We start from the raw sequence: 1,153,433 nt of genomic DNA on the forward strand, positions 1-1,153,433 counted from the left end.
CATAGAGGGGGAGAAGTTGTGCACTTTGCAGAGCAGGTTTAATTTTTTTGCAGGCGTTGCTTGGCTTGCCAGACTCGTGCCCGCTCGCAGCCTATAGTTAACAGGTTCAGTCTGCTTGCGTCGCTGCGCCCTTTATCATTTCAATGAATCGCCGGCCTCGGCTCTAGCAATGGAGCTACTGACGTCATTGCCTCCTGTTGGACGTGACAGAGGAGCCCGAGCAGCGGTCCTCTCTCTCTCTCTCTCGCACAGGACAACTTGAAACTTCCAGCGATCCAGTGCGGGCGCGCACACACCTTCTTCCCACTGCAAAGTCCCCGGCGGAGAAACGAGAGCGAGGGGAGTGTTACCTATGAATTTGCAAGCTGAGCCAGATTGATAGAAGATAAGTAAGTAACCGGCTGAAAAGATTCGAGAGAGAGAGACACTCTGGCTACCTGGCAAAACTCCTAGGGCTGAAGGCTGGGTTTCATCAGCGCCGCAGGTAGCAAAATGCTGCGTCTTGAGGTGTTCTGATTGAACTTCCACCTCTTGGATCGCCCTATTAGCCTTTCTTTTGGAGGGAAAGTGTGGTCTCTGTAAAGGATCCTGAAGACCAGGACGGCAAAAGATATGATCCTTAACTAGCGTTAAAGGTAAGATGCTAATATGAAGAGTAGTATATAAATATATATATATATGTCTGCAAAACTAAGAAAATACCTGCAGCAGTTTTTAAGAAGTTGACTTTTTTTCTTGGCCGAGGGGGAGGGAGGAGAGGAAGAAGAAGGTGAGAAGACATTATATAGACAAGGAACTGGTACGTTTGATGTTTAGGAGGGGAAGGGTTGCAAAGGCTACAGGTATAGGCACATTCCTTTCAGCTTCCCTGCTGCTACAATAAAATAACCTCTTTGATCTTCCTACAGGTGCTTCCAGCTAAGTGGTATGGCAGCCGATCGTCATTTGGTACCCGAGGCTGCCCGGTCTTGGGACTTGAAGAAGACAGCTGGGCTCAGGGTGGCGCAGGAGACCATGACGATCCCGAGTCCTGGCCAGATGATCGGTTCAGACCGGGGAGGCTGGGAAGGTTGTGGCCTCTCGGGCTCCCCCTGGCGGCCGCGCACGTTACAGCACAGAGCCTTCCAGGAACCTCAGCCCCAGCGAGGCACGTGATCCCGCGTCTCCCAGCCGCATCTGGAGTTTATTTGGTTCTCTTAGCCACCTTCTCCCGCCTTTTTCCTCTTTTGCCTTCTTCCACCTTCACCTACTTTTTTCAGCCTGCATTTTTGTTGCCCACCCCAAGGGGTCCCAAGTGCAACCAATCGAGACATGAAAGTGCCGAGCTGTTGGACACCCTCTAGTCGGATATGTGGTTGCAACTCCGCAGATCCTGGTAGTGAATGAGATCCCCAGACCCCGGAAGAATTGATGCACTTGTGATCTGCCGGATTTTCACCACTTTAGCTCTCCAGCCCGCTGGAAACAAAGTCTCGCCCTGCATTCGGCAGCGCTTGCTCGCCGGCTCTCCCTTGCATCGACGGCACCTTCCCTGGAGCAGGAGTGAAGGGATCTCTTGACAGCCCCCGCTGCAGATGTCGAAGAGGCGCAAGAGCCTGGCTGGCGGATCGGGGATCCCCAATGAAGGATCCCCCCCTGCACGGCTTCAGAGCAACGATCAAGGTAAGTGCTGGGCAAAGACACACGGAAGGAAAGCGAGAGAGGGCATGCGAGGGGAGAAAAGTGCAAAGGGAAGCTTAGCCCTGGGCAGGTGAACGGGGCTCCTTGTGCTGGAATGCATGAGCCAACCTGTTCCCTCTGCTTGTGACAGAGGTGAGTGACTTCAGTGCTAGGCTGACTTCAGCTGATCAGCTCCATGAGGGCAGTTGAAATATTGGGGTGGGGGGAATTGGTGGCACCGATAACTTCCTGAGAGTAGCAAGCCTGAGAGATGGAGGGGGGCTTGGATCCACTGAAGAAGGGGGCGATTGATTTTTGTCCTGCCGGTGGCATTGCTAACTGTGCACGATTTTAAACAAAACTTGTGCGAAACCGGATTCAGTGCTTGAGTAGTGAGTGCATTCATCTCTGGCTGGTCTGATTCTGTAAAATTTGCTGCCCTTTCTCGCCATACGGTTGGCTTGTGTCGTGAAGCTGGTGCACACTCATGTTTACACAATAATTGGGGAGATTTGTTTTTGCAGAGTAAGAGGGGTTAGGTTGGAACATTCTTGAGGTGTCTGGATTGCCTGATGCTCAGATGTCACAGGGCTTGTCGTGTATTCTGCATTGCCTTGAAGAGGCGTTTGGCTGGTTTTTTTTGTGTGTGTTGTGTGTTTGATTTTGGGGATTTAAGTATCTCTATTATTTTCACCAAAGAGTGCTGTAAAAGAAGCTATGTACCTTTCACCTGGCAGCATCAATAAAAACACTGGGTTTGTTTTTGCTGCTGGTGTTTTAATAAACAGGGCACCGGGCCTTATTCAAAAAAGGACCTTTTCCCATTTTGTGTCTATGGAAAACCTCATTACTGAATAAGGCTAATACATGAATGTGTTACTGATGTGACTGAAAGTTAAAACTGGGGTTGACACAGATGAGATTGTACAGCACATGCCAGAGGTTGTCACAATAAAGTCATTTCCTCTCTCCTTGCTCTCAAAGTTATGGCTAATGGTATACATGTAGAGCTGTGGGAGCCAGGTGGTACACGCAGTAGCTTTCAATAAAGCTCATGTGGATAGATTAACCCTTAGCATTTCTTTTCCCTGGCCACATTCAGAGGTACATGCTTTATACCAGGCGTAGTAAGGAATATGGAAGAGCCTTGTATGGAAATGACTCCTCTCCAATATGGAGTCAATGGTTGTCTTTTTAGGTGAAGGAAAGACTCACAGTGTCAGAGAAATCTGAACGTGACATCCACCATGAAAGGACTGCAGCTGCTTTTATCATTTGTAAAAAAACAATTTGGTACTTAGGTCATTGGGTTGTTCATAATAATAATAATACAATAAAATAAAAGCAGAGCATTCTCCAAAGGAGACTGCGTGACATCAGGGCTGCTTTTATTTTATATTGATGATTTAGACGTGTACAGTGGAAATAACAAATCCTACAAGGCCATTATTTATTACTGCTCTTGTATTACAATGAAGTGCAATCAGAAGAAGACTTTTCAGTTATATGAATTATTTCGTGTAGTGCAAAATGGTAAATGAAACACAATTTTTCCCATACACAAAATCTACCACCTCTTCCTGCAATGCACACACATTTTTGATATATGATTGTATTTTATTGATGTACTGAATTGTTATTGCTCTACATTTGATCCCTGAATTATTTTGTTTGATGTAGACTGCTTCAGGTCGTGCTTTTGTTTAACAAAGGTGGTACATAAGCATAACGTGACAAAGTAACACCAAGCCGTACCTCCTGAGGACCCTGGATTTTGTATGGTTGTTTTTAGGTTTTACCAACACAGATCACAGAAATGAGGTTAGACCAAGCTGCAGGTCACTTCTATAGTTTTTCTATTCCACAATATTACTTTCTGCTGGTTGCTTAAGTGGCTGCAAAACACTGTGTTTAAGCACACATTGTCATCAGCATGTAAAGAACTGCAGAGGGAAAGCTGAATAATTAAAATAACACGTATGATGTTCCTGAAAACAAAATTGTGTATTGTAGATGGAACAAGAATGCCGGGCACTATTTTTCCTAAGTTAGCATAGGCATTTCTTAAAACATGAGCAGGTACCTATACACCTGCTATGTGGGTGTAATGATAATCCTTCTAATGCTTAATCTGCTTTTGCATAATCTGCTGCCGCCGTACGAAAGTGTCAGACACAAACTGGAATAAATATTTAACATGCCAGTCTGCACTACTGTGCCCAGTTAGCAGTGGGGAAAACATAGGTTGACACATGCCGTCTAGTAAAATTTGATATTAGTAACAAAGAACAAAGCCTGCATGACAGATGATTGGTCCCCCTAGCCAACATCCATGCAGTAACGAGCTGTTTCTGTTTAGTAACTAATTCATCTCGGGTTAGTTCTTTTGGGAAGAATGCTTGCTGGTGATATTGTCTGTGTGGCTCTATAACTGCAGAAATGAAGAGACCTAGTGGACGCTACACTCCTGTAGCGAGCAGACATTTTTGTAAAAGGTGGATGGACTCTTGAATTATATTCCAACTAGATGTACAGTGAGTTCCTGGATTAATTTTAAGCAAATATATATATATATATATATATATATATATATATATATATATATATATATATATATATATATATATATTTATTTATTTGTTGCATTTGTACCCCACATTTTCCCATCTATTTGCAGGCTCAATGTGGCTTACACAGTACCGTAAAGGCGTTTGCCAAGTCCGGTAAAGAACAGATACAAGGTTATGTTGTGTTTGAATAGGTAGGTGTATTCCTGGCTCCATTACGGTAGACAGAGAGGTTGTATATTGTATATATAATTAAGAGAGAACCTCACACACACATGTAAATAATGAATAGCTCTCTAGGTAGTGACTTCTTGGGTCACTGGGGCTTGATTTTTATATATATGAGTTATCACCGATTTATAAGGATTTTCTATCAGCGGTTAAATATTCTAGAGATGATGAGAAGGAGTAATGTGCTCTCAATCGTATTGCAGGGCGCTATGCCTTATTTTTTTAAAACTGTATTAAGAATATTCTGGTTGTATATTTTCTTCAGAAGGAGTATTTTTCTTGCTGCTTCTCCTTGACTTACTGCTGAGTGTTGCTTTTTGTTTTTCATTGTTTTTTCTTAGTCTCTCAGTAAAGCCAGGACACATTTACTGTAAGTGCGGCTGGAGCAAAATGGGCTCCTGTTCTTGCAAGCTCGTGCCTCAATAAATTGGTTAGTCTGTTAGTTCTCACCAGCCTCATTGCTGTTGATTTTTACTGCTACCCTTCTGAAAGCTTAGGGTTATTTTTCAGCTTTTTCCTGGCTCTTCAGGACTAGCTGCAAAGATAAGATGCCAGCAGATCCCACTTTGGTAGACGTTAACCCCGGGATTCTATATAGCGTGACTTAAGCTGCACGCCCAAATCCATTCGTTTTCTGGATTTGCATGCACAGTTTAATTAGTTAACAAGCCAGTCAGTACCAAAATTGCCATTTAACAAGCAATTATTGCCACTAATGGGCATTAATTAGAAAGTTACACACAGACCTGTCTAAGCACATTCTATAATGTGATACGTGTAAATTCTAAGTCGCATAGTTGAAAAGGGGGTGTGGCCATGGGAGTGGAATAGGTGGGTCATGGGCATTTCTAAAATCTATGGTTATAGAATACACCCTGGTCTGCACATAATTTAAACGTCAGCATTTACACCAAGTTTTACTTGGAATAACTGCCTGTGACTAAATATAGTCACGTGGATGGGCGCTAGGCGTATTCCAAAATTTAGGCTTATTCTATAAAGTGGAACCCAGCCCGTTTCCTCAAAATGGGCCCTAGAAAGGCTCTCTTGTAAGTGATTTTTTTGTCTCTCCCCTGCCCTCCTCTCCATGTCCAGCGATTCTTTCCTTCCCTCCTCTCCATGTCCAGCGATTCACCTCTTCCCTGCCCTCCCATCCGTGTCCCGCGATTCTCTCCTCTACTATCCTCTCATCCCATCCATGTCTATCAGTTCTCCCCTCCCCTTCCCTCTTGACATCAGCTCGCCTCCAGCGTTCCCTTCCCTCTTACTGTTCCGCCCTCTGACATCATTACATTTTGACGCGAGGGCGGGGCAGTGAGGGGGAATGGAACGCTGGAGGCTGGTTGACGTGAATCAGATGTTACGAACCCAGGCAGCCAGACAGCGATAGAACATTGGAGGTGCAAATTATTATATAGGATGGCTAGTTACAGTGGGGGAAATAAGTATTTGATCCCTTGCTGATTTTGTAAGTTTGCCCACTGACAAAGACATGAGCAGCTCATAATTGAAGGGTAGGTTATTGGTAACAGTGAGAGATAGCACATCACAAATTAAATCCGGAAAATCACATTGTGGAAAGTATATGAATTTATTTGCATTCTGCAGAGGGAAATAAGTATTTGATCCCCCACCAACCAGTAAGAGATCTGGCCCCTACAGACCAGGTAGATGCTCCAAATCAACTCGTTACCTGCATGACAGACAGCTGTCGGCAATGGTCACCTGTATGAAAGACACCTGTCCACAGACTCAGTGAATCAGTCAGACTCTAACCTCTACAAAATGGCCAAGAGCAAGGAGCTGTCTAAGGATGTCAGGGACAAGATCATACACCTGCACAAGGCTGGAATGGGCTACAAAACCATCAGTAAGACGCTGGGCGAGAAGGAGACAACTGTTGGTGCCATAGTAAGAAAATGGAAGAAGTACAAAATGACTGTCAATCGACAAAGATCTGGGGCTCCACGCAAAATCTCACCTCGTGGGGTATCCTTGATCATGAGGAAGGTTAGAAATCAGCCTACAACTACAAGGGGGGAACTTGTCAATGATCTCAAGGCAGCTGGGACCACTGTCACCACGAAAACCATTGGTAACACATTACGACATAACGGATTGCAATCCTGCAGTGCCCGCAAGGTCCCCCTGCTCCGGAAGGCACATGTGACGGCCCGTCTGAAGTTTGCCAGTGAACACCTGGATGATGCCGAGAGTGATTGGGAGAAGGTGCTGTGGTCAGATGAGACAAAAATTGAGCTCTTTGGCATGAACTCAACTCGCCGTGTTTGGAGGAAGAGAAATGCTGCCTATGACCCAAAGAACACCGTCCCCACTGTCAAGCATGGAGGTGGAAATGTTATGTTTTGGGGGTGTTTCTCTGCTAAGGGCACAGGACTACTTCACCGCATCAATGGGAGAATGGATGGGGCCATGTACCGTACAATTCTGAGTGACAACCTCCTTCCCTCCGCCAGGGCCTTAAAAATGGGTCGTGGCTGGGTCTTCCAGCACGACAATGACCCAAAACATACAGCCAAGGCAACAAAGGAGTGGCTCAGGAAGAAGCACATTAGGGTCATGGAGTGGCCTAGCCAGTCACCAGACCTTAATCCCATTGAAAACTTATGGAGGGAGCTGAAGCTGCGAGTTGCCAAGCGACAGCCCAGAACTCTTAATGATTTAGAGATGATCTGCAAAGAGGAGTGGACCAAAATTCCTCCTGACATGTGTGCAAACCTCATCATCAACTACAGAAGACGTCTGACCGCTGTGCTTGCCAACAAGGGTTTTGCCACCAAGTATTAGGTCTTGTTTGCCAGAGGGATTAAATACTTATTTCCCTCTGCAGAATGCAAATAAATTCATATACTTTCCACAATGTGATTTTCCGGATTTAATTTGTGATGTGCTATCTCTCACTGTTACCAATAACCTACCCTTCAATTATGGGCTGCTCATGTCTTTGTCAGTGGGCAAACTTACAAAATCAGCAAGGGATCAAATACTTATTTCCCCCACTGTATATTTTGTTTTGACACCGATTGTTTATAGGCCTCGTGTGTAGAATCTAATCCTAACTGCTTAAATAAATGAACTTCTTTTGCATAATTAAAAAATATAACAAATATGAAAAAAAAACAAGAACATATAAAAAGCATTTGAAAACAAATTCAAATTTGTCATGTTAAAAAAAAGAAAAAACAAACAAACATCCATTTCACGTAATGTGTCAGAGGTTAACAAAGAAAAGGACAAGCATGCAGGGTTTCTCAGCCAAGTCCTCAGGGAACCCCAAAACCAGTCTGGTTTTCAAGATATCCACAATGGATATTCATTGTATACAAATATATCTCATACATATTCATAATTCCTACTGTCCCTTTAACGACTCGAAGTCGGAGAGGACGGAAGAATTGAATTTAGTGGTGAACATCTCCTCAAAAAATTTATCAGAGACGGATATATCTGTTTTATCTATGGGGTTGTCGTTTGTCCCCACTGTGTTTTATGATGCCTTTTCAATTAGAATCCATCTACAGAAATTCTTTAGGAAGTTAAAACTTCGTGCATTTTTTGATAATAGAACGGGGTTTGATACAGATCAGACTCTGACAAAGGGAAATTCGGTTACATTTTTTGATAAATATAAGTTAGCTTCTTCATGGTTGCCACCTGGGGTGGTTGATCCGGCTGTGGATACGTTTCAAAAATTGGTCATGCGTGACGTAGAGATGTTAGAAAAGCAACATACTCCTGTTTGTCATAATTTAACTAAATTACAGAAAACTGCATTATATAATTTAAAACAGGATGAATCTATAATTATAACCCGAGCAGATAAAGGGGGTGCAGTTGTTGTACAGGATGTTGTTCAATATACACAAGAAGCGTTATCTCAATTGTTAGATGCCGCCTCGTATAAATTATTAATCTCTGATCCCACTGATGAATATGTGCAACAAGTGACAGCCATGTTAGAAGCAGCTAGAGATCATAAAATCATTACATTGAAAGAGTTTAAATATTTGTTACGCAAAAAACCGAGTGTGCCGAACATCTATTTTTTACCAAAAATTCACAAATCGATTATGAATCCACCGGGGAGACCCATTGTATCATGTGTAGGGTCCCTGTTTGAACCTTTATCTCAATTTCTGGAGTTTCATTTGCATTCACAGATGACGCGTATACAATCTTATGTTAAGGATTCTAGTGATATGCTGGAATTTTTGAAGGGGTTACATTTTTCTCCTACCCAGCAGATTATTTTGCTAACATTAGATGTAACATCTCTTTATACGAGTATTCCACAGAAGGCTTGTTTGCAAGTGATAAAACATGCATTAGAACAGCAAGATCTTGCTCAATCTAAGATTCAGCTTTTATTACAAATGGCGATGTTTGTTATAGAAAAAAATTACTTTCGATTTATGGATCAATTCTATTTACAGGTAAAAGGAGTTGCCATGGGGGCTACTGTTGCCCCGGTGGTTGCCTGTTTATACATGGCCTGGTTTGAATCTTTATATGTAGATACTTATGCACACAATATGCCTCATCTAGTTACATGGAAGAGGTATATTGATGATGTTTTTATTGTATGGTCAGGAAAAGAAAACGAGCTACAGACCTTTGTGGAATATTTAAATGTTTGTGATACCAATATTCGATTTGTTGTACAATCTAAAGGGTTAAAAGTGCAATTTTTGGACATAAATATACAGATTATGGATGGTCGATTCACCACAGGGTTATTTAGAAAAAGTACAGATAAAAATGCTATTCTTCATTTCAATAGTCATCATCCGAGGAAGTTAAAAGAAAGTATCCCGATAGGTCAGTTTTTGAGAATTAAACGACTTTGTTCTAGTCCTGTGGAATTTAATCAACAAGCAATGTCCATGGCAGATAGATTTCACAAACGGGGATACCCGCAGTATGCAATTAAGTCGGCTCATAAAAGAGCAAAATATGCACAAAGATGCTGGTTGAACAGTAAGGCACCCTCTGTGAATGAAATCACCCCCCAGGTTAATTGTATTCTCCCTTATTACAAGCAAACACGAGCTATACAAGACATTATTCTTAAACATTGGTCTGTGTTATCTCTCCATCAAAGTTTACAGATAAAACCTAGGTTTGCCTGTGGTAGAGATAAAAATATAGGTGAAATTCTATCTAAGAAAAAGTTTTACCAAATAAACACTCATCAAGAAGTGGGGGGACATACTAGCTGTAAATCTTGTGTATATTGCAAATTTGCATTATGCACAACTCGTATATGGATACATTCTCTGAATAGGCATTTTGAGTTGCGATCTTGTACAGATTGCAACTCATATAATGTAGTTTATGCCATATGCTGCCCATGTCAGCTATGGTATATAGGAGAAACCACTAGGAAAATTAAATTACGTATTGCTCAACATTTGAGTAATATCCGTTTACAGAAAAGAGATACTCCTTTAGTTAGCCATTGGCTTACATATAATCATTCAGTTGATGATTTGAGATTTGTGGTCATTAATTGTATGCAGGATGGGTATGGTAATGTGGAAAGAGAACTTATCCGTAGGGAACAGCGATATATTTTTAGTTGGAGGACGGTTCACCCACATGGCCTTAATAAGGAAGTTGATTGGGCTTTATTAATGTCTGTATAAGAAGAGGAGCTTCACATAAAGTTAGATCATTCAATCTGACATGACATGGTAGACTATCAGAACGGAAGTTTCTGTTTTTGTGCTTAGCGCTGAAATGTGGCTGGTAAGAAATTTAAGTATACATGATTTATAATATGGTTTGATATTTAAGATAAATGTAGTGATGTTGCATATTTATATGTAGGATCTCCTGAAGAAGTAGTAATGAAACACGGCCTGTGTTGAGATCTGTGGATAATTGTGGATACGTGTGAGAACTTAACACTGTTGTAAGAAGAACTTGATGGAAGATCGGGTTCGGTGGAATCATTGGTTTCAAAGGACATTGACTTATCAAGAGGATATTGAAAATTTTTATTTATCAACGAACATATAACTGACACTTGTGGTTCAATTTGATGTGAGACTATATAAACATCTCTTCAATTTGGAAGGACATAAACAGATAAGTCAATTAACTATGTGTATGTAGTACAAAGTTGTGTTGACATGTGATAAAATCTTTAGAGTGCCGGTGTTGATAATACCTTACTCCAGTGGTTTGTTTAATCTCCACTTATTAAGTAAGAATATATGTTTAAATTGAATAAAGTTATGCTTTGTGGTATAATAGTAATGTTGTAATTAGGATGTGTAATGTAGGTTATAATAGAGAGATACATATTCATTGTGGATATCTTGAAAACCTGACTGGCTTGGGGTTCTCGAAGGACTGGGTTGAGAAACCCTGTCATAAATCATGATTCATTCTGAATGGTCAGAATATCCATGTAGAGTCATTTAAGGATATTCATACACTTTCTGGCCCTTATGCACCTTAACCAGTCTAAACTAGGAATGGGCCATCACTGAAAAGCAGAGGTTCTCAACCCAGTCCTCGGGACACACTAACGAGCTAATTTTCGAAAGAGAAAGACGTCCATCTTTCGACACAAATCACAGAAACGTCCAAATCGGTATAATTGAAAGCCGATTTTGGACGTCCCCAACTGCACTCTGTCGCAGGGATGGCCAAAGTGTCGGAGGCGTAGCGAAGGCAGGACTTGGGTGTGCCTAACACTTGGACATCCTTGACCCATAATCAAAAAAAAGAAGGACGTTCCTAACGAGCACTTGGACGTTTTCACCTGGACTTGTTTTTCTTATGACTAAGGCACAAAAAGGTGCCCAAAATGACCAGATGACCACCGGAGAGAATCGGGGATGACCTCCCCTTACTCCCCCAGTGGTCACTAACCCCCTCCCACCCTCAAAAAACATCTTTCAAAATATTTTGTGCCCGCCTCTATGCCATTCTCAGATGTCATACTCAGGTCCGTGACAGCAGTATGCAGGTGCTTGGAGCAGTTTTAGTGACTGCAGTGTACTTCAGACAGGCGGACCCAGCCCCATCCCCCCCCACCTATTATGTTTGTGGAGGAAACAGCGAGCCCTCCAAAACCCACCACAAACCCACTGTACCCACATCTAGGTGCCCCTCTTCACCCGTAAGGGCTATGGTAGTGGTGTACAGTTGTGGGTAGTGGACTTGGGGGGCTCAGCACACAAGGTAAGGGAGCTATGTACCTGGGAGGAATTTATGAAGACCACTGCAGTGCCCCCTAATGTGCCCGGTTGGTGTTCTGGCATGTCAGGGGGACCAGTACACTACAAATACTGGCTCCTCCCATGACCAAGTGGCTTGCATTTGGTCGTTTCTGAGATGGACGTTCTTAGTTTTGATTATCGCCGAAAATCAGAAACATCCATGTCTAGGGACAACCAAATTTAAGGATTTGGACGTCCCTGATGGTATTTTCGAAACAAAAGATGGACATTCATTTTGTTTCGAAAATACAGGTTTCTCCGCCCCTGGATCAGGACATTTTGCGAGGACGTCCAAATCAAAACTTGGACGTCCCTTTCGAAAATGTCCCTCTAAGCCAGTCTAGTTTTTAAGATACTGTAGAATACGATATAAGTTGCTCGTAGACTCTTTATACTCAAAGCTTTTTGTCGAAAAACAGAGGAAAAGACCTAGGTGCTCAAGTGAACTTTTCACTGATGTACTTTCAGTACTCAATGGGCCATTATGTCACCATTGGCCAAAAAACTCCTAAAATATATTTTGCTCTTTATTGTGCTCAAAAAATAATATTATGCTCATCCATACATATGAACAATGAAGTGGTGCAAACTTATAAGAAAAGACAAAAAATATATAGAGAGAGCGTCATAGCTTCCCATTTAATCCAGCTTCAAAGTTCCCGACGGGGACCCATTTCGCCCTCCGGCTTTTTCAAGGGAGATAATGTTTGGCAAATCTAGGCACCAGGAGGATCAAGTGCTGATTGTTTAAGGAGCGTAATGCTCATGCAGTGAAATAGGGATTGGTAAGATAATTAAGATAAGATGGGGAGCCAACCGTAAAGCCTTAATGGTCAGTAATAAGATTTTACATCATATTCGAAAGGGAATGGGAAGCCAGTGATGATCCTTAAGGAAGGGAAACATTTCCAGATTTTCTGATACGATAGAGGAGACGTCACACATCCCTCAGCAAAACACTCACCCTCACTCATTCTCACACACCTCTCAGTAGAAACCCCCACCCCCAAGCAAACCTTTTCCGGAGACGGGACGGTGGTAGAACTAGAGGACATGAATTGAGGTTGAAGGGGTCAGACTCAGGAGTAATGTCAGGAAGTATTTTTTCACAGAGAGGGTAAGTGGATTGCCCTCCCACGGGAGGTGGTGGAGATGAAAACGGTAATGGAATTCAAACATGCGTGGGATAAACACAAGGGAATCCTGTTTAGAAGGAATGGATCCACGGAATCTTAGTGGAGATTGGATGGTGACGCTGGTAATTGAGAAGCAAAACAGGTGCTGGGTAGACTTCTACGGTCTACACCCTGATCATGACTGAATAGATATAGATGGGCTTGAGTGTAAATTTTAAGGGGCTTCGACGTTAGCTTCAGAACTTTTAGTACAAGAAGTGTGGCAAGAACAAATCAAACTTGGGTATACATATAAAGTATCAAATACCATGTAAAATGAGTTTATCTTGTTGGGCAGACTGGATGGACCATTAAGGTCTTTATCTGCCATCAATTACTGTGTTACTATGTATAGGGGGAGATTCTATATATAGCGTCTAAAAAATAGGGTCTGATATCAGTGCCAACTAAGCTTATTCAATACGCAGTGCCTAGATTTAGGCGCCAATTATAGGATACACTTAGTTGATATTTCAGCGCCTAAATCTACGTTCATTCATTTATACCAACGAAAATGTGGCGTAAATCCCAGCACATAGATTTAGGCACACTGGGCCATATTCTATAACTAGGCGCGTAAATCTTGGAATGCCCATGAAATGCCAGTTTCCCCACCCTAGCCATGTCCCCTTTTGCCTGCACACATTAGAAGTTCAGCACACATTATTACAGAATACGCTTAGTGACTTGTTCGCCTAAATGCTAGTCAGTGCCAGTTAATGCGCATTATTGCTTGTTAAGTGCTGTTTTCAGTGCTCATTAGCTTGTTTAGTTTGTTAAGTTACGCTCATTGTTACAGAATCCTTGCTGATTTCGGCATGGATCTCTAGGCACGCTACATAGAATCTGGGGGATAGCGGTGTTTTGAAGAGTTTAAAATTTCTTCAGAGTAGCTTGAGGACAGCTACAATAGACTATCAGGCTTATTTTTGAAAGTGATCGCCGGCGATCTTCCGACATAAATCAGGAGATGGCCGGCGATCTCGCAAAAGCGGCTTTTTTGACACCATCGCTGCTTTCCTGTCACCGCGCCGGCGAAAGTTCAAGGGGGTGTGTCGGTGGTGTAGCGAAGGCGGGACATGGGCGGGCATGGGCGTGGTTACCAGATGGCCGGCTTTCACGGATAATGGAAAAATTAAAAGTGGCGTTAAGCAGTATTTTGCTGGGTTTACTCGGTCCTTTTATTTTCACGACCAAGCCTCAAAAAAGGTGCCCCAACTGACCAGATGACCACCGGAGGGAAAGGGGAATGACCTCCCCGTAGTCTGCCAGTGGTCACCAACCCCCTCCCACACTAAAAAAATAAAAATGAAAACCTTTTTTTACTAGCCTGTATGCCAGCCTCAAATGTCATACCCAGCTCCCTGACAGCAGTATGCAAGTCCCTGGAGCAGTTTGTAATGGGTGCAGTGCACTTCAGGCAGGCAGACCCAGGTCCATCCCCCCCCCCCACCTGTTACACTTGTGGTGCTAAGTGTTGAGCCCTCCAAAGCCCCCCAAAACCCACTGTACCCACATGTAGGTGCCCCCCTTCACCCATAAGGGCTATGGTAATGGTGTAGAGTTGTGGGGAGTGGGTTTGGGGGGGATTTGGGGGGCTCAGCACCCAAGGTAAGGGAGCAATGCACCTGGAAGCTATTTGTGTATTTTTTAAACATTTTTAGAAGTGCCCCCTAGGGTGCCCGGTTGGTGTCCTGGCATGTCAGGGAGACCAGTGCACTACAAATTCTGGCTCCTCCCATGACTAAATGCCTTGGATTTCGCCGGGTTTGAGATGGCCGGCAGTTTTTTCCATTATTGCTGAAAAACAAAACCGGCGATCTCAACCCCGGCGAACTCTGGCATTTGGCCGGGCTAAACCGTATTATCAAAAAAACGATGGCCGGCCATCTTTTTCGATAATACGGTTCCGGCCAGCTGTTGCGCCACCGCCAAAATAGATCGCCGGCGATGTTCGATTATGCCCCTCTATGTTGCACTAATCCAATTTTGAACTGATCAGCAACCATTCTTACGAGTCCCATGTTTAACACATAGGTCTTCTCCTGTCTCTTGCCACCATGTTACCATGTTTTGTAATAATCCAAACAGCCACTAAAACTAGTGGGGGTGTTGTCTGAAGCATCTGCCTCCTGCTTCCTCCATGCTTGTTGATGTTAGGGTTGTAACCATGTCTTCTTTCCTTCATGTTACCTGGTTGTTCCTGAAAGTCTGATGCAGCTGTTACCCTGGTCACTTTGTACAGGTTATTCCAGCTGCTCTGCATTCACTGACTTATATTCTCCCCTTGGCTCTCTAAAATTCCATAGGACTGAGCAGATGTACAAGGTGTCTCCTTTTATTTTTCTACCTCTTAACCTTCTGCCATTATCTCTGTGGTCTGAGTCTGTTCTTAGCATTTTCTGATTGTGCTGTGTTTGTGGATGTTACTCTCTGTTCTGCTAAGCTGTTCAGCTTCTCAGTAACGTGTTTTCTTGTGTTTGTTTTCACCCTTGAAATTTCATATCACAATTTGTGGTCTTTTCGGATGGAAAATTTAATCTTCCTTTTCTTTCCTGACGTTTGTCACATGTACAAATGAGCAGAAGATAGAGGGTAAGAGGGGTAAAGCAAGACTAATTGTCAACTTTTACAATTAAAAAAAGACTCAATTTACACCTCAAAATGTCATATATTCCAATAACCAACCAAAAATAAAATTTTATTTTTCTGCATAGATTTTTTTAAAAAGTTATTTCTTCTCTGTCTTCATATTCAGCTTCTTTTCCTGGTGCCTATCTCAGCTTTTTTTTTTTTTTTTTTTTTCATCTTTCCTTCTTCTTTTGCTATTAATGCATCCCCTGCATCCCTCACATTTTTCTTTAGTCTAATTTCTTCCTCTTTTCTTCAATAGTCAATGATCAATGGGTGAAACCACCATGTAGCTATTGGAATAAAACTTGGAAACATAGAAAATGACGGTAGATGAAGGCCATGTGGCCTCTCCAATCCTTACCATCTACTCTCTCTTGCTCCCCCATGTGTTGGTGCTTCATTTTCTTGAATTCAGATACAGTTGTCATCTGCACCGCATTTGCCAGGAGGTTGCTACCACCCTTTCTATAAAGGGTGGTGGTAGATGTGTGGAACAACCCTTTTAACTTCATCTTGTTCCCTCTCATTCCAGTGTTTCCTTTCATTTGAAAGAGACTTACCTCCTGTGCATTTTCAAGTTCATTAGTTTTATTAAGGGCCCTGTTTACTAAGGTGCGTTAGTGTTTTTGGGGCGCCTACACTTAGTGCACGCACTAACCATGTAGGCACCTATAGGTATATTGTAGGCACATACATGGTTATTGTGTGTTAAAAACATTAACGTGCCTATAATGCTGCTTAGTAAACAGGGCCCTAAGAATTTTAAAAATAACAATAAAAGCAATACGGAGGAAAAATTAGGAAAGGGAGGTACAAATAATATGCTTCATGCTGGCATTCCATTTGTCAACGAGCAAGTTTCTTTGAAAAAGGTCTTCTTAAAGACCCACCTCATAGATCAACACATTACGTGTTTTTCAACGTCTGCATCAGCTGTTCTCCGGTGACTGAGCTACAGACCCACTATATGGATCACCTCACCGCGTACTTTTAAACGTGTTTATCAGATGATCGCCTATCAACGAGACTCCTGATGCAGGCCTAATGGCCGAAACACAACGGTTGTGTCGAGTCTTTTTTCATCAATAAACAAGTGTTTTTAACATCTATTTATCCAGGATTTGGTTTACCTTGGTCAAACATCCCACTTTCTCCTATACCTGTATTCTCCCGTGGGGCGTTCAAGTTCTCCACCCGTTTGCGGATTTGTTTGAACAAATAACATGTGGACATTATTAATCTATTACCCTACTACTACTACTTATCATTTCTATAGCGCTACCTATTATACAGAAGTAAATTAATCAAAGAAAAGCAAAATATAATGAAATAAAATAGAAAAAATATTAGACAGTATATACTTTTCATTTACAATACAATAGAGGAGATGGGCTCAGAAATAAAATAAACATGATACAGACAAGCTTAATAGACAAGAGCATATCAATAATAATCAGATTGACTGTAAGTAAAAGTCAGTAGGGGACCAGAGCTGACCAATAGCTGTTGTAGAAGAAAGTTTTTCAGAGACTTTAAGGGGTATGTTTACTAAGGTGCGTTAACATTTCTAACACACCTTTAAATTTAAGCTGCTTTAAACGCTAACTCGCCTATACATTTCTATAGGCGCATTAGCGTGTAATATGCGTAATTATGCATGTTAAAAACGCTAACGCACCCATAGCACCTTAGTAAACATAGGCGTACGTTTGTATTGTTTATATAGGCAAACTGAATTCCACCTAAAAGTATGAGTTAAGGAATTAGCATCTTTCTAATTCTTAAGTATATGTTAAATACCAGTTGCTATAAGAATATCAATCAACTTAGGTTTACAAGTAGTAGAATCAAAACAATGATGTAAGGATCTGAGTATCACAACGTCATATGTTACAGTAGCTGTACATTGAGTAATAAGTTTAATTGTTTGCCAAATTTGAGACCAAAACGTATTTATTTATTTATTTGTAGCATTTGTATCCCACATTTTACCACCAATTTGCAGGCTCAATGTGGCTTACATTTGCCGTAGTGGCGATTGCCATTTCCGGTAACAGAATTACATTCTGTATTGCATTAAGGTGCATACATACATGATAAGGAAGAATACATTATGGTGATAGATTGTAATGTAGCATATGTTAGATCATCAGTTATAGAGAAATCGTTTTCGATATAAGGATTAAAGTGGTATTGCATTAAGGTGCGTACATACATGATAAAAAAGAATACATTATGGTATTTCACATAGGTTCCAGAGTGTTTAGCTTGTAACCTTTGTTAGGTCATGAATTATATAAAAATCATTTTTGGCATAAATATTAAAGTGGTATTGCCTGTTCGTTGATAGTAATGAGGTTGGTCAGTCAAGTGATAAGAGTTCGGTTCTGTCTGGTTCACGATCATTCTTATTATTTTAATAGTTAGGATGGTTATGGTATGCCTTCTTGAACAGGTCAGTTTTCAGTAGTCTTCGGAAGATAGTTAGGTCTTGCGTTGTGTTTATGGCCTTCGGTAGTTGCGTGCAAATGTAGGAGAAGCTGGTTGCATATGTGGATTTGTATTTTAGTCCTTTATAGTTGGGGTAGTGTAGATTGAGGAATGTGTATGCGTATAGATTAGTGGGCAGTCAAATAACATATGTCTCGTTGAGCCGGGAATATCCGACAGTTTCAGCAAAGTTTAAGCTTGACTCTACATTTTCCTAAGAGTCCAATAAGCATTATTCATGAAAAAATAAAGAGATTTTGTCATGCTAGCAGATAACAAATGCCTGTTAACTTTTGATCAAAAAAGAGGCCAATTAGGCTAAAGAGAACACCAATTATTATTAGCAAGTATTGGTTTATCAAAGGATGTGTCTGTAAATATTTTGTAGAAGATGGAGACAGTTTTGTCTTCAGTAAGGATTAAATCACACGAAGTGCAAATAGAAACTGTATCTGATAAGGAACATAGAAAGTTAGTATCTGATTAGATATACATAACCATTGGTTTTTATGAGAAGTTAGCAAAGGATATTTAACAATGAATTCTGGAAAGGTAAGCAGTCTACTGTTATCACAAAGCTGATCCAAAGACCATTTATTCTGCTATTGCCAGAATTTCTAAAAAAGGTACCTTTTCATGCATAATTTTGGGATTCTTCCAAACGGACATAACATTTTTCAGAAAATAAGGAAATATCAGAAATTTTGTCCAATAACTGTATTGCAGTTTGGGTGGCTGATAGTAATGATAGCCAAATTTCTTGAGAGAAGGAGGTAATTGCATAATGCTAAGTATATTCAGTGGAAATGGGTAACACATTTCTTCAGCTTCCAACCAGGGTGGAATAGATGAACTAAAACTTGAGTATTGTAACCAGTGTGCTCTATATTTTGCTAATGAAGCTAAATGATATTTGTAAAAATTTGGAATATTCATTCCACCAAAAGGTTTGAAAGTTTTCAGTTTTCAGAGGGCAATTCATAGTTTTTTATTCAATAAAGTTATTAAGTTTACAATCAAGCCATGAATAAAAGGATTGTGGACATAAGGACAGAAGCTTAGAGAGGATGTAAGTAATTTTTGATGCCAAGGTCATTTTGATTGAGGATATTCTTCCTAACCAAGATAATTTAAGGGGTGACCATGAAGAAATAGCCTTATTGACAATTTCTTTAATTTTGGCACAATTTAGAGTAAGAATGTGTTCAGGATCTTTATGAATTAGAATGCCTAAGTATTTAGTAGCTTTGTGTGCCCAAACGAATTGCATATGGTGAAAATCTGAAGGGGAGGACAAATTATTCAGTGGGATAAATTTCAGATTTGTCCCAGTTAACTTTCAGGCTTATTTTCGAAAGTGATCACCGGCCATTTGTCGACATAAATCGGGAGATGGCCGGCGATCTCTCAAAAGCGGCGAAATCGGTATAATGGAAAGCGGCTTTTTTGACAGCATCGCCGCTTTCCTGTCACCTCGCCGGCGAAAGTTCAAGGGGGCATGTCAGCGGTGTAGCGAAGGTGGGACATGGGCAGGCATGGGCGTGGCTACCAGATGGCCAGCTTTCGCAGATAATGGGGAAAAAAGCGGCGTTCATCAGTATTTCGCTGGGTTTACTTGGTCCTTTTATTTTCACGACCAAGCCTAAAAAAGGTGCCCCAACTCACCAGATGACCACTGGAGGGAATGGGGGATGACCTCCCCGTAGTCCCCCAGTGGTTACCAACCCCCTCCCACACTAAAACAATAAAAATAAAAACCTTTTTTGCCAGCCTGTATGCTAGCCTCAAATGTCATACCCAGCTCCCTGACAGCAGTATGCAAGTCCCTGGAGCAGTTTTTAATGGGTGCAGTGCACGTCAGGCAGGCAGACCCAGGCCCATCCCCCCCTACCTGTTACACTTGTGGTGCTAAGTGTTGAGCCCTCCAAAGCCCCCCAAAACCCACTGTACCCACATGTAGATGCCCCCCTTCACCCATAAGGGCTATGGTAATGGTGTAGAGTTGAGGAGAGTGGGTTTGGGGGGATTTGGGGGGGGCTCAGCACACAAGGGAAGGGAGCTATGCACCTGGGAGGTTTTTTTGTATGTTTTAAAATTTTTAGAAGTGCCCCCTAGGGTGCCCGGTTGCTGTCCTGGCATATCAGGGGGACCAGTGCACTACAAATGCTGGCTCCTTCCACGACCAAATGCCTTGGATTTCGCCGGGTTTGAGATGTCCAGCATTTTTTTTTCCATTATTGCTGAAAAACAAAACTGGTGATCTCAATCCCGGCGAACTCTGGCATTTGGCCAGGCTAAACCGTATTATCGAAAGAAAAGATGGCCGGCCATCTTTTTTGACAATACAATTCCGGCCAGCTGTAGAGCCGCTGGCGAACTATTTCGCCGGCGACGTTCGATTATGCCCCTCCACAGGTGCCATTTATTGAATCTAACTCTCTTTGTGCAGGACTGAAGAAGCAGGCAGAACTCCAGAGTCTCAATGCACAGATAAGGCAATGATGCAGGGAAGAGAGCTTTAGATTTATTCAGAAGTAGCAACATGTTAGGGAAATGGAAGTCTAATCTGATAGGTAGATCCTGATCGCTAACGTTAATATTTAAAAGGAGATAAAGCAGCTTTTAAACAGGATCATGGGGGGAAATTGAGAGGGTCACTCAGAAGTGCATTGTACAGACTGGGAGACTGGGCATCCCCAGGGCCGGTCTTAGCAACTGCGGGGCCCTGTGCAGACCAGTTTTCTGGCCCCCCCCCCCCCCAGTTTCCCCAGCCCTGCCCCTTGTTAACAAGATATGTTTTAAACATTTTCTTTTATTTCAAATAAAGACAAATCAAGCAAAACTTGTGTACAAAAACTAATTCAAACATGAAAAATGCTATACTAGGAAACCTCTGGGTTTAAAAAGCAAAACCATGTGCACGTAAGGACTAGATAAATGAATTAAAACGAATCCCCTTAATTTGTAATACTTGGTAGCAATAATGAAACAGTGATTGAATATTCAGATAGCAAGCAGCCTGAACCAACAGATTTATTTTCCACTGAACATAATTAACTTTGTATGAACTTGGCTGCTAATAGTGTGGCACATTTAACCACATCTGTTTATCAGCCATGGCGCATACAGTGGGGGAAATAAGTATTTGATCCCTTGCTGATTTTGTAAGTTTGCCCACTGACAAAGACATGAGCAGCCCATAATTGAAGGGTAGGTTATTGGTAACAGTGAGAGATAGCACATCACAAATTAAATCCGGAAAATCACATTGTGGAAAGTATATGAATTTATTTGCATTCTGCAGAGGGAAATAAGTATTTGATCCCCCACCAACCAGTAAGAGATCTGGCCCCTACAGACCAGGTAGATGCTCCAAATCAACTCGTTACCTGCATGACAGACAGCTGTCGGCAATGGTCACCTGTATGAAAGACACCTGTCCACAGACTCAGTGAATCAGTCAGACTCTAACCTCTACAAAATGGCCAAGAGCAAGGAGCTGTCTAAGGATGTCAGGGACAAGATCATACACCTGCACAAGGCTGGAATGGGCTACAAAACCATCAGTAAGACGCTGGGCGAGAAGGAGACAACTGTTGGTGCCATAGTAAGAAAATGGAAGAAGTACAAAATGACTGTCAATCGACAAAGATCTGGGGCTCCACGCAAAATCTCACCTCGTGGGGTATCCTTGATCATGAGGAAGGTTAGAAATCAGCCTACAACTACAAGGGGGGAACTTGTCAATGATCTCAAGGCAGCTGGGACCACTGTCACCACGAAAACCATTGGTAACACATTACGACATAACGGATTGCAATCCTGCAGTGCCCGCAAGGTCCCCCTGCTCCGGAAGGCACATGTGACGGCCCGTCTGAAGTTTGCCAGTGAACACCTGGATGATGCCGAGAGTGATTGGGAGAAGGTGCTGTGGTCAGATGAGACAAAAATTGAGCTCTTTGGCATGAACTGAACTCGCCGTGTTTGGAGGAAGAGAAATGCTGCCTATGACCCAAAGAACACCGTCCCCACTGTCAAGCATGGAGGTGGAAATGTTATGTTTTGGGGGTGTTTCTCTGCTAAGGGCACAGGACTACTTCACCGCATCAATGGGAGAATGGATGGGGCCATGTACCGTACAATTCTGAGTGACAACCTCCTTCCCTCCGCCAGGGCCTTAAAAATGGGTCGTGGCTGGGTCTTCCAGCACGACAATGACCCAAAACATACAGCCAAGGCAACAAAGGAGTGGCTCAGGAAGAAGCACATTAGGGTCATGGAGTGGCCTAGCCAGTCACCAGACTTTAATCCCATTGAAAACTTATGGAGGGAGCTGAAGCTGCGAGTTGCCAAGCGACAGCCCAGAACTCTTAATGATTTAGAGATGATCTGCAAAGAGGAGTGGACCAAAATTCCTCCTGACATGTGTGCAAACCTCATCATCAACTACAGAAGACGTCTGACCGCTGTGCTTGCCAACAAGGGTTTTGCCACCAAGTATTAGGTCTTGTTTGCCAGAGGGATTAAATACTTATTTCCCTCTGCAGAATGCAAATAAATTCATATACTTTCCACAATGTGATTTTCCGGATTTAATTTGTGATGTGCTATCTCTCACTGTTACCAATAACCTACCCTTCAATTATGGGCTGCTCATGTCTTTGTCAGTGGGCAAACTTACAAAATCAGCAAGGGATCAAATACTTATTTCCCCCACTGTATAAACAGTAATCATTGAAAATATTACACCAGTACAGAAGAAGAAAAATAACTTGGTTTTTTTTCATTATAAATAATTTCTGTAAGCTGTTACAGCTCCAGTATACCCAAAATGACACAAACCAAATTAGCATACAGATTATGCATGCAGCACAATACCAGAAAAACAGAACATTGCTATACATTGCAAAATAAGACAGCAGATGTAAATTCTCAAATTGGACATATTCCAAACACTAAAATGAAAATAAAATGATTTTTTTCTACCTTTGTTGTCTTGTGACGTTGTTTTTCTGATCATGTTGGTCCCAGTCTCTGATTCTGCTGCTCTCTATCTGCTCCCTTAACTCCACTTCCAGGGCTTCCTTTCCATTTATTTCTTTACTTTCCTCCTTTCTTCTTCATTTCTTGCCCTACATCCATAGGTAAAAGCTGGGTCCTCCGCGGACTTGACTGGAGGAGGTATAGAGTGGATCCAGCTTTTGCCTATTTTCTCCAGCCATGTGCAGTTTTTCTCCTCTTTTCCCTTTCCCTCATCTCCGTCAGTATGCATCTTCTTCCTCTCTCTTCTCTCTCCTCCATCCATGTCCAGCATTTCTCCTCTCTCTCCTCCCCTCCATCCATGTTCATCTCACTTCCTCTCCCTTCCCTCCCCTCCATCCATATCCAGCATTTCAACTCTCCTCTCTCCTCCATCTGTATCCAGAATTTCTCCTCTCCCCTCCATCCATGTGCATCTCTTTCCTGTCTTCCCTCACTTCCATCCATGTCCAGCATTTCTCCTGCCCTCCCCTCCATCCATCCATAACAACTCTCCTCTCTCCCCTGCACTCCCTACCCATCCATGTCCAACAATTCTCCTCTGCCCTCTCCTCCCATCTATGTCCAGTGATTCTCCTTTGCCCCATGTCTTCCCCTCTCATTCACGTCCAGTGATTTTCCTCTGTTCCCTGCCCTCTCCTCTCTTCCCTCCCCTCCATCCATGTGCATCTCCTTCCTGTCTTCCCTCACCTCCATCCATGTCCAGCATTTCTCCTGCCCTCTCCGCCATCCATCCATGTCCAGCAACTCTCCTCTCTCCCCTGCCCTCCCCACCCATCCATGCCCAGTGATTCTCCTTTGCCCCCTTTCCTCCCCTCTCATCCACATCCAGTGATTCTCCTCTGTACTCTGCCCTCCCCTCCATGTCCAGTGACTCACCCGCCCCAGCCTCCAACTTAACTTACTCCCCTTTTTAGCCCCCGAGTTTCGGGTCCCAACCCGTTTTACCTCAGCCCCTTCTGTGCCCTCAGTTTTCTTCAGCTGCTTTCCTTCCAGCTGCCCTGTGTTTAAAAAGTTGCGGCAGCGAAAAAGCAGGCTCGCTTCTAGCTTTTAAGCCTTCTCCTTCTTTCTCAGTGTGCACACTATGCCGCCTTTGAGGAAACCAGAAATTGCATCAGTGCAGTGCAGTGGACTGAGTGGAGTAGAATGGGTAGGCGTGAATCTCTTGTTTACTCTTTCCAAAGATACTAGGACTAGGGACACACAATGAAGCTACTAAGTAGTAAATTTAAAACAACCAGATAAAATATTTCTTCACTCAATGTGTAATTAAACTCTGGAATTTGTTGCCAGAGAATGTGATAAGAGCAGTTAGCTTACATAACATAACATAGTAGATGACGGCAGATAAAGACCTGCATGGTCCATCCAGTCTGCCCATGACAAACTCATATGTGTATACCTTACCTTGAATTTGTACCTGTCCTTTTCAGGGCACAGACCATATAAGTCTGCCCAGCAGTATTTCCCGCCTCCCAGCCACCAGTCCCGCCTCCCATCACCGGCTCTGGTACAGACTGTATAAGTCTGCCCACCCCTATCCTCGCCTCCCAACCACCACCCCCTCTTCCCCTCAACTGCTCCGCCACCCAATTTCAGCTAAGCTTCTGAGGATATATTCCCTCTGCACAGGATTCCTCTATGCATATCCCACGCATGTTTGAACTCCGTTACCGTTTTCATCTCCACCACCTCCCGCGGGAGGGCATTCCAAGCGTCCACCACCCTCTCCGTGAAAAAATACTTCCTGACATCTTTCCTGAGTCTGCCCCCCTTCAATCTCATTTCATGTCCTCTCGTTCTACCGCCTTCCCATCTCCGGAAAAGGTGCGTTTGCGGATTAATACCTTTCAAATATTTGAACGTCTGTATCATATCACCCCTGTTCCTCCTTTCCTCCAGGGTGTACATGTTCAGGTCAGCAAGCCTTTCTTTATACGTCTTGGAACGTAAATCCCATACCATCCTCGTAGCTTTTCTTTGCACCGCTTCCATTTTTTTAACATCCTTCGCAAGATACGGCCTCCAAAACTGAACACAATACTCCAGGTGGGGCCTCACCAACGTCTTATACAGGGGCATTAAAACCTCCTTTCTTCTGCTGGTCACTCCTCTCTCTATACAGCCTAGCAATCTTCTAGCTACTGCCACCGCCTTGTCGCACTGTTTCGTCGCCTTCAGGTCCTCAGATACTATCACCCCAAGATCCCTCTCCCCTTCCGTGCCTATCAGACTCTCCCCGCCTAACACATACGTCTCCCTTGGATTTCTCCTCCCCAAGTGCATCACTTTACATTTCTTCGCATTGAATTTAATTGCCAAACCTTAGACCATTCTTCTAGCTTCTTCAGATCTTTTTTCATGTTTTCCACACCCTCCGGGGTGTCCACTCTGTTGGAAATCTTGGTGTCATCCGCAAAAAGGCAAACCTTACCTTGTAACCCCTCGGCAATGTCACTCACAAATATATTGAACAGAATGGGCCCCAGCACCGATCCCTGAGGCACTCCACTACTCACCTTTCCTTCCTCCGAGCGAACTCCATTTACTACCACCCTCTGGCGTCTGTCCGTCAACCAGTTCCTAATCCAGTTCACCACTTCGGGTCCTATCTTCAGGCCGTCTAGTTTATTTAAGAGCCTCCTGTGGGGAACCGTGTCAAAAGCCTTGCTGAAATCTAAGTAGATGACGTCCATAGCACGTCCTTGATTTAATTCTCCCGTCACCCAGTCAAAGAATTCAATGAGATTCGTTTGGCACGATTTCCCTTTGGTGAAACCATGTTGTCTCGGATCCTGCAACTTATTGGTTTCCAGGAAATTCACTATCCTTTCCTTCAGCATGGCTTCCATTACTTTTCCAATAACCGAAGTGAGGCTTACCGGCCTGTAGTTTCCAGCTTCTTCCCTATCCCCACTTTTGTGAAGAGGGACCACCTCCGCCGTTCTCCAATCCCTCGGAACCTCTCCCGTCTCCAAGGATCTATTAAACAAGTCTTTAAGAGGACCCGCCAGAACCTCTCTGAGCTCCCTCAGTACTCTGGGGTGGATCCCGTCCGGCCCCATGGCTTTGTCCACCTTCAGCTTTCCAAGTTGTTGATACACACTCTCTTCCGTGAATGGCGCTCTATCCACCTCCTTCTCAGGTGTACTTTTGCCAGTCCCTCTCGGTCCTTCCCCAGGGTTTTCATCAGTGAAAACAGAACAAAAGTATCTATTTAGCAAATTGGCTTTTTCTTCATCATTTTCTACATAGCGTTTTGATGTTTCTTTTAGTCTCACAATTCCCTTTATAGTCTTTCTCCTTTCACTAATATACCTGAAGAAGTTTTTGTCTCCCCTCCTTACATTTCTAGCCATTTGTTCTTCCGCTTGCGCCTTCGCCAGACGTACCTCTCTCTTGGCTTCTTTCAGTTTCATCCGGTATTCCTCCCCGTGTTCCTCCTCTTGAGATTTTCTATATTTCTGGAACGCTAACTCTTTAATCTTTATTTTCTCAGCCACTTGCTTTGAGAACCATATTGGTTTCCTTTTTCTCTTGCTTTTATTTACTCTCCTTACATAAAGGTCTGTGGCCCTGATTTCAAAGTACCATTTAAACTGCTAGGTAGGTTGTGAATACATTTGACAGACATTTTGAATGTAAATTGTTTGTGTGTGAAATTCTCAGGTGTCTTAAAATAAGATTGGAGACTTAGAGTGCATGAAACTGGTGGAAGGAGGGGTACACTTTGATACCAGAGTATAAAATATATTGAAATGATACCCCCAGATAAAATTGGCGGAGGGGTGGTACTATGTGTTAAGGATGGCATAGAGTCAAAAAGGATAAAAGTCCAGCAGGAAACAAAGTGCTTGTTGGTTTATAAACAAGAAGGGTTGGCTCTAAAATTTAGGATTCTGATGGGTATTTGTGGCCTTTCAGGGTCAGGATGCTGTGGTAGAAGTTCTTATGTGCAAACTACAGGCAGATCCTATAGGAAAGCCTGTTCTAGTCTGCCATAAACATAAGACTTGGGAGAAGAATTACGTTTTTACATAACATTACATCGCTTCTTGTGTTCCACAACAACCCATGGAGTTCAGCGCGGATCACAGCAAGAAATAAACAGGGAACCCCTTCGAGTGTACAACAGACTAGCAGAAAATATAGTCTTATACTTGAATCTGCTAGGTTTGGGATAGTGGAGTAGTAGATAATCATGAAAGAGAATGATCCTATGAATAAAGGAAAAACAACAATGGAGTGGATCAGCAAGAAAAACGTGAATGTCTAAATGGCCCAGTCAAAGCCCAAAGCTGAATCCAATAGAAAATATTTGGGAAGACATGAAGACTGCAGTCAACAGACAGTCCTAAGTCAACTTGAAAGAGCTTGAGCTATTCTGTCAAAAAAAATGGGCAAAAACTGCACCGTCTCGCTGTGCAAAGATGATATTCATCCTGAATGACACATGACCCTTATTGATGCAAAAGGGGCTTCCACAAAGTATTGCATCAAGGTTTGTAAAGACTTATGCAATCCAGACTTTTTGGTTTCTTAATTACCTTTTGAGGTACCTGGTCAAAATAGCCCTGACAAAATGGCCCCGACAAAAAAGATCCAAACAAAAAAAGCTCCCGACATAATAGTCACTGAAGTTATGGGATATATTAATAAATATTTTCTGTTAGATATGGTACAAAAATTTTGAAGAAGTTGAAAAGTGCTTATAACAGACTTGTTTCCCCTCCTTCCATTCATAGACTTTGGCATGTCTATTTGGGGGACACATTGGGGGGGAATTCTATATATGGTGCCTTAAAAATTGGCTCCGAGAAATGACGTGGTTAGTGTGATTCTATAAAACTATGCCTAAAGTTAGGCGTAGTTTATAGAATATGCTCACGTGCCATTCTTTCGACTGAAATTTAGGCGCACCCATTTAGGCCACCTACAACCAGGCCTAAATACCCCGTGCCTAAGTTAGGCGCAGATCGGGTGCATTCTATAATAGTGCGCATATTTTTTTGAAATGCCCACACTCCGTCCATTCCACACCCATGGCCATGCCCTTTCTTTGACTGTATGCATTAGAATTTATTTGTACCGCGTTATAGAATATGCCTAGAAAGTTCTGCATGTTCTAATTAAAGCCAATTAGTGCCGCTGATTAGTTAAGTACCAATTATCCGTGCTGATTGGCTTGTTAATTAAGTTGTGAACGCAGTTGGGCCATGCGGCCTAATTTAGCGCACATAACTTAAGGCGCTATATATCAAATTTGGGGGATTGGGGATAATTCTGTTACAATAGGTACTAGTTAAGGCAGTGCTTCTCAACCCAGTCCTTGAGGCACATCTAGTCCCTTCAGGTTTTTAGGATATCCACACATTGAGATAAATTTACATACTATGGAGGCAGTGCATGCAAACCTATCACATGCATTGTGGATATCTTGAAAACCTGATGAGACTAGGTGTGCCTCAAGGACTGGGTTGAGAAGCTCTGAATAAAGCACCTATTTTAAGCCTGTTTTATAGAGACTACTTTTTTTTACAGAATACTAGTACACATTTATTTCTTTTTTTATTTATTTGGATTTTGCTCACACCTTGGCAGATGAATGTGCACCAGTGGCGTAGGAAGGGTGGTGGGGGTGGTCCACCCCGGGTTCATGCTGCTGGAGGGTGCAGAGAGCAGCCGCCTGCCTGTCGGCTCCGCTGGTTCCCTGCTCCCTCTGCCCCGGAACAGGTTGCTTCCTGTTCTGGGGCAGAGGGAGCAGGGAACCAGTGGAGCCGATAGGTGCGCGGCTGCTCTCTGCACCCTCCAGCAGCCAAGAATGCACCCGGGGAGGGGGGAGTCATTGCGCTGGGTGGGGAGGTGTCGTGCTGCACCCTGGGGGGGACGGACGCCGCTGCACTGGGGGGGGGGGTGCGCAGCGGTGTTCCGCCCCGGGTGGCAGCCGACCTAGGATCACCACTGATGTGCACATCTAGATGTGTTCAAGGGAAATCTGCAAAAAGCGGAGAACTCAAATTTCCCACGAGAGATACACAAGCTGAAGAGGAAAAAAGTGGGAAAAGGACCACAGACTCCAGAAGCAGGAGGGACAACCTTGTGCTTAAAAATGTTTATTGATCAAAGACTCGACGCAACGCTGTGTTTCGGCCCAAAAGGCCTGACTCAGAAGTCTAAAAATTTAGACATGTCCACTTACACCAGCCCTAAATGCATGCATGAACATGCATAAATTATAGTGTTCTATAATTTATGCACGTACATATGCGTTCCATACATATGCTGGGCCCAAACTCCACCCATGTGCCTGCCCACTGGAAAAGCTCACATTATCAAAGCATGGTGTGTATTTTTCTTCCAGTTGGTATTCTATAAGAAGTAATTTACACACATATGTACTCAATTCTCAAGGTGAAGTTGCACCACTGATTGATATGGAGGCATTAAGATATCCATTCCATTTCCTAGTGATACCTGAAGCTTTTTTGACCCAGCAGACATACAGTGAATGGATGGGCAAGGGTGCTGCAAGGGGTATATGGGGGTCTGTATGAGTTATTTGATTTAAATTTATCTATTTCCATGTTTACCTGACTATTCTAATTATGTAGTATGGTAACATGTAGTAATTTTACTGCTGTTAACGTTTAATGTTATTACAATATAAGTTGCCTATGTCAGACTACACTACACCTGTTGTATTTCACCTTGGGTGAATATCTTCATAGAGGAATTAAAAAAATCTTAATAAATCAATACATATGCTGTGCATATTTATTCCTATGGGAATATTCTAGGCATGTATCTGTGGAAAGTTAGGGTGTGTGTGTGAGTGTCAGGGTATTTCTGTGGGGTGTCTCTGCAGGATGTACAGGTGATTCTATCTTGGGCTGTGGATGTCAGGGGTTATGGCTATGGTTTCATAGGGTGTCTCACCCCCTTGCGTTCTCCCCTATTGCCAAAGTCACACCTCCCCAGGAAGCCCCGATATCCAAAGGGTCGCCCCCCTCCAAAGCCCTGGCACCTATTGGGGGTTTTCCTAGTGGTTAGTGGCTGGGCATTAGTGATCCCCAGTCGCCCCTGCCCTGTCAGCTTCTGGCTTCAAAATGGTGCTGCTCAACCTAAACAGTAGTCTTGTGGTACGACTGCTAAGGGTCACGCTGTTAAATAAGGCACACCAATCTGACACATATTTCAGATTTAGAAAAAGACTACTGAAATAGCATGCTAGTGTTTATTTTACTCCTAGAAGGAAAGGACCTCAGAAGCTCAGCCTGTAGAGTTTGTTTTCTGCCTCAGTTGCTGAGCGAACTTCCTCACTGGTCTCGTAACCTTCGTAAAGGTTTTTCAGATATTTTTTCTTTTTTGTTATTTTCCCAATTTTGTCTCCTTAACCTTTCAATAACTTTTATGTTTAAGTTATCAGGAAATTAAATGAGACAGGCACTTAGCTGAATGTATCAATCCTCTTGTTTGGTGAGCTCAACAGAGCACTTCAGTTTCACTATTTCTGCTTCGTCGGGAGCTGCACCTTTTGTGAGGTTATGTACCAATAGTTGTCAACACAACGAATGAAGAGGGAATGCACTCAGACAAAGGATTAAGGTGAGGGAGCAACAAAGCTAGGAATAGCCTCTACATCTGGAGCCCAGGATTGCTAAATCTGCCAAACGTGAATTCCCCCTCCCCCCCACCCACCTTTGATCCTTGTGATTGCAGCTCAACCCATATTGCACCTATCATGAGATGGGCATTATCTCTCTGGGGTGGAAATGCTGTTGTTGGTGCAGGGCTTGGGGGAGGGGTTGTCTCTCTGCTCCAGCTGTAGCACTCAAAGTGCATGTGAGTGCTTTTGGATCCTAGGGCTACAGGGCGGGGGTGATGAATGCAACTTCTATCCACTAATTATCCAACCAATCCACAAGAAATTGATTCTCTCAATTCCAAGCTGACTATAATATCCACTTAGTTGAAGGAGAATAAAATGCAATTACATTTTAAACAAAACCAAATCTTTGATTTTTGATTAAAAAACCAGGTTCACCTGGAATGACCACTTTTAATTTAGTAGATACAGTTATTCCAATCTCTCAAACTATAAATATTCTAGGTGTAATTATAGATTTTGATCTTTCTTTCTGTCCTCAGATCTTTTCTGTTACAGGGAAGTGTTTTTTTCAAATGACGACAAATCTGCTCAGTTCAGCATTTGTTAGAACCAAAGACTATTCATATCCTTACCCACGCCTTGGTCTTCACACATTTGGATTACTGTAATGCACTGTACAAAGGTTTATGTAAAAAGGATATAAAAAGATTCCAACTGATATAGAATGTAGCTGTGAAACTGTTAACTGGGGCAAAAAAATTTGATCATGTCACCCCATTGTTGAAGACTGCACATTGGTTACTCATTGAAACATATATTAATTATAAAATACTTACTCTGGTTCACAACATTCAACATACTGGATTTCCGTGCTTCCTATTTTGTTGTCTGATTCTGCATTCTTCCCTATGTGCACCGTTCATCTCAACAAAATCTGTTGACAATCCCTTCATTCCGCCAGGTCTTTTTAGGCACATATTGCGACTCTGTGTTTAATGTAGAAAGCAGAAACCAAAAGAGTGGAAGTCACCAAAACCACAAGTTCAAAGAACGCACAAATTCCAAGGACATTCAGTTGAAATGTTCCAAAAAGTTTATAAACAAAACCTGACACGGGCCATGTTTCTGCACTCTTGTTTTCTTCAGGGGTCCTCATGAAAGAGCATAAACACAAATTCACATTAATGAATGAACTATATTCCTATGACAAAACATAAAATTAGTAAATAAAAAAATGAGTGCACATGAAATACTATCCTCATTTAGATGCTCTTTAACCTGTGTGACAAATCTGGAGAGTTGTGATAAACATGTATATCTAAAATGTGTGTGACACATAAGTGAATAAATAATAAGTGATATTACTTCAAATAAACAAGAATGTGAAAAGAGGGGACATATAAACAGAAAAATGTGTATGAAAAGAAAATAAAGCAAAAAGTGTAGAATTCCAAAATAAGATTCAAAGACAAAGAAGATCACAAAAAGTAATTGTATGGAGCCAATGAATATACAGCGATGAACTAAATCACTCACCACTGTTTTTTAACAGATGAGACATAGTAAAATATAAAAGGATGGAGAACATGTCCAAGATCTAGGAGACCAAAAAAATGCTACATAAACTACATAGCACAAGAATAAGACTAACTGGAAAAAAAATGCTGTAACACCAGTAACTCACATTACTTACTGTTATGCAAATATCCATCCTTTAATTACTGAAAATGAAAACAAACTATGGGGGTCCTGCTCCATTACATGAATTTGTTTTTTTATTTCAGAGCGGATTCTCATTGTGAAGAGCTACGACGTGATTGACTCCTGAGGCAGGTGTTGTCTCTCACCGAAACACGGCCCGTGTTGGGTCAACAATAAAGTACACTCATTCCATTCTTGAGAGACCTTTGTGCTTCTTTTTGGACTATTTGTACTGTGTACTCTGACCCTCTCTATTGCATGGAGCATTTTAATAAATGTCATGGTTTGGTTTTGCAGGTTTTGCTCTTTTTATTGTGTACTGTTTGTGTAGAATTTAGCCTGTTTTTTTTTTTGCTTTTGATCACTTATCATTCTCTCATCTCCATCAGGTGTGACCATTCTGTTGTAGGAATTTGTGTCATTGGCAGAGACAAACCTTTGCTCTCAACCTTCCACAATTTTTGCTCACAGAGGTAGAACAGAACTGGTCCCTGGACCAATCCCTAAGGCATGCCACTAATCATCTTTCTCTTCTCCGAGTAAAGTTAGTTTACCACTGCCTCTGTTGTCTATCACTTAATTTCTAAACCAGTTCACCACTTTGGGATATACCTCCAGGTTGCACAGCTTACTATGAGCCTACTTTGTGGGATAGTATCAAAAGCAGGGCTGGCTCAACCTATGGACCAGATGAGCACTGGCTCAGGGCGCCTGGTGATAAATGGCGCCAGTATCCCATTGCAGCATTTCTCCTTCCACTGCCTACCTCCTCCACCCACAGTCCAGTATCTCCTCTTCTCTGTCTACCTGCTCCACCCCTCCTCTGGTCTACCTTTCCACTTAGCAGCAGCAGCAGATGCACACAGTATGCCTCAGCCCAGCACAAAGCCTTCCCTTTGTCTCTTCCCGCCCATTCTGATATAACTTCCTGTTTCTGGAAGGGTGAGACACGGCAGATGGGAGGCTCTGTGCTGGGTGCAGGCAGCGTGTGTAAATTGCTTCTGCTGCTGCTGCCGGCACCCTCTAGAAGGTGAAAGTACAGAGGAGGTTGAGAGAGAAGAGGAAGTAGTGGATAATAATTCCTAGCATCCTGTTTGCTTTTTTGGCTGCCACCGTACACTGAGCAGAAGATTTTAGTGTATTATCTACAATGATACCCAGATCTTTTTCTTGACGCAGACCTCTTTCCAAAATAGAAAACTTTTATCTCCTGTATTCTTTACCCTGTGAATTTTAGTTGTTTTGATATTATTTCTTACATAAAGAGTTACTTCTCTCCCTTTTCTCAGTCCTTATCATTTCTGAACACGTAATAACTTTATATAGCCACACCGTATTCAAAGGGCTCAAGAAACAAATGAGTACAACAAAGCTTATTAATTACTAATAATGTGAAATGATTTTAATGTATATGTATTGTTTATGTTATTTTATTTGAGTTTTAGATGTTGCTGCTATTTGGGTTTCTGCCAGGTACTTGTGACCTGGATTGGCCACTGCTGGAAGCAGGATGCTGGGCTAGATAGACCTTTGGTCTGGCCCAGTATGGCTATTCTTATGTTGATTAAAGAGTATGATCTAGCTGCTTTTGTTTTTAGGATATTTGTATTACCTGTTTGTTTTTTCTGTTTGTTACACGTGTGTTCGTTTGGTCACACCTCTTGTTTTTTTTTTTTTTTTGCTTCATGGGGTTCAGTGAACCACACCTCCTAGATCTGAATCGTGCTCAAGTGTATCTCCACCATTAAAGCTTGTAGATTGGGATTTTTTTTTTTTTTTGCGAAACTGAATATTTGTAGTTATAGCTGTTCAGTTGCTTCTCATTGGCTTGCATATACTCTCTATGGGTTAAATTCAGTAAAGAGCACCCAAATATGGCCACCGAAAAAAAAGCACGACCACTATTCTATAAACGGCACTCCGAGTTGGGCACTGTTTATAGAATAGCACGGGTGGGTCACGGGCATTGAGAAAATTTATGTGTAGTGTTATAGAATAACCTGTTCCATGAACATTTGCACCAGCTTTTCATTATTTCATAAATACTGTGTCTATATTTTAGTTGCATGGACGGTATTGTGCATATTATATAAACTGTGCCTCTTTAGGTGCGGTTTATAGAATACACGTATCCGATTTTCTCAGTGCCAAATATAGAATCTAGTCCAAACTGCTTATTTCAACCAGGGATTTAGAGGAGTGATTGAAGGGGCAATTATGTCTAACCCTCTGACATTTAAAATGTCCTTGACGCCTTAATTTGCTGCTCTTATAGATTGAATTTGGTAGAATATGGCACTTATAGATACAGTACTTACTCTGTTACTGAAAATTGGTGTTTACAAGTATAAGTTGTTGAGTATGCTGCTGTATCTTTTTTAAATGTTTGCTCCCTCTGCAAGATTAGGAAAACATATGTATATTTCCTCTTGCCCTATATTACTTACAAAATGCTTCACATTCCATGGGCTTCTTGTAAAATAGGCTGGACATTGTGACTGTGCTGGCTTGGATGTTCCGTTTTCAACCTAAATGCCCTGTGCAAATTTGGGCTTCACATCTGTTACTCTACGAGCTGCCCTGTTCATCTGTCCAAATCAGCTATGTTCTACCAAAGTAGGATTTATTTATTTAGCACATTTGAAATACTGCTGAGGCCTTCACGTAGTCATACAGTGGTTAACAAGTACAATTTTCTATACAGGTACTAGTACTCTCTAATAGGCTCACAGTCGAAGTGGTATTATATTGTAGCTGGGGCAATGGAGGGCTAAGTGACTTGCCCAGGGTCACATAGAGCTGCAGAGGGAATTGAACTCGGTTCTCCAGGATTTCAACCCATTGCCCACCACTTTTTGCTCCTTGACAATAACTGCCTGTGGTGTATGGATATATCAGTTGTTTAAAATGATGGTGAAACCCTGGAAGGTGACTGAGGCTTTGTTCATGAAGACAGCAGAGGCTGTCCTCTAGAAGAGCCATGATGGCACTTCGAGGATAGATGTACAGTGGGGGAAATAAGTATTTGATCCCTTGCTGATTTTGTAAGTTTGCCCACTGACAAAGACATGAGCAGCCCATAATTGAAGGGTAGGTTATTGGTAACAGTGAGAGATAGCACATCACAAATTAAATCCGGAAAATCACATTGTGGAAAGTATATGAATTTATTTGCATTCTGCAGAGGGAAATAAGTATTTGATCCCCCACCAACCAGTAAGAGATCTGGCCCCTACAGACCAGGTAGATGCTCCAAATCAACTCGTTACCTGCATGACAGACAGCTGTCGGCAATGGTCACCTGTATGAAAGACACCTGTCCACAGACTCAGTGAATCAGTCAGACTCTAACCTCTACAAAATGGCCAAGAGCAAGGAGCTGTCTAAGGATGTCAGGGACAAGATCATACACCTGCACAAGGCTGGAATGGGCTACAAAACCATCAGTAAGACGCTGGGCGAGAAGGAGACAACTGTTGGTGCCATAGTAAGAAAATGGAAGAAGTACAAAATGACTGTCAATCGACAAAGATCTGGGGCTCCACGCAAAATCTCACCTCGTGGGGTATCCTTGATCATGAGGAAGGTTAGAAATCAGCCTACAACTACAAGGGGGGAACTTGTCAATGATCTCAAGGCAGCTGGGACCACTGTCACCACGAAAACCATTGGTAACACATTACGACATAACGGATTGCAATCCTGCAGTGCCCGCAAGGTCCCCCTGCTCCGGAAGGCACATGTGACGGCCCGTCTGAAGTTTGCCAGTGAACACCTGGATGATGCCGAGAGTGATTGGGAGAAGGTGCTGTGGTCAGATGAGACAAAAATTGAGCTCTTTGGCATGAACTGAACTCGCCGTGTTTGGAGGAAGAGAAATGCTGCCTATGACCCAAAGAACACCGTCCCCACTGTCAAGCATGGAGGTGGAAATGTTATGTTTTGGGGGTGTTTCTCTGCTAAGGGCACAGGACTACTTCACCGCATCAATGGGAGAATGGATGGGGCCATGTACCGTACAATTCTGAGTGACAACCTCCTTCCCTCCGCCAGGGCCTTAAAAATGGGTCGTGGCTGGGTCTTCCAGCACGACAATGACCCAAAACATACAGCCAAGGCAACAAAGGAGTGGCTCAGGAAGAAGCACATTAGGGTCATGGAGTGGCCTAGCCAGTCACCAGACTTTAATCCCATTGAAAACTTATGGAGGGAGCTGAAGCTGCGAGTTGCCAAGCGACAGCCCAGAACTCTTAATGATTTAGAGATGATCTGCAAAGAGGAGTGGACCAAAATTCCTCCTGACATGTGTGCAAACCTCATCATCAACTACAGAAGACGTCTGACCGCTGTGCTTGCCAACAAGGGTTTTGCCACCAAGTATTAGGTCTTGTTTGCCAGAGGGATTAAATACTTATTTCCCTCTGCAGAATGCAAATAAATTCATATACTTTCCACAATGTGATTTTCCGGATTTAATTTGTGATGTGCTATCTCTCACTGTTACCAATAACCTACCCTTCAATTATGGGCTGCTCATGTCTTTGTCAGTGGGCAAACTTACAAAATCAGCAAGGGATCAAATACTTATTTCCCCCACTGTACCTTCTGGCACTCTCTTCCCTGGCATGTTGCGAGTTCTTTTGGCTCCTTGAGAGCTGAAATGGATAAGAGGAGAGTGAAGATCCATGGGCTACCCCCTGCCCCTTCTTCAATATCCCCAATGAGATAAGCCACATTGGAGTGTTTCGGGCACCACCAGGTCCTACGCTATCTGCCTGTTCGCCCTTGCCTGTGGCAGAAGCTTCAGGGTGGCAGTTTGAGCAGGGTCTGAGTCCCGTAGAATATGTGGCTCCCTCGCAACCCGGAAGCAGCTATGCAGTGGGCAAGCAAATGGCTGGGACACTTTAGAATGGAGAGGTCAGCATTCAAAGGGGGCAACCCACAGCAAGTGTAGCTCTTGCTTTGATTGAGAAACAACTTTATGCGATCAGGATCCTTGAAGAAGGAACTGTGAGTAGTTTGACTCAAGTTGTGAGCCAGGCTGTTCCTGAAGAAAGACGGGTATTGGTGAATCCTGCCGTAGTGACATTGGAGTCACTGTGGGATGTTATAAGCAACATGGAATCCTCTTTGTTGAATGTTACTAGGCAAAATGCTAAAGATATAATAACTATTTCAGATGCTGTATTGGATCAGGCAAGGTTGGAAACAGTCTCTATTAAGGAAGAGAATTTTCTCCAGTGACGTTGAAAACCAGACCAGAAGACTTAATTTGAGATTGTTGCACTTCCCTAGGTCTCCTCTTTACCTGCGGTTAAGGTGTTTGACAAGTATATGGTAGAGTTATTACAAATGCCTCTAGATTCTTTACCACCTATTACCAGGACTCAGTATATTCCGGGCTCTAGGAGTCTCCAGAGCCTGGTTACTCAGCCTATGAGGGAAGGTGAATTGAATTTAACTTCATTTTGGAATCTTCTCTGGAAGTAATCACTCAAAGGACTACGGTGGTGGTGACTTTTGCTCTTGAGGCTGATCTTAATACCGTACTTAAGCTTTCCTTTTGATATCTGAAGGCGATGTTTATGGGTTCAAAAATTATGGTATTTCCTGACTTATCGAGAGTGACACAGGCAAGACGCAAAGCCTTCCTGACCCTTTGGTCCAGGGTTCATGCATTGGGAGCTAACTTTGTGCTACGATTTCCTTGTATATGTTATATAGTATTTGAGAGTAAACAATTTCAGTTTTTTTGAATCTAAATAACTTGTAGATTTTCTGAATTCCAGAGAGGATGTTAATGTTGTAATATATCTCACAAGTTCACTGTTAGGGGTGGCTGAGGTAAATGGTGTAGAAGAGATGGATCTTCTATATGTTTCTTTTTCCTTTTCTTTTTTTCTATTATCTTGGATCTGATTTCCTTATTAGTGGTCGAAGTTTGAAATTTAGTAATTGATATTGATCTGTTTGCTATTGTTTTGTAATATTGGGTATTTCTGTGTCCTGGTATTGTGATACATGCTTGGATATTGTTGTATTGAATGTAAATTAAAAAAAAAAAAAAAATCATAAAAAAGATGGCAGAAGCTGTTGGTAAGGCTCTGAAGGACGAAGTTGGTAAGATTATACAGTAAAATTTATGAGATAAATAAGCTTGCAGAGTTCGGAAGACAAGGAATGTAGATAGACTCAAACGGCTTAATATTTAAAATGAGTTAAGAGCACAGGAGAGGCTCCTGCCTGGTTAAATTGTGGTCGCCAGGGCTAACCCAGATATTCAGTCACACTTACCCAGTTAGTGCTGTTGAATATCCAGGCAGACCAACGTGGCACTATCCGTGCAGTGCTGGAGCGGTCCTGGGGTGCTCTGGGTGGAGCCAGGATTTATCTAGTTATATATTCAGTCTGCTAACCCAGTAGTATCAGGATAAAGTTAGGACAGCAAAATGGCTGGTTACTGGTCTGAATATTGCTGATATCAGATACGTTTCAAAAGCCACATTATATACAGGTATTCGCACTGGTATTTGGGTGTTGCCTTGTGCAGAATATCTAGGTCAAAATGGCTGGCTTTTTATACTCAGATATTCAAAATACTGTAATCTGCATGTGTCCCTGTCACATTTAGGCCCCTACCTAAATATTAGATGTGCCGGTATTGGGTTATGCTAGTATTCTGTAACAGAACATAGATACCTGGCTTCCAGTATAGACTAAATTCCTATCACCCATTCTCAGGGCACCCAAATGGAGGCATCTGGTTTTAGAATGACCCCTTTGTGGCAAGGCTACTGCAGCACTATGTAAGAGGTTACCCAATAAAACTGTAGGGCATTTGTTGTTCGTCCAGAGTGCTGCTACCTAGATGTTATTGGGTTGTAGTCTTAAGGAACATATTTCTCCTAATATAGAGGTTACACTGGCTGCTCATCACAAGCTGAATCCATTTTAAAATGGGTTGCCTTATTTACAAAGCTTAAAATTTGCTAGGCTTGTTCTACTTGAAGGAATAGCTTCATCTTTATTTCCCAATAAGTTCATGAAGGTCTCAAGTTTTTAGCCCTTCTAGAGATACCCTTAGTGAAGCTTTAGGGTCTCTGTGAGCCTTTTCTTGTTAAGCCTCTGAAGTTCACAAATGGACTTCAGAAAGAAATCAGGGTGTTTTCAGCATATCTTCTGTTCTTTTCCAAAGTCATGAAGCCATGGTTTCATAGCGAAGTATTTGCTCTCTGAGAGCTAAGGGAACTTTTATTTTTTTTAATATCCGATGAATTGGATAAAGTCTATAAAATTTTGGGATTTAAGACCAAGTTTTTTTTTTGTAGTTTTGAACAGGAAGCATGTTGTGTTAATTTGCCACATTGTATTTTTTGGCACAGTTTTAATATTGTTTAGTCTTTATTGTTAAGTAGAGAGGTGTGGTAGCCGTGTTAGTCCACTCTTAAAGGTTATCAATAGAAATCAAACAAAATAAAACATGGAAAAGAAAATAAGATGATACCTTTTTTATTGGACATAACTTAATACATTTCTTGATTAGCTTTCGAAGGTTGCCCTTCTTCGTCAGATCAGAAATAAGCAAATGCGGTAGCAGATAGTATATATAAGAGAAACATCAAAGCATTACTTTGACAGTCTGACAGAGTGGGAGGGTGGGGGTATGCATGGGGACATCAAAGCATTTCATTGATATTCTATCAGAATGGGTGTTGGTAGGTGAGAGGAGGGTAATAAACAGAGAAATAAACAGAGAAATACAACTTTATGGTTTATAATGGGTTAGAAAATCCAGATCCTTGTTAAGTCCAGTCGGGTGTTAAAATATTCAGTCATTCTTATTTCAAAGGTCTTACGTTCCTGGATTGTTTTAAAATTACCTTTCAATATTCTTACTATGAAATCACTGGTGCAGTGTTCTGGTCTTGTAAAGTGTTGGCCCACAGGGGTGGGGGCTTGACTGGCATCGGCGATTTTCATGTGATGTCTGTGCAGATTGAATCTTGTCTTAAGCATCTGGCCTGTTTCTCCAATATAGCATCCTTCGTTACATTTTTTACACTGAATGATATATACCACATTGGAAGATGAGCATGTAAAATAGTCTTTTATGTTGAATATTTTTCCCTTGTGAATGACTGTGGGGTCTTGTGAAATGTTTTGGCATAGCTTGCAGCTGTATGTGTTACAGGGAAACGTGCCCTTTTCTTTTTCAGTCTGTGTTGGGAGTTTACTTCTGATCAGCTTGTGTTTTAAGTTTGGTGGCTGTCGGAAGGCCAGCACTGGTGGGGATGGGAATATCTCTTTCAGTAATTCATCCTCCTACTCTGTCAGACTGTCAAAGTAATGCTTTGATGTTTCTCTTATATATACTATCTGCTACCACATTTGCTTATTTCCAATCTGACGAAGAAGGGCAACCTTCGAAAGCTAATCAAGAAATGTATTAAGTTATGTCCAATAAAAAAGGTATCATCTTATTTTCTTTTCCATGTTTTATTTTGTTTGATTTCTATTGATAGTCTTTATTGTTAAATTTGTAATCCAATTGTGAAGGAGTTGATATTCAGTGTGGTTTTATCAGGCAGGAGTGGCCGCCGATATTCACCTGCAATTAACTGGGCAGTGCCACTGAATATCAGCTCTGACCCCCGTGACAGTGTCTCGGCAGTGCCGAGGCAATCTCAAAGTATTGCGGGCACCGGCAGTATTCATTGCCGGTGCCCGCATACCTGACTGGGCAAGAAGGACCATGTAAATAGCACTCCTAACGTTGCCTGCTTAAGTATGCTGATACAGCACTGAGGGGTCCTTTTACTAAGCTGCAAGGTCGCCTACACATGCACAACATTTGTGAAATTGGAATTACCGCCCGGCTACTGTGTGGCCTGAGCGGTAATTTCATTTTTTACGCGTGTGCACTATGTGTGTCTGAAAATACTTTTTATTTTCCAGTGCATGGTGCTAACCAGACGGTAATCAGCATTGCACGTGCGTTGACGATTACCGCCCGGTTAATGCGTGAGACCTTACCGCTAAGTGAATGTGTGGCAGTAAAGGCTGAGACCCAAAATGGATGCGCGCCAATTTTTATTTTTTGCTGCACATCCATTTTCGGTGCCCCAAAAAAGGCCTTTTTTACAGGTGCGCTGAAAAATTGATCTGTGTGCATCCAAAACACGCGCCTACACTTGTGCAGGCCACTGTTCAGCGCACCTTAGTAAAAGGACCCCTGAATTTATATCGGCCTCACCTGCAAAACTTCCAGGTATCGCTGCAGATCCAGATAGTTGATGCTGCTGCCCAGACATGGCCCAGCCTTGAATATCCAGCTGTATTTCAGCTGGCGGTGGTCAGTGTTTAAAAAAACGCTCACTCCCGCTGGCTAAATATTGGGGGGGAGGAGGGGGGGGGGTAATATTTTTGTTATGGCTTGGTAATTTGTTGTTTTGAAATGTAGCCCACTTAAAACATTGGTGTTATAAAGCAAATAATACATTTCCAGAATAAATGAATGCTGTATGAATTGTATTTTTATTTGTTTAAGTCACTTTAATGCAGTCCTTTGGGACTGATAAGAAGGATAATAATGTAATAGAGCATAATAAAATAAAACCAATGATTCATGGGCCTACCCAAGATTCTTACAGAGGCACAGTTAATTAGGTTCTTAGAAATAGGGCTCCCAGAGGATTTGAAGCTGATGGAGGACCAAGGCCAGTTCACAATAGAAAGGGGACATAGACTAAACCTCCAAAAGGCCCAAAGTCCCTGAATGGTAATCACTAAACTGTTTAACTTTACTCATAAGACAGCAACTCTAAAAGCATTTCAGACCTGTAACATGTTGGTTGGAAGATTCTTATCGTCCCAGATTACACCAGCACAGCAGGCAGTTGAAAGGGATACTTGACAGTATATGTGAATATGCTCTCATTAAGTAAAAATCCATTTCACATTCTAATATCCTGTTAAACTGAGAGTAGCATATTAAGGTAAGCTGTGGATTTTTGAGACATATGCAGCTGCAAACGCATTTCTAGCTCAGATCATCTTGAGTAAAGTGGTGCGGTAGCCGTTTTAGTCCACTTTTAAAGGTAATAAATAGAAATAAATCGAAACAGAGAAAAGAAAATAAGATAATACTTTTTTTTATTGGACTAATAATACATTTTTGATTAGCTTTTGAAGGTAATCGAAGATTTCCGATCTGAAGAAGGGTTTCCTTCGAAAGCTAATAAAAAATGTATTAAGTTAGCCAAATAAAAAAGGTATCATCTTGTTTTCTTTTCTATGTTTTGATTTATTTCTAAAAAAAAAAGTTAACAAAATATTGGGATTGATGAAGAGATAAGGTGAAACACCTGCTTCTCAAAGCCGAAGGCTTAAGTGGAAGCTTACCTTTGATGATCCTTTTTTTGTATATCTTTTGTAATGTGTTTGGTTACAACAGCAATTATTATATAGTATAACCCAAGATGTACTGGCATCTACTGAAACACCATCAACTGCTGTTGAGCTTGCACAACATTTCAAACACAAAATAGCAAACAAAAGATCAGACCTTGCAAAATCACAAACTTCCATCATATACTTCTTACAATAATGCGAAACCAACGACATCCACACCACGGCAGACAGAATTTGGTTCTCCTTCAAATCACCCAAACTAAACACAGTAAAGACATTACTGGCAAAATACGTACATGCAAACTGCCTACTAGACAACCGCCCCCCATCTATATGATGAATGACCCACTGGACTGGTTCATCGAATGCTTCACCAAACACATCACATACATGTTTTCAAAAGGGCAATTCCCAACAGACAAAGGCGACAAACTCACCCTAATCCCCCAAAACACAGCTAGCAAAATCAGCGATATCACAAACTACAGACCAGTGGCCTCGATACCACTGTTGACCAGAAAGATGGAGAGTCTTGTAGCACAGCAGCTAATGGAATACTTGACACAATTTTCAATCCTTCATAACTCCCAATCAGGTTTAAGACTACAACACAGCACCAAGATGGTCATAACCACCCTGATAACGAAGTTCAGAAGCTTAATAAGCCAAGGACAAAATATGTTACTTCTACAATTCGATATGTCAAGTGCGTTCCACCTAATGGACCACACAAGTCTAATGGCCCTGCTTGACAACATGGGAATCAGCGGAACAGTGGCAGCATGGTTCAGTGGTTTCCTAAGGACCAGATCCTACATTGTAAAGATGTCTAACTAGATATCAGGCTCTTGGATCTCTGAGTGTGGGGTACCACAGGGTTCTCCAATTTCACCAATGAAATGATGGCACCACTCAGAAAAAAAACTGGAATTAATGGGCCTCAACCCATTCATATATGCAGATGATGTCACCATCTACATATCGTTTAATAACAGTATCACAGAAATACTGGATAAAGTTAAAAAAGGCTTGGACCTCATGGAAAACTGGGCAACAACTTTCAAACTCAAACTAAACAGAGACAATTGGTTCTATTCAGCCCGTATAACCCCACATCTCACCAAAATTTTAAATCAACCATGAAACATTCCAAATCGAAACGCAACTAAAAATGCTGGGAATTATTTTCGATAAACATCTATCACTGGACAGTCAAATATCAGCAGTAACATCAAAATGCTTCAGAACACTGTGGAAACTGAGAAGAATAAGAGACTATTTTCCTAGACAATCATTCTAGATAATGGTACAATCGATGATACTATCACAACTAGACTACTGTAATGCAGCATACATAGGGTGCAAGGAAAACATTCTGAAATCATTGCAGCCATCCATAAGTACATAAGTAATGCCATACTGGGAAAAGACCAAGGGTCCATCGAGCCCAGCATCCTGTCCACGACAGCGGCCAATCCAGGCCAAGGGCACCTGGCAAGCTTCCCAAACGTACAAACATTCTATACATGTTATTCCTGGAATTTTGGATTTTTCCAAATCCGTTTAGTAGCGGTTTATGGACTTGTCCTTTAGGAATCCGTCCAACCCCTTTTTAAACTCTGCTAAGCTAACTGCCTTCACCACTTTCTCCGGCAACAAATTCCAGAGTTTAATTACACGTTGGGTGAAGAAAAATTTTCTCCGATTTGTTTTAAATTTACTATACTGTAGTTTCATCGCATGCCCCCTACTCCTAGTATTTTTGGAAAGCGTGAACAGACGCTTCACATCCACCTGTTCCACTCCACTCATTATTTTATATACCTCTATCATGTCTCCCCTCAGCCGTCTCTTCTCCAAGCTGTATAGCCCTAGCCTCCTTAGTCTTTCTTCATAGGGAAGTCATCCCATCCCCGCTATCATTTTAGTCGCCCTTCGCTGCACCTTTTCCAATTCTACTATATCTTTCTTGAGATGCGGCGACCAGAATTGAACACAATACTCAAGGTGCGGTTGCACCATGGAGCGATACAACGGCATTATAACATCCTCACACCTGTTTTCCATACCTGTTTTCCATACCTGTTTCCAAAACATAGCAGCAAGACTGATATTCAAGACATCGAAATACGAAAGAGCTACCCCACTGCTCAAAACTCTACATTGGCTGCCAATCAAGGCACAACTACTCTTCAAAGCTAGCACCCTCATTTTCAAGATACTATTTGGAATGGCACCTGAATATATGCTAGACATGATAGAACTATCCCCAAGAAATGCAAGCCCAGAAACCAGAGGTTACCTACTTCTTCATCTACCCAGCTGCAGAAACATAACCTACAAAACCATCTACACAGCACAATTTAGCTACCATGGTTCCAAATAGTGGAACTTAATACCAAAACCCACCAGAAGCATCACGAACTATCTTCAGTTCAGAAAAGAACTGAAAACTTACCTCTTCAAAAACAATTCTATAGCTAACTACATAAGCTACCGATGTCCTTGTAATTTCACCAAAATGTAAATTGTAAGCCACTGTGAACCAAAACTTGTTTTTGGATAACAGTGAGATACAAAAAAAAACATTAAATAAATAATGTATAGGCCCCATAAACTAGAATGACATGGAGCTAATTCATTGCAGAAATCTAGTATTTCTTGGAGTGAACCTAGACCACACTTTTCTTTAAGATGCCCTCAGAAAAAGTGACATGTGCCTTCAACTTTCAAAATCACAATAGGCAATGAACTCAGCTATGATCAACACTTCTGTGTTTGGTCAATGCTTAGTCCAATGTTAAGTATGCTTACCTGTTAAGGGAACACTGCCAACAAGGCAAAAATTGTTCTGGTGCTGAATGATGTCTACCAAATGTAACCCTGGTCTCAACTCACACAGTTCACAAGCACCAGCTAAGGTCTTTGGGTCAAGCACCCCGGGACTAGGACATACAAAAACTGAGTTCAAGGGGGCGAGCTGGGTGTAGGCCGAGGCCAGGCTAAATCCCGGTAGGCCGAAGGGAGCTCTTTTCTGGGCACTCTTTATCTCAGTCACAAACAAAAATAGGCAGCAGTTTCTGTATTTCAGCTTCAAATTGCTTTACTAACAGTAACTTTAAAAACAGTTCATAAACTTGCCAACTTGGCAACTTGGATGGTCAGGACAGCATCAAACATAAGCTCCAAATACAGTTTCACAGTCATCTCCACATGATTAACTCAGTTCTCTCTCCCCCATCCCGGAACAGGGATCATTCACATGTGCAACGAATGTCCTTCCGGTAGTGAAGTACTCCCGTTCTCACTCCTTCTACCTGGGTGTCTTTTCCCCAAACACTCCTATTCATTCTCAAGTTGGGAACACTCCACAGTCACCTGCTGGCAGTGGCTTCAATCATCATCCACTGTAAAATCCTCCTGCCTTGGTTCCCAGGACTTCCCACTCAGGGTCTCAGAAGGGGTGGGCTACCAAAGACCAGAATTGTCTCCATGCAGTTCCTTTTATTACCTCTTTGCCCTGCCCCCATGGGTTGGCCCTTTCCAAATTCACCCACCAGGCTGGCAATCCCAGCCCTCCATGGCTTAGTGACTGCCCTGAAAATCCTTCCTCCCACTACTTCAAGCAGGGCATTTTCAAGGGGAGGAGGGGGGTCACAAAACACTGTCAACTTGGCAAAAATTGTTCTGGTGCTGAATGATGTCTACCAAATTATCACAATTAATCAATTGTCTACATATCCTTGCTGGGCGAGGATCAGTAGACAGACATTGAAGAGCTGTGGCCAGAAAACAGAGAATGTTAGATACCCTCGGCAAAGAACACCTGAAGGTTTGCAAAAGCTTCTTCATGACAACAGTGGCAATTAATATCATGCATTAACTGCCTATAAGTAGGTATGGCATACTCATCATGAAGGGCTTGCCACTGAGATTAGCATGAATATCGGAGCAACTAAGCAGCTTCCTGCAGGGGTGGAGGAGGAATGGCCCACCTGGGAGGCTTTTGTATTCAAGTTGGCAAGCCAAAAACTGACTTGGCAAAATGGGGATACTGTATCATACATAACCTTGCAACAGTGTTGAAACAGTGCTGCACCTTTTGGTTTGTCAGTTCTGTGAGAGTGGTTGATGCACAGTGCACTTACATGCACAAACAAGGGTTGCTTCTGTGCATAAATGCACTATGCACTGTTCTATAAGATAGCACATAACTGAGCAGGGAGCATATACATGGGCGGGGCTCCCAGTTACACATGTATCGTACAAAATATTATAAGTTGCATATACCCTTACTGAATTTACATGCTATCAGTTGTGCCAGGTCAAGGGCTGGAGTATATCCTGGTGCGCCAATTGTTAGGTGCGCCAATGATGGGTAATGCTAGTATTCATAATGACATTTTTGTGCCCAGATGCCATTATAGACTTTGCACTCAGCTTGTACTATTGGGACACCTAAAACTTGGCATCCAAGTATAGAATTCCTCCTAAATTTATTTAATTTGAAGCGTGACATATTTTAGTTTATGCATTATATACTATCAGTGCCCAGTCTGAATACTGACATTAGCAATTCCTAAATAGATGGTTTCAAGAAATGTCGCTGGCTTAACAGAAATAAAATGTCTGGTCATGGGTTTGATCACTGAACACCACTATGTATGAGACTTCCCTTTAAGGCAATACTACTTGTAATTTCTCTCCGGAAATGGTGATCGCCATTATGGAATAATGTAAGCCACATTGAGCCTGCAAATTGGTGGGAAAATGTGGGATACAAATGCAACAAACAAACAAATAAATAAATAAAACCTGGCATCAGTTCATTGGAGTGACCCAGGCTGGGGGAACTGTTGAGATGTTCTTCACAGCAGAGGTGTAGTCAGACCTCGATTTTGGGGAGAGACCTGAGCCCAAAGTGTGTGTGTGTGTGGGGAGGGGGCACATTTTGCCCCGCCTTCATGCCGCTCACAACCCCTGCCGTAACCCCACATACCCCAAGCCCCACCAGCAGAATCCTTCTTGCAGCGATATTCGATGCCATGCTGCCTGCCCCACTTTCCTGCTTTGACGCGCATTCTCAGTTTTAGTGAAATTGAGTATGTGTGAAGCTCGCTTATGCTCAGTTTCACTAAAACTGAGCATACACGGGAGGGAAGGGGGAAAGCAGGACAGGCAGAGCGGAGTTGAACATCGCCACAGAAAAGCTTCTGCTGGTGGAGATTTGGGACCACCGCCAGCCAAACTAGCAGACCTTAGAGGCTCGAACCCAAAATTAGGGGGGGGGGGGGGCCCATGGCTAAGTCACTGCTTCACAGGGCCTGGGGAATGGAGTCTTTCTCATTGCAGAGTAGCAACACATGCTTCCCTGGATGGCTGACCTGAAACTTAGTATGGATTTGCTTTTCTGGAACCTTGGACCTAGGATTTATCTGAGATTTGCTACCTTAGTTCTCTTAAAATCACATGGGGGTAATTTCATAACAATAAACTACACCTAAAGTTAGGCGTAGTTTATAGAATATGCTTACATGCCGTTCTTGTGCCTAAAATTTAGGCGCACCCATTTAGGCTACCTAAAACCAGGCCTAACTAGCTGCACCTAAGTTAGATGCAGATCAGGTATATTCTATAATAGTACGCATAGTTTTTTGTCACGCCTATGACCCGTCCATTCTACGCCCATGGCCATGCTCCTTTTTTCACTTATCTTGCTAACTAGCTCGTTTTTCAATTAAATTGCATGTGCAAATTGGGCGCATGCCTAAATTTGCATGCGTAATTTTTGGCAACTTTTATAGAATTAGGGGGATAATGACTAGACTCTGGGTCTTTTTTATTAATAAGTTAATTAATTAGTATATATATATATATTTTAATTTTTATTTATAAGATTTGCCAATTTCTTACAAGCATATCACTTGTTACAGAAAAACAGCATAATACAAATGTTAAAGAAATAAGTAATAAGAAAAATTATAAATGCTTCCTTAGACCTCAAATTGAGGGGGGTGTTACAGTTTAGTGGAGTTTTATACAGGCATAGTAACATAAATATGTAGAAAATGCGGTTTATGTGTGTAATTTGTCACATGTCATTTAACTAATTCTAGATTAAGCTGTTTCATGTCCAGAAAGGATTTTAGCTGTTCTGAGTCATAGAATATATACTTTATCCCACTAAACCTGACCAAGCATTTGCAAGGGTAAACTAACAAAAATGAACCACCCAATTTAAGAACATTCTTGCGTTACTTTAGTAACATCTGGAAATATCCATACTTTTGTTCCATAAAAAGGAACCTTTGAGAATTTAAAGTATAATTTCAATATTGCATTGAGATCTTGTTCAAATACCAACGAAACCAAAAGAGTGGCTCTTTGCGGAACTATTTCAATGGATTGTTCTAGAATTTTAGACAGATTGTTAAAGTCTATAACATCCAAACCTTCTTTCTTTTCTTCTTTTCCACTTAATCTTGTTGGAAGATAATAAATCTTATTTATAGGAGGAATAAGTTCTTGAGGCATTTTCAAATTTTCTTGCAGGTATTTTTTAAATAACTCAATAGGTGTCTTGTCAGGAATTTTAGGAAAATTCAATACTCGAAGGTTCAATCTTTTATTAAAATTCTCAATCTGTTCAATTTTTCTATGCATTGTCAAATTATCTTTTATCACCGTCACTTTAAATTCTTGCAATTGATCCATATCTTTTTTAAAATCTTTTAGTTGTGTAGTCAGGTCTTCTTTAACCGTTCCTAAATTTTTTGCCATGTCCTCAATTCTCAGAGATAAAGTATTTACCTTGTCTGAAGCATTTTGAAGCGTGGAATCCATCTTACTCAACTTCAGCCAGATCCTCTCTAGATTAACCTCCGGAGTTGTTTCGGGTCCTTTAAACCCAAGGACCTGGCTACTTTTCTGTGGCATGGGTCCTCCGTCTGCTGGCTCCTTATTCCCCTTATCGGGTTCTCGGATACCTGCTCCCCTCACCGCTTCTGTAGCCGGGCACGGAGGGCATCTAGAGTCGGGGGGCGGGGATAAAGATGTCTCCAAGCCCATCAGGGGCTCCGCTCCACCGGATGCCCTTGCTGCAGGCAACCCCGTCCCTACATTCTGCGACAGGCGGGTCAGGAAGCGCTCCATTCTACCCTGGAGTGGAGAGGAGGAAGCTGCGGGCGACGGTGGAAGCCTCACGGCTCCTTTTCGTTTTGTATGCGGCATCGGCAAAGAAGAAAAATGCTTCACTTTCGAGCAGCAGGGAGCGATCTCACCGAACATGCTCACACATCCGCCATCTTGGTAACACCCTAATTAGTATATTTTTAATTAGGATTTGTGTAGCAGCTTTTTGAAGAAATTCTCCCAAGGCAGTGTACAGCAAGATCAATCTGGACATAGGCAATAGACAATAGAGTCCTTTTACTAAGGTGCACTAATGGATTTAGGATTAGATTATATCACAGCTAAAAAATCAGCCCCAAAATGAAATATGCCTAGGCATATTCTATAAAGTACATCTAAATTTAGGCGTACTTTATGGAATAAGCTTAAATTTCTACAAGGTTTATAGAATATGCCGAGCTCCCGTCCACGTGTCTAAATTTAGTCACGGGCATTTACGCGAAGTAAAACTAGGTGTAAATTCTGACACCTAAATTATGTGCGGTCCGGGTGTATTCTATAACCACGTGCATAGATTTTAGAAATGCCCAAGACCCTCCCATGGCCAAGCCCCGTTTTCAACTAAGCGACTTAGAATTTATGAGGTATGTAGAGGGAGATCCTGTTCTTCAAGTACTCTGGCCCATTTCCTTTAACGGGTCCAGTAAAAGCACAAAGGGCTCTCAAGAATTGAACCAGAACACTTTATTAATGACCCGATTTCTAGGCATTCTACTCCTCACTAGGATTTGTTTTTAGAACAAATTTTCATTGTGCCGAATCACTGCATTGTGAGCAAGAACTCTAGTATTTAGCGCTGATTGGCTGATTGAGGCAGGTGTTGGTTCATATTGGATCATTAATAAAAGTGTACTGATTCAGTTCTTGAGAGCCCATTGTGCTTTTTTCTGGACTATTTGTGCTGTGTAATTTGCCCTTTTCCATTGCATGTTGCCATTTCCTTTAAGGACCTTGAAGGCCAGACACAGGGCTTTAAATTTATCTCTGCATTGTACTGGTAGCCAGTGACGTGTTTGCAGAAATGGTGTGATCATCACTTACAGCCTTCTATCAGACGCTGCAGCATTCTGAATCAGTTGGAGCTGGTGCAAACTCTTTGTACTCAGACCAATGTAGAGTGCATTACAGTAAGATGCAGTAAGGTTTTACTCTTATTGTACATTAACAGCAAAAATTAACGTGTATTAAGTGCAGGGGGTGTGCTCAGCATCTGTCCTGCATTTACCACATAGGACAGACACTTACTGCAAGGCACCATGTTACATGCAGTGCCAGACAGCATGGGTGCTCGCACTGTCTGCCAGTGCAGGTAACGTGGTGCCTGCTCAAACAGATATAAATAAATAATGTTCTTCAGATTTGCTGCCGCAACGCTCCCCCCCAACCCCCTGACATCCAAATTTTTCCCATCAGTCACAACAAGGGTGACAAAAGAAGGGGCTGCAGACGATGATAACCAAATTATCACCTTTATTAATCATCCAAGACTCGACACGAGTCGTGTTTCAGCCAAAAAGGCCTTCCTCAGGAGTCTAAAAACACATATTTAAAAAATATAAAAAATTAATTTCAAGGGTCACTGTTCTTCTGTTGCAGATCCTTCTTTTGTCACCCTTGTTTTGACTGGTGTGTCTGTTTAACTACAAGGGTCACTGTTCTTCTGATCCAAATTCTTCCAACATCCCCAATTACAAGACCAAACGTCCCTGACACCTCCAATGACAAGACTGAGCCTTTCCAACATCCCTGATGACAGCACTGAACCTCTTTGACCTCCCTGATGACAACATTTAGCTACGCCCCTCCTCACACCCAAGCCCTAGCCACATGTGTCAATAGAAACCCTCCCCACACTCCTGGCCCCTCCAGCACTCCTGGGACTTATCTGGAAGTGATCAGTGATGGTGTTGTGGGCCAGTGATAGGAGCAGTCCCCCTCTGCTCCTGCCCTGTCCAGCTCCAGGAAACAAAATGACTGCCATGACATTTAGCAGTATTTTCACTGGACTACTAGCAACATGGGAGCTATTTTGTTTTCTGGAGCAGCCCATGACACCACCACCGATCACATCTGACCAAGTTCCAGGGATGTTGAAGGACTGGGTAAGGGTTTCTGTTGGCCATTGTGGGTGGGGCTAGAGTTCGGGGAGGTGCATACCAAATGTTGTCATTGGGAATGTAAGGGAGATCCAATCTTTTCATCGGTAGAGTCAGGCAAGTTCAGTGCTGTCTTCAGGGTGTCAAGGAGGTTCAGTCTTGTCATCGGGAGTGAAAGTTAAGGGGGGCTGCGAACCTCCACCACTTGGTCTGTGGCCATAATTAGCACCTCCTCTTGAGGTGACGATAATTTCTGTGCCACTATCAACAGTCAGGACAGATAATATGCAATATTTACCTGTGTGCCAGCTGTTGTAACTGGCCACTCCTCCACCCTCCCAAGTCATGCCCAACTTCCACATTAGGTGGCTAAGTGGGAGGTTTACTGTGCTGGTTACTTGTTTAGTGCAGAAGGCAGCACAGATCTGTGCTAATGTCTACCAAGTAAGAAAAACCACATTAGCTGTATAATGCAACTTAGTAAAAGGGCCCCTGAGACTGCATGCATATCAGATTCCAGAAGGAGCAACAATCTGGCCAAATGCTGTTGCTGTGCTGCCTGGGCTGGAGGGTGTTATAAAATAGGGAAGAACACTGGGTAGTTGCAAAGGAAAGGTCATGTAACCTAGCCCAGTAGAGGTCAGTTCCCATTGAACTGGAGGCCCAAAGAAGCAAGAGGAAAACCTGAAGGGTTATAAAAAAAAAAAAAAAGAGCTCTGATTAGATGTTGCTGTTGTCAGCCTGCAAAAAAATAAATATTCAAATAAAACGCATTGATGTTGCATGTGAACTACATGCTTCATAGACAGCTACAAAATGGAAGAAAATTATTTTCTTTCATAGGTTAATAGCCACCTTTCATGGTAAGATTAAGAAATTAAATAACAGGGTTTCATCTTAATTTATCTGTACAAGAAAAGAGAGCATTATAAAAAATTATGCAATAATGATATGATTGAGGTGAAGCCACTAGGTGAAGGAGAAGAAGGAGGAGTAGAGGAGTGGTTTGTAATAAATGTAATTCTAATGCTAAAATCATTTTTCTAGTTAGCAGGCATCTATCTATATATTTATATTGTAGTGTGACAATGTGCAGGTATAAATCTAATATGTTTCAAGTTTCAAATTTATTTCTGACTTGATATACCACCCATCGACGATGCCATCTGAGTGGTTTACAATCAGTCTTAAAATGAGAAAAGAATTACATCATTATAAAGAAAAAGAATTGTTATAAAAATAGTTTCACAGAAGGTCCTCTGCCGTCCAGCCAAAGTCAAGCTTCGAAATAGGCATCAATCACCCAGTATATGATGTAATAGTTTTTGTGAAGGGTAGTGTGTCATAAAACAAATAAATACCTATCTATCTATAGATAGATATAGAGATATATATTTTAGTCAGTTTTCAGTAGGACATAAATGGAATAATTTGAAACATCTAGTCTAGCCATTTCAAATTATTCTTTTATTCAGCAGCACTATGAACTAGATTCAGTAAATGGCGCCCAAATTTGGTCACTGAAGAAAATCCACATGTAGAGTTGTTCTATAAACAGTGCTCTGAGTTGCAAATATTTATCAAATAGCTCTTAGAGCTGATTTCCGCGCTAAACTTTGAGTGTGAGGATTTACAGCAACTGAGACTTAAGGGGCATTTTCAAAAGAAATGTCCAAGTTGGGATTTGGACGTCTTTGTAAAACGTCCAAATCCAGGGGAGGGAAAAAGTGTATTTTCTAAAAAAGATGGGCGTCCATCTTTCGTTTCAAAAGTACCAAGGATGTCCTTGGATTTGGACGTCCTTAGACGCGGACGTCTTTGACTTTCGGCAATTTTTGAAACCAAAGATGTCCATGCCTAAAACGTTCACATTTAGACCATTTGGATATGAGAGGAACCAACATTAGTAGCGCACTGGTCCCCCTGACATGCCAGGATACCATCCGGGCACCCTAGGGGGCACTGCAGTGGACTTCATAAATTGCTCCCAGGTACATAGCTCCCTTACCTTGTGTGCTGAGCCCCCCAAACCACCCCCAAAACCCACTACCCCCAATTGTACACCACTACCATAGCCCTTATGGGTGAAGGGGGGCACCTAGATGTGGGTACAGTGGGTTTGTGGTGGGTTTTGGAGGGCTCGCTGTTTCCTCCACAAACGTAACAGGTAGGAGGGGTATGGGCCTGGGTCCGCCTGCCTGAAGTGCACTGCACCCACTAAAACTGTTCCAGGGACCTGCATGCGCTGTCATAGAACTGAGTATGACATCTGAGGCTGGCACGAAATATTTTTAAAGATGCTTTTTGAGGGTGGGAGGAGGTTAGTGACCACTGGGGGAGTAAGGGGAGGTCATCTGCGATTCTCTCCGATGGTCATCTGGTCATTTCTGGCACCTTTTTGTAAAATTTATTCGTAAAAAAACACGTCCGGGTGAAAACTTCCAAGTTGTACTTTAGGACGTCCCTGCTTTTTTCGATTATGGCTGAAAGACGTCCAAGTCTTAGGCATGCCCAAGTCCCGCCTTCACCATGCCTCCGATACTCCCCCCTGAGATTTGGACATCCTTGCGACGGACTGCAGTTGGGGACGTCTAAAATTGGGTTTCGATTATACCGATTTGGACGTCCCTGGGAGATGGATGTCCATGTTCCGATTTATATCGAAAGATGGATGTCCATCTCTTTCGAAAATGAGCCTGTTGGTATCACAGGAAATATCTTAAACTGGTTTAGGGGCTTCTTAGAAAGTCATTCATATAGTGTGAGATTTGGTGGAGCTCCATTGGATTTTTGGAAATTTGACTGTGGAGTGCCTGAGGGGTCTCCTTTGTCACCATCTCTGTTTAATGTTTTATTAAGTTCTCTGGGATATAGATTAAATCAGGCTGGTTAGAGGTCATTTATCCATGCAGATGATGTCACAGTAATTCTACCAATATTACCCTCAGTAGATGTGATTTTAAGTCAGCTCACTGATTGTATCAAACTTCATGAAGCTTGGATCTGTTTGCATCATTTAAAATTAAACAAAGAGAAAACAAAAGTTTTGATGATTGGACAAACATCAGATATTTGGAACAACAATATTTTGAAATTGAGCAACCCAGATTTTAAACTTGAATCTAGTCTAACGATCCTAGGAGCTACTCTGTCTAATGCTTTATCTTCAGAGCTACAGATAAATTCATTGGTAAGGAAATCATTTCTAGTATTGAAGAAATTAAGGAGTCTTAGAACCTTTAGCCTTCAGAGTCTGATATTGGGACAACTAAATTACTGCAATATAATTTAGGTTGTACAAAGTTTTCACTAAAAAAAACTACAGGCAATACAAAATATGGCAGCTCAATTGATATTTTCTGTTCATATAGGCTAGAGGGTCTCTCCTTTAATGATAAAGCTGCATCAGCTGTCAGTAGAGGCTCATATCCAGTTCAAGGTTTGTACAGTGATTTTTAATATTTTATGTGGAAAAGGTCCTCCCTATATGTTGGATTTGATAGGTTTTCCTAATATGGGTAGACCAGAGGTATCAGGAAATTCTTTATTATTGCAATATCCAAACTCAAGAAGTATTCGTTTTAAAAAAATATTTTCTACCAGTTTTACATTTTTAGCAGCGCATACGTGGAATTCTTTACCAGTTCAAGTTAGATCTAGTACTAGCTATCTCTTGTTTTGGAAGCTTTTGAAGGCATTTCTTTTTAAGAAAAATAGTTTTATCTTAATTATTATTATTTTAATATGAATTTTTTTGTAATTCTTCAGACTGCCTGGCTCTCTTAATTTTGTGATCCGCATAGAACTTGTTGGTTATTGTGGAATACAAAAATATTTTGTGTTATATTGTATTGTATTGTATAAGGTAGAGATGGATATCACTGGATTAAAGTCTGAGGACTCTCTAATTTGTACAAAAGCCCACTTTAAACTAGTACCCCTGTTTGTGTATGAGAATGGTTACTCATACTTCCAAGGAGCCATAGTGGAGGAGTGGCCTAGTTGTTAGAGCACCGGTCTTGCAATCCAGAGGTGGCTGGTTCAATTCCCACTGCTGCTCCTTGTGATCTTGGGCAAGTCACAAACCCTCAATTGTCTCAGGTTCAAACTTAGATTGTGAGCTCTCCTGGGACAGAGAAATATCCAGTGTACCTGAATGTAATTCACCTTGAGCTACTACTGAAAACGATGTGAACAAAATCTAAATAAATAAATAGGACATGCTTCCTGTGCATGCCCCCCTATACAATGGGTACAAAGAGAGCCCATCACCCAATTCATAATAGGAATGCATGGATGCATATACACATCATCCCTGAAATTCTATAAATGGTGTTTAAAATTGTACATGCAAATTTGGGCATGTACCCAATTTACATGTGCAATTTAACTGAATAGTGAACCAATTAGTGCTAATAAACAATTATCATCATTATTTGGCATTAGTTGATATTTACACATACATTTTTAGTCACGGAGATCAGTGCGGAAATTTTATTCGTGGTTCCAAAAAGGGAACACGTCCATGGGAGGGTTATGGGCAGATTATTTTTATTTATTTATTTGTTACATTTGTACCCGCCTCCTCCCTAAATGTTTAATTTGTGCGCTCAAACATATATATATATAAATGCTATATATCCAAAAAACAAAACCACAGCTACTTAGCTTTATTGTTGCAAACGTAAGGGCCTCCCCAACGGTCCCGTTTCACCAATTGGGGCTTCATCAGGGAGAGAAAGCCCTGCAACATCCAACTGTGGAGAAAACCAGGCAAGCTATCAACGCCGCCGAATAAAATGCGCCACGGCATTGATAGCTTGCCTGGTTTTCTCCACAGTTGGATGTTGCAGGGTTTCTCTCCCTGATGAAGCCCCAGTTGGCGAAACGGGACCGTTGGGGAGGCCCTTAAGTTTGCAACAATAAAGCTAAGTAGCTGTGGTTTTGTTTTTTTGGATATACAGCATTTATATATATGTTGAGCGCACAAATTAAACATTTAGGGAGGAGGCTGGTAGAAGACCAGTGATTACATGGAAGTGACTGTAATGCTGTGATCTTACTGATCAATAAGTGTCACTGGTCTGAGGTCTTCTTTCCCTCCATTATTGATAAGTTTATCTCACAATTCATTATTTTTACCCGCTATGTTTGTTGGCTGTTATTTCACATAATTTAGCGGAGTTGCTCCCAGAGTTTTTTTGTTACATTTGTACCCCACATTTTCCCACATATTTGCAGGCTCAATGTGGCTTACATATTACCGTAATGGCGTTCGCCAAGTCAGTTGATAACAAATATAAGGTTATATCATGGTTGAAAGAGGTAGGTGTGTATCAGGCAGCATGAGGGTCGAAGGGAATGAGGATTGTATATTGTCCAGTACGATCATTGGTTATGCTGTGTTGCTGGGTGTGGGGATTTATGGTGGATTGGTGGAGTAGGCCTTTTTGAAGAGGTTGGTTTTTAGCCATTTCCTGAAGTTTAGATGGTCATGGATTGTTTTCACAGCTTTTGGGAGTCCATTCCATAGTTGTGCGCTTATGTAGGAGAAGCAGGATGCATAGGTTGTTTTGTATTTAAGTCCTTTGCAGTTTGGGTAATGTAGGTTTAGGTATGATCGTGATGATCTGATTCTGTTTCTGGTTGGTAGATCTATGAGGTCTATCATGTATCCTGGGACCTTGCCGTAGATAATTTTGTGGACCAAAGTGCAGATTTTGAAGATGATCCTTTCTTTGATTGGGAGCCAGTGCAGCTTTCCTCGGAGGGGTTTAGCACTTTCGAAACATGTTTTACCAAATATCAGCCTGGCTAGTGTGTTTTGGGCGGTCTGGAGTTTTTTTGTTAGTTGTTCTTTGCATCCTGTGTAGATTCCGTTGCAGTAATCTGCATGGCTTAGGACCATTGATTGTATTAGGTTTCAAAAAATTTCGGGAAGAAAGGTTTTAATCGTTTAAGTTTCCACATTGAATAGAACAATATCTTTGTTACGGAGTTTACTTGGCTCTCAAGGGTAAAGTTGCGGTCGATTGTGACTCCGAGTATTTTAGACTGAGATAGGGAGGGTGTGTCCTGGGGTGTTTATGGTTGTGGGTTTGTACTTGTTATGTTGAGATGAGAGGGTGAGGCAGTGTGTTTTTTCAGTGTGCCGTTTCAGTTGGAATGAATTTGCCCAAGAGTCCATGATGTTCAGGCCGTCATTGATTTCGTTGGTTATTTCTGTTAAGTCATGTCTGAAGGGAATGTAGATTGTAACGTCATCTGCATAGATGAACGGGTTGAGGCCTCGATTGGATAGGGACTTTGCCAGTGGGATCAGCATTATATTGAAGAGTATTAGTGATAATGGTGATCCTTGAGGTACTCCGCAGGCTGCTTTCCATGGTGGTGATATGTATGATTAGGGGTGTTCCTACAATTTATACATGCTGTTATAGAATAAGGAGGTTCTGTGCCTAATTTAGAAGTGAGGATTAACACGAGGGCTTACTTGCTGTAAATCCTCACATCTAAACTTAGATGGTGATCCTAGTGATAAGCATATATTCTATAAATAGTGCCTAACTCTCAGCATTGTTTTTAGAATAGTGCTTAGTGCGTTATCTTTCCAATGCCAATTTTTCAGTACTATTTATAGAATTTGTTCCCATTTGTGAATATCAGTTGCTCTGTGTCCATCACTGCCCAGTAAAAAGACAATAACTGCTTTTCAAATGGTGCATATCGTTCCCTAGAAGGGGGAAATTTTCAGGTCCAAAACCCTAGGGGTACCTGTCGCCCTTATTTTTTTGCATACACTTCAATTAGTATAAACACCGTCAATAGATACACATAATTCCACAGGAAAAGACTCCATGGACCACAAATCCATGGCTGTGTGTATAGCCTTATTAACAGCCTCAAAAGCTTGAGTGTGTTTTTTCTGTCCAATTAAATTCAAACTTTTTCCTAGTTACTGCACATAAGGGACTCAGAATTTGGCTTAAATGAGATATATGAAATCTCCAGCACCCAATAAATCTCTGTGTTTCCTTTTTGGTGGTAGGAATTGAGAAATCTAATATGTTATTTTTTGCTTTTGGAGCAATTTCTTGCACCCCATCATTCCAGTTTATTCCTAAAAAATTCACTTTTGGGCTGGTCCTTGGTATCTTTTCAGAGTTCATTTCCCATCCATGCTTCTTCATTATTTCAATCACTTTTTCTAATTCCCTATGAACTTCCTCCTCATTCTTTCCCTGAATCATATCTATATAATGAGATATTTGCATGTGGGCAGGTAAACACATTTCAACTAAATGTTCTGCTACAATTCAGTGGCAGACTGTAGGAATATGCAAATATCCTTGTGGAAACCTGGTAAAGGTATATTGTCTCCCCCCTCCTCCAGGAAAAAGCACATTGATTGTTATAATAAAAAAGGCATTAGCCAAATCAATTACCGCATACCATTTCCCACCATGAATTTGAATTCGTTCTATCAGTATAGTCACATCTGGTACAGCAGCAGTCAAAGGAGAAGTGTACTTGCTCAGTTCTCTATAATCTACTGTCATGTGCCAGCCCCCATCTGATTTTCTTTTTTTTTTAAATTATATTTATGAGTTTATTACAAATTTTAACAAGTACAATACTTGATTAGGTAATACAGGCAAGGCAAATGACTACTAATAGAGTAAAAAATAAATGCAACAAAAATTACAGAAGAAAATATAAGCCATCTTTAGACCACAATTATGGAAGAAGGAGCTACGTTTTCAGGCGAGAACTTGCGGAATAATAAGTTTTCATTTGTATATAGTTTAGCACACATTAAGCCTGACTATTTAGCTATAAAGTCAATCTAACTTAGATATAATATTAAACTGATTCCAACTTTTTTGGTTAACAAAGGCATTTAGTTGATCTGGTTGAAAGAAGATATATTTAAGGCCTAAGTATTTAATCACACATTTACAAGGATAATTTAGATAAAAAGAAGCTCCTATTGCTAGTTCCTCTTTCCTTAGGGCTAGGAAACCTCTTCTCCTTTCCTGGGTTTGTCTAGTAACATCCTGGTACATCCATATCTTTTTACCATAGAATAAAGATTGTGATTTCCTGAAAAACAAACGTTTTACTGCTTCTAAATCTTGTTCCATCTGATTTTCTCACTGGCCAGACTGGATTATTATTTGGGGAAGTGACGTATCTTCATACCTCAGCTGCCAACAAATTTTAAATAGTATTCTGTATTTCTTCATGTCCCCCAGGTATTCTACATTGTTTCATCTGAATAATTTTGGTTACAGTTGACAACTGAAATGGAGGCATTTGCAACTTACCAACTATTATAGGTCGAGCATATATTTGTAGTGGCCTCCCAATCCTGAATATTGCCTATCCCTTAAATTTAAAACCAACCCTTTAAAAATGTCAATTCCAATTATATATTCTTTAATAGGTACAATTAAAACACAATATTCCCTCATGGACAATTGGCTAGTCTGCATAAGTAGTCTAGTGGAAACTGCTGGTGTTACCTCCCCCCCCACCGCAAAACCACTTAAAGCTACCTTATGCCCTTTAAAGTTCTGTACATTTTCACATATTCAAACCTTTTTCCATATCTTCTACGATATTTGTACTGAACCACTCAAATTGCAGCTCTTTCTGCCATCTACTATGTTTCAGCTTTTTCAAAAAGCAATTTATTCTGACATTGTAATAATATTATTTGGCTATTCAATTCCCATAGGGGCCCTTTTACAGAGCGGCAGTAAGCCCGACATGGAAATCGGGCATCACCGCGCAATGCCCGGTTACTGCCGGGTTTGAGCGGGAGCCCTTATTGCTACCTCAGTAGGTGGCGGTAAAGGCTCCCCATCTCATGGCCACATGGTAAGAGCAAGGGCGTAGCCAGACAACAGATTTTGGGTGGGCCTAAGGAAGAAGTGGGTGGGCACCAAGTGTTCTCCCCCCTCCCCCACTGCAACCAGAAAAATATCTCAGCTGGCGGGAAAATGCTTCTTTCCACCTTGGCAGTCTGCAGCAGGCATGCACTGAAAACTGAGCATGTGCAGGTGCCAGTATCGTAGAGAGTAGCGTTTTCATTACCATCAGGGGGGAGTCTTCTGCTGGCAGAGCTTGGGATCCCTACCAGCTACCTCTAAATATGTGCTACTGTTGGGTGGGCCTGAGCCCTAAGTGGGTGGGCCCTGGCCCACCCAGGCCCACCTGTGGCCATGCCTAAGAGTTCTCTTACCGCATGGCCATGTGTGCCTGGGGTCTTTTTACCCACTGCGATAAAAAGGGCCCTGGCGCATGGGAAAAATGGCCCCCACCCTAGCATGGGCCCTTTTCCCCCGCAGCTTGGTAAAAGAACCCCTTAGAATGTGAGCCCTCTGGGGACAGGGAAATACCCAGTGTACCTGAATGTAACTCACCTTGAACTGCTACTGAAAAAGGTATGAGCAAAATCCAAATAAAAATAACTGTTATATATGTGGAGAACCACATATTCTGTATAGATACTATGTTGTTATTTCTGGGAAGTAAACAAGTTAACACTATAATCAACTTCAAGTGTTTATCAAAATGTAAAAATGGCACCAGAAAAAAAGCAAACAAACCAAAAATGTCATCATTTGTTATCTATGGGGTCCCTTTACTAAGCAGCGATAAGCACTAGCGCGGGCACACACAGCTTAAAAGGGCTTACCATGGGATGTGCTTATCGTTCACTTGTCTATTAGATTGTAAGCTCTTTGAGCAGGGACTGTCTCTCTTTGTTAAATTGTACAGCGCTGCGTAACCCTAGTAGTGCTCTAGAAATGTTAAGTAGTAGTAGTAGTAGTTATTGTGGGATGTGTCCCACAGCAATTTTGTAATCTGTGCAAGCAGTCCACTTGCTAAAAATTCTTTTTTGTTTTGCAGAGGGGGTGTGTCTGGGGGGGCAGAGAGTGGGTGTTTCTGCACCAATAAGCGCATGTGCATTACCATACTCTTAACTAGGTAGCACGTTTTTAGAGCATGAGCCCTTATTGCCTGCAGAATTGGTAGCGGTAAGGGCCCACAGGCTACAAGTTGTTAAAGGCTGCATGATAATGGCAATGTTAGTGCATTGCCATTAATTTGGAAAATTGAAAGATGGCCGTTTTCTAGCTGAGCTAAAAATGACCCCATGTAAGGGACACTAAGGACACTTTTTAGCACAGCTTAGTAAAAGGACACATGTGTCAACAAGCATCTGATATTCTGGGCATCTGGAAATTGATTACCTTTTTTGACAAAGTGTTCTGAAAATATTTTTAGAAACAGAACTGTCAGTTTTCTAATTCTGATTCATACAACTCAATAAATATGTCCTGTTGCTTGATTCATTTAGAATTCTGTGCTTATTTCTAAACTGTCTCCTGTTTCAGGAATGATTCAGCAAGAGACTAGAACTCAACCCTTTCCTGTACTGGGCTCCTTGCCAGTGTTACCTCTAAGGCTGCCTTGTCCTAGAAACACATCTAACTTGTCTGGTTTTCAGGATATCCATAATAAAAATGCATGAGAGATTTGCATGCACTGGGTCTCTAATATATGCAGATCTCTTTTGCTTATTCATTGCTTATTCTTTTCCTTACCCAGAAAACTGACCAGTTAGGCTATCTCCAGGATGGAGTTGGAAATCCTTACTCCAAGGCAGGAATTTCCCGGTTCATTTATAGTAAAGTATTCTAATTAGGACAACAAGAGGAGAGTTTTCATTAGAGTTTTAATTACATTTAATTAGTTCAATAACATTACATATTATATAATCTTAAGGCTCTTTATATTCATCTGATTGAAAACTCTGCAGAAACAAAACACATCTTGGAATCCCTATGGATTGAAATTCTATGTGTAAAGGGTAAGAGGATAGTGATAGGAGTGTACTATCACCCACCTGGCCAGGATGAACAGATGGATGTAGAAATGTTAATTAGGGAGGCTAACAAACTGGGGAACACAATATTAATGGGTGATTTCAATTACCCTGATATTGACTGGGGGTAAATGTAACATCAGGGCATACAGTAGCAAGGAAGAAGAGGAGCCTGCGTTAACATGGGCCACAGAGATTTCCAAGCATTGCAAAGATTTGGAGGGTCCATGGAGTCCAAGTAAATGTTGAGGAAAAAAGAACAGTTATCTCATCTCCTTACCTAGAGTCTTTACCATAACACAAGAAAAACTAACCTGGGGAACATGCCTCCACCAACGAGACAGTACTACTACTAATCATTTCTATAGCACTACGTGATGTATGCAACTCTGTACATATTATATGCAGGTATTTTCTCTGTTCCTAGAGAGCTCACAACCCAGGGGCGTAGCTACGGGTGGGCCTAGGCCCACCCAATCTCGGCTCAGGCCCACCCAGTTTAAGCACTGAAAAGTGCACAGCTGAGCAGTCACTGCCTTTCTGCCTCGCAGCAGCGTCAGCCTGCTCAGCCACCTCCCACCTGCTTTTTAGTTTCTCGAGCGGCACTGGTAGCTGTAGTGAGCGGTGACACTCCATGACGCAAGCCACACGCTGCACGGTTTTTAACTCATCCGCAACTTCCTGTGGGTCTGGGCTAAGATTGTGGAAACGAGGAGCTGGGCGCAGTGGACAAACCAACACATGTCTGGGCAGCACCGGTCGCCGGTTTACCAGTGCGAACGAGAGCTCTGTCTGTCCGCAGGAAAACCACTGAGGGCTTGATGAGGTGTGGCCCAAAGCGGAACAACATGCCGGCTTCAGTCTGCAGATCCGACACGCTGCTCTGAGGTCTCCTGTACCGCTCAGACGCAGTACTTCCCAACTGGCACTTTGAAATCTGTGGCGCGGGGCGGGCCCGCTGCCAAGGACGAAGACTTCCTTGGAAGGCACTACCCTCCACAATCACTCCTGTTTGACTTCAGCGCTCGCTCGAGGGACTCTTTCGATCATCATCATCATCACAGCAGCAGTAGCACTCCCCGTGGCCCACACAACGCAGGTAACATTTAAAAAAAAATGTTTTTAACGTGTCATGTAATTGTACTCAAAATTCTGGCTGGTGGTGGTGGGCTTCTGGGTGGGGTAAGCACTTCACTGCCTACAGGGCAAAAAAGGTATATTTAATGGTTACATATACCCTCTTTTTTGCCCTAGGCAGTGAAGAGCCCACTCACTCCCAGAAGCACACCACCAGGCACCAGCCAGCATTTTGATTACTCTTGTAATCAAAATGATGGCTCTGGTGGTGGGTTTTTGGGTGGGGGGGGGGGGGGGGGGGTGGACTCTTTACTGCCTAGGGGGAAAAAAGGGAAAAAAGTATATTTAATCATTAAATATATATCCCTTATGCCTTAGGCAATGGAAAGCCCATCCCCACCTAGAAATTCACAAACAATAAATTTTAATAGTGCCCACTCATATTTGCTCTGGGCCCACCCAAAATGTCAGGCCTGGCTATGCCACTGTCACAATCTAAGTTTTTGTACCTAGGGCAATGGAGGGTTAAGTGACTTGCCCAAGGTCACAAGAAGCTGCAGTGAGAATCGAACCCAGATTAGGCTACTCCTCCACATGCCTTGATCCACATCTTAGTTAAGCAACAAAAGTCAAATGCGCTACAATGAAATAAGGTCAGAAACAAATAGAGACTAGGAATACAGGTTTAAAAGCCCAGTGTACAATGAAGCTGTGGCATAGGATGCCCCACAAGATTTACCCAGGAATAGGTAGAAGGTAGCAGGGGAGATGGGTGGGCTTAATGGAAGTAAAGGTGGCCTGTGACTCCAGAAGACATCACAGGTCATGTTGGGGGCCATAATCAGGCAGACAATGGATGTCAGAAAAATCACAGCAGACACCCAAAGAAAGCCAAACACTAGAAATAGATAGGAGGTGACCCAAACTTCTGAGGAGCAGGCAACTTGGTGTCAGTGTTCTTATAAGCAGTAGAGGAGGTGACATCAAATTAGGAGGGCAGCAGTAGTGATCAGAGATACTGCCTTATGAGGTGGTACCAATGGCTGTGCATATTGCATCAAATAGTTATAGGTAAGGTGTATCAGCTCTGGGGGGAGAAACTTAAGAAAGGAAATGACTATTCTGCTTTGGAAGGTGTGGGAATAATTAATAGAGGAGCACTGTGGCAAAGAAAAGACATGTGCAGGGTATTAAACAGACATACTGTGTGATTCCATAATTCTCCTCTCGCCTTTTTTCTGTCCTGTTTTTAATTTTTTTTAACGTAAAATTATTGTTTTATGTACACCGTGCTGCTACATTGGTTAGGAAGCGTGGTATATCAAGTTGAATAAACCATTTTTCTTAAGCTGTCACAGAGTTCAATATCCTTCGATATCATATTCTTCAACCACTGGGAGATTAAGGGGGCACCCCTCCCAATCCGTCCAGTGGAGTGCTGCTCACTATGAACGCTTCTGAAACCTAGATGGCCTGGGTACCAGGAGTAAATCCTGTTGGAATGTAAACATGCAATCCCCTTCCCATGTTTATTTTTTTTTTGTCCTCCCTGGTCCCACCCAAAACAAGCCCAGACCAAATACCCGTACTATCTTTCAGTTTAAGACGTGTATATCCTGGCTTTGTAAAATCAGGCTTTAGACTTTTGTACAACGTAAACGTCTAAATGCCAGTTTATGCCTGTCTAAAATGTGAATAGCACTTGTAAAGTAAGCACCACCATGGCAGTATTGAATCTCACTCCTGAGTGGAGTATGTTGGGTATTATTTCAATTTCTCAAATTTACTGCCAGTGCTCACCTATCGTTTCAGGCAAAAAACCCCAACTCAAAACATGGGAAATGTTTCAAACGAATGCATGTCCCTAGTGCCAAGGCGGCTTGTATAGACATTCAGCTAGGTATCTGCATGTAGGGAAGGAGGGGGATCAGTGGCCTTTAAAAAGAAGAAAAGGGTTATGTGGGTCCTGGCCAATATTCAGTCGTGACCCGCATAACTGCCTTATGTGGGCCCTGGCTGAATATCATCTGGTGGCCAACATTGCTCAAATTAGTCCTGGATATTCAGTTCTGGGGCCCAGAAATGGCCCAGCACTGAGTATACAGGGCTAATTTAGCTAGCCATGGTCAGCATTTATAAAAATGGTGACCCCCCACCTGCTGAATATCAGCCAGAAAAAAAGATACTAAAACACACTTCCAGATAGTCAAAAACAGCACCAAGGGGTTTTATTGTTTGCTACACCTCTCGCTAAATACTCATAGGAGAACCCCTCTACTGGAACTTTCTCCTTATTGGTTCCATTGCATCATTCCTGAGTCATTCCTTCAAGTAGGAATCCAACTCGTCTCCTGGCTGTAACTTGAGTACTCCTATTAAGTTTATGAGGGCTCCTTCTCAAGGAATCCTCATTACTTTCAAAACTGAGCTTTTCAAACCACTTTCTATTACTTAAACTCTCACAGTAAATTCCCATCTTTTGAGCCTTCTTCTACTCCAGATGGAATATCTACCTTGAAAAATAAAATAAGTAATTTCCAAAGTAGACAAGGAGTTTGATGCTTATTATCTGCTCACTAGGATCATTTCTGGTTCTTCCCCACACAGGATCCTCATGGACCTCAAGCTTCCTCCCTGTCCTTTCAGGGGCTAGAGACACTACCCTTGAGCCTTAACCACGTTCCCTGGAGCACCTTCTAAACTTCTCTATTGTATTGAAACAACTTCCCCACAAGACACCTTTTGGGGCTAAGCAACACTAATATACTAACTCTCCAACATCATTTGTAAGTGCCTTTGAAGACACATAGGTCTGTAGTTAGGACAAGGGACTATGTAGGACTCCAACTTACATGTAGATATAGTGCATTGTAACACTTTGGGCTTTCTTCAGTAAATATTTTTTCCATAGACATTTAGGTGCCAATTTTTATACTGCCTGCAAAACTGCAAAGTGAGCATGGTTAAACTGGCCCTAGTTGATGTGAACTGGCACCCTAGAGAGGCAGTTCTCCTTCCAAAAAAGGTGCAGAGCAAGGGTCTTGACTCTGTTCCTGCTGCTATAAAAGGGCACCAACTCCATCCAAGCAACTCTATCTTTGGTACAATTATCAGCAGAGCCGCAAAGTTCCATCTGACAAAGGACTGCTTGGATGGAACGGGAGCCCTTGATTCACCCACCATCCACCAAGCAACCAGACATCATCCATCAAGCCAACCACCTAACCCATCCCACCCCTGGACAGCTGTAGCTCTACTCAGTTAATGTCTATTCCCCCACACCATCTGCCATTGCCCAGTCCTCGAGTCATGTCCCCACTGTGAGCGACCACCTCTGACCACACCCCACCTAGTCAGTCAGGACTTTCCTATCTCATCTGATTAACCAGCCAGCCTTCCCCCAGCTGCCCAACCACTCTGCCATCCTCAGTCAGTCAGTCAACCATCCCTATCCTCACCTTCATCATGCTCTGGTATTTGCTGGCTGTTGCTGGAGGGGCTACTTCCAGAATAATTGATGCTTTATGGTGCTACATAGCTGTTGGTGAGTTTGAGCCTTGTGGTGCCCAGACTCCCATTTGGTTGTCACAGTCTAATAAGAATAATGTGAGAATCTGGCATGGTTTTAAACTCATGGAAGGAAGGCATCTGCCATCAAAGACAGTCAGGGCACAGGCCCCATACACCAGTGCCTAGCCTAGCCTAGACCTTGAAATAAACTCTGTTTTGGTTTTGAAGAATTTATTTTTTTGTGGATGAGTTCACAGTCTTGTAGCTTACTTTGTCTGATAGCTGCTTGTATGGTGTGATACACATATATATTTGAAGAAAACACAACATGTTTCTGAAGTTACGTAAGTTCATTGGTGACATCATAAGATCACTGTTACCTAGGCAATGGAGCTGGTTGTCATGGAAACTTCAAGGCTGCATCATTATACAGCTTCATGAATGTTGACAGTTGAAAAAAGGCTTTTTCCAATATTGAAAATCAAAATGATTTTTTATAATATCAGTGAAGATTTATTCTTTTTGAAAACAAAATTATTTGGGAAAATTTTGGTATATATTTTGTGAAATATCTAATCTCTTGCAAAAAAATCTAATCTGTTTAAAAGTGAGGAACTTAACTTGAGAAATCTGAAAAAAAGACAGCTAATCAAGTGTTTAAACTTAATTTTAATCCTCTGTGTGTTGCTGTAGAGTGTGCCTATGATCATTAAGATGTGTTTTTTTTACTACAGTGTTGCTTGATGTGTCTTTCAAGTTTGACTACGTGAGTTTGGGGTGAAAGGAGGTTACAGCAGATAACCTGAGACAGGCCAGGAAAACTGTTCATACTGTCTTGCTTTTTGAGGTTTCTTCCTTCTATTGTTGCCCTTTGCTCTGGGGATGGGATACTGATGCTATTTGAGTCATTAAAAGTATCATGCACTTTGCTCAGCAAACTTTGTCATACTCTAGGTAACTTGCTATCTGCCATGATATTTACATACCAAAGGCTTAGAGTTCTTCATGGCTTCCATTGCTAAGTTATTGAATCAGTTGGAAAATCTCTTTCAAAGAGAATCATAATACCTAATCACTAGGTACCCCTGAGTACAACAGACTGATCACTCACTGAATGCAGCAGACCTGAGCTTAAGCTGGCAAGGTTTCCAGTAGCCGATCTAGACCAGGAGTCCAGAGCATCTGCAAGAATCGAGAAGTGGGTGCAGTGTCCAAGAGGCTTGACAGCAGTTAAGAATCAGGAGTGGAGTGCCAGAAACAGAGAGGAAAAGAGTAGGCAAGGTCCCATAATGCCTTTGTGGCAGTAGCTCTCTCTAGTTTCAGCTTGTCTAATAGACTCCAATTTCAATTTGGATTTGGATTTTAGATTTAATTACCTTTCCAAATCTGAGGTCAATGAGAGTTGCATAGTTGTATACAATTGGAAAGTTCCTACTCAGGAGGACTTCCAATCTAAATTGTACATAAGACAACGGAAGGTGAAATGATTTACCCAAGGCCATATGGCTGTGGCATGATGAACAAAGTAAAATAAGGGACCCAAATGTTCCTTATCAAATGGTCATAGATCCGTAAAGGGTACATATGATAAGAGGAAAAGTAGGCGGGATAAGGCACTGTAGATACAATTCAGTGGGCACTACCTGTGAGGCTGAAGAATAATAACTGTATGAGAACAGAATGTTCTGGGGCTCTGTGAGATTTGATTTAGAGTTTCCAAGAGGAAGCCTTTGGGTGTGTCAAGGAGTACGTTCATGAAGCAGGAGGGGCTAACCCACAATATTGAGTTTGTATTTTCACAAAATAATTCATGGTGCGTTGAGAATAAAATGCCAGTAGATAACAGGGCTATGTATTTAAAAAAAAACAAAAAAAACCCAGAAGTGAGATGTTAGGAGAGAGCTGTAATAGACTATGGAAATCAATTTTAGCATGCCTTTCTGAGCAGTGAGAGAGGAGTAGTTGTATCAGGCACTTAGGAAGGAGCAGTTTTCATCAGATGAGACATCTAAGGCTGCGAGTACCAATACTCCGGAAACAGCTGTGAACCAGATGGTATCAACAGGGGTTAATAACAGCACTCAGTAGGATCCTTAACCTCCTACCAAACTTCATTTCTTGTTATGCAAAGGAGTTTTCTTCCTACAGACTTGTTGAAGTTATAAGCAATATAATGTGCCTTAGTTGATTGTTGCCTATATTTTGACCAAGTAAAAAATCTGGGTGTGGAACCACAACTTCCATGTCCCAAGTACTATTGGAATGAATCAGAACAGTCTGAACCAACCAGGGGCACAGCTACCATTGTGTGAGCAAAGCAAAAAGTTGGGAACTGCCTGCTGGTAGGCTGTCGGCTGCCGAATCACCCCTACTTCCAAATTTCAAAAAAAAGAAAAAAAGATTTGACTGAGGTAATAGTGTTGGGAGGAGGTGAGCATGGACTCTCTATGCTTATGTTCATCAGTTTTGCCGTGCAGCCTCCTGATCTGTTTTTCAGCCCTCTCATTTGGCCAGACAGTAAGCAAATTGCTTAAGCACTTGATTTCCTGTTGCTGCTGGCTGAAGTCTCACAACCAAAACCAAGAGATCTTGACACTCATATGGTGAGACTTGGCTCCGTAGCAACTCAAGATAAAACACTTAAGTGCTTTACCTACTGTCTGGCTGCATGGGACTGCTGAAGAATGGTTCGGGAGGCAGCAAAGCAACACTGCTGAAGATAAATACAATGTGCTCACCTCCTTTGAAAATTCTTTATGTGGCCTGACTACAGTGATCGATTTTGAGGGGAGGAGTGGCATTAGTAGAGATGGGGGAACGAGTGTATTAATTGTTTGGTTTGATTTCTGTTTGATGTGTTATTTCTGCATTGGATTATGGCGATATGGAGATGGTTTATAGTGGGGTATTAACGAAGCATTTTGATGCTTGGTCTGCTGTTTATGTTTTTGATTGTAGTGCAAACGAATAAAAAGTGTTGAAATAAAAAAACATTACATTTATAATTTCTTTATTCAAGCGGCTTGTGGTACAAACTCTGAGAAAACAAATAGTCCTTTATACAACTTCTGCAACAAAACCAAGAAAAACAGGAGAAGGAAGGGGTGGGGAGAGAAGTGTTCTCTAAACCCTGTACTGCATTTCCTACTTCCGCTTGCAGACTCTCCTTAAACTCCCCACTTTCCACTGCACTCCAGATATTTATTTATTTAAAAACTTCTAATCCACCTTCAACTTAGAAGATCACAATAAAACACACACAATAATGTCACAAACAAAAACTTTTTATACATTTAACAAAGCAGCAATCTCAACCCCAGGCTTTCACTTATAGATGTGTCTTTAAAAGCTTGCAAAACTGTGCTATACTACCACACATTCTTAAAATCCCAGGTAATGCGTCCCATACCTGTGGACCTGCAATAGAGAAAGATGAGTTCTGAGTACAAGCATAATGTAAAGAGTGTAAATTCCCAGTAGCTAATAACATCACATTCTCTGATCGCAAAGATCTGGAGGGTCGATACACAGAAATAACCTCTTTAAAATATCATGGAGCTTGATCAGAATGCAACACTTGATGAATCAAACAAACAATCTTGTATAACACTCTAAATTGAATAGACAACCAATGCAGTAAGCAGAGTACAGGCGCAGATGAAACATGCATAAAACGAGATGTTCCACCCAGTAACCATGCCACTGCATTTTGGATAGTCTGCAATGCCTGTATCCTAGATTTTGTAATACCCAAGTACAGAGCATTGCAGAAATCAATCAGAGAAATCACCATACTTTGTACCACAGACTTCAGATCTTGTTGTGACATTGTAATGATATGAGTTTAATTGTCAGAATTAAATGTGTAGCAGGATTATTGATTTGTTGGATCATATGTATGTATGTATATATGATATACAGCTTTAAAGACTTATTGAGACAGAAGCAGATCAACTAGCCTGGCTTTCATCTCCCCCCTTCTTCCCTCTGGAACAAAAGGCTATTCAAAAACAAATACAGGGACTGCTTCAAAAGGTTTTAAACTTCCTCTCCCCCTCCCACCTGAAGGACTGATAACCAAAGCTTGGCTGGGTGGGTACTTGAAGGCTCATTAAGACATTTCCGAAGAACAAGAGATCAAAAACACCAAAAGACAGAAAGGCTGGAGAGGTGTGAATCCAGCTATTGAAGACAATAGGACTCAGAGGAAATCATAAACAAGAGGCCATTTGCTTGCTAAACCATTTGCTGGCTACCTCAGACAACAGACGCCAGCACATCTGCAGAATAAAGACTTATAACATGTGATTATGTTACAACTACATTTCCCAAGACTCAGTGTAAGACTATGATCCTTTGCAATTTACCCAGGAGACAGTGCATCTAGACCACAATGCTTTGCAAATTACCCACTAATCAATGCAACCGGGAAGCAAATGCCCACAGGAAATGCAATCATTTTTCCCTGCAAACTAACAGCATAAAAAGAGGAGCTGCTTCCCTGAAAGACAGACTCTTTTCTCTTCTGCTGCACTTCTCTTCCATCACTGACTGCTGTGAGGATCTGCCTCTGCCACATGGCCCTTCACTCAGCTGGACCACAGCATGCTTTGTAACAATAGGACTTGTAAGTTAACTTTGATTTAGACCTGTTACCTTGTGTTAAAGCACAAATTCTTCTGTTCTAAGATTCTTAAGACTACCTCTTGTTTGTAACATTGATTACATTAACCGTATTATAAATAAACCCCTTTTGAAGCTAAATATATGGTCTTTTCCTGTTCTTTGCACGTGTTCTTAAACCTGGCAATGAAGGTTAATGTAATCCAATAAATATAGCATTTAATTCCTCTTATTCTTGCAATTGTGAATCTTACTACTTTAATAGGTAATTGGTGGAGAATTAATTAAAAATATATATCTTAAAACTTATAAATACCGCGCATGTTCTTAAAATATAAAAATACAGCACATGCTCCGAGCAATTCCCCCTGTTTTTAAATATTTCTTGTAACAACATCGGCTTCAACCTTGTCAATAAATGAATTAGAAAAAAATGCAGAACAAGCAACAGACAACATCTGATCTTGCATAGACAATTGGGAATCCAAAATTACACCCAATACACACATCTTATCTTTCACCATCAACTCAAACGCACCAAGCCTCACAGATTTACATTGCAACAAATGCTCATCCTTCCCGAGAAACATGAATTCAGGTTTGTTCAAATTTAAAACAAGTCCATTAGAACACATCCATCCCACCACAGTATTCATACACTGCAGACCCACTGCAGAGTCCCCACCCTTCACTGCACCTCTGACTCCCTCCACTGTGCAACTGTTCTAGAAGCCCTTCTCAGAACAAGGCCCCCCCCCCACACTCTCCCTGTGCACCTGACACCCCTCAGCTTGCTCTCTTATGTATATACACATGCCCTCTGCCTCACACACCACCACTGCTCCACGCACCCCACCTACAACTAATACTCCTCATGGACACACACTCCCAGACATAACACTGTACTGTGCCCCTGACATACACAACCTTACTCCCACTCACCTCAGACATCTCAACCACATCAGACACTCCTCATGTACCCCTATTTTTGTAAGTGTCCTTCTACACACCCCTCAGGTATCCCCCTTCCTAATATCAAAACCTTGGATCTGCACACATTCATACCCCCAATAGCCACTCACACACAGAGGCTCATCTTCAAAGCACATAGACTTACAAAGTTACATGGGTTGGATTGAGATACCCCTCAATTTCCATAGAACCCTCCTAACCCCCCTCACTCTTTGACTGGAACTCTGGAGATTTGAAGGGAACACATGGGAACTATGGTGTTATGGAGACCATCCTAAAATTTTCACCCAGGACCCATTCAATCCTAGCTATGCAATTGGGCCCATATTCTGTCTGCTCAGGGAGAACCTTGCATGACAGTTCTTGTGTTTTGCATGGTTGTGTGGCCAGGGGTTTACATGTAGCATTCATTGAGCTCTTACATTAGGTGATATGCTGGAGCTAATATTTCAGTTGCAGTTGAAATTTAATAAGCTCTTTCTGGTCCTGTGTTAGGATAGATTTTGGAAATCTGATGCCTGGGTGTGGGAGGGGAGGAGGATTGTACACAAATATATTGCAGTTTATGATGAACCCCCTTCCTTTTCTGAAATTATATTTATTTGACCTGATAATAATTTCCTTTATCCTTTTCATCCAGCTTAATCAGAGCTGGGATCTTGGTGCCCTGAGTCTTTATTCATGACTGCCCTGGGATTTTCCCCCTTTTTCAATAGAGCCACCCTCTACTGTTGCTAGTCTGGCTGTTTTTTCTTTATCCCTGGAGTTTGGAGGGCTCTTTCTGGAATCTGGTACCATGAGCTATAAGTCCAGCCACCAGAACCGCTGTGAAAGCATCCCTGACTCTGGATGGCCCAGGGAGAAGAACACTCAATCTGGGGGACCATGCCATTGAGCCGTCCCCCTTTTCTGAATTAAATTGGATAATATACAAGTGTTCTAAGAGGTATCCTGAAAAAAAAAGATAACAGATGGTTTCAGAATTAATAAAATGTGTCCCCCCTCCACTGACCTCTACTTGGTATGTAGTTTTGTTAAAGAGGCCAGTGACAGTGTTTTATAGTCAAACATTTTGCATGAAAATGTCTGGTTATCATACTCACTCATTTACTATCATCAATGGCATTGAATTAATTTTTGAATTCCTCAGGAACAGCATTACCAAAATAGGCCATGCAAAGAAGAGAGGAAAGCTGCTGACCACTGAACCCGAACAAAGCCACTGTGTCAAAGTTTGTGGTCCGTAAATTTGACATTAAGCCTGACATTATCTTTCCATGATATTTTGAGTAATGAAGGAGATGCTTTAAACAACAAATGACATAGCAATTATATTTTATGTGTGTTGTGCTCTCTCTTCCCTCTTCCTCTCCCTCCCCACAGTTGCTTCCCTTACCTTGGGAATCTGTACAAATGCATGGCTGTTAGATATGGTATTGAGTAGTCAAGGAATGGATGGATTTGGTAGAAAGGTAAAATAAGCTATTCTTAGGTACTATGGACTGTTTTGCGGAGGAACACTCTGAACTGCTGCAGTGTCTCAGTTGACAGTTACGGAACGCAGACTCTTAGCAGGCTGCCGTGCCTTTTATCGGACCAACATAAGAATTATCCATAGTTCTTTAGAGGGCAAGTCTACAAAGGAGCATCTGGATTTAGGTACCTAAAGGGCACCTACGTGGGGCCTAATCTATAATGGAAAGCAGGCATCTATTGTCCTTTATAGAATACTATATAACCGGGTATATATGCCTGTATATGGTTTGGTGCAAGCACTTATGCCAACCATAGAGACGGTGTGAATGCTCGAGCCTTGATTGGGGAGGTATGAACATAACTTACAGTGTTCCTTAAATTACCTGCATATATGTACGTCCCACATATGTTCCACGTAGACTCCATCCATGTAAATGGGGCAGCTCTATCATTAGGCCGGGTCAGGTGATAGCCTCAAGTGTCAGATTTGTGAGAGTGGCTAAAGTGTCCTCAGAATGCTCTTGCAGCAGCTGCTTCACTTCTGCTCCCCTAGCACCAGCAGCATCTCCTTTACTGCTTCTTCCTAACCTACTTCTGCTGGTGCCTCTGCTTCTCCCCACAGCTGCAGCAGAGAAGGAAGAAATGATAAGGTCGGGGCCTTTGAGAGTCTAGTGCATTTTTAGCCCTGCTGGTCCCACCCCCTCTGATGAGACCCTCGGAGCATATTCTTTCCACGTGTGAGGGGGTGGGAATAGCAGCCCAGGCACCCCATATTGATTTTAAAAAGTTGTAGCCTGCACTATCTACAATACTTAGCAGCTGACAATAAAGCATACTTAAATTAAAACAAAGCAACAAATTAACTTATACATTGTAAGAACTTGTCAGCAAGCACCTCTCCGTGCTGTCTGCTCTCGACCTGCACCTCTCCGTGCTGTCTGTCTTCACCCACACAAGAGCTTGTGAGCATGACACAGGAGACCTCGTGGCACTCTGCTGACTTGCCTCTGGAACTCGACCGCTCCCACTATCCCCACTCAGGAGACCTCCTCTGGAGACTGACGCCTTTTCCACTCAGCTTCACTTTGAGTTCTCTAGTCCCCCAGAACCCGCCTGTAGTCAGTGGGCCTTTCTGCACCCTTCCCTGGGGATACAATTATTGCCTGGGTCCCACCAACCCTCTGCTCTTCCCTTGGTTTCAACTTTCAGTCACTGTTATTCAACTGTCAAGGGTAGCAGGGATTCTCTGGTGTCCTGGTCTTCAGGGGGTTATTCAACAACCAGGTCCCATCTGGGATAGTGCCCTTTGTAACCCCCACAGGGGCACTCTCTGGTGTGCAATGGCCCTCTAGGGGCTCCTGCCCGGGCCTCACCAGCCTTTTGCCTCAGGGAACCACCTTGAAACCAGACTTCTCTGTGACTGCATTGACTCAGGCCTCTAGGTTTGGTCCTCCCCTTTCCCTCAGGGTGACCTCTTCCTTAACCTGCAGTCCTGGCCCGGTTTCCCTGCTGTATCACCTGGTACCTGACCCACCTTACCAGTTCTTCTGGTGGGGCCCCCAGGTCACCCTTCTCTGGAAGATAGCACAGCTTCCTCTGCTTGCAAAAATATGCAAATTAGCTGGTTGCATGTAAATTCAGTTTATTAGCTAGGTTACAGTCTTGTGGGAACCTGACTTGCCCACTATTAATCTGTTACTGCGATTCACCCCTGAGACCATTTACTGGGGACATCTGGGTCTCAGGATGTAACAGCCTCCTCCCCTGGATAGGACCTTCTTTATTCACATTAACCTTACGGTCCTATCCTCCACCCCACGGCTGTTTGTTCTTTTAAACACTTCAGTAGCAATTGTTCATACCCCTAGTACCCAGTGCCTGGTCCCCACCAGGTAAGTATCTCATTGGGTTTGGAGGGAACCTTCTGCTAACCTTTCTCTTGAGCTCTACTTCAGCAGGCCTCTTTCCTCAGTCTTCCTGCGAGTAATCCTCAGGCTCTGGGTGTTGCAGGTTCCCCCATCTTCTCTCTCCTCCCTAGGCTTAGAGGAGGCTTTTATAGGGTGCCCAATAATCCATCCCACCTCTCTTTAGGCCTCTCCCCCTGCTTCCAGAAAGGTCTGCACCCAGAACTCTCTCCACCTTTCCAGCTTCCACTCAGAGAGTCCCCCTGGTGGCCTCCCCAGGGAAGTACAGGTCCTATGCCACGAGCACCCCCTTGCTGTTCCTTCTGGTCACTACCATGGACTATACCCTTGGGCTCCCTCTAGTGGCCAGAATGGGCATTTTTAGGATTTCCATGGGAGAGCGCTCTCTGGCGGCCTCCTCATGTAAGGGCAGGCACTGTGTTTATCACAACATATAAACAAAACATAGTAACATAGTAGATGACGGCAGAAAAAGACCTGCACGGTCCATCCAGTCTGCCCAACAAGATAAGTCATATTTGCTGCTTTTTGTGTATACCCTACTTTGATTTGTACCTGTGCTCTTCAGGGCACAGACCGTATAAGTCTGCCCAGCACTATCCCCGCCTCCCACCACCGGCTCTGGCACAGACCGTATAAGTCTGCCCAGCACTATCCTCACCTCCCAACCACCAGCCCTGCCTCCCAACCACCGGCTCTGGCACAGACCATATAAGTCTGCCCAGCACTATCCTCACCTCCCAACCACCAGCCCTGCCTCCCAACCACCGGCTCTGGCACAGACCGTACAAGTCTGTCCAGCACTATCCCCGCCTCCCAACCACCTCAGACTTCTCACTCACAGCAGACGCTGCCCATATACTCCTATTTTTGTAGGTATCCCCCTGCCCTACACCTCAAAATCCATAATCCATAAATACAAACTGTAAACAGAATAAATTCTCTTAATACTGAATCTAGTCCTCGGGTCATCTATATTATTCGCTAGACAATATACCACGATAAACCTTCTTGAATAAATATTTTTTAACAGCTTCTAAAAAAGGCATGATTGGAGGTTAACAGTAAGTCATCTGGCAACAAATTCTACAAAATAGGACCGGCAGTGTAAAAAGTCAAGGAGCGATATTCACCCAGCTGAATATGTTTAAATGAGAGCACTTCCAAAAATTCTTACTTACTGAGCAAAGGAACCCTTTAATTAAAACTTAATTGGCCCTGTTTACTAAGCCGTGCTGTAGGTGCGCAAACTTTTTAACGCACGCTAACGATAGAGACACGCATAGTAATATAATGGGTGTCTCTATCGTTAGCGTGCCCATTGTGTGCTAACAGACATTAGCGCATGCTATATGCTGCATGTCCTATTTTATACCTAGAGGCCACGTGACATTTAGTGCAAACTACTATCAGGGCACACTAAGACTTAGTAAAAGGGCCCCAAAAGAGATTTGGAAGGGCAATAAATACACAGGGGTCCTTTTACTATGGAGCGCTGAAAAATGGCCTGCGGTAGTGTAGGCGCAGGTTTTGGGCACATAGAGATCCATTTTTCAGCAAGCCTGTAAAAAATGCCTTTTTAAAATTTTTGCCAAAAAAATGGACGTGCAGCAAAATAAAAATTGGCGCGTATCCATTTTGGGTCTGAGACCTTACCGCCAGCCATTGACATAGTGGTAAGGTCTCTCACGTTAACCATGCGGTATTAGCCTATGCGAGTCAAGTTGGAGTTACCACCAGATTTTTGCCGCGTAAAAAATGAAATTACTGTATGGGCCACGCGGTAGCCAGGCAGTAACTACAAATTGATGCACGTTGGGCGCTCATAGGCGCCTATGTGGCTTAGTAAAAGGGCCCCACAATGAGGTAGCAATAGGTGGCAGAATATCACTGTTCAATGCCCTATGAACATGGGTCAAAATTTTAAACTAGGTGTGTCAAAAATAGGAAGCTTATATAGCTTGATTAAAACTAGAGAGGTATGATCAAAACATGGAATTCCGGACAACAGATGTTCATAGAAGATGCTGGATGGCAAGGGAGATGGTAGTGGAGGGGGGGGGGGGGGAAGAAAAAATGGCAGGGAAGAGACAGAGATGGAGAGAGATAGAGAGACAGAAAGGGGATGCTAGATGGCAGGGGGAGAGAGAGAATAGTTAACAAAAGACGGGAATAAGAGGAATGGGATGGGTCTGGCTGAGGGAAAGATATGGAAAGCTGTAGGTAGACACAGTGAAAAAAAGAGAGATTGAAGACTAGATAGAATGAATGAAATGTGAATGGATAGAGTGGCAGAAAAATAGATGAAAGCTTAAAGGAAACGATCAGTGTCAGATGCAGTGAAAGAGACAGGGGGAGACAGAAAAAAATGACAAATGGACAGAAAACCCTGGAAAGAGAGTTAAAGGCCCCTTTTACAAAGCGACGGTGCCCATACCTCTGCTTTGCTGTGTGCCAATCCAGCACTACCATGTGCCATTTCCAGCACGTCAGATCTTTTAAAACATTTTTGCACCAGGGGCTTACCTGGTGGTAATTGGGCAATGCCATAGGCTGCCCAGTTACTGCTGGGGTAGCACAGGAGCCCTTACCGCCTCCTAAATAGGCAGCGGTAAGGGCTCCTCGGGAAATGACCATGCAGCAAGTGGTTCACTTACCGCATGGCCATTTCTGTCCCCCACCCGGAATTTTCTTTTTCCAGGCGGTGGTAAAAAGGGGGGCCTCACTGTGCTGATGCTACTGCAGGACCCATTTTACTGCCGCTTGGTAAAAGGGACCCTAAGAGAAGACAGGAAAGCAGTAACCAGAGACTGGAACCTACAGATTAGAAAAATTAAATGGCCAGACAACAAAAGTGGAAAAATAATTTTATTTTTCATTTAGAATAAGGTAATGTGGTAGCCATGGGGTCCTTTTACTAAGGCACATTAACAGATTTACTGTGAGCTGACGATTAGTACATGGTAAATGATAAAATGCTCATATGAATATAATGGGTGTCTTATCATTTAGCGCGTGCTAATCGTTAGGGTGCGCTAAATCTGATACCGCACCTGAGTAAAAGGAGGGCAAAAAAGGACTTTGAGAAGAAATTAGTGTTGGAAGCAAAAATACATAGTAAAAATTTTTTTAGATACATTAAAAGCAGGAAACCGGCCAAAGAGTCGGTTGGGCCGCTGGACGAAAATGGTGTTAAAGGGGCGATCAAGGAGGACAAAGCCGTAGCGGAGAAATTAAATGAATTCTTTGCTTCGGTCTTCACCGAGGAGGATTTGGGGGGGACACCGGTGCCGGAAAGAATATTTGAAGCGGGGGAGTCGGAGAAACTAAACAAATTCTCTGTAACCTTGGAGGATGTAATGGGTCAGTTCAGCAAGCTGAAGAGTAGTAAATCACCGGGACCTGATGGTATTCATCCCAGAGTATTAATAGAACTAAAAAATGAACTTGCGGAGCTACTGTTAGAAATATGCAATCTGTCCCTAAAATCGAGTGTAGTACCGGAAGACTGGAGGGTAGCCAATGTTACTCCGATTTTTAAGAAGGGTTCCAGAGGAGATCCGGGAAATTATAGAACGGTGAGTCTGACGTCGGTGCCGGGCAAGATGGTGGAGGCTATTATTAAGAATAAAATTGCAGAGCATATACAAAAACATGGACTGATGAGACAAAGTCAGCACGGATTTAGTGAAGGGAAGTCTTGCCTCACCAATCTAATGCATTTTTTTGAGGGGGTAAGCAAACATGTGGACAATGGGGAGCCGGTTGATATTGTATATCTGGATTTTCAGAAGGCGTTTGACAAAGTGCCGCACGAAAGACTCCTGAAGAAATTGCAGAGTCATGGAATCGGAGGTAGGGTATTATTATGGATTAAGAACTGGTTGAAAGATAGGAAGCAGAGAGTAGGATTGCGTGGCCAGTATTCTCAGTGGAGGAGGGTAGTTAGTGGGGTCCCGCAGGGGTCTGTGCTGGGTCCGTTGCTTTTTAATGTATTTATAAATGACCTAGAGATGGGAATAACTAGTGAGGTAATTAAATTCGCCGATGACACAAAATTATTCAGGGTCGTCAAGTCGCAGGAGGAATGTGAACGATTACAGGAGGACCTTGCGAGACTGGGAGAATGGGCGTGCAAGTGGCAGATGAAGTTCAATGTTGACAAGTGCAAAGTGATGCATGTGGGTAAGAGGAACCCGAATTATAGCTACGTCTTGCAAGGTTCCGCGTTAGGAGTTACGGATCAAGAAAGGGATCTGGGTGTCGTCGTCGATGATACGCTGAAACCTTCTGCTCAGTGTGCTGCTGCGGCTAGGAAAGCGAATAGAATGTTGGGTGTTATTAGGAAGGGTATGGAGTCCAGGTGTGCGGATGTTATAATGCCGTTGTATCGCTTCATGGTGCGACCGCACCTGGAGTATTGTGTTCAGTACTGGTCTCCGTATCTCAAAAAAGATATAGTAGAATTGGAAAAGGTACAGCGAAGGGCGACGAAAATGATAGTGGGGATGGGACGACTTTCCTACGAAGAGAGGCTGAGAAGGCTAGGGCTTTTCAGCTTGGAGAAGAGACGGCTGAGGGGAGATATGATAGAAGTGTATAAAATAATGAGTGGAATGGATCGGGTGGATGTGAAGCAACTGTTCACGCTATCCAAAAATACTAGGACTAGAGGGCATGAGTTGAAGCTACAGTGTGGTAAATTTAAAACGAATCGGAGAAAATTTTTCTTCACCCAACGTGTAATTAGACTCTGGAATTCGTTGCCGGAGAACGTGGTACGGGCGGTTAGCTTGACGGAGTTTAAAAAGGGGTTAGATAGATTCCTAAAGGACAAGTCCATAGACCGCTATTAAATGGACTTGGAAAAATTCCGCATTTTTAGGTATAACTTGTCTGGAATGTTTTTACGTTTGGGGAGCGTGCCAGGTGCCCTTGACCTGGATTGGCCACTGTCGGTGACAGGATGCTGGGCTAGATGGACCTTTGGTCTTTCCCAGTATGGCACTACTTATGTACTTATGTACTTATGTTAGTCCACTCTAAAGATTAATAAATAAAAATAAAACAAAACATGGAAAATAAGATGATATATTTTTGATTGGACTAAATGCATTTTTTGACTTGCATTCAGAGACCAAAACCTCCTTCCTCATTTCAGAGTGGTATCCTGACTTAAGGAAAGAAGTTTTGACCTCTAAAAGCCAGTCAAAAAATGCTTTAAATTAGTGCAGTAAAAAAATATCACCTCATTTCTTTTGTTTTACTTTTATTTATTAATTGTTAATATAGTGAGTGGAATATGTCAGTTTTTGAAATTTACACGTGCTATCTTTATAGTTTGCACAGTATAGGGAACATGCATCACTGTTTCTATTTCTCTGTTGTTGTATTGGATGCAGAGTGTGGCTTCTGGGTGGGGGGGTTAGTTTCATTTTTATCTACATATTTTTATTTTTAGTTTGTGGTTACTTATTCCATACTCGATGAGGGTCTATCTGTATTATGTGTGAGTGAAAAAGGCCAGGTATTCCGTTAGTATTAGTCCCTGGATTCTATATAGCACGACTTAAGTTGCACATGCAAATCCAGTCATATTCTGGATTTGTGCATGCAACTTAATTAATTAACAAACAAACCAATCAATGCCAATAATTGCCACTTAACAAGCAATTATTGACACTAATTGGTATTAATTAGAATGTACACGCAGGACTGTCTAAGCATATTTTATAATGTGATGCGCGTAAATTCCAAATTGCATAGTTGAAGGGGGGCATGGCCATGGGCGTTGAATGTGCGGGTTGAGGGCATTTCTAAAATCTATGCGTGTTGTTATAGAATGTACCCGGTCTGCATCTAATTTAGGCTTTGGCATTTACACCAAGTTTTATTTGCTGTAACTACCCATGACTATATTTAATCATATGGATGGGTGCTTGGTGTGTGGATATTTAGCTGTATTCTATAAATTTAGGCGTACTTTGTAGACTATGCCTAGGCATATTTCGTTTTGGCATCAGTTATTTTGTCATGATATATAGAATCTAGTCCTTGACGCCTAAGTAGGATTGATCTGCATTAATCCAGCTTGTTTAGTTTTCTCAGTAAGTGTACTGATGTTTTAGTGCTCACTGCGGTGTTTACAGTGCTGCTGCCTTTACCTAGATAGACCTTTGTTGTGTGACTCCTGGAAGTTACTGTTATGGCATGGCAGAATTGCTATATAGGTCCTGATTGACATTTGTAGGGGTTTGTATTAATTCACAGTAGGCCTGGTACTGGATCTTGGATTTGGATTTAGTTCACACAGTGTCATACCAAGGGGGGGGGGGGCAGTGGGGGCGGTCCGCCCCGGGTGCATGCCGCTGAGGGGTGCCGTGGCGTGCGCCTGTTGCCCTGTCTCAGTCTGAGTTTGCAATTCGCATGTGCTCACTGCTCCCTCTGAGTCTGCCCTGGAACAGGTTACTTCCTGTTCCGGGGCAGACTCAGAGGGAGCAGTGAACACATGCGAATTGTGAACTCGGAGACAGGGCAACAGGCGCGCACCGTGGCACCCCCCCCAGCGGCGTGCACCCAGGGGGGTGTCATTTTGCCTGGGGGGGGGGGGGAAGAGGTGTCATTTCACCGGGGGGGGGGGGGGGGGGGGGGTCAGCTAGGGTCGGAACGCCACTGAGTTCGCACCTTTCTCAGGTGAGTTACATTTAGGTACAGTAGGTATTTTCTTATCCCTGGAGGGCTTACAATCTAAATTTGTACCTGAGACTAAATGGCAGTGGGATTTAAATTGTGGTTTCCTGGTTCTCAGCCTACTGCTCTAACCATTAGGTACAGTTAATACAGATAATATACAATCTAAACATGTTTGATAACTCAACAGTAAATTAAAGGCCAGCAGATTTGAAGCCTGGGGGCCATTTGACAACCTACCAAAAAACCGATAGGCAAATCACTTTATGGTTGTCATTAACCACAAGATTTGTGTTATAGTATTACTGAACATCACCGGCTAATAGGAAGTTGCTGGACTGGGGAGCTAAGACTGACTTGGAGCCAAGTGTTAAAGGACCTGCATATATTTCTAGAATACTGCAAATATTGTTCAGTTTAATATGTTGTATTATTTTGATACATGATTTTGATTTTTTTGGCACATAATTCCCTGGAATGTGTTCAGGGTACATAGCACCATCAGGAGAACAGGCACTAGCAGTGAAGGCAGTTGATTCAAGTGCTGTTTTCAAATGTTCCCCATGTCCCTCCATGCCACCAGGGCCGCCAAGAGACAGCTGGGACTGGACCGCCGTGCACGTGTCCCCCCCCCCCCCCCCCGGCTTCTCCTGCACTTTTCTGTCTGTCATTGCTGCGTTGCTGTCTTGCTCTGTCCTCTGCTGCTCCTGTGTGCCGGGAGTCGGGACCTGGATGATTGCATTAATGCAATATCGCAATAATGTAATCATCCGGGTCCTGGGTGGCACGCAGGAGAGGAAAGACACGGAAGCAGGTAGGAAGAAGCTTGCTGGCGCCAGGCCCGAGCCCAGGACCTCCCTTGGAGGCTGGGTCCAGGGGAATTTTGCCCCCTCCGCCCCCCTTTTGGCAGCCCTGCACCCCACCCCAAGGATTTTAACTTGCCCTTTCATGCCCCATCCTGCCCATCCTAGCCCTGCCCCACTTTAGCTTCCCCAAACATCTGAGTCACAATTTGCCTATGATCAGCAGGGCCTTCAAAATGCACTGGAATGTCAAAGGTCCTAAGCTTATTGTTTCTTTCTTTGCTGCCACCATCAGAGACCTGGGGACAGACAGTGCCTGCTGCAGTGGTTGTGGCAACAGTGGGGAATTTAGAGGGAAAATGCTGAAGAGGAATGAAGGCTGGAGGGACAGTGCAGCAGGACTACTTTGCAGAGGATGGAAGAGACAAGAGATGCTGGATGGTAGATTATAGTGGTGGAAAGGAGATATTAGATACAAGAGATCGTAGGGAGATGGGGGAGACACTGGGAGACAGAGGGGAGAGGTTGGACATGGGACAGAACATTGGGTGACGGAAGGGAGATGCTGGATACAAGGAGGAGATAGGGAGAGAGAGAAGGGAGAATGCTGGGCACGGAGAGGGGACAGGGAGAGAAAAAGGGGGAATGCTAGGTATGGGGAGGGGATATGGAGGAAGAATGTGAGTGGGAGGGGGAGACATTGTATAGAAGTAAAGGGGGAGAGGTGCTAGTTATGGGGAAGAGTGAAATGGGAAAGTTACTGAACGAATGGGACCAAGAGGCTGTGAAAAGAGAGAGAGATGGGAAACTGGGGACTGGGGGTGAGGGAAAGAAATGAAAATCTGGATAGTGCTGAGGTGGTCAGAGAAAATATTGTATGGCACTATCCACTTTGTGCCACTGAATATCCCTCTCACTGGCACATATCCGGTTAGCAGTAGTTTATTTAGGCACCTGCGCTTAATATCGGGGTCTTTGTCAGTGCCTGAAAGTTATGTGGGTACAGCCAATAGTCAGTGCTATACCTGCATAGTTAACCAGGCAAAGTTAGAACTGCCTTTTGTACGGTCCAACACATTTAGTTAGCTATGTACCCACATAACTCCTGGCTCCTCCCCGTCTCTGCCACAGTACCACCCTGGCACTAACCAGCGAGTTCTGCAGCAGTCACACTGGATTTTCGGTGGCATTGTGCAGTCAAATGCTGCTGGAAATCTGGGTTTGGCCTGCTCACCTTGATTTCAGTGGGCAGGATTTTCTCTTGACTGGTTAAATCATTCAAAATACTGACCCCATTGTTTTACAAGCCTCAATAAATAATTGTGCTGGAAATTGCGTTTTGGAGTGCTTTGGCTTCCTGCATTCTGGCTATAGAGTAGTAAGGCACAATTCAACTCAAATACTGTACCTCTGCTTTTTAAGCGATCTCTCTTGCCAAAAGGGAACGTATTCTTCCCAAGGTCTTTATTGAAGAACTGTACTTAATATGGGAAGGTCAAAAATAATTCCGATTAGAAGATCAAAGACAGCAGAACTGACAGAAAGCTGTGATGGTGGAGGCGGTTGTGCCCCTTTAAAAGCCAATTGATAATTCAGCTCAGAAACTCTTGAGTTGCTGTAATCATACGTCTGTGTTGCAGTTTGATAAGCAAAGCTCTATAGGAGTCCTGGCCGACTGCTTTGCTAAACAATGGGTCTCATCAGAAAGGTTTCTCAGATAACAGTTGTGGGTTATAGGAGCCAATGTGTTTGGTTGCTTAAAATCTGTCTGTCTGCAATTTATTGTGTAATTGGGGGTTGTACTGGTCCCCACATCTGCATTTCCATTGGCAATAGCAGAATTTTGAACTTGTTCCCCATAGATACAGATGGGAGAAACGTCTTGGCAAATCTGACCCTTAGCGCTGTGCAGACGTGACTGATTTTGCCTTACAGTTTCATAAATACCAAATTACTTAAGAGAAAAAAATTATGAGTGAGAGAAACAGCATTTCACAATCTGAAAGAGCTCAATTGTGAAACCTGTATACATAATGAAGAAGCAATCTCCAGGTATTTTGCCTCATATTGTCCTTCTTATGTAACGCTTTTTTGGGTGTTCTCTAGATATCCATTACTGAAATGTTTTGAGTCTTCTAATTCAGTTCATTCAGAGCCTTGATACAGACAGTTACAGTTTTGGAGCTGGTGATCATTCTATGACCCATTCCTGTATTTAAAACCTCTCAGATTCAGAAAAACAGATGAGCTGAGCGCAAGCCAAACTCAGTATACTAGCCTTTGACCTTGCCTGCAAGAACGTGAACACTGACAAGGTCATGAGCCAAGAAATATTCAGATCAACACTAATAGTCTGGCTTCTGAAACTGTTAAATTCTTATGTGAGGGCATATTGCATATCCTTATTCACATAAGGGCATTCTTATGTGAAGACTGCTGCTCATTATCATGCTCTTAAAACAGGTAGAAACATCTTGGATCTGGAGAGTTTTCTGCAGTTTCCTTAGTTTGCCACTCCTACAAACTTTTTATGAGTGCCTTATTTTGAACTAAATTTCAATGTTCGCATTCACTTTATCTGATATACTGCCTATACAAAAAGGTCTAAGTGGTGTACAATTAAAACATATATATATATCAGGGGGGAAAGGGGGGAATCACACTTTTAAAACAAACCAATTAACATAAAGAGACAACTAAAAAAAATCCATAAGACAATATCAATAGGAGGGAAACCTTATAACAGAAAAAGTTACAATTGTAACATATGGGAAGAAAGGAAGGGAAGGGACAAAAGGAAAGGAATAAGTTAGTAGCCCCTAAAAAAAAAAGGGAAAGATATTAAGGTGCTACTCTGAACAAAGTAGAACTGAAGGATTGTTAGGAAATGCAAGTGAAAAGTAATTTGCCTTAAGGGGGGATTTGAGTATGTCAACTGGGCAAGTTATATAAAAGGCAATTTTAGAACTGGGCATGTGCAGCTACATGTGCCTTGTACACATACAGTGCACCGTATACTATTCTATAAGGGACACATAAGTTCTGTAGCATGTAACTGCAAAGGGGCATACATGTGGTGTGACAAGTTAGTAGCCAGGGCTTGTCACAAGAGTGAGGGAAAAGCCTGCTTCATGTCCCAGAAGGCATTGAGAGCACCAGCTCAAAAAAGTGGTGCCTTAAAGGAAGAGGAGCCTGCCCTTCCAAAGACTTCCTCTAGAGGGCAGTAATCTGGTGGAATGGCCCTTAGGAATAAGACTCCCACCAAGTAGAAAGGTAGAAGGGGGGAAAGATACTCATCTTGGTAGCCAGGGGGTGTCCTAGGGTCCAATGCTAGTTCCCCTAGGGGGAAAACCATATTGGAGGCCTCCTCACTGAAGAGGGTGGGCTGTGGCCATTCCCAGCCAGCTGAAAGGCCCATGCGATCGAACCCATCCCACCAGGGAAGAAGGGCTGGGATTCTATTCCAGGTACTTCCTTGTGCAGAAGAAAACACGGGGGATGCGTCCCATCCTAGACCTAAGGGCCCTGAACAAGTTTCTAGTCCGAGAAAATTTCAGGATGGTTTCCCAGGGCACCCTTCTTTCCATGATTCAGGAAAATGATTGGCTATGCTCTGTGGACTTAAAAGATGCTTACACACATATGTCGATACTTCCAGCTCACAGAAAGTATCTTCGATTTCAGAAGGGCACATTCGGAAGGGCACACAGCACCTTCAGTACCGTGTACTGCCATTTGGACTGGTGTCTGCACCCAGAGTATTCACAAAATGTCTAGCAGTAGTCGCTAAGCAGACTGGGAGTGCATGTGTTCCCTTATCTCAACGATTGGCTAGTGAAGAGCACCTCGGAGGATGGTGCTCGGGAGTCCATGCAGATGACTATTCAGGTGCTGGATCTACTAGGGTTTGTAATAAATTACACCAAGTCCCATCTCACCCCTGTTCAAAAATTGGAGTTCATTGGAGCACTGCTGGACACAAAGACAGATGGGGCTTATTTCCCTGACACGCGGGCAAACAACCTCCTGTCCCTGGTGTCCAGTCCACAGTTTGAGCGTCTCAGCAGGTCACAGCTTGGCAGATGTTGAGACTCTTGGGGCACATGACCTCCACAGTTCATGTAACACCCATGGCACGTCTGCATATGAGATCAGCTCAATGGACCCTAGCTTTCCAGTGGTAGCAAGCTGCGGGAAATCTAGAGGATGTAATCTAACTGTCCACCGACTTTCGGAATTCTCTTCAGTGGTGGACAATCCGATCCAATTTGACCATGGGATGATCATTCCAAATTCCTCAGCTGCAAAAAGTGCTAACGACAGATGCATCCCTCCTGAGGTAGGGAGCTCTTGTAGATGGGCTTCGCACTCAGGGAGCCTGGTCCTTCCAGGAATTGGGTCTTCAGATCAACCTTCTGGAGCTCTGAGCGACCTGGAACGCTCTGATGGCTTTCAGAGATCGGCTGTCCAACCAAATTATCTTGAAAATCAGGTTGCGATGTACTACACCAACAAGCAGGGGGCACCGGATCTCACCCTCTGCGTCAGGGCATGTTTCTCCAAGCCACTTATCTGGCAGGCGTAAACAACAGTCTGAGCATGGTAATGCAACCTCATGAGTGGTCACTGAACTTGGACGTAGTCCGCAAGATCTTCTGAGCGTAGGGCACCCCCTCAGTGGATCTTTTCACCACTCAACTCAACCACAAGGTCCCTCAGTTCTGTTCCAGGCTTCAGGCCCATGACAGACTGTCAGATGCCTTTCTCCTTCATTGGGGAGCAGGTCTCCTGTATGTGTATCCTCCCATACCTCTAGTAGGGAAGACTTTGCTGAAACTCAATCAAGATCGCGGAACCATGATCCTGATTGCACCCTCTGGCTGCGTCAGATTTGGTTCCCTCTTCTTCTGGAGTTGTCCTCCGGAGAACTGTGGAGATTGGAGTGTTTTCCAACCCTCATGACTCAGAATGAAGGGTCACTTCTACATCCCAACTTTCAGTCTCTGGCTGTCACAGCCTGGATGTTGAGAACTTAGAATTCGCCTCCTTGGGTCTTTCAGAGGGTGTCTCCCAGGTCTTGCTTGCTTCCAGGAAAGATTCCAGGAAGAGGTGTTACTCTTTCAAATGGAGGATGTTTGCCATGTGGTGTGACAGCCGGACCCTAGATCCTCTCTCTTGTCCTACACAGACCCTGCTTGAATATTTTCTGCACTTGTCAGAGTCTGGTCTCAAGACCAACTCCATAAGGGTTCACCTCAATGCCTTTAGTGCTTATCATCGTCATGTAGAGGGTAAGCCTATCTCTGGACAGCCTTTAGTTGTTCGCTTCATGAGAGATTTGCTTTTGTCAAAGCCCCCTGTCAAACCTCCTCCAGTGTCATGGGATCTCGACGTCGTTCTCACCCAGCTGATGAAAGCTCCTTTCGAGCCACTGAATTCCTGCCATCTGAAGTACTTGACCTGAAAGGTCATTTTCTTGGTGGGTGTTACTTCAGCTCGTAGAGTCAGTGAGCTTCAGGCTCTAGTAGTGGATTCACCTTATACTAAGGTTCATCACAACAGAGTAGTCCTCCGCACACATCCTAAGTTCCTGCTGAAGGTGGTGTCGGAGTTCAATCTGAACCAGTCGATTGTCTTTTCAACATTTTTTCCCTGTCCTCATGCCCACCCTGGCGAAAGTAGCTTGCACACCTTGGACTGCAAGAGATCATTGGCCTTTTACATGGAGCGGACGAAGCCCTTCAGACAGTCCACCCAGTTGTTTGTTGCTTTTGATCCCAACAGGAGGGGAGTCGCCATCAGAAAACGCACAATCTCCAATTGGCTAGCAGATGTGCATAAGTGAAGGAAATGCAAAGCTGGGCTGACTCTGGAGGGCCATGTCACGGCTCATAATGTCAGATCCATGGCTGCGTTGGTGGCTCACTTAAAGTCAGCCTCCATTGAAGAGATTTGCAAGGCTGCAACGTGGTCTTCAGTCAACACATTCACTTCACATTAATGTCTTGAACAGGATACTCGATGCGACAGTCGGTTTGGGCAGTTGGTGCTGCAGAATGTGTTTGGGGTTTAGAATCCAACTCCACCCACCTAGGCCCATTTTATTCTTTTCCAGGCTGCAATCTCAGCTAGTTTTATATAGTTTCAGGTCAACCTACGTTATGTCCTCGCCGTTGCGAGGCCCAATTGACCAATGCTTATTGTTTTGCATGAGCCTGGATGCTAGGGATACCCCACGTGTGAGAATAATGCAGCCTGCTTGTCCTTGGAGAAAGCAAAGATACTTACCTGTAGCAGGTATTCTCCAAGGATGGCAAGCTGATTATTCTCACAATCCTACCCACCTCCTCTTGGAGTTGTTATATTTTTATTTGTTTATACTTTAGACTTAACTGAGATAAAGTGCTCGTGCGGTGGGTGGGAAGTCAGTCTGCGCATGCGCGGTGTGCGCTGCACGCATGCCAGAAGACTCTAGCAAAATTTTTTTGTTTTGCTATGGCAAATGCCGGTTTCCCGGCCAATGCAGACGTCGACCCACGTGTGAGAATAATCAGCCTGCTGTCCTCCGAGAATACTTGTTACAGGTAAGTATCTTCGATTTATCTTGTTGGGCAGACTTGGATGGACCATACAGGTCTTTATCTGCCATCATTTACTATGTTACTTTCAGGCTTATTTTTGAAAGAGAAGAGCGCCCATCTTTCGACACAAATCGGGAGATGGTCGTCCTTCTTCCAGGGTCGCCCAGATCGGCATAATCGAAAGCCGATTTTGGGCGTCCTCAACTGCTTTCCATCACGGGGACGGCCAAAGTTCACGGGGGCATGTTGGAAGCGTAGCAAAGGCGGGAATGGGGCGTGCCTAACACATGGGCATCCTCGATCGATAATGGAAAAAAGAAGGGCGTCCTTGACGAGCACTTGGACGATTTTACTTGGTCCATTTTTTGTTATGACCAAGCCTCAAAAAGTTGCCCGAACTCACCAGATGACCACCAGAGGGAATCAGGATTGACCTCCCCTTGCTCCCCCAGTGGTCACCAACTCCCTCCCACCCTAAAAAAAAAAATTTTAAATATTTTTTTGCCAGCCTCAAATGTCATACCCAGCTCCATGATAGCAGTATGCAGGTCCCTGGAGCAGTTTTAGTGGGTGCAGTGCATTTCAGGCAGGCGGACCCAGGCCCATCCCCCCCCACCTGTTACATTTGTGGTGAGCCCTCCAAAACACACACCAACCCACTGTACCCACATCTAAGTGCCCCCCTTCACCCATAAGGGCTATGGTAGTGGTGTGTAGTTGTGGGTAGTGGGTTTTGGGGGGCTCAGCACACAAGTTAAGGGAGCTATGTACCTGGGAGCAATTTCTGAAGTCTACTGCAGTGCCCCCTAGGGTGCCTGGTTGGTGTACTGGCATGTGAGGAGGACCAGCGCATTACGAATGCTGGCTCCTTCCAATACCAAATGGCTTGGATTTGGTCGTTTCTGAGATGGGCGTCCTCGGTTTCCATTATCACCGAAAATCGGGAACGACCATCTCTAAGGACGACCATCTCTAAGGTTGACCTAAATTTCGCGATTTGGGCGTCCCTGACCGTATTATCGAAACGAAAGATGGACGCCCATCTTGTTTCAATAATACGGGTTTCCCCGCCCCTTCGCTGGGACATCCTGTGAGGACGTCCTCAGGAAAACTTGGAAGCCCCTTTTGATTATGCCCCTCCACGCCACTTAACGCACGTCCGTACAGAAGAGCATATGATTACACAGTAAGAAGCTGCTTTGCTGCTTCTTTCTGTGTAAGCATATGCTTACCCAAGATGCTGCTGGTATTCTGTGCATCTTCGCACACAAATGGCATGGAAATGAGGGCTCCTAGTTTCAGCCAAGAGAAAAGTTTAGTGCAGAGAAGAGCTCATGAGAGAATATGATGGTTTGACACTTTGGCAGAAAGATGACGCTCTTCTTTTTTTACTTTTACACGTTTTTCTTAAACAGTCAGTGCAAAAACCAAAAGATAACAGATGAGCATTGCACAGCAAAAAGAATATAAATAAAAATATGATCTGAACAAACCTCTGTATTGGGGAGGAAGCGGGGGGGAACAATAGCAGAAACAGAAGATCAGTTTAACCAAAACTTACAGACATGTAGGCCTTTTAATTTATTTAATTATTGGCATATGAATCAATATGTTTCATGTAATCACAATAAATGGACACATTGGGCCTCAATGTTTTGTAGTCCTGGTTTGATAAATGAAATATTTTCTGTAGCATGCCAAACCAATTATCCAAGTCACATTGTTCATTTAAACAATGGAAGCTTTGAATCTAAATGCCTGTTAAAGGGGCAGAGACAGAAATGCTGAAGAAATGACTTATGAGCACCATCTCACAGAAGATATCTCCTGTCCTATAATAGGCCCCAAAGGAAATGTACCATAAATCTCTAACCAGAGTTCAATTCCCCAGCCTGTATGGAGGGACAATCTCATTACTGAGATTTTAAGTACTTCTAGACATCTCGATGCTCTCAGGTGATACAACACCCTTTATCTGCAAGAGGTTTTAAGCAGATCTTTTGTAATATATATATCTAAATTCACTGATTGGGAAATGTCCGTTTTTTTTTAAAGACATTCATGAGGGAGCCAATATTCAGTGGGAAGATATCCAGTTAAGGTTAACCATTTAACTTTAATTGGATATTCAACCAACTAAGGGCCTCTTTTACAAAGCTGCACTACTGATTCTCATTGCGGCAAATGAGAGGAAGCCCATTCAATTCTTGTAGGTTTCCTCTCATTTGCCAAGCAGAAATTGCTAACGCAGCTTTGTAAAAGAAGCCCTTAGCCAGTTAAGTTGGGCTGGTGAATATATTTAGCCCAACGTATTATTTTATTTAGACTTTGTCACACCTTTTTCAGTAGTAGTTCAAGGTGAGTTGCATTCAGGTACACTGGGTATTTTCCTGTCCCTGGAGGACTTACAAATCTAGTTTTGTACCTGTGGCAATGGATGGTTCAGTGAAATGCCCAAGATCACAAGGAGCAGCAGTGGGATTTGAACTGGCCACCTCTGAATGTCAAGACTGGTGCTCTAACCACTAGGCTACTCCTCCACTCCAGTAATTTACGTGTATAAAACTAAGGGTCCCTTTTACAAAGGTGTGCTACATAGTATCTTGTTGGATATAAGGCCCAAATTATGAAAAAACTTCAGACTGCCCGGAACACGGCAGCTAGACTTATTTATGGGAAGCCTAGATTTGAAAGTGCAACACTCCTCCGTATGAAACTTCATTGGCTCCCTAATAGAGAACGAGTCAACTTTAAGGCTATCACACTAATCCACAAGATCATCCATGGAGTATCACCAAGTTACATGGTCAATCTATTAAACCTTCTGACCAGAAACATGTCAACATCTTCACAATCATACCTTAACCTGCACCTTCCAAATTGCAAAGGACTAAAGTACAAAACCTACCATGCATCTAACTTCCCCTACCTGGGATCCCAACTCTGGAATGCTCTGCCCAGATACATTCGGTCAATTAGTGAATATCTTCCCTTTAGGAAACTATTGAAAACCCATCTATTCAAAAAGGTTTACCCGAATGACCTGACATACCATAAGTAATCATAAGCAATCCATGTATTTACCGGTTCAACTAATCATTAACAACAATGACTCAGATAATATCTCCTACCAACCTTCTTACCCTCCATGCTCTTCCCAACTTCTTCTTTATCGCCCCACCTCCTTACCTATCCCTATCCTTTCTCTCACATCTCTTTTATTCCATTTACTCCTTGTTCATTTGTCCTTTCACATACCTCCCTTGTTGATTCTGATACTACAGATTGTATTCTCTTGTTACTATGTAAGCCGCATTGAGCCTGCGATGAGCGGGAAAGCGCGGGGTACAAATGTAATAAATAAATAAATAAATAAGCGTGTTCTAATCACTAGAGATGCCCATATATTCCTATAGGTGTCTCTAGCGTTTACTGCACGCTAATGATTAGCGCATGCTACAAACGCTAGCACGCCTTTGTAAAAGACCCTCTAAATGTCAACACTAACATATGGGGCCCTTTTACAAAGGCGAGTAAAGGCCTATACTCAACCAGTGAGAGCCAAATCAGCATTACCTCCCAGCTACCTCATGCCCCGGACGGTAATTCTGAATTTGGCGTGCGCTGAAAACACGTGGTAGGAAATATTTTCTATTTTCTACTGCATAGCGCTTACCAGCAGTAAACGGCAGTGGAGGCACGCTGCATGCCTACTGCCCAGGTAGCGCATGAGATCTTACCACTAAATCAATGGGTGGCGGTATGGTCTCAGGCCAAAAATGGGCGCATGCTGGTTTTTATTTTGCCACACGTCCATTTTCTGGCCCCGTATAAAAAGGCCCTTTTTCCAGGATGTGGCAAAAACTGGCCCAGTGCGTGCCCAAAAGACGTGCTCGCACTACTGCAGGCCACTTTTTGTCGCAGCTTAGTAAAAGGGCCCCATGGTAACATAATAAGTGATGGCAGATAAAGACCTGAATGGTCCATCCAGTCTGCCTAGCAGTCACATTCATTATCAATTATAGATAGTGTGTAGCACCCAGCTCTGGGTGCCAAATTAATGCCTGCTGAAACCTGGTGTAAATCCTGGTGCCCAAGTGGGGCACAGAGATCCATTATTCTATAACACTGTGTGTATCTTTCTGGAATGCTCACGAACTGCTCATGCCCCTCCCATGGCCACACCCCTTTTTGGGTTACAGGCTATGGGATGTAGGTGCTCAGCGTTATAGAAAATTGCACAGCCAGATGTGCACGCAAATCTTAATTGGTGCCAATTAAGGTATAATTGGTTGTTAGCATCCAATTACTGATGGTTAGCAGCTCGTTAGCCAATTAAGTTGTACAGCCATCTTGGAAGTGCACCCAAAGTTGGGCGTCACATATAGAATCTTGAGGTAAATGTGCAGGGTTAGTGTAAGGGTAGTAGGCTCCTTAGGCAAACCTTTAGACTTGCACGCCCTCAATTAACTTTTAGCCTCTGGGCTCTTTCAGTCCCTTGACGTTTTGATAATTAAACTTAAGTCAGACTAAGACCAAGGGTCCATCTAACCCAGCATCCTGTTTTTAACAATGACCAGTCCTGGTCAGAAGAACCTGGTAGAGGCCCAAAAAGTAGCAAGATTTCATGGTACTGACCCCCAAGAATAAGGAGTGGCTTTGCCCAGATCTGCCTTAATTGCAATTTATGGACTTTTCCTCCAGGAATTTGTCCAAACCTTTTTTAAACCCAACTACATTAGCTGCTTTTTTACCATTTGCTATGGCAAAGAGTTCCAGTCCTTTACTATGTATTGGGTGAAAAAAATATTTTCTCCTGTTTGTTTTAAATGTGCTACCATGTAACTTCATGGTAGAGACTTGCACAGGAATGAGGTTCGTGGGAATCCCGCAGAACCTGCTGGGTTCCCGCAGGGACAGAACAGTTCTGCAGGGTTCCTGTGGGGATGGAAGCTGTTCCTGCGGGGTTCCCGTGGGGACGGAAACAATTCCTGCGGGGTTCCCGTGGAAGTATACGCTGCACTTGCACTGGCCTTTTACTTACTGAGTACCAAGTTCTTCGAGTGCTATCTCCTTCTCCTACTTGCTTTAACAGCACGGATGCGGAAAGTCTCCATTAAGGAGGTAGTAGAGACACAAATGGTGATGGAAATCAAAAAGGCATGGGATGAACACAGAGGATCTCTAATTATTCATTTCATTCATTTGTTACATTTATACCCCACATTTTCCCACCTATTTGCAGGCTCAATGTGGCTTACAAGGTATCGTAAAGGCGTTTGCCATTACGGTTGATAACAAATACAAGATTGTGTTAGAAAATGGAAGTTATAAAAAACCTAAACTTAAATGGTTGCATGTGTGTGGATGTGTTGAGTGACGCTTAGATAGCGACTCCGGTTGTGATGAACTAGGGCCGATACCGGGCAGACTTATATGGTCTGTGTCTTATATATGGTAATCTGGTTTAGGATGGGCTGGAAAGGGCTTAGACAGCAATGGTAGTGGCTGGAATATGAGGACAGTACTGGACAGACTTTTACAGTCTGTTTCCCGCAAATGAGAAGACAAATAGGCTGGAGTGGGCTTTGATGACAACTCCAGCAATTGAAACATAAGGATAGTGCCAGGCAGACCTCTATGGTCTTATGTTCCAGAAACACCAAAGAAAGACTATAATTGAGTATATAATATCACGTTCATTGTTGATTTAATTGTGAATTGATAATGAGCATGACTGTTGGGTAGACTGGACCGGTCGGGTTTTTATTTGCTGTCACTTACTATGCTACTATTAATCCTCTTTGTTCCCGGGCTGATGCACAGACCTCAGCTCTGACACAGGCATAAGCATCAGATGTAACCTGACCTACTGCCACGTGCATGTGGCGACCTCTCAGCACATAGTGCCAGTGAATAGTTTACAGAACAACAGGATGGAGGCTGTTGGTCTGTAATTTGAAATTAAGTCGCTAGGGTTCCTTTTATTAAGGTGCGCTGAAAAATGGTCTGCGGTAGTGTAGACACGTATTTTGGGCGTGCGCAGAATTATTTTTCAGTGCACCTACAAAAAAATGCCTTTTTTTTGCCAAAAATGGACTTGTGGCAAAATCAAAATTGCCACGCGTCCATTTGGGGTCTGACACCTTACCGCCAGCCATTGACCTAGTGATAAAGAATCCAGGCAGTCAGCTTCAAATACCATTTCCGGCACCGGTATCCTACCCAAATCTTCCGCGGTGAAGACCGAAGCAAAGAATTCATTTAATCTCTCCACTACGGCTTTGTCTTCCCTGATCGCCCCTTTTACTCCTCGGTCATCTAGCGGTCCAACCGATTCTTTTGCCGGCTTCCTGCTTTTAGTATATCTAAAAAAGATTTACTATGTGTTTTTGCCTCCAATACAATCTTTTTTCAAAGTCCCTCTTAGCCTTCCTTATCAGTGCTTTGCATTTGACTTGACATTCCTTATGCTGTTTCTTATTATTTTCAGTTGGTTCCTTCTTCCATTTTCTGAAGGATTTTCTTTTAGCTCTAATAGCTTCCTTTACCTCATTTTTTAACCACGGCAGCTGTCGTTTGGTTTTCCGTCCTCCTTTTTTAATACGTGGAATATATTTGGCCTGGGCTTCCAGGATGGTGTTTATGAACAGCATCCACGCCTGATGTAAATTTTTGACCCTCGCAGTTGCTCCTCTGTTTTTTTTTCACCGTTCTTCTCATTTTATCATAGTCTCCTTTTTAAAAGTTAAACGCTAACGTATTTGATTTCCTATGTATACCTACTTCAAAGCTAATATCAAATCTGATCATATTATGATTACTGTTATCAAGCGGCCCCAGCACCATTACCTCCTGCACCAGATCATGCGCTCCACTAAGGACTAAGTCTAGAATTTTTCCTTCTCTCGTCGGCTCCTGTACCAGCTGCTCCATAAAGCTGTCCTTGATTTCATCAAGGAAGTTTACCTCCCTGGCATGCCCCGATGTTACATTTACCCAGTCAATATTGGGGTAATTGAAATCACCCATTATTATTGTGTTGCCCAGTTTGTTTGCGTCCCTAATTTCCTTTAACATTTCTGCATCCGTCTGTTCATCCTGGCCAGGCAGATGGTAGTACACTCCTATCACTATCCTTTTCCCCTTTAAACATGGAATTTCAATCCACAGTGATTCCAAGAAGTGTTTTCTTTCCTGCAGAATTTTCAATCTATTTGATTCAAGGCTCTCGTTAATATACAATGCTACCCCTCCACCAATTCGATCCACCCTATCACTATGATATAATTTGTACCCCGGTATGACAGTGTCCCACTGGTTATCCTCCTTCCACCAGGTCTCAGAGATGCCTATTATATCTAATTTTTCATTTAGTGCAATATATTCTAACTCTCCCGTCTTATTTCTTAGGCTCCTGGCATTCGCATATAGACATTCCAAACTATGTTTGTTGTTCCTAATTACATCATGCTTAGTACTTGACAGTATTAATTTGCAATCTTTTGTCTGATTTTTATTTAAGGACACCTGATCTACTACGGTCTCTTTTGCAACCTCACTATCAGGATACCCTATCTTCCCTGTTTTGGTGATATCTTTGAAAGATACCTTATCCCGAACCATGCGCTTTTGAGCGACTGTTGGCCTTTCGCTGTGAAAGACCACCATTGGTTACCGGTAAATTTCCGTATTCAATTTAAGGTGCTTTTGCTAGCTTTTAAAGCTTTTAAACAGAGTTATATCTTTCTTCGCTAACAATACCGTACTCCTCGATTCGTGTTTTACTCTCTCTTAATGATCACCAAATGGTCCTACCAGGGCCACGCTCTGCTCACTTTAGAAACTACGCTCCACAGCGCATTTTTCTTTGTTGCCCCACATTTTTGGAATTCTGTGCCTTTGACTATTTGCTGTGAATGTAATTGGAAAAAATTTAAAGTACTCTTAAAGACTTGGGGGCCCTTACAAAGGTGCGGTAGGCTCTACGCGCATTCAGCGCATGCCTAAATGAGGCTACTACCAGGGGGCGCGCTAGCCTGGCAGTAATTTCAGATTTGTCATGTGCCCATACCGCCGGGACAAATTATTTTTTTATTTCCTACCGCACGCAGTGTTTCCAGTGTTAATTGGCAGTTGGCGCGTGCCGACTGGCCACCACTCGTGTAGCGCATGAACCTTTACCGCTAGATCAGTGGGTGTGTTAAGGACTCAGGCCGTATATAGTCGCACGCTGGTTTCAGCTTTACAGCAGACCCTTTTCCCAGCCCATTGAAAAAAGGCCTTTTTTCCTACTTTTTGCTGCGGCTTAGTTAAAGGACCTTTTGGTTATTTCAACAGGCATATGCCAGTGAATGAAGTGGCTCTGTCGGGTGCGGCCACTTGGGAGTAGCAGGCAAATCTAAGGTCTAAAGGAAGATATTGTTTTGTAAATTTCTTGTGTACATGTTTTCTTTTCTATTGCATATTGTATTTCCTTTCCTATTCTTTTTGTTTTGACTTTTGTAAACCACTGTGATCTGTTTGTCAGCTACGGCAGTATATTACGTTTCGAATAAATAAATAAGGGGCCCATTTACTAAGCTGCATAAGTGTCTACATGGGCCCAACATGCGCCAAAATGGAGTTACTACCCGACTACTGCATGGCTCTTGCGGTAATTTCATTTTTGGCACGTGCTCGATACATGCATCTGAAAATTCTTTTTAACGGATGCGCGCCAAGTGGCATTTGACGCATATAGGTCAATACCACCCAGATTCTTTATCACTAGGTCAATGGCTGGCGGTAAGGTCTCAGACCCAAAATAGACATGCGACACGACAATTTTTTGCAAAAAAAAAAAAAGGCCTTTTTACAGGTGCACTAAAAATGGATCGACGTGCGCCCAAAACCCACGCCTACACTACCGTGAGTCATTTTTCAGCGCGCTTTGGTAAAAGGACCCCTAAGTAAATAAGTTTTGTGTGAATTTTTGACTATTGTTTTACAAATCAAGCAGAATTAAAAAGTAAATGAAGTAGCACGGCTTTGAAACATGAGAGCTCTAGCACCAGTTGGGAAGGCTTCAGCCATAGCTATTGTCCATTCATACATCTTTTTTTAAATTAAATTTTTAACCCCCTTGTTTACTAAGCCACGCTAGTGGCTGCTGTGTGTGGGCTGTGTCAGCATTGCTGCGCAGCAGCCAAAACATGGGGGTTAAATGTATTAACAATACACCTTAAAGAGAAATGTACAGCTAATATCCAAAACAAATTACAACCACATCAAAATATTCCAGTCCACATCAAGAGAGAATTACCAGGAAAAAATAAAATATTGAGAAATAATTTAATCATTCATACATCTTTTGAGCTCATTCATGATTCAGGACTTTGCATTCATAATTCTGTTATCTTACCAGCTGATATTCAAAACTATTTAACCTTCCAGGAAAGGCTCCTGGCTGGTTAAATAGCCTTAAGCCGGCTAAGCACCAATATTCAGTGCGAGATAGCTGGGCTGAATATTATCATAGTGGCTAGCCCGGTCACCAGCTGTGTTGCATGACGTGGAGGGGCATAATTGAACGAAAACGTCTATCTCCATGGGCGTTTATCTCTGAGAACGGGTCCGTGAAGGGGCGGACCGAACCGTATGTTCAAAAAAAAAATAGACGTCCATGTTTTATTCGACAATTTGTGAGCTGGGCGTTTTTATTTTTCAGTGATAATGGAAAATGAAAGTGCCCAGCTAAAAAATGAATAAATCCAAGGCATTTGTTCGTGGGAGGGGCCATGATTCGTAGTGCACTGGTCCCCCTCACATGCCAGGACACCAACCGGGCACCCTAGGGGGCACTTTTACAAAAACAAAAAAAAAGGTAAAAGAGCTCCCAGGTGCATAGCACCCTTCCCTTGTGTGTTGAGCCCCCCAAATCCCCCTCAAAACCCACTGCCCACAAGTCTACACCATTACTATAGCCCTAAGGGGTGAAGGGGGGGCACCTACATGTGGGTACAGTGGGTTTGGGGGGGTTGGACGACTAAGCATTAAGCAGCACAATTGTAACAGGTAGGGGGGGATGGGCCTGGGTCCACCTGCCTGAAGTCCACTGCACCCCCTAACAACTGCTCCATGGACCTGCATACTGCTGCCAGGGAGGTGGGTATGACATTTGAGGGTGAAAATAAAAAGTTGTGAAACATCATTTTTAGTGGTGGGAGGGGGTTAGTGACCACTGGGGGAGTCAGGGAAGGTCATCCCCGATTCCCTCTGGGGGTAATCTGGTCATTTAGGGCACTTTTTGGGGCCTTATTCGTGGAAAAAACAGGGTCCAGGAAAAGTGCCCTAAATTCTAGCTACAAACGCATACTTTTTTTCCATTATCGGCGAAAGGCGTCCATCTCTCCTCGGCCGATAACCACGCCCCAGTTCCACCTTCACCACGCCTCCGACACGCCCCCGTCAACTTTGTACGCTTCCGCGATGGAGTGCAGTTGAAAACGTCCAAAATCGGCTTTCCATTATACTGATTTATTCGTTTTTGTGAGATAAACGTCTATCTCCCGATTTGGGTTGAAATCTAGGCGTTTTTCTCTTTCAATTATAAGGTGGATAGCCAGTTAGCGCCAATATTCAGTGGCTGACCTTCTAAGTTTAGCGGCCAGATAGATCCGTGTAAATAGCAGGTCTATCTTGGCATTCAATGAAGTTACAAAGTAGTACATTTAAAATGAATCTGAGAATATATTTCTCACTCAACGTGTAATTGAACTCTGGAAATCATTGCCAGAGAATGAAGTAAAAGCAGTTAGCTTAGTGGGTTTAAAAAAAAAAAGGTTTGGCTAGCTTCCTAAAAGAAAGGTCCATAAGCTATTATTAAAATGGACTTGGGGAAAATCTACTGCTTATTTCTAGGATAAGCAGCATAAAATGTATTGTACTGTTTTGGGATCTTGCCAGGTACTTGTGACCTGGATTGGCCACTGTTGGAAACAGGATGCTGGGCTTGATAGACCTTCAGTCCGTCCCAGTATGGCAATACTTATGTTCTTATGTTGTAACTTAGCCAGTCAGCTGATGAATATCAGCTTAACCAGCTATGTTGTTAGCGGCCAAAACCCCCCAGAAATTCAATGCCAGTCTCCAGATACAGCCCCAGCCTTGAATTTCTGGGTTCACCGCTGACCGCGGGCGTTATCCGGACTCCCTCCTGCTGTCTCAATATTGGCCCCTTAAAGTCTATCTCAAATGGAAGTACATACTACCTTCACACACATGCTGTTTGGATCAGAAATGGCCATGCACTTTGCATGCTTTTAAGGAGTTTCCTTAGGAAATGTGAATATCAGTGGAAAAGTTGTAGGGGAATGTGATTTCTGACAAATCAAGTGAAAACTTCAGTGAAACCAAATTCTTTCGATTTTCAAAGAATTACATTTTATAGCTTGTGATTTGGTTTTCAAGAGAAGCTCTGGTAAGTTGTATGGCGAGAAAAGGAGTCAACATTTTTTGAGGATGTGAAATACCTCTAGGTAGAATTAATATTAGCTCATTTCATGGGCTTTAGTAGAGTAACACTGACATCTGGTGGTCAATGGTAATTGTTGCAGTTCTTGAAAACGTTTGCAGTTTCCCTTAGTTGGGTCGATACTTTTTTAAGTGACAGCCATGTTCAAATAAATATACCTTTTTAGCACTGCTGTCCTGATAGTCAGTGGTGTTGAATATATATAGAAAACACTCGCCATCGGTTGCTGTATATGTAGAGATGATATTTAGCTATTCCACTTATAGCTAAGAGGGTTAAGTCAAGGCTGCTTTTTTGCAGGCCTAATTTAAGGTGCTCAGCTGCACTGACAGGACCAGATTCTATATGTGGCACCCAAAAAATTGGCACAGAAAAAAACTATGCTTAGCGTTATTGTATAAGCCTTGCCTAAAGTTAGGCGTGGTTTATAGAATATGCATAGCGCGCATTCCCGTGACTAAAATTTAGGTGCGACCATTTACACCAACTAAAACCTAGCATAAATGACTGCACCTAACAGGCGCGGATCAGGCATATTCTATAACAGTGTGCGTAATTTTTAGGAACACCCATGACCCACCTATGCCCCTCCCTTGGCCACGCCCTCATTTGAGATCCACACATTAGAGTTTACGCGAACCACTTTGCAGAAGACACTTAGAAATTTGCACACATAAATTTTAATTACTGCCGGTAATTGTTTGTTAGTGGCCAATTATTGGCGCTGATTGGCTTCTTTCTTTCTTTCTTTCTTTCTTTCTTTCTTTCTTTCTTTCTTTCTTTCTTTCTTTCTTTCTTTCTTTCTTTCTTTCTTTCTTTCTTTCTTTCTTCTTTCTTTCTTTCACCAGCACTATGGAATTCATTACCTCAATCTATTAGGTTAGAGAGATCGTATCCGCTTTTTCGCACTGCTTTGAAAACACATTTCTATCAATCAACATTTGGTTCCTACTGATTTTTCTTTTCATTAATTTGGGCAGTATTCCTGCATCAAGGAATTAGGGATATTTTATGACAAATTTTGGACTATGTTTGATTTTATTTTGAATGAATGGATTTATCTTTCTTGCTTGAATGGGGTATTTGTCTATTTTTCTAGATTTTATGGAGTTCTTTTAGATAGTGTTTTTATTTTTATATTGTATATTGAAAACTGTTCTGGCTTGCTTTGCAAATAGTAACAGTATAGCAAGAATAATAATGGTAAACGATAGAATCTGGGAGATAGTGGCTGAATATTGCTGCTATACATATAATCAGGTGGAGTACTCTTGCTCTGTCTTGCACTATATAAATAGTACTGGTGCTTTTCGGGGGGAGTTTTACTGGCACTATCTGTATAATGGCATTAAAAATTCCTGGATAGAAAACTTATATGTGTGAAGGACAATTCTGTAACCATGCATTGGGGCATATAAATATAAGAATACTAGCACCTATGGAAAGTGGCTCTGTGTGGCATAAGTGTTGTGGAGAAGCAGTCCTTCTGCCTATTCCATCTAGTGGGAAGTGTGGAAATCTTCTTTTGGGGAGCACCAGTGCTGCTACCATCAGACACTGAGCCGGACACCTGCCTGATGTCATCGAGGAGCCTGAGAATTCGCTCGAGGCTGGCGCCCATGTGGTGTGCAGCCACAGGGTGTGGCTTAAGGTTTAAGGGGCATGCCCTGCCCCTTGAGCACCAAGGAGTGTAGAGATAATAATACCTTGACTCTATTTGTTTGCTTCTATGGCAGTGGCATAGCCAAGGGTGGGCCTGGGTGGGCCCAGGCCCATCCACTTTGGGCTTAGACCCATCTAGTAGCAGCATACCTATAATGTGGTTGGCAGGGATCCCCAAGCCCCACCAGCCGAAAACTCCCAGCAACTGTCCCTCCTGCATACAGTACCTTATAAATAGCATATCTTCGCCTGCAGTGAGCAGCGACTGATACATACTGTTCGCACTGGCTCCACAGCCTTCCTTCTGATGTATTCCCGCCTATGTGGAAACAGGAAGTTGCATCAGAGGGAAGACTGTGGGGCCAACATGAGCAGTGTGTATTAGTTGCTGCTCGCTGCCGGTGAAAATCTGCTATTTAAAAGGTATTCAGGTTAGGGGGATGTTTAAAATATCATATTGCATGCAGGCGAGAGAGGGAGAGACCAAATCACTTGTGGGACAGGGTGGAGTTCTTCTGCCCACCCATCTTGGGCCCAGGCCCACCCAAAATTGTGTGTCTGGCTACGCCCCTGTTCTATGGGGAAACAGAAAGCCAAGACTAAAGTACCTACTCCAACTGCAGTGAGACCAATGGACCTGCATGTGTTGCAGACTGGAACTCCGGGGTCAGCTAATATACAGGTACTTTCCTGATCGGAGCTTCATTGAGTTCTCCAGAACATACTCCCCCTCCCCCTCCTTGTATGATAGAGGGGTCTCAAGTAGGCACCCCATAGTGCCTCGGTTGAATGAATCTGCTCCTCAAGTTGTACCTTTTTCTAAATTTTCTTCAGTTTTGCAATTTACAGAGGGTTGGCTTGCACCCAACATGTTGGAAGACTCACAAGTAGTAACATTAAGGGGCCATTTTACAAACGTGCAGCAAGCCTACCACGGGCTTGCTGTGCACCAATCTGGCACTACTGCTGGCCTACCGCAGGAGCCGGTGGTAGTGCCGCCCCCACCTTGCACCATTTTTTTGGCGCTGGGGGCTTACCCAGTGGTAATCCTGTTGGCGTCAATTCTATTGGGCATTTTGACTTTGATAAGTGACTCTTTGATGGTGATGTTTTAAGTATCATTAGGATTATACACTGGACATTTTTCCTATTATCAGCTCAGATTAGACATTTAGACTCCTGAGGCAGGCACATAGAGCATTGAAACGCAGGACTCGATTCTTTTTATAATTTGTATCTTGAGTTGATTTCAATGAATATCACTGTGTTGGAACTTCTTTGGCTGTTCCCCCTTTTTGTGTGAGGTTTTGTTTTGGTTCTTATTAGTTTTTTTTTTAGGGGGTTGCTTCTGTTTATTTTTTGGTGCGTGCGCTAATGTTAAATTAGGACGCGGCCATTAAAAAGAATTACTGTGAGAGCACTTTACGATACCTATTTTGTAGGCGGTAAGGGATCATGTGGTAATCCTGCTCTAACCAGTTAGCACATAGTAATATGAACACGCTGATTAGAGCAAGAATGCCCACTTCCCGCCTCCCAGACATGCCCATTCTAACAACCAAAAAAGTGCCTGGGTAGTGCAAGCTGATTTGTAACTTTGGTAGGATGCCTGAGCGTGTCCCGTGGTAAGCCATTTTAAGCTGTGGTAAGCATGCTCTAATGCTTACTGCAGCTTAGTAAAAGGACCCATTTTTTAGAACCTAATTATTACCCTTTTAGTTTTTCCTGGATAGTAGTATCACCTGTTTCCATAATGTGGCACTGGTTTTCTTCATATTTATATTCATTGTTTCTTTTTAGTTTCTCCCCCCCCCCCCCCCGGCATCCTGCTCCCCCCAACTCCCTCCTCAGAGCTACAGTCAGGGAGTAAGGTGGTTAGGAGTGATAGAAAATTACAAACTGACAGAAGCCAAGCAATTACATTTATTGCAAAGTCATGAAAATACATTAACCATATATACTTATATATTATATGCACATAAAACCAAAGTGGAGCAGCCTAAGAGAGTCAAACCACACACAAAAGAAAAATGTCTCGTTCATTCCTTCAGGGTGGAGCCATCTGGTGCTGGCAGCTGCCAGGACTTAGCTACACACCTCTAAGGCCTGGGGTAAGGAGCACAAGTACTCACAGAGAATATAGAATATAATTATTCATTCATGGAGCATTTCCAGATCAACCAATAAAAAACTTCCAACAAGTGGTACAGTGCAGAAGTTGAATGTTTCACTTTACAACAACAAACAAACTCTGGTGTCAAATCAGTGATAGCAACACAAACTCCCTCCATTACCAGAGATCTCCCATCAGCCCCCTTTTCCCATCCTCAGCATCAGACTGGTCTCATCAGCTCCCTTCTCCTATCTGCCCAGCATCACTGAATCCACTGCAGAGAAGGGAGCTCCTTTCTTAGCTCAGGCCACTGGCACCATGCAGGATTTGAAAGCAGAGATCAACAACTTCCTGTATTACACATGAAAACGAAAGTAGTTTCTCTCTGATTTTAGCAGCTGTATGGTGCCGACAGCCAGAGCAGCTGGACCGAAGAAAGGAGCTTCCCACTAAAGTTGATTTAGTGGTGCCAGACTAAGCAGGTAGTAGAGGAGTAGCTGGCACAAGTTTTGGTGGAACCAAAAGAGGCTGGTGCACCACAACAATGTGAAAATGACGGCCCATCTCAAAGAGTGACATTCATCACCACAATGACTGTTGAAGGCAATGAGTGAGATTTTCTACTGATGCAACCGGGGTATAAATTTGGAAAGATCTGCATGTTTTGCTTTCTAAATGCTGCAGAGACTCTATGGCAACGATTCTCAACCTTTTTTCAATTAGGACACACCAGATGGACACTGCTTGTATAAGTGACACACTGCATATATGAAAGTTCTTACAAGTTAAATGTAATCATGCTCTGAATCCACAAAAGTCCAACCTGCTCCCCAACAGGTGAAAATCATAACTAAGATATTTCTCCATGGAAGTCATAATTCAATTATTCTGATTCACATTTCATCACAGCAGTAGCAACATAAATCTCTGTACCAGGCACATTGTGAAATGCAAAACTAAAGAAAATCCGCTCAACATACATTTAGCAAACATGTTATGCAAGTGTAGCACTAATGCTATGATTCAAACAGCAAATATTCTACCTATTACTCCTGGGTAAATTTGGCGCAAAATGAAAAATTGTGCACAAAAATGCTAGAAATTCTGTGCTCAATATTTTAAAATTCTGCATCTTCATTTGTAATATTTTATGCAGAATTTCTGCAGTCATAAGGCCTAACCATTGCCTCAGCTTCTTCCTTCACCAGTAATATTGCTCTCTAGGTTCCACCCTGATTTAGCTTGAACCCTTTCCCTTCCCACAGCTTTCTCTGTCCCCTAGTTCTTTCTCTTCCCTTAGTCCCCAACCCCTACCTCTCTGTAATCTGTCTCTCCTTGCCTCCACATTACCGTGTTTTCCTCCAGGATAATGTGGTATAAGGAAGAATTTTAAAAAGCAAACTATATTAACTAGTCTCCCTACCTTTTTCCCCATAGTTTTTAAAATGAAGCTGAACGGGTCGGCCACAAAGGATTGGATTTTAAATCGGTTATGGATGTTGTTTAAAAATACCATTGTGGAAGCCCAGACCAGATGTATTCCATGAATTAACAAAGGTGAAAAGAGAGCAAACGACAGCCAGCATGGTTAAAAGGTGAAGTAAAAGAGGCTATTAAAGCCAAAAGAGCATCCTTCAAAGAATGGTAAAAGGATCTGAATGAATAAAACAAGAAGAAAAATAAGCATTGTCAAGCTAGATGCAAAGCATTGATAAAGAAGGCTTGTAAGAATAATAAATTTCTATTCTACAACAATTACCTATAAGGTAATATGATAAGCATAAGAATATGTAAGAAAAGGGGAATTAAATATTATATTTGTTAAATTACATTAACCTGCACTGCAAGGTTTAAGGACATGTGCTCAGAACATAAAAACCATATATTTAACTTTAAAAAGGTTTATTTACAATACAGGTAATGTAATAATGTTACAAGAGAGAGACAGTTTTTAAGAATCTTATCACAAGTGGAAATGTGCTTTTCAAGATATCAAGTCTGAATTATAAATTATGCTGGATATGGTAACTCACTTTGATAGAGTCTGCTGGTAGCTGGTTGGAGTGATGGAGATCCTTGCTGAAACAGAAGTCTTTCTTGCAGAGTTGTTGGAGCCTGAAGCATGGAGAAAGTCTTGTCAGAGTGTGTTTGAAATCCAGCAGAGAGCCAGGAGGCAGGTCCAAAGAGAGAGAGACCGGTCAGGAATCCGTGAACCAAGTGTCCAGAGGAAGAGACTAGCAGAGATTATTCAAGGCCCTTTTGTAGTAGCTGGTCCCATCCACCTCTAGCAACTGGTTTCACCTATTTGTAGTCATCTATTTTTAGCAACTGGTCACATGTTTAATTACATCATCTGGACATCTGCTGGCCCATTGTCTGAGAATAAGTGGACTTAGATGGGCTTTTCAGTTTGAGTCTTTGTCTGAGAATAGGTGGTGTCTCACTGTCTTTTGTTAGGTATAGTAGATGTACTGATAGGCTTAGGTAACCACCCAGCTAGTTTTTGTTTCCAAGGGGAAGGGGGAAGTGAAGTCTTTGGAGCTGTATATATATTTGTTTATATTTGTATTTGATCCAGCAAAATCAATAACTCTGACAATTAAACTCATATCATGCTACAGGCTAAAAGATAATATGAAGAAAAACTTGCCATGGAGACAAAAACTCATAAAGTAAAACCTTTTTCAGGTACATTAGAAGCAGAAGGCTTGTGAGGGAATCCATGGGACCATTAGATCATGAAGGAGCAAAAAAGGGGAAGGCAAGGCCATGGCAGAGAGATTGAATGAATTCTTTGCTTCGGTCTTTACGGAAGAAGATGTAAGAGATCTACCTGTACCAAAAATGGTTTTCAAGGGTGACGATATGGAGGAACTGAAAGAAATCTCAGTGAACCTGGAAGACGTACTGAGACATGTTAAAGAGTGATAAATCACCTGGACTAGATGGCATAAACCCAGGATAATGAAAAAAGCTCAGACATGAAATTGCTGATCTGATGTAAGTGATCTGTGATCCGTCATTAAAATCATCTGTAGTACCTGAAGATTAGAAGGTGGCCAATGTAACGCTGATTTTCAAAAAGGCTTCCAGGGGTGGTCCAGGAAATTACAGACCGATAAGCCTGACTTCAGTGCTGTGGAAAATAGTAGAAACTGTTGTAAAGAACAAAATTATGGAACACATAGACACACATGGTTTAATGGGACAGAGTCAGCATGGGTTCAGCCAAGGGAAATCTTGCATCACCAATTTGCTTCATTTCTTTGAAAGTGTAAATAAGCTTATGGATAAAGGTGAGCCAGCTGGTGTAGTGTATCTAGATTTTCAGAAAGCTTTTGACAAAGTTCCTGATGAGAGACTTCTGAAAAAATTAAAGTCATGGGATAGGAGGCAATCAGGCTTATTTTCGAAAGAGAAGGACGCCCATCTTTTGACACAAATCGGAAGATGGGCGTCCTTCTCACAGGGTCGTCCAAATCGGTATAATCAAAAACCGATTTTGGACGTCCCCAACTGCTTTCCGTCATAGGAACAGCCAAAGTTCACAGGGGCGTGTCGGAGGTGTGGCGAAGGCGGGACTTGGGTGTGCCTAACACATGGACGTCCTCGACCCATAATGGAAAAAAAGGGCGTCCCTGACGAGCACTTGGACGACTTTACCTGGTCGTGTTTTTCTTACGACCAAGACACAAAAAAGTGCCCAAACTGACCAGATGACCACTGGAGAGAATTCGGGATGACCTCCCCTTACTCCTCCAGTGGTCATTAATCCCCTCCCACCCTCAAAAAAATCTTTAAAAATATTTTGTGCCAGCTTCAAATGTCATACTCAGGTCCATCACAACAGTATGCAGGTCCCTGGAGCAGTTTTAGTGGGTGCAGTGCACTTCAGGCAGGTGGACCCAGGCCCATCCCCCCACCTTTTACATTTGTGGTGGTAAATATGAGCCCTCCAAAACCCACCACAAACCCACTGTACCCACATCTAGGTGCCCTCCTTCACCCATAAGGGCTATGGTAGTGGTGTACAGTTGTGGGTAGTGGGTTTTGGGGGGGTTCAGCACACAAGGAAAGGGAGCTATATACCTGGGAGCAATTTATGAAGTCCACTGCAGTGCCCCCTAGGGCATCTGGTTGGTGTCCTGGCATGTCAGGGGGACCAGTGCACTACGAATGATGGCTCCTCCCATGACCAAAGGGCTTGCATTTGGTCGATTCTGAGATGGGCATCCTTGGTTTCCATTATCGCTGAAAATCAGAAATGACCAAGTCTAGCGATGACCATCTCTAAGGACGACCTAAATTTCAAGATTTGGGCGTCCCCGACCGTATTATCAAAACGAAAGATGGACGTCCATCTTGTTTCGATAATACGGGTTTCCCCGCCCCTCCATTGGGACATTTTGCGAGGTTGTCTTCAGCAAAACGTGGGCGTCCCTTTCGATTGTGCCCCTCAATGTCTTTCTTTGGATTAGGAATTGGTTACTGGGTAGAAAACAAAGGATAGAGTTAACTGACCATTTTTCTCAATGGAGGAGGATGAATAGTGGAGTGCCACAGGAATCTGTACTGGGACTGATGCTATTTAGGTCGCGGCGGCAGTGAAAGGCGAGCAGGCTCGTCTTCAGCCTTCTCTTCTTTTTCTCAGCTCTGGTCCCGCCCTTGCGGAAACAGGAAATGAGGACGGGACCAGAGCTGAGAGAGAAGGGAAGGCTGAAGACGAGCCTGTTCGCCTTTCACTGCTGTCATGACCTGAGGTAAAATGAGTTTTAAATTCTGGGCGGCAGGAAGGCGAGGATAGAGGACTGTTGTGGGAGAAGAGGAAGGGATGGGGTTGGAACTGGAACTTGGGGGGGGGGGGCTGAAAAGAGGCAGGTGGTGTATGGGGCGAGTTACTGGACATGGAGGGCAGAGAGGAGAAATTGCTGGACATGGAGGGGAGGGGAAAGAGGAGAAATCACTGGACATGGAAGAGAGGGCAGAGGAGAGATGAGACTTGTTAGACATGGATGGATGGATGGATGGATGGAGGGGAGGGCAGGGGAGAGAGGAGAAATCGCTGGATATGGATGAGAGGGGAGAGAGGAGAAATCGCTGGACATGGAGGGGAGTGCAGGGGAGAGAGAATTGCTGGATATGGATGGAGGGAAGAGCAGGGGACAGAGGAGACTTGCTGGACATGGATGGATGGAGGGGAGGGCAGGGGAGAGAGGAGAATTCGCTGGACATGGATGAGAGGGGAGGGTAGGGGAGAGGAGAATTGCTGAATATGAATGGAGGAGAGGGCAGGGGAGAGAGGAGTCTTGCTGGACATGGATTGATGGAGGGGAGGGCAGGGAAGAGAGAAGAAATCATTGGACATGGATGGGAGGGGTGGGGTGAGAGAGAGAAGAAATTGCTGGACATGGAGGGGAGGGCAGGGGAGAGAGGAAAATTGCTGGATATAGTGGAGGAGAGGGCAGGAAGAGGAGAGTTGCTGGACATGGATAGAGGGGAGGGCAGGGAATAGAGGGGAGTTGCTGGACATGGATGGAAGGGAGGACAGGAGAAATGCTGGACATGTGAGGAGGAGAGGGAAGACAGGAAGGAGATGCACATGGATGGAGGGAAGGAGATGCACATGGATGGAGGGCAGGGAAGAAAGGAGAAATGCTGGACTGGACATGGAGTGGAGGAAAGACAGAGGAAGGAGATGCACATGAAGGGAAGAGGTGAAATGCTGGACATGGATGGAGGGGAGGGAAAACAGAGGAGGAGATGCACATGGATGGAGGGGAGAGAGGAGAAATGCTGGACATGGAGGGGAGGGAAGAGAGAATAGAAGTGAGATGAACATGGATGGAGGGGCGGAGAGAGAGGAGAAATGCTGGACTAGATGGAGGGGGTAGAGGAAAAGTGCTGGACATGGATGGAGGAGAGGGAAGGAGATGCATATGGATGGAGGGAAGAAAGAGGAAGGAGATGCATACTGACTGAGATGAGGGAAAGGGAAAAGAGTAGAAAAACTACACATGGATGGAGAAAATAGACGCTGGATGGAAAGGGAGAAGAGAGGGGGATGGATGATTGACAGGTGACAGAAGGTGGTGATAAACGGAATTCACTTGGAAGAAAGAAAGATGAGTAATGGAGTACCTCAAGGATCTGTCCTGGGGCCAATTCTGTTCTATATCTTTGTGAACAATATTTAAGGGGATGAGACTTGATATATCACCTGCCTGTGGTTACAATCAAAGTGGTCTACATATTATATATAAGTACTTATTTTGTTGGAGGGTTAAGTGACTTGCCCACAGTCACAAGGAGCTACAGTGGGAATTGAACCCAGATTCATCAGGATCAAGGCTTGCTGCACTAACCACTAAGCTACTCCTCCACTTCGGAGAGAAAGAAAGAAGTGAGACCTGCCATGCTGGAGAAGCAACAGACCTTTCCAAGTTCATCCAAAGGGTGAGAGACAGTGTCATACTTCCTATGGTCTAGTGGGTAAGATAGAAAGCATTGTTCAGTTTCAAGTGTGAGATAGGACCTGTGGCATGTGGTTCTTTAGGTTATTATTACCTTGTCTGTTAGTTCTTTATCAGGAATAAGTATTATTTGCACTGCTATTGCTTCCTCACTATTCAGACAAGTACTGATAAGTTTTGCTAAGTTTGAAGTTGCTTTGCCACAATAATATCTAATATAGATTTTTATATTACCAATAAATTGTAATATATTTCTAAAATGTGGCTTTCTTCTCTCATATTGCCAGCAAAACATTCATGAGAACCTTTTCTTTGTTTTGGGACCACCTTTGGGCAAAATCATATGCCAAACAGACAAGACAAGCCACAAGCTCTAACCAGGGTAGTTATTAGGAAAAGGGAAATGGGACTTGATATACTGCCTTTCTGAGGTTTTTGCAACTACATTCAAAGCAGTTTACATATATTCAGGTACTTATTTTGTACCAGGGGCAATGGAGGGTTAAGTGACTTGCCCAGAGTCACAAGGAGCTGCAGTGGGAATCAAACTCAGTTCCCCAGTATCAAAGTCCACTGCACTAACCACTAGGCTGCTCCTCCACCAAATTAGTTTATCAGCTAATCTCCTAATAAGCACTACAATTTCCAGTGATGGATGGCCAAGAGGTGTGTGTGTATTGAAACGCCTTCAGTCTTTCTATAAAGCTTCTTACATTTCTGTTTCACATAGTTAATTTGCTGAAGGGTTAAAAGGAAAAATATGCCTTTTGGCCAATGACACATAGATTAACAACTGAATAGACTCCCCAGAAGGAGTGGAAAGCATGGGGAAGGATTTACAAAAATTAGAAGCATGGGCTAATGCTTAATATTTAAGCTTTAATGTGAAGAAATGTAGAGTCATACATTTGGGTTGCAGAAATCCGAAGAAACTATATTTTTGATTTAGAGGTGAGAGGCAGATGTGCACAGACCAGAAAAGAGACCTTGGGGTGATAATCTGATAAGTTGGTGGTGAAGGCCAGAAAGGTGCTAGCTACATAGAGAGTGACATAACCAGCAGAAAGAAAGAGGTGATAAAGCCCCTGTACAAGTCATGGGTGAGACTGCACTTGGAGTACTGTGTTCAGATGGGAGGCCATATCTTGCCAGGGACATAAGATGACTGAAAGCTATTGGAGGAGAAGGAACAAAATAGTATGCCAGAAGATGTATGAGAAGAACATAAGAACAGCCACACTGGGTCAGACCAATGGTCCATCTAGCCCAGCATCCCACCTCCAACAGTGGCCATTCCAGGCCAGAAGCACCCAGTAGAAGCCAAATCAGCAGCAGCATTCCATGCCACCAACCCCGGGGCAAGCAGTGGCCTCCCCATGTTCATCCCAACAACGGACCGTGGACTTCTCCGGGAACCTGTCCAAACCCCTTCCAGTCCCAGACATGCCAACTGCTGCCACCGCATCCCCCAGCAGCGAGCCCAACCACTCTTTGAGTGAAAAAACATTTTCCCTCATTTGCTATAAAAGTATTTCCATACAACTCCATTGAGTGTCCCCTGGTCCCTGCACCCCCTGAATGAGTGAAAAATCAACCCACTTTCACCCGCTCTACACCACCCAGGACTATGGCCCCCCACTCACATCCCCCCTCAGCTGGCTCTTTCCAAGCTGAAGAACCCTAACCCCTTCAACCCCTCCCCATATGGGAGGAGCCCTTTCCCATTTATCATTCCGGCCACTGCTCTCTGAACCCCCTCCAATTCCGCCACATCCCCTTAGAGTCACGACGACTAGAACTGAACGCAGCACCCAAGGCGAGGTCACACCATGGAGTGATACAGAGGCATTGCAACATTCCTGGTCTCATTTTGCATTCCCTTCCCAATGAAAGGGACTTGGAGACTTCCCAATAAGAGACTTGGAGACTTTGATATGTATACCCTGAAGAAGAGGAGCGACAGGGGGGGATACGATGCAGACAATTAAAAACTTGAAAGATATTAAAGAACAAACCTTTTTCAAAAATAGAAAAGTTACAGAACTAGAGGATGTCAAATGAAACGGCAAGGAAGGAAACTTAAAAAAACATCAGAAAATACTTTTTCACAGAGAGGATGGTGAATGCCAGTGGAGGTGGTAGGCAGTGACAGAATTCTAAAAGGTGTGGAATAAACACAAAGGATCCCAATTTAGCATGAGGGTGGAATAAAAAGTATAGAACATTTTCATTCAAATGCAAAACTTAAATGACTTTCACATTTCATTAAAAAAAGCACGGTGGGGGGGGGGGGGGGGGAGTTGGGGGTAACCTGCACAGATCACAAGTTAAAAACTTACAGACAAAAGAGGAAGGGGTAACCTATGTGGAACAGCAGGTAGAAACTTGACCATCTTTCTGAGCAGACTGGCTGGGCCATGCTGGTCTTTATCTGCTATCATTACGATGTTAATATGGGGTCCTTGCAAACCATGCGCTAAAAAAATGTTGTTTTTTGTTTTCATTTTTCTGGGAGAGGGGTATATCTGGGGGCGGAGAATGGGTGTTTCTGCACTTATCAGTTACTGCATCTACATTACCACATACTAACTGACAAGGGAGGACTGACAGTGGTCAGGGCCCCTAGGCAGTAAAGGTCACTGTCCACTGCTCCACCGCGCCACTGCTGCCCTCTTCCTGCATACTACACCCCCCCCCCCACCTCCACAGTTGCCAACTCCTCCCTCAGACCCTGAGTCAAAGTGGTCCCTCCCCGGTCCTACCTTGAAAGGCCCTGGTGGACTAGTGGCTTCTTTGGGGGCAGGAAAGAACTCCACTCTTTGCTGCCCACCATTGCCACTGTGCCCAGAGCATAGGATTAGCATCCTGTATTGGAAAGTGCTCAAGCACTAATTTTTGTTATTGGCCGTGCACTAATGGCAGAATTAGTGCATGGCTATTAATTAAAAAACGGGGAAAATTGACCATTTCTGGCTGCGGTAAAAAAGGCCTTGACACACAGGAAAGACTTGCATAAGGGCGTTGATAGGACCACTTTTTACCGCAACTTAGTAAAAGGACCCCTATGTAGCAAAGTTCTGTCTGCCTACAGACATCCTGTGGATTTTTCCCACCAGTCTACCATAGTACAATTTAAATCAGTAGAGGTGAGCAGGGATTTGCATAGTCCTATTATTAGTTAGTAAAAGCTACAAGCCTCCTTGAAGGCTCCCAGCATTGAATATCCGGGTCTCAGCAGTCACCTGGAAGCTAACCAGGCACCAGCCGAAATTCAGACTGGTGGCTGTTTATCTTTTTGCTGTCCTAACTTTATGCGGTTACTTAGCCAGCTAGCGGACTGAAAATTGCCGCTAACTGGTTAAGTAGGTGCTCCGTCCATCCTCCACTCCTGGCCTGCCCCCTAACCTAACTGGTTAGGAGATGGCTGGTTAGCGGTGATATTTAGCAGCACTAACCAGTTAAGGGGTCCTTTTACTAAGCCATGTTAGGGCCTATGCGTCTAACACGTGCCAATTCTGAGTTACCGCCCGGCTACCGCATGTGCCTGGTGGTAATTTCATTTTTGGTGCATGTCCCCTATGCATGTCAGAAAATAATTTTTATTTTCTGGTGTGTGGCAAAAGGGATTTGATGCGCGTAGACACTTACCACACAGTTAATGCGTGAGACCTTACCACTAAGTGAATGGGTGACGGTAAGGTCTCAGAACCAAAATGGACGTGCATCAATTTTCATTTTGCCGCTCGTCCATTGTCGGTCAAAATTAAAAAAAAAAAAAAGGCATTTTTACAGGTGCACTGAAAAATGATTCTGCGCACATCTATAACACGTGCCTACAGTACCGCAGGCCATTTTTCAGCACACCTTAGTAAAAGGACCCCTGTGTGTTTTAGCAGCCGAAGAGCAGCTGGCTGGAATAACCAGCATGGGAATGGAATATTATGCTAAATACTCATTCTACGGCAATGTGTTTTGGAATATGGGACACAGCAACATTCTGGCAGGGGACAAAGGATTTCTTGCTTCTTTGCGCTCCTGTGAGCTGCACCGTTAAGTGACTGCTTTCCAGTGAATGATCAGGAGAGGGCGCTTGGACTCAAGGCAGGACCAGCACATGACTGTGGCCATCTGAATATAATTCCAGTAGGAGAGCATTTCAGGTGCAAGATGTATAAGTGTGGTTACCTGTGCAACAAAACCAGCGGAAAACTTTGTGGTACATTTACTCATTTTGTGAAAAATGGGCAGGGTTATGCAGGTGGCGCTAGCACAAGTGTTTTTAAGGAAAAAAAACAATTCTGTTCTGGCTAATAGACACGCTTTGGCTGGGCAACTTGATATCTGGCAGACTGCAACCACATAAATTTAGAAGAGGCTGGGGCTAAAATTTATCTGTGGCGAACGGGGCCCTGCGGTGGCGTCAGTGCGTGGATTTGTTCATGCTGAGGCCCCTTTTACCGCAGTGGATAAAAGGCTTTTAAAAAAAAAAAGGAAATGGTGTGCAGTAAGTTAAACACTTGCTGCGTGGCCATTTCCTGGGGAGCCCCTTGCGCTAAAAATAGAAAAATATTTTTCAAGCGCAGGAAATGGCATGCAGTGGGGGAAGGAACTACCGCCGGGCTCATGTGGGTAGCCCAACGGTAGTGCTGAATTGGCGAGCGGAAGTCCTGCGGTAGGCTTGCCATGCCTTTGTAAAATGGCCCCTTAATCTTTTTAGGGGTACCAAACACTTATCATTCCTGTCTTTTAATAGATAAGTTATCCATTTAAGCTTAAGATTACATATTCAGCTGTCCTCCCTGCACAAATGTCAGGCATAAAGATAAGCAGATAAATTATTGGTTTATGCAGCAGCCATAACTCTAAATATTGCCTCCAGAATATTTTGCAGGGTAGTTACTAATGTATGTCAAGGGAATAGCACACTACATATTGCCCCCTACTAATATGTTAAATAGCAAAATCTTGCATTATTTTACTGTAATGCAAGTTAATTTACGGTAACATGGGCTACATTTTTGTTTATTTATTTGTTGCATTTGTATTCCACATTTTCCCACCTATTTGCAGGCTCAATGTGGCTTACAATGTTCCGTTATGGCATTCGCCATTCCAGAGTAGAAGATAACAATTGGTGTTGCATAGAGAACATGGATGACATAATAGAATTAAGCAAACAGATATAGGCAGAAAATAGTTCAGAATATAAGGTAAAGTGGTGATGTGTTACATAATAATGAGATACAAAACATACCATTGCAAGCAAATCATTTCATAAAGCATTGCCTCCACTTTGTTCTACTTTGGGTGTAGCTGATGTCTGGAGACTCCAGCACCAAGGGAAGAAAGATTTTACACATCTCTCGTGTGTGTGTGTGGATCGCTTTCACACATAGATTGCATGTTTGTAACACAAATACTATTTCCCAAAATTTTGAGGGCAGAAATTTTAAACCCATGGCTATTTCAGATCATACTCCCATTTGGCTACAGCTTGATAGTTTCTTGCACTCTAGCAGTGCTGTCTTTTGGCGTTTCCCAGCTTACTTCTATAACAATGGTGATTTCCAATAATACCTATTGGATGAATGGGATTCTTATTTTAATTTAATCAAAATCATTTGGATGATCCCATTCTTTTCTGGGAGACTGCCAAGGCAATTCTGAGAGGCGATATTATTGCATATGTTAGTTACAGAGCAGCCAGTATGACCAAGGAAATTATTAGAGTCCGAAAATGAAGGTTAACTATATTTCTTAATCCACCTACAGGCTTATTTTCGAAAGAGAAGGATGCCCATCTTTCGACACAAATCGCAATATGGGCGTCCTTCTCACAAGGTCGCCCAAATCGGTATAATGGAAAGCTAATTTTCGGCGTCCCCAACTGTTTTCTGTCGCGGGGACGACCAAAGTTCCCAGGGTCATGTCGGAGGCGTAGCGAAGGCAGGACTTGGGCATGCCTAACACATGGGCGTCCTCGACCCATAATGGAAAATAAAAGGGCGTCCCTGACGAACACTTGGACGACTTTAACTGGTCCTTTTTTTCTTACAACCAAGCCACAAAAAGGTGCCCGAACTAACCAGATGACCACCGGACGGAATCGGGGATCACCTCCCCTTACTCCCCCAGTGGTCACTAACCCCCTCCCACCCTCAAAAATTTTTAAAAAAATATTTTTTGCCAGCCTCTATGCCAGCCTAAAATGTCATACTCAGCTCCATCACAGCAGTACGCAGGTCGCTGGAGCAGTTTTAGTGGGTGCAGTGCACTTCAGGCAGGTGGACCCAGGCCCATACCCCCTACCTATTATGTTTGTGGAGGAAACAGCGAGCCCTCCAAAACCCACCAGAAACCCACTGCACCCACATCTAGGTGCCCCCCTTCACCCATAAGGGCTATGGTAGTGGTGTACAGTTGTGGGTAGTGGGTTTGTGGGGCTCAGCACACAAGGTAAAGGATCTATGTAGCTGGGAGCTTTTTCTGAAGTCCACTGCAGTGCCCCCTAGGGTGCCCGGTTGGTGTCCTGGTATGACAGGGGGACCAGTACACTATGAATTCTGGCTCCTCCCATGACCAAAGGGCTTGCATTTGGTCGTTTCTGAGATGGGCGTCCTTAGTTTCCATTATCGCCAAAAATCAGAAACGACCAAGTCTAGGGATGACCATCTCTAGGGACAACCTAAATTTCGCAATTTGGGCATCCCCGACTGTATTATCGAAACAAAAGATGGACGCCCATCTTGTTTCAATAATACAGGTTTCCCCGCCCATTCGCCAGGAAGTCCTGTGAGGACGTCCTCAGGAAAACTAGGGCGCCCCTTTCGATTATGCCCCTCCTAGAGTGCTCTGAATATATTACTACATGAATGCACTGCATCGTGAACATAAATATTTCCAATTTGGTAATAAATCTGGAAAATTACTGGCTGAGGGGATGGAAACTTTGTGTCTACCCTACGGGTGCCTATGGGGTGCCTTGTTAATCAGACGGACAACATTTTGGGCATTTTAAAATCCTTTTCTCAAACATTTTCTACTGCTGATCAATCCTGTGCCTCCTACCTCTCACTTGGCAAATTAGTTTAACTCTGTCCTGCTTCCTTGAATGACAGAGGCACAGATGGAATGTTTATCTGTATCAATTATGGCTGTAGAAACACAAGCAGCCATTAAAAATTTGTCTTTACATAAGGCCTCATGTTGTGGAGTTTTATAATTTATTGTATTCTAAAATCAGAGCCCCCTTGCAACCGTACTATGCTAAGATTTTAGAGCAAGATGTTTTCCCTTCTCATGTAAATAAGGCAATTGTAACTCTTATACCAAAGCCAGGGAAGTACGCCTAATTGCCTGAGTCCTATAGGCCGATATCACTTCTCAATTTGGATACTAAGATACAGGCCAAGGTTTTGGCAATTCGCTTAGCTAATTATATTCCATCTCTTCTAAATGAAGACCAAGTGGGCTTTGTTAAGAGTAGACAGTTGGTCCTAAATGTGCATAAATTTCTGTTATCTATTATTCAGAGCCACCAGCCAGACCACCCAGTTCGTTTGGCTTGCCTTGGTTCTGAAAAGGTGTTTGAAAGGGTGGGCTGGCTATATTTGTTTCATGCTCTCAAAACCTATGGTCTGGGCACTTATTTCTTTCAAGCCTTTAAAGTATTATATTACACACCCCAGAGGCTGCAATCTTGTCTGATTATTTCCCCATATCTAGAGGCACTCACCAGGTTTGCCCTTTATCTCCTTTGTTATTCCTATTATTCTTGAAACCCTTTCTCTGCCAGCTCATTTCAGATCCTTTAATCAAAGGTATTCAATTGTCACAGACTACAGTAAAGGATCTAGCTTTTGCTGATGATATGTTACTAATCAACAGAGGTCTCTGCATAATGCTGTGACTGACTATCTCGGGCCTGCAGCTAAACTTTAAAAATTCTGAGGCCCTGCCCACACGTCAGTATGCAACAAAACTGGGTTGGTGATTTTCCTTTGCAATGGGCTCACAATTCTTTTAAATAGGTAGGCTTACATATCCCCCCTGGGGACTTGAAGCAAGGGTATGCTCTGAATATTTGCCCTTTATTTACTCAGACAAGGAAAAAGCTTGCTGCATGATCTCTCTTTCTGCTTACTTTGATGGGTCGAATTTATCTTTACAACATGATGATCGTTACACAACGGTGCTCATTTTCAAAAGTGAAAAACGTCATAAAGGACCTTTTTCTCGCAAAAATGTCTAAGTTGTGATTTTCAAAACTCTGATTTGAGACATTTTTCTCCTCAGTTCATCCAAATTTCAAGGAGGGCATGTTGTGGTGTGGTTTGGATGGGACTTATGCGGTCCCAAAAGTTAGACGTTTTTCTGCCATAATGGAACAAAACCAAAATGTAATTGAGACAGTTTTGTCTAGAACTGTTTCAAACATGACTAAGTTACAAAATGGTGTCCTAACTGACCATTTGACCATTGGAGAGATTAAGGCGTGCCCCCCTTAATCCCCCAGTGGTCATTAACCCCCTCCTACCCCGCCAAAGATGTGACAGTACATACCAGGCTCTTTGACAGCTTCAGATAGGATGGTCATTCCTATTATAGCAGCAAGCTGGTCCAAGGAGTAGGCTACTGGTCAATGCAGTGGATTGTAGAGAGGGGTACCCAGGGCCATATCCCAAACTAACTGATACACTTGTAATGGAAAGTGTGAGTCTTCCAAAAACCACTAAATACCTGCTGTACCTATATATAGGTGATACCTGCAGTCTTGAGGGCTATTGTAGTGGTGTACAGGGAGATACAGTTTTTTTCTCTGTTCCCAGAGGGCTCACAATACAATATAAGGGGGTTATGGTGAAAGTTCTACATGGGACCTTTTGTGTGAAGTGCACTTCAGTGCCCCCTAGGCCGCCCCATTTCTCTTCTGGGATGTCTGTATGGCCAGCCTACTAAAAATGCTGACCCCCAGATATCTGAACAATTAACGACTATCTACCCTTCAGGAAAATGTTGAAGACACATCTTTTCAAGCAAGCTTACACTAACGACCCAACTTAATCCAATCAACCCACCTACACTACTCCTGCTCTGACACTGACTCTAATACCGATTATACCTTTGACCTTGTCTCCTATTCTCCTTATACTCATCCTCCAATCTTTTCTTCTCCATCTTTCTATACCATACCCCTCCCAATCTTCTTTCCTCTTACCTATGCTACCCTTGTTTACCTCACCATATCCAATTTAATTCATATATTCTTAAAACCTTACTATTATTATGTTTATTACAGTTCGTAATATTCTTCTTATAGGACTTTTGTAATATTTTTTTGTTTTTTACTATGTAAGCCGCATTGAACCTGCTGTATGTGGGAAAGCGCGGGGTACAAATGTAATAAATAAATAAATAAATCCCAATGGCTTGTTTTTGTGTATTTTTCCGTAGGACATTTCTTTTTTCAAAAATGGTACCTAAACAAAAATGCACTGAGCACAAAAACGTCTAGAAAATGGTGATTTTTCAAACAAAAAAAGAGATGTTTTTTCTGGTTCAAAAATTGCTGTATTCATCACTCGATTTTTGGATGCTTTTCATAAAACGTTAGACGTCATATTGAAAATGCCCCTCAATAGTTCTCTGTTTTTCAAATGTTGCCTATAATTTGGAATTGGAAGGATAGATGTTTACTATCTCAGATTTTGTGACGCTATTTGTGGCAGGGTAAGTGGGCGAAGATATCCCTGCAGACTTTATATCTTCTTAGGTCTCAGGGTGGTTTGGGTTTGTTTGATTTATACTCGTATAACTTAGCATGTGGGATGTGCCACCTAAGTGACTGGTATCGCAATTCTTTATTCTTCTTTGACTTCAATGGAAACACAATTGTGTTTTCCTCTGCGTATGTCTGGCACTATTCTTCCTCCACACTTGACTGCCCATTTTATTTTTCACTGTATGTGTGGAATATGAAACACTTTTTGTAGGCACCTTCTTGACCAGAATACTATTAAGCCTCTGCTTCCAATTGTGGGAAATCCTGTTTTCTTACCGCTTATGACTCAACGAGAGTTTTCTGTATAGCGTTCATATTGCAGCTCTCACAAAGGTCTTTTTAAAGACCAATTACACTTTTATTGAAGCTATATCTTATTGCTATACTTAATCATTGTTCTGGACACATGAATACCTTATGACCCCTGAGGCAGGCACTTTGTCCTGAAACACGGTGCCGTGTCGGGTGTTGAATGTTATCGCAGAAATAAAGTGTTTTAGCAATTTAAGATCATCTTGCGTACGTGGTTTTTCTCAAGCCATCTCCGCCTTCCCACTGTCATTTGTTTTAGACGGTGAGAGTCTGATATGCACAGACAAGGAGAGGGATCTTGGGGTGATAGTATCTGAGCATCTGAAGGTGATGAAACAGTGTGACAAGGCAGTGACCGTATACTCAAGGGGAGTTTCTTCTTGCTGTGTTTCTTCCTTCTAGTTATCATAAAAATTCATTACATCCTTCTGGAAGAGAATGGACGACCTATTGACTGTGTATTCTTCTGCCTAGCAACTACAGATGTCATGTTAAAGGTTAAAAAAATACACAAAAAGTTCCATGGAATGAAACAGAGTCAAAAAACAAGGAATGGGAACTGGATCAGGCTCTTCATAATCAAACTCAGGACTCCCAATGTAAAATTTAAAAGCTATTTATTTAAGGTTTATTAAAAGTGACTTGACACAGTACCATGTTTCGGCACATACTTGCCTGCCTCAGGAATCTTGATGCGTATATTTACACTAGCTGAGATAATATTTAACCATTTCTCTCACCTCATGTGCAACTTTCTTTAAATTAGTCACCTAGGGGAGGATCACGTGGGAGCATGAGCTGAACGGCAGCACGTTGTTGGGGCTCCGAGATCCATGCTTGATAATTGGATAAAAAAAGCTTCTTAGAGCAATATTTGACCTAGCGAAAGGACCACTATATGGACAGATACTTAAGGAGGGCGGATGGAGTGATGGCGCAACGATCTGCCAAGAAAGAGAAGATAGAAAAAGCAAAGACAACCGGCCCCGGGAAAAACAATATGGCGGAGGGGGAGGTATCGCAACCCGGGAACTTCTCCGAAGCGCAACTCGCGCAAATTACTGTAGCCGTGGCGAAAGCCTGGGACCCAAAATGGGCGGAAATGGAGAGGACACTGGAGAGCCTAACCACAAGGTTGGATGGTGTGGGGACACGTGTAGGAGATTTGGAAACGCGTGTGACGGCATTAGAGGACGATGGCCGAGGATATGGCCCTGACATCGCGATCCTCACACAGCAATTAAAAGAAAGCCATGAGAAGCTGGAGGAGCTAGAAAATCGCTCACGAAGGAATAATATCCGAATAGTAGGGTTACCAGAGACTGTTCCAGAGCGTAATTTGACATGCTGGCTTGAGAATTGGCTTGCAAAAGAACTCGCGCTCTCAGACGCCATAGGGCCACTCGTGATAGAGCGAGCCCACAGAGTAGGCCGTAAAGCAGAACAGCAGTCAAGGCCAAGAATAGTAATGGCCAGAATTTTCAACTTTCGCCACAAAAATGAAATTTTACAAGGTTTCCGATTGCGGAGAGGATCTTTAACACATGATGGAAACAAAATTCTAATTTTTCAAGACTTCTCAGCAGAGGTGCAGCAGCAAAGACGCAAATTTCACCCGATTTGCTCTGCCTTAGCGCAGAAAAATATAAAGTTTACCTTGAAGTTCCCAGCCACCTTGAGAGTACTGATTAAGGACAAATGGGAAGCATTTTCATCAGTTCCGGCAGCTACAAAAGCAATAAAAGAGGCTGGCTTGATGGAAACTACTTGAAAGTGGGCTAATAGTCCAAAGGAGCAGCCGAAAGCACTAATGATGGTAAGCGAAGGGCATGGACTCACGTCCTGGAGTGATCTCCACATCCATCTTTGAGTTAAGAGATGGACACTGGGTGTTTATGGTTAAGGGGAAGGGATGGAGGGGGGGGAAGGCTAGGGGGGGATGGGGGGATAAGTTTTAGAAACTGTACAGCTTGGCATCAGAGATTCAGAAGAAAGAGGGGGATAGACACCACGTGTGGGATGCAGACTACTGTGGACGTTAGATATGATGGTTAGAATTGTGACATGGAACATAGGGGGAGTAAACTCTCCAATTAAGAGGGCGAAAATCCTAACAGCCTTACGAAGACACAGGGCAGACATTGCCTGCATGCAGGAAACGCACCTAAACGATCTGGAGCACAGTAAGCTGCGGAGGATGTGGGTGGGAGAGGTGTTCTCAGTGCCCGCACAGGGGAAGAAAGGAGGAGTGGCCATACTATTCCGAAAGGGGCTGGTATACAAAGCGGTACAGGCAGCGGTTGGTAAAGATGGGCGATATATTATCATTAAGATATGGATGCCGGGGCAAGAGATAAGATTAGTGGTTCTGTATGGACCAAATAACTATGACCCAGCCTTCCTCCGGAATCTAAGAGGGAAATGTGTCACTAAAGGAAAAGAGAAATTGGTAGTAGTGGGAGATTTCAATTTAGTGGCCGACCCCCAATTAGATTGCTCGAGTAACACCTCAGCTCACTACCTTGGGCAAAGAGCAAAAGCGATGACCTCCTTTATGAGGGATCTTGAGTTAATAGATACTTGGAGAGCCGTACACCCCACAGAGCGAGAATACACGCATCGGTCCAGGGCACATGGCACTCAATCTAGATTAGATTACATATTAGTGGAGCAGACACTGTTCACGCATGTGGTGGCAGCAGACATAGGCCCGGAGGAAATCTCGGACCATGCCTTTGTGTGGGTGGACATGGAGCTCCAAAATAATAAAGAAGGATATAGGGGCTGGAGGTTTCCAGCCTATTTGTATTCAGACCCTAAATTTGCAAAATATATAGCGGCTAAGTGGGAGGACTATGCGAGGAACAATGAGCAACATGTACATACCCAGCCTGCCCTGTTCTGGGCAGCTTCCAAAACGGTTCTGAGGGGAGACATAATCGCTTACTGTAGTAAACAAAATAAAAAGAGAGCTGTAGGCATCTTGTTACTAGAAAAAAGACTTAAAAGAGCCCAGAGAATACATGCCCAACGGCCGACAGTAGACACGTTAGATACCCTAAAAGCCATCCAGGCCACTCTAAATTCCCTGCTACATGAGAAGGAAAGTAGATCCACCTTGCATTATAAATATAGATTGCACAAGTTTGGGAATAAAGCGGGCAGGTTACTAGCCAGAGTAATTCGGGCGCAGGGAGGTTCCAGGGTGGTGACCGCATTACGAGACGCAGCAGGGAATTTGAAGTGCGATCATGGGGAAATTGGCAAAATATTCACAGAGTATTACTCTACACTATACAGAGAACAAGCGGCACCCCAAAAGGCAGAAATGACGAAGTACATAGAGGAAGCTCAACTTCCAAGACTAACAGCCCAACAAACGGAACTGCTAAATGCCCCACTGACCATAAAGGAACTGCAGCAGGCAGTGAAAGCACTGAAATTTAGATCAGCCCCAGGCCCGGACGGACTATCTGGCGAATATTACAAATTGCTCCCCCCCAAAGCACTACTTCACTTGTTAAGTTACTATGAAGGAGTGCTTGAAGATGGTTGTTTTCCACCTTACGCTAATACAGCTTTGGTGACGCTAATTCCCAAAGCGGGGAAACCGACGGAACAGCCGGGGTCATACAGGCCGATATCTCTGCTAAATGTAGAAGTAAAGCTCTTAGCAAAAATTTTAGCAGAGCGCCTCGCGGGGTGTTTACCTAGCATTATTGGACCTGAACAGGTGGGCTTTATAAGAAAACGAAGAGCAGTCCATAACGTACGGAAATTGCTCCTGGCGATGGCACTATGTAAAGAAAAAGAGAGGCCGGCGTGGGTGATTAGCCTGGACGCAGAGAAGGCTTTTGATCAGGTGAATTGGGAGTTTTTGTTTCAGGTGCTAACACACATAGGGGTGGGAGGCTGGTTTGCGGGGGCGGTCCAGGTCCTGTACACAGAACCCAAGGCTAGTGTGATGGTCAATGGCAGGAAGGAGAGAGAGTTTCCCATCAATAGAGGTACTAGGCAGGGCTGCCCACTTTCGCCATTGCTCTTCATTCTGACATTAGAACCATTACTAAAACATTTACTAGGGAATGAAGCCATAGGAGGGGTGGAGATGCAGGGCAGACCATTGAAAGTACTCGCATATGCGGATGATCTGTTATTGACATTGACAGACCCCAATACCTCCTTGGAAATGTCACTGAGAGAGATGGAAGAATATGGCAAACATTCTGGGTTCAGATTAAACTATAACAAATCATTTATACTCCCATTGAAAGAGGGGGAAGGGGACAGGTGGAGAGGCCCCACACCCTTGCAATGGACCCAAAATCCAATCACATATCTTGGTATACAGTTGCCTGCAAATTTAGACACTCTATATAAAGAGAATGTCAGGAGGTTACTGGCAGAGACGGAGGAAAAGTTGAGTATGTGGAGATCACTGCCCATTACGCTTATGGGAAGAATTGCCCTTTACAATATGTGCATAATTCCTAAGTGGCTGTACGTGTTCCAGACCATACCAATATACTTGAAAAAGGCAGATGAGAGGAAATTAACTAACAGTACGCAAAGATTTCTCTGGCAGGGGAGGAGAGCGCGCCTTCCTTTGTCCACACTGACGATCCCAGTGGAGTATGGAGGACTTGGACTGCTAAGTGTGAGACAATTGACAGTAGCATGTGGAATGCGGCATATAACTGACTGGTACCGAGGGACAGAGGAATTTTCAAATACCGAATTGGAGACACAATTGGTACCCCAAATGCATTTCTCTAACTATCTGCACGTGGGAGGAGGACCTATACCAGAGGTACTAAGGTATTCAGGGATAATGACATCAGCGAAGGCGACGTGGGCCTGGATATGCCGACTACATAAATTCTCTGCAAGAGTGACTCCGTTCCGGTCCATCTGTGGCAACAGAGACTTTGCTCCTGGAAATTTGTATGCGGTATTCCACAGATGGAGGCAAAAGGGAGTGAAATACCTGCTACAAGCGGTCACCTTGGAGGGAACGATAAAACCGTTTACAGAGCTGCAGAGGGAATATGGTCTGGAAGAAAGAGACAGATTTCATTACTTGCAACTCAAACATTATATTGGAACTCTGCCATGGGAATGGCTAGCAGAGGATGTACAAGAGGAGTTGAGGACGGCGTTTTCGCTAGGGGCACAGCAGGAGGTGCCCTTAACTTATCACCATAGGCATATCAGAGATACTGTGGCAGAGGTGGATTACTTGCGGCTGGCAGTAAAGTGGAAAGAGGACTTATTGAGTGACATCACGGAGACGCAGGTAAAAGCGCATATTTTATCCATCAGACGTTTGACCAAGGCTGTGAGTCAATGGGAAATACAATACAAATTTGTGATGAGATTGTATGTTGCCCCCCGCAGAGCTTTTCATCTGGGAGTGTCTCCGTGGGGCTCGTGCCCCAAATGCGGCGGGGAAGGGGCATCATTAGGACACATGTTCTGGAGATGCAAGACAGTGGAGAAATTTTGGAGAGATTTGCTAACCTATGTCTCCAGGATATGGGGCTCACAGTGGTCACATGACGCCGCCCTGCTGTTCGGGCACCCGAGGCTAAGAGCGCCTACTCCCAAAGGATTTACGACATTCGTGTCGAAGGCCACCATTGTTGCTAAGCAAGTGATTTTGGCGGAATGGATCACAAAGAATCCACCCACCCGGCAAGCATGGAGAGTCAGGATGTTGTACCTAATGCGCCTGGAACGCCAAGAACATTACAATCTGGAATCGACAGCGGGGCAGAAGTTCCAACAGTGCTGGGCGCCCCTATGGCAGACCCTCACGCCGGCGGCCCGGAGTCACCTATTGAACCTCTAGAGAAGTATGGACAATAGAACAATGAGAATCTGATGCTTGGTTGTAATGGGGAAAAGGGGGGGGGGAAAGGGGGGGTGGAGCTAGGAGGGAGGGGGGGGAGGGGGGGGGAAAGGGGGGAGGGCGGGGGGAAGGGCATGAGTAAAGACAATGTACTGGAGACATGATAATTCAGTTGAATGTAATTCACGGTTGGCAAGCTGTACAGAGTTGATATGGCTGGTTGGACTTTGAGTGTTTTATTGTTGGGTTGGTTATAAAATTGAAATATAAGCTATTAAAGAATTCCAACCTGATATGAGAGGGTGGGAAGGGGATAAAAATGTTAAAAAGTTTGATGGCAGACAGTAACAATTGGACTTTACGAACTCTGTTAAATTTTGGACAATGGTATCTTTAACATGGTGAATATGTTGGTTTTTCCGTTTTTCATGTCATCAATAAAAATGTTGAATCATAAATTAGTCACCTTACTTTCTAACTCTTCTTACTCTCTTACTTATCTACTAGTAAAAAAGCCCCGTTTCTGATGCAAATGAAACGGGGGCTAACAATGTTTTCTTCTGTGTGCATGTGGGAGTGTGTGTGTCCCTGCCCTCTGGCCTCTCTCCCCTCCCCCCTCTGAGTCCTTCACTGTTACAGAGCCAGCGATTTGATTTCGTGCTCTGCTGTTTTGCTTCACTGACTGTGTTACAGAGAGGGCGGGGCAGACACTCATAGGGAAACCGGATATCTCGCCCCCTTCACACTTCCGGCTGGAGGCTTCATAGAACATTGGTGTTGCTTTTTATATAGAGAGATATGTTACATCTTTGCTTTACCTTTCACTATCAATTAAAATGTTCTATTACATATTGTGTTGACATTGTAAGTAGTATACTATGCCATACTTTTTATTGTTATTTGAATATTTTTACTGCTGTAATTGCCCATTGCTCATGTTTGATCTATTCTTCTGTACACTGCCTTGAGTGAATTCCTTCAAAAAGGCAGTAAAATCAAGTGAAATCAAGCTCAAACATATCATCACCGTGGAAAGCAGAATGCGGAGAATGGGCGTGCAAGTGGCAGATGAAGTTCAATGTTGACAAGTGCAAAGTGATGCATGTGGGTAAGAGGAACCCGAATTATAGCTACGTCTTGCAAGGTTCCGCGTTAGGAGTTACGGATCAAGAAAGGGATCTGGGTGTCGTCGTCGATGATACGCTGAAACCTTCTGCTCAGTGTGCTGCTGCGGCTAGGAAAGCAAATAGAATGTTGGGTGTTATTAGGAAGGGTATGGAGTCCAGGTGTGCGGATGTTATAATGCCGTTGTATCGCTCCATGGTGCGACCGCACCTGGAGTATTGTGTTCAGTACTGGTCTCCGTATCTCAAAAAAGATATAGTAGAATTGGAAAAGGTACAGCGAAGGGCGACGAAAATGATAGTGGGGATGGGACGACTTTCCTATGAAGAGAGGCTGAGAAGGCTAGGGCTTTTCAGCTTGGAGAAGAGACGGCTGAGGGGAGATATGATAGAAGTGTATAAAATAATGAGTGGAATGGATCGGGTGGATGTGAAGCGACTGTTCACGCTATCCAAAAATACTAGGACTAGAGGGCATGAGTTGAAGCTACAGTGTGGTAAATTTAAAACGAATCGGAGAAAATTTTTCTTCACCCAACGTGTAATTAGACTCTGGAATTCGTTGCCGGAGAACGTGGTACGGGCGGTTAGCTTGACGGAGTTTAAAAAGGGGTTAGATAGATTCCTAAAGGACAAGTCCATAGACCGCTATTAAATGGACTTGGAAAAATTCCGCATTTTTAGGTATAACTTGTCTGGAATGTTTTTACGTTTGGGGAGCGTGCCAGGTGCCCTTGACCTGGATTGGCCACTGTCGGTGACAGGATGCTGGGCTAGATGGACCTTTGGTCTTTCCCAGTATGGCACTACTTATGTACTTATGAGTACCTCAAGGATCACCACTATCACTGATCCTTTTCAACCTAATGATGACCCCACTAGCCAAATCCTTATCCAACTAAGGCTTTAACCCTTTCATCTATGCAATGTCACAATATACATTCCTTACAAACGTAATCTGACAGAAATCACCAACGAAATCAAGCTCAGCTTGAATATCATGGACTCATGGGCAAACGCATTTCAACTAAAACTCAACACAGAAAAAACACACTGTCTCATCCTCTCATCCCAATACAATATGAACAAACCCACAAACATAAACACCCCAGATTATACCCTCCCTATCTCAGACAGCCTGAAATTTCTCGGTGTTACAATTGACCCTAACCTCACACTAGAGAACTAAGTGAAATCCACAACAAAGAAAATGTTCCACTCAATGTGGAAACTCAAATGCGTGAAACCATTCTTCCCGAGGGAAACATTTTGCAACTTGATACAATCAATGGTACTAAGCCATGTAGACTACTGCAACGGAATTTATGCAGGATGCAAAGAACAAATTATAAAGAAACTTCAGACGCTCAAAACATGGCAGCCAGGCTTATATTTGGAAAAACCCAATTCAAAAGCACCAAACTCCTCTGAGAAAAACTGCACGGGCTCCCAATCAAAGAACGTATTGCTTTCAAAATCTGGACCCTGGTTCATAAAATAATCTACGGCGAAGCCCCGGGATACATGACAGACCTCATACACCTACCAACCAGAAACACAACAGGATCAACACGAACATATCTAAATCTCCACTACCCAAGCTGCAAAGGACTCAAATACAAATCAACCTATGCATCCAGCTTTACCTACATAAGCACACAACTATGGAACGCATTACCAAAAGCCATGAAAACATGATCACCTAAACTTCTGGAAATCATTAAAAACTAACCTGTTCAAAAAGGCATATCCTACCGACCCAACTTAAATGCCTGTACCCTGCAACACAACGAAACCAAAGCTCGTAATGGACATATAATAACTCTTCCTCTCTACGATTCCCTAATGTGTCTGTACACATGAACCTTATTCTACCACAACATTATTTGTTCATTCCGGAATTGGCGAACGCCTTTATGGTATTATGTAAGCCACATTGAGCCTGCAAATAGGTGGGAAAATGTGGGATACAAATGTGCTCGCAGTTGAGCTTACGGCAGGACAGGACAATGCCACTTGCCTCCTGAGCATTATTCTACAGCAGGGCGTCTTTCCCCTGACGAAGCCTTGATTGGCGAAATGGACCATTGGGGGTGCCCGAGTTTGATGCTGCCATAAGATAAGTGGCTTTTGCTTCTCATGTCCTGAATGAAAGTATTGATATTTTTTGCATTATAAAATAATAAAAAAACGGACATTGTTGAACATTTAGGGAGGTGGTTGGTTGAAGACCAGTGACTGAAGTATGGTGACTGTGTACAAATGTATTAATTCCATTAATTTGGATGTGTCACCAGTCTGAGGTCTTTCTTCCCCCCCTTCCGTTTTTTTCCACTCTGGTGCAATTTGCCTGATTAGACCCACCATTGTTGTTGTTGTATGGATACAAATGTAACAAACAAATAAATAAATAAATCCCAACAAATAAATAAAATCACAGCTATCCTTGGCAATACATCTTGTAAAATAAAAATGAACTGGTCTTTAGAAAGACCGTTGCTGTAAAAAAGTATGGCATGTAAAATGCCGCCATATTGCTGAAAAATATAATATAAGAAACCACACCCTGAGGCAGCAGTTGCAAAACATGCCACATGTTGGTGATCCAGTGTCCGAGTCCTGTGCATTGATAAGATAAGTGTTGCTTTTGTGGCTTCTAATATTGAAGCAAAGTAGTAGTAGCAATTTAATATATATGAATGTGGGCAAAAAGAAGACTGATGACAAGGCAGGTGAGGTATGGATTTACATGCTCATATGAAAAGAGTCGACACTGAGGTCTGATTTTGCTGACTGAGATCATGTGTCATTGAGAGTAATATCAAGAAGATTAAGAAACTGTTTGCTGGGTCTGGTTGAAAGCCATCTCGAAAAGGCAGAATCTGTATGCTCTTTACATAACAATACAATTTAGACTGACTGTACAACAACATTCTTCTAGCTATCATGTTTCTCCTTCAGCCAAAATCTAATGCACCTTCACCTAGCGTCATTTGTATCTTCTGCAATAAACTTCCTTCTGTCCAGAATGCTACTTTGCTGTCCTAACTTGTCCAGGTAGTTTTCTGGTACCAGTGCTGAATGTTGGTGGTACCTGGATAATTTCTGCCTCTGCCTTGGCTCAATCTCTGGACTATCCCAGCATTATTCTGCTAGTGCCAGGGAGAACATAAGAACATAAGAGTAGCCATACTGTGTCAGACCAATAGTCCATCTAGTTCAGTATCCCGTTTCCAAACAGTGGCCAAGCCAGGTCACAAGTACCTGGCAGAAACCCAATTATTAGTAACATTCCATGCTACCACTTGGCCAAACCTTTTTAAAACCCAGATATGCTAACTGCTGTTACCACATCCTCCGGCAGTCCAGACAGGCAGAGTCAACAAACTAAACAGGTTTTTGCCACACTGGAACAATGAACAAAAGAAAACGTGCAATCAGCAAACAATAACAGGTAACTGAAATATGGATCAAGTATAACATTAACTAGTCATTTGTATACTTCTTAAAAAGTACCTGGGAAGATCAGTACATGAAATTCAACAAACCTCAGCAAAGAGATCTGTCTCTCTCTTCTCCAGTGCTGAAACTGAAGCAACAACCAGCAACAACTGCTGGGTAATTTCAAACTTCAGGCCAATCAGAGCCCAGTCAACAAGTTTTAAAAGTATACTGTTTTCTGCCCAATAACCAATTCCTAATCCACACCAGAACCTTGCCTCCTATCCCATGACTCTTTAATTTTCTAAGGAGTCTCTCATGAGGAACTTTATCAAAACCTTTCTGAAAATCTAGATACACTACATTAACCGGCTCACCTTTATCCACATGCTTATTCACGCCTTCAAAAAAATGAATCAAATTGGTGACTCAAGACTTCCCTTTGCTGAACCCATGCTGACTCTGTCCCATTAAACCATGTTTGTCTACATGTTCTGTAATTTTATTCTTTATAATAGTTTCTACTATTTTGCCCGGCACTGACGTAAGGCTTACCGGTCTGTGATTTCCCAAATCACCACTAGAACCCTTTTTAAAAATGGGCATCACATTGGCCACCCTCCAATCTTCAGGTACTAAGGATGATTTTAATGACAGGTTACATATTACTAACAGCAGATCAGCAATTTCATGCTTGAGTTCTTTGAGTACCCTTGGATACATGCCATCCGGTCCAGGTGATTTACTATTCTTTAATTTGTCAATTTGGCTCAGTATATCTTCCAGGTTCACCGAGATTTCTTTCAGTTCTTCCGCATCATCATCCTTGAAAACCATTTCCGGTACAGGCAGATCTCTTTCATCTTCTTCCGTAAAGGCAGAAGCAAAAAATTCATTCAGTTTCTCCGCTATGGCCTTGTTCTCCCTGGGCGCCCCTTTTGCTTGTTCGTGATCTAACAGTCCCACGGATTTCCTTGCAGGCTTTCTGCTTCTGATGTACCTAAAAAAGTTGTTACGGTGAATTTTAGCCTCTGTGGCAAGTTTCTCATCATAATCTCTTTTAGTCTTTATTAATGCTTTGCAGGGCCGCTGAGAGGGAGGGGCAGGGGGGAAAAATTCCCCTGGCCCGGGCCTCCAGGGGGGGCTCAGCAAGGCAGTCCCACCCGCCGTCCATCATCGACCGTCTGCCACCAGGCCGGGCCCCCTGCATTGAAATCACAGCGCCTCTCACCTCCGTGTGAAAGCACTGCAGGGAGCAGCAGATCGCCTCCCTTTGGGCCTCCTCCTTCCCTCCTTGTGTCCCGCCCTTGTCTGACGTAACTTCCGCGAGGGCGGGGCACAGGGAGAGAAGGAGGCCCGAAGGGAGGCGATCTGCTGCTGCCTGCAGCGCTTTCACATGGAGGTGAGAGGTGCTGTGATTTCAATGCAGGGGGCCTGGCCTGGTGACGGATGGAGGGGGGCAGCGGCGCAGCGGCCTCGGGGGGGGGGGGGGGAGCGGTGGTGGCAGGGCCCCGGGGCGGCTTTGCCCCGGTCTCAGCCCAGTCTCTTTGCAGCCCTGATGCTTTGCATCTCACTTGCCAATGCTTATGTTGCTTTTATTGTCTACATTTGGGTCCTTTTTCCGTTCTTTGAAGGACAATCTTTTGGCTGTAATAGCTTCTTTTACTTCACCTTTTAATAATGTTGGCTGTCATTTTCTCTTAAGAACATAAGTATTGCCATACTGGGACAGACTGAAGGTCCATCAAACCCAGCATCCTGTTTCCAAAAGTGGCCAATCCAGGTGACAAGTACCTAGCAAGATCCCAAACCAGTATAATACAATTTATGCGGCTTATCCTAGAAATAAGCAGTGGATTAAGTCCATTTTAATAATAGCTTATGGACTTTTCTTTTAGGGCTTTTCCCTTAGGAAGCTATCCAAACCTTTTTTAAAACCCCGCTAAGCTAACTGCTTTTACTACATTCTTTGGCGACGAATTTCAGAGTTTAACTACACCATAATTACTGCCATACATTCTAACTCTCAATTGCTGTGGAGAGCTGGGCTCCGTGGTGCATGTTTGATGGCATTACTTGAAAGCCCAGGCATTTTGGAAGGCAGTCCAGGCCTGTATTTTGCTGCTTTGGAATATCATGTTCCTTGGGACCCTGTTGTTTTTTTGTTCAGCAGACTGGTCCCAGAATTTACTATTGGAAAGAACTTTCAAGTCCAACAATGCCTTATTGCTGCTTGGCTGACTTTAGCCCAGTTCTGGAAGAAATCTGGGACTCCTTCACTGCAGGCCTGGATGTTTCGGCTTCGTCCTATCTATGTTATGGGCAATTTGTAAGCTGTGCATTAATCTGGGCCTCCTTCACTGCAGGCCTGGATGTTTTGGTTTTGTCCTATCTGTGTTATGGGTAAATTATGAGCTGTGCGTTTGAAAGCTCTTGGAAAGTGGAAAACGTTTTGGGGCCCCCTTGCTTCCTTGGGCTCTTGATATGTTTGTATTGTTCACAGTCTACCATTTGTATCCTTTCATCTTTGTATGCATTTTGCTTGCTATTGGGAAAGGGAAAGGGGAGGTTTGTCACTCGTTTGAAAATCTTGAAAAAAGTGAGGTTGTGTTTTGTTCTGCAACTTGAATTGGCGGAGTGTATTATTTACCTTGTGCAATTGGGCGTTATTCCTACAGCTGCGATTATTGATTTATAGTTTGTTATTTTGTCGAATTTTTGCTATTTTTGTATTGCTCTGCTTTTTATCATAAAAAGACCTTGTTTAATTTTCTTTAAAAAGCAGCCTAAATCTCCTGCTCACCCCTTCCTTTGCTGTTGATACTCACAAGTACTATAAAATCAACTCCTTGCCAGCACTGTCTAAAATCTTACCTAGGTGACCATCCTTAGAGGCAATTTGGTTTCTATAACCAATTCAACATTAAATAGCAACCTACAGTCGGGTTCAAACTAGATCATGTTCAGACCAATGCTTTAAATCCTACAGTGCCTGTCTTCTAAGTCAAGATACTTGTCCGTTCAAGTTTTGTTTTAAATGGGCAGGATTAAGAAGCCGTAAGGGATAATTTGGATTTTAAGAAAACATGTTTTCAGTTTTTTGTTTGTATTTTTTTTTTGAGTACAAAGATTTTTCTAAAATGCTAAGCACCTACTTTCCTTTCTAAAATACTTGTGTAACAGGGTAGATACTTGCCTATAATTTAGATGTGAAGGCTTACATCAGCCATAGGGTTGGTATTCTACTTGTATAAGTCAGGGGATAGGCAATTCCAGTCCTTGAGAGCCCCAGGAAGCCAGGTTGTCAGAATATCCACAATGAATATACATGAGATAGTTTTGCATGCACTGTTTCCTTAGAATCCAGATCTAGCTCTTGCGTATTCATTGTGGATATTCTGAAAACCTGACCTGCCTGGGGCTCTGAAAGATGTGAATTGCCTACCCCTGGTATAAGTTATGCACTTGTGAGTCATGCCTATACTCTGCTTATATATATTTTCTCCACCATATTCAGCAGGCAGTGCAGTTAGCTGCCTCCACTGGAACTGACCCCAGATTTTCAATGGTGGGCCGTTTCTGGTGACTGGCATTGAATATTGGGGGGGGGGGGGGAGGGATAATATTCAGCGCTGGCCGGTTAAGTTAATAGCAGGGAAAGAAAGGAGTGCTATTTAGGCAGTCCCATTTGACCATTAAATCTAGCCAATCCGTGCCTGAATATTCACAATTTTCTCCGAGGACAAGCAGGCCATTTTCTCACATGCGGGTGACGTCATCCATGTCGCCCAGTGTGGAGCATTAAAAAGTTAATATGTCTTTAAGATCACACGTGCAGCATCCCTGCCATGCATGTATAAGTGCCTTTCCACCCGCTGTGAGAGTACGGGACCGGCAGTTACATTGTGATGAGAGGATGCTCAATTCACGGCTCCTCTCATCATCTGGTGCGTGAGTTTATTTATTTATTTATTATGAGGATTTATTTACCACCTTTTTGAAGGAATTCACTCAAGGCGGTTTACAATAAGAGTTGTTGTCTTTTTTTTTAGCATGTTCTTTCTCTTGTTTTTTCATTTTTGTCCCTTTTTTCCCTTTCCCTTATTATATTAAGTATTTTTCCCCACTTTTTAGATTTTCTTATTTTTTTTGCACTCTTTAGGTCTTCTTAGACCTGAGCTCCAGTTTAGACTTCACTGTATATTTTCTGGTGCTTTGCCCCTTTTTCTAGCACCATTGAGCCCTTTGATTTGGCCACAGATGTTTTCGCTTCCATGTCATCGAAGGTTCCCAGTGGCATTAAGCACTGTACCTGGTGCAATAGGACCATCTCTGGAAATTACAATCATTCTTGGTGTCTTCAGTGTTTGGGGCCTAAACATACCCCTTCCAGCTGGTATTCTTTGCTTTCATATTTAGAAAAGGACTCAGCTGGCCAGAGAGGCTAAGAAAATCGTTTTGGAGCCTGGCCCCAATCCTCGACGTTGGTATTGACATCGATGTCAGCATTGGCATCGACATCAAGAGTTGCATTGGCATTGGATGCATCGGTCCATATGGCTGATAGGCCTGTCTTGGGTACTGGGAGTGAGCGTTCATCAAGTAGGTCTCCACCTGCCTCGATACCAACTGCTGTGCAGGGTCCCTGGAACCGGTCAGCATTGGACCTAACCTCAAGGAGATGTGAGAATTCAATGTTGTCCTCATCGGCATTGAGGAGTGTCGATGACTGACTCTGTGTGAAGGCCAAGAAGCATCGGCATTGATACCCCTTGGCACATGGTGCCAGGAGCTCTTGGACACGTGGAGGAGCATTTCTGAAAGGGATGTCCTTGTTTCGATTTGGACAGCCTTGTAAAACGTCCTGATCCAGGGGCAGGGAAACCCGTATTTTTGAAACAAGATGGACATCCATCTTTCATTTCGATAATATGGTCAGGGACTTCCAAATCCTTAAATTTGGTTGTCACTAGATTTGGTCGTTCCTAGACGTGGTCGTTTCTGATTTTCGGCGATAATCGAAACCAAGGACGTTCATCTCAGAAACGACCAAATGCAAGCCAGATGTTGAGGTTGTTAGGCTACATGGCCTCCATCGTCCATGTCACCCCCATGGCACATCTTCAAATGAGAACTGCCCAGTGGACCCTAGCTTCCCAGTGGTGCCAAGCCTTGGGGAACCTAGCAGATATCATCCAAATGACACCAGAGTTGGTTCATTGTCTGCTTTTGTGGTCAATTCCATCCAATTTGCCTATAGAATTCCTATACAACCCACAGACAACCCAATTACAGCTTACCAAACCAAAAGTATAACAACCAACTAAAAGGAAAAACAAGCACAGCTGGAAAAAACCAACAGAAAGGGAATAAAGGACACAACAGAACCAAAGACCAAGAAAACAGGCAAATAATAAAAATTAACACAACCAAACCCCAAACGGAACCTCACCGACCAATCCAAATGGGATACATAAACGCCAGATCAGCAGTAAATAAAACAGAGATTATAACAGATTGGATCACCACAGACAATCTTGACCTCCTATTCATCACTGAAACCTGGATCCATGACCTTAAAGACCCCATAATATTAGATTTGTGCCCACCAGGATACAAAATTACCCACTGGACAAGAAACGGAAAAAAAGGAGGAGAAATAGCTATAATATACAAATCCGAGTTTACCATTACAACCACAGCCAAATCCATTCTGCCACAACTTGAAATTGCCTCGGTTAGAATTCATCACCCTAACTTGCAGAATCACCTTACTGCAGTCTTGCTCTACAGACCGCCAGGCAACTGGCAAGACTCCCAAACACACCTCATGGACTTTATCCCAAACACTTGTGTCTCTAACTCAAATGTCGTCATAATAGGAGATATCAATCTACAGCTTGAAGATATCAACTCAACAAGTACCCAAGAATGTGTAGAGTTCTTACAACTATGGGATCTTCATAGGACAAACACGCAGCCAACTCATATCAAGGGACACACACTAGATATTATCACACACAAATTTGACCCCGTTTCAAACCTTATACCAATAGACACAAAATGGACACCCGCACCATGGTCTGACCACTATAAAGCACACATCTCCCTCCAATGGCGAACGAAAGGCTCACCAAAAAAGAAAGGAAAACCTACACCACGAGAGGGAAAATAGACCCGGTAATATTTTGGCAACAAATCTACGACAATGAATGGACAATAAAAACAGATACAATCCAATTCCTCTTAGAATGGGACGACAGATGCAGATCCATATTAGACAATATTGCTCCAACCCAAACCAGAACCTCACATTGAAAGAATTCAATACCATGGTTCAATGAAGAGTTGAAAAAACTTTAAACACAAGTCAGAAGGTTAGAACGAGCATGGAATAAAAAGAAAGACGACCCTACACTTAATGCCTGGAAACAACTCCAAAGAAAATACAAATATACCATAAGACAAACTAAAAGACTACATTACAAAACCGTAATCAGACCAAACTACAAGGACACACATAAACTCTTCCAACTTGTGAATAAATTATTAGATATTACACCAGTCACAACCAACAGCATAGACACCCCAGGAGCAGACAATCTCGGGAAATACTTCAACGAAAAAATTGTACAATTACGACTTAAAATACCTGTCAGTACCATCGACTATGCCGAACTCCTTGACTGTCTAGACCCAGACCCTGGCATTTACCCAGCGGACAGAACTTGGACCAATTTCGAGACACTATCAGAGGATATCATTTCCCAAACGCTTAAAAGATTTGCCAAATCTCATTGCAAACTAGACATATGCCCAAACAACCTGATGACATCTGCTCCTCAACAATTCATAACTGACATAACGAAACACTTGAACTATATGCTACAAAATGGACTCTTCCCGAAGGAGAAAGGAAATATTCTACTCACCCCTATACCCAAAGACGCAAAGAAAAGTGCTAATGAACTAACCAACTACAGACCAGTAGCATCCATTCCCTTAATAACCAAATTAACGGAAGGGTTGGTGACCAAACAATTCACAAACTACTTATATAAATTCTCAATACTCCACGACTCCCAGTCAGGATTTCGATCTAACCACAGTACCGAAACAGTGCTAGTCACTCTCATGACTAAGTTCAAACAAACAATTGCAACTGGAAAAAACATACTACTCCTACAATTTGACATGTCAAGCGCTTTTGACATGGTTGATCATGGAATATTACTACATATCCTTGAGTACTTCGGAATTGGAGGTAACGTTCTCAACTGGTTCAAAGGATTCCTAACCACACGATCATACCAGGTGACATCTAACTCGACGACTTCAGCCACATGGATACCTGAATGCGGAGTCCCACAGGGATCCCCCTCTCGCCGACTCTATTCAATTTAATGATGATACCCTTGGCTAAACTACTATCAAATCAAAACCTCAACCCATACATATATGCAGACGACGTAACGATCTACATCCCATTCAAACAAGACCTAAAGGAAATTTCAAATGACGTCAATTAAAGCCTCCATATCATGCATTCTTGGGCGGACGCATTTTGGTTGAAACTTAATGCAGAAAAAACCCAGTGCCTAATTCTCACCTCGCAACATAACAAGAAAGAATTCACCGCCATTAACACACCAAATCTAAACCTTCCAATTTCAGACACCCTAAAAATTCTTGGAGTTACCATCGATTGAAACCTAACACTCGAGAATCACATGAAAAACATAACCAAGAAGATGTTCCACTCAATGTGGAAACTAAAAAGAGTAAGACCTTTCTTCCCAAGAAATGTTTTTCGCAGCCTACTACAATCAATGGTGCTCAGTCATCTAGATCACTGCAACGCACTCTACTCCGGCTGTAAAGAGCAAATAATCAAGAGACTTCAGACAGCCCAGAACACTGCAGCTAGACTCATATTCGGCAAAACAAATTATGAAAGTGCTAAGCCCCTACGAGAGAAACTACACTGGCTCCCACTGAAAGAACGCATCACGTTCAAAATATGCTCACTAGTTCACAAAATCATCCATGGTGATGCACCAGCCTACATGTCAGACCTGATAGACCTACCACCCAGGAATGCCAAAAGATCATCCCGAACATTCCTTGATTTGCATTTCCCGAACTGTAAAAGTCTAAAATACAAACTAATGCATGCGACAAACTTTACCTACCTGAGCACACAGTTATGGAACGCACTACCGTGCAACTTAAAAACGACCTACGAAATAACGAACTTCCGCAAACTACTGAAGACCCATCTCTTTAACAAAGCATACCACAAAGATCAACCAATATGAATATACATAACTCCCCCACATATATTTAGAACTGTATTTTAGTATCTGCTTGTTATCCTATTATTATGTTTTATCATTATCATGTTGTACAAGATCCTTCTGTACCACTAAATGTCTTTTTAATATATTTCCACTACTCATGATGTATTGTAAGCCACATTGAGCCTGCAAAAAGGTGGGAAAATGTGGGATACAAATGCAATAAATAAATAAATTCCAAATTCCTCAGCCCAAGAGGGTGTTGATGACATATACATCCCACTTAGGCTGAGGAGTTCACTTAGACCGGCTTCACACTCAAGGTGCTTGGTCAGCCCAGGATATGGATCTCCACATCAACCTTCTGGAGCTACAGGCAATCTGAAATGCTCTAAAGGCTTTCAGAGATCGGCTGTTCAACCAAATTGTACAATTAAAACAGATAATCAGGATTCAATGTACTAAAGCAGGGGAGTACTGGATTATGCCCACTGTGTCAGGAGGCCGTACAGATGTAGCACTGGGTAGTCCAGGATGGGATACTCCTCAAAGCTACTTACCTGGAGGGCAAATCCAACAGCCTGGTTGACAGACTGAGCAGGGTCATGCAACTGCACAAGTGCAACTGCACAACTCAGCATGGGCATTGCCTGCGAGATCTTCCGTGTGTGGGGTACCCCTCCGTGAATCTATGTGCCACTCACTTCAATCACAAAGTCTCTCAGTACTGCTCTAGACCCAAGGCCCATGACAGACTAGCTTTGGATGCTTTCCTCCTTCATTGGGGGACCATTCTTCTTATGGAGAAGACTTTGCTGAAACTCAAGCAAGATCAAGGAACCATGATCCTGATTGCTCCATACTAGCCCCAACAGATCTGTTTCCCTCTTCTTCTGGAGTTGTACTCCGAAGAACCTTAGAGATTGGAACGTTTTCTGACCCTCATCATGCAGAACGAGGGATCTATTCGCCATCTCAACCTGCAGTCTCTGGCCCTCACAGCCTGGATGTTGAGAGCTTAGAATTTGCTTCCTTGCATCTTACTGAGGGTGTCTCTAACGTCTTGCTGGCTTCCAGGAAAGATTCCACTAAGAGGTGTTAACTATTTCAAATAGAGAAATTTTGCTGTCTGGTCTGAGGACAAGGCCCCAGATCCCCTTTCTTTCCCTACATAGAACCTGCTTGAATACCTTCTACACCTCTCTGAGGCTGGTCTCAAGACCAAATCTGTAAGGATTCACCTTAATGTAATTAGTGCTGTGTGGAGAGTAAGCTCATCTCTGGACAGCCTCTAGTTGTTCATTTCATGATAGATTTGGTTTTTGAGAATGCCCCTGTCAAGCCTCCCCCTGTGTCATGGGACTTCAATGTTGTCCTCTTCCAGCTGATGAAAGCTCCTTTTGAGTCACTTAATTCCTGTCATCTATTTTTGGTGGCTGTTACTTCAGCTTGTAGGGTCAGTGAGCTTCAGGCCCTAGTGGTGAATCCACCTTACACTAAGTTTCATCACAACAGAGTAGTTCTTCGCACGCACCATAAGTTCCTGTCTAAGGTTGTGTCGGAGTTCCATCTGAACCAGTCGATTGTTCTGCCAACATTCTTTCCCAAATCTCATGCCCATCCTGGTGAAAGCATACTGCACTCCTTGGACTGCAACAAGCATTGGCTTTTACTTGCAATGGACTAGGCCTTACAGACAGTCCACCCAGCTTTTTGTTTCTTTTGATCCCAACAGGATGATGGTTGCCATCAGAAAACGCACCAACTCTAATTGGCTGGTGGATTGCATTGCTTTCACTTTTGCCCAGGCTGTTCTGACTCTTGAGATGTGCAGGATGTCAGACTCAGAAACCTGAAAGGAAGGAAGAAGACTTCGACTGGCGGGGGATGGGGGTCGCCGCTAGCCCAGGTAGGCGACGGCGAGCGAGCGGGCAGGGGGGTCGACAGTAGGGGGTCCAGGGCCAAATCTATGGGGGCCCTGGCCCCCGTGGCCCCATAGCAGCGACGCCCCTGTGCTATAGTAATGTACTGTGGTCCCGGGTCCTCACAGCAGGTGGAAAGACACTCATGCATGCACAATGGGTACACTGCGTGTGCTGTTACAGACATATTGGCAGAAGCGTAGTCTGGTTTTGGTGTCAGGGAGAGCAGACCTTTTATAAAACAGTCATCAGTATGAAGCTGAATGACTGATCCGCATAGGCGCCATTTTATTCAAAATCCATTTGGGGGAGCGTCCGCTCCCCTTGCACCCCACCCTAGCTATGCCTCTCTTTTAATGGTCCGCACCAGGTGACTTGAATGACATTACCCAGATGTGAGAATGAATGGCCTGCTATCCTTGGAGAAAACCTTCTACAGGTAGGTATCTTCGCTATATCACATGATACAGTCAGTTAGCCGCTATGCACTAAGCACTAATATTCAGCAGAGATAACCAGCTATCTTGTGCTGAATTTTAGCACTTAGCCAGCTAAGCACTATTTAACTGGTCAGGAGCTGTTCCTGAGCAGTTAAATATCAGCCTCTTTATCTATAAAATGTGTTGCTGTGTAAGATATGCGCATATTTACAGAATAATGCTTAGGCAGAATTTTGGTATTTATGCACATAATCAGCACATAGCTGTTAACACCCACATTATAGAATTACCCCCATTATGAATAATGCTGCAGAAAATCCCTTTTGCCTTGGCTGGGGTGGATTTACAGCTGAGCGTGAGCATTTGAGCACTCTATGACAGCTTTATAGCAGCAATATTCAGCCGCTCTCCCTATAGCGAAGTAGTTTGATTAAAGACAACAAAAAAGATCGTCCTAAATCAAACTGCTTTGCTGTAGAGATAATGGCTGAATATGATTGGTGCAATCTGTGTAGCTACTGGCGGTCAGCAGCATAGATGCATATTCAGCACATAAGGAAGCAGATTTTAGAAAAGTCATGCAGAGGGGAATTGAAATATCTCTTACACTATCAGGCTTATTTTTGAAAAAGAGAAGGGCGCCCATCTTTCAACACAAATCGGGAGATGGGCATCCTTCTCTCAGACTCGCCCAAATCGGCATAATCGAAAGCCGATTTGGGCGTCCCCAACTGCTTCCTGTCGCGGGGACGACCAAAGTTCCCAGGGGCATGTCGGAGGCATAGCAAAGGCGGGACTGGGGCGTGCCTAACAGTTGGGTGTCCTCGAGCGATAATGGAAAAAAGAAGGGTGTCCCTGACGAGCACTTGGCCGACTTTACTTGGTCCATTTTTTCTTATGTCCAAGCCTCAAAAAGGTGCCCGAACTGACCAGATGACCACCGGAGGGAATCGGGGCTGACCTCCCCTGACTCCCCCAGTGGTGACTAACCCCCTCCCACCCTGAAAAAACAACTTTAAAAACGTTTTTTGCCAGCCTTAAATATCATACTCAGGTCCATCGCAGCAGTATGCAGGTCCCTGGAGGGGAGGTGTGTGTGTGTCAGCGGAGGCATAGCAAAGGCGTGGACGTCCTTCTTTCAAACATTTTGGACGGCCTGAACTGCCCCCCCCCCACAGGGACGGCCAAATTTCAAGGGAGAGGAGTGGCCTAGTGGTTAGAGCACTGGTCTTGCAATCCAGAGGTGGCCGGTTTAAATCCCACTGCTGCTACTTGTGATCCAAAATCCAAATAAATAAATAAAGGGGGTGTCAGAGGCATAGCACAGGCATGGACGTCCTTCTCACAGAAACATCCACATTTTGGACGTCCTCAACTGGCATCGCAGGGACGGAGGCATAGCGAACAACATCCTTCACCCATACTCTAAAAAAAAAAAAAAAAGGATGTCCCTGACGAGCACTTGGACGTTTTCACCTGGACTTGTGTTTTTTAAAGGTTGTAGACAGCTATTATACACGCAGATTGTCTGCGTGTATGAAGCCATCTTTGGCATGCACAGAGCAGCCATGCATAATGCTTGGCTGCTCTGCACTGGCTTCCCCTCCTTAGGAAGGAAATCGTGTTCAAATGAGCTAACAGCGGGCAGCTCAATTGCATGCGATTTCCTTCATGCATGCCCGTTCCTTTCTGAATCGTTAAGGGATCGGTAAGGGAAGGGCTTTTTCCGTTCAGTTAGTGCATCAGTTAGTCCACTGCAGTGCCCCCCTAGGGTGCCCGGTTGGTGTCGTGGCTTGTCAGGGGGACCAGCGCACTATGAATGCTGGCTCCTCCCACGCTCAAATGAGTTGGATTTGGTCGTTTTTGAGATGGGCATCCTCGGTTTCCATTATCGCCGAAAACCGGGGACGACCATCTCTAAGGTCGACCATCTCAACATTTATGTCGACCATCTCTAAAGTTGACCTAAATGTTGAGATTTGGGTGTCCCCGACCATATTATCGAAATGAAAGATGGACGCCCATCTTGTTTCGATAATACGGGTTTCCCCACCCCTTTATGGAGCCATCCTGCAAGGACGGCCCCAGGAAAACTTGGGCGCCCCGTTCGATTATGCCCCTCAATGTAGAACATGCAGTAAATACTAGTGTAGAATTTAGGTAACCTAATACTAACAAACAATTACACTAGTGTGTAACATTCAAAAAATAGTTGTTGATACTGCTTTATTATATTGGAGAAAAGCCCTCAGAAACCAAAGGAAAGCAATCCTTGGTTTAACCTGGTTATGTTGATTAATGTGGTAAAGGTGGTTAGCTTAGCAGAGTTTAAAAAAGATTTGGATGGCCTCCTAAAGGAAAAGTCCATAGACCGTTATTAAATGGACAGGGAAAATCCACTATTTCTGGGATAAGCAGTATAAAATGTGTTGTACTTTTTGGGGGATGTTGCCAGGTATTTGTGACCTGGATTGGCCACTGTTGGAAACAGGATGCTGGGCTTGATGGACCTTTGGTCTTTCCCAGTATGGCAATACTTATGTACATATGTAGTTTCTATCATAGGGCAAAAAAACTCCAAATTAGATTTTTCACTTGTGATGCTGTGAATGTTTAACATTAATCATGTGCCAGTGCTCAAAGCAAAGTATAATTTAAATCAAACTTTTCCTAAACAGTTTTATGTGACCACACTGAAAAAATGTTTTTTCAAAAGAACAGCACTTAGCTTTGATTGTTCTACGGGGTCACCGTTTCACCCCCTTTAAGGCTTTGTCAGGAACAAGTACTGTGGGTCTCAGCGCGAAAATGTCTGCTTTGTATCTGCTTTAAAGCAGACATTTTCGCGCTGAGACCCACAGCACTTGTTCCTGACAAAGCCTTAAAGGGGGTGAAACGGTGACCCCGTAGAACAATCAAAGCTAAGTGCTGTTCTTTTGAAAAAAACATTTTTTCAGTGTGGTCACATAAAACTGTTTAGGAAAAGTTTGATTTAAATTATACTTTGCTTTGAGCACTGGCACATGATTAATGTTAAACATTCACAGCATCACAAGTGAAAAATCTAATTTGGAGTTTTTTTGCCCTATGATAGAAACTAAAACGCTGGTTAATCAACATAACCAGGTTAAATCAAGGATTGCTTTCCTTTGGTTTCTGAGGGCTTTTCTCCATTATAATAAAGCAGTATCAACAGCTATTTTTTGAATGTTACACACCAGTGTAATTGTTTGTTAGCATTAGGGAATTGAAACATCCAAGTCAGGATGTGTGGAATTCCCATGCTGTTTTACAAGAGAGTCTGCCAAATGTCAAGGCTCTTGTAAATTAGGAGCAGGGCTGCACGTCTAAGCCCCTTCACGTCCAGAGGAAGCAGCGATTTTAGAAAGCTGGTCATGGAGACAAAAAAAGTACATTCTCCCTCCACATAAATGTAAGAGCAGCTTTCTAAAATGACTACTCCCTGTGCCAAGGACCCTGATCTCAGCATTAGCAGCTTGCCCCCCCCATAGGCAGCCCCCCAATCTCACAGCACAGCCAACCTACTTCAATAGCACCCTTGACCCCCTCCCCAGCACACCCTTGATCCCCAACCACCAGCACAGTAAAATGTGTCTGCCAGATCCCCAGAGCCTGACATGTTGGAGACTCCTCCACACTCCCCTTCCCCCAAGACCCATAAAAAGGCCCATGGGCCTCATGTTCCCTCACCTCTCACTCATGACCCTGTCTTGGGGGTCTCTGGTTTCATAAGCAGGAGTAATTTCCACTCACTCCTGCCTCGTCTCTTCCGGGCTTCAAAATGGCCACCAAGACCCTCTAGCAGTATTACCATGTTGGGCTCAGGCTTCCTTATATGGACATTTTACACATCCCTCAATTTCCCCACAACTGAATGGCCTCCATGTTTTGAAATGGCATTTAGGTTATCAATAGAAATCAAACAAAATAAAACATGGAAAAGAAAAAAAGATGATACCTTTTTTATTGGACATAACTTAATACATTTCTTGATTAGATTTCTATTGATAACCTTTAAGAGTGGACTAACACGGCTACCACACCTCTCTACTTGAAATGGCATTTAGAAATCTGGGCCATGTTAGTTGTGGAGAATGCTTGCAAAATAAGGGCCATAGTGGTGTTGAACATATTTTTTTTTCTAACTCTTGAGGCTGACATTTAAAAAAACAAAACAAAAACAACAACACAACCCATTAGCCATCAGGTTTGAATATGGGGCCATTTTATTTTTAGGTGTTTATCTATCAGGCTAGTATTTAGAAGAAGAATAAAAATAACTTTTGCATTGCAAAAGTAAATATTAGTTGGATTCAGTTTCCTTTTTTGTTTCTTCTATCTATCTCTGTCTATCTCTTTCTCCCTCTTTCACTCTCTCTCTCTCCTTTCCCCTTCATCTCTCTTCTTTTACTCTTTCTTTTCTGTTTTTCCCTCTCTTCTTCATCATTGTTTTTTTCCTTCTCTCTCTCCCGCTTCCAGTCTCTCTTATTTTTCTCTTTCTTCCTCTTGTAGTCTGTTCTTTTTTTCTCTCTCTCTTTTTTATCTCATTTTAGTTTCTCTTTTCTACAGTGGGGGAAATAAGTATTTGATCCCTTGCTGATTTTGTAAGTTTGCCCACTGACAAGACATGAGCAGCCCATAATTGAAGGGTAGGTTATTGGTAACAGTGAGAGATAGCACATCACAAATTAAATCCGGAAAATCACATTGTGGAAAGTATATGAATTTATTTGCATTCTGCAGAGGGAAATAAGTATTTGATCCCTCTGGCAAACAAGACCTAATACTTGGTGGCAAAACCCTTGTTGGCAAGCACAGCGGTCAGACGTCTTCTGTAGTTGATGATGAGGTTTGCACACATGTCAGGAGGAATTTTGGTCCACTCCTCTTTGCAGATCATCTCTAAATCATTAAGAGTTCTGGGCTGTCGCTTGGCAACTCGCAGCTTCAGCTCCCTCCATAAGTTTTCAATGGGATTAAGGTCTGGTGACTGGCTAGGCCACTCCATGACCCTAATGTGCTTCTTCCTGAGCCACTCCTTTGTTGCCTTGGCTGTATGTTTTGGGTCATTGTCGTGCTGGAAGACCCAGCCACGACCCATTTTTAAGGCCCTGGCGGAGGGAAGGAGGTTGTCACTCAGAATTGTACGGTACATGGCCCCATCCATTCTCCCATTGATGCGGTGAAGTAGTCCTGTGCCCTTAGCAGAGAAACACCCCCAAAACATAACATTTCCACCTCCATGCTTGACAGTGGGGACGGTGTTCTTTGGGTCATAGGCAGCATTTCTCTTCCTCCAAACACGGCGAGTTGAGTTCATGTCAAAGAGCTCAATTTTTGTCTCATCTGACCACAGCACCTTCTCCCAATCACTCTCGGCATCATCCAGGTGTTCACTGGCAAACTTCAGACGGGCCGTCACATGTGCCTTCCGGAGCAGGGGGACCTTGCGGGCACTGCAGGATTGCAATCCGTTATGTCGTAATGTGTTACCAATGGTTTTCGTGGTGACAGTGGTCCCAGCTGCCTTGAGATCATTGACAAGTTCCCCCCTTGTAGTTGTAGGCTGATTTCTAACCTTCCTCATGATCAAGGATACCCCACGAGGTGAGATTTTGCGTGGAGCCCCAGATCTTTGTCGATTGACAGTCATTTTGTACTTCTTCCATTTTCTTACTATGGCACCAACAGTTGTCTCCTTCTCGCCCAGCGTCTTACTGATGGTTTTGTAGCCCATTCCAGCCTTGTGCAGGTGTATGATCTTGTCCCTGACATCCTTAGACAGCTCCTTGCTCTTGGCCATTTTGTAGAGGTTAGAGTCTGACTGATTCACTGAGTCTGTGGACAGGTGTCTTTCATACAGGTGACCATTGCCGACAGCTGTCTGTCATGCAGGTAACGAGTTGATTTGGAGCATCTACCTGGTCTGTAGGGGCCAGATCTCTTACTGGTTGGTGGGGGATCAAATACTTATTTCCCTCTGCAGAATGCAAATAAATTCATATACTTTCCACAATGTGATTTTCCGGATTTAATTTGTGATGTGCTATCTCTCACTGTTACCAATAACCTACCCTTCAATTATGGGCTGCTCATGTCTTTGTCAGTGGGCAAACTTACAAAATCAGCAAGGGATCAAATACTTATTTCCCCCACTGTATGTCTCTTGTTCTACGCAGCCTGTCTTCACCACACAAGTAGCAGTCCCAAGCTGTAGTGACTCCATCTTTTCTAGGCCCAGGCAGTAGCAGCTCTCTTCCTCTCCACGTCAGGAGTGGGTGGTTTTTCCTGGCTCACTGGCCAGTGTCTCACTTTCCTCACCCCACTAACTGCCAACTCAGTTTTCAAATTTAAAACCAGCAGCCACAGTGTTTCTCTGCTTGCTGCTTCTTCTCCTGCAGCCTGGTGCATGAGTGCTGAAAGTGCAACCAGCTCTAGGCTGTAGGGAAAATGAAGCATTACAGTTGCTGGTTTTAAATTAGAAAATTGAGATTAGCAACAGGAGGAGAGAAGAAAGGCAAACGATGATGGCTATAAATGCTCCTGCGGCTACCATTCTTCTCCAGTGGCTCTTCTGTGGAGGAGCGTCTTGGCTATGAGCTGGTGCTCCCTGATGACATCACCCTGTCACCATCTTCTGTCTTAATGCATGTGAATGAGCAAATGGATGATGTCATTGGAGTTCCTAGAGGTAGGCATATCCTTAAGGGTTTTCGGTTCTAACAAAAACCCAGCTTTCCCTTTGGAGATTTTCAAGTTTTTCCATTGGAACTGAAAATCAGAAAACCTTAATTATCCATTAACATGAACTTAATTGCTGTTAGTACCAGCTTATTCATTATAAATTTATGCTTTTACTATGGGCGGTGAGTGTTCCAACAGCAGCTAGGTCTAGTACTGCTTAGGGAGCATTTGCAACCCGTAGGACAAGCAAAAACAATGATTATTACTAGCCAAAAAGAACATCTTATTCTTTCTTGGCTAAACACAGCATATCACAAAAATACTTACTTTCTTAATGGAACATAATCTGAGATACAATAAGGGAGGGAAATGAACAATTTTTGCTACACATTTCCTAAAAACTAGGGGATCAATATTAGAAAGCACTTATGTGGTCATACTGGTTGCTGACCTCATGAATGCTTTGCTTTAAATTGTCTGGACCGCTAAACAAGAATTTTCACTTTATAAATCAATATATGGCAACATTTTATCTATTTAACTTGAGTAAGGGCTAGGGACAAGCTTGAGGAGGGGGAGAACCAACATTTATTTATTCCATGGAAGTGGATCACCTACATGGAGGGCCATAATCGAACAGGGCACCCAAGTTTTCCTGAGGGTGTCCCTGCAGGACGGCCCCGTGAAGGGGCGGGGAAACCACTATTATTGAAACAAGATGGGCGTCCATCTTTCGTTTTGATAATACGGTCAGGGACGCCCAAATCTCAACATTTAGGTCGACCTTAGAGATGGTCCACCTAAATGTTGAGATGGTCATCCCCGGTTTTCGGCCATAATGGAAACCGAGGACGCCCATCTCAAAAACTACGAAATCCAAGCCATTTGGTTGTGGGAGGAGCCAGCATTCATAGTGCACTGGTCCCCCTCACATGCCAGGACACCAACCGGGCACCCTAGGGGGCACTGCAGTGGACTTCTGAAATTGCTCCCAAGTGCATAGCTCCCTTGCCTTCGGTGCTGAGCCCCCCCAACCTCCCTCCAAATCCACTCCCCACAACTGTACACCACTACCATAGTCCTAAGGGGTGAAGGGGGGTACCTACATGTGGGTACAGTGGGTTCGGGTGGGTTTTGAAGGGCTCACATTTACCAGCACAAGTGTAACAGGTGGGGGGGGGGGGGGGGATGGGCCTGGGTCCGCCTGCCTGAAGTGCACTGCACCCACTAAAACTGCTCCAGGGACCTGCAGACTGCTGTCATGGAGCAGCTGGGTATGACATTTGAGGCTGGTATAGAGGCTGGCAAATTTTTTTTTTTTGGGTGGAAGGGGGTTGGTGACCACTGGGGGGAGTAAGGGGAGGTCACCCCGATTCCCTCCAGTGGTCATCTGGTCAGTTCAGGCACCTTTTTGAAGTTTGGTTGTGAAAGAAAATGGATCAAGTAAAGTCGACCAATGCTTGTCAGGGACACCCTTCTTTTTTCCATTATCGGTTGAGGACGCCCATCTTGTAAGCACGCCCCAATCCCGCCTTCACTACGCCTCCGACACGCCCCCGTGAACTTTGGTCATCCCTGTGACGGACTGCAGTTGAGGGTGCCCAAAATCGGCTTTCGATTATGCAGATTTGGGCAACCCTGAGAGAAGGAAGTCCATCTCCTGATTTGTGTCAGAAGATGGGCGCCCTTCTCTTTCGAAAATGCCCCTGATAGCGACCCTATCTTTATATAGATAACTTACACAGCTGAACTGGCATTAAATAGGCAGAAAGAGGTATCTGTATAACTACAAAGATCTTTTTATGTTGTGGCTGTCCTGATTACAAGTTTGGGTGTTATTATTGATTCACAATTGTCTATGCAAGCGCAAGTCTCTAAATTGGTACAGACGTATTTTTTCAGTTGAAGGTTCTGAATAAGTTAAAACCGTTATTGCCAAAGTATGATTTTCAAATTGCATTTCAGAGTTTAGTACTTACAAAATTAGGGGCCCTTTTACTAAGCTGCGTAAGCACCTACGCACGTCCTATGTGCGTCAGTTTTGAACTACCGCCCAACTACCGCATGACCTGGGTCGTAATTACTTTTTTTATGTGCGTCCACTACATGGGCCGGAAAATATATTTTATTTTCTGGCGCGTAGCGCTAACCGGGCGGTAATCGGCATTGTTTTTTTTTTTTTTTTAAATTATCTTTATTAGCATCAGTGCAGTACAAATAAACAGTTTTTCTCTCTGATATATGAGAAAGAAGCAATTACACTCTGATCTCCGGTAAACACATTTTCTTCCATCATTCAGTACCACTCTGACATTTTTGATGGTATCCCCCCCCCACCCTAAATCCCCCTCTAACCCTCCCTCCAATTCCCTAAGTTGTATTCCAACCATAAAGAATGAGTTAAACATAATAAACACATAAGAACATAAGGACATTACACATCCTACCCACCCACCCTTCCAGTAGCACCCTATTGACCCCCTACCCCCCCCCCCCCCCCTGCCCGTCTGCATGTTCAGTTAATTTGGAAGGGCAAGAGCTATTTAAGCTATGTCTATAAGTTTCTTCCACAACATTGCATATTGCCTGTTATCTATATTGGAAGCTTGTCTGTACAAGGAGTGTTCGTGTTTTGCCAGTTCTAGTGTTTTAGTCAGCCAGCAGTTGTAGTGCGCGGGCTCCACACTTATCCAAAACTGCAAGATTACCTTTTTTGCTGCCAATGTGGTCATGTATAGAAATCTCCGTTGTGGCTGGGAGAGCCCCTGTTCAATAAGCTCTGCTTGATCTCCCAACAGTAACACCTGATAGGACCACTGTACTGTAGTCTGAAGTACCTTGTTAAGTAGCTGAAAGATCTCATTCCACAGGGTCAGTTTAGGGCACTCTAGAAATGTGTGAATGAAGGTCCCCACTCCTACCTGACATTTGGAGCACCTATCCGAATCCCACAACTTCATTAGTGTCCCTCTCTCTCTAGTTATGTAAGCCCTGTGGAGTAATTTGAACTGAGATTCCTGCCAGTCTGCAGATTTGACCATTTCATTCAGTGTCACAAATAGTGCATTGAATTGGGACTGAGTATACTGCGTTCCCAGTTCCTTATTCCAGCTAGAGACAAATCCCTCCTCTCCCTTCTCTGGTGCGGTCATTTTCACTATCTTATACCAATTAGATAATCTATTACCCTCCGGGGGCAAACTCATCAGCATCTTATCCAGACCACCATATGTCCATGTGGCTCCATACTTCCCCCACATCGTCTGCCAATAATGTCGAGCTTGCATATATTGTAACATATGGTTGTTGGCAATTCCCCATTTCTCCTTCACCTGCTGGAAAGATAGAAAACCACTTCCTTCTGGAGACACCAGATCCCCCCATGTCACCAGGGCCGGTCTTAGCAAGTGCGGGGCCCTATGCAGACCAATTTGATGGGGCCCCACCCTAGCCCTGCCCCCACCTAACTCCGCCCCCACCCTAGCTCCAGGGCCGGCTACTCCTCCCTCTGAGTTCCCGGGCTGCTCCCTCTGAGCTCCAAGGCCCCCAGCTCCAGGGCGTCCCCCCCTAGGGTTCCCAGCTCCAAGGCCCCCCTCCCTCCCGGTCATTTTTTAACACCCTCTCCAAAATCCAGTACTAGGTATGCCGAGAATACAAAACACTCTAGGACCTATTGAGCAATTCTACCATACCATAAGCAGTCATTTCTAAGAATCACACAAAGAAAAGGAAAACATCTTAAAACACTACAGTGAGCACTAGAACATCAATTCACCTATTGTAAAATGAAACCTGACAGAATAGTACAGATCGTCGATCCTGCACAGTCAATGCCAACTGAAAGCCATGTCTTTTTCACAAACACAGATACACCCTAATCCACTATAGAATAAGTAGTAATATTTAAACTTTCTATTTAGACAAAAATTAAACTGAACCCCCAAGATGCCAGACTCTGCATACAATTCAACACCACAGAAACAGAAAATGACCCCTAGTACTGTGCAAAATATAAAGACAGCAGATGTAAATTTGAAAAAACTAACAAATACCAATCACCACTTTACAAATTAACAAATAGAAATAAAACAAATACAGAAAATAAAATAATCGCATTTTATTGGACTAATACATTTGGCTTCCAGAGGCCAAAACATCCTTCCTCAGGTCAATATAGTATAGTACTGTTACAGTATCCTATCCTGACCTGAGGAAGGGGGTTTTCTTCTCTGAAAGTTAAGTCGAAATGTATTAAAATTAGTCCAATAAACATTTATTAACACAGCTACAATACTATATCCTAAAGCAAAAAAATAAAAATATATATTTTATTTACAGTTTGTTGTCTCTGGTTTCTGCTTTCCTCATCTTCTTTTCACTGTCTTCCTTCCATCCAGCATCTGTCATCCAGTGTCTGCCCTCTCTGCTGTCCCCTCCATCCAATGTCTGCCCTCTCTCCCTGCCTCTTCCATCCACATCTGCCCTCTATCTCTGCCCCTTCCATGATCCATCCACCATCTGCCCCTGTCTGCCCTCTCTCTCTCCCCCATCCATTCACTGTCTGCCCTTTCTATCCCTGCCATCCACTGTCTGCCCTTTCTCTCTGCCCCTTCAATCCACAATTGACCTCCCTCTCCCATCCATCCGGGGTTTGCCCTCCCTCTCGCTACCCCATCCAGGATCTGCCCCTCTCTCCACCCCTTTTTCAGTCCCCAGTTCCAGCCCCACTATCCCACCAGTCCCCCATTTCAGCTCCAGCCCTTTTCTGCCACCAGTCCCGAGCTTCAGCCCCCCAGCCACTTCTCCCTATCCCGTTTTCAGCCTCCAGTCCCAGTACTAGCCCCCTTATCCCACCTACCCTCCTTTTCAGCCCCCAGTTCCAGCCCCTTTCATCCACATGCCTTGTATTAGGGCCCCCTTTTCAGAACCATTCTCCCACCTGACCCACGCATGCCCCATTTTCCCACCAGCCCCAGGCATGGCCCCCATTTTCCCATATGGCCACTTCTCAGACCCCAGTGCCTGCCCCCTTCTCCCATCCGAGAAGCCCCTCCCCAGTCCCCTTCTCCCATCCAAGAACCCCAGTCCCCTCCCCACCCGTCCCCTTTAACCATCCAAGAACCCCCTCCCCAGCCCCTTCTCCCATCCGTGAACCCCCTCCCCACCTTGGTCACCTTCTCCCATCCAAGAACCCCAGTCCCCTCCCCACCCGTCCCCTTCTCACATCCGAGAACTCCCTCCTCAGTCCCCTTCTCCCATCCAAGAACCCCAGTCCCCTCCTCACCCGTCCCCTTTAACCATCCAAGAACCCCCTCCCCACCCATGAACCCCCTCCCCACCTCGGTCCCCTTCTCCCATCCAAGAACCCCAGTCCCCTCCCCACCCGTCCCCTTTAACCATCCAAGAACCCCCTCCCCACCCCCTTCTCCCATCCGTGAACCCCCTCCCCACCTCAGCTTTAGAAATGTTAAGTAGTAGTCTCCTTCCCATTTGAGAACCCCCTCCCCACCCTTCCCCCCACCTGAGAACCCCCACCCCACACACCCTTCTCCCATCTGAGTCCTCCCCCCAACCTACCTACTAGCTTTGTTCTCCGGTCCCCACCACCCTCACTGGCTTTAAAAAAAGAATTTGGAAGCGCCAGAGGAACAGGCAGCACCTCGTGTCTGCCCTCCCTGCTACTAAAAATGTCTTCGACGTCGTCATTGGGCCTTCTCACATTGAGTCCCGCCCACCCTCGCGGTAATTGGAAGTTACCTCAGAGAAGGGCGGGACTCAATGTGAGAAGGCCCAATGACGACGTCGAAGACATTTTTAGTAGCAGGGAGGGCAGACACGAGGCGCTGCCTGTCCCTCTGGCGCTTCCACAGTCTTTTTTTAAAGGTAGGACAGGGTGGGAGCAGTGGGTGCAGGGCACCCCCCACCCGCTGACAGCCGGGGCGGACCGCCCCCACCACTCTGCCATCGCGCGCCATCCGAGGGAGGGAGGGAGGACTGGAACTCGGGCGGTCGGGGCGGGGCGACCTTAGGCGCGCCGCGCGGGGCCCCCCTGAGCGCGGGGCCCTATGCGGCCGCCTCGGTCGCCTCGCCTTAAGACCGGCCCTGCATGTCACACATCCGTTCTCTGCCCATCTCGCAAATATTGAGGGTCCCATGCCTGCCGGGAAATCCACCAATCCCACCATCCTCAGAAAAGGCGATGCCCTCGAGCTTCTGGCCTGTCTGCTTCTCCACCATTTCCAAGCGGATCGGAACGGAGTGAGGAAACTATACTGTCTGTTTGCCATAGTACCCAACCCCAGAGGCAAGTGCAATAAATTTATAAATGTATGCGGGGAGCACCAGCCTTCCCACCAATGGGCTGGCAGATATTTTGCCTTTCCCGTAATACCTTCATGGATCAGGCGCATCAATGCCGCCATGTTATACAGCCGGAGATCTGGTAAATTAAGACCCCCCTTTTCCTTATTGCGCATGAGCACATAGTGCCCTATCCTAGCCTGTTTTTTTTGCCATACAAAAGCTCGGATAGTGGAGCGGAATGCCCTTTCGTCTTGTCTCTTAATCCATATTGGCATTGCTTGTAGCGGGTATAATAGTTTGGGCAATAGTACCATCTTGACCAAAGCTATCCTCCCATACAGCGACAGTGGGAGGTCCCTCCACCTCTCACATGTTTGTTTTATCTTGTCTATGTGATCCAATATATTTCTCTTGTACATCACTATGGGGTTAGTGCTCAAGTAGATACCTAAATATCGCATAGCCTGTTGCACTGGTGGTATAGGGAACCCCCCATCCCCGTGGTTGGTCGGGTTATTTGACAAAAGAAGTAATTCAGATTTATCGCAGTTTACTCTCAGGCCCGACAGCCCCCCAAAGTCCTGTACTAAAAGAAGTGCCTGGGCCAGATGTATGGAGGCGTCTTGCATATATAATAAAATATCGTCTGCAAATAGATTAATGCGTATCTCCCTCCCTCCCACCCTTAGACCCCTGATCTTATTGCTCTGTCTTATTTTAATCGCCAATGGTTCGATTGCCAGAAGAAACAAGAGTGGCGACAACGGGCATCCCTGTCTCGTTCCTCTCTGTAATTCAAATCTTTCTGTCAATGAATCATTTACTATTAACCTAGCTTGTGGCCTGGTGTACAAGGCTCTAACCCATCCCAGAAAGCGACCACTTATCCCATACTTTTCCATTACCCAAAATAGATATTGCCACGATATGCTGTCGAAGGCTTTTTCCATATCTAACCCCGCTATGGCTTCGTTCCCCCCTGTTCTTTTATAGGTATGGATTGCTGCTAAAGCCCTAATAAGGTTCATCGATGCATACCGGCCTGGTACAAAACCTGCCTGGTCTTCCTGGATGACCCCAGATAGTGAGAGGTTCATTCTTTTTGCCAAGATAGCCGCCAAAAGCTTTACATCCTGATTTAGTAAGGAGATTGGCCTATAAGATCCCACTTGCCCAGGGTCTTTACCTGGTTTAGGTAACAGTATAATATGCGCTAGGTTATCATTGTGGTACTCATTAGTCCCCTCTCCCCCCTCCCCCGTCAGATTGTTAAACATGTTCGCTAGGGGGTTGGTTATCTCGTCCACTAATATTTTGTAGAATTCTGGTCCATAACCGTCCGGGCCTGGGGCTTTGGCCAATTTCAATGACTTAATTCCTTGTCTTATCTCCTGTGCAGAGATGGGGGCACTCAACCTCTGCCGCTGGTCATCCGTAAAGGTGGGTACAGTGAGATTCTCAAAGAAAGCATCTCTCTGTTTTTGGTCAAGTTCCCGTGCGGCATATAAAGATTTATAATAGTGGACAAACTGATTTTGTATTTGAGCCTCTTGATGGTATGTACGGCCTGCGCTATCGCGTATAGATGTAACTATCTGTTTCTTTCTGTATGGCCTCACTAAATTAGCCATGAGCCGCCCAGCCCTGTTACCCCATTGGAATAGCTTAAATCTCTGAAAATATATGTCGCGCTCAGCCCGCGAGTTTAGCAGGTGGTCAATGCGCTTCCGAATCTCTACCATTTTACCCTTGTGGTCAAGGTCCCCACTACCCATGTGCTGTCTTCGCGCTTGGTGATATTCAGTAGATAGCTGTAGCAGCTCCTCTTCTGTTTTTTTCTTTTTCCCGGCTGTGTAAGCCAAGATATGACCCCTTAGTACTGCCTTAGCTGCATCCCAGTATGTAATTGGGCTCACCTCCGGCGTATCATTGAAACTCTGATATTCTGCCCATTTATCTTTTAGATATGCTCTGAATTCATTATCCCTATACAGTGAAGGGGTAAAACGCCACACCCTCTCCTGTCCCCCTGTTGTATAGGCTATTGATAACGATATAGCCGAATGGTCAGACAGAGTATTGTCTAGAATATGCGTCGCTTTCGCCACTTGAAACAGAGTCTGTGAAATGAGGAAATAATCTAATCTTGAATACGAATTATGAGGGTTAGAAAAGAAAGTAAATTCTGCATCTTGAGGATGCAACACCCTCCAGATATCTACCAACCCTAGCTGGTTGAGCAAGAAATGTATCCCCTTGTGATCCCACCCTTTAAGTTTCGGTTTAGCTGGCTTGCAGTCTATGGTTGGATCTGCTGAGATGTTGAAATCACCTCCCAAGATCAATTGATACTCTGGATAAGAGGCCGCCTGTGTTACTAGGTCTGAAAAAAACTTATGGTTGTACACGTTAGGACCGTATATATTACAAAAACTGAGCTTACGCCCCCAGAGCTCTCCCAGGACTGTAACATACCTTCCCTCTTTGTCTTGTAGGACCTTATGTATATTTAGGGGGAGTTGTTTGTGAATTAGTATAACAACTCCCCGCTTCCTGTTGGTAAATGAGGAGTATACCACCTCTCCTACCCACCCTCTCTTCAGTTTCTCGTGTTCAGAATTGGGAAGGTGCGTCTCCTGTAAGAAGGCGATATCTGCTCCCTCCCTTCTCAACCAAGATAGTATTTTGGTACGTTTTACTGGGGAGTGGATGCCATCCACGTTCAAAGATAAGATCTTTAATTTAACCATCTCCCAGGCAGCTGACAAGATTTCTCAAACAGTCTAACTTTGTAGTCCAGTAGGCCCCCCAGCCGGACCCACCGGAGTCCATATGGCTCTTGCGTCGCTATCCCATGCATTTGTCTTACCCTACCCTTTTCATGCAGACCATCTCCCTCCCCCCGCCCCACTCCTGCCCCCTCGCTAGTCCCCCCATCTATCCCCCTCCTCCTATCTACCCTCCCACCCCTACCAATCCCCCTGACCCCACCAAGCATTAGAATCTCCCTCCTCATCAACCTTCTCCTTCCCTCTGTCATACAGCAAGAAACGAACAGCAAACTCCCCCCTCCCCCTTCGCCTAAACTTCCCCCCTATAACCAAATGTAACTGCACACCCGCAACAGTCTAAACAAAACAATCATCATGTACCAAAGTGTCCTATATGGCTCCTAAGGTCTCAATTGGAGAAATCCCCATGAGTCTGGCACCACTCTCCCCGGTATGGTGGACAGTCCGCTGTTGCCTTAGAGAAGGCACTCCCTTCAGGTTTTCTCCCCTACTCATGGCACAGCTAACAGTCCTCATGCATCATCCTGCTCGATTTCTCCTTACCACCTCAGGATCCCGATCCCCTGTGTCACTCCAGTCAGTGTCTCTCCAGACCAACAGGCCTTTAATGGTTACTTAAAAAGTTCTTTCACCATGGAGATGCGCTCAGCCATGCGCTACTGCTATTTTTGTATTCCAACTGTTCAGGCTTCAATCTATCCATGCCTTTCCAACTAGGCAGGATTTAAAAGATATTAACCAAAAAATAACCTGGAAAACAGGTCCAGTTCCAACCGGTCACTCCTTCCCCTTCAGATAGCAGCACAATCAATTGTTGTTCTCTCTCGGACTCTCTCTGTTCAGGCCCTCCAGGAATGCCTTGGCCTCCGACACATCCGAGAGTACCAAGTTCTTCCCTCCGTGCCATACTCTAAGTTTTGCTGGGTAGAGGAGCGAGAACCGGATGCCCTTGTTATATAGCTGGGTACACGTTGGGGCCATTGCTCGCCGCAACTGCGCCACTGAAGAGGAATAATCATTAAAAAGCAGTAGTTTGTGGCCATCATATTCCAGCTTTGTCTGTCCCGAGCGGCTTTGTTTCAACAAAAGTTCTTTTTCCCGCCACTTGGTGAAATGTGCTATCGCTGTTCGGGGCTTTCCGTCTCCTTCTCTTCGGATCCCTATTCGATGCGCGCGGTCGGATTGCCACGCTCCCGCGCCTCCACCGAGGCCGAGTTGTTTGGGCAGCCAGTCACTGAAGAATTGATACAAATCTGCTTCTTTTACTGCCTCCGGCAAGCCAACTACCCGTAAGTTATTTCGGCGGCTGCGATTTTCTTGCTCTTCAACTTGCTCTTTAAGAGCTGCAGCTTCCTTTTGTAGGGTTACAATTTGGGCTGCCATGCTCTGCGTCGTATCCTCCTGCACCGACACTCTTTGTTCTACCTCCGTGAGCCTACGTGCCTGCGCATCAAATTTTTCATTAATTTCTTCGACTGCAGAGTGGATTTTGTTTAATCTATCTTCTAATGCAGCTGTCACCGACGATGAGATTTCTCTCGCCCAGTCTCCCGCATTTTTCTCTGGCCCTGTCGCCGGTTCCGGGCTCAGCGCCATCTTGCTTGGCTTCCACGCTGCTGTTGCTTTGCTTTTTAGGCTGCCCTGATTTCTGGTTGGCATACCGGTCTTCCCCTCGCTTGAATTAGGAATGATTGCTGGTATTCAGCTCTCAGTTCTTTCTTATTGTTTTATTTGTCCTTCGGGGTACTAACTATAAAAGTAAATTAGCTGATTTTGCGAAGATGTTGGGGGAGCTCTCCCGTCCTGCTGCTGCTCAGGAAGCAGTCATCACGTGACCCCGGTAATCGGCATTGTATATGCATTGACTATTACCGCCTGGTTAATGCATGAGACCATACCACCAAGTCACTGAGTAGCGTTAAGGTCTCAGACCCAAAATGGACGAGCGCCGATTTTTATTTTGCTACTCGTCCATTTTCGGCAAAAACAAACAGGCCAGTTTTCATCACACCTTAATAAAAGGACCCCTTAGACTATTGCAATAGCCTTTTATTGGGCATTACAGGGGCCAGAATTGATGCACTGCAGGTAGTTCAGCATGCTGTTGTACTATACTCTTTGGTTTAGGACATTTTGAGTCTTCACTGGTTGCCAATTGCATGTAGAGTTCGTTTTAAATTGTTATTATTGGTTTTTAAGACTTTGCATGATTCAGTTCATGTATATTTTAGGAAGGTGCTGCCAAGTGTTACAAGCCTACACGAGTATTACGTTCTGAAAATGCACAGTGCTTGATTGTTCTATCATTTAAGTGTTTGCGCTCCTCTGCTACAGCAAAGACAGCATTATCTAATGCTGGCCCCAGTGGGCGGAATGAATTACTGTTGAGACTTCGTTTATTGACACTTTTAAGAAAGAGCTTAAGGCATATCTGTTTGCATAGGCATATTTAGGGCCTTGTTTACTAGGTAGACCTAAGGGCGCGTTAGCGTTTTTAGCGAGTGCTAATGATAAGCACGCGCTAAATGCTAAGTCGCCCATTGGAATATATGGCTGACTAGCGTTTAGCGCACGCTAATTTTAGTGCATGCTAAAAACGCTAGAGTGGCTTAGTAAACAGGGGTTTAAGTTAGTTCTTTGTTTTTTTATGAAGATGAAAAAGTAATATATATGTGTGTGTATATATATATATATATATATATATATATATATATATATGCTGATTATGTCTTTTGTATGTGGTTTTGTTATATTACTGTGTTTTAAATAAATAAATATCACTTGCCTGGAGATTGGGGTAAAAAATGAATCCATATTATTTTTGCTGATCTGCGTGAATCTCAAATCCCAACAGAATAACATAGTTCAAAAGCTGGAAATGACGTGCACTACAGGTCATTCTAGATATGTATTATGTTCTTTTTAATATATTTATAAATGATTTAGAGATGGGAGTAACTAGTGAAGTAATCAAATTTGCTGATGACACAAAGTTATTCAAAGTCGTTAACTCGCGACAGGATTGTGAAATATTACAGAAGGACCTTACGAGACTGGGCGGCTAAATGGCAGATGACGTTTAATGTGAGCAAGAGCAAGTGCAAGGTGATGCATGTGGGAAAAAAGAACCCGAATTATAGCTACGTCATGCAAGGTTCCACATTGGGTGTCGTCGATAATACACTGAAACCTTCTGCTCAGTGTGCTGCTGTGGCTAGGAAAGCGAATAGAATGTTGGGTATTATTAGGAAGGGTATGGAAAACAGGTGTGAGGATGTTATAATGCCATTGTATCGCTCCATGGTGCGACCGCACCTTGAGTATTGTGTTCAATTCTGGTCACCGCATCTCAAGAAAGATATAGTAGAATTGGAAAAGGTGCAGCGAAGGGCGATTAAAATGATAGCGGGGATGGGACGGCTTCCTTATGAAGAAAGACTAAGGAAGCTAGGGCTTTTCAGCTTGGAGAAGAGACGGCTGAGGGGAGACATGATAGAGGTATATAAAATAATGAGTGGAGTGGAACAGGTGGATGTGAAACGTCTGTTCACGCGTTCCAAAAATACTAGGACTAGGGGGCATGCGATGAAACTACAGTGTAGTAAATTTAAAACAAATCGGAGAAAATGTTTCTTCACCCAACGCGTAATTAAACTCTGGAATTCGTTGCCGGAGAATGTGGTGAAGGCGGTTAGCTTAGCAGAGTTTAAAAAGTGGTTAGACGGTTTCCTAAAGGACAAGTCCATAAACCACTACTAAATGGACTTGGGAAAAATCCACAATTCCAGGAATAACATGTATAGAATGTTTGTACGTTTGGGAAGCTGCTAGGTGCCCTTGGCCTGGATTGGCCGCTGTCATGGAAGGATGCTGGGCTCGATGGACCCTTGGTCTTTTCCCAGTGTGGCATTACTTATGTACTAATGTTCCTTTCCTTGAAGTTTAACAGAAGGTGAATAATGTTTAATAAAACAACTTTTTTTTTTTGCTTTAAACAAGCCTTCCTAGGTTTGCTACAAGCAGTGGGAACTTTGACAGGATTTATTAATACCAGGTCCCTCTATTCTCAACATGTTTTGTGTTTATACAGCCAAGAAGGTGCATGGAAATGTAGAAAACTATCCAGCTTATTTTCGAAAGAGAAAGATGCCCATATTTCGACCCAAATCAGGAGATGGGCGTCTTTCTCCCGTGGGTGCCCAAATCGGTATAATCGAAAGCCGATTTTGGGCATCTTCAACTGCGATCTGTCGCGGAAACAGCCAAAGTTGACGGGGGTGTGTCGGAGGTGTGGTGAAGGTGGGACTGGGGCGTGTTTATCAGCCGAGGAGAGATGGGCGTCCTTGGCCGATAATCGAAAAAAGAAAGGCGTTTTTAGCGTGAATTTGGGTCACTTTTTTTGGACCCTTTTTTTTCACGAACAAGTTGCAAAATAGTGCCCTAAATGACCAGATGACCATCGGAGGGAATCGGGGATGACCACCCCTGACTCCCCTAGTGGTCACTAACCCCCTCCCACCTAAAAAAACATCTTTAACAACTTTTTTTTCCAGCCTGTATGCCAGCCTCAAATGTCATACCTAGCTCCATCACAGCAGTATGCAGGTCCCTGGAGCAGTTGTTAGTGGTTGCAGTGGACTTCAGACAGGTGGACCCAAGCCCCCACCCCACCTGTCACACTTGTGGTGGTAAATGGGAGCGCTCCAAACCGCCCCCAAAACCCACTGTACCCACATGTAGGTGCCCCCCTTCAGCCATAAGGGCTATGGTAATGGTGTAGAATTGTGGGCAGTGGGTTTTGGGGGAGGGGATTTGGGGGGCTCAGCACCCAAAGGAAGGGAGCTATGGACTTCAGAGGTAGTTAACTATTTATTTTAAATTGTTACAAGTGTCCCCTAGGGTGCCCGGTTGGTGTCCTGGCAGGTGAGGGGGACCAGTGCACTATGAATCCTGGCCCCTCCCACGAACCAATGCCTTGGATTTGGTCGTTTTTGAGCTGGGCGCCTTCGGTTTCCATTATCGCTTAAAAACGAAACCGCCCAGCTCAAATCCGCACAAATCCGATGCATTTGCCGGGCACAAACCGTATTATCGGAAAAAAATGGACGCCCCTTCACGTACCCGTTCTTGGAGATAGACGCCCATGGAGATGGGCGTTCGCGTTCGATTATGCCCCTCTATATGTACCAGGCTATATATCAAAACACGAGAATGCCTGGTTATTTGTGAACAAGTACAGTGATCGTTCTGAGTTAATTTTTTCCTTTTTTTGATTTTTTTTAAAGTTTACATTGTTTGTCTTAGGCTGGCTGCTTGGTACTCTGAGGCATTTAAATACCCAGAGCAATATCTTGGCAATTCAGTTGTGATTGGGGCATCTATGCTATACCATACTTTCAGTCATTAAATGTCAGTATTGAGTTACTCTATATTTTACCTGATAATTTTAATCAGTTTGGCTCTGGGTTCTAAACAGAGCAGGATTTCATGCGAGCCTGCTACAGTTCACCTTACTCTCACTGGGTTCAATTCACCCAGATTCAGCAGAAAGTTAGTTTTACTGACTTCATCAATGGAAAACTATCACATCCCATCTTTAAAAATATGGGCTCAATATGAGCTTAACAAGTAGATAGCTAGTAGGGTGGCCAGGGCCGTGCCTAGGGTCTCTGGCGCCTCCCTGCGGACTATAAGTTGGCGCCCCCCCTGCAGACTATAAGTTGGCGGCGCCGGCGCCCCCCCCCCCCCCCCCCCGTGAAAATGATCGCTCACCACTTGCCACACTGACAGGAATTGTCAGCAATATTCTTAGAAACAAACTGCTATACATTGCAAAATAAGATAGCAGATGTAAATTCTCAAAGTGGACATATTCCAAACACTAAAATGAAAATAAAATGATTTTTTTCTACCTTTGTTGTCTGGTGACTTTCTTTTTCTGATCATGCTGGCCCAATATCTGATTCTGCTGCTATCTGTCCTCTTAACTCCGTTTCCAGGGCTTCCTTTCCATTTATTTCTTTCCTTTCCTCCTTTCTTCTTCATTTCTGATCCTCAGCTTCTGCCTATTTTCTTCATCCATGTGCAGTTTTTCTCCTCTCTTCCTTTTCCCTCATCTCCTTCATCTCTCTTCCCTCCCCTCTATGTCCAGCAATTTCTCCTCTCTCCCTGAGCCCTGCCCTCCCATCCATGCCCATCCATGCTCCTCTGTCCCCTGCCCCCTCCATTCATCCCTATCCAGCAATTCCCCTCTCTCCCTGAGCCCTGCCATCCATATTCATCCATGCCCATCTGTCCCCTGCCCCCTCCATTCATCCCTATCCAGCAATTCCCCTCTCTCCCTGAGCCCTGCCCTGAAATCCATATCCATCCATGCCCATCTGTCCCCTCCATTCATCCCTATCCAGCAATTCCCCTCTCTCCCTGAGCCCTGCCCTCCCAATCCATGCCCATCCATGCTCCTCTGTCCCCTGCCCCCTCCATTCATCCCCTTTCCAGCAATTCCCCTCTCTCCCTGGCTGAGCCCTGCCCACCCATCCATGCTCCTCTGTGCCCTCCATTCATCCCTAATTCCCTATCCAGCAATTCCCCTCTCTCCCTGAGCCCTGCCCCTCCCATCCATGCTCCTCTGTCACCCTCCATTAATCCCTATCCAGCAATTCCCCTCTCTCCCTTCCATGACCCCCCCACCTCGCATCCATGCTCCTCTCTCCTCTGTCCTCCCGCTCCCATCATGTCCCAGTTGGCCTGGCCCGCCCTCTTCTCCCCTCCCCCTTCGCATCCATGCTCGTCTCTCCCCTGCCCTCCCGCTCCCATTGTTCAACTACTGCCCGCCCTCTTCTTTCCCACCAACATCCCTTTTCTTGTTTTTTCTTTTTAAATTTACCTCCGTGGCGGTCCAGCAGCGCAGCATCAGTGAAGGAGGCAGCGCTCGCCTCCCGACGTCTCTAGCCTTCCCTTCGCTGTGTTCCACCTTCTTCTGACGTCATCCTTGACGTCAGAAGAAGGCGGAACACAGCGAAGGGAAGGCTAGAGACGTCGGGAGCGTCGCCTCCTTCACTGATGCTGCGCTGCTGGACCGCCACAGAGGTAAATTTAAAAAGAAAAAAAAAGAAAAGGGATGTTGGGGGGGAGGAGAAGAGGGCGGGCAGTAGTTGAACAATGGGAGCGGGAGGGCGAGCGAGGTGAGCATGGTGCGGCGGCGCCCCCCAGAGGGTGGCGCCCCCTGCCATGCTTACCTCGCTTACCGTGTTGGCACGGCTCTGAGGGTGGCAAAATAAAGATAGGAGCTTAGCACTGATTTTCAACACTAGGCACCTAAATTAGGCTCATAAATCTAGGTAAATGAAAAACACTACTACTACTATAAATCATTTCTATAGCGCTACCAGTCGTACGCAGCGCTTCACAATTTAACATGAAGAAAAGACAGTCCCTTCTCAAAAGAGCTTACAATCTAAATCAGGACAGACAGACAGACAGACAGGACAAATAAGGGATAAGGGTAGGACAGACAGATAGGACATATGGGAAGGGACTAATGAAGAGAGGAAGACAAGATAAAGGTTATGAGCAGGTGACAAGTTAGGAATTAAAAGCAGCATCAAACAGGTTTGCTACAAACAGACCTAATTTAGGAAATTGAGATAAAAGGCTCAATATAAAAAAAAAACTGCAATCCTAAGTTTATGCATTTAAGTTAGCTTAAATTTCTCTCTTATTTTCAGTGAAACATAGGTTCTCTTTTACTAAACTGCGCTAGCGATTCCTGGTGAGATAAATGCGTCGCAGCCCATGAAGGGCGTCTTTTACTAAGGCGAGCTCATGTTTTTAGTGCGCGCTAAAATTGTGGGTACACTAAACGTTAGAGAGGCCCATAGGGATGCATTGGCATCTCTAACGTTTAGCGCACCCACAGTTTGAGCGTGCGCAATTTAAGCTAACTTGAGTGCATAAATGTAGGATTGCAGTTTTATTTTAATATTTAACCTTTTATCTCTAACTACCTAGTCCACATAAAAAGCTAAGGTAGACCCCTTTATCTTTTTTTTTGGGGGGGGGGGGGAGGGGGGATAATTTCCAAAGCTTGGTGAGCAGATGTGAAGTCCATGAGTATTTTTTAGCCATGTATTGTGGAGGTGCTCCTCAGGGCGGGGTTATGTTAGAGGAGGCAGCAGCTCAAAGATTTTCAGAGCTCCTTGATTACACTCCTATATTTGTTCTCTATTGTCAGGCAAACGTAGGTGCCGAAGGGTCCAATATTCAGAAAATGCTGACTGGACAATATTCAAAGCTATAACTGGCCAGGAACGGCTCCTGGCCAGTTAAATAGTGTTTTAGCGCCTAACCTGGATATTCAGTGGGAGATAACCGGTTCTCTCTGCTGAATACTCATGCTAACCGACTATATCACGTGCCATAGCCTGTTAGGCATGGATGTTCAGCGCCAACCAGCTATGTTTAGCAGTTAAAATAGGCCACATAAATAGCAAGCCTATCTTTAACCACTAAGTACTTAACCAGTTAGTGCTGAATATCAGCTTAACTGGTTAAGTTGCCGCCGTCAAAAGTGAACCTGAATATTCAATGCCGGTCGCCAGATACTGGCCTACATTGCATATTTTGAGTGCTGGTGCCAGGCAGTCACCATGAATCCCATAGGCATAGAAGTGCAGGGAGAGCCATGGTCCCATGCCTCTTCACTCCTCATTTACTAGCACGGACCCTGGCAGAGGTGGAAACAGGAGGAACAGAGCCAAAAAGTACTGCATGATGGTGGGGATTAGGAGAGAGGGGAGGGAAATGCTAGCTTATGGTTGGGGAGGGGAGGAGAGGAGAGAAATAGGATAAGACTGGATGGGAGGGGGGAGAGAGAGAGAAAAACTATGTGTATACCTCTCCACAGTATGGACAGGTAAAACTGTGGAAGAGGTATATCGATGATGTCATAATGTTTTGGCAGGGACCTGAAAGTGCTTTGTATGACTTCATCAAGAGCCTCAATAATGCGGACCCACACATCAAGTTTATGTTTCGAGTGGCTAAATATGAAATTGATTTTCTAGATATTCGAATCATTAAGATGAAGAATGGAGGTTTTAAAACTACAATATTTAGAAAGCCGACTGACAGGAACACCCTGCTTCATTATTCTAGTTTCCATCATGATCAAAGCCCACCGCACTAACCATTAGGCTACTCCTCCATTCAAACTTGTGCCCTATTTTCAGCCAAACTTAGGAGCATAACTATTTAGGAGCCTCTTCTGTCCAGTTAAACTCTTTTGAATATTGACTCTTAATATTTATTTTGGATTGACTCATGCCTTTTTCAGTAGTAGCTCAAGGTGCTTTACATTCAGGTATAGTCCCTATCCCCAGAGGGCTTAGAGTCTAACTCTAACATGCAATGAAGCTACAAAGTAGTAAATTAAAAGCAAACCAGATAAAACAATTCTTCAGTCATTGTGTAATTAAACTCTGGTATTTGTTGTCAGAGAATATGGTGAAAGCAGTTAGCTTAGCAGGGTTTAAAAAAGGTTTGGATAATTTCCTGAAAGAAATGTCCATAAGCCATTATTAAAACGGACTTGGGAAAATCCACTGCTTATTTCTAGGATAAGCAGCATAAAATCTGTTTTACTTTTTTAGGATGTTGCCAGATACTTGTGACCTGGATTGGCTACTGTTGGAAACAGGATATTGTGGCTGATGGACCTTCAGTCTGTCCCAGTATGACAACACTTATGTTCTTATCTCTGTATCTAATATTCTCATGAGCTATTATTTTCCCATATTCTTTGTTCTGTTTCTCTAAGTGGTTCATTTCAATTCCGTTTGCACTGTGAATGTGCTGTTAAGATTAAGCAGACTGTACTTCTCTTTTACGGAAGCTATTACTTGAGAGGGTAATAGACTCTCTCCTTTCCTAACATGTTTGTCAGTATAAAAAAATAAGGGATTTGGTAATCTCTCCCCTTGATCCCACGATCCTCTCCATGCCACTGACTCTGTCACATAAATGCACTTTTTAAATTTTTACAAAGTGCTCCTTATACTAAGGTATACTAATAGATTTAGCGTGCGCTAACAATTAGCATGTGCTAAATGCTAAGAAGCGCATAGAAATAAAATGGGCTTCTTAGCATTTAGCGTGCACTAAATCATTTAGCACACCTTAGTAAAAGGAGCCTTAAAATAATAGATTAGCAGGAAAACTGCTAGGAATTCTCAATGTTTGCATTACCCTGAGGATTTAGAGATCGTAACATAGATTCTGATTTATAACACATGCAAAGGAACAAATCACCTATATCATTTTATACCCTTAGCGAAGAGGCAGGATGCTTTATCAAGGGTCAATGTCCCTCTATTTATTTATTTATTTTAATCACAAAGGAGTGCCAAGTCATAGCAATCTTTCTCAACAGGCAAGTGGCTCTGTCAATAAAAATATAGGCAGTGGCCTGCTGCTGTGACAAGAGGGCTGTGAAGAGGTAAGGCCCTCCTGAATCCATTCCAGTGCTCTGATGGGATTTTTCCACAGAGCCCCTGTGGCTATAGGAGAACAGAAAGGGAGAGAAGAAGAGACAGAGAGAGAGAGAGAGAGAGAGAGAGAGAGAGAGAGATAAATGCTGCAGCAGTGACTGTACAAGTTACTGCTCTGACGCAGGTCCTGCTCGCACACACTCCTCCCCCTTTGCTTCTTTCCAGCGGAGACGTTTGATTCATGAGCTTATTCTCAGCCTGCTATAGACTCTGTAGAGCAGGGTGGCTCAGAAAATGTGCTCAGTGAATGGTTCATTAAGTGAGATTAATGTCACCACATAACATACCTTGCATGCTTTTTACTGCCCCTACCCCCAAATTCAATTCCTTGCAGTGGTTTGACTAGAGAGCCTCAATTAAGAAACAAATTGAGGGTCTTCCTTTTTTTCTGTCCTTTCTAGGGTTGTAGGCAGGCTTCCAGTGATTCAGTTCAGAACCTGTGATATAATTATGTTCATCTGCAGAAAAGCCTGGAGCTGGAGCATCCTTCACTGTGGCACTCACTAACGTCATCACACTTACTAAAAGCTGGGATGGCTTGGTCTTGCTTTAAATTCTATGACAATGTGAACAATAGGATACTTGTGAATAGGAAAAGGAAGAGATAGGGGTTATTGAGGATGGACAGACTGGATGGGCCATTTGGCCCTTATCTGCCGTCATGTTTCTATGTTTCTAATATCATTAAATATTTGGAGTCAAACACAAATTTGGATACTAAAACCAACGTAGGTATGCACACATTGATGTGACTGTGCACAAATCAACTGTAGGCCTTTCATTTGTAGGTTAATGCATGTTAAATTGATTTTGCCTTCATTACATTTTTTTAAGGCACACAGAATGCATTTCAATGAATTTATTTAAAAAATTTCTAGCCCTCACTATTAACTAGGCAGGCTACAACATAATAAAAAGCAACAAATGAACAGTCAAATAGATGAACAAACTGCCGATATTTTCTGTGCTTAAAATTGCCAAAAAAAAAGTGTGCTTTCAATTGCTTTCTAAAACAAAGCAAATCAGAATTAAGACGCAAGGATTCAAGTAATTTGTTCCATAAAAGAGGCCCTGCAACTGAAAATGCTGTGTCCCTGCAGCAGCATAATGCAAATTAAAAAGAGGGGGTACCAGCAATTGCTTCTAACCCTCAGATCTCAACTCATGGGCTGGAACATAAAGATGTAACATGTGAGACATATAAAAAGGATCTATCCATGCCAGTACTTTAAAAATCAAAAATCGAACTGTGAACCTAATTCTAAAAGCCACAGGCAGCCAATGCAATCTCTTCATTCCAGGAGTCACATGCTCAGATCAAGAAATACCTGTCACTAGTCTCACAACCACATTTTGTACAATCTGGATAACTGTGCATTTCACTTAGCAGACCTAAGTACAAGCTGTTGCAGTAATCTAATTTCGTCAACCCCAAGCTTTGAACTACAATCCGAACGTCAGAGCTTGGCAACACGGGCTTCATTACTCAAAGCCTTTAGGGCCAGATTCTATAAGTCACGCTGAAAAATGGGCACCAGAAAAGATCAGTGCTAAGCGCAATTCTATAAAGGACATGCGTCCTTTATGGAATTGCACTTAGTGCTGATTCTAGTGCCCAAACTTTAAGCGCCAGACTTATGCCTGCTGGAAACTGGTGCCTAGGTTGGACAAGCTGAGCCAGTATTCTAGAACTACTCGTGCAACTTTTCGGAATGCCCCACCCATGCCCCTCTCATGGCCACACCCCCTTTTGAGATACATGCTATGGGAGTGCCAATTAACTTCAATAATTGGTTGTTAGCACCCAGTTATTGATGGTTATGAGCGCTATATATGGAATTTGGGGGTTAATTTTATTTATTTATTATTACATTTGTACCCCGCGCTTTCCCACTTAAAGCAGGTTCAATGCGGCTTACATAGTAATTGGGATTACATAGTATTGATAGGGAAAAATAGGTTAAGTATAGCAGAATAATAAGAGGTATAAAAGGTAGACCGAATCACTTTATCAATTTTTGCCTGCATATTAAGTCTAGCATCCAGGACGGACCACCCCCAAAGTAACTGATCTCGTAATGGAATAGACGTCTTCTGAAAAACCACAGGATTGTATTGCATACTTTTCCACATCCCATCCAATTAACATGATCTCAGTTTTTGACAAATTCAATTGCTAAATTATTATCGGACATCCAATCATTAAGGGCTCCTTTTACCAAGCTGTGGTAAAAGGGGCCCTGCGGTAGCATTGGCACGTGGATTTGCTGTGCACCGAGGCCCTTTTTACCACAGTGGGTAAATTGACAAAAAATGGAAATGGCTATGCAGGAAGTAAACATTTGCCATGCAGCCATTTCCGGGGTAGCCCTTACTGCCACCTGTTTAGGTGATGGTAAGGGTTCCGCGCTACCCCGATAGTAACTCCCCGATGATAAAAACAATTCCGGTTGTGCCGGAAATGGCATGCACTGGGGGAGTTACTACCGCCGGCTCCCGCATTAAGCTGGCAGTAGTGCACGATTGGCGCGTGAGAAAGCGGCAGTACCTCTACCACCGCTTTGTAAAAGGGCTGCGGTCATACAGACCTCCAGTTTTTCTCACAAGTACTATGAGCTGCCACGAGAGGTCTTGGCAGCTGCAAGAGGTAAGAGCGTGGGGGCTTTGCTCCTGCCCCCAATGCCCCACTAGGAATGCAGGTTAGCCCTGAGGGGCCTACCTAAACCTCGTTGGAGAGGTTTGTGGGGGGGGGGGTCTCATTCGGGGCGAAGACTTTGAGTCTGCGGAGAGGGTAGAAAGGGGGGGGGACTTTTTTGGGGGGTGGGGTGGAGGGGGATCGGTGGTTCTTACAAGTTATTAACTAGTTATGCGGTTCCTGGCCCATATTCAGTGCCAGCACCCACTTAGCTAAGTGGGCCGAATTAGGACAGCTTCTGAGCTGTCCTAAATTTGCCGGCTTACTGAATATTGCTGGTACTTGCATAGCTGTCAGCTCTTCTCCAGTGCTGTCCCCTGAACCACTCCGACTTGCCCAATTTTTAATGGGTGGTCAGAGACGATATTCAGCAGCACTGCCCAGTTTTAGTGCCACTGAATATCAGGGTTTAACCGGCTTCAGGCAACTTAAGCGGGGAAGAGCCTCTTCTGGCCATTTAAATTGCTTTGAATATCGGCCAGAGTACCTTTTCATCTTACTTGCATGGCTCTCCCAGTCCCCGAAATCTCATATGTTGGAGTGGAGGAGTGGCCTAGTGGTTAGAGCACCAGTCTTGCAATCCAGAGGTGGCCAGTTCAAATCCCACTGCTGCTCCTTGTGATCTTGGGCAAGTCACTTAACCCTCCATTGCCTCAGGTACAAACTTAGATTGTGAGCCTACCTGGGACAGAGAAATATCCAGAGTACCTGAATGTAACTCACCTTGAGCTACTACTGAAAAAGCTGTAAGCAAAATCTAAATAAATAAAATCTACACAGCTATATATTATGATCTACAGTGTCAATTGCTGAAGAAACATCAAGGGACACAAAACAAAAGCCCTCATTTTTATCCATCCCTCTCCTAAGTCAATCAACCATAGAGAGCAACAAGGTCTCAGTACTGTGTAATTTACAAAATCCATATTGATAGTCATCTAAAAAACCACAATGCACATTCCTAAAAGAAAGGCCAGTGCAAAGAATTCAAAATTACAGACAATACTTATTTGATATATCATTATGTCTATAGAATTCTCATGCTGAGAGCTGATAGTTCTTTGTTTATCAGGGGAACAGCTTCTCCAAATGGAACCTTTATTCTGTTTACCAAACAGCTAACCAAGCCCGGTGCCCACATACGCATGAATCTGTAAAAGCCAACCCATATCAGTCCTCATGTTTGTTTTTACATTTGTACCCCATGCTTTCCCACTCATGGTAGACTCAATGCAGCTTACATGGGGCAATGGAGGGTTAAATGACTTGCCCAGAGTCACAAGGAGCTGCCTGTGCCCAAAGTGGGAATTGAACTCAGTTCCTCAGGACCAAAGTCCACCACCCTAACCACTAGGCCACTCCTCCACTCCCTGAGAGGTCCTGAAACAAAAAATGTTAGTAGAGGGAACAATAGCAATCTCATAAATCTTTTCCTTGAGAAATGGGTTAAAGAGCGAAGCTTATTTCTGGGGTATGCAGCATGAAATCTATTTTACTCTTTTGAGATTGTACCAGGCATTGGTTACCTCCAAAGCATTTTTGGAAGCAGGATACTGGACTTGAGAGACCATCAACCTGTCCCAGTAAGGCATTGCTGGCAGAAGAAATTGGAGAAGGGGAGGGGATTCATGGAATAGTTTTAAGACCTATAAGTTCAATTGCATGTAAGAATTTAATCCCGAAAGGGGAAAAGATGAGCCAACAGTGACAAAGTAGCTTTACTGTCATATCAGGCTTCTAGAAAGAGAAGGCAAAGTCAGTCGACATGAAACTGCAACAATGAGAGTGGGCAGGGCCTCCTGGTCTTTATGTGCCCAAATCCCTTTTATTATGATACAGCACTACTGCAGGGATAGCCCAAGGCAAGATGCTGCCTGAGACAGGGCTGAGATGCTTGACCATGGCCCGGTGGGGGGGAAGTAGTATCTCCCTCTTCCTTCCTCCACCCCATTCCCCGAGTTTACCTTCTTTTCCCATTTTCCAAAAGGCAGTGGCGGCAGCAATTTTCATGTTCTGCCCTGCCATCAGCACCAGCCTCTTCTCTACTGTGGCTCGCCTCTTCCTGGAAGTTACATCAGAGAGGCGGGCCACAGTAAAGAGAAGAGGCCAGTGCCAGCAGCAGGGCAGCATATGAGAATCACTGCCATCGCAACTTTTTGGAAAATAGACGAAGAAGGTGACCTTGGGGAATGGGGTTGAGGAAGGAAGGGAAAGATGCCGCTCCAGGAAGAAAGCCACCTGAGGCTTCTGCCTCAGGTGGCCTAATGGTAGGGCCGCCAGTGCACTACTGTATATGGTCTCACTTCTAGTGTACAACATATTACACTCAATTGAAATATACCCTTCCCTTATACCGCATGCACCATACTTCCACTTCAAATACACGCTCAGATTTTTAGCACATGCATAGCTAGAAATACTAGAAGAATATGGTTTATAGAACAGAATCTATAAAGTGATAACTTTCCTTGTGGTTTGAAAAATGTTCGCTTCCTATCAGGAATGAAACATTTAGGGGCCCTTTTATAAAGCTGTGATAAGCACTAATGTGTTCTTACTACAGCAAAAAAAAAAAAAAAAGCTTACCACGGGGCACTCTGAAGCATCCCACGATAATATGGGGATGTGTGCTTGCTACCCTCGTGCTGTAAAATAAAATCTATTTTTTAGCGCTGGGGGCTGAGAGTGGGCATATTCTGTGCTAATTGGTTAGCGCATGGGTATTGCCATATACTTACTGATTAGCGCAGGTTTAGCACGTGAGTTCAGTGATGTAACCAGATCCAGTATTTTGGATGGGCCCAGAACTAACTTAGATGGGCCCTTCCACACAGCACAGCACTCCATGACCCCCCCCCCCCCGAGATATAAAAGAACAATTATAGTTATATTTCACCTACCCCACATCAACATCTCTCCTCCTCCACAGCATCCCGGCATCTGACCGCCCGTCGCTGAACCCCATCCCTCCCCGGTGTACCTTACAGGTGTCCCTGATGCCTGCAATGATTTATTATTGCTGCCTGTGCCGGCTCCGCGGGCTTCCATTGGCCGGGTCCTGCCAGATAGGAAATGATGAAAGCGAGGGTGGGACCCAGCCAATGGAAGCCTGCAGGGCTGGTGCAGGCAGCACTAATAAATCACCACAGACACCAGAGACACCTGTAAGGTACACCAGGGAGGGACAGGGTTCAGCGATGGGCAGGCAGATGCTGGGACACTGTGGAGGAGGAGAGATGTTGATGTGGGGTGCTGCCACTGGCTGGGCCTGTGCTCACCCAGGCCCACCCATAGCTACACCACTGCATGAGTCCCTGCCACCTTCCAAATAGGTGGTGGTAGGGGCTCATGCACTAATGACCATGCGCTAATGAGAAAATTAACACATAGCCATTAATATGAACAATAGGAAAATTGGCCGTTTTACCCCAGGGGTAAAAGTGACCGTTAGTGCATGGGAATGACCTACATAAGGACGTGTAAAGACCAGTTTTTACCGCTGTATGGTTATAGGGCCCTTTAATTTTTCCCCATCTCCACCATATCTTATGCAGCAGAATAATCTAAGAAGTTTGAAGGTGTTTGACTAGCAAGCTTCAATTAAGAGACCATATGTATGTATCTAAAAAAAGATGCAAATGTCCTGAATGAAAATAATAAGCAATGCATAAGAGGGCACTTATGCAGGGAAAGCACATAGGTGCATGCATTGTGTTCATTTTACAAACTGCCGGAATGCTTCAAGTTTCAGGGAAGAGGTATAGAAGTTTCTTAAATAAATGAAACTGTTGTACCTATGATACCAGAACAGTAAAACAGAGTTTATGCTGCTTATCCTAGAAATAAGCAGTGAATTTTCCCAAGCCCATGTTAATAATGGCTTATGGACTTTTCTTTTAGGAAATTATCCAAACATTTTTAAACCCTGCTAAGCTAACTGCTTTTACCACATTCTCTGGCAATGAATTCCAGAGTTTAATTACACCTTGAGTGAAGAAATATTTTCTCCGATTTGTTTTAAATTTACTACATAGTAGCTTCTTTGCCTGCCCCCTAATACTAGTATTTTTGGAAAGGGAATGTTTATACACCGTCTCTCAGGACAGGAGTCAAAGCGTTTTATAATCTCAATATAAAGGTAGAAAAGAATTATAATATAATGATAGGATAGGGATAACAAAAACAATGCACAGAAAGCGATGCCTCTGCCTAACCATCTTGGTCGAATTAGAGGTGTCTGGAAAAGGCTGAAGAGAATAAATGAGCCTTCAAGGAGGCCCAAGATCAGAGATAGGAGAGCTCTTCTGTGAGTTCTACAGACAGAGAATTCCAGAGGGAAGCAGCAGTAAAGAAGAAAGCTGAGTGTCTGGTAGATTCAAAGTGTGAACAGTAAACAGAGGGAATGGCAAATTTGTTACTAGTGGAAGAACGGAGGGTGTGAGCAGATCAGTATGGGACAATGAGAGATGAAAGATAAGGTGGCATTCCAGAGTGTAGAATCTTATGTGTCAGAGTCATCATCTTACGTTGGATCCAGAAAGGGATCTGAAGCCAGTGGTGTTGCTTCAGGAGCTGAGTGACACTGGCGAAACACTGAAAATTCACAAAAATGATAAAGGGGATGGGACGGCATCCCTATGAGGAAAGGCTGAAGCGGCTAGGGCTATTGAGGAGAGATATGATAGAGGTCTATAAAATAATGAGTGGGATGGAACGAGTAGACGTGAATGGTTTGTTTACTCTTCCCAAAAATACTAGGACTAAGGGGCATTCGATGAAGCTACAAAGTAGTAAATTTAAAATGAATCGGAGAAATTTTTCTTCACTCAATGTGTAATTAAACTGTGGAATTTATTGCCAGAGAATGTGGTAAAGGCGGTTAGCTTAGTGGGGTTTTAAAAAGGTTTGGACGGCTTTCTAAAGGAAAAGTCCATAGACCATTATTAAAATGACTTGGGGAAAATCCACTGCTTATTTCTGGGATAAGCAGCATAACATGTATTGAACTTTTTTGGGATCTTGCCAGGTATTTGTGACCTGGATTGGCCACTGTTGGAAACGGGATGCTGGGCTTGATGGACCTTTGCTCTGTCCCAGTGTGGCAATACTTATGTACTTATGTAATGTGCATGAGAGAGGAGGCGAATGGAAGTGTTCTGAACAGATTGGAGTTTCCTTAAAAGAATGCACCCAGGTCACACCCAAACCACACCCCTAACACGCCCCTTGCAATTTTTCCGTATTATGGACTTCGACGAGTAAACTGGGTCCTTTCTGTAGATGTTGTTTCCATGCGCAAATACCAGAATTTCCATGAAGAAACTGTGAATAAGGCTTCTCAGATATCCCCCATACTAAATAAAAATATGCAGGTTTATAAATGCTTTACTGAATTACCCCCAAAGATTTTAATGCATAATGCCAAGTCAGAGCAGGAATCTGCTTCAAAACCAGAATGGAGAGATTGCAGGCTTTTTTTTTTTGTGCAAGATATGTAGGATGTGACTATTTTTATTCACTGGCTTCATCACTTATTTTTTGCCCCCAGATTTTCCTGAGTCCTGAGTTTGGATGAAAAATACCTAATAACCTAAGGTTGCTGTCTCACCATATATGTAAACCGCTATGAATGTAACCAAAGAAAGGCGTTATATTGAGTCCCATCCCCTTTTCCTTTTGGAGTTCCTGTAGGAAAAGGAAGCGCTGTATTATCAGGAAAGTTATACCATTGCACACGCCGAAAACACGCAGTAGAAAATATTTTCTGTTTTCTACCGCGTGGTGCTTACCTGGCGGTAAACGGCAGTGAACACGCACTGCATGCCTAGTGCCCGGGTAGCACGTGAGACCTTACTGCGAAGTCAGTGGGTGGCGGTAAGGTCTCAGACTGAAAATGGACATGTGCTCATTTTTATTTTGATGCACATCCATTTAAACAAAGGACCTTTTTCCAGGACGCGGCTAAAACTGGCCCAGCGTGTGCCCAAAAGACGTGCTCACACTGCCGCAGGCCACTTTTTTGCCGCAGCTTAGTAAAAGGGCCTCTGAGGGCGTTCATGCTGTTCCTCTTCTAGGAACTGCAGCAGGTTCTGTTACACTGCGGCCTCTCAAGATGAATGCCTGATCTCTTCTGGGAGTGCTCCTATTACAAAAAAAATGGTTACAAACATAGGTTGTAGGTTTCTTGCACCTTTATTCTTTGTTCAGTCTCCCATTTTTAACCCACTGATCTACTATTGCTCTAACATTTAAAAAATGGGCTCAAAAGGGTCATGGATTTAATATACTGTGTTGATCCCCAATCTCTTTATATACATTATATGCATGTGCCGGGGGCGTAGCCAGACGTCCAATTTTGGGTGGGCCTGGGCCAAAGATGGGTGGGCAGAACTCCGCCTTGTCCCACAAGTGATATGGTCTCGTCCTCTCTCGCATGCATGCCATATGGTCTCTCAAACATCCCCCCCCCCCCCCATACCTTTAAATAGTAGATTTTCATTGGCAGTGAGCAGCAACTAGTATACACTGCTCATGTTGGTCCCACAGCATGTATCAGTTGCTCATCGCTGCAGGTGAAGATCTGCTATTTACAAGGTATGCAGTTGTTGAGAGTTTTCGGCTGGTGGGGCTTGGGATCTCTGTCACCCACATCATAGGTGTGCTGCTACTGAGTGGGCCTGAGCTCAAAGTGTGCTTTCTGTCCCTAGTGGGCTTACAATCCAAGGGCCATGTTTACTAAGCCACACTACAGGTGCGCTAGCATTTTTAAGTGTGCACTAAAAATTAGCGCAAATTTTTTTTTTTGACACTACATGACAAGTTTTATTTTGTACCTACAAAAGAAAGAGCAGTATAAAAAGGCAACATATAAACTGGAAATTAGCTTGTCAAAAATGAGAAGAGAAACAAAACTAGAAGTTAAAAAAATCAAAGTATCCTAAGAGTGAAATGTATCCTTGAATAGACCAGTATTTGGTTTGCAAACATGGCATAAAGATATTACAATGGGAATGCATTTCAGCAAATTCTCAATGCTTCTGCTGTTTAGCAAAACAGGAAAGGAAATGATCATTTATGGGGAATCCCAGTCTCTGACTCCCTTAGAGCACCTTCTTTTAAAATACACTTGTGCACAATTAGTGACAATACTTACTTTTATGACTTTATGGAATCAACAGCAATTAGTCACTACATTATTTTATTTTTGTTACATTTGTACCCCACACTTTCCCACTCATGGCAGGCTCAATGCAGCTTACATGGGGCAATGGAGGGTTAAGTGACTTGCCCAGAGTCAGAAGGAGCTGCCTGTGCCTGAAGTGGGAATCAAACTCAGTTCCTCAGGACCAAAGTCCACCACCCTAACCACTAGACCACTCCTCCACTTATGTCAGAAAGATACTCCAACTTGAAAAAATTAGTGCTCTACACATTGAAACACATTTCGCTAATCTTTAACAAGCACTAAAGACACTAGCGTGTCTTAGTAAATAGGGCCCCAAGTTTGTTTGTTTGTTTTTGTACTTGGGGCAGTGGAAGGTTAAGGGGCCCTTTTACAAAGTCACGGGAGGGCTAACGCATGGGTGGCATGTGCGGAATCAGCACTACCGCTAGGGTAGCGCAGCACGTGCGCCCAGCGGTAATTCTGAGTTTGGCGTGCACCGAATCCCACAGTAGAAAATATTTTTCTATTTTCTGTCGCGGGGGCATTCCCGGAGGTAATCGGCAGCACGGCCACGTTGGCGCACGCTGCATGGTTACCGCATGGGTAGCGCATGAGCCTTTACTGCTGGAAGTAAGGGCTCAGACTGTAAATAGGCGCATGTTAGTTTTAATTTTTGCACACGCCCATTTCCTGGCCCATAAAAAATGGCCTTTCCCCCCCAAAAGTGGCCTAGTGTGCGCCAAAAAGACGCGCCCACACTACTGCAGGCCACGTTTTACCACAGCTTTCTAAAAGAACCCCTAAGTGACTTGCCCAGAGTCACAAAGAGCCACAGTGGGAACCGAACCCAGTTTACCAGGTTCTCAGCCTACTGTGCTAATCATTAGGCTTCTCTTCTAGTTCACACTGCTTGCCGTAATGCTGGGAAACATTTTAATAAGCTCCATTGCATGCAAATTTATACAAAGCAGCTCCCTAATATTAAAATTGATTAACAAAAATCATCAGTTTCCATTATCCATCTTGATAACACAAAAGCTTAACTATAGCTGGTGAGAGATGTAATGAGGTTTGTCCGCTAGACTCCTGGGACTAATGCAAGCCCTCATGTGAGTTCTGTCCTCTGCCACCCCCTACCCCTGAAAACAAAGATGGCAACAGAGGGTTTTATTCTTCCTGTTCCAAATGTTGAAGCAGCCTCCTTGGCCTCATTCCCTCTTCACAGAGTGCAAAAGGGGCTTCTGTTAGTTTTAACTAAATGTGGGATATCAAGTTTAGTAAGCATAAACATTAGCCCTCCCAATCTTCTTCTGGAGGAGATAAACAGCACCCCTGCATCATATATCGTTCTGTCCAGTTCTGAGAGATCCAGGAAATGAATGTTGAGGGTAGAAGGGAATGATCCCTTTATCTGTTCGGCTGGTGTTGATCCATGAAATGGTGCCTGGTGATCAGATGCTCTCGTTGATCCTGGAGGGAGAAGAAATTTTAAATTGGGGTTAGTAGGGTCTATGGGAGCCAATTCTGTACTTAGGGGTAAGAGAGTGGAGGGTTAAACCCTGGGGGGTGGAACCAGCGCTTCTCTATTTACTGTAACATAGAAACAGAAAAAAACATAGGTAGACAACAGCCACGTTGCCTATCCAGTCTGCCCATCCATACCATCTAGTCTCCCTATCACTCCCTTAGAGATCCTGTGTACTTCTACCAAGCTCTCTTGAATTCAGATGCTGGTTTTATTTCCACCACTTCCATCGGGAGGCCGTTCCACAAACTCATCTCCCTTTCAGTGACAATGTATTCTTCAGGTTACTTCTGAGTCTGTCCCCTTTCACTTGCAGGATGAGGGGTGTGGATCATGACATCCAGTAGGGATGGAATTCCTATAGCCAGTAATGCAGATACGTTGCCAGCAGGGGCAGACTGACCATTTGGGCAACCGGGCAGTGTCCAAGGGCCCAGAGGCTCTGCCTGAATGCCTGGCGCGCTACTGGTGATCTGTTGGCCTCAGCAGGGGGGTGAACATGTTCTTTCTTGCCCAGCCCGCTGGGCTGCCGCTATTTCCTCCCGCCCGCAGCACCGTATTCTAAAAATGGCGGCCAAGACTCCCTGCTGAAGTCTCGTGAGACTGTTGAGACTACCGCAGGAAGTCTCGGCTGCCATTTTGAAAACACGGCTGCACCAGCAGGTGGGGGAATACTTGCAGCACAGCAGGCAGGAAAGAACATACCTCCTCTGCCAGACTACCAGGAACCCTTAGGTAGGATCAGAGCAGCGGGGGCGTTGGCTGTGGTGGCAGGGGGGTGGGTGTTGGCAGCGGCTGGGCAGGGGGCCAGACCACCCTCAGTCCGCCCCTGGTTGCCAGCATCAGGGATACTGATCCACTACCATCAATAACACAAACATTTTACTGACCATGATAAAACTCATTCAGCAATCTATTCCAGGTTTTCTTGAACCTGTCCTCAGGCCCCACAGCCAGCTGGGCTTTCATAAAATCCAAAAGTATTCATGAGATACATTTTCATGCATTGGAGACTTTATCCAGATTTCTCATGCATTTTCATGGGGGAGGAGGGTACCCTGAAACCCAGCTGTATGTGGAGTCCCAGGACAGGTTCGAGAAGACCTGCTCTATTCATTAAAGACTCTCCCCTGGATTTTGTATATGGTGCCTAAAAATCCGTATTCTATAACAATGTGTATAACTTAATTGGTTAACTATCTAATCAGTACTGTTAATTGGATGTTAAGCAATTATCAGCAGTAATTGGCATTAATTGAGATTTACACGCATAACTTGCTAAGTGTATTCAATAACATGGTGCATGTAAATTCTAAGTCGCATAGTTGAAAAGGGGGCTTGACCATAGGCAGGACATGGGTGTTTCTAAAATCTATGTGCATTTTTATAGAATACACCCAATTTGTGCCTAATTTAGGTGTCGGGATTTACACCAAATAAAACGTGGCCTAAATGGATGTGACCAAATTTGGTTGCGTGGCAAGCTGCTCAGCATATTCTATATACCACGTGGAAATTTAAGTCTATTGTATAAAATTTGGGCGTACTTTAAAGAATACGCCTAGGCGTAATTCACATGGATTTTTCAGGCACCATATATAGAATTTAGCCCTCTATATCAGTGATTCCAAAATCTGTCCTGGGGAAACCCCAGCCAGTCAGGTTTTCAGGATAACCAAAATGAGATTGATTTGCATATACTGCCTCCTTGGTATGCAGATCTTTCTCATGCATATTCATTGTGGATATTCTGAAAGCCTGACTGGCTGGGATTCCCTCGGGACTGGTTTGGGAACCCCTACTCTACCTTAATGCACATTTTTACAGACTTTAGTTTGAATTATGAAACTATACTTTATTCTTTTTCTTATTATCTGAAAGGAAACAAGCTTGTAATAATATGTATTGGCAAAAAAAAGAGGATTCTGGAAACAAGGTAGAAATTGGCTAACCTGCCACTGTTTCATGCTGGGAAAGTTTCAAATGTCAATGCACAGTATTCTGAATGTAAGACATCCAGTTTGTTTCAAACTTTAAAGTTCAGCTTTATCTTTGGAATTTAAGCTCAGTGATTTAATTGGTACTGTGCTAAGGATGTGTGGACCCACCTATGTGTGGACCCACCTGTGCAAAATCAAGACTCCCAGCATTAAAGATCTAAAGTTGGATGAAACATTATTCCTACTGTCCAAGGTCAGAGTTAATATCTGGAATTCAGTTTTCCATGACTAGGAAGAGAATTTAGCTCTGATGCCACAGTTTTCTGTTTTTTTTTTTTAATCATTATAGTAAACCGTTGTTCTTACCAGATGTGAAATGTGTCATCTGGACTTGTTTATAAGATGTTGCAGTCCATTGTGGTGTATCCCTCGATTAAAAGGTTAACAAGTGGGGAAAAACATGTGCAGCATGGCTCATAGACTTTTTTACAGCCCTCTGCATGTATATGTATATATGTGTTCTCTAATCTGGAGAGCAGGGGAGGTTTGAATGAAAAGATACCCAAATAACCTGTTGGTTTGGAAAAATTAATAATAAAAAACTAATAAATAACTAATGTGGCAACTTGCCAAAACACACAGATTTGCATATTAAGAGGGTAATTCTATAAATAAGATGCTAATATTTACACGACTTTAAAATCATTGACCACCATGAGCTGAATATCGCCCAGCATATTTGTACGTTCATAGATTAGATACACAGTTTTACACTGTCTTCACTGTGAATTTGTGCATAAGCATCTGTGTGCTGTTAGGCCTAGATCTGGGACCTTACTTTATAAAGGTCTATAACATGCCTATATTGCTTTTATATAACAAGCTTAAAATAGACATTTGGATTTCTCATTGAGGTGTCCTGTTATAAAATGACCCTCTTTGAGTATTTGGTCTGTTCATCCTTTTAAGTATGCCTGAGGACCTATGATAATAACTCTATAATCTATTTCTACTGCCAGTCACTGTTCCCTCTAAGGTGAGCGGGAGTCCTCCACCCACATTCCTGTCAGTAGGGGTGCTGTTTTACTATCACATTTTCAGTAGTGAAGGACAGGCAAGCGCTGCAGGACTCCAGGGAACCTGTCTATCCCTAGAAACTGAAAACACAATATTGAAGCACCACCTCCCTCTGGCAGCAATGCAGTTGGAGGACTCCCACTCAGCTTAGAGGGAACAGTATTGCCAGCTGTTGGACTGTGTAGTCCCAGCATACACTGAAGTGGGTGCCGCCTTGTAGACGCCTTGACGCCATGCAGGAAATGCCTATTCTATAATGGCATCTGGGTGCACAGATTCTATCATAGAATACTAACACAACTCGGCATCAGCACACCTTACATTTAGGCACCCACAGTTGCACAGCCATAGAGCTGGCAAAACTGAGTGTGTCTAGTGTTCTGTAAGTTGCATGCATAACTGGGAGACATGATTCTTGTCCTACCCATGCTCTGCCCACGTGTAAGGGCTCTTTCATGCACTCTATAGCACTTATGCACACCCATATATAATAGCATGTAGGGCACTTATGCACATAAGTGCTACTTGTTGGCATCTGTACAGGTGCAAAGAGATGCCTAACCTCAAGCTCCTAGTTATAGAGTTGCCTTTTTAGTTATTTATGCACATTTCCATGATCAAGCTCTTTTATACTACAGCCTTAAGTTAGAGAGATGTTTTCAGCTGGCCTTAGTTTTCTAACATGGAAGATTGCCTTAGCACATATGTCCAGCCCCAAAAGTCACCCTGATGTTATCAGGGAAACTCTTCACTACTTGCAGTTGTTCTGCCAAATGATTGTCACAGTAGTTAAGCAGCTTCAAATTATCCACAAATGATAGGTGTGATTTTTATCTGAGGCTCATCAGCATTTTAAGGATTAATGCTTAATCTATAGTCTAATCAGTTAATAAGAGTATTCAGAGGATTAGGTGCCAGACAGAATAAGAGTGGTGACAGGGAATCTCTATGGAATGTTTCTCATTGGATCTTGATGTTAGGAATGGAGTGTAGTTTGTTACATTATCACGGAACTATAAATTTGATGAAATCAATTAATCTAGGGTTCTCTCTGTGTATTTTAAGGCAATTTATTATTCAAAAGTGTGGGATGCTATCCAAAGGGTTTTTTTTAGAGTCAGTCCATGCTATACTGAAGTTTCTGTTTTTCTTACAGCAGGTCATAGTAGCTTTATTCAACATCTTTGGTTACACAGGCTCCTCTGTTATAGCCCGTGTGTTCTACTGCCATGATATTATTAGAATCTGTGTGATCATATATTATATCTGCACCTGTTGCAATGAACAACTGATAAAACTGTAGTTATGCAAGTAATGGGGCAGTAGTTTTGGAGGATGTTGAAAAACAAAGCCATAAATACTTGGCAGTTCTCTGAAGAGGGTGGTAGAGGCTGAGGAGGAGTTTGATTATGCTGTTGGGGAATGAGGAACTGAAGAATGTTTTAAATGATTTTTAGAATTTACCTGGTATAATTGTACATGTTATATTTGGAATGGGGAAGAGGGAAGTGGTTGTAGGGAAGGGTGGGTTGTTGTTTTTTGTTGTTTGTACACTGTTTTAATTGTTAATGTGGTATATTAACAAAATATTAAACATGGAGGGGCATAATCGAAAAGGGACGCCCAAGTTTTGGTGAGGACGTCCTCGCAAAACATCCCGATGGAGGCGTGAGGAAACCCGTATTATCGAAACAAGATGGACGTCCATATTTTGTTTCGATAATACAGTCGGGGACACCCAAATCTTGAAATTTAGGTCGTCCTTAGACTTGGTCGTTTCTGATTTTCAGCGATAATGGAAACCAAGGACGCTCATCTCAGAAACGACCAAATGCAAGCTTTTTGGTTGTAGGAAGAGCCAGCATTGGTAGTGCACTGGTGCCCTGACATGCCAGGACACCAGCCGGGCACCCTAGGGGGCACTGCAGTGGACTTCATAAATTGCTCCCAGGTACATAGCTCCCTTACCTTGTGTGCTGAGCCCCCCAAATCCACCCCCAAATCCACTACCCACAACTGTATATCACTACCATAGCCCTTACGGGTGAAGGGAGGCACCTAGATGTGGGTACAGTGGGTTTGTGGTGGGTTTTGGAGGGCTCACATTTACCACCACAAGTGTAACAGGTAGGGGGGGATGGGCCAGGGTCCGCCTGCCTGAAGTGCACTGCATCCACTAAAACTGCTCCAGGGACCTGCATACTGCTGTGATGGACCTGAGTATGACATTTGAGGCTGGCACAAAATATTTTTAAAGATTATTTTTGAGGGTGGGAGGGGTTAGTGACCACTGGGGGAGTAAGGGGAGGTCATTCCTGATTCTCTCCTGTGGTCATCTGGTCATTTCGGGCACCTTTTTTTGTCTTGGTCGTAAGAAAAAGGGACCAGGTAAAGTCGTCCAAGTGCTTGTCAGGGACGCCCTTTTTTTTTCCATTATGGGTCGAGGATGTCCATGTGTTAGACACGACCAAGTCCCGCCTTTGTTACGCCTCTGACACGCCCCTGTGAATTGTGGTCATTCCTGCGATAGAAAGCAGTTGGGGATGCCCAAAATCGGCTTTCGATTATACCGATTTGGGCGACCCTGTGAGATGGATGCCCATCTTCTGATTTGTGTTGAAAGATGGGAGTCCTTCTCTTTCGAAAATGAGCCTGCTATTAACATAGTAAATGACGGCATGTTAGTTAGGTCTCCTTTTGAAAAGAGAATTTGTTTTTCTGATATTAACCATTGTAATGTGTCTTCTGGTTATGTTGAATTTTACAATTTGTTAACATCTTGGTGGAGGGATGTTAAATGTTTGAACTAAACATTGGGTACTTGGGACTCTTCTCAATCTCATTTCCAATTCTTTAGCTATTACTTCAGGCCATTCCATAGTTTTGATGATTGCCTTTTTTAATGTCCTCTGTGCAGGGAGGGTCATTCTGATTGTCTGTTGTGCTCTATAAGACCCTTATATTAGGTTTCAAGAATGTTTCTGTTTTGGTTTTCATTAGCGGTGCATATGAATATTCTTCCCTAGTTCCCTATAGAATTGTCCTGGATGCTACTTAAATAATTTATGTTGGTATCTCTCCTATTTTTTTCATATCCCTGCAGCATTTATGCATAACTAATAGGATATTGCAAGTTACTTGTGTATTTGTGGCATTTAGGCTGGTATGTGATGACACCTGATTTATCAGAAACAAGTACCAACAAAAGACGTTTTACAGGTTTCCAGCAAACAACAAAGAGTAGAACACAGAGCAGACCAGGAGTCCAGAAAATTCTTTACTGAAAGAGACCCGATGTGACCACATTTCGCCAAATGGCTGCATCAGTGGTCGGCAGAAACCCAAAACTGTAGGTCTGCTCCCTGCCACTGCCCCTACTGCAAGCCAGCCTGCCCTCATCTCCTCTGACAGAAGGAGGAGGTCCCCCTGGGCCACCCACCACTCCAACCCTCTTCGCCTCCTCCAACCCCCACCCCCCATAGTAGGCCCTCCCCGGGCCTACCTTGTAAAGGCCCTGGTGGTGTAGTGGTGTCTTCAGGGCAGCAGCATCTTGAATTGCTTCTTGGCCGGGACTTCTCACAGCAGCCTCAAACTGCCGTGGGAAGTCAAAGCTGACATTTTGTTAGTGCAGCACATGGAAGCAGGAGCAACTGGGGAGGCTCCTGTCCCAAACACACTACTAGATCACCAAGGCCTTTACAAGGGAATTGCCACTTAACAATCAATTATTGACACTAATTGGCATTAATTAGAATTTACGCACAGAACTGTCTAATCGTATTCTATACCGTGATGCATTACATAGTCGAAAAGGGGGCGTGGCCATGGACATGGAATGTAAGGGTTGAGGGTGTTTCTAAAATCTATGTGCATGGTTATAGAATACACCCGGTCTTGTACTTGGTGTCTGTGCCTAAATTTAGTCATGTAGGCGGGAGCTTGGTGTATTCTATAAACCAGACAGAAATTTAGCCTTATTCTATAAAGTACGCTAAATTAAGGCATACCTTTACCGCCTACTGCTTCCATACTTTCCATCATGTTCTCTTCGCTCTCAAGATCAAAATCTACTTATCACCAGCCCATGAACAAATCTGCCACGAACACACTCGAATCTCAGCATTTTCAGTCCAACGCCCATATCTCTGGAATCTCTTACCCACTTCGTTTTGATTTCGGACCTCAAAATGTTCCTTTGTAAAGATAATTTCAGTTAATCTTTAATCGTAGAATGCCTGGCTGAATTACCAGGAGCACCCCTATCGTTCTCTCACTCCCCCACTTTCTCTCAATAGATGGCGTTCCTCCCCCTCTCCTCACTTTCATTTGTCTGTTCTTATGCACGCTTTGTTACATAACATATTAAATACATTGTAAGCCACCTAGATGGTACTCCCAACTGGCGGATTAGTAAATCTTAATAAAACCTGAAACTAGAATACGCTTAGGCGTATTTCATTTCGGTGCCAATATTTTGGGCATCATATAGTCCAGTACGTATGTACTTAGGGTAAATTCAAGAAAGGTCAGCTAAAGTTAAGCACCAAACATGTGGGTGCTAAGAATGGACCTGCCTTTATAGAATACTAGTATAAGTCCTCATTTTTCTGCTTAACTTTAGGCACTAACATTTATACCAGCCTTGGAGCTGAAGTGGAGGAGTGGCCTAGTGGTTAGGGTGGTGGACTTTGGTCCTGGGGAACTGAAGAACTGAGTTCAATTCCCGGCACAGGCAGCTCCTTGTGACTCTGGGCAAGTCACTTAATCCTCCATAGCCTGCCATGAGTGGGAAAGCATGGGGTACAAATGTAATATAAAAAAATGTTAGTGATTTTTTCTAAATACTGGCAGTTAGGAATTTAAATGACAGTATTCCATAACATCGCACCTAATTCCTTGACACTCCCCTAACCTGTCCACGCCCCCCCCCCCCCCCCCCCTTGGAGTTGTATGCCATCAAAATTAGTTGCTCAGTTTATAGAATAGGAATGTAAGGCAGTTGCACACATAACTACAAATTATTGACAATTTGTGCTTGTTAAGGCCAATTATTGGTATTTATTGCTAATTAAATGCCTATTTAGCACCACTTAGCTAATTAAGGGCCCCTTTTACAAAGCGGCGGTAAGCCCAATGTGGGCTTACTGCTTGCTAAAAAGGAAGTACTACTGGGCTATCACAGCAACCCAGCAGTAGTTCCCACCCCCAGTGCGTCATCATGTCCGGCAGTAATCTGGCAGTGCCATGCACTGCCTGGTTACTGCCAGGTTAGTGTGGAAGCCCTTATTGCCACCTCAATGGGTGGCGGTAAGTGCTCCCCCCGAAATGGCTGTGTGGCTTCACTTGCTGCAAGGCCATTTCCTCAAAAAAGGAAAGACCTACCTTTTATCTACTGTGGTGAAAGGGGGCCTCGGCGCGCATCAAAATAACATGCTGACGCCAGTGCAGACCCCCTTTTGCTTCAGTTAGGTAAAAGGGGCCCTAAGTTATGGACTTAACCAGCCAAGTGCTGACTCCGCCTCCAGAACACCCACAAACTAGCTGGTTTTCACTTAGGTGTTAACCTGCTAATTATCAGTTGCCATAACCAGGTAAGTACCGTTGAAAATAAGGGTATAGCCCTGAACAAGCAATTTAACCGGTCAGTGGCCTTCTGGCCAGTTAAATCATTTTGAATATCGACCAGTAAGTGTCAAGCCACTGGTTTCATTCTTAGTGCAGGGATGCATTAACCATTAAAGCGGGAATTAGCACATGCTAGTTGCTTAATGCACTTTAGTAAAAGTGGGGCCCAATGTTTCTGAGGTCCTAGAAAAAAGTTCTAGAGCTAAAAGAATGTATTTAAGTTTTCTCAGACAAAATTAATTTTGTCTTATGAAATGTGCAAAAAAACATTTTCTGAAAGTCCTCAAAATTCCATCAGAGTTCCTATATTCCCTAGGGCCGACATTCAGCCGGTGGGAGGCAGCCCGCATAAGTGTCGCGGTCGGCGCTGACCCCGGATATTCAATGCCGGGCCATTTCCAGTGACCAGCATTGAATACCTGGGGTGTTTTTGGCCAGCGCTACCTTAATGAGCTAGGCGAATATTCAGTTCTGGCAAAGACAGGACTGCTGTTTATGTTGTCCGATTTACCTGCTAAACTTAGCTGGTTAGCACTGAATATTTCAGGTTATCGGGCAAGATAGCCGGTTAAAATTTTAGCGCTGACCGCAAATACTCATTGGCGATAACTGGTTATCTTGTGCTGAATATTAGCAATTAAGCACCGAAATGCTATTTAACCAGTCAGCGGCCATTTCTGGCCAGTTTAAATACCTTTGAATATTGGGGGGCTTATACTTAAGCTCCAACGTGGGCAGAAAAGAGCTTTGATATTCTGACTTCTGATGGCTTGGATATCTTAACTCTCAACTTGGATAGGGACTTGATTCAGTGCCTGCTTTTTTTGAAATAGGAATTGTTTTTTCTATGGTCAAAAAATCAAAGTATTTCCAGATATTTCTGAGGATATTCAGAACATTTGTAGAAAGATTCTTGAAATGATATTTATTGGAGGGGATTAACCTCTTTTTCATAGTTGAAAACCAATCCCAGAATAACCCTTCTGGGATTGGTTTTTGGACTATTACAAAGAGAATCACAGATGTTTGGCCCACACCTTCGGATGGGCAACTAAGTGATATGGATACTCAGCCCACAGATTTGTGTGGGCAGTATGACAGTCCAATATGGCGTCTATGATCCCTAGCAATAGTATTGCAGGTACTTAGCAAGTTGACCCAGGTGGCGATACTGCAGAAGTAGGTGGAAACAAAGCTTCAAAAGATCAATCCAGGACGAGAGGTGAGATGCTCCAAAACAAACTTTATTGGGGACCCCAATAAAGTTTGTTTTGGAGCATCTCACCTCTCGTCCTGGATTGATCTTTTGAAGCTTTGTTTCAACCTGTTTCTTTTTTTGTGTTGAACTTTTGTGGAAATTTTGGACCTTTTTTTACGGATACTGCAGAAGTACCACTAGGTGCATGGGTGCCATGTTGAAACTGAATGCTCAACAGGTATATGTAGCCCAAATACGTATTTACCTTAAGCTGTGCTCTGACCTCAAATTGGATGAACTCATGCCGGGATCTTCATAAATCATTTAGAGAACAGTGGGTAGTAGTACTAAGGATTGTGATGCAATATAGAAATGTTCTGACTTGATTGTAAAACACTGGTAACAGTTTTAACAATGTCATGTGGTTGCTTTGTTGACCAGCTCAAATATGTCAGGAAAATGAATTCATGGTGAAGGGAGTTTAATTTTTGAAAGCTAATCACAAGTCTATTAGGTTAGCCCACAAAGAAATTTATCACATTCTACTTCCTTTTAATAAAACAGCTCAAGCTCAATCCAAGTCTATCAGCGACGTAAAGCAAATTGGATGTAATTTTGTTTTTGAATGGCTTAGATGACACAGAGTTTCATCTCTGCTACTCTACAAACACATTGGACTTAACTGTCCTTGGGGAGAGACAGAGAGCTCTGGGTCATCTCAACACTACATAATAAAACTGTAATTTTATTGTCTCTATTAAACCATCTTTCTGAGTAATCCCAGTTTCCTGGGTTAGTTTAGAAACAAAGTGCGATAGTTACACAAAATGACTGCAGTAAGTATTATACATTTGTTTTAAAGACAAATTTGCAAAATTGACCCTTTAGCACGTAGATAGAAATTGCTATATAAGAGGAAAACTAACTCGCTCCTTTTTCATGCGCGTGTGTATTTGTGTTAAGAAATGGAGAGAGCGAAGAAAAATGTGTAAGACAGTATATTTTAAACAATGCAACCAACTTTCATGTAGTCTTCCTTGAGCAACAGTAGTTGAAGATATATTTAATGCAGTAGCGTAGCCATGGTTGGGCCTACTTGGACACAGGACCACTCACTTTGAACTCAGGCCCACCCAGCAGCGGCATAGCTGGGATGCAGCTGGTGGGATTCCCAAGCCCCACCTCTCCTCTCTTCCCCCCCCCTGGCAAATAGGAGTCTTTTAGCTCCACTCCCCCAACCTCCTGGTTCCTTTTAAATCTTTCAGTTCTTCACTAGCAACAAGCAGTGACTTTTGTGGGACAAGGAAGTTGCATCAGAGGGAAGGCTCAGGGCTGGCATGAACAGCAGGTATGAGTCGCTGCCAGTGAAGAACTAAGGGACTTAAAAAGTACCGAGGGATGGGGAACGTAGATAAGAGATCCCCCAGTCACCCGAGGGGGGAGAAAAGGGAGAGATGACAGGTGGAAGTTTTCATCAAACCCATTTTGGGCACAGGCTCACCTAAAAATGGGTGTCTGGCTACGCCTCTGATTTAATGACCCCTTTCTCTGAGATTTCAATAAGCAATACAAACTGCTTCCCCCCTTGCAAGGAATTGCATTGCTTGCTGAAATCTGAGAGAGATAGGTACATTAAATATATCTTCAGCTACTGTTGCTCAAGAATGACTACATGAAAGTTGGTTTCATTGTTTAAAATATACTCCTTCACAATCTTTTCTTCTCCAATTCCTGTCTCCATTTATTTCTCCCATATTTCTCTTTGCCTAGATAAAGATTCAATCTTGCTGTATTTACTACCATATGATTAGCAAATAACAAGCTTATCGTATAAGAGGGGTGTTGCTTCTCTTTTACCTACTATCCCCAACAAGGCAAAGTGATAATACCGCCTATGGGGAGAACAATGAAGAAGGAGAAAGACCTCATGTAGTCTTCTAGGAAGCAAAACAGTGAGGAGATGCAGTCCAAAGCCAAAAAGATTAACCATATGTCCTTAAAAAGTTTATTGATGTCAAAAGGCAAAATAGAGTCCTTCTACTCAACTACAGATATTTGTGACTTGAAAGGTTGGAATCGACATGACCATGTTTTGGAGGTAGTATCTGTGTCAGGAGTCACTCATTCTATTCTTTAGGATTGGATTCTTCTGTGTAATAGTTGGTAATCCAACCTTGAATTTCATTCAGTTTAGTACTGGAGACTATCAACTACCCCTGTTGAAATAACCACATTCATTCCTTCTTCCACATAGTGCAGTCTTCAGCCTCTGATCCAGCTTCCTTCCGTTTGGCCTTCCATGGCCCAAACAGCTTAACAAAGTCTAATCAAACATACTACCCTAAAGTAATAGTACAGTGGCCTCTGAAAAACAAAAATCTATTTTTAACTATAAAGATTCAGTTTGGAGTGGGACATGTTCAGGCATCCTGTGATAAGTTCCAAATGTGCGTGCTACTCACACACAAAAATGTTAAAAAAAAATCTTTTGGATGAGGTAGTGTGTCTGCGGGGTGGAGAGTGGACATGTTTGCATATATTATCATGTGCTGATTAGCACAGGAATACCACATGAGCCTGTACTGCCTACAAAGTGGGAGGTGGTAAACCCTCAAGTGGAAATTGATTTTAATGGTGATACATGGTGTCACGAAACACCTAGCCACCCGCTTGGGGTTACCCTGCGGCTGCTTATCTCCAACACAGCTCAGGTCCGCCTGCACCTGCCACTTGTTCTCTACACTAGCACCCTCCTTCCACCAACTGGATCACAACCGCCTCTTGGCGAGTCTCCCGTTCTCCAGTTATCCCCAGTGATTTCTAGGTTACTGGAGCCACACTCCCAGTGGTCCCACAGTTCCCAAAAAGCACTCACAGACCCAACACATAAACCACCAGGATTCTTTATCAGTCCAGACGCAGAGTCAACAAACTAAGCAGGTTTATTGTCACACTGGAACAATGAACAAAAAAATGTGCAATCAGCAAACAATAACAGGTAACTGAAATATGGATCAATTATAACACTAACTAAACATCTATATACTGTCTAAACAGTACCTGGGAAGGTCAGGACATATATTCACTGAGCCTCAGCAAAGAGATCTGTCTCTCTTTCCTCCTGGACTAAGACTGAAGGAACAGCTAGCATCTGCTGGGTAATTTCAAACTCCAGGCCAATCAGAGCCCAGAACAGTCAAGTTTCAAATAAAAACTGGTTACATCACTACAGGCACTTCCTATTATCTGTGTGCTTACTAAAAGAAAGAGAAATCAGTCCTCTGTAACAGCTTTAAGCATAAACATGCACCATTTGCTAGCCAAACTAGAAAAATACTCTTCAGAATTACAGGCAGGAAAATACCCAATACATTTTACCGGCTTAAAGCACACTGTTTCTTCACACATAGCCATTGAAGCAAAAAAAAAATAGAAAATTGGCTATATTACAGCTGTGGTAAAAATTGCCCTAGCATGTCGGGGAAACCTGCATAAGGGTGCACTAATGCCACTTTTTACCGCAGCTTAGATAAAGGACCCCCGTACAGTGATAAGCTATGAGCAATGGTTTTTTTTAGGGCCTTAGTTTGTAAAAAGGCATGGTGAGAACATGGTTTTCTGGGGCACACATAGACTTTAATTTTACACACATGGCCCGATATGCAAAAGCATTTATCCAGGTAGTAGGACCTGCTATCTGGATAACTATCCAAAGTAGGAGAGAAAATTTGCTGTTCTAGGTGTCCAAATAGTCCTCTGAATAGTGGTGCCAAATATTGCCATTATCTGGATAACTTGGGCAGTCAGCAGCCTCCCCAGATATTCAGCATGGTTATCCGGACAGCGTCTGATGCTTAATATCCAGGTGGTCAATGTTCAAAGCGATTTGACTTGCCATGGCTGCTGGCCAGTTAAATTGCCTGTTCAGGACTATCAGCTAATTTTAAGCAGCACTTAACTGGTTAACTCTGTTGAAAATAACTGGTTAATGCAAACAGAAAACCAGCTATTTTGGGTGTCTTCCAAGGGCAGAGACGGCACTTGGACAGTTAAGTGCTGATCTTCAGCACTTAATCTGCCAGGTTACCTGCATAAATAAAACAGCATAAAAGTCAGTTCTATCTTTATACGGTTAAACCATAGCCGGTTAAATGCTGACTTAACCAGCTATGCGTTAGCTGGCTCCGCAAAAGTGGATATTCAATGCCTGGACATGGCCCAGCATTAAATATCTGGGTTTATGTGCTGGTGGTCTGCAAAATATTAACCCCCAGAAATATTTGAAAACACTGTGACCAGCATTTAATAGAAATGCCAATTATGGAGTTTAAAGATTGACCTGATTGTGTTTGTGTGTAACTGGACAGGGGGTCTCCAATTCATGAAAAAGAAGAAGTAGAGAGTGTGACACAAGCTTCAACACAGGGAGAGTCTATCACAATTCCTTCCTTTCTTCTGTTACTGAAGCAGTGTCATGTTTTTCTGTGTGCATTTTGAATCCGTGTAATCCTAATTTACACAATTGGACCAGCATCTTTCCTATTTGGGAACCATTGATTTCCAGCTGAATCAGCAGCAGGTACTGTAATTTTGACCCCTGAGGTAGGCGGTTCTTACCGCTGAAGCACGGCCCTGTGAAGGGTCTTTGTTTGGTGTAATAAAGGAATTGTGATAGACACTCCCAGTGTTGAAGCTTGTGTCACACTCTCTACTTCTTTATTTTCTTTGGACTTTGTGTAGAGGTGTTTCCCTGTTTTGCTATGTATTCTGTCTCCGATGCATAAGACATAAAAGAGAAGTTGAAATTTTAAGGGGTAATTTTATAAAACAGGAACTAAAAATGATACACCAACTATGCACGTAAATGATTAGAATACTGGAGGCAGGATCATTGTTGAGGGAGGCATCCGGTGGTCAGATTTAGAGTCCTTGAATACAGTGTTCCAGATGGAGACATGCTATATGGCTCATGGCCTCAGGACGATTGCTACAATGACCAGTTTAGAAATGATAGGAGGGCACTTCAATTAAATCAGAGGGGAAAAATCCTTGCGCAGCTGTGTATGAAGACTAATGGTGCCAGGTCCCAGCCTTGAATCAGATCGAGCTGGACAAAAAAAGACTTATTGGCCAAAAAAGTAAAAGTAAACGTTCCAGATGGAGGCGGCAGCAAAGTCCTATCATCAGGAATCAGAGACACCTTCAAACTTGGGTTAAGTGTCATTCGCAAAACTTTCTGCAGCCTTCGCACTGCACCTGTGCTTTGATACTGAATGGTCATGGTGCTCATGCAGTCTTCCTTTGGACTTTTTGATTGAGTCAGAAATTTGCATCTCTTTTTCGCCATATTTGGGAGAGAATTTAAGGAATAAAAATGAAGGAAGAGCCCAGAAGTTTCAGTGAGCTCACTCTGCACACTGTTGCTGGATAAATTTCATCTTGGATCCCTTCCTGTCAACAGATTTAACAGGACATGGCCATGGCCAAGCTGTTTAAATCGTAAAATCAGGAGCCAACTATGCTTTTCATTGTATCTGACTTATCAACACCCTAGCCTCTGCAACCTTTGGAGAAGTCCAGCTACTGATAATCCTGTATGTAAACATGTTAGTGATGTAGAATCTACATAATGCTATCTTCTCAGAATTTGGCAACAGAAGATAGAGAGATAATGCCCCAAAGTCACAGAACAATAATACATGCTACCAGGGTCAGCCCAAGGCAATCTGCCTCCCGAGGCAGTGGTGAGGTGCTGCCACCACCCTGCCCAGTCTGGCATCTCCTCCCTTCCCTCCTCACCCCTCTTCCCCATGTTTACCTTATTTTATTCTTTTCCAAAATGTGACAGCGGCAGCGATTCTCATAGGCTGCCATGTCGCGGTGCCGCTGGCACCGGCCTCTTCGGTCTACTGCGTCCCATCTCTGAAGAAACAAGAAGTTACATCAAGAGGTGGACCACCTTTTGGAAAAGAAAAAAATAAGGTAAACATGGGAAGAGGATTGAGGAGGGAATGGGAGCATGCCGCCTGAGGCCCCTGCCTCAGTTGGCCTAATGGTAGAGCCACCACTGCATGCTACAAATGATATGAAGAAATGCAGGGCAGGACTCCTTTTCATTTGTATATTAACCATCACATCATGTTTGCTGATACAGGGTTTCACTTGTGTATGTTGCATGCAGATTATACTTCATAAAGGCCTTAGATTACATAAGAAGCCGCCAAATTATTATTTATTTATTTAGATTTTGCTCACACCTCTATTAATATTAGATCCTGTTTAGTTACTTTACCAGCTGTCCGTTTTTTTCTGTTTTTAGTGAAAACAGAAAAAAAAGGTCCACATGATAACCTAGTGGCAGTGCTGCCAGGCAGAATTGCTGGTGTCAGTTGTCAAGCCTGGTTTCTTTATCTTGTGTGAACTGGAGAGAGGATGTTGTGGAAACGTGGAGCCGAAACAGCAAAAAGCAGAGATGTCCGGGGGATAATGATGTCACTGGAGCCACACTCTAGTTATTAATTGTTTTGTTGACCCAACATGGCCGTGTTTCAGCAAGTGCCTGTGTCAGAGGTCTTTGTTTATCAATGTGAGTAAACACAATGGGGGGCACGATGGTCAACATTTTTTTAAAACACTGACTGCTGTGGGCAGAATGAGCCTCAGATATTCAGTGCCGGGCCATATCCGGGCCATATCTGGGACTAATTTAAGCGAGGGAGACTGCCGGAGCTTATGCGGGTCCTGGCTGATATGCAGCAGGGGCCCGCATAAGGCAGTTATGTGGACCCAGCTAAATACCTGCCGGAACCCATATAACTATTGAAAAGATTTATAGAACCCAGGGAGCCCCCTCCCAGCGCCTGACATCAACCCCCTGCTTCTCTTCCTCTTCCCCCATCCACTGACAGCCAGAATCCCCTTCCCCCCAGAACGGACCCCAAACCCCCATTGGACCACCAGGGTGCTAAGGTAGGCCTAGAGGGGCCTATCAAGACCAGGGGGTTGGGAGTTGGGAGGGGATTTTCCAGAGCGGAGGGGGTTTCTAATTGTTGGCAACTGGGGGAGGGGGAAGGGAAGCAGGGGGTGCTATTTCTGGGGCTGGGAGAGGTGCTCAAGGCACCTTTTCAGTAGTTATGCGTGTCCTGGCTGATATTCATTGCCGGGGCCCCCATAGCTTAACAGGTGAAATGAGGACAGTCTTTGAGCTGTTCTAATTTCAGCCACTTAGCTATACTGGTCCTTGCACTGAATATTATGGGCACCCCAAAACTGCCAGCTCCTCCCCAATGCTTCCCCCTATACTACCCCTGACCTGACCGCTTTTTTGGTGGGCCGATCAGATCTGATATTCAGTGGCACTGCCCAGTTAAGTGCTGCTGAATATCAGCGGTTGAGTGTCTCTAGGCGATTTCAGCAGGCAGGAGCATCTCCTGCCCACTTAAATCGCTTTGAATATCGGCTAGAATATGTTCACAAACCATATCCTCTCTATAATTGGTTGTTCCAACAAAATCGTGCTACACCATTCAAAATGGCATTGAAACAGAAAGTCTTCACAAACTCACTCGTTCATGATCTACAAAAGTAAAGCCTGATGCTGCCACTTGCCGAAACACGGTCGTGTTGGGTCACTAATAAAATTAATAACCAGAGTGTGGCTCCAGTGACATCATTGTCCCCCTGGCTGTCTCCACTTGTTGCTATTTCTGTTTTCTGCAGAACATTTTGTTCTTCTCATGTTTCTCTTCTGTGGAGATGTGGAGCTCCATCTATCACACAATGGTGATGCGTAGTGGGCCGAGTCGGAAAGAAGTAGAGAGATCGTGGATGCTTTCCAAAGCGGTTTGCTCAGACAAATGGTGACGGAACCCACGAGGGAGGGAGCGATGCTGGATCTGGTGCTCACGAATGGGGATAGCGTGTCAAATATTCGAGTGGGTGCCCACCTGGGCGGCAGTGACCATCAAATGGTTTGGTTTGATATTACAGCTAAAGTGGAGAGCGGCCACTCAAAACTAAAAGTCCTGGATTTCAAGCGTGCTGACTTTAGTAAAATGGGGGAATACCTGAGGAAGGAGATGATGGGCTGGCAGGAAATACGAGAAGTAGAAGGACAGTGGTCCAGGCTGAAGGAAGCTATAAATAGGGCCACAAACCTTTATGTAAGGAAAGTAAATAAAAGCAAGAGAAAAAGGAAACCGATATGGTTCTCCAAGCAAGTGGCTGAGAAAATAAAGGCTAAAGAGTTGGCGTTCCAGAAATACAAAAAAACTCAAGAAAAGGAACACGAGGAGGAATACCGGATGAAAATGAAAGAAGCCATGAGAGAGATACGTCTGGCGAAAGCGCAAGCGGAAGAACAAATGGCTAGAAATGTAAGAAGGGGTGACAAAAATTTCTTCAGGTATATTAGTGAAAGAAGAATGACTAAAAAGGGAATTGTGAGTCTAAAAGATACTGCGAACCGCTATGTGGATAACGATGAAGAAAAAGCAAATTTGCTAAATAGATACTTTTGTTCTGTTTTCACAGAAGAAAATCCTGGGGAAGGACCGCGATGGAGTGCAAAAAGTACAAATGAGATTGAAGTGGATAGAGCACTGTTCACGGAAGAGAGTGTGTATGAACAACTTGAAAATCTAAAGGTAGACAAAGCCATGGGACCGGATGGGATCCACCCCAGGATATTGAGGGAGCTCAGAGAGGTTCTGGCGAGTCCTCTTAAAGATTTATTTAATATATCCTTGCAGATGGGAGAGGTTCCGAGGGATTGGAGAATGGCGGAGGTGGTCCCTCTTCACAAAAGTGGTGATAGGGAAGAAGCTGGAAGCTACAGGCCGGTAAGCCTCACTTCAGTTATTGGAAAAGTAATGGAAGCGATGTTGAAGGAAAGGATAGTGAATTTCCTGGAAGCCAATAAGTTGCTAGATCTGAGACAACATGGTTTTACCAAAGGGAAATCGTGCCAAACGAATCTCATTGAATTCTTTGATTGGGTGACAGGAGAATTGAATCAGGGACCGAGCTATGGACATAGTCTACTTAGATTTCAGCAAAGCTTTTGACACGGTTCCCCACAGGAGGCTCTTAAATAAACTGGATGGGCTGAAGATAGGACCCGAAGTGGTGAACTGGATTAGGAACTGGTTGACAGACAGAAGCCAGAGGGTGGTAGCGAATGGAATTCGCTCGGAGGAGGGAAAGGTGAGTAGTGGTGTGCCTCAAGGATCGGTGCTGGGACCGATTCTGTTCAATATATTTGTGAGTGATATTGCCGAAGGGTTAGAAGGTAAAGTTTGCCTATTTGCGGATGATACTAAGATCTGTAATAGAGTGGACACCCGGGAGGGAGTGGAAAACATGAAAAAGGATCTGAGGAAGCTAGAAGAATGGTCTAAGGTTTGGCAATTAAACTTCAATGCAAAGAAATGCAAAGTGATGCACTTAGGGAATAGAAATCCTCGGGAGACGTATGTGTTAGGCGGGGAGAGTCTGATAGGAACAGACGGGGAGAGGGATCTTGGGGTGATAGTATCTGAGGATCTGAAGGCGATGAAACAGTGTGACAAGGCGGTAGCTGTAGCTAGAAGGTTGTTAGGCTGTATAGAGAGAGGTGTGACAAGCAGAAGAAAGGGAGTGTTGATGCCCCTGTATAAGTCGTTGGTGAGGCCCCACCTGGAGTATTGTGTTCAGTTTTGGAGGCCGTACCTTGTGAAGGATGTAAAAAGAATTAAAGCGGTGCAAAGAAAAGCTAGGAGAATGGAAAGGGATTTGCGTTACAAGACGTATGAGGAGAGACTTGATGACCTCAACATGTATACTCTGGAAGAAAGGAGAAACAGGGGTGATATGATACAGACGTTCAAATATTTGAAAAGTATTAATCCGCAAACAAACCTTTTCCGGAGATGCGAAGGAGGTAGAACGAGAGGACATGAGATGAGATTGAAGGGGGGCAGACTCAAGAAAAATGTCAGGAAGTATTTTTTTCACGGAGAGAGTAGTGGATGCTTGGAATGCCCTCCCGCGGGAGGTGGTGGAAAAGAAAACGGTAACAGAATTCAAGCACGCGTGGGATAAACATAAAGGAATACTGTTCAGAAGGAATAGATCCTAAGGAGCTTAGCCGAGATTGGGTGGCACAACCGGTGGTGGGAGGCGGGGATAGTGCTGGGCAGACTTATACGGTCAGTGCCAGAGCTGGTGGTGGGAGGCGGGGATAGCGATGGGCAGACTTACACAGTCTGTGCCCTGAAAAGGAGAGGTACAAATTAAAGTAAGGTATACACAAAAAGTAGCACATATGAGTTTATCTTGTTGGGCAGACTGGATGGACCATGAAGGTCTTTTTCTGCCGTCATCTACTATGTTACTATGTTACTATGAGTCAGGATATTGCTATGCCAGATTCCAAGGGAGGCATATTTGTGACACCAGATTGAGGACTGGTACTGTGATGCTGGGCTTGATGAGGAGGAGGAGGGCTACAAATGGGGAAAAACCTCAGATAGTAGGGAATGAAGACTTATGCCATTGAAAAGACTGAGGAGAGGGTGGCAGCACCGGTGGTGGGAGGCGGGGGCTAGTGGTTGGGAGGCGGGGCTAGTGCTGGGCAGACTTCTACAGTCTGTGTCCTGACAATGGCAGATACAAATCAAGGTCAGGTATACACATGAAGTAGCACCTATGAGTTTATCTTGTTTGGCAGACTGGATGGACCGTACAGGTCTTTCTCTGCCATCATCTACTATGTTACTATCCAGCTCATTTTCAAAAGAGAAGGCTGGCCATCTTCCGACACAAATCGGGAGATGGCCACCCATCTCCTAAAGCCGGCCAAATCGGTATAATTGAAAGCCGATTTTTTGACACGCTCACCGGCTGTCCGTCGCGGAGGTGGCCAAACTTCAAGGAGGTGTGTCGGCAGTGTACAGAAGGTGGATGTGGGCATGTTTACAAGATGGCCGGCTTCAGCTGATAATGGAAAAAAGAAAACTGGCGATGACGAGCATTTTGCCAGCTTCACTTGGTCCCTTTTTATTCACGACCAAGCCTCAAAAAGCTACCCCAACTGACCAGATGACTACCGCAGGGAATTGGGGATGACCTCCCCTGACTCCCCCAGTGGTCACTAACCCCCTCCCATCCTAGAAAAAAGAACTTTAAAAACTTTTTTGGCCAGCCTCTATGCCAGCCTCAAGTGTCATACTCTGGTCCATCGCAGCAGTATGCAGGTCCCTGAAGCAGTTTTTAGTGGCTGCAGTGGACTTCAGGCAGGCGGACCCAGGCCCATCCCCCTCTACCTGTTACACTTGTGGTGGAAAATGTGAGCCCTTCAAAACCCACTGTATCCACATGTAGGTGCCCCCCTTCACCCCTTAGGGCTATGGTAGTGATGTACAGTTGTGGGCAGTGGGTTTGCGGGGGGGGGGGGGGGTTGGGGGGCTCAGCACCCAAGGGAAAGGAGCTGTATACTTGGGAGCAATTTATGAAGTCCACTGCAGTGTCCCCTAGGGTGCCCGGTTGGTGTCCTGGCATGTGAGGGGGACCAGTGCACTACAAATCCTGGCTCCTCCCATGACCAAATGCCTTGGATTTGGCGGGGTTTGAGATGGCCGGTTTCGATTTCCATTATCACTGAAAATCGGTGCCAGCCATCTCAAACTTGGCCATCTCTGACATTTGGCCAGCCCCAACCGTATTATCAAAACGAAAGATGGCCGCCCATCTCGTTCGATAATACGGTTCGTCCCGCCCCATCGTGGCGCCATTCTCTGAGGTGGCCGCCCTTAGAGAAGGCCGGCTGTGTTCGATTATGCCCCTCTTTGTAAGTTCTGGTTCAGCTGGAAGCCCAAAGGTGCAGGAAGAAGCTTTAGGCCATAAAAAAGAGGGAAAATAGTCCACTGAGCCTGGAATCAAGTTATCACTCACTAACAAAAATACTATTAGGGAAAGTGGATGGGATATGATATACCACCTTTCTCTGTTTGCAATCAAAGCGGTTTACATATTATATACAGGTACTTATTTTGTATCTGGGATAATGGAGGGTTATTTGACTTGCCCAGAATCACAGGGAGCTGTAGTAGGAATTGAACCTGGCTTCCTTGGTTCTCAGGCCACTGAACCAACCATAAGGCTACTCCTCCACTCCTCTATTCCTAATCCCATATTTATCTCTCTTGTGTCATAGGCTGATGGCTAATCCAACTGGTAAATCCAACTGGGAAAATGCAGGTGCAATAAAACTGGAACTGTCACATTTTTCTAATTTCTTTGTTTGGTTCATTTTTCTGTTCATTTGTTTTTACAGGTGTGTAATTTTTGCTTTTTTTTTCTTTAGAATTTATCTCTTTACATTTTAATTCAATTTTTATTATTATTTTTTTTTTTACTTTGATACCATATGTATTGAGCCACATTCCAAACTGGAGAAGAATTGTCAGTGATTTATTTCTATGTCCCACCAAAAGCACATTTTTGCAATCCCTAAAGTCTTTGAAACTCGCCAGTCTTCATTTTGCAGTTGAGTAAAAACAGCTGAAAAATGTTTCTTTTTTTTTCATATTTTATGCACAGGGATGACAATTTTCAAAGCAATATAGCTGTGTTAAAGCAGATTAATGTGCTTAGATTCCCTTGTCTAATAACTGGCCTTCTACGGCAGGCTGAAAGTATACATGGCTTCCACAACGTATATATGTTTTGCCAAATAGTGAGTAGACATTTCCGAGCGTGTATTTTTAGGTTACGGGAGGAAAATAAACCATCTACCTGCATCTTCAAAAGTACATAACCGATTTTACCTTTCTTGGCCATGGGTGATTTTAGCATGCAAAAACTGTGAAATTTAATATAAAATACATAGACTGAAAGCACCACATACTTCACAACTTATGCATTCTATATGAAAACGGGCCTCATTACCTGTTGAAGAGTTCTGATAACCTTTTTGATCCTTTAGAAAAATGATTTCTTTTATAAGTTGTAAAACCAGACAGGGGCCCATTTTCATCTTGTTGATATTACTTAGGGGTCCTTTTACTAAGGTGCTCTGAAAAATGGCCTGCGCAGGTGTAGATTCATTCTGGTGGATCCTCTTCCACTTCTATCCCACTACCAATCGGTGTACCTCAAGGTTCTGTTCTCGGTCCTCTCCTGTTCTCCATCTACACTTCTTCCCCTGGCTCTCTGATATCATCCCATGGCTTTCAATACCATCTCTACGCTGATGACTCCCAGATCTACCTCTCTACCCCCGAAATCTCAACCAGCATCCAGACCAATGTATCAGCCTGCCTATCTGATATCGCTGCCTGGATGTTTCAACTTCATCTGAAACTTAACATGGCCAAAACTGAGCTTCTCATCTTTCCCCCTAAACCCACCTCTCCTCTCCCCCCTTGCTCTATTTCTGTGGATGGCACTCTCATTCTCCCTGTCTCATCAGCTCATAACCTTGGGGGTCATCTTCGACTCCTCTCCTTCTCTGCTCACATTCAGCAGATTGCCAAAACCTGTCGTTTCTTTCTCTATAACATCAGCAAAATCCATCCCTTCCTCTCTGAGCACTCTACTAGAACCCTTTTCCACACTCTTATCACCTCTCGCCTAGATTATTGCAACCTGCTTCTCACCGGCCTCCCACTAAGCCATCTCTCTCCTCTTCAATCAGTCCCAAACTCTGCAGTGCGACTCATTTTCCGCCAGAGTCGCTATGCTCACATTAGCCCTCTCCTCAAGTCACTTCACTGGCTCCCTATCCGTTTCCGCATTCAATTCAAACTTCTCTTACTGACCTGTAAGTGCATTCACTCTACCGCTCCCCAGTACCTCTCCACTCTTGTCTCTCCTTACGCTCCGTCTCGGGTACTCCGTAAATCTCTCTTGTCTGTCCCCTTCTCCTCTACTGCTAATTCCAGACTCCGTTCCTTTTATCTCGCTGCACCTCACGCCTGGAATAAACTTCCCAAGCTTGTACGTCTAGCCCCGTCTTTGGCCGTTTTCATATCCAGGCTATAAGCCCACCTCTTTAATGCTGCTTTTGACTCCTAACCACTACTCACTTGCCCTGTACCCTTTTATCCCCATCTCTTTAATTCTGTTACCTCTTAGTTGTTCTGTCTGTTTGTCTGTCCTATTTAGATATTGAGCTCTTTGAGCAGGGACTGTCTTTTCATGTATGGTGTACAGCGCTGCGTATGCCTTGTAGCGCTACAGAAGTGATAAGTAGTAGTAGTAGTACAGGTCCATTTTTCAGTGCACCTGCAAAAAAGGCCTTTTTTCTTTTTGACGAAAATGGACGTGTTGCAAAATAAAAATCAGCGCATGTCCATTTTGGGCCTCAGTCCTTACTGCCACCCATTGACTTAGCGGTAAGGTCTCACACGTTACCCAGGCAGTAATTTTCAGCGCATGTACTCTGCCGATTACTGGCTGGTTAGTGCCATGCGGTAGAAAATAAAAAATACTTTCTGCCACACATATTGAATGCACGTAAAAAATGGAATTACCGCCCAGGACATGTGGTAGCCAGGAGTAGTTCCAAATTGATGCACGTTGGACGCAGATAGGTGCCTACGCACCTTAGTAAAAGGGCCTCTTAGCCGGCTGTGCTTTAACTGGCTAAATTTCATTACATTTTCTGCCACAACCGAGGTAACAAGAGCCTATTTACCTCAACACAGTAATGGACTAACAAGTATTAGCATACAGTTTTGGTAAATAGACCCCATTAACCTCAGCGGGTCAAACATACTAACAGTACAATTAACAAACAATTAATAACAAACAATGTGCCACTTATAAACACATGTATATGTTTTACAAATGAGAAGAAAATAAAATAAATAACTGATAATGGCATAGGCTTAATTAACTAACTAATTAGTATAACAGAAATAAGTAGATTAGAAGTTAGATTAGAAACAGCATAACGGTCAGGAAAATCTGCAGTTAAAGATTTGCAGACCCAACCCCTCTGCTCAAAATAAGATGAGAAACTGAAGTCTTGCCAATCCCCCCCCCCCCCCTGAGAGCTACAGATGGCCCGAGGCCCTGCCCCTAAGAAGATGTGCGCTATTAAGATAACAGACTCATGCTAGGGCATTTAAAGGACCATGATCAATCACATGTGTCAGTCAGGTGACCAGGTATGTTTTTAAAACATATAACTCAGGGAGAAACATTAGAAGTAGGTTTGATCTGTCAGACTGCTTTTCGTTTGTGGATCCATATCCTAATTAATGAATTAAAGCTTCCCTCATTCTGGTACTTTGAATATTGTTTGTATTATATTGAATTTGTTTATTGCTGTGACTAATAAATTACCAAATTTGATTTTTACTTCATCACAAAACAATCAACACCCAAACCCCAAACCTCCCTACCAAAAGAGTCTGAAGTAGAGAGTTGCATGGTGACAGAAATTTCTTCTATCCCAGCCCGTCCCCAGTGGAATCTAACCTGTACCTGCTAAGATCCATTCCATTCCCACCCATCCCTACAATTACTTATTTATTTATTGGGATTTTTTTTAACAGCCTTTATGAAGAGATTCATCCATGGCGGTATACAGTAATTAATCCCCCCCATCCCCACCTGTAGCTACAGGAGTCAATGCTATTATTTACTTGCTCGCAGCCCTCTGTTTCCTCCCAACCCCATCAGCCTCCCATGGTTTTTTGGATGATATTCATTCTTCAACCAATGAGTGTTCCAAGCCTCAGTCTGGTGTCCTGGCTGCCTCCCTGGGTGTTCCAAGCCTCATTCTGCCACTCCAATTTCCTCTCAACATATGTTCCAAACCTCATTCTGGTATTCCAGTTGCCTCTCTCAGTTCATTCCACTCAGCATGAAAACATCTTGTATGTGGCCATTTTGGGGAAAAAAACAAAGATAGACATTTTGCTGTTTTGAAGATGGCCATATTTCCTATTTGGATTTGGGAGGTTTAGTGCAAAACGTCCAAAGTCTGACTTATATGTCATATTGAAAATGGCCCACCTTATCTTTTTTGAGATGCAATGATCAAAATTGCACATAACAGCGAAGAGGTTTTTTTTAATGCTAAACATGCTCACAGGAGGACAGCCAAAATTATAGTGAAAAAGAAAGAGAAGAAAGGAGAGTAGTTAAAATAGCAAAGACCCTAACAGAGCAGAAAATTGGGATACAAGGAGATACAGCCTTGCTAATTCAATTCCATTTATTTATTTGATGTACTGCTGTTCACTAATTGTGTAAAGAGGTGCGCATTTAAAAGAGATCAATAACAATTAACACAGAACAAATCCCATATACAATCACTACATAAAAATAGAAACTTATTAAAGCAATCTTAAAAATAAAATAGATCTTATGTTAGTAATAATTGGCAACCATATATTAAAAAGATACTTAATGAAATAAACCCTCTTATCTACATTCCAGAATATTGAGTGAATAATCAGGATTTTAAGTGCTTTTGGAACTGTATATATTTCCATAAAGAGGGCCCAAAACAAGAAAACCACTTGAATAAGTGCACTAATTGTAGCAAAGATAGAGATGATAATTGCAGTAGCCCTTTTTTAAATGACCTTAAAGAACAACTGTGGGTACTCTGCCAGATATCATGCTGCACCTTTATACAAAAACTTATGCAGTGGATTTATATTTTAATATATAAAGGTGAGACAAAAATCACATTGGGTGAATAGTTTTGGCAAAACATATATAAAGTTCAAAGAAACTCTTCCAACAGTGGGTACAGAGCAGTACTAGAATGTTTCCTTTCACACACCCTTAACATAGGATATAAGAATTGCCATACTGGGTCATACCAAAGGTCCATGTAGCTCAGTATCCTTGTTGTAACAGTGGACAAGCCAGGTCACAAGTATATGGCAGAATCCCCCAAAGTAGGAAGGTTCCATGATACTGACCCCCAGAGACCTACCCCCGTATCTACCTTAATAACGGTTTATGCATTTCACTTCCAGGAATTTTTCACCCTATAAAAATAATATCAAAATTCTGGTCTCATATCAGTAAGAACAACACAAAATCTCTGTGCCACCAGGCACATTATGAAGTAATTCAAAATCCTGCAAAAATCACACTTGGAACTGCCCCTGTCAAGTTCAGAACTAATTCCCAGGACTTAAACAAAAACAACCCTACGAAAAGGTAGAACTCCAAATATTACACCTGGGCCCACTGTACCTATACTACTACTACTACTAGTAGTAGTAGTAGTAGTAGATGCATATTCCCAAAACCAACATATACCAGTTATTAAACTCAGATCACAGAGCCTTATGCCAAAGCATTCTTCAAAGCTCTTCTGGTCTTGCCCCCTTTTACACACATTTTCTGCTGCTGAAAGTGTTTTGGTGTAGAGTTCTATAGTCCATTCCTCTTCATTTTACTCTGTACACAAGTGGTGCAATCACTGGCATAAAGGAGGATTGGGGAAAGGGGTGTAAGGGGAAGAAAGGGTTTGGAGGTGGCAAGAGTAGAAGATGCTGGACGTGGGCAGAGAGGAGAGGTGGGAGATGCTTGACCACATGGGGGAATGGGGGAGGGAAGCTGTTCAGCACTTTAAAAAAAGGTTTGCAGCCACACAGCTTAGAGGAGGAATTGCCAGGAATGGATCCCCTCACGGGCCTAGTATGCCCAGGCCCAGGGGCCCAAAGATCTGGGGAGGCCCTTTTCATTATTAAGACAGGCTTTGCATAGCAGCCTACCTGTACAGTCTGGTGGTTGTGTTTTTCAGGAACGTGATAAATCTGTTTATAAACTCTGCTGAAACCTTGATGTTTACCATTTATTAACAGTAACTCGATGTTATACAAGTACTTGTATCAATTTAAAAACACTTGCAAAGTTGTATGTATACCTTGTGTGATGGATAGTAAAACTATGTACTTGGAAGTTGTGGCAGGGAAGAGGGAGGGGGGGCCTATCTGCTAGTTGGTCCAGGGGCCCACAAACTTGTGATCTATCCCTGCATATAGCTGGTGTAAATACTTGCCCCTAAATGCCAGAGATATTGGGGCCAATATTCAAAGCGATTTCAGTGGGCAGGAACCTCTCCTGCCTGCTTAAATCACTTCCCACTCCCTAAGTGGGGATATTCAGCAGCACTTAACAAAGTACAGCGAGCTGCTGCGAGAGGTTGCAGCAGCCATTTGAATCAGCACCACCTCTTATGCAAGCCCCGGCTGAATATCAGCCAGGCCTACATAAGTTCTGGTGCCCAGCCCGCCCACAATTATCCCGCTATGTGGGTAGCAGTGCTGAATATACCGATTAAATTAAATGCCAGTGCCAGCTCACGTGTTACGTGTTGTTATGCTGCCTTGGATGAATTTTTCAAAAAGGCAGTATAGAAATCCCAAATAAATAAATAAAATATGTTACTATGGCCCTTATTTTAGAAGCCCTGTTCGTATTTTAGATGTTCATATGAGATGATCGTATAAATTCTAATTGTCCAAAGCCAGAATATGAATGCCTGAAAACTAAGAATATCCATATGGCAAGAGAGCATGGTGTGGGCATGTGTGGGCAGAGTTAGGGCAAGTCCAAAATAGAGGCTGACTGAATTTCAGTTTCAGCACTGAAACTGGCCTGAAATTTGGATTCGGGTTTTGGCCAAAAATGCCAGGGCTGAAACCAAAACTCCCACCCCGTGCTGCCCTCACCACTGTACACAGCCTCTCTTCTCCCTCATGCACCTCTCCTGTTGCTGCCGCTGCTGCCAACAGCCTTCCTTCCCCTCCTGGACCCACCTGCCAACCAGCTCCTCACCCCAGGCCTACCTCAGGCACCCTGATGGTTGGCGGAAATCTTGTAAGACTGCTGCTGAAGCTCATGGCAGCCATTTTGGTGGCGGAGATGGCCAGGGTGAGAGCAACTGTGAATCACTCTTTCCCCACTAAGGTCACTAGAACAATAGGGCATTTGAGGTAGGCCTGAGGGTTTAGCTGGCTGATGGGTGGGTCCAAACTGAGCAGCAAATTTTGATCCCGGATTTGGTTTCAGTAGAGATTCTGAGTTCGATTGGGCTCTAGTTCAAAAATAGAGGTTTATTCTCTGTGTGTCCAATGAGATGGATGTCAGCATGTATACCTGCTACCCGAGCTGCACTCAACTTCAGGGATTAGGGAAGTTCACCTCTTTATTCCTGTAGTGGTTATTCTCCTCTCTGAAAGGGAAACAGGCAAGGGATACTGGACTGTAGGATAGCTTCAGGAATATTGCACATCTGTGTTTCTAAAATGGCTACAATAAACCTTTCTGTTCAGGCACATAGATGTTTATCTTGCTATTTCACAACATAAACGTCTATATAGTTTATAGTTTATTAAAATTTGCTATATTGCTAAGACTAACTCGCAGATCGCAGCGGTGTACAAAATTTTAAAAAGCATAGAAAAGGAAAAGAACTACAATATATTGATAGGAAAGGAATTCACACACACACACACACGCCATACTCAAAGAGTAAAGATAAGGTAGAGTAGAAAGAGGGGAAGGACTGGAGAAAATGGATAATAGCAGTACAGGACAGTGGTGGACAGCTCAGTAGCTACTCCCCGGTAGGAGCAAATGCTTAGTAAAAAGCCAGGCCTTAAGCCCTGCTTTGAAGTTTTTAAATGAAAGCTCTGTGCAGAGGTAAAGGAGGAGGGAGATCCAACACGAGAAAGAATGCATGATGTCTTGTCAATTCTAGTTGGTGAACCTAGGACTAAGCAGGACTAGCCAATGGTCATTTAATTATCGAAGGAGACGGACACACGAGTATTTACTTGCATTTTTTGACCCATTCATAATTTATGCATTTATGTTTATAAAATGGATGTTCATGCCCAATATAACCAGCGCATGGACATCCACGTCGCCATGTACTTCAGAAGAGGTTCTGTGTTAGAAAAACTTGTTCTCAAATAGCAGCCAAACTTCAGACATCCTGACCTGGATGTCCTTTCTAAAACACCACTCCATATGTTGCACATCTACCTAAAACAACATTTGAGCTCTCAGCAGGAAAAGCAATCTCCCATTTTCAGCACAGAGCAAAAAATAGTAAAACCTGCTGGATCTTGATTCAAAACCTGGCAGCTGGCCTGGCCTATGCATTCTGCCTGGGGGAGTAAAAAAAAAAGAAACAAACCTGCCATAGCAGCGGATTTGATTTATTCTGATACCTATCTCCTCAATGATTCCAGCCTGTGTGGGTTTGACATGGACCCTACGTATTTTAAATGATTATACATCAGTGCTGTTTATCTACAGCGCCATTAAAACATAAATTCCAGTGTATGGTTTGTAGCAGTGCACAGAGAAAAGGAAATTGTATTACAGTCCTTACCTAAGCTAGGCAAGATGCTGACCTCAGGGAGCTTCCTGACAGCCACTATTACAACACTGGAGCTCTCATAAAGAGCAGCTATAAACTTGCAGCAAGGAACAAGCAGTGAGGGAAGGGTGTTCTGTGCAATGCTAAATGGATGACGTGAGCTAACTGGCCAAGCACCAGGGCTCCACAACGGGAAGCCTTGACAGCTCGTTAGGAAATTCATTCAGACAGATTTAAAAGCCCATTGTTAAATACTGGGAAAGTACTATGCTGTTCTATGTGCCTTGACGTTGCGATGATCCGATTCCTTTTCCATCGGATGCCAGAAAAGAACTAAAGAATAAAAAAATAAAATGCTGTATTTTACTGCCTGCCAAAAAAAGTGGATTGGAGAAACAAATTGAAGCTGAATGTGGCAAATCTGGTAACTCTATGCAGTCTCTGTCCCCATCCTGAAGTTGTTCTCCCTTAAATCACTCACCAAAGCACCTTGTCCTTCTAAATCATTCATATGAAACCCAGAATGGAAGGATCCTGGGGAGTGGGCAACCGCAAACAGAGATTCCCTCTCACTGCCTGTATCTCTCTGCTGTGCATGCTCCCATCTACTGTGATTCTCTTTTCTTTCTTTCTCTTTAATAAACTGAAGCTGGGATCCTATGGCTAATGCCAAAGATTATAATGTCTCTGCGCAGCACTTTTCTCTTTTATTTTCAGCTTAGTTTCCAATTTGTCAGCTTTGCATTAGTCCAATAAAAGGGAAAGGGAAATAGGACTTGAAATACTGCCTTTCGGAGGTTTTTGCAACTACATTCAAAGCAGTTTACATATATTCAGGTACTTATTTTGTACCAGGGGCAATGGAGGGTTAAGTGACTTGCCCAGAGTCACAAGGAGCTGCAGTGGGAATCAAACTCAGTTCCCCAGGATCAAAGTCCACTGCACTAACCACTAGGCTACTCCTCCACTCATCTTAAAGAAAATAAGGTTTAAAGGTAATAAAGAGGAAAAAAAAAAGAACAAAAAAAGAAAATTTTTGTTCTGTTTTTTTTCCTCTTTATTACCCTTAAACATGGACTGACATGACCACCACACCATTTTATCCAACTTTGCAGAAATTCCAGATGTTTATGGTTATTCCACACTGCCTTTCTGTAAATACAGTCAAAGTGGTTTACATGTACTATTTTTGCAGGTACTTTTCTGTCCCTAATTGACTCACAATCTAAGGTTATTTAGTAACTGGGGCAATGGAGGGTTAAGGGCCCTGTTTACTAAGCAGTGTTATAGGCGCATTAATGTTCTTAATGCGCGTTAACCATGTACATGCCTACAATATCCCTATAGGCGCCTACAAGGTTAGCGCGTGTGCTAAGTGTAGGCGTGTTAAAAACACTAACGCACCTTAGTAAACAGAGCCCTAAGTGACTTGCCCAGAACTAGAGATTTATCTACACCACTTTTCTCATCTGCTGTCCTGTCTTCTATAATTCTTTGGATTTTTCTTGTAATATATGGTGCTCATTTTCAAAACAGATGGATATTTCAAAATGCCTCAAAAAATGTTCATCTGCCCAAAACATCCAAATTGTGATTTTGGAATGGTGGAATTTGGATGTCCTACACTGCAGTGCATCTAAATTGCAAGGGGGTGTATTTTGGGTGGGACTAGGGAGGTCCCCAAATTAGGATGTCCAACAGCGATAATTGAATGGGAAAAAATGTCCAAGGCTAAAAAGGACATTTTTATTTAGACTTGTTTTAATTACATCCAGAATACACAAAGGTGCTCTGATTGAGCAACTGACCACTGGAAGGATTAAGGCATGACCCCTCCCTCACCCCTGAAAGTGAAATTGGAAAAGGAAACTAGGCACCCTGACAGCATCAGGTATTATGGGCATTTTGAATGTAGCAGCAAGTCTGACCGGTAGTCTAGTGGTTAGAGCAGTGGATTTAAACCATCAACTCCTACTTCAACTCTTTTTTTCACCAGTGGCATACCGAGGGTGGGGTGGTGGGGGCAGTCCGCCCCTGGTGAAAAAAAGTGCACGCTGCAGGAGGCAGGAAGGAGCCATGTGGCTGTCGGCTCCGCTTGTTCCCTGCTCCCTCTGCTGTTACTTCCTGTTCCGGGGCAGAGGGAGCAGGGAACCAGCATATCCGACAGCTGCATGACTGCTTCCAGCACCCCAGCAGGTAGGAAGAATGCACCCGGGTGGTGGGCTTGGAGATGATGCGCTGGGAAGGGGGTGTTGTGCTGCACCCGGGGGGGGGGCAGACAACGCTGCTTCCGAGGGGGGGGACAGACGACGCTGCATCCTGGGGGGGGGGGGGGGGGTGTTGTGCAGCAGCATTTCAAGGAACGCCACTGTTTTTCACTTTTAATTTGTGAGCCCTACAGAACCAGAGATATTAAAGACACCTGCAAGCCTGAGGGCTATGGAGGTGGTGTACAGTCAGGTAAAGTAGGAATTTCCTTGTTTCTGGAGGGTTCACCAATTAAAATAACAGAGTTGCAGTGAAATATGAACCTGGGTGCTCTGAATTATCCATTGCACTTACCACTAGGCTGCCCCTCTGCTCTGCAGGGACATCCATGTGGCCATTTTCAAAGAAATGCTACCAGACAGACATCCTTGTCCCTGGTTTTTTGGTGTTCATAATTTGGATGTTTTGTTTTGGAAAATGACTGTTCATTGTGAACATTCTCATGCATTTTCAAACAGGAAACCCCAACATTTTGTCCTGCTCGAAAATAGCTGTGAGATGGAGGGGGTTTTTTTTGATGTTACAAGCGGGATGTCCCAATTCTGACTTGGATGTTCTTTTGAAAATACCGCTCCACATGTTTTAAATGTGGTTGAAGCCCAAAATGACCTATTTTATTAGGTTAATTAGTTCTGCACAAAACACTTCTCCTGAACTACTGAGATTAGTCTCGTAGATTCAGATGGCTGAATGTTCAATCCACACTGAAATATGAAGAGCTGGCATTAAAAACATTTGCCCTAGCTTAGATTGGGCGCATGCTGCAGATTTAATTAAGGCTCCCTTGAGGGTTCTGTTGCTTTTTTTTTTAAATATTTTTATTAACAAGAGAAAGAGACAACTCACATCAAGGTGAATACAGCTCAAACAAAGAAATTGCCATTTGGGCATAATAATACCATAAAATACTAACAAAGAGTACTACCACAAATCACAACCAAGCCAATACAAGTAAGTTTTGGCATACGGAGCCAACAGTGGTGAAAACGCTCAAACACTAACAATTGCTCCCTCTTGATCTTTTTCTTTTTTGAAGAGAAGAAGCCCCAAATAAAACCCATCCCATCCCATCCCGAAAGAAACCCACCCCCCCCAACTGATGCCCCCTCCCCCTCCCCCTGAGGCTAGACTGCAACTAAAATCGTCGCAACCAGGCATCACTTATTAGATAATTGCGACAAAAGCTCTTGACACCTCTGCAAAGTTTGCTTCTTAGATGGGCAGGTCCCCTGCAAGGGGTGAAAACACCACCCCTCTCCCACTCTGCCATCTGCGTCATGCTAGCATACCAATTAACAAGGGGAGGAGGAGTCCTGTCCACCCAATGTTGCAGTATGACTTTTTTTTAGCCAAAACGATAGCTCGGAGAATAAACTTACATTGAAAAGGAGACCATCCCTGTGTTACCAAATCCGAATCTGACCCCAGAAGCAGGATCCCATAAGACCATTCCAGGGAAGCCCCCACAACCTCCTCCAACATGGCAAGCACTCCTCACCAAAATACCTGCAGAGTGGTGCACTCCAAAAAGTTCCCTTGCTCCCTAGACACTTACTACAGAGTCCCACAACCCCATTGCCTTACGCCTACACCTAGTGAGGTACGCATTGTGCAGTATTTTAAGTTGAATTTCATGCAGTTTCACATTAGGAGTTACCTTAAAGGCCAGCACAAAGCAGCGTGACAACTCCTGAACTGTCACTTCTGTCCCCAGCATAATGCTCCATTGTCAGGCCAGCTTAACAAAGGAAGAAGAAGGTTTCCAGCTCCTGCCCACTTTATACCACATAGAGAGCCTATTCTGTTCATGTGGCATCTGTATGAATACCATGTCCAAAGAGTTGAATGATGAGAACCACTTGTCAGTGTGTTTTAGAGAGTAAAGATAGTGCCTAAGCTGTATGTAGGAGAATAAGAAGCTCAGAGGGAGGCTCCATGATTCCTGGCAAAGAGTGAAAGATGGGCACTGGCCCTCCCCTATGGCCACTACCTGACCCACGTATCTGCATCCTCTCCGAGGCCACCTCTGTAAATGGGAATTGCCCAATCCTGCAGGGAAGCTCGGGTTCTGCTGAAGCTCCAAAAACGGAGATGGGCCCTCCACCAAGTCCATGCTAGTTTGAGCGGCCTCAGAAGAGGTGACAGTAGCAACTGTGATCCCCTAGCATGAAAAGCACTAAAAACAGAAGAAGGGGTGGCATCATTTTCCCAGACATGGGGCGGAGCAAAAACAAAGACTCCCATATGTAGCTCATGAAGCCACCTAAGGAGTGCTGCCACATCATAGAGTCTTAGATTAGATCAGGCAGGTTATCTCCACCCTCAGCTCTATCACATATGAGTTTAAGATACCCTATGCATGCTCGACGCCCCCCCCCCCCAAATAAAAGATGACCACCCCCCTGAATCGTCCTTCCTCCTTACTTGTAACCCAAAGTGATATTTGCAGGGGGTATAAGATTTTAGGTAAAAGGACCATTTTGACTAGTGCTACCCGGCCGAGGAATGAAACAGGATAGTGAGGGTTCAATTGCTGATTCCCTAAAACTGGTTGTGGTGCCTTTCTTGGGACCATTAATTTACAATTCATCCATTAACTCTCAGAACTCAGCTGTAGTTGTTGCAAAACACAATGACACTGAAAACAAGATTATAAAGTGGCTGTAAGGCCAGATCTTTTATATTATCAGCTATCTACCACTGCCTGCCTAAGGAATTGGCAGTGCTTACTGGCAAGAAGATAGTGTTCATTTTATTTTATTTTATTCTTAACAACATTACCCTTCCTCCTTATCTAGCTACGTCATACTGGAAGGTTATGGCATGGAGCAACAGTGCTGTGTTGTCCTCAGAATTTTATTTACCATATTGTCCATTTTTAGGGACTTGACGCCTGCTTCCCTTTGTTTAAGCTATATTACTTAGCCATCCATTTCCATGACTTGAGTTTCAGGGGTTTGCTAATAAGTTAAAGGTTTGTACCTATCCCTTGTGTCCCCTACCTCCTGGCATCTAAGTACTCTACCACCAACACCATCACCACTCTCTCTCCTGTTTTTCCAATGAAATGCCACCCAAGACAGGCCAATAAATCCTTACTAGGGCCTGACCCACCCAACCTCTCCTGTAATGTTGTATTGTGCCTATTTGTGGTGCCTTATTTTGTCTTTTATAGGCGAATGCAACGCTTAACTAAAAATGTTCAGTCCAGTCTCCGTTAAGATGAACACCATCATTTCTATAAAGTCCTTTGCACTGTTCTGTCAGGTTCACATGGTTTATTATGGTATATCTCCCCCTATTGCCTATGCAAATTTTTCCCACTGTCCTATTTAGTCTTTTTCTACTTCTCGTCTCTATCCATTTCTTCCTCCTTGGTGCTTTTCATTTCAATCTAGGAATGATGTAGGACTATATTACCAAGTGTGGCCAATGGGCTTTCAGGAAAGCTAAATCTGTTGTAATTTCAACAATAAGGATGATGCCTTTTTGCAATTCCAAGCCATTACCTCTTAAATGAATTAGTAGAACATCTGGTCTAGGCTTCTCTCTAGTATTCAGCCACAATGTGGGTAATAATTGGTCCCATTGTATTGCTCTGTTTCCCAACCACACCAGTTTGGCTGCTTTATGAGATAACCCTAGTGTTTCACTTTCCAATCTTGCTTGAACTCTTTTTATCTGTCCAAAATATAAAGGACTAACCCACAATCCAGATTGTTTCTCCTACACTAACTGGTGCTGATGCTTGAGAAGATAGGAATACAAAGTTATTTTGTCTGTGACCATTTTTTTATGCAATTCTAAACTTCACACATTTCCAACCTCCTTTAACTTGTATCTGTTCATCAAACATTCTCAATTCACTTGTTAGTGCACCTGCCCCAGTCCTAAAAGAATGTATCCTGAGTCTCCATAATCCTCTGAAATTAGAATCAGGATTGTCACAAAACACCTAGCCACCTACCTGGGGTTACCCCGCGGCCACTTCGAGGGTCTATTCCCAGCACAGCTCAGGTCAGCCTGCACCTGCTACTTGTGCTTTACACTAGCACCCTTCTCCCACTGACTGGATCACAACCGCCTCTGGGTGAGTCTCCCGCTCTCAAATTATCTCCAGTGATTTCTAGGTTACTGGGGCCACACTCCCAGTGGTCCCACATTTCCCAGAAAGCATTCACAGACCCAACACACAAACCACCAGGATTATTTATCAGTTCAGACAAGCAGAGTCAACCAACTAAATAGGTTTATTGTCACACTGGAACAATGAACAAATAAAAGTGCAATCAGCAAGCAATACAGGTAGCTGAAATATGGATCAATTATAACATTAACTAGACATTTGTATACTTCCTAAAAAGTACCTGGGAAGATCAGGGCATATAATTCACTGAGTCTCAGCAAAGAGATCTCTCTCTTTTCTCCTGGGCTAAGACTGAAGCAACAGCCAGCAACTGTTGGGTAATTTAAAATCCCAGGCCAATCAGAGCCCAGTCAACACGTTTTAAAAGTATAGTGCTCACAGTACAGTAGATTCACTTCTTCACTAAGTGAAATTAAAAGAGGGTAGACATTTTTCTATAACAACTTTAACATAAACATGCACCACTTGCCGGCCAAACTAGAGAAATGCATTTCAAGAGTTAATAAAGGCAATTTTATAGGTTTAAAACACACTGTTCTGCCACAAGGATAGTGTAGATCCATCGCTATATTTCAAAAAAGGACCTTCGGCCATTTTGACCTATATGTAGCCATCTGCAGCCCATACTAGGCAAAGGTTCTTTGGTGTGTTAGCTAGATTCACTTTCCTCTCTTTTGCATGTTAGTTAGTTAACTTGTTATTCTCATTCACACACACAAGGAGTGACACGGGTTGCACATACTGCAGCAGGATATGTTTATCCACTCCTACCCTAGCAGAGATAATATTTAACCATCTCGCTGACCTCAGGTGCAACTTTCTTTAAATTAGTCACCTTATTTTCTAACTCGTCTTAATCTCTTACCTATGTGTTTCACCTTTGCTTATACCCTACACTGTCAATTAAAATGTTCTATTACTTATTGTGTTGACATTGTAAGTAGTATGCTATGCTATACTTTGTATTGTTATTTGAATATTTCTACTGCTGTAATTGTCTATTGCTCATGTTTGATTTGTTCTTACTCTCCACTGCCTTGAGTGAATTCCTTCAAAAAGGCGGAAAATATATCCTAATAAAAGTGGCGTAGCTGGACGGCCAATTCTGGGTGGGCTTTAGCCCAAGGTGGGTGGGCATGCAATTCTCTCTCTTTCCTAAATACCTGAGCTGGCATACCAGACCTGAGCTGAGCATGCTTGAGAGAGCTGGTATTAGCAGCAAAGCACACCTGCTGAAGAAGTGCTGCTGCAGGCGCGACTCAAGCAGGAAAGTTCTTCGGCTGGTGGGGCTTGATATCCCTGCCAGCCAGGAAAGGAGAGGAGTCCCAAGCCAAAAATGAGGGGGGATCCATGTCCCTAAGGTCCCCCCTTGGCTATGCTACTTCTGCATGCCTGCCTGTTTTGGAAGTACTAAAAGATGTTTGGTGTTAACAATGACTTTTAATGTGGAACCAAGTTAATAATCAAACACGGGCACTAGAGGCCATTAGCACTGGACTAGCATCCAATTATTGAGCGCAGAATGCTCAGAGGCGCTAGAGTGGAACAAAGATTAGCACAAATAGCAGGCAAATGTAGTCAAATGGATGTTAATGAGGACATTTCCTATTCCCTCCCAGTCAGGGGCGTAGCTACGGGTGGGCCTGGATGGGCCCAGGCCCACCCAGTTTTTAGTCAGGCCTACCCAGATGCCACCGTGTCTCCTCACCCTCTCCCACCCCCGCCGTAGCGCTTGTCTTCAACGCTATCGGCGCTGCCTTCTCTACCTCACAGTCTCCGAGTCTGTCTCCCACTCCCATGGCAGCTTGCGATTTGCTACCGGCACTGCCTGACAGCTGACTGACGCGGCGCAACGTCCTGCTCCGGGGGCGGGGCCTTCCCTCTGCCGCGCTGATTCAACTTCCTGTTTACGCAGGGCAGAAGAACGCACGCGGCAGAGGGAAGGTCCTGGAGCAGGTCGTCGGCTCCGCGTCTGTGGTGTCAGGTAGCGCTGGTAGCAAATTGTAAGCACTGCCACGGGGGGGGGGGGGGGGGGGAGAGATGGAGACTGTGAGGTGGAGGAGGCAGCGCCGATATCGTCGAATACAAGCGCTGCGGCGGGGGTGGGAGAGGGTGAGGAAGACAGTGGTCTGCTCACCCTGCAAGGGGTGAGGGCTGAAGGGAAGGGAGAGGTTCTGGACGTGTGTGGGGGAAGGGAGAGGTTCTGGACATGTGTGGGGGTGAGGAAGACAAAGGGGAGCCGGCTGAAGGGAAGGGAGAGGTTCTGGACGTGTGTTTGGGAAGGGAGAGGTTCTGGACATGTGTGGGGGGTGAGGAAGACAAAGGGGAGCCGGCTGAAGGGGAGAGGTTCTGGACGTGTGGGGGGAGGTGAGGAAGACAAAGGGGAGCCAGCTGAAGGGAGAGGTTCTGGACATGTGTGTGGACATTAGGGAAGGAGTGGGGGAAATCCTGGCCACACTGGATCACAGGAGAGGGGGGCAAGACGAAAGAAAGAAGTGACAGGAAGATGCTGGGAGGGGGTGAAGGGTAGGGAGAAGAGAGGGAGCAGATGCTGGGCTAGAAGGGTGGAGGGAGAGAGACACTGGGAAAGGTAGAACCATGTGGGAGAGGCCAAGGGGGTGGCAAGGAAATAAACACGAGGAAGATGGTGATTACAGGGGAAAGAAATATGGTAATGAGGAATAGATTGAAGTTGGAAGGGAATGGATGGCTGGGGAAGTAGAGAGATGGGGAATAGGAGAACTAGTGTGTGGAATGGAAATGGAAATCTGACAGGTATCTGAAAAGTAAAACAAAGGAAAAGGGGTTAGGATAAAATTTGGGTGGACAGAGAAAGAAAGGAAAAAAAAAAAGAGAGGAAAGAGCTAAAATGGAAAGGTCAATATGTCAGAGGCAAGAGAAGTGAGGGAATGGAACAAGAGAGGAGAAAAAGACAAATGGACAGCAGCTGCTTGAAGGAGAAATAGCAGAAAGATTGGAAAGTTCAAAAGAGAAACTGGATCAACATGATGTAAAAAGAAAATGACCAGACAACAAAGGTAGAAAAGGCATTGAGAGCTTGATAGCTTGATAGCTTGAGAAATGTGCATAGCGGATGTCACTTTCCTCATGAGCTAAAGTGTTTCTGTTTCTATTTTGAGTTGGGAGGTGCTGGGGGAGAGGTGGAGAATAGGGGGAGGAAGAGGGGGGGAAGAGAGAAACTTTTGTGCCCACCCACATTGGGCTGAGGCCCACCCAAAATTGGCTGTCTGGCTACGCCACTGCTCCCAGTGCTCAGAGAACAGCACACAAAACAAAGCCACCCTTACTGCTGAAAAAATAACGCCAGCTTAGAGCAGGTGTTAGGTTGTTTGAAGAGAGCATTTCTCTTGATTCTTTCTTTTAAATCTGCCGGTTTTTCTTCAATTTTAAAGCAGAAGGAAGCCCGTGCAAGCCCCTAAGCACCAGTAGTGAGAAACAAGTGTGCCTGAGTCCGAACAAACCTGAACGTGAAAGCACACATTGGCACCTATTCCCTGCATTTAAATATAAGCCTTCCAAGTAAAAAAAAAATATTGAAATGCTTATATTTAAAGGTGCAGAAAACAGATGCCAGTGTGTGCTTCACGTTCTGGTTTGCCTGGCTCATGTGCACAGGAGCTGTGCTTACTACAAAACTTTTCTGCACGTGCGCCAAGCACATACCCTTCCTTGCTTTTGCATATGATTTGCATACCATTTCCTTTGAGCATTGGTGAGCTAATTTTCTGCACTGTTGGCTTACTGCGGGAGTTCTGAGCATCGGGACCTGTGTAAACTATTAGTAAGTGCTTATTGCTGTATCAAAAACCAAACACAGAAATTCCTATTGGGATCCTCATATAGGCGGGGAATGGATAGGGACTATACCTTGCAGTTAATGTGCAGGTCGTTACCATGTGTTAACTGCTAATATTCCAGAGGTATAACCAATGTTTCCTCTAAGGAGTGGCCAGATGTGTGCAAATTTTTTTCACAGGACCCCATGGACATTCACAAAGGAAAAATATTCAACATTAAGGAATCTTTCACGTGCTCATCTTCCAATGTGGTATATATCATTCAGTGTAAAAAATGCAACGAAGGCTGCTACATTGGAGAAACAAGTCAGATGCTAAAGAAGAGATTTAATTTACACAGACACCATATGAAAAATGCTAGTACCAATAAAGATGTTACGCCTGTGGGGCAGCACTTTACAAAACCAGAACACTATACCAGTGATTTAATGGTAAGAATCCTAAAAGGGAACTTTAAAACAATACAGGAACGTAAGACTTTTGAAGTCAGAATGATTAAATATTTTGACACCCACCAGACAGGACTGAACAAAGATCTGGGTTTTCTAGCCCATTATAAACCATACAATTGTACTGCTTTGACACCCTCCTGTCTCCATGCATATCTCCCTGTCTCTCACCTACCCACCCCATCCTGTTAGACTGTCACTGAAATGCTTTGATGTTTCACTTATATATACTGTCATCTACCAACATTTACTTATTTCCGATCTGACGAAGAAGGGCAACCTTTGAAAGCTAATCAAGAAATGTATTATGTTATATCCAATAAAAAAGATATCATCTTATTTTCTTTTCCATGTTTTATTTTGTTTTATTTCTATGGATTGCCTTTTTAAAGAAATTCACACAAGGCAGTGTACAGCAAGATCAGTCCGGTCATTGGCAATGGACAATATCAACAGAAACAAAATATTCAAACAACAGTACATATTATTGCATAGTATGCTGCCTACAATGTTGACACAATACATAATAAAACATCTTAACAGACTGCTTAGGGTGTAAGTGAAGGTGGAGCATATAGACAGATAAGATAGAGGAACGGGAGTTAGATGGAGAAAATGGGGACTAGCTTAAGCTGGATACAAAATCTTAGTGCACCTTTAGTAAACTTGGCAAGGGCACTTTAGTAATAAAATGTACAGTTCAATTGCAATAGTAACACTAGGATTAACAATGACAATGCAAGGGATTGGGGGACGAACATAACTAACAAAACAGCACCTGAACATAGTACAACAAAAGATTTAAATAAAAAAGGGGGTGTGGTTCACCCTACCCGGCTGCAATAAGCCTGGAGAAAGAACTAGGTTTTCATATTAGATTTGAACTGACTTGTTGAAACTTTGGTCCTAGGATCCAGAAGAAGCAGATTCCTTGGAAAAAAAGGCGTTATAAGCAAAAGCACTCCTCATGTTGTCTGAGCCTAATTCTGGAAGGGTGGGGGTGGGGGTGGTTTAAAGACTGCCTCTAGAGGAATACAAGGATTGATGGGTAACAGAAGGTCAAATCGATAAGCGGGGGTCCCAGTCTGTAACATGCAAAGTAAAATAGGCTGCTTAATGCATGACATTCAAACTTTTTTGGGAGTGATCTTTTTCATATTGTCCTACATGCTTGTGTTTTATCAGGGTGGATTATTGCACTGCCTTGTGTTTGGGTTCGCTGGAAACATTACCATAACCTTTGATTTGTTCAAAATACTGCAGCCTGCTTGCGTAAAACAATTCTGCACTTACGCACATATTAGAGAGGCATTTCTGGGGGGGAGAGTGCACTTACATGCATATGCTTGGATTTTCAGAAGCATGCACAAAACTTTTCACGGAAGAAATGCCTGAAGAAATAACAGGTACAGACTTGTGGGCATACTTTTCCCAAGTCATACAAAATCATCTTGATAGTTCAGTGCTTTTCTGTGAAGGTTGACATATTTGAGGTAAAAGGCCCTTCATATCCCATATGGGGTGGAAGAATTGCCACATAGACTTGTGCCAGCACTCCACTCCCATTAGAGTCCATTGCTTTCATACCTCTCAGTGAACCTAATGGCTTGCTTTAGAATTTTCTTCAAATCTCTTATCTGGGTGTTTCAAACCATATGCACTGACCATTTGGATCATAGAAGGCTTTTGTTTGTCCTAGAAGTTCTTTAAATGTTAACCAGCAGACATGCATCTCAAAGATAGGCAATTTCTTTGATCACTTAGGGGTCCTTTTACAAAGGTGCGGCAAGCCTACTGCGGGCTTTACTTAGGTGCCATACTGGCATTGACATGTGTAACATTTATGCATGTAACATGCATGCAAATGAGAGCACCTCGGTTATAGAATTGTCCTTTTTATGGGAAGTGGCTGAATTTTGACTCACTCTGTACACATAACCTATTCCTAACCCTGCCTCCCAGTTGATACATAGGGGCCGATATTCAAAGCGGTTTAACCGGCTAGAAACAGCTCCTGGCTGATTAAATCGCCTGTTTGGGACTAACCAGTTATTTTCAGTGGCACTTAACTGGTTAAGCCTAACTGAAAACCGGTTATTTTGGGGGCGTTCCATAGGTGGAATCAGCACTTAACTGGCCAGGTTAATTGCATAAATAGGACCACATAAAAGTCTGTCCTATCTTTATGCAGCAACCCGTAGCTGGTTAATTGCTCAATATCGCACTTAACCGCTTTGTGTTAGCCAGCTCGAGAAACCTGGAAATTCAATGCCGGTGCCCGGACATGGCCTGGCATAGAATTTTCAGGTTTAACACTGGTGGCAGTTAGCAAAACGCTGATTGCTGCCGGTGGACTATTGGGCCCGTAATTTTTATTCATATAACTGGGGCGAGTTTAAAAAATATATGTACTTAAACATAGTGACAGAGAAAATGAAGGTAGATAAAGACCTGAACGGTCCATCCAGTGTACCTAACAGTCATACTCATTATCAAATCATGGTTAAACCAGCATTGAATGTGATATAAAATACTTGATCCTTGTTTCTCTTTGACAGACTGTAGAAGTCTGCCCGGCCCTGTCCTTAGGTTTCCAACTACTGAAGTTGTCATCGAAGCCCACACCAGCCTATCCAAATTTGTCATGTCATTTGCTGGACACAGACCGTACATGTCTGCCCGGCACTATCTCCATGTTCCAAAGTACTGGAGTTTCCATCACAGCCTTCTGCTGCCCATCCTAAACCGTATTGCCATATACGGGACCCAGACCGTACAGGCTTGTCCAGCACTGGCCTTAGTTCTTCACAGCCAGAGTCGCTATCTAAGGCCATTCGACATGCAAACATACATACAACCATTTAAGTTTTGTTTTATACCATTCATTTTATAATTAGAGATCCTCTGTGTTTATACTTCGCATTGGTATCAACTGCGTACAACTTTTTATACATCAAGCCCTACATTTCTCCAACAGCAAAGTGGAAAACAAAGCAAAACAGAAACTGCACACACACACAAGATTTTCTACACTTGCCAAGTAGCTCAATTTCCACTGACTGGACACAACAGTCTCATTTTTAGTCAACTGCATATATGGACTCGTAGAGGCCACTAGTCAAAAGATTCATCTAGGTAACATGAGAAGTTACGCAGGCATTTTTATTTTATTAAATCTCTTCCTTTCCCCATTGGCCAGACAAAAATGTATCCAGTTAAAAGGTGGAAGCGTTTTGGAGGCACAGCTTCAGTTTAGCCAGACAGTACTAAATATCAGCGCTTATCTGGCTAAAGTTAGCTGTATAGCTAGCTGCTCACTGGCAGGGGCTATCCTAAAATTAACCAGATATCTGGTTTATGTTAGACAAGTATATACAGGGGGAATTCATCAAGTTGCAGTAAAAGTTCACCTTTTACCACACCTTGATTTTCTTCTGGATTCAGCATCCTGCGGGATCCTGGTACCGCAGATTACTGAATCCCATGGTTAAAGAATAATATTACATAAGTACATAAGTATTGCCATACTGGGACAGACCAAAGGTCCATCAAACCCAGCATCCTGTTTCCAACAGTGGCCAATCCAGGATGCAAAAACCTGGCAAGATCTCCCAAAGTACAAAACATTTTATGCTGCTTATCCCAGAAATAAGCATTGGAGTTTTCACAAGTCCATTTTAATAATGGTCTATGGCTTTAGGAAGCCATCCAAACCTTTTTTAAACCCCGTTAAGCTTACCACCTTTACCACATTCTCTGAATTCCAGAGTTTAATTACATGTTGAGTGAAGAAATATTTTCTCCAATGCATTTTGAATGTACTACTTTGTAGCTTCATCGAATGCCCCCTAGTCCTAGTATTTTTGGAAAGAGTAAACAGACACTCTTCACGTCTACCCTTTCCACTCCACTCATTATTTTATAGACCTCTATCATATCTCCCCTCAGCCGTCTTTTCTCCAAGCTGAAGTGCCCTAGCCGCTTTAACCTTTCCTCATAGGGAAGTCATCCCATCCCCTTTATCATTTTCTTCGCCCTTCTCTGCACCTTTTCTAATTCCACTATATCTTTGATGCAGTGACCAGAATTGAACACAATATTCGAGGTGTGGTCGCACCATGGAATGATACAAAGGCATTATAACATCCTCATTTTTGTTTTTCATTCCTTTCCTAATAATACCTAATATTCTATTTGCTTTCTTAGCTGCCGCAGCACACTGAGCAGAAGGTTTCAATGTATCATCAACAACACCTAGATCACTTTCTTGGTCGGTGACTTCTAACGTGGAACCTTGCATTACATAGCTATAATTCGGTTTCCTCTTTCCCACATGCATCACTTTGCAGTTGCTCATATTAAACATGATCTGCCATTTACATGCCCAGTCTTCCAATCTCGTAAGGTCCTCTTTTTCACAATCCTCTCGCGATTTAACAACTTTGAATAACTTTGTGTCGTCAGCAAATTATTTACCTCACTAGTTACTTCCATCTCAAGGTCATTTATAAATATGTTAAAAAGCAGCGGTCCCAGCACAAACCCCTGGGGAACCCCACAAACTACCCATCTCCAGTGAGAATACTGACCATTTAACCCTATTCTCTGTTTTCTATCTTTTAACCAGTTTTTAATCCACAATAGGACAGTACCTCCTATTCCATGACTTTCCAATTTCCTCTGGAGTCTTTCATGAGGTACTTTGTCAAATGCCTTTTGAAAATCCAGATACACAATATCAACCGGCTCACCTTTATCCACATGTTTGTTCACCCCTTCAAAGAAATGTAATAGATTGGTGAGGCAAGATTTTCCTTCACATCTATGTTGTCTTTGTCTCATTAATCCATGCTTTTGAATATGCTCTGTAATTTTGTTCTTTATAATAGTCTCTACCATTTTGCCCAGCACCGACGTCAGGCTCACCGGTCTATAATTTCCCGGATCTCCTCTTGAGCCTTTTAAAAAAATTGGTGTTACATTGGCCACCCTCCAATCTTCCGGTACAATGCTCAATTTTAAAGATAATTTAAATATTACTAAAAATAGTTCCACCAGTTCATTTTTCAATTCTATCAGTACTCTGGAATGGATACCATCCGGTCCAGGAAATTTGCTACTCTTCAATTTGTCAAATTGCCCCCTTACAACCTCCAGGTTTATAGAGATTTCATTCAGTTTTTCCAACTCGTCAGCTTTGAATTCCATTTCTGGCACCGGTATCTCTCCTAAATCTTCCTCGGTGAAGTTTCTTGCAAGCCACCTGATAAGCAGCATTTTTCTATGTGTTTAGGAGCATGAGACAGCAAAGCCGCGTCCCAATGCTCCCAGGGTTCCACCTGGCTTCCAGGCCCCCTCCAGCTTATAGACCCCCATGATTCAAGCCCCACCCACACTGCACAAGTTCAAGCATTGGTGGTCCGGGGATGGGGGTATCTGGGTGTGCTCAGGAAAGAGCAAGTTGCACCTGCCCAGAGACACCTGGAGATTCCCCATGGACCGCCAAAGATGTTAAGGTAGCCCTTTGAGGTGGCAAGAGCTACCTTTGAGGGAGGGGGATTGGGAGGCTTGAACTTGCAGTGGGTGAGTGAGGCTTCAGTTGGTAGGGTGCTTTAAGTCAGGTGGGGGCCCAGAATTCACGGTGAGGGCCTGCTGTGGTGTCTCAGGAGAATCAGGTTGTGGCTTTGTGGCCTGTGGCCTGATGCTCCCAAGTGGTGAAATAACCTCAGCAAAGAGCTGGGGTTATTTTAACATGATTTTTGGGCTAATGCAAATTGTGGTATATCACCTTTAGGGTATTTGCATAGCTATGAGGTGCATACCATATATTTGCATATTTTACATCTCATTACCGCTTAACCTGCATGATTTAAATATCACCATGGTATTTTTTGTCAAGCAGCGTTAAGGTCGTTTAAGTCACATTAAGGGCCAAATAACGTAACTTAATGCTCCAAAGCTGCTTGATGAATTCCCCCTCCCCCCCCCAGTGATACTTTTACCAGACAAGTGCCACTGAATATGCAAGTTAGAATTAATCGGTAAAGATCAACAAATTTACTTACTAGCCGTCTTGCTACCAAATATTGACCACGTAATTCTGATTCATTTCATTTGCAGATGACAAATCCTTTTATAAGATCTGGCAGGGACTCTTGATTCACGAATTCTTCTTTTCTCTTTTCATGCTAGCCATGAAGAGCTAATAATGCTTTGTAAATACATTTCTGTCTGCTGCCAGTGACTTTCTGCTTAATACATACTCTTGTTTAAATTGGGTAATGCAGTTATGATGGTTTGGAGGATAAAGGAGGTTATCTTCCTTCTACGCAGAGAAACTTACTGTTTCACAATGCGATGATTTCTGATATCACTGAGTGTTCCACTGCACGCTGTTAAGACGCATGTACTGAGTCTGTGATGAACTCAAGAGATAAATAGATGGGGAATGGCAGGTGCATGACTGGGAGTGGAAATGGATACCTTTACCGAAATGAATAAGAAAGCAGCAAGGCTGCTCAACTCAATGGACATTGTGAAATATTTCACAAGAGTACAGTTCTCATAGGATCGAATGAGGTGACCTGAGTGGAAAAAATATGCTTGTGCCATTGGCAACTGATTTGAAAGTTACAAGCCTTAAATGACTTTTGCCTTTCTCACACCTTGAAAAGAATGTAACCTACAGTTTTGTATTTCTCTACATAAAACAGACACGTGTGTTTCTTTGTTTGTACGTGTCCAAAATCCTCCGGCCCCCGAAGAGCTACAGCCATCAAACCCGGCATTAAGACTCTACCCACTGTTGCCGAGGTTATCGTGTAGTTTGAAGCAATTTAGTTCACGGGGGGGGGGGGGGGGGGGGGGGGGGGGGAGGGGGGGAACTCAGGGAAGGGGAGCAATACGTCCATCCATTAAATGAATAGGCTGAATGTCAGAAAGTTCTTTCTTGCTGTTGCTAAGTGACAAACTGCTTGGGACAGGGTGAGGGCTCAGAGACTGGTGGGGAGAAACATGGACAGCAGCTGTGCAGTTGTCTCTCTCTCATTCTCTAATACCCTAACAATTTCAGTATGGGGTGGGGGGTGTTCAGAGACTGCTGGGAACAGGATACAGAGAAAGTATTGGGGTCAGGCTGGGAAGCGTGTGTGTGTGCATGAATTCACTACCCCGCCAGGGGAATGCTCCTCGAAAAAGGTGCCCTTGAAAAGAAGGCTGTATTTTGACAGGAAAACGGTGAAAGCCAAATGGCAGGCACTTGCTAGATTGAAAGAAACAACAAATCAAGATAATCAACCTAAACAAATTGATCGGAAAAGAAAAGTTAGTGCTAGGTAGGGATCCAATCTTCACGTTTTCTGATTTAAGGGAGTATTAAACTCAATGTCAGTGTCACCCTTTCTCAAACACCACATAGCAAAACACCTCAGTCACACTCAGCCATTCTCACCCCCCCACTCACACTCACCAATTCTAATATAACACTCAGCAAAACACCCCACTTACACTCACCCATTCTTACACAACCCCAATCACACACCCCAGAATAGCACATTCCCCTCACATTCACCCCTCAGTACCACACCCTCACTGACAGTCACCTGTTCTCACACACCCCAGAGTAACACACCTCAGTGCACACTCACCCCTATGTAGTACACCGCCACTCACACTCATCCGTTCTCACACATCCCTCAGCAAAACACCCCCACTCACACTCATCCGTTCTCACACATCCCTGAGCAAAACACTCACCCTCATTCTCACACACGTCTCAGCAGAAAACCCTCACCCCCAAGCAAACCTTTTCCGGAGACGGGAAGGCGGTAGAACTAGAGGGCATGAATTGAGGTTGAAGGGGGGCTGACTCAGGAGTAATGTCAGGAAGTATTTTTTCACAGAGAGGGCGTGTGGATACGTGGAATGCCCTCCCACAGGAGGTGGTGGAGATGAAAACGGTAATAGAATTCAAACGTGTGGGATAAACACAAAGGAATCTTGTTTAGAAGGAATGGATCCACGGAATCTTAGCGGAGATTGGATGGTGACGCTGGTAATTGAGAAGCAAAACAGGTGCTGGGTAGACTTCTACGGTCTACACTCTGATCGTGACTGAATAGATATGGATGGGCTTGAGTGTAAATTTTAAGGGGCTTTGATGTTAGCTTCAGAACTTTTAGTGCAAGAAGAGTGCTGGGCAGACCTCTATGGTCTGTGCCCTGAGAATGGCAAGGTCAAATCAAACTCTGGTATACGTATAAAGTATCACATACCATGTAAAATGAGTCTATCTTGTTGGGCAGACTGGATGGACCGTACAGGTCTTTATCTGCTGTCATTTACTATGTTACTATCAGGGGCATAATCGAAAAAGAAGGATGCCCATCTTACGACACAAATCGGGAGATGGGCGTCCTTCTCTCAGGGTCGCCCAACTCGGCATAATCAAAAGCCGATTTTGGGCATCCTCAACTGCTTTCCGTCGCGGGGATGACTAAAGTTCACGGGGGCGTGTCGGCATTGTACCGAAGGCAGGATGGGGGCGTACTTAAGAGATGGGCGACCTCGGCCGATAATGGAAAAAAGAAGGGCATCCCTGACGAGCATTTGGTCTACTTGGTCCAATTTTTTTCACAACCAAGCCTCGAAAAGGTGCCCGAACTGACCAGTTGACCACCGGAGGGAATCGGGGATGACCTCCCCTTACTCCCCCAGTGGTCACCAACCCCCTCCCACCCCCCAAAAAATGTTTTTAAACATTTTTTTCCAGCCTCTATGCCAGCCTCAAATGTCATATCCAGCTCCATCACAGCAGTATGCAGGTCCCTGCAGCAGTTTTTAGTGGGTGCAGTGCACTCAGGCAGGCAGATCCAGGCCCATCCCCCCCTACCTGTTACACTTGTGGTGGTAAATGTGAGCCCTTCAAAACCCACCCGAAACCCACTGCATCCACATGCAGGTGCCCCCCTTCACCCCTTAGGGCTATGGTAGTGTTGGAGAGGTGTGGGGGTGGGTTTGGGGGCTCAGCATCCAAGGTAAGGGAGCTATGCACCTGGGAGCAATTTCTGAAGTCCACTGCAGTGCCCCCTAGGGTGCCCTGGCATATGAGGGGACCAGTGCACTACGAATGCTGGCGCCTCCCAAGACCAAATGGCTTGGATTTGGTCGTTTCTGAGATGGGCGTCCTTGGTTTCCATTATCGGTGAAAACCGAGGTCGCCCATCTCTAAGGTCGACCATCTCAACATTTAGGTCGACCATCTCTAAGGTCAGCCTAAATGTTGAGATTTGGGTGTCCCCGACCGTATTATCGAAAGGAAAGATGGACGCCCATCTTGTTTCGATAATACGGGATGCCCCGCCCCTTCGCGGTGACGTCTTCAGAGATGGGCGCCTTTACAGACGGACGTTCCCATTCGAAAATGCCCCTCCACATTACAAAAATGTTAACAATAGTTGCTTTCGTTGTAGTTGTGGTACATTTACTTTTTACTCAAAAAGTATTATATTAGGCAATAACCTTTTTACTTTCACTTCAGTAAATGTTTTAATGTGTTCTTCACTGTACTCTTATTTTTCATAAGTATTAAGGGGATCTTTTACAAAGCAGCGCTAGCGTTTTTAACTCACGCTAAAAATCAGCTGGGCTAAAAGCTAAGACGCCCGTGGTAGACAGTATATACAGTTTATAGGAAGCACGATTTCATTGTGCACCAATACACAACGTGGTATTCACGCTGTAGTGCATTCCTTTGAGAGATATACATGTATATGTTTTTAATCAGTTATCTGTGGATGAGAATTAGTCACCTGGAATACTTTTGCATTTAGCTTACAGACATAAACATTGGTAGTTGTTTTTATTTCCATTTTTACGTACATTTTTATGTACTTGGACGTAATGATGTTCTTAGTCACGTTACAGCTATTTAATTATTAATTTATAAAGTTAAGAGTCAGGTTATCTTTTTTTTATTGCTTTTTTCCATTGCTGTTCTTCATATTAGTTTACTGTTTCCTAATATTCGTATCCAGAGATGTCTTTTGCTTTTCACTATTTATTTGCTATTTTATTTTTTTTTTTTTGCAATCTTTTTTGGCGCGAAATTAGGTGATGTCACTTTAGAACTGCCTTAAGTTCACAACGGCAGCATCTTCTTTTCTGTTACCTTTTGGTAGATGTTTGTTTGACAGCTAGGCTACGAGTTACGATATTCTCAAGCTGCACGCGGTAAATCATTTTATTTTCAAACTCTTAGCTTTTAGTTTCATTTCCAAGCTTCGTTTTTTTATTTATTCTATTTTTTAAAAAGTATGTTGGTATGACTGCAATATCTGTGAACACACAACATTTGATAGTAATTCTACCTGATGGTTCTACATGACAGATATTCATGCTCTGTTCTTTCTATAGACATATCATAAGAAGTCCATTGTGTCATTACAATAGGTCCTTATCTTTTACTTTTTCTACTTTGTTTAATATTTCTTAGTTTTTAATTATTATTTACATTTTTTTGGTTCACTTAGGGAGCTAGTATACCTACTTTTAAAAGGTTTTTCTCAGGTTTACAGACTTCATCAATATACAACATATATACAATATACTTTAGCTTTTTTACCTATAAGTATGGAAGCAACCTATCTTGTAGGAAAAGTATAAAAACATTTTATACATATATTTTTAAAATATTTTTTACACATTTGTTTATATACATTATATATATTATTATCATAAATTTTAATCCTGATCAAGACATGTATCTTTCCATACCATGTATCCGTATTTTTTGTTTTATTTTATTTTTCATTTTTTTATTATTTTTTATCTTCATCTTTACGAAATGTATTAGTTTGTGTGTGTGTGTGTGTATATATATATATATATATATTTTTTTTTTTAGCCTTTTTTGTCATTTGGTGCTCTTGCAAATTATTTTTTGTATTATATACTATATTTTTATATCTGTCACTACATTTACTTTTTTAGAAACTGTGTACATATTTCCCTCCTCATATATGTCCATGTTTATATCCTATGTATAATTTCTTCGGTGTCATAATTTTCTCAGATCGCATCACAATGTACCTCATTATGTTAATGATATATATGTTTTATACTTCAAGTATTTTTCAGATCTTAGAAAATCAACTGAAAAACATTTGGTCTAGCAAAGATTTTTTGTATCAAAAATCACTAGGTATGTTCCTTTATATGTTTGTTTGATTTATATTATATATGTATTGTTCTGTTTATTTTATTTGACATTTATTTTACAAAATGTTGTTTTATTTTAACATGTTTTTATCCAATTTCTATATATGTTGTACTTATTTTGTTATGTTTACTTATAGATCCCTGACGCAGGCCGAAACACGACTCGTGTCGGGTCGTCTCTTATTTGAATAAAGACCTTACTCAAGAACACCATCTGAGAGAGTTTTTTTTGATCCACAGTTTTTTTGCTTGGCTTTCATTTTTCTTGTGGAGTATTCACCTTCTGTAGGTGTTGGCAGGTAGAAAGTGTAGCAGAAAGATATACCTCCAGCAGCTTTTGGGAAAAGATGGACGATCTGATCATTTCCAGTGAAGGTTGCTGAGATGCGTGCGAGATACATGACCCACGCAAGCATAGGGCTATCCTCCTGTGACATTTCTTTAAAGATGTTTGAAATGCTTTCCATTTCTAAACCACAGTCATTTTGGTATTTGAACTCTGAAGTGAAATCACAGCTATTTCAAACTCAAGAGGGAATGCGAACTGCACAATAGGTACATAAGTAATGCCACACTGGGAAAAGGCCAAGGGTCCATCGAGCCCAGCATCCTGTCCACGACAGCGGCCAATCCAGGCCAAGGGCACCTGGCAAGCTTCCCAAACATACAGACATTCTATACATATTATTCCTGGAATTGTGGATTTTTCCCAAGTCCATTTAGTAGCGGTTTATGGACTTCTCCTTTAGGCATTGACCCCTTTGGGGTAGATATTCAAAGGGTTTCAAGTGGAGAGGAGAGGCCCTGCTGATAGTGGGCAAGGACATTCAGTGACACTTAAACGGGCAGTGCTGCTAAATATCCCATCTAGCATTTCTGCCAGGTACTTGTGACCTGGATTGGCCACTTTTGAAAACAGGATACTGGGCTAGATGGACCATTGGCCTGACCCAGTACAGCTATTCTTATGTTATGTACAATTAGTGAATCCTCTTAATTTATAAAGACTGCCAACCACAAGAGTAGTAAATTGTTTCACTTGCAAAGTAACCTTGTAAACTTGACATGTTCCATATTTGAAGTGTCCTACCACCCTATTGGGGGCCAGAGGGGTAGAAGATGTCTGGTCCATTTTCAACATTAAATCAGGACTCAAAAGTTCCTTAAGATCTTTCCCCATAAAAAAAGCCACCGTCAGTTCTTTATCATGAAAATATGGGTGCGTCTTAATGACGTCCCAGTGTTGCCTCACTATATCAATCGCTGGTGCCAATTGGCAAAATGCCTCAATACACATGTGAGAATATTCTCATTCATATTGTTTCTGGTCTTACATCTAATATCCAACAATAGCTCTCTATTATTATATTTGGCTCACTTGTATGTTTTCTTTAATATCGACTCAGTATAACCTCTCTGCTTCAGCTCCTTTCTAAAGATATTGCTCTGTGTTTTACAATCATCTTCAGTACTACAAATTCTCGAATCTTAAAAACTGTAAGGTAAACTGTCCTTTAATCTTTTTTGATGATAGCTGTCATAGTGTAAAAATGTATTAGTTTTAGTAGTTTTTATAAACAATGTGGTATTAAACCTTCCATTCTGTTGTATTATGTTAACATCCAAGAAATGTATTTGTCTATTGCAACTATTGCGAGTGAACTGTTTATTGGTATTACAAGAACTGAACTATTTCACAAACGCTTCAGGTTCAGCTGTACTGCCTATCTGTCATGTCCCCTACCTCAACGCAAGCGGTGTCCTCGGGCTGCGCGGGGTCCCGTCGACACGCACACTTGACTTCACTGCCCTGAGCCATATGTATGTAGTTCTTCTCTGGGTTTGTTCAGAGACCAGTGGTTGCAGGCTCCTTAATTGCTTTGCTTCCACCCACCTGTGTCTGCTCTCCCTCTACCTGGCTTCCCTTGCTTCTCTCATATTGGTATTTTGGTTCCTCCTTCCCCTGATCTTGTCCAATGTCTATGCTCCTTCTCCCTGCTGGTTCCTGCGATGTCAGACACCAGCACTTTATCAGCTGAGCGCTTCCTGGACTCCATGCATCGGCTTCTAGTTTGGAAGGTGTTACTTGCTCAGTAGTTTGCTTCTTATCTACTTGTCGCTCGTTGCTGACTTTACCTGTACCTGGATTACTCTCTTGCCTTGTGTAGTATCTTGGTTTTTTACTTTTGGTCCATGTTTTTCTTTTGTAACCGCAGAGAAGGATTCTTCTAACGAGTAGATTTGTGTTTGGTTCTTCTTTTTTTGCAGTTGGAAGTGTACTAGTGTTCTAGAATATTTGCAGTACTGACTTTTTAATAGGTAGGGTTAATGCAATTTGAGTGTCTAGTTTGCATTTGGATTTAGCTCACATCATTCTCAATTGTAGCTCAGTGTGAGTTATATTCAGATACAGTAGGTATTTTCCTGTCCCTGGAAGGCTTACAAACTTTGTACCTAAGGCAGTGGAGAGTTAAGGACTAGATTCTATATGTCACGCCTAAAACTTTGGCTGTGAAATGAAGTTTGCCTAAGCGCTTTCTATAAAGTATGCCTTAATTTAGGCATAATTTATAGAATAAGCCTAAATTTCCACGCGGTTTATCGAATATGCTGAGTGCCGGTCTGCATGATAAAATTTAGTCGTGGGCAGTTATGCCAAGTAAAACCTGGTGTAAATGCCGATGCCTAAATTAGGTGCAGACCGGGTGTATTCTATAACAATGTGCATAGATTGTAGAAACGCCCACAACCCGCCCATTCCACGTCCATGGCCATTCCCGTTTTCAACTATGCAACTTAGAATTTATTCATAGTACGTTATAAAATACACTTAGACAGTTCTGCGAGTAAATTCTAATTAATGCCAATTAGTGTCAATAATTGCTTATTAATCGGCAATTATCTGCTCTGATTGGGTTGTTAACCAATTAGGTTATGTGCATTGTTATGGAATATGCTTCAATTCCCTTGCGGAAATCTCAGCACAATATATAGAATCCTGGGGTAAGTGACTTGTCCAAGATCTGAAGGAGCAACAGTTGGATTTGAACACTGACTTCCCTGGTTCTCAGTCTGCTGCTCTAACCATTAGATACAGCTATTACAGATAACACAGATTGCAAACGTGTAATGCAATAATAAACTAAGGGGCAGTACATCTGAAGCTTGGTGGTCATTTGGAGGGGAATAATCGAACGGCACCGGTGAAATAGATTGCTGGCGATCAATTTTGGCGGTGCTGCAAACAGCTGGCCAAACCGTATTATTGAAAAAGATGGCCGGCCATCTTTTCTTTCAGTAATGTGGTTTGCCTCGGCCAAATGCCAGAGTTCGCCAGGTTTGAGATGGCCAGTTTTGTTTTTCAGCGATAATGGAAAAAAATGCCGGCGATCTCAAACCCGGCGAAATCCAGCATTTGTAGTGCACTGGTCCCCCTGACATGCCAGGACACCAACCAGGCACCCTAGGGGGCACTTCTAAAAATTAAAAAAAATATATATACAAATACCTCCCAGGTGCATAGCTCCCTTACCTTGGGTGCTGAGTCCCCCAAATCCCCCCCCAAAACCCACTCCCCACAACTCTACACCACTACCATAGCCCTTATGGGTGAAGGGGGGCATCTACATGTGGGTACAGTGGGGTTTGGGGGGGGGTTGGAGGGCTCAACACTTACCACCACAAGTGTAACAGGTAGGGGGGGATGGGCCTGGGTCCACCTGCCTGAAGTCCACTGCAACCAAGAAAAACTGTTCCAGGGACCTGCATACTGCTGTCAGGGAGCTGGGTATGACATTTGAGGCTGGCATACAGGCTGGCAAAAAAGGTTTTTATTTTTTTAGTGTGGGAGGGGGTTGGTGACCACTGGGGGAGTACAGGGAGGTCATCCTCCATTCCCTTCAGTGGTCATCTGGTCAGTTGGGGCACCTTTTTGAGGCTTGGTCGTGAAAATAAAAGGACCAAGTAAAACCGGCGAAATACTGATTAACGCTGCTTTTTTTTCCATTATCCGTGAAAGCCGGCCATCTGGTAGCTACGCCCATGCCCACCCATGTTCTGCCTTTGCTACGCCGCCGACATGCCCCCTTGAACTTTCACCGGCTTGGCGACGGGAAAGCGGCGATGGTGTCAAAAAAGCAGCTTTCGATTATACCGATTTCGCCGCTTTTGAGAGATCGCCGGCATCTCCAGATTTGTGGCGGAAGATCGCCGGCGATCTCTTTCGAAAATAAGCCCGTTGGTAACCAACCAAAAACATTGATAGGGAAATCATGTTATTGTTGCTATTAAACACTTGGTTTCTGTTACAGGGGTTTTTTGTTTTTGTTTTTTCGTCACATAATTCCATAGAACATGCTCAGTGTGCATATTACCATTGGTAACAGAGGTATGAGGGGTGGGGAGACAAATGGTGCAGTTGCACCCGAGGACATAGTGAAGGGTTCCTTCCCTTCTGTGTTCAAAACTGCCCTCCTTCCCTTATTGCTGACATAGATGTCACCATCCTAAGGATTTAAACCATCCCACCCTGCCCTAGCCCCACCCCAGCTCTACCCCACCATAACCTCCTCAAAAATCTTAGCCACTGACCACCTATGCCTATGTGGAGTCTAAACCTCCCCTCTCTCCTGGCCCATTGTCAACCTTGCGCCAGTGCCTGTTTTACAAAAGTCTGCTCCCCCTGATATCAAAATCTGGCTATGCCACTTGTACTAATGTGTGCCTAACACAGCAAAAATGGCCTAACGAGGGGCGTACTAATACACTCCACCTTAGTTGTGCCATCTGCATGTGTTAAGGACCTGGTACTTATTTTTTTTTTAAATTGGGGGAGAGGGCGTGTCAGGGTAGGAGACTGGGCATGGATGCTTTAACTAGCTAACATGCTGATGTCAGCACCATGCATAACGTGGGAGCCCTTAGCGCCTCCTAAATAAGAAGTGGTAAGTGTTCCTGTGGTTATTTTTTTAAATGGACTTGCGCTAATGCTAACGAAAGCTCATGGCCAGAAAGCACTAAGGGGCCCTTTTAGAAAGGCACACCAAAAAGTGGCCTGCGGTAGTGTGTATTGGCGGTGGTGTGTATAGCATGTTTTGGATACGCTTTGAACCATTTCTCCACCGCGTCAGGGTTTTTTGGGGGGGCCGGGAAATGGTCGTGCGGCACAAATGAAAACCAGCACGCGTCTATTTATGGCCAGAGCCCTTAACGCCACCCATCGACTTAGTAAGGGCTCACGTGTTACCCACACTGTATCCATCCAGCGTGTGCCAACTGCTGATTACCGCCGGGAACGCCCTGCAGTAGAAAATAGAAGATTGCAAGGTGAGGGGAAGGGAGGGAGATGGACTGTGGTGGGGAGAAGGGGAAGAGATGTCTGAACTGCATAGTAGCAGTGCAGGTGGGGAAATCAGGAAAAGAGGGATTGGGGACCCCTCCTTAATTTCTGCCGTGGGCTCCACCATGTTTAAAACCGGCGCTGGCCATCTCTACCTTTCTCTGTCTCCCCTTCTAGTCCAGCTATGTTCACCTGTCTCTCTCCTCCCCTCCCCCTTCCCCTCCACGGTCCCTCAAACCTCCCTTTACAGCTCCATGCTCCTTCCCTCCAGTGCACCATTAGTAAGTACAGTTTTGTGATGCGGTGGCTCTCCTCAACCACACTGTGCGTCTGTGCCAGGTACCACCCCCTCTGACATACACTTCCTATTGCACTGGGGGCAGGACCCGGCAGAGACTCCCAGCAAGGTTGAGAAAAGCTGCTGCATTGCTGCACTCTACTTCCTAATGCTGACACTGGAGGTAGGGAGCCAGGAATGCAAAGGGAGGTTTGAGAAGAGGGACTGCCACTGGCAGCTGGTGGTGGCAAGAGAGGGAAATGCAAGATCACCTGAAGGGAGGCAGGTGGGGGCTAGGCAAAATTAAGTGACAGCACCTCTGTTCTCATTACTAAAAATGGGGATAGATAGTTGCCAACCAAGGGAGGACCAGGGACAGGGGTATGGAATCAGGACCCCCCCCCCAAAAAAAAAAAAAATCGGGGATGTCTGGTATCCCTAACTAAAAGTCAGCATGCCATTGAGCCCCTGCTCAAGTCCTACCACATCCTTCCCCCTTCAGATGCAGCCTTCCTGTCTCAAAGGGTGGGGGTCAGGAAAGCCTTGCGCATGGACATCTTTGCAAAGGCTCCACCTGACTTGGTGCCACTGCCAGATGCAGGAACCCACCCCACTCAGCAATGTTACCATGTCCTCCAACTGGCCAACTGGAAGCAAAGCGAGACAGCCACCAGGGGGCGTTCTGCAGGCATTTGGTACCATCCCCCAAAATGTGTTACCTGAGGTGGACTCTGTAATTAATGATAGAAGCAACCCTGCAGTGCTTTACCTTAATGATGAACCTAGCTGTTATTCACTGATAGAGATAGAAAGGAGTGCATAGGTAACAACTGGTGTTTCATTCTGGGGGCAGAGTAAGGGAGGAGTGGGAGTTATGTGGGTGACAGCAATATTCAATGCTGATGTCAGCATTGCTAAATGGGCATGTAAGACTGCATAAAGAGTGCTCTTTTCTGCCAAGGCTTAACGCAGGAGATTGTGGAAATCAATGTCCTTAACATAGAAAGTAAATGAAAAAGACTATACCGCATGGAAAAGAATCCTGTGATACTGTAGGGTAAGGATGATTCTACAGTGGCAGGACTACGTCCTTGTTTCCCAGCCAAGAAATTAGTCATCTGAGCTGGTTCATAAAATATATTTTTGTAAGACTGGAATTTAATAATGTGCTTAGAGGGAAATTTAAGAAAAATTGGAGAATTGGTCAACACATATCGTTTGATCTGAAAGGCCTTTGCCACATCTGGAAACATTCTACTCTTATAACTAAGAACAGGAGCATCCAGTTGTTTAAAAACATAAGGAGCAGCCTACCCCAGTTAAAATATGGAGCCAAACAAACCATTAAAGTGGCAAGGGTCATAGGAGCCGGCTTTGTGGGCACTTGAGCTTCCCCAATATTAAACACACTCATAAGAACATAAGAATAGCCATACTGGGTCAGACTAGTGTTCCATCTAGCCCAGTATCCTGCTTCCAACAGTGGCCAAGTCAGGTCACAAGTACCTGGCAGAAACCCAAATAGTAGCAACATTCCATGCTACCAATCCCAGGGTAAGCAGTGGCTTCCCCATGTCTGTCTCAATAGCAGACTATAGACTTTTCCTCTAGGATCTTGTCCAAACCTTTATAAACCCAGATACGCTAACCACTGTTACCACATCCTCCAGCAATGAGTTCCAGAGCTTAACTATTCTTTGAATGAAAAAATATTTCCTCCAATTTGTTTTAAAAGTATTTCCATGTAACTTCATTGAGTGTCCACTGGTCTTTGTTCTTTTTGAAAGAATGAAAAATCAATTCATTTTTACCCGTTCTACACCACTCAGGATTTTGTAGACTGCAATTATATCCTCCCTCAGCCATCTCTTTTTTAAGCTGAAGAGCCCTAACCTCTTTAGCCTTTCCTTATATGAGAGGAGTTCCATCCCTTTTATCATTTTGGTTGCTCTTCTTTGAACCTTTTCTAATTCTGCTATATCTTTTTTGAGATACGGCAACCAGAATTGAATGTAATACTCAAGGTAAGGTCATTTCCTCACTCCTTGAGTGTGTCCGAGAAGAGTTCATTTCCATTGGGTTTAGCACCCCCAATAATTTTGAAAAGTTGGCTCCCATGGCAGGGGCAACTATCTCAGTGGCAAATTTTTCAAACATAGCAGTTAGGTTGAACAAATCTATATCTTGGAAATCTTTGGATCAATATTCAAAGTGATTTAACCAGCCAGAAGCAGCTCCTTGCCAATTAAGTCACCTGTTTGAGTCTAACCAGTCATTTTCATTGGCATTTAAGTAGCATTGCGAAACGGCCATTTTGGAGGCATTCCAGGGGTGGAGTCAGCACTTGGCTGGTTATGTGCTAATATGCAGCACTTAACCTGTCAGGTTAATTGCATTAATGGGACCCCATAAAAGGCTGTTCTGTATTTTTGCAATGCTAAATATCAGACTTAACCAGCTATGTGTTAGCCGGCTCCACAAAAATTCAATGCTGAAGACCAGCATTGAATATGTGGGAATAACGCTGGCAACAATCAGCAAAACTCTGAGCATTGATGGCTGAATATTGACCTCCTTGTTTCTGTAAAAAAGCATTTCCTTATGCTTATGATCTCTCATTCAAGAGTTTTCTTTCAATTGAAAAAGACTCACTTCCTGTGCATTTATGCCATGGAGATATCATCCCATCTTTCTTCCAAAGTATACATATTGAGGTCTATATGACTATCCCCACTTTATGATAGAGACCAATGACCATTTTAGTAGCTGCCCTCTGTTTCAACTCCATCCTGTTTATATCTTTTTGAAGGTGTGGTCTCCAGTATTGTACACAGTAATCTAAATAGGATCTCACCAGAGACGTATACAGAAGCTTTATCACCTTATACTTCTTGCTGTCCATTCCTCTCCCTGTGTATCCAAGCATCCTTACGGATGGGCAGACTGAATAGGCCATATGGCCTTCATCTGCCATTATGTTTCTGTTTTTCTCAGTTTGTATGTTGACTTTATTCCAGCTCTTTCTTCTGAAATAAAAATGCTTATAATAGTTGAAATTGCATTAGAGGAAACTTGCATGACATCATGAGGTATCTTCTAAACATCTCAAGTGGGTAGATAGCAGGTAAATGTGATTAAAAAAAAGGTTGCTCTGAGCAAGGGAATGAGACTTGATATACTGCCTTTCTGTGGTTTTTGCAGCTACATGGTATATATGGGTGTTTACTTTTACCTGGGGCAATGGAGGGTTAAGTGACTTGCCCAGAGTGACAAGGAGCTGCAGTAGGAATTGAACTCAGGTCCCCAGGATGAAAGTGTGCTGCACTAGCCACTAGGCTACTCCTCCACTCATTTTCTCAAGAAACTCATCACTTAAAAATAACATTCTCTTTAGTAAGAGTCCCCAGGCCTTGTACTGTGGGCCAAATTCTATAAATGATGCCTTAAATTTGGCGCCAAAGAACCATGCGCTTAGCGCGATTCTATAAACTACGCCTAAAGTTAGGTGTAGTTTATAGAATATGCTCATGCACCGTTCTTGCAACTAAAAGTTAGGCGCACCCATTTAGGTCACCTAAAACCAGGCCTAAATAACTGTACCTAACTTAGGCGCAGATCGGGTGTATTCCATAATAGCGTGCATAGTTTTTTGAAATGCCCACAATCCGCCAATGGCCACACCCCATTTTCAGCTCTGCACATTAGAATTTATGTGCACCACGTTATAGAATATGCCTAGAAAGTTGTATGCGTAATTTCTAATTAAAACCAATTAGTGCTGCTAATTGGTGAAGTACCAATTATCAGTACTGATTGGCTTGTTAATCAATTAAGTTGTGCATGCAATTTGGCCACGTGGCACAACTTAAAGCGTCATTTATAGAATTTGGTGGTTTGTCTACAACTGTATCACAATTGTCTACTTTCATCTGAAGCTTTCAGTTCTCTTCAACATGATTCCAAACTTAAGCCTCAAGTTTATATATGTTTTATTATGGTGTCCTGCATTTGAGTAGATAAGAAGTTGCATACTTTTGTATTTGCTTTTACGTGGTCTGAAGGGAAAATACTTTAAGTCTTTCCAAATTAAATGCAAAGAAGGAAACAGATCTTAGCAACACTCCATAGGACTGTACTCCTAGGATATCAACAGTCGTCAAATGTCCTGCTTCCTCTTCTGAAATGCTAGTAACTGACAAGATCAGGGCTGGTGCTGCCATTTTCCTCCACTCGTTATAGACACTGTAATGTTCACCCCCACAAAGACTCAGGCAAAGAATGCTGAAATGGCGCCTGCCTGTTGTGCCTATTTCCATCTTAAGGATTCAGGGAGAAGAGCTGCTGACCGAATCAATCTTTTAATGCTGCAGAAGTTCCCACCAATCTGTGCTCAGTTCTGTTTCAGGTCCAGAAGGCTGCTCCAGCCTTTATACCCCAGCACGGTCTCCAGTGACCATGACACCTGAGTTAACCTGTGGCCCAAAATGCTCAACAAAAGCCAGAGGGGCCCAAGCTGACAGCAGGCCCCAATTTAGTTCAGTAACTTCTAGACTTCTCCACATTCTGTTATCTAAAAATGCATTCAGAATGCATTAAAGAAGGAGTTTGACATGCACAAATTTTCTGAGTTATTGCATGAGGTACCTGTGCACATTTTCAAAAGTCCATCGCCTGGAATGCCTCTGCTCAGTTCAGGTAAAGTTACACAAATATAGGCTGTATGTGCATACCTTTACACACATACCATATGCACAATGTTATAAATGCTTATTTCTGTTTCATGTAAAAATAGCTTTAAAAAATTAGCCTGTGTGTAATTAACCAAATAAATTCTTACAGAGGTGCAACCTTTTGAATCAATGGAGGAATTTTTGCTGAAAAAGGGTAAGGGTATATATCTGGAACATTCTGGTGAATCAAGCAGTTTTCTACCCTAAAGGTAGCATAAGAAATACCTTGGCTATTTGAATTGATAGCATTAGAAAAGAGAGAGAGCAGAAATTGAGTTTTAGTTCTTTGGCCCATCATAAGCATGAGCTATGAACACCCAAGCTTACAATCCTATATAGGGCAGCTACTGCTACCTTACCTATCCCACCTCCCCTCTTTGTGCCTTCATTCTATCTTCTTGTCCACAGGGCCACCAAGAGACAAAGCTGGGTCCAGGGGAAAATAATTTTCAGGGCCATGCTGCTGCTTCCCCTCCTGCCACTGCTCCCCCCATCACTGCTCCCCTCCCACTGCATCGAATGAGATTGAGTGCTCTGCCAGTTATAGGTCCTTCTTCCTGCCACGTCTTGCCTTCTGTGAAGTAACTTCCTGTTTCTGCATAGGCAGGATGCGGCAGGAAGAAGGACCTGTGGCCGGCAGAGCAGGCTCTTTTGAGAATCTTGCCCCCACCCCTTCTCGGCAGCCCTGCCTGTCCCTATTTCTTTTTCTTTGGTTCTGTAGGCCCTGCTGTTTCCTCAAAATGTGAGAGTCTTTGACATGCATGTTACGTTCATTCCTATTGACATATTTATTTATTAGGATTTATTTACTGCCTTTTTGAAGGAATTCTCTCAAGGCGATGTATAGCAAGAATAAGTCAAACATAAGCAATAGAGAATTACAGCAGTAAAAATATTCAGACAACAATACAAAGTATGGCATAATGTGCTGCATTACAATGTCGACACAATAAAAATTAATATACAGCATGGGGTGTAAGCAAAGATGGAACATATAGATAGATAAGATAGAGAACAGGAGTAAGAAAATAAGGGACTAATTAAAGAGAGTTGCAAATGAGGTCAGAAAGGTGCTTGAACATTATCCTGGCTAGGGTAGGAGTGGATAAACATGTCCTGATATAGTATATGCAGCCGTTGTCATTTACTTCCTCCGTTAAAGGCCAGGTTGAAGAGCCAAGCTTTCACTTGCTTCCTGAAGTAGAGATAGTCTTGTGTTAAGCGAAGCCTTTCAGGGAGTGCATTCCAAAGTGTGGGGGCTACTCCGGAGAAGGCTTGTTTGCGGATATCACATCAAGTAATGTCTTTTAGAGAGGGTGCGGTTAGGGAAACTCCTTAGGAGGACCTTAGTGACCTTGAAGGTTGTAGAGAGTGATCCTGTTTTTCAAGTACTCTGGGTCATTTCCTTTAAGGGCCTTGAAGGTCAAACATATATGCTATTTTCCTGCTTTCTGATTTTAGTTTAAAGTTATAAACTGCCTAGATCTGGCAGTTAGCTGAGGTGGTATATCAAGTTTTAATAAACTAAACAACTTGCAAATTCATATTGTTCGATAAAGACATTCATACAATCAAGGTATCCTTTAAAAATGCAGAGCAAATTGTATTCCTACCTTGCTGAATATGACATGTCAAGCTGTCCCTATGTACTCCAGGTCTCAACTGGCTCTCCAGCTTCACAACTCAGTACTTGTAAAACACAGCAATAGCTATTTTTTTATAGGCAGTATTCCTTGTGTCATAATTGTGGCTTTCTTAGGTGGGTCTGCTCTTCTTTTTTGCTGTTCTGGATTTTGCAGACTATTTGCATGTGTACATTTTAAAACAAATAAATGCAGGGCCAGTGCAGGGGTTTAGGTGGTACAGGCAAATCCTCGGCCTTGCCCCCCCCCCCCCGGCTTAGTTATCTTTCGGGCCCTTTTACCAAGCTGCGGCAAAAGGGGTATGTCTTTTTCATGCACGCTGAGGCCCCCTTTCACTGCAGCAGGTAAAAGGGAAGTCTCGCTTTCCAACAGGACGTGGATGACACGCTAGGGGTGGGAAGTACCGCCGGGCTGCTGCGGTAGCCCGGCAGTACTTCCTGTATAGTGAACGGTAAGCCCGCATTGGGCTTACCGCCGCTTAGTAAAAGGATCCCCTAGTGCCCTTACAGAAACATGACCCCCTAGCGGTAGTACCACAAGCCTACCACTAGGGGTCACTGTCATCATTTTGAAATAAGGTTCTGGCAAGAGCAAGCGTAACTGGAAATCACAGCTTGATAAACTACCGCCTTCAGTAGTCTTTTTGAGTGAGAAGATAAGCAGTGGGAATGACCTGAGTGGAATGAATAATTTTCTCATATAAACAATTGTAATCTTTCTTAAAGTAACGATTTGTTGTTTGGTTCATTTTAAGAACATTATGAGCGCTGTGAAGTTAAGTAGAGGGAATGAATTGTATATTCTGACTGTGAAAGAAGAAAACGAAGGCAGGTATATCTATGTTCACATCAAATGCTAAAAAGGCAAAAAAGTGAGGATATGATTTTCAGTGGCAGCAGTCAGCCTTTTAATTTAAATGTTGATCGTGGGTATATAAATCAATATGTATGTTTAGTGCCACTATACCTGTAGAAAGGATGTGCAGTTTGGCATTGAGATGTCTGGGTTGGGATGTTTCAGGATCTGCCCATATTCTTGGTGAAATGAACATTTATACACCAGTTACATGTGGCAGGAGCGTCCATTTCAGAAACATAAATATCTTAAATGTAACCCCGGACACACCTCTGGCTCAGCTCCTCAGTCCAGTATCACACACCTCACGTGGGACTGGGGTCCCACAAATGAGTCACTTCTGCACACACACTGCTCCCACTGGATGGGTCACTCGAGCTGGGCATAGGTCGGGGCAGGGAATACTCCGGTAGGCCGAGGGTACTCTTTTTCTGGGGCACTCTTTCGTTCTCTGTCACTCCAAAGATTAGTCAGCAGTCTCAGTTGCAAAAACTTCAACTTACTTTACTAACAGTAACTTGAAAAAACAGTTCATAAACTTGTCAGCTTGGTCTATACAATTCAGGAATTTCAGATGGTCAGCACAGCACAAAACAAAGTCTCCAATGATATCAGGGTATTCAAAGATGACAGTTCAATTCTAGCTCAAATCTCCACTATTTGGAAAACCAGAAACAGTACTTGGTGATTCTCCTCATGATTAATAAACCCTCAGTCCACAATTGTCTTCAGTTGCTCTCTGTCCCATTCCAGAACAAGATTCATTCAGACGTGCAATGAAAGTCATGCCAGAAGTGAAGCATGCCCACTCCCACTTCTTCCTTCCTGGGGTATCTTTACCCCAAGCACTCCTACTTCTTTCCCAAGTTGGGAACACTACTGCAGGACCCACTGCCTTGTGCAGGGGCTTCCAAACACCACACTTGCAAACTTCTCCTGCCTTGGTACCCAGGACTTTGACCTTCGTGCTACAGGTCTTAGCGGGGGTGGTAACCAAAGACCAGAATTTTCTCCATGCAATGTCTTTTATTACCTCTTGGCCCTGCCCCCCATGGGCTGTCCCTTCATCAAAAACCACCCACCAGGCTGGCAAACCCAACCCTCCTGGCTTTAGTGACCACCCTGAAAATCCTTCCTCCCACTCTCTAACCAGGGGCATTTTATTAGATGAGGAGGGAGGTCACATAAATATCAGAGCTAAATTTAAAATTCTGTCGCTGGTCTAAGAGGCTCTTAAAAAAATGGACTAGAGTACTTGAAGAAGAAGATCTCCCTGTACACATCTCCAAGGTCCATTAACCTCCTCCTAAGGAATATCCCTAACCACACTCTCTCCAAAGGAAATCATGTGATGTGACATTCACCAGTGAGCCTTCTCCGGAGTAGCTCCCACACATTCTGGAACACACTACCAGAAAGGCTTTGCCTAATGCAAGACTATCTGCCTTATTTTCGAAAGAGAAAGATGCCCATATTTCGACCCAAATCGGGAGATGGGCGTCTTTCTCCCATGGGCGCCCAAATCAGTATAATCGAAAGCCGATTTTGGGCGTCTTCAACTGCAATCTGTCACGGAAATGGGCAAAGTTGACGGGGGCGTGTCGGAGGTGTGGTGAAGGCGGGACTGGGGCGTGTTTATCGGCCGAGGAGAGATGGGCATCCTTGCCCGATAATCGAAAAAAGAAAGGCGTTTTTAGCGCAAATGTGGGTCACTTTTTATGGACCCTTTTTTTTCATGAAGTCCCAAAAAAGTGCCCTAAATGACCAGATGACCACCGGAGGGAATCGGGGATGACCACCCCTGACTCCCCCAGTGGTCACTAACCCCCTCCCACCAAAAAAACCCAAAACTTTAACAACTTTGTTTTCCAGCCTGTATGCCAGCCTCAAGTGCCATACCCAGCTCCATCACAGCAGTAAGCAGGTCCCTGGAGCAGTTGTTAGTGGGTGCAGTGGACTTCAGGCAGGTGGACCCAGGCCCATCCCCTCCCTACCTTTTACACTTGTGGTGGTAAATGGGAGCCCTCCAAACCGCCCCCAATACCCACTATACCCACATCTAGGTGCCCCCTTTCAGCCTTAAGTGCTATGGTAATGGTGTAGAGTTGTGGGGAGTGGGTTTTGGGGGGGATTTGGGGGGGGGCTCAGCACCCAAGGGAAGGGAGCTATGGATTTCAGAGGTATTTTACTTTTTTTTTTTAACTTGTTACAAGTGCCATCTAGGGTGCCCGGTTGGTGTCCTGGCTTGTGAGGGGGACCAGTGCACTACAAATCCTGGCCCCTCCCACGACCCAGTGCCTTGGATTTGTTCGTTTTTGAGCTGGGCGCCTTTGGTTTCCATTATCGCTGAAAAACAATACCGCCCAGCTCAAATCTGCACAAATCTGATGCATTTGCCCGGCACAAACCGTATTATCGGAAAAAACATGGACACCCATTTTTTTTCGAAAATACGACACACACACACACACACACTAACATCAGCTGCACATACTGCTCTCTGACTGAGATTAGTTGCATGAACCTTTTTTTTTTACTGCATATGTAAGTTTTCCTGAAGTTAGGAATTGAGGAAAATGATAAAAGTGATTGTTACTGTTGTATCTCTGTATTTGTTCTACTTCCACTTATCAAGATGTTTTAATGTGTATCGTGTTGACATTGGAAGTAACGTACTAAGCTATAATGTAAAGGATAAAGTGTCATGGATTTGATATACTACTTTTCTGTGGTACTCACCAAAGTAGTTTATATTTATTATATGCAGGTACGTTCTCTGTCCGTAGTAGACTCACAGTCTAAGGTTTTGTACCTGCGCAATGGAGGGTTAAGTGACTTGCCCAGGGTCACAAGGAGCTGCAGTGGGAACTGAACTCAGTTCTCCAGGTTCTCAGCCCACTGGGATACTACTACTACTACTATTTAGCATTTCTATAGCGCTACAAGGCATACGCAGCGCTGTACAAACATAGAAGAAAGACAGTCCCTGCTCAAAGGCTACTCCACTACTGCTATTTTAATACTGTGTGTATTGTTACTGTTGTCATTCTTTATTGCCTATGTTAAGGTTGTACTTGTTATGCACCACCTAGGGTGAATTTCTTCAAAAAGGCATTAAATAAATCCTAATAAATAAATAAATAAATATCCATACATATATACATAAAAAAGCCATTCTGAGTCAGACCATGGTCCATCAAGACCAACATCCTCTTTCCAACATTGGCCAGTCTGGGTTATAAGTACCTGGCAGATTCCAAAAAGTAGATCAAGTCTCTCATTAGAGGCCAACCATATGGTTGGTGCCAAAACTGACTCAAAATCCTTTCTCTGCTCGGTTTTGGCCAGAAGGTTACAGCCATGGTTTTGGTTTGGTCTGAAACTGAAAATTTGTGCTTTGTCCTGTTTGTCTCTCTCCCTCTCCCTCCTCTCCAAACAGGAGTTGCCTTTCCCCATGCCCACCTATAAATTCCCCTCTTGGGCCTATCGTACAACCCCTGGCAGTCTAGGGGTGTAGTAAGGGCAGAAGTGGCCCCCAGTTGCTCCTGCTCATGCTGTCTCTGGCTTAAAATGGCTGCCATGATCTCCAGTAGCAATCTCGTGAGACTGCCACAAGAGGTCACAGCAGCCATTTTGAGAGTTGAGCTGACATGGGCAAGAGCGACATGAGAATCACTCCTGCCCTAACTACAGCACTAGACTACAAGGGATTGTAAGTAGTCAGGGAGGGGAGCTACTTTGTATTTATTTTGTGTGTGTGTAATGCAATTACAAGTAATGCAGTTTTGATCTTGCAATAGTAGTTTATATAGTAAAGAGAGTGTTTAAATAGATGCTTTTCATACAGAAGTTTAGCAGGAATTTAAGTCTGTAAGGGTTCCTTTTACAAAGCTGCGCTACCGATTAGCGGTGTGCTGAATGCGAAGAAGCCCAGGGGAATAGAATGGGCTTCTTCACATTCAGAGCACAGCTAATCGGAAGTACAGCTTTGTAAAAGGAGTCCTAAATTTGGGATGATAAGCTGCTTAGGAATTCCCCTCTCTATGGAGATTTCACATCAGCTGTCACTCCAAGTGTGGCGCAAAGTCAGCAATTGTAAAAGCACTGTGGCTTTTAGTTTCAGTTTTCATTAGCTGAGGTCCATGTATTCGGAAGCTGTTTTGCTTGGAGGTAAAATATGGTCTCTCATTATTTAAATTATTATATATATTCTGTCTAGGATACTATTTGGGTGATTATAAAGAATTTTCAGGCTCTGCTGGGTATGATGGAGATGCAGCATTTTAATCAAACTTGTGGCACGCAGAAGTTAGATTTTATGAGAAAGGAACCTGCAGCGATTGTTTTCTAGCACAAGTACTGGTCAGCTTATAGTGTTAGTAGGGACATAATATTGCAATGAAATAAAGTTTATATACTAGAGAAGGTAACTTGAGAAATATATTGTTCTTGATTGTAATTTTTCAGAGCATATAGTCCTCACATTCAGTAACATTAATGTGCTTTTTTTTATTCTGGATTGTGCATCAGGCTGGTATAGTATCTGCAGTGTAGACCAGTGTCTGTAGGGCCGGTTTTAGGCAGGGGCAACAGGGGCAGTCGCACAGGGCCTTGCGCTCCAAGTGGCCCCGCATCTCTGTCCTCCTGTCTCAGAACACCTCCCTGCATCCACATTTCAGTAAAGAGCATCAGGCAGCGATTTTCATATCCTGTCAGCTGCCGAGCCCAGAGCCTCCTCGCTGCTGCATCCGATTCCTGCCCCCTTTTGATGTCACTTCTGCAAGGGTGGGATGCAGCAGTGAGGAGGCTCTGGGCTCGGCAGCTGACAGGATATGAAAATTGCTGCCGCTGTCTGCTGCTCTCTGTTGAAACGTGGTGGATACATATCAAGGTATGGGGTGAGGTGGGGTTCTAAACCTCCTTTTAAACTGATAAAGTATGGCTTATGGTGGCAGGCAACCAAATGCTGATTTATGTCATTTTTTGGACATCCATCTCTTTCGAAAATGAGCCTGATAGTAACCTATGGAACCTTGTAAGTCTAAGTGCTTTGAAAATTAGCCCCAACATCACATTCTTTTCTGTAGTATTATACTGAATTCCTGAAAAATTCTTCAGCAAGATAGAAATTAATGTTTCCGACATCCTTTCTGCAGAATCAGTGTATACTGCTGATTGCTTTGTGCTCCTAGGGAAACTGAATACTTTTGTAGGCTAGAATATCTCTGTATTGAGCCGACAAAAGAATTTGTCAAAGATGTTGCTCTACATCAAGCCCTTCTTCAATTATAATCACAGGGAGGGCTACAGGTAATAAAACTTTATGAGAGAAATTGTAATGCCTTCTTATGTTTGTTATTTTATGCGCTTCTAAATATATCATAACATGACCCTTCATTGTTCAGTCAATTTTATACAAGAGTGAAAGCTAGTGAGTCTCAGACTATCATAAAGCACCATGGGGCCCTGCAAATGCAATAGCTCAGTAATAAACCTTGCAGCTCTGAGATTTATTTCCCAGGCCCCCAGTTCAGAAACATTTTCTTAAGCAGTCAGTTACACCAACCAGAACCTAAGTGCTCCTGACTCCTTAGTAAGTCATAGAAGACATTCTTCCCCCATTTATGGAGGCTACCTGACATGGCAATTTTATATACACTTCTTACTCAGGTTAATACACACATTTATTTATTTATTTATTTAGATTTTGCTCCCACCTTTTCAATAGTAGCTCAAGGTGAGTTACATTCAGGTACACTGGTTATTCCTTTGTCCCTGGAGGCTCACAATCTAAGTTTGTACCTGAGGCAATGGAGGGTTAAGTGACTTTCCCAAAATCACAAGGAGCAAAAGTGGGATTTGAACTGACCACCTCTGGATGTCAACAGCAGTGCTCTAACCAATAGGCCATGCCTCCATCTCCCATCTCTGTGTCCCTATTCTTGTCCTGTCCAACATAACTCTTCTGTACCCTACTCCCCCCCCCCCCCAAGTGCCAGCATCTCTCTCTCTCTTCCTTCCCTCTTGTCTCTCTCTCCCAGCCAGCACCTCTTCCTCTCTCTTTCCTTCCTTTGCCCCCCCCCCCCCCCAGGGGTCTAGCAAGTGTTCCTCTCTCTTCCCTCGCTCCTGCTCTGTCTCCCCTTTGCAGGACCAGCACCTCTCCTTCTTCCTTCTTTCCCCATAGGTCCTGGAAACTCTCTTCTTTCTTGTCCCCCCCCCCCCCCAATTCTTCCAACTCTTGCCCTCTCCGTGCCCCCTCGTTATCCCTCTCTGTTCCTTACCTGACCTCCCTGCCCCCACCCCTGATGCAGAACCTGTGTAGCTGCTTCTGTGTTTGTAGTACTAATACACACTTTTTACTGAAGTTAACCCACACATTTAGTTGCTTGTGTTTTTGTAGTACTGAAATTTTTGACACACATCAGCCACTGTTGTAGTACCACTTTGTATTCTAGGCTGTGCCTGCCTAAATGTCATTTCTACATTAATCTTGACAAGATAGCCAACTGGTTAAACCATCCTAAACTGAAACTGAATCCTGATAGATCTGGAATTATATTCTTCTCACGTAGAGACTCTCCTACCTCTCTTGTTCCTGTTCGTTTTGCAGGCTGCAGAATCCTGATCTCAATATCCATAAAAATCTTGGAAGTTCTACTAGATCATTCCTTAAACTTCTGACAACTGATTTCTAGGATTCTTCAAGGTTGTTTCTGTGAATTATGGATGGTTTGTTCGGTGAGGAATCTATTTACTAAGAATGCCCTAAGAATTATAATCCATTCACTTATCATTGGCTGCCTAGACTACTGTAACTCTCTTTCAAATGGACATAGACTCTCAGATATTTGGAGACTACAAATTATCCAAAACATGACTTTGAAGCTTCCAACAGGCTCAAAAAATTTTGATCATGTTATTCCCCTCTTGCGAGAACATTGGTTATCTGTGCAGTATAGAATTACGTTCAAGATACTTCTACTTGTACTTAAGGTACACTTTTTGAAAGAGTATCCATGTGCTAACCAGTGTGTTCTGAATACATGAATCAGCACAAGGTCTATCTATTTGTGCATGGTGCAAAGTTCAGATTTCAGTTATGTTGCTGCTTATTTCTGTTTCAAATATTGTGCAACACTCATTTTTTTCAGCTTCCGAGGATCTATTCTATGTGGTATTTATTTACAAGGGCTGCCTTGCATGTTTTAGTGTCCACTTTCATGAGCAAGTCACTTGGATTATTGTAATTCTCTTCTTAATGGTGTTAGAACCTCTGCAATAAGGAGACTGCAATTAGTGCGAATCATGGCCATCAAGCATATAACAAATTCTAAAAAATTTGACCACATAACACCATTACTATATCAAGAGGGTTGCTTGCCCGTTAGTCATAGAATTATATACAAAATGGGGTCCTTTTACCAAGCTACAGTAAAAAGGACCCTGCGGTAGCGACGAGGGTCCTTTTTGCCACACGTCAAGGCCATTTTTTACTGCAGTGGGTAAAAAGCCCCGAAAAAATACATGGCCATGCGGTAAGATTATTCTTACCTTGTGGCCATGTGTGTAGGGGGGTAAGGGTTCCCGTGGTAACCCAGTGGTAACCGGGCAGCACCGATTACCGCCAGGTTAGCGCCATGCTAGAAATTACGGAATTATTTTCAACAGCGCCGGAAATGGCATGCACTTGAGGCAGAACTATCCCCAACGACCGCATTGGGCCGGATGTAGTTCCGGGTTGCCAGGCGGCAACCCTTTGGCCCCTATGCTGGTTCGCAAGGTCCGTCATTCAGACTTTCCACAATATTTGTCCAGACTGATGATTCCTTATGTTCCCTCTAGATTATTGCGCTCATTACAATAACTTCAATTAATGGTTCCATCTTTCTGTGTCACCTGTTGGAAACAATTAGGTCTCAAATATTTAGTGTGATAGGTCCAACGCTTTGGAATGCTCTCTCTGTAGATCTTAGGTTGGAACATTCTTTGGAGGCATTTAAACTGAAAACGTTTTTATTTTAGGATGTGCTCGGCCCAAGTTGATTATTTTAGTCTTTTTTTTTTTCTCCTGCATTCGTTTCCCGGAGTGGGATGGGTAGGCAGTCACGGTTTGTTCTGTTACTGTTACACTAGGTATCCTTGCAGTATGGGTTGGGCATGTGAGCTGCAGTTTCTGTTTTCATTATATATTGTAGCTGTATAATGTCCTAGGATGTCATTTCACATGCCCATTCAGAGTATGCAGCAGAGCAAATCTGAGAGCACTTGCTCCTGCTGCATTGTGTCATCTCTGTCACCATGAGTCCACCACACAGGTGACACCTGGAAGTAGACAAACCAAGATGAGAATCCCCAGAGAAGAACACTCATACCACAGGTAAAGACCATTGGGGGGAGGAGGGAAGGGAAAATGCACCCTCTTCACCCTTCAAATTCCACTCTGAAGCTATAGGTCTGTTGAGATACATTTCCATAAGTTTTGTATACCTAGATTTCTCAGTTGTAGGTGGTTGGCTGTGTCTCGCTTGGGTTGTAGCCACCCCACAGGCCTGCTTTGTCTATTCTTAAGTCAGATCATGTACGCGATCACCGGTCTAGAACAGTCTCCTTAGCAGTCTTGTCTCTTCACAGGCTTTATGAAACAACAGCCAAGCTTTTCAAGTAACAAACAGTTATTTTAGCAATTCTTCACCTTATTGTTTTATCTTTTGGGCTGTTGGCTCCTCTGCTTAGCTTCAGTTAGGCTTCCAATGGACTGAAAGAAACTCTTCCCACCCAGCTGTTTTACATTAGAATCTTGGCTCCCCCCTTGTTTCCATGCTCCTTGACGCTGAATCCCCACCCCTAGGTTTTCTGGGATTTGTAATTCCTCTCCATGTTAACAATCTTTTCTCTGACATTCATATGACTGCAGGCCACATCAATCTTTTAGCCTGTGGTGTCATGATTTATACTCAACAAAGTGTATAAATCTCTTCTGAAATTGTAACTTCATATTCACCAAATAGCTTTGCAGTGTTTCGAAATCATGTGTGCTAATTGGATTTAAAAAAATATATTTTTTTAAATAAAAATTCCATATGGGTCATATGTTGGACATCCCTGCCATACATTTTACACTTCTTGGTAATTGTCCTGAGTGTGATTTAAGGAATATTCAAGGAGCCTGTAGCTGTTTCATTTCCATTCCATGATCTGTGCCTTTTCACAGCTTTCTTCCAGAGTTCTTTGGCTAACTCATTGAGGGGTCCTTTTACCAAGCTGTGGTAAAAAAAGGCCCTGTGGTTGTGGTGGGGGCCATTTTTCCCACACACCAGGGCCATTTTTACCACAGGGGGTAAAAAGCGCCTAAAAATAAAATGGTTACTGCCAGATTAGCACGGGAGCCCGAGGTAAGTACCCCCCCCCCCCAAAATGGCCGCACGGTAAGTGGTTCACTTAATGCATGGCCATTTCTTTTCCTCCACTTTGCAAAAGACCCCCTTAATGAGACAGAATCAACCAGTGGCATAGCCATGGGTGGGCCAGGTCCCACCCTATTTGGACTCGGGCCCACCCAAAATTGGCTGTCTGGCTACGCCCCTGGAATCAACATGGATTCAGCCAAAGGAAATCTTGTCTCTACAATTGGCTTAATTTCTTTGAAGGAGTAAATAAACATGTGGATAAAGGAGAGCTGGTTGATGTAGTGTATCTAGATTTTCAGAAAGCCTTTGACAATGTCCCTCAAGAGAAACTCCTGAGAAAATTAAAAAAGCCGTAGTATAGGAGGCAGTGTTCTGTTGTGGATTGGGAACTGGTTAGAAAGATAGGGGTGGGTTAAATAGCCATTTCCTTCAAAGGAGGGAGCTAAATAGCAGAATGCCCCAGGGATCTGTACTGGGACCAGAACTGTTTAACATTTGTATAAATGATTTGGAAATGGGAACAGCCAGTGAGATGACTGAGGGCCTCTTGTATCAAGCCATGCTAGTGGCTCACAGTTTGGTAATGCCAACAAAGCCCATTCACTCTTAGCTCCTCCTCATCCCTCTCAACACTTCATTTTCTTCCCAAATCCTCTGCTCCCCTTTCATCCTCCTCTGCTGCCAGGGCTTTGAATCTCATAAGAATAGCTATACTGGGTCAGATCAATGGTCCTTCAAGCCCAGGTCACAGCTGCACAGCTTGATAAAGGAGGTCCTAAAATTTGCAGATGACACAAAACTATTCAAAGTTGTTAAATTGCATGCAGACTCTGAGAAATTGCAAGAGGATTTTAGGAAATTGGAAGACTAGGCATTCAAATGGCAGATGAGCATTACTTTGCATTTGTCCACATTACATTTCCTCGGGAAGAATAATCCTTAGGAGTCAGCCCTCAAGAAAAAGATCTAGTTGTCATCATGGACAATATATGTTGAAATTTTCTGCTCAGTGTGTGACAGCGACCAAAAAAGTAAACAGAAAGCTAGGAATTATTAGGAAAGGGATAGCATATAAAACCTACTACTACTACTACTACTACTATTTAGCATTTCTATAGCGCTACAAGGCATACGCAGCGCTGCACAAACATAGAAGAAAGACAGTCCCTGCTCAAAGAGCTTACAATCTAATAGACAAAAAATAAATAAAGTAAGCAAATCAAATCAATTAATGTGAATGGGAAGGAAGAGAGGAGGGTAGGTGGAGGCGAGTGGTTACAAATGGTTACGAGTCAAAAGCAATGTTAAAGAGGTGGGCTTTCAGTCTAGATTTAAAGGTGGCCAAGGATGGGGCAAGACGTAGGGGCTCAGGAAGTTTATTCCAGGCGTAGGGTGCAACGAGACAGAAGGCGCGAAGTCTGGAGTTGGCAATAGTGGAGAAGGGAACAGATAAGAAGGATTTATCCATGGAGCGGAGTGCACGGGAAGGGGTGTAGGGAAGGACGAGTGTGAAGAGATACTGGGGAGCAGCAGAGTGAGTACATTTATAGGTTAGTAGAAGAAGTTTGAACAGGATGCGAAAACGGATAGGGAGCCAGTGAAGGGTCTTGAGGAGAGGGGTAGTATGAGTAAAGCGACCCTGGCGGAAGATGAGACGGGCAGCAGAGTTTTGAACCGACTGGAGAGGGGAGAGGTGACTAAGTGGGAGGCCAGCAAAAAGCAGATTGCAGTAGTCTAAACGAGAGGTGACAAGGGTGTGGATGAGGGTTTTGGTAGAGTGCTCGGAAAGAAAGGGGCAGATTTTATGGATGTTGTAAAGAAAGAAACGACAGGTCTTGGCAATCTGCTGGATATGAGCAGAGAAGGAGAGAGAAGAGTCAAAGATGACCCCAAGGTTTCGAGCTGAGGAGACAGGGAGAATGAGAGCCATCAACAGAAATAGAAAATGGGGGGAGCGGGGAGGTGGGTTTGGGGGGGAAAATGAGAAGCTCGGTTTTGGTCATATTTAATTTCAGGTGGCGTTGAGACATCCAGACAGCAATGTCAGACAAGCACGCTGAAACTTTGGTTTGGATGCAAGGTGAGATATCAGGGGTAGAAAGGTAGATTTGGGAGTCATCAGCATAGAGATGGTAGGAAAAGCCATGGGATGAGATTAATGAACCAAGGGAAGAAGTGTAGATAGAAAAGAGGAGGGGACCAAGAACAGAACCCTGAGGTACGCCGACAGGCAGAGGGATAGAAGTAGAAGAGGATCCACCAGAGTGAACACTAAAGGTGTGGAGGGAGAGGTAGGAAGAGAACCAGGAAAGGACAGAGCCCTGGAATCCAAGTGAGGACAGGGTATCGAAAAGTATGCTGTGATTGACAGTGTCAAAAGCAGCGGAAAGATCAAGAAGAATGAGGATGGAATATTGACCTCTGGATTTAGCCAGTAATAGGTCATTGGAGACTTTAGTAAGCACAGTTTCGGTTGAGTGGAGAGGCGAAAACCAGATTGTAGTGGGTCAAGAATAGCATGTGAGGAGAGAAAATCAAGGCAGCGGCGGTGAACAGCACGCTCAAGTAATTTGGAGAGAAAAGGAAGGAGGGAAATGGGTCGGTATTTAGAGGGACAAGTAGGGTCAAGTGAAGAATAATACTATAATGCCGCTGTATTGCTCCATGATGTGACCTCACCTTGAGTATTGTGTGCAGTACTGGTAGCTGTATCTCAAAAAAGATAGAAGAAAATTAGAAATAATTCAAAGGGCGACTAAAGTGGTTAAAAGGGTGGAACACTTTTCACATGAGGAAAGGCCACCCAAATGAACCATCCCAACTCTTGTACCCAACTCCACAACACTAGTATTACCCAAACACCAATCCTTTCCCCACATCTGTTACTATTGTCCTACTCTATGTAACAATGTCATCTATGATGTTTGTCTCTTACATTGTATTAACTCTGTGTTACTTTGTACCATACCATGTAAGCCGCACTGAACCTGCTATCGAGCGGGAAAGAGCGGGGTATAAATGCTACAAATAAATAAATAAATAAATAAATAAATAAATATTCAGCTTGGAGAAGAGTCAGCTGATGGGGGATATGATAGAGATTCTACAGAATCCTGAGTAGAGTAAAACGGGTAAATGTGAATCGATTGTTTACTCTTTCAAAAACTAGAGGACACTCCATGAAAGTCACATGGTAATATTTTCTCCTATTCGTTTTAAAAGTATTTTTTCACTCATTGAATAGTTAAGCTCTGGTACTTGTTGCCAGAGGATGTGGTAAAAAAGGTTTGGACAGGTTCCTGGAAGACAAGTCCATAATCTGCTATTAAGGTAGACATGGGAACAGCCAGTACTTATCCCTGGGTTTGGTAGCATGGAAATTTGCAACTCTGGGGAATTCTGCCAACTACTTGTGACCTGGGCTTGAAGGACCATTGATCTGACCCAGTATAGCTATTCTTGTGAGATTCAAAGCCCTAGCAGCAGAGGAGGATGAAAGGGGAGCAGAGGATTTGGGAAGAAAATAAAATGTTGAGAGAGATGAGGAGGAGCTAAGAGGGAATCCATTTGGAAGGAAGAGGGGTGATGAAGGTATGAGAGGACATATACTTAGGGTTTAAGAGAGGGTTTGGGATACAATTGAGAAGACCTGGGAAATGCACAAGGGGGAACTGTCTAGGTAGAAGGGGAGCAAGATGGGCTCAGCTGAGGAGGGATGGGGTTGGAAAGGGGGAATTGACTGGAAATGTAGTCAGGTGTGATAGTGAAAAGAGTTCAGGCCCAGATGTGAGGAGAGGGGACCATGGATGGAGGGAGGAGGAGAGAGCAGGAGCCCTAGGCAAAGAAGGTGAGAAAGGAAAGAGGAGTAGAAAGAAAGCGGGGATGTAAGAGGAACAGGAACAGTTCTGGGAGGAACATCTGCCTTCCTTCAATCCTGTTGCTTTTCTTTTTTAATTATTATTTTTTTATTTATAAATTGCCCGATATTCAAATGGGTTTAGCCAGGCAGGAGAGGCTCCTGCCCAATTAAACCGCACAGAGTGACCTGGCACACATTATTCAACAACATTTAACTGGTTATGCAGCTGAATATCGTCACTAACCAGACATCTCCTAACCGGTTAGGTTAGAGGCAGGCCGAGAACGGAGTGTGAGCTGAGTGTCTACTTATCCAGTTAGCAATGACTTTCAGTCCACTAACTGACCAAGCAACCGCATAAAGTTAACTGGGCACCGGTCTGAATATCTACAGGTGCCTGGTTAACTTCCGGGTGACCACTGAGACCTGGATATTCAATGTCAAGTGCTGCACAAGCCCCAGCATTGAATATTTGGGGTCAGGTCAACCTGTGAACTGCTCAGGCATCTCTTTCAGCCATGGGCTGAATATCAGGCGGAAATTTTTTTTTCCCCAATGTATCCAAGACAACTCATATACAGAAAATCTGACAAAGGTTAATGATACAAGAAAAGGGAAAAAATCCTAACAAGAAGAAATAAGCACAATACATTTCAGCTCAAGTCCACTAATTAGAAAAATGGAGATTAAGAAATTACCAAGGAAATGTTTTCAAGGCAGAACTATGAGGATTAGGATTTGCATAATCTGCAACACTGAATACGTCTCATGATAAACACCAGCCATAGGGGTTGAAGTAGCCATCGTGGGCCTTTTGGAATCGAAGAAACTAGCTAGATGAGCCAGATTATATATGTAAGAAAAATTAATATTCCCAATTATATATATATATATATACAGAGAGAGAGAGAGAGATAAAATGAACAGACTGATATTTAATTACTAATTTACAAGGAAATGTAGAAAAATGAATGCTCCCAATTGTTTAACTCTGGGCTTCTAAGGAGAGTGTCCTTCTTCTTTGAGTATCTCTAAAGACATCTAGAAACATATTAATTCTCAACGTCTAAAATATTTTATTTCAATGTTTGACAAATATCTTCAGAAACTATCCCTTGTCTGAAATCAATACAAATGGTTATGATTTATTACTTGTAGTCCACATTTATCCAAGGTGGATTACAAAATAACATTCATAATAAAAAAAACAAACAACCAGCACAAATCCAGTCATCACAAGGACAAAAATATTCTGGTCCATTAACCCCAAGATTCTATATATTGTGCCGAGATTTCTGCACAGAAGCGTATTCCATAATAATTAGTTAAGCTAATCAGCACTGATAATTGGATGTTAACAACTAATTAGCAGCAATTGGCATTAATTAGAATTTGCGTGCACTACTTGCTAAGCGTATTATGTAATGTGACGCGTGTAAATATAGGGCACATAGTTGAAAAGTGGGCGTGGCTATAGTCATGGAATGGGCAACTCGGCATTTCTGAAACGTATGCGAGTTATAAAATACACCCGCTCTGTGCCTTATTTAGGCATCAGGATTTACACCAGGTTTTACTTGGCTTAATTGACCATGACTAAACTTAGTTGCATGGACCAGCACTCAGCTTATTCTATGAAGTACGCCTAAATTAAGGCGCATTTTATAGAATATGCTTTGATTTCCATGCGGAAATGGCGTGATGTACGGAATCTAGGGCTGTGATCCTTAAGGAAGGAAGACGTGTCCAGATTTTCTGATACGATAGAGGAGGAGACATACATCCCTCAGCAAAACACTCACCCTCACTCATTCTCACACACCGCTCAGCAGAAAACCCCCACCCCCAAGCAAACCTTTTCCGGAGACGGGAAGGCGGTAGAACTAGAGGACATGAATTGAGGTTGAAGGAGGGCTGACTCAGGAGTAATGTCAGGAAGTATTTTTTCACAGAGAGGGTGGTGGATACGTGGAATGCCCTCCCACGGGAGGTGGTGGAGATGAAAACGATAATGGAATTCAAACATGCGTGGGATAAACACAAGGGAATCCTGTTTAGAAGGAATGGATCCACGGAATCTTAGCGGAGATTGGATGATGACGCTGGTAATTGAGAAGCAAAACAGGTGCTGGGTAGACTTCTACGATCTACACCCTGATCGTGACTGAATTGATATGGATGGGCTTGAGTGTAAATTTAATGGGGCTTCGACGTTAGCTTCAGAACGTTTAGTACAAGAAGAGTGCTGGGCAGACCTCAGTGGGCTGTGCCCTGAGAGTGGCAAGGACAAATCAAACTCAGGTATACGTATAAAGTATCGCATACCATGTAAAATGAGTTTATCTTGTTGGGCAGACCGGATGGACCGTACAGGTCTTTATCTGCCGTCATTTACTATGTTACTATGTAATAGTCTCCAGTTGGTGCGTCTGCTGTGCACAACAGATGATGCCTCAGATGTGGTAGCTGCAGTTAGTGTATCTGAGTTTTAAAAAGGTTTGGACAAATTCCTGAAGGAAAAGTCCACAGTCTGCTATTGAGACAGACATGGGAAGCAAATGCTTGACCTGGGATTTGTAGTATGGAGTGTTGCCACAATTTGGGTTTCTGCCAGGTACTTGTGACCTGGCTTGGCCACTGTTTGGAAAACAGGATACTGGGCTAGGTAGACCATTAGTCTGACCCAGTATATGCCTACTCTTATATTCTTATGAGACTGTACCCATTGCTGCTTCATTGTCAAAGGCACTTGGTTCCATTCACAGGGGCCAGCTACAGAAGAGGCACTTTTCCTTGTCTGTTCAAGTCACAAATGTAATTAACACAGTAGACGGAGCCAAAGGTTCAGAACTGTAATGCTCCAAGATAACAAACATCAAGGGCATCCATTTCAACAGGTATTTTGCTCTAATTCTGTTGTCTTTGATTTCTTCCCATAGGCAGCGGTTAGTGAAAATGGGTTTAGAAAAGGTTTGGACAAGTTCCTGGAGGAAATGTCCATAGTCTGTTATTGAGATGGAGATGGGGGAAGCCACTGTTTGCCCTGGGATTGTTAGCATGGAATGTTGCTATTATTTGGGTTTCTGCCTGGTACTTGTGATCTGAATTGGCCACTACAGGAAGCAGGATACTGGTCTAGATGAGTGGAGGAGTGGCCTAGTGGTTAGAGCACCAGTCTTGCAATCCAGAGGTGGCTGGTTCAAATCCCACTGCTGCTCCTTGTGATCGTGGGCAAGTCACTTAACCCTCCATTGCCTCAAGTACAAACTTAGATTGTGAGCCTACCTGGGACAGAGAACTATCCAGTGTACCTAAATATAACTCACCTCAAGCTACTACTGAAAAAGTGTGAACAAAATCTTAATAAATAGATGGACCATTGGTCTGACCCAAAATTGCTATTCTTATGTTCATAGGCACTGCATCCAGAGAGGTTTGCAAAATTTCCACTGCATATCTTCTAAACATTTCAAGAGATAAAACACGGAGCAACTTTGGGAAGCTCAAATATCTCAAATCACATTGAGATTTATTTTCCAACAACTTTCATTCTTAAATTAACTCCATCTTTTATCAATATAGTTTACACCAGATTTATTTACTCTATATCTTTTTCAACTTTTTCAACCCTTGGAGCAAGTTGTGCCAGCTCCGAGGCAGGCTTATGTACTTTGGCTTCCACATGTTGCATTTCGTGAGCCAAACTATTCATCTGAGAAATCAGATCTTAATTCTCACAGAACCTAACAGAGGAATGCTGATAAAGGAATTGAGGAAGAAGCAAACCTGTAATTCCAGAACAGTTCAGCACCAGTATTCCAGTTGTCTCTGAGTCTGTGGTTACCACCATCATTCTTCCCACTGGTGAAATCAACTCTGTTTTCAAATCACCCAAGCTGCTCTGAACTGCTTTGCACAGTAACCTGGCCTGCTGTTATCACAACAACACCTCCCCATGACTGAGTCTTCATAGCTTTGGTAGCAGACCCATCACCTGAGGCAGTGAGAAAGCTATCAAACTGCAACTGTGGCAGAGAAAATTTCATCCTGAGACAAGTGTCCTGCTCAGGAAAAGCTACCTTAGCCCCTGCTTTCAATAGTCCCTCTAGCAGGCTCCCATCAGATTTGTAATCCTTAGCCCACAGCACAAAAGCATCAATCCATCTCAACAGAGGAGTCACCGGGTCTTGCCTATGCAGTGAAACCAATGAAACGCTGCAAAGGCATCTCACAGTGCTGCTGCTATCTTGACTCTACCCCTAATCCTTTTCATCTGCTCTCAAATTCTCTTCCCACCCCCAGTGCAAGAACCCCTCTCCAGTCTCAGAATATGCTTCTCCATCTCTCCCCAATCCTTCCTTCCTTCTCCCCCTCCTATCCCCAGTTTACCTTTCACTGCCCCCCTTGCCATGATCCTTTTTACATCTTCTCTTTCCATCCCCAAGATCTCCTTCCTGGGCTGTTAAGTAACATCCTTTTTTATCGTTTATTCATTTACTATACCGTTACAAATTGTATGCACAAAACAGAACGGTTTACAATATCAGTATAAAAAAATCAATGTAAAAACAAAAAAAAACATAAAAGAATTCCATGAAATTGATAGGAAAGCACGGCAAACTTAAAACAGATGTTCTACAAGATGATCAATACCACTACACACTAAACAGCCATTCAGGATAAATACATTAAGCTAGAATATTTCTTCACTACATAATTACTTCTGTCTAAATACTGCCTTTCATCACAGATTATTTTTGAACGTGTTTTGAAACAAATATGTTTTCAAAAATTTACGAAATTGAATGTAAGACTGCTCCAGTCTAAGATTTTTGGGAAGGCAGTTCCAAAGAGAAGGGGCTATAAAAAAGAAAGCTGAGCTTCTGGTAGATTCCCATCTAGCCTTCTGTAATGATGGGATAACTAATCTATTGTCTGCAAGTGATCGAAGCGTTCGCCTGGGTGACTATAACAGGATAAGGTTAGCTAAATATGACGGAGTTAATGAATATAACGCTTTATGTGTCAGGGTAGAAATTTTGAATTTTATTCTAGCTTCAACTGGAAGCCAGTGAAGCTGATATAGAAGTGGTGTAATTCTGTCATGTTTTAAAGCCCTGCAAATGATACGAGCTGCTATGTTCTGTATCAACTGTAGCCGTTTTATATTCATCTTGGTAAGTCCTGCATAAATAATATTGCAATAATCCAGATGTGTAGTGATGTATGCATGTGTCAGAGTAGTGGAAAAACCAAACACATTAGACAGACACAAGATTGGAAGGCTATTTTATTTTTCATAATGTAAAAATAAAAATTGCAGAATATGCAAATTTATACAAATATACTGCAGTGTTGCTGACTTTTTTTTAAACTCTTCTGCGAATTCTACCCCTGGGCTGCAGTGGGAACTGGGCTGTGCATCAGGAAATCTATTTCTGCTTTAAATTTCTGCACTTGCTAATGTAAATTTAGCTCTACCTTTATTTCACAATATACTTTTTTTTTCCTAGATTTTACTAACAAGTTGGAGAAGTTTTCACTTAGAGCAGTCAGGTTTTCAGGATACCCACAAGGAAAATGCATGAGCTCAGTGTGGGTGCACTGCTTCCTTGCTATGTAAATCTGTCTCATGCATATTCCTTGTGGGTATCCTGGAAACCTGTCTGGCTTGGTGTATCCTGAGGACTGGGTTGTAGGGTTCTGCTCCATCCAGATTACAGGTGGCCCCTCTCTCTCTCAGGGGGATGGGTTTCATTTCCAGCAAGATACTCCACTGCTGAAGCAATGCACAGGCCCCAATGCATGTGTGTTTGTGGACCCAGACAGAGACAGCAGTAGGCACTTTGCATTGATGAGCAGTTCTTTAAAAAAGGGAGCCAGTACTGGCTGTTTTTGTTCTAATCTGTTTTTTTAATAGGGTGAGAAAATATATATAAATAGATTAGTTAATTAAACCAGTACTGCCAGCTAGACACAGTTAAAAAAAAAACAAGGTGTCTTGCCTTCTCTGTTTATTTGCTCAGAATTTTCATTTTTGAGAGATTTTATTTTTCGTCAGGCTAGAGCTGCTCTGCTTCTCTCTCTCTCTCTCTGAATAACATTTACTAAAGTGTGGTACCACTTTAGGGCTTATAATCATGCAGTTGTCTGAGGCAAGTCTGGCTCTCCAGCCACTAGAAACCTGTAGTTTATTATACAGAAGCAGAGTTATACCTCCCAACAGAGGAAGCCCGAGATGGGCGGAGTCAACTATCTTTAAACTAAATTCTTAGATTATTCTCAAAGGCACATTTTCTTCCAATTCTGGAAATCACGTGTATGAAGAAAAAAAATCTGGAATACTGTTTATTTTAGCCCTAATTTTAATGGATAGGAAATATCCAGATTGTTTCTTGCAGTCAGCATATTGGACCACCTCATCTGACACTCGGAAGGACAAAAGCAACCTCCCAATACATAATGTGAAACTGAATGTTTTTGTTGCAAGGGTTAACTGACTTATTTACATGCGTTTCTTGAAGTGCTGCTCTAACCTTGGTTTTAGTGCACGAAAAGAAGACCTGATTGACCGCTCGCTTATAAAAGCAGCGTTGTTTAACCCACAGCCAATAAAAACTCTGAATTATGTGCGCTGTCATCTGCTTTTATATTTAATACACAACTGCAAAAGAGCAGGTGTAAAGAAATATGCCACTGGGATTCCTAATGAAAGTGCTTTTTCCAAGGAGATCTCTGCCTCCAGGTCTGGACGCTTTCTCCACATTTCCTGGGACTCGTTGGGTTTTGCACATTACTCGCAGTGTGACAACATCGACCGCTTGCGAGTGAATCAAAAGGCGCTTAAGTTCAGACCCTATTCACTGAAAATCGCTTCGGTGAGACAAGATGCAAAGTCTTACTTGTACCTCTACAAGATTTAAAATATAAGTGAGAAACGTCTTTAACCAAAGTTGAAAAACTAAGCAGAAATGTTAAAGGGTAGCTATTCTGTAACGCCTGCTAAATGGTCAGATTGCTGCCTCCTGAGACTTGAATTTAAACAAATTTCCACCGATGGGAAAATGGCATTTTACCAGCTGAATTTCTGTCTTTCTCTGATACAGGCACAGCTCCATTAGACGTCTGACTTGTCAGTGTGAAAACGTCCCGAACGTAGCACCGGCCAGCCTCGCTGTTTTTGTGGGCCCAGTACACTGAATACAACAAGTTACCTGCCCTCAACACTATTACCGTGGATGTCTTTCTGGCTTAATTTGCGAGATTGATCTTTAGTGGGTTTGCAATTCTCGTATAAAACGAACGTGTGGTTAGAAATCGTAAGGTGAAATTCTGAAACGAAAAAAAAAAAGGCTTTACTGTAGGTGTTGGGGCTGAGAACTAGTGAAAAATGATATGGTGTGTACTCTGATTAACTCGAAATCAGGGCCTCTAAACCATGCTTCTAATACTCACTATGCCTTAAAGAAAAGGCTTCGTATTAAATTGTTTCTTTGTTTTTGTGCATTGTCATTGTTTGACTCTTCTGTCTCCTGGAAGTGTTTTTGTAAAATATCCAGCTCAGGAAGTGGTGGAACGATTTTCCATTTAGCCCTCTGTGCCATTATACACCATCCTTCCTTGTCATTATTTTCCTGTCACAAGTCACGCAAAACCTGTGTAATCTAATAAACTATAATGTTTGTATTTTAAACTTAACTGCAAACAATTTTACTTCCAGCCAGAATCCCTATTAGTGGAAGTTCCTCCAGAAAAGCCACCCCGGCTTAAGTAACTGTTGGAGCGGGTGCTCAGAATTCCTGCTTCTGTGTAAGTTCTTATTGCGTGAAGCACGATTTTCAAACCAGTTTAATTTAGGCAGTCTGAAAATCGCTCTATGCTGACTGCCTGCGCGTATGCACTCAGGCTTTCCCAATACGTATTCTTTTTAAGATACTGGAGGAATAGAGGCCTGTTCCCCCGAGTATGTTTAGGAGGCTTGCGTGTCATTTTCCAAACTACCCTCACTATTTATTGCTCCGCCGGCTCCCGCGCTGCATAACAGGAAGTACGTGATTATAGCAGGTGTGCTTTGCGCTCATTACTTGTCAAAGAGAACCTACCTAGGTATTTTTGAAACACACACAACTAACATTACTTTGAAACTAGAAAGGCTGTTGGGAAAACTGCTTTAATCAGGGGCAAGGTGACTTCCTGTATCGTAACTTATACACGTTTTCAGAGTTAGCAGTCTTACACTTATTGTCAAAATTAATAAAATTTGTTATCGCTGGGGGGGGGGGGGGGTCTCATTCCCTGCAATGAGCACATGGTATTGTATTTATTACTAATTCCTAGATGCTCAGAAACAGATATACTACAGGAAAACCCATCGAATCTGAAGTAATTCAGACAGGATTTTTTTTTAAAGGCTATTACTTCAAAGAAGCATAGGCACCAACGTTTCAAAATCAGTGGACCTTGACAGCTATCCTTTACAAGTCCCTTTAATCTAACCAAAGTCAGGGCGGCCCGTAATTGAGACCCCTCCCCAAACATCATTGCTATTAATGCAAATCATAAATACCAAAATACTGTTATAACATACACACATCTTAAAGATATGAGGTAAACATTTACAATTCCTTAATGGATATTTAATTATGCAGTTTTAGCAGCATCAGTTTCCAATCAAATTTACTCGAATCCAGTTTCAGAGGATATATAGGTCTTGCAAAAGAAAAAAAAATCCCAGAGCAAGTAAGGAGCAATCTGGCAGTGATCCAGTTAATCAGATTAATTATATCCATCTGTATGGCTTTTGGCTTTCCCGGTGCTTCCAGTTCACAGAAAGGCGCTATCAGAATGCAGAAACCAGCCCTAGATATGTGGGGAAGGAAAGATGGCAAAGGGAGAAGCTGAACTTGAAAAAAGATATAAAGCAGCGTATGAAAAAAAATCTGCAAGAGTGTTTTATTGCTGTACTTAAAAAATATCTATATATATATATATCCGTTGCAATTGTTGACTGAATTGTATTTATAGAAACACTACATTTAAATAAATGCAGTTTAAAGATCATTTTAACGTGTATTTAAAAAAATATGTGGCGTTTTTGCACTTATTTGATTCTCATTTAAGACACCAAAACAAATTCACTATAGTGCTCCAGATTATTTGCAAATGCTCAAGAAGATGCCTGGATTTATTTAAAGAACGGATTTCGTGGAAAGCGGCAGGTGATGAAGATAAGCTGATAAAAGCAATGTTTTTTTTTTAAATTAATTTCGAAATTAAGACTTGCTAAGAAATGTCAAGTGCATAACTTGAGTATGGGAATCGAAACCTTACAATTTAACAGCAAATGTGTGTGTGCGTGTATATATAGATGCACACAAGAACGTGGTAATGATCTTCTTCAGAGCAGCAGTTTTAAAAGGGAACCGAGGCTTAATTCGTTTCCAGGATCGAAGGTGAAGTGAGATCGGTTTTAATGTAGCTTGCAGCATTCGTTTTGCTCTCTTCCTTTTTATTGTTCCTTATCTTTCACCTCTCTCGCATGCTTTTTTTTTTCTTTTAGATTTCGATATATAAACTAATTTATCTGCATTTAGATCTCCAGAGAGGAAGAAAAAAAAAGGGATCTGGCGTAAGAAATTGGAATCCGAAAAACAATCTTAGATGAGAAGACGATTTTCTGCATTCCTCCTAACAGCCATCGCAACTTTTCCTCCTCTTTCGAAGTAAAATTAAGATAAAAATGGGGAAAATACAGAAAAAGCGAAAGCAAGCTGCAGGTGACATTTTCCGGTGCAATGATAACCCGTGATAAAAAAAACAAAACAAAAATTAGCACATCTCCCCTCCCCTCCTGAGCGTATCCTCCAGTCTTTTCCCTACAATTTCTGGTTTGCTTAGGGTGTTATAAATCTTTATACAACAAACATCTTTCCGTGCACAGAAGCAACTTTACTCAGTGCTAAAATAAGCTGCAGTTGTCTTGCAGGTAATCATTACAAAGGCAAATCTTAAAAAGAGTTGATTTGTAATCATAGATCAAAGTGATGCGGTGGCGCTGTTCATATACATGTAGGGAAATAAAGGAGCATTGAAACTCCAATTCTCGATCACCTTTGTCCAAAAAGCTGTGGAAATAGGTGCCGGAGGAGCAGTTAGCTGTGTACAGAGTGGGGGAATGGGACTTAACTATAGCGCCTTTCTGTGGTTTTTGCAACTACTTCAAAGCGGTTTACGTAGTATATACAGACACTTGTTGTTGCTTTTTAAAAATCTTTTTATTGAAAAATTTGTCTTCATAATGTTTATAGCATGTAAATTAACCATAAAACAGAACAAAAAAAGAAAAAAAATAAAGCATCCCATATAGTTGGTGTAAAATTACACTTACTGCTTGTTTAAAGTCCATAAGATCTAAAAGATAATAATAGAAAAATTAATAATGATGATCATTGTATTTAAGTTTTAGTAGCCTGAGTCCAGGTGCTGATATTAGCACAATATGAGTCCAATGGGGCCCAAAATTTTAATGACACTTGCAACATAGGCTGTTTGAGGGCTAGAACAGTTTCATATTTTCTTATTACACACAGAAGGCTCTATCATTCCATAAAGTTTAGTTGCAAATTATCCTTCCAGTTGCATATGATATGATGGAGAGCAACTGCTATCATAATGCTGAACAGTTTTTGTTGATCATCTGGTATTGTAATGTCTGGGTTGGAGGCCCCTCGAATTATGGTTTTGTATGAAATATCCAGATCTCTGGGTAGGTCAAATATTACAACCATTCTGTTCCATATATAATTCCAATAAGCGTTAACATTTTTGTAGAAATATATCATATGGGCTAAAGAACCAGTTTCCTCTGAACAAGACCAGCATAGATCCAGTTTAGGTAAATTTCTAATTGAACTTGACTGGCTTAAATTCTGGTCTAAAACTCTAAGACCCACAAAATCAGAGGCAATATATCAATCATCTTACTTTACTTTTCATAAAGCATACAGGTACTTATTTGTACCTGGGGCAATGGAGGGTTAAGTGACTTGCCCAAGGTCACAAGGAACTGCAGTGGGAATCCAACCCAGTTCCCCAGGATTAAAGTCAGCTGCACTAACTATTATGCTGCTCCTCCACTCCAGAGAGGAAGCACAGCTCTCAGTTTCTTGCAGGGAATTGGGGTTTATTCTGCTGTACTGATGTAACATAGTAACATAACATAGTAGATGACGGCAGAAAAAAGACCTTCATGGTCCATCCAGTCTGCCCAACAAGATAAACTCATATGTGCTACTTTTTGTATATACCTTACCTTGATTTGTACCTGTCCTTTTCAGGGCGCAGACCATGTAAGTCTGCCCAGCACCAGCCCCGCTTCCCACCACCGGTTCTGGCACAGACCGTATAAGTCTGCCCAGCACTATCCCCGCCTCCTGTCACCGGCTGTGCCACCCAATCTCGGCTAAGCTCCTTAGGATCCATTCCTTCTGAACAAGATTCCTTTATGTTTATCCCACGCGTGCTTGAATTCTGTTCACATTTGCATGTATTTAAAGTATTGCCTTTGTAGGGGATGGGACGACTTCCCTATGAGGAAAGGCTTAAGTGGCTAGGGCTTTTCAGCTTCTATAAGAGACGACCAAGCAGAGAAATGATGGAGGTCTATAAAATACTGAGTGGAGTGGAACTGCTTGTTTACCCTTTCCAAAAATACTAGGACTAGGTGGCAGGCATTGAAGCTGCTAAGTAGTAAATTTAAAACAAACATGTAATTAAACTCTGGAATTCCTTGCCAGAGAATGTGGTAAAAGCAGTTAGCTTAGCAGGGTTTAAAAAGGTTTGGATACTTTCCTAAAAGAAAAGTCCATAAGCCATTATTAAGATGGACTTGGGGAAATCCACTAGCTTATTTCTAGGATAAGCAGCATAAAATCTGTTTTACTCTTTTGGAACCTTGCCAGGAACTTGTGACCTGGATTGGCTACTGTTAGAAATAGGATACTGGGCTTGATGGACTTTCAGTCTATCCCAGTATGGCAATGTTTATGTTTTAACCAAATATTTTATTTTAGGAAAGTGAATTGGTAGCAAATTTCTGATACTGATATGGAAAAAGAAGAGATCTTAAAGGTGGGAGAGGGAGTGAGGATCAAGAATAGGGAGAAAGAAGGACAATGGGGTGGGGGAGAAGGATTAAAATAGGAAATGAGGGAAGAGGAGAGAAGACTATGATAAGGATAGAGGTTAGATAATAGAGAGAGGATAGGAGAGGGGGGTTAACCTAACCCACACCTTCTGGGATCTTGAGGAAGGGGAGGGTTCGGATCTAGATAGAGAGGAGAAGGTATCCCTCCCCTGGAACTAGCCCTATGTTCCTTCAGGCCTCTACCCACTCCCCTGTCTTCCTTTTTACTCTCTCTCTGTATCCCCTTCTTACTCCATTCCTCTTTCCACCCATCTTAGGCACATATACATATATCTCCAACTATCCACCTCATCCCCTCATTTTACACAACTCTCCCAGCCCTTCCATAGAATCCCTATCCTTTCTTTCATAGAAGATACTGGTTCCCAAACCTATCCTACAGGACCACCAGCAAAGCAGTGTGAGAGTCCTTCAGTACCATTGCTGCAAGTACGGTGAGGGGGGGGGGGGGGTGATACTTTAACATTCTGTTTTCAATGGCTAGGGACAAATAGGCCCCCTGGACTCCTGCAGAACTAGTCTTTCCCTCGCTATTGAAAATTTGATAGTGGTAGGCATGCTTTACATGAAATATCTCTATTTATTAACTATATAAACAAAAAAGAAAGCGATCAGATCCCACAACCTGCATAACAAACAAATACATATAAAAACATTCAATGTGGACCAGGGAGTACTCACATCGTGGGCGACTGCATAGGAATCTTAGACAGTGTTGCTGAAAATTTGATATATTTCTCCCTGAAGAAGCGTCTTTGGGAAATACAGCTGGTGTCAGAGATATGGAGAGATCAACTTTGGGAGAAACAATGGAGTTCAACCTGCCACCATAAATAGTTCATCAAGTTTTCTACGTAAAACTTTGGATGATTTCAGTTTGTCATAATTTAAGTTCCATTTAAGACTTTTTATCATCTGGCCTTGTTTAGTTTTGCTCAGCATCAAATACAAATCAACTTGATAAGTTTGTTGGACATTTTTTTTTATGTTGTAGGAATAGTAGATTGACTTTATAGGGCTTCTTATGTGTGACGATGGGATGGTGGGTTGCTCTATGTTGAGGGTACCTGGTTCTGAGCACATATCACTTATAAATACATTTTTAAAAATGTTTTTAAATATCTATTTGTTACACAGGTTGTGGGATCCAATCTCTTATGGCTCTGTTTACTAAGGTGCGTTAGCGTTTTTAGCGTGTGCTAACCGTGTAGACACGCACAGGAATATTATGGTCATCTACTTGGTTAGCACGTGCTAAAAACACTAGTGTGGCTTAGTAAACACTCAAAGCAGGTTCAACGCGGCTTACATAGTAAAAGGAATACAGAACATTGTTAGAGAGGGTAAAAGTTAATTATACCAGAATAAATAGACGAGATGAGTAGGTAGAAAAAGGCAATGGAGAGGGGAGTAAGGTGGGAGATGAAGTATAGTTATATACTTTAGACCGGTATGTAAGGATTTTTCCCCATTTTCATATAGGTATTTATTAGGGATTTGAGACTCACTGATAAGGCTCATTTCTTACTACCGTCCCTGATGTCTTAGCCCTTTTAACCTAATAGCCGCTTCACCATCCAAGCCTCTCCATTAGAAAATACCGTCTCAGCGCACTGATTTTTCACACTGGCCCATGTCCTTCTCCTCCTTTGCCATCTGAGGTTGGCTAAACCATGTGACTGTAGTGGGCAGGGTGTTTCAAAGCAGCAGTTGGCAGGACAGCTCTGCTCAGACCCAACCTGGCTCGATCCTTGGCATGTTGTGGCAATTCTACAGGGACCAGCAGATTCTTATGTGATTCTTCCCATAACCAGGGAGACAAGGGCCCTGCTCTAGGCTTTAACCCTAGAGAATTGGAGATGTCAGTAAATACCTGGGATTGGAAGGAGAGGCTAGATGGGAAAGCACAGTGGCTGTTCTTTGCTTTTCACTTCCCACTTCAAGGTGGAGTTGCTGAAGTAGAGAGCACAGTGAATATTCTCTTTCTTTGATTTGTTGCAGGCTTAGCCTCTGCTCCCCCCCCCCCCCCCCCATTCTATTTTCTGCCTCCTGCCCAGGAAGGAAGAGGCTGAGGCAGGAAAGAGGGCTGTTCTCTGTTGCGGTGTCCATATCTTGCAAGAGGAAAATGGGTGGAAGGCAAGCATACCGGGATCAGTTCTGGAGAAAGGGGAAGAGGGTAGGATCAGGCTTGGGGACAGAGAGGGAAGGCTGCGAAAATGAAGAATGATTGATCATACCATACCATGCTACAGTCGTGCCCGTCGCTGCCCCTTACCTGGCCCCACCCACTTCACCAGTACCACTGTGAGGAGATGGTGGGCGGGAGCAATTGTGGCACTCCTCCGTATTTGCAACCTGTGTGGCTGCACCCCCTTGCTCTGGTGCTGGAGAGTGTTGATTCTTTCTTTCCCCTGCTGGTCCGTACTGAACCTCAGGGTGAACAGGACTCAAGACGTTCGCAGGGATGATAATGTATTGTGGACAAGCCTCACTGTTCACCTTTCTGTGCCTGCTAACAGGTGAGATCACTTACGGAGAGAGAGGAGTGAGAGATTCTCATTGTGAAAGAATGCAGTTTTTCCAGCTGTAATTAAAGCACTAGGGCCAACAAATAATACTTTTAGTTAGTTTCATTGGCATCTAAAACAACCCGATTTAAGATCCTTTTTTAAAATAGTGACATGTTTAATTCCTAGGGAGATGGTGTATAGTTCATGGCTTTTCAAACTGGTCCTGGGGACCCACAGCCAGTCAGGTTTCCAGAATACACAAAATTAATATTCATGGAATCAATTTGCATGCACTAGATCTCAGTGTATGCAAACTGCTCTTGTGCATATTCACTGAAAACCTGCCTTGCTGTGGGGTCCGCAGGACAGGTTTGGGAAGCCGTGGCTGCTGAACCCCATGGGTCTCACTGATGGTTGGGAATTTTGTTATTCTATCTACCAATGCTTAAAGTTTATTGCAGTTTTTTTATATATACAGTAATACCTCGGTTTTCGTTGACTTCGGTTATCGTTGGTTTCGGTTTTCGTAGATTTTTTTCCGTGAGAAATTTGTCTCGGATTTCGTTGGCGTGCCCACGTGACCTTGCTGCTAATTTTGCAAAAACGCATTCTCCTGCTCAGTGTGGCGTTGTTTCTCGTTGTGTGAGCATCACCCCGCGCGTCTAGCCAAACAATTCCATTGCTTTCCAGTGTTTTTGTGCTTTTTTTTATTCACATGGAAATAATTGCCTAGGTTTTCGCCGATTGTTTTCGGACAGATTATCGACGTAAACTGGGGGTATCACTGTATAATGAAGTTATTGACTGCCTTGAATGCTCTGCAGATTGGAATATCAGAAGACAAAGAGCAGACCTATAGAAACAATTCTTGGTTTCCAAGATCAGGGTTTCCTCAAGTCCTGGAGTACCCCCTTGCCAGTCAGGGTTTCAGGATATCCACATTGAATATACATAATATTAATTTGCATACAGTATTATATGCAAATCTCTTTCATGCATATTCATTGTGGATAGGGTTACCATTCGTCCGGATTTCCCCGGACATGTCCTCTTTTTGAGGGCATGTCCGGGGCGTCCGGCGGATTTTGCCTGCACCCACGTTTGTCCGGATTTCTGGACAAACGTGGGCGCGGGTGCGGGCAGGCGCGTGCGTGTGGGCGGGCGATCGGCGCCGTGGTAACCCTACTCCCGTCCCCTCCCCTTCCTTACCATGTTCCCTGGTGGTCTAGTGACGTCTTCGAGGCAGGAAAGAGCCCCCTCTTTCCTGCCTGGAGCGCTGCCTCCCCTGTCTATCATCCTCCTCAGTCTGGCTGGGGATTCAAAATGGCCGCCGAGAGTTGAACTCTCGCGAGGCCACTTCAACTCTCGGTGGCCATTTTGAATCTCCAGCCAGACCGAGGAGGATGCAGCAGGCAAGGACAGGCAGCGCTCCGGGCAGGAAAGAGGGGGCTCTTTCCTGCCCCGAAGAGAAGACCCTACTAGACCACCAGGGCTAGATAGTAAGTGAGGGGGGGAATATGTGAGGGGGGGGGGAACCATGTGACGGGGGGCGGGGAATAGAGGGGCGGAACGAGGACCCGAAGGGGCGTGGCGGGGGCGGGGTATGAGGCGTGGCGGGGGCGGGGTAGGGGGCGTGACATGTGTCCTCTTTTTCAGAGGACACAAAATGGTAACCCTAATTGTGGACATCCTGAAAACCTGACTGACAACGGGGTACTGTAGGACTGACCGGACCACTATCCTAGATAAGTAAATAAAGAAGGAGGGGAAAGAAGGGGTGTGGGTTTCAGGGGAGGTTAGGAAAGAATGTTTCCTTGGGAAAAAGAACTAGAGCATAGCCTTGGTCTTCACAACTGGTCCTCCAATGGGTGAAGTTTTCAGGCTAACTTTAATGAATATGCATGAAGGTGATTCAGATGCCTACTATCTCTATCATGCCTTAAATCTGTCTCGCACATATTAAGGATAGCCTGAAACCTGACCCGTTAGCAGCCCTCTGGCGACTGGAGTGAACACCAAGGGCATACAACATGAAAGAACTGAGAGGGAAGGGAGGGAGGGAGGAAAAAGCAGTGAACCTTGTAGGGCAAACTTACAAAATGATAATGAAATATAAAAAGGCACAGAGAAATAATCCAGAGCGAGAAGGTGAGAAAGCCTAGAGCTACTGCTACTTATTTCTACAGTGCTACTAGAGGTACACAGCACTGTACACTACACATGTAACAGTCCCTGCTGGACAGAGCTTGCAATCTATTCAAGGGATAGAAGGGATTAGGCAAGTACTTATTGTGGGAATGATTAAAGCAGACATGGGTACTAAACAAGTGAATAGGAGTTAGGAATTAAAAGCAGCCTAAAAAAGATGGACTTTTAGACTAGACTTAAATACGACTTAAATACATCCAGAGACGAGCATGACATACTGACTGGGGAAGTCTATTCCAGGCATACTGTGCAGCAAGATAAAAGGAACAGAGTCTGGAGTTGGCACTGGAGGAAAAAGGTGCAGGTAAGAGACTTTCCAGATGAAGGAGTTCCTGGGGAGGGGTGTAGGTAGAGATAAGAGTTGAGAAATATAGAGGAGAGAATTCTCTGTAAGAGAACTATATTCAGAAAGGGATAAGGAGCCAATGAAGTGACCTGAGGAGAGGGCTAATGTGAGCACAGCGACACTGGCACTATATAAGTCATGCAGCAGAATTTTGAACAGATTGAAGGTGAGAGATATATGGCTTTAGTGGGAGACCTGTGAGAAGCAAGATCCAGTAATCTAAATTAAGTGGATAAGAGCTTGAATAGAATGTTCAGAAAGGAACGAGACAGCCCTCATTTGAAGGAATTAAATTTAAAGTATATGTCACCTTTTCCAGTCTCTGGAGCTTTCAAGGCAACCTATAACTTCATTAAAAAAAACCCCAACCATAAACCATACAATTCCCAACCATCAGAAACAAAGCAATCAATCTTTTCCCTGCCTTCTTCTGAAACCCACCAAAGCAGCTTACTCCCCAAATCCCGCCTTATTCAGTTATCTAGAAAACCAAAGAACTCTTGTTTCTCTGGACATCTACCCCCTTACATTTTATTGTTCCATTCATCCATCATGCAAGTACGATTCAGTAGGAAAACCGAAACGCCACGCAAGGAGTTCTGTTTGATCCATCAATGGTTTTCAATAGCCGTCTCGCTTTTGAATGAAACACACTCTGCACGTTTGGAAGCGGTTTTGCTGGAGTTCAAAATAATTTCATTTATTTTGTTGCGATGTGCCCAGTTGCCTGGTTTAAATGTATTCGGCAGTTTGGGATTCCTTTCTAGTAAGGTTATTTTTCTTTTTCTGGTCGAACTTGGCAAACAAGGCTGCACAGGTTGAAAGGTAATAGGTTTGTTTAGAGCCAAAATCAAGGCGTCATTCATTCTCGTCTGCAATATTATTATAAAAAGACATCGGGTAGGCTGACAGAGAGGTCACGGTTCAGCGCTACAAAACAAATCACAACATTAAAGGAATTTGGATGCCATTTGCCTTAATTGAACCCTGCAAGCGCTGCCTTCGCCCCATTAACACGGTTAGAACACGGGAAGGTGCTTTTGTATTGCTGAGTCTTATTAAAAGAAAAAGAAACCCACTCACTCCCTGGTATGATGGGTCTCCTTAGCAGGAGCCTTTGACACAATCTGGGGACTAGGGAAAGGGAAAAAAAAAAAAAAGAAAGGTGTAAGTTAGGAATAATTGTTCCGCCAGTGGGCGTTTTCTGACTCTGCTTGACTCGGGGAAGCAATGAAACGATTTTCTTTGTTTGCCAGGGAACAATAAATAAATAAAAAAATGCTTTGCAATACAGAAAGGATTAAAGGGAAGCAAATAACTAAATAACAGGAAAAAAAACCCACACCAAAATTCCAGAAAAGATGAATCCCTTTATCTGAAACATCAACCTTTCTCCCCAGATCATTTATAATCAAGAAAGGGAGAAAAAATGCTGACAATCGTGTTGCCTCGAGAGCTCTCGGGGGACTAAGACAGGCAGATCGCATCCTTCCTCACACCCACAGCTCTCGCTGTCTTGGCTGCCTCCTCCTCCCCTCCCCCCCTCTTTCTCCTGCCTATGCAATACGTCCTGCCCCAAACTCCCGCGAAAGGAGGAGGAGAGGAAGAGGATGTCCAACCCTGAGAAAGTGCTCTCAGCACAGCCCCAGACCCCCCTGATCGCTGCAGGAAAAAATCGCAGGTTTGGTCCTCAGCGATCGCACTTGCTCGGCGTTGGCAGCAGAGACGGCGGGAGCGGCTGCCGGGCCGCCCGGGGCTCCCTTCTCCTGCTCTCGGCGGGCAAAGACAGCACCTCGGCGGCGGAGCCGTCCTCCCTCTCCAGCGCCCGGCCCAGCCCGGTTCTCCGAGGGAGGCGACGGGGCGCGAGCGAAAGAGCAGCAGCGGAGGCGCTCAATCTGAACCCCGAGCCCTGCAGGAGCAGCGCGGATCTCGGCTTCGCTTCCTCCGCCGCCGCCGCTCTGCAGGGTTTGCTGCTGTTTCCCGGCGGCGGGCCCCCGGTTCCTCTCTGTCGCCAGCTGTGGTCCTACAATATCCTGCGAGGTTGCTGGGACGGTCGTAACAACTGTACGAAAAATAAGACGAACGATCCGAAGAATTACTCCATCCTCAGCTTCGGCACTCCGGCTGCCCTACCCTCCTCCTCCTCCTGCTCTGCCCTGCTTTTGGGGACAGACATGGAAGATGGACCTTCTTCTGCAAGCTGCTTTCGAAGGTTCACGGACTGTTTCCTAAGCACAAGTAGGTGTTGGTTTGCGCGATTATGATGATTATTTTTAAAAGTTATTTTTTCTCTCTTTTTTTTTTTTTTTTTTTTTTTTTTTTGCTGGGATCTGTTCCATTCCATGGCTGGGGGGACAGAAGGGAGAATGTCTCTAAAACGTATATATTTTTGTCGCCTTATATCAAAAGTTTGCCTTCGGAAACCTCATAAGCCTGCACGCTTGCGAATTTGGGATGTCTGGGCTAATAGTCGCCATCCCTCTCCACCTGGCGGCGCGCAAATCTGCGCGCGCTACGCCTGCAACTGGTCTGCTCGAAAGCCACCGAAATACCAAATGGGATAAGGAGGAGAATCAGATTAGAGAAACGTTTAACAAACCTCCCCCTCACCTAGAAGCGACCAAGTACTATTTAATGGGTTCATTTCCCCAGTGTTTGTTTCCAAGTGTAACTTGCTGAAGACGATGTACCAGTTTGGGGGGGGGGGGGGGGAATCGCTCAAGTACTGCAGTTCTCCGAGGTAGAAATTGCTGTGCTAGACGAAAGGGAGCTGAAATAGCGAATACAGGGCTGATAAGGGCGTTATCTAGCGCATGTACTTTCCCCCTATGAAATGTATTGAAGTGGGCGATTTAAAGCCCGGGGGGGGGGGGGGGGGAGGGGAGTCTTGGGAGTACTAGAAGGCAGATCATTTCTCATTTGCAATCGGAGCATGTTCACAATCGTTAACAGACACACACCAAAACCCACCAGCAACAAAAGACAAAAACCTCTGCAATCTCCAGTTACCTGGATCTAAAATAGTTAAGAGGGGGGAGGGGGAGAGAGAGACGGTCCGTTTCTGTTAAAAAAAAAAGTAGCTCTGCCGCTGCTTTGCTGAATAAGAATCGGTTTTGGAAAGCCAAGGTGCTGTTAGAATCGTAATAATTATGATCATTTGTAAACATTGCTTCTCTTTCCATTTCCCCTATTGAAGCTAATCTATTGATAGGCATCTCAGTCTTACAGTATGTTCTTCTGTTTCTCGCGTTTAAGCTTCAACTGAATCGTTCACAATCATTCAAATATTGGGTGGGGGGTTTTTTTTATCAGTTTTTATGGAGGTTTTTTGTTAATGAGTTTTTCTCCATCCTAATTACTGTGTGGTTGCAATCAATACATCATTTTACAAACAAACCCTAAGAGGACCTGATAAAATCGTCTAAGGTGGTTCTTTCTGGGTTTCACGTTCTAGCGTTTGAAAAGCAAGTGGTTAGTGGAGGCACCCCAGCCAGTCAGGTTTTCAGGATATCCACTATGAATATTCATGAGAGATTTGCATGCAGTGGAGGTAGTGCATGCAAATCTGTCTCATGAATATTCATAATGGATATCCTGAAAACCTGACTGGCTCCGGTGCCTCCAGGACCAGGTTTGGGAACTACTGAAGACTCTTTTCCTCCTTGGTTGCCTACAGGTCTGTCTTGTTTTGGATGGGGCTGTAGTTTGTCCTGTCTAGAATGGAGGTGACAGGACAGATCCAGCTAGTGCTAGTGACATGCAGATAGGCAGTGCCTATGTGTGCCAGACGGGGGGGGGGGGGGGGGGGGGGGGGGGGGGGGGAGGAAGAGGAGAGGAATAGTAGCTTACCATACAGCTTGTCTTGGTGTTTTTTGAGAAGTGCTTTCTTGCAACATGGATCTTGAGTGAACTCTATTTGCAGTTAGGGGCTTCGGGTTAATTGCTGCTCCTGCTGACTCATTCACAAAAGTCTCAATGGATTCTTTTAATCATACATGACTTTTAACAGCTTTAGGGTTAGTTTTTTTTAAAATCAAGAATGCTAAATGCCTTTTTATAAGAGAGTAGAAAATGGTTTACCTCCAGGAAGGAATGGGGGGGGGGGGGGGGGGATACATTTTGCAGTATTGTTTTTTTGAGGATGTCCTGTGCTAAGACCCAGGAAAATTCCATACACGTCCCAAACAGGTCTCCTTTTTTCAAATGGGGAAATATTTACGAGTCGCCTTTCACAGGGGCAACGAATGCCACCTTTCTGAGTTTATATGCAGAGCAGATCAAGGGAGCCCCAGGATTTGGTGATTTACTTCCAGTCAACATTATGGGTGGTTTAAGCAGGGTCAGGGACTTGACTGAGGGCAACCAATAGAGGCTTTCACATTGTTCTCATACTGGCACGATGTAAAAAGTCCAAACATACGTTCACTGTGACAGGAGCTTACTTAGTGAAGATTATTATACAGTAGCAGCAACAATGGTAGACACCAATCAATGCATCCCAATAGGCCTCATTTGGCTGTACTAGGACTAGGCAGTACGAGGAACTGCAGTGAATAAATCCTTGCTCTTTAGCACGGGTTGTCGATTTGTGGCATTCCAGTACCTGTTAAAGTGACCCGTGACTGGTATGAGTCGGATGGTACAATTGACAAATAATACCTGAGTCAACAAAAAAACTGAGCACAAGTACCTTTGCAGATTTGGACATCATTGTAGGCGAGGATTTCTCGCTGGCTGTAGCGGGCCAGGGTCCCGCCTTTGATTGAACTTTTGGACAATTATGAGACCTGCTTGGTATAGCTAACAACTGAATATATTGTGTGGAATGACTGTGAGCCATCCTCACTGAGTTGATATAACAAGGGTTGAATGATGGGTACAGGAGAACCCAGCAAAATCCGTGTGATGTATTAATGTATGTGGATGTTTATGTGTTGGCATATTAAAAAGTTTGTATATTTATAATTGGAGTGCATTTGGGGTATAGTGTACTAGGACTAGGACAGAAAGCAGTTGATCATGGAAAAACTCAGCAGTATTGCCTGAGGTCTGTATTAGAGAATTCCAAACGCGCCAACACACACAGAATGTGTTCTCTCCACAGAAGAACAACGAAGCAAAGGAAACAGTGGATACAAAAAAATCCTCTCTCAAGTGGTGTCTTCTTAAACAAGTTCTTTATTGCAAAACAATTAAAACAACGACCCGACACGAATCGTGTTTCGGCCGTTTAGGCCTGCGTCAGGGGTCTCGCCAGCACAGGCTTTCCCGCAGCTTGTTGCGGCCTCCAAACGATTAAGTGAGAGCGGGAGGGGAAGACAAAAGCATTAAACTAATGAATGGGAACAAAATAAGATTAATTACTTTCCACTTAACCGTTTGGAGGCCGCAACAAGCTGCGGGAAAGCCTGTGCTGGCGAGACCCCTGACGCAGGCCTATACGGCCGAAACACGATTCGTGTCGGGTCGTTGTTTTAATTGTTTTGCAATAAAGAACTTGTTTAAGAAGACACCACTTGAGAGAGGATTTTTTTGTATCCACTGTTTCCTTTGCTTCGTTTTTCTGTATTAGAGAATGACATGGAGACAGAGTTTGCCCCCTGTCCCTGTGAATTCTGTCTCCATCTGTACCCCATCCCGCAGGCCCTGTCTCCGTCCCCACAGTTTCTGTCCCCGTCCCTGCCCCATCCCCTTGGGCTCTGTCCTCAACTGCAGAAGCCTCAAACACTTATGATTTTATATTTAAATTTTTATTTATTTATTTGTTGCATTTGTATTCCACATTTCCCACCTCTTTGCAGGCTCAATGTGGCTTACAGTACATCATGAATAATGGAGATATATGGTATATAAGAAAATATACATTTTGTATTACAGAGGATCTTGGGTAACATGATAGTGATAGTACCTGAAAGTAGTTTAACAAGCAAGTATTGTAAGACAGTACTGGGTATATGTATAGGAATTTACGTTTGTTGATCTTTGCGGTATGCCTTGTTAAAGAGCTGGGTCTTCAGTAGTTTGCGGAAGTTGGCTAGTTCATAAATCGTTTTTAAGTTGCACGGCAACGCATGCTGTTCAACTGTTGTTTATAAATCACAAATAGAAAACAATAATAACAACAAGCAACTGTGATAACCCCCCCCATCTACCCTTCCAACCCCAACAATAGCTGACTTCTACTACCCCAAGGAATCCTAACCCACCCTGTTAAAATGTCCAGGGGTACAAAATACAGCCCGTTCTGTATGCCCTAGTAGGGGAGAAATATGCCCTATGAAGCACTATTATGATTTTTTAAATCTGTGGATGAATATGTCATTAATAATCTCAGGATTCAGTCTAGCTCTTCTGTCTTCCACAGTCCTTCCTGCAATAGAAGTTGTCTTCTTAGCAGATGTGCTGGTAGCAGGAATGTACATGATCCCCCATGCAACTTTTCCTAGTTGTGGCCAGCATGTTTGTTTGCTTTTCAAAAAAAAAAAAAAAATCAAAATGTCATCATTTGCATCACTCAAACAAATATATAAATAACAGTCCAGTTCATTAACAAGTTTCAAAGTAGAAAATGACAGACTCTGTCCCCATCCCTGCCCCGTCCTCGCTGGATCTGTCCTCGTCCCTGTCCCGTCCCTTCAGGCTTTGTCCCTGTGGGCTCTGTCCCTGTCGCCACGGTTACCACGGTTCCCCCATCCCTGTGTCATTCTGTAGTCTATCTCCATCCTGCTATTCCTCTTAACACTTGGAGCTGGGACTTGCCACCCTTCTGCTCAGCCTTCCCCACCCCCACGCCCAACCTCCCTTTGCCGTCTCCCAATCAATCCCGTATCAATAAACAGCACCACATACAAGAAACATATGGCAGAAACCGGCCACAGCTTTGCATATTAATAAGTACATAAATATTGCCGTACTGGGACAGACCAAAGGTCCATCAGGGCCAGCATCCTGTTTCCAACAGTGGCCAATCCAGGTCACAAGTACCTGGCAAGATCCCAAAAAAGTACAATACATTTTATGCTGCTTATCCTAGAAATAAGCAGTGGATTTTCCCCAAGTCCATTTTAATAATGGTCTATGGACTTTTCCTTTAGGAACATAATAACTTGGTAACATAGTAGATGACGGCAGATAAATACCTGTACGGTCCATCCAATCTGCCCAGCAAGATAATCTCATTGTATGTGATAAATTATATGTATACATGTCCTTGATTTGTCCTTCAAGCAGCAAAGAAGAGAGGGTCCAATAGTACACAAAATCCAGCAACAAAATGAAGCACAAAAGGGCCTCCAGAACTGGAGCAATTGTACAATCATTAAAGATTGTGCCATTGTTCCAGTTCTGGAGCCCCTTTTGTGCTTATTTTTGTTGCTTGATTTGTCCTTAGAAGTCTGCCCAGCACTGGTTTTGCTTTCCAATTACCAGTGTTGCCACCTTTTCCCGCTAAGCTTCTGTGGATCTATTCCTTCTAAACAGGATTCTTTTGTGTTTATCCCGTGCTTTTTTGAAATACATTACCGTTTTCATCTCCACCACCTCCGGCGGAAGGGCATTCCAAGTATCTACCACCCTCTCCATGAAAAAATACTTCCTGACATTGGAAGCCATCTAAACCTTTTTTAAACCCTGCTAAGCTAACTGCTTTTAATACATTCTCTGGCAACGAATTCCAGAGTTTAATTACACATTGAGTGAAGAAACATTTTCTCCGATTTGTTTTAAATTTACAACTTTGTAGCTTCATTGTGTGGCCCCTAGTCCCAGTATTTTTGGAAAGAGTAAACAAGTGATCCACGCCTACTTATTCCACTCCACTCATTATTTTATAGACCTCTATCATATCTCCCCTCAGCCGTCTTTTCTCCAAACTGAAGAGCCCTAGCTGGTTTAGGCGTTCCTCATAGGGAAGTCATCCCATCCCTATAATTTTTGTCACCCTTCTCTGTACCTTTTCTAATTGTACGATATCTTTTTTAAGCTACAGTGCCCAGAATTGAACACAATATTCAAGGTGCGGTTGCACCATGGAGCGATACAAAGGCATTATAATGTCTTCATTTTTGTTTTCCATTCCTTTCCTAATAATACCTAATATTCTATTTGCTTTCTTAGCTGCCGCACACTGAGCAGAGGGTTTCAGTGTATCATCAACGCTGCCGCCTAGATCCCTTTCCTGGTCAGTGACTCCTAACATTGAACCTTGCATTACGTAGCTGTAATTCAGGTTCCTCTGGAGTCTTTCATGAGATACTTTGCCAAACGCCTTTTGAAAATCCATATACACAATATTGACCGGCTCACCTTTATCCACATGTTTGTTCACCTCTTCAATGAAATGTAATAGATTGGTAAGGCAAGATTTTCCTTCACTAAATCCAAGTTGGCCTTGTCTCATTAATCCATGCTTTTGAATGTGCTCTGTAATTTTGTTCTTTATATTAGTCTCTACCATATCAAGTACATAACAAAGAGTAAACAGCACTGACAACCCGAGCTATCACAGAATTATTTGACCTCTATTAAATCGTGCCCCTTTGCCTCGCTGTGACAACTAGGGCAAAGGCAGGACATGACCCTCAATGCCCGATCTATTGTGGGTCACCCAACCCTCCTACTCTTAGCTCTTTAAGTTAGACACTTATCAGATGATGAGCTGAAGCCCCTAGCTCAGGTGTCCCCCTCTGTCATGACATATTAAACACCCTTCCCCCAAACCCCGGGTGAATCCACTTAGCCCTAATCAGGGAGGTCTGGCTGGAAAAGCTGCCTCTGAGGAACAGGGTGAAGACCTAGTGACCCAGAGACAGCTGCTCCCTTAAGTACCCCTTCTCCTAGCCTGCCCCCTTTGGTCCTACTCCAATCCCAGCACGAAAAACCAGAGAGAACTTTATTTTAAAACTAAACTTCCTATGTGCCACTGGTTAACCCTTCTATTCGCTCCCCTCTTGACCTCCCCTCCCCACCTGCCCTGCCAGTGGCCTGTCACTCATTCCATAAACCTCCCTGTTATCTCCTCTGAACAAGGGTTATCAAAGTAGTCCAGCAGAGGGGTTAGCTTGGCCCAAGGTTAGCCTCGCCTGTGAGACTAGCTCTTGGGCTCACTCTTGCTGAGAATTTTCATGACGTGTTTTTATCTTGGGGATCCTGCTTCCTCTTTAGGACGAGGGGAGACTATAGTTATACCGTTTTTAAATATTAAACCCAGAAACAGCTGCTGGAAAACTAGAGATTTTGCAAGGGGTGCTGCATTAGAAATCTTCCCGGACCCAGACTAGGAGACTGGATGATATTCTTTATACAGGGTGAGGACCGTAACAGAAGATGTTGATGCCTTGAATTGCGCAGAATGCTATGCTATTTTTACACTAGGAATATCTCTCCCAACGCACACGATTTGAAGACACGTGTTCATTTGCCTATCTGGAATGCTCTGGAGCACCTATTTTCATGAGAGGCCCCACAAATACTTGTATTCTACTGCTAGGATTCAAAACATAGGGGTTCACTGTAGGGCATAGGAAGTGTCACAGGACTCGTATATCTTCTTACTCCTTTTAACCCTTTGTGTTCTCACAAAACATACTTCAAACATTTTGGGGGTCATTTGTTAACAGTATGTGCTAATGTCATTATTACATGTTAGTTGCCACAGGGCCTGTTATATAATTAACAGCATTTGCACAGGCTATTAGTAAATGATCCCCAATATGTAATACATACACATTTGATATACAAAACTAGAGGAGGAAGTAAAATGCCACTTTTGTAGATGTACGCGATCCATAATGGGCTGTATGCCTGTCACATCCATTAGCATACAAAGAACCGCAGATTCCATTCCTATAAAGATTAGATATGACGCTACTTGATAAAGGGAAAGGGAAATGGGACTTGATATACCGCCTTTCTGAGGTTTTTGCAACTACATTCAAAGCGGTTTACATATATTCAGGTACTTATTTTGTACCAGGGGCAATGGAGGTGTTAAGTGACTTGCCCAGAGTCACAGGGAGCTGCAGTGGGAATCAAACTCAGTTCCCCAGGATCAAAGTCCACTGCACTAACCACTAGGCTACTCCGATCATATAGAAATGCTTTATGTTGCAGGTATTAGAGAAAAATCTCTATATTGTTTCTGATCCTCTATAACCAGAGCATATTAAACATTACTCCGATAAATTCTTTAAAAAAGAGGCAGCGGGGTAGAAATATATAACGAATCTTAAAGATATTCTTTTCCTGAGGGAGCAATATGGCTTCCATTCTGTAGAAAGACCAGTTATGTAGATTTACATTCCCATCCACTCATGTACTGCTGACTGATATGGTCAGGACACAAATTCCACAGGCATGCCTCTCCCAGTCACAGTCCCAAGATGGAAATAATTTCTGCATGTACATAAGTGCTGCCCTCAACACATTGATTTACCAGTCGGGTCCTCTTACGCACAGGCCGCAAGGTTTACACACCTGAAGTACCTCAGGCTGTACATTAGTCTTTAAGTAGAAAGGTAGAAAAGGATACTTCACTTAAGAGACAAAAAGATGAAGAATATTAATTTTATCTCACATTGGATGCTAAACTGGCACATTTATCAGTTGCCAGCTCTGCCTTGGAAAATAAGGGAAACTTATTGAACGGTATATACATATGAATCCTTCAGTATAGATCTGTATACATACAGCACTCCATTATAATGTGTTCCTCTAATACACCCCGTTTACAGTCATGAAATGCAATTTTTGTATTGGGCCTCTCCCATCGGACAAGGACTGGTAAACATATCTGCTTTTCTGTTTTTTTCCCCAAAAGGAACACATAACGGGCCAGATTCTATATATATGGGCCTAAAAAATCCGCGTGGTAAACATTTCCGCCTAAGCGCTTAGTTGATATCTCAGCGTTAAAAACTGCGTGCGTCCATTTACACCAACGAAAACATGGTGTAAATCCCAGTGCTTAGATTTATTTGCACTGAGCCATATTCTATATCAACGCGTGTAAAATTTGAAATGCCCATTTCCCCGCCCATAGTCATGCCCTTTTTGACCTGCACGCTTTAGAATGTAGGCACTGTGCATTACAGAATCTGCTTGGTGAGTTATGCACGTAAATTCAAATTATTGCCAGTTAGTTCTCGTTATTGCTTGTTAAATGTTGTTAAATATGCTGATTGGCTTGTTTTTTTTCGTTTTGTTACATTTGTACCCCGCGCTTTCCCACTCATGGCAGGCTCAATGCAGCAGGCAATGGAGGGTTAAGTGACTTGCCCAGAGTCACAAGGAGCTGCCTGTGCCAGGAATCAAACTCAGTTCCTCAGGACCAAAGTCCACTACCCTAACCACTAGGCCACTCCTCCACTGCGCGTGGTTATAGAATACGCCTTGATTTTGGGTGTGGTATATAGAGTCCGGCAGAATGGGACTAATTCTCAAAAGGTTTCCTAAAGTTAGACTCCTACCTCCAGCTTCTATAAACGGTGACTAAAGCTGCGCATGCAAATCAGTGCATGCAGCCAATTTGCGCGCGCAATGCAATTGCTTAAGCCAATCAGTTCCAATAACTGGCTGCTAACAACCAATTATTGCTGTTAATTGTCCTCAATTAGGAATTACTACTACTACTACTAATAGCATTTATATAGCGCTACCAGACGCACGCAGTGCTGTACATTTGAATTACACGTGGATCACATTCTGTAACGATCCATGCATAAATCCTAGCTCATGTAAATTTGGGGGGTGTGGCTCGGGGGCATTCCAAACTTTTATGAGCATAAATATAGAATTCAGCCAAACTGTGCCTAATTTAGGCGCTGGCATTTACACCTATTTTTTAAGCAGGCGTTTTATGCCCTAAGCACTATTCTATAAAGCAGCGTTTCCCAAGTCCGGTCCTGGAGTACCCCCCTTGCCAGCCAGGTTTTCAGGATATCCACAATGAATATGCATGAAGTTGATTTGCATACACTGCCTCCATTATATGCAAATTTCTCATGCCTATTCATTGTGGAAATCCTGAAAACCTGACTAGCAAAGGGGTACTCCAGGACCGGACTTGGGAAACTTCTATAAAGGATGTGTACCTGTTTTAGAATAGCGCTTGGAGCCAGATTCTATATAAGGTGCCTAAAAATTCCCCACAGTAAACATTTCCACCTAAGTGTATTCTATAAGTGGCGCCTAGATTTAGGCACGGTATATAGAATATGTTTAGTTGATATCCCAGCACAAATTTTGGAACTGCCATGAAATGCCCATTTCCCCGCCTATAGCCATGCTTTTAGTGAACTGCGTGCATTAGAATTTAGGTGCAGTTCATTACAGAATAAGCTTAGCAAGTTGTGTGCGTAAATTCGAATTATTGCCAATTAGTGCTCATTATTGCTTGTTAAGTGCTTGTCAACGCTGATTAGCTTGTTAAGCTAATTAAGTTACACGTGCTGTTAATAGAACATGCCTGGATTTTGGCGTGGATCTCTACAGAACATTGCCCCTCTCCCTTAAGAAAAGTCCCTCCGATAGACTGGGCCACCTTAAAAATAGTCCCTCCAACAATCTGAACTACCTTAAGAACATGAGACCCACCCCAGGAGGAGGTGAGCTGTGAGGGGTGGAGCCCATACCTGGGAGTATAAGAGACAGATCCAGGCTGAGGATAATGAGGCCCAGGGAGCTGAATCCCCAGCAGATGACGCTGAAGCTACCGTTCCTTAATCGTGCCTGGCTGAGGTAAGCCATTTGGCGGGAGCCCTTTTACTAAGCCGTGTAAGCATCTACGCATGCCCAACGCGTGCCAAAATGGAGTTACCACCGGACTACCGCATGGCTCTTGCAGTAATTTCATTTTTGGTGCACGCCCGATACACGGGTCTTAAAAATATTTTTATTTTCAGGTGCGCATAATGAACGTGTGCCAAGTGGCATTTGACGCACATAGGTCATTACCGCCCGGATTCTTTACCGCTAGGCCAATGCCTGGCGGTAAGGTCTCAGACCAAAAATGCATGCATGGCAATTTTGATTTTGCCGCATGTCCATTTTTGGCAAAAAAGGGCCTTTTTTACAGGCGTGCTAAAAAACGGATCGGCGTGTGCCCAAAATCCCTACCTACACTACTGCAAGTCATTTCTCAGCGCACCTTAGTAAAAGAATCCCTTGATTTACCAGACTGAACTTTATACATTTTTGCTTTGCAGTCTGGCTGGAGCCAGACTCAGTGGCGTAGCTAGGGTAGTTGAGACCCGGGGCCGGTCATTTTTTAACACCCCTCCCCCCAAATCCAGTGCCTGTACCGAGAATACAAAACACTTAGGACCTATAGAGCAATTCTACCATACCATAAGCAGTAATTTGTACGAGTCACACAAGGAAAAGGAAAGCATCTTAAACACTACAGTGAGCACTAGAATATCAATTCACCTATTGTAAAACGAAAACAGACAGATTAGTACAGATCATCGATCCTGCACAGTCAATGCCAACCGAAAGCCATGTCTTTTTCACAAACACAGATACATCCTAATCCACTATAGAATAAGTAATCATAAACTTTCTATTTAGACAAAAATTAAACTGAACCCCCGATGCCAGACTCTGCATACAATGCAACACCACAGAAACAGAAAATGTCCCCTAGTACTGTGCAAAATATAAAGACAGCAGATGTAAATTTGAAAAAACTAACAAGTACCAATCACCACTTTACAAATTAACAAATAGAAATAGAACAAATACAGAAAATAAAATAATACCATTTTATTGGACTAATACATTTAGCTTCCAGAGGCCAAAATCTCCTTCCTCAGGTCAATACAGTATAGTGCTGTTACAGTATCCTATCCTGACCTGAGGAAGGGGGTTTTGTTCTCTGAAAGTTGTCAAAATGTATTAAAATTAGGCCAATAAAAAGATTACCTTATTTACATGTTCTATTTATAAACATTTATTAACACAGCTACAATACTATATCCTAAAGCAAAAAAATAAAAATATATATTTTATTTACAGTTTGTTGTCTCTGGTTTCTGCTTTCCTCATCTTCTTTTCACTGACTTCCTTCCATCCAGCATCTGTCTTCGCTCTCTCTTTGCCATCCAGTGTCTGCCCTCTCTAATGTCCCTTCCATCCACTGTCTGCCCTCTCTCTCCCTTCCATCCACATCTGCCCTCTATTTCTGCCCCTTCCATCCACCATTTGCCCCAGTCTGCCATATCTCTCTCCTCCTTCCATCCACATCTGCCCTCTATCTCTGCCCCTTCCATCCACCATTTGCCCCAGTCTGCCCTCTTTCTCTCTCCCCCTTCCATCCACCATCTGCCCTCTATCTCTGCCCCTTCCATCCACCATTTGCCCCAGTCTGCCCTCTTTCTCTCTCCCCCTTCCACCCACCATCTGCCCTTTCTCTCTGCCCCTTCAATCCGTCTACCCTCCCTCTCCCATCCATCCAGGGTCTGCCCTCCCTCACGCTCCCCCCTTCCATTCAGGGTCTGTCTCCTCTCTCTCTGCCCCCTCTTTTCAGCTTCCAGTTCCAGCCCCCTTATTCCACCTGCCCCTAGTTCCAGCCCCAGCCCACATCTCCCACCTGCCCCCCTTTTCAGCCCCACTATCCCACCAGTCCCCAGCCCTTTTCTCCTATCAGTCCCGAGCTTCAGCCCCCAGACACTTCTCCCTGTCCCCTTTTCAGCCCCTAGTTTCAACCCCAGCCCTTTTCTCTCACCAGTCCCGAGCTTCAGCCCCAGCCAGTTCTCCCTGTCCCCTTTAAAGCCCCTAGTCCCCACAGTTTCAGCCCATGCCCTTTTTCAGCCCCAGTGCTAGCCCCCTTATCCCAACTACCCTCCTTTTCAGCCCCCAGTTCCAGCCCCCTCATCCACCACATGCCTTGCATCCCCCCTTTTCAGCCCCAGACCCATTCTCCCACCTGCCCCAGGCATGGACCCATTTTTTCTTCTGCCCCCTTGTCAGACCCCAGTTCCAGCTTCAGACCCCTTCTCCCCTCTGAGCACCCCCACCCCTCCCCAATCCCCTTCTCCCCTCTGAGCACCCCTCTGAGCTCCCCCACCCCTCCCCAATCCCCTTCTCCCCTCTGAGCTCCCCCACCCTTCTTCAATCCCCTTCTCCCCTCTGAGCTCCCCCTCTCCCATCTGAGCCCCCCCACCCAGTCCCGTCCCCCCTCTGTTGAGGGCCGACAGAGCCCTCTTCTGCCACCACCCAAAGTGCCTTTTTAAAAACAATCCATGCAGCGACGCAGGCAGTGCCTTGCGTCTGCCCTGCGTGTGCAGTGAAAGCAGAAAATCGCCTTGTTGGCGTCGGGCCTTCCCTCGCTATGTCCCGCCCTCGAGGAAATAAGAAGTTACCTCAGAAGAGGGCAGGACATAGCGAGGGAAGGCCCGACGCCAGCGAGGTGATTTTCTGCTTTCACAGCACACGCAGGGCAGACACGAGGCGCTGCCTGCGTCGCTGCATGGATTTTTTTAAAAACAGGCAGGGTGGTGGCAGGAGACGAGAGCGGTCTGCTCTCGACGGAGCACCCCCCACCCGGTGACACCCGGGGCGGACCACCCCCACCGCCCAGCCCTTGCTACGCCACTGGCCAGACCTGAACCTTGGTGGAGAACAAGAGACTTACTGGCTGTGTGTGGGGCATGGCAACCCTGCCAGTCACAGACTGTGCTTGGCCTATTGCTAGATGCCACCAAGACTGAACATTGAACTGCAGAAGTTCCCTACCCTGTATCTCGGCCCGGTGAAAGGAACAGGCCTGAGATTTCTCCTTGTATAAATACATATTTTGGCTTCACCCTTTGTCTGGCTGTATTATTTTACCAGCCCACTCCCCAACCCTTGCTTGGGGTCTCACAGATAGCCTACTCAAGAGTTGCTCTGAGACAGGGGTAGCTTTGCACATGTATGTACCAGCAGGAATTGACACAACTGCTGATCCTGTCTCCTCTCTGTCCATTCTCTGACCTCTGGAATGGTATGTGCGTGTCGCACAAAAAATAGGTACTATGTTTTCTGAGTGTTTGCTTTGGTAGTCTGTATGCAGGGGCCATGTAAGCACTTGAGCATATACAATGCTGTTCTATATGCTCCAGGGGCTTATAATTTCATTTAATAAATAATCTCTAGAGTTTAAACTCTAAGAGATTATTTATTAAGTGAAAATGTTGGGAAGCTGATATAGAGTTCAAGGTTACTCTAATTAAGGGATCGATGGAGATCTTGGTGGATTCAATTTAGCGGTCTGACTTTGAGTTGTTAAGTTCCACCACAGAGGCCCCTATAAATATGAATGAAGATATTTATTATTAAAGAACATTATATACCAGCCATTGTTTGAGAAATTGCTGATATAGAGGCTGGCACTGAATATTTGAACTCTTGTGGATACTGTTGATTCAAATTGGTGCATTTTTAATCAGCTTTAAGAACATAAGAATAGCCACACTGGATCAGACTATCTAGCCCAGTATCCTGTTTCCAACAGTGGCCAATCCAGGTCACAAGTACCTGGCAGAAACCCAAAAAGAAGCTACATTCCATGCTACCCATCCCTGGGCAAGCAGTGGCTTCCTCATGTTCTCAATAGTAGACTATGGACGTTTCCTCCAGGAACTTGTCCAAACCTTTATTAAACCTCGTTACACTAATCGCTGTTACCACATCCTCCAGTAATGTGTTCCAGAGCTTTAACTATTCATTGAGTGAAAAAAATATTTCCTCCTATTTGTTTTACAAGTATTACCATATAATTTCATTGAGTGTCCCCTAGTCTTTGGACTTTTTGAAAGAGTAAAAAATCGATTCACTTCTACTTGTTCTACACCACTTGGGATTTTATAGACCTCAGTCATTTCTCTCCTCAGCTGTCTTTTTCCAAGCTAAATAGTCCTAACCTCTTTAGCCTTTCCTCATATGAACGGAGTTCCATCCCCTTTATCATTTTGCTCACTCTTTGAACCTTTTCTAATTCTGCTATATCTTTTTTCAGATATGGTGACCAGAACTGAATGCAATACTCAAGGTGAGGTTGCATCATAGAGTGATACATAATAATAATTCCTAGCATCCTGTTTGCTTTTTTGGCCGCTGCTGCACACTGGACAGAAGATTTCAGTTTATTGTCTACGACACCTAGATCTGCAAATTTAATTACCTCACTTGTTGTTTTGATTTCCAGATCATTTATAAATATGTTAAATAGCACAGGTCCCAGTACAGATCCCTGTGGCACTCCACTATTCATCCTCCTCCAATGAGAAAAACGGCCATTTAACTGTACTCTCTGTTTACTGTCCAATAACCAATTCCTAATCCACAAAAGAACATTGCCTCCTATCCCATGACTTTTTAATTTTCTCAGGTGTCTCTCATGAGGAACTTTGTCAAAAGCTTTCTGAAAATCTAGATACAGTACATGAAACTGGCTCACCTTTATCCGCATGTTTATTCACTCCTTCAAAGAAATGAAGCCAAATTGATGAGGCACGACTTTCCTTGGCTGAACCCATGATGTCTCTGTCCCATTAAACCATGTTTATATGTTCTATAACTTTATTCTTTATAATAGCTTCCACTATTTTTCCCGGCACTGAAATCAAGGTTTACCAATCTGTAATTTCCCAGATCACCCATGGAACCCTTTTAAAAATTGGTGTTACGTTGACCACCCTCCAATCTTAGGTACTACTGACAATTTTAATGACAGATTACAGATTATTATGAACAGATCATCAGTTTCATGTTTGAGTTCTTTCAGTGCCCTTGGATGCATGCCATCCGGTCCAGGTGATTTACTACTCTTTAATTTGTCTGTTTAGTTCAGTACATCTTCCAGGTTCACTGAAATTTTGTTCAGTTCCGCCACATCATCATCTTTTAATGAATAGTTGTCAATATGGGCTATTATTATGTGCTATTTTACCACAGGACCCATTTTATGCAGTGGGATCTAGTTACTAATAACTGGGGTTAACAGTAAAATATCTTAATAGTAGTCCATATTGATAAATTCCTCTCTTTATCTCAAACATAAAAGCAATTGTTTCATACTAGTATGATGACTAACAACTGCACTGTGACCTATTAAACTAAGTTTTATTTAGTTTGTTCTGATGATGACTCAGTCCTGAGTACAGTTATCTGTCTCTGTTTTAATCTGACATCATTTCAGATATATGTTTTAAATTTCTGGTTGCATAGCTCTCCAATTAAAAATGTGCTCTTGATATATAAACAAAAGTGTACCACCAGCCCTGGAATAAAAAATGACATGGAAATCCACAGTCAATGGGATATTTTTCTCAAGGGTCTCATAATAATCTGCTCTGATTCTGGCCACTAGGTGTTTCTATTACTTGAAGATTGGAGTTGCCTCTAGTGCATACCAAGCCTCAGTTAACTTGGAAATTGAACTCTGTGACAGCTACAGCATTGCCACTGGACTTGTCCCATGTATTTTCTATATAGGTTACTTGTGAGATCCTCACCCTGAATAATGTATACAGTTCTGGAGGGGCATAACTTTGTGGGGAGGGTGGGGGCTTGTGACACCCTGAGCAAGGGTTGAGGGTGGGCCTGTAAAATAACACAGCCGGACAAAGGTATATAAACAAAAAAAAAGTATTTTATTAACTGAATCCTGAGGCCTGAGGTGACACGCCTCTGTAGTTCAGTAAATACAGTCTCAAGCCGGCCTATGGCTGGCAGGCCCAAAATACAGTCTGTGGTTAGTGGGGCTGCCACGCCCCAGACTTAGCCTGTAAGTTCTTCTCAGTTCTTCTGAGTTCCAGGTCTGGCTCTAGCCAGCCTTCAGATCCAAGCTGTCAAGTCTCAAATCATGAATCAAAAGTTAGGTCATGATAATTAATCATAAGCTGTAGCAGCAAATGCTGGGAGTTCAGTACTTCCTTCCCTGGGCCTCCTTAACCCCAGTGTGGCCCCACCTTTAAATTTCCTGGTGTCTGCCCCCTCGGCTCCACCCCTCCCATCTCACTTCCTCCCTGGACTGGACTAGGGGTTTTAAGATGGCTCAGGCTGTCTGAGGGACTATCCTTAAGGGTGAAGGACAGTGTTCTGTATACCCCCTCACAGGGTCATTCAGACGAAGGATATTAAAATGAGTTAAGGCCTGTGATACAAATGCTGCTGTTAAAGGCTTCAGGCATTCAGAAGAAGAGATAAGTGTATATGATAGAAAATCCCCATTCCAAACCAAATACCAACTCATCCTCATTTCTCCCCTCTGAACCCTGCTCCTACAACTGTTGTAAGGGCTTCCCTTTTTCATTCATCTATCTGTTGCCATTCTACCAGCCCTTAACCATTGTGTCTGTCTTAAGCAGTTTTAAATACAATCACAGCATTATCAGTCTGTCCATGGTAAGCCATTTCAGCCATCCACTACAATCAGGTTTCTGCTATAATTTCATTCCCACAACATCACAACTTTCCTTGTCCTTATGTGTCTTTTTATGTGGAAGATTGCATCTTCCCATAGATTCCTAATGCTAGTCAGGTATCTGTAGGTTGTGCACTGGTCCAAATCTGAAGTGGTAAAGATACCTTTCAGTCTGGACAGGTTGCATGGGCCTGCTGGTCTTCAATTGCTGTTATTTCAAGTTTTACTGTATATTTATTTCTTTATTGGAATTTATAAACCACCTTTTTAAAGAGATTCACCCAAGGCAGTGTATGGCAGGTATAGTTTAACATAAAGCTTACAGTTTTGTTAGCAGCATGACAATAGTAAAAATGACCAAATATAAACATAAATACGATAAATGAGAGCAGCAATTAAAACCTAATAATAGGACAACCGTGAAATAGTATCAAAAGTATGCACATTTAACAGCACTGAAATTCAAATAACAGAAATATAATACATCAGCATCAGGGGCATAGCTAGGTGGGGCCACGGGGGCATGGGCAGGACGTGCAGGACGTCAGGACTCACAGAAACAGAATCCAGATCAGCGAACGTGCCGGACTCGGAGACCGGCGCTGAAGGGGACTTTGGCTGGCGGGGGATGGGGACCCCCACCAGCAAAGGTACTTGGCGGTGGTGGGGGAGGGTTGGCGGCTGCGGGAGGGGGGGGGGGTTGAAAGGGACGGGAAGGGCGGCGCCATGGGGGGGTCAAAAGTAGTGGGGAGGGGCTAAAATGTGACCCCTCACATTGGGCTCTGGACCCCCCTCCTGCCAAAGTCTGGCTACGCCCCTGGTCAGCATAATACCAATGAAACATTTAATAAGAACACATTAGGACATAGGTATAATGCTAATGATTTTCTACAATACAGCTTACCATATAGCCGAGGGGGCCAAATGCAGGTATATAGATGGGGACAAGATGGGTGGTACAGGCTAGTCAGTTGGGATAAATAGATGGGTGGCTAAACTCAAGGCAAGTTCTTTGTACAGTTAAACAAGATGTAAGGAACTTGATCTAAGTTACAGTGTGTGAAGCAAACTAGTCCGGGTGCAGAGTGGTGTATAGTCAGTCACCCTATGTATTAAAGGCTTCTTGGGATTATTTCAGCTGGCTGGAAATATTTCCATTTTCCACAGATAATTCCATTTTCCATTGTAGATAACCTGTTTGCTGTATTGCTGTGCTTACGGTGCCTGGTGATTCTCTTTAAAGGGATTCTAGTAATAGTTTAGATTACATTCTACTTCCCCGTGTTGGTACAGTCTATCTCTTAATTACCCTATGGTTTCAATCAGATCTGAGTGAAATGTACATCTTTAACATCAGTTTAGGTAATACTAAAAAGAATTACAGGAGACACTTCAACTTGACGCAACTTTTTACCTTAAATATCCTTGCAAATGTTTAATCTCCTATCAAGCCGTGAAATATGTTTATTTTGATCCTGACCAATTGTCATCTTTTTTAACATCTAAGAGAGCTCCTAGTTAAGTAAAGTTGAATAGAAACTCGTCTGTATCTCAAAATTTGATTTATAAAGTTTATTACCTGTTTTCTCCTATTTAGGAATCTTGGACTCCTGTTGTGGACTTTAAATGAAGCTATAATATTTAATTTGTGTTATGAATAATATCTTTAGATTTAATTGTAATAGTGGATTTTTCTTTACAAGTTTGTACTTGTTTACTATGTATAAAAATGATAAATAAAATATTTTAAAAAAATACTAAAAAGAATTGTGGATATCTTTGTTAAAAAAAATGTGACATCCCTTTTTGTGGCATTAAAAAAGAAAGACCTGCATGTTTTTGCAGCCCTTCCAAGCTTCTCTATGTTGTTGTATCTTGTACACAGTGAGACACATGGTAGACTCAAATGGAGCAGTTGCCTTTGTTTTTTATAGTTCAGTCTTGCACCCATAACTGTGGAGAGGCTAAAATGTAATCATGTTCTTTTGACGCATACCTCACAAATCCTTCTTTTGATCAGAGCCTTGTGTTGCATGTCTGCATACTTCAAAGGCAGGAAGTCTCTGTCCTGAACTCTGTTTTGCCTACGGTTGATTATAGTTCACAGAAAGGCGGTTAAACTGGGAAGATTTGAAGAGAGCTATGTAGTGCTTGCAGAACTGTTTTAACTAGCTATAGTATAAGTGAAGAAAGCAGAGCGATAAAAAGGGGCCTGGTAGACTTTTTTGTTACAGTAATTTCATATTGACAAAGGGGGAGGATTATTAGATATACTTCTGCTCTGCCCCTCAATCTGGGAGAATAAAGATTGATAAAAATGTTACCATATTTTAGGTTTATTAGGGCTGCACATGTTAACGTGTTAATAATGCGATTAACATGTTAAAAAGTTTTAAATCGTGTTAATTTTTTAAACGTGATTAACGTCCCCAACCTTCCATTTCCTGCTAGGCCTACTGTCTCTCTGGGTTTGCATCATTTTTTTTGTTTGGCTATCCTGCCTCCCCAACCCCAACCATCCAGCATTGCCTGTCTTCCCCCCCCCCCCCCCCCCCTTCAACAACTATTCAACATTGCCGATCTCTGAATGTTGTGTTCTCCACAAATGAACCTTTTCCAGAGATGCAAAGGCGGTAGAATGAGAGGACATGAAATGAGTGCTGGGCAGACTTACGGTCTGTGCCAGAACCGGTGGTGGGAGGCGGGTCTGGTGGTTTGGGGGGCGGGGATAGTGCTGGGCAGACTTATAAGGTCTGTGCCCTGAAAAAGACAGGTACAAATCAAGGTAAGGTATGCACAAAAAGTGGCACATACTGTATGAGTTTATATTGTTGGGCAGACTGGATGGACTGTGCAGGTCTTTTTCTGCCGTCATCTACTATATGTTACTCTCCCTTTCTTCTCCCTTTCTTGCACTCACTTTATCTTGGCTCCTCCTTCTCCACTCCTGCTTCTACCGGTCTGCATGCAGGCAGCAACATCAACAACAGATAGGCAGGCATGTAGAGTACTGCCCTATGCTTCCCACTGCTGGCTCTGACAGTTTCATGTCTCTATAACAGGAATTTACATAGGAGGGTGTGGGACCAGAAGACCTGCAGGAATGCGTAAGGCAGTATCACATGTACCTGCCTTCTATTTTCTGTTGTTGTCATTGCTGTCACTAGCACTGGTGATGTAGTAAGGGGGGCAAAGTGCCCTGGAAAGATGGCAGCGTAAGGCAGTATCACATGTACCTGCCTTCTATTTTCTGTTGTTGTCATTGCTGTCACTAGCACTGGTGATGTAGTAAGGGGGGCAAAGTGCCCTGGAAAGATGGCAGCATCACCCAGATGAAGCATAGTAGCCTGGCATCTCTCCTCCCCGCCTCCCATGGGGAGGACTCTTAATTGCATTCCACCCCCCTCATACCTCTTAAATGCTTCTGTTCTTCGGCAACGAGGAAAGACTTCTACCCGCTGCTCACGCCAGCCCCAAGCTCTCTGATGTAACTTCTTGTTTGCGGGACCAGGGAGTTACATCAGAGGGGAAGGCTTGAGCTGGCATGAACAGTGGGTAGAAGTCCCTGCTCACTTCTGGTGAAGAACAGAAACATTTAAAAGGTATGGGCAGAGTGCAGTTAAGAGACTCACCTCCCCCCCAATAATTGGGGTGGGGTAATTTCCGGACACCAGATTCCCTTGCTACATCACTGGCTGGCATGCAGACTCAAGAAGCAGCAGTCCAGGTGAAGCAGGATTGAGTGATTTCAGAGGAAAGGGAGAGAGACCGGCCACACTGGATGGTGATGGAATGGGGATAGGGGAGAGGGGATAGAGACAAGCAATGGTGGATGGTGATAGAAGAGGGCAGAGTGGTAGAGACTGGCATTGTTGCCTGGGAGTTCCAGCTTTACAGCAGGGGAAGGCATCATTAGAGGAAAACCAATCAACAGGCTGGGCTATAGCCTAGGACTTCTGGACAAGCTCAGGGAAGGAGAAATGAGAAGTGTGTTGAGGTCTGGGAAAAGGGAACAGAGAAAGATGGAGTAATACTTGAATGTGGGGAAGAGAGAGGGAGGCAATGTAGGATGGGCGAAGGGAGGAAGAGAGGGGCAATGTAGTATGGAAGGAGAGAGAGGGGGCAATGTAGGATGGGAGAAGAAAGAGAGGGGGCAATGTAGGATGGGAGAAGAGAGAGAGAGACAGAAAAAGAGAGGTTGCTGGATGGAAATAGGGGATGAAAAGAGAAGGAAGATGGTGGATGTGAACAGAGGGAGGGGAAGGGAAATGCCCATGGATGGTGGGGATGGGAAGAGAGAGGGAGGAAATACTGGCTCATGGATGGAATGGAAGGGAGGAAGATGCTGCCAATCGATGGAGGGAAGAGAAGTGGGAAAGGAGGAAGATGCCCACAGATCGAGGGGGAAGGGAAGAGATGGAAACTAGATATATTTGAGAAGGCTGAAAGAAAACTGGAAGAAAGATGAACATGAAAGATGGATATAGGGCAGGAAGTGAAGAAGAAAAGAGGAAGATGCCCACAGATGGAGGGAGAAGGGAAGAGATGGAAACTAGATATATTTGAGGAGGCTGAAAGAAAACTGGAAGTAAGATGAACATGAAAGATGGATATAGGGCAGGAAGTGAAGAAGAAAAGAGGAGATAAATAGTGAATGAACAGGAAGCCATTAGAAAAATAAAATCAGCAAAAATAAGAAAAATGATTTTTTTTTCAGTGTAGCAACTGAAATATGTCATTTTTGAGAATTTACATTTGCTGTCTATATTTTGCACTGTACAGGAAGAAATGTTAAATCGCGACAGGATTGTGAAAAATTACAAGAGGACCTTACGAGACTGGGAGACTGGGTGGCTAAATAGCAGATGATGTTTAATGTGAGCAAGTGCAAGGTGATGCATGTGGGAAAAAAGAACCCGAATTATAGCTACGTCATGCAAGGTTCCACGTTAGGAGTTACGAACCAAGAAAGGGATCTGGGTGTCGTCGTCGTCGATAATACACTGAAACCTTCTGCTCAGTGTGCTGCTGCGGCTAGGAAAGCGAATAGAATGTTGGGTATTATTAGGAAAGGTATGGAAAACAGGTGTGAGGATGTTATAATGCCGTTGTATCGCTCCATGGTGCGACCGCACCTTGAGTATTGTGCTCAATTCTGGTTGCCACATCTCAAGAAAGATATAGTAGAATTGGAAAAGGTGCACAGAAGGGCGACTAAAATGATAGCGGGTATGGGACGACTTCCCTATGAAGAAAGATTAAGGAGGCTAGGGCTATTCAGCTTGGAGAAGAGACGGCTGAGGGGAGACATGATAGAGGTATATAAAATAATGAGTGGAGTGGAACAGGTGGATGTGAAGCGTCTGTTCACGCTTTCCAAAAATACTAGGACTAGGGGGCATGCGATGAAACTACAGTGTAGTAAATTTAAAACAAATCGGAGAAAATGTTTCTTCACCCAACGTATAATTAAACTCTGGAATTCGTTGCCGGAGAAAGTGGTGAAGGCGGTTAGCTTAGCAGAGTTTAAAAAGGGGTTGGACGGTTTCCTAAAGGACAAGTCCATAAACCGCTACTAAATGGACTGTCGAGCAGGGACTGTCTCTTCATGTTCAAGTGTACAGCACTGCGTACATCTAGTAGCACTTTAGAAATGATAAGTAGTAGTAGTAGCAGTAGGAAGCAAAATTGGTATTCCAGAGAGGTTTTGTACAACGATATCCTATTTATCTACACACGTTTGTGTGTGTTTTTAATTGTATCTATCTATCTATCTATCTATCTATCTATCTATCTATCTATCTATCTATCTAACCAACTTTATATATACACTTATTTACAAAGTTAACATTTTTTGAATGCGAATGCTCAGCATGACTGGAAAGAGCAAAGTATCACTTTATTTCCATAACAAAATACTTGCTGGAGAAGTTGACTTGATGGCACTATTTTTAGTTACTAAAGAGGAAGTAAAAGTAAAAAAAAAATGGATGAAGTGGAACAGGAATTAAAAATAAAAAATCTATGCCTCAAAACACAAATGAGATTCATTGTTCTATCATGGTAGAATGACACCACTTCATTTAGATTTTTTAATGAGTCAAAACATTCCAATAAGTGCAAACTTTCACTTTTCTGCCCAACATAAAGTGATCATCAGCAGGGCTGGTGATAGACATTCAGGGGCCAAGGGCAGAAACCAGGGAGGGGGCCCGAAAGCTGGCCTTCAACTTATGCTCCCTTCAGCCTGAGGCAGGCTTTGGGTCCCTTATAATATGGGGACCTAGGACAACTTGTTTGCCACCCCCTAACGCAGGCCCTGGTCATCAGATGTCAGTTGCACAGCAGATGACTCCCTTAGATGAAGGTCCTATGACCATTTTGATGCCCTGTACATTTGACAATACTGGTTTGTTTCCCTGTGCAGTTGAGACTGCAGATCTCCCCCCCCTCCCCCCCCCCCCGCCGCCTTAAATAAAAAAAGTCCACATTCACCTGGATTATGCTGGGTTTAAAAGGGTGTTTCTCTGGCTTCCTGCTTCTGGCTTTTGGTATGCTCCATTGGCTGGTACTCTTAGAGACCAGTGGCTTGGTTTCAGTATCCAAGTTTTTTGCATAATTTGTCAGCCGAGCACATTAGACATTGTATCGTTTATCATTTATTGAGTTTACTATACCACTTCTCATTGCATGCAAACCAAAGTGGTTTACAGTAAATAAACTTAAAAACAAACCTAACTAAATAATAGGAATGCCATAAAATAGATATCAAAGTACAACCACTCAAAACCAATTGAGCAACACGCAAACATCCAACTTAAAGTCTAAAACAATTATGTAAAATAATTATTTATATACTTACTTCTCCCTCCCCTCCCCCCCTCTATTGCAGAAATCCAACCGGTAGGGATATCATAGTGCAAAAGCTTGGTTGGTTGAAGGAAATGGGTTTTCATGGATGCACTGAAAGATGCATAGGAATCATGTAACCTTAGATACTGAGAGTTCCAGAGGGAAGGTGCCACCAGAAAAAAACAAAAACCTGACGATCAGGTAGACTCCCATCGTGCCTTAGAACGGTGAGGTATAACAAGCCTATTATCCATGTGAATGGAGAGTACGGGAAGGGGTGTAAGGTATAATCTAAGAGGGCGCCCATCTTCCGACACAAATCGGGAGATAGGCGTCCTTCTCTCAGAGTCGCCCAAATCGGCATAATCGAAAGCTGATTTTGGACGTCCTCAACTGCAGTCCATCGCGGGGACGACCAAAGTTCACGGGGGCGTGTTGGAGGCATAGCGAAGGCGGGACTGGGGCGTGCTTAAGAGATGGGCGTCCTCGGCCGATAATGGAAAAAAGAAGAGCGTCCCTGACAATCATTTCGTCGACTTTACTTGGTCCAATTGTTTTACAACCAAGCCTCAAAAAGGTGCTCAAACTGACTAGATGACCACAGGATGGAATCGGGGATGACCTCTCCTTACTCCCCCAGTGGTCACCAACCTCCTCCCATCCTAAAAAAAAATTGATATTTTTGCCAGTCTCTATGCCAGCCTCAGATGTCATACCCAGCTCTATGACAGCAGTATGCAGGTCCCTGCAGCAGTTTTAGTGGGTGCAGTGCACTTCAGGGAGGCGGACCCAGGCCCATCCCCCCTACCTGTTACACTTGTGCTGTTAAATGTGAGCCCTTCAAAACCCATCCGAAACCCACTGTACCCACATGTAGGTACCCCCTTCACCCCTTAGGGATATGGTAGTGGTGTACAGTTGTGGGGAGTGGGGTTTGGGGGGCTCAGCACCGAAGGTAAGGGGCTATGTACCTGGGAGCAATTTGTGAAGTCCACTGCAGTGCCCCCTAGGGTGCCTGGTTGGTGTCCTGGCATGTCAGTGGGACCAGTGCACTACGAATGCTGGCTCCTCCCACGACCAAATGGCTTGGATTTGGTCATTTTTGAAATGGGCGTCCTCGGTTTCCATTATCGCCGAAAACCGGGGACGACCATATTAAGGTCGGCCATCTCAACATTTAGGTCGACCATCTCTAAGGCCGACCTAAATGTTGAGATTTGGGCGTCCCCAACAGTATTATTGAAACAAAAGATGGATGCCTATCTTGTTTTGATAATAGCGGTTTCTCCCCCCCTTCGCCGGGACGTCCTTAGAGATGGTCATCCCCGTTCAATTATGCCCCTCTATGTGTAATTGTAAGACTCTTGAATTTTATACGGAACTCTATAGGTTATCAGTGAAGGATATAACAATGGGGACACATGATCATAGCAGCTTATACGAGCTGCAGTATTCACAGGGATGGGTTCACGCCAGGATTGTCTTTGTACATTTTGGGCAAAATTCTGTAAATGGGGCCCAAAGATAAGTGCAAAATGATGCATTCTAAGCTAGTATCTAGTAAATGGTGCTCTGCATGGAACAACCTTTACAGAATACTAGCTGAGTGTGCATTTCTTGTCTAACTGTGAGCACGAGCATTTATGCCTGTGCCAAACTAATGGCAATTAGGTGCGCAAATGCAGGCATTCCATAACATCGCACCTAATTTCTAGGACCGCTGCAGATCCACCCATGCTCTTCCTTAGCTACTCCCACTTTGGAGTTGCATGTTGTGAAATTTAGGCACATATATTATAGAATAGGCCGAAGGGCAGTTCCTCGCAAAACCCTTGAATTGTATATAGGTTGCCTAAAGTTGGGTGCGCTAATTAGGTGATAATTATTGACATTAACAAGCAGTTAATTGGCAGTAATGAGTTATGTTATAGCAGACTTGTCCCCTGCCAACTCCCTCAATTTGAGATTCTAGGTGAGATGCAAATAAAGAAACTGATCAGGAAATTACAAAAGAAATTCATAAAAAGAATAAAATAATAATCTAAAACAAAAACTGCTTTACTATATTAGATTTTAAGTACTGTAGTTTTTGTTTTAGATATTTTATGTTCTAATTGTGTGCTTATCAGATGTTTCTTTAGTATTATTCTGACATCATATTATATCTATGCTATTTGAATTTCAGTGTTGTTAAATGTGTATATTTTTGATACTGTTTCAAGGTAGTTCAATTATTAGTTTTTAATTTGCCATTTTTAAATTTACCTTATTTATTGTCTTTATGTTTGGTCATTTTTACTATTGTTATGCTGTTAAAATTGTAAGTTTTATGTTAAACTGTATCTGCTATACACCGCCTTGAGTGAATCTCTTCATAAAGGTGGTTAATAAATCCCAATAAATAAATACATTCACAAATTACATGAAACAAAAGGAACCTGGGTGGAAGTACAATATTAATAGGAAAGAGGGGGGGAGAAGGGGAAAAACGGGAAGGATGGGATGGGGGGGAACTGTTACCAGGTAAAGTGACTGTATCTGGAAAGAAGAAAATTATGAATATACATTTCTGATTCCCCAAAATAACTACTACCACTTAACATTTCTAAAGCGCTGCCAGGGTTACGCAGCGCTGTACAATTTAACAAAGAAGGACAGTCCCTGCTCAAAGGAGCTTACAATCTAAAGGACAAAAAGTGCAGTCAAACAAATTGGGGCAGTCAAGATTTCCTGAATGGAGGTTAGGTGCCGAAGGCGACATTGAAGAGGTGGGCTTTGAGCAGGGATTTGAAGATGGGCAGGGAGGGGGCTTGGCGTATGGGCTCAGGGAGTTTATTCCAAGCATAGGGTGAGGTGAGGCAGAAAGGTTGGAGCCTGGAGTTGGCGGTGGTGGAGAAGGGTACTGAGAGGAGGGATTTGTCCTGTGAGCGGAGGTTACGGGTAGGAGTGTAAGGGGAGATGAGGGTAGAAAGGTATTGAGGGGCTGCAGATCGAGTGCATTTGTAGGTTAGTAGGAGAAGCTTGTACTGTATGCGGTTCCTGATCGGGAGCCAGTGAAGTGACTTGAGGAGAGGGGTGATATGAGCATATCGGTCAAGGCGGAAGATAAGACGCGCAGCAGAGTTCTGGATGGATTGAAGGGGAGATAGATGGTTAAGTGGGAGGCCAGTGAGGAGTAGGTTGCAGTAGTCAAGGCGAGAGGTAATGAGAGAGTGGATGAGAGTATGGGTGGTGTGCTCGGAGAGGAAGGGGTGAATTTTGCTGATGTTATAGAGAAAGAAGCGACAGGTCTTAGATGTCTGCTGGATTTGCGCAGAGAAGGAGAGGGAGGAGTCGAAGATGACTCCGAGGTTGCGGGCAGATGAGATGGGGAGGATGAGGGTGTTGTCGACTGAATTAGAGAGTGGAGGGAGAGGAGAAGTGGGTTTGGGTGGAAAGACAATGAGCTCAGTCTTGGCCATGTTCAGTTTCAGGTGGCGGTTGGACATCCAGGCAGCAATGTCGGATAAGCAGGCCGATACTTTGGCCTGGGTTTCCGTAGTGATGTCTGGTGTGGAGAGATAAAGCTGGGTGTCGTCAGCATAGAGATGATATTGGAAACCATGAGATGAGATCAACGAGCCCAGGGAAGAGGTGTAGATTGAGAAAAGAAGGGGTCCGAGGACAGATCCCTGAGGGACTCCAACAGAGAGCGGGATGGGGGAAGAGGAAGATCCATGGGAATGTACTCTGAAGGTACGATGGGAGAGATAAGAGGAGAACCAGGAGAGGACAGAGCCTTGGAATCCAAATGAGGATAGTGTGGTAAGGAGTAAATTGTGATTGACAGTGTCAAAAGCGGTGGATAGGTCGAGGAGGATGAGGATGGAGTAGTGACCTTTGGATTTGGCAAGGAACAGGTCATTACAGACTTTAGTGAGTGCCGTTTCTGTTGAGTGTAGAGGGCGAAAACCAGATTGAAGCGGATCGAGGATGGCATGAGAGGAGAGAAAATCAAGGCAGCGGCTGTGAACAGCGCGTTCAAGTATCATGTTTGGTCCAACTCTGAAATTGGCTTCCATAGTCCTAAATACAACACCACAGTAATTCAAAACCACTGTCTTAGCTTCTATTTAATTTCCTAAGTTCTGGCTCCCTGCTGTAGCATAAATCTATTATGCAAATGAATGTGCAGTGGACAGCAAGGTTCCTCTCTGTCCCCAAAGCTTCACACCCTTCATGCGGTTCAAAGAGAGTTTAGTACTCGCTACTATTGAGGGCAGCTGAGTATGCGATGATTCCAATCCCATCCTGAAGTCTCTGTATCTGGCATCTTGGGCTTTCCTTTCCTCCTCTTAGACTTGGCAGCAGAGATGAACAGGGGGATTAAGTTGCTCCAGGCTCTCTGCTCAGCAGGTCAACATCCCACAGGATTAGGGGCACTCTGTTCTATCCCCTAGCGCTCTTCCCCCTCCACTGTCACCTTGGAAACTGAAAGCAAATATATAGGTTTGCTCCTCTGTTCCCCTCTCTACTCCAAGAAGAAAGGAAAAGACCCTTAAGTCAGCCAGTTCACTCTTTCTACTGATGCCACAAAATTATGGGAACTAGACTAATCTGTGGTAGGTGGGCCACAGTTTCTGGCAGTGGTGGCGGCCTCTGTATTGGGTGCTGGGAGAGCCTTTCTCTCAATGTGGATTGGAGACATCCATTTTTAAATTGTAATGATAATGATTATAGGATTGTTGCTTCATTACCTGTACAAGGCCTGTTCTCCAAGGGATGGAAGGCGGGGCAGGTTGTAGGGAGGAGAGTGTATCTTGCTGGTCCAATAGAAATCTCTGGAAGTATATTTTGCATACAGGGTTTAGTGGTGGGTGAGGGTGTATGGTTTGCTAGTGTTGCTGGTTTTGATCGGGACGTAATGATGGGATGTTTCCGCCCTCTTCACTCTACTGAAACTGCACTTACCAAAGTCTCTAATGACCTGCTGCTGGCTAAATCCAGAGGTCTCTATTCTATCCTTATCCTTCTTGACCTATCTGCTGCTTTCAACACTGTTGACCACACCATACTCCTAGATACGCTATCCTCGATTGGATTCCAGGGCTCTGTTCTTTCCTGGTTCTCCTCCTACCTCTCACTTCGCACTTTCAGTGTTCACTCTGACGGTTCCTCTTCTACTTCCATCCCGCTTTCAGTTGGTGTCCCCCAGGGTTCTGTCCTTGGTCCCCTCCTTTTCTCCATCTATACCTCTTCTCTTGGTACCCTAATTTCATCCCATGGCTTTCAATACCATCTTTATGCAGATGACTCTCAGATCTACATCTCCACCCCTGAAATCTCAACCGTAATCCAGGACAAAATTTCATCCTGCTTGTCTGACATTGCTGCTTGGATGTCTCAACGCCATCTGACACTAAACATGACTAAAACTGAACTTCTCATTTTTCCCCCTAAACCCACCTCCCCTCTTCCCCCATTCTCTGTCTCTGTTAATGGCTCTCACATCCTCCCTGTCTCCTCGGCTCGTAACCTTGGAGTCATCTTTGATTCCTCTCTCTTCTTCTCTGCGCATATTCAACAGATTGCCAAAACCTGTCGTTTCTTTATCTTCAACATTAGCAAAATTTGCCCCTTCCTTTCTGAATATGCTACCAGAACCCTTATCCAAACCCTTGTCACCTCTCGCTTGGATTATTGCAATTTGCTTCTCACTGGTCTTCCACTCAGCCATCTCTCTCCTCTCCAGTCTGTCCAAAATTCTGCAGCACGACTTATTTTCCGCCAAAATTGTTATACCCACACTGGCCCACTCCTCAAGTCACTTCACTGGCTCCCTGTCCGCTTCTGCATACAGTTCAAACTTCTCTTACTGACCTTTAAATGCATCCATTCTGCAGCCCTCCATTACCTCTCCACTCTCATCTCTCCCTACATTCCTCCCCGGGAACTCCGCTCACTGGACAAATCTCTCTTGTCGTCCCCCTTCTCCTCCACTGCTATCTCCAGACTTCGTTCCTTTTCCCTCGCGGCACCTTATGCCTGGAATAGACTTCCTGAGCTTGTATGTCTAGCTCCATCTCTACCTGTTTTCAAATCTATGCTGAAAACCCACCTTTTCACCACTGCTTTTGGCTCCTAGCCACTACTCAATTGCCCTCCCCTTGTTCCTTCTCACCCAGTACTTCCCTCGCCCTTAATTGTCTTGTCTGTCTGTATTTTTTAGATTGTAAGCTCTATTAAGCAGGGACTGTCTCTCTGTGTCAGGAGTTCAGTGGTACGTGCGTCTGGTAGCGCTATACAAATGCTAATAATAATGTTATGATATAGTGTTTGTTCTGGAGCAATACACATTTTACTAGCAATGCCAGTTAGTTCTTGAACTGTTACTAGTAATTAGGTGACCAGCTAGAAATTACTCTCGATTTGAGAGGGCAAAAAGACACCTATGTGTAGTCTGTGTTATAAACTACAAGGAACAACCCTGGAATAACAATGTCATAACAAAACTATGTAAGCCACATTGAGCCTGCAAATAGGTGGGAAAATATGGGATACAAATGCAAATAAATAAATGACACGAGGTGGCATATTTTCAAAGCACTTAGACTTATATGGGGCTCATTTTCAAAAGAGAAAAATGACTAAAAATTGGCATAAGGCAGCAATTGGATGTTTTTCTCACAAAAATGTTCAAATTAGTATTTTCAAAACCTATTTTTCAGATGTTTTTCCATGCTGTTTGTGTGCAGTGCATCCAAATCTCAAAGGGTCATGTTGGGGCATGCTAAAGGTGTTCCTAAGATTTGGATGTTTTTCAGTCATAATGGAACAAAACAAAACCTTTCAGGACTAAAACTTAATGACATATATGAAACAAGAAAAGTTGAGCACTTAACTGGCACCGACAGCGGCCAGATCCGTTTCACTCAAACAGCTTCTTCAGGGGTTGTGCCTCAACATTAAGACATGAAAGGATGGTTTCATTCATTCAAATGATAACAAACCATCTTGCTGCTGGCATATCTGACAACATCCTTTCATGTCTTAATGTTGAGGCACAACCCCTGAAGAAGCCATTTGAGTGAAATGGGTCTGGCCGCCTTCGGGTGTCAGTTAAATGCTCGACTTTTATTGTTTCATACATATAACTACAAGGAACAAGAATCTATATAAATAATTCTCACCTCCAATGTTCTGAATCTCACTGTGTGGCAGGGAAACACTGAAGCCCTGTAGTCTTCTAGGCTGTCATCACCACTCACTCTCACTCTCACTCATAGACCCGCCCTCAGCCACGCCCCATCCATAATTCACTCTCATGGATCTTCCTCCACCCCATCCCCTTATCTGTTGGTATTCCCCAGGGATCTGTCCTTGGACCCCTTCTCTTCTCAATCTGGGCTCCCTGATCTCATCTCATGGTTTCCAGTATCATCTCTATGCTGATGACACCCAACTGTATCTCTCCACACCAGACATCACCGCGGAGACCCAGGCAAAGGTATCGGCCTGCTTATCCGACATTGCTGCCTGGATGTCCAACCGCCACCTGAAACTGAACATGTCCAAGACCGAGCTTATCATCTTTCCACCAAAACCCACTTCTCCTCTTCCTCCACGAAGCCCTGTAGTCTTCTAGGCTGTCATCACCACTCACTCTCACTTATAGACCCGCCCTCAGCCACGCCCCATCCATAATTCACTCTCATGGATCTTCCTCCACCCCCATCCCCTTATCTGTTGGTGTTCCCCAGGGATCTGTCCTTGGACCCCTTCTCTTCTCAATCTACACCTCTTCCCTGGGCTCCCTGATCTCATCTCATGGTTTCCAGTATCATCTCTATGCTGATGACACCCAACTGTATCTCTCCACACCAGACATCACCGCGGAGACCCAGGCAAAGGTATCGGCCTGCTTATCCGACATTGCTGCCTGGATGTCCAACCGCCACCTGAAACTGAACATGTCCAAGACCGAGCTTATCGTCTTTCCACCAAAACCCACTTCTCCTCTTCCTCCACTTTCTATCTCAGTTGATAACACCCTCATCATCCCCGTCTCATCTGCCCGCAACCTCGGAGTCATCTTTGACTCCTCTCTCTGTGCATATCCAGCAGATAGCCAAGACCTGTCGCTTCTTCCTCTTTAACATCAGCAAAATTCGCCCTTTCCTCTCTGAACACACCACCCGAACTCTCGTCCATGCTCTCATTACCTCTCGCCTGGACTACTGCAACTTACTCCTCACCGGCCTCCCACTTAGCCATCTATCCCCCCTTCAATCCGTTCAGAACTCTGCTGCACGTCTCATATTCCGCCAGAACCAATATACTCATATCACCCCTCTCCTCAGGTCACTTCACTGGCTTCCGATCAGATACCGCATTCAATTCAAGCTTCTCCTTCTTACCTACAAATGCACTCAGTCTGCTGCCCCTCACTATCTTTCTACCCTCATCTCCCCTTACGTTCCTGCCCATAACCTCCGTTCACAGGATAAATCCCTCCTCTCAGTACCCTTCTCCACCACCCGCCAACTCCAGGCTCCGCTCATTCTGCCTCGCCTCACCCTATGCTTGGAACAACCTTCCTGAGCCCTTACGCCAAGCCCCCCTCCCTGCCCGTCTTCAAGTCTTTGCTTAAAGCCCACCTCTTCAATGCTGCGTTCGGCACCTAACCCTTACCGTTCAGTGAATCCAGACTGCCCCAATTTGACTGCCCCTATCGGACCAACCGTTCACTTGTCTATTAGATTGTAAGCTCTTTGAGCAGGGACTGTCTCTCTTTGTTAAATTGTACAGCGCTGCGTAACCCTAGTAGTGCTCTAGAAATGTTAAGTAGTAGTAGTAGTAATTCACAACCCCAACATTCTAAATGTAAATTTGTAGTTGCAAGATCCCATGAGTGTCTGCCCCACCCTCACGTCACAATGTGATGACGTGGAGGGCGGGGCTATGACACTCAGCCAATCGGCAGTTCCACCGCCCTCCGACGCTCCCCCCCCCAATGCACAGCCAGAAACACCGACCTACGCAGGGCCTTCCCCCCTGACGCACAGCGACAAACACTGGTACGCAGGGGGAGGAGTGCCGTCCGAACACCTGAACCGCCGGGATCCCGAAGCTGCCACCCTCCACAAAAAAACTACCTACCTGCACCCTCCCGACGCTGCTGTCCTGCGTCCTCCTGATGCTGCCCTCCAAACACCTCATGACACTGCCGCAGGAAAACCTTGCTAGCGCCCATTTCATTGCTCACAGAAACGGGCCTTTTTTTACTAGTAAGTACATAAGTTATGCCACACTGGGAAAAGACCAAAGGTCCATCAAGCCCAGCATCCTGTCCACGACAATGGCCAATCCAGGCCAAGGGCTGAATTATTGTTCACCTTTGAACAATTTACAAAAATTTACAAAAATTAAAAAAAAAAAAAAGCTATAAAAGGAATAAATGGAAGTAAAATATCACAAGGTTTTTTTTTTTTAGACCAATGATGAATGTTACAACCCCTGCGAAAGATCCCCAAATTATAGTAAGCATTTGGGTGTGTTGAGGTCTTTCCCCCCGTGTTTTATTGTACAACAGTGACCATACATATTTATGTATCATTACTGGACTCTTCATTTCATTGTTAGTTATCTTAGGATCTTTAGCGTTTCAGTTTGTTTTCTCTTGATTTTTTACAGAAAATGATGTAGCAAATCTAATTCCTCCGAGTGCTGTAGGAGTCAAGTCAACGCTCTAGTACAGTAGGGCAGTCCTACAGGTGCTGTGGCAGCCATGGCATTGCAGGAGATAAAAACTGTGGTTTGAGCTATTCATATGCTACTCTTTGAGCATAATGATCTTTTTAAAAGAAGTATTTGGTATGCCTGCGTGCTGTAAAACATAACTGAAGTCCACCTATCTTTCAGGTCTACTTAAGTCAAATTCTTATTTGTTTTATAAAGCAAAGTCTGTTCTCCCACAGGAACAGATACAGAATTTGGCTCTTCCCATGAAACTGCTCAGATCTCATGGGATCACCGTGGGAAATGGGGACTGAATTGACTCGAGGAGGCAGAGAGTTTTTGTTTTTTTTTGCAGCATGTTGTAATTTTCTCCTTCACTGGTGTGCTGATCAGTTGGCAGGTAGATTGAGGTAGTGGTACTTCTGACTGCCTTTTCCCCCTTTGTCCTCTGGGTCTGACTGAACAACACCGCTCTCTCCCCTCTTTGCTGTAAGTCAGACACACACTGACAGCACAGCTTCATACACAAGACGTGCACATGGAGGGTTTGGAAATACAGTTGCAGTTAGGCCACTTACAGTGGGTTGCAAAAAGACACTAGGGGCCCTGTTTACTAAGCAGCATTATAGGTGCGTTAAGATTTTTAACGCGCGTTAACCATTTACGCTCGTTACCATGTATTTGCCTACAATATCCCTACAGGCACGTAAATAGTTAGCATGCATGTTAAAAAACACTAACGCACCTTAGTAAACAGGCCTTAGGACAGAATGAGGGGCATAATAGAATGGGGGGCACCTAGATGTGGGTACAGTGGGTTTCGGGTGGGTTTTGGAGGGCTTCCATTTACCACCACAAGTGTAACAGGTGGGGGGGGGGGGGGGGTGCCTGGGTCCACCTGCCTGAAGTGCACTGCAGTACCCACTAAAAACTGCTCCAGGGACCAGCATAGTGCTGTGATGGAGCTGGGTATGACATTAGAGGCTTGCAAAAAAATGTTTTTTAATTTTTTTTTTGGGTGGGAGGAGGTTGGTGACCACTGGAGGAGTAAGGGGAGGTCATCCCCCATTCCCTCCGGTGGTCATCTGGTCAGTTCGGACACCTTTTTGAGGCTTGGTCCTGAAAATAAATGGACCAAGTGAAGTCGGCCAAATGCTCATCAGGGTCGCCCTTCTTTTTTCCGTCATCGACCGAGGGTGCCCATGTGTTAACCATGTCCATTCCTACCTTCGCTGCGCTCCCGACATGCCCCCTTAAACTTTCGCCACTCCTGCGACGGACTGCAGTTGAGGGCGGCCAAAATCGGCTTTCGATTATGCTGATTTGGCCGCACCTGAGAGAAAGGCGCCCATCTCCCGATTTGTGTCGTAAGATGGGCGCCCTTCTCTTTCGAAAATAAGCAGGAATTCGCCTAGGATGTCACAATATAGAAACAGTTATAAATTAAGTAATTAAAAAAAGCATATTCTAAATATATATGATTATTTATTACTCACAAATCTGTTAAAGAATAAAGTCTTTAGACTCTTTTTAAGCAATCCATAACTAGGTAAAAATCTTAAATTAGGTAGTAAAAATTCTATGAGCATGCTTTCTCCACTTGTTTTTTTGTAATGAACTTGATATATACTGGATTTTGCAACCAGCTTTATGCTAGACAGAATTGCAGGATATAAATAATTGTAGGTTGGTGGAGTTATTTAGCTTTGAACTGGAAACCTTGGCTTGCGTACTGCATAACTGGTTTACCGCAGCTGAGGTTATGTGGTGAAAAGTGGTTGTGTTTTTCTACTCATGTATCACTTATGTGACGACTTTACTTTTTAGCTTAATGTGGTAAAGTATCTGATTTTATTCGGACACTTCAATAATCCACTAGGCATTTATCATGTACTACTAATCTCTTTATGGAATACCACAGCTGCCACAAAGGTTATTGTTATTTAATTTAAATAAAACTTTGCCACAAGATTTTAAAGCCGAACTTTGTAACTCTGAAATAGTTAGATTGAAAGCCATCTGGCCTATGCAGAAAGGATGCTGTTTCTTAGGGAGACCCATTTCTTGATTTGATACATGCTGTTGTCAGTTGATAAACTACTTTGTGATACAGATATTAATATTATTTTGGGTGATGGGTTCTTTAGCCAGAGTTGTATTATTCACCCATAGATTAGAATTAATATGGGATGCAGTTTTAATGGGGTTGACATGGTGGCTACGTTCTAATCGTGTTCTTCAATGCAAGGCCTAAATGCCAGTGATGGCCACCATGGACCTCTCTAGGGTGTCCCCCATTGTCTTTCTGTTTGTTTTCCCTGCTACTCTGCCTCTCTACCCAGGCTCAGGACATAAAGGAGAAAGTGGATGGGGGAAGAGCCACATCCTTGAAGGACAAGGCATTTCTCAATCAAGTATCCTCATAACCTTGAGGATACTTCCCAATGAATTTGAAGGTGAGCTGGTAGGGATAGATGTCACTGACACACACTGGTCAGCAGTGTTGTGGACCAACGTGGGAAGATATTTAGTAGCTGTTCTTCAGCTCATTAGAACGTTATGATTAGGGATACTGTATTATTTGAGGGATGGTTAAGGTGTATTATTCATGCAGAACCTCATTTAAAGTTTCTAAGGTTTGCAATGTTTTATTGTGAAATTGGGCTTGGTTATTTGATACTGTGGTGAGTCGGGTTATTTTTTGACTATGGTAGTTTTATTGTAGAGATTAACTTATTACACATACTTGCTACTTATGAATTTTATGTTATATTTTTATAACGTGTGTGTTTGTATTTGTATATTATTTTTACTTAAGAATCTTATTGTGTATGTTATTTTGGAAGCTGCCTAGATATAGGTTATAAATTTTTAAAATAAATAAATAAATAAATATATATATATTGTGATAGAGTCACATTCAGGATAGTTGGGTTAAGGCAGTTTCAGTCTGAAATACAAGTCCCATAAGGCATTGCAGGCAAGGAGCGGGGGGGGGGGGGGGGGGGGGGAATGAAGAACCTGGACTGGACTCCTAGCTGCAATAGGGGAAGACATGGGTGTAAGCTGGCAGGATGTGTAGATTGGTTGCCACTAGGGGGAAAGAGAGATAGGAAACCCTGTGTGCAGGAGCTCATCATTAGTCTAATGCTCAACTCAGCTGGTATGGGTGTGGGGGAAGCTAATGGAAGGAGAATGATTGGTTGTGAGAGCAGAAGCCAGGGATTGATTAAGCAGGTGGGAAGGAGTCCCAGGAGAGAAGGAAAAGCAGAAGGAGAGAAGCAGTTGCAGGGTGAAAACCCTTGGGTAAGAGAGGTCCCTAAAGTACTGAAGCAGGCTGAAATCCCTTGGGTGTGAGGAAGTCCCAAAAGTATTTGCAGGCTGAAAATCCTTGGGTAAGGGAGGTCCCTAAAGTATTGAATTTACCAGTGAAGCTGATGCAGGGTGAAATCCCTTGGGTATGAGGAGTCCTTAAAGTATTGAACTCTCCTGAAGGTAAAGAGAGTAGAAGGTAGAAACTGCTGCTTTGTGACTGAACTGTGATGATGAACTGAACTATTTGGAATTGAACTACTGTTTATTGTGCACTGGATAAAGAGCCCAGACTGGAGCTGATTGTGAGCCTGTGTTGAATCCTGATATGTGCTGATAGCCTACTGCTAAAGGGGACTATTTGCCACACACTTTCAGGTGGCTTACATGTGCTTAAGATTGAAGGTGAAGCTGCTGTTGGAACTGTGTATCAGGTTACTAGAAACCTGCATGGAATAAAGTCCGTAAGATTGAAGGTTGCTGGTGGACATTTATTTCTTGATTGTACCGGAAGCCTGTGGCTGGAGGAGATTGTTCTATCCTTGGCTGCACCTAGAGGTACCTGGTTACAATATTTTTATTACATACTAAAAGGGCATTTCTATAACTGTGTACCTTACTCATGCATACATGCTATGCACTAATCCATAAGAAGTGCTATAGTTCACTGGCTCTCAAACCTGCCCTGGGGGACCACCAGCCAGTTGTGTTTTCAGTCTATCCCTAATGAATATGCATGAGATAAATTTGCATGCCTGTAGGGGTGTCTATGCCAACTTAATCTTGGTGTCAATGTACAGGTTCTGGTAGGAGGGCAACACCTATTCGGTGGGGAGGGAGGGAGGCAAATTTTTAGCTTCCGCCAATAATACATGGTCATTTTCATCTGAAACAGAAAACATGGCTGAAAATTAAAATAGGTGAGCACCACAAAAGCGGAGGACCAGCAGAAGAAAAGAGGTGTTGATGCACCTGTGCATGTCATTGGTGAGGCCCCACTTGGAGAATTGTGGTCAGTTTTGGAGGCCTTATCTTGCTAAGGATGTAAAAAGACTTGAAGTGGTTCAGAGAAAAGCAACGGAAATGGTAGGGAGTTTATGCAGCAAGGAGAGACTTGCTGACCTAAACATGTATACCCTGGAGTAAAGGAGAAACAGGGGTGATATGATACAGACATTCAAATATTTGAAAGGTATTAATCCGCATATAAACCTTTTCCAAGACGGGAATGTGATAGAACTAAAAGGCATGAGTTGAAGTTAAAAGGGGGCTGACAGGAATATCAGGAAGTATTCTTTTCACTGAGAAGGTGGTAGATACCTGGAGTGCCCTCCCATGGGAGGTGGTAGAGATGAAAACTGTAACGGAATTTAAAAATGTGCAGGGCAAACACAAAGGAATCCTGTTCAGAAGGATCAGATCCAAAGAAGCTTAGGGGAGATTAGGTAGGAAAGCTAGTGCTGGGCAGACTTCTACGGTCTGTGTCCTGATCGAGGCTGAATAGACTTGGATGGGCTGGAGTGGAGCTTTTCAGGGGCTATGACAACAACTTAAGAAAATTTAGATCAAGGACAGTGCCAGGCAGACTTGGTATATGCCCTAAAAAAGGCAAGGATAAATCAAGATCAGGTATACATATGATTTATCACTTCATACCATATGTAATGAGTTTATCTTGGCTCACAAGGTGCTCTTTAAATTTACTTGGAACCATAAGCTTTTATTAACCAATTAAAATTGGAGAAAGACACTGCTTATCCCTGGTGATGGGGGGCGGGGGTAGTAAGTACATGGAAGTTTGCTACTTTTAGGATCTTGCTAGGTGTTTGTGACCTGGATTTGACTCTGTTGGAAACCTGATGCTGGGCTTGATGGACCTTTGGTAGTTCTTATGGTTTTTTTTCTCCTTCTCCCCATCCATGAAAAATAACATTACATATAGCTGCTGTGCCACAATTTGAAGCTCTTGAGATAATTCGACTTCTTTCTGTTTGAATTAAATTCTTTAGCACATTGTAATTGAGAGGGAGAGAGAGAGAGAGAGGGGTATCATTCTATCCAACACAAAGCAATTTGTAAAGAATTATATCAAAAGGGTCAAGGGGCAAGATAATGCTCCAAAATTTTAAACGAATGGGATGAAATATGCAAAAACAACTTTTCATACTGGAAAACTAAAACAAACTGAAACCAGCTCTTGCGATACATACTCATAGCAGACACTGATTCATATAAATTGCTTTGTGGGGATGGAAGAACTGCACTTGTCTTTACATCCTGGTTTTCAATGTCTTTGAGGCCAGTCTGTAATTCCCAAGTAGTATGAAAGCACAGGGATTGTAAACTAATTGGTAGCTTGCATTTTTTTCCCAGTATCACTATGCCTTGGGTTCCAGTATGGGAGGATGACTTCAGCTCTAAAGATATCTTGATGTCATTTGAGAAGCTCTTTACTACTCAGTTGTTCATCAAATAATCACAGTAGCTTCAAATCATCCATAAATAGTGGATGAGAAATTATCTTGAGAATCATCAGTGCCTTTGGGGCTAAGACTACAGCCATAACCTCGTGAGTTAGTGTGGTCTGCAGGTTTAATGCCAGGCAGAAAATGAGTGGTGTCTGGAATCTCCATGAAACATTCCTATTATTCAAGAGTGAGGCTATTGAAAGCTTCCTTTTATAGTCATACCCTGATATACTAAGCTTATCTAAGTGTATCTTCATATCTGGTTATAATTTTATTCAGCAGCTACTGGGCTCTGTCCTTATCTGCACAAGCCTTGAACCTTATGATTTTATATTTAAATCTTTTTATTAAAGTATAAAGAGAAACAATATGCTGTACAACTGTTGGGTAGAAACTAACAAATAGAAAACATATAACAGCGAGCAGCTATAATAACCTTCCTCACCACCACCCTCTACCCTTCCAGCTCCAACAACAGCTAATTTCTACTACCACATGGAACCATATCCACTCTGTAAAATGTCTAGGGCAGGGATGTCCATCTTCGGTACTCGCTAGATCAGGTTTTCCTCAATGAATATGCATGAGATCTATTTGCATACAATGGAGGCTGTGTAAAATAGATCTCTTATGCTATTCATTGGAGAAATCCTGAAAACCTGACTGGATTTGCGGCACTCAAGAACCGAGGTTGGACAACCCTGGTGTAGGGGAACAAAATAGTATAACCTGTCTATATGCCTTAATTAGGGAAAAATATGCCCTATGAAGCACTGTTATGATTTTTTAATCTTGGATGAATAATAATGTCATCAACATTCTCAGGATTCAGTCTAGCATTCCTGTCTTTCACCGTCCTTCCCGCACTAGAAATGTCCTCTGAGAAAGACTTACTGGTAGCGGAAATGCACAGGATCCCCGTGCAAGTTTTGCCAGTTTTGACCACCACTTTTGCTTGTTTTTCCAAAAAAATCAAATCATCATTTGCATCACCTGAACAAATCATTTAAAATAGCCCTCAAAAGTCACTCATAAAACTGCTAACATCCATTTTAATTCTTTTGGAGAATACTCTTCTTTCACATGTGGTGCTTTTCTGGGAAGTGGATTGTGAGGATCCTGAGCTGTTGATGGACTACCCTTCCATTTTGGTTATAACCTTCTCAAAGGTTTGGTTGCCTATGTTTTTACATCATCTTGGATTGATCCTTGACGCCAGCAACAATGGATGAATCTATTGCCAGTAATAGTAAAGATGCTTGAGCAACTGGGCACATGATGGAAGGATGTTGCAGATGGTAGGAGTCTGATCAGTCTGGCAAGACTCTTGTTGCACATCAAAGGCAGACAAGACACAGATAATGTCATTAAACAGTGCTTCGTTTAAATCCAAAAGCAGGTTCTGCAGTTTCTAATCATTGAATTCATTTGCCAGTTGTCTAAGATGTGTTAAGTTTTTACATATTGATACTAGTATAGTCTGCATCTATTGCAGTGAATACCTTGTGAATGGAATAAACTAGTAATATAGGGTACTAGTTTTTGGATATGTTAGTTTGAAAGGTGAGGTGTTTTGCCCATCACTAACCATGTGGTGGTAATTCTAGCTGTCTGAACACCTTTTGGTGGAGGATGTTAAATGTTTGGGACAAAAATTGAATACTCATCAGGGCTCAGGCTCTTCTAGCTGAAAGATGAAGATGAGGTGTTTTACCTGTCACTAACCCATTGGGGGTAGTAATTTGGCTGTCTGAACAATTGATTTTTGCAGTCTGTCATCTCTTGGTGGTGGATGTTAAATGTTTGAAACCAAAAATTGGAAACTTAATTAGGGCCTGGGCTCTTCTGGTTTGGAGTTCTGGTCAATTTAGTTTCTTGGTTATTATTTCAGGGCCATTTCAACAGTTCTGATATTTGTTGTTTGCCTGGCCAGCCACAGAGACATGCACTCTTGGGCGGACTCATTCAAGCTAAAACTCAACGCAGAAAAAACTCAGTGTCTAGTTCTCACCTCCCAATACAATACAAACAAATACCCCACAATAACACACACCCTACTGCACACTTCCTATCTCAGAAAAATCGGAAAATCCGTGGAATCACTATGATCGAAACCTCACTCTCGACACCCACAGCGAAGAACAAAGGAAAAAAATGTTCCAATCGATGTGGAAACTCAAAAGAATAAAACTTTTTTCCCAAGAAACATCTTCCGCACCCTAGTACAGTCATTGGTATTAAGCCACTTGACTACTGTAACGCTCTATATGCAGCTGCAAGAACAGACCATCAAAAAACTCCAAACAGCCCAAACACCGCAGCCAGACTAATTTTTGGAACACCTAAATACGAAAGTGCGAAACCCCTCAGAGAGAAACTGCACTGGCTCCGCTCAAGGAGACGAATTGAGTTCAAGATCTGCACGATGTACACAAAATCATTCATGCAGATGCCCTACTCTATATGTTAAACTTAGTGGACTTACCGCCCAGGAATGCCAAAGATCGCCGGCAAATGTCCTCAATAAACTGAACTTTCTCAGCTGTAAAGGAATAGAAATACAAACAGGCTTATGCTATTACCTTTGCATACAAAAGGTACACAATTTTGGGACGCACTACCCATGGCCCTAAAAACCATGGACCAATCTAAACCAGCTTTCGCAAAGCTTTGAAAACACATCTCTTCAATAGAGCCTACAAAAGTCACCCTCAATGAAACAAATCATTCCTTAGATCACCCAAGTACACCCAAACACCTCTTACACGACCTTACCTAACACCTTCTACCTAAATTCCTCTTTCACCCAGCTTATGATCGGACTTGTTTTCTTATATCATGTAATGACGTTCTCAATTTCCATACTCTGTAAGACACATTGAGGCCTGCAAAAAGGTGGGAAAATGTGGGGTACAAATACAATAAATAATAACTGCTTCTCCAAACCTCAGTTTCAGCTTTAGTTCATCTTTAAACTGTACACAATGTTCCTCAAATTCCTTATGGAATTGCTTTTTGTTCTGCCTGAATAAACTTAGGGGTAGTTTACTAAGGGCGTTAGCGTTTTTAGCGCACACCTAAAATTAGAACGTGCTAACTGTGTAGGGCCACCATTAGGAATAGTATGGACACCTACATGGTTAGGGTGTGCTAATGGTTAGCGTACGCTAAAAACGCTAGCGTGTCCTTAGCACTGCTTAGTAAACAGGGGCGCTAGTTTGGCATCTGTTCTTTATTGTGAAACTTTTCTGCTTCTGCTGTTAACTTTCAATTTGTTATTAGAGGATATGAATTTATTTATTTATTTCTGCATTTGTACCCCACATTCTCCCACCTAATGGTAGGTTCAAAGTGGCTTACAGTCATCTAAAAGTGAATGGGTTACAAGTATGTATAGGTTCAATGTGGTTTATAGTTCACTTAAAGTAAGCAGATTGCAGTGTGGTTTACAGTTACGTTGAGGTGGATAATGTTACGTGTCATAGAGCCATTTGAAGAGATGCAAGCCTAGTTCAGTTCTGTCCATTGTCATGGATATGTAGTGTTTTCCCGGTGATCCACTTGCTATGTGGGGTCATTGGAAAGGTATTGTCTGAATAAATGGGCTTTCAGGTGTTTCTGAAAGTATAGATAATTGTCTATGAATTTTAGGTCGTTCGGTAATGTGTTCCAGAGTTTGGTGTACACATAAGAGAAGCTGGATGTGTATGTAGATTTGTATTTTAGGCCTTGACATCTAGAGAAGTGGAGGGTAAGGTAGGATCTCATGCTGTTGGTTGCTTTCCAAATCGGTAGGTCTATTAGGTTGATCATGTAGCCAGGTGATATGCCGAAGATTATTCTGTAGGTCAGAGAGCAGATCTTGAAGGATATGCATGTTTTGATAGGTAACCAGTGTAGTTTGTGGAGTAATTGGTCTAGTGCTTTCAGATCATTTTTTTTTTCTGAATAAGTCTAGCTGACGCATTTTCTGCTATTTCTAGTTTCTTTAAGATTTGTTCCTTGTATTCTGTGTAGATTCAATTTCAGTAGTCAGCATGAGCAAGGACCATGGATTGTACAAGGATGCGGAAAACATATCTTGGAAAGTAGTGTTTTATATATTTAAATTTCCACATTGTGTGGAACACTTTCTTTGTAGTGTCCACTGCTTGGTTGTTGAGGGATAAGTTGCCATCATAGTGATTCGTAGGATTTTCAGTTTGTCTACTGTTGGAAGAGGGTGATCTTATGGCATTGATGGTTGTGAAGCGTTCGGTATTGTGTGTAGATGAAAGTATCAGCAGTGTGATCAATGACCAATTGGGGAAGGAACTAATAGCTTTACTCCTTCAGGTAGCTCCCTTCTTTCTTCTAATACCTTTTACACTGACAGGCTCAGCACTGCCACTTTTAATTGCAACATGATAGAACTTGCAACCAACCCAACATTGTCAACCATAACAAAGTTTCTATAGTTATCCACATTGACTGTATTAGGTGGAAGGGCGAGAGAATGCACATCTGTCCACAGCAAAGGGGCAGCAAGATTTCCAGACATACATAACAACTCTTGATCCCCTTCTTGCCTGATGTGTGCTGCCTCCACTCACCAGCACAGACTAGCTGCAGTGTTCAAACAGTGAATTATGACTTCCTTTCTTTTATTCCCCATGTGCTGATGTCACTTCCCACTTTCCAAAGCTCCCTCCCTCCCCCTCAGCTGCTTAGCAACCTGGGCTCTCAGGGTCATGTTAAGCCCTGGTGGCCTGGACCAGCTGTGCTGCATCTAACTTTCTCTGCTTGTTCTTGGTCTTCTTTTAAGTTTCCTTCCTGCACCCACATTCCTTCTTTTATAAGAGTTCTTTTTCAGTCTTCTCACTGCTTTATAATTCATCTTTCTTCCATGTGTGTGTCTTTCCACAGCTCATCTGCTCTCACCTTCTGGTCTCACTCCTGCCGTTTTCTTCTCTCTTGCCACTTTCTTTTCCTTTCTCACCTTCATGTGTCTTCTCTCTACCATGACCCTCTTTAATCCACAAAACTTTCTCTTAGCTCCCTCCTTCGCAATTCTTTTCATCTCCCCTCTGTCGACCCATCTTTCTATCTCCTATATCTTTGTCCCTTCCCCCATCACAGCCCTGAACGCTCCCCCCAACAGCTCCTCTCATCCTCACAGCCAGTATCTACCCCTCTCCCACAGTTTCACTCCAACCGCTGTCTGCATCATGAAGCCTCCCTTCTCTTTCTTCACGATAACATTCTCTCTCCCAGGTAGTCACCGCTTTTAATCTCCCTTTTCATAGCCCCACAGTCCTCTTCCAGTAGCACATCTCTGTCCCTTTTCCAATTCCTGGTCTCTGTCTGCTGTCTGCTTTAGGCTTCTGCAGAAGCTCCCTCCTCTCCAATAGGCTGCAAGTGGAGGGTGGGACTCTGCAGTGGCGTTCCTAGCCTGGATGGCACCCGGGGCGGATCGCCAATGCGCCCTCCCCCCCTGGGTGCAGCTCGCCCCCCGCCTGCAAAATGACACCTCCCCCTGGCACCCCCCCGGGTGCATGCCGCTGGGGGTTGCCACGGCGCGTGCCTGTGGGCTCCGACTTCGCTGACTTCGCTCGTTCGCTGCAGCTCCCTCTGCCCCGGAACAGGAAGTAACCTGTTCCGGGGCAGAGGGAGCTGCAGCGAACGAGCGAAGTTAGCAAAGTCTGAGCCCACAGGCGCACGCTGCGGCACCCCCAGCGGCGTGCACCCGGGGCGGACCGCCCTCACCCGCCCCCCCTTGGTATGCCACTGGGTGGGAACAGTAGCCCAAGAGGTAGAAGCAACTCCTTCCTGTCTTCTATTGCAGCTCTCAATCTATCAATCTAGAAAAGCATGAGAGAGAATGTTGGGTGTACTCAAGCTGGTGCCTGTGGTTTGAAGGAGCCAGGCATTAGTGCAAGTGGATGAGGACTGCTGAAGGAAGAGAGGAAACCGGTACCCATATACAGAACAGATCTGATTCACCTAGAGGAAGCATGATCTCCAGGTTTTTCAGGAGAGATTAGAGACCAGAGCTTCAGAAAAGTGAGCTAAAAGGTCTTAAATATTTTTATACAACTACAACATTCCCAGCGGCAATCGGCAGTTGGCGCACGGGTAACATATGAGCCCTTACGCTAAGTCAGTGGGTGGCGTTAAAGGCTCAGGCCGTAAATAGACATGCGCTAGTTTTCATTTGCCATACGTCCATTTCCCGGCCAACCCCCCTTTTTTTTCTAGACCGTGCTGGAAAAAATGGTCCAGCGCGCTTCCAATGCACGTACCCACACTACCACAGGCCACTTTTTGGCGCGCCTTTGTAAAATGGCCCCCTTAGTGATGTATTTGTGAATTTCTTTCCTGTCAACTTATTGTAGTTCTTTTCCTTCTCTATGCTTTTTGATTTTGTACACCGCTGTGATCTGCAGGTTAGTCATAAGTGGTATTTCAAGTCTCAATAAATTATAAGCTGTCTGATTAAACCCAGCTGAGCAACGTGGCACACAATATTCAACGGTTCTTAAATGTTTAGTGCTGCTGAATATTGTCACTAAACAGTTAGGTTAGGGGTAGGCTGGGGGCGGAGCATAAGCAAAGCACCTACTTACCCCAGTTAATTGCAATTTTCAGTCTGAAACCAGCTAAGTAACTGCATAAATGGGCCTTTTTACAAAGGCGAGCCAAACACTGGCCTGCGGCAGTGTGGGTGTGTGTTTTTGGCACGTTCCATATCCTTAGTGTAATACATCTGGGGAAAAAAGGGATTATTTTAATGGTCCAGAAAATGGAGGTGTGGCAAAATGAAACCAGCACGCACCCATTTTCGGCATGAGACCTTACACTTAGGTGCAGCCCTTCACTACCTCTCCACCCTCATCTCTCCCTACACTCCTTCCCAGGAACTCCATTCACTAGGCAAATCTCTCCTAGTTGCACCCTTCATTTCCATCGCTAACTCCAGACTCTGTTCCTTTTGTCTCGCCGCACCTTATGCCTGGATTGGGCTTCCTGAGCCGTTACGACTAGCTCCATCCCTGGCCGCCTTCAAATCCGGGCTAAAGGCCTACCTGTTTGATGCTGCTTTTGACTCCTAACTTGTCACTTGCTCGTAACCTTTATCTTATCTTCCTCTCTTCAGTAGCCCCTTTCCCTATGTGTCCTTCTGTCTGTCTTACCCTTATCCTTATTGGTCCTGTCTGTCTATCCTGATTTAGATTGTAAGCTCTTTTGAGCAGGGACTGTCTTTTCTTCATGTTCGATTGTGAAGTGCTGTGTACGACTGGTAGCGCTATAGAAATGATTTATAGTAGTAGAAATAGTAGTAGTGGTAAGGTCTCACGTGCTACCAGGTGGTAAGCATGGAGTACGCACCAAACTGCCATTTACCGCCATGTAGGTGTCCCATGGCATGTGCCAAACTCAGAATTATTGCTCAGGGCACATGATAACCGGGTGGTAATGCCGATTTGGCTGGATGCGCATAGGCTGTTCTAATTTTATGCCCTAAATTTAACCGCCACGGGCTGAATGTTGGGTAGGCAGACATTTTTGCAGAAATAGATGCTGAAGCACAGTGCACAGATATTTATTCTCAAGGCAGCAGATTTGTTACAAGTTGTTACTAGGCTGATACTATTTCTTTGTCACCAATTGATTCAAAGCAGAACTAAACAATGTGAGATTTTAGCAGTCATTTTCAAGCCTTGTACTTTAAGACCCAGCTCTGGTGTCATGGGAGATACTCTTTATACCATTCCAGGAAAGATGCATTTTGGAAGGCCCCCAGTATGCTGGAGCTGTAGTCGGTGGGAAATCTGACTAGAAATAAAACATACGCCTTATGTTGGTTACACGCATGATTAAGGTTCTATCGACCTTTTTTTTTTAATCTCAGTGCATTTTCATTAATTGGAATTAAGTAATTGTTGTTTTGGAAGTGAATTAGTGGTCGGTAGTTGCTTGGTGGAATCTTGAGGATGCTACTTGTATATGATGGTGATACTTTATGATGTTGCATTATCCATTCAGTACTTTTGCTTCACAATTTCTGATCTGGTGAAATGCATTTTTTGTCACAGCAGGAAAAGTTAATCCATATATTCTGACTGGTAGTGAATTTATACAACAAATGTTTATTTATAAGACAATTCTGTAAAATTGCATGTGTAAAGAATTATTGTTCATCAAAAGATAGATGACATAAATGCAGTGTAATATGTTAATGACAAAACTACAGTTGTAGCTCTTATAACATTTTAGATTTTCTTACGGGAAAGGCAGAGGAGATGGGACTTGATATCACACCTTTCTGTGGTTACAATCAAAGTGGTTTGCTTAATATATACAGATGTCACCGTTAGAGCTTTGATTAATTCATACTGATGTACGTGGTGGCGTTTTTGTTGCTCTGCTTACAATAGAGGAAAGTTTGCTGTTCTGCATATGATACAGAGAGGTTTGATCGTCATTTTAAGTTATTTTTGCACTCTTTAGCTTGACTTGGCAGTTAATAATCTGCCATGTCCCTAGTTCTGTGGAACTGTGGCCAGCAGAATATGACCCAACAGTCTATCTGACTTTATGGATTTTAATTTTGAGTAGTGATTTGTTCTTTAAATTGATTTTTTGAATGAGATTGAAGTCTGTCTTTTGGACATTGAAGGTAATGTTTTTTTTTAGTTTTCTAGAAGAAAACTTATATGGTCGGTGATTTACAGACTGGTTGGTATTTGGTAGCGTCCGGAGGGGGCTCTGGTGCTATATAAAGTTACAGTTAGTTCATTTATAGCCTGCTAATACCATTTACATAGTTCATAGTGGATTACAACTAAGATACTAGATAACAATAAGTCTAGGATGTAATAATATTAATCCAAGGTTGCCATAAGTATTAATATCACAGTCATCAATATACTTCACACAAACAACGTATTTACTAAAATAACTGCAGTATATTACTTCCTAATCACATGTTCAGAAAACAATAATGTCATCGATCCCTTCTTAAAAGTATCATAACTAAAATATGCTTTAGTTTAAATGACAGTGAGTTCCATAAACCAGCAGCCTGATATGCAAATAAACAAGTAAACAATTTCCTCGAGGTAATTCCCCGAAGGGTAGGAAAGGAAAATGAGAGCGAAGTTTGAGTATTATAATATTGTCCTACATTTGAATACCGCACAAGAGAAATCAAATACCGAGGAATTGAGCCACATACAATCTTGAATAGTAAACATCCTAACTTAAATAGTATCCTAGCTTCAATAGGAAGCCAGTCCAGTGTAATAAAATACGGTGTAATTCTATCTGATTTCTTAAGAGAAAAAAATCAGGCACACAGCCACTTGAAAGACCGGCATCTACTAAGTGAGTACAGGAGTGTGTCTGCTTGGTCCATTGTATGTATACACATATGTATTGAATTGCTTCAACTACTTTGTATCAACACTTATAACTGAGAAAGACCTTTAAAACAGTTTATTGAACAGCTGATAATATAGGCATGACCAAAATTTTATGTTGGTAGCATTATTATTATTATCTATCATTTTTATATGATTGTTAATTTCAGTTTGTATATATTTTTTATAGTATGTATATATTTTTTTTATAGTATCTTCATTTGTTGATGTTGTGTGAGGATTTTTACCAGAAGACATATTGTTCTGTAATTCTATCTGGTATCTATGTGTTTTGGATGTATACAGCATTCTATGATTTAATACCCATACATATTTTTTAATAAACCCTTTTTTAATCTGTTAGTTCATGTGTTTTTAATTGTTGTATGTTTGTGTATGCAGACCCCTGACACAGCCATTTGCCAAAACATGCTATGTTGGGTTTTTGAATAAAATTGCTCCCTCTGAATTCTGAATCTGCCTCGTTGTTCCATCTGTGGCCCTGTATACTATTGTTGCTTCACCTGATCTTTCATAATCTGTCTTTTGACAACAGTTGATAACAATCTGTTTCCGGAGGATTGTGGTCAAGGTGACTAACATAATGGATTCAAAAGAGGCTTGGACCAGTTCCTGGAGTCCTTAAGAAATTATTAGCCAGGTAGACTTAAGAGCTGTTTTTCATCAGACTCCTGGCTTCTCATCTTTTCTACCTTGCTCCCATGCTTCCTCAGTCTGAATTGTTGCCTATAGGTGTTTTGGGATTACTAGTTCTCTGTTGTGAACATGTTTTTTCCTTTGCTTAATTTTTTTTTTCTAATGTCTGTCTTTCTTTCTCAAACAACCCTTCTCTTTTGTCTGTAATAATATGTATATTCTCTCACTATATATACATAATTCCCCTCATTCTATAACAAGGCGCTTAAATTAAAGCTTCATACCAATGTATGCTTAAGTAATAGAATATGAGCACATTTTATGTATGTTTTACTACAACCCACTTTGGATCAAAGTGGGATATAAATAAATTATGCATGTAAGTGTTAGAGCGCTCAGAACTATTTTATAATTTAATCATACCATTCACTTCCCCTGGATTCTCTAGATGGTGCCCAGTTTCGTGTGCCCAAATTTTTGCAAATTGAGTAACGAGCCCTTAACTGGCGATAAATGGGTTCTGACAACCAGTTTCTGAAGATAATTGGCACTCATTAAATTATGCGTGCACATCTGTTTGCATGCTGCTCTATAAGGCATAGCACCTAACTATTGGCTTATAACTCGAAAGGGGGTGTGGCCATGGTGTGACAGGGGCATTCTGAAAAAGTTCTGCACGTAGTTAAAAACTACTGCCTTGGTGCGCCTAGCTTGGGTTCCTGCATTTACATCAGGTTTCAGCAGGCGTAAGTCTTGCGCCTAAAGTTAGGACTGGGACTGGCGCTAAGCACTCTTTTGTAAAGGGCTCGCAGCCTTTATAGAATATCACTTAGTGCCAGTCTTTTCCGGTGCCCATTTTTGAGTGCCATTTAGAGAATTTCCCCCTTACATAGAATGTCTAGAGATCCGTGCCAAAATCCAGGCATACGATATAACAACGCACGTAACTTAATTGACTTAACAAGCTAATTAGCATTGATAATGGCACTTTAGAAATAATAAGCACTAATTGACAATAATTAGAATTTACATGCATAACTCGCTAAGCATACTCTAACACAGTGCCCCTAACTTCTAAAACACGCAGGCTAAAAGGAACGTGGTTATGGGCGGGGAAATGGGCATTCTGAAATGTACATGTGTAGTTATAGAACATGGCCCTCTGCTCCTAAGTCTACGCACAGAGATTTGTGCCACATTTTCATTGGTATAAACGGAGGTGCGCAGTTTTAGGCGCTGGGATAGCAACTAAACATATTCTATATACTGTGACTAAATCTAGATGCTGCTTATAGAATACACTTAGATGGAAATATTTTCAGTGCAGATTTTTTTAGGCATGTGGAGGAGTGGCCTAGTGGTTAGGGTGGTGGACATTGGTCCTGAGGAACTGAGTTCGATTCCCACTTCAGGCACAGGCAGCTCCTTGTGACTCTGGGCAAGTCACTTAACCCTCCATTGCCCCATGTAAGCCAAATTGAGCCTGCCATGAGTGGGAAAGCGCAGGGTACAAATGTAACTAAAAAAATTATATATATATATATATATATATATATATATATATATATATTTATTTATTTGCATCCCACATTTCCCACCTATTTGCAGCTCAATGTGGCTTACATTGTTCCGTCTTGGCGATCGCCATTCCAGAGTGATACAAGTGGTATTACATAAAGATCATAAGTGACATAGTAGATTAATCAAACAAGTATAAAGAGATCACAAACTCGGGATAAGAGAAAGTAGTATTGCATTAAAGTTCATATGATGGGTCATTGCGGTATGCCTTGTTGAAGAGGCAGGTCTTCAGTGATTTCCAAAAGTTGGTTAAGTCGCGCATTTGTTTCATGTCAAGTGGTTGTGCATTCCATAGCTGCGTGCTTATGTAGGAAAAGCTGGATGCATGTGTTAATTTGTATTTTAGTCCTTTGCAGCTGGGGAAATGGAGATTCTGGCCCTTAATGTGTAAATGCAAGGGGGATTTACAAATGGGCAGAGCATGGGTGGGGCATAGGCAGGGTTCCCACTTGTGCACCATCCTGCTATAAGAGGGCACAGCTAAATGCGGGTGCATTGATGCTAGCTTACACTAACATTCTATAATAGCATCTTGGTGTAAGATGCCATCGTAGAATTGGTGTGTGGCACTGATGCACCTAAATTCTAGTACCCAATTATAGAATTGCCCCACAGTGAGGCCAATTTCCCAAAGCTGTGTACTTGAAATTGTTCACACCTTCTTGCAGGTAAAATACATGGTCATGGTTTTTGTTTGTGCAGTTGTTGAGATCTATTCTTCGCTTTGACTTTGGTTGCTTTTTGCGACCTTCTAGAAGGTGTTGCCCAAGGCAACTGCCTAGTAAGAAGTTGAAAAAGTGGGCATCCATATGGCAGATGAAATTTAATGTGGACAAAGGGAAAGTGATGTACATTAGGAAAAATAATCCAAATCATAGTTACCTGATGCTAGGTTCCACTTTAGGAGTCTGCTCCCGTGAAAAAGTTCTAGGTGTCATCGTGGACAATACATTGAAATCTTCTGCTCGATATGCAGCAGTGGCTGCCAAAAAAGCAAACAGAATGCTAGGAATTATTAGGAAAGGGATTGAAAATAAACCAAAGAGTATTATAATGCCTCTATGTCGCTGCATTTTGTGATCTCACCTTAACTATTGTGTGTAATTCTGGTCACTGTATCTCAAAAAAGATATAGCGGAATTAGGAAAGATCAAAGAAGGGCGACAAAAATGATAAAGGGGATGGAACTCCTCGCATATGAAGAAGATATAAGAAGTTAGGGCTCTTTTATCCTTCTCTTTTCCAAGCCAAAGAGCCCTAACCTCTTAGCTGTTCTTCATATGCGAGGAGTTCCATCCCCTTTATCATTTTTGTCGTCCTTCTTTGATCTTTCTTCTTTCCATCTGCCATATGGATGCCCACTTTTTCAATTTCTTACTAGGTAGTTGCCTTGGGCAACACCTTCCAGAAGGCCGCAAAAAGCAACCAAGGTCAAAGGTGTTCTACTCCTAGGTGGAGTAGAACAGGTAAACATGAATTGATTTTTCCCTTTTTTAAAAAGTACAAGGACTAGGGAACAGTCCATGAAGTTACATGGTAATAATTTAAAACAAATAGGGGAAAATATTTTTTTTTTCGCTTGTTGGATAGCTAAGCTCTTGGAACTCAGTCCTGAAGGATGTAGTAACAGTAGTTAGTGTATTTGGGTTTAAAAAACAGTTTGGACAAGTTCCCAGAGGAAAAGTTCATAATCTGCTATTAAGATAGACCTGCTTATCCCATGGAGTGTTGCTACTATCTGGGATTCTGCCAGGTATTTGTGAGCTGGATTGGCCACTGTTGGAAGCAGGATAGTTGGCTAGATGGATCCAGGGGTGTAGCTACGTGGGGCCACGGGGCATTGGCCCCCACTATTTAGCCCTGGCCCCCTCTACTTTCGACTTCCCCCGCCGCCAGGTACCTTTGCTGGTGAGGGGCTCCAACCCCCGCCAGCTGAAGTCTTTTTCTGCGCCAGTCTCTGGCACGTTCACTGATCTGTTTCTGTGAGTCTTGACTCCTGACATCCTGCGTGCATGGAAGAATATCTCAGTGGGAGTGGGTATAAAAACTGTACAGGAATTCAAATAATCACTGAACAGTTGGAGGATACTTGGCAGTTGGAAAGCAATATAAAGATAGAAAGGAAACTAGGGGGTCCTTTTACTAAGGTGTGCTGAAAAATGGTTTGTGGTAGTGTAGGCCTGGGTTTTGGGCAAGCGCTGATTCATTTTTCAGCGTGCCTGCAAAAGCATTTTTAAACTTTTTGCCGAAAATGGAAGTGTGGCAAAATCAAAATTGCCGCGCGTCCATTTTGGGTCTGCGACCTTACTGCCAGCCATTGACCAAGTGGTAAAGTCTCATGCGGTAACTGGGCAGTAATGACCTACGTACATCAAATGCCATTTGGCATGCGTCTGATAAGCACGTCCGAAAATAAAAATGATTTTTTTGGCCGCATGCCAAAAATGAAATTACTGCAAGAGCCATGCGGTAACTGGGCGGTAACTCCATTTTGGCGCTTGTTGGGCATGTGTAGACGCTTTTTCGGCTTAGTAAAAGGGCCCCTAGGTCTGTAGCCTTATAGTAGGTAGGCAAAATTGGGTCGCCTGTGTTTCTAAGTTAATGTAGGAAGGCACACTAGGAGCCCTTCCTTGGACAGAAGCATCCGTTGACCCTATCTGGTTGAAAATCTAAACTTCTGACTGAACAAAAGAATAATTTGGAGTGGAGGAGTGGTCTAGTGGTTAGGGTGGTGGACTTTAGTCCTGAGGAACTGAGTTTGATTCCTGGCACAGGCAGCTCCTTGTGACTCTGGGCAAGTCACTTAACCTGCCATTGCCTGCTGCATTGAGCCTGCCATGAGTGGGAAAGCGCAGGGTACAAATGTAACAAAAATAAAATAATTTAACTAGAAAGGGGTTTTCTGGTCTGGAAACTTCTCATCTACTATCAATGTATAGGTGAGCACATGTGGCGTAAGGTTCAGGGAACTTTTAATGGCATGAGGCTCCTACAGGAGGAAGTCTTTCTTAAGCAGGGTAAGTGATGTGATGCATAGATCTACAAAATATCCCACATTAGGATTTTATATTTCAATTTTTGAGTATTAGAATGTAAAGTCCTTACCCCTTGTGATTTAAAGTGGTTTTTGAGAACAATTTGGACTGTTATCTTGAAGTTCAAGGAAAGTTCACTCAGTTCCCGTAGGTACTGGTGGAGATAAAACTGAGTTTGTCGTATTACTGGACCATGGCTGGATTTCCTATTGAGAATTTTTTTCTTTCTTGATAGCTATAGTTTAGCAAGAATAGTGAGGAAACCGTCAGTGGTTTCAGCACTATGCAGGGGCCTATTATAGTTTTATTTTAGAGATTTGTCTTCTGCCTTTAACTCAAAAGTTTTTCCTATCTTTTCTGCCTGAATGTTAACAATTTAAAGGAAGAGAAGCTACATACTTAAGATGTTAGAAAACATGCAGGCACAAGCATGCAGCAGCAAAATTGTGTTTCTCAGGTTAGCAAGGAAAGTCTCCGTAACATCACAAGGCTCTATTGATAGATAAATAAAATGTTGCATTTAGGAAGCAAAACCAGAAACCTGCTTCTCCTGAAGCAGTGCAAGTTAGTTCTCCTAAAGCCTTACTCATGTCCTGTACTAAACCGTGTTTTGGATTCCTGCGCAGTTGTTTGGCTTTTGCCACATTCTTCTACAGATAAGATGTGTAAATCACTTTTGACATTTCTTTTGGAGTGAGTGTGTGACAGGCAGTAGTGAAGTCAGCTCCTCCCATGTGTTCAAGCACTGCTGGTAAGCTCTAATCACCTAGAATAATATATGAAGACTAGCTGGAAAGTGGAGACAAACAAAGCAGATCAATCAGTGATATGGTTCAAAACTTTATTTTCAGAGATTCGCCCGACACAGACTGTGTTTCGCCCACAAGGGCTGCGTCAGGGGCTAATAGTTCAAGCAGGACATGAAATTGAAACGTAAAAAACCAGCAGGGTGCTTTTCTCAATCAAGGTGAGGACATCAGCTCAATACACAGGGTAAATCCGGTCGCATCTTTTCCAGCAGCTGAGAGATACGACCGGATTTACCCTGTGTATTGAGCTGATGTCCTCACCTTTATTGAGGAAAGCACCCTGCTGGTTTTTTACGTTTCAATTTCATGTCCTGCTTGGACTATTAGCCCCTGATGCAGCCCTTGTGGGCGAAACAGTCTGTGTCGGGCGAATCTCTGAAAATAAAGTTTTGAACCATATCACTGATTGATCTGCTTTGTTTGTCTCCACGTTGGATTTTGCAGATCGCTTGCCATCTTGTTTCTTAGGACTAGCTGGAAAGAACATTTACTATCTAATTTAGGTACTTTTTGTATATTACTCTGGACCTTCCATCTAATACAGGATTTTTGGGTACACTTTCAAGCTTGGTTGATCTTCATAGCGCATTGCATCAAAATTTGCTAAGTTGTCATATTTGCTGGTCATTGGCCACTGGTCAGGTGACTGTGACTTTAAACTACACTGAACAGTACTAAAAGAAACCTGAAACATAACTAGACAGGTAGAGATTTAGGAGAAAAGTATGAAGACAATTCAAGATCTAATGCCAAATGCTCCTTTGGATGCCTGTGTCTGGTCAGCGAACAGAAGTAAAGAAGAAACCAAGGTAGTAGGAATGGGCCAACCAATGAAGCAGATATCTAGAGGTTGATTGCAGCAAGTTTATTAAATATCAAAACACATGCAGACTTGACATGGAACAGAAGCGAAACAGATTACTTTTCTCCACATGGATAGAAAGTGTATTTAAAATAACATACAAATTATTTCAAATGTAAGAATTAAACTGGTGAACTTTTGCCATTCTCAAATTGTGTTCTATTTCTCTAAAAGTGTAACTTATAGCAATGGATGCAGTGCTGAACTAGGGCATTTCCCCATATAATTCAGCATACAAAAAATGTGTAATTTTTTTGTGTCATCTTACTAATAACAACATAACCCATCATCAGTAGCAGGCATATTATGAATTAATACAATATCTACAAAAGTCACTCGGCATTTAAAACAAATTTACCATTACAGATCAGCACCGGCAAGGACCTTCCTAAGAAAAGGCAGCATCATAAATACTGCGGTGAGCACAGAACATCAATGCACCTATTGGGAAAATTAATCATGCTGTATAACTATAGATTCTTATGGACACTAAATGTTTGGCCTCGGTCATACACTCAGAACACAGATAGACTCTCTCTCCAAATACAGGCTCCTCCTTATCCTGCTAGACCAGCCCAGAAATATGAGTTATATCGCCATAGAGCCAGAGAACATTTGAAGTTCTGATGACATCTATATAAGGAGAGGTGCAGCCAGGAACCTTCCAGTATTTCTCTGCCTCCAGCAGACAGTGCAGTTGGACTGGTGCATCAAGGTCCTTCTTTTTTCTTTCTTCAGGGCTAGTCTCCTTGGGCCCTGAGCTATGGCTCTAGGGCCTGTAGTTGACCTTTAGCAGGGGAACTCCTCCCGGACCTGGGCTATGACTGGACTCTTGGTTGAGGTAGTGGAGATTTTATTTTTCTCCTGGACAACCTGGAACCTCAGCCTGTGGGTCCCGGTTCCCCTGGAAGCAGTGGTAAGTCCCCCCCCCCCCACCTTTGCTGTCCTACCTTTAGGGGGAAAGAATTAAGTCTGGATTTGGGGAATCTGAATTCTCCTCTATCTCAATGATTGGCTCATTTGGGCAGACTTAAAGCTGGAGTCCAGGCAGGAGTACTGCAGAGATCGGTCCTTGGACCAGCTCTTTTTAACATATTTGTGAGTGATATTGTGGAAGGACTGTCTGATAAGGTTTGTCTCTTTGCAGATGACAGCAAACTCTGTAATAGGGTAGACACCCCAGAGGGTGTGGATAGCATGAGGGAGGGATCTAGCGAAGCTTGAAGAATGGTCCAGCAATTGGCAACTCAGATTTAATGCTAAAAAAATGCAGGGTAATGCACTTGGGTTGCAAAAATCCAAGGGAATGGTATAATATAGGGGGTGAAGTACTTCTATGTATTAAGGAAGAGCAGGACTTGAGGGTTATCATAGTTGATGACCTTAAGGTGGCCAAACAAGTAGAAAAGGCAGTGGTCAGAGCAAGGGTAATTTGTCTGGCCTGACAGCATTTCCTTCCCCTTTTTCAGGGTCAGGCAGTATGTTCTATCTGACAATGCCACAGCCATAGTGAATGTTGTCAAAGAACAGGGGACTAAGAGTGTGACCTTCTGTGTGAATGAGCAGAGGCAAATTTTCTGTGACCCATGTAGCAAGAGTAGACAATGTGAAGGTGGACTTTCTCAGTCACCAGACTTGTCTCCAGGGAATAGAAACTCAGTCCAGCAGCCTTCTGCCTCTTGGTGTAGTATATGGGGGGGGGGGGGGGGGGGGGGGGGGGGGGGGGGGGTGCTATGGGCGCCAACTTCATGGTGAGTTGGCAGAACTCCAAGTGCCCCTGGTTCTTCAGTAGGAGAAGGGAGCCCAGGTGTCTTGGGAAGGTTCAGCCATGGCCCAATCTCTACCCTCTAACCTTTGGTGATTCATGGCATTGTGAAGCACCCATTCCTAGTCATCCTGATCATGCTAGATTGGCTTCACTGATTGTAGGCTCTCCAGTTCTCTTGTTGTAAGACCTGAGGCTGATCCTCCAGGGTTCTATTACCATGGAGGACCCAAATTTTACTTCCAGAATACTGCTTTGGCCTTGAAAGGAGGTGTCTGAGAAGTTAAGGGATTTTTTTCCCTTCTGTTGTTGCTACTTTGTTGAAGGCACAGAAGTTATCCACAACCTTATTTGTCTTTCTCTTTGGAGAGGAGGAACAGGGGAGATATGATAAAGATTTTTAAATACTTGAAAGGTATTATTATAGAAACAGATATTTTCCTGGGAAGGGAAAACGGTAAAACTAAAGTACATGAATTGAGGTTGTGGGGTGGTAGACTTAGGAGTGATGTCTGAAAATTCTTTTTCATAGAGAGGGTGGTTGACGCCTGGAATGCCTTCCCAAGGGAGGTGGTAGAGAAAAAAAACTGTGGTGGAATTCAAAAAGGCGTGGGATGAGCACAGAGGATCTCTAATTAGAAAATGAATGGTATGAAAAAACAAAAAGGGTTGCATATGTGTTTGTATATCAAGCTGTGCTTAGATGACAACTTTGGCTGTGTCAACTAAGGCTGTATGGTCTGAGTGCTGCATATAGCAATCTGGTTTAGGATGGGCTGAAGAGAGTTTCGATGGAAACTCCAGTAATTTGGAAAGTGAGGACAGACATTTACAGTCTGTGTCCCACAGATGACAACATGGATTTGGATAGGCTTTGACAGCAACTTCAGTAGTTGGAACATAAGGACAGAGTTGAGTGAACTTCTACTGCCTAAATCCCAGAAACAACAAAGAAAGATCATGATCAAGTATTGTTTATTTAATCTAGAATTGAGAATGAACGTGACTGTTGGGCAACTGGATGGACCATTCAGGTCTTTATCTGCCTTCACTTACTATGTTACTATGATTCAGTTTCCCTGTGAATGGTTCCTCCTTTCCTTCCTAAGGTGGTTTTGTCTTTACATATGAATTAGGCAGTTGTTCTGTCTTCCTTTTGGGAGAAATCATTTTATGGTTGATCTTAGATTCTTTGGAAGCTGGACATCCCGCAGAGTACTTCTTCATTAACTGGAAGTCACTAATTCCTTTCTTCTGTTGAATCAAATTGTTGTCCTCTTCCAGGGTCCTTGCAAGGGGCACCCTGCTTTTAAATCTTCTACTACATGCTGGATTAAGTCTGCTATGAAATCAGCCTACATTCTTCAGGGAAGTCAGTTCCTCAGGGCCTATTCTACCAGATCTGAGTGAAAGCAAGATATTTGTAGGTCAGCTGTGTGGTCTTTGCATTCTTTCCTCTGTCCTCTTTGCTTGCTGTCCAGGGCCTCCAGTCTACTACTTTTTCCTTCTCCTGTCTTCTTCACTTCCTTATCTCCAGCATTGATTGTTCATGTGCAGCTTTCTTCCTTATATTTATCTGCCTCTCAATACCCTCAGATTTCATCCTTCTGTTCTCATCATCCAGTCTTCAGGCTCCCTCCTTTAATTGCTTCTTTCTGTAGCAAACTTTCTCTAGCCAGGTCCAGCATCTTCCACGAATCCCTTCTTCTACCTTCCTCATGTCCAGTATCTCCACTCACCTCCTTTTATGCACTGCTGCCCTCATGTTTGACTGCATCAGAAACAGAAATTGACAGTGCAGGGCCTCTGAGCCTGAGCACCTGCTCAGTGTTTTGCAGTCCCACCACTCTGATGCAACTTCTTAGGTCGGAGGGGATGGGAGTGGTAAATGCTGAGGTTGTGTATAGGCTCCAAGGCCTAGCGCTACTTTTTTCTTCTACGACCTCTGTCCAATTGGAGGGTTCTTTGGCATAAGTTTTGCGACACGCCACTCAGTTTTTTGTGGCACACTGATTGAGAAGCAGTGATATAATGTTCCATAATTGACTTTTTGCTTGAGGGAAAAGGTTGTTTCATGCCAGCTAAAAGAGAATGTGGTGGTAGAATTAAAAGCGTCATTCAGAATTCCTGAGGAATTTGGTTTTCCATCTGCTGGTGAAACGATTATAACCAAGATATGATTCACAAAACCAGTGTTTAAAAGTCAATTAATTTTCCTTCCTGACTAGAAAGGAACCCAAGTCTGCATCTGAATCTTTCAGCACGCTCCTCTGTCTGCACACAGAATAGCTGCTTACTCATTCTGCTCTGGAAACCACCTGCATGGTGTTTCCCAACCCTGCTGTTTTTTTTTTTTTAAATAGCCAGTATTTCTAGGGCTGTGCTAGTACAGTTAAGAACCCTTGCAATCTGGAAAAGGCGGTCCCAGTTCAGAAGGTAAATCCCCCAAGTATATGTCTACTAGGCCTCAGATTATCTCAGAGAACAACACAGGCCTAATAAGAGTATTTTGCCTGGATGGATCTAGGGTTTCACTAAGGATCGGGTTAAGTGACTCTGTATAAAATATAGGGACCTTTTTACTAAAATGTGCTAAGCAGTTAGCCCGTGAATTAACGCATGCTGTCAGCAAATGAAAATGATAGGATTGGCGTATAGCTGTGACGCTAGCTGCATCACCATGTATAGAGTAGGAGGTGGGCAAAGAAGGGCTTGGAGAGTGCATTGCAGTTCACACATAGTATTGTACTGCGTACTAACGCTTATTGTTGCAGTCAGTGTTAATGCACTTAATATACAGCAAACTACTCTTCTGAGTGGTAACTGTGTGGGATGATGTTGGGAATGCCCCCACCAGACATGCTTTGTACTTGCTGTGGTGTAAATGCAAAACTTGACTGCACTTTAGTAAAATGGCTCCATAGGTTTTCTACCAATTGGAACTAGCCTGCATGTTTTGATCAAATCCTTGTAGAATTAACAAGCTATAGAACTGTTCTGAATCATAAAACCTAAAGAAAATTTGCCTTCTGTTTATATATTGTCAGGCATTCTACCGAGTAGGATTTAGGTTCAACTTTATTTAGTATACCGCAAATCACAAAATCTAAGCGTCTTACAGCCGATAATATAAAAATTTAAGTGAGTAATGGAATGACACATTGGAAAACTAAGGGCTCCTTTTACTAAACCATGCTAGGGATTCCTTTGCGGCAAATGCAATGAAGCCCAATGCGAATTGCCGTGCAAGGAATCATTAGCCCGGTTTAGTAAAATGGGCCACAAGTTACAAATGTTATAATTATAAGGAAGGAGGACAAGGAATAGGAAATAACCCCATTGAAAAGAACAGGAGGGAAGAGAATGGAGAGAAAATGGACAGACAAACTAAAAGACTATTCCAGGGCTTGCAAAGAATCAACAACTGAAAGCTTTTCTGAAAAGGTACATTTTCAAAGGTGCCCTAGAATTTATAAAGAGAGCTCAATATGAAGATCCAGGGGTATGAGGGGCAACTATGGAAGAACAAGTTGATCTGGCATGGTGAGAATGAATCTGCAGATGAGTAGGAATGACGAGGAGGTAGAGTTGCCAACTAGATCCAGATGTGCTCAACAGGGTTGACCCAGTCCTGGGCTACCCTATTGAATTCTGGGACTTGTGGTTCTGATTTCCCATTGGATTCCCTAAGTAAAGCAAGGCTGGGATTCCCTGCATGCATTGGATCAACCCTGTTAGGCGAATCTGGATCTAGCTAGCTACCCTACAAGGGAGATGATGGTTAGAACACAGAAGGTGAAGTTGCATCTTGGGAAGAAGTGATCTGAACAGAACCTGTGGTATTCCGGAATGAAAGATTTGATGCATTAAAACTAGTACCTCAGATGATTGATATCGAGATTGTTTTTCCCAGAGTTCTGGGTATGACTCCTAAAGTTTTCCTCAGAAATATTTCCTCAAATTATTACTTTAAAAGGAGTGAAGCCTGTGAAGACTGGAATTACTTTAATCAGTGGGATTTGAATTAGAGACTTAAGTATATGTATTGTTAAATAATTTCTGGTTTTTAAAAGAGAAAGATCGGATGTATTATTTCTGACTAATATTGGACAATAAGTATGTTTTCAATGAAATGATTTGACTATACACTGTATTGGCCTTGGGGAGGCCAATCAGATGATCAATGTGGAATAATGAATTAGACGAGTAATATCTGGGGATAATCAGGTTAATGGAGAAAAAAATATCCGCCAGAAGGCGGAGAACTCTAGACGCCCCACGGACAACAACAAGAAATGAAATAAAAGTGGGAGGGCGACCAAGGATTCCAAAGACTGAAAGAATATATAATAATAAAGATGTTTATTGAGGTATAAAGACTTTATACCTCAATAAATATCTTTATTATTAGATAATCAGGTTAATACCACGTTTTTTTTTTTCTGTTTACTGTTTAATGGATCTTCTTGACTTGTTTCACTCTCCCTATTTAGTGGTCTAAGGAAGAGAATAGAATTACCTGACTGAAATAATTCCTACATATTACTTTCTCTGTATTTCCAGCAAGTTGTTTTATCGCTTGTAAAAATTTAAATGGTTATAAAAAAAAAAAACTAGTACCTCAGAAGAGGGGTAACACTATCATATTTTCCAGCTCCATGAATGAGCTTGACTGCAGTATTTTGAATTAATTGTAAATGACATAACTGATAAAGTGGAAGACTGACTTATGCCCCCTTAACTATTCTACCTTTTCATAGTGGTATATTTACTTTGATACTGGGGTGTATTTTATGATCTTTAAATCCTCCATAATTAGATTTCATTGGTGGGTGGTAGCCATAAAAATTGGAATATCCTACAGCTGCCATACCTTAAAGGCTTCTTGATTTAAAGCTTATAGCGTTATAAGTCCAGAGAACTGGAATAAACTGCCCCTTGGAGTAAAGAATAATACGTAGGGTCCCTTTAACTAAGCCGCGTAAGCGTCTACGCATGCCAAAATGGAGTTACCGCCCGGCTACCACATGGCTCTTGTGGTAGTTTCATTTTTGGCACGCATCCGATACGCGTGTCTGAAAAATAATGCTTTTCGGCCACGCGCAGCTCATTACCACCCTGCTGCCGCATGATATTTTACCGCCAGGTTAATGGTTGGCGGTAAGGTCTCAGACCCAAAGTGGATGCGTGGCAATTTTGATTTTGCCACACATCCATTTTCGGCAAATATAAGTAGAGGAGTGTGGTAGCCGTGTTAGTCCACTCTTAAGGTTATCAATAGAAATCAAACAAAATAAAACATGGAAAAGAAAATAAGATGATACCTTTTTTATTGGACATAACTTAATACATTTCTTGATTAGCTTTCGAAGGTTGCCCTTCTTCCTCAGATCGGAAATAAGCAAATGTGCTAGCTGACAGTGTATATAAGTGAAAACATTCAAGCATTACTATGACAGTCTGACAGGGTGGGAGGAGGGGGGTGGGTAGGAAGTATGCATGGGGACATCAAAGCATATCATTGATATTCTAACAGGGTGGGTGTGGATAGGTGAGGGGAGGGTGATCAACAGGGACATACAGCTTTATGGTTTATAATGGGCTAGGAACCCCAGATCCTTGTTAAGTCCTTTCTGTTGGGTGTTAAAATATTCAATCATTCTGACTTCAAAGGTCTTACGTTCTTGTATGGTTTTAAAGTTACCTTTGAGGATTCTCACTGTGAAATCACTGGTACAGTGTCCTGGTCCTGTAAAATGTTGACCAACAGGCGTGGGAACCCTGCTGGCACCAGTATTGTTCATATGATGTCTATGTAAATTGAATCTTGTCTTGCCAATCATATCAGGTATTGGCACACTCACGGAAGAAATATCTGGATTCATAGAGGGAATTCTGAAACCTCTCATACACAAAACTAACAGCTTCATACAAGACACCACAGACTTTCTGAATAAATTGAAAAATATCAAGCAACTACCACCTAACACCCTTCTGGTCACGATGGATGTAGAATCACTATACAGCAACATTCCACATGCGGATGGCATAGCTGCATGTGGAAGACTCCTAAAAAAATCCACACTGGACCATCAATACTCACCAGAAACTATTACAAAATTAATCAAATTCATCTTAACTCACAACTACTTCCACTTTAACAATGATATCTATCTGCAAATAATGGGCACTGCGATGGGCACCAGGACAGCACCCCAATATGCCAACCTTTTTATGGCTGAGCTGGAAGAGACATTTCTGCATACACACCAGACCAAACCTCTAAAATACTACCGGTACATCGATGACATTTTTATGATTTGGACGGAGGGTGAAGAAACTCTGAAACAATTTTATTCTGCATTCAATACATACCATCCTACAATCAGATTCAAAATTGACTACTCCCCAGAAAAAGTCAATTTTTTGGACACCACGGTCTCAATCAGTGATGGCTTTATACAAACATCTATATACAAGAAACCCACAGACAGATGTAGCTACCTCCACAACTCCAGCTTCCATCCTTCACATACAAAAAGATCCATCATTTACAGCCAAGCCACAAGATACCACCGTATCTGCTCTGACCCAGGGGACAGAGACAGACACCTTAAAACCCTGACTGAATCCTTCAAACAGAAGGGCTACAACCCCAAAATAATCTCCAAGAATATTGCCTCCTCCCTCAAAACACCCAGGGAGAATCTGCTACAGTACAAAAAGAAAAAATCCACAGACAGAATCCCGCTTGTAGTGACATACAATCCAGAGCTGGAAAACTGAGGAAAATCATAAGAGATCTACAACCTATACTCCAGGAGGATGAATTACTGAAAGAGATATTCCCATCCCCACCAGTACTGGCCTTCCGACAGCCACCCAATTTAAAACACAAGCTAATCAGAAGTAAACTTCCTTCACAGACTGAAAAGGAACAGAAGGGCACACTTCCCTGTAATTTATCCAGTTGCAAACTATGCCAAAATATTTCACAGGACCCCAAAGTCATCCACAAAGGAAAGATATATTCAACATAAAGGGATCTTTCACTTGCTCATCTTCCAATGTGGTATATATCATTCAGTGTAAAAAATGTAACGAAGGATGCTATATTGGAGAAACAGGCCAGATGCTTAAGACAAGATTCAATTTACATAGACATCATATGAACAATACTGGTGCCAGCAGGGTTCCCACGCCTGTTGGTCAACATTTTACAGGACCAGGACACTGTACCAGTGATTTCACAGTGAGAATCCTCAAAGGTAACTTTAAAACCATACAAGAACGTAAGACCTTTGAAGTCAGAATGATTGAATATTTTAACACCCAACAGAAAGGACTTAACAAGGATCTGGGGTTCCTAGCCCATTATAAACCATAAAGCTGTATGTCTCTGTTGATCACCCTCCCCTCACCTATCCACACCCAGCCTGTTAGAATATCAATGATATGCTTTGATGTCCCCATGCATACTTCCTACCCACCCCCCTCCTCCCACCCTGTCAGACTGTCATAGTAATGCTTGAATGTTTTCACTTATATACACTGTCAGCTAGCACATTTGCTTATTTCTGATCTGAGGAAGAAGGGCAACCTTCGAAAGCTAATCAAGAAATGTATTAAGTTATGTCCAATAAAAAAGGTATCATCTTATTTTCTTTTCCATGTTTTATTTTGTTTGATTTCTATTGATAACGGCAAATATAAAAAAGTCCTTTTTTACAGGTGCGCTGAAAAATAGATCGGCGTGTGCCCAAAACCCGAGCCTACACTACCACGAGCCATTTTTCAGGGCGCCTTTGTAAAAGGACCCCATAATTTGTTAGTATTTAGAAAGGTGTTGAAAAGTCATTTCTCTTCTCCCCCCCACCATTTGATGTGGGCCTGAGCATACAATATGCTATGATATGCTATATTTTATTTATTAAGGGATGGGAAGTCTGTAGTGATGGTCAATATTACAATTAATATAGGAATTTTGGATTTAAATGCTATTTCTTGTCTTTTAAAAAAACAAAACTGACATAATTTACTCTATCCTTTGTTTTTCTTAAGTTTAAACCATTTTGAATGGATTTATTCTACAAAAATTGTATAAATGATAAATGTAAGAAACTACCAGCAACATTGAACATACGAATAGCCATACTGGGTCAGACCAATAGGTATCCTGCTTCCAACAGTGGCCAAGCCAGGTCACAAGTACCTGATAGAATTGTGAGTATATCAGAAATGTCCCTGCAAGACAGCACATGTAAAGAAATCTGGTTATGTGAGAGAATGAGCTGTAATGGCCTAGATGAGAGGGATGTGTACTGGTAAAAGACATTCGGTTCATTCTTGTTTTTTTATTTTTTCTGAAATGTTCTTGATTTTGGGATATTTCTTTTGGCTTTGGTTTCACACATTCAGTTGAATAGAAATTAATGCATGCTATGGTGTGTTAACTTGCACTAACCAACTTAAGACATGTTAACTTGTAGGTTAGTTTGCATTAAAACAATTTAATGTTCACTACATTTTTAAGGTGCACTCACAAACCGAATGTGCATTAGTGAGGCTCGGGGAATGAAACAAAAGGTATTGATGCTAGAAACTGTTGTTGGTCCATTAACCACTGGAGACCCAAGGCCATGCTTCCCTCAGGGCCTCTTTTACTAAGGCGTGTTAGCGTTTTTAGCTCGTGCTGGACATCTCTAACATTTAGCGAACCCTAATATTAGCATGCGCTAAAAACTGTATGCACCTTAGTAAGAGACCACCCTCTGTTTCTAGGACATATTCAGTTCTGTTGAACATAGGATGTGTTTCTATGCAGTTCTTCTACTTACTTATGAACAACCTCTATATGAGTTTGCTGACAATCAGATGAATGAGAGATTGGAAGTGATAAGGTTTTAAAATGTTGTCTGACAGAAGAGGGCTTGAAAAGCAAATAGAATGAACCTGGTACAGAGGGAGAACTCAATCTCTTTACAGTGGATTACACCTCACCAGATTTGCCCCATGTGAACATCGAAAAGAACTTACGCAAATGTAGTAGTAAATACAGAAATGTGTTTACTAGGGCTGCACATTTAACGCATTAAAATTTTTTAACGCAGTTAACGCATTACTGTCGCCCCCATCTCCTGTATCCAGCTTTGCCCTATCTTGTCTCCCTGTCCTCTTCCTTCTCCCACTGGCTTACTCATTTTAGATGGTGTGGAGCTCCTGCTCCTATCCCCTGCTTCTCTGTTCACTATGGCTGTTGCAGGCAACTGCAAGCAAAAGGCAGGCCCAAAGACGTGTCCCTCTGTGTGCTGCCACAGGTTCTGCTGGATCGAGAAACAGGAAGTTACATCACGTGTAACTTCCTGTTTCTGGGTCTGGCAGAGCCAGTGGCAGCACGTAGAGAGGAATGTCCCTGCGCCTGCCTCTGGCATGTTGCCGCTACAACCTCAGTGAAGAGAGAAGAAGAGAGAAGCAGGGGATCTGTGCAGGAGCTCCAGACCATCTAAAATGAATCAGCCAGCGGGAGAGGGAAAAGGACAGGGAGAGAAGATGGGGCAATGCAGGATATGGGGGGAAACATAGACTATGGGGAGGGGGTAAGAAGAGACAGAGCAGTGCAGACTATGGGAAAAGATGGGACAATGCAGGGCATAGGGGGAGACAAGGCAATAATAGATGGTTGTGGCCAGTGAAGGGAGAGAAGGGTGGGGGGTGGGACCGAGAATGGTGATAGTGTGTGAGAGGGAAGAGATGGGTGATATTGGATGGTGGAGGGAGAGACAGGTGATGCTGGATGGTGAGGGGAAAGAGAGAGAGATGGGTCAATGTTGGATGATGGAGAGAGAGGAGCAATGCTGGATGGATGGGGAAAGAGGGAGAGAAAGAGGTGATGCTGGATGGCAGTGGAAGAGAGGGATAGATGTGGAAATGGGGGATGGAAGAGAGAAAAAAGGGAGATGGACATGAACAGAGGGTAGGAGAAGGGAAGAGAGGGAAAATGCACATAGATGGCAGGGAACCGATGAGAAGAGAGGAGATGCCGCCCATGGATGGAGGGAAATGGAAGAGTTGGAAACTAGATAGATTTGAGAAAGGGGCAGAAAAATGGAAGAAAGTTGTACATGAAAGATGGATATAGGGCAGGGAGTGAAGGAGAAAGAAGGAGAGAAAAGAAATAGTGAATGGACAGGAGGCCCCGGAAACAGAGTTCAGAGCACAGAGAGAGGGAACAAGATGATTAGAAAAATAAAACTTACCAGACAACAAAGGTAAGAAAAATGATTTTTATTTTCAGGTTAGTAATTGAAACATGTCAGTTCTCCTGTCTATATTTTGCACTGTACAGGAGGAAATGTGAGGGAGAGATGCGTCATGCGATCAATTGTGCGATTATAAATTTTAATCGATGTGCGGCCCTAATGTTTACTCATTTTAATATTTATCACCTTTTAGAATGACTGACATATATGGTTCCAAAAGAGTTTTCTCACACTTGTTTGACAGGTCTGGGCTGTCAAACACAGGGGCTGGAGGTCCATGGGACCACCAGACCCCAACTACCTCTGCTCCGAGCAAGTTGAAATGGGGGATGGAGGTCCGGAGGATATCCGGCCCCCCCAACCCCCATGACACAGGTTCAGGGAGGGCTGGAGATCCGGTGGGTCTCCAGCCCCCCTACCCCCCCCCCCCCAGCATTCGTAAGAAGTCCCTGGTGGCCCAGTGGGCAACTGACGACCCCCCCCCAGCGACAGACCCCCGACCCCCCCCCTTATATGTTGTGAAGCCCCGCCCTGCGCATCCCAAGGCAGGGCCATTTTGCAGGTGGCGCTGCAGGAAGAGAAGGGAGTGCCACCTCCCTCCTCCAACTTAAGGTAGGGGGGTGGGGGGATTGATCGCGGTCCACTGGGCCACCAGGGACTTCTTACAAATGCTGGGGGGGGGGGGGGGGGGGTTAGGGGAGCTGCAGACCCACTGGCTCTCCCGCCCCCTTTGAACCTGTGTCGGGGAGTGGGTCGGGGGGACCGGAGGTCCTACGGACCACCAGCCCCCTGTTGCTGGGGAAAGGGGTCATTGATTCCTGCAGAGGGGTCATCGGTTCCTGCGGGGGGGGGGGGGGGGGGTTGCTGCATTGGAGGGAATGGGGGCCTACTAGCATGCAAATGCATGCTGGACAGGGCTCACCATTCCTCCCCAATGATCTGCAAACCATAATGCCCGCTCCAAGCTGGCATAAGGTTTTCCGCAGCCAGCGTGCCAGTCTTTGGCGCACTGGTCACTGATCATTGGGGATGAATAGGTTTAGCATTCATTTGCATGCTACTTGCTCTAAGAGCTCTGCTTTGCATGCATTGGCATGCTAGTTGCATTCAGAGCCTGCAAACACGTTGTTTCACGTGCTCAGGGACTCTGATCATGGGGCGGTAGCAAACGCAGGTGCTAGTATGGCGCTAACAGCCTCTAGCGCCTACGTTTGCTTCTGATCATTGGCTCAGTAATGATTTATGTTTAGAGAGGACTATTTAATATTTTTGTAAAGTGCTTAGACTCCTTGGGCCTGATATTCAGACCACGGGACATAGCCGGGCTGCCTCCCGCAGTCAGCACTGAGCCCAGAAATTCAAAGCCAGGCTACGTTCCTTTCAGGCAAAGATAGACCAACTATTGATGTGCAAAACTTAGGCGGCGATGCACTGAAAAATCAGCAGATAACTGGTTATATTGCACAATATAACTGACTATCCGCTAAGCGCTAACTAGCAAATATTGTTGCATAGCCGGTTAAGTACTATTTAACCAGCCAGGTGCCTTTCCTGAATATCGGTCGGCTTGTTGATAGAAGTGGGATATAAATACTGGAAGTAGAAATAGCCACCTTTGGAAATAATACACTATGAGGTGTATTTTCAAACCACTTAGACATATGAAGTTACGTGGAGGGGCATAATCGAAAGGAACACCCAAGTTTTGCTGAGGACGTCCTCGCAAAATGCCCCAATGGAGGGGTGGGGAAACCAGTGTTATCGAAACAAGATGGACGTCCATCTTTCATTTTGATAATACAGTCGGGGACGCCCAAATCTTGAAATTTTGGTCATCCTTAGAGATGGTTGTCCCTAGACTTGATCGTTTCTGATTTTTGGCGATAATGGAAACCAAGGATTCCCATCTCAGAAAGGACCAAATCCAAGCCCTTTGGTCATGGGAGGAGCCAGCATTCCTAGTGCACTGGTCCCCCTGACATGCCAGGACACCAACCGGGCACCCTAGTGGGCACTGCAGTGGACTTCATAAATTGCTCCCAGGTATATAGCTCCCTTACCTTGTGTGCTGATCCCCCCAACCCCCCCTCCCAAAACCCACTACCCACAACTGTACACCACTACCATAGCCCTTAATGGGTGAAGGGGAGCACCTAGATGTGGGTACAGTGGTTTTGTGGTGGGTTTGGAGGGCTCAACATTTACCACCACAAGTGTAACAGGTAGGGGGGATGGGCCTGGGTCCGCCTGCCTGAAGTGCACTGCACCCACTAAAAACTGCTCCAGGGACCTGCATGCTGCTGTGATGGAGCTGGGTATGACATTTGAGGCTGGCATAGAAACTGGCAAAAAAAATTTTTGGGTGGGAGGGTGTTGGTGACCACTGGGGGAGTAAGGGGAGGTCATCCCCGATTCCCTCCGGTGGTCATCTGGTCAGTTTGGGTGCCTTTTCGAGGCTTGGTCGTGAAAAAAAATGGACCAAGTCGTCCAAATGCTCGTCAGGGACGCCCTTCTTTTTTCCATTATCGGCCGAGGACGCCCATCTCTAAATCACACCCCAGTCCTGCCTTTGGTATGGTGCCAACATGCCCCCGTGAATTTTGGTTGTCCCCGCGACGGAAAGCAGTTGAGGACGCCCAAAATCGGCTTTCCATTATACCGATTTCGGCGGCCCTGAGAGAAGGACGCCCATCTCCCGATTTGTGTCGGAAGATGGGCGTCCTTCTCTTTCGAAAATTCACCTGAATGGTTGCCTCACTAAAATTTAATGAATCACTAATAGCCAGCGATGCACAAAGGGGATCGCATACAAATAACCTGCACGGATCCTCCTTTGTGCATCCTTGCTGTTTGCGAGTTCGAGCTGTCAAATAGATTTAACACTGCTGACCTTCCTGACCCCACACATTAAAAAAAAATTTACCCTGGTAGTCCAGTGGACCCTGACCACCCCAATCTTTTATTCAGGGGACCACGACCTGCCCCCCCCCCCCCCCGTGACCCCACAAACCTTTTTTTTTAAAATTTCCATGGTGGTCCAGTGGACTGCGACCCCCCCCCCCCCCCCCCAACGACTCCCGAACCTTAAAAAAAATTTTCCCTGGTGGTCCAGTGGATTGTGTGCACACACACCCCCTTCTGTACCTGACCCCCACCCTGCCCCTTCCTGTACCTTTACAACAAGGTGGAGGCAGGAGGGCAGGAGCAATGGCTCCTTCCTCCTGCCTCGGGCCCGCCTGGAACAAAATGGCGATGCCCAGGTCCTGCCCATTGCATTCTGGGATGCACTGGGTGGGTCTAAACACCATATAATGAGTTTTTTTCCTTGAGAACTGTAGCTAATGAAGATGAGGAAAAGCAGGAAGCACTTATTGCAAACTCTGCTTCTGTAGCCTCCTGCACCAATGTGTATGCACTGGAAATTCTTCCTTCCTGCCCCATGGCTTCCTGAGCCAGTAGATAGCTGAGGAATCATCCAGCAGTTCTGAATTGCTGGTTGCCACTGGTGAGCTGGAAACTTCACATCTTCTCTGAATTTTAAAGGAGAATTTAGTGAAAACTCAGTGCACTTTGTTTACTTTCTGATATATTGCAAATAAGTAGTACTTTATAACTCTGTCAAGTAAAAATGATAGTAAATGTTAAACAGTGTGTGTTTCAATTGAACTGCTCCCTTGCAAGTTCCCAGTAGTTCTGAGAGCAGTCATACTTTTATTTATTTATTTATTGCATTTGTATCCCACATTCCCCCACCTATTTGCAGGCTCAATGTGGCTTACATAGATTTGATAACATTAAGTATTATCACAAAACACCCCACATAAATTGGACCTGATTGATTCACAAGTGTGTTATGCCTTTTGTGACATCCCAGCTATTATAGACCAATCAGAAACAATGAGTATAAGGCAATTGTGACTCTTCTAACCAAGCTTCAGTGGTTCATGGAGCTGGCTTGAGAGCTGTTCAAAGAATTTCAAAAGAATGGCATAAGTAGCATTTTTAAGTGATGCAGGGTGAGTAAATATTACTTGGTTTATGTACTTTTGGAATCTTGCACAATTCACAGAGGTTCCAGCTGTCTTTGAGGGTACACCATGGACCCGATGTAATTCTTAGAAGATGGATTGCTAGTGTTGCTGTCAGGTTTTGAATGTGATAAAATTGATGGCACTTGCGGTTCATGTGCCTTTTTAATGACCCTTCTAGACACCATTAAATACTGCACCTTTTTTTCTCTCTGCTGTCGTGACATTTGATCTACAAAATTTAGGTATGTGACCGTTAAGACCTTGAACTTTACACTGAGAAAGATGGTTTGTTTGTTGTCGATCTAACATTAATAAAAGCAGGTGAAGGCCAAAAAGGGAGAAGAGCAATTAGGAGAGATTTGAGAGAAAGGGAAGGGCAGTAGGACACAGAGGACAGGAAGGAGTGGACAACAGATGATTAAATAGAGACAATATTGTTTTGGCAGAATTGCTTGAAGGACAGACATTATAGAGCTATTTTGGAAAGTAAAGTTGAAGACTATAATTTTGTAAGGATCTATTCATTTGTGTTCAGGACCAAAAAAAAAAAAAAGAAGCCCTTTTTTAAAGGTGTCTTGGAGCTTCACATAGAAAAGATGACTTGCTAGCCAAAACTTTTCTATTTGGTCTTGTAATGCTAAGTGTGAATGTCAAATACTGAAGGCGTTTATGTGTTTGAACCCAGTTTTGCTCCCTGATTTTATTGACGCTTTTGCCTACTGGTAGAGCTGTCAATTTTGGAAGTGCTGCCCCCACGTTAAAATGTGTTTACCACAGGTGCCATTATTTCTAATGAGGCCTTGCTGTGTTCTGCAGTAAGAATCCCCAATCTGTGGCATGAGGACAACAGGCTGGTGAGGCCCTGTTGAATAATTATATATTAACAATTCTGGTCACTTACCCCTCCCTCCCCCCTTAAAAAAGAAAAAAAATTGTATGAATAATTTTTGGGAGCCACCTTTTAACGTACCTAGAGTTGGTTCCAGCAATTTTGATTATGAGGTAATTTATGAAATTAGAAGAGTGTTTTACTGAAGTGTGTTAAGCAGTTAATGTGGGTTTTGCATTTATTAACTGTTAGTGCATGGCTTGACACTTAGGGAGGAATTCTATAAATAAGGGCCGAAAAAAAATTGGTGCCAAGTCCTATTCTAACTCAGTCCTCAGGACACACTTAGCCAATCAGGTTTTCCGAATACCCACAATGAATATGCATGAGAGAGATTTGCATGCTCTACCTCCATGATATGCAAATTTTTCTCATGCATATTCATTGTGGGTGTCCTGAAAACCTGACTGACCAGGTGTGTCTCGAGGACTGGGTTGAATACGCCTATTCTATAAAGGGTATGTGACCTTTATAATATAGTTCTCAGTGCCAATTCCTACCGCCCTAACGTTAGATTCCAGACTTGCGCCTGTCGAAATCTGGTGTAAATGCTGGTGTCAAAGTTAGACGCACTGAGTTGGTATTCTATAACTATGTGCGCAATGTTTTGGAGCACCCCTGATACACTCATGCCCCTCCCATGGCCACGCCTTATAGAGTAGCACACAGTCAGATATGTCTGCAAATTTTAATGGGTGCCAATTAACATCAATAATTAGTTCTTGAACTCATTCAGTTAAATTGTTTGTGCAAATCTGGGTGTCATATATACAATCCATGGATTAGCATGTGTGTTAATTTCCACTTTAACAACATGGCATGAAATGGGGTGTGGAATGGGCGTGGATTGTGCCTTGCAGTGAATGCACGGTAGCTTACCGCGTGGCATCTGTTAATGCAGCAGATAATATAGAGCAGTTAATACCTCCTGAGGTGGCATTAAGTTCTGCATTGCCTTGTAATACGGTTAACAGGTGGCAGGTGTAAGTCTGTGTTATAACTGGGTGCCACAAGTTAGCCGCTTAGATGCTGAGCGTGAATTCTATAACAGCCTCTGAGTGCAAGATTCCATTGTGGAGGAGTGGCCTAATGGTTAGTGCAGCGGACTTTGAGCCCAGCATTCTGGGTTTGATTCCTACTGCAGCTCCCTATGACTCTGGCTGGGCAAGTCACTTAGGGGCCCTTTTACTAAGGTATGCTGAAAAATGGTCCGTGGTAGTGTGGGCGCATGCAGATCCATTTTTCAGTGTGCTTGCAAAAAATGCCTTTTTAAAATTTTTGCCAAAAACGGACGTGAAGTAAAATCAAAATTGGCACGCGTCCATTTTGGGTCTGAGACCTTACCACCAGCCATTGACTTAGTGGTAAGGTCTCACGCGTTAACTGTGCGGTAATCATCTATGCGCGTAGAATGACGATTACTGCCTGGTTTCTGCCATGTGCCAGAAAATAAAAACTATTTTCCGGTGCGCGTAGTGGACACGCATCAAAAATGAAATTACAGCAAGGGCCATGCGGTAGCTGGGCGGTAACTCCAATTACCGGCGTTGCCACCCAATCTCCGCTAAGATTCCATGGATCCATTCCTTTGTATTTATCCCACACATGTTTGAATTCCATTACCGTTTTCATCTCCACCACTTCCCACGGGAGGGCATTCCACGTATCTACCATCCTTTCTATGAAAAAATACTTCCTGACATTACTCCTGAGTCTGCCCCCCTTCAACCTCAATTCATTAGTGGAGGAGGATGTCTCCCTAAAACCCTGTTTTTCTGTTTCCTCCCTCTTTCACCAATTAACTGTGCTAAGGAAATGAGGCGTTCACTTATTCACACACTGATTGTGGATTGGTTTTATTGTTCCTGCTTTTTGTCTCAAGAAACAAGGAATTGTTTAATTTATACCCTTTCTTTATTGCAAAGAAGACACTGATTTCAATAAAACGTATTATATAATAGAAAAAAACTTCTATTCTGCAAGTGCCTTCTAGGTTCTATGTGAATTACAAAAGATTAACTAGTCATTACTAGGATGTCACAGTCAAAAGTATAACAACCACCTACAGTATTCAAAATGACTAAGGACATCAGTGAGTAAGTGCAGATATTCAGAAATGTCTTTAAAGTAAAAGAACTTTTTATTTCACATTACTTGCGGTTTGCAAAAGTTTTCTCAGCTACATATGAAGTACTAGACCCAAGGTCATAAGTGATACAGCCATTGAGAGATATGTTGAGTGTTTGGTTCAGGCAAAGCCACATTGAGCCTACAAAGAGGTGGGAAAATGTGGGATACAAATGCAACAAATAAATAAAAATAAATAAATAAAGAAAGGAAATATTAATTGGGGTCTTAAGTGTCCTGCTTTTAAATTTGTTGCTGATTTACTATAAAAGTCACCAAAACTTGTACAAGCAAATTTGGGTGTGCACCCAATTTGTGCATACAATTTAATTAATGATCTAATTAGTGCCAATGATTGGCTTTTTTAAAGCCAATTATTGGCACTAGTTAGTTTTAATAGAATATACATGTGAGTTTTAATAGAATATATGTGTGAGTTGAAAAAAGGGGTTCAGAAATGGGAGGGTCATGTGCAGAGCAGGGGCGTTCCTTATGTTTATGCATGTTATAGAATGATGGGGGATACGTACCTAATTTAGGGCCGCTTTTACAGAGTGGCGATAAGCCCAATATGGTCTTAATGCTTACTAAAAAGGAAGTATCGCTGGGCTACTGCAGCAGCCCGGCAGTAGTAACCACTCCCTGCGCCATCATATCCGGCCCTACAAAAATATATATATATTTTTGTAGCACCGGCGTGTACCCAGCGGTAATCACTGCCCGGTTACAGCCTGGTTAGCGCGGGAACCCTTACTGCCAACTCAGTGGGTGGCGGTAAGGGCTTCCCCCTGAAATGGCTGTGCGGCAAAAAAAAAGAAAGACCTACCTTTTACCCACTGCGGTAAAAGAGGGCCTCAGCGTGCGTCAAAAACATGCACCGATGCCAGTGTATTCCCCCCCCTTTTGCCGCAACTTGGTAAAAGGGGCCCTTGGGTGTTTCAGTTGGTGCAAATGGCCACGCCTAAAGTTAGGCACGATTCCTGTGCGTAAGCCTTATTTTTATAAACCGTACCTAACTTTAAGCACGGCTTATAGAATAGTGCTTTTTTTGGTGCCAATTTTTTCCAGTTCCATATATATAATTCACCCTAGCGTGTCTTCCTGCTAATATCCAATCCAACTGTGATCTTGCAGTACAGTAACTCATGTGATCCTATTTGATGTTGATATCTTCACAGTCCAGCATATTCCTTTTGTTTTAGTTTTTTGAGAGGTATGCTATTTTCCAGTATTTGCATCCACAGAACAATGCTGTTCACTTTTGATTTATTCATTACAGTAGTGGCCTTGGTAATAGGTGGCATGATTACGTGTTTTAGAAAAAGCTCAATGTAAACTACCTGTGGGTGCCTCCTTCTGTGTTCAAACTGTACTTTTTTTTTGTTTTTGTTGTTGTTACTTTATTTTTCTTTTCTCTTTTGGTTTCATTCCTGCTACTTTGGAAGCTCCAGACCATTATAATGTTGATAAGATAAGAACCAAATGATATATAGCCATAAACTAGGGAATCCTGCTGAGCCTAGTGACGCACATAGTTCTCTTCTTATGTCAAACAACTGATAAGTAGCACCTTGGATTCCAGCCTAAATTTCTGTGTCGGGATGGGGAGGGAATGTTCTTTGTCTGGAAAAGGCAACTCTGGTTATAGTTTTTTTTTTCTCTTCCTCCAGCATCTTGTTGCTTTTCTTGACTAACAGCCAGAGCCCTTTCTGTTTAAACTATTGAGTGTGATTCTAACTTATTTGGCATGAAGAAATGGCCCCCTAGGGGACAAAAGCGTTTAATTCATCATGTGGTTGTACATGTCAAGTGTGTTACAATATGCCTTGCGACATCAAATGAGGAATGTTGTTTTTTTTTTTCCTCAGATTGTAGGCACAAATGCATCTTCTTAGTGTTGAGGTCTTTTGGAAACCTTGAACAGGCAATATACTTTGCACGATCACAGGTTCCGGTAGAAAGGAAGGAAGTACTGCTTTAAAAAGCAAAAGCAGTTGTTTGAACAGAATAACAATTTATATAGTGTCTCTCGGTGAATTTTAAATTGTCAAATTGTTCCTTCTTCCTCTTATTTTGCTTTAATAATGAACAAAAGGAAACACTGAGAGGGCGATAAATCTGTGTGCAACAAGTTAAAAAAAAGATAAAACAGGCTAATTCTGGTTCTTCAAGAAGGTATATATGTATGTGTGTTTATTGGGATTTTTTAACCACCTTTATGAAGAGATTCACTCAAGGTGGTGTACAAGCAGGTATAATTTAATAAAAAAACTCAGTTTTATTTATTTATTTAACATTTTATATACTGCACAATCCCAGTTCTCTCTGTGGTTTACAATCGAAACATACATAAAATCAATAAAATCAACCACAAAACAATCTGAACCCTAACAAGCAGGCTTCCCATACAGTAAAATCCCCAATATCAATCAGCTAAAACTATCATCTGTGCCATATACTAGACTAAAAAGATGCATTTTCAATAAACTTTACAATCTTCAAATCCTTACTCAAAGCCCACCTCTTCAATGTCGCGTTCGGCACCTAACCACTATACCTCTATTCAGGAAATCTAGACTGCCCCAACTTGACATTTCGTCCTTTAGATTGTAAGCTCCTTTGAGCAGGGCCTGTCCTTCTTTGTTAAACTGTACAGCGCTGCGTAACCCTAGTAGCGCTCTAGAAATGTTTAGTAGTAGTAGTAGTAACCTCTTGAATCTTTCTAAGCCTCAAAGGTAGATCATTCCACAACCCTGGACCAACTACATAAAAAATAGTTTTTCTGTAGTCATTTACGTTTATCACCTTGAATGATGGTACTTCCAAATATTCCTGTTGGGCTGATCTCAGGTTTCTTGCCGGTTTATTTATTAATTTTGCTCACACCTTTTTCAGTAGTAGCTCAAGGTGAGTTACATTCAGGTACTCTGGATATTTCTCTGTCCCAGGAGGGCTCACAATCTAAGTTTGTACCTGAGGCAATAGAGGGTTAAGTGATTTGCCCAAGATCACAAGGAGCAGCAGTGGGATTTGAACTGGCTACCTCTGGATTGCAAGACCTAGTGCTCTAACCACTAGGCCACTCCTCCACTCCTCGGTTGGTATACTTGCAGTTTCGTTACCAACATATTTGAGACCTCTCCCCGCAAAGCTTTAAACACCAGCAGTAGGATTTTAAACTTAATCCTAGCCTCTGTGGGTAGCCAATGTAATGATTTCAAGACCGGCGTAATGTATTCATACCTCCCAATACTACTACTACTACAAATTGCAGTAATCAAAGCATGGAGTTATAAAACTTTGCACAACTGTTCTGAGGTGTAAGTACTTTCTTCAAATGTCTAACAAGATGCAACTTAAAAAAATACATCCCACATAACAATAGTAAAATGATCAAATATAAACAAAACACAATAAATGAGATAAACTTGGAAATGGCAAATTGAAACCTAATGATAGGACTAACGTGAAACAGTGTCAGAAATATATACACATTTAAGAGTACTGTAGAACAATTATATAACAGTACAATACAAAGAGAATCTTCTTACATTAGTAAAGTTTATAATTACACAAAATTAGGAAAAATAAGAAGTTAGTTTCTGTAGCAAAATAAAGCAGAGGTGGGTAAATACAATCAGGGAAAATAGCCAGCACTCCGAGAGGCATATCTGGTCACTGGCATCCCAGTAACCTGAGATGTTCTGCTTGCCTTTGTTCAGATCTTATATAACTGAGTGGCTTAGATTTCACTTGGTAAAATCATAAAAGAGGTCTTAGAGGAGTGGTGCCCATCGAATTCATAGTCATGGATGTAAGGAATAGGCCCTCCAAGATGATTCTGCAGTTGGAAAAGAATGATTTTTTCAAGAATTTTAGCATCATATCTATGTTAGTTGAATGTTCTAATGCTTATTAAGTGTATCATTAGTATTATGCTAACATTGTATGTTATATCTCTGGTATTTGAATTCTAGTGGTGTTAAATGTGTATATTTTTGATACTTTTGTACAGTAGATCTATTATTAGCTTTCAATTTACTGTTTTCAAGTTTGCCTCATTTATTGTATTTATTTTTATTCTTAGTTATTTTACTATTGTTATGCTGTTAACAAAATTGTAAGCTTGATGTTAAACTGTACCTGCTGTACACCAGCTTGGGTGAATCTCTTCATAAAGGCGGTTAATAAATCCCAATAAATAAATAAACAATACCATAATAGACAGCATGGAAGAACATTCAAGCAATATAGATATAATATCAAAGAAACATCTAATAAACACACATTAGAACATTCAAATAACATAGATATGATGCTGATGTTTTTCCACAGTACATGTGCATATATGTGGATATGTGTATTTATATAAAACACAGGTGGAGGAGGAAATTTGCATTTATGAACTAAAACAAGAGAAGTCAGTAGGTAACTGCAAAGAGTCTAAATGGGAGAGAAAATTGCTGAACTGGCAAGTGTTGGACCGCAGGAGGTGGAGGGAGCTAAGAATTGACCAAGGAGGTTAGATTGAGAACAGGAGACGGCATGACTTCAAAAAGATGAATCCAGTTAGGCTGGTTTCCCTTTCCCTCTCCTCCATGCAGCTGTTCACCCAAAGCAAAGCAAGCAAACCTATGAGCAGCTATATCCACGTTGTCGTTCTTTATTGTTGGTAGCATTTTTATTTGACCTCAACTTATATTTTCAAACATGCTGGCTTGTGCAGCATACGGATGTACAAAGAGGAAGCATTGGAATAGTAATTAGTTCTAAATTGTAAATCATTGTGTCATTTGGAGGGGCTGGTTATAGGGACTAGTAAAGGGCCACCAAAACAAACATTGTGTTTTGAGAATCAGGTGCTTAATGATCAGACTTACTATTTATAAATACAGTTAAAAAAATTAATTAGGTTGAAACTTGGGAGCATTTAACATCTTTTTTTGTTCTCGTGCCTACATCAAAAGAAAGAAATGGCATGTGGGATTGCTGCTATTGTTTTGTAGAATTAAGTGGTATATTCTAAAAATACACTTACCTTTTTTTTATTACTACTATTTTACAGAGAGGTATTGAATAATGAGGGAAGGGCTTCCTTAATGCAGAAGTTCTGTCCAGAGTCAGTCTAAATGTGACAACATTGTCCAGTTCAGCACACTATTAGCCGCCAAGTTCATACAAAGTTAGTTATGTTCAGTGGAAAATAAGGGTCCTATTTACTAACCCACGCTGTAGGCGCACAAACTTTTTGGCGCATGCTGGAGACACTCATAGGAATATAATGGGTGTCTCTATTATTAGTGCGCACTAATTTTTAGCGGGCATTAAAAAGTTAGCATGTACAGTGTGGCTTAGTAAACAGGGCCTTAAATCTGTTGGCTCAGTCTACTTGCTCTGTGAATATTCCATCATTGTTTCATTATTGCTATCAAGTATATATTAAGGGCATTGGCTTTAAACTTTGTTTTGATTCGTTTATCCAGTCTTTATATTCACATGGTTTTGCTTTTTAAACCCAAAGTGAATCTTAAGGATGGTTAAACAGTTAGGTATAAACTGTGTTGTTTCTGACTTTATTTGTTTTGGACTGCTTTGGGTCTTGCTGATCTTTACATCTGCTGTCTAGAATTTTGGAAGATGGAAATGAGAAAAGTTTTGGATGTACTCTGTAGAAGTTGTTGTTTACTTTTGCATTGTGTGTATGGATGTCTGTTCTGGAGTGTGCACGTGATAATGTTTGAATAACTGTCTATACGTATGGCTGTGATTTCTGAACATGCAGCATCATTCAAAGACAGACTTTGAAATGCTTACTTGGGTATATATGCTAATCTCAACTGAGTTGGGTTAATGTGGGATATAAATGTTAAAAAAAAAATCCTTTTATCCTCCACCTTTTAAGACACTGCCTATCCAACTGGAACAGCTTTGGTCTTTTTACAGATGGACCACGCATAGGCAGTCCGTTATTGCTAATAATCTGTTGCTATTGTTTTCGATGAGCGGAAATGGTGGCAGTCTCTGCCTACTTCAGGTCCGCCTGCTGGCTTCAGCTCATATAATGGGATAGATATGCTCATACTGTCTCCATTTCTCAGTGTAACCTCCTTTGGAGGGACACAGCAGAGGGAGAGCTTCGGGATGGCCAGAGGAAGGCTGGTAACTGCAGAGTTTGAAGAATTGTGACGGAAGAGGAAGAGGCCCAAGGGTGGGAGGAGGAAGGTAGGAAAAGACTAGACCTGCGGAAGAGGGAAAACAGACTCCACATATAGGGAAGGGAAAAGAAAAAGGGAGACAGGCTGCATATAAAGAGAAGGGAAGAGAGAAGGGACAGGCTGCACATAAAGGGAAGGGAAGAGGGGAGACAGGCTGCACATATATGGAAGAGAAGAGAAATGGGGACACAGGCTGCACTTAAAGGGAAGGGAAGAGGGGGAGACAGGCTACATATGAAGAGAAGAGAGAGGGAAAACAAGATACATTTGAGAAGGAGGCAGGGAAATCAAACAAAGCTGAACATGAAAGATCCGTACCAGACATAGGGCAGGAGGTGAGAAATTGCAAATGGAAAGGAGGCCCTGGAAATAGAGTTAAGAGCACAGACAGAGGAAAGCAGAGCCAAAGATTGGGAACAAGATGATTGGAATAATAAAATCACCAGACTACAAAGATAGGAAATATGATTTTATTTTCAATTTACTGATCTAATTTACATTTCAGCTTTATTTTGCACTGTACTGAAGAACATGTATTTTTTTTCTGTTTCTCTGGTGTCGCATGATATGCAGAATCCTGCATCTCTGCTTTTAGTTTTTGTCTGTATGTTTTTTTGTGGTTCCCTATTTTGTATCAGGTGAGAGTCATGCTCTCTATCTGCATCTGAGGTAAAGAATTCTGCTGGCATGTGCTGGTATGGTATTATATTGAGTGCCCATTTGGAGGGTTTTGTATTACTTCACAAAGTGCCAGGCAGGTGGGAAGGGAAGAGTGGACTGGGGGAGGGGAAAGGAGGACGAGCATAGGTAGAAGAATGGGGTGAGTCACAGGAGCCATGTCCCTACCAATTTTTTTTGTCCTATACAGCATCAACACCAGGGGGAGGGCAAGGGGGTATGGACAGAACTTGGCTTGTTTGGCTCTTCCAAGTAAAAAGGTGTCCCGTTGCCCCAGAAGAAGAGTTCCAGGATGGTGAATGAAAAGAGAAAGGGAGCAAGAAGGGGAAAGGTGAGGGAGTGTATTGGGAGGAAGAAGGGAAAGAAGAGAGAGCAGGGTGTACAGGGGAGTGGGAAGGTGAGAGATGGAAGAGATATAGGGGGGATGATGTGAGGAGTGAGAAGGAAAGAGATAAAGAAGGGAGATAAAATGGAGGGAAGAGATGGAAAAAAGTAAGATGAAAGGCAGGGTGAGGAAGGGGGAAGGAGAGAGATGAAAGAGAAGGAAGAATTGCTGAGAAGGGTGGGTAGGAAAGATGTAGGAAGGGCCGAAAGAAGGAAAGAGGAAGAGGGCAGTGTAGAGGAGAGAAGCAAGAGGGAGGGTGGAGAAAGAGATGAGGGAAGGAGGTAAATGGAATTATGGAGCAGTGGGGAGGAAGAAAGTGTGTGGAAAAGTGAGGAGGGAGGAGGCGGAGAGACAAATGGTATAGGGGAATAAAGGGAAACATAAGGAAAAGGTGAAAATAAAGGAATGGAGAGGAGAGTAAGCTAATCAGTACCTATTTGAGGGGAGGGGAAATTTTTTTTTCTTCTGCCACCAATCTGAACTCTTTATCCCTTGCCCCCCACCAAATGAAGTAGTCAAACTACACCAATGCCTTTAGGCCAGATCTTCTCTTAGTTTCTTTTGTGCATCTTTGTACCTTGGGCCTACGTTTTTCCATCCAGCCTGCAGGTGTTTGAGCAGATATGTAAGACATTGTATGTGGATGCACGCTACCCAGTATGCCACTCATATGAAGCAGCTGCAGTGGAAAGAAACAGTCTACCACTGCCACCATTCTTTCAGGTGCCATGCCAATGAAGCCATTTCAGAAAGACCTCAAAAAGAAATCCTGACATCATTGAAAGGGGAACCTTACAGGTTCCATCTGAAAATCAAAACAGAGGAGGAGAACAGGGCCCATGAGAGCCTTTCCGCTCCATCCTAAGTTCAGTGCTGATTTGGGACGTTTCTGAAGTTAGGTTAAGTTTACTGAGTTTTAGTGGACTGGATAAAAGGGGAAGAGTAGTGCTTTTCTAGCAGAGCGATCTCCTTTCCTACCTCTCTCCTACTCCCCTCCAAAAAGAATATGCCAAAGCTAGTGTGGGTACGTTTTGGTTGTAAATATTTAAAGGCATAGCACAGTTTTTTTTGACTGGAGCCATGAAGTGCAGCACAATAACATTAAACTGCATGTACAATAAATGATTCCGGTCTTTCAAAAAACTCAATTCCAATAATTAAAAACATAGTATTTTTCTCTTTGTTGCCTGAGATTTTTATTTATACTATTTTACTGTCTTTTGTAATGCTTTCCCGAATTTCATGTTTGTATTCTCTAACTCAGCCTCTCCCTTCGTATTTCCAACCGTATTGTCAATGTCTACAGTTCTCATTTTATCTCCTCTGTCTTCTGCCTTCACTTGAGGGCCGGATTTTATCATTGGGAAAACTGAGGTAGTTGCCTCAAGCAGCGCATTTTTGGGGAGGGCAACATCAGGGACTGAAATGACAGCAGAAGCAGAAACAGCTGCCACTGCATGGTTGAAGAAAGAGCCAGTGGCTATCTCAATGTAGCTGGAAGATGGTGGTTTGGGAGGAGATGGTGGAAGAGAGGGGACCTCTGCTCTTAACATTATGAAAGGAACTGATTGTGGTGGAGAGGGCAGATCCTCGACCTGAACAGTGAATCCAGCAGCTGTGATGGTAGCATTCAGGGAGGAAGTAAGAGTAGCAGATGTGATGATTTTCTTCATCAGGGTTGACCAACTACCTCACAACTGTTCTCTTCAATCATTCCAGTTGCACGGGTAGCAGGAGAAGTGCTAAAGCACACATCTGCTGCCATGGGGCCAGTTTCGAAATAAGAACTGCTGCACTTCAACACATGCAGTCTCCGCTCCCCATCCCAGACAACCCCCACACATAGTATCCTAACTGGAACTCTGAGGGACAGCAGATTGTCTTGAACTGTCCCACATCTAGTGCCCGTCTCCATTTTCAGCTAATCTATCCAAGCCTATCTCTTCTATCCCAATACCCAGCCCTGCGGTCTTTCTCTTAATGCCAGCATCTGTCATCTCCTTTTGCCCACCTCGCTCACTGGTCTCATCCTAGCTTATCTCCATTGTCCTAATGTTTTACATTTTGTCTACTGGTTACCCTCTCTCTTTCAAGTCTCTTCCTTTTCCACTCTTTTTCTTCCTCCATGCACCACCTCATGCTGGTGACTTTGGCCATCCCACAATGTAGTGAAAGTGAGAGAGCAGCAGATGTTCCTACAGTTGCTGCTGCTGCTTCCTTCCCCTTCTGGCAATGTGCACTTTCTGCTTCAAACAGAAGACCATAATGGGGCAGAAAACAGGGCAGCATGTGCATTTTTGAATGATCCTTGATTGTGCTTGCTGTCTGCCAAAGGTGCCAACATTTTAAAATGATTGGGGATGCCAACCACAATGAAAATTACCCCTTCCTGGACACAACGAAAGGGGCTTGCTCAATATTGGAGGTTCTCAGCACCAGTGCTGTCTACCCTTTGTGCTGCTGCTGATTTTTCTCTCTCCTCTCTCGCCTAGAGTTGGTGCTGCTGCTGGTACCACCTAGAAAAAAGAGAACTTAAGCTTAATTCACAATCATGTTTTGTGAGTGTAGAATGCTGTATTTAAGCATGAAATTTCCAATCCAACTGTGCTAGACAAAAAGAAAAAAGGTATGCATTCCATGCACTACCTCCATTGTATGCAAATCTAGCTTATGCATATTCATTGTGGGTATCCTGAAAACCTGACTGGCTAGGTGTGTCCCGAGGACTGGGTTGAGAACCCCTGCTTTAGGGCCGTTGTGTCTTTTTTGCAGCTAGGTACCACCAAGAAGGAATTAGGCCACCCAATTTCTTGACATCTACCCGAACGTAAGACGGTAGCCGGCATTATCAAGTTCCCTCGTTATGGAATATATTACCATTACAGCTTTGGATCTTGACTAATTATTAAGCTTTTACACAGGCTCTTAAGACAGTTTTATTTACATAATTAATTTGAAACGAACAGTTATTTTGTTGTTATGCATTAAATTGTGATGTGATTTGTATTAGCCTTTTGTAAATTTTTTTTTTTTGTAGTCCGCAGTGAACCATCTGTGATATTTATGGAATATAAGTAGTGCATAACATAACATAACATAACATACTTGTCCCAGAAAATTGCTGACCCAATACCATTTCCTTGACCTACTCTTTGCCTTCTTTTTTCATTACTACATTTGCTTCCCACCGGCATTTCCCCTTCATTTCATATCTTCTTCCTTTCCCTCTTACCTACTGATGGTCTTTATGCCCCCTTTTCTTCCCACACTCTTTGCTCATTGTCTCTCCCCTCTCTCTCACACACACATTGTCCCTGCCTTCTTTCCCTCCAGCACATTCCCTCTCCTGTTAGCTTTCCTCTTTCTCCGTTGTCATTGAACCTCTTAGCTTTGCTTTGTCCTTCCTATCTAGACCCCAGAGATGCCAAATATCCTTCATTAGGAGAGTGCCAAACTCATTTGAAGGCACTCTCTCTCTCTTACTCATTAGAACTTTAGTAGTGCACTTACCCTGCTTAGTATTTTCATGAGAGGCAAGCTTAAATGAAGAAAAGCCCAGTGGCTCCATCAGTAGGAAAAATTATGAGCGCACCTTCCTGCACACTGCCTCCCCTTGCCACATCCTTGTTCCCTGTTCTCTGAAACCTATGCACGTACTTTTAACCACTGATGAGTGCAGAGCAAATTTCAGCCCAGATAATTTACCCATATCACTTCCCCCATCTGTATCCTTTCAGAGGCTCCAAAGAAAAGCAAATCGTTTGCATCTTTTGTTCCTTTGCAAAGCAGTACTACACTTCAGTCTTTCTAGATTTACACCCTCTAAACTCTCAATTTTTGGATTAGTTGATATCGCTGTGATGGAGGTTCTCAACCCAGTCCTCAGGACACGCATAGCCAGTCAGGTTTTCAGGATACTCACAATAAATATGCATGAAATACATTTGCATATGTTACCTTTATTCCATGCAAATTTGTCTCGTGCATCTTCGTTGTGGGTATCCTGAAAACCTGACGGGGTTGAGAACCTTTGCTCCACGGGATGGTTTGCCTAGCATCTTTGAATCTTCTCATTCTCCCCCCTTCGTGAATGGGCTGTTGGACCTGAGAGATAGCATGTGTTTCTCTCAAGTGCTGCTGCCCCACTGCCTCTGGTCATTTGCCTTCACACCATTGGCCATCTAGAATAACGATGCCTTCCCCATGGAATTCTGCAGCCCAACCCATTCACAGTGGAACACAGGTGCAGCACCAAGGACGAGCTGGTGACCACCCTTCATGCTTTGTCTATATTATAGTGCTTTTCTCCTGGGAAAGGGGTCATGTCCTTTGACTTTTGCAATAGAATAATTAAAGTACCTCTTTAGAAATAACTATGCCATCTCTGTTTGTAAATGAGCTACCAAAAGCAGCACATATTAGCATAATGTAGTAGATGATGGCAGGTAAAGACCTGAACGATCTATCCAGTCTGCCCAACTTACGCCATGTCAAAGGTCGGCATAAGTTGACATGCATAGACGTGCTATTGATGCGTGTAGTAGAATTCTGTAAAGTACATGTGTACCTTGGAGACACACCCATGGCCCGCTCATGCTCCACCCACATGTATGTCCACTTTGCAGTTAGGTGCTATGGTACTTAGGCGCTACTTTATCGAATAGCATCTAGTGTGCCTAGGTGCCTAACTGCCAGTTTATGGTGCCTTTGACACACCTAAATAGAACCTGCTTCTAGGCATCACTTTTATACAATTGCCCAATATTCAGATTGAAAAGGTGGCATGTTATCAGAAATGTGCAAGTCTGTGCAGCGTGTAAGCCAACATCCTCTACTTCATGTGAATCCTACCTGGGCTGATCCTAGCTTTTTTGTTTGTTTGTTTTGTTGATACAGAAGTGGCTTCATTTGATGTATTTATTTATTTTATTTATTTATTACATTTGTATCCCACATTTTCCCGCACAGCAGTAGGCTCAATGTGGTTTACAGGTTCCGGAGAGGAGAGTACCAACTCCGGGAATATATACAGAGTGGAAAATAGAGTAGCAATAGGTGCAAGGAGCTGGTAAGGTTCCGGAAAAGAGAATACAGCTCTGGGACAAATATATAGTAGCATAAAGAGAGAAGTAATCCCAATGAGGCTGATAAGTCTCCAGGGATGGGACTACAGCTTCTAGTGAGCAATACAGAGTAGGATAAAGGTAGAAGTACACTTAAATATAACTGGAGTGGTAAGATTCGTGCAGTTTGAAGTAATAGAATTATGTGGAAAGGAGTGAGTATCGTTAATTTCTTAGTTTAATAAATGTGATGCATTGTTCATGAATTAGTTCGGGTCTGCTGGTTATTAGATATGGGCATATTAGATATGGTAGAGAGAGGGAGAGGGGTTCTTTTAGATTTGGGGGAACTGGATGAAACAGAGGATTTTTACAAAATATTGGCACATGCATTTTTATCAGAATAGCATATCCATAGAATAACGATCTGTAAAATGTCACCTAGGGTGCTAAACTGGTACAGCCTGCAGAACGAGTAGAGACAGAATTTCAGTGCATCTGTGTGTCTCTGCATTGACGTCATGCCTGCAATTCAATGCTTCATGCCATTGTTGCTGTGGTAAACCTTACAGATGTAACTTTTTCCCCCCCTTTTAAATCACTGTGGCTTATCCCAAGTGAGTTCTCAGATTTTGTTTGTTGGTATCAGGTAACCAGAGAAGCTCTAGTTCTCTCCCTCTCACTTCTTAATTGTGTTATGGCCTACAAGGTTTTCTGAAAAAGGGAACCTCGCCCTTGAATGCTTTAAAACAACATTAACAGATCATTTTACTGAATAGTGCACTGATGAGACAAGGCAGAGACAGAAAGCGAGCTGCCTAATATTTTTGTAAATCTGTGGATTTTCTAAATGTTCCATCATACTCACAAGACCCAGAATACAGTTTAAGTTTACTCTTGCCAGAATTCTGCACCCAAAAATTCAAAATTCTGCAAGTTTCTTTGCCATGATTTAAATAATATTTTTGCGTTTAAAGTCATTCACCTTTGTTCCCAGCCTCCCTCCCTGCACCTACCCTCACCCTGCACTTCATCTACCTTACAAGCCCCCCCTTTACAGCTACCATCATATTTATTTTTTCCAGCCTCCCTGTACACAGATTCCATTCACTTTTTCTAGCCCCCCACACTCCATCCATCTTTTTCCAGCCCTCTGAACCCCTGCACTCACCAGCCCAGCGTGGGAGGAGCTGCAGAGGAGCACATTGGGATTACCTCGGGGGGCAAGAAAGAAGCCCACTCTTTCTTGCCCACCACTGCTGCTCTGGCTGGTGTCCGCTTCTTCAAAATAGCTGCTGAGACTTCCTGCAGCAGCCTCACGAGATTGCCGCTTGAAGTCTCGGCAGTCATTTTGAAGAAGCGGTGGTAGTGGCAAGAATGGCGGCAGTGGGCAGGAAAGAGTAGGGGTTTTTCTTGCCCCCGAAGAGGTCACTAGGGCCTGTTAAGATAGGCTCAGGGAGGACGCACCGAGGCTCGAGGAGGGGGGAAGAAGGGGTGGGCGCAGGGGCATAGCCAGACAGCAGATTTTGGGTGGGCCTAGGCAAGAAGTGGGTGGGCACAAAATGTTCTCTCCCCCACTCCCACATTAAAAAAATATCTCAGCTGGTGGGAAAATGCTTCTCTCCAGTCTCCACCTTGGTAGTCTGCAGCAGGCATGTGCTGAAAACTGAGCATGCGAAGCTGGCAGTATTGTGCAGAGCAGCATTTTCATTACCATGTGCTACTTTTGGATGGGCCTGAGCCCTAAGTCGGTGGGCCCCGGCCCACCCAGGTCCACCTGTGGCTACGCCACTGGGTGGGCGGCCTGCCAGCCTTTTCCATGGTCCCCATTCTTGGCAGTGGTTGTAAGCCTGACACACAATAGGCAGAAAGGTCCCACAATCTAACATATAGGTCCACTTAATATAGCAGAAAATTCACTTGCAAGGCTCTGCTTTATATCTGATATGTTGATTCACGTAAAAGTGTAGCAGATTCATTTTTCTTATACATATTTGTGTCTTGTTTTACCTTTCCAGCAGAAGTACCAGTAATTGATAGTTTTAATTGGCGGTTACTGTAGTAATTCACATAAGTACGTAGATCTAAAGGTCAGCAAAGAAGTTGTAAGGTAACTAATTTTTACTGGACTAGCATTTCTGACTACCTTTTATGAATGTGGCCCAGTTATGCTGAATGTCTTTCCCATGTGGGTAATTCTGTTCCTGTGATTATGTGCTGCCAGTGCCACAGTCGATTGTGTGGTATCTTGCGAGGGTTTTGCTTTTTTATTCTTCTCAACCCAGTCAAATGTTGGAAAGAAATTATACATTAGGAGTTACGAACATCTATCTTTCTGGGAGCAAAATAACTGAACATTTAATGGAATTGGACCAAACTTGGTGTGGATTGGTGGGGTGGGGGGAGTGAGAGAGAGTGCAGGGAGAAAACCAGAGCAAGGCACATTGAATTTGAAAACGAACCAGTTTGGACTAGTAGTTCCACAGAAATGGAAAAATGGCCCAATGCATTTCTCTGGGAATGGCAGTTCCAGGAGCTGCAGCATAGAAATATTGATATGTAGTGGATAGGGATTACTCCTTTCAAACTGCCTCTCTTCTGTTTTCTTTTATCCTCAACACAGAGACACACCCACACTCACACATTCACATGGGTTGTAAACAAGGCACCCCTGATTGCTATGCCGCTATCCCGAGAGCCTAGCTGCTAATGATTAAGATGTGTATTTCATTTTTGTTGTTGTTGTAGGTTTTACTGTAACAGCTAGGGACTGAACCTTATAACTTTCTTAATGGTTGCTAGGTACAGTGACATCCAGTGACTGAATGTGTAGTTTGCTACTGGTTGCTATGTGTGTCATCTCCTAATGGTGGAGAAGCATGGTGTAATACCTGTAGCCTTGGGACAGAGCGTCCTGAGGTTAAAGTGTAAAATCCATCCTTTGAAATCTGACAGTGAAGTCTAATGGTTAGCTGTTCTGTGGTTTGGAAATCCAACTGTGATGTTATGTTTGAGCACTGCACCATTTAACCTGCCTCTACCTCCCTGATCAAAGACAGACAGGCAGGTGGAAGGATTTGAAAGAATTCCATAAAACATTCTCTGCCTTTTTCTCCCCATTTGTTTTCCCTTTGAGTGTTTGAAGCTTCTTTCCCAACAGCTTTGCTTCAGGGTATATGACTTCTGCAAACAGAGAGCGTTCATTGCAGTCCATCCTTGATAATAGTGGATTTTTCTTAGTTTTCCTAGCAAAAAGTACTGTGTTAATATAAAGAGGTATCGGCACCACAGTTTTCCTCTTTTCGGATTGCTGGAAGTCCTTCCTGAATATGGTATGTGAAAGACCTACTTTTCCTGAAGATAATTTTATAGTGGTAGGGTTTTTCTTTCAGTGGTCTAGTTGGTGTGTTTTGTTTTAAATGCAGAACATGCAGTAGTACTTGGTATTGTTTGCAACAATTTCATCAGCATAGTTTTATGTATGACAGCTCTATTTATGCTGTCATACTGTAATTAGAAGCCTACTGACCATTCTCTGTGGCACTCATTCATTGAAATTAAGGTGCATCAACATTACAACATGGATAAAAAATGTATTTCTCACAAAACGTCCAAATCAGTATTTTTGAAACCTATTTTTAGACGTTTTTCTATGAAGTCTGTCAGAAGTACGTCCAAATCTCCAGGAGGAATTTCAGGGGCATGTTCAGGGTGGGACTTGGGTGTTCCTAAGACTTAGACGTTTTTCAGCCATAATGGAACAAAACAAAAACGTCCAGGACTAAAACATTTTGAGCTAGATCTATTTTTTTTATTACGAATAAGGCACAAAAAGGTGCCCTAAATGACCAGATGACCACTGGAGGGAATCAGGAATGACCTCCCCTTATTCCCCCAGTGGTCACTAACTCCTTCCCACCCCCCAAAAATGTGATGAAAAACATTACTTGCCAGCCTCTGTGCCACCCTCAGTTGTTATACTCAGGTCCATCAGAATAGCATGTAGGTCCCTGGAGTAGTCTAGTGTTGGGTGCAGTGCATTGCAGACAGGTGGACCCAGTCTCCTACCTCTCTCCCTACCTGTTAAAATTGTGGAGGAAACTGTGAGATCTTCAAAACTCACCAGAAACCCACTGTACCTACATACAGTGCTTTTTTTTGTGCTGGTACGCACCAATACAGCGTACCGGCACCTTTTTCCTGAGGTTCGGCTCACCTGCTCACTCCTTTCCGTTCGTGCACCCGTGCTCCTTGAGTTGAAATCTTTTGTTTACACGAAGTAGCGTCGAACTGGCAGTGAAAGCAGCAGGCAGGCTCGGCATCCTCGTCGCTTCCCTTCCCTCTCAGCGCGTCCTGCCTTCCTCTGATGCAATTTCCTTTCCGCGAGGACAGGACACCCTGAGAGGGAAGGGACGTGATGAGGATGCAGAACCTGCCTGCCTGCTGCTTTCACTACTGGTTTTCCGCGACTTTGGGTAAACAAAAGATTTCAACTCGGGGAGCATGGGTGCACAAACGGAAAGGAGTGGGAAGGCAGGGAAGAGAGAAATTGCTGGACATGGATAGGAGGAGAGGGCAGGGCAGGGGAGAGAGGAGAATTGCTGAACATGGATGAGAGGGAAGGGCAGGGAAGAGAGAATTGCTGCACATGGATGGGAGGGGAGAGCAGGGGAGAGAGGAGAATCGCTGGACATGGATGGGAGGTGAGGGCAGGGGAGAGAGGAGAATTGCTGGACATGGAGGGGAGGGCTAGGGCGAGAGAGGAGAATCACTGGACATGGATAAGAGGGTAGGGCAGGGGGCAGAGGAGACATACTGGACATGGATGGGAGGGGAGGTCAGCAAAGAGAGATTCGCTGGACATGGATGGAAGGGGAGGGCAGGGGAGAGAGGAGAATCGTTGGATATGGATGGCAGGAGAGGACAGGGGATAGAGGAGAATTGCTGGACATGGGAGGGGAGGGCAGGGGAGAGAGGAGACATGCTGGACATGGATGGAGGGGCGGGAAGACAGGAAGGAGATGCACATGAATGGGAGGGGAGGGCAGGGGAGAGAGGAGAAATGCTGGAAATGGATGGAGAGGAGAGCAGGAGATAAAGGAGAATTGCTGGACATGGATGGATGGTTGGAGGGGTTGGCAGGGAGAGAGGAGAAATGCTGGACTTGGATGGAAGAGAGGGGAGAGAGAATTATTGCTTTATATAGATACAGGGGAGGGAAGAGAGAGGAGAAATACTAGACATGGATGGAGGGAAGGAGAGAGGAGAAGTGCTGGACATGGATGGAGGGGAGGAAAGAAAAAAGAAGAAGATGCACATGAATGGAGATGAGGGAAAGGGAAGAGGAGAAAAACTGCACATGGATGGAGAAAATAGGCAAACGCTGGATCCACGTTACACCTCCTCCAGTCAATTCCACGGAGGAGGACCCAGCCTTTACTTATGGATGTAGGGCAAGAAATGAAGAAGAAAGGAGGAATGTAAAGAAATAAATGGAAAGGAAGCCCTGGAAATGGAGTTAAGAGGACAGATAGCAGCAGCAGAATCAGATACTCGGCCAGGATGATCAGAAAAACAAAGTCACTAGATAACAAAGGTAGGAAAAAAATAATTTTATTTTCATTTTAGTGTTTGGAATATGTCCAATTTGAGAATTTACATCTGCTGTCTTATTTTGCACTGGGTATACTGGAGCTGTAACAGCTTACAGAAATTATTTATAATGAAAAAAAATCACGTTATTTTTTTTCTCCTATACTAGTATAATATTTTCAATGATGTCTGTTTATATGCGCCATGGCTGGTATAAGGGGTGTGGCTATCATAGGGTGGAGCCATATGTAGTGACCCCACCCATAATTAGTACCGGCACCTTTTTTCTACAAAAAAAGCACTGCCTACATAAAGGTGCCTTCATCACCCATAAGGGCTATGGTAGTGGTGTACAGTTGGGGGGGGGGGGGTAGTGGGTTTTGGGGGGCTCAGCAGACAAAGTAAGGGAGCAATGGTCAGATTTGTACCTGGGAGCATTTTATGAAATCCACTTAAGTGCCCCCTAGGGTGCCCTATTGCTGTGCTGAGATGTCGGGGGGGACCAGTCTAATAAAAATGCTGGCTCCTCCTACATCCCAGTAGCTTGATTTTGTACATTTTGCAGTTGGACGTTTTTTTTCCAAAATGGACCAAAAAAAAAAAAAAAACATCCAAATCACAAAACGTCCAAAATACAAAATATCCATAGTATTTTCGAAAAAAAGACATTTCTCTTTTTCGAAAATGACCTTCTTTCCTGTTCAGAATTTGAACACTTTGTGTAAAATGTCCAAATTCATCAGGAGCGCTATAAGAATTTAGAATCAGCAACTGATTCTATTCCGCTGGCATTTGGTTTTAAGATGTTTTTAAGACCCCTGATACAGGCGTATGCTTATGCCGAAACACAGCTGTGTCAGCTGTAACTGATGCTGATAATAAAGAATCATCTGGTTCCCATTATTTATTGTGTAATCCACTTTTTGTTTCATTATGTGGTTCATTGCTTCTTCTGCAGGATTTTTTTCCTTCTCTTCTGTTGCTCTTTGTATGTGAATGTCATTTTGAAACTTCTATGGCAGCGGTCAGCGTGAGCAACTGACATATTTGTTGTAAGATACATTCTTTTTTCTGCGATCATACTTGTTTTGTGCCTGTGAACTGTTAATTTTTGTTATTTACCAGTATATCTGATGCTGCTGTTATTGTATTGGAGGGAAAGCAGGTCATTATTATTTTATTTGAATGTTTATTTTGTGTGCAGTGTCATTGGCTCAGGCTGGTTTTATGCCTTTGACCTGCCTGTTAATTTGCCTTCAGAATGAATGTGTGTGTGTGTGTGTGTGCGTGCGTGCGTGCGTGCGTGAGGAGTGTCTGTTTTGAGGAAATTGTATGAATGGATAAGACAAAATAATTTTGATTACTTGGAAAGTTTAAAGTTCCATGTGTCTCACTTTTTCAAAGAACTATTTAAAGGTTTGAAAGATAGACACGAACATTGGGATTACTCTTCAGATCTTTTTATGTAAGCAAAGACAAACTATATCGATTTAATTGGACTTGTGCTGTTCCAGAGTAAGGATTTCTACAGTTGTGAGGCTTTCTGCCCAGCAGCTGGTTTCTAGATGCTGGGAAGTATAGTTAAAAACTGTAGCATTTTTTAAACTTTTGGGTTTTTTTCCTTGATAGTTTTGAGTTAATTGGGTTTGAGTTAAAATCAATATGCACACAATCACCAAAAATATTCTTAGAGGACCATCACACTTGAAATGTGTGGGCCAACTATTTACGACTACTAGTTCCCATTTATATAATAATAATTATTATTAACATTTGTATAGCGCTACCAGATGCACGCAGCGCTGAACACCTGACATAGACAGTCCCTGCTTAATCAGTCCAGTTCATTACTGCCCCTCCTCCCCAGAGTTGTTAAAATACATTTTAACAACATAAGAAAAGCCATACTGAGTCAGACCAAGGACTATGGAGTTCGCCAGCCTGGGTCACCAGAACTCAGCAGATCCCCAAAGTAGATCTGTTTAACATAGCTCATTTCCAGGGATCTGCAATGGCTTTCCCAAGTGCAAATAAAAACTCCTATATACTTAACTTTGATAGGCATGCTGTTAACTGTCGCCATCGTGAATCCAACACAGTGTGATGTTTTGATGTAATCTGCTTCAGGGTCAAACTTCTCTTGTTGGGAATAACAGTAACGCGTAATGAATTGGACCAATTATATGAATCAGAAGTGGTAAATATTAACCTCTCCACAAGTTCCATGTATGATGGTCCCCTGGGTGCTTGAGGAATGGTTAATTTGAGATGGATTTAGCACCCCCAGTCTTTCTGAAAAATTGGCTCCTGCGCCCCTAAGTATAATTCTAGGAGCACTATCAGTAATTTCAGTTGAGGGGGATGTGATTTTGTGTACACTGATTTTGAATGTCAACATGATTTACACATTAATAACTAGAGTCTATATATCACACCTAAAAAATTAGCACTGAAATGAAATACGCCTAAGTGTATTCTGTAATATACACCTTAATTTAGGCGTACTTTATAGAATGTCTAAATTTTGGCACGGTTTATAGAATGTGCCAAGCGCCTGTCTCTGCTTCTAAATGTAGTCACGGGCAGTTACACTAAGTAAAACATGGTGCAAATGCTGATGCCTAAATGAGGCACAGACCGGGTGTATTCTATTACCATGTGCATAGATTCTAGAAACATCCACGACCCACCCATGGCCATGCACCCTTTTCAATTATGTGACTTAGAATTCACGCACATCACATTACAGAATGTGCTTGGGCAGTTCTGTGCATAAATTCTAATTAATGCCAATTAGTGTCAGTAATTGCTTGTTAATTGGCAAGTTACATGCACAAATTCAGAATACGACTGGATTTGCATGCGCAACGTATGTCACGCTATGTAGAATCCAGGGGTAACCCCCTAATTCTATAAAGTTGCACACCCAACTTTGTGAGTCTGGTGCGCAAAGTTGCTTGCACAGTTTATAGAGTAGGGTCAGTTATGTGTGTAACAATAAGCCAATGAGCTGCTAATTGGCATTAGTGATTAATTGACTATAATTGGTGTTAATTGTGAATAATTAACAGTTCCATGTGTAACTGGCCTTAGTTGATATTCAACAAATTGCGAGCACAAATTCCAGAGCGCTAAACTACATGGGCCTGGGAGGGGCAAGTCTGGCAGTTGTGTGGAGGTTATAGAATTCTTGCATTTACGTACCTGTTTATTGTTAAGCAACAGCTTTTACACCAGCCATTTGGCTAGCATAAGTGCTTGCACCTCAATTTAAGTTTGTAAATGTGGACTTATGCTAGTGTTCTGTAGACGAATTAGAAAAATTTTGACATAAGAACACTTTAGATTGATTGATTGTACAGGCCTTGATTTTATCTAAATTAGATTACTGCAACATTATGTATAGAGAATGTACAAATGCCTTGTTACAAAAAACTGCAACCGTGCAGAATGCTGCAGTAAGAATGATTTACTCAAGTAGGAAATCTGATAGAGTAACCCCTTTGTATGTTCATTTTCATTGGTTGCATATAGAGGTCAGAGTGTTACTTTAATTATACTGTATGATTTTCAAGATTAGACAACCACTAGACTACCAGGGCTCCTATGTTAAGCACGAGAAGGGTCTAGGGATGGTGGGAGGGCATCAGTGGTTTTGGTTGGGGGTGAGGCAGAGAGTGGGCAGTGATCTTAGTTGGGCAGGAGGGGGAGTTTTGGGTCAGCCAAAACCGAAACATGTCTGAATTGGAATTTCAGGCTGGTTTTGGTACTGAAGCTGAAACCAAAACTGAAATTTGGTCAGCTTCTAGAGGGTATCACTGAGACGGGATTCTCTTGTAGATGATGTTCTCTGACTCTAGAGTGACCTTTTCATACTTGCCAGAGTTTGACACCTGTGTCAGGGATTGCTGATTCTGGTTTTGATTGTAGAGTTGTACAATTTATCTATTTATTTATTTTTGTGTTGTTACAATCTTACATTAAAAATGATTACAGAGTTGGAGTTGGACTCTGGTATTAGGTCTCATAGGTCTAAGTAGCAGTCTTCAATACCAACCCCTAAAAAGTGTGCTCTGCATTACCATAAATAGAATAGAATTTGCATTTACTTAAAAGCCTGGAGTTAAAGGAAGAAAGTTGAAGACATATTAATTTCTCATTTAGGAAGTTTGAGCCTTCATTTCTTTGACAGTTTGATGGAGTTAATGCATAACTTTCAGAGCTTAATTTGTGTGATGGTGGGAGTCTCATTTTATTATATACAAAAGAAGGTGACAGCTATTTTTATGTATATCATTTTAGACTCCTTGGTAATTTGAAGAGTGCAATGCAGTTCCTCTGCAACACTACTGAGGCAAGGTATTAAACTGCATTTTTGAACTGTTCTATATTTTGGTGCTACATAAAGGCAATCTCTAACTTTTCTGGTATTGTATGCAGTTTTAAAAAGTAAATGCACAAGTATTCCTAGTTAGTCCAAAGGACATGGTCGGTGGTTTTCATCATAAAGCATATTGGGAAAAACGTAAAGATATAAATGTATGCTAAACACATTTAAATACCTCCAAAGTACAAACACAGGGAATGAGGGGCCATAGGTGGAAGGGAGCAGACAAGCCTGTGAAGTTCGGCTGTATGTTCTGGGTACTTGCATCTTCAACTGGCTATCCTTACCATGTAATGATATACTCGGGAAAAGATTCTTCCAAACCTTTGGGTGACTTATTAGGAAGCCAAGTTGTTGAATAGCTACTGAGTGCCATTGAAAATCCAAACAGTCACTCGGTGACCTTTGACAATTTTATTTATTTATTTTATTTTATTTATTAGGATTTATTTACTGCCTTTTTAAAGGAATTCACTCAAGGCGGTGTACAGTAAGAATAAATCAACCATGAGTAATAGACAATTACAGCAGTAAAAATATTCAAATAACAATACAAAGTATGACAATATACTACTTACAATGTCAACACAATACGTAATAGAACATTTTAATTGACAGTGTAGGGTATAAGCAAAGATGGAACATATAGAGAGTAAGAGGAGAAAATAAGGTGGCTAATTTAAAGAAAGGTGCAATTGAGGTCAGAGACATGGTTAAATATTATCCCAGCTAGAGTAGGAGTGGATAAAGATGTCCTGCTGCAGTATGTGCATCACTCAATTTACTGGAGACACTGAGGAGACGAGGTTTCCAAGCAACTGGTACAATTCATGAAAACTGACTCCATGATTGTCCTCTGAGAAATGCATCACTACAGAAAGAACCTTGAGGAACATATAGATATTGAGGTAATGGCAATGTAGTCATAACCCTAGGAAGGACAACAAAATTGTCTTACGTTGCTTCAAACTATTTGGTTGTCACATATGGTTGGGCATTTTCGATATGATGTCTAAGTCCGACTTTGGACGTTTAGCACAAAATGTCCAAAAATCAAAATAGGAAAGAAGGTTATTTTCAAAAAAGAAAAACGACTTATCTTTTTTTTTTTCAAAAATACTGTTTTGAGCAAGGTTTTGTGCTTTGGATGTTTTGTATTTTGGTCCATTTTTGGACCCCCCCCCCCCCCCCCCCCCCCGAATAAGTGCAAAATGATTCATGCCATTGCGATGTAGGAGGAGCCAGCATTTTTAGTAGTCTGGTCCCCAGACATCCCAGGAGAGCAATAGGGCACCCTAGAGGGCACTTTTGTGCACTTTCTTAAAAATGCTGCCAGGTGCACATCTTACCTTTGCTCCCTTATCTTTTCCCCTGAGCCTCCATATCCCATCCAAAACATTACTACTGGAAACTAGTACTACTACTACATATAGCTCTGTAAGATGTAAATAGATACGCATAAGAGAAAGTTCATGTCTCTTGGAGCCTACAGTCTACTCAAGACAGAGAAGTACTAAGTGGGAACCAGGGCTTAGGATTGAAAATTTCATTGGTGTTTAAAATATTGTAAATAGAGAAGCAGTATTTGGGGTTTCAATTTGGTCCAAAATTGGTTTGTTGCCTGTCTTATGTTCTGATAATGTTGCTGAAATCATAAGAAATGGATTTTGTTTCCTTTTGCTTGTTATTTGAATACTTTGTACTGATTCTTTATCCTTAATTCACATTGTGGAGGAGTGGCCTAGTGGTTAGAGCACTGGTCTTGCAATCCAGAGGTGGCTGTTTCAAATCCCACTGCTGCTCCTTGTGATCTTGGGCAAGTCACTTAACCTTCCATTGCCTCAGGTGCAAACTTAGATTGTGAGCCCTCCTGGGACAGAGAAATATCCAGTGTACCTGAATGTAACTCACCTTGAGCTACTTCTGAAAAGGTGTGAACAAAATCCCCCCCCCCCCAAAAAAATATTGTTGGATGCATCTTAGGCCCTGGAGGAGTAGCCTAGTGGTTAATGCAGCGGATTTTGATCCTGGGTAACTGGGTTCAGTTCCCACCGCAGCTCTTTGTGACTCTGGGCAAATCACTTAACCCACGAATTGCCCCAGGTACAAATAAGTACCTGTATATACTATGTAAACCGCTTTGAATGTAGGTACAAAAACCATAGTAAGGTAGTATATTAAGAGATATCCATAGGAATATATGGTTTGCTCTAGCATTAGTGCCCGCTAAAAATACTAGCGCACCTTAATAAACAGTGCCCTTAAATTCATTAAAAAAAAAAGAAATGGATTGTACATTTTTGAGTGAAAGAATGAAGCATCTGTAGATTGATACCTTTCTAAAGGCCCAAAAAGATAAATGTTTTTAGTGGAGGAGTGGCCTAGTGGTTAGGGTGGTGGACTCTGGTCCTGGGGAACTGAGGAACTGAGTTCAATTCCCACTTCAGGCACAGGCAGCTCCTTGTGACTCTGGGCAAGTCACTTAACTCTCCATTGCCCCATGTAAGCCGCATTGAGCCTGCCACTCATGAGTGGGAAAGCGCGGGGTACAAATGTAACTAAAAAAAAAAATGATTGGACCTGTGTGGTCTAGAAGGCTAATGTACTGCAGTGTCCCTTTTCCTGGTCCTTAAAAAAGGTGTCACTGTCACAACTTGCAAAGAATCCACTTTTTCTTCCGGACTAATCTGGTTATAGAAATTGCAAGTGAGAGAATAAAATTGTATTTATTATTTATTTAGTAGGATTTATTTACCGCCTTTTTGAAGGAATTCACACAAGGCGGTGTACAGTAAGACTAGATTAAACATGAGCAATAGGCCATTACAGCAGTAAAAATATTCAAATAAGAATAAAAAGTATGGCATAGTATACTACTTACAATGTCAACACATTACGTAATAGAGCATTTTAATTGACAGTGTAGGGTAAAGCAAAGATGGAACATATAGATGAGTTAGAGAGTAAGAAGAGTTAGAAAGTAAGGTGATTAATTTAATGAAAGTTGCATATGAGGTCAGAGATGGTTTAATATTATCTCAGCTAGGGTAGGAGTGGATAAATATGGCCTGCTGCAGTATGGGCAGCCCGTGTCACACCTTGTTTGTGTCAGTGAGACTAACAAGTTAGTTATTTCTTCCATTAAAGGCCTGGTTGAAGTGCTAAGCTTTCACCTGTATTATTGTATTAAAGTGTAATTTAGTTAAGGAAGTGAGGGGAGGAAAGCCCAAAGGATACTGCTGAATTGTCATTGGGAGATTGGCGAGGTGGTTGTGTTTGTTTTAAACAGCTTGCTGACATTGTTTGCACAGTACACTGCGTAACAGCGTAGAGTCAAATCAGTGATGTATATCCTGAAAGACATGCTTCCTGCTTGCTGAAATTTTGGAATTTGTAATGAAGACCAAGTTAAACAAGGAGAAGGAATTTTTTTTGTCTTAATATTTCTATAGATTTTGTAATAAAGAGAGAACATTAATAACAACAATTGTACTACAATATGATATTTAAATTGAGTTAAAAGAAAAGAAAAAAAAAGACACCTTAAAGTATGTAAGCAGTATAAGTTCATGCACGTGACACAGATGGTAATAATATTCATGGGATATGCATAAAGGAATCCTATGCAGTAGGAATGGATCCTCAGAAACGTAGCTGAAATTGGGTGGCAGAGCAGGTGGGGGAAGAGGGGTTGGTGGTTGGGAGGCGAGGATAGTGGAGGGCAGACTTATACGGTCTGTGCCAGAGCCAGTGATGGGAGGCGGGAAATACTGCTGGGCAGACTTGTACGGTCTGTGCCCTGAAAAAGGCAGGTACAAATCAAGGTAAGGTATACACATATGAGTTTATCTTGTTGGGCAGACTGGATGGACCATGCAGGTCTTTTTCTGCCATCATCTACTATGTTACTATGAAGAAAAAATAAAAAGTACAATATACACATCTTCAAAATAGGATATCAACGGAGCCCATTTTTCTTTATACAAAGCATATCGAGATGTGTTTTTTTTTTAGCAAAATATGTTTCATATTTATAGGTTTGAAACAATAAATTCCACCATTCTTGATAAGTAGCTTGTTGTAAAGCTTTCCAGTGTGTAAAGACTACTTTCAAAGCTAGATTCAACATGGTATTAACAAGCAAACATTCATTAGCCTTTAAAATGGGTCTAAAACATTGATCTTGAAGTATCACATATTTATATACTATTGGACCAGAAAGATGGAAAATATCTATTAGATTGGACCATACATCCTTCCAAAACTTTTGAATACATATACAATTGAATGTAATATGCTTAAGAGTACCTTGTTGGGATTGACAAGACCAACATAAGTTGGAAATAGAAGAGTTAATCATATGTGACTTGAGAGGTGTCCATAAGGATCTATGAGTGAAGAAATAGAGGAATTGTGTTATTGAGGAGGATCTGGAGCCTTTAAATAAAGAACTCCATACCTGCTCCCAAGATTTGTCAGTGATAGATTGCTGAATATCCTCTTCCCAGCATTTGCGTAAGCCCACACATTTAGTAGGAAAGTTGTTTAAGATGAATTTGTATATATGGGATACAACATGTCCAGAGAATTGAAATTGCTTGGAAATATTAATAATCTCAGGAGTATGGGACAACTTTTGTATTTGTAATTTACTCTTCCTCAACATTGTATTAAGCTGTAACCATTGATAAAAGTGAGTATCTAACAAAGAGAATTCAGCTTTCATAACTGAGAATGATTTCCAAGTGTGATTATTTACATCAATTAAATCATTGAGATCCCATATACCTATGCGTTGCCATTGTGAACAAGAGATTTACTTTTTATTAATTACAAATTTGGGATTATTACATATAGGTATACATGTGGTGCTGTCCCAGGATACAATCATCTGCTTATCAAAAGAGGATATTAATTTATGAGTAGTGTTAATAATGGGATTCAAGGCAATGCTTTTGGGAAGGTGCATGCCAATTAAACGAGAGTGTACCGGCGGATCTATAATAAATTGTTCAAAAATTAACCACCTAGGTAAAGAGGTAGTAGTGGAAGGAGAGATCCACTCAAAGCCCTGACGCATAATGAAGGCTTTATGATATGTTAAGAGATCAGGAAACCTTACCCCACCCTGCAATTTAGGAAGCTTTAGCTGACCTAAGGAGATTCTGGGTGTCCTAAGATCCCATAAGAAATTAGAGAGCAGTTTTTCTAGCTTTTTATAAAAAGAGCTAGGAAAAATGAGAGGAATCATGCTTAAAATATCTATAATTTTAGGTACTATCATCATCTTAATAGTGTCAAGCCTACCCCACCATGATAAATTGAGCGGAGACGAAGATGAGAGAGAACTTTCATCTTTAGCTATAATCTTATCAGAGTTGAGTTTAATAGTGGTAGGGAGGTCTCTATCAAAAAGAATGCCTAGATATTTGATAGAGGAGACTACCCACTTAAAGGGGTAACCAGAAATGCTAAAAGGAGTAGAGGCATCATTTAGAGGCATTAGCTCAGTTTTATCCCAGTTCATTTTATATCCTGGCAGCCTTGAAAATTGGGAGATTAGCTGAATAAGTGCCTTCATAGATGCCTGCGGTTTAGTGAGGTATAACATTATATCAGCAAATGCTGAAAGCTTAACTTCATCCTGACCCATATGGACTCCATATCATTTGAGCTTCGAATAGCAGCAAAAAGAGGTTCTAAAGCCAGATTAAACAGTATAGGAGATATAGGGCAACCTTGTCTGGTTCCTCTATGCAATAAGAATGGAGCGGAGAGTTCACCATTAGCTGCAATTCGAGCAGATGGTAGTGAATGCAGCATATGTATGAAATAGGCAGGAAAACCAAAATGTCTAAGTACATTAAACAAATACTTCCACGCCACCCTGTCAAAGGCTTTTTCAGCATCTAAGGAGACAGATAATATAGAACAATCTTTAGACCGAGCGAAGTGGATGAGATGACAAAATAATCTAGTGTTATCAGCACCATATCTGTGCTTTACAAAACCAGCTTGATCTCTGTGTATAAGTGATTGAATAATGTTTTCTATTCTACAACATAGTAACTTTGTATAGATTTTATAATCAGTATTTAGTAATGAGAATGGTCTCTAATTTTGTACAAGAGTACTGTCTCTATTAGGTTTTGGCAGTACTACAATATTTGCATCCAAAAAATGATCTGGAGATGAGGAGCCCAATAAAGTTTGATAATAGGTCAGCAAGTGAGTTGAAATTGAAGTAGAGAATAAAATTCCACTGGAAGACCATCCAGACCTGGTGCTTTTGCAGAAGATAGCTTTTTGATTGCAGAGACGATCTCATCCTGGGAAATGGTTTGATTAAGCTGACATAGTTGGTGTTCAGAGAGGCGAGGAAAGTTAGATATTTCAGTATCATGAGCGATGCATTCCGAAGAGTACAGTGATGTATAAAATGCTTCAAAAGCTTCAAGTATTTGAGGTGAAGAAGTCAAAGAAGCTCCTGATGGTGATTTTATAACAGTTATACCTTGCTTTATTCTTTTACCTTTGAGGTAAGACGCGAGTAGTTTACCAGCTTTGTTAGATTCCGTGTAATATGTAGCACTTTGCTTAAAAGTGATAACATTGGAGATGCTTGATAAAAGTGAATTATATTGCATTCTGAGAGATCTGAGATTCTGAAATGTAGATTTAGATGATGATGTGTATAAAGTCATATCAAGCAGGCCTATTTCTTTCTCAAGTTTAACAAGTTTAGCATTATTAGCTTTGCGAAGATGAGATACATAACTAATTATTTTACCTCTCAACCAAGACTTGAATGCTTCCCATACTGTTATGTATGATGACACAGGAGTCTTTGTTGTTAGCAAAAAATTCAGTAGATTTCTGGGAGATATGCTGCAAGAATGTTGAGTCTGAAAGCAGAGAGGTATTAAGTCTCCAAGTAGAAGATTTTGTTGTATTAGAGGACCAAATAAAATCATAGGAAATTGCTGCGTGATCAGAAACTGATATTTCATGTATCTGTGCAGCAGACAACATAAGAATGAGGTCATTAGTGCCCAAAAAATAGTCAATTCTTGAATAAGTTTGATGAGGAGCAGAAAAAAAAAGAGTAATCTCTGGCTGTAGGATAAAGGAACCTCCACAAATCAGACCACCCATTGGACTGCATAAGGACATTTAGTGAGTTACGAGCTATGAGTTTGGCAGGCCTGTAATTTGAAGAACGATCTAAATAAGGTTCAATGGTGAAGTTAAAGTCTCCTCCAATTATAGTGTGATGATTGAGAGCAGTTGACCCGGATATGTTGATTTTATGAAAGAAATTAGTAAAAGAGGCCCGTTTCCAACAGAAAGGAAACGGGCGCTAGCAAGGTTCCAGGGTCCCCTCCCTCCCTCCCTCCCTCCATCCTCCAAGTTCCATGCCTCCTACCTGCCTCCCTCCCTTCGAGTTCCACGCCCCCCTACCTGCCTCCCTCCCTCTCATCCGAGTTCCAGGCACCCCTCCCCTTCGAGTTCCAGGACCCGCACCTCCTCCTCCCCCTCCCTCTCCTCCTCCTCCTCCCCTCTCCCTCTCCTCCTCCTCCTCCTCCCCTTACTATATTTCAAGAAGGTTACTTGCAAGTATCCATACAGCCCATAACAATTATATACTTGATATCCAGAAAAAAGGGGACTCCCCAACATTTTTCTAAATTAACCAAAAAACCCAGATGTACTATTAGTAAAAAAAATTAGTACTATTACTGATAGGTGTTACTGCGAGATACTGTATAAAACAGAACAAAACTGGGATGATCCTTGTTTTCAAAATGATTATCATTAAGATCCATTTTTAGCAACATGGCATTTAGCAAGAAGATAAAGTTGGGATTACATTTTTGCAATAAAATAAGGCATATAACACAAAGCATTTGCTAAGGGAGTTTCCTAATGAAGGTTGGACTAATGTGTTTTCAAAGGTTATACTAAATGTTTAAACTATTGCAAAGTATTTTGAAACTATGTAAAGGGTCCTGTTTTTTTTTCCGGACACCATGAATAAATATTAGTATGACATCTTTGTGTTCAAGCTTTCACCTTAGAATAATAGAGGTTGGTATAATGATATGACAGCTGCTGCAGCAGTAGACAGTAACATACTTAGTAACATAGTAGGTGACAGCAGAAAAAGACCTGTATGGTCCATCCAGTCTGCCCAACAAGATAAAAGCTGGCTCACAAGCAGCATTATTCTTTTAAAATGAGATTCAGTAACCTGTGGTACTGAGATTCCACAAGTTGCTGAATCCAGTGGTGAATCAAGGGGCAGTAAGTGTGGGCCTGGGTGGGCTAGGGCCCACCTAAAATTTGAACTTTCTTAGTGTGGCTGGTGGGGATCCGCAAGACGCCGACCTAACTGAACGGATTCATAAAACTTGTGCTGGCAGCAGTAGTGTTCTCATGCTGCCGCTGATGCTTCCCCCCACACGTGCTCAGTCTCCGCACGTACGCAAAACTGAACGTGTGCGGAGGCCGCTACGGAAGTGGCAGTGCAGGGATGCTACTTCTGGCAGCCCGAGTTGTAAGAGTCCATTCTGTGAGAAGGAGGTCTTTGGCTGTCAGGGCATGTGGATCCCTGCCAGCTCAGGCATTTCTTTAAGCTGGGTGGGGAGTGCCAGGGAGGAGGTGGCAGTGAAGAAAGTTTGGACCCACCCAGTTTGCTTTCAGGCCCATCTGGCTTTGCCACTGGCAGTAGACCTGTACTATGTATATAAAAGTTACACACACGTGCTCTAATGTCTATGGTGAAAGCATTTATGTAACAGGATTACATTGTTTATATTCTGACTTAATGACAGGGCCACATATTCCTATAACAGAGCAGTACATATGTCTGTGCATAATGACTTCTTTGTATGAGAGAACTCTCATGGTTGACCTATTCCCTGTCTCTCAAACATACAATTAGAGTTTGTGTACAGGGTGAGTGCTGGAAGGGACTAGCAATAGAAGAAACAGTCAAATGAAATGCCACCTGCGACATAAGGAAACTGCAACTTCCAGCAGCTTTTGCAAATCCATTTCAAATATGTTTATTGTGAATATGTGGAATAAAGATATACGTTTAAATGTAGTGTTTACCAGTGTTGAAAATATTTCTCAGCAACAACAGAATATCTTCCTTAATATAAACTTGAAACAATATACACATTTGAAATGGAGTTGCAAAAGCTGCAGGAAGTTGCAGTTTCCTTATGTCGCATGTGCAGTAAGTTAATACAAGTGGAATGCATTTCACAGCTTAACATTGTCTCTAGAATGCCTTTTTTCAAGTCCGGTTTTGGAAAATTGTTCACATTTATTCATCTGCACACAGTGGAAGAAAGACAGTTTACACATGAGACTGAACTAGCATTCCGAGAAACAGCTGACCTGCCGACCACTAGCCGTATGATATGATTTTAGATAGCTTGTCTTTTATAATGTAACCTGGTTAAAAACAATATCTTTATTTTGAAGCTGGGGCTTTGATAAACCTACCAAAGTGCTATTTTTCTCTCACTCTCATTCTCGCTCGCCCTTTCTTTCTCTAGATAGATAAATAGCCGATTACATATCTATCTAAAAAATTTAACCATATGTGCAAACATTTGGCCACACTGCACACATTAAGCAGCCAGAAAACACAGCTTTTCCAACCTGGTGTCTACACAGTTTCCGGCAATTCACATCTCCCTACATGGACAAACAGTGCAGTATTAATTGAGTCCTTGGTGTTTTTGTACAGTTTCCTGTATTGTACTCTGTGCAGACCTCTCCTTGACTACTTTCGCTTTTCTGGCAATGAGTAAAGCCAAAGGAGAGGCCTCAGCTGCTTCTTGGACTTGGTGCTGGTAGGAAGGAAGCATGTTTCTCTAGTTAGGGTGTATCATATGACCACTTGCTCAGAGGTAGTTCTCATGGTTTTGTAGTCTAGGAATATAACCAGTGTCTTGTATGTATCTTGTTAAGGTAATACAATTTTTTGTTTCTTTTGTCAAAACTTTTCGGTTCTAATGTTTTTTTTATGGGCCGAACTTTTATAAATCTTTTAAAATGTGTACCTATAGCTCAGGCATTAACTGACAGGGGTACATGTGCAGAAACTCTGACACAATTTCAGTTGTTCCATTGTAAAGATGAAGCACACAGACAAAATATAGTAAGTGCCCTTGTCTTATCTGTAAATCTACTTTGACGTTAAATCCACAGGAAGTATGGACAGTTTTAGGGAAGTTATTTTTCATCGCCGGAGGTTGTGGTTTGTGCTGCTGACTTCTCTGTAACCCCACGTTGTACATATGCAGGGAATGGTTTGGATAACATGGGGCATCACGTGTTGCCCCAAAGAAGAATAATAATGACCCTGTAGAGCAGTGTTTCAGAGCTCAGTTCTTGAGACTTGCCCAGTGAGTCTGATTTCAGGATAACCAGACTTTCGGGGGGAGAGAGAGAGAGGTGTCACGAGGACTGGGCTCAGAACCACTGCTTTGGAGGACATATTCTTCTGTAAATTGAGAGAGCGCTATAAAAACAGCACTGCTAAACCACATAAAAGCATTTAAACATTTTTTTAAAATTTCTGTTGCTAATTGCTGTCCTCAGGTACTGCTTTAAAAATGCTGGCGATAGAAACCCTATAGAATCAGTTTTATTTATTCCAGTTCCCATTTTATGCTAAAACGATATTTCTAGTGCTCCAGTGGTGTGCTGGAGCTGCCTTGCACTGGCTTGCAAGAGTTGTTTGTTAAGTTTTTAAGAATTTTGAGAACTGGTTGTTAAATTAGGCCCCCTGTGGCTACTTTAACAACTGGCTCCCAAAGTTTGGGCTCAGGCCCCCTCCTGAACTCCATTTTACTTTGCTGGCAGGGATGCTGAGCCCTGACAGACAAATAGACTAGAGACTTGCACGGGAACGGGGTTCCCATGGGACGGAAGCAGTTCCTGCAGGGTTCCTGTGGGGACAGGAACAATTCCTGCAGGGTTCCTGTGGGGACAGGAACAATTCCTGCAGGGTTCCTGTGGAAGTGTATACTGCACTTGCGCCAGCCTCTCACCTACCGAGTACCAAGTTCTTTGAGTTCTGTCTCCTCCGCCTCGCTTTAACAGCACAGATGCAGAAAGTCTCCATTAAGGAGGTGGTAGAGACCCAAATGGTGATGGAATTCAAAAAGGCATGGGATGAACTAGGGCCAATGCCGGGCAGACTTGTACGGTCTGTGTCTCATATATGGCAATCTGTTTAGGATGGGCTGGAAAGGGCTTAGACAGCAACTTTAGTGGCTGGAACATAAGGACAATGCTGGACAGACTTTTATGATCTGTGTCCCGCAAATGAGAAGACAAATAGGCTGGAGTGGGCTTCGAAGGCAACTCCAGCAGTTGGAACATAAGGATAGGACTGGGTGGACTTCTATGGTCTATATCCCAGAAATGCCATAGAAAGACCATAATCAAGTATATAATATCACATTCATTGTTGATTTAATTATGAATTGATAATGAATGTGATTATTGGGTAGACTGGATGGACCCTTCAGGTTCTTATCTGCCGTCACTTACTATGTTACTGCTAATCCTTTCTGCTCCCGGACTGATGTGCAGACCTCAGCTCTGACACAGGCACAATGTTATAGAATATGGGAATTTCGTGCCCAACATATGCACCAAGATGTTGCCTGACCTACTAGTGTGTGCATGTGTCGACTTCTCAGCACACAGTGCCAGTGAATCAGAGACAAGTCTTTCATGTGCGCACCAGAGTGTTCTAAGTTCCATTCCTTCCTTGCCTGCAGTGCTAAGGCTCAAACCCAGAGAGAGACTGAGAGCTGACTGGAATTTTTTTAAATGTACCATTAAATTCTTGTGGGACTGAGTGGGGACAGGTTAAATTCTTGCAGTGACGAGTGGGGATGGGTTAAATTCTTGCAGAGATGTGTGGGGATGGGTAAGATTCCAGCAGGGACGGGTGGAGACGGGTAAGATTTCTGTCCCCGTGCAACTCTCTAAAATAGACTGCCGCCGCTCCCTGCTTATTGTTTCTGGCTTTGAGCAGCATCCCGGGACCTTCTTGAATGAGAAGGTCCTGGCATGCTGCTCAGAGCCAGAAACAAGCAGTGGGGCTCAGCAACCCTGCCAGCAAATGTATGCCTAGCACACCCATACAGGGAATGGGGAGAGAAGAATACATTGCCCACCCCACCCCACCCCACCCCAAATAAATTGCAGGGCTGGCTACATCCAGAAAGAGGCCCATTGTAAAAAATCACAAACACCTCACTCCAGTTCTCCCCTCTACCACTATTTCCTGTGCTTGGTACTAAATTTCTTCAATTTATCAGGTACAATAGAGCTAATATTTCTACTCAGTTGGAAGAGTAACAGAGAGCCTAATGCTTACAGACCAGAGAGGGGCTTGATTTAACAGCTGGTCTAAAAAAGATATTAACATTAAAATACACTGGTAAGGACAGTATTTTGACTTAGCCTGCTCTATATAAATCCTCCCCTTCCTCATGAGTTTATGTAGCACTTCAGTTCTCTCAGCTAAGCTTGGTATGGAGGAGGTTAAAAAAAGAAAACAGTTACCAAAGCTTTTAAAAAGAGAGCAATTGTGGGAAGTTGATGGCTTTTTCTTGAAGGAAATAGCGTCTTCTCTTACGAGGGTAGTTCAGAGTGTTTTGCTTGACACATGAAATCTGTAAAAACAGAAACAAAGCATAAATACATAGTTTTCAATGTGGAATCTAGGAAATGATATTACATTTCAGGAATTGTGGTTCTTAAAATCGGTGGTCTCAGCCCTCCCACTTCCATTTTTTGAGGAAATCCTGTTTTAATATGGGATTGGGGTTATCACAGCTTTCTTTGATTCATATGGATGTATATCTTGTTTTTGGATACAGTTGGGGAACCTTTTTGAAGGGCTTATATTGGGGGAGGGGGGGTTGACAAGAATCTTAGTTCCCTTTTTTCTTTTCTTTTGATTTGACAAACTACCATATCTAATGAAACATCCTCAAATGTCTCAAAAATGTGTACATACTGTAAATATGACTACAATTTGTCTGACAGAAATAGGCAACCCTGGTCCTCAAGTGCCACAAGCCAGTTCTTGGGGGGTATCCTCAAATGTGTACCCCCTTGATGGGAGGTCCCATTGTGTACAAGGGGCTTACAAGTACAGGTTCCAAACCCTCCTTACCATAGGGGGAAAAATACCTGACGTGGGCTGTCTGATTGGGGAAGGGGGAAAGAGACCACCTTTCCCAAAGTTTTAGACATAGATATATTTTAGCTGGAAAACTCTTCAAAATCTTGAATATTATTGTAGGTTTTCTTTATCCACAGTTAACCAATTCATTAAATAGTCCCTTTTTCTCCAGTGCCAAAACTGTTTAGTATTACTCTCATTAATGTCTATTTTGTCTTAAATACAGTATAGAATATTCTTTCACCTCTCTGCCCATATACACTCTCTGGCATTTATTCCAGGTAGTGTATCTGGACCCACCGGACTCTTCAGTAGTGGTACCCCTTCCCCTTCTGTTCTCTCTTTTGGGAGATCTTCCTCATCCAGGGTCAGTCTTCTCAAACCTCCATGGCTGTTCACTTCAAGTCCTCCAGATTCACCTCCAAGGAAGTTACAGCTTCTTGATGAGTAGTTACAGTAGGTTTCCTCTTTGTCCTCCATGTACCCCAATGCTTCTACTGCTGCTTTGGGCACTTTACAACCAGGTAACAAGGATCTTCCTCTAGTCCTTTCTGGGTGGGAGCAGGAAAATGCTGCTCTTTCGTATATTTTTGTAATAAACTCCTGATGCAGGCCTTGTCAGCTGAAACACAGCTGTGTCGAGTCTCGTTTGTCGTACAATAAACTGTTTCACCATCTGAAGTATTGTCCACTTATTCCGGAGTCATCTTCGCTGTTCTGCTCTTTTGCATCCACCATCCACTCCTTTCCACAGCAGGCTTGTTATTTTCACTGATTCAATCCTTATGTCTCAAATCTCCTTGTGTTTCCCCTTTCAGAAAAGAAATATATCACCTGATCCCCTTTGGTGTGGAGCACTAAAGACACAATCTTAGATCTTCCTATACTATCCCTAACAATGAGATGCACCAGTGTCCTCAGTTAAGAGATGTGCCCTATTAGTTAGAAGGAGCAAGTGATTTTCGTACATAAGCCTGAGATGCATTTGTTTATATGGAGACCCTAGGGTCCTGGTGTGTTGGGATGGCACAGTAGTATCTACAAGAATACTGAAAGTTGACAATATTTCTACCTTGAATTTTCCAGAAAGGAAGAGATTTACCCTGCCCATCATTACCATCAGGGGAGGGAATATGTTTTAGAAGGAACTTGCCAGGGGTATAAAACCCTGAGCACAATTCAGATTCTTGTCTTTGGCTCCTGGCCTCCTGGCTATTGACCTGCATGTGAGAGGAGAGCCCATCTAGCCCCAAGCCATCTACACCTAAACAAACATAGGAGATAGAGATTCTTGGCTAGCTGGCTGCCCTAGCCAGGACAATCTATAAGGAGACACTTCAGAACCTTTAGTAGCTCTGTGTTGTCACTGGGACAGTGGGCGCATGGAACCCGTTGTACCCACTCCTGGAGTAAAGGAGAAAAAGAAAAGCTGGGCATAGCTGTGTATTTCCAACAGATTGCCCTGGACTACCTATCATCTGAAAGGAGCCTTGAAGAGCTCCAAAGACCGAAGAAATAAGAACCAGTCACAGCTGTCTCCTGAGGACCAATACACATATGACCAGGACCAAGTCACTTGAATTTCAGCTTTGAACCCTTAATATCTTTGAGCCTCCCATCACCAGTAACAAAGACTGTACATGATAATCTTCTTGAACACTGCTTATACTACTTGCTATACCCTTAGTCGGAATGTCTATGGAGAGAACAAAGGCATATACTAACAAGGAGAAAAGTTTAACAGGAGAAAAAGAGACTTTAATACTGTCTCTGCTATGGTATTTGCCTATAGTGACAAAGTCAATTTGTGGATTTAGAACACCAGACCTGAGGACAGCTTCCCCTGTGACTAAAATGATTGTGCAGAGTGTGTGGTAAAACTGTCTATGGCCTCCTGATTTCTGCTGGTCCTGGCTCCTGTCCCAAACCAGTAAATCCTTGTTATGTAGCCTGTCTCCCCCCCCCCCCCCCCCCCACCAAGTATCTGGAAATACAACAGGACCCCCTTAAACACACAATAATAGCAATGCATACAAATACATATTCGGTGTGGTAATCTTGAAACCTTGACCAGCTTTTGCGCTTGAGGATTGGCGTTGCCTACCTCTAGTTTAAAACATGCCAGCTTCTAGAGTTGTAATTTATCATCAAAGATTATTCTCCTTTAAGGACTGTTCCTCTGTTTGATTATTTACAATTGAAGTCCTTTTTGTTTATTGGAGTAAAGACAGCCATGTTTCTTTCAAGGAAGAAAGTAAAATGTTGATACAACTGGATTTTCTGTAGGATGTTTCATTGACACTCTGAGGGGACTGTTGTGTATAAGGTTGTGACAGTGTTTAAGTTTCATGTCTTGCTGAAATCCTAGCATGGAAGTTATGAGTTTTGTGTTTATAATTGGGAGAGTGTCCAGGCATTTATTACATCACTGTGTCTGTTCTCCTCTGTTTGGTTTTCTCTTTTTCTTTTTTCTTGCCAGTGAGTTTGTATTGAAGTGGGTTTTTTTTTGTAGACTTAATTTAATGGCATATCTTGTACAGATTTTAAGGTAGTGATGGGAAACATGCATTTTTTTAAGCTTAGGCTACTATACCATGATGTATCAGATGTCTAAATTATCTTCAAGTTTATTGCCATCAGTCATACTTCAATAACTTTAGTGTCAATTCTGCTTCCTAGCAGGGCAGCTGCAAGTGTATTAGATGCCCTAGATAAGGCCTGTCCAAGTTCCATCCTTGAGGGTCACAAGCAGGCCAGATTTTCAGGTTATCCTTAATGAATATGTATGAGAGAGGTTTGCACGCATACCACCTCCTCCATTGAGTGCAAATCTGGGTTAAGCATATTCAGTAGGGATAGCCACAAAATGTGGCCTTTTTGTGGCCCATAAGGACTGAACTTGGACAGGCCTGCCCTAGATGATCCTTAAGCCTTCCACCCCCCCCTTCAGTTAATTTTCAGGCCTTTAAGCCTGCTGCTTCCCCCTAGGATTTTGATAATTCAACTCAGTTATCATTACCCCATCGCCATCCCTCCCAGAACATTGCTGTAAAAATCCTTAAGTGGACAATATATTATATTAAACACTAAGATATATATATATATATATATATATAGTATTTGAGAATTGTTCACCATCCTCCCCCCCACCCCCACCAGCTCTTATTCAAAGCTGTCCATGTTTGTCCAATATATCAGACAAAAACAATTTTCCTCTGCTCACCCTTATTTCTGCCCAGGATTAAATTTGTGGCTCTGACCCCTCATGGTATTCTTGCAGTACCACAGCTAGGGGTCAATCTGCCATATAGGGATAAATTACCATTTGGCAGATTGACCCCCAGTAGTAGAACCGAAAGAGTACTACTGTGGGTCAGAGCCACCATTTTGAACTTGGCAACAATGGATGGGAGCGAAAGAAGATTGCTCCTGTCTCATACATTAGACTACCAGAGATAACTTTGGGTAAGTGATGGAGGAGGGGGATCACAGATGTGGGGAGGGCTGGTGTTGAGCTGTGGAGGAGTTGTGATCAGTGAGAGGGGGCAATGATTGGGGATTGGATCGGGAGGTGGGGAGAGTGTTCGGAGTGTTGGGAATTGTATTGGGTAGAAAGCTGTCATTGTTTTACAAACAGAATGAATAAAATGAGGGACATGTGTGAGATTGTATTTTAAATTTTACAATTTTTGTATTGAATTTTATGATTCTTTATGCTGATTTATTTTATTGTATCTTGCCTTGAGAAATTTTGATTGTGTGTAATGAAATGTAATTACTTAAATGTACAAACTTTAGAGAATAATCACATGACAAATCCATTAAAAAAAAATAATTGTCCTAAATGTATGTATACAGCTTCATAAGTAAAGTGTCAGGAAGCTTATATAAAATATCTGAATACAGTGCAATCTAAATTATTGCAAGAAGATATTATGAGTAGTGTGTACTTGAGATATACATTTGTTTTGAAATGATAAGGGAACAAACAGAATTTCGAGGAGTTTTTCTTGTGTCATCTGTAATGCATGCTATATCTCAGTATCTCACATGGTTAAGTAATAATACATGCTACTGATGAAACTTAAACCCAAAACAAACATCAAAACCTAGTCTTTCAAGCTAGTGACATTTGCTCCAAATGCTCCCAAAATACAGAGCACAGATCTCTGTGATGGAAACTTTACTTCAGTTGAGCAAATAATATTCAAGCAGCACAAACTGTATTGCATTGTTGAGTTTCTATGCAGCTGCCATGGGAATTGTAAATATGTCAATGGATTCTGTTGTGGCAGTTTAACCTCTCAGAGACAGAAGAAATTTAAACTTGTAATGACCACAGCTTTCTTTGCTATTTATTTCCCAGTTCACTCACAAAGCAAAATGTATAATTTGGAGATCCAATCAAATAGTGGGCATTGTAGAAAGTCTACCACTAGAACTACAAATACAGGGGTAAATCCAAATATTAATACCAGAACCATAAACTATAACTCAAAAATTGTTGTTACTGGTAATACAGTTATAAAATATGCAAAACCTTTATTCATACTGCTAAAAACAATTGCATTTAAAATCCACTCTCTCCAAGGCTGGGGTCTCTACTTTGTCCCGGGTGAACTCTGTTCCTCCTGAGGAAGCCAGGTGGCGAAACATGAATTTATATTGAGGATAGATTTTAACAGAAGAATTTATTTTTGCTGATAACAGAAGATTTGGTGAATCTTGTAATCTTTGAAGCTTTAAAGAGGAGGGGTTGGTATCCCTCATGGGTTTTTCATATAGCCCAGATCAAGGAGGTTTGCTTTTGGACATCTCTTTACAAAGGATAATATTTTGACTTCTTTCAAGCTACTTCTAGATATTGAGGGCCCTGTTTACTAAGCCACGCTATAGGCGCGTGAGCATTTTTATCATGCGCTAAACATTAGAGACACCCATAGGAATATATGGGTGTCTCTAGCATTTGGCATGTGCTAATAATGCTAGCACACCTTAGTAAACAGGGCCCTGAATTTGGAAGCAGTTTGATCTTCACAGATTTGGGAACATTTTTGTGCTGGTCTAGACTGTGGTTAGATCTTAAGAGATCGATTTATGAGATTATCTTTAGTGCATCAGATTCCCTCGTTTCATCTCCTTAGTTTGATAGTGGATTTTAAATGCAATTGTTTATAGCAGTATGAGTAAAGGGTTTGCATATTTTATAAATGTATTACCAGCAACAATTTTTGAATTGTAGAAAGACCACACACGATAAACTAATAAAGTGATAGGACTAGCACAGAGATTATCTTCAAAGAATATAACAATCAGTGACATTAAAAGCTGCAAAGTAAACAAAGTGGAATTAATATAAGGGTCAAATTCATTACAAAAAAACCCCTATACTGACAGACAGTAGAACACTAGACAATTCTATTAAGCTAATGGGGGAATCTGTAGCTATATGGTGGTAGGACAGGGGGTGTCAACAGCATGTAGATAGGTGGGGTGGCGTGGAGAGATGTGAATAAATTCTGGAGGGGCTTGGAAAGGGGTGAAAGGGAAATAGCAGCTCTCTGAAAAGAGTTTGAAAAGTTGGAAATGGAGTAACTAGGGAAGAATTAAAAAGGGAGTGATAAGCTGGGGGGGGGGGGGGGGGGGGTGGAGGAGATTGAAGAATGGGCAGGAGTCCAGGAGGGGAAAGTTGCTGGGACTAGTGAAGAGCCAGGAGGCAGGGGGGTAGGGATGAGTATAGAGGATTGAAATGAGGGATTAGAGGCAGGGAAGGAATGAGAGATAGGGCAAATGAGTGAATTCTACAGAGTGGGAGATGGAAAACCGATAAATATTGTAGGTGAAATATGGAGAGGAGGAGACTGAGGTTGGGTTACAGAGGAGAGGAAGATAAGCAAAATCTAACTATGATAGAGAGGAAGAAAATAGATGAAAGGGGTATGGACAGATGTAAAGAAGGAAGGAAGAAGGTAGGAGGGAGAAGAAAACCCAGCAAAAGGACTTAAAAGAAGACAAAAAAAAAGGAAAGTTGAAAAAAGATTAGGCATTCCTCAATTAAAAAATAAAACACTCAATAGAAGAGACCACATTTATTTTCAGTTTTTAGAGATTACAATATGTCAAATTTGGGAATGTGCATTTTTGCCTAGTATAGGTGGAAATAGATTTAATTTCTATAGTGTCACATTGCTCACATTGTGTCTGGCTTCTCAGGGTTTTCATTTGTTTGTGTTTCTAGTTTATGGGTCTTTATTCTGTGTTATATAAAGGCAGGTATTTGTTTTATGATTGAAGTGTGGTATTCTTCTGGCCTATGTACAGTTTTCAGGGATTGACCTAAGTCTGGCTTGTTCTGTTTCTCCAAAAGGAGGAATATATTGTGTTCTGCATTTCATAGGGTACCTATTTTCATAGGTAGAATTGTTATGGTTTCAGTTCATGGGATTTAGTGCTACTATATGACACATTTGCTACACAGGTTCTAAGTGTTGTTTTGAAGGATTTTGTGTTAATTCATTTGACCTTTGTGAAGTTATTTCCTTCATAAATGTGTAAAATGCTTAGTTGTGTGTTTGTAGATGGGTGCTTATAAATTAGATTGTACTTAACAGTCTGCATTGTAGGATAGGCACGTTTAGGGGGCCGTGTTTGGGCGGAGTTACAATTTATACATGTATTTTATATAACATACACATGTGTATTGTATGTGTAAATGGCCTCTCATTGGTCAGAACTGAGGGTCACCTCTGAGGCTGGTACATACTTTTATTTATTTATTAGGATTTATTTACCGCTTTTTGAAGGAATTCACTCAAGGCGGTGTACAGCAAGAATAAGTCAAACATAAGCAATAGATAATTACAGCAGTAAAAATATTCAAACAATACAAAGTATGGCATAGTATACTACTTACAATACTAACGCAATATACAATAAAACATTTTAATAGACAGCATAGGGTGTAAGCAAAGATGGAACATATAGATAGATAAGAGTAACAGAAGTAAGAAAATAAGGGACTAGTTAGAGAGTTGCAAATGAGGTCAGAAAGGTGTTTGAACATTATCTTGGCTAGGGTAGGAGTGGATAAACATTTCCTGCTATAATATGTGCAGCCGGTATCATTTACGTCTTCCGTTAAAGGCCTGGTTGAAGAGCCAAGCTTTCACCTGCATCCTGAAGTAGAGATAGTCTTGTGTTAAGCGAAGCTTTTCAAGGAGTGCATTCCAGCGCGTGGGGGCTACTCCGGAGAAGGCTTGCTTGCGGGTATCACATCATGTGATGTCTTTTGGAGAGAGTGTGGTTAGGGAAATTCCTCGGGAGGACCTTAGTGACCTTGAAGGTGTATATAGGGAGATCCTGTTCTTCAAGTACTCTGGGCCATTTCCTTTAAGAACCTTGAAGGTCAAACAAAGCGTTTAAAATTTGTCTCTGTATTGTATTGGTAGCCAGTGAAGTTTATGCAAAAATGTTGTGATGTGGTCACATTGCTTACAACCTTCTGATAGTCTTGCTGTAGTATTCTGAATCAATTGGAGCTGGTTCAAATCCTTTGTAGTCAGACCAGTGTACAGTTCATTACAATAATCCAGCCTTGATGTTATGGCATGCTCAACTGAGACCAGGGCTTGCCTTCTCAATGTAAGGAGACAGGCAGCATAGTTGTCGCAAGTAATAGAAGCTGCTCTTGAACGTTGCTTGGATTTGAGGGATCAGAGTAAGTGTTGAATCAAACTGTATTCCAAGGTTCCTGACTTGTGATTTGAGGGTGAGTTCATGTTTCCTAAAAGAGATTTTGATGTCAGGTATGTCCCCACTTTTGTTAGGGACCCACAGAAGCTCAGTTTTACTTGTGCTCAGACAAAGTTTGTTGTTTTTTTGCCCATTCTTGAATTGATGTTAGACAAGTAGTCAGTTTATTCGAGGCTGTGGGTAGTCAAGTTCAGTGGGTATGAGTAGCTGCACGCCACCTGCATAGATGTAGAACTGAGTGTCCATTGACTGAATCAGCTTGGCTAGTGGCTTAAGGTAGATATTGAATAGAATGGGTGACAGTATCAATCCTTGTGGTAACCCACAGGTCAGTGCCCATGGTGGTGATGAGGTGCTGCTGTACACTATGGACTATTGCCTGTCTGATAGGATCTGAACCAGGCAAGTACTGTTCCACTGATACCTGTTTCTGCCAGTCATGCTAGCATAATATCGTGATCCAGTGGCATAGCTACGTGGGGCCATGGGGGCCTGGGCCCCCATAGATTTGGCCCTGGACCCCCCTGCTGACAACCCTCTCAACTCTCCTCCCGCCGCCGCTGCCCTGCCGCCGCCGTTGTCGCCATGGGCTACCTTTGCTGGCAGGGGACCGCAATCCCCACCAGCCGAGGTCTTCTTCTTTCTGCGAAGGCTTCATTCTGTTTCTGACGTCCTGCACGTTGTACGTACAGGACGTCAGACTCACAGAAACAGAACAAAGCCATCTTGCAAGGCTTCGTTTTGTTTCTGTGAGTCTGACGTCAGAAACAGAACAAGGCCTTCGCGGGAAGAAGAGGACCTCGGCTGGTGGGGATTGAGGTCCCCCGCCAGCAAAGATAGCCCACGGTGATGACAGGGGGGGTCGAGAGGGTCGTCGGTGGGAGGAGGGATCGAGAGGGTCATCGGCAGGGGTTATCAAAGTTGGTGGTGGCGGGGGCGGAGGGTCGGTGTCGGCAGGGGTCGGCAATGGCATGGGGGCGAGCTAAAATGTGCCCCCTCACCTCAGGCTCTGGAACCCCCCTCCCGCCGAACTCTGGCTACGCCCCTGTCGTGATCTACAGTGTCAAAAGCTGCTGAGTAATCTAGCAGTACTAACTGATACAAATCCCCTGTCTCGATTTCTGTGAAGATCATCTAGTAGGGATACAAGGACTGTTTGTGTTCTATAACCAGGTCTGAATCCAGAATGACATGGATCTAGACAGTTTCTCTCTTCTAGGCAGTCATTGAGATGATCACAGAATGTTTGTTCTATAAGTTTCCCTAAAAATGGGATGTTGAATACTGGCCGATAATTTTCAAGTTTGTCCTGGTCAAGGATAAACCTTGTGTGAGTGAATTATTCCCTGACACTTATGGTGTTTGGCATTCACTACATAGTAACATAGTAGATGACGGCAGAAAAAGACTTGTACGGTCCATCCAGTCTGTGCAACAAGATAAACTCATATGTGCTACTTTTTGTGTATACCCTACCTTGATTTGTACCTGTCCTCTTCAGGGCACAGACCGTATAAGTCTGCCCAGCACTATTCAGTTTCTTCCCATTCCCCGATTGGGACTTTCAGTTGTCAGCAGCTTCAAACTATCCTTTCTAACTAAGGTTTAGGATCCAGTCTCCTTGTGACCAGAACTTCTGCTGTTGGGTGATCTGTGCCTTCAAGGGACAGCTGTAGATCAGACTGACATTCTCTGAACAGTTCAGTGCAGGTGAGAAACACTTAACTCTGTTTTTTATGGTTCTAGGGGACATTTGATTAACAGGATGGCAGCCCCTGTGTGGTTATATCTCCTTACTAGTCCCTTGAGCAGGGAATTAAGGCGCTGGTGGTCCCCTTAGTGGGATTCCCCACCTACCGCTCCTGTACATCCTTTTTAGCTGGAAACCCTCTGAGGAAGGAAAATCACCTAGCTGGCCCTCTCCAGAAAGGAAAGACGAAGTTCCTCCCTTGACAGACCTTTATACTTCCCTCCCAAAACTCATAGACAAAATCTTATTGGACCAGACTCTCTGACTAGACCTCCTACCCTTAAACTTGGATTGGCACCTTTATATGGAGCTAGAGCCCAGAATATTCTTTCTGCAACTGCAGTAGCAGTGTATTTTGGCAGCCTGCTACGTATACATGCACTTTTACACTGGTTCTCAAGCAGGTATGATGTCGGGATTTGTACTAGTAAAGACAAATGGGTACCTGTGTGCAATTATAAAATAGGCATCTTCTTGCCCTATTAACTCGTTATGAAACTACCCTCAAAAACGGTTGGGTACATTGGGCTATCTATCTATCTAAACTCTGCACTGTATAAACTCCAGAAAATTTCAAAACTATTTAAACATTGCCAGTGAGATATGTGTGTGTGTGTTTGTCCATGGTTCAACTCTGTATTGATAAACTGTGTGTAGCATAGTGGAGTGGGGTGGCCTAGGAGCCTAGTTCAAATCCCACTGGTGCGCCTTGTAATCTTGGGCAATTCACTTAGGGAACCTTTTACTAAGCCACAGTAAAAAGTGGCTTTTGATAGTACGAGTGCATCTTTTGGGCACGCACCAGACCATTTTTTACTGTGTCTAGGAAAAAAGGCCTTTTTTTAAGGGGCTGGAAAATGGACGTACGCTAAAATTGAAACCAGCTTGTGTCCATTTTTGGCCTCTGACATTACTGCCACCCATTGATCTAGCAGCGGTAAGGTCTCACATGCTACCCAGGCAGTAAACATTCAGTGCGCGTTGTAAGCCCACAGGGGTGCTCTCAGGTGTGCAGTGGCCCTCTAATGGCTCCTGCCTGTACCTGGCCAGTCCTTTGATTCAGGGAACCACCTTGAAACCAGACTTCTCTGTGTATTCGTTAACTCGGGCCTCTATGTTTGGTCCTCCCTTTTCCCTCAGGGTGACCTCTGCATTAACCTTCAGTCCTGGCCCGGCCTCCCCGCTGTATCTCCTGGTAACCAACCCACCTTTACCAGTTCTTCTGGTGGGCCCCCTGGTCCCTCTCCTCTGGAAGATAGCGCGGATACCTTTGCTCACAGAAATATGCAAATTAAGCTGATCATATGTAAATTCAGTTTATTAGAGCTAGGTTACAGTCTTTTGGGAACCTGGCTTTCCAACTCTTCTTTGACTGCGATTCACCCCCCTGAGACCATTTACTGGGGGACATCTGGGTCTCAGGGTATAACAGCCACCTCCCCTGGATAGGACACACTTTATTCACCTTAACCTTACGGTCCTATCCTCCATCCCACGGCTGTTTGTTCTTTTTAAACCCTTCACAGTTCCAATATCAGTACTGGGGACCCACAGTCCTTCCCCTTGAACACCCAGTTCTTTCCCAGTACTGAGGACACACAGTCCCACCCCAATACTTCAGGGACTTCTTACCCCAGGATTTCCAGCCTGCTTTCCCTCTTGGATACACAGTCACTCCTCCTCCACCCCGGGACACACAGTTCCGGATTCCGGCCTCCAGGCTCCCATCTCCTCTCCCTTGGGCAAACTCCTCTCTTTCGGGCAAACCTCCCTCCTCTGCTAAGAGGAAGCTATTTATGAGGTGTCCAATAAACCTCCTCACCTCTTGAAACCTCGCCCCTTTGGTTCTAGAAAGATCTGGGTCCAGAAGCCTCTTCTCACTCTCCCCAGCTATCTCTCTGGAGCTCCCTCTACTGGCCAGAATGGGCATTTCCCCGGTTTTCGGTAGGCGAGCGCCATCTGGCGGTCTCCTCATGTAAGGGCAGACACTGTGTTTATCACAGCGTCTAATAATCCTAGATGGCGAACAAATAGACATTTGAAATAGGCACAGTACATAGTAAAACTACAATAAAAAATGTCAGCTTAAACAAACATAAAATGACAGCAAATAATGTGAAAAAATATTTACTAACTTTATTGTCGATAACAGCCTACATTAAACAAAAGCTGTTAAGAATATTTTCCTTGCATCAATTTGAAGAATAAAAAAAAATATTTAGGATTTTGTTTTGGTTCACAGTGGATTGTAATATATTATGTCAAGTATGTGAATACCATCTGCCAGGTACGTCTTGGCAGAAAAAATATGAGAACCACTCAGCTAATTTAACATTAATGTAGTATAGCACAGCATAACAAAAAAAAAAAAAAAATGTATCAGAAAAGGGACATAAAAATAGGAGCCCATCAATATGAATTAAGGCCGTGAGAAAAAAAATAGCACTGAGGGTAAACGTCCATTTTAGATCAGTAAGGAAGCCTTAATCAACATCCCACCAAACAGCACGAATGTCTTCTATGATAAACCGCTTCAAAGTCACATAATTCTAGCTAATCATGCTGTCTGCTCTCCCCCCTTCACATGCTAGTACTATAGGCCAGATTCTATAAATGACGCCTTAAAAATTGGTGCCGAAAAACCACACGGTTAGCTTGATTCTATAAACTACGCCTAAAGTTAGGCATAGTTTATAGAATATGCCTACGCGTTGTTCTTGAGACTAATATTTAGGTGCACCCATTTAGGTCACCTAAAACCAGGCCTAAATACCTGCACCTAAGCTAGGTGCAGATTAGGTGTATTCCATAATAGTGCGTATAGGTTTTTGAAACACAACCCACCCATTCCACGCCTATGGCCACACCCCCTTGTCCAATGTGCGCATTAGAATTTACGTGCACCGCGTTATAGAAGACACCTAGAGAGTTGTGCGTGTAAATTCTAATTAAAGCCAATTAGTGCTGCTAATTGGTTGCTAAGTACCAAGTATTGGTGCTGATTGGCTTGTTAACAGTCTTCAACTCCACCACCTCCACCGGGAGGCCATTCCACGCCTCCAGAAAGGGTGGTGGAGGCGTGGAATGGCCTCCCGGTGGAGGTGGTGGAGTCGAAGACTGTTCCAGAATTTAAAAAGGCATGGGATAAGCATGTGGGATCGCTTAGGATCCCACATGTTTATCCTGGAGGAAAAGTCCATAGTTTGCTATTGAGATAGACATAAGGGAAACCACTACTTGCCCTGGGATTGGTAGCATGGAATGTTGCTACTATTTGGGTTTCTGCCAGGTGCCTGTGACTTGGATTGGTCACTGTTGGAAGCAGGATACTGGGCTAGATGAACCATTGGTCTGACCCGGTACAGCTATTCTTATGTTCTAACTATGTCCAGTGGGTAGCATTGACATGTTAAATCACTGTTCAGTTGTGATCCTGTTGTTGTATAAACCTGTTTAGAATTGTTTTTCTCTCAGTATCTGTGTCATCTCTCTTGGTAAAGCAGTAATTTCTTATGTTATGTTTACAGTACCTCTAAATGTGTTTATGTACTAAAGTACTGAGGAGGAACAAGGACTGTGGAGTTGTACGTACTGCTTCTGTCCCCAGCAGAACTAATTAACACACCTGCATTATCAAACTTTTCTGTTTATGAAAACATACTAGCTGCTCCCTGGAGCCTCCCCAGCACTTTGCTTCTCTTTCCTCCTTCCCTCAAAAAGCTTATTGCTTCTTTTCACTTATGAATCCCTAAAGAACCACATTTAAAAGGAGGGTTAGTAATTAACCAAAGTTTGAAATTTTGTGAATCGAACTGTTACAGGGCTAAAAGAACTATCAGAAAATTTTGAACACTTGTTTGCCTATATGCATTCTAGAGAGAGAGAGAGAGAGAAGAGAGAGAGAGTTTTCTGAGTGAAACTTGTATACTTAAAATATGCCAGAGGCATTTAATGTTTTGCCTTCTGTGATCATAATACAGAGGTGGCAGTATATGTGAAGGTGTTTCCAGCAGTGATGACTATGTTATTTACATGGGGTTTACCCATGTTTAATATTGTTATATTTTAATATTGAATAAATTATAAGCTCTGTTAAGCAGGGACTTCCTTGTACGTGTTTATTGAGCTGCACTTCATTCGTCTAATAGCGCTATAGAAACATGTAGTAGTAGTATTAGTTAATATTCAAGCACATTAAGGTAATGCTACAGAGTATATATTCTTAAAATGTCAAGTGGCATTTGACATACATAGGTCATTACCGCCCAGTTACCATGTGAGTCTTTACCGCTAGGTCAATGGCTGGCGGTAAGATCTCACACCTAAAATTGCCGCACGTCCATTTTCAGCAAAAATTAAAAAAAGTCTTTTTTACAGGTGCGCTGAAAAGTGATTCTGCGTGCGCCCAAAACCCGCACTTACACTACTGCAGGCCATTTTTCAGCACACCTTAGTAAAAGGACCCCTAATGGAAACCGAAGGCGCCCAGCTCAAAAACGAACAAATCCAAGGCATTTGGTCATGGGAGGGGCCAGGATTCATAGTGCACTGGTCCCCCTCACATGCCAGGACACCAACCGGGCACCCTAGGGGGCACCCTAGGGGGCACTTGTAAAAATTACACCTTGTGTGTTGAGCCCCCCAAATCCCCCCCCCCCCAAACCCACTGCCCACAACTCTACACCATTACCATAGCACTTATGGCTGAATTGGGGTACCTAGATGTGGGTACAGTGGGTTTTGGGGGTGGTTTGGAGCGCTCCCATTTACCACCACAAGTGTAACAGGTAGGGGGGATGGGCCTGGGTCCACCTGGCTGAAGTCCACTGCACCCACTAACAACTGCACAGGGACCTGCATACTGCTGTCATGGAGCTGGGTATGACATTTGAGGCTGGCATACAGGCTGGAAAAAAGGCTTTTTAAAGTTTTTTTTTTTGGGTGGGAGGGGGTTAGTGACCACTGGGGAGTCAGGGGAGATCATCCCCAATTCCCTCCGGTGGTAATCTGGGCAGTTGGGGCGCTTTTTGGGGACTTCGTGAAAAAAAAAGGGTCCAGAAAAAGTGACCCAAATTTTCGCTTCTGGCGCCCTTCTTTTTTCCATTATCGGCCGAGCGCGCCCATCTCTCCTCGGCCGATAAACACGCCCCAGTCCCGCCTTCACCACGCCTCTGACACCCCCCGTCAACTTTGTCTATTCCCGCGACAGATTGCAGTTGGAGACGCCCAAAATTGGCTTTCGATTATACCGATTTGGGCGCCCACGGGAGAAAGGCGCCCATCTCCCGATTTGGGTCGAAATATAGGCGTCTTTCTCTTTCGAAAATAAGCTGGATAGTCTGACCTAGGACAGCAAATTTTTTTGTTTCACCTAAAATTAAACTACACTCAAATTAAAATATGTAAAATAATATAAAAACTTAGGGGTCTTTTAGAAATGCGCTGTAGCTTTTTTAACGCATGCTAAACACTAGAGGCACCCATAGGAATATATAGACGTCTGTAGTGTTTAGCGCATGCTTATTTTTAGCACATGCTAAAAACGCTAGCGCACCATTGTTAAAGGGGCCCTTAGTTAATGCATTCAAGAATGACTAAAATCTTTAAGGGAATGCAGTACTTTAATCTGATCAGTCTCTGGTTATCAGCTGTGGCTTTTCGTTTACTGTCACCTGAACCACAAAAGTTCATTGTGTGTCAAATGCCACTGGGCATGCATAGCTGACACGTGCCAGAAAATAAAAATATTTTTCGGAAGCGCGCCTAAAATGAAATTATCGTAAGGGCCACGAGGTAGCCAGGTGGTAACTCAGTATTGGTGCGCGTAGGCGCTTATGCGGCTTAGTGATAGGGCACCTTAGTATCCTGACTCCAACAGTGATAAGCAGAAGATGTTTAGAAGTGCGCAAGAAATGACGTACTGTATGTGAAGAGTTTTGCATCCGCGCTCATATCCTTTATTTGCAGCAGGCATGGTTTACGCATATGTTCATATCTTCCCTGCCTATAAAGACTTGAAAACATAGACTGTTAACACATATCAGCCATAGACTTGTCAAATTCTTTTTTGCATACAGAGAATTTTTTATGCACCTCAGCATACTTTACATTCTTCTCAGAAATGTTTGATTCAATTACCATTACCATTACTACCATTACCTCTCTACTCTCCTCTCCCCGTATGTTCCCACCCGTAACCTCCGCTCTCAGGACAAATCACTCCTATCTGTACCCTTCTCCACCATCGCTAACTCCAGACTCCGCCCCTTCTGCCTCGCATCACCTTATGCCTGGAACAGACTTCCCGAGCCCATACGCCATGCGCCCTCCCTGCCCATTTTCAAGTCCTTACTCAAAGCCCATCTCTTCTCCCTTGTTTTTGGCACCTAACCACCTTCCCCATTCATGATACCTACACTGACTACATAGTTTGTTACCTTTTAGATTGTAAGCTCTCTTGAGCAGGGACTGTCCTTCCCCATGTTTAAACTTGTACAGCGCTGCTTAACCCTGGCAGCGCTATAGAAATGCTAAGTAGTAGTAGTAGTAGTATTTTGAGTATTGTTAAACTGACCACTGCTAGAAATAGGGTATTTTGTGATGCTGGATCATCTTAATGGAATTCACTATCAGCTGAGTTGCATGATATTCCCAGGTACTTGTCTTTTTCGAAAAGCTTTGAAGACTTGGCTATTGAAGCAGAGTTATGGATTGGATTTATGCTGAGTATTAAGTATTGTATGGTTGACATTGTTTATTGTAAACCACTTTAGAATCTTGGCTGTGTTAAGCAGCATAGAAAGTGAATAAATCGAATCTAATAAACAGCTTACAAACTGATTCTGATTCTTACATTTTGGAGGGTTGCTTGTAGCTCTAATGTTGCTGTATCCTGCTTGACTTACATTTTTATTTAATTATCAAATTAAAACTACCTATACCTAGAGAAGTATTTTAATGTGCATGAGTCATTTAGTCAATCAAATTGCTGAATTGACTGGTTTAGCCCAGGGTGCTGCTTTTTCAAGTTTTGTGTTTCCTATGAACAGTGACACAGTTGGACTCCTTCTTCTATATTTGACTGTGAAGTCTTTTCTAACTCCTTGCTTACTCTTGAACAGAGAAACCTTGCTTATTATAAAACACTTGCAAATGTAGTACTAATCATTTCTATAGCACTACTAGATGTACTCATTATACACAGGTAGTTTCTCTGATTCTAGAGGGCTCACAATCTGTTTTCTAACCTGAGGCAATGGAGGATTAAGTGACTTGCCCAAGGTTACAAGGAACTGCAGTGAGATTCGAACCCAGGTCGCCAGGATCAAAGCCTGCTGCACTAACCATTAGGCTATGCAAGTTACGATGCCTACTGTGTGCATTCTGTGGCATACTGCTCACTTCTATTTACTTATATTATGATCCTCTAACCAAATGCTCTCATAGCATGCACCATTCTATTTTGAGTTGCCTTAATTCCCTAACATGACTCTACTAAAAACTGTTTCTGATGTGCTGCATTGAGGACAGCAGATAGCTTAGAAGAGTTTAAAAAAGGATGACTTCCTAAAGAAAAAGTCCATAGACCATTATTAAATGGACTTGGGGAAAATCCACTTTTTCTGGGATAAGCAGTATAGAATATTTTGTACTTTTTGGGGATCTTACCAGGTATTTGTGGCCTGGATTGGCCACTGTTGGAAACAGGATGCTGGGCTTGACGGACCTTTGGTCTTTCCCAGTATGGCAATACTTATGTACTTATAACTTATTGCATTTTATAAACTTTTTAGCTTCCAAGTCTGACCAATCAAACTTTGTTCTTGTTTGCTGTTTTTTGCAGGTCTGACAGATGAAAAAGTGAAGGCCTATCTTTCTATTCATCCCCAGGTGCTGGATGAATTTGTATCAGAAAGTGTCAGTACAGAAACTGTAGAAAAATGGATGAGGAAGAAGAACAGTAGACGTGAAGGTGAGATGTCAAATATTTTGCATTGGGTTTTCAGGGCTGTGCCCGAGGGAATTGGGTGTGCTCGTATCTGATGATCTTATAGTGGCCAAACAGGTAGAAAAGGCAATGGCAAAGCCAGAAGGATGGTTGTGTTACAAGAAATGATTTATTTTGGGGAAAATAGCTCTAGAGCAACTCGCTTCTCTTTATAATTTAAGAGCAGGTGCTGTATTTATAAGTTTTAGGATATTAATTTCTCCACCAATCACCAAAGGTGATAATTGCAATAAATTAAATAAATTAAGTATATATAGCTTCAATATACTCAGAACACAAAGAGACCGTATTTTTAGCTTCAAAAAGGTTGATTTAATATACAATTGCACACGAGAGGTAGGTTTTAAGAAATCCTTACAGGTAATCTGTGCTTAAAATAGAACAAAGTAGCAGGTAGGTTAACTTACAAGTCCTTGTTACAAGCATGCTGTGGTCCAGCTGATTGATGAGCACATGTTTCAGGAGCAAGGCATCAGCAGACCCCAAAGAGAGCAGCAGGTCCCAAGAGGAGGCAGGTTCCAAGAGAGCGAGCTGGGCTGTTTCCAGGCCTTTTATAATGTTAGCAGAGAAGCATGGTGTGTGCATGTCTTGGATATTTTGCAAGGCATTATGGTTAATGTAGTCTGTTCACATGACCACATTATAAGTCCTTCCTTTCTGCACATGTCTGAAAGCTGATGGGAGGGGCAGGTATACCTTTGACAAGCAAATGTCCTGTTTATGGTTTCCTCTCTGAAGTCTTTGTCTTCAATGGGCTCTCCAGACTTTCGGTCTCTTGGGTCTTTGGTTTTCAGAGATGTCCTGATGAGCGTCCAGGTACCCACCTTTTGTTCAGTCTTTTTAGGTGGGAGGGCAGAGAGAGTTATATATCTCTCTTTTGTCTTTGTTAAGTGTTTGTAATTAACTATCCCTGCTATCAGAAGTTCCCAGAAAAAGGGATGGAGAGAGAGGGGCTTGAAATGAAACTATTCTCTCTGCTGCAGTGTCAAATATATAAAAGCTGCACAAATATATTGGTGTATATATAATCCAGCAAAATATAATAAACTGATACCATTACAGTTGCAGGAAAAAAGAGGAGATAGTTCATCTGTATGTGTCTCTAGTGAGACCCCATTTAGAGTACTGTGTACCATTCTGGAGACCACACCTTCGAAAAGATATACAGTTGGTTCAGGGAGCGGCTAACAAAATGGTCAGTGGTCTTTGTCATAAAGCGTATGGGGACAGACGGCGATCTCAATATGTGTACTTTGGAAGAAGTGCAGGAAAGGGGAGATATGATGGAGAGATCTCCATGGCATAAATATACAGGAGATGAGTCTCATTTAATTGAATGGAAGCTCTGAAATGAGGAGGCATAGGTTGAACAAGAAAGGGGTAAACTCAGGAGTAATCTAAGGAAATTCTACTTTATGGAAATGGTGGTGGATACATGGAATGGTGTCCCCGTGGACGTTGTAGAGACAAAGACTGTATCTGTATTCAAGAAAGCTTGGGACAAATACATAAGATATCTAAGGGAGAGGAAGGGATAGTAGATGATATGGATGGACAGACTGGATAAGCCATGTGGTCTTTATCTGCCATTACTTTCTATATTCCTGTGTAAGGGAGACGGGGATGCCAAAATTGCTCCCTTGTCCACACCAGGGGGCATATCGCACAGGGTTTGATTCCATCTCGGTACGCTGCCAGGGTTTCTTTACTTGTTGTTGATGGATGTTTCTACAGTCTGTTTATTACTTGGTTTACTGCAGGTACACATAAGAATTCGTTTATATATTTACAGAAACTTGATATGTTGCTTCATATATGCGTCAATGCAATTCATAATAAAAACAATCAAAATACACAACCCCACCTGCCACCCTATTCAGCACCTCTTCATCCATCCTGTCCATTGTCACCTTCTCTGTTGCTTTGTTCCCACACAATGGGAAAACTAAGATTTTAGGAACTCACTAAAATATCTCATCTCCCCCCTTTCTATTTTGTAAGTTTCTCTCCTCTCTTTCCTTCTGGGTTCTTCTCATCTTCAGGTAGTGGCAGTGAAAGCAATAAAATCTTACCTGGTGCTCAAGAATGTTACTGCTGCTTCCCACCCAGTGTACACGTCCCTTCTAAACAGGAAGTAGATGGAGGGGGATGTAGGGACCATGAACACATGCTTGACATGTCTCTGTGCTGCTGGTCTGCTGTTGCTGCGTTTATAGATAGGAATGGTAGTGGTTGAAAAGTGGTCTTTAGCAAATTAGAATGAGATGTTTTACTCTGGGTAGGGCCCATTGCTCAGGCACTACACAAGACTTGAGATTAGACTTCTTCCAATTGGGCTTGCTGTTGGTAAGCACTCTGCCGAAGTGCCAATTTTATTCTAGAGCTTGTACACTATTGAAGGTTGGAGTGAGGTCGTCTTCATATCTAGGCTAAAAGCCCACCTTTTTGAGGCTGCTTTTAACTCCTAACCCCTCTACTACTACTACTACTACTACTATTTAGCATTTCTATAGCGCTACAAGGCATACGCAGCGCTGTACAAACATAGAAGAAAGACAGTCCCTGCTCAAAGAGCTTACAATCTAATAGACAAAAAATAAATAAAGTAAGCAAATCAAATCAAATTAATGTGAACGGGAAGGAAGAGAGGAGGGTAGGTGGAGGCGAGTGGTTACAAGTGGTTACGAGTCAAAAGCAATGTTAAAGAGGTGGGTTTTCAGTCTAGATTTAAAGGTGGCCAAGGATGGGGCAAGACGTAGGGGCTCAGGAAGTTTATTCCAGGCGTAGGGTGCAGCGAGATAGAAGGCGCGAAGTCTGGAGTTGGCAGTAGTGGAGAAGGGAACAGATAAGAAGGATTTATCCATGGAGCGGAGTGCACGGGAAGGGGTGTAGGGAAGGACGAGTGTGGAGAGATACTGGGGAGCAGCAGAGTGAATACATTTATAGGTTAGTAGAAGAAGTTTGAACAGGATGCGAAAACGGATAGGGAGCCAGTGAAGGGTCTTGAGGAGAGGGGTAGTATGAGTAAAGCGACCCTGGCGGAAGATGAGACGGGCAGCAGAGTTTTGAACCGACTGGAGAGGGGAGAGGTGACTAAGTGGGAGGCCAGCAAGAAGCAGATTGCAGTAGTCTAAACGAGAGGTGACAAGGGTGTGGATGAGGGTTTTGGTAGAGTGCTCGGAAAGAAAGGGGCGGATTTTACGGATGTTGTAAAGAAAGAAACGACAGGTCTTGGCGGTCTGCTGGATATGAGCAGAGAAGGAGAGAGAAGAGTCAAAGATGACCCCAAGGTTTCGAGCTGAGGAGACAGGGAGAATGAGAGAGCCATCAACAGAAATAGAAAACGGGGGGAGGGGGGAGGTGGGTTGGGGGGGGAAAATGAGAAGCTCGGTTTTGGTCATATTTAATTTCAGGTGGCGTTGAGACATCCAGGCAGCAATGTCAGACAAGCACGCTGAAACTTTGGTTTGGATGCAAGGTGAGATATCAGGGGTAGAAAGGTAGATTTGGGAGTCATCAGCATAGAGGTGGTAGGAAAAGCCATGGGATGAGATTAATGAACCAAGGGAAGAAGTGTAGATAGAAAAGAGGAGGGGACCAAGAACAGAACCCTGAGGTACACTGACAGGCAGAGGGATAGAAGTAGAAGAGGATCCACCAGAGTGAACACTAAAGGTGCGGAGGGAGAGGTAGGAAGAGAACCAGGAAAGGACAGAGCCCTGGAATCCAAGTGAGGACAGGGTATCGAGAAGTATGCTGTGATCGACAGTGTCAAAAGCAGCGGAAAGATCAAGAAGAATGAGGATGGAATATTGACCTCTGGATTTAGCCAGTAATAGGTCATTGGAGACTTTAGTAAGCGCAGTTTCAGTTGAGTGGAGAGGGCGAAAACCAGATTGTAGTGGGTCAAGAATAGCATGTGAGGAGAGAAAATCAAGGCAGCGGCGGTGAACAGCACGCTCAAGTAATTTGGAGAGAAAAGGAAGGAGGGAGATGGGTCGGTAATTAGAGGGACAAGTAGGGTCAAGTGAAGGCTTCTTAAGGAGAGGTGTGACCACAGCATGTTTAAAGGAAGCAGGGACAGTCGCAGTGGAAAGTGAGAGGTTGAGAATGTGACAGATAAAAGGAATAAGATTAGATTTTAAACTCTGTCGAGCAGGGACTGTCTCTTACATGTTTATTTATTTTTTATTTATTTATTGCATTTGTATTCCACATTTTCCCACCTCTTTGCAGGCTCAATGTGGCTTACAATACATAATGATGATCAGTGGAAAAATAATAGAGAATAGACATTTAGTGTTATAGAAGGATCTTGGGCAATATGATAAACGGAGAAAAAAAAACACGTAATCGTAGTGTATCAAGAAGGATTTTGGGTAACATGATAATGATGAAACATGATATTAGTATAACAAGTAGATATTATAAGACCGTTCTGTATGTGTGTGGAGGAGCTGTGTATAGTCATATTGTTTGATCTATGTGGTATGCCTTGTTGAAAAGATGGGTCTTCAGTAGTTGCGGAAGTTCGTTAATTCGTAGATCGTTTTTAAGTTGCGCGGCATTGCGTTCCAAAATTGTGTGCTCAAGTAAGTAAAGTTTGACGCGTGTATTAATTTGTATTTTAGACCTTTGCAGTTAGGGAAGTGCAGATCCAGGAATTTGGGGGATGATCTTTTGGCATTTCTGGGTGGCAGGTCTATCAGGTCTGACATGTAGGCTGGTGCATCTCCGTGAATGATTTTGTGAACTAGGGAGCAGATTTTGAACGTGATGTGTTCTTTTAGTGGGAGCCAGTGTAGTTTTTCTCTTAGGGGCTTAGCACTTTCATATTTTGTTTTGCCGAATATGAGTCTAGCTGCTGTGTTTTGGGCTGTCTGAAGTTTTTTGATTATCTGCTCTTTACATCCGGCGTAAAGTGCGTTGCAGTAATCCAGATGACTGAGCACCATTGACTGTACCAGTTCTTGGGAAGAAAGGTCTTACTCTTTTTAATTTCCACATTGAGTGGAACATCTTCTTGGTTGTGTTTTTCACATGGCTCTCGAGTGTTAGGTTTCGATCGATGGTAACTCCAAGAATTTTCAGGGTGTCCGAAATTGGAAGGTTCAGATTTGGTGTGCTAATGGCTGTGAATTTGTTCTTGTTATGTTGGGAGGTAAGTATTAGGCATTGGGTTTTTTCTGCATTAAGTTTCAGCCGAATTGCATCCGCCCATGCATGCATGATGTGGAGACTTTGGTTAATGTCATTGGAAATTTCCTTTAGATCTTGTTTAAATGGGATGTAAATTGTTATGTTGTCTGCGTATATGTATGGGTTGAGATTTTGGTTTGATAATAGTTTGGGCAAGGGTATCATCAAGTGCACAGCGCTGCATACATCTAGTAGTGCTATAGAAATGATAAGTAGTAGTAGCAGAGGCTCAAAGAGAGAGTGACATGCTTAAAAATACAGAAACTACTAGATTGTAGCCCATCAAATTTCTGCATCCTGATGAAATTTAGGGGTCGATATTCAAAGAAGAAGCTCCTGCCTGGTTAAATTGCTTATGTGGGGCTACCGCTGATATTCAGCAGCACTTAACTGGTTAGTGCCGCTGAATATCAACACTAATATAACCACTAAAGCCTTAGCCTGCGATTTTGTGGGCAGTCCGGAGGCAGAGTTGGCAGTTCTGTGGTTAAGTACTTAGGGGTCCTTTTTACGCTCTGCAGCAAAAGGGGGCCTGCACTGGTGCCGGCGCTTGTTTTTGTTTTGCGCCGAGGCCCCCTTTTACTTCAACGGGTAAAAGGCAGGTCTTTGTTTTTTTGTTTTTTATTTTCAAGAAATGGCCATGCGACAAGTGAAGCACTTGCCGTGCGGCCATTTTGGAGGGGAGCTCTTACCGCCACCCATTGAGGTGTGGTAAGGGATCCCGCGCTAACCCATCGGTAACAGTGCAGCGTGAGGCACTGCCTGATTACTGCTGGGTACACACCAGTGCTACAAAAATTGTGTGCTGGAGGAGGGAACTACCACCGGGCTGCTATGAAAGCCCGACATTACTTCCGTTTTAACGAGCAGCAAGCCTGCTTCCTAAAAGGGCCCTTTAATCACTTAAGTTAACTAGACAAATTGGACCGCTTAAAACACAATGCTTTCTTTTGTCCGGTTTCACATAGGCAATTAAGTGATAGCAGGCCGCACATAACTGGATAATCAATGTCGGTGTCTGGACATAGTGTGCCATTGTATATCCAGGAATAACATTTACTCCTTAGTTACCTGCATGATGGAGCGGTGAGGGTAGCCACAGAGAGGTATGCAAAAATAATAGAAAAAACAAAGGGTTCTGGCAGATGGAGAAAGGCAAAATACTCAAAGGCCTTCACTGAAATTGCACCCAAAGTTCCAAAGCAAAAAAAACAGAATTGATGACTGTAACTCTTTATACTTGGGGATGTCACTGCAAGACTCCAGCCTCTGCAGGTTGACCAAAATAAGTAGTAGTAGCAGAGGCTCAAGGAGATAGTGGCATGCATAAAAATACAGAAGTACTAGATCTTAGCCCATCAAATTACAGTTCTCTGAAAAACATCTGATTGTGGGAGCTCAAACATCTGCTCACATCACTCCAGTTTTGAAAGAGCTTCACTGGTTGCCAGTGAAATATACAGTTATTTTTTAAGGTTTTATTATTGATTCATCAGCAGATATGATTGAATTCTACAAAATCCTGAGTGATGTAGAACAGGTAAAAATGAATTGATTTTTCACTCTTCCAAAAAGTGGAAAGACCAGGGGACACTCAATGAAATGATATGGCAATACTTCTAAAACAAATAGGAGGACATGTTTTTTCACTCAAAGCTCTGGAACTCATTGCCGGAGGATGTGGTAACAGCGGTTAACGTATCTGGGTTTAAAAAAGGTTTGCACAAGTTCCTGGAGGAAAAGTCCATAATCTGTTATTGAGATGGATATGTGGGAAGCCACTGCTTGCTCTGGGATTGGTAGCATGGAATGTTGTTACAATTTGGGTTTTTGCCAGGTACTTGTGTCCTGGATTGGGCACTGCTGGAAGCAGGATACTGGGCTAGACGGACCATTGGTCTGACTCAGTATGGCTATTCTTATGTTCGTATGGGTTTATGCTGCTGTACCTGTACATTTTTCAAATATTTTGACTATGTACGAACCAAGGCTACCTTTACGATCTGAAATGGCAAAATAATTATGCATTCCGATTATTACAACATATCGTTTTGGAAGAACTCGTGCACAAGCATTTTCAATCACTGGGCCTATTATGTGAAATAAACTTCCAGGGCATTTGAGACTTTATGTGAATAGACAGCAGTTTAAGAAATATTTAAAAACTCATTGTTTTGTGAAGGCTTTCTTGGAAGGATAGCTTCAGGCTGGACTCCAGTAGTTGTTCTGAGAGATGAAGTTAGATTGGTTTTAAAAATTGTTGGGGAGGGAAATTGATATGATTTGATGTGTTTTGCTTATGTATTTTAAATTATCTATGTTTGACTGTAACCCACTTTGCTTTAAAGTAGGATATACGTTTGGAAAAATAAATAAATAAAAATAAAGTATGTACAAAATAAGACCAAAGCAAAAGGATAAGCGTAATGAGCAAAGCCCCAGTAATCCCCTCTCTCAAGCCCTTGGATCGTAAGCAGGTTCCTTCTCTTAGTCATTTTTGGAATCCTCTTCTGAGGCTCTGGCTGGATTTCCCCTCTTCTCTGTTCAGGGTCCCAGGCTGGGTACTTCAAACTCCTCAAGATGATCCTATAAAACATACTTACAGAAAATAGTCTTTCAATGCATCCAAGTTCAGCACTTTTAAGTACTAAAAGTGTCAGTGCTCTGGACTTTCTATATGAAATTTTTTTTTAAATCACTTCACAAGAAACACCACCTCTGGGGAGATACAAAACAGCGAGGAATTGCTCTGCTTCATATGAAAAACAAGATCAGGAATTCTAACAAATTGATGAAATTACTCTTCTCCAAGTGCTTGAGATCCACTAGGGAGGCCAATCATTTAGAAACAGAATGAGCTTTCCCCAGGGTTGAGATGGGATGCACCTAGTAGGTTTCACTCACTTCCTGTTTAAGTTTGCAAACTGCCTCTCTAGGTTAGTCCTGTCAGGCTTAGCCAGCCTTCACAGAGGAAGCATTCCTCACTGCTCCTCTTTGCTTGCTGTGCTCGATCCAGCGCACCCCCTGCACCCCACTCTAACCTTCAAAAAGTATTTGAAGACACACTTATTTTTACAGGCTTTTCCTTAAATTTAGATAGTTAATATCGATGTGAGTTGAGGCAGTACACCGCTCCCTCGTTATAACGTGGACCATTATAACATGAATTTGGTTATAACTGTTGGATTATTTGTAGTAAATAATTAGCAGATTTTAGTACACACAGCTTCAGCTTTAGAAATGTTAATTTCTTTCTTCATCTCTCTCTCATACACCCCTGAATAATTCACTGCTGAGTCACTTTAAAGTTGAAGTAACAAAACATCTGTTTACTCACAGTTTGTAGTTAGATTATAATCAGACAGGCTTATATATACATATTACTATACATTTGTATTATCAGCTCCTTCCATGTGCTTAGATGGTAATGGATGCTCACACCACCATAGATCCTCTCAGGTTAGGAGAGATCATGAGCTCCATGTGCTCCATGTGCTGCATCTGCTGTGTCTAACCCCCACAGGAAGTTGCATAGCTGTGTGACCTCTCTAAGTAATTCACATCAGAGGTCACAGAGTAATCACAGAGAAATAATAGGTGACAGGCAATGCATGCAAAATACAATTACATTCCAACAAACCCCTTCTCATGCATAACTGTCATGCAATTATTTATTCATACAAAGTCCAAGCTTTATACGCAGATTCACAAAATGTTCTCTGGGTAACGGTTTGGTCATGATGTCAGCTGTCATCTCACTGGTGTGACAATAGTGTAGACTGATGACCCCTTCTTTCACCAACTCTCGCACGTTGTGGTATTTCGTTGCGATGTGCTTGGTGCGTGACTGAACCTTGTCATTCTGTGACAGTCGGATGCAGCTCTGATTATCTTCCATTATCTGGATTGGTCTCTTTTCAGCTATTCCAAAATCCAGCATAAGTTTTTCAATCCACATCAGTTCTCTGCACGCTTCCGATACGGCCACGTATTCAGCTTCTGTAGAAGACAAACTCACAATACTTTGTTTATGACTGGCCCATGAAATGCGTACATTTCCATACATAAACACATATCCACTTGTGGATTTATAATCAGAATGATCCCCTGCCCAATCTGAATCACAGTAACATATTAGTTTTGGATTACTATTGGCTGAAATCTTTAATTTACAATCAATGGTACCCTTTAAATACCTTACCATCCTTTTAACTGCAGTCCAATCTGATTTGGTAGGTGAGCTGACCCTTCTGCTCAAAATTCCTACTGCATTTGCTATATCAGCCCTGTATGTGGTAGCTAGATATAAAAGCTTACCTATGGCTGATCTATATTGGATGTTATCTGGTAAAGGTTCTCTTACTGTTTCATCCTTCAGAAAATCAGTGATCATGGGAGTGCTTACAACTTGGGCATCTTGCATACCTAAACTTTCAATAAGCTCATTTATTTTCTGCTTCTGGCTTAGAAGATAAGAACCATCATTTTGTTTCTCAATTTCTATACCAAGATAGTATGACACATTACCAAGTTCTTTTATCTCAACATTGAGGTTTAAACACTTTACAATGTCCTTGTACTCTTGCTCACTTTTGCTTGCAATGAGCAGATCATCAACAAAAGCTAAAATGAATGCATATTGTCCATTTGTGCACCTAGTGTACAAGCATTTATCTGCTTCACCTTGCTTAAATCCTAAATTTGTCAATATTTCATGCAATTTATCATTCCAACATTTTGCACTTTGCTTTAATCCATAAAGACCTTTGTTTAATTTACACACTAGCTGTCTTTGTTTTGTATTTATGAAACCTGTTGGCTGTTCCATGTACAAGTCTTCAGTTATATCTCCGTGAAGAAACGCTGTTTTCACATCAATGTGGTTGACTTGCATGCCTTTTGAGACTGCAATGCTCAGAAGTGTTCTTATTGTCGTGTGTTTCACTACAGGTGCAAACACTTCATCAAAATCTTCTCCATATTTTGAAGATATCCCTTTGCCACTAATCTGGCTTTATACCTTTCCACTTTTCCTTGTGCATTCCTTTTTAACTTGAATACCCATTTGCATCCTATAGCTTTCTTGCCAGGAGGTAATTTTGTAAGAATCCAAGTATTATTTTTATCCAATGCATCAATTTCTTCTTGTGCAGCTTTATGCCATTCAGCAGCTTCTTCTGCTGGCATTTTCTCAATCTCATCCCATGTTAAGGGCTCTTGAGCTTCTGCTGACTTTGTTAAGTAAGACAGTCTTGGGGGTGGAACACCTTTGTTTTCCCTGGATGAGCGTCTGACTGCAGGTTGGTCCGACCTTTCTGCATCCTCTAAATCTGAGAGTCCTTCTCCAATTGATTCCCCTTCTCCAACTGTACTGTCTTCTTCAATGATCCTTTCTGTGTCTGCTTCCTCTGCCTGTTCCTCGTTAGATACAGATGAGTTGCTTTCAGACATCTGCCTTGGTATGGCATTTATATACACTGGCATGTCTATTATGGTTCTAGTTTCATATTCTGGATGATAAGGCTCATCTGGGATAATCCAGCCTTTATCAACCCTTTTGTTTTCATCAAAATATGTAACATGTCTTATGCCAACAATGCCAGTTTTCAGATTCAAAATTCTATATCCTTTGTGTCCTGGAGCATAGCCAACTAAAATGCCCCTTTCTGTTGTGGAATCCAGCTTATGCCTTCTTTGCTTTGGTACATGAGCATATGCTGTACTTCCAAATGTTCTTATGTGTGACAGGTTTGGCTTCCTACCATGCCATGTCTCATGTGGTGTGCGCTCAGCGCCTTTAGTTGGCATTCTGTTTTGTAGGTACACTGCTGTGAGAATGGCTTCCCCCCATAGTCTTTTAGGGAGATTGCTATCTGACAGCATACATCTGGTCATTTCCACAAGTGACCTAAATTTTCTCTCTGCAACAGAATTTTGCTCTGGTGTGTAAGCTACTGTTGTGATATGTTGAATGCCTTCTTGTTCTAGAAATGTGCGCATGCTTTGTGAAGTGAACTCACCACCATTGTCGGTCTGAAGAACCTTTGGTTTTCTTTCAAATTTATTTCTCACCATGGCTACGTATTTCTTCAGCATGTCTGTGACTTGACTTTTCTCTTTCAGCAAATAGGCCACACAATATCTAGAGAAATCATCCAAGAATATTAGCACAAATCTGTTATTTCCCAATGATGGGATATTAAACGGTCCACATAAGTCACTGTGTATTAAGTCCAGTACTTTATTACTCCTATTTCCTGTGTATGCAGGAAATGAGGGTCTCGCACCCTTTTGAGTAACACAGTCTATGCATTTCTCCATTTTACCAGCATCTGCACTTATCTGAATGCCAGTGGCTAGTAGCTTACTGTAAAGATCCTGGATCACCTTAAAATCACGATGTCCCAGGCGGCGGTGCCAGATTTCCAGACTACATTTACCATCATTCTTCCTTACTTGCGCCATATGTGAGGCTTCACCTGAAATGTTCAGCTTATAAACATCATTATGCATAAAAGCTTCAGCATACACTTCATCATTTTTAGAGATTGTGCACTTACTGTTTTCAAAATGAATCACAAATCCCTTCTTATCTAATGTAGATACACTAAGCATATTGCAAACTGCTTGGGGAATATACAAGACATCACTTACAGGAATTTCTTTAACTTCATTAGACACTTTGCATTTTAAGAATCCAATCCCTTTTGCTTGGATCTTAGCAGTCCCTGCGTTTGCAGTTTTAAGAATACCTTCCTCTGGACACATTTCCTGAAAGAAATCCTTACAATTGGTTAAATGGCATGTGCTCCCCGAATCCAAAATCCAAGTACTTTCATTTGAATTATTATTTACCATAGTCAAAGATTTTTCTGCCATTAGAAAGCCCTTGTGTTTATCTTTGTCCTTCATACATTTCCTGGTTTGAAAATTCTTTAGTTCCATTGGCTTAGGTGAGCTAGAGGGAGTGTTTTGTGTTTCCTTACACCATTTAGATACATGTCCCTCCTTTCCACATGAGTAGCAAATCAGCTTGCCCTTGGGTGGAGTTTTCCCATAGCTCCGCCTTCCTCTGTTCTTTGCCAAGAAATTTGTTTCATTTCTCTCTGACTTGCTTTGAGAACACATCTCCTCAGAATCATTTATTATGCATTCCTGCCTTAGTTTTGATGTTGCCTGTTCAAAAGATTGCCCTTCAATGGCCTCATTTACAGACCTAAAAACATCAAACTTCTTTGATAGTGAGGTAAAAAGAAATGCTCTTTTCAATGCATCACACATGGGAATTCCTGAAAGTTCTAACTTTTGAAATGAAGACATAAGATGCATAATGTGATCATTACATTTACTTTTATCCCTTAATTTGGTTTCATTCAACTCTGCCAACCAAATTGGTTGCTGCTTTGCATATGTAGTTGCATACATAGTTCTCAGTTTATATAAAATGTCCTTTGGTGTATCTTTTCCCTCCACTAATATGGCTTGTTTTTCAGAGAGAGCTTCCAAAAGCATGCACTTCACATAATAGTTTGCATTGTCCCATTCAGCCATATTTTCAGCTGTTCTGTCTTGGTCTAAGCATATATCTAATCTTTTTGCTCGAAGGAGACATATGAATCTTAATTCCCACTGCCGATAATTAAACTCAGTTAATTTAGGCACCTTGAGAGAATAGAAAAATGGTGAATTTCTTCCCTCAGCCATTTTCTTAGCCTTCTGTCTGCTGTGTGGGGGGAGAGAGAGACAGACTGAATTTTTCCTTTAAAACTTAAGAGAAAAATGTGGCCTTTTTTTCTGCCTGGTAATATTTCTCTTCTTTTTCAATTCCTGGACCCTGGGCCCATAACCCTTTTGTTGGATTATTTGTAGTAAATAATTAGCAGATTTTAGTACACACAGCTTCAGCTTTAGAAATGTTAATTTCTTTCTTCATCTCTCTCTCATACACCCCTGAATAATTCACTGCTGAGTCACTTTAAAGTTGAAGTAACAAAACATCTGTTTACTCACAGTTTGTAGTTAGATTATAATCAGACAGGCTTATATATACATATTACTATACATTTGTATTATCAGCTCCTTCCATGTGCTTAGATGGTAATGGATGCTCACACCACCATAGATCCTCTCAGGTTAGGAGAGATCATGAGCTCCATGTGCTCCATGTGCTGCATCTGCTGTGTCTAACCCCCACAGGAAGTTGCATAGCTGTGTGACCTCTCTAAGTAATTCACATCAGAGGTCACAGAGTAATCACAGAGAAATAATAGGTGACAGGCAATGCATGCAAAATACAATTACATTCCAACAATAACTTGGTAGCGAATATGGCTTCCAGAAATTTTGTAACTTTTGGCTTGATTATACTGTATATACCTTGTATGACTCCCTGAACTTATGTACCTTTTCTGTGATTATACTGTACAAGCCTAGTGTGAAAAAGCCACATGGATGATGTGGTCCCAGCACACATGGTTGAAGCGTGATTCTTGCTCGTAGCTCTTTAATATGACAAGTGCTTTTTTGACACGCAAATCACACGGTTGATGCATACCGTTTTAGCTCACATGGTTGATGCATGGTCCTGGCTCACATGGTTGAAGCACACTTCCTTCACACATGGGTAATGCACTCTGCTGGTTGAAGCATTGCTTCAGAAAATGGCAAGTGATTCGTTGAAGTGCAAATCGTATACATTTGAAGAAAAACTAACAGCAATACAGTGCATTGATAATGGTGAATCACAAGCAAATATCTCCAGGTTTCTGAATCAGCTCTGAGCGGCTGGTTGAAAAGTCAACCAAAGACCACAGATTGCCTGCACAAAATTAACAAAGAATGCGGTCTCAAATGAAAACGGAGTTAGCACAAGATGTGGACTTGGATTTAGCACTGTTCACTTGGTTCATGCAGCAACAGCAAAAGGGCATTCCAACTCAGGGCACATGATATGTATGCAGGCAGAGAATTTTGACCAAGAACTTAATGGCGAATCCAGTCAATTCAAAGCAAGTGATGGTTGGCTATGGAGATGGCAGTGAAGGCATGGGATATCTAAAATAGCGATTGCAGGCAAAAAAAGATCTTCAGATGAGCAGTCAGCTTATTCCTACCCACAAAAACTGAAAGAAATTATCGAGGCTGGAAGTTACACAGAAGAACAGGTCTACAATGCTGATACTGGAATATTCTATAAAATGTTGCCAGATAAAACACTAGCATTGTAGAAGGATGACTGCAAAAAAAGACAGATTTAAACAAGCCAAAGACAGTCATCTTGTTCTGCGTCAATGAAACCGGCAGCCACAAACTTACAGCTCGATGCATTGGGAAGTACCAAAAGTCTTGTTGTTTCCATCATGTTAACATGAAATCATTACCTTTTTTGTATAACAATTCTAGAAATTCGTGGATGACAGCTGACATTTTCCAGGACTGGTTCCATAATGACTTTGTTCCTTCTGTTTGAAAACATTTGCGGGCTAGACATCTTAAAGAAAATGCAATATTGCTCCTGGATAATTGTCCTGCCCACCTCCCACCTGAAAATCCGATATCCCAGGATGGAAAAGTTAGGGTTGAATATCTGCCCAAAAATACAACCTCCAGGATCCAACCATTGGACCAAGTTGTCATTTCCATATTTAAGCAGCACTATAGAGAGTTGGTGACCCAAATGTTAGAAAGCAACCTATCTGTGCTCGATTTTCTGAAAGGTTTATCTATAAAGGACTTCTTATACATTGGTGCTGAGATGTGGAATCTAATAAGTGCTGAAACAATAAAACAGTGCTGGATGGCAGGACATTCAGATGCATTTGGCAGAGCAGCACTTGATCTACCCAACTTGGATGATGGCAGCGATTTTAAAGGGTTTCCAGAGGAGGAGTTGGGAAAGCCTGATGAGGAAGGGATCTGAGAAATTTCAAATAATTTAGCATGGCTTGGAGTATATGTTGCATCTGCTAATGCAGAATCCTGGATATCAGGTTGGTAAATTCATGCCAGCTCATGGACAACGCTTCCGATGAAGATGATACACTCAAGTTACCTGAAGACGTGGATGATTTTGTTCCGACTTCATCTGAGACAGTACATGTGCTAGAAACTGCTCTAAAATGGATTGAAACTCAGGATCTAGAACCTGTCAAAGTTATGCAGCTGAGAAGCATTCTACAATTTGCTAAGTGACAATCATATGCCTTGAAGACCAAGTCGCGAATTACATACGTTTTCATTAAGGGCACATTTAATTTGCATTCATAAAAAGGTTTGTAAGTTTGATTTGCCATTGTAAATTCAATTTGCATTCATTAAAATGATTTAAATAATTGAATTGAGTCTTTATTTGATCGGGTATTGCCTTTCTTTATAACGCAACCTTCGTTATAAAGTGGTACTGGTTATGGTTCCCAAGTACCGCATTATACCGAGGGAGAGGTGTATTTCTTTTGTTTTTATGTTTGTTGTAGCGATTTGTTGTGTTTTTTTATTGTTCAGTATTATGATTGTTTTACTGTTATCTGCCTAGTTTTAGGCAGAATAGAAATGTAAAACGAAAATAATGGTATGTTTTCACTATCTCTCCATTAACGAACTTCCCTCAAGCAACTAGATACAAATCCTTTTATATCTCACTCCAGAATTCAGGAGGTTTCCCCACTGCCCAGTCATGGCCAAGCAAGGCCCATCCTCCACACATTACACAACACAACACACAGAAGCAGGAAATCCAGAGAACTCCTCATTGTACCATTGAGATGGAGGGGGGAGGTGCAACACCTGATTTATTAAAATTGTGTTGAACAGATACTTAATATTAGCCAATGGGCATAGCCTATCTTAAAACTACTGTAGTATCCAAATTGTGACTGCTTACGACTATCTTAACAACAGACTTCGGTTACTCTTAAGAATACTGTTGTTGCATCTGTTCAGTATGATTCTGCCGGCTCTTCTTGTCAGTGTGCTGTATTTAAGGTAAGGGTTTTACAGCTCAGGCTTGAGTTAGTTTAATTTTGTTGATTGTAGGAGTACAGGGTAAAGGTATTTGGGAAATGGCACAGTGAGCTCATTATGTCCTCTCTATGCTACTTTACTAATGGTTCTCAGCATAGGAGCCGACTCTGTGGGTGCTGTGGGTGCTTGAGCACCCCCAATATTGAGAGAATTCCTTGTATGTGTCCAGGGAGGAGTTATTTCCATTGGTCTTAGCACCCCCAATAATTTTGAAAAGTTGGCTCCTATGGTTCTCAGCCAGTCCTCAGGACAAATCTAGCCATTCAGGTTTTCAGGATATCCACAATGCATATGCATGAGATAAGAGTTGCATACAATGGAGGTAGTGTATGCAGATTTATTGTGGTTATCCTAAAAACCTGACTGGCTGGGTGTGTCCCGAGGACTGGGCTGAGAACCCCTGCATAATGCAGTTTGCCAGCATTTACATATTTGTTTATGGCCTGGCAATTTTCTCTTCCTCCTCTTTGGGTTTCTGGCTCAATCAGAAACCACCTCATTGAAATATGGAAACATGAACCTTCATATAGAGTTACCTGTGGCTTATTCTCCCACTTTTGTTTCTTTAATATTCCCAGTAGTCCACGATTTTCTACGGGCACCATTCAAGACCTGATAGACATGTATGCCTTAGATGTCGCTGTTGGTGATTACTAAAATTATACGCCTTGCTGTCCTGATGGGCAGAAACTATGCAAAGGAATTGTATCTGGATCTGCAGTATGTCAATGTGCTGCATTATCTATGAGCTGTCAATCTAGCTATGCCTTGAAATGGATTTTGTTTGCCAGAATAGGTGAGATTCTTAAAAAAAAAAGTGTTGGAGAAGAAATCTATGTGCCATATGACCAGCAGTTAATAATTTTGTAAAAGGTTTTTACCAGAAGAAAATAAACCATGTTTTTCAAAGGAAAATGTTGATATGATGCAATTAGATTATAGGGAAAAATGTCAATGCAAGCGATTGTTCTAATTTGCTATTTTTGGAGTTGGTATTGATTTGTTTTTCTGTCTGATATAGGACTTTCGGTAGATGAATGGCTTGGTTTTTGGGGAATTTTTTTTTCTTTAATACAAAAAAAAAATCTTCCTCCATTTGCAACTTAAATGTCAGGCAATGAGGAGACAAATGGACCTGATAGTCTTTAAGTTTAGCAGATTATTACCTGTTAGTTAAATCATAAGTGATGGGTTTGAGTTTTTTTAAAAAGCAAGAAGTAGATCTAAGATTTTACTCTGGAGGGTAATTTGAAGAAACCTGGCTTGTAAATTATAGGGATACACTTTAGGAATATCAGATTTGGGTGTTGGTACAGTTGATGTCAAAAAAGCACCCCAGTTTTAGTCAACCCAAAACAAAGAATGCTTTTTAACTTGATTGCAAATGGGAATGTAATTGATGATCCAACATCAGTCACATTTTTTTTATTTCACTTATAAAGCTTTCATGACTGGGGGAGTGGTTTTTCTTTCCCTAATGTGTAAGCACTTTAATATTGGACACCCACCTTCTACTTTCAGTCATTCTTTAACTCAAGTCTCTTTATGTCTTAGGATACTGGAATGCACAAAAAATGAAGTGAAGTTTCAGAGGGTCTGATTCATTTCTTGTAGAGGCCTGGCATTTTACCCGTATTAGTGATTTAATGAGGGGTTTGAGGACTCTTTTGGATATGCATGCTACTTTTCAAGAACAAGGATAGCTTGGGTATCACTGAGCTTGGTGGTGTCCCCTATTCTGGACATGCTGGGTGTTGCAGGGATGTATGTGCTCTGGAATCTGCATGAGACTATTGGGTTCATTTTCAAAACAGAAAAACATCTAAAAAGTAGCATAAAGCAGCATTTGGACGTTTTTCTCACAAAAACGTCCAAATCAGTATTTTTGAAACCTATTTTTAGACGTTTTTCTATGAAGTCCGTCAGAAGTGTGTCCAAATCTCAAGGAGGCGTGTCAGGGGCGTTCCTAAGATGTTTTTCATCCATAATGGTACAAAACAAAAATGTCCAGGACTAAAACTAAGACATTTTGAGCTAGACCTGTTTTTACAACAAATAAGGCACAAAAAGGTGTCCTAAATAACCGGATGACCACTGGAGGGAATCAGGGGTGACCTCCCCTTATTCCCCCAGTGGTCACTAACCCCTCCCACCTCCCAAAAATGTGATGAAAAACATTACTTGCCAGCCTTTATGCCAACCTCAGATTTCATACTCAGATCCATTAGAATAGCATGCAGGTCCCTGGTGTAGTCTAGTAGTGGTGAAATGCACTGCAGACAGGTGGACCCAGGCTCCTACCTCCCCCTACCTGTTACACTTGTGGAGGAAACTGTGAATTCTCCAAAACTCACCAGAAACCCACTGTACCCACCAGGGGCGTAGCCAGACTTGCGTGGGAGGGGGGTCCACAGCTCGAGGGGAGGGGGCACATTTTAGCCCCCCCCTGCCACCGCCCCCCTCCCACCGCCATTGTCGCCCCCCCGTCTCTGCCGACCCCCCTCCTGCCGCGAACCCTCCCCTGCCGCTGCCTACCTTCCGTTTTGCTGGCAGGGGACTCTACTCCCCGCCAGCCAACGTCCTCTCCCGTAGAACGCAGCGGCACTGTCTGGCAGAGAAAGTCTTCTTCCAAGTTCCTTGCATGCTGACGTCCTGCACGTTGTACGTGCAGGATGTCAGACACAGAGAACAGAGCTGTTCTCTGAGGACGTCAGCATGCAAGGAAGAAGACTTTTCTCTGCCAGTGCCGCTGCGTTCTACGGGAGAGGACGTCGGCTGGCGGGGAGTGGGGTCCCTCGCCAGCAAAACGGAAGGTAGGCGGCGGCGGGGGCGGGTTCGCTGGGAGGGGGTCCCCACTGAAATCTACGGGGGCCCAGGTCCCCTCAGGCCCCACGTAGCTACGCCACTGGTACCCACATGTAGGTGCCCCCTTCACCCGTAAGGGCTATGGTAGTGGTGTACAGTTGGGGGTAGTAGGTGGGTTTTAGGGGGCTCAGCAAACAAGGTAAGGGAGCAATGGTGAGATGTGTACCTGGGAGCTTTTTATGAAGTCCACTGCATTGCCCCCTAGGGTGCTCTATTGCTGTCTTGGGATGTCAGGGGGATCAGTCTACTAAAAATGCTGGCTCCTCCTACATCCCAATGGCTTGATTTTGTGCATTTTACACTTGGACTTTTTTTTTTTGAAAATAGACCAAAAAACAAAACATCCAAATCCCAAAACAGTATTAAAAAAAAAAAAGATAGACGTTTTTCTTTTTCGAAAATGACCTTCTTTCCTATTTAGATTTTGGACATTTTGTCAGACTTAGAAGTCATATTGAAAATGCCCCTCCACATCTGGTAATTTTCCATGAAATCTACTAAGCCCAACCCCAAGGAAGGGACTAGGTCGATTGTATGGTGAGGTTACCACCATAATTTTGAAGGAAACAATATCTTTTTCCTGAACCTGAGAGCCAGAAGGGAGTAGCTTGCCCTTGAAACTTTAGCCAACCGCCTGGTCTCACTTTATTTGGGTATAGGGGAAAGGAAGTACTTCTATTAGTTCATCTTGACACTCTAACTTGTCTCTCACACCCAGCTCAGTATTACCCCCGGTACAGTATGGAAGCTGCCACGTGGAAGGGTTCCTTTTCCTACCAGGCTGGACTAGTTCAAACCACATGAAGATGGAGACAAAAAAAAAAAGAAAAGAAAAAAGACTGAAGGGGGATCCTGGAGATCCCTGTGTAGCTGAATAAAGGAAGGAGTTGTAGAGCCACAGGTGGACTCAGGACACCAGGACAGATTCCTGCCTCCCCTAAAGGGAAGAGAATCCAGTAAATACTAAATCAGCAAGGGTCCCAGTAAGCTACCTGTCTGCTGTAGAAAGGAGTGAGTGGGAGGAATGCAAGGCAGAGCCTATGTTCATACTAGTAGAAGGAGGAGAATAGTACTATTGTGTAAATAGTAGCCAACAGGCTGGCTTCTCTGCCCTACATCGTTTCTGATCTCTCCGTAATGTTCTTGATTTTCCTGCCCTTTACACACTAATACATGCTTTTTTGATGTCCAACATTGATTATTGCAATACAGTTTATGCAGGTCCACCCAAAAGTCAACTCAAACGCTTACAGTCTGTAGAAAATACTGTGGCCCGCTTTCTGTGTGGTGCAAAATGGTCTGTTCATGTATCTCCTCCATTATTTCATTTGCACTGGCTTCCTGTACACATTCGGGTGCAATTTAGCCTCACCCACAAGGCTTACTATCTGGGAATTCCTTCTTATCTATCTTTATAAGTAATTCCCTGCACCCCCGCACGCGCACTATGCTCTTTAGATAGTCACCGTCTGGTCCTTCCTTCTCCTCGGTTTGCTCACTTGGAATCCATCAGAAACTCAGCCCTTTTCTTTCTGGCACCCTAATTATGGAATGACCTCCCACCAACATTATGCCCAGAACGATCTTTTTCCAAATTCAAAACTCTATTGAAAACTTAACTTCTTTGAAGAAACTTTTAGGCATATGCTCTGAGGTGCTCCTGTGTGCATATTGCTCTCTAGGAACACTACCCCCCCCCAAGTCTCAATCCTTGTATTTCTCAGCTTTTATGATTGTATAACCATTCCTTTCCTTGATACCGCACTCCTTTCCTTATTCTAATTCTTTTTATGACCTATGTAAACTGCATTGACCTGATAGTTAGATAATGCAATATATCAAGTAACCATAATAAACATAAACAATTTCTCTAAATGATTGGGGGTGCTAAATGCTACAGAAATTGCCCATTCTTGGACACAATGAACTGGGATTTCAACACTTACTGTACCTACAGAACTTGCTCCTATGTTTTAAACAAAACACAAAGAAAAAAAGGATTCCTACAAAAAGCCAAAGCTATAGGGTGAAGATGAAAACCACTGGCAAAAGGTTTGCCCCACCCACAGTATATGGTGATGGGGGAAGACTAAAGGAGACTAAGCCCACTCTACTGGGAAATGTCAGAGGGGCCCAGTGAAAGAGTGCCTAGGATCCCACAAAGCTTCCCTGATGACATCGAGATGACTGTTGGTCTGAACAAGTGTGCTAAGGCGACCTTCTTGAAGGGAAAGTTGAGCAAAACTGGAAACATCCCTATGACTGAGGTAAAGAAACTTGAACAGGAAGGTGTACATAAATATCTAGGATTGTAGGAAGGAGCAACAATCTAAGCAGAGATCACTGAGAGAAAGAAATGCACAGTGTAGCTGAATGTAACTCACCTTGAGCTACTACTGAAAAAGGTATGAGCACAATCCAAATAAATAAAGAATCAGTAAAGAACATTATAGGAGACTAAAACTGATAATGAAGAGTGCATTAACATCAAGGAATAAGATACAGGCCATTAATCAGCTGGCTATTGCTGCACTCTCATACAGCTTTGGCATTGTAGACTGGCCTCCTTAAAGACCTTGAAAAACTGGATGTGCGAATAAGAAAACTCCTCCATGCCCACGAGGTCATTTATGAGAATCCGTGTATTCCAAGACAGTATATCCCCAGAGCAGAAGGAAGAATGGGATAAACGTCCAAATGCAGACTTATGTCACTTTTTGGACATCTATCTCTTTTGAAAATGAGTCTGAATGTGTCAGAATTTTGCCGTCACTGTGAATGTTCAAAGTGTCCACCCCCAGCTTTAACACAAGCCTTCAGTCACTTTGGGAAAACAGCCTTGTCGATTGGTCCCTGTGGCAGGCTGTCTCATATCATTGGCAATGCTTCCTTGAGTTTGATGATTGTGGCTTTAGATGGAGCTTGTGACTGGCCTCCAACATTGCTCCCCATACATGGTAGTCCAAAAGCTTTACGTCTGGCAAATTTGAAGGCCACTGGTCCTTTGTACAAAAGTTTACATCACCGTGACATCATTAACAGTAAGTGGGTATGGCAGTGTTTTTGTTTTTTTTTCAAATAATGATAGTTTTAGAGTACAAACATTTTTGAATAAACAAAAATTGCTGGGTGGTCACACTAAAAAGTCTATAACTTCACCTTGTGCAAAGATAATCTCATTCCACTTGGCATGCACATAAATGTAGATTGTAACAACAAATACAGTTGTAAAACTTCATGCTGAAATTCCAAGCGTTTGCTGAAAAAATAGCAAAAAAAAAAAAAAATAGGGGATTACTTTTTTTTCCCTTACCCTGTCTACCTATCGAACTACTATCATAGACCTCCAGGTGTATTTAATAGCTTCATTGCACAAAAATGTTGAGTGCTCTCAAGAGCAGAAGAAATGGGTGAGAATCCAGTGGCACCAAAAGGAAAGGAAGAACCAGAATTTACAAAGGAAGAGAGAAAACGTTTCAAGGAATTAGACCAGCAGGGAAAGCACAACAAGTGGCAAATACATAAGTACAGTGGGAAATACAAAGAGGGGCATTTTCGATACAACGCCTAAATCTGATTTTGAACTTTTTCCGCAAAACATCCAAAAATCCAGTAGTGAACACTGCCATTTTCAAACCAGAAAAACGTCAAACTTTTTGTTTCAAATATGGCTGTTTGCTAGATGTTTTTATGCTCAGTGCATCTATTTTTTTGAATCATTTTCGGAACAAAAAATATCCAAGGGAAAAACGTACAAAAACAAGCCACTGGGATGCATGGGGGGGAGGGGGAGGGGGACAGCATTCTTAATAGACTGACCACACAGACATCCCAGCAGAGCAGTGGGGTACCCTAGGGGGCACTACAGTGGACTTCACATAAAAGGTCCCAGCATGGGTGTAGTTTGACTGTTTCATTTGGGGGGGCAAAGGACGGGGCGGAGCATATTAGCATATTCATTTGCACATATATATATGCAAATGATATGCTAATATGGAGGAAGGAAGGAAGGGAAAAAGAGCTGGCTTTTTTGGGGAATAACCATAATGAATATGTATGAGATATCAAGCCAGCTCTTTCTCCCTCCCTCCCTCCCTCCCTTCCTTTCCTCCTTACCCAGCACTCCCAGCACAATTTTGTTAATAAAATTTTTCTTGAAGCACTAGCAGCTCTTCTATTGTGGTATTAAATAGTTCTGCACAGACCAAGCTTATTGATTTTCCACCCAAACCCACTTCTCCTCTCCCTCCACTCTCTCTCAGTTGATAACACCCTCATCCTCCCTGTCTCATCTGCCCGCAACCTCGGAGTTATCTTCGACTCCTCCCTCTCCTTCTCTGCACATATCCAGCAGATAGTCAAGACCTGTCGCTTCTTTCTCTATAACATCAGCAAAATTCGCCCTTTCCTCTCTGAGCACACCACCCGAACACTCGTCCACGCTCTCATTACCTCTCGCCTTGACTACTGCAACCTTCTCCTCACTGGCCTCCCACTTAGCCATCTATCCCCCCTTCAATCCGTTCAGAACTCTGCTGCACGTCTTATCTTCCATCAGAACCGATATGCCCATATCACCCCTCTCCTCAAGTCACTTCACTGGCTTCCGATCAGGTACCGCATACAGTTCAAGCTTCTCCTACTTACCTACAAATGCACTTGATCTGCAGCCCCTCATTACCTCTCTACCCTCATCTGCCCTTACGTTCCTACCTGAAACCTTCACTCACAGGTCAAATCCCTCCTCTCAGTACCCTTCTCCACCACCGCCAACTCCAGGCTCCGCCCTTTCTGCCTCGCCTCACCCTATGCTTGGAATAAACTCCCTGAGCCCATAAGCCAAGCTCCCTCCCTGCCCATCTTCAAATCCTTATTCAAAGCCCACCTCTTCAATGTCGCCTTCGGCACATAACCATTATACCTCCATTCAGGAAATCTAGACTGCCCCAACTTGACATTTCATCCTTTAGATTGTAAGCTCCTTTGAGAAGGGACTGTCCTTCTTTGTTAAACTGTACAGCGCTGCGTAACCCTATTAGCGCTTTAGAAATGTTAAGTAGTAGTAGTAGTACGTAGTAGGAGGAGGGTTGCTTAGGGGGAACTGGGGGAAGGAGCTGTAGTAGAACAGGGCAATATTAAGCTACTTAACTAGGTACACAGGATCCGAAGCCCTCTGCCTCCCACAGGGGCCCAGGAGCAGCCACTAGAGCAACCCCCAGGGTTGACAGCGTATTTGAAATAACTTTGTGGTTAAACTTCTGTTAACTTTCTGCATCAGCCCCTTTGTATCCCTAATTGATTTTTAATTTACACCTACAGGTTCAGAGGTAGGGCACTTTGCTCTAGCTAGCTACAATAATTTTTGAAGTTGTTTTAGTAATATTCAATTATTTATTTTCTCCTCCACCATGTAAGGCACTGCTTACCCAACAAAAACAGTGTTAGAAACTTGATAAACATGGACCAACAATAAAGAACGACAACACTCTTTCAAAGCAGACTCCACAGGACTTTTGTTTAAATTCCTGGCAATGCTCTAATGACAAGGAGCGGGTCACGGGTGGTATTTCTCTTCCTCTGTTTCTTAGGGATTCTGGGCACAGGTATTGACTGCCTAACCTTGGACAGACAAACGGAAAGCAAGCATTTCTCTCTCTCCCTGGGATCCCGTCATCTTTCCTTTGCCGAAAAAGCAGTGTCGTCGTGTCCCCCCCCCCCCCCACCGATCCTTTCTGGGAAAGGATACCCCAGCTCGTGTAACAAACGTGGATTCTGGTTTGCTTGCTGTGTTTGAGTGAACGGCGACGGCTGCGCGGGGGAGTGGAAAAAACAGAGATTTTTACGGTATGGCTTCCTTCCTTACAGTGGACTAGATAGGCTGGCTCTGGCTCACTTGACTTCCACTAGTACCGATTCCGAAGTAGTTGCAGCGGCGAACTGGCGTGAGTAGTAAAAGCAGCAAGCAGGTCAGACTCGACTCCGTGCTTCGTTTCCCTGCCCTCTCTGCGTCCCACCTTCCTCTGGCGTCATTTCCTTTCGGGCGGGACGCTGAGAGGGCAGGGAAACGAAGCACGGAGTCGAGCCTGCCCGGCTTGCTGCTTTTACTACTCACGCCAGTTCGCCGCTGCGACGAAGATGTCTTAAGTCGTTTGTGGGGGCAATGCCCCCTCGCCCCCCCAGTCTACGCCCATGGGTCCCAGGTACACATTTCACCATTACCACCTTATGTTATATGGGGAGCCCTCCAGAACTCACCAAAAACCTACTGTACCCAACTGTACACTACTACAATAGCCCTTATGTCTGTAGGTGTCACCGATATGTGGTACAGTAGGTTTTCAGAGGGTTTTGAAGGGCTTGCACTTTCCACCACAAGTGTAACAGTTAGAGTGGGATATGGGCCTTTGTTCCCTTCTCTACAGTCCATTGCACCACCCACTAGGCTACTCCAGGGACCTGCTTTCTGCTGTAATAGGATTGGCTATAACATCTGAAGCTGTCTTAGAGGCTGGTATGTACTGTTTCTTTCACATCTTTGGGGTGGGGGTGGGGGGGGGGTCAGTGACCTCGGGGTGGGGGGGGGGGTTAAGGAGGGGGTAATGCCTTAATCCCTCCAGTGGTCATCTGGTCATTTAGGGCACCTTTTTGTGACTTAGTCGTGATTGAAACAGGTCTAGACAAGATGTCTAATTTTTAGCCCCGGACTTTTTTGCTGTGTTCCATTATGGTAGAAAAATGTCCAAGTTTTGGGAACGCCCAAATCCTGCCCCAGTACTCTCCCAACACGACCCCTTGTGATTTGGGCACACTGCATATGAACTACATAGAAAACTATCTTAAAAATTGGTTTAGAAAATAGTGTTTTGCAAGTTTTTCTGTTTTGAAAATGAGCCCCAAAGTGTTACTCCAGTAACCATTCGTTGATCAAAATCATACATATGAATGGTTTAGGAGAGATGAATTGAACCCTAAGGATGAGCGATTGATAGTTGCAGCCCAGGACAACAGATTACAGACAAAATGGTTTACTGCAAGCATAGAAAAGACTGGTGCAGCAGACAAATGTAGATTCTTTAAGAAGGAGCTGGAAACAGTTACTCAACTTGTAGCTGGCTGTGAAGTTCTGATGGCAGAAAATCTCTGTACAGAAAGGCACAACAAGGTGGCACATCTCATTCATTAGAAATGTTGCAAATAATATAACATCACTGTACTGGAAAAGCACTGGGATCATCACCCTGAGAGAATCAATGAGAATGAAAAGGTTGTGATCACCTGGGGCATCCCCATTCCAACAGATAATAAATTGAGTGCTGGGATACTAGACATACTGGTGAAAGAGAAAAACACCAGAATGCCCTTGATTATAGAGGTGTTAGTCCCAAGTGATTACTCAGTGAATCGCGTAGAGAGAGAAAAGATCTATAAGTATCAAGAAATGCAGTCTGAGACCAGGAAAATGTGGCAGAAAGGATACAGAGCACAAAATCAAAAAATGAGGACCCCCCCCCCCCCAGGTTAAGGTTAGTAGCCAAACACCAAAAGCAAAGGAGTAGAGGTCCACCCCTACTCGTTTGCTTTTGTAGAAGGATACAGAGCTAAGGCCACCGAGAGACATTTGGAGACATTGCCCCTAGAGAGCTCCAATACCAAGCCAATGTCAACTAATGCTACCACTCTTATCATCCATAAGGGATTAATTGGATCAGCACCTGTGGTTTCATTCAAGGTGGAAGGGCACCCAGTGAAAGCATTGTTGGACAGTGGGTCCCAAATCACTGTTGTCTTTGATTACTAGTAGGAAGTATACCTATAGAGGGCTTGGCAGTAAATGCAGTTATCCATATTGCGGCTATATGGTAGTGGAAACTGAGTTTCCAGAGAAGGTCATTGGGATTCAGGAGACTGTTAAGTAATGGCATTGCTATGCCTTGAGGTAAAAGGGAGACAACACCCCAATCATCTCATGGCACATAGGGACCAGTGTCACCGTATTTGGGCAGTTGATCCAGAAGTGCCAGGAGTTGGTGGCATCCAACTATGGCTGTATCTTAGTCATCAATCCCCTGTGTACGGACCTTAAAAGAAAGTGGGACTGCGCCACTCCCAGACCCCAGAAGATGACTTAGGTTTAGTGTGGTATGCCTTCCCAAAACTATTGAAGGTGTTGCCTGAAACAGTAACCTTAATTTCCTGACACATAGAGCTTACTCTGGTGGATTATTAATGCAATAAAGACTTCTACCAGTCTTCAGCCTGAGAAACAACACAGTGCAAGTTTGGATCAGAAATAGATCCAAGAAGATCACAGAACCCAAAAGGTCAAATATTGCGCATATGTACTGTGTGGAATTAGTTACTGCAGGATATTGAGAGCAGGAGAAGCAAGCTGGGAGCTTTGATCCATCATTGTTCAATCTGGAGACCATTTGCATCTCTAGACAGAAATATTTGGGGTAGAAACAGGAAGGGCAAGCTAATTGTGGAGGGAGTCAGCCCAAAACAACATTTCCGCATATCATTTCCACTACCACAGCTTACTTCCCTCCCCTCTCCCCTCCAGTCCTACTTTTAAATTAGCAAATTATGACACCAGGGCCTTCTATTCTTAAAGAAACCCTTTCCTTCCAGCTACAGGTAAAATTATCTTTATAACTGATAGCATCAGTTTGTGTGGTGTGACTCTACGGGATGTGGAGACCAATAGTCTTGAACATTTTTAACTTTGGCTGACAAGGGCCGTCTTTAGCGACCCTTGCCCCATAGAGTGCTTTCAAATAGGGTAGACACTTTGCAAAATAACATAAAACTCTGCAAAAAGACTCAATAACTATACAAGAAACTTGTCACACTATGTTAACCTTAACTTATATATGAAAAGGCAGTTCTATAAATATTACACTGAGCCCTAGAAAACTAGTCTACCTAATACTGGGAAACTAGAACAAGCTGTATTGGTGCAGACCTACACAGACACTAACTACATGCTAGCAGAATCCTTCATCTTTGTCACACAGGCAGAACATGGACAGACCCTTGCCTGATACAAAATGGGGAATCACAAAAAACATGCAGAGACAAATAGAAATGAAGACACCCCCCCCTCCATCCCAAGAAAGCCAGACTCTTTAAGTCAGGAAAGGGAAAGGGGGTAGGATTTTGATATACCTCCTTTCTGTGGTTACAGTCACTTATTTTGTACCTGAGTCAATGGAGGATTAAGTGACTTGCTCAGTCACAAGGAGCTGCATTGGGAATTGAGCCCAGTTCCCCTGGTTCTCAAGCCACTGCCCTAACCATTTAGAAAACCTATAGATAGAAATACCCTTCTCCATTATACCAGTTTCCACCCGACTCCTTTAAAAAACGGTATACCTGTAGGACAGTTTCTTCGTATCCTTAGGATCTGTTCGGAGAAACAAGACTTTATAGCACAAGCAGTACAGATGAAACAAAGATTTAAAGAGAGGGGATACCTGGGTAAAGTTGTGCATAAAGCATTTAAGAGGGCATTTAACGTGCAAAGACGATGGTTGTTCAATAAAGGCACAGAGAACTAAGACAAATGCCTTACATGCATTCTACCCTATGTTGTACAGTCCCATCAGATAACGCAAATTATAAGAAAACATTGGGGAATACTAGGGAGCCATAAGGTTTTTTAAGAATACCCCCGGTTTTCATTCAAATGAGGTCAAAATTTGGGAGAAAAATTGAAACAATACAGATGTACAGATATGATTGAACGACTTGGTCATCATAAATGTAAGGGATTGCCCTATTGCCCGTATGCCATGGAGATCTGTAGTGTGGAAATTCCCAATCAGAAGAGTTTCAAACAATATCAGTTATGGTCATTCACAGTTTGTGATTCAGCCTATGTAATTTATGCTATTGTTTGTCCTTGCAATTTATTCTACATAGGGCAAACAGTTAAAAAAGTAAAATACAGAATAGCTCAGCACTTGAGTAATATTAGATTACTGAAAGTAGACACTCCATTAGTAAAACATTGGCAGGATAAACAACATAAGCTGGAAGATTTAAGATTTGTGGTTTTACAACAAATAGATTTAAGTAAAGGGAATGTTTTACGTAGAATGATGGAGGCTGAACAACGATTGATACATGATTGGAGAACAGGGACACCTACAGGATTGAATAGAGGAGTGGGGGAATCTATAAAAGGTAGCAAGAGCGTGGGAGGTTTCAACTTCATTTTCTGTGTAAGCGGAGCTGTAAGGCTGATTTCATTTCCGGCATTCCATGGAGGTGGCCATCTTGGCAAATGCCTGTAGTTAGGAGAACCTACAACAGTTGAGGTGAGATACAAAATATACTTTAACATTGGGTGTATATTTGTAAGGGAGTGGATGGTAATGATATTCCTGTCTTATTACTGTGTATAGAATTGGAGCCCCTGAGGACGCCTAGTGCGAAACGCGTCAGGCTTGGACCTTTCACGTTTGTGAGGGTTTGGACTAACAACGCTTTTCTACAAGATGGTTTGGAGGGTTTGAACTTACTACGTTAGTAAAACCATGGAGGTGGTACACAGCTGAGGAGCTTTTAGAATGCACTGCTCACGATATCATTATGGGAATATGCAATTGCTGAGTTTTGCTTAGAAGAGAGACTTTGAGACTTTGATAATTTGAAGATCTACTACAGAGAAGGCTTTTTGCCTTAAAAACTTTGATATGAGCAATAGAAGAGATACAATGAGCAATTTGTTACGTTCAGAATCGTATCTGTATTGATGTGAGACACCTGTAATCAGGAGTGGTGACAATAAGCTCTATTAATTTTGGCATGAATGATGGTATGAATGGTTGTATTATTTGGTTAGACTATAGAATGTAGTTCATATATTGCAGTATAAGCAGGAAGTATATACACATCAGAAGTGACCATTTGTTTTCACTTCTGATGTGATTTTTAAAAATAAACTATTCAAACTGTTCACACTTCTGATGAGCTTATTGTCACCACTCCTGATTACAGGTGTCTCACATCAATACACATACGATTCTGAACGTAACAAATTGCTCACTGTGTCTCTTCTATTGCAAATTATGGCCGCAGAATCAGTTTCATCCAAACCGAAAGTCCCAGTTTTGGTTGCCCTCTAGGTCCCTTCCCTTCCATGGTATAGCAGCTCTCTTTCTCTCTCTCCTGCTCTCCACCCCTGGTCCACTCTCTTGCACTTTTCCCTCTGCTCACCCCCCCCCCCCTCCCCAATCCCCTGTGCTGGAAAGTTGGAGAACTGCTGCTTGGGGAAGAGAGGGAGAGAGAGATGTTGCACCTGTTTTGGGGGGGGGGGGGCAGAGTGAAGGGCACAATGCCAGATCACAGGCTGGAGAAGGGAGGAGGAGGGAATGAGAAAGATGCCAGATAGTGTGTGTCTGTGTGTGTGTGTGGGGGGGGGGGGGGGGGGGTCACCAAAATGAAGGTTCTGTTCCCCTTGAGCTTTTAAAGAACTGAAAAGTAACTTTACCTGTTTGGAGTAAAACCAGAAAAAGAGGCAATGCTGCTTGCTGCAGATCCCGCAGGCATCTAATGGCAAAGTCTGGAGTGGATCAATTTATAAGCAAACAAAAGCAGATCAATCAAGGTATGGAATGCAACTTTATTCTAAAAAAACGCCCGACACAGGCTGTGTTTCGCCCAATAATCGATGTGGTCACATGATGTCCGTTCACCGGGTGCATGGATTGAGTTAGCTTTGGAGGAACGCAGTTTGCTGGGGGTTTTTTTTGCTTTGTTGTGAACCTGCTTTTGTTTTCAAGCCCCTGACGCAGCCCTATTGGGCGAAACACAGCCTGTCTCGGGCGTTTTTTTTAGAAGAAAGTTGTATACCATACCTTGATGGATCCGCTTTTGTTTGCTTCCACATTGGATTTTGCGAATCGTCTGCCTTCTTGTTTTCGTGGATCAATTTAGACCAGGGGTAGGCAACCTACAGCCCGCAAGCTTTATGCAGTCTGACTGCAAATTTTATGCAGCCCACAAACAGATCCCCCCTCCCTTCCGCTCTTGTGGGACTGAAAAATAGTAGGTGTCCCAGCTTGACGTCAAGGCCCTGTTGGTTCTGCCCCCACTGACACATATTCAACACGTATGGAACACATTAGAGAGGTGCAGGACAAGCAGGACCTTCATGCATTTTTTTTTTTTTAATTACATTTGTACCCCGCGCTTTCCCACTCATGGCAGGCTCAATGCGGCTTACATATTATATACAGGCACTTATTTGTACCTGGGGCAATGGAGGGTTAAGTGACTTGCCCAGAGTCACAAGGAGCTGCCTGTGCTTGCAGTGGGAATCAAACCCAGTTCCCCCGGACCAAAGTCCACCACCCTAACCACTAGGCCACTCCTCCACCAAGGCCTCTGCATGCTGGTTTAGTTGCCAGTACTGAGTGAGCTGGGCTAGGTAGTTTTCTTCAGTACCTCGGGACCAGAAGGGAGAGGGGAGATCTGCTTGCAGTGAGTGAGGGAGAGACAAGGGGTGATGCTGGGATCCTGGAAGGAGGGGAGATAGAGAGGGGAACCATGGCACATAGATTGTGGGGCAGTTAATGGAGAAGGGAACCACAGCACATGGATTGTGGGGTGGATGGATGAAGGGGAGGGGGTAGGAAGGAGAGAGATTCAGGAGACCATTGGGAGGGAAGGAAGGGGGGGATTCTGGCAACCATGGATTTGGGGAGGGGAGATGGGGAAGAAGAGACATGAAGGAGACCATATATGGGCAAAATATTTTTAAGTGGGAGGGATTTTATGTTGAAGCAGATAATTTTATGTTGTGGGGGTAGGAAATTGTATGGGTGCGGCCTCCTAGGGATGATGCTGACATGCATACAGCCCTCCATGTAAAAAGGCTGCCCACCCCTGATTTAGACCTTGCTAGTAGAACTTTCAGGAAGTTGCTGGACTCACTCTACCCCTGCCAGTAGTGACAGTGTGAACACTCATGTGCTGTTAGAAATGAGGGATTTCTCTGATGCTGCTAGAGAGAGAGAGAGCTCTGACAAAGACCAGAGGTGATACAGAGAGCTGAGCCTTAGTAACTACAACAAGAGACCCTGAATTCCTGGAACTAAAGCAAGCAGGAGGGTTAAAAAAAATGGTGTTAGATTGCCACAGAGCTTCATTAGAAGAGAAAAAAAAGGTATTTGCCTGACAAAGGCTTCTCCAGGGACTGAGAGCAGGGGAATATCCAATGGGGGAAAAAAAACAACCACTAACCAGAGGTAACTTGCATAGATTTCATTCTGTGACTGGGAGAAGTGGGTGAAGGGAATGTGGAGACCAGAGTAGTTCTGGGACCAGTAAGCCCCAGAAGGATTTCAGGCTAAGTAGGACTATGAAAGTGTTATTTCCAGCAAAGAGCACATAAAAGCAGTGTGGTTGGGAAGTTTTTCCGCCTCAAAGTAAAACTATATCCATCATTAGAGCACTCTAGGAACTGCATAGGGAGATAGAAAATCTCACTGTGGCTACCAGCTGGACTGTAGGCACACCCTGCAGAGTCATTGTTTGGTATTTTTGAACAGTTTAGCCCTTTTGGCTACCATTTCTTTTGTTTGGGTAATTCTTTCCAACCGAATGGAAGCTGGAAATAATTAATACAAAAGGTTTTGAATGTCCCTCTGTCTGTATATCTGGGGGCAAAATTAACGCTCTGAGAATCTAACAGAATGGGATGAAACTTGGCATGAGGTAAAAACCCGTTAAAGATACGAGTTTGAAAATGGGCCATATTGGATGGGAGGTTCCAGAGAAATAAGACCCCCCCCCCCCCCCGAAAAATGGCCTACTGCATTTATATGACAGAAGGTGTTCCAGCATCTATAATATAGAAACTTAGAGGGAAATGCAGCAGTTAGATAACAGGCAGTTTAAAAGGTAGAATTCCCAACTTTTCAAAACCCCAAAACTACCCCACGCAACTTGCCCTGCTACCCTGTAATCTGCATCATCCCCAAAACCTACCCTCTCAGAACTGCCACTTCATCTTACAAACTGCCCTATCCCCAAAGACTACCCCCTGCAGACTGCCTCCAGGGCTGCCAAGAGGGGGGGGGGCAGGGGGGACAAAATTCCCCGGGCCTGGGCCTCCAAGGGGGGCACGGTGCCGCAGTCCCACCCGCCCGCCCTCGGCTCCTTCGACTGTCCGCCACTGGGCCGGGCCCCCTCCATTCAAATCACAGTGCCTCACCACCTCGCTCCATATGAAAGTGCAGCAGCGGCAGTCTGTAGATTGCCTCCCTTCAGGCCTTCCCTCTCTGTGTCCCGCCCTTGTCTGACGTAACTTACGCGAGGGTGGGACACAGGGAGGGAAGGTCCGAAGGGAGGTGATCTGCAGACTGCCGCTGCTGCACTTCTTTCACACAGAGTGAGGTTGAGGTGAGGCACTATGATTTGAATTCAGGGGGCCCTGCCCGGTGGTGGACAGAGGGGGGCGGGGCCCCGGGGGCGGCCTTGTCCCGGGCCCTGCCTCACACCAAAAATCAACTCCCCCAACTGCTCTATTATCCCATAAACAACCCTACCTTCAAATGACACTCCCCTACAAACTACCCCTACCCCTCTGCTACTGCCCTATCACCCCACAAATTGCCCCACTCCCAAAACTAGTCCTCCTACAACTACCCCTGTAAGCCATGGGCAGAGCTAGATTAATTCAGTGGTAAACTGTGGACATACTGAATACTGGCTGGCATATTTGGTGCTAATTATTGGGCTTTACTAATGCAATTAGATGGTAAATAAGTTCTTATCCTGTTTGCTCTCTGATGTGTACAATCAAGGGTTTGTGTAGAAAATGCTATATAGCCGTGAAAACATGTATACGGGGGGCCCTGTGGGATATTCTCACGACCCAGGAGGTTAGAATGGTCAACTCCGGCTTTTTCAGAAGTCAACAGAATATTTCATTAGTGTACCTCCCTCCATCCCATGTGAGTGAGCCTGCTCTGTCTGCTATAGAACGGAACTTTGTGCATGCAATGGAGGTGGTAGAGAAATGAACTAGTTAAAAAAAAATGTAGCAATACATTTATATGAGACTAGTAAAAAAAAGCCCGTTTCTCATTGAAATAAAACGGGCGCTAGCAAGGTAATCACCTTCTGCCATTCATGTTTTTAAGGGAAGTGTTAGGAGACATGTGCTCTGATGGTAATCAATAATTTTCACTGGTGTATCAAATGAAACAGACAGTATGAAAGTGTGTGTGTGTGTGTGTATGAGTGAGAGACAGATCCAGAGAATCAGAGTGTTTCACAGACTGAGTGTGTGTCAGAGAGTGGAAGACAGAGATACATATTCTGTGTGTGTGTATGAGTGAGAGACAGCTCCAAGGGGGTGTAGTATGTGTGACACAGAGAGAGAGAGAGAATCAGAGTGTTTGCCAGACTGAGTTTGTGTCAGAGAGTGGAAGACAGAGATACACAGTGTGTGTGTGTGTGTGTGTGTGTGTGTGTGTGTGTGTGTGTGTGTGAGTGAGTGAGAGACAGACAGACCCAATGGGGGGGGGGGGGGGGGGGTCACAGAGAGAAACAGAGAGTGATTAAAGATTCTTCTCCCCTTCCATTCTCTCCACTTTCCTCCTCCTTTGATGTCTGTACCTTGGAGTTCCTTTTCAGAGAGTGGAAGAGAGAGATACACATTGTGTGTGTGTGTGTGTGTGTGTGTGTGTGTGTGTGTGTGTGTGTGTGTGTGTGTATGAGTGACACACAGATCCAATGGGGAGGGAGGGGGTGTACTATGTGAGAAAGAGAGAGAGAGAGAATCAGAGTGTTGAGTATGTGTCAGAAAGTGTAAGACAGAGATACACAGAGGGGCATAATCGAACGGCGCCGGCCATGCCGTAAACCAGTGCCATGACCGTATTATCGAAAAAAGATAGTCGGCTATCTTTCGTTTCAATAATACAGTTGGAGCTGGCCAAATCTCAGCATTTGGGCCGGCTTTAGAGATGGCCGGCATTAGTTTCCGGCGATAATGGAAACTAATGCTGGCGATCTCAAACCTGGCCAAATCCAAGGTATTTAGTCATGGGAGGAGCCAGCATTTGTAGTGCACTGGTCCCCCTGACATGCCAGGACACCAATCGGGCACCCTAGGGGGCACTGCAGTGGACTTCAAAAATTGGTCCCAGGTGCATAGACCTGCATACAATTGGGTATGACATTTCAGGGTGGCATAGAGGCTGGCAAAAAAATGTTTTTTACTTTTTTTTTGGGTGGGAGGGGGTTGGTGACCACTGGGGGATTAAGGGGAGGTCATCCCCGATTCCATCCGGTGGTCCTCTGGTAAATTGGGGCACTTTTTTGAGGCTTGGTTGTAAAAATAAATGGACCAAGTGAAGCTGGCCAAATGCTCGTCAGAGTCGGCCTTCTTTTTTCCATTATTGGCCGAAGCTGGCCATCTCATAACCGTCCTGTCTTCCATACCCTTCCGAAACGCCCCCTTTAACTTTGGCCGGCTCTGCGATGGAAAGCAGTTGGAGCCGGCCAAAATCGGCTTTCCATTATACCGATTTGGCTGGGTTCAGGAGATGGCCGGCCATCCCCGATTTGTGTCGAAAGATTTGGCCAGCGATCTCCTTCGAAAATAAGCAGGACAGTGTCTGTGTGTGTATCAGTGAGAGGCAAATCCAATTGGGGTGGGGGCGGTGTGTGTGTATGTGTGTGTGTGTCTGTCTGTCAGAGAGAGAAAGAGAGAGTGATTAAACATTGTTCTCCCCTCCCATTCTGTCCACTTGCCTCCTCCTTTAATGTCTGTACCTTGGAGTTCAGTGTGTTTTTCGTAGAGCATTTTTCTCCCCTTCCGGAGTTCAACTTTCTTGAAAGTGAGAGTCCTGTCAGGCAGTTTGTGTGCTTCCCGCCACCCTGGTCCTCTGTTCTCTGGTCGCTGCGTTACTATGCAGCCTTCCCTTCCCTCCGAGGGCGGGGCACTGAGAGTGAGTGTGATTGCCTGTGGTTGGTCCCTTCTCCTTCTGACGTCACGTTACCATGCAGCCTTCCCTGCCCTCGGAGAGTGGGGCACTGAGAGCGATTGCCTGTGGTTGGTCCCTTCTCCTTCTGACGTTGCGTTTCTTTCCCTGGCAACTATACAGAGTTCCCTCGAGGGCGGGGCAGTGATCGGGAATGCGATTACGAACCCTATGAACACTACACGGCTTCACTGCCACACTGCCACGGAGTCAGCTTCAGAACGTTGGAGGTGCGAATTACATAAGTACATAAGTAATGCCACACTGGGAAAAGACCAAGGGTCCATCGAGCCCAGCATCCTGTCCACGACAGCGGCCAATCCAGGCCAAGGACACCTGGCAAGCTTCCCAAACGTACAAACATTCTATACATGTTATTCCAGGAATTGTGGATTTTTTTCCCAAGTCCATTTAGTAGCAGTTTATGGGCTTGTCCTTTAGGAAACCGTCTAACCCCCTTTTAAACTCTGCCAAGCTAACCATCTTCACCATGTTCTCCGGCAACGAATTCCAGAGTTTAATTACGCATTGGGGGGTGAAAATTTTTCTCCGATTTGTTTTAAATTTATCACACTGTAGTTTCATCGCATGCCCCCTAATCCTAGTATTTTTGGAAAGCGTGAACAGACGCTTCACATCCACCTGTTCCACTCCACTCATTATTTTATATACCTCTATCATGTCTCCCCTCAGCCGTCTCTTCTCCAAGCTGAAAAGCCCTAGCCTCCTTAGTCTTTCTTCATAGGGAAGTTGTCCCATCCCCACTATCATTTTAGTCGCCCTTCGTTGTACCTTTTCCAATTCCATTATATCTTTCTTGAGATGTGGCGACCAGAATTGAACACAATACTCAAGGTGCGGTCGCACCATGGAGCGATATAATGGCATTATAACATCCTCACACCTGTTTTCCATACCTTTCCTAATAATACCCAACATTCTATTCGCTTTCCGAGCTGCAGCAGCACACTGAGCAGAAGGTTTCAGTGTATTATCGACGATGACACCCAGATCCCTTTCTTGGTCCGTAACTCCTAACGTGGAACCTTGCATGACGTAGCTATAATTCGGGTTCTTTTTTCCCACATGCATCACCTTGCACTTGCTCACATTAAACGTCATCTGCCATTTAGCCGCCCAGTCTCCCAGTCTCGTAAGGTCCTCTTGTAATTTTTCACAATCCTGTTGCGAGTTAACGACTTTGAATAACTTTGTGTCATCAGCAAATTTAATTACCTCGCTAGTTACTCCCATCTCTAAATCATTTATAAATATATTAAAAAGCAGCGGTCCTAGCACAGACCCCTGAGGAACCCCACTAACTACCCTTCTCCATTGTGAATACTGCCCATTTAACCCCACTCTCTGTTTCCTATCCTTCAACCAGTTTTTAATCCACAATAGGACTTTTCCTCCTATCCCATGACCCTCCAATTTCCTCTGTAGCCTTTCATGAGGTACCTTGTCAAACGCCTTTTGAAAATCCAGATACACAATATCAACTGGCTCCCCTTTGTCCACATGTTTGTTTACTCCTTCAAAGAATTGAAGTAAATTGGTCAGGCAAGATTTCCCCACACAAAAGCCGTGCTGACTCGGTCTCAGTAATCCATGTCCTCGGATGTGCTCTGTAATTTTGTTTTTAATAAGAGCCTCTACCATTTTCCCTGGCACCGATTTCAGACTCACCAGTCTATAATTTCCCAGATCTCCCCTGGAACCTTTTAAAAAATGGGCATTACATTGGCCACCCTCCAATCTTCCGGTACCACGCTTGATTTTAAGGATAAATTGCATATCACTAGCAGTAGCTCCACAAGCTAATTTTTCAGTTCTATCAGTACTCTAGGATGAATGCCATCCGGTCCAGGAGATTTGCTACTCTTCAGTTTGCTGAACTGTCCCATTACGTTCTCCAGGTTTACTGTGAAGTCAGTAAGTTTCTCTGACTCGTCGCTTGAAATATCATTTCCGACACCGGTATCCCACCCAAATCTTCCTCGGTGAAGACCGAAGCAAAGAATTTATTCAATCTTTCTGCTACGTCTTTATCTTCCTTGATTGCCCCTTTTACCCCTCGGTCATCCAGCGGCCCAACCGATTCTTTTGCCGGCTTCCGGCTTTTAATATACCGAAAAAATTTTTTACTATGCTTTTTTGCATCTAATGCTATCTTTTTTCGTAATCCCTCTTGGCCTTCTTTATCTGCGCCTTGTATTTGCTTAGACTAGTAAAAAAGGCCTGTTTCTGACACAAATGAAACGGGCGCTAGCAAGGTTTTCCTCGGAGTGTGTATGTTTGAGAGTGTGTGTGTGAGAGTGACTGTGTGAGAGAGAGTGAATGTGCGAGTGTGTGTGTGTGACAGAGAGAGAGTGAGACTGGGTGCGAGTGTGTCTGTGAGAGAGAGAGTGTGTGTGTGTGAGCATGAGAGTGTGTGCCAGGGCCCCCCTCCCAGTTCCAGGGTCCCCCCTCCCACCCGCCATCCGAGTTTCAGGGTTGTTGTCCCCCTCCCTCCCTCCGAGTTCCAGGGTCAATCCCCTCCCTGCCTCCCTCCGAGTTTCAGGGTCCCCTCCCTCCCCTGCATTATGCTCTCTCCCCTGCATTCATCCATATGCAGGCAACGTCCTCTGTGCCCTGCCCCCTCCATCCATCCATGTGCAGCATCTCTCCCCTGCCCCCTCCACCTCCCTCTGAGTTCCAGGCCCCCCTCCCTCCCAGTTCCAGGGTCCCAGTTCGGAAGGAGGGGGGACGGAGAACGTTGGAGGAATGACGTCAGCAGGTGGTTACAATCTCAGTGACACACATTGGAATGTTGGAGGAGAACGTTGGAGGAGTGATGTCAGCAGGTGGTTACGGTCCCAGTGAGACACATTGGAATGTTGGAGGAGCAAATTATTATATTAGATAAGCAGTTCAACTGCTGTTGCAGTATAAGTACTCTGATCCACTGAAACATAGCGATTAAGGAACTGCATTTTTCAAATTGCCTTCAAACCCCACCAACTTCCCAATCTTCCAACATATACATATACACACACACCAACCTCCCAACACACAGTAACACACACTCCAACCTCACAACCCTCCAACACACACATATACACAAACACACACACCTGCCTCCCAACCCTCTAACACACATATACGCACAGCCCCCAGCCTCCCAACCCTCCAACACGCATATATATACACACATACATACATAAGCACACACACCCCAGCCTCCCAGTCCTCCAACACATATGTATACACACACACACACACACACACACACACACACACACACACCACAGCCTCCAACCCTACAACACACACATATACACCCCCCCCCCCAGCCTTCCAACTCTCCAGCACACATGTATACACACACATACCCCAAACACCCATCACACATGTGTACACCCCCCAGTCTCTCAACCCTCCAGCATACACGCATACAGATACACACCAGAGGCATAGCCACACCTCGATTTGTGAGGGAGCATGAGCCTAAAGTGGGGGGACACACATTGTGCCGCGCCTTACTGCTGCTCTCGACCCCCACCGTAACCTCACATACCTGGGCTTGTGTGGATCCCCAATCCCCATCAGCAGAAGCTTTCCTGTGGCGATATTTGCCACTGTGCTGCCCACCTTGCTTTCCTGACTTCCCATAGTCTGTGCAGCCATTTTGTAAACACAGCGGTGCAACCAGGGAGAATAGCAGCAGCAGCCACTAGACTATCAGGGCCCCATGGGGGCTGTAGTGTGCAGTAGCAGGGAACCGGGCAGAGCCTCTGGGCCTCCTAGAGCCTGTGGGCCCTCGGGCACTGCCCGGTTGCCTGAATGGTCAGTCTGCCTCTGATTGCTGCTCTAACCACTAGGTTGCTTTTCCACTCTGACAAATATACACCGTCTATGGTAAAATATGTGTTCTTTTATTGTACTTCCGAATTACAGAATAAATTACCATGCAAATGCAAACAATATGCCTAAGAAAGGGAAAACAGCAGACATTCTGTTTTGAGATATCTTGAAAGTTCACACAGTGTCTAGACCTCTTGCATGGATGACGTCAAAAAACTGTTAACCTTTGTGCAGAAATTTCATCCTGTCCAGTTTCTGGGCAGCTGTGTTTGCTCGTCAGCTAGAAAACAGGACTGTTGGCACAGAGTCAGAATAGTTTATCTGAATTTAATTAGTGCATGTATAAACATGAATGTATGAATGGGACTTAAATGTCTTTTAAAACTGTGCATCTCATCAGATGCCTTAAGGATGTAGGAGAAGGGGCTGTGCATCATGGAATACATTTTAAGGAGTCATACTCCAAAGGGATCAGAATATGTATACTCAGCTATATTATCATATTCTCATACTACCTCAAAAGCCTGGAATGTTGTATAGTACAGTTAAAGTCATTTTAATGGGAACATTTTTGAGATTTAGTACAGGCATGAGAAATTTAAGTTTACAATCATAAAAACCAGCAAGGGAAGTATATAGCGACAGTATAGGTAGAACAACATTTATTTTTTGGGGGGGGGGGGGAGGAGGAGAGGGAGCCTACGGTGACCATGGGTAGGCTCTAGGCACCCTACCACTCTGCCACCACTTTCGTCTTCCCTCCTGCCCTCCCCCAAAGTAAAATTACCTTAGCTGGCAAGAATATCCAAGCCCTGCCAGTTGTAGAAATTCAGAACCCACCTAGATCACCTAAAGCACGCTGTCAGTGACCCAAAGTGCTGCCATTACACCAGCCCCAGGAGAATGCTCACTTTTGCTGAGGAACTGATTTACTGACAGCTGCATTTTAGGTGATCTGGATGGATGCTAGCATTTTGTAGCTGGTAGAGCTTGGGAATCTCCACCAGCTCTTGAAAGATGCATCTGACTGCTATAGGGGCTTGAGGAAAAGTGGATAGGCCCCGGCCCACCTCTGACAGTGTCCCTTGAGTACACTTGTCAAGTGTAGTATTCACTGAAATTGAGGAGCAGCCTGAAATATGAATCTGTGTGCTATTTTGGTAGAACTGATGCAGTTTGAAAGCTTTTTGAAAAGATTCCCATTCAGTTAATCGATTTATGGAGTATTACGAGTCCACTAAGACACAGGCATCATCATTTAGAGCTGTGAAAGAACGTTTCCGTTATTTTTTTGAATTTATCCTTTATGATTGTCAGATTTTGAGCCTCTGCTGTTGTAAACCATATTCTCTTTTAGGATTCCAACCTTTGCAACAGTAAGTCCTTCTTTTAGTGTTGGTAGGTTCTCTGTTTTACTTATAAATTTGACCCATTGGGGATAATGCTAAGCTCAGGAATATACTGTATATACTCAAATATAAATCATTCCACCCCTCTTTCCCTCCCCCTTGGTGTTCAGCATTACTTTCCTCCCTCCATTGCTCCCCTGTGGTATCCCTCCTCCCAAACATTGACATCCCCCCCCCCATCCCAGACCCACATGTAGGCTCCCCCATCTCAGGCCTTACCGTATTGCCCTAATGGTTTAGTGGAGAGTCAGGGCTGGAGCAATCCGCACATGCTCCTGCCCATGCCGTCTTCCTCATTCAAAATGGCTGTCATGGCTTTCAGTAGCAATCTCACAGAGGGACATCATGGGGCGGGGAGGAAGTGAAGGAATGCTGGACAACGAGGGAAGGATTGCCGGACACCATGGAGGATGGGGGGAGAAGAATGCTTGAATATAAATCCTCTGTTTATATTTGCGTTAATTCCCCCCCTCCTTTTTTTAAAGAGAAAAATGTTATCTCTGTTTATATTTATAGACTCACATGTGGTCAGATGTTTCAAATGTATAACAGTCTCAGTAGGGGGTGCCATAAAAACACCGCCCTCAATTGTGATGTCACAGATGAAACATTTCCCACACTTCTGGTGTTTACCGGACTCCATAGCTTGTCCAGACCAAACACCCGATTTACTAAGTCTGTCTCTCAAATTCCAATTCTTTGTATATGATATCATTAGTCAGTTTTCCTGGAATATATCATGAGTCTGCAAAATTCTCCAATGTTTTTTAAGTATTTCTGCAATTCTATAAGACATCCTAGTGTACTTCAAAACACAAGGAATAATATTGGAGTTACTTTTCACCATCTTATTCAATAACAAATCTCGTTTATTGTATAAAGCCTTCTTAAACACGGATTTGATAATCTTAGAGTGATAGTCTTGTTCTGCAAACTTTGATTGCATGTAAATTTTATACAGACAACTTTTACATTATTTCTGGATGGAGTTAACATGGTAAGTGAGGATATTTTAGTGTGTATTTAAAATTCACGAGGCTGGCAGTCACAAGGGTGCAGGTGCGAATGGGCTTTGCTTCTGTCCCTGCTGACCCCACTTGGATCACCAGGAATATCAGGTAGGCCCAGGGTGGGGAGGGAAGAAGGGGGATTTGGGGGAGAGGCAGGAGGGGGATCGGGGAACTTATGCAGGTCCCGGCTGATATTCATCTGGGACCTGCATAAGCCCCCGGCAACAAGCATTGGGCAAATTAGCTCCGGATATTTAGGGCCGGGGCCTGGACATGACCCGGCACTAAATATTCAGGCCTAATTTAGCTGGCCACAATCAACGTTTAAAAAATGCTAATGTCTGCCGGCTGAATATTGGCCAGCTGGTTTTTAATAACACTTTGGGCAGTCTAAGAATATGAGGGAAGTAATGCATCACTGTTTAATTAGGAAAGCTAGACAGTGGAAAGCAAACGCAAAACCCTTTGATATTTTAATGAAGGAACATTTTAGATATCTTTGTTTGCACACTTCACTGTTTGGGTTTTGTGTCTGCTTTCCTGGACTGTTGTGTGGAATTGTCATCTTCCTTCTTTTATTTGGGTCACTGTTTAAGTATACTCATCATTTATTAAGTTGCTATTTTGTCATTTTTTTAAAACAATTTTTATTGATGACGCAAAAGAATTCAACATATCAACGTACATGTTATAAATCTTGTGTTAAACATCACACAATATGTATCATCGATTTTCATTCCCCTCCCCCACTTCCCCCCCTATCCTCCCCCCCCCTCTCTCTAATCCCCTCCACCCTCCCCTACTGGTCCTGTTAGCAGTTCAAAATCCTGCTTCTCGCAACAGGCGTTAGTGTCCCAGAATGGTGACCAGGTTTTATAGAATTGGTCTCCCCTCTTTGAGGCCAGGTCTCCCACTCTCTTTTTTTCCACCATGCAACATTGCATCATAGCTCCTCTCCATTGCGGCACTCCAGGTGGCTCTTGTTGTAGCCACAACTGCATAATTGTTCTTTTACCCATCAAAATTGCTCTTTTCAGGAAAGCTCTCAGCCCCTCTGGTGGTTTGCCAGCTGACCTGGTGTTGGGTACCATTGTACTTTCCACATTTGTGATATTTGGTGCCCCAATTTTATCCAAAAGGGAAGTACCACTGCGCAGAACCAAAACATATGGCCCAGGGAGGCTCCCACATGTCCACATTTAGGACAGTCATCTGTAGTCCTCAAGGTCGCTCTGAAAGCCCCATGTGGCAAAATGTATAGTTGTAGAATGAATTTGTATTGCATTTCCTGCCATGCCACATTCTCTGTCACCTGAAACACGCTCGTCAAGCACAATTTTATCTGTTCAGGGTTAGGTTTCCACCTCAGTTCTTGATGCCACTGTTGCGACACATGACTGTAGTCTAGAGTCCCCTGTAAATCTCTTAGGTGGTGATGAAAATAACGAAGTGGCACTTTCAGTTGGACCTCCAGGGCCAAATGGTCGTTCATGTAGTCCCATGTTTGTTGCGCAAGACCTGTTGCAGGTAATGTTCTAACATAGTGGCTAAGCTGTATGTATTGAAAATAGTCTTTCTGCCCCAATCCAAACTCTTCACACAAAGCCCGGAAGGGTTTAATAATCCCTGTCTCAGACACCACCTGAAACAAATATTTAATACCACAATTTTTCCATTTCTTAAACAGAGCAGACCTCCCCCCCTCTGGGAACGCTAGGTTACCTTTTATGGGTAACAGTGGGGTTACTGTGTTATTCCATTTCTATGTCTTACCCAACCATTTCCATGCTTTGCGCAGTGGGTTTAAAATGAACCCATATGGTCCCAGTGCTGGTAATTCCTCAGATGGGGTGTGAAGCCAATAGGCAAACTCCATTGGTGCCATCAAAGAGGTTTCCACTCCCGTACAGGAGAAGAACTCTGCTGAACAGAACCAATCAGATAAGTGCCGCAGGCAGCATGCTATCGCTATAAGTTTTAAATCAAGCAGCCCCAGTCCCCCTCCCGAATAGGGCCTCATGAGGTTCTTCAAACCTATACGTGCTCGTTTGCCCTGCCAAAGATAAATTGTAAGGGTTTTGTGTAGCCACCTCTCCTCTCTGTATCGCAGTATGGACGGGATCATCTGAAAAACGTACGTCCATTTGGGGAAAATGAACATATTATACATAACGATTCTCCCCTTTAAGGATAGGGGCAAATCCTGCTAACCCTGCAGAACTTCCTTAGTTCGATTCTTCAGGGGGTCCATATTCTCTTTATATAGATTCACTAAATTTCTTGGAATGTAGATCCCTAGGTATTTAAGTGTCCCTGTAGCCCACTGAAACGGGAATGGGCCTCCCCACTCCGCCTGTACCTCCTCCTGTATTGGGAGAGCCAGTGACTTGTGCAGGTTTAATTGCAATCCCGAAAAGAATCCAAATTCATCTATAACTTCTAACAAGTGCGGGACTGAAGTTTTCGGTTGAGTGAGTGTAAGAAACATATCGTCCGCAAAAGCCAGCACTTTTATCAGCTGTCCATGGATTGGGACTCCCTGTATGTCTGGGTCTAGCAGAATCGTTCGTAGGAGGGGCTCCAAATAGAGGAGAAACAGTATATGAGATAGTGGGCAGCCCTGTCTTGTGCCCCGCTCTACTCGAAAGACGTAGATCTAGTACCATTAATCAGTATTTGTGCAGTAGTATTATTGTACAGCGTCTGAATGGCTTTTAAAAACCAACCATTCAGCCCAATATATTTGAGAACTTGGAACAGGTAGTCCCCATTGACTTTATCGAAGGCTTTGGCTGCATCTAAGCTGACTAATAATAAAGGGTCTCCCTAGCTTGTCCATACGCCACTGGTAGAAGGGCTTTCCGTACTTGCCTTACCGCCTGCCGACCCTTAACAAACCCCATTTGGTGTTCCCCCATCAAGTCTGGGATATAGGCTGTCAATCTATTTGCCAGCACTTGGGATAAGATCTTAATATCCACGTTAATAAGGGAGATGGGCCTGTAGGATTCTACTTGATCCTTGGGTTTACCTGGTTTGGGGATAAATGTTATCAATGCCTCATTCTCCCTTGGTGAGAAAAACCCCCTAGTCACTACTGCCTCAAAATAATCTGTCAAGGGTTCACACAACTATTGACATCCCAGCCGGTGTTACTGAAGAGGAGTTTAATCACTACGTAGCTGTTGATTATGATCTACAAACAGCTGACGACAGCACTGATGTCCAGATATGCGCCTACACGCAGGCAACGGCTGATGATGAAACAGATTATGAAATGAGCAGCGAGGCACATGCTGACGAAATTCAACAACCTCCTGCCACTTGTGCAAGAGCGCTGGAGAGTCTCAACAGCGTACGGGCCTATCTGGAGGCCACTGGATGTCAGTGGTATGACAGTTTTTACCGTCTGGCAGACATGTGTCTATGAAACTCACAGACACAAGAGTGTACAGAGGACCAGTGGCGTAGCTATGTGGGGCCTGAGGGGGCCCGGGCCCCCATAGATTTGGCCCTGGCCTCCTGCCCCACGATCCCCTTCAACCCCCCTCCCGCCACCAACTCTCCCCCGCCATCGCCGCCTGCCCCGTCGCCGCAAATGATACCTTTCTTGAAGAGAGAGTTCCTTCCGCGCTCGAGTAGCGCCTTTCTTCAATGAAGTTCCAGCGATCAGCTGTTTCGACGCCAGCGACGCTGCCGGCGTCGAAACAGCTGATCGCTGGAACTTCGTTGAAGAAAGGCGCTACTCGAGCGCGGAATGAACTCTCTCTTCAAGAAAGGTATCATTTGTGGCGACGGGGTGGGTGGCGACGGCGGGGGAGAGTTGGTGGCGGGAGGGGGTTTGAAGGGGATCGTGGGCAGGCTGGCAGGGGGGGGTCCGATGTGGTGGTGGCGGCGGCGGCTCGGGGGGGGGGCGGCTAAACAGTGCCCCCCCACCTCGGGCTCTGGCCCCCCCTCCTGGCGAGGTCTGGCTACGCCCCTGCAGAGGACTATGACTGATTACTTAAAGTAAGCCTAACGTCAGTTAATGGAGACTGTATACTGTACGTATAGTAAACAGTAGTGTACATATGTTTATCAGATGTCAAGCTTCTTTGTGTCACAACGGTGTGTGTGTGTGTATATATATATATATATATATAATTAACCTTCCTTTCCTCTGACTTGGAGATCAACTGGCTTCTAGAAGTTTTATATTTCAGTCCTCTGTAACTGTACTTTTCAATTGTGTTTTATTTTATGCTGAATTAATTGCCTAATAAGGGTACCATACTTCCAAATCTGTTGCATTTTAGTTGTTAAATCTCCTTACTGTAGAGGTGATTGAAACTTAATTGGGATCCATTGTACTTGGTAGTCATTCAGTGATAGGTCCGGCCAAGGATGCAGGACATGCAGGCCTATCCTCCATTACATGACAGCACTCAGAGGTCACATTTAGGAGCAGGCACTCCAAACATTTTCTCATTTCAAATACAGAGAAAATGTTTTGGGATCCTGTTATGCAGGCTTGAAAAAACTGAAGCTGTTTCATCTACCTCTGTTAGAAGAATATGAAGATGCAGTATGAAGTAATAGCTCACTTATTTATTTGGGGGTCTGTTTACGAAGCGGCGATAGCGGCTCTCCATGTGCTAGTGCCGACTCGGCCCATTCACAGTGAATGTGCCATGTTGGCACTAGCGCATGGACAACCTCTAGCGCTGCTTAGTAAACCAGATCATTAGAGAGTCATTTTATAAGAAGTTGCCTGGGCTGAAAGGGTAATCAGGCACTTATGTTTAGCCTATATGTATTTATCTAATGGTAGAGGTGAACTGGCAGAAATCGTGGCTTGGTCGAAGCTGCAGACATTTCCGCCTGTTCAAGAGCAGGCATAAATGTTAGCATGCAAAGTATGCTCATGTTTTATAGAATAATGTTTCCTGTTTGGTCATTTGCCATACTCCTGTTGTCTTTGGAAGCATCGTGTTAGCCACACTACTCCTGTTACTGGTGTTGTACCTGTAATGGTCCACTTTCCTCCACATTTGTGGATTCCTCTTCATATTTTATAAAGAACACACGTAAACTGTGACGCCAACCACCCCAAACGCCATTCCAGAATACAGCTAAACTTAGATGTTTTGAGTCCTCTAGGGTTCTTACAGATGTTTACATCTAAAAATGTTATATTATTTGCATCATACGTCATATCAAATTGTATTGCCTCAATGCAAGAATTCAACTATGTTTTTTTTTTTGTTTTGTTACATTTGTACCCTGCGCTTTCCCACTCATGGCAGGCTCAATGTGGCTTACATGGGGCAATGGAGGGTTAGGTGACTTGCCCAGAGTCACAAGGAGCTGCCTGTGCCTGAAGTGGGAATCGAACTCAGTTCCTCAGGACCAAAGTCCACCACCCTAACCACTAGGCCACTCCTGTACTGAAATAGGAACAAAAATGGATATCCACATTATGCACCCTAGACTAGGAGGGATGGAATGATTAAGTGGATTGGAAGATATTTTTCACTTGTTATCAATGGTGCTGTAAAGAAGTTCTGAATGGAACAGAATGATGGACAACAAAGCTAACAGAATATTAGAAATCATTAGGAAAGGAATGAAGAATAAAACAGAATATTATGATAGCTTTGTATTGCTGCATATTGTAACTGCACCTGAAATATTGTGTGCAATTCTAGTCACGGCATCTAAAAAAATATGTTATGGAATTAGAAAATGTATAGAGAAGGACAACTAAAATGGTAAATGGGATGGAATGACTCCCTTATGAGGAAAAGCTAATGAGGTTTGGTCTTTTCAGTATGGAGATGAGATGGCTGAGGGGAAATATGATAGAGGTGTCTGAATGGAATGGAGCAAGTAGACATGAATCACTTATTTACTCTTTCCAAAACTACAAGGACTAGGGGGCACGAATTTATTAAATAGTACATTTATAACAAATTGGAGGAAATTTCTTCATTCAGCATATAATTAAGCTCCTGGAATTCATTGCCAGAGAATGTGGTAAAAGTAGTTAGTGTAGCAGGGTTTTAAAAAAAGGTTTGGATGATTTCTTGTGGAAGAAAAGTCCATAAACCGCTATTAAGGTGGATGTGGGGGGAAAACCCCCCACTGCTTATTCTTGTGATAAGCATTATGAAAATCTATTTTACTCTTTTGCCTTGTACTTGTGACCTGGATTGGCCACTGTTGGAAACAGGTTACTAAGCTTTGATGGACCGTCAGACTGTCCCAGTATAACATAACATGTACTGATCTCTGTTAGGAGATTGACCAGTTCAAAATGGAGCTGGAAGCTTATTTGTTAGTTGATATCAAGTAGGAGATTGGTCTGCAAATGATTCTAGCAGTGATGCTATTGGTCAATCAAAACTGATGCACTTTCTGTTAATGTAACTGACAGAACACAGACTTTAAACCTTAAGCTGCTTATACAGCAAAATGCATTGTGATCAAATAAACTACTCATACTTTTGGCAGTTTTTTTTTTGCTCTTTATGCATTTATTTTGTATTTTATTTTAGTTTGCTCAATGATGGGTAATAGTCCTATTGGTAGTGTTGACCATAGAAGGTAATTGTTTTCTATTGAGGTTCCTTTATCCCCCTTTTTCACTTTCCGTTATTTAGCAGAAATCACCATAATGTATTTATGAACCATTGTGCTGAAAAAAATTGTAAGAATATCGCTCATATTTTTGAATGTTTATAAAGACTAATTTGGGAGATCTAGGTGGGTTGTTTATTTGAGTTATTCAATTAGTTGTATTGAGGCTTCTCTTTTCCTCTTAAGCATGAGGTTTTTGCCTTTCCAAAGGAAGTTTTATCAACTTTTGATCAGTTTTGCAGGAAGAGAGATGGTTCTAGACTGCTAATGTATTTTATTATGTATTATGTTTTAAGGATTTGTTCTTTGATGTAATGTTTTTTTTTTTTTTTTTTTGTTACATTTGTACCCTGCGCTTTCCCACTCATGGCAGGCTCAATGCAGCTTACATGGGGCAATGGAGGGTTAAGTGACATGCCCAGAGTCACAAGGAGCTGCCTGTGCCTGAAGTGGGAATTGAACTCAGTCCCTCAGGACCAAAGTCCACCACCCTAACCACTAGGCCACTCCTGTTGTATTGGTTATTGTTGGACTGGATTATTGTTTGATATAAACTGCATTAGGTTTTGGTATATGATTAGGGAAGGCATTTTATAAGTGTAATATCAAACAAAATGTATAACAGAAGATAATTTTGTTTGGATACATTCTCATCCATTCTAGTCTCATTTTTGGGTGACGTGGTAGCAAGGTAATTTTCAGACTGTGTGAGTTGCATCAGCTTGTTCATAAGATTTGTATAACACAAGGTCATTTTGTTCGGATACACAGGGTCGCCTTGCTGAGAGACTGAACTGGGCCCGGTCAGGGCCGCTGCTGCTGCCACCGCCCCCCCCCCCCCATCACTACTGCTGCTGCTTCCCCCGATTGCTGCCTCTGCTGTTCCCCCCCCCCCGATCGCTGCCGCTCTCCTCCCGAACACTGCTGCTGACGCTCCCCCCCTCTTTTCAGAACCGAGCATGTGCACCTGAGAGGAACAGCAGCCACTCAGCAATGAGCAGAAGAGCAGCGCTGGAGGAAGCTCTGGGTCCTCCCCAGCCACCAAAGGGGGCCCAGCACCGGAGTTTTTTCTCTCTCCTGCTCCTGTCGGGACACAATCACTCGGGTCCCATCAGGAGCAGGAGAGAGAGAGACCCCACTGCCGTCCCCCCTTGGAGGCCCGGGCCTGGAGAATTTTGCCCCCCCCCCCCCCCCTCTCGGCGCCCCTGTGGATACGTTCTCATCCATTATAGTTTGATTTTGGGTGACTTAGTAGTAAGGCAATTTTCAGACTGTGTGAATTGCATCAACTTGTACGTACGATCCGGGCTCCCTAAAGTCTACTCAATCGTGTATTTAGCCTTTTAGAATATTTCAGCATCACACCAGTTTATTTCAATTCTATTCAAATCTCTAATGAACACAGATAAATAAAAGGCAAGTTCTTTTGCTGGGCCACCTTACCTGTTTGGGCACATGGTTTGCCTTCAACTCCACTTGTGTTCACTAGTCTACAGACCACTAGCTAGAAGTGCAGAGTCTCTCCTGTGATAAATTCGGCCATATGCTTTTGAAGAATGGCAAAAAGTCTTGGGCAGCAGTAGTGATATGGAAATGTAATTTTAGGGGTTACATGTGTAAACACATATACGTGCATCAGTCAAGGCATGAACACAATCTGTATTATGGAATGTGAAGAAATTATCCATCCTCACTACTAAGGGTTCAGAATCAAGAGAAGGGGGAGGGCCCTTTGGACTAGATTCAGTAAATGACATCCAAATTTGGGCGCCGAAAAAAATGACGGCTGAGCGCTGTTCTATAAACCGTGCTCTAAGTTGGGCGCTGTTTGTAGCTGACTAAGAGGCATATTTTCAAAGCACTTAGCCTTCCAAAGTTCCATAGGTTTCTATCCGCCTTATTTTCAAAAGAGAAAGACGCTCATATGACCCAAATCGGGAGATGGGCGTCTTTCTCCCATGGGTGCCCAAATTGGTATAATCGAAAGCCGATTTTGGGCGTCTTCAACTGCAATCTGTCACGGAAACGGGCAAAGTTGACAGGGGCGTGTTGGAGGTGTGGTGAAGGCGGGACTGGGGCGTGTTTATCGGCCAAGGAGAGATGGGTGCCCTAGGCCGATAATCGAAAAAAGAAAGGCGTTTTTAGCGCGAATTTGGGTCACTTTTTTGGATCCTTTTTTTCACAAACAAGTCCCAAAAAAGTGCCCTAAATGACCAGATGACCACCGGCGGGAATCGGGGATGACCACCCCTGATTCCCCCAGTGGTCACTAACCCCCTCCTCTCATCAAAAAAAGAAACAACTTTAACAACTTTTTTTCCAGCCTGTATGCCAGCCTCAAATGCCATACCCAGCTCCATCACAGCAGTATGCAGGTCCCTGGAGCAGTTGTTAGTGGGTGCAGTGGACGTCAGCCAGGTGGACCCAGGCGCCCCCAAAACCCACTGTACCCACATCTAGGTGCCCCCCTTAAGCCATAAGTGCTATGGTGATGGTGTAGAGCTGTGGGCAGTGGGTTTTGGGGGGATTTGGGGGGGCTCAGCACCCAAGGGAAGGGAGCTATGGACTTCAGAGGTATTTTCATTTTTTTTAATTGTTACAAGTGCCCCCTAGGGTGCCCGGTTGGTGTCATGGCATGTTAGGGGGACCAGTGCACTACGAATCCTGGCCCCTCCCATGACCCAATGCCTTGGATTTGTTCGTTTTTGAGCTGGGCGCCTTCGGTTTCCATTATCGCTGGAAAATGAAACCGCCCAGCTCAAAACCGCACAAATCCGATGCATTTGCCTGGCACAAACCGTATTATATAAAAAAAAAGATGGACACCCATTTTTTTCCAAAATACGGTCTGTCCCGCCCCTTCACGTACCCGTTCTCGGACATAGACGATGGAGATGGGCGTTCGCGTTCGATTATGCCCCTCCACGGAACTTTGGAAGGCTAAGTGCTTTGAAAATATGCCTCTAAGCGTATTCTATAAGTGGCGCCTAGATTTAGGCACAGTATATAGAATACACTTAGTTGATATTTCGGCGCATAGAACTATGCGCCTCCACTTACACCAATGAAAGCATGGCATAAATCCCAGTGCTTAGATTTAGGTGCACTGGGCCATATTCTATAACTACGTGCGTGAATTTTGGAATGCTGTCAATGCCCATAACCACGCCCCTTTTTGCCTGCACGCATTAGAAGTTAGGCATACTGCATTATAGAATGCGCTTAGTGAGTTGTGCACCTAAATTCTAATTATTGCCAATTAGTGCTCATTATTGCTTGTTAAGAGCTGTTATCAACACTGATTAGCTTGTTACATCAATCAAGTTTCATAGAACACGCTTCAGTTTGGGCGCAGATCTGTAGGCGTGCTGTATAGAATCCGGGGAATAGCACTGGGATCTGCACCCAACTTTGGGCGCAAAGATTTACAGTAACCGAAATCTGGTGTAAGTCCTTGCATGCAAATTACACGCGGATGCTCTGAATTCTATAACAGTGCGCATATCTTAAGAGAATGCCCCCGTCCCGCCCATGCCCCTCCCATAACCTCATCCTCTTTTCAGTTGCATACCAAGGGCCCCTTTTACCAAGCTGCGGCAAAAGTGGGCTGGCACTGGCGTCGGCATTGTTTTACACATGCACCAAGGCCCCCTTTTACCGCAGCTGGTAAAAGGGAAGTCTCGCCTTCCTGCAGGAAGTGGCCGCACAGCAAGTAAAACACTTGTCATGTGGCCATTTCGGAGGGGGGGGGAAGCCCTTAATGCCACCCATTGAGGTGACGGTAAGGGCTTCAGCGTTAACCTGACGGTAAGCGATTAAGGCCGGGTACACTCCAGCACTAGGAAATGACGGTGCGCTAGGTGTGGGAAATATCTCTGGGCTGCTGTGGTAGCCCGGTGGTACTTCCTGTAGAGCGAGCGGTAAGCCTGTGTTGGGCTTACCACCGCTTAGTAAAAGGAGTCCTAAAAGATTTACATGCACATCTTTATAGAATAGCACCTAGCAAGTTGCACGCAAAAATCCAAACTTTTGCCAAGTAGCGCCAATAATTATTAGCACCCAATTATTGGCACTTATTGGCTTGTTAATTAAATTGCGTGTGCAAATCAAGTGCCATATATAGAATCCCGGGGGGGGGGGGGGGGTTATGTCTTTAAATAAGTCAGTTTATGCCTTTTGATGCTCGATGTGTCACCTCTGTGGCTTTCTGAGTCATAGCTAAAAGGAAAAAGTCCTATTGGAGCCAACAAAATAATTGCTAGTTTCACTTCCTAAGCTGTTGGGGCATAGATAGAATGCATAATGGCGCATCTCTTAGAACTCAGTACCACGTCAGCATTTCCTCATCAGAGATGCAGTTAACATCTGCAGAACTGAAAAAGAAACTGCTGGCTTGGCAGTAACCCAGATCACACACACACACACACACACAAAATCCAAAACAAAAGAAAATTCAACATGCGTGCAACTTGAATCTGCTCCATAGGCCTTATTTTTGTTTGTAGTATATTTGGTTTTGTCAAAATTTGCACACAAATTGTGGCTTTTGAAAATGTTTTTTTAAACTCAGATTTACAATTGCTCTTTATTTTCTCCATACTAAGACACATTTCTAGCAATGAAACACTTCTTCCTTCTTGTTAAAAATGGTGTCATCTTAAGGAGAAGCCCTGTTGCTCTACAATAAATAAGCAACATAACATTTATTGCAATCCTTTCCCAGTTTAATGACCCACATTATAGTAACAAAGCTATGGTTTTCCTTCTGTTGAAATGTGCTGCATTAGGTAGATTGTGGGAATGACGATAAGAAGGTAGGTGCCGAGAACAAGTCATGTAGCACAATGGTACATCACTGTGCACTCTTGACTGTTCCAGTACCATCTGCCTGAATTTATCAGATCTACAGAAGCTGTCTGACGTTCCACAAACACCACCTTACAGATCAGAAATTAGCTAGTGGTCTGTTCTAGACTAGTGAACACAAGTGGAGTTGAAGGCAAACCATGTGCCAAACAGGTAAGGTAGCCCAACAAAAGACCTTGCCTTTTATTTATCTGTGTTCATTAGAGTTTGAATAGAATTGAAATAAACTGGTGGATATTGCAACTATGAAGGAAGCTGAAAACTGTAACTTACAATTATATGTAAAAAGGCACAGTAAGATTCTGCAAACGTAACTGCAGCTTTTTTGCCCTCATTTCACCTGTACATTTGTTTAGATTATATTTTATATATAGTTCATCTTTCTAACCCACCTTGTTCAGAATTGAATCCAGCTGATGCACAATTTGCAAGTAATAAAATGCGATAGTATATCCATAGAAATGAACAATAAAATTATAATGTTGAATGCAAAAGTCTCCTTTCTCTGTCTTAAGATTTTCTTATACCACTAAATGCTTTTATTATTTATTTATTAAGATTTATTACCGCCTTTTTGAAGGAATTCGCTCATGGAGGTGTACAGTAAGAATAGATCAAACAAAGAATTAGAAAGTAAGGTGACTAATTTAAAGAAAGTTGAACATGAGGTCAGAGAGATGGTTATCAAAGGTATGCACCTTTGATTTTGATCACATACCTATGCTGTTTTTTCTCAGTGGCTGAGTTTACTCTAGCTGTTTTTCTTGTATGTATTTCATTTTCTTAACATCATTTTTGATTGCTTTTTACCTAATCAGTTGGGGGATGCTACAGATGACAGGAAGAAGGGTTTCCTATGATCAGAAGGTCGGGAGGTGGGTGGCAGAGGGATGGCGGCAACTGGTTGTCTAGAATGCAGAGTGGATGGTTCCGACTTTGCATAAATTAGCACCATCTCATCAGTGAAGGCAAGTATATGCAGATGAATTACCCATATACAAAATAAAAATGACACGGATAGTGCCCTTTTCCCCAGCTGCTAAAATAATTGAAAATCCACTTTGCAGATAGAGGTGATCATAACATGCAAACTCGTGTTTTACCCAGGTAAACCACAACAAAAGGTTTTTGAAAAGCCAGCCCTACGGTAATCAGGTTGACAGTTGAATGGAATTCTCTACTAGCAGCTTTAAGTGACCGAGGAAGCAACACTTGCAGGAAAAAAACAATTAAAAAATCCCCAAAACTAAACAACTAAATAAAAATAAGCACCAAACAAGAGATCTTAATGATTTTGTCTGATATTAAAACACAAATTTAAATTGGAAATCAGTTACCTACAAACGAATAAGCGTGTGCATGGAAATCATTTTTCCATGTTTTTTTTTCTCATTTCAGTTACATGGGCTATTGACTTTAAATTTCCTCCCCATCAGCAGAGAATCAATTATTCTTTCCTTGGGATTGTCTAATATAAGAAGCTATGATCTTGGAAATTAGCTTTTTCAGTCTGTGTGCCCATTAAAGTGAATCAGTAGTTTAATTCCAATCCGAAATAAACTTCTGTAAATTCCTTCAGTATGCAGTGGATGTAAAGGGTGAATTTCTAACCCTCCTAGGAGCTTAAATTTGGTGTAAGAAATGGACCCAAGATGGTGGAATTGCAGATGTTGTAATTGTGTGAGCTCTAGCCAGACATCAACTTCTGCTGTCTTTTTTTAAAAATATGTTTTTCCTACGGCTAAAAGAAAACAAAAAACAGTACCTTTTTATAAGTAGCCAGCTTCTCGTCTTGGTAAGCATTGCCACTGATTACTTTGTTAGCACTGTGGCCGTTATGGAGAACAGTCCTGAAATGCTATTTTTGAGTTCCTGGGTGGAGACGAGTGGACCTGCTTTCCACCACAGTCCTTGAGATAATTTTAAGCCTGGGGCTCTGGTCCACTTCACCAGCCCCTAGTGTGACTATCACTGTCAGGGAAAAATGGAGGTGTTGACCACTACCGATGATGGTGTGAATGGAAGCACTCATATAGCCAAGTGCACAGAGCAGTTTAACAGCTGTGGAGACAATAGAGGTAACTTAAATCTGGCCTATTGCAGGCCTGTTACCTGTATTTCAGGTCACTCTCTTGGTGTCTTCTGTTCCCTTCAACCTGAAGAAGAAACTGAACAGTTGAACAACTGGGAATGACTCTACTTTTATAGTCCAGGAGATTGAAGCTATAGGAAAGAGATCAACTCTTAATGAGACTTTTAGATCTAGTCTCATTAAACCCCAATTAATTTTTAGCCAAATATTCAGCACCTTCAATAAATAAAAAAACAGAATAAGGCTAATATTGAGTTTCCTGCAGGTCATTCCATTGACAGCTGCAAAATTCTAGACCATTCTTCAAGCTTCATTAGGTCCCTTCTCAATTTATCCATACCTTTCAGGGTGTCTAACCTGATACAGATTTTCCTCAACAGCTATTCCACAATATTGCTTACAAAAATGTAAAAAGAATTGGACAAAACTGATCCTTGCACACTACTGGTAATGTCTCTTTCTTCAGAGTGAATGCCATGTATCACTACCCTTTGCCAACTTCTACTCAATCAGTTTCTAACCCAGTCAGTCACTTTAGGGCCCCTGCCAAAGGCACTCAGTTTATTTATAAGTTGCCTATAGGGAACTGTTTCAAAGTGTTTGTCAAAATTTAAGTATTTATTAATTTATTAAACTTCCTATACCCTTTTCTTGGTAAAGCCATTCAAGGTGGTTTACAAAACAAACACCATATCTAGTGTTTTCCTATGAACCAATTTTCTGGTCACCCAGTCAAATTAATCAGATTTGTCTTACAAGACCTACCCCTAGTAAAACCATGTTGCCTTGGCTCCTGCAATCAATTTGATTCCAGATACCTCACTATTCTCTGTTTCAGAAGCTTCACCTGTCTACAAGCATTCTTGTAGGAATTTTTGAAAGGAGTAGATAGCGATCTTTTGAATAAAGAACTGGACAGTTTCCCTACTGCTTTTGATTTATTTCCCATTGAGGAGCAAGCGGACTATTGAGGTAATACAGAGATGCCAAGTTACCCAGTTCCAGGTGGGAGATTTGGGGACAATCCTGGTGTTCAGCTTACAACCTAAATCAGTGTGGGATTTGTAATGCCTGATCTTGCCTATTGAAATCAGTGCTTCCAGTCCCATAATGCACCAGGATGGGGTGGTCATAAATCCAGGCCTCTCCAAAATCTCCAGCCTGGAACTAGGTAACTTGGCATGTCTGATAGTATCTTATCTCATGCTTTAGATGTGGTGGCCCCTGTACAACAAGTTACATGCAAATTTGACTCACACAACCTTAGTCAATCCACATCTGTCTCTCTTGGGTGAGGCAGCAAAGAGGAAATGGTGGAAGACTAAGTCACCGCGTGATTTGTAGGTTCTATCAGGCTCAATATTTGTATAAAATGGAAATATGCAAAGCAAAATAGGTTTATTTTTCTTTATTAATTCACTCTAATATTAAATTGTGTACAATTATTCAGAATCATCTTGAAATTTTATAGTAATTCACAGTATAGGGAAATAGTTTGATCACATTCAGCTAATCTGTAGGGTTTTTTTTTTCCATACTAAAGTGATGTTGGTTCATGAGCATCTTCCTTCTACTACTTCCTCTGATATCACATTCAGGACCTCCTTCACTCCATCACTTGGGAGCTGTTTGGCATTCCTTTAATATTCCATCAGGAATAGCACTGGCCAAAATAATGTATTCATTGAAGTCGTCTTCTTCTTTGGACTGTTTGTCAGCAAGATTTATTAAGGACCCAAAGTTAGGTCTTCTTCCTTTTATTCAATCACTAGTTATTAGGCCCTGGATCCAACAATTCTGGCAAATTAAGAATAAAGAACATAAGAATAGCTATACATGGTCAGACCAATGGTCCATTTAGCCCAGTTATCCTGCTTCCAACAGTGTCCAATCCAGGTCACAAGTACCTGGCAGAAACCCAAATAGTAGCAAGATTCCATGCTATCAATCCTGGGGCAAGCAGTGGCTTCCCCCATGTCCATCTCAATAATAGACTATGGATTTTTCCTCCAGGAATTGCCCAAAACCTTTTTTTTTAACCCAGATACACTAATTGCTGTTGCCACGTCCTCTGGCAATAAGTTCCAGAGTTTAACTATTCTTTAAGTGAAAAAAATATTTCCTCCTATTTGTTTTACAAGTATTTCATGTAATATCATTGAGTGTCCCCTGGTCTTTGTACTTGAAAGAGTGAAAAATTGATTCACTTTTACCTGTGCTACACCACTCAGAATTTTGTAGACTTCAATCATATCCCCCCTCAGTCATCTCTTTTCCAAGCTGAAGAGCCCTAACTTCATATGAGAGGAGTTCTATCCCCTTTATCATTATTGTCCTGTTCTAATACACATCATTAGTATGTGGAAAATCTTTCCTTTTGTCTATTTGTGCCACTTCTTTGTCTTTATTCCTTTTACCCCTTTTCTCATTTTTCACCCCCTTCTGTCTTGTGCTTCTCTCTTCCTTGTTTCCTTTCCACTGCTTCACTCATATTTCTCCTTTTTGCTCCCTGTTCCTTAACTGCGGTGTAGGGTCACACTGCCTCTCTCCTTCTCAGATCAAATATTCCCAATGTGTTTGACTCCACATAAAATAATTGGAAACTAAAATGCTTATCATCATAGGTGCCCGGTATCGAAGGCTTGGGGAGGCTAAGCCTCCCCAGCCGCAGTGAGCCGGCTCCTCCCCCTCTGGATCCGGTCCCGGTCCCTCACGTTACCAACCTGACTCTTCATCTTCGGAGCTGTCAGCGCTAACTCTCCCCCGCTGCGCTGGCGCTGCCGGCGTTCACGCTTTAAAAATGGCTGCCGAGACATCCAGAGGCGGCCTCGCGAGACTTCTGCTGAAGTCTTGGAGGCCGCCCTGTAAGTCTCGGTGGCCATTTTGAAGCGCGAACGCCGGCAGCGCCAGCGCAGCGGGGTAGAGTTAGCGCTGACAGCTCAGAAGAGTCAGGTCGGTGACGTGAGTAGACCGGATCTGGAAGGAGGGGGAGGAATTCGCCGAACAACTCGAAAGGGGGTGGCAAATTCCACATTGAATAGAACATTTTCTATGTTACACAGTTTACTTGGCTCTCGAGAGTAAGGTTGTGGTCAAGTGTGACGCCGAGTATTTTCAAACTGTCTGAGGTAGGGAGGGTATGTCCTGGAGTATTTATGGTTGTGGGTTTGTACTTATTATGTTGAGAGGAGAAGATGATGCAATGTGTTTTTTCAGTGTTCAGTTTCAGTTGGAATGAGTTTGCCCAGGAGTCCATGTTGTTCAGGCCATCGTTGATTTTATTGGTTATTTCTGTCAGATCATATCTGAAGGGGATGTAGATTGTAACATCATCTACGTAGATGAATGGGTTAAGGCCTCGATTGGATAAGGACTATGCCAGTGGAATCATCATCATGTTGAAGAGTATTGGTGATAATGGTGATCCCTGGAGTACGCCGCAAACTGCTTTCCACGGTGGTGATATATTTGAATTTGATTTTACTTGATAAGTTCTGGTGGTTAGAAAACCTTTGATCCAGTTAAGTAAATTTCCTTCAATCCCGAAGTGGCCTAGTAGTCTTAGTAATATGTTGTGGTTTACCATGTCGAATGCGCTCGACATGTCGAACTGGAGGAGGAGTATGCTTTTGCCTATGGCTATCTCCTGCTTGAATTTGGTCAGGAGGGTGACTAGGACAGTTTTGATGCTATGGTGGGATCAGAATCCTGATTGTGAATTGAAAACTTGTCCAGGTATTCTGTAAGCTGTTTAGTCACCAAGCTCTCCATCAGTTTTACTACTAATGGGATAGACGCAACTGGGCGGTAGTTGGTGAGATCGTTTGTGCTTTTCTTGGTGTCTTTTGGTATTGGGGTGAGTAGGATGTTGCCATGTTCTTCAGGGAAGAGACCTTGTTGTAACATGAAGTTTAGGTGGTATGTGAGGTCTGCTTTGAAGCGGTCAGGGGCGGATTTGAGTAGATGACTGGGACATGTATCCAGTTTGCAGTGGGTCTTGGTGAACCTGTGAGTCGCTTGCGTAACTGATTCGGTGTTGAGGAGATTAAATGTTGTCCAAATCCGGTCAGCTGGGTATCCATCGGAGGTTGGGTCCAGATCGTTGAAGAAGATTTCAATGTCTATGTTGTGGTGAGGAAGTGTGCTGCGTAGTTTTATTATTTTTTCGTTAAAGTAGTTAGCGAGTTTGTCTGCGGGTGGGATGTCTGTGTTGGTTGTAGTGATAGGGGTGGTGTCTAGTAACTTGTTTACGAGTTGGAATAGTTTCTTCATATCTTTGTAATCTGTTCCTAATTTGGTTTTGTAGTAGGACCTTTTGGTTTATTTTATTGCATACTAGTAAAAAAAGGCCCCTTTCTGACACAAATGAAACGGGCGCTAGCAAGGTTTTCCTCGGAGTGTGTATGTTTGAGAGAGTGTATGTGAGAGTGACTGTGTGTGAGAGAGAGAGTGAATGTGCAAGTGTGTGTGTGTGAGAGAGAGAGAGTGAGTCTGGGTGCAAGTGTGTCTGTGAGAGAGAGAGAGAGTGTGTGTGTGTGAGAATGAGAGTGTGTGTGTGAGAATGAGAGTGTGTGCAAGTGCATATGTGAGAGACAGTGTGAGGGAGAGAGTGTGTGTGAGACACAGATTCTCTTTGAGACTGAGTGTATGAGATCAAGAGAGTGTGTGAGTGACTGTGTGACACATAGAGAGTGAATGTGATACAGTGTGAGACATACAGTGTGTGAGAGTGAGAGAGAGAAAGATGTTGACTGTGAGAAAGAGAGAGTGAGAGAGTGTGCGTGTGACAGAGATACCTCCCCCCCCCTCTCTGGTGTCAGCCCCCCCCCTCCCTCTCTCTGGTGTCTGAGCATTACTGTGCAGGATGCTGAGCTCTGGCTGTGCTTCAAGGAACTGACCAATCCTCTTTAATAGAATGCACCTCCAACATTCTGAAGCCGAGAAACCTCATGTGGTTGGTCACTTCTGCTAGTGACGAACCCGGAAGTACGTGATGTCAATTCAAGAGATGGATACAGAGAGCAGGAATGCCTCAGCCATGCAGTCAGCTTCAGAATGTTGGAGGTGCGTTTTATTATATAGGATTTATATTTTTTGTGTATTTGTTTCCATGCGTTGAGTGTGTGTTCATCTTTTATCTTCATGCTCGTTCAAGTTTTCTGGATTGTGTTTTGAGTTTTTTAAATTTGTCATTGAACCATGGTATGGTATAGTATAGTATAGTAATATAAAATAGTAGTATAGTAATATAATATAATAATATTATTATTTGTTGAGATAGTGTAAATCCCTGGTTACTTACTGCACATGTATTAATTTGCTTCTTGAAGTTATTTTAATTTGTGTTATATTCTGTACATTATTATGTTTTATTCACTCTATTATTTGCTTGTAAGCCACATTGAACTTGAGTCTATTTTGGGATAATGTGGGGTATAAATGTCATGAATAAATAAATATGTCTCTGTATTGCACTAAAATAATTTACAAAAGTACCTAATGAAAGACTCCAGAGGAAATTGGAGAGTCATGGGATAGGAGGTAGTGTACTATTGTGGATTAAAAACTGGTTAAAAGATAGAAAACAGAGAAGTAGGGTTAAATGGTCAGTATTCTCAAGGAGAAGGGTAGATAGTGGGGTTTCCCCAGGGGTTTGTGCTGGGACCTCTGCTTTTTCACATATTTTTAAATGATCTAGAGATCATAACTACTGAGGTAATTAAATTTGCTGATGAAACAAAGTTATTCAAAATTGTTAAATCACAAGAAGATTGTGAAAAATTACAAGAGGACATTATGAGACTGGGAGACCGGGTATCCCAATGGCAGATGATGTTTAATGTGAGCAAGAACAAAGTGATTCATGTGGGAAAGAGGAACCCAAACTATAGTTGCATGATGCAAGGTTCCACATTAGGAGTCACCGAGCAGGAAAGGAATGTAGATGTCGTTGAAACCTGCTCAGTGTGCGGCGGCGGCTAAGAAAGCAAATAGATTCTTAGGTATTATTAGGAAAGGAATGGAAAACAAAAATGAGGATGTTATAATGCCTTTGTGTCGCTCCATAGTGCGACTGCACCTCGAATACTGTGTGCAATTCTGGACTCCGCATCTCAAAAAATATATAGTGGAATTAGAAAAGTTACAGAGAAGGGCGACGAAAATGATAAAGGGGATGGGACGACTTCCCTATGATGAAAGACTAAGGCAGCTAGGGCTCTTCAGTTTGGAGAAAAGATGGCTGAGGGGAGATATGGCAGAGGTCTATAAAATAATGAGTGGAGTGGAACCGGTAGACTTGAATTGCTTGTTTACTCTTTCCAAAAATACTAAGACTAGGGGGCACTCAATGAAGCTACAAAGTAGTAAATTTAAAACAAATTAGAGAAAGCATTTCTTCACTCAATGTGTGATTAAATTTTGGTATTCTTTGTTAGAGAATGCTTTAAAAGCAGTTAGCTTAGCGGGGTTTAAAAAAGGTTTGGATCTCTTCCTAAAATAAAAGTCCATAAGCCATTTTTAAGATGGACTTGGGGAAAATCCACTGCTTATTTCTAGGATAAGCAGCATGAAATGTTTTGTACTGTTTTAGGCTCTTGCCAGGTACTTGTAACCTGGATTGGCCACTGTTGGAAACAGGATAGTGGTGAGTCCTAGTATGGTAATTCTTATGTTCTTTTATTCTTACATTAAAAATAAAACAAAACACAGACTCATAACACACTCAAGAATTCAAGCATGACAGTGCTGGCTGATGTCCCTATCAGAGGGGATTTACACAGTGGAAAAAGCCTAATTGTCAATCCCGTTTGGCTGACTGAGCTTTTCCCGGTCATTAATCCTGGGTTGCTAGGGCTTTCTGTGTACGCCTGTGCTACAAGAATTGCATAATGTTTATATCTAAGTGTATTCATGCCTGTAGTATTTTTAATTCTCTTGCTAGAAACAGCAAAAGTGTTCAGATTTTAACGGTGTACAAAGTTTGTATGTAGTGTCACAAAAACTGTCACCCATCTCTTGAATCCTCATTTTGTGTGTGCATTTGCAGCAGGGTATTTGATCTTTCAGCTGGTCTGACTGAACATTGGTAGTAATCACAGAAGGAATTAAAAAAAAGGTATATGTTCCTGTGTTTAGTGATAGGTGAATTGAACATAGGGAGAGAAAGGTGTTATACGTAGGTCACTTCTTATGGGTTGGAAGGTAGAAAAGATGTCAGATAATTATGGAGCGGGGGTTCAGATTTTCCTATTGCTGGAAGACACGGTTGTAAGTTATTGATGTACTCTTTGTTCAGTTGAGCTAGATTTGTTCAATCATTCCAAGCTAATAAAGATTAAAAATATGAATATTTTTGTATATAAAGAGAAGATGAGGATGGGATTTCCAAGCCAGAAGGTCAAGTTGTGTCATGTTCCTTACCTCTGGCATGATACCTTTCTATTGCAATCACCAGCTACAATAAGATATTTCCTTAAGCTTGTGAAATGACAATTTATGGATGACATGTGGCTTAGGTCTGAGTGTCTTGTCTAGGATTGCCAAAAGTCAGGTGTGCTGAGGGTGTAGCAGGCGGATTACTGGGGTGGGAGTCGGGGCTGTGGAGTAGGAGTCAGAAACAATTTTGGGTGGAGTTGGTAAAAATGTACCAACTCTGACTCCAGCTTCAAAATAGAAACTAACAATATTATAGTATTTGGAAAATTAATCATTCTGTACTTAACATATTTGCCTGGATCTAAAATATTGGTAACTGTAAGTTATATCCTGAAGTTGTTAGAGATGGTGCTCTGGGGTTACTGCTTTGCCACTGACCCAATTTAGATTTACTATACGTAGTGGAGTGGAGGAGTGGCCTAGAGGGGCATAATTGAACGGGGCACCCAGGTTTTCTTGAGGGCGTCCTCGCAGGACATCCCGGCGAAGGGGCGGGGAAACCCATATTATCAAAACAAGATGGGCGTCCATCTTTCATTTCGATAATACGGTCGGGGACGCCCAAATCTCAATATTTAGGTTGACCTTAGAGATGGTCATCTCCGGTTTTCAGCGATAATGGAAACCGAGGATGCCCATCTCAGAAACGACCAAATCCAAGCCATTTGGTGATGGGAGGAGACAGCATTTGTATTGTACTGGTCCGCCTGACATGCCAGGAGACCAACCAGGCACCCTAGGGGGCACTGCAGTGGACTTCACAAATTGCTTCCAGGTGCATAGCTCCCTTACTTTCGGTGCTGAGCCCCCCCAAAACCCACTCCCCACAACTGTACAACACTACCATAGCCCTAAGGGGTGAAGGGGTACAGTGGGTTTCTGGTGGGTTTTGAAGGGCTTACATTTATTACCACAAGTGTAACAGGTAGAGGGGATGGGCCTGGGTCCACCTGCCTGAAGTGCACTGCACCCACTAAAACTGCTCCCATATACTGCTGTCAGGGAGCTGGGTATGACATTTGAGGCTGGCAAAAAATATTTTAAAAGTTTTTTTGAGGGTGGGAGGGGTTTAGTGACCACTGGGGGAGTAAGGGGTGGTCATCTGGTCAGTTTGGGCACCTTTTTGAGGCTTGGTCACAAGAGAAAATGGACCAAGTAAAGTCGGCCATGTGCTCGTCAGGGCCGCCCTTCTTTTTTCCATTATTGGCCATGGATGCCCATGTGTTAAGCACGCCCCAGTCCCGCCTTCACTATGCTTCCGACACAACCCCCTCCCCCCGCCGTGAACTTTGGTCATCTCCGCAACGGAAAGCAGTTGAGGACACCCAAAATCGGCTTTCGATTATGCCGATTTGGGCGACCCTGGAAGAAGGACGCCCATCTTGCAATTTGTGTCGAAAGATGGGCGTCCTTCTCTTTCAAAAATAAGCCTACTAGTGATTAGAACACCAGTCTTGACATCCAGAGGTGCCTGGTTCAAATGCCACTGCTGCTCCTTGTGATCTTGGGAAAGTCCCTTAACCCTCCATTGCCTGAGGTACAGGCTTAGATTATGAGCACTCAAGGGACAGGGAAACACCTAGTGTACCTGAAAGTAACTCACCTTCAGCTACTACTGAAAAAGGTGTGAACAAAATCCAAATAAATAAATAAAATAAAATATTAGGAGTTGGAGTCAGACAGTAGAAAAATAAGAGTTGAAGTTGAAGGTTTGATGTACCAACTCTGCAGCCCTGGTGGAAGGGAATGTGGGTGCTACTACTGCAGTGGCTGTCACATGCTGAAAGAGTGGCTCCAAGGAAAAGTCTAGAAAGAAGGGCATAGCTAGGTGGGGCCACGGGGGCATGGGCCCCTGCAGATTTAGACCTGATCCCCCTACTTTCACCCCCCCCCCCCACTGCCAACCCTCCCCCGCCGCCGCTGTCAGGTACCTTTGCTGGTGGGGGTCCCCAATCCCCGCCAGCCGAAGTCCTTTTCAGTGCTGGTCTCCGAGTCCGGCGCGTTGCTGATCTGGATTCTGTAGGAAAGTTTAGGATGTCAGGACTCACAGAAACAGAATCCAGATCTTGGAGACCGGTGCTGAAGTGGACTTCGGCTGGCAGGGGTTGGGGATTCCCGCCAGCAAAGGTACCTGGCGGTGGTGGGTTAGGGTTGGCGGCTGCGGGGGGGGGGGGGGGGGGTCGAAAGGGGCAGGGAGGGGCGGCTGTGGTGCCGGGGGGTCGAAAGTGATGGGGTGAGGTTGGCGGTGCCGGGGGGGGGGGGGGGGATAAAATGTGCCCCTCACCTTAGGCTCTGGATTCCCCTCCCGCTGAAGTCTGGCTACACCCCTGCTAGAAAGATGCTTGCCTCTCAGCTGAAGAAGACATATGTAGGCCAGGCGTGCTTCTGGGATGTGAGAAGCTGCAAAGTAAAAGATGTCAAGATGAGTTCTTGGAGTACATGTATATAATATGTAATCACTTTAGTTGTACCACAGAAAGGCAGTATGTCAAGTGCATGACCCATGACCTAATTCATCTTATTACTAATGATGCAAGATGAGATACCAAACAGAAAACAGACACTACGTAAAGAAAAAAGCTCCAAGGCAATAATGTACAGCAATCTGTAAATAAGAAGAAAATATAAAGCATCTGAAGAATCATTAACCAAAATGCGAGCCAAGGTCTCTACAGCTCAGATTGCAATAATAAAATCAGTGACCCCAATGAAAAATCCAGAAGCATCTGGTCAAATATTCTGGAGCTTTAGATTCTGAAAAATAAGCACAGTAGACCTGATTACAGAGGATTTCTAAAAATGAACCAAGAATACAAAGACCGTATATTCATAGGTACACTATTAACTTATAAAGTGTAGAGTTCATGTGGTTCTTCTCTAGCTGAAGACCATCAATAGAAATCAAACAAAATAAAACATGGAAAAGAAAATAAGATGATACCTTTTTTATTGGACATAACTTAATACATTTCTTGATTAGCTTTTGAAGGTTGCCCTTCTTCTAGCTGAAGACCAAAAGCTTGCCTTAATAGCCAGGTGTTCAGTAGCCCTAGCCTCCTTAGTCTTTCTTCATAGGGAAGTCGTCCCATCGAAGAAAGACTAAGGAGGCTAGGGCTTTTCAGCTTGGAGAAGAGATGGCTGAGGGGAGACGTGATAGAGGTATATAAAATAATGAGTGGAGTGGAACAGGTGGATGTGAAGTGTCTGTTCACGCTTTCCAAAAATACTAGGACTAGGGGGCATGCGATGAAACTACAGTGTAGTAAATTTAAAACAAATCGGAGAAAATCTTTCTTCATCCAACACGTAATTAAACTCTGGAATTCGTTGCCAGAGAACGCGGTGAAGGCGGTCAGCTTAACAGAGTTTAAAAAGGGGTTAGACAGTTTCCTAAAGGAGAAGTCCATAATCCACTACTAAATGGATTTGGGAAAAAGCCACAATTCCAGGAATAACATGTATAGAATGTTTGTACGTTTGGGAAGCTCGCCAGGTGCCCTTGGCCTGGATTGGCCGCTGTCGTGGACAGGATGCAGGGCTCGATGGACCCTTGGTCTTTTCCCAGTGTGACATTACTTATGTACTTATGTAGCTTAGAGTGAAGGTGTTCTTTATTCTCGCTTATTTTCTTGGGCAACCCCTTCCGAATAATGGTTGGCGAAGAGCATGAAAAAGCTTTGGAACAAGCAGGTACAGTCCTCACTATCTTTACTGAGGAGACCACAAATAATGTATCCTGAGACCTACCAGAGGGGCCCTTTTACTAAGCCACGTAGGTGCTTATGTGCGCCCAATGCACGCCAGTTCGGAACTACTGCCCGGCTACAGCGTGGCCCGGGCGGTAATTTCATTTTTTTACGCGCGTCCACTACGTGTGCCGGAAAATATATTTTATTTTCCACTGTGCGGCACTAACCCGGGCGGTAATCTGCATTTAAGTGCACATATGATTACCGCCTGGTTAACGTGTGAGACCTTACCGCTAAGTGAATGGTGGCGGTAGGTCTCAGGCCCAAAATGGACGTGCGCCAGGTTTCATTTTGGTTGCACGTACATTTTCGACCCCCCCAAAAAAGGCCTTTTTTTTAAGTGCGCTGAAAAATGGACCTGCACGCGTCCAATACACATGTCTACACCAGCGAAGGCCGCTTTTCGGCACACCTTAGTAAAAGGACCCCAGAATGAGTTGACGAATAGCAAACTGGTAATGGAAGGCCAAAGCAGCTCCCATGGGGAATTGGAGGAGGGCAAGTGTTTTGAACTCACTCCCATTTAAGGGTGCTTGATAGTTTCCTATGTGATTTGGAAATGCATGTATTCCAGCCAGTTAGAAAGTGAACATTCTACTAGACTTAAGATTTTAATATACATTTTTATTTAAAGTGCTATAATGTCTTTAGCACCAAACGACAAGCTAATTATCACCACTTGCCTGATATTTGGATCCTCTGAAATCAGTGCTCCTACTTCATAATGAAGAAAAAAGGTGGTCTAAAGAAAAAAGAAACCCAGGTTTGAATGCCGACACTCTACCTTTCTCTTAGTAGCTGAACAGCTCTTCTGTCTGTGAACGTGTAACAGTGGTGGCTTACAATGTAAACTCACATTATAGAAGATACAGCGGCCAATCTTTCTAATGCTGGGCTGGTCTGACAGCCTAGATGCATAAACAAGAACTTGAAAAATAGAGACACTGTGAAATAATGTCCTGGCTATCCAAAACAACCATGACTCAGTGTGCGTTTGGAAGACAGTAGCTGATAGAGAGGGAAAAAAAAATGAAGGCCATGATAGCAGATCCACTCATTTAACATCCTCCTTAGTTAGGTCAGTGCTTCTCAAGCCTTTTCTGAATCACACCTTGCCAGTCGGGTTTTCAGAATCACCACAATGAATATGTATGAAAGAGATGTGTATTTAGTAAGTCTCTGATATATGGAAATTCATCTCATGCATATTCATTGTGATAATCCTGAAAACCTGATTGGCTGGGTGTGCCTTTCACACCTACCTGAAAACTCGCAGTTGAAGTATGGTTTGCAGACCCTTTCCCATCCTGAGCTGGCTCCTCTGGGTTTCTCGTGTCTGCTTCTATGAGCTTGAAGTCTAGATAGAAAAAGATGGTTGATGAACAGAATATGTAGGATGCAACCAAGACCCGTTTCGCTTCAGCAAGAGTTGGGAGGGAGAAGAACCCAAGTGTGCTCTATCACTTCTCTGGTGATGTGAACAGCATGGTTATAACTGGTAATTAGGGCTTGTAGTCTTAGGTGTTTAAAAATAGCAAATTTAGGGGTTCTTTTACTAAGCCGTGGTAAAAAGTGGCCTGCGGTAATGTAGGTGGGTGTTTTTGGCATGTGCTGGGCCATTTTTTTTAACTGCATCTGGGGAAAGAGGCTTTTTTAAAATGGCCTTCCGCTAAAATTAAAAGTAGCTTTCAGTTATTTACTGCCTGAGCCGTTACCGCCACCCATTCACCTAGCAGGAAGGGTTCACGTGCTACACGCATGGTACTCATGCAGCGCACGCCAATGTGGCCGTGCTGACGATTACTACTGGGAACGCCTCCCACAGTAGAAAATAGAAAGAAAATTTCTGCTGTTGGGCAGACTGGATGGACCGTTCAGGTCTGCCGTCATTTACTATGTTAGTATTATGTTACTGCTGGAAACGGTGCGCACCAACTTTGAAATTACTGCCAGGCAGTAGTGTCAACTTGGTGCACACTACACACGCAGTAGCCCTACTGCTGCTTTGTAAAATGGCTCCTCAGGTATTTATTTTTCCAGGGGATAAGGGGTTATTTATAGGTCACAAAATATCAGTGGTTATCAGTATTTTTGCACCTCAGGTACTATTGCTGGGTACCTTTTCCACTTTTCCAATGAAATGAGATATGAATGTTTGTGTCATTTAGGGGCCCTTTTACTAAGGTACAGGGCCGCCGAGAGGGGGGGGCAGGGGGGACAAAATTCCCTAGGCCCGGGCCTCCAAGGGGGGCCCGGCGCCAGGGTCAGGCCGCCGGCGCTACAGTCCCCGGTCTCACCTGCCTGCCTCCTTGGCTCCGGGCCCCCTGCATTCAAAGTGGCAGTCGCAGATCTCCTCTCTTCTGGCCTTCCCTCCCTGTGTCCCACCCTTGCAGAAACTGGAAGTTACATCAGACAAGGGTGGGACACAGGGAGGGAAGGCTAGAAGAGAGGAGATCTGCGACTGCAGCTTCGAATGCAGAGGGCCCGGAGCCAAGGAGGCAGGCAGGTGAGACTGGGGACTGCAGCGATGGGGAGAGCGACAGAGGGTGGCAGCGGTGGGGGGAGCGACAGGGGGTGGCAGCGGTGGGGGGAGCGACAGGAGGTGGCAGCGGCGAGGGGGCGGAGGCGGGGCGCCCTTGCCCCAGGCCCGGCCTAGTCTCTCAGCGGCCCTGCTAAGGTATGCTGAAAAATGGCCTACACTGGTGTAGACGCGTGTATTGGATGCACGCAGGTCCATTTTTCAGCGTGCCTGCAAAAAAGGCCTTTTTTTTTGCCAAAAATAGACATGTGGCAAAATAAAAATCAGCACATGTCCATTTTGGGCCTGAGACCTTACCTCCACCTATTGACTTAGCAGTAAGGTCTCACGTGTTAACTGGGCGGTAATCGTCAGTGCACGTACACTGCTGATTACCGCCCGGTTAGCACCATGCAGTAGAAAATAGATTCTGCCGCGCATTTTGGACGCAAGTAGAAATTAGAATTACTGCCAGGGACATGCGGTACCCGGGCAGTAGTTCTAATTTGACACATATTGGATGCACATAGGCGCCTACGCGTCTTAGTAAAAGGGCCCCTTAGTCATCAGCACAGAAAAGGCACAAAAAAAAACTGAATGGTGGGAACAAAGCAAGCTGGAGAGGGGTGAAAGAAGCAAGGAAAATAATGTTTTTCCAGTGTTGATCCAATAAACACCTATTTTATTTATTTTTGTTTGCTTGCATTGTGGATGTTTATTGATTGGTATTTATTGATTGCATTGGTATTTATTGATTAAAATGTAAAATCAGAAGCCCTACTTATAATATCTTCATGGAACTGAGGAGTGATAAAGGAATGGAATTAGTTGGCAGGGCAATGGGGTATCTGCATTATCAGCTTCAGTAGCAGAACAGGTCTGGCAATCCTTTAAATGCTGGATTTACATTACATTACAAGGTACTTCTATACCACTGATACCTTCTGGTTCTTAGTGGTTTACAATAATTAAAAAACCAAGACAGCCTCTTGGGAAGCAAAAACAAAGATTCAAGAACTAATTTTAACAAACTTCTTAAAAAGAATACATCTCTGATTCCTTGAGTTTTCCCTTAATGTTTTATTTATATCCTGCATCCATTGGTTTCTCCTCTTACTCAGCCAAACTCTGCCACATCCACCCCAATCACACATATAATCATACAGGGAGCTTTGGCCTAGGTATTGCCATCCTGTCAGGACCCAGAGAGCTTTGCTTCCATATCCATCACCAACAATTAATGGGTATAATACACTGGAACCTACGGAGTATTTTATGGTTTTCAGCTCCAATAGCTGGTTTCCTGGAAACTTGACCAAAAACTAAAATCAAATGTAGCAATCTTATTTTATACAGCTTGTGTTATTCACAGGGATGCAAAAATTCTAGGTGCTGGCTTATTTTTTTTTCCTGGAAGGTGGAGTGGGAGAGAGCAAAGAAAGACAAAGAGAGTAAAAACAAAGTAAAGTAAAAGAAGCAAAAACCTGGAATAACAGAACAAAACAAAGAGCAAAAAAAAAAATTCTTCCAAAAAACGATTTCTTTTTCTAATAAAATATTGTTCCTTCTCTCCTAACTTTCTAACTATTTTTACAGTCCTGGGCTCCTGAAATTGCACAGTTTAGCAATCTTTGGGGTGGGTAAGTTGGCTAACAACTGGTAATATCAGAGCTGACTGAAATTTCTCTCTCCGTTAGACTCTATTTTGGATTTCATTGGAATTGTTTCTAATTTTGAAGTTTACAGTTTTTATGGCTATAAGTTTGAAAAGAAAACATTTTTTTCATTTTTTTTCTGAAAAGGAACAAGACATATAAGGGTGGGGCCGCTGAGAAACTGGGCCGGGCCCGATGCAAGGCTGCCCCCGCCCCTGCTGCCCCCCCCCCCCGAGGTCGTCGTTGTTGCCGCCGCCCCCTCCACCCGTCCACCGCCAGGGCCCCATAAATTCAAATCATAGCGCCTCACCTCGACCTCGCTCTGTGTGAAAGAAGCGCAGCAGCGGCAGTCTGCAGATCACCTCCCTTTGGGCCTTCCCTCCCTGTGTCCCGCCCTCGCACAAGTTATGTCAGACGAGGGCAGGACACAGGGAGGGAAGGCCTGAAGGGAGGCGATCTGCAGACTGCCACTGCTGCGCTTCTTTCACACAGAGCGAGGTCAAGGTGAGGTGCTATGATTTGAATTCAGGTGGGCCCGGCCCGGTGGTGGACGGAGGGGGGCAGGTGAAGGGGACTGCTGTGCTGGGCCCCCCTTGGAGGCCCGGGACTGGGGAATTTTGTCCCCCCTGCCCCCCTCTCAGCGGCCCTGGTGTAATGTACATGGGTACTGTCAAGACAGGTTATTTTACCACTAACTTGTGCTATTTTAGCACAGGTACTATTTTCTGCAATGAGATCTAGGGGCCCTTTTACAGAGCTGTAATAAAAAGTGACCTGTGTTATTTTTAGCGCTTCGGTTTCCCATGCACTGAGGACACTTGTAGCATGGCTGTAAAATGGCTGCAATTTCTTTATTCCCCATTAATGGCCATGAACTAATTTCCCAATTAGCAAGTGGCCAATAGTGTGTGCGTCCTTACCGCCACTTATTTACTAGGCGTTAAGGGCTCCTTCACTAATCCCCGTGCTAATTGGGCAGTGCACGGCGACTTACCTGTGCTACCTCTAAACATGCCCCCCGCACTAAAAAATAAAGCCTAGTTTTTAACGTGTATGGGTAGCCTACGTCAATTCCCAGACTTGCGCGTTAGTGAACATAACATAAGAACATAAGAGTAGCCATACTGGGTCAGACCAATGGTCCATCTAGCCCAGTATCCTGTTTCCAACAGTGGCCAAGCCAGGTCATAAGTAACTGACAGAAACCCAAATTGTGGCAACAATCCATACTACAAATCCCAGGACAAGCAGTTGCTTTCCCATGTCTGTCTCAATAGCAGACTATGGACTTTTCCTCCAGGAACTTGTCCAAACCTAGATACGCTAACCGCTGTTACTGCATCCTTTGGCAAAGAGTTCCAGATCTTAACTATTCATTGAGTGAAAAAATATTTCCTCCTGTTTGTTTTAAAAGTATTTCAATGTAATATCCTTGAGTGTCCCCTGGTCTTTGTATTTTTGGAAAAAATCGATTTTACTTCTTCTCGTTTTACACCACTCAGGATTTTGTAGACCTCAATCATATTCCCCTCATCCATCTCTTTTCCAAGCCGAAGAGCTAACCTCTTTAGCTTTTCCTCATATGGGAGGAATTCCATCCCCTTTATCATTTTAGCACTGTTCTTTGAACCTTTTCTAATTCTGCTTTATCTTTTTTGAGATACGGAGACCAGAACTGCATACTGCAGCTTTGTAAAAGGGCCCCCTACTTACTAATAACTAAGGTAACAGTAAATAACACATCTAATGGTAGTCCAGGTTGATAACTTATACCCTTAATGATTATTCTTAGGTTAAATACTCATGGTGCCTTGTTAGAAAGATCCTTCATTTTTGATTTAATATGGCTCCATTGTAGCTTATATTGTTGATTTATTATGTTAAATGCTATTTTATTATCTCACTCATCATAGCATTTTGTCATTTATTTAATTTAAATATTATTCTATTGTTTTATTCATTTCTTATATATATATATATATATATATATATAGAGAGAGAGAGAGAGAGAGAGAGAGAGATAGTAGACGGCAGAAAAAGACCTTCATGGTCCATCCAGTCTGCCCAACAAGATAAACTCATATGTGCTACTTTTTGTGTATACCTTACCTTCATTTGTACCTGTCCTCTTCAGGGCACAGACCGCATAAGTCTGCCCAGCACTAGCCCCGCCTCCCACCACCGGCTCTGGCACAGACCTTATAAGTCTGCCCAGCACTATCCCCGCCTCCCAACCACCAGTCCCGCCTCCCACCTCCGGCTCTGGCACAGACCGTATAAGTCTGCCCAGCACTATCCCTGCCTCCCAACCACCAGCCCCGCCTCCCACCACCGGCTCTGCCACCCAATCTTGGCTAAGCTACTGAGGATCCATTCCTTCTGAACAGGATTCCTTTATGTTGTTTTTTTTTTTGTTACATTTGTACCCCGCACTTTCCCACTCATGGCAGGCTCAATGCGGCTTACATGGGGAAATGGAGGGTTAAGTGACTTGCCCAGAGTCACAAGGAGCTGCCTGTGCCTGAAGTGGGAATCAAACTCAGTTCCTCAGTTCCCCAGGACCAAAGTCCACCACCCTAACCACTAGGGCACTCCTTATCCCACGCATGTTTGAATTCCGTTACCGTTTTCATTTCCACCACCTCCCGCGGGAGGGCATTCCAAGCATCCACTACTCTCTCCGTGAAGAAATACTTCCTGACATTTTTCTTGGAGTCTGCCCCACTTCAATCTCATTTCATGTCCTCTCGTTCTACCACCTTCCCCTCTCCGGAAAAGGTTCGTTTGCGGATTAATACCTTTCAAATATTTGAACGTCTGTATCATATCACCCCTGTTTCTCCTTTCCTCCAGGGTATACATGTTCAGGTCAACAAGTCTCTCCTCATACGTCTTGTAACGCAAATCCCATATCATTCTCGTAGCTTTTCTTTGCACCACTTCAATTCTTTTTACATCCTTAGCAAGATACAGCCTCCAAAACTGAACACAATACTCCAGGTGGGGCCTCACCAACAACTTATACAGGGGCATCAACACCCCCTTTCTTCTGCTTGTCACACCTCTCTCTATACAGCCAAACAACCTTCTAGCTACGGCCATCGCCTTGTCACACTGTCTCGTCGCCTTCAAATCCTCAGATACTATCACCCCAAGATCCCTCTCCCCGTCCGTACCTATCAGATTCTCCCCGCCAAAACATACGTCTCCCTTGGATTTCTACTCCCTAAATGCATCACTTTTGCATTTCTTCGCATTTAATTTTAATTGCCAAACATTAGACCATTCTTCTAGCTTCCGCAGATCTTTTTCCATGTTTTCCACTCCCTCCCATGTGTCCACTGTGTTGCAAATCTTGGTGTCATCTGCAAAAAGGCAAACTTTACCTTGTAACCCTTTGGCAATTTATGTCACTCACAAATATATTGAATAGAATTGGCCCCAGCACCGATCCCTGAGGCACTCCACTACTCACCTTTCCCTCCTCTGAGCGAACTCCATTTACCACCACCCTTTTTGCTGTAAGGTTGTAAAATGCCTCCTGCAGTTTAGAGGGGTATTTAGTAAACTATATTGAAATGACACATTACATGACTGATAGTTAACACAGTGATATTTAGCAAGGAAGTCACTAACCTTCAGTACCCTAGGTTAGAGACTCCCAGGAAGGCAGGTGGTAGACCCTGTTGGGCGTGCTATATTTTTAAGTGTCTGGTGGCTTATTACTGTGCCTGACCACCCCACCCTTGATCAGATACCCTGTTATTTTCGGCTCCCCCACATAACCTCCCATCAGCCGGTATATCCTCTTTGCTGAAACCTACCTATTGCTGCTGATTAAGAGGTGGCATATGATACTAGGAGCCAAAAAGGCAAGAGAAACTGGGGATTGCTCCTGTCTTCACCTTGCTAGACACAAGGGAGAGATGCCCAGTAGGTGCTGGCGGAGACAATGAGGAGGGTGAAAGGGTTCTGATTTAGAAGGGTTGCTTGGATCTGGGGTAAAGGGAAGTTGGACAGAGTGAGTGACTGATGGGGGGGGGGGCATTCAGAAGACAGGGAGGGGTATGTTGGAGGTATTTGGGAGGGGAATGTTGGAGGGGAGCATTAACACTTGGGAGGACTCCCTGAGAGTAACTGAATGCTCCTGGCAGAAAAGTTAAACCAGGAATAATGCAGCTTGCAAAGTTAAACACAAGCTGTGTTATTTGAGTTACATAATGAGGTGCTTTGCACCTCATTGCTATTTTGTGTATATTGTGCTGATAAATGTGCATTAAGGGCAAACAACAAGTGCTTTTGCAATTTAGCTTCTGTTAAATGTAAAAAATCCTCCGGCTTTAGTAACTATCTATCTTATTTCTTACACATGGAACCTAAATATAATAATAGATCAAATAAGGAACAGAAGGCCTATCTAATCACCCTAATTTAATTCCTGTTGCAATACCATTGACCTCTGGATTTTCCTTCAGTTATTTGTAGCTAAGAATACCCCGAGGAAGTAGTGCAATTATGTGTCTGTGTAATTTTGTACATAATGGAAGTAATTTTTATAAAGGGGCGTCTAGTTAAAGTGCTCTTTATGATGCCTATGTGAAAACTATTCCATAAAGACAAGTAGATGCCTCCTTGTCTTTATACATGGCAGGTGTAGATACTTACAACAGCCCTGGAGCTGATGTAAATGTCTGCACCAATATTTGTCAACTATGGGCCAAATTCTCGATATGGCACCTATTTTAAAGTGCATAAATTAACTGATTAACAAACCAATTGGCACTGATAATTGGCTGAGGGTCACCAATTCTCAGCACTAATTGGCAATAATTAGGATTTACACGCATATCATATTCTTTAACGATGGATGTGTAAATCCTAATGTGTGTACATATTTGGGGAGGGGGCATAGATAGGGGTGTTTCTGGGGGGTGTTCCCAAATGTTATATGCATTGATATAGAATATGGCCGAACTGTGTTGTATTGTAGGCGCCTGCATTTAAGCCTGCTCGTAACAGGCGTAACTGCAGGTGCCTACAGTTAGGCACAGTATACGCCTAAGTGTCAGTCTATAAAGGACACATACTCTTTATAGAATTACATTAATGATGATCAGCGCCCTAAAAATAGCGCTGGAACAGTGTGGGGAATTAGCTCCCCAATGATAAACACTAATACCATGCTAATTTAGGCGTGTTATTAACATTGATCATCGGGTGAAAAGTGCGGGAGGATTGTGCCTGGGCATGCGCTCAGGCTCCATCCTTCCACACTTGTTTGACAGGCTTGGGTTTTTTTTGTTTTTTGTTACATTTGTACTCAGTGCTTTCCCACTCATGGCAGGCTCAATGCGGCTTACATGGGGCAATGGGTTAAGTGACTTGCCCAGAGTCACAAGGAGCTGCCTGTGCCTGAAGTGGGAATCGAACTCAGTTCCTCAGTTCCCCAGGACCAAAGTCCACCACCCTAACCACTAGGCCACTCCTCCACTGTCAAAGCCCGGACTTGTCAAACACAGGAGATGGAGGTCTGTGGGACCCCCCCCCCAGGCCCCTCCATAAGGAAGGCCCTGGTGGCCCATTGCCCCTCCCATGCCCCCATATTCCCCCAAGACAGTGACCCCCGGCAACCTCCAGCACCCCCGACACAAAGGCACGGGGACTAGAGATCCAGTGGATCTCGAGCCTCCTAACCCCTCCGACACCAAAACAGATCCCTGGTGGCCCAGTGGACTACATACCCCACCCCCACTCACCCTGGTGGTCTTGCGGCCCCCTCCCTCCGTACCTCATTTTGTAATAGAGGAGGGAGATGCATTCCCTCCTTTTCCAGTACTGCCTCCAAATTGGCTGCTCCCTGCCCTTCCATGCCCAGTGGTAGGGAAGCCCCACCCAGGGCATCCCAGGTTTCAGTCTGTGCTGACAGTGACAGCCCACGCTGGCTAGCATGGACAGGTGGGAGGAAGAGCCTTAACCCTAATGCTATCTTTGAGCTGGTGTAGGATTAAGGCGCAATTTGGCCTGTACTACCAGAGCTCAGTGCTCTGATAATACAGGCGGAATATCAGAGAGCTCATTTAAATATAATTTAAATGAGCTCTGTGGTATTCCATATACGCTCGCCCCTGACACTCTCTGATCATGGGCGCTGTGTAAATGCGGGGGCTAGTGGCCTCTAGCACCCACATTTACTTTTGATCATCAGGTCCTAAGTGCATTAAATTTTTGACACTGATTTTTAGGTGCTACTTATATAATATACCCTTACAGACTAGATTCTATTTATGGCGCCTGAAAAATCGGCATAAAAAATATTTCCGCCTAGGCATATTCTGTAAGTACCTAGATTTAGGCATAGTTTATAGAATACGCCTAGCGACCATGCCTGTACTTAAATCTCGGTGCGTCCATTTGCGACAAGTAAAACGTGGTGTAAATACCGGTGCCTAAGCTAGACGCGGAGCAGGTGTATTCTCTAACTGTGCGTGTAGATTTTTGGAACGCCTACAGTCTACCCATTCCACACCCATGGTCATGCCCCCCTCTTTTACAATGTGCATTAGAATTACAAGCACCACTTTACAGAATACGCCTAGCAAGTTGTGCACGCAAATTCTAATTCATGCCAAATAGAATCAATAATTGCTTGTTAATTATCGACGCTGATTGGCTCATTAAGTAATTAAATTGCATGCAGAAATCCAGAATATGACCGGATTTGCGCACGCAATTTTGGTCACGCTATAGAATCTGGGGGTCTGTGTGTAAATTTTAGTGATTTATAATCTATGAGCATACTTGCATACTTTACCAAAACTCTGGCTCTGTACACCCCCCACTGGCAACTTATTGCCATCATTTCAAAGTGTATACTTTAGCTCCAGTGAGTATTGTAGAAGAAGTCAGTCATATGCATATGTGGCCATATTTTAAAGTATGGATCTATTTATAAAATTATTCTCAGTAAAGGCAATTTTATAACGGGTTACCTGGGTGGCGGGGCCAAGTGGGTGCCTATTTTGAGCCTGTGGCACTCATTTCCAAAGCACATGGATGTCTCAAAATGGCTAAAAAAAAAACAGTCTGTCTACCAAAAACATCCAAATCGCAATTTTAGAAAGGCAGAATTTGGATGTGCTACACTGCAGTGTGTCCAAATAGCAAGGGGGGGGGGGGGGGTGTTGTGGGTATGTTTAGGTTGGGACCAAGTCAAAAGAGGACGTTTTTATTTAGATCTGTTTCAGTTACGCCCAGGTTATAAAAAGCTGCCCTGATTGAGCAGCTGGCTACTGGAAGAATGACGCAATGACCCCTCCTTAATCCCCAGTAGTTGCTGTCCCCATCCCCTCACCCCTAAAAGTGACACTAGAAGGGGAAAATAGGATCTCTGACAACATCAGGTATTACGGATGTTCTGAACACAGCAGCAAGCAGATCTGAAGGGTAGCCTGGTGGTCAGTGTAATGGACTGTAAATCAAGGGACCCAGATTCAAATCCCACTTTAACTCTCCTTTTTTTAAACCTTTAAATTGTGAGCCCTACAGAACTAGAAAGATACCTACTGCACCTAAATATTAAGGACACCTGCAAGTGCTGCCAGACAGATGTCCTTGTTCTTATGTTTTCTTTGATTTTTGGCATCCATAATTTGGATGGTTTATTTTGGAAAATGGTTGTTCAGTTTGGATGTTGTCGTGTATTTTTGAACAGGAAAGTCCGAGGTTTTTCCTGTTCGAAAATGACTGTGAGATGAACATTTTTTTTTTATGTAACATCCCAATTCTGACTTGGATGTCCTTTTCATGCAACATCTCTGCATTGGCTTGTCATTTGGTCAACCTCTACTCTCTCCTGGTTTGGTTTGTATTTCTGTAGAGATTTTCTTCCTGTTTTCCTGTACCCTAAGTTGGTTATACACATGTGCTGTATATTAAATAGGAGACAAAGCACAACTGTGGAACTCCACCTTTGTTTTTCAGTAAACTAAATTTGCAACAAGTTAGGCAAGAACATCATGCTCAAATAGTTTTCTTTCATTGACGGTAAGGACTTGTTGATATTTCTCTTAACAATGTGTTTTAATCTTTTTACCATGAAGGTTATATTATCAGTCAGTTCTTGACCTTTTCAACAGTTGGTTGTATAAAAGATAGATAAATACAAACTGCAGTTCATGTGGGGGAGGGACAATGCCCCCCGCACCCCCCAAACCAGGTTTCAACCTAATTCAGCCCCTCAAAATGACACAGTGATTATGATTTATAAAAAAATTGCCAGGACTTATGGAACCCAACAGAAGAAAGAAGTTACGGTTAATCAAAAAAAGAAAGGCTAGGGAGGGTGGGAAATGACTGAGGGGGAAATTTCTGTGGTGGGAATTGTCACGGGGGAATTGTCCTAGCCGGGAATTGTCTCGGAGGGAATTGGTGGATGGGAACTGACCGATGGGAACTGTCTGGGTGAGAACTCGCCTGATACCATATGATATGTTTTATTTCTTATTGCGTTCAGGGACTCCTTCTTTGTATGTTCTTTAGACATTGTGTTCAGTGAAACAACTGTAGTAGCCTTTTAGCTAGGATGTTTAAATCAGAACTGAGATGTCTAGGTCAGGAAATCTCTTCTGCCAGTGTTTAAAGACCAGGATCTGCCGAGGTGTAGAACCTGTCCTAAAATACATTGAGTAATGGATGTTTATGTGCTGGGTATGTGTGGCAGGAGCATCTATTTTAAAACCACGAGTGAGGTGATATTTATAAATGATCTGGAAATTGGAATGACGAGTGAGGTGATTAAATTTGCAGATGACGCGAATCTATTCAAAGTTGTCAAAACGCATATGGACCGTTTAAAAATTGCAGGAAGACCAAAGCAAACAGGATGTATTGAACTTTTTCGGGATTTTGCCAGGTATTTATGACCTGGATTGGCTACTGTTGGAAACAGGATGCTGGGCTTGATGGACCGTCTGTCCCAGTGTGTCATTACTTATGTGCTTATGTACTTATGCTAGGAATTATTAGGAAAGGGATGCAAAATAAGACCAAGAATATTATAATGCCTCTGTATCGCTCCTTGGTAATAGGTGTAACTGGTGATGTCACATTATCTGCCATTCAGCTAACATGAGCTAGAGAACTTTCTCTGTATTAACTGACCAGGAAGTTGTTGGGAATGTCCTTAATAGAAAGTTGTCATATTAACTATTTATTGTATGTTAATTTTGGCAAGTACCATATGGCAAGTGCAAAACCTTACTGCACTTAAGGCCCCCTGTTTCTGATGGTCTTAGAAGTTTTATCCTTAATCAGAGAAGAGAAACCAATGTAGTTGGGTAGCTACTTAATCGAAATTTAGGAGACCCCCATATACCATTGCACCTCTCTCTCCTTGGCAGAATAAGCTTTACAAGACCAGACAGTCTTGTTGTGGCCTAATATAGATATCTACAACATAATTTCCCATGCATTCAAATGTGTTTTTATCCCACCCCCCCCCTGCAAGATCCTTTTCTTGAGCTTGTCTGTGTATATGTAACACTGTACAGGCTTGGCAAAATCAAGATATGGATGTAAACATGCATGCCTCACATTGGTTAAATTCTGTGTCCTTGAGTTTTCTTTGTTATATCTAGGTTTTCCATGTTTTTGCATTTTCTAGGGCTGGAAAGAAGTCTCAAATACAAATATGCGCATGTCTTAGTAACTGCTGAGTCCCTTTTAAGGGAATGACAAGATTCCCTTGGTGTAACAGAGCACCACACTGGATTACCACACTTTCCCTTGAGCTTGTGCTATCAGCTCAGCTACTAATGACTGCCCTTGCTGCTGACGTTAGTGGAGTATTCCCACGGGGCAGTTATCTCTCTGTCCCTTTCTCTCCGTGTCCTTGTTAGTTCATTTAAGAAGTGCTTTTGATTTTCACCTTTTTTTCCCCTTCAGATGTTAAAATTCCACTGCTAGATGTTTAATGTGAATGTGGTCAGATACTGCAGTATTGAAAAAACATAGCAGAGGGACCATAGGAGACCCTTGTATATAATTGCAAAAGTCTGTCTAGACAAGACTGGCGCAAGGGTATTAGATACCATAAGCAAACCTTCTGCATTGTGCTCCCTCACACACACATACACTCACTCTTGTATGCAGTGTGTTTTTTCTAGCAAAAAAGGTGCCGGTACTCAAATGCCAGGCCACCCTTCAGGGGTGAGGTGATCACTGAGGGACCCACCCCACAATAGCCAGGCCCCCTGCAACTAGTCACAGAATCTATGACAAGGCAGAATTAGTGTGTAGAGCCTGAGCTCTTTCATGAAAACTTGGGGTTCATGGGTCAATTTTAGCAGACAGTGGAAAAGGTGCCGGTACTCAGTACCCCCAAGTACCCCCTCAAAAAAAGCCCTACTTGTTAGAGAACATTTAGGCATCCTGGTTAGTGTTTCAGTGAATTCCTAGATCAGGGGTTCTCAGCCCAGTTCCAAGGACACAACCTAGCCAGTCAGGGTTTCAAGATATCCACAATGAATATGCATGAGATGAAAACTGCATGCACTTCCTCCACTGTATGCAACTATCTCATACGTCTTCATTTTGGGAATTCTGAAAACCTGACTGGCTAGATGTATCCTGAGGACTGGATTGAGAACCTCCCAACTCCCCCCCCGCCCTAGATAAACAAAAGCTGACAGCCTCTGCATGGTTCAAAGTTAAACATGACATCTTTCTGCAATTGTTTTAGTGCTAATTTGTTGATTACAACAGATAGAAAAAAAATGGTGATATGGCATAGGTACAAGTTTGGGCACCTTTCCAGTTGATTCATTACTACCTCAAAGAAAATAGCTAACGTTCAAAAAGTTGATTGGCTGATTAGGTCTTGAATGAAATGAAGACATTTGCCAAGTAAAACAAATCTCTGACCCTTCTAACCTCTGTTTATGATTGTTCTTATCTACTTTCAACAAATATGTACCACAATAGCTGTATGAGAATTTGAAAGTGAAGATAATTCACTCTCTTACAAAGCAGAGGAAGACTGTAAAAATATCTAAATGCTTCCAGCAAGCAACTTCACCTATCAGAACCATTGCCAAGAAATGAAAGTTTAAATGGAAGCACTGAAGTCCAGGGCCGTGCCTAGGGTCTCTGGTGCCCCCCTGCAGACTATCAGTTGGCGCCCCCCGCCCCTGTGTGGCACAAGATGCAAAGGAAATAGGAGCTGAAAGATAGAGTGCATCTTTGTGGGATTGCTGAATGAATAGAGGGTTTACAACCAGTGGCATACCAAGGGGGGGCGGTGGGGGCGGTCCGCCCCGGGTGCACGCTGCTGGGGGGGTGCCGTGTGCCTTTCGGCTCTTCGTTTTCATGCTCCCTTTGCCCCAGAACAGGTTACTTCCTATTCCGGGGCAGAGGGAGCATGAAAACGAAGAGCCGGCAGGAGCGCGGCACCCCCCCCCCCCAGCGGCTTGCACCCGGGGGTGGGGGTTCTTTCACCGGGGGGGGGGGCGTCACGCTGTTCTGGGGGGGGCGCTGCACCCAGGTGGTGGGGCGCATCGGCGATCTGCCCCGGGTGTCAGCCCCCCTAGGAATGTCACTGTTTACAACCACTTAGCTTTTCGTGCTTTCATGTTCACGAAATTAGTAATTAAACCTTTGATATCTAACTTGGGCACATTACTACTACTACTACTACTATTTAGCATTTCTATAGCGCTACAAGGCATACGCAGCGCTGATATCATTCTCAATAGCAATCATGGCCAGGCTTACAAGCCTTTCTTGTGAAATACTTGATCGTAAATAATTTTTTATGATTTTTAACCGTGAAAATGATCACTCACCACATGACAGACCTAATAGATCTACCAACTAGAAACAGACTCAGATCAGCACGATCATGCCTAAACCTACATTACCCAAACTGCAAGGGCTAAAATACAAAATAAACGTATGCATCTAGCTTCTCCTACATAAGCGCAAAACTATGGAATGGACTCCCGTATGCTGTGAAAACAATACATGACCATCTAAATTTCAGGAAGTCATTAAAAACCCACCTCTTCAAAAAAGCTTATCCCAACGATCCAACATAAATCCCCACACACTGCAACACAACATAATCAAAGATCGTACTGGCCAATTTACTATCCTCTTTCCCCTCAACCCATGACGCCTGATTCACCTCTATCTCATTTGACCACAACACAATCTTGTATTCGTTATCAACCAAAATGGCAAACGCCTTTACGGTACTTTGTAAGCCACATTGAGCCTGCAAATAGGTGGGAAAATGTGGGGTATAAATGTAACAAATAAATAAAAATTCTATAAAATTGTGTGCATCTTTAGTGAACATCCTATGGCCACACCCCCCCCTTTCAGTTGTGTGCTAAAAAAAGATTTATGCGTCCATCTTTATAGAATAGTACTTAACCAGATGCATGCCAATTGCCAATTAATGCTAATAATTAACACCCAATTAATGGGCGTGTTACTCAATTAAATTGTACACGCAAATTAGGCACGTGTCCAAGTTAGCATGCACGATTTTGAGCATCATATATAGAACCCCAGGGGTAGGGTACTTAATTGGGGTATTATACATTTTTACACACGGGTGTGACCATTGGTAGTAACCCAATCTGCTGCTTGCTACAGGCATTCAATTTACTTACAAGTGTGACTATTGATGAGACTCTACTTGCTGTAAAATCTACATTTTCTTTACTGAATCCTATCCCCACATGGCTCTTAAAAGAACAGAATTAAACAATTTTTCGGGGGGGGTGTCCTTTTCTTCATTCCATGTTATAGTCTTACATACGGAGAAGTGCCAGCTCATTAGAAACAGGCAAATATTCATCGTCCTTGAAATTTTCAAAAGCTCACCCCTCTGTCAGCACAAATTATCAGCCCATTTCTAATCTGCCCTTTGGCTGAGTGGCTACTGTGTTGCAGATAAGATAGTAGCCACTCAGCTTTAACTTGCTAGTGCTTGTGCTCTGTAGAGTTTGCTTTCTGTTTTCTGAAAGACAGTTATGAAAGAAGTTTGGCAGGATTGCATTGTTCGGAAATGAAACCCAGGTCTGTCGAATGCTACCACTGAACCGCAAATTTCTGTTTAAAAGATAACAGAAAATGCAAACAAAATACATGTTTCCAATGGAAACGTAGCTCACTGTGACTGGCTTTTTTTCTGCCAGCCCGGTAACTTCTCTCGAACACGGTACTTTAGAAGCGAGGCTCCAAGGCGCATGGGTAGAGCTGAGCGGGCGGTGCCAAAGACTAAGAGCCAAGCGCTGCGCACGGGAAGGCAGCAGAAGTGCATGCGCTTAGGCGCCGACGCGGTAATTAAAAAAAATTGTTTTTTTAATACAACTGGACGGCAGTGCCGCGGCCGGCACTGCACCCTTGAAGGCAGGTGCCCCCCTGTGGTGCTTACCCCGCTTACTGGGTTGGTACGGCCCTACTGAAGTCAAGGCAAAATCTACAAAACCGAGAAAATTTCTAATAGAACTACTCAAAAACCTGGTCTATAGATTTCATTCACATCATGGCCTGCACGATGACAATCTGCACGGGAGAGCTGTCAGAGGGAAATCTTTTCTGTGACCTCATCCAAAAGGTTATCATCTAAAGTGTGCAAAAGAAAGCCTGAAGAAGCTTGAAACTAAGTGCCGTGGACAGATTAACTATAATAGAGATGAAATCAAGTACTCCTTCCTAATTGTTTTTAGTATGAGGGAAAATTTACTATAAAAAAGCAACACTAGGCCTTCAAGACTGAGACAACAGGAGTATTTTATTGACAAGTGACCCAACACGGGCTGTGTTTCGGCGTAAAACAACGCCTGCCTCAGGGGTCAGGGTATAGATGTAATTAGTATAAAAAGTATATTTCCAATATCTACACAGTTTTCTTTTATTGTCAGGGTTAATGAGATAGGTATACTGATGTAAAAAAAATGTACAGAGGTCTTCTAAACTGTAATTAAAAAACAGCCAAATAATCAAAAAAGTGATGACGTGCAATCCATCAGATACACTAGCAATTCAGCCGTCATATCCATCCATATTTTCGTTTAAAAAAAAAAAAAAACAGCTTAAAGCTGACCTGTTCACTGAGATCTTTGGCCTCACCAGCAATTAAATTCTTTCTTTCCCTCTTCTCCCTTTTCTCCTGTTTATTTACTGTTTAATATTTTTTTATCTGTAAACCGCTTAGAATCCTTGGCAAGGCCAATTGCGTTATATCAAGTGCAATTAATTAATTCAATTTGCAGATCACACAAAACTATCCAAAGTTGTTAAAAAGCACATGCAGACTGAAAAATTGCAGGAAGACCTTATGAAACTGGAAGACTTGACATCCAAATGGCAGATGATATTTAGGGTGTTGTTTACTAAAGCTTAGTTCGAGATAGCTGCAGCAGGGCCCATAGAAATAAAATGGACTCTACTGCAGATAACTCGCGCTAAACTTTAGTAAACAAGGGGGTTAATGTGGACAAATGCAAAGTGATGCACATTGGGAAGAATAATCCAAATCATAGCTACCTGATGCTGGGGTCCACCTTAGGAGTCAGCACTCAAGAAAAAGATCTAAGTGTCATTTTTATTCATTTATTTATGACATTTATGTCCCACATTATCCCAAAAAGAAGCTTGAATTCAATGTGGCTTACAGTTTAGATGAAAAATACAGCATTTGAATTTCAGCAATAGTGAAGTAGTATGTTGAAGTGGCTGAGGGTAACAGATTAGCAAATAAACTACAAATAGCATACATACTGATACAGAATACAGAAAAAAGACAAGATTATTAACCGGTTATTGTTATATTAACTAATGTAATGAATTCTGGAATGAACTGGTTAAGAACTGTTTTTTTTTTGTAATTTTTGGAATTGTAACAATATGCTGAAATCTTGTTCCCAGTGTGCGGCATCAGCCAAAAAAGCAAACTAGATGTTTGGAATTATTAGGAAAGGGATGGTAAATAAGGCAAAGAATATTATAATGCCTGTATCGCTCCATGGTTCAACCTCACCTTGAGTATTGTGTGCGATTATGGTCACAGTATCTCAAAATAGGTATAGTGAAATTAGAAAAGGTTCAAAGAAGGGTGACCAAAATGATAAAGGGGAGAGAATTCCTCTCATATGAAGTAGAGAGGTGTGGTAGCCATGTTAGTCCACTCTTAAAGGTTATCAATAGAAATCAAACAAAATAAAACATGGAAAAGAAAATAAAAAAGGTATCATCTTATTTTTTTTCCATGTTTTATTTTGTTTGATTTCTATTGATAACCTCTCATATGAAGAAAGGCTGAAAAGGTTAGGGCTCTTCAGCTTGTAAGAGAGATGGCTGAGCGGGGATATGATTGAGATCTACAAAATCCTGAGTGGTGTAAATGTGAATCTTTTTTTTTTTTTACTCTTTCTAAAAGTACAAAGACTATGGGACACTCAATGAAGTTACATTGTAAAACTTGTCCAAAACTTGTCCAGTAACTTGTCTAAAACTTTTTTAAACCCAGATATGCCAACCACGGTAACCACATTCTCCAGCAAAGAGTTCCAGAGATTAACTATTTGTTGAGTGAAAAAATATTCCCTCCTATTTATTTTAATTTTTTTCACTCAACAAACAGTTAATCTCGGGAACTCTTTGCTGGAGAATGTGGTTACCGTGGTTGTCATATCTGGGTTTAAAAAAGTTTTGGACAAGTTACTGGAGAAAAAGTCCATAGTCTGATATTGAGATAGACATGGAGTAAGCCACTGCTTGCTCGGATTGGTAGCCTGGAGTCTTGCTACTATTTGGGATTCTGAACAGAACACAGAAGAGCAAATCTTTGCACCAAGCAAAATGGATGGAACAACACAGCAAAGATGACAAAAAAAAAACATACACCAGGATGGTTGTGAGCTGGTAATAATGTTTAACAGAACAATGCTTGACTTGACACATGACGGTGTTTCGGATGTTAGGCCTGCATCAGGAGTCAAACAGATTGAATATCACTCTGGAGGTATATAACCACAGTCGCAGGGAAAGTGATATCCAGCACAGCAGTTGCTCAGGATAAGTGAATGCCAATCTCACTTTCAAAAAGAAATCTTCCTAACGACATCCAGCAGTCCATCCATCCACTTTTTAGGATTCTGTCCGATACTTGTGACCTGGAATGGCCACCGTTGGAAACAGGATACTGGGCTAGATGGACCATTAGTCTGACCCAATATGGCTATTCTTATGTTCTTATTTTTTATTAGCCTGACCTAAGAAAGGAGGTTTTGGCCTCTGAAAGCTAGTTTAAAAATGTAATTAGTCCAATAAAAAAGGTATCACCTTTTTTTTTTAATTTAACTTTTCAAGTACACTAACATGGCTATAAAAATGTCTGGCCATGTTCTAATCATGTAGGTTCCTTGTTATTGCTGTTGGGTTTTCTGTCCATTTGTTATTTTCTCTCTCCTGTTTTCTTCCTCCTCCTCCACTACATCTGTCTCTGACCGCAATCTGTTCCTTTTATGAGCTTTCTTCCATTTACTCAGGTTTCCATTTTCTGCCTATCTACTTAGATTTCATTCAAACTCCCGGACTGGATCAATGTGTCCTCCTTTTTCTGGAGTCATATGCTAACCCTACTCATTAGCAGTGTGTAGTTCATAATCTTCTCCTTATGGCAAAGAAGAAAATTTAAGCTGTATAATCTCATTTATTCATTGTGTCTTGAGCTGATTATGGTAATTTATTTTGCTGCAATTAGTTTAAGGTTGTTGGCTAGAGTGAGCTGTGGTTGTATACCCTTAATTTTGAAATTTTTTCCAAGAGTCCAATTCATTTGGTAAGATTAAAGGACCATGAATATTGGATTACTACTTGTGCATATTGTTTTTGGTTCACTGGATTCTCACTGAATCTTTTTTTAAACGCACCACGTGCACTTACGTATCTCAAACAATATGTAATATTTATACTCAGAATCTGTTGCATGACCTGCTGCTTATCACATTATAATCTCCAGTCTTATGGCACTATAGGGGCTCATTTTCAAAGCACTTAGACTTACAAAGTTCCATTGGTTACTATTGGGCTCATTTTCAAAAGAGAAAAATGTCCAAAAAGTGGCATAAGTCTGCATTTGAATGTTTTTCTCACAAAAATGTCCAAATTAGTATTTTTGAAACCTATTTTTAGACATTTTTCTCTGGTCCGCCAGAAGTGCCTCCAAATCTCAAGGGGGAGTGCCAGGGGCGTGTTGAGGGCGGAACTTGGGCGTTCCTAAGACTTAGACGTTTTTCAGCCGTAATGGAAAAAAACAAAACTGCCCAGGACTAAAACTTAGATGTTTTGAGCCAGACCTGTTTTTAATTATGAATAAGGCACAAAAGGTACCCTAAATAACCAGATGACCACAGGAGGGAATCAGGAATGACCTCCCCTTATTCCCCCAGTGGTCACTAACCCCCTCCCACCCCCCAAAAATGTGATGAAAAATATTACTTACCAACCTGTATTCCAGCTACAGATGTTATACTCATGTCCATTAAAGCAGCATGCAGGTCCCTGGAGTAGTTTAGTGTTGGGTGCAGTGCACTGCAGACAGGTGGACCCAGGCTCTTACCTCCCCCTACCTGTTACACTTGAGGAGGAAACTGTGAGCCCTCCAAAACTCACCAGAAACCCATTGTGCCCACATATAGGTGCACACTTCACCTGTAAGGGCTATGGTAGTGGTGTATAGTTAGGGGTAGTGGGTTTAGGGGGGTTCAGCACACAAGGTATGGGAGCAATGGTGAGATGTGTACCTGGGAGCAGTTTATGAAGTCCACTGCAGTGTCCCCTGGGGTGCCCTATTGCTGTCCTGGGATGTCAGGGGGACCAGTCTACTAAAAATGCTGACTCCTCCTACATCCCAATGGCTTGATTTTGTGCATTTTGCACTTGGACTTTTGTTTTTTGTTTTTTTTTTTCAAAAATGGACCAAAAAAAAACAAAACATCCAAATCCCAAAGTGTTGTTCAGAACAGTATTTTCAAAAACAAAAGATAGAAGTTTTTCTTTTTTTGAAAATGACCTTCTTACGTCTTCGGATTCTGGACGTTTTTCGCAAAACGTCCAAAGTTGGACTTAGACGTCATGTCGAAAATGCCCCTCTATGTAACTTCGTAAGTCTTAGTGCTTTGAAAATATGCCTCAATTTGTCACTAAAGATTTGTGTTTTTTGCGTTTGTTCCTTCCATTTGATTCTGTGTGTACATTAGCCTATTATGCATGTGCATTTAGTCTGTATCTCAAATGTACTATTATAGTCCAGTCTGTTTTGGTTTCTGTATTCATATTTATATGTTTTTTTATCAGACCCCTGACGCACGCATATCTATGCCAAAATATGGCCTGTGTCAGGTCTATTAATAAAGGATTTTTGATTGTCTCATACTTGACGGCCCTTGATGCTTTTCTTCTTCATTTGATCCCATGCTGATGAGTCAGAGAAACTGAAAAATATCTCTGTAAACCTGGAAGATGTAATGGAGCAATTTGACAAATTGAAGAGTAGCAAATCACATGGACTGGATGGTATGCATAGATAGAATTAAAAAATGAACGTGCAGAGCTATTGTTATTAATATGGAGGGTGGCCAGTGTAACACCAGTTTTTAATAAGGGTTACAGAGGTGATCTGGGAAATTATAGACCGATGAGCCTGGCATCTGTGCCAGGCAGAATGGTAGAGACTATTATAAAGAACAAAATTACAGAATATATACATAGGTACAGCAAAAGAGAGGGAGCAAAGTACACGCAAAAGTCCAAACAAAAAAACAGCACCAGGGGCATTAAAAGAGGGACACGATTCTTTAATTATAAACTTTGTAGAACAGTCTTTGAAAAAGATGTGTCAGGGGTCAGAAGAGCGTTAGCTTTTTCACTGTATGAGTGCCATTTTTCTACATGTGCGGAAGAATACATATCACTGCTAGACGTAACATGTAATATCTTTGCTGAGTTACTCTACACAATTTTTCCTGCTACCATTGTGACCCCTGACACAGGCGCGGAGCACCGAAACACGGCCCATGTCAGGTCTTTTTCAAAGACTGTTTTACAAAGGTTTACAATTAAAGAATCATGTCCCTCTATTTAAGGCCCCTGGTGCTGTTTTTTTGTTGAGAATATATACATAAGCATGGATTTAAGAGACAAATCCAACATGTGTTTAGTCAAAGGAAATCTTGCCTCTCCAATCTGCTACATTTTTTGGAAAGGATGAATAAATGTGTGGATAAAGGTGAGCTGGTCGATTATTGAGTATCTGGATTTTCAAAAGGCATTTGTTTAAGAAGGCTCCTGAGAAAGTTAGAAAGTCATGGGGTAGGAGGTAATGTCCTGTTGTGGATTAAAAGCTGGTTACTGAAGACCCATCTCTTTAATAACCAATGTGAATATGCACAACTCGCCTATCTATGTTTAGAACTGTATCTGCTTGTATACTATAACTTTGTTTACTTATCATCATGCTGACCAATACTCTGTAATACTAAATGTTTATTTACTAACATTCCTCCACTACTCATGATGTATTGTAAGCCACTTTGAGCCTGCAAAGAGGTGGGATAAGGTGGGATACAAATGCAACAAATAATAATTAAAATATACAAAACAGAGTAGGGTTAAATGATCAGTATTCTCAATAGAGAAGAGTAGATAGTGGGGTTCCCCAGGAGTCTGTGCTGCGACCGCTGCTTTTTAAGATATTTATAATTGAACTAGAGATGGGAATAATTAGTGAGGTAATTAAATTTGCTGATGACACAAAGTTATTCAAAGTTGTTAAATCACAAAATGATTGTGAAAAATTGCAAGAGGACCTTACGAGACTGGGAGACTGGGCATCCAAATGGCAGACCACATTTAATACGAGCAAATGCAAAGTGATGCATGTGGGAAAGAGGACCCCAAACTATAGTTATATGATGCAAGGTTGCACATTAGGAGTCACTGACCAGGAAAGAGATCTAGGTGTCATCACTGATGATACGTTGAAACCCTCTGCTCAGTGTACGGTGGCGGCTAAGAAAGCAAATTGAATGTTAGGTATTATTAGAAAAGGAATAGAAAACAAAAAATGAGGATGCAATAATGCCTTTGTACTGCTCCATGGTGTGACCGCACCTCGAATACTGTGTGCAATTCTGGTCACCGCATCTCAAAAAAGAGTGGAGTGAGAGTGGAGGAGTGGCCTAGTGGTTAGAGCGGTGGACTTTGGTCCTGAGGAACTGAGTTTGATTCCCACTTCAGGCACAGGCAGCTCCTTGTGACTCTGGGCAAGTCACTTAACCCTCCATTGCCCCAGGTACAAATAAGTACCTGTATACAATATGTAAGCCGCATTGAGCCTGCCATGAGTGGGAAAGTGCGGGGTACAAATTTAAATAAAAAAAAAGATATGGTGGAATTAGAGAAGGTACAGAAAAGGGTGATGAAATACAATCGTGATTGGAGTGGAACAGGTAGACATGAATCGCTTGTTTACTTTTTCCAAAAGTACTAGGACTATGGAGCACACAATGAATGTGGTAAAAGTAGCCTAGCAAGGTTTAAAAAAGGTTTGGATACTACTACTACTACTATTTAGCATTTCTATAGCGCTAAAAGGCATACGCAGCGCTGCACAAACATAGAATAATTTCCTAAAAGAAAAATCTATAAGATGGACTTGTGAAAATCCACTGCTTATTTCTAGGATAAGCAGCATAACATTTGTTTTGTTGTTCTGGGATCTTGCCAGGTACTTGTGATGTGGATTGGCCAATGTTGGAAACAGGATATTGGGCTTGATGGACCTTTGGTCTGTCCCGGTATTGCAACGCTTATGTTCTTGTGTTTTTATCTTTCCCTATTGGAATCCTTTTTACAAAATAGGGAAGGGAATAAAAGGGAAAGGGAAATGGGACTTGATATACCGCCTTTCTGAGGTTTTTGCAACTACATTCAAAGCGGTTTACATATATTCAGGTACTTATTTTTGAAGACAGTAATAATATATAAAATTACTGTCACCTGGCTTTTAGAAAGTGATGTTTAAGGATTACTTAATGGGGGGGGGGGGGGGGGGGGAGTCTAAAATGATCTCTGATCTAGTTTCCTTGTTTTAGTATTCATTTTCTTCTAATTCTCTCATGATGTGGACTGAATTACATAGAGGGGCATTTTCGATATGTCATCTTAAGTCAGACTTTGGAAATTTTGCATTAAACATCCCAAATCTGAATGGGAAATATTGCCATTTTTGAAACACCAAAACATCTTGTTTTTTTTCCTTTCAAAATGGCCACATGGAAGATGTTTTTGTGCTCTATACATTTATCTGTTTGGTCTATTTTTGAAAAAAACCAAAAAAATAAAACGTCCAAGAGAAAATCAAGCCATTGGGATGCAGGAGGAGTCAGCATTTGTAGTCAACTGGCCACACAAACATCCTCGGAGAGCAATGGAGCACCCTAGGGGGTACTGCAGTGGACTTCATATAAAAGCTCCCAGGTATACATCTCATTCTTGCTCCCTTATCTTGTCTGCTGAGCCCTCGAAAACCCACCGCCCCCCCCCCCCCCCAACTGTACACCACTACAATAAGCCCTCAGAGGTGAAGGCTCTAATATACTCCTCCTACAATTTAATATGTCAAGTGCCTTTGACATGGTTGACCATGGAATTCTATTACACATTCTTGAATATTTCGGCATCGGAGGCAATGTCCTAAATTGGTTCAAGGGGTTCTTAACCTCACGCTCATACCAAGTCACATCAAATTCAACCACATCTGCTGCATGGACACCTGAATGTGGAGTACCGCAAGGATCTCCCCTTTCACCAACAATTTTCAACCTACTGATGACCCCACTAGCAAAACTTCTATCAAACCATAACCTTAACCCTTACATATATGCCGATGATGTAACGATATATATTCCTTTTAAACAAAACATCAACGAAATCTCCAACGAAATCAACCAAAGTCTACACATCATGAACACCTGGGCAGATGCATTCCGACTGAAATTGAATGCAGAAAAAACTCAATGCCTCATACTAACCTCCCAATACAACACAACAAAATTTACCGCCATCAACACACCTAAACTAAACTTGCCAATTTCTGAAAATTTAAAAATCCTTGGAGTCACAATCGACCGCCACCTTACACTTGAGACTCACGCGAACAACACAACAAAAAAGATGTTCTTCTCCATGTGGAAGCTGAAAAGAATAAAACCATTCTTTCCAAGATCTGTCTTCCGCAACCTGGTACAATCACTCGTATTAAGCCATCTGGATTACTGCAACTCATTATACGCAGGCTGCAAAGAACAAATAATGAGAAAACTTCAGACAGCTCAGAATACAGCAGCCAGACTCATCTTCAGAAAACCAAAATACGAAAGCGCAGCACCATTACGTGAGAAACTACACTGGCTCCCACTCAGGGAACGTGTCACCTTTAAAGTATGCACATTAGTGCACAAAATCATTCACGGTGAAGCCCCTGCATACATGTCTGACTTGGTAGACTTGCCACCCAGAAATGCCAAAAAATCATCCTCAACCTCCACTTCCCAAAGTGCAAAGGCATAAAGTACTACATGCATCAACCTTCACCTACAAGAGCACGCAACTCTGGAACGCACTGCCACGCGGCCTGAGAGCAGTCTATGAGTTGACAGACTTCCGCAAACGATTAAAGACCTATCTCTTTGAAAAAACATACCGCAAGGATTAAAACATATAAATCCCATATACACCATAATAATGCCTCAAGACATTACCTCACGTACTCCACTTCCACGTACTCTCTCCCACTCAACAATCTACCCACTGATAAAAACTGTCTACCCATCACTCTCTTGCTATTATTCGATCACCGTAGTAATTCCCCAACGTCATATCCTATAGTTTCTACGCCCCAAAGGTGACCGATATAACTCTGTCTTCCTTAACTATTCACAATGTAACCATAATCGTAATGTAACAAACTGTATTTCTATTATTTACAATGTATTGTAAGCCACACTGAGCCCGCAAATAGGTGGGAAAATGTGGGATACAAATGCAACTAAATAAATAAATAAATAAATAAGGGGTCACTATATTTGGGTACAGTAGGTTTTGGGGGAGTGTGGGAAGACTCACACTTTCCACAAGTGTAATCCCACAAGTATAACAGGTAGAGAGGGATATGGGTCTGGGTCTCCCTCTGTACAGCGCACTGCACTGACCACACTACTCCAGGGAGCTGCATGCTGCTGTAATAGAACTGGCTATAACATCTGAAACTGTCATAGAGGCTGGTAAGTGATATTATTCACATCTTTGGGGGGTGGGAGGGGTCAGTGACCACTGGGGGAATAAGGGGTGATCCCTCCAGTGTTCTTCAGTTCATTTAGGGCACTTTTTTTGTGCCTTATTCGTTCTAAAAACAGGTCTAGATCAAACCATTGAAGTTTTAGCTCTAGACATTTTCCTTTTGTTCCATTATGGCTATAAAATGTCTGAGGGGTCCTTTTACTAAGGTGTGCTGAAAAATGGCATGCGGTAGTCTAGGAATACACTACCAGAACCCTTATCCACACTCTTATCACCTCTCGCTTAGACTATTGCAACTTACTTCTCACAGGTCTTCCACTTAGCCATCTCTCTCCTCTTCAATCTGTTTAAACTTTTGCTGCACGACTAATATTCCGCCAGTGTCGCTATGCTCATATTAGACCTCTCCTCAAGTCACTTCATTGGCTCCTTATCTGTTTCCGCATACAGTTCAAACGCCTCTTATTGACTTATAATTGCATTCACTGTGCAGCTCCTCAGTACCTCTCCACTCTCATCTCTCCCTACACTCCTCCCTGGGAACTCCGTTCACTGGGTAAATCTCTCTTATCTGCACCCTTCTCCTCCACCGTTAACTCCAGACTCTGTTCCTTTTATCTTGCTGCACCATATGCCTGGAATAGACTTCCTGATCCGGTACGTGAAGCTCTATCTCTGGCTGTCTTCAAATCTAGGCTAAAGCCCACCTTTTTGATGCTGCTTGTAACTCCTAACCCTTACTCACTTGTTCAGTATCCTTATTTTATCATCCCCACCTTAGTAATTCCCTTATCTCTTATTTGTCCTCTTTGTCTGTCCTAATTAGATTGTAAGCTTTGTCGAGCAGAGACTGTCTCTTCATGTTCAAGTGTACAATGCTGCATATGTCTAGTAGCATTATAGAAATGACAAGTAGTAGTAGTAGGTGTGGGTTTTGGGCGCGCGCCAATCCATTTATCAGCGCGCCTGTAAAAGCCTTTTTTTGCTGAAAATGGACGTGCGGCAAAATCAAAATTGCCGCATGCCCATTTTGGGTCTGCGACCTTACCACCAGCCATTAACCTAGCGGTAAAGTCTGATGCAGCAACCGGGCGGTAATGACCTACGTGCGTCAAATGTCTGATACGCGCATCCAAAAATAACATTTTTCTGCTGCGTGTATCAGATGCGTGCAAAAATGAAATTACCACAAGAGCCACGCGGTAGCCGGGCGGTAACTCCATTTTGGCGCACGTTGGGCGCATGTAGAGACACGGCATAGTGAAAGGGCCCCCAAGTGTTAGGAACACCCTAATCTTGCCCCTGACACACCCCCTTGGTTTGGACACACTGCGGACGAATTGCATAGATAAATCTCTGCAAATTAGGTTTCGAAAATACAGATTTGGACGTTTTGAGAAGAAATTCGTCCAAATGCTGCTTCATGATACTTTTTGAACATCTCTTCTGAAAATGAGCCCTATAGTAACATAGTAGATGATGGCAGATAAAGACCTACATGACCCATTCAGTCTGGCCAGCAAATTAAACTCCTAGTATGTGATAACATTATGTATACTTGATCTTGAGCTGTCCTTGCCATTTTCAGGGCACAGACCATAAGAGTTGCATTATATCAGGATATTATATTTGTTTCATCTAATTTATTGGACATCTAGCATTCTTTGATCATTTTTTAATTGCATTTTTAATAAACAAAACAAAAATCTTGTTTGCAGCAGCAGTGGTGAAAGCATATAGCCAATTAGTGACTTTGATGAGTAATATAGAGGGGCATAATTGAACGAAAACGCCTATCTCCATGGGCGTTTATCTCCGAGAACGGGTCAGTGAAGGGGCGGACCGAACCGTATTTTCGAAAAAAATAGACGCCCATGTTTTATTCAACAATGTGTGAGCTGGGCGTTTTTGTTTTTCAGCGATAATAGAAAATGAAAGCGCCCAGCTCAAAAACGAATAAATCCAAGACATTTATTCGTGGGAGGGGCCAGGATTCGTAGTGCACTGGTCCCCCTCACATGCCAGGACATCAACCGGGCACCCTAGGGGGCACTTTTACAAAAACAAAAAAAAAGGTCAAAGAGCTCCCAGGTGCATAGCACCCTTCCCTTGTGTGTTGAGCCCCCCAAATCCCCCTCAAAACCCACTGCCCACAAGTCTACACCATTACTATAGCCCTAAGGGGTGAGGGGGGGCACCTACATGTGGGTACAGTGGGTTTGGGGGGGTTGGACGACTAATAAGCATTAAGCAGTACAATTGTAACAGGTAGGGGGGGATGGGCCTGGGTCCACCTGCCTGAAGTCCACTGCACCCCTAACAACTCCTCCAGTGACCTGCATACTGCTGCCAGGGAGCTGGGTATGACATTTGAGGGTGAAAATAAAAATGTGTGAAACATCATTTTATTGTGGTGGGAGGGGGTTAGGTACCACTGGGGGAGTCAGGGGAGGTCATCCCCGATTCCCTCCAGTGGTCATCTGGTCATTTAGGGCACTTTTTGGGGCCTTATTCGTGAAAAAACAGGGTCCAGGAAAAGTGTCCTAAATTCTAGCTAAAAACGCATACTTTCTTCCCATTATCGCTGAAATGCGCCCATCTTTGTTCGGCAGATAACCACGCCCCAGTTCCGCCTTCGCCACACCTCTGACACGCCCCCATCAACTTTGTCCACATCCGCGACGGAGTACAGTTGAAAACGCCCAAAAATCGGCTTTCGATTATACCGCTTTATTCGTTTTTGTGAGATAAACGTCCATCTCCCGATTTAGGTCGGAACTTGGGCGTTTTTCTCGTTCGATTATAAGCTGGATAGTCTTCTGTTCATAATTGTGATATGTAAAATAGATCAACATCTCAACATTTTGCTAGTCTATACCAGTATCATGTAATGCCTAGTGAATGCAAACCATTAAAAAAAAAATCATCTGAAGTCTCTTCTGGACCAAAGTCAAGCCACATTAGAGCATCATTTATCTAAAGATCCATTAACCAGAAAATCTCCTTATTTGGGGACAAAATCAGTCCTTGTTCTATTAACCTTAAATAATTGTCATTGTCCAAAAATTATTTGGCTTCATGTGATCCATCATCTAGAAACAAATGTTGTCTGCTAGCCAGAAAAAGTCTCATTATTTGAAATTTCTGTATGAGAAAATTCCCTTTTATACAGATGTTCCATTTTTTTGGAATAGTCTTAGTCTCGTATATTTCAGAGACAGGTTGTTTTACTGTAATGGGTTAGAGATGCAGTGCCAGAGCTGTGGTTGACGTCAATAGCATTGATTACAGGATGCCACAGATTGCCCTTAGCTTTGCTGGCGTCTGTATAAAAGAGTTAGCCATGCACATTGAGTTTCATAGGTTAGATGACTATCCTGGGCATAATTTTTTTGGGGAAAAGAAAATGCAGCCTCAATTTAAAGTGTTTAGTAAGTGTGAATAACACACAACTTTTGTAATGGAAGCATTGGTGTGCTTTTCAGCAGGGGAAGCCAGTGGGCCATGGCATCCATGGCCCCCACCAATATTTTTCCAGGAACTTGAGTGTTTGGGGCAGGGCCAAATATTGGTTTGTTTGATCTCTCTAACCAAAAAGGTAATCTGCTGCCTCGGCTGTAGCTTCCTGAGACATTGCTGGTATGTATTGGTCAGTATGATGCAGTGACTCAAGTCTATTATGAAAATTTTCCTCTGTGGTTTTAATTGTACTCCACATACCTAGTTTAATTTCATGTTTTGTTGTCAAATTTTATTCCCCATTGCTGAAAAGACTTTATTTTATTCCAATTGTCACACTGTACTGTGGTTTCAAATTGTAAGAGTAATTAGCAGCTACAGGTGTAGGCTGAAGATGGTGAATGTTTCAGGGTGTTGCAAATTCCATCATGCAAGCTGATTTGCTCATGTATTGTGACATAGTTTGTGACATCTTAGGCAGTGTGAGCCACTGGGATCCAGTTTTTATAATAGAATTTGTGGTACTATCCCAAGATGGTTCTGTCTGTTTATTGCAGAGAAGCTTTTTAAAGAGTTTCAGAATAACCTTAGAACACTTCTGTTTTGTATAGAAATTAATAATGCCTAGCATTAAGACACAGCTCCTGGGGGGAGGAGGGGGTGGCAGTGGAGGTTGTGCTTTATCTTCTTGTGATACCATGGCTCAGGCACCGAGTTGCTAAATGTTGCTGTTGGGGAACAAGCTTCCTTTTCTGACCAGTACAGATACTATTTTTCTACTGTCTCAATTCTAAACAAAATATTTCTTTTTCTCACTCATTTTCATGGGAGATTAGTACATTTGTTTTCTTTTCCTTCCAAATCTCCCTTGTGAGAGTTCAAATACTGACCTGTGTGTAGGGGCAGTTCACAGCAGAAGGCCACGGATTGGATGACCCTAGCACATTATTGCTATTAATGGTATAATTCTTCTCACCTTGCAATCAGCATTTCATCACACTGAGGTTTCTATTAATCAGCATTCAGGTCCAGGTTAACATTAGTTCATTTGTGTTTCTCTGACATATTGCAGGATAGGGTGTTTGAAGAAAAACTCTGCCGTCCCCAGGGGGTAGCTACATTTTATCCCATTCAAACTGAAATTTGTTCCTGCTGAAGATGTAGGAACTTTTGGTGTGTGCTTGTGATACAGCACCCTCTTGTGGACTGAGAAAACAATTTTTTCCCTTATTTTCTGAATCTAGAGTAGGCAAAGTTTGGATTATGTATATCAGGTGGTGGTGAAATCTAATTTGAATATGTCACAGATGCATTTCACAAGTGCATTTTTGAGGACTCGTACTGAAAGAGGCAAATCTATTGGAAATATCCATGTAAAGCTGTTTCCATGTATTTGATGTGGGGGCAAATATGATTACGGAGCTGTACTCTTGTTTAGCTCAAGTCCGTAGTGAGCTATGTCCACAGGGTGGAGCTGCACAGGGTGGAAGAAAGGCAGGGATGCAAAACTTTGCCGGACAAAATAGTGGAAACTTATTATAAAGAAAAAAATTATGGAACATATAAATAAACATGGTTTAATGGGACAGAATCAGCAGGGGTTCAGTCAAGGGAAGTCTTGACTCACCAATTTGCTTCAATTCCTTGAAGGCCTGAATAAACATTTGGATAAAGGCGAGTCAGTTGATGTAGTGTATCTAGATTTTCAGAAAGCTTTTGATAAGTTCCTCATGAGAGACTCTTGAGAAAATTAGAGAGTCGTGGGAATGGAGGCAATGTTCTGGTGTGGATTAGGAATTGGTTATTGGACAGAAAACAGAAGGTAGGGTTAAATGGTCATTTCTCTCAATGGAGGAGGGTGAACAGTGGAGTGCCGCAGGAATCTGTACTGGGACCGGTGCTATTTAACAAATTTATAAATGATATGGAAATCTGAACCACGAGTGAGGTGATTAAATTTGCAGATGACATGTGTAGACTGTGAAATATTGCAGGAAGACCTTAGAGAATTGGAAGACTGGGCATCCAGATGGAAGATGAAATTTAATGTGGACAAATGCAAGGTGATGCACATTGGAAAGAATAATCCGAATCATAGTTACCTGATGCTAGGGTCCATCTTGGGGGTCAGCAACCAAGAAAAAGATCTAGGTTGTCAATGTAGATAATAGCTGAAATCTTCTGCTCAGTGTGTGGCGGTGGCCAAAAAAGCAGGATGCTAGGAATTATTAGAAAAGGGATAGTAAATAAGACCAGAAATACTATAATGTCTCTGTATCGCTCCATGGTGCAACCTCACCTTGAGTACTGTGGTTAGGTTAGGTTTCTTCAGCTTAGAAAAGTGATGGATGAGAGGAGATATGACTGAGGTGTACAAATAGAAGTAAATTGATTTTTTTATTCATTCCAAAAAGTGCTAAGTCTAGGGAACACTCAAGTAAGTTGCATGGAAATACTTTAAAAACAAATAGGAGGAAATATTTTTTCACTCAATGAATAGTTAAGCTCTGGAGTTCTTTGCCGGAAGTAACAGCGGTTAGCGTATCTGGGTTTAAAAAAGGTTTGGACAAGTTCCTGGAGGAAAAGTCCATAGTCTGCTATTGAGACAGACATGGACAAGCAACTGCTTGCCCTGGGATTGGTAGCATGGAATGTTGCCATGATTTGGGTTTCTGCCAGGTACTTGTGACCTGGCTTGGTCACTGTTTGGAAACAGGATACTGGGTTAGGTGGGCCATTGGTCTGACCCAGTATGACTATTCTTATGTTTCTATGTATGTTCTAACATTGATCACTGAATTGTGCACCCGACTTTGGGTGCCAAGACTTAACAACAACTGAAACCTGGCGTGCAAGTTGGGGGCACATCCACGGTGTTCTATAACACTGTGTGCAGTTTTCCGGAATGCCCCTCTTTGCAGTTGCCTGCGGACACACTTAGGCACTATCCTACAGCTGGGAACGTGAGTGTCTTTCCATGCCGATCTGCCGTTTCAGTACCTTGCATCCGTTAAAACGCATTTCTGTTGTGAACGTTAGATGCAGAATTACTACCTAACTTTAAGCACCATTGATAAAAATTTACCCTGATTGTGTAGAGGGAATAGCTGAGAGCTATGTTCATTTTGAGATTAGAGGTGGGAGGAAAGGAGATGGATGAGGGTAAGCCACTATTCAATTTTCCTAGTACACTTTGGGGCTCATTTTCAAAGCACTTAGAGTTACAAAGTTCCATAAGTCACAGTCAGGCTCATTTTGAAAAGAGAAAATGTCCAAAAAAGAGACATAAATCTGCATTTGGATGTTTATCTGACAAAAATGTCCAAATCAGTATTTTCAAAAGCTCTTTTTAGATGTTTTTCTGTGAAGTCCGTCAGAAGAACATCTAAATCTCAAGGGGGCGAGCCAGGGGCGTGTTCAAGGCGGGACTTGGGCATTCTTAAGATTTGGACGTCTTTCAGCCATAATGGAACAAAACAAAAACGTCCAAGACTAAAACTTAGATGTTTTGAGCTAGACCTGCTTTTATAACAAATAGCTGCAGTAGGAATTGAACCCACTTCCCCAGGATCAAAGCCTGCTGCACTGGCCACTAGGCTACTCCTCCACTCCACACAAGAGGCACCCCAAATGAACAGATGACCACTGGAGGGAATCAGGCATCACCTCCCTACTCCCCCAGTGGTCACTATTCCCCTCCCAACCCCCCAAAAATGTGATGAAAAATAGTACTTGCCAGCCTCAGATGTTATACTTAGGTCAATTAAAATAGCATGCAGGTCCCTGGAGTAGTCTAGTAGTGGTGCAGTGCACTGCAGACAGGTGGACCCAGGCTTCTACCTCCCCCTACTTGTTACACCTGTGGAGGAAACTGTGAGCCCTCCCAAACCCACCAGAAACCCACCGTACCCACATATTAGTACTCCCTTCACCTGTAAGGGCTATAGTAGTGGTGTACAGTTGGGGTAGTGGGGTTTTTTTTTTGGGGGGGGGGGGCTCAGCAGACAAGGTAAGGGAGCAATGGTGAGATGTGTACCTGGGAGCATTTTATAAAGTCCACTGCAGTGCCCCCAAGGATGACATATTGCTTTCCTGGGATGTCACTTTTCCACTATTCTACCTGATGCCAAGCTTTCTATAACATCTGAGCCTTGTGTATATTGTTTATCATTAGATTTGGGCTTTGAATTCAGATCTATAGATGAAAAGGAGGTCTCATTACATATATCTAAATACCAGATTGCTATTTTTCCATACTTCATAGCAAGAGTGTACATTCCATAATTTCCTGTCCCAATGCAACTGAAGCTTTTACCTCTTCAGTGCATGTAAATGGTTTCATCCCTGTGTGGATTCTCTGATGCCGTGTGAGGCTTTCTTTCCAACCAAAGCTTTTACCACACTCAGGGCATATAAATGGTTTCACTCCTGTGTGTATTCTCTGGTGCATTGTGAGGTTTTACCAGACTCTATACATGCAAATGGTTTCTCTCCCGTGTGGACTTTCTGATGCACTTTGGGATTACATTACAACCAAAGCTTTTACCACACTTAGAACTTGTGAATGGTTTCACTCTATTGTGGAGTTTTCTTTTGTATTTTGTACATTTTGCATTTGGATGTTTTTTACTTGAAAATGGACCAAACAATAAAACATCCAAATCACAAAATGTTTTTCCAAACAGCATGTTCAAAAGGAAAATATAGACTTTTTTTTGTAGAAAATGACCTTCCTGTTCTGATTTTGGACGTTTTACAAAAAACGTCCAAATTCAGAATTAGAAGTTGTATCCAAAAATGCCCCTTGTGCATTTGACTTGCCCATAGTCACATGGGGCTGTAGTGGGAATTGAACCCATGTTGCCAGGATCAAAGCCCGCTGCACTAATCATTAAGCCACTCCTCTATTTTGGACGGTTTGCATTTGGACATTTTTTGTTTGAAAATGGACCAAAAAATAAAACGTCCATATCGTAAAACATAAAAAAAAACCCATCCATAGTTTTTTCAAAAACAAAAGATAGACATCTATCTTTTTCGAAAATGACCACCTTTCCTGTTCAGAATTTGGACGTTTTATGTAAAACGTCCAAATTCTGATGTAGACGTTCTATCGAAAATGCCCCACCATGTAACTTTGTCAGTCTAAGTGCTTTGACAATACACCTCTTTATAGTACCAGAAATCACAAGCAGGCATTCGAGTGCTTTTTATATCACTGTCATGTGTATGAAAAACAGTAAGAGGGGTAGGCACTAACGTGTGTTAAAGGAGATAATGCAGGATTTTTCATCATTTTAATCATGTTAAATCCCACATTATTTGCTCTTAATGTACATTAGTTTACTGCAATGTGAGCTACACAATAGTGAAATTCAAAGCATAGAAATGCATGAAAAACACCTCATTATTCTGCAAATCAAATGATTTAGCTTTTGTTTCACTTCACAGGATGTGTTGTTCCTAGAAAAATAATACCAGCTTTAAATTGGTGATTTTTCCTCCTTGGGAGAATTGGGCTGCTAATGCATGGCCCAAATCTCTCAGAAGCTTTTTTGTTTGTTTAAAGGTGTCAGAGCGCTTTCTATGATCCCATCCACCCCTATCCTTTCTATGGGATCTAATAGGAGTGCCCCTGGTGTCTAGTGGGATGGGGAGCGCAGAAGCAATCCCTACTTGCTTATGCCTCCTAGGCTGCAGGCATCAAAATGGCATCAGTCGACCCCTTGCAGGTAGCCTGGAGACAGGAGTGACTGGAAATCAATCCTCTGTGTCTCTCCCCACCCCCTCACTCAACTCCAGCTAGAAACTCTTTCCCACCCCCAATATACACACTCCCCCCCCCCCCCCCCCCCCCCCATCATCTGAATCTCACCCCATTTACCAGTAGTCACTTCCGTCAACTGGATTTAAAAATGTTTCATTAATTTCCTAAAAGTAAAGTCCATAAGTCATTATTAAGATGTACTTGAGAGAAAATTGCATATTCTAGGATATGCAGCACAAAATCTGTTTTACTGTTCTGGGATCTTGCCAGGTATTTGTGACCTGGATTGGCCACTGTTGGAAAGAGGATACTGGGCTTCATGGACCTTCAGTCTGTCTCAGTATGACAATGGAGGTTTGTTGCTGCTAGTGCCACCTCTGTAGCAGCTGTTGTCTTCTGGCCTTTGACAGCTCTCAGTGAGTGAGACCATTGAAGAGTTTGTATGTCTATTCTGTTCTCACATTCTCACAAGACTAGCAAGGGAGTTTAGCTTTCAGTGCATGTGGGGTGTGTGGAGTCCAGGCAGTGTATGTAGAAAACAGAATAGCTGTTTCAGAAACAACACCATTAAAGTGTGTCATTTTTATTTATCGCCTCCTGCTTTAGAGTACTACAATCTTGCCCCTCCAGGGTCTCTTGCCTTTCTCCACAAAACTCCATCCAAAATTTTGCTGCATGGCTTATTTTTCAACATTCGCTATAACTATGTAACCCCTCTCTTCAAGTCATTACATTGGCGTCCCATTCACTTCTGCATATCATTTAAGGGTGCTGTTTACTAAGGTGCGCTAGCTTTTTTAGTGCCCGCTAATGCTAGAGACACCCATAGGAATATTTGGGTGTCTCTTAGTGTTCCTACAGCACGGCTTAGTAAACAGGGCCCTTAGTTTTTCTTATTTACCTACAAAATGCATTCACTCTGCATCTCCTTGTTACTTCTCTTAATTTCTCTATTTGGAATTTGTTTGGCATTTACTTATAAGTTTTTGTATCAGATTCATGGAAGGTTAGAATTGGTATGTGATCTGTTATAAATTCTCCTTATGTTATTCTAGTTCTCCATTTTGTGTAGCATATAGTTACTACAAGCAGTACATGTTCCATGGTTTTCCTTTCCTTGCATTATAGTAGGCTTTCCCTAGGTGTGTTGAGTGAAGATTAAAGTTCCTTGGAGATGGTTTTGGTGTGATAGCCCTTTTAAAGGATTCTGTTAAATCTTTACCACAACAACCTTTCAGATATTATTGGTACATAGATGATATAATTTGGACTGAAGGAAAAGAGAATCTTACACATTTCTACAACTCCTTCACTGCAACCCATTCCACGCTCTAACTCGAAATGGACTGCTCCATGGAAAGTATCAACGTTTTAGACACTAGAGTCACAATCTGCAGTGGTCATTTACAATTTTCAGATGCATCTACCTTCATAGCGCCAGCATCCACCTTCCAAGCTACAATCTACCAATGTATTTGTTCTGACCTACAAGACAAGAATAAACACTTGAAAGCTTAACAAAATCTTCTAAACAAAAGGGCTATTGCCCCAAAATCATCTCCAAGGAAATTGCATCCTCACTCAAAACAACTAGGGAAAGCCTACTATAATACTGGGAAAGGAGAACCATGGAACATGTACTACTTGTAGTAACATGTAATCTAGAACTAGAAAGCGTTAGGAAAATGTTTAACAATTCTAAAACCTTTGTTTCTGGAAATGAGTTACTAAAAGAAATATTTCCTAATTTCACCCCCCCCCCCCCTCCATTCTAACCTTCTGCCAACCACCTAACCTGAAACAAAAACATATAAGTGAACTCCGTATAGAACAAAATGGCACAAAATCTTGCAAGGCATTGATGATGCATTTGTTCTGACCTACAAGACAAGAATAAACACTTGAAAGCTTAACAGTGGAGGAGTAACCTAATGGTTAGTGCAGCAGGCTTTGAGCCTGGCAGTCTGGGTTCAGTTCTCACTGCAGCTCCTTGTAACCTTGAGCAAGTCACTTAACCCTCCATTGCCTCAGGTACAAAACATAGATTGCGAGCCCTCTAAGGACAGAGATAGTACCTACATATAAAGTGTACAGTGCTGAGTACATTCTAGTAGTGCTATAGAAATGATTAATAGTAGTAGTGATGCAAGTTCTGCAGGAGCATATCACAGGATCCTGCTGGCTTAGGACCGAGGTTCAAAACAAAAGTCTCACATTCCTCTTTGAATGTAGCGTATATGATCCAATGCAAAAAAATACAAAGAGGAATGCTTCATTAGAGACATAACAAAATATAACAGATAAGAATCGGAATGACAACTTAGAAGATGGAACTTTTGAAAACAGAATGATCAAACACCTTGAGACTAATGCAAAAGAACTCAAAAGAGACATTGGTGTTCTCACCCATTATGAGAGAAACCTATTATGAACTGTTATTATCTCATATCTGCTGTCTAATCCCTCAACCCCTTTCACTGAGCTGTAATCACTGATGCAGACAGCGTTAAGGTGAGTTTGTACTATTTAATCCCAGCATAATTGCATTAATTCTCCACTGACCTGATGAAGAGAGGATAACTCTTGAAAGCTTGTCAAAGATACATTGTTAGTCTAATAAAACAGTATCACCTCCAGCTTGGTTGTTGACTTTTATATCCACAATGATAAGTTACAAATTCTTAATGGTAGGCCTGCCGCTTCATTGTTGAGTTCCTTCTGCACTCCGGGGTGTATATACGATTCGGTTCAAGTAAATTGTTGCTCTTTAGTTTGCTAATATGTCTTATTGCTAGAATAGAGGTTCTCTACCCCTCCTTGACAAAGGGAACTATTTTTGCTCAATCTAACGGAAATCACATTCCCTCTCTACGTGGAATCCTGCTGTTAACACTAGGCATGCATCTTCAGCAGTCTAACTGACCAGTGGGATTGCCAGATATGAAAAACAAAAATTTGAGAAAAAATGTCTTGGAATTTCTTCTATAATGGTGACTATTAAGTAACTTCTTCTATAATGGTGACTATTAATGTAACTATTTGTTTATACTTTCAATATCTTTATTTATGTCTATTACATAAGAAAATCCACTTTTACCTTAATTCTTTATGGTTCTTATGCACTCCATTCATTCATTACTCTCATACCTGATCCTCACTCTAATTACATTCAGCCTCTCTTTTTTTCTCTATGACATCCACTTTACTCTAGGGGATAGACCGATACAAAACTTCAAATTTTCTTGTCTGTTGTACAGAGTTTCTTGTGCTGTCCTTCAAAATCAGTGTTCTATAGCAGAACTCTCCAGATTGATGTGCTACAATACCCTCAAACGTCATGTACTTCACTTCAGACTTGTTGCACAAATTCTCTGAGCATAATGTTCCTCCAGATCATAGATATTGCCAGATAACTCCTCCAGTCACTGTATCATACTTCTCCCTCGGTGTTCTCAGTGGAATTCAGTGTAATTCTTACATTTTGTCTATTAGATTGTAAGCTCTTTGAGCAGGGACTGTCTTTCTTCTATGTTTGTGCAGCGCTGCGTACGCCTTGTAGCGCTATAGAAATGCTAAATAGTAGTAGTAGTAGTAATACTCCAATTCCAATCTCCAGCTTGGTTTTCACTTAATGTGAACAAGTAAACAGCACCACCCGATGTCAAACCCTACACCATTGATGCGTTTCACACTGTTGCATCTTCAGGGGTTCAACTACAACTGAACACACAAGAACCATAGATATTTCCTATTCTTTTCAATTCTTATTTCCATCTATTAAAAATAAACTGTTACAAATGTACCTTTTTTAACTGGTCAGGCTGCATCTACAGGATTGACCTCCTACCGGAGTCCTGGGACTATGGCGCCACTGCTGGAGAACATCAGTGCATGCGCACTCCTTAAATTGGGTGGGTTAATTAACACAGCTGAGCAGAATACTGAACTCATATCCCCATCCACTCCACTTCTTTGTTGAGACCAGTGGGGAGCACTATGCACCACTCGTATATCAAGCGTTGTTCCTTAAGCATCATTCTTTGCAATATATTGCCCCCCCCCCCCTAGTTACCTCAAACTGTACTAAGACCACATAACGGAGATCAGTTATTGCATGATTCTGAGCCACCCAATGTTCCACTAGTGGCTTGTCAATCTTAGATAAACAGATGTTGCTAAGGTGTTGAGCAAGATGGAGTTTCACTTTTTTGATCTGCCCTATGTACCAAAGGCCACATGGGCATGTAATGGCATATATTACCATATTAGAGTTGCAATCTGGTTTATGTTTCAGAAAATTGTTTTTATTATTAGTCTGATTTGGAATATATACCCAATTTGTTTCCCATGCATACTGGCAATACACGCAACCCCTACATTTGGTGTGCCCTCCTTCCTGACTTTGACTGCTATCTCTGCTTACCAGTCGCTCTCCAATGTTTTGTCCCCTAGTGTATGTGTACCTAGGTTTCATCTCAAACTCCTCCAAGATACCCAGACTCGGCCAATGTTTATTGATAATATCCCTTACCCCAAATGTGCCCAGTCCATTTGGAAGGATGCAGGTAAATCGATTTTCTTCCTCCCTTTTACGGTTACCAGGGGCCAGCAACCAAGTGTGCTGTGCATTGTAAGCCCTCTTAAATGCCTTGTGAACCACTTTTCTGGGATACCCCCTTTGCAGGAATCGACCTCTCATTTCTTCTGCTTGTGTCAAGAAGTTTTGTTTGTCTGAACATAATCTATGAATTCTAAGGAATTGCCCTACCGGTATGCTGTTTTTCAATGTACGTGGATGATAGCTCTCATAATGGAGCAATGTATTACGATCCGTGGGCTTCCTATAGGCATTGGTTTTGAATCTGCCTTTTCCATACTTAATATTTATATCAAAAAAACAAGCCTCTTGACTCCCTATCTCGAAAAAGATATGTTATGGTCCACTTGGTTAAAGTAACTTATAAATTCCTGTAATAACATTTGATCACCTTTCCAAATCAATAAGACATCGTCTATATATCTACACCAGGAGACTATAGACGAGCTGTACACACTGTGGGTCACAAATTGCTCTTCAAATGAGGCCATATAGAGGCACACCACTGTGGGGCTACTGTTGCCCCCATGGCGACCCCCCTTAATTTGCAGAAAATATCTTTGTTGATATGTAAAGTAATTTTTGAAAATAATAAATTTGGCCATTTGATTTAACAGCTCCACTTGTGCCGCAGATAATTCCATGGCATTTAACTTCATATCAATCATGTGTACTGCCTCTTCCTGAGGGATATTGATATATGACGCATTCACATCTAAGGTGACATGAGTCACGGGATGATCATCCGGTACTTGGAGGTCCTTGAGCTGTCTAAGCATGTATGTAGAGTCTTTAACAAATGAAGGAATTTTCTCTACCTCAGCACCTAGATAAAAATCCAGATACTGAGGTAACGGTTCCCACAGGGAACCCTTACCATTCACTATGAGATTTTGTCCTTTAAAATGATTCTGATGTACCGCATCTTTTTTTTCCCCTTCCATCTAATGATGTGGTATTGCAACCATTTTTGTAGCCCACAAAAATGAGGCAAAGATGTGCTTAATGCAAATAAACAGACTCTAATACAGCAGTTCCCAAACTGTGTGCTTCGGCACCCTGGTGCACCACAGCGAACTCTCAGAGGTGCCGTGACAAATCCCGACCTCCCTTCTGCTACTACCCAAACCGCTACTGCAGACAGCAATGACGGTAAAACAACAACAACAAAAAAAACAAGCGCAGGGCTACAGCAGCCTTCAAGCATGTGCTGTCAGTTCTGCCGGTCCTCTGCCCTCGGAACTGAAAGTTGATGTCAGCGGGGGCAGAGGACCAGCAGAGCCGACAGTGAATGCCTGAAGGCTGCTGCGACCCTCTGCTTGCTTTTATTTTTTTTGTCGTGGCCACTGGTGACATGGAGCAGCCAGTCTTTGGGACTCGCTTTTGCTGCCAAGGAGGTTGGATGAAAACAGAAGACGGAATGAAGGAGTGGCCTAGTGGTTAGAGTGGTGGACTTTGGTCCTGGGGAACTGGGTTCGATTCCCACTGCAGGCACAGGCAGCTCCTTGTGACTCTGGGCAAGTCACTTAACCCTCCATTGCCCCAGGTACAAATAAGTACCTAAGCCGCACTGAGCCTGCCATGAGTGGGAAATCACGGGGTACAAATAAAAAAAATTCAAAAAGTGGAGGAATGGCCTAGTGGTTAGGGTGGTGGACTTTGGTCCTGGGGAACTGAGGAACTGAGTTCAATTTCCACTTCAGGCTTTGGCAGCTCCTTGTGACTCTGGGCAATTCACTTAACCCTCCATTGCCCCATATAAGCCACATTGAGCCTGCCATGAATGGGAAAGCGCGGGGTACAAATGTAACAAAAAAAATTTCAAAACAAAGCAAGCAACCCTAGCAAACCAACCTATGAGCTGCAGCATCCATATTGTTCTTTATTGCTGGTAGCATTTTTATTTAATCTCGCCTGTATTTTCAAACATGCTGGCTTGTGCAGCATATGGATGTACACAGAGAAAGTATAATAATGGAAAAATTTTTCATAGGTAGAGTAATAATTTGTTACAAATCGTAATCAGTGTGTCGTTTGGAAGGGCTGGTTATAGGGACACCTTAGCACTGTTATATTGTGCAGAGAAAAAGTTGGAGACCTGTGCGGCCATGGGGGTCAGAGACCTGTGTGGTCTGGATGGGGCGGAGATAAGTGTGGCTGAGGAGGTGCCACAAAAAATTGCTTGGATACGAAGGGTGCCATGAAACGAAAAAGTTTGGAAACCACTTCTCTAATACATTGCAAGATGCCTTGTTGGAAATAGCGGGCAAGCGGTTTTGTCACTTGTTAGGAACCCATTTGGACCTCACTCACACCTTTGACTTGAAGTCACCTGCTTCATGCCTGACCTATATTGGTTTTGTTATTGTTACACAGAACATATGGGGAGAGGGAGGGATGTTGTGTTTTGAGTTAGTTTGTTTTGCTGTAGTCATAAGAATTGCTGATGTTTTATTAGTGCTTGCTTTGTACTCAATAAACATGATTTAATAATAAAAAGATGTTCAAGACAAATGTAGCTTTCATTCAACATACTTTTAATTTCAAGGCAAATTCTTGTCACATTAAATTTTTGGAAAGTTTTCCAAAATAATATTTCATTTTAGATATGCAGAGGTAAGATAGACCCACAGGCCAAAAATAGTATTTAATGATGAGGATTCAGAGGAACTGAAACAAATCTCCGTGAATCTGGAAGATGCAATAATTAAGGTGGCTCAGCTCCACCAACACTTATGAACCCGAGAAACTGCACCGAAGAGCCTGGGTATGTGGAAATGGAAGATGACTGTACAGAATCCACATTGCCAAGCTTGTCTTGATGACTCTTAAAACTGGCTAGAAGCCTGCCACAACAAAGGATCAAAGACACTGATTCTCATATTTAAGGCTCATTGAATGGGTGTTCCATGCTATTTGGCCAACCTGACTGTCCCTTACATGCTGATGTGAATTCTCTTCTTTGGTTAGTTCTTCCCAGACCTGTGATAGCTCAGCTAGAATGTACCAGATATCTTGTGTTTCTGTGGCTCCAGCAACTTAGAATAGTCTTCCACTTAATTTTCTCAGTAAACTGTTCTTCAAGAGGTTTAAACTGCAGTCAAGACCTGGGGCCCTGTTTACTAAGCCACGCTGTAGGCATGCTAATGTTTTTAGCGTGCGCTAACACTACAGACACCCATAGGAATATATGAGAGTTTCTAATGTTAGCGTGAGCTAAAAACACTAGCGCGCCTTAGTAAACATGACCCCTGGTTTTTCCAGCAGGCCTGTGGAGCCACTGCTGGTTGATATGGCCCTGAGCACACATGAGTGTACTGTAGCATAGTTTTGTTTCTTGCTTTTCTGTTCTTCTTTTATTCTCCTTTAGAGGATGATTGCAACGTTTGCATGGGTCTTTTCTATTTTGTGTTTGGAGTTATGTTAATGCCTGATCCGTTAATTACACGGATCTTATATTCCACAAGTACCATTCTCTGGTTCACTGCAGATAACAATGAGAACGAAACTGGAAACAACCGACCAGGAAATTGCAAATAGGCTATACTTAGCTAAACATTTCCATAAAATTGAAACTAAAACTATTGATAATAGGGTGAATTAATTGTTAAATGTCAAATATTTAAAGAAGAAAAAAGTTTTCAAAAATGTGCGAAAAACCCAATAATTAGCAAGTGACCGAATCTCTGGTGGTAGAAAATTTCATATTGTTACAGTTTGATATTGAAGAGAAGAATCAAATAGACTTCTCCTTTTTTTTTTTTTAAAGATCTTTTTATTGATTTTCAGTTAGGAAAAACATATGCAGAACTTTGAAAAAACAGGTACAGTTATAAAATGTAAACAATATTTTAAAAAAACCATACAAAGTAGCAAACCTATTACAAAACTGATTGGATAATAAGCTAATTATCATTGAGATCCAACTTATTACAATAGTTATCTAGTGGTGACCAAACTTTCTTAGTGAAAGATTAATTTGGTTCACCGAGGAGTAACGTAACAGCAACTGGTTATGAGTCTTTCCCACTGCAACATTATATAAAAAAGTAACCAAATTTCCCAAATATGGTGGTACTGCCCCAGACATGATCTTAAAAATAAAAGTACACAACTGAAATTGTGCCCTCACCATGATAGGCAGCCAATTCAATTCCCTGATTAAAATGTTGGCAGATTCAAACCTACCAGCCGAGTATATAAACCTTGCAGTGGTATTTTGAATCAGCTGTACTCGTTTAATCAAGAACTTAGAACAACCAAGGTTATAATAGTCAATTCTCGACAGAATTAGTGACTGAACCAGTAGTCTAAATTTAGCAGGCTCAAAATAGCAGTGTACTGTCCTCAATACTTGCAATATATAAAAAGTTCCTTTTCTTTCTCTAATAGCTAGTACACTGCCTTGACTTACATAAGTACATAAGTAGTGCCATACTGGGAAAGACCAAAGGTCCATCTAGCCCAGCATCCTGTCACCGACAGTGGCCAATCCAGGTCAAGGGCACCTGGCACGCTCCCCAAACGTAAAAACATTCCAGACAAGTTATACCTAAAAATGCGGAATTTTTCCAAGTCCATTTAATAGCGGTCTATGGACTTGTCCTTTAGGAATCTATCTAACCCCTTTTTAAACTCCGTCAAGCTAACCGCCCGTACCACGTTCTCCGGCAACGAATTCCAGAGTCTAATTACACGTTGGGTGAAGAAAAATTTTCTCCGATTCGTTTTAAATTTACCACACTGTAGCTTCAACTCATGCCCTCTAGTCCTAGTATTTTTGGATAGCGTGAACAGTCGCTTCACATCCACCCGATCCATTCCACTCATTATTTTATACACTTCTATCATATCTCCCCTCAGCCGTCTCTTCTCCAAGCTGAAAAGCCCTAGCCTTCTCAGCCTCTCTTCATAGGAAAGTCGTCCCATCCCCACTATCATTTTCGTCGCCCTTCGCTGTACCTTTTCCAATTCTACTATATCTTTTTTGAGATACGGAGACCAGTACTGAACACAATACTCCAGGTGCGGTCGCACCATGGAGCGATACAACGGCATTATAACATCCGCACACCTGGACTCCATACCCTTCCTAATAACACCCAACATTCTATTCGCTTTCCTAGCCGCAGCAGCACACTGAGCAGAAGATTTCAGCGTATCATCGACGACGACACCCAGATCCCTTTCTTGATCCGTAACTCCTAACGCGGAACCTTGCAAGACGTAGCTATAATTCAGGTTCCTCTTACCCACATGCATCACTTTGCACTTGTCAACATTGAACTTCATCTGCCACTTGCACGCCCATTCTCCCAGTCTCGCAAGGTCCTCCTGTAATCGTTCACATTCCTCCTGCGACTTGATGACCCTGAATAATTTTGTGTCATCAGCGAATTTAATTACCTCACTAGTTATTCCCATCTCTAGGTCATTTATAAATACATTAAAAAGCAACGGACCCAGCACAGACCCCTGCGGGACCCCACTAACTACCCTCCTCCACTGAGAATACTGGCCACGCAATCCTACTCTCTGCTTCCTATCTTTCAACCAGTTCTTAATCCATAATAATACCCTACCTCCGATTCCATGACTCTGCAATTTCTTCAGGAGTCTTTCGTGCGGCACTTTGTCAAACGCCTTCTGAAAATCCAGATATACAATATCAACCGGCTCCCCATTGTCCACATGTTTGCTTACCCCCTCAAAAAAATGCATTAGATTGGTGAGGCAAGACTTCCCTTCACTAAATCCGTGCTGACTTTGTCTCATCAGTCCATGTTTTTGTATATGCTCTGCAATTTTATTCTTAATAATAGCCTCCACCATCTTGCCCGGCACCGACGTCAGACTCACCGGTCTATAATTTCCCGGATCTCCTCTGGAACCCTTCTTAAAAATCGGAGTAACATTGGCTACCCTCCAGTCTTCCGGTACTACACTCGATTTTAGGGACAGATTGCATATTTCTAACAGTAGCTCCGCAAGTTCATTTTTTAGTTCTATTAATACTCTGGGATGAATACCATCAGGTCCCGGTGATTTACTACTCTTCAGCTTGCTGAACTGACCCATTACATCCTCCAAGGTTACAGAGAATTTGTTTAGTTTCTCCGACTCCCCCGCTTCAAATATTCTTTCCGGCACCGGTGTCCCCCCCAAATCCTCCTCGGTGAAGACCGAAGCAAAGAATTCATTTAATTTCTCCTCTACGGCTTTGTCCTCCTTGATCGCCCCTTTAACACCATTTTCGTCCAGCGGCCCAACCGACTCTTTGGCCGGTTTCCTGCTTTTAATGTATCTAAAAAAATTTTTACTATGTATTTTTGCTTCCAACGCTAATTTCTTCTCAAAGTCCTTTTTTGCCCTCCTTATCTCCGCTTTGCATTTGGCTTGGCATTCCTTATGATCTATCCTGTTACTTGCTTGTCAGATCAGGCATTATGGGGTCTTTTTGCAAAGGTGTGCTAGCTTTTTTAGCGCATGCTAAAAATAATTGCGCGCTAAACGCTAGAAACACATATATTCCTAAGGGCATCTCTAGTGTTTATTGTAGTGAGTGGTAGTGAGATTTAGGGTCCCTTTTAAAAAAGGTGCTCAAGGGTCTACTCGCATCTAGCACACACCAAATCAGCCTTACACTCCGGGTACCATGTGTCCTGGGTGGTACTTCCGAATTTGGCGCGTCAAAAGCATGCAGTAGAAAATATATTCTAGCTCGGGGCACCTACCCAGCGGTAAATGGCAGTTGGCACACTCTGCATGCTTACCACCCGGGTGGCACGTGAGACCTTACTGCTAAGTCAATGGGTGGTGGTAAGGTCTCAGGCCGAAAATGGACATGCACTGGTTTTCATTTTGCCACACATCCATTTTTCGGTCCATTTTGTCTAGATGCTGTGGAAAAATGGTCCAGCGTGTATCCAAAACATGTGTCTACACTTCCGCAAGCCACTTTTTGACACGCCTTTGTAAAAGGGCCTCATAAAGAGGTAGTCTCAATATTTTGACTCTTAGCTGATAAAGGTTGATGTCCTAACAATAGTGGATACATTTTCTTTGTCTTTTCCAAGTAAAATCATAGAAGGTTGTTTGTGGCACTGCTTATTTTTGGAAGGCTTTCTACTGTTTTGATCTATTCTGTTCTATTTTATGGTACTGAAACAAAGCTGTTGGTTCAAAACTGGCAATTGGATCCAGGAAATATTTATCTAGTTGGATTGTGTATTCTTTTGTAGAAGGGTTTGTACTTGTTCTCATATTTATATTTATAGAAAGGTTCTGTCAGTCATCTAACTTTTCCAAGCTGAACATATCAGCCAGTCAGTCTGTGCAGGTTGTCATAATATCTCTAATGAGAAGAGCGACGAAAATGATAAAGGGGGTGGGACAACTTCCCTATGAGGAAAGGCTAAAGCGACTAGGGCTCTTCAGCATGGAGAAAAGGCGGCTGAGGGGAGATATGATAGAGGTCTATAAAATAATGAGTGGAGTTGAATGGGTAGAAGTGAAGCGTCTGTTCACGCTTTCCAAAAATACTAGGACTAGGGGGCATGCGATGAAGCTACAATGTAGTAAATTTAAAACGAATTGGAGAAAATATTTCTTCACTCAACGTGTAATTAAACTCTGGAATTCGTTGCAGAGAATGTGGTAAAGGTGGTTAGCTTAACGGAGTTTTTAAAAGGTTTGTGTCTTCCTAAAGGAAAAGTCCATAGACCGTTATTAAATGGACTTGGGGAAAATCCACTATTTCTGGAATAAGCAGTATAAAATGTTTTGTACTTTTTGGGATCTTGCCAGGTATTTGTGATCTGGATTGGCCACTGTTGGAAACAGAATGCTGGGCTTGATGGACCTTTGGTCTTTCCCAGTATGGCAATACTTACGTACTTATGAATATGCATATGAGAGATTTGCATACACACTTCCTCATTGTGTGCAAATCTCTCTAGCATGTTCTTAGGGTTCTCCTGAAAATGTGGCCTGTTTGTGGCCCTCGAGGCCTGAACTTAGACAAGTCTGGTCTAGACATTCTTTGTTGTTTTCTGAATGATGATTTATCCAATGTGACCACCTTCTGCTGGTGTGTTACTTTTTACGCCTGAGGATATATTCCAAACATCCATCTGGAAAAGCTTTACAAAATATTACTTGGGACATGTGGACAAAATGACTCATTTCTTGAAAGCAGTAGTACTCTACTGAGTACTAACTTGCCTCCTCTGTACTGTCTCAAAGCATTTGGATTTACCAGTGTGAGAACATCTGGTTTCTTCTATTTTACAGTATTCTGTGGGCCTGTTTTGGATGATCATCTGGCCTTTCAGTAAAGATATATATATATACACACACACCTTAATTCTATATATATTTGGGTGCATGCTGCTGATTGGCAACAATTTAGATTTATACATGCGTCTTGCTAGGCACTGTTCTATAAAGATGCATGCACAAAGCTTTTGGCCTGCAGTTGAAAAGGGGGCGTGGCTATGGGAGGGGCATGGGCAGGTCAGGAACATTCACTAAAGATGTGCACACTGTTATAAAATTTGGGGGATCCATGTGAGGATTTACACCAGGTTTCACTGGGTAAATCCTTGCACCCAAAGTTGAGTGCGGATCCCAGCTGTATGTTCTATTCTGTAAACAGCGCCCAACTCGGAGCACCGTTTATACAATAGTGCTCGTTTTTCTGCACCCAAATTTGGGTGGCATTTACTGAATGGACCGGTGGAGTAGCCTAATGGTTAGTACAGTGGGCTTTGATCCTGGCAGTATCCAGCAAGTTCTCATCTGGACCATTCCCACCAGACAGTTCCCACCCACTAATTCCCCCACTCCCCCAAACAGTTCCCATCTAAGGCAATTTACCCCTGGACAATTCCCACTTTAGGGGGACAATTCCTAACCAGGACCTTCTCCCCCCCCCCCCCCCCCCCCCCCCCCGGACAGTTCCCACCCACTGGTGACCTCTCACTTTTTGTTTGTTTGTTTGTTTTTACCGTTGAATTTTTCCACAATGTTGAATTTTTCCTTCAATGAAGTCCTGGTGTTGTGGATGCTCTGATGCTCTGGCGGTGTGTCTTGATGGTGCGTCCTGTGCATCTTCATGGTGTGTGCTGGATAAGTGTCTCTCCCTCTCTCCCCACCACGCACAAGCTGAGCAAAGCAAGCAAGTAGCGGCTCCAGCAGCTCCTGCAGGTCTTTCGGTGCTGGCATTGCTTTACCTTCCTTTGTGTCTTGTTTTCTCCCTCTTTCTTGCGCACCTCACCTCACTGTCTCCCTACTGCCACAAGCAAGCTGAGCAATGAGAGCAACAGCAGCTCCCACTGGTCTTCCCTTTCATGGCTTGGTAAATGCCCTGTGACTCAACTACTACTACTTATCATTTCTATAGTGCTACTAGAGGTACACAACGCACATTCAAGTAAGTTTATTCAGTTTTGAGAGGTTGGTTATTTAGGGATACCTTGCACGTGTTGTGGGCAAAATTCAGAGTTTCTATCTATCTATTCACTTACTTATTTAGGAGCATTTAAAATCTTTTTTTTTTTTTAGTTTACTTGTAGGCAGGGTGCAATTAGGGGGTCTGTGGGGAGGCACTGCCCCTCCCCCCCCCAATGAACTGCATGTCTAGAAGGGGAAAGGGATGTGTAAAAGGGAGTTGGGGGAGATTAATTGTCCTAGTGTGTTTTGTATTTGTTTGGGTTTTTTAAGTTATGGGTGGGAATTTGCTCAATGAGAATTGTCTAGGTGGGAACTGTCCAGTTGGGAACTGACCTAGAACCGATCCTGGCAACCTGGGTTCAATTGGAAGCAGACAGGGAATGGGAAATGGACCATGCGATCCAGAGATGTGCGAAGAAACTCTGGATATTTTAAACAACGTTTATTAATAGAAGACGCAACACAGTACTGTGTTTCAGCCACAGGCCTGCCTCAAGAGTCTAAGGAAAACATGCATAAGACAATGTAAATAATAAAATCATACATAATTAAAAAGTAGCAAATACAAATAAAACCTTGACAACAGTTGTGGAAATGGACCAATCAAGCTATGCATAATGGTAATTGCATAAAAATGTAAACTTATACAGTAATGGATTTGGTTTACAGCTGAAACTTAATACAGAGATTTAAAAAAAAATAAAGCAAAAGTAGACATAAAAGTATGAACTGACCTCTCTGTAAATGACCCTTCATATAACAATATCCAAAAACATGCACTTATTGTCAGAAATTGGAAATGCAAAATGGTCTACAATAAAAGGGGGAACATAAATGCTTACATACAAACTCAAACGCTTGTGTGAACAATAAATAATTTGTAACACATTCTAATAAAAACAGATAGACAGATGCAACATATAAAGACTGTGAGAAGTGCAGTGTATAAAAATGCTTTAAGTCTAAGGACATCAAACATTATGCAAATGAATTAAAAACAAATTGTACATTGCATTTAAACCATATCCATGCTCTGTAGAATCAAATAAAAAAGTAAAAGAGTTACTTGTTACCCAAAATAACATTGCGATTCATGCATAAAGAAGCTGATATTAAAAAAACTGCACAATGTGCTCTATACATTCAAAGGATTATTGGAGTCACATTCGACCAAAATCTCATACTAGAAAGCCATGCGAAAAATACTACAAAGAAATGTTCCATTCAATACGGAAACAAAAGAGTAAAGCCTTTCTTCCCAAGGGAAATATTCCGCAGCCTGGTACAATCAATGGTATTAAGCCACCTAGATTATTGCATTGCAATCTATGCCGGATGCAAAGAAGAAATCATCAAGAAACTCCAAACTGCTCAAAACAGAGCGGCCAGACTCATATTTGGAAAAACGAAATACGAAAGTGCCAAACCCCTAAGGGAAAAACTACACTGGCTCCCACTTAAAGAACGTATTGCGTTCAAAATTTGCACCTTGGTTCATAAAATTATTCACAGCGAGGCCCCAGACTACATGTCAGATATCATAGACCTACCAACCAGGAACACAAAAAGATCAGCTTGCACATTCTTGAATCTCCACTACCCCAGCTGCAAAGGACTAAAATATAAATCAACATATGCATCCAACTTCAATGAAGTTCAATGTTGACAACTTATCATACATATAGGCATATTTTCAAAGCACTTAGCCTTCCAAAGTTCCACAGAAACCTATGGAACTTTGGAAGGCTAAGTGCTTTGAAAATGAGCCTCATAAGCACCCAACTATGGAATACACTTCCAAACCCAATAAAAACAATACATGACCTAACAAACTTCCGAAAATCACTAAAAAACAACCTGTTCAAAAAGGCATACCACAATGACCCTACCTAAATACCAGACAACGAAACTACACCGGAACTGGACTAAACTGAACTCTCTACACTTCACTGCTTCACTTACTCTGACACCAAGGAACCTTAACGCAATTCCACTTTATTTCTTATTCTCGAATTGAACTCTTTATACATGATACAGACGTTCAAATATTTGAAAGGTATTAATCCGCAAATGAATCTTTTCCGGAGATGGGAAGGCGGTAAAATGAGAGGACATGAAATAAGATTGAAGGGGGCAGACTCAGGAAAGATGTCAGGAAGTATTTTTTCACAGAGAGGGTGGTAGATGCTTGGAATGCCCTCCCGCGGGAGGTGGTGGAGATGAAAACGATAACGGAATTCAAACATGCGTGGGATATGCATATAGGAATCCTGTGCAGAAGGAATGGATCCTCAGAACCTTAGCTAAAATTGGGTGGCAGAGCAGGTGGGGGGAAGAGGGGTTGGTGGTTGGGAGGTGTGGATAGTGGAGGGCAGACTTATACTGTCTGTGCCAGAGCCGGTGATGGGAGACGGGACTGGTGGTTGGGAGGCGGGGAATACTGCTGGGCAGACTTATACGGTCTGTGCCCTGAAAAAGACAGGTACAAATCAAGGTAAGGTATACACATATGAGTTTATCTTGGGCAGACTGGATGGACCGTGTAGGTCTTTTTCTGCCGTCATCTACTATGTTACTATGAATGCTTATTCTACTCTGTCACTTATGAACTCTACAGTGGTGTACCAAGGGGGGGGGGGGTCTGCCCCGGGTGCAGGGGGGTGCCGTGTGCCTGTCGGCTCCGCTGGTTCCCTGCTTTCTCTGCCCTGGAACAGGTTACTTCCTGTTCCGGGGCAAAGGGAGCAGGGAGCCAGCGGAGCTGACAGGTGTGCGGCTGCTCCCAGCAGCCAAGAAGGCACCCCGGGGGGGGGGGGGGTGTTGATGCGCCGGGGGTGTTGATGCGCTGGGGGGTGTTGATGCACCGGGGGGGGGAGGTGTCATGCTGCACCCTGGGGGGATGGACGCTGCTGCACCCGGGGGGGGGGGGGGGGTGCGCAGCGGTGATCCGCCCCGGTTGGCAGCCGTCCTAGGATCGCCACTGGAACTCTATACAATATCATGTTGCATTTTTCATCCCGGACATGGCAATCGCCACTACGGCATAATGTAAGCCACATTGAGCCTGCAAACAGGTGAGAAAATGTGGGATACAAATGCAACAAATAAAAAGTAATATGCCTACATTTTGAACTGCTCATCCTATGTGTCAAACAAAGAAATACGTTTGTATAATGTTTATATTATGTAAATCAGATAAGTTGTGCACTATGCCAAGTAAGTTGTGTCCAGGAACGCCATTGCAAGTGTTAGCATGAAACCATAAAAAAGGGGGTTATAAAGAATGTCTTTAAAAAAGTGTAAAAAAAAAAAAAGTATGCTACCGGATAGAAGCATGACAACTACTTGTACACTTAATATAATATGAAACAGCATTATCTGTAAAGATAAATGCTATAGAATGTACTGAGGATGTGTTGTAAAAAAAGGATAATGACTTCACACTTATGTTTGATATCCATAAAATACAGTACGTTTTACTGTGATGAAAAAAATAATATGGAAAAACAATGATTAGGCTATTTTCTCGTAAACCCAATCTATATTGAACGGTAAACACTAAAATGATATAATGAAAGAATACTTATTTTTTTTTAATGTACAGTCAGATTGTTTTGTCAATGTAGAGAAGTGGGCAAGGGCACTGGATGATATAGAGGGGCATAATCGAATGGCACCGGCCATCTCCGTGGCCGGCCATCTCCGGGGCTGGCTCCGTAAATGGGCGGAACAAACCGTATTTTTGAAAAAGATGGCTGGCCATCTTTTCCTTCGATAGTACGGTTGGTGCCGACTAAATCTTAACATTTAGGTCGAATGTTGAGATGGCCGGGTTCAGTTTTTGGCCATAATGGAAACCGGTCTCGGCCATCTCAAACCCGGCGAAATGCAAGCCTTTTGGTCATGGGAGGAGCCAGCATTTGTAGTGCACTGGCCCCCCTGACATGCCAGGACACCAACCGGGCACCCTATGGGGCACTGCAGTGGACTTCAAAAATTGCTCCCAGATGCATACCTCCCTTTCCTTGTGTGCTGAGCCCCCAAATCCCCCCAACCCCCTCCCCACAACTCTACACCATTACTATAGCCCTAAGGGGTGAAGGAGGCACCTACATGTAGGTACAGTGGGTTTTGGGGGGTGTTGGAGGTCTCAACATATACCACCACAAGTGTAACTGGTAGGGGGGGGTGGGCCTGGGTCCACCTGCCTGAAGTGCAATGCACCCACTAAAAGTGCTCCAGGGACCTGCATACTGCTATCAGGGAGCTGGGTATGACATTTCAGGCTGGCAACAAATTTTTTAAAAAGTTTTTTTGGGTGGGAGGGGGTTGGTGACCACTGGGGGAGTAAGGGGAGGTCATCCCCGATTCCCTCCGGTGGTCATCTGGTCAATTGGGGCACTTTTTTGCCACTTGGTCCTAAAAATAAATGGACCAAGTACAGCCGGCAAAATGCGCGTTCGAGCCGGCCATCTTTTTTCCATTATCGGACGAAGCCGGCTATCTCGTAGCCCCGCCCATGTCCTGCCCCGCCCCATCCCACCCCTGTCCTGCCTTCTGTACCCTGCCTTGAAGTTTCGCCAGCTCCGCAACGGAAAGCAGTTGGCGCCGGCCAAAATTGGCTTTCGATTATACCGATTTTGCCGGGTGCAGGAGATCGCCGGCCATCTCCCAATTTATGTCAGAAGATATCTTTTTGTATAGATAAAGTTGGATCATTTGTCAAGGGTGTATAGTACTCATTTAACTTCATTGACATAGTCGTCATGATTTATAATGGCAATGCCATCGCTCTTCTCTGCAAGCTTGATCATGATATGCTGATTGCTGATTTTTACAGGCATCTTGTTCAGTTCTAGTCATAGTGGTGTAGATTCCTTCTCTTTTCCATTTTTTTAGGTCGCTCTCAATGTATTATTATTTATTATTTATTGCATTTGTATCCCACCTTTTCCCACCTATTTGCAGGCTCAAAGTGGCTTACAGAGTGTGGTTATGACATAATCATTTCGTGTTAACAGGTACATTTCTTATAGTTTGAATGTTGTTAAGAGAAGATAAGCATATACGTTTCTTGATGCCGAGTACAATTATTGCTGTTTAAAGATTGGGTAATTGAGGATAGACAGGGAAGAGTTAGGTCAGTTAGAGGTGAGGTGTGGTCATTGTGTGAGCTGTTGAAGTGGTTTGTAGGCTATGTATTTTCCTTGTATGCCTTTTGGAAGAGATGAGTTTTCAGAGATTTGCGGATGTAGGAGTTGAAGGCCTGTATTAATGGATTAACAGGATCAGGCAGAATCAGTGAGGAGGGGTCTTGACTACTGATGCATCTGTATATGATTTATTGGTTTGTGAGAAAGAGAATATAATTTGTAGTTTCCAACTAAACTTGAACAAATCTGTCTTGGTTCAATTCCACTGCAGCTCCTTGTGACCTTGGGCAGTCACTTAACCCTCCATTGCCTCAGGTACAGAAACTTAGATTGTGAGCCCTCTAGGGACAGAGAAAGTACCTGCATATAATGTGTACTGCACTGTATACATCTAGCAGTGCTATAAGAACATGAGTAGCCATACTGGGTCAGACCAATGGTCCATCTAGCCCAGTATCCTGTTTCCAACAGTGGCCAAGCCAGGTCACAAGTACCCGGCAGAAACCCAAATCGTGGCAACATTCCATGCTACCAATTCCAGGGCAAGCAGTTGCTTCCCCATGTCTGTCTCAATAGCAGACCGTGGACTTTTTCTCCAGGAACTTGTCTAAACCTTTTTTAAACCCAGATACGCTAACCGTTGTTACCACATCCTCCAACAAAGAGTTCCAGAGCTTAACTATTCGTTAAGTGAAAAAATAGTTCCTCCTGTTTGTTTTAAAAGTATTTCCATTAACTTCTTGAGCGTCCCTTAGTTTTTGTAGTTTTGGAATGAGTGAAAAATCAATTTACTTCTACTCGTTCTACATCACTCAAGATTTTGTAAACCTCAATCTTGTCTCCCCTCATCCATCTCTTTTCCAAGCTGAAGAGCCTTAACATCTTTAGCCTTTCCTCACACGAGAGGAGTTCCATCCCCTTTATCATTTCGGTTGCTCTTCTTTGAACCTTTTCTAATTCTGCCATATCTTTTTTGAAAAATTATTATTAGTAGTAGTTAGAATCTAGTTCCTAATATCTGTTGGATCACTGCTATTGGCTATATTCATGAGAGAGATTGTTCACAATTATAGTGTGGGAATTCAAAGTAATTCTGCTAGGAAGTTCTTTGTTTAATTTAGTGTCTAGCCAGTTTTCCCCATCTGGATGTTAGAGGTGCTAGTTCCTAGAACACTAGAGAGTATTGAGATTCTTGATGTTTAATTCTAAGTGGACAAGTCCTGTAGATGGGCATCATTTACTCTGATTGATGAACCTCTTGTGAACAAGGGAGCCATTGAAATCAGGCATGTCAGCACAAATAGTTACATGGTGTTAAAAGACTTTGGTCAGTCATGTACAGCAGCAAGTTTGCATGAGGGAGACTCCTTTCTACAAGTGCTTCAGGCTAAAGGAAATGGCACACCAAAATGAATGAAAAGCAGAAGCTTTTGAAAGCATTAGCATGTGTTTGACTAGAAGGCCAAGACCAATAGAATTGTTGACTTATAAATTATACATGCATTAAACTAATTGCCCTGGAGGGAGAAGAATAATTTAAGCATGTCTATTGATGTAGTACTGTTCACAGATTGAAAGGTAGTATTTTTGCAAACAGACAATCTGTAAGCCACAGAATTTGAAAAAAAATGAAATGTGTTTATTCTTGCCAACCCAATGGATGTTGGAAAGAAATTATAGAAGAGGTTGACAGTGTCTGTCTGTGGGCAAAATAACTTCCTAAAATTCAACAGAATGGGTCCAAATTTGGTGTGTAAATGGTGGGGTGGGGGAGGTAGAAACTAGAGAAAATACACAAGTTGAGAATGGTCCAGATTGGACCAAGGGTTCCAGAGAAATAAGCTCTGTGGGGAAAGCAGTTCCAGTTTCTGCAGCATAGAAACTTTGACAAACGGAAACACAGCAGTTAGGGAATTATTCTTTTCAAACTGCCTCTGTTCTCTTTACTCTTCCAGTCACAGACAAGCAGAGAACCAGCGCATACCCAGATGTGCACACACATTCCATGAACAAAGTGCAGCACTTAAACCAATGCTTGGGCACTATTCAAAATGTACATTATCATCAGAAAAAGGATGAGAGGCCTTCAGTATTGTGATATAATTAAAGCAGTATCCAAAGCTGCTTAATTACTGCTGCACTGGATTGCTAGAACACCAGTGAACTGTGTTTGTGTGCCAAGGCCAAAGTCAGGAGTTGACTCGGCTTCAAAGACTGGCTGTGCAGAGATTACCACCAAGAATGGTTTGGTAGCTGATTTACGGCTTCCCTAAGACTGAACATCCGGTTGCCTTTCAGGGCAGGGGCACAAACTGAACCCTGATAATAGAGGCTCACTAGAATAGCTGAGCTCTGAAGAGGATCCACGTGATCACCATCTACAGAGGACACTACAGACTACTGCAGATGAGACAAACTGTTATTCCTCTATTGCTCATGGTTAGTGAATGGTCTTTGCTTGTGAAGGACTTGTTGTCTCAGGATCTGTAGTCATTAGCCTAACTTTGTTGCTAAGTTGGTAATTTCTTCTCTGGATAATGTGGTAGTGTTGTAATCCTATATCTATATCTATCTATCTATCTATCTATCTATCTATCTATCTATCTATCTATCTATCTATCTATCTATATAGAGTGGAATCTTTAGTATTTGTTGCATAATATATTTTTGTATTTACTTGCCATAATTGCTATTATATAATAACTAATACATATTTCCAACCACATTATTCCTTCATTGGTGACTGCCTAGCTAGGACCCCCAGGGGCAACATTTAGGTACTCTCATACCTCTAACCGAAACGAGTCCATCTGAGTGGTTACTTGTCATACTAGTACTGCCTACAGGCCATGCTATGTGGACTTGATTCGTTGTCTGGAAAGCAAACGGTTCATCTTCCTCTGAGTTACAAACTCCTCTGTCAGGGTCACATTCGGATGGAAGATCTCTCCTGCTTTGGTCTTACAGTCTTGTTCTTGAGTAGAGAGGTGTGGTAGCTGTGTTAGTCCACTTTTAAAGGTAATCAATAGAAATAAAACAAAATAAAACATGAAAAAGAAAATAAGATGATACCTTTTTTATTGGACATAACTTAGTACATTTCTTGATTAGCTTTCGAAGGTTGCCCTTCTTCGTCAGATCAGAAATAAGCAAATGTTGGTAGATGACAGTATATATAAGTGAATGGAAAGGAACAGTCAAAAATCAACTGACAATTTAACTGACCGTATTTCAATTTATGAGTACAAGAGGTGACGCCTCACGAAGCCCCCGGCTACACAATTTGAAAGCTCACAGGGGCTGGGCTGCTTCATCATCGGCAACCACCTCTACAAATTTTTACAAATTTTTCTCTTATTACTTTTCCTTTTACTTAGAAAATTCACTGTACATAGCACTTAGCTTTAATTCCAACTGGATTCCCAAGACGCTGTATATGACCAAGACCAACGGTGGCCAGCGTTTCGTTGCCTGCCTCAGGGTCACATGGTCTGCGTCAATTCTAAGGAACCTCAGCTTCAGCTGGCCCGCTGAAGCTGAGGTTCCTTAGAATTGATGCAGACCATGTGACCCTGAGGCAGGCAACGAAACGCTGGCCACCGTTGGTCTTGGTCATATACAGCGTCTTGGGAATCCAGTTGGAATTAAAGCTAAGTGCTATGTACAGTGAATTTTCTAAGTAAAAGGAAAAGTAATAAGAGAAAAATTTGTAAAAATTTGTAGAGGTGGTTGCCGATGATGAAGCAGCCCAGCCCCTGTGAGCTTTCAATTGTGTAGCCGGGGGCTTCGTGAGGCGTCACCTCTTGTACTCATAATGTAAATACGGTCAGTTAAATTGTCAGTTGATTTTTGACTGTTCCTTTCCATTAATTTATATTGTTGTTTGAACAGAAGTATTTGGAGGGATTATACCTTCATATTTTGTTTTAGTATATATAAGTGAGACATCAAAAGCATTTCAGTGACAATCTAACAGAGGTGGGGATGGAGGTGGATGGGTCTTGCTCTTCAGAGGCTGAAATGGAGAAGAAAGGATATGTTGATGATATCATTGCAACTTTACTTCTGCAAGAAAATGCTCAACTTTAGGCCGTTTATGCTCATGTCTAGTGAGTTTTAAAACGTGGTACTCCAAACGGGTGTGGTCTCTGATTCAGGCCTCTTTGCCACACATATTAGCCTTCTTGAGGATGGTGTTGTAACTTCTCATCCAGATGTGGTTCATTTCTTGAAGAGGCTGGTCATCTTAGGTCTCCTCTTTGTTGTCCTCTTCCCAAGTGGAACCTTAGCTAGGTTCATGGGCTTTAAAATAAAAGGCCCCCTTTGACCCTATAAAGCAGGCTACTCTGAAAGATTTTCCTGTCAAATCTGTCCTTCTAGTAAGCTGTTGCCTAGGCTCAGGGAGTTTGTTACAGGTGTTGATGGGCAGAGATCCGTTCCTTCCTTTCTTGATTCATTAGTGACTATTCGTACCTTTCCTTCTTGTCTTCCCGGAGTGGTTTCAGCTTTTCATCTTAGCCAGCCTCTTTTCCGCCCCTTTTAAAGAAGGGGAATGCAAGACAGATTTTCACTTGCTTAGTTGTCTTGATGTTCGTCGAGTGTTTCTTCTCGGTATCTTCAAGCTACCAGTGTTCTCAGGTGGTCCGGTCATTTTTTGTTCTATCTTTGGGCCTGAATCGGGGTCCTGCAGCATTTAAGGTGACTGTTTCTTGCTGGATTAAGGAGGATATTGCCTCTGCATACCTGTTCTTCCAGCAAGCAGCTACCGGCTTCTCTTTGAGCACATTCTGCTGTGGCCCAAGTGACTTCTTGGGCTGAATCGTTAGGGTTTTTTTTTTTTCCCCTCAAGGCATATGTAAAAGCAGCTACTTGATCCTCATTGCATACTTTTCCAAGCATTATTAGCTGGATGTTGTGCTCAGCAGGTTCTTCTTTCAGCTGTTCGGTCTCTCCGAGGGAGTTTCAGATTCCCAACCTACACGAGGACTGCTTTGCTACATCCCATAAATCTCTGGATTCATCTGCTGCAGGTGTTAAGAAAGGAGAAATGATGACTTACCTGATAATTTTCTTTCCTTTAACCACAGCGGATGAATCCAGAACTCCACCCTTCTTCAGTGCTATTTTCTCATTGTTTATTTATTTCACTGTTTAGGATAATGACTCATTTTGGTGTTCAGTTTTTCTACTATCCATGCTTCTCCTCTGTGAGAAAGGGGATATATTATACCTCTTTATGCCTTCTGCTTTATGAGAAATACTGACTAACCAAGGAGCATACCATCCTATAAGACAGAGATCAGTGCTGTCTATCTCCACCTGCTGGTAGATGGTCATAACCCACAAGTCTGTGGATTATTTCGCTGCAGTTAAAGGAAAGAACATTATCAGGTAAGTAATAATTTCTCCATCCTGAAACCTGACTTGTTGAGTACATCCTGAGGACTGGGTTTAGTACACCTGGGTTAGTTCAATAAATATAATCACTTTTATTTCTCTGTATCTGTCACGCTAGTGAGGAAAAGTGAGCCCTTGGGCCACTGCCAAGGAGCGGCAGCGGCTGGCAAATCACGACCAAACAGGAGGCAAGGCAGACCACATACAGACGGGCACAGGGCCGGACTGGAGCAGCTGGACTGGAACAGAAGCATTAAGCAGAAGCAGGAGAATAGTCCATGAAATCAAACGGAGTCTTATCGGCAGGCAGCAAAGCAGAAGGGAAACCAGGAACCAAACAGAGTCTATAGGCTGGCAACCATCAGTAGTAAACCAGGAATCCAGCAGGGACTTGGGCAGTCAGCAGTCCATAGAATAAACCAGGAAACTGCAGAGTCGTGGGCAGCCGCAAGACAGTAGAATCCACCAGGAAACAAGCAGCGTCTTGGCAGGCCGCAGACAGTAGATAAACCAGAAACCAGCAGGGTCAAAGCAGGTGGCGTACCTAGGGTAGTTGACACCCGGGGCCGGTCATTTTTAACACCCCCCCCCCCAATCCAGTACTAGGCATGCCGAGAATACAAAACACTCAGGACCTATAGAGCAATTCTACCATACCATAAGCAGTCATTTCTACGAGTCACACAAGGAAAAGGAAAGCATCTTAAACACTACAGAGAGCACTAGAACATCAATTCACCTATTGTAAAACGAAACCAGACAGAATAGTACAGATCGTAGATCCTGCACAGTCAGTGCCAACTGAAAGCCATGTCTTTTTCACAAACACAGATACACCCTAATCCACTATAGAATAAGTAATCATAAACTTTCTATTTAGACAAAAATTAAACTGAACCCCCAATGCCAGACTCTGCATACAATGCAACACCACAGAAACAGAAACTGTCCCCTAGTACTGTGCAAAATATAAGACAGCAGATGTAAATTTGAAAAAAAACTAACAAGTACCAATCACCACTTTACAAATTAACAAATAGAAATAAAACAAATATAGAAAGTAAAATAATACCATTTTATTGGACTAATACATTTAGCTTTCAGAGGCCAAAACCTCCGTCCTCGGGTCAGTACAGTATAGTGCTGTTACAGTATCCTATCCTGATCTGAGGAAGGGGGTTTTGTTCTCCGAAAGTTAGTCAAAATGTATTAAAATTAGTCCAATAAAAAGATGACCTTATTTACATGTTCTATTATAAACATTTAACACATCTACAATACTTTATCCTAAAGCAAAAAAAAACAAAAAAAATATATTTTATTTACAGTTTGTTGTCTCTGGTTTCTGCTTTCCTCATCTTCTTTTCACCCGTCTTCCTTCCATCCAGCATCTGTCTTCACTCTCTCTCTCTCTGCCAGCCAGTGTCCTGCCCTCTCTGCCGTCCCTTCCAGTCCACTGCCTGCCCTTTCTCTCTGCCCCTTCAATCCCCACTTGCCCTCCCTCTCCCATCCATCCAGGGTCTGCCCTCCCTCTCGCTCCCCCTTCCATCTAGGATCTGTCCCTCTCTCTCTCTGCCCCTTTTTTCAGCCCCCGTTCCAGCCCACTTCTCCCCTCTGAACAACCCCCACCCCAGTCCCCTTCTCCCCTCCCCTTCCTCCTGTCTGAGACCCCACCACAGTCCCCTTCTCTCCTCTGAACACCCCCCCCCATCCCCTTCTCCCCTCCCCTTCCTCTCCCCTCTGAGATCCCCACCCCAGTCCCCTTCTCCCCTCCCCTTTTCCCCCTGAACACCCCCACCCCAGTCCCTTCTCCCCTCACCCCTCCCCTGTCTGAGATCCCACCCAGTCGCCTTCTCCCCATCTGAACACCCCCACCCCAGTCCCCTTCTCCCCTCCCTTCCCATCTGAGACCCCCACCCCAGTCCCCTTCGCCCCACCCCAGTCCCCTTCGTCCCCTCCCCTTTCCCTCTGAGATCCCCACCCCAGTCCCTTCTTCTCCCTCCCCTGTCGAGACCCCCACCCCAGTCCCTTCTCCCTCCCCTTCTCCCCTCTGAGATCCCCACCCCATCCCCTTCTCCCTCCCCTGTGTGAGACCCCCACCCCAGTCCCCTTCTCCCCTCTGAACACCCCCACCCCAGTCCCTTTCGCCCCTCTCCTTCCCACCTCAGTCCGTTAAACCGGCAGAAGCAGCGTCGCAGGCAGCGCCTCGTGCCCTGCTTGTAAAAAAAAAAATCAAATCGCCTTCCTTCTCCTCGTCTTGACGTCTTGATGTCGACTCGGGCCTTCCAATCAAATTGATTGGAAGGCCCGAGTCGACGTCAAGACGTCAAGACGAGGAGGAGAAGGAAGGAAGGAGATTTGATTTTTTTTTTTTTACAAGCAGGGCGCGAGGCGCTGCCTGCGACGCTGCTTCGCCGGTTTTTTTAATGTGCGGCGCCACGGGAACGGCCACGGGAGGCGGCGGGAGCAGAGCACCCCCCACCCACTGGCACCCGGGGCGGACCGCCCCCACCGCCCCCCCCCCTTGGTACGCCACTGGGTCAAAGACAGGCAAAGCAAGCTTTCAGGGTAGGAACCGCAACAGACCAACAAGGACAAGAACACAACTGAAGACCCCTGTTGCCAAGGCAAAGTAGAAAGTTTCCAGGTGGTTAATAAAGGCAACATACAAGGGAGTTCACCAGGTAAGGGTACTGCTTAGTTCCAAAAATCCCAAGCCAGTCTGGAAGGCTGGAAAATCCGGACCGGACCGGCATGACGTCTGGAACATGGGAAACAGCAAACAGACAGTCCATCGCAGCCACTAGGTCTAAACACCAGGTGGCGAGATGCATGAGAGCCTGAAACATGGGCACAATCGTGACAGTACCTCCCCCTCAAGGCTCCTCCGGTCTCCACGGGTGAATCAGGTCTTCATTGGTAAGAATGATGAAACCTACGGAGGAGTTTCAAAACACGACCAGGGGTAGATGGGTGGAACTTGAACAGGAATCAGGACTGGAACCCAGAGTGAACTTAGCATCTTGACTGGACTCGGAACTCGACCTGGACTCAGCATCTTGGCTGATACTAACTGTATCTGATATCCTGAAATGACAATGTTAACAAATCTATGTAAGCCACATTGAGCCTGCAAATAGGTAGGGGAATGTGGGATACAAATGCAATAAATAATAACTGGAACTCGGCAGGCTCAGCATCTAGGCTGGAGCTGGAACTCGGCCTGGACTCAGCATCTGGAACTCGGCCTGGACTCAACATCTTGGCTAGAACTGGAACTTGGAGAAGACTCAGCATCTTGGCTGGAGCTGGAACTCGGCGTGGACTCAGCAGCTTGGCTGGAGCTGGAACTCGGCTGGGATTCAGCATCTTGGCTAGAACTGGAGAAGACTCAGCATCTTGGCTGGAACTGGAACTCGGCCTGGACTCAGCAGCTTGGCTGGAACTGGAACTCGGCTTGGCCTCAGCAGCTTGGCTGGAGCTGGAACTCGGCTTGCACAGCATCTTGGCTGGAATTGGGATGAAGAGTGGACTCAGCAAGAAGTGCCACTTGGACAGAACTCTGAGGCTTGGCTGGAAGCACCACTTGGACTGGACTCGGAAGCTCGGTTAGAAACGCCACTCGGACCGGACTCAGAGGCTTGGTTGGAAGCGCCACTCGGACCGGACTCAGAGGCTTGGCTGGAGGTGCCACTCGGACGCTAGAATCAGAAGCAATTCAGCGGGAAGCACCCCGCAGGCCTGACTCAGCAGTTAGGCTAAAAGTGCCCCTCAGGCTGGACTGCAGGTAAGCCTGGAGCTTGGGATTCTCAAGACGCTTTCTTTCAATGGCAGCCTCCAGAGTATCCCGCAGGGCTGAATAGGAGACAAGTAGGCGGCAGTATTCACAGAGCGGGGTCAAAGGGTCAATGGCAGAAACTGGGTTTTCAGCAATCATAAGCTCCCGGACACGCTTTCTCTCTGCTGCTGCTTCAGGAAGCTTCTTCAAGGCTCGATCAGACAAAAGTGTTCCACGATACTTATTAAGAGTCATGAAAGGATCAAAAACCATAATTAAACTGGAACCGAACTTCACCTGAGAAACAGGAGCTACACCCGGACGGTGACCCGGATTGCCAACAGGTGAAAAAATCCTAGGCTGGAAGGGTGATCTTGCCGAGCTCATGGCCTTGGCAATCTGTCACGCTAGTGAGGAAAAGTGAGCCCTTGGGCCACTGCCGAGAAGCAGCAGCGGCAGGCAAATCACCCAAACAGGAGGCAAGGCAGATGGGCACAGGCCGGACTGGAGCAGCTGGACTGGAACAGAAGCACTAAGCAGAAGCAGGAGAATAGTCCATGAATCAAACAGAGTCTTACCGGCAGGCAGCAAAGCAGAAGGGAAACCAGGAACCCAACAGAGTCTATAGGCTGGCGACCATCAGTAGTAAACCAGGAATCCAGCAGGGACTTGGGCAGGCAGCAGTCAGTAGAATAAACCAGGAAACAAGCAGCGTCTTGGACAGGCAGCAGACAGTAGAATAAACCAGGAAACTAGCAGGGTCAAAGACAGGCAAAGCAAGCTTTCAGGGTAGGAACCGCAACAGACCAACAAGGACAAGAACACAACTGAAGACCTCTGTTGCCAAGGCAAAGTAGAAAGTTTCCAGGTGGTTAATAAAGGAAACATACAAGGGAGTTCACCAGGTAAGGGTGCTGCTGAGCTCCAAAAATGCCAAGCCAGTCTGGAAGGCTGGAAAATCCGGACCGGACCGGTATGACTTCTAGAACATGGGAAACAGCATACAGACAGTCTATCGCAGCCACCAGGTCTAAACACCAGGTGGCGAGATGCATGAGAGCCTGAAACATGGGCACAATCGTGACAGTATCCAAGTGGGCTAATATGAAGATCCTATTAGTTATTTCATCAATATCTAGAAACCTATTACTGCTTGAATCTGACTTGGCTTTCAGAACTGCTTTGGCTATCCCCAGAAAATAGAGTACACAGAGCCAGGGGTGCATGATGATGTTATGACATTATACTAGCAATACTGCAAACTCCTTGTGCACAATGACCTCATCAAACTGAGTAAATGACCAATAATAGCCTGGGCGATAGTATAATATATACAGAAAATAGAGCTCAGCATGACTCAGATGAAGATCAGAGCAGATCTGAATTGCAAAATGAGATTGTGCCTTGGAAAAGATCCAGTTTAAACAGACTTTACCAAGGCATGAGTGAAATAGCTGCATATCTGTGAAACAAATGACTGACTGACCAGTTCCTTAACTGGTATTCTACATATGGTGGAGGAGTGGCCTAGTGGTTAGAGTGGTGGACTTTGGTCCTGGGGAACTGGGTTTGATTCCCACTGCAGGCACAGGCAGCTCCTTGTGACTCTGGGCAAGTCACTTAACCCTCCATTGCCCCAGGTACAAATAAGTACCTGTATATAATATGTAAGCCACATTGAACCTGCTATGAGTGGGAAAGTGCGGGGTACAAATGTAAGAAAAATTAAAATTTAATTAAAATAGAATGACCACCATATTGTGTCATACCATCACATTCCTTAATTTCTAGAAATTCTAAAGGGTGATTCTACAAGCTCATGAAGGATCAGCCATTAGTACATCTGGACCATTATTAACGCCTAGGATTATTTTTACTTCAGTTTAGAGCAGGGGTAGGCAACTCCAGTCCTCGAGAGCTGCAGGCAGGTCAGGTTTTCAGGATATTCACAATGAATATGCAGGAGATAGATTTGCAAGCACTGCCTCCGTGGTATGCAAATCTATCTCCTGCATATTCATTGTGGATATCCTGAAAACCTGACCTGCCTGCAGCTCTCGAGGACCGGAGTTGCCTACCCCTGGTTTAGAGTTATAAAAGCTGTTTAATTGTATGGTTCTCAGGGTATAAATAAATATGTGGAATATTTTGGTTAAAACTGTACAAAGACAGATGGATTATTTGTCAGCTTATTGAAAGGATGTAGCCTATCAGTTTTCATTCTAGAAGTTTCTGACCATGGCTAATTGTTTGTTTTTGTTTCCTCACAGATGATTCGACTCCTAAGGAAGTCAGCAGGGTAAGCATGCAAACAGTTCTCTTCCCCATCAGAAAAAGCTGGAGGTCTCTGTGGATAGAGCAATACACTTGAGATACTTAACCGTCTCCAGTCTATGTAACAGTTCATTCCCCTGAATGAAACAGACCTCCAGAGAAATTGTTACCGGATCTAATTGCCAAATTTCAGGGCAATTAAAGAAGAATTTTTTTTGTGTGTGTATTTGATTGTAATCTGTTGATGCTGTGCTTTTAACCAGTAAGATCATGGAGTTAATCCAAGGACTCTGATAGCTGGGAAAAAAAAAACACAAGCTCAGTTTTGAGTATAAGTGATGGTTGGCACCAGGGGAAGATACAGAAGGGAGATGAGAAAAGATTTCATTTGAAAACATGATGCAGTGCTGCTTCTGCATTTGTAGTGGTAATGGCAGAGATGCTCAGGACTCTTCCGAGGCAAGAACAGGTTTAAGTGATGAACCTGGAAACACAAAATGTAATAATTCAGACATATAGAAATAAAGGTTAGCTGGCAATTTAGTCATTTGTTAAAAACCCATATTGAGTGAAACTGGTGAAAACCGTTTGATGACAAATTGACTATATGTCACCATATTGTTTTGGCCCAACTTAAGTTTGTGACTTGCTTTCAAGAGTTAGGGTGTCAGTGCATTAGTACAGATGGAACTGTTGTCTTTGAGGTGATGGCAGGAGACTGGAGAGCCTTTTTTAAAAGAACGTCTTAGGATGTCAGTGCATTGGGTTGCTAGAGACAGTTCTTTTGACATTTTGTTTTGAACGATGGCAGCAGAGTTCCTAGTGTATGCAGAGATGTCTGAATTTGCTCATAGGGGGAATGGTGATGCTCTTAGAAAGTATGTTCTATCCTGTAGAATGTGAGCAATTGGTTCATTGCAAAGGTCCTCTCTTATTTTCCATTCAACAGGTTGGTCCACAGAAAAGCACTGTTCTAATTTGCTTAAAAAACAGGCTACATCAGTATTTCTCAACCCTCTCCTGGCGGCACACCTAACTGGTCTGATAATCCTAAAACACAGCTGGTTAAGTATTCCACCAGGAGAGAGTGGGAAACACTGGGCTACATACACAGACACATTCTCAGTGATAGTTAATGGTGATGGATAGACCAGATGGTCTTTTTCTAGTCTGCTGAGTTCTTTCCACACTGCTAAGGATACATACCAGCTGCCAGCCGCAGAGTGACCATCTGCAAGATTTCTTCTCATCCAGGACAGTTTTTCTTTGTTCTTTCTTTTGTGTTCCACCACGTTAGGTAGAGGTATTTTATTTATTTATTTCAATACATTTGTTATTCCGCCCTTTGAGCACTACATCAGAGTGGTTTACATATTAAATGTAATAATGGATTTAACAAAAACATAACAAAACAATTTACAAAAATAAAAACAAGAGGAGGGAATTCATAGAACAACAATAATAGTATGATAAAACATTGATTAGGGCATTTCATTTATTATGCCTTCTCTCATCTACCTTGATGCTCCTGTTCCCCATATGCAGACCGCCAGATTGTTAGTCTGGAATCTACAATGACTCCTGCCTTTTCAGGCTCAGATATCACAAGTTGTACAGCGTTCCTTTTACAAACTTCGACTAATTAGCTCTATTCAGTCCTTGATATACCCTCCTGCTCTGAATATATTGATACATTCTCTAGTAATTAGGTAGAGTGTAATTCTGCCTAGGCAAAGGAACACTGGGATCCCACGGTAAACAGGCAAGCAGTGAAAGGGAATGGGAAAATGACCAAGCTAGGAACAAACGAGGAGACTTCTAAAGATGAAACGTTTATTGGTGAAGACTCAACACAGCACTGTGTTTCAGCGGTTAGCCTGCTTCAGGAGTCTTCATATAGTGTATGTTAAATCACCAAAGGGTAAATAATCATGGATAAAAGTTGATTAAAAAAAATCTGCCCATTATTTTATTTCAGTACTGCCACCAGGTATCTGGTCCGAGGTAAAGCTGGAATTGATGGGCTGCGTGGTCCATGACATTAACATTGGGGCAAACCTAGCATGCTGGTCTCCCAGTCCAGCTCTGTGCTGGAGGCTGGAATTAAATTCCCATCATAGGTGTCCCTTGCCAAAGATCTGATCCTAGGTAGACATTTGCACTGCTGGTCCCAGGTAGGGGGGCCACATGTACTGATGTTGGCCACAATTTCCCTACTCTAAGCATTTCCCTGTCTGTTCCTGATAGCTTGCAGCAGGAGACCAGCCCCATAACCCCCCTTCACCCTGCAGCTCCACACACCCTTTTGGCAGACTACATAGAGCTCCTCAAAGTAAAGGTGTGTTGTCTCATACTAGCCATTTGGCTAGTACCAACCAGCAGGTGTGCATGGGTAGTGGCTAGTCCATTCTTTACTCTCAGTTCTGTATGCTTCCTTGTTCACAACGAATAAGGCTTAGGGCTTTGGAAGATGTGTAAACAGCTGCTTCCTATCTATATATTGACATATTTACAGCAAAGGTGGATATTGGAGGGGAGGGAAGGGAAACAAACCACCCTACTCTAAGCATTTCCCTGTCTGTTCCTGATAGCTTGCAGCAGGAGACCAGCCCCATAACCCCCCTTCACCCTGCAGCTCCACACCCTTTTGGCAGACTACATAGAGCTCCTCAAAGTAAAGGTGTGTTGTCTCGTACTAGCTATCCGGTTAGTAGCAACCAGCAGGTGTGCATGGGCAGTGGCTAGTCCATTCTTTACTCTCAGTTCTGCATGTTTCCTTGTCCACAACTAATAGGGCTGAGAGCTTTGGAAGATGTGCAAACAGCTGCTTCCTATCTATATATTGACATATTTATAGCAAAGGTGGATATTGGAGGGGAGGGAAGGGAAACAAACTACATACAGCTATGAGGAATATATACACGAGGAGGGAAAGGAACTGTTATATACATGTTTGTTCTCTCACAGTAGCAACCAGTCAGGTACTAACCAGCAGGTGTGCTTGGCCAGAGCAGAGACTAGAGTTTACTCCATGATCTGCAGGCCAAAGGGCAGAGGAATAGTGTAGGCATGAGTCAGGAGCCGCCTGTAGGGGAGGAAGAGCAGGAACAGTTACTGGAGGAAACCACACACCCCCTGTGGATTTTGCATATGGCCCTGTAGAGGGTGAGGAGCCTCACCTCAGAGCCTACCGAACATGAGGGGCAGGACAGGGATAAAGTTAAAAGAAGCTGGAATTCTGATGCTAGTGGGAGTGAGTTAATTTTTTAGGGAATTACAATACGTACATAAAATGGTCCACCTCAGCACTGGAAATGGATGAGCACATGGGCAAAGTTGAATGGGGTTTACCACACAAGTGGAGATGTGGAGGACTGGCACTAAACAATAGGAAATAAGAATACTTAGGTATTAATCAAATAAACCATCTATGTATAAAACAATCAATATAACAATGTTAAATAATGTGTAAATTTTTAAATTGTGCTCAGTCCATATCCATTACACCCATAGCGTCCCTAAGGAAAGCATGTGGTAGTGTTGTAGATGGAACCATCATAGCACACAGGGGGAACACAGATTGTGCTATGATGGTTCCATCTACAACACTACCACATGCTTTCCTTAGGGACGCTATGGGTGTAATGGATATGGACTTAGCACAATTTAAAAATGTACACATTATTTAACATTGTTATATTGATTGTTTTATACATAGAGGGTTTATTTGATTTATACCTAAGTATTCTTATTTTGTGTTAGAAATATAGGACTTAGGGAGTTTACTTGTAGTTTTCTTCCATTTGATTAGAGAGTTTACTAAACAATAGGAGCCAGTTCAAAAGAGATGTGAAGTGCAACACTAGAGAGAAGCCACCAAACTCTCCCTGTGAGAGTTTAGTGAGGGAAAAGGTTGAGATACAGAGGAAGGGATAGGCGTTTCTGTGGGAGCTAGCAGGTATGGCAAGGGCTTAAGGTGAGACACAGAGGAGGCAAGTCAGGAAATGTAAGTGTAAAAAAGGATGAGACTCTGGGGCAAACACACAAAGGTAACAAAGCATTCAGCAACTCTCCACTATTTCTCACACATTACCACTTCCACCTCTCCACTCTCCAAATCAGCAAAATCACAAATGGGTGTAAAAGCAGGTTTAACCTTACTCTAGATGCTTTTAAAGCAGGTCTAATTCTGGGCATTTTTCTTTTTGCCCCCAGGAAGTTATTTTGCTATCCATTATCAACCGTAAACTTTCATCACATAATACCTCCCGTGTCACACTCATGAAACGCCTCCTCTGGGAACATCTTTTTTTCGGCAGCAAGCATACTTGTGGATTCTTTTTGTGTTGGTTTGATTATATACTTTAGACGTTATGCTGCAAGAAATACATTTATCTGTCTGTTATGCCATTTTTTGAATGTTTTTCTGTTTCAAAAATGAGTCCCTAAACATTTTTCCCCAGCGTAAGACTTTGTTAGCAGTAGAGCAGATAGTTGATGTCAGTCTTTTTTTGACATTTCATAGGCCGCAGGGATCTGTCCTTGGGCCCCTTCTTTTCTCAATCTACACCTCTTCCCTGGGCTCACTGATCTCATCTCATGGTTTCCAGTATCATCTTTACGCTGATGACACCCAGCTGTATCTCTCCAGACCAGACATCACCGCGGAAACCCAGGCCAAGGTATCGGCCTGCTTATCCGACATAGCTGCATGGATGTCCAACCGCCACCTGAAACTGAACATGGCCAAGACCGAGCTTATCATCTTTCCACCTAAACCCACTTCTCCTCTTCCTCCGCTCTCGATCTCAGTTGATAACACCCTCATCCTCCCCGTCTCATCCGCCCGCAACCTCGGAGTCATCTTCGACTCCTCCCTCTCCTTCTATGCGCATATCCAGCAGACAGCCAAGACCTGTCGCTTCTTCCTCTTCAACATCAGCAAAATTCGCCCTTTCCTCTCTGAGCACACCACCCGAACTCTCATCCACGCTCTCATTACCTCTCGCCTTGACAACTACAACCTACTCCTCACTGGCCTCCCACTTAACCATCTATCCCCCCTTCAATCCATTCAGAACTCTGCTGCACGTCTTATATTTCGCCTGAACCATTATACTCATATCACCCCTCTCCTCAGGTCACTTCACTTGTTACAAGAAATGATTTATCTTGGGGGAAAGAGCTCTAGAGCACTCGCTACTGTTTATAATTTAAGAGCAGGTGCCGTATTTATAAGTTTAGGATATTAATTTCTCCACCAATCACCAAAGGTGATAATTGCAATAAATTAAATAAATTAAGTATATATAAAAGATACCATATACTCAGAACACAAAGAGACCATATTTTTAGCTTCAAAAAGGTTGATTTAATATACAATTGCACAAGAGAGGTAGGTTTTAAGAGATCTTTACAGATAATCTGTGCTTAAGTAAGGCAAGGTAGCAGGTCTAGATCAAAAGTTATGTTACTTACAAGTCCTTGTTACACAGTATGAACAGCATTAGGTAAGCACATGTTTGCAGGACAGGAGGGCTTCTGCAGTGAGTGGATTCCTGAGTTGCTTGCAGTTGAAGAGAATCTGACTCTCTTGGGAAACAGCTTTTGCTTTTATATCTTGCAAGCTGCAGGAGGATATGTCATGTGGATCTTTGTCCTGGTTTCCTGGTTTCCACATGACCCTTGGGCATTTGCAAAGCATTGTGGTATCTTGGTCTCATGTCTTATGACATCACAAGACTTGCTGTCTGGATCTTGCTGACAAATGGTCTTTTGATGTGAAAAGGCTTCCTGTTCAGTCTCTGGAGCAGATACACATTACAAGTCCTTCCTTTCTGCACATGTCTGAAAGCTGATGGGAGGGGCAGGTATACCTTTGACAAGCAAATGTCCTGTTTATGGTTTCCCCTCTGAAGTCTTTGTCTTTAATGGGTTCTCCAGACTTTCGGTCTCTTGGGTCTTTGGTTTTCAGAGATGTCCTGATGAGCGTCCAGGTACTCACCTTAGTCATGCTTTTGTTCAGTCCTTTTAGGTGGGAGGGCAGAGAGAGTTTTATTTCTCTTTGAAGCACAGTACCCTTTGTCTCTTAAATGTCCCCCAAAGGGAGAGGGAAGAGGGCTTTTGGAATGAAACTATTTTCTCTGCTGCAGTGTCAAATATATAAAAGCTGCACAAATATATTGGTGTATATATAATCCAGCAAAATATCATGCTACACATTTAATTCTGATGATTGGCTTATACCATAACACACTGGCTTCCGATCAGATACCGCATACAGTTCAAGCTTCTCCTTCTTACCTACAAATGCACTCAGTCTGCAGCCCCTCATTACCTCTCTACCCTCATCTCTCCTTACATTCCCGCCCAAAACCTCCGCTCACAGGACAAATCCCTCCTCTCAGTACCCTTCTCCACCACCGCCAACTCCAGGCTCCGCCCATTCTGCCTCGCCTCACCCTATGCTTGGAATAAACTTCCTGAGCCCTTACGCCAAGCCCCCTCCCTACCCATCTTCAAATCCTTACTCAAAGCCCACCTCTTCAATGTTGCTTTTGGCACCTAACCTTTATACCTTTCAGGAAATCCTGACTGCCCCAATCTGACGACCCCTACTTGACTGTTTGTACATTTGTCCATTAGATTGTAAGCTCTTTGAGCAGGGACTGTCCTTCTATGTTAAATTGTACAGCGCTTCGTAACCCTAGTAGCGCTTTAGAAATGTCAAATAGTAGTAGTAGTAGTAGTAATCGAGTCCATACTCAGATGCATGATGATGATCAGGGCATTTTAATGTGGGTAGATGGGTGTATGAGTGTGTAGTGGGGAGAGTGTTTTGGAGGCTGAGAGTGGATATGTCTGAGGATGTTTACATAGAGGGGCATAATCGAAAGGCGCCGGCCATCTCTATGGGCGGCCATCTCCGGCGCCACAAGTGGGCGGAGCCAACTGTATTTTCAAAAAAGATGGCCGGCCATCTTTTTCTTTGCTAATACGGTTGGGCCCGGCCAAATGTCAGAGTTTGCCGGGTTTGAGATGGCCGGCATCGGTTTTCGGCCATAATGGAAAAAAATGCCGGCGATCTCAAACCCGGCGAAATGCAAGGCATTTGGTCGTGGGAGGAGCCAGCATTTGTAATGCAGTGGCCCCCCTGACATGCCAGGACACCAACCGGGCACCCTAGGGGGCACTTCTAAAAATTAAAAAATAAAAATAGCTCCCAGGTGCATAGCTCCCTTCCCTTGGTTGTTTAGCCCCCCAAAACCCACTCCCCACAACTCTACACCATTACCATAGCCCTAAGGGGTGAAGGGGAGCATCTAGATGTGGGTACAGTGAGTTTGGTTTTTTTTTGGAGGGCTCAACATTTACCGCCACAAGTGTAACAGGTGGGGGGGGGGGGTGGACCTGGGTCCACTTGTCTGAAGTGCACTGCACCCACTAAAAACTGCTCCAGGGAGTTGCAAACTGTTATCAGGGAGCTGGGTATGACATTTGAGGCTGGCATAGAGGCTGGCAAAAAAATTTTTTTTTTGTTTTTTGTTTTGGGTGGGAAGGGGTTGGTGACCATTGGGGGAGTAAGGGGAGGTGATCCCCGATTCCCTCCGGTGGTCATCTGGTCAGATGGCGCACTTTTTTGAAGCTTGGTCATGACAAAGAAGGGGCCAAGTAAAGCTGGCAAAATGCTCGTCAAGCCTGGCTTTTTTTTTCCATTATAGGGTGAAGCCGGCCATCTCGTGAGTAAGCCCCCGTCCCACCCCTGTCCTGCCTTCACTACCCTACCGACACGCCCCCTTGATGTTTCTCTGGCTCCGCGACGGAAAGCAGTTGAACCCGGGCAAAATCGGCTTTCGATAATACCGATTTGGCAGGGTTCAGGAGATCGCCGGCCATCTCCCGATTGGTGTTGGAAGATGGCCGGTGATCACTTTTGAAAATGAGCTGGATAGTAACATAGTAAATGACGGCAGATAAAGAACGTGACTGTACATCCGGTCTAACCATCAAGACGTGCAAAGCCTTCCACTCTGTGCAGCTCACACTCCTTCATAATTAAACACTAGCATCAGAAACAGGGTAGTTGGCAGTTTGCCACAATGTTTGCCACAGAAAGACAGTTATATATGATGCAGTCTTGGAGGGTGGCTTTGTGTTTTGTACGCAGTATAGTCACATTCATTGTCAATTCATGATTAAAACAACAATCCAACGGTGGTGTTATCAACATTTTATATGCTAATTTAAACCTTAAGATGTGCCATCCCCTCCTCCCTGAGATACACACCTGCACATGTACCCCCGGATTCTATGTAGTATGCTTAAATTTAGGTACTGAAATTAATGCAGATTCTATAACACCACATATAACCTAATTGGCTTAACAAGCTAAAGAGCACTGATAACAAGCATTAATGAGCACTAATTGGCACTGATTAGAATTTAGACACAACTTGCTAAGCGTATTCTGTAACGATGTGCGCTGAACTAACACGCGGAGGCAAAAAGGGGCATGGTTATGGGTGGGGAAATGGGTGTTTCATGGGCATTCCAAAATTTATGCGGCTAGTTACAGAATATGGCCCAGTGCGCCGAAATCTACACACTGATATATGGATCACCTTAAAAAGAGATGATAGAACCTTTGTCCACATGGGTGTTATTTACAGACCTCCAACACAATCAGAGGAACTAGATAAAGATCTGATTACAGATATCCAAAAGTTGTGAAAGAAAAGAGAGGTGCTGTTGCTGGGAGATTTCAGTCTGCCAGAGGTAGAGTGGAAAGTTCTATCTGTAGAATCAGAAAGAAGTAGAGAGATTGAGAATGCTTTTCAGTGTGCTCTGCTTAGACAGATGGTGACGGAACCCACGAAGGAGGGAGCAACACTGGATCTGGTGCTCACAAATGGGGATAGTGTGTCAAATGTCCGAGTGGGTGCCCACCTGGTCAGCAGTGACCATCAAACAGTTTGGCTTGATATGACAGCTGAAGTGGAGGGCGGCCACTCAAAACTCAAAGTCCTGGATTTCAAGCATGCTGACTTTAGTAAAATGGGGAATACCTGAGGAAGGAGCTGATGGGCTGGGAGGACATACGAGGAACAGTGGTCCAGGCTAAAAGAAGCTATAAATATGGCCACAAACCTTTATGTAAGGAGAGTAAATAAAAGCAAGAGAAAAAGGAAACCGATATGGTTCTCCAAGCAAGTGGCTGAGAAAATAAAGGCTAAAGAGTTGGCGTTCATGAAATACAGAAAAGCTCAAGAAGAGGAACACAGAGAGGAATACTGGATGAAAGAAGCCAAGAGAGAGACACGTCTGGTGAAAGCGCAAGTGGAAGAACAAATGGCTAGAAATGTAAGGAGGGGTGACAAAAATTTCTTCAGGTATTTTAGTGAAAGGAGGAAGACTAAAAATGGAATTGTGAGACTGAAAGATGATGCGAACCACTATGTGGATAATGATGAAGAAAAAGCAAATGTGCTGAACAAAATACTTCTGTTTTCACTGAAGAAAATCCTGGAGAAGGACCATGATCGACTGGCAAAAGTACATATGAGAACAGAGTGGATATAGCACCTTTCACGGAAGAGAGTGTTTATGAACAACTTGAAAATCTAAAGGTGGACAAAGCCATGGGACCAGACGGTATCTGTCCCAGAATATTGAAGGAGCTCAGACAGGTTCTGGCAGGTTCTCTTAAAGATTTGTTTAATAAATCCTTGGAGACGGGAGAGGTTCCGTGGGATAGGAGAAGAGCGGATGTGGTCCCTCTTCACAAAAGTGGTGATAGGGAAGAAGCTGGAAACTACAGGCCGGTAAGCCTCACTTCAGTTATTGGAAAAGTAATGGAAGTGATGCTGAAGGAAAGGATAGTAAATTTCCTGGAAGCCAATACGTTGAAAGATCTGAGACAACATGGTTTACCAAAGGTAAATCATGCCAAATGAATATCATTGAATTTCTTGACTGGATGACCAGAGAATTGAATCAAGGATGTGCTATAGATGTAATCTACTTAGATTTCAGCAAACCTTTTGACACAGTTCCCCACAGAAGGCTCTTGAATAAACTTGACAGGCTGAAGATAGGACCCAACATGGTGAACTGGATTAGCCAGTGCTCTTCTCATAGTAAAGGAGTCACCGATCCAAGTTTTGGCATTCTGAAGAAGCTCCAACCTGATGCTTTGGATATGTTGCAAATGCTGTTCTTGTAATGTGGTTAGACCACATTATAAGGAGTTACAGTAGTCCAATCTTGACAACACTAAGGAATAGAGAAGGAGGTAAAGGCTGAAAGGATTAAGCAAGGGGTATATCACCCGCAAATTGTCATAATGCAAAGAATGACTTTTCTGCAAGTGAAGAAATCTGGGATAAGTGAAAGGATAAAGACTTATCTAAAATGACCCCAGGAATTTTAACAGAATCCTTTAATAGAATGGAAGGCCCCTGAATAACTAGTACAAGAGAAGAGGAGCAGGGGGTATTTCATGACAGGAAAATGGGACAGTGTCTGTCATAGCTGAATTAATCTTTAATCCATTATTTGATAACCATTCAGCAATAGTGGCTATCTTAGAAGAGAGAGATGAGATAACATGATTCAAATATATCAAGAGGAATAAGCAGCTGGATGTTATCAGCATATGTGTAAAATGTAAATCCTAAAGTTTGGATCAGGAAAATAAGTGGGACCATAAAGATGTTAAAACAGGGCCCAATATAAAGCATCGAGGCATACCATAAGAGACCATGTAGAAGGAAGAAGTAACTCCAGACCAGTGAACCTTAAAATACGTGGAGGGGAATAATTGAACGAGCAAAAGCAGTCTCGAACCATATTATCGAAAAAGATGGCCGGCCGTCTTTCCTTTCAATAATACGGTTGAGGCCAGCTAAATGTCAGAGATGGCCGGGTTTTTGATGGCTGGCGTCGGTTTTCATCGATAATGGAAACTAATGCTGGCAATCTCAAACCCGGCCAAATCCAAGGCATTTGGTCATGGGAGGAGCCAGCATTTGTAGTGCACTGTTCCCCCTGACATGCCAGGACACCAACTGGGCACTCTAGGGGGCACTTCTAAAAATTACCTTGTATGCTGAGCCCCCCAAATCCCCCCCAAAACCCACTCTCCACAACTCTACACCATTACCATAGCCCTTATGGGTGAAGGGGGCACCTACATGTGGGTACAGTGGGTTTTGGGGGGAGGGTTGGAGGGCTCCCATTTACCACCGCAAGTGTAACAGGTAGTGGGGGGGGGGGGGATGGGCCTAGGTCCACCTGCCTGAAGTGCACTGCACCCACTAAAAGCTGCTCCAGGGACCTGGATACTGCTGTCAGGGAGCTGGGTATGACATTTCAGGCTGGCAAAAAAAAATTTTAAGTTTGTTTTTGAAGGTGGTGACCATTGGGGGGAGTAAGGGGAGATCATCCCCAATACCCTCTGGTGGTCATTTGTCAGTTTGGGCACCTTATTTTAAAGTTTTTGGGGGGGGGGTTGGGTGGGAGGGGGTTGGTGACCACTGGAGGAGTAAGGGGAGGTGATCCCCGATTCATTCCGGTGGTCATCTGTTCAATTAGGGCACTTTTTTGAGACTTGGCCCTAAAAAACAATGGGCCAAGTGAAGCCGGCGAAATTCTCCTCAGAACCAGCCTTCTTTTTTCCATTATCTGCTGAAGCTGGCCATGTCTTAACAATGCCCCCATCCCGCCTCCGATACCCTTCTGAAACGCCCCCTTTAACTTTGGCCGGCTCTGCGATGGAAAGCAGTTGGAGCCGGCCAAAATCGGCTTTCCATTATACCGATTTTGCCAGCTTCAGGAGATGGCCGGCCATCTCCCGATTTGTGTCGGCAGATGGCTGGTGATCTCTTTCGAAAATAAGCTGGATAGAGGACTTCAATGATTGAGCTAGTCTGGAGATCTCAACAATACCTTGGAGAGAAAATTTATGAGAACTACTCTGTTTAGGAGGAAGCCAACAGAAACGTCAGAGTGAGAAGTAGATATACTTAAGTTGTAGATGATATATGAATATGAACCTCTGAAGCACTTAAAGCTCAAGCAGTAGATGATGAAGTGATTAAGGGAGCAGATGAAATATCCTATGTTTTACATATAAATGCATTTGGTAATTGATCTGCTGACAGAGCAGGGATAGAAAAAGCTTGAACAGAAGGGGTGTTCAGTTGCCTGACTAGTTTATAAAATCTAGCATGAGTAGTGTCTCTTTCAAATAATTTACAGAAATATCATCTTTTTTGCAGCAACAATAGCTATCTTATAGATATGAGCCTTCCCTCCTATACATTGCCAAACTAGATGGTGTGCAGAGCTTATGCCATCTCTGCCTATGGTGATGCAGCTGCCTTCGCAGAAGGTGGACACCATTAAGGTACCATGGAAAAGAGGGTCTAGAATGCACTATATAGATCTGAAGTGGAGCAACATTCTCATAAATAGCTTTCAAAGTATCATCCCATAAAGTATCCAGTTCAGGCAAGGAAAGAGAAGTGAAATTATCAGGAAATTGTATTCAACTAAATACTTTGCCTAAATGTTCTTTGAATGGTAATAGCAGTATTAAGGGCTGTGGAATGATAAGTGTTCGGGGGGGGGGGGGGGGGGGGGGGGGGGGGAAGTTCTGAATGAATGAAAGAAATGAAAATTTATGACAGGAACACAATCTGAATGTCGGCCATTTGGACACAGGGTAGATAGGACAATTTTTTAAAAAATGAAGGACGTGAAAGTCTTACATCTGGGGGGAGGGGTGAAGAGGAAAGCGGTGGGGTATCCGGATACTGGGCGTTAGGGCCACGGGGGTACATAGACTTTTGAAAGCCTTAAGGAACCCAAAGTGTGGGAAGGAGGAGGAAAAGGAGGGGAGGGAAAGGGGTGAGAGCATTAGGAACAGGGGAGGGGGCCCTGCCACACACTCTCATTCTCACACACACACTGTCACACAGACAGTCTCACTCTGTCACACACCCGCACATGCACTCTGGCTCTCTCTCTCAAACATACACACTCCCAGGAAAACCTTGCTAGTGCCCGTTTCATTCATTCCAGAAACAGGCCTTTTTTACTAGTGATAAGATAAAACAAAGGAAAGTAAAATAGTGATTTGATCATAGGACAGGAATAATATGAATATCATACAGAAGATGTTAAAGTATGAGATGCAATAAGTAGATCAAGGGCTTCCTGTGCAGAATGAGTAGGATCTGTCAAAAGCTGATGCAAGTTAGAATCATTTAGGAAGGTGACAAAATCCCACACCAAAATGTGAGGAATATTTGATATAGTAGTGTCCCTAAGAGCAATAGGATGAGCAGTCTCAAGAAGGTAAGGAAAGAGGAAATCAATCATAAAGAAACTGTTTGCATGCATAACCAGATCCCTTCACATTCAGTATAAGGTGATTATCATATAGTGCTGTTCAGCTAATCCATACATGCAAAATCTCATTATTTTTTGTTCACTATTCCAACCACCTCATCTTACTCTTTACTCATTCCTTATCTTGCATATATGGCTTGATTTTCTAACAGGGCACTCATAAAAAGTCCAAAAAAGTGCCTATTTTATAAAGACATCATAGCCAGTGGTTTTACCTTTATTAAAGAGGATCCCAGATCCAGCCCCAGTAGCACATAAATACTCATGCACAAATAGAAATTATATTTAAATTTATTTATTTTTTAATCAGCAGAGGAGTGTGGTAGCCGTGTTAGTCCACTCTTAAGGTTATCAATAGAAATCAAACAAAATAAAACATGGAAAAGAAAATAAGATGATACCTTTTTTATTGGACATAACTTAATACATTTCTTGATTAGCTTTCGAAGGTTGCCCTTCTTCCTCAGATCGGAAATAAGCATTTCCGATCTGAGGAAGAAGGGCAACCTTCGAAAGCTAATCAAGAAATGTATTAAGTTATGTCCAATAAAAAAGGTATCATCTTATTTTCTTTTCCATGTTTTATTTTGTTTGATTTCTATTGATAACCTTTTTTAATCAGAAAATTGCATTGATGATGAAACCATATTGAAAGGCAATTGCATATGATATGATCCTTTTGGTCTGAAGTACACCCTTCTGAAAAAAAAAACATTTTTACTTTAATCAGAACTTGTCATATTATTGCAAGCAGAAAGTGTAGTGTCTAATACCGCTTGTATATGTTGGATTTTGGTTTACTGATACTGAATAAGTGAAAAAAAAAAGAACTTGTCATATTATATTGATTATACATCTCGTAGTGTTGTTGGATATCTTGGGGTTTTTTCCCTCTCAGATAATTTTGGTCAACTTGATGTTGCCCATTGTTGGGGAAGTATGATATCCGGGGGGAGGGGGGGGGGGGGCTCTTCGTTGTCTTTTCAATCTCACTTACAAAATGTTATTCAGAAGGTTTTCTATCAATTAAAATTAGTGAGGGAGCTTTGGCGTTTCCTGACTGATAATTTTAGAACAGTGATTCAATCACTTATTAACCTTACTTTGACTACTACAATGCTCTGTATTTGGGTGTCCCCTTTTGTGCTCTGAGGGCATTGCATATAGCTCAGAATGCAGTGGCGTGCGTTTTGTCTGGTCTGGCCCAATCTACTCATATCTCTCCAGTTTTGAAAAGTTTACCCTGGTTGCCTGTGAAATGTAGAATTCAGTTTAGGATCTTGACGCTTAGCTTCAAAGCACTGCATGATGATGCTCCCAACATTTTTAGCCTCTTCCCTTCGTGCTTATCAGTCTTCACACATTTTGAGATCCGCAGAGAAATTGTTAACTGTTCTGCCGCTCCATTAGGTTAGGCAGAATAATTTTTTTAAATTTTGTTATTTTATTATTAGGATTTATTTACTGCCCTTTTGAAGGAATTCTCTCAAGGTGGCATACTATAGATCTTCAGTTCTCTCTCTTGCTAGTCCAATTTTGTGAAATACTTTACCTCACATAATATGACTTTTTTTTGCATTTTTGGAACTGTTTGAAAGCATATCTATTACTGAAATGTTTGCTGTTCTTTTAAGACAGGCCTTGACAAATTTCCTTGGGATTTAGGAGCCAGTGGCTGAGACCTTTCTCAATCCCTTTCTCCTGTCACCATTTTCACCATTGACATACAGAGTGGGACAGAGGGGGAGAGAACTATTCTAAGGTCTATATGAGCTCCTTCAGGGCCTGATTTACTAACAGGCTTATTTTCAAAAGAGAAGGGCGCCCATATTTCGACACAAATCGGAAGATGGGCGTCTTTCTCACAGGGTCGCTCAAATCGGCATAATCGAAAGCCGATTTTGGGCGTCCCCAACTGCTTTCTGAGGCGGGGATGACCAAAGTTCACGGGGGCATGTTGGAGGTGTAGTTAAGGTGGGACTTGGGCGTGCCTAACACATGGGCATTCTTGACCCATAATGGAAAACAAAAGGGCATCCCTGAGGAGCACTTGGACGACTTTACCTGGTCCTGTTTTTCTTACAACCAAGCCACAAAAAGGTGCCTAAATGACCAGATGACCACTGGAAGGAATCAGGGATGACCTCCCTTTACTCCCCCAGTGGCCACTAACCCCCTCCCACCCTCAAAATTTTTTAAAATATTTTTTCCAGCCTCAAATATCATACCCAGCTCCATGACAGCAATATGCAGGTCCCTGGAGCAGTTTTAGTGGGTGCAGTGCACTTTAGGCAGGCGGACCCAGGCCCACCCACCCCTACCTGTTACACTTGTGGTGGTAAATGCGAGCCCTTCAAAACCCACCACAAACCCACTGTACCCACATCTAAGTGCCCCCCTTCACCATAATGGCTATGGTAGTAGTGTACAATTGTGGGGAGTGGGTTTTGGGCGGCTCAGCACACAAGGTAAGGGAGCTATGCACCTGGGAGCAATTTTTGAAGTCCACTGCAGTGCCCCCTAGGGTGCCCGGTTGGTGTCTTGGCAGGTCAGGGGGACCAGTGCAATACGAATGTTGGCTTCTCCCACGACCAAAGGGCTTGTATTTGGTCGTTTCTAAGATGGGCGTCCATTATCGCCAAAAATCGGGGATGACCATCTCTAAGGACGACCATCTCTGAGGTCGACCTAAATTTCGCGATTTGGGCGTCCCCGACCGTATTATCGAAACGAAAGATAGACGCCCATCTTGTTTCAGGAAAACCTGAGTGCCCTTTCGATTATGCCCCTCTAAGTCTGTTTTTCATCATTCTTGTTCAATGGAAAAAGTAATCTTAGTAAATCAGGCTGAATGCCACTGGCAGTAATACATAACAACCTCCCTCCCTACCCGGCCATCACCCAGCCCAGCTCACCCTCTTGACCCCACCCCACAAATCGTCACCTGGTCTCACTCTTTCTTTCCCTCTCCTGGTCCTATCCTCACTGTCCATGCCCTGTGGTCACCCAGTCTGTTTTAGCCCAGTCTACCTTGCTTGTCTCCTTTCTCCCTCATGTCAGCCACCCCAAACCCTATCCATCATCCCAGGGTCAGCAGAGCACCTTTTTGTTTGGGGGGTTCCCAAGCTCCACCCCTTGCTCCACCACCAATCCTTCTCTCCTTCCCACCCAATACTCCCCCATAGTGTCCAGCATCTCTGTCCTTCCCGCTCTCTAATCACCCCCACCCCTGATCTCCAACATTTCTATCCTTCCCTCCTCCTCCTCTCTTCTTTTTTTACCCCCCTGCCATAGTGTTCAGCATTCCCTCCCCCCTTCAGCATATCTCTCCTTCTCTACCACCCTGCCACCACTAGGCATTTATTCTCTTACCTCACTCCCCTGGAGCAGCGACTCTTACCAGCTGCATAAGTGGCATTGCACAGCCGACTGGCAAATGGGACCTTGAGCATCTGTACATGCTCAAGGCCTGATGGCTCTTACATCCTCCAGCCTACCAACCTTGAACATGCGTAGATGCTTAAGGCCTCACATTGGCTGGCCACATGATGCCACTTTTACAACTGAAAGTTGCCGCCCTGGGGTGGTGAGGTAAGGGAGTAAACACCTTACAGTGAGAGAAGCAGCGAAGAAACCTTTTTTTTGGGGGGGGGGAGGGGTGCCAAGGCATTTGTGGCTCCCTCTGTTCTGAAGCCTTTGTCTCTTACCCCATCTAGCCCTCACCACCCAGGAGGACAATCAGCTGCCCCCCCCCCCAGCTTGTACTCCATCAATCAGGTAGCCAGCCTCTTCCACACATCCCCAGACAGCCACCCATCCCCCTCCCCAGTTTGCCCTCCCCCCTAACCCTTTCCTTAGCAAGGCTGTCCACTTCTGTCCTTCTCTCCCACTAGCCCTTGGAGCTGCCTATTACCCCATTGTCGGTAACAAAAACTTTTCCCGTGTATAATGTGGCTCTTACTGCAGGAACTCTTACACTGGCTTCGCGAGACTTGAGATCAGAGTGAGAGTTCCTTCATAGCGCGGCTCAGACTTATACAAAGCTGCGCAGAGAAGAGGAATTTCCTGCTTCAGCAGCAACAGCATAAGCCGAAAACACTTTTAAACTGGCAAAAAAATCCCAGGCACCAGGGACAAATTTCTAGTCGCCATGCTGACCTGGTGCCTGGGATTTATCAAGCCTTGATATAAGTATTTTGAAGTTTATTTTGGCTTATTTTTTATGCTCATATTTCATTTTATTGTCTGTTGTCCTGCACCTGATTGTGTATGTTAGTTTGTAAGCTGCCTAAATTGCTTAGACAGCCTGGGATATAAACAGTTAAAATAAAATAAATATTGGATTTTTTCAATATTGTAGAACTGAGACACCAGTTCTTAGATTCTTTGTGTGCACTGATTCTAAATTCTATCTGTTTAGCTGACTCTAGAACCTGTTTTCCAGTTGACTCTTTGCAGTTCTATTTCAAGGAAAGCAAATGTATTTCCCCTCTCATTTGTCAGATTTTCAATCATATGTAAGCAATCTAGAAATACCTGCTTGTGCAGCAGAACACATCTTACTGTGCGCACGGTAGCCACGTCCTCCCTAGTCAAAACAAAAACTGACGTCAGACACATACGTAGGGCATTCGTTTCCCTCAGGCTGTGAATGGCTGTTTATATTACTCACCACAGAAAAGAATGTCCTTCATGGCTGCTCCCTGTTCAGGGTGTTCACGCTTCATAGAAACTTCTCAGAACCCAGACCAAGGTTTGGGGATGCTTTCTGGTTTTTAGTGTAGAGTCCAGCCTGTAGACTGGATAAAGGTGATGACATGTTTGTAATTTTCTTTTTGGCCGAGTGCAATAGTGATATGTGGGGAATTTTGTGAAAGAGTCACTTGAAAATCTTTTACTTCAGGGTTATTTTATTTTTCTCCTCCAGGCTGGATAATACCTAACACAAATTTTACATCCACAGCTGCTTTCTGAGTGAACCTTTTGAATGTTGAAAGGAAAACTAGTAAAGTAGGATTAAATATGTATTTGATTCTGAAACTACATTCAGTATTTCTTTAAGTTATTTGTAAGCTAACATTTGGAACTAGAATTATTCACTGTCCAGGTTATAGCGTGGCTTTACAGGGGAGGTAGTACATGCAGATTTATCTCATGAATATTTATTAGTAACCACTAACAGGGTTAAACGTTCCTTTAATTAGTCACTTATGTATCAATCTACTATCTCATAGGACTAATGATTTCAATATTGTCTTATTAATATTATACACACAACAATATCACCAGTACCTATTGTTATTACATTTATTAGCTATCAAATCTTGCCATACAGAGGGAGTCACCATTGAAACTTTTTTTACTTAAATCAACTGAGCAAAATTGTGACAATGTCCAATACTCTGTGTTGTCCTCAATAATTTTAGAAATCTGAACCCGGTGGTTTAAACCACCTCCATATGTCCATAGATGTCCAAACAATGGCAACATTCCAGCATGTTCAACTTGTATAATCACATAGTCACTCTAATGTATGCATTTGACAATCAGGTGATACTCCAAACAAGACTTTTCTCAGCTGCATTATAAATCCAATTGACACTCTAATGTATCTGATTGAAAATCAGTTGATACTCCAATCATAAGCTCATTCCACAGCGTTCTCAATCTTGTATAACTGCTGAAATCAGTTCTTCTCTCAACGTTTCTTTTAGCAAGACTCCATCTGGATTATATTCACATGTTTCAATCCCATTCAAACATATATCAGACTGTTTACCTGAAGACAAATTTTAACCCGCCCCCTTAATGCTAACAGTAGAACTCACACAAACAAAAAATGAAGCCATCATTGCAGGGCTGTCTTATTCTTTTCTACTCCTGCTTCAAATTTGACAGTTTTTTTTTGTTCAAAATTTTTTTATTGCCTTTTATGAAAGTGCAAAGAACTTATGCGTATAAAACTGGCACAGAATAAAAGGAAAAAAGAAAAGAAAACTAAAACCATCAAACAATGACCAAAATAGTTTAGGAACTACAGCTATTGTTCCATGTGAGAATCATCATTGAAATATACCTGGCAAAAATACATTCACATGTATTTGTTTACTAAGGTGCGCTGAAAAATGGCTTGCGGTAGTGTAGGCATGGAGTTTGGGCTTGCGCCAATGCATTTTTCAGTGCGCCTGTGAAAAAGGCCTCTTTTTGCCAAAAATGGACGTGTGGCAATTAATCAAAATTGCCGCGCATCATTTTGGGTCTAAGACCTTACCGCCAGCCATTGACCTAGTGGGTAAAGAATTCGGGTGGTAATGACCTTCGTGCGTCAAATGCAACTTGGCGTGCGTCAGTTATGCGCGTCCAAAAATAAAAAATATTTTTCAGATGCACGCTAAAAATGAAATACCACAAGAGCCACACAGTAGTCGGGCAGTAACTCCATTTTGGCGTGCGTTGGTGCGTGCGTAGACACTTAAGCGGCTTAGTAAAGGGCACCATAGGCAGTTAAAGGTAACACGTTTTAAACAGTATGATATAAGTATTTGTATGAATATAATCCTTAGGGCCCTATTTCTAAGCTGCGCTGTAGGCACATAAAACTTTTTAGAATGCGCTAAAAATTAGGGTGCGCTAACCATAGAGACCATCCTTTATATTCCTATGGGTGTCTTGCTAATCTAACTACTTTTACCACAATTCAGTGTCCAGGTAGCTGGCAAGATCCCAAAACAGATTTTATGCTCCTTATGCCAGAAAGTAGTGCATTTTCCCAAGTCCATCTTAATAATGGCTTGTGGACTTTTCTTTTAGAAACTGTCCAAACCTTGCTAAGCTAACTGCTTTTACCACTATTTTCTAGCAACTAATTCAATTACACATTGAGTAAAGAATATTTTCACCGATGTGTTTTACATTTACTAGCTTCATTGCATGCCCCCTAGTCCTTGTACGTATTTTTGGCAAGAGTACACAAGCAATTTATATCTACTCGTTCCACTCCACTCAGTGTTTTATGGACCGCTATCATATCTCCTCTACTAAAATGTAGCAAATCACTTGTATGTTTTCCTCTCCTTCCCCTCATCCCATATTCTACCTTCCCCAATCCTAGTGCTTTTTGTTATCCTGTCTCTGATGTACACTGACGCCCTGGCATCTGATCTTCCCTTCATCCTGCACTCATAGTCATAGAAAAGGCATTTAGCGCAGCATCAGCTTCCTTTGCTGTGTGAGGCTGATCTTGCATTATAATTCTGTAATCTAGGGGGGATCGGCAAGGCTCATGGTGCAAGACTCAGCCTTATGTGGCAGAGGAAGCTATGTTATACATCCTTCTAATGATTGGGGGAAGGAAGATTAGTCGGGAAGGGGAGGTCTGGCTAGCACTGCATTAGAAATGGGGGAGCAGAGCACTGTATCAGGGATCAGGAAATGAGAGAACGTCCATGATACTACATTGATTTAAGGTCAGTGTTGGATGTTGAGCATAGGAGCCAACTTTTCAAAATGATTGAGGGTACTAAACCAATGGTAATCACTCATCCCTGTGCACAGTTAAAGAATTTGCTCAATATTGGGTGTGCTGAAGCACCACAGAGCTGGCTACTGTGATGGTGAGTGCATGGTCAGTGTGGACAATGTTCTGATCAAAGGTGTTAAGTCTCAATGAATTAGATGTAAGCTTCAATGCAATTTTTTTAAAATTTATAGCAGCAAGAGATCTATTGGCAGTATTAGTCATGAAGGCCAACAGAACTGATAACTTACAACAGGGGCATGGGCATTACATGGCCACCAGAGCTATTAAACATGTAAATTGATGGACCTTCTGCCCTCTCTGGAACTTTTTCTTTGTCTCCCCCCCCCCCCCCCCCCACTTTCCCCAACACACTTGCAATTCCAATACCACTTCCTTTTCTCTTCATTCCATTGTAGCCCAAACCCTGTTCTGACTGCTATGGTGGCAGCATTGGATTGTAAAGGAATACTTGCCAGGGAGTGAGCTAACTTGCATAGGATGCAGGGTCTAGGAATGTGTGTGAACTGCTTCACAATGCTTTGCTGCTCAGGGCCAGGACTTGATCCACGTCCTGTGGGAAAGAAAGTGTATGAGGGTGAGAAGGAGAAAGTGGATTATCAGGGGTCTGAGTTGGTGACCCAGTTTAAGAAGAAAAAATAAAGCATCCCATGGACTTTGTCTTTCATACCACTGGCTTATGCTTTTAAAATGATATCACACTGGAGAAACAGCATTAACAGACATGTCAACGAAAACATTACAGTTCTGCATGTTTATGCTTATGATTTATCTTAGAAGAACACATTTTTTAAAAATTTCAGGCAACAGGTGCAAAAGTTTCTGATTCAGGAAACAAAAGTCACTTTAATACAATGCATTTGTTATCAAAATCCCAGTTTAACCATTCTTCATCAACTGTGAATCCTTGCAGGTTTATGTAGCTTGCTCTTCATGACTTGCCTTCATAGACTTCATCTGTTGTGTGGTGTTGCAGCTCTCTGAGGGTCCCTTTTACTAAACTGCGTAGGCATGTACGCACATCAGTTTTGAACTATTGCCTGGCTACCACGTGGCCTGTGTGGTAATTTCATTTTCTACACGCGCCTACTACGCGCCCTGGAAACTTTCTGGTGCGCGGAGCTAAACATGCGGTAATCGACATTGTACGGACGCTGACAGTTGCCACCCAGTTAACCCATTAGACCTTACCACTAAGTCAATGGGTGGTGGTAAGGTTTCAGGCTCAAAATGGACGCGCACCAATTTTCATTTTGCTGTACGTCCATTTTCAGCCCCAAAAAGAGACCTATTTGTGCTCTGAAAATGGACCTGCGTGCTTCCAATACACATGTCTACACCAGTGCAGGCCATTTTTCGGCACACCTTAGTAAAAGGACCCCTGAGACTATAAAAGTGATTGTGATGTCACAATCACTAAACCCTAATTAGGGTTATCCACTCACACCAGGTTGACCGAACCAGCTTGAATTTTCACCTATGGATACATGGGCTTGAACTATGAATAGTTCCCCTATTCAGCATCATAAATCAAGCAGTCAGAAACCTAGGAATCTATCGGCCTGTTTGATCGACCTGGGGGGGAGTTGACATCCCTGATGTGTGAAGTATGTAGGCATAGGAAACAACTGAGTCTAAGAAACTGAATTTTATGCAGAGTTTCTACATATCTACAGCCTGCATTTGTAATCTAGTGTTAAACTTTTTCTTCTCTTTTTGCTCAGCAGTATCAGGATACAAAATAGCAAGGTGTGGTATATGAGCTAAACAGTTACATGGAACAACGCCTGGATGCAGGAGGAGATAAACAAATTGTACTGTATGAATTGAGCTGACATCATTAAACAGGTGAGAGAAGAAACTTGCAGTAAGCTGATCTTATAACCTTGGTCTTCGCCCCAGTTCTGAAGGCCACCAGCAGGTCAGTTTTTCAGCTCCCAATCCCAAGTATAAGGAAACAAGTAGGCAGGCGTATACTCACAAGATCCAGCACGGAGAAAAAAAAAAGAAGCAAATCACCAAAAGCTTTCATAAAAGTTGAATTTATTCACCACAATATCTTAATGTATTAACCTAGGTACGGGCTCATGAACTCCTTGATAACTGTAATCAGTTCAGAACAATATCTGCTTTACTAGTCTTCTATTTTTAAACTGCTACTGCTGTATATCTCCATATTATGTACTTGTTTTTTTATATATCTACTCAGCATAATGTGTTTTCTGGTTTTCAAGCTGTTTTACGTCCAGTAGGTAGAATGTTTAGACTGCACCACTGGGTAATATTAATTGTTTTAAAATTAATTTTCTTATTATTCTATAGATGTTTTATAGGATGGTTATTATTTTATATGTTTACATATGTGGTCTATATATTATTTATATAGCCTTTTGATTTTATGATTTACACATGTATTATGTGTCTTTTAGAGTTGGTATATCAAGCCCCTTTATGCAGCCCTTTAGGAGGGTGAAATACGGCTGTGTCGGGTTCATATATTTAAGATTTTGGGTGAATAAATTCTGTTTTTATGAAAGTTTTTTGGCGATTTGCTTCTTTTTTTTACTCCTCCATTGTTTGTGTGTGTGTGTGTATATATATATACCCAATGCCTAATACTCACCTCACAACACAACAAGAAAGAATTCACCGCCATTAACACACCAACTCTAACCTCCCTATTTCAGAACCCTAAAAATTCTTGAGTCACCATTGATCGACACGTAACACTAGAGAACCACGCGAAAAACATAACCAAGAAGATGTTCCACTCTATGTGGAAATTAAAAAGAATAAGACCTTTCTTCCCAAGGAGTGTTTTCCGTAACCTAGTACAATCAATGGTGCTCAGTCATTTAGACTATTGCAACGCACTATATGCTGGCTGCAAAGAACAAATAATCAAGAAACTCCAGACAGCCCAGAATACAGCAGCTAGACTCATATTCGGCAAACCAAAATTTGAAAGTGCCAAGCCCCTACGAGAAAAACTACACTGGCTTCCACTCAAAGAACGCATAACATTCAAAATATGCTCACTAGTCCACAAAATTATCCACGGAGACGCACCAGCATACATGTCAGACCTAATAGACCTGCCACCTAGGAACGCCAAATTATCATCTTGCACATTCCTTGATCTGCACTTCCCCAGCTGCAAAGGAATGAAATACAAAATAATGCATGCATCAAACTTTACCTTCCTGAGCACACAGTTCTGGAATGCACTACCACGCAGTTTAAAATCGACATTCGAAAGAACGAACTTCCGCATCCTACTGAAGACACATCTCTTCAATAAAGTGTACCACTAAGATCAACAAATGAGAAAAGGCACAACTCGCATATACACTTCAGAACTTGATTCTTAATATCTGCTTGTACACTGTGAAATCGTTTATTCTGTATGTTATACCTTCATCAAAATGACCAAAATCCTGTAATATCAAATGTTTACTTATTAACATTCTTCCACTAATCATGATGTATTGTAAGCCACTTTGAGCCTGCAAAGAGGTGGGATAAGGTGGGATACAAATGCAACAAATATATATATATTCATTATAGGTGTCCTCTATTGTTATGGGGCGGTGTAGGTAATGCATTCTTTGTCACTTGTGCTAGTATTTTTAAGGAAAAGTAGGCACTTCACTGAATAGGTGCAATTATGTATTTATTATTAGGATTTATTTACCACCTTTTTGAAGGCATTCACTCAAGGTGTGCAATTAGCACCTGTAGTAGGCAACTCCATTATAGAATTGCCCTCTTGGTGAAAAAGGAGTACTGTTTTCTCTTTACACTTTACTTTTGGTAGCCTAACAAAATAGGTCATTAGAAGTAGAAACATGAAATATAACTATATATGAACTCTAAGGCCCATGTAATCTGTCCTATTTACTTTCGGGGACAATGCAATAGACCTTAGTTGATCTGAATTTCTGGACCCTTTCTGCTTATCCTGAACTTTCTTGAATCCTATTATGTATGCCTTTGTCTCCTTCTGTTTCCTTTCAACCTTTCAATAATGACATATTTTTGATTTTACTCATGTATCATCCTTCTTTGATCCTCATATCATGCCTGTTTTACAGCTTCCTTCTGCAGTAAAAGGTTTGCTGCTTCTGCGTGATTATCATTTTAAAGAAATTTGAATACCTCTATTGTATTCCTATTGTGCGGTCTCTTCTGTAGGCTATACACATCTACTATAATAAAATGCAACCTCAACGTTCTGAGGACACTGACGTCACTGAAGTCAGTCAGACTCCCAGAACGGTTCATGGATTCATGGTGGTGAAGCCACTCCACTGACCTGTGCCCCGCCCTCGCGTCAAACGTCATGACGTCGAGGGCAGGAAAATAATACTCAACTAAACAAACGGTTCGCACCCACGTAGGGGGAGGAGCAGTAGGGAAACATGCGGAGCATGTTTCCCTACTCCTCCCCATGCCAACCCACCCACAGAAAGGGGACGCACCTCCAAAGCTCCGGAGTGCAAATGACTCCGGAGACCACTGTTCCCACATCCAAGACCCCCCCCCCCCCCCCGCGCACCAAACCTCAAAACATTCAAGCTGTTCCCTCATCAAACACCACCCCCCTCCCCGCGCACCAAACTTCAAAAAATACAAGCCCCGCCCAACAGATTAGTACACCCCCCCCCCCAAAGCTGCAGCTGAAAACAAGGACCTCCAACACTCCCCCGCAACAACCCCCTCCTGAGACACCCACCTTCGCGTTGCTTTGCCGGTGGGGGACCCGAAACCCCGCCAGCACAAGCCCTGTCTGCTCACTACGACGTCATCTTCGGCGTTCCTAGCCTGTGGAGGCAGGGCTTCTGTGCGTCTGACGTCCTGCACGTGCATGACGTCAGACGCACAGAACTCCGCCCTGCACAGCTACCAACGCCAAAGATGACGCCATAGTCAGCACACTGGTGGCGGGGTTCCGGGTCCCCTGCCGCCAAACCAACACGAAGGTGGGTGCGATGGGCACGGTGGGTCGGATGGCTGCGGCCGGCTGCATCGCCGTGGTGGGATGGCGCCGGGAGGGGGGCATCGCACCTCACAGGCAACAGCAAAATGAGGAAAACCTTGCTAGTGCCGTTTCATTTGTGTCAGAAATGGGCCGTTTTTACTAGTTTAGGAATAATATGGGCATATTAGAAGGCAGTGCATGCTATTTAGGAAACATGGTCCTTAGGAGGAGCATAATCAAAAGGGACGCCCAAGTTTTGCTGAGGACGTCCTTGCAAATCGTCCCGGCGAAGAGGCGGGGAAACCCGTATTATTGAAACAAGATAGACGTCCATCTTTCTTTTCGATAATATGGCAAGGTTGCCCAAATCCTGAAATTTAGGTCGTCCTTAGAGATGGTCGTCCCTAGACTTGGTCGTTTCTGATTTTCGGCGATAATGGAAACCAAGGACGCCCATCTCAGAAACGACCAAATGCAAGCCTTTTGGTCATGGGAGGAGCCAGCATGACATTTGAGGCTGGCATAGAGGCTGGCACAAAAGATTTTTAAAGATGTTTTTTGAGGGTGGGAGGGGGCTAGTGACCACTGGGGGAGTAAGGAGAGGTCATCCCCGATTCCCTCTGGTGGTCATCTGGTCAGTTCGGGCACCTTTTTGTGGCTTGGTCGTATGAAAAACAAGACCAGGTAAAATTGTCCAAGTGTTCGTCAGGGATGCCCTTCTTTTTTCGATTATGGGTTCGAGGACGCCCATGTGATAGGCACGCCCAAATCTCACCTTCGCTACGGCTCTGACATGCCCCCATGAACTTTGGTCATCTCCGCAATGGAAAGCAGTTGGGGATGCCCAAAATTGGCTTTCGATTATGCCAATTTGGGTGACCCTGTGAGAAGGACACCCATCTTCCGATTTCTGTCGAAAGATGGGCGTCCTTCTCTTTCAAAAATAAGCCTGTAGGTCATGAAGCCTTATTGCATAGGGCTTTTTGCTATAGGCCCGTGCACCATTGTTTGTACCCTTTTCTTCACTGCCTCTAATGTCTCTTAGGAATAGGCTGTTTGCAGTGACATAGGAAATATAAATGGCATAGTCTATGTTGTTACAAAATGAAAACGAGCAGAATAAACATGGCATTTCATGTTCTGTCATTTGCTGATAATAGTGCACTCTTTGGAAAAAGTGCACACAATATGGAATGAGGGCATACTATTTTAGAAAGAGTGTGCACTCTTTCCCAATAGTGAAACAACTACATAGGTGTGAACCATTGTGTATGTGCAAACTCTTATCTTCCAACTCCAAATCTCTTCAGTAGTTAAGTGTACGATCTCTTCGGTCCCTATTGCACTAATTGGTTCTACACATATTGACTCATTAGACTCATTACTCATTATTTAGAAATGCTTGATATACAACATATGCCAGTAATTGGCCTTTAAGTAGTTTACAAAATAAAACAAAGAGGCTGCCAGAGGGGGAAAAAAAACAGGCAGAATTTAAGAGAGTGTAGATGAGAGTAAAGAGATGTTTTTTTATGGCTGTCTTGAATTTGGTATAAGAGGGCTCGGACCGAATGTGTACAGGTAAGGAATTCCAAAGTTTTGGACCAGCATAGCTTATGGCAGTGGCACGGGTCACTGAAGGTGGGGGAACTTGAAGAAGGCCAGTTGCTGCTGAATGAAAGGGATGTAAGGAATAAGAAGATGGGGCAAGTAATCTGGAGAAGAGGGGATTTTTAAACTAGCATGAATAGCTTAAATTGAATAGGGATTGGTGGAAGTGTACTTAGCTGGATCAAGGGTTTCCTAACCAATAGAACATATCAAGTGAAATCAAATTTGAACATATCACCACCATGGAAAGCAGACTGTGGAGTACCTCAAGGATCACCACTATCACCACTCCTTTTCAACCTAATGATGACCCCACTAGCCAAGTCCTCATCCATTCAAGGCCTCAACCCTTTCATATACGCATACGATGTCACAGTTTACATCCCATACAAACATGACTTTACAGAAATCACCAAAGAAATCTTTCTCAGCCTAAACATCATGAAGTCATGGGCAAATGCATTTCAACTAAGACTTAACGCAGAAAAAACACACAATCTCATCCTCTCATCCCAATATAACACGAACAAACCCACCAACTTAACCACCTCAGACTACACCCTCCCCATCTCAGACAGCCTGAAATTTCTCTGAGTCACAATCAACCGAAACCTCATGCTAGAGAGCCAAGTGAAAACTACAATGAAGAAAATGTTCCACTCAATGTGAAAGCTCAAACGAGTGAAACCTTTTTTCTCGAGAGAAATATTTCGCAACTTGGTACAATCTATGGTACTAAGCCACCTAGACTACTGCAATGGTATCTATGTGGGATGCAAAGAACAAATCATAAAGAAACTCCAAACTGCTCAAAACACAGCAGCCAGACTTATATTTGGAAAAACAAAATTCAAAAGCGCCAAACCCCTACGAGAAACACTGCACTGGCTCCCAATCAAAGAACACATCACATTCAAAATCTGCACCCTGGTTCACAAAATAATTTACGGAGAAGCCCCAGGATACATGACAGACCTCATAGACCTACCAACCAGAAACACATCAAGATCAACACGAACATACCTAAATCTCCATCACCCAAGCTGCAAAGGACTCAAATACAAATCAACCTATGCATTCAGCTTCTCCTATATAAGCACACAACTATGGAACGCATTACCAAAAGCCATGAAAACAACATATAACCACCTGAAATTCCAGAAATTACTAAAAACTAACTTGTTCAAAAAGGCATACCCTAACGATCCAACTTAAATGCCTTAACCCAGCAACACAACAAAACCAAAGCTCATACTGGACATATTGGACTTTACCTAACTCTTCTTGTTACGATTCCCCAATGTGTCTGTCACACATGAACTTTACTTTACCACAACCTCACTTTGTATTTGTTATAACCGGTATTGGCGATTGCCTCTACAGTACTATGTCAGCCACATTGAGCCTGCAAATAGGGGGGGAAATGTGGGATACAAATGTAACAAATAAATAAATAAATTAGCGCTCATTATTGCTTGTTAGGTGCTGTTATCAATGGTGATTAGCTTGTGAATCCAATTAAGTTACGCATTGTTATGGAATACGCTTAGATTTCAGCATGGAATACCAGGTGCGCTATATAGAATCCAGCAGGTAAGGGTGAACTATATATGCCACCAGAAAAAGCTATCTTGGAATCATCTTTGACTCCAAACTGACTTTCGGCCCTCAGATTGTGCACGTGTTAAAAGTTGGAACTCTTAGACAACTAAGATCTATTCGGAGTTATATTGATTTTCTCCGCCCTATATACATTGCTGTATATACTTATGTACTTATGTACTTATGTTTTCTTGGTATCCCCCATAGATTATTGTAACATCGTCTATTATGGCATTCCTAAGTTCCAACTGCATAGTTTACAGACACTCCAAAATTCAATGGCCCGACTTTTATGCAAAACTCGCAAATTTGATCATGCTTCCTCTTACTTGTAAGTCTTCATTGGCTTCCCATCCACTACTGACCAATTTTCAAAACTCTCTGTCTTGCTCATAAAGCTCTTCACCTCAATACACTGTCCTAACTTTCCTCCTTAATTGTTCCCTACACTCCCAATCATCATATTAGATCTTTAGATGCAAACCGTCTCTTCCATCACCTCAAATTGCACATTACGAAACCACATTTTCTTCAGCTTTTTTTCTTTACAGCCCCAAAACTCTGGAATGACCTCTCACCCCCAATCAAAACCACGGCTTCCTTCCTCAAATTTAAGCAACTCTTGAAAACTCATTTCTTCCATCTGGCCTTTGGGCACCCAGCTCCCCTCGCCCGAAGGGGCCCAGACCTGTGGTCACTGGACCAAGCACCTTGGTCTCCTTACTGTTGTTTCCTTACCCCTTCCTTGAGCGAATGACTCTATCTTATCAAAACTGGTGTTCTTTTCCTTTTCTTTTCTTTTATTGTAATTTGTATTTTGTTAACTGCTTTCACCAACTCCATTGCTTTAGCGGTATATCAAGTTCCTAAATAAACTATAACTATACACTATTCAATGGTCCGCACTTAACGTTAGGCGTGGTTTATAGAATAACGGTTACACTCCGAAATCATGCCTAACTTTAGGAGCACCCATTTGTTCCAACTGAAACATGGTGCAAATGTGTGTGCATAAATCGGGTGCATACCCCCGTATTCAATAACGTGTAAATGCTAGGAATGCCCCATTCTGCCCATGAACTTCCCATTTCCATGCCCATTTTTTTTACTTGCACATAATATTTAGGCACGTAAGTTCCAAATCTAATTAGTGCCAATAATTGCTTGTTAAAAAGCTAATTATTGGCACAAATTAGCTGTTCAATTAAATTGCATACATAAATTTGTGCACACATTTTTTGGCGTTTTTTAATAAAATTAAGGGGTTATTCTGTTCTATTCTTGTGACTTATACTCTGCACTAATCTCAACCACAGATTCTAGGCAAACAACAAACAATAGACATCTAACCAGATACAGACATTTACAATTGTAGATTAAAATGTAGGCAGTTGCATCATAATAGCAAAATAATACGTTTATAAAACTTTTTGAAAAAGAAAATAAGATGAAATTCATCTTAAATCCACCAAAAGATTATTCTACTGCTTACTTCCCTGATAACCAAAACTATTATCATTTAACAAATTTGAACAAACAGATTATACTGAAAGAAAATCAAGTTTTGAATATAGTACATATCACATTGCAGGCTGCTGTTTGACTGTAGTGAAGACCTGCTTAGTAGGGGTGGGGGGAGGGAGTGCAGCCAAAATTTCATATTTTTGTCTTTTTCTTGTTGTTGAAAAAGGGAAAGGAAATGGGATTTGATTTACTGCCTTTCTGTGGTTACATTGAGTAGAGAGGTGTGGTAGCCGTGTTAGTCCACTTTTAAAGGTAATCAATAGAAATAAAACAAAATAAAACATGGAAAAGAAAATAAGATGAGCAAATGTTGGTAGATGACAGTATATATGAGCGAAACATCAAAGCATTTGATGTCTATATGCATGGAGACAGGAGATGAGTGAAAACATCAAAGCATTTCAGTGACAGTCTAACAGGATGGGGGTGGATAGGTGAGAGTCAGGGAGACAGGAGAGCACTGCAATTTACAAAGCAATACAATTTTATGCTTTGTAATGGGCTAGAAAACCCAGATCTTTGTTAAGTCCTGTCTGGTGGGTGTCAAAATATTTAATCATTTTGACTTCAAAGGTCTTACGTTCCTGTATTTAAAGTTCCCTTTCAGGATCCTTACCATGACATCACTGGTACAGTGTTCTGGTTTTGTAAAGTGCTGTCCCACAGGCGTGACATTATGGTTTGTACTGGCATTTTTCATATGATGTCTATGTAAATTAAATCTCTTCTTTAGCATCTGACTTGTTTCTCCAATGTAGCAGCCTTCGTTGCATTTTTTACACTGAATGATATGTACCACATTGGAAGATGAGCATGTGAAAGATTCTTTAATGTTGAATATTTTTCCTTTGTGAATGATTGTGGGGTCCTGTGAGATATGTTTAAACTGTTTTATTGACGATATGTATAATACAAATCAACTTGGATTATTCATACAACATGGATCAGAATACAAAATCGACATTCCAACAACATACCCAACATCGTCAATCACTGTTTTTCGTTTTCTCCCCCCCTGCCCCCTTCCCCTCCTTACAACTTTTTATGTGTGAACATTTTTATTTGTCACAATTTTAATTGATGGAATCAAGTATAGAACAATACAAACTTTCGATGTATTAGCCTCTTGGTCTAGATCAATAAGTAAAAGAGAGAAGGAATACCAACTGAGCAATAACTTGGCTTGCCTGTTTCCATTACTTATTTTTGTTTAATCTTTAACTCCCTTTACTCCCTTATACCCTAACAGATATTCCAATAGGACAAATACAATCTGTCACAAGATTACTCCTTAAAGTTCAGTATCAAGGTTCCTCCCTCCCCCTCCCCCCACCCCACCTCCTCCCAAACCCCCTCCCTTGCTAAATTTCTCCATTTCCTAGTCTGCATGCTTGCCTAGACCATACTATTCCACACCTCCTTTAATAGCCCATGGCAACCTGTTCAAGATTTGGCTGCGAGCTCTTGGGGATATTTTATTAAGATATCGCTTCCAAGTGGCCAGGAACCTCTCCTGTCTTTTTGGCGATACTCGGGCTTCCCTAGATTCCCATAGCAGGAGTTGGTGAAGTTTATTCCTCCAGTACCAGAACGAGGAGGGGGGGAGGGGGGGTATCTGATACCCAATGATTAAGAATGCATTTCTTCCCAACTATACAGGACTTACTGAGCAACATTCTTTCTCCCCTTGTACCTCCTTCCCACTTTCCTGTGATACTAAACATCACTCTTTCAAAGGTAAAAATGACCGGGAACCCCAGTACCATACTTAAAAATTGCCTCACTCTCTGCCAAAACGCATTAATGTACCTGCACTGCCACATGCAATGTATAAAGGATGCTCCCCCCTGCTTGCACTTTTGGCATTGATCCGTATCTATAACCCCTGCATAAAAGGCCCTTTGTGGTGAGAAATACGCTCTATGCACTACCCGGAATTGGCATTCCTGCAGTTCTGCACTGTGGATAACCCTTGGTATCTCCTCCAGAGATCTTCTGATAATTGTCTCTGTTATGGGTGTTTGTCTGCCCTGACTCCACCTCCCTGCTACTTCAGTTACCTTCCTTACTGGTTGCCCCCTTCCCTATGCTGATGACTCCCAAATCTACCTTTCTACCCCTGATATCTCACCTTGCATCCAAACCAAAGTTTCAGCGTGATTGTCTGACATTGCTGTCTGGATGTCTCAACGCCACCTGAAATTAAATATGACCAAAACCGAGCTTCTCATTTTCCCCCCCAAACCCACCTCCCCGCTCCCCCCATTTTCTATTTCTGTTGATGGCTCTCTCATTCTCCCTGTCTCCTCAGCTCGAAACCTTGGGGTCATCTTTGACTCTTCTCTCTCCTTCTCTGCTCATATCCAGCAGATTGCCAAGACCTGTCGTTTCTTTCTTTACAACATCCGTAAAATCCGCCCCTTTCTTTCCGAGCACTCTACCAAAACCCTCATCCACACCCTTGTTACCTCTCGTTTAGACTACTGCAATCTGCTTCTTGCTGGCCTCCCACTTAGTCACCTCTCCCCTCTCCAGTCGGTTCAAAACTCTGCTGCCCGTCTCGTCCTCCGAGACCTTCAGTATGTCTTCCTCGGTCTGCCCTACTCTTTGTTGGACAGCCTGCAGCTCCGTTATTAGTTTAGCGTGTCTCTCCTCAAAGCCCTCCAATTTCTCCAGGATCAGCTGGAGCTTCGATCCCACCGTTTGCTCAACCGCCGCCCTCACCTCGTCGGTGATCTCCGCCGTCCAAGTTGAGCTGGGCGAGGGCGACGGCGGCGTGTTCTTATCCGCCATTATGTTTTCGCTGGTGCAACTTTTTTCTTTCAGTTCTTTTCTAGCCAGTTTCGTCGCCATCTGACCCGCAGCTGTTTCCCCCGTCTTCCAGAACGTAAGGCAGGTATCGGCAGACTGCCGGTCGTTGTCTCCCGAGGAGATGCGGGATAGAACTTGTGCAGGTTAGTTGAGGTGCCCCGGAGCAGCTCTGCCTCGCGTCTTTACTGCTCCATGCCTTCACCGGAAGTCCCTGCAGCTAGATATATTGCAAGGATGTGTGCCATTCTTTTCTTTTTGAGTCTGTGTTGGGAGCTTACTTCTAATTAGCTTGTGTTTTAAGTTGGGTGGATGTCGGAAAGCCAGCACTGGTGGAGGTGGGAATATCTCTTTCAGTAATTCATCCTCCTGGAGTAGAGGCTGCAGATCTCTTATGATTTTTCTTAAATTTTCCAGCTCTGAGTTGTATGTCACTATAAGGGGGATTCTGTCTGTGATTTTTTTTTCTTTGTACTGTAGCAGATTTTCCCTGGGTGTTTTGAGGGAGGAGGCAATATTCTTGGAGATTATTTTGGGGTTGTAGCCTTTTTGTTTGAAGGATGCAGTCAGGGTTTCGAGGTGTCTGTCTCTGTCCCCTGGGTCAGAGCAGATACGGTGGTATCTTGTGGCTTGGCTGTAAATAATGGATCTTTTTGTATGTGAAGGGTGGAAGCTGGAGTTGTGAAGGTAGCTGCATTTGTCTGTGGGTTTCTTGTATATGGATGTTTGTATATAGCCATCGCTGATTGAGACTGTGGTGTCCAAAAAATTGACTTTTTCTGGTGAGTAGTCAATTTTGAATCTGATTGTAGGATGGTATGTATTGAAGGAATTGTAAAATTGTTTCAGAGTTTCTTCCCCCCCCCCCCCCCCCCCCCCCCCACCAGTCCAAATCATAAAAATGTAATTGATGTACTGGTAGTATTTTAGCGGTTTGGTCTGGTATGTATTCAGTAATGTGGTTACATTCAAAGCGGTTTACATATTATATACAGGTACTTATTTTGTATCTGAGGGAATGGTGGGTTATGTGAGTTGCCCAGCGTTACGAAGAGTTGTAGTGGGAATTGAACCCAGTTCCCCAGGTTCTCAGGCTGCTGCACTAACCATTAGGCTGCTTCTTCATACATAAGTATATAAGCGTCACCTTACTGGGACAGACCACAGGTCCGTCAGGCCCAATATCCTGTTTCCAACAGTGGGCAGTCCAGGTCACAAGTACCTGACAGGATCCTAAAAGAGTAAAAAAGATTTCACGCAGCTTATCCTACGGGTCCTTTTACTAAGATGCACTTTAATACAGCCTGCAGTAGTGTAGGCGCGGGTTTTGGGTGCGCGCAGATCCATTTTTCAGCGTGCCTGTAAAAAAGGCCTTTTTAAATTTTTGCTGAAAATGGATGTGTGGCAAAATCAAAATTGGCACGTGTCCATTTTGGGTCTGAGACCTTACCGGCAGCCATTGACCTAGTGGTAAAATCTCACACGGTAACTGTGCGGTAATGACCTACATGCATCAAATGCCACTTGATACACATCCGAAAATAAAAATTATTTTTTGGACGCGTGTATCGGACGTGCGCCACAATTGAAATTACCGCAAGAGCCACACAGGAGCCGGGCTCTAACTCCATTTTGGTGCGTGTTGGGCATGCGTAGATGCTTATGCGGCTTAGCAAAAGGGCCCCCTAGGAAGTAGCATTGGATTTTCCTAAGTTCACCTTAATGGTGTATGGACGTCCAAATCTTTTTTAAAATTCTAATATGCTAACTGGTGTTTACTACATTCTCTGAATATTCTAAAATCCCAATGGGTGACCCCCTTTCACTGTCCAGCTGCATTCCCATCAGGATTTTGGATTATTTTCAACATCTATATTACTGATATTTGGAAACAAATATTTCTATTTACTCCTTTTAACAATCTTTGTTGTATAGCAGGTACTAGAAACTACGTTCACTATGATTTTCATAAGCTTTTCTTTGATGAAGAAGTGTTTTCTGGCCTATCCTCTGCTTTTTATTACAGCAGAGGTATGAACAGTATTGTACTGAGGCATTTTTATCTTTCTTTTTTGATTATATGTTGTTGGTATACCTGGAATCTCTCACCATAGTTTGTTTTTTACTTGGCAGTTTGTGTGTATGTTAAAATTACACTCCCAAATACCAGATGCATATTAGTGTACATATTTTACTTGAGTCAGTTATCAATACATAAGAACATAGGCGTAGCCATACTGGGTCAGACCAATGGTCCATCTAGCCCAGGATCCTGTTTTCCAAACAGTGGCCAAGCCAGGTAACAAGTAACTGGCAGAAACCCAAATCATGGCAACACTCCATACTACAAATCCCAGGGCAAGCAGTTGCTTTCCATGTCTTTCTCAATAGCAGACTGTGGACTTTTCCTCCAGGAATTTGTCCAAACTTTTTTTAAACCCAGATAAGCTAACCACTGTTACTACCTCCTCCGGCAAAGAGTTTCAAAGCTTAACTATTCATTGAGTGAAAAACATATTTCCTCCTATTTGTTTTAAAAGTATTTCCATGTAACTTCGAGTGTCCCCTAGTCTTTGTATTTTTGGAACGAGTAAAAAAATAGAAGCAATAATCTTTAGAAAATCTATTTAAAGTTTGCAGGTAAAAGTACCTGCGGACCAAGTGTGAAAATTATCCCTATGTGATTCGACTTGATTTGGGACCAGATGTGCTAAGTGTTATTCCTATGAGTGTAAAATGAAAAAAGGCCCTTCGGTATACCTCATCCTTGGTCTCCAATTCAGTGTGAATTACTCCTGAAAACCTGAGGTTACTCAGCCTACAGGCCCATGACTATCTCTCATTGATAGCTGCAGTGAAACAAGTCAGAACTTGAATTCTGAATCACCTTCTGAAAACAATGATTTCTTTTTTTTTCTTTGGCAGCGACAAAAGCTGATGGATTTGCACTATATTTCTTGGGAGAATGCAATAATGTAAGTATTTCCTAAAACAATACAAAATATGATATTACGAATATATTTCACAGTCTTTCCAGATTTCCTGTAACAATATTTCTGCAATATTGGTATGCTAGATGGAGGTGGGAATGTATAGATATAGACTGAATTTAATCAAAAATAGAAGCAAAAAAATCCACGTTGTCATGCAACATATTGCAAAACTAGCAGTTTCCATATTTTGTTCTTAAATCATTCATGTAGTTCTAAACATCTCAGTCTTCTAAACAATAAGAGGGAATAATAGCATAGTACTGGCTCATGGGGTCTTTTACAAAGGCACGCTAGTGCTTTTATTGCACACTAATGATTAGCATGTGCTAAATGCTTAGAGCTATATGGGCGTCTCTATTGTTTAGAGTGTACTTATTTTTAGCGTGCGCAGCCATGGAAGGATCATGGGCGGATCAGGAGCGTTACTTTAATTTATGTTAATTATTATATTATAAAGGGGGATCCGTGCCTAATTTAGGCACAGGGATTTACACCAAGGTGTTGTTGGTGTGAATGGTCATGCATAAATGCAGTCATGGTTCCTGGCGTGAAGAGCTATTCTGTAAACAGCACCTAACTTTAAGCTCCATTTATAAAATAACACTAAGCGCTATTTTTTTTTTTGCGCTGATTTTATAGGCACCATTTATAGAATTTAGTCCTAAATCCATAGACTTGAATTCTCAGAACCTTATGGTTCCATAAATATTCATGGTGTACACGGAGGGGCATTTTGTTTTTTATTTGTATTTGGAAAAAATCAACAAAACAAACGACTCTATCTTCTGACTGTGGACTGTCTGCTTTTTTTTGCTTCTCTTTGATAGAACTTGCAGTCAGGACTGTTGCTGAGTTAAATTCGGTGGGGCAGAGAAGACTTTAGCCCTAGTATACAGTGGACTGGTGGGAAGGTCCATTATTCATCCCCTAGTGCAGCTACACCAGCTTTCTTCCATAAAATGTCCTTGCTTTCCCCCTACCCTCAAATCCAGGAGTGGGCAACCTACAGGTCACATGTGGCCTGCGACTAACTTTTATGCGGTCCATGAGGTGTTGGAAGTGAGGGGGGTGGGGGCTTATTGTCGAAAGAGAAAGACGCCCATCTTTTGACACATCGCAAGATGGGCGTCCTTCTCACAGGGTCACCCAAATCGGCATAATCGAAAGCCAATTTTGGGCGTCCCCAACTGCTTTCCATCGCAGTGACGACCAAAGTTCCCGGGGGCATGTCGGAGGTGTAGCAAAGGCGGGACTTGGGCGTGCCTAACACATGGGCGTCCTCGACCCATAATGGAAAAAAAAAGGGCATCCCTGACAAACACTTGGATGACTTTACCTGGTCCTTTTTTTTCTTATGACCAAGCCACAAAAAGGTGCCTGAACTGACCAGATGACCACCGGAGGGAATCGGGGATGACCTCCACTAACCCCCTCCCACCCTCAAAAATATTTTTTGCCAGCCTCAAATATCATACCCAGCTCCATGACAGCAGTATGCAGGTCCCTGGAGCAGTTTTAGTGGGTGCAGTGCACTTCAGATAGGCAGACCCAGGCCCCCCCTCTACCTGTTAGACTTCTGGTGGAAAATGTGAGCCCTTCAAAGCCCACCAGAAACCCACTATACCCACATGTAGGTGCCTCCCTTCACCCCTTAGGGCTATGGTAGTGGTATACAGCTATGAGTACTGGGTTTTGGGGGGCTCAGCACACAAGGTAAGGGAGCTATATACCTGGGAGCTTTTTCTGAAGTCCACTGCAGTGCCCCCTAGGGTGCCCGGTTGGTGTCCTGGCATGTCAGGAGGACCAGTGCACTACGAATGCTGGCTCCTCCCATGACCAAAAGGCTTGCATTTGGTCATTTCTGAGATGGGCGTCCTTAGTTTCCATTATCGCCGAAAATCAGAAACGACCAAGTCTAAGGACGACCATCTCTATGGATGACCTAAATGTCAAGATTTGGGCGTCCCCGACCGTATTATCGAAATGAAAGGGATGCCCATCTTGCTTCAATAATACGGGTTTCCCCGCCCCTTTGCTGGGACGTCCTGCGAGGACGTCCTCAGGAAAACTTGGGCGCCCCTTTCGATTATACCCCTCCATATGTGCCAAGGCATCTCCCAGATTTTCCTTCCCTGCTTACCTCACATTGGAAGGGTTTTGAATATGAGGAAGTTCAGAGGGGGCAGGAGCTGACAAATGCCCAAGGCTTCATGCTGGCCGAGAGGGAGGGAACGAATTAATACAGCTTGGGGGGGGGGGGGAGGGTGGAAAGAAAGACAGAGATTCTGGAGACCATGGAGGTAAGGGAGGAGGTAAGGAAGGAAAGAAATGCTGGATACTAGGAGGTGGGAGAGGGAAGGAGAGAGATGTGGCATTCTCTGTATAAAGGTTGTCCACTCCTGCTGTAATTCCTATGCACCTCAGCTGCATACCTCTTCCCTTCCAGCAGTTGGAACCAAACAGTGAAATATATTTATGGAATACCTCATGGTTCATTCAACTAATCTATTAATCATGTGGGCCACAAGGAAAAGCTGGTTGGCAAAGAGACAGTTCTTTTCTCTGGCTGCCCTGCTTCCTACCTCTCGCAATGGTTCTGCCAGCCATTATAAAATAAGTTTGATTTTTTAAAAACTTGTATTTTTTTGTTTTGCTTTTTTGAATAGTACTTTATAAATACATTTAAATTTACTGGTAGAATATTGTTGCTAAGTGTTCTTTTCTCTTCCTAACAGAGCCTGTGTTTGTTCACGCCATTGGGAACAAAGGAAGGACATTTGCGGCTCACTCCAACGGGGCCCATTTCATATGGCACCACGATATCAGCACATGTAGCCAAATCCAGGAACACGCTGTTAGTAGAAGATATTCTGGGGGTAAATTGCATTGTGCTTTTAAAGGATGATGGACAGCTGATATGGTTGAGGTTTTAGGGAAAGAGGGTGAGATGAGAGGTGCTCAAAAAGCAGTGGCGTTTCTTGATCGACTGCCAGCCGGGGCGGAGGACCGCTGCGCACCCTCCCTCGGGTGCAGCATCGTCCTTCTCTCCTGGGTGCAGCATGATCCTCCCCCCGGCATACCACCTCCAACCCCCCCCCCCCCCCCCCCCCCGGTGCATTCTTCCTACCTGCTGGGAACAGCCACGTGGCTGTCGGCTCCGCTGGTTCCTTGCTCCCTCTGGCCAGGAACCAGAAGTAACAGCAGAGGGAGCAGGGAACCAGCAGAGCCAACAGCCATGCGGCTGCTCCCTGCACCCGGGGCAGACCGCACCCACCGCCCTGCCCTCGGTACGCCACTGTCAAAAAAGAGAAAAGAGTCATTTTCAAAGCTATAGATTATATTACCAAATTTTTTGAAGAGGAAAATGTTAGTTTTCTGGTCTGTAGTGTGATGCTGTTAGCCCAGGAAATACTCAGTATATATTTTAATTGATAGTTTTGTTTTCTTCCTATAACTAATGCAAATATTTCCATCAGAGTTAAACAGCTTAATTTTGGCTCATGCCTAGTCAGTTAAAGAGCACTTACAGATTGTCCACATTAACACATTTCTTGAGTGCATAAGTGTACAGAATACTGTAAGTTATGCATTCCCTTACCACATTTGGGCACATGCAGTTACATTAGAAGTATGGTTGATGTAACTCCATGTGCCTAAGAATATAAGTGTTGCCATACTGGGATAGACCAAAGGTCCATGAAGCCCAGAATCCTGCTTCCAACAGTGGCCAATCCAGGTCACAAGTACCTGGCAAGATCCCAGAACAGTAAAACAGATTTTATGCTGCTTATCCTAGAAATAAGCAGTGGATTTTCCCAAGCCCATCTTAATAATGGTTTATGGACTTTTAGAAAATTATCCAAACTTTTTTTTTCATTTCAAAATATTTTTTATTAAAGCTTAATCATACAAAATACATATAGCAATGTCATAATCATCAAAAAGATTACTAAACATCAGATAACAATCAATAAGTGTAACCCCCCTCCCACCTGAACAATCCCCTCCCCCAGTTAACCAACTACAAAATGGATAGAGAAGAGTCAGGACAGGCAGTCCACTGCACATAAGGGTCCCAGATATGAGAGTAAGCCAGTACGCTACGCAGAGCCGTTAGTTTAGACATCAAATGAATATGGGCTAGTTTCCGCAAAATAGCCCTAAGTCCTGGTAAGGTAGGTTTCTTCCAGGCCGCAGCTAGTATGAACTTACTTGCTACAAACACGTGAGAGTAGCTTATGGACAGCCACCTTCACACCCCGCAGTCTGAAATGCAGGAGACAGTGTTCTAACTTCAGGGAGTATGAAGTTTTGGTGAAAGAGAAAACAAATTTCAAAACATTAGTTCAGAATTCTTGTGCTTGAGGACAGGACCACCATATGTGGCCCATGCATAGGCGGTCGGTGGCCCAACTGTTTTGGGAGGCTAAAGGGGGCGGGGTTAGGGGGTGGGGCTTAAATCCATAATTGTCTGATAACACACAGAAAAAAATAAATAGATAAAAATAAAAGTCACAATACCTTTTATTAAATTTAGATATTAGATATGTATCATATGTCAAAGAATAAAGTGGTTGCTCAAAGCATATTCTAAGCACAATCGCTCAAATGCAAAACACTATGCACAACTTTGTGCAAAAACACACTCAGAACCTTACTGTACCATAACACTGGGCAGACCCTAATACACCAATATACCACCCATACGGAAAATGCAGACCGTTAACAATATGAAACAAGGGATCATATCATCACAATTTTCATGTAGAGCCACAAAACACCCTAATTCATGTTTAATGTGGGATAAAATGCCATAAATAAGTAAATAAATATAATCTTTTAATGTTGAGCACCTGATTCTCAAAGTGGACATATTCCAAACACTATAATGAAAATAAAATGATCTTTTCTACCTTTGTTGTCTGGTTGTCCGATTCTGCTGCTATCTGTTCTCAGTGCAGGTCAGGAAGTCATCCTAGTTAAATATCTCCCTGGCAACCCAGCCAACCCCCCCCCCCCTCCCCCTGCTCTCCCAGCAGTATGGTAAACAAACCATAAACCAATTTATACAACTGGTTACACAAGGCTAGAGGGCTTTCACTGCAGCTCCTGCTGTGAGGATGGAGGTAAATCAACAATTTAAACCTCTCAGAGCACAGCAGGGGAGACTTGGCCTGTCCAAGCCTCTTAAACCGGGCGTCTATGGGCCCATGTCTCCCACCATGCCGCACTGACGCCAGCACATTGGAGACCCTGTTTGAAATATAGCCACTAAATGCTTAGGCGTGCAATACCAACTATACAAAATTTTGTACTCATTTTCCATCAGAGCACTAGATACAGATACCTTAAGAAGCGATTTAAACACTTGTTCTCACTGAGAGTATTCATATGAAACTCCTAGAACAGACTCCCATTTAAGGAGATAGTGCATAACAGGTTTAGCATAAGAAAGAAGGGTTCTATAAAGTCGGGAAATCCCTCCCCTACCTCCCCCACCCACCATTGCCTGCTCCAGTTGGGATTCTGCCAACCCCAACTCACTTTGTGCTCTTCTGATAATTAAGTCTCACATTTGATGATACTGGAAAATATTAGAGGCCAGGAGCCCATATTCCTCTCGTATATCAGGGAGAAGAAGCAGTTCCCCCTCCTCCCAGATCTGCCCTAACTCACACAAACCTAGTCTCTCCCATGCCCGAAAAGAAGGATCCAGAGTGCCCGGGACAAACTGCGGAGCATAGCGAATACTTGTATGCAGAAAATACACCCTACCAGGAAAAGATTTCCCCCTAACTGTCCTCCAGGTTAATAAGGGCCCATGAATAAGCTGCGGAACCTCCCGAATCAATTCATGTAACAGAGGGTTGGGGAGCCACGGGACGGCCTTCAACGGGTATAAAGGAAGCCAGTTCTGCTCCAATGATTTCCATATCTTATCACCCCCCTGTACCCACTCTGCTAAAATGCGAAGATGGGCAACTCGATAATGCTTGAAAAAGAAAGAGACCCCCATTGCCCCTTGAGCTCTCATTTGATACATCACTGCTCTCTGCACACGAGGCGGACTCTTTTCCCAGATAAAGGAAAAGATTCTACTCTGTAAACCTCGGAAAAACCTATTTGGTAGGGTGATAGGGAGTGCCATAAATAGATAAAGTAACTCAGGCAGCAAAATCATCTTAACTGCATTGATACGCCCCAACCAAGAGATTGTCAGTCCCTCCCAACGATCGAGCTCCAAAAATAACTAGCAAATTTTACCTGGAAAATTAGCCTCATATAGATTTTGCAACCGACAGGTCAAATTGACACCTAAATACCGGATATGCCCCGGAGTCCACCGAAAGGGGAACCGCACCTCTAGAAAGAGTTTCTGATTAACCGGAATGGAAATATTAAGCGCTTCTGATTTGTTCATGTTAATTTTAAATCCCAAGATTTGGCTATATTCATGCAGCAGGGAAGTCACTACTGAAAAGGAAGTGATAGGGTTTGAAAGGGAGAGTAATATGTCTTCAGCAAACAAAAGAATCTTAGACTCAATTGTCCCCCTTCACAAGTCCTGGATATCCAGGTGTGCCTGGACTAGAATACCCAAAGGCTCTATAGCCAATGCAAACAGAAGGAGAGACGAGGCACTTCCCTGTCGTGTACCTCGAAACAACCGGAAAGCAGAGGAGCGCTGACCATTAACCCGAACTGAAGCACATGGGTCTTTCGTAAATAAGCCGAAGCCAATGCATAAAACTACTCGAAACCCCTACTCTATCTAAAATTCCAAACAGAAAGGGCCAGTGTACCCTATCAAATGCTTTTTCAGCATCTAGCAACAGTAAACAAAGTGAAACCCCCTCCATCTCAGCCCCATGAACAATATGAAGTGCTCTACGAATATTATCATGCATCTAATGCAACTGGACAAAACCAGCCTGATCTTCATGAATCAACAGAGGAAGATGCACCTGCTAACGTGAAGCTAGTATTTTGGTAAAAAGTTTATAATCAACCCCCAGTAGGGAAATAGGATGGTAAGAACTGCATAATTGAGAATCTTTACCAGGCTTCAGTATTAATGCAATAGTCGCCAACTTCCAAGACTCAGGGAGCCGATGGCCATCAATAAAAGAGTTAAACACTTTCAGCAGCAGGGGAGCCAAGAGTTTGCCAAAAACTTTATAAAATTTGTTTGTGAAGCCATTGGGACCCGGGGCTTTACCAGGAGCCAGCTCGCGAATTGCATGTAAAATTTCCTCTACCGCAATGGGCCTAGAGAGCCGCTGCTGCGCAGTGGTGGGTAAACTTGGTAGAGCCACTCAATCTAAATAGGCAGAGGTGACAGACTCTGATGGGTCAATATCCGAAGTATAAAGCTGTGTATAATATTCCCGAAACTGTTGCTGCAAATAGGCCGGGTCAGACCACACCTTACCGGCGGCGTCTCTAAGACTGGGAACATAAGTTCGACCTCGCCGCTGTTTAAACTGGTGAGCCAAATGCTTACTAGCTTTATTGCCAAACTCAAAGTGAGACTGACACACGCGTTGAAGTTGCTCAGTGACCTCAGCTACTTGTAGCTCAAATAACTCTTGCTGAATGTGATGCGCCCGATCTATCAAATGTGGAGCAGGCCCAGAAGCCTGCTGACCTATCAAGTGTTCCACCACCACTAGTCACTTGCGAAGCAAATCCTCCACTTGATGCCTTTCCCTCTGCACATGCGCTCACAACGCAATAAAATGACCCCACATTACTGCCTTAAAACCATCCCATAAAACATCCGGTTTAACCTCTCCAGTATCATTGAATTGGATATATTCTTTAATCAAGTTCTCTAACTGGAGAAGATAGGTCACATCCATCAGCAATGAGTCATCTAGACACCAATCAAAATGAGCTCTAGGCATCACTAATAAAGCTGCAACAACACAGGATTATGGTCAGATCATGTACGGGGTAGAATCTGATGATTCTGCACCACCCTAGGCAAGGAGTGGTCCCCAAGCCAAAAATCAATACGGGAAAAGGATTTATAAACAGAAGAGAAATAAGTATAAGTTTTACCTGAAGGATTAGCCAAATGCCAGAGGTCCAGCAACTGCCACTTTGCCAGAAAAGCACTTAACAGTAATCAATTCTGCTGTGCGTATTGGGCTGCCCCTGATGAATTATCCAGACGAGGATCCATAGTCAAGTTAAAATCACCCCCTATCAGCAAGGATCCCATCCTATGCTTTAGCAAGTGTTGATCCAGTTGGTGGAAAAAATTGCCATGGTCTACATTGGGCCCATAAATATTTACTAGGGTGCCTTTGGAAGTCCCCAAAGAAAAAACTACTAATACAAATCGGCCTCCCGGATCTCGAATTACTTTCTCAATTTGCCAAGGACAGGAATTATTAAAGGCGATCATGACCCCTTTAGTCTTAGACCCCCCCCCCCCCCCCCCCCCCCCGATTCGAGGCAAAATATGCCAAGGGAAATTTGGGATGGTGACAAAGGTATTCGTGTACTGGCCTCAAATGTGTGCCCTGAATCAGGGCGACATCAACCCTCAATCAAATCAACTCCTTGAGTAAGAGCTGGTGTTTCATAGGAGTGTTCAGCCCCCTTACATTCAGGAGCACTAATGATACATCAGACATCTAAGAGTATAAGACACTGAAGAGGAAAAACACTCGAGGTCTGACAATCAGCCCTCCTGCCCAATCCACAAACCACCCCTCCTCTCCCACTCTAGTCTTATCCTAAGCACAACTTCCCCTCTCCCCCCTCCCTCCCACCCACCCACCTCTTAACATTCCAAGATCCTCCCCCACCAGAGAAGAGGCATCTGATAGAGAAAGTGAAACCCAACTCCCATTCTTTCACCCCAACCAAAGATATAAAAAACTTATATTTGGAGCTTCCCCAAACATCATTCATAACCACATATAGTAACATAGAAGATAGGCTCCTCTACCCAGCCCATGCCATAGCAAAACAAGGTCAACAAGCAAAATATAACAAAGAATATTTCTTGAAATAATCAAATACATCATGGAAGTTTGCTCGCAGACTGCTGGTGTTGTAAGCGCTTGTGGCCTTTCTCCACCAGCTGCCACTTCAGGTGAGCCGAAATGGCCAGGTTGGATTTCTGTTTATTAGGAGTTCAAACAAAAAAAACAGCACCACGGGCCTTTAAAAATGGAACACAGTTCTTTAATGAATGAGCCTTGACAAAAAGACCCGACACGGGCCGTGTTTCGGTGACTAGCACCTGCGTCAGGGGTCACAGTGATGACGTGGAAAACTTGGGGAATAACTCGAATATATTCCTCTACAATATATTATTCCTTACCCCACGTCTCATATAGTAAAAGCTACAAAGCACCAAGGCACTTTCACTTTCTGTATCCAAATGGATGAAAAAGTTTTTTTTGTTTGGACTTTAGTTTGTACTTCGTTCCCTCTCTTTTGTTATATCCTGTTTATTAGGAGTTGCCATACGTGCAATCGGATCTCCCTCCGATAGGATCTCTCGGGCCTCTGCCACTGATTTAATCTGGTGCATGTGCCCATCTTTATAGAACACCAGAGCAAATGGATGGCACCAACGGTACCAAATGTCCATTTCTCGTAATTTCGCAGTAATTTGCTTTAACTCCGCACGGCAGAGTACAGAGTACGTATCCCAACGAAAATTAGGGATCTTCCTGGCCGCCTGCAACACTCGCTCTTTAAGTTTGTAATCCTGGAAACATGCGATGATATCCTTTTGATAGATTATTTCTCCCAGGGCCCAAAGCTCTATGTGTCCAGTCCAGGAGAACCACAGCAGGATCTACGGGCATGCTAGCCTCCGTAAGGAGCGAGCTCACCAAGCGCTGCACCACCACCTCACAGTCCAGGTATGCAGGTACCTCAGGCAAACCACGAAAACGTAGATTATGTCGATGGCCTCGATACTCAAGGTCTTCTAGTTTATCTGCCAATTGCTGGTGCCCTGAGCGGAGATCAGTGACCTGCTAGTCTAAAGAACCCATCGCCTCCACATGCTCCTAAAAACGTCCCTCCATCTCTTCAAGGCTGTTGCCTAGGTCGCATATCTCCCCCCTCCGATTGGCACCCAGTGAGGCCAAGTCTGAACGAACCCCCTTCAGATCCATCCGAATCTCCTTTAGCCAATCGCGCAGCTCGGGGAGCTGTAGCGCTTCTCCTTTATCAGAATTATCCCCGGATAGAAACATGTCTCGGGGGGAGAGATCCAAAGCTTGTTGCGGGGAGCGCGGATCCTCCGCCATCGGGCCTGCCACACAGTTCACGGCCGCACTGTTTGTATATGCAAACTGGGAAAGGCTTGCCTGTATGCTTACCCCGATCCACAGAGAAGCCTCACTACAGCAGAAATCCCTTTTCAAAACTTGCCAGTTGTTGCTAATGCTGGGGATTCGCAACAAATTTGGTCAAGGTGAGTGGGAGCTTTCTCCTTAAGCAGCCATGCTGCCTGGTGACATCACTTCCAAACCTTTTTTAAACCCTGCTAAGCTAAATGCTTTCACCACATTCTCTGGCAACAGATTCCAGAGTTTAATTACACGTTGATTGAATAAATATTTTCTCCGGTTTGTTTTAAATTTACTTCTTGGGGCCTGATGCTCAAAGCTTACCGTGCTAGCAACATCTGATTTAGACTGGTTCTAGCCTGTCTAGCAATTACGTCATTCAGCATCTAATGCATAGAGGAGTTCTACACAGTTTTTACCATTTGGGACAGCAGCTAACAATAATCCTATCCAAATGTATTACAAAGAGCTCATTAGTATTAAAATGAGCATTCCGAGCACTGCACAGATATTTCCGAGCGATGCACTGAAAAGAGAGTCTACCTTTAATGTGCAAAATTTTCCAGCAGGTCTGGAGCTGTTGTTGCATGAGGGTGACTTCTCTGAGGAGCAGTCTACTTGCACAACTTCTCGGTGGAGCAGTCTGCTTGCATATTTTAATAGTTTCTGCACGTGTGTGTGAAATGTGAAGGAGCTCTTGCCTGCATTTTCATTTTTGCTAAGGAAGAGCAAAACGGCTGATCAGCCAGTGGGAGGTCAGGGAACAACTCAGATACAAGCAGCCCCATGACAACAGTGAAATCCATCCTACAAGGGTGGAGAAACAAAAGCAGATAGCCAATTGGCTGGGGAAATCCCTTATGATGTCTGCTGTGTCATGAGTGACATCATTGAGTAGACATAGTTTAGTCCCGAAGTGGCAGAAAAAACAAGAGGAGAGTTTCAGGAGCTGCAGGAGGAAGGTGGAGCCAGCATCAGAGCACTGCAGAGGAATGGAGACAATGCAGCAGCAGGACAATGGAGCTGGCAACATAATTAAAATTATGTTCCTTTTTCCCTGGGCATGTGCAGAATAAGGACGTTAACCGAGAGACTGTTTTGTGCATGTGCAAAGTGCTTTCCCTACCGAGTTGCTTGCAGAATTTCCGTGCATCTAATTTGCATGCGATTTCCTTTGAGCATCAATTGCTGTTTAGAAATCGTTAAGTTCAACCACGGCTATAAACACACACGGTATTTAACATTGACTTTTGAGCATCTGTTCGTTAGTAACTTTATTGCATGCCCCCTAATCCTAGTATTTTTGAAAAGAGTAAACAAGCAATTCACTCCACTCAGCATTTTATAGACCTCTATCATTTCTCCCCTCAGCTGTCTCTTCTCCAAGCTGAAGAGCCCTAGTCATTTTAGCCTTTCCTCAGAGAGAAATTGTCGCAGCCACTTTATCATTTTTGTCTCCCTTCTCTGTACCTTTTCTGATTCCGCTGATACGGGGCTATACTAGTATTCTATAGGAACCTGAGCACCCAGGTGCTGATATTGAACAGCTGTCATCGTTCTGCATCGAAGCACCTACAAGGAGAGGTCCGTGTACAAAATTACCCCCTTACTGGATTTTTCCCTTAAATCTTCTTTTTATTATGCTACTCTAATTTGGTGAAGGACTGATGAGGAAATCATTAAGAAAACATATACATTCAATATAACCGTTAAGAGTTTGACTCCGTGCTAAGGACTAGATTCTATATATGTCGTCTGAAAAATCCATGCAGAAAAAGATATGCCTAGGAGTGTTCTCTAAAGTGCACCTAAATTTAGGCATACTTTATAGAATAGGCCTAAATTTCCCTGCGTTTTAATTAGACGCGGACCAGTGTATTCTAAATTAGACGTGGACCGGGGTGTATTCTATAACAATGTGAAATGTTTGTGACCCATCCATGGCCACGCCCCCTTTTCAACTGTGCAACTTAGAATTTACACGCATCGTGTTGCAGAATACGCTTAGTTCTGCGCATAAATTCTAATTAATGCCAATTAGTGTCAGTTGCTTTTTAAGTGGCAATTATCGGCGCTGATTGACTTGTTAACTAAGTTGTGCACGCAAATCCAAAATGTGACCGATGTGCATGCGCAATGTAAATCACGCTATGTAGAATCTAGGGGTAAATGTATAACTGCGCTTTTTATTAATTAGGGTGAAATCTATGCATATCTTTGGCATATTTTTAAAGAAGTTGTACCATTCTTTATGCTGCTTAATATAACTCATTTGATCACAATACAACCTTGTATCTTATCAACCGACTAGGCAAACGCTTTGACGGTACTATGTAAGCCACATTGAGCCTGCAAATAGGTACGAAAATGTGGGGTAGAAATGCAATAAATAAATAAATAAATAAATAAAATAAAACATAATTTAACTGGCCAGAAATGGCTCCTGGCCAGTTAAATCGCCTGTTGGAGGCTAACCACTAATTTTGAGCAGCACTTAACTGTTTAGTGCCGCTGAAAATAACCGGATTATGCCAAAATGAAAACTGGCTAATTTTGGGGGTGTTCGGGGTGGAGTCAGCACTTGGCCTGTTATGTGCTGATATTCAGAACGTAACCAGACAGATTGATTGCATAAATAGGACCGTGTAAAAGTCAGTCCTATATTTATGCGGTAACCCATAGATGGTTAAGTGCTGAATATCACACTTAACTGGGTATGTGTTAGCTGGCTCCATAATGCCAAAAATTCATTGCTGAAGCCCAGATATGGCCAGGTGTTGAATTTCCTGCTTTAATGCCAGCGGTGGTCAGCAATACTCTAATTACCAGTTTCTGAATATTGATCCCCTGGTGGATAGCGAAAGATGGTAGATGAAGACCATAATACCTCATCTAGGGGCCATTTTACTAAGCCGCGTGGGCGCTTATGCATGCCCAACATGCGCCAATTCGGAACTACTGCCTGGCTACCGCTTGGCCTGGGCGGTAATTTCATTTTGTATGTGTGTCCACTAAGTGCACTGCAAAATATATTTTATTTTCCTGCTCACAATGCTAGTGGAGGAGTGGCCTAGTGGTTAGAGCACCGGTCTTGTAATCCAGAGGTGTCCGGTTCAAATCCTGCTGCTGCTCCTTGTGATCTTGGGCAAGTCACTTAACCCTTCATTGCCTCAGGTACAAGCTTAGATTGTGAGCCCTCCTGGGACAGAGAAATATCCAGTATACCTGAATGTAACTCACCTTGAGCTACTACTGAAAAAGGTGTGAGCAAAATCTAAATAAATAACTAGGCTGTAATCATCAATGTACATGTGCTGATGATTACCACCTGGTTAACACATGAGACCTTACCGCTAAGTGAATGGGTGACGTGAGGTCTCAGGGCCAAAATGGACACACTCCAATTTTCATTTTGCCACAAGTCCATTTTCAGCCAAAAAAAAAGGCTTTTTTTTGCAGGTGCGCTGAAAAATGGACCTGCATGCGTCCAATACACGCGTCTACAACAGCACAAGCCATTTTTCAGCACACCTTAGTAGAAGGACCCCCTAGTCTTCTACTATCAATCTGTTCACTTCAAGTAGATGCACGTTGTATTTCCGTGTGAAACCACACATTCTCTCCTCCTGCTCCCATGTCCCTCACCCAACCTCTAAAAGTTGTATCACTGAAATGTATGTGTGTGTATGTTAGCTTGCCAGTGCTTTTTTTTTTATTGAACTCTTTACTGATGTATTTTTCTTTTCTGTTCCATATAGGATGAGCGATTTCCCAAAGGTACAGGACTGGACTCAGGGACTCGTATCCAGTCTGTTCTCTGTTTGCCGATTGTCACTGCAATTGGTGATCTGATTGGTATCCTAGAACTTCACCGACACTGGGGTAAAGAAGCCTTCCATCTCAGTCACCAGCAGGTGAGAGTATGTAATTCACTTCTGCAGTTAATGACTTCTAACACATTTCATCCAATTAAAAAGGCAGTTCATTGAGGAGATGGTCAGCATGGGAAGCTGTTCTTTCATGGCAGGCAGTATTTATTTACTTACTTTATTTATATTTAGCTCAGACCTTTTCAATATTAGTTCAAAGTGCGTTAAATTTGAGTACAGTAGATTTTCCAAGTCTATATGCAAGACAATGGAGGATTAAGTGACCATTCAGTGGGATTGGATTCTAGGATTTTCTATTCTCAGCCCCTTACTCTAACCGGTAAGTGGCTACTCCCATATCTGTAATCAGAGCATCTATTCTGCAAAAATCAGAGGTGTGCAAAAAATTAATGGGGGAGGGGACAGACCAAACTTGGTATCACCTGACTAGGGGAGAAAATTGGAAAAATTGAGACCATATTTGGATCACCTAAGCAGACCTAAATAGCTGCTGAAGGAAGGATACTTTGAGGGGCATAATCGAACGGGGATGACCATCTCTAAGGGCGCCCATCTCTAAGGACGTCGGCAGGGAAACCCGTATTATCAAAACAAGATGGGCGTCCATCTTTCATTTCGATAATACAGTCGGGGACACCCAAATCTCAACATTTAGGTGGACCTTAGAAATGGTCAACCTAAATGTTGAGATGGTCGATCTTAGAGATGGTCGTCCCCGGTTTTCGGCGATAATGGAAACTGAGGACGCCCATCTCAAAAACGACAAAATCCAAGGCATTTGGTCGTGGGAGGAGCCAGCATTCATAGTGCACTGGTCCCCTTCACATGCCAGGACACCAACCGGGCACCCTAGGGGGCACTGCAGTGGACTTCACAAATTGCTCCCAGGTGTATAGCTCCCTTACCTTCGGTGCTGAGCCCCCCAACCCCCCATACCCACTCCGCACAACTGTACACCACTACCATAGCCCTAAGGGGTGAAGGGGGGCACCTGGATGTGGGTACAGTGGGTTTCAGGTGGGTTTTGAAGGGCTCACATTTACCACCACAAGTGTAACAGGTGGGGGGGTGGGCCTGGGTCCGCCTGCCGGAAGTGCACTGCACCCACTAAAACTGCTCCAGGGACTTGCATACTGCTGTCATGAAGCTGGGTATGACATTTGAGGCTGGCAGAGAGGCGTGGAAAAAATTCATTTTTTTTAGGGTGGGAGGGGATTGGTGACCACTGGGGGAGTAAGGGGAGGTCATCGCTGATTCCCTCCGGTGGTCATCTGGTCAGTTTGTGCATCTTTTTGAGGCTTGGTTGTGAAAAAAAATGGACCAAGTAAAGTGGACCAAATGCTCGTCATTGATGCCCTTCTTTTTTCCATTATCGGCCAAGGACGCCCATCTCTTAAACACGCCCCAGTCCTACCTCCGACATGCCCCCTTGAACTTGGTCGTCCCCGCAACGGACTGCAGTTGAGGACGCCCAAAATCGGCTTTCAATTATGCCGATTTGGGCGACCCTGAGAGAAGGACACCAATCTCCCGATTTGTGTCGGAAGATGGGTGCTCTTCTTTTTCGAAAATGCCCGTTTATCTACCAGCTTGAGTGAGGGATCCTTTTACTAAGCCGTGTAGATGCCTATGCTCACCCAACGCACATCAATTTTGAGTTACCACCCAGCTAACGAGTGGCCGTTGTGGTAATTTCATTTGCAGGGCCGGATACTACCCAGTGGTAATCACCACTGAGTCAGCGCAGGAGCCCTTACTGCCACCTCAATGGGTGGCGGTAAGGGCCCCACCTCGAAATGGCCACGTGGCAAGTGCTTTACTTGCCACTAAGCCATTTCCTGAAGGAAAGCGAGACCGACCCTTTTACCAGCTGAGGTAAAAGGGGGCCTCGGCACGTGTGTAAAACATGCGCCGATGCCAATGCAGGCCCCCTTTTGCCACAGCTTGGTAAAAGGGGGCCTAAATAAAAAATGATCCAATATAGTAGTGAACAATGGCAAAGTATGAAATGAAAATCTAAAACAGTTCAATACACATAACCAAGAGAACATCCAAGATTACGCTATACAATTGAAGCATGTATCTAATGAGGACTTTCATAGATAGAGGCATAGCGACAGGCAGTTATAATCACCAGAACTGGCTTCACTATTAGTATAAACAGCGACAAGAAGTACCAGGAGCCTTCAAAATCGGGACAAAATTTCTTTAATCATGTAACTTGCACATCAATTCTTTCCTAAATGACCCACCATTACTATAATCATTGATCCAATTCAACAACCTCCTCCTGTCACTTTTGCAAGAGTGCTGGAGAGTCTCAACACCATGCGGGCCTATATGGAGGCCAATGGATGTCAGTGCTATGACAGTTTTTACTGTCTGGCAGACGTAGTCTATGGAACTCACAGACACAAGAGTGTACAGATGACTATAACTGATTACTTCAAACCAGCCTAATGTCAGTTAACTGAGACTGTATACTGTATGTATAATAATAAACAGTACTGTACATATGTTTATCAGATGTCAAGCGTCTTTGGGTCACAACGGTTAAGTGCACGCTCCGGTTAACTGCATGCATTTCTTTGGTCCCAGACCCTTGCACTTAAGCGGATTGCACTGTATATATCAAAATAGTGACAAAACTTTATCTTATTCTCCATACAAGCCCCCAATCTTTCTTATTTGTCTTCTGTTATCCCTTTGTAACACCAATTGTATTTCTTTCCTTGTTATGGTATCACCATAACAAATCTTTGTAAGCCACATTGAGCCTGCAAATAGGTGGGAAAATGTGGGATACAAGTGTAATAAATAAATACCTATAATTAACCTATTCCTCTCATACTCCCTGGGAATAGTGGTGCCCTAGAAGACATGATACCCCCTGTGCTTTGCTTTTCTGTTTATATTATATTTCATCCCCTCCTCTCCTTTGTTCTGCTGACCTTTGCTTTTTCCTCTCTGTCCTCTCTTCCCCTCTTGCATTGGAAGCTGCTCAGACTTTTCTTGACAGGCAGGGTATAAGCCTGTAATAAACTTGAACTGTTCAGCAGTTACAGATGAATGTCTTTAAGTACTCTTAAGTGGGAGTCTCAAATTTATAGGCACAGCAAACAGAAAGAACCTCTATGAAGGAACAGCAGGAGCAGGAGAAAGTAGAGGCTGGCCAAAGGACGATCCAACACAGGAAATGGTGCTTAAATTTATTTATTTATTTATTACATTTGTATCCCACATTATCCCACCTCTTTGCAGGCTCAATGTGGCTTACAATTCGTCATGGATACTGGAAATAGAAGAGAATATACATTTGGTTTTACAGAGGGGTATGGGTTACATGGTGGTAAAATACATGAGAGTGTTAAAGCAAAAGGCATTAAACGACATTTCTGGATATATTAAGGATAGTACAGTTACACGTGTTGATCTTTATGATATATCTTGTCGAAGAGATAAGTTTTCAATAGTTTAAGGAAATTGGTCCATTCATAAACCGTTTTCAGGTCACGTGGCGCTTTATTCACAGCATAAGTAGAAGGACCCAACACGGTCCGTGTTTCGGGGGCACAATCCTGCCTGCCTCAGGGATCACAATCGAACTCTGTGGGTGGCAAGCTGCAGCCAGAAACAGAGCAATGCAGTTGCAGCTGAACGAGGACCTGACTTGGTAGAGGAGCATACACACACACACACACACGTGTGTTGGGTCTTTCTACTTATTCTATGAATAAAGTATATTTCCTGTGTTGGATCATCCTTTGGCCTGTCCCAAATTTATGCCAGCATCCTCAGTCGCTAAAAATAACTGTCTCGGTACAGTTCTTAGTTTGTGAGGTAGTGGTGTTATTGCGAGGTGGTAGTTTTTGGGGCTGGGGCAGTTTTCAGGGTGGTGTGTGCAGTTGCAGAGAGGTAGTTTTTGGGTGTGTGGGCAGTATGTGGGGTTGTGTAGCAGTTACAAAAGGTAATTTTTGGGTGTGGAACAATTGACAAGGTAATTTGCGGGGTGGTGGAAATGTTGCAGGGGATAATCTTTGGGGATAGGACCATTTGCAGGATGGTTTGACAGGTGTGGGACACTAGCAGCTGGGCAATTGTTGTGCTCTGAGGTAGTTTAGGGAGGGTAGTTTTAGAGAGAGGTTGGGGGGTTCTCTAACTGCTACATTTCAGTCTATCTATGCTACAGATAGGGAACATCTTTTCCAATGGAAATGCATATGGATTTTTTTTGGGAGGGGGAGGGGGTAGAGGGGTGGTTATTTCTCTGCAACTCCCAGTCCGATTTGGCCCATTTTCAAACCCATTTCATCTTTTTAACGGTTCTTCCCTCATGCCACGTTTCATCCCAATTTTTTAATAGTTATTTTGCCCAGGGACAGACAGATAGACAGACATTCACGACCCCTTTAGTATAATTTTTTACAACTTTCATTGGGTTGAAATGAATATAAAAGACCTTACACAGTGGAACGCTTGTTTTCTTCTCTCTGTAACAGAAGGATATAATTAAACTTTATTACTTTCCTGCAAAAGCTTTATTTTGATTACTGATTGGACATCAGTGTAAATCAGTGAAAAGTGATAATGCATGCCTGTAGTCTTCCATTGGATTGGTGAGTGGTCCTTCATCACTTGTTAATTGTGTCCATTATTAAGGTTTAATGTTATGAAAATTTGGTTGAATTGGCCATTCACAATCTAGTGTAACCTGAACAAGACACTTTAAAATTCATTATCTGACATGGGAGCACCTTTTACTGTACTCTGCCCTTCATTATTATCTCTGATTAAATTATGTGATACACTCATTGAAAACACCTCCTTTTGTACAGCAGTGATAGAAGGGAGAAAGAATGTCTTGAAATGTTTTTGCTGAATTAATTTATGATCAAAAATTCTCTTAAGGTTATTTTTACTCAATGTGGGGCTCTGAAATCACTTAATAGTTGTTATGGAGGCCCAGTGTGACTGTCTTATACTTCAGTATGTGAAGAGGGCAGAGATCATTGTTTTCATAGTAGAGAATATAATGTAATTTTTTATGACATTTGGATTTGTTTGTAAATCCATTTATGAGGCTTATAAGTGACTACGGTTGGGCACCATCATTCTAAGTTTTTACCAGTGTGGTATACTCTTCAGTAGTTACTGGAAACACTGTCATTAATTGCAGGCTTTCGATGCTTCTAGTCCATTCCCATCTCTTAATGGTGTGTCTGTTTATTGTGTAAATCTATGTTCTAATTTGCTAATTATCAACATTAGCTTATGAGTGCTTGAAACGTTCCAAAGGGAGTAAGTGGTTGTAAGGCAACTAATGAATGAGGGGAGAACACAATGCTATCTACAGGGAGCACAGCCAATAACAGTCCTGGTTCAGAACATGGAAAGGCTTTCATTCAGCTTGCAAAGTTCAGTTTTTCTACTTCCTTAGAATACCTCTGTTTTGTAAAATCTCTTAGAGGAGCACTTCAGGTTTTTCTATGATGCGGATGAACTCCATAATACTTAACATAAAAGATGGTGAACTGAAAAGCAGTGTCTCTTATATTTATGTTTATCCACTCCTACCCTAGCTGAGATAATATTTAACCATCTCTCTGACCTCATGTACACCTTTCGTTAAATTAGTCCCCTTCCTTTCTAACTCTTCTTACTCTTTTCCCTATCTATATGTTCCATCTTTGCTTATACCTTTCACTGTCAATTAAAATGTTCTATTACGTTTTGTGTTGACATTTTAAGTAGTATACCATCCTGCTTATAATCGAACGAGAAAAACGCCCAAGTTCCGACCTAAATCGGGAGATGGACGTTTATCTCACAAAACCGAATAAAGCGGTATAATCGAAAGCTGATTTTTGGACGTTTTCAACTGCACTCCATCGTGGATGCGGACAAAGTTGATGGGGGCGTGTCAGAGGTGTGGCGAAGGCGGAACTGGGGCGTGGTTATCTACCGAACAAAGATGGGCGCATTTCACCGATAATGGGAAAAAAGTATGCGTTTTTAGCTAGAATTTAGGACACTTTTCCTGGACCCTGTTTTTTCACGAATAAGGCCCCAAAAAGTGCCCTAAATGACCAGATGACCACTGGAGGGAATCGGGGATGACCTCCCCTGACTCCCCCAGTGGTCACTAACCCCCTCCCACCACAAAAAAATGATGTTTCACAAATTTTTATTTTCACCCTCAAATGTCATACCCAGCTCCCTGGCAGCAGTATGCAGGTCACTGGAGGAGTTGTTAGGGGGTGCAGTGGACTTCAGGAAGGTAGACCCAGGCCCATCCCCCCTACCTGTTACAATTGTGCTGCTTAATGCTTATTAGTCATCCAACCCCTCCAAACCCACTGTACCCACATGTAGGTGCCCCCCTTCACCCCTTAGGGCTATAGTAATGGTGTAGACTTGTGGGCAGTGGGTTTTGAGGGGGATTTGGGGGGCTCAACACACAAGGGAAGGGTGCTATGCCCCTGGGAGCTCTTTTACCTGTTTTGTTGGTTTTGTAAAAGTGCCCCCTAGGGTGCCCGGTTGATGTCCTGGCATGTGAGGGGGACCAGTACACTACGAATTCTGGCCCCTCCCACGAATAAATGTCTTGGATTTATTCGTTTTTGAGCTGGGCGCTTTCATTTTCCATTATCGCTGAAAAACAAAAACGCCCAGCTCACACATTGTTGAATAAAACATGGGCGTCTATTTTTTTCGAAAATATGGTTCGGTCCGCCCCTTCACGGACCCGTTCTCGGAGATAAACGCCCATGGAGATAGGCGTTTTCTTTCAATTATGCCCCTCCATGCCATACTTTGTATTTTATTTGAATATTTTTACTGCTGTAATTGCCTGTTGCTCATGTTTGATTTATTCTTACTGTACTCTGCCTTGAGTGAATTCCTTCAAAAAGGTGGTAAATAAATCCTAATCAAATAAATTAAAAAATGTGATGCAGTTTTATTTAATTAATGTATTTTTTAATGCAGCATATCATTGTGACTTCTGAAGTTGACTGCATTCATTGCACTTTCCTGTCGTGATATTATTCCTGCACTGTCCTAAGAAGCCCGGTTACAACTATCGCAATGATACAGGAATCTAGGACAGGTGCCACTTTAAAGAACAGGAACCTGAAGGACTGATTTATTTTTTCCCACAGATGCAGATTCCTATGCTAGTTGCAGGGCTCATTTATGAAAATAGTCTTAAAAAACAAAATTATGAGTTGTTCCCCTTGAAGATCCATTAGGGGCCTTTTTACTAAGCCAAGCACATGCCAAATTGGAGTTGCCGCCCAGTTACTGCATGGCCCTTGTGGTAATTTCAATTTTGGCGCATGTCAGCAAAAAAATTTTTTTTAATTTTCTGGCGCACGGCAGCTACGCGCGTCAAGTGGTATTTGACGCGTGTACACCATTACCACCCAGTTACCACGTGAGACTTTACCACTGTATCAATGGGTCGCGATAAGGTCTCAGACCCAAAATGGACATGTGGCAATTTTCATTTTGCCGCATGACCGTTTTCGGCAAAAAAAAGGCATGTTTTTGTAGGTGCACTGAAAAATTATTCTTTGTGCGCCCAAAACACGCGTCTACACTACCACAAGCCATTTTTCTGCACACCTTAGTAAAAGGACCCCTTAGCTAACAATATTAACATCTATGATAATTCATAACAACATACTTTTCTCAAAAATTTCAGTACATGTTATAGCGAAATTGTGAAATGTCTACATCTATGTGAAGTGAAAAATCTCAGCTGCTTAGTCACAGGTTTCAAACCTTGAGAAGTGCTTTGGCTGGAGATATAACTTACCTCAGCAGATAAACATACTGTACTTGAATGGTGTCTTTGCAGAGAAAAGGCATGAGTTTACAGAAGAAGTGGAGCATTGCTTGGTTCTATAAGAGCTAGAAGAAAATTGACCCTGGGCCCAACATGGGTGGGCAGAAGAACTCCGCCCTGTCCCACTAGTGATTTGGTCTCTCCCTCTCTTGCCTGCATGCCATATAGTCTCTCAAACCTCCCTCCTCCCCTGCATACCTTTTAAGTAGCAGATTTTCACCAGCAGCGAGCACTAACTAATACAGACTGCTCATGTTGGCCCCACAGCCTTCCCTCTGATGCAACTTCCTGTTTCTGCATAGGTGGGAACATATCAGAGGAAAGACTGTAGGACCGGTGTGAACAGCATGTATCAGTCGCTGCTTGCTGCAGGTGAAGATCTGCTATTTACAAGGTATGCAGGAGGGACAGCTGTTGGGAATTTTTGGCTGGTAGGGCTTCTGCCAGCCACTTCATAGGTGTACTGCTATTGGGTGGGCCTGAGCCCAAAATGGGTGGGCCTAGGCCCACCCTTGGCTATGCCACTGCTATGCGGTGTATTTTCAAAGCACTTAAACTTACAAATTACATAGTAGCCAATGGAACTTGGTAAGTCTAAGTGTTTTGAAAATGAGCCCTCATGCGACTGAGTCCACATGTGATTTTTAGAGCTATTGTAACTTTTCTGTGTTGCATGTGCTACATGCATTAACTTTCTGTATGTAAAACAAACTTAATTTCATGTTCCAGGTGGCAACAGCAAATCTTGCTTGGGCCTCGGTAGCAATACATCAAGTTCAGGTGAGTTTTATGAATTTTGTTTCCTGATGTGCTTATTTACTGAGTAAAAAGAGAATGGAAGGGCTATGGAGAACTGCTAGAAAAGAAAAATCTTGTGCCTGATAGGATGTGAAAAAAAGAATTTCATTAAACTGGATACTAAGGTGTATCGTTTCTTTAAAATAATTTAGAATAAAAATTAAAAATGTCAAAAGTAGAGCAATATTCAAAAGCCTCAAAGTACCCTTACTCTCATCATGTTAAACAATCATTCCATTCCCTAAAATACACCGGCATAGCTCCTTCACCCCCATAGGCTTTGACAAATAGCCACACTTTACACTATTTTACCACATTCCAGAGATAATTTCATATTGAATAAAGAAAATGCTCTAGATATCAATACTGGGAAACTCCAAAAACCCGTATACTTAAAGTACTATAATTAACTAATGGTTTGGAAAACTAAATATAGAGATAGGTGTGTCACCGCTCTTAACTTAAGGATCCACAATCAAGATCTAGATTATATTTTAACAAAGGAACCTCAAACCACCTCATGGACACCCATTGCTACTCAAGCTTGGTTTGCCATTCAAATGAGGAGTAAATTACTATCACTGGTTCAGGTGGGGAGACTTGGAGAAAAAAAGCCACCCGAAAAAACTCAAATATAATTGAGAAAACCGGATGGTCTAAAAACTCCTCGCCTCTCAACCATTAACAAAAGTTAAGATAGGTGCACCTCCCCCATCATATATACCCCCCACTTATTCTCCTATACAACCGCCTGAACATATAACTCTCTGCCTGCTAATGTATTACTAACCTGGAGCGGTCTCTTGCAACTAAATAGTCAAATCTCGTAGCATAGAACTCGTTCTCTATTGTTCTTTTTATAAATAAACAAATCTTTCTTGTTAGTTCATACTATTCAACAGTCACTTATCTGATTGTTGTTGACGCAGGACTCCTTAGGAATACTATTTTCAGGCTGGAGGTAGTCGAAAGTGGAGCTGGTGCTGGTGCTCTATTGTTCAGTTACATGAAACACCTTCCGTGTCTCTTTAACAATTGCTTTTCCAGTTATAAGAAACACCCTCCGTGTCTCTCTTACAATCACTCTTCCGACAAGTGCGCCTTGTTTCGCCAAAATCTGGCTGCTTCAGGAAAATTTTATAACTGGGATCCTGCTCCGGACCTCGAGAAAACCGAACTTGTTCACAATTTCAATTCACAGAATGGCGCAAAGAAACAGATCGCTACCCGGAAATATAAACCCTGCCGCATCAGAGCTACAGAATTGGAACGCCCCGCCTCCATACAGGTTGCTCCAATCAATTTCTTCAAGGAATTCCTTACTAGAAAGAGTTTGTAAATATACGGATTGTTTCCTAAGATCATTAGTACAAAATATACCAGCCTATATCAGAGATACTTCCCATTTTTTGCAAATACTAACAAGGTTAAGTATCAATGAAGAGACACTGTTAGTCACTCTGGATGTACATTCTCTCTATACTGCAATTCGTCAAAAAGAAGCCGTACGGGCAGTTGAAAATGCACTAGAGGGTCGCCCTCGTCCACACACAGTACCTACTGAGTTTATAGTACAATTAGTTGAAATTGCTTTATTCAATAATCATTTTATTTTTAATAATGATCTGTATTTGCAGATCTCAGGCATAGCTATGGGAGCCTCATTTGCTCCTTCAATAGCAAATATTTTCATGGGTCAATACGAAAAACAATTTGTATATACGGCACAAGGATATGCGAAAGTTAAATACTGGGGTAGATATATTGACGATGTTTTCCTTCTCTGGCAAGGTTCACAAAGGGAACTGGAGGAGTTTGTTACGGGCTTGAATGAATGTCATGCAACGATCAAATTTGAAAGTAATAGTCATCCAAAGTCGATCAATTTTTTGGATGTACTCATCAAAAAAGACTTTGGGTCTCTAAGAACAGATGTTTTTGTCAAAAGTACAGACAGAAATTCATTGTTGAGATATGACAGCATGCATCCTTACCATCTTAAACAAAGCCTACCATTTTCCCAGTTCCTCCGTTATCGAAGGATTTGCGATACGGCAGAGCAATATCAGGAATCCTCTAAGAAATTGCAGATGAAATTTAAAGAAAGAGGTTATCCTGATAAATTGATTAAACATTCTTTCAAACGTGCTCTATACAATCATAGAGAATCTTTATTATCTCCAGAAACACAAAATCATGTAGATACACGGCAACAAGGGGATTCACAAGTTACGACTTGTGTTTTGAAATTTACTAATCGCTCTCCTCAAATTGCGGCTATTCTAAGGAAACATTGGAACATTATGTCTACACAACCAGCATTTCTTGATCATCATTTAATGATGTCTTTTTCACGCAATAGGAATCTTCAAGATCAATTTAGCTATGCCGATGTGTGGACACAAAAACATCATATAGTAGGACGCCATCGAAAATGTGGACACTGCTCGATTTGTTCAATAACTAAGGAAGGTTCTGTTTTCACTTCTACAACTGGTAGAGAGTTTCAGCTGAGACATAATACCACATGTGAGTCTGCCAATGTGGTTTATGTGTTCTGGTGCCCGTGTGGCTTAATGTATGTGGGACATACCACACGCCAGTTTAAAACTAGAGTCATCGAACATAGACATTGTGTAACTAAACTTAAGCTGGAGGCACCAATGACTCGACATTGTGTGCATTTCCAACACCAATTTGATCAATTAACCTGCATGGTCATTGACCAAGTGATATTGGGTAAGAGAGGGGGGGATATTAAAACCATTCTATGGAGAAAAGAACAGTTTTGGATCTATCTTTTGCAAACAGTGGAACCGCAAGGTTTGAACCGCAATATAGAATGGAACGCCTACTATTAAAGCTCATAGGCCATCTTTCAGTCATGGAATAAATTGATTGGAGCAACCTGTATGGAGGCGGGGCGTTCCAATTCTGTAGCTCTGATGCGGCAGGGTTTATATTTCCGGGTAGCGATCTGTTTCTTTGCGCCATTCTGTGAATTGAAATTGTGAACAAGTTCGGTTTTCTCGAGGTCCGGAGCAGGATCCCAGTTATAAAATTTTCCTGAAGCAGCCAGATTTTGGCGAAACAAGGCGCACTTGTCGGAAGAGTGATTGTAAGAGAGACACGGAGGGTGTTTCTTATAACTGGAAAAGCAATTGTTAAAGAGACACGGAAGGTGTTTCATGTAACTGAACAATAGAGCACCAGCACCAGCTCCACTTTCGACTACCTCCAGCCTGAAAATAGTATTCCTAAGGAGTCCTGCGTCAACAACAATCAGATAAGTGACTGTTGAATAGTATGAACTAACAAGAAAGATTTGTTTATTTATAAAAAGAACAATAGAGAACGAGTTCTATGCTACGAGATTTGACTATTTAGTTGCAAGAGACCGCTCCAGGTTAGTAATACATTAGCAGGCAGAGAGTTATATGTTCAGGCGGTTGTATAGGAGAATAAGTGGGGGGTATATATGATGGGGGAGGTGCACCTATCTTAACTTTTGTTAATGGTTGAGAGGCGAGGAGTTTTTAGACCATCCGGTTTTCTCAATTATATTTGAGTTTTTTCGGGTGGCTTTTTTTCTCCAAGTCTCCCCACCTGAACCAGTGATAGTAATTTACTCCTCATTTGAATGGCAAACCAAGCTTGAGTAGCAATGGGTGTCCATGAGGTGGTTTGAGGTTCCTTTGTTAAAATATAATCTAGATCTTGATTGTGGATCCTTAAGTTAAGAGCGGTGACACACCTATCTCTATATTTAGTTTTCCAAACCATTAGTTAATTATAGTATATTGAATAAAGAAACATTTTCTCTGGAGTGGAGGAGTGGCCTAGTGGTTAGAGCAGAGTTGGCCAGTTCAAATCTCACCACTGCTCCTTGTGATCTTGGGCAAGTCACTTAACCCTCCATTACTTCAGGTACAAGCTTAGATTGTGAGCCCTCCTGGGACAGAGAAATACCCCCAGTGTACCTGAATGTAACTCACCTTGAGCTACTCCTGAAAAATGTGTGAGCACAAAAAAAAAAAATCTAAATTTATTACTTAGTAGCTTCATTGTGTGCCCCCTAGTCCAAGTATTTTTGGAAAGAGTAAATAAGCAATTCACATCTACCTGTTCCACTCCACTTGATATTTGAAAGACTTCTCTCATATCTCCCCTCAGCTGTCTCTTCTCAAAGCTGAAGAGCCCTAGCCGCTTTAGCCTTTCCTCATAGTGGAGCCGTCCCATCCCATTTATCTTTTTGTCTCCCTTCTCTGTACCTTTTCTAATTCCACTATATCTTTTTTGAGATGCGGTGACCAGAATTTCACATAGTATTTGAGGTGCAGTCGCACCATGCAGCAATACAAAACCATTATAATATTCTCATTTTTGTTTTCCATCCCTTTGCTAATAATTTTTAAAATTTTATTTGCTTTCTTAGCCACCACTGCATACTGAGCAGAGGGTTTCAACTTATTATCAACAATGACACCTAGATCCTTTTCCTAGGTGGTGATTCCTAATGTGGAACCTTGCATCATGTAGCTATAGTTTGGGTTCTTCTTTCCCACATGTGTCACTTTGCACTTGCTCACATTCAACATCATCTGCCATTTGTATGCCCAGTCTCATAATGTCCTCTTGCGATTTAACAACTTTGAATAACTTTGTGTCATCTGTAAATGTAATTACCTCACTAGTTATTCCCATCTCTAGATCATTTATAAATAGGTTCCAGCACAGATCCATGGGGAACCCCACTATCTACTCTTTTCCATTGAGAATACTGACCATTTAACCTTAGTCTGTTTTCTGTCATTTAACCAGTTTTTAATCCACAATAGAACACTACTTCCTATCCCATGAGGAGTACTTTGTCAAATGCCTTTTGAAAATACAGGTACTCAATATCGACTGGCTTATGTTGTTTATTCACATGTTTATTCACCCCGTCAAAGAGTCCAAATAAAATTAAGTCCTCCTTCCAATAGGTATTTAAGATGCCTATTATGTCTACTTCTTCATGGGCATCTACACTGCTAGAATGTGCTAATTTTTAGCACTATTTCTCTATATCACTATTGATAATACTGCCTGAAAGAAACAAAATGAAAAATTCTATAAGTAACGGAATTAAATAAATTAAAAAAATTAAAAAAATTACTTTCTTATGCATTATTCTTTGTTATGTATCCTATACTGTTTATTGTAAGACACATTGAACTCAAACTTGTTTGGGATAATGTGAGATATAAATATCACAATTAAGGTGTCCTTTTATAAAGACACACTGAAAAAATGGCTTGCAGAAGTGTAGGCGTGGGTTTTGGGCGTGCACCAATCCATTTTTCAGCATGTCTGTGAAAAAGGCCTTTTTGGGGGGGGGGGGGGCGAAAATGGATGTGCGGCAAAATCAAAATTGCCACGGGTCCATTTGTGTCTGAGACCTTACCGCTAGCCATTGACCTAGCAGTAAAGAATCTGGGTGGTAATGACCTATGCGTGTCAAATGCCACTTGGCACGCGTCTGAAAATAAAAAATATTTTTCAGACACGCATATCAGACGCGTGCCAAAAATGAAATTACCGCAAGAGCTAAGCAGTAGTCAGGCAGTAACTCCATTTTGGCGTGCTTTGGGCGCATATAGACGCTTATATGGCTTAGTAAAAGGACCCCTAAATAAAATACATATTTGCCCTGCACACCCCTATCTTGTATCTAAATGCACTTGGGATATTCAGCTTTTCCATCTGATAAATCTTTGCAGGTTTTTTCACAGTATTCTGTGGCAGATATAGAATGGACCATTTTCTGGAAATAAAATATGTTTTTTTAATGTTGGAGAGCTATTTTGAATAGTATTTTTGGGGCTATAACAGTTGAAAACATCAACATAACATTTTATAATCAGTTGATAAGGGTAACACTAATATGTGCTATAACCTTTTTTTTTAGGTATTTTTGTTTTTGATTTTAAATTTGGATTCTTGATGACTGAATAGTATGTGCAGTTTCTGGTATAAAGGAAAGATTTTTTTCTCTAAATAAACTTATTCTCTGCCTCTCTTCTTAACTGCATCAGCCTTTACTATAACCTGTCAATGGGGATATTCTAACTTCATTATACTGTCAGTACCTTTTGTTGAAGATACCTTGTGTTCTGAGGGATCCTTTTACCAAGCTGCAGTAAAAGGGACCCTGCAGTAGCAGTGGCGACCGTTTATGCTGTGCACCGATACTCTTTGTACCGCAGCAGGTAAAAAGACCTAAAAAAGAAATGGCCATGTGGTAAGATTGCACTTACCATGTGGCCATGTGGGGGGGGGGGGGGGAGCACTTACCACCACCCACTGAAGTGGCGGTAAGGGTTCCCATGCTCACCCGGCAGTACCTGGATAGTGCACAGTGTTGCCCGATTACCACCAGGTAACCCCCAGCAAAATTATTTTTCAAATATTTCCGCTAGCTCTGGAAATGACGCATGCTGGGGGTGGAACTGACAGCCGTGCCCACATTGGGCCAGCGGTAGCTCCAGATTGGTGCGCGGTAAACCCACAGTAGGCTTACCTCCACTTTCAAAAAGGGCCTCCTGAATGACTGTGTTCCCCAAGTTTAACAGCAACTCTAACTCCTTTTCAAACATTTAGGCATCCTTTTTCAAAGCTGCGATTGAAAGTGGCCTTAGTGCGCTCTTATATGAGTCTTTCTGTGTGCTGATTAACACGATATTAGCTCGTGACCCCTTTCCACCTACAAAATTGATGGTGGTAAGGACTCCTGCGTTAATTTCTGGTAATGGCCACATGCTAATGGCATTAATTCATAAAATGGAAAAACAGGCTATTTTTCAAGCCACTTTCTACGCTGCTGGAAAGGGCTCACACGCTAATCCTGTGTTAATCAGTTAGCAAATGGCAATGTAGATGCATTGATTAGTGCCCACTCTGCCCGCCAGACATGTCCTCTCCCAGAAAAATTAAAAAAATATTTTTAGTATGTGGTTTGCGTGCACATATTCTGAACTGACCATGGGACAGCTCACAATAAGACCTTAAGATGTGGTAATCACGTGCTACTGCAGTTTAGTAAAAGGAACCCTTAATACCTGCAGCTTAGATCCACCGTGCTTAAAGAGAAGTTCATCTTTCAGAAAAGGCCCATCTTTCCCCGAAAACAATTCCTAAAAATTCTAAATGCCTGTTCACTGAACCATTGCCTCATCCATGGACTGAGACTTTAGAGCTCTGGAGCCGTGTTAGTTTAGGATAAATAATGTACATCGTTTGGCTTTCGCACATCACTAGGGTTGGTTGGCTCAACTGGAATCATGTACTGTATTTAAAATGCCCCTGTTTCTGATTGTATTCTAGGTGTGCAGAGGACTTGCCAAACAGACTGAGCTGAATGACTTCCTGCTTGATGTATCCAAGTAAGTTAAGTGTATTGTACAAAGCGACAAACACACATGCAGCTGCATATGACAGAAATTCTTACTTTCTGTTTGGGCACTTCAAAGTATTTTGTTATGCTAATCCTTTTGTAACCAGTCTTCAATTCTAAATATTTCATTTTCTTTTGAGATAAACTCTTTTAAATTTATTATGTTAACCCCCCCCGTAGACTGACTCTGGCAGACGCTTATACCATTATCAGGTTTGTGTGGTGCACTTGTTTGAAGATGTGACTATGCTGAATGAAGCATATGGTGGCCTTGAAAATTTCAGAAGGGAAGTGGAGACAGGGATGAGGGTTTCTTTAGCTATGGCAGGAGCAGTCAGAAATAACAGTCAGAATTAAACCCTTTTGAGCTGGTCAAGTGACTAGGTTGCCAACTGCTGTGTACAGTCTTGTTCTATCTCTGAGTTAAATCTTCCACCCTGCAAGCCAGCTATTGCTTAAAGGTGACACCTGCTGCTGGTTTGGTTCAGGCTAGAGAAAACAAAAGAAGAGAAATGACTCCACAGCAAATAGGCACCCAAAACAGGAATGAAGGGAAGGATTAAAGACTATCTGTATCTGCAAGACTGCCTGCAACAGAAGTTAGAAATTATATAAATAATACACAGTATTCAATAAATACAAATGACATATTAGTTAAATTCAAACATAAGCAATAGTGTTAATATTCAATAGCGATATACTGCATATGTACAGTTAGTCATACTTAGGGGCCCTTTTACTAAGCCCTGTAGGCACCTATGCATACCTAACGTGTATCAATTTGGAATTACCGCCCAGCTTCCACATGGCCTAGGCAAATTTCATTTTTTACACATATCCACTACGTGCGCCAGAAATTTGTTTTTATTTTCCGGTGAGCGGTTAGTAATTGGCTTTGTACGCGCGTAGACCATTACCACCTGGTTAACACATGAGACCTTACTGCTAAGTCAATGGGTGGCGGTAAGGTCTCAGACCCAAAATGGACGCACGCCAATTTTCATTTTGCCGCATGTCCATTATCGGCCAAAAAAAAAGCATTTTTTACAGGTATGCTGAAAAATGGATCTGCTTGTGTCTGAAACACCCGCCTACACTAGCACAGCCCATTTTTCAGCGCAACTTAGTAAAAGGACCCCTTAATTTGGAAACTAGGAAAAAGCCAAAACCCTCCCCCCCCAAAAGAAAAAGGGGGTGAGAAGGAAAAAAACAAAGAGAAAATGAGGACAAATAAGCATGTTTTTACAATAAATCAGTACCTAATGAAGGTAATTTTATAACAGGGCCCTTGGTTTCAGAGCAAACCAAGCCCTTTATGTAGGCACTATTTTATAAAGACATATTGACGCTTCTGTGTCTTCATAAAATATTAGCGTAAGTAGCAGAAATTATGATGGGCATGGATACTTAATATCTACTCTTGAGCAGGTGTAAGTGTCCCACTTGGACTGTACAAGCATGGGCATAGAGTAGATCAGTGATTCCCAAACCTGTCCTGGGGGAACCCCAGCCAGTCAGGTTTCTAGGATATCCACAATGCATTATTCATGAGATTGACTTGCATACACTGCCTCCTTGGTGTGCAGTGCTATCTCATGCATATTCATTGTGGATGTCCTGAAAACCTGACTGGCTACGCTTCACTGAGGACAGGTTTGGGAACCCCTGGAGTAGATTATTTTATAATCAGTGTGCATACTTGCAAACACTGTCCAAGCTCCTCCCAAACTCCACCCCTTGTTCCGCCCAAACTCCACCTCCTGTAACATAATGCACATTGTGTCATGGTGCGTAGTTAACGCCAGTTGAAATTTTTTTTTATATGAGTCCTTTTATGAGTGAGAGCCCACAGTGAACACTGTTAAGGTCTACACGCAACTAAATCATGTATTCTAGGCTTAGTACATTTGTTGTTTTTATGTGCTCTCCTAGTCACTACATTTGCTGTTGTAAATTTCATCTTGGTTATAGCCAAGGGTAAGCAATATGAGCTATTTATTTTTAATAGGCATGGATTTTCCTTTTGATTTATAGCTATACAATTGTACAGTTTTCTTATTTCATTGTCTGCTTTTTATTTTCAAGACAAGATACAAAGATGCAACAGTTAGTTGTGAATAGCCCCCTTGCAGTGAACAAGGAATCAAAAGTGGTTCACAGAGAAGCTACCTTTTTTAATGAATGGACCAGTGATTTTGTGTTGAAAGGCTGTCGGTCAATTCTGGCACACGACAGCGAAAGGCATTTTACATTTGGTGAGCTTCTCTTCTGTGATGTACAGAAACTAATATGGGTGTATTTGACTCCTAAAAAAGCACTTTGTAGCTTTTATTTTGATGACATCACAGTGGTTTTCCTTTTGGGATACTGGGCGATAAATATTTTAAAACATTTTTAGGAAGTTACTCATTTAGCTGGCAAAAAAATATTTTGGTTCTGTTGGTGATACATTTCCTCTCTGAAGGTGGGAAGGTACATATCATCCTGCCTGTCATTCAAGGTGTTTAGTTGTAATGAATGCAGAGTACCCCACATAGGGTTTGCTGTGATTTACATATGCTCTCCTTAAAAATAAATTAAAAAATACATTAAAAAAAATCTGAGAGTCATAATTTTAAATGCCTCTATCTTGAAACAATTTTTAAACTATATCCCTATGTTTGTGTTCAATATTTTTATTTTCTTAAGGTCATATTAAATTTTTTTTTAATTTTTTGCATCATTGTATCTTGTTTTCTCCTAGAAGTTACTTGGGGCAGAGGTCCCATAGGGTGTACAGTGTGATAGAGACCCCTAGGATTCAAGAGCATGCACCTAGATTACAGTGTTTAGGTGAGTGTAGACCTTAAATTAATAATGAAGTATTGATGTATATTGTTAAAATATGCTTATTTGTCTTCCTTTTTACCCCTTTCTCTTTTTTTCTCACTTTTAAAAATAATTTTATTACTTTGGTGGGTTTCTGACTTTTGTTTTGACATAAATATAAGCAAAAATATACGTCTGCTTTACATTCTTGTAGAATATTAGGAGGGACTTTTACTAAAGTGCGATAAGCAATCAGCGCAGGTTTTAGCATCTGCTAACACCAACCAGCTTTGTAAAAATCCCACACCAAGTAGTTGGGAAATTCTATAAATGGCACTCAAAAATCTGTGCTAGTCCCCAAATTGTATATTTCTGCCTGGAAATTGAAGAGTATTCTGTAACAATGCACATAACTTAATTGTTTTACTAGCTGATCAGCACCATTAATTGGATATTAAGCAATTATCAGCACTAATTGGTATAATTATGATTTACACACATTTACACTCGCTCAGCGTATTCTGTAACATGGTGCACACAAATTCTGATTCACGCAGATGAAAAGGAGGGTGGTTATGGTCATGGAATGGGTGTTTCTAAAATCTATGTGCATTATTATAGAATACACCCGCTCTCCCCTGGATTTTATATAGCATGCCTAGAGTTACGCATGATTCCACGCATAAATCTAGGCATATTTTATAACTACATGCGTAGATTAATTGTTTTAACAAGGTGTTAAGCATTGTTAACAGCTCTTAACAAGCAATAACGAGCACTAAATAATCATTCTTAAATAATTTATTTCTGAGGTTTTATATTTTATTTATTTATTTATTGCATTTGTATCCCACATTTCCCCACCTCTTTGCAGGCTCAATGTAGTGTTCTGTGTCGCTTTTATATTAATTTATGACATATTAAATTTGTATTTTTTTCTAATAAACCCTTACTTATGTTTGTGAAAATTAGTGATGAGGTCCAGTAGCCTTTGTCCTTCTGTTTGCTTGTCTGTTGACTGAAATAAGGCTCCCCATTTTGCTAGAGCTCTGGAAGGAGCATGGCACATGGCCTTTGTTTGAGATTTCTCACAGTGATGACCAGATTAAGTATACGGAGGGTGGGATGTAAATGGTGGATATATGTGCAGGTAGCTGCAAAGGAAGGCTCTTATGCATAAGTGGGAGCCCCGACCATGCTCCGCCTATGTACACACCCCTCGTATTATGCATAATGCCACTTAGGCAAGCCAATACAGATTAGCGCTTAATCATCCCACCAGCACTTTCAGAGGTAAGCGTCCATTTTGTCCTAGTATTCCATAAGGAAATAAAAGGGAAAGGGGATGGGATTTGATATACTACCTTTACTACTACTACTTATCATTTCTATAGTGCTACTAGACGTATGCAGCGCTGTACACTTGAACGTGAAGAGACAGTCCCTGCTTGAAAGTGCTTACAATCTAATTACGACAAACAAACAGGATAAATAAGGGATAAAGGAATTAATAAGGTACGAAAGATAAAACATGCATGGGTACTGTCAAGTGAATAGGGGTTAGGAGTTAAAAGCAGCATCAAAAAGGTGGGCTTCTAGCCTAGATTTAAAGATGGCCAGAGATGGAGCTTGATGTACTGGCTCAGGAAGGGAAGTCTATTCCAGGCATATGGTGCAGCAAGATAGAAGGAACGGAGTCTGGAGTTGGCAGTGGAGGAGAAAGGGTACAGATAAGATAGATTTACTTAATGAACGGAGTTCCCGGGGAAGACTGTAGGGAGATGTAAGAGTGGAGAGGTACTGAGGAGCTCCGGAGTGAATACACTTATAAGTCAATAAGAGGAGTTTGAACTGTATGTGGAAACGGATAGGGAGCCAATGAAGTGACTTGAGGAGAGGTCTAATATGAGCATACAACACTGGCAGAATATAAGTCGTGCCGCAGAATTTTGAACAGATTGAAGGAGAGAAAGATGGCTTAGTGGGAGACCTGTGAGAAGCAAGTTGCAATAGTCTAGGCTAGAGGTAATAAGAGTGTGGATAAGGGTTTTGGTAGTGTGTTTAGAAAGGAAAGGACAAATTTTGGTGATATTATAGAGAAAGAAATGACAGGTTTTAGCAGTCTGTTGAATATGTACAGAGAAAAAGAGAGAGGATTCAAAGATAACCCCAAGGTTATGAGCTGATGAGATAGGGAGAATGAGAGTGTTATCCACAGAGACAGAGAATGGGGGAAGAGGAGAGGTGGGTTTAGGGGGAATGACAAGAAGCTCAGTCTTGATCATGTTTAGTTTCAGATGGCGGTGAGCCATCCAGGCAGCAATGTCAGATGGGCAGGCTGATACTTGGGCCTAGATTCCTGCTAAGATTTCTGCTGTGGAGAGGTAGATCTGGGGGTCATCATCATAAAGGTGATACTGAAAACCATGGGATGAGATCAGAGCACCAAGGGAAGAAGTGTAGATGGAAAAAAGAAGAGGATCCACCAGAGTATACACTAAAAGTGTGATGAGAGAGAGAGAAGAAAAAACCCAGGAAAGAAGAGCCCTGAAATCCAAGTGAGGACAGCGTATCGAGGATCAGGCGGTGATCAACAGTGTCAAAAGCTGCAAATAGATCAAGAAGGATGAGGATAGAATAGAGACCTTTGGATCTGGCCAGGAACAAGTCATTGGAGACTTCAGCAAGGGCTGTTTCAGTTGAGTGAAGAGGGCGAAAGCCAGATTGAAGTGGATCAAGAATAGCTTGAGATGAAAGAAAGTCAACACAGCGGCGGTGAACAGCACATTCCAGTATCTTGGATAGGAAAGGGAGGAGGGAGATGGGTGATAATTAGAAGGACAGGTTGGGTCCAATGAAGGTTTTTTGAGGAGTGGTATAACTATGGCATGTTTGAAGGCAACAGGAACAGTGATTTCAGAAAAGGGAGAAAAGGAGGCAGGGGTTGAAGGGGGGTTGAGAGAATGGACTGAGGGAAGGAGAGGTGGAAGTGACTTGGTTGAGAATTCAAGTTTAATCTTGTGACCCTTATCATGAAAGTACTCAGCCAGAGTCTAGGGAGAAAGTGAAGGGGGAGTTGGAGGTGAAGGCACTTTGAGGAGAGAGTTCAGTGTGGCAAAGAGATGCCAAGGGTTTGAGCCAAGAGAGTTTGTCAACTGGATGTAGTTGTAGCAGTCCTGTTTGGCAAGTGAAAGAGCAGACTGGAAGGAGATCAGCAAAAATTTGAAATGTATGAACTCAGCATGGGCACGGGATTTCAGCCAAAGGCATTCAGCAGATCGGGCACAGGAACGTAGGTAGCGGATTCTAGAGGTCATACAAGGCTGGGGTTTGGTACGCCTTACAGAACGGGGAATTGGAGGAGTGAGAGTATCCAGAGCAGAGGAGGGAATACTGTTATAGGAAGAGACGGCCTCATTGACCGACTTGGATAACATAGTGGTTGACAAGAGGTTTGAAACACTGGAGGACAGAGTAGAAGACTCAATAGCCTGAAGATTCCTAAATGCATTGGTGGAGATTGGATGGGACTGGGGGGGGGGGGGTGTTTAAGTGTGAAAGTTATCAGATGATGGTCAGAGACGGGAAGAGCTGAGGTGCAGAAACTGGAGAGTGAGCAGTTAGAGAAGAAGATGAGATCAAAACAGTGGCCTTTCTTATGAGTAGGGTTAGTGGAGCACAGAAGATGATTAAAAAAGGATGTTAAAGCAAGAAACTGAGAGGCATAAGAGTCAGAGGGATCATTAGCATGAAAGTTAAAATCCCCAAGAATGAGGGAAGGAGATGAAGGTTCAAGAAAGAAGGAAAGCCAGGAGTCAGTCAGTGAGAAAGAAAGGAAAAAAGGGACTTATCAGGGGGTGGATAAATGACACCTACTCGGAGAGGTAGAGGAGTGAATAGATGGATTGAGTGGAATTTGAAGGAAGAAAAGCAGTGAAACTGAGGTGGAAGAAGAGGCTGAAAGCTACAAGAGGGTGAGAGTAGTAGCCTGACACCACCTCCACGGCCAACTGGGCGAGGAGTATGGGAGAAAAGGTAACCTCCATGACACAGGGCCACGGCTGAAGCAGAGTCTTCAGGGCAAAGCCAAGTCTCAGGGCAAGCAGATGGAGAGTATGAGAGATAAAGAGGTCGTGGATCTAGGAAAGTTTGTTACAGACAGAGCAGGCATTCCGCAGAGCACATGAGAAAGGGAGAGAAGAAGGGGAGAGGAGAGGAACAGAAATTAGATTGGAGACATCACTGTGTGACCTGCAGAAATAGAACGAGAGCTGATGTGAAGGACCAGGATTGGGATTGATATCCCCAGCAAAGAGCAGGAGAAGAAGCAAGAGAGTACGGAGAAGACTAGGAGAGGCATGACGATAGTGACGAAGATGAGATGTACTCAGACAGAAAGGAGATGGTTGAATGAAAGGAAGGAAACATTGAAGATTGAGAGCTAAGAAGAAGGGAGTAGACATTTACAGTGGTCAGGGCTGAATAGTCAGATTCAGCGCTGATCACTCTCTAGCCAAATTACAGCAATATTCAGTCATATCCAGATAGCAAAGTGGATAATGTTAGAATAGGTGTTTTGCTGTCTTAACTTTATCCAAATAGTTACCTGGATAGCAGGCTTAATATTGCCACTATCCAGATAACTGACGGGCCTGCCGTGGTTCCAAACACAGACCATCCTGGTACTGTCTGGATAGCACCAGTATAATGTATAGTGATTTTCAGTGGCATTATCATGGATGGCTCCAATCAGCACTCTGTATCTGGTTAGCAGCAGTTGCCACCCAGTTGAATAGCCTTAAATATCAGCCAGATTATAAATTTCTGTATCCAAGTTTTATCTTTATATACTACTCCGCCCTTTGGGAGCCTTCAGGGTGGTTTACAATCTAAAATAACATAAATAGAAAAACATAGAATAGACCTTTCCAAAAACAATGACAGGACTAAACCATAAAGGGAAGAGGGGGAGGCTTATACAATCTGGAACTTCCTGGAAAAGGAACAAAAACCACGCGGAGGGGCACAATCGAATGGGGCGCCCAAGTTTTCATGAGGGCGTCCTCACAGGATGGCCCTGCGAAGGAGTGGGGAAACCCATATTATTGAAACAAGATGGGCGTCCATCTTTCGTTTCGATAATACGGTCAGGGACACCCAAATCTCAACATTTAGGTCAATCTTAGAGATGGTCAACCTTAGAGATGGTTGTCCCCGGTTTTCAGCCATAATGGAAACCGAGGATGCCTATCTCAAAAATGACCAAATCCAAGCCCTTTGGTTGTGGGAAGAGCCAGAATTCATAGTGCACTGGTCCCCATGACATGCCAGGACACCAACCGGGCACCCTAGGGATCACTGCAGTGGACTTCACAAATTGCTCCCAGGTGCATAGCCCCCCAACCCCCCCCAAAAAAAAAAGCCCACTCCCCACAACCGTACACCACTACCATAGCCCCATTATTGGCCGAGGACGCCCATCTCTTAATTATGCCCTAGTCCCGCCTTCGCTGTGGTGCCGACACGCCCCTGTGAACTTTGGTCGTCCCCGTGATGGGAAGCAGTTGAGGACACCCAAAATCGGCTTTCAATTATGCCAATTTGGGCGACCCTGAGAGAAGGACGCCCATCTCCCAATTTGTGTCGGAACATAGGCGCTCTTGTCTTTCGAAAATTCCCCTGTATGTCATTAAAGTTTGCCTGATTGTCCTTGTGATTTTTGAAAAAAAGAAACTAACCTGCAGATAACTATAAGGCCCTTTTGCTAAGCTGTGATGGGCTCTAACACGCACCTAATGCAGCTTAAATCTGCAAACCACGGGATGCATTCTGGCATCCTGTGGTAACTGCCAAATTAGAGCATCTAATCTGGGTGCTAAAAAAATTTGTATATTTTTTTTGGGGGGTAGGAGTGTGAAGGGGAAGAGAGTGGGCTTACCTTCGCTAAACAATTGTAATGGGCTAATTGGTTAGTATAGAGTTACCATGTAAGCCCTTATCACCTACAAAAGGGGTGGCGGTAAGAGCTTACTCAGTAATTTTTTTTTCTTGATGGCCGCATGCAAATGGTAACATTAGCACATGGCCATTAATAGAAACAATAGAAAATCGGCCATTTTACAGCTGCAGTAATGGCCTTAACACACGAGAATAACCCGCAGAAGGGTGCACTAAGGCCACCTTGTGCCACAGGTTAGTAAAAGGATCCCATGTGCTGTGACAGTTTTCAGATATTACTTAACATACAGTGCATGCAGAAAACAATGCAACCAACTTAAATTGATAAATCCTTTCTCACGCAGGATACCTACTCTTAACATCACTCTGAGAGCCATCTTGTAAGGATAAATTGATGTTTGATGAAAACATAAATTTTCTTTTGGAAAAGTAGGGGTGTCCATGGAAAAGGTTTTCTTTGTTTCATTCTGTCTGTGTGTGTAAAAGCAGTTTTTACAGTTTTGGGTGATTTATGCATGCAAATTTATGCATGTGGAAAAAAATAAAAGTGAAGCAAATTGTTGAAAAGCAGCAGCAAGTAAATGTGTTAATCTTCTAGAATTTCACTCGCACTCCATTAGTCATTGTTGACTTCTCCAAAAACCTCCATAGCCTTGAGCACTGAAAGGATGCTAAACCTGGCCCCACAATTATTTTTTTTAACAGACTCCACTTACAAAATTTTATTACCGTGACTCAGCTTCTGGTCTTGCATTTTCCCAGCAGCAATATAATTATTTTCTACTGAGCCACTGAAGACCTAATGGTTCACCCAAGAACGTGTTTTTTTGGCAGCAAAGTTGAGCTGTGAAGGCAATTAAGATTAGTTTTCTGAAGAGAAGGCTGAAGATATGCAAGAAGTATCAACACAATTTTCTTACTGATTTTTTTTTTTTAGAGTGTATCAGTTCCTGCACTAAAGAACCACCTTTAACGCTACTGTGCTACATCCATTATTTGTCACAGACTAACATCATTCCTTATGTGTGATATTTTGTTATGCCTTTCTCCTTGGGCTTGTAAGAATTAGGGGTCCTTTTACTAAGGTGCACAGAAAAATGGACTCTGTTAGTGTAGGCACGTGGTTTGATCTTTCGCAGATCCATTTTTCAACGCACTTCTAAAAAGGGCCTTTTTTAACATTTTTGCCAAAAATGGACGTGCAGCCAAATAAAAATTGACGCGCGTCCATTTTGGGTCTGAGACTTTGCCGCCAGCCATTGACTTAGCAGTAAGATCTCACACAGTAACCGTGTGGTAATCGTCTATGCACGTAAAATGGCATTAATTGCCCGGTTTCCGCGTACACAAAAAAATAAAAATTATTTTACGGTGCACATAGCGGACACGCGTAAAAAAATGAAATTACCGCCCGGGCCACATGAAGTTGAAATTACTGCCAAACTGACATGTGTACGTGCCTTTGCGGCTTAGTAAAAGGGCCCCTTAGTTTGGCTTTGTTGTGGTACTCTATACTGTAATCCTTGGATTCTACAATGTCACCCAAAATTGCGTACCACTTCCGAGATGCTCACACAAATAAATTGGATAATGTGCTCTGAAACATCAATAATTGGATGCTAACAATTAATTATTGGTACTAATTGGCACTCGTCTTGTTGGGCAGACTGGATGCACCATTCAGGCCTTTATCTGCCGTCATCTACTATGTTACATTGAGGGGCATAATCGAACAGGGACGCCCATCTCTAAGGATGTTATGGCGAAAGGGCGGGGAAACTCATATTATCGAAATAAGATGGGACGCCCAAATCTCAACATTTAGGTCAACCTTAGAGATGGTTGACTTAAATGTTGAGATGGTCGACCTCAGAGATGGTTGTCCCCGGTTTTGGGCCATAATGAAAACCGAGGATGCTCATCTCAAAAACGACCAAATCCAAGCCCTTTGGTCGTGGGAGGAGCCAGCATTCGTATTGCACTGATCCCCCTGACATGCCAGGACACCAACCGGGCACCCTAGGGGGCACTGCAGTTGACTTCACAAATTGCTCCCAGGTACATAGCTCCCTGACCTTGGGTGCTGAGCCCCCCAACCCCCCCCCAAAACCCACTCCCCACAACTGTACACCACTACCATAGCCCTAAGGGGTGAAGGGGGGCACCTAGATGTGGGTACAGTGGGTTTCGTGTGGGTTTTGAAGGGCTCACTTTTACCACCACAAGTGTAACAGGTAGGGGGTGGGCCTGGGTCTGCCTGCCTGAAGTGCACTGCACCCATTAAAAACTGCTCCAGGTACCTGCATACTGCTGTGATGGAGGGGGAACCCTGAACCTCAGAGGGAGGGAGGGGATGACCCTGAAACTCAGAGGGAGGGAGGGAGGGGATTACCCTGGCACTCGAAGAGAGGGAGGGAGGGAGGTGGACGATGACCCTGGAACTGGGAGGGAGGGAGGGAGGGAGGGGGGCCCCTGGCACACACTCTCATTCTCACACACACTCTCTCTCACACACACACTTGCACCCAGTCTCACTCTCTCTCTGTCACACACACACACACTCACACATTCACTCTCTCTCTCTCACAGAGTCACTCTCACACACACTCTCTCAAACATACACACTCCGAGGAAAACCTTGCTAGCGCCTGTTTCATTTGTGTCAGAAACGGACCTTTTTTACTAGTTTCTTATGTCGCTGTTATTCCCATAAGAGTTCAATGTGACTTACAATAAGATGTCAAGCAAATATGACAGATAAAAAGAAACTTCAAAGATAAAATACAAAATAGTGGAACTATGAATAAGCATCTACCATTTAAACCTCACCTAAGACGTATATTTTCTGAACAAATAAGATTTCAGAATTTTCCGAAACGCAGCATAAGATGATATAGACCTAATTTCAATTAGTAAGTCATTCAAATATTTTGCTGATGAATATGCTAAAGTCATATCATGTAATGTCTTAAATCTGATGCCTTTAGGTGAAGGAAAGTCCAAAACCAAATAATTTCTTCTCATTCTTCTACTCATCAGTTTAGGCAATAAAATCCATTGGTTTATATAATCAGGCATGTTTCCATTCATAAACAAATAAACTATTGTACAAATTAAAAACCACTCTTTCCTCCACAGGAAGCCAATGCAGAGTAATATACAGAGGAGTGAGTTACTCAGTACAGGCTTGAGGACAGACAGTTTTTTTGAGAGAAATGAGGCATTGTTAATGTTATACCTAAGCCAAGTAAAGAATCTTTAACCATTATTGTTTATAGCTTATAGGATTCTGACAAACTTCCAGCGGACCGAGTAACAGAGATGCTGCTTGACATAGTACATGACTCCCATGTGCAAGGGATTTGTGCAAGGGAGACATTTGGTTTTAAATTTGAGACAGATACTGGCCTCGGACACCTACTATAGCAATGAAATTACTCCATGATTAGTTTTGTCACAGAAAAGGCATTTGACTAGTTCAGCTGGCAATATAAGGGTAAATTCTATAATGGGGCACCCACATTTATGTGCCACTTCAGCGTGTAAATGTACAGAATACTGTCACTTCAGTATAAGTTTACATTTACCCATGGAAGTGACAGCAGGGTGATTAAATACTATTCAGTAACAATATGTGTAAGTGGCATAGCTCATAAATGCAAGGGGGTGTATATATGGGCAGAGCTCCCCCCTTACGCATTTAGGAGTATGTTTACTAAGGTGCATTAGCGTTTCTAATGCGCCTTTAAAGCAGTGGCGTAGATACTTGGGGCCATGGGGGCCTGAGCCCCTGTAGATTTGGCCCTGGACCCCCCTGCCGATGACCCTCTCAACCTCCTCCCACCGCCAACTCTCCCCTGCCGTCGCCTACCTTTGCTGGCGGGGGACCCCAACCCCCGCCAGCCGAGGTCCTCTTCTTCCAGCGCAAGGCTTCGTTCTGTTTCTGAGTCTGACGTGCAGACGTCAGACTCAGAAACAGAACGAAGCCTTGCGCTGGAAGAAGAGGACCTCGGCTGGCGGGGGTTGGAGTCCCCCACCAGCAAAGGTAGGCGACGGCGGGGGAGGGTTGGCGGCAGGAGGGGGTCGAGAGGGTCGTCGGCAGGGGGGGTCAAAGGTGGTGGCGGCAGCAGCGGTGGTGGGGGGGGGGGTCGGTAGCGCCGTGGGAGGCTAAAATGTGCCCCCTCACCTCTGGCTCTGGACCCCCTCCCACCGAAGTTTGGCTACTCCCCTGCTTTAAAGTTAAGGCACATTAAACGCTATCGTGCCTATACATTTCTATGGATGTGTTAGCGTTTGATGCGCGTAAACCATTTATGCACGTTAAAAATGCTAATGTGCCTATAGCGCACCTTAGTAAACATAGGCATTAGCTTATGGAATACTTTCAATTGCACGCATTCCTGCCAAATTATTTATTTATTTTTTTTAAAACAAAAAAAGCCCTTTCCCCTGAATTGTCATATAGAGAGAGCTGTTAATCTTTTGAGTCCAATCTTTGGTTTTCTATCAGAGGTCCATTTATTTCCATTTATTTCCACTTGATATGCTGCCATATGACCTGCATTAGGTTCCAAAGCGGTTTAAAATGCAATTAAAACTCTTGAGCATGAAATGATGCCAGTTACGCTGCAAGACCACTTAACTTTTGAGTTTTCCTTTACTAAAACTTTGATAACAGAACTGCACAACAGTTTGTGCTAATACCATCTAAGAAACATCACTTACAAGTGTCTTTTTTTTTCCCCAGAACCTACTTTGATAACATAGTTGCAATAGATTCTCTACTTGAACATATAATGGTAGGTTGTCTTTATTCTAACTTGCTCACCATTTGTGATATATTTTCCAGATTATATATAATGTATCATCTAACCGTAGCTGGCTTCTAATTTATGTGGCAGCCTGATAGCATATTTTGTTGCAAAGTTTATGGAATTTTGTAGCTGAAATGTAAACTTTCTACAGCTTAAGTATGTAGTCCTACAGTGTCCGGTTTCTTATGCTGAATGGTGTGTAAACATGATTAATATATTAGTGCAGAGGTCTGGATGCATAGGTGGAGTGTAGTTATCCAGAAGTAAACTTCTGAAAGAAAATGTGAAGATGAGCTATGTAAGACAGGGAGAGCCATGTATGATTAGTGAGCTTTGGCATGTCAGGAACAATGTTCAAAACCATTTTATTTTGTTACAAGTATGGGTTATGGTGTGCAGTGGTGAGTGTGGCACTGTTGTTGTTGTTTGGTTTTTTTTAAATAGTAAGACAAAGACTTTTTTGCAGACTTATGCCTGATTCCTTTTAATTTTGTCTTGTAAATGGTATGTGGAGTGGCAGAGTGGCCTAGCGGTTAGAGCACCAGTCTTGACATCCAGAGGTGCCCTGTTCAATTCTCACTGCTGCTCCTCCTTGTGATCTTAGGCGAGCCACTCCATTGCCTCAGGTACAAACTTAGATTGTGAGTCCTCCAGGGACAGGGAAATATCCACTATACCTGAATATAACTCACCTTGAACTATTAGTGAAAAAGGTGTGAGCAAAATCCCACCAAAATATATGTATGTGCATGAAAAAGATAGAAGGAAAGCTACATGCTCCAGTGCCCATGATATTTAATAGGAAGAAAACAATAAATGGCTCAGTTCCTCATAAGAATTGAATGGGCTTTCTCTCATTTGCCGCACCAAGAATCAGTAGTGTAGCTTTATAAAAGAAGCCCATAAACCCTTAAACAATGCATGAGTGAATAACCTCTTTGAGGTAAAGTAGAGGATTGTAATGGAGTATCTACTGATGATCTCTATTCATGAGCCTACAATCTTCCCTTTTTTACAACACTTAGGAAAAAAAATCCAAACATGCAGGGAATGCTCAACCTCTAAATCTTATATTTGTGTATTCTGTCTATAATAGAGGGCAGTACAATTTGTTCCGACATGTCCATTTTCTGTTTTATCAGGACTAGAATAAACTGCTTGAATAGGTCCTAGTTGAGATCCATTGTGAACTGACATCATTTATTGCCTGAACTTAAGAATTATTCAAAGATGATCACATAGAGTGCATGAGCTTGTCAACCGCATAGACCCCTTTTCAAAGACTGGGGTAGCACCAAAAGTTCACATAAAATATCTTTGGATAGTGCTTGCATTGGGCCAATTAAGAAGCACCATGCTTAGCAAGGTAACCAGTTTCTTTGGACCAATGCGTGTACTAGAACTCTTTATAGTAGAATTGAGCTTCAGTGTTTTTAATTTTGCAAATAACACATACCTTAGAAATAGGTATTGTTGGCTACCATACTGAAACTGGGTTATTACTAATTTTGGGCTCCTTTTACAAAGCCGCTGTACTGATTCCCCGGCAAATGCGACGAAGCCCATAGGAATTGAATGGGCTTTGTCAAATTTGCCATGCTGGGAATCAGTACCACAGCTTTGGAAAAGGAACCCTTAATGCTTACATTGTATTCTTCAGGCTTTGAAACCCTCTGCTCAGTGTGTGGTGGTGGCGGCTGAGAAAGCAAATAGAATGTTAGGTATTATTAGGAAAGGAATGGAAAGCAAAAATTAGGACGTTATAATGCCTTTGTATTGATCCATGGTGCGACCGCACCTCGAATATTGTGTGCAGTTCTGGTCACCGCATCTCAAAAAAGATATAGTGGAATTAGAAAAGGTACAGAGAAGGGCAATGAAAATGATAAAGAGGATGGGACCACTTCCCTATGAGGAAAGGCTAAAGCGGCTAGGGCTCTTCAGCTTGGAGAAGAAATGGCTGAGGGGAGATATGATAGAGATCTATAAAATCATGACTAGAGTGGAACAGGTAGACTTGAATCAATTGTTTACTCTTTCCAAAGATATTAGGACTGGGGGGCATGCAATGAAGCTACAAAGTAATAAATTTCAAACGAATCAGAGAAAATATTTCTTCACTTAACGTGTATTTAAACTCTGGAATTCGTTGCCAGAGAATGTAGTAAAAGGAGTTAGATTAGCGTGGTTTAACAAGGTTTGGATAGCTTCCCCCAAAAAGGTCCATAAGCTATTATTAAAATGAACTTGGGAAAAATTCACTGCTTATTTCTAGGATAAGCAGCATAAAATGTACTGTTTTGGGATCTTGCCTGTACTTCAATCTGGATTGGCCACTGTTGGAAACAGGATGCTGGGCTTGATGGAACTTCGGTCTATCCCAGTATGGCAATACTTACGTACTTATAAATTTAGTGCTTCTTTTACAAAGCCACGCTAGGGATTCCCATGCAGCAAATGAGAGGAAGCCCATAGGAAATGAATGGGCTTCCCCTCATTTGCCGCACTGGGAATCAGTAGTGTGGCTTTCTAAAAGAGGCTCTTATTTTCTTCAACCATAACATTTTTTTTTCTGAGTAAGAATCATTCTAACTATAGGTTAACAAAGATGACCAACTCCCAGCCCATTTTTCGTCCCATTTTTGTCTCATTTCCAGCTTTAGTAAAGGGATATCCTCCCTCAGGCCCTCCTGATTCCTATATTGACTGAGGCAAGATAATCTTTTCCCCCCCAATTAACTCCTGAAAAACTTTTTGCATGTCTTCAGGGAATTCCTCAACATGTGGCATTTTCCTTGCCTTCCATGTGTAGTGCACAGTACCTGCTAGTTATTTTTGTTTACAAAAAGCACTTGCTGGTACACTCAGTGCTGGTTTTAACTGTTGGCCATCCTGAGGATCAGAAGCTGGGATGAGGTATCATTTTCAGATCTCCTTCGTGGCAATGGACAGCTGTATCAGGGAGCCTTCAGGCTGACTTCATGTTGTACTTACGACTTGTATGTAGACCTGTTGTCAAAATATACCTACCTGTGTACTGGGAGCTACATAATCCTGCTTTTTCCCCCCTTCCCAACTACAGATATATGCAAAAAATCTGGTGAATGCAGATCGCTGTGCACTCTTCCAGGTGGACCACAAGAACAAGGAGCTGTATTCAGACCTTTTTGATATTGGGGAAGAGGATGATGGGAAACCCATCTTTAAAAAGACCAAAGAGATAAGGTGGGAGCGTACATATAACACACAGTCTTGAGATATTTCACATGTGCCATGTCCAGGAATTGACTTGATGCTTTCCCTTGTATCTTTCTTACAAGAAGACAGTAATACAGAATTTACCATGTTAGAATGTGGTATCTTAAATTTGTGAAAACTTGGAATTATGAGTGTTAAATCATAAGTTACCTGGAATGTGCTATTTATTTAAAAATCATTTTGAAAAACATTTCTATACATAGTATAAATGTGTAGGCATTGCGTGGTTTCAGTTCTAAAGAACATAGTAACATAGTAGAAGACAGCAGATGAAGACCTACATGGTCTATCCAGTCCGACAAGATGATGTCATATGGATACTTGATCTCGATCTATCCTTACCATTTTCGGGACACAGACCATAGAAGTCTGCCCGGCACTGATCTTACTCCTCAACTTCTGGAGTTACTGTCGAAGCCCACCCCACACTCATCCAGATCTGTCTAGCCATAATTGGGGGCATAGACCTGCCCAATTACTGGAGTTTTGTTTTGATTTCATTCTCTTTCCATATAGGAATCCTTTGTGCTTATCTGATCCATTTTGTAATCCTGTTACTGTTTTTGTCTACACCTTCCCAGGTATCTGCCACCCTCCATAAAAAAGTACTTCCTGGCATTACTCTTAACCCTCCCCCCCCCCCCACAACCTCAATTCATGTTCTTGCAACCTCATCATACTTTTCTGTTTAAATATTTCTCACAAACTGAGATTAATCGAAACCATATACTTTTAATAAAAAAAAAAAAAGGCACCCTAAAACATGAGAGTCTGAAGACTGGAAAACCCTTTATACATTGAGAGCTTGTTTTTATGCGTGGGTAGAAAAATGATGGCATCTGAGGATGGTGGCATTCTAGATTCTATAAATGGCACTGAAAAAAAAAAAGAAAATGCTGAGCTCTGTTTTGTAAGCCTCGCCTAAAGTTAGGCACAGTTTATGGAATGGCGCTTAAGTCCTGGGGGTTGCACTTAAATTTAGGCAAGTCCATTTGCACCAAAAATATGTTGAAAATGCCCGTGCCACCCCTTATTCTATAATTACATGCCTAACCAAAAAATACTCCCACATTCTGCCCCAAACTGCACATGACCCTCCCATCCACTTTTTTGGGCCGTTTAAAATTTAGGCACAGATCACTTGCCTAAATTTACTTGCACGCATCTTGATTCCATTTAGTACCAATAATAGCTTCTTACAAAAACAATTATTGGTACTAATTATTCAATTAAGATGCATACGTCCAAATTTGTGAGCGCATCTCAAAGCGGCCTTTATAGAATTAAGGGGACAATTCCGGGAACAACATGTATAGAATGTTTGTACGTTTGGGAAGCTTGCCAGGTGCCCTTGGCCTGGATTGGCCGCTGTCATGGACAGGATGCTGGGCTCGATGGACCTTTGGTCTTTTCCCAGTGTGGCATTACTTATGTAAGGGGTAAGCCTGCAAGTTATTTTACTGTAAGTTCTATAATTAGGTTTGTTCTGTTCACAGCAACTAGAAGGTCGAACAGAAATACTAATAAGAGCTGTACTTGATGACCAAAAATATTATTCATAAACTAAAATTCTAGGGGAAATTTCAATTGTCAGCCATGGATTTATATGTATTACATTTAATGCTCCTTTTGACAGATGCTATTTATTCAGCTACAGCAGAGAGGGTATAAAGTGGGTAATTTTATAAAGTTACATGCTAATATATTTGCATACAATGCCTGTTATAAAGTCACCCCATGTGTAAAAGTACATTCATTTGGTATAGGTGTGTTCTGATGTGGCAGTTGTAGATATATGAGAATGCATAATACCTGTGATTTCTGCAAGATTTGTGCTAGTATTTTATAAAGACACACAGGCTGTGCATATAGCTACCTTTCACCCTCCAAATCTAGGTGATTTATTTTAAAATTATGCTTAAAATATGGACACATTTGTCTGTACAGAAATTAACGTTTAAACTAATGATTGCATATCTATTCAGGTGAAGTGGATTAAAATATTTATATAAATTACAGCTTTAGAACATTCAAAACATACATGTATATGTGCTATTCTGTAAAGTCAGTCATCAAATACCACTTGGATCATCGGTGATATAACGGACCAGCATATCAAAGCGGCCCCCATAGTTCACTCACACTGAGGACGTAGTGTAATCATAGGTTCAAGTTAAATAACTACTGGATCACTTCAAGTGCAACAACTTTTTCAAGTGATTTTGAGTACAAAAACTCTTTCATGTGTAAAAAGAAATAATGAATAATAGGAAAATCGACATATGGATTCTCAATTTATTCAAAAGAGATCTCATCATGTAATCTCAATAGCACTGACACGATCATGTTTCAAGTGTCGGAATACTCTGCCTCAGGGTTAATTGTTGGGGAGAAAAAGTATATACATTAGAATAATCTAGAATAAACAACTAAAAAAAAAGCATGTATCAATAAAAAATCAGCTCACTTTATGTACAGTCCACAATTTAAATAGTCAATATACTTCAAAATGGTGATCGGAATTAAATACAAACTTCCACTCAAAACAGTTGGCCACTTAGTGGCTGTGATAAATACCTGCAGTCAGAGAAGTTGTCAATCAATAGAGCAAGTGAATTGTCAATCATTGAAGTAACCAATCACAAGAGAGGCAGCTATTTCAGCTGGGGTGTAATGTATTTAATGTACAAATCCAGTATTGTTCCTGATATGCTAACTGATATTCTAGATTTCCTCTTAACATTGATGGTGGAGTTGAATCAGTAACTTGCCACTGAAAATCAGCAGAAGTACATGACATTTCTTGCCAATGAGCCACCAGTAGTCTTTCAATGATCTTGTGTTGAGTTGTGAACAGTGTTTATTCAGTCTCAACCATACTGCTGACTTCATACATCCTATGTATTTTCTAACACGAACTTAAGATCATATATATTACAAATGAAGAATCACAAGTGACCATAGACCACTGATAACTTGAAGCCTGTTAGAGTGGTTTCCCAATTTTTTTACTTCTATGGTTATATTACACCAAGTACAATGCCCACATTTAAAATGACCTGAAGTCATTGTAGGGTCAGTTGATTTCAAGTACAACCCATTCTCAAATGACTTGTCCCTTCTGATACACAATAATTGGAAATTCAGTCAGACCTTCATGACTTAATACAGTTGACCAATGATGGCATAAAATATTAACCACTTTTTGGATACCCATCATATAAGTTAATGCATAGACCGTGTGATCCATAGCCTCTTTTTGTCATGAAAGTAGTAGCCAATCTCTGTGAGTGTATTTAGCTCTCTTGTATGCATTCCTCAATACCCAACAATCAAATCCTCTCTCAAGGTATCTAGTAATCAACTAAGCTGCATGGATTTTATACTCTGGCATTGTCATACAAATATGTCATAACCTCAAATATTGCCTAACTGGCAAGTTAAACTGAAGTTTGAATGGATGAAAACTTGAAAATGTAAAAAATCAATATAAGGTGGCCTCCAGTCTTCCTTGTAAATATTTGGAAATCTAAAAAATTAATAGTCCATTATGTGAATTGTAAATTTCGTGTAACTGAATTCATCCAATGAGTGAATCTATGGAGCTCTTCTCATGAGCTTGTCCTTGTCCACAAAAAAATATTTTACAGTATCATCAAGAAAGTGTCTCCAACATTGAATGGAAGTAAATACTGATGCTTTATATATAAAACATTCTTCAAAACTAGACATACATAGCGTAGCCACAGAAGAAGCAAAGGGTGCTCTCATAGCCACTTTGCATTTTTGATGATAAAATTGACCTTGAAAATAGAAATAATTCTGAAAAAGGCCAGTTCAGTGAGACATAATAAGAATTCTCTTTTCTTGACTAAAAGAAACATCTGTTAACAACAAAACATTGTAAATTACTTTGGGTCCTTTTACTATAGTGCGCTAATGATCAGCACATGCTAAATACTACGCAGCCTCTTGTATACCTATGGGTTGCATGGCACTTGACACACACTAATTTGTTAGCATGCACTAAATCCATTAGTGCACTAAGGACTCCTTCGTATGCTTCATTTTGAGGTTATACATTTATATAATGAAGTCACATGAGATGTTACCTTTACTTTCTACACTAAATAAATTTGAATAGTCAACATGATGAGAAGTGTCCTTAAGAAAAGATTTTACCTGTGTTGCTTTTGGTTTAAGAAAACACTCTAAATAGTTGAAAAAAGGTTCCAAGATAGATTTTATAGTGCAAACAATAGGGTGTCCTGGTGATCCGTGTGGTATTTGATGATTGTTTGATATTACACTTGGAAATTTGATTGTTTTTTATTTGTATTCTGCAAAGTCATGCATATCTGCAATGCCAAGTATTTTACAGGTGGATGTGCTCATAGGCAGACTCTGGGTGGAGCACAGGCAGGGCACACATATATACATGTAACTTATGGAATATAAGTTATGTGTGTATTATCGGCACTTAGGTGCATACATGCATATATGCCTGGCTATATTAGTATTCTATATAGAAAAGTAGGCACCTATTTTTCTTTATAGAATATATACCTATCAGGCATCTTCTGGATGCCTATATATAGGCACAATATTATACAGCTGGTATTCTGGTTTTGATTAGACTAATCCAACCAGAACAAAGGTACATGTGGGCAAAGGGCCTTATCCTATAAATGTTATGCTCCTAAATTATGAGCGTACACTATGCTCCAAAATAGATTATGCTCATAATTTAACCCTTTAGTATCCAATGTTCCCATCAATCTGTTCCCATATGGCTTATTATGGGAACATTGGACACTAAAGCGTTAAGAGCATAAATTTTAGGAGCGTAAATTTAGGATCATAACATTTATAGATTAAGGCCCTAAATATGTAACTTGACATCTGCCTATTGTAAACTGACCAATAAAAGGTGTAGGCTGGTTAAAGATATAACATTTCTAGAAATGTTCCCAACATATTGCACACAATGTTTTGTTTTGTTTTTCCCCTGAAAGGTAAATGAGTTATTGAATAGCTTTATGTCTTAACATTAGGTGGAAAGTAATAAGATTATAAGAAATGTTCTAACTCTCTCCATCCATACCCTGTCAAACTAATCACATTGGAAGTAGCTCTCATTCTAGATAATTTAAGGTGTAAATAGGGGAAAGGGAAGTGAAAGGAATTTGGGTTATTGGGTTTTTATGTCTTTTCATTAGTAGTTCAAGGCAAGTTACATTCAGGTACAGTAGGTATTTTCCTCTTCCTTGAGGACTTACCATCTAAATTTGTACATGAAACAGTGACTTGCCCAAGTTTATAAGGAGCATCTATGGAATTTGAATGCCGGCTTCCCTGGTTCTCAATCTGTTGCTCTAAACATTAGGCCACTCCTTTAATCCAAATAGTGATTCTGCCATTCACAGTGGAACTAGATTACATAGGTCCTTGGTCTTCACACCCAGTTGCTGAGGACCGCAAACTGGTCCATTTCCAGGATATTTATTTATTTATTGCATTTGTATCCCACATCATCCCACCTTTTTGTGGGCTCAATGTGGCTTACAATTCATCGTGGATATGGGAAATAGAGGGGAACATACATTTATTATAACAGAGAGTTTTGGATTAAATGATAGTAATAAAGCAAAAGACAGTATAATTTCTGGATGTCAGAGGTTATATAGTTACATGTGTTGCTCTTTGTTGTATATCTTGTCGAAGAGATAGGATATCCCTAATGAATATGCTTAGAGAAATTTGCTTAAAAGGAGGAAGTAGGCATCCACATTTTTCTCATACATACAGTATGTATTAGAGATATCCCGAAAATATGATCTGTTCGCAGCCATTGAGAATTGGGCATGAAGACCAAGAGCATAGATACTTACTGTAAACACTTCCCATGCCGCTTGGCTGTGCTTTGACTTTCCTGGACCTGGGCCCAACTCCACACCAGGTTTACTAGGTAACTCTGGATACTTGGCAGTTGAAACAATATCAAACCAGTCAGAAATTTCCTGTATTTAATTAGGAATAGTCTCTTCCCTGGGGCTACAACCCTCCCTGGGCTCAGTACATAGCTCCAGCACTCTTAATAGCTTCAACTCAGCAACAAAAAGGAAAACAAAAAAACAAGCTGTTTTCCAACAGGCATTAACCCAGCCCTGAGTCCCACAGTCCAAACCCCTCCCTCCCCGAGTTCATCAGGTCCACTAATCCTTGGACAAAAGTTCCAGCACTTTCCCCAGCAAAAAGGTTCCCAAAGTCCATTCAGCAAAAAGCCCCAAAGTTCTTTCACCCAAAAGTTCCCCAAAGTTCATTCAGCCAAAAAGGTTCTGTGCGCTTCACACTTATCCTAGCAAACCCTCACCTTAGAGCAACCTGAGGAAAGGGAACCCCCTCTCATTCATACCAGCTATTAACTCCTGGTATCCTCCCTAAAGGTCATGCTTGAGCCCAGGGCCAGGTGGAAGCTACTTCCCCAGGGAACCCGCTCAGATATTTCTCTGGGCTTTTCTCTCAATGAATTGAATTAACCGATTCATCAAGGTTGCTAACAGACCCTGAGATTGCCCCTTTTCCACCTGGGCTAAGGCAGAAATATTCATGGGCTCTACCTGCATTCCTTCACCAACCTCTTTGGCCTCTGTAATCACCTCCTCAGTCATCCATTCCATAGGTTCTATCTGTCTTTCCCCTCTTCCCAGCTGCTCCCAATCTTTATCATGAGCCTGCTCAAAAGCCTCCTCCTCCTCCCCCCTGGGAACCTGGGAGTTGTAGTCTGGTTCACCTTCTCTAAGGAAGTCTAGTGCTAGTGGCCTCCTCTGGGAGTCAGGGGCATTGCAGCGCTGGTTAGCCTTTCTAGAGGGTTCAAGTGATCCTTCCCGATGATGCTGGGATTGGTAGTCCTTCCATTGTTCCCACCCCCGCCTGCCTCTCCAGTGCCCCGGTCCAGAGTTCCGGTTCCTGGATCTGCCTACCCCCTCACAAGTGTCACATTACATACAAGTAAATCACTACTAATATACTTTTTCCCTCATGCAGATTTTCTATTGAAAAAGGTATTGCTGGTCAAGTAGCGAGAACAGGTGAAGTCCTTAATATTCCTGATGCCTATGCAGATCCACGCTTTAATAGGTAAGAAAACTGCATTTTATTTCTCTCTTTTTAAATATTTTTTTATCAATTTCACAGAAAAATAAACAGGTAATCATAAGCTTGTCAAGTAAATGATGGCCTCATACAGAAATTAAATAATATGAAAACATAAATTGGAGATTTATCATCCTAATGTGTGCATGTGTTGGGGAGGGGTGTGAGCAGTGTATGCCCAGATAATCGCTGGAATCCTTACATAAACAGTATTTATTGGTTGAGATCAGGGCTGGGACTAGAACTCTCCAGGAATGCTGTAAGCAGCTTCCACACTGTCTCCACACTTCTTACTCTCACAATATCCAGTCTATTCCAAAGCTGGCATTCTGAACCAGCTGTTTACTGACACCAAGTCTTAGTGCAACAAAATACAAAGTGGCAGAGGCAAGCAGGATGCAAAGGCAACAAGTAGCAATTAAGCTATTTCCAAAGTCAATCAATTGGAGCTGGTGCAGGCCCTTTGTAATCAGACCATTGTATAGTGCATTGCAGTAATCCAAGATGGTTGCTGTAGTCAATTTACTTTGATCTCAGTACCTGGAAATAACCTTATGTAATGTATTAGTGTATAGGTCAGCCATAATGAAGGATTGGTGAGAGGGACAGCCACCCAGGGCGCAAAACATTTAGAGGCGGAAAAGTAGCTGAAATGTAGTGGATGGCAAGTTGTTTCTCTGCAAAGTACAAAATCAACTCACACTTTTTGTGCAGTCCTTTGCCCTTCCAGAGCCCAGTATTGGTAAAACCCCACCAATGCTTTACCATACCAGTGGTGACATCACCAGGCTAAGCGCTCCTTTATGCTAGTTACGCTCGCTGCAACAAAGCATTTTTGTGATTCCTCCTCACACTAACGTGAGACTGAATCTAACTAGGTATTAACTTTTGGAGCATTGGCTCTTAGCTTTGGAATGATCTGCCTTAAAATGTGTGACTGGAAACTTCTAAAGAATTTAAGGATGGATTGAAAAATCATTATTCCATATAGGAATATGAGAGGTAAATCTTAAATGCTTAGTCTGTTGGAAGTGGCATACTATTTTTTATTTTTGTTACATTTGTACCCTGTGCTTTCCCACTCATGGCAGACTCAATGTGGCTTACATGGGGCAATGGAGGGTTAAGTGACTTGCCCAGAGTCACAAGGAACTGCCTGTGCCTGAAGTGGGAATCAAACTCAGTTCCTCAGTTCCCCAGGACCAAAGTCCACCACCCTAACCACTAGGCCACTCCTAGGCATGGATCAGCAGTTTCTTTCTTTGGTTCCTGTTCATGAGCATTTCTTTGTCTGAATGGTTGCTTTTCCTGGCTCTGCAGTAAATGCCACAAGACTGACTTTCTGGAAAAGAGAATTTGGACTGTACCAGTGGAATTTACTGTCAAAACCTGCCTTGTACATTATATTTCATTGTGTGTTGTGTATTTATTGTGTTTCTTTTGCTCATGTACATTTGTGTCCCTGGTATATTTTGTGTTAAACAAAACTTGTCAGTTGTTTGGGAAGGGGTTATTTTTAAATCTTATTTTGTGAAGATGTACTTATTTGACTGATACGAGGTATATCAAATAAATCGGAAACTTGCAAGCCAGAAAGTATGCACTGGAACCAGTGATAGTACTCTACTCCTTTAGAAAATAGTGGATGGTGCAATTTTTGCAGTATGTTCCCTATTAGGAGTTTTGAGGTTCCTTGTTGATTTATTAGAAAAGATGCCGGTTGTGTAATCTTGGAATTACAAGGTGAGACACCCACAAAACTGTAATTTCAACCTTTTTTGTTATTTAGAAGCCAGAAAGTATGCCATTGTCATTCTATCTAATCAGGGGAGAGGAGAGGCAGAGAAATATGACTGGGGATCAGAGTGGAACGGAATGCAAGGGAGAGGAGCAGGGAAGAGGGTAGGGGTAAGGAACCAAATATATTTGACTGTGAGGCACTAACTTTCCTAGTCAGACCCTGTTTGTGAATTTCTCTATTTTACTATCAAATATTCCTATCCTCTAGTTTTAACTATTTATATAATCTGCATTTTACTACCTTCCATTGTTGTGGTCAAGAGATAAACTGTATTACTGATGTAAGTTTTAAGGGGTGGTGAAACTAGTACTCCTCCAAATGAACAAAAACCTTGAATAACTCTTCCCGTCCCACAATGACTATACCCAAAGACTGCAAGTCTCCCTTTCACCCCTAGATGCAGAGGCCTGCCAGTAGCAAGATCAAAACTACTGTTGTACTAGAAGCTACAGAATAATGTCCATGTATAGCTGGGCCTGAATGACTGCTGATCAACTCATATAGCAGCCCTGGTTGCATCTGGGAAACATTACATCCTCCTGTGGGCTCACTCTATGATCAGACGTTTCGTGGTAGAAAGGGGCCAAACTATTTGTTAGATTCTCTCCTCCCGCCCTGGCAATAACCAGTCGTCACATGGTTGCTGACCTGGCACAGATTCACCCCTATATATCAGCCCTCGCTGGCCAGCATTATGGATAAGATCCCAGAGAATCTTACACTAATGTTGAAATGTTCCGCCACCTCTGCAGCCTCAGATTTCCAGCTTTTTCCCTAACCCTGTGAGTTTCATTGCTCTTGCTGAGGTTTAAATTATAGCCTGAGCCAGTACAGGGAAATGAATACTGGCAAGATGGGGAAGTGCCAGGAGCATATCGCCACATTATGGTACGACTCTGTGTATTTTGGTAGGGTCGCTTATTTGGTTTTCATTTTTCATAGCACAATTAAGAAATGCTTGAATGTGTTTGAAATAATCACTGCTTTCTTTAAAAGAAGAATTTCAACATAGACTTTTCTGTGTTCAAAGGCATCTTTGATTTGGATTAGTTAATTCTAAAAAAAAAAATCATCTGTTTTCTGGTGGCCTTCCAAGCCCCTGTTTGAGATTTCTAAAACTTCTTATTCCCTTGAATTCTCTTAGGGGTATGTTTACTAAGTTGCGTTAGCATTTGTAACGCGTCTGCAAATTTAAGGCACATTAAATGCTAACGTGCCTATGCATTTCTTTGGGTGCGTTAGCATTTAACGCGTGTACACCATTTACGCGCGTTAAAAATGCTAACATGCCCCTAGCGCCGCTTAGTAAACATAGGTATTAGTTACCAAGAATAGAACACAACCAGCAGCAAACAGAACCAGAATAAAGATGAAGTGTAATGGAATTAGCTACTTTATAAACCATAATACTTTTTAGAAAGGGGATTAATGCTATAGTGTAATTAGAGATGTGCAAACTTTTTAAACAGGTTAATTAACAAATCTAATGCACAAATCTTTTTAATTGGGCAGTTTCGTGGAAAAAAATACTGTAGATCTGTGGAAAAACCATGAAATTGGGAAAATTCATTGCAGATATCCTCAAATTTTGCAAAGACTGGCTTGAAAATAATAATTCTGACTGCATTTTACTGTAGATCTCTGGAAAATCAGATTTTTGCAGAACTGAAGCCGACCATGATCTGTGTAGTTTGATTCCAATGCAAAAAGAATCTGCACATCCCTAACAATATGTTGCACTAATGTATGGAAGCAAATTTAAATGACAAGTTCTCTGTCAAAATAAGACCATTTGTAAACATTTACTTTTGTCCTACCATTTGGAAGTACCTCGCTGGACTAGAAGTTTTGGATCCAGCCATTTCTGCAGCAGTCATCATCATATATAATAAAGCCAACTTTGTGTCTCACACTGTCTCCCACAAAAGATGTCAATGTCGTAAAGTGTCTCAGACCAATCAGCTTTTGAACCAGTTGCCAAGCACCCATTCTACCACACTGCCAGCCAGCAGCTTAAAGGCCCCGTTTTGTTTCTCTTTGAGTGCAGAACCAAGTTTCCACACATCCACTTAAGGGCCATTTTACTAAGCTGCATAAGCGGCTACGTGCGCCCAACGTGCCAGTTCCGAGTTACCGCCCAGCTACCATGTGACCCTTGCGGTAATTTCATTTTTGGTGCTTTTCTGGTATGCGCGTCCGAAAAATATTTTTTATTTTCTGGCGCGCGTCGGCTACACGGGCCAAGTGGCATTTAGTGTGTGTAGGTCATTACCGCCCGGTTACCACGTGAGACTTTATTGCTAGGTCAGTGGCTGGCAGTAAGGTCTCAGACCCTAAATGGGCGCGCAACAATTTTCATTTTGTTTCGGCAAAAAATTTTAAAAGGCCTGTTTTGCAGGTGCGCTGAAAAATGATTCTGCCCGCACCCAAAACCTGTGCCTACACTACTGCAAGCCATTTTCAGCACACCTTAGTAAAAAGACCCCTTAATGATTTAGGAGGGCTGTCAACTCTTTTTTCATTAAACAAGAAAATAAGCTGCTATAGGGGGTGTTTGAGACTAAATTGAGATTAAGGATAGTGACTGAGGAAAAGGGATATTGTTGGAGAAGTGAGACACTAATGGATTGAGTTTGATGTGTGAGAAAAGACTGAGGATTGAGCCTTAGGAAAGAGATGGAAAAGACTGGAGGACTTTGCAGACCCATACAGCATTGATTAGATCCAAATGTTCTTTTTCTAAATTTAAGCTGCTTCTGAAGACCCATTTTTTTCAGTTGGCCTTTGCACCCAAGTCCACGTATCCCTAATTTCTGCTCTCTCTGGCTTGCTCTCTCAAGTCTCAACCACAGGCTCATCAGCCCCCCACCTTCTCTCCACATGATTCGCTCTCCTGTCTAGAAATGATGCTCTCTTCTGTTTTTTTAGCTATCAATATTTTTTATTGTTAACCACTGTGACCAAGCGATTTGTAATGGCGGTTTGTGGGGTCAGGACTGGGACCGACTTGGAGCTGGGAGGCCGGTTGGCACAATAATTCACTCACCTAGTATTTTAATTTTATTCAGTAAGTCATCCCAGGTCAGGTATTGCAATTATGAAGCAAAAGGTTTACTCAAACCTGGATGATGTAGAAACACACATGGGACAAGTCCTCGGTATTAACTATATGCACTCAGTAGGAAAATAAAGTAGTTCAAACTCTTAACGGTCTAGTAGCTTTCCTTACGAACCTCCTGAATTGATAGAGAGTCTAAGTAAAAGTCCTTTATAGCTTTTCTCTATCTGGGTCCCTCTTCCACAGGAGAGCTGCTCATGTAAATCTCTCTCTAGATGGTAGGGTTCTCTGAGCCTTCAGATACAAAGTCCTCGTAGGAGGTCCCTTCCCCAATGGCAACTTGCTACTGGGATTCCGTGTCCTTTGATTTCTCTTGCTGGGATTCTCCTCTGGGTCCTTTCCTAGCTCTTCAGGCTTGATCTTGGTGCTCTTTTTCCTGTGCAAATAGGGTGTCGAGCTGTTTCCCCATTGTAGCTCTCACTTGGTGCAAATGGAGCAGCTGTGTAAGCTCTGTTTGATGCATTTCCCTTCCACTCTCTCCAGGTGCAGTGGCTTTGGTAGCCAGAGACCCTCGTCCTCTAGTAGTATTTGAGAGGCAAGAACCAAGCCTCTCCTCTTGCAGTTGTGGTTCAGTGGCAGAGGAGGAGGAGGAGGAGCCAAAGACAAGGCCACTCCAATGGGCTTGGTATTTATGTGGTATTTTGGTATTGATGAACTGACACTTTCTTTCCGAAAGGGTCTCTTCCTACCAATGTCAATCACAGGCAGGATAGCCACCCTCTGTTCTAAAAGCTGTCAGAGTATTCTAAGTCACAAGGTCATATACCAATTTCTGGTAGAGTCACTAGAGATCTCTGCTGAGCATTTTATAGAAGCAAATGTACATCTACTACACTGCGAAATTTTTAAAAAATCGTATTTATGACAGGCATTTTTATGGTATTCTGAATATTAAATTTCTACTGCTGTTGGAAGAATGCATTTCGTATCAGTCGTGACGGCTTCTTTACTTACAACTCAGGTAGTTGTGAAACACTTACATAGACAGACACTCTGCTGCTCCCGAAGAAATGCGTGTTCTAATAGCAACAGATATCTAATACACGTCAAAATAGGATTGCTAGAGAACCCCTTGGCATTAAACCTATTGTTGGCCAACTACTTTTATCTAGCAGGAGAATGTCTCATCTGTTTACAACTAAAGATGTTCTTCACCTATAGGCACTGGCAATTAAAAAAGGTAAAACAATCCAAGAGAGAAGAAATGAGTATTAACTGTGTTTTCTTTTCTTCTGTTTTCTCTACAGGGAAGTAGACCTATACACAGGCTACACTACCAGGAACATTCTGTGCATGCCTATTGTGAGTCGAGGAAGTGTAATAGGTGTTGTGCAGATGGTGAACAAATTAAGTGGAAGTGCCTTCTCTAAAACTGATGAGAACAACTTTAAAATGTTTGCGGTCTTTTGTGCTTTGGCCTTACACTGTGCTAATGTAAGTAACAGCACATTTTGCTTGTCTTCAATATGAATTCTCAGATGATGGCACAACTTGAACAATATACAAGGTGTTAAAGCACGCCAAAAATCGTACATTTCTGCATATGTAACATTTGGAGGGCCAAAACATGCACTGTCGTATTTTGCCGCATGTTTCGTCAAATAGTGGCAAAATACAATGGTGCATTGTCCCCTTCCCAGCCTTCACTTGGTCCTCTCTCTCTCTCTCATTTACCCCCCCCCCCCCCAAGTCTTCACCCAGTCTCTTTACCCTCACCTGGCTTCACCTGTAGAAGAAACAGTGGGATTCCTACTTCCTCACTGCAATACAGCTCTCTGCAAACTTGAGCCATGTGGTGCCGGAAGTTCGGGTTGTTCTCGCAAGACTTGAAACCACAAGACCAATCCAAATTTCCGCCACCACATGGCTCAACCTTACAGAGACTGGAATAGACTTCCCGAGCCTGTACGTCTAGCCCCCTCTTTGGCTGTTTTCAAGTCCAAACTTAAAGCCCACCCCTTTACCACTGCTTTTGACTCCTAACCCTCACTTGCCCTGTTCTTTTATCCTCACCTCCTTATTCCCTTACCCTTAATTGTTCTGTCTGTCTGCCTGTCTTATCTAGATTGTAAGCTCTTTGAGTAGGGACTGTCTTTTTGTATATGGTGTACAGCGCTGCGTATGCCTTGTAGCGCTATAGAAATGATAAGTAGTAGTAGTAGATATGATAGAGGTCTAGAGTGGAACTGATAGATGTGATCGCTTGTTTACACTTTCCAAAAATGCTAGGACTAGGGAGCATGAAATGTAGCTACTAAGTAGTAAATTTAAACCAAACCGGAGAAAATATTTCTTCACTCTACGTGTAATTAAACTATGAAATTTGTTGCCAGACAATGTGGTAAAAGCAGTTAGTCTTGCAGGGTTTAAAAAGTTTGGATAATTTCCTAAATGAAATTTAGGACAAGTCCATAAACCGCTACTAAACGGACTTGGAAAAATCCCAAATTCCAGGAATAACATGTATAGAATGTTTGTACATTTGGGAAGCTTGCCAGGTGCCCTTGGCCTGGATTGGCCGCTGTCGTGGACAAGATGCTGGGCTCGATGGACCCTTGGTCTTTTCCCAGTATGGCATTACTTATGTACTTATGAAATGTCTATAAGCCATTATTAAGGTGGGCTTGGGAAAATCTGTTTTACTGTTTTTGGATCTTGCCAGGCACTTGTGACCTCGTGACCTAGATTGGCCACTGTTGGAAATAGCATACTGGGCTTGATGGACCTTTGGTCTGTCCCAGTATGGCAACACTTACGTTCTTATATTCTTATGTTGTTAAGATATAAGCAGTGGCTACCTTGGTGGTGATCCATTTAGATTTAGGTCTGCAGGCCTAAATCAAAGTGGAAATGGAAATGGGCTTGATATACTGCCTTTCTGAGGTTTTTGCAACTACATTCAAAGCGGTTTACATATATTCAGGTACTTATTTTGTACCAGGGGCAATGGAGGGTTTGAACATTGCTGCTAAATGTAGAAGTGCTGACTCCACCTTCACCCCTCATCAGTGCCAGTCTTTTATTATGCTTTTACTATGTAATTAAATTAGGCAATTTAGCAAATTAAACTACCAGACTGTCCGTATAAGGGGGGAAGTAGACATATGCCCCCTGCCCCACATAACTCACATTGAATATCAGGCCCTCATTAATTCAGAATCTCATACCTTCTTCCAGACCCTGGGATTCTTCTTTTTGGCTTTTATTTTTGCCGCATGGAAATGTTGGAAATCTAAGCATGATTTGTCTGTTTACCTATTACATAACATTGTTCTTTCAGATGTATCACCGAATTCGCCATTCTGAGTGTATTTACCGTGTAACTATGGAGAAACTTTCTTATCACAGCATTTGCACATCTGAAGAGTGGCAGAGCCTCGTGCATTGCACACTTCCACCACCTGTCTACAAAGAGATTGAATTGTGAGTATTTGATCATTAGAGAAGTGATAATATCTATTAGACTTTTAAGTACAATAGAGCCTCAACTACCGACAGGTTGTTGGATAATTGAAAAGTCAGATAATACAGAATAGATATAACATCAGCAAAATTCACCCTTTCCTCTCTGAGCACACCACCCGAACTCTCATCCACTCTCTCATTACCTCTCGCCTTGACTACTGCAACCTACTCCTCAATGGCCTCCCACTTAGCCATCTGTCCCCCCTTCAATCCGTTCAGAACTCTGCTGCACGTCTCACCTTCCGTCTGGACCGATATGCCCATATCACCCCTCTCCTCAAGTCACTTCACTGGCTTCCAATCAGGTACCACATACAATTCAAGCTTCTCCTACTTACCTACAAATGCACTCGATCTGCAGCCCCTCATTACCTCTGTACTCTCATCTCCCCTTACGTTCCTACCCGAAACCTCCGCTCACAGGTCAAATCCTTCCTCTCAGTATCCTTCTCCACCACCGCCAACTCCAGGCTCTGCCCTTTCTGCCTCGCCTCACCCTATGCATGGAATAAACTCCCTGAGCCCATACGCCAAGCCCCCTCTCTGCCCATCTTCAAATCCTTACTCAAAGCCCACCTCTTCAATGTCGCCTTTGGCACATAACCATTATACCTCTATTCAGGAAATCTAGACTGCCCCAACTTGACATTTCGTCCATTAGATTGTAAGCTCCTTTGAGCAGGGAATGTCCTTCTTTGTTAAATTGTACAGCGCTGCGTAACCCTAGTAGCGCTTTAGAAATGTTAAGTAGTAGTAGTAGATAGATAAGGGATGTATATTGAATGCATGCTTCAAAAGAGGAAGCAGTAAAAAAAAGAGTTTAAAACTTACCCCAGGATTCTATACTGTATATGGCACCTTAATTTCTGTGCGGAAATCAAAGGGTATTCCATAACAATGCACCTAAATTAATTGGTTAACTAGCTAATCAGCAATGTCAATTGGATGTTAAACAATTATCAGCACTAATTGGAATTAATCAAGATATATGCGCACAACTCGATAAGCGTATTCTGTAATGAAATATGCTTAAATTCTAAGTTGAAAAGGGGGTGTGGCCATTGGCAGGGCATGGGCATTTCTAAAATCTGTGCGTGTTATAGCATATACCTGTTCTGCGCCCAATTTAGGTGTCGGTATTTACGCAAAGTAAAACGACATAAATGGCCATGACTAAACTTGCTCACATGGAGAGGCACTCAGTGTATTCTATATACTGCACAGAAATTTAAACTTAATCTATAAAATATAGGTGTACTTCAGAGAATATACCTAGGTGTACATTTTTTTCTGCGTGGAATTTTCAGGTGCCATATATAGACTCTAGCCCTCAATGTGCCCAAGAATCTTACCTAGCACTGCTGCCTTTTAACTAAACTTGATGCCAAGAAAGTGAAAGAGAAACCCGCATGCCAGCACTCTTACTCACATACAGTGGGACCAACACTGGGAGGCTGACAGGAAGCTTCTGAACAAAACCCAACATCACAAGGGTCACTCGGAGATTTGACTTGCACAGCACCCAATCCATAAGAGGTTAAGCAGAAGACAAACTGGAGACCCCCAGAAAGGGGAAGGCTCAGCACCACTTTTCTTATAGACAATTCTCAAATTACCCACACTGCTGCAAAGTGTATGGCTTTTGTGCCAATTTTCAAAGTGAAAGTATACAATGCATATTCTCTTCAAAAACTGCCTAAGAAAAAAAAGTACTGAAAGGGAAGGGAAAAAAAGGAGTGATCATGAAAGTAAATTGAAAAGCAAAGCAAGTAAAACTAAGGCACTTTAACTAACTTTACTGTTTTGTTTTCCTATTGAGATGCAAATCATACTTACTGTTTCTTATGGTTAGGTAGACTATGCATCACAAAATAAAACAGACTGTTTGCTGTGGAGGTCCAAATGTTGCCCCTTAGTAATATGTTGAAACTTAGAGCCCTGTTTACTGCTATAGGTGCGCTAGTGTTTTTAGTATGTGCTAATTATTAGTGCTCACTAACACTAGAGACACCCATAGGAATATATGGATGTCTCTAGCGAGCGCTAATTTTTAGTGTGTGCTAAAAACGCTAGTGCACCTTAGTAAACAGGATCCTTCGGAGTTCTTTTACTAAGCTGCGGGAAAAAGAGCCTTGCGATAGTGGCAGGGGCCATTTTCCCACTCGCCAGGGCCTTTTTTACCGCAGTCAGTAAAATGCTCTCCCCCCCCCCCAAAAAAAAATGGCCACGCGGTAAGATAAGTTACCGTGTGGCCATGCGATGGGGAGCACTTACTGCCACCCATTGAGGTGGCGGTAAGGGCTCCCATGGTAACCCGGCGGTAACTGTGCAGTGTGTGGCGATGCCCGATTACCACCAGGCTACCGCCACACTAGAAAAAAAAATTCTGTCACGCTTGAAATGGCGCACACTCGACCCAGAACTACCACCGGCGGCTGCGTTGGGCTGGCAGTTGTTCAGATTTAGTGTGCAGTAAGCCCATATTGGGCTTACCACCACGTTGTAAAAGACCCCCTTAGTAAACTATAGATTATTACAACAATTTCAAATATGAGTTTTGTTGTTGTTTAAACTTGTGATTGTGATTTCCTTGATTATTCTTTGATTTTTCACTGTGTCTCCACTTCAAGTGGGTCTTGTGGTTTGTAATGAGATATGTTGTAGTATCTAACCCCCCCCCCCCCTGCCGTTTACTAAGTCGCACGGCAATGCAGACACAGCCCATTCAGAGTGAATGGGCTGTGTCAGACAGCAGCCGCTAGAATGGCTTAGTAAACGGGGGGGGGGGGGGGGGGGTAAATCTTTTGTTCTTCATCTTTATCTTTCATACAGTTTGTTTGTTATATTTTGAAAGCATAAAAATGTTAAAAAATGTTTACTTTCCTTACTGTTGAATTGTAGTATTAAAAATCTTTTATTTAAAAAAAAAAAAAAAAAGAAAATGATACATATATCACACCACAGAGGGGAAAAATTGACTAGTTGTATTGTGTTACAAGTGGTTAATTTTTATATGCTTAAAAAACAGAGACTTTTAAGTGAACTGGTTATCTATAAGTTCGCTGTTGAATGAATAACTTTAAAAAAAATTTAAAAATCACTTTATAAATATTGTGCCTTGTTACTAAGCCACGCTGTAGGCACACTAGCATTGTTAGTGCAACCTAACTCTAGAGACACCCAAATATTCCTATGTCTCTAGCATTAGCATGTGCTAATTTTTAGTGTGCACTAAAAACACTAGTGCACCTTAGTAAACAGGGCCCATTTTTTGTTAACTCTGTAAAGGGGTCCGCTTCCTCCGTTCTGGGTTGGGGCTGGCAGCCCGGTTAGGCTCATAGGTTTCCAGCAAAGATCCAGACTGCCATATGGATTAGGACTAAAGTGTTTTATTCTCAATTCAGTTCCACTCTCAAAATTGAAATGCAGTTCACAAACAGGGTTCAGGCCGGGTTCAAAACTCCAGCCAAAATTCAGTTCCTTAACAGTTCAGGCCCACTGCACTACTTCCCCTCTCCCTCAGAAGGGCTCAGTCAAAGTTCAGCCTGCTGTTCTATACCAGGGGCGTATCTGGACTCTGGCAGTAGGGGGGGCCAGGGCCAGAGGGAGGGGGCACATTTAGCCCCCCCCCCCCGGCACCACCGACCCCCCCCCCGCCATTGCCAGAGCCCCCCTGCCACCAACGACTCCCCCCCGCCATTGCCAGAGCCCCCCCCTGCCACCAACGACTCTCTCCACCTCCTCTCCCGCCGCCAACCCTCCCCCGCTGACGTTGTTTACCTTTGCTGGCGGGGACCCCAACCCCCGCCAGCCAAGGTCCGCTTCCGCCTGCTTTTAAAAATAATTCTTCAGCTGGCGGGAGACCCCAACCCCCGCCAGCCGCCGAGGTCTTCAAAGTTCTTGTTCGTCGTCCTCCTCCGTGGCCATGCTGTACGCTGCTGATTCGGAGTCTGCCTGACGTCGCACCACGTTGTACGCGTGTACAACGTGGTGCGACATCAGACAGACTCCGAATCAACAGGGTACAGCATGGCCACGGAGGAGGACGACGAACAAGAACTTTGAAGACCTCGGCGGCTGGTGGGGGTTGGGGTCCCCCGCCAGCTGAAGAATTATTTTTAAAAGCAGGCGGAAGCGGACCTCGGCTGGCGGGGGTTGGGGTCCCCCGCCAGCAAAGGTAAACAACATTAGCGGGGGAGGGTTGGCGGCGGGAGGGGGGCCAGGGCGAAATCTGTGGGGGCCCAGGCCCCTGTGGCCCCACGCAGATACGCCCCTGTTCTATACATCCCAATAATTCAACCCTTTCACAAACAGTCTCTTCAAATGTGACGAAGACTGTTTCAATTCCTATGGGCTTCATCACATTTGCTGTGCCGGAATTACTAGCATGGCATAAAAAGAGCCCTAATGAATCTAAAACAGCATGCAGAATAGCTATAAACAGCCTTAGGACCCTGTTTACTAAGGTATGCTAGCATGTTTAGCTCGTTCTATCTCTAAAGGCACCCATAGGAATATATGGGTGTCTCTAGCGTTAGCACATGTTAATTTGCTAGATTGCCTATAGTTCGGCTTAGTAAACAGGGCCCTTAGTTTCACAGCCTACTTCAGAAAAGCAAACCTTATATATATACTAGTAAAAAAGCCCCGTTTCTGACACAAATGAAATGGGCGCTAGCAAGGTTTTTCTCGGAGTGTGTATGTTTGAGAGAGTGTATGTGAGAGTGACTGTGTGTGAGAGAGAGAGTGAATGTGCGAGTGTGTGTGTGTGTGTGAGAGAGAGAGAGAGAGAGAGAGAGAGTGAGTCTGGGTGCGAGTGTGTCTGTGAGAGAGAGAAGTGTATGTGTGAGAATGAGAGTGTGTGCAAGTGCGTATGTGAGACAGTGTGTGAGAGAGAGAATGTGTTTCACACAGATACAGTGTGTGCGAGAGAGAGAGTGTGTGTGAGACACAGACTCTTGTGAGACTGAGTGTATGAGACCAAGAGAGTGTGTGAGTGACTGTATGACACATAGAGAGTGAATGTGATAGTGTGAGACATAGAGTGTGTGAGAGACAGTGTGTGAGAGTGAGAGAGAGAAAGACATTGACTGTGAGAGAGAGAGAGAGAGAGAGAGTGTGTGTGAGAGAGAGTGTGTGTGTGTGTGACAGAGATACCTGCCCCCCCTCTCTGGTGTCAGGCCCCCCCTCCCTCCCTTTCTCTGGTGTCAGGCCCCCCCCCCCTCTCTCTCTGGTGTCTGAGCGTTACTGTGCAGGATGCTGAGCTCTGGCTGTGCTTCAAGGAACTGACCAATCCTATTTAATAGAATGCACCACCAACATTCTGAAGCCGAGAAACCTCTTGTGGTTGGTCACTTCTGCTTGTGACAAACCCAGAAGTACGTGATGTCAATTCAGGAGATGGATACAGAGAGCAGGAATGCCTCAGCCATGCAGTCAGCTTCAGAATGTTGGAGGTGCGTTTTATTATATAGGATATATATATATATATATACACACACACACACACACACACATAGACTATGGATTATCTTACTGTATGTCAAAATAAATAGAAATGTAGTAACATAGTAGATGACAGCAGAAAAAGACCTGCACGGTCCATCCAGTCTGCCCAACAAGATAAACTCATATGTGCTACTTTTTGTGTATACCTTACCTTGATTTGTACCTGTCCTTTTCAGGGCACAGACCGTATAAGTCTGCCTAGCACTATCCCCGCCTCCCAACCACCAGCCCCGCCTCCCACCACCGGCTCTGGCACAGACCGTATAAGTCTGCCCAGCACCATCCCCGCCTCCCGCCACCGGCTCTGCCACCCAATCTTGGCTAAGCTAGTACAAAGTACCTGCATTGGTCACAGTGGCCTAGATTCTGTAAATGCCACCCAAAGACAGACATCAAGCTAGTATTCTGTAAAAGATGCTCTGCACAGAGCGGGACCCTTTGAATAACACAGGTTCCGTTATGTCTGGCATAAAGCAAATAAAGCATTTCACAACAGACATAGTGTGATGATTTGGAGATGCTTTTCTGCCTCAGGACTTGAAAAACTTGCCATTATTGAGGAAACCATGAATTCTGCACCGTACCAGAAAATTCTTCCAGAGTCAGTACATCAAGCTCCATCTGTACACATATACACCAAAATGGAAATCCAGAACTACTTTCTACATGTGTTGGGTACTAATAGTAAAAGGGTCATAAGAACATAAGTATTGCCGTATTGGGACAGACCGACGGTCCATCAAGCCCAGTATCCTGTTTATAACAGTTGCCAATCCAGGTTACTAGTACTTGGCAAGATCCCAAAACAGTACAATACATTTTATGCTGCTTATCCTAGAAATAAGCAGTGGATTTTCAAAACAATTTAACCAGGCAGGAGAGACTTCTACCTGGTTAAATTTTACTGGGTGGCCCAGGAGCTGGTAATCAGCAGCACTTAACCGGACAGTGCTGCTGAATACAGACCCTGACTGCCACCATTCTTGCTAGTTAGTGCCGGGGTGGTCCGGGGGTGGAGTCAGGAAACAGCCAGGAGTTATGCAGGCACTGATGATATTCAGTCTAGTGCCCACGTATCTAACTATGTAAGACTTCACAAAAAACAGTCTTAACTTTGCCAAGTTTGCTGTGACAGCATTTAAAGAAACACTGACCACTGTCTGCTGAATATTGATCCAAAAATGCTTACAACATTGCTTATCTCCTAGTAGAACCTGTTGCCTCAGGCTAACTCTGACTTGTCTTTATATTCTAGATACCATTTTGATATCCAACCCTTTGAGGAGTTCTGGGCAGCTATTTTTGTCTATATGATCCATCAGTCCGTTGGGAAAAACTGGTATGACTTACACTTCCTTTTCTTTTGGCTTTTAGTTACCTCTTGTTCCTTTACACTGCATGTTCAGTTGGAGCCAGGCTGATATCCAGTACCACGAACTTTCATTCTTAGCTATCTGGATTCTCTTGCCTCTGTTTTAATATGCACTCCCAACTCTGCCTAGGTATCTCAGCAGAAGCTGTTATTATAAGCCACAAGCTGCAGCTTCCTCTGAAATCTAGCTAGGGTGCACCCTAAGTTTGGCCATTGGATGTTGCCATAGAACAGACCCAAGGAACAGAAGAATTGATTCAGGAATCAAACCCAGCAGTTGCCACTGAGCCATTACACTTTCATATTCATATATTTGATATCATATGCAATTCATAATCGTAAACTGTTTAGGCTGGCAGGGGAAGTCCAAGAGGTGAGCTGGTCAGTCCTTCTACCTATAGATAGGATCTACTGCACTGAAACTGGTAGGATCCTATCTATAGGATCAACCAGTGGTTTGTCTGAACTGTTTTTAAATTTCTCTGGTTATGAGCATTCTATCACTTCCCTAAGAACTTATTCCAGTACAAAAGTACCTTTCACTTATTGCAAGGATTAGCAGGGTTGTTTTTTTTTAAAGGCCACATTAGTTATTCTTGTCTGCATCAAGGGTGGTCCACTTCAGAATTGAGTCAGTGTCCCCCTGGAAGCTCAGAAATGAAGTCCCATACTTGTTCAGAGCTCTGAGGATGGCATCCTCCATTTTGCTCTTTAAAAATAAAATACTTTTAAACAGTGCAGAATTTTTCTTTCCTCACTCCAGGTACTATTTCTACTTACTCTATCTTTCGTTGGGGGTTGTGCCTCTTTTGAAAGGCCTGTTCTAGGGCATGCAGAAAGACAGCTGTTCCTTCCCCCTGGACAAAGGTCAACTGTGTGGTGTGAAGGAAGAAAGAAGCAGGAGCCATGATACCAGCAGTGACTATTTTTCTCTTCCTTTGTAATCAGCTATTTGTGTGGAGTAACAGGGAGCATATAGTAACATAGTAAGTGACGGTAGATAAAGACCTGAATGGGCCATCCAGTCTGCCCAACTGTCATACTTACTATCGTTTCATGATTAAATCAGCAGTGAATATGATGTAAAATACTTCCTCATGGTCTTTTTTTTGGCATTTCTGGGACATGGACCATAGAAATCCACCCGGCCCTGTCCTTACATTCCAGCTACTGGAGTTGCTGTCGAAGCCCACTCCATCCTATTTGTCTTGTCTTTTGTGGGACACGAACCATAAAAGTCTGCCCAGCACTGTCCTCAGGTTCCAGACATTGAAGTTGCTGTTAAAGCCCTTTCCAGCCCATCCTAAACCATATTGCCATATATGGGACTCAGACGGTACAAGTCTGCTGGCCCTAGTTCATCACAGCCGGAGTTGCCATCTAAGCATCACTTGACATATCCACACACATGCAGACATTTAATTTTAGGTTTTTTTAATATCATTTATTTTCTAATTAGAGATCTCTGTGTTTATCCCATGCCCTTTTAAATTCTGTCACCATTTTTGTCTCTACTACCTCCCTTGGGAGGGCATTCCAGACTCAACCTCAATTCATGTCCTCTAGTTTTACTGTTTCCACTTCATTGTAAAAGTTTTATTTCTATATTAATACTTTCAGTTACTTAAATGTCTGTATCATATCTCCCCTGTTCCTTCTTTCTTCTAGGGTATACTATTCAGGTCTTCCAGTCTGTTCTCAAACGTCTTTTGGCACAAACCCCATACCATTTTTGTCGCCTTCCTCTGGACTGCTTCTAGTCTTTTTACATCCTTAGCAAGGTACAGCCTCCAAAACAGAACACAATACTCCAGGTGGGGCCTCACCAATGACTTGTACAGGGGCATCAACACCTCCTTTCTTCTACTGGTTACACCTCGCTCAGTACAGCCTTGCATCCTTCTGGCTACAGCCACCGCCTTGTCACACTGTTTTTGTTACTTTAAGATCCTCAGATACCATCACCCCAAGGTTTCTCTCCCTGTCTGGGCATATCAGCCTCTCACCGCCTAGGTCATACAGCACCCTTGGATTTCTACTCCCCAAATGCATCACTCTGCACTTATTTGAATTAAATTTATCTGCCAAACATTGGCCATTCTTCTAACTTTTGCAGATCCTTTTCTATGTTTTCCACTCCCTCCGGGTTTCCATTCTTTTACAAATCTTGGTATCATCCAGAAAAAGGCAAACCTTACCTTTTAACCCTTCGGCAAAGTCACTGACAAATATACTGAACAGAATCGGCCCCAACACCAATCCTTGAGGCACTCTGCTACTCACCTTTCCTTCCTCCAAGTGAAATCCATTGTCTACCAATCTTTGGCATCTGTCTGTCAACCAGTTTCTAATTCGATTCACCATTTTGGGTCCTAAATTCAGCCTGTCAAGTTTATTCAAGAGCCTCCTATGAGGAGCCTTGTCAAAGGCTTTGCTGAAATCCAAATAGATTACATCTAGCGCACGTCCTCAATCCAGTTCTCTGGTTGCACAAGAATTCAATCAAACTTGTTTGGCACGATTTACCTTTGGTAAAACCATATTACCTTGGATCTTGTAATCCACTGGATTCTAGGAAATTCACTATCCTTTTCTTCAGCAATACTTCAAGAGCAGAAGAAGCTTGAAGGTGTAGGTGGAAACATGGGAGATTGCTCCCACTGGAATAGGTGCCTTCAATAAGAAACTGTAGAGCCACACTATCGAGGACAGGGGTTCCAGTCCACCAGAGTTGGACATCGAACCTGGAAATAAATTGGGCCTGGGTAGAGATAGCTGAATGTAGAGAACTGCTCAAGGAATAACTTTAGATAGGGGGAGTCTTCAAGGCAGCTATGTAGGGCAGTGGCTTGGATATTATGCAAAACAATATGTTGCACATTTTTGATTGCTGCTAGGAGTAATGAGGAGCTGCATGAAATAGAATTTGATAGGGTACACCATGAGGCCCTGTGACAGCAGTAGGCCCAGGGATGATACTGCTTTCTCCGATATTGAAATAAAGAGAAAGTTCTACAGGTAGGCAAGATTGGTATATTGTTTGGGAAGGCTACAATGTGAAAATATTCACAGACATCTCATTCACCTCCGTATGCAAGCAAAGAGAATGTAAAGAAGCGACAAGCTGCTTAAGGGGTGAAAATGTGCATTTCAGATGGCTATTCCCCTTTGGACTGACCTTTACCAAGAAGAGTAAGATGTACAGAATCCGTATGGTGAAGAAGGCTGAAAAGGCCTGTAGAAAGACTGGCTTGATAGAACTGGAGGAATCCTTTGGGGCAGTCATGTGGTAAGCAGGACTGTCAAAGACAGAACTCCAAAATGGCAGAGAGTAGGCAAAGGAGGGATGAGACTGAGAAGGTGATATGAGAGTCCAAACAAGACATAGTAGACCCAGAATTAAACCTACATAATCTGAGAATAGATTTTAGATCAAGTGAGGGATAACAATGATCTTGCAGAGAGGAATAAGTGCCTGCTTGTTTGACCAGATTTTGTGAATAAAATTCTGAAGCACTACTTAAGATTACAGATGTCGTCCCTCTTCCCTTTCACAGTCACACCAGTCCTCTCTCACATTCACCCTTCTATTTCATCTATAAACCCCCTTTACATACAAAATGTCTCAACAAGCACTAGTTTCAGCTTATTCCACTCCGTGGAATCAAACAATAGTCCTCTTTTAGTATCAGTCCAACATGTGGTTATATATTATCAGCAACAAACCACGCTGAAACCTGTGCATGAACTGAAAAATCCCAAACGGCTTATGCCAGTGTATAAGCCATGTAATAAGTATACATAGGGTTGTGAGCAGTTCAGTGCGTTGTTGTTTCAGTCATTAAACGTGCTGGGCTCTGTGTCTTGGTCACAGGAGACAATCTATATATCTCCACATCTTGTGCCAACTCCTGGGCCTTACTCAATCTGTTCCTCAATGCGTGACCGCATTTCGGTGAACCTTCATTAGGAGGAACTCATCCCCGAATCCTACAACAATAACAAATTACTCCTCAGCTCCCATAACTCCTACAAAGATCTATATTTTCTCACTCGTAACCAATTATATTTTATATTCTGCTGTGGCTGCTTACCTTCAGGAGAAACTTCCAAGCGGGGTGACCCTTGCACCGCCCTCAAACATGATTACATCTTCACGCAAATACGCAAGTTAAATATCCTGCTGACTCCTCCCATCATAGCGGGACCACTCCTACACCCATTCCACCTCAAAGTTAAGGCCCCCCGGGGCCACCGTACCCCATGCAAAAATGAACCGTTGTTCCATATTAAACAGCTGCGTGCTGACATCACCTCCTCTACAGGGAAAGGCAACCTGTCTTAATACTACACACTAGATCATTCAGGGTATGTCCCTGCTCGCTCCAATGGGCTACCTGGGGTGCCTCCATTTTACCAAGTCTTAAATTACTGGTGTGTTCTGCAAGTCTGTTTTTTAATTGTCTTTTAGTATGTCCTATGTAGTAAGCCGGCGTCTCAGTCAACAGTATATCGCTGAACAAAAAGTTTCAGTTGGAGTTTAACCCGAGTCCCTGAGGAAAGTTTTGAAACCCGCGTTGTCGGGCGTTATCAGGGGAAACCTTGTGGACTGTCTTTTAAGACTGGGAATTGTTGTGAATCACTAGATTACAGCAGAAGAAAAGAGAAAAGAAACAAACAAACAAAACATGGATTTCTTAGGAAATGTTTTAAGATAAGTTTCTGTTTAATTTTGGGCACTTGCAATTTTTTGAGCACTTTATTATATTGCATTGCGACAATAGCACGTATTTATAAAAAAGAGACACCCTATGAAAGATGTGCTATGCCACCAGGCAAAAAATAATGATATTGCCTTAAAAGTGGTGTGGTTTCTGTGGGCTCTCTTTCAATGAAATAATATGACTAGCAGAGGGTGGACATTTAATTGCTTTATATATCAACAGTATGAAAGGATATGTTCACTGATACGATGCTATTAGTCTGCAGAATTAGCACTAAATCTTTGGCTGAGTAATTTTGGGCTATGTAATAAAGGTGGCATGGACAAAATATGCAGTACACCACCCGTTCACTTTTGCACGTGGTATGTTGTTTAAAATAAAATGTTTGTGTAGAGCCTGGAAAGCAATCCATTTATTTATTTATTTATTTTATTGCATTTGTATCCCATATTTTCCCACCTCTTTGCGGGCTCAGTGTGGCTTACAATATAAGATGAATGGTGGAAATACAATTCGTTACAATTTGGTTATGGATTACATTGTGAAGAGTTATGCGAGACAATCAAAGTGTCATTAAGGAATATAGCAATGGAACAAAACTTTGAAACATAGGAAGGAGACAAAGGGAAGCTAACAGGGCAGTATTAAAATACGAAGACATATGGTAGAAATAGTTCTGTGAGTCAAGGAATGAGTGAGGTGAGGTTACGGGGGATGAGAGTTCGGGAGTGGATGTATTGATGCATTAATGGACATTGGGTGTGGATTTTATGTGTTTTGGTTCTTTCCGTAGGTTTTAGACTTAACTGAATACTTGCAATAACTGCAATTACCGCATGGGGCATGGCTTCCATCATATTCAATAGCCCTCGGTCTTTTAAGTAACTCTCCCAAGTTGGCATTGCGGCGATACGCTATCTTGGGGTGTTCCTTGAACAAGATAGCGGATCGCCGCAATGCCAACTTGGGGGAGTTACTTAATATAATATATAACCACATGTTGGACTGATACTAAAAGAGGACTATTGTTTGATTCCACGGAGTGGAATAAGCTGAAACTACTGCTTGTTGAGACATTTTGTATGTAAAGGGGGTTTATAGATGAAATAGAAGGGTGAATGTGAGAGAGGACTGGTGTGACTGTGAAAGGGAAGAGGGAAGACGTCTGTAGTCTTATGTGTTTGTATTGTATGTGTATTGATATATGTTTGTGTATGAATAAATCATAAGTACATAAGTAATGCCATACTGGGAAAAGACCAAGGGTCCATCAAGCCCAGCATCCTGTCCATGACAGCGGCCAATCCAGGCCAAGGGCACCTGGCAAGCTTCCCAAACGTACAAACATTCTATACATGTTATTCCTGGAAATTTGGATTTTTCCAAGTCCGTTTAGTAGCGGTTTATGGACTTGTCCTTTAGGAATCCGTCCAACCCCTTTTTAAACTCTGCTAAGCTAACCGCCTTCACCACTTTCTCCGGCAACGAATTCCAAAGTTTAATTACACGTTGGGTGAAGAAAACTTTTCTCCGATTTGTTTTAAATTTACTACACTGTAGTTTAATCGCATGCCCCCTAGTCCTAGTATTTTTGGAAAGCGTGAACAGACGCTTCACATCCACCTGTTCCACTCCACTCATTATTTTATATACCTCTATCATGTCTCCCCTCAGCCGTCTCTTCTCCAAGCTGTATAGCCCTAGCCTCCTTAGTCTATCTTTATAGGGAAGTCGTCCCATCCCCGCTATCATTTTAGTCGCCCTTCGCTGCACCTTTTCCAATTCTACTATATCTTTCTTGAGATGCGGCGACCAGAATTGAACACAGTACTCAAGGTGCGGTCGCACCATGGAGCGATACACGGCATTATAACATCCTCACACCTGTTTTCCATACCTTTCCTAATAATACCCAACATTCTATTCGCTTTCTTAGCCGCAGCAGCACACTGAGCAGAAGGTTTCAGTGTGTTATCGACGACGACACCCAGATCCCTTTCTTGGTCCGTAACTCCTAACGTGGAACCTTGCATGACGTAGCTATAATTCGGGTTCTTTTTTCCCACATGCATCACCTTGCACTTGCTCACATTAAACGTCATCTGCCATTTAGCCACCCAGTCTCCCAGTCTCGTAAGGTCCTCTTGTAATTTTTCACAATCCTGTCGCGATTTAATGACTTTGAATAACTTTGTGTCATCAGCAAATTTAATTACCTCGCTAGTTACTCCCATCTCTAAATCATTTATAAATATATTAAAAAGCAGCGGTCCTAGCACGGACCCCTGAGGAACCCCACTAACTACCCTTCTCCATTGTGAATACTGCCCATTTAACCCCACTCTCTGTTTCCTATCCTTCAACCAGTTTTTAATCCACAATAGGACATTTCCTCCTATCCCATGACCCTCCAATTTCCTCTGTAGCCTTTCATGAGGTACCTTGTCAAACGCCTTTTGAAAATCCAGATACACAATATCAACCGACTCCCCTTTGTCCACATGTTTGTTCACTCCTTCAAAGAATTGAAGTAAATTGGTCAGGCAAGATTTCCCCACACAAAAGCCATGCTGACTTGGTCTCAGTAATCTATGTCCTCGGATGTGCTCTGTAATTTTGTTTTTAATAATAGCCTCTACCATTTTCCCCGGCACCGATGTCAGACTCACCGGTCTATAATTTCCCGGATCTCCCTTGGAGCCTTTTTTAAAAATTTTGTAAATTTTCAGAGTGCAAATTTATGTGGTAGATAAAGTCAATGCCATAAAAATGCTACTGCTGCTGCCCAGGTTTATTTATCTGTTTATAGCTGCAAACGTAACTAAAGTAACTAAAGCAACTTTATTTAGACCAAGATGGAGGGAGGGATGGCAGTTTGTAATTTGAAAAGCTATTAGGCTGCACTGCTGAGAAAAAAGTTAGAGTGGAATGCACCTAAATAGAACCATTGGGAGGTTCTAGAACATGAGTCAACAGGGTTAGTCCCCCTTTAGATGTTTCCTTGGATCTCAAGTGGAAGGAGTAGAGTGTAAGGATAGCTAATCCTATGATGAGGAATACAGTTAAGGATGAAAGAGAAACTGTTACTCATTTAAATTAGCTCCCTAGTTACCTAATGATTTTCGTAAGATGAAATAAGCCATAAATTTGAATGTTGTTGGAGTAAATCACAACTTGAATCAGACTGAAGTGTGACTTTTCAGAAGATAAAATTCTTTTAATTCTGGAATTATCAAAACACTCATCGCACTCTCAAAAACCATCAATCCACAAGCTCCTATATCCCAACTTTTTGCCTGCGATACAAGTCACAGATGGTAGATACAAATTTTCTTTAAGGTCATCTTGCTATCCTTGGTCAGGTATGTCTAAAAGTGAGTTTCAGTAGTATCACAGAGCTATTACTACTGTGAAAAAAATATTTTTCCTATAGTGTGTTTCATCAATTATATTCATTGAGGGAACAAAATCTAGTTTCAAGCCTCTTTCTGATCTACAGTGCCTTGTAAAAGTCTTCAAACCCCTGTACAGTTTTCATGTTCTACTGTTTAAAATTCAAAATGTATTTATACAGGAGTTTTTCACTGATCTACACAGCATACACTACACTTTCCATGACTTATGGCTTTTGCTGCTTCAGAAAGGATTTCAATCAGGAACTGAGTCAAGGGGGTGCAGGTGCAAAGAGATGCAACTGAGAATTTTTGAATTCTTATACTTAATTTGAATATTTCCATAATTGTTGTTTCACGTTGAAAGTGTAGGGTAGTTTAATAATTTAAAAGGTGATTTTAGGGTGATGATTGTCAAGTTTAATTATCAAAATCTCAGGGGTGGGAGAAGAGGAATTCTAGGTCTCTGAAATTTTAATTGAGGAGGGTGCAAGGCTTGATGTTTAACCCAGTGGCGTACCAAGGTGGGGGCGGTCCCCCCCGGGTGCCAGTGGGTGGGGGGTGCTCCGCTTCCGCCGCCTCCCGTGGCCGTTCCCGCAGCGCCGCACATTTAAAAAACCGGCGAAGCAGCGTCGCAGGCAGTAGCGCCTCGTGCTCTGCTTGTAAAAAAAAAAAAAATCAAATCTCCTTCCTCCTTCTCCTCCTCATCTTGACGTCGACTCGGGCCTTCCAATCAATTTGATTGGAAGGCCCAAGTCGACGTCAAGACGAGGAGAAGGAAGGAGATTTGATTTTTTTTTTTTACAAGCAGGGCACGTGGCGCTGCCTGCGACGCTGCTTCGCCGGTTTTAACAGGACTGAGGTGGGGAAGGAGAGGGGTGAAAGGGACTCGGGTGGGGGTGTTTAGAGGGGAGAAGGGGACTGGGGTGGGGGTCTCAGACAGGGGAGGGGAGAAGGGGACTGGGCTGGGGATCTCAGAGGGGAGAAGGGGAGGGGAGAAGGGGACTGGGGTGGGGGTGTTCAGAGGGGAGAAGGGGACTGGGGTAGGGGTCTCAGAGGGGAGAAGGGGAGGGGAGAAGGGGACTGGGGTGGGGGTGTTCAGAGGGGAGAAGGGGACTGGGGTGGGGGTCTCAGAGGGGAAAAGGGGAGGGGAGAAGGGGGACTGGGGTGGGGATCTCAGACAGGGGAGGGGAGAAGGGGACTGGGGGTGGGGATCTCAGAGGGGAGAAGGGGACTGGGGTGGGGGTCTCAGAGGGGAAAAGGGGAGGGGAGAAGGGGACTGGGGTGGGGATCTCAGACAGGGGAGGGGAGAAGGGGACTGGGGTGGGGACTGGGATGGGGTGTTCAGAGGAGAGAAGGGGACTGGGTGGGGGTCTCAGACAGGGGAGGGGAGAAGGGGACTGTGGTGGGGGTCTCAGACAGGAGAAGGGGAGGGGAGAAGGGGACTGGGGTGGGGGTGTTCAGAGGGGAGAAGGGGGCTGGAACTGGGGGCTGAAAAAAGAGGCAGAGAGAGGGGACAGATCCTAGATGGAAGGGAGAGCGAGAGGGAGGGCAGACCCTGGATGGATGGGAGAGGGAGGGCAAATGGTGGATTGAAGGGGCAGAGAGAAAGGGCAGGCAGTGGATGGAAGGGACGGCAGAGAGGGCAGACACTGGATGGCAGAGAGAGAGAGTGAAGACAGATGCTGGATGGAAGGAAGACGGTGAAAAGAAGATGAGGAAAGCAGAAACCAGAGACAACAAACTGTAAATAAAATATATTTTTTTATTTTTTTTGCTTTAGGATAAAGTATTGTAGATGTGTTAAATGTTTATAATAGAACATGTAAATAAGGTAATCTTTTTATTGGACTAATTTTAATACATTTTGACTAACTTTCGGAGAACAAAACCCCCTTCCTCAGGTCAGGATAGGATACTGTAACAGCACTATACTGTACTGACCCGAGGACGGAGGTTTTGGCCTCTGAAAGCTAAATGTATTAGTCCAATAAAATGGTATTATTTTACTTTCTATATTTGTTTATTTCTATTTGTTAATTTGTAAAGTGGTGATTGGTACTTGTTAGTTTTTTTCAAATTTACATCTGCTGTCTTTATATTTTGCACAGTACTAGGGGACAGTTTCTGTTTCTGTGGTGTTGCATTGTATGCAGAGTCTGGCATTGGGGGTTCAGTTTAATTTTTGTCTAAATAGAAAGTTTATGATTACTTATTCTATAGTGGATTAGGGTGTATCTGTGTTTGTGAAAAAGACATGGCTTTCAGTTGGCATTGACTGTGCAGGATCTATGATCTGTACTATTCTGTCTGGTTTCGTTTTACAATAGGTGAATTGATGTTCTAGTGCTCACTGTAGTGTTTAAGATGCTTTCCTTTTCCTTGTGTGACTCGTAGAAATGACTGCTTATGGTATGGTAGAATTGCTCTATAGGTCCTGAGTGTTTTGTATTCTCGACATGCCTAGTACTGGATTTGGGGGGGGGGGGGGGTGTTAAAAAATGACCGGCCCTGGGTGTCAACTACCCTAGGTACGCCACTGGTTTAACCCTATCCCTAAGTCATTCCTTCCATGTCAGAGTTCTGGGATCTATGAGGAAAGAGAAGTCCAATCATAGTGGACCCCAGGCCTCCCGGCCTAAGGACCACATTCCCCGGAGACTCTAAACACCACTTCTGAGTCCCGACCGCTCCAAAGGATATGGAAAGAGGAGCACAATTCTCTTCTTCACAAAAGGTTTTATACTCATGTGTTACACCACAGATCCCTTCCTCTTAATGCAGGAAGATTTAGATACATACACCTGCTACTGCTTATTGCTAAGCAACTGGTAGTGAGGAGAATTTATTGATAGGACCTGTTTAGCTGCTTTAGTCCATACTTTTATAAAATCAAGGTTTGACTATTGCAACATGCTTTATATTGAAGTTTCTAAGAAATCTGTTAAAATTTTCGAGTTATTTGTAATGTAGCTGTTCAGATCTTAACTGGTAGCCACCCTGTCGTGTTATCAGGAAGGGCGGTATATCAAGTTTAATAAACCATAAATCCTTTGTGACCATAATATCCTAAGTTTAAACCCAGCTCCTAGTTCATTTCTGATTTCAATTTAATTAAAATGTTAGCCATTGTTTTTAAGGCTCCTTATTGGATGGGATCAAGTAATTTAGAGAATCTTATAACTCCTTCAGTCTCATCAAGAACATTATGAGTTAATAGAACTTTTAGCAATTCCCCTTCTGTCAAAATTCACTTAAGGAAGACAAGAAAATGCACTTCTCTCTTACATGACAGCATATGTACAGAGCTCCCTACTTGAAGAAGCAAAGTTGGCCACTTTATATCTGACTTTTAGATGAATAGTAGAATGAATATGCAGATGAGAAATTTGCATATGCTGGGTTCGAATATATGCAGATTTCCTCATGCTTGTTTGTTGTGGCTATCCTGAAAACCTGACTGGCTATGGGGTCCACAGGACAGGTTTGGGAAGCCCTGCTCTAAGGATTGTTTGGAGAGACCACAACTTTAATTTTAGATGGGAGTGAGAACACTGGTACATTTTTCAGCAAGCTCATTAGGGTCTAGAAGTGTTTTAATAACATGTTCTAACCAGAGATTCCTTTATTGGTATCTAATTGACTGGTTCTTATTATGTTTTCCCATTAAGCTTTGAACTTGATATGTTGTGTCGTTTTACAATGTCTGTCAAGAAGAACTATCGCCGTGTACCCTACCACAACTGGAAGCATGCAGTCACGGTGGCACATTGTATGTACGTCATACTTCACAACAACAAAGGGCTATTTACGGACCTGGAGGTAAGGTAGTTCCTAACTGACATGTCATGTTGTCATCAAAAATTATGTTTCAAGTAGGCTATGTGTGGTTGTGATGGTTGACTCTGTGGCCTGTATTCAAAGACTAGCCTCCTTAATTGTGTTCTCTCTGTTGAATGATTGAACTGTTTTTATTGAAATAAATGGTTTTCTTTCCTATCTAATTTTATGGCGTCCTTTTTCTGCTCTTTTATTAGTCTGTAAAATGCCTTGGCCTACTACATAAGTACATAAGTACATAAGTACATAAGCGCTGCCACGCTGGGAAAAGACCAAAGGTCCATCAAGCCCAGCACTCTGTCTCCGACAGCGGCCAATCCAGGCCCCAAGAACCTGGCAAAAACCCAAAATTTAATAACGATCAATGGACTTTTCCTTCAAGAATCTATCCAGACCCCCTTTAAACTCAGCAAGGCCAGCTGCCGTCACTACCTTCTCCGGCAATGAGTTCCAGAGTCTAACCACACGCTGAGTAAAGAGTAAAGAAAACTTTCTCCAATTTGTTTTAAACCTATCACATTTTAATTTCATCTTGTGTCCCCTAGTTCTATTATTGTTAGAAAGCGCAAACAAACGCTCACATCTGTCCGCTCTACCCCACTCATTATTTTGTAGACCTCTATCATATCACCTCTCAGCCGCCTTTTCTCCAGGCTAAAGAGTCCTAGCCGTCTTAACCTCTCCTCATAAGGTAGTCGTCCCATCCCTTTTATCATTTTCGTCGCCCTTCTCTGCACCTTCTCCAATTCCTTTATATCTTTTTTGAGATGAGGCGACCAGAACTGAACACAATACTCCAGGTGCGGTCGCACCATGGAGCGATATAACGGCATTATAACATCCTCATGCTTGTTTTCCATCCCTTTTCTAATAATACACAACATTCTGTTCGCCTTCTTAGCCGCCGCAGCACATTGAGTGGAAGATTTCAACGTTCTATCCACGATGACCCCCAGATCCCTTTCTCGGTCCATAACTCCTAAAGCGGAACCTTGCATGACATAGCCGTAATTCGGGTTCCTCCTTCCCACGTGCATCACTTTGCACTTGTCAAAGTTGAACTTCATCTGCCATTTGGACGCCCAATCCCCCAGTCTCACGAGGTCCTCTTTCACACTCCTCCCGCGACGAGACGACCCTGGATAACTTTGTGTCATCTGTGAATTTAATTACCTCACTAGTTACTCCCATCTCAAGGTCATTTATAAATGTTAAAAAGCAGCGGTCCCAGCACAGACCCCTGAGGGACCCCACTAACTACCCTTCTCCATCAAGAATACTGACCATTCAACTCTACTCTCTGCTTCCTGTCTTTTAACCAGCTCTTAATCCATAATAATACACTGCCTCTGATCCCATGACTCTCCAGTTTCCTTTGGAGTCTTTCATGAGGCACTTTGTCAAACGCCTTCTGAAAATCTAGATATACAATATCCACCGGCTCCCCTTTGTCCACATGCTTGTTCACCCACTCGAAAAAATGCAGTAGATTTGTGAGGCAAGACTTCCCTTCACTAAATCCGTGCTGACTTTGTCTCAGCAGCCCATGCTTTTGTACGTGCTCCGTAATTTTATTCTTAATAATAGCCTCCACCATTTTTCCCGGCACCGACATCAGACTCACCGGTCTATAATTTCCCGGATCTCCTCTGGAACCCTTTTAAAAAATCGGCGTTACATTCGCCACCCCTCCAATCTTCCGGTACCACACCTGATTTTAGGGATAAATTGCATATTACTAACAGCAGCTCCACAAGTTCATTTTTCAGCTCTATTAATACTCTAGGATGAATACCATCCGGACCCGGCGATTTACTACTTTTTAGTTTACAGAACTGCCCCATTACATCCTCCAAGTTTACAGAGAAATCATTTAGTCTTTCCGACTCGTCTGCTTCAAATACCTTTTCCGGCACCGGTATCCCTCCCAAATCCTCCTCGGTGAAGACCGAAGCAAAGAATTCATTTAATTTCTCCGCTACAGCTTTGTCTTCCCTGATTGCCCCTTTAACACCACCGTCGTCCAGCGGCCCTACCGATTCTTTAGCCGGCTTTCTGCTTTTAATATACCTAAAAATATTTTTGCTATGTGTTTTTGCTTCTATCGCTAACTTTTTTTCAAAGTCCTCCTTAGCCCTCCTTATCTCCTTTTTGCATTTGGCTTGACATTCCTTATGCTTTATCTTATTGTCTTCCGTTGGTTCCCTTCTCCATTTTCTGAAGGATTGTTTTTTGGCTCTAATAGCTTCCATTACCTTACCGTTACTGGTCTGGTAAAGTGCTGTACAGTGTGTTCTCACAATTCACGCAGATATGGTTCCCAAAATTTTGGGCAAACTTCAAAAGGTAATGCATTGTTCCTATGGGAAGTAGAAGGTTAGGTTCTTGCCAATCTTTGGTTCCGCAAAAACACGAAAAGTGAAGTGTTGTTCCTACGAGAAATACAGGGTTAGGTTCCAGCTTGCATTTTTGTCAGGAAATTAAAAACCAAGAAACTACATACTGAACCAAATACTGTATGCTGAATACAAATTATTTATTTGCAGTAACATTAAAGCAGTTACAGTATTAAAATGAACGTGCACAGAAAGTGCAGAAAAATAAAACAGCATTATACATCAACAGCTGCATGAGACCTCTTGCACAGTATAGTTTATAGCTTATTAAAATTTACTATACCATTTCAAACTGGTTAAATCACTTTAAATATCAACCCCATATTTTCCAAGTTTGAGTTGTAGAACAGAGAGAAAAGGGAAAGTTAGGTGAATTCACTTAAGTACAGGATGTTTTGTGGCAGTACAGAATAAAAGAAAACAAAAAAAAGCACACAAGGGCCTTCAAGACTGGGACAATAAAAAGTTTATTCAAAGAAGACCTGACACAGGCCATATTTTGGTGAAAATTCACAGTCGTCAGAGGATCCAGAGCTCCTTAATGAATGTTGCAGAAAAATCCTTAAAAAGCAAAACATATAAGCATCTCATCAAGTAAATAGCGCGTATGCGGACATCAATAGCGACTGCCTCAGCTGTGTCAATTATATAAGAAACACCGTCGCTCACTAAAAAAATGCCATACCAAAAGCGACAGCATATCTTACACAATCGGCACAGCTGGGGCAGTCGCTATTGATGTCCGCATACACGCTGATATGTACTTGAAGAGATACTTCTGTGTATTGCTTTTTAAGGATTTGTCTGCAACATTCATTAGAGAGCTCTGGAAGTTCTTTTGACCCTTGACGCAGGCGGATTTTCGCTGAAACACAGCCTGTGTCAGGTCTTTGAATAAAGACTTTTGATTGTCCCAGTCTTGAAGGCTCTTCGGTGCTTTTTGTTTTGTTTTGTTTTGCTTTGCTTTGGTTGGTGTACCCTTGATCCCTCTCTTTAATACAGGACAAGAAAGCAGGAACGCTGTGTCAAATATATCTCTTAAAGCATTTTTTATGTGAACAGAGAAATGGACGTTTTGGGGAGAAATTAGCAGTATGCAGGGCACCATTTTTGTTTTGTTCATTTCTTAATTTTTATTTATATTTTAGTTATGAGGCGATGTCAGTAGCGCACCCTTTTGAAAAACACTGGTGTGCTCTGTTGCAAAGCACTACACACTATTGACAACACTATTACTACTACTTATCATTTCTATAGCGCTACAAGGCATACGCAGTGCCGTACACCATACACAAAAAGACAGTCCCTGCTCAAAGAGCTTACAATCTAGATAAGACAGCAGGTAACAGAGAGAACAATTAAGGGTAAGGGAATAAAGAGGTGAGAATAAAAGGACAGGGCAAGTGAGTAGTGGTTAGGAGTCAAAAGCAGTGGTAAAGAGGTGAGCTTTAAGTTTGGACTTGAAAACGGCCAAAGACTGTGCTAGATGTACAGGCTCGGGAAGTCTATTCCAGGCGTGAGGTGCAGCAAGATAAAAGGAACGGATTCTGGAATTAGCAGTAGAGGAGAAGGGGACAGATAAGAGAGATTTATCTACAGAACGGAGTACCCGAGGGGGGGGCGTAGGGAGAGACAAGACTGGAGAGGTAACACGAGGAAACACAAAATTTGGAGGTTTTACCCCTATTGTTTTAGGTTTCAAACGAATACATGTCCCTAGGAGAAATCCTCATTCTTGCATTTCATGTTTAGGGCACTCTTTACTAAGCCACACTGTAAGCGCGCTAACAATAGACACCCATTATATTCCTATGGGTGTCTCTAGTATTAGCGCGTGCTAAAAGGTTTGCATGCCTACAGCGCAACTTAGTAAACGGGGCCCTTAGTTACTTTCTATCTACCTCTAGAAACGTCCATGTTCCACTTTTATGTTCTTATAATGTCATATTTGCTCATACTGATCTCATCTTCTCCTCCAACTGTTCACCCTCTAGTTTCCTTGCCTCTGATCTTCCCTCCTCTGATCACCATCTTATAACTTTCACACTTAAATCTCCTCCCTCCGAGTCCCATCCTATCTTATCCAATTTATCTAGGAATCGCCACTATATTGACCCTTCATCTCTATCCTCCCATGTTTCAAACCTCCTCTCTACTGTGGCACCATCCACGTCTGTCAACGAGGCTGTTTCTTCTTACAACAATACTCTATCCTCTGCCTTAGACACTCTTGCACCTTTGATGACCTGCCCTGTAAGGGGTACAAAACCCCAACCTTGGCTGACTTCTAATATCCGCTACCTACGTTCCTGTACCCGCTCCGCTGAACGCCTCTGGCGGAAATCTCGGGCCCTTGCTGATTTCTTACACTTTAAGTTCATGCTGACCTCCTTCCAATCTGCTCTTTTACGTGCCAAACAGGATTATTATATCCATATCCAACTGACCAACTCTCTTGGCTCTAATCCTCGACTTCTCTTCACCACATTGAACTCTCTCCTCAAGGTGCCCCCTCCCCCAACTCCCCCTTCATTATCTCCTCAGACCCTTTAGTGAATTCTTTCACAACAAGGTTCAAAAGATAAACCTTGCTTTCTCTACCTCACCACCTCTCCCTCCACTAGTCCGTTCCCCTCTCTCTCCTTCCCCTCATTCCCTTTCCTCCTTTCCTGAAGTTACTATTGAGGAAACTACACTTCTCCTTTCTTCCTCAAAATGTACCACCTGTTCCTCTGATCCCATTCCCACCCACCTTCTTAATGCCATCTCTCCTGCTCTTATTCCTTTTATCTGTCACATTCTCAACCTCTCACTTTCCACTGCGACTGTCCCTGCTGCCTTTAAACATGCTGTGGTCACACCTCTCCTTAAGAAGCCTTCACTCGACCCTACTTGTCCCTCTAATTACCGACCCATCTCCCTCCTTCCTTTTCTCTCCAAATCACTTGAGCGTGCTGTTCACCGCCACTGCCTTGATTTTCTCTCCTCACATGCTATTCTTGACCCACTACAATCTGGTATTCGCCCTCTCCACTCAACCGAAACTGCGCTTACTAAAGTCTCCAATGACCTATTACTGGCTAAATCCAGAGGTCAATATTCCATCCTCATTCTTCTTGATCTTTCCGCTGCTTTTGACACTGTCGATGACAGCATACTTCTCGATACCCTGTCCTCACTTGGATTCCAGGGCTCTGTCCTTTCCTGGTTCTCTTCTTACCTCTCCCTCCACACCTTTAGTGTTCATTCTGATGGATCCTCTTCTACTTCCATCCCTCTGCCTGTCGGCGTACCTCAGGGTTCTGTTCTTGGTCCCCTCCTCTTTTCTATCTACACTTCTTCCCTTGGTTCATTAATCTCATCCCATGGCTTTTCCTACCATCTCTATGCTGATGACTCCCAAATCTACCTTTCTACCCTTGATATCTCACCTTGCATCCAAACCAAAGTTTCAGCGTGCTTGTCTGACATTGCTGTCTGGATGTCTCAACGCCACCTGAAATTAAATATGACCAAAACCGAGCTTCTCATTTTCCCCCCCAAACCCACCTCCCCGCTCCCCCCGTTTTCTATTTCTGTTGATGGCTCTCTCATTCTCCCTGTCTCCTCAGCTCGAAACCTTGGGGTCATCTTTGACTCTTCTCTCTCCTTCTCTGCTCATATCCAGCAGATTGCCAAGACCTGTCGTTTCTTTCTTTACAACATCCGTAAAATCTGCCCCTTTCTTTCCGAGCACTCTACCAAAACCCTCATCCACACGCTTGTCACCTCTCGTTTAGACTACTGCAATCTGCTTCTTGCTGGCCTCCCACTTAGTCACCTCTCCCCTCTCCAGTCGGATCAAAACTCTGCTGCCCATCTCGTCTTCCGCCAGGGTCGCTTTACTCATACTACCCTTCTCCTCAAGACCCTTCACTGGCTCCCTATCCGTTTTCGCATCCTGTTCAAACTTCTTCTACTAACCTATAAATGTACTCACTCTGCTGCTCCCCAGTATCTCTCCACACTTGTCCTTCCCTACACCCCTTCCCGTGCACTCCGCTCCATGGATAAATCCTTCTTATCTGTTCCCTTCTCCACTACTGCCAACTCCAGACTTTGCGCCTTCTGTCTCGCTGCACCCTACGCCTGGAATAAACTTCCTGAGCCCCTACGTCTTGCCCCATCCTTGGCCACCTTTAAATCTAGACTGAAAGCCCACCTCTTTACCATTGCTTTTGACTCGTAACCACTTGTAACCACTCGCCTCCACCTACCCTCCTCTCTTCCTTCCCGTTCACATTAATTGATTTGATTTGCTTACTTTATTTATTTTTTGTCTATTATATTGTAAGCTCTTTGAGCAGGGACTGTCTTTCTTCTATGTTTGTGCAGCGCTGCATATGCCTTGTAGCGCTATAGAAATGCTAAATAGTAGTAGTAGTAGTAGAAGGTGATTCTGGCCTTCAAAAGCAAATCCAAAAATGTATTTAATCCATTAAAAAAAGTATTAACATTTTTTCCTGTTTATTTTTTTTTTGTGGTGGTGGTTTTCTTTCTTTCTTTCTTTCTTTCTTTCTTTCTTTCTTTCTTTCTTTCTTTCTTTCTTTCTTTCTTTCTTTCTTTCTTTCTTTCTTTCTTTTTACCTAAACGGGTTAGTAATAGCACTGTCTCCCAACTATCTCTCACTGATATACCTTACACATAGGACTTCTATTCTTAGATGTTTATAAGTTGTAAATTTAGCTGTTTTATTTTGCAGGTAATTAGGTGTTCTTTGAGGGTACAACAGGGCCCTTTTCTAAAGTGCATTAAGATTTGAAGTTTCACTGCTTAACTCGGGATTTTGCTATTCATTAGCTGCAAATCTAATGCAACTATTATTGGAGGCATTTATAGTGATTTTTATTCAAGTCCTCTGATAACGATGCTGCCATTAGCATATGGTACCTGCTCACAGTTAATGTGACTTATATTCCATTTTTATCTCAGCAATTTAATGCAGATTACAAAACATAACACATTCTTAGCTGAAAGGAATTACAGCAGAAAAAAGAAACAAATATAATTCAAATTCCTTAAAACATATAGTAACATAGTAGATGACGGCAGAAAAAGACCTGCACGGTCCATCCAGTCTGCCCAACAAGATAGACTCATATGTGCTACTTTTTGTGTATACCTTACCTTGATTTGTACCTGTCCTCTTCAGGGCACAGACTGTATAAGTCTGCCCAGCACTATCCTCGCCTCCCACCACCGGCTCTGGCACAGACCGTATAAGTCTGCCCAGCACTATCCCCGCCTCCCAACCACCAGCCCCGCCTCCCACCACCGGCTCTGCCACCCAATCTTGGCTAAGTTCCTGAGGATCCATTCCTTCTGAACAGGATTCCTTTATGTTTATCCCACACATGTTTGAATTCTGTTACCATTTTCATTTCCACCACCTCCCGCGGGAAGGCATTCCAAGCATCCACTACTCTCTCCGTGAAGAAATACTTCCTGACATTTTTCTTGAGTCTGCCCCCCTTCAATACATACCAAGTATTATTTATAAGGTTGATGTCCATCAAAATTCTTGTCACGATACAACAAACATTGAGTGGAACAGTAAATCTCTCAAAGTCCATGAACGAATATAAGCAACACTAGGTACTGCTGAAATTCTTTGCCAAGACATTCCTTTCTTAAAACGTTAGCACTGGGTTGGATTATGATTGATGCACTTCAATTATGGTGATTCCTTTGAACATAAAAATAACTTTACTGAATCAGACTGGTAGTCCTTCCAGCCCAGTATCCTGCTTATATAAACTTATTTATACAATGAAAATAAATACGTTTTAAGAGCTTTCCTAAACAAAAAATAAGGCATAATTAGACAAATCTCTACTGGTAAAGTATTCCACATTCTTGCATCCTGAAAGGAAAAGAATGCTCCCACAATGATTTTTGGGTAATCCCTCTAACTGTGGGAAGATCAAGCAACAATGTCTTTGAGCTTATCAAGCCAGGTCTATTTTTAAAAAATAGAAGTAGACCTCCAGTCATACCTGAGTTTAATCCATAAAAACATTTATATATCAAACAGGCAATTTTAAAATAAACATGAATCTGTGACCGAACTTGATTGCTCAGTTTGGGCCAAAAATTAAACTGGCTCCACCCCCCCCCCCCCCAACCAAAAAGTGGCCCCATTCTGACTCACCTACCAAAGGCAGTCCCTCTCCCGGCAGTCCCCATCACGACCCCCCCCCCCCCCCACACTGACAGCCCATTTCCCCATTAGCTCCTGCACCCACTATCTACAAATGATGCGGTAGGCCCAGGAGAGTGCTGCCACTGGGTGTGTGGGTTTGCAAGAGGACTGCCACCATTGGGTCGATCTGGGAGAGGGGGGCTCTTTTTGGTCAGCGAGAAGGGAGTGAGGGGAGACTGCACACAATTTTGGTTACAGTCAAAAATGCACAGGCATTTTCAGCTAAAACCAAAACAAGGCCGAATACGGATTTCAGACTGGTTTCAGTGCCGAAACTGAAATTCGGTCAGCCTCTAGCCTTAGTGGTAGCCCACATTGATAACTACCCTCCTTTGTCTGTAAGAAAAATACTTCAAATCTGACCCAGAATAAGTTCTCTCAGAACCTTTCTCTCTGTTCTTGAAATATGGTTATGAATTAAACAAAACAATCATTTGAAAAGCTTAGAGAAAGACGTTAGCAAGAAGTTAGCCCTTTGTTGAAGTTGTCTTAACATCAATTTGTCTCTTCTCATCATCTTTTGAAGCGTAAAGGTCTTCTGATTGCATGCCTGTGCCATGACTTGGATCACAGGGGCTACACCAACAGCTACTTACAGAAATTCGATCATCCGCTCGCAGCTCTCTACTCCACCTCCACCATGGAACAGCACCATTTCTCCCAGACGGTATCCATCCTACAGGTAAGGCTACGAAAGGTGATGTCTACAAAGCATGTGCATGCGTTTTTGAAGTTACCCATGGTGGATGGGTGCACTATTAATACTGCCATCTATAGAATAGTTGTGGGGTGTTTTGGTTTTTGTTTTCTGCGCTTACTGCTCTAGCCTAGAGAGGTAGGATTAGTAGTTTTGCCTGGGTTGTGCAAGGGCCACCGGCTTTCTGATTTAGTGTTTTTCTGCGTAAAAGTTGCAAATCCTGTCTGCGTCTCTACTTAGTTGACTTTTTTTAATGTAATGATTGGAGTAAAAGGATCTATTTTGTTACCTTTTCTGAGTAACAGGAGACAGGGATGGCTAGGAATCAGGATAACAGCGGCATTTTCATTGCATGCCTGGATCAGTGGTGTGATTCTGAGCAGGCATTTGATTTCCCTTTGTGTCATTTTGGCCATCTATAATTGGTATTAGTAGGATTAATTGAAATTTCTGATCCTATTCTATTCCCGCTAATTTCCCTCAGAGAATCAATGCGGGTTACAGCAGATGACCAGTGCACTACAATAACTTCATACTTCTAAATTATTCTTAAATGAGAAAGTTTTCAAAGACTTCCTAAACAAATAGTAATCTAAAATCCCTCAAAGTTGTGTAGGAATAGAGTTTCATAGTTTAACTGCAAAATAGCTAAAGGAGCTGTCAAAGAAACATTTATATTGAATTTTGCTTACTGAAGAAAAAGCAAGGTTTAAATAAGTGTTCACGAGTAGGTCGGTTTAATGATGAATAATGAATCAGAGCAATATGGTCCGATGGACTGGAACCATAAAAAGTCTTATAAACTAAACAGACCATCAAATTTGGCATGTTTTAAGTAGGGCTGTGGATTAATCATATTAACTCATACAGTTAATGTGTTAATCTTATGTGCAATTAAAATTTTTAATTGCACTACTGCCAGCGCAACCTGGTAAGCATCTCACACTATACCTCCAACCTCTCCCCGTCCTCTAAGTGGTCTTGCATCTCTCCCTCACTTCCCTCCACCTCCTCCTCCTCCTCCGGCTATTTCCTAAAGTTACCTTGGTCTCAGACAGCTTCTTCTGCATGCCCCGAGAGCCTTACTGTTGCACCTCCCGTCTGCTCTGATGCAACTTCCTGTTTCTGCGAGGGTGGGATGTGGCTACAGGAAGGCTCTCGGGACTGGCGGAGGAAACCTGCTTGCATTGCAGACACTGCCATAACCCAGGGCACTTAACTCAAGATTAATTTGTTGTTGTTTTTTTTAATTGTGAGATTAGTTGTATTAACATTTTTAATTGGACAACAGCCCTAATTTTGAAAGGGAGTGAGATTAGTAAAGTGGAAGATGAGGATGAGGGCAGTTTTGCACTTTATTATCCTGTTTACTACCACGACTAACATTCTAGGGTATGCAATCCCCAGTAAGAGTTAGACTGTACACCTATCAAGCCAAATGCATTTTCAACAATGTTCTTTAATTACATTTGTTTTGTGATTATTGAACCTTGGTTTTCGGTGGCAGATTAGTAAATGTGGATGATGTGTGGGGTACATTTCCTCCTGGTGATCTCGAAAGACTCAACTTTGCTTTGCTATTTTGGACCGCCAGTGTTTTCCCAAAGTACTGACTGTTTAAGTCCCACAGTGAATTTAGTGACCCTTTTACTAAGCCGCGTAGGTGCCTATGCGCGCCAAATTGGAGCTACCGCCCGATTGCTGCATGGCCTTTGTGGTAATTTCAATTTTGGTGCACATCCAAAAAATATTTTTTATTTTCTGATGCATGGCATCTATGCGCGTAGACCATTACTACCCGGTTACCACGTGAGACCTTACCGCTAAGTCAATTTGCTGCACGTCCATTTTCGGTAAAAATTTGAAAAAGGCATTTTTGTAGGTGCACTGAAAAATAATTCTGTGCACGTGCAAAACACACGTCTACACTACTGCAGGCCATTTTTCAGCGCACCTTAGTAAAAGGACCCCCTAGTGATAATAAAAAGGTGCTGAACTTGACCACACTGGGAATTGTAGATACTCCATTTCTACAGAACAGGTACAGGTTGTACATTAGTAGTGTAGACTCCCATGTGTAACCCCCTAGGAAATCCCATTGCTGCAGGACTGAACTCTGGGAATTTCCTGGGGGTCACTAGTAGTTATAGTATATGGGATTAGTGTGGCCTAATGCGGGACTTTCCCACAAGCTAAGCCCATTTCTTGCACAGCCGTAAAATAGGCATTTTTCTATTTCTGGCCATGCACTAATGTTAACAACGTGCGGCCTTTTAAAGAAACTAACACAGGAGCACTTACCGCCTCTTATTTAGAAGATGCTAAGGGCTCCCCCATTATAGACATGCTAATCGGTCAGTGCACCAGTAATGTTGGTGTACTAGCTGAATGCCCATTCTCTGCCCTAGACACACTCCTCCCCCCCCCCCCCCAATTAAAACCACGCGATTAGTGCATTCAAATGGCAGAAGTAATTCAGAATGCTTTAGCATGTACCATGTTAGGCCATTTTACCTGCATTAAGATTGCATTAACTCTTAATGCAGCTTATTAAAAGGGCCCCTTAGAAGATAAAAGTCCATCTCTTTTGCTGCTCAGTACTTGATATTTGCTGACTCTACCAGTGGTGGAACCAATCAGGATGGCAGTCTCTTGCTTTTTAGGATGCTTTCTGTGTCCTGTTATTTTTATATATCCCGTTTTATTGTCTTTAATTTTTAACACTTTGTAAGCTGCTTACATGTCCTTTGACTATTGGCAGTATGAACCATGAATATCTGTCCAAATGCCACAGCACTTCATACAAGCACCAACATTTAACATATATTCCAATTCTTAGTCTTCTCATTTTGACACAATCACAATATTCACTAGAAGTATTTTAAAATAATTTAAATCTGACGATAAGGAAACCCTGCAGAGGATGTCTTCAAATGTTCTCAGATGCAAGTTTTGTAAATATAGACAACCAGGAGAGGCCGAGATCCACAAGGGCCAAGGAGTTTGACTTTTAATTCACTCTCAAGTGTTGTAGTTTGTGATGAACATTTGAAAGTTTTTCTCTATTCTTAGGTTTGAAGCATCGATCTGCTGTGGTTTACAGCCACAGGCACTATCCCCCATTCCCAATGCACAGTATGAATCTGATGGTGTTTGATTATCATGTGTTCCAAATGCAAAAGCACAAAGGGCCTTCAAAGTTAGGGCATCTGCATAGAGTTTCTCTGCATTTCCAGAGCAGAGTGTGTATCGCGAGAGAGTTCATTTTCATTTTGGCGTTTTAGTGACCCAAGAATTGGCATTCTCCTTTAAAGGGTTGCTATAATTGAACCAGTTCACATTTCTAAGACCCCTGACGCAGGCGGTTTCGCCGAAACAAGGTTGCTAGGATGTATAGACAGAGGTGTGACCAGCAGAAAAAAAGAGGTGTTGATGCCCCTGTACAAGTCGTTGGTGAGGCCACACCTGAAGTATTGTGTTCAGTTTTGGAGGCCGTACCTTGCTAAGGATGTAAAAAGAAGTGAAGCGGTGCAAAGAAAAGCTACGAAAATGATATGGGATTTGTGTTACAAGACGTATGAGGAGAAACCTGAACATGTACACCCTGGAGGAGAGGAGAAACAGGGGTGATATGGTACAGACGTTCAAATATTTGAAAGGTATAAATCCGCAAATGAACCTTTTTCGGAGATGGGAAGGCGGTAAAACGATAGGACATGAAATGAGATTGAAGGGGGGCAGACTCAAGAAAAATGTCAGGAAGTATTTTTTCATGAAGAGAGTGGTGGATGCTTGGAATGCCCTCCCGCAGGAGGTGGTGGAGATGAAAATGGTAACGGAATTCAAAAATGCATGGGATAAACATAAAGGAATTCTGTTCGGAAGGAATGGATCCTCAGAAGCTTAACCGAGATTGGGTGGCAGAGCCGGTGGAGGGAGGCGGGGCTGGTAGTTGGGAGGTGGGCCTTGTTCTGGGCAGACTTCTAAGGTCTGTGCCCTGAAAATGGCAGAAACAAATCAAGGTCAGGTATACACATAAAGTAGCACATATGAGTTTAAATTGTTGGGCAGACTATATGGACCGTGCAGGTCTTTTTCTGCCGTCATCTAGTATGTGTCGGGTCTGATGAATGAACTTCTGAGTTGACGCCCTAATCTTGAAGGCCCTTTGTACTTTTGTGTTTGGTGCTCTTTGGTGTGGTTTGGATTCCCTCTATCACAGTTTCTTTTAATATCATGTGTTGTCATCCTGTAGGTTTGAAATGTACCCTACAGTATAAAGCCAAACTATTATTAAAGTATAATTGCTCTAGCAAATTTCAGACTAAAGACAAAAATGTGACAGTATGTTTGACCTTCAGTACGTGTCTGATAATGCTTAATTGTTATCTTTATGGGTTTCTTCTGTAACATTGCAGGGCCTTAATCATAAAATATCATTATTTAGAAATTTCACTAAGCAAGGACTTTGAAAGCTGTTAAGATAAATTATAAGAACACTGTCCTTCCTATAATTATAGAGAAAACCCAAACAAGGAATGATTACTAAGCTAGTAATAAAGATAATTTAGCAACTGTGATATCCATTTAAAAATAGTGAACAATCCCGTTGAAGAGTGGGATTGTGAATCTGTGGTGGGGGTAGGGACTAAAAATGATCATGTCCCAATGAGTACAGTTCATTAAGCATGCTGCTAATGTGTTAAGTTTGTTATATCTTCCTTTGTCCATGTAGCCCCAGAGCTACCTTTACTGGAATGCACAATCTGCAGAACAATGAAAGAGATTAGATGAAAAGGGAGAAATAGAAGGGGGGGGGGGGGGAACCCAGTGTCTTCAGGAGAAAATTCTGAAGCTACCTCAAGTAATTTTAACCTAATCATACACCAAAATAATCTTCAGAAAAACAAATAAAGATACTAAATTATGAGCATACAATTTCCCCCCCACTTCTATTTTAAACATTTTTAACACATTAAATTGTAAAATAGATTATTATATGTATTATTACATATATAGGTTATTTTATTAGGGCTTTTTCTTCTGGTCATCTTGCTGGAAACATCTGCGTATTTCCTGCTTTTTGACAGGCTAGGACTAGGGGCTGGTACAAATCCCCTCCCCTCTGCTGAGCCAGAGAACACCAGAGGGAAAGTACAGGGTAGGCCTAGCAGTGGGCAACATAGAAGAGTCAAAGGATGTGGGCAGGCTGGAGCCCTGCTGAAGAATGCAGGGTTCTTCCTAGGCAAACCTTCTTCCTTGTGTCTCCCCACCCTGTTGATTGTTAGGCTCCTAACCCCACCTCATATTTTGATAATGAAACTCAATATTGATTGCTCCCTTATGCTTCCCTTCCAAAACAATTGTGCAAACAATGAATAAATGAGCATCATATGTTATACAGCGAGAGAGAGAGAGAAACAAGACCTAATACTTGGTGGCAAAACCCTTGTTGGCAAGCACAGCGGTCAGACGTCTTCTGTAGTTGATGATGAGGTTTGCACACATGTCAGGAGGAATTTTGGTCCACTCCTCTTTGCAGATCATCTCTAAATCATTAAGAGTTCTGGGCTGTCGCTTGGCAACTCGCAGCTTCAGCTCCCTCCATAAGTTTTCAATGGGATTAAGGTCTGGTGACTGGCTAGGCCACTCCATGACCCTAATGTGCTTCTTCCTGAGCCACTCCTTTGTTGCCTTGGCTGTATGTTTTGGGTCATTGTCGTGCTGGAAGACCCAGCCACGACCCATTTTTAAGGCCCTGGCGGAGGGAAGGAGGTTGTCACTCAGAATTGTACGGTACATGGCCCCATCCATTCTCCCATTGATGCGGTGAAGTAGTCCTGTGCCCTTAGCAGAGAAACACCCCCAAAACATAACATTTCCACCTCCATGCTTGCCAGTGGGGACGGTGTTCTTTGGGTCATAGGCAGCATTTCTCTTCCTCCAAACACGGCGAGTTGAGTTCATGCCAAAGAGCTCAATTTTTGTCTCATCTGACCACAGCACCTTCTCCCAATCACTCTCGGCATCATCCAGGTGTTCACTGGCAAATTTCAGACGGGCCGTCACATGTGCCTTCCGGAGCAGGGGGACCTTGCGGGCACTGCAGGATTGCAATCCGTTATGTCGTAATGTGTTACCAATGGTTTTCGTGGTGACAGTGGTCCCAGCTGCCTTGAGATCATTGACAAGTTCCCCCCTTGTAGTTGTAGGCTGATTTCTAACCTTCCTCATGATCAAGGATACCCCACGAGGTGAGATTTTGCGTGGAGCCCCAGATCTTTGTCGATTGACAGTCATTTTGTACTTCTTCCATTTTCTTACTATGGCACCAACAGTTGTCTCCTTCTCGCCCAGCGTCTTACTGATGGTTTTGTAGCCCATTCCAGCCTTGTGCAGGTGTATGATCTTGTCCCTGACATCCTTAGACAGCTCCTTGCTCTTGGCCATTTTGTAGAGGTTAGAGTCTGACTGATTCACTGAGTCTGTGGACAGGTGTCTTTCATACAGGTGACCATTGCCGACAGCTGTCTGTCATGCAGGTAACGAGTTGATTTGGAGCATCTACCTGGTCTGTAGGGGCCAGATCTCTTACTGGTTGGTGGGGGATCAAATACTTATTTCCCTCTGCAGAATGCAAATAAATTCATATACTTTCCACAATGTGATTTTCCGGATTTAATTTGTGATGTGCTATCTCTCACTGTTACCAATAACCTACCCTTCAATTATGGGCTGCTCATGTCTTTGTCAGTGGGCAAACTTACAAAATCAGCAAGGGATCAAATACTTATTTCCACCACTGTATATATATACACATACACATTGAGGGAAATGGCTGTTTAAAATTGCCACCACTTAGAAGCTGTCACCCTATGCGACTGCCTAGGTTTGTATGATGGTTTAAAGACAGTCGTAGAAGAATGCAAGCTGAAGCTGCCAAGCTCCTTAGAGCCAAGATAAAATTATAGTGTGTAGGGTTTCAGCACGTCCATATCCAGAAAAGGAAGACAAGTAAAGAAAAGTGCATGGGGAGCATAATGAAGCAATGCAGGGTGAGGAAAAGCAACTTAGGATTAGATCTTCAACTAATGGACAAGACAAGAGATTTTTGGAAGCTGATTAGAGGAGAGAGCATGGTAGAGATAAGATAGGGATAGACTGTGGCTGGCTAACACTGACTGGACATACAGGCACCAAGTTATCATTCATTTTTATCATATTATTAATTTGATATACCATCTCTTTCAAGCACAAGTCAAGGCGGTTTACATACAATTATATAGGTACTTGCACTGTCCCTAATGGAATCACAATCTAAGTAGTATATTGTACCTGGGGCAATGAAGAGCTAAGTGATTTGCCCAGGGTCACACAGATATAGATAGCAAAGCCAAAGCGTGTGTATTTATTTATTTACTAGTAAAAAAGGCCCGTTTCTGACACAAATGAAACGGGCGCTAGCAAGGTTTTCCTCGGCTCCCCTGCAGCCACCCATGTCCAGCGACCCTCCTCTCCCCTGCGCCCACTGCAGCCACCCATGTCCAGCGACCCTCCTCTCTCCCCTACCCCCCCCTCCAGCCACCCATGTCCAGCGACCCTCCTCTGGACATGGATCAGCTTTGAGGCATGGTTTTTTTCCCCCCGGGTTCTGAAGTTGACATCATAATGGCTACAGTGATGTCAGCCTGATCTATGGAGCCTAGCAGACCAACTCAGAATGAGCCACGGTCCCAGGCAGCAAGTCAGAACGTTGGAGGTGAGAATTATTATATAGGATTATATTTATATCCCACATCCCAAATCATTTCGGGTTCTATGCAGCTAACAGCAAAGATTGACTGAAATGTCAAGTATATATAGTAAGACATGAAAAACACAAGTCAATTCTAAGAAGTACAGAGGAATACAAAGTGCAATTACTTTCAGTTGTTGAGAGGGTAGAATTAACAGTAGGAACTTATACAGTAGATTAACATTGGAAAGCAGGTAAAATAAGGGAAAAAACAGGTAAGAGAATACAATCCAACATAGTTAGACTTATATTTTACCATTTATATATTGGGATTTATTGACCTCCTTTATGAAGAGATTCATCCAGGGTGATGTACAGTAGGTACAGTTTAACATAAAACTTATAATTTTGTTAACAGCATAACAATATTAAAATAACAAAGAATAAACACATATACAGTAAATGAGGTAAACTTGAAAACAATAGAACTACCATGAAACAGTATCAAAAATACACACATTAACAGTACTGGAATTCAAATGCCAGAAATATAATACAATGTTGGCATAATATTAATGAAACACCTAATAAGCATGCATAGAACATTCAGCTAACATAGATATGATGCTAAAGATTTTCTATAATACAGCTTACCATATAGCTGAGGGACCAGGAGCAGATATTTGATGGGAACAAGATGTGTGGTACAGAGTCAGTTGGGATAATTTGATGGTTGGTTAAACTCAAGGCAAGCTCGTTGTATAGTTAAGCAAGAGATAAGGAACTGATCTAAGTTACAGTGTGTGTAGCAAGCTAGTCCAGGTGCAGAATAAGTGTATAGTCAGTCACCCTATATATTAAAGGCTTAGAAGAAAAACCAGGTTTTCACTTGTTTCCTGAAGTAGAGGTGGTCTTGAGTTATATGTAGCCCCTCTGGGAGTAAATTCCAGAGCGTGGAGGCTACTTCTGAGAAGGCTCGCTGGCGGATATCACATCATACAATTTCTTTTGCCTAAGGTACAGATAATGATGATCCTTGAGAGGATCTTAGAGATCTTAAAGGTGTGTAAAGGGCTAACTTATTTTTTAAGTACTCTGGCCCATTTTGTCTGAGGACCTTGAAAATCAGACATAGAGTTTTAAATTTAACCCTGTAAGGTACTGGTAGCTAGTGTAGCTTTTGCAGGAAGGGTGTGATGTGGTCATGCCACTACAGCCTTCTATCAGTCTTGCTGCAGCATTCTGAATTAGTTGGATTTGATACAAACTCTTTTTGGTTTGGCCAGTGTACAGGGCATTACAGTAGTCTAGTCATGATGATAGAGACATAGATTATAGAGTCAGTTTTTGAAGGTTGTTTGAATTTGTGGGATCAGAGTGAGTGATGAGTCTAGCAGTATCCCAAGATTCCTGACCTGTGATTTTAGGGGGAGTTCATACTTCCAAAAAGGTATTTTGAAGTTGGGTATTTGTCACTTGTGTTTGGTACCCAAAGAATCACTGTTTTATTTGGGTTCAGGCAAAGTTTGTTGTTGTTTGCCCATTCCTGAGTTGCAATTAGGCAGGCAGACAGCTTACTCAGAGCTGTGGGTAAATCTCGTTCAATGGGTATTAGTAGTTGCACATCATCGGCATACATGTAGAATTTTTTGTCCATTGACCGAAGCAGCTCAGCCAGAGGCTTGAGGTAGATATTAAGTAAAATGGGAGAGTATGGATCCCTGTGGCACCCCACAGTCCAGTGTCCAGGGTGATGACGTGCTGTTGCTGAACAGAACTGATTGTTGTCTATCTGACAGATAGGATTTGAGCCAAGTAAGTACTGTGCCACTGATACCTGTTTCTGCCAGTCTTGTAAGCATGATATTATGATCCACAGTGTCGAAAGCTACTAAGCAATCGAGCAACACTAGTATCGAGGCACATCTCCTGGCACGGTTTCTGTGCAGATCATCAAGAAGGGACACAAGAACTGTCTATGTTCCATACCCAGGTCTGAAGCCAGATTGACATAGGTCTAGCCAATTACTTTCAATTAGCCAGTCGTTGAGTTGACTGCAGACTGTCCGTTCTGTAAGTTTTGCCAGGAAAGGAATATTAGAGACTGGTGGGTAGTTTTTGAGCTTGTCCTGGTTCAGTGAGCTCTTTTTCAGTAGAGGGCACACCACAGCTCTTTTTAGTGTTGTTGGCATCTCCCATTCCATAAAGAGAGAAGTTAACAATTTTAGTGGCCCCTTCAATGAGGTCTTTGCTCATTTTACAATCTTTGTTGGGCAGGGATCAAGAGGGCAGGTTGTAGTCCGTAGACCTTTCAGGATATTTTCAAGAGCTTCCTCTGTGACCTGGTTGAATGAGCCCCAGATGGCTGTGCATGGTGGAGAAGAGGTAGTGTTCTCTTCATTAGCTGGTAGGAACTTTGATGGGACTGTCTGTAGGTCCCAATGGATACCTTTAATTTTGTTGGCAAAATAAGTAGCAAAATCATTGCTGTTTAGTTGTGACTGGGAAGGCTGGTTCTGTTGTGGGTTTTGCAGTAGGCTGTTTACTATTTTAAATAGCTGCTTGGTTGAATTTGCAGCTTGTTCTATGTGTTGAGAAAAATATTGTTTTTTGGCTGTTGTTATGGCCTGGTGGTACATTGTTATGTGTTCCTTACAGTTGAGCCTGTCTTCATGTAGATGAGATTTTCTCCATTTTCTTTCAAGTTGACATCCTTGACGCTTAAGGATCCGCAGTTCTGGGGAGAACCATGAGCAACGTTTGTTTGTGGAGCATAGGACCTTCTTTAGAGGGGTCACTTTTTTCTAATGCTATTGCTAAGCATGCATTCTAGATATCAACCTGTTCTGACACTGTCATCATCTTTACATCCACATGGGGGTATAGTCCTTAATAGAAAATTTGATTAGCAAATGATCAGTTCATGAGAGGGGTGTTATCTCTCTGCCACCAGCCTTGTGTTCCAAGATGTTGACCCCTTTGCAGAACACCAAGTCTAGCATATGACCTTTTTCATGGGTTGGAGAATTGATCACCTGAATGAAGCCAAGAACTGCCATCGTATCAAGGAAGGCAGCAGTACTGGTGTCTGGAATTTCAATGTGTAGGTTAAAGTCTCCCATGATCAGTAACCTAGGGTAGCTCAGGGTTACCTCAGTCAGCAGAGTCAGTAGTTCTTGCTTGGATGATGCTCTGTAGACTATTAGCAGCCACATTGGTTCCTTGTCTTCCGGCTGATTGGCAGGCATTCTGACTCAGACAGGTGGGGGATGGAGACTCTGTGCAGTTTGATTGTCTCGCAGATCAGGACTTCTACCCCTCCACCCCGCTTCCCTAGTAATAATTATTCATAGATAGGAACTTTTTGAAGAGGAATGTTTTTTTTTTTAATTTTACAAACCTTCATATAGTTCTGTTGATATCTGATTGGTTTGGGTAGAGAATTCCAACACTTGATGCCTAGATAAGTAAAATTTTGCTAAATGAACTTATTTATATATTATTTTCTTGCAGGTTGGAAAATGCAGTCTTAGGTAGTCTCTTGCTCCATGAGTAGCATTAAGTAAAGGGAGCTCAGTAAGAGGTTGCATGTAATCTGGTGCTAAACCATGTAAGATTTTATATAAAAGCACAAAGTTTAAAGATAATCCTACCTTTAATAGGGAGCCAATGTAATTTAAAGAGGAGTGGTGAAGTTCTATCAAAATGAGAAACTGGGAAGATAAATCTAGCCGCAATGTTTTGGACAGTTTGTAGGTTTTTTTTAGAACACTTTCCTGGCAACCAGCATAGATAGCATTACAATAATCAAATTGAGTTGGGACTAAGGATTGTACAAGGAGTTTAAAGATCTCAGATGAGAAATTGAATCTAATCTGCTTTAATCTCCAAAGGATTTTGATGGATTTGGTAATTACTGAGGATATTTGAAATTCAAAAGTTATATGTTGGTCTAAAGTCGTCACCCCTAGTATTTTTAGATTGGATAAGAAGTGTGATCTATTGTGAAACTCATATATGGCTTATGGTCCAAAAGGATTAGATAATACTAAGAATTTAGTTTTCTCTCTATTGAGTTTTAATCTAAATTCTGAAGCCCATATTTCTATCAGGTTAAGGCCCAATATAATCTTATTAAGAATTTTGTGAAGATCATTTTTTAAAGGAATATAAATCATGAGATCATCAAAGTAAATAAAAGATTGGAACCCTGCAGACTCTAGTATACCATCCAATGGTGCCATCATAATATTGAATAAGATAGGGGACAGAGAGGAGCCTTGTGGAACACCATAGTCGGGGGACCATGGCAGTGAGAGATGTAACCTATCATCATTACTTGGTAAGATCTTGTTTTCAGAAAACCCTGAAACCACAAGGACTTCTCCACACAGTCCAAATCGATTGAGTAAGTTCAGTAGTAGATCATAGTATACAACATCAAACATGCTAGACTTGTCAAATTGCATTATAATGATCTTTCTTTCCCAGGCCAATTTCTTTTCTGAAGTTTGACACTAGGGTAGTTAAAACCGTTTCAGTACTATATCAAGATCTGAAACCTGATCAGGATTTATACAGAAGGGAAAGAGAAGAAAGATAGTCCATAGGTTGGGCTGCAACTATTCCTTCTATCACCTTGATTAATAATGGGATAGAAGCTACTGGTCTGTAGTTAGAAACATTACTTAGTGATCCCGATGTGTTCTTTGGTATAGGAATTAGAATGATGGAACCCTTCTTCTCAGAGATAAGGCCGTGGGAGATGTGTGTTTGAAGGAGCTCAATAAATGTGCTGGGTGCATTCTTCAATAAGTAGCTATGGCAAATATCTAGGGTACATTGTGAGGAGGAATATTTTGAGAGAGAGGATTTGACTATGTCATGAGATGGTAATTGGAAGGATGATCAAAGTATCACAGAAATTCCATCATTGGAATTGGTACGCATGACAAACATTTCATTGGATTTGTTCTTGACCACCATAATTTTATATTTTCTGTTCAAAGAATATGGCTAATTGTTTAACAGTTGGGGGTAGTCTCATTGGTAATTGTTAATTCTTTAATGGCAATGAGTTTATCAACTTATTAAGCTTGTTAGTTTTCAGATTAATACCACCAACTTGTTCATTATAATATAGAGTTTTAGCTTCTTTAATTTTATTTTCATATTCTTTGATGGCCTTTTTCCATGATAATTTATCGTCATCTGATTTAGCTTTTGGCCATTTCCTTTCTAATTTCCTACATTGTCTCTTCAGAAGAAGACTATTTTGGTTGAACCAAGGCGATGTTCTGTGGGAAGGTTTTGTCTTAGTTTTGAGAGGTGCTAGATCATCAAGAACGATCTTATGTAGTTCATCCCAGTTGTGCATAAAATCCTTCGTATCAGCTAAAGGAAGTTGACTGTTGTAGATTCCAGTCCAGAAATTAACACTATAGATTTCTCTCTGGTTTCCAATGGTAGGAAATTATCCTGAGTTGTAGAGGTTTTGGCCTTTTCTTTGCAATTGAGGATAAATTCAAATTTCTTATGATCGGATCAGTGTACAGGGAACCAATTTGGGTAGCTTAGGTATAAATTAACAGGGTTTGAAATTCTATAAGCTAGTAAATCTAGCAAGTGAACCTTAAAGTGTGAGAAGAATGTAGCTGATTGGGTGAATTGCCAGAAATTATGGAGATTGAGCAAACCTTTGGCGTTAGTGTCACTATGGTTGTCCAGGTGTAAATTGATGTCATCTACTAATAAAACATTGGTGAACTTTACACAGATACTAGAAATGAACTCTAAGAAATTACCTTCAGAAGCTTGCCAACTACCTGGTGGGTGATAGAAAATAAGGTATAAGGGTTCGGACAGTTTGTCATCACTTATTTTACATACTATGATTTCAAGATTGGGAGAATTTAGATGAGATATTCTACTCTGAAGAAAGATTTGTATACAATGGCAATGCCACCACCTCTTTTTCTATTTCTAGTTTGGTGTAGAACCTTGTAACCAGTAGGACATAAATCAATATTTATATGCATGCCATTACTAAATTCCCACAGAAAAGCTGCCACAAGGAAAATGCCTGTGTACTTTGCCACTGTACAGCTTTGTGAAAATTTCCCCTGTTAGCTTCAGAAAAGGCTTTCTTTAAACACATCGCCATCATACACACACTCACTGGCTTGTTATTGAGCTCCCACTTCTCCTAATTTGTGAAAGCATTATGGAAGCTAACCCTGTTTCAGGAGAGGAAGTCCCATTAGTTAGTACAATTCTATTTCTATAAGAGCACTATAATCAAATTGCATTATTATACGATACTCAGCCTGTATTGTATTTATAAATGATCTAGGTTATCTTATTAACAATGCATCCCTTAAAATTCACAGCAGATTTTTGGTAATCCAGAAGGCTTCTCCTCCTCTTCTTTAGAACACTCTTAGGGGCTCATTTTCAAAACTAAAAAAAAGGTCCAAAAATATCATGGGACGACAGATGATAAGGCTATTTACAAACTATTATGGCTTATATTTGTCTACACAATCACTCAAAATGTGCATCAAACCAAGTAGACTGTAACAATACTCTGTTCCTGCCTGCTATGTTATGTATAAACATCTATTGGTTCCAAAAGAAAAACACACTGAGTATAAAATGACTAGAAAAAGGCAGTTTTCGAATCAAAAAGATAGATGTTTTCAGGTTCAAAAATGACTACGTTTGCCACTTGATTTTTGGACAATTTTGATGAAACATCCAAAATCGGACTTAGATGTTTTATTGAAAATGCCCGTTCTAGTAAGACAGATTTATGTTGAGTGACCTGAAAAAGAAAATGCACTGTGCAGTGTTTTTCACTAGCAGCGGACGAACAGACTAGTGGTTAGAGCAGTGAGCTGAGATCAGGGCAAACTAGGGTTAATGAGGAGCGAATGGGCAGAATCTTTCCAATAACACTCTAAATAGAAGACCAGAAATGTTGAACATTGGGCAAGAATAGATCATGAACATTAGATCACCAAGATGAGAATTACAATGCCAACATAAGGCAGTAGAGCTGAATTTGACCTGATAAAGTCTACTAGGAGTCCAACCAGCTTATAATCGAAAGTAATCGCCGGCTATTTCCCGACATAAATCAGGATATGGCCGGCGATTTCGCAAAAGCGGCGAAAAGCATATATTCGAAAGCTACATTTGTGATAGCTTTGCCGCTTTCCCTTTGCCTCGCCGGCGAAAGTTCAAAGGGGCGTGTTGGCGGTGAAGCGAAGGCGGGACATGGGCAGGCTTGGGCGTGGCTACCAGATGGCTGGCTTTCGCGGATAATGGAAAAATAAAACCCGGCGATAAGCAGTATTTCGCCGGGTTTACTTGGTCCTTTTATTTTCACGACCAAGCCTCAAAATGGTGCCCCAACTGACCAGATGACCACGGAGGGAATGGGGGATGACCTCCCCTTACTCCCCCAGTGGTCGCCAACCCCCTCCCACACTAAAATTATTAAAATACAAACCTTTTTTGCCAGCCTGTATGCCAGCCTCAAATGTCATACCCAGCACCCAGACAGCAGTATGCAGGTCCCTGGAACAGTTGTTGTTGGTTGCAGTGGACTGCAGAAAGGCAGAGCCAGGCCCATCCCCCCCCCCCTACCTGTTCCACTTGTGGTGGGTAATGTTGAGCCCTCCCAAACCCCCCAAAACTCACTGTACCCACATGTAGGTGCCCCCCTTCAGCCCTTAGGGCTAGGGTAATGGTGCACACTTGTGGGCAGTGGGTTTTGGGGGGGATTTGGGGGACTCAGCACACAAGGGAAGGGTGCTATGCACCTGGAAGCTAATTTGGTTGTTTATAAACGATGTTTGAAGTGCCCCCTAGGGTGCCCGGTTGGTGTCCTGGCATGTGAGGGGGACCATTGCACTACAAATGCTGGCTCCTCCCACGGCCAAATGCCTTGGATTTCGCCGGGTTTGAGATCACCGGCAGTTTTTTCCATTATTGCGGAAAAACAAAAGTGGCGATCTCAAACCCGGCGAAATCCAAGGCATTTTGCCGGCCCACACCGTATTATCGAAAAAAAAGATGGCCGGCCATCTTTTTTGAAAATACGGTTCCGGCCAGCTGTTGCGCCGCCGCCAAAATAGATCACGGGCGACCTATTTCGCTGGCGACGTTCGATTATTCCCCTCCAAAATGCTTTGTGACTTAAAAAATACAATGATTGGGACAGGCTTGAGAAAGCAGTAGGATGGATGGTATAACTGAAAAAAGGTTTTCTAGTCTTCATCAGTGCCTGACCACAATAAAACTGATGACCTTAAGGTTTTGGTGTAAGAGGAGAGAGGGTAAGATTTGGATCTTAAATTTTATAGAACAAAGAAGTAGTATGACCTCATTGAATCAGTACTAAGTTTCAAATTTTGGAAAAATCAGACATCACAATAGTATAAGGGCTCTGTTTACTAAGGCACACTAGGTTTTTATTGTCGCTAAAATTTAGTGCATGCTAATGCTAGAGAAACCCATATATTCCTATGGGTGTGTCTAGCATTAGCTCGCGCTAAAAACGATAGCACACCTACAGTGCGGCTTAAAAAACAGGGCCCTAAGTGTTGGTTTTCTAAAGGAATTGTAGAGAATGATGTAGTTGATATCAATGAAAAAATTCTAAGGGAGGTAAGGAGAATTTCTCAGAAAGCTGAGAAAAGGACAATAAGATACTTGCCTGAAAAACATGAGACAAACAAGTGATGCTTCTGCAGAATCAAGATGGCCAAAAAATGGGTTGATTGTCTTTTAAAATGTTTGAATTAAACCAAAGCAGGGTATTTGCAAAGAAAGTGCCTGTTTTTGAGAGTAAAGAAACAAGGAAGCTTAGAGAATCGATGGTGGAGTGAATGAATTCTGATTGATGAGAAAGTTTATTTTTAGGAGTATAAGGAGTACAAGTTAAGAGGAATGGGACATAAATGTCCATTTTAAGCCATGTAGGAGGTTCCTGAGAAGTAGAAAGCATGGACATCCAATGGGTACCATATCTTAATAATACAGCCACATGATAGAGATAAAAATCTGGAAAATCAATACCTCCGTCAACTTTAGAAGCTTTAAAACAATACAGGAACGTAAGACCTTTGAAGTCAGAATGATTGAATATTTTGACACCCAACAGACAGGACTTTACAAGGATCTGGGTTTTCTAGCCCATTATAAACCATAAAGTTGTATTTCTCTGTTTATCACCCTCCTCTCACCTACCCACACCCATCCTGTTAGACTATCAATGAAATGCTTTGATGTCCCCATGCATACCTCCTACCCACCCCCACCCTGCTAGACTGTCATTGAAATGCTTGGATGTTTCACTTATATATACTATCAGCTCCCACATTTGCTTATTTCCGATCTGACGAAGAAGGGCAACCTTCGAAAGCTAATCAAGAAATGCATTAAGTTATGTCCAATAAAAAGGTATCATCTTATTTTCTTTTCCATGTTTTATTTTGTTTGATTTCTATTGATAACCATAAAGATTCTGAAAGCTTCTAAAGTTGACAGAGGTATTGATTTTCCAGAGTTTTAGCTCTATCATGTGGCTGTATTATTAAGATATGGTACCCATTGGATGTCCATGCTTTCTACTTCTCAGGAACCTCCTAATTGGCTTAAAATGGACATTTATGTCCCATTCCTCTTAACTTGTACTCCTTATACTCCTAAAAATAAACTTTCTCATCAATCAGAATTCATTCACTCCACCATCGATTCTCTAAGCTTTCTTGTTTCTTTACTCTCAAGAACAGGCACTTTCTTTGCAAATACCCTGCTTTGGTTTAATTCAAACATTTTAAAAGACAATCAGCTTAAGGAGCATACTTAAGTAATTATTAACAGTAGGCATTATGGTCATTTTTATAGCCGCCACATGACCCCACCATGAAATAGCAAGAGGGGACCAATGATTAAGCAATTTATCAAGTTTGATTTTAATAAGATCCATGTTAAGTGTCATAAGTTGATCACTGTCTTTATGGAACAAAATTCCCAAATATTTTAGGAGACCATGTAAAATTAAATGACCCAATATCAGACAGTAGTAGTATTATCGTTTAAAGGCATTACTTCAGATTTGTTCCAATTAATGCGATAACCAACTGAGGCAGAAAATTGTGAATCCAATTTCAACAGAGCAGGAATTGAAATAAGAAGGTGAGTGAGAAAAATAAGTAGGTCATCAGCATAAACCTGGGGGAGGAGAATGAGAACTGAGGCTGTATGCCACAGAGTTAGGGAAAGAGAATTGCAGAGAGAGAGAGAGAGAGAAAGCTAGGGTAGGAAGAGATTGTGTCTTGCAGGGTGAGTAGGGAGAGGGAGAACAGAAGATCAGAAAAAGGTTGGGACAGAGGGAGAAAGAACTAAGGGACAAAGAAAGCTGGGAGTTGAACCTGTCAGGGAGGGGGAATCAAGCTTAGGAAGGGGTTCAAGCTAAGTTGAGGGGAGGGAGCTGGGTGCTTTAAAATGGAATTCTGTACAACATGTACAAATAAAGTATGCCAAAGTTTATAGAATTTTAAAATAAAATATTGTGGATGAAGTTTTAAACCTTTGTGTGGAATTCCTCCTCAGTCTCCCATAGGCCATATGGACTATCAGTACCAGTAGTGGGAACCATCCTTTTTGCCCAAGGTCATTGCCATTCCTGAGCCATATGTACTACTACTACTTAGCATTTCTATTGCATGTTGGATGTCCAGTCTTGTCCAATCCACTTCCAGCTATCATCCATCTTTTTTTTTAAGTCATCGTTTCCTCACTCCAACTCTTCCAAACATCACTGTTTTCATCAGCCTCTCATCTTCCATTATACAGATGTGTCCAAACATCACCAGTTTCCTTGCATTGATCACGTCCACAACCATTACTTTCTTGTTTAAATCCTCTATTGCTCACCCTATCCCTCCAATGTATTCTTCTTATTTTCCTGTAGCACTTTATTTCAAACATGTTCAACTTCACAGTGTCCATCTTTTTTTTTTTAAGTCCAAGACGTGTGTATAGCAATAGACTTCCAGTACTCACAGTTTGGTTATTGTGGTAATGTTCTTACTCTTCTATATCATGGTCAGGCTCATGAAAGTATTATTTTCTATTCTGATCCTCCTTCATATTTCCTTGCTACAGTTGTCATCTTTGGTATCATGCTTCTCAGATATACAAATTGGTCTATAAATTCCAACATCTCACCTTCTATGATTACCTGCCCCTAATCATCATTACTCAGCACCATCATTTTAGTCTTATTCCTGTTGATTATAAGTTCTGAGTGTTTGCTAGCCTGTCATATTTCTTTCCATTGCATTTACAAATGGGCCACCCCTTCTACCAAAGATCTATATTGTCTGCAGATCACAGTCCTTAATGTGCCGTTCCTGTATCACCTCACCTCCATGCTCTTACAGTTCCATTTTTTTTCCATAACCTTCTCATAACTGTCACAAATAACAGTGGGGACATTAGATCTCCTTATCTACTGCCTATTGTTGCTCTTATCTATGTACTCAATCCTTGCTTTGACTTTACAACCATCTCTGACATTTTGTACAAATTTCTTGTTGCCATGACAAGTTTCTCCAGTGTTTCCGTAGGGGTCATTGAGCCCCACAGTGTATGTCATACCAAATCAGATGCCTTCTTGATGTCAGTAAAGCAATAGTAGAGGTTTTTGTGGCTTGTTAAGCATTTCTTTATCAGACAAAGTGACAATATCTGCTGAATAGTACTTAAAATTAGTATGGCTTGAAAATATGATTGCAAAACCTCACAAAAATTCCTTGGTGATAGAGATGGCAAAATACATTGGTAATAAAGGGGTTTATAGGAGGAGAGGGTCTTAAAAATATGGCCAATAAAATTACATTTTACCAATTCAATCTACAAATTTCCATTCAAGTTATGGCCAAAGGGAAATCACAAAAATGAGAACACCTTGTGAACTATTGGGGATGGAGTCGTGAGAGTAAACTATTCCTTAGCTCAGAACAGGTCAACAACTGGATAGGATTTGGTGTGGTATTCCTACTCCATATATCTTTTTGGTTTGACGCCCTGTTTTAAACGTTTTTGTGCTCAGTGCATCCTTCTTGTAGGGCCATTTTCAAAAAAAAAAAAAAAGGTTCATCACAAAAACAAGCCATTGTGATGTCTGAAGGCCAGCAGTCTTACTAGACGGACCACACAGACATCCCAGCAGAACAGTAGGATAGCTTAGGAGGCACTGCTGTGAACTTCACATAAAAGGTCCCAGATACACATCACATCATAACCCCCTTATGTTGTACGATGAGTCTTCCAGGAATAGCAAACAATGTAGTGTACTCAACTGTACACCACTACAATAGCCCTTATGCCTGTAAGTGTCACCTATATGTGGGTTCAGTAGGTATTTTGTGGGTTTTGGGGTGCTCATACTTTCCACCAAAAGTGTATTAGTTAGAATGGGATATGGGCCTGAGTCCCCTTACTACAGTCCATTGCACCAACCACTAGGCTACTCCAGAGACCTGCTTGCTGCTCTAAGAGGAATGGCCATTATATCTGCAGCTGTCATAGAGCCTGGTATATACTGTCACTTTCACCTCTTAGGGGAGTGGGTGGGGTCAGTGTCCACCAGGGGTTTAAGAGGAGTCATGCTTCTATTCATCCAGTGGTTATCTGGTCAGTTTGGACACCTTTTTGGCAATTAGGATATTTTTGGGTAGACCTATTTTAATAATGACTATCTTTTGCCCTGGATGTTTTTACAATGTTCCATTATCACAAAAAAACATCCAGATCTGAAGCCCGCCCTAGTCCCATCCAAAACATACCTGCAACAACCCCCTTGAGATTTACATAAACTGCATAGTTTCGAAAACAGCGATTTGGACGTTTATGCAAAAAAATGTCCATTTGCCACTTTGTGCCATTTTTTGGACATTTTTCTGTTATGAAAATGTGCCCTGTAGTCTTTCTGTGGCATTGAAATATGTCAGTTATCTCATTGCATAATTCTGGTAATGTATGCAGATTAGAGCTTGTGCTTTTTATCTGTTTTCTTGTTTTCTCATAGCTGGAAGGGCACAATATCTTCTCCAGTTTTAGTTCTACTGAATATGAGCAGGTGCTGGAAATCATACGCAAAGCCATTATCGCCACAGACCTCGCCCTGTACTTTGGAAACAGAAAGCACTTAGAGGAGCTACATCAGTCAGGAGGTCTGAATGTTAACAACCAAGCACACAGGTATGGAAAGTAGGATATCTAAAGCTGGAACCAGCAATACGTTTGAACAGAAAAATAAGCAAGCCCTGCCCTGGTTACTTGAAAGATGTTGGCTTGCTGTATCAACAAAACAGAAGTGAATGGACAGAAGTGAGTGGAGGCAATTGATAGAGATGAACAAAGGTTAAAACATTAAAAGAATGTGTATTTTATTCAAAATAATGCCTTGACTATTTGCATGCTTAGCTGCAAGCTGGTGGAATAAATTACCACAAAATATAAGTACTGAAATTAGCTATTTTAATTTTCGTAAAATGTTAAAAACTTGGTTGTTCTGTAAATTGACAAGCTATTAATTTTAGTACTGAATATTTATCAACTTTTGAAAATATGTTGATCTAAATGTAAACCGCTTTTGTTGTACCACAGGAAGGCGGTATATCAAATCCATGACCCTTACCCTTACCCTTTATTGTATGCCCCTCTGATCTAACTTTTTTTTTACCTGAGTGGCCTATAAATGGTGTCTGTAATATAATATATAATAGTGGGCATTTATTACATTGTGATATCATTTTGTAAGGTATTCTGTTCAGTAATTTAGGATTTTGGTTTTAGGGACAAATGACTGGGACAAACAAAAAATGTAGCGTTTTCATAGCACAATCTAATATTGATGGTAAATAGGGAATGCATGTGGAACATAGCTCACTGAGGGGCCCTTTTCCAAAGGCATGTTGGCACCTTCTCGCATCCAACGTACGTCAAATTGGCATTACCATCCAGCTACCACGTGCCCTGGGCGGTAATTCCATTTTTGGTGCACACACAAAATACGCAGTAGAAAATATTTTCTATTTTCTACCGCGGGGCCCTTACCTGGCGGTAATTGGCAGTTGGCACGCACTGCATGCCTACTGCCTGGTTAGCACGTGAGACCTTACCGCTAAGTCAGTGGGTGGCGTTAAAAGTCTCAGGCCAAAAATGGACGCGCGCTGGCTTTTCATTTTGCTGCACGTCCGTTTTTCGACACATTAAAAAATCCCCTTTTTTTCCCAGGCACACTCAGGAAATAGACCAGCATGTGTCCAAAAAACACACCTAAACCAGCGCAGGCTACTTTTGAGTGCGCCATAATAAAAGAGCCCCTGCATTATTTCTAATCCTTCCTTGTGTATATAACTGCATTGTCTCTGTGCATATATTTAGTTTAGAGGAGAGGGGTGGCAGTTTTGGAGGAAGTGAGGTAAGTCCGGTAGTCTTGGGGGTGTGCGGGTAGTTAATTTGAGGGGCTGGGGTAGTTGGGGGTGATGTGGTAATTGCAGTAATTAGGAGGGGAGGATAGTTGTGGAGGGGAGGGGGAGTGGTAATCGGCATTTTGAAAGGAGCAATTCCCTCCCTGCATTTGTTGCCGAAAGGGACTAGGATTTTATTCAAATTTGCATGTATTTTATTTAAAATTTTAACTGGAGACTTTTTGAGTTATCTAATAGCGCAAGAGAAATTTAGATGACATAGATCATATTATTCTTCCCCTTTTGCAGTTCTGCTTCCCAAAAGAATAAATAGATTTGGTTTATTTCAGCAATTGATGATGTTTCAGGCTCCAAAGATTTGGAATTCTTTGGCTTTAAAATAAGAAGATCTGAATAGTGTTAGTTTTCCGAAGTCTTTGAAGGCTATTCTTTTTGGAAAATATGTCAGTTAATTTTTCTTTTTCTTGTTTGAGATGGTATAATTGTAATTCCCGAGGTTTGTCTCAGTTTTTAGTTCTTATCTTGTTGTAAACTGCCTAGAACTTATGGGTCAGGTGGTCTGGAAATGTAATGTAGTGTTTCATTGTATCTCAGTTTCTACGCTGCAGAAGCTGCCATTGTTTCTTCCGTAGTAGTGAATTATACTATTTATTTTTATGGGGTGCTCATTTGTCTGGAACCCCCGGTCTGATCTCAGTGTGTTTTTCACTGGTTTTTCCCACATGCCAAATTTGATCTCGGTCTGTTAACTTTTTTCAGTGTTATTTTGCCCCCAGACAAACATTATTGACTCCTTATGTATTAATTCTTTCCATTGGATTGGAAAGAATAAAAAGTGAAATTGGGTCACCTAGATGTTCCTTTCTTATATCTCAGGGTTATAAATAACACGGGAATATCTCTATCCCTGTAATGCTTGCCCTCTTTCCTTTTATTTGTGGGCGTCCTTTTTCTCCTTTTTTTAAGTTTGTGAACTACTTTGACCTCACTAATGTAAAGGTGGTATATCAAGTAGAGAAATAAACATAAATTAACCACATTTCACATACCATCTTGGAATATGGATAGTAACAGGGGCGTAGCTACGTGGGACCATGGGGGCATGGGCCCCCCAGATTTGGCCCTGGCCCCCCTTTCCACCACTGCCACCTGTGCTGGCGAGGGTCCCCAAACCCCGCCAGCCAAAGTCCTCTTCAGTGCCGCTCTCCGGGCCAGCACGTTGCTGCAGCTGATCTAGATGGAAGGATTCTGTTTCTGTGTGAGTCGTCCTGACGTCCCTATGTGCACGTAGGAACGTGCAGGACATCAATCCTTCCATCCAGATCAGCTGCAGCAACGCGCCGGCCCGGAGACCGGCGCTGAAGAGGACTTCGCTGGCGGGGGTTGGGGAACCCCCAACACAGGTACCTGGCGGTGGGGGAGGGTTGGTGGCGGTGGGAAGGGGGGGGTCAAAAGGGGAGAGGCACCGGGGGATGGTCAAAAGTGGTGGGGGGGTTGGTGGTGCTGGGGGGGGGGTTAAAATGTGCCCCCTCACCTCGGGCTCTGGACCCCCCTCCCACCGAAGTCTGGCTACGTCCCTGAATAGTAATAGTTGAGGTGGTCCCAGTGAAGCACGTTGGATTAGATGCATTATTGTGCACCCCAGCTGAAGTGCTGGGGTGCATAGTTCATTTACAGGGTGTCTGGAAACCACACAGGAGAAGTGTTTTACTTCCAAATAAGATGCAAAGCATTGCCTCACATGGCTTTTCATCTGTAAAGCTGGTCATATGAAATCCGTGGAGCAATTCCTGAACTTCTTGAAGCAAGTATTCAACTTATTTATCAACCAACTGGATTTCATCTTATGCAAGAGTACATAGCTATATGTACTAAGAGAAATGGTTTTACATGCAAGATAATGATATGTGCATGCTTGTTGTATGTGTATCTATTGTGATATAATGAAAGGCATTTTGGAAAGGACACCTAACTCAGAATATAGGTCAGTAGGTGATTGGTAGTGCTACTATTTTAGAATCTCCCATGTATTTCTCCTATGTAGTCTGCTCTAAAATACATGAGAAATGAATATCCATGTGCTGGTTATGTGCGGCATGAACATCCATTTTACAAACAGAAATGTCCAAACTCTGAACAAGGCAAAACAAGGGATATGGACATCATTGTGGCAGTATAGGATGGTCCAGGTTATAAAGAGGGGCATAATCGAACGGGGCGCCCAAGTTTTCCTGAGGACATCCTCGCAGGACATCCTGGCGAAGGGGCGGGGAAACCCGTATTATCGAAAGGGGCGGCCATCTTTCGTTTCGATAATACAGTCGGGGATGCCCAAATCTCAACATTTAGGTTGGGCACACTAGGGGGCACTGCAGTGGACTTCATAAATTGCTTCCAGGTGCATAGCTCCCTTACCTTGTGTGCTGAGCCCCCCCCCCCCCCCAAAACCCACTACCCACAACTGTACAACACTACCAAAGCCCTAAGGGGTGAAGGGAGGCACCTATATGTGGGTACAGTGGGTTTCTGGTGGGTTTTGAAGGGCTCACATTTACCACCACAAGTGTAACAGGTAGAGGGGGGATAGGCCTGGATCCGCCTGCCTGAAGTGCACTGTACCCACTAAAACTGCTCCAGGGACCTGCATACTGCTGTCAGGGAGCTGGGTATGACATTTGAGGCTGGCAAAAAATATTTTTAAAGTTTTTTTTTTTTTTGGTGGGAGGGGGTTAGTGACCACTGGGGGAGTAAGGGGAGGCCATCCCAGATTCCCTCTGGTGGTCATCTGGTCAGTTCGGGCACCTTTTTGAGGCTTGGTCGCAAGAAAAAATGGACCATGTTAAGCACGCCCCAGTCCCACCTTCGCTATGCTTCCAACACACCCCTGGGAACTTTGGTCGTCCTCGCAACGGAAAGCAGTTGAGGGCACCCAAAATCGGCTTTTGATTTTGCCGATTTGGGCGACCCTGGGAGAAAGACGCCCATCTCCTGATTTGTGTCGAAAGATGGGCACCCTTCTCTTTCGAAAATGAGCCCAAGAGTGACCACATAGATGTCCACGTAGAGGAGAAGCCTAATGGTTAGAGCAGCAGGCTGAGAACCAGATCCCATTGCAGCCCCTTGTGATCTCTTAACCCTCCATTGCCTCAAGTACAAACTTAGATTATGAGCTCTCCAGGGACAGAAAAATACTAACTGTAACTCAATGTACATTGCATTGATACCTTGCAGATGGTATATAAAGGATTACAATAAAAAGCTTTAGTACCATAAACATTCATAGTTCCCAAAGCTGTTGCAGAATCCAATATCCCTTGCCATTTTCACATTCAGGGTGGACAGCAACCACTGGGGGGTAAAGGAGGTGTCTTTGGACATAGACATCCCTTCCCCTCTGAAATCATAGTTGGATGACCATAATTTTGCCCCTCCCTAGTCCTGCTCAAAACATGCCCTGAACATGCCCCCTTGCCATAAGGACATACTTCAGTTTTAGACATCTGTATCCTGATTTTATACAATCAGGATTTGGACGTCCATGTAATATGGATGTCTAAATGCCAGTTTTCAGACATCTAAAACACAAATAGAGCTTCTAAAATAAGGGACATGAGCACATGCATGCTTGTTTAATATGTATTTGGTTTGACATAATGGTACTTGCAAGCACACGTGGTGTAAGATAATGGTATGGGCATGTTTGTTTAATGCGCACTTAGTGTGAGATAATTCTAATTAATGAATTGGGTTCACAATCTAAATAGAAGTGGTAATATTTTAAGTCCCTTTCAATTAAGAACTACTTTATTTAACATAATATTCACAATGTATTATATTTTATTGATACAACAAATCCCCTATAAAGTTACTAACAACTAATGCTGAATGCTAAGCTTACTAAAAGTACACCATAGATTTTCCACATCTCTGATAATTACACCAGAACATTACCAATTATATTCATATTCGGCCAGTCAGGAAAAATGTCCACTGTGAGCTTACATTTCAACAGTTCACTATAACCATGCCTACTGCTGAAGCTCATTGGAAAAGAGATGGATGAGGGGAGATATGATTGAGGTCTACAAAATCATGAGTGGTGTAGAGCAAATAGATTTTTTACTCGTTCCAAAAGTACAAAGACTAGGAGACACTCGAGGAAGTTACATGGAAATACTTTTAAAAGGGAAATGGGACTTGATATACTGCCTTTCTGAGGTTCTTGCAACTACATTCAAAGCAGTTTACATATATTCAGGTACTTATTTTGTACCAGGGGCAATGGAGGGTTAAGTGACTTGCCCAGAGTCACAAGGAGCTGCAGTGGGAATTGAGCTCAGTTCCCAGGATCAAAGTCCACTGCACTAACCACTAGGCCACTCCTTCACAATAAGAAGAAATATTTTTTCACTCAGCGAATAGTTAAAACTCTGGAACTCTTTGCTGGAAGATGTGGTAACAGCGGTTAGTGTATCTGGCTTTAAAAAAAGGTTTGGACAAATTCCTGGAGGAAAAGTCCATAGTCTGCTATTGAGACAGACATGTGAAGCAACTGTTTGCACTGGGATTTGTAGTATGGAGTGTTTGCCATTATTTGGGTTTCTGCCAGGTACTTGTGACCTGACTTGGCAACTGTTTGGAAAACAGGATACTGGGCTAGATGGACCATTGGTACTGTTATTTTCTTATGTATTATTACAAACTAGTAAAAAAAGGCCCGTTTCTGACACAAATGAAACGGGCGCTAGCAAGGTTTTCCTCGGAGTGTGTATGTTTGGGAGAGTGTATGTGAGAATGACTGTGTGAGAGTCAGAGTGAAAGTGTGAGTGTGTGTGTGTGAGAGAGAGAGTGAGTCTGGGTGTGAGTGTGTTTGTGAGAGTGTGTGTGTGAGAATGAGAGTGTGTGCAAGTGTGTATGTGAGACACAGTGTGAGAGTGTGTGTGTGTGTGCGAGAGAGAGAGTGTGTGTGAGACACAGATTCTCTGTGAGAGTGAGTGTATGAGACCAAGCGAGTGTGTGAGTGACTTTGTGGCACATAGAGAGTGAATGTGATACATTGTGAGACAGAGTGTGTGAGGGTGAGAGTCAGAAAGACATTGTATATGAGAGAGAGAGTGTGAGCCTTGCCCTCCCAATCCATGCCCATCTGTCCCCTGCCCCCTCCATTCATCCTTTTCCAGCAATTCCCCTCTCTCCCTGAGCCCTGCCATCTCAATCCATGCCCATCCATGCTTCTCTGTCCCCTGCCCCTCCATTCATCCTTTTCCAGCAATTCCCCTCTCTCCCTGAGCCCTGCCATCTCAATCCATGCCCATCCATGCTTCTCTGTCCCCTGCCCCCTCCATTCATCCTTTTTACAGCAATTCCCCTCTCACCCTGAGCCCTGCCATCTCAATCCATGCCCATCCATGCTTCTCTGTCCCCTGCCCCCTCCATTCATCCTTTTCCATCAATTCCCCTCTCACCCTGAGCCCTGCCATCTCAATCCATGCCCATCCATGCTTCTCTGTCCCCTGCCCCCTCCATTCATCCTTTTCCAGCAATTCCCCTCTCTCCCTTCCATGACCCCCCCTCGCATCCATGCTCTTCTGTCTCCCATGTCCCAGCATGTCCCGCCCCCTTCTTCCCCCCCCCCTTCGCATCCTTGCTGTCGTTTCTCCTCTGCCCTCCCGCTCCCATTGTTCAACTGCCCACCCTCTTCTCTTCCCCCTACATCCCTTTTCTTTTTTTTTTTTAATTTACCTCCGTGGCGGCGGTTCCGGCAGCGCAGCGTCAGGGAAGGAGGCGGCGCTCCCGACGTCTAGCCTTCCCTTCGTTGTGTTCCGCCTTCTTCTGACGTCATCCTTGACGTCAGAAGAAGGCGGAACACAGCGAAGGGAAGGCTAGAGACGTCGGGAGCGCCGCCTCCTTCCCTGACGCTGCGTTTTTTTTTTTTGCGCCGTCGACGTCATGATGTTTGCCCTGGACGTCATGACGTTTGACGCGAGGGCGGGGCAGAGACGGCTGGCAGCCTGGCTGGCTTCACACCACGAATCCACGAACCCTAAGAAATGTTTGAGTGACTTCAGAACGTTGTCCTCATTAGAACGTTCACGGTGCGTTTTAATATATTAGATAAGCACAAGTAGGGGAGGTGATATAGCTCGATACCTATTGTGTAAAGAACAGAGGCTGATCTATAGTTGGAACACTGTAGAGCCAATGGGTTTAAACAAGGAAGTGGATTAGGCAGCTTTGGGGTGCAGATAGACAGGTGCATTCGCATATAAACATCGTCATTTCCAGGGGCAACTCAAACATCCAGTGTGTATTGATCCCGCTGGGATGAGTGAAAGACCACAGAGTGGTCCAATTAGTTTGAATATAGTTTGTTTGGAACCAACAGATATGAAATGATTTAATATGTTTTGAGTAATGTAGTAGCCATGATATGAACAGAATGCCAAGCTTTGTTATTAACTGTGTAGTGTGGGGTTTTTAATTTTAGTCTCCAGCTCCTAAAGACGCTGATCATAGCGAAACATGGCACTGTGTAGAGCTCAGACATACAAACCTGCTTATAATCGAACGAGAATAACGCCCAAGTTCCGACCTAAATCGGGAGATGGGCGTTCCTCTCACAAAAACAAATAAAGCGGCATAATCGAAAGCCGAACTTTGGACGCTTTCAACTGCACTCCGTCGTGGATGCGGACAAAGTTGACGGGGGAGTGTCGGAGGCGTGGTGAAGGCGGAACTGGGGCGTGGTTATCACCCGAACAGAGATGGGCGCCCTTCGCCGATAATGGATGCGTTTGTAGCTAGAATTTAGGGCACTTTTCCTGGACCCTGTTTTTTGACGAATAAGGCCCCAAAAAGTGCCCTAAATGACCAGATGACCCCCAGAGGGAGTCGGGGATGACCTCCCCTGACTCCCCCAGTGGTCACTAACCCCTCCCACCACAACAAATGATGTTTCACAACTTTTTACTTTCACCCTCAAATGTCATACCCTCCTCCCAAGCAGCAGTATGCAGGTCCCTGGAACAGTTGTTAGGGGGTGCAGTGGACGTCAGGCAGGTGGACCCAGGCCCATCCCCCCCTACCTGTTACAATTGTGCTGCTTAATGCTACTAGTCGTCCAACCCCCCCCAAACCCCCTGTACCCACATGTAGGTGCCCCCCTTCACCGCTTAGGGCTATAGTACTGGTGTAGACTTGTGGGCAGTGGGTTTTGAGGGGGATTTGGGGGGCTCAACACCCAAGGGAAGGGTGCTATGCACCTGGGAGCTCTTTTACCTTTTTTTTTGTTTTTGTAAAAGTGCCCCCTAGGGTGCCCGGTTGGTGTCCTGGCATGTGAGGGGGACCAGTGCACTATGAATCCTGGCCCCTCCCACGAACAAATGCCTTGCATTTATTCGTTTTTGAGCTGGGCGATTTCATTTTCCATTATCGGTGAAAAGCAAAAACGCCCAGCTCACACCTTGGCGAATAAAGCATGGGCGTCTATTTTTTTTAAAAAATACGGTTCACTCCGCCCCTTCACGGACCCGTTCTCGGAGATTAACGCCCATGGAGATAGGCGTTTCTGGTCGATTATGCCCCTCCAAGGGTCCATCGAGCCCAGCACCCTGTCGCCAACAGCGGCCAAAAGAACAAGCAATTTCTCCCATCCATCCTAGAAGTACTGTATTCTCTCGTCCATTCAATAACATTCTATGGCTTTTTCCTCCAGGAAGCCGTCCAACCCTTTTTTGAAGTCCGCTAAGTTAACCGCCTTAACCACTTTTTCTGGCAGTGAATTCCAGAGTTTAACTACGTGTTGAATGAAGAAACATTTCCACCAATTCGTTTTAAATTTACCACACTGCAGCTTCATCGCATGACCCTTGACCTAGTATTTTTGGAAAGCGTGAACAGACGCTCCACATCGACCCATTCCATTCCACTCATTATCTTATATACCTCTATCATATCTCCCCTCAGCCGCCTTTCCTCCAAGCTGAAGAGCCCCAGCCTCTTCAGCCTATCCTGATAGGGAAGCCGTCCCATCCCCTGTATCATCTCTGTCACCCTTCTCTGCACCTTTTCCAATTCCATTATGTCTATTTTGAGGTGTGGCGACTAGAATTGAACACAATACTTGAGGTGCAGTTGCACCATGGAGCGATACAACAGCAGAATAATATCCTTATTTTTGTTTTCCATTCCTTTCCTAATGATACCCAACATTCTATTTGCTTTCCTAGCCGCAGCAGCACATTGAGCAGACGTTTTCAACGTATCATCAACGACGACACCTAGATCCCTTTCTCGGTCCATGACTGCCAATGCTGAACCTTGCATGACGTAGTTATAGTTTGGGTTCCTCTTTCCCACATGCATCACTTTGCACTTGTTCACATTAAACGTCATCTGCCATTTAGACGCCCAGTCTCCCAGTCTCATAAGGTCCTCTTGTAGCTTTTCACAATCTTTCGGCGATTTGACTACTTTGAATAACTTTGTGTCATCGGCAAATTTGATTACCTCACTAGTTACCCCCATCTCTAGGTCATTTATGAATATGTTAAAAAGCAGAGGTCCCAGCACCGATCCCTAAGGGACCCCACTAACTACCTTCTCCATTGTGAATATAGACCTTTTAGTCCTACTCTCTGTTTCCTATCTTTCAACCAGTTTTTAATCCACAGTAAGACACTACTTCCGATCCCACGTCCCTCTAATTTCCTCTGTAGTCTTTCATGAGGGACCTTATCAAACGCCTTCTGAAAATCTAGATACACAATATCAACCGGCTCACCTTTGTCCACATGTTTGTTTACCCCTTCAAAGAAATGCAGCAGATTGGTGAGGCAAGACTTCCCTTCACTAAATCCATGTTGACTTTGTCCCATTAGTCCATGCTTTTGAATGTGCTCTGTAATTTTGTTCTTGATTATAGTCTCTACCATTTTGCCCGGCACTGACGTCAGACTCACCGGTCTATAATTTCCCGGGTCTCCTCTGGATCCTTCTTTAAATATCGGCGTTATATTGGCCACCCTCCAATCTTCCGGTACCACGCTCGATTTTAAGGATAAATTACAAATCACTAACAGTAGCTCTGCCAGCTCATTTTTTAGTTCTATCAGTACCCTAGGGTGAATGTCATCCGGTCCAGGAGATTTGCTACTCTTCAGTTTGCAGAACTGCTCCATTACGTCTTCCAGATTTACAGATATTTCAATAAGTTTTTCCGACTCGTCAGCTACGAATACTCTGTCCGGCACCGGTATCCGACACAAATCTTCCTCGGTGAAGACCGAAGCAAAGAACTCATTTAGTTTTTCTGCTAGTTCTTTGTCTTCCTTGATTGCCCCTTTTACACTCCTGTCATCCAGCGTGCCAACTGATTCTTTTGCCGGTTTCCTGCTTTTAATGTATCTAAAAAAAATTTACTATCAGTTTTCGCCTCTAACACTATCTTTCTTTCAAAATCCCTCTTTGCCTTTCTTATCAGTGCTTTACATCTGACTTGACATTCCTTATTTTGCTTCTTACTTTCCTCATTCGGTTCCTTCTTCCATTTTCTGAAGGATTCCTTTTTAGCTCCAATAGCCTCCTTTACTTAACTTTTTAACCACGCCGGCTGTCGTTCGGTTTTCCGTCCTCCTTTTCTGATACGTGGAATATGCTTGGCCTGGGCCTCCAGGACGGTGTTTTTGAACAGCATCCACGCCTGTTGTAGGTTTCTTACCCTCTCAGTCACTCCTCTAAGTTTTTTTTACCCGTTGTTTTCATTTTATCATAGCTTCCATTTTTAAAGTTAAACGCTAACATATTTGACTTCCTATGTTTACCTTTTTGAAAGCAAATTTCAAAGGCGATCACGTTATGATCACTGTTGTCAAGCGGCCTCCCGGACTGCTACCTCCTGTACCAGATCATGCGCTCCACAAATGACTACGTCTAGAATTTTTCCTTCTCTCGTCGGCTCCTGTACAGCAAGTTCTGGGCTGCTGCAACTAAAGCCTCACACTTCCGATTACTACTTGTAAGGAACTTCTTCAGTTGCTAAATGATTCCACTTTGTTTCTCATATTTTGCTCTACTCTCTGTTAACTTATCAGCTTGTCTCTGATCAGGAAGGGTGTGCGTTTGTGTGCATAGACTTCTCTGATTTGTTTTCTACTTGTTCTTTTCAAATGGACTATATTTGGGTGTCTGCAGTCCTGAAGTATCTTTGCATGGCAGGTTACTTCTTCCTAGATCACTTGGCTTTCTTGGTAAAGGTAAAGCTCTGGCTGACTTTCACAAATCTTGGTGTGTGCTGAGAGGTTTGGTTTTTGGTTATTTACTGCTGAAGGCACTACAGTCACTCTGGGTGCTACATATTGTGGATACACTCGGAGTTCTGTGAAGGATTGGCTGTTTCAGTGATGCTTTTCTCATTAATAATCTTGTCCAAGCTGCAGGGGCTGCTTTAATAGTAGGCCTTCCTTTGGGTGAACTGTGGTCTGTCCCTGAATTATGTAATTGAGTTTGTCTTTGCAGTGTGTTTCCCTCTGTTCTTTTCGCCGCAAAGTTCGCTACCGTGGTGTTCTCCCTTCTGTCTTACCATCATCGCTCCTTGATTGATTTGTTGCCGCTCCTATCTCTACTTCTAACCCTGCCACGTTGGTTTCTCCAGTTTCCCCCGTTCGCTTGTGTGGTTGGCACAGTCTCCGCTGCTCTTTACTTGGTTTGCTTGGTCGCCACAGTTCTCTTTCACACTGTATATTCTGCTTCCCTCGTCATCACACTCGAGGTTGGCATGGGTAGTCAACATTGTTACCTTTGATAGGTGCCCTGGGCAGCATCTCTGCCAGTCAGGAGCACCCCGTCCACCTGTACTAGTGTGGGTTTGATGTACAGGTAGGTCTCCATGCGCCTGTGACTTTGGTGAGTTGGGTTATGTGATGGACCTGTCTGGGAAATGCTATTCTCTCGAGTTACTGGGGGAGATCTGTGTTGAGGGAGCTGCGGCGGAAACCGTCTGAACTCACCAGGTGTGGTGAGGGCCTGTTGTGAGGGTCGTGCTACCCTCCATTCTTCAGGCGGATTCGAGATGGGGCTTTGTTATTTAAATTATTTCTACCTTAGGTGTGGGCAGAATTGGGTGATGTTCTTGATGTCCCTGGGTGTCCCTGAATCCGTCAATGTCCTTAGGATTAGGTTGTATCCTGGAGCTCATCTAGATGTGGTCATCCTAGTCAGCAGCCATCTTGCGTATGAACATAATTGGTAATGTTTTGGTGTAATGATCAGGGATGGGGAAAATCTATGATGTATTTTTAGTAAGCATAGCATTCAGCATTAGTTATTAGTAATTTTATAGGGGTTTGTTATATCAATAAAAGGTAATACTTTGTGAATATTCAGGCTTGCCAGTTTCATCAATATTTAAGTACAATAGGTATATGTCTGTTTTTGGAGGTTTCACAATTTAAAGGAAAAAGAACTAAATTAGGAATTGAATCTGGCTCCCCTGATTTACAGTCCACTGCACTCACCACTAGGCTGCTCCTCAAACCTGCTGTCTGCTTTGTTCAGAATGTCCATAATATCTCATACTTTCATAGAGTCTTGTATTCTTTTCCGTTTTCACTTTCAGGGAAGAGTGAAGGGGACAGCAGTCACTGGGGGATTCATGAGGGGTGATACCTTAATCCCTCCAGTGGTCTTTTGTACCCTGGATATTACTGAAACAGATCTAAATAAAAATGTCTTTCATTTTAGACTTGGATGTTTCTTCCTGTTCGATTATCGTTGTTGGACATCCTAATTTTGGGCCCTTCCTAGTCCCATCTAAAACAACACCCCCTTGCTATTTGGATTAGCTGTAGTAGAGGACGTCCAGATTCTGCCATTCCAAAATCGCAGTTTGGATGGTTTTAGCAGCTGGACTTTTAAATTTTTATAAATATTTGTATTTTTTTTATTTTGTTTACTGTGTGCTTTTGAAATGAGTTCCTTAGTGTAAGATAATGGAATGGGCACGCTCGAGATTGGATGCACAGGCATTAACCATCTGGGAGGTGGTGCAGTAAAGGAGGAAGTGGCTCCAAGACGCAGAGGTGATGGTGCTCTGATAGTACAACTTGTAAAATTCCCTTAAAACTGTCAACTTGTAGCCTTCAGATAACTATGCTGTTAGAAATAAATTGTTCAATTATTCATTAGAACACAAGTCCTAACTGGAAAAGAACTAATTTAAAAATAAGATTACTAAAATTAGCAAGCTTAGAAGAGTACTAATGTGTTTAGAATTAGTGTTCACTTCTTATCTCGTGTAGAATGTGTTTAAATGTATAATGTAAAAGTGAATATATTTGAGGGGGGGGGGGGTCTTTTTGACTTGCATTATCTGTAGTAGAAATGTAAGGCTTCTGCCTCTCTTCCCTATCTCTGGCAATACTTTTAACTGTACTGACACTTTTCAGATGTCCATCTTAAAGATCATAGCCATGAGGTGGACATTATTTATGTAATCCCACGCTGCAAAGGTATCCATGGCAAAATATTGGTCATGGCACATTGGTAAGAAGGTTCCTTGGTCTAGCTATCAGGATAAATGTGGAGTGGAGTAGAGAGCCACCAGTGCTTTCCCATCTTTGAGGGGAGAGAGGGCAGTTGTAAAGGTTAAGGGGTCCTTTTACTAAGGTGCGCTGAATAATGGCCTGCAGTAGCATAGGCGCAGGTTTTGAGCGTGCGCAGATCCATTTTTCAGCGCACCTGCAAAAAATGCCTTTAAAAAATTTTTGCTAAAAATGGACATGCGGCAAAATAAAAATTGCCGCATGTCCATTTTTTGTCTGAGACCTTATCGCAACCAATTGGCTTAGTGGTAAGGTCTCTCGCATTAACTGTAATTCTGTTACCCGGAAATGGCAACCACCATTATGGCAAATGTAAGCCACATTGAGCCTGCAAATTCATGGGAAAATGTGGGATACAAATGCTACAAATAAATACATAATTGCCTACGCGTGTCAAGTCTGAGTTACCACCCGATTTTTGCCGCGCACCAGTAAATAAAAAATATATTTTCTGGCACATAAAAAAATGAAATTACCGCACGGACCTCGTGGTAGCCGGGCAGTAACTCCAAATTGGCGTGCGTTGGGCTCACATAGACGCCTACGCAGCTTAGTAAAAGGGCCCCTCAGAGAGGTTTGTGATGGACCTGCATCTCCTCTTCAGCTGTGTTCCATTAACCAGATTTACTTTTCAGGAGCTAAAGGCTATGTAGAAAAGAGGGTAGATGTGTTGAGCATGAACACGTTGACTCCCCTCCCCCCGCCCTACCCCCACACACGTTTTCTAAATACAGGCTATATCCATATTCTGTATTTATTCAGCCAGAGGTGGTCAGCATTTTTTTAAACCCTCAAAACTGAATATTCAATGTCAACACCTATCTGGCTCCTAGTACTGAGTATCCAGGCTCTGTCCACCTCCCCTAAATTAACCAGGTAATGGCAGTATTCAGGCTATTATCCAATTAGCTAACCAGGTAGTAAGCAGAATATTGGCTTTTTTTTCTGATCCTCCTCCCAAACTCCCCTCCTAAGCTCCCCCCCCCTCAAGGGTATCCACCAACTTCCCGACCTCCTGAAGACCCACTACACCTCTCTGTAGAACCCCAGCGTTAACAAGGGCCCCTGGTGATCTAATGTAGGGAGAGGGGTAGGAACAATGCCTACTCGATCCTGCTCATTTTGGCTCTGGGTTCAAAATGACTTCCATGACCTCTAGAGGGCCAGAGTCCAAGGTGAAGTGGGCACATTTTGGTCTGCCCCCCGCCACCTTGCTGCCCTGCTGCTCCCGCTCCCCACCCACTGCCGCTGCTGTACATTTTGGCTGGCGAGGGTCCACAACCCCTGCCAGCTGAAGCCTTCTTCCAGTGCTGATCTCCGGTACCACGCTGCCGCCACATTGCCTGCCCTGATCTCTCTTCCCCTCACATCCAGCACGCTCTTTTTAGTGAAACTGAGCAATTACACTAAAAGAAGCATGCTGGATGTGAAAGGGAAGAGAGAGCAGGGCAGGCAATGCGGCGGTGCCAGTGACCAGCACTGGATGAAGGCTTCAGCTGGCAGGGGTTGGGGACCCCCACCAGCCAAACCTGGGGCCCAGAGCAAATTTGGGGAGGCCCAGGCCCCTATGGCCCCACGTAGCTACACCACTGACTACCACATTTATTATGTCCTAACTTTTCTTGGTTAGCTAACTCGGTGGTGGATTGAATATCACACATTTGGATTAGCTACCGGCTCTGCTCCAGCACAGCTGCCTCGGTAGTAATTAGATAGTGCCACAGTGGTCGCAAGCAATATTCAGTGGCAGTACCTGCTTAAGGGGGTACTTTACTAAGCAGCGGTAGCGTTTTTAGCTCACGGTAGAAATCAGCTGGCAGGAAACGCCGAGATGCCCATAGGAATGTTTACCGCTAGCTGATTTCTACTGTGAGCTAAAAACGCTACCGCAGTTTAGTAAAAGACCTCTAAAAGTACTGCAAAATATTGGTGGATGGCTAGCTCAGTGGGGTTTAACCAGGCAAGAGCCTCTCCTGCCCAGTTAAACTCTTTTGAATGTCAGGCCCATAGCATTTTCACTTGACAACGATGAAATTATTTTAGTAATAAAACAATTAAAAGCTTTTATTTCCTGTGTTTTGAACTGATTGCAGCAGGTCCTTGCTTTCTAGGATTTGTACACAGCAGATGCAGTGCATCTAGGGAAAGTTAAACTCATTTGTGATTGAATCTAGGCTAGTCACATAACAATAGATAGATAGATAGATAGATCTATATACATATAAAGATGTAGATTTGTTGTTTTTTTTTGTATTGCTTAGTATTTCCTGGGTAAAAGCATGATTTAATAAGTGTATGAGAGAGGCTAAATTCATAAGCAAACTATGCTGTAATTTCAAAACTACAAGCAGTCCCATTGTCAGTGTTCCTTGTGCTTGATTGCATCTTATCAGATCCAATTTTCATTTTATGTAGTACTGTACAGTTGTGTTTCTCTCTGGGTGTGCATGGATTAAAGATATAGATAAGGATATACATATTCTTTTACACTATAAACTCTTCCAAGCATACTCATAGTTTCCTAGTGAAACAGAATGAAACACTTCTGTCTGTCTGACTCATGGGGCATTTTTTGGCCTACGTGTTTGTTAAATAATTCTACAAATGCTCTTTACAAAATTTGTTATGAATGTTGTACAAATATGGCAGTGATGAAATGCATCCAAAGTGATTGTATTATCTTGTTGCAGGGACCGACTGATTGGTCTGATGATGACAGCTTGTGATCTCTGTTCGGTGACGAAGTTGTGGCCAGTTACCCGATTGATAGCAGATGATATTTATGCAGAATTCTGGTCAGAGGTGTGCATGTGTTCCATTTTTCATTGGACCCTAGGAAAATAGTAGTCTCAAAATAACACTGCATGTATTTCTTTTTTTTTGGGGGGGGGGGGGGGGAGGGTTAGGGGCTGTTGGTAGAGTGTGCTATTCAGTTTTAAAACCAAATACACACTCAAATACCACTAAGAGAATGGGCAAAGCGGAAACAGTTCAACATTTCCCAGGGATGATCTGGCAAATTTACAGACAGGTAAGCCTGATATCAGTGCCAGGCAAAATGGTAGAGATTATTATGTTTAAATTTGTTTATTGATTTGCACGGAAAATTCCATATCATATTCAGCAAAGGCTCTGAACAATTTTCATGTCTAACATAAACAGGTTATTTATAACTTCAACTATCTCTCAATTTTACTAACATCAACTTCTAATCTATCATGACCTAAAACCTTTTCCAAATGTCCTTATTGATATTCCTGTAATATTTCCCGTAGGCACCTTGTTTCCTATCTCCCCCCCTCCCCCCCTTCCCTCCCACGTCCACCCTCCCTTATGCTCTTATGTCCTTAGCCGATCCGTTTGTACTGGATTGTCCAAGCAGTTCTGCTACAAATTCAGGATCCGGCCTCTTCCCCCTAAGGGGATAGTTTGCCAGAAGGCAGTCCAAATCCGATGGAAGTCCTTTTCTGTAAATCTTCTTTCACTTTTATAGTCTGCCAATTTCTTTTCAAACTTCATGTAGTCTATCATCAAACCACGCCACTGCTGCAAGGTTGGAGTTTTATTTGTAATCCATTCAGTAAGTATAACTTTTTTTGCAATCATTATGGCTCTATGAGTAAATCCCTTAAACCCTGTCGGAATCGGGTGCACCATCATGGGTTTTCCAAATAACATCTGTGGTCCCTTCTTACAGGTAGCACCCCACATCTGTGAGATCGACTGGGTAAGTATTGTCCAAAATTTTTGGATGCTGGGGCATGACCAAAACATGTGTCCAAGTGTCGCCCCGTGCGCCCCACACTTAGGGCATGCACCATCCGGGGATATTCCCATGTGGAAGGCTCTCCTTGGAGGGATATATGCCCTCATTACAAATTTGTATTCCATTTCGCTGTATTGAACCATTTTGGAAGCTTTTTGGACCTTGTTGATATACTCCTGTATTATATTTGGTGGCAAGATCGTGCCTAGGTCCGTGTTCCACTGTTCAGTCAGCAACTGGTAGTCCGGTTCTTCTGTCCTGTCTTTTAAATGACGATGATTCATGGACAATGACACTCTGCCCTGGGACTGCAGGGAGTATGCCGATGAAAGTTCCTCCTGCACATCCTCTGTGAGGCACTCCCAGGGCAAACTTTTTACATAATGAGTCAACTGCCAGTAGTGAAAACGATCCCTTGGTTTGAGGGTAAATTGTGTCTGTAGTTCTTCAAAAGTTCTCATTTGCCCCTCTTCTGTTACCACTTGATGAATATATGCCAGACCGCTTCGCCTCCATATACGGAACCCATCATGCATGATTCCGGGCTGGAACTGCGGGTTTTCACAAATAGATAGATATGGGGTCACTCTCCACGAGAAGTTGTGCTTTTTACATACCCATCTCCATACTGATCTGGCTGTTGGAAGTAGGTATGATTGTTGGAGGAGCCTAGGCTGTTGGCCCATTCCCATATGTAGCCAGCAGCTAAAATGGACTCCTTGAGTTAGTGAAGTTTCTAAGGGTGTGTCTGAAAATTCTGTGGTATTCCTATACCAATCTGTGATATGTCGCATGCCACTGGCAATGGTGAGATAACGCATATTCAATAGGCCCAAGCCTCCATATTCTCGCGGGGTGTGCAATAATTGTATCGGCAGTCTTGCTTTTCGTCCTCTCCATAGAAATCTCTGAATGAGCTTATTTAACTGTTTTTCATCTTCTGTTTTCAGAAACAGAGGGAGAGTCTGGAAAACATATATCCACTTGGGCGCGATCATCATATTATAGACAGTGATGCGCCCCAACAGCGACAGAGGATATGGTTCCCACATTCTTAGTTTTAGACGTGTGGTCTCCAGCAGGGGCTCAACATTCTCTTGGTATAGTCTGCCCAGATCTTGTGTTATGTTGGTGCCCAGATATCTAATTTTCCCTTTTACTTTGGTCAGAGGGCAGTCCTCCCGGTCCGGGCCTCCTTTGTCTGGATATGCCTCCATGGCCAGTGATTTTTTTTTGTTCAAAGTAAACCCTGAGATTCGGCCATATTCCTCAGTTTTCTGTATAATCTGGTCTAGCGAGGCTGAAGGATGAGTTGTCCCAATCATCAAGTCATCTGCAAACGCTAAGGTTTTGATAATTTTATTCCCCACCTGCACTCCTGAGACTTCTTCTGATTTCTTCAAAGCTCTCAGCAGGGGCTCTAATGACAGGATAAACAATGCTGGGGACAGTGGGCAGCCCTGTCTTGTACCCCTCGCTATCTCGAAAGGCTTGTCTCTAATCCCATTTACTATTACTGCAGCTGACGGGTCTGTATATAGTGCTACGATTGCATTGTAGAACCATCCCCCAATGCCCATGTACCGCAGGACGGCGAACAGATATGTCCAGTTCACTTTATCAAATGCTTTTTCGGCATCTAGTGAGTATAAAGCAGTTGGTGTCTCTGTCAGCTGTCCCGCTGCCATTGCCAGTAAGAGCCTACGTACATTCTTAGTTGCCTGTCTGGTTTTGACGAATCCCACCTGCTCCTCTCCCACCACCCTGGGTAGTATCCCTGATAACCGGTTGGCAAGAATCTTGGCTAGGATTTTTAAGTCCACATTGATAAGTGATATGGGTCTATAGGAGTCGGCCAGGTCATCTGACTTCCCGGGTTTCAAAATTAAAGATATTAAAGCTAAGTTTGCGTGTTGTGGGAAGTGGCCTGCTTCTATTACTTGCTCATAAAATGCATGTATTACTGGGTAGAAGGAGCTGGGCAATAGCCTGTAAAACTCCCCAGAATATCCATCTGGACCTGGAGCCGACCCTGTAGGCATTGACTTGATGACTTCCTGAATCTCTTTTGCCTCCAGGGGTGCCTCCATTTCGAGTTTTTCTTTTTCTGATAATTTAGGTAGCCCAGCCTTATCTAAAAACTGGTTTATCTGCCCTACTTCTGGTTCGACAGGTGAGCTGTACAGGTTGGCAAAAAATTTTGAGAGAAGCTCAGCTATTTTGTCACTTTTATTATATACCTTCCCTGTCGAATCTCTGAGTGTCACTATTGGCTTGCGGGGTCCCCATGCATTGACTAGGTGTGATAGTAGTGTTCCTGGCCTATTCCCAAATCTTTGAAATTTACATCGCTGAGTCGCTAAAAATCTCTGTCCCCTCTCCTGTAATAAAGCATTCAGTGTTACTTGAATTGCTCGCAATTGTTCTTTAGTCTCTTCGGTCGGGCGTTTAATAAATTGGGACTTAGCTTTCCGTAGACTCTGCTCTAATCGTGTTATTGCTATGGATTGCTTCTTATTTTTGGCATGAACAAAGGCAATGATCTCGCCTCGAAGGACAGCCTTAGCTGCACTCCAGAGTAGTTCTGGTTGATCTATGTGGCCACTATTGTTATAAAGGTAATCTGACCATTTTTTTTAAAGAAAGTCTTGGAATTCACTGTTCTTTGCTAGGTAATTTGGGAAACGCCAGTTACGTGTCTGCTGGTAAAATAATGGCACTTCAATGTCAACCCACACTAGGGAGTGGTCCGAGACCTCTTCTGGGCCTATCTCCGATGCTAGCACCCAGGAAAACGCCGGTTGGGAGATAAATATGTAGTCTAGTCTGGAATAAGTCCCGTGTGCTCTTGATAAGTGGGTGTAATCATGCTCCTCAGGGTGTAAGCAGCGCCATGTGTCTATTAGGCCTAGAGACCTTTGAAAAAATGAGAGCGCATGGGCCCTAGGTCCCCCCCTGGAAGCCGCCCTGGGGTTCGAACAATCTGCTTTAGGATCCACCACTAAGTTGAAATCTCCCATCACCAGCAGCTGTGTGGATTTATATGGGAGACAAAGTTGCACAAGGTTGGTATAAAACTTTGCATCATATACATTGGGGCCATACACCTCTAGAATCAGGAGCTCCCTCTGATGTATCCAAAGGCGAACCAAGACATAGCGTCCGTTTGGGTCTGCTCTTATTAGTTCTGATCTTGAGGCAATCCCTTTACGGATCACTACTGCTACCCCCCCTTTACGATCCCCCGAGGATGCTGCATGGACCTCGCCCACCCATTGTCTCTTTAATTTATTGTGTTCCTCCATGGTGAGTTTTGTCTCCTGCAGGCATCCTATATCTACTTTGTGTCTCTTTAAGCACATAAGTATTTTTGCCCGCTTTACTGGTGTAGAGATCCCCCCCACGTTCCATGAGGCAAATCTTGTGGTCTTAATGTGGGGTTATTCTATATGTGTTCATTTGCTGTTTCTGTCTACCTATAACCGTCCCCGGGTGCCCAGCCCCACCCAGGGTTGCAAATACACCTTGTTCTGTAATGTATGACTTCCTATAAAGCTTACTCAATTTGGACTTTGTTTGTGGTCTACCCTCCTGGTTGATTTGCTTGGTTCTCCAGTATCTATCTCTTGCCTTTATACCCTCCCTTACCCACCCCCCTTGTCTCTTCCCATTCCCTTTCCCTTGCATCACTATTTACCCTTCCTCCTATCTAATGTGAAAAATATGGGGATCAATAATGTGAGGCTTTCCCTCCCCCCCCCCCTTACTTTGAATGTTCCAGTCTTGCCCAGTACCTCCTTATTTTCAGGATCGCTTTCTTGTTTTACAGTTGCATTCTCCAGATCTGCCTGGCGCCATGTTTCATGTAAAGGAAATCTTACTTTCTTTGACATTGAGATTCGCTGCCAGCCAGTCCTGCGCATCTTTCGGGGTTAAGAATGTTCGCCATGTACCTTGGAAATTGATTCGCAGTGTGGCAGGGTATATTAACATAAATTTTTGATTAGCATCCACCAGTGTTTGGCAAACAGGTCCATAAGCTCGCCGTCGCTCTTGCAACGCAGGAGAGTAATCTTGAAAGATTTTAATTGGCGACCCCTCAAAAGCCAGTATATTGCGTTTCTCTCGTGCTCCTCTAAGGATTTCTGCTTTGTGGATAAAGTTATGTATTTTTATCATTACCATTCTAGGTCTCTGGTTACTGTCTATCTTGCGGCCCACGCGGTGTGCTCGTTCAAGGCAAAGCGCGCCAATACTATCAGACAGGGCAAATTCCGTTTGGAGCCATTTTTCTAATACGGAGGGCAGGGAACGATCTGAAACTGTTTCTGGTATTCCTATAATTCGAAGGTTTCCCCTTCTCGATCTATTTTCTAGATCATCAAGTTGTTGCGATTGTTTTTTCACCGTTTGTCTTAGATCTTCAAGCTCCGTTGTCATGCCCGCCTGTTCATCCTCAGCAGATGATACTCTCTGTTCTAATTCTCCGGTTCGTCGGGTCGTGTCAGCCAGCAAGCTTTCCACCGCTTTCATTTGCCCAGAGAGCTGTTGTAATTGCGGTTCCAGGGCTTGCTTAACTGCGTCGGTAATTTGTTGCAGCTGTGGCGGAGAGAACATCGAGGTTGGCGCCTCAGGCTGCGGGCTCATCGCCATTTTGGAGTCTGCGGCGCGGGGCCTCTCCGCTTCTTTTTTTGTCGATTTCGGAGGCATTTTTGATTCCAATCGCGTAATAAAAGGGTCCATTCACTTGCGCGACCCCTACCTCAGCGAATGTTGGCTCGAAGGAGTGCTGGGCTGCTATTTTGTCGGCGGGATGGGGGATTCGGCCTAAGAGGTGAGCTTTCCTGCCTCCGCTCTCCTCAGCACATCACGTGATCTCTATGGTAGAGATTATTATAAAGAACAATTTTATTGAACACATAGACAAACATGGTTTAATGGGACAGAATCAACGTGGATAGAGCCCAGACAAGTTTTGTCTCACCAATCTGCTGCATTTGTTTTGAAGATGTGAATAAACACATAGATAAAGGGAAGTCAGTTGATGAAGTGTATCAAAAAGCTTTTGACAAAGTCCCTCATGAGAAACTCCTGAGAAAATTTGAAAAGCTATGGGATAGGAGGCAGTGTTCTATTGTGGATTGGGAATTGGTTAAAAGATAGAAAACAGACAGTAGTGTTAAATTAATGGGGTTTTTTTTTTAGGTGGGGTGAATAGTGGAGTGCCACAGGGTTCTGTCCTGAGACCAGTGCCATTCAACAGATTTAAAAGTGATCTGGAAAAGGGAATGATGAGTAAAGTGATCAAATTTGCAGGTGATAACATTATTCAAAGTTATTAAATTGCTTGCAGACTGTGAAAAATCTCAGGAGGACCTTACGAGTCTGGAAGACTGGGCAGATGAAATGTAATGTAGACAAGTGCAACGTGATGCATATTGCGAAGAGTAACCCAAATTGTAGCTCCATGATCCTACATTCCATATTATCAGTTAACCACCCAGGAAAAAGATCTAAGTGTCACTGTGGAGAGTACCTTGAAATCTTCTGCTCAGTGTATGGTGTTGGCCAAAAAGCAAACAGAATATTAGGAAATTAATAAAGAATAAAACGAAGAATATCCTAATGCTTCTGTATTGCTCCATGGTGTGACTACACCTTGAATATTGGGCTGGATTTAGTAAATGGCACCAAAACTTAGGTGCCAGGAAAAATTCGAGCTCAGCATTATCCTGTAAAGGACAATCCGGGCTGAGCACTCTTTATAGCAGTGTTTCCCAAATCCAGTCCTGGAGTACCCCTTGCCAGTTAGGTTTTCAAGATATCCACAATGAATATGCATGAGCGTGATTTATATACTTCCTCCATTATATGCAAATCTCTTTCATGCATATTCATTGTGGATAATAATGTACAGAATATAATACAAATTACAATAAGTTCAAGAAGCAAATTAATACATGTGCAGTAAGAAACCAGGGATTTAGACTATCTCAAGGACAAACAAATAATTAAGGGTAGATAGGTGAAAGCATAATTAGGCAGGACTAGATGGGAAATGAGATTAAGAAAAGGGTGTGGGCAAAATTCAAATAGAGTTCTTTGTATTCAGAAAGGCCAGATTGAAGTTTTTAGAAGACTTCTAAAAGTTAGGTAATCATCGGTAAACTTGATTGATTTAGGAAGAGAATTCCAAATGTTGTTGCCTTGATAGGAGAAATTCGAGTGAATTGTTTTATATATCACATTCTTACAGCTAGGGAAATGCAAGAGAAAATTACGAGGGGGGTAATTCAATAAGATTATTCATATATGATGGGGCTTGACCAAACAGAATTTAGTGAATGAAAACGCATAATTTGAAAGATATCCTTGAGATACTGTTGAGACCAAACTTCAGGCATTTTAAGTGGGGAGGGGCTTGTACTACTTTTAGGATTTTAAAGGAGTTGAACCATCTGTCATTAGACTCTGGGGCCTTTTTACTAAAGTTTAACATGCACAAAATGCTACGAAGTCCATTTTATACCATCTTAGCTGTGCTAAGCTTTAGTAAAAGGCCCATCAGATAAAGACACAGAAGTAGATTTTCTTGATTCTTCTGGGCATTTCCCCACTCAGATTCTATCCCCCCCACCCGAATATTCAGCCGGCGTCAGACTGCGTGGTGACTGCGCAATGCTGGCGGTCAGACTGGATATTAAATGCCAAGCCATATCCAACGGCTGGCATTGAATATCCAGTTTCATCTTTGATCATGGCAACTTAACCGGTTAAGCCAATATTCAGCGCAAAAGATGGATGTCTCAAAATGCCGCAAAAGATGGATGTCTCAAAATGCTAAACAAAATGTCCATCTGCTAAAAACATCTAAATCCTGATTTGTGGAAAATCAGAATTTGGACGTTTTACACTGCTGGCCATGTTGTAGGCATGGTTTGGGCAGGCCTAGGGAGAGCCCAAAATTGGGACATCCAGCAGCGATTCCTGAACAGAAAGAAACGTCCGAGTCTAAAAAAGGACATCCTAAGTTAGACCTATTTCGGTCACATCCAGGGTACAAAATGGTGCTCTGAGCAGATGACCACTGGAGGGATTAAGGCATGACACCTCCTTAATCCCCCAATGGTTGCTGTCCCCCTCCCTCTCCCCTGAAAGGAAAACCAGACTCTGTGTCAGCTGCAGGTATTATGTTCATTCTGAACAAAACAGTAAGCAGTTCAGAGGAGTGGTAAGTACAGTGGACTGTAAACCAAGGGACAGAGGTTGAAATCCTACTGTAACTCTATTAATTTTTGTTTCTGGGTCTCCCTCCAGGAACAGAAATATACTTACTGTACATAATGATATAAGACATCTGGAAGCGTGCAGGCTAATTTAAGTGGTGTACATTGAGATACAGTAGGCATTTTTCACGTCCCAGAGAGATCACAGTTATGAACAAAATAAGTTACAATGGGATTTGAACCCTTTTCCCTTGGTTTACAGTCCACTGCACCAACCACTGGGCTACTCCTCTATTCTGCAAGGATGTCTGTGTCACAACCCTGTGCCTTGTTTACCCCTGTTTATAATTTAAATGTTTCAGTTTGAAAAACATTTGTTCAGGATGGATGACCCAGCATAAGGACGTCCTTCTCACATATTTTCGAAAAGGAAATCTGGACGTCTTTCCTGTTCAAGAATAACTGTGAGACGGCCGTTTATTTGGACATTATGGGCGGGATGTCCCAATTCTGACTTACACATTGTTTGAAAGTTCCCTTCCATGATTGTTGCAATTTATTATATTCAAAGAAAATTTTTGTGAAAGCTTAAGTTAGTTCAAAATTTGACTGCATGATTGTTGACGGTAGATGGAGAGCTCATGTCTCTTCTGTTCTGGCCATTTACATTGACTTTTTTTTTTTTTGTACCCCGTGCTTTCCCACTCATGGCAGGCTCAATGCGGCTTAGGTACTTATTTGTACCTGGGGCAATGGAGGGTTAAGTGACTTGCCCAGAGTCACAAGGAGCTGCCTGTGCCTGCAGTGGGAATCGAACCCAGTTCCCCAGGACCAAAGTCCACCACTTTAACCACTAGGCCACTCCTCCAGAATTTATTTAAGGCTCTTAACAATATTCATTTATTTATTAGGATTTGTTTACCTCCTTTTTGAAGGAATTCACTCAGGCCCAGATGCATTAAAGACTTTGGTAATTCCCGTTCCCTACCGATTCCATAGCGAATCGGTAGGGAACGGGAATGCATCAACGATAGGGAATGCAAATGAGCTACTCGTTGTAGCTCACTTGCATTCTCTAGTCCTTCGGTACCTGAGTCGGAGAATCGGGACGTCCCTTTAGATTAGGCTCCTCTTCCTGGTCTCTTCAGCCAATCAAAGCGGACTTAGCTGGCTGTTGTCAGCGAAACGCGCTCTGATTGGCCGAAGAGACCAGAGGAGCCTAATCTAAAGGGACGTCCCGATTCTCCGGCAACCAGGAAAACATAAAAGTTTTGCTGTGGAGGGGCGGCGAAGACAAAATAGAAGGGGGGAAAAACACCAGCGCCGGCAGAGCAAAAAAAAAGACGTCTCTCAGAAGCGCAGGGAGAGTACGTCCTTAAAGGACGCCCCTCACATGCGCTCCCTGCTTTTTTTTTTTTACCTTTTTTGGGGGCCCTTTTCTTTTCCGATTCCCTCACAGGAGCCCTAACAAGAGGTCAGACATCTCGTTAGGGTTCCTACGGTAAGGGAATCGGAAAAACGGTGGTGCATCTCATTATAATGGGCTGCAACGGTAGTGCAGCTCATTATAATAGCTTTTCAATCATTTGCATTCTGTTTTTGTTGCCTGCTACCGTGGCAGGGAAAATGCCCTTAGTGTATGCCCGGGGTGAACTACTTGCGTTTTAAACTGGCTGGAATCAGTTTAAAACACAAGTTGTGGGCTCGTTAGGTTTTGTGCATCTGGGCCTCAAAGCGGTGTACAGCAAGAAAAAGTCAAACATAAGCAATAGACAATTACAGCAGTAAAAAAAAACAGCCATATACTACATTACAATGTCAACACAATGTACAACAGAACATTTTATTGGACAGCATAGGGTATAAGCAAAGATTGAACATATACGTAGATAGATAAGATAGAGTAACAGGAGTAAGAAAATAAGGTACTAATTTTAAAAAAGTTGCAAATGAGGTCAGAAAGGTGCTTGAATGTTATCTTAGCTATGGTAGGAGTGGATAAATATATAACAGTACCTAAGTGGCTAAGGCCATATGATCTTTAGATGCCTCTGTGATCACAAGATGCAAATTTATGAGAATTGCGTTCCTCAAAATATGTGTTAGGTATAACTTTTTCTCATCACCAGTTTTCATGAGTCATCCCTGGTCTTTGGAATAAGCTTCCTTAGGAGATCGGGGCTTTCACAAACCTGATGTATTTTTATCAGGCTCTCAAAGCATGATTATTTGATTTACAGTGGTAATGGGATTTTGACTAATGGGCCTGATTTATCATTGGTGAGATCTGTATAACCCTGTTGTGATTTTTTTTATATATTTAACTGTTATTATATAATTTCATGAGCATTTTGATACAAAAAAGTGACATACATTTTAATAAAATAAATATTTAATACACATTAGGGGACATACTGTATGGGAGGAAAGAATTTTCAAGGCCCTACCTCTATGAAAGCCGCCTTCCTGATGCTCCATATCATAAAAGCATAACATAAAAGCAGATTATCTACAAAAACCATGACAGATCCTCTGGTTCCACATTGTGAACAATTTAAACATACATTTGCAGATCTACGGTGGTTTATTATTGACCATATTCCTGCTTGGATAAATAATATGGACCGGACTACGGCATTGATTAGACGGGAACAGTGGTGGATCTTCACTTTAAAAACAATCAACCCTTTGGGACTTAATGACAATGTTGAATGGAACACCATAATTTGATCTGCAAAGCTCTTCTACATCTGTTGGTATTTCGTCTGTTTGCTAGCTTTGTAACTGTTTGCATAAAGCTAGTTGAAAAAAGAAAAAAAGAAAAAAGTGACGTGATCTCCGATTTCACATGGACGCAGATGCTTTATAAGCCACAAGGTAAAAGCAGGTTTTGCCTTGTTTTGTGGATTGCTTGAGACAGAATAAAGAAGAAGAAGCGATTTATGTAGCCTTAACCCTTTGTCCCTGAGGAAATTGTTTTGAAACCCCGCGGAGTCGGGCGGATCCAGGGGAAGGCAATTGCTAATTGTTTCAGCAAGGCAACACAGTTCTGCCAGAGAGGCAAGAACTTACGAGATAAGTGTACAGTTTTTTTCACCTAGTATATGTAATCTTTTAAACAAATGTATAAGTGATTTTATAGCACTGTGGTGATTGGGATGCAAAAAAATATGAGCAGAGGTTGCTCTTTACCCAAAAAAATATAGTAAGAGTTACCCAATGAAAGAAGTGCTATGCCACGTTGTAGCAGCATTATTGACTGCAGTCACGGTGGTTTATATCTGAGGGTACTCTACACATAAAAATTATTGATCACATACGGGTGAAATAACTGTTTATTATTACACTTACTCGCAGTAGGTGGCTTTTGAGTCCTGGTTTGTGTTTATTAGCAGTTGAATGTTACCAGAGACATTGATATTGTGAACTCGTTTTCTGTTGGAGGACTTTATATATCATTATACTATTATGGCATCTAACTGGCAAGCCATGTTTGGATATTCAGATGAACACGTCACATCAGTTTTACAGAGAACATCATTATTAGGACAACATACTCCCAGTTGTGGGGATACAAACTTTTTAGCTTTAAAAAATGCTTATATACAGAACAGACGAAATATGATCAGATTGGAGTTGCATGAACAACAGCTCATTGAATATGTCAAACAACACATAATACCTAGAGGACTACGAATACAAAAAGAACCAAAAATTTTTCGAGATAAAACACCTTTTTTAGAACGGTGGGCGGCCATTTTAAACCGTTGCTCAAGGGACCTGATGTTACTAGTGATTGAAACAGCGCAGGAAACAATTAAGGAACTTCAGGTCAATACAGAAGGAATTATTACCCAATTACAAATGTCATCTCAAACACCAGAAATTATATTCAAACCAGAGGAACAGCTTAGTTTTGAATTGTCAGCATTAGATCAATATTATGGCACCCTAAAACAAAATAAGATTAAAAAACTTCAAAGGGACCAGTCAGATTATGCTGCTGGCCCTATATACAATTGGCTTGGAGACAAAAATAATCATGATCAATATCAGGAATCAGGTGGGGTACCAGAAGCCTTTTCAAGTTCGGAAGAAAGTTCTGATAGCGGGAGACAATCCCGCGATCGCAAACGAGGTAGAGGCGGCAGAGGAAGACGCTCACGCCAACGAGGTTACCGACGCCCGGGGTTTCAAAATCAAAATCCACAACAATATTATGTATCACAACCTATGTTCCAATCACATTATCAATGACCTATACCTGTTACTTCTTACCCAGGGGTTATGACATCGAATACAGGTTACCAGCATCAACAATATCAAGATGTTGGGGCCCATAATCACGTCAACATTCCTCAGGGCCCCTCACAAATAATACAATCCAATATGAATCCACCGACGATATCGCCTGTTCCAGCTTTTTTAGGAACGCAGGGCCCTGTAACACGATCCAGCCATTTAAGGAATCAAACGTAATTAACATTTCTCAAAGACCCCTCACTCCTACACAAATGCAGGTGTTGGAGAGAGGGCTCTCGTTTGTGCCTACCATATCACATAACGCTTTTTCAACCAGGATTGACCTAGCTAGAATTTTTAGAAATTTACAGGTTAAACTATTTTTTTCTCAGCAGAATTCATTATATAACGATGAGTCTTTATTCCGACCTAAATCCCGCTGGATTCCCCCGGGCCCGATGGATACCCACATTGCGATGTTTAAAGCTTTAGTTCTCAGAGATGTGGAAAAATTAGAAACAACTGAACGCATGTATGGACAACATAGAAGATGGTATGACAATCTGACAAAAGTAGAATGACAGGAATTGGAGGTCTTATCCAAGGATTCTAAAATTGTCATCCGTCCTGCAGATAAGGGCGGGTCAGTGGTGATCCAGGACAAGAATACGTACATGGAGGAGGTTTTTCGACAACTTCTTGATGTTAGATATTATCAACGGTTACCACAAGATCCAGGTCCAGAGTTATTTATGAGAATTGTTGATATTGTAGACCAAGCTACACGAAATGGCTTTCTCACAAAGGCAGAATCACGCTTTTTGAAAGTCATTAACCCTAGGAACCCAGTATTTTATACGGTTCCCAAGATTCATAAAGATCTAAACAAACCCCCGGGACGCCCTATCGTGTCCTTATGCGGTACTGTACTGGAACCCTTGTCAAAGTTTTTGGATCATTTTTTACAGCCCTACGTTATTTTGGCTAGGTCTTATATTCGCGATACAGCCCACTTTTTGCGTCAATTATCTGAGATAAAGGACATTTCTGAGGACACATTTTTAGTTACTCTAGACATCGAATCGTTGTATTCAAATATCCCCCAGGATTTGGCTCTTAACATTGTAAGAAATACGTTGGCCAGGCGCTCCACTACTGAACGCATACCATCTTCTTTCCTGCACTCTTTGGCGACTCTTGTCTTGAAATATAACTATTTTGAATTTGAGTCAACATTTTTTCTACAAATCACTGGAGTAGCTATGGGTACGGCAGCAGCCCCTAGCATTGCTAATTTGTATGTCAGTGACTTTGAGGAAATGAATTTATATGCCTCACAGTGGACTACCTATATCTTATACTGGGGTAGATTCATAGATGATATCTTTTTTATTTGGACATCTTCTGAGAGTCATCTAAATCAGTTTTTTGACTGGTTGAATAGCAAAGATGTCCATTTGAAATTTACTATGAATAAACATAGACAACATGCTAGATTTCTGGACACAGAAATTATTAAGGCAAATGGCACTTTACAGACCACAGTTTATCACAAGCCCACGGATAGAAACACTCTATTGCAGTTCAATAGTCATCATCCTCATAGGTTAAAATGGTCTTTACCAATAGGCCAGTTTTTACGTTTACGGAAAATATGTACCACTGATATATCCTTTAAACATCAAGCTGCCTTATTAATGGATAAATTACGGTGTCGAGGATACCCTGAGAATTGTATCAGACAAGCATATAAACGAGCGTGGTTCGCTCAGAGATCATTATTGCTTATTGATAAACCTAAGGAACCTTTAAACAGGATGGTATGCGTGTTGGGTTTTTCTACTATGGCTCCTCAAATCGCCCAAATTATTAACAAACATTGGCAGGTGTTAACTTTCCATAATATTTTTTTGGAACAGCCATGCATTGCTTATACTCGAGGAAAAAATCTTAGGGACCGATTAGTACATACCTCTATTACACATAATAACTTGTGCATAGAGGGAGGTATTCACCAACCTTGCGGCTCTTGCCAATTTTGTAGTCAAACTCATTCTATGACACAGTGGACTCATCCTCAAACGTTAAGGACATTTCTACTAAGACACAGCACGACCTGCACTACATCTTTTGTAGTTTACATTATTGAGTGCCCCTGCCATTTGTTCTATGTGGGGCGCACTATTAGACATATGAGGGTAAGACTGATAGAACATAAAAGCAGATTATCTACAAAAACCATGACAGCTCCTCTGGTTCCACATTGTGAACAATTTAAACATACATTTGCAGATCTACGGTGGTTTATTATTGACCATATTCCTGCTTGGATAAATAATATGGACCGGACTACGGCATTGATTAGACGGGAACAGTGGTGGATCTTCACTTTAAAAACAATCAACCCTTTGGGACTTAATGACAATGTTGAATGGAACACCATAATTTGATCTGCAAAGCTCTTCTACATCTGTTGGTATTTCGTCTGTTTGCTAGCTTTGTAACTGTTTGCATAAAGCTAGTTGAAAAAAGAAAAAAAGAAAAAAGTGACGTGATCTCCGATTTCACATGGACGCAGATGCTTTATAAGCCACAAGGTAAAAGCAGGTTTTGCCTTGTTTTGTGGATTGCTTGAGACAGAATAAAGAAGAAGAAGCGATTTGTGTAGCCTTAACCCTTTGTCCCTGAGGAAATTGTTTTGAAACCCCGCGGAGTCGGGCGGATCCAGGGGAAGGCAATTGCTAATTGTTTCAGCAAGGCAACACAGTTCTGCCAGAGAGGCAAGAACTTACGAGATAAGTGTACAGTTTTTTTCACCTAGTATATGTAATCTTTTAAACAAATGTATAAGTGATTTTATAGCACTGTGGTGATTGGGATGCAAAAAAATATGAGCAGAGGTTGCTCTTTACCCAAAAAAATATAGTAAGAGTTACCCAATGAAAGAAGTGCTATGCCACGTTGTAGCAGCATTATTGACTGCAGTCACGGTGGTTTATATCTGAGGGTACTCTACACATAAAAATTATTGATCACATACGGGTGAAATAACTGTTTATTATTACACTTACTCGCAGTAGGTGGCTTTTGAGTCCTGGTTTGTGTTTATTAGCAGTTGAATGTTACCAGAGACATTGATATTGTGAACTCGTTTTCCATATCACTAAAGCACACAATGAAGCCTGAAATATCAATTGTCCAGCACAAATTGCTGTTTAAAATGAAAGAAAAATTTTAACTGAGCTGTTTCTTCCAAGCCAATACAAAAAACATATAAATCCTTCACAAGATTTGTCTCAATCAGGTTATATACACAGGAAAACAATAAGCCAGTCCTCAAACTGTTCATTGCAAATATATCTTGTCGCTTCACTCTCTGGCGGGAGCAGGACATTTAGGCACTGTGATCTTAAGTGCCCAGACATTTAGGCCTGATTCTATTACTCTGTTTCCTATCCTGTTTTTTTTTTTTCCTTCTGGCGCCCCAGCTACGCTCCCTCCCCGCTTCTCCCAAACGGCAGCCTCTCCAGTTCCTTCTCAGCTGCCCAGGATCTCGCTTTCTACTACCCAAAGGGAGACTGCAGTTCCCATTCCCAAACCCACAACTCATGGGATACCACAGGTGTCAGCACCCTGAACATGTCATAGGCATCAACTTCGCATAATGATTAGCAGTGCTAAACACAACACCTAAACACAGTGAAGGCACTCGCTCAGCACTGTGGGTGCTTGTCTCCCACAGAGCTAGCCCCCATGCCAAAATCACAGGTAAGCAGTTTTACCTAACCAGACTCCTGCATTCTTGATGGATACACAGCTAAGATACCCTTCCTTTCAATACCGAGGCTGTCCTTCACCTACTATGATCTTCAGACCTCAGATCCCAGGTTCTTTCAAATCCTAAACTAACTAGTCTCCTTACGAGGTTGTCACCTTCTCTGCTCTGACTCATCACTCCGACTCCTGCACCACCTTGCGCGTAGTATTTCTATCACAAAAGTCAAGACTATTGCCACATTAGGCATTACAAGCCAGGAACATGCAGGCCAATATGGAGGCTAGGACAGCGCTTCCCAATCCCTTTTACTGCTGTGACCCCCATCATTGCAGCCAAAATAAAAAAATAAAACAATTGTGTGATCCCCCCCTGGAGTTGCAGAATAATTATGCACCTATGGAGAGGTCTGGGTCATGCCTCCATTTGGGGGGGGGGGGGGGTCCCAGATCAGACTTAGGGAAGCTGTTGGCCAGGATATCTCTGGTCAAGCTAGAGATTTCAAGACTGTAGCAAGAAGACTTCAAGTGCAGCACCAATCAGCATTCTAAAACATATCTGTCACATTGAAATAACCAAAACTGACCATGCTATCTAACATTCATGAGAGAGCATCCTTCTCCAGTGCCCTGACATCTGCCAACTGTCCACAGCCCATGCTCTGACAAGAATTACCCATATCTATAAGGCACCTGAAAATTCCTTGCGGGAAAAAAATACTCCTAGGCATATTCTCTAAAGCACACCTATATTTTATAGAATAGGCTTAAATTTCCACACGGTATATAGAATACACTGAGCGCCTCTTTACTTGGTATAAATCCTGACACCTAAATTAGGCGCAGATAGGGTGTATTCTATAATAATATGCATAAAAATGCCCATGTGCTGCCCATGGCTATGCTCCCTTTTCAACTTGTAGCTTGGAATTTAGATGCACCACATTATAGAATACACTTACCCACCTCCGTTTTACAAAGCCACGCAGCAATGTGTCAGCATTACTGCACTGGCAGCCACTAACGGAGCTCTGTAAAAGAAAAGGGGGGGGGGAGGTTTAGTAAGTTGTGCACGTAAATCTGAATTAATGCCAATTAGTGCTGATATTTGCTTGTTATCATCCAGTTAACAGCACTGATTAGCTAGTTAACTAAGTTATGCACATTGTTATGGAATATGTTTCGGTTTCCATGCAGATTTTTTAGGCATCATATATAGAATCCAGGAGCTAGTGTCTAAGTATGAATACAGTCCTAAAAAGCTGACCTTCCAACTTACAGGGTCTACGTTTAGGCTATTATTAACAAGACAGGTCATCTGCCTATCCCCTTGCTACAGAAATGTAGCCTTTAGGGCTCCTCTTAATACACAAGAACAGGCGAGCTGCTACCACACCTCAGTGCCAACTACCTTCGGTCCCTGAGGTGCTGAGTGATGTACAGTTTAATGGATGCTGAAGGACCTGTCATCCAGAAAAATACATGCTGCACCCTGACAACAGACCTGTAAGGTTGGGGAGAAGCAGAAAGGGAGTGCAGCCAGGGCGTTGGAAAGAAGGGAACTCAAGCTAGGAGATAAGAGTAAGAGAATTGGGCCTAAATGTACTAGAGCCCAAGATCACGGTGCCTAAATGGTGGGGCCTAACTGTCATGTACCCTTCTCCGGCTGCCTTTTCTAGGCCAATGGCTAAACTCAAGGGATGTGCACAGCGTCAGACTGTTTGCTTCATTTTTATTTTGTTCGCTGCTCTATTAGGAATGGCCATATTACCTGAAGCTGTCATAGAGCCTGGTATCCTCTGTCACTTTGATGACTTAGGATAGTGAGGAAGGGGGGAGCGGGAGTAACTAACCACTGGGAGATGAAGGAAGGGTCACGCCTTCATCCCTGCAGTATTTAGCTGCTCTATCAGGGCACTTTTTTGTACCTTGGAGGTGATTGAAACAGGTCTAGATAAAAATGTCCTCCTTTTTTGCCGTGAACATTTCTTCCCATTTCATTATCTCTGAAAGAAGTCCTAATTTTGGGCATGTCCTAGTCCTGCCCAAAACATGCCTCCAACACGTCCCCTTGCTATTCAGATGAACTGGCATGTAAAATGTCCAAATTCTGCCTTTCAAAAATTGTGATTTGGACATTTGTAGCAGCTGGACGTTTTTGGACACTTTGAGATGTCCATCCACTTCAGAAAAACGCGCCGTAGTGAACTGAAATGTTCATGTGATGAAAATAGTTTTATGACTATCTGATCACAGTTGCAATGTATAGCATTATATTGTTTGAATGTTGGTTACTATTTGTTTGTTTTTTTTAGTTCTTAAATTGTAACAGTATTTTATGGTGCTAATTTCTTTAGTTAGCCTTATGAAATGTGTGTCTAGAAAAATATTTTAGTAGTTTTTTAAGTCCTGTCATATGCTAATAAGGTGTTCTCATCTCTCACTAAAGGGTGATGAAATGAAAAGGCTAGGCATATCACCTATTCCTATGATGGACAGAGACAAGAAGGATGAAATCCCACAGGGTCAGGTAAGGAAAGGAATTACATACTGTTTCTTGCAGTGTTTATAGCCTGCTACAATCTCTGTGGACTACTCTGGAATATTTTTACAGTTGCCTTACAACTTCAAGAATATGCTTTTCAACCAAGGACTGTATATGAGTTAGGAGTAGGTCTTATAATTCTTTTAATGTTTACTACACCTGACTACACATTGTAATGTGTTTAGTATTAAATATGGCATAGACCTCCATTGATTTAAACTTTAGAAACATAATGTAAGCAGTCCAGTGCCTTCATCTATACTCCCCTGCCAAAACAGATCAGGTTTTCAGGATACCCCTAATGAATTTACATAAGATAGATTTGCATACAGTGGAGGCAGTAGGCATGTCTCATGCATATACAGTAGCTTAGACCCAATTCATAAGAACGCAATAATAGCCATACTGGGTCAGACCAGTGGTCCATCTAGCCCAGTATCCTGTGTCCAACAGTGACCAATTCAGTCACAAGTATCTGGCAGAATTCCAAGTAGTAGCAAGATTCATGCTACTGATCCCAGGGACAAGCAGTGGCCTTCCTGTCTCAATAGCAGACTATGGACATATCCTCCAGGAACTTGTCCAAACCTTTTTTTAAACCCAGATACACTAACCACTCATACCACATCCTCTGGCCATGAGTTCCAGAGCTTTACTATTCATTGAGGGAAACAATATTTCCTCTAGTTCCTTTTAAAAGTAACACAGAGGGGCATTTTTGATATGACGTCTATGTCCAACTTTGGAAGTTTTGCTCAAAATGTCGAAAATTCAAGTGGGGAATATAGCCATTTTTGAAACAGCAAAACATCTCTTTTTTCCCCCCAAAATGACCATTTGCTAAATATTTTGTGCTCTGTTTATCATTTTGGTCCATTTTCAGAAAAAAAAACTGTCAAGGAGGAGCCGGCATTCTGTGTAGGCTGGCCACACATACACCCCAGCAGAGCAGTGGGGCACCCTAAGGGGGCACTGCAGTGCACTTCACATAAAAGGTTCCAGGTACACATCTTACTCTTACCCCCTTATATTGTATGGGAACCTTCCAAAACCCATTAAAATCTTACCTTACCCAACTATACACCACTACAATAACCTTTATCCCCCGGATTCTATATAGTGTGCCTAGAAATCTGCGCCAAAATCCAAGCATATTCTATAACAATGCACGTAATGTAATTGGCTTAACAAGCTAATCAGCATTGATAACAGCTCTTAACAAGCAGTAATGAGCACTAATTGGTAATAATCAGAATTTACACGCACAGCTCACTAAGCGCATTCTGTAATGCAGTGTACCCAACCTTTAATGTGCGCAGGCAAAAAGTACATAAGTACATAAGTATTGCCATACTGGGAAAGACCAAAGGTCCATCGAGCCCAGCATCCTGTTTCCAACAGTGGCCAATCCAGGTCACAAATACCCAGCAAGATCCCAAAAATGTACAAAACATTTTATACTGCTTATCCCAGAAATAGTGGATTTTCCCCATACCCATTTAATAACGGTCTATGGACTTTTCCTTTAGGAAGCCGTCCAAACCCTTTTTAAACTCCGCTAAGCTAACCGCCTTTACCACATTCTCTGGCAACGAATTCCAGAGTTTAATTACACGTTGAGTGAAGAAATATTTTCTCTGATTCGTTTTAAATTTACTACATTGTAGCTTCATCGCATGCCCCCTAGTCCTAGTATTTTTGGAAAGCGTGAACAGACGCTTCACATCTACCCGTTCAACTCCACTCAGTATTTTATAGACCTCTATCATATCTCCCCTTAGCCGCCTTTTCTCCAAGCTGAAGAGCCCTAGCCACTTTAGCCTTTCCTCATAGGGAAGTCGTCCCATCCCCTTTATCATTTTCGTCGCCCTTTTCTGCACCTTTTCTAATTCCACTATATCTTTTTGAGATGCGGCGACCACAATTGAACACAATATTCGAGGATACAAAGGCATTATAACATCCTCATTTTGTTTTCCATTCCTTTCCTAATAATACCTAACATTCTATTTGCTTTCTTAGCCGCAGCAGCACACTGAGCAGAAGGTTTCAACGTATCATCGACGACAACACCTAGATTTCTTTCTTGATCTGTGACTCCTAACGTGGAACCTTGCATGACATAGCTATAATTCAGGTTCCTCTTTCCCATATGCATCGCATTGCACTTGCTCACATTAAACGTCATCTGCCATTTAGATGCCCAGTCTCCCAGTCTCGTAATGTTCGCTAGTAATTTTTCACAGTCCCACAAAAGGGGCATGGTTATGGGTGGGCAAACGAGCGTTTCGTGGGTGTTATGAAATTTACGTGTTTACTTATAGAATATGGCCCTGTCTGCCTAAATCTACGTGCCGGGATTTACACCATATTTTCATTGGTGTAAATGAATGTGCATACTTTTAGGTGCTGGGATATCAACTAAGCATATTCTAGGAACCGCTCATAGAATACACTTGGCATTGATTTCTGTGCTGATATTTTAGGCACCATATATAGAATCTCCCACTATGTCTGCAAGTGTCACCTATATGTGGGTACAGTGGGATTTTGGTGCGTTTTGAGGAGCTGACACATTCCACCACAAGTATAACAGAGTGGGATATGGGCCTGGGTTCCCTTCTCTACAATGCAGTGTACCAACCAGTAGGTGAATCCAGGGACCTGCTTGTTGCTGTACTGGGACTGGCCATAACATCTGAGGCTGGTATGTACTGTGAGTGGGACTCAGTGACCACTGGGGGGGGGTAAGGGTAAGTCATTCCTTTATTCCTCCAGTGGTCATCTGGCGGTGCAGCAAACAGCAGGCCGAACCGTATTATCAAAAAAGATGGCCGGCCATCTTTTCTTTCAATAACACGGTTTGACCCGGCCAAATGCCAGAGTTCGCCAGGTTTGAGATGGCCGGTTTTGTTTTTCAGCGATAATGGGAAAAAATGCTGGTGATCTCAAACCCAGCGAAATCCAAGGCATTTGGTCGTGGGAGGAGTCAGCATTTGTAGTGCACTGGTACCCCTGACATGCCAGGACACCAACCGGGCACTCAAGGGGGCACTTCTAAAAATTAAAAAATATATATATACAAATACCTCCCAGGTGCATAGCTCCCTTACCTTGGGTGCTGAGCCCCCCAAATCCCCCTCAAACCCACTCCCCACAACTCTACACCACTACCATAGTCCTTATGGGTGAAGGGGGGCACCTACATGTGGGTACAGTGGGTTTTTGTTTTTGGGGGGGGGGGTTGGAGGGCTCAACATTTACCACCACAAGTGTAACAGGTGGGGGGGAGGAATGGGCCTTGGGCCGCCTGCCTGAAGTCCACTGCAACCAACAAAAACTGTTCCAGGGACCTGCATACTGCTGTCAGGGAGCTGGGTATGACATTTGAGGCTGGCATACAGGCTGGCAAAAAAGATTTGTTTTTTTTTTTTTTTTTTTAGTGTGGGAGGGGGTTGGTGATCACTGGGGGAGTACAGGGAGGTCATCCCTCATTCCCTCCGGTGGTCATCTGGACAGTTGGGACACCTTTTTGAGGCTTGGTCGTGAAAATAAAAGGACCAAGTAAAACCGGCGAAATACTGATTATGGCCCTTTTTTTTCCATTATCTGCGAAAGCCGGCCATCTGGTAGCCACGCCCATGCCCGCCCATGTCTTGCCTTCGCTACGCTGCCGACACGCCCACTTGAACTTTCGCCGGCTCGGCGACAGGAAAGCGGCGATGGTGTCAAAAAAGCAGCTTTCGATTATACTGATTTCACCGCTTTTGAGAGATCGCCGGCCATCTCCCGATTTATGTCGGAAGATGGCCGGCGATCACTTTCGAAAATAAGCCCGCTGGTCATTTAGGCCACTCTTTTGTGGTTTAGTCGTTATTGAAACAGGTCTAGATCAAAACATTTTAGTTTTATTCCTGGATGTTTTTGTTTTGTTCCATTATGGCTGAAAAACATCCAGGTCTTAAGAACACCCAAGCCCCCGACACACCCCCTTGTGATTTGGACGCACTGCCAACGGACTGCATAAAAAAGTCTAAAAATGGGTTTCGAAAATAGTGATTTAGACGTTTTGAGAATAAAAACATCCAAATGGCACTTTATGCCATTATTTAGATGTTTTTCTGTTTTGAAAATGAGCCCCATAGTAACATAGTAGATCACGGCCGATAAAGACTTGTATAGTCCATCCAGTATGCCCCAAAAGACAAACTCATAGCATAAGGTATGATGTGATACTACATAAGTATACTAGATCTTGATTTGTCCTTGCCATTTTCAGGGAACAGACCCTAGAAATCTGCCCTGCCCGGCACTTGCTATGCTAAGCTTGTTTGGTTCCATGCCTTCTATACAGGATTCCTTTGTGTTTATCCCTCGCATTTTGAATTCCATTACCTTTTTCATCTCCACCATCTCCAGTGGGAGGGCATTCCAGGTATCTATTACCCTCTTCATGAAAAAATACTTCCTAACATTATTACTGAGTCCCCCCCCCCCCCCCCCCCCCCGCAACCTCAATTTATGTCCTCTCGTTCTACCACCGTCCTATCTCTGGAAAAGATTTGTTTGTAAATTGATGCCTTTCACATATTCGAATGTCTATACCATCCCATTTCTTCTTTCTTCCATGTTCAGGTTCTCACGTCTCTCATACATCTTGCGATGCAAACCCCATACCATTTTGGTCACTTTTCTCTGAACCACTTAAAGTGTTTTTACATCCTCCAAAACTGAACGCAATTCTCCAAGTGGAGCCTCACCAATGACTTGTGCAGGGGCATCAACACCACCTTTCTTCTGGTTATACCCCACTCTATTCAGCTGAGCATCCTTTCAGTCATGGTCACCGCCTTGTTGCATTGTTTCATCATCTTGTGATCCTTGGACACCATCACTCCAAGGTCCCTCTCCTGAGCCATGCTTAACAAACTCTCTTCTCATATCTGGTATATCTCCTTTGGATTTCTGCACTCCAAGTGCATCACTCTGCACTTCTTTACATTAAATTTTAACTGCCAGACCTTTGACCATTCTTCTAATTTCTGGAGATCTCTTCTCATGGTTTCCACTCCTTCTGAGATATCCACTCTATTGCTGTCTTCATGTAATCAGCAAAAATGCAAATTTTTCCTTCTTAACCCTTCAGCAATGTCTTTCACAAATATATTAAACAGAATCAGCCCCAGTCCTGGCCCCAGAGGCACTCCACTACTCACTTTCCTTTCCTCTAAGCAGATTCCATTTACTACCACCCTCTACTGCCTGTCTGTCAACTAGTTTCCAATCCAGTTCACCACTTTGTGTCCTGAGTTCAGCCGTCTCAGCTTATTCAAGTGTCTTCTGTGAGGAGCCTTATCAAATCCAAATAGATGACATCTAGCTCACGTCCTTCATCCAGTTCTTTGGTCACCCAGTCAAAGAAAATCAGATTCATTTGGCAGAATTTTCCTTTGGTAAAGCCATGTTGCCTCAAATCCTGCAACCTGTTGGATTCTAGAAAGTTAACTATCTTTTCCTTCAGCATTATCTTTCCTACCACTGATGTAAGGCTTACCGGCCTGTAGTTTCCCACTTCTTCCCTGTCCCAACCTTTGTAAAGAGGGACCACATCTGATCATTGCCAATCCTGCGGAACCTCTCCTGTCTTTAACGATAGTACCATCTAACTTCCTTGAGCGTTCCCTAGTCTCTGTGCTTTTTCAAAGAGTGAGAAATTGATTTACATTTATCCAGTAGGATTAAAATTTGGAGTAGCCTAATGGTTAGAGCACCAGGCTGACAACCAGCAAAGCCAGGTTCAAATCCTGCTGTTCTGATCTTGGGTAAGTTACTTAACCCTCCATTGCCTCAGGTACAAAATTAGATTGTGAGCCCTCTGGAGACCTGGACATGCCTGGAGTACCTGAATGTAACTCACTTTGAGCCATAGGTATTCTGTGGCCGAGCTAAAGTAGGCGGGGTCAGGGGGTGGGGCCAGGGGCAGGCACTACATCCATAATTGTCTGACAACACACAGAAAAAAGAGTAAGTAAAAGAGGGAAGGGATATGCTGGACCAGAGTGCGGAGATACTAAGGGTGGTCCATCCCAAACAGTGAAGAGTACCACCCTAATTAGTGATATTGAAGGCTAATGAATGCATCGGCGCGTGTTTTTGACGCAAACTGAGGCCTCCCTTTTACTGCAGCTGGGTAAAAGGTAGGTCTTTCTTTTCTGCAGGAAATGGCTGTGTGGCAAGTAAAGCACTTTCCATGCAGCCATTTGGGATGGGCCCTTACCGCCACCCATTGAGGTGGCGGTAAGGGCTCCCGCACTAACCCGGTGTAACCAGGCATTGCGTGGCACTGCCCGATTACCGCCAGGTACACAGCGATGCTACAAAAATAAATATGTAGCGCCGGATATGACGGCACACTGGGGGTGGGAACTACTGTTGGGCTGCTTTGTAAAAGGGGCTCTCTATTGTTATATAAATTACATTGGTTGTCTGTAAATGCAAGAATTAGATTTAAAATCTTGATAATGACATTTCAGATGCTGTGGTTAAGGATACTTGCATATCTCAATTTCTTGTTAGTCCCATATACCCCGAGACATTTATTCCGTTCAGTGTGGAGTAACCTATTGACAATTTCTTCACATAAAAAGTGGTGGCTTGTGTGGTAGCTCCAACTTTTTGGAATTCCCCACCATTAGAACTAAGGCTAGAGTCCTGTTAAAAGAAATTTAAGGTAGGACAAACATGGTTATTTTGGGATTTTTTTTTCTGACATATCTTAAGATTCAGAGAAAGGGGACTTGGTTATTTGTACTTGTTACCCACATATTTTCAATAGTTAAATTATGTATAAGGTAAAATTTTATTCATGTATAATTCACCTCCTCCTTTATGTTCTGACAGATTGATTGACTTGATCTTTTTTAAATTTTTATTAAAAAAACGATGAGATTGTGTTTTATGCACTGCCCCGATATCTGTTGAAAGGCAGCATAACACATTTTTTTTTTATTTGTTACATTTGTATCCCACATTTTCCCACCTATTTGTAGGCTCAATGTGGCTTACATGGTACCGGAAAGGCATTTGCAGACTCCGGTGTGAACAAATACAAAGTGATGTTGTGGTAAGATAAAGTTCATGTGGCACAGCCACATTAGGGAATCATGCAACGGAAGAGTTGTGTTTCGTCCATTACGTACTTTAGTTTTGTTGTGTTGCAAAGATCAGGCATTTAAGTTGGATCGGTAGGGTATGCCTTTTTAAGCAGGTTAGTTTTTAGTGTTTTCCGGAAGTTTAGGTGGTCGTGCGTTGTTTTCAGTGGTTTTGGTAATGCGTTCCACAGATGTGTGCTTAAGTAAGAAAAACTGGATGTGTAAGTTGATTTGTATTTAAGTCCTTTGCAGCTTGGGTAGTGCAGATTTAGATATGTTCGTGCTGATTTGGATGTGTTTCTAGTTGGTACGTCGATTAGGTCTGTCATGTATCCCGGGGCTTCACCGTAGATAATTTTGTGAACCAGGGTGCAGATTTTGAAAGCAATGCATTCTTTGATTGGGAGCCAGTGTAGTTTTTCGCGGAGGGGTTTTGCGCTTTCAAATCCCGTTTTACCAAATATAAGCCTAGCTGCCGTGTTTTGAGTGGTCTGAAGTTTCTTTAATTTTACTAAATAAATATTCTTGCATTTACTTTATAGAATAGTTGCAGGTACGTGCCCAGCTGTCACATTTAGGCACCATCATTTACGCCAGCCATAGACATATGGCATAAGTGGTCACGCCTAAAGTTTGGCAAGTAGCCGCAGACTTACGCTAGTATTCTGTAACAGATTTGACACGCAAGTCTGCCATTATAGAACACTAAGCTTAGCACCCAGCTTTTTGACCTCTAACTTTTAAAGTCCTATATAGAACTTTCCCCACAGTCATTCTTCTTTTTCTTCCTCCATACTTTCTCCTCTTTCCATCTAACAAGCAGCATTTCTGTCTTGGATGACACTCATCCGGGGTTGCACCTAGTTGTAGTACCCTGCCGGGGCCCCAGTTGTATGTCTTCATCTCCCAAGTAGGTGACAGGAAACAAATGTATACTGCTGGGGTTTATTCCGCCCTTGATAAAACAAAAATATGCTAGAACATTCCAAATTTAGTTTCACCAACACAAGGAGAGTGGCATGTCAAATCAAAGTGTGTAAAAGCTTGAACATTTTCTATAACTGGTCATGTCCAATATGAGGATAATTTGCTCCTCTCAGTGCTTCCTTGGAAAGAAAACTCATTAAAAAATATGATAACTTTTTATTGGACTACATTAACACATGTTTTTCCTGGCCTTTGGAAAGCTCTATTTCCTCACCAGATCAAAACAGAAGTAGCAGATAAAGGCAGATTTTGCCTGAATATACAAATGATGACCAGTGTACTTTACAATGGTGAAAGAATAGAAAGCATAAAGCTAAAAGAAAAAAATAGGATGGTGGTATGAGGGGGGGGAGGGAAGAAGGAGATGTGTGAGACTATCAATGAGATGGAATAATATCTATTAATGGGTGAGGACAAACTTGAACATCCACGCTTCTTTGTCAATTCTTTATGTAACGGATGTATCTCTCTCTTTTTTTTTTCTAGATTGGATTTTATAATGCTGTAGCCATCCCATGCTACACTACACTGATGCAGATCTTGCCTCCAACTCGACCACTTCTCCAAATGTGCATGTAAGCAGTAGCACCATTTGCATTTGTAATATATTTTTGCTTTTCCTTCTGTGTTGACAAGCAGTGTGCCATTTTGTAAAGATGGTCATTTAGGGGGTAATTTTATAAGAAGGCATCTAGGTGAAAAGCTCAAAAAGATTCCTATTTTAAAAATGCATAGATCGGACCTTAAGAAAGTGTCACTCGTGAATTATATTGCTTTCACTGAGATTCACACACCACAGTCATCATGAGTCCAATTGAAAATGCAGACCAATATTTTTAATTTTTTTACTTTTTACTTTTTAAATGTATAATTCTTTTAAATTCACTAGTATTTATTTTAAAGTAATTTTTATACTCATCTTTTATTTCAGCATCAACTCAGGGATTAGTATCCAGCATGAACTCATGTTTCACATCATGCTGTGTCAAGAAATGTCTCCTGCAATCAACATTATTTCATTAAAAATATTCCAAAATGCTTTCTAATATTAAAAACATTTTTTAACTTAAATGCAACCAATAACTACTTTTAAACATTAGATTTACCTTCAGTGTGCTAGTCCCCACATTATGACAATGCCAGCATTTTTCTACCTATTTTATATCACATCCTGTGATAGAACTAACCAAATTTAAAAAGTAAAAAATTAAAAAATATTGGAGAGCATTTTCAATTGAACTCATGACGATTGTGGTGTGTGAATCTCAAGGAAAGCAATATAATTCATGAGTGACACTTCTGAAGGACCAATATATGCATTTATTATCTAATGAGGAAAGTTACATATTTATGATTTGAATCCTCCTAGATTTTAGGGGTCCTTTTACTAAGGTGCACTGAAAAATGGCTTGCGGTAGTGAAGGCACAGATTTTGGGCGCACACCGATCCATTTTTCAGTGCATCTGTAAAAAAAGGCCATTTAAAATTTTTGCCGAAAATGAACAAGCGGCAAAATCAAAATTGCCACATGTCCATTTTGGGTCTGCGACCTTACCGCCAGCCATTGACCTAGCGGTAATGTCTCATGCGGTAACCGGGCAGTAATGACCTAAGTGTGTCAAATACCACTTGGCACGCGTCCGATAATAAAATTTATCTTTCGGCTGTGCATATTGGATGCACGCCAAAAATGAAGCTACCATAAGAAACATGCAGTAGCTGGGCAGTAACTCCATTTTGGCGCACATTGGGCACACATAGACATGCGGCTTAGTAAAAGGGCACTTTAATAATTTGTATCTTTGGGACTTAATATTTTAAAATGGCAACATAGGTACGTATATACTTTTAGGGATGCAGAACCAGCTCCAAACCGCACAAATTCACACAAAAATCTGTACCTACTTCTAGGTTGATGTAAATTTGTATGTGTATTCTATGCATGTACCTACATATTTTATAAACTACATGCATATATTACATCTCTGCTCTGCTCAAACTATGCTGCCAGAATGCCTACATGGGGTTTGCTTCAAAGTTCATGCAGTCTTTCAACATGTGTACTATTTGTGCACATATACCCCACACAGTTTTATGAGAACCCTTTCCTATGTGTGAAACTGCCACCCCTTAACTGAGGAAAATTGTAACGTAACTTGTAATTTCCAGGTATATACAGAAAAACTCATGCATTACTGATTCTGCATTTTTTAATAAGGATGTGTTTTTTGTAAATGAAAACAAGTGGGGAAAGCATGCAGAGCATGGCTCGTGGAATACTTGTCATCCCCTCTGCATATAAATCCACGCGTCTGTTGGGGTAGGGGGGGTTGTTTGTGTGTGACTGTGTTGGTATGTGTGTGTGCATGCTTTGTATGCGGGGAATGGTGTGTTTGTGTGTGTGTGTGTGTTTATGTTTTAGTACGTATGCTTCCTGTGCATCTGCATTCAAGAGAAAAGATGAGAAGGAAAGAGTTTGAAAATTGCAATTCCTTAATCACAGTGTTAAATAAATCAGTGTAAGCAAGCCAACAAAGAGGAGGAAAAGAACCTCATGAAGCCGTGAGAAACAAAACAAACCAGTGAGGTAAGTCTAAGGAGGTTAAAAAAAGATGCTTTATTGAGAAAACGTAAAAATGATCTGACACGGCCGTGTTTCGGCCCGAAGGCCTGCCTCAGGGGTCTTGATTAATCTCTGATGTTTTAAAGTAAGACTTGATAACAGGATAAATTGTTGTGAGGATCTAGTAGTAAAGTTCTTCAGTAATCTTCTGTCTTGCGGATACGCTGCAAAAAATGGCTGTGTAGTTGGCCATTGTGAATAATCAAGACCCCTGAGGCAGGCCTTTGGGCCGAAATACGGCTGTGTCGGGTCGTTTTATGTTTCTCAATAAAATCAGTGTATCCATACTACAGCTGCTGGAGTTGCTTCTCTCATAGCACTATATAGAGGTATTTCTGGAGGAGGCTCATATATCTTCTGTTTCCCACCAGATACAGGAATTTCACTTCTCTTCTACGGCATAGAAGCCTCCTCCAAATCATCTCCCTTCTTATAACTAGAGCTGCTTTCCAGTCCTCCGCCACTACTGCCTTCCCATTGGCTGGATCCCACGTATAGTCTCTCAGCAGTCCATGCACCCTTCTTTGATGCCACACTAACATAAATGGAGTCATTTATGTACAATGCCCATATGGACTCATCTTTTAACAATCTAGGCATGAGCATTTACACTAGCACTATGGTGGATGTAAAAGATCAAACCTAAAAATATAGGTATATTTTTTACTTAATTCATTAGCTCTCTATAGAAAAGTGTTGCGGCGGTGCCCCATGTCCCGACTTACCTCCCACCATTGGCAGATGTCGGGGTTGGGGTCTGTGGCTCTCCCTGGGACAGTTGGCTGCCTTCTAGGCATGGTGGGCTTCCGGCACTGCTGCCTCCAGCCAATGTCGGCTCCCCTAGGGGTGCACGCTCACACACTGGGCCTTAATTTAAGGAGGCTAGTGACGAGATGCCCAATGATGATGTCATGAGCTGGGGCTTTCAAATTGATGGTCCAGGCCTTAATCCTGAGTCAACTAGACTACTGTAACATTCTGTTAGCTGGATGTTCACAATTTTGAAGAAGGTGCAAACGCTGCAGAATGTGGCGATTTGTCTGGTTTGCTCCACTAAGAAATTTGACAGGGTTTACCCCACTGTTAAGTAAAACACATTGGTGCCTACCCAATCAAGGGTACATAAGTACATAAGTACATAAGTAGTGCCATACTGGGAAAGACCAAAGGTCCATCTAGCCCAGCATCCTGTCACCGACAGTGGCCAATCCAGGTCAAGGGCACCTGGCACGCTCCCCAAACGTAAAAACATTCCAGACAAGTTATACCTAAAAATGCGGAATTTTTCCAAGTCCATTTAATAGCGGTCTATGGACTTGTCCTTTAGGAATCTATCTAACCCCTTTTTAAACTCCGTCAAGCTAACCGCCCGTACCATGTTCTCCGGCAACGAATTCCAGAGTCTAATTACACGTTGGGTGAAGAAAAATTTTCTCCGATTCGTTTTAAATTTACCACACTGTAGCTTCAACTCATGCCCTCTAGTCCTAGTATTTTTGGATAGCGTGAACAGTCGCTTCACATCCACCCGATCCATTCCACTCATTATTTTATACACTTCTATCATATCTCCCCTCAGCCGTCTCTTCTCCAAGCTGAAAAGCCCTAGCCTTCTCAGCCTCTCTTCATAGGAAAGTCGTCCCATCCCCACTATCATTTTCGTCGCCCTTCGCTGTACCTTTTCCAATTCTACTATATCTTTTTTGAGATACGGAGACCAGTACTGAACACAATACTCCAGGTGCGGTCGCACCATGGAGCGATACAACGGCATTATAACATCCGCACACCTGGACTCCATACCCTTCCTAATAACACCCAACATTCTATTCGCTTTCCTAGCCGCAGCAGCACACTGAGCAGAAGGTTTCAGCGTATCATCGACGACGACACCCAGATCCCTTTCTTGATCCGTAACTCCTAACGTGGAACCTTGCAAGACCTAGCTATAATTCGGGTTCCTCTTACCCACATGCATCACTTTGCACTTGTCAACATTGAACTTCATCTGCCACTTGCACGCCCATTCTCCCAGTCTCGCAAGGTCCTCCTGTAATCGTTCACATTCCTCCTGCGACTTGACGACCCTGAATAATTTTGTGTCATCGGCGAATTTAATTACCTCACTAGTTATTCCCATCTCTAGGTCATTTATAAATACATTAAAAAGCAACGGACCCAGCACAGACCCCTGCGGGACCCCACTAACTACCCTCCTCCACTGAGAATACTGGCCACGCAATCCTACTCTCTGCTTCCTATCCTTCAACCAGTTCTTAATCCATAATAATACCCTACCTCCGATTCCATGACTCTGCAATTTCTTCAGGAGTCTTTCGTGCGGCACTTTGTCAAACGCCTTCTGAAAATCCAGATATACAATATCAACCGGCTCCCCATTGTCCACATGTTTGCTTACCCCCTCAAAAAAATGCATTAGATTGGTGAGGCAAGACTTCCCTTCACTAAATCCGTGCTGACTTTGTCTCATCAGTCCATGTTTTTGTATATTTCAAAGTCTGCTCTGTCATATTTAAAATACTGTATGGCTCTACTCGTGAGTATATGTTACCCCTGCTCACTATTCCCCATCGGGTTACTAATATGCAACTACGGAATTTTTTGCTTCTTCATTTTCCATCTCCAAGATTGGTGAGGTATAAAAGAATTTTTCAGTCCTCTTTCTCTTTTATTGGGACTAAATTCTGGAATGATCTTCCTGTTATTCTTAGACTATCTGATAGTCTTTTGCATTTTAGAAAGGTATTGAAGACCTGGCTATTGGAGTAATTTTTGCATTGTTAACATGGATCTCTATTTTTGATAATCTTGAATGTTATTTTATGTAACTAGGACAGTTTTCTATACCTGGTAATAAGTTTTGCATATTCTGCTATAGTTTTGCACTGTTATTTAGAGTTCTTAATTTTGGAGAATTTATTCTACTGTATCACCTCCAAGTATGTCTGATTTACTTTTTATGTAAACTGCATAGAACTGATATGTTTATTGCAGTATAAAGGAATAGATTAGATTAGATACAAGGGATCTTGGGAATCTTTTGTACTACCTTTGCAACAGGTCTCCTGGGTTTTGCCTGGTGTGAGTTGCTACGTTTGGTTCCTGTTCCTATCCTTGCCTTGGTTCCGGTTCCATTCCTGCCTTTGCCCTTGTTCCAGTCCATATCTCTGGCCAGCCAGCCCTTGTCCCTGTTCCCTTCCTCAAATTGACTTCTTGGCTTTGACTCCAGCTTGTCTCCTTCATTCTTCTGGATCACCACTTGCTCTGATTCCTGCTTGCCTGACCGTGCCTTGATTGCAGCCAGTCCTGACCTCTGGTATTGCCTTTCTATTCTTGGACCTCTCTAGTACCATTGTTAGTATCCGGTCCAGCTCGCCTGCTGTTGGACCCATTACAGTACTTTGTATTACCTGTGCTGGTCAACATACATTGTGGGAGGCTCAGCCATCTGCAACCCAACTCATCCCTGGACCTTATTCACCGAAGCTTGCACCACTTTTCGGCTGCTCCTAGTCATCCTTACGTTCTTCAGGTCCTGCCTACTCTTGGCTAGCCCTGATTCTAGCCTGGGTGTGACTTGCCTGCCGCCAGTTGGGGACTACCTAGCCTCTGGGTTAGTTAGGCAGCGTAAACTCAGCTGCGGCCCAAGGGCTTACCTTCCCTAGTTCGTGACAAAAAGTAAGCACTGATATTTCTTTATAGAATAAGCTCAAAATAGGTGCATACGTGGTATCTAAAATAGGCTCCCTGTGTAGAACTACTCTCATAATCTGTACATATAAGTAGTGATATTTGTCCAATACATGTATAGATTATACATTTAACTGTGCTACTTAAACCGCAGGTGTAACTAGAACATCTACGTTGGCTGTTTCATGTACATCTGTTTATTCAACATATAGCATTATTGAATATACCTATAATTTGAAATGTCTACATTAGGCATTTCCAATTATACTTTGCCTGGCCTGCTTAATATTGGGCTCATGTGTCTATAGATTAAGAAGCCATTATGTAGACATAGTAAGCATTTTCCCCATAAACACAACATTGGGAAAATCTCTTCAGTATACCTAGGAGAGGTAGAGCAATGTAGAGTATTTTCTTAAGCCCTTTAGCTACTTTAATAGAAGATTTGGATATTAGCGTCCCATTACAGTGGAAATGACATTCTATTAGTCTGTTATACTACTCTTACCAATTTGGATTTGAGCCTATTATATCATTGTTTTGATTCTGTTTCTTCTTGGATGCATTCTCAACACTCGGTGTTAAACCCTAGCAAATCCATTGCCCACTGGCTGTCTGGTCATTTAGGGCTGGATTCTATAAATGGCACTCACAAATGGACCCCAGAAAAGATCAGCATTAAGCGTGAATCTATAAAGGGTGCATACACTTTATAGAATCATGCTTGATGCCAATTCCTGCATCCTAGCATTGAGTGCCAGACTTGTGCCTGCTGAAACCTTGGTGCAAATGCTGACACCCAAGTTGAATGTACTGACCCATTGTTAAGTAACAACGTGTGCAACTTTTCGAAATGCCTCTGACACGCCCATGCCCACTTATGAGTTGCACCCAGTGTTATAGAATAATACATAGCCAGATGCGAGCACAAATCCCAATTAGTGGCATTTAATTTCAGTAATTGGTTGTTGGCATCCAGTTATTGCTCGTTAATGGCTCATTAGCCAAATAAGAGTTGTGCCCAAATCTGAGCCCCATATGTAGAATCTGGGATTTAGAGCACCCTTTTCTCACTCCTGTTTTATTTCGAGTTTCAAACCAATACCAATACTCATTGACTCCCCCACAAGTCTCCATAATGCTTCAAAAGGGCTTTTTTTTTTAAATCTTACAACAACTTAGCTCTATGTGTAATTATCTGAACAATTCAAATATGCATAGCTTACTTCATGCTGTTTTCATTTCTCTGGATTATTTATGTGAGAATAACCAGGTCCAATTTGAAAAGATTGCAGCACCTACAGAATAGCGCTGTATGGTTTCTCTGTAGAGCTAAGAGATTTGAACATGTGGTTTCTCTCTCAACTCAAAAACATTGGTTACTGATTTTATGTCAGATTCAATTTAAGATTTCAATCCTTACCTTTTAAAGGTAATAAATAGAAATAAATCAAAACATAGAAAAGAAAATAAGATGACACCTTTTTATTTGACTAACTTAATACTTAATACAATTTTTGATTAGCTTTCGAAGGTAACCCTTCTTCTTCAGATCAGAAATTAGCAAATGTTGACAAATATCTGAATATATAAGTGAAACACAAAAGCATTCCAATGACAGTCTCACAGGAAGAAGAAGGGCTGGGTTAGGTGAGAAACAGGGAGAGATGGATGGTAGATAAGAGAATGACAAAACAGTATAATTTTATGGTTTATAGTAGGATAGAAAGCTCAGATCTTTGTTAAGTCCTGTCTGGTGGATGTCGAAATATTTAATCATTTTGACTTCAAAGATATTACATTCCTAGATTATCTTAAAATTTCCTTTTAGTATTCTTACCATAAGATCATTGATGCAGCGTTCTCGTTTTGTAAAGTGCTGTCCCACAGAAATGGCATCACAGTTGACATTAGAATGTTTAACATTGTGTCTATGTAAATTGAGCTTCACCTTTAGCATCTGGCTTGTTTCTCCAATATAGCATCCTTCTTTACACTTTTCATTCAATGCAAAATTGCACACTATCTTGAGATGCACTCAACTAAATTGCCTATTGAGCCAATTAGCACCAATAATTAGGTGCTAACAATTATTGGTGTTAATGCCTTAACATGTATTATACTTACAATAATTGACCTAAGTCTTCTGATATCATAACTTTTTTAGTTATCAGTATACTCATCTTGTGCTAGACATTTTAGAATATGTCGGCAATAAAGGCACGGTGCTTTGACATGGCACGTGTTTCGCAACAAGCTTTTTCAAGGAGATCCCCTACTAATCGGATTATCATAGCCAGCCGATTTCATGTTAAGGCAGGTTGAGGTGGTTGAGCCAATGACGAGGCGAGCGCATAAGACTCTGCTATAAGCTTCTAAGCAGTGTGGCGTGACTGAGGCTTACCGTCTTTTACTCTAAAAATTTAAAGAGAATGCACAGTTGTTTGATTGGAGCTGAGTGCGCTTGTAATTCAGATAAAGTTCTTTTGGATTTCGATGTATGCTTTTATATGATAAGCATCTTTTTGAACCTTTCATTTAGGTGTCCTGTTATAAAATTAATCCCCGTGTATATAACATAAAACTCTTCTCTTATTATGACGTCTCATTAAGCTGGATGGAATTCTAGTTCTGAATTAATTTTAGCTGTGGTCCCTTATTAAACTCAGTTACCCCTGTGCCGTACTTTAAGCACATTTTGGTTGAGAAAGGATCAGGGTTGGAAATAGTTAAATTATTCTGGCATATTAGACAGTTTTGTACTACATCACATGAAAGAAGTGTGCAGTTGTTGATATGCATTTAGCTCATTAGTGTACCTTAATGTGCTTTAATCCAGTGTGCGCAAAAATGAACATGCATTAAGTTGATTAGTGCATGTTCATAAGATTCCATGTATATTACAAAAAAATTTTATTAGCACAAATGTGTGAAGTGAACCAAAATAAACATCTGAAAGTACGGAAGAAGGCCAAATGAACCATTTTTGCCTTGTACACATCCCTTTCTGACAATATAAACAGAATCATGTATGTATTGCTAACAAAAAATTCATTGGTCTAAAAGCACCATTTTGTATTGTCATTTATCCAGGGATAATCTTCAGCAGTGGGAGAAAGTGTCACGAGGCGAGGATGTATCACTGTGGTATCCATCAGAGTCCCTGGCAAAGGAGTCGGCAGATTCACTTCCAGTGAAGATTGACGATTGATGATCAAGGGCAAGTCGCTTATTCCCAAGGCCACCTCTTTTATGGAACAAAATTAATAAACTTTGGTTTGGGGTTGGGGAAGAAGGAAGAAAAACAAGCAGCCATTGCTAAGCAGAAAGCAAGCCTTCCCCAAGGAAGCTACTGTCATGGAATTCTCTTTTTTTTTTGGGTGACTGTCTACTTATTGTATTATGGCACTCTAGGGAACCATGAAAATGAGATGATTGGCTGTGGATCTGAGGCCATCCCACTGAACTTGCACATCACGTTGACATGAGACTAGCCTTTTAACCTAGGCTATGTTGCTGAAGCCTTAATTTAAAGCTAACAAAATTTCTTCAGAGGTACTTGTAAATGATTTCTTATAAGGGTAGAAGTGGAGATGGTACTTTGAGTATACCTGGGCTGGCTTTCCGCTAATGACGTCTAGGAGATTTTTGACTATAAATAGGGAATCTGATGTTTTTTGTTGGAATATATTTGAAGGGTATCAGAAAACCTATGGGGCTGCAACTATTCTTTCAAATACAGTACTTGAATTATAAGCATCTTATTTGCTGCAGATGACAAAAATCAACTTCCAGGTTCAAGTCTGAGAAATAGTATATTTAAGCAACACTGAGTGGTGTATTATATATATATATATATATATATATATATATATATATATATATATATATATATATATATATATATGAGTGTGTGTGTTTTGCCCTTTTGCCCGAGTTTAATTCTGGTTTGGTCAGAGTTCAAACAGTTTTGTGGCTCTATTGGGGTCAGGTGGCAAAGAGATGACAACCCCATATTCTGTATATTCTGAGTCTTGGCCAAGAAGAGGCCACCCTCAGCTCATGGCTCAGATTTTGGCATTTGATTGTAGACAAAAAGACTGAAAAGTGATTCCATGTATTCCACATGCAGAAGTCACCATGTCATTCTTCATGGAGATCCATCAAGCTGGAGAGAATTCCAGTCATACCCTGGAAGTGTTCCATGTTGATATCCATCAAGGAGTGAGAGTGACATCTTTTCCTTTTCAGGCTGGCCTTTTTTTTGTGTGTGTGAATATTGTCAAACTGTAGTACTTGTCTGGGCTGTGAGGAAGTAGTCTTTAGTTATCACTGTGAATGCCGCTTTTTAGCTTGGCATTTGAAGCCACAGTTGCTGAATGTGGACTACAATGCAAGAGCTGAATGTGTTTAACCCAACTGGCCACTAAACGTTTGTAGGGTTACACAAGCAATTTCCTAGTATATACAGGCACCCACCACATGCAACTTGATTGCTTTTCATGGCGCTCTTCACCAATTCTCACCGGCATCTACAACTTTTTAGTGGCTTACTATAAGCACTAGAGTGGGCTCTCCAAAAAAAAATGATTGATTTATATCAACATTGCCTATCTTCTGAATTTATACAACATTTTTTGCTTTAAGAACCAAAAAACAAATAGAAAATGTAGTGCTTTGTGCCGATGTTTCCAACATTCTGTTTTCTTTAAAGAAGGGTGAGCGGATGGGCTGGCTTAGTGAGAGTGCTGTGACATGAGTCTTGAGCTGCATTCCTCAGCCTGCTTTGTTTTTCAGGCTGTCCAGGGTTGAGATGCTTTGAATGCATCATCCACGTTTCCTGGTGGTAGAGTTGACACCTAGGGGGCAGTTCTATAAATTTGGTTGCTAAAATGCAGGCGCTGAGCACAAATTCTATAACAGCATCTGGGGGCCCAGATTTCATTATAGAATAGAGTGTAATTGGGCATTTGTACACCCAACATTTATCCACTATCACTTATGCCATGTAAATGTTGCACTTTGTCATGCATCATACAGCATTCTCTAAGTTATGTGCATAAGTGTGGAATCCACCCATGTTCCACCCACGTGTACATCCCCCTTCTAGTACATGCTGTGTGGATTGCACACTAAGGAAAGCATTCTAGAAATGGTACCGTGTTTTCGGCACCAGAAAAGCTCGGCGCAGAGTACTATTCTGTAAATGTTGCTCCAGGTTGAGCGACGTTTATAGAACAGCACTTAGGGCTCATTTCTGTGCCAAAAGTGGGGTGCTGGTATTCATGCCAGCTGATGCCTGGCACAAAAAAGGGACTATTCTATAGCCCCGCGTGCAACTTTAAGAAATGCCCATGTCACTTCCCTGGCTGTGCTCCCCTTTGAGTTGCACACTGGGGGATTTAGGCACGTGGCGTTATGGAATAGGGCGTGGGGAGATGCGCATGCAAATTTCAGTTATTGCCAATTAAATGCAATAATTGATTAGCATCAATTAATTGACTCGTGAGCTCATTAATTTGCACGTGGACTGGTGCCGAAATCTGGCGCCATATATGGAATCCAGGGATAAATTTGTAGAATACCACTTGGCAGCCAACTGGCATTTATGTGTTTGAATGTTACATTCATGCTTATAAGTGCTAGTATTCTATCATCTGAGTGCAAAAATGGTGCTTCATTTGCATGCTAAGATTCTAGAATGAAGGAGCTAGTGGCCAGACTCGGAAGGAGCTTTAGTCTGTGGCCAAGGATGTCTGCTGCTATGGCTGTGCCAGATCTGGAGGAGGGGGGTAGAACTTATAAAATGGGTGAAATCCCTGGGTGACTGTGACCCAAGAGTGCTGGTCCTATAGTCCAACTCCAGTTGTGCAGGAAGCTAAAAGCTGTGGAAAAATCCAGCCAAGCAAAGGTCAGAGAATCATGGTTTTACTGACTTATGGCCTAATATACAAAAACCTTTTTTCCCCAAGCTGTTAATGGTGGTGGTGGGGTAGTTTAGGAGCCTTGATGTTAAGCTGCCTTAGCTGTTTAACAAAGAAATTACAGCATACTACTATAGAAAGCATCTTATCAGTTCATGGTAATTCCTGCTTTGAACAGCTAACACAGAAGTGATATGGAATGGGCAGGGACTGTGACTTACAGTTAATGCAGAGGATGTTACCATGTGTTAATGCAACAGACAGTGCAGAGCAGTTAACACTACAGATGGGCAGCCCAAAAATTTCCATGTCATTTTTTTTAATGATCCGGAATGAATGTCATCAAGAGTGCACATAGTGAAAAGAAAGTGCACTTTTATCAGCGAATGGCATTTCATAGTTAACACCACATCTTGAAGTGTGCCTAACTGCATCATGTTATCTGCCGTGCAGTTGACTCGTAGTAAAACAACTTTCTTCTGCATTAATTGCATGGAAAAATGCTGCAAACCCTTAGCTCAGTGGTTCCAAAGCCAGGTCCTGGAGGCACCCCAGCCAGTCAGGTTTGCAGAATACCCAAAATGAATATTCATGAGAGAGATTTACATGCACTGCCTCCACTGAATGCAAATCTATCTCATGAATATTCATTGTGGATATAATGAAAACCTGACTGGCTGGGGTGCCTCCAGGACCAGGTTTGGGAAGCACTGCCTTAGCCCAACTCAGTAAATGAAGTTCTTATTAAATTAGATCTATAGAGGTTGATATTCAGGGAAGCAGCACCACATAAGTGGATTGCTTATCTGCTTACTGTACCTTTTTGTCAGACGTTCATCCATGCTTTCCATTAATTCTGGGCCACTGGATATGTGGTCCTAAACTTAAATGGATAAATTACCAGTATCCAAGGAAAGCTATTCATACTGCCCTTCTTAAATGGATAAAGCGTTCTGGGTAGCATTGAATATTGGCCCCACCCCGGAAACTCCTCCCAGCCACCCTACTCCTAAAAGCATAACTTTGGATGGGACGTGGAGATATGCCATCAAAAGTTCTATGGTAGCTGGCCCTGAATTTTCAGCATGAAAGATTTGTGCAGTTAACATGTGATATGCTGTTTCATAAATTGATTTGATTAACGAATTCTTAGAGCTGAATTTACTGAGTCCCTTATAAAGTGTGCTCTGGGACTATGGAAACTCTTCTGCAGTTGGACCTATAACACATGCTAAGAGCATCCACACACTTCAGTAAATCTAGTTTCTAGGCTTTGGGGTGTTTTTGTTTTGGGGGGATGGGAAGTAGTTAACTCCCATTGCAGAGAATTCAGGGCCTTATTATCCTGTGTTTTCAAAAGTAAACTACTAAAAAAATATATATATATATATAATAGGCTAGCCACAAATATCCTATGGAGAACTTCTTATCAGAACATTTTGCTTCATAGCATATAAGAAATTAAATTAAATAGCAAAAAGAAAATCTTTACTTAAAATGACATCTTCCAATCTGATGTTCCTTCAAAACCCTGTCCTCCAAAAGCTGCCTGCGAAAAGGCATAATAACGCTGAACTTCAAGGTTATATCCCATAGTATGAATGTTCAGTATAAAAATGCAGATGGTGCAACTTGTCAATTTTTCAGACTAATGTATTCAGGTAAGTAAACTGTGTGTTTCTCGCATGACATATAATATCATAAGTTGTGAATATGTGCTGAGCACATTGAACCTTATCTGAGTACCAGTCAGACTGTGTGTATCTTGCCACCGCTGTCTGATTATTTGGAGGTTCACTGAAATGATGCATTTTAAAATCTCTGTAACAAAAATCAGAATGGTAGTTGTATTTAGAGTTGGTCAGAGGTTGCATATATCCTTACAACTAGGAGGCAACAAACTGATTTCTTCAAACTCTTCCAATACAATGTGCACATAAGGTTTGGAATCTAATTTATCTAAACAGTGTGGTTTTCTTATGCTTCAATCAAGCTTCAGTACATAATATATTTTTGATGGCATGTGAATGTGAGAGAATGGCTTGCCCCTTTATAAGACAATAGCATGTTTGCCATTTTGATCTAAATGTGTCATAGCAAAACAGCACCATTTCACTTTGTTTTAAATCCCTGAACTGGCAAATCTGCAGTGTATCCCAGCAAAACTACCAGTGTTAGTAGTGACGGTTTCATGGAGGTTCTCCAGCAAACATAGGAACCCTTTCACAAAGCTCCGGTAGGGCTACCGCGGCAATGGCGTGCGGCAAATCGCCCCTACCACTGGGGTACTATAGGAGCCCAGCAGTAGTTCTGATGTATGCCACTCGCCATTTCCCATGCTCGAAAAGTAATTTTTAGCGCCAGGGGTTACCCAGCTTTAATCGGGCACATTGGATTACACCAGGTTTAGTTGGTGTAAATCCTTGCGCCCAAATTTGGGCGTGGATCCCGGCGCTAGGCACCATTCTATAAACAGTGCCCAACTTGGAGCACCATTTATAGAGTAATGCTCAGCACTCATTTTTTCGGTGCCGGAATTTGGATTCCATTTACTAAATCTTAGCCCATTGTGAGTTTGTAGTTTACATGCACAAATGGCTTGGGGTGAATTCTATATATGGCGCTGAAAAAAAATCATCACTGAAAAAGCGCCATTCTATAAGCTGCACTTAAAGTTAGGCGTGGTTTATAGAATAGCGCTTATGCCCAGGAATCACGCCTAAATTTAGGCGTGGCCATTTGCAGCAACTGTAACGTGGTGTAAATGTACGTGCCTAAATTAGGTATGTATCCTTCCTTATTCTATAACAGCATGCGAAAATGCTAGAAATGCCCCTGTTCCACCCATGACACTCCCATTTCCTTGTCCCCCTTTTTTTTACTTGTGTGTAAAATGTAAGCATGGACATTCCAATTAAATCTAATTAGAATCAAGAATTGCTTATTAAAAAGCCAATTATTGGCACTAATTAACTCATTTAATTAAATTGCACCCACAAATAAGGCACATACCTAAATTTTTGAACATAATTTTTGGCGACTTTTATAGATTTAGGGAATTAGCATGTAAAAATGCAAGGATGCATTCACAGGGGAGGGGCGTGGTCAGGGCTTAGGTATAATCTGCAAACATAAATATTGCCTTTAGGTGCTCGGATTTTCACAAGCTATAGACATTTTCTAAATGCATGTGCCTAAATATAGGCATTCCAATTCCAGCTTAGGCCTGTAAATGTTCGTATAGCATAGACACGCTGTCCACTGAAAGTAGCCACCTAAATTATGGCACCCTGTTAAAGAATTGCCTCCAAAAGGTACATTTTCCATGCTTTGAGGAGTTCACAGACTTAATCCAGCTTTGCACATGTAGAGGCTAATTTTATCCAAAAACATTTAGAGAGGCAAAGCCAAGCTGGGCAAAAGTCCAGAAATCCAACAAACACAGACAGAAGAATCAACTAATGGCTGATAAGAAAAGACTTGATTTGAAAAGCAATCTTTAAAGACGAGGTGTGTTATATATTGTCCTGCCGCATAGGAGTTTTAGTCATAGCCCAATGTGTTTCGGCAGCTGGACTGCCTGCATCAGGGGCACATTCAGTCTCTGTAATTGGATCAAATGACACCTTGACACAGGAATTTCAATAAGCGGAGATTACCTACACTGGACACCTCGAGGCTGGTATGCACTGCTTCATAAGTGAAGTAAAAAAACCTTTATTTTCGTAAATTTAGAACAGCGCTATAGAAATGATAAATAGTAGTAGTAGTAGTAGTAGGTCACCTAGGCAGGAAAGGCCCAGAGGCTCATATGTTGTGCCTGTTCTACTAAGAATAGTAAGGTCACAGAATGAGTCTTCCAACACTAAACACTCATGAAACTGATGAATTCTCAAGAATGTTGTTTATTGAAGAATGGCTAAGACCCAACACGAGACCATGTTTCGGCTTGAAAAAGCCTGCCTCGGGGTTCTTCTGTAGATAAAATCTGAAAAGTATTCACCCACAGGGTTAAAACAAAAGAACATAGTATCCATGAGTCTGCTTCTCAGCGAGCACCTCTTCGCACAACTAAATTTGGTCACATCTATTTCGGCCACGTTTTACTTGGCCTAAATCCCGACGCCTATATTAGGCACACATGGGGAGATTCTATATATAATGCCAAACAAATTGGCGCTGAAATCAGTGCCAACTAAGCGTATATTTAGGCACCGAATACACTTAGTTGATATTTCAGCACCTAAATCTATGCACATCCATTTATACCAGTGAAAGCATGGTATAAGTCCTGGTGCATAGATTTAGGTGCGTAAATTTCAGAATGCCCACAAAATGCCCCTTTCCCTGCCCATAACCATGCCCCTTTTTGTCTGTACATGTTAGAAAATTGGTGCACATTGTTACAGAATATGCTTAGTTGTGTGCCTAAATTCTAATCAGTGTCAATTAGTGCTCATTATTGCTTGTTAAGTGCTGTTATCAGTGCTCATCAACTCGTTAATCCTTGCCGATTTCAGCACAGATCTCTAGGTGTGCTTTATAGAATCTGGGTGAGAGCAGGTTTATTCTATAATAATGCGCATAGATTTTGAAAATGCCCACGACCCACCCATTCCACACCCTTAACCATGCCCCCTTTTCAAGTATGCGACTTGGAATTTACACGCATCACGTTACAGAATACACTTAGCGAGTTGTTCATGTAGACCTTAATGCCAATTAGTGCTGATAATTGCTTGTTGACGTCTAGTTAACAGCTCTGATTAGCTAGTTAACCAATTAAAGTTATATGCATCGTTGTAGAATACGCTTCACTTTCCATTTGGAAATTAAGGCGCAATATATAGAATTTGCGGGAGCATGCATACATTGTGATTCTGCCTGTGTGCTGCCCCTAACACGCCTACTACAAACTACTACAAATCATTTCTATAGCGCTACCAGTCGTATGCAGCGCTTCACAGTTGAACATGAAGAAAAGACAGTCCCTGCTCAAAAGAGCTTACAATCTAAATCAGGACAGACAGACAGGACAAATAAGGGATGAGGGTAGGACAGACAGATAGGACACATAGGGAAAAGGGACTATTGAAGAGAGGAAGACAAAATAAGGTTACAAGCAGGTGACAAGTTAGGAATTAAAAGCAGCATCAAACAGGTAGGCCTTTAGCCTGCCTAGGGGGTCTTTTACTAAGGTGTGCTCATGTTTTTAGCATGTGCTAAAAATAGGCGCACGCTAAATGTTAGATGCCAATGTATTCCTATGGGCATCTCTAACATTTAGCACATGCCTATTTTTAGTGCACGCTAATAACGTGAGCGCGCCTTAGTAAATGACCCCCCTAATCCCATCTCCCATTAAAGTACTGGCATTTTTGTCAACACGCATAACTTCTACACATGGGATAACCTTGTAAAAGGCATTTTCTCTCAATTCTATATATGGTGCCCAAAGTTCCTTGCCCAACTTTGGACACATTTTCGAGATGCGCACACAAATAAATTGGATAATGAGCTCTGAACCATCAATAATTAGGTGCTAACAACCAACTATTGATGTTACTTGGCACTCATTAAAATCTGCAACACGCATCAGGATGCGCAATATTCTGTAAGGCAGTGCGCCTAACATAGCGGGTATTTCGAAAGGGGATGTGGCTATGGGCATGTCAGGGACATTCCAGAAAGTTGCACATGGAATTGCAGAATACTGCCTAACTTGGTTGCTAGCATTTATACCAGGTTTCAGCAGATGTAAGTTCAACGCCCAAAAGTTAAGCTTGGGATCTGCACTAAATGCTATTCTATATAAGGTGTGTACTCTTTATAAAATAGCACTTAGGTGCCGAAAAAACGGCATTATTTATTGAATTCCTTCCTTTATGCAAGAGCCCACCTGAGCATCTAAAACACTGTTGTACACACTCATCTCCCTTATGAAATTTCTTCCCAAGTGCCCCCTTATTTTGTGAAGGAAGGCAATGTTCTTCAACCCTTTAACATTTTGCATTTAGAGCTTTGTCCCAATAATGTAGAGCTATCAGCTCTCATATTAGTCAGTACGTTTAATTTTATGTATCTATATTCTTTTTTAAGATATCATTTATTTCCAATCTCTCCTCATGCTGGTTGAGCCGTATACAGTACATACGTAATTACGTTTTGCCTCTGCCCTGCAGTTCTCTAGCCACCAGTGATGTCTAAATTATCATTACCCTATATGTTGAAAACACTACAAGGCAGAAAAAATTAAGTATTTGGCTGCTTTAGTGGGCTAATACAGAGCATGAGTTTGCTGAACCATGGGGACTGATTTTGCTGCCTGAGAGAGTAACCTCTGATGACCGGTTGCATTATGATGTTCAAAAGAAAATTGGAATTGAGGTCTGAAACAGATGCAGTAGGTCTCTATATTGGAATTGCCAAGAAATTTGCTAATATTTAGGGAGCCTTGAACCTGTCGAGAACTAATTCCTTCTGATGTAGTTTTTGAGTTTGCTCATCTTATTAGGGTTTGCCGAGTGTCCATGTCAAAACTCATGCTGGGGTTGTGTCTCTGGTCTCCTACCAAGCATTTTGCTTGAAAACTGTAGAGAGGTGTGGTAGCCATGTTAGTCCACTTGTAAAGGTAATCAACAGAAATAAAACAAAATAAAACATGGAAAAGAAAATAAGATGATACCTTTTTATTGGACATAACTTAATATATTTCTTGATTAGCTTTCGAAGGTTGCCCTTCTTCGTCAGATCGGAAATAAGCAAATGTGGTAGATGACAGTATATATAAGTGAAACATCAAAGCATTTCAGTGACTGTTAGACTGGATATATTGCAAGGCACACATCCTTGCAATATATCCAGCTGCAAGCTATGCCAAAACATTTCACAGGACCCCATAGTCATTCACAAAGGAAAAATATTCAACATAAAGGAATCTTTTACATGCTCATCTTCCAAGGTGGTATACATCATTCAGTGTAAAAAATGTGACGAAGGATGCTATATTGGAGAAACAAGCCAGATGCTAAAGACAAGATTTAATTTACATAAACATCACATGAAGAATGCCAGTGCCAGCCAGTATTCCACCCCTGTGGGGCAGCACTTTACAAAACCAGAACACTGTACCAGTGATTTCATAGTAAGAATCCTGAAATGTATCTTTAAAACAATACAGGAACGTAAGACCTTTGAAGTCAGAATGATTGAATATTTTGACACCCAACAGACAGGACTTAACAAGGATCTGGGTTTTCTAGCCCATTATAAACCATAAAGTTGTATTGCTCTGTTTGTCACCCTCCTCTCACCTACCCACCCCCATCCTGTTAGACTATCACTGAAATGCTTTGATGTTCCCATACATATCTCCTACCCACCCCCACCCTGTTAGACAGTCTTAACAGTCACTGAAATGCTTTGATGTTTCACTTATATATACTGTCATCTACCACATTTGCTTATTTCCGATCTGACGAAGAAGGGCAACCTTTGAAAGCTAATCAAGAAATGTATTAAGTTATGTCCAATAAAAAAAGGTATCATCTTATTTTCTTTTCCATGTTTTATTTTGTTTTATTTCTATTGATTACCTTGAACACTGTAAATGAGATGGTATATTCTGTTACTCATCATTAGAAGTGCACGACAGCAATAAGGGGGTAATTTTATAAAGTGAGCGCTAATATTTATGCATCAATTACACATGTTATTAATTAGAATAATGGCCTATATACACGGTCATATGCACATACACGCATAAATGACAAAATTCTGCCCACGCCAGTGGTTCCCAAACTTGGTCCTGGAGGTACCCCAGCCAGTCAGGTTTTCAGAATAACCACAATGAATATTCATGAGAGAGATCTACATGCAGTGGAGGCAGTAAATTCTAAGTTGCATAGTTGAAAAGGCCATGGGCGGGACATGGGCATTTCTAAAATCTGTGCGCGTTATAGAATACACCCATTCTGCACCTAATTTAGGCATTGGGATTTATACCAAGTAAAACATGGCTTAATGGTCATGACTAAATTTGGTCATGTGGAGAGGCACTCAGCACTATTCTATATACCGTGTGAAAATTTAAGCCTATTCTATAAAATTTAGGTGTACTATACAGAATGCGCCTAGGTGTATTTTTTCCCACGTGGAATATTCAAGCGCCATATATAGAATCTAGCCCATAAAGTTTTAGAGGCTTATTATGCTCCGTTGTTGATACAGATTCATGAAGTTGCATCTTAGACCAATGTGAAGTTGATGAATGTAGTAATATTAATGCAAGGAATTATTGATGGTGACACTTCTTTGTAACCTGTATGAACTACTAATGAGGTAATGAAAGTCACAGATACGGTGACCAACACGCAATGTTTGGAAAACATTTAGTTAAATCCAGCATTGTTTTGGTTTTAAAATCCCGTAACACAGTAAAAACTAACATTTTTCTCTTTTAACCCATTTGGAGGTGGGTGATGGCAATGAGCATCTCCAGCTGCTGGGGCTTGAAAAAAAATATTGCCCATTAAATAGATGTTGTATGTCCAAAACTGGGGTATACAGGTACTCTTTCTGTGAAATACAAGCGTTTTCTACTATGGCAGTTCTATTTTATTATGAAATAGACATTCTTCACTGTAAAATCACGAAGATATACATGTATAGATATATTGATCTAGATATATAATTAGCATTACACGCAGTGTGTTCATTTTGTTTCAAAGCAGTAAGGAGAAAAATTTGCCTTTGAAGTGTTTCTCTGCTCCAAATTAGTCCTGCTTTACTGGGGGGGGGGGGGGGGGGGGAGCAGCAAAAGAAAAGCACAGGGCGATATATACACCAGGAGCTTTCATTTCTTTCATTCATGCTTTCTTTTAACTCTAGAAAGACTGGCTAAACTGCCTTGCTTTTCTTTGTATTTTGTTTACAAATTGCTGGTCGTATATTGGCACAGGAAAAGTGGATCCCTGTGTAATACAAAGGAACTCCCTGAGGAAGCTTTACAGAAACACTCTCCCTGTAGTAATTCTGTGCATCGTTACTCCTGCATCGGTTTAGACTCGAACAAAAGCAAAGGACTATGCCTGAAGATAAGCCTGAGTTGTGCCCCCATCTTTTCTTCTGGTGTTGATGTGCATAGAGACCAGGTTTAGAGCAGAAGTTAAATCAAAAGCACCTGCAGACTTGTCACACATATGACATATCCAGCTCTGCTTGCATGGAATAGTTTTCAACATGGCAGGTATATGTTTCATCTTTGCTGTTTGGCCCAAATCATAAATATTAGTTTTTCTGTTATTGCCTTCTTTTTCTCTAACATTAGTAGGTAAGTATATGTACTACTCTGTGTATATGAATCGGTACCAATTCTCCTCTCTACATAGTTGCAACAGAGGGAGCTTGCAGCTCTTGGTTCAGGAGAATGAAATCAATTTATTTTTAAGTGTCATTGAGCAGGTAGACGAGCAGATAAAGGCATCCACGTATTTGTTGTAGATTTTCAAATCTGAGGAAAGGCTGGTAGTTATAGGGGTTCCTGTCCTAGGCATGACGATCATAAAAATTTCTCTCGTTCTTGATTAACTATGAAGTCCAACTATGGTTGGAATGCTGAATTGAATGGTCACGGTTGCAGGTTCCATGTCCCTACCTATCGAAGGCACGAAGAAGCTAAGTTAGCGATATCTGTGTATATTTTTATTTTGTTTGCTTGCTGACCAAAAACTGTGCTCAATTGTAATACGGGTGTACAATCTGACAAAGAAACGATGTGAAGACAAGGGAATTGCTCTGTAATTTAAGACTGATCTGGATCCAAAGTGAAAAATGAGCTGTTCACTGAAGGAGATAAGCAGTAAATGTTCTCCTTCACGACACAAGCAGATGAAGTGTGTACATCTATATCTATATATATAAATATATATATATAAATTCTTTGTATAGAAATTTGCAAGTGCAATAATTTTAAAAAGTCTTAACTTTGCATTTATAAATTATAAATATTGTACATGATGTGTGATTTTTTTTCATTTGCAGGCCCTGTATTTAAGAACAATTTCAACTTATGTTTGTATAATAGACACACTCTCATTTATTATACACAGTAGTTAAGTTGTAAATAAATTCACAGGTCAAGCTGCCAGTGTATATCTGTACTGTATATGGCAACCCAATTCAGAAACCTGTTTTTCAAATGTTTGCATAGAGCAAATAACATTTTTTGTGGATATGTAATTATAATTATAAAATATTTTATGTATCATACACATATATCTATAAAATATTAAAAGGTTTATAGTTTAACTTGATATCTACTATGGTGTTCATATGATTGAATATGGATCTAAGCCACAAGGGTGGGGATGTGTCTTGTTACCTACTGTAATCCTGGTCCCACTCAAACAGTTCTGTATGCTGGCTAAGAGGCAGATGCACTAAAGCTAAATGAGCCTTTAATGACTCTCCAACGAGGAAAATTTGATCCGTTGCATGCATCAAAGGGCTTTTACCGAGGAAGCCAGCAGCTAACGAAAACGGAATGGAGATGAGCAATTAGTGTGAAAACCCCATTGAAACGACATGCACTAACCTTTTCCGATTGCCTTTACGCAGGAAAACGGCAGGAAATCTAACGAGAGGTCTGGACCTCTCGTTAGGACAGCTCTGTGCCAGGAAAAATCATTAAGTGAAAAAATAAACAAACTTTGAGCCAATCCCAGCGCATTAGCAGAGCTAAAAGCGCTGTGATTGGTCCAAAGGACGTCAGAAAACACATAAAAAAATAAAAATAAAAAAAGGATCGGGAGGGGGCAAGGGCGCTCATCAGGAGCGTCCTGTACGGGCGGCCTTGCCCCCCCCCCCCCGCTGCTCCCCACTTTCCGCCGCTCCCCCCACCCCGAAAAAGCAAAATTCTAGCAGCCCCTGCCCCCCTCCCTTCCTCGCTACTCTGTCTCACCTCAGCTCCGCCTCCTGACATCCTCCGCCCTGTGCCCCGCCCCCTCGGGGTCGTCGCCGCCATTCCCCTCCTCCATCGGGCCCCCCTCCCTCTTACCGGGCCCGTGCAGCGCCTCTCTCCTCTGTCCGAAGGCGCTGCATGGGCAAGAAGAAAGCTGATGCCTGCCTTTGGCCAGCTTCTGTCGCGCGTCTCTCTCCTCCTGGGCCCGCCCCTGTCTGACGTCGGTAACCTACATAGGTTACTGACGTCAGACAGGGGCGGGCGCAGCAGGAGAGAGACGCGCGACCGAAGCTGGGCGAAGGCAGGCATCAGCTTTCTTCTTGCCCGTGCAGCGCCTTCGGACAGAGGAGAGAGGCGCTGCACGGGCCCGGTAAGAGGGAGGGGGGCCCAATGGAGGAGGGGAATGGCGGCGACGACCCCAAGAGGGGGCGGGGCACAGGGCGGAGGATGTCAGGAGGCGGAGCTAAGGTGAGACAGAGTAGCGAGGAAGGGAGGGGGGCAGGGGCTGCTAGAATTTTGCTTTTTCGGGTGGGGGGGAGCGGCGGAAAGTGGGGAGCAGCGGGGGGGGGGGGGCAAGGCCGCCCGTACAGGACGCTCCTGATGAGCGCCCTTGCCCCCTCCCGACCCTTTTTTTTTTATTTTTGTTTTGATTTGGGAGCCATGTGCTTGTGATTTGACTGTGTTTTGACTGTTTGTGGCATGCGCAGAGCAGCTAACATAACGCTTGGCTGCTCTGCGCATGATTTGGGGGCCGATTAACGATGTGTATTGTGATTCTTTGATACATTGTACGTTTCAATACCGATCTCAGCATGTGTGACTTTTTTTTTTGGTGCATTTTTCGTTATTTTAAAATCGTTAGGGACTTTAACGATTTAGATTTTTTTACGTTTGGTTGCTGCATCTGCCTCTAAGTTCTTTGGGGTAGGCACCCAGACCAGGATTCACAAAAGGTCGTAGGCTTGTCAAGCTGGGTGTAAGCTGGGGCCGGGTTAAATCCTGGTAGGCTGCCGGGTGCGGGGGGGGGGGGGGGGGGGGGGGGGGGGGGGGGGGGTCGCCATCACCGCTTAGTTGTTCAGTCAGTCCACTTCCAAGAATTTCACTCACGTACCGAGTTTTATAAAACCAGTCCAACTTTACTAACAGGAATAAACAATTCAATAGTTCTCATACGCAGTAACATGGAAAAAGATCCAATACAGCAACGTAATTCTTTATTACTCCTCCTCTACCCAAATGTTTTTCTCGTACCTAGTGGGATCTGTCCCATCCAGACTGACAGAATAACCCAGGGCTGCTTTCTTCTTTATCACACAAAATGGATGTCCCACTGGGCTTTCCTCCAGTTGTAGGACTCATTCATGGACCGGACCTCCATTTTCCACTTGCCTATCAAGGTGTAGTTCTCTTCACCCACCTCCACTCCAGCAAGTCACTCCCCTGCTTCACTCCTGGGAAGGGTGGGGGGTTCCAATCCTTCCCTCAGTCTCTTTATGCTTCGGCCTCTGTTACTGATCATTTCCTGGTTAGCCCCTGTTTCTTATGCCAGGTTGGGACACCCCCTTGTCTTCTCAGGTCCTGGTGGGGTTTGGGCTACCAAAGGCCTCGCCCTCAGTCCTGCAGGTGGTTTTATCCCATCCAGCCCCACCCCCAGGCATATCCAGATGTCAAACGTACATTACAATTACTATAACATTTGTATTATCCCTTCAACACACCCCACCCAGTAAAGGAGGTAATTTTCCCATCTGCTGGACCCATTCCCCCCCCCCCCCCCCAGCAAACTGACATTCACTCCACACTCTACCCCTACCTATCTGTCCTCTGCAGTATTTATATTTATCAATCAGTGCATTTATACACATATGCTGGTATATGCGGCACTGTACAAAGGATCACCCTTTGTGAAAGAAATTGGAACAATCGCCCTGAGCCTGCAGTTCTGGAGGCATCATGCTGCCCTGATAGCCCCTCCTCTGATATCTAACATTAATGAGGATATCTCAGGGGATAAAGGATAGGAGCAGCCGTGACCCACCCACATGGCATTGGGACATAGGGTGCAATTTTCATACTCCTGGTATATCCCCTCCCTTGTGTCTCAATATCTTGGAAGGAAGCCCTGCACTTAAAACTTTGGAAAGAGGTAGGAACAGGCCCACTCTGCTCTGCAGAGCTTACCATCTGGCCATGACACACTAACTTTGACCATTATAGAATTAGTTGAAATACATTGAAATGATTGAGAAGAGGAAGATAAGAGAAGTTATAGTACACGTCAAGAGCTCTCCTGACCTAGAGCTGAAAGAAATCTAGCTCAGTTAATGTCTTCAGGTGACGGGATATAACAAGAATCAGTCAGCTCAAGGTACACGAGCCAACTTGTCCACCCAAACTCTACAGCAGGCCAGCCCCTCACCCTATGTGAATTTCCTGCTAGTAAAGAAAATATGTGATAGGTGGGGCTGCTACAAGACCTGTCAGTGTACACTGACTGGTGGTCCCCATGCTGATTTTTCTCATTCTTGCTGTTACCTGATACCTCTACTGCACCAAGGACCAGCCAAATGAGAGAAAGGGGGAGAGGACCTAGGAAGGGGTTACAGGGAAACAAGAAGATAGGAAGGTGAAAGCCTGGGAAGATGGCTGGATAGGAGGTGGGAGCTGGGTAAAAAAGACTTGGGATTAGGACCCCAAGCTTGAGTTTCTGCCCTTGGCTCTACCATGCATTTTGATCCCTGTACGCATCAATTAAGCCACAAACCACACCCCAGATACTATCTTCCCTCCAAATCCTCTTCTTTTCCCCCACTCTGTTCCCCTGAACCCCCATTCTGATCCTCCCATTCCAATCTCCTACCCATAACCTCCCCCCCAGTTCCAATCCCCCCATATTCTCCTTATCTTTTTCTACCACCAGGACTTACCTGGAAGTAGTCCATGGTGGACTAGTAGGATCAGGCAGGAGCAATGCCCTTCCACTCCTAGACTCTGGGTTCAAAATGGCGCTGACCCCTAGCAGTAGTCTCCCAGTACTAGCACTAGATGTTAGCATTCCATATAAGGGCAGAGTTGCTAGAGGTGGTCTAGTCAGACAAATCTGATTACTTTTTTGACTCGGTGACCAGAGAGTTGGAGTGGGGAGAGAGCACGTAGCCTTTCACATGTTTCTGCATAGGTAACATAAATAAACTAAGTACCTTCATTATGGGCCCTGAAGTGAATGACTGGGTTAGAAATAGGGATGAGCCACCAGAAAAGTTTTGTTTCATGTTGTTTACCATGCCATGTATGGGAATTTTTTCATTTTATTCAGGTTTTTCTGACCATTTTGTCAGTGTATGATATTTGGGAAAGGGTACACTATTTCAGAAAGAGGACTGTTTTCTCATTTGTACGTGCGCCCCAGTTTACACTTGTACAGTGATTTGCACATGCGTGATGGTCCCACTATCAAGAACAGAAAAAACACAAACATGGAACGAACACCAATATCCCATGGGGAGCCCAAGAGAAAACAGAGAGTGGGAGAAGAATCAGGCTCTTTAAAAACAGACCAAAGATGCTGAATACGAATCATAAATTTAATAAAAGATGACTCAACACGGTACCATGTTTCGGCACTAAAAGTGTCTTCTTCGGGGGTTTATATAAATGTGAATGAAAACATATGTAAAACATATTGAGTGTGTATAAAAAAAAAGAATAAAAGCATAGATAATGAAAACAAAACTCCTAAAATACAAATTAAAATAGTAATATGCAGAAACAACAAAACACATCAAATAAAATATTGTTGCAAAGGTGGATAAGCAAAAATATAACATTGTCAAAGTAAAATCTATACAAAGTTGCATCATTTTTAAATGAAGTGTGAGACAAGTGGTATTGAACAAAAATCTAATTATTATTAAGACATACACGTATAAGATTAAAGGTGCTTTTACAGAAGGGAACAAAAAAATGTGTATGTGTGTGTATGTCAAAACCACTAGTATATATGTATATAAGAACTGACCTTGGGTAAACGTGTCTGCCAATCTTTGTCTTCAAAATTGAATCTATTAAAAGTAGAATGTCGTCTGAAAAGAAAATGCTAAAACTGAAATATGGATGCAATGTGGCATGAATGGCATGGGCAAAAGTGTATCATGAAAGAAAAACTGCAAAGGGACTAGAGTGAATGTATACAAAAAACCCAGAATGAATGAATACAAAAAACTACAATTGTATGGGCTCGTAATCTGTGGGAGCAGGAGAGGTAGCACTGAAAAAAGGTTATAAGTGAGAGTTGAAACATGCCTAATAGTGAATGCTTATGCTAAAAGAAATGTACTGAAAAAAACACACAAAGACTGATTATAAAATGCAACAATATGCTGAAAATCTGAATATAGTGGCCTAGTGGTTAGGATGGTGGACTCGGGAACTGGGGAACTGAGTTCAATTCCCACTTCAGGCACGGGCAGCTCCTTGTGACTCTGGGCAAGTCACTTAACCCTCCATTGCCCCAGGTATAAATAAGTACCTTTACATGTAAGCCGCATTGAGCCTGCCATGAGTGAGAAAGCGCGAGGTACAAATGTAACAAAAAAACAACATGTTTATGAACTGGTGCTATATTAACATCGTATGGCATAGGGATGTGTTATGAATGGCATAATGAATGTACCTCGTCTACTTCAGGTAATAAAAACAAGAACAGCTGATTCAAATAAATATTTTTTTTTAAAGAAAAACTTGAAGTCGATATGGTGCCGATCGGCAATCAACTTTACCAATTGTAAATGAACTGGAAATCAGTGATGGCAATCGGATAAAATGATATGTTGTGGATTAAAAGCAAAAATGCCTTCATCAAGAACCATTGTGAGATATTGCCAGTGATATCGCTTCAGGATGTCAGTTTATTGGAAGTGTTAAAGGACTGCAAAAAGGCACCAAACTGATGTGATGTGAAAAACATGAACAAAAATGTTTCTTGAAAGAAAATCTGCAAAAGGACCAAAGTGAATACATGAGCTCCTTGTAAAAAATGAAAAAAAAAATACAGTGAAATTGCAAGTAGATTGGAAATCAGTAATCAGTAATCAGATAAAATAATGTTGTTATTAATATAGAACAAAGTAAGTACCTTTGTAAAGACCATTATGAGGTGTTGCGAGAGATATCACTAGACGCCACTGTAAAGTTTGAAAAAAGCAGACATTTAATGCCCCCTTTTTAAACTTAATTGATACATACTGCACTCGTTTCAACCATACACATTCAGTTTTATTATTTTCTCTGCAATACATTTTGTCATGTGTTCTTTTGAGCATATTTTAAAGCTACCTAACTCTTCACATTGTTAGCAATACACATCACCTCTGTGCCGTTTACCGATATTTCACCTACACGCATGCTTCCGCCCTCCCCTTTGTTTTGGCGCCCTTTTGAAGTCCTTTTAAACTCATCCAACATACAGTCTGCTTTTTTGGAAGTTATAAAATCGCCACTTTCTCGTGTAAGAGCCAACAACTCCACACATAGCTACCCAGGTCCATGCTGTTCATTTTTTCAATCTCTCGATTTGTAAAATGTCTGCTTCTGCAGCACTTGCTGACAAATAGAAAGGCTATCCTGCTTATAATCGAAAGAGAAAAACGCCTATATTGTGACCCAAATCGGGAGATAGACGTTTATCTCACAAAAACGAATAAAGCGGTATAATTGAAAGCTGAATTTGGCAGTTTTCAACTGCACTCCGTCGCGGATGCGGACAAAGTTGATGGGGGCGTGTCGAAGGCGTGGTGAAGGCAGAACTGGGGTGTGGTTATCGGCCGATCAGAGATGGGCGCCTTTCGCCGATAATGGAAAAAAATATGCGTTTTTAGCGAGAATTTAGGGCACTTTTCCTGGACCCTGTTTTTCCACGAATAAGGCCCCAAAAAGTGCCCTAAATGACCAGATGACCACTGGAGGGAATCAGGGATGACCTCCCCTGACTCCCCCAGTGGTCACAAACCCCCTCCCACCACAAAATATGCCGTTTCACAACTTTTTATTTTCACCCTCAAATGTCATACCCACCTCCCTGGCAGCAGTATGCAGGTCACTGGAGCAGTTATTAGGGGGTGCAGTGGACTTCAGGCAGGTGGACCCAGGCCCATCCCCCCCCCCCACCTGTTACACTTGTGCTGGTAAATGGGAGCCCTCCAAACCGCCCCCCAAACCCACTGTACCCACATGTAGGTGCCCCCCTTCACCCCTTAGGGCTATAGTAATGGTGTAGACTTGTGGGCAGTGGGTTTTGAGGGGGATTTGGAGGGCTCAACACCCAAGGGAAGGGTGCTATGCACCTGGGAGCTGTTTTACCTTTTGTTTTTTTTTTTGTAAAAGTGCCCCCTAGGGTGCCCAGTTGGTGTCCTGGCATGTGATGGGGACCAGTGCAGTACGAATCCTGGCACCTCCCATGAATAAATGTCTTGGAGTTATTCGTTTTTGAGCTGGGCGCTTTCGGTTTCCATTATCGCTGAAAAACAAAAACACCCAGCTCAAAAAGAGATAAACGTCCATGTTTTTCGAAAATACGGTTCGGTCCGCCCCTTCACGGACCCGTTCTCGGAGATAAATGCCCATGGAGATAGGCGTTTCCGTTTGATTATGCCCCTCCACGTATCGGAAGAACCTTTTCTAAAATACCACTAGAATTAAGCACACTCTGACCAAGAGATCTTGGGTTCTGATCATTATGTTTTGTGTAAAATGGAGCTCAAAATTACGAGAAAATTTCTCTCCTCAATGGAGAAAGTGAAGAGCTCCTTAAATCAGTTTTCTCTCAAACCTCCTCTTGAGTTTCAAAGATACACCAGGGGGGGTTTAGTTTCCATGCTTAGCCTAGATCTTTTTGCATCCCTCGATTGGTAGGCACCTGCAGGGACTAAGATGAACTGCACTATCTTTGTCCCAATTATCCCCCTCCTAAGGGATGCCCAAAAGTAAAAAAGATGACCTCCGCAGGCACTTGACTGTTAGGGGCCTGCGTTTGCTCATTGAGCCTAAGACCCTCCCTATGCCTTTTCCACTTTAGATCCTCTTCTTTGGCTAGACAAACCAGCCTAGATCAGCTCTCCTCCCTGCACAAAACCCAACTGGTCACGAAGAGATGTCAACTTCCTGCTACCTCCTGGCAACCTGAGCCCCTTGGGACTCCCCCAGTGCTGGTCTTGCTTCAGACTAATAATAGAGGGTTTCAAATAGTTCCTTCCAAATTTTAGAAGGATACACCCACTATCCAGTGATGGACAAACAGAGTTATCCCCCACTACATCTTCCACTCCCAGGTCACATTTGGAGCAGGGACTCCAGAACCCCCCATTCCAAGCATCGGGGGGGGGGGGGATTTGGAAATGTTAATGTTCCTATTTTCCAAATCATGCTCAGGTGTGCAGTAGAAGAGTTACCATTTGGATTTCAGCAAAGCCTTTTACACTATTCTGCATAGATGACTAATGCATTGAATAGCCTTGATATAGGCTCTAAAGTGATTGGGTTAGGAACTAGTAGAGTGGAAAGGGACAAATGGTAGTGGTAAATGGAATTCACTCTGTGCAAAGGCATTGATCCTTGGTCCAACTCTTTTCCACATTTTATTTTAAACCAAATTGTAGAAAGTCTCTCAGGAAAGGATTGCTTCTTTGTAGATGAGAAGAAAATCTGCAACATCCTAGAAGATGTGGGTAAGATGAAGAAGATCTAGTGAAGAAACAGAGAAACAGAGAAAATGATGGCAGATAAAGACCATATGGCCCATCCTCTGTTTGTTCATACCATCCACTAACCCATCCTTTCCCTTTGAGATCTTATGTGCTTGTCCCACTCTTTCTTGAATTCTTGTAGGCTTTGTTTCCACCACCTTCAAGATGCCATTCCAGGATCCATTACCCTTTCTATAAAGAACTTCAGGTGTGCTCTACAATATGAGATTTAATGCCAAAAAGAAATGGGTCATGTTTTTGGGCTGCAAAAAGCTTTGGGAGCAGTACAATGTAGAGGTTGAACTATTTCTGTGCATGAAGAAAAGAACATGATCACGGAATAATTGCATATGATGACCTTAGGTAGAAAAAGCAAAGGCAAAATCCAGAAAGATGTATAGGTGCAAAGGAGGAAGAATTGCCAGCAAGAATATTTCTGTAAGTTTCTGGTGAGGCCTAATTTAGAGGACGGGGGAGATTGCACCTTCAAAAAGCTATAAACTGGATGAAGTAGGTCTAGAGGTCAATGGTCATTGATCTTTATCATAAAACATATGGGGCAGACTTGATTGAAACATTTAAATACCTTATAGTTATAAAGGTAGAGAAGATGGGCCTTTTATTTAAAAGGAAACTCTGGAACAAGGGGTCATAGAGTGAACTTACAAATGGGTAGACTCAGAAGTGATTTAAGTAATATTTCTCTGCATAAAGGGTGGTGGCAGAGACAAAAACTACATCCATAGGTACTGGTGCTGTGGGCTCCTGGACCTCCCCCCAATGTTTTATAATGTACAGTAGAGTCTTGATTATCCGACATAAATGGAACTGACCCATTGCTGGATAAGTGAAAAGTCGAATAATCCAAGACTCTATTGTGCACTCTCTCCCTCCTGCTGCACCTCACAACCCCCTCCAAGGGGCCACATACCCTATCCACCCTCCCAAACAGATACAGCTCATCTGCTCCCAGACCCCCGCTTAAGTTCCTCCCCACTCACTAGCTCAACTGCAGCCTGGACCCCCTTAGTGTGACATTGGCCTGTGCTGCTGTAGCCTAGCAGCTACCAATGAGGAGAAGAGCAATAGGTAGACACTGAGGAAAAAAATACTTGAGACACATAACTTTATTAGCGTGACAATTTTACATGCGCTGCCAAAGTAATACAATTAGAATTTAAGGTTAAAAAATAAAAAGACAGAGAAGTACTGGGAGAGGAATAGAGGAGCTGGGAAGAAATGAAGGAGTTTGAAAGGGGTTGCTGACTGGGAAAGTGAAAAGGTGAATGCTGCTGTGAAGAGGTAGAGGTGGAATAAAGCAGCTGTAAGAGGAAAATAGTCTGGGTGATGGGGCCATGCAATGAGAGTGGAACTGTGGAGAGAGGAATAGAGAGGCCCTGAACAAATTTCTAGTCAAGGAAAACTTCAGGATGACTGGCTATACTCTCTGAACTTAAAGAATACCTGTATCCACATTTCTGCATCTCAACCTCCAATCTCTGGCCCTCATGGCTTGGATGTTGAGAGCGTAGAATTCAAGTTCCTCAGATTGCCTGAGGGATCTGCTGTATCTTGCTGGCTTCCAGGAAATATTCCACTAAGAGGTATTACTCTTTTAAATGGAGGCGATTTGCCATCTGGCGTAAGGGTAAGGCCTTAGATCTCTTTTCTTGTCCTACGCAAAAACTGCTTGAGTACCTCCTGCACCTTTCTGAGTCTGGTTTAAAAAACAACTCTGTAAGGGTTCATTTCAGTGCAGTTGGCGCTTATCATCACTGCGTGGGAGGTGAGTCTATCTCTGTGCAGCCTTTAGTGGTTTGCTTCATGAGAGGTTTGTTGTTAATGAAGCCCTCTACCAAACCTCCCGTTGTGTCATGGAATCTCAACATAGTTCTCACCCAGCTGATGAAAGCTCCTTTTGAGCCTCTGGATACCTGTCATCTGAAGTTTTTGACCCAGAAAGTTGTGTTTCTGGTGGCAGTCACTTCAACTCACCCTGGTAGCTCATCCACCGTATATTAAATTTCATCACGACCGAGTAGTCCTCTCTGCATGCACCCTAAGTTCCTTCCTATGATAGTGTCGGAGTTCCATCTTTACCAGTCATTTGTTCTTCTAACATTTTTCCCAAGGTTTCATGCCCATCCTGGCAAAAGTGTACTGCATACCTTAGACTGCAAGCGAGCCTTAGCCTTCTATCTGGAGCAGACTCAAGTCCATAGACAGTCCACCCAGCTTTTCATTTCTTTTGACCGCAACAGATTGTGGGTGGTCATCGGCAAATGCACACTGTCTAGAAACCAACTCCATCCTCCAAGGCCCTGTTTTATTCTGCTCAAGGCTGCACCTACAGAGCTAGTATGTATATAGTTACAGGATGATTGAAGTTTTATTCTTGACGTTTCGAGATTCAATTATCATAGCTTTCTTGTTTTCGGTGAGCCTGGTATCTAGGGATTCCCAGATGTGAGAATAAGAAGGCCTGCTTGTCCTTGGAGGAAGCAAAGATACTTATCTGTAGCTGATGTTCTTTAAGGACAGCAGGCTGGTTATTACATAAGTAATGCCATACTGGGAAAAGACCAAGGGTCCATCGAGCCCAGCATCCTGTCCACGACAGCGGCCAATCCAGGCCAAGGGCAACTGGCAAGCTTCCCAAACGTACAACCATTCTATACATGTTATTCCTGGAATTGTGGATTTTTCCCAAGTCCATTTAGTAGTGGTTTATGGACTTATCCTTACTCTCCCACCTCCTCTATGAGTTGTATTTAGTTATAGGCTTTTTGCTTTTTCAGCTGACTGGAGGATCCGTGCTTGATCGTTAGGCAGGAAGGCACCACCACATGCGCGGTGGGATGCTGCTGGAACTTTCTACCTTACTAGCTAGTCAGCATCTGTACCGAGCTCCCTTGGATGATATCACCCAGATTTGAGAATAATCAGCCTACTGTCCTTGGAGAACACAAGCTACAGATAAGTATCTTTGCTTTATGAATCAGGGGGAAGGGGCAGAGGGGACAAGGGACATAGATATCTGTATGGCAGCGATCTTACAAAATGCCCATACAGAGCAGAGTAGCAACCTAGTGTTTAGTGCAGTGGACTGTAAACCAAGGGACCCAGGTTCAAATTCCACTTTAACTTTTTTTTTTTTGTAATTGTGAGCTCTCCAAGAACAGAAAAATATGCATTGTACCTAAATGTACACAACTTCAATAGCTTTCAGGCTTGCAGATGACTTATATATTTAGGTACAGTAGATTTTTTCTATTTGTGGAGGGCACACAATTAAAAAACATTTTTTTTAAGAGTTAAAGTGGGATTTGAACCCCAGTCCCTTTGTTTATAGTCCACTGAACTAACCACTAGGCTATTCCTTAGATTGGTATATAGGTAGCTGAAGCTTTCACAGAGCTTGGTTTTCCTTTCCAGTTTCAGGGGGAAGGGCAGAGGAGGGGAACAGCAACCACTGGGGGGTTCAGGAGGTGTCGTGTCTTAATCCCTCCAATGGCCATCTGAGCAACTTTTTGTACCCTAGATGTGATTGAAACAGGACTAAGAATGTTCTGAAAGTAGGCATGAATGGCAGCGCCTAAAGTAGGCATGGATAAACGTATTCTATAAGAATGCGTGTAACTCATAGGAAAACTTTTAAACATGCCCCTCAAAAACATGCTTCCTAGGAAATACGTGCATATCTTTATAGAATAAGTCCATACATGAATCCCAATTAAGGCCAATTAATGTCAATAAAAATGATTGGAACTGATTGGCTCATTACTCAATTAAGTTGGGTGTGCAGATCAGCAATGCACGCCAATTTGCACACATAACTCTAGTTGCCATATAGAATCCAGGGGGGATAAAGTGCAATCACTAACACCAGCCCTATGGCTGATATAACTGCTCACACCTAGATATTAGCCAAAACCTGCGTAAATTATAGAATACTATAATTTATGTGCATATTTGCGCTCCGCCCATTCTCTGCTTAATCTCCACCTATGCGAACATCTACTGGGAAAGCCCACACCATCAAAACATGGTGCATTGCTTTTTTTGCTAGTTCTGTAAGAGGTGATTTATATGCGTTCCTGTTGTCTAAAACTAGGTGGTTCCTTCTTGAATGTGTGCTGAGTTGAGCACCCTCAATCATTTTGAAAGATTACATTTAACAGAGCATGGGACAAGCACAAAAGACCTCTACGGGACAGGAAAGGATTGTAAAGATCAATAGCTATTTTTGGGCAGACTGGATAAGCTATTATTTTTAATCTTTATATGATTCTATGTTCTTCTCTTCACCTTTCTCTTGTTCTCGCTGTCTTTCTATCATTAATCACCTTTCTCCATGCAATTTTTATCGATTTTTCTGTCTCTCTTCTCTTGCACTAAGTTATTACCCATTCTTTCATTCTCTTTGTACATTTTTTCTCTGCCCCCTTTACATCCTTTTTGCTCTACTTCTCCTTGTTTCATCACTAGTCATCTTAGTCTTCTGACATTGCATCTGTCTTTATCTCCCACCTCCCAGTTTTGTCTGCACTCTCACACATCTCTCCCAGATCCCCAGTCTAGATTTTACACTCCTCCCAGTCCTCTGCGTCCTCACACTTTCTCGTTATTCTTAGCTCTTCACCTCTTTCATTGTATCTGTCTCTCCAAATTTTAAATCTAAATGAACAATTTACAGACTATTTTCCAGAACAATAATAAGTACATAAGTACATAAGTAATGCCATACTGGGAAAAGACCAAGGGTCCATCGAGCCCAGCATCCTGTCCACGACAGCGGCCAATCCAGGCCAAGGGCACCTGGCAAGCTTCCCAAACGTACAAACATTCTATACATGTTATTCCTGGAATTTTGGAGTTTTCCAAGTCCGTTTAGTAGCGGTTTATGGACTTGTCCTTTAGGAAACCGTCCAACCCCTTTTTAAACTCTGCTAAGCTAACCGCCTTCACCACTTTCTCCGGCAACAAATTCCAGAGTTTAATTACACGTTGGGTGAAGAAACATTTTCTCTGATTTGTTTTAAATTTACTACACTGTAGTTTCATCGCATGCCCCCTAGTCCTAGTATTTTTGGAAAGCGTGAACAGACGCTTCACATCCCCCTGTTCCACTCCAATCATTATTTTATATACCTCTATCATGTCTCCCCTCAGCCGTCTCTTCTCCAAGCTGTATAGCCCTAGCCTCCTTAGTCTTTCTTCATAGGGAAGTCGTCCCATCCCCGCTATCATTTTAGTCGCCCTTCGCTGCACCTTTTCCAATTCTACTCTATCTTTCTTGAGATGCGGCGACCAGAATTGAACACAATACTCAAGGTGCGGTCGCACCATGGAGCGATACAACGGCATTATAACATCCTCACACCTGTTTTCCATACCTTTCCTGATAATACCCAACATTCTATTCGCTTTCTTAGCCGCAGCAGCACACTGAGCAGAAGGTTTCAGTGTGTTATCGACGACGACACCCAGATCCCTTTCTTGGTCTGTAACTCCTAACGTGGAACCTTGCATGACGTAGCTATAATTCGGGTTCTTTTTTCCCACATGCATCACCTTGCACTTGCTCACATTAAACATCATCTGCCATTTAGCCGCCCAGTCTCCCAGTCTCGTAAGGTCCTCTTGTAATTTTTCACAATCCTGTCGCGATTTAACGACTTTGAATAACTTTGTGTCATCAGCAAATTTAATTACCTCGCTAGTTACTCCCATCTCTAAATCATTTATAAATATATTAAAAAGCAGCGGTCCTAGCACGGACCCCTGAGGAACCCCACTAACTACCCTTCTCCATTGTGAATACTGCCCATTTAACCCCACTCTCTGTTTCCTATCCTTCAACCAGTTTTTAATCCACAATAGGACATTTCCTCCTATCCCATGACCCTCCAATTTCCTCTGTAGCCTTTCATGAGGTACCTTGTCAAACGCCTTTTGAAAATCCAGATACACAATATCAACAGTAAGATTCATTAAAAATGAACAAAGTAAAAAAAAATCAATTCTTCTTTACACCAACTTATCACAAAACAATAAATATTCTGAATAAAGTTATTGGAACCTTCTAACCTTCCATTCCTTCCAGTTTCTTACCCCTTTAGTCATTCGCCTTTCTCTCTCTTTCTGTCCTTTTCCCATTCTTCCTTCATCCATCTCTCCTTCCAGCACTTTATTTCATACTTTCTTATTCTTTTCTATTTGTTCTTTTCTTGTCAACATTCTTCTTTTTGAAACCCAAACGTTCAGCCACCCCCTTTAATTTTCCATTTCTCTATCTCTTTGATTCAGCTATTTCTCTCTACCTCTATACTCAGCCTTCTATCACTCCCTTCCTTCTTATTAGTCTCCTACTCCTTCACCTCAGAGCTTGTTTCCTAGACTTCCATCTACTTTTATTTCTTCTCCCCAACACTTTCTTTCTGACTTGCCCCATCATCTATGATCTATTTAAAAGGTCAGACTCCAAAAGTTAAACGAGTGGGAGCCACAGTAAACAGGTTTGCTCAAACGCTCAGCACTCATCAGAAGTGACCTCAGTGATGACTCGTTTCACATGAGCACACGGCCCATGACTCGCCTTGCTCCTCATCGGTCACAAAAACTTAAAACCATAATTGCACTTATTCTTGCATATGCTAACTCTGCTGTCATTTAATGCTTTAATACTTTGTAAAAGGATGTGTATAACTTAGCTTTTGAAAGCATCCTTATCTAGGTCCGCTGCCTACACGGACCACCTCCTTTTCTTCCTTTCCTGAAATTACTGAAGAGGAAACTGCACATTTTTTTCCTCCTTGAAACCAACTACCTATTCCTTTGACCCTATTCTCACCCATCTACTTAGCAGTATTATCTCTTCTACTGTCATCCCTTCTATCAAATCCTCAATTTTTCACTTTCCACTGTTTCTGATGCTTTCCGACATGCCTTAGTTACATCACTCCTCAAAAGAACCTTAATTGGACCCTACTTGTCATTCCAACTGTTGTCCTGTCTCCCTCCTCCCCTTCCTATCCAAGATACTTGAACGTGCTGTTCACCACCATTGTCTTGACTTTCTTTTATCTCAAGCTATTCTTGATCTACTTTAGTCTGGCTTTTGCCATCTTCATTGAACTGAAATAGTGCTTGCTAAAGTCTCCAATGACCTGTTTCTGGTTAGATCCAAAGGTCTCTATTCTATCCTCATCCTTCTTGATCTATCTGCTGATTTTTACACTGTTGATCACCGCCTACTTCTTGATACGTTGTCCTTACTTGGATTTCAGGAATCTGTTCTTTCCTGGTTTTCTTCTTATATCTCCCATTGCACTTTTGGTGTATATTCTGGTGGATTCTCCTCCACTTCTATCCCACTATCAGTTGGTGTACCTCAGGGCTCTGTCTTGGGATCTCTTCTTTTCTCCATCTATACTTCTTCCTTTGGTGTTCTGATCTCATCCCATGGTTTTCACTATCATCTTTATGCTGATGACTCCCAGATCTACATTTCCACACCAGAAATCTCAGCAGGAATCCAGGCCAAGTATCAGCCTGCCTGTCTGACATTGCTGCCTGAATGTCTCACCGCCACCTAAAACTAAACATATCCAAGACTGAGCTTTTTATCTTTCCCCCTAAACCAATCTCTCCTCTTCCCCCATTCTCTATCTCTGTGGATAACACTCTCATCTTTCCTGTCTCATTAGCTTGTAACCTTGGGGTCATCTTTGACTCCTCTCTCTTTCTCTGAATATATTCAACAGACTGCTAAAACCTGTCATTTGTTTTCTATAATATCACCAAAATTTGTCCTTTCCTTTCTGAACACACTACCAAAACCCTCATCCACACTCTTATCACCTCTTGCTTCGACTATTGCAACTTGCTTCTCACAGGTCTCCCACTAAGACATATCTCTCCCCTTCAATCTGTAAAAATTCTGCTGCATGACTTATATTCCAACCAAAGAAAAAACACACAAAGTGTGGAGGTGCACTTGATCCCCACAAGTAGGAGAGAACAGAGAAGGGGTGGGGAAGATAGGCTCTATCCAAACAATGGGGGAGATGTATAATTTAATTACACAATGATATTTATTGCAAATGGTTGACTTATATTCCACCAGTGTCACTATGCTCTCCTCTCCTCAAGTCACTTCATTGGCTCCCTATCCGTTTTCGTATACAGTTCAAACTCCTCTTATTTTACAAGTGGATTCACTCTGCAGCTCCTCAGTACCTCTCCACTCTTATCTCTCCCTAAACTCCTCCCCGGGAACTCAGTTCATTAGGTAAATCTCTCTTATCTGTACCCTTCTCCTCCACTGCTAACTCCACTCCGTTCCTTTTATCTTGCTGCACCATATGCCTGGAATAGACTTCCTGAGCCAGTACATCAAGCTCCATCTCTGGACATCTTCAAATCTAGGCTAAAAGCCCACCTTTTTTATGCTGTTTTTAACTCCTAACCCCTATTCACTTGTACAGTACCCATGTATGTTTTATCATTCCCACCTTAGTAATTGCCTTATCCTTATTTGTTATTATTATTATTTATTGCATTTGTATCCCACATTATCCCACCTCTTTGCAGGCTCAATGTGGCTTACAATATATAGTGGAAAGTGGAAATGAGAGGAGAGTTAATATTAGTGTAACAGAAGTATATAGGGTAATGGAAAGTATGATGAAGATATGATATGGGGCATGTTAACAATGCTTACTAGATATAAGTGGGTTTTTCATATGCTTTAGTCATTGTGGTATGTCTTGTCGAAAAGATGTGTCTTCAGCAGTTTTCGGAAGATGGTCAGTTCATAGGTCACTTTTAGGTTACGTGGCAATGCGTTCCAGAATTGCGTACTCATATAGGGAAAGGTTGATGCGTGCATTAGTTTATATTTTAGGCCTTTGCAATTTGGGAAGTGAAGATTGAGGAATGTGCGAGATGATCTTTTGGTGTTCTGATGATGTTCTGTTTGTCTGTCCTGATTAGATTGTAAGCTCTGTCGAGCAGGGACTGTCTCTTCATGTTCAAGTGTACAGCGCTGCATATGTCTAGTAGCACTATAGAAATGATAAGTAATAGTAGTAGTAGTACGTATTTTATATGTCAGCCATTGGCTGGTTCTTTTTAGTGCTTTTTTCATTTCTGGATTGATGCTGTGGATTTTTTGTGCCTCTTATTTTGTCTTGAAGTGTCTTGGGGATAGCATGGGTTTATCTTTAAACTTTTGAATTTTGCTAACTTTGAGATTAGCCAGTAGGAAACGGTATATTCTGGGTGTCATCATCTCATTAGAGATCTCACCTTGCAAAAAGATCGAGGAATGCACACTTCAGAGACTACACGACTCATTCCACAGCTGGTTCCTCAAATGGGACCAGCTGATGCTCAGGTATTCTATGTGTTGTCACACTCCACCAGGAGGTGGGGGTGGGGGGAAGGAACCACAACTCCTTGTTAAGAATGCTAGCGGAAGTGGGAGTCATGGAGAAGTTTAATTATTGTATAGATGTCGCATGGCTTGTAAAACATTATCCAGAGGAGTCTTTGTAATTTTGTTTTTCTTCAAATAATTGCACCATTTTTATTCACCAAACTTTTTTTTTTTATAGAGACTAACTTTGTATTTAGGAGTGGTTTTAGGATTTCATTCATTACACAGTAACATAATGGCAGGTAAAGGCTGTAAGGCTCATCTAGTCTGTTCACTTTCTTCCTATTGCAGTGCCATGTTACCCACATGGTCTCTGATTCCCCCCCCCCCCCCCCCCCCCTTTCACATCTTTGCATATAAGCAATGGTGTACCAAGAGTCAGTAGTGTCTGGGATCATGTTTACATATATGCATCTACATCAACAAAACACCTCTGGCCCCTCTGCCTCCCCCAAGCAGTCCATTTCCAGCTGGCAGTGCAGCAGCCCTAGTGATTCTCTAATTTGCTGCTCCTGTCACCCATGCCTCTCCAGCCCATGTGCTCTCCTGCCTATGTGGTTCACAACTTAGATCAGCTGTTTGATATTCCTAGTACTCTGCAACTTTTTACTGCAATCCGGAAGAGATGCTGGCAAAAGGAAGAAAGGGTTAGAGAAGCACCTGACCTGCCATGCCATCAACTGCACACTCTTGCTGTCAGCTGATAAACACTATCCCAACAAATTCCTTAATAAAGTGATGAGGTCTCTCATATATCACCGTCAATACAGCCAATAATGTCTTAGTTGTTAAAGAGGCTCTTATGAAGTATAATCATTGAAACCTCATTTGCCATAACACCTTCAGTGAAAACCATGCATTTAGTGCATGTAAATAATAAACATAGTCCCATATTCTTTCTAAATATCCAGTTTAAATGAGACCACTTATCTGGGACAGTTACACCAGTATTGGAGTTTAACTTTTCTGACCGACTGACCCTAACACAGCTCAACAAAACGTTGACCATCATTGGTCACGGTCTGATTTTTGGTTTAGCTGGAAGACAGAGACTCTACAGCTAAGTATTTAAAGCTGTTATTTTTGACAAATTTTGCTCAATCTGCTAAATTTTCTAATTTGTGATTAAAGTTATTGGGAGTTTTTTTTTGCCAATGATGATGAAGGCCTGTTCTTCCAACTGTTAGTTGGGAACTTCTTCAGGCTTTTTCCTCCCTACTCACCATTTTCATTGCTTATTGATAAGAATAAAAAGAATCTTTATTTATTTACTCGTGTTGTTAGGCATTTTTGATTCTTTCCCCCAATATTTTTTGTAGTCATGTGCTAATGTTGCCATTAGCGTGCAGCAATTAGCAAAAATTAGCATGTAAGTCCTTACCAGCACTTATTTTATAGGTGGTAAGAGCTCATGCACTAATCCTACGCTAATCAATGTGTGGTAATGTAGTTGCATTAACTAATTAGTGCAAGAACACTCACTGTCTGTCCCGGACACGCCCTCTTGGATAGAAAATAAACATTTTTTAGCATGTGGGCAGCGCATGCACATTTGCAACTTACAACGAGACGCCTCAGCGTACCCTACGCTATGCCAATTTAAGCTGCGGTAATCATGCTTTAGTGCTTACTGCAGTTTGGAAAAAGGGTCCCTTTGACAGGAAACTTTGGGCTTCTCCGTGCTTTCCCCAAGAGTTCTTTGTATTCTTTACCCTTGCCACCCCAAAAGAAATTGGTCTCTTTTTGTCTTCAAAGATAAAAGCCATAAATACCTCTGAGTAAGACACAAGTCTTAGGATCAGACTTCTATCCCATGGGCTTCTGGATTCTTGCCCTCCTAGAACTCATTTATTTGGAGTCTCCTCCTGATTCCTCACCAACTCTTCAGCAGACTAGAAGAGTTCATTTTTTCTCCTTCCTCTGAGGCTTCCTCATGCTTCTGACTCCTTCAACTTAGTCACTGTGGTGTGCTGGCTTATCCAACCAAAGACAAGATTCTGTCTTTGACTTCCCTCTATATATGATAACAATATATTCCTTTTTTCTGGGGGTGCCTCCTATTCTTACTTCAATCTTCTGGAACATCCCAAGCTGGGATAGTTCCCTATTTTACATATATAAGGGTCCCTAGAAGGGGTTTGGAATGAATTTGCTGATTATTTTCTGGTGCTAATTATGGTATTAGAAATCTCTGTGTGGGTGCCAATAATGCATCTTTAAACTAGGTAACAAGGAGGAAATGGAAAAAGACCCATCTTGTTGATAGTATCTGTCTGCATCATGTAGACTAGAAAATGCTAAGGAGCACCTTGATTCCCTTCTTATCTAGATATTTCCTCTGTCTTATTCCCCTACCACCACATCTCCCTTCTTGTCTCTGTCCTCTCCTCCTCCCTATTTCTTCAGATTCTCTTATTTCTCTCAGGTCTGCTGCTTCTCCTCCTCCTCCTCCTCCTCCTCCACCATCTTCTGCATAAACCCCTGACTTTCTAGTGCTGTTGAAAACTGTCTTTTCTCTATTCAGCAATTCTAGCAGCCTTTTCTCTCCAGCCTGTTCAAGTGGCGTAGCCAAGGGTGGGCTTTGGGCTCAGGCCCATCCAGTATCAGCACACCTATGAAGTGGCTGGCAGGGGTCCCCAAGCCCTACCAGCCAAAAACTCCCAACAACTGTCCCTCCTGCATACCTTGTAAATAGCAGATGTTCGCCTGCAGCGAGCAGCGACTGATACATGCTGTTCGCACAGGTCCTACAGACTTCCCTCTGATATATTCCCGCCTATGCAGAAACAGGAAGTTGTGTCAGAGGGAAGGCTGTGGGGCCAACATGAGCAGTGTGTATTACTTGCTGCTCGCTAATTGTGCTTTGAAAAGCACAAGATTCATTTTCCTTCAGCTTTATCTTGTCAGTTTTCTTTCATTTCTTAGGTTACAGAGACATCTTGTGGGAGATTATTTGTAAACAATGGCTTTTCTCTCGAGTGCTTTCAGAATACATTTTCATTCATGTTTGGTGTACCAATTGGCATGTTATAGCACACATTTATCTGTTACAGAGGGTCATGGATTTAATATACCTTATATTCAGAGATAGCATGAGCAGGAGTGGACAAACACGGCAATTGCCCTGGGTCCCAAGATAAAGGGAGCCTCAATGCGTGGATGAGACAATGGTGCAGGGAGGATGGTTTTAGATTTCTTAGGAAGTGGGCAACATTCTGGGGAAGGGGGAGACTACTCCAAAAGGATGGGCTCCACCTTAACCAGGGTGGGACCAGGCTGCTGGCATCAGCATTTAAAAAGGAGATAGAGCAGCTTTTAAACTAGAAAATGGGGGAAGGCCGACATAAGTACATAAGTAATGCCACACTGGGAAAAGACCAAGGGTCCACACCTGTTTTCCATACCTTTCCTAATAATACCCAACATTCTATTTGCTTTCCTAGTCGCAGCAGCACACTGAGCAGAAGGTTTCAGTGTATTTTCGATGACGACACCCAGATCCTTTTCTTGGTCCGTAACTCCTAACGTGGAACCTTGTATGACATAGCTATACTTCGGGTTCTTTTTTCCCACATGCATCACCTTGCACTTGCTCACATTAAACGTCATCTGCCATTTAGCCGCCCAGTCTCCCAGTCTCGTAAGGTCCTTCTGTAATTTTTCACAATCCTGTCGTGAGTTAACGACTTTGAATAACTTTGTGTCATCAGCAAATTTAATTACCTCGCTAGTTACTCCCATCTCTAAATCATTTATAAATATATTAAAAAGCAGCGGTCCTAGCACAGACCCCTTAGGAACCCCACTAACTACCCTTCTCCATTGTGAATACTGCCCATTTAACCCCACTCTCTGTTTCCTATCCTTCAACCAGTTTTTAATCCACAATAGGACTTTTCCTCCTATCCCATGACCCTCCAATTTCCTCTGTAGTCTTTCGTGAGATACCTTGTCAAACTCCTTTTGAAAATCCAGATACACAATATCAACCGGCTCCCCTTTGTCGACATGTTTGTTTACTCCTTCAAAGAATTGAAGTAAATTGGTCAGGCAAGATTTCCTCACAAAAAGCCGTGCTGACTCGGTCTCAGTAATCCATGTCCTCGGATGTGCTCTGTAATTTTGTTTTTAATAATAGCCTCTACCATTTTCCCCGGCACCAATGTCAGACTCACCAGTCTATAATTTCCCGGATCTCCCCTGGAACCTTTTTTAAAAATGGGCGTTACATTGGCCATCCTCCAATCTTCCGGTACCACGCTCGATTTTAAGGATAAATTACATATCACTAGCAGTAGCTCCGCAAGCTCATTTTTCAGTTCTATCAGTACTCTAGGATGAATACCATCCGGTCCAGGAGATTTGCTACTTTTCAGTTTGCTGAACTGCCACATTACGTCTTCCAGGTTTACCGTGAAGTCAGTAAGTTTCTCCGACTCATCTGCTTGAAATATCATTTCCGACACCGGTATCCCACCCAAATCTTACTTGGTGAAGACAGAAGCAAAGAATTCATTCAATCTCTCCGCTATGTCTTTGTCTTCCTTGATCGTCCCTTTTACCCCTCGGTCATCCAGCAGCCCAACCGATTCTTTTGCTGGCTTCCTGCTTTTAATATACCAAAAAAATTTTTTACTATGCTTTTTTGCTTCTAATGCTATCTTTTTTTCGGATGGTTTGAAATAAGGTATCTTTCAAAGATATCACCAAAATAGGGAAGATAGGGTATCCTGATAGTGAGGTTGCAAAAGAGACCATAGTAGATCAGGTGTCCTTAAATAAAAATAAAAATCAGACAAAAGATTGCAAATTAATACTATCAAGTACTAAGCATGATGTAAATAGGAACAGCAAACATAGTATGAAATGTCTATATGCGAATGCCAGAAGCCTAAGAAATATTTATTTATTTATTACATTTGTATCCAGCACTTTCCCACTCAAAGCAGGTTCAATGCGGCTTACACAGTAATAGGGAATACATTGTAGAGAGAGTATAGATTAAGTATAGCCCAGTAGTAGAATAGACAAGTTAGTAGAGATAGGTAGTGGAGAATGGATTAAGGTGGGAGGTGTAGATTGGGTCAATATCATTGTCTCTTGGTATTTGTTAAGTAGATGGGTTCATTAGTTTGGGTCATTTGGATAGGCTTGCTTGAATAAATGGGTTTTTAGTGCTTTCCGGAAGGGTAGATGGTCATGGATTGATCGAATGGGTCTGGGGAGGGCATTCCAGAGTTGGCTGCTTAGAAAGGAGAAATTGGATCCATAATATGTTTTGTACTTGAGTCCTTTACAGTTGGGGTAGTGCAGACTGAGGTAGTTTCGCTAAGATTCAGCCATGTTTCTTGTTGGGAGGTCAATCAGATTTAGCATACAGTCCGGGGATTCACCGTGGATAATCTTGTGGATTAATGTGTGGATCTTGAAATTGATTTGCTCTTTGACAGGGAGCCAGTGAAGTTTTGCACGGAGAGGAGTTGCGCTCTCAAAACTTGATTTGCCAAAGATGAGTCTCGCTGCTGTATTTTGGGCAATCTGAAGCTTTTTCAGGATATAGGCCTTGCAGCCTAAGAAAATACTGTTGCATAGTCGACATGCATAAGTACCATGGATTGCACCAAGTTCTGGAATGTTTTCAGGGGTAGATAGGGTTTTACGCGTTTCAGTATCCACATCTGTCAGGTTCTCAGGTTCAGAGCCCGCGGGGCTGGGCTCTGGAGCAAACGTGAGCCCTTGGGCTGCTGACGAGGAGCGACAGCAGCAGGCAAAACCCACCAACCAACACTGGGTAAGCACACTGGCAGGGACTGCAGGCACTGCCCAGCGAACCGGAACACATGGACTGGAATCCCCCAGACTGGGGAACACAGGACTGGAACACTGGACTGCAATCCCCCGGACTGGAACACACACCGGACCGGAACACACTGGACTGGAGCACACTGGACTGGTCCCCCGGACTGGAGGACACAGGACTGGAACACGGGACTGGAGCACACTGGACTGGTCCACACAGCTTCACCTACACTTAGCTACTAAGCCCCCCAAGAGTTGAGCTCATGGGTTCGAGTAGCCGGCAGGACTTACTGGACGACACAGGGATCAGGACTAGAACAAGCTGTAACTGAAGTGCACCTAACTCCTAAAGTGACCAGAAAAGCTCCTAAGCCCTCCACTAACAGCAGTGCTCCCAACAGAAACTAACAGGGGTGCCCCTACGCCCTACACTAACAGAAGTGCAGGGAAACCACAAGGGAAAAGGAAGGGAAGACAAATGCCAGACCTTAACACTGGTACTTCCTAAGCACCAAGCTACAGCAGCTAACCACAGGTCATGAGGAAAAGTGGGGCAAGCACAAGGAAACAAGCAGGAAAGCCAAATACCCCAACAACAAAAGGTGCTTCCTAAACACTTACTCACAAGGGAGCTCCCAGCACTAGGGTTACCATATGGCTCCAGAAAAAGGAGGACGGATTGAGCCAGCCGGGTTTTACTTCCATTGCTTTCCAAGCAATGGAAGTAAAACCCGGCTGGCTCAATTACTTCCATTGAAAGCAATGAAAGTAAAACCCGGCTGACTCAATCCGTCCTCCTTTTTCTGGAGCCATATGGTAACCCTACCCAGCACCAAACTCCAGCACTGCACTAACAGCAGTGCTACACACCGTAACAAAAGGGAAAAACAGGGAAGACAAACACACAAGTCACAAGTGCACACTGCACTAAACTAACCTGGACCTAAAGCAAGTAGCCAGAAGCAAACGTTGCGAAGGCCCTGAAGGAAAGAACCCACTTCCTTATCAAGGCCCTCCCAGATGATGTCACTCTCCCTAGAGCCAGGCAGAACACATTCAAACCCCGAGAGGCCCAACCCACATCAATGCAACACCGTGAAACACTTGAAGCCAGTACACCCAAAGAGAGTTAGAGCAACTCAGACTACACCCACAGCTGCAGTGAAGAGACAATTAGCCCCATGCTGCTGGAAGCTGCCAGCACAGAGAGACAGAGCCAGCTCAGAAAGGAAAGAGAAAAGAAACAGAAGCCAGCTAAGAAGCTGACCCCCAGGAAAGAGGTAAGTTTGAGAGGGGTTCTGACCCCAATCATAACAACATCATATTGAACATTTTCTTTGTAGTGGATGTAGCGTGATTCTCGAGCGAAAGGTGGTTGTCTAGTGTCACTCCAAGGATTTTCAGGTTGTCAGAAATGGGGATTGTGATGTCAGAGGTGTTAGGATTGGATGGGAGGAGCTTGGAGTGTTGAGATGAGAGGATTAGGCATCTTTGTTCAGTTTCATCATAAAGGCGTTGGCCCAAGAGGTTAGGATGTTCATGCCCATGGATATTTTGTCGGAGCTAACATATTGGATTTCCTGTGTATACTTACTCAAAAGCTAATATCAAATCTGATCATATTATGATCACTGTTATCAAGCGGCCCCAGCACCATTACCTCCCACACCAGATCATGCGCTTCACTAGGTCTAGAATTTTTCCTTCTCTTGTCGGCTCCTGTACCAGCTGCTCCATAAAGGAGTCCTTGATTTCGTCAAGGAATTTTACCTCCCTAGCATGCCCTGATGTTACATTTACCCAGTCACTATCAGGGTAATTGAAATCACCCATTATTATTGTGTTGCCCAGTTTGTTAGCCCTCCTAATTTCCGATAACATTTCTACATCCGTTTGTTCATCCTGGCCAGGTGGATGGTAGTACACTTCTCACTATCCTTTCCCCCTTTATACATGGCATTTCAATCCATAGGGATTCCAAGATGTGTTTTGTTTCCTGCAGAATTTTCAATCTATTTGATTCAAGGCCCTCCTTAACATACAATGCTACCCCTCCACCAATTTGATCCACCCTATCACTACGATATAATTTGTACCCCAGTATGACAGTGTCCCACTGGTTATCCTCCTTCCACCAGGTCTCAGAGATGCCTATTATATCTAATTTTTCATTTAGTGCAATATATTCTAACTCTCCCATTTAAAAAAAACAATATCAGTTCATAAAGAGTCTTCTTAATACCAACCCAGTCACAACATCATTCTCAAACTGCTCATCTGCTAACCAGCTGGCCAAATACTTCAACGACAAAATTACCAACCTTTGCAGTATGATTCCCCAGGACAGTACAATATCGATTCCTTTCTTGATGAACTGGACCCCTGTAGAGACGAAATTCCAGCCTCCTCACCACTAAAGAAGTTTCTGTGGCGATCACCAAACTCTCCAAATCTCACTGCCATCTAGACCCATGCCCCAACTACCTAATGAAAGATGCCCCAGAACGCTTTATCATAGATCTTACCTCCCACCTAAACTTCCTGCTACAGCAAGGTTCATTCCCTACTGAACATGGCAACATACTACTCACACCAATACCTAAAAATCCCAAGAAACCAGCGAGTGATGTCACCAACTACTGCCCTGTCGCCTCCATTCCACTACTAATTAAATTGTTGGAAAACAGGGTGACCTCTCAAATCAACGACTATATACAAAAATTCTCCATCCTACATGAGTCGCAGTCGGGTTTCCGTCCAGCCCACAGTACAGAAACCTTCCTACTCACCCTAATATCCAAATTCAAACAAGAGCTCGCATTCGGAAACAACATCCTCCTTCTACAATTCAATTTATCCAGTGCATTTGACATGGTAGGTCATAAAATTCTAACCAAACTACTGGACAAACTTGGAATTGGTGGAAATATCATCAATTGGATAAAAGGTTTCATCACCTCAAGGTCAACACATGAACACACACCTTAATTCTGACGTTCTCTTGATTGCATTTGCATTGTGTTTTACACAGTGGATTTTTCTTTGTGGTTAGAGCACACTATTTTTTGCCTGGATCCCTCACATTTTTATGCATTTTGTAATATAATTTTTATATATCTTGTATGTTTATATTTTAGTTCATAACCCTGAGGCAGCCCTGAGTGGGCCAAATGTGGACCACGTCGGTAATTATTTTTAATAAAAAATGATCTTTGGAGGACTTCATTTGAGATCTGCTTTCTTTCTCGTCGCCCACTTTTCGGTGCCATTTGCTAAATCCGGCCCTATGTGTGTACCTGTGTATTTCATCGTACGAGCATTTATCACACCCATTTCTGTTCTCTCCAATCTATACCCTTGGAAACACATTTATTTATTTACTAGGATTTATTTACCGCCTTTTTGAAAGAATTCACTCAAGGCGGTGTAAGAATAAATCAAACTTAAGCAATAGACAATTACAGAAAAATATTCAAATAACAATACAAAGTATGGCATAGTATACTACTTACAACGTCAACACAGTATATAATAGAACATTGTAATAGAAAATGTAGAGTATAAGCAAAGATGGAACATATAGATAAGTAAGAGAGTAAGAGGATTTAGAAAATAAGGTGACTAATTTAAAGAAAGTTGCACATGAGGTCAGAGAGATGATTAAATGTTATCTCAGGGTAGGAATGGATAAACATATCCTGCTGAAGTATGTGCAACCTCTGTCACTACTTGTGGGTGTGAGACTAAGAAGTTAGTTACTTCTTCCATTAAAGGCCTGGTTGAAGAGCCAAGCATTCACCTGCTTCCTGAAGTAGAAATAGTCTTTTGTGAGTATCACATCATGTAATTTCTTTTGGAAAGGGTGTGATTAGGGATATCCCTTGGGAGCACCTTAGTGTCCTTCGAGAGGGTCATCCTGTTCTTCAAGTACTTGGGGCCAGGGGCGTATCTGGACTCTGGCGGTAAGGGGGGCCAGAGCCAGAGGAAGGGGGCACATTTTAGCCCCCCCCCCCCCCGGCGCCACCGATCCCCCCCCCGCCACTGCCAGACCCCCCCTCACCACCAATGACACTCTCCACCCCCTCCCGCCACCGCCAACCCTCCCCCGCTGCTGTCACTTACCTTTGCTGGCGGGGGACCCCAACCCCCCACCAGCCGAGGTCCTCTCTTCCATGCAGGCTGCAAGTTGCAATGCTTCCTGTTCTTCTGAGTCTGACGTCCTGCACGTACAACGCGCAGGACGTCAGACTGAGTTCCAAATTCTGAGTCTGACGTCCTGCACGTTGTACGTGCAGGACGTCAGACTCAGAAGAACAGGAAGCATTGCAACTTGCATCCTGCATGGAAGAGAGGACTTCGGCTGGCGGGGGCTTGGGGTCCCCTGCCAGCAAAGATCGGCGACGGGTTGGTGGCGATGGTCGGTGGTAGGGGGGTCCAGGGCGAAATCTGCGGGGGCCCAGGCCCCTGTGGCCCCACGCAGATACGCCCCTGCTTGGGGCCATTTCCTTTAAGGGCCTTGAAAATCAGACATAGAGTTTTAAATTTAGCCCTGTATTAGTGTGAAAAGTAGGCACACATTTTCTGCGTACATAATTTACATGTGTGTTAAACAGGCTTTACTGTGAAAAAGCTTTCTAAACTTTCTCTATAGGAAGCTGAATTTTAAAAGCATTTATCCAGGGAGAAAAGCCTGATTGAACATCACCCTTCTCCAATGCAGCTAAAAGTACATGAGTACTGGTACCAGAGAAATAGAGCCAGTCCTGCTGGCATTTAAGAGGTCAGGGTAGGATAATAGCAGTTGTGTTATTTTGCCTCGGCTTAGTCACTTTCACAAATATCAGGTGCAAAGTATGCTCACACTTTTTGGTGCATGTGCTTTATACTTGCCAGTTTTTCAAACAGAAACAGCATAGGTAGTCTTTTTTTGAAAAATTCCAAAAAGTATGCATATTAAAAGCACCTGTGCATTTTGCATCCTGCAGGTTATTTAAAAATTGCCCTGGCCTCATGTTCTTATATTTTTTCCAGAGTTCTCTTTTCTCTCTCTCATCTCTGTTCTTAAGTCTCCATGTCAGTTTCATCATTTGACTTCTTCATTCAGGTTCGTCTCTGTACTCATTCCCTCCCAGCACCCACAGAGCTGCTCCGGCAGACCCTCTCCACATGATGAGGAAAAGGGCCTGAACATGCTTGGTAAATGACACTGTCAAACTGAAATGCCAGCTCATTTCTTTGTTATTTCAATGTGAACTGGAGTCAGGATCATACAATCCATTCTTTTGACTTACTCACTGAGGGCTGGATTTAGTACATGGTGTTAAAAAATAGGTGCTGTGAAAAACCAGTGCTCAGCGCTATTATTCTCTAAAAGGCGCTACAGATGATTGCCCTTATACAATAATGCCTAGTGGGGATTCCCATGCCCGTTTTTAGGCTCAGGTACTTACACCAACTGAAACCAAGTGTAAATCCTGGTGCCCAAGATGGTATGTATCCCTGGAATTCTGTAACACTGTGCGCTTCTTTTGTGAACACCCCTGAACCGCCCCTGACCATCCCATGTTTAATCCCCTTTTTGGGTTGTGCATAAGAGTACTTGGGCATAGGTCTTTATAGAATCCTGTAGCTAGATTCTCATGTAAATCTAAACTTATACCCTAGTAGTGCTTTAGAAATGTTAAGTAGTAGTAGTAGTAATTGCTTGTTAACAGTCAATTATTGATTTGTTAATAACTCGTTACCTAAGTTATTTGTGTACGAATTTCAGGATCATGTGCAAACTTGAGCATCATATATAGAATCTGGGGGTGAATGCTCAGCACACTGAAAATGTCGGGCTCTTGAGTACCCGACACCCACTTCTCCAAGATAGTTCTTTTCAAATGATTATTTTTGCACCCCGTTTACAACAAATAAAGTTAGTTATGTCTCTTTAAAATGCACTTCAATTTGCTCAGTTCCAATTACAGCCCTTGCACTGTTTTTTCACTGGTAGTTCTGAGCTGTTCAAGCTAGGTTATTTGAAGGAAAGTGCTATTAAGTTATCATCGGGCCCATGGCAAGTCAGTTTCTCTGCAGACAGCAGCGTTAAATCTATTTGAGACCCTCATCCTTATCCCAGCAGGGTGAAGCTAATGTCTAAGCTCCAGATAGTGTAGCAGGCAGTGGTGGGAGGAGAGTGGGCGGAGCCTGTGTGTTGGCTTGGTATCCTTGGTAACCGGCACTGGAATCTGGTCACAACACAGTGCAGAGAGTGAAGACGTAAAGGCCATGAACCTGCAGTTAAGTAAGTGTGATCTGCAGCATTGCACAGACTCTGGTGTGTGATATTGTGAACTGTTTAATGATGCTTATTAGGTATTCAGACAGTGATAACTTAATGCACTGGCAGGGTAAATAAAGACTGCTGTGCCTCCTACTATTATTGCCAGACGCATCGCACTGAAAGTAAATTACATAAGCTTTCTATACTTATTTGCTGAAGGCTTATAGTCTTGCAGGCAATAGAGGGGAACGTTTGTTCCAGAATAGAATTTTTGAACACTTTTAATGTTTATAGAAAACTAAGCTAATGTTTAGGCCTTTTAATAAATCTTCCTTAAAGCTGTAAAAGGTTTGCAGTCAAATAATCATTATTTTACTTTTGAAGCTCCTTCCACCTGCTCTTCTGCTTTTTTCCATTTGCCGGCACCCTTCTCCCCTTTCACTCTTCTCCTGTCTTCTCCTCTCCCATCTCCTCATTCCCTTCATTGCTTCCCTTTTGCCCTCCGCCTTTACTATTGCATTCCTCATCTCTTCCCCTTTCCTTTCCTCCTGGTCTTCTTGTCCATTACCACAAGGGAAAAAGTGGTTCCTTTGCTACCTCAGCCTGGGGTTGCCTGCCCATGCTGCATTTTCATCCTCCTGTCTTGAAATCACACAAACCCTGAGTACTACCATTTGCTTCTGATGACATCTTTTTTTTTTTTTTAATTTTTACTTACAATTTTACAAGAAAACTCGATCTGAAAAGAAACTATATCACATCAGAGAGACTTTTACATTCATTAAAGAAACAAAAACAGGAATAAAAATCATAATCCTCTCCACATTAAATACATAGAAATGAGGAAATCATTAAAGTGATAATCTTATCTGAAGTCCACAAAAGGCAGGGGAGGGGAACAAGGCACAAGTCAAAGAAAGAAACAAAAGGGGGGAAAAAGCAGGAAGACAATACCAAGCTAAGCACTTCTACATTGGTCCTGGCACCAGTGAAGTGGAGCAGAAACCAGCAGAGTCCAAGAAAGTCACTAAGTGAGATGGTTCAAACAAAATATATTTAACTGACTGCAACTTTATCACACACTTACAGGAGAAATTAAGGCAAAATATACCCCTAACTGCAAAACACGTGAACACTGCTTCAGGAAAGATTGACGCCATTGTTGAGTTTGTCTGGAAATTCCAGGAAACATTCTAAACATATGATTCAAAAAATCTTCTTGTCTATGATGAAAAAACAACCTCAAAACCCAATGTTGATCTGGTTGTAAAAAAAAAAAAAGTCCACGATTAAAAGAGCTGTATACATTCCAATAGTTTCATATTCTATAGTCTATGTCAAATTCAGATTATCACATGGTGCCTCTGACCCCTCCGCTATTGGCTGTTTCAGAAGATTTCTTAGCATAAGGTAACAAGTAATATATTCTGAACACCAGGGGGTAAGATTGTTCTGTTATCTCAGCAAGATACCTTTTAAAAGTAATAAGGGAGGCAATAGCTGGTAAATTAGGAAAATTAATAAAATACACTATTGTCAATCTGTGATGATTTTTCACATTTTCAATTTTCCTGTGTAACAGCAAATTTTCTTTAATTAGGGTAGACTGCCCCTCTTTAAATCTCTAAATGTCAGATTGGGTTTGAATCATTAGCAGGTTTATTTTCGAAAGAGAAGGGCGCCCATCTTTTGACACAAATCTGGAGATGGGCGTCCTTACTTAGGGATAAGGAGTAAATTGCTAGGAGCAGTTTGGCGGTGTTCATTCTGGTGTCAATTCAATTGTTTTTAAAAGAAGGCTATTGCTGTATTGTTTTTATAAAAGAGTATTGCTGTAATTGAACATTGAGGAATATTCTCCCAGAACTTCTTATTTGCGTAGCAATCTTGTCCTCCTTAAAAGTTGCGAGGCCTCTGTCGTGCGATGGTAGCTTTATGTCACAGGTGCGTGACTTAGCGGGATCTGGCATTCTTGGGATAATAAAAGTTTAGTGACGAATCTTGCGCTTACTTATATGACGGCCAGTGCTGCTTACAGTATGCAGTGATCTCTAATCATAACCCAGCACTGTGGTTCTCTATTCTCCTATTTACTGGTGAATCTTAAGGAGGTTTAGTAGTCTGGAGTGGAAGTGAGCCTATCTAGTCCACTGTAAACAAGGAAGTCATTTGGTTATCTCTGGTTCCACTGTCTCGCGCAGCTGTCTTTGACGTTCTTTCAAAGCACAGCACGTAAACCTATAAGTTGGCGAATCTTGTAGTAGGTTTAATAGACTGGAGTGGAGGTGAGCCTATCTAGTCCGCTGTAAGCAAAGAAGCCATTTGGTTAATCTATGTTTCCATTGCCCTGCGCAGCCGTCATTGGTGTACACTCATAGCACAGCAAGCAAACCTATAAACTGGAGTGGAAGTGAGCCTGTTTAGTTACTTTTGGTTGATTTCTGCTTTCACTGCCCCGCGCAGCCGTCAATGCCATACACTTAAATCATTATCAGGAAGGTTTAATGGACTGGGGTGGGAGTGAGCCTGTTTAGTCCACTCTAGAGTTTTAGGTTTATTTCTATTTCTACTCCCCCACTCAGCCGTCATTGCCATACACTCAAATCAAGCAACAAACCTGTGTGTTGCTTGATCCATGTTGTCGTTCGCCATTGTTGGTTCATTTGTAACAAGCCTGAGCTGTTTTAGCCGACCAGGCATGCCCACATGCCAACGGCGTTAGTGGTGTGGTATCGTTTGGACCAGCCTCCTGATCGCTGACCTCTCTGCCTCCGGCTTCTCTCACACGAGGTCCCATGAAGGAAAGGAAGGACAAAGATAAAGGTGAGACGGTTGATATTGTGTATCTTGATTTTCAAAAGGCGTTTGACAAAGTACCTCATGAAAGACTCTAGAAGAAATTGGAGAGTAATGGGATAAGAGGTAGTGTACTATTGCGGATTATGAGCTGGTTAAAGGATAGAAAACAGAGAATAGGGTTAAATTGTCAGTATTCTCAATGGAGAAGGGTAGATAGTGGGGTTCCCCAGGGGTCTGTGCTGGGACTGCTGCTTTTTAACATATTTATAAATCTAGAGATGGGAGTAATTAGTGAGGTAATTAAATTTGCTGGTGACACAAAGTTATTCAAAGTTGTTAAATCGCAAGAAGATTGTGAAAAATTGCAAGACGACCTCACGAGACTGGGAGACTGGGCATCCAAATGGCAGATGACGTTTACTGTGAGCAAATGCAAAGTGATGCATGTGGGAAAGAGGAACCCGAACTATAGCTATGTCATGCAAGGTTCCATGTTAGGAGTCATGGACCAAAAAAAGGATCTAGGTGTCATTGTTGATGATAAGTTGAAACATTCTGCTCAGTGTGCTGCTGCGGCTAACAAAGCAAATAGAATGTTAGGTATTATTAGGAAAGGAATGGAAAACAAAAATGATAATGTTATAATGCCTTTGTATCGCTCCATGGTGCGACCGCACCTGGAATATTGTGTTCAATTCTGGTCGCTGCATCTCAAAAAAGATATAGTGGAATTAGAAAAGGTGCAGAGAAGAGCGACGAAAATGATAAAGGGGATGGGATGACTTCCCTATGAGGAAAGGCTAAAGCGGCTAGGGCTCTTCAGCTTGGAGAAAAGGCAGCTGAGGGGAGATATGATAGAGGTCTATAAAATAAGGAGTGGAGTTGAACGGGTAGATGTGAAGCGTTTGTTTACGCTTTCCAAAAATACTAGGACTAGGGGGCATGCAATGAAGCTACAATATAGTAAATTTAAAATGAATCAGAGCAAATATTTCTTCACTCAACGTGTAATTAAACTCTGGAATTCGTTGCCAGAGAATGTGGTAAAGGTGGTTAGCTTAGCGGAGTTTTAAAAATGTTTGGACGGCTTCCTAAAGGAAAAGTCCATAGACCGTTATTAAATGGACTTGGGAAAAATCCCCTATTTCTGGGATAAGCAGTATAAAATGTTTTGTACTTTTTGGGGATCTTGCCAGGTATTTGTGACCTGGATTGGCCACTGTTGGAAACAGGATGCTGGGCTCGATGGACCTTTGGTCTTTCCCAGTATGGCAATACTTATGTACTTATGACATTTGCTAATGAGAAGTATTTGTGATAATCAATTTAAGTTTTGTGATTGAATGGTGCTCAATAAGCAAACTACTAAACCACTTTTAAACAGTGCTCTTGAACCCTGTTATCTCCTTGCTATGTAAAAGGTTTAATCCTTTGATTAAGTTTTGTTTTATTGGAGTGGTAGTATTAGCTATGTCAGTTCCCCCCCCCCCCCCCCCCCCAATCTCACCCTCCTACTGGAACACTCTGGACTGGTGGCAGGCTGGACAGCTCTGAGTGCTGATTTCACTCCCAGAAGCCTCTCTTCCTTCTCTGAGCATGTTCCCAAGGGCTGCTGAGCCTCTTCTTCATCCTGGTGGGCCAGTCTGCTGTCTTCTGGAAGCACCTTAAGGGGTCCCTTCCCTGCCAGGTTTACAGCTCTTTCGCTCTCTGATTCCAGCCTTTCAGAACCTGTGACCTGCAGTACCAGATTTTCCCCAATAGAAGGAAATCTGCCTTTCAGCCTAAAGGCCACAAGCCAGAGACTCTAAATAAGATTTCTGTATACTAGTGGTCCCCAATATTCATTGTGGATATCTTGAAAACCTGACTGGCTGGAGTGCCTCCAGGACCAGGTTTGGGAACCACTGCTGTATACCGATAAACTTGAAACTGAATCTGAAGTCCAGGGGAAGGTCACAGTTAGTTTACCCCACTTATAATTTGGAGAAGAGTTTCCTTGATCCTATAATCAGTTTGATACCTTTACTTAGTGTGTATTCATTATTAACCTCAACTTTATTTATCACCTTGAATGGATAATCATCCTGGGGGGGGGGGGGGGGGGGGGGGGGGGTGTGAATGTGGACTATTTGTCTGCATTGTCTTCTAGTAAACTGCTGCTAAATGGAGAAGAAGCTTTGACCAGTAGGTGATATTCTTTGACTACACCTCTGGGACTTTTTAACAGCCTTTGACAAAGCCCTTGGCAGGGCGAAACATGGCTTGTCGGGCTTTTTAACTATTTATTATTTTATATGTGGTGAATAAATTTTGAATAGTTTTGTTTTTTACTTCTATGATCTGCTGTTTTGTCGTTTATTCTGGATCTTGTAGATTGTCTACCTGTTTGTTATCTGGACTTTTCGCCCAGTAAACAATTCACATATTGTACTGTTTACCTCCCCTCTTAGCTCAGTGATGTAACAATATTCAAATGGGTACATTTCACTCACAAGGTTGCTTACTGCCCGAACAGAATGTTAGTTAGAATGCTTACTTTCTTTCCCAAACAATTTACCTCATCCACAGAGAATAATCTACTTTCCAAAATCACTCTTTAACCAAAGATTTCTTCTTTCCCGTCTGTTTCTGAATAAAACCCCTTCCATTAAGGGGGGTGTCTTATGAGGGCCTTACTTTTTCTTTGCTCTGATCATGGATAGTTCTTCAAGACCCACCCTGCAGGCATGAGGCTTCTTGCCTTCTGGTCCAGCCTACTTGATAGGAAAGCAGAAAATAGGCAAAAGACCATTTCTTTCCAAAACTGGGCCTTACGTAAGGAAGTCACCTAACTCCTCCCATGGGGATCCAGCTAGAGCAATCCTAGGCTTTTATGCTGCTTCCAGGACAGTCTCATCCTTTAAAAGGCATGAAAGAGAAATTTCACCTTCAGTTGTAAGGGCTTCTGTGACACTAGGGTCACATTCAGAAAAAAGTACCCTAGCTTCCAAATCTATAAAAAAGAGTGCTTTATTTAAATTTTATTGACAATTTTGTAGAAATTCTGTGTTTTCCCTTCTCCATTTATGCTGACATATGGATGTGTTCTTTGTGCTGGACATCTTGCTATATAGATGATGATCTGTTCTTTGTTCACTAAAATATTTGTATCACATCTAAATCCATGAGCTGTATAGCAGATTTCATAGAGGTAGCACAAGCTTCTGTTTGGATGGGATTACAACTAAAGTTTCATTCTAATCATTTGCCCTCCTGGATTCTGGTGCAGTCAGTTTTTACTACAGGAAAGTAAGGAGTGGAAGACACCAACCAGTATGTGTCAGGACACTTTTGAGAGTGCCAGAACTAACCGTTTTGAATAACGATTAGTTCTGGCATGCTCAAAAGTGTCCTGACACACACTGTACTTTGGCGGCTGACTATTTTCATGCTGTGTGTTCCACAGCTGTTTTTCACAGCTGGTGGCTGAGTTTTGTTTATTTTTGATTTATTATTCTCCAATCTCCTTACGCTACTCAAAGTATAGACCCCTGAGGAAGGCTTGTTGGGCCAAGATTGTCCATGCATTTTGTGTACTCTGGAGAATAAAAGTTTTACTTTTTGGAAGTATTGGATTTCTGTACTTGACATTGGTTGTCTTTCTGGAACAACACTAGTTGGTGTCTTCCACTCCTTCCCTTCCTGTTTTGATTATTATGGAAGTTTTTTCCCCAGTTCTTCATCAGTATTTACTAACCTTGGGACCAGCGCAGTAAAGTGCAGGTTTTGGAGACAGGTTGTTCTGGTTTTTGTACACAATTTAGAAACACATTTTTGCATGAGCTAACTACATGCAAAGCCTCAGGCAGATAGCACATTTAAATCCATGATAATGAAGCTTGTTCTGCCCCCATATTCATGGTAGCAGAGTACATTGTTATGTATATTTAGTTTGAGTATTAGTTATATTCAATTGCATTGTCTGTGTATAGATAGCGCTGTGTACTGTGGCTGGTATCCCCCTTTAGTTGCAGTTTCCTGTGATTGACTCCTTGTAAGCTTTTCCTATTAGTTCCGGGCCATGGCCAGCCCTCTCTCTCTCCTCCTGGGGGCTGTGTGAGAGAGCCCAGTCTTCCTAGCATGCTTTTGTGATCATCAGCTGTTCTAGAAGATGATCCCTCCTTAATCTACTGTGATTCCATCAAAATTCTTCACCAATTGATTCCCATTATTCCCACACTTTCCCTTTTGAGTACTGAAGCTTTTCCTCTCAGCTGGGCTGAGGTTTTGGCCATCTCCTTGCCTCTGAGTTGGCTAGATAGAGACTCTGTTTGAAGAAGGCAACAATTCTTTCCAAGCAATTGAACTATAAGTTGATTTTCTCTGTTTGCTATATGGTAGGGAAGCCCCTGCCCAATGCACCCCAGGATGCACTGGGCAGGGCAGGGCGCTGCCATTTTGGAGGTGGTGCTGGAAGGAGGAGGGTGTGCTACTCCCTCCTTGCCATTTGAAGATATGGGGGGGGGGGGGGTTCGGGGCCACTAGACTACTAGGTTGGGGCAGCCATTTCTTCTGTTGGGGGGGGGGTCGAATCAGAGTAAGGGGGGTGCTAGACCACCAGTGGAGGTTTCTTCTGTTGGGAGGTGGGGGGTCAGGTCTGGCCAGGCCAGGGGGGCTCTTCTGTTGGGAGGGGGTGTGTCTGTTTGTCCTTTGTACTGATGAACAGTTTTCAAAGGGAATGTCCTTATTTACTTTCCCTTTGGAAATTAGGTACAGAGTTCATGCTTAAAAGTACTAGTGGACTTTGTTTCTAGACAGGCTGTTTGAAAATTGTCCTGAAAAAGCATACAGAGAATTATAGACTATTTAGGACAGTGTCTACCAAACCTGATCCTGGGTAATCCTCAGTTGAGTTTTCAGGATAACCACAAAGAATATTTATGAGGTAGGTTTGCATGCACGGCCTCCATTGTATGCAGACTTATCTCGTGCATATTCATTGTGGATACCCAGAAAATCCAACTGGTTTGTAGTCTTCTAGGATAGATTAAAGAACCACTTATTTATAAAGTATGCATTGTACTGGGATCATTACTTGAAATGCTATATATTTATCTTAGAGCTTGTTTTTTTATATTGTATTTTTTTTGTTTTAGATGAGATTCTAATGTGAAACAGAATAATGCTTATTACTTCTTCTTCTAAACCAGTGCCTTTGATGAAAATCTGAGCTATAATCAACTCAATCAGTATGCATGAAAGCAAGAATCGGAAGCCCGTACCTCTCAAAGTGCTTTTAGATGGCATAGAAAAGGCCAACCAAGATGATATTCATGCTTACACCTTAGGCCACTTAAACTGTAATAATCTTTATAAACCTCAGGTATTGATTCCGACGAATTTCTGGGGCAGTAAGCAGGAGTTAATACGCGGAAGTCGAAGAAAGAGCCGCTTTCCAATGCCCCCCAAATTGGAGGAGAAAGTCAAGTTGATGAAAAATTCATGGGCAGACTTTGCTATCAAAAGCAGCTTAATTTCCAGTTCTAAGGAAGCCACGCCCCGTGCCCTTGGCAGAGGAGAATCTAAAATGAAAAAACTCAAACATGTTAGTCCATTAAAATCACAGTTTCCTGGATTTTTTCAGGAGACTGGCTCAGAAGACAGTGAACAGCACGTAAAAGAAAAAAGAAAAGAACCAGTTTTGAAAGATGAGCTTGAGCTGCCTGACTTACAGTTATTAAAATTCAAGCCTGTTGGAGGTAGAAGAATTGGCATCAAGGATAGTATTGCAGAATATCATTTCCAACCATCATATCTAGCTGGCTTGACAAAGACAGACCAGTTTAACATAATGAAAAGTTTCAACAAAGACTATCTTAAAAAGGAAGACCTGATAGAAAAAGAGATCACAAGAAATAAAATAGCAGAGGACCATGAAAAGAAACTGATGAAGGTAAGGAAACAAGTAATAGGAATTTGTGAATCAATATGAAAGTAAATTCTATGATAGTTTATAGTTTATGATAAATGATGGTCCTCATTTTATAAGCCCTATTCACTTTTGAAACGTACATAAACTGGTACTTAAACATTTATCGTGCATAAACGTCTAAGAGGGGCATAATCGAATGTCGCCGGGATCTATTTTGGTGGCGGCACAACAGCTGGCCGGAACCGTATTTTCGAAAAAGATGGCCGGCCATCTTTTTTTTTGATAATACAGTTTAGCCCAGCCAAATGCCAGAGTTCGCCGGGTTTCAGATGGCCGTTTTTGTTTTTCAGCGATAATGGAACAAAATGCTGGCCATCTTAAACCCGGTGAAATCCAAGGCATTTGGTCATGGGAGGAGCCAGCATTTGTAGTGCACTGATCCCCCTGACATGCCAGGACAGCAACCGGGCACTCTAAGGGGCACTTCCAAAAATGTTTAAAAAAATATACAAATACCACCCTTACCTTGGGTGCTGAGCCCCCCAAATCCCCCCCAAACCCACTCCCCACAACTCTACACCATTACCATAGCCCTTATGGGTGAAGGGGGGCACCTACATGTGGGTACAGTGGGGTTTGGGGGGGGGGTTGGAGGGCTCAACATTTAGCACCACAAGTGTAACAGGTAGGGGGGGATGGACCTGGGTCTGCCTGGCTGAAGTGCACTGCACCCATTAAAAACTGCTCTAGGGCTTGCATACTGCTGTCAGGGAGCTGGGTATGACATTTGAGGCTGGCATACAGGCTGGTAAAAAAAGATTTTTATTTTTTTAGTGTGGGAGGGGGTTGGTGACTACTGGGGGACTACAGGGAGGTCATCCCCCATTCCCTTCAGTGGTCATCTGGTTTTCCATTATCCGCGAAAGCCGGCCATTTGGTAGCCACGCCCATGCCCGCCCATGTCCCACCTTCGCTACACCGCCGACACGCCCCCTTGAACTTTCGCTGGCGCGGCAACGGGGAAAGCGGCGATGCTGTCAAAAAAGCCGCTTTCAATTATACCGATTTCGCCGCTTTTGAGAGATCGCTGGCCATCTCCCGATTTATGTCGGAAGATCGCCAGCGATCACTTTCGAAAATAAGCATGTAAGTTCCCATTTTACAAAGCTGGGATATATATTTCTGAAAGTGTGTGCAAATGGCAAGAATTTTGGGCATGTTTTGGGTGGGAATAGGGTAAATAATGTACTAAATAATTGATGTTGGGAGTTAACTTGCTCCCAAGCACATAGGATTTGGTAAACATTTGCTACTGAGCAGCACTCCACTGGAGGAATTAGGGGAAGTTGCCATTTTAATTGTGTAACATACCCGATTAGGTGCTGGCTTTGAAATATTTCTGCTTTCTACGTTTATTTTGCTAAAATTAATGTTTGTACTGCACAGACTTAGTGCATAAATGTCCATTTCTCCTGTATTTTAAAAGAGATTCTACGGTGGCAGATTCTAGATTCTGTTCTAAACTACTCATAAAACTTGAGATGTACTAACCTGCACATCTTTGGGATTGGGGACAGGACCTGATATACCACCTTTCTGTAGTTACAGTCAAAGCAGTTTACATATTATATATAGGTACTTATTTTGTATCTGGCGGAATGGAGAGTTAAATGACTTGCCCAGAGTCACAAGGAGCTACAGTGGGAATCAGACCCAGTTCATCAGGATCAAAGCCCACTGCACTAACCACTAGGCTACTCCTCATCTCAATTCTGACTTCTACGACCTGTCTGAAAAGGGAATGAAAGTGGAAAAACAAGTTGTATAACTTTATAATTGGTTTGTTTTATATATCCATGATGCTTTTTAAACTTCAAGGGTCAGATTTACATTCCAGGCAATGTTAGGTCTTTGATACAAATTTCTGTGTGCAATGTGAGAACAGTAAATGTTGCTTACAATTTTGTCATGAAGAAGGCAAGCAGAGTGAGCCTCTAACTGTAGCGTGCGAGAGTTATGCACATGTCCAAGGAAGAAGGGAAGAAAGCAGCCACTACAATGACTATGGTACTTGGAGTGGCCCTAAGAGGAGGCATTCCTTCAGCAACAGGGTCAGCAAAAGTTGGCAATGCAACTTATTCAGCTTACCTGGGGAGTAAGGACATTATCATGTTACCCAAGATCCTTATGCAATACTAAATTTCTATTTTCTAATATATTTCCACTAATCATGTAAGCCACATTGAGCCTGCAAAGAGGTGGGAAAATGTGGGATACAAATGCAATAAATAAATAAGAATTGCCAAACTAGATCAGACTAAAGGTCCATCATTTCTACTATCCTGTTTCCAACAGTGACCAATCTAGGGAGATGCTGGGCTATATATGGGGCAGGGGCAAATGGCTGATGGTTTGCCTAGAGCAACACATATCCTTGGGCTGGCCCTGACTGTTTGAAGCGTATTTTATAAAAGCAAGTCGGTGCTGTTGTGTTTTTTGGCTTTTGTTGTGCTTCGCTCCCTCTCTCTGTTATATTATTCTAATCATCTACACATGTATTTGGCACACAAATTTTAGTGCCCATTTTATAGAATTATCTCCCCTACATATAAGACCCTTGGAAATTAAAAAATAAACAGTTATAGGTTTGATATTGCACTAACTGCTTTTTGATTATTGAGGATGAGTTGGTCATTTTCATTCTATTTTATTAAAATTTATGATAGTGTATGGTAGGAGAGAGTGTATATTATCCTAAAACAGAATATCATGAATTCCTACCTCAGTAAGGAGTCCTTTTACTAAGGTGAGCTAACAGATTTAGCATGTGCTAACAATCAATTGTAGAACAGCGCATAGCACCAAGATCCACGCCAAACTTTGGGTGCAAGGATTTACATCAGCTGAAACTTATTGTAAATCCTTGCACATACATTAGACACAGATTCCCCAAATTCTATTCTGCATTCATCTTTAGTGAACATCCCTGACCCGTCCATACCCATCCCATGGCCATGCCCCCTTTTCAGCTGCGCACTAAAAGATTTACATGTACATCTTAATAGAATAGCACTTAGCACGATGTGCTTGCAAATCCTAATTGGAGCCAATTAACTGCAGTAATTGATAGTACCCAATTATGTGTTGGCTAACAGCTCATTACTCAATTAAATTGCATGTGCAAATTGGGCACACACCCAAATTTGTTTGGGCGCCACATAAAGAATCCGGGGGACTTTTCATAGATGACCTGAAGGTCTACAATTCCAGTGACCAGCAATTAGAGGAACAACTTCAAGTGGCGAAAAGCTTCTCAGATGACATCAAGATGACTTTTGGTCTGGACAAATGTGCTAAGGCAACTTTCCTAAAGAGAAAGTTGAGGAACACTGAAAACATCTCTCTGATTAACTATGAAAGCTTAGGAAAGGGTTTCATAGGAGAGCAACTGGAAGGGAGGAGGCTCCAACGTATGTAGTCAAAGGACAATTAAAAATATGGATCTTCAATAACGCCTTAAATTTAGAAAAGGAATCTTCAGAATTAAATTCATGAGGAAGGCCACACCACAAGCACGGTGCGAGAAAGAAGAAGGCGGACTGTCTTGTGGATTCCCAGTGAGCAAAAGGAGAAGATGGAAGGACCATCCAAAGGGAACGTAGTGGTCTGCTCGGAATATAAGAGATCATGCATGATGACAGATAGGTGCTCCTAGGTAGTATGCTTTATGGGTTAGACAAAGAACCTTAGATTTGATCCTCTCAGTGACTGGGAGCCAGTGCAATTGAAAAAGTAAGGAAGTAATATAATTTGACATAGCAAATGAGGTGTGCTGCAGTGTTTTGTAAAGTTTGAATCCATTTGAGTTGCATCTCAGGAAGGCCAGCATAAATTATGTTACAATAATCAATCCAATATTCAAATACACACAGAGCTCTGAAAAAATTGGTGCACATTTATGTTTACTAAGGAGGAAAAAACCTCGAGCAAACTCCTATATAACTTCAACATATAGTTAGATAGGAGTTGAACTTCCTTATCATCGGCAAAAAAACGTCCTAGGTGGGACTCTCAATAATATTTTACTATTTATCGAACTTCTAAGCTGTTGATTTATATAGCTTTTAGACTTAACTTTGTGGTCTTGGTCTCAATGTCTTTCTCCAGACTATGACTGTGATCAACGGTGGACAGCGTTTCAAATGACTGCTTCTGCTTCAGGATCACAGGCCGATTCTGCTGAAAATCAAGAGAAATAAAAAGTTAAGAGTCTAAAGGCTTTTACCTTTTTTATCTGTTCGAATGTGCCTTCCTCCGCTCAGTTTTGCCGGTGGTCGCTAATGAGACGCCGTCCCTAGAAAATGGTGGGTTATTTAAAGAATTTATGACGTCTTACGTCATTTTTTCTTCCTGACTACGTTACCATATGTCTTTGTTAATTTCTGCCATCAAAATTGGATAATTAGATTAAAGAGAATAGAATTATAGAAAATGGATCCATTCGATCTTAGAATTCAACCCATCTGGGACAAAGGATTGTAATTTAAAAATCCACTTCTGTGCGAAGTAGGGTCCGACGTTTTACTGGGCCATTCTGTCCAGTGATCTGTTGCAATACTAGGCACTGCAGCGTATTAAACCGGTGTCTGTATTCTTCACAGTGGAGTGCTAGAGGGGAAGTGCTTTTGATTGTTTTGATCGTGCTTTTATGTTCCACTAATCTAACGAAGAGTGTTTTCATCGTCTGGCCAACATAAATTTTCTTACAAGGGCAAATGATGCAATAAATGACAAATTCCGATTTACATGTTGTATTAATTTTCAATTTGTACATTACATTTGTTAACGGATGTGTGAAACTTGCAGACTCAATCATCAAATCACACATAATACAGTTGTTGCATTTTTTTTATGTCCCTCAGAAATCATAGGAGTAGACCATACATCTGAAAATCTAGAGGGGCACAATAACTCTTTTAAAATAACACATCACAAAAAAATGTAATAAACTACAACTGAAAGCTTCACTGATAAAGACTCCTACCAGCATTCAATTGCATAAAGCATATATAAATAAAATTCTATAGCTACAAACTAGTATTCATGATCTGTTCTGCTTTTTAAAGAAACTATTCTTCCATCAACATGCTAATTAAAAAACAAACAAACAAACAAAGAAAAAAACCCAATATTGTCATCATTTTCATAGTCTTACCAACCTTATCCTGATTGGCAAGGTAAGATTATTAGGAAAAAAAATGCAGTCCCATATTCTGGGCAGCCTGATTGGGCCCTTTTGTCAGGGGGCTAACTTGTCAAGGGTTATATTGTGGGTAGGCCGTTTTGACAGTGGCTGTTATGTCAGGGAATGTGGTAAAAACAGTTAGCTTAGCAGAGTTTAAAAAAAGTTTGGATAGCTTCCTAAAAGAAAAAGCTATAAGCCATTATTAAGATGGACTTGGGGAAAATCCACTGCTTATTGTACTGTTTTGGGATCTTGCCAGGTATTTGTAACCTGGATTGGCCAATGTTGGAAACAGGATTCTGGGCTTGGTGGACCTTCGGTCTGTCCCAGTATGGCAACACTTATGTTCTTATGTTCTTAAAATTTTGAAAGCCATGGCAAGAATTTGAAAGCAAATTCTCAATGCCACTGTCAACCAGGGTAAGATATTAAATAATGGGGTAGTTCTTTCCCATGGTTTAATGCTGCTTATGATGTTTGCTATTGTATTTTGTACCAGTTGAAATCTAGCAATCAAGTATGCAGATTTGAGCTGGCAAAGGAAGATTTTGGGTTGGACATTTTCATATGTTGTGTTCTTAAGATTATTTTAATACTTGTTTATATTATATTTGCTATTATGTATTACTCCTCCTATTAAAATCTGAGCACTGACTCCCTATTAACCATAGGATTCCTTTTAAGATCCTATGCTTAATTCATAAAGTGTATCATACAGGTATTCTGCATTATCTATCTAGACTATTAACCCCTACATGATCATGTAGATCAATTTCACAAAATCTGCTGGAGTCCCATCATTTTGGGTTATTAGTCTTGAAACTGTGCATACAAGGATACTTTGCATGGCTGGGCCGTTCCTTTGGAATGCAACGGCCTTGTATTTACGCCTAAATCTTTTCTGTTTCAAGACACTTTTGGCACAGGTTTTTCTGCCTACTCCATGGCTTCTCATTGGCCCATTGGTGGGGGCCAGATTGACTACCACTGGATACATGTGTAAATTTGTCTATTTATATGCTTATACGTTTTTGTTTTTAGTTCTGGATATGATGCCGAGCCCATTTCTGAATGTCGAGCTTTCCTCCTTCTTTGGCTGTAGAACCTGCCGCCATTCTTAGTTGTAGCGTTTTGTCAATTTTTGGTTGTCAGGACTCATTCTGTGCCTGGATAGTATCCCTCGCTCCATTTTTGGAGATTGAGCCTGGCTCCATCTCTGTATATTGACCCTTGCTCCATCTCTGTATGTTGAGCCTTGCACCATCTCTGTATGTCGAGCCTTGCTCCATCCTTGGATGTCTAGTTTTCTTCCATCTCTGGATGTTGGACCTTGCTTCATTCTGTTACTTGATTCTTGCTCCTTCTTTTCATGTCAAACCTGGCTACGTCGCTGGATATCAAGCCATGCTCTATCTCTGGATATCGCGCCATACTCCATTTCTGGATGTCTAGCCTTGCTCCATCTCCTGCTGTCCTCCATCTCAGGATGGCGAGACCTATTCCCTCTTGGGATACGTAGCCTTGCTCCATCTCTGCATGTCAAGCCTTTACCCATCTCTGGATGTTGAGCCTTCCTCCATCTCCGGACATTGAGCCTTGCTCCCTCTCCAGATGTTGAACCTTGCTCCTTCTCTGGATGTCAAGCCTTGCTCCGTCTCTGGCTGTCGAGACTTGCTTTGTCTCTTTCTTTTGAGCCTTCCTCCGTTGCTAGCTGTTGAGCCTTTGCTCCGTTTCTGGATGTCAAGCCATGCTTCATCACTGAATGTTGAGTTTTACTCCTTCTCTGCTGGTCGAGCTGAGCTCCTTCTTGGGACGGTCGCTACTTGGCCCGTCTCACTCTTTGGCAGGTGAGGCTGACATTTTCTAGTTTAGACATTTTCTGGTTCCGTCTCTGGAGATTGAGCCTAGGTCCTCTCGCTTTGTCATGCTGGGCTCCATCCCTGTGAGCCATGCATGGCTCTTTTGCTGTGGGTTGTTTGTGGCCGCTTTGGGATTTTCCTGGGGAGCCCTAATGGGTCTCCATTCCTGGATGTGTGGCATCCCTTTCCTTTTGGTTCTTCTTGGGGAATGGTTTTTCTCTTCTGCAGATGGAGCATATCTTCATTCCTAGATGTGGGTGTGTTGCTCTCTCTTTCTCTCTCTAATCATAGGGCATGGTTCTTTCTCTGTTTATAGGACATTATTTCATTTCAGGCTGGGGGGATGGGCTTGGCTGATGGCTAGGCAGCGGGGCTCGGGCTCTGGATTTTAAGTGTAGCTGTATTCCTGTTCCTCTGCCTCAGAGGGGCTTTTCGCCCCCTTGTTTGACTGAGGGTTCAGAGTGTATATGCTGCGGGGTTGCAGCTTGGTTCACTTTCTTTGGGGGATATTTGGCTCGACTTGCGCCTTCTTCTGTCCTTGTTGGTGGGAAGTAGCTCTCTTGGTTCACTAGTTGTGGTCAGGACCTTTTTCAGTTCTGTCTTCCCATGCCATGTCTGCTTCTACAGCGTGGATTTGACAAGGAGTTGGCTCAGAGAGTGGTGCATTGTTTCCTTTCTCTCTCTGGCAGTCTCTGGCTGCTGTGTTCTTTGCAGTTGGAAATGGGGCTCCATGGTTTCTTTTCCTTGGGTTGGAGTTCTGCATTTTTTATTCTGAACCTTCTGTGACTCCCTGGGGCCTTTGCTTTTCTCTAATTTTGGAAGCTCGGATTTCTTGTCTCTGTATGGATCTCTGCTCATCTCCACGTAGCGTGGTTCCTCTCTGGGATGATGCTCAGTGTTTTTGTGGACGTCTCTGTTTTCCTATTGGAGAATTGATTTTGATTATCCCACCCTTCTCCTGTGACTGCTTTGCTACGTCCCCTTAGTCTGGACTGGTCTGGTATTAATGACAAGGAAGGAAAAATTATGTTCTTACCTGATAATTTTCCTTCCTTTAATCATACCAGACCAGTTTTCTTTTTGGTAGCAGTTGAGAGCATCATTGCTTGCCTATTCAAAATACTGAGCACTTCATGCTGCACAATACCCTTAAGGGGCAAAGTACTTGGAACTATTTTCTCTGTCCCCATCTGCTGGTGGATGGACATAACCCATTAGTCTGGACTGGATGATTAATGGAAAGAAAATTATCAGGTAAGAACAATGTTTCCATTTTGTCTATATGATGTTCATGGTGTATAGTCCCTTCTGTCAGTGCCTTAAAGGTTACATTTTATCACAGCCTGTTCTTCTTTTCTTATTTTCTGCAGGAGCTTCTGAAACTCGGCAATGTCAGCCCTCTGCATTTCAAGCGATTACAGATCTTCAGTGATTGTTTTGAAGATGTCTGCAATAACTCTGTGATCTTTGGTGATATTTTGAGCCAGATTAAGGTAACACATTCTTTAAAAGTTCATGATACAGTTTTCTAGCTTTTTCTAATTCCTTAATCAGCAGGGTGGAATTAACTTGGAGCATCTCTTGACAAAAGCTCAGTACACAGAAACAGTGAGTGCAACTATACATTACAAAAACATATTAATCCAGTGCCAAAAACCTTGCAGGTCAGCTAGCTTCCAAGATTTTCATTACTGCTGCTGTTGCCCATTTCATTTCAACCACATTTCTTGAACTGAAAATATTCTACAGATTGATAGGAATATTGCTTAGACCCCAATTCTTAAAAATGACAAATGAGATCTTGCTCTTCCAGGAAGTTTTAGACCAATTTCAAGCATTTTCATTTTACATAGTAACATAACATAGTAACATAGTAGATGACGGCAGAAAAGGACCTGCATGGTCCATCCAGTCTGCCCAACAAGATAAACTCATATGTGTATACCTTACCTTGATTTGTACCTGCCTTTTTCAGGGCACAGACCGTACAAGTCTACCCAGCAGTATTTCCCGCCTCTCAACCACCAGTCCCGCCTCCCATCACCGGCTCTGGCACAGACCGTATAAGTCTGCCCTCCACTATCCTCGCCTCCCAACCACCAACCTCTCTTCCCCCACCTGCTCCGCCACCCAATTTCGGCTAAGCTTCTGAGGATCCATTCCTTCTGCACAGGATTCCTTTATGTATATCCCACGCATGTTTGAATTCCGTTACCGTTTTCATCTCCACCACCTCCCGCGGGAGGGCATTCCAAGCATTCACCACCCTCTCCGTGAAAAAATACTTCCTGACATCTTTTTTGAGTCTGCCCCCCTTCAATCTCATTTCATGTCCTCTCATTCTACCGCCTTCCCATCTCCGGAAAAGATTCGTTTGCGGATTAATACCTTTCAAGTATTTGAACGTCTGTATCATATCACCCCTGTTCCTCCTTTCCTCCAGGGTATACATGTTCAGGTCAGCAAGTCTTTGCTCATATGTCTTGAAACGCAAATATTGTGGCAGAGTAATTTTATCTGTCTGGATAAATTTAATCTGCGTAATTCTACTGAGTTGGGTTTCAGACAACTACAGTACTGCTACCTCATTAATTACAGTAGTCAACAAAGTTAAATTATTATTAAGTAAACATAAATATGGAGTTTTAATGCAATTTGACCTTTCATTGGTGTTCAGCGCAGTTGATCACGATATTTTATGAAGTGAAATGGGTCTGGTAGATAAGGTTCTAAATTGATTGTAAAGTTTCCTGGGCTACAGAACTTATAGGGCCCTAAGGTGTGACGAAGATCCAAGATGGTGTTTGAAACAGATGTGCGCTACAGCGTCTCCTGATCGCTAGTTGGATTCCCTGACCGTGGATTTCCCCCTAAACTGGTTATGGGGAAAAGGAAAGCAAAAGTCAACGTGCTCACCTCCACGAGCCGTTCCGAGTCCTCTACCATGAGGCAGGCAACCCTAGACGAGATGGTGACCCGAGCGCCGGGGGCCTCAACAAATGCTTCAGAAAACCTTGCAGAACAACGGAAACATAGTATCGAGGGACTTACTGTACATTAAGTCTTCCCTCGATTACAGCCCCCCCGAGACCCAGAGATGTGATAGCTGCCCTGGAGGAGCCGCAGTTTGGTGTATCCGATAGTAGAGGACCCCCAGCTGCGGCAGGAGGAGGCCCCGTAGCAACTTCTTCTCCTATGAGAACATCGCGAGGACAGGATGTACATTCCCTTTCCTCTCAGTCACAGGAGAACCTCTCTGGAGCCTTCGGCGGACAAAGACCAGCTGTAGTAACCCTAGATACTCTATGGGATGCAATACAGGGTCTGAAAGCTACTCTTCAGCAGATTTCAAATGCTACTCGTGGAGATGTGGCTGAAATTAAGCAAACTCAGGAAATTTTGTCAGCCCAGCTTGAGACTCACGCCACTAAAATAGAGGTACTTGAAACTGATATACAAACTTTAAAAAATTTCTCTTCCAGTGTGTCCAAAGAAAAAAACTCTCAAATGGGGAAGATTGAATATCTTGAAAATCAGATAAGGAGGAACAATTTAAGACTTTTAAATTTCCCTAAATCCCCATTAATATCTGCGTTGGAAATGTTTAAAAGATATCTCATGGACATTTTGCATATCCCTCCTGAGAATATCCGCTTATCACTAGGATCCAGTATATTTCTGGAATACGATATGTAGAAAATCCTGTTTTACCAAATTTAAATCTAACTGAATTTCTTGAGTCATCACTGGAGGTTATAACAGAAAGGACCACTATGATAGTGTCATTTGCCCTCGAATTGGATCGTAATAATATACTCAAATTGTTTTTCAGCCACATCAAAGATAATTTTCTAGGAGCAAGAATTCAAATGTTTCCAGACCTATCGAGGGATACGCAAAAGAGAAGGAAGGAATTTTTACAATTGAAATCAAGATTGCTTAGTATAGGTGGAACTTTTCTTCTCATGTATCCCTGTAGGTGTGTAGTTTCATTAGATTCCTCCAATTATATATTCCTTGAGCCTAGCAAATTATTAGAACTTATCTCGACTAGGGAGTAGAATAAGACTTTCTGTTTGATATACTATGTATCGGCTGCACTTTTTGGGGAAACCCTTCTGTTTTTTTCTTTTTATTTTACTTGAAGTTAATTTACTTAGTTCTTGGATCTATTTGTGGACAAATAATTAATATAGTTTTTTTTTATGATAGATTAAGTAATGATATTTCTGGAATTTTGTATGTTTATGTTATTACATGAATGTAAAATTTAAAATTCATAAATAAAATTTTTTAAAAAACTGGATAAAGGATAGAAGACAGAGAGTATTACTACTACTAATAACATTTGTATAGCGCTACCAGGCGTACGCAGCGCTGAACATGAGACACACAGAGACAGTCCCTGCTCAAAGAGCTTAGGGTTAAATGGTCAGTATTATCAATGGAGAAGGGTAGATTGTGGGGTTCCCTAGGGGTCTATGCTGGGACCGCTGCTTTTTAACATATTTATAAATGATCTAGATATGGAAATAGCTAGTGAGGTAATTAAATTTGCAGACGACATAAAGTTGTTCAAAGTTGTTAAATTGCAAGAGGATTATGAAAAATTGCAAGACAACCTTACAAGACTGGGAGACTGGGCATCCAAATGGCAGATGATGTTTAATGTGAGCAAGCGCAAAGTGATGCAAATGGGAACGAGGAACCTGAACTATAGCTAAGTGATGCAAGGTTCCAAGTTAGGAGTCACCAGCCAGGTAAAGGATCTAGGAGTCATTGTTGATGATACTTTGAAACCCTCTGCTCAGTGTGCTGTGGCAGCAAAGAAAGCAAATAGAATGTTAGGCATTGTTAGGAAAGGATGTTATAATGCCTTTGTATCGCTCCAACCTTGAATACTGTGTGCAATTCTGGTCACCGCATCTCAAAAAGATATAGTGGAATTAGAAAAGGTACAGAGAGGGGCAACAAAAATGATAAAAGGGATGGGACCACTTCATTATGAGGAAAGGCTAAAGCGGCTAGGGTTCTTCAGCTTGGAGAAAAGACGTCTGAGGAGAAATATGATAGAGTCTATAAAATAATGAGTAGAGTGGAACGAGTAGACGTGAATCGCTTGTTTACTCTTTCCAAAAATATTAGGACTAGGGGGCACGCAATGAATCTACAAAGTAGTAAATTTAAAACAAATCGGAGAAAATATTTCTTCACTCAACATGTAATTAAACTCTGGAATTCGTTGCCAGAGAATGTGGTAAAAACAGTGGGATTTAAAAAAGGTTTGGATAGCTTTCTAAAAGAAAAGTCTATAAGCCTTTATTAAGGTGGACTTGGGAGACATCCACTGCTTATTTCTAGGATACACTGGTAGAGATACAAACTTGATCACTGTTTGATGTACTATTCTCATACAGTCACTAAGGCAAATGGCTTACCAATCTGAAATGCCTATTACATGTGACAATTTTAATCATCGACAACCCCCTACCGTCCGTACTTTTTAAATATTTTTTTACTTCTGCTGGTGACTAAAACTTCTAGTGCAGTTTAGTGACCAAAAATGCATACAGTGAAAGCTTTCTTGCTTGTTGTAGTCATAATCAAAAACACTCATCTGTGTATAAATCTTTGTCTGTGTGCATTATCAAAAATATTTAAAAAGTACGGACGGTAGGGGGTTGTCGATGATTAAAATTGTCACATGTAATAGGCATTTCAGATTGGTAAGCCATTTGCCTTAGTGACTGGATGAGACTTCCCCATAGTACATCAAACAGTGATCAAGTTTGTATCTCTACCAGTGTGTTCTGGTTGCGTTTGTATATGTGTTGAAGGTAGCGTGCCACCAAGATTTTGACAGTATTTCTAGGATAAGCAGCATAAAATGTATTGTACTGTTTTGGGATCTTGCCAGGTACTTGTAACCTGGATTGGCCACTGTTGGAAACAGGATACTGGGTTTGATGGCACTTCGGTCTGTCCCAGTATGGCAATACTTCAAGTGTACAGCGCTGCGCACGTCTTGTAGCACTATATACATGATAAGTAGTAGTACTTATGTAGGCTTATAGAATAATGCACAGCCAGATATGGCACAACCCCTAATTGGTGCCAATTAACATCAATAATTGATAATATCCCATTTTTGATGTTAATTGGATCGCTAATCAATTAGGTTGCATGAGTATCTCTGGATCTTGCTCAATTTTGGGTGCCCTTTATTGAATTTGGGGGAAACATTTCACCTGAGAACATTGGAACACATCTTTCAAATACATTTTCATGAGTTCCAGAGGGGCTACATACAAATATTCCTAGTCTTAGAGAGATTACCCATACCTTTTAACTGTGGAAGCAATAAAATACTGTTTTTAACACTTGTGGCAGCTGCAGCTTGTAAAATAGCAGCTGAAGAATCAGTCTTATGAACTCAGTCCTTTAATCTTAGGCAGCCTCTTGTCATACACCGTCAATTTAGTTACAGAATCCTGAGAGAACTGGTATAGCATTTGGAATGTTCTTGCATTGAAAGTTCAGTTCATGTCACTACTTGCCATATGTCTTGTAAAGTCACCATTTTATCATAAGAAACAGCTTGAGTCTCAAATGAAGTTCCAGACTCCATCTGGACTGCTTGTAATATAGAAGCACCAAGGCTACAATCTCCACAGCAGATGTTGTTGCACCCATATCAAATTTAGATCCAGAGGGAGAGACTTTATCATCTTGGGTCAAAAGTTTCCTCCTTCTGGATGAATATTCAGAGGCTGAGGAGGAGGTATCCATTCTCCTGAGGTTAACGATACAGCAGCAGATGTACTAATACTGGCTTTGTCAGCTGCCTCCAGAAATGTAACGGGCTCCAAATGTTGATCTGTGAGCCTTTTTTGCGGCAAATTCCACTTTAGCTTTCCTCTTCCCCATCCGGGCAAACAAAAGGAATACCCTTCCCCTGGTTCTAGTGGGGCTCCAAAGGGGCATGATGTGCCCCTTTGGTTATGCCCCCTTCAATCACATGCCCATGGGCATGCACCAATGGGCTGCGTTCTGCAGATGAAATTTATAGCGCCTTCAAGGACCACACCCAATGATGCTGCCTATGGCAGCAGTGACCACAGCAATGAATCCACATTATGTTTAATAGTTTATTGCCTTCTTTTGGTAGGAGATTAAGAGAGTTGGGGGTTTCCTATTTTACTTATGTGAATGACATACTCTTACTTGTCGCTGTACCAAATTATCAGCATAGACTTTAGGAAGTTCTAAATAGCAGTTTTTCATTGGTAAAGAATCAGGCCAATATGCATAAATTGATTCTAAATAGAGCCAAAATAAGAATTCTTTGGCTTAGTTCCAATTGGTATTATTGGGATGTCTGATTTCTATGGAATCTTCTGTGTAGATATTGGGGATTATTTTAGATTGGTCTTTGATTATGGTTCTTCAAGTAAGCAATTTGGGGCCAGATTCTATATATGGCACCTCAAAAATCTGTGCAGAAGTGATTTCCACCTAAGTGTATTCTATAAGCAGCGCCTAGATTTAGGCGAGATATGTAGAATACACTTGGTTGATATCCTAGAGCTTAAAACTATGCATGTCCATTTACACCAATGAAAACATGGTGTAAATGCCAGTGCATAGATTTTGGAGCAGAGGGCTATAGTCTATAACAATGGGCATAAATTTTGGAATGTCCACGAAACGCCCATTTCCCCACCCATAACCAGGCCCCTTTTTGCCTGCATGCATTAAAATTTAGATGAAGTACAATACAGAATACACTGAATAATTAGTTAATGGGCTCCAATGATTTAATTATTGGAGCTAACAAGTACTTGGCACTAATTATGATTTGGGTGCCGATTTGGCAACACGGCTATTGTGTAACACTGAGCACCTAAGTTGGATCAGGCGTAGCTCGAAAGTGGCCGTGACCATGGGAGGGGCATGGGTGGATCAGGGATGTTCACAAAAGATGTGTGCAGTGTTACAGAATAGTGGGGTTCATCTGGCATACGTCCTCACAACCTCAGTTGAGTGCTGAATTCAGTGCCCATAGTTGAACTCTGAAATTGGCATTCATTGCTATTCCTTTTTGCAGGTTAGGTTTTTAGTATTTAACTGGATGTTTTGTTTTCTTAACTTTCTTGTTCTTCCTATTTCTTATCTGTCCTATACTGTTTGTCTTCTGTCTTATTTTGATACTGGCGTTCTTTTCTTGTTTTTATGATTTTAATTGTTGTACACTGCTGTGATTAACTTTGAAAGGTGATATATCAAGTTTTTTCAATAAACATAAACATAAATGTTTCCTTTATAGAATAGCATTGAGCACTTAATTTTATCGGCACTGAATTTTTGGCTCCATTTATAGAATCTGGCTCTTAGTGTACAAAGTTGCACGTGCAATATCTATAATATGGTCAGTTATGTGTCAAGCTTAATTGTTTAATTAGATTCTAATATAATTTTATTCATATATTTATTTATTTATGACATTTGTGTCTTGCATTATCCCAAACAGGTTTGGGTTCAATGTGGCTTATATTCGAGAAACATTTATAAAGAGTAGTTTACAACTGAAATACACTTTTAAAGATTCATGAGAATAATATAATATAGTAAACAGAAGTGTGTTTTTGAGCAATAGAGGTAAGGCGGTATAGTAACAAAACAATTATCAATTGTTTACTTTAGTAAAAGATGTACTTAATAGGAATAATAATTCTATCTATCTATCTATCTATCTATCTATCTATCTATCTATCTATCTATCTATCTATCTATCTATCTATCTATCTATCTATATTTGTAATATTTGTACCCCGCACTATCCCACTCAATAGCAGGCTCAATGTGGCTTACATAGTAAAACGGGTTAACAAAATGATATAAATAACCTGATATCCTCATATTCAGCCAGTAATGATCAGCATTTACACCTGGAAATTCAATGCCGGGCCATCTTCAAGCACCAACATTGAATTTCTGTGTTTCCAGAGCCGGCTATTCCATAGCTGGTTAAATGTTATACTGAGCCCTTATCTGGATATAGGTTACAGTATAAAGATAGGACTGACTTTGTGGTTAACCTGGCTGGCTAAGTGCCAACTTTGCCTCCAAAATGCTCCCAAAATAGCTAGTTTTCAGTTCGTGGCTAACCAGTTATTTTCAGCGACACTAACAAGTTATGTGCCACTGAAAATTAGAGCTTAGCCCCTAATAGGCAATTTAACTGACCAGGAGTTGTTTCTGGCCAGTTAAATTGCTCTGAATATTGACCTCATAATGCTTATCTGGTTAGCAGGTGCAGATGCTGTCCAAACTTTTTCTGGTTAGCTATCCAGTTAGTGGTCTGAGGGCTCCTTTTACTAAGCGGGGGTAAGCCCAATGTGGGCTTACCGCTTGCTATACAGGAACTACCGTCGGGCAACTCAGCAGCCCTGCGGTACTTCCCACCCTTAGCGCATTGTCATTTCCAGCACTATAAAATCGGATTTATTTTTGTAGTGCTGGAGTGTACCCAGTGGTTACCGTTGGGTTAGCGCAGGAACCCTTACCGCCACCTGAATGGGTGGCGATAAGGGTTCCCCCATGAAATGGCTGTGCGACAAGTGCTTTACTTGCCACACAGCCATTTCCTGCAGGAACACAAGACTTCCCTTTTACCAGTTGTGGTAAAAGGGGGCCTCAACGTGCGTGTAAAACACGCACCGACGCCAGCGCTGGCCCTCTTTTGCAGCAGCTTGGTTGTTAACTAGACTATTCAAGGGACCCGACACTGGTGACATTTTCTTGCTGGTATGCTGTGTGATTTTTCTCTCCTTCATGTCTGTATGTGGAGAAAACTTGATTTGAATTGCACAGAGTGGACCTTTGATAGCAATTCTATTTAGCGTGTGTACTCTGTGAATTTCAATTGTGACCCCTGAGGCAGACGCCTTGGTGCGTCGAAACACAGACCGTGTCGGGTCCCTTGAATAACCAATAAAGAGTTTTCTCAACACCATCTCCCAAGTTGGTTTAGTCTGTGGTTAACCTTTACTCCTCTTGTGCTATGTGGATTCGTCGTAGAGGCTCCTCCTGTTTTGGTGCTCCTGTTAACTAGACAGCACATCCAGGTACTGGCACTGAATATTTGGCTTCATTTTAAGCATGGCAACAGACATTTTGCCTAATTGTTGACTGCTGTGCTTAAAAATTGGGTAGTCTGTTATTCATTGTAATCTACAATCTCACCCACTGCTGTACAGTGACATGTTGAGACACCTCTAATTGTATTTTTAGAGAGTAAGCTAAACCTGAAATGTAGATGTATTTTATTATTTACCATCCAAGCAGAGATGGCAAAGAAAATCTAATAAAGATATTTTGATTCTGAACATTGTTGGCAATTCTAATCTTGATGTTTACTCCAGCAATGTGTTTTATCATACCACTGAAATCATTCTTATTTTTCTTTAGAATGCATATGAATTGTATCTCGATATGCTTCTGGATTCTCAGCCAGATACACAGTGTAAGGTAATTTCATGCTTTCGTGTTGAGTTTAGCAATTGAAATAGGTTATCTACAGTTGTTTACTGTGTCTGTATATTTATTTTTGGTTTACTACTGAGAGAGCTGGTAACAGGATCTTCTCTTCTTAGTGATATGCTTTCCTAAAGCATCTTTAGGGGCCCTTTTACTAAGCTGCAGTAAGTACTAATACATGCTTACCACAGCAAAAATGGGTTCACTGTGGGGTGTGTTCAGGTGTCCCATGATAATTTTTCCATGTGCACGAGCCACCCACATATTAAAAAATAGATTTTATTTTTTAGTGCTGGAGCGGGTCTGGGGGCAGAGAGTAGGCATGTTCTGCACTAATCCATTGTCTACTCTGCTCCTAGCTGAATGTAAACTTAAGCATATAATAATCTGACCAAACGACAGGAGACCATGAACTATACAATAACTGTACAGATGAAGTTGATGTAGTAATTTGAGTATAAGTTAATAAGTCCAAGTGATGTCCCCTATTATGTGTTGGTTGTGAATGAGAGAATTAAATAATTCAATGATGACAAGAAAAAAAATCTAAATCAATAACCTCAGGATCAGTCATATTCTCCAGGTGTACTTTAATATCCCCAAGCAAACTGTTAAATGGAGAATGGATAGAATTCTTAAGAACAAATTCATAAAATGTTAGCATTAGCATGCATCCATTGAAAAAAAATGAATGTGTGAGAACTTACTGCCTCCTATTTAGGAGCTGAGGGCTCTCGTGTTGTGAATGTGGCAACCACTTAGTGTAGCGTTAATGACCGTGCACTAGCTGAAAAGCATTTCCACATCCATTCTCTGCCCCTGACATGCCCTCTCCCCCCAAAATTAAAAATATATACCATGTGCGTAAATGACAAAACTAACCCAGAATACTTTAATGTATCGTGCATTAGTCCATTTTTTCCATTGTTAAGTTCACATTAGCGCTAATATTCCAATGAAACATGGCCCATAATGGGTAGTATATATAGAAGTGTGCTTTTGATTTCTACTACCAGTTGGTAGTTTGAGGCTTTACTACATTCCGTTGATGGATGTTAAAGTTCAGTATATGGTTGTTCATGAAGCTCTCTATAAATGTATAAGTGGTGGAAATCTGATTGGAATGGCTTCTTATTTTCAGATATATAGCAGAACCTACATTTAAATAATTTGATCAGAGTGGTGCTGATTTGGATTGGATTACTTTGGATGTATGAGCTGGGCTGATAGTTTTGTAAGGCTTTTTCTTCTTTGTTTGGATATTTTGATGTTATTATCTCTGTGACTTGTCTGTGCGTTGAGATGACTCTAGTATTGTTTTGTCTTAAAAGACTTCTTAGATATGCTTAAGCTAATTCGAATGTCTTCATACAGCCAATTCCTGTCTTATCTGCAACATTAACATTAACATTTGCTGAGTGGAAGAGTAGCCTAATGGCAAAAGCAACAGGTGGCGACCCAAGGAAGCCAGGGTTCAATACCCACTGACGCTTCTTGTGATCTTGGGCAAGTCACTTAATCCTCTATTGCATTAATTTAGACTGCAAGCCCTCTGGAGACAAAGAAATACTGTAACTGATTGCTAACACACTTTGAACAACTACTAAAAGAGGTTAAATCCAAAGCTTACTATAAATTGTGATTGTTATAATTTACCATTAATTCTGATGCATTATTTAATGTATTTACTTATAGCATTTTTTGACACACTGGGCCAGCTTTACTGAAGGTTTTTTTTTCCCATAAACATAAAACATAATAAAACATTTTACAATAGATCTATTTGGAAAGGTTGAGGCTAAGACCATTGCAGATGAATTTTTTTCTGGTTAACATAAATTTTGATATGAACTCACTCTTGCCCTCCAAATTGACTTTCCTGATCCTGACTGTCCTACCCCTCCCTCAACTATGACCCAATCTGATTTGTATCTTTTCTGCTCTTTCTGGGACCAGCCTATCTTGTTCCTGTGTGGTTCAGAATAACTCTGCAGATGATGGCAAGTTTGCTTAATTAAGGGGAGAAGTTATCAAAATCTGGTATAATTCAGACCTTTACTGCACCTCATTTTCCCAGCCTATCTTGTTCCTGTGTGGTTCAGAATAACTCTGCAGATGATGGCAAGTTTGCTTAATTAAGGGGAGAAGTTATCAAAATCTGGTATAATTCAGACCTTTACTGCACCTCATTTTCCCAAGGGAGTTACAAACTGGTAGTACGACAGGTTACTGACTCCTGTAGTATATGAATAACACTGTTTTTGAGCATCCGTATAGGCAGTGGTGTTCCACCAACCCGGGAGCATCTTAAAGAGGCTGGGAAAAGTCATCTGCCCCTGAGGCCCCTAACCCCTGCCTCCAAATCACAACCCCTCACCAGAATATCCACATGTCTAAAGCCCCCTCTGGATGCCTTCCCCTCAAAATAAGCCCCCTAACTAGCAAACTGTCCCAAATGGAAGACTTCCACCCTAAGTCCAGATCCCTCATCAGGAAGATTCTACCCAAACCAGAAAAACAAGTACGGGTCTTCCCACCTGCAAGGCCCCTCCACCCTCCTGTAGGGCTTCCCTGGGCTTAACTTTTGAATCTCTGATGTCTAGTAGGGTCAGGCAGAAGTGATCCTCAGTTGCTGCTGCCCTTTCTGGCTCTGGGTTCAAAATGGTGCTGGTGACTGCTAACAGTATTCTCACGGTACTACCACTAGGGCTCAAGTTACTATATAAGGCACAGTTAGGCAAATGAATGGCAGGCCTAAATTTCTTATACAACTGTTAAGCTCCTAAATTAAGATGAATTTTCATTTGAAAACTTAGACTCCTGTGCCTATATAATATCAGACACTGTATGCAAAGCATTGTTCTCTTTTTTTTTTTTTGATTGAATAGACTTTTCTGGTTCAAATACATGATGTAAAGAATAGAGCTGTCAAGACCTGTGAAGTCAATGAGGCCATACAAAATGTCAAAGAGCTGGAACAGAAAGCCAAAGTTGCCTTAGATAATAATAACGAGTAAGTAAAATGTACTACAATAACTTTTACTAAGCTGCTGTAAAAGGGGCCCTGAGCTAGCAGCAGCAAGTGTTTCCAAAAACTCATCTACAAAACAAGACATAACGCTGGAAGGAAAACCAGTGTTTGCACAGTTCATTAGAAGATTCTGGAAAAATATAGTTTAATTCTCTCTACTTGTGTTTTCTAGGCTTCGAATTAAATTACAGGCTGAGATGTTAAAAAGTAAATCTGATGTCACAGAAGAAGGCAAGTGTTTTATTGCAAAGGTAGAGCCATGATATCGGGACATTAATGGGATAATTTTATAACAGGGTATTTATGTGGAAAGTCCAGAAAGGCATCTATTTTAAAGAGATGGCACCCGGATGCACCTCCAGTATTGCACAAATACACATACACAAATTTACACCTGATCTACAATAGGTGTAAATTTGTGTGTGGACTGCGTAGGTATAATTCTATGACATTGTGCCTATATTATGAAGAAACCTATGTGGTGTTTATTCTATAAAGGAAAGTAGACGCTTACTTTTCTATATAGAATACTAGCATAGCAGGTGAAATATGTGGCTATAATTTAAATTGATGTAAGAGTTTCACCTAAATGGCAGAGATACACATGTAACTTATAAAATTATATAAGTTACACCAGTGTGAGTCCTGCCTATGTGTATACTTACCCTGTGCATGATATGCACATATTTACAGTAAAGCACCTAAGTGGAATTTTTGGTATTTTCATTATTATGTGCGCATAACTGGGGTATAAATGTTAGCACCCACTTTATAAAATTATTCCCCTGTGGGGGGTAATGTAATACATTTTTTCTCACATATAGAGCTTGTTTTACATGTACAAAAAGCCTTTTATAAAATTGCGTGGGTGCTGCGTATAGGCATTCTGTGGGTGGAGCAGATGTTGAGCTGTGGTGTTTGTCTTATTTTGTAAATCACACAGGTACATACATAAAGTATACATACATATTAAACCAGCTGTCTGTGCTACTGGTGCTGGAGTTCTTGATACCTATTTTATAATAGAAACATAGAAAGCAGTGGCAGATGTGAAAGACTATCAGGGGCATTTTCGAAAGAGAAGGGCGCCCATTTTCCAACACAAATCGGGAGATGGGCGTCCTTCTCTCAGGGTCGCCCTAATTGGCATAATCGAAAGCCGATTATGGGCGCCCTCAACTGCAGTCCATTGCGGGAACGACCAAGGGGTGTGTAGGAGGCATAGCAAAGGCGGGACTGGAGCGTGCTTAAGAGATGGGCGTCCTCGGCCGATAATGGAAAAAAGAAGGGCGTCCCTGACGAGCATTTCGTTGACTTTACTTGGTCCATTTTTTTTCATGATCAAGCCTCAAAAAGGTGCCCAAACTGACCAGATGACCACCAGAGGGAATCGGGGATGACCTCCCCTTACTCCCCCAGTGGTCACCAACCCCCTCCCACCCTAAAAAAAATACAAATTTTTTTGCCAGCCTCAAATTTCATACCCAGCTGCATGACAGCAGTATGCAGGTCCCTGGAGCAGTTTTAGTGGGTGCAGTACACTTCAGCCAGGCGGACCCAGGCCCATCCCCCCCTACCTGTTACACTTGTGCTGGTAAATGTGAGCACTTCAAAACCCACTGAAACCCACTGTACCCAAATGTAGGTGTCCCCCTTCACCCCTTAGGGATCTGGTAGTGGTGTACAGTTGTGGGGAGTGGGGTTTTGGGGGCTCAGCACACAAGGTAAGGAAGCTATGCACCTGGGAGCAATTTATGAAGTCCACTGCAGTGCCCTAGGGTGCCCGGTTGGTGTCCTAGCATGTGAGGGGGACCAGTGCACTACGACTGCTGGCTCCTCCCATGACCAAATGGCTTGGATTTGGTTGTTTTTGAGATGGGCGTCCTCGGTTTCCATGATCGCCGAAAACTGGGGACGACTATCTCTAAGGTCAACCTAAATGTTGAGATTTGAGCGTCCCTGACTGTATTATCGAAATGATAATACGGGTTTCCCCGCCCCTTCGCCGGGACGTCCTTAGACATGGGTGCCCTTAGAGATGGTCGTTCCCATTCGATTATGCCCCTCCACGTGGGCTATCCAGTCTGCCCATCCATTCCATCTGTTCTCCCTAACTCTTCCTTAGAGATCCTAAGTACTTTTCCCAAGCTCTCTTGATTTCAGATACTGTTTTCATCTCCACCACTTCCACCGGGAGGCCATTCCACAAGTTCACTACCCTTTTTGTGAAGAAGTATTTCCTCAGGTTACTTCTTAGTCTATCCTCTATGCTTCTTCATTCCAGAACTTCTTTTCATTTGAAAGAGACTTGCCTTCTGTTCATTTATGCTGCTGTGAGAAACAGTGTGTGTTTATGCCTGTAAAATGTATTGGATATTTCCAGAATTAATTATGTCCTGAAGTGTATTTCCCCTATTTGACCAGCAGGTGCTGTTTCTTTGCTGTAAAGCTGTTATAGAGAAATAAATGTTCTTTTCTTTAGTTTTAGCACACAGACAGGAAGCAAGAAGCAGTATATTTTTGAAATTTTCTTGTTCTGGACTCTGATTGGCCCAGGAGCTCATTTTCATTTGGAGAATACTGGCTTTTGCTCCAGTCTTAGCCAGGAAGATCTCTTTGCTAAGGCTCTGTAAACAGTTACATTTGATAACTTGTGAGCAGCTATATGTCCTGATCTTCCCAGGTACTTTTTAGAAAGTAAACATATGTTTAGCTAGTGTTATAATTGATCCATATTTCAGTTACCTATTATTGTTTGCTGATTGCACATTTTATGTTACACTGTTCAATTTTTATGACAATAAACAATTTAGGCTATTACCTCTTTGTCTGGACTGATAAAGAATCCTGGTGGTTTGCGTGTTGGGTCTGTGAGTGCATTCTGGGAACTGAGGGACCACTGGGAATGTGGCTCCAGTAACCTAGAAATCACTGGAGATAATTTGAGAGCAGGAGAGCTGGTGGATTCTGCTAGTGTGTTTGGAATGATGTCTGCTGGGGTGTGAAACCATTGCAGTTTGGTTTTGGTTCTGTTCAGCTTCAGTTTATTTTTGATGGCCCAGTTTTGGATGCGTTCCATGCTGTTGGATATCCAGGAGGTAATTTTTGATAGATTGTCACTCACTGGTGTCAGCAGAAAAATGCCATCTGCATATGAATGCAGGAGTTCATCATACCTTATCTTGATGAGGGAAGAAATGAATACATTGAACAGGAGTGGTGAGAGTGGTGAGTCTTGGGGTACCCCGCAGGGTGGTATCCAGAATTGTGACATCTCTTTGTTTTTGAAGACACGATAGCTCCTATTGACCAGGAATTCACGGAACCAATTGAGCACTGGTTCTGACAGCCCAATGTCACTTAGTTTTCTTAATAACAGGTCGTAGTCAATTGCATCAAAGGCTGCGGAGATGTTGAATTGTAAGAGAATGGTTTGTTTTCCTAGTGATAATTGAGATCGGATAAATGATGTCAGGACTAGCAGAAGGGTTTCCATGCTGTTGGCTGCTCTGAAACCAAATTGAGTAGGGTGGAGGCAGGGGTGGTTGTCTAGATATTTTGAGAATTGTTTGCTGACATAAGATTCTATTAGTTTGGTGAAGATTGGTATGCTTGCGCCGGTGCTGTTGGGTCTAGGCTAGTTGCTTTCGAGATAGGTGTCAGCGCTATTTGGCCCATCTCTGCAGGCAAGATGTCCTTGCTCAATAGTCCATTTAATTTATCTAGCTGATTAGGGAAGAAGGGATTGAGGAAAATAGGTGGGAGGGACATGTGTCCAATGTGCAATGGGAGTGCACAAGCTTTAATTAATAGGGAGATGACTTCTTCTCTAGAGATGGATGATAAAGTGTTCCAGTATCAATCCACTGTGGTGCTGTGATTAGTGTGAGAAGTTGTTTGTTTTGGGGGTTGAGACTGGAGGTTTTTGGTGTGAGTATTGAGTTCTTTGGTCTGGTTGTTGAGCTCCAATGGTATCTGGGTGATTTTATTTGCAAAGAAGTCAGCAAGATCCTATGGTGGGGTTTGGTTTTAGGGTTGTAAGGTCCAGTGTTGGAGAGGATGTTAGACCCTTGACTATGTTAAATAGTGTCAGTGTTCAGGCCACTGTTATCTATGAAATTTGAGTAGTGAAGTCACTTGGCCTCTGCAATTTTTTTGTACATTTCGAATTGGGACTGCCATGCTTGTTTGTCAGTGGGTTTCTTACTTCTTCTCCATCCTTTTTTCAGCCACCTACATGTAGATTTTAGTGCTAACAGCTCAGGGGAAAACCATGTAACCGATTTTCTTTTGATGGTATTTCTCATTTTTTGAGGTGCTATCTTGTCTAGTGCTGAAGTAGCCAGTGAGTCCCTTTGGGGTGTATTTTGGCGTGTTGGTCTGGATAAACACATATGTAGTATTGTCTCCAATAAGTAGTGATCAGACCATGGCACTGCATTCCAGACAGGATCTTTCACTGTGTGTGAGGTAAATGCTCCCAGGAAGTTGATTGTGCGGTCTTTTTCATGTGTGGGTCCTATGATCAAGAGGTATATTTCCCAGGTTGATAGAAAAGCTTTGAAATTTGCTACATTGGAGTCCATGCTGTTATCCATATGTAATGATAACCCAAGAAAATTGGCAGAAGGCTTGGTAGATAATCTCCAATAGTATAGGTTCAGCTTTGGACCAGGAGCCAGGTGGTCGATATATAAAAAGTAGACCTATAGAATTAGAATGGATTGTTTCATTCTGGAGATTGCATAGCATTATTTTGATCTCTGGAGAGACCATAGATTTAGTCAGGGTGAGATGTAAAAACCTTTTGTATATTATGGCAAGTCCTCTAACTGGTTTTTCTAGGTGGGAGGGGGGGAGGTTTAGAATCTTGTTTCCCTGTGGGCAGAGATGTGAAATCAGGGGACTGTCAATTTCTTTTAGCCAGGTTTCGGCTAGGAACTTAATTCCTAGGTCGTGGGAGATAATTAGATCATTTATTATTTACAGTTTGTTGCCCACTGATTTGGCATTGATGTAGTTAAAAGGCACTGGAGTGTTGTCATCAATAATTGGTTTAGTGGGATTTCTCTTGATCGGTATTAGGTGTCATGATTTTTTGTGAGGAGAATGTACTTGTCCTGGTCCGTTTCCTAGATTTGTTGTAGATTGAGTCTGGTGTATGTCAGATTGGTCATTGGGGTATCTATTCAGTCAAAGGCTCCTTCTCCTGTGTTTAGGATTACATGTTCAAGTTTATTGGGTCTTTGTCAGAGGTCGTAGTCATGCTGAAGAAACCCAGGAGGGCTAGCCATAGTAACCAAGTCCAGCGCATTTTTATTTTTTATTTTTGTTTTATTATTAATATTATTTTTATAATGGATATATATGCATTGTTTTTCTTTTTTTTCCCTTCCTTGGGGTGATGTGTTATGTGCACGGAGAGGGAAGGAAGGGGGGGGAAGGGTCGCCATATTAGCTGGGGCGAATGGGGAGAGATTCTCAAGCTAGGTGAGCGGATAAGGAATCTTCAATACTGCGGAGGAAACCCCAGGAGCTTGGGAGGGGGTCCAAGAAACCAGGTGAGATTCTGGGCATGTGAAGCATACTACCAGAGAGCTGCAAAAGGCATGCAGACCAAAAGGTTTTAAATCCTTCCAGACACACTTTGTTTGGAGTCGGTGAAGGTTGAGCATCATCAGAGCTATCTCAGCTGCCCTGGGCAGCTCTGCAGAGGGGCCATGTTGCTCGGTGTGTACCTTCCCCGTTGTGGGATAGTTGTCTTGGCAGTTCCAGGCAGATCTGCAGGAGCGTCTCTTTGTGTGGTGGGGGCATTTACCTGCTATGGGTAAGCTGTCGCTCATCCTCAGGATCCAAGGTCTGGTTCACATTGCATCCAGGGGTGCTGGCAGGGTGCTCTCCACGAGGATTTGGTCTTGGTCAGTGGCCCACTTGTTGAAACTGAAGCCAGTTGTCATGCTCAATGTCTCTGGAAGCTACAGGGGCCTGACCAGCTGGTGGTGTAGATTCTCCCGGTCGTTCCTTGGAACCAGAGCATGCTGTCCAGCAGGGCGACCACATTTGGCGGTGGTCACAGGCTGACCAGCCCTCTTGACCTCCAGGATTGACCACAGCACCCTCTGGATCTCTTTATGGGTAGCACAGTAATTCTGTCTGTGGATTTAAGGGTACGGTGCCCTCTGAGGTCACAGCGCAGCTAGAGGTCATGGGGGCAAAGGAGATCCAATGGTAGAGGGGTGTCCCTTACAAACCGGTGTCTCCTGATTTGGAAGGATCTTCAAATCTCCATCCAGTGAGGACATGGGTCTGAGGCCTTGGTTGAGGTCCAAGCCTGAACCAGAACAAGTAAGGGTCTGAGGAGCTTGGTGCGATGCTGCTACCTAGCTAGCCACCCTCTTAGAGGTCTAAGATGAACCTTCATATTGTAAATTTTCTTTGCAAATGTTTGGTTAGATATGCTGGAACAAAGTATATCCTCTTTGCACTGAAACAACTTAAGGTTTCTTGGACTTAAAGAACATTTCATCCAGGCATAATTAAAGACTAAGGAGTCCTTTTACTAAGCTGTGGGAAAAGGGCCCTGCGGTAGTGGCAGGGGCCATTCTTCCCATGCGCCATGGCCCTTTTTCCGCAGCAGATAAAATGTCCCCCCCAAAAAATGACCACACGGTAAGAAAACCATCACCATGTAGCCATGTGGTGGGGAGCACTTACCGCTGGATTAGCACCATGCTACAGAAAAAAAAAATCTGGAGCACCGGAAATGGCATGTATTCCAGCCAGAGCTACTGTTGGCGGCCACGTTAGGCTGGCGATAGAATTATGGATGGGGTATTTAATTTTGATATGCGTATCTTATGTGCTGCTTACCCACCTGATTTGTGGTCTAAGAAGGATTTTGATTTTCTTGGAAAATAAAACTTACTTTACAATCCGTTACCTCCATTTTGCCTTAACAAGTATTTACTTGTGGTGCAAATTCTGAAGCTAACAATTAAAATCATTAATCACTTGCTGTTCCTCCATTCCTGTGTTTTGAATAGGAAACATAGAGGGGCATAATCGAAAGGGACGTCCTCGTTTCAATTTGGACGTCCTCACAGAACGTCCCTATACAGGGGCGGGGAAGCGCGTATTTTCGAAACAAGATGGACGTCCATCTTTTGTTTCGATAATATGGTCAGGGACACCCAAATCCTTAAATTTGGTCGTCCCTAGCTTTGGTCATCTCTAGACTTGGTTGTTTCTGATTTTCGGCGATAATTGAAACCAAGGACGTCCTTCTCAGAAACGACCAAATGTAAGCCATTTGGTCATGGGAGGAGCTAGCATTTGTAGTGCACTGGTCCCCCTGACATGCCAGGACACCAACTGGGCACCCTAGGGGGGCACTGCAGTGGATTTCAGAAATTGCTCCCAGGTACATAGCTCCCTTACCATGTGTGCTGAGCCCCTCAACCTCCCCCCCCAAACCCACTACCCACAATTGTACACCACTACCATAGCCCTTATGGGTGAAGGGGGGCACCTAGATGTGGGTGCACTGGGTTTGTGGTGGGTTTGGAGGGCTCACTGTTTCCTCCACAAATGTAACCATTGTATTGCTCCATGGTGCGACCCACCTCGAGTATTGTGTTCAATTCTGGTCGCCGCACCTCAAAAAAACACATAGTGGAATTGGAAAAGGTGCAGAGAAGGGCGACAAAGATGATACAGGGGATGGGACGACTTCCCTATCAGGATAGGCTGAAGAGGCTGGGGCTCTTCAGCTTGGAGAAAAGGCGGCTGAGGGGGAGATATGATAGAGGTCTATAAGATAATGAGTGGAATGGAACGGGTCAATATGGAGCATCTGTTTACGCTTTCCAAAAATACTAGGACAAGGGGGCATGCGATGAAGCTGCAGTGTGGTAAATTTAAAACGAATCAGAGGAAATGTTTCTTCACTCAACATGTAGTTAAAGTCTGGAATTCGCTGCTGGAAAAGGTGGTTAAGGCGGTTAACTTAGCGGACTTCAAAAAAGGGTTGGATGGCTTCCTGGAGGAAAAAGCCATAGAATGTTATTGAACGGACGAGGGAATAATACAGTATTTCTAGGATGGGCGGGACAAATTGCTTGTTCTTTTGGCCGCTGTCTGTGACAGGGTGCTGGGCTCGATGGACCCTTAGTCTGTCCCAGCATGGCGATGCTTATGTACTTATGTAACAGGTGGGGGTGGGGTGAGGCTGGGTCCGCCTGCCTGAACTGCATTGCACCCACTAAAACTGTTCCAGGGATCTGCATACTGCTGTGATGGGCCTGAGTATGACATCTGAGGCTGGCAATCAATATTTTGAAAGATGTTTTTTGAGGGTGGGAGGGGGTTAGCGACCACTGGGGGAGTAAGGGGAGGTCATCCCAGATTCTCTCTGGTGGTCATCTGGTCAGTTTGGGCACCTTTTCATGCCTTGGTCATAAGAAAAACAGGACCAGGTAAAGTCGTCCAAGTGGTCGTCAGGGACGTCCTTGTTTCTTTCGATTATGGGTAGAGGACGTCCTAGTGTTAGGCACGCTGAAGTCCCGCCTTCACTATGCCTCCGATACGCCCCCTTGAACTTTGGCTGTCCCTGCGACGGAAAGCAGTTAGGAACGTCCAAAATCGGCTTTCAATTATACCGATTTGGATGACCCTGTGTGAAGGACGTCCATCTTCCGATTTATGTCGAAAGATGGGCATCCTTCTCTTTCGAAAATGAGCCCAATAGCCTTACCATTATCTGTGAAAGACATTAATGTTCCTCTACTGATCTTAAGATCCTAAGCAATACAGTAGAATGTTAGTGTATGCTTGCCTATGTACAGTAGCTGCTAGCGCTCTAATTCTGTCTCTCTTTTACTGCTAACAGATCACAGAGAAGAAAATAATGAAGAAAGATAGCTTTTTATAGTTTAGGGCATTTTCCCTACAGTCTCATTCTGTTTACAATGCTACAATGCGTGTTCTTTAGTGCATTTTACACATTGCTGCTGCTGTGTGTATTTTTTATCTTGATGCTGCATACTGGAACACTACAGCAGTGCATTACAGGTTGAAACAAAATCACTAGATTTCCTCTGACTGTGACACTCCTCATGCAGACATATTGCTGGTACTACCCATCAGAGTAAATTTATTCTAGTTCTCTGACTGTAACCACACAATCCGTGTCAGCAGCACTGCTTTATGTGCAATAAATTGATGAGGTTCCCAACAGAAAATTCATACTAGGAGATTTGGAGGAGGATGAGTGGTATCATTAACAGCACAATTGCTTACCTGAATCAGCCTGAGGAACATCTTATATTTTGATAACAAGAATAAGAAAAATCAGTAGAGGCACTACCAAGAGATATAGCATCAGTATTATTGCTGTTTCTACACAGACACAACTTTAAGTGCTATCACCCTGTTGCTGCATTAAATCAGAAGCTATATAATGTGAGAAGGATTTTGTTTTTCCAGAATGAGAGATCAGTTCACAGTGAGAGATCCCCAAGGCTTTCCCCTCTCTTTTTATTTCTGCCTCACTGATATATGGATTTATTGAGTATATATGGATAAATGATGTTGTACTGTATTATTGAGGGACTTCTGTAATGATCCCTTTTCTTTTATACTATGTATATGTATGTGTGTGTTGTAACAACCAAAAGGGGAATCTACTGAAACAGCATTTAATTATTGAAAGAGCAACTATGATAAAATAAGGAAAATGGTTATAAAGAAGCTAAAACGATCAACTGCAAAGGTTAAGACTTTAAATCAGGCATGGACGTTGTTTTTATTCATGTGGACAAAGGGGAGCCGGTTGATATTGTGTATCTGGATTTTCAAAAGGCGTTTGACAAGGTACCTCATGAAAGGCTACAGAGGAAATTGGAGGGTCACAGGCTAGGAGGAAATGTCCTATTGTGGATTAAAAACTGGTTGAAGGATAGGAAACAGAGAGTGGGGTTAAATGGGCAGTATTCACAATGGAGAAGGGTAATTAGTGGGGTTCCTCAGAGGTCTGTGCTAGGACCGCTGCTTTTTAATATATTTATAAATTATTTAGAGATGGGAGTAACTAGCGAGGTAATTAAATTTGCTGATGACACAAAGTTATTCAAAGTCGTTAACTCGCGACATGATTGTGAAAAATTACAGAAGGACCTTACAAGACTGGGATACTGGGCGGCTAAATGGCAGATGATGTTTAATGTGAGCAAGTGCAAGGTGATGCATGTGGGAAAAAAGAACCCGAATTATAGCTACGTCATGCAAGGTTCCACGTTAGGAGTTACGGACCAAGAAAGGGATCTGGGTGTCGTCGTCGATAATACACTGAAACCTTCTGCTCAGTGTGCTGCTGCGGCTAGGGAAGCGAATAGAATGTTGGGTATTATCAGGAAAGGTATGGAAAACAGGTGTGAGGATGTTATAATGCCGTTGTATCGCTCCATGGTACGACCGCACCTTGAGTATTGTGTTCAGTTCTGGTCGCCGCATCTCAAGAAAGATATAGTACAATTGGAAAAGGTGCAGCGAAGGGCGACTAAAATGATAGCGGGGATGGGACGACTTCCCTATGAAGAAAGACTAAGGAGGCTAGGGCTATTCAGCTTGGAGAAGAGACGGCTGAGGGGAGACATGATAGAGGTATATAAAATAATGAGTGGAGTGGAACAGGTGGATGTGAAGCATCTGTTCATGCTTTCCAAAAATACTAGGACTAGGGGGCATGCGATTAAACTACAGTGTAGTAAATTTAAAACAAATCGGAGAAAGTTTTTCTTCACCCAACGTGTAATTAAACTCTGGAATTCATTGCCGGAAAATGTGGTGAAGGCGGTTAGCTTAGCAGAGTTTAAAAAGGGGTTGGACGGTTTCCTAAAGGACAAGTCCATAAACCGCTACTAAACGGACTTGGAAAAATCCAAAATTCCCAGGAATAACATGTATAGAATGTTTGTACGTTTGGGAGGCTCGCCAGGTGCCCTTGGCCTGGATTGGCCGCTGTCGTGGACAGGATGCTGGGCTCGATGGACCCTTGGTCTTTTCCCAGTGTGGCATTACTTATGTACTTATGTTTAAACCGCTATGGTGTAATCCTAGAAATTGTGGTATGTCAAGTATTCAATAAACATAAAAACATCATCTTGGAAGCCCAGACCAGATGTATTCCACGTTATTTACAAAGATGAAAACAGGAACAAATGACAGCAAGCATGGTTAAAAGGTGAAGCATAACAGGCTATTAGAGCCAAAAGTACATCCTTAAAAGAATGGAAAAAGGACCCAAATGAAGAAAATAAGAAGCAACATAAGTACTGGCAAATTAGATGCAAAGCATTGATAAAGAAGGCTAAAGGAGAATATGAAGAGAAACTTGCCACAGAGGCAAAAGATCACAGTAAAAACTTTTTCAGGTACATCAGAAACAGAACGCCTGGGAGGAGCAAAAGGGACACACGGAGAGCAAGGCCATAGCAAAGAGACTGAATGAATTCTTTGCTTCGATCTTTAAAGAAAAAGCTGTAAGAGATCTACCTGTACCAGAAATGTTTTTCAAGGGCAATGATGCAGAGGAACTGAAAAAAATCTCTGTGAACCTGGATGACATACTAAGCCAAATCGAAAAATTAAAGAGTAGTAAATCATGTGGACCAGATGACATGCACCTTAGGGTACCGAAAGAACTCAAACATGAAATTGCTTATCATCTGTTAGTGATCTGTAACCTGATGTTAAAATTGTCAGTAGTACCTGAAGACAGGACAGTGGCCAGTGTAATGCCAATTATAAAAAACAGTTTCAGGGGTGATGCGGGAAATTACAGACCAGTAAGCCTGACCAGTACTGGGCAAAATTGTGGAAACTATTATAAAGAATAAAATTATAGAAGACATGGAGGGGCATAATCGAAAGGGGCGCCAAGTTTTCCTGAGGACGTCCTCTCAGGACGTCCTGGTGAAGGGGCGAGGAAACCCGTATTATTGAAACAAGATGGGCAACCATCTTTCATTTCGATAATACAGTTGGGGATGCCCGAATCGCGAAATTTAGGTCGACCTTAGAGATGGTCGTCCCCAATTATCGGCGATAATTGAAACTGAGGACGCCCATCTCAGAAACTACCAAATCCAAGCCATTTGGTTGTGGGAGGAGACAGCAGTCATAGTGCACTTGTCCCCCTGACATGCCAAGACACCAACCGGGCACCCTAGGGGGCACTGCAGTGGACTTCATAAATTGCTCCCAGGTGCATAGCTCCCTTACCTTGTGTGCTGCGCCCATGGAGCTGGGTATGACATTTGAGGCTGGCAAAAAATATTTTTAAAAGTTTTTTTTGAGGGTGGGAGGGGGTTAGCGACCACTGGGGGAGTAAGGGGAGGTCATCCCCAATTCCCTCCGGTGGTCATATGATCAGTTCAGGCACCTTTTTGAGGCTTGGTCGTAACAAAAAAAGGACCAAGTAAAGTCGCCCAAGTGCTCGTCATGGACGCTCTTCATTTTTCCATTATGGGTCGAGGACGCCCATGTGTTAGGCACGTCCCAGTCCCGCCTTCGCTGCGCTTCCGGCACTTCCCTGTGAACTTTGGTTGTCCCCGCGACGGAAAGCAGTTGAGCACACTCAAAATCGTTTTTTGATTATGCCGATTTGGGCGACCCTGGGAGAAGGACGCCCATCTCCCGATTTGTGTCAAAAGATGGGCACCCTTCTCTTTCGAAAATAAGCCTGATAGTCAAACATGCTTTAATTGGATAGAGTCAACATGGATTCAGCCAAGGGAAATCCTGCCTCACCAATTTGCTTCACTTTTATGAAGGCGTGAATAAACATGCCAATAAAGGAGCCAGTTGATGTAGTGTATCTAGATTTTTAGAAAGTTTTTGATGAAGTTCCTCATGAGAGACTCTTGAGAAAATTAAAGAGTCATGGGATAGGAGATATTGTTCTGTTGTGGATTAGGTATCAGTTATTAGACAGAAAACAGAAGGTAGGGTTAAAAGTCATTTTTCTTAATGGAGATGTTTGAATAGTGGAGTACCACAGGGATTTGTACCAGTGCTATTAAACATATTTATAAATGATCTGAAAATCGAAATGACAAGTGAGGTGATTAAATTTGCAGATGTTGCAAAACTATTCAAAGTTGTTAAAACACATGTAGACCATGAAAAATTGGAGGAAGATGGAAAACTGGGCATCCAAATGGCAGATGAAATTTAACGTGAACAAATGCAAAATGATGCACATTGGGAAGAATCATCCAAGTCAAAGTTACCTGATGCTGGGGTCCAACTTGGGAGTCAGCACCCAAGAAAAAGATCTAGGTGTAATCGTAGCCACTATGCTGAAATCTTCTGCCCAGTGTGCAGTGGCAACAAAAAAAGCAAACAGGATGCTAGGAATTATTAGGAAAGGGATGGTAAATAAGACCAAGAATACTATAATGCCTCTGTATTGCTCCATGGTTCGACCTCACCTTGAGTATTACTTTCAAAAAAGATATAACAGAATTAGAAAAGGTTCAAAGAAGAGCAACCAAAATAATTAAGGGGATGGAACTCTTGAGGAAAGGCTAAAGAGGTTAGGGCTATTAAGCTTAGAAAAGAGACGACTGAGAGAAGATATGACAGACCAGCAAAATATTGAGTGGTGTAGAACAGGTTAAAGTGAATTCATTGTGTACTCTTTTAAAAAGTATGACTAGGGGACACTCAGTGAAGTTACATGGAAATACTTTTGAAACAAATGAGAGGAAATATTTTTTCACTCAATGAGTAGTTAAGCTCTGGAACTCATTGCTGGAGCATGTGGTAACAGTGGTCAGCGTATTTGGGTTTAAAAAAGGTTTGTATAAGTTCCTGAAGGAAACATTCATAGTCTGCTATTGAGACAGTCTTAGGGAAGCCACTGATTTCCCTGGGATTGGTGGCATGGAATGTTGCTACAATTTGGGTTGCTGCTAGGTACTTGTGACCTGGATTGGCCACTGTTAGAAACAGGATACTGGGCTAGATGGACCATTGGTCTGACCCAGTATGACTATTTTTATGTTCTTATGAGTAAGCTGAGATCATTCCTGCTTCTACTGGATACCATGAACCCTAGTAAGACCTGGGATAGTAAATGAAGGGTGGGGGTCTACTAGGGGGCTTAAGGGGGATTCATTACTACCGTGGGGGTGGGGGAGTGTCAGGTGGAGAGTCTTTTTTTTCTAGGGGTAGCGATACCTTTGGAAGATGATTGGGGTCAGAAACTGGTGGTGTAGGATGAAGACAACATAGAGAATGGTAGCAATGATTTCAAAATGTTTCTCCCATGCATTATGTATATGTGTCCGTGTGTATGTATGTGTTTGTAGGGGGGGAGGAGAGTTACATGTTCACTATGTGAAGCTTTTTGAAATTGCTGCTCCCACTGGACATGAAGAGCCATCAGTGTGCAGCCCTGTGCTTATTTTACAAACCAGCTTATAATCGAACGAGAATAACGCCCAAGTTCCGACCTAAATCGGGAGATGGGCGTTCTTCTCACAAAAACAAATAAAGCGGTATAATCGAAAGCCGAACTTTGGACGCTTTCAACTGCACTCCGTCGCGGGTGCGGACAAAGTTGACGGGGGCGTGTCGGAGGCGTGGTGAAGGCGGAACTGGGGCGTGGTTATCGGGCGAACAGAGATGGGCGCCCTTCGCCGATAATGAAACAGTTTTGAGCTAGAATTTAGGACACTTTTCCTGGACCCTGTTTTTTCACGAATAAGGCCCCCAAAAGTGCCCTAAATGACCAGATGACCCCCAGAGGGAGTCGGGGATGACCTCCCCTGACTCCCCCAGTGGTCACTAACCCCCTCCCACCACAACAAATGATGTTTCACAACTTTTTACTTTCACCCTCAAATGTCATACCCTCCTCCCAAGCAGCAGTATGCAGGTCCCTGGAGCAGTTGTTAGGGGGTGCAGTGGACGTCAGGCAGGTGGACCCAGGCCCATCCCCCCCCTACCTGTTACAATTGTGCTGCTTAATGCTACTAGTCGTCCAACCCCCCCAAACCCACTGTACCCACATGTAGGTGCCCCCCTTCACCTCTTAGGGCTATAGTAATGGTGTAGACTTGTGGGCAGTGGGTTTTGAGGGGGATTTGGGGGGCTCAACACCCAAGGGAAGGGTGCTATGCACCTGGGAGCTCTTTTACCTGTTTTTTTGGTTTTGTAAAAGTGCCCCCTAGGGTGCCCGGTTGGTGTCCTGGCATGTGAGGGGGACCAGTGCACTATGAATCCTGGCCCCTCCCACGAATAAATGTCTTGGATTTATTCGTTTTTGAGCTGGGCGATTTCATTTTCCATTATCGCTGAAAAGCAAAAACGTCCAGCTCACACCTTGACGAATAAAACATGGGCGTCTTTTTCTTTTAAAAAATACGATCCGCCCCGCCCCTTCACGGACCCGTTCTCGGAGATAAACGCCCATGGAGATAGGCGTTTCTGTTCGATTATGCCCCTCAAAGAGTCCTAAATTTGTCTGAGCCTCTTGTAAAATCCCCCAAACCCACTGTACCCACATGTAGGTGCCCCCTTCACCCCTTAGGGCTATAATAATGGTGTAGACCTGTGGGCAGTGGGTTTTGAGGGGGGATTTGGGGGGCTCAACACACAAGGGAAGGGTGTTATGCACCTGGGAGCTCTTTTACCTTTTTTTTTGTTTTTGTAAAAGTGCCCCCTAGGGTGCCTGGTTGGTGTCCTGGCATGTGAGGGGGACCAGTGCACTACGAATCCTGGCACCTCCCACGAACAAATGCCTTGGATTTATTCGTTTTTGAGCTGGGCGCTTTCATTTTCTATTATCGCTGAAAAACAAAAATGCCCAGCTCACAAATTGTCGAATAAAACATGGACGTCTATTTTTTGCGAAAATACGGTTTGGTCCGCCCCTTCACGGATCCGTTCTTGGAGATAAACGCCCATGGAGATAGACGTTTTCGTTCGATTATGCCTCTCCACAGAACTTTGTAAGTCTAAGTGCTTTGAAAATATGCCTCCACGTTTGCCACCATTCCTAAGCTTCAACTGAAGTAGCTTCAGACTCTGTGAATAACTCACAGGGTGTGCCTTCATATTGATCCCAACTGTTTCCTATACTACTAATTGTGTTTTTAGGTCTATTGATTCCAACCGACTGGTGCTTCTCTCCTCTCCCCCCCCCCCCCCCCCCCCCCCCCCCCCCCCCCCCCCCAGTAAAAAAGGACACTATGAGTCAACTAGAAATGCTGCCTTGTACTATTTGGTACAATACTTCTGGAATAACTTATCACCCTTTCTCCATACTGAGTTGTCATTCACTAAAACAAAAATCAGATCTAAAAACCCATTTCTTTGACCTTGCATACTGCTGCCAGGGAGGTGGGTATGACATTTGATGGTGAAAATAAAAAGTTGTGAAACATCATTTTTTTTGTGGTGGGAGGGGGTTAGTGACCACTGGGGTAGTCAGGGGAGGTCATCCCCGATTCCCTCCGATGGTCATCTGGTCATTTACAGCACTTTTTTGGGACCTGTTCGTGTGAAAAAAGGGTCCAATAAAAGTGTCCTAAATGTTCGCCAAAAACGCCTTAATTTTTTCGATTATCGCCCTAACGCGTATATCTCTCCTCGGCCGATAACCACGCCCCAGTTCCACCTTCGCCACACCTCTGACACGCCCCCATCAACATTGTCCGCATCCGCGACGGAGTGCAGTTGAAAACGTCCAAAATCGGCTTTCGATTATACCGATTTATTCGTTTTTGTGAGATAAATGTCTATCTCCCGATTTGGGTCGAAATCTAGGCGTTTTTCTCTTTCGATTATAAGGTGGATAGTAATCTGTGGAACTTTGAAATCTCAGGGGCCCTTTTACTAAGCCATGTAGGTGCATACGCATGTCCTACGCACGTCAATTTTGAACTACCACCCGGCTACTGCATGGCACGGGTGGTAATTTCATTATCTACATGCTCCAGAAAATTTCTGACACGCAGAGCTAACCGGGCAGTAATCAGCTTTGTTCTCAAAGTGATGCACTTAGGGAATAGAAATCCTCGGGAGACGTATGTGTTAGGCGGGGAGAATCTGATAGGTACGGACGGGGAGAGGGATCTTGGGGTGATAGTATCTGAGGATCTGAAGGCGACGAAACAGTGTGACAAGGCCATAGCTAGAAGGTTGTTAAGCTGTATAGAGAGAGGTGTGACCAGCAGAAGAAAGGAGATGTTGATGCCCCTGTATAAGTCGTTGGTGAGGCCCCACCTAGAGTATTGTGTTCAGTTTTGGAGGCTGTACCTTGCGAAGGATGTAAAAAGAATTGAAGCGGTGCAAAGAAAAGCTATGAGAATGGTAAGGGATTTGCGTTACAAGACGTATGAGCAGAGACTTGATGACCTGAACATGTATACTCTGGAAGAAAGGAGAAACAGGGGTGATATGATACAGACGTTCAAATATTTGAAAAGTATTAATCCGCAAACGAACCTTTTCCGGAGGTGCAAAGGCGGTAGAACGAGAGGACATGAAATGAGATTGAAGGGGGGCAGACTCAAGAAAAATGTCAGGAAGTATTTTTTCACGGAGAGAGTAGTGGATGCTTGGAATGCCCTCCCGCGGGAGGTGGTGGAAATGAAAACGGTAACGGAATTCAAACACGCGTGGGATAAGCATAAAGGAATCCTGTTCAGAAGGAATGGATCCTAAGGAGCTTAGCCGAGATTGGGTGGCAGAGCCGGTGGCGGGAGGCGGGGATAGTGCTGGGCAGACTTATATGGTCTGTGCCCTGAAAAGGACAGGTACAAATCAAGGTAAGGTATACACAAAAAGTAGCACATATGAGTTTATCTTGTAGGGCAGACTGGATGGACCATGCAGGTCTTTTTCTGCCGTCATTTACTATGTTACTATGTTCTCGCGCTGACAATTACTGCCCGGTTAACATGTGATACTTTACCACTAGATCAATGGGTGGAAGTAAGGTCTCAGGCCCAAAATGGATGTGTGCCAATTTTATTTTGCTGCACATCCATTTTCGGCTAAAACAAAATGGTCTTTTTTGCATGTGCGCTGAAAAATGGACCTGTGCATGTCCAATACAAACATCTACACCAGCACAGGCCACTTTTCGGAGCACCTTAGCCAACGTACCCCTAAGTGCTTTCAAAATGAGCCCCATAGTGTTGTAGTAATTAAGTTTTGAAATCAAGAATACACATATGAGTTTATGTAAAGTAGAAAAATCATTTTTTCCACGTTAAGAGTGGAACCTATGTAGAAAAAAAACCCCGATTGAATACTATGTGAAATTTGTGCATGAAATAATAAATGGAAATCAAGAATCACATCTAAATATTGAAATGATTCCACTGGACAAATGTTCATATCATAAAAATGAAGGGCTAAGTAGGGCTGTGGATGGTGGCCTGAAATCCAACAGGAAACTGTTTTTTCATGATTCAAGATCAATTTATGATCATGAAGCCATTTAGCCAGTGAAAGGAAACATGTTTGTAGTAATCTAAAGTCAGGACAGAGTGGAGAGGTAGGAAAAGCTAGTAAAATACCATCCATGTAATAAAATGCCCTAATGATGAAGTTTTGAAACTACTGTTGCCAGTGGACTCATAAAAATGTTGAAGAGAAGCACTGAAAACACAGACCTCTGTAGAACACCACAAGAAAGTGATCTGGGAGATGAAAAGGGCCCGGGTGTAGAGACAGTAAAGGAGCAGTTAGAAAGGAAGGAGGCAAACCAATCAAGTACTTTACCTGCTAAGTCAATTTCACGAAGATGGGCCAGAAGAGGAGAGTGGTCGACCAGATCAAATGCTGCAGAGAGATCAAAAGAAACCACCAGAACTAAGTCTTCATTGTCAAGAGTTGAAAAGCAAGGCTGTAATGTACTATTGTGTTGTTGAAAACCTGACTTTTAGGATGAAGAATTGGACAGTGTTCTATTTGAGAAGGAATTGATTAAAAACAATTTTTCAATGAGTTTGAACAGAAAACAGAGATTAGAAGCAGGTCAATAGCTATCTGGGAGAGAGGGAGTCTAAGAAGGTTTTTTTTCAAGATAAGGCGATATATAGCCTGCTTCCAATTTAAAAGAAAAATACCTGCCAAGAGACTTTGAGTAATCATCAAAAGAATCAAAGGAAGTAGGCCATGAGATGATTTTTTAACCAGGTAGAAGGAAAGGGTATTAAGAGTGCACATGGTTGGGTGCATAGAATTCAAGACAGTGGAAAATGTAGTTAAAGAAAGAATTGAAAAAAGTTGACCAGGAAAATGACAAGGACACAGAGCGAAGATCCTATGAGGGAGAAATGGGTCTGATGGGATTAATAAGGGGCTCAGAGAATGAATCAAGGGCAGGAACATCAAAAGATGATTGAAGCTTTTCAATTTTAGTTGAAAAATACTGAGCCACATTTTCAGCTGCTGGTAAGGAAACTAAAGTGTGTTTAGAGCTTTTATTCATAAGATGGCCCACAATATTAGAGTTTCCTAACTGAATTTTCTGGATGTATTAATGATCCTTGAATAGTACATTCTTTTTGCAAGTTTTATATGATAATTGTAAGCTCCTGTACAGGATTTACATTTTTTACATTGGTGTGACAGAAGCGTGGATTCCAATTATGCATGTAACTTAAAGAATACTTTAAGTTATGCATGCTCCTGCTACATTTAGGCATGCACACTTACAGCAGCTCTATGGCTGGCATAAATACGAGTACCTACATTTTAGGCACGTGTATACCAGATTCAGTGGCGTTCCTGGGGGGGGGGGCGGTGGGTGCGGTCCACCCCGGGTGCACGCCGCTGGGGGGGGATGCTGCGCATGCCTGTCCTCCGTTCGTTCCATGCTTCTTCTCTGCCCCAGAACAGGTTGCATTGGGAGAAGCAGCAGCGGCGGTAAGAAAAAACGATTACATCTCAGTGGGAGAGTTTCCGCTTTGGTGGGAGGGTGGGAGATGGCCCGCCAAAGCGGGAGTCTCCTGCTGAATGCGGGAAACTTGGCAGGTCGTGTGGGGAGGGGTGAGGGAGTGGAGGAAGAGAACCAGATCATTGGCTCAGGGTGCACAGTCCTTTGAACCGGCTCCGTAGTTCCTACCACATGCTCTCCAGGCTTCTAATTTGAGGGGACCAGTTAAAGAATTGCCCCCTATTATAGTATTGACGTGCACACAGCACCATCAGTGCAGAAAGTTTGACAGTTTTATGAAGCAATGTAACTATTTATTATTATTATTAATTTTGAAATAACATGAAGAACACACTTTGTTTACAGAAAAGTAGGAATTAGAAATTTACAAATAACTCTAAATAGTTCAAAGATAAAGAATGTACTATATTAGTCAACAATAAGCAGGGCTTAAGGAGACAAACACCAAGAGAAAAACAAAATGAAGAAATGGAAAAAGGACAACAGTTTTTCAGTAAGGCCTTCCTTCATGTCACTGGAGAAGATGCCTACCTCACTGATTTCGTAGAATCAAGAAAAAATTTTAATTGGGAGAGTTCATAAAAAATGTATTTCACTCCAGCATATCTCAACAAACATTTACAAAGAAAATAGAAAACATAAATTCTCTTGAAATCTAAAGCCTCTGAGCGCATGATCAGAAATTTCTTTCTTTGGTGGTCCTGGGTAGCTCTACAAGGGTCTGGAAATATCCAGATCCTGCCTCCTAGAAATAAAGGACCTGATATTCAGAAAATGCTGGACTCCTAAAATTATGGTCCTAAGTGAGCCTCTTAAATTTGTGCCCTATTTTCAGCCAAATTTTGGAGCATAATTTTACAGCTGAAAATTAAGCTTAATTTATGAGCTTATTAGCCTAATTTTTGAGCCTAGGCTGAAAATTTTCTCCAGCCTAAATCCACTCTTGTTGCCATCTACTTTTTAATGCTCCTCAATTTAAAAGTTTAATGAAATTTTGAGTAAAAAGTTATGCACTTAGCTCTAATAAAATTTCAAAGAGACCAATTTATGAACATAATTTTCAATGGGGTCCCTTTACTAAGCTGCATTAAAAATTGGCTGGTGCTGCTATTAGCACATGGATTTACCGCATGTTGTGGCCACTTTTAGCGGGGCAGTAAGATGGCCACATTTGCTATATCCCCCATTAATGGCCAAATGCTAATTTCCCAATATCGTATTCTGTGGTATTGCTTTTTAGTGCATGGTGGCCAAACAGTAGTGCTTCTGTGGCTTAGTAAAAGGGCCCCAATGTTAGGATCATAAATCTTTTGAATATTGGGCCCAAGTATATTTGTATCTAAAAGCTCCAATATCTTGAGGGAACACAAAGTTCACCAGCAAGGTTGTCCTCACAAACCCTACTACTATTAAACTTATCAAAAAAGGTGCCAGTTCCAGATTATTCACAGTTTGATTGCCCCTTGCATCTTCCAATTCTCTCATTTCTCATCCTACTCAATCCTTGATGCGCCCTTTTGCCAAGCGGTGGTAAGCCCACTGCGGGCTTACCGCACGCCAAACAGGAACTACAGGCAGGCTACTGCAGCAGCACAGCAATAGTTCCCACCCCTAGTGTGCACCATTTCCTGCTCTACAAAACTAATTTCTATTTTTGCAGCGCCGGTGTAAACCTGGTGAAAAGTGGGCAGTGCTGGATTGGCGCAGGAGCTCATACCGCCACCTCAATGGGTGGTGGTAGGTGCTCCCTCCAGAAATGGCTATATGGTGGGTGAGTGGTTCACTTACCACACAGCCATTTCTGTTTAAAAAACAAAAAAGACAGCCTTTTACCTGTTGTGGTAAAAGGAGGACTCAGCGTGCGTGAAAAACACATGCTGACACTAGCACAGGCCCCCTTTTACTGCAGCTTAGTAAAAGGATCCCCAAATATCATATTAATAAAAGGGAAGGAAGACTCAGGATTTTAAAGAACTTCCTTTAAATACTTCAGGAAGATAGCCAAGGGTGTCATAAGATGAGTTTTGGAAAGTTCAAAATTCAAAGATTTTAAAGCATTTTTCCATGTTCTCATGCCTTTCACTCTCAGTTTCTTCCTGCAGAGCTTTAACCAATTGGGATAGCTCTTGCTGTTCACCCTTTCTTGACTGAAGTCTAGAATATATTTCTGTGGCAATTGTAGCAACTGAGGAAATTAATTTGTCCATGGATACCATAGCCTGCATAACACTATCTATTGTAACATTAGATGGCTTAATCAATGCTTTTGATTTTACTTCTGTACTCTGCTTTGATGGTCTGACCCTAAGTAGGTTATCAAATAAACCCAACCTTGAAACCTTGAATGGTGGTTTACTCATGATCAATGACATGACACTTCTCAGGAGGCAAAGCAGCCCTGCCAACTACAGCTACCACTCTAGCTCCTGCAACTCCAAATGCAGTAGAGAGACCTTCTGTTGGCAAGCAATTTGAGCTGCAGTTACAAATATCAAAACTTGCTAAATCTCAAACCCCCTGAAGTATTCTGCCATCAGGACTCTGTCACACAAGTTATTGGGTCCGCCTGAAAAGCCAGAGCTTTAACAGGGGCTACTGTTCACTGCAGATCAAGGAAGAACCACTTGCTGGGACTCAAGGTAATGTCAGGGCCAGTGGAAGAGAGGTCCTTTGCCCCCTTGACTGATGCAGTCATTCTCTCTCTCTAGCAGACTGAAACTCGCAAGTGCTCTGAAATTGTAGTCTGCCACAAAGAGATAGCTACTGAAGCAGGCAGCGGTAAAGCTTGCATACTCCTTTTCCTCTTTTCCACTGGAAAATAACAGATGGTAAGTAGGAAATGATTCAGAAGCAGAATCATGGAGTTCCATTCGACATATACTTTCTAAGACACCATCTCGCAAATGTAACTACTTCAGTGGAAACTAGTAAAGGCCATGTTGAGACAGCAGCGCCACACCTTCTTTTACAACATTGTTTTTCTCGCACAGAGCTTGTGCAGACTTCTTTTTCTTCCTGACTATATACCATAGGACTTTAGGTTGTCATTTCCTAAGCAACACACCTCAGACTTTCAAACTTCAAATACAAAGCCAGTAGAATTGCCCCCTGTTTTAAATATGGTGGCAGATGAACCTTTCCCATCAATGTCCTCAACCTCTACTGGAACAACCCTATTCATTCTTTTAGAATATGATCAAAACTGGGTCAAAGGCAACTGCAAGAATCTACCAGGTTTAAAATATCAAGTTCAGGCCACACCACAGGCCTCTCAATCTACAGGAGGTATCCCTATGCAGAGAGACACCCAATTTATAGAATTTTCCTTTAAATATTTTGGGGGTCCTTTTATTAAAGAGTTGCCATGCGGCAACTTGGAACTACGGCAGGTCCAACGTGGGTTCTGGTGGTAGTTCCACTCCCAGTGTGTGCCATTTCTGGCACTAGCAGAAATATTTCAGCAGGGGGTTACCGCAGGGTTAGTGCGGAAGACCCTACTACCACCTCAGTGGGTGGCTGTAAGTGCTCCCCTCTGAAATGGCCTCATGACAAGTGCAAACTTACCACATGGTCATTTTGTTTTTGGCTTTTTTACCCACTGTGGTAAAAGGGGCCCTGGAGTGCGGCAAAAATGGCCACCGCCGCTAGCGCAGGGCCCCATTTACCACAGGTACAACATTTTAAGTTCAAACTTTTGTGGCCAGACCTCTTTGTCTTATTGGTCTCTTACTAAAATATAGCAGTATATGATGGATCGGCAAGTCAAACTGAAACTAATTCATTTCATAAATGGGCAAGGAAAGCCATATTTGACTTTTTTCTGATATGACTCTGGATCAACTCTTTCAATTCAACTCAAATTCCTGTTTATGTCTCAGCTTATAGAATATGTCTACTTTATTGTAAACTGATGAAAAACCATTAATTGAGGTAGGATAGCTGAGAACACTTTTCTTGCTCCTAAATGGTGGACCAAGCAAACTCAAGCTCATCACTTGCATTGAAATCAACATCAAATAGGGATGTGCTCACTTTGTCCAAAGTTTCTATTGATAACCTGCTAAACTAATTTGCTTATTTCTAGGAACATACCCCCCCACTGAGGTGAAAGAGACTACTGAGAAACATGTCACCCCTACTCTGGAAGAGCAGTTCTTGTTTAAGAAATATCAGATTCTTGCCTTGTGGGATGAAGTTCAAGAACTGAAACATGAGATTGCAGACAATTTGGCTTTTACCAGAGAAGCGCAAAATGCAGAGGAAAACCTCAGAAACGCAGAGGTATAACAGAGGAATGCCACAATTTGTTTTTCAAAATATAGGTTTCTAAAATGATAAAGCTGATAATTATTTGCTGCATAATTAATTTTTGTAGATAGGAGCGAGAGGAGGGGCAGGAGGAAGGGAATTATCAAAGAGTAAAAATTGCTCTATTATGTTTAAAACGTATCTGGTCGATTATTCAAAATGATTTAACCGGTCAGAAATGGCAGCTGACCAGTTAAATGGCTTGTTCGGGGCTATCCGCTAATTTTCAGCAGCTCTTAAGTGATTATTGCTGCCGAAAATTTGCAGTTAGCTTCTAAGTGAAAATCGGCTATTTTGGGGGTGTTCCAGAGGCAGAATTGCACTAGGCTGGTTAAGTGCCTATATTCAGCACTTAACCAACCAGAGTAACTGCATAAATAGGACTATATAAAAGTCACTCTTATCTTTATGCAGCAATTCATGGCACTTAAGTTCTGAATATTGACTTAAGCTGCCATGTGTTAGCCGGCGCCACATAAACCAGATATTCAATGCCGAAGCCCGGACATGGCTGGAACAATGCCAGTGGTCAGCATAATGCTCACAAACGCCAGCTGACTATTACTCCTATGTTCTTAATTGTTCAAGAGGAATGGTATCCTTATTTTGAGTTAAGGATATGGCAGCTTTCAAGGCTGAATTGCTTTTAAGAGTTGCAAAAATCAGATTATTCTAACTCTTGTAGTAACCCATGTGGTTTTCCACAGGGGTCTCCACTGTCACCAACATTGTTTTATATCTTTTTACATACCTTAGGTTCACTTTTAGAATCTCAGCAATTCCTATGTTATGTCTATTCTGACGACATTACTGTCATGATCCCTGTTTATCAGACGGTAAGTCAGGCTATGCTAGTGGTTCCCAAACTTTTTCGGTTGCAGCACCCCTAGTGTCCTTGCAATTTTTCATGTCCCCCCACCACACATTTCTCTCCCTGCCCTTTTTCTGCCTCCCCCCCCCCCCCCCCGGCCACACATTTTTTCTCACCACATATTTCTCCTCTCCCCTCCCAAGAAAAAGGTATTCTGGGGAAAAAGGATTTCAAAAATGGGTTAATATTAACATTCTTTTTGATTGTATCTAAATATATGTATTTTTATACAGTTTGGTAACACTGCATAAAAATGGAACAGAGCGTCTACCTATATGCAAGATATATATTTTTTGTTTTTGTTTTGTTTTAGGGAGTTGTTTATGTTTACATTTATTTATTAGTTTCATTAAATACAAAGATACCATCTTTGATAGGATACACCAATGTCACAGTATTTTACAAAAGAAAATCATATTCGAACATTATTCCAACATTATCTTAGTTTTATAGTCCACTAAAAGATTTTTTGGGGTTTCAAAATGGTTTGAAAAACCAATGGAAGTTGGAAATTAAACATCTGTATGCCTTGAAAAAAAATTGGCAGGAGGTTACCTTTTAATTATACAAACCTTTTCTTTATATGGGCTTAACCTTTTTCACCTTGTGCATTAAGGAAAGTGCGTAATTGTTCAGGCTCAAAGTCAACAAACATTTACAGGGAAAACACAATTGAAATTTTGCCTTAATAGCCAAAGATTCTTGTTTAATCTCAAGAAATTTTGTTCTCCTCTGTTGAGACCAACGAGAAATATCTGGAAATATTGAAACTTTACTACCCTTAAATTCCGGGTGTATATTTTTAAAGTATAGTCTCAACAGAGCTTCTTTGTCTTGTAAAAATATAAATGAAACAATTAAAGTAGCTCTGAACTCAATATTTTCTTTCGATTGTTCCAGAATATCTGTTAAATCAAGGGATTCAAAGGTCTTATCTCCTGGAACATTCTGTTGTGATTTTGGCAAAGTTTTCAGATAATATATTCTTTGCAAAGGTGGAAGGGATTGATCTGAATACTTGTACACCTCTTTCAAAAATTTTACAAACATATCTCTAGGAGTGGTAAATTGATCTTTTGGAAAATTTAAGACATGTAAATTTAAGTTTCTTGAAAAGTTTTCTAAATTTTCTATCTTTCGATGTAATACCATTCTGTCTCCAGAGATTTGTGCTTGTTGTTCCTGTATCTTAGCAGTTTCAGTTTCAAGTTTAATCTGTTTCAGCGATAAACCTTCCATCTTCTCTTTTAAATTTTTTATCTGAGAGGAATTGTTTAAAGGTACGGAAATAAAGGCATTACAGACCTTATGCATAGATTCCAATTAGGGAGTTGTTTAATTTGCTTCTTTGATCTCTGCCACCCTCAGGGATCGGGCTGTCTCCTGCTGTTACCTACTCTGACAGTCTCTCTCTGTCTCTCTTTTTCACTCACACACACACACACACACAACACACAGGCAAATAGATGCCCTCCCTCCTGGGCTCTATTTCTGCAAGTAATAGGGGAGAGTCTTGTCCCACTGACTACACGATACCTACCACGCCACTTGTCAGACAACATACACAAAGCTCATGAAAAAGACACTTAGAACTGCTAGCGCCAACTCCTAACTTCTAACACTGCCTGTAGCGCAACCAACCTTTCACATGGCCACTGTGCCCACCCCTCTCCCACAATCAAAATCATAGCCACCAATGTGTATGCGGTAGTACCAAACCCATTGCAGGGATTGGATGGGAGTCTGAGCAGTATAAATAAAATTTGTGCATTAAAGAAAGGATTGACATGGCCGGCCGAAGAGCAGAGTTAACATGTTAACATGCGATAACCCGGGTCCTGGCAACAGGAGAAGGAGACCAATCAGCATGTGCATGCATCTCCCTCATTGGCATCCCTGTGAGTTTGTCGTGGTGTACAGTTTGGGAAATGCTGGGCTACTAATAGTTGAGAATTGTTTAGATCTTATCTTATCTTGGATGCCGCATTACAAACTTAAGTTAAATCCAGAGAAGACTAAATTCTTGTTATTATCCAATAACCCTGATCCTTTATTTAGACCATATTCAGGTCAAGCAAACTAAATACACTTTTTCCTCAGTAATCAAAATTTTAGGGGTCTATGTAGATAGTACTCTCTCTCTCTTCACTCTCATATCAATGCTGTAGTTAAAGGCTTGTTTTTCTTATTAAGGAAACTGAGGGATCCTTTTACCAAGCTGTGGGAAAAAGGATCCTGCGCTAGTGACGGGGGTCGTTTTTCCCACACACCAGGGCCGCAGCGGGTAAAAAGCCCCCAGACAAACATGGCCATGCAGTAAGAGAACTCTTACTGTGTGACCATGCGGCAGGAAGCCCATACTGACACCCACTGAGGTGGCGATAAGGGCCCCCACAGTAACCCAGCTGTAACCGGGCAGCATGCGGCAATGCCCGTTTACTGCCAGGTTACTGCCGCACAAGCCATTTCTGGGAGTTTTCTTTTTCCCCTGGAAATGGCACACGCTTGGGGCAGAACTACCGTCGGCGGCTGCGTTGGGCTTACCGATGCTTTGCAAAAGACCCCCTGAGACAGGTGAGATGCTTTTTTGGAAACTGACAAATTCAGACTTCTAGTCCAATCGTTGATATTGTCGAAGACAGATGATTGTAATTTGATTTTTCTGGGAGTGCAAAGTATAAATTAAGAAAGCTTCAGACAATACAGAACACAGTGGTGCATTTAATTTTTTCTTTAAAAAATCAGACAAGATCTCGTGCGTATTTTATAAAATTACACTGATTGCTGATAGAGGCCAGGGTTTTGTTCAATTTGCTTGTCTTTTATTTAAGGTTTTAGATGGAGCTATTCCAGCTTAGATCCCGAAGAACCATAAACAATTCTCCTTTTAACTTTCCTTCAGCCAAAGGTTGTAGGAGATTGGAAATTCGTGAACTATTGTTGGCTTATCAAGCCCCTAAAGTTTGGCAAGAATTCTCACTGTGTTTTAATCCTATGTTTTATTTAGGAGGAATCTTAAAACTTATCTTTTCAAGAAATTTGTCTTGTCTCATAATTAGCATTATTTGTTTTTTTTAATGATTTGAGTGTTATAATTTCTAGGAGATTGTCCTGGTTTCCTAGCGGATATTGTGAACTGCTTAGAACTTTGTGGTTATAGCAGTATACAAATACCACTGTTGTTATGTTATGTTATGTTATGTGGAGGATGCCTTTATAATGATATATAAATCATGTGAAGGGCAATTATATAGCTGGGCACATGTAGTTATGTGCACCTTGCGTGCATGAATGGCAACTTAATTGGCAGTAATGAATGCAAGAGCACTAAGAGCTATTCTATAAGGGAACACATAAATTCCATGGTACATAACCGTAAAGGGTGTACATATGGGTGGGACATGAGCATGTCTCCTACTTGCAAGCACAACGTATAGAATCCTATAAGTTGCATGCCCTGTATGGCTCTTTTAGGTGTGCCATGTTACAACAGCCACAGTCCTGACATAAGTGGGCATACCTAAATGTAGGCACATCGATGCTGACTTATACTAGTATTCTATAATGGAATCTTAGCATCAAGATGCTGTTATAGAATTGGCATTCAGTTCGTGGCATCAAGGTACCTATCTTGAGGTGCCAAGTGATAGAATTGCCCCCACAATGTGCCATTCTGTGGATAGACTATATACAATTAAGAAAAAATTATGAGGAGGAAAGGCCTTAGAACGTTTTCAGCCTACTTGACTAATGGCTTATAGGATAAAACATTAGTTACTTGATATAAAAACTTCTAAATAAAACATTAAACAGCAGATTTGCTTATTGATTTTACTTATCTTTATTATATTCAATTATCTTTATAGAAACCTGATAAAGGTCCCCATTTTGCCTACTACTGCCTCAGAGAAATAGAATTTTTTAAAAAGCTGATATTCAGTCTATCAATCTGGCTATCACATGATGCTAACACACTACCTTGGTGTCCAAAAGAGAAGAGCCATTCATGCTTCCTTCCATTGCTGAACAATTGACTCCTTACTCAGGGAGAACTGTCTCTAACCAATCAACTATCCACAACTGATTCCCAAAGAATTCTGTCTGTACAGTCCTTGAATCAAGCAGACATATTGGAATCGCACGTTGTTAATGAAAAACAGTCAAACTCATGCTCCCATAAATATCCATCTCTTTTCCAAATGCAACTGAGCTTTTACCTTATTGCCATCACAAATACTCTCTGACATCTGATCCACCACACTACAGCATAAATCAGAAAATTAATGACCCATCTCTACACAGTGAGACCATTGGAGCTTCATGCTTACTTTATTAAGATAATATTTATGGCCGTCAACCTGACTTTTAATTTGCAGGTTGTCTTCCTACATACAGTTTTTTTTACAGGGTCATTAAATAATGTACACTACTACATACGATGAAACACTATTAGTAACTTGCTTTAATTTATAAATCTTATTATATAATGCAGAAGTGGGAAACCAAAGTCCTTGGGGGCCACAACATAGTTGGGTTTTCAAGATTTCCACAATGAATATGTGTCAAACTGGGCAGGTGGCAGGTGGCACTTCAGCACTCTCCTTTCATTCCAAACCATACACAGTATATATTCACACTTGACCAGTTATCCGACAAAGAGTGGAATTTATTGTGGCCGCAACATTCTACAGTTTATATCTATGAATACATTCACAGTAGCAAGCAATTTCCAATCAAGTATACATTTTAAAGTAATAAACAATCAATTTTATGACTCCATTTCTATCTAGAGCATTTGAGGCAAAGTGGCCTAGCCTTCTGAGTCACACAGTTCTCTCTCTTTCTGCCATAATCACGCTGCAGTTTTTTGCTCTGCCTGGTGCATATACCGCGCTGACATGCCCAGGTGCTAACATCACATCTTTGCTCAAGAGATTGCCGTAAAAGCATCTTCCCTCTCGTAACCGTTGACTCTCTTTCTTGAAGCCTTCAGCCTCCCCATTCCGTCCAAGTCTGAGGTAGGCTCCGCTGATCATCTGTTAATCTGGCACTGGCCCCTTCTGTACAAGAGGGGAACTGCCCTTGGTCTTAAACATCATCCATGCTACTGCTAGCATAGGACAACAAACACATGACCTTTTACCTTGCTTTTGTTTGAAACATAGTGCTGTGTGCTCTTTCAGGCTAGGACCCACCGCCCTGCCTGTGGAGTGCTGAAACAAGACACTACACCTCCTTGATATAGGGCGGGTGGGGTGGGAGAGCCGTGGGAGCAGCAGGCTAAAATGGTGAGTGCACATTGCGGGCACCACCCTTCTTGCTCCCAGAGGTCACTTCTTTCCCACCTCACCTGTAAGACTTCCTGTCTTACCTGCCTTCCTATAGGTCCTCCCTTCTTTCGTGCCTCCCCTTCCTTATCCCTTACCTAACTTGCCTATGCTTGCAATCACCTCTAAACTTTCCATCACCCTCCCCCCATCTATTTGTCCGGCGCCGTTCGATTATGCCCCTCAATGTGGAGCAACTGAAGTACATCACTATGGGCTTCTTTTACAAAGCCGCAATAGCAATTCCTGTGCGGCAAATGAAAGGAAGCCCATAGGAACTGAATGAGCTTCCTCTTATTTGCCGCACCGAGAAGTGATAGTGTGGCTTTGTAAAAGAGGCCCTAGAAGACTAGAAGATGTAACAGATCAAACTGACAAATTCAAGAGTAACAAATCTCCATGACTGGGGGGGGGGGGGGGGGTCATCCCCAAAGTTTTGAAGGAGATCAAACATGAAGTTGCTAACTTGTTACTAGTAATCTATAACTTATCATTCAAATGGCCATCTACCTGAGGACTGGAATGGCAATTTTTAAAAGGCTTCTGAGCTGATCTGAGGAACTATAGACTGGTGAGTTTGATGTCAGTGGCAGGGGAAATGGTTGAAGTTGTACTAATAAAAAATATTGACCATATAGATAGATACAGCTTAATAAAAATGAATCAGCACTGGTTCAGTAAAGGCAAGTCTCTTGCCTCACCAATTTTAGATTTTTTAAAGGTGTAAATAAGCAAGAAGATAATGGTGAACTGGTTGCTATAGAGGGGCATAATCGAACGACGCCGGCCATCTACATGGGCGGCCAGCTATATGGCCGGCGCCGCAAACAGCGGTCCCGAACCGTATTACCGTAAAAGATGGCCGGCCATCTTTCATTTCGATAATCCGGTTAGGGCCAGCCAAATGTCAGAGATGGCCGGGTTTGAGATGGTCGGCATCGGTTTTCGACGATATTGCAAACTAATGCTGGCGATCTCAAACCCGGCCAAATCCAAGGCATTTGGTCGTGGGAGGAGCCAGCATTTGTAGTGCACTGGTCCCCCTCACGTGCCAGGACACCAACCGGGTACCCTAGGGGGCACTGCAGTGGACTTCAAAAATAGCTCCCAGGTGCATAGCTCCCTTACCTTGGGTGCTGAGCCCCCCAAATCCCCCCCAAAACCCACTACCCACAACTGTACACCACTACCATAGCCCTTAGGGATGAATGGGGGCACCTACATTGAGTTTTGGGGGGATTTGGAGGGCTTAACATTTACCACTACAAGTGTAACAGGTAGGGGGGGATGGGCCTGGGTCCACCTGCCTGAAGTGCACTGCACCCACTAAAATTTGCTCCAAGGACCTGCATACTGCTGTCATGGAGCTGGGTAATGCATTTCAGGCTGGCATAGAGGCTGTCAAAAAATGATTTTTAATTTTTTTTTTGGTGGGCGTGGGGTTGGTGACCACTGGGGGAGTAAGGGGAGGTCATCCTTGATTCCCTCCGGTGGTCATCTGCTCAGTTGGGGCACTTTTTTGAGACTTGGTCCTGAAAATGGACCAAGTAAAGTCGGCCAAATGCTCATCAGGGCCGGCTTTCTTTTTTCCATTATCGGCTGAGGGTGGCCATGTGTTAAAAATGCCCCCTTCCCGCCTTCGGTACACCTTCAACACGCCCCCTTGAAGTTTGGCTGGCTCCGTGACGGACTGCAGTTGAGGCCGACCAAAATCGGCTTTCAATTATGCCGATTTCGCTGGACTTGAGAGATGGCCGGCCATCTCCCGATTTGTGTCGAAAGATGGCCGGCCTTCTCTTTCGAAAATAAGCTGGTATAGTTTATTTGGATTTTCATAAGGCGTTTGACAAAGTCCCTCATGAGCGACTCCTTAGGAAAGTAAAGAATCATGAGATAGGACACAATGCCCTTTTGTGGCAGTACGATTGAATGGTCAATTATCCACGTGGAAAAGAGTCAGAAGCATTAATGGAGTGACCCAAGGGTCTGTACTGAGACCTATGATCTATACATCATAGGTCTCAGTACAGACCCTTGGGTCACTCCATTAATGCTTCTGACTCTTTTCCACGTGGATAATTGACCATTCAATCGTACTGCCACAAAAGGGCATTGTGTCCTATCTCATGATTCTTAGCATGAGATGTATAGCATATTCATAACCGATCTGGTGAGAGTGAGTGAGGTGAACATATTTGCAGATGACACCAAATTATTCAAAGTTGTTTCAATGGCAGAAGAGAGTGAGTATTTGCAGAAGGATTTTGTGAGACTAGGAGACAGGGCATGTAAATGGCAGATGAAATTTAATGTGAACAAGTACAGAATGATGCACATAGTTAAAAAAAAAGAAAAGAAAAACAAATTCCAACTGCAAGTACAAATTTCTGCGTTCTGAGTTAGGAGTCTTCACCCAAGAAAACAGTCCACGGGAGACGTATGTGTTAGGCGGGGAGAGTCTGATAGGTATGGGCGGAGAGAGGGATCTTGGGGTGATAGTATCTGAGGATTTGAAGGCGACGAAACAGTGTGACAAGGCGGTGGCCATAGCTAGAAGGTTGTTAGGCTGTATAGAGAGAGGTGTGACCAGCAGAAGAAAGGGGGTGTTGATGCCCCTGTATAAGTCATTGGTGAGGCCCCACCTGGAGTATTGTGTTCAGTTTTGGAGGCCGTATCTTGTTAAGGATGTAAAAAGAATTGAAGTGGTGCAAAGAAAAGCTGCGAGAATGGTATGGGATTTGCGTTACAAGATGTATGAGGAGAGACTTGGTGAACTAAACATGTATACTCTGGAGGAAAGGAGAAACAGGGGTGATATGATACAGACGTTCAAATATTTGAAAGGTATTAATCCGCAAACGAACCTTTTCCGGAGATGGGAAGATGGTAGAACGAGAGGACATGAAATGAGATTGAAGGGGGGCAGACTCAAGAAAATGTCAGGAAGTATTTTTTCACGGAGAGAGTAGTGGATGCTTGGAATGCCCTCCCGCGGGAGGTGGTGGAAATGAAAACGGTAACGGAATTCAAACATGCATGGGATAAGCATAAAGGAATCCTGTGCCAAAGGAATGGATCCTCAGGAGCTTAGTCAAGATCAGGAGGTGGGGCTGGTGGTTGGGAGGCAGGGATAGTGCTGGGCAGACTTATACGGTCTGTGCCAGAGCCGGTGGTGGGAAGCGGGACTGGTGGTTGGGAGGCGGGGATAGTGCTGGGCAGACTTATACGGTCTGTGCCAGAGCCAGTGGTTGGGAGGCGGGGATAGTGCTGGGCAGACTTATACGGTCTGTGCCCTGAAGAGCACAGGTACAAATCAAAGTAGGGTATACACAAAAAGTAGCAAATATGATTTATCTTGTTGGGCAGACTGGATGGACCGTGCAGATCTTTTTCTGCCGTCATCTACTATGTTACTATGTTACTATGTCTTGTAGTTGCTGTGGATGATATAGAGGCATATTTTCAAAGCACTTAGACTTACAAAGTTCCATAGTAAAAGATAAGTGCTGCTTCTTACTATTCACGTTTTGGAAAAATGTTTGACACTGAAGATGTTTAAAATTGACATAATAAAAAAATACCTTGGGTGATCCTATGACGATTTGCACCCCAAAAACATTTTTTTCTTTTTAGAATAAGGAACACTGAGTTCCTATGGTGTGAGCTGCATTAGTATCTGAAGATCCCCATAGTAAGTTGGATATGGTCGAGAATATTACACATGTATAAGAATAGCCTGATGACACTTTTGGCTATAATCATAACAAAATAAAGTTCTGTTATACATATATGAAGAAAAGTATCTTTATGTAAAGCATTATTGTTTGGGACATTGTGTGAGCTCTATTGGAATTTAAGTCCCCACATATACAATATACGGTCCGATAGCATGTGATAAAGGCATTATTAATTATTATTAATAAATAAATAACCAGTATAAAATCAGCTTTGCATGAGATAACATGCGCTAATATTGATATTGAAACTTATAGAGACATCAAAACAGGAAAAAAAATCTTTGTATCTCATGCCCAAATCTCAAATTTACAAAACATTAGCAATAATTACTGTATGTCAGAATAGAACTTCATTTGTTGTAATGAACAGCCTTGAACATCTCATTATTCAGGATTATATTGTTTACAAAATATCACAGAACTATCCATTGTACAAGACTATTTGCCATCCTTCTTTCCTCTTTGTCCATACTTCTTTTAATTGTGTCACCATCAGTCTGGTATTCTACAAAAAGCACATGATGGTTGGGCACCTATATGATGAGTCAGAAAAGCAGAGGAAGAGGATGAAAGACCACTTTGTGAATCACAGTATTCAATGTAAACAAGAATTTTGCAGCTGTGCTACAGTACAGGACTGATGCCTAAAATTTTGGTGTTTAAAAAATGCAAGTATATGAAACGTCTGTAGCACTAAAAAGTAAGAGCCCTGCTTACTATGTTGTGCTAGGTTTTTAGCGTGCGCTAAATGCTAGAGTCACCCATATGTTCCTGTGGGTGACATGGTTTAGCACGCACTAATTATTAGCGAGCACTAAAAACGCTAGTGCGGCTAAGTAAACAGGGCACTGTCTGTTTATTACTTCTGCAGGCTAAAGCTGTGAGATTACAATCTTCAAACAGATTGCTTCAGAGAACGTGCAAGGTAAGAGAACGGCTGCAAATAGATTAATTAGGGGGCAGCTCTCAAAACACGATGCAAAGTTCTTGGGTACTTTCATGAAGGGGTAGTGTGCCTGTTCCCAAAGGGAAAATACGAGCATTCTTTTCCTTAGAATATGCCTGGGGAAAAAGTACTTGGAAAAGTTTGCAACTGCTTTTTGTGTCAATACTTTCCCTCTGAAAAAAAGCATGTGTAGGTTTGAAAATGCAAAACTGTGAGGGCCCCTTTTACCAAGCTGCGGCAAAAGGGGGCCTGTGCTGGCATCGGCGCGTATTTTTGATGCACACTGAGGCCCCCTTTTATTGCAGTGGATAAAAGGTAGGATTTTCTTTTCTTCAGGAAATGGCCGTGTGGCAAGTGAAGCACTTGCTGTGCGGTAATTTCTGGAGTAGCCCTTACTACCAACCATTGAGGTGGCCATAAGGGCTCCCACACTAGTTACCACTGGGTAGATGTGATGGCATGCTGAGGGTGGGAATTACCATGGGGCTACTGCAGTGGCCCAGCGGTACTTCCTTTTTATCGAGCGGTAAGCCCATGTTGAGTTTGCCGCCACTTTGTAAAAGGGCCCCTTTTTGGTCTCCCCTGACGTAGCCCTTCTTTTCTTGCAGTTAAAAGTATTCATGGGAGGTCACGTGGTGCCATGAGCTAAGCAGCAGCAGCTTGCAAGAGCTCTGGAGCCCCCACACCGCCACTTTGCAAATTCCTAGATTTTCAAAGATAAATTTTCGCTAGCCTAGAATGGCAAGATATATGGACAAATACCTGAGAAGTAACTCTGGCGGGAATGGCGCAAAGATCCGCCAAAAAAGAAAAAGCAAAACTGAGCGGAGGGGATCCCAAGATGGCGGACGAAACGGCATGGCGCCAACAGAGTTTACTGACACGCAACTTGATCAGTTGACCGCAGCCATAGTGAAAGCATGGGAACCTAAATGGGCGGCTTTGGATCGCAAGCTCGAGGGCTTTCACGATGGGTTACAAAGGCGAGTATCAGATGCAGAGGTCCGGATAGTAGCGTTGGAAAATGACTCCCGGGGCTATGGTCCCGATATTGCTACCATGAAACAACAACTCAGAGAACAGGCAAGTAAGCTAGATGATATAGAAAATCGCGCACCTAGGAGCAACATCCGCATAGTGGGATTAGTGGAATCCCTTCCAGAACGGAACCTGGAGGTATGGCTGGAAAACTGGCTATCTAAAGAACTGGCATTAACAGATTCGATGGGCTCGTTGGTGATTGAAAGGGCCCACCGCGTGGGCCAGAAAACAGAGACCCAAAACAAGCCACGTGTTGTTGTGGCAAAGATACTGAATTACAGACACAAGATAGAAATATTACAAGGATTCTGTACCAAACGAGATTCGCTGAAATACAATGGAAAAAATATATTGATCTTTCAGGATTTCTTCACAGATGTACAAGAGCGGCGGAGACAGTACCATCCATTGTGCGCGGCCTTGGTTGCAAAAAAGATACGCTTTGCGATGCAATACCCAGCAAGGCTGAGAGTACTGGTACAAGACACGTGGCAGACCTTCAGCAAGATGGCAGATACCAAGCAATACCTATTAGAACATAAGATACTGGACTCGCTGTAACTTTTTGGTTTAGAGACCAGTGAACAAAGAAGACATTTAAAGGTTTGGTGTTTAAAGTTGTAAATCTCTGTATTGTTGATGATTATTCTACTGTCTCAAGGTGGGGGGGGGGGGGGGCACCAGGTGCCATACGTGGTTTCACTTCTTCCCCTAAGCTTTAAGGGGATGGAGTGGGTTAGTTGGGGGGTAGGGGTAAGTTTGGGGGGGAGGGCATTCCCGAAAATTTGTAATTTACCATAGGTTAAAGGAGATTTTAAAGTACACAATAGAGGGTGACTCGGGGTGGGAGTTTGGGGTCCAGGGTGCCCGGGGAGATAAACACAAGTTAATAGCGAACCATTTGACACAGCCCGCTCTGGATGGTCTTGGTGGATGTAGTGTGACCGCAATATGCCAGCCCGGATAATATCATGGAACGTGGGGGGTATTAGCACTCCCATAAAAGGGCAAAAATATTGCAAGCTCTAAAAAGACATAAAGTAGATATTGCCTGTTTGCAGGAAACAAGACTGAATGATACAGAACATGCTAAATTATGTAGGAGTTGGGTAGGAGAATGCCACTCCAGAGCAGCACAGGGGCATAGGGGTGGCTTAGCAATCTTGGTTAGGAAGGGACTCCCATGCAAACTTAAAGTGATTGCGCAAGGAAAGTAGGGAAGATATATAATTGTAAAGGTATGGCTACAAGGATTTGAATTCATATTAGCAAATTTGTATGGCCTGAACGAACATATCCCTGGCTTTCTTAGCGGGTTGGCCAACATTTGCCTGCAACACAAGACCGCAGAATTAATAGTAGTAGGGGATTTTAACATGGTTTCAGACCCGCGCCAAGATACAACAAGTTCGACCTCTCCATACTATGCTGGGCAAAGGTGCAAAGAGTTCGCTATGTTTCAGAGATTGCTAGGCCTAGTGTACGCGTGGAGAGTGTTGCATCCAAGCGAGCGTGACTATACCCACAGATCCAGAGCCCACGGAACGCTCGCAAGGTTAGACTATACACTGGTAGAGAGGTCCTTATTTGCAATGGTTATTTATTTATTTATTTATTTATTGCATTTGTATCCCACATTTTCCCACCTATTTGCGGGCTCAGTGTGGCTTACAATAATACTTGAATAATAGAAATACATTTGTTACAACTAAGTTATGGATTACATTGAACAGAGTTGTGCGAGGCATTCGAATATCGTTGGTAGTATAACAATGGGACAAAACACAGAGAAATTAGAAAGAGACAATGGGAAAAAAGGGCATTATTAGGCGCCTAGACATATAGTGTACATAGTTCCGTGGACGAATGTATGGTTGACTGGATAAAGGGATAATGGATCAGATGTGGATGTGTATTGCATTGTGGACAGTGAGTGGTCTCTATGTGTATTGGCTCTTTCCATAAGTTTGTTCGAACAGGTGTGTCTTCAGTAGTTTACGGAAGGAGGCTTGTTCGTTGATCATTCTTAGGGCATTCTTAGGTTAGGGCAGCAGAGGTGGGACCTGAAGAGATCTCAGACCATGCCATAATTTGGCTAGATCTGGAGATGCCGGCAGATAAGCAGGGAGGAGGAGACTGGAGATTTCCAGCATACCTATACAAAGACCCACATTTTCAAGAGTACATACGTAGTAAGTAGAAAGATTATATGGAGAATAATAGTGAACACGCCCGAGACCAACCTAGTTTATTCTGGGCCGCCTCTAAGGCGGTGTAAGGGGAGATATTATTTCATATTGCAGCATGAGGAAAAAGCGTAAAATGGCTAGTATTTTACAATTGGAAAGGCAGCTTCAAAAAGCAAAGAGGAGATACATACATAAACCCAACCAGATAACTCTGGATGAATTAAAAGTGGTACAGACAACATTAAACACCTTATTGCAGGAGCAAGAGACCCGTTCCTCCCTTTACTAAAAATATAGGTTGCAGAGATACGGGAATAAGACAGGTACCCTTTTGGCAAAAGTTATTAGAAACTGGGGAGGGTCTCGGGCGATACTTGTATTGAGGGACAAGCAAGGGAAACCTGTTAACTCCAGAGAACATTTAGGACAGATGTTTACTGAATATTTCTCTGAACTGTACTCAACTCAACCACAAACAACCAAACAGCAAATGCAAGAATACTTAGAGAGATCAGGTATAGTCAAGTTAACAGAAGTAGAGGTGGAAAGTTTAAATGCCCCCCTGACAGTGTTAGCTGCAATGGGCCATTAAATCCCAGAAATTTAGATCGGCTCCTGACCCAGATGGGTTTACCGGGGAGTACTACAAATTGCTACCACCGGACGCGCTTTTGGCCATGCTAGACTATTATGAGGCCATGATTACCCTGGGCAATTCCCCAAATATGCTAACGCGGCTTTGATCACCTTGATTCCCAAACCCGGGAAACCATTGGACCGAGTAGAATCCTATCGGCCAATATCGTTGCTAAACATAGACATCAAACTGCTTGCTAAAATATTGGCTGGTAGATTGGCGGATATATTGCCCAACCTTATAGGTCAAGAGCAGGTAGGGTTTGTGAGACATAGACAAGCAACTCAAAATGTGTGGAGACTGCTACTGGCCATGGCAGCCTGCTCAGAGAGAGTACACCCCGCCCTTGTCGTCGCCTTAGATGTGGAAAAGGCGTTTGACCAGGTGCGGTGGGATTACCTATTCTGTACATTGGAACACCTAGGATTCACAGGATGGTATTTGCAAGCACTCAAAACGCTGTACTGTCATCCCACAGCAAGTGTATTGGTCAATGGACTTCAGGGAGCAGAATTTGGAATAGAGAGGGGCACTAGGCAGGGTTGCCCTCTCTCCCCCCTGCTTTTTGTAATATTTCTAGAGCCTTTATTGTATACGTTAAAGAAAGACGATACAATTAGTGGGGTCCCTGTTGGGCCTAAATGTATTAAGGTGCTGGCATACGCGGATGACCTGTTATTGACTTTGACCAATCCAGAGCGATCAATAAAAATATTATTAAATAGAATTGGACACTTTGGGCAACTTTCAGGTTTCAAACTAAATTTGTCCAAGTCTATTGCGTTGGACATTGGCCCTGGTAAGGGGAGCAGTGGGGGGGAAAGATTACCTTTTCAGTGCGTAAAAGATCACATACGATACCTGGGAGTAGAGATTCTGGCAGATCTTAATAATCTGTACGATCTTAATATCCAACGGTTTTTGAGGGAGACCAAAGTAGTTTAAAAGCGTGGGCCGGGCTCCCTCTCTCCCTGCTGGGCCCTATTGCCTTATTTAACATGATTATAGCTCCTAGATGGCTGTATGTTTTGCAATTGTTGCCTTTATACATGAAAAGTAAGGATGAACGAAGGTTGAAAGCTATGACACAAGAGTTCCTTTGGCAGGGCAGGAGGGCCCGTCCTGCGGTAACAACGCTCTGTGTTCTGGTGGAGTATGGAGGATTGGGACTGTTGAGCATACAATACCTAAATATTGCTAGCGGTATGAGAACCATTAATGACTGGTTTCGAGGTACACAAGACTTTACTGATACTCCACTGGAACTTGAACTCTCTGAAGGGGTTCACTTCAGTAACTTTTTACACTCCTCCGGGACTCCTATACCCCATATTCTGAAATATTCAAGGATTATGCCGTACGCAGAGGCAGTCTGGAGATGGGTTTGCCGCTTACATCATTTTTCTCCAAAGGTGACTCCTTACCTCCCGATCTGTGACAATACCGCTTTTGCCCCTGGACAGATTTATACAGTGTTTTGCAGATGGAAGAAGCGGGGGATAGAGTACTTGCTGCAGGTGGTTAATAGGGAAGGACACATAAAGCCTTTTGCGATCTACAAGCAGAATATGGGATACCTCAAAAAGATTGATTTTTCTATGAACAATTGAAACACTATGTGATCTCATTATCTTGGGAGGCACTAGCGGAGGATGTGTAGGAAGAACTCTCATCGGCATTCTCCCTGGCGTCCCAGCAAAAGGTGCCCCTGTCCTTTCACCACCGCCATATAAAGGACACGGCGGAGGAGCTGGATTATGCACGTCTGTCACAACAATGGACAGTAGATCTCAAGACTGAAATCAATATAGCCCAGATTAGGTCCCATGTAATATCAATTAGGCGAATATCCTACCAGACCGTACATTGGGAATTACAATACAAATTTGCATTGCGCCTACATGTGCCCCCTAGGCGTGCATTTTACATGGGCCTTTCCTCTTGGGGAGAGTGCTCAAAGTGTGGAGCAGAGGGAGCGGATTTGGGGCACATTTTCTGGCAGTGCAAAGAGGTGGAGAAATTTTGGAAAGATGTGATAGAATATGTCAACTTAATCTGGCGGCAATGTTGGGCATATCAAGCAGCCCTTCTGTTTGGTCAAATAACAGTAAACCGTCCCATGGCCAAAGGATTTACATCATTTACTCAACGTGCTATATTTGTGGGCAAACAAACTATATTGACAGAGTGGTTATCAAGGAGAGGCCTGACCTTGCAGCAGTGGAGAGCACGGATGTTGATGATGTTGCGTATTGAAAGGATGGGAATAACAGATATCAATTCGCAAATTGGAGAACAATTTCAATCGAGGTGGGCACCCTTTTGGGACATGCTGGCCCCGTCTGCCCGGTTACATTCTGAACTTGTAATGGACATAATAAAAGTTGGGAAGATCAATGAGTATAGGGAAAGAGGAGGGGAGTTGGGGAGAATGGGAAAGAATGGGGGGAGAGAAGGGTTCTCTTGTTGGGGGGTAAATTGAAAATTGTGATGATTAGTTGCTTAAATTGTCATGTGTTTATGTTTGAGGTGTTTGTATCATCAATAAAAATGATTTAAACATAAAAGTATTCACACTGCTGATGCCAATGAATGCTTTTATCCACTAGCATGTAGGGCAATTTTCAAACAGCTTATTTCTGTAAATCTCAATCATATCCTCCCTCAGTCTTAAGGTGAAAACCTGGCTCTTTTCCCAAGCCTTTGGTGGAAGAGGCAAGTAACTAGCTAGTCAGACATGCAAGGACTAACATCAGCTCTGTATACTGCTGCAGGACTTCCCTACTACACATTCATTAGCTGAAATCATTGTATGCACCCTTTCTGACTGCATGTGCATTTTCCTCAAGTTAATCACCCTTATCTGTCTAAACTCCTCTTACTTTATCTTATCTGCCTCAGCTTGACCCCTATGGATAATATATTCTCACATGTGGGTGATGTCATCCATGTTTAATCAGTATTTGATATATTGCTCATTCTGTAGATATTCTGAGTGGTGTACAGAGTTACATAATATCTAGGAAAGAAAAAAAAAGAAAATGAAATACGTTATTGACAGGACAGCAGAAAAGACAGAGCAATAGCATGCCGCTCCCGTCCACCCCAAGAGGTGCCAGGAGGCACATCAGGATCACTGGCATTCGCTACAGTCACGTACCATAAGCATCCCCGAATAAGAATTTCTTCAGTCATTCCTTGAATATTTATAATGATTGTTCTAGTCTGAGATGCGTTCCAGAGAGTAGAGCCCATAACACTGAAAATCCAGGTACATATAGTATCAAGGCAGATTTTATTTATTTAGAATTTGCTATACCATCTTAACTGACCTGCAGGGTCTCTCTACTGACTGTATGACTGACTGCATCATTAACGCATGGTTATTGTAAAGGGGAGGGGGGGGTCTAAATTTTTATGGCAGACTCCTTTCTTGTTCGTTATGGAGTTCTGACTTACCATGTAGTAGTTTCAACACCTGAAACTCCTGTGGAGAGGCAATCATGATCGAAGAATCAGCAGCCTAGGTTCTGAATGATTTGGCTGGAGGAGATATTTCTGTGCTGATCTTATGCAGTAAACTGTAAGGATGTGCATTCATTTAAAACCATGTGGAAAATATTAACAAATGTGCACTCTGTGACAAATGTTCACTGTTCGCAATGAGCGTGCTGTCTTTGCAGTGAGGACATACTCTTTCTTGAAGGGCGTGCACTATTTATGAAATTGCTTTGAAATGGAAAAAAATCAAAACAAAGAAAAATTCAAATAAAATCCTTCCCATAAATGACACAGGGAAATTAATCAAAGTGTAAATTTTTGGGCCGCAGACCCCTAGTAAACTCTAGCTGTTCTGTTATGTTTTTTAAACCATAATCATCCCCATTTTAGACAGGCCATAGAAGAAAGATTTAAGATGTGCAGGTCAGTGCATCTCAAGTTTCACCAGTATTTTAGAACAGAATCTGCTGGCATAGAGCCTGTTCTAAAATACAAGAGAAATGCATATTTATGCAAAAGTTGCATGCAGCAAAACCATCCATTATAGAAACATAAATGTATTAAAAAATCAATGGTTTCAAAGCCAGTACACAACCGGTTGTGACCTTGGAAACATAACTGGCTATTATCCTGATGCTGTCACAGTAACTGGTTTCTTTTGCCGGCTTGGCATTTGACAAAAACCACTGGGGGATTAAGGGGGCAACCCCCCTTAATCCCTTCAGTGGAGTGCTGCTCAATAGCAGCTGTTTCCCAAATCCTAAATGACTTTGGTGGCAAGTATAATAACTCTCAATGTCAATCTTTTAGGACACCGGCATTTAGTCACCTTCTGAAATGGGGAATAGATGTCTATGAACTGGTCATGCCCTTGTCCCACCCAAGACATACCCAAACCACACTTCCTTGCCATTTGCATGCACTTGGGTTTGAGACTTGCATATCCTGACTTTATAAAATGGGGATGTAAATGTTTTTATGTAAGTTACCTTTCTACATGTAACTTTCAACTCACACAGGAGCAATCTTTGTCACCTGTCTTTGATTATCCCCAGGTCTCAATTCTTGCCCCTACTCTCGTTAATATCTTATTGGTCCTTTTGCTTACTATCATCCAGGAACTAGCCTGCACTCCTTTCTGCTACAGAGATGACATTCAAATTTTGTGTTACATGTCTGATCCCTCTTCCTCACTCAACTCCCTCAAGTCTCATCTCTCCATTGTCTCCAGTTGGCTCAAAATGAATCTCCTCTTTCTCAATAGCTCCAAATGTGAGGCCATCTTCTTCCTGAATCCCTACATCACCTCCTCTACTGCTCCTTGCATTGGTGGTCGCCCACTACCTTTCAAGGACTCAATAACAATCTTGGTTGTTGCATTCGACTCCAAGGTCTCTTTTAACCCTTCCATTATCACTGTTGTTCATTCCTCTGTGTGCTCCATTCTTTTATCTTCTCTCATACATTCTCTACTCCTCAACCTTGTCATTCCTCATATCGTTTACTGTAATTCTCTTTATGCTGGTCTTCCCCTCTACTCACTCAAGTGTCTTCAAGTAGTCCAATCTACCACAGTGAAGCTTCTCCATCATGTCCAAAGTTTTGATCATGTCTGTCCACTTCTTTATTCTTTCCTGTGTATCAAGTTCAAAGTTCTTCTGCTAGTTTTCAAAAGGCATCTTCCTACTGCTTCTGCTTACATCAGCGAACTCCACATTCCTTATCTCCCCTCCTGTGTACTCTATTCAGCTCAGCATAATCTTCTTTCCCTCCCCTTCCCTCCCCTCTTCACTCCATCTGAACATTTCTAGAGAAACCACCTTCAGTTACCTAGGGCCTAAACTGTGGAACTCCCTCTCTCCACATCCTTAGACTGCAACCTTCTCTTCCCAAATTCAAATCTCTGTTCAAACCTCACCTTTTTCAAGATGCCTTTGGAGGTTTTCTATCTCACCCCTGAAGCAGTCTCTCTCTCTCTCCCCCTTCCCCATATTTAAACTTGTAACTGTCATTTTCACTATATTAACCACAGAGATGTCTGCATAGATGCTGTTTTGGTATATTAAATATTTGTGAATAAATAAAAATAAAAATTAGATGTTTAACTGTCAGTATATAAAAGTATCAAATGTGAATAGGCTTGTAAAATGAGGGTCAATACCAACAGATAGTGACCACAAAGTAGAAGAAACAAATGGGGTGAGCAGGAAGAGAAGAAAATAAAACAAGTTTCTCCAAGAAAGAGTGACTTCTGCCAGAATGGATTTATAAACCAATAGATATGTTTGGTATTAACTTCTTTCACTTTTTTCCCTCTAGGATCTTGATTTTGAAATACAAAAGGCCCTAAATAAACACAGGATTAAACGGGAAATTCAACAGTAAGTGAAGATTGGTGTTTAAGCAATAAAACAGAATAGGCTGAGGAATAGAATGGTACTGTGATATGACTTACTTTTGAACTAATAACATGTGACTATGAAAAAAATCAAAACTCCATATGTCTATGTATATGCATGAGTTTCCAACATATGTAGTAGTACATGTAACGTCCCTTTGCCTGGATGCTTCTGGCTCTGGGGTCCCAGTGGACTGGAGCCCCTGAGAAGGGCAGACTCCGTCGGACCCTCACTCACTCTCTTGGCACGCAGTGCTTCCATCTGGGAAAAGAAGTGTTAGTGGGTGGGATTACCTTCTTCTCCCCCAGGAACCCAAAAGTTATGGTCCAAATCTCTGTGGGAAGTAAGGCTAGCAGTTAAAATAGCCTGTCTTGAGGGGACAGCGATACAGTATCTAGTCCAAATTGACCACTCTGCAGTCAGCAGCTTAAAGCTCAAACAGTTTATTCTTCAACTTCAAACCACAGGAAAATCCAACTACATGAACTCTTCATCAAATAGTACAATCCTTAAATAAATCTTCCTCTGGATTCCCTCAGTGGAATTCCTGCATTTTTCTCCTAATGGGGTATAAGTTACAAGGCATTCTTAAACAAGGTTATTTACACTTTGTACAACTCCAGTTCATGCCTTTTCCCAAAGACAGTGTTCCAAAGGCTGTGCTCCTCTATATGCTTCAGGTTCAGACCCTCCTGGTCTAACCTCCACCCAAGGTGACCTTTGCGTTGTCTCACCTTGGCTATGGGAGGGGCATACCCTGGCTCCTATCCCAGGCTTCTGGGCTAGGTATCACCACTGCCCACCCAGAGCTCTCCTTCACAGTTACTGTTTTCCTAAAAGCAACTCTCCTTTATCTTGAGCCAATGGATTCACTTATTTTTAATGGGATCCCCCTTCTCCTTCTTTGGGTCACTTGACAGGGGCTTACAGGCAATCAGAGACCCACAACAACAAACAGAAAACCAAAAACCCAAGGCCCACGTTATGCAATAGACTCTGAAATAATGCTTGACCCCTAGCAGTAGTACTGTGAGACTACTGCTACGGTTAGTGCCACCTTTTTGAACCTGGAGCCAGACAGAGCAGAAGAAGAGGACCACTCTGGCCCTGTCCTACTAGACTATCAGGAATCACCTCCAGTTAAGTCCCGGGGGTGCTAAGGGGTCTGGGGGCATTGGAGGGGGAGGGATGAGGGGATTGGAATCATGGGAGGGAGGTAAAGGAGGATTGCATGGGTGGTATGTGTGGGGGAACTGGAATCAAGGAAGGGGATCTGCAACAGTGACCTCGGCAAGCTGTGGAGGCCGTGCAGCAGAGCCCCATGCAACTCAGCAAAAAAGCTGAGAAGGATCGGCTGCTTGGCAAAGTGACTACCGCGATATCGGGAACAATGTACCCCACCTCAAACTGAGCTACGAGTGGACTCCAGGATTCTGAGAGCCCATCCTGCGGAGGCCATGCCATATTGCCCCTTGCGACTCAGCGCCAGAGCTGGGAAGATTGGCGGTTTCACAGAGGGGTGGCTGAGTTACCATACCCTACTGCAAGCTGAGCCATGATCGAGCTTCAGGAGCCTATCCTGCACACCCAAATTGCCACAGACGGCCTCAGCGAGAGAGGCCCACACCATTCAACCACAGACCCATAAGGGATGCAAGTGACACTCGGAGTGATTCACCTGCAGCGGATCGGATGGTCCTCAGTGATAATAAGAGTCACAGCAAACAACCTTCAGTCTATGCAGGAAATCAGCTCTGCACCAACTAGATTGGAGGCACACCTGGACCGAACTCGAGTCAGCAAAATGATGTGGACAAGAACAGACTGCCCTACAATGCTGCAGGGCCTCTAAGCAACCCCTGAAAAGCCCAGCTCAGTCACCATCATTCGCCTCGGATCCAAGCACCGAGCACAAGTAGACCTGTCTGCTCCAAACCGATAACCACATTAGCCGAATTCAACCAATGGGGGTGAGTACCATTCAGTTGCATGAGCAGGACCTCCAAAGCCTGCAACCGAGTCACCGGGTCTGAATCTGACCCACTCCATTTCCACTAGTTGTGAGAAACCTAGTAACTACCCACAATATACCCTGAATGACTGTTTCAAACCTTCATTACATGCTCTACACTTACAATCATAGATTTTAAAGTGTGAGTTAAAGATCACATTTGTGCTAATATCTCACTGCATCACTCACTCAACTGCTGAAATTGCACGTGGTATATAGCCTGCTAATTAATACCGCAGGGCACTTCTTAACTCCCACCTCTCTTTCTTTGCTACTTGTACAATACTGCACCACAAGCTAGCTCAAATGCTACTAACACTATCCAAGTTACACATCATGCGAGTCCTAACTTACTCTTGGCCACCTATAATCTTGAAAGAGGTATATGTTTTGCACATATAACACCCTATGAGTATTGATAATGCAGTACCTTAAGCAAGACCACCATGACAAGGCTGCTAATGTCATCTTTTATCAAATTTGTGATTCATATTCAGCATATTGGTGTTCGTTCCACTTTTGTGGTTTTTCTGCAACAATTTTGAATTTAGATGCCACTTATTGAGATCATGGCTCTGATAGGGCCATTCAAGGATGTTTACCTTTTGGTTCCTTAGCCACTCTATTGTAGCTTTGATTGTGTGCTTCGGGTCATTGGTACGCTGAAAGGTAAATGTTCATCCCAGTTTCAGCTTTTATGCAGACAGCAGCAGCTTTTCCTCAAGGTCTTTTCTATGATTTTCTCCATTCATTATATACTGCCATGTAACTGAAAGCAGTGGCAGTATATGTGCTTTATAAATAAATTTAAAATAAAATAAATCCTGACAAGCGTCCCAATCCTACCAGTGAGAAACAGTTTTATACCACTCACCACTACACTTCCCAGTAGGGATGTTGTTCTCTGGGTAATATGCATTGTGCAACAAGAAAAACCTACCCTAAACTCTGAAATATCATGAGAATCATGTGTAATTAATTGAGTAGGAGGGACTATTCAGTATATCAACTGCTGACACAGATTTAGGAGCTCAGCTTTGGAACTGACCATCATCAATGGCTTTCTGTAAATGCTCTTATACATCATTAATTCCCTCCTTAGTGGAATAGTGAACACTGTGAAATTAAATGTCCTTTCTATTATATCCGCCAAAGTGTAAATCTTATTCTTCCGTCTTTAATCTTGTCTCTCAAGCAACAACAACAGCAACAACAACAACATAAAGCCACTTGAATAATACCAATAAAAGCTTGATAAGTGTTACATAAACATTTAACTTGTAAAAGATAGTTATCTGGAAGTAATAGGCTACAATAATCGTCTGACAGAGCACTACGTTTTGGAGAATCCTTCCTCAAGGACCAAGCAATTTTGCTAGCTCCATCAAGAATAAAGTGCCTAAAGTTCTGAAAATTCTCCATTCTGTGGCTACATCCATGGCATTGGCAGTTGATATACTGAATATGCCCTCCTACTCAATAAATTACATGTGTCTCTCATGACATTTAAGAGTTTAGGGATTGTTTTTTCTTGTTGCTGATTGAAGATTGCTTCTCCATCTTGGGGTTAGGCCACTTGGGGTTAGTTTGAGTGAAGTATTTCAGGTTAGCATTGTGCCACGAATGCTTTACATTCAGAAATGTATCCACACATCCTACACCCACAACAGTCCATAAAACATTTTGCAACAGTATATAAATGTTCCTTTGCATAGTTGAAACAGGATTCAGGGTGGGTTTTCTTGAGTAATTTCCTTCTTCTTGGTAGCCTATCTCACAGGCCTGAACTATGAAGTGCTTGGGATACTGTTGTCACATTCACATTTTGACGAGTGAAAAAGAAAAGAGGCAGTGTCCAACTGCAGCACAGTACACAAACAAGCAAAGCAGTGGGAAAACCAGTTGACTCAAACAGATTTTATTGCAAATAAAGATATAAAAAATGCTTGAACAATATGTTCAGACTGTTAACAATTGTCTATCATCCCAAACGTATTTTGGTGTATAGTCACCTGTATCCATAGGCGGTCAGTGGCCCAATTGTTTGGGGAGGCTAAAGGGGGCGGGGTTAGGGGTGGGACCAGGGGAGGAACTTACCTCCATAATTGTCTGAGCACACAGAAAAAAAATAAGTAAAAATAAAATAGTCACAATTAATACCTTTTATTACATTTAGATATTAGCATTTACTAACCACAATCGCTCAACTGCAAAACACTATGCACAACTTTGTGCAAAAACACACTCAGAACCTTACTGTACCATAAATATTACACTGGGCAGACCCTAATACACCAATATACCACCCATACGGAAAATGCAGACCGTCAACAATATGAAACAAGGGATCATAATATCATAATTCTCATGTAGAGCCACAAAACACCCTTTTAGGGTGGATAGTGTTCACAATGAGCTCCTTTTAACGACCATATGTAGATCCTTCAAGAGGTAGTGTGTCATGATTTAGGCTCTACACCCTTTCTGATGTTTTGGTGCCACTTCAGTAAGGCCAACACACAATCTCTCCACTGCAAAACACTTTACACAAACTTGTGCAAAAATACACTCATAACCTTACCAAACCATAACAGCACTAATTCCAAGGACAGGACGTGCTACAACCTAATGCGTGGAAAGGCAGCACTATAATTACACTGGGCTCTAAAACACCAGTACACAACCTAGTGAAACAAAAAGCAAAACAAAAAGGGCTGCAAATACTACACACTAGCAGAATACTGCATCTTGATCACACATGACACAACAGATATGAAGGCAAAATACTGAACTGGAAAGTTACCTCAAGAAGTCAGACTCAGCATGCAGCAATACTAGAAAAATTGAAACTTACCTGCAAAATATCACAGATACACATTTCCAAAAGCTGACATATTCCAATTAATAAATTCTGAATAAAATACTTTTTTCTACCTTTGTTGTCTGAGCATTTATTCTATTTGCTTTGGTCCCAGCGTCTTCTGTTTTATGCAGTGTTTTCTTTCTATTTGATATTTTTTCTCTCACCATGTCCACCATCCTCTTGTCTCCTTATGCGTCCTGTCTACCACTTGTAGCCCTGTCCCTATCCTTCCTCCAGTTTCAGCATCTGCCCTTAATCTACTGCAGTCCCAACTGCTCAGGTAAGAGTTAAATCTCACAGTTCCGTGGGAGTTCAGATCAGCAGGAAGAGAAAGCTTGATATAATACCCCAGCAGGGAACTAGAAGCAAAGGAAGACAAGTTTATCCAGACGTGTTAGTTATCTCAGGCGACAACGAATGCACAAAAAAACCCAACCTCATTAATCAGATCTCGTTGCTTGATAAATCCCATCCCCTTCTCTATAAATTTTAATCAACAGGAACATCAATCTGAGTGAAGCTGGGAAACGTTTCGGAAGCGGGGGAATGAGGAACTCACTGTAAAGCATGAAGTGCACTGAACTTTCCTATACCCTGTCAGAAGTGAAAAACACACGGCTTTTTCCCAGGATGAAATCGATCATGAGCATGTTCGGATACCTCCACCACCCACTTATTGCACCAATTTGGTAGTTTCTCAACCAGAATCTGCCCAGAGCTGAAGCTTCCTTTCTACAGCAGAATTCCCTACAGCCCGCAAGATTTTCCATCAGTAATCTTCCGATCCCCCCGCAAGCCCCAGAAGCACTTGACGGGATGTGTGGAAAAGGTCACAGCTTGGCTCTCCCCAAGCCTCTTATACGGGGCACCTATGCCTGTATCAGGGGAAATTATAATGTTCTTTTTATTTTTTTTTATTTTTCTTAAGGTTTAGGTTTTACTACAGCTCTGACTGTTCCTCTTCCTTCATCTTTCATTAAAAAATTAATGTCCACCTTTGTCCCTTTTCTTCATTCAATGATTGACGTAACTCTTGTATCAAGCCAGGTTGCACCCAAACTGAAACTAGCCTCTGTATGCCCAAAGATCAAGGACCAAACAATTTCACCCTCCAATCCCATTAATTACAGACCAATTGCAAATCTCCCTTTTTTGGCCAAAATTATTGAGCTCATTGTTCACTCACAACTTTACAACCAATGTTTTACACTCGAATCAGACAGGATTTCAATGCCATCATAGCACAGAGACATCATTGCTAGGGATCACTACTCACATTCGTACACACCTGGAGAGGTGTGGTAGCCATGTTAGTCCACTCTTAAAGGTTATCAATAGAAATCAAACAAAATAAAACATGGAAAAGAAAATAAGATGATACCTTTTTTATTGGACATAACTTAATTCATTTCTTGATTAGCTTTCAAAGGTTGCCCTTCTTCCTCAGGTACACACCTGGACAAATCAAAGCCAGTACTTCTAATATCCTTAGACCTATCCGCCGCATTTGATCTTATAGACCACCCAATTCTGAACTGGTTACATGACCTAGGTGTAACAGGAACATCATTTGACTGGTTTGTGTTATACTTAAACAATAGACACTAGATAGTTCATTCTAATAGCACTGTCTCTGATCCATTCACAATTGCTTCCAGAGTCCATACCCCCCCCCCCCCCCCCCACAAGGTTCAGTACTGTCCACAACACTTTTCAATATTTTCCTTGCTCCCTTCCTTTCACTGTCACAGAATCTTGGTCTTAATATGTTCGTATATGCAGATGGAATCCAAATTCTTTGTCCGGTTAGCTCTATCAAACTACATGAAATCTCTAGTATCAAACTCCAGGCTATCACCTCTTGGTTTCATATTGATAAGCTTGTTCTGAACCCCCTTAAGTCCAAGACGCTTCTGTTCTCTGATCAGATCCAATCAATTTTGTCCTCTCCCATTCTTCTAGATAACACTCCCATTCCTCAAGTGCACCCGACTTGTAGATGTAATTCTTGATTCTAGACTTTCCTTTCAACCTCAGATTTCACAAGTTGTACAATGTTCTTTCTTCAAACTCTGATTGATTAGATCCATTCAAGCCCTGATATATCCCTCTGCTTTGTATATATTTATGCATGCCCTTTTAATCAGCCAATTAGTTTATTGCTATTCACTTTATATTTGTCTCCGAGTCAAAGATCGTCAAGGACTTCCGATTGTCCAGAAGACAGCTATTAAAATGATCAATGGTCTATAAAGATTTGATCATGTTACTCCTTGTCTTAAAAAATTTCCATTGGCTACCTATCACACACCGCATTACATCCACTGTTTATTTGTAGGATAATCAGCATAAAATGTATTGTACTGTTTTGGGATCTTGCCAGGTACTTGTGACCTCAGGGCCGGTCTTAAGGCGAGGCGACCGAGGCGGCCGCATAGGGCCCCACGCCCAGGGGGGCCCCGCGCGGCGCGCCTAAGGTCGCCCCGCCCCGACCGCCCGAGTTCCAGTCCTCCCTCCCTCCCTCCCTCCCTCGGATGGCGCGCGACGGTGGAGTGGTGGGGGCGGTCCGCCCCGGATGTCAGCGGTTGGGGGGTGCCCTGCACCCGCTGCTCCCACCCTGTCCTACCTTTAAAAAAAGAATTTGGAAGCACCAGAGGGACAGGCAGCGCCTCGTGTCTGCCCTCCCTGCTACTAAAAATGTCTTTGACGTCGTCATTGGGCCTTCTCACATTGAGTCCCGCCCTTCTCTGAGGTAACTTCCAATTACCGCGAGGGTGGGCGGGACTCAATGTGAGAAGGCCCAATGACGACGTCGAAGACATTTTTAGTAGCAGGGAGGGCAGACACGAGGCGCTGCCTGTCCCTCTGGCGCTTCCAAATTCTTTTTTTAAAGCCAGTGAGGGTGATGGGCGGCAGGAGAACAAAGCTAGTAGGTAGGTTGGGGTGGAGGACTCAGATGGGAGAAGGGTGTGTGGGGTGGGGGTTCTCAGGTGGGGGAAGGGTGGGGAGGGGGTTCTCAAATGGGAAGGAGACTACTACTTAACATTTCTAAAGCTGAGGTGGGGAGGGGGTTCACGGATGGGAGAAGGGGGTGGGGAGGGGGTTCTTGGATGGGAGAAGGGGATGGGTGGGGAGGGGGCTGGGGTTCTTGGATGGGAGAAGGGGACCGAGGTGGGGAGGGGGTTCACGGATGGGAGAAGGGGGTGGGTTCTTGGATGGTTAAAGGGGACGGGTGGGGAGGGGACTGGGGTTCTTGGATGGGAGAAGGGGTGGGGAGGGGGTTCTTGGATGGTTAAAGGGGACGGGTGGGGAGGGGACTGGGGTTCTTGGAGAAGGGGACTGAGGAGGGAGTTCTCGGATGTGAGAAGGGGACGGGTGGGGAGGGGACTGGGGTTCTTGGATGGGAGAAGGGGACCGAGGTGGGGAGGGGGTTCACGGATGGGAGAAGGGGGTGGGGAGGGGGTTCTTGGATGGTTAAAGGGGACGGGTGGGGAGGGGACTGGGGTTCTTGGATGGGAGAAGGGGACTGAGGAGGGAGTTCTCGGATGTGAGAAGGGGACGGGTGGGGAGGGGACTGGTGTTCTTGAATTGGAGAAGGGGACTGGGGAGGGGGTTCTCGGATGGGAGAAGGGGGTAGGTACTGGGGTCTGAGAAGGGGCCATATGGGAAAATGGGGGCCATGCCTGGGGCTGGTGGGAAAATGGGGCATGCGTGGGTCAGGTGGGAGAATGGTTCTGAAAAGGGGGCCCTAATACAAGGCATGTGGATGAAGGGGGCTGGAACTGGGGGCTGAAAAGGAGGGTAGGTGGGATAAGGGGGCTAGTACTGGGACTGGAGGCTGAAAACGGGATAGGGAGAAGTGGCTGGGGGGCTGAAGCTCGGGACTGGTGGGAGAAAAGGGCTGGGGCTGAAATGGGGGACTGGTGGGATAGTGGGGCTGGAACTGGGGACTGAAAAAGGGGCGGAGAGAGGGGCAGAGCCTGGATGGGGTAGCGAGAGGGAGGGCAAACCCTGGATGGATGGGAGAAGGAGGTCAAATTGTGGATTGAAGGGGCAAAGAGAAAGGGCAGACAGTGGATGGCAGGGATAGAAAGGGCAGACAGTGAATGGATGGGGGAGAGAGAGAGGGCAGATAGGGGCAGATGGTGGATGGATCATGGAAGGAGCAGAGATAGAGGGCAGATGTGGATGGAAGGAGCAGGGAGAGAGGGCAGACATTGGATGGAGGGAACAGCAGAGAGGGCAGACACTGGATGACAGATGCTGGATGGAAGGAAGACAGTGAAAAGAAGATGAGGAAAGCAGAAACCAGAGACAACAAACTGTAAATAAAATATATATTTTTATTTTTTTGCTTTAGGATATAGTATTGTAGCTGTGTTAATAAATGTTTATAAATAGAACATGTAAATAAGGTAATCTTTTTATTGGACTAATTTTAATACATTTTGATTTAACTTTCAGAGAAGAAAACCCCCTTCCTCAGGTCAGGATAGGATACTGTAACAGTACTATACTGTATTGACCTGAGGAAGGAGATTTTGGCCTCTGGAAGCCAAATGTATTAGTCCAATAAAATGGTATTATTTTATTTTCTGTATTTGTTTTATTTCTATTTGTTAATTTGTAAAGTGGTGATTGGTATTTGTTAGTTTTTTCAAATTTACATCTGCTGTCTTTATATTTTGCACAGTACTAGGGGTCATTTTCTGTTTCTGTGGTGTTGAATTGTATGCAGAGTCTGGCATCTTGGGGTTCAGTTTAATTTTTGTCTAAATAGAAAGTTTAAATATTACTACTTATTCTATAGTGGATTAGGGTGTATCTGTGTTTGTGAAAAAGACATGGCTTTCAGTTGGCATTGACTGTGCAGGATCGACGATCTGTACTATTCTGTCTGGTTTTATTTTACAATAGGTGAATTGATGTTCTAGTGCTCATTGTAGTGTTTAAGATGCTTTCCTTTTCCTTGTGTGACTAGTAGAAATGACTGCTTATGGTATGGTAGAATTGCTCAATAGGTCCTGAGTGTTTTGTATTCTCGGCATACCTAGTACTGGATTTTGGAGGGGGTGTTAAAAAATGACCGGGAGGGAGGGGGGCCTTGGAGCTGGGAGCCCTAGGGGGGGAAGCCCTGGAGCTGGGGGCCTTGGAGCTCAGAGGGAGCAGCCCGGGAGCTCGGAGGGAGGGGTAGCCGGCCCTGGATCTAGGGTGGGGGTGGAGCTAAGTGGGGGCGGAGTTAGGTGGGGGCAGGGCTAGGGTGGGGCCCCATCAAATTGGTCTGCATAGGGCCCCGCACTTGCTGAGACCGGCCCTGTGTGACCTGGATTGGCCACTTTTGGAAACAGGATGCTGGGCTTGATGGACCTACGGTCTGTCCCAGTATGGCAATACTTATGTACTTATTACTGTTACCATTTATGATTCGTACTAAATACGAACCCCTGTATTTAGTGCATTATCTAGTTCCCTATTCCCCTCCCCCGTGCCCTCAGGTCCGCTCATCTTCAATGCCTCTATATGCCTACTTATAGAGAAATACATCATGAACATAAAAACATTCTGTACCCACTCATTTGTGCCAAAGCACTTCCTTTGATGCATTCATATCCAATCTCAAAACATTCATGTTTCGAGATGCATTTTCCAGTACTCCATGATCATCTCATCTTGTTAGCACTTCTCTTGGAGAATTGATGGAATCCTTGAGATTGGCCACTGTTGTGGACAGGATGCTGGGCTTGATGGACCCTTGGTCTTTTCCCAGTGTGGCATTACTTATGTACTTATGTAGTGTTCTACCCCCCACTCTTATTGTTAATTAGAGTTCTTCCCTATATCCTTATTGTATGTTGTTTAGTATATTTGTCCTACCCAATACATTTTTTAGACTGTATGCTGCCTAAATGCTATCTTCTGTTAGGAGGGATAGTAAATTTTTAATAAAACTAGAAACATAAACTATAATGCAACAAAAAACAAATATTTTGGAAAGGGATGGAGACTTTCTATTGCCATTGTATGTTTGCTGTAAAACAGTGCCTATACTTAAAAGCCTGTGAAAGGAAGGGAATTTCAACTCAGAAAAGTTACCTGGTAACTCTGGAGCTGATAGCCTGATAGTTTATAAGTTGTTGATAGTTATGGGCAGAATTAAGCTTGAATATTCAATGTTGGGTCATGTCTGTGCACTGGAATTGAACCATGTGGTCACTCAGAAGTTAACTAGGTGCCGGCCGATAATCATTTAGCTTGGTGCATAAAGTTAGGATAGCCTTTTTGCTGTCCTAACTTTATGTGCTTACTTAACCAGTTAGCAGACTGAGTATTACTGCTAATCAGTTAAGTGATAGCTATACCCAAGCTCCACCCACAGAACTGTCCTGGCATTAACCAGACAGGGCTGCAGTGATCAGAGCTGGTATTCAGCAATGCTACCTAGTAAGAGCCACTGAATGTCAGCAGCTGGTCCACTCAGCATGGTTTAAGCGGGCAGGAGCCTCTCTTGCCTGGTTAAACCACACTGAATATTGACCCCTCTTCAATTACCCAGGTAAATTTGTTTGAAAATTGACTCAGTGTTCAATAGAATGAGACATATTTAAAAATAACTAATAATATGTTATTTATTTTAGGGAAGTCAAACAGTTCCTGAAAAGTTTCCTGTCATCTGGTGATGATAAATGAAGCAGAGAAGAAATAAAACCATATGTATAATGCTTTTTCTTGTACTGCTGTTTACAGACACTTGAGTACAAAATAAAAGCTCATGGCTTGGTAAGATGGTTGTATAGGTTCTCAAATTGCTGGAATGTATTTTGTCTAATATAGTAAAAGTTGTGTGAGTGCTCATATGTTTAATATATGAGGAATTGTTTGTCCATGTCATTTATTTTTATCTGTTTCCCATGATGATACTGTAACCCCTTGGCCTCCTATGGCAGTTTTTGCTTACAGAAGACAGGCTGGGGAACACCTTCAGGTATAAGGAGTTTGAGTACAAATTGAGTAATTCCTCCCTTATTCAGAAAATTAGGGTTCTGGGATGCTGATCCATCGTAGCAAAGCAGATTGGTATAAGAGAATATCCTGAACACTCCTCTATCAGTCTCACAACAAAAACAGCCAGAGAGGCAGGTATATAATCCACAGCAAATAAGTTTACTAGAGGGTACTGGGTTTAACTCAAAAGAACAGAAACAACAGTTATTTTATTTTTTGTCTATTAGATTGTAAGCTCTTTGAGCAGGGACTGTCTTTCTTCTATGTTTGTGCAGCGCTGCGTACGCCTTGTAGCGCTATAGAAATGCTAAATAGTAGTAGTAGTAGTTATACAAAGGAAAGAAAGCAAATATAAAATAAATAGTTCTTCTTATAAACAGCAAAAGTTACTTCAAAACCCTGAAATTTTCAGTTATTTGCCGGCCTGCAAGGTTTGACAAAAATAGTATTAACAAAGATAAAATTCTGTTCAGTGGTTTTATAAAAATATGTTGGGGCCCAGTTGCAGCTCTTAATGCTTCAAGAAAAGTTCCCAACAGATATAATAAAACTCTCACCCCCCCCCCAAGAAACTATGGGCCCTGTTTACTAAGGTGCGCTAGCATTTTTAGCGCATGGTAATGCTAGAGACACGCATATATTCCTATGGGTGTCTCTAGCATTAGCACGATCTAAAATTGTTAGTGCACTTATAGTGCAGCTTAGTAAACAGGGCTCTATGCAACTGGCCAGGAATGGCTCCTTATTGGTTAAATAGCATTTAAGTGTCTAACAACGGATATTCAGCGGGAGATAACTGGTTATCTCCCGCTGAATATCCCAGTTAGCAGCTATCCACCAACCGGCTATATTTTCAACGTAGCCAGTTAGGCTCAGAGATTCAGTGCCAAACCAGCTATGCTGAGCAGTCAAAATAGGCTGCTTCAAAAGCAGGCCTATCTTTGACCACTAAAAATGTAACTGGTTAGTGCTGAATATTGGCTTAGCTGGTTAACTTTTTAGTGACCAAAATAAATCTGAATATTCAATGCCAGTCACTGGAAATGGCCTGGCATTGAATATCCGAGGTCAGCGCCGATTGCAGCACATATGCAGATTGCTTTCTGTGGGCTGAATGTTGGCCCCTCAGTGGTTTAATGGAATCGGAACAGTTTGTCCCTTCTGTGTTTAATAAGGGATAAGAGCTAAGACAGTTTGTTTATCTTGCAGATCCCCTCTGGGATGTATTCCTGTGTTGCTGGCTGTTCCCCAAATATTAGACGGAAAGAATACATTTTCTGCTTAAAGTAATAAACTTCTGTGTTTCTCCCAGATACTGGCTGTGCTACCATGACAGTCTCTGCTTTCTTTCTCTGCCAGTAGAGAGGTGTGGTAGCCCTGTTAGTCCACTCTTAAAGGTTATCAATAGAAATCAAACAAAATAAAATATGGAAAAGAAAATAAGATGATACCTTTTTTATTGGACATAACTTAATACATTTCTTGATTAGCTTTCGAAGGTTGCCCTTCTTCGTCAGATCGGAAATAAGCAAATGTGGTAGCAGATAGCATATATAAGTATATATAAGAGATATATATATAAGAGAAACATCACTGCACCAGTGATTTCACAGTAAGAATCCTGAAAGATAACTTTAAAACAATACAGGAATGTAAGACCTTTGAAGTCAGAATGATTGCATATTTTGACACCCAACAGACAGGACTTAATAAGGATCTGGGTTTTCTTGCCCATTATAAACCATAAAGTTGTATTTCTCTGTTTATTTCTCTGTTTATCACCCTCCTCTCACCTTCTCACACCATCCTGTTAGAATATCAATGAAATGCTTTGATGTCCCCATGCATACCCCCACCCTCCCACTCTGTCAGACTGTCAAAATAATGCTTTGATGTTTCCCTTATATATACTATCTGCTACCACATTTGCTTATTTCCGATCTGATGAAGAAGGGCAACCTTCGAAAGCTAATCAAGAAATGTATTAAGTTATGTCCAATAAAAAAGGTATCATCTTATTTTCTTTTCCATGTTTTATTTTGTTTGATTTCTATTGATAACCTTTCTCTGCCAGTGAAGGACACTGCAGCTGACGATCAGGTGGATGTGTGTTTCCTGTAGGAATGATTGGGAATCCCTAGTATTATTTTTTTTTTTTTTTGGGGGGGGGAGGGGGCCATTAAGTAGTCCAGATAGTTTCCTGTCTCTTTTAGGTCCTGTGTTAAATCCTGAAGCAGTCCTTCTCTGTCACTCTGACTCTTTCAGGCTTGTACAGCTTCCAACCACTCTGACTCACCAGCTACTGACCATTTGTCTGAGCTGAAAACCCTAGATGTCTCTAAACTGACCAGTAGCAGCAGCTCTGCTCTTGCAGTGGGAGAAGTCCTGGCACTGCACATTCGGTTTCACCCTGTTATGCAGGCTGAGGTTTGCATACTGCTTCTTACAAGAAACAAAAGGGACTTCCAACTACTAGTGAATCCATAGTCCAGTTCCTTTTTATTTCCTTTGTCAGCTCACAATCAAAAAAGGCACTTCTGTATGGAGACCTTCCTCACAATGGACTAGATTCAGTAAATGGTGCCCAAATTGCTATCCTATAAATGGTGCTCCAAGTTGGGCACAGTTTATAGAATAACGTAGAGCGCTGGGATCTGTGCCCAACTTTGGCTGTGAAGATGTACACGTACTGAAACCTGGACTAAATCCTCGTGTGTAAATTAGGCTCAGATTCACCGAATTCTACAATACTGCATACATCATTAGTGAACACCCCTGACCCATCCATGCGCTTCCCATGGCCAGTGGATGGATTTTGCCGCCATATTGTGTGATCCCAGCATTCAAAGACGCTATTGAGGTTTATGACTGCCTATTTGTGTGTGTTTTTTTATTTGACAGCTTTTTTCAATTTATTTGAAAGCTTTCCATATAAGATTTTTATTGTTTTTACTTTGGGGGAGAGGGGTTGCAGTCCAGTGTGGGTGCTCCAGAGTGGCAGACTTTTTTTTGGAGCCATGGGACTTTCCACAACTCAGCCCCAAGACTCAGGCATAGCTGTTGCCTTTCTTAAACCTGCCCCCTATAAAAATCGAGCCTCCCGTGGCTCCAAAAATGAGTTTGCCACTCCAGAGTACCCACACCCATGGCAGGACCACAGCTCACCCCAGAGGTAAAAAAAAAATCTTGGGTTACATATGGGAAGCTTTCAAATAAATAAAAAAGCTGTCAAATAAAAAACCTCCACACATAGGCAGTCATAAATCTCACATTTGCTATTGTTTATTTATTTTATTTATTTGTTACATTTGTATCCCACATTTTCTCACCTATTTGTAGGCTCAATGTGGCTTACATAGTACCGGAGAGGCCTTTTCAATAGTGTCTACGAATGTTTGGGGGTCACACAATATGGTGGCTGTGCCGGGGAGAAGGCTTCAACTTTTTGACATCATGCTGTCTCCTGTCATAAAACCTCCATGAGTCCAAGGACTCATAGGTGCATAGAGGGTTGCAGTTGAGCATGTTTGTCTACCCTAGAAAAAAAGAATGCCCAATGATCCAGACCATCTTTTAATGTAGATGCAAATAGACAAAGAAAACAGCACATTTTAATTTATTGTGCATCAATGTCAATTCTCAGTTCTGTGAATCATTTATTTATATATTGGGATTTATTAATCACCTTCACGAAGAGATTCACCCAAAGTTTTAAAATTTTCCCAGGTGTGATTTAATTTTGATTTAATTTAGTAACATAATACTGTGCTTAGCACAATATGTATTAAAGCAGTTTACAGAAAAATTATAATATACAAGTAATCTTTCATTAATATTGTCATAAAAAAATCTTCTTTAAAATATTCAGCAATTCAAGCAGCACCAATATGGAATGAGTGAATCCCAAAATGAGTGCTGTCCATCCCTAAATTCCCTAAATATTTTTGTAATACCACACATTAATATCAAGTAAGGTAGAACACATTGTAGTGTACTAAGAAGTGTCCATTGCCAACTGGTTTAACCCTCAGCTATACCCTAGTGTTCTTAATTGGATATGTTACAGCACTATTTTCCCAGGCTAATAAATCATAGATCTACGAAATCTTATTATTATTTTATACCCTTGGAGATGAATATGCGCTGCTAGTATCCCACTTGGATGTTGTCCCTTTGGATGCTGAACATGAGAGGCTTCAAAGAATGCTAAAAAGGTGGCCAAGTGAAATAGATTAATTTTGAAAACTAACTTAAATATAGCTGGTAAGGCGTGCCAAAAATGCACAACCTATATCTTACTGTGTGCTTCCCATTGTGTACTGACCCAACCCCTTTGTTCATTCTGTCATGAGTTTCTATGATATAAAGCAGGCTTGTCAAACCTTTTTCTGTCGAGGGCCACATTTTATATTTTGTAACATCAGGAGGGCCAAAGCAAGTATGCACTCATGCTGTCTTTCTGAGAATCACACACTCATGCTGTCTCTGAAAAACATAGGGCATCTTTTACTAGGGCGTGCTCACATTTTTGGGCATGCTAAATGTTAGAGACGCCCAAAGGAATGCATTGGCGTCTCTAACGTTTAGTGCTTCCACAATTTTAGTGCACGCTAAAAACATGAGCGCACCTTAGTAAAAGACGCCCTCCCCTCTCTCTCTCTCTCTTTCATATTCCCCCTCAGCCTTTACCTAGTCTCTCTCTCATTTACCCTCCCCAGCCTTTAACCAGTCTCTCCCTCTCTCTCATGTACGCCCCAGCCTTCACTCATTTTCTGTCTCTCTCTCTCCCCCATCCTTCACCCAGTCTTTCTCTCACATAACTGATTCAGCTGCATAAAAACCACACAGCTTTGGCTTCCCCATTGTGACTCTAGCTCTCTGCAAGCTTGAGCCATGTGGTTCAGAAAGATCAAGTTGATTCTGTGGTTTCAACTTTTGCAAGACTTGAAACTGTGAAATCTCACAATCTTCCTGAACTGTGAAAGTCAAGCTTGAAGAGAGCCAGAGTCGTTGCAGGCAGGGGCGTAGCCACGGGTGGGCCTGGACGGGCCCAGGCCCACCCATTTTCCCTCCAGGCCCGCCCATCTTTCGCACGCTGTCGCTGCCCTTTTGTCCTGCGGAGGCAGCGTTTCCTTCCTGCCCTGTCTTCTCCCCAGGCTCCGCTGTATCGTCCCTGCAAGTGGAATCCTTCTCCTTTTCGGCCGTCGCGCTGCGCTGCCATACACACAGGCAGCTTCGCTCCTCCCCCGCCGCATCCATTCTGGCCCTCTCTGATGCACTTCCTGTTAGGGCCGGATGAACGCGGTGGGGGAGGAGCGAAGCTGCCTGTGTGTATGGCAGCGCAGCGCGATGGCCGAAAAGGAAAACGATTCCTCTTGCAGGGACGATGCTGCGGAGCCTGGGGAGAAGACAGGGCAGCAGGAAGGAAATGCTGAACGCTGCCTCCATGGGACAAAAGGGCTGCGACAGCGTGGGAAGGATGTGGATTTGCGGGCCTGGGGGGAAAGTGGCTGAGCTGCTGGGACATAGGAGGGAGAGGAGGAAGGGACTTGAGGGAAGGAAGACAGAGCTACTGGGACATGGGAGGGAGAGGAAGAAGGGACTGGAGGGAAGGGAGAAGCTGCTGGGACATGGGAGGGAGAGGAAGAAGGGACTGGAGGGAAGGGAGAAGCTGCTGGGACATGGGAGGGACTGGCGGGAAGGGAGAGAGCTACTGGACATGGGAGGGAGAGGAGGAAGGGACTGGAGAGCTGCTGGACAAGGGAGGAAGAGGAAGAAGGGACTAGAGGGAAGGGAGAGAGCTGCTGGACATGGGATGGAGAGGAGGAGGGGATTGGATGGAAGGGAGAGAGCTGCTGGGCATGAGAGGGAGAGGAGGAAGGGGCTGGAGAGCTGCTGGACAAGGAAGGAAGAGGAAGAAGGGACTAGAGGGAAGAGAGCTGCTGGACATGGGAGGATAGGGAGAGAAAGAGGGGAGATGGATGAAAGGATGCAGAGAGAAAGGGGAGAAACTAGAAGGATGTGGAGAGAGGGAGGAGACTGAACAGAAAAGGGTAGAGAGATAGACACTGGATAGAAGGAGAGGGGAGATAGAGACATTAGATGGAAGGATCAGGAGAGAGGGTAGATGAGTGGAAGGATAAGGAGAGAAAGAGGGAAGACACTGGATGGAAGGGTAGGGAGAAAAAGGAGACGCCGGATGCAAAAGAAAGAGGGGAGACACTGGAAGGATGGGGAGAGAAAGAGGGGAGCTGCTGGATGGAAAGAGGGAGAGGACAGAGTAGGGAAAGACTGGAGAATAAGAGGAAGGGGCATGTGGCGAACAAGGGTGAGGAAAAGATGAAAAGCCATAGGTGATGAATGGACAGGAAACCCTGGCAAGAGAAAGACGAAGGAAAGCAGAATCTAGAGACTGGGAGCAACACAATGAGAAAAAGTAAATGGCCATACAACAAAGGTAAAGAAAAAATTTTTATTTTTAATTTAGGATAAAGTAATATGGTACCTGTGTTAATAAAGTTTCAGAGACCAATACTTCCTTTCTTAGGTCAGGAGAGGATACCATAACAGCATTATACTGACCTGAGGCAGGAGGTCTTGGCCTCTGAAAGCTCACTGAAAAGTGTGACTAAATTTTGCTGGGGGAGGGGGTAGAGAGAAAATTTTGTGCCCACCCACTTTGGGTTCAGGCCCACCCAAAATTGGCAGTCTGGCTATGCCACTGGTTGCAGGGAAGCCAGAGTTGAGTGGTTTTGATGTAGCTTAAGCCAGCTAAGTGTGAGCCGGATAGCAGCATTTGGCAGACCAGCTTTTGGCCCATGGGCCATAGGTTGGACAAGCCTGCTATAAAGGTTTCACTGGAATCCCTCCAATCTTATATTTCTAAGATCCAGGTAAGCCTGGCTAGGTGTGTGGCCACTGAGCATTTGGCAAAGTCATTACTTCTTAGCCAGAATAATGTATTTTTGATATCAAATTGTCAAGTACCAAACTGCCTTCCATCCCTCTCTTAGTTGGAAACATTCCTCCTGATATTCAGTCAGTGACGGTCAGCATTTTTTAAATGCATACCGTGGCAGGATGAATTAGCTCCTCCTTATCTGCCCACTTTTTGGTTAAGTGCTACTGAATATCCCCACTTAGGCTGCAGGAAGTGATTTAAGCAGGCAGGAGAGGCTCCAGCCCACTTAAATCACTTTGAATATTGGCCCAATTATATTTACTTATAGATCTGCTTGTAGGTTTATCAAAGCACTGGTGCACTGAGCACCACAGGAGCTCCTAGCCACCTGGACTGTGAACCATCATGGATGGTCCAGGGTTTTTCCCAGTTCTTCTTCTCTAGGTGATAACTACAGCATGAGAAACTTGTTTGAATGAGAATCAGCAATACTGTTCTGTAAAACTAGTATATGTGTAGCCTTTGCTATCATATTTAGCTGCATTCATTTAAAGAATACATTTTCCAAAGAGATCTGTTATCTTGTAAAACTTTGACAACTATTTCTTAAGGTCCTGACTACTACGATGTTCTCACACAAAAATATAATTGTTTTGAATTTGAAATTCTAGCCCAAATGTTGAGCTGGTATGATGGATAATACGATCTTCATAATCTATTCTCTTCTTGTCCTATATGAATTATAGTTTGATGGCTCTATCTTTGTTTCTTTGCTGTATGTAAGAAAAATTGATGTTTACATTGTAAACTGCTGTGATGGATTATATCAATAAAGCTAAAGCTTGAAACCTTAAGTGGCTTAACAGTAGTAAAACTTTCATGATCCCTTTATCTAGCCATGCTTTAGGCCATGTAGTTTCATACCATATCACCAGGTAATATACTGTGAAGCTTGGCAAGGTGTGGCTTGCTATAGGGAAACCTTGATCAAAAGTGTTCCGTATTGCCAAGTCATCTCATAGAGTCTTTTACTAAAGTGCACTAAACAGTTAGAGCCTTATTCTATAAAGGTTATGCTCCTAAATGTATGCTCCTAATTTATGAGCATAATCTATTTTGGAGCATAGAGTACACTCGTAATTTAGGAGCATAGAATTAGGAGCATAAATTATGCTCATAAATTTAGGAGCATAACCTTTATAGACTAAGGCCTTTACCCCCAAATTCTATATAGTGCACCTAGAGATCAGCGCCAAAATTGGCGTGGATTCTCTAGCAATGCGCGCAATTTCGCAAGCTTAACAAGCTAATGAGCATTGATAACAGCACTTAACATGCAATAATGAGCACTTCACACTGATTAGAATTTAGGTGCACAACTCGCTAAGCATATTCTGTAACGATGTCTGCCAAACTTCTAACGTGTGCAGGCAAAAAGGGAAGTGGGTATAGAGGAAATGGGCATTTTGTGGGTGTTCCAAAATTTAGGCACCTAGTTATAGAATATGGCCCAGTGCGCCTAAATCTACGTGCGGAGATTTACACCATGTTTTCATTGGTGTAAATGGATGCACATAGATTTGGGTGCTGAAATATCAACTGAGCGTATTCTATAATTGGCACCGATTATAGAATATGCTGAAGCATGATGGTTTGCTCCTGCTAATTTGCATGTTAACTGCAGGTTAGGTTAGGGGGTAGGAACTACAGTGGTGGAAATAAGTATTTGATCCCTTGCTGATTTTGTAAGTTTGCCCACTGACAAAGACATGAGCAGCCCATAATTGAAGGGTAGGTTATTAGTAACAGTGAGAGATAGCACATCACAAATTAAATCCGGAAAATCACATTGTGGAAAGTATATGAATTTATTTGCATTCTGCAGAGGGAAATAAGTATTTAATCCCTCTGGCAAACAAGACCTAATACTTGGTGGCAAAACCCTTGTTGGCAAGCACAGCGGTCAGACGTCTTCTGTAGTTGATGATGAGGTTTGCACACATGTCAGGAGGAATTTTGGTCCACTCCTCTTTGCAGATCATCTCTAAATCATTAAGAGTTCTGGGCTGTCGCTTGGCAACTCGCAGCTTCAGCTCCCTCCATAAGTTTTCAATGGGATTAAGGTCTGGTGACTGGCTAGGCCACTCCATGACCCTAATGTGCTTCTTCCTGAGCCACTCCTTTGTTGCCTTGGCTGTATGTTTTGGGTCATTGTCGTGCTGGAAGACCCAGCCACGACCCATTTTTAAGGCCCTGGCGGAGGGAAGGAGGTTGTCACTCAGAATTGTACGGTACATGGCCCCATCCATTCTCCCATTGATGCGGTGAAGTAGTCCTGTGCCCTTAGCAGAGAAACACCCCCAAAACATAACATTTCCACCTCCATGCTTGACAGTGGGGACGGTGTTCTTTGGGTCATAGGCAGCATTTCTCTTCCTCCAAACACGGCGAGTTGAGTTCATGCCAAAGAGCTCAATTTTTGTCTCATCTGACCACAGCACCTTCTCCCAATCACTCTCGGCATCATCCAGGTGTTCACTGGCAAACTTCAGACGGGCCGTCACATGTGCCTTCCGGAGCAGGGGGACCTTGCGGGCACTGCAGGATTGCAATCCGTTATGTCGTAATGTGTTACCAATGGTTTTCGTGGTGACAGTGGTCCCAGCTGCCTTGAGATCATTGACAAGTTCCCCCCTTGTAGTTGTAGGCTGATTTCTAACCTTCCTCATGATCAAGGATACCCCACGAGGTGAGATTTTGCGTGGAGCCCCAGATCTTTGTCGATTGACAGTCATTTTGTACTTCTTCCATTTTCTTACTATGGCACCAACAGTTGTCTCCTTCTCGCCCAGCGTCTTACTGATGGTTTTGTAGCCCATTCCAGCCTTGTGCAGGTGTATGATCTTGTCCCTGACATCCTTAGACAGCTCCTTGCTCTTGGCCATTTTGTAGAGGTTAGAGTCTGACTGATTCACTGAGTCTGTGGACAGGTGTCTTTCATACAGGTGACCATTGCCGACAGCTGTCTGTCATGCAGGTAACGAGTTGATTTGGAGCATCTACCTGGTCTGTAGGGGCCAGATCTCTTACTGGTTGGTGGGGGATCAAATACTTATTTCCCTCTGCAGAATGCAAATAAATTCATATACTTTCCACAATGTGATTTTCCGGATTTAATTTGTGATGTGCTATCTCTCACTGTTACCAATAACCTACCCTTCAATTATGGGCTGCTCATGTCTTTGTCAGTGGGCAAACTTACAAAATCAGCAAGGGATCAAATACTTATTTCCACCACTGTAGGTGGTTCTTGAGCCATCAATGGGTGTAGACTGCATACTACAGGTGCTAAATGCTTATGTACTATGAGATGCAAAATGTGCAAATCCATGTTTTGCATCTCATTACTATGCATGGACCCTAATGTGACTTGCGGTCAGGGCCACTTTTACCAATAGACAAAGGGGGCAGCTGCCCCAGGCCCCATGCTTATAGGGGCTCAGCTGCCTTGTTGCACATTGGTAAATTTGTCCTTGAGTTCGAGTATGTCTCTCTTCCTTCTCTGCTACATACGAGTCCTGCATCTCTCTCTCTTCTTACCACCAGTTCTCTCCTGTCCTGCGGTTGTCATACTTCTTCAGCACCGATGATTAAGAAAGTCAACGTTCTACCGACATCGAGGCCTCTTCTCAGATGCATCCTGCCTAATCTGCTACAACTTCCTGTTTTCCACGTAGACAGGACGAGTCTGAGAAGAGGACTGGAGACCAGTAGAAAATTGACTTTCTTAGTCGCTGGTGCAGGAGAAGTATGACGACCACAGGACAGGAGTGAGTGGGTGGAAGGAAGAGAAAGATGCAGAACTGGCAGAGGGGAGTGGGGGGGAGAGAGAAACTGAACATGGGGCAAATAAGGCCATAAAAATTAAATGCTGGGCAAGGAGAGACAGGGATGCAGAGGGTCAATGGTGGGCAGGGAGAGCAAGGGGGTTTGATTAATCAAATCTCTTTGAGGGAGAGGGTAGGGATAGTGGAACACAGTGCTGGAAAGGAGGAATTATGAACACTACTGGAAAAGGGGGAGAAGGGGAAACTACAGAAAAGGAGGGGAGATGGGGAGATAGGAGCACTACAGGAAAGGGGGAAATGGGGAGATAGGGACACTACTGGAAAGGAAGGGGAGATGGGGACACTACTGGAAAGGAAGGAGGAGATAGGGACACTACTGGAAAGGGGGAAATGGGGAAATAAGGGACACTACTGGAAAGGATGGGAAGATGGGGAGATAGGGGCACTACTGGAAAGGATGGGAAGATGGGGAGAGAGGGGCACTACTGGAAAGGAGGGGGAGATGGGGAGATAGGGACACTACTGGAAAGGGAGAGATGGGGAGACGGGCATTTCTGGAAAGGATGAGGAGATAGGGGCACTGCTGGAAAGGAGGGAGAGATGAGGAGATAGGGACAATACTGGAAAGAGAGAGATGGGGAGACAGGGGCACTACTGGAAAGGAGGGGGAGATAGGAGCACTATTGGAAAGGAGGGGGAGATGGGGAGATAGGGACACTACTGGAAAGGGGGATGGGAGACAATGCTGGAAGAGAGGTGAAATAGGGACATAGAGGGACAATGCCAAAAAGGCGGGGAGATAGTGGACAATGGAATGCTGGAAAATGGGGGATATGGTGACACTGGGAGGGTAGATGCCAGAAAAGGGGGGAAATGGGGACACTGGGAGGGCAGATGCTGGAAAATGGGGGGGGGGGAGGATGAGGAGACTGGGAGAGCAGATGCCAGAAAAGGGGGGAGATGGAGACACTGGGAGGGCAGATGCCAGAAAAGGAAGATGTCAGAAAAGGGGGAGATGGGGACACTGGAAGGGCAGATGCTGAACTCGAGGGTAGGATAAGGACAGGGACACAGATGCTAGAAAGGAGTGGAGGAGTGGCCTAGTGGTTAGGGTGGTGGACTCTGGTCCTGGGGAACTGGGGAACTGCATTCGATTCCCACTTCAGGCACAGGCAGCTCCTTGTGACTCTGGGCAAGTCACTTAACCCTCTATTGCCCCAGGTACAAATAAGTACCTGTATATGTAAGCTGCATTGAGCCTGCCATGAGTGGGAAAGCATGGGGTACAAATGTAACAAAAATAAAAATAAGAGTGCAAACAGAAGGATGGTGGACATAGAGAAGAAATGTCAGGTGGCAAGGATGGCACAAAAACAGATGAAACAGAGACAAACATGAAAGAGACACTGGGACCAAAGGAAATTGAATAATAAATTGTTCAAACAACAAAGGTTAAAAAAAAAGTATTGTATTTTGAATTTCATAGTAATTGGAATATGACAGGTTTTGGAAATGCATATCTCTGACATTTTGCCTCAGGAGTCCCTGTAGTGTGTTAGATTTCTGAGTGCTCTACAAAGTCTGGAGGCAATGCACCTAATAGCTGATATGAGGAAACCAGAGCATTCACAGCCAACGTTTCCACAAATATAAAGCACTACAGGGAATCCCGAGGCAGGCTTCTGTGAATTGTAGTGCTTGGTAGATGAGCCCCTACTACGGGGCAGCAGGTGCCTGAAGTTTGGTTTCCCAGAGAGGGGAGCCTTAAGGGAAGGAGTACCTGGGGGAAAGACACCCCAGGTAGGAGAGAAGTGGGGGCAGAGGAGCCTCACATCTGGCGTTACATTGTTTTACTGGTGCTCAGATGATCCCTGTTTGGGATGGGACAGAGATGATAAGAGAATAAATGATTGAAACTGATTCACACTTTTGCAAGCCTTGAACTGGATTGGAGGAGATAATGTCTGAAGCTGACCTGTGATCATAATATGCCTTGAAACTATACATACTGAAGTATTTATGAACTGTTTTGATGTTCAGTAAAGAAGCTAGAGTTAAACTCGGTGTTGTTTGGATCATTCTGTGTGGCAGTGGATTGTAGTGTGCCCCAAGGAAAGATTTCTCTTCGACCTACTGGGTTTTAGCCTGGCCCCGGCCTATGCCCAGCACACCTGAAATATAAAACTGTTGTGTGACCCTGGTCTTGGGTACCTGACCCTGGGAGCTTACTGAAAGGGTGAGCCAGGGTTACACTTGTATAACTGTGCCATGAGGGTGGAAGCCAATCAGTCTGTGGCTATTGGCTTGACCATCCTGTATAGTATGTGTTGGTACCATAGCAATTGCTAGCAAAGTTTGTGGGGCTGAAACTTACTGCCTGATGATGTCATGATGCATGAGATCAGCAGGCATTTAGTTTTAGCTCTGCAATCTGCTCGTAGTTTCTGCATTACTGGTACAGGTGATACAGGTGATCAGATCAGCAGCTGTTAGATAATTGGCTTACATAGGTTCCCAGGACCCAGCAAGAGAAGTAATCTTGAGTGCCTCCCATTTTTATGTGAGAAAGCCAGAGTTGGGCTTCTGAAGTGGAAGATTTCTGTCCAATGCAGAATACTTGGCACTGTAGATGGATTATGTTGGTATGCTATACTGACTTACTGTACCAGTTGCATGACTTTGCAAAGAAGATCTTGACTACTGTATATCTATTCTAACAGCACTATCTGTCCTTGGTAGTCCTTGGTACTGACCTAAATGCAAGGATTAATTAAAATGTTTCAGTTCTTAGCCACAATCATTTATCATCTTGATGAGAACTTTTATATAAAAAGGAATCAGGGGAGTAAACGTAAAGCCTGAGGATGATGATTATATTTGCTGGAAATGAATAATAAAATTAAGGAAAGTCTAATTTGCAGAACATTAATGATATTTAATTTAGTCTATTCAATACTTATGATAACGTAGTCTATTAATTGGCAATGCTCTACTGCTTTTCCAGAAGGGAGTGCTCATAGGCCTTTGTGAATCATGCAGTTCTTTATGGTCAATAAAGACTGAGAAAGCTGAGAGCAGTAAAAGCAGGTGAGGTGAGGTAATTAAGAGCAGTTCTTAAATATAAGCTGCTTGAGCTTGTTCAGAAGGGTCTAGGAAGGGAGAGTGAAGCAAAAATGTATGCCTTCCTTGGCTGTAGTCCTAAAGGGCTCTTTGAAGAGGGAAGGGACCAAAGTAATAAAAAAATCTTTCATGCGGCTCGGATTCCATGGACACAATACAAAAGGATTTATTATATTCAAAGTGGCATTTAGAAATACATTTATCTAAAGAGCAAATTGAAATGTAGTGAAGGAGTAGCCTGATGGAAGTAATAGTAGGAATCCCCAACTGCAGGTGTTGTGCCCTTATATTGCCTATTAAAAAATGTTGTTACAAATTTTACAACGAAATCCACTGCATATTTCACTGCAACCTAGCCACTGCCAAAGGGGATGCAAAGAAGTGAGAAAAAAGGGGCCCTTTTACTAAGCTGCGTAGGTGCCAACACGCGCAAAATTTCAGTTACCACCCGACTACCGCGTGCCCTTTGCAGTAGTTTCATTTTTGACGCATGTCCAAAATTTTTTTTTTTATTTTCTGATGCGTGTAGTGGACGCGCGTCAAGTGGCATTCTATGCATGTAGGTCATTACTACCCGGTTAACGCATGAGACCTTACAGCTAGGTCAATGGCTGGTGGTAAGGTCTCAGACCCAAAATGGATTTGCGGCAAATTTTATTTTGCTGCACGTCCATTTTCGGCAAAAATGTAAAAAAGGCATTTTTTACAGGCATGCTGAAAAATGATTCTGTGCGTGCCCAAAACACGCGTCTACACTACATTTTTTAGCACGCCTTTGTAAAAGGGTCTCTATGTTAGCAAACATCTTGACTGGACTATCTGTAGGAGCCTTGTGTTTACATGCAGCTCAGCTCAACTAGGACAAGCAAATATTCCTGCCTGCAGCCTCTTCTTGGAACTAGAGACAACCCCTGATTGTTCTCTCCTTTAAATCTTAGAGGGCAAAGATCCATGATCCACTAAAGCAGGTCTCTTAAGTAGTACCTTAGAGGGGCACTTTTGATTTCATATTCAAATCCAATTGAACACATTTTGCTGAAAACATCTAACATTCTCACCCTGAACATTTATTCATTTAAACTATTTATAACCTGCATGATCCCAATGAGCTCGGCAGCTTACAACAGAGCAGTCATAATAAACTACATAATTAAAACAGACAACACGAAATACAGAGATATTTATACATCTCTCATTCAGCTATTTTAGTAGCAGAAAAACTTCTATTTTTTATTTCGAAAATTGCTGTTTTTCAGATGTTTTTGTGCTCAGCACATATTTCTTTAGGTACCATTAAAAAAAAGAGAAAATTCCTATGTAATAATTCTCACCTCCAACGTTCTGACGCTGCCTGGGACTGTGGCTCCCTCGGATGTGGTCTGCTACCTGCTGTAGATAACACTAACGTCATACTGACGTCCGAGTATGCTGCTTTCCCTTCTCTTCGCTCTGACTCTGGTCCCGCCCTTGCGCAAACAGGAAATGAGGGCGGGACCAAAGTCAGAGCTCAGAGCGAAGAGAAGGAAAGGCAGTACACTTGCTGAGTCTGTTCGCTCTTCAATGCTGCCGACAGAACCCCGGTAAGAGAGGGGGAGAGGGGGTTGGCGATTTTAGAGGGGGGGACTGGCACTCGGAGGGAGGACAGAGCGAAGGAGAATGACAGAGAGAGGGAGGGAGGGGGGCCTGCAACTCGGAGGGCAACAGAGTGAAGGAGAGAAACGGAGGGAGGAAGCCATGGAAAACGGAGGGGAGGAAAGGAGGCCGTGGGACTTGGGGGGGGGCAGAGGGAGAGAGCGAGGGAGGGGGGGAAGAAAACCTTGCTAGCGCCTGTTTCCTTTCATACTGAAACGGGCCTTTTTTACTAGTGTACAATAACAATCCATAGGGATGGCTGTGCGGCACCATTCCTAATAAACTGGCTACACAGACATTCCAACAGAGAGGGGAATTAAGGTGTCTCTGTCATTAGCATGTGCTAAAAAGTGTGTGTTCCTACAGTGCGGCTTTCTAAACAGGGCCCTAATTTTGTGTTTTCAGCCCTCCAGGAACACCTAAAAACTGTTTATAGAATAGCGCTTAGCGCTGGGATCCGTGACTACTTTTAGGTGTGAACATTTACACCAACTGAACCCTGGTGTAAATTCTTGTGCCTAAATTAGGTTCAGATCTCCCTTATTCTCTATAACAGCTGGTATAAATTGAGAGAGCAACCCTGATCCACTCCTGACCCTCCCATGACCAAACCCCCTTTTTGGAACCATACGTACAATTTCCTTGCGGATCCGGGCATGTAAATATGTGCATGTAAATTTTAATTAATGCCAATTAGAACCAATAATTGATTGTTAGGGCCCAATTATCAGTGCTAATTGGCTCATTCTTTAATTGTGTGTGCAATTTTTAGCATCACTTTTAGAATTTGGAGGTAAATGTCATCTGCCATTTGGATGCCCAGTCTCCCAGTCTCATGAAGTTCTCTTGCAATTTTTCACAACCCTCTTGTGATTTAACAACTTTGAATAACTTTCTGTCATCAGCAAATTTAATTATCTCACTAGTTATTCCCATTTCTAGATCATTTATAAATATGTTAAAAAGGCTCTAGGTCAGTTTCCAACTGGACAATTCCCACCTAGGATAATTCCCACTGAACCAATTCCCACCACACCAGGGAGGACAATTCCCACCCATAACCCCAAAAATACAAAACACACAGGGCAAGTAATCTACCTCCTTTTTCTCTTCCAGATTTTTATTTTGGGGGGGCAGTACCCTCCTCACCCCCCACAACATTATCTTTTACACATCCCTTTCCCATTCCAGACATGTAGTTCATATGTGTGTATGTGTGTGTGGGGGGGAATACCCCTACACCCCCCCCCCCCAAACTAGGTTTTAACCTAATTCGTGTTTAATCCTGGAGCGAAATGTCATAAATACATAAATAGATAAATACAAACTGCAGTTCATGTGGGGGAGGGGCAATGTCCCCCATACATCCCCTAGCTAGGTTTGAACCCAATTCAATCCCTCAAAATGATGCACTGATTACAATTTATAACAAATTACTACTCTACCTATGCCCCCCACACACCCCCACACTAGGTTTCAACCTAATTCAGCCCCTCAAAATAACACACTGATTACGATTTATAACAAATTACTACTCCACCTATGAAATGTATTCTGTTATTATACATCCTCTGTGTACATCCGTATGCTGCTCTAACCTCCTTGTTCCAGACGCCATTAAGAAAAAAGCACCACCAGGACTTATGGGACCTGATACAAGAAAGAAGCTACAGTTGGTTAAAAAAAAAAAAAGGTTAGGGAGGATGGGAAATGATGGGGGGGGGGGGGGACTCCTTGGTGGGAATTGTCCCCCTTAAGTGGGAATTGTTCTGGAAGGAATTGTCTCGAGGGAATTGGTGGGTGGGGACTGTATGGGTGGGAACTGACAGTTACAAATCAAGGTAAGATATACACAAAAACTACCGTAGCACATATGAGTTTGTCTTGTTGGGCAGACTGGATGGACCGTGCAGGTCTTTTTCTGCCGTCATCTACTATGTTACTATCCTGCTTATAATCGAACGAGAAAAACGCCCAAGTTCCGACCTAAATCGGGAGATGGACGTTTATCTCACAAAAACGAATAAAGCGGTATAATCGAAAGCCGAACTTGGACGTTTTCAACTGCACTCCGTCGCGGATGCGGACAAAGTTGACGGGGGCGTGTCGGAGGCTTGGTGAAGGCGGAACTGGGGCGTGGTTATCACCCGAACAGAGATGGGCGCCTTTCGCCGATAATGGAAAATAAGTATGCGTTTGTAGGTAGAATTTAGGGCACTTTTCCTGGACCCTGTTTTTTTCACGAATAAGGCCCCAAAAGTGCCCTAAATGACCAGATTACCACCAGAGGGAGTCGGGGATGACCTCCCCTGACTCCCCCAGTGGTCACTAACCCCCTCCCACCACAAAAAAATTATGTTTCACAACTTTTTATTTTCACCATCAAATGTCATACCCTCCTCCCAGGCAGCAGTATGCAGGTCCCTGGAGCAGTTGTTAGGGGGTGCAGTGGACGTCAGGCAGGTGGACCCAGGCCCATCCCCCCCTACCTGTTACAATTGTGCTGCTTAATGCTTAGTCGTCCAACCCCCCCAAACCCACTGTACCCACATGTAGGTGCCCCCTTCACCCCTTAGGGCTATAGTAATGGTGTAGGCTTGTGGGCAGTGGGTTTTGAGGGGGATTTGGGGGGCTCAACACACAAGGGAAGGGTGCTATGCACCTGGGAGCTCTTTTACCTTTTTTTTTGTTTTTGTAAAAGTGCCCCCTAGGGTGCCCGGTTGGTGTCCTGGCATGTGAGGGGGACCAGTGCACTACGAATCCTGGCCCCTCCCACGAACAAATGCCTTGGATTTATTCATTTTTGAGCTGGGCGCTTTCATTTTCCATTATCGCTGAAAAGCAAAAACGCCCAGCTCACAAATTGTCGAATAAAACATGGACGTCTATTTTTTTCGAAAATACGGTTCGGTCCGCCCCTTCACGGACCCGTTCTCGGAGATAAACGCCCATGGAGATAGACGTTTTCGTTCAATTATGCCCCTCTATGTAATACCATTAAAAAGAAGCAGTCCCAGCACAGATCCCTGGGCAACCCCACTATTTATCCTTCTCCATTGAGAATATTGACCATTTAACCCTACTCTCTGTTTCATATCTTTTAAAAATATTTATTGACATTTTGAAATAATTACAGGTATCCACTTTTTACAGAAAATTTTGAGAAAGGAGACAACCAAAAATAAGCATATAGGAAAAAAAATTAACATAAAAATAATAAAATAACTAGTCCCCCCACCACATTAAACTACAACAAATAGGGGGCAGAAACTTGAACACTGGAGTTATTCAACATAGAAAAAAATAATAAAAGGAATTAAGTACTGGCATAATACAGATTGCGTCCCTATTACTATATTACAGAATCCAAAGTCGATACCAGTGTAGCAGATGATATAGACACTTTTTTTTTAATCAAGGAAAGACCATAATTGGTCTGGGAGAAAGAAAAGACAAGTATCTTTTGCAGGTATCCTAGGGGTTAAGTAGGTAATAAATTATACATTTGCATGGATACCTGAGGGGCCCTTTTACTAAGGCACAGGAGGGCTAATGCATGGGTAGTGCATCCCAAGGCACTACCGTCAGGCTAGTGCATGCGTCGAGTGGTAATTCTGAGTTTGGCGTGTGCCAAATCCCACGGTAGAAAATAATTTTATATTTTCTACCATGGGGGGGGGGGGGGGGGGTAATCAGTAGTTGGTGTGTGCTGCATGGTTACCACATGGGTAGCACATGAGCCCTTACTGCTAGGTGGTAAGGACTCAGGCCGTAAATAGGCACATTCTAGTTTTAATTTCAGCTCACTCCCATTTTCCAGCCCATTAAAAAAAGTCCTTTTTCCAAGCCGCAGTAAAAAATGGCCCAGCGCGCACCCAAAACACCCATCCACACTACTTTTTGCAGCTTAGTAAAAGGACCCCTAAGAAAAATATTGGCTTCTAAGGCCAAAGTCTCTTGTCTCATTGAAAGAAATAATTTTGTTGTTCTTGTGTCATCTGGGAAACATCAGGGTAAATCCATATTCTCTGCCCATTAAAGTCTTGCTCAAACACACAAAAGACTAATAATGTTAATCTCTCTTGGATCTTTCTGTACATCTTGTTGTGTCATCTATGATGGTAAATTTGCTGGACATAAAAATTCCTTCAGGTCCTCTGAGAGAGCCTTGAATCAAATAGATTGAAAATTCTGCAAGAAACAAAACACTTCTTGGAATCACTGTGGATTGAAGTTCCATGTGTAAAGGGGAAAAGGATAATGATAGGAGTGTACTACCGTCTGCCTGGCCAGGATGAACAGATGGATGCAGAAATGTTAAAGGAAATTAGGGACACAAACAAACTGGGCAACACAATAATAATGGGTGATTTCATTTACCCCGATATAGACTGGGTAAATGTAACATTGGGGCACGTTAGGGAGGTAAAATTCCTTGATGAAATCAAGGACAGCTTTATGGAGCAGCTGGTACAGGAACTGACGAGAGAAGGAAAAATTCTAGACCTAGTCCTTAGTGGAGCGTATGATCTGGTGTGGGAGGTAATGGTGCTGGGGCCGCTTGATAACAGTGATCATAATATGATTGGATTTGATATTAGCTTTGAAGTAAGTATACATAGGAAATCAAATACATTAGCGTTTAACTTTAAAAAAGGAGACTATGATAATATGAGAAGAATTGTGAAAATAAAACTTAGAGGAGCGACTGTGAGGGTCAAAAATTTACATCAGGCGTGGATGCTGTTCAAAAACACCATCCTGGAAGCCCAGGCCAAATATATTCTGCATATTAAAAAAGGAGGATGGAAGACCAAATGACAACCGGCGTGGTTAAAAAGTGAGGTGAAGGAAGCTATTAGAGCTAAAAGAAAATCCTTCAGAAAATGGAAAAAGGAACCGACTGAAAATAATAAGAAACAGCATAAGGAATGTCAAGTCAAATGCAAAGCGCTGATAAGGAAGGCTAAGAGGGACTTTGAAAAAATAGATTGCGTTGGAGGCAAAAAACATAGTAAAATTTTTTTTTAGGTATATTAAAAGCAGGAAGCCGGCAAAAGAATCAGTTGGACCGCTAGATGACCGAGGAGTAAAAGGGGCGATCAGGGAAGACAAAGCTGTAGCGTAGAGATTAAATGAATTCTTTGCTTCGGTCTTCACCGAGGAAGATTTGGGTGGGATACCGGTGCCGGAAATGGTATTCGAAGCTGATGAGTCGGAGAAACTTAATGAATTCTCTGTAAACCTGGAGGATGTAATGGTGCAGTTCTACAAACTGAAGAGTAACAAATTTCCTGGACCGGTTGGTATTCATCCCAGAATTCTGATAGAGCTTAAAACTGAGCTTTCAGAGCTATTGTTAGAAAATCGAGCGTGGTACCGGAAGATTGGAGAGTAGCCAATCTAACGCCGATTTTTAAAAAAGGTTCCAGAGGCGATCCGGAAAATTATAGACTAGGGAGTCTGATGTCGGTGCCAGGCAAATTGGTAGATACTATTATTAAGAACAAAATTACAGAACATATTCAAAAGCATGGATTAATGAGACAATGCCAACATGGATTTAGTGAAGGGAAATCTTGCCTCACCAATCTACTACATTTCTTTGAAAGGGTGAATAAACATGTGGATAAATGGGAGCCGGTTGATATTGTGTATCTGGATTTTCAGAAGGCTTTTGACAAAGTACCTCATGAAAGACTCCAGAGGAAATTGGAGAGTCATGGGATAGGAGGTAGTGTTCTATTGTGGATTAGAAACTGGTTAAAAGAAAGAAAACAGAGAGTAGGGTTAAATGGTCAGTATTCTCAATGGAGAAGGGTAGTTAGTGGGGTTCCCCAGGGGTCTGTGCTGGGACCGCTGCCTTTTAACATATTTATAAATGACCTAGAGATGGGAGTAACTAGTGAGGTAATTAAATTTGCTGATGACACAAAGTTATTCAAAGTCGTTAAATCACGGGAGGATTGTGAAAAATTAGAAGAGGACCTTACGAGACTGGGAGACTGGGCGGCTAAATGGCAGATGATGTTTAATGTGAGCAAGTGCAAAGTAATGCATGTGGGAAAGAGGAACCTGAATTATAGGTACGTCATGCAAGGTTCCAACTTAGGAGTCACAGACCAAGGAAAAAAAAACTCTGAAAGCCATGTTGAGATGACAACAAAACAGTATTACTTGAAATGAAAATATTCAGTTGAAAGGACACCATAAATTCAATCAGTTTAGTGATGAAAGGTATTCCTGCCACTGGTCTAAAACTTGCTGTTAAAGACAAATCCAAATGAGAACCTTTCAGTGTTGTAGTAAGTACTATCTCACCAAAAGATGAAGACCTCTACTCCAAAAATTACACTAGCTACCTATCAAAGCACGCATAGCCTTCAAGATCTGTTCTCTGGCCTACAGAATAATCTTCGGCCTCTCGCCGGGCTACATGACCAGTCTAATAGACCTACCAATTTGCAACATAACCAGGGGCATGAGATCCTACCTAACCCTCCACTTCCCTAGATGTCAAATCTACATGCGCTACATGCGCTACCAGCTTCTCATATGTCTGCACCAAACTTTGGAACACACTACCGAGAGACCTAAAATTCATGAACAATTACCTAGTATTCTGAAAACACTTGAAAGCCCACTTATTCAGAAAATTCCTTTCCGATGACCGCACGTAGCAAAACAGATTACAGGAAAACACTTCACAATCATGACTATGGACAAAACTGAACTAAGCTTCCGTCACCTCAAACGGCACTATTACATCTAACCAGTCTGCCTAAAGATAAATGTAAGCCATACTGTAACCTGTTTAAGAGAACTGTATACCTCATTGAACCTTTATAACCGTAACCTATCTACTTTTAGATAACTGTAAGCCACTTTGAACTTACCATTAGGTTGGAAAATATGAGGTACAAATGCAGAAATAAATAAAATAAAATAATAATAAAGTGATGTAGATTAATATACACAAGGATCAAAAGAAAAACATCATCCATATAAGAAAGATTCATTCTCCTGGTCATAGGCGCCAACTCCATGGGTGCTGTGGGTGCTCGAGCACCCCCAATATTTTGACCTGCTGGAAGTTCCTTCTCAGCCAGCCCGACCTGCCCGGTGCCCGCCCTCTTCTCCCTCAATAGTCCTCCACCCTCGCTTTCCTGCATGCCGCCCAGAATTTAAAACTCATCTTACCTCGATGTCCCGGCGGCAGCAGTGAAAGGCGAGCAGAGCTGAGAGAGAAGAGAAGGCTGAAGCGCCGAGCCTGCTTGCCTTTCAATGCTGCCGCCGGGACCCCGAGGTAAGATGAGTTTTAAATTCTGGGTGTCACGCAGGAATTCGAGGGTGGAGGACTGTTGTGGGAGAAGAGGTCGGGCTGGGGTTGGGACTGGCACTCAGAGGAGAGGGGGGTCCTGGAACTCACCAAAAGATGAAGAAAACCAACCTTGAGATAAAATAACATTCACCAAACACACCAACCACTCAATTATAATAGGAAGAGCATTTGCCAACAAAGCAGCAGGTTAAACATCTAATGGGCACTGAGCAGTTGCAAGTCTCTTAACAAGACCTTGAATCACAGAGCTTGTAACTGTCTGAAAAGATGACCAGCATCAATCAGCAGGTATACCCTCAGCATCAAACTTCTCTAAGTTATCTTCTCTATAATAGTGTACCAACTCCCCTGAGACTTGGCTAGGGGAATGGTCATTAGGATCAAAGTTCTGACACCGCAACAACTTCTGGTCGCATTGGGATAACTCAGCTAGGCACCACTCTCGGTGCATTGCAGAAACCAAAAGCAATTGATTATGATACTATATGGGAAATCATCAAGATGCTGAATCTATCCCTTCAGCAGACTGTGAAGGCATTTCTGGAAAAAAATTTGTGGATATCCAGGCTAAAGTTAAAATGCAGGGTATTAAATCAAATAAACAAAAAGAGCAGTTTGGACATGTATTAGAACAACTTGGGGGAACTTAAAAGAATGGAATTGAGTACAATTAAAGATGGAGAAATATGATATGCAAAACTGAACATTTAAACAATCAGAGAAGGAGGAAGAACTTAAGACTTATTAACTTTCCTAAATCTCCACTTATATCACCTTTGGAGATGTTTAAGCAATATCTGAATGACATATTCCAATTCCCAAATGAGAATGTATCACCTATGATACAAGCCCAGCATCTATCTTTTGGGAAAGGAATTGGGAGTTCTACTCCAGTGAATCAAGAAGGAATAGGTGAGAGTTTGGATGTCACTACCTTTTTAGAAAGTTCTTTGGAAGCGATCACCGCTAGATCCACTTTGTTGGTAACCTTTGCCCTGAAACCAGACAGAAATTTGGAGTTATGTAATTATGTTTTTAGGTCCTTATGTTGTATTTTTCCTGACCTCTTTCCAGTGACTCAAAGGCGCCAAAAGGACTTTTTGGGATTGTGTCTAAGGATCTTGTCAATAGACACATCTTATTTGTTAAAATGTTCTGCTAGTTGTGTAAAGGAGTGGCCTAATGGTTAGTGCAGTAGCCTGAGAACCTGGGGAACTGGGTTCATTTCCCACTTCAGCTCCTTGTGACTTTGGGCAAGTCACTTCACCCTCCATTGCCCTAGATACAAAATAAATACCTGTTTATAATATGTAAACCACTTCCTCCTGCCCCCCACACCCCCAATTTTACAATGCCAGAGTAGCAGATACCAGTGCAGTAATGCCGACACAGCCCATTCTAAGTGAATGTTCTGTGTTGGCATTACCGCACGGCCTTGTAAAAGAGGGGGGGGGGGGTTGATTGTAACCACAGAAAGGCAGTATATCAAGTCCCAGCCCCTTTCCCCTAAAACATAATAGTGAGTATTTTTTATTTTTTGAAAATAACAATTGTTGGAATTTTTGGTGGCTCAGGAGAGAGGACCGACTGCGATGGTTACCCCAATTGGTTGGCATGTAATCTGACTGTCACTGTATATGTTGTGAACTAACGGATGATTTTTTCTTTTTAACCTGCATTAAGGGATTATCCTCTTTCCTATGCTTGTTTCTGATTTCTATTTCAAGTTCATGTTTGAATGTTAATTTTGAAATTCTACAATAAAAAAAAAAAGAATACAAAAAAAAGAATTGCCTACTAAACTCCAAAATTTAGGAGCCTAAAAAGTAGGTAGCAACAGGGGAGGATTTAGGTCAGGAAAAAAAAGAATGGAGTTTCGTACTGATTTTTAGCACTAGGCTAATAGATTAGATTCATAAATTAAGGTAAATGAATGGCAGTTCTAATTTATAAGCATAACTTATATGGCAGAAAGCTATCAATATGGACTACCATTAAGACAAGTCATTGAATTGTTAACCCTAACTAGGTCTCATTACACAAAATTGGACCTATGTGCAAATAGCACGAGTTAGTGGTACAATAACGTGTTTTAACAGTAGCCTACATTGATCACTTCTCCCCTGAATCTGGCTGTGAATAGGCCATAATCTTAGGGAGCTCAGTTTGTTCCGATTATCAGGCCCACTATATTTATCTTTCTTTATCATTGTTTTCTCCAATTTGCTAACAAAGTGCCATCTTGTTTTTTTAGCAATATATAGCAATGTGATTTAATTCAGAAATGCTTAATTATATATTGTATAACAAAATAACTATGGCAAACTAATTACTGTTAGTATTAATTGCTAGAAATATAAATTAATATTTCACACTGATGCATCTAATTAGAGCTGTTTATTAATGCACTACTACATGCTAATTAACTGCTAAATATAATTTTCAGTTTAAACCAGGGAGCGGTACAATGTTAATGTTTTAATAAGGACATAATTACATACACATTGCTTAAACTATACTCTGATTTAATTATATGAGAATTGAAGGTTTAGGTTCCAACATCAAGATTTGCTACTTCATTTATTAATAACTCACTCATTTATTAAATGGTTGTTTTACAGTGTAAGGAGGCAATCAGATTTATCTTCTGTCAGTTATACTGGGGCCACCAAGAATGCAGTGGAGATGGACTTTGCATACAGAATAGAGTACACATAAACAGCACCAGGGACATATTGGTTTGCATTTACTTTTCACTAAGAATAAAAGCTAAAGAAAAAGACTTGGATTTACAGTTGGAGAGTTTGCATAGAAAGGTATCTGCACCATGTCAAATAACGTTCCACGGTATGCAGGCAGGGGCGGACTGACAGTGATCTGGGTCCCCTGGCAAAAGGGTCATGGGCCTCCAACCACCTATCAAAAGTGATTAAATTAGATAGAAGTTAGGGCACAGTGGGCCCTCAGGCACTGCCCTATTGTCCCAATGGTCAGCTGATAAGAGAAAAGTCACAAAATTGCATGAAATCAAATTTATCAAGTCCATATACTCGCTATATTTGAAATTAACTTAGATTCTCCTATTCTGTCTCATTATGAGAATGATTTTCTTATAGCCCAAACAGATTCCACCCCTTTTGCAGGCCCATTGGGAGGCTACTCGAGATTTTTACTTTACACCCAGAGCAGTTTCCACATCTGTAATGTCCTTTCGGTAAGTTCCTCTCTTGTCTACATACTGGCAAAGTGGACGGCACTAACGAATCTTTGAGATTCTTCTCCCTCTTGAATGCAATCATCAGTCCTTTCTGTGAGAAAGGAGCCAAACTCTGAACAATATGCCAGTTGTCCTTTAAAATCTTCACAATGCAACTGGACATATGATTGAAAGGAAGAGTACATACAATTTTATCATTTTTCTTTCTATCACTTAGTTTCAGCAGGGATTCTCTATCATATTCTAATGCTTTTGAGAAACATTCATGAATACATGAATCAGGATAACATCTTTCTTTGAATCACTTTTTCATGTCATAAGATTTCTGTCTGAAAGTAGCAGTATTAGAGTGCATGTCTTTTCAATAATGTACTGTGGCATCCATCATAGCTGAGATATTTATTAACGTCAGTAGGTTTATGGTATATATCTGTCTCAAATCTATCGTCTTTGATGTTAACCTTAAGATCAAGGAAAGGCACACTGGATTTATCGTATCTGAAATGTAAGATTCTCATCTAATTCATTCAACCATTCATAAAATGCTTTAAGGTTATCCTCTGTGCCTTTCCAAATCATAAAAACATCATTAATATATCTCCTCCATAGGATTATATTGTCTTTGTAGGGATGATCTGAAAGAAATGTTTTTTTCAAAATGACCCATATAAAGATTTGCTATTGATGGGGCCATGGTGGTTCCCATCGTGGTACCCTTTACTTGCTGGTAAAATTGGCCATTAAAACAAAAAGCGATTATTGCTACATTGATTTATGCTATATTAGTGCTTTTTCACAGTGTATTCATTCAAGTTTGTTTGCTCTTCCACACTGCTTTTTGTGAAGAGAATGTTTTAAGGACTTTGTTTTGCAGTGTGAAGGACCTTATGAATGAAAAAACTTGTCCACCCACTTTAGCTACCAGATTTCTGGTAAGCTGCATAGGTGAGTTACATTTCTCAGGGTCTAAAGTGTTTTAATTTCAATTTTAAATGATTACACTGTGTATGCATATTATTGTATAAGTTATGTGATTGACTTTGATTCCCTTGGTTTGTGGATATTATGTGTATTGGATACCAGAGGGGTTTTGGGATTTGTGATTTGGTTTTTGAGATGCGATGTACAACATATCATCTAGTATTAATTCATGACACCAAGCTTGCGTGGCTGTACCATTGTTGTGAATGAGAATCTGCAGTGGTGGAAGACACACTTATGTGCTCACTGTAATGCCTGTGCACTAGAGCAAAGCCAGTTATTCTGTGTCTTAGTAAATAACGTGCCATGAGTTCTGAGTCGGTACCGAACAAATAAAAATTTCTCTTTTGAAACAACTTGTAGTCTGATGTGTCCATAATTCTAGAGGTCAGATAAGTATTCTCAGTGGTAATAAGGCAGCTACATAATTTACATGGCTTGTACAATGGGCAATCTTGGTAATCAGGGGCTGTAGTGAGTGCTGGAATGGCAGTGATCTAAAGGTTAGACTAAACATGAGCTGTGTGGAGTGGAAACTCATGCCCAGATGTACAAAAACTAATGAACCAGCAATGTGGTTTTTATACCAGTTCTAGCTGGTTTAGCGAGCAAGGAGTAAAACGAGACATGCACAAAATGGTTCTCCAAGCTCTTTTCTTATCACGGTAGCAGCTAACGAAAATGGAATGCAAAGCTATTATAATGAGCTAATTACTATACAAATGTGCATGCAAACTTAACGACAGCTCCAGACCTCCTGTTAAATTTGAGTGAGCTTCATACAACAAAATATCAGGGCAGAGAGTGCTGCAGTCAAATGTACTGTAACAGCAGGGACTGCTTTTAACAAGAACACAAAAAGTGTGACAAAAATCCAACCTGAAAGGCTGTAGGTTGCTTGTGAGTCCCTGAGATGGGAGGAAAGGATCCTGCTTCAGCTGTCCGGGGCCAGGCAGATAGAACGCTCAAGCCAGAACGCTGGAGAAACCATCAGAAATTCCAATGAGATGAGGGAGAGAAGCAGGAGTTCTTGTGCTGCTGCTACCCTGTCCTGCCCCCTGGCAAGGAAGCAGGGGCGGCAGAGAAGAGAGCTGCATGGGAATGGGGTTTGCGGGAATCCTGCGGAACCCGCAGGATTCCCACAGGGATGTAAGCAGTTCTGTGGGGTTCCCGTGGGGACGAAAGCAGTTCTGCAGGGCTCCCGCGGGGACGGAAGCAGTTCTGCGGGGTTCCTGTGGAAGTGTAAGCTGCGCTGCATCAGCCTCTCATCTACCGAGTACCTTGAGTGCTGTCTCCTCCTCCTCCTCTTCCTCCTTGCTTTAACAGCATAAATGTGGAAAGTCTTCCATTAAGGAGGTGGAAGAGACACAAATGATGATGGAATTCAAAAAGACTTGGGATGAACACAGAGGATCTCTAATTAGAAAATGGAAGTTATAAAAATCCTAACCTTAAATGGCGTGTAATTAGACTCTGGAATTCGTTGCCGGAGAACGTGGTACGGGCGGTTAGCTTGACGGAGTTTAAAAAGGGGTTAGATAGATTCCTAAAGGACAAGTCCATAGACCGCTATTAAATGGACTTGGAAAAATTCCGCATTTTTAGGTATAACTTGTCTGGAATGTTTTTACGTTTGGGGAGCGTGCCAGGTGCCCTTGACCTGGATTGGCCACTGTCGGTGACAGGATGCTGGGCTAGATGGACCTTTGGTCTTTCCCAGTATGGCACTACTTATGTACTTATGTACTTATGATGTGTCAAGTGACGCTTAGATGGCGACTGGCTGTGATTAACTAGGGCCGATACCGGGCAGACTTGTATGGTCTGTGTCTAATATATGGCAGTCTGGTTTAGGATGGGCTAGAAAGGGCTTAAACAGCAACTTCAGTGGCTGGAACATAAGGACAGTGCTGGTCAGATTTTTACGGTCTGTATCCCACAAATGAGAAGATGAATAGACTGGAGTGGGCTTCAAGGAGAACTCCAGTAGTTGGAACATAAGTATAGAGTCAGATAGACTTCTATGGTCTATGTTCCAGAAACACGAAAGAAAGTATATAATATCACACTCGTTGATTGAATCATGAATTGATAATGAGTGTGACTATTTGGCAGACTGGATGGACCATTCAGGTCTTTATTTGCTGTCACTTACTATGTTACAATTAATCCTCTTTGCTCCCAGGCTGATGTGCAGATCTCAGGTCTGACACCTGACCTACTGGTGCGTGCATGTGGTGACCTCTCAGCACACAGTGCCAGAAATCAGAGACAAATCTTACATGTGTACAACACAGTGTTCTAAGTTTCAGCTTCCATTCCTTCCTTGCCTATAGTGATGTGGCTCAAATCCAGAGAGAGACTTAGGGAGCTGACCAGAATTTTCTTTTATGTTCCATTAAATTCTTGTGGGGACGGGTTGTGATGGGTTAACTTTTTGCGGGGATGGGTGGGGATGGGTAAGATTCCAGTGGGGACAGGTGGGGATGTGTGAGATTCTAGCAGGGATGGGTGGGGATGGGTAAGATTTCTGTCCCCGTGCAACTCTCTAGAAGAGAACCTCAGAGCCCACGAGCGAGAACTCGGGGGGGGGGGGGGGGGCTGCTCTTCCTGAGGACTGCAGGTGTTTCATCTGTCTCCCTCCTCACACCTTTTGCACTGAAGAGAGCGGCAGATTGCTAACTCTAGGCTCCCGGCATCAGCGGACCGCCTCCCTCCCCCCGGCAGGAGAGCGCAGGCTCCCGGCTTGTTTTTGAAAAAAAAAAAAGCTATGCCGGCTCTCATACATTCAGCTTGTCTGCATGTATGCGATCCATCTTTAGCATGCGCAGATCAACCATGCTTAGCGATGGGCTACTCTGCGCATGCTCAGCTGGCCAACTGGCTTCCCCCATATTGCATGCAAATGGGCTGAGTTGGAAAAGGAACAAGCAGTTCATTTGCATGTGATTCTCTTTGGGAATCTATCTGTATTTCTAAATTGGTAATTTTTACCGATTTGAAAATATGAATGCATTCTTAACAGGGATCTTAGTACATCTGGGCCTTAGTACAGCCATTGCAACTGAATTTCCCCATGATAGATTAAATGGCTGCTGCCATGAAAGATTACACCATCCAGCAACTTTACTATGTGACTACTATATTTCTTTAGATTATAAGCTCCTTTGAGCAGGGACTGTCCTTCTTTGTTAATTGTACAGCGCTACGCAACTCTGGTAGCGCTTTAGAAATTAAATAGTAGTAATAGTAGTAGTACTCATGGGGTCATGCACCACATGATATATCAGTCTCAGAATCAGGTGATGGGTATTTGCTGTGCACTAGTTGCATTGGGGAGGGAACAGAGGTTTATTGCCTACTCATTCTCTGAATGAACTGGTACATGTGACTCTCGGCAGGGGAAGACTGGATAAAAGATTGACATGTCTGTCAATGCAACCTCATTGGAGAGGGCAGACCTACAGCATATTAAGGTTGCCTTAAGTCCTATGGGTCTATTACCATCTGTAATGCTTTGGGGTAGGGACAGTGTGCCTATATGAGTACATTTGGGCAGGAAAGAGGGCGTGAGGAACCATTTGTATCAATTAAATACACGACAACCCTGATAATGTCAAATTGATAAACTGTTTTATTTTCTTATTAAAAAGCAACTTTTTGTAGAAGGGTGATGGTTCACATAGAGGGGCATAATCGAACGGTGGACGACCATCTCTAAGGGCCGCCCATCTCTAAGGACGTCCCGGCGAAGGGGCGGGGAAACCGCTATTATCGAAACAAGATGGACGCATTTTGATAATATGGTCAGGGATGCCCAAATCTCAACATTTAGGTTGACCTTAGAGATGGTCGTCCTTAGGTCATCCTTAGAGATGGTCGTCCCCAGTTTTTCGGCGATAATGGGAAACCGAAGACGCCCATCTCAAAAACGATCAAATCCAAGCCATTTGGTCATGGGAGGAGCCAGCATTCGTAGTGCACTGATCACCCTCACATGCCAAGGCACCAACCGGGCACCATAGGGGACACTGCAGTGGACTTCACAAATTGCTCCCAGCTGCATAGCTCCCTTACCTTCGATGCTGAGCCCCCCAACCCCTCCAAACCCACTCCCTACAACTGTACACCACTACCATAGCCCTAAGGGGTGAAAGGGAGGCAACCTATATGTGGTACAGTGGGTTTTCGGTGGGTTTGAAGCGCTCACATTATCAGCACAAGTGTAACAGGTAGGGGGGATGGGCCTGGGTCCAACTGCCTGAAGTGCACTGCAGTACCCACTAAACTGCTCCAGGGACCTGCATACTGCTGCATGAGCTGGGTATGACATTGAAGCTGGCATAGAGGCTGGCAAAAACAGTTTAAACATTTTTTTTAGGGGTTCATGAGGGGTGTGGTGTACCACTGGGGGAGTAAGGGGAGGTCATCCCTGATTCCCTCCGGTGGTCATCTGGTGCAGTTTTGGGCACCTTTTTGAGCCTTGGTCGTGAAAAAAAATGGACAAGTAAAGTTGACCAATCGATCCTCTGGGACGCCCCTTCTTTTTTCATTATCTGCTGAGGACGCCATCTCCTTAAGCACGCCCCATTCCCACCTTCGCTATGCTTCCAACACGCCCCCGGGAACTTTGGTCATCCCCACGATGGACTGCAGTTGAGCACGCCCAAAATCGGCTTTCAATTATACCGATTTGGGTGACCCTGAGAGAAGGACACCCATCTCCCGATTTGTGTCTGAAGATGGGTGCCCTTCTTTTTCGAAAATGCCCCTGATAGGGAGGGAGGGGGCCTTCATAGGTGGAGAATTTGGACAGATATCTCTAGATGGGTGGGCTAAGAGTCATAAGAAGAGGGCAACTGGATGATACTAGCATACTCTAGAACAGATGCCAGGTCCCAAGAGTATAGTGCATGCACCCTAGAATATGTTCCACCTTCTCAAAATACTCCTCTATGATCCTTATTCTCTGGTCCAAAGCTTCTTATTGTCAGGTCATCTCCTGTGCCAATGCAGTTAGTATCCCACTTTCTGTAGCATCAGAGACCACTTGGTAAGAGATATTCCTGGAGAGGCCTTAAAGTTTTGGGGGTAGGGATAGGGGGTGTGTGGAACAGTTGTACAATGCTAACAGCTGCTGCAGTCTACTACAAAGACATGGTGAGCTGCTTGAATAAGCAAAAGGCCTTTCCACAATATTTTGTTGGGTGGTGGTGCTGATGGTTTGAAAATGAGGGCCTGACATGGAATGGTGTTGGGTACAGGGACCATGGCTCTCTCAGGATATTGGCAAACACACCTTCAGAGACAATATGGCATTGGGGTGAGGCATATCATAGGATATGTGGCCCTTCCAAAACATCAGAAGTTTCCCTGCCCCTAAGAATGATGATGGAAACTGTTTTGAGGGAAACCTAGAGAGAGAGAGAGAGAGCTGTGAAGTGAAGTGGCAGTATAGAGTGACATGTTGTATGTATTTGCTTTCAACCAGTATACACTGGATGTGGGCTTTCACTGTGGTAAGTCACTGGCCAATATAACTGTAACAGAAGGCGCAAAGTTTGTAACAGATGAAGCATAGTCTGGGTCTGTTGTGATAACAGCAGTCATATATGGATGCCCTCAATATGCCAGTGTATGAGTGCTTAGTTCTTACCTGCTTCCTTCTGCACCTGGGCATAGACCCTTTGGAAATAATCTGGCCTTGTGTGGTGCAGGTACTTGGCCGGCCCTCTTGTTTATCACCTCGATCTGTATGGAAGGAAGAGAAGAGGAGACAGAGGTTGTCAGTATCGTCTCACAGAGTTTTCTTTCTGATACACTGCTGAGCTCATTGGAAACTCTATGGAATGCCAGGGAGGGCTTCCTATCAAAGGATGTGTATAGGTTATGCCTCCTAGTGCTGACCTCTAGGTGTTGATTTGTGCATATGTGGCACAGGACTGGCACTGCTACATTCCTTCTACTTGCACCTCCTAGTCAATGTTCCTTTGTGTGTTGTGGTCTTATAAGCTCTATTTATGCTGCTTAAATGATGGTGGGGGGCAGAGGGTATTGAGTTATGAGTTGGGGGGTGAGGTTGAACCCATGCCCTACATGGAATATGTGGTGGGCAGCCCTGCTTACATGTGTTTTTACAATGAGTATATGTGCTCCTCCTGCATCTCTAGGATTGACACTTTTCCCTCATTCCAACTTTATCAACCTCTCTGTCACTCCTGTGTGGCACCTGGACTTGTACGGTTATTTTCTAATATTGTTCATTTGGATGGATACTGTGGGCATAGTGCATGGCTACGTGTATCAGGCAGATGGCTGACATGTGTGTGGCGCCTTTCTAGGTCCTTGCTCATGCCCCTTCATATAGTACTAAACTTGCTGTTATACCGCAGCACATCTGTACAATGACTGCATGTGCGGACTTGTGGTTTTTGGGCACCTGACGGTGGGATCTGCCTCTTGTGTAGTGCTGCTTGGTCTATATACCCTGTTCACATGTGATGTCCTCTCTCTATCCCTTTTGCAATCCCCATCCAATCCTGCTGTGAGTAAGCATCTGCCCAGTCCCAATCCACGTGTTTTCTATGGTACCACTTTGAGATGGTTTCAGACATATCCAGTGTACCTGAATGTAAACTCACCCTTGAGCTACTACTGAAAAAGGTGTGAGCAAAATCTAAATAAATAAATAAAATAAATAAATAAATATTTATTTCCCTTGCATATACCAATCTTAGTTTAGTTTAGTTTATTGAGAATTGATATACCGTCCTTCAGCAAACAATCAGAGTGATGTATAATACATTTTAAAAATAGGGAATAGAAAAGAACTACATCCAAATCAGAAAAGGGATTGCACAGACAGAAATCAGGTTAGATATGTCTGACCCCAGGGCAGGCAGCCAAGCGCGATCAGCCAGGAATAAGGAAGGGAATGCCTGGAAAAATAAATCGGTCTTAAGGAGGGCTTGGAAATGGAGGGGTGGGTCTTGATAGAGGTCCTCAGGGAAGGCATTCCAAAGGGAGGGAGAAGCACAAAACAAAGCTGAGTACTTTTTTCCCCCAGCTCTGCCCTTCTGTTGGCACTTTTCTCTCTAGGGAAGGCAGCATTCCTGTTAAAATGCCTTGCAGTCTCTCCCAAGCTCTCCTCATTTTTATGTGGCCCCTCCCCCCTGCCATGCAGAGGCCTTCTCAGTAGTTTCTTCTTTTTCTTTCACTTGCAGCCAATGCCTTCATACTATCAATGCCATGGGCTCATCCAGGGATTATTGCCCAACCAAGGATGGTATGTTTCATGGTGAGGATTTTTTTTGCATTCTGTCTCAGTTCTGTTCTGTCAAACATCTAATACTAAGAATGATAAGGGTTTCCGAACTACATGGAGAATCCAGCCATGTCATCTCACTTTTACATAGCTTTCAAGATCCCTTTTAAGGTCACCCAAGTTGGTTCTTTGTGAAACTCTAGATCAATGGCCCAGAGGTAAAAATCATCCTCATACTTTTCTATTGTTTGTTGTCCTTTATGAGATGCTTCATGCTATACTCTCTGCTAACTGGACATGGTCCAGTTCCCGGAAGGCACTGGAGAAGATGTTTCTAAATTGATCCATGTGGTTCAAGATTGAACTATCCCATTCTGACAATGAGGTGACACACGCCAGAATCTGCTTTAAAGTAGGAAGGTTATTTTAAGACAAATGGGTTGTCATAATACTGGATGTAGTTGGAAGTTGACTTGTCAATACTAAAACAGTGGTCCCAAGCCTGTTCCTGGAGGCACCTCCAGCCAATCAGGTTTTCAGGACACCCACAATGAATATTCATGAGAGATTTGCATGCACTGCCTCCACTGCATACAAATCTATCTCATGAATATTCATTGTGGGATCCAGAAAACCTGACTGGCTGGGGTGCCTCCAGGACTAGGCTTGGGAACCACTGACTTAAAGCAATTTAAGTCCACAGGAAAGGCTTCTGTCCACTTAAATTGCACTATGTGGACTGGCTGCTGCTATTCAGCTGGTACTTAAATGGGCAATGCCACTGAATATCGGCCCCTAACCAGCCATTTTAAAAGTAGGCAGAAGAGAAGCATTCGAGATGCAGAGTTAGGGAGAGTCGGGAGTTACACGGGTGCTGGCAATAATCAGTGATGGTGTCCATATAACTAAGCGACCAAATAGAACTGCACAAAAGGTTGTCCTAACTTTGGTTGCTTAGCTATGAGGGTTCTGGTGCGGAATATTTTCTGGCATCTGCATAGCTTTCTGGGTGGTGGCCAGTAGTGTGTCAAGGTCGCCCTCTCCCTCCCCAAACTGCTCCCATGTGATCTGATCTGCTCCCCAGACCTCTTATCAATTGGAATTCCCCCCACCCCACACCACACACATGACATGTCTCCTTTCCCACGTCAAAAGTGCCCCCTCCTGATTCTGTTCTGTCTCCTCAGAAGCAAAGTCTGTTCCATGATTTGCTTCCCCTCCCTTCTTCTTCTTAAGTTGAAAGGCTCAACCAAATCTGATACCCTTCCCTTAGGCCAAAGGCCCACATCCTAATTTCACCCCCCTCTCTCTCCTCCAAAGGCTTTTAACTCACAAACATGGCCCTCCTCCCCCACACTCTGTAGGCCCTCCCTGGGGATACCTTAACATCTATGGTGATCTAGGGGTTGCTAGGGCAACCCCAATGGAGCCATGATGAGCAGGAGTGAAGAGGGATTTTTTCTGCCCCATTAACCCATAGGCCATCATAGATGTCCAGAGGTAGGCCCAGGAGGGGCCTACAGGTTATGTGTGGTGACCCATGTTGGGGTTTCAAAAATTAGTGGATGGGGAAGGAAGGGGATTGGATCAAGAGGTGGGCCCTTTGGTTCTAGGGGAGGAGGGATTGGATTCAGGGGGACCTTTGTCCTTAGGGAGGGGAATTGGATTGGAGGGGGGACTTTGATTTTGAGGAAAGGAAATGAAAAACTTGAGGGAATCAGATTCGGGGGAACCTGATCAGAAACACTTATGCAGGTTCCGGGCCAATATTTCAGCTGGGACTTGTATAAGTATGTTATGCTGATCCTGGCTGAATGTCTGCTGGGACCCACATAAGTTCTAGCAACTAGCTTCAATCCAGTCAGGCCAGAACATTCAATGCTGGTGCCTGCACATGGGCAGCATTGAATATCCAGGGCTATTTTAGCCAGCGATGGTCAGCATTTAAAACAACACTGACCACCGCTGGCTGAACATTGACCAGTGAATTTGCTATGGGTGGAGGAATCTATGCAGTTCACTTCTTGCACCATTCATTTTTTTTTACGGAAGCATCATTGGAAGATTTGCAGGAGGATGGATGAAGGGAGGACAGTCATTGATTTTGGCTCTAGTTAGATTCCCACAATGAGTCTGGGGCTGATGTGCACACAGGGCAGCTTGGCTTTTGTTTATACTTCCGTGCGTGTCCTATATGAATGCGTACTTTACACACAAGCTACTTGTGCAGAAAGCTGGGGTAGACGTTTTCACATGCAGATGCAGAGAAGTGCGCAGAACACTAGAAAGTTTGGGGTTTCTAACACTGGGATTTCAAACAACATATGACGAGGAATAAAAAGATGATCTGTTTTTTCTGCAGTCAGCCTAAGTGAGGATTTTATGCTTAGTTCAGGCATACAGGATCTGCAAATTTCTTTGGCTTCTTTGAGGAAGTAGAGCCAAGTAGGAAGGTATGCTGGTACAAAGAAATGCTGGACTGTGGTATTAGAACAACAAGAAGAAAGCACAATGGACTCCAAGAACTGGTGTGAAGGAACAGTCTTTTCCCTTTAGATCCAACACAGGCTTTGTTTCAGGAATGTGCCTGCTTCAGGGGTCTATAATACAAACATATAGACACTTATCTGAACACATATATGACGAGTGTGTAATAAGTATATAAATAAAACTTATATGTTAAAAAAAATTGAAACAACAATATGCTATACATGCAAATGAAGAAACATAGTAAATGAATACATTTTAAAAAATAATAAAAATGTCATTTAAAATTACAGATTGTAACATATTAGATGAATATAGATCCATGATTACATTGAAAAGCAGTGTATATAGAGCAATTGGAATGCATGTGTCAAATATAGTGCAGTAGAAGTGTCATGAACAAAGATTTAATCAAGAGCTGAGCTATGTGTTCTAACAACTTCTGTACCATTCTATTCTAGGAAACTGGAGACACCACTGATACAACAACCAATTCATATGCATCTATATTATTCTCATTCAATATTGCTTTGTCTGCTATAGATAACAGACAAAGCCTTTTAAGTTTATGCTGTTAATATAATATTTTATTCTTATTTTTATTGGTTTTTATACTTTTACAATTTTAAGTATGTTGGTCTCTCGTTGATTGCTTCTAGCTTCAAAATTATCTTGGAGTTCCTGAGGAAGTTTTACACGAAACCCTGCAGTGTTGGACTCTTGATGATAGACACTATACTATTGGCGGAAGCAATGGCATTGAGCCTGAGATTGTATATTTGAAGAGACAACGGTCTAGACATAAGAAAAAAAAATATGCAATAACCATGGAGTAGACTTTCGCCATTACATCTATTTCAGCTTGAAGGAGAGTTGATACGACAGAGACATAGAACGATAAGTGCCTTCTTTCATTTATTCTCAAGTTTAAAGACCTGGATTTGGTCAATTTTTCAGCCTTTTCTTGAGGACTGTTAGAACTATGAGGTGTCAGTTTGATATTAGCTTTAAAATATACATTTTGATTAAAAGCTTTAGAAATTTTTTTTTTATTATTTTGAAAATACTCACTTGGTAGTGATTAGATCACTTTATATAAAAAAATCACAGAGGGATTCAGTGATTGAGAAGCTCAACCACCCTAAGAGATTTCAAAATTGATTTATTGGGTCTCATTCTGGATGAGTTAATACTCTGAGAATCCCCCTAAAAACTAATAGTTTCATTGTAGTTATTATGGAGTCTGTCCTGGTGATTTAAGGGCAGAGTAGTTGTGATATCAAGCTGCCACCTTATTATATGTAACCATATTTTTTGATTCTGGTTTTTGTAGGTTTATACCCAAAGTTAGGCACAAACCTCCGGATTCTATATAGCACGACCAAATCGCCGATGAGCAAATCCGGTCCATATTCTGGATTGTCCGTGCGCAATTTAATCACTTAACAAGCCATTATTGATACTAATTGGCATTAATAAGAATTTACATGCACAACTGTTAGGTGTATTCTGTTAAGTGGTGCGTGGTAAATTCTATGTGTGCTGCCAAAAAGAGGGAGTGGAATGGGCACACCTTGGGCATTCCAAAAATCTATGAAGGAATTAGAGAAGGGCGACGAAAATGATAAAAGGGATGGAACGACTTCCCTATGAGGAAAGGCTGAGAAGGTTAGGGCTCTTCAGCTTGGAGAAAAGGCGGCTGAGGGGTGATATGATAGAAGTCTACAAGATAATGAGCGGATTAGAGCGGACAGATGTGAAGTGTTTGTTTACACTTTCAAACAACAACAAAACCAGGGGACACAAGATGAAGCTAGAATATGGTAGATTTAAAACAGGAGAAAGTTTTTCTTTACTCAGCGTGTAGTTGGACTCTGGATCTCGTTGCCAGAGAATGTAGTGACAGCATCTGACTTTACGGAGTTTAAAGGGGGTTTGGACAGATTCCTGAGGGAAAAGTCCATTGAACATTATTTAAATATTTTTTTTTGGGGGGGGGGGGGGGGGTGCAGGGTTCTTGGAAGCCTGGATTGGCCCACTGTTGGAGACAGGATGCTGGGCTTGATGGACCATTGGTCTTTCCCAGTAGGGCAGTGCTTATGTTCTTATGTACACACATGGTTATAGAATACACCTACTCTGTGACTAACTTGGGTGCTGGTATTTACACCAAGTTTACTAAGCTTATTCTATAAACTGGCTAGGCATATTCTATAAACCACGCCTAAATTTAGGTTGCGGTTTACAGAACATGCCTAGACAGAAGTATTTCTGTGCCAATTTTTTAGGCACCATATATAGACTACTAGCTTAGCGTGAATCATCCCATACTGTTTAATGTCTTTCTGCAGTCTTACATTATTAGATACAGTGGCCGTACCAAGGGGGGGGTGGCGGTGGGGGCGGTCCGCCCCGGGTGTCAGCGGGTGGGGGGTGCTCCACGAGAGCCGACAGTTTTTTTTAAAATCCATGCGCGATCGCCGATGCAGGGCAGCGCCTCGCGTCTGCCCTGCATGAACTGAAAAGAGGGAAATCGCTTTGCTGGACGTCGGGCCTTCCCTCGCTTGTTGTCCCGCCCTCGAGGAAATAGGAAGTTACCTCAAAAGAGGGCGGGACAACAAGCGAGGGAAGGCCCGACGTCAGCAAAGCGATTTCCTCTTTTCAGTTTCATGCAGGGCAGACGCGAGGCGCTGCCTGCATCGCTGCACGGGTTAAAAAAAAAAAGCAGGGTGGTGGCTTTAGGTGGAAGAGGGCTCAGGCCTCTCGAAGGAGGGGGGGCTCAGATGGGAGAGGGGGGGCTCAGAGGGGAGAAGGGATTGGTGAGGGTGCTCAGAGGGAAGAAGGGGATTGGGGAGGGTGGGGCGTGCTCATAGGGGAGAAGGGGATTGGGGAGGGTGCTCAGAGGGGAGAAGGGGATTGGTAGAGGGGTGGGGAGTGCTCCATACCATAGGGGGAGAAGGGGGATGTTGGGGAGGGTGGGTCATAGGGTAGAAGGGGATGGGGGAGGGTGGGGTGGTCATAGGGGAGAAGGGGATTGGGAGGGGAGTGCTCAGCGATGGTGAGAAGGGGTCTGGGGGTCTGACCAAGGGGGCAGGAGGGTAAAATGAGGTCCAATGCCTGGGGCAGGTGGGAGAATGGGTCCTGGGGGGCTGATAAAGGGGGGAGGAGCAAGGCATGTGGTGGATGAAGGGGGCTGGCACGCTGGGGGCTGAAAAGTGAGGGTATTTGGGATAAGTGGGGAGCTAGTAGCTTGGAACTGGGGAGCTGGAACGGGGGCAGGGGCTGAAACGGGGGCTTTAAAGGGGACAGGGAGGGAACTGGCTGGGGCTGAAGCTCGGACTGAGGGGAGAAAGTAGGGCTGGGGATCTGGGGGATGTGGGGCTGAAAAATGGGGGGCAGGATGGGAGAGTTGGGCTGGGGCTGGAACTAGGGGCAGGTGGAAATAAGGGGCTGAAAAGAGGAGGCAGAGAGAGAGGGGACAGACCCTGGATGGAAGTGGGGAGCGTAAGGGAGGGCAGACCTTGGATGGATGGGAGAGGGAGGGCAGACAGATTGAAGGGGCAGAGAGAAAGGGCAGATGGTGGGTGGAAGGGGGAGAGAGAAACAGGGCAGACTGGGGTAAATGGTGGATGGAAGGGCAGAGATAGAGGGCACATGTGGATGGAAGGGAGAGAGATGGCAGACTGGGGCAGATGTTGGATGGAAGGGGCAGAAATAGAGGGCAGATGTGGATGGAAGGAAGAGAGAGGGCAGACAGTGGATGGAAGGGGCAGAGAGAGAGGGCAGACACTGGATGGAAGGGACATTAGAGAGGGCAGACACTGGATGGCAGAGAGTGAGCGAAGACATGCTGGATGGAAGGAAGACAGTGAAAAGAAGATGAGGAAAGCAGAAACCAGAGACAACAAACTGTAAATATATATTTTAATTATTTGCTTTAGGATATAGTATTGTAGCTGTGTTAATAAATGTTTATAAGTAGAACATGTAAATAAGGTCATCTTTTATTGGACTAAATTTTAATACATTTTGACTTAATTTTCAGAGAACAAAACCCCTTCCTCAGGTCAGGATAGGATAATGTAACAGCACTATACTGTATTGACCTGAGGAAGGAGATTTTGGTCTCTGAAAGCTAAATGTATTAGTCCAATAAAATGATATTATTTGTTTTATTTCTATTTGTTAATTTGTAAAGTGGTGATTGGTATTTGTTAGTTTTTTTTCAAATTTACAATCTTGCTGTCTTTATATTTTGCACAGTACTAGGGGACGTTTTCTGTTTCTGTGGTGTTGCATTGTATGCAGAGTCTGGCATCTTGGGGGTTCAGTTTAATTTTTGTCTAAATAGAAATTTTAAATATTACTACTTATTCTATAGTGGATTAGGGTGTATCTGTGTTTGTGAAAAAGACATGGCTTTCAGTTGGCATTGACTGTGCAGGATCGACGATCTGTATTATTCTGTCTGGTTTCGTTTTACAATAGGTGAATTGATGTTCTAGTGCTCACTGTAGTGTTAAGGTGCTTTCCTTTTCCTTGTATGACTCGTAGAAATGACTGCTTATGGTATGGTAGAATCGCTCTATAGGTCCTGATGTTTTGTATCTCGGTATGCCTAGTACTGGATTTGGGGGGGGGGGGGGTGTTAAAAAATGACCGGCCCCGGGTGTCAACTACCCTAGGTACGCCACTGATTAGATATAAATGATTTACATCTCTGTATTAAAATCCCTTTTCATTCCATTTTTGACATAAACATTGCAAGACTTCAGAGCTGTATGGAACTATTAGAAGGGTAGATGCATCTTCACAAGTTAAAACTTAACACAGAAAACATTTTTTGTATGTTTTTATTCTAGACCAGAACACATTCCTCAGTCGCTCACTATCAGTAATGTTGATTTCCAGACTTCCTCAATTATATAAATTTTGGGGGTTCCAAATGACAATTCAGTTTTCACTGGAGCCACAGGTAATTCTGTAGTTAAAAAGTGTCTTTTTTTTTCTGATGAAGAAGCTTTGCACAATTAGGAATTTTTTTGAACTCAGCCAATATGAACGATTAGTACATTCTTTATTGTTATCATTTCTTGACTATTGTAATTGATTTACTTGGGTGTTCTAAGGATTTGTTAAGAAGGTTTGCAGAATGCTGCTGTTAGATTGATTTTTGGTTTATCCAAGTTTGATAAGTGTGCTTCTTTTTTCACTTTAAACTTCATTGGCTGCTGATTGCAGCCAATTTCATTTAAACTGGCTTGTTTTCTCTTTAAAGTGTTGCAAAGGCAAATTTCTAATTACATGCTTGCTCACTTTTGTTTGCACCCCTAAATAGAGCTCAGAGGCATAGTGTTGATAATTTGTTACATTTCCAAACATCTAAGGAAAGAAAAAGTGTTATTTTCTAGTCTTTTTACCACCACCCCAAATTATTATGTACCAGCCACCCACAATTTGGAGTGTTGATGGGTTACTAGCAGTTCAGAGAATACATTTATGGAAAGATGTTGCAGGATTGTTTTTTTTCTGTCACAGGTCTATCTGTCATTTAGGAAGCTTTTAAAAACCATTTATTTAGAAAATGTTGTATCTAAAAGAATTCTTTTCTCTTTATTGCTTCCCAGAAGTTTGTTCTGGTCTCTTTGACTGGAATCCACTTAGAACTTAAAGTTGCTAGCGGGCTACAAGCCTGGATGTAATGCAATGTAATGTAATGGCACCTAACATTTATTGAATTTCTCTTAGTGTATCTAAATGCATTTGCAAGCTTTCACACTGTGCACAATTTTGCTGCCTTGAGGGAAGGTATTCCTTCATTGTGGAGAAGGTGCACTAGAGGAATTATCTACAAAGATGATCTAGGGATGGGAAGTCATAAGCAATGCCATAGGAAATATTGGCATGTCCTATATCATTGCATATTGTCACCAAATGAAAATGAGCAGAAAAAACCAATAACATTTCATATTTTGTTGTTAACCAATAACAGTGCACATTCTTTGGAAATAGTGGGGTCCTTTTACAAAGCCACAGGAAAAAATGGCCTGCGGTAGTGTGGATGAATCTTTTTGGACGCACGTTGGGCGACTTTTTACCGGGCTTGGGAAAAGGCCATTTTTTAATGTGCTGGAAAATGGGCATACGCAAAAATTAAAACTAGCAAGCGCCTATTTACGGCCTGAGACCTTATCACCAGCCACTGACTTAGTGGTAAGGGCTCATGCACTACCTGTGCGGTAACCATGCAGCGCGTGTCAATGTGGCCACGTTGCCGATTACTGCCAGGAACACGCCTGCGGTAGAAAATACTACTACTACTACTACTTGACATTTCTATAGTGCTACTAGGGTTATGCAGCGCTGTACAATTTAATAAAAGAGGGCAGTCCCTGCTCAAAGGAGCTTACAATCTAAAGGACAAAATGACAAGTGGGGTAGTCTAGGTTTTCTTGAATAGTGGTTAGGTGCCAAAGGCAACACTGCAAGAGATGGGCTTTGAGCAAGGATTTGAAGATGGGCAGGAAGGGGCCTGGCGTATGGGCTCAGGGAGTTATTTCCAAGCATGGGGTGAGGCGAGGCAGAAAGGGCGGAACCTGGAGTTGGCGGTGGTGGAGAAGGGTACTGAAAGGAGGGATTTGTCTTGAGAGCAGAGGTTACGGGTAGGAAGTATGGGGAGAGAGGGTAGAGGGAGGTAGGGAGGGGCTGCAGAACGAGTGCATTTGTAGGTTAGGAGGAGAAGCTTGAACTGTATGCGGTACCTGATCGGAAGCCAGTGAAGTGATTTGAGGAGAGGCGTGATGTGAGTATATCGGTCTAGGCGGAAGATAAGACGTGCAGCAGAGTTCTTGAACGGACTGAAGGGGGGATAGGTGGCAAAGTGGGAGGCCAGTGAGAAGTAGGTTGCAGTAGTCAAGGCGAGAGGTAATGAGAGAGTGGATGAGAGTTCGGGTGGTGTGCTCAGAGAGGAAAGGGCGAATTTTGCTAATGTTGTAGAGGAAGAAGCGACAGGTCTTGGCTATCTGCTGGATATGCGCAGAGAAGGAGAGGGAGGAATCGAAGATGACTCCAAGGTTGCGGGCAGATGAGACGGGGACGATAGAGGTGTCGTCAACTGAGATAGAGAGTGGAGGGAGAGGAGAAGTGGGTTTAGGTGGGAAGACAATAAGCTCGGTCTTGGCCATGTTCAGCTTCAAGTGGCAGTTGGACATCCAGGCAGCAATGTCGGACAAGCAGGCCAATACTTTGGCCTGGGTTTCCGCAGTGATGTCAGGTGTGGAGAGGTAAAGCTGAATGTCATCAGCATAAAGATGGTACTGGAAACCATGAGATGAGATCAGCGAGCCCAGGGAAGAGGTGTAGATTGAAAAAAAAGGGGTCCAAGGACAGATCCTTGAGGAACTCCAACAGAGAGCGGGATAGGGGTGGAGGAAGAGCCATGAGAGTGTACTCTGAAGGTGCGGTGGGAGAGATAAGAGGAGAACCAAGAGAGGACAGAGCCCTGGAACCCAAAAGGGGACAGTGTGGCAAGAAGTAAATTGTGATTAACAGTGTCAAAAGCGGCAGATAGGTCAAGGAGGATGAGGATGGAGTAGTGACCTTTGGATTTGGCAAGGAACAGGTCATTGCAGACTTTAGATAGTGCCGTTTCTGTCGAGTGTAGGGGGCGAAAGCCGGATTGAAGCGGATCGAGGATAGCATGAGAGGAGAGAAAATCAAGGCAACGGCTGTGAACGGTGCGTTCAAGTATCTTGGAGAGGAAGGGTAGGAGGGAAATGGGGCGATAGTTGGAGGGACAGGTAGGGTCAAGTGATGGTTTTTTGAGCAGAGGTGTGACTACAGCATGCTTGAAGGTGTCAGGGACAGTTGCAGTGGAGAGAGAGAGGTTGAGGATATGACAGATGGGGTGGGGGGTGACAGTAGGAGAGATGGTGTTGAGTAAGTTGGTGGGATGGGATCCGAGGAACAGGTGGTGCATTTCGAGGAGGAAAGAAGATGGGCGGTTTCCTCTTCGGTGATCTCAGGAAAGGAGGAGAAGGAGGCATGGGTTGGTTGGTTGAGGGAGTGGGCTATAGGGTGAAGAGTGGGTTGGTTGAGGGATCGCCTTTCTACTATGGGATTTGGCGCATGCCAAATTCAAAATTACCACCGGGCACACGCACTAACCTGGTGGTAGAGCCTATTTGGCGTGCGCTACCTGCGTTTTAGCCTTCTCATGGCTTTGTAAAAGGGCCTCTCTGTGCAGTATGCTGAAAGAACAAGGCAACCACTATAGGTGGGGCAGGCCACAAATGGGCTGAAAGCCAATGAAAGGATAAAGATTGGGAAGGCAAGAAGAAGGAGAGGTAAGGGTTAAAAAGAAAGCATGGAGAAAAGAGGAAAGGAGGAGCAAGGGGAGAGGAAAAAGGTTAAGGAATAGAGGAAGTAGGAAAATTAAAATTAGGAAGGACAAGGCAGGGCAGCGCTTCCCTATCCACCCACCCTGTTCAACTTTAGTCGCAGCGAGGGGTGGTACGTGATGCGCTGTCAACCTGGCTCCACTTATGGTCGGGTACACAGCACCTTGACAGTTAATAGTTGAAAGAGAAGTGTTAAACTATGCTGGTTATGTTGAAATTCATGAAGGAGAAGGTATGGCCTAACGTTAGCAGATACCTGAGAGAAAAGAATATTTGGAAATGTTGTGTCTTCCGGCTTGGACAGTTGGGGGACCTATAACATCGGTTGCAGCAAGAAACGGTGTAGGCTTATCCTTAAACGGGCTATGCCGAAGGGACAACAAGTCAGAGTGACAGAGCAAAACAGAGACAGGGTGCTTAGACGGCAACACCTGTGATGCAATGGGAGATTGCAGATAATGAAGGCTGTGTACTCTAGGCAGGAGTTTTGATAGCAGAAAAGTTGTAAGTTATTGAATGTTACATTGTTTAAATAAAATATTGTGTTTATGTTCCTGGCTGCTGCCTTAATAAAATTCCAATTTCGATAGAAACTAACTCCTGTGTATTCATAGAAGTATAAGGCTTGAGCTGAGTGTGTGCCGAATACTGATTTGAGAGGTCGCACTCTTTCCTGATCCAACATGCATGCATGACCTATTGAGCAGATGCAAACTTGCGTGTGTGTGCGTGCTTGGGCTCACTATTGTGAACAGCATGCAACATCTTTCTAAAATAGTGTGTTCTTTTTTCACATAGTGCACAATATTTCCGAAGAGTGTGCATTGTTATTGGTAACTGACAAAATGGCAAAATAGAGAGAGAAAACAAAGGAGAACATCTCCGCAAAGGCAACCAAAGGTCCAACGGATAGCGGTGGTGGTCCAGGAAAGGAAGAGAAAACCCAAGGGTGCAAGCAAACTTTTGTTGAAGAATGACTCTACTCGGCCTAGTTTTGGCAACAGCCTTCATCAGGATCACCACAGTCTTCAATGTGACCACAATGGGACAGAAGTCCATAACACTCTCCTTTGAGACCAGAGCCAGTCTTCCAAGCAACTGCCACATGCAATCTTTACGCAAAAGCAAAAACGACAAAATGGCCCAAGAAAAATGAATAAAACAAAAATTCCTATAAATGACAGAGAAAATGACACAAAATAAACTTTTCTGGTTCTCCATCCCTATTCAAATCCACCTTACTTGTTCTGAAGTTGTTTTGTGCATGTAGGAATTATGTTACGGTATAATTATGTACTGCATGTAAACGAGTGCTACTTATGTACATTAGATCTCGTTGAAATACACACGTTCCGGTGGAATTCTGCAGCTAATTTAAAACTCTGCAGGATGATTCCTTTGCAAATTGCCTCTGACTTTTTGTCCATCATGGGGGTAACTTTATAAAGGATTTTCCATGTGTAATGCCAGAAAAGGCTTTTATAAAAATACACAGCTGGTTATTCACACCGACAAGGTCTCACTTATACCCATGCATATATAGGTGTTTCCGGGAGCATAGTTTGCATAGAATGAAGACTGAGTTGCAATGTATGCCCCTGTTTCATAAAATACTCATCAATATGTATGGAATAAGCCAATACTTATAAATACTTTCATATTAGGAGAAAAGTACCTCGTAGACTTCAACAGCTAAACATCTTCCAACAAGTCAACTTTTAGGCTCCGTGGTATCATTGATCCTGAAAAACTCCTATTGTATGCACAACCAACATTTCAAACAATTATAATATGTGCTAAATCACTTCATTAAATTGTTTATAGGCAATCATATAACATTCAAATACTCTCTTAATCAATCTATATAAATGAATACACTTTACAATGGACTAAAAATCAAATTGTCCAATCAAAATAAGCAGTTAAATCATCATAGAACTCCCAGCACTTATCTTGAATCCCAACAGGGATCTTCATTTCTCTGAAGGCTTCCTCAGGGATATACAACTTAAGGCTGCATTTCACTGAGCGGTCCTTTTACTAAGCCACGGTAAAAAGTGGCCTTCGGTAGTGTGGGCGCATGTTTTTGGTGTGTGCTAGGCCATTTTCTTTTACTGCGGTTGGGAAAAGGGACATTTTTCAATGGGCTGGAAAATGGCCCGCGCTAAAATAAGTAGCGCACGCTTATTTACGGCCTGTGCGCTTACTGACAGCCATTGACCTGGTGGTAAAGGCTCATGTACTACTTGCACGGTAATCATGAAGCATGTGCCAATATGGGCATGCTGCCGATTAACACCGGGAACACCCCCTGCAGGAACCAGCACGCAAGCACGCACCAATGTTAGAACTACCACCGGGTGCCCACCCTACCCCAGCAATAATGCTGATTTGGTGCATGCTACCTGCACGTTAACCCTATCACTGCTTTGTAAAAGGGCCCCTGAACTCGCTCTTTGGTGTGTCCTACATACAATTTAATTAAGTGATTTAGCACATATTATAATTGTTTGAAATGTTGGTTGTGCATACAATAGGAGTTTTTCAGGATCAATGATACCACGGAGCCTAAAAGTTGACTTGTTGGAAGCTGTTTGGCTGTAGAAGTCTATGCACCTGTCCATATGAGGTCCTTTTTTCCTATTTTATAAAATACAGGGGTAAATGTGTAGAGTACATGCATGCATATACACCAGCTCTAGAGCAGATGTAAATTTACGCATGAGCAACTTCTCGCTACTGGGGCTAATTCTGGGAGCCCATTTTATAAAGGCACATAGGCATCAATATTGCCTATATCAACTAGGCTTAAACTTAGGCACCTTTCTCACATTTAAGTACATAAATACATAACTATTGCCATACTGGGACAGACCGAAGGTCCATCAAGCCCAGTATCCTGTTTCCAACAGTGGCCAATCCAGGTCACAAGTACCTGACAAGATCCCAAAACAGTACAATACAATTTATGCTGCTTATCCTAGAAATAAGCAATAGAGTTTCCCCAGGTCCATTTTAAAAGTGGCTTATGGACTTTTCTTTTAGGAAGCTATCCTAACCTTTTTTAAACCCCACTAAGCTAACTGCTTTTACCACATTCTCTGGCAATGAATTCCAGAGTTTAATTACACATGGAGTGAAGAAATATTTTTTCCAATTCGTTTTAAATTTACTACTTTGTAGCTTCATTGCGTGCCCCCTAGTCCTAGTATTTTTGGAAAGAGTAAAGAAGCAATTCACGTCTACTCATTCCACTCCACTCAGTATTTTATATACCTCTATCATATCTCCCCTCAGCTGTCTTTTCTCCAAGCTGCAGAGCGCAATCCATTTCAGCCTTTCCTCATAGGGAATTCATCCCACCCACTTTATCATTTTCGTCGCCCATCTCTGTACCATTCGGATATAAACATTCTAAATAAAACTGCTCCCAATTTGCATAGATACAAAGTGGCTTCAAAACAATGCAGGTGAAATTCCCCCAAATTCCATATATGGCGCCTTAAGTTGTGGCCAAATTGCGTGCACAACTTAATTGATTAACAAGCTGATCAGCGCCGATAATTGGTACTTATCAACCAATTTGCAGCACTAATTGTGTTTTCTTTGCTTTTATTTACTTATTAGGATTTATTTACCGCCTTTTTGAAGGAATTTGCTCAAGGCGGTGTACAGTATTAATCAGAATATACACACACAACGTTCTAGGTGTATTCTATAACAAGGTACATGTAAATTCTAATGTGCACATAAAGGAGGTGTGGAATGGGCATTTCAAAAAACTACATACACTATTATGGAATACACCCGATCTGTGCCTTACTTAGGCACAGGTATTTAGGCCTGGTTTTAGGTAGACTAAATGGGTGCACCTAAATTTTAGGCACAAGAATGGCACTTGAGGATATTCTATAAAGTATACTTAACTTTAGGTGTAGTTTATAGAATTATACTAACCATGTGGATTTATGGCGCCAATTGTTAAGGCACCATATATAGAATTTCCCTCTTTGTAAATAAAGTCTGTGTAGGTATCCTAGGCAGCGGAATGGGGTGGGTCACAGGAGCCAGGACCCCACCAACATTTTGCTCAGCACAGCATCTGCAGCTACAGAGCTTGGGGGCTAGTCTGGGTATTGGTTTGTTTGGCCCCTCTAACCAAAATGTATTCTGCTGTCCTTCTTTGCATTGAAGGAATGTCCCTCCTCAAGGCAGCTAAAAATATGCATGTTGAAAAAGGCCATAAAACCATTTAGACTCATTGAGGGGCAGTGTATTCAAGAAAGAACCTGTTTATTCCCCATTGTTTTGAAATGAACCCTCTTATGTATTTACTGTCATGAAGGACATCTATGTATGCACTAGAGATCTTGTTCAGATTATGTATCTGGAGTTTTTACAGTGATAAAACATAATGTTGAATTTATATATAGTAACTGCATATTGTGGTGGGGTAGAATCTCTCCCTAATAAACCTACATTGCATTATTATTATAGCTACGTCATGCAAGGTTCCACGTTAGAGGAGTTACGGACCAAGAAAGGGATCTGGGTGTCGTCGTCGATAACACACTGAAACCTTCTGCTCAGTGTGCTGCTGCGGCTAAGAAAGCGAATAGAATGTTGGGTATTATTAGGAAAGGTATGGAAAACAGGTGTGAGGATGTTATAATGCCGTTGTATCGCTCCATGGTGTGACCGCACCTTGAGTATTGTGTTCAATTCTGGTCGCCGCATCTCAAGAAAGATATAGTAGAATTGGAAAAGGTGCAGCGAAAGGCGACTAAAATGATAGCGGGGATGGGACGACTTCCCTATGAAGAAAGACTAAGGAGGCTAGGGCTATACAGCTTGGAGAAGAGACGGCTGAGGGGAGACATGATAGAGGTATATAAAATAATGAGTGGAGTGGAACAGGTGAATGTGAAGCTTCTGTTCACGCTTTCCAAAATACTAGGACTAGGGGGCATGCGATGAAACTACAGTGTAGTAAATTTAAAACAAATCGGAGAAAATTTTTCTTCACCCAACGTGTAATTAAACTCTGGAATTCGTTGCCGGAGAAAGTGGTGAAGGCGGTTAGCTTAGCAGAGTTTAAAAAGGGGTTGGACGGTTTCCTAAAGGACAAGTCCATAAACCGCTACTAAACGGACTTGGAAAAATCCAAAATTCCAGGAATAACATGTATAGAATGTTTGTACGTTTGGGAAGCTTGCCAGGTGCCCTTGGCCTGGATTGGCCGCTGTCGTGGACAGGATGCTGGGCTCGATGGACCCTTGGTCTTTTCCCAGTATGGCATTACTTATGTACTTATGCATCTCTATGTGCCTTATCATCAAATGAATCTTTTACATAGAACCAGTAGAAATCCACAGATGTGGAGAACTCTGAGATCCCATGAGATGCGACATTGGTTTATGCGACCAAAGTTGACCAATGTTTATTAGCATATCACGGTCTTTTTCAAGACCTCTACTTAACTTTTTTTTTTTTTTGCTATAAGATACCTACATTGAAGAGGTTCCATCAACAGACTTCTGAGGCAGGCCATAGGCCGAAACATGGCGCCATGTCAAGTCTTTTTATCAATGAAATTTCTAAAAAGTATTCAGACTGTCTGTCTTATGTCTGGAGTCCACGATCATTTTTCCACTTTTTCTACTTCTTTTACATAGAAAACATACAGTAGAAAATTATGGCAAAGTAAGACAACGTGGCTTTTCCAATCTGCCCATCTATAACAATTACTAAGCTTTACAGTCCCTTCTTTTGCCAGTGGAATAACAGTATGCCCTGAACTCTATTGCTATAGAGGGATAAAACAATAAGGAGCCCTTTTACAATGCAGTAGTAATCCCAACGTGGGTTTACCACGTACCAATTTGGAGCTACTGCTGGCCCAACGTGGGCGCCAGCGGTAGTTCCAGCCCCAGCACATGCAATTTTCTGCACTGAGGAGAATAGGGTTTGCTTTTTTTGCACTGCAGTTACCTGGCGGTAATTGGGTAGTGCCGTGTTACTGCCCGGTTACTGCCAGGTTAGCGTGGCGCCCTTACCGCCACCTCAGTGGGTGGTGGTAAGTACTTCCCCCCTGCATGGCCATGCAGTAAGTGAAATCTTTCCGCATGGCTATATATTTTTACAGCCTTTTCACCTGCTGTGGTAAAAAGGGCCTCAGCATGCAGCAAAAACGGCCACTGCCGCTACCGTAGGGCCCTTTTGACCACAGATTGGTAAAAGGGCCTCTTAGATATATAGAGCTAAAGCAGATACCAGTGTGAATGATGTGGAGGAGAATTGGCAAGGAGTGGAGAAGTGGCCTAGTGGTTAGAGCACCAGCCCTGAGGTGGCTGGTTCAAATCACACTGCTGCTCCTTGTGATCTTGGGCAAGTCACTTAACCTTCTATTGCCTCAGGTACAAACTTAGATCATGAGCCGGACTAGAAATATCCAGTGTACCTGAGTGCAACTCACCTTGCACTACTACTGAAAAGGTGTGAACAAAATCCAAATAAATAAATATGCTGAGCCATGGTGCTGATTTTTTTTAGAATGCTGCCTATGAATATCCAGAGAGAACTGTTAGTAGGGGATATATGAAACACTAGACCAGGGTTGGACTGGATTTGAGGGGAAATGGATGTGTGGGAACAGCTTTCCAGAGGAGGCAGTAGAGATGAATTCAAAAGGCATGGGACAACCACAGAGGATCTCTGAGGGAGAGAAAGAGATTATATATATATGAAATCTGTTTTCATTGACTGCATCCATTGCATGCAACTAGATCACATACATAAAAACATGTTCATTGTGGAAATCCTTAAAACTTCAAAGACTGGATTTGTGGACCCCTGCTGGAAAGAATGTTTCATTAGCTTACTCCTGGGTCTATCCCCTTTTACCCTCATCCTGTGCTCCCTTGTTCCAGCGCTTCCTTTCAATTGAGAGGCCCATCTTACATAAGTATTGCCATACTGGGAAAGACCAAAGGTCCATCAAGCCCAGCATCCTGTTTCCAACAGTGGCCAATCCAGATCACAAACCTGGCAAGATCCCCAAAAAGTACAAAACATTTTATACTGCTTATCCCAGAAATAGCGGATTTTCCCCATGTCCATTTAATAACGGTCTATGGACTTTTCCTTTAGGAAGCCGTCCAAACCTTTTTAAAACTCCGCTAAGCTAACTACCTTTACCACATTCTCTGGCAATGAATTCCAGAGTTTAATTACATGTTGAGTGAAGAAACATTTTCTCCAATTCGTTTTAAATTTACTACATTGTAGCTTCATCGCATGCCCCCTAGTCCTAGCATTTTTGGAAAGCGTGAACAGACGCTTCATATCTACCCGTTCATCTTCTGTGCCTTTATCCAACAGACACATTTAAACGTCTCCTGCCTTTCCTCAATGATATACATGGGAAGGACAATTCTATAAATTAGTAACTCATTCTAGGTGCCACAATGCCATGTGGTTAGCACCAACTCTGTTTGGCATATTGGAGAAAAAATTCCTTTATAGACAACAAGCATAAGGTTAGCATTCACACTTCCATGTATAGGTACCATGTCAATGGCAGGTGTAAGCTGGCATGCCTAGGTGTGCCAAGTGACACACATACTTTATAGTATTCAATAAACTATGCATGTATCTGGGAGATACACCTAGGCTCCTCCCATGTATACCCCCCCCCCCTTGCAGGTGGCACTACAATTTAGAGCACTGCCTCGTGCAAGCAGGTGCCTATTTGCCAATTTCACAGCATTTTTGATGTATTTATTTATTTACATTTTGCTCACACCTTTTTCAGTAGTAGCTCAAGGTGAGTTACATTCAGATACTCTGGATATTTCTCTGTCCCAGGAGGGCTCACAATCTAAGTTTGTTCCTGAGGCAATGGAGGGTTAAGTGACTTGCCCAAGCTCACAATGAGCAGCAGCAGGATTTGAACCGGCCACCTCAGGATTGCAAGACCGGTGCTCTAACCACTAGGCCACTCCTCCATATATAAGCGATGCCTATATCTAGGCACAGATTTATAGAATTTCCCTCACTGATATCTTTAAGTCTGTACCCATAAGCCTTATGGCACAGGCATAATTAAACTCTAGAATTCGTTGCCGGAGAACGTGGTGAAGGCGGTTAGCTTAGCAGAGTTTAAAAAGGGGTTAGATGTTTTCCTAAAGAACAAGCCCATAAACCACTACTAAATGGACTTGGGAAAAATCCACAATTCCAGGAATAACATATATAGAATGTTTGTACTTTTGGGAAGCTTACCAGGTGCCCTTGGCCTGGATTTGCCGCTGTCGTGGACAGGATGCTGGGCTCGATGGACCCTTGGTCTTTTCCCAGTGTGGCATTACTTATGTACTTATGTAAAGACCATTGATCATTTTAGTAGACATCTTCCCGACCAATCTATTCTTGTTTATATCTTTTTGAAGGTGCGAGTGTCCAGAACTGCACACACTACACCAAATGTGTTAGGAACATGTATTCAGGCAGACAAATCAATTAGAGTGCCACACCATTGCTCAATATAAACTACTGGAGCCCGTTCCAAAAATACAGATGGTCTTTTATTGTTTATACTATACTGTTTTAGTGTTTCTATTATACTGGGAATGTTTATTTGATACTGCTGTTTACTTTTGCACAATGTTTACTATTTACAAGGTCTTTTTGTAATCTGCTTTGAGGTTTTTGATTAAAAGCAGGCAATCAAATGTAACAAATTAAGACAATAGGACATTGATGGTTGCCATAAAATTATGTTTCTTTTCTTGCATAATTTTATGCCTGGAAATCAAATTGGGCATTCTTCAAACTATCCACAAGATGGCAATGTCCTACAAATAATGATGAAAAAAAAATCTCTTGCGTTCTCTGGGCAAAGGGGAATACATTTTGTAACAACTGAAATACTGGCAGGAAACAAACATGAGGGAGAGAGATGATTGTGCTCTAAAATGTTAGCAGTTATGCTCTACTTTCAACCTTGAGTCACTTAATATGCAAATTGATATGGTTCATACAACTCTCATGAAGAGTCAAGGCCTGATATTCAAAGGATTTATGCTCCTAGCACTGAGAGTTATGCTCACGAATTGGCTTCTGAAAATTTACTAGGGCTGAGTGCATAATTGTGTACTCAAAAGGGTCGATATTCGAGTTAAGTGGTTAAAAGACAGGCTCTTATCCAGTTTACTTATGCTGACCGGGCCTTGAGGGAATATTCAGCAGCTCTGACCCAGATAGTGCTGCTGAATATCCCCTATAACCACTATAGCCAAAACCAGCTGTTTCGTGGGCAGTCTAGGAGCAAGGTTGGGGTGGACTCAACACTGAGGGGGTCTTTTACTAAAGATTAGCCTGAGTTATCTGCAGCAGGGCCCATTTTATTCCTATGGGCCTTGCTGCAGATAACTTGAGCTAATCTTTAGTAAAAGATCCCCTTAACCAGATAAGTGGCCATACTTAACCCTTAATCAAATAAGTTACCCCGCCAAATAGGACTGCACAAATAGTGGTGCAGTCTTTATCTTGTTTAACTTATCCAATTAAAGGCTGAATATCAGCACTAATTCAGCTAACTGCCGGTCATCCGCACACACCTGGAGATTAAATGCCAGCACCTGGAATGACTCATTATTAAATATCAGGGCATAATTTTTGCTGGCAGCAGTCAGAGTTTAAAAAAAAAAAACACTGGCTGGCACTGGCTGATATTAACCCCAAAACCTCATTGAGGGGTCCTTTTACTAAGCTGTGGGAAAAAGGTCCCTGCGCTAGCGGTGGGGGCCATTTTTTCCACGCGCCAGGGTCCTTTTTACCGCAATGGGTAAAAAGTCACCAGACAAATGGCCATGTGGTAAGAGAAATCTTACGGCATGATCATGTGGCGTGGAGCACTTACTGCCACTCACTGAGGTAGCGAGAAGGGCTTTCACAGTAACCCAGCAGTATCTGATCAAATTTTTCTGTAAATGATAAACTAAAGCAGATGAACTGCTCCAGGAGATGAGGCAAGAAAAATGTGGCCAATTAAAAAAATTCAACCAGCTCTAGACTACCCAATTAGTAGCATGGAATCGATTTTTCACTCTTTCAAAAAAGTACAACGACCAGGGGACACTCAATGAAATTACATGAAAGTACTTTTAAAGCAAATATGAGGAAATATTTTTCCACTCAGAGTAGTTAAGCTCTGGAACTCGTTGCCGGAGGATGTGGTAACAGTGGTTAGCGTATCTGTGTATAAAACAGGTTTGAACAAGTTCCTGGAGGAAAACTCCATTGTCTGCTATTGATATGGACATGGGGGAAGTCACTGCTTGCCCTGGGACTGGTAGCATGGAATGTTGCCACGATTTGGGTTTCTGCCAGGTACTTGAGACCTGGCTTGGCCATTGTTGGAAACAGAATACTGGGCTGGATGGACCATTGGTCTGACCCAGTATGGCTTTTCTTATGTTCTTATCTCCATGTAGATGAAAAGAAGACTACAGTATCAAAGCATGTAGGTGCCCTTTTGCGAATCTGCGGTAAAAGGGGCCCTTCACTAGCACCGGCGGCTGTTTTTGCTGTACGCCAGAGCCCCTTTTCCCACAGCAGGTAAAAAGGCCAGAAATGAAATTGCCTTGCGGCAAGTTTGCACTTGCTGTGCGGCCATTTCGGGGGGAGCTAAGACTCTAAAGTAAATTACAATGTGAAAAAATGCTTACCTTTGTTATCTCCAGATAAAGACATCTAAGCGTCAAGGGTAGAAACTATAAAACAGATTACGTAAATGTTGACAATGATGTGAGTCTTTGATCCATATGCCTGGAGGTCCGTGGCTTTTTGTTTTCGGCTTTGCTGATTAATATTCATGCTATAAGTGCTTTATGCTGTCCATATACTCTGTGACTCTTAATTAGCTGCACAACCACTTGTGGTTTTCTGTGATTCCATTAACATAGCTAGTCTTTACTTTTAACATCAGCAAATATTTTTTCATGGAGAGGGTGGTGGATACATGGAACGCCCTCCCGTGGGAGGTGATGGAGATGAAAACAGTAATGGAATTCAAACATGCATGGGATAAACACAAAGGGATCCTGTTTAGAAGGAATGGAGCTACGGAATGTTAGCGGAGATTGGGTGGCACCACCAGTGCTGGGCAGACTTCTATGGTCTGTGCCCTGATCGTGGCTGAATAGTTATGGATGGGCTAGAGTGTAAATTTTAAGGGGCTTCTACGTTAGCTTTAGAAGTAAGTATACATAGGAAATCAAATAAGTTAGAGTTTAACTTTAAAAACACTATCCTGGAAGCCCAGACCAAATATATTCCGCGTATTAAAGGAGCATGGAAGACTAAACAACAGCTGGCGTGGTTAAAAAGTGAGGTGAAGGAAGCTATTAGAGCTAAAAGAAAATCCTTCAGAAAATGGAAGAAGGAACCGACTGAAAATAATAAGAAACAGCATAAGGAATGTCAAGTCAAATGCAAAGCGCTGATAAGGAAGGCTAAGAGGGACTGCGAAAAAAAGATTGTGTCGGAGGCAAAAACACATAGAGGCAGATGCACTAAAGCTAAATGAGCCTTTAATGACCCTCCAAAGAGGAAAATTTGATCCGTTGCATGCATCAAAGGGCTTTTACCGAGGAAGCCAGCAGCTAACGAAAACGGAATGAAGATGAGCAATTAATGTGAAAACCCCATTGAAACGACATGCACTAACCTTTTCCGATTGCCTTTACGCAGGAAAAAGGCAGGAAATCTAACCAGAGGTCTGGACCTCTCGTTAGGACAGCTCTGTGCCAGGAAAAATCTTTAAGTGAAAAAATAAACAAACTTTGAGCCAATCCCAGCGCATTAGCAGAGCTAAAAGCGCTGTGATTGGTCCAAAGGACGTCAGAAAACACATCAAATAAAAAAAATTAAAAAAGGATCAGGAGGGGGCAAGGGCGCTCATCAGGAGCGTCCTGTATGGACGGCCTTGCCCCCCCCCCCCCCGCTGCTCCCCACTTTCCCCCGCCCCCCCCCCCCCCCCGAAAAAGCAAAATTCTAGCAGCCCCGGCCCCCCTCCCTTCCTCACTACTCTGTCTCCCCTCAGCTCCGCCTCCCAACATCCTCCGCCCTGTGCCCCGTCCCCTCTTGGGGTCGTCACCGCCATTCCCCTCCTCCATCGGGCCCCCCTTCCTCTTACCGGGCCCGTGCAGCGCCTCTCTCCTCTGTCTGAAGGCGCTGCACGGGCAAGAAGAAAGCTGATGCCTGCCTTCGCCCAGCTTCTGTCACGCGTCTCTCTCCTCCTGCGCCCGCCCCTGTCTGAGGTCAGTAACCTACGTAGGTTACCGACGTCAGACAGGGGCGGGCCCAGGAGGAGAGAGACGCGCGACAGAAGCTGGGTGAAGGCAGGCATCAGCTTTCTTCTTGCCCGTGCAGCGCCTTCAGACAGAGGAGAGAGGCACTGCACGGGCCCGGTAAGAGGGAGGGGGGCCCGATGGAGGAGGGGAATGGCGGTGATGACCCCAAGAGGGGACGGGGCACAGGGTGGAGGATGTCGGGAGGCGGAGCTGAGGGGAGACAGAGTAGTGAGGAAGGGAGGGGGGCCGGGGCTGCTAAAGGTACGTTTGCTTTTCTTCTTGCTTAATTTAGAATGCAGGGGGAAGTGGGGCGGGGGGAACGGCGACCACGGGTGGGGGGGGGCAAGGACGGCCATACAGGACGCTCCTGACCACCGCCTTTGCCCCCTCCCGACCCTTTTTTTAAATTTTTGTTTTGATTTGGGAGCCATGTGCTTGTGATTTGACTGTGTTTTGACTGTTTGTGGCATGCGCAGAGCAGCTAACATAACGCTTGGCTGCTCTGCGCATGATTTGGGGGGCCGATTAACGATGTGTATTGTGATTCTTTGATACATTGTACGTTTCAATACCGATCTCAGCATGTGTGACTTTTTTTTTGGTGCATTTTTCGTTATTTTAAAATCGTTAGGGACTTTAACGATTTAGCTTTTTTTACGTTTGGTTGCTGCATCTGCCTGATAGTAAAAATTGTTTTTAGGTATATTAAAAGCAGGAAACTGGCAAAAGAATCGGTTGAACCGCTAGATGACCAAGAAGTAAAAGGGGCGATCAGGGAAGACAAAGCTGTAGCAGAGAGATTGTTCCCTGCTCTGATGACTCCGTCGCCGTGGATGTCTGTCTCCAGCTTCATTTGTAACACCTGGGCCCTGCAGCAGTCCGTACTGGGGATTGTTTTGCTGGCCTTTCGTCAGTCATCTCTGTCTCCCTTTCTTTTCTCCCTTTCTTTTCCCTTCCTTCCCTGTTTTCCCACTCTAATTTGCTAAAATGTAACTGTAATGTATTTGTTTTTATTTATTTTCAATTGGTTCAGTGTAAGCCGTTTTGGGGCCGCAATACTGTGGCAAAAAGCGGGGTAAAAATGCACTGAAATAAATAAATAAATAAATAAATTCTTTGCTTTGGTCTTCACCGACGAAGATTTGGGTGGAATACCGGTGCCAGAAATGGTATTCGAAGCTGACGAGTCGGAGAAACGTAATGAATTCTCTATGAACCTGGAAGACGTAATGGGGCAGTTCTACAAACTGAAGAGTAGCAAATCTCCTGGACCAGATGGTATTCATCACAGAGTACTGATAGAACTGAAAAATGAGCTTGCGGAGCTATTGTTAGTAATATGTAATTGATCCTTAAAATTGAGCATGGTACCAGAAGATTGGAGGGTGGCAAATGTAACGCCAATTTTTTAAAACGGTTCCAGAGGAGATCCGGGAAATTATAAACCGGTGAGTCTGACGTCGATGCCAGGCAAAATGGTAGAGACTATTATTAAGAACAAAATTACAGAGCATATTCAAAAGCAAGGATTAATGAGACAAAGTCAACGTGGATTTAGTGAAGGGAAATCTTGCCTTACCAATCTACTACATTTCTTTGAAAGGGTGAACAAACATGTGGATAAAGGTGAGCCGGTTGATATTGTGTATCTGGATTTTCAGAAGGCGTTTGACAAAGTACCTCATAAAAGACTCCAGAGGAAATTGGAGAGTCATGGGATAGGAGGTAGTGTTCTATTGTGGATTTAAAAACTGGTTTAAAGATAGACAACAGAGAGTAGGGTTAAATGGTCAGTATTCTCAATGGAGAAGGGTAGTTAGTGGGGTTCCGCAAGGGCCTGTGCTGGGACCGCTGCTTTTTAACATATTTATAAATGACCTAGAGATAGGAGTAACTAGTGAAGTAATTAAATTTGCTGATGACACAAAGTTATTCAAAGTCGTTAAATCGCGAGAGGATTGTGAAAAATTACAAGAGGACCTTACGAGACTGGGAGACTGGGCATCTAAATGGCAGATGACGTTTAATGTGAGCAAGTGCAAAGTGATGCATATGGGAAAGAGGAACCCGAATTATATCTACGTCATGCAAGGTTCCACGTTAGGAGTCACGGACCAAGAAAGGGATCTAGGTGTCATCGTTGATAATACGTTGAAACCTGCTGCTCAGTGTGCTGCTGTGGCTAAGAAAGCAAATAGAATATTAGGTATTATTAGGAAAGGAATGGAAAACAAAAATGAGGTTGTTATAATGCCTTTGTATCGCTTCATGGTGCAACTGCACCTCGAATATTATGTTCAATTCTGGTCGCTGCATCTCAAAAAAGATATAGTGGAATTAGAAAAGGTGCAGAGAAGGGTGACGAAAATGATAAAAAGGATGGGACGACTTCCCTATGAGGAAAGACTAAAGCGGCTAGGGCTCGTCAGCTTGGAGAAAAGGCAGCTGAGGGGAGATTTGATAGAGGTCTATAAAATAATCAGTGGAGTTGAACAGGTAGCTGTGCAGCATCTGTTTACGCTTTATAAAAATATTAGGACTAGGGGGCATGTGATGAAGCTACAATGTAGTAAATTTAAAACAAATCGGAGAAAAACTTTCATCACTCAACATGTAATTAAACTCCAGAATTCGTTGCCAGAGAATGTGGTAAAGGCGGTTAGTCGCTCCACGTCATTTTATTTGCTATGTTTTGGCTCTATAATGGGATAACTCTGCATAATGTGAAGTGTTTTATAATATTTTTCTAGAAGATGCATAGTGTGTCTGTAGTCTTTGCTCCTTGAATCATGCCATGTTCTCTTTATCTGCATATTTTGTAGCCGTTTTTGCAGTTATGAATTTTCTTGCAACCACTTTGACTACTATTTTATAGCCAATATATTCTTTTTGCCCAGCATGGTTCAACTCATCTGATGTATTTTTTGGTTTTTAGTTGTTTTTTTTAATAACTACGCTTTTTGTTTTTATTTTTACATTCTTATTCACTATCTTAGAACCAATTATACATTTTTTAATTTCTTAAAGGTCTCAGCAGTTTAGCTAACATGTTCTCCATGATATCCAGTTGCTGTGATATTTACTGCTTTCTCTCAAGTTCTTTTTTTAACATGCACTGATAGAGAAAGATATAGGGGTCTTTTACAAAGCGGCGGGCTTACTGCTCACTAATCCAGAACTACCACTGGCCCAATGCGGCTTATGGCGGTAGTTCCGACTGGAGCATGTGCCATTTCTGGCACTCTGGAATAATTTTCTGTAGCATGGCGCTAACCCGACGGTAATTGGGCATTGCCGCACATTGCCCGCTTACCACCAGGTAACCGCGGGAGCCCTTACCACCACCTCAATGGGTGGCAATAAGTGCTCCACACCGCATGGCCATGAGGTGAGGGTTATCTTGCCGCATGGCCATTTTGGGGGGGCATTTTACCCGCTGCGGTAAAAAGGGCCCTGGTGTGTGGGGAAAAATGGGCCCCGCTATTACCGCAGGGCCCTTTTTCCTGCAGCTTAGTAAAAGCACCCTTTAATAAGCTTAGCTCTCACTCAATGCAATTTGATTTATAGTATTGTGTGTTTAATTTATTTGTTTACATTCATTAAGTAAGAAACTTAGGGGGTCTTTTACTAGGTGCATTAGAGTTTTTAGCTAATGCTATATATTACCTGGCGCTACATGCTGAGATGCCCATAGGAATATAATGGGCGTCTCAGCAATTAGCACCAGCTGATTTTTTAGCGTGAGCTACAAACCTAGTGCACCTTAGAAAAGACCCCCTTAGTCACATGTAAGTAACAATTTTGCTTATATTATGATTTTGTTGGATAGATCGAAATCATTCTCAGTATATGTAATTATACAATTATACATGTGCATTATTACTAAGGGGTCCTTTTAAAAAGGCACGTGTTGCGGAAACGGGCAAAGTTGACGGGGCCATGTCAGAGGCGTGGTGAAGGCGGGACTGGGGTGTGTTTATCAGCCGAGGAAAGATGGGCGCCCTCGGCCAATAATCGAAAAAAGAAAGGCGAATTTTAGCGCAAATTTCGGTCACCTTTTTTGGACCCTTTTTTTTCACAAACAAGTCCCAAAAAACTGCCCTAAATAACCAGATGACCACTGAAGGGAATCGGGGATGACCACCCCTGACTCCCCCAGTGGACATTAACCCCCTCCTACCAAAAAAAAACAATTTTAAAAACTTTTTTTTGCAGCCTGTATGCCAGCCTCAAATGCCATACCCAGCTCCATCACAGCAGTATGCAGGTCCCTGGAGCAGTTGTTAGTGGGTGCAGTGGACATCAGCCAGATGGACCCAGGCCCATCCCCCCCTACCTGTTACACTTGTGGTGGTAAATGGGAGCACTCCAAACCGCCCCCAAAACCCACTGTACCCACATCTAGGTGCCCCCCTTCAGCTATAAGTGCTATGGTACTGGTGTAGAGTTGTGGGGAGTGGGTTTGGGGGGGATTTGGGGGGCTCAGCATCCAAGGGAAGGGAGCTATGGACTTGGGAGGTATTTTACTTTTTTTTTTTAATTGTTACAAGTGCCCCCTAGGGTGCCCGGTTGGTGTCCTGGCATGTGAGGGGGACCAATGCACTACGAATCCTGGCCCCTCCCATGACCAAATGCCTTGGATTTGTTCGTTTTTGAGCTGGGTGCCTTCGGTTTCCATTATCGCTGAAAAACTAAACCACCCAGCTCAAATCCGCACAAATCCGATGCAATTGCCCGGCACAAACCGTATTATCGAAAAAAAAAGATGGACACCCATTTTTTTCGAAAATACGGTATGTCCTGCCCCTTCACATACCCATTCTCGGAGATAGACGCCCAAGGAGATGGGCGTTCGCATTCAATTATGCCCCTCCATATATTCCAATTTTGGCATTTTAATTTTAATTCTGATTGTCAGTTGTCAAAGGTCTCCTCTAGCCAACTGCCAAAGTCAACATCAATATTTGACTTTGTTCCTCAGGCCACCAACAGGTGAGAAAGGAGGAGTGGTGGCACTCTCTATCAGCATGTGTTCAACAGTTGGTTCCACCTCCCAGACTCCACCTTCAGTCATCCCCTCACCTCATGGCTAATTATGGGCCCAATAGTGATCTGTAAGCATTGTCAGCATTACCAGTGTAGCACCTATGATTCAATACACATGCAAGCAATATGGCAACCCCACCCCTGCCTCCTACATTAGCTTCCTCTTACCTTAGACACCTATGTAAGGGGTAGGGGAACTGCAGGGCTGTGATTATGCACTAGTTCACTGGTGACGCATTGGTTTTCTGTTTATACCACTGCTGCTACCATGTAAGCCAATCACAATCCTAGATGAAGACATGTTGACCCCATTTAAAGTCACAGCCCAAAGCTGGAGACTACTATCTGCCTAGAACTGCCTCCTCTCAAAGATAACAGTTGGTAGCCCACTTTGACATGGATGCTTTCCTATTAAAGTCTCACTAAATGTGGCTTGAGGTAGCACATTTTCCTTTAATTCCATCCCAGTCCCCTCCACTCCTGAAGGGCAGTACAGGTCTTCCTGTATGAGGATAAATTTGATCAGCAGAATGTTCTTATCCTCAGAAAAGTTCATATCTCTGCCGCAGGCAATCATTTTGCTGAATATTAAGTGGCTGCTGAAAGAGGATTTTCTAACTTGTAGGGGATGAATAGTAGGTTAGTAGGTTAAGTGTGCTTGGGATATCTTAAACATAACCAGTTATGTACATCCGATTAAACTCTGGTTTAATGAGCACAAATCGTGGATAGTTACTAATAGGAAAGAAGCCCTGCTAGTATATCACTGGCAAGAGAAACAGCATTCTGTTTCAGATTTATATTGTGGAGTTATGGATCAAGTTAACTGAGGGTGGGAGGGAGGGGATTATGAAATAATTTTGAATTATAAGGAGCAAAAATGGATTTATGAATTAAAAACTGTATCACTGGGTGGGCTTAATGACAACACTTGATTGAATGTCTTTAGTCTGAACTGATTGGCTGGATGCGTCAGCTGATCAGGATAAAGTATGAGGAAAGAATGCCATTGCCGCCATCTTGAAAATGGTCTGTGTGAGATGTTACACTGAGTACTTAAGATATTTATAGTGCCATATTATTTTTAAATGGTTTCTAAGGACTGATATACTTTTGGGATATATATTGAGCCTGCAAAGAAGTGGGAAAATGTGGGATACAAATGCAATAAATAAATAAATAAATAATTGATTTCTAATCTGTTTCTTTCAGGTACCATTACCCTGATACAGCTTTAAGCATAACATGATCATGTCTAGTGGTCCTACTGTCAAAATAGAGATAAGTGCATAGTATACCTTGACGATATTAAAAAAATATAAGAAGAACCTATGAAAAATTATGGGAGATGCCTATAAATATAAATGCTGATTGGAGCAAGGCTTCTGAAGGTCCTCAAAAATGTTTTTAAATGTTAAAAGTATTCTATTTAGAAACAGTAAGTGTGTCTACTATCCCTTTAAGATATTATTATGCAGGGGGAAAGGTGAATTAAATGGCATTTAGATGCATGCGCTTACATCAGCTCTAATGCTGGTGTAAGTGCTCAGGCCTAGATTATACCTGCATATCTGACTGGTGTCTACTTTTCTTCATAGAATAGACACCTAAATATAGGTGCACTATTATGGAATTGCCCTCATGGAGGCCATATTGAAAAGTGACTGAATATACAAAGGGGCCCTTTCACTAAGCAGTGGTAAGCCCACCGTGGCCTTGCAACATGGCAATCTGGAACTACTGTTGGCCCAACGTGGGCGCCAGCAGTAGTTCCACCCTCAGTGCATGGTGTTTCCTGGCACTAGTGGAAATGGTTGAAGAATATTTCCGCATGGGGTTACCCGACGGTAATCCGGTCACCGTCAGGTTAGCGCAGGAGCCCTTTCCGCCACCTCAATGGGTGGTGGCAAGTGCTCCCCCCCCCCCCCAAAATGGCCGCACAACAAATGTGAACGGCCATTTCATTTTTGGTCATTTTTACCTGCTGAGGTAAAAGGGGCCCTAGCACGTGGCAAAAATGGCCACCGCATCTAGCGCAGGGCCCCTTTTACTGCAGCTTAGTAAAAGGGCCCCATAGTTAGGCAGATGAGTTATCATATTCAAAGTTAACATGTTAAATTGATACTGAATTAATGGGCTAATATATGCGAACCAAATAAATTACTACACATTCATGCAAATATTTAGACATAGCCAACTATGAATTCACTCATTTTGGCCTTTCAGATTTAACCTTTATATTGCTGCTCAGCAGTTAATTGAATATTTATCTCAGATAAGATTAAATCTGAATTCCTAGGTCCTTTATTTATTTGGACTTAGTTCACACCATTTTCAGCAGTTGTTTGAGGTAAGTTACCTTCACATACACTAAGTATTTTCCTGTCCCCCAAAATACTAACAATCTAAGGGTCCAAGAAAGCAACAGGACAGGCGATCTGCAAACTCCAAGACGTCAGTCAGAGCAGAAACAGACCAAACACAGAAAAGAGTCTTCAAAACCTTTATTTAAAAAAAACTAAAGCCAGCAAGCCCAACACTGGCTGTGTTTTGCCCACGCAGGGGCTTTGTCAGGGGCTACAAAATACCAAGTGGTGTTCAAAGGATACTTCACCACCTTGGTTAAACAGTTTAATCAAAAGGATGACAGCCTCTCATCCAGTGGTGTGCTGGAAAAGTCTTAACATCAGGCTGTCTCTCTGGGCATAGCCGGCTGTGCAATTTGGGGGTGGGGTGGGAGGGCCAGGGTGGACTGGGGGGAGGGCAACACATTCCTGACTCTCCCCTCCCTCTTCCCATGTGGGCGCGCTAGGTATATCTTTGCTGGCAGGGATGCCAACCATCTTATCTTTTGATCTAGGCACAGGGGAAAAAAAGATTCTAAATGCTCCCAGGTTTCAACTTAATTCATGTCATAAATTATCAAATAAATAGAAACTCTGAATGTTGAGCACCTGATTCTCATAACATGATGTCTGTTTTAGTGGCCCTTTACCAGGAGAAACAAATCTCTGCATGAATATAACACATGCTAGAGTGTCCCTTGATTATTTTGGAAGAATAAACTTTTCATTTTATCCATCCTGGTATCTAGTCTTCTTCCACTTCTACTTTCTCCAGAGTGTCCCAATAACCAGACCCTCCAAATGACACTAATTACGATTTGTAACAAATTACTACTGTACCTATGAAAAGTTATTCCATTATTATACTTCCTCTGTGTACATCTGCATGCTGCACAAGCTGGAATGTTTGAACATATAAGTGAGATTAAATAAAAATGCTACCAACATTAAAGAATGACAATGTGGATGCAGCAGCTCAAAGGACTGTTTGCTATGTTTTGAATGTACAGGGATGACAACTGTGTAGGGGAGGGGAAAGGGAGACACTTCCTTGGATTCAACTTTTATGACCACGCAACTCCTGTTCTCAATCTAACCTCCTTGCGCTACAGCTCTGCATGCGCTGCTGCCGGCTTCCTTCCTCCTCCCGGGCTGGTACTGCGGCAGCCTGAAGGAACTACGAGCTGCGCTCACTCACTCTCCTTTGTAACCCTCATGCTCACAGTGGGCAAAACAAAAAACAGCATGAAAACTCATGCGCAGGGCCACAGCCATGTGCGCACCACTTCCGGCTTCCTTCTTCCTCCCTCCCCTCAGGATGTAACTTCCTGTTTTGGAGAGGGAGGAGGAAGGGAGCCGACAGCAGCGCAGTGGTGTTCCTAGGGGGGCGGTGGGTACGGTCCGCCCTGGGTGCACGCCGCTGGGGGGGTTGCCGCGCGTGCCTGTCCTTCGTTCGTTCCATGCTCCCTGTGCCCCGGAACAGGTTACTTCCTGTTCCGGGGCAGAGGAGCATGGAACGAACGGACAGGTACGCACGGCACCCCCCCCCCCCAGCGGTGTGCACCCTGGGGGGTTCTTTCACGGAGGGGGTGTCCTTTCGCTGGGGGGGGGTCGCGCTGCATCCGGGGAGGGGCGCTGCACCCGGGGGGCGGGGCGCATTGGCGATCCGCCCCGGGTGTCAGCCCCCCTAGGAATGCCACTGCAGCAGCGTGCACAGGGCTATGGCCCTGCACACAGTTTTTGCCACTGCGAGGGTCGGAGATGAGGAGAGCAAGTGAGTTGCCCAAGCCACAGGATAGCTGGACACCGCCACCGCCAGGAGGGGACCTGAGTCACCCCAGCCCAAATTTTAGGAGCCGGTTGTTAAAGTTTATCAACTGGCTCCCAAAATTCTTTTTAAAATTCTTTAAAAAATGTAAAAGCTGGCTCCAGCACACCACTGCTCTTATCACACACTGCAACCACACACAGTAACAACAAAGATGTTCGTGGCAGGCTGCTCAAGCCAGAAGGTGGCAGCCTCACATAACAAATTGCAGCTGTTACACTGTTTAGTTGAAACTTGTTGTGATTACACTCTAAGGGGTCCTTTTAATAAGCTGCAGCAAAAAGTGACTTTAGGGCACCCTTGTGCCGGTTTCTCCCACGTGCTAAGGCTATTTTTACTGCAGATGTAAAATGGCCGATATTCTATTGCTGTATTAATGGCCATGTGCTAATATTCCAACAGACGTAGAAGGGATTCTCTAGTTGAGTAGTAAGCAATCTAGAGGAGATTAGATTACAAAAGGAGGAAAAAGCCTCGAGAAGCTCCCTGTTGTATGTTATATATTACAGGAGCTGGACTTCTTCATCATTGGCAAAAAAAAACTCCTTTTACTTAAATTACATGCAGCCATATTCATCAAAATATTTAAACAATTGAAACAAAAAAACTTAGCTCTGGCTGCAGTCTCATTATCTTCTTCCACACCAACACCGCATTACTGACCGCGATCAACGTTGGCCATCGTTTTGCAAGGCTGCATCAGGATCACAGGCCAGGAAAATCTGTTGGGAAAGAAACTTTCATCAGTAAAGGTACTTCATCCCTCGCCTTCATCTCCAACTTTTCTATCCTTACTTCAAAGCCGTTCAAAAAACCGCCAACGGTGGCTGCAGAGACAACTTCCTGAAAATGGCGGCGCTTTAAATAAGTTTAACTGATGTCACACGTTCTCACCTCAGGCAACCAAATGGGGCAAACCTAAACATTTTTCTTCACAGGTGGCTACATCAGATCATAAATTTTGTTGTCACATTCTTCAATAATATATATATGGTTAATGTGTGCAGATTGGAAACTACTACAGGATTCCTGAGTGCATCCCATGGTAAACAATTTGAAGCTGTGTTAGGTACATGTTAGCACCTAATGCAGCTTAGTAAAAAGGCCCCTAATTCTGTCCCTGAGGCAATGGAGGGTTACGTAACTTGCCCACTTCATGGATGTGGAATGGGTGGGTTGAGGGCAATTCAAACAACTATCTGCACTATTATAGAGTACACCCAATCTCCCCCGGATTCTTTATAGCATGCCTAGATTTATATGTGATTTCGCACATAAATCTAGACGTATTTTATAACTACGTGCGTAGATTAATTGTTCTAACAAGCTGTTAACAGCTCTTAAGCAATAATGAGAATTAATTGACAAAAATTAGAATTTACGTGTGCATTCATTGCTAATATACTGTGCCTAAATTCTACTGCGCACAGCCACAAGGCATGCTGTGGGCGTTCCAAAATCTACATATATGGGCCAGTGCACGTAAATCTACATGCAGGGATTTACACCAGCTTTTCATTGGCATAAATGGACGCATGTAGATTCAGTCACAATTACTATGTCTAAGCATATTCTAAATACCGTGTATTGTTTTACACGCAGTACTTAGAATATGCTTAGGCGTAATTGCTTAGTGTGCGTTAATTTTAGGCCTGGTTTTAGGTGGCCTAAATGGGGGCACCTAAATTTTAGTCACAAGAACAGCATGTGAGCATGTTCTATAAACTACAGGTAACTTTTGGTGTAATTTATAGAATCACACTAACCGCATGGATTTATGATTTTTAAGATGCCATATATAAAATTCCCCCCTAAGTGTGTGTATCTTCTTTTGATCTCCATCTGTGTCTGTAAAAAGAAAAAGAAGAAAAAGTAGGGCTGAAAGTATAACAGGACCTTCCTTAACAGGATGTAGATTAGGTAACCATGAACCATGTGCCCACTGAACATATATACAATAAAAAAGAAAATAAAATTATCAAGACTCCTTAACTTATAGTCATGATGGTGAGAAAGGAAAAACATGAATAAAAAGAAAAAGCAGGTTTGAAAAGCACTTTTATTAATTCACTTTTATGCCTGGTTTCAAGAAGTAAAGATTCCAGTCTTAAGTTATGACTTTAGATTTTTGTCTAAATAAATAAATCACTGATTTCTGGGTTAAACTCACAACTCACTGTTTTTGTAATCATTCTAAGGCACCAGGCAGGGCTCCTTGAAGCCTCAGGGCTAAAGACTCTCTACATGTGTTTGATTCAGTCTTAGATACAACTCAAAAAACAAAAAAGTTTCCAACCTATTTTGTTTCTCCAGGGAAACAGATCACAGCATAAATCTCTACTGGTACAAGTCCTTAGAACACCAAGGTCGACATTCAGCAATACTTACATGGATAGCAACAGGTGCTGATCACATACATGCTTTATTAAAAAAATATTCCAGGCTTTGGATGATGCCCGCATGCCGAGAGTGAGCAGCAGGCCCTGTCCATTTTGTTGGAATTATTCCTTTTTTTCCTTTGCAAAATGTCTCATACGAAAATGAAAGGCATTGTGAAGACCTTACTGCAGTCAGCCAGAGCTTCCTCTCTTGTCCAACAAACTTTGGACCACTACTCCACTCGATGACTACTCGCAGATGTCGGTGAGAGCACTGGTGGGAGGCAAGATGGAACTGTTGTCCCCTTGGAGCATGACACAACATTGCCACCACCGGCAACTAGCGTTCCGCCCTGCCCTGCTGTCTCTCAGGAGGAGAGGTCAGACACCAGCATCATGGAATGCGTTGAGCTTAAGCTCGACAGTAACGGTGTTCTTGTTGGGGGGGGGGGGGGAGAGTAAGGATGGAAAAGTATCATCTGAGGACACTATCTGGCAGGCAAAAGAGAGACTGAGGGGCTCTTTTACTACGGTGCACCGAAAAATGGCCTGCACTGGTATAGGTGCATGTATTGGGCGCACGCAGGTCCATTTTTCAGCGCGCCTGCAAAAAAGGCCTTTTTTGGGGGCTGAAAATGGACATGCGGCAAAATAAAAATTGGCACGCATCCATTTTGGGCCTGAGACCTTACTGCCACCCACTGACTTAGTGGTAAGGTCTCATGCGTTAACCGGGCGGTAATCGTCAGCGCGTGTACACTGCTGATTACCGCCTGGCTAGCGCCACGTGGTAGAAAATAGAAATTATTTTCTGCCATGTGTTCTGGATCTGTGTAAAAATTAGAATTATTGCCCTGGGTAGCCAGGCAGTAGTTCTAATTTGATGCACATTATACACTCGTAGGCACCTACACGCCTTAGTAAAAGGACCCCTGAAAGCCCAGTGGTAAGGTCGACTCTCGAAACTGCAAACTTGCCATCTAAAGTGCATCAACTTTCTCAAGCGGTGGACAAAATAAAGCAAGATTCTGCTGAGCTAACGCGTGGTATCCAACTAGAATTAAAGTCTGTTAAAGACACTTTTGCCACATTAGGGTTTTTTTTTAATTTTTTTATTTATTTTTGTATTTTCACAAATTAATCAAGAATACTCTTGATAAAGAAAAGATACAAAGAAAAAAGAATAAGAATGTTAACACCACATTACTCAATTATACAGGAAATAAATAATCTTTCCGATCTCTAGTCCACAAATAAGAGGGAGAACAAGGTACAATTTAGGAAATAAGTTTCACTTAAATAAGTAAAGGAAATAGAAGATAAACTTAGACCATTCATATAATACTACGGAGTGGATGAAGATATTATTACTGGTTGTGCGGCTGGACACACCACAACCCTTGAATCTAAAAAAGAGGCTAAATGTGTTGGATCATAAAATACATATTTAACCAAATTTACTGTCTGAACACATTTACAGGAAAAATTCAACCAAAACAGACCACCCATTTGTAAAACCCTAGGGCTTTTGGGTTGTTCTAGCAACATTTGGGAAAACTCTGATCTTGTAATTCAAAAAAGTTCTTCCCTATGTCGGAAAAATTGCTTTAATACCCAATCTCTGTCCGGTTGTAACACAAATGTTACTACTAAAGTGTGAGATTTAAAGCGTGAAAGGAAGTTGTTTTTTTCGGGGTGGGAGGTGGTTAGTCACCACTGGGGAGTCAGGGGGGGTCATCCCCGATTCCCTCTGGTGGTCATCTGGTCAGTTCGGGCACCTTTTTGAAGCTTGGTCGTAAGAAAAATGGACCAAGAAAAGTCGCCCAAGTGCTCGTCAGGGACACCCCTCTTTTTTCCATTATCGCTCAAGGACGCCCATCTGTTAGGCACACCCCAGTCCCGCCTTCGCTAGACCTCCGACACGCCCCTGGGAACTTTGGTCGTCCCCGTGATGGAAAGCAGTTGGGGACGCCCAAAATCAGCTTTCGATTATGCCAATTTGGGCGACCCTGAGAGAAGGACGCCCATCTCCTGATTTGTGTCGAAAGATGGGCGCCCTTCTCTGTCGAAAATAAGCCTGTTAGTGTACAGGAAATGCCTGTGTAAGGGCACACTAAGGTCCTGCAATCCAGAGATGGCCCGTTCAAATCCCACTGCTGCTACTTGTGAGCCAAAACCCAAGTAAACAAAGGGGGTGTCAGAGGCACAGCAAAGGCATGGACATCCTTCTCACAGAAACATCCACATTTTGGAAGTCCTCAACTGCTGTCACAGGGATGGAGGCATAGTGAAGGACGTCCTTCACCCAAAGAGGTCCCTGACGAGCACTTGGACGTTTTCACCTGGACTTGTTTTTTTCTAAGGTTTAGATGGCAATTTATTTAAGGTTGTATACGGCTATTATACACGCAGCTTGTCTGCATGTATGAAGCCGTCTTTGGCATGCGCAGAGCAGCCACGCATAATGCTTGGCTGCTCTGCACTGGCTTCCCCTCCTTAGGAAGGAAATCATGTGCGAATGAGCTAACAGTGAGCAGCTCATTTACATGTAATTTCCTTCATAGATGCCTGTTCCTTTCCGAATCACTAAGGGATCGGTAAGGGAAGGGCTTTTTCTGTTCAGTTAGTGCATCAGTTCGTCCACTGCAGTGCCCCCTAGGGTGCCCGGTTGGTGTCCTGGCATGTCAGGGGGACCAGTGCACTACGAATGTTGGGTCCTCTCATGATCAAAGGGTTGCATTTCGTCGTTTCTGAGATGGGCGTCCTTAGTTTCCATTATTGCCGAAAATCAGAAACAACCAAGTCTAAGGACGACCATCACTAGGGACAACCTAAATTTCAAGATTTGGGCGTCCCTGACCGTATTATCGAAATGAAAGATGGATGCCCATCTTGTTTTGATAATACAGGTTTCGCAGGGATGCCTGAATATAGTCAATCCATGTCCTAAAACTAGATTTAGAAGCAGCTACAGAGTTTAAAAATCCAAGAATTAAACTCCTCAAGTATCTTCTTCCACCAAAATTAATGGCCCTTGTACAAAGCGTTGGTAAGCGCAATTCGGGATTACTGCCCGCTAACCTGGAACTTCCGCCGGCCCAATGAGACCACCGGAGGTAGTTCCGCCTCAATTGTGCACCATTTCAGAAAAAATATATATTTTATAGTTCAGCGCTAACCCCAGTGGTAATTGGGCATCATCGTGTGCGGCCTTGTTATTGCTGGGTTACCGCAGGAGCCCTTACTGCCACCTCAATGGGTGGCAGTAAGTGCTCCCCCCTGCATGGCCACTCGATAAGAGTAATCTTACCTTATAGCCATTTTTTTAGGGGATTTTTACCTGCTGCGGTAAAAAAGGCCCTGGTGTTTGGGAAAAATGGTCCCTGCCACTAATGCAGGGCCCTTTTACTGCAGCTTACCAAAAGGACCTTTAAGTGAAAGCACAACAGTGACGCGGCTCTTTCCAAAGAATGTGCACTATTTGTAAAGAGTATGATCTCTTTCAGAAGAGTATGTACTCTCTCAATAGTACATGCATGTGCAAACCACCATACATATGTGCAGCGTGCACACATACATGCTGTTTTAGGAAAGGCAGCACACTTTTCTGAAAGAGCCCACTCATTTCATCACTTTCCAAAGAGCACACACTTTTAACAACATTGATTTTGTGACAACATAAGGAAAAATCCCCCAAACTGAATATTCCAGAAACAACACGGGAAACAACATGAAATGGAAATTTTCTGGCTATATAGCCCTAGTACTTATCACACTAGCATATCCGTTAGCCAGCCATCCAACCACACCACATGATTTTAACTAAATACAAGTTTTCTTACAAAACAAAGGGATACATGGAAAGGAAATACTTATGTGGTGACCATGGATGATCCACTAAAACTGTCCTCTTAGACTTCTGAATGCAAAACCTTCCTCTTGTAAACCAGAAGAGGGGGTGGGGGGAGAGAGAGAGAGAGAGATTTTCATATCCTATATAATAATTCTCACCTCCAACGTTCTATGCTTAGGACCGTGGCTCCCTTGCTGCAAGTGGTCTGCGAGGCAGATACGCAAGGACGTCACTGACGTCAACACAGCTGATTCCAAGGCAAGGGGAGGAGTAGCCCTCCTACTGCCTCGGAATCAGCTGTCACCCCCCCCGCGCTACGCCCCCCTCGAAACCCACCCCCTCTCGCGAACCTGTCAATCCCCCCCCCGGAACGCCAAAAACCGCACCCCCCCTCCCGCCGCTGTTGTGCACTACCTTCGGGTGGGTTCCTCAATCATCTTCTCAGAAAGTTTAACTCCGTGCGTCTGACGTCAGACGCACGCAGAGGAACTTCCAGACAAGATGATTGAAGAACCTACGGGAAGGGAAGAACAACACAGCGGCGGTGGCGGCAGTTTTCGCTCGCACGGGGGGGGGGGGGGGAAACGACAGGTTCACGGAAGGGGGGTTCGAGGGGGCCGTAGCACGTGGGGGGGGGGGGGAATTTCCTGCCTAAGGCCCGTTTCCTTGCCTACAGAAACGGGCCATTTTTACTAGAACTTCATAAAAGGTCACTGTCTATCATTGTCGACTCCAACAGCTTTTATACATGGTGATGGGGAGAAAAAAGGGAACCCCTAGATTTTATCATCTAACTTTGTGCTTTAACAGTGAAATTTAAGCAAATTTGTGTAATTTCTACCAAAATAAAGGTCAAGCAACACTTTGCATAATTGACTGCCAGAACTTGCTGCTTACTTACCTTTTCCACTGCGCAAAAGTGACATCAGTGTGATGTCATTGTTTACACTAACTGTGAAAATGGTGTTTACTGAAGAAAATAGTTATCATATAAACGTAATAAACTCAACATTAGGTTCAAAACGATTTATTGCTGAATTTCTGACAAAGAATTGGATATTGGGGGGGCTTAAATAAATTTCTGATAAAGATGGATGAAAATGGTACAACAGAATGCCAGAAGGGTAGTGACTGCTTGGGAAAAACGTGTTCAATCTGTGATCGATGCTGCAATAAAACAGCAGTATACACATCTTCATAGTTGTGTTTTTCCTCCAGGAGAAATTGTGAACTCTGTGATTGAAATTAACATTGTCATTTACTTTGCAGGAGTAACTCTGTATTTATTAGTAATAAAAAAAAGTTCACATAGGTTTTTGCTAAATGTATGCTGGACAACTGTTTCATTCAATTTTTGAGTGTTGCCTTTTACAAGGTATGTCACAGCAGGATTAGGGCATAGTAACATGTATTGTTATCGCCTTGTTTTGAATACATTTCTGCTAATTTACAGAAAACTTGACTTAAACAGGTGCACAGTAACTTATGCTATGAAGTGAATGAAGGAAATTCAGTAAATTGTGCTCAAAATTCCACGTCCCAAAAAATTGGTGGTAAACACAATTCTGTAAAAGGCGTGTGCATTTTCTAGAATGTGCTTACACCTAACCATTGGGTGCAGGACTTATGCCTGCGCTTCTCCGGGGTCGTCCTCCAGGGGCAGTGATGTGAGAGGCAAGAGGAGCGGCTGCAGAGCCGACTGCCAATGCCTGATGGCTGCCTGCGGTGCCGCGCTTGCTTTTTAAAAACACTTTTGGTAGCACTTTTTGTTTTTGTAGCAGCTGCTGCTGCTCAACAGGAGAAGCAGCAGTGGCCGGAAATGGGAGCTGGCGCCGTGTGTTTTGCAGGAGACTTGGCAGGTCAGTGTTGGGTGGGCGGGCCTGGAGGGAAAGTGGCTAGGCCTGGGCCTGTCCAGGCCCACCCGTGGCTACGCCCCTATAGGGAAATTGTTCCATGTTTTTTATTGCAGCAGTTACCCAGTGGTAATCAGGCAGTGCCGTGCGCTGCCCAGTTACCACCGGGTTAGCACAGGAGACCTTACTGCCACCTCAATGGGTGGTGGTAACAGCTTCCCTGAAATTGCTGTGCAGCAAGTGCGAACTTACCCCATGGCCATTTCTTTTTTCCACCTTTTTATCCACTGCGGCAAAAGGGGACTCTGCGTGCAGCAAAAACCACAGCTTAGTAAAAGGGCCCCTAACAGGTGCAGATCAACCTAATTCTATAATTCCACGAGCAACTTTGGGAATGCCACTGACATGCCCCTGGCCATGCCCCTATTTCAGATACACATTATAAAAGATGTACACAGCTTTTTATAGAATAATGTGTAGCAGGATGGGTGCGCAACTGCCAATCAAAGCCAATTAATGCAATAATTGGCCAGTTGATGTGAGCGCTCAAAATTCGGCATGATATATAGAATCTGAAGGGGGAAATGTGCATGTTTCTTTTTTCCCCCAATCAATATGTATATAGCCTGATATCACTTATCTGGGAAGCAATGTTTTTTCTTTTTTACATGGATATCACTACTTCACAGACATAGACAAAAGCAAAATGATAAAAAAAATATGATGCAGGGTTTTTTCTTCTTTCTTTTCTTCAGTGTAGCATGATATGATGCCTTTTGTAACTCTGTTACCCGGAAATGGCAATTGCCATTACGGCAAATGTAAGCCACATTGAGCCTGCAAATTGGTGGGCAAATGTGGGATACAAATGCTACAAATAAATAAAATGAATGAATTACAGAGTTATATTGATTTTGCTGAAATCATATATATATATAAATATTGACAAAGATGTTTGAATGTTACTTGTTCAGAAAACAGACCTTATGTCAGTAATCAATCATTGCAGAAGAGCTTCTCTCAGTCCATCTAAGATTAAACATATCCACAAGAGGAGCTGAGGAAGCAGTACCATATGATTGAGAATCAGTCGGTTCTTTAAAAAACTTTTTCTTGTTGCACAAATCTGTGAAACTGTGATATAAAAGGAGACTTTTGGGATTTATGTGCAACAGAGGTTAAATGCATGCATAGTGACCAAGGAAGACCTTTTGACACCAACGGGCACTTGAGTTTAAATAACAACAGGAGTTGATACAAATGTGTGTACAGCGACATAGGAGATCATTTGATGCCAATGGACATTTTAGTTTGAGTAACAACAGATGTTGATGTAGTGGTTAGACTGCAATGTAAGCATTCGTTCATAAAGATTATGTAAGCAGGATTGAGCCTTGCCCAGCCATAAAGGGGTGTGTGTTTGTTTGTTTGTTTTATGTTTTGTTACAATAAATAGAATTTTGATATATACTGTTGTTCTGGAGCACATTAAGTAAGTGAATTAAATTTTAACTGCCAGACACTTGACTATTCTTCTAATGTTTGGAGATCCCTTCTCATTGTTTCTACTCCCTCCAGGGTATCCAGTCTATTGGCTCTCTTTGTGTCATCCACAAAAAGGCAAACCTTTCCTTCCAACCCTTCAGCAATATCTCTCACAAATATATTAAACAGAATAGGCCCCAGCAGCAACCCCTGAGGAATTCCATTGCTCACCTTCATTTCCTCCTTGTGGATTCCGTATACCACCACCCTCTGCCACCTGTATGCAACCAGTTTTCTATCACCATTTTTGGTCCTAAGTTTAGCCCTCTCTGCGTCTTCTGTGGGGGACCATATCAAAGGCTTTGCTGAAATCCAAGTACAATACTTCTAGCACATTGTTACGTCTGTGCTTTCCTCGTCCTCTGGTGGTCAGTACAGGTGGTTGCTATGGACCATCACCCGTTCCAGATTTTAGCTGAGTCCGGTCCGGATCTTCCAGGCTGCCAGGCTTGCTTGCTTGGATTGAGCCTGCACAGCCACCATAGCTTCCTGGTGATTGCTGCAGCTGAGTCTTTCCTGTCTGGGCTTATTAGCCATTTTGAAACTCTCTGGCTTTGCCTTTGCATCACGTCTAAGGCCCTGGTATGTTGGGGTGCTGGTGCACTTCTGCTGAGTCCAGTTCTAGTTTGGTTTTCTGCCTTGATTCTTGTCTGTTCTGGCTAGTCTGTGGATAGTTAGATTAGATTGTTGTTTGTTTGCTTGTCTTATCTCTGGGTTATAGTTTTGTGTGTAGTCCTTGTTTGTTTGTATCTTAGTGGCTGCTCTGCAGCTTTTAGTTTTGTGTCTTGTTAGTCAGTGTTTTGCTCCCTGTTTTAGCGGCTGTTTACAGCTTTCAGTCTGTCCTTTATTTTACCCTTTCCTTGTCCTGCTGTCCCTGTATGTTCCTTTCCCCTCTGACCCTCAGTCACTGTTCAGTCTAGTTGGGATCCTGTTCCTGCCCTGTCCTACAAGTCCTGCCGGCCACCTGAAGCCAAGGGCTCAACCCTTGGTGAAAAGTGGCCAGGTGCAGGTGAAGCCTAACTGTTCATTAAGCTCTGCCTTGTCTCCAGTGTGGGGGTGGTTTTGCCTGCCACTGCCGCTCCTCGGCAGTGGCCCAAGGGCTCACAAACCAGTTTCCAGCTTTGAAAACGTGACACACATGCCCATCATCCAGTTCTTTGGTCTCCCAGTCAAAGAAGTCAATAAGATTCATTTGGCAGGATTTTTGTTTGGTAAAGCCATGTTGCCTCAGATCCTGTAACCCATTGGCTTCTAGAAAGTTAACTATTTTCTTTCAGCAACCACTCCATTATTTTTCCTACCACCGACATGAGACTTACTGGTCTGTAGTTTCCCACTTCTTCCTTATCTCCACTTTTGTGAAGAGGGACCATATCCGCTCGTCTCTAATCCCACGGAACCTCTCCCATCTCTAAAGATCTATTAAATCTTTAAGAGGTCCTGCCAGGACCTCTCTGAGCTCCCTCAGTATCCTGGGATCCCATCTGGCCCTATAGCTTTGTGCACCTTCAAATTCTCAAGCTGTTTATAAACTCTTTCTTCCATAAATGGCGCAATATCTACTCCATTACCAGATATTTCCTCGGCAGTCAACCGCGATCCTTATAAAAAACTGAAACACCCTGCCTTAGCCTGCCATCTTCTTTCTTTTCCTTTATCTCTCTTGACCTGCACTCTTCCCTGGACCCTGCCTGCTGGATGATCTGCACCTCTCTGGACATTCACTGGAATCCCTGTGAGGTAAGCCAGGCTCCAGCAGCAACTCTGCAACTAGAAAACTTCTTTTCCAGCAAGGATCACCATCAAACCTCCTTTACCAATCCAGCCAGCAGCAGAAAGAAGTGTGTTACTTTTAATCCAGCCTAATTAATAAATCAGACATTCTAACAATATTTATCTTGTGACACATTCCCCTTGTGTTAAATCCCTAAAAACTGCCTTCTAACATTGTATTACCTGTATTGTAAATAAACATTACTAGTAAAAATCTGGTCCTTATGTTCTGAGCACATGACCTTAAATGTTTTGCAGCGCAGGTTAATGCAATTCCCCAAATATATCTTTTTTCATCTTTTCATCAATACTCTTTTTGCTCTTTTCTTCAAACTCACTGAACCTTTGTCAGGGCATCTTGGCTTTCCTTCAGCATTCTTCAACAACTATTTGAACTAGAGGAATATTTTCAAAGGACTTAGACTTACAATGTTACATGGAGGGGCTTTTTCAATATGATGTTTAAGTCCAACTTTGGACGTTTTGCTAAAAATGTCCAAAATTCAAGTGGGGAATATAGCCATTTTTGAAAGTGAAAAAAAGTTCCATTTTTTTTCTTAAAAAATGGCTAGTTGCTAGATGTTTTTGTGCACTGTGTGTTTATCTTTTTGCTCCATTAAAAAAAAATAAAACGTGCAAGTTTAAAACACACAAAATCAAGCTATTGAGATGTTGGAGGAGCCAGCATTATTAGTAGACTGGTCACAGAGACATCCCAGGACAGCAATGGGGCACCCTAGGGGGCACTGCAGTGGACTTCAAATAAATACTCCCAGGGACACATCTTACCGTTGCTCCCTTATATTGTCTGCTGAGCCCCTCAAAGACCCCTAAAACCCATTATCCCCAATTATCCACCACTACAGTAACCCTTATGGGTGAAGAGGTCACCTATATGTGAGTACAGTGGGTTTGTGGTGAGTTTTAGAGGGCTCACAGTTTCCACCATAAGTGTAATAGGTAGAGGAGTTATGGACCTAGGTCAACCTGTCTGCAGTGCACTGTACCCACCACTAGACTACTCCTATGACCTGCTTGCTGCTCTAATGGACCTGAGTATAACATCTGAGGCTGGCATAGAGGCTGGTAAATCACATTTTTGGGGTGGGAGGGGGCTGTGTCCACTGGGGGAGTAAGGGGAGGTCATCTCTGATTCCCTCCAGTGGTCATTTAGGGCATATGTTTGTGCTTTATTCATTATGAAAACAGGTCTAGTTCAAAACATCTTAGTTTTAGTCCTGGATGGTTTTGTTTTGTTCCGTTATGTCTGAAAAATGCCCAGGGCTTAGGAACACCCAAATCCCACCCTTAACACGACCCCTTGAGATATGGATGCACTGCAGGCGAACAGCATGAAAAATATCTTTAAAAAAAGATTTTGAAAATACAGATCTGGATGTTTTTATGAGAAAAATATCCAAATGCTGCTTTATACCACTTTTTAGACGGCTTTCTCTTTTGAAAAGGAGCTCCATAGTAACCTATGGGACATTGTAAGTCTAAGTGCTGTGAAAATGAACCCCTGGAATCCCACAAAGACACTTCTGAGTGCCTCTCTCATTTTCCTATTCTTCAATAGGTTTCCTGAACCCAGGGGAATTTCAATTTGCTAATCTCCCCAAAACACACTACTCTTGATTACTGTCAAAACTCCTTTGGTATGTGAAAAACACTTTGTGGGATGTCCTTTTCCCCAGTTACTTCATCACTGTTCATAGGCTTCCAGCTAACAACTCACTTGCTATATATTTCCTCATTCTGTGCCAGTCTGCCTTGTCAAAGGCTGCCAGCAAATTTCCAGTCAGTGAGTTCTACTCCTCAGTTCATGATTCACTCTATTCATAGACCTTCCATTTAACCCTTTTCTTGCAGATGGAAGGAGACAAAACCTAAACACTCCTTGCTTTTCTTTGTCAAGTGCCTTGTTTAGCACTTCACTAACTCCAAAGTACCAAGCTTTCTCTTGTCAGCATGGCAGAAAGGTGACAAAGACAATTTTACCTGCAAAATACTTGTGACTTCATCAACTTCTCTATTTTATATTTCCATTGGGAAGAGTCAACTAGAATAATATATTACGCACACATACAGATAAAAGCAATTACACTGGAAGGCCATCAGGATTGGAATATACAGATACCCATATTGAAATGACTAGATACTTTGTGATAGATGTCATATCACAATAGAAAAATAGTCATAGGTCATATCCTAGTGTGATAAAGTCCATATCCCTGCAGTCTGCCTTTCTACTCCCTTCTCCCAGATCATGGCTGTAGGGTATGGAGTGGACCCATTCCCAAGCTGAGTTATGAGGTCAGATATTGCCCTGCCAGGTCCTGGGGCCAAGCTGGCTCCTCAGTTGGTGAGGAGATGGCCAAGACAAATATCTGAGAGATATGTGTAGGGCGTGTGACTAGTGCATGCACATGTCTCTCAGACATATTCCTGGGCCAGCATCTCACCAACTGAGGGGCCGCCCTGCTCTCAGGACCTGGTAGGGCAACATCTGGCCTCTTGACTTAGCTCGGGAAGGTCCCCATTTCCAGATACCCTACAGCTATGCGTTCAACCTCCCTTAATCTTTGGAATCTACAATCTTTCCTGACTGTATGAGGGTGTTTTATAAACCCCCGATATTTAAATACCACAGTTAACACTGAATTGAAATGCTGAAAACTATGTTTAAATCTATATCCAGATATTTAGCAGAGGCCAATACCCAAATAGATGGAATGTCGTTTTATTATATTTTTATTGTATGATGCTTTGACTAGGAATGTATTATTAGTGGGCTCATTTTCAAAAGAGAAGGACGTCCAAAAAGTGACACAAAAGGCACATGGACGTCCCTGTGAAAGAAGGTCGTCCAAATCCAATAATCGAAACAGGGCCGAAAAGACGTCCTCAGCACATCTATGGATGTCCCCCACAGGGGGCATGTTAGAGGCGTGTTCTGGGCAGTGTTATGAGATGGGCGCCTCCAACATATAACGGATAGCAAAATGGTTTTGCATTGGCGGGAATATGGGCGTCCTTAGTTAGACCTGAAATAAAAGAGTCCAGGGTAAGGGGGAAGTCGTCTTTAGACCCATTAGCGATTTTGTGGAGTTGGAGAGTGGCGAGATCATTGTTGGGAGAGAAAGTTGAGAGTTGTTCATTGCCCTATTACCTTTGTCTGTGTGCCTGGTTTGCTGCTCTATATGCCCTTCAGTATGCTGGGGCTGGTGGCCACTAAGACCAGCTTCTGGGTCTGACTGGTGTCATCACCTGCATAAAAAAAGGGGAGGAAGTGTGTTGGTTAAAATAACCCAATTTTGTTTTGCAGCATTCATATACATAGGCCCACATGTGAAGACCCAGGAAACAGATGGTGAAGAATGGCATTATCAGGCAATCACAGATCTTGTTGTAGATGGTGCAGAGCTGGAGACGAGGAGTACAGTGCACTTTAGAGACTGATGTGCAAGAGAGCCACACAGGCAGGTGGGAAGATATAGAACTGTGGAAGGAGTGCAGAGGACACAGTGAAATTACCTTTGCAGATGGGTGCCTGTTTTGGTGTCATTCTGCCATTCTGGAATGTCTGTTTACGCTTTCCAAAAATACTAGGACCAACAAGGCGGCATGCGATGAAGCTACAGTCTGGTAAATTTAAAACGAATCGAAGGAAATGTTTCTTCATTCAACGCGTAGTTAAACTCTGGAATTCGCTGCCGGAAAAGGTGGTTAAGGCGGTTAACTTAGCGGATTTCAAAAAAGGGTTGGATGGCTTCCTGGAGGAAAAAGCCATAGAATGTTATTGAATGGACGAGGGAATAATACAGTATTTCCAGGATGGGCGGGATAAATTGCTTGTTCTTTTGGTCGCTGTCAGTGACAGGGTGCTGGGTTCGATGGACCCTTGGTCTGTCCCAGCATGGTGATGCTTATGTACTTATGACAATGGGATGCAAAATTTCGAAAATACTAAGAGCGAGATGGGTGTCCCCAAGATGGACGTCCTAATTTTGATTATGGGCAAAATCCCTAAACGTCCCCAGCTGCTCTGCCGATTTGGGCGTCCTCATTTCGCTTATGGGTGGGAACTATGGACGTCTCCAGCTGCTCTGTGTTTTGGACGCCCTAATTTCGATTATGGGTGGAAATGATAAACATCCCCAGCTGCTCTTCCGGTTTGGAAGTTTGCATTCTCTTTATTGGTGCCTCTTTAAAACATCTTTCTCTGTGCTTGCACTTTGGAGGTTTTTCTTTAGATTATGGGGTGGTATTTCTAAGCGTTTTAGCTTCAGTTATAGTAAACCTTGTTTTTGCCACTGTATGCTTTTGTACACCTGTTTGTTTTTGGGGGTTTATTTTTTTTTGGAGGGGGGACATCTTTTGGCCAATTCTTCAAAGATAACTGGTGTGTGGGCTGTGTACCTTTCCTTTCAAAAACTTTCTGACTGGGTATTAGCTAGCAGTTTAGCATATTATCTGCATTTTATGCATCTGACCAACCCTCCAGGAGCTGCTTGCTGTGTTTGATGCGGTCCCTCACTGACCCCCATTCTCTCTCCTTAGTTGAAGCAGCCAGCCTCTGGCCCCTTGGAGCAAACAGATTGGTGTTCCTTTTGGCAATTTCTGGCACCACAAGTTCAAGGTAAGCTCATACCGCTCAGCCACCTCTTCTCCTTCTACTAGGTAGGTGCTAAACAAACACTTCTTGCATCTTGCACTTCAGCTGGTCAACAGGATTGCAAGGGACAGCAGTGGACTCTAATACACTGGACTCTGATAGTGATGATTGTTTCTACCCAATTCATTGTACAGATGTCTTGTTCTCTATTAGACACACTCAGTTGTGGCTGCCTGTGGGGGACGAGGCCCTGAGAATGGATGTGTGCATCCCTCGTGGTCAAATCTTACCTCTATTTTCACCAGGTTCACGGGTATCCACATCTGGTAGTTTTGCTCCCGCTTTGCACCTCATGTGTCTCCACAGTAGGTTCCATCCTTCTTTATGTGATGAACCCCTTTTATGAAGTGCCCACCCATTCTCAAGTTTGCTGGGGGTGGGGAGGGGGGAAGCATATATGCACTGAATGTCTTTTCCACATTATTGAACACAGTCCTATAATCCTCCATAGATATGAAACAACAACATTTCTAAATTCTATCCTGCAAACCATTATCTAGGTGGCCACAGGTGCATGCCTACCATGGCCTTGAGCCCTTAAGTCATGGTGAGGGAGAGGGGTTCTCGTTACAGTTCCTATTCTAAATTAACTGCAGGTGGCTACAGCCCAGTGCCTATATAATTCCCCTAGCCTGTGCCCTTCTGTACCTGATGTATTATATTGCAATTGTGATGAAGTAAATATCCATCTAATGCTTTTACTATTGTTTTCCCTTTTCTCCTCAGCAGTATATACCATTGCTGATACATTCAATGTGAAAAAGATGACCCAGTTGTTTGTAGCTCCTTCCTGGCCCTCACCAATGTGGTTTGTTTGTGGGTAAGGGTGTGTGCTGATCAGAAAGCAAATATAGTCTAGGCACTACCTATGGTTATCTGCAAGTTTGTACTTCGCACATCACTAGTGCTAGACAACATACCTATTATTTACACAACTCTGTGCTGTGGGGCTCTATGGTAAGGGGAGAGAGGCTGGATGGGCATTTGTGTTCCACAACAGAAATGCCCACCCAGCCTCCCCCCCCTTACCATACAGCCATGCAGTTTAGAAGGAACAAGTGGCCTTCTGTATGACCACACACATATGTACCAAAGTTTCTGTGTCACAGTTCACCTGTCATGCAACTCAGATTGCTGCCTCCTCTCACTTCAACCCCAGCATTTGATAGTATGTAGTGCACAAAGTAGAGACACACACCCTGTTATCTCAAAAATATCAAACGTGTATTTAACCAAACAGAACTATATAAAAATATATAAATTTTGTAAACATTTTCTCAATGAGGCCTTTCTCTTTCTCCCTCCATGGCTCTTTGCAGCAGGCTAATGAGCAGCACCAGGAGCTGCCTCTGTGCCCCAAAGTGCTGCTCATTAGCCTGCCGCTTTGCTGCCACCTCCCGGAGCAACTGGTTTTGGGTATGCACCAGTTGCTGCAGGAGGTGCAGTACAGCAGCATTGTGCTCTGCTGGTGCTGGTGCTGGTGTGGAGAGGGCTGGTGGTGTTGAGGCCTCATCCTCATGCCCCTCAGGGGTCTGGTACAGGGGGAACCTCCCATTCCCCTTGGTCCACCACCATAGGCGGTCGGTGGCCCAACTGTTTGGGGAGGCTAAAGGGGGTGTGGTTAGGGGTGGGGCCAAGGGTGGAGCTTAAATCCATAATTGTCTGATAACACGCAGAAAAAATAAATAAAAATAAAAGTCACAATTAATACCTTTTATTAAATTTAGATATTAGATATGTATCATATGTCAAAGAATAAAGTGGTTGCTCAAAGCATATTCTAACCACAATCGCTCAACTGCAAAATACTATGCACAACTTTGTCCAAAAACACACTCAGAACCTTACTGTATCATAAATATTACACTGGGCAGACCTAATACACCAATATACCACCCATATGGAAAATGCAGACCGTCAACAATATGAAACAAGGGATCATATCATCACAATTCTCATGTAGAGCCACAAAACACCCTAATTCATGTTTAATGAGGGATAAAATGCCATAAATAAGTAAATAAATATAAACTTTTAATGTTGAGCACCTGATTCTCAAAGTGGACATATTCCAAACACTATAATGAAAATAAAATGATCTTTTCTACCTTTGTTGTCTGATGACTTTTTCTGATCATGCTGGCTCAGTATCCGTTCTGCTGCTATCTGTCCTCAGTGCAGGTCAGGAAGTCATCCTCCTTTTTTAAATTCTTTATTTATCATTTTCATTAAATTTACAAGACTATATCTTGAACAAGTAAAGCAGTTTAACAAATTACAGGTAATTTTCTTTAAAGAGAAAATGAAATAAGGAAATTATAAATTGTCAACTTGTATTAGACCCCAAATTATAGGGGCTGGGCCTTAGTACTACTCAGGAGATTAGTTTCAAGGACCTTACAAAAATATAGGTAAAGGCTTAACAGTATATACCGCGCATTTAACTTTTCCATTAGTCTCTTTTTCCAAGGCTAATCAGACTTACTAAACTCCAACATAAATTTATAAAACCTTTTTCTGTAAAATAAACTGTTTCAAATGCTCAGGAAGAAAAAATACATATTTGACCCCTAAATATTTCACATTGCATTTACACGGATAATTGAGATTAAAAGAGGCTCCCAAGGCTAATGTTGCAGATCTTAATGCTAAAAACTCTTTCCTTCTAGCCTGAGTCTGTTTAGTGACATCTGGAAAGACTAATACTTTTTTCCCATAAAAAGGGATTTGTAAATGCTTTAATGCAGTTTTTCTAACCAGTTCCAGGTCCTGTTGAAAAATAAAGGATACTAAAAGAGTTTGTCTTTCAGTTTTTTCAGTCAAGGATGATTCTAATAATTCTGAAACATTTAAATCAGGTTCTGTTTGCAATAGTTCCTGGGGGCCATCTTTCAATTTTCTTGCTGGCAGATAATATACTTTGTTAAGTGGAGGTATTTTATCTTCTGTAAATTTCAAATTTTCCATCAAATATCGTTTGAAAATATCCAAAGGGGAATAAACTAGAGTTCTTGGAAAATTCAACAAACGCAAATTGAGCCTCCTGTTGTAGTTTTCAAAATACTCCAATCTGGTATGAATCAATGTGTTATCTTGTATAAGCTTTGCTGAAACTTCTTTCATTTTTACATTTTCATCAGATAAATGTTTCATTCTTTCTGAGACTTCACTTTTCATTGCAGTAAGGTCTTTAGACAAAGTCTGAACGTTACTCACAAGAGAGTCGATCTTGCTAGTTGAGGTTAAGACCGTCTGAAGTGTCTCCCATATAGCCTCGAGTGATACCGGCACTTTCTGAGCCTTAGATGAAACACAGGCTTCGACTGGGGAAATCGCCATGGAGCCCATTTGACTCACCGCTACGCCATCATCGCGGTTTTGCGGGTCGCCTCCATAATCGGCCCCAGTCGGTTGTGGCGGTTGAGACCGCGTTGGAGGGGACAACGAGATATCCTGTCCCAAGAGGTCAGCCTCTCCTGGCGCTGTAAACTCAGCGGGACCTCCAAACGCCGTCGTCGCGGTTCTCGCGAGAAAACTGTCGAGCGTCTGCTGGGTAGGTGTAGAAGTTAGAGCTGCTTGGGCCGCAGCTCTAACAAACGCCTTTCTCTTTGTATGCGGCATATTTCTTTAGAGGTAAAAACAAAATTTTTTAGGTAATAGAGAAAGGGTTTGTGCTCCTGCTAACTACCCGATGTTACTCGCGAGGAGATGTTACTGCCGCCATCTTGCTCCGCCCCTAAGTCATCCTCCTTAAATATCTCCCTGGCAACCCAGGACACCTCCAGCCAACCCCCCCTGCTTTCCCAGCAGTAAAGTAAACAAACCATAAACCAATTTCTACAACTGCTAGAGGGCTTTCACTGCAGCTCCTGCTGTGAGGATGGAGGTAAATCAACAATTTAATCCCCTCAGAGCAGCTGGACTCCACAGCTGATCCATTCTGCTGCAGCAGGGGGAGGCTTAGCCTCTCCAAGCCTCTTATACTGGGCGCCTATGTCCACCACCACCACACACTGTGGCCCTTCTGCCGCTGCTACCACCTCCTTCTCCTCCTCCGGTGATGTCACCACTTCCTCCTCCTCCTCCACCATCGGTGCGGCCACTACTGCCTCCTCCTCCTGCTCCTGCTGCTGCTGACGCCACCCTGTGTATGTAAAAGGATTGTCCTTGAGATCAGCACATTCAACATAGCTTGCATAGTGCAGGAGCTGGCTGGCTGGCATGAGGCAGGGATGGGGAAAGGTGGGGTCAGTGGTGAGCCCTGGGCTATACACATGGGGTGTGAAATGCATGAGATGACATGACAGGGAACCCTGGAAGCTGGTCTGACACAGAATTCACAGCATGTGTTGGTAGGGCACACTCATTCCTCAGCAGCATGTTTGCATTTTGAGTTTTGACTATGGTTGGATGACCAGTTTGTTTGGGGGGTGGAGGGGGGAAAGCACTATTTGTTTACATTACTTTACTATGATGCTATGACATCCACTAAGAGCATGACCTCAGGCAGAAATACCATGAAACAGTATCCATCCCAGAAAGGGGGCTAGAGAAATGAGGCATGTCAACTCATTCATCTCAGAGGAGGTTAGTTGGAAGTTGCAGCCACACTCATGGGAGGGTAGCTGCAACCTCAGGCCTTGATCTGGGACAGAGGTGTTATGACTTACTATTTGACTATTAGCCACATGGAAACTGATATTGTACATGAAATGTGCATTATTAATAAATACATTTACAAAGGACTACAGGTGCCCTGTTTATAATACTTACGTCGAACCCTGAGGTGCCGTCGCATGCTGTGAATGATGTTGGGGTTGTCCTGCTGTATGCGGAGGAACCTTTGCAATAGGGACTCGAGGTCCCGACGTATGCCAAAACATCTGCAAGATACAAGTTTGTACACCAGGAGTAAGGGGACGGCCCTTCTTGCCATCACAACACAAATTCATTTGGCAGCCAAATTGTAGAGACACACAACACTAATGGGGGGGAGGGAACATTACATTGGTACAGGTGATGTCACTGAGGTGGACATGAGGACAGAGAGTACCGTTTGTGTGCAGTATTGTAGGGATGTGGGAATGGTTTTCCTTTCTAGTACATTGATTCTATTAATGAATGTGTATGTGCACATATCACTGATTAACCTTGAATGCAGACTAGAGTTAGTGCTTACATTGCTGAGGGAGCTCTTATATGTGTAGCTACAGGAGGGGGACCTGATAGCCCAGGACCAGTGGGGGTGGGGGGAACAAACAGTTACCTTTCCAACCTCTCTCTTATGCTCTAATACACACAGTCCTGGGGGGTGCAGATGATGGTGGTGCATAAAAAGACAGCGATGGTGCCTCAGGCATAGCTGCAGCAGAACCAGACTTTCAGCGACACTGAAGTTGGGTTCTGGTCAAAGAGCCATGTTTCTCAGTGAATAACCGTTGGAAAATGTGCATCACTTTATATGGATGTCCATGCGTGATGGACGTCCTTACATGCACAGTTCCCTATTTGGATGACCATCCCATATATGGATGGGTCAGCATGTGGACGTCCTGGCCCATAAATGATGGGTCTGCACGTGGATGACCATCACGCATGGACTTCCATTACATCATCACACATGCGGGGCCTTATATGGATGAGTATGTGTTCATATGTGTGGAACCTTCCGTATATGGATCATTATCAAGTGTGCGAACCTCTTCATATATACAATAAAATATGAATGTTCCTTTTATTTCTAGTACCTGGATGTTCTGCAAGTACAGTGAATGTTGTTGCGGAACATCCAGGTACGGGAAATATAAATAATATTCATAGTGGAAAGTACAGTAACAAGGATGTGTTTCTTGCAGAACTGCCGAAGGATGGCGGTTCTGTAAGATGGACATCCTTCTACAGTTTTGCGAGAAACACGTCCTTTTTACTACACTTTGGACATCCCTGATTTAGACATTTCGCACTGTGATTTTGGAATGTCTAAGGACATTCATACTATTTTTCGATTATACCTAATTATTTTGGACGTCTTCGTGAGGACGTCCAAATTCAGACTTGGACGACCTTTCGAAAATGCCCCTCCACGTAAACCTCTTTGAACAAGTATTTGGAATAAGCAATACAGAAATGTTTAATCAAAGATAAAGATAAATGTAGCTGCTGTGTCTCACAGGGCCCTGCGAGCTCTACCATTACCAGTGGCCAAATAGCTCAAGTTCACAATTCATCCCTGAGCTCAGAGACAATTAAACTAACCTCATCTCCAAAGTTCTAATCTATGGTGAGGAATGGAAACTAAAAGGATTTTGAGACCAAGTAACCAGTCAGATGACATAGATAAGTTACTATTTTAATTTTAAAACCCAATTTGGGGTATAGAAAATATGGTGTTCAAGTTAACAAAATTGGTTCTTTTCTTGCATAAACATATATTCAAACAATTCTTCATATAGAACAATTTAACTAATAACTCACATTTCTTTAACAGGTACAGTAATACTACCCTGGAACAACAGTGAAACAAAAATGGACAGTCATTTTCCAAAATAAAAACGTCCATGTTATGAAAGCCAAAAGAAAAAGAGGGTCAAGGATGTCTGTCTGGCAGCGTTTGTACAAAAATGGCCACGCAGATGTCCCTGCAGAACATGGGGGCAGCCTGGATATCAGCACAGCGGTATTTAATCCAGGGCAGCCAGGTTCATATTCCGCTGGAACTCTGTTACTTTACATGATGAGCACTCCAGGAACAGGAAAATACCTACTGTACCTAACCATACACCACCTCACTAGCTTTCAGGCTTCATAAATATTTAGGTACGTGTCTGTTTCTAGACTGTGCACAATTTAAAGGGAAATGGGACTTGATATACTGCCTTTCTGCAACTACATTCAAAGTGGTTTACATATTATATTCAGGTATGATTTGTACTAGGAGCAATGGAGGGTTGAGTCACAAGGAGCTGCAGTGGGAATTGAACTCAGTCCCCCAGGATCAAATTCCACTGCACTAACCACTAGGCTACTCCAGTGCCCTGTTTTCTGCTTTGTTTAGAATGCCTATAATACCTAATGCTGACATACAGCCTGATATTCCTTTCCAATGGAGTGCACGCTTCACAGGCTTCTTCCTCAGGAGTGCATCCATGGCCTGGGAAGCCAGAATAAGGATACCTCAGCACGGGCTGGGGAGTCAGGTATGTTTGGACAAACCCAGTGGCGTCGCGAGGGCAGCTGACACCCGGGGAGGGTCGCCGTTGCGCACCCCCCCCAGGTGCAGCATGACGCACCCTCCCCCCTCCGTAGCGCAACCCCCCCCCCCCGCGAGAACATACCTGGAAGGCGGTGAGGGGCGGGCGGGAGGGCCAATCCGCCGAGTGCACGCCGCGGGGGGTGTCGGCACCTCGCTGGTTCCTTGCTCTCTCTGCCCCGGAACAGGAAGTAACCTGTTCCGGGGCAGAGAGAGCAAGGAACCAGCGAGGCGCCGACACCCCCCAGCGGCGTGCACCCGGGGCGGACCGCCCCACCGCCCCCCCTTCCTACGCCACTGGACAAACCAATCTAAGCTAAGTGGTGCAGAATGGGTAAACATGAAATAAATTTTCACTCTTTCAAAAAGTACAAAGCCCAGGGGACACTCAAAGAAATTACATGGAAATTCTTTCAAAACAAATAGGAGGAAATATTTTTTCACTCAAAGAATAGTTAAGCTCTGGAACTCGTTGCCAGATGATGTGGTAACAGCGCTTAGCGTACCTGGGTTTTAAAAAAAAAGTTTGAACAAGTTCCTGGAGGAAAAGTCCATAGTCTGTTATCGAGATAAACATGGGGGAAGCCACTGCTTGCCCTGGGATTGGTAGCATGGAATATTGCTACTATTTGGGTTTCTGCCAAGTACTTGTGACCTGGATTGGCCACTTTTGGAAGCAGGATACTGAGCTAAATGGACCATTGGTCTGACCCTGTATAGCTATTCTTATGTTCTTATGCCTATGTGCAGTTAGGTGTGTAATAACAAATTAGTACCAATTAACATCACTTAAGTGGTATTATTAGTACTTACGGTTAATTGGTGCCAAATTTAACAATTAAGTTAAGTGCACAACTGGCGCTATTCTAAAACTTGCATGTCACTCAGAAAAGGGTGCAGAACTTTATAGAATTTAAGAGTTAATGCATAAAAGTGGCATCCAGTGTGTTAATGTTGACTGTGGTTTTTCACCACACACTGCACTTAATATATTTTTATCTGTGTACACACAGTCAGAAACCTACTGTACGTATTGATTGTGAAATAGTGACTTATCTAGCTTTGGATCAGTCCACGAGGTTTACTTTCAGATGCAAAGCACCAGTTCTTGCATGAATCCCTCTTTACACTGTTTCTGATTGTATAGGATTTAGAAAGCAATGCAAAATGCATGCCTCTCCTGTCAGTCTGGCTACCACAGTTTTTTTTTCCTTCCTCACCTGACACCATGCTCAAGATTGTTTTTGTCTAAATGAAATAATCTTACTTCCTTTCATTTTGGTATAGATAATGCCATTCTTCTGTACAAAGCGCCAGAGTTCAGGCTTTGATAACATTTCATTTATAGTCGAAGCAGGCACTTCAGTTCAGTAAAGTAGCTCTTTTCCTTTCTCCCTTAACTGCATTAATATTTTGAAGTCTAAAAGTACAGCTTTATATATATATATATGCATTTGGATTCAATCATGATAGTGATTGAAGAAAAGGAACGGGACATGCGCCAGAAGAAAAATGGTGACGGTTTTGACAAACCTTTTTCTTTATTTTCCTGAGCTAATTGTGCCATCTGACAGGATAGCATCAGGGTATGTGAAATTCTTGACAAGCTAATTTGAGATTGTGATTTCAGGGAAACTCGCATCCAGTGCTCAGGATATTTAGAGTCATTTTCCGCTTAAATGCAACTGCTTGGCTTGTTTGTTCAGCCACCTGGCTGTAAGTATAACTTTTTGACTGAGGTGAACCAAAGGATTAGGTAAGAAATAGACTGTGAATATGACTTTGCACAAGACAGAGAGGTAGTATAAGGAGAGGGAGAGAAAATGTGTTTACTTGGATTTTGATCGCATCTTTTTCAGTAGTAGCTCAAGGTGAGTTACATTCAGGTACACTGGATATTTCTCTGTCCCAGGAGGGCTCACAATCTAAATTTGTACCTGAGACAATGGAGGGTTAAGTGACTTGCCCAAGATCACAAGGACCAGCAGTGGGATTTGAACACATCACCTCTGGATGTCAAGACTGGTGCTCTAGGCACAACACAAACATCGAAATCTCTGGCCTACAGTGGCAGTAATCACCACAGGCTGCCTCCTGTCACTCTAGAGCCTTCCCTCTGCTATGCTTCCCCAATTCCCCAATTAGGGGGTCTAATGAATATTGATTCTCTTTCTATGGAAACTACCTAGACTCCTACTCCCAGGCACTCATCAGCCTTGCTGTAAATTTCAGAGGCTGGCTGGTCTTCCTGACACTTAGCCAAGATCCACTCAGGTAAGGGAAAGTTAGCCTTAAAGGCAGGAGAAATACATCTGTAGTTTCTCTTTGCAACATTTTTAGATTTTTGGCTCAGTTAATTCAAGGTTGTTCTAAATGCACATACCTTGTACTGAAAATCACACATGCTCCATTGGTGTCTTGTAATGAGAAAGATCAACTTAGGCTGACAGACAGCCCGGATGGTATAGAACTACCCTACCCACAAGGCCTTAGAAGTAAAGGGAAGGACAGTCCACTTAAAACCCAGATATGAAGTTTACCTAAGAGAAGGGAGGGAAGGGTTTGGGTGGGGAAGAAGCAATACCCAAGAATGGCCAGTAGAGGGAGTGACAATGTTAAAACTTTGTTTTCATGCAACTTTCGATCCGTTCCAGTACTCTCTCTCTTCTCTCAGTTCTATCCAGCATCTTCATTCTATCATCCTCGGTGTCCACCATCTCCCCTTCATCCCCCTGAAAAAACATATTCCCTTTCTTTCTATCCTTCACTGATTCAGAATCTTCTCTCTCTCTCTCTCTCTCTCTCTTTCTCTCTTTCCTCCTCCCAACTTTTGTCCAGCATCACCCCTTTCTCTAACCCTCCATCCAGCATCTTCCTTTGTCTCTCTACCAGTGGCGTAGCCAGACAGCCAATTTTGGGTGGGCCTGAGCACAAAGTGGGTGGGCACAAAATTTTCTCTCTTCCCCAGCACTTCCCAATTCAAAATATAAATCCTTTAGCAGATGAGGATCCCCAATCTCTGTCAGCTGAAGGCCTCCAGTAAAGATGGCCAGAACTCCTCTCCACCAAGCCCAGTAGGCAGCAGCAACTCCTCAAGCCACTGATGCCAGCACCCCATACATTCTTAGTTGTCAGTGGCTCCAGGATGCTGCTCCCATCTGCCAAGCTCAGTAGAAGGCATCTCTGGCTAGCTTCAGAAGAGACCCCAGCTAGTAGGGCTTGGGAATCCCCACTAGCTACAGCAAGGGTCAGGGCTGCCGTTAGCCATGCTGGTGACCAGGGCAGAAAATAAAGCCCCTCCCTCAATTCCCTCTCCTCTCCAATCTCTTCATCTGCCGCTAAAGTCACACTGACAGACACTCAAATTAGAAATAAAAATATATAGACAAAATTGAACTGGGAACCTCAGCATGTACTGCAACACTGGAGAAAAAAAACCCAAATCAAAACAAAAGCGCATTTCCTTTTCTACTTAACACAATAAAAAGACATCCGCTATGCACATTTCCCAAAGTTAACATATTCCATTTAAAATATTCAAAGTAAAATGATTTTCCTACTTTATTGTCTGGACATTTTATTTTTCCATCATGTTGGTTCCAATTTCTGTCTGTATTCTGCTAATTCTTCAAGCGGTTGTCCATTTGTCATTTTTCTCCTGTCGTTTCATTTCCTCACTACACCTACCTCTAAAATTTTGATCCTTCCATTTTAGCTCTTTCCTTCCTTTTTTTCTTTTCTGCCTCTGTACACTCAAATTTCATCCGCTTCCTAAATCTTTTCCTTCTTTTTACTTTTCAGATATCTATCACATTTCCATCTCCTTTCACCCACTAGCTCTCCCATTCCCCCATCTCTCTCCTTCTCAGCCTTCCATTCCCTTCTATCTTCGATCTACGCGCCATTACCATATTTCTATCCCCTGTGATCACTATTCTCTCATTTTTTCCTTGCCATCTCTCCACTCCCTGGGCCTCTCCCCCATGCTTTCCACCATTCCCAGTGTCTCCCTCCCTCCACTCTTCCAGCCCAGCATCTGTTCCCTCCTCACCCTCATAGCCTGATATTTCCCTATCCCTTTTACCTCCCACCACCAGCATCTTCCTGTCCCATCTCTCTCCCCTCCCCCATTGTCCAGCATTTTCCCTTTCTCTTCCCTACCATCCATTGTCTATCTTCTCTCCCTGGATCCATCTTCTCTCTTTCTCCCCTCCCCTGCTTGTACATCTCTCCTTTCCTCTCCTCTTCTCCACCTTCATGTCCAACTTTTCTCCCTCTCCCTGCCTTGAGCCCCTGGTTTGACATCTCTCTGTGCCCCCCACCACCACCATCATCATCTCTCCATCCTTCCTTTCCCTCACTACCATGTTCAACATTTCCCCTCTCACCTCTCCCTTCCACTTCCATGTCCAAAATGTTTTTTTCTCTCATGCCCTTTCTCTCCCTCTACCCATCCCACCCATATCCAACAATTCTCCCTCTCTTTCCCCTTGCAGCATCTCTCCGTCCCTCCCCAGCTCTACCCTGTCTCACTCCCTCATCCCAACAGTGCTCCTGTCTCTCCCCGACTCCCCACCCACACACCACCACCACACACACACGTTTTTCCCTCCCTTTCCCCAGCGACAGTCTGGCACCTGGCTACAGGCCTTCTTTCCCCTCCCCTTCGGGCAGCGCCGCAATCTATCCCTACAGCTGAGCAAAGCTGCACGGCACCGGGTCCGTCTCCGTCCTGCCGCTACTTCTGCCCTCCGGCTCCATTGTGATCTTTGTTTGCACTTCTGCAGCGGTTCCGGATCCGCGCGCTCCCAGGCCTGTCTGTATGCTGCCTGCGACTGCTTCCTCTGCGCTGGACCCGCCTACTCTTCTGAAGAGGCGGGGCCCAGCGCAGAGGAAGCAGTCGCAGGCAGCATACACAGACAGCCCTGGGAGCGCACAGATCCGGAACCGCTGCAGAAGATAAGCTGCAAAAGAGCAAACAAAGATCACGGAGCCAGAGGGCAGAAGTAGCGGCAGGACGGAGACGAACCTGGTGCGGTGCAGCTTTGCTCAGCTGTAGCGATAGACTGTGGCGCTGCCCGAAGGGGAGGGAGCGAGGGGAAAGAAGGCCTACGTGCCGGCGGGGGATCAATTCTTTTGTCGTCGCTCGCTCTGCATCGTCGCTGGGTGGGCCTGAGCCCAAAGTGGGTGGGCCCTGGCCTACCCAGGCCCACCCGTGGCTACGCCCCTGCTCTCTACTCCCTGCTTCCCATGTTCTGCATCTTCACTAATGTTTACCTACCTTCCCTCCCAATCTCTCCCCTCTGTCTTTCTCCTCATGTCTAGCATCTCTCCTTTCTTTCTTGTTCTCACAAAGTCTAGCATCCCTCTCCATGTCCTTATCTATAACCCCCCTCCCACAGTGTCCACAGTTTCCTCCCTCATCCTCACCACCACCCTAACATCTTCTTTCTCTTTCTCCCTCCCCTAAGCCAACATCTTCCTTCCCCATCCTAAAACATCATCTACCTTCTGTCACAATACTACCTGGCCCAGACCCAGCATCCCACTACCTGCCTCCCCAGCAAATATATCTGCTTTCTTTACCCCCTCCCCCAATCCAGCATTTCTACTTTCCTTCCCTGGACCTGATCAAGCATAACATATTTCTTTTCCCCACTGCCTTTTCCACCAGGGCTGCCTCCTGCGATGTGTAGCAGTGGCAATAAAACAGAGTGAAGCCACAGAGCCTTCCATCTCACATGCATTGCTAAAGGCTCTGCATGTCCCTTTCCCACCCCCATCTGAACTCACGTCTTCTTTTGGAGAGGTGGTACCAGGACTAGCAAAGCCTTTAACAGTGGGAGGTCCCCGTGGCTTCACTCTGCCTTATTACCCCAACTACACATAAAGCAGCAGAGGAGCATATCCACTACAACTGGGTTGGCAAAGTGGTGGCAAACCATTTTTTTGGGATGGCACTTGCCACCTCATAGTGACGCCTATGTTGAAATTACAGTGTAGGCATATACTTTTTCTCCTCTGACCTAGACTTGCTGTTGGAAGAGCCTGCTATAATTTGCAGACTTTTAGACATATTGAGGGAGGGCAGTTTTCAGACAGCTGATTAATGTTGATAAAATGCTCTATACCCACAGAAGTCACTTTGAAACTTTCCCTTTAATGGGATAATTTATAACTGCCTGCCCAGGTAAAAAGTACATGTGCAATTTTTGCTGTGCAGACTTTGCAGGATTTTCAATATAAAAGTAAACACACATGCTTTCACTTCTGTAGTCCTATCCTATTTAAAGGCAGCGGACTAAACCTGTCTATAAGCAATGTTCAATATGTACATATAACAACAAGGAAAACTGCCTCCATGAACATGGGGGCAGAACAGTGGGGATAAAGTAACAGCAGTCCCTGTTCCTGAGGCACTACTGTGTAATGCCTTAACCATTACCACAGTAGTGACCCATAAGTTTAAAAATAAATCCCCATTACCATGGTAATTACCGCTGTAACCATGGTATTACCATGGTAATGATTACCATGTCACTCTCTAGTCCAAATGGTCTTAGAAGAGAGAGATACCTCATTACCTTAATTAGGGCAGTCTGTACAGAGAAGTCTAGGAGAACGGAGTGGATATCGCACAGTTCATGGAAGAATGTGTTTATGAACAACTTGAAAAATTGAAGGAGGACAAAGCCATGGGATCCATTCCAGGATATTGAGGGAGCTTAGAGAGGTTCTGGCAGGTCCTCTTAAAGATTTATTTAATAAATCCTTGGAGATGGGAGAGGTTCCGTGGGATTGGAGAAGAGTGAATGTGGTCCCTCTTCACAAAAGTGGTGACAGAGAAGAAGTGGGAATCTACAGGCTGGTAAACCTCATGCCAGTTATTGGAAAAGTGGTGGAAGCATTGCTGAAGAAAAGGATAATACATTTCCTGGAATCCAATAAGTTACAAGATCCAAGGCAACATGGTTTTACCCAGTGTTTGTTTTGTAGAAAAAAAGGTGCCGTACTCATTATGGGTGGGATCCACATATGGCTCCACCCCTATGATAGCCACACCCACATTAGTCACACCCCGTATACCAACCATGGCGCATATAAACAGACATCATTGAAAATATTATACTAGCATAGGAGAAAAAATAGCGTGATTTTTTTTTGCATTATAAATAATTTCTGTAAGCTGTTACAGCTCCAGTATACCCAGTGCAAAATAAGACAGCAGATGTAAATTCTCAAATTGGACATATTTCAAACACTAAAATGAAAATAAAATGATTTTTTCTACCTTTGTTGTCTGGTGACTTTGTTTTTCTATCCATATTGGTCCCAGTATCTGATTCTGCTGCTCTCTATCTGTTCCCTTAACTCCGTTTCTAGGGCTTCCTTTCCATTTATTTCTTTACTTTCCTCCTTTCTTCTTCATTTTCTTCACCCAACGTGTAATTAGACTCTGGAATTCGTTGCCGGAGAACGTGGTACGGGCGGTTAGCTTGACGGAGTTTAAAAAGGGGTTAGATAGATTCCTAAAGGACAAGTCCATAGACCGCTATTAAATGGACTTGGAAAAATTCCGCATTTTTAGGTATAACTTGTCTGGAATGTTTTTACGTTTGGGGAGCGTGCCAGGTGCCCTTGACCTGGATTGGCCACTGTCGGTGACAGGATGCTGGGCTAGATGGACCTTTGGTCTTTCCCAGTATGGCACTACTTATGTACTTATGTACCCTACATCCATAAGTAAAAGCTGGGTCCTCCTCCGTGGAATTGATTGGAGGAGGTATAACGTGGATCGAGCTTTTGCCTATTTTCTCCATCCATGTGCAGTTTTCTCCTCTCTTCCCTTTCCCTCATCTCCATCCAGGTACATCTTCTTCTTTTTTCTTTCCTTCCCTCCATCCATGTCCAGCATCTCCCCTCTCTTCCCTCCCTGGTATCCATATAAAGCAATAATTCTCTCTCCCCTCTCCTCCATCCAAGTCCCGCATTTCTCCTCTCTTCACCAACCCCTCCATCCATCCATGTCCAGCAATTCTCCTCTATCTGCTGCTCTCCTCTCCATCCATTTCCAGCATTTCTCCTCTCTTCCCTGCCCTCCCATCCATGTGCATCTCCTTCCTCTCTTCCCTCCCCTCCATCCATGTCCAGCATGTCTCCTCTCTCCCCTGCCCTCCCCTCCCATGTCCAGCGATTCTCCTCTGTCCCCTGTCCTCCCCTGCCATCCATGTCCAGCAATTCTCTTCTCCCCTTTTCCTCTCCTCTCATCCATGTCCAATGATTCTCCTCTCTCCCCTGCCCTCACCTTCCATCCATGTCCAGCGAATCTCTCTTTGCTGACCTCCCCTCCCATCCATGTCCAGTATGTCTCCTCCTAACCCTGCCCTCTCCTCCCATCCATCCAGTGATTCTTCTCTGCCCCCTGTCCTCCCCTGCCAACCATGTCCAGTGATTCTTCCCTGCCCCCTGTCCTCCCCTACCATCCATGTCCAGTGATTCTCCTCTCTCCCTTGCCTTCCCCTCCCATCCATGTCCAGCGATTCTCCTCTCTCCCCTGCCCTCCTCTCCCATCCATGTCCAGCAATTCTCTCTACCCTGCCCTCCCCTGCCACCCATGTCCAGTGATTCTCCTCTCTCCCCTGCCCTCCCCTCCCATCCATGTCCAGTGATTCTCCTCTCTCCCTTGCCTTCCCCTCCCATCCATGTCCAGCAATTCTCTCTTCCCTGCCCTCCCCCCATGATGTCCAGCAATTTTCTCTTCCCTGCCCTCCCCTCCCATCCATGTCCAGCAATTCTCTCTTCCATGCCCTCCCCTCCCATGATGTCCAGCGATTCTCCTCTCTCCCCTGCCCTCCCCTCTCCCATGTCCAGTGATTCTTCTTCTCCCTGTCCTCCACTCTCCCATGTCCAGCAATTCTTCTTTCCCCAGCCCATCCTCCTTCTCCCAGCCCTCCTCCTTCTCCACTGACTGCCAGTGAAGTGATAGAAAGGCTGCCAGCATTGGACTCAGCAGCGCGAACGGTGCAGGCAGGAATTGAGAGAGCTGGTAGCGTCAGAGCTTCCCTCTGCGAGTCCCGCCTATGTTGTTTCAACTTCCTGTTTCCACATAGGCGAGATTCACAGAGGGAAGCTCCGACACCGCCAGCTTCTCTCAATCACTGCCTGCATCGTTCGCGCTGCCGAGTCCCACGTAGTAGTAAGTAGGGGAGTGAGAGGAAGGGTGCAGGACTCACCGGGGGGAAAAGGTGCTGGTATGCCGTACCGGTGTGTACCACTACCAGCACAAAAAAATACTGGTTTTACCAAAGGTAAATCGTGCCAAACGAATTTGATTGAATTCTTTGACTGGGCAACCAGAGAACTAGATTGAGGATATGCGCTAGATTTAATTTACTTTGATTTCAGAAAAGCCTTTGACACGGTTCCTCATAGGAGTTTCTTAAATAAACTTGAAAGGCTGGAGTTAGGACCCAAAGTGATGAACTGGATTATAAACTGGTTGGCGGACAGATGCCAGAGGGTGGTGGACAATGGTATTCACTCGTAAGAAGGAAAGGTGAGTAGCAGAGTGCCTCAGGGATCGGTGCTGGGGCCAATTCTGTTCAATATATTTGTGAGTAACATTGCAGAAGGATTAAAAGGTAAGGTTTGCCATTTTGAGGATGATGCTAAGATCTGTAATAGAGTGGATACCCCAGAGGGAGTGAAAAACATTAAAAGGGATCTGCTAAAGTTAGAAGAATCGTCTAACGTTTGGCAATTAAAATTTAATGCAAACCTCATAAGTAAGAAACCATATTAAAAATGTATCATAATTTTTTTTTAATTTTTAATATGCTGTTAGTGAGTTAAATAATAATATAAAGATTTTTAAATAATTATATATTGACAGATGAGTGCTCAGTAAAATGCCGGTTGCTCAGGCTGGTCTACAGAATTACAACAGACAGAATCCACCATCATCGCACTCAGCCCTACATCTTGTTCAATGGTACACTTCTCATAACACTGAATCAAAAATAGAAAAATGTGTGCTAGATGGTAAAGACCGGTACTTAGCTTGGGGCTGAATTCACTGCTGTGTCGAACTGTTGTTGGGGTACCGTACTGTAGACCAGCTGGGCTTAGTTGAAAGGTGCATGTGCTCGTGATAAAAATTAAATTACAAAATCTTCTTAAATCTTCTTAATAACTCTTTGATGTATATCTCTCTCAATCATACTCAGGTCCACTCCCGTACTCTCTCTCGTTCTCCACACCACGTGTGTTTCGCTATTCTTAGCATCTTCAGGAGAACTTAAATAAACCAGAGCATTGCTCCCACTGGACAAAGTGGCTCTGCAATATACAATTATTATGTTACCATATTTCTTCAATCCATCCATACAGTCTTCTTCAAAACGTGTGTACTAAATCTCATTATTTTATCAAATAATAACACCAAGGCTCACCTGAAAAGGAGGGGAGATCATCTCATACGAGGCCAACCGTCAAACACCGGCGCATGCGGTCTACAGATATACACAACCACAGCTGACGTCATCTCATGGTTATTCATGAAGCCATTCCACTTCTCGATTCAGGCCACCAGGAGCAACAGTATCCCATTGGAATATAAATCGTTGCTCCTTGCGTTTAAGTAATCTGGCTACGTTGCCACCGAATGGCATAGTCACTTGCTTCAATACTACATATTTTAAATCCGAGATGGCATGATTGTGATTGGCCCAGTGTTCTTCGAGAGGTGCCTCTCTCCTCTGGACTCTTAGGTTGCTGATATGTTCCGCAATTCGCTGCTTGTTTTTCTAGTGGTATAGCCAACATACCATTTCTGGCATGGGCAGATGATTCCATATACAATCTGAGCCGACTCACAATCGGTATCAGTAGTGAGATGGAACGGACGACCTGTCTTGGGGTGAACCACCCGGTCAGTGTTCCACACGTGTCAACAATACACACATCGTGAATACGGGCGATGTCCTCTGGTAGTGCTAGTCCCAGATCTCCTGTCTGGTGCAGAACAGGTCCGTAATAATTCGCCCAGATTACTGGCTCTAGTGTTGGCGAAAAGCGGTAATTGAGAAAATTTGAGAAGAGCTAACATGGGCCAATGTTTTCTGATAATCTGCTGCACAGATGTCGTCCGGTTAGAATAAGGTAGTACACACGTGAATCTTTTATTCGCCGTCCTGGATGGCTTCCTGCTGGGAGTTAGCAGCCATCGTTGATGGGTGTTGGATGCCCTCTTATGATGCGCCATTTTCAACGACTTAGGGGGATATCCCTGTGCTCTGAATTGTTCATACATGTTATGAGCTTCCATATTGAATCTGTCCTGAGTGCCACACAACTTTCTGATTCTGAGGAACTGGCCAATAGGAATGCCAGTCTTCACTGACTTAGGATGAAAACTGCTATGATGTAGTATGGTATTGGTGTCGGTAGATTTTCTATACAATGTTGTATCAAACATCCGATTTGAAAATGAGATGCTGATGTCCAGAAAATTTATAGACAAACCTCCCACTGTGGACTCAAAGGCGATGTTAATATCACACTCACTGGCATAAGATAAAAATTCTGGAAGCCTGACTAGGTCACCAGTCCAAACCATAAAACGTCATCTATAAATCTTTTCCAAATTTTAATGTATTGACTAAATCTGGAACCATATATATAGAGACGTTCAAAGTTGGCCATATATAAACAGGCAATAGTAGGGGCAACTGTGGCCCCCATCGCTATCCCATGTTGCTGTATATAATTAATGCCCTCAAATTGGAAAGAGTTCTTACATAAGACCCTTTGGTCATTTCCATTAACAAATGTATTTTGGCTGAAGAAAGAGAAGTGCAAAGTGATGTATTTGGGGAGTAGAAACTCAAGGTAGCTGTATGTCCTAGGAGGTGAGAGGCTGTTATGCACAGAGGGGGAGAGGGACCTTGGGGTGATGGTGACCAAGGACCTTAAAGCGAAAAAACAGAGTGACAAAGCGGTGGCTGAAGCCAGAAGGATGCTAGGCTGCACTGAGAGAAGAGTAATCAACAGAAGAAAGGATGTGTTAATGCCCCTGTACAAATCACTGAGACCCCACCTAGATTTTTGTGTTCAGTTTTGAAGGTCGCATCTTGCTAAAGATGTAAAAAGACTAGAAGTGGTTCAAATGATATGGAGTTTGCGCTAAAAGACGTATGAGAAGACCTGAATATGTATAGCCTAGAGGAAAGAAGGGACAGGGGAGATATGAAACAGACATTTAAATACTTCAAAGGTATTAATATAGCAACAAATCTCTTCCAGAGAATGGGAAATGGTAAAACTAGAGGACATGAACTGAGGTTGCAGGGTAATTCTTTTTCATGGAAAGGGTGGTTGATGCCTGGAATGCCCTCCCAAGGGAAGTGGTAGAGACAAAAAACAGTGATGAAATTATTTCAAAAAGGCATGGGATGAACACAGAGGAACTCTATCTAGAAAACAGATGGTACAAAACAATAATAAAACATTTAGGATAGACTGGAAAAGGCTTCAACGGCAACTTCAGTAGCTGGAACTAAGGACAGTGCTGGGCAGACTTTTACAGTCTGGGTCCCGCAAATGACAAGATGTATTCAGATAAGCTGGAGTAGGCTTTGACGGCAACTCCAGTAGGTGGAACATAAGGACAGAGTCTGGAGGACTTCTATGGTCTATGTCCCAGAAACACCAAAGAAAGACTTGTGATAAAGTGTATAATATCACATCCATTGTTGATTTAATCATGAATGTGACTGTTTGGCAAACTGGATGGAGCATTCAGTTACCATATACAGTAGTAGTAGTTGCTTAATCATTGTGCTGAGCTTGGAACAGTGGGAATGGGCAACATGCTGTACTATTGGAGCTGAAGAGTAGAGGGGATTTTGGGCTTATTGTGTAATTCCAGCTGGGCAACCAGGACCTTCCAAACCTACACCAAAGGTCCTGGAACAACTTCCACTGGCTGAAGAATTCACAAGAACCACTTACAGCAACCATTCTCCTAGGACCAACACTTCTACACAAGACCAGTTTGTCATCAACTTTGTTTCATAGCGTTAGAAATTCTGAGACTCTCTGATCTGTTAGCAAGTACCTGTATAAACCATGTAAACTGCTTTGATAGTAACCACAGAAATGTGGTATATCAAATCTCATCTCCGTTCCCTTGTTAACCTCAAAGACTGTAAATGACAATTCTCTTTAATACCACTTGATACTAATTGATGTGGTGATCTAAGGGAAGTTATACAGAAAGTATCCACTTATTCTCACAAGAAAGAGAAAAGGATTTAAAGGACTTTTGTAAATAGTGTTGTCTGTTGTCACTGCAATTTGCCTGTCACTGTTAGTGTGGCCCATTTACTTTTCTAACTAAAGATTTTTAGAGCTAGATTCTATATATGGCACCTGAAAAAAATCCGTGCAATATAAAAATACGCCTAGGCATATTCTCTATACCTAACTTTTATAGAATAGGCTTAAATTTCCGTGCGGTATATAGAATATGCTGAGCGCCTCTCCACACAACCAAATTTGGTCATGTCCATTTAGGCCATGTTTTACTTGGCATAAATCCCAAAACCTATATTAAGTGCAGAGTGGGAGTATTCTATAATAATGCACATAGATTTTAAACGCCCACTCTATGCCCATAACCTTGCCCACTTTTCAACTGTGTGACTTGGAATTTACATGCACTATGTTACAGAATATGCTTAGTAAGTTGTGTGCGTAAATCGTAATTAATACTAATTAGTGGTGATAATTGCTTGTTGACATCCAATTGACAGTGCTGATTAGCTAGTTAACCATTTAAGTTCCATGCACTGTTATAGAATACACTTCGATTTTTGCACACAAATTAAGGTGCGATATATAGAATATGGGGATTAGTAAATAAGCTTTTTCAGAACACCTGTGTTGGAGTAAGAAGCGGCCCAACCGTTAGGCCACCTAAGGCAGGGGCCTCAGATGGCACTCTTTAGGAGCTTCATCTCGGAGGGCAGCTTCGCAGCATTTTACCGGCTTTTAACCTAGTCACAGTGACTTTCCAGACCCAGCAGCGATTCCCATATACTGCCCTGCCAGCGCCAGCACACACCTCTTCCCTTTACTGCAGGTGCCAGAAGTAACTTCCTGTTTTGTTCAGGCAGCCACAGTAAATAGAAGTGGCGGGTGCCGGCAGTGGCAGGGCAGCTTATGGGAATCGCTGCCGCTGACAGGTTTGAAAAGTCACCCTGCCCAGGTAACGTCTGGGGGAGGGGCTGGCATCTCAGCCCATGGGGGGGGGGGGGGGTGTGGTATCTAAGCTCTGCCTCATGCGACATCTTGCCTTGGGCCAGCCCTGGTTGGAGTGGTCTGGTTTATTGAATGAATGAAAAGAGCAGCATTTATGATTAGTATCTACAGCATCCAGGTTTATGCCAGTCCTGGCCCTGGTCCCAACAAACAAAATATTATGTACACAGGTTACTCTGATACTAGGCAGCCATCTAGGCAACATATAAAACACTAGCTACAACAGGAAAGTACATTTTTTTCAGCCTATCTGAAATCACACATCTGACTAGGTCTGTAACAAAGCAAATAGAAATGCCATATTTATTTAACACATTTATACCCACTTTTTCCCATTAGTTGCAATGTGGCTTACACAATAACATGGGAAGGCTACAGTTCAGTATAATATCATTAAACAATGTCATAGCAAAAAAAAATAATCAAACGTATAATCTAAAACAACAAAAATAATAAAAGATAATGGAAAAAACAACATTAGAGTCCATAAATTTTGCTAAACAGGTAAGAAATAAACTAAGTAACGTCTGGTTGGTACGCCTTCTTGAACAGGGTGGTCTTCAATAATTTCCAGAAGTTTATATGATCCATATGGTTCCAACAGAAAATTCCAGTGGAAGAAGTATGAAGAACCTCAGTATCAGGTAATAATGCCAGAGGCTAAAATGTATTGTCCAGCCAGCCACTTTCCTGTCTAATAGCTAGAAGGTTATGTGCAATATTTAAGATGGATTAGTCAGGACACTTAGCAAATCAATTTGACTTTTGCAAGCAGATCTTGCTTTGTTTCATCTATTTGAAAGCCTGTTGTAGTTTATCATTTTAGTTGGATTACATCCAATAAAATGCTGTGCTGTAAATACCATTGTTCTCTGATATTCAGCAAGCTTCTCTTTAATTTATTCCAATCAGGATGCTGTTTTTATAAAACAGCTGAATAGGATGCAGCTGCCTCAGTTGAAGATTCGATATATTTCCTCCCTCTCAGATTCTTAGATGCCTTTTTCGTATTATCACACACTCTCAATACTGCAACTGGGTTTCCAATTTAATGATCAGACAGCAGCCAATAATAATAATAATCAACTGTACACCTCTTATTGGCCCATTTTAATTAATCAAGTCATTCTGAGAAGAAAGGAGGAGTCAAAGACTGGTCCTAAGGTAAAAGTATAGGAGGTCAGAAGAAGAGTAGCCTCATGCTTATTGCAAATGTCTGACAACCAAAAAAGTTGGGTTCAACTTCTACTTCTCTCAATGATGCTTTTTGTGACTTTGGGCAAGTCATTCACCCTACATTCTCTCAGGTACAACTTTGCCTATAAGCCCACTTGGGAAGAGAAATAACTTATGTGCCTGATTGTAACTCACATTGATCTCAGATTTAGAAAAAGTAAATAATTAAATCTTTAATTCATTAATGGTTTGGGAAGATGGAGTAAGCAGATAACAGGTGGCATAGGCCATAGTTTTTAGTGGCTTTGCAGGCATCATGTGAGAAGGTCTTTAATGTGAAGAGAGAATTTGAAGGTATGACATGCTGGAATGAATGAGAGGCCACCTGCCTTGCTATGTGTCTTCCTAAGTGTCATATCTACTTCCTCTCTTACACATGTTCAATCATTTCTGAAGGAATGGTTATGCACGAGGAGGTTCTTTCCCCTATAACCCAGACCCAATCAATAAGAATAAACCAAAGAGTTTTTTTTTTGAAAACCAAAACTTGTTTTGACAAATCACATCATAACATTGTTGTAAATTCTATATATAGCAGAAATGCCGACAATAAAACAGGTGAAGAAGAGTACATATATTATTAGGCAAAAGAACATGTATCATTTGTGGTCATTTCTATATGGTTGTAGGGTACTGAAGGCATTGCTTAGGATCCCTCATTAAACTGCTACTATGACATGAGGGCACAAAGACATATCACCCTAATGGGAGGCACAATCTAAATTTTAGGGGTTTGGCTATCTGCATTTTGATTCAGATAAGTACATAAGTATTGCCATACTGGGACAGACCAAAGGTCCATCAAGCCTAGCATCCTGTCTCCAACAGTGGCCAATCTAAGTCACAAATACCTGGCAAAATCCCAAAAAAGTACAAAACATTTTATACTGCTTATCCCAGAAATAGTGGATTTTCCCCAAGTCCAATTTAATAATGGTCTATGGACTTTTCCTTTAGGAAGCCGTCCAAACTTTTAGAAACTCTGCTAAGCTAACTGCCTTTATCACATTCTCTGGCAACGAATTCCAGAGTTGAATTACACGTTGAGTGAAGAAACATTCTCTACGATTCAATTTAAATGTACTACTTTGTAGCTTCATCGTATGTCCCCTAGTAAATTTGGAAAGTATAAACAGACGTTTCACGTCTACCCGTTCAACTCCACTCATTATTTCATAGACCTCTGTCATATCTCCCCTCAGCCACCTTTTCTCCAAGCTGAAGATCCCTAGCCGCTTTAGTCTTTCCTCATAGGGAAGTCATTCCATCCCCTTTATCATTTTCATCACCCTTCTCTGCACCTTTTCTAATTCACTATCAGGCTTATTTTCGAAAGAGAAGGATGCCCATCTTTCGACACAAATCGCAAGATGGGCGTCCTTCTCACAGGGTCGCCCAAATCGGCATAATTGAAAGCCGATTTTGGAAATCCCCAACTGCTTTCCGTCACGGGGACGACCAAAGTTCCCAGGGGCGTGTCGAAGGTGTAGCAAAGATGGGACTTGGGCGTGCCTAACACATGGGCGTCCTCGACCCATAATTGAAAAAAGAAGAGCATCCCTGAAGAGCACTTGGATGACTTGGTCCTTTTTTTGTTATGACCAAGCCACAAAAAGGTGCCCAAACTGACCAGATGACCACCTGAGGGAATCGGGGATGACCTCCCCTTACTCCCCCAGTAGTCACTAACCCCCTCCCACCCTCAAAAAACTTGTAAAATATTTTTTACCAGCCTCAAATATCATACCCAGCTCCATGACAGCAGTATGCAGGTCCCGGGAGCAGTTTTAGTGGGTGCAGTGCACTTCAGGTAGGCGGACCCAGCCCCATCCCCCCTAACTGTTACACTTGTGGTGGTAAATGTGAGCCCTCCAAAACCTACCGGAAGCCCACTGTAGGTGCCCCCCTTCATCCATAAGGGCTATGGTAGCGGTGTACAGTTGTGGGTAGTGGGTTTTGGGGGGCTCAGCACACACAGTAAGGGAGCTATGCACCTGGAAGCAATTTCTGAAGTCCACTGCAGTGCCTCCTAGGGTGCCCAGTTGGTGTCCTGGCATGTCATGGGGACCAGTGCACTACGAATGCTGGCTCCTCCCACGACCAAAGGCTTGGATTTGGTCATTTCTGAGATGGGCGTCTTCAGTTTCCATTATCACCGAAAATCAGAAACGACCAATTCTAAAGACGACCATCTCTAAGGTCGACCTAAATTTCCAGATTTGGGCGTCCCTGAGCATATTATCGAAACGAAAGATGGACGTCCATCTTGTCTTGATAATACGGGTTTCCCTGCCCCTTCATGGGGACGTTCTGCGAGTACGTCCTCAGAAAAACTTGGGCGTCCCTTTTGATTATGCCCCTCTATATCTTTTATAAGATGCAGCAACCAGAATTGAGCACAATATTCGAGATGTGGTCACACCATGGAGTGATACAAAGGCTATAATGTCCTCATATTTGTTTTCCATTCCTTTCCTAATAATACCTAACATTTTATTTGCTTTCTTAGCCGCAGCAGCACACTGAGCAGAAGGTTTCAACATATCATCAACAACGACACTTAGATCCCTTACTTGGAAACTTGCATTACGTAGCTATAATTTGGGTTCCTCTTTCCCACATGTATCACTTTGCCCTTGCTCACATTAAACATCATCTGCCATTTAGACGCTCATTCTCCCAGTCTTGTAAGGTCCTCTTGTAATTTTTCACAATCCTCCCGCAATGTAATGACTTTGAATAACTTTGTGTCATCAGCAAATTTAATTACCTCACTAGTTACTCCCATCTCAAGGTCATTTATAAATATGTTAAACAGCAGCGGTCCCAGCACAGACCCCTGGGGAACCCCACTAACTACCCTTCTCCATTGAGAATACTGATCATTTAGCCCTACTCTCTGTTTTCTATCTTTTAACCAGTTTTTAATCAACAATAGAATACTACTTTCTATCCCATGACTCTCCAATTTCCTCTGGAGTCTTTCATGAGGTGTCAAACACCTTCTGAAAATCCAGATACACAATATCAACCGGCTCACCTTTATCCACATGTTTGTTCACCCCTTCAAAGAAATATAATAGATTGGAGATCTTTCTCCTGTTCTGTCAATCAGAGTATTTTTATCAGTTATATAGTACCAGTGGCTAAAATCTTTCTGTAAACTATAATATGAGCATGGTAACTTGCTTTATTTTCATTGTCTAATAGTGCCAGCCATAAACTGCTACTCATCCTTGCATTTCTGGCTTGTTTAGAAGCTGACATTTAATGATTCAGCTGTGAAGTGCTATCATTATTCATTTGTAATTAAGAATAAAATACAGGATCCAAGTCCAATTCAGAAAGTGGAGTATCCATTAAAAATAGAATATCTTTTTCTACCATTGTTCACCACCACAGTAATGATATTCACTACAAGCCTCACATTCATAAGCGTCTCTGTTTGGAGAAAGCTTCCTCTGCTGCACGTTTTCAAGCAAAAATGCACAGGCTTTGGCATCTGTGCTTGATTGCAAAATGAATAGTTAGTTGTTCTGATATGCTATATTTTTGGGAAGAGATATGGCATGGTTTAAAATTATGCATCTGCGACACATTCTGTTTTTCTACACTTTGGAACAACAGTTCAACAGATTTAGCATTGACAGCACCAGCTAATGCTGTTCAGTGGAACCTCTGATAAGTGGCTCTGTGTCACTTAGGGTGACAATCTGTACTGAAACATTTCCCTCCCCGCCTCGCCACCAGAAATAAGTGAGTAACATAAAAAGTCCAGAGGAACTGTTGTAATGAATAATCGACACCATGCTGAGTAATCAAACATGAGCAGAACAGACTAGCATTAAAGAAAGGAAAAGGAGTGTCTTGCATTCCTTTGAATGCTGGGTGGCATAATGTTGTCAACCAAGAAAGTCAATTTCAGCCAAGAATAAGACGATTTACACTAAAAATGTATTGTCTGACTCTGCTAGGGAAAAAATAAATTACTGTTATTTGCACTGAAAAAAGATATCAGATTGATAGAAAGAAAATGGCTTGAACTCTCTGATATTACTTTAAAAACTGAAGCGGAAGAAAGTCCTAGAAATCTGACCATTCAACAGTCAGTCATTTAACAGGGAACTGCTATTCTGACTAAATGAGTTCTGGAATATATTTGATATTACGCTGCTACTTAGGAAAGATGCGTGACAAAAATAAGAACAACTGATGTAGTATTCCTGCTTGAAAATAAGGAGTTCAGTATTCAGTGGTGTGTAACTCTAAAGGTAGAAATTATGGTGCTCAATTTGTCTAGTGAGGGGAAAACTCACTGAACATAGAGCCTTTTGTAAAATGTGTATTCTTTACTCACGAAAGAATGTGTCTGGGGTGGGGAGGGGGAACCAGATGATGGCAGGCAATGCACATGTTAAGTGGCAGCATTGCCAACATCTACACCTATAGATGATGCTTAGGCAGTGGGGTGATTCACGGGCACAAGTGTGGAAATTGTGAAGAGTTAAGGAGATGTATAATTTTTGATGATTTCTATCATTTACAAGTGTAATTTGACTTTACACATATAAGAAGTATTGATATATGTGTGGGGCCAGAAATACAAGCCCCTGTAGTTTACTGCAGTATCCTGCATGGAAAGGAGAAAAATTCCTGAATATGGTGATCAGGAGGGAGCGAAAGATTGCATGTGTTTTTCTATGTCTTTCTGTAGTCAGTCCAGTGTTATTTAGAGATTCCTCTTGAAAATGAGGGCTGGAGAAGTTAATTGATCCAAATGTATCTGTGTGCATATCAAGTAATGGTCCGCTCTGCTGACTCTGGGCAACTTTGTCCCCGTGGCTCTACCGTTATCAATTAAGACTCATAAAAATATAAGAACAGCCATGCTGGGTCAGACCAATGATCCATCTAGCCCAGTATTCTGTTTCCAGCAGTGGCCAATCCAGGTCACAAGTACCTACCAGAAACCCAAATAGTAGCACCATTCCATGCTACCAATCCCAGGGCAAGCAATGTGCTCCTCCCATGTCCATCTCAATAACACACTATGGACTTTTCATCCAGGAACTTGTCCTAACCCTTTTTAAACCCAGATACACTTTCTGCCATTATGACATCTTCTGGCAACGAGTTCCAGAGCTTAACTATTCTTTGAGTAAAAAAATATTTCCTTCTATTTGTTTTAAAAGTATTTCTATGCAATTTCATTGAATGGCCCCTGGTCTTTGTACTTTTTGAATGAGTGAAAAATCAATTCACCTCCACCCACTCCACAGCACTCAGGATTTTGTAGACATCACCCTTCCAGAGCCTCGGGGTTCAGCCCCAGTCATCCCTCAGCGTTCACCACATTTACTGTATGGGGATCTGCAGGGTCTGAAGTAGGCAATCCACCTCCGGACTATGAACAACCTACGCTGAAGCCAGGTTCACCAGTATGCTGGCGTCTAACTCTCCAGTGGCCAGGCATAGGAAGTCCAGCATTGTAGCTGGCATTGGCAGTCCCATCTCCAGATCTTTTGGTGCTTTCCACATCAAGCAGTTCCAACGAGGACGCAGGAACTCTGGAGGTTTATTTGAGGGTTCCACTTTCCTCCTCAGCAACATGGGCACTGGCACAGCCCTCCCAGGCCAAGACTACCTCCGCATCCACCGTTCACCATCTTCACCCCGCCCACAGATCCAACCTGCAGGGGACTTGGGGCTCCTCACTGATAAGGAAGATGACATGGTGAGAGCACTATCACTCAGCTCCTCCTCACTCATGCTCCCCCAGTCTTTCCAGGTGAGCTCCAGGGCAGCTGGGGCATCCACACTGGCCACATCCAGCGAGGTCTCCCTAGTAGCTGCAGGACTAGTTGGCACCTCTGGCTTTTTCCCGGGGTCTTCCCTGATATGTCCTCCATGACCAGTCCTCTGACTGAGCCCTCAAACAACTTAGCCCTCTCTTTAAAAGGCACTAGATTTGGGCTGCCAGAAGACGTGCTGTTCCCCTCTTGTCAGTAGGTACCAGTCCTGCACACTGGGCAGCATAGCTTGACCAGCGTTGGCTCACTCTGGTAAGAACATGCAGGACAAACAATGCACCTCACCACTGTGCTCTCCTCCACACTCAACTCAATGATTGCTTGTAGACAGTGAGCCATCCTTTCAAAGTCCCACAATTGTAAATCCCAGGTCTGCAAAACTCAGTTTCTCTGGTATTTGTAATCCACAAGATGAGAGTCCTGTCTCTCTGGCCACAATAATAACCCCCAAATTTGTAATCCAATGGTAATGACAATCTCCTCTTCAACCTTCCAAACACCCCACATTGGGTGCCATTTTTTTATAACCCTGGTCTCACCCGTGTACTAGCTCCGGCCCTGGGCCACAAAACAGATCTCAGTTCAGTTACACATTCAGGGCCATTCTCCCCTCACTCATTAGTTCCATCACACATGCAGTCGAGCTTGGGTGTGGGTCAATGGTCTGCAATAGAGATCTAGAGGTTTGAGAGGCAATGCTTGAACCTCTGAGGCTGATCAGGTCCCTTAGCTCCTTCCTCAAACCAGGCAGTGCTCGAAAAGCCTCAAACAAATGCAAACTCTTTATTTGAACTCTTGCAACAGGCAAATGGCAAATGGCAATTTATAAATCCAAAGCAGTCTTTGTTGTTGGTCCCAAAAGGAGACTCCCTTTTGTAGGGACAAAACAGGCCCTGCATGAAACACTACAGTGAAGCACTATTCTACACTACGAACCTGACTTTTCACAGACTTAGGCCATGTCAACTCTCATGCAGAGGCTTGGTCTTGTAATAGGCCTCAAGTACATTGCTGACACATCAAGGCTAAGTCAAGGCTAACAGAGGCAAAATAACTGTTCATAACAACCTTTGTTTATTATGTTGGGGACCTTCATGGACAAGAAGAAAATATCTACAGCGTCCCTAAAGCCATAACTCTGGAATCCACCTGACTTTGTTGTGCTAGTTAGCATGGCACTGAAACCAGAGGAAAGGGTATAAGACTCCTTTCCCTGAAGCTATATTAGCTGGCTGTTATCTTGTGCAGTTCACATGAGAGCTGCTATCAGCTAGCTCCATGCTGGCCACACGATGAAGGCTTGTTAATATATGGCATCTCATGCCTGTAATGCTTTTGACCGGCTGGGAAGAGCTTACCCGCTGTTCATCTTGAGTTCCTGCTGCTGTCTTGCCTGATTCTGAGACTGGTGGAACTCACTTGTCTGCCTCTGTCTGCAGTCCCTGACTTTCTACGGATCTAGTGTTATCATCTGTCAGATTGAACTTTCTCCATAGTGCTTGATAATGCTTGGGAGTCAGCTATCCTATAAATTTCAGGATTAGGGGCTAGTGTGCATTACCTTTACTCTCCCTTGACATATACTTACAGCTCAGTGCTTTAACATCATTTTGAGTGATTCTGCATTAATACATTGTCTCTGATTAGTACAATTACATTTGCTATTATTGCTGCCAGTGTCCTAATAAAACAGTATTTCTATGTATCTAATACCTAAGCTTCGTGTCCTTTCCTCTTAGTGTTTATAATCCAGACTGTTCTGAATTTGGATTGTGAGAGACCCTCACCCCCCCCCCAAAAAAAAATGTGAATAAAAACTTTACTTACCATCCTCTGTGCCACCCTCAGATGTTATACTCATGTCCATTAGAGCAGCATGCAGGTCCCTAGAGTTGTAAAGTGTACTGCAGACAGGTGGACCCAGGTCCATATCTCCCTCTACCTGTTACACTTGTGGTGGAAACTGTGAGCCCTCCAAAACTCACCAGAAACCCACTGTACCCACATAAAGGTGCCCCCTTCACCCATAAGGGCTATTGTAGTGGTGTACAGTTGGGGGTAGTGGGTTTTGGGTGGATTTTGGGGGAGCTCAGCAGACAAGGTAATGGAGCAATGGTGAGATGTATACCTGGGAGCAATTATTTGAAGTCCACTGCAGTGCCCCCTAGGGTGCCTTATTGCTCTCCTGGGATGTCTGTGTGCCCAGTCTACTAAGAATACTGGATCCTCCTACATCCCAACGGCTTGATTTTGTGTGTTTTGCACTTGAATTTTTTTTAAATGGATCAAAAAGATAAACGCCCAGAGCACAAAAACATCTAGCAACTAGCCATTTAAAAAAAAAAAAAAAAGAGAGGACGATTTTCAGTTTCAAAAATGGCTATATTTCCCACTTGAATTTTGAGCAAAACACCCAAAGCTGGACTTAGATGTCATATCAAAAGTGCCCCACTATTTCTCAGCATTTTATTTCAAACTACTCCCCATGGGCTTGGGTTCCTCCACCCAGGAACATCCTACCACTCCAGACCTCTGGCAGGGTTATCCCTCCCTCCCCATGGCTCTGGAAAAAATCTATCACTTTAGTAATACCCATTCCATGGAATATTACATTTGGAAAGGGATAGAAAATAAGACCAAGAATATTATAATGTGTCTGTGTTGCTCCATGGTGCAACCTCATCTTGGGTATTGCGACCAAAATGATAAAGGGGATGAAACTCTTCTCATATGAGGAAAGGCTAAAGAGGATAGGGCTTCAGCTTAGAAAAGAGACAGCTGAGGGGGGGAAATGATAGAGGTCTAAAAAATCCTAAGTGGTGTACAACGGGTAAAAGTGAACAATCAATGAAGTTACCTGATAATACTTTTAAAATGAATAAGAAGAAATATTTTTTTTCACTCAGAGAATAGTTAAGCTCTGGAACTTATTGTTGGAGGATATGATAACAGCAGTTAGCATATCTGGGTTTGAAAAAAGTTTGGACAAGTTCCTGGAGGAAAAGTCCATAGTTTGATATTGAGACAGACATGGGCGAAGCCACTGCTTGTCCTGGGATTAGTAGCATGGAATGTTGCTACTAATTGGGTTTCTGCCAGGTACTTGTGACTTGGATTGACCACTGTTGGAAGCAGGATACTGGTCTGGATGGACCATTGGTGTGAAATGAATATTCACTAAAAACAAGTATGTGTGCCAGTGGCGAAAAGCAGGGCAGGCAGCGCGGTGGCGTATGTATGTATGTAAGTAGGCAACGGATGTTCTGTGGACTGGTAATGCCCAACTGCAGAGTAAGATGGGCATGGACTGAACTGCATAGTCAAAAGTGGCGCCACCAACAAGCGAGCTAGCTAGACATTTGGATGGTGGGTGGTTGCGCATCCACATCGAATTAAATGTCCCAGTTGGATGATGGTGGGGCAAAGCACAAGATTTAAAGGGACAGGGCTCGGGTGCTCCCCTGAAGTGTTGATGTTTGATAATAAGCTGTGGCCTTATTCGCCCACACCTGAACAAAATGTATTGCCTGTAATCAATAAAGCTGTTACCTTTTGCTCATATCTGAGCAAAATTCCATGTCATTGTAACCCAAGGGGTTAAATGTATTGTATTTCCTCCCCTTGCTCTTGGTAGGGTGACCCCAAACACTCGGTTATTAGACTACAAACAATAACATCGGGGACATACACCCTTATGCTGAGGGCAAAAGGGGTGGGGCTTACAAAAAATGGCGTAGTCGGGCAGGATAGGGCCTTCACTTTAAAAATAAAGTGAAACTGGGAAAGCTGAAATATATGTGTGCATATATGGTGAAAAATATTTGCTATTTCTGAAATAATTTGTGTAAAGGTAATTGCTCATCCCGGGTGAGAGAACTATCACAATATTTTGATTGCAAGGGGAGCCACTGCTGTGTGGGGGAAGGGGAATTTTTGTTTCCTTGTTGGGACCACACATCAGGCGACAGGAGAAGAACATGGAAGAACTACTAAGACAAATTGAGGAATTAAGAAATATAGTGGAAAGACCAGAAGAGAAAGCACCAATAATCCAACAAAAGAAATCTTGGAGAGCTGAGAATAGATGGAATGAAATTTGGGTAGAAAATAGGAGAACATGGGAGAACAAAAAATACGGAGAACCGTCCATGAATCAGTTCAGGAAAAGGGAAAGATTTCATGAAGAGGATGGAAATAATCAGAGGGGATCCTATTGGGGAGCTCAGCAGAGAAAGAGAATCCCTGTTTGCTATCGTTGTGGACAGCTTGGGCATATTAGCAGATATTGTGGCGCCAAACTGGAAATGCAAGAAGACCTAAGTTTTGAGAATATGGAGAGATCCTTGAGTCCGGCAAAGCTTGGTCAAAGAGGCTGGAGCCAGGAAAAAGAGAGAGATAAAAGCCTGAACTCTGGAAAGTGTTATTATGTTTGGTACCCGGTACAAACTGTAGAGGAAAACAAAGAACGGTGCGGAGAACAAGAGCAAGTGGTGGAAGAGGGGCAACAGCAATTAGTTAACTTGAATGAACAACTAATAAGTTGGGAAAAAAAGATGGCAGGAAGGGAAGTAAGAATAATAAAAGAGGAAGAGCAAGTAATAGAAGGGCGAAAGGAAGAAAACAGGATACAAGAAAAAGAAGCAAAGGAGAAAGAAGAAGAGAAGGAGTCAAGCAGCGAGAGCAGTGAAGGCGAATTCTGCAGCGATGAGGAGGAAGACGAAGCAAAAGCTGATGAAAAGGGGGCTGAAAACTCGGAAGGGAGTGCAGAAGGTTCAGGAACAGCTGCAGCGGTGGGGGATAAAGCAAAGTTAGAGACCCCAGGGGCTGGGACAGAGGTGAAAAACTACCACGGAACCAGCTACAGTGGAAGAAATACAACAGATGGAGACTCTGACAAAATTAAGGTTTCCATTAACTGTTAAAGAGAAGAGAAGGAAAAGGAAGAAACAGGGTAAATCACAGGGAAATTGTGTGATTAAAGAAGCAATGGAAGAAATATCTTTAAAACAAAGGAGAATCATTAATAGCCAACGCTCAGTACTTGAAACGTGGAGTGTTCCAGTGGGAAGTCCGTTCAAGCCCATTTGGTGTAATAGAGGAGGTGGAAATAAAAACAAATGCTCACGTGTGCTCAGAGTTTTTCAAAGGCTGTTATTGTTTATTTACTTGGGTACAGTTATTTTTATAGAAATGTTCTGTGGAAGACACCCGATTCTTTTCTCTTCATATGAATTCTCCGGGGGTGAAAAGAGGGAAAAGAAGACGGAAAAGGCAAAGTTGAAGAAATTTGGAATTTCAAAGAGACTAGGAGAAAAACGGGCTCAAGGAATAAACTACGATTATAAAAATAGGAAGAAGCTTGATAGAGTGAAAGAGAAATCTCATTATTTCTGCCATCAAAGACATGGGCAGAAAAAAAAAAATTATAAGAAAATTTAAACATTTTCTTTGGTATACCAGAATATAAAAACTCTCAGGGAAAGAACAATTACCTGGTGAAATGAAAATTGTTGAATATATTGAAGTGTGGGGGGATATGAAGTGGATGGAATGATTAAAAAAAAATGTTATTTCATACATTTTTTTAAACTTGGCTAGGCCGAATGTAACCCAAGGGGTTAAATGTATTGTATTTCCTCCCCTTGCTCTTGGTAGGGTGACCCCAAACACTCGGTTATTAGACTACAAACAATAACATCGGGGACATACACCCTTATGCTGAGGGCAAAAGGGGTGGGGCTTACAAAAATGGCGTAGTCGGGAGTCTTTGGGGGGAAGGGCTCCGGTGCCCTTCCCCAACGTTTTTATTTTAAGTAAAGCGGCCAATAGCAGCGTTAATGCTGCACGCTCTGGGAGGAGTGCACGTGGATGGCAGAAACGGCTAGCAGCGCGAGCTGGTGAGACGGGACGGCGGGAGGCTCGTGCTAGAAGTGAGATGAAGATTTTCAAGCTTCAGGGACAAAGAAGGTACAAATATTCATATAAATGTAAATTGCTGGTTGCATGTATAGGTGTAAAATGGGTTTTAAAAAGTTTAGAAATGCTGTGTTTATGTACTTAGGGAAGTTAGAATGCAGAGCTCGTGCTAGCCGCGTGAGCTAGGGTGAGGGTTCCAAGCTTGGCAGTTAAACAGTTGGGTGGTAAGCTGGTCACTGGGTAGATGTGTGTTAGTGCTCAGTGTATGATTGTTTGAGGATTTGGAGTGAAAATTGACTTAAAAGGTTTAAAAAGTTTGGTGTGGTTATTAGAGATGTGCTGGAGGTTTGGTATTTAAAATTGTAAAGCCCTACGCGAGTTTAGGGGGCTTCAGGGAAATGTTGATGATTGTTTGAAGGGTTTGAAGGGGTGGAAATTGTGTTGGGGTAGTCTAATTATTGTGGTGATAAAATAAATTTTCCTAAATTTTTGAAGTGGGATGTGTAAAAAGTTAAATGTATCTAACAAGGTTAATGTCCAGCTGCAGTAGTGCAACTCAGAATTCTATGGAGCCTGATTGTTTCAGGAAAGCATAGAGAGATGTGATGCTGCTCTGAAGCTTTAAAGATATAGCCATTTGGGGAATTTTGATATTAGTAATTCTGAAAGGAAAATTATTTGATGCGTCCTGTTCTGATTGCTTTGCAATACAGAAGTGGCTACTTCTGTCTAATGAGCTAAAGGGAAAGAATTAAAGCACTATTGTGCAGAGCTGGTTTAAAGGAAAAGAACTTTACATGCTGTGTGTATTGTGGCATTGGCTGTAAGATCTAAAAATCTTTATTAATTTAAGGGTTAGAGTATCCCAATATTTTGTTTCCAACTTAAGCAGGTGTGGGAGGGCGTAGAATAGGGAAAAATAATTATCCATTTTTTTTACCAATTGGAATAGCCAGCTAGGGAATAAATTTATAGTGAAGGACATAGATAACTTGTTAAATAATTTTAGTTAAGGTGTAGGGTTTTTATTGTTGATTTTGTAAAGCATAGGTTAGTAGGTACACGTCTGTTCCTGAGTCCGGCTCCCTGGCCAGGGATCAACGCGATCGATCATCCAATGGTACCCACCGTTCACAGAGAGAGAAAAGAAGGAAAGCTGACCCTGTAAAATTTAGGAAAAGTATCCTTTTCGATTATCACAAAAGTAAGAGAAAATGAAGAGGACAGAATTGTAGAATTTATACTTACCTGAGATCCGTCTGAAGAGGAACCTGGAAGAAAAAAATAAACAAAGGATCAACTCTTGACATTACACCAGTACTAAGCTAATTTAATTGCATGCATGATTAATTTAGGAGTTAATTGAAGAGTTACTTATCTGATATTGATATTTTTTCTGGACAAATAAATCTGGGGAGGGAATAGAAAAACAAACATTAGAATTTTCTGTTGTTAAACCTATGAATGTTTTATTATTAGGTAATTGAAAATAGGGGGCATTAGGAAATTTAAGCAAAGAATTTTAGGTATTAGAATGTTTCTATGAATAGAGTTATTAGTGAATTCTTATTATCTGAGCTGAAGATTAATTTTTAAATAAACATTTTCTGTTAAAAAAAATCATTTCCATCTTGATCTAATTTTTTTTGTATTGTTCCGTCTGTTCCTGAGAAACTTTTCTGAGTGCCTGGCTCGACTACATTAAAGAGGCACTCAGACTGCCTTCTCAGGAGGGGCGGGGCTTACATCATGCTGTTTGGAAGAGGTGAGTGCGGTACAAGCCCAGACAGTTGTGTCGCCTGCCTACGTTATCACTGATGAATATTTTTTTCTGCTGTGGCATTAGAAAATACATTTTGGAACTTTAGCCCCCATTGGATATGCCAGAGATCACAACATGACCAGAATTCTAGAGTGTACAGGATAAAGTTTGGGAATCCTACTTACAGACAAGAAGAAAAGAAGGGCAGAGACCAATGGTTCCAGATAGACATATCTAACAAATAATGAACCATGTCTTAGACTAATTAGCCCTTAGGTGCTATCAGTTACTAATAGCAATGTCCACAGGGGAAATTAAGGTTTGTTTTCCAATTTTTGGCATTTTTCCATATATTCTGACCTTTCTGTTTATCTGAAATATATGTTAGCAAAAATTTTAACACATTAGAACTTTTTAATGAGTTTACACACATTGATTCATAGGTTACGGGTCCATACTAACAAACCACATATCTCTAGGTTCTAGTTTTTTATGAGCTCAGCAAGCCTAGTAAAAGTGAAACATTACAAACTCTTTGATGAAGCCTGGTAAGTGACACTCATTAAAAGAGAGGAGAGCAGAGGCTGATGACATGTTTTCCTTTGGCCAGTTTCCCAAGTTTTACCCCCTTTTGTAAATGTCCACACTCTCTCTATTGCAGTGATGGACTGTATTAATGTTTCTAATACTAGACTGCCAGACACACTCTCTCACACACAGAAAGCTGCTGGGACCCTGACTCAAATAGTGGCCTCACTGGCTAGGAACCAAAATCCAAGCAGCTCCGTTCTGCTGGAGTAAAATTAGACTTGCAGAGGAAGTGAGCCCTACCCGAGGTTATGGCATCATTCAGGTAAGTTGCCATTTATGCCAGTGTTCTTCAGTGCAAGACCCAGGGACCAATGGCAGCTCCTGGAGACCTCTGGGATAGCCCCCCTCATCATTCTGTTTTTGCTTCACTACTCTCTGTCTCAATTCCTGAGCTCATGACAGAAAGCAGGAAGTAGATTGGGGGAGGAACTGTATGCTTGAAGGACTAGGCATTTCTGAACAGAAAAAGAGAATGTATTTGGAAATGCTTACCTCCTTGAGGATACCTCCAATGAAAAGTTTGAGTGGCCTAGAAGGGACAAACATCATTGTCACATGCTGGTAAGCAATTTCGGCACCATATGGGAAAATGTTAGGTGGCTTTCCATCTGCTCATTTGGATCAAAAGTGGCCTCAACTTAAAAATTAGTGAAGACCAATGATTTATGCAGTGAAGTTTTGTATATTAGGAGATCACAAATGATAAAAATTGATTTGACTAGCAAAGGGCAATCAATTAGGCAGAAAATTTGAACTGTGATTAGTGGCAATGGAGCTATGTATGCCCTGTTCATCTAAGACTTGTAGCTGGTTGTGAAGAAACTGTGTTTTAAGCATGTAAAATGTATTGGATATTTTCTTGCATTATGTTCTGAAGTGTATTTCTCCTCTTTGGCCAGATAATCATAGCAGCCGAGAGGGGGGGGGGGGCAAAATTCCCCAGGCCCAGGCCTCCAAGGGGGGCCCAGTGCCGGGGTCTCTCTCTCCTGCTCCTGACGGGACCCGAGTGATCGCGTCCCAACAAGAGCAGAAGAGAGAAAACTCCGGCGCCGCAGCCGGGCCCCCCTTGTAGGCTGGGGAGGACAAAGAGCAGCACTGTCTGCCTAGCCAGGATGAACAGATGGATATAGAAATGTTAAAGGAAATTAAGTACATAAGTATTGCCATACTGGGAAAGACCAAAGGTCCATCAAGCCCAGCATCCTGTTTCCAACAGTGGTCAATCCAGGTTACAAATATCTTGCAAGATCCCAAAAAGGTACAAGACATTTTATACTGCTTATCCCAGAAATAGTGGATTTTCCCCAAGTCCATTTAATAATTGTCTATGAACTTTTCCTTTAGGAAGCCGTCCAAACCTTTTTTAAACTCAGCTAAGCTAACCACCTTTACCACATTCTCTGGCAACAAATTCCAGAGTTTAATTACACATTGAGTACTTCCCCAACTTGAAATCGCCTCAGTTAGAGTCGATCACCCAACCCTACAAGACCACCTAAATCTCATCCTGTTCTACAGACCACCAGGCAACTGGCAAGATTGCCAAACACATTTTATGGACTTCATATCGAACACATGTCTCTCTGCACAAAACCTTCTTATAGCAGGAGATATCAACCTCCACCTGGAGGATACTAACCTAACAAACGTAATTGAATGCAAGGACTTCCTTCAACTTTGGGAGCTCCACTGGCCAATCATACAACCCACCCATATTAAAGGGCACGCACTAGATATTATCACACACAAATTCTCACCAGAACACAATATCACATTAAAAGACATAAAATGGATAGCCATACCATGGTCTGATCACTACAAAGCAAGCCTCTCCCTTCACTGAAGAACGAAAAAAAATTCACAACACAAACAAGAACAATCAACTTACACCACGAGAGGTAAAATAGACCCGCCAACATTTTGGCAACAACTCTATAGCAACGAATGGACAGCACCAACAGACTCAACCCAATTTCTACAGGATTGGGACAACAGATGCAGAACCATACTAGACCACTTAGCACCACTTCAAACCAGAACCTCACATAGAAAAAATTCAATACCTTGGTTTAATGAAGAACTTAAAGAACTAAAAACACAAGTCAGAAGATCAGAGCGGGCATGGAATAAGAAAAAAGACGATTCCGCATTTAACGACTGGAAGCAGTAACTAAGAAAATACAAATACACCATCAGACGAACTAAAAGATCTTATTATAAAACTAAAATCGGACCAGATTACAAAGACACACATAAACTCTTTCAACTTGTAAATACACTACTGAATACCACTCCGATTACCTCTAACAATGTGGATACTCCATCAGCAGACAACTTTGCGAACTACTTCAAAGAGAAAATCATAAAGCTAAGACTCACACTATCGACCAATACAACTGACTATGTAAACCTCCTCGAATGTTTAGACCCACTACCCGGGGAATATCCAGCTGACCGATCATGGACTAACTTTGACACACTCTCACCCGACAATACTTCTCGACTGCTTAAAACTACGCCAAATCACAATGCAAATTAGATACCTGCCCTAGCAATCTTATAAGATCTGCCCCTCAACAATTCAAAACTGACCTCACGAGACACCTGAATTATATGCTTCAAAAGGGTCACTTCCCAAAAGATAAAGGAAATATCCAACTTACTCCACTACCAAAAGACGCAAAGAAATCTGCAAGCGACCTAACCAATTATCGCCCAGTAGCATCGATCCTGCTTACAACCAAACTCTATTCTGCATGAATCTCAATCAGGACTCAGATCGAATTACAGCACTGAAACTGTATTGGTAACTTTAATGAATAAATTTAAACAAACAATTGCAATTGGCAACAACATACTTCTTTTGCAACTTGACATGTCTAGCGCCTTCGACATGGTCAACCATGGAATACTTCTACACATTCTGGAATACTTTGGGATTGGAGGAAATGTTCTTAACTGGTTTCGAGGATTCCTGACAATGAGATCTTACCAAGTAACAACCAAAGCGGCAACATCAGCCCCATGGACACCTGAATGTGGAGTCCCTCAAGGATCCCCCTTCTCAACCAACCCTCTTTAACCTAATGATGATACCTCTAGCCAAGCTACTAGATAATCAAAACCTCAATCCATATATATATGCAGATGATGTCACGATCTACATCCCGTTTAAACACGATCTAAAGGAAATTACCAATGAGATCAACCAAAGCTTCCAAATCATGCACTCCTGGGCGGATGCATTTCAACTAAAGCTCAATGCAGAAAAAAACACAATGCCGTATACTTACATCACAATATAACACAAATAACTTCCCCACCATATCCACCCCAAACTTTTCCCTTCCTGTCTCTAACACTCTGAAAATTCTTGGAGTTACCATAGATCGACATCTCACACTTGAAAGCCATGTGAAGAATACAACTAAGAAAATGTTCCACTCCATATGGAAACTCAAAAGAGTAAAACCTTCCTTCCCAAGAGCCATTTTCCAAAATCTGGTACAATCGATGGTACTAAGTCACCTGGACTATTGCAATGCACTTTACGCTGGATGTAAAGAACAGATTATCAAGAAACTTCAAACCGCCCAAAACATCGCAGCCAGACTCATATTTGGAAAAACAAAATATGAAAGTGCAAAACCCTTAAGAGAGAAGTTACATTGGCTCCCTCTTAAAGAACGTATCACGTTCAAGATTTGCACGATAGTTCATAAAATCATTTACGGAGACTCCCCGTCATACATGCACGACCTAGTGGACCTCCCACCCAGAAATGCCAAAAGATCTGCCCGTACTTTTCTTCATTTACACTTCCCCAGTTGCAACGGATTAAAATACAAACTAATACATGCGTCCAGCTTTTCTTACATGAGCTCGCAGTTGTGGAATACACTACCAAAATACTTAAAAACAATTAATGAAATAACCAACTTCTGCAAATCCTTAAAAACCTATCTCTTCACTAAAGCTTACCACGAGAATCCATAACTAACCACAACACACCACCACGACTCCTTGACTATGACTGTCTCCTTTCTATAACTGTTTGATTATATTGACATGTGAACCTTGTTATTCTTAACATCTTTGTAAAACCAATTGTATTTTGTACCCGAAATGGCAATGCCATTACAGGTATTTGTAAGCCACATTGAGCCTGCAAACAGGTGGGAAAATGTGGGATACAAGTGCAATAAAATAAATAAATAAATAAATAAATAAAACTTTTCTCCGATTAGTTTTAAATTTACTACTTTGTAGCTTCATCACATGCCCCCTAGTCCTAGTATTTTTGGAAAGCGTAAACAGACGCTGCACATCTACCCGTTCAACTCCACTCATTATTTTATAGACCTCTATCATATCTCCCCTCAGCCACCTTTTCTCCAAGCTGAAGAACCCTAGCCGCTTTAGCCTTTCCTCATAGGAAAGTCATTCCATCCCCTTTATCATTTTCGTTGCCCTTCTCTGCACCTTTTCTAATTCCACTATATCTTTTTTGAGATGCGACGACCAGAATTGAACACAATATTCGAGGTGCGGTTGTACCATGGAGCAATACAAAGGCATTATAACATCTTCATTTTTTGAGGGTGGGAGGGGGTTAGTGTCCACTGGGGGAGTAAGGGGAGGTCATCCCCGATTCCCTCCAGTGGTCATCTGGTCAGTTCGGGCGCCTTTTTGATGCTTGGCCGTGAAAAAAAATGAACCAAGTAAAGTCGCCCAAGTATTCATCAGAGACGCCCTTTTTTCCATTATCGGCCAAGGACGTCCATCTCCTAAGCACGCCCCAGTCCCGCCTTCGCTACACTGCCGATACGTCCCAATGAACTTTGGTCATCCTCACGACAGAAAGCAGTTGAGGGCACCCAAAATTGGCTTTCAATTATGCCAATTTGGGCGACCTTGCGAGAAGGACGCTCATCTCCCGATTTGTGTAGGAAGATGGGCGCCCTTCTCTTTCGAAAATTCACCTGATCGGGGCCCTTTTATTTACGCCAATTTCCCTTGTTGTAAATGGATGCATGATGTAAATGCTGGTGTCCAAGTTAGTTGTGCTGAGGCCGTATTCAATAATTACATACGCAACTTTTTAGAATGCCCCTGACACACCCAAGTCTACGCCCCCTTTTGAGTTACATGCTAGTAGAGTTAAGCACCATGACATAGAATTGCACACAGCCAGATGCAAACAGAAATTAACATTGATAATTTATTGTTAGTTTGTACAGCGCTGTGTACGCTTTGTAGCGCTATAAAAATGCTAAACAGTAGTAGTAGTAGTAGTAGTAGCATCCAATTATCAATGGTAATTGGCATGTTACTCAATTAATTTTCGTTCAGATCTTGAGGGTGTGTTCAAATTTGGGCTTGTTATTCTGGATGCCATAAATAGAATCCAGGGGATAATTGTTGTGATGCACAGCAAGTTACATGTATAAGAGGCCCTTTTTGTTCTTATCATTCTTTTGGCAGTGGAAATATGCATACTTATGAAAGGCTCCATGTTTGACAAGCCTTTTAGTAGCAAACAGCAAGACAGAGAGGCAGTGGCGTAGCCAGACAGCCGATTTATGGTGGGCCCAATGCCAAAGTGGGTGGGCCAAAAATTTCATCTCCACTCCTCCCCCTACCTGTGCCCCCCCTCCAAAGTAAACAAAATACCTTTGCTGGCAGGGATCCTCAAGCCCTGCCAGCTTAAGACTTCCTCCCTCTTGGGTGGCCAGTGGCAGTGTCCGCGAGCCACAGCTGTCAGCCACTGGCTCTATTCTGCACGTGCTCAATTTTTGCACATGTGCAAATCCTGCCTGCCCTTAATTCTTCTCCCCAGACTCCACTTCGTTGCATTGCTCCATCGCTCCCTGCATTCTTCTACTCGTCTGTCACGCAGTGCTGCCAATCACACAGGCAGCTGTGCTCCCCTTTGCCATGTCCATCCGGTCCTCTCTGATGCACTTTCTGTTAGGACCGGATGGACATGATAGGGGGAAGCGCAGCTGCCTGTGTGAATGGCAGTGCTGCGTGACAGGCGAGAACAATGCAGGGAGCGATGGAGTGATGCAGCGAAGCGGAGCCTGGGGAGAAGAATTAAGGACGGGCAGGCAGGCTACGCTGAACGCTGCCTCCCGGACGGTCGTACCCGGCGGAGCCGCAGGAGAAAAGGCAGCGACAGCGTCAGCGAGCAGAGATGTGGATGGGCGGGCCTGGAGGGAAAGTGGCTGGGCCTGGGCCCGTCCAGGCCCACCCGTGGCTATGCCCCTGCAGAGAGAGTCCAAAAGTACACAAAATATAACGAAAAAGACAAAGCACAAAAGGGCCTCCAGCATTCACACTGAACCTCATTGCTAGCTTTCAAAAGCGTGCAGCACTCCTGACATCGGATTGCGGAATGGTTTCTTGACACAAAGCAAGCATTGATTTTGACCCCTGAGGCAGGTGCTGTTGAGTGCTGAAACACGGCCCGTGTCGGGTCATTTTAATAAAGATAGCGTCATCATTCCAGTTCTGGAGTTCCTTTTGTGTTTTGTTTTTTTCTTGACAAGCCTTTTATAAAATTTGACTGCTTTTGGATATCCCAATTTGGATATCTTTTTAAACACAAAATATCCTCCCTATTACCTAAAACATAACACTGATGGAATGGTTGCCTCATCTTTGAACTCATACCAATTTGATCTAATATCATTTGCTAAATCATTGCAAATCTAACATTATTCACCACTTTTGTAGATTATCATGCCTGCTTGCAATCTCTGTACAAGCTTGAATGCTTAAGTTTAGATTGTAGTACTACTAGGGTAAAAGAAAGTTTAACAAAGTAATATACTAGTTCTTCATGTGTTAAAATGCACAAACCTTCCAACTGCCTTAGCAAGCTGTGATTAAAAATGACCTTCTTTTCAAGAATTTATATATAGCTTATCTTCAAAAAGACATTTTGAAAATGTTAAATACATATGCTATAAAATTAAGGTATAGAATTGGGGATAGTGTTCTCTGATTTTATCACTTACTAATACATTAATATGTTCAAATTTTATGGCTTAATAGGAAGCTACATCTGGCATACCAGTCATTAATTACTATAAATCTAACGCTTCAGTTGTATAACCATTATTAACGGGTAGAAAATCATAACACTCATAACTGCTTGTTCATTTTGCAACACCTTTTGAAGATGCTTCAGAATTATTAGAAACTTTTTATGCTCTTCTGTACAGGATGTAAATCTAATACAGTAATTGTAATTTCCTTTAAAAAATCTTATAATTTCATTTCATGCTAACTTTGGGGGCTACATTCAACAGTGCAGTGAGCAAAAACTACCATTGAAACCTCAGTTAAGGTCATTGGAGGTCATTTTGGACTCCCATTTGACAATGCAACATCAAGTTTTACAAGTCTTGCAGGCTTCTTTTTTTCAATCGCATCTATTGAGTAAATTAAAAGCAATGTTACCGAGCTGTAATTTTAGGGTAGTAGTACAGAATTTGATTTTGTCAAAGGTAGGCTACTGCAATGCCCTTTACCTTGGGGTGACAGTCACTAGGCATAGGGCATTTCAGGTTGTCCAAAATACAGCTACTAGAATGATCATTGGGGTTGCAAATGTTGTTCATATTGCTCCTATGTTGAAGCAGCTGCATTGGCTGCTTGTTCAGTTTTGTGTGCAGTTTAAATTACTATGCTTGATCCACCAGACTTTGCATTTGGTTGCTCCATGGTATATGAAACAGGTGCTGTCAATTTACAAGCCAAGCCGACCATTATGATTTGAGTTGGCTATGCAACTATCTACCCAAGGGATAGGTTAGGCTCACTATGCTGAGACCAGATCTGTAGCCTTCTGCATAGCAGGTCTATTATTATGGAATGCACTTCCAGAATTGTATGGTTATGCAGTAGTAAAAAAATGTTAAGAAACTTTTGACAACACATTCGTTTGCACAAGCATTTTATTCAGTGCAATTGTGATTATCCTGTGGGTGGAAAGTTTGTCAGAAGAGTTTTGTGTAAGCCGCCTAGGTTATAGGCGGTCTGTAAGTGTTAAAAATTAATTAATTAAAAGTCTAACTGGATTCCTTTATCTGGTTAAGTTTGTCTAGGTATTGAATGGAATTGAAGTGCCACTGAAGAAAGCCAGATCAAGTTAATCAAGTTAACATTGGATCAAATTTTGCCAGTCAGCAGACTTGTCCAGTTAAGTTTATTTGGACAATACTGATATTCAGCAATGTCAGGTCAAACCCCTCCCATGCCCCAAATTCTCTAAATTCCACTTCTTTAGAAGCACATACATTTTGTCTAGTTAACATGTTGGGTAGTCAAAATGTAACCAGTGGTGGTGGATACTTGGAATGCCCTCCCGCGGGAGGTGGTGGAGATGAAAACGGTAACGGAATTCAAACATGCATGGGATAAACATAAATGAATCCTGTTCAGAAGGAATGGATCCTCAGAAGCTTAGCCGAGATTGGGTGGCAGAGCTGGTGGTGGGAGGCGGGGCTGGTGGTTGGGAGGCGGGGCTAGTGCTGGGCAGACTTCTACGGTCTGTGCCCTGAAAATGGCAGATACAAATCAAGGTAAGCAGACTGGATGGCCCGTGCAGGTCTTTTTCTGCCAGTCATCTACTATGTTACTATTTAATAGTTCTGTAAGTTCATTTTTCAATTCTAACAGTACACTGGGAGATTTCATTCAGTCTCTCAGGCCTGTCAGCTTTGAATACCATTTCTGGCACTGGTATCTCTCCCAAATCTTCCTCAGTAATGACCGAAGCAAAGAATTAATTTAATCTCTCTGCTACAGCTTTGTTTTCCCTGACTGCCCCTTTGGTCAGCCACTGTTTGGAAAACAGGATACTGGGCTAGATTGAACAACTGATTCTTTTGCCGGCTTCTTGCTTTTAATATATTTAAAATATTTTTATTATGTGTTTTTGCCTGTAACACAATCTTTTTTTTAAGTCCCTTTTTGCCTTCTTTATCAGTGCTTTGCATTTGACTTGCCATTCCTTATTCTGTTTCTTATTATTTTCAATTGGATTCTTCTTCCATTTTCTGAAGGATTTTCTTTTAGCTCTAATAGCTTCCTTCACCTCACTTTTTAACCATGTCAGCTGATGTTTGGTCTTCCTTCCTCCTTTTTTAATACACAGAATATATTTGGCCTGGGCTTCCAGGATGGTATTTTTGAGCAGCATCCATGCTTGAAGTAAATTTTTGACCTTTGCAGACATTCATCCAAGTTTTTTTTCTACCGTTCTTCTCATTTTATCTTAGTCTCCTTGTTGAAAGTTAAATGCTAACGTATTTGATTTCTTGCGAATAGTTTTTTGAAACATCCACAATCTGCCCATTCTATGCCCATACTCACACCCTTTTTTCAACTGTGCACATGAGAATTTACACTCACTGCATTATAGAATACGCCTAGAAAGTTGTGCGTGTAAATTCTAATTAAAGCCAATTAGTGCCGGTAATTGGTTAATTGAAACAGAGAGAGGGAGCAAAGCACAGACAAAAAACCAAGCCAAAAAACAAAAAGCACCAAGAGCCTCCAAAGAATGGGGATTGAAGTCTTTAATCATATGTTGAAGAAACAGTACTTGAATGGACCCGACACGGTCCGTGTTTCGGCGCACAGCGCCTGCCTCAGGGGTCTATAATAACCATAAAAGCGAAAGTTAAAATAAATATACAGGTATATATACACACACAATTACATACATATGTGATAGGAACCGTAAAAACATTGGAGTACAATCACATTATAAATGAACGTAATGATATACCCATGTATACATTCATATATAAAGAAACATTAAATATACGTATAAATGACATATCACCCATAAATATTCAAAATGTATATAATATGAATCCATAATGTTGATTTAATAAGCCTGCAAAATAATATATAAAGAAATATATTTAAAAAAATATATAAAAAACAATAACATAATGTGTTTATAATAAACTATTATCCTGCAGACATTGTGCCTGTATGGAGTTCTCCAATATCTTGTACAGTATAGACAAGTACACAGAATTCAAAAGATACATGTGTTGAAATAGGTGTGAAAAACCAACATATTGAAAAACTGTATGAAAAAATAATGGAATAATGGTAATAGTAGTAAAAATCATCATTTACTTATATTTCATACTAATGCGAAGAACATAATGAAAGCGTAAATATTGCTCCTTTCTGTGTACACCCAATGATGATTTTGCAGGCTTATTAAATCAACACTATTATAGACCCCTGAGGCAGGCGCTGTGCGCCGAAACACGGACTGTGTCGGGTCCATTCAAGTACTGTTTCTTCAACATATGATTAAAGACTTCAATCCCCATTTTTGGAGGCCCTTGGTGGTAATTGGTTAAGTACCAATTATCGGTGCTGATTGGCTTGTTAATCAAGTCATGCATTCAGTTTCGCCATATGGCCAAATTAGCATGCACAACTTTAGGCACCATATCTAGAATTTGGGGGGAATGTGCATATATGATCAGAATACATATATTATACATATATGTGTGTAAATGCCAATAGCCTGGCTACATGCTTTTCCATAAAATGGTGCCTAAATCACTGAATCTAGTCCTAAATGTCAAGTTGCAATAGCAATTTGTTAGAATGAGGGGGTTATTGTATTGAAGTCACTCTTCAATAGATTGTAGGCATTCTCAGAAGGGATCTGATCGTTTAAGAGAACAATGTTTACTGCACTTTCCGTCTGTGCATAATGTTAGAATTAAGAGATTATTGTCTACTTCTATTTCTTATAAGGCTGTATCATTTTGAAATTCCTGAACATTAGAACTTAGGTTGATAGGAAATTATCTATATTTTGGCAAATCACTTAAGACTTTATTTATTTTTTTTTTTTCAGAAGCATTTTAATCTATAGAAATTGGTTTTTAGTTGATGTTTCCTTCTCTTTACTATACTTATTAACTGATTGATATGTAACTTCTGAACATTTGGTTCACTCTTGCTTAATATGTAACCCACTTTGAACTATTTATGGTATTAGTGGGCTATAAGTCTAGTATAATGTAATGTAATGGACATGGAAAGCAGAACTTGGAAAGGGGCATTCTGCTAAAAGTTAAAGCTGGTGACAAACTGGTGTTGGCCTGAGTATAGAAATGTTCGTGCTAACCTATCCAAGGCAGAAGAATTATAGTTGAGCAGACAGGATTGGCAAATTTGGTCTTCTGCTATCATTTACCATATTACTAGGTTACTATATTTGACAACTCACTTAAAATAATTGCTTTCTGAAGGGAGATCATTCTTGCTTCAGGGGATTGCCACCATCAAACTTATTTTATGAAAGTAAAACCTAATATAATTCCTTATTGGAAAATTAATTTGAAAAAGCATCTGTGTTGATGAGCAAGATTGCTTTCATCCTATTGCTATACACTTTATATAGAACATAAAATAAGAAAATTGCTTTTGCCACTTCTAGGTATTTGTAAATCTGGAGAAACCAGCTACAGCTATCGATGTTACTAAATCTCAGTACTCCATATATGTTCCCTCATTTAAACTGATTTATCTGGATGAGTATAGGAACACAATTTTTTATGTAGTAGGGTCAAAGCTTTGGAATACTTTTCCTTTAGAAGTAAGGTTTATGACGAATATGTCTGATTTAAAAAAAAAAAAAAAGCTTTAAAACTGTTTTATGTCAAAGGGCATTTTCAGCTCTTTAATGAAGGATTTCTATATTAGAAATGTTATTGATGACTGTTTCTGGAAAGGGTTGATGATGTATTTGTTATGTGTTTTGTGTTTATGTGTTATGCTTATAATTATGATTGTATTTTGTTACCTGCTCACAATTGTAGATGATGCAGGCTAGAATAAATAAATAAATATGGGAGTAATTCTATATAAAATGGGCCAAATTCTATAAATGGGGCCTTAAAAATCAGCACCGAAAAACCACGTGGTTAGCAAGATTCTATAAGCTACACTTAAAGTTAGGTGTAGTGTATAGAATATGCACGTGTGCCGTTCTTGCAACTAAAATTTAGGTGCACACATTTAGGCCACCTAAAACCAGACCTAAAAACCTGCGACTAATTTAGGTGCAGATCAGGTGTATTCCATAATAGTGCACATAGTGCAAGGCGCAGATAAAGAAGGCCAAGAGGGATTACGAAAAAAGATACCATTAGAGGCAAAAAAACATAGCAAAAAATATTTTCGGTATACTAAAAGCAGGATGCCGGCAAAAGAATCGGTTGGGCCGCTGGATGACCGAGGGGGTAAAAGGGGTGATCAAGGAAGATAAACACGTAGCGGAGAGATTGAATGAATTCTTTGCTTCGGTCTTCACCGAGGAAGATTTGGGTGGAATACCGGTTTCGGAATTGGTATTTCAAGCGGACGAGTTGGAGAAACTTACTGAATTCACGGTAAACCTGGAGGACGTAATGGGGCAGTTCAGCAAACTGAAGAGTAGCAAATCTCCTGGACCAGATGGTATTCATCCTAGAGTACTGATAGAACTGAAAAATGAGCTTGCGGAGCTACTGTTAGTGATATGCAATTTATCCTTAAAATCGAGCATGGTACCGGAAGATTGGAGGGTGGCCAATGTAACGCCGCTTTTTAAAAGAGATCCAGGAAATTATAGACCGGTGAGTCTGACGTCGGTGCTGGGGAAAATGGTAGAAGCTATTATCAAAAACAAAATTACAGAGCACATCCAAGGACATGGATTACTGAGACCAAGTCAGCATGGCTTTTGTGTGGGGAAATCTTGCCTGTTTCAAGAGAAGTCAAGTTACTCTGAAACTAATACCCCTGATATTATGATTTGATCTAATGGTTCCTGATGAAGCCCTGCTGTGGGTGAAATGAATCGGGCCCCGTTGAAAGTGAAAGAAAATCAGCAGTTATGCTGTGGGGTAGTCAAGCCAGCATTCATTGAGCTAAGTGAAAGTAGATCATGCTGTTGCTTGAAATGTTTTTGATTCAGTTATTTCAAGAATAAATGTTTAAGTATCGGTAGTTATAAATAGGGAATATATACCCCATGAAAGAAATCAGATCACAGACACAAAATCTTTCTTAGATAACAGTGTCTTGTTGATTAGACCTTGGCGGGAGCCTTGGTTTCTGAGGGTATTTCCCATTTTTGTCATATTTATGCTACACAACCTGTTGGATTGTGTTGGGCTGTTATTCAGTCTTTATTGTATTAGATTACTTACTTTTGATTAACAGCCTGTACTGTTGTTTTTCGAGTACAAGGGTTTGACAAGGTACCTCATGAAAGGCTACAGAGGAAATTGGAGGGTCATGGGATAGGAGGAAAAGTCTTATTGTGGATTAAAAACTGGTTGAAGGATAGGAAACAGAGAGTGGGGTTAAATGGGCAGCATTCACAATGGAGAAGGGTAGTTAGTGGGGTTCCTCAGGGGTCTGTGCTAGGACCGCTCTTTTTAATATATTTATAAATGATTTAGAGATGGGAGTAACTAGCGAGGTAATTAAATTTGCTGATAACACAAAGTTATTCAAAGTCGTTAACTCGCGACAGGATTATGAAAAATTACAGAAAGACCTTATGAGACTGGGCGACTAAATGGCAGATGATGTTTAATGTGAGCAAGTGTAAGGTGATGCATGTGGGAAAAAAGAACCCGAATTATAACTATGTCATGCAAGGTTCCACGTTAGGAGTTACGGACCAAGAAAGGGATCTGGGTATTGTCGTCGATAATACACTGAAACCTTCTGCTCAGTGTGCTGCTGCGGCTAGGAAAACGAATAGAATGTTGGGTATTATTAGGAAAGGTATGGAAAACAGGTGTGAGGATGTTATAATGCTATTGTATTGCTCTATGGTGCGACCGCACCTTGAGTATTGTGTTCAATTCTGGTCGCCGCATCTCAAGAAAGATATAGTAGAATTGGAAAAGGTGCAGCGAAGGGTGACTAAAATGATAGCGGGGATGGGACGACTTCCCTATGAAGAAAGACTAAGGAGGCTAGGGATTTTCAACTTGGAGAAGAGACGGCTGAGGGGAGACATGATAGAGGTATATAAAATAATGAGTGGAGTGGAACAGGTGGACATGAAGCGTCTGTTCATGCTTTCCAAAAATACTAGGACTAGGGGGCATGTGATGAAACTACAGTGTAGTAAATTTAAAACAAATCGGAGAAAATATTTCTTCACCCAACACATAATTAAACTCTGGAATTCGTTGCCGGAGAACGTGGTGAAGGCGGTTAGCTTGGCAGAGTTTAAAAAGGGGTTCGACGGTTTTCTAAAGGACAAGTCCATAAACCGCTACTAAATGGACTTGGGAAAAATCCACAATTCCAGGAATAACATGTATAGAATGTTTGTACGTTTGGGAAGCTTGCCAGGTGCCCTTGTCCTGGATTGGCCGCTGTCGTGGACAGGATGCTGGGCTCGATGGACCCTTGGTCTTTTCCCAGTGTGGCATTACTTATGTACTTATGAAATGCCCACAACCCACCCATTCTATGCCCATAACCACACCCCCTTTTCAACTGTGCTCATGAGAATTTATGTTGACTGCGTTATAGAATACGCCTCTAAAGTTGTGCATGTAAATTCTAATTAAAGCCAATTAGTGCCGCTTATTGGCTTGTTAATCAATTAAGTCGTGCATGCAATTTGGCCATGCAGCCAAATTAGCACACACAACCTGAGGCACCGTACATAGAATTTGGGAGGAATGTGCATAAATAACCAGAATACATATATGTGTACATATATGTGTGTAAATGCCAATAGCCTGGCTATATGCTATTCCAGTAGTTCCCAAATCTGGAAAAACAACAAAGCAGATCAGTAGAAGATAAGCATAAATTTATTAAATGCAAACCAAATATTCAAATCAGCCCAATACAGGCTGTGTTTTGCCCAGCAGGGCTGCGTCAGGGGCTACACAATAATCCTTTATTGTCAAGATTTAGTAGATATGTGTATTGATGAAAAACAAATGTACAGAAGACTGAGATCATAGATCTTCTAAAATATAGTAAAAACCCAGCACAACCGAATGATCATAAAAGGTGGTGACGTGAGATCCGTCAAACATCCTCACAACTCTGTAACGCTGAAAAATCTGGTCCTGGACACATCCCAGCCAGTCATGAATATTCATGAGATAGCTTTGCATGCAGTGGAGGCAATGCATGCAAATCTCTCTCATGAATATTCATTGTGGATATCCTGAAAACCTGACTGGCTGGGGTACATGCAGGACCAGGTTTGGGAAGTACTGTGCTATTCCATAAAAAGGTGCCTAAATACGATGTCTTGTAGTTTGAAGGTGGGCATATACATGAAAGGGTCTGGGCACAGCATGGGTGGGGCAATTACACGGGATACAGCTTTCTTTTGACAGGCCTCTGTACTCTGGAATTGCCTGCCAAGGGAAATCCGTGGGGAGGTAAACCATGAAAAATGTAAAGGCCTCTTAAAAACTTATTTCTTTAAACAAGCTTTTAATCTGTAGCCCGGAAGGTGGAAAGACTGGATTGACATCATGGTTCCTATAATATACTATATAATTACTATATACGCCCTTGGGTGGGAATATTGTGGGATATAAATGCTATAAATAAATAAATATATGTTATATGTTATATATATATAATATACTATTGCCTATGTTTACAAAGGTGTGCTGTAGGCACGTTGGTGGTTTAATACGCGTAAATGGTTGAAGTATCACTTTGATAACTCACATTATTCACAATGGCTCTAGTACATTTACACTTTAAAAATTCAGTTCTCGTTGCTTAAAATTTAAGTTATCTACCACTGACATGCATACATTTTTATTTTTTCAGACAGCTCTTTCACGTGGTGAAATTGTATCAGATCACTCTTTATAGCTTTAGAAATGTGGAGTTTTCTGTTTTATGGGTTGGACCAATTTCAGTAATTTATGGCTCTGTTATTTCCTCATTTTAAAAACATTTTGATTATAGTATAACGACATAAATATAACATGACAACTTTACACGTATTTAATTAAAAATCAAAGGCAAGATAAATGGTTAGGCGTAGAAGCACTCTTTCATGGTAAATAAAATCTCTACTCAAACAATCGAGACTAGCTGTCATATCTTTTTCAGACGGAGGTGTTGAATAAAAGGGAAGGAAAGTAGAAACAGGCATTACTCTAATTGATTCTTCACACTCATTCAAGTATTTATATACTGCTTAGACCTAAGTGGTTTACAGTTTCATTTTACAGGTACTGGGTCTGTCCCTAGTGGGCTCACAATCTAAATAGTACTACATAATCTAACATTGTACCACTGTTGAACTTGGGGCAACAGGGGTTGAGGGCTCCTTTTACTAAGCAGCGGTAAGCCCAACGTGGGAGTGGAGGAGTAGCCTAGTGGACTTTGATCCTGGGGAACTGAGTTCAGTTCCCGCTGCAGCTCCTTGTGACTCTGGGCAAGTCACTTAATCCTCCATTGCCCCTGGTACAAAAATAAGTACCTGAATATATGTAAACCGCTTTGAATGTAGTTGCAAAATAGAGAGTTGCACGGGGACAGAAATCTTACCCATCCCCGTCCGTCCCTGCTGGAATCTTACCCGTCCCCACCCATCCCCACTGGAATCTTACCCATCCCCGCAAAAATTTAAACCATCCCAACCCGTCCCCACCCATCCCCGCAAGAATTTAACCCATCCCCACCCATCCCCGTAAGAATTTAATAGTACATAAAAGACAGTTCCAGTCAGCTCCCTCAGTCTCTTTCTGGATTTGAGCCACAGCACTGTAGGCAAGGAAGGAACGGAAGTTGGAACTTGGAACTCTGGTGCGCACATGTAAGATCTGTCTCTGATTCACTGGCAGTGTGTGCTGAGAGGCCGCCACATGCACGCGCCAGTAGGTCAAGTGACATCTGATTCTCGTGCCTGTGTCAGAGCTGAGGTCTGTGCACCAGCCTGGGAGCAAAGAGGATTAATAGTAACATAGTAAGTGACAGCAAATAGACCTGAACGGTCCATCCACTCTGCCCAATAGTCACACTCATGATCAATTCATCATTAAATCAACGAGTGTGATATTATATACTTGATTATGGTTTTTCTTTCGTGTTTCTGGAACAAAGACCACAGAAGTCTATCTGGCCCCATCCTTATGTTCCAACTGCTGGAGTTGCCATCGAAGCCCACTCCAGCCTATTCATGTTCTCATTTGTGGGACACAGACCGTAAAAGTCTGTCCAGCACTGTCCTCATGTTCCAGCCACTGAAGTTGCTGCTTAAGCCCTTTCCAGCCCATCCTACACCAGATTGCCATGTATGAGACACAGACCATACAAGTCTGCCAGGTATCAGCTCTAGTTCATCACAGCCAGAGTCACCATCTAAGTGTCACTTGACATATCCACACACATGCAGCCATTTAAGGTTAGCTTTTATATAACTTCCATTTTCTAATTAGAGATCCTCTGTGTTCATCCCACGCGTTTTTGAATTCCGTCATCATTTGTGACTCTACCACGTCCTTAATGGAAGACTTTCCACATTTATGCTGTTAAAGCAAGGAAGAAGAGGAGGAGGAGGAGGAGACAGCACTCAAATAAATTGGTATTCGGTAGATGAGAGGCTGGTGCAGGTGCAGCTTACACTTTCACGGGAAGCCCACAGAACTGGTTCTATCCCCGCGGGAACCCCGCAGGAACTGCCTCCGTCCCCACGGGAACCCCGCAGAACTGGTTCCATCCCCGCGGGAACCCCGCAGGAACTGCCTCCGTCCCCGCGGGAATCCCGCGGGTTCCGCGGGATTCCCGCGGGGACGGAAACCGTGCAGCTCTCTATTGCAAAACCTCAGAAAGGCAGTATATCAACTCCCATTTTCCTTTCCCTATACAGGAAGTACCACTGGGCTACTGCAGCAACCTGGCAGTAGTTCCCACTTCCCACCCCTAGCACACCATCATTGCCAGCACTACAAAAATTTATTGTAGCACCGGGTGGTGGTAAGGGTTCCCCTCCAAAATAGCCACGCAGCAAGTGCTTTACTTGCCGCATGGCCATTTCCTGCAGGAAGGTGAGACTTCCCTTTTACCAGCTGCGGTAAAAGGGGGCCTCGGCACATGTATAAAACACACACCAATGCTAGCTCCCTTTTGCCGCAGTTTGGTAAAAAGGGCCCTAAGTGACTTGCCCAGGGTCACACAGAGCTGTAGAGGGGTCTCAACCCGCTGCTGACCATCAGACAGGAGTGGGAATTGAACCCAGTTCCCCAACTTGCTGCACTAACCATTAGGCCACTCCTCCACTGCTTGAAGGCAAGCCTAATTCCTCTATCTGTTAATAAAATTGCAATTATGAGGCAGGGGCGTAGCCAAACTTCGGCAGGAGGGGGCACATTTTAGCCCCCCTGGCACCGCCGTCACCACCACCTTTGACCCCCCCCCCCAGCGCCAACCCTTTCGATCCCCTCTTCCCGCCACCGCCAACCCTCCCCCACTGCCGCCGTTGGGTACCTTTGCTGGTGGGGGTCCCCAACCCCCACCAACCGAAGTCCTCTTCTCCGACGCGGCCACGTTGCTGATCTGCAAGGGCAGGCTTCTGTTTCTGTGAGCCTACAAATCTGGGGAACAGGGCTCAATCCCCACTTCAACTCCTTATGCCTCTGAGCCAAGTCACTTAAATCTACATTACCCAGACACTAAGTACCTGTATCTAACATGTAGACCACTTTGATTGTAAACAAAAAGTCAGTATATAATCTTCTTATTCTAAAATGCCATTCCACATTACTTTGTAAGCACAATGGTCCTTAGAGAGCACTTCAGAAGTGGAATTTGAACCTGGGACCATTGGTTTACATCTAAAGCAGGATATAAAATCTCTGAAATAAATAACAGAGTGCCTAGGCTGACAACCACGTAGCTACGTATATTGTGCCTATTTTATGTAGTTAATCACTCTCAAAGAACCAGAGTATTAAGGAGAAACACAGTGAGAGGATTGACGCAAAGGAAAGAACCTAAAAGAAATTCTTTATATAAGTGAAGGAGAGGTTCTCAGAGTGTTAACTCACCCAAACGAAGCAAAGGTGCGGGAGGGCCTAAGTGCATACAGCGTGCGCCAAATCGTCACTATCGCCCGGCTTACACGTGAGCTGGGTGGTAATTCTGAATTTGGCGTGCGCCAAATTCTGTGCTAGAAAATAATTTTCTACCGCAGGCCACTGGCCCTGAGGTAAACAGCATCCACTGCATGCTTACCGCGCAGGTAGCATGCAGAACCTTACTGCTAGGTCAAAAATGGGCATATGCTAGTTTCAATTTTAGCGCACGTCCATTTTCCGGCATATTAAAAAGGCCCTTTTTCCTAGACGCGGTAAAAAATGGCTCAGCAAGCACCCAAAAGACATGTTCGCACTATCGCAGGCCACTTTTCCCGCAGCATAGTAAAAAGACTCCATAGCTAGCTGCATCCCTGGCCATGCTCTAACAATTATCGAATCACTTCACCAGAAATGTCTTCTCTGCCAGTCCTTCCTAGTCTGCCTGTGCCCTGAACTTGTCTTGCACAAACAAGTTACTGTATCAGAAATCAAATTAACATTTGACTTTCACTTCACTTTATTCTTGCTCTTGTTTTATTTCCATCTTTTTTCTTGATAGTTAAGCAGTATGTTTGTATATTCAGTATGACAGGCTCGATATTCGTTTTCCATAGATCAGCTGCGATGAAATGAAACAAGAGCAATATAACCAGTAGACTGAGCATGTTAATTTATAAAATCATTTGCAAGTAATGTTCAGTAGCACATCAAATAGATTTTAAATACACATTTCTTGTGTGATTACATAAAAATGTAAATTAGAACAGACTGACATTTTAGAAAATACAATCTGAAATGACATTCTTACAATAACGTTTTAGGACACTATTCCTTTATAAGAGATCTCTGTCACCTGGGATCATGTACTGTAATTGTTGGAGAGATACTGCAGAGTGTTATGGAGCTTGGATTAAAGAAAGTGAAATGACATTTATATTTGATTTATTAATTGGGATTTGTAACTGGGAAGGAAAATGTAGAAAACACAGTTGGCGAATAAACGTGGTTGGCTTACCATTGGCAGGTTTTTCATTGTGAATAATCTCTACTTCCTCAATGATTTTTTTAAATATTATAATTTGTATAGGCTTCTGATATGGTAATACTAGTATTGCTATTGTCACTAGTTTATATTCTCCTAGGCTTATGGCAGAATTTATGGTAATGAGACACAGCTTTTGGCTACCGGTCCTCAGCTCTGGCCAGGCCACCGCGAGAGGAGGCAAAATTTCCCGGGCCTGGCCTCCAAGGGGGGCCCGGCACCAGGGTCTCTCTTCTTCTCCTGCTCCTGAAGGGCTCCGAGCGATTGGGTCCCGACAGAAGCAGGAGAGAGAAACCTCCGGTGCTAGGTCCCCCTCCAGTGCTGCTCTTCGCTTGCTTCTACCACTTTGCTGAGCGGCTGCTTTTTCCCCTCAGGCGCACGCTGGGTTTTGAAACCAAGCATGCGGAACAAGAGAAAAAAGCAGCCGCAAGGGCAGGGCAGGCATGGAGTGAAGAGCAGCGTTGGATTCTTCCACTGGCGGGGCCTTGGGATCCCCGCCAGCCCCAAGGTACTTCAGTTGTGGCAGTGGCGATCCTGGGGGGGAGGAGGGTGGGAGTGGTGATGATCCAGGGGGACGGCAATTGGAGGGGGTTGCAGCAGCAGCGGCCCTGCCCTGACGGCAGCGGCCCTACCCAGGGCCCGTTTCATTCTCTCGGCGGCCCTGATCTCTAGAACTCCTTTCCCCTGTAAATCCAGCTTGAGGCTTCCTTCTCCCAATTCAAAAGAGGTTAAAACATGGCTGTTTAATCATGATTTAACCATCCAGAAATGGATCCTGGCTGGTTAAATTGCCTGTACTGGACTAACTGGTAATTTTCAATAGCATTTAATCAGATAATACCACGGAAAATAATTGGTTAGTGCCAAACTCAAAACCAGCTATTGTGGGGGATTCCTGGGGCAGCGTCAGCTCTTGGCTGGTTAAGTGTCGTTATTCAGCATTTAGGGGCCCTTTTACTAAGGCGCACCAAAAAATGGCCTGCACTGGTGTAGGCGCATGTATTGGACGTGCACAGGTCCATTTGCCTGCAAAAAAGGCCTATTTTTGCCAAAAATGGATGTGTGGCAAATGGTGGAAGCCTCAGCAGTCATTTTTAAAATACAGCAGTGCTGCCCGCGGCACAGAAGAGCAAAGCGGAGATGGAGGAGCGGCAGAGGGCAGGAAAGAGTGGGATTCTTTCCTGCCCCTGCAGCCACAGAGGCCACTACACCACCAGGGAGGGTTCTTCAAGGATCAAGGTAGGTCTTGGGAGGGTTGTAGTATGCGGGAGAGGGGTGGTGGCATTACTGCGGTAGCAGCGGCGGGGGGGGGGGGGGGGGGGCAGGTTTTAGCACTGTATGTCATCACAAAGATAAAATATAAGAAAACTAATGGACTGCATTAGGGGCTTGTAGCCCATTTAGTTATATTTAAACAAATGAGAGATCTGCATGAAAGAAAATATTTATTTTTATTATTTTGACTTCTGAAAACCATTTGTCCCTGAAACATGCTCAAAAACAGAATAATCCATTTGTACAAAATACCAGGACAATCCATTTATACAAAAGAGATGAGGTGAAGATGTGTTTCCATGTGCTCTAATGAAAGGAGAGTTTAATTTTACTTCCATTATAACACCAGGCTTCCCAAAGCAGATTATAACAACAGTTAAGATGAACCCAGCAGTAAACAGGATATCCTTACTGAAATTTGGCCATATATTACTGTATTGTATAGAACACTGCAGAAAAAGGAGCACACAATACAGCCTTTATTAGTGCTGTTTCCACCAGCTACAATAATTTTTAAGCAGTTTTAGTGATATTCAATTTTATTTTGTGATATTTATATCTACATATGGGAAGCTTTCGAATAAATTAAAAAGCTGTTGAGTAAAAAAAACCCTTTTGTTCTTCATCTTTTAAGGCACTGGGCTGAAAAAGGGGGTGGGGTGGGAGAAGAGGGAGGGAGAAGAGAGAAAGGAGATGCTGGATGGCGGGAGGGGCAACAACTGATAGTTTGCAGGGGGGCACCAGAGACCCTATCACTGGCCCTGTAGAGTATGAAAGGCTGGAAGCTTCTCTGATCTACAGTTCAAGAAACCTTGATTTTCCTTGTGTTATGAGAGGGAGAATTTTGGTTTATCCCTCAATTCCTGAAGAGTTGAGTCAGAATATGGGAGCCCCTCCTGGTTTAGCGGGAGGGGCAGATAACATTGGCCGAGCAGACGAAAGCTGGCCAGATAGAAATAATTGGGAAAAGGAGAGGGTTGATGAATTTTAGTAATAAGGGGAAATTTGGTAAGGAAAAAGTCTGATGGAAGATGTTGGGGTATTATAATGGGAAGGGAATACTATTGGTGCTATTTGTGGATGGGTGGGATGTGAGGAGCTGGGAATTGGTAATAAGGACAGAAGGGGCAGGTCAGTGGGGGATTTGGAATGTTGGAATTATTGTTTTTTGGGCAGGAAGGAATCAGTACAAGGGCGGGAGCAGGTGGTAGAGGGTGGCTGGTAGCAGTACGCTTGTCCCACCCTGCCCATCCCTGATAGAGGGTGGAGGTAAAGCAGTTGATGTTGTGGGGAAGGCAATGATATTTGAGTAGTTTTGGTAAAGGGATAGGGTTGGAAGATATGGGGGAATGTGGTTGCAGCTAGGGTGCAGAAAAAAGAAGTTGATGAAATACTTTGGAGGGTTGTGTACATGTTGGACAATAAGTTTGGCTAAATGAAGGGCCATATTAATGTTACTTGCTCATGTGCATTACCACCACGAGTGTTTCTGGTGCATGCTCCTGCGACACTATGGGGCAAGTATTGGGGTATTTAAATTTAATGTGTGAGAACTGAGGGAGTGGCTAGTTTGATACCAAATGGCTACAAAGGGTGGGTAGTTGAAATGTGTGTAAGAATGGCAAAAGGCTGTGTGAGTGCGAATGTTAGTGTCAAGGACACCATACTTAAAAATCACTGTATGCCATAGAGGCAGAAAATGAGGAGAAGAGATCTGGTTGCTTCAGTTGTATCTGAAGCAGAGTTCAAGGAGATTCAGAGCTTTTCAATAATAAGCTCTCCTCACAGAGAATCTGGAGGAAGTGTCCACCAGATGCCAAATTGAAGAAGAGGGATTGAAGTGGAACTGGTAAGGAATGTGCACTGGATCTAATGTATGAAAGGAACACTGAGGATTTACTACATTTATAGTGCCCAAGCCAACCGAAACCACAGAAGGGCACTGAGTATCAGGGACAAAAATTACAGATCAGAAACAGATGGGAATTAAGTTTTGTTTTATTAGACTTGATTTAACCAGACCTGAATTGTATTTATTTATAGCATTTTTTAACTATTTTTTGATCAAAATCATTTAACATTTCTGGCCTTGTACCACTGTATATATCTTGTTTTCCTCAGTAAATGCATATTAGAACACCAATTCAGCCTCCAACCATGATAAAATCATTCTAACTCTACACCTGGGTCCTGAATAGAAATATCTCCCTACCCCATCCCACATGGAGTTTGATTGTGTTTGTGACAAAAAATAGGCCAGACTCACCCCAAGCACTGAGTGACCACTGCCCTAAAGAGCTTATCTCAATTGAAGTGGTCAGCAATTACACAGTGGGGGCAGTAAACTCAAAGATTAGGGAAACCCAGCATCAAACTAATAATACTATTAAAATTACGAATATTATCCAGCTGACCTCAGTAGTGACTCATTTCACACTGAGACACAACTCAGTGGTTCACTGTAATCGTCATTGGTCAATCAACTTTAAATAAACTCTCTAGAAACTTTTTATAATTTTAGAAGTTTTTGTGATTTTTCAATCTTTATATGTAAAACGCTACTTAGTGTATTCAGTTGTTTTTAGTCAAGCATATCGGATCCACACTGACATGGTCCATGTTTCGGGAACCTGCTTCAGGGTCTGGTCCTAAAAAAACAATACACACAGTCAAAGATTGATTCTCAAAAAACTGACTAAATATAATCTAAATAAATATCCACTAAGGTCTCACCTCAATCGCCTTGGCTCTTATTCAAAACTCATTTTCAAAATGGCGACCTACCAACTAGATGCCCACTATTTATAAGAAATGTCAGACAACAGCTCCCCAGGGTTCCATCCATTTAAAATGACAGACATCCTGATCAAAGTAGGAACCCCCAATCTATCTCCAAATTTAAACCGTTTGGGGGTATAGTATTTAATTGATATATCCAGCGTTGCTCCTTCATATTCAAAAGACTTACCATTTCTATTTTGTCTATTACTCTCCACTTTAAATCAGTGACAGCAGTGGCGTACCAAGGGGGGGGGGCGGTGGGGGCGGTCCGCCCCGGGTGCCAGTGAGTGGGGGGTGCTCCGCTCCCGCCGCCGTTCCCGCGGCACCACACATTTAAAAAACCGGCGAAGCAGCGTCGCAGGCAGCGCCTCGTGCCCTGTTTGTAAAAAAAAAATCAAATCTCCTTCCTCCTTCTCCTCCTCGTCTTGACGTCGACTCGGGCCTTCCAATCAATTAGGCCCGAGTCGACGTCAAGACGTCAAGACGAGGAGAAGGAAGGAGATTTGATTTTTTTTTTTTACAAGCAGGGCACGAGGCGCTGCCTGCGACGCTGCTTCACCGGTTTTAACGGGACTGAGGTGGGGAAGGAGAGGGGCGAAAGGGACTCGGTGGGGGTGTTCAGAGGGGAGAAGGGGACTGGGGTGGGGGTCTCAGACAGGGGAGGGGAGAAGGGGACTGGGGTGGGGGTGTTCAGAGGAGAGAAGGGGACAGGGGAGGGGAGAAGGGGACTGTGGTGGGGGTCTCAGACAGGAGAAGGGGAGGGGAGAAGGGGACTGGGGTGGGGATCTCAGAGGGGAGGGGAGAAGGGGACTGGGATGGGGTGTTCAGAGGAGAGAAGGGGACTGGGGTGGGGGTGTTCAGAGGGGAAAAAGGGAGGGGAGAAGGGGACTGGGGTGGGGAGAAGGGGACTGGGGTGGGGGTGTTCAGAGGGGAGAAGGGGACTGGGGTGGGGATCTCAGACAGGGGAGGGGGAGGGGGAGGGGCGAAAGGGACTGGGGTGGGGATCTCAGAGGGGAGAAGGGGAGGGGAGAAGGAGACTGGGGTGGGGATCTCAGAGGGGAGAAGGGGACTGGGGTGGGGGTCTCAGACAGGGGAGGGGAGAAGGGGACTGGGGTGGGGGTCTCAGACAGGAGAAGGGGAGGGGAGAAGGGGACTGGGGTGGGGGTGTTCAGAGGGGAGAAGGGGGCTGGAACGGGGGGCTGAAAAAAGGGGCAGAGAGAGAGAGGGGACAGATCCTAGATGGAAGGGGGAGCGAGAGGGAGGGCAGACCCTGGATGGATGGGAGAGGGAGGGCAAATGGTGGATTGAAGGGGCAGAGAGAAAGGGCAGGCAGTGGATGGAAGGGACGGCAGAGAGGGCAGACACTGGATGGCAGAGAGAGAGAGAGAGAGAGAGAGAGTGAAGACAGATGCAGGATGGAAGGAAGACGATGAAAAGAAGATGAGGAAAGCAGAAACCAGAGACAACAAACTGTAAATAAAATATATTTTTTTATTTTTTTTTTGCTTTAGGATAAAGTATTGTAGATGTGTTAAATGTTTATAATAGAACATGTAAATAAGGTAATCTTTTTATTGGACTAATTTTAATACATTTTGACTAACTTTCGGAGAACAAAACCCCCTTCCTCAGGTCAGGATAGGATACTGTAACAGCACTATACTGTACTGACCCGAGGACGGAGGTTTTGGCCTCTGAAAGCTAAATGTATTAGTCCAATAAAATGGTATTATTTTACTTTCTATATTTGTTTTATTTCTATTTGTTAATTTGTAAAGTGGTGATTGGTACTTGTTAGGTTTTTTTTTCAAATTTACATCTGCTGTCTTTATATTTTGCACAGTACTAGGGGACAGTTTCTGTTTCTGTGGCGTTGCATTGTATGCAGAGTCTGGCATTGGGGGTTCAGTTTAATTTTTGTCTAAATAGAAAGTTTATGATTACTTGTTCTATAGTGGATTAGGGTGTATCTTTGTTTGTGAAAAAGACATGGCTTTCAGTTGGCATTGACTGTGCAGGATCTACGATCTGTACTATTCTGTCTGGTTTCATTTTACAATAGGTGAATTGATGTTCCAGTGCTCACTGTAGTGTTTAAGATGCTTTCCATTTCCTTGTGTGACTCGTAGAAATGACTGCTTATGGTATGGTAGAATTGCTCTATAGGTCCTGAGTGTTTTGTATTCTCGGCATGCCTAGTACTGGATTTGGGGGGGGGGGGGGTGTTCAAAAATGACCGGCCCCGGGTGTCAACTACCCTAGGTACGCCACTGAGTGACAGTATGGGCTTTTCCAACCCAATGATTTACTAATAGTGCTGTCAAAATTTTACATTTAATATGGGATTTATGCTCATTTAAGCGTTCTTTAACAGGTCTGATAGTGCGACCAATATATAATAGATTACATGGGCATAAAATCGCATAAATGACAACTTTAGAGTCACAAGAAGTAATTGAACATGATGTCATGACCTGTTGGTAACCTGGTACTCTCCATATTGGACCCTCAATAGTATGGTCACATCACTGGCACGTCCCACATTTAGTATGACCCATTTGTCCCATGCCCGGTGTGTAATCTATATGTTTATGAGTAAGTATTTCTCCAATTGTTTTGCCCTTTTGATAAGCTATTAGAGGTCGATCTTTAAAACAAGCATGTAAAGTCAATACTTCTCAATGATTAAATAAAAGAGAGATCACTGCATTAATGTAGAGCATGTATGGAAATACTGCTACCAATCTACTTGATTCAGGTGTACTCTGATAACATAATAAAGATTCATATTGTGCAAATTTAGCACGAAGATAAGCCTGCTTAACTATGGATTTAGGGTATTCATGCTTGTCTGGCACCAGGGGTGGCTATGTATTGAACTGCAATTGTTTTGGTAAGTTTCCACTGACAATGAAATGTAAAATAAATTATTGATATTGTGTTAAATACAAAGTTAGGGCCCCTTTTAACAAGCAGCGGTAAAGGGGCCTTGCGGTGGCATCTACATACAGGTTTGCTACAAGCCAAGACTCCCTTTTACCACCACCCAGTAAAAGGGAATTTCTGGCCGAGGAAGGAAATGGGCGTGCGGTAAATGAAACACTTGTATGGCCATTTCCTAGGTGAGCCCTTACCTCCGATTACTGCAGGGTAAGCCCTTGGTGCTAAAAAAGAAAAAAGAAACAAATTCTTTTAAGCCGGAGATGGCGTGCAGTGGGGGAAGGCACTACCGCCAGGCTCCTGCCTCGCCTTTGTAAAAGGGCCCCTTAGAGGGGCATAATCGAATGGGGCGCCCAGGTTTTCATGAGGGCGCCCTCGCAGGATGGCCCCGTAAAGGGGCGGGGCAACGAGTATTATCGAAACAAGATGGACGTCCATCTTTCATTTCGATAATACGGTCGGGGATGCCCAAATCATGAAATTTAGGTCAACTTTAGAGATGGTCGTCCTTAGGTCGTTTTTCAGATGGTCGTCCTCGGTTTTCGGCGATAATGGAAACCAAAGACGTCCATCTCAAAAGCGTCCAAATGCAAGCCATTTGGTCGTCGGAGAAGCCAGCATTCATAGTGCACTGGTCCCCCTGACATGCCAGGACACCAACCAGGCACCCTAGGGGGCACTGCAGTGGGCTTCACAAATTGCTCCCATGTGCATAGCTCCCTTACTTTGTGTGCTGAGCCCCCCAAACCCACCCCAAAACCCACTCCCCAAAACTGAACACCACTACCATAGCCCTTAGGGATGAAGGGGGGCACATACATGTGGGTACAGTGGGTTTGTGGTGGGTTTTGGAGGGCTCCCATTTACCACCATGAATGTAACAGGTGGGGGGGGTTGATGGGTCTGGGTCCGCTTGTCTGAAGTACACTGCACCCACTACAACTGCTCCAGGGACCTGTATACCGCTGCGATGGACCTGAGTATGGCATTTGAGGCTGGCATAGAGGCTGGCAAAAAAGTATTTTTAACTTTTTTTTATGGTGGGAGGGGGTTAGTGACCACTGGGGGAGTAAGGGGAGGTGATCCCTGATTCCCTCCGGTGGTCATCTGGTCAGTTTGGGCACCTTTTAGAGGCTTGGTCGTGAAAAAAAATGGACCAAGTAGAGTTGTCCAAGTGCTCATCACGGACGCCCTTCTTTTTTCCATTATTGGCCGAGGACGCCCATCTCCTAATCATGCCCCAGTCCAGCCTTTGTTTCCCTGCCGAAACGCCCCTGTGAACTTTGGTCATCCCTGCGACGGAAAGCAGTTGAGCGTGCCCAAAAATCTGGTTTCGATATGCCGATTTGGATGACCTTGCAAGAAGGACGCCCATCCTCCGATTTGTGTCGAAAGATGGGCGTCCTTCTCTTTCGAAAATAAGCCTGTTAGTGATGTAAAAATATCACAAAGTATCAGACTTACAATGGGAATTATAACATGTGAAAGCACACCACTTCCACGGTCTTGTGCTGTAATTATCAACCTATTATCCTTAGCTTTGGCATATGTTTTGGACGCGCACTGGTCCATTTCCTGAGCGTGCCTGGAAAAAAGGGGATTTTTTAATGTGCCAGTAAATGTACATGCGTCAAAATGAAAACCAGTTTGTGGCCATTTTTGACCTGAGACCTTAACGCTACCCATTGACTTAGCGGTAAGGTCTCACGTGCTAACCAGGCGGTAAGCGTGCAGCATGCACCAACTACAGATTACCTCCGGGTAAGGGCCCTGTGGTAGAAAACAGAAATTATTTATTACCACGCATGTTTTGGGCACATGCCAAAAAAGGAATTAATGCCTGGGGCACGTAGTAGCTGGCGGTAGTGCCAATTTGATGCAGGTTGGACACGTGTAGGCACCTATGCACCTTTGTAAAAGTGCCCCTTAACCATTCTCCTGCCAGGTTTTGATTTATTTATGGTTTCTGTAGTATATCTCTCTAGGTGCAGCGAAGGGCGACAAAAATGATAGCGGGGATGGGACGACTTCCCTATGAAGAAAGACTAAGGAGGCTAGGGCTTTTCAGCTTGGAGAAGAGACGGCTAAGGGGAGACATGATAGAGGTATATAAAATAATGAGTGGAGTGGAACAGGTGGATGTGAAGCGTCTGTTCATGCTTTCCAAAAATAGTAGGACTAGGGGGCATGCAATGAAACTACAGTGTAGTACATTTAAAACAAATAGGAGAAAAATTTTCTTCACCCAACACGTAATTAAACTCTGGAATTCATTGCCGGAGAATGTGGTGAAGGTGGTTAGCTTGGCAGAGTTTAAAAAGGGTTTGGACGGTTTCCTAAAGGACAAGTCCGTAGACCGCTACTAAATGGACTTGGGAAAAATCCACAATTTCGGGAATAACATGTATAGAATGTTTGTACGTTTGGGAAGCTGCCAGGTGCCCTTGACCTGGATTGGCCGCTGTTGGGGACAGGATTCTGGGCTTGATGGGCCTTTGGTCTTTTCCCAGTATGGCATTACTTATGTACTTATGTATTTCTCTTTGTATTTATGCTTTACCCACTAAGATTTAACTCTCACCTTTTCACTGTTATCTCAAAGAAAATTACGTTACGGTACAGTCAATATTTTTACTAGCAAAAAAGATGCTAGTACTCAAATGCTAGGCCACTCTTCAGGGGTGAGGTGATCACTGAGGGACCCACCCCACAACAGCCAGGCCCTTTGCAACCAGTTACAGAATCTATGACAAGGCAGAATTGGTGTGTAGAGCCTGAGCTCTTTCATTAAAACTTGGGGTCCATGGGTCATTTTTAGCAGACAATGGAAAAGGTGCTGGTACTCAGTACCCCGAACGTGTAATTAAACTCTGGAATTCATTGCCAGAGAATGTGGTAAAGGCGGTTAGCTTAGCGGGGTTTAAGAAGGTCTGGATGGCATCCTAAAGGAAAGGGCAATAGACCATTATTAAATTGATTGGGGAAAATCCACTACTATTTCTGGGATAAGCAGCATAAATGTATTAAATTTTTTCAGGATCTTACCAGGTATTTGTGACCTGGATTGGCCACTGTTGGAAACAGGATGCTGGGCTTGATGGACCTTTGGTCTGTCCAAGTGTGGCAATACTTATGTACTTAAGTACCCCTTCAAAAAAAGCCCTGGATACAGTAGAAATTTCCCTGTCAAAAAAGTTTTTCCTTGATTACTGATTTGAATCTTGAGAGCAGGAGTTCTCAACCCAGTCCTCGGGACACACAAAGACAGCCAGGTTTTAGGGATACCCACAATGAATATTCATAGATAGATTTGCCTACAATGGACTGGGATCGGGTTGAGAACTCTTGCTTTATAGCAGTGGTTCTCCAAAATGTCCTGTGGGCTCCCCAGCCAGTCAGATTTTCAGGATATCCACAATGAATATTCATCAGAGGGATTTGCATGCAGGCCTGTGTAAAAAACTTTACAGTAATCAAGACGTGAGGTGAAGAAGCAGTGGGCCCCCCTAAATTTCCTCTGAGTCTCTGGTTTTGTTGGCAGGGGTCCCCAACCCCCACCAGCTGAAGCCTTGTCCAGCCCAGGTCTGCAGCGGCGTGGGAGGCGGCAGTGGCGGCAGCAGGGGGCAGCAGACCAAAATGTGCCCCCCCAACTCGGGTTCTGGCCCCTGCCCACCACGAGGTCTGGCTACGCCCCTGTGAAGAAGGAGAGGATAAGAACTTTAAAATTATTGTGCTTGAAAGGGTGATGAACTGCATGAAGCTGGCGAAAAAGAAAGAAAGAAACTTTTGACAGGTACAATATTTGGGGCTTAAAGGAGAGAGAGAGGAGTCCCAAATTATCCCAAGACAATATACCAAACATTAGTGACCAGGGAAATTTGCGATCCATTCAGAGTGAGGGGTGAGGATGGAGGGGGGGGGGGGGAGTTAGAGAACCTGAAAACCAACAGGCGACAGTTTTGTCTGGATTAAGAACTAGATGATGATCAATCAGCCATTGAGTGGCTGAGGCTAGGCAGGATTGGAGTGGGGCAATTGAAAGGGGGGGGGGAGAGGAGAATAGAATGGGTAGGTTGGGTAGATACTGAGGATCTTGTCTGCATAGTAATAGGCTGAGATATCGAAGGACTGGATGAGGGTTACAAGGGGACTTAAACAGTTTAAACAAAAGAGGGGAGAGAACTGAGCCCTGAGGGACACCACAATGTCACTCTAGTGCTCGCGGCAGATGATGCAGTGAAAACATGAAAAGAGTGGTGGGATTAAAAAGAAGTGAACCTAGTGAGTACCTTGCCAGTAAAGGTGGGAAATGAGTAAGGAATAGTTAACAAGGTCGAAAGCTGCACTTAGGTCTAGGGAGACTGCCAGAACAATCTTATGATGGCTATGGATTTCACTAAGAAGTGCTGACATTACTGTTTCTGTGCTATGGTAAGTCCTGAACCCCGATTGCCTCGGGTGTAATGCAAAAACTTTAGCAGAGAAGGATGAAATACGATTTTTCAAGAACCTTGGATATAAAAGAAAGATTAGGGTCAGTAATGGCTATGAATGGAGGGGGTCCAAATTAGGTTTCTTTCAAAATGGGAAGGACCACAGCACATTTCCAGACATTGAGAACCTGTCCAGATGAGAGACTGAGATTGATTATACATTTTTTTGAGAAACCTACTAATGGGATGCATCAGAACAAACTAAGCAATGGACAAAAAAAATTCAAGTATCTCCATAAATTGCAATCACTTTTGTTAACTTTGGATCACAAGCCAACCAAACTAGACATGTCACAGGAGGCTCTCTGCTGTGTATCAGCTCTTACCTCATGAGAAGCAATACGATTTATTTTTTCTCTGGATATCCTTCCTAATTACGTAGTTTAAATCATTAAACTATGAATTCCTAGCACCTTTATAGTACTTTGGTGACATCTTTTCCTTCTTTCTAATTGGTCTACTATTCTGCAGTCACAGCTCTGACCTTTGTCATTTCTATAATCACTTGCTCTGGAAACACATAGAAAAGTTGCTTATCAGACAATATTAAATGGAAAAGAAAAGAGAACGCCACCATTAAGGTCATCACACTTTGTCATATAATCAATTGTAAGCTGGCATGTGAAAGAACATCTATAAATATGTAAGTAGCAAGTTCGTTCTTTGGAAGCTCTTTTAAGAATTTGGGATGAAAGTACTTGAATATTGGACGTGGTCTTTATCAGTAACCATGACAAAATAGATTTCACTTCTAAGAGCACTATTGTTATTACTAATGCAACAGTAGTACAACTTAAAACCCTTCTGTTTGTTCAGGCCTTTGGGAGTTAGCACTCAATAGAGCATCATGTGTTCCATTGTTCAGGCTTGTGTAACCTAACACTCGATTGAGTATTCATGTAGTCCATTGAATTTCATCAGTGATTAAATGGACTGCAATGCAGGAGACAAGATTTCTGTTATCTTCCCTGTCCATTGTCATGACTTATTCCTTCATTGTATGCTTTGCTTCCAGTTTTGTTCCAGTTTAATTTTTTTTGTCTCACTCATAACTTTGTTTCCTAAATCTTTATCTTTTATATAATTTGTTATCCTTGAAAATCATGTATGGTATTTTATAATCTGCTTAGGGCTTAGGTAGAATAGAAATAAGTAAATAAATAAATGCCTGTAGAAAATATTAGAATAAAACCTTTATTTCAGGCCAGTCATTGAAGTGGATAATTTAATTTCTGAGTTCTAACACAATGCTTTTCATAAAATATTCCCTGTTTAAAGCAAGAAGATTTCACTTTCAGGACAAAGGTATAAATTTGTATTATTAGAATTGTGTTGGGCTGTGCTACTACTAAATGAAATGTTATAGAAAGTGTTCATGATATTCAATTACACATGCAATGATCAGCATTGGGAAGCATTATGAGGGAAATGTTATAAGGGGGCACCTAGTTTGAGAGGGCAAGAAGGTACTTACCATCTTTATAAAATACTAGCGCAAGTAGCTGGAATTCAATTACATTGCATGTGTGGACATTTACAGAGAGCAGGTGCAAATGTTCATACAAAGATTGTTTAAGCAAGTATGTACAGTACTTTACTGAATTTTATAATCTATGGGGGTAATTTTATGAATCTGTGCTTAATTATAGGCAGGAAAAAGAAGTGCATTTAGCATCAATTCTATAATAGTATTAAGGCATGCCCAGTACATTTTATCTAGCGAAAAAGGTGCCGGTACTCAAATGCCAGGCCACCCTTCAGGGGTGGGGTGAACACTGAGGGACCCACCCCACAATAGCCAGGCCCCCTGCAACCAGTCACAGAATCTATGACAAGGCAGAATTGTTGTTTAGAGCCTGAGCTCTTTCATTAAAACTTGGGGATCATGGGTCAATTTGAGCAGACAATGGAAAAGGTGCCGGTACTCAGTACCCCCAAGTACCCCCTCAAAAAAGCCCTGGGCATGCCTAACCTGTTATTGAATAATTCATTTGAGTATTTATATACTGCTTAGACCTAAGCGGTTTACAGTTTTCACTTTACAGATACTGGGTCTGTCCCTTTTTTTTTTTTTTTTTTCAAAATACCATTTTGAACAAGGTTTTGTGCTTTGTGTGTTTATCTTGTTAAGCCATTTTTGAAAACAAAAACGTACAAGTTAAAAATGCACAAAATCAAGTTATTGGGATGTAGGATGGACCAGTATTTTTAGCAGACTGGTCTCCCAGACATCCAAGGAGAGCAATGGGGCACCCTAGGGGCCACTGCTGTGGACCTCATATAAATGCTTCCAGGTACACTTCTCATTGTTGCTTCCTTATCTTGTCTGCTGAGCCCTCCAAAACACACCCCAAACCCAATAACTGCACACCACTACGATAGTCCATATATAGGAGGCACCTATATGTGGGTACAGTTGTTTTTTAGTGAGTTTTGGAGGGCTCATAGTTTCCACCACAAGTGTAACAGGTAGTGGTCAGTATGGGCCTGGGTCAACCTGTCTAGAGTGCACTGCACTCACCACTACATTACTCCAACTACCTGCTTGCTGTTCTAATGGACCTGGCTATAACATCAGAGAATGTCATAGAGGCCGGTGAGTACTATTTTTATTCACATTTTTGGGGGTGGGAGGGGCTCATTGATTACTGGGGGAGTAAGGAGAGTCATCCCTGAATCCCTCCAGTGGTCATTTGGGGCACCTTTTAAAAATCTTATTCATTAGACTGAAGTTTTACCCTAGACGTTTTGGTTCAATACATTTTATGCTGCTTATCCAAAAAATAAGCAGTGGATTTTCCCCGTCATTTTAATAATGGTCTATGGACTTTTCCTTTAGGAAACCGTCCAAACCTTTTTTAAACCCCGCTAAGCTAACTGAGTTGGTGGTGGGAGGTGGGGCTAGTGCTGGGCCCTGAAAATGGCAGATACAAATCAAAGTCAGGTATACACATAAAGTAGCACATATGTGTTTATCTTGTTGGGCAGACTGGATGGACCATACAAGTCTTTCTCTGCTGTCATCTACTATGTATCTGTCTTTACCACATACTCTGGCAACGAATTTCAGAGTTTAATTACACATTGAGTGAAGAAACATTTTCTCCGATTTGTTTTAAATTATTACTTTGTAGCTTTATTGCATGCTCCCTAGTCCTAGTATTTTTGGAAAGAGTAAACAAACAATTCACGTCTACTCGTTCCACTCCACTCATTATTTTATAGACCTCTATTGTATCTCCCCTCAGCCGTCTTTTCTCCAAGCTGAAGAGCCCTAGCTGCTTTAGACTTTCCTCATAGTGAAGTCATCCCATCCCCTTTACCATTTTCGTCGCCCTTCTCTGCACCTTTTCAAATTCCATTATATCTTTTTTGAGATACGGCGAACAAAATTGAACACAATATTCGAGGTACGGTTGCACCATGGACTGATACAAAGGCATTATAACATCCTTATTTTTGTTTCCCATTCCTTTGCTAATAATACCTAACATTTTATTTGCTTTCTTAGCCACCGCAGCACACTGAGCAGAGGGTTTCAATGTATCAGCAATGACACCTAGATCCCTTTCTTGGTCACTGACTCCTAACGTGGAACCTTGCATTACGTAGTGTAAAGCGGATCCTCGTCCCTCAGCGAGTGCAGCTCTCCACACCTGCAGAACACCTTCCAGCACTGCTCCTTTCTCCCTCAGAACAAGGAAGCTTTTTATTACCTAGGAGGGCCTTCCTCCCTTCCCCCCAGTTGTGGCACCAAAATACAAAACAAAGCACGGTTATCATTCACCTTTCTCAATCAGGTTAGTTTCCCAGTCCAGGCTTCCACAGCTGCTTCCTCTCCCTCCCTCCTGGGGAAGAGTGGCAGCAAATAATAAAAAAAAATACCTTGTTCAGTGTAGCGGGGTTGGCCAAAACACAGCTCACTTTTAGCCAAGCTTTACCCCACTGCTCAGTTTAGCCAGGCTTTCAAAACCCAGTTCCGTTCTAGCCAAGCTGGCAACAAACACAGCTCAGTTTAGCCAGGCTTTTCCAAAACACGATTCAGTTCTAGCCAAGCTTTAAAACACAGCTCAGTTTAGCCAGGCCTTCAAAACACAGTTCAGTTCTAGCCCAGCTTTCCAAAACACTGCTCAATTTAGCCAGGCTCTCAAAACACAGTTCAGTTCTAGCCAAGCTTCAAAACACAGCTCAGTTTAGCCAGGCTTTCCAAAACACAGTTCAGTTCTAGCCAAGCTTCAAAACACAGCTCAGTTTAGCTAGGCTTTCAAAACACAGTTCAGTAATGGCTTTGCACGGGCTCAAAGCCTAGGGTCCCACCCTCTTGGTCAGTCACACTCCTACCTGACCTCCTCCCGCATGACCCAGCTTGGCCCCGCTACTTCCTTGGCTTTCGCTGAGCCAGAGCCGAAAAGTCCATCGGCTCTTCCAGGGTGTTCTCCGGTTCAGTCAACTCCATAGGGCAAGGCTCACTCTCTGCCTCTCTCTCCTCAGGAGCCCAATCCATATTCTCCTCGCCCCGCCCTCCTCCCAGCTGCTCCACCTTTCTTTCATTACAGCTCTTTTGTGGCTCTTCTTTCTCCACCCACCTGTTCCACCACCTCTTCCACCAGGTTGGAGAATCAGCCTTATTCCTTCCCCTGTGGCCCTCCTCTGGAGACTCCTGGGAATGCACATAGTTTCTCTTATCCCCTGTCTCCCTTGGGGCATGCTGGGAGTTGTAGTTCTTTATTTCTAGTTTTTTTCTGGGGAATGCCTGCCTATAACGGGGGTATTCAGGCCTATCCCAGGGTTCTTTTGGGGCCTGTCCTACATACTCTTTACAGTAGCTATAATTTGGGTTCCTCTTTCCCACATGCATCACTTTGCACTTGCTCACATTAAACGTCTTCTGCCATTTAGATGCCCAGTCTCCCAGTTTCGTAAGATCCTCTTGTAATTTTTCACAATCCTCTTGCGATTTAACAACTTTGAATAACTTTGTGTTATCAGCAAATTTAATTACCTTACTAGTTACTCCCATCTCTAGATCATTTATAAATATATTTAATGCAGCGGTCCCAGGACAGACCCCTGGGGAATCCCACTATCTACCCTTCTCTATTGAGAATATTGACCATTTAACCCTACTCTCTGTTTTCTATCTTTTAACCAGTTTTTAATCCACAATAGGACACTACCTCCTATTCCATGACTCTCCAATTTTCTCTGGAGGCTTTCATGAGGTACTTTGTCAAACACCTTTTGAAAATCCAGATACACAGTATCAACTGGCTCACCTTTATCCACATGTTTGTTCACCCCTTCAAAGAATTGTAATAGATTGGTGAGGCAAGATTTCCCTTCACTAAATCCATGTTGACTTTGTCTCATTACTCCATGCTTTTGAATATGCTCTGTAATCTTGTTCTTTATAATAGTTTCTACCATTTTTCCTGGCACCGACGTCAGGCTCATGGATTTTGGATGTCCCCAACTGCTTTCCATCGCAGGGACGGCCAAAGGGGGCATATCGGAGGAGTAGCAAAGGTGGGACTTGGGCGTGCCTAACACATGGACGTCCTCGACCCATAATGGAAAAAAGGGCGCCCCTGATGAGCACTTGGACGACTTTACCTGGACCTGTTTTTCTTACCAAGGCACAAAATGTTGACCAAATGACCAGATAACCACCGGAGAGAATCGGGGATGACCTTCCCTTACCCCCCCCCCCCCAGTGGTCACTAACCCCTCCCACCCTCAAAAAACATCTTTAAAAATATTGATTGCCTGCCTCCCTCTCCAAATGTACCCCGAGACTCCCGACGACGAAATCTTCTGCTGCCGCCGCTTCTATTGAGCAGCGCAGCGGCAGCCAGGAACAACACTTATGCTCATCCGCTGCCGCCGCTTCTCTCGGAGGCAGCATAACATAAGAAGAAAAAAAAGCGTGGGGCCACAGCAGCGTTCAGACATGCGCTGTCGGCTCTGCCGGTCTCTGACCCGTGACGTCAATTTCCCGTTCCTGGGGCAGAGGACTGGCAGAGCTGACAGCGCATGTCTGAACGCTGCTGCGGCCCCGTGCTTCTTTTTCTTCTTCTGTCAGCGCTGCTGTAAAGAGGCCCGGGCCGGAGGGAGAGAAGAGACTGTGTGGAAATGGTAGGAGGAGAGAGAAGGAGAGCAGGGGAGAGCCAGGGGACATGAACAAGAGCAGTGGACAGGCAGAGAGCGATAGGGAAAGAAAGAGGGGCCATGGAAAAGAGCAGGGGAGAGCCAGGGACATGGAAAAAAGCAGGGGAGAGCCAGAAAGAGATGGGGAGAGAAAGAGGGGCCATGGAAAAGAGCAGGGGAGAGCCAGGTACATGGAAAAAAGCAGGGGAGAGCCAGAAAGAAATGGGGACAGAAAGAGGGGACATGGGCAAGAGAGAGAGAGAAGCTGCTGGGGAGAAACTGGGGGAGACCCTAGCTGTCAGACTGAGAAATGCTGGCTGGATGAAAGGAGGGAGAAAGAGGAAAAATGCTGGAAGGAGGGAAGAAACTGGTAGGGAGGGAAAGAGGAAAGACATTAGAAGGATGGGGTGAGAGAGGACATGCTGAATGGAAAAGGGTCAAGAGAGAGAACTGTCTAGAAGGAAGGGGAGATAGAGGAAGACAATGGACGGAAGGATTGGGAGAGGATAATGGGTGGAAGGATGGAGAGAGAAAGAGGGATGACACTGGATGGAATGGTAGGAAAGAAAGAGGGAAGGTGCTGGACATGGATGGAGGGGAGGGAAGTATATGCACATGGATGGAGGGGAGTGAGCAGAAATGCTGGATATGGATGGAGGAGAAACTGTTGAATTAAAGAGCTGGATCGGGATACTGAAGGATAGGAACAGGGCTACAGATGGTAGACAGGACACATAAGGACACAGGAGGATGGTGGACATGGTGAGAGAAAAAATATCAAATGGAAAGAAGACACTGCATAAAACAGAAGACACTGGGACCAAAGTGAATAGAAAAACCAAATGATCAGACAACAACGGTAGAAAAAAGTATTTTATTCAGAATTTATTAATTGGAATATGTCAGCTTTTGGAAATGTGCATCTGTGATATTTTGCATGTAAGTTTCAATTTTTCTAGTATTGCTGCATGCTGAGTCTGACTTCTTGAGGTAGCTTTCCAGTTCAGTATTTTGCCTTCATATCTGTTGTGTCATGTGTTTTTCATGCATGATCAAGGTGCAGTATCCTGCTAGCGTGTAGCATTTGCAGTCCTTTTTGTCTTGTTTTTTTTACGAGGTAGTGTATTGGTATTTTAGAGCCTGGTATAATTACAGTTCTGCCTTTCCATGCATAAGGTTGTGCTCGTCCTGTCCTTGGAATTAGTGCTGTTATGGTTTGGTAAGGTTATGAGTGTGTTTTTGCACAAGTTTGTGTATAGTGTTTTGAACTGGAGAGATTGTGTATTGGGCTTACTGAGGTGGCACCAAATCATCAGAAAGGGTTTTAGAGCTTAAATCATGACACACTACCTCTTGAAGGATCTACATATAGTCGTTCATAAAAGGAGCTCATTGTGAACACTTAAGGGTGTTTTGCGGCTCTACATGAGAATTGTGATATTATGATCCCTTGTTTCATATTGTTGACGGTCTGCATTTTCCGTATGGATGGTATATTGGTTTATTAGGATCTGCCCAGTGTTATGGTACAGTAAGGTTTATGAGTGTGTTTTTGCACAAATTTGTGCGTAGTGTTTTGCAGTTGAGCGATTGTGGTTAGTATATGCTTTGAGCAACCACTTTATTCTTTGACATATGATACATATTTAATATCTAAAATGAATAAAAGGTATTAATTGTGACTTATTTTTACTTATTTTTTTTCTGTGTTGTCAGACAATTATGGATGTAAGCCCTGCCCCTGGCCCCACCCCTAACCCCGCCCTTTTTAGCCTCCCCAAACAGTTGGGCCACTGACCGCCTATGCTCAGTTCCATCACAGCAGTATGCAGGTCTCTGGAGCAGTTTTAGTGGGTGCAGTGCATTTCATGCAGGCGGACCCAGGCCCATCCCCCTCCCTCCCTGTTACGTTTGTGGAGGAAACAATGAGCTCTCCAAAAGCCACCACAAACCCACTGTCCCCACATCTAGGTACCCCCTTCACCCATAAGGGCTATGGTAGTGGTGTACAGTTGTGGGTAGTGGGTTTTAGGGGGGTTTAGGGGGCTCAGCACACAAGGTAAGGGAGCTATGTTCCTGGGAGCATTTTATGAAGTCCACTGCAGTGCCCCCTAGGGTGCCTGGTTGGTATCCTGGCATGTCAGGGGGACCAGTGCACTACAAATGCTGGCTCCTCCCATGACCAAAGGGCTTGGATTTGGTCGTTTCTGAGATGGGCGTCCTTGGTTTCCATTATTGCCGAAAATCAAAAACAACCAAGTCTAGGGATGACCATCTTTAAGGACGACCTAAATGTCAAGATTTAGGCATCCCCGACCGTATTATCGAAATGAAAGATGGACGTCCACCTTGTTTCGATAATACGAGTTTCCTATCCCCCTCCACTGGGACGTTTTGCAGGACGTGCTCAGCAAAACCTGGGTGTCCCTTTTGATTATGCCCCTCCACATGTCCAATATAGCAGTATTTCCTGCTTGCAGAATATCAGTTGCAGCTGACAATGGCTTTATGACACTGACATAATTCCTCAGGAACACCATCTCAGTATTAGTCATAAGTTCTAGTCCTATTTCTTGTTTATATTCTCATGTCTTCTCCACTCCAGTTGTAACCAATCAACTGATGGCTAAGTAATCTGAAACCCACCTTGTGCAGGTTGGATTGAGGAATGTAAGATCAGCCTCTGCTTCAACAACATCTGGCACTCCGATTGACTGCATTGCTAAGAATCTGTAATTTCCCCATGGCCCTGTTAAACATTTGCTTGTAGTGTAAATCTTTTCGTGCTTCATGGCTGCCAACAGTTGCTACCAGATTGAGTATGTGATTGGCACATCTCCTGTGCTTGTGAAACCACAATGTTTTCAGCACGTGATTCATCTTCGATCACATCAAACAGAGATTCGACATCAGCAGCTTTGACCACCTCTGACTCAGAAAGTGACTGGCTGTTGAGAATGAACTGCCTTTCTCTTCATTGCCACCAATGCAAATGCCACTCAGAAGACATAAGGCTGTTGTCAGGGCCAGCGCAACCTGGTAAGCATGGTAAGCATGGCACGGGGCACCGATCTCTGGATGGCACCACAAGCAATGCTTACCACCACTAGCGGCTCACAGGTCCAGCCCCAGCTGCAGCCCTAAGTCCCCACCTGCCCACCCTCAGCTCCCCGACAGAACTCTTTTTATTTCTGCCATCCTGCATTTAAATCTTTTATTTTACCTCAAAATCAAAGCGGCAGCGGTGGCAGCAGCAGCGAAAGAAGCAGGCTTGCCTTGAGCCTTCCCTTCCCTCTCACTGTCCCGCCCTCGCAGAAACAGGAAATTACATCAGAGGAAGGCGGAACACTAAGAGGGAAGGGAAAGCTCAAGGCGAACCTGCTTCTTTCACTGCTTCCGCCGCTGCCACTTTGACTTTGAGGTAAAATAAAAGATTTAAATGCAGGGCAGCAGGAATAAAAAGTGCGATGTTGCAGGAGAAGAGGGCAGGCAGGTGGGGGGCTGGGGTTGGAAATGGAACTCTGGGGCTGAAAAGGGGGGCAGGTGGGGGCTGGGGTGAATCACTGTACATGAATGGGAGGGGAGGACAGGGGAGAGAGGAGAAATCACTGGACATGGATGGGAAGGGAGGGCAGAGGAGAATCACTGGACAAGGATGGGAGTAAAGGGGAGGGGAGAGAGGAGAAATTGCTGGACATGGAGGGGAGGGCAGGGGAGAGAGGACAACTGCTGGACATGCATGGATGGAGGGGGCAGGAGAGAGAGGGGAATTACTGGATGTAAATGGAGGGAGGGAGAGGGTAGGAGAGAGAGGAGAGTTGCTGGACATGGGTGGATGGATGGAGGGGAGGTCAGGAGAGAGAGGAGAGTTGCTGGACATGGATGGATGCAGGAGAGGGCAGGAGAAATACTGAACATGGATGGAGGGGTGGTAAGACATGAAGGAGATGCACATGAATGGAGGGGAGGGGAGAAATGCTAGACATGGATGGAGGAGAGGGAAGACAGAGGAAGTATGTACACATGGATGGAGGAAAGGGGAGAGACGAGAAATGCTGGACATGGATGGAGAGGAGGGAAGACAGAGGAAGGAGATGCATACTGATGGAGATGAGGGAAAGGGAAGAGAGGAGAAAAACTGCACATGGATGGAGAAAATAGTCAACAGCTGGATCCACTCTTTATACCTCTTCCAGTCAAGTCCGCGGAGGTCCCCGCTTTTACTTATGGATGTAGGGCAAGAAATGAAGAAGAAGAAAGGAGGAAAATAAAGAAATAAATGGAAAGGAAGCCCTGGAAACGGAGTTAAGAGAACAGATAGAGAACAGCAGAATCAGAGAGTAGGACCAACATGATCAGGAAAACAAAATCACCAGACAACAAAGGTAGAAAAAAATCAATTTACTTTCATTTCGGTGTTTGGAATATGACCAATTTGAGAATTTACATCTGCTGTCTTATTTTGCAATGTATAGCAATGTGTTTCTTTCTATTTTTCTGGTATTGTGCTGTATGCAGAGTTTAGCTTCTTAGGATTTCAGGTTAAGTTTTGAAGAATTTGAAGAGGACTAGCTATGTTCTGCATTTGTGACTGCAAGGCCAAGTGTCTGAATAGGGATCTGTTTGTTAAGTTCTGAGACTTTGATAACATATTGTGTTTCAGATTTGGCAAGACTGTTCTCCTAATTCCTGGTCTGTATGCTAATTTGGTTTGTGTCATTTTTGGTATACTGGAACTATGACAGCTTACAGAAGTTATTTATAATTTAAAAAAACACAAGTTATTATTCTTCTCCTATACTGGTGCAATATTTTCAATGATGCCTGTTTATATGCACCATGGCTGGTAAAAGGGGTGTGGCTACTGCAGGGGCAGAGCTATAGTGATCCCGTTCCTAAGGTTACCCATAATGAGTACCAGTACCTTTTTTCATACAAAAAAAGCACTGGGGGCAGGTGTCTGGAGGAGTTTGTGTTGCTCTCATTGAGGGGAGGGGAGAGAGAAGGTGCTAGATGGGGGAGAGGGGGGGTTGGGAGGAGAAAGGAGAGAGAGGAGATGCTGGATGGGTAGGAGATGCTGACTAATAGGCTGTAGAGGGGCACCAGAAACTAGGGTTACCATTCGTCCAGATTTCCCTGGACATGTCCTCTTTTTGAGGGCATGTCCAGGGCGTCCGGCAGGGTTTGCCCACACGCACATTTGTCTGGATTTCTGGACAAACGTGCGTAAGTGCATGCAGGCGGTGCCCTGGGTCTCCCCTCCCCTCCTCTTCCCTTCTTTACTATCTGCCCTGGTGGTCTAGTGACTTCTTTGGGGCAGGAAAGAGCCCCCTCTTTCCTGCCCGGAGCACTTCCTTGCCCTTCATCCTTCTCGGTCTCGGCTGGGGATTCAAAATGGCTGCCAAGAGTTGAAGTCTCACGAGGCTGCATCAACTCTCGGCGGCCATTTTGAAACCCCATCCGAGACCAAGAAGGATGCAGGGCAGTGGCAGGCAGCGCTCCGGGCAGGAAAGAGGGGGCTCTTTCCTGCCCCAAAGAGGTCACTAGACCACCAGGGCAGATAGTAAGTAAGGGAAGGGAAGGGGAGGGGAGGGGACTATGTGACAAGGGGGAGGGGAGGTGACAAGAGGGGAGGTGACGGGGGGGCAGGGGAGGGGAATATGTGACCCGGGGTGGAATATGTGACGGGGCGGGATGAGGATCCGAAAGGGATGTGGTGTGGGTGGGTCATGGGTCATGGTGTGGGTGGACGGGGCAGGGGGGCGTGACATGTGTCCTCTTTTTCAGAGGAGAAAATATGGTAACCCTACCAGAAACCCTAACACCAGCCCTGGCTTTTGTAATATTTACTGCATTATCAGTAACACGGCAGATTATCTTAGTTGTTATGTGGAATTCCACAAACATTTCAGCCACCATTTGAGCAATCTTATCTCCAGTGTGGGAATATTTAAATCTTCAAACAGCGAACATGGGGGAAGGGTGCAATAGTGTATCCTTGTTTATGTAATGAACGGTCATTCCAATAAAACTGTGTTTGTTGCTGCTCCAAAGATCTGCTGTTCTAATTCTATAATAAGCAAGTTCCTATGAATGTCATACAGTTTGTTTAAGCTTTGTGTTAGATTGCATCTACTTGGAAGTTGGACGGCAGACACATATCGCTGGCAAAACTTTCTGAAGCCACTTCATTCAACTGTTGCAATCGGCACCATATCTTCTGCAGTCATCAAAACTTTTTGTCTGGGCAGAAAGCTGTTGAGTGGAACTTGGGTAATTTTTGTTGCTGGTGGCTCTGGTTGCTTGGATTGATCACCTCTCTCAGCACTCCACTTCTTGCCTTTCTATGGCCTTGAACCTTGATAACTATTTTTATTTTTTATTTATTAGGATTTATTTACCACCTTTTTGAAGGAATTCACTGAAGGCGGTGTACAGTAAGAATAGATCAAACATGAGCAATAGGCAATTACAGCAGTAAAAATATTCAACAAACAATACAAAGTATTGCATGGTATACTACTTGCAATGACAACACAATATGTAATAGAACATTATAATGGGTAGTGAAGGGTAAGGCAAAGTTTTAACATATAGATGAGTAAGAAAGTAGGAAGAATTAGAAAGCAAGATGATTGATTTGAAGAAAGTTGCACGTAAGGTCAGAGAGATGGTTAAATATTATCTTAGCTAGGGTAGGAGAGGATGCTGTTCTTGTTTAAATGCAATGTTTTGCATATAAGTTAATTTAAGGAACTTAAACTAAATATCCTTAGGGATCCTTTTGCTAAGGCATGCTAACAATTAGTGCATGCTAAATGTTAAGACGCCCATTATATTCCTACAAGCTGTTGAGCCCATTAAAACGGGCAAAAGAAGCACCGTCAAGAAAGCGGTACAGATTCACAATGGAGAGAGAATGTGCAGGCTACATACCAACATACACAGACAAGAAACCAGCCAATAGGAAATGTCCCACAAGGCCTAGGGAACTGGGACATGTGCTCAGGAAAAGCCTATTACAGAGCAGGGGCGTATCTGGACTCCGGCGGTAGGGGGGGCCAGAGCCAGAGGGAGGGGGCACATTTTAGCGCCCCCCCCGCCCCCCCCGCCGCCGCCGAGCCCCCACCGCCACCAATAACTTAGTCTCTCCACCCCCCTCCCGCCGCCAACCCTCCCCCCGCTGCCGTTCTTACTTTTGCTGGCGGGGGACCCCAACCCCCGCCAGCCGAGGTCTGCTTCCACCTGCCGCTGCCTTCAAAACTTCTTCTTCAGCCGGCGGGGGACCCCAAACCCCCGCCAGCCGCCCCGCGCTGTTTAAAATTCATCTTCGGCCTCCGTGGCCGTGCTGCTGGGATAGGCGGCGCTGTTGAAATCCACTTCGGAGTCTGACGTCGTTGTACGTTGTACGTGCTGCGACGTCAGACTCCGAAGTGGATTTCAACAGCGCCGCCTATCCCAGCAGCACGGCCACGGAGGCCGAAGATGAATTTTAAACAGCGCGGGGCGGCTGGCGGGGGTTTGGGGTCCCCCGCCGGCTGAAGAAGAAGTTTTGAAGGCAGCGGCAGGTGGAAGCAGACCTCGGCTGGCGGGGGTTGGGGTCCCCCGCCAGCAAAAGTAAGAACGGCAGCGGGGGAGGGTTGATGGCGGTAGGGGGGGCCAGGGCAAAATCTCCGGGGGCCCAGGCCCCTGAGGCCCCACGCAGATACGCCCCTGTTACAGAGCACTGCAGGAAGACTAAAATTTGTACTCCAAAGGCACTTCCTGCCTTTCTTAAAGGCATATGCAATATAATCTGTTAGAGGCAATTCAATCTGATATAACAATGTTCAACATATACATATAAAAAAAAACCCTACCTCCAAGAATATGGAGACAACACTACCTGTCTGGTGTCCGCAGATATCACTATTTAAATTCTCAGCTTATAAATACCACAAAGTCTATGCAACATCCATAAATAAATCTGGATCTTGAAGTTTGGCAACTTCTTGCTTGTCTCTTCTTCACTGTTGCTCTAGCGACTTCTCTCTTGCAGTCTTATATGAGCTGAAATGAGAGATAGCCAACACAAAGAAATGAACAACATAAAAGAGAGAGAAAGAGTCTTTGAGTCTCTGGAATGGACCATGGTCCATGGTGTCCTCATCTCTTTGTGGTATGGTTCAATGGCTCAGTGATGACTCTGCTGAAGTTTCTTGTCTTCCAGGGAAGTGCATCGAAGATCCCAGGTGGTGCCAAGTTGTCATTGATGATTTGTGATTCTGTATCTCTGATGGAACTTTGGTAGTAGATGTCTGCAGTTTCATCAGCTGGTTGATGAGATGAAGATGCAATGTTGGTGGCAAAAATAGTCATTTCTGGACATATCTCTGTATATGTAGCTTTCAAGTAGGCCACTGCTGCTATGTGGCATACATCTAGTCTGGGCTTCCAAAATGGTATTTTTAAACAATGTCCATGCCTAACCTTGCATCTCAGCCTTTCAAATTTTTTTTTTACCATTTTCCTCATTTTTCCTCATTTTATCATAGTTACCCTTTCAAAAATTAAATGCTACTGTAGATTTTCTTAGTGATTCCACTTCAGTTATTAAGTCAAATTTGATCATGTTATATTATCATTGTTTCCCAGTGCCACTAAATATCAGCAACTGGGACAGGCAAAATGATTTAACTGAGTAGGAACATTTCCTGCCTGTTAAAATTGTCTCTTTTCTGCCCTTTCTCCTCCCCTTAGCGATCCTACTGAAAATTATGCACCATCTTGCACATTGCATACTTTTAGGTGTGACCTAATTTTATAAAAGTCCATATAAACTCACACAGGTGCCTATGAGCCTTTGTATAATAGTATCAAAATAGGCAACTTCCTGCTTATCTAACCTAGTGTCATGACCCCTACCTCAACGCAAGCAGCGTCCTCGGGCTGCGCTGGGTCCCGTCAACACACACACACACTGGCACTGCCTGATCCATGTGTGTGTAGTCCTCTCTGGGTTTGTTCAGAGAGCGGTGGTTGCAGACTCCTTAATTGCTTTGCTTCCATGCACCTGTTTCTGCTCTCTCTGCCTGGCTTCCAGGCTCCTTGATTGCTTTGCTTCCACCCACCTGGGTCTGCTCTTCCTCTGCCTGGCTTCCCTTGCTTCTCTCCTATTAGTCTTCCGGTTCCTCCTTCCCCTGCTCTTGTCCTATGGCTGTGCCCCTTCTCCCTGCTGATGTTAGACGCCAGCACTTGATCAGCTGAGCTCTCCCTAGACTCCATACTTCGGCTTCTACTTTGGTAGGTGTTTCTAACTCTGTAGTCTGCTTCTTATCTACTGGTCCCTTATTGCTGACTTTGCCTGTACCTGGATTACCTTTCTGCCTGCCGCCTGCCTACTGACTTTCACCTGTACCTGGATTACTCTCTTGCCTGCCGCCTGCCTACTGACTTTTGCCTGAACCTGGATTACTCTCTTGCCTGCCGCCTGCCCAGTGGCGTACCAAGGGGGGGGCGGTGGGGCGGTCCGCCCCGGGTGTCAGTGGGTGGGGGGTGATCTGCTTCGCTCCCGCTGCTCCCACCCTACCTTTAAAAAAAATTTTTTAAGCGTCGTTGCAGGCAGTGCCTCGCGTCTGCCCTGCAGAAGTAAATCTCTTCGCTTCGAAGTTCGTCGTCGTCGGGGCTCACTATGTCCCGCCCTCGCGGAAATAGGAAGTTTCCTCAGAGGAGGGCGGGAGCAGGAGAGTCGGGTCGGGGTCCTCAGATGGGAGAGGGGTATTGTTGGGGTTCTCACATGGGGAGGGGGTATTCATATGGGAGAAGGGGACTGAGTGGGGAGGGGGGTCTCAGATGGGAGAGGGGTGTTGTAGGGGTTCTTACATGGGGAGGGGGTTTTATATGGGAGAAGGGGACTGAGAAGGGGACTGGGGTGGGGAGGGGGTTCTCAGATGGGAGAGGGGTGTTCTGGGGGTTCTTAGATGGGGAGGGGGTTTTCAGATGGGAGAAGGGGACTGGGGTGGGGAGGAGGTTCTCAAATGGGAGAGGAGAGGGGTATTCTGGGGGTTCTCAGATGGGAGAAGGGGTGGGGAGGGGTTCTCAGATGGGAGGAAGGGGCTCTCAAATGGGAGAAGGGGGCTGGAACTGGGGTCTGAGAAGGGGTCATGATGGAAAATGGGGCATGCCTGGGTCAGGTGGGAGAATGGGTCGGGCTGAAAAGGGGAGCAAGGCATGTGGATGAAGGTGGCTGAAACTGAGGGCTGAAGGAGGGTAGGTGGGATAAGGGGGCTAGTACTGGGACTGGGGGCTGAAAGGCAGCAGGGGCTGAAATTGTGGGGACTGGGGGCTGAAAAGGAGACAGGGAGAAGTGGCTGGGGCTGAAGCTCAGGACTGGTGACAGAAAAGGGCTGGGGTTGAAACTGGGGGCTAAAAAGGGGACAGGGAGAAGTGGCTGGGGGCTAAAGCTCGGGACTGGTGGGAGACAAGGACTGGGACTGAAACTGGGGACTGGTGGGATAGTGGGGCTGGAACTAGGGGCTGGAAAAAAGGGGCAGAGAGGGGACAGATCCTGGATGGAAGGGGGAGTGAGAGGGAGGGCAGACCCTAGATGGATGGGAGAGGGAGGGCAAATGGTGGATTGAGCGGACAGAGAGAAAGGGCAGACAGTGGATGGAAGCGATAGAAAGGGCAGAGAGTGAATGGAAGGGGGAGAGAGAGAGGGCAGACAGGGGCAGATGGTGGATGGAAGGGGCAGAGATAGAGGGCAGATGTAGATGGAAGAGAGGGCAGACAGTGGATGGAGGGGACAGCAGAGAGGGCAGACACTGGATGGCAGAGAGAGAGAAGAAAGACAGATGCTGGAAGGAAGGAAGACAGTGAAAAGAAGATGAGGAAAGCAGAAACCAGAGACAACAAACTGTAAATAAAATATATATTTTTATTTTTTTTGCTTTAGGATAAAGTAGTATTGTAGCTGTGTTAATGTTTATAATAGAACATGTAAACAAGGTAATCTTTTTATTGGACTAATTTTAATACATTTTGGCTAACTTTCGGAGAACAAAACCCCCTTCCTCAGGTCCGGATAGGATATTGTAACAACACTATACTGTATTGACCTGAGGAAGGATGTTTTGGCCTCTGAAAGCTAAATGTATTAGTCCAATAAAATGGTATTATTTTATTTTCTAGATTTGTTTTATTTCTATTTGTTAATTTGTAAAGTGGTGATTGGTACTTGTTAGTTTTTTCAAATTTACATCTGCTGTCTTTATGATTTGCACAGTACTAGGAGACATTTTCTGTTTCTGTGGTGTTGCATTGTATGCAGAGTCTGGCATCTTAGGGGTTCAGTTTAATTTTTGTCTAAATAAAAAGTTTATTATTGCTTATTCTATAGTGGATTAGGGTGTATCTGTGTTTGTGAAAAAGACATGGCTTTCGGTTGGCATTGACTGTGCAAGATGGACAATCTGTGTTATTCTGCCTGGTTTTGTTTTACAGTAGGTGAATTGATGTTCTAGTGCTCACTGTAGTGTTTAAGATGCTTTCCTTTTCCTTGTGTGACTTGTAGAAATTACTGCTTATGGTATGCTAGAATTGCTCTATAGGTCCTGAGTGTTTTGTATTCTCGGCATGCCTAGTACTAGATTTTGGAGGGGGGGGATGTTAAAAAATGACCAGCTCCGGGTGTCAACTACCCTAGGTACGCCACTGCGCCTGCCTACTGACTTTCTCCTGTACCTGGATTACTCTCTTCCCTGCTGCCTGCCTACTGACTTGCCTGTACCTGGATTATTCTCTTGCCTGTCGCCTGCCTACTGACTGCCGCTTGTACCTGGATTACTTCCTTGCCTGCCGCCTGCCGCTTGTACCTGGATTAGTCTCTTGATCTGCTGCCTGCCTGGCTGATACGTTCATCACCCCGCTTCCAGCTCCATCCCGTAAGTCCTGCAAACCGCCCGCACCTAGGGGCTCAACCTCTGGGGAACAGCGGTCAGCGCAGGTGAAACCCGGGGTTGTCCAGCCACCAAGCAGAACCTGGTCCGAGTACCGCGCTCAGCAGTGCTCTACTTGGGACAAGAACTCACAAGTCTGACTCCTAGGCAGCCTGTTCTAAAATTAACTCTTATCTAGCTGATATTCAGCTAATTTAGACTCAGATATTCAGTGCCAGTTGATGTGTGGGCACTGGCATTAAATATCTGGGGCTAAGTTGTCCTGCTGTGCCTGCCAGAGCTTATGCGGGTCCCAGCTGATATGTACCTGGGGCCCACATAAGAAAGTTGTATGGGCTATGGCTCAATATTGGCAGAGACCCGCCTAACTTTTATTTTCTTTCTTAAGGCCTGCAATCCCTCTTCCAGCCTCTCAAAAAAGCCCCTCTCCTTTCCTCCCCATTCCCTCTAGCCTGCATCATGTAGAAGACTCACACACCCTGTAAAATCATCCCCACTCCCTGCAGTCTAGGTAGGCCCTCTGGGCCTACCATTGCTCCCTGGTGGTCTAGTGGGGCATTGAGACAGGAGCTAGACCCCCCTCACTCCTGTCCCTGGAAGTTGGCTGTAGAAAATGGCTGCCACAACCTCTCATGCTAGCTTCTGGTACTTTCTTAGTACCACTGTATTATTATTATTTGTTTGTTATATTTGTACCCCGCGCTTTCCCACTCATGGCAGGCTCAATGCGGCTTACATGGGGCAATGGAGGGTTAAGTGACTTGCCCAGAGTCACAAGGAACTGCCTGTGCCTGAAGTGGGAATCGAACTCAGTTCCTCAGTTCCCCAGGACCAAAGTCCACCACCCTAACCACTAGGCCACTAGAGGATTTGGGGGTGGGAAAAGACATTCCAGATAGGGTTACCATATGGCTCCAGAAAAAGGAGGACACATTGATCCACTCCAGGTTTTGCTTCCATTGAAAGCATTGGAAGTAAAACCCAGACTGGCTCAATCTGTCCTCCTTTTTCTGGAGCCATATGGCAACCCTAATTCTAGAGGGGTAGGGGTCATCTACATGGTATGGGCTGGGGGAGGGGAGGGAAGGAAGGGGGCTTTTGGGGGTGCAGGAAAAGGATTATGGTCCTTCATAAAGAAAATAAAAGTTATGCGGGGGCCGATAATATTCAGTACTGGCACCCACATAGCTAAGCAGGCCAAATTAGGACAGCTTTAGAGCTGTCCTAAATTCACTCCCTTAGCTATATGGGTGCTGTCACTGAATATTGTTGACACCTGCAAAACTGCTGGATCCTCCCCAATGCCATCCCCTGTACTGCACCTGATCTGCCCATCAGGTTAGGTGGCCCTAGCCTCTCCTGCCCATTAGAATTGCTTTGAATATCAGGCCCTATATGTTTAAAACAACTGGTGACTGGTTGAAAATCTTCCATAATATTTTTCTAGTCAATAACATAAATGCTCTTACCCAGGACCTGTTCTTCTGACTAGAAATCAGGAGAAAGATATTCAGTTGATTCTATTCTTATATTTGCATTTCTTGTATTCTGCAGTGTAGACTCAGAGAAACTTGTAGCATGAAAATCAAGCATATTTGCAAACATATTAAAATATCACAGCTCACAATGAACACATTAAACTACTAAGGTTAATTTTTAAATTTCACTTAGAGAATTTATAAGCATTTATATGGACCTTCAAAACCTTTCAAAAACAAATGTTATATTCTTTTAAGAAACAGGAAAAAACATTCAAATTAAAGAGTGAAATTATTATTCATGTTAAATCAACATCAAGCCATTCACCAGATTGATAGTTAACAGCAGAGTCTTTCAAAATAAGATCATTCTTCTTTTTTTATGTGTGTGACTTAATTATTCCTCAGATTTCATCCATCATGTGAGTACTGGCAAGAGAGAAGAACTACTTACTGTGCACAGAACAAAGATATGGTGGAGAGGGGAAAATATTATTCTTTTTCATTTCCTTTTTTAAAAAAAGGAAAGGAAGGAACGTAAAAAAAAAAAATTACTGTTTGCCATTTGTTTAATGATGAAATTCAGTAGCCGACCATCTGCATCTCTGCAAACAGTCTCCCTTCATTATACAGTTAATTGATACAAGCATGAATTAATCAAACAGAAGGCAGAAATAGAATAAAATTGACCATTGCTTTATTGAACACATTAAATGATAGAGCAAGACAATTAAGGAATTATAGTCTGAATAATAACTTCTCTTTACATCCTAGGCTTTTTTTTTTTTTTTTTTACATAGATTCAAGTAATTTCAGTCAAACATCCTTATTTATTACTTGCATCTTGCTGAATTCAGTAAAGCTGCCATCAACCCATCACATAGACCTAGCTATGAGAGAGCAGTGAATCATTAGGATGTGTACTTGTAGCCTTCTAGACAAACCCTTTGTAAAATTTGTGATCTGTAGCTTGTTATATAGGCCTGACTACATCTTGACTGGCTGAAGCCTAGGCCTTTGTCACCAGGCATCAAGACTTGTTATGAAATCCGTATACTTTCCAATGACTTGGGGCCAAGATTACGGAGGGTGCATAGTCAATTTCGCTAGTGCTGAGCTAGAACCTGGGAGGTACCCATCTGTCCCTGTCAAGAACTAAAGCTTTGACAACCTAATCTAACACATCTATAGTCTAACCACCATTCGAGCTTTAAACTTGACTATAGAAGCTCAAAAATATTGCTTCTAGAGACAGTCAAGAAGCTCATCAACAGCTGATACCACACGTACATTTAGTGGAGAAAACATTTTACAGCATGTCAAAGACTGCTCCTTAAAAATAAATACTAACAACCCAGCCATCACAGGTCAAAGAAAATCTCCACTTTAGTTGCAGAAAATATCAGAGAAGGAAAAACTTCAATAGAAGTCTATCGGAACAGAAAAAGAAAAATAGCTGTGCAGATCGCTTAATTTCTCAAACATGTTGAAAGATAAACATTCGATAGTACTTACCAAATAATCACTTTCAGCCATCCAAAATATCTCAAATGCATAGCTTGCCCAACTCCTGACAAGGAATCCTCATTTCACCTCTGCTGCTTCAGGGGATTGTTAACTGTTCCTTGACGACATCGATCTTCAAAATGGTGGCACTTCTAACAAAACACCAACTTTTTAAGGGTCTTCTATAAGACACTCCTCTTCTGGTCTAACTCCCATAGGTACAGTTTAAACTATCGACCTAATCTAAAACAAGACCTCCTATGCATCCAGTTTCTCCTTTTTGGGCAGCCAGCTTTGGAACGCTCTGCCAAGATCCATCCGAACAATCAACGACCATCTACCCTTCAGAAAAATGTTGAAGACCCATCTCTTCAAGAAAGCTTACCCTAACGACTCAACTTAACTTTTAAGCCCACCCACATGATTCCTGTCCTGACGATTATTAGACCATGTCGCCCAATCTCCTTATGCTCATCACTCAAATCTTTTCCTCCTCATCCTTCCTACTCCTTACCCCTCCCAATCTTTTTCCCTTTTGCTCATCCTATCTTTGTTTACCTCTCCATGTTAATTCACATATTTTCATAACCCTACTATTACAATGTTTACTACAACTTGTAATATTCTCCTTCAAGACTTTGTAATCCTATTTACTTTGTAAGCTGCATTGAACCTGCTATCTGTGGGAAAGTGCGGGGTACAAATGTAATAAATAAATAAATAAATATAGGCTCTTTATCTTGCTGAGTCTTTCTGCCCTGAAGCCATGTTACCTCCTGCTTTAACTTTGACTTTTGCTCACATGCAGCCAGATGTATCATGGACACAATTTTATAAAGAGTGCCTATATGTATGGGGGTGAGTGCAATTTGGCCTGCTTAAAAGTGCACTAAGATTCTTCCTCCCTGCTAAGGAGGGCAGCAGGGAGGAAGAGGCCACTTTAAGGAACCTGCAGACAACATGGAAGAGCAGAATCAAGCAGCTTCAGATACACTTATACCATCAGCTGCTGAGGGAGAGGCAGAATACAAGTTTGAGCTGAAAGAGCTGGAGGAAGGTGAGAGATCTCATGGTACACAGTCAGTAGGGGGAGATGTAATATTCTGAGGAGGATCACACCCAAGTTCCGCTCCTCTTTCGTGCATATAAGTTCTTCACCCTCTAAACTGTACCATTACCTTTGGTTTTGCAGCCCTAATGCATGACTATGTTTTTTTATAATTGCCCATTTATCACTACCCTCTGTTGCCTTCCACTCAATCAGTTCCTAACCTGTCAGTCACTTTAGGGCTATAATCTAAGTGTACCACATCTAGTGCTCTCCCTCAATCCAACTCTCTGGTAACGCAGTCAAAGATAACATTAGAGGCATTGCAGATGACCTGAATGTTCAATGAATGGTAAGACTTGTGGTTCCTATAGGTGGTCTCACTCCTTGCAGGTGGTCTCAGGGCTATATGGGTGCAGTGAATAGAACCCAGTACTGTTGTAAAGCATGCCGGCTCATAGAACCCTATCCTTGTTTGGTTTTGCTCTTTCTCATGTATTGGAAATTTGATATATTGGGTGCTCCTTCGCAGAAAGTTCTGTAAGAACTGAGCAATGCAGCATGATACAGCCAGCTGACTAATGACTGCTGTGGCTTCAAGAGGTGTCTGGAAGCACCCTGTAGCCAGGAATATTAGGCTAGTAGTCACCTTCAGGTGGACTGGCAGGGTTTGTCTTCTCTACACTGCTGAGGTATACAACTGTCATTAAATCTGAACCTGTGCACACATTGCTCCTCAGTCAGGTCCATAAACAGTATATACCCTCTGCACATGGCTTTCCTGTCTCCTCTGTTGCCTCTGTCACCTACATGCCAATACACACACCAGCAACATCTCACTTCCACTCATGATTCTGTTCACACACTATTTCACCCACTGTAGGTATACCAGATGGCTCTAGGTCATGGAGGAAGGCTGAACCAGTTCTGGGTTTGCTTCCAATGCACTCAATGGTAGCAAACCCAGAAATGTCTCGGCAGCACTTAGTGGTCAACAAGAACTATGGCATAGAACCACACAAACACAGAGATAGACAAACAGACATACATGGTTACAGACATTGGAAGATACATACCCACAACAGGTAACTGTAGGTAGACAGACAGATGGACAGACACAAGCACACACATATGCACAGAGGATGGGTTAAAGGACACAGAGGGGGCACTGAGGAGGGGGAAAGGGATTTCAGGTGTTCAGGGAGAGATAGGAGCTACAAGGAGGTAGGTAGGGGAATGTGGAACTCTGCAGGACAAGATGAGAACAGAAGGGTCTCCAATTAGAAGATAGGTAGGATCTGAGTATGCACAAAAATACCAACCAGAAACAGAATGCATCAACTAATGCTTCAGGTCGCAAAGGACAAGTTTCCTGCCAATTAGTCACGATAAATAGTAGGTATACAACTGGGTGTGGGAGATTCCTGTCATCTGCCTGGTTAAATTGCTTTCTTGGGACTAACTGGTCATTTTCAGTGGTGCTTAACTGGTTAGTACCTATCTCGAAACTGACTATTTTGGGGGCATTCCAGGGGAGGAGTTAGTACTAGGCCAGTTAACATATTACATTCACTTCCAGTCTTGACCCAGCTTCAAAGTACTGACAGATATTTGCACCAGGTTTTGCTCAGGTAGATTTTCTATAGGGGTGTGCAGGGTAAAAATGTCCATTTTTGTTTAGTTTCTCCTGTCCTTTATGGGATTTTGTGTTTTGTTTGTTTATTTTTCCATTTTGGGGTAATATCACCAATAATGCTTATTAATTTGCTCTGTGTGTGCTAGTTTGAAATACTGCACATTATTCAGGACACAGAAAGAAACCCCTGATTTCCCACCCCCCCCCCCCCCCCCCCCCCCCCCCCCTGTTGTTGCAAGTTAAAAACAACATAAAACAGTATGACAGTGGTTCCCAAACCTGATTCTGGAGGCACCCCAGTCAGTCAGGTTTTCAGGATATCCACAATGAATATTCATGAGAGAGATTTGCATGCAAGAAAGAGATTTGTATATAATGGAGGCAGTGTGTGCAAATCAAGTTCATGCATATTCATTGTGGATATCCTGAAAACCTGACTGGCAAGGGATACTCCAGGACTGGACTTGGGAAACACTGCGATATAGAAAGATTGTTTACCTCTTCTATGTTGTTTCAAATGAATGAGCATCCCTAATTTTCTATGGAATATAATGTGCATAAATTGATAATATAATCCACAGTACTGCCCCTGCAACAGAACTGAAGCTTTCAGAAACCTTGGGTAAGCAAAGGGTTGGATTTTCCCTCGGATCACATTGTTCCTTTGCTAAATCTCTTCACTGAAGGGGAAGGAGCAGGCTAGGAGAAATCCCTTTAAGGTAGTTTTCCTTTAAGCATAATTATTGAGCGGTTATTGGAACTGAGAAGAAACATGAGGATCATTTCCAGGTGTTCCAAGATCTGTACATTGAGCATTTATATACTATTATGATTATGCAACAGAATTATCAGCTTCTTCTATCTAAGTTAAAATCTAATTTAAAGCTATTATCACATTCAATACAAATCTGTGAGTAATATTTGCAGCTGCATGTGATAGGTAGCATTCAACTTTCATACAGTGTCAATTAAAAAATGAATTTGATTTGTATTAATGCTAGTTGAATAGTTCTGGATTTTTTTAAAGGAAATCTTGTGCTCAGGGATATAAAGAAGAGTTGTGGATAATGAGTAGGGATGTGCATGTGTTAGTTCACATTTAGTTTGATCAATTATATGCATTAAAAACTTATGTATTCATGCTTGAACTATCAATATGCATGTACAAAAGAAGATAAATGTGTGAAATGAACTGAAATACATCTGGAAATCTGAAAATGGATGAATTTTTTTTTTTTTGCTTGTGCATATGTCTAGTAACAAGGAATGTGCTTTCAGACCCTCCTGCAGGGGCTAGGCCCTTGCCTATAGAACTACAAACCGAGCTTAGCTGACAGCCTCCTGCAGTTCATAATTCAGACAATGCTTCAAACAGCATGCACTTTTGTCTCAATATTTGCCAAGGCCTGCATCTCCGCAGGATGGTGCCTGTGACCCACTCTGGCTAATGTAAGTGGTGGACAATCACTGTATCATAGACCTCTTGTTCAGAGATAAGAAGTTCCGGTCAAGTCAATCCAGCCGCTTCAGAGCCTGGGTTCTGTGAAATGCCTTAGAAATAACTTCACGAGACTGGAGCTCGGAGTTTCAAGAACTGCATCTTTGATGGCATAATGAGGGCATTCTTGTGGTTTTTCAAATCAGAATGTCCAGAAGAGAATGGTTTACCTTATCTTGAGGAACATTGCTCCTGTCAGAACCATATAAAAAGGGCATCTCTGGAGATCAAAGGTGGTCTGGTGCTACCATCAGATCCTGAGCTGTCATCATCTCATGTGCTCATCAGCTCGAGAACTCCACTGAACTCCTCTATTCATCTCTGCACCATTAGCAGGGTCATAGGCACCATCCAGCTGAAATGCAGGTCTTGACAAATATTAAAGCAAATGTTCATGCTGTTTGAAGCATTGTCTGAATTATGAATTGCAGAAGGTTGTTAGCCATGCTCGTTTTTTTAATTATATAGGCAGGGGCCTAGCCACTACATTTTATATGGTTCAAGCCAGAAAAATACCAGGGAGAGGTTGCAGTGCCTCCTCTTTCCACCCCATAATTCTGAAAAGAGCAATAAATCAGTTATAGTTGTGACTAGAGGTGAAAACCACAAAAATGCTGTGAATCAATGTAATGGCACATCCGTTTATTATGCAAGGACGAAAAAGACCTCATCAAACTGTGGCATGTGAAACCGGATCGCAAAATTAGCTGATCATTGGTCAAAAAACCTCCTGTGATCTTCAGTTACAAACAAAGGCTATTTAGTAACAAAAACAGCCTTCAACACAGCAAATGTCATGCAAAGTTAATCACCAAATTGTGCAATGTATCAGTTTTCAGTCGCTCAGTCTTGCCAGGATGAATGAATGAATGACGGAGGTCCCAATGGACCCGTTTCGCTCCAGCTTCCTCTGGAGACCTTCACTCTGCCCCGATTCTGTGAACAAAGAAACAAGTCTTGGCTTAAAAGTTCATTAAAAAAATCCACAGAAAACAAAACACAAGTGTGCTCATAAAGAGATAACTCAAGCATACTGCAGGGGAAGTTTACACTGCGAGACAGCTGGCAAAGAACAAATATGGTGCATACAACTAAAAAGGATGCCAAACGACCAACAGCCAATCAAAGCTGAAGATGTCATCAAACTAAGAAAAATGCTCATTAATTATAGAAACGCAGCCCAATGTAGTGTAGAATTCAGTCCACTAGGTTCCAACATGTTCCAATTGTAATAATCATTTATTCAAATCTCCTCCTTGAAAACTGAAAGGGACACAGTCAATAATCCAGCATTGAAAAGTCTCGAAGGTATGATGAAAGTCCCTACAATGAGAGACCAAAGGAGCCCCTAATTTATTATTAGTCACACATGATTTATGCTCACTCAAATGGATGGAAAATTTGCGTTCATTTTTGCCCATATAAAATTTCATTCATGGGCAGTGCAGAATGTAAACCACATGATCAGATTTACAGGTAGTGTAGCACTTTAATTTGTACATCTTCCCATCAACGGGATTCGTAAAATCAGTACATTCTACAGTCATGCTGCAAAAGGAACAAGTCCCTCATTTAGAATGTCCACCTGTACCAATAGGAGTGCACCTCACTAAATCAGCTGGACACAAGATTTCTTTCAGGTTTCGGTCTCTGGAGAAGGCAATCTGCAGATGATGATTGTGAAATACATTATGAGATTGGATGATGTCCCAGTTCTTATGAATAATCTAAGATTATTCGTAAGATTTATGCTCACTCAAATGGAGCTGAGTTGGGAGAGTTACAGAGGAAAGGTCCAAGATGATAATCTTAAACTTATCTTATAATTATTTGTATATTGGAGGTTTGCAATTTTCTCTTGAATCCACAATGAAAATCTTGGGCTTACATTATATTGTTTTTTTGTCTTTCGTAACTCATTAAGAACGTGATTAAAAAGGTTTTATGTTTATTATGGCAACAGAGACACATCAGTCATTATTTACAATTTGAATAATTTAGATTGGTTGTTCAGGATTTGATTTTGAAACAGTTAGATTACTGTAAAGTTCTATACTGCTGTGACAGAAAGACTCTCTGCTTCACGCTCTTGAGTCTTGGCAGTGTTTTTTCCAACGTTTGCAAAGGACAGGCTACATTGCTCTTACTTTTTTGTGCGATGTTATTGCCCATTGACACAGAAAGAACAAAAGACACCACCCAGATTGTGTTACTGGTATTGAAGACCCCTGGGTCATTCGTTAAAGTTTGGCTACAAACTTACTCTTGGAGGCCATTGTGCTTTTGTTGTTTGGCTAAATGTAGGATTCTTAGACAAACCCTCGGATTCTGTACAGGTCATCCCATATTTGGGTGCAGATCCTAGATCCATGTGTAAACTAATTAGGCTCTAATAGTTAATTATTGAAGTTAACAAGCACTTAATTGCCAATAATTAGAAGTTATGCGTGAATCTCCCTATGCCCTATCCTATAATATGCGCACCTAAATTTCATAGTGTGCACTCAAAAGAGGTGTGGCTATAGGAGGGACATGGGCAAGTCAAGGACATTCCCAGAAATTAGGCACAATGTTATAAAATACTGGCATTTGCGTGCCTATATGCCTTCATTTGGGAGCATGCATTTACAGCATCTTTTGGCAGGTGTAAGAGCTTGCGCCCAATGAGGCCCTTTTACTAAGCAGCAGTAGGGTTAACATGCAGGTAGCATGCACTAAATTGGCACTATAGCTGGGTGTCACTGGCACCCAGCGGTAATTCCGAAATTGGCGCATGCTGTTTTCCGCGGCAGAAAATTATTTTCTGTTTTCTACCATAGTGGAGGATCCTGGCAGTAATTGTCAGAGCAGCCACATTGGCACGTTGCATGATTAGCATGCAAGTAGCATGTGAGCCCTTACTGCTAGGTCAGTAGGTGGTGGTACGGGCTCAGACAGTAAATAGCCATGCTCGACTTTTAATTTTAACACATGGCCATTTACTGCTTCATTTTTAAAAAAAGTCTTTTCTCTCAGCCGCAGACAAAATTTTATTTTCCTTTGTAATGATTCCTCTAAGTAATATAAATTATTACTTAGTAATATTAATTCAAAAGGAGTGAAGCCTGTGAAACTGGGATTTCCTTAATCAGTGGGAATTGGATTAGAGACTCAAGTGTTCGCATTGTTAAATAATTTCTGGTTTTAAAAGAGAAAAAATGAAATTAGGTGTATTATTTCTACTAATATTGGACAATAAGTATGTTTCCAACGAAATAAATTGACTATACACCGTTTTGGGTTTGAAGAAGCCAACCAGACGATCAATGTGGAATAATGATTCAGATAAATAATAACTGGGGATAATCAGGTTAATACCAAGTTTTTTTCTGTTTACTGTTGTTTAATTGATCTCCTTGTCTTGTTTAACTCTCCCTATTTTGTGGTCTAAGGAAGAGTATAGAATTACCTGATTGAAATAATTCTTGTGTATTATTTTCTCTGTATTTCTGGCAAGTTATTTTTATTGCTTGTAAATTTGAATTCTTATAAATAAAAAAAAAAATAATAAAAAAGAAAAATGGCCCAGTGTGCGCCAATTTCATGCGTCCACACTACCACAGGTCACTTTTTACTCACCTTAGTAAAAAGGCCCCAAAATTAGGCATCAGAATCGCAGAAAGCTAGTATTATTCTGTAAAGGGCGTTCTGAACAAAGCACCTTTTACAGAATACTATTGATGCCTAATTTTGAGTACTATTTACTGAATCTGGCCCAAAATGCATAGAAAGTTATAGATATTACAAAATATGGCAGCAAGGCTTTTATGGTCTGCTAAAAAGTTTGACAGTATAACACCTTTGCTTGTGAAATTTCACTGGCTTTCACGTGGGATTTTTAGATTTGTACAATGACTTTCAATTAAAATTTTGTATGGTGAAACTCCATTCCATATGAATGATTTATTAATATTTCCTTCAGTTTATAGTAATTCATGTTTGTGAAGTCAAATCAGGCTTCATTTCTCAAGTAGAAATGTGGTGCAATGTACACAAATGTTCATTAACTTTTACTTATCAGGCCGCAAAATTATGGAACAGATTGCCTTAAAAATTGAAATCCTTGCCTAATTATAGGTTATTCTGGAAACAGCTCAAAACCTTTCTCTTCCAAAGATATGTTTTAGGGAACTATAAAATGTGATATTCAATTTGAATATATGCTGTATTTTCCTAGGAATTAATGTCAGTGGCTGTTGCAGCATGTAGAAAAATGTATATTATCATCATAGCTATGAGCTTTGGTTCAAGGCCTGACTTTGATTCAGGATCTAAAAATGACAGAGAAGCTTACAGGCCAGTAACTCTAATCTGAACTTTAGAGTTACAGTAGAACTCATGAGCTGTTGTGACACCCTCATGCAGCAAAATGAGGAAGGGGCTAGGGTGCAAAAACCTCAATAACAGGATGGTGCAGCCTACCAACAGGGCAGAGTCGGTTACACCCAAGAAGATATAGTCAGAATGCAGAACAGAGTGCTCTCACAGGGAGATGACCAAGCTTTCTAAGTAATGCTAAAAAATAGCCAAGCACGTACAGTAGAATTCTAAGAAATATTAACCATTATATTACCATAGATCCAATAAGGTGTAATTACTGTCATATTACCTATACTGAATGGACATATAAAAATGAGTGTACTTCCTACTTCAAGGGGGAGACAGTCACAGCCAGTACCTTTGTGCAAGCAGGACTGCTCTCCCATGAGAAACCAATCAATTGTATCTGCATTCGCAAGTAATAATAAAAGAATGTTTTTTCTTATAAGGAATAAATCCTATTGCTTTCTCATACGTTTCCTTGGGTCTTTTATATCTGCAAATTGGCTTTGGCTGGTAATTTGGGGTGGGGGTGAAAAAGATCCTAAATAATTCATACTTATGTATAGCAGTTCTGTACTCTCATGAGACATTACTATTTCTTATCTATCCTTGGTAAGTAATAAACAATTGCATTTCTTATACCTACGTAACCTTGGTTTATTTATTCCACCTATTAGGGGGTGGCGGGTCTATACTACTCTAGGAAGGGGATAAATAAACCTAAATAATTCAAAAACTTCAAGGAAATTATCTACACTTCTGTATGTGAGATGTTATGTTTTGAGAACTGACTTAAGACGTGGGTGGAGGATAGGAAGGTAGGAAACATATATTGTCTGAAGTTCTAAGATTATTTAGAGATGTTCTGTTTGACTGGGTTTTTATTGTTGATGATGTTTAATTTTTTTCATGTGGATTTTTTGACTGTATTTTGGGTTTCATGCACTGAGACGGATGCTTCCTAGGCTGGGCAATTCATTGTTTTGACATACAGCAGAGGAGGACTGAGCATGGGATGTTATGCTGTTGGGATGAAAGAACCAGAAAGATGATATTATGGAGGAGTAGGGTAGCAAGTTGAGAAGAAGGAAACCAGGGTTCAAATGCTCCCTGTGAGCTTGGGAAAGTTACTGCACCCTCCATTGTCTCAGCTCCAAGTTTGGAAAATAAATCCTCTGGTACCTACCATACATAAATGCATTTTGTCTTGTACTATCAATGAAAGGCATGCATTGCATTCAAATATTATATCTTGTCCTGATATCATTACGTTATGTTATGCTGATCTTTCAATCCACTTCAATATGAGTTACTTATGCACTCATATTTGTAACAATTGTAAAATTATTATTCCGTTAATATGATTGCTTTGATATTCTATGTACCCATCTGTATCCATATTTTGTAATTCTTATCCTATAATGTGTACATGTTGCTATAACATTTTGTAAGCCACATTGAGCTTACAAATAGGTGAGAAAATGTGGGATACAAGTGCAGCAAATAAATAAAAATAAATTAACAGGAGTAGCAGGATATCTAAATGATGGGGTTTCTGTAGTTCTTAAATCTATTAGTTTGGGACAACAGTCCCATCTCATTTTCTTTTCACAATTTTCTGCTCATGCAATTTTTCTTTTTTATTTTCTGATCTTAAAATTGCTGGTAATTAATTTTGTAGTCAGAAGATGAACAGTTTCAAAATTATGCAAGCTTCTAATTTGCTGTTGCTTTGGACCTTGATGTTTAAAAGGCCTGATTATTATTTGAAGGTTTTAAATATCTACTCCACCTCCTCCTACCTCCAAATTGAATGTGGATCCACAACTGAATATTAGATAAAGCATCAGAATGTACAAATTGTTCAGTGAAAAACAGTAGAGTCATTTATATTCTGTATATCTTGCTATTACTCACTGATTAATAGCTGGAGGCTTTTTATAGAATTTTAAAGTCTCACATTCAACATCTAAAGTTAAGTCATAGAGAGCAGAAGTTGTAATAGGGTACAATTTCAATAGTTCATGGAAGAAGAGAGGGAAATCTTTGATGAGAATGTGGAAATTAACATTTGAGAGACAGTATCAGCTTTAGGGGTCAATTTTCAAGAGCTGATAACTATCTAATTTTATTTTTTTATTTGGTTATCTTTAGGAAATTTGTAGTCAAAGTGAATGGAGTACAATTCCAGTGGAAAGTTTTCTAAGATGACTGTCTAGAAATAGGAATGTTATTTGTGTGGCTTGAGGAAACATAGCTAGTGGAGTGGGGAGTGGCCTAGTGGTTAGAGCACCAGTCCTGCAATCCAGAGGTGACCAATTCAAATCCCACTGTTGCTCCTTGTGATCTTGGCTAAGCCACTTAACCCTCCATTGCCTCAGGTACAAGCTTAGATTGTGAGTCCTACTTATCCCAGCAAATTTAGACATATGTGTTGTTTTTTTTAAAGAGCATACAGTCAGCATGTCATCATAGACTTATCTATATATATAAAAGGCAACCCCAACGTTCTGAAGCCTCCACGGAAGTTGAGGCGCCCGAGATATCCGGTGTGCCCTGGAGTGTCTGCACCGCCCTCACGTCAAAACGTCATGATACGTCAAAACGTCATGACGTCGAGGGCGGAGCTATTGACACTCGAGGGCCGAAACGGCCCACAGCGAACAAGGCAAGTAGCTTCGAGGGACGGAGGGAGGGGGCCCCTTGCTAGCGCCCGTTTCATTCCGCTCAGAAACGGGCATTTTTTCCTAGTTGTATATAAGTGCCACCTTGTTTTGATTGTTTCTCATCATAGACAATCATACCATGATAATTTTGATTTTATCAACCCACATGTATCTTCACCATCCTGGGTGCATATATTGTTAACTATTTATGTTCTCTAATGCAGACCCGTGCCTGGTAGTACCACTATCATTTGCTAGATTTTACTATTCAGCCTTGAATCACAACTATATTAAGGTCAGCCTTTTACTTGATTGGCATTTCGAAGATAGTCCAGATTTATATATATGATTCAGATTTATATATTTTTTCCTTTTTATATAGACAGTCGCACTGCTTTTAATACTGCATACCATGTAATTTTGCAATTCTTTTTCATGCTTTTATACTCCTTGTTTTGCAAAAATTTTTATTGCTACATATGTACGTAAACTTTTTTTAACCATACTATATAAGTTATGGATTTTTTTGTTTATATATTTTATCACATATTCACACATTTTTTATATATATTGTTTTTTAATGTATATTTAATTACTGGTTGTCATTACAATTTTTAGACTCCTGAGACAGGCACTATTGCTGAAACACGGTGCCATGTTAAGTCAACTTTAATAAAAGACCCATTTCTTACATTTTCTTCTCATATCCTTTGGTTTTTGGGATGCTGATGCCAGGAGGGTACCCAAGCCCAAATTTTGGGAAGTGGTTGTTAAAGTAGCTACTTTAATATCCGGCTCCTCAAATTCTTAAAAATCTAACAAACGGCTCTGGCGAGCTAGTGTGAGCTGGCTGCAGCACACCACTGGATGTGGGTGTGTGTGTGTCCTCATGTCAATATGTCATGGCTGCGAATTGGCAGGGAACCCTGACGGAGCCATCAATTCTTCTGGCCACCTCTGCTGGGATCTCCAGGAGAAAAGCAGTTTTAGATGTCAAGGTGAAATGTAGGTTTGGGGGCATCTATCTGTGAGGTACTGTTGCTAGCTGTTTTAGGGCCCTCACTGATAGCAGTGACTGCACATCAGCCCATGACTCATGCCCATATTTTGGGGCTGCCTGGGGGGGGGAGGGGGAGGGAAGTGTATACAAAGGTGGGAGTTTCTATTGTGGAGGTTGGGGGCCCACTATAATGTGGAGATTTCAGGGGCCCCCAGCTAGGGCCTTGAGGGATGTCTCATAGGGCAGCATACTGACCTTTGGAGCAGATGGTATATCCAACAAGTGTGGGTTGGGGGCATGAGAGAACATTCATATGGGGAGCAAGTGATGCTGTGACGGCCCTCTGTGGTCAGTGTACTGTACTCCTTGAATCCTCTTTTGTCAGATGCATGTTTGGTTATAGGGGTTAGGGATGTGTGCCCTTAATGTAGGAGACAGTGGCGTAGCTACGTGGGGCCACGGGGGCCTGGGCCCCCGTAGATTTGGCCCTGGACCCCCCTGCCAACAACCCTTTCGACCCCCCCCCCCCTCCCGCCACCAACCCACCATCGTCATCCCGCCCTTGCCCTCGCCTACCTTTGCTGGCGGGGGACCCCCAACCCCCGCCAGTCGAGGTCCTCTTCTTCCTTCGTTCTGTTTCTGTGAGTCTGACGTCCTGCACGTACAATGCAGGACAAAGTTGTTGGTCAAAGTTGGTGGTGGTGGTGGTGGTGGCGGCGGCGGGGGGGGGGGGGGGTCGGCAATGCCGGGGAGGTCGGCGGCGCCAGGGGGGGGGCTGAAATGTGCCCCCTCACCTCGGGCTCTGGACTCCCCTCCCGCCAAAGTCTGGCTACGCCCTTGGTAGGAGACTTTTGTTCGATTACCACTGTGGGTATTTGGGGTTACTGTTTTATTTCCTCTGCCATAGCGGCTGCAGTGTGCTAGGTAGGTGTGTGAGTTTCACACTGGGCATTTTTCTATTGATCGCTGGACAATGCTGTCCAAACAGCTTTCCCCTTCCCCTTCCTTTCCATGTCATCTAATAAGTTGGGGGTTGGCTGCAACACATTCTAGTAAATATGGGAGTTATGGGCACACTGTAAGGAGGGTACTGCATACTCAGACCTTGATCAGGATCAGGGTCAGGGGTGCTATGTCTGTGGTACTTATGTCGTGCCCTGAGGCACTCCCTCATGTGCCGGATTAGGGCAGGGTCCTCATGCCAGACTTGCCTGTACCAGTGCCGGAGTGACTCGAGACCCTGGTGAATTCCAAAGCATCTGCAAAACACAAGTTGGTGGAGACAGGGTTCAGGTGATGGGCCTTTTTGGTGTCACATAAATTATTATTTCCTACAGCATGTTGTGCATGCTCCTCACGTAGACTGTGACTGGCCATGTCAGGAGCACTGCACAATATGTTTAAATCTCCAGTTAGGAAATGTTTGTAAGTTTAAATGTGTGCTTTCTCAGCAAAGAACCTTTCTAGTGCAGTGAGAGTGGACATTTTTCCTTTCTTACATATCTGTCAGTGGAATGTCTGTTTTTCAGGAGAAAAATAAAACCCAGCTTTCACTGCTGTTTTGCGTTGCTGTTGTCATAAATCCAGGGAAAGAAAAAAAAACCCCAAAATAAATTGTTTTCTTATTTGATGAATTAATGCTATGTTTAAAGGCTTTATTTCTGTGAAATGATGAGGTTAATTTGAGGGGATAATAGCTATTATAAAATCCTATTGGGAGTACAGCCACCTCCAGTGCATAAGCTACATCTTGGGCTTTAAAATCAACAATTATTTCAATGAGTTGCATGTGGAGAAGAACTTGAGTTTTGTAAATAGGCAATTTAGAATGAATCTTCTTGATAACTAATAAAATATACAGCAAAGAATTCTATTATGCTTTATTTAGTGGTTTAGTATCTTTAAGACACAATTCTATAGAGGGTGCTAAAAGCTAAGCTCCAAAAATCTGAGCGCCAAGCTAATATTCTATAATGGTAAATTTGTATGCTAAAACCATTATAGAATACTAGTTTAACTCAGCAATGACATGCCTAAATTTAGGTGCAAACGCTTACGCCAGCAATATTTGGGCCTCAATGCGGCACCATATGCTCACAGCTGACAATATTCTATAAAGCATGTGTTGTAATGGTCAGAATGCCCATGCCTCTCTCATGTGAACACCCTTTTGCAGTTACGCACTAGTTCTCCCCTTTTACAAAGCCATACGGTAATGCCGACACAGCCCATTCACTATGAATGGGCTGCATTGGCATTACTGCTTTGGCAGCCGCTTGCGCGGCTTTGTAAAAGGGGGGGTAGGTGAACAGGCGCCAAGTTACAGAATGCATGTACCTGCCACTACTGCCATATTGGTGCCTAGCTTTTGCTATACTATCAGGGGCATTTCGAAAGAGAAGGCGCCCATCTTTCGACACAAATTGGGAGATGGGCGTCCTTCTTTCAGGATCATAATCAAAAGCCGATTTTGGGCATCCTCAACTGCTTTCCGTCACCGGGATGACCAAAGTTCATGGGGGCGGGACGGGGGCATGCTTAAAACATGGGCGTCCTCGGCCGATAATGGAAAAAAGAAACGCGTCCCTGAAATGCATTTGGCTAACTTTACTTGGTCCCTTTTTTTTCAGGACCAAGTACGGAATCGGGGATGACCTCCTGTTACTCCCCCAATGGTCACCAACCCCCTCCCACCCAACAAAAAAATTTTTAAAACATTTTTTGCCAGCCTCAAATGTCATACCCAGCTCCATCACAGCAGTATGCAGGTCCCTGGAGCAGTTTTTAGTGGGTACTGCAGTGCACTTCAGGCAGGCGGACCCAGGCCCACCCCCCCTACCTGTTACACTTGTGGTGGCAAATGTGAGCCCTCCAAAACCAATCTGAAACCCACTGTACCCACATGTAGGTGCCCCCCTTCATCCCTAAGGGCTATGGTAGTGGTGTGCAGTTGTGGGGAGTGGGTTTTGGGGGGCTCAGCACCCAAGTTAAGGGAGCGATGCACCTGGGAGCAATTTGTGAAGTCCACTGCAGTGCCCCCTAGTATGCGCAGTTGGTGTCCTGGCATATGAGGGGGACCAGTGCACTACGAATGCTGACTCCTCTTTGATCATGTTTGAGATGGGCGTCCTCGGTTTCCATTATCGGCGAAAACTGAGGTTGCCCATCTCTAAGGTCGACCATCTCAACATTTAGGTCGACCATCTCCTAGATCTCTGCCTGTAACTTCCGTTCACAGGATAAATCCCTCCTCTCAGTACCCTTCTCCACCACCGCCAACTCCAGGCTCCGCTCATTCTGCCTCGCCTCACCCTATGCTTGGAACAACCTTCCTGAGCCCTTATGCCAAGCCCCCTCCCTGGCTGTCTTCAAGTCTTTGCTTAAAGCCCACCTCTTCAATGCTGCGTTCGGCACCTAACCCTTACTGTTCAGTGAATCCAGACTGTCCCAATTTGACTGCCCCTATCGGACCGACCGTTCACTTGTCTATTAGATTGTAAGCTCTTTGAGCAGGGACTGTCTCTCTTTCTTAAATTGTACAGCGCTGCATAACCCTAGTAGCACTCTAGAAATGTTAAGTAGTAGTAGTAGTAGGTCGACCTATATGTTGAGATTTGGGCGTCCACGACCATATTATCGAAACGAAAGATGGACGCCCAGCTTGTTTCAATAATACGGGATGCCCCGCCCCTTCGCGGGGACATCCTCGGAGATGGGCGCCCTTAGAGATGGTCTTCCCCGTTTGATTATGCCCCTCCATGAGTGACATTTTAGAAAGGACGTCCAACTTAGAATATGGACGTCCAAGTCTATACGTCACATATGAATGTCTATTTCTTAAGTATTTTAGAACAGGATCTGCCCACATACAGCCTGTTCTAAAATACATGAGAAATGGACATCTACGTGTTGGCGACATCCAACAAGAACATCCATTCTAAAAAAATGAAACTTACAAAATTTGAATGCAGCAAAACAAGGGACATGGACGTCTTTGTGGTAGAATAGGAATGTCTATGTTATATAAAATGTGAAAAAATAAATATGGCTCTTCAGCCCAAAGTTTGATAACAACTACAGAGGCAGTCATTATGGTGAAAATTTTCACACATGAAAAATATTTTTATAAAATTAGTGGACCTTCATTATATAAACTAAGACGGTAATGCACCAACCAAAAAGGTTCTCACCCACTGCAGTACATACTCATTAAGGGCCCTGAGCACGTAACAGTAAAATGAAGCCATACAGAATTCTTTATGAAGGTTATATTAAAGTTAAAAAAAAATCTATTTGGTTTAGAAAGATTTTTTTTTCATTCTATTAAATGACATCACTTCCATTAGTGTGTATTAAACAGAAATGATTTATGGAAAATGCAGTTTATTTGCTGTGCATTCAGTCACTAAATCTGATGTGCAGTAAATTGCGAGTTATTTACATTCCATTAGCAAAAGCTTGGGAATAAATTCTGTGTGTATGTTATCTTTAGTGAGAAAAGAGAACAGACTGAAGATATCTGAAGTTTTCTCTTAACAGAAAGAGAAATTTAGACATGCTGGATGTGAAAGTTAATTCTGTACCTGCAGTCCTAAACATTTCAACAGAATCCTTTTTTGCTGCATTTGTAGAGAAGTGTCTTTGTGAAAAAGATTTTGATCTCTGTCCATAGACAAGTGACCATCTGAAAGGGGGAGCCTTTGTCAAAAAATTGACAAATATTACAGCCTGGATAGTCCTTACTTACCCCCCCTGTTTACAAAGTCATGCTAGCGGCTGCTGTACTGCAATGCCGACACAGCCCATTCAAAGTGAATGGGCTGTGTCAGCACTACCACACCGCCAGGTGTTAGCACAGCTTAGTAAACAGGGGGGGGGTGTTGCTTTGTAAATAACTAGCCCCCCCCCCATTTACAAAGCTGTGCGGCATTGCCAACACAGCCCATTCAAAATTTTGTAAACAGGGGCCTAACATGGATGTGTAGAAGACATTCTATAATAGGTCACCAAAACTGAGGTGCCAAATTTCCATGGGCAGGGATCCTATTCTACCAGAACACTTATGGGCAGGGGCATAGCCAGACCTCGACGGGAGGGGGGGCCAGAACATAAAGTGTGTGTGTGTGTGTGTGGGGGGGGGGGGGACGGGGACATTTTGGTCCCCCTGCTGCTGCCACTGCATGATGATATCTTGGCTGACGGGGGTCACAAACCCATGCCAGCTGAAAAGATTGTCCTGCACTGGACTTGCATTGCCTGCTCTGCTCTTAGTCGTGCCATGCATGCTCATTTTAATAAAACTGAGCATACGCGTAGTGTCACACATGCTCAGTTACACTAAAACGAGCGTTCACAGCGTGACTGAGAAGAGCAGGGTAGGCAATGTAGTAAGACCAGCGCGGGACAAATGCTTCAGCTGGCGGGGGTTGGGGACCCCCATCAGCCAGACCAGGGGCCACAGAGCCAATTTGGGGGGCCCAGGCCCCATGTCCCCCCTTAGCTAGGCCGCTGCTTATGGGTGTAAGAATCATGTGGACAGAGAAAATCCTCAAGTAGAACGAAATGTAGTCTGAGACCAAGAAAATATGGCAGAAAGGTACAGTAATTTTTCCCATAGTTTTGGGTGCTACAGGCTTGAGCAAAATGAATTTACAAGCACATCTGGCTAGGTTGCCCATATGTGTTACATCTTAAGAAACTCCAGGGGGAAACTTTCTTTGGCGCAATAAGTTCTATGGCGAGTGTTAGCAATAAATTTGAGAGATTGAGATTGCTTAGGTTTATTCCTGTCACCGTGTGCACAACGCTAACCCATTTGGAGAAATGGCCTCGAGAGAGAACCAGTGTAATACCAGTTTATTTATTTTAAAATTTTTATCTAAGGAGTAAAGTTATCAAGATGTGGTAAATGGGGACCTTTTAATGCTTGATTTACCATGGGAGTCAGCAACCTGAAAGTACAACAATTCCACAGGTTTTTGACTCCTGTGGTAAATCAAGAAGCATTAAAAGGTCCCCATTTACCACATCTTGATAACTTTTCTCCTTAGACAATATTAAAATAAAACAAACAAACAAACAAACAAATCATTAAAAAGCCACTTCAAAATCAGCATTTTTTGAGCATTCTGGGAGCATTAGGCCTCAAGGATGTGGCCCGATGCTCCCAGGATGGGAGTTATGATTGAGGGGGTGAGGGAAGAAAGGCAAGCTCTGACCCAGAGCATTGGGCACACGCTTCCAGGCTTGATGCTCCCAGCAAGGTAAAATGTTCACTGCAAGTCGCATTATAGTTTGTATATAGTAATGAGAAGATTTACATGCATTAAGTCATGTTAAGGGGAAAATAACACAACTTAAAACCCTAACACAGCTTAATAACTTCCTTCCTAGGTCTATAATCCTTTTTTTTTCTATTATGTCTTAAAATTTTATGTTCTGGATAAGGATAGTGCTTGTATCTTTGGTTCAACAGCTTCCTCAATACAAATTTTTAGAAAATGAACAGTTGAATTTCAGCATTGTTACTGCCTTGTGTAAATCCATTGTAAATCCATTCAGAATATATTATAGTCACCATGCTGATTTTATTTTGACTTTGGGTATAGAGGACATAGATCCTCAGGCTTTTAGTTTAACATTTTATCTTGTGCACAATTGCAATTTTTATGTCTGATTAAAGTAAAAGGATGTCTGTATCCTTATAAAACATGCTTTTCTCTACAGCCCTGCACCTCAGCCTTTCAGACTGTACTCCTCTGTCATAAGCAAAATAATTTCTTAAAAAGTGTTCTTGTTCAGCCATGTGGTAAAGGATGGTAGTGGGTGCCTTAAGTATGAAATTTTCTACTTCTTGTTGCCAGCTTAATATTTGTGAAACATAACATAGCATAACATAACATAATCCGCACCAACCAAAGAGAAGACAAAAATACAAGAGGTCAAACACATACATAACAATATTTAAAAGATCACCTCATTGCCATACCAAAGCTACGCTCAGACCACCCTTGGGAACTATAGGACTGGTGAATGCCGGATCAGCTGCAAAGAAATCCTCAGTTATCCATGATGTCATCCATGAACAGCATCTTGACATTTTAGGAATAAGTGAAACCTGGCTAGATGAAAGCGGGGGTTTACCACTGGCTGAACTGTGCCCAACAGTTTCAACATCCAACATCAACCAAGACCAGGAAGACGAGGTGGAGAGGTAGCAGTCCTGATTCAGGATACAATCAAACTGCACAGAATCACCATACCCCAGCTAAATGAATCAGAATCTCTTTTAATCCAGCTAGAAGAGGAGAAACCAATCTGGCTGCTCATGGTATATCGAGCACCTCATAACAACACAATACCTGTGTGAGAACTCCTTGATCTGATTACACAAATGGCCCTGAATTATCCTAGGATGGTGATCATGGGAGATTTCAATCTACACATTGAAACTCCAGATACCACCACAGATGACTTCTTGGACACGATCACAGCACTAGGATTCACACAGGTGATCAACTCTTCAACCCATGAAAAGGGTCATATATTTGGTATTCCCCAAAAGGTTTATATCCCAGAATACCAGAATAGCAGTACTGAAATAACATCCTTATCATGGACAGACCATTGTTTAATTAAGTTTTCCCTAAATGACCACCAGAAACAAATGGCACCTCCCAGAGTTTTGAAGGAGATCAGAGACAAGGAAAAACTGACTACAGAAAACTTTCTAGAGGCCTTGGACTATCCACATGTGGATGAAAAGACAGCTACAGTGTCAGAACAACTTGATATTTGGAATACACACTTAGCTAAGACCTTAGAGAAAACTGAACCACTAAAAAAGGTCTTTTGACCCACTCACAAACGCTCACCTTGGTTTTCTCCAGAACTGGCTTCCGATCAGATACCGCATACAGTTCAAGCTTCTCCTACTCACCTACAAATGCACTCGATCTGCAGCCCCTCCTTACCTCTCTACCCTCATCTCTCCTTACATCCCTACCCATAACCTCCACTCTCAAGACAAATCCCTCCTTTCAGTACCCTTCTCCACCGCCAACTCTAGGCTTTGCCCTTTCTGCCTCGCCTCACCCCATGCTTGGAACAAACTCCCTGAGCCCATACGCCGGGCCCCCTCCCTACCCATCTTCAAATCATTGCTCAAAGCCCACCTCTTCAATGTCGCCTTCGGCACCTAATCACTACACCTCTTCTCAGGAAATCTCAATTACCCCAACTTGACATTTCGTCCTTTAGATTGTAAACTCTTCTGAGCAGGGACCATCCTTATTTGTTAATTTGTACAGCGCTGCGTAACCCTAGTAGTGCTCTAGAAATGTTAAGTAGTAGTAGTAACTTCGGACCCTTAAGTGCAAAGGTCGGAAACTGGAAAGGAGATGGCACAAAGGATGGAAACTGGAAAGGACAGTTTAGCCTGTCCTCATCTCACCAGATGAGGACAGGCTAAACTGTAGGAATCATATGACAAAGTACCGCCAAGCCTTAACAGCAGCCAAAAAACTGTATTTTTTCTCAATGCATTGAACAGGCTGCCAATTCAACCAAGCACCTGTTTAACATAGTAAACAGCCTACTGGAACCCCTACAACAGAACCAGCCTGCCCAGTCACAACTGAACTGCTGTGATTTTGCTGCATACTTTGCCAATAAAATTAAAAGTCTCTGCTAAGATTTACAGGCAGTCCCACCCAGTCTCCAATCAGCTAACCAGGAGCGAACACACCCACCCCCTATTGACACAGACATATGGGATTCTTTTAACCCAATAACAGAGGAGGGCCTTGACAAAATCCTTAGAGCCCTTTGACAAACTACCTGCTCCCTTGACCCCTGCCCATTAAAGAGAGCATAGCAGGCAAGCAGGGGCCTCACAGAAGGTGCCACAAAAATCATGAACTCCTCTCTTTCTAATGGGTAACTACCAATAGCATTAAAATGGCAGTGGTGCATCCTCTGTTAAAGAAAAACAACCTTGACCAAGACAAACTTGAAAGTTACTGGCCAATGATCAACTCAGTGATTGGTTGGAAGATAGAATCTGGCTAGATGCATGTCAATCTGGATTCAGATCCAGTTATGGAACAGAAACAATCCTTGTATTCCTACTAGATGAGCTTCACAGAAACCAAGACAGGGTATTTGCCTCGGTGTTAGTACTGCTAGATTTCTCAGCAGCTTTTGACACTATAGATCATGATCTATAATGCTAGTACAACTGGCAGAAATAGTTATCAGTGGAATAGTACTTGCCTAGTTCAGATCCTATCATATCCTTGTCTATCTTCCCTATTCTAGTTCATTATGTTCTTTTCACATGTCCTTTGTAATGCCTTTCATAATGTAAGTAGTTATGATCATCACAATTTATAATACTGTTCCCACATTTCCTTGTTTTTACTGTATTCTTTACCATGTAAGATGCTTTCTTTTACTTTGTAAGCCACACTGGACCTGCTGTATGTGGGAAAGAGCGGGGTACAAATGTAATAAATAAATAAATCTATCAGACAGGAAATAGTCCATAGTGTTTGGTAGCACCTCATCGCCACCATGGGCAGTGAGCTGTGGGGTACCACAAGGATCAATACTGTCACCTACTCTGTTCAATATCTACTTCAAGCCACTAACCGAGCTGATTCAGTCAACTGACATTCAGTTCTACATGTACGTCGATGACGTGCAGTTACTCATACTCATTGAACCTGACTTACACACAGCCTTGAATAAACTGACTACCTGTCTAACATCGAATCAAGAATGGTCTAAAAACAACAAACTTTACCTGAACCTAAGTAAAGCCAAGCTTCTATGGGTCCTTAATGTAAGCCCACTGGTGAGGGAGCAAGGTATTACAATGATGTTAACTAAATTGACACAGTGTTTCCCCAAGTTCTTCACATCAAACTAGGGAGTTTAACAATAAAAATAAATTGTATATTAAAATGTTTAAGCAAATTAACAACAGTTCTATCCGTCTTTTCTTTTTCAGAGCTCTCCGACATCTACAGCAACTTTAGTGAACATTTCAGAAACATAACAGCATTCTCAACATCAACATCAGATAAGCATCTATTTCTCTTATGCTTAACAATGTAATGCAGACGTATATTTCTAAATCAACTCTTTCTTCTCTTGAATTGATTCTTTGTAAATAAATTATGTTTTTCAGGAGCTTAGGATCCCCTCGATTGCATTACCTCCAGAATCAGGCAAGTTGGGTTTTCTTTTTCTGTCTTTTTTTTTCATATGTGTCTCCCATTTCTAAGTCTATAGCATGGGAATAACTTAACTTAATCCCAAAATTCAGTTCCCAGAAAGTCTTGTCTTTGTCTTCTCTTTCGTGTGTTGGCTGGCATCAATTCCAAAACGTCTTCTCCCTACTATCCTTTCTTTAAAAACTCAATCTCCCTGGTGTGTTCCCCCTTCTTTAATGTGTCCTGTCAAGACATGTTACTATTTTGTGTTTAATAGCTATTATTTTAAAATAAACAGATAATCCTGGTTCCAACTCTTCCCAGCCCACAATATTTGTCCCACTCACATTGATTCCATACCAATGCTATTGTTATAATCCCCATTTTCTCACAGCAAAATTTCCATCCATTTTTCACAAACATGTACATTAAAACTTTCATTAACCTTAACTCCCAAAGTCTTCTAACCTCATGACACTATCAATTAACAGTTCTTCCATATAAAACATTATACACACTCACACACATCTTCACTTCATCATTTCTCCCTCTCAACTTATACAACCTTGAGCCTTCATTTCCAGGGGACCCAATATATTATTTATGCTGATCCTCAAATTGGACAAGTTCTGCTCAGGCCCGATTCTCCATGCCGCTGCACATGAACATACACAATCACACAGGTCAGGCCCAGTGCAGCCCACCTCTACTGCTCCTCACTGCCCTTCACGCCATCTGCGCATATGAGCAAGACCGTGCACACACCACAAGGACCCGATCAGCCACCATAGAAAGCATTGGCTGTCTGCCAGTGCTTACAACACAGTGGCACCCCAAAAACTGCGGCACTACAGCTTCCACAGCCTGAGCCTGCCTCCCTTACCCGAACCAGGTATAAAAAAAAAACCCACAACAATTTAACCCACAGGTAAATTCTAATTTGCACAGACTCTAGGGTTAAGTTATAGAACTCTTTCTGGGTAACCTCCAAACCTCCCCTTGAAGTAGGAGATCACCCTTCAACCACAAAATGTCTCTTCTTCCTCTTCTTGTAGTCGAAGGTTCTTTTTCACTTTTGTTTCCTTGCATCCTTCAACTTACACTCTTGGACTGGCATTGGCTGAAGAAACTCTAGTTCTCCTTCTCTGTACTCCTTCAACTCCCATCTTTCAGGCCAATGAGGAAAGTGCAAAACTTGTTCCACTACAGACTCTGGCTGCACCACTGCCCATTCAGTTCAGTCACTTGTTTCTTTTTGCACTGTTTCTTTAACATTTTTCCAATTTGCAACGGACTTCCTTAGTTTGTTCCTATAGGAACAAGGCTGCTCTTTTTCTAGTACCAACTTCTTCTTCCTCAACCAGTCTTTCCACTTAGTTTCTTCCAAACTAGTTATCTTAATTTCTTCTGACAACACTAGCTTTCCAGGACTATTGCTCCTTGGATCCATTTCCTTGACCCAGCAAATAATTCTTTCATCTACAACTTCAGACAAGTGATCCCCATCTCCTATGAAGGGCTAAATTTAAAACTCTATGTCTGATATTCAAGGCCCTTAAAGGAAATGGCCCTGATTATCTGACGAATAGGATGATCCGCCACACCCCGCCAAGGACACTAAGGTCCCCCAAGGATTTTCACTAACTACACCCTCTCCAAAAGACATTACACAATGTGATACCCGCAAGCGAGCCTTCTCTGGAGCAGCCCCCACACTCTAGAATGCACTTCCTGAAAGGCTACGCTTAACAAGACTATCTGTACTTCAGGAAGCAGGTGAAAGCTTGGCTCTTCAACCAAACCTTTAATGGAAGAAGTAACTAAGACTCACTCACACACACAAGGATTGACTCGGGCTGCACATACTGCAGCGGGACATGTTTATCCACTCCTACCCTAGCTGAGATAATATTTAACCATCTCTCTGACCTCGTGTGTGCTTTTCTTTAAATTAGTCACCTTATTCTCTAACTCCTCTTACTCTCTTACCTATCTATATGTTAACCATTCCTCTGAACTCATGTGCAACTTTCTTCAAATCAGTCACCTTTCTAATTCTTCCTATTTTCTTACTCATCTATATGTTAAAACTTTGCCTTACCCTTCACTACCAATTATAATGTTCTATTACTTATTGTGTTGACATGTAGTATACCATGCCATACTTTGTATTGTTAGTTGAATATTTTTACTGCTGTACTTGCCTATTGCTCATGTTTGATCTATTCTTACTGTACACCTCCTTGACTGAATTTCTTCAAAAAGGCGGTAAATAAATCCTAATAAATAAATAAAATACATAAATAAAGGGTGCATACAGTGATGGAGCATGGGTGGGGCTCCCTAACCTACAGAATACTATAAGTTACACAAGTATCTACCACACTTAGGTGCTCACACTTACATCAGCTCTAAGGCTGAGAAAAATGCTCACTCCTAGGAAAGGTGCCTATATTTAGACGCTAAGAACACACACCAATGACCAGAATCTAACACATACACACATATGTGTGCAAATACATACTAAATACCAATATTCCAGCAATGGTCTATTTATAAAATGGCACCTAAATGTGACAGCATGTAGTTTGAAAGTAGTACAAACATGGGGGAAGTCTGCATGGACCATGGGCGAGGAGCACAGTTACACATGCAAATTAGAGAATATTATAATTTACTCATTGGTTTTATTTGATCATTTAGAACATAAGAACATACATGTTGTCATACTGGGACAGACCAAAGATTCATCAAGCACAACATCCTGTTTACAACAATGGGCAATCCTGGTTACAAGTACCTGGCAAGATCCCAAAACAGTACAATACATTTCATGCTGCTTATCCTAGAAATAAGCAGTGGATTTTCCCCAAGTCTATCTTAATAATGGCTTATAGACAGCTCTATGACTGCTGTAAGTGGTGGCACCTAAAATATAGGCCCTGTTACACCAGCATTCTGTAAAGGAAAGAAGGGGCCTACTTTCCTTTATAGAACAGGCACCAAATAGGTATCTTGTTGGTGCCTAAAATTAGGCTCCACTTTATAGATTTACCATTCACATGTGCATGTAAAATGTTTTGGAACGCATGCTATTATCATAAGTTTTAGTACATAGGACCCAGAGAGGCATATTTTCAAAGCACTTTGGGAGGCTAAGTTCCATAGGTTTCTATGGAACTTTGGGAGGCTAAGTGCTTTGAAAATGAGCCTGAGAGTTTCCCAGGGTAAATGACAAAGAGGAGTATAATCGAAGGGGACACCCAAGTTTTTCTGAGGATGTCCTCGCAGGACATCCCCGTGAAGGGGCGGGGAAACCCGTATTATTGAAACAAAATGGACGTCCATCTTTCGTTTTGATAATAGTCAGGGATGCCCAAATCTGGAAATTTAGGTCGACCTTAGAGATGATCGTCCTTAGACTTGGTCATTTCTGATTTTCAGCGATAATGGAAACCAAGGACGACCATCTCAGAAACAACCAAATGCAAGCCCTTTGGTCATGGGAGGAGACAGCATTCATAGTGCACTGGTCCCCCTCACATGCCAGGACACCAACTGGGCACCCTAGGGGGCACTGCAGTGGACTTCAGAAATTGCTCCCAGGTGCATAGCTCCCTTACCGTGTGCACTGAGCCCCCCAACCCCCCCAACCCCCACTACTCACCATTGTATAGTGGGTTTCTGGTTGGTTTTGGGGGGCCCACATTTACCACCACAAGTGTAACAGGTAGGGGGGATGGGCCTGGGTCCGCCTGTCTGAAGTGCACTGCACCCACTAACACTGCTCCAGGGACCTGCATACTGCTGTGATGGAGGGGATTAGTGACCACCAGGGAAGTAAGGGGAGGTCATCCTCGATTCCCTCCGGTGGTCATCTGGTCAGTTCGGGCACCTTTTCGTGGCTTGGTCGTAACAAAAAAAGGACCAAATAAAGTCATTCAAGTGCTCATCAGGGATGCCCTTCTTTTTTCGATTATGAGTTGAGGACGCCCATGTGTTAGGCACACCCAAGTCCCGCCTTCACTACGCCTCTGACCCCCCCCCCCCCCCCCCAGGAACTTTGGTCATCCCCGCGATGGAAAGCAGTTGAGGACGCCCAAAATCGGCTTTCGATTATGCCGATTTGGGCGACACTGTGAGAAGGACGCCCATCTCTCGATTTGTGTTGAAAGATGGGCGTCCTTCTCTTTTGAAAGTAAGCCTGAAAGAGTCAGTTAAAAGTTTTTAAAAGACTAGCATATAATCTCTGTGAAGCTTCTAATAATTATTTTTTGTAAACTCTATTGGACTAAATAGTGGTGATATGTACTCTAGTTTCATTGGAATACAGTATTAGAAATTGCAGGTCATCAGTATAAAATGTGTTAATTATACAAAGTTGTGTGTCTATAGACAAAGCCTGAATTCTTTATTTTAAATACAAACTCCAGGGCAGCTCTCCAGAGATGAATTGAATGAGAAGCATGACTGCTGATGTGGACTGGTTTGCCAGGAAAGAGGAGTTCAATCTTAATTTACTGATAAGCTCCAGAGTAACATCTAATGATTTATGTGGTTGGTTAAGGACTAATTATAAATCATTTGAATCCTTGATGGAGAGAATTGTATTCTGAATAAATATGTTCAGAGCCAGCATCAGAAATAACATTTTACTTATATGCATGTTAAATATGTCTGAACGTATATTTGGTTCCATTTTTTTAAATTAAAATCTATTATAGTATTAATGATACAGCACAATCTATTTTTAAATTTCCATATATTATTATACTGAATCAGTAAACTCAAAAGAGGTTAGTATACAAGTCAAAATGGTTTTAGCATGCAAACAGTCCCTTTTTAGACAGCTTGTAGAAGTAGAAATTGAGACATGCAGGTCAATACATCTCAAGTTTCACCAGGACAAATGGTCTTTTATGCACAAACAGAATATTGATGGGTTCAAAGCCATAACCAGTTAATTGGTTATCTTTGTGATCTTAGAAACATTTTTAAAAATACAAAAAACATTAGGGGGGCATGTGAGGGAGTCTTTAGGATGCTGCCACATCCCCATAATGATACTCCCTCACAGTGTCAGAGCCACTTTAAAACTCATAGTCCCGCCCAAGGGGGAAGTGACATAGGAAGGGTGGAGCAAGGAGGGCATGGTCCAGGAAGTATAAAAGCCTGGGGCACAGCTAGGTTAAGGAGGTCAAGAGTGAAGCAACTACATTTCTATGTATGTATTTTTTTAAACGGTGTCGGATCATGACGTCTACAGTGTTTTCCTTGTTCAAACTGTATGGATGTTTTTTACTATAAGATTAGTATATATATATCGATATGTCGATGTTTTATTAGCCTGACTTATATCTTTCGTTTATCAGTTATTATCTTACATTTATTATTTATATTGTTCGGTGTTTTTCTGTCCACAGTATCTGTTAGCATATTATAAATTAAAAATTTTTTTTCGCATTATCTATTGTTATATATTTACAGTCATGCAATATTATCATGAATGTTCATAAATGTTTGCTATATATTTTATAAAGGCATATATATATATATATATATATATATATATATATTTTTTTTTTTTTTTACTTTTTAAATATTTTTTTTTGTAAAAAGTTGTTTGTGACCCCTGAGGCAGGCATTTTAGTGCCGAAACATGGACCATGTCGGGTCCCTGATATGAATATTCTAAATAAACTGCTCTTTGATATTATCTTCCTATTGGTTTGTACATTTGTCAGCCTCTACTTTTGCTATTTTGTTTTGAACTGCAACTGCTACAGTCAGGTACACCAAGTTTGACTTGGAACCTTGAAATTAGGTATGTTTGACTGCTAGGCCTCCATAAGAACATAAGAGTAGCCGTGCTGAGTCAGACCAATGGTCCATCTAGCCCAGTATCCTGTTTTCCAAACAGTGGCCAAGCCAAGGTCACAAGTACCTGGCAGAAACCCAAATTGTGGCATCACTCCATACTACAAATTTCAGGGTAAGCAGGTGCTTCCTATGTCTGTCTTAATAACAGACTATGGACTTTTCCTCCAGGAATTTGTACAAACCTTTTTTAAACCCAGATACACATCCTCTGGCAAGGAGTTCCAGAGCTTAACAATTTGTTGAATGAAAAAATATTTCCTCCTATTTCCATCTAACTTCCTTGAGTGTCCCCTAGTCTTTGTACTCGTATCTCCCCTCATCCGTCTCTTTTCCAAGCTAAAGAGTCCTAACCTCTTTAGTCTTTCCTCATACGAGAGGAGTTCCATCTCCTTTATCATTTTGGTCGCTATTCTTTGAACCTTTTCTAATTCTGCTATATCTTTTTTGAGATACGGTGACTAGAACTGAAAGCAATTCTCAAGGTGCGGACTCACCATGGAGCGATACAAAGGCATTATAGTATTTTCGGTCTTATTCACCATTCCTTTCCTAATAATTCCTAGCATCCTGTTTGCTTCTTTGGCCACCACCACACACTGAGCAAAAGATTTCAGCATATTATCTACAACGACATCCAGATCTTTTTCTTGAGCGCTGACACCCAAGGCGGACCCTAGCATCAGGTAACTAAGATTTGGATTATTCTTTCCAATGTACATCACCTTGCATTTGTCCACAGTAAATTTCATCTGCCATTTGGATGCCCAGTCTTCCAATTTCTTAAGGTCTTCCTGTAATATTTCATAGTCAGCACGTGTTTTAACAACCTTGAATAGTTTTGTATCATCTGCAAATTTAATCACCTCACTTGTCATTCTGATTTCCAGATCAATTATAAATATATTAAATCGCATCGGTCCCAGTACAGATCCCTGCGGCACTCCACTGTCCACCCTCCTCCATTGAGAGAAATGACCCTTTAACCCTACCCTCTGTTTTCTATCCATTACCCAGTCCCTAATCCACATCAGAACATTCCCTCCTCTCCTATGACTTTTTCATTTTCTCAGGAGTCTTTCATAAGGGACTTTGTCAAAAGCTTTCTGAAAATCTAGAAACATTACATCAACTGGCTCCCCTGTATCCATATGTTTATTCATGTTTTCAAAGAAATGAAATAAATTGGTGAGGCATTTTGACTCTGTTCCATTAAACCATGTTTTTCTCCGTTTTCAGTAATTTTATTCTTTATAATAGTTTCCACTATTGTGTCTGGCAGGGATGCCAAGCTTACTGGCCTGTAATTTCCCAGATCACCCCTGGAACCCTTTTAAAAAATTGGTGCTATATTGATCTCCTTCCAATTTTCAGGTACAATGGATGATTTTAATGACAGGTCACAGATCACTAACAGCAGATCAACAATTTCATGTTTGAATTCTTTCAGTACTGTACGGTATATGCCATCCAGTCCAGGTGACTTACTTCTCTTTAATTTGTCGATTTGGCTCTGTACATCTTCCAGGTACACCGCGATATCTTTCAGTTCCTCCACGTTGTCACCCTTGAAAACCATTTCTAGTTCAGGTAGATCTCTTATATCTTGTTTGGTAAAGACTGAAGCAAAGAATTCATTTCATCTCTCTGCTATGGCCTTGTCCTATCTGAGTGCCCCTTTTACTCCTTGATGATTCAGTGGTACCATGGATTCACTCACAGGCCTTCTGCTTCTGATATAACTGAAAAAAATTATTACTATGGATTTTCCCTTCTGTGGCAAGTTTCTGTTTGCATTCTCTTTTAGCCTTCTTTACCAATGCTTTGCATCTAACTTGCCAGTGCTTATGTTGCTTCTTGTTTACTTCATTCAAATCCTTTTCCTATTTTTTTGAAGGACATTCTTTTGACTTCAATGGCCTTTTTCACGTTTCCCTTTAACCATGCTGGTTGTCGTTTGTTCTTGTTTCCACCTACTAATATACATGCAACTAATGAACTATGAGAAGTTACAATCTTTCTGTAGTTCTATTTTGGAGGGAGAAAGAAGCAACAGGAGATTAAGGGGAGGGCTACTTTAATCCCTCCTGTAAAGGGCTGGCTGAACTAAACACTTTTTAAGAACATATGCATGCAAAAGAGCAGCTGTAAATCCTAATGTTGATATATTGAGAAATACATGTGCATTCCTTTTCTGAAATGGGGAATGAAAATGTGGATTTTGGTTCCATCCAGACTCCACACAAAGACCACCCCTTCCTATCTACACGTAGTAGAGTTGTACGCATGTGAATACCGGATTTCTAAACTTGAAATTTACACCATAGGCGCCCGGTATCAGAGGCTTGGGGAGGCTAAGCCTCCCCTGCCGAAGATCGCATCCTGATGATGACGATGCCCGGGGCTCGCTGCTCGTCCCAACTGCCCGCCCTCTTCTCTCCCCCAAGATCCCTTTCCTTTTTTTACTTTCAAATTTACCTCCAGTCCGGCAGGGCAGTGACAGTGTCAGTGAAAGCGCTCCCAGTAAAAATGCTTCCCTTCGCTCAGTGTCCCGCCTTCTTCTGGGGGGATCTTGGGGGGGAGAAGAGGGTGGGCAGTTGGGGCAGGGGAGAGAGGGAGATGGATGGGGATCTTGGGGGGGGAGAAGAGGGTGGGCAGTTGGGGCAAGGGAGAGAGGGAGATGGATGGGAGGGCAGGGCTCAGGGAGAGAGGGGAATTGCTGGATATGGGTGAATGGAGGGGGGCAGGGGAGAGAGGAGCATGGATGGGAGGGCAGGGCTCAGGGAGAGAGGGGAATTTCTGGATATGGGTGAATGGAGGGGGGCAGGGGAGAGAGGAGCATGGATGGGAGGGCAGGGCTCAGGGAGAGAGGGGAATTGCTGGATATGGGTGAATGGAGGGGGGAAGGGGAGAGAGGAGCATGGATGAACATGGATGGGAGGGCAGGGCAGGGCTCAAGGAGAGAGGGGAATTGCTGGATATGGGTGAATGGAGGGGGGAAGGGGAGAGAGGAGCATGGATGGGAGGGCAGGGCTCAGGGAGAGAGGGGAATTGCTGGATATGGGTGAATGGAGGGGGCAGGGGAGAGAGGAGCATGGATGAACATGGATGGGAGGGGAGGGCAGGGCAGGGCTCAAGGAGAGAGGGGAATTGCTGGATATGGGTGAATGGAGGGGGGGCAGGGGAGAGAGGAGCATGGATGGGAAGGCAGGGCTCAGGGAGAGAGGGGAATTGCTGGATATGGATGAATGGAGGGGGCAGGGGAGAGAGGAGCATGGATGGACATGGATGGGAGGACTGGGCCCAGGGAGAGAGGAGAAATTGCTGGACATAGAGGGGAGGGGAGGGAAGAGAGAGGAAGGAGATGAGGGAAAAGGAAAAGAGGAGAAAAACTGCACATGGATGGAGAAAACAGGCAGAAGCTGGATCCACTGGACAGTCAAGTCTGTGGAGGACCTAGCTTTTACTTACGGATGTAGGACAAGAAATGGAGAAGAAAGGCGGAAAGTAAAGAAATAAATGGAAAGGAAGCCCTGGAAACGGAGTTAAGAGGACAGATAGCAGCAGAATCAGATACTGGGCCAGCATGATCAGAAAAACAAAGTCACCAGACAACAAAGGTAGAAAAGTTCATTTTATTTTCATTATAATGTTTGAAATATGTCCACTTTGAGAATCAGGTGCTCAACATTAAAAGTTTATATTTATTTACTTATTTATGGCATTTTATCCCACAATAAACATGAATTAGGGTGTTTTGTGGCTGTACATGAGAATTGTGATATTATGATCCCTTATTTCATATTGTTGACGGTCTGCATTTTCCGTATGGGTGGTATATTGGTGTATTAGATTCTGCCCAGTGTAATATTTATGGTACAGTAAGGTTCTGAGTGTGTTTTTGCACAAAGTTGTGCATAGTGTTTTGCAGTTGAGCGTTTGTGGTTAATATATGCTTTGAGCAACCACTTTATTCTTTGACATATGATACATATCTAATATCTAAATTTAATAAAAGGTATTAACTGTGACTTTTATTTTTATTTTTTTTCTGTGTGTTATCAGACAATTATGGATTTAAGCTCCACCCCTGGCCCCACCCCTAACCCCGCCCCCTTTAGCCTCCCCAAACAGCTGGGCCACCGACCGCCTATGATTTACACATATATTTGAGCTACTTGTGAAATGCTGCTATTTCACGTATAAATCACAACTTTCTAAAATTGAAGTTTACACATTTATTTCAGCTACTTGTGAAATGTTGGAATTTTACATATAAATCACAAATGGGGGGGAAGCCTTTTTACTAAAGATTAGCTCGAGTTATCTGCAGCAAGGCCTATTTTATTCTTATGGGCCCTGCTGCAGATAACGCGAGCTAATCTTTAGTAAAAGACCTCTAGGATTTCTAAAATAAGAGCAGAGAGGTGTGGTAGCCGTGTAAGGCCACTTTTAAAGGTAATCAATAGAAATAAAACAAAATTAAACATGGAAAAGAAAATAAGATGATATCTTTTTTATTGGACATAACTTAATACATTTCTTGATTAGCTTTCGAAGGTTGCCCTTCTTCATCAGATCGGAATAAGCAAGTGTTGGTAGATGACATGATATACAGTATAAGTGAGACATCAAAGCATTTCAGTGACAGTCTAACAGGATGGGGGGAGATAGGGGGGAGACCAGGAGACTCAGGGAAGGAATAACTGACATCATCTTTACATCTTGTTCTCTTAACCGCACAAAGTTGAACGTGATCATATAGGTAGTCAGGCGCTAAACCATAGAAGACCTTATAAAGAAAACAAGGCAATTAAAAAAATATATATTCTGGCCTCAATAAGCAGCCAGTGTAATTTTAGATAGAAAAGAAAAATACTTTCATATTTGGATAAACCAAAAATCAAATGCACAGCAGTATTCTGAATGGGTTGTAATTTCCTAACAACACCCTTGCTATACCCTAGATACACATTTGCAACTTTTTAAAATCACTGTTTCTGACAGCCAAGAGCCTCAACGCCAAAAGCAATATTCCCGAAAGTCAAGATCCCCTACGAAGCGAGACCGCCTGAACCTCTCCCATTCCCATCCTTGCATGTACTGGGCTTTCTGGCAGCTAGTTGGGGGAGGGGGGAGGAAGGAGGAGTAATCACCAGATCAGGGGCGTACCTGAAAGTCGGCGGTAGCGGGGGCCGGAGCCAGAGTGAGGGGGCACATTATAGCCCCCCACCCCGCCATTTCCGACCCCCCCTGGCCACCATTGCCAACCCCCTCCCGGCCGCCGTCACCTACCTTTGCTGGCAGGGGACCCCAACCCCCGCCAGCCAAGGTCCACTGCCTCCTGCCGTTTTTAAGTTCTTCTTCGTCCTAGGCTCCGTCACTCCGTGCTGTTCAAAGAAGCTGGCGCTGCTACCTCAATCCACTTTCGGAGTCTGACGTCACTGCACGTTGTACGTGCAGGACGTCAGACTCTGTTTCTGTGAGTCTGACGTCCTGCACATACATCGTGCAGTGATATCAGACTCCGAAAGTGGATTGAGGTAGCAGCGCCAGCTTCTTTGAACAGCACGGAGTGACGGAGCCTAGGACGAAGAAGAACTTAAAAGTGGCAGGAGGAAGCGGACCTCGGCTGGTGGGGATTGGGGTCCCCCACCAGCAAAGGTAGGTGACGGCAGAAGGGGGGGGGCCGGCAATGGTGGCCGGGGGGGGGGGGGTTGGAAATTGAGGCGTTGGGGGGCTATAATGTGCCCCCTCACTCTGGCTCCGGCCCCTGCTACCGCCGACTTTCAGATACACCCCTGGTGTGTGTGTGTGTGTGTGTGTGTGTGTGGGGGGGGGGGGTGAAAATGGCATGAAAAGATAAATGCACAAAGTACAAAACCTTGTTCAAAACAGTCTTTTAAAAAAATAGACATTTTTCTATTTTTCAAAATGGATATATTTCCTATTCGGGTGTGGGACGTTTAGCGCAAAACATCCAAAGTCTGACTTAGATGCACTCTCCCAACCTAGGTGACCTGTTATAAAATTACCCTCCACGTTGTTGTCTTTAAAAACTGGATATATATATAGTAAAACATTTCTCTTCTATTCAATAGAAGATTATTAAAGATGCCTTGGTAAAGAAAAAAATAACAGAAAGAGTCCCTGTAGGAACCTTAGGGTACTGATGAAACTGTTCATCATTGTGTAAATTCAGTCAGCCACAGATGCAGAAGATGCCTTTAGGCTTTCAGACATCCTTTTAGATCTGGAATCCTTTATGTTGCTTTCTAATTGCTTTTGCAGTTCTACCATAAATGATAACATAACAACCAAGAAGGTACTAAGGATGGGCTGTTGTTTGCAAGAAATGGGCTGTTGTAAGAAATGTCAGTGGCATATCCTACATTGTTGTGTGTTGTTACTGAATGAAAACAAGCAGAAAAAAAGATGACATTCTCCCCCTAATTCTGTAAAAGTCATCAAAAATTGTGAATGCAAATTTGGACATGTGCCCAATTTGCACATGCAATTGAATTAAATAACAAGCTAATTAACATAATTTTCCTTTTAACAAGCAATTATTGGCACTAATTAAATTTCATTGAACTTTACGCACATAAATTTAGGCACGGGATCCACACCTCAATTTTATGCATGATTTGAAAAAGAGGGGGGGGGGGGGGGGAAATGGGAAGGTCATAAGCAGAATGGGGCTGTTCCTAAAATTAATGCACATTGTTATAGAATAATGGGGATACGTGTTTAATGCAGGCACGTACAATTGAACCACGTTATTCCTGGTTGTAAGTGCCATTCTATAAACCACACCTAACTTTAAGCATGGCTTATAGAATAGCGCTTTTTCGGCACTGATTTTTTTAGTACCATATATAGAATCTAGTCCTTTGTGTTTTGTTGTACATCGATAATAGTGCACACTCGTTGAAACTAGTTCACACTATGGGGTAGATTCAATATATGGCACCCAAAGATAGGTTTCTGGGATGATCCGTGTTAAGCTACTATTCTGTAAAGGAATGGCCTTTATAGAATATTAGGTTAGTGTTCATTTGGGGCTAGATTCTATATATGGCGCCTAAAAAGCCACATAGGAAAAAACACGCCTAGGCATATTCTGTAAAGTACACCTAAATTTTGTAGAACAGGCTTAAATTTCTGCAAGGTATATAGAATATGCCAAGCACCTCTCTACACAACCAAATTTGGTCGCGTCCATTTAGGCCACATTTTACTTGGTGTAAATCCCAATGTCTAAATTAGGCACAGATCGGGTGTATTCTATAATAACGCACATAGATTTTAGAAATGCCCACACCCCACCCATGGCCACGCCCCCTGTTCAATTATGCGACTTCGAATTTAGGCGCACTTTGTTATAGAATACACTTAGCGAGTTGTGCATGTAAACCTCAATTAATGCTAATTACTGTTGATAATTGCTTGTTAACATCCAGTGACTGATTAGTTAGCTAACCAATTAAGTTATGTGCCTCCCACCACCGGCTCTGCCACCTAATCTCAGCTAAGCTTCTGAGGATCCATTCCCTCGGAACAGGATTCCTTTATGTTTATCCCATGGACCTATTGCACATGGCCAAACGTGTGTGCATGAATGCCCTATTAGGAATAAAAGTGCATCCTCTTTTTGAAATAGTGCACCCTACTTCCAAAGAGTGTGCCCTAATATTAGCAACTGACATAACAATAAAATAACCAAATAAAAATGAATAAAATGAAAATTCCCATAAATGACATGTGAAACAAAACTTTTCTGGCTGCCCATCTCTAGAAGGTAAGCACAAGGGGGGCAATATTCAGAGATGCCATAGCAAGTTTAACTGTCTATTTAGAAAAATATCCTTTTTTTGTGGCAGAACTGAATATAGTGGATCAAAGATAACTAGGAGTCAATATTCAGAAGCACTTAACTGGGTAGGAGTGACTTCTACCCAGAGAAGTGCTGGTGAGAGGGATGTTCAACAGCACTAAAAAAAATTTTGACCACTGTATCAAGTTTGGGTGGAGTTATCTGATCAAACTTTAAAAAATACTAACTTTGTTCAGATAGGGGATTACCTCAAGGAGCTGTTGTCTGGACATCTGGAAGAAGTAGGAAAGCAATAGGCAAAACTGAAAGAAGCATTGTAAGGGTAATAAACATTTCTGTAAGGAAAGTAAATAAAAATAAGAGGAAAAGAAGTCAGTCTGGTTCTCAAACGTAGTAGCTGAATAGGTAAGGAAAAAGAGGTTAACCTTCATAAAATATAAGAGATCGCAGAAAGAAGAAGACAGGAGATAGTATCTGGAAAAGCTAAGAAAAACTGGTAGAGTAGACAGGAAAGCAAAGGTGCACATGGAAGAACAAAATAGCCAATACAGTAAAAAGGAGGGACAAGACATTTTTTAGATATATTAGTGATAGGAGGAAGTGAAAAAGTGACATTGCGAGAATCAAAGGTGAAAAAGAGGAATATCTAGAAAATAAGGTGGAATTACTTAACAAATATTTGTGTTCTGTGTTCACTGCTGAAGGACAGGGAGCAGGGCCACAGAAGACAAACACCAATAGAATGGAGGTGTGGTAGTCCTTGAATGATTTTCAGAAGACTGTGTTCATTAGGAGCTGGCTAAACTAAAGGTGCACACAAAAAGTAAAGGGTTTCTCAGTAGAAGTAGCAAACACACTTCTTGTGGACGGAGGAAAAAACCTTGAGAAACTCCTAGACATGCAAAACCGTCTTCAAGGAGCTGGACTTCCTCATCATCGGCAAAAAACCTCCATATACCATAGGGACCTAGTATGATACTTTAGACTTATGAGCTTAATCTATTAATCGATTAAACTTAGCTTTAAGACAGATGATCTCTGTGTCTTTCTCAAGGATTTGACCATAATCCACTTTCTGCTTCAGGATCACAGGCCAGTAAATTTCCACTCAACTAGGCCGGCAGCGGCAACAGAGACTTCTATTGAGAAACCCTTTACTTTTTGTGTGTGCATATAGACAAAGCAGGGGTCTCATCCCCAAAAACATATATATTTTTAAATTTAAATTAAAGGTGGACAAAGCAGTAGAGCCAGATGACATACATCCAAGAGTACTGAAGGAATGTAGGGAAGTTCTGGCGGCTCTGCTGGCTGACCTTTTCAATAGTTTTCTGGAGTCAGGAGTGGACCTGAAGGACTGAAGAAGACCAGATGTGGTCCTTCTCCACAAAAGAGGAAATAAGGAAGAAGTTGGGAACTACAAGTCAGTAACCGCTTATTTTTGAAACAGAAAGATGCCCATATTTCGCCCCAAATAGGGAGATGAGCACTTTTCTCCCGTGGGTGCCCAAATCGGTATAATCAAAAGCCAATTTTGGGCGCCTACAACTGCAGTCTGTCACAGGAACGAGCAAAGTTGATGGGGGCATGTCAGAGGCATGGTGAAGGCGGGACTGGGGCGTGTTTATCGGCTGAGGAGAGATGAGCGCGCTCAGCCGATAATGGAAAAAAGAAGGGCACCGAAAGCGAGAATTTGGGTCACTTTTTCTGGACCCTTTTTTTTCACGAACAAGCCCCCCAAAAGTGCCCCAACTGCCCAGATGACCACCGGAGGGAATCACAGATGACCTTCCCTGTCTCCCCCAGTGGTCACTAACCCCCTCCCACCCAAAAAAAAGAACTTTACAAACTTTTTTTTGCCAGCCTGTATGCCAGACTCAAATGTCATACCTAGCTCCATCACAGCAGTATGCAGGTCCCTGGAGCAGTTGTTAGTGGGTGCAGTGCACTTCAGGCAGGTGGACCCAGGCTCATCCCCCCTACCTGTTACACTTGTGCTGGTAAATGGGAGCCCTCCAAACCGCCCCCAAAACCCACTGTACCCACATCTAGGTGCCCCCCTTCAGCCATAAGTGCTATGGTAATGGTGTAGAGTTCTGGGGAGTGGGTTTGGGGGGGATTTGGGGGACTCAGCACCCAAGGTAAGGGAGCTATGGACTTGGGAGGTATTTAAATTTTTTTAAAAATTGTTACAAGTGCCCCCTAGGGTGCCCAGTTGGTGTCCTGGCATGTGAGGGGGACCAGTGCACTACGAATCCTGGCCCCTCCCATGACCAAATGCCTTGGATTTGTTCATTTTTGGGCTGGGCACCTTCGGTTTCCATTATCGCTGTAAACCGATACCGTCCAGCTCAAATCCGCCCAAATCCGATGCATTTGCCCGGCACCAACCGTATTATCGAAACAAAAGATGGATGCCCATCTTTTTAAAAAATACAGTCTGTCCCGCCCTTCGCGTATCCGTCCTTGGAGATAGGCGCCCATGGAGATGGGTGTTCGCGTTCGATTATGCCCCTCTAAGTCTGACTTCTGTGGTAAGTAAATTAATGGAAACACTTTTGAAAAAGAGAACAGTAAAGTTTTTGGAATCCAATGGATTACAGCACCTGAGGCAACATTGTTTCACTGAAGGCAGGTCTTGCAGACAAATTTAATTAATTTCTTTGAATTAGTGACCAGATGTGGTGCTAGATGTGGTGTATTTAGACACTGTGGAAGGGCTGTCTGGTAAGGTTTGCCTCTTTGTGGATGATGCCAAAATCTGCAATAGGGTAGACAATCTGATGGTGTGGATAACATGAGGAAGGACTTAGCAAAGCTAGAGGAATGGTCTGGAATTTGGCAGCTAAGATTTAATGCTAAAAAATGCAGGGCCATGCATTTGGGCTACAAAAATCTGAGTTTAGGGGGTGAAGAACCTTTGTGCACAAAAGAGGAGTAGGACTTGGGTGTGATCATATGTGATGATCTTAAGGTGGCCAAACAGGTAGAAAAGGTGACAATGAAAGCTAGAAGGATGCATGGGTGTATAGGGAAAGGAATGGCCAGCAGGAAAAAGGAGGTGATGATACCCCTGTATAAGAGTCTGGTGAGACCTCATTTAGAATATTGTGTACAATTCTGGAGAACGCACCTTCAAAAGGATATAAACAGGATGGAGCGGTCCAGAGGAAAGCTCAATATCAGGACTGAATATTTGTCTGGTTATCTCAGCCCTGCTCTTTCTGCAACAAAGAAAGGCAGAATAATTTACCTGAATATCTTCACTACACAGTTAACTTTGAAGTCCACCCTTGATGTCCTATTATTTCTGGTTAATTTTTGTCTGGACATGAAGTTTCTTAGCCAAAGTTATCCATGCATTGACTCCAAATTTGAAGGTCTCCCAAGGTTAACCAAATAAAGCATTTTGAATACTAGCACCAAAGAAAATAAAATAGGTTACCTGCTTTCTTTTAGGACAAAGTAACGCAAGAAAATAAAAACTAATGGAAAGAGATTGTTACTGGCTGCTTTTTGTGTTTTAGTACTGTACCTACTTCAACTATCCTGCTTCATTTACCAGAGACCCCTCCGTGGTTGTGATAAGAGTCTATGGGACCTGTTTACTAAGGTGCAATAAGTTTTTGCACTTACCATGCTATAACTGCAAAAATGAATATGTGATAAGCGCCAAGGTAGTACAGTAACTCTTTGGTTAGTGCCAGATTTTATACATTGCACCTAGAATTTCAAGCTTATATCTGTGTATTCCATAACTACACTCGTAACTTAATTGGCATAACAAGCTAATCAGCATTGATAACAGCACCTAACAAGCAATAATGAGCACTAATTGAAAGTAATTAGAATTTACGTGCATAACTCACTAAGCGTAGTCTATAATAAACTGCGGCTAAATTCTAAAGCATGCAGTTCAAATGGGTATGGCCATAGATGGGGAAATGGGCATTTCGAGGGTGTTCCCAAATGTAAACACATTGTTATAGAATATGGCCCAGTCCGGTAAACCTACGTGCAGGGATTTATGCCACATTTTTGTTGGTATAAATGGAGGTGTGTAGTTTTAGGCGCTGGGATATCATGTATTCTATATACTGCACCTAAATCTTATAGAATACGCCTAGGCAGAAATGTTTTCCGTGTGGATTTTTAAAGTGCCATATATTGAACCTGGCCCTAAATGGCAATAACATGTGTTGTATTACTCTAATGTATGTTATCTGGCAGTTAATGCATGCTAAAGGGCAAATAATATTGGGCCAGATTCAGTAAATGGCACCCGAGAATAATTTGCCCCAGGTGCTGTTCTATAAAAGATGTGCAGCACTTAGCATGGATTCCCGTGTCCAACTTTGGGTGTGAGGACATACACCTGCTAAAATTCGGTGTGAATCCTGACGTACAGGTAGTCTATAACACTGTGCCTAAATTTTGGGAATGCCCCTGACCGGCCTATGCCCCTCCCATGGCTGCATCCCCCTATAAGTTGTGCGCAAGGCAATTTGGCCATGCAGTGTTATAGAATAGCACAAATTTAATTAGTGCCAATTAACATCAACTGATTGTTGATGGCTTGACAAGTAGTAACATAGTAAATGACGGCAGAGAAAGACCTGCACGGTCCATCCAGTCTGCCCAACAAGATAAACTCATATGTGCTACTTTATGTGTATACCTGACCTTGATTTGCATCTGTCATTTTCAGGGCTCAGACCGTAAAAATCTGCCCAGCACTAGCCCCGCCTCCCAACTACTAGCCCCGCCTTCCACCACCGGCTCTGCCAGCCAATCTCCGCTAAGCTTCTGAAGATCCCTTCCTTCTGAACACAATTCCTTTATGTTTATCCCACGCATTTTTGAATTCCGTTACCGTTTTCATCTCCACCACCTCCCGTGGGAAGGCACTCCAAGTATCCACCACTCTCTCCGTGAAAAAATACTTCCTGACATTTTTCTTGAGTCTGCCCCCCTTCAATCTCATTTCATGCCCTCTAGTTCAACTGCCTTCCCATCTACAGAAAAGGTTCATTTGCGGATTAATACCTTTCAAATATTTGAACGTCTGTATCATATCACCCCTGTTTCTCCTTTCCTCCAGGGTATACATGTTCAGGTCAGCAAGTCTCTCCTCATATGTCTTGTAACGCAAATCCCATACCATTCTTGTAGCTTTTCTTTGCACCGTTTCAATTCTTTTTACATCCTTAGCAAGATACGGCCTGCAATACTGTTTGGATGTGGATCTGAGATCCGTGACCAAATCTGGGTGACCTTTATAGAATCCAGGAGATTATGACTGAAATGCACCTTAAAAACTATCTTCCCCATTACAAGCCTTATTCTATAAAGGTTATGCTCCTAAATTTACGCTCCTAAAATTTATGCTCCTAAATTACTAGACTAATCTATTTTGGAGCATAGATTATGCTTGCAGTATAGGAGCATAAATTTAGGAGTATAAATTTTAGAAGCATACATTTAGGAGCATAACCTTTATAGAATAAAGTCTTAATATGGCTAAAGGGGCTAACTGAAAATTACCCACCCTTTCTACAGGTAAAATAACACAATCATGGTTCTTTGAGTTGTCTTACTGTCAGGACCTATTGTTTTGCTGTGACTGCAGCTACTCTTTGCAACACCTCTCAAAGCTGCCACCCTAGGCAACCACCTAGTTCACCTAATGGTTAAACTGGCCCTATTCAAGACTAACTGGTAAATAAACTAAAATCTTTACTAAGTGCTATTAGCCCAAGCTTGATGACATCGCAACTTAACTTGCTCTGTGGAAAATGGGCTTCTATTATCAGTGCATATGCTCCAACTATGCTGGCTCATGATGAAATAAAAAGTGAGTTCTATGAGCTACTGCATCAGTTCTGTTCTCTTGGACCTAACAAACACAAGCTGTTTATGTTAGGAGATTTTAATGCATGTATTGGATGAAATTACAGCAGATGGGCAATAGTGATTTGGTGCTGTGGTGTAGGTAATGAAAATTCTTTGGCACATTGCTTCCAGAAACCTGTGCTCAATATGAATTAGTCATTACTAGTACATTTTCAAAAAGTCATTAAGTATAAGAATATTTGTTTTGCATCCATGCTGCAAACACTGGCACAATAATACAGTAGATTACATCATGAGATACCATTATTTTTCTGATGTTAGGTTAACTGATATCATGTAAGACACTCGGCCATCGCCTTGGGATTTATCCTGTGCGTTATTCCATCACTCCGTCGAGTCAGCAACAGAAGCAAGCACAGAAATGGGATGCCACACTACTGAAGTTTCCAGAACCGCAGGCTCACCTTGAGGAAAATTTGAATACTATAGTGCAGGTCAGTAGGGAGAAATCTATTATGCACAGCTCCTGCTCTGAAGTTTGAAGGTATCTGAAGGCTACTGTTTATCAGAACACTGTGGAAATTGTTGAGAAGTGATTTGATGTCCACACTGTTGAAACACATTAAGAGCATAAGAGTAGTCATACTGGGTCAGGCCAATGGTCTATCTAGCCCAGTATCCTGTTTCCAACAGTGGCCAAGCCAGGTCACAAGTACCTGGCAGAAACCCGAATTGTGGCAACACTCCGTGCTACTAATCCCAGGGCAAGCAGTTGCTTCCCCATGTCTGTCTCAATAGCAGAGTATGGACTTTTTCTCCAGGAACTTGTCCAAACTTTTTGTGAACCAAGAGATGCTATCCACTGTTACTACATCCTCCGGCAAAGAGTTCCAGAGCTTAACTATTCGTTGAGTGAAAACATATTTCCTCCTATTTGTTTTAAATGTATTTCCATGTAACTTTCCTGAGTGGCCCCCTAGTCTTTGTACTTTTGGAATGAGTAAAAAATCAATTTACTTCTATTTGTTCTACACCACTCAGGATTTTGTAGACCTCAATCATAAATCCCCTCCTCTGTCTCTTTTCCAAGCTGAACAGCCCTAACCTCTTTAGCCTTTCCTCGTATGAGAGGAGTTCTATCCTCTATCATTTTGGTTGCTCTTCTTTGAACCTTTTCCAATTCCGCTATATTGTTTTTGAGATACAGCGAACTGAACACAGTACTCAAGGTGAAGTCGCATCATGGAGCAATACACAGATATTATAGTTTTCTTGGTCTTATTTACAATCCCTTTCCTAATAATTCCTAGCATCCTGTTTGCTTTTTTGGCTGCTGTCGCACATTGGGCAGAAGATTTCAGTGTATTGTCTACAACGACACCTAGATCTTTTTCTTTAGCACTGATCCCCAAGGTGGACCCTAGCATCAGGTAACTATGATTTGGATTATTCTTTCCGATGTCCATAACCTTGCATTTGTCCACATTAAATTTCATCTGCCATTTGGATTCCCAGTCTTCGAATTTCCTAAGGTCTTCCTGCAATATTTCACAATCTGCACGTTTACTGTTTGCAATGTTTGTGTTCAGTTTGGATGAAATATAAGCCTGACTATGTAAAACAAAAGCTGCTTTTATCATTAAACAATTTGCGTCAGTATAACTTCAGGAACTGAAGGAGAGATGGTGGGTAAATAAAGTAACAGAGCTGCAGAAGGCAGAAGATAAATGGGAAAACAAGGTTTCATCCTTGTCTAAAAAATGTTTTGGGGCTCCATGACTCAGGCAGTGCATCAGTTACCTGAAAGGATGGGTCTGTTTTGATTAGCAATCATGTCATATAGTCCTCGATCAGCTTTATTCCTTTGGACACTCTGCTTGATGAAGTTCCTCATTGGACAGAAGCAACACACCTAGTATGCCTTCCTTTTCAGGATGAATGTTCAAAGCCTTCAAGCACCTGTCATCTGGAAAAAGATATGAGAGGGCAGTTTATCACCTGAAGTCCCTCCACCCTGTTTCCTAGTTAAAAAAAAAAAAAATATATATATATATATATATATGTGTGTGTGTGTGTGTGTGTGTATGCATTGCAGATTTTGTAGGTAATTAGAAGCAGGCACGTGTGTAATGGGTTCTTTTACTAAGGTGCGCTAACAGATTTAACGCACGCTAACTGATAAGACACCCATAAGAATATAATGGGCCTCTTAGCATTTAGCAAGTGCTAAATCCATTAGCGCACCTTAGTAAAACAAACTCTAAGTTTTCAAAATGGCTGATATACAGTATATGTCATCATCCTTCAATGCTCAGAACAAAATATAATTTTGATTTTTTAGAGTGCTGAATTTTGTTTTTACTCTTAGACTATTTGTGATATATATATAAGTGTCACATTTACAAGTGTGAGTCAGTATGTCGAAACTTCTCTATATGAGTATTGATACTTCAATATATAGGTTGCTGAATTTCCTTCAGTGATTTTTTTTCAACATCTATAATTGTAAAATGGATGATCTTGCTGCATGTCAACCATATACACATGCTGTCCTGCATGTATTTTAGAAAAGGCTTTATATTAGTAGATTTTTTTGAAAAGAATACTAGAATTCTACATGTTCCAACCTAGATATATCACTCCTAATTTCAATGTTCTATCTAAAATCGGCCTTGAAGTATTTAAATTCAGTGATCATCAGCTGGTTCGTAGACAGGATAAGCTTTTTCTTCACATTTAAGAAGTTTTATCTCCCAGTTTGGTGAGATGTTTTGCCTCTTTGTGAGTAAACTTTGGGGACATTTTAGTCGGGAAATAATTATATTATTTTATCCTCTAAGAAGTATTTGTTTTATATGGGAATGACAGACATTACTAGTGAGTTGTGTCGGCTATATGCTAATTGATTATAAAATGTATTTTAATTCACAGGGATTAAGTTTTACTAATGGTTTGCACAGTGGGATGAGAACCTGGGGAACTTGCTACCCCAAGCAAGTCATTTAGGGGCCCTTTTACTAAGTTGCGTAAGCGTCTATGCGTGCCCAATGCATGCCAAAATGGAGTTACTGCCCAACTACCACGTGGCTCTTGCGGTAATTTGAATTTTAGTGAATGTCTGATATGCGCACCTGAGAAATATTTTTTTATTTTTGGGCGCGCATAACGGACACGTGCCAAGAGGCACTTGGCGCATGTAGGTCATTACCACCCGGTTACCGCGTGAGTCTTTACCGCTAGGTCAATGGCAGTGGTAAGGTCTCAGACTCAAAATGGACGCTTGGCAATTTTCATTTTGCTGCACGTTCATTTTCAGCAAAAATTAAAAAAAAAAACTTGTTTTACAGGCAAGCTAAAAAAATGGATTAGCACGCACCCAAAACCCGTGCCTACACTACCGCAAGCCATTTTCAGCGTGCCTTTGTAAAGGACCCCTTGGGGATCTTTTTCAGTGGCGTAGCTAGGTGGGGTGCCAGGGGAGCAGATGCTCCCCCAAATGGAGTTCTGCCGGCGCCTATTTTTCTCTCAAGTCATGTTGCATTGAAAATGTGCGCTGGCAGAAGTCCACACTTGCGCTGCTTTCACTCCCCCCGCGCCGTCAACCTGACTCTGCTTCTGATCTTTTACCAAGCTTCAGTAAGAAATGGCTTAGTGCACCCTTATGCGTGCCTTTCCCGCACGCTAAGGCTATTTTTACTGCAGCCATGAAAAAGGGCTATTTTCTATTTTTTCATTATATGGCTATGCACTAATGCTGGCATTAATGTGTGACCATAAAAAATATTACTGCAGTAAGGACTCCTGCATTTACCGCATGCTAACCAGTTAGTGCACGGTAAAGAAGATGTACTAACTGGTTAGTGCAGGAATACCCACTCTCTACCCATGCCACACCATCTCAAAAATAAATGTTAAAAAAACTTAGAGCCGTGTTTACTAAGGTGCGCTAGCATCTTAGCACTAACCGTGTATATGCCCATAGGCATATTATGGGCATCTACATAGCTAGTGCACGTGCGTTAAAAACACTAACGTGCCTGTAGCACAGCTTAGTAAACAGCAGGGGCATAGCCAGACTTCGGTGGGAGGGGGGTCCAGAGCCTGAGGTGAGGGGGCACATTTTAGGCCCCCCCCCCGGCGCTGCTGACCCCCCCTGCCGCCACCACCACCACCACCACCACCAACAACAACTTTGACCCTGCCCTGCCGACGACCCTCTCGACCCCCCTCCCGCCACCAACCCTCCCCCGCTGCCGTTGTCGCTGTCGCCTACCTTTGCTGGTAGGGGACTCCCAACCCCCGCCAGCCGAGGTCTTCTTCTTCCGGCGCAAGGTTTCGTTGTGTTTCTGTGAGTCTTACGTCAAGACTCACAGAAACAGAGCGAAGCCTTGCGCTGGTAGAAGAGGACCTCGGCTGGTGGGGGTTGGGGTCCCCCGTCAGCATAGGTAGGCGACGGCGGCGGCGGGGGAGGATTGGTGGCGGGAGGGGGGTCGAGAGGGTCATCGGCAGGGCGGGTCAAAGTCGTTGTTGGTGGTGGCGGTGGCGGCAGGGGAGGTCAGCAGCGCTGGGGGGGGGGGGTAAAATGTGCCCCCTCACCTCGGGCTCTGGATCCCTCTCCCACCGAAGTCTGGCTACGCCCCTGCTGTTTACTAAGCTGTTACTTGGTATGATCTTGTGGTCAAGAATCCTCTAAACCAGTTAAGAACGTTACCTCCAACTCCAAAGTATTCCAGGATGTGTAGTATTATTCCATGGTTGACCATGTCGAAGGCACTGGACATTTCAAATTGTAAGAGAAGTATGTTGTTGCCAGTTGCAATTGTTTGTATAAATTTATTCATTAAAGTTACTAGTACTGTTTCAGTGCTGTAGTTCGATCGAAATCCTGATTGAGATTCGTGCAGAATTGAGTATTTATTGAGGTGGTTAGTGAGCTGTTTCATCACTACGCCTTCCATAAGTTTGGTTATTAGCGGGATAGATGCTACTGGACGATTGTTGGTTAGGTCACTTGTACTTTTCTTTGCGTCTTTAGGTAAAGGAGTAAGTAGCATATTTCCTTTATCCTTTGGGAAGAGACCGTTTTGTAGCATGTAGTTCAGGTGCCTCGTGAGGTCTGTTTTGAGTTGTTGAGGAGCAGATCTTATAAGGTTACTAGGGCAGATGTCTAATTTGCATTGTGATTTGGCATATTTTTTAAGCGATTGGGAGATGTTGTCGATCGATAGTGTGTCAAAGTTGGTCCATGATGGGTCTGCTGGATATTCCACAGGTAGTGGGTCTAAACACTCAAGGAGGGTTACGTGGAGGGGCATAATTGAACGAAAACGTCTATCTCCATGGGCGTTTATCTCCGAGAACGGGTCCGTGAAGGGGCGGACCAAACCGTATTTTCGAAAAAAATAGACGTCCATGTTTTATTCGACAATTTGTGAGCTGGGCGTTTTTGTTTTTCAGTGATAATGGAAAATGAAAGTGCCCAGCTCAAAAACGAATAAATCCAAGGCATTTGTTCGTGGGAGGGGCCAGGATTCGTAGTGCACTGGTCCCCCTCACATGCCAGGACACCAACCGGGCACCCTAGGGGGCACTTTTACAAAAACAAAAAAAAAGGTAAAAGAGCTCCCAGGTGCATAGCACCCTTCCCTTGTGTGTTGAGCCCCCCAAATCCCCCTCAAAACCCACTACCCACAAGTCTACACCATTACTATAGCCCTAAGGGGTGAAGGGGGGCACCTAGATGTGGGTACAGTGGGCTTGGGGGGGTTGGACGACTAAGCATTAAGCAGCACAATTGTAACAGGTAGGGGGGGATGGGCCTGGGTCCACCTGCCTGAAGTCCACTGCACCTCCTAACAACTGCTCCAGGGACCTGCATACTGCTGCCAGGGAGGTGGGTATGACATTTGAGGGTGAAAATAAAAAGTTGTGAAACATAATTTTTTGTGGTGGGAGGGGGTTAGTGACCACTGGGGGAGTCAGGGGAGGTCATCCCCAATTCCCTCTGGGGGTAATCTGGTCATTTAGGGCACTTTTTGGGGCCTTATTCGTGAAAAAACAGGGTCCAGGAAAAGTGCCCTAAATTCTAGCTACAAACGCATACTTTTTTTCCATTATCGGCGAAAGGCGCCCATCTCTCCTCGGCCGATAACCACGCCCCAGTTCCACCTTCGCCATGCCTCCGACACGCCCCCGTCAACTTTGTACGCTTCCGCAATGGAGTGCAGTTGAAAACGTCCAAAATCGGCTTTCCATTATACCGATTTATTCGTTTTTGTGAGATAAACGTCTATCTCCCGATTTGGGTCGAAATCTAGGCGTTTTTCTCTTTCAATTATAAGGTGGATAATCTATTGTGTTGGTGGGTATCTTGAGTTGAAGCTTTATAATTTTCTCTTTAAAGTAATTCGCAAGATTGTTTGCTGATGGGGTGTCTATGTTGTTAGAAGTAACCGGTGTGGTATTTAGTAGTTTGTTTACGAGTTGGAAGAGTTTATGTGTATCCTTGTAGCCTGGTCCGATTTTGGTTTTATAATATGATCTTTTAGTTTGTCTGATGGTGTATTTGTATTTTCTTTCTGTATTTCTCTGATGGTGTATTTGTATTCTGCTTTCAATCGTTGAGAGCAGAGTCGTCTTTTTTCTTATTCCATGCTCGTTCTAATCTTCTGACTTGTGTTTTTAATTTTTTCAGTTCTTCATTAAACCATGGTATTGAGTTTTTTCTGTGTGAGGTTCTGGATTGAAGTGGTGCTATGTTGTCTAATATGATTCTGCATCTTTTGTCCCATTCATGAAGAAATTGGGGTGAGTCTGTTAGTGCTGTCCATTCGTTGTTATAGAATTTTTGCCAATATGTTAGCGGGTCTATTTTTCCTCTCGTGGTATAGGTTAGTTGTTCTTGTTTATGTTTTGAATCTTTTGTTCGCCAGTGAAGGGAGAAGTTTGCTTTGTAGTGATCGGACCAGGGTGTGGTTGTCCATTTTGTAGCTGTTAGTGTGAGATTTAGTTCTGGTGATAATTTGTATGTAATGATGTCTAGTGTGTGTCCTTTAATATGGGTGGGTTGCATGTTTGGCCAGTGAAGCTCCCATAGTTGGAGGAAGTCCTTGCATTCACACATGTTTGTTAGGTTAGTATCCTCAAGGTGAAGGTTGATGTCTCCTGCTATAAGAAAGTATGGGGTAGAAACACATGTGTTCGATATGAAATCCATAAAATGTGTTTGGCAGTCTTGCCAATTGCCTGGTGGCCTATAGAACAGGATGAGGTTAAGGTGGTCCTGTAGGGTTGGGTGGTTGATTCTAACTGAAGCAATTTCAAGTTGGGGAAGTATGGATTCGGTTAATGTTGTGACGGTGAATTGGGATCTATAGATTATAGCTATGCCTCCTCCTCTTTTTCCATGCCTTGTCCAGTGGGTAATTTTGTACCCTGGAGGGCATAGCTCTAAGATTATGGGATCTTTGAGGTCATGGATCCAGGTTTCACTAATAAATATAAAATCGAGATTGTCTGTTGTGATCTAGTCGATTATTGTCGTAGTTTTGTTAACTACACATCTGGCATTTACTGTATATAGCCCATTTGTATTAGTTGGTGGGGTTCGGTTGGGTTCGAGGATGTGATGATTTTTATTAGTTTATTTGGTGCTAATGTACAATTCCAAAGCTGTATAATAGTATCTAGCAAATTAAGTTGAGAAACTATGCTCACTAAAGAATGAGGCGCCGTCTTTTGGTGTTGAATATATCAATAATTCTGTCATAGTCCAATGAATCACACAGTTCTCTTTCAAATGATAACAGTGACAGATTATGGAGGCGACTGGTAAGCATTGAGGCTCTTGATGCAATTTTGATCCTGTTTACAGTTGAAAACAGTCATTCCACAGTTCAAGTGGCTTACAATACAGACATCAGCAGAGTGATAAGTACTCTTAAAAGGGCATTGACATTTGGGAAAATGTCCACATTGCAGTTGTCCAGTACTTAGAGTAAAGATGGAAAATTTATACCTTCTGCTACTTTGCATTTTAGATGCTGAACAAACAATTCAATTTCCTCTATGGTAATGCCATATAAAGTGCACAGGGGCAGTAGACTCTCTCTTTGGCCAAAGGCCTCAGACGTTGGTGTACAGGCAGCAGAAGCAGTCATCATTCCATAAGCATCAGCTTGAAAACGATTATTCAGTTCACTTAGCTGGCAGTCAATTATCTCATTCCACAGATGTCTCAAATCTTCATTGCTTTGAACAGAAGAAGATTTACCCAAAGTGGAAAAAAACAATGAATCAACAAACTTTATAGGTAGCTTTGTCTTTCGAGAGGAAGAAACATCCCACTTTTTAATATCATATTTCTCCATGAGATCCTCTGTTAACTTAAGAACTTTATCAAAGTCATTTGATGTGTTCTCCCTAAACTGATCAAAAGCATCTTTTAGACACTCTATAAGATTAATGCAATCTGTAACAGACAACATGGCTCTCTGTAGTCCTTTTGTGGCAAAATCACTTTCAAATAATTTCCCAAATGTAACTGCCAGAAATAAGAATTTCTTTGTCTCTATTTGATGTAGAAGAGACAGGAAATCTAGTTTTGTCTGTCCAGCAGTATTTGAAAATTCAGCAAGTACTTCAAGAATAACATCAAAAAGCATCAATAATTTTTTCACAGAGCCAGATTTTGATCGTTCAAGTTCAAGGCATTGCCTATCAGGATGGAGTTGTTTCTGTACTTCCAAAAAATGAGCATGCCTATATGTACCTGTCATATACTACTACTACTACTATTTAGCATTTCTATAGCGCTACAAGGCATACGCAGCGCTGCACAAACATAGAAGAAAGACAGTCCCTGCTCAAAGAGCTTACAATCTAATAGACAAAAAATAAATAAAGTAAGCAAATCAAATCAATTAATGTGAACGGGAAGGAAGAGAGGAGGGTAGGTGGAGGCGAGTGGTTACAAGTGGTTACGAGTCAAAAGCAATGTTAAAGAGGTGGGCTTTCAGTCTAGATTTAAAGGTGGCCAAGGATGGGGCAAGACGTAGGGGCTCAGGAAGTTTATTCCAGGCGTAGGGTGCAGCGAGACAGAAGGCGCAAAGTCTGGAGTTGGCAGTAGTGGAGAAGGGAACAGATAAGAAGGATTTATCCATGGAGCGGAGTGCACGGGAAGGGGTGTAGGGAAGGACGAGTGTGGAGAGATACTGGGGAGCAGCAGAGTGAATACATTTATAGGTTAGTAGAAGAAGTTTGAACAGGATGCAAAAACAGATAGGGATATAGGCAAATTATACAAGGAGTTCAGAATTTCAAAAAATGTGCTAACAGAGGGACATGCTTTAGATGCTGTGCAGAGAACCAGATTGAGGCGATGAGAATTACAGTGCACATAAACAGCCCGCCGAAACATGTGTTTCAAAATGACATGAACACCTCCTTTGTTTCCAGATATCACAGTTGCTCCATCAAAGCTGAAGCCAACACATAACTCTGGATCTAATTCAAGCACTTCAAGCACTTTTATGATTTTATCAGAAATCCCATTTGCTGTCATGTCTGCAGTATCAACAAATCCAACTGCCCTTTCCTTTATTACCGCTTTGTATAGGTACCTGATACATACTGCAACAAGCTCACGTTTAAGACATCTTTGCATTCATCACCCAGAATTGCATAGTATGTATTTTTGGTTTCATGTATTTCGGATTTGATTTTGCGTAACAGTAGTAAAGTAGTAAAGGTTTGGATGGCTTCCTAAAGGAAAAGTCCATATACCGTTATTAAATGGACTTGGGGAAAATCCACTATTTCTGGGATAAGCAGTATAAAATGTTTTGTACATTTTGGGGATCTAGCCGGGTATTTGTGACCTGGATTGGCCACTGTTGGAAACAGGATTCTGGGCTTGATGGACCTTTGGTCTGTCCCAGTATGGCAATACTTATGTACTTATGTATGTCCCATCACAGGTATCCCTTGCCAAAGATAGACATTTACACTGCTGGCCCCAGGGAGGGGGCCACATCTACTGATTGCATCCACAATTCCCCTACTCTAAGCATTTTCCTGTCTTTTTGACAGGTTGCAGCAGGAAACCAGCCCCATAACCCCCCTTTACCCTGCAGCCCCACACCCTTTTTTTCAGACTGTATAGAGCTCCTCAAAGTTAAGGTAAGTTGTCTTGCACTAGCCACCTGGCTGGTACAAACCAGCAGATGTGCATAGGTAGTGTCTAGACTGCATTTTACTCTGTTCTGCATGCTTCCTTACCCACAACCAACAAGGCTGAGGGTTTTGGAAGATATGCAAACAGCTGCTTCATATCTATATATTAACATATTTACAGCAATGGTGGATATTGGAGGGGAGGGAAGGGAAACAAACTATATACAACTATGGGGAGTATATACATGAAGAAGGAAAGCAACTGTTATACACATGTCAGTTCTCTCACAATAGTAGCCAGTCAGGTAATAAGTAGCTGGTGTCCTTGGCCATAGCAAACACTAGAGTTTACTCTGTGTTTGGCAGGCCAGAGGGCAGGGGAATAGTGTAGGCACAAGCCAGGAGCCTCCTGCAGGGAAGGAAGAGCAGGGGCAGTTACTAGTGGAACCCACACCTCTCCCTGTTGATCTTTCAGATGGCCCTGTAGAAAATAAGGGGCCTCACCTCAGGGCCTATTGAACATGAGGTGCAGGACAGGGAAAACATTATTAAAAACTGGAATTCTGATGTTTGTGGAGGTGAGTTAACTTTTTGAGAATTACAATATATAAATAAAATGGTCTCCTTCAACAGCCTGAGAATAGATGGGCACATGGGCAAAATTGAATGGGGTATACCACACTAGTGGAGATGTGGAGGACTGCCACTAAACTATAGGAGCCAGCTGAAAAGAAATGTGAAATGTAAGGCTAGAAAGAAGCTACAAGATATGTACCCTGTGAACCGTAGACCTGTGGAGAACATGGTGCACATACCCTTCCCAGGGAACCCCCACCCCTGCTTATCAGGCAGGCATCCACAAATGGGTGTCTTTATGATATTGACAGCTGCACATATCCACACGGTCTCATCACGTCAGTTTTTAAACAATAAATAGGTAAATAGCATGCAAGCAGTTTGTTTCACAGTCCACTGCTATGCCTTGTGTTCTGGCAGATGAGTGCCTGTGCTGTATTTTGTAAAGAAGCCAGGTCCTGCAAAAAGCAAGGAATCCTTTGTTATCAGAGACATAAGGCAGATCAGGTCTCTGGTCATCATCTTAGCAGAAAGGGGAGGGTAGGATCAGAGGTCTCTGCTTACCTGGAGACAGTGGCAAAAAGAGACTCCAGCTGGCTGTCACCCTCCCCAATTGGGTCCAGTGCAATTTACCTCACAAAAAAAGCCTATAAAATACAGTCTAAAAAAGAATACAAAGCAAAAATACAATTTATCTAAGTATAAAATAAGCTATAAACCTCTTTAAAAAGTCAAGAAAATGAAAAAGTCTTCTTACAAAAAGATAAATAATTAACCTCTGTTCTGATATTAATAGTAAGAGCATTCCATTAAGGAATCATAAAATTGGAAAATAGACGTACCTATCTTATGAAATCGAACTCTCATTATAGTTACTGGACATAATATCAACAGATGATGTAGTCTCTTGGAAAACCTGCCTAAAGGCATACAGTAATTAAGGAAGATGAAAGACTATAAATGGCCCTGAAAAAGTAAACAAATCGGCTTGAAGAGTATTCTCTGTTGTGCCTGAAGCCAATGTAACTGGGTTATATAAGATGAAACACTATCAAAATTCTTCAGGTTAAAAATCAATCTAATAACAGTATTTTGGATCAGTTGTAATTTTCTCAATATCTTGACAGGCAGATTCAAATATAGAACATTATTGTAATCTAAGTGTGGGAGAACAAGCATTTGAACTAATAAAGCATAGATTGATTGAAATATGACCATATTAATCTTAGTTGCCTTAATTTGAAAATCGTTTTCTTCCAAAGTTGACTAATTTTTGGTTCAAAGGTCATAGAAGATTTCAAAATTATTCCACTTTGGCTTTAGTTTCTGCAGAAAAGATTTAATCATGCATTTAAACTATCTCTTTAGGAGCAACATAATCAGGGCCAGAAAACCACACCCTGTTGGTTTTGTTAGGATTTAATTTCAATATATTTGCAAAGGCCAATTTTGAATCTTTTCCATACATGAAAATGCCTATCTATAATGTCCTGCATACTCTCTAATGTAGGTACTAAGAGTAAAATATCACCTGCATTTGATAATAAGAGCACCCCAGGTCTAAACTGAATATCATCTAGAGAGAGAAACCATTAAAAATTAAAAAGAAGGGGAGACAAAGGGGACTCCTAGGGTACCCCACATCCTGGAAACCAGGATTGAGAAAGGGTGTTATCCTTCTTAACAACTATAACTCCTAATCTTTAAAAACACCTGAAACCACTTTATAACTACTCTCCCCAATCCAGCTGCACTCATTCTTGTCAATAGCAGATTATTTATTTATTATTTATTGGGATTCACCCAAGGAGGTGTACAGTAGGTACAGTTTCACATCAGACTTACAATTTTGTTAACAGTATAACAATAGTAAAATGCACAAGTATAAATATAAGTACAATGAAAGAGGAAAACTTGAAAACAGCAAATTGAAACCTAATAATAAGACTAAAATGAAACAGGATCAGAAAAATACACATTTAACAGCACTGAAATTCAAATATCATAATAGTGATTCGGTGGATATATCAGATTATAATAATACTATTTGCTTTCCTATTAAAGTTGTTTCCTTACATAAGTTAGTACTAGGAGAAGTGATTCAGTATTATGACCCACCCTAAAACCAAATTGAGAAACACGTAAACATGAAAATTTAGACATATACTCCACAAATAATTGGCTCAGGGAATTATTAAGGAATAATTTAGCTAAAAAAGGGATACTAGTCACTGGCTGAAAATTAGAAGGTACAGAAAGTTCCAGATCTGTTCCTTTGGGTATTGGTGTCATATAATACTACTCATATCCAAAGGAAGCGATCCTTATTGCAACAAACTATTGAACTCTAAGGTAACCCACTGTGTAAAGATCTCAAGGGCCCTTGGTATTAAATAAATAGGAACAATGTCCAAAAGACATTGAGATTGTGAAGCTTTACCCAAAAATGTCTTAACTTCTTTGTGTTAAACTGATCGTGAGCCCTTGTGCCCAGGCCGAGGCCTAGGAAGGACCTTGGCCAAGGCCTAGGGTGGACCAAACAGGTGCTATAAAGCCCCGCACACTCAGGACAAACAACTAGAACCACCAGAAAAGGGAGATAGACCACTCAGGTGGGCCTCACGGCCAAACGGGAACCCACTCATACAGAGTCCAAGCGTGCGGGCTTCACGGCCAAACTGGAACCGAGTCACACACTGGGGAAGGGAAAAAGAACAACGAGGGGTCACAAAAGGGACTTGCGCACATGCAATGCACACAGCGCTAGCTAGTGACACAAAGGAAGGGTGACAAACTAGAAGCTGGCAGGTACAAGCTACGATCAGGGGAAGAGAAAGTCAAGGTCAGAATGGGACACAAACTCTATAAGAGTGAAGCTCCACAGGAACACTCTAGGCTGTATCATATAGCACACAAATACACTAGGCTGTGCCACACGGCACTCAAAGGAAAAGGGAAGTCTCCTAAAGGAATACACAAGGCTGTGCTACACAGCACTCAAGGAGAAGGGAAACCACTATAGGAATACACAGGACTGTGCCACTCAGCACCCAAGGGTCAAGGGAATCCATACACATGAGTATGCAAGGCAGTGCCACAGAGTCAGATAACAGATACTAGAGACAAAGGGAAAAGCAAGCAAACAGGAAAGGCTGCCTTTACATACACCAAACAGATAAGGGCAATGATCACAAGAATCAGGAGACAAGCACAGCAGATAAAGCGTAAAGCAGGCTAAAGGGAAGGGCTGCTAAACACAAGTCAGGGAGAAGCAGGCTTACACTGCAGTTAAAGGGGAAAAACAAAGAACGTTCTTACCAGAACTTAGTCAGCACACAGAGACAGATCAACAGAGCACCCACAGGTGCATGGAAGCAAGGTAATCAGGGAAAGCAGCTTAGCTAGGGAAACAAACAAGCATACGCTGGGAACAACCAGCACGCAGAGACAGTGACGTTCCTAGGGGGGGCCGTAGGTGCAGTCCGCCCCGGGTGCACGCCGCTGGGGGGGTGCCACGCGTTCCTGTCCTCCGTTGTTCCATGTTTCTTCTCTGCCCCAGAACAGGTTACTTCCTGTTCCGGGGCAGAGAAGAAGCATGGAACAACGGAGGACAGACGCGCGCGGCACCCCCCCAGCGGCATGCACCCGGAGGGGGTTCCTTCGCGGAGGGTGTCCTTTTGCTGGGGGGTCCACGCTGCACCCAGGGTGGGGCGCTGCACCTGTGGGGTGGGGCGCATCGGCGATCTGCCCCTGGTGTCAGCTCCCCTAGGAACGCCACTGCGCAGAGACAGAGCAACAGAGCACCCACAGGTGCAGGGAAGCAAGATAATCAAGGAAAGCAGCTTAGCTAGGGAAACAAACAAGCATACGCTGGGAGCAACCAGCACACAGAGAATCTACAAGCAATGAGAGGAGTAAACAAACTCCCACAAAAGCACGGTGTGCTACTAGCACAGACAGAGAGAGGGTAACAGGCTTCAGATGACAGGGATCAATGCTAAAGCATGGACTTTAGGAAAAGGTAGGTTTAAATAGATCTGACTTCTGACGTCTGCTGCCTCAGACGTCAGCTCAATCCCTAACAGGCCAATCAGAAACGAGTCCCAGTCATTCCCCTTGCCTGTCTAGCAGAATCATAACAGTTTGGCAATAATCGGATGATGAGAATGCCAGTAATATCTGCATTTATAGGCTTATCCAAGGTCTCGATAATGGAAGTGGAAATAAATTTCTTCCCACTTAATTCAGCCCATATCTAATCGACCTTGGATGCAAAATAATCAGCTGGATGACCCAGCTGGGCAGAAGTAGCTGAAAGGAGAGAAGCTGTCATATCTCTTTTCCTTGTTCAAATGGCCAGACTCAACCATTTCACTATAACACACGTTTTTGGCTTCCCTTGTTTTCCATTTATACTGGTTGAACTGTTTCTTCTCTAAGAACTTAGCATTTTGATCTCTAGTTCTACTCCAGATATTCTCTAGGTGTCGACAATTGTGTTTCATCTTTAAAATTTCCTCTGTAAACCGGAAGCACTCTTATTAATTAATACTCCCTTAGTCATTACCGGAGCCAGCTCGTCCAAGACAGCCATAGAAATAGAGTCCCATTGATGTTTAATAGAACAGGATTCAAAATCAAGGTAAGATGACCAGATACTTTGCCCAAAAAAACTTCATTATCTACATTTTTTTCAAAAAAGACATTAATCTACTAGCATGTTTACCTGAAGGTTTTGACAAACATAAACTTAAGAAAATTGTAACAAAAAATGATTGGACCAAAGTAAGCATGACCAACTAATAGCGGCCACTAGTGTTGAAGGGAAAACAGCAAGAATATTAAGTGAGTGAACTTTCTCATGAGTTGGTCCTTTGCCCATTAAAATTAAATCGCAATTGTATAAAAAACTTTAAAATCTTTAACATTAACATCTTGACTCTCATCAATATACAAAATCACCTACCAGAAAAACACTAGAGAATTGACTGAGGACTTGAAGAATTACTTCCATTAACAAAGACGTCAACTTTGGCCAACATACTGGGGGACGATAGAAGAATAATGCACCTACAGGCATGGGAGGAGAATCATCTTGCAAAGAACAAATCACATATTCCAGAACAGAAACTAAGATAGTAATAACAGACAATTTAAAAAACAATTTATAAACCACAGTTAACCTACCACCCCTTTTTCCCAACCTTAGGGAATTAATACAATTTAGACATAATTCTTCCTAAAACATTTTCATGTGTAGGTCATAATAAAAAAATTAAAAAAAAAGTTCATCTCCAAAACATCTAAGTTGTCACAGCTGAAATGTCCTCAGTACCCTCCACATCCCATAATTGTTATGGCACCCAAAAAGAAGACCCTGAGTAGGAAGTGCAAATTCAGTGATGGCAAGATTGAGCTACTTTTCAAGGACATCACTATAGGTGCTGCACGAGGAGCTCCAAATACAGCATGAATGCGGGCAGCTGCTGTGGAGCATGCAGCAGGAGAACTGGGAGGCAGCCCAGAATATCTGGCAGCAGCTTCTAGGGATCCAGCATGATAACCAGGATCACACGGCGGCCTTGGCAAGCACACTGCCAAACAGCAAATTCCAGAGCCTCCAACTGGAAGCATGAGGCCACAAGTCCTGCAGGAACACCCTCCACAGTAGTTGTAAGTGGCACCAGTGGCCACACCACCCAGCCAAGCCTCACACCACCTGCCTTAATTGACGAGCTGCAACCACCATCCAAGCACCCAAGGATGAGACCCAGAGCACCCCAGGGTAATGGGACAACCATGATACCAGGTCCTTCCAAGGCATCAGATGATCCCTTGCTGGGTGCTAGATGCAGCAGAAGATCAGCCACCTGGCCAATCAGGTGGCCAGATTTCCAGGGTACAGCTGAGGTAGCAGGATGGACTGATGACTGTGAGGACTCTGACACTCTTTCTGTTCCAGCAAAGTCCGGACCTTCACCAGCAGCTCAGTGACAGGGTGGAAGAGGTGGTTCCCAGAGGGTAAAGGGGAGGGGTAGGATGATATAGGGCTGTGGGTCACCTAAATGCCATGTTGTGTTGGTGTGTGCTGGGGAGAGGGGGTGGGGTGTGTGTGCAGGGGAAGGAGTTGTTGGCTGGGGTGGTTTAGGTGTGTGTGTGCTGGGAGAGGGGGAATTGGTGCTGGGGAAGATGGGGTGATGAGGATAGTGGGGGATGTTACAGAGGTACTGTGCAGAAATTAATAATGCACTTATGTTTACAGAAAATTGATGAGAATGAGTGTTTGTGTGGCATGGACCCCCAGCTGGTATGCTCCCAAATCAGCTCTATATGCAGGGGGAGGGGGAGCCTCATCTTCTGGGTCTGGCAACTGCTTCTGTGGTTGCTGTCTCTCCTCTGGCAATGCCTGTTTAATACGGAGAGGCAGGTTTTGCAGCATGCAGCAGGCCATGAAAGTTTTGGCAACCTTTTCAGGGCTGTAGAGGAGCTCCCCTCTGGAATGGTCCAGATATCGGAAACAATTCTTGAACTGGCCAAAGGTCTATTCTATGATAGTGTGGGTGCTCTTATGCCTCTTGTTGCATTCCTCCTCTGCCTCATTTTGTGGGTAGACTAAGGGAGTCATGAGCCATGATTGTAGGGGTAGCCTCTGTCACCTGTAGTATGAAGCAGAATCACAGACCTTATGGATGTGGGGCAATGGTTGTGGGGGCATCTAGAGGGAGGGGGTATGTTGACGATTAGGAGGGTGAGGGGATATGGGGTTGGGAATCCCTGTACTGCTTACCTAGGAGTCAACCGTCAGTGATTTCCCCTTGGTTAAACTTGTGGTAGATTCCTGAATGTTGGAAGATTTAGGCATCTTGGGTGGAGTCTGGATAGCAGGCACACACATCCACAATCTCCCCATGGGTATCACACATGACCTGCATATTTATGGAGTATAATGATTTTCTATTCCTGTAGGTCTCCTCTTGTACCTGGGGATTCTGAGTGCTATGTGTGTTCGGTTGATGATGCTTATGCAAGAGGAGAAGTGGTCTATGGTGCAGAACTGAGTCATGTTGTTCTGGAGTGCCTGGGCGGTAGTGGGGAAGGTAATATACTGTGAGGTGTGAATGAGGGAGGCATCAAGGAACTTGGCAAGATAGGTTGAGATGGCAGACTGGGTGAGGCCTGCATTGACTGCTAACACTGACTGGAAGATGCCAGTGGCCAGAAAGGCAAGAGAGGCAGTGATCTTCAGGTGGACTGGCATATGATTATTCCTGTGTGTCCTGGGCTGGAGGAGGAGTTGTAGCTGATCACTCTACGCTTGGAATAAACTTCCTGAGCACATTCGCCAAGCCCCCTCCCTGCCCATCTTCAAATCTTTGCTCAAAGCCCACCTCTTCAATGTCGCCTTCGGCACCTAACCCTTATGCCTCTATTCAGGAAATCTAGACTGCCCCAATTTGACTGCCCTATTTGACTGACTGTACACTTGTCCTTTAGATTGTAAGCTCCTTGAGCAGGGACTGTCCTTCTCTGTTAAACTGTACAGCGCTGCGTAACCCTAGTAGCGCTTTAGAAATGTTAAGTAGTAGTAGTAGTAACGCATTCCTGGTCAGTGAGGTCCAGGAAGTAGGTGCAGGGCCTAAAGACTCTCTGATAGGGATATCTCCTCCTGGGCCTCCCCTCCAAACTCTTATCCACCTCCAGAAAGGCATGAGCCACCAAAGAATGCAGCACATCTATGATTGCCATGCAGGTGTCCCACCATCACAAGTGCAATCCACTGACCCCAGAAACATCATTATGCACACCTTCACCTACCAGTGGCGTAGCTACTATGGGGCCATGGGGGCCTGGGCCCCCGTAGATTTGGCCCTGAACCCCCCTGCCGACGACCCTCTCAACCCTCCTCCTGCCGCCAACCCGCCGTCACCGTCTGCTACCTTTGCTGGCACGGGACCCCAACCCCCACCAGCCGAAGTCTTCTTCCTTCATTTTGTTTCTGAGTCTGACGTCCTGCACGTACAACGTGCAGGATGTCAGTCTCACAGAAACAGAACAAAGCCCTGCAAGGCTTCGTTCTGTTTCTGTGAGTCTGAACAAAACAAAGGAAGAAGACTTCGGCTGGCGGGGGTTGGGGTCCCCCGCCAGCAAAGGTAGTAGACGGCGACGATGGGTTGGCGGCGGGAGGGGGGGGGTTGAGAGGGTCGTCGGCGGAGGGGGGGGTCAAAGTTGTTGTTTGTGGTGCTGGCGGTAGCGGGGGGTGTCGGCAATGGTGGCAGGGGGTCGGCAGCACCGGGGGGGGGGGGGGCTAAAATGTGCCCCTCACCTCGGGCTCTGGACCTCCCTCCCGCCAAAGTCTGGCTATGCCCCTGTCACCTACTGCACCTCATGAGACCCTGCACCAGCACCCTCACCAGCTCACAGTCGTGAGACACACTAGCTGCCCAAAATACTCACACTCCCACCACCAACATACAATCTAGGCACACACAGCAGCAGCACAAAGCACTCACTCTCCCATGAACAGCACACAGCCCTCACACAAACAGAAGCAACACAGAACACAGTGGCAAACGGAGTGGACAAACAGACAGCAGGGAGGAAGTTTGAGTGGAAGGTATGAGGTTTTGGGTACAGAGAGGGTTTGGTGGGGGAAGGGGGTGAGGCAAGCAGAGGAAGGGATGGGTGTGGCTGAGGGGGTGAGACACAGGGGAAACAAGTTAGGGTCATAATGTTTGAATTGGGGCAAACAAACAAAGGTAAGAAAGCACTCAGCAACTCTCTACAATTTCTCATAAAAGACCACTTCCACCCCTCCACTCTCAAACTCAGCAAAATCACAAATGGGTCTAAAGACAGGTTTATCCTTACCCTAGAATCTTTTAAAGCATGTCTAATTCCGGGCATTTTTCTTTCAGCCCCAGGTTGTTTTGCTATCTGTTATCGGCAGTAAACGTTTATCATGTAACACCTCCCATGTCATGCCCACAAAATGTTCCCTCTGAGAACATCTTCTTTTCGGCAGCTAGAAAACTTGGGCATTTTTTTTTATATTGGTTTGATTATACACAGACATTTTTCTGTGAGAAATATGTTTATCTGCCTGTTATGCCATTTTTTGTACATTTTTCTTTTTCAAAAATAAGCCCCTTAATCTATTTTTTGAGGATACCTTTGACTCAGCATGGCTTATTTTGTTTTTATGTTCTTGTCCTTATTTCCAGGGCCTGATACTTCCGCCCTCGCTCCTGTTCACAATTATATGCGTAAATGTGCCCAAGAGACAAAGGCAGGAAGAAGCACATTAGTGCTGAGTTTTACCCCCTGCTTGAAGTCTGCTGGTCTACTGCTGTCCTGGCTACCTTTTGTCTTCTTATTTTGTATTTATGTCATTAATTCTCGATACAGAATATTTCCAAACTAGGACCTTAATTCTCCGTAACAAAATGGCATCTAGATGGAAATCCCCATTTAAAAAGCAGTTGATTCATTTATACCAAACAATTTTATTTATATAACTAGCAGATGAACAATAAACATATGTGATAAAATGCAGACTTTTCTGTAAGAATTTCTTTCACACAACCCTAAGTAAACCACGGTGCATTTTTATTGAATTCATTTAGTTTGTGTTACATCCAAAGTATACTAAATTATCAAATAAAATGACCTCTTCACCTTATCTACAGAAACAATTTCTACATATCTTGAAGTTATGCCTTCAGTTATAATCAGATCATTTCAATTCCGTATGAAACTAGCCTGATTCAGCACCTTTTCTAACCTGACAGAGAAAGATGTAGCAATAATTCTGAAGTGCACATGTGGAGCAGAAATAGGTCATTGATCACTGCAGGAAGCAAAGATTTCATTCCAATGTGATCTCCACTGCAATTACAGACTAGAGAAACTCATTTTCATTATATATGTTTTTATTTTTTTATGTTTTTTAAATTAATGTTCACATTTACAGTAGATTATCTCTAAGGTATAATGTGTTTTGCTCTCGACATGGTTCCTGTTGATTTGTGCAGTTCAGTGTTCATACTTTTTCTTATAAATTGGAATTAATCATACATTTTTAATATATGATGCAACTTTATTTGGCATATGTCTTTTATTGTTTCTCCACAAATTCTAATTCACTTCTCCTAGTTTATTGCATTTATATACATATAAATAGTCTTTTTAAGTCAAAAACATCATCCAGTTACTTTCTTTCATTTTTAATATAAACAGACTTTAAGTTTATACTATCCCAAATCATTTTGATCTGTAACTATCATAATATTGACACTGAGGAAAGAAGGGAGCATATCCTTTGTTATAGGAGGTTCTAGGCAAGAGCTGAACAGCAGTGTCGGTTGTTTGCAAAATCACCTTAAAGAGAAGGTTGGGACCTGAGTAACAGGAGAAGAATTTTGAGGGTAGCTGGAAGTCACCCAATAAGTCAACGATTTACATAGTAAGAGAGAAGAGAAGCAGTGCTCAACTGTGGACAAGATAAAACCCAGAGAAAACACCACAATTCCCTTTGTGTGTTGAGGCCCAAGAACTGTTTACCCTGTTCACTCTCCTGCTCTATAAGAAAGCAAGGGGAGGGCATCAAATTATTAGAAAGCAGTTCTCTGAGTAAGGAAGAGAATGGACTGGGTTCCAAAGTAACTCTGTGGGAATGATAGCTAATTCCTTTGGACGGCATGGAAGGTTGTTGGTTATGGAAAAGCCTTGTGAGCACTAAAGTCTATTGAGATTAATAACAAGAAAATCTAGTATGGATTGGAATTATAGTTGGAATAGGCTAGGCTTGCTGATTTAGAAAGAGACTGAGCAGAGTTAGCAACCCAGCTGCAGGTATTCTGTGTCTGGTAGGATTTTGGCAGAAAAAGACTGAACATAGGAATGCTACAGTCAGTGACAAAACTTGTATTCCACGGATTAGTAAAAGATGGAACCACTGAAAGTAGAATCAGTATTATGTTCAAGAGAGAAATAGAGAGGGTGATCAGCACCACTAGGTGGTGTATCAGGTTTGAGGATCCAGATACCAATCTCATGTAAGCTGTGACCACATGTTAACTGTTAATGCATCAGATCATATGGTGTACTTAACATCAGCTAAGTAGGAGGTATTAAGTGCATCCGCATCACCTACAATGTAGGTAAGGAGTGGCCTAGTGGTTAGGGTGGTGGACTTTGGTCCTGCGGAACTGAGTTCAATTCCCACTTCAGATACAGGCAGCTCCTTGTGACTCTGGGCAAGTCACTTAACCCTCCATTGCCCCATGTAAGCCACATTGAGCCTGCCATGAGTGGGAAAGCACAGGGTACAAATGTAACAAAAAATAATTATTTTTTTTGTACGATGCAGATTGTACAAAAGAGGAGTATACACTGTCACTTAAACTGATCGATGCAGAATCATCTGAATGAGGAAAATTCCTAGTTATAGAATGTACATCTACAGCCTTTTGCTTCTTCTATTGTCCACTAGGAAAAATAACCGCTGACTGTTCACCATTTTTAGAACTTCTATCGACTTTAGCAATTGATCTCCAGAAAGTATGCATACTAGGTGATTTTAATGTACAAGGTGAACTGTCTATCAATGAGCTACTGCCACAACAAAGACCATGGAAACTAATATTACAGCAATTTCAATTTAGACAAATCATGAAAGACTCTACACACTCAGCAGGTCACATGTTAGATCTAGTATATTTATCACCTGCTCTATTTCAGTCCCTGATTGTAATCTCTGTCGTTCAAGAAATTGCATGGTCTAATCATGCCCTAGTAATGTTCGAACTCTCAATGAAAGATTTAAAGAGTAAAAAGTCAGAGAAGTTAAAATGTTACAGACAAGGTTCAATTTGAAGCCGGCAGACCTAAAAGCCTGTCTAGCAGATAAATTCTCAACAGATACAGACAAGAGTCAAAATGATATGGTTGATCACTGGACAAAATCAGTAACAGATGCCTTGGATCAAGCTGCACCAAAAGAAGATGGTAAAAGTGAAGCGTTCAGGAGAGACCTGTTGCTAGTTTACACCAACACTAAAACAAGCAAGAAAAGATCTAAGAGCTGCGGAGAGAATATAGAAAAAAAAACCCCAAAACAAATGGCAACCTGGAGATATATAAGATCAAAATGATTGAATATAAATGATTATGAGAAAAAGAAAGGAACATGTACTTCAAAGATAAGATTAAAACCTCCCTAAATGAACCCAGAGAATTATTTCATACATTAAACTACTTTTAATTGAAGGAAGGAAAGATGAGTTGGCACAAAATGATGATAGTCAGAATTATGCAATTTGGTTACATCAGAAATGTCAAACTGATAAGCTAGTTATGCCCAATCAAATGAAGAAGTAGCGAGTACTTGGAATTCATTCCACGTGGTAGATGACAGTATCATAAACTGGTGAAGAGCCTATCGCCCACCAGAGCTTAGATAGATCCCTGCTCCTCGATAATATTTAGATCAATGTCGGAGATAAATGTTCCCTTTTTGAAAGATCTAGTGAATAGATCTCTTCAGAAAGGTGTATTGGTGGATTCACTTAAAGAAGCAACCATTAAACCATTGCCATCACTTGATATAAGCATAATGAATAATTGCAGACCAATTTCAGTCATACCTTTCTTAGCAAAAATTATTGAGAGAACTGTTTTGCACCAACTAATGTTGACCAAACCATAGTGTTAAACTTTTGCTGCTATCAATGCTGGATGAATTAAGGATTGGAATAGACCAGAACAACAATTTCTGCATTGTCATACTTGATATTGCATCAGCATTTGACACTATTGACCATCAGCTCCTACTCAACAAGTTGTCAAATTTTGGGATTGGTGGACAAGACCTATCCTGGTTTCTCTTGTACTTGCAGAAAAGAAGATTCATGTCAAAGTACACTACACAGTTTCCACTAGCTTCCCAATCACGCGTGGTGTACCGCAAGGTTCAGTCTTCTTGGCAGTACTGTTTAACTTATTTATGGCATCTCTAGGAGCTGTTTTCCAAGATCTACATATATCATATAGAATATACACAGATGATATACAATTCATCATCCCTGTTAACAAACATGATTAGGATCTAACTGTACAACTGAAGAATGTGTTTGACAAAATTGTTGATTGGGTGACACAGGCTATGATGCCTTTAAATGTTGCAAAGACAGAAATAATGTATGTAGGTAGGACTCTGGACTCATCTGTACCAACAATGTTTGAATATCAGGGTGAAAAATTGATTATGAAGCCCTTCATCTATAGTTTGGGAGTCTTCCTAGATACCAATCTGACAATGCAAAAACACATAGATCATGTGATTTTGACCTCTGTTTTTCAACTTCGCGTGTTGAGCAAGTTCAAAGGCATGGTAACACCATCTGATTTTCGGACGAATGTACAGAGCTTGGTACTGACAAAGGCTGATTGTTTTAACTTTTATTTCTGGAAATATCATCATCCCGAATCCAAGCTCTGCAGGTCATCCAAAACTCAGAAGCACAACTTCTACAGTTTGTGCCCTGATCATGGTTATACAGATTCAGCTTCAGAAGTTGGAGAACAAGGCCAGTGCTGGGCAGACTTCTACGGTCTGTGCCCTGATCATGGCTGGACAGATTCAGTTTCAGAAATTTTAGAACAAGGACTTTGCTAGGCAGACTTCTACGGTCTATGCCCTGAAAATGGCAAGGTATACATATGAAGTATCACATCATACCTTATGCTATGAGTTTATCTTGTTGGGCAGACTGGATGGACCGTGAAAGGTCTTTATCTGCCGTCATCTCCTATGTTATAATATGTTACTTTGAAATACATTTCAAGTGATGTCAAAGACATTCCAATAGCTTGTCCAGTCAATCACCTTCTGAAATATTATCAGACAACTTCCTGTCCGGGAGCAGAGAGAGGAGAGAGAAGTGGGAGAGCTGACAGCCCATACCTGAAGGCTGCTGCGGCCCCGCACTTGCTTTTTGTTTTGTCACAGCTGCTGCTGCCCAATAGGAGAAGCAGCAGTGGCCAGGAAATGGATACCATGTGGAAGGTGGAGCAGGAGGCAGGAGATAGGATGGAGAGAGTGGGGAGGAAATGATAGAGTGAAGACACTAGATAGAAGAGGGGTACAGAGAGAGATAGAGATGAACGGAATAGAAGAAGGGTACAGAGAGAGAAAGAGGGAGAGAGAGAGAGAGAGAAGGAAAGACATGGAAAAAGGCTGGAGAGAGAGAGCTGCTGGAGAGAAGGATGGGGAGAAAGGGGGGATCCTGGCTGGACAGATGGCGAGAGAAAGAGGGGAGGTGCTGGATGAAAGGAGGGCGAAAAAGGGGAAGACGCTGGAAGGATAAGAGTAAAAAGAGGGAAGACTATGTAAGGAAGGGTAGGGACAGAAACATGAGAGACACTGAAGGATGGGGAGAGGGGACATGTTGAATGGAAAAGGGTAGAGAGAGACAATGGATGGAAAGAAGGGTACATAGAGACACTGCATGGAAAGAAGGAGAGAGAGAGAGAGAGACACGCACTGGATGGAAGGATTGGGAGAGGGGGTATATGTTGGATGGAGGATCGGGCGAAAGGGTAGACATTGGATGGAAGGATGAGGAGAGAAAGAGGGAAGATGGATGGAAGGATGGGGAGAGAAAGAGGGAAGACAGATGGAAGGATGGGGAGAGAAAGATGCTGGATGGAAGGATAGGGAGAGAGGGAAGATGCTGGATAGAAGGATAGGGATAGAAAGGGGAGATGGATGAAAAGATGAAGAGAGAGAAGGGGAGAGACTGGAAGGATGTGGAGAGAGAGAGAGGGGACACTGAACAGAAAAGGGTACAGAGGTAGAGAGACACTAGATAAAAGGAGGGGGAGAGAGAGAGAGACACTGGATGAAAGAATCAGGAGAGAGGGTAGATGGGTGGAAGGATGGGGAGAGAAAGAGGGAAGATGCTGGATGAAAGGGTAAGGAGAAAAAGAGAGGAAACGCTGAATGGAAGGATGCAGAAAGAAAGAGGGGAGACATTGGAAGGATGGGGAGAGAAAGAAGGAAGCTGCTGGATGAAAAGGGGGAGAGGACAGAGTAGTGAAAGACTGAAGAATAAGAGGAAGGGGCATGGAGAGAAGAAGGGTGAGGAAAAGATGAAAATCCATAGGTAGATGAAGTTAAAAGAAGGAAATTAAAGAATGGATAGTAAGAATGAATTAAATCTGGACAGAGAGAGAGAGTGGCAGAATAATATTGAAGAAAACAAAGAAAAAGGAGAGAAAATGACAAATGGACAGGAAACCCTTGTAAGAGAATTAAGAGAATATGAAGGAAAGCAGAATCAAGAGACTGGGAGCATCACAATAAGAAAAAGTAAATGGCCAGACAACAAAGGTACAGAAAATAAATTAATTTTAATTTGGGATAAAGTAATGTGGTAGCTGTGGTAATAAAAGTTAATAAATGCAAACAAAACACAAAATAGAAAATAAGGTAATACCTTCACTGATTTTAAAACATTTTTGATTAGATTTCAGAGACCAGCATGTCCTTCCTCGGGTCAGGAGAGGATACCATAACAGCATTATACTGATCTGACCTGAGGCAGGAGGTTTTGGCCTGTGAAAGCTAATTGAAAAGGGTATTAGGCTATTAAATAAAACATTTTCTGAAATAGCCATGGTTTGGGGTGTGCCACGGGTCGAAGCCATGTAGAGTGGGTAGAGCCAGTGCAGAGTGGGACGGGGCTGGGGCATGGACTAAAATCTCCCTCTCAAAAATTGGGACCCTTTGGCAGCTCTACTACTAGAAAACAAACCCTGCTTCTTCCATTGTCCACAAGAGACACTAGTAACACATGCAAGCTATATAGTCAAGCACTATAATTGGCAAAAGATAGTAGGCAGTAGCCTTTAGGGTAAAGTGTGTGTATGTATTGACTAATCTACAGTGTGTGCTTGTATTGACTAATCTCTGTATGTGAGCTTTCTTTTCAATGATCCTGTTTCTGAACATTTCTTCAATGTCATTTTTCCTTTCTTGTAAATATATTTTACTGCATGTAAATAGTTAAGTAAATGCATTTTCTATTCTTTTTATAGTTACTTACTCTTATGGTCTATCAATACATAGACAAAGGAGTGAGAAATCAGGATTGCTTATAGGGAACATTTTTTCACATAAAGATAATAATTCCAGAGTGTTAACATAAAAGGTTATATGCGCGTCTCTACTTATTCAGCAAAAGGCAGCTAAGTGGTTAACAATAGAAGCTCAGAGGAGCATAGAAAATGTGGATAACAACAGAAGTTCAGAGAAGTGAGAAAGGGAGAAAGGTGGATAACAATAGAAGTTCAGAGAAGTGAGAGAGGGAAAATAAAAAAAACCAAATGGTTAGGTAGGGTAGTTGGGAGGTCTACAAGAGAAGACCTGATTAAAGAGCCAAGATTTGAGGAGTTTCTTAAAAGCAGGATATGAAGATTCAGATTTGATATGATGGGGTAGCATGTTCCATAGTTTGGGGCCTGCATATGCAAAAGCAGTGGTATGAGTGCTGTCGAGATGTATGACGGATGGGGGAGGTAAATAGGGACCGCTGGGAGGATCACAGGGATTGGGAAGGGGAGTAGGGGATGAGCAACCTGAAAATCTAGTCAGGGGCTGATTGCAGAAGACATTTATACACCAATAGGAGGAGTCACCCGATGGAAAATAGGGAGCCAGTGTTCCTGTTTTAGAAGGGGTGTGACATGGTCAATTTTCATGCATTATAAAGGAGTTAAACAGCTGTTGGTTGTATGAGTTGTAGATGCTTTAATGAGGCTAAAGAAAAAATAGAGAACAAGGCATTACAGTAGTCTAATGCTGGGGTTTACTAAGCAGGTAGTGTGGCTGGCTGTGCGCTAGTGCCGACTTAGCCCATTCACTTTGAATGGGCTGTGTCGGCAATGCCGTGTGGAATCCACTAGTGCAGCTTAGTAAACAGATCCCTAAATGTGTAACAACAGCTCCTATATAACTGTTAGCACGTTATAAGTGTCAAGCCTCTGTGTTAACTGTTAGTGCGGATATGCACTTGAAGAGTGATATGCTGAATTTAGTGGATTATTGATTATGCAAGGTGAAAATTGCTGGCTGTAATGGACCAGCTAAACTCAGCTATGGAAGGCAGTTCTGGCACTCCAACCCCTCCTCCACTTAATGATCAAGGCAAGCTTGAAAAAAAAGACTGCTAACTGGTCAACTGCCAGAAGGTAGAGCCAACACAGGAGGGTCATTGAGAACTGATAAAGCCTGAAACTGAGATAAAATAATTTAAACAGGAAACAGGAATTGGTTTTGTGAGGAACCCCTGAGGGTCAGGGAAGAAGGGATCCAGGAGAGGAGCAAGATGGGTAAGTTTCATACCTGGGATTCCAACTACAAGTCTCAGGATCCTAGGGGCTGGAAAGCCACACCCCCACAGAGGCATACATTTCCCAAGAGCCGGAGAAGGGAGGAGGACAACAGTTCCCAAGAACTCCTACAAAGCCCTGGGGGCAAGCAAAGGAAGCACCAAGGGAACTACAAGTCCCAGGATCCCGAGGGAGAGGAGGGAAATTGGCTGAGGAGGAATAATCAGGAGGGAGAGGACCAGCTGGGGACCATAAAGGGAGAGGAGCCCATGGAATGGGAGGTGGAGAAAGAGGTCAGAAAGGAGATCCAAGCCCAAGATGATTGGGGAAGTGAGCCCATGGAGATTACTGCTCTAGATCAGGTTTAAGGGAAGAAGTCGAAAGGCTACATAACAAACCTTCTTCAAGGCTGGGGAAAGCTTGGAGGAAAAGTTAAGCAGCTGTTCCACTCAAGGATGAGAGAGGTGCCGTGCTGTAAAGCAGTGAATTATTTCAGCTGTGGCCAGAAGTCAGACCCGGCTGGAGAAACAGGTAGTGACTTGTACTGTGTCCAGGAACCTGGTCATGCTGGGGAAGCAGTGAGTGATTTGAACTATGTCCAGAAGTCTTACCATGCTGGGAGGCAGTGAGTGATTTAAACTGTGTCCAGAAGTCATGCCTTTCTGGGGAAGCAGTGAATGATTTAAACTGTGTTCAGAAGTCATGCCATGCTGGGGAAGTAGTGAGTGATTTAAACTGTGTTCAGAAGTCATGCCATGCTGGGGAAGTAGTGAGTGATTTAAACTGTGTCCAGAAGTCATGCCGTGCTAGGAAGCAGTGAGTAATTTAAACTGTGTCCAGAAGTGGTGCCTTGCTGGGGAAACAGTGAGTGATTTAAACTGTGTCCAGAAGTGGTGCCATGCTGGGGAAACAGTGAGTGATTTAAAACTGTGTCCAGGAATCAGGCCATGCTGGGGAAGCAGTGAATGATTTAAACTGTATCCAGAAACTGTGGCTGGCAGGGGGAAGGAACAAGGGGTGATATGTGCTGTAACCAAGGACTGTATCTGAAAGAAGAAATGTCTTGGCCTTGCTGATGGAATAAAGCGGTTTTAAGCATATTTTTGGAGTCTGCTTCTGGAAGTGCTGTGTCCAGGGACGGGCCCTTCCAGGGTCAGCCGAGTTCATACCTGCAGGAAGGCCTGAAGGTGGTGGCCTGCTGACAGTTTGCATAAAATAATTTACCACAATTCCCTAAGTACAGGATATGCTTGTCTCTAGACAATAACCTTCAAGTACTGGGCAGAATCATATCAAGCATTATTAATCTTTGATGATCTGAACACTCCTGGATGTGTTATCCAAGCATCTGTCCTGCCAGGAAACATGTCACCAGCTGAACCAATTCAAACTAATTCTTCCTCCATCTCAACAACCAAAATGAACTAATCTTAATTTTTCTTGCATTGTGAAGGGATTACTACCCGATAGTGGAGGAGTGGTCTAGTGATTAGAGCACCGGTCTTGCAATCCAGAGATGTCCGGTTCAAATTCCGCTGCTGCTCCTTGTGATCTTGGGCAAGTCACTTAACCCTCCATTGCCTCAGGTACAAACTTAGATTGTGAGCCCTTCTGGGACAGAGAAATATCCAGAGTACCTGAATGTAACTCACCTTCATCTACTACTGAAAAAGGTGTGAGCAAAATCTAAATAAATAAATAAACATGAAACCTCATTTCCTACAGGCTGAAAAGACAATTATATGCATTCATCCCCAGCATTTGGGGGAGTTCTTCAGACTTTGCTTTCTTCTCTGTTTGTCTCTCTCTCTCTCTCTCTCTCTCTCTCTCTCTCTCTCTCTCTCTCTCTCTCTGCCTTTCTTCATTCTGGACAAGTTGGGGCAATGGAGGGTTAAGTACCTGTACATAGTATGTAAAACCGTTTTGAATGTAGTTGCAAAAACCACAGAAAGGCGGTATATCAAGTCCCATTCCCTTCCCCTTTCATCTGCACAGAGGGCAAGACCCTCTCTATCCTTACCCTTACCCACTCTGAAAATATAAAACCCTTCTCTTCCAGTCTTTAGAATCACCACCAGCTTCCCCTCTGCAAGAAAGAAAGCATTCATGCAGAACCATCTTCAGACATTCCAGAGAGATTCACCATGTTGTCCAGCAACAGAGAGAAGAAAGAACATCCTGTCCATATATACCAATGACACTGAGCCAATATAATTAATAATTCAAGGTTTCAATCAATATTTATCTTGACACACATTCTCCTTACATAAGATGGGTTCTGTAATGAATGCCTAGTCTGTAAGTATCTGTAAATAAATTTGTTCTGTACCTTGGGAATAAGATATTGCTTCCTTAACTTTCTGAGTTTTACTTAAATATTTTGCAGTGCAGGGTTTCAGTGAAGATGAGTGCTTTTCCTCAACACATATATATATATTATGAAGCGTATTTTTGATATGATATCCAAATTCAATTTTGGACATTTTGCAAAAAACGTCCAAAACTCCAGTGCCAAACTTAGTCATTTTTGAACCAGAAAAATGTCTACATTTCTAGTTCAAAAATCACCCTATTTTAGATGTTTTTGTGCCCAGTGTATCTTTCTTTTAGGGCCATTTTAAAACAAAAATCATTCAAGGAAAAAATAAAAGCCATTGGGATGTATGGAGATCAGCAGTCCTACTAGACTGGCCACACAGACATCCCAGCAGAGCAAGCCTAGAGGGCACTGCAGTGAATTTCACAAAAAAAGTCCTGGGTATACATCACATTATAACCCCCTTATATTTTATGGTGAGCCCTCCAGGAATAGCAAAAAATGTACTGTACGCAACTGTACACCATGGTGTACAATAGCCTTTTCTGCCTGCAGGTGTCACCTATATGTGGGCTCAGTAGGTATTTTGTGATTTTGGGAGCACTAACATTTTCCACTACAAAAATACCAGTTAAAGTGGGATATGGGTCTGGATCCCCTTCTGTATAGTCCACTGCACCAACCACTAGGCTACTCCAGAGACTTGCTTGCTGCTCTAAGAGAGCCATTATATTTGCAGCTGTCATAGAGCCTGGTATGTACTGTCATTTTCACCTCTTAAGGGTGGGGGGGGAGGGGGGTCAGTGACCACTGAGAGAATGAGGGGGTCATGCCTTTTTTTCCTCTAGTGATCATCTGGTCAGTTTTGACACCTTTTTGGCACTTAGTCTTTATTGAAACAGGTCTAGCCAAAAATGTCCTATTTTTTGCCCTGGACATTTTTACAATGTTCTATTTTCGCAGAAAAATGTCCAAATTGTAAGCCCACCCTAGTTCTGCCCAAAACACACTTCCAACACGCCCCCTTGAGATTTAGATGAACTGCATAGAAAAACGTCTTTAAAATGAGTTTTGGAAATAGTAATTTGTCTCTCTTGAAAAAGAGATCCTTAATATAGTAACAGGTAGTGCATGCTATTTTTCCCCTTAAGTGCTTAGTGCACTTTAGTAAAAGAGTCCCTTGTGTCAGATTAAAACCCTTCAAAAATGTTAACAACTTTCTCATGCCAAAGTTGCTGTCAAAGAATAATTGTCACCAGTCCTGCTAGGATTCACAATGTCTAGTGTTAAAAAATTATTTAGCTTCCTGAAAATCTGTATTGTCTTATACAAGCTACCAGATAAACACATACAGAAACTTACATTTTCTACTTGCATACAAACTCTGTGCAACATAGCCACAACTTATATACTCAAACATATAATATATATCCATGGGGCTAACAATCCCCAGGACAGGATACACCAAAACACTCCTTCAATACTGGTCTAATGTACTGCTACACTATTTTGAGAAGTAGATTTGGCTATCAAATGGAATTGGTTTTCTAGTGTAAAGCTATCCCTAAATATAAGGAATAACAGTTTCATTGACAAAGCTTGATAACAGAATGCAAAGGCATGATGCATAGAATAAAGACGTCATATAGAAGCCAACTGTCAAGATGTTCACTTTGGGACAAAGTCTTAGGTACTTTTTGCCCGATGATTTGTTTATGTTTAAGAGATTTTATATACTGACTTCTCTTCAATGACAGGTCAAAGCAGTGTACAAAAATACAAAATCAGGTTAAAGGAACAGAAAGGAACACCATTAGTGGATAGGATAGAGTCAACCGTGCAAACATACAAACACACCCTCTCCCCCTGTGAAGAAAATCTTTCCAGGCCCATCACCTGTCTCCAGAATTAAAACTGAGTGCCATTCTGAACAGCAAACACTAACCTAGCCAGCACTCCATTAGCTATGGCATTACTGATCAGAGACCACCACAAGAAATTCATTCCTGATTTACCAAACCTTGACAAATTAACAGAAAAGAAAATTAACTTCAGCTTAACATTACAGTACAGTGTCTCGAACAAACAACCAGCCTGTCTTCTTTAACACAGTAAAGTTATCATCTCTTAGCTACATGTCTTTTCATATTAACAGGCTCAAACAGACTCACTCATTTAACTGCCACAAGAGGAATGACCCCAGGAGGACAGAGGGCTAGAAGAGGCAAAGGGGAGGGGAGTGTAAAGGGGAAGTACCATAGGAAGAGTGAGTAGAAGAGTGAGTACTGTGCCTGGGTGAAATGGAGAGTGGAAAAGATGGGGGTAGGGGACACGAGGTGGACACTCATTAGGGCAGACATGGCCTTGCTATATATTCTCATTGCCTCCTCTCCCACTCCAAAATAAATAGATAGATAGATAGATAGATAGATAGATAGATAGATAGAACATGCGCTGATGCCAGCGCCGGCCCCCTTTTGCTGCAGCTTGGTAAAAGGGGCCCAGAGTTTGTAGCATAGAGAACTACAAAAGAAACTTTTCTTTCTTAAAAACATATTGCTCTTTAGACTATAAGGTTAAAATTAGCAGAGAGCCCAAATATTTACTGTCGATCTGTAAGAATGTGGCAGACAGCCTATGCCCTGTGTTATGATTTCCCCATTCTCTTAATATGCCACCTTGCACCAGCAGTCTGGCATGGTACTAATCCCTCTCTTTCATAATGTAGATATGTAGCAAAATGCAAGAATATTTATGACATTTTAGAATCAGAACTTGATTTCTCAATTTAAAAAAAATCTTACACTTTGAGTCCTTGTTTACTAAAAAATATTAAAACTAGGTGGCAACATGCATGTAAAACTCTTTTCACTTAGGGGCCCAGGGCCGTGCCGATGCGGTAAGCGAGGTAAGCGCCGCAGGGGGGCGCCCACCTCTGGAGGGCGCCGCCGCGGTGCTTACCCTCGCCCCGGCTCCCCAGCCCAATCGTGGACTTCGGACGTCCCTGCTGCCCTCACAAGCGTAGCGCTTTTGCGAGGCAGCTCGGGCTCTCCCTCCTTCCTTCCTTAGTTCCCGCTCTGGCTCCCCGATCAGCAGCCCCCCCCCCCCCGCGTGTTTTAACCTTTACGCGATGTCAATCAATGAAGAACGCACAACAGACTCATTTCCAGCTTCTCTCTTCACATAGTGTCCCGCCTTCAGCGTCAGCAATGATGCATTTCCTGTTCCCAGCGAGGGCGGGACACTGTATGAAGAGAGAAGCTGGAAGCGAGTCTGTTGTACGTTCTTCATTGATTGACATCGCTGCCACGTCGGAGAGTAAAGGTTAAAACACGCGGGGGGGGGGGGGCTGCTGATCGGGGAGCCAGAGCGGGAACCAAGGAAGGAAGGAAGGAGGGAGAGCCAGAGCTGCCTTGCAAAAACGCTGCAGCCTGCCACATGTAGGGGGGAGGGCAGGGGAGAGGAGAATTGTTGGCCATGTATGGGTGCAGGGCAGGGAGAGAGAAGAAATCACTGGACAGGAGGGGAGAGGGCAGAGCAGGGAAGAGAATTGCTGACATGGATGGAGGGGAGGGCAGGGAAGAGAGGAGAATTGCTGGGCATAGATCGAGGGGACAGGGGAAAGAGGAAATTATCTGGAGATAGATGGAGGAGAGGGCAGGGGAGAACGGAGAGTTCCTGGACATGGATGGATGGAGGGGAGGGCAAGGGAGAGAGGAGAATTCTGGACATGGATGGATGAATGGGGACAGGGGAGAGAGGAAATTTGCAGGATATGGGTGGATGGATGGAGGGAAGGGGAGAATGGAGAGTTGTTGGACATGGATGGATGGAGGGGAGGGACGTCAGGAAGGAGATGCACATGGATGGAGGGGAGGGAAGAGAGGAGAAATGCTGGACATGGATGGAGTGGAGGGCAGGGAAGAGAGGAGAAATGTTGGACAAGGATGGGGGGGAAGGAAAGATAAAGGAAGGAGATGCACACGGATGGAGTGGAAGGGAGAGAGGAGAAATGCTGGACATGGATGGAGGGGAGAGAAGACAAAGGTTGTAGATGCACATGGATGGAGGGGAGGGGAGTGAGGAGAAATGCTTTATATGGATGGAGGGGAAATTGCTGAATTTAAAGGCTGGATTGGAACACTTTGAGGGCAGTTGTTGAAACTGGAGAAAGGATAGGGTGGTAGACAGGACGCATAAGGACACAGAAAGATGGTGGACATGGTGAGAGAAAAAAATATCAAATGGAAAGAAGACACTGGGACCAAAGCTAATAGAAAAACTAAATGCTCCGACAGCAAAGGTAGAAAACATTTTTTATTCAAAATTTATTAATTGGAATATGTCAGCTTTTGGAAATGTACATCTGTGATATTTTGCATGTAAGTTTCAATGTTTCTAGTATTGCTGCATGCTGAGTCTGACTTCTTGTATTTTGCCTTCATATCTGTTAAGCCATGTGTTTTTCATGTGTGATCAAGATGCAGTATTCTGCTAGCGTGAAGTATTTGCAGCCCTTTTTGTTTTATTTTGGTTTCATTAGGTTGTGTACTGGTGTTTTAGAGCTCGGTGTAATTATAGTGCTGCCTTTCCACACATAAAGGTTGTAGCTCGTCCTGTCCTTGGAATTAGTGCTGTTATGGTTTGGTAAGGCTATGAGTGTGTTTTGCACAAGTTTGTATATAGTGTTTTGCAGTGGAGAGATTGTGTGTTGGCCTTACTGAGGTGGCACCAAAACACCAGAAAGGGTGTACAGCGTAAATCATGACACACTACCTCTTGAAGGATCTACATATGGTCGTTAATAAAAGGAGCTCATTGTGAACACTAGCCACCCTAAAAGGGTGTTTTTTGGCTCTACACGTATCATGATATTATGATCCCTTGTTTCATATTGTTGACGGTCTGCATGTTCCGTATGGTGGTATATTGGTGTATTAGGGTCTTCCCAGTGTAATATTTATGGTACAGTAAGGTTCTGAGTGTGTTTTTGCACAAAGTTGTGCTTAGTGTTTTGCAGTTGAGCGATTGTGTTTAGTATATGCTTTGAGCAACCACTTTATTCTTTGACATATGATACATATCTAATATCTAAATTTAATAAAAGGTATTAACTGTGACTTTTATTTTTACTTATTTTTTTTCTGTGTGTTGTCAAACACTTAAGGAGGTAAGCTCCGCCCCTGGCCCACCCCTAACCCCGCCCCCTTTAGCCTCCCCAAACAGATGGGCCACCGACCGCCTATGGCAGTCATGGATGGGAGGGCAGAGAGACAGGCATGGATGGGAGGGCATGGATGGGAGTGCAGAGAGGCATGGATGGGAGGGCAGCAGCAGGGCCCAGGGAGAGGACAAATTGCTGGAAGGGGAGGGGAGAGAGGAGGATTGCTAGCTATGGATGCAGCAGGGAAGGGCAGAGAGGAACAAGGATGGACATGGGGGCCCAGGGAGAGTACAATTTGCTGGAAATGGAGGGGAGGGGAGAGAGGAGGATTGCTGGCTATGGATGGAGGAGGGAAGGGCAGAGAGGTACAAGGATGGACATGGGGGCCCAGGGAGAGGACAAATTGCTGGAAATGGAGGGGAGGGGAGAGAGGAGGATTGCTGGCTATGGATGTAGGAGGGAAGGGCAGAGAGGGACAAGAATGGACATGGATGGGAGGGCAGGACCCAGGGAGAGAGAAGAAATTGCTGGAAATGGATATAGAGCAAGAAATGAAGAAGAAAGGAGGAAAGTAAAGAAATAAATGGAAAGGAAGCCCTGGAAATGGAGTTAAGAGGACAGATAGCAGCATACTCAGATACTGGGCCAGCATGATCGGAAAAAGAAAGTCACCAGACAACAAAGGTAAAAAAAAATCATTTTATTTTCATTTTAGCGTTTGGAATATGTCCACTTTGAGAATTTACATCTGCTATCTTATTTTGCAATGTATAGCAATTTGTTTCTAAGAATATTGCTGACAATTCCTGTCAGTGTGGCAAGTGGTGAGCGATCATTTTCACCGGGGGGGGGGGGGGCGTGATCATTTTCACGGGGGGGGGGGGGGGGCGCCAACTGATAGTCTGCAGGGGGGCGCCAGAGACCCTAGGCACGGCCCTGTAGGGGCCCTTTGTCTAAAGCTACGCATTTAGGGGGAGATTCTATTTATTGTGCCTAGCGTTCCATGCCTAAATCAAAGTGTATTCCATGACAATGCGTGTAACTTAATTGGCTTAACAAAGCAATCAATGTTGTTAACAGCACTTAACAAGTCGTGATAAGCACTTATTGGCAAAAATTAGAATTTACGCACATAACTCACTAAGCATATGCGGTAACTCACTGTGCCTAAATTCTAATGTGTGCAGGCAAAAAAGGGCATGGTTATAGGCGGGGAAATAGATGTTTTGTGGGTGATCCCAAATTTACATGCGTTGTTATAGAATGTGGCCCTGTCCGCCTAAATCTACGCAAAGGGATTAACACCACATTTCCATTGGTGTAAATGGATGTGCTTAGTTTTAGGTGCTGGGATATTAACTAAGCGTATTCTATATACCGCACCTAAATCTTTTTTTTTTAATTTATAAGAATTTAAATGTACAAGCAATAAAATAACTTGCCAGAAATACAGAGAAAGTAATACACAAGAATTATTTCAATCAGGTAATTCTATACTCTTCCTTAGACCACAAAATAGGGAGAGTGAAACAAAACAAGGAGATCAATTAAACACCAGTAAACAGAAAAAAACTTGGTATTAACCTGATTATCCCCCGTTATTATTTATCTGAATAATTATTCCACAATGATCGTCTGGTTGGCTTCTTCAAACCCAAATGGTGTATATTCAATTTATTTCATTGGAAACATACTTATTGTCCAATATTAGTAGAACTAATACACCAAATTTAATTTTTTCTCTTTTAAAACCAGAAATAATATAACAGTGTGAACACTTGAATCTCTACTCCAGTTCCCACTGATTAAGGTAATCACAGTTTCACAGGCTTCATTCATTTTGAATTAATATTACTATGTAATAATTTATCTTACTAAGAGGATCCAAAAAAAAAACCTCGCAAGGTGTGGGAGTACCACACAGAGTGTGGAGGTGCACTTAATCCCCACGAAACAAAGTAAGGGAAAAACAAAGAGGGGGTGGGGAAGATAGGCTCTTTTCAAACAATGGAGAAGACGTATGATTGTAAATAAAAAGTAATATTTATTACAACAACTCGACTCAACACAGCCATGTTTCGGCACCATAGCGCCTTCTTCAGGAGTCTTCCACAGGTTTTAACCAGTACTTGAATGGTTAACACACCAACCAGCTTATAATCGAACGAGAAAAACGCCCAAGTTCCGACCTAAATCGGGAGATGGGCGTTTATCTCACAAAAACGAATAAAGCGGTATAATCGAAAGCCGATTTTGGACGTTTTCAACTGCACTCTGTCGCGGATGCGGACAAAGTTGATGGGGGCGTGTCAGAGGTGTGGCGAAGGCGGAACTGGGGCGTGGTTATCTGCCGAACAGAGATGGGCGCATTTCACAGATAATGGGACAAAAGTATGCGTTTTTAGCTAGAATTTAGGGCACTTTTCCTGGACCCCGTTTTTTCACGAATAAGGCCCCAAAAAGTGCCCTAAATGACCAGATGACCACTGGAGGGAATCGGGGATGACCTCCCCTGACTCCCCCAGTGGTCATAAACCCCCTCCCACCACAAAAAATGATGTTTCACAACTTTTTATTTTGACCCTCAAATGTCATACCCACCTCCCTGGCAGCAGTATGCAGGTCCCTGGAGCAGTTGTTAGGGGGTGCAGTGGACTTCAGGCAGGTGGACCCAGGCCCATCCCCCCCTACCTGTTACAATTGTGCTGCTTAATGCTGAGTCGTCCAACCCCCCCAAACCCACTGTACCCACATGTAGGTGCCCCCCTTCACCCCTTAGGGCTATAGTAATGATGTAGACTTGTGGGCAGTGGGTTTTGAGGGGGATTTGGGGGGGCTCAACACAAAAGGGAAGGGTGCTATGCACCTGGGAGCTCTTTTACCTTTTGTTCTGTTTTTGTAAAAGTGCCCCCTAGGGTGCCTGGTTGGTGTCCTGGCATGTTAGGGGGACCAGTGCACTACGAATCCTGGCCCCTCCCACGAACAAATGCCTTGGATTTATTCGTTTTTGAGCTGGGCGATTTCATTGTCCATTATCGCTGAAAAGCAAAAACGCCCAGCTCACAACTTGGCGAATAAAACATGGACGTCTAATTTTTTCGAAAATACGCTTGGGTCCGCCCCTTCACGGACCCGTTCTCGGAGATAAACGCCCATGGAGATAGGCGTTTCTGTTCGATTATGCCCCTCCAAAGGTATAAACGGTGCTAGAACAGTTAACACATCAAAAAAGGGGGAACAAATGCACTGAAGGGTGCAGAGTTCCTTCTCTCCAAGAATCATACAAGATATGAGCAAACAGAATCGTGCTTACACAGCATATGTAATGGCATGTCAATATACAGTGTCCCTTGACAAAGCTTTTGGGCGAAACGAGACCCCGTTGGGAGCTAAAAGATAAGTTCCATTTTGTGATCTAAAAGTTTGTTTTTTGAAGATTTTGTGGTTTCCACTATATACTGTTTTAAAGTAAAGAAAAGAAAAGAAAAAGGCAACAATTCATGGAGGTTTTTGGCCAAGGATAAGTGGGTGTCTGTTGAGTACTAAATTTTTCTATGAGATTTCATTGAGTACCACAGATCTTTGAGGTCTTTTCCTCCATGTTATTTTATAAGAACAAATGTCTTACTGAGCACCAGATACTTAAGTCTACAGTGTTTTTGTTAGAAGGTATACCTGCATTTATGCCATTATTCTAATCATTTACATTCCAGTTGGTAAGTAAATGTAAGCACCTACTTTGAGCATTCTTTCTTTCTTTCTTTCTTTCTTTCTTTCTTTCTTTCTTTCTTTCTTTCTTTCTTTCTTTCTTTCTTTCTTTCTTTCTTTCTTTCTTTCTTTCTAACATATCTAAACCGAACTAGCCAATTGTCTTAGGCAGTGTGCATCTGGAACATAGCCGAATACACACAACAAAGAACCAGTAAATGATCACATTTTCACCAAGACTAATATCTTACGACAGTAAGTAAACTACTCAGTAAGAATGTAAAATAACTTTTTTTTCTATGTGCCAGGCAGGGGCAGCCCAACTATTAGGCCACCTGAGGCAGGGGTCTCAGGCAGCCGCAGTAAAGGGAAGAGGCAGATGCAGGTGGCAGGGCAGTATATGGGAATCACTGCCGGGTTTGGAACATGACGAAACAGGTAAATGCTGCAAACAAGCTGGAGGTAGGACGGGGGCAGCCTCTCGGCCCGGGAGGGGGAGACATCTTGCAATAGAGTGGGGAGCGCCATCTTGGCCCGGGGAGGTTTATATATTCTTTTATATGTTCTTAGTTTCCAGAGGCAGGCCTGTGGCCAAAACACAGATCTGTGTCAAGTCTGTAATAAAGTTATTCTGTTCTCTTAAATTGAACATTTCATTTTGGAAAATGGCTGCTCTTTTTCAGCATTTTGAGTAGAGAATGACACGGGGACAGGGACGTACCGCAGGGATGGGGACAGAACCCGAAGGGATGGGGTAGGGATGGGGTGGGGATGGGGCAAAGCCCGTGGGGACAGGGACAAACTTTGTCCCCGTGTCATTTTCTACTTTGAAGCCTGTTAGTGAACTGGACTGTTATTTATGTTTGAGTGATACAGATGACAATATTTTGATTTTTTTGGAAAAACAAGCAAACATGCTGGCCACAAATAGCAAAATTTGCATGGGGGATCCTGTACATTCCTGCTACCAGCATATCTTCTGAGAAGACATCTATTGCAGAAAGGACTGTGGCAGACAAGTGATCTAGATTGGGTAATGCTGAGATTGTTGATGACTTACTCATCCACAGATTTAAAAAATTAGTGCTTCATAGAGCATATTTCTCCCCCACTAGGGCACACAGAACGGGTTGCATTTGCTTCCACTGGACATTTTAATAGGGTGGATTAAGATTCCTTGGGGAAGTAGAAGTCAACTATTGTTGGATTTGGAAGGGTAGAGGGTGGTGGGGGAGAGAGGTTACTATCAGGCTTATTTTCGAAAGTGATCGCCGGCGATCTTCCGACATAAATCGGGAGATGGCCGGCCATCTCAGAAAAGCGGCAAAATCGGTAAAATCGAAAGCTGCTTTTTTGACACCATCGTCGCTTTCCCATCGCTACGCCGGCAAAAGTTCAAGGGGGCGTATCAGCGGCGTAGTGAAGGCGGGGCATGGACGGGCATGGGCGTGGCTACTAGATGGCTGGCTTTTGCGGATAATGAAAAAAAAAAAGCGGCGTTAATCAGTATTTCGCCGGGTTTACTTGGTCCTTTAATTTTCACGACCAAGCCTCAAAAAGGTGCCCCAATTCAGATGACCACCGGAGGGAATGGGGGATGACCTCCCCATACTTCCCCAGTGGTCACCAACCCCCTCCCACACTAAAAAAATAAAAATACAAAACTTTTTTGCCAGCCTGTATGCCAGCCTCAAATGTCATACCCAGCTCCCTGACAGCAGTATGCAAGTCCCTGGAGCAGTTTTTAATGGGTGCAGTGCACTTCAGGCAGGCAGACCCAGGTCCATCCCCCCCCCCCCTACCTGTTACACTTGTGGTGCTAAGTGTTGAGCCCTCCACCACCCCCCAAACCCACTGTACCCACATGTAGGTACCCCCCTTCACCCATAAGGACTATGGTAGTGGTGTAGAGTTGTGGGGAGTGGGTTTGGGGGGGATTTGGGTGCCTCAGCATACAAGGTAAGGGAGCTATGCACCTGGGAGCTATTTTTATTTTTTAATTTTTAGAAGTGCCCCCTAGGGTGCCCGGTTGGTGTCCTGGCATGTCAGGGGGACCATTGCACTACAAGTGCTGGCTCCTCCCATGACCAAATGCCTTGGATTTCGCTGGGTTTGAGATCGCCGGCATTTTTTTCCATTATAGCTGAAAAACACAACCGGCCATCTCAAACCCGGCAAACTCTGGCATTTGGCCAGGCTACACCATATTATCGCAAAAAAAAGATGGCCGGTTATGGCCAGCTGTAGCGCCGCCACCAAAATAGATCGCCAGTGACCTATTTCGCCGGCGACGTTCGATTATGCCCCTCCACGATTGCAACAACAGTTGCATAGTATATCATTCCTTTTTATACATTAATAAAATGATTTAAATATAAATTCATACATGTTCTAGGCTTCTGCAGGTGAGGATAGAGCCCATGGGGATGGAATGAGGATGGAGACAGAACCTGCCGGGGTGGGGTCAGGATGGACACAGAACCCACGGGGATAGGACGGGGATGGGGACAAACTTATTCCCATATCATTCTCTAATTTTCAGTGCAAAAAAACATCCTTCTCTCATTATTTTTGAACAGGAAATATTTATCTCTCTCCTGTTTGAAGATGCCTTTGAGATGGACGTTCTTTTTGAAAATGCTCCTCCACAATGGAATCTGGGTTCCCAGATGCTGTAATTCCTCCCCCCCCCCCCCCCTCCACTCCCATGTGCCTCAGCTTAGGACAGTTTCAGACAACCAATTCAATTTAAATTGATTTCATAACATTAATATTCCTTTTTTAACTGAACAATGAAGCAACAGGGAATTACAGTAGTATAAAATTATAGCAAAACAATAAATATTTTCAAGAACAAAAAAAGACAAATCAGATGATATTAATAAGAGATAAAACTGAAACTTTATGCAGACATATTGATACAAGACAGACACTATTCAGTAATTCAGGTATATACCTTTCCACTGCATGCAACAAAAGAGAGTTTTCAAGCTCAGAAGTAAACTCCCAACACAGACTGAAAAGGAAAAGAAGGGCACACTTCCCTGTAATATATCCAGCTGCAAGCTATGCCAAACCATTTCACAGGACCCCACAGTCATTCACAAAGGAAAAATATTCAACATAAAGGAATCTTTCACATGGTCATCTTCCAATGTGGTATATATCATTCAGTGTAAAAAATGTAACGAAGGATGCTATATTGGAGAAACAGGCCAGATGCTTAAGACAAGATTCAATCTGCACAGTCATCACGTGAAGATAGCCGGTGCCAGTCAGGTTCCTACCCCGGTGGGCCAGCATTTTACAAGACCAGGACACTGCACCAGTGATTTCATAGTTAGAATCCTGAAAGATAACTTTAAAACAATACAGGAACGTAAGACCTTTGAAGTCAGAATGATTGAATATTTTGACACCCAACAGACAGGACTTAACAAGGATCTGGGTTTTCTAGCCCATTATAAACCATAAAATTGTATTTCTCTGTTTATCACCCTCCTCTCACCTACCCACACCCATCCTGTTAGAATATCAATGAAATGCTTTGATGTCCCCATGCATACCCCCACCCTCCCACCCTGTCAGACTGTCAAAGTAATGCTTGGATGTTTCACTTATATATACTATCTGCTACCACATTTGCTTATTTCCGATCTGACGAAGAAGGGCAACCTTCGAAAGCTAATCAAGAAATGTATTAAATTATGTCCAATAAAAAAGGTATCATCTTATTTTCTTTTCCATGTTTTATTTTGTTTGATTTCTATTGACAAGCTCAGAAGGGAAACCTTAAGGCATAGCAGTTCTCTGGCAAGAATACTAAGAATGTTGACTCCGTATGGAGAAAAAGGCTATGACTGAATGATGGAGAATACAGATTGTATAGATGGAAAAAATATATATATATATCTTTATATATTTGGATACACGTTGGCCTAGAATATTAGCAGAGTCTTGTTCACTGAAGCTTGTTAAGGTATTGGTATTTTCTGACTGTAATGAATATTTTTCCACCTGAATGACCACTGGAATTTTTCCAGTTAATTCCTATAAAGCCAGGGAAAATAAGTGTTTCAGAGAGTATGAAAATGAGACAATGTGATAATAAATGTGCAGCATGCATTTTTGGCTTGTTTATTTAGATTATGCTGAAACATTTTTTTTCATCGTGATGCTTATTTTGATATCAGGCCACATGTATTAAAAAATACTATGATTTTTTTCATTTTGAATATATTAGTTTGGGAGCAGTTTGTGTAGTGATGAGGTCTGTAAAGTTGTGTGGTCATGCACTTATATAAAATGTACACACACTGAACAATTGCACGTATGTGGCCCTCTCACAGACATGCCTGGAGCCATATTTTAGTAGAAGTAGAGGTGGAGTTGTGATGTACATGCATATTTTTTAAACAGTTTATCTTATTGTTTGATATTAGCAATGCCTTATTTCAGTGTGTCACCAGTGGTGCCATGGGTTTGTTCTTCATTATCAATACCTTTTACCCTCCTTGCATTTTTATTTACACATCATAAGGACAAAACTTCACTTGATGGCCACTCTTGCCACCAGCATGAAATTAGAGAAGGTCATTAGGGATCTGCATACATATGAAATGATAAAGGAAATGTACCCATGTTGTTTCTTTCTAATCCAAAAAGACAGGGGGGAAAAACATATTGGTTTTTTTTTTTCTGTGTCTTTAGCAGTTGTCAGGAATGAACCTGCCTTGAACCAGTAGCCTTCAGATTATTTATTTATTTATTTATTTAGATTTTGTTCACACCTTTTTCAGTAGTAGCTCAAGGTGAGTTACATTCAGGTACTCTGGATATTTCTCTGTCCCAGGAGGGCTCACAATCTAAGTTTGTACCTGAGGCACCTGTCTTCCAGGAAACACAATTCAGATTCCTGAGAAGCTGCCTCTAGCCAGCTCATTCCTAACTGTGCCTTGCATTTCTAGTAATCTGTGTTCCTGTTTCCTGATTGGCCCAGCAGGAACTGACCCAGCTTGTTCCCTGTTCTTTACCTACACCCTGCATTGGGTTCCTGTTTTTGCCTTCCTTTCTGATGCCTCAGAATTCCTAGCCCTGTAAGTTCTGGAGAAAGTATTCTGGAACACTTCTTAAAATGCTTTCTTTGTTGAATTCTTGGACATACGATCCTGAACCTTGTGTGAAATTTCCACTTACGGTTATATGATTGGAGACTTTTATCACACCTGCTCCACATCCTGGTTTTCCAGTTTATGATCTAATCCAGAAATTCTATGAAACCATGTTTAAGAAAATAAAAGCTGCAATTAGTCCTTGTGCTGCAATTAGTCCTTGTGCCTGGAAACTTCTAGTGATTTTCCCTGAAAATTTGATGACACCCAAGAAGTATTAGCAGAGCTGCCAAGTTACTCAGTTCCAAAATGGAGTTTTTAGACCAGTTCTGGCTTTTTGACAACCCTATCATGATGCACTATCAGGCTTATTTTCAAAAGTGATCGCCGGCGATCTTCCGACATAAATCGGGAGATGGCTGGTGATCTCTCAAAAGTGGCGAAATCGGTATAATCGAAAGTGGCTTTTTTGACACCATCGCCGCTTTCCCGTCGCCGCACCGGTGAAAGTTCAAGGGGGCGTGTCGGCAGCATAGTGAAGGTGGGACATGGGCGGGCATGGGCGTGGCTACCAGATGGCCGGCTTTCGCGGATAATGGAAAAAGAAAGCGGCGTTAATCAGTATTTCGCCGGGTTTACTTGGTTTTCATTTTCAAGACCAAGCCTCAAAAAGGTGCCCCAACTGACCAGATGACCACCGGAGGGAATGGGGGATGACCTCCCCGTAGTCCCCTATTGGTTACCAACCCCACCCACACTAAATAAATAAAAATAAAAAACTTTTTTTACCAGCCTGTATGCCAGCCTCAAATGTCATACCCAGCTCCTCGACAGCAGTATGCAAGTCCCTGGAGCAGTTTTTAATGGGTGCAGTGCACTTCAGGCAGGCAGACCCAGGTCCATCCCTCCCCTACCTGTTACACTTGTGGTGGTAAGTGTTGAGCCCTCCAACCCCCCCCCCCCCAAACCCACTGTACCCACATGTAGGTGCCCCCCTCACCCATGAGGGCTATGGTAATGGTGTAGAGTTGTGGGGAGTGGGTTTGGGGGGGATTTGGGGGGCTCAGCACCTGGGAGCTATTTGTGTATTTTTAAAAAATTTTTAGAAGTGCCTCCTAGGGTGCCCGGTTGGTGTCCTGGCAAGTCAGGGGGACCAGTGCACTACAAATGCTGGCTCCTCCCATGACCAAGAAAATACATATTTCTCTAGTACTGTAGTTACAATGCATTGACAGGGCTTGGGCTATCATATACCAAAGAAACCGCTCTGGCAAAAAATCAACTAGTTGGTGTTTATTTGAAAAAAATGGAGAAAAAAGCCCTCAGAAACCGTAGGCCAATCGCCTGAAGGTTTTGAGCGTGGTTAAAGGTGATCTTACATCGGCTTATAACACACGCTACAGTTCGATCATTGGGCCAAAAAACTCCATTTAAAAAAGGGGCTCAAAAGAATTTTTAATCGCCTCAATACTGTGTGATTGATAAACAAAATAAATTTCTTTCAATTGAATTCATCAATAGAATGAATTTCTTTCAATAAGTTTTGAATCATTCAAATGCTTTTTCAAAAGAATATCTCAACCACATATCAGGAAAAATAACACTTAGCTTTTAAATGTGTTGAGACCAGGCACTCATCGCTGTCCGTTCTACGGGGACCCGTTTCGCCTAGAAACGTGGCTTCTTCAGGAACGGAGTGCTTTGGAATGTGCTGAAAATTAATCAACGGACGTCTGCAATGTTTCAAAATAGTTACAATGCATTGACAGGGCTTGGGCTATTGGTCCTCCTGATTTTTGTTTCTTTATTTTTTATTCATTTCAAAATATATCTTAGAAGCATCCACTTGTTCGGGAAATACAATTGTCATAAGTAATGAAACAATTAAACAGGAAATCTATAATGGAAACAATTTCAAACTTCTGGCAAATACATTAAGACCACAAAAAGCACACTGTTGGGGTGGGGGGGGAGAGAAAGTAAAGAAGGTAGAACAAATGAAGCAAAGAAAAACTATCATTTAGTTTAAACATAAGAGATCTGCATGAAACAAAATGTTTATTTTTATTTTGACTTATAAAACCACTTCTCCCTAAAAAATGTTCAAAACAGAATAATCAATTTGTGCATCTAAAACAGCAGCGTAGCTACATGGGGCCATGGGGGCCTGGACCCCCGTAGATTTGGCCCTGGACCCCCCTGCCGATGACCTTCTTGACCTCCCCCTCCTGACACCAACCCGCTGCTGCCTACCTCAGAAACAGAACGAAGCCTTGAGCCAGAAGAAGAGGACCTCAGCTGGCGGGGGTTGGAGTCCCCCGCCAGCAAAGGTAGGCGACGGTGGGGGCGGGTTGGCGGCAGGAGGGGGGGTCGAGAGGGTCGTTGGCAGGGGGGGTCAAAGTTGTTGTTGGTGGTGGTGGCGGTGGCAGCGGGGGGGGGGGGGCGGCAATGGTGGGGGGCGGTGGCACCGGGGGAGGGGGCTAAAACATGCCCCCTTACCTTGGGCTCTGGACCCCCCTCCTGCCGAAGTCTGGCTACGCCCCTGAATTCTAAAATGTAAACTTCTATAAACAGACCAGATGTGATTCCATGTGCCCCAATGAAAGGAGAATTTAATTTTACTTCTATTTATAATATATTCCATCTTCCCAAGGCAGATTACAGCAACAGTTAAAATGATCAAGAAACAGATACCCTCACTGAAATTTGGCCATCTGTATTGTATACAACAGTGTAGAAAAATGAGCACAAAATACAGACTTTATAACTGCTGTTTCTCTACCAGATACAATATTATTTAAGCTGTTTTAGTGATATTTGTTATTTCATGATATTTATATTTACATATGGAAATCTTTCAAATACATTAAAAAGATGTCAACTAAGTAAAAAAATAAAATATTTTGTCCACCTTTTAAGGCACTGCCTATCCAACTGGAATAGCTTTTGACATTTTACAGCTGGACCATGCATAGGCAGTCCATTATTTCTAATAATCTTTTTACTATTTTCAATAGCATTTGCTATTGTTTTGGGTGAACCAGTGTGGTGGCAATCTCCACATATACCGGATTCAGCCTATATAATGATAATGAATAGAAGAACACCCAAAATTGGGTGGAAAAGCCATATGAACCAAAACCAAACATCTTTTTTGGCCTGTGCACATATCTAGTCTATTTAAATCTAGATACCCTCATTGCTGCTTATCCCAGCATGGGATACATTGCTCTTTACCAAGTTATACAAACATTGGGAAGGTAAAGGCAAACTCCACATTGATATAGCTGTCCAACATCCTTCACTTACGTTTATTAGTATCTAAAGGCTCTTCAGGACTACTCCCAGGGCTGGTCTGCATTCAGCTTCTTCACCTTGAATGCCAGTGCCTCCCTCTGCCTTGGAAACTGACAACTCTTCTTTCTTCCCCCTTATCTAGGGTGCAGAAACCTCAGCATTTTTGAATGTCAAATTGTTTTTTTGTTGAGTTGTGAGTCCAAATCATGTTGTTATTGGATAGACGATATAATATCAGGATATTTATTTATTTATTTATTTTGCTGCATTTATATCCCACATTTTCCCACCTATTTGCAGGCTCAATGTGGCTTACAATATTATACAACAACAATCACATTGATGGAATAAGAAAATCAGAATATAGATAGCAAATAAGGTGCATAAAAATCATGGCAACCATATTAATGGAGTAAGAATTTCAACATTATTTATTTTTTTTAGTTACATTTGTACCCTGCACTTTCCCACTCATGGCAGGCTCAATGTGGCAATGGAGGGTTAGGTGACTTGCCCAGAGTCACAAGGAGCTGCCTGTGCCTGAAGTGGGAATTGAACTCAGTTCTTCAGGACCAAAGTCCACCACCCTAACCACTAGGCCACTCCCATTATTGCTGTTAAAGTGCATAAGAAAATTATGTATAGTAAGAAGTGGGTAAATAGATAAACCATAACATAATGATATCAGGACAAGATATAATGTTTGGTAATTAGGGTGAAAATTAAAATAAACAAATTAGAAAAGGTACATTATAATTGTAACAGGTGAATTTTAGATGTCAGTTTCTTATGGGGGATCTTTCTTGTACATTTTCTTTGAACAAGTGAGTCTTCAGTAACTTCCAGAAGATCATCAGGTCGTGTGTTGTTCTCAAGGTGGTCGGCAGATCATTCCATAGTTGTGTGCTTATGTAAGAAATGACGTTTGTCACGATTTGTGGACTTCAGATAGGCAAAACACTACACCAGCAATGAGATTAAGCAGAATAATCTTGACTTGTCTTTGGTTATAGTAACAATAAGTTATAAATTGATTGAAAAGGTATACATTTAGAACTTATTTCTAAAGTGCTTTGATAGACTTTTCTTCAGTCTTCTCACATACTACTTTTTTCAGCCCATCAATTCCAATATGGAAGGCTCTTCTTTCCTACTGTTGCTCTGTTCAGGTACACCATCTCCTCATTAAGTCCCATCTCTTGCCTCAAATGAGGACTAATGCTTTACAAATAGTAAACTGCTACCATGGTAGAAAAAATATACCTTCTCGAGTGCAGATATCAATCACAGTGCTGAAGAAAGATTTATCGATGAGGTGAAACCTCATACCACAGAATGCATATTGGATACAACCCTTACACCAGTCAAAAGGCAGCACATCCATCTCACTTGGTGTTAATGCATGCAGATTATTAGAAGCTATACTGCTAGGACAGGTAGTTACACTTTACAAACACATTTATCTTTATTATTTTCTAGTCCTAGGTATTTCACCTTTCTTCTTAATCTTTACTTCTTTTGTTTCTCCATTCTTTTCAACCTCCTTTCTGCAGTAAGATAATATGGTAGACCAAAATGTTATAGCACCTCTACATACAGTATTTTATTTATTTTGTTTGGATGTCTTAATTGCCTATCAAACTACTGCAGGCAATGTATAATAAAATTAAAACATCAAAAATAAAGGCAACAGAAACATAGAAAGAATGGCGTATCAAATAATATCCATTCAGTAGTCCACTACCTAAACACCTATAATGGGTAAAGGGTCATGGATTTATATACCGCCTTCCTGTGGTACAAACAAAGCAGTTTACATTTTTTATATGCAGGTACTTTCTCTATCTCTTTATGCACATGGTCAAGTTGCCCAAGGCCAAGCTCCCAAGGAGGAGGAAGGCCCAGTGCCAGCAGCAGCAGCAGCAGCAGCAGCAACAGTACCACCACCACCACCACCACCAGAGCTGGAAGAGGAAGTGGAGGGGGCTGAAGGCATTGAGGTAGAGGAAGAGCTGGGGGGGGGGCAGGATCTCCCAGGTCCCATGGAGGAGGAGGAGGAGGAGAAGCAGCTGGGGGAGGCAGAGAGCCTTGCAATAGATCCAGGCCACCCTGAGCAGGCACTGCTCATAACATCCACCAGGAGCAAGGCCTGCTCAGGGAAGAGGACACGGAGCTCAATCAGCATCTGGATGACCTCATTGGGGAGGTGAGAGCCAGGAGGACATTCTAGGAGGAATGTCTCTCCTGCCTCACCTTCCTGTGTAACAGCCAAGTGAGCATGCAACGTGCCCTGGAGGGCATACAGATAATCCTTGCCACCTTTCTGCCCCAGCTCCTCACATCAGCCACACCACCAGCCCTTCCTCCATCCCTCCCAGCCAGCCTCCCCCCGCTCGGCCCTCCATCACCAGAGCCTCCAGCAGCCAGGCCTCCACCCCTGGGCCCTCCCACAGCCACAAACAAAAAAAGCAACACTAGGCCTTCAAGACTGGGACAAATAAAGTTCTTTATTGGAGACCCTCCCACAACCAGCCATCCACCAGTTGTGAAAGGGCTGGGTGGGGATGAGGAGCCTAAAGTGAGGGACATCCTTGGCACTTGCCTCCCTCCCCAGTGGCCATTGTCTTTCCTCTGGATCCTCCACCTCACATGTGGCCTATAGCAGATGCTACCACCAGATATCAACTTGGGTATTGGCTCTGTTCTGTCAGAATGAGTCCTCATAGAGGACATTGTTTTGGGTGGGGGAAGGGGGGAAGTGATAATTGTAGTTTTGATTTAAAGAGAGTTGTCCGTTTAATTTTGTTACTGGGGGAGTGGCTGGGGGGATGGGTAATTTTTTTTCTTGCAAGACAGTTGTCAAACCTTTAATTTTGTAGCTGGGGGCAGGGGAGGGGGGAATGGGTACATATTTTGTTGTTGTTTTTTTAAAAGGATATTAAACAGCCTGTTGATTTCTTTCCACCCACGTTGTTTTTCAACATTGTTTTCGGGTGGTTGGTTGGACTTTCTGCTGAGGCTTTTTTTCCCCTTTTCTTCAAAAGGAAACATTGAACTTTACAGCTAAGATATTCTACAATTCACTTCACAGAACCATAGTCATACATACATATAAAAATACTTTGGTGCCAACATATGAGAGAAACATTTGAGGTTATACCATAGTGATACTCTCTCAAATCCTTTTTTGTGATATCTACATTAATAATAGACCATTGGCTTTTTTTCCAGTAATGTGGCTAAACCTTTTTCAAACTGAACTATACTAATGCCTTTACCATATCCTCCAGCAACATGTTGAGTGAAAAAAATATATTTTCTTCTATTTTGCTTTGAGGGGCCTTTTTACTAAATCGCGTAGGCGCCTATGCACATACAACATGCGTGAAATTAGAACACCACCCAGCTACCATGCGCCCATAGGCGCCCCGTATAAGAGGCTTGGGGAGGCTAAGCCTCCCCAGCCCAATCATCGACTTCCGCTTGTGATGCAGCCCACCCTCCCGCCCCGCGCATATTGATCTTTTATTTCCGTGGCAGCGACGTCAATGAAGAAAAAGACTACAGGCTCGCCACCAGCTTCTCCCTTCTCTCTGCACACAGTGTCCCGCCTTCTGCGGTGATGCATTTCCTGTTTCCGCGAGAGCGGGACACTGTGTGCAGAGAGAAGGGAGAAGCTGGCGGCGAGCCTGTAGTCTTTTTCTTCATTGACGTCGCTGCCACGGAGTGTTTGGAGGTAAGCTCCGCCCCCTTTAGCCTCCCCAAACAGTTGGGCTACCGACCATCTATGCATGCGCCCCGGGCGGTAATTAGAATTAGAATACAAAGATATACTTGCAGCATGGAGAGATACAGAGGTTATTCTCTATTCCTTTCCTAATAATTCATAACATTCTGTTTGCTTTTCTGGCTACTAAACACTGAACAGAATATTTCAATGCATTGTCCATGATGATGCCTAGATCCTGATTTATACCCTCTAATGTGGAACCTAGTATCGTGTAGCTATAATTTGGATTCCTATGTCTTATCACTTTAGACTTGTCCTCATTGAATTGCATCTACCATTTAGATGCCCAGTCTCTGTCTTGCACAGACCTCCCACAATTTTTCACAATCCGCCTGTGCTTTAATAACTTTGAATAATTTGGTATCATCTGCATATTTGGGGGTATGTTTACTAAGGTGCATTAGTGTTTTTAAAGCACCTTTAAAGTTAAGGCGCGTTAAATGCTATCGTGCCTATACATTTCTATGGGCACGTTAGCATTTAACACACGTTAACCATGAAAGCGTGTTGACCACACTAACGTGCCTATAGCACCCCTTAGTAAACATAGAGGGGCATAATCGAATGTCGCAGGCCAAATAGATCACCGGCGATCTATGTTGGCGGCGGCGCTACAGCTGGCCGGAACCGTATTATCGATAAAGATGGCCGGCCATCTTTTTTGTCGATAATATGGTTTAGCCCGGCCAAATGCCATGGAGTTCACCGGGTTTCAGATGGCCGGGTTTGTTTTTCAGCAATAATGGAAAGCTATGTCGGCCATCTCAAACCCCAGCCAAATTCAAGGCATTTGGCCGTGGGAGGAGCCAGCATTTTTAGTGCACTGGCCCCCCTGACATGCCAGGACACCAACCAGCCACCCTAGGGGTCACTGCAGTGAACTTCATAAAAGCTCCCACATGCATAGCTCCCTTACTTTGGGAGCTGAGCCCCCCACTACCCACAAATGTACTGCACCCACTAAAATTGCTCCAGGGACCTGCATATAGCCTCTAGGATTTATTGCTGCTGTATAACTTTGGCACACCAGTTCACACCTGAAGACTAATCTCTCTGAAAAAGTCCTTTCTTGAAATAACCACGTTTACTCACAGTTAACTGCAGATCAGAGGTTGTGCCCCACTGGCAAAGATTCCCCTGGTACTAAGATTAGCAGTAGGTCAGAGCTGGCACAATGGTGTACAATGCCCTCTTTCAGCACCATTCAAGGTAAGAACTACGTTCTCTAACGTGGGTAACACAGGAAAGGGAACTAAAACTGGCTTACAAAAATGGCCACTACCGCATGGACTACAACAGGAAACAAAACAGGACACACTCTGACCCAGTTAGCAGGGGGGAAAAGCACCATGGGAGTAGAGCCCAGTACCCTTCACCCACCACAATGCATTGCTAATGTGACTCTGCAGGGCACCTAACAGAAAAGGTGTCACACTCACCCGAGAGCCACATCGCAACCAGGGAAAGGCTGTCGGAGGATACAACACATTCTGCTGTCATGGAGGTGGGTACGGCATTTGAGGCTGGCATACAGGCTGGCAAAAAAGGTTTTTAGTTTTATTTTTTTAGTATGAAAGGGGGTTGGTGACCACTGGGGGAGTATGGGGAGGTCATCCCCCATTCCATCCAATGGTCATCTGGTCAGTTGGGGCACCTTTTTGAGGCTTGGTCGTGAAAATAAAAGGACCAAGTAAACCCGGCGAAATACTGCTTAACACCGCTTTTTTTTTTCCATTATCGGCGAAAGCCGGCCATCTGGTAGCCACGCCCATGCCCGCCCATGTCCTGCCTTCGCTAATCTACCGACACGCCCCTTGAACTTTTGCCGGCGAAGCGACAGGAAAGCAGCGATGCTGTAAAAAATGCCGCTTTCAATTATACCGATTTCGCCGCTTTTAAGAAATCGCCGGCCATCTCCCGATTTGTGTCGGAAGATGGCCGGCGATCACTTTCGATTATAAGCTGGATAGGCATTGATCATCTAACTCATTGCTCCGATTTCCAAATCATTTATAAATATGTTAAAAAGCACTGGTCCCAGTAAAGATCCCTTCAGTTCTCCACTATTTACTTTCCTGCATTGAGAAAATTGGCCATTTAACTCTACTCTCCTTTTTTTTTTTTTTAAATTTAACCAGTTGCTGTTCTACAAAAGGACATTGCTTCCTAACTGATAGCTTTTTATTTTCCTCAGGAGTTTTTCATGAGGTACTTTATTGAATACTTTTGAAAAAAACAAAACCAGATATACTATGGAGTTACTTTTCGAAATAGAAAAATGTCCAAAAAATGGCAGACTTTAAAAAAAAACAACCATCTACATTGCTATTTTTAAACTCATTTTAAGACATTTTTCTATGCAGTTCTAAATCTAATGGGGGCATGTTGGAGGCGTGGTTTGGGTGGGAATAGGGTGGGCTTTTCATTTGGATGTATTTCTGCAATAATAGAACATTGTAAAAACATCAAAGGCATAAATACATAAGTATTGCCATACTAGGAAAGACCAAAGGTCCATCGAGCCCAGCATCCTGTTTCCAACAGTGGCCAATCCAGGTCACAAATACCTGGCAAGATCCCCAAAATGTACAAAACATTTTATACTGCTTATCTCAGAAATAGTGGATTTTCCCCAAGTCCATTTAATAATGGTCTATGGACTTTTCCTTTAGGAAGCCGTCCAAACCTTTTTAAAACTCCGCTAAGCTAAGCACCTTTACCACGTTCTCTGGCAACGAATTCCAGAGTTTAATTACTTTTTGGCTAGATCTGTTTCAATAATGACTAAGGGGTCCTTTTACTAAGCCGCGTTTGGGCCTATGCACTCCCAACACGCGCTAATTCCGAGTTTCCACCCGGCTACCATGTGTACCGAGTGGTAATTTCATTTTTGGCATGCATCAGAAAATAATTTGTATTTTCTGGCGAAAGGCGCTACTGGGTGGTAAAAGGCATTTGACGCGCGTTGACCCTTACCACCCAGTTAACAGATGAGACCTTACCACTAAATCAATGGCTAACTGACCTTTATCCATCTTTTTATTCTTGTCTTCAAAATACATAGCAGATTGATGAGGCAAGACTTCCCTTGGCTAAATCTATATTCACTTTGTCCCATTAAACCATGTCTATCAATTTGTTCAGTAATGTTTTTCTTTATAATAGTTTCTACCATTTGCACATTTCTCAGGATCACCCCTGGAACTCTAAAATTGTCATTACATTGGCTACCCTCCAATCTTCAGGTACTGTAGATTATTTTTTTTTAATTTTATTTATTATTTTTAATGGTTATACAAAGAATATACTTCTTTGAAAAGATACACCAAATACAAACCATTTGCTCTTAAGGATATAGTGAATAATCAAATATAGTCTTAATTTGGTTAGAACAGTCCTCAAAAATAGGATTCAAGATTAAACAAAACCATCGGAAGTTGGTATTACTAATTAGAAACTGTTTTAAATTACCCTTCTCTAGACCCCCGCAGGACCCTTGCCCACGGAGGTGGAGAGAGGGTTTCAGAAGGCTCATAATAAGTCTCCTAAATATGACCTCTGTTTTCTGGCTCCTAATTTCCAAGGACATCCTAGGGCATCTATTCTCCCACATGATGTACTAGAGTTTAAAAGATAGTCTATTTATGTGATATAAGGTGTGAAATGAAACAGAGAAATTAACACAGAGACTAGAGAATATTGAGATAGAAATAGTCTTTTATTCTCACCAATCAGGACTTCAAGTTGGTACATACATCAGTCAGATTCTGGGTCCAACCGGCCAGAGCTTCGCCCTCTGAGATTCGTTGGGGAAAGACTCCGAATTCAACCCAGATTTGCATTACTTATATAGTATTTGGTCCCCATACAAGTCAATGGAGAGGGACTTTTTTCATCTATGATTCATACTTAACCACAGGTCAGGTGTCCACCTGTTTCTTAATCTTTTTCCTTTGTTATAAACAACTCCTAATATGGTCAGCTCCTAATATGGACTGTTGTTCCTAATTGTGCAAACATCTCTTCTAATATGAAGAGATCAGTTCCATATCTTGTGACTCTGGGTGCCATCTTAACTGTATCAAACTGTATCAGACTCCATTTTGTGAACTAAACTTTTTAGGATTTTAGCCATTAATTCTTTGTTTTTGGCTTTTGTACTGCTTTTGAATGTCACACTAAATTCTAATAAGGCTTACCAAGCAGCCCTGCTACTGCAGGGGCTCAGCAACAAGGCCGTCATAAGTTTTTCAGGCCTAGTCAGTGTTTCTCAGCAGTTTAAGCTATGTAGATTGACCCATCACTATTCCAGTGGATGGGTCTCAAACTGGGACACATATTAACATTACCTAGCTGGTATTTTTACAGCCTGAGTCCTAAAATCTGGCCTTCCACCCTTCCGGTGGGCATCCAGTGAGGGCCTCTTGCTATACTATAATTATACAAAACATAGGAATATCAAGCAGTGGCACTCCTAAACTACAAAACCCAAAACCAATATGGAATTAACATTGTTCCTTCCTCTTATCAAGTAATGACCTCAATTGTTCAGGATCAAAGAATACGTATTTTGTATCCTTGAATATCAAAAAACATTTACAAGGAAATCATAACTGAAAAACTGCCCCAGCATTTAAGGATTCTTGTTTCATAAGCAGGAACTTTTTCCGCCTTTGTTGAGTCCATCGAGCTATGTCTGGGAACATAGAGACCTTGCCGCCTTTAAAGTCAGGATGGATCTTTTTAAAATAAAGTCTCAATAAAGACTCCTTATCTTGCAAAAAGACAAATGATACAATTAGAGTTGCTCTAGTCTCTGTATTGACGACAGACCGCTCTAAAAAGTCCGACAAATCCAACTTTTCAGGAGAAATGTCCTGTTTAGAAGTAGAAAGGGAGGATTTCATTTCCAAATAATACATTGTTTGAAGAGGGGGGATTGATTGATCTGAATAGTTATATATCTCTTTAAGAAATTTAGCAAACATATCCTTCGGAGCAACAAACTGAGACTTAGGAAAATTTAGCAATCGTAGATTCAAATTTTTTGACAAATTTTCCATATTTTCTATTTTCCTTTGAAGAGAAACACAGTCTCCCAACATGTGGGTCTGTTGTTGCAATATTTCCCCAATTTGCGTCTCTAAGTTAGTTTGCTTTGATATTATCCCCTCCATTTGTCCTTTGATAGAGTTTATCTGTGAAGCATTATTCAAGAATAATGTTATAAACGAGGTACAGACCTTGTGGAGGGATTCCAATGCTGTCCAAATTGATTCCAGCGACACTACTGCGGGCTTTACTAGGGGTTGTATCGCCGATATGCAAGCAGAAATTTCTTCTGGCGTTGTTGTTACAGGCAATGCCTCCATAGTTCCCCCCGTAGATGTTTCTAGCGTCCGCTGGGCTCCCTCGGCTAGTCCCAAGATCTCTTCAGGCTTCGCAGTCATTTCCTGAGGGTGCCGCTCCTTCGAATCTTCACTTGCAGTTTGATTCGGTACAGCCTTTCCGGATGTGTGCGAAACCTGTAGATTATTTTAATAATATGTAACAGGTTACTAATTTTACAGTAGATCTGCAATTTCATTTCTGAGTTCTTTCAGCTATCTGTGGTTATACTATTTCGTCTAGGTGATTTGTTGCTCTTTAGTTTATCAATTTGCCCTATTAATCTTTCAAGATCAAAGTGTAGTAAATTTAAAACAAATCGGAGAAAATTTTTCTTCACCCAACGCATAATTAAACTCTGGAATTCATTGCCGGTGAAGGCGGTTAGCTTAGCAGAGTTGAAAAAGGGGTTAGACGGTTTCCTAAAGGACAAGTCCATAAACCAGTACTAAATGGATGGGAAAAATCCACAATTCCAGGAATAACATGTATAGAATGTTTGTACGTTTGGGAAGCTTACCAGGTGCCCTTGGCCTGGATTGGCCGCTGTCATGGACAGAATGCTGGGCTCGATGGACCCTTGGTCTTTTCCCAGTGTGGCATTATTTATGTACTTATTGAGAATGGCCACTTCATGTTAACACCCATGCTAGCTGTTTAGTGCTGCTTTAGTAAACATGCCCTCTAGTCTCTCTACTAGGGTCTTCTCCTCTCTGAGTGCCCTATTTGACCCATGATCATCTAATAGTCCAACTGATTCCCTCCAAGGTTTCTTGATTTGAATATACCTGAAAAAGATTTTAGCTAAGAGTTTTTGTCTCTCTGGCAAGTGAATTTTCAAAATCTATTTTTATCTTCTTATCACTATTTTGCATCTAATTTTCCAGTGTGGGTGCTGTTCCCATGGGATGATGTGCAGTCTGTTGTGGTAGAGATATATGTCTGTTCACCAAGAATGGCTACCAGCTTCAGTTTCATCTCCACTTTAAAGTGATCCAGTTCATCTCTGTTCTGTTTGCTGGAGACCACCAACCAGTTCAACAAACACAGGCAACTCCACTGTGCTTATAGGTTATATTCACTAAACAGCAAAATTTAAGATGAGATTTGCGTGATGATGTTTGCAATAGCAAAATCTTGTTCCCAGTTTTGCTTTCATTTGGTTTACTGAGGAATCATCATTTACATATCCCTTCTGCTTTTACTTTTTACCTGCAAACATCAGATGTAACTGAGTAAAAGTAGTAAAAATTGGCAAAATTATTACTTTAGTAAAAGTAACATGCTATCCTGTACTTCTTCACAAGTGAAAGTAACAAACCTTTTGCTTAAGTACAGAAACTAGTTATATTTACTTAGTTACTACACAACACTGGAAATTAAGGATAGAAACACAGCACCTTCTGAAGGCAGGGAAGCTCATGCTCAACAGTCAAGGCCAGTTCAAGCTTCTTTTGGCCCCCACAGAGGCTTCCTTATTGAAATTAGAAACCATAATAACAGGGATCAAGACAATTGTTACTGGACAAACTCATCTAACTCAGAGGATCGCTATATGGGAAGAGAATGGAATAAAAATATGGAACAGTGGACTTTCCTAATTTTTAAGTCGGAGCCAATTTGAATCCAAATGAGCTGAAGGAGAGCCTCAAAATATCTTCCCATGTGGGGCCGCAACTCTGTTTAGTAGCAAGTGACAATAGCATCCATCCCTTCAAGCCTACTTTTAACCTTTTCATCATCTCCAAGGAGGTGGGCATTTCCAAATGCATTCTTTTCTATTCAGCAATGTCTTGTCATTCAAGTATACAGCCTTTCCCAATTCTGCTTTCTGTCATGAGCTTGGGAAGGGGGCAGAGATTAGTGAAAAGAAAAAACAAAAACCCAGTGAGTGTCTCCACGGGCTGTCATTGGCCTCCAGACCTTGTATTGAAGAACACTGCTATAGAGTATTTCCACTCAAAGTAAAACATAAATGACTCACACATATTTTAAAAAAGAGAAATAGAGAGAGTGTATGTGTATGTGGTGGTGGTGGTGGTGGTGGTGGGAACTAGCAAAGAGTAACAGATGCAACCCTGACCACCTTTCTGGGCAGACTGGATGGACCATGCTGGTCTTTATCTGCCGTCATTTATTATGTCACTATGGGGGTCTTTTATTAAAGCTTAGCTGAAGTAATCTGCAGCAGGGCCCATAGGAATAAAATGGGCCTTGCTGCAGATAACTCGAGCTAAGCTTTAGTAAAAGACCCCCTATGTTAATTTAATGTTCTCTTCAACCAAAATCTTTCTCATACTTCATCCCAATAATTGTTGACTCAACCAGGGAGAATTGGCATGGCTAACCGGTCAAATCTTTTCAGAAGCCAAAGAATCAAATGTCTGAGAGAGTAACATTCCTGTAGTCAGCCTTACCTTCTACTAACTCACTGCTCCCTAGGGCACTTTACCTAGAAAGAACATAGGGACAATCTTCTTTTTTATTTAGTTTTTTTTTAAACTGATGTGGGAGGATCTGTCAATAAGGTAAGGTACCCTTTGATTAATATTCCAGTTGGGACTGTGCTTGTTGAATCAGTTGCTATAAATATTTACCGTAAGAGGTATGTATAAATGTTTTTATTTGGAATTTGTTACTGGCACTCCACAGTTGCCAACCATTGTATCAAGGAAAACACTGGATTATGATGATGATAAGATGTTCTATCTGTTCTAAAAAAAATCTTTTCTTCTCTACTGGACAGGAGTTATTATTATTATTATTTTTTATAAAAGTTAAGGGGCAGTCAGTGTGTAATCTTTTATGCTGTTCAGGGTATAATTACTTTCATACTTTGCCGTGCCAACCTTGCTACCCTGACCAATGGTCAGGGTGAGTAAAGAATTTAATTATATTGCTTATTCATGCCACTCATGTGTGATACATGAATATTAAAATCCATCTTTAAAATGTTCTTGGTTCTGAATGATTTATTTTCATAGCTGGTTGGTACATAATGCACAGTCTATGTCTGATTACTTTGAGGTGGTATTTAACTTTCCGGCATGGATAATTCATCATTTTCTTTCCATTTCATTTTCAATAAACAAATCAAGAATAAACAGGTACACAAAAGTGCTTGATTCAAATCAGAGAGAACACAGCTAGAATGTGCTACAACTTGAATTATTCAGAATGCTAAAACTATGTATATTTCTCTTCAACTATGTAAAAAATGTCTTATAAGCTATTATATGTCCCAGTTTCACTGCAGGACACAGCTATGCTATGCTATTTATGTCTTATATACCGTTCATTGATCCATAACGGACCTCGGTGGTTTATACATTCAAGATAAAACTCTTCTCACGAAGAGAGAATTACAAATTAGAAACCAACAATTACTATACTGGATATACTTCACTTAATACTCCTTAAGACCAGACTTCAGAAGATTATTAATACTCATACATGTAAGTCTTTAAAAGTTTCCAAAAATGAAAAAGTGGTAACACTTGTTTATTAGCTATAGGTAATGAATTCCAAACCCTAGCTCCTTGAACTGAAAATAAACTGTCTTGGATGTATTTCCAACGTACATTTTTAAAGTAAGAGAAAACCTAAACATTAAGTCCTAGAAAAACAAAGGTTATGGTCTTGAGATGATACCATCAATATTTCTCCAACTCCCTCAGAATTTAATCCATATAGGGGGAGATTCTATATATGGCACCTAAAAAATCGGCACAGATTAAGCATAGTCTATAATCAGTGCCTAGATTAGGCGCCGATTATAGAATACACTTAGGGGGTTGTTTACTAAAGCTTAGCTCAAGTTATCTGCAACAAGGCCCATAGGAATAAAATGGGCACTGCTGTAGATAATTCGAGCTAAGCTTTAGTAAACAGGGGGGTTAGTTGATATTTCAGCGCCTAAATCAACGCGAATCCATTTACACCAATGAAAATGTAGTATAAATCCCACATGTAGATTTAGGCACACTGGGCCATATTCTATAACCAGGCATGTAAATTTTGGAATGCCCATGAAATGCCCATTTTCCCGCCTATAACCACGCCCCTTTTTGACTACATGCGTTAGAAGTTCAGCACACATCGTTACAGAATACGATTAGTGAATTGTGCACCTAAATTCTAATCAGTGCCTATTAGTGCTCATTATTGATTGTTAAGTGCTGTTGTCAGCGCTCATTAGCTTGTCAAGCTTGTTAAATTACGTGCATTGTTATAGAATCCGCGCTGATTTCGGCACTGATCTCTAGGCGCACTATATAGAATCTGGGGGATAAGGACTTATGGATCAAACTAATAATTTTAATCTGAATACATTTTTGAATAGTTAACTAATGAAGGTCTCTTAAAGCAGGGGAAACTCTATCAAATTTATTTAGACCAAAAATCAATCTCACCACCATATTTTGCAAAAACTGCAGATGTTTTTGGAACCCAACTGAAACATGATTATAAGCAGAATTACAGGAGTCTAGTTGAAGAAGTAGCATTACTTGCACTATAATTCTAAAGGTACTTTGAGATAACAAGGACCTAATCACTGGGAGTTGAGGAGTAGCCTAGTGGTTAGTGCAGTGGACTTTGATGCTGGGGAACTGGGCTCAATTCCCACTGCAGCTCCCTGTCACCCTGGGCAAGCCACCTAACCCTTCATTGCCCCAGGTACAAATAAGTACCTGTATATACTATGTAAACCACTTTGAATGTAGTTGCAAAAACCACAGGAAGGAAGTATTTCAAGTCCCATTTCCCTTTCTCCTTAATTATCTAATCCAAAAATATAATTTTTTTTTTTTACTAAGGAGCCCTTTTACTGAGTTGTGGTAAAAGGGGGCCTGCACTAGCATCAGTGTGTGTTTTTGACACATCCTGAGGCCCCTATTTACCACAGCAGGTAAAAGGCTGTCTTTTTTTGAGGAAAAGAAATGGCCGTGTGGTAATTGAAACACTTACTGCGTGGCCATTTTGGAGAGGGACCCTTACCGCCACCCGTTGAGATGGCGGTAAGGGCTCCAACACTCCTGCAGAAGCCCGGCTTTAGTTCCTGATTGGAGTATGGTAAGCCCATGGTGGGCTTACCACTGCTTAGTAAAATGGCCTCTAAGTGCATTAATTTGTCATTCATATGATAGTTTAGAATCTAATATGATACCTGCACTGGCTTCAGGTTTTCTTTCTTTTGAGCCCTCCTCCTTTCATCTCTCCCCTCATTGTTTTGGGAGCAGTGCAAATAGTATTTTTGTGCCAGTAAGAAATCTACAGATAGGGAGAGGATGGAGGGAATATCTGGGCGAACTGTTCTTGGAACATACAAGCTAGTAGACACTGATATCAGGGCTTTCTGGGCTATGAGTAGGAGGCCACTGATGTCTGGCAGCTGTTGATCTGTTGGCTCTGCAATACCATTATCACTTCTCCACCAGACCGGACATTACAAACAAAATACATTTTGAGCTAATTGTGAAGGCAAGTTGTGAGCGATGTAGGTCTTTGTGGATCCAGCTAGCTTGGACATTGCCATTCCAACCCCCAGGAAAAGACAAAGGTCAAGCTGCCTCTTCTTTTCAGTTTGGGGTCTATTCAGAGCCTGGGATTCCATAAGTGACAATGTCATAGGATGAAGAGACTTGAAGCACAGACATGAGCATTACATGACCCTGTGTTGCTGCAATTAGCCTAGGGTCAATTAGTGATGCTATGATCTAGCATTACCACAGGTGCTGTCTATGTCTACGCTCACTATAGAAATGATAAATCTTAGTAGGAGGAGGAAGGTATAAAACAGAATGCAAGAATTATTAAGAAAGGGATAGAAAAAAGACTATGAATAATATAATGTCTCTGTATCATATTATGGTACAACCTCACCTTGAGTATTGTGTACGATTCTAGTCATCATATCTCAAAAAAGATATAGCAGAATTAGAAAATGTTCAAAGGGTGCCCAGAATAATTAAGGGGATGGAACTCCTTCTTATCTGTTCCCTTCTCCACTACTGCCAACTCCAGACTTCGCGCCTTCTGTCTCGCTGCACCCTACGCCTGGAATAAACTTCCTGAGCCCCTACGTCTTGCCCCATCCTTGGCCACCTTTAAATCTAGACTGAAAGCCCACCTCTTTAACATTGCTTTTGACTCGTAACCACTTGTAACCACTCGCCTCCACCTACCCTCCTCTCTTCCTTCCCGTCCCATTAATTGATTTGATTTGCTTACTTTATTTATTTTTTGTCTATTAGATTGTAAGCTCTTTGAGCAGGGACTGTCTTTCTTCTATGTTTGTGCAGTGCTGCGTACGCCTTGTAGCGCTATAGAAATGCTAAATAGTATTAGTAGTAGTAGTAGAAAGGCTTAAGAGGTTAGGACTCTTCAAGCTTGGAAAAGAGATAGCTGAGGGGGGATACGATAGAAGTCTACAAAATACTGAGTAGTGTAGAAAGGGAAGTGAATCAATTTTTAACTCTTTCAAAAACTACAAAGACTAGGAGTTACTCAAGGATGTTACATGGTAATACTTTTGGAACGAATAAGAGAAATAACTTTTCACTCAGGGGCCCTTTTACAGAGCAGCAGTAAGTCCAACGCGGGTTTACCACTCAGTCTTCCGGGACTACCGCCGGTGGTAGTCCCGTCCTGAGTTTGCGCCATTTCCGGGGAAAAAGAAAACCCCTGGTAATGTATTGCGCTGCGGTAACCCTGTGGTAATTGGGCATCACTGCACACTGCCCAGTTAATGCTGGATTAGCGCCACCTCAGTGGTGAGTTCTCTTACTGCATGGCCATGTGTGCCTGAGGTCTTTTTACCTGCAGCGGTTAAAAAGGGTCCTGGCACGTGGGAAAAATGGCCCCTGGTGCTAGAGCAGGGCCCTTTTTCCTGCAGCTTGGTAAAAGGACCCTTCAATGAATAATTAAGCTGTGGAACTTGTTGCCAGAGGATGTAGTAATCGCAGTTAGCATATCTGGGTTTTAAAAAGGTATGGACAAGTTCCTGGATGAAAAGTCTATAATCTGCTATTAAGGTAGGCAAGGGTGTAAGCCACTACTTATTCCTGTTGGTAACATAGAATCTTGCTACTCCTTGGGATTCCATCAAGTACTTGTGACCTGAATTGGCCTCTGCTGGAAGCAGGATATTGGGCTAAGTTGGACCATCAGTCTGAACCTAGTATGGTTATTATGGTTCTTATTTTCCTATATGAGAAAAAAAGGAGGAGGAAAGAAACAGAATCCTCATTGAAAAGTAAACACCAGACAAAAGAGTGAGGCAAATACCAAGAGGATATCCGATATTCAAAGACCTTTATTGTAGCAATCATATAGTAGGACCCAACACTGCCGTGTTTTGGCATGTGAGCCTGCCTGAGGGGTCAACAAGCTTGTCAAGCCAAAGTTGATAAAAAGGAAACTTGAATCCAAAGATTACAGAATCCTTTGCTGTTTGGACTAAATCTGTAAGGATAAGTAGGATTGTGATAATCACTTTAGCTCTTTATGGTACTTCACCGCTATTGTTACAAGGTTTCAAGAGCATTTTGCCTGACCGTGCCACAAGTTATTTTTTTTAATGATGTGGAGCAAAATTGACACTAGCGTATAATGCCATTTTTTGACGTTTTTACTCACTGCAGTAAAAATGGCTGCAACACGTGGCAAAAAAGGCCCCCGCCACTAGTGCAGGGACCCTTTTAACCGCAGCTTGGTAAAAGGACCCCTTAGCCGGTAAGTGCCACTGAAAATTAGCTGTTTGCCCCAGCTAAGCAATTTAACTGGTCAGTAGTCAGCTAAATCAGTTTGAATATCGGCCAGAACATTTTCTATATCATTTCATGTCATTCTCCTCCTGAAATAACGGGAACCACCCCCACCCCCCTTGAATTTTTGTGTTGTGTCTAACATTAATAGCACTCAGTCTTCTGAAAAAGTGCACATTATTCGTGAACAGTGCACCCTCTTTCAGAAAAGTGTGTACTCTTTCCAAAAGAGAGACTCTCTATTGTGATAGTGTGTAAAGTATTGCAATGGTGCATGCATGCAAGCACTATCAGACTGGACTCTGTTTTGGAAATAATGTGCATTCTTCCAAAAGAGGGCAAACTAAAACCAATATTACTCTCATAATGAAAAAGGGTGTACTCTTTCTGAAAGAGTGTATACTACTAATAATATTACTCCCACAAAAAAATACATTTTAAAAATGAACAAAATGAAAATTCTTACAAATGACACAGGTAATGAAAGAAATCAAAAATGTTTGGGCTGTACATCCCTATTAGGCACAACTATTAGGGCTCAAAACACAGCACACACGCTCTCCAGGTGCTACACGTTAATATTTCATGGGTAGAAGGGGAGGAACAACATGGCTGACACCACGCTCTGATCGTTGAGCTCTATACAATCTTTCCTCAACATTAATCTCACCTACTTTAATGAGCAAGAAGAGAAAGGGAAGCAGTTGACCCAGTACCTCAGTGCTGGTTGTAGCCTTGATGTTAGGTCCTATGGATCGTTGCGTTCAGAGCTTGTTGCCAAACCCTGGAACGTCTGAAGGCATGCTGTTGAGGAGCTTGCTACAGAGACATTTTCCTTTTAATCTGTGCCTGGGCAAAGGGCATCCTCCTATGAAACTATCTCTTGGTAGAGCAATGATTTCTGTTGATCTGGTATCTTTGGCAGAGAGGGTTTTGGCTTTCACTGGTTTAACGGTCGTGGCCGGCTTGGAGGATGGTAATGATCTTCCTGTTGATGGGACACTCTGGTAGGCCCCGGGTCTGGAGAAGTGCAGAGAGGGTATGAGTAAAGTGTCTCAAGCTGTAACTTTTTCTCTCCAACAACCTACTACTTTCTCTTTGGAGTCAGTATGGTCAGCCATAGATAAACTTGTCTCTGCAATTTTCTTCATTAACTGCACAAACACAGATTTTTACTTCTAGGTTGGACTTTCAGGATCAAGATGTAAAATCTTTAAAAAGCTGTGTTGACTCACTTGAAGTAAAAGCAGACTCTACTTTTCAACAAAGATCTGCTTTGATGAAAGATACACAAGCTCTTAATAACAAAATTGAAAGTTTGGAGAACATTTCATAGAGGAAAAATCTTAGTTTTATTAATTTTCCCAAAGTGCCTAATATATATGCAAGGAAATGTTTAGGAAGTACATTGTGGAGATTTTGAAAACCTAAGGGGTCCTTTTACTAAGGTGCGCTGAAAAATGGCCTGCGCTAGTGTAGACGTGTGTTTTGGGCGTATGCAGAATTATTTTTTAGTGCACCTACAAAATGTGCCTTTTTTTTGCAGAAAATGGACGTGTGGCAAAATGAAAATTGCCGCGCATCCATTTGGGTCTGAGACCTTACTGCAAGCCATTGACCTAGTGGTAAGGTCTCATGCGGTAACTGGGCGGTAATGGTCTGCGCATATCAAATGCCACTTGCCGTGCATAGCTGCCCTGCCCCAGAAAATAAAAATATATTTTTCAGACATGCGTAGCGGATGCGCGTCAAAATTGAATTACCGTAAGGCCACTTGGTAACTGGGCAGTAACTACAATTTGGCATGCGTTGGGCCCTTTTACTAAGCCTACGCAGCTTAGTAAAAGGGCCCCTGAGAAACCTCTGTTCCATCTGTTTTGAAAACTTAAACCTATTATGTTCCTTTAAAATCTAAATCTGTTTCTCCTTTTGGGGTCTCGGTGAATTCTTTGGAACTACCTTTACCCGATCAGCATATAAGTTTAACAACTTTCCTTGAAATATCTATTGAACATCAAGCTGTGTCATTGACTATGATTTTAACATTAGCAATAGATGCTAATAGGGATAAATTAAATGAGATTATTTTTCCTCCATTAAGATCTTTTCTGTGTGTTAACAATTCATATTTTAATTTTTCTAGATGTAACACAAGTAATGCAAAAGAAAAGGTAACAGTTCTTATTACTCCAACCAAGAGTCCTCCAGTTTGACTCTATTTTTCTATTGAAATATCTATGAAGTGTATTATAAAATATAAAGATGTAAAATATGTATTTTTTGAGTCTTCACA

The 1,153,433-nt window shown here is 42.8% G+C and overlaps 2 protein-coding genes and 1 long non-coding RNA gene across 3 annotated transcripts; all 3 read left to right on the forward strand.

The window, feature by feature from the left end:
* Positions 1–260: 260 nt before the first annotated feature.
* On the forward strand, positions 261–32,618 carry LOC115465039. The gene is made up of 3 exons (XR_003941305.1): positions 261–635; positions 909–1,662; positions 32,443–32,618. It is a non-coding gene; the product is annotated as an uncharacterized LOC115465039 (long non-coding RNA).
* A 246,115-nt stretch (positions 32,619–278,733) lies between these two features.
* Positions 278,734–743,469, forward strand: PDE10A (phosphodiesterase 10A). The gene is given in 22 exon segments (XM_030198081.1): positions 278,734–278,972; positions 406,798–406,926; positions 541,493–541,521; positions 564,174–564,294; positions 577,898–577,947; positions 580,701–580,841; positions 592,049–592,204; positions 600,759–600,809; positions 608,193–608,251; positions 621,776–621,827; positions 624,925–625,067; positions 632,148–632,240; positions 638,422–638,608; positions 640,455–640,597; positions 647,403–647,486; positions 659,307–659,457; positions 668,639–668,794; positions 689,650–689,822; positions 706,347–706,458; positions 725,114–725,194; positions 733,834–733,922; positions 742,776–743,469. Coding segments are annotated over 22 exon segments (2,382 nt in total). The 5' UTR covers positions 278,734–278,908; the 3' UTR covers positions 742,894–743,469.
* Positions 743,470–785,772: 42,303 nt separating this feature from the next.
* Positions 785,773–871,881, forward strand: C3H6orf118 (chromosome 3 C6orf118 homolog). The gene is given in 10 exon segments (XM_030195441.1): positions 785,773–785,835; positions 793,749–794,545; positions 802,999–803,121; positions 812,099–812,158; positions 815,056–815,180; positions 815,371–815,435; positions 839,261–839,457; positions 850,291–850,344; positions 860,053–860,114; positions 871,642–871,881. Coding segments are annotated over 9 exon segments (1,440 nt in total). The 5' UTR covers positions 785,773–785,835; positions 793,749–793,843; the 3' UTR covers positions 871,694–871,881.
* Positions 871,882–1,153,433: the final 281,552 nt, after the last annotated feature.

The sequence above is a fragment of the Microcaecilia unicolor genome, chromosome 3 (genome assembly GCF_901765095.1).
Source record: "Microcaecilia unicolor chromosome 3, aMicUni1.1, whole genome shotgun sequence".
Lineage (NCBI taxonomy): Eukaryota > Metazoa > Chordata > Amphibia > Gymnophiona > Siphonopidae > Microcaecilia > Microcaecilia unicolor.